We start from the raw sequence: 1,088,765 nt of genomic DNA on the forward strand, positions 1-1,088,765 counted from the left end.
CTTTATCTCTATTTATCTAACTAAAGTCTATAATAAAGTACTTTTATAAACTAGAGTATAATCTATAAGTATCTAACTATTATAGTATAGCTTCTAGAAGAATAGAAGAATTACGTAGATTATTTCTTTCTCTACTCTAGTTTACGCTTTCTACTTATTTAGTTAGAGTAACTATTTAAAGAAAATTTAAAAGAACTTACCTATTTTACTATATAACTCTAGCTACTAAGAGTATTATAAGATTATAAACTATATAAGAGTAGTTTACTATTCTAGATATAGTAAGTTTATAGCTATATATAAAGAACTAATTAAAAGCTACTAGAACGTACTAAAGTACTCTAACTACTATAGCCTCTATAAAGCTACCTACTCTAACTATCTAGTAGCTCTATTATAAGTTAATAAATAAATAGTATACTTTATAAAAAGAATACTAATAACTATAAAGTAGTCTAGTTAATACGTAATATTAGTAGCTACTATAGTTATAGTAATACTACTAATAGGCGCCTCTAAAGAAATACCTATTAATATTACTACTAGTAATATACTTAGTTCTTTAGTATAAAGTACTACTATAGTAAGTACTAATAAGAGAGGCTATCTTATAAGTACTACGCCTAGATAGAAATTAATAAGTAAGTCTAAAGTACTAGAATCTTCTAGACTATAATAATTAGTAGTACTAATATAAAACTTAAGCCTTTACTAACTTTTTACTAAAAGTCTTAAGCCTAGAGATCTTAAGTATACTAACTCTTTTTTAATAGAATATATAGACACTAAAATAAGTACTAATTTATACTTATATTAAGATAGCTTTTAAATAATAATAGTAATTACTTATAGAACTATAATAGCTAGCTTTAAATCTACTAGTCTAATATAGCTAGAAGCTTACTCTACTATATTTCTACTCTTTAACTTACTTAGAACGCTAAAATTAATATTATCTATATTTAAGAATCTTTTACTATAACTAGTTTCTAGACTTCTACTTACTTAGGCTACTATATACTCTCTTTAGTAATTAGCTAAAATAACTCTAAGACCTAGAAACGTAACTACTTATAAGTTCTAATCTATATCTAAAAAGTCTCTAGCCTTAAAGCTAATATTATTTATCTCTACTTTAGTAGAGACCTTTTATAAGTTAAGGTTAATAAGTACTCTATTCTAAATTTCTACTAATAACTCTTAGATAACTTAATATTATACTACTTAGTCTTTTTAACCTTTTTTTCTAATTATCTTATTAAAAAGAACCTAAATACCTATTATAAACTCTTTAAGCTAGAGTTTATTACTATATATAGTAGATTAGAGGTTACTTACTAGACTAGTTAGAATAATCTTTCTTTTATTAGAGAACTTAGAGAGCCTACTTATTATACTAAGTATATTATTAATATTTTCTTTTTAAATATTCTCTTTACTAAAACTTTAGTATAGGCTACTCTATATTTAGAATCTAACTATAATACTTTAGTAACTATTCTACTTAGCTATAGCTAATAAGTATTAGAATAGTATTACTATTGCGTCTCTAACTATAACTTACCTTAGTTTACTAGACTAGTTAAACTAAATCTTATTAGCTTTAGGCTTATTAGCTATAACTTAATAGTATAATAAATTAAAGATAGTATAGTAAATATTACTAAAGCTATAAATAACACTATTAAAGTTACTAGTAAGCTAGCCTATAAATTAGACTACTTAGCGCTTTAGTAGATAAATAAGTACTAGATCTTATATAAAGTCTATATTAGAAATAAAGCCTCTAATAGTAAGCTACTTTCTAATACTACTAGAGTATTTCTTACTAGAGTTAAAAAGGCTAAGAGAGAGTACTAGTAACACTATATTAATTCTTATACCTCTAACTAGAACTTTTATAAACTAGTTAAGTAGTATAAAATAATATATAACTAAATAAATACTCTACTAATTATTAATAGCTAAACTTTTACTATACCTTTAGAGAAGGCTAAGGCTTTATAAAAGGCTATACTAAACTACTTTTTAGTAGAAGATAATCTCTTTAAGCCTTTACCTCTTATAAATAAGTTACTTAATAAGTATTTACTTTAGAATACTTATATTTTAATAGAAGAGGTTAAAAAGAGTATAATTAGTATTTCTAGTACTTCTTTTAGACCTAATAGAATTACTATTTAACTACTTAAAGTATACTAGTTATATATTAAGTACTTTATATACGCTATTTACTAAGAATATTTTACTAAAACTTATTATAGAGATATATAAAGTAATATAGAGATAGCTATAATTCTAAAAATTAGAAAGAAAAATAAATTCTCTCTCTACTTAATAAGATCTATTACTCTAATATTATATATAGATAAGAGTTTTAACTAAATTATTATAAAGTAGATAGCCTATATTACTATAGTATATAATATTCTTAGTCTATAGTATAGAGGTACACTATCTAAGCGCTTAGCTATAGACCTAGTTACTTCTTTTATCTATAATATAAAGATAGCCTAGTCTAAGTATAAGTACGTATCTATAGCTACTATAGATATTTAAGAGATATTTAATACGCTACTTAAGAATTAGTTTCTTTAATAACTTAAAGAGTAGAGCTAGCTTTTAATTCTTAGAAAGCTTATTTAAAAGTTTTTATCTAATAAAACTATCTGCGTAAGGCTAAGTAACGCTACTACCTTAGCCTACTCTATACGCTATAGAATACTCTAAGAATTACTACTATTACTAGTTCTTTATACTCTCTACTTAGCTAAACTTTTAAACTAAAACTAATAATTACGCTTTAGATATACTAATAATATCTATATCTATAGAACTACTTATTCTTTAGATAAGAGTACTACGTTACTAGCCTCTAATTTAAAGTTTATTAATAAATAAAGAGTAGTAAATAAAGTTATATTTACTTCTAAGAAGACTAAGCTAATTTACCTAATAAGAAAATAGAGTCTACTTTCTCTCTCTATCTAGCTTAATAATTAAGAAATTTATACTATTTTTTCTAAAGTAAATAGTAGCTAGGCTACTCTTTGCTAGCTAGAGGTTTAGTTTAATAGAAAGCTAACTTTTAAAACTTATATTACTAAATAGATAGTAGTTACTTAAAAGATCTCTTACTACTTTTAAAGTCTTATAAATACTATCTATAGTCTACTAGCTACGTCTCTTTATAAAGTAGTTATAACTTATATTATACTATTATTATTTTATAGAGCTAAAGCTTAGTATAAAAAAAGAATAAAGAATCTATAAATTATTAGAGCCTTCTAGAAGCTTAAAGTTAGTACTTATATTAAGTAGTACTTAGCTATAATAGACTATACTATAATAACTACTATAAGAGCTATACTACTAGCGTAGTAAACTATACTAAATACTATTATATTAAGAAAGGCTACTATACTATCTATAGTAGTAGCTTTAAAAGAGATTAAGCTCTAATAATTAGTATACTTACTAAGTATAGATAGTTTCTACCTACTAGTAAATAGAATTATTATGCTAGTGTATAAGGTATTTTTATATAAATTAGATCTTTAACAACCTAAGAATTATCTAGAGAGAGAACGTCTTTTAATAAGAGCTCTTTAGAATTATCTTATAAGAGATTATCTTATCTTTTACTTATACTTTTTAGTATTAGACTTTTATATAATACTTTAGATAATAGAATCTCTCTATAATAGAACTCTTTTCTACTAAACTAACGTTTATATACTTTCTTACTTATACTAATTATCTTATATTTTTATAGTAATATATCTTTATACTCTCTAATATCTAAATAAATAGTAAAGCTTATAGAGATGTATTCTACTATATAGTATAAGAAGTAGTTAGTATGCGTTAATACAACGTATATAGTAATAATAACTATAATAGACGTAATAAGTATAGACTTAGCTCTTTTCTTTAGATTAGCTAGAACTATAATAGTAGTTGTATTTAGGCTAACTACGTTCTTACTACTAAGTAATATTAGATAAGATAATTGCGTAGATAAGGTAACTACTTAGAAATACTAGAAAACAGTAATTTAACTAATACCTAGAATAGTAATATTAGAAGTATAATAAAATACTAGACTAACTAGGTTAATATAACACTATAATAGTATATTTAGAACGCATACTAGTGCAGAACTGTAGTTTAATAAAACTAATAACTTAATAGAGTATTATAGTAAGTAAAACGCTAAGCTATACTAACTATAAAAGTATTTAGAAAGTATTCTCTGCTATTAGGTAGAGAGTATTAAATACTATTAAGTATTTAGAACTTACCTTTTAATTACATAATCTCTAGAGTATAATATCTATTTAGTATTTAAGCTATTAAGTAAAGAAGTATTAGCTTCTTTATAAGTTATTTAGAACTATAATAACTACTAAAGAAATAGAAGAAGTGTAAGATATTAAGAAATCTAGTAATCTCTTTTTCTAAGTATTTATTTACTACTTCTTTAACTACTTTAATACTAAAGACACTAACCTCTAGAACTATCTCTAAAGTAGAGAGCGCATTATTATTTATAATAGTAACTAATAGTGTAGTCTCTATAGTTTACTCTAGACATGCTACTCTAGTTTTTACTAGTAAGAACGTTACTAAGTTTCTTAAAGACTATAACTAACAAGCTAATAATAGAGGCTTCTCTAATAAGATAAGAGTCTCTATTCTTCTAGATTATATTAGTAATAAAGATTACTCTATTACTTATATTATTAAGCTCTTTACTAGTTATAAGAAGAAAGACTAGGCTAAGCTTAAAGTAAATATAAAGAAATACTAGGTAGATAAGAATACTACTATTAAGATAGGTAAGCGCTTATACTTATAGGCTTTTATCTATAAGTATATTAATAATCTACTTAGTCTTACTAAGTATTATACTTACTTCTATATAATAGCTAAAGCCTATGTTACTAATAAGTAAGTTCTATAAAAGAAACTTAGCTTTCTCTTCTACTATAGACTTCTAAAGTATAATAAATAGATAGTTACTTTTATAATATCTAACGCTTTTAAAAGTAATAATTAGACTAAGTACTATATAGATAAGATTTATACCTTTCTTAAGAAATACTATAGAAAGAATAACGCTATTAATAATATATATACCTAGAAACGCAGTAGTATAGATACTAAGATAAAATATATTATGCTTACTAATAAGCGCGCTATCTTTAATCTAGAGAAGATAAAGAACATTATTACTAATCTTAAGAAGTAATAGAAGAAGTAAGAATCTCTAATTCTTTCTAGCGTAGATCTTAAGATAGAAGATCTTATAAAGATACTAAATAGATTAAAGCTTAACGCTAATATAGTTTATTTCTTTATAGCTTACTTATTAGTTACTCTAATCTTTAAGAACTCTTATAATACTTTATACTTTATAAGCTATATAACTAAGAAAAAGCTCTCTATTAAGAGAAATAATAGTTCTTTTATTACCTAAGTACTTAGAAATACTACTTCTAAGAGAGAAACTATTTAGTATAGAAAGGCTAAGTATACTAATACTTACTATATATATAATAAGAAGAGTTATAAAATTGCTAATTATAAACTCTATAATAACCTCTATAACTTAGATTAGATTAGTTATTATTAGAATAGTAAGCGTAAGTAAGAAACGTACTATTTTAGCCTACTCTATAATTGCCTTAACTAAATCTCTAGTACTTCTCTATTAATCTATAAGCTTAAATAGCTTAGGTCTAAGATTAAAGAGTATTTTAATATTACTAATAATATAACAAAATAGCCTACGTCTAGTGTTCTTTCTAAGAAGTTTAAGAGAGACTCTTACTCTAAGTACGTTTTTAAGTAATTAAACTTAGCTAATATAATTACTTACTTAGACTATTACGTTAGTTATAAAAACGCTTAATAGTAGTTTATCTAGTTTTAGAAAGGTATTAAGTACTCTAAGAAGGCCTAGCTACTTAATAATATTAATTCTAATAGTATTATTATTAGTAGTAAGAATACTACATTTCTCTATAGCGCTAAAGGTAATACTATTAGACGCCTAAATAAAAGTATTCTTAGTAACTCTAATTAAGTTCGCGATAGCTATATAAAGAAAAGAGGTAGACTCTCTAAGTAATTATAAAGCTCTTAGCTATTATCTAAGAAAAACGTAATTAGATAGATTTCTAACTTATAGGCGTTAGACACTACTATAATACTAAGAAATAGTTAGTTAGAATAGCTATTTCTTCTATAAGCTTCTAACACTCTATTTACTATTATACGTCTACTTACTAATATCTATATTAATAATAGTATATTAGCTAATTCTAGACATTTATTGTAAGGCTATAAGAAGAAGGTAGTTAAGTTCTTAGACGCTCTTTCTAATCTAGAACTTAAGAAGCTTATTAAAAAATAGCCTAATTATATTATAATAGCGCTTCTAAGTTAGAAAGTATAAGAAGTAATAGTTTCTAATCTAATTAGTTAGAATAATATTACTAATTAATTACGCAATCTTCTAAAAAAGAATAGTATTAGTGTAGATAGTGTTAGAATAGTAAATAGCTTTAAGACTAGCTACGCTATAGATTTTAGGTAGGCTCTGTTTTTACCTAAAATCTATACGCTCTTCTATACGTTTACGCTCTACTATTACGCCTTCTATAAATATCTATTATAACCTCTACTAACTATATAGTTATGTTAATATAACACTAACACCTCTTATAATACTATTAATATATACTACTTAAATGCGTAAACTTAATATAAAGTTACTAGTTATAGTAACTTATAGAGTAATACTTTTAACTATATATCTACTAAGGTAGTATATAAAGTATAGAGACGCGCTAGACGCGCGTTTATCTAGATAGATCTACTAGAAGCCTAGGTTTATATTTATAGTAATTCTATTAAATACCTTATTAATATAGGCGCGTAGATAAATATTCTTTACCTTAGTGTAGCGCGCGCGTTAAAGATACTATATAAATACTAGATATAGAAGCTTAGTAACCTACTATAAGATATTACTTCTACTAATAGAGGCTATAAACTATTTATTAGTACTACGTTTAATATCTCTATATATATTAGCACTATAGTTATTTATACTACCTTTTATATTATTATAAACCTTATACGCTTAGCTATACTTAGAGAACTATAGTATATAGTGTTATATATTAGAATATAATATAATATATTTAGTAGAGTATAATATTATATTTAGTCTAAAGATAGAACTAAGTTAGTTTTCTTTATTACCTTAGACTCTAAGCCTATATATCTATTCTCTACTATAGACTATAAATAGAGAGATAAGAATAATAATACTATAGAATACGTATAAGTTAGCACTATAACTAACTTTACTTTAGAGCTATCTTAAGATTCTTTTATAGTTTAGTATCTATACTAAGAAGCGTAGTGTAATCTAATATATAGTTTTAGGTAATATAATATACTATTTCTAGTAAGTATCTAATAGATATAGAGAAGATAGATACGCTCTCTCTTTAATAATAGCGCAGAGGTATCTTAGGTAGATAAGAATACTAAGCTAATTATTTAGTATAAATAGAAGCTTACTAAGTATACTATTATATATAAGATTAACTATAAGAAGATACTTAATTACGCGCGTAGAACTTATTAGTAACTAGAAGTTACTACTTTGTATAAGACTATAGATAAGAAGGTTTAATCTATTAATATTTTTTAAGTAGATAAGCTAATAGAGTTTAGATAGAAAGACTAGAAGAAGTAAGCTATTTAGCGTTAATAACTTTATCTATCTATCTATAAACTAGACCTAGAACTATATAATAATATCTTTAAACTATAATACGCTATATTTCTATAAGAAACTTATCTTATACCTAAGAGACTAGCTAACCTTTATATTAGATTATAAGTTACGCAAGAAGAGAGAGAGCTCTTTATCTAGATACTCTATAATAGAGAAGTAGCTTTATTATAGAAATTTACTAAATCTAGTAGAATATACTCTAATATATACTTACTATATAAGATCTATATAGTTAAATATAAAGCTTAGTAAGTATAAAGCTTTACTATTTCTAAGAAGCTTAAGTAGGTTATAGTTAATATAGCTAATACTTATCTTAATAGAGGTACCTAGAAACGCTATAATAGTTAGTATTATAACTTATAGTACCTAGTTTCTAAGAAGAATAGAGAAGCTTAATAGATCTCTAATACGTAAAAGATTAATACTATTAGTATACGCAATATAAACCTACTACTAATAGTAGATAAGTTCTCTAAACGCTTTACTAGATGTCTTATTAACTCTTTTATAGATCTCTATTCTAGTTATAATTAGATTACTCTTTATACTATAAGCTAGAACATAACAGCTTTTTAGACACTAGTTAGTTTTCTTTATTTATATACTATAGTTATAAAGGTAACTAACTTAGTTATAGTATTCTAGCGCGTTATAATAAAGATTCTTAAGAACTATTAGCTAAACACTATAGTGTTTGTTAATAATATTACTTATAGAGGTTCTAAGACAGACTATAGTAGTAAGATAGCTATACTTAGTGTTTGTTACTATATCTATAAATATATCTTATAACTTAACTATATTCTTATAGATATTAAGCGCGTAGAAGAGATAGTCTTTAGTAAGAAGTACTACTTTCTTATAGAACGCCTAGAGGTTATTAGCTATAAGATTAGCTCTAAAGAACGCTATTCTAATAGTAAGAAGGTTTAGAAGCTTTTAGACTAGCTACCTTACTATAATATATATAATATTTGCTTATTTCTTAGGCTATATGTCTACTACTACATTTAGGTAAAAGAATTTACTACTATTACTAAGCCTCTCTTCTATCTTCTTTGCAGAGATATAAAGTATAAGTAGAGTCTAGATTAGAATTAAGTAATATATATACTTAAATATACTATATACTTAGCGCTAGCGCTAGTAAGCTTTAACTACTTAGATATATTAAAGTATAAAGTCTTTTTTATAACTAACGCTAGTTAGAATAGAGAAGAAGCTTATCTTAAATAGCTATAGGCTAATAGTAAACACTATTCTATTTAATTTAAAAGTATACTTTAGTTAGTAAGAGAACGTCTTTAGTATTCTACTAAGTTAGAATATAAGGTAGTGCTTTAGGCTTTAAAGAAGTTTTGTATATACCTATATAGTATACACTTTACTATTAAAACTAATACTATAACGCTTATTACCTAGCTTAATTACTTTTCTACTAATAACCTAGAATTAGTTATAAATTAGTAGATCTCTACTATTCTTTTTTAGAACTTTAACATTATCTACGTTTCTAGAAAGAAGAATATTATTATAGACGCTCTCTCTTACTACTCTAAATCTAAGAATTAGGTTCTACTAAAAGAGCCTAAAAATAATCTTAAGAAGTTTATTAACTATATAATTAGAAGTATAGAAGAAGAGCTACTACTTATTAGAGCGTTCTAAGTACTTAAACATAAGTATACTAAATAATCTAAATAGATTGCTTAGTTTCTTATTAACCTTAAGGTTTCTAAAAGTATAATACTAAAAGAGCTTTATATATAGAAAAAGAAAGCTCTAAACTTCTTTATACGTAATTACGCGCTCTTCTATAAGACTTTAAAAAATATTACTATATACTACATTATTAATAACACTAATATCTACTTATAAACTATATAGTTAATATATAAAGCTATTAGCTATTATAGAACTAATACTATATACTCTATACTTTTCTAATATTACTAGTAGCCTAATATATATAAAGACGTTTAAAGAAGAATTTAGTGTTATTCTAAATACTAGCTTTACTTCTCTAAGAGAAGAGTTAATATATTAACTAATACGTATAGCTTTATAATCTAGAAGTTAGTTATAATTAATATAGTTTATATACCTTACTACTAAGGTAAGAAGTATCTTGTTATTACTAGAGAATACTTAAGTAGATAGCTAGAGGCTAGAGCGCTTTCTAATAATAAGTCTAGTACTATTACTAAGTTTATTTATAAGAATATTATCTATTAATAGAGTATAATACGTAAGCTCTTAGTTAATAGTAGGCTAGACTTTACTAAAGTAGTAAAGTATCTTATAGCTAACTATAAGATTAAGCGTATCTAGTTATTCTTATATAATCTATAAGCTATAGGTAAGATTAAGAGTAGATATAAGCCTATTATTAATACTCTCGCTAAGCTATTAGGCCTATAGATAAATAACTTATCTACTATTCTTCTTGCTAACTATATTTCTACTTAGTCTTAGATAGGCTATTTACTATACTAGTTAATTACTAGTTAAAACCTAGTTCTTCTATTAGAATTAGAGCTTCTAATATAGCAGACTCTTCTATTCTAGAAAGTAAAGAATTACGCACAACTTCTAGTAATATACGTAATATAACTAGACCTCTAGAACTAATTTACTAAGAATACTATTACCTATACTAATTAATTACGTTAAGCTAAGAAGAATTATTAGAATAACACTAAGAAGATACGCTATAAGAAGCTTTAACTTAGTAACTTAGTTCTTCTATAGAACTCTATATAGAAAATTAATATATCTAGAGATAAGAAGCTTAACACTAGGTAGATAGGTCTCTATTGTATTTAACAACTATAGCTAGAGTAAGGTACTTACTAGATTAAGAATCTTAATAGAACGCTACTTCTATACACTATTCTAGGTAAGAGACTAAAGCTCTTTTGCTAATAAATACTAGAAGATATTACTAAGTAATATTATAGCTAGATAAAGCTCTATAACCTAGATAACTAGAAGAATACTAATGTCTCTACTAACGTGCTAGCTAGCTCTATTAATAATAATAAAGAAGATAGCTAGAATACTTCTTTCTAACTATAACTTAAGAAAGAGAAGGTAAGTAACGCTTTAAGACTTATTAGCTAGCTAAGTATTCTTCTAAGGCTTATTAGTTAGCTAAGTATAGTTATTACTAAGCGCCTTATAGAAGAAGAATAGAAAGTATTTAGACTAGACTTTATTTCTTTCTCTAATTCTAATATTATTAAAGCTAGAGACAATTAATAATTAGAGATAATTAAGTATATTATAATTTTTTTCTATAAAAGAAAGTTAGAATAAAATCTCTAGCTATATACCTAAGAGCTAAGCAATTACGTGTCTGTAATTAGCTAATTACAACTACTCTCTAACTTTAATATACTCTCTAGAGTAGCAAGAGTATTAATCTGCTCTACTAAAATTAATTCTATTAAATCTACTGTAATTAGTATACTCTAGCAAAGTCTAGGCTTAAGAATCTAGAGCGTAGTAGTAGGTTACAGCCTAATTAAGCGTTTAATTATACTTAACACTAATAGTAGTAAGCTCTCGCTTATTTAAATAAGGCCTAATAGCCTAGAAATTAACTCTATTAGTTTAGAAATTACCTTATAATAGTCTAGAATCTAGCTAATAGCTATAGAAATCTAGGTATCTAACTAGTAAGAGATAATTCTAATAGTAAGATCTAGGCTTCTAGTCTCTTCTAAGTAAGGTTTGCAGCGTAATTAAGAGCTTAACAAGCTACGCTAGCTACCTATATAGGTGCGCGCTTAGGCTAGAATTAGAGACTTTATAATAATAAGTCCTCTAATTCTTTTCTCTTCTACTATAATTATCTACTTTTATATTATTAAGACGTTTAAGCTAATAAGCTAATAAGCTACCTATCTAATTAACTCTTCTACTTAAGATTCTTAGCTCTTAAGCTTTAGCGCTTTTAAGTTCTACGCTTAATTCTCTACTCTACTTAATATACTACTCTACTTACTTCTCTACTCTACTTACTTCTCTATTCTCTCTATTACTATAGTAAGTTCTTACTCTTATACTTAAATTAATAGCTAACTATTATAATTTAGTCTAATAACCTAACTTCTAACTCTACCTCTAGCTATAAGCGCTAGCGCTCTAGCTTCTACTATAATAGCGTTCTGCGCTCTAATTATAATACTCTTAGTAGTAGTAATTATAATACGTAAGCTAGCACTTAGCGTAATAGCGCTTAGCGTAATAGTGCTCTACTTAATAACACTTTATAATTAAGCGCTTAACCTCTTTACTACGCTTAACTTAAAGAGGCTGCTACTTAAGTTCTACCTTTCTCTTCTAGAATGCTAGCAGCCTATAGCCTGTTCTTTAGTAGCTTTACATAAGGTAATTAGGCTTCTAACACTTAACTATTCTAAAGCTTTATAAATTCTAATAATTAACTAGGTTAGAGCTTTATAGCGCCTAGTAATTAACTAGGTTAAAGTATTATAATAACTAGAAGCTTTAGTAGTAACAACCTCTATAAGAATTATAAGTAATTAGAGTTATATATTAAGCATGCCTACTTAGATTATAAGAGCTCTTAGTTTAATAACTTTAATAACAAGAACGTCTAAGAGACTATTAAGCCTATTTCTAAGAGTAGTATCTTTATTACTAATAATACTTTCTAGACTTAAGATTTAAGCCTTTAGTAATTTAACTATATTAAGAAATAAAGCGCTTAAGATTAAGAGAAGTAGACGTCTCTAAGTAAAGGTTATAGTTATAGTTACTCTTTTAAGAACTCTAAGAGTAAGGCTTCTATAACTAAAACTCTTCTAGATTATCTATACCTAACGTATACTAGTTGTCTACGCAAGTAAGTTAGAGTGTTATCTAACTATAACGCTTCTTAACATCTCTAGTGTAAGCGCTATATCTATTAGCAACTTCTTAATTCTATTCTAGAGTCTAATTACTTTAAGCAGCTCTACTAAGTTATACGTTATTTATTCTACTACTCTTATAGCTACTATCTAGCTAATTAAGACCTTTAAGATTACTATATAGATATAGTAGATTACTATAGTGCTAAAGTAAGTTTATAATTCTCTTTTCTTTAACTTTTTTAATTCTTTGCTAACTTAATAATAGCGCTAAAACACTAAGAACGCTTAGAAGTATTGTAAGTAGCTCTATTAAGATCTTTACGCTTATAAGAAGTAGAAGAAAGAAGCTAAGAGTAGTTCTAAAATACTAGCTAAATTATTAGGTAGAACTTCTAAGTTCTTAGACAAGAAGAGCTTAAAGAGTGCTTTGCCTATAACTTCTTAAGACTCTAATTAACGTAGTACTTATAGTAAGTCTATAATACTAAGTAAGAGAATAAGAAGAATTAATATAGGTAGTAGCTAGATACCTCTACCTACTCTTTCTACTTAGAGTTGTCTACCTATAGCCTTTAATCTATTATTATAATACTTAGAATATTACTATTAAAGCTTATTCTAGTAGCTACTACTACTAACTTTCTAGCTATAGGCTTCTTAATTTAGAAATTAGCCGCTATAGAATTAGTAGTAGAATTAGTATAGTTATTATTAGTTTTAGTAGCGCAACTCTTAGTTTTAGTAGCATAATTATTAGTCTTAGCTATACAATAATTATTCTTAGTATTATAATTCTTATAATTCTTAGCTGCGTAGTTACTAGTCTAATAGCTCTATATCTAGTATTGCGAGTAATAGATTCTGTTACTATACTTAGCGTTAGCTAGCTAAGGCTAAGCACTAGAAGGCGTTACTATGTACTAAGTATAATTAGATACAGCTTAAGATTTATATACAGAACTAGGCTACTAAGACTACTTATCTAAGAGCTTAGGTTAAGAATTTTAAGAATAGCTAGAATAATAAGCTAGCCTTTAATAAGCGTAACTATAAGAGTTATAATTAGAGAAATTAGCGCTATAGTAGTTAGTAAGTTAGTAGCTATGTAGGTTAGTCTAGTAGAAAAGTTTAGTAATTTCTCTACTTTATGCTTATGTTAATTATTAGTAATTACTTCTCTATAACTAGGCGCTAGTTATAGTAACTAAGATCTAGCTTAGGTATAATTAACCTTTATAGTAGTAGTCTAAATAAAGATCTCTCTACTCTATCTACTTCTTAAGAATTAAATGTTATAAATCTTATAAGTTAAGTAGCTATTTAAACTTCTTAAACTACTATTAGGTAAGCGATTTAGTTAATCTATCTGTAAGCATAATTATAGTTTCTAAATACTTAACCTTAAATAATTCTTTAGTATATTTCTGCCGCAGCTATATATTCTAGATATTAATATATCTAAGCTAAGTATTAATACGCTTATTCTTTCTAATAACTAGCCTAATTATCTACTAATTATTACACTAGATAGTCTAGAGTTCTTTAAGATTAAGCGCTAGCTTCTTAAGAAAGCGCCTAAGCGCTATAGCTTTCTTAGTAGTATACTTAAGAGTAAGCAGCTCTGCTTTTATAGTAGAGGTAGTAACTATACTCTATCTTATAGCTTTCTAGAAGATTACGCCTCTATATAATATAGTAATATAGCTATAAGATAATTAGTAAGTTTCTAGATTATTAGTAAAGAATGCGTCTCTAGTAATTATTAGATTAGGCCTATTATAGTTGCTATACTAGATTGCATTATAGTAAGTGTAATAAAGATATATAATTACTTACTCTACAGCCTTCTTATACTTATTACTTAGGTTTATAAGAAAGTGTAAGAGCTTTAAGGTAGTATACACTACGTCTAGTTAGAGTATAATTACTATATAAAGTATAGAGCTAACTATTTTCTAGTATCTCTTAATCTTAGGCTTAGTTACTTCTCTAGTATTTTTAATTAGCTTCTTTAATAGCAAAGGCGTTAGAGAGAAAGATCTATCTCTAAGCTTAAACTTCTTAAGTATCTTATCTATATATATATTATAAATAAGTATAATTGTCTTTAGATATTAGTCTCTTATTATATAAATACTAAGAAACTACTTTATATCTCTCTAATCTTAGATCTTATACTTATTAGAGATCTTAGCCTATATAGCTATTACGCGTTACTCTACACTCTTATAATAGAGTAATAGAATGTTATTAACGTAGAAGAGAATAAGAATCTTATATTCTTAATTAAAGAAGAGGTAGAGCTCTTCTTAAGAAGCTATTATACTAATAGCTCTTAGTATTTCTAAGAACTTCTTATACTATAATAGTAAAGAGTCTTATAATCTATAGAGCGCGTAGTTAAGCTATACGCATAATTCTAGCTTTCTAAAGCTATCTAGTATCTTATAAATTACTAGGTTCTCTACTATAATCTTTGCGTTAAGAAACGCTTCTACAATATTAAACTATTTAATCTCTAGATTACTCTAGGTAGTAATTGCTATTACAGCGCAGAAGAACTTTATAGTAAGTATTACTATATAAGTAGAGTTAATTAAGTTCTTCTTCTAGAGATTACTATAAACTATAATTTAAGCTTTATATTTAAGAAGATAGCTATTCTAATTATACTTATAAGTCTATACCTATTTTAATAGAAGTAGCTAATCTTAGGCTTTTAACCTATAGATTTCTATCTAGGTTCTCTTCTTGCTTAGCTAATTAATCTTTCTCTTAGAGGCATCTTTAAAGAGCGTGCGTATTAGATACTAAATTAGTTATTTCTATAACCTAGGTAGCTCTTAGAGATTATTATAGTGTTAGCAAGTAGCCTTTAGCTTATACTTACTAAGCGTAGTAGCTATAATAATAGAGTTTATAGTCTTATAGCTAGCTTAATTATTCTAGTCTTCTTAAAGACTAAAGAGGTAGGTCTTATAAAAGTTAATCTAGGCTTACTTATTAACTAAGCCTGTAATTACTATATTTACGCTATCTACGCTGTTACCTTCTAGTTAATTACTAGGCTAAGTAGGCTGCTTACTCTTACTCTTAGAGTGTCTTAATAGTTAATAGATATTTATAGAAAGAGAGCGCTTAGGCTCTTTATCTATAACTCTTCTACTATAGCGCGTTCTAGAGAATTTAGCTACTAGCTAATTCTATAGCTATATTAATTGTTAAGAGGTAGCTACTAATTTAGGTAGCCTACTTCTTAGTCTCTTTAGCGCTTACTCTAGTTAAGCTAGTCTCTTATCTATTTTTATAGAACTAGAGTCTATTATAATAAGCTTAATAAATAGAGTTAGATCTTCTAATTCTTATATAGAAGGCTCTCTACCTCTAGGCTCTAATAGGTTAGCTCTTTTAGGCGTGTGCACTACTCTTTAACTATTAAGAACCTTATAATTACTTTAATTACTTATCTCTAAAATCTTACGCTTAGACGTAGATTCTAGAGTAGTAAGCTTAGTAGAAAGCTACTAATTATTAGAAATTTCTAATAGAATACTAGCCTTATGCTCTATCTCTATTAAATTAATAAAGCTTTAATTATATTTAATAGATAGGCTAACTTTATTACTTTAATTATAGCCTACGTTACCTCTAAGATCTTACTTAGTAGTTAATAGCTCTACTATACTTGCTGTTTAATTAATAGAAAGAATATTAAACTTCTCTATAGAATTAATAAGCTTACTATTATTAAGTATTTTAACCTACTTAAGTACTTAATCTCTAGTTAGCTTCTCTTTACGTTTGCTTTAATAGAACTTCTACTTATTAAAGGTAATATTGTAAGTTATAATTACCTAATTAATTACTAGTATCTATATATAATATATATTAGAAGCTTAATAGCTAATAAGATATTCTATATAGCTATAAGACTTAACTTTAAAGTCTTAATAGTGCTTTCTAGCTACATAATTACTATTAAGTAGATACGCTTAATAGCTGTAAGTATAGATTCTACTCTAATCTAGGTAAAGATTAGTAGCCTAGTGCCTAATCTTAGGTAGCTAATAATATTAGAAATACTTTCTAAACTATTTATATAATATCTAATCTAGAAATTAATAGCTATAAAGCTATAATAAACTTATTCTATAGAGTTAAGCTGCTGTATTTATAATTACTAGCTAGAGTCTAGCTAGAAGATTAGCGCTTATGCGCATCTTAATTAACTTAGTAATAAGCTCTTAGCTAGCTCTTTCTGCTAAGCTATTAGGCTTATAGGTATATAGTAGAGGCGTTATAATTATAATTCTCTTCTTTTTAGCCTATTTCTTATATCTTAAGTACTCTCTCTAAGGTAGTGTTATAGTATTATTATTCTAATAGATTTCTATAATCTTCTACTAATAGCAGCGCTTAACTATAGCTATAAAGCTTATAATAACTTCTATTATAGAGTCTAGCGTTTTGTTCTTTAGGTTATAATTATACAGCTTGCCTAAATAATTCTTCTTTATAATTAGAGCCTATTTATTAAGCGCATAGCTTATAGAGAAGTTAAATAGGTTCTATAATACTCTAAAGAAGAGACGTAGTAATAGCTTATAAGAATAATAAGAGATTCTTTAAAATATATATATAGTAGTATAATTATTATATTTACTACGCTGTGTGTCTATAATCTCTACGTTCTAGGTAGCTTTAATAAGAGCCTTAAGCGCTTACTTACCTAGGTAGCTAGATCTTTAGTGCTAAAGATTAGCGTTACTAGTGCGCAATTATAGAACTTATAAGTAGGTAATAGCATTTATAATAATAGAATTAGAAGAATAGATAGAAGAGTTGTATTTAATAAATAAGAGGTTAAATCTATACTTAAGAGTTATAAGAATAATAAACGCCTCTAGCGTACCTATTCTAATTGTGCGATTATAGCCTATATACTATATACTACTATTTCTAAAAAGCTCTTCTAAGATAATATTAGTGTAGAAACTAAGAATAATCTTAACGCTAGTAAGCGTAAGATCTACCTTTCTAGGTTCTTTAGAGGTGCTAAGAATAAGATAAAGCACGTAATTACTAATACTAATTACTAGAAGAATCTAGCTACTAGCCTTAACTATTTCTTTATTAGTCTTAACAAAGAAATTAGGCTTAATTAATACTTTGTTATTAACTAAGTAGACTATAGCTCTACTATTAAGAATTATACTAGCTAAGAGCGCGTAAGACTTAAAGTCTATACTAAAGATTAGAGGCCTAAACTTAGTAATTAGCTTCTTTAGGTAAATAATTATTAAAACTATATTATCTAGATACTTAGAAGCTAGAGCGCTTATCTTCTAGCTAAATTACTTAACCTTTTTACGTAGGCTGCTCTACTTCTCTTTATAATAGTGCTTCTAGATCTTTTACTTATTTTAAGCTAAGAGTTCTATTAGCAGAATACCTAGTAGTCTAGATCTAGTAATTGTAGTCTATAATCTATAATATAAGATAGGCTTCTACTTATATTTTACGTTAGGTTTATAGAGGTAAGGCTTAGGTAGTAAGCTTAACTACTTCTTACCTAACTTAGTAGAAGTAGAGAGTTAACCTATAATAGTATTAAAGATTATATTAGCTTTTCTCTTTCTAGTAGTAATTAATATCTTCTAGAGAACAACGCTAAACACCTTACTAAGATTACTAAGGCTTAACGTATTCTTTCTAAGAGCTATAGCAAATAATTAATTATATTACTACTAGTAGGTCTACTTAGAATTAAACTTCTTAATTATAGTAAGAAAGTTAGTAATTATAAGAGGTTCTTTAATCTCTAAGAGCTTAAAGATTTTTACCTTCTAGTAGAGCATTAACTAGTTATTAAACTACTTCTTAGTAGTTTCTCTCTAGGTCTTCTTAAGATAAGTGTAATACTTTGCGTAAACTATATATTACGTAGTCTAATTAGTAAAAGTAAGTATAGTTTTAAGAGTTTTTATAAGAAACTAGACTATTCTTCTATTATTACTTATAGTTATAAGTAATAGATACTTAGGCGTAATAGTGCGCATAATCTAGCTCTTAATATTATTAATCTTCTTGCTCTTTCTTAACTACTACTTAGACTTATAGTTCTAGATAGCTATAAGCGTAGTACTATTCTTAGTCTTGTAATTATAATCTTACAAGAGAGTATTATACTTATAGGTAGCTTTATTATACTTATTCTTTTAATTCTTAGTTAGCTCTATAGAGAGAGAAGCTAGAGCTGTAGGCTCTAGAACTAGAAGATTAGAAAACTTAGGCTTCTAAGTATCTATGTGTTTAATATTTAGAAGATTAGAATTAATCTCTTTCTAGATACTCTTCTTATTGTAGTGCTGCTTAAGAAGCGTAAACTAGATATTTTAGTTAGATTACTTCTTAAGAAGTACACCTATAGCTATAATAGCTATATTATAATTACTTATATCTATAGAGTTAGAGCGTAGAATTAATACAAAGATGCAGAGAGGTAGTAAAGAAGTAGGTAGTAATTAAGTAATTGCGTAAAAGAAGTTCTAATCGCAGAATATTTAGAGAAAGTAGAGTAAAATTAAGATTAATTAATCTATCTTCTAGTAAGCTTTAATACGTAGTAAGAATTAGTTCTATAATTAAGTAGCTAGGCTTATAACTATTAGAGCTAGAGACAATTAATAATTAGAGATAATTAAGTATATTATAATTTTTTTCTATAAAAGAAAGTTAGAATAAAATTCTTAGCTATATACCTAAAAGCTAAGCGATTATGTGTCTGCAATTAGCTAATTACAACTACTCTCTAACTTTAATAAATATATTATTAGTATTAAATAGAGAAAAGGCTTAGGCTATAAAATAGCCTTTACTTTAGAAAGAGAAGAGAGAGCCTACTATAGGCTCTCTTACCTAGAAGCCTCTTTAATAATATATAGTCTACTATTACTAAGTATTTAAAGTATACTTCTTTAGTCTCTTTTTATTTCTTTCTTCTTTATTACGTTAACTATACTATAAAGAATCTTAATATTATAAATATATATAGACTATATTAGTCTTATAGAGAAGTATTCTATAAGTTTTACTAAAACTAAAGAGATAGCGTTCTTGCTTTTAACCTTAATTTATTCTAGCTTCTTTCTTACTACACTTATACCTTAATAGTAATAATAAGTCTCTACTTATTATACTCTTTTCTTAGTATCTAACTCTCTTCTATAGTCTTAAACTATACTAAATAAACGTATTATAGACTATAAGATAAGTAGTAATAAAGATAGCGCAGCGCTTATAGTAGCGTTTAGCTAGAAGCTACTACTAGAGTCTAAGGTAAACGCTACTTTAAGTACTCTCTACTACCTCTAACTTCTCTACTATAATATTAATGCTAGATAATATAGATAAAGAGTTTACTATATATATTAATACCTCTTCTTATAAGCGCTAGGTAGTATATATTTAGATACCTTTAGTAGAGTATAAGTACTATAAACTTTAAAATAAAGTAGAGAAGATAGCTACTACTATTCTTACTACCTTACTATATTCTATTTTATATTAGATTTTCTACTACTAGTTAACTAGACTATAGAGTTATATAACTACTAAGGCGTTATCTCTACCTAGTAATAACTATCTAGATTTAGTTAATCTACTATTCTAAGCTTCTTAAGCTACTTAAATTAGAGCTTAGAATAGTAATTTCTAGTTATATTAGCCTACTTATAGTTAGGTCTCTAGAAAGTAACTACTACTAAGTAGATAAGAATATATCTATTCTACTACTATCTTAATACACTTAGAACGTCTAGAGAATATAGTAGCTATAATCTTACGCGTAATAACTAACTACAACTCTACGCGTAACTACCTAGAAACTACTATAATAACTATAACTACCTAGTCTTTAGTAACTAATACTCTATTACCTCTATACGCTCTTAGAGATAATAAAAGAAAGAGCTATAAGTATTATAGCTCTCTTATAACTTTAATATTAGAAATACTAGTACTAATTATAATAAGTATTACTCTTTTAACTATTCTATCTAGTATTAAACTCTCTTTAAACTATATTTATATAGCTATTATAGTTCTTTAGCTATAATTCTAATAATTGTAGGCTATAATAGTTCTAATATATAGATTTTAGGTAGGTTAGAATTTTACCTAAAATCTAGTTATTACTACTATAATAATATAACGCTATCTATTTACTAATACTATTATACGCGTAAGAATACTACTAAGTATAATAGCTAATTACGTAATTAATTGCTTTACCTTTACTATAATTTTACCTTCTAACTTTACCTATTAATATTATAATATTATAATACTATAATAGACAGACGTCTTTTAATTATATATATATATACCTCTCTATAGCTATTACTTTTTCTTTCTTTCTCTAATCTTTTTAATCTTTTCTTCTTACCTTTATACACTATAGTTACTTCTTAGAAGTAGGCTATATTTTCTTTCTCTCTTTATTAACCTAATCTTCTTTATTTTTTACTTTAGTAATTATAACCTTAACTATAACTACTACACCTAGCATAAAAGAGTATAATAAGTCTATAGGCTACCTAAACCTTCTCTATAACTTCTAGTTACTATTAACCTTATATATAAGAGCGCGCGCTTAGCCTACTATACTTATAACTAATTCTATAAATAAGTGTATAAGCGCAACTATATATATATATATATAAGCTTAGTACTATTAGTTCTATACTATAAGCTAGTCTAGTAAGAGTTTCTTTATAAGAGCTAGTCTTAGATTACTAAAGAAAAATACCTACGCTGCTAGAAGCTTAGTAGAAGATAGCTAGTAATAAGAATAAGAGTAAGAGTAAAGCTATAGATACTAGAAAGTTAACTTTTTCTTATAGCTAAGGCTCTTCTTTATAAGAGACCTCTTCTTAAAAAGGTCTATCTTTTAAGCTCTATATACCTAGTCTAACTAAGAATTTTACTACTCTAGGTATCTATAGTTAAGCTTCTAGAAGTAACACTAGCTCTTTCTCTACTACCTCTTCTAGTTTATAACTAAAGAAAGATACTCTTGTAATTATCTAGGCTTTATATACTAAAGCTAAGACCTAAGTTCTTACCTTAGCCTAGAACTAGAATCTCTAGAATCTAAATATTAATAGTAAGGTAATAGACTTTATTACTAGTCTTAAACAGCAGTCTTCTAAGTAATAAAAGGTTATTCTTAATACTTTTATAACTAACGTAACCTTTCTATTTAACTAGATTACTAACTTTATTCTTAAAGTATCTAATATAGTTAAGGCGCTGCTAGAGCTTATAGATAAGTATAGTAGTGTTAAAGTATTTAATAGCTAGTATTAAGTCTTAAGCTAAGCTAAGAATACTAAAGATAAGTGTATTATAGAACTAACTAACGCTACTAAGAGCGTTAACGTATTAGAGCCTAGTCTTATAAGCTACGTCTCTTACTTTTTAAGTAAAGTTCTATATAACTACTAGGCTATATCTAATATATAGTTCTACTTTAGGTGTCTAGATATCTATAACATAGCTCTATTTTTAGTCTAAGTAGTAGCTATTTATATCTATACTCTACGTAAAAGTACTAAAACTAATATTATTACGTAAGACTAGGCTACCTTAAGAGATTCTATTAAGGTAACTATTTAGTTTACTAAAAAGAACTTACTTTCTAAGACACTATCTCTTTTAAAGTATTCTATTAAAGTATTAAAGAAGAACTATAAGAAGTGTAGTATAATACTAGGTATACTTAGCCTTACTACTAGAAATATTATAGTTTCTTTTACTTATAAGTATAAGAAAGATAGTACTTATAATAATTAATATAACTTTTAGTAATACATCTTTCTATATATAGCTAATAGGTATTCTAACCTAGACTACTAGATTACGTACACTCTTTATAGTAGTAATAAGGTAATAATTACTAATACTATTACTAGATACTAGATAAAGCTTTACTCTACCTATTAATTAGCTATCTCTATTATAATAGAACTTAGATTATCTCTATATAAGTTAAGAGTAATTAATAAAGGTAGTAATTATATTAAAGTAGAACTAAAGAAGATTAGAGTAAGACAACTTAGTAAAGCTAGATTAGTTACTTCTTTAGTAAATCTAGAGAAGTAGGCATACTAAGAGCGCTAGGCTAGTCTTAAGGTAGTTAAGAAGAGAGTAGTAGTAGCTAAGTTATAGAAATTAAGGCTTTATAGTACATAAACTAGTCTTTCTCTACTACTACTACTACTTAGTACTAGCGCTCTAAAATCTACTCTAGCTTACTAATCTTTATCTAAGAAGATAGACACTATACTTAATAAAGATAATTTAGAAGATAAAGACTAGAATTCTAATAAGCTTAAGGCTTTAACTATAGCTAAGAACTATAAATATCTAGATAGAACTTCTAATTTTCTTTAACTAATTCTTAATAGCTACTTTAAGTATACTAAACTTAATAATTGTAAACGTGTTAAAGTTATCTAAGTATAGTATTAAGAAGTTTATATTAGTTACTACTCTAATAGCTTATTAATTAATAGTACTTATATTTATTAAACTTATATATAAGTAATAGCTACCTATATAGGTCTCTTTAAGTAAGCTATAAATACAAAAGCTATAAATAATATTCTTCTTCTCTTATATCTTTTCTAAGATAAGTAGTATAAACTCTAAACCTATCTAGTTATATCTATTCTTTTTATTAAGCAATATAAGCTTAGTAAATAAGACTCTAATCTTCTTAGCTACTACTTTTATTTTTAGATAGCTTATAATCTATACCTAATTTCTTTCTAGAAGGTAGTTAGTAAAAAGATAGGTTAGAGTAAGCTAGTAGAAGACTTTAAGTAGAAGAGTAATATTACTATAGAGAACTTTAAGTAGCTATTCTTTAATAATAAGAAACTTAAGAAGATTATTAAAGAATTCTTTAATATATACTATTACTACCTCTAACGTATTAATAGTAATAAGAACTTTAGTTAGCTTTATATTATATACTATTCTCTTATTTAATAAGCTATCTATACTAATCTTTATTACTAGATACTCTACTTAGTACTTTACAAAGAATATACTATAGTTTTCTACCTTTACTACGCTAAGTACACTATACTAGGTAATAAAACGTTCTTCTACTATATTAATCTTAATCTATTATTTACCTACGCTTAAGGTTAAGGTATAGATATAATCTAAGAATTAGTCTTAATTAATAATAAGAACTCTTAGAACTATATAGAGGTCTTAGAGGGCTTCTATTAATATGTAGAGCTATACTTATAATAGCGTAAAACTACTAAGAAAGATTCTACTAGCCTTATTAAAGAATAGTATAATAATATTAATTAGACGTAAGAAGTATAAGTAATAGCGCTAGGCGTAAAGTAGAAGAAGTCTATTTATAAAAAAGAAGATATTTATATTATCTACTCTATAACGCTCTATAGCTCTATAGAACTAGTAACTAAGATCTATTAAATAATTCTTCTATAGTATATTATAGTACGCTAGAGCGTTATAGAGGTTCTAGCTATAGAAATGTATAATAAGATCTTAAAGGCTTATTATAATTTTATAGCTTCTTCTATAATACTATCTAGATATTATAATAAGTATAGTAGTATTAAGTAGATATTTCTAGTAGATATATATATTAACTTCTTCTTCTAGATCTAGAAAGCTATTCTTACATAAGTCTTCTAGAATAACTCTCTTATACGTAAGAAGATCTATAACCTTCTTAGTAAAAATAAAAATAGTATTCTAGAGTATATCTAGAAAGAGCGTAAGTATATTATTAGAGAGATTAAGATACTATAGCTAGTAGTTAAGAAGCTTAAGAAGGCTACCTTTACTAAGAGCGCTAATAGCAAATATCTAGACATTTTCTTCTTTACTAATAAGAGTATACCTTCTTCTTATAAGAGATAGTAGTATATTTAGAATTATAATTATAGTATAGAAGATGCTATTAGACGTCTTATTAATAAAATTAATATAAAACTAGATATTTATTACTACTTCTATAACGCTACTAACTTTAATACTATACTTACTTCTTTCTCTCTATTTAAGACTTCTTAGGCTTACGCTAGTAGTCTAGTGTCTAGTCTATTATTACTCTCTAGCTTCTTACGCTCTCTAATAACATTACTACTACTAGTTCTACTACTTTCTTCTTAGTTTAAGATACTAACACTAGCTCTATTAGCTTCTACTACTAGCCTATCTAAACTACGTTATAGTAGACAAAATGTAAAGTAGACTAGACATACTAGTAACGTTGCTAGTACTTAGATTTTAGGTAAGCTTCTTATTTTACCTAAAATCTACCTACTACCTACACTATAGTAGTATATTACTAACATCTTTACTTAATTATTTATTTTACTTTTTACTTTCTTTTTTATATTTTTTCTTTATCTTTCTTTTATACTATAAGTAAGTAATATATTCTAGATAGTATAATAGAACTATACTACTAGAAAGAGAAGGTTTATACTAGTGTATAAGATATTCTTATATAAATTAGATCTTTAATAACCTAAGAATTATCTAGAAGAGAAACGTCTTTTAATAAGAGCTCTTTAAGATTATCTTATAAAAGATTATCTTATCTTTTACTTATACTTTTTAGTATTAGACTCTTATATAATACTTTAGATAATAGAATCTTTCTATAATAGAACTCTTTTCTACTAAACTAATATCTATATACTTTCTTACCTGTGCTAATTACCTTACGTTCTTATAGTAATATATTTTTATACTCTCTAATACCTAAATATTATACTACTTTCTATTTAATAGAGTAGAAGCGCTAGAGGTTACTAATACTCTTAATCTAAAGTCTAATAGATAGTCTAGCTTCTACTTACTATCTCTAGACTAATCTTAACTAATATCTAATATTTCTTACTAGGCTTATAAGAAGACTCTACTCTTAGCTAAGCTAAAACTAAAGCTATAGCTACTTTTATAGTATAGTAGAAGACTTTTAGCCTAATAATAGTAACTATTTTCTTAGATAGCTTTAAGTAATAAATTAAAAGTTAAAGAGCTATAATCTATAGGTACACTATTTACTAAGACTAGACTAAATTAATAACTAGCTAAAGTTTATTATATTCTCTCTCTTATATATTTAACGTAGAAGTAATAAAGATTTATAAAAGTCTTATATACGTAGTCTATTTTACTCTATCTAGCTACTAGAAGATTATACTTTATATTAATAGTACTTTTATTATTTAGAGTATCTAAGAATAAGTACTAGTATTATTCTAATAGACTTTTTTATAGATATATAGTATTATAAATACTTATAATATATAAGTATAGTAAGTATCTAAATATATAAGTATCTCTAGAAATAAATTAGTAGACTAAATAGTAAATAATAAAGCTAAAGACTTATATCTATCTTTTAGTTAAGCTAATAACTCTATATATTTAAGTATTAAATTAATTAGTTAGAGCTTACTAGAATAATTCTACTAAAGCTAGTAGAATACTAAAAGAAGTAAACTATCTACTTAGTACTTATAATAGTAACTATCTTATACTACTAGATAGCTACTAATTATACTAACTTTACTCTAGCGTGTGCTAGCTAAAGCTCTAATAATCTACTCTAAATATAAAGACTTTACTTAGTATTACTAAAAGTTTAACTATAAAAATATAACTTTAGAATATATCTATAGTAGAGCTAAGACCTCTAAATATATTATCTTTTATAAAAGAACTTAAGTAAAATTTTAACTTTAGTCTCTTTAACTTAATACTCTCTCTAGTATATAGAATAAGAAGCTTAAGTACTTTAAAGAATTAATAGACTAGCTTAATAAATTTATATTCTTTATTAAAGTAATAAACTACTATAGTAGTATAATTATACTATAAATTTACTTAAATTTTACTAAGACTTACTAAATTTCTTAGTATTTTTTAGTAAAGTACTAGCAGCCTAAAAGCTACTACTACTTACTTTTATTTACTATTTTCTTATTATTTTATATTTACGTTTACTATTTTTTATTTATTCTTATTTAATAATAGTAGTAAGCTACTATAATACTACTAAAAGGTAGTATTACTACTAAATATAATAGGTATAAGAAGTACTTAAAAGCCTTCTTCTTCTCTTTAATATATACTTAATTTACTTTAACTAGGCCTATAAAGTAGTGTACTACTACTATAATTTTTTAGTAGTACTTACTAAAATACTTTCTAAGAGGTTATATATAGGCGTAAAACTAATATTAATTAATTAATTAATTAAGGATGGCACGTGCGTAGGTTCTTCGGCCTTCTGGTTTAGAATGTGAGAGCGTTCTTACGCATACTTCGGTCATCGAGTTTATTATTATATGTACAAAGTTTCTTCTTTTTCAAGTATCCTCAGCTTCTGATGAGTTGACACTAAGTCCACTAAGCTCCCTAAGTGACCTGGCTGACATCGGCAAGGCTTCGAGCCATTGCAATGCTGCAGGAAAGGCGCCAGGTACTGTCGTAGTGGTCGTCAACGTATGTTGCAGTTCACCAGCGCTAATACCCATCCTTATGGCCTCGCTGTTAACATTCGACTCGTAGTTTATTCTGGGACGCCCGGGTCCTAGTTCAAAACTGAGCATGCTTCTGACTGACTCTTCCTTCGTCGAGTCGTCTGCCGTTGGCTCTTCACTGTCTGGTGACTTGGGCCAAACGGTTTGGAAGAATGTGTATATCTCTGTCGCGACTCGAAATTTCTGGGGTAGAAGCGGTCCGAAAAACGGGAGATTAGCACTGACAACAGCGAGCGCAGACTCGACGGTGCTCCATACGAAAACTGGTGTAGTGAAGTCTAAGCCTACTGTTAGCTATGTAGGGTTCCTCATGCGATGATTGACAACATACAGGTAAGATCGTCGAAGTTGTCAGCGACATCACGACCAATTCTAACAAAAGTGACGATACGAGCTATCGCTGCGCCACACACACTAGAGCCCGTTAGCTTACTATGGTACGTTATCGTCGGGAAACTGACAGAGCTCCTAGTAGCAGAAGACCCGCTACTGCTATGCGCTTGCTCCGTCGCATCTGCAATTGGTATATGACTGGGAGTGGTGAAGCCAGTATGGCTAGGTCGGTGAGGAAACCACTGATGGCGACAGCGTAATAAAGTTGTTGAGTGTCCACGCAATCTATCCTTGCATATTCGAAGGTCGTCCACAACGTACGAGGATCGCTACATTGCAATGTTAAGGCAAAGAAGAACGACACCGCCCAAGCCACAACAATGACCATCAAAACTGTGTTGATGGCAAGAAACCGCAAGTACACGAAGAATACTCGTCGATAAAACCAGAGAACGGAAGTCTTGCTGAAGCCCAAAGAAGCCAGCGATAGGAGCTGCACGGCATAGTTTGCCTACAAGCATTAGCAGACCCATCGAAGAACAAGGCATGGACGTACCCTTCCGTATGCAGCTAACTGTCTCGTATAGATGGGGCCTTGAGGACCCATTTCATTCACCTGATGTTGCGCCATAGCGCCATATTCCGTCCCTATTGCCCATGTCAACACGAGAGTTCATCATCGCCCGGTAACTTCACTGACCAAGAATCAAGGTGATCGCCATGCCGACAACGCATAACTACGATGTTGTTAGCCGTAAATCATCGCAACAAATAGGTCCTCTAACCAAAGCCGGAGCTATCAAGACGTCATCTAGACCGAACTTGTTGTTGGACTTCGTATGCGCCCAAATCCTCAATGCAACAGAGACAGTAGCTAGGAATGCTAGCGTGGCTGCCAGCGCAATAAAGTTGGGTGCGTTCCAAGCCATGCATGTAGTATCCACTTTATGCAGCCTAAAGCTGTATGTCGCTTAGTTTGGCAAGGGGCACGGTTGGGGCAGCTGCCGGTCTTCGCATACGATATAGACGGTCCAGATGTAAAAACGAAAAGTCTGACCCCCAGTAACAATATGCTGTGTAACGAGTGAGTACCTGGGTAAGGTTTGCAAGCAGTTGCGGCGGGTACGGAGGTACTTGGAGGGTTCCAACGCCCTGTGGCGAGGTCTCCCTACCGTGCCACATGCAACCGAGATGCAAGGGCTTTCTGTTTCGCCTCGCTATCACATATGCACGTCGCAACGTTCTTGGTGAGTGCTGCTAAAGCGGCATGAGACACTTACTGCCGCTGTGAGCTATTGAAGGATTTGAGATCACTCCGCGGAGACATTACATCACATGTCTAATGTCGTTCCTAGCACCAGTTAGATAGGTCAGAAAGACTTCCAAGGTTTCCGGCTCATTTTGCATCCTGGAAAAAGCCCAAACCCATAGACTCAGAATCGACTGTAGTCTGCCAATATGTCCGATCACGAAAAGGACATTGACAACACCGAGGCGGCATGGCCTCCGTCCGACGACGAGAGTACACCGTTCCGCGGAAAGCCTGTGTTAGTACATAGCAGATATCCGATAGTAGTAAGATTCATCGCTGTTACGGTGGTCCTGAGCTATGTAATCTTTGGAGGCCTCTACTTGAAGTTGAAGCTTCACTCTATGGATCTGGAGTCTCAGATACGAGGCTTGCAGCCTGAACTCTTCCCGTGTTAGCCGCACCATCTTTTCATTCGATATACAAGCTAAATTGGTCCGCAGCGCTTGCGAAGTCCACATCGTTTCGTCAAGATAGCCGTGTTTTCCCCTTGACGGTGGCAGGCACCCCGTTTGCTGGCGTTCCAAGCTCCGAGTTAGATCACGCATGGCACGAACTACTGGAAGGTCAGAATTCCACCTAATTGACTTGTAGTTTACGATCTTTGACTGACGTGCTGTGACAGGTACCGTCATCCGCGTCGCTCGCGAGGACTTGGACTACTACAACGTCACATCTCTACCCTTAGCCGATGGCTCTGGCTACGCATCCGAAATCTTTATGACCCACGAACTGCATTGTCTCGTAAGTCTTTCTCGGTCGAAATGATTAGGTGCATATACCGACAAGGTCTGCAGAAGAAGATAAGGCAATGGATGTACAAGGAGTCGTACTTTGAAGATGTACAGGGTCTTGCCCGTAATGAGTTGGAACGGCACATCAGTAAGTCTTAGCGACCGTCATTCAGTCTCCTCTAGGCGTCTCTGACCCAGCTGTAGACCATTGCATTGAAACACTGAGACAGGGCATCATGTGTAGGGGTGATGTGTCGCTAGGAACGTACACCTACCTATCGGGGGGAGGCAATGATGTAACGGCACGAAGTTGGGCTTCGCACCAGTGTGTTGATTTTGATGCGCTCATGACATGGACTAAAGCCCGCTCCATCGACATCTTTGCGGACGGAGTGTTAGTCAAGCCTGAGGATGTTGGCCCTGAGCACATCACAGAGAGAACAAAACCGCATGCATAAAGGCTTCTCGTTACGTATAAGGTAGATTCATTCTGAGTTACAATTTGTCGCTCTCATTCACGAAGTTCGCTTCAAGGTCGTGGTTATGCAGTGCTTCTTCTCTCAGGATGCCCCATTCATCCGCCCAGTCCACCAATCCGGCATAGTCTCTGCATGTTCTCTCGGTCTGCCATCCAGAGATACCGCGCGCAGTATAGTTCATCGTCTCAAGGTTGGCATCCGCAAGACAGATGAGTGATTGACGCAGGTACTCAAAGCAATGACGAACGTGGTGATGGCTGGTGCGGTGGTTCTTTTCACGAGACTCATCACCCATCTCCACCAACTTCCCATCTACCGAAGCCCAGAAGGCTTGTCGAAGCATGTTCTGTTATGAGGTCAGTCTGGGTTGATTATGGCACACTGTTTACGTACCAAACAATGAAGTTCATGGAAGACAGCAATGCCGGCCACATTTGGTGCTAACTCCGGATGCTGGATGAAGCCCAGTTTCTCTGGAAAAAGAGAAGCCCATGCTGCATCGCTCTCCTCGTTCGGTCTCTGAGGAAAGGTTTTGTTGAACTTCATGTAGTAGTGTACATCTCCAGGAGGTACTGAGAAGAGTGAGTTCCTATCCACATGACTGAACAGTTGTGAAGCCTACATATCGTGCTAGATAGTGTACTGGTTCTGGATCTGGAAGAACCCAGCGAATAACCAAGACCCAAGGTCGCGACTACGCTCAATATGACGATCAGCGTCTGTAACAGTCTTCGACTGGTTGAATCGGGCTTCGTCTTAGATACAACAACAGTGGGGTCACCATCCGACGAGGAAACAGGTAGATAGCCTCCCGATTTCGCCATGTCGCCTGTTTGGTTGTATGAGCTCAGATGCGTGGGCAATCGAAATGCTTGTGGCACTGGTCGAGAAACGTATACAGTTGTTATTTGTAAATTGCCGCAACGTGGGCATCGAGATCCATCCGGCACATGCCGGCAAAGCAGCGAGTATATCGTTACGGAGATGCTGTTCACGTCAGGGCTCCAGCATTATGCAAGGGAACTGCCAAACGCGTCAGGCGGGCGTCAATTGACTGCAGATGGTTGGTCAACGTCCTCCGCGGCCTTCCTGCTGCTTCCACGCGAGCGCCATGTGGTAATTGTCAAGGTTGAGAGATCCTTCCTCTAGCCTGACTGGTAAAGGATCGGCTAGTGGCTTGGACCGTTATCTGGGGCGTAGCGAACTCACCTGAGAAGAGCAACATCAGTTGTGGAATTCGTAGACGGCAACACACCTGATCAAGTCGAAGGATGTAGTCGCATTAGCTTGTCCACGTGTACAATGCAATGCGATGCAATGCGATGCAAAGTCTGCGGACGTGAGGTCAGCATAAGCAATCGCGGGATAGCTGTGGGCCAGTATAGAAGACCAGCGTATGGCACCGTAGTGGAGTTGGTGGTACAAGACAATTCTCCAAAAGAAACTATTACCACTTCGATCACTCATAATCATACCACAATATGCATCTCTCGACTGTCTTCTTCTCCGCTTTAGCGGCTTGCGGCTTGCGGCTTCTTTGCTAGTGCACTGCCTGTCGAGCCGAAGCGCGGTCAGTTGACATCGAGCGCTGTACCCGTCATCTTGCTAATACTATGAGTAGATGCAGCCGCCGCACCCAAAGCCGACGCGGCCCCTGGCTTCAAGCCAGTTATTGTGTGGGAACACACAAACAGCGACGATGACGACGGCATGGTTTACCAGTGGCGCCGTAAGGAATAACTTTTCGGGCTTGGGAAAAGATGGAGGGGAGGAGCTGCGACAAGTCTATGGTATCGAGCGACTGGAAGGATAATGCTTTGCTTACGATCTTTGATGATAAATGAATCAATCGATGAATGACCATGCATTTCTTTCTCGGCAATAATGTGATGCAATCCATTGATGCATCAAAGGTATCCTTTCCAATGGAAGCTGTTCGGCACTACAAATTACTCGTCACATTTAGCTTCAAAGATTCGGAGTGCAGACCCGGTGGCTGGTGCAAATCGCGCAACTTCAATCTCGTGTTGGCTTCGGCGAGCGATGTTTTCTTCCAACTCTTGCTCACCGGCATTCCCTATCTCCAGCCTTGTCAAATCCAAGACCCTGCACGAGAAGTCAATCCCGCGGGTGCAGGGTCTGCTATCAATTTGAGTTTACTGGAGCTTTCGATCCTGGCCGGCTGCGGTGAGTGTTTCTTGGAAAGATCCTCGTCCACTAGTCGTGTATGATGCGTGATATCAGCGGCGAGCGGAGCCATACGGCTCTGGGCGATAGACATGTTGGCTGGGGAGTCTTTGCAGAGGTACAATCGCGTCTTCTGCGCGTAACTCATACCTTGGCACATAATGGCTTGTACCTAATGATTGGACGCATACACGACGAGATGTATGGTGCACATGGACTTATGCAGCAGGCATCTGGGTTTGACAGCCGCGGGTGGCGTGTCTCGGTAAAGAGTGTAGGTAGACTGGACTATAGGGCGGCAGAAAGCACGAGGGTCGGCTGCAATGCACCTGGCAGGCCTAGACGCAGGGTGGCCGTAGCGGTGAGGGTTTCGGAAGCAGCATCGCATGCGCCATCTTGACATGTAGTATGCGATAAGTCATGGAGCTTCGTGGTTTTGTGGATTAAGTGAATGATGAACGTAGACCCAGTAGCAGGAAGAAATTTGGGGGCTGGCGCGGGCGCGGGACTGGGCGGCCGAATGGCCGGCACGCATTGACCAGCGCATTTCCCAGCTCCCTCAGCTCCCAACTGTGAGCATCGAACGACGTCACCATCATACCTAGGTAATGTACACGCAGCATGGCTGCGCACAACGTGCTGTTCATTGCGTACATAAAACGAACACTTCTGGTTCTTCCATCGATGTTTCAAACCAGCCGAAACTACCTAGGTAGGTAGCCAGTGTCGTCATTGACTCTAACGGGCCCATCTTCTTCAGTCGCAAAGGACCTCGGGACGCATTCACGACAGATCAAACCCCGTATACCCGTTCTTCGCCGTCTCGTTGATCGTCTTGTAATAAGCCGGCACGCCTCCGATGTACATCAAAGGCTCTCTGGGCTTTCCAGGGATGTTGGTACCCATGTACCACTGTCGCAGCATTAGTAAATTACAATCTCCCATCCATCGACTCTCTGCAACTCACAGAATCTACACTGGGCAACAGCGACGCATTAGCAAGCTTCCAGATGAGCTCTTTCCACTGATCCTCGCTCTCCTTCTGGGCCACGATCTTACGAAGCGACTTCTCCTTCATATGGTTCATCATTTGCAAGACCCAGTCGCCTTGCAGCTCAGCGCACGTGGGACCATTGCACAGCGCAGTCGGCGCTTGGGGCCCATATGTGAAGAACATGTTCGGGAAGCCTGCGACAGCCATTCCGAGATATGTCTTTACGCCGTCCTTCCAGTGCTCGCTCAGGCTCTCGCCTGATGGACCGCGGATATCGATCTGTTTCAGGCCACCGGTGATGGCGTCGTATCCCGTCGCGCTGATGATGTAGTCGAACTCGTGTTCTTTCTCGGCGGTTTCGATGCCTTTCTCAGTAATCTCTTGGATTGGCGTACCCTTCTTGCTGATGTCAACAAGAGAGACGTTGGGCTTGTTGTACATCTCGAAGTATCCATTCTCCAGCGCGATGCGTTTGCAACCGAAGGAGTAGGGTTGCTCCATGGGAGCGAGTATATCGGCGACTTTGTTGTCACTGATTTTCGCTCGCGTCTTGTCCCGCCAGAACTTGTATGCTTCGCGGTTGGCTTCTTTGCTAAAGAGCATGTCTTGGTAAGCCGCAAGCCAGAACTTGAAATCGCCTTCATTCCATAGATCTTCGTAAACCTTCATTCTCTGTTCTGGCGTATCGTCGAATGTAGAGCGGGGAATGAACTCAAACGAGAAGCCTGAGAAGCGAGTTTTCAACCCCCCGAAGAAATCCGGATACTCAAGCTTGGAAAGGGCTTGTTGCGGAAGGTCATAGTCGACTTGACGCATTGGCATTGACATGTTCAGCGTTCGCTGGAAGACTGTGAGCTGACTGGCAACTTTGCTCAACTCCTGCGCTATCTGAATGCCAGTAGCGCCTGTTCCAATAACAGCCACCTTCTTGCCGCGGAGATCGGGTTCCTCAAGAGGCCAAAATGAGGGATGGAGGAAGGTGCCTGATCCATGGTTAGTGTGTTTCACTGCGACGGCAATGTGATCCAACCTTTAAAGGAATCGATGCCTTTCCAATCGGGAATGTGCCGCTTCGCCGCGAAGCCAGTGTTCAGCAACAGAAACTTCACCTTGTACATCTCGCCCGCCTTCGTCTTCACGATCCATTTCGCTTCGTCATCACTCCATGTCGCAGATGAAACGAACGTGTCAAACTTGGTATCCTTCCTCAGATCCCATACCTTAGCCACGTGAGCAAAGTAAGCGCGAAGATCCGAACCTTCTGGGAACCTCTGCTTCCATGTCCAATCCTTCCAAAGCGCTGGGTCGGAGAATTCGTAATGGGGGATGGAGCTGTCGACACGAACGCCTGGGTACCGATTCCAGTACCATACACCGCCGTAATCGGATCCGTGTTCGACGAGCTTGACGTTATAGCCTGCGTCGCGGAGTGTCTTGAGCTGGTATACACCGCAGAAACCTGCGCCAACTATCAGGGCGTCGAGATCTTGGATGTGCGTGCCATTGGTGCCGTTAGCACTGCCGTTGAGGGACAGTCTTTGGATATCTTCGATGGAGCCCATGTTGATGTATGACTTGAGCCGCAGTCGCGCTGGTGGATGCGAAGGATGAAGCCGATATGATGTTGATTACACTGCAGGTGTGGCTGGAGAAGAGATGACAATGAGGAGAGGCTTACACGGATAGCAGATTGTTGGACTTCTTGCGTAACTTAAATGAATAGGCTGCAGTTCATCCGGGGTGTATTATCACAGCGCATCGCGCGCGAGAGGGTAGTTCTGCAGTTCTTGGTCTTGTTCATCAGACCATGCCTCGACGAATCCTTGTGCTCAGTGTCGGATTAGAACGGTGAGAGGCGGTAACACAGTGCGTGACCCGCTTACTCTGGTAGGGGTTCCTTCGGACATCGCACCGGTGTGGAGCTGCCAAGGCCTCTGCGGTACGGCACACCCGTTGGATGGCCAGGGGCAGTTCGTGAAGCCGGAATGTGGCATGGCAGGGAGTCCAACACCTATCGCACGATACAACATGGACGTCACACTGATATTGCTCCAAAGTACGAGAATTGCGCTCATCGCTACTACTTTGTTGTGACACCAAGTTTGGCAGCGCCTGCAGCGGATATGGTCAGTTCCACGGCTACGCGTGGAGGATGTAAGATCCATGTAGCACTATATGCATCATGGAAGGTTCGGCCCTTTTTTCATGGGGCCGACGAGCCTGGCGCTACAGGCGGGGAAAGGCGGCGCGGGCACTCACTGGAGAGAGACCGTTTTGTAATCATGACATGCGTTGATGAGGGCTCTGCTGATGCGTCTTACAAGCATGGCAAAAATTGCCGGGCGGTTTTGCACCAGACAATTTGGAGTCAACAATGCATCCGATGCCGGTCTATGTAAAGACCGAAAGAATAACTTCAGCTGCCAGGCCTACACTCAAGTACGATGTGCATATCAGCGGTTACTCCCCTCATGCTAGACTTATCGACAGATACATGTGTTATTCTGATCTGAAGTCTGCGATATTGTACTTTCAGAGGCATCATGAGAATGTCGCACACGATAACAACGAGACAGCTGGTCTGACGTGCATAACGTTCGTCGTTGTGACAGCGTCTAGTCACAGTAGCTTGTTCGTTAGCTGTGAACCTACAAGATGCGAAAATGCGCTGTGTAACCCTCTAAGTACACAACATATGCGTAATGCCACACCTCGCGGTTAGCAACAGACATAATAGGAGACGATGGAAGGTATGAAAAGAGCCTATGGACGTTGACTTGGCGACATGGCTTGTTGTGATTCGCGCCGGCGGAAGTGCTTGGCAAAAAAGGTCCTTCAAGAAATCAACACCCAACTCCTGGACGACGATGACATGTCCCCAAGAGCGCAAAAAAACAAGGAAGCCCGACGTGGGGGTCGAACCCACAACCTTGAGATAACCAATCGAGTCTGATTAGGACGTGAAAGCTAAGAGTCTCACGCTCTACCGATTGAGCTAGCCGGGCGATGCTATTGTTTGATGGAAGAAGTCGATATTGAAACGCCTCTATACTCAGATGATACTTCCTGAGAGTAACGTTCAGGCTGTAGCAAACCAGGCTGCAAGTTGTTGAACTTTGGGATTGGTGGTTGTGGTAGCAAAGAAAATTTCTTGCGGTCGTGTGGGGCCGGCGGCGGCGGAGGACCGGCGAACATCGTGCGTGTAACCTACATGACTTGTCAACCGAGAACGATCATGCTGACTCTCTTCTACCGTTCGGAGTGATTTACTGGTATTACAGATGAAAGGTATGTTTCATCAGACATACTTCAGCCGCGGTATAGAGGCGTGGGATGCGCATAGATGCAGCGACGTTGTGTGTCACGACCAACAGGGAGCTTCTGAAGTCAGGTGTTCCTGCTTCGACTCCGGATACACACAGGAAGATGTCTTCGCTGGTCCCAAGTTTTGAGACTGCGAGGCTGGTTACTGCTGTGTAAACAGGGGCTCATGGCAATCCAGTCGCACGCCCTGTGAACTCCAGACCGCTCGTTGATTGAAATCTTAGATCCGGCATAGAAACACGCCAGCAATGAATTCTGGTTCGAATCGATAGTTGTCCTCCATGTGCTACGTGTACTACGTGTACAATGGGGGGCATGTTGCGACGCAGGGAGGCTGAGGTAGCTATCCGGGGGAGCGATGGATCAACTAAGAGTGGCTCGATGTATTGGTGCAATGGAGCAATAAAGACCGCAAGAACATCTCAAGCATCCGATAAAGATTCAACGAAACCGAGAGTCGTTGTTGAGGTTGCAGTGTAGTGCTCCTTGTGGACACCTTACACCCCATAGCTGCAGCACCCTGATGACGTATCCACTCCTGTCCCCACGTGCACAGACCACTACCTCAGCTCGGATCAGACGGCTACACCCAACACAGAGCCTCGTCCTTGTTGCAGTCGGCGTTCACACAAGCTTTCTGATCGACGTCTAGTGCGAGGCTGGACTTGGGAATTTTGGAGACAGTGCGAGGCTGGGTCCTAGGATTGGTGCATATCTGGTATTTACTTCGGACATGTCAATGCAGCCTGGTTCCCTACTCCAAGCGTACCTCAGGAGGGCTCAGGTTAGCATTTTTGATAGCTGATTTATATGAAAGCTTGGACTGAATTCATGTTTCACGTTGAAAAGTATACTGTTGATGGTATATATTGCTGCCGTTACATCGTTTACTCATACATCATGAAAAGAAGGAATCGCAATATGCATGCATGCAGCCCACCGCCCCCAAAAAAAGGTATACTTGCGACCCAACGCCTTGCTGTGACATAAACAAATAACCCCCAAAAATACACGATTCATCATGGTGATTGCCAGACGCTCACCGATAAATCATCTCTTCCCTGAGAACGCTCCTCGGCGGACTGGGTACGTGTGGCGCAGGGAGACTCAACCTCTTCGTTTCGACCTTGACCTCGCGCAGATCGATTTCTTGTTCCAGTTCGCCGACATCGTGGTATGTTCCCACGTGTTTGACCAGGCTGTCTACTGTCCGGCAAATCGCGTCGACGTCTCTGCCCTTGCTGCAGATTGTGCACGCGTACTCGCCATCTGGGGTATGGCACTTGATGACGAAGCGCTGGGCAAGACGGAACTCGCGTGTGTCCATGATATCGTGCTCATAGCCAGTTGTCTTGTCCCAGATAGTGACGGGTGTCCGTTTGCCGATCATCCAGAAGTCTTCGCTGGTTACGTCGAGGCGCACGCCGCATGCAGGACATGCGCAGCTACCTCCAGGGGCAAAGGAAGCTGCCAAGGGGTTTCCGGGCATGTATTGTAGATCGAGTGCGTAGCGGCAGAAGAGTTGCTCGGGGCCATCCATGGGCATAATAGCACTAGGCGCGCGCTGCGAAGGGACGAGGGAGCGCGGAGGCGATGCAGGGCGAGGTGGGGGTGGTGCGCCGACTTGCGAGCCTCCTAATCGTTGTTGCGCTTCTTGTAGGGCGATCATGGAGCCTTCCCTGGCTTGGTTTGAGGCGGCGATAAGTTTGGACATGTCGGCGCGAGTCAATTGGCGGTCGTTGTATAAGGCATCTTGGAGGACGTTTATAACGGTTTGTTGGAGGGAGATGATGTGCGCTTGTAGTTTGTTCTCGACGATGGCTGTGCGCGGGGTCAGTCTTGTACCAGTTCTCCAGCGCAATCAACTTACCATCACCCTGGGCGAACCGGCTGCCCATCCTGCCATAGCCTTGGTCATACATCCTCTGAACCATCATACCATCCCTCTCAAAATTGTTTCCTACGTCGTCGCGGCCTCCACCGTTCTTTAGCCGATCGATCTCCTGTTGTCTACCATCGGCTCTCTTCTGCGCCTCTTCGAACTGCTTCTTCAGCTCCTTGATCTCGCCATCTTGTTTCGTGTCGCGCTGTTTTTGTCGATGCTGTTGGCGCTTGTCTGAGACGCGCTCCCATAGCCCCATAGACGCCGTGAACGTGCCGACAAGCGTGGACGCCAACGTGGCCACGATGAAGGTTTTCTGAGCCGCACGTGTTAGATTTGCGATCAACAGTAAGCGCGGAGTGGGCATACCTTGAGTTTCTCCTCTTCGATCCATGATGCGTAATTCATTGTCGCGTTGGTGGTGTGAGCAAGTAGGCTCGTACGCCGCTTCAGTATCGAACCGCGGAAAGGGCCGAGGAGATGGCGTGTTAAGGTTGCACGTTGGAAAGACGACACGTGCGTGCTTGAAAGATTATGATCCCAACTCTTTCTAGCCTCGTGAAGTAGCCGCCTTCTCAGGTATTGGTAATGCAACAAAGTGAAGTAGGAAAAGAAAAGCGCGGAGAATAAAGCGCAACCCCCTCCGCATTGCCAATGACGCACTCTGTCCTCCGCCCGTCCTGTAACACACGCGAGTCGAGCCCCCAAACGGCGCCCGACCTTAGATCAGCCGGGCATGGGAAATAGCGGCAGCTGATTGCACCAAATGTCGCGCAAATATCGGAATGGGCATGGACGCAGTGCTCTGACCGCTGGTTTCACGATGTGTTGCGAGCCGCGCCAGCAAAGTGGATGCGCCATGTGCTGTGATGTCATGCCGCTAGCTGCATTGGCATTAGCTGACATGCGGGAGATGAAGCCGGCGAGGACCGCAACCTTAATATAAGCATGGCGGCCACGAGACGCCTCGATGGAGTCGTATGAGGTTTGCAAGGAAGCCTCTAGGTTGGGGTTTCACATGCATCAAGTGAACATGGCGGCGAACCTTGGAAGTCACGTCTGCTTCAGCCGCTCCAACGCGTCGGACTCCCAATGGCACGTTGTGTGATCTTTTGTCGATATTCTCAACGGCTACGCATGAATGTACTTAGGTACCTGCGCAGTATATGACATGAGATTGTCAGGGGTTTGTCCATTCCCGGCTGCCTGTCATCACCGACCCCTTTGTAAGCTGACTGCATTGCCTTCCCGCAGCCGAAAGCATGTTGGTATCAGCTACCCGGCGCCTGCCGAGGGTATCTTCAGTCCTTGTTTTGTTGTTGTACGCGACATGGGATTCTTCAGGTCTGGACGGTCCGATAAAGATGTCGATCTGATCCTGTACAAACACCATGCCAGTCCGTGTCGTTGATACGTCAAGGACATGACGTGAGCGTACGCCCAATGCAAGCCTACGGCGCGACGCCCAGGTAATGAAACAGCATCAACCTGGACGCACGCTTCACCGACTCTTTCGACAAGGTAGCGTCTACTATCGGAAGTAAAGTAACAAGCCCAGTTTCTCCCGAGCGTCAACATTTGCTAACGAACATGAAGCCTGTTACGACACAGAAAGTAGTAAACGCCAAAAAGGGAGAAAACAAGGCGAGAATAGCAAATGAATACCTCGCTGTATCCTATGTATGCCGCGCGTCGACAAGCATTCCGTTTATGAACGTCGTCAAGAGCACTATTGTCATTTGCTTCACTATTTGCTTGCAACGATCTCAATCGCGTACTGTGAACAGAGACGTCAAGAAAAACCCAAGCGCTAACATCGAGCAAGGTCTCGCTAGTGGCTGTCAACTTTAGAGAAGGTAGTCTTCAGCCACTCTGAGATGGTGTCAAACATGGCATCTTTTGCAGCTATCCTCGCTTTCTCCGCTTCGGGATCTTTAGCGGGAAAGCCTTCGAATGCATGTGGCTGGCCAAATACTTTATAGTATTGCACCCCCGGCGCCGACCAGCCTTCCTTGTTCGGAACCTTAGCCCTGCCGCCCGCAAGCTTCTCAGCCATGACTTCGACCTCGCGGCAGAACATGTCATGCTCAGCTCCGATGAGTAGAAGCGCCGGCGGCAACCTTTCTCTTGTAGCGAAATACATTGGACTCAAACGCACATCCTGCATGGAGGGCTTCTGGGCTTCATCCAGGTACAGATTCATGATGTCATCGAAGCTCTTTCCGATGAAGTCAGGGACTTGAGGATCTGGCCGAGTTGCCATCTTTGTATCGCTATCGGAGTCGAAGTCAACGGCAGGGTAGATGGATACGACACCCAGAATTTTGGACAGTAGCCTCGAGTCTTGGGCCGCGCCAAGGGTAAGATTACCTCCAGCTGAACTGCCGCAGAGGACGACTTTTGACTTGTCGATAGGCAATTCTGGATCGTCAATCACGGCGAGCGTTTGAGCGATGACATCCTCGTAGGCAGTGGGGAACTTGTTTTGGGGCGATTTGCCATAATCTATGCTGACTACGATACAGCTTGCATGATCAGCAAGATGTCGCGCCAGAACATCGTCGGCTGCGGGATAGTTGACGATGAAGCCACCACCGTGAGCTCTGATCACGAGGGGCAGCGGAGTCTGTTTGCCTTTAGAGTCTTTTGGTATGAATGTACGGCAGCCATAAAGATTCGGTCGACAAAGGTAGTTCTTGATAAAATCGGGTTGAGTTGCGGGCGCTAGCCAGGGTGAGGTCCGGATATAGAGCGAGGTATGAGCGATGGCTCGGATGCAGGCAAACTGAACGTGCGCCAGCGATCACATGTCGAATTTCCAAACGCTCCTCGGGTGCCAACCTTCTTGCATCTGATAGGAATCAGTGAAGCTGGCTTGTAGGTGTTTGCCTGCGCCAGCTGGGCGAAGGCAAGGTGGGGTTGTCTGGGGGCCTTGTGTACATATCTGGCCTAGCTTATGGAGACGGCCACTAGTCCCAATGCAGCGAAAGCCGCGGAGATAGCAATGGCGCCCTCCAGGGCTGCTGCAACGGATCAATAATCGAATGATGACAAAAGGTCGCGGGGCAGCAGCAAACGCTACCCCACTCTCGAGCCTCATGGGTGGTGCAGTCGCGTGTGGCCGGCATCGGGCCATGCACGACCTAGCATCATCTCTTGTCCATTTCGAAGTTTCTTGCCGTGCCTGTTGATGCCTTTGCGCCCCTGAGCTTCACCATCTATCGTCAACATGGCCACTCCCAAGATCAGTGGGCGGGGAATCCGCATCGCGATTGATGTATGTCTCACTATCGTGCGTACAACTGGAGCTGACAAGGCAGCGCGGCGGTACCTTCACGGACTGCGTAGGCAATCCCGGCACGGGCAAGATGGAAGACGACATTCTCATCAAGCTCCTCTCCGTCGACCCCTCCAACTACGATGACGCGCCGCTCGAAGGCATCCGCCGCCTCCTCTCCAAATTCACCGGCACCGAGATCCCCCGTGGACAGCCGCTCGACACGTCCAAGATCGAGAGCATACGCATGGGCACCACCGTCGCCACCAACGCGCTGCTAGAGAGGAAGGGCGAGGACATTGCCATGGTGGTCACAAAGGGCTTCAAGGACTGTCTTGAGATTGGTAATCAGAGCAGGCCGAACATCTTCGCGCTGGATATCCGGAAGCCCGAGGTGCTGTACAAGAAGGTCGTCGAGATCAATGAGCGCGTCACCCTGGAAGACTACGCCGAAGATCCGGAGAGAAACCAGACACAGGCAAAGAGCATAGAAGAGGCCGGAGACAGCGCAGAACTGGTCAAGGGCTTATCGGGCGAGACCGTGCGCATACTACAACGACCGCAGGAGGAGGCGATAAGGAAGCAACTGCAGGACGTCTACGATAGCGGGCTGAAGAGCATCGCGGTTTGCTTGATGCATGGATACACATACCCCAACCACGAGGCGTTGGTGGGCAAGATCGCGAGGGACATTGGCTTTGAGCACGTCAGCTTGAGCCACGAGCTTATGCCCATGATCAAACTGGTCCCACGCGCTACCTCGGCCTGCGCAGACGCATACCTCACCCCCGCAATCCGGAAATACATCGATGGCTTCTCCAAGGGTTTCGAAGGCGGGCTTGGCTCCAAGAGTGTGAAGCGCGAAGAGGGCTCCAAGGGCGCTCGCTGCGAGTTCATGCAGTCGGACGGAGGCCTGGTAGACGTCGACATCTTCTCTGGCCTGAAAGCCATCCTATCTGGTCCTGCTGGAGGAGTGGTTGGCTATGCGCTCACGTCATACGACCCTGAAACCAAGATTCCCGTCATCGGCTTCGACATGGGCGGCACCAGTACAGACGTGAGCAGATACGGCGCGGGACGCTACGACCACGTCTTCGAGACCACCACAGCTGGTGTTACCATACAGTCCCCACAGCTCGACATCAACACTGTCGCAGCAGGTGGTGGTTCGCGCCTGTTCTGGAGGAACGGACTGTTCGTCGTAGGCCCCGAGTCCGCAAGCGCACACCCTGGGCCAGCATGCTACCGCAAGGGTGGCCCACTCACCATCACAGACGCAAACTTGTTCCTTGGCCGCCTATTACCAGACTTCTTCCCTAAGATTTTCGGCAAGAACGAAGACGAAGGCCTCGATGCGCAAGCGAGCGAGAAACTCTTCAAGGAATTGGCTGAGCAGATCAACAAAGAGGTCGCAGGCGGTAATAAGGAGAAGGAGATGTCGCTGGACGATATCGCAAACGGATTTATCAAGATTGCTAATGAGACCATGACCCGGCCGATCCGAAGTCTAACAGAAGCCCGTGGACACGATACAAGCAAGCACAGGCTTGCCACATTTGGTGGTGCGGGTGGCCAGCACGCGGTCGCCATCGCCGAAGCACTTGGCATCTCGCAAATCCTGATTCATCGCTACTCATCAGTGCTATCAGCATATGGCATGGCACTCGCTGATGTCGTCGATGAAAGACAAGAGCCAGAGTCTACAGTATGGTCGGACGAGAAGGATGTGAGAGAGTACTTGCAGAACAAGATGGCAGACCTCAAGGGCAAATCAACAGCTACGCTTAGAGACCAGGGCTTTGACGAAGAGCATGTCCACTTCGAAGAGTATCTCAACCTAAGGTATCGCGGAACAGAGTCGGCACTTATGATCATCAAGCCGACGAAGGAGGAGGCAGAGCAAGAGTACGACGGCGATGAATGGGCTTTTGGCAAGGCTTTCGTCAAGCAACATGACCAGGAGTTCGGCTTTACTCTACCCGATCGCGACATCATTGTCGATGACGTACGAGCTCGCGGCATCGGCAAGACTTTTGAAGGTCTCGAGAAGAGTGTAGATCAGCAACTCAAGGAGATCAAACCAAAGGACCTCTCAGGAGACACAAAGCGCTACGATACCCGAAAGGTCTTCTTCGAAGGCGGCCGGCAAGATACGTCCGTCTACAAGCTCGAAGACTTAGAAGTGGGCGATCGATTGAAGGGCCCAGCAATCATCGCAGATGGCACGCAGACCATCGTCGTGACGCCTGGTGCCACTGCGCTTGTCATCCATACTCATGTGGTGATCAACATTGGTGAGACGGAAGACCAAGATAAGCAGGTTGACACGAAAGAAGTCGACCCGATATTGCTCAGTATCTTTGCTCATCGGTTCATGGCTATTGCTGAGCAAATGGGCCGCGCGTTGCAGAAAACCAGTGTGTCAACGAACGTCAAAGAACGATTGGACTATTCCTGCGCACTGTTCGATGCGGATGGCGGACTAGTCGCTAATGGTAAGCTCATCGCTGAAGTAAACTGAATCAGCTAACGCCAGTGTAGCTCCTCATTTACCAGTGCATCTCGGAAGTATGTCAACCTGTGTCCGCAAACAAGCCGCCATTTGGAAGGGCAAGTTGAAGAAAGGCGATGTCCTTGTCTCTAATCACCCCATGTTCGGCGGTACCCATTTGCCAGACATCACTGTGATCACACCCGCGTTCAGTGGCGACAACATCATATTCTACGTCGCTTCCCGCGCGCATCATGCCGATATAGGCGGAATACTCCCTGGCTCTATGCCCCCTGCGTCAAAGGAGCTTTACCAGGAAGGTGCAGCCATCAAGTCCGAGAAGTTGGTGTCGGAAGGACACTTCAACGAGAAGCGCATCACCGAGCTACTCTTTGATGAACCAGGCCAATATCCTGGCTGCTCGGGTACGAGATGTCTCAGTGACAACATCAATGATCTGAAGGCCCAGGTCGCCGCTAACCAAAAGGGTATTAACCTAATCAACACACTAATGTCGGACTATGGCGAGCGAGTCGTCAAGTTCTACATGACAAGCATACAAGCCAATGCGGAGCAGTCCGTTCGCGCGCTGCTAAAGGACGTATACAAGCGATTCGAGGGCCAAGATCTTAGCGCAGAGGACTTCATGGATGACGGTAGTCCAATACGACTGAAGGTCTCTATTGATCCCGAGAAGGGTGAAGCTGTTTTCGACTTCTCTGGTACCGGGCCTGAAGTGTACGGAAACATCAATGCGCCAGAAGCCGTTACCTACTCAGCCATCATATACTGTCTTCGCTGTCTGATCAGCGAGGACATCCCATTGAACCAAGGCTGTCTCAAGCCTATTCACGTTCTCATCCCCAAGAAGTCGTTCCTCTCGCCGTCTGACAATGCCGCTGTTGTAGGTGGCAACGTGCTCACAAGTCAGCGCGTGACAGATGTCGTCCTCAAAGCGTTCCGTGCTTGTGCTGCAAGTCAGGGAGATTGCAATAATCTAACCTTTGGATTTGGCGGTACAACATACGGAGAAGGCGAAAAGAGCGGCGAACGCAAAGACACGAAGGGTTTTGGATATTACGAAACAATTGCAGGAGGATCTGGTGCAGGCTCGACCTGGAACGGCACCAACGGTGTTCATACGCACATGACCAACACCCGAATTACCGACTCCGAGGTCTTCGAGCGAAGATACCCCGTTCTTCTCCGCGAGTTCTCACTCAGGGAAGATAGTGCAGGTAAGGGCATGCACATCGGTGGTGAGGGCGTAATCCGCGACATCGAGTTCCGCATCCCTGTCCAAGTCAGTATCCTCAGCGAACGAAGAGTTTACCATCCGTATGGTATGGAAGGAGGTGGAGATGCTGCATGCGGTCTGAACATCTGGGTGAAGAAGGTTGACAAGAAAGCCATTGACCAAAACTCCGACTCAAAGCGTCCAACGGAGTCTGTGGAGGATGCGCATGCGCCTACCACTTCCTATGCAGTTGAAACGCTGCTGAAGAAGGATGCCGATATCAGGAAGGAAGATGTAGAGTACAGATACATCAACATGGGCGCTAAGAACACGGCAGCCATGCGGCCTGGTGAACGCATCATCATCCACACACCTGGTGGCGGTGGCTGGGGCAAAGAGGGCGAGCAAAGTAGGGTGCAGGATAAGATTGACCCGAAGGGAAGTTGGAAGGGCGGAAGCATAGCCGGAAGGCAGAGCACTGCGGAGGCCAGTGCGTAGAAGACATCTTTGTATATCTTGTGAAAACTATAACGAACACATTCCACCTTCAAGCACAGTCTGGTGCATGTGACTCACATTGCGGTGTCAACGAGAAGCATCGCCCTCTTAGATGCCCTCCTCAAACCACCGTCTGACTTCCGCCTCGCAAATTTCTCTCCAATCCTCCCCAGCCCCGCCTTCCCTTCGATGCGCCTTCGCCCACCCCTTGGCAATTTTATCCACGACATCCTCTCTCCTACCCTTCCACCTCGGAAAGAACCGCATATTCTCCGCCTCAAACTCATCCACAGCCTCCTTCGGCACCGGCCACGTCTTCCCAAAATTCTCCCCATTATCTAGTATAACATCGCTCACCGTGATGCCATACATGGGCCTGTCCGCCATCGCCCTGGGTAGCAGATGCGTGAGATCTATCCGCCTATACACCATGCAAATATACATGGCGGTTGTGAGAAAGTACTCCAGCGGATCACGATTCTTCTTCGAGCTGGCGGGATACTTGAAGTCGGCGAAACTGATAGCGACATGGATGTGTGGGTGTTTCCGGCAGAAACGTGCTATGTAGATGAGGTCGTCCCATTTTATCGGGCTGATCCAGCGTTTTTGCAAGATAGGTATGACATCCTCCAGCCTTTTGTACTGCAATGAGAAGTTTATCCAGGCGCGTTGTTTTGCGGTACAGCCTGCGAGGAGCAGATCGAGATCCGAGGCATATTTGGCTCGGACGGTGTTGTAGCGGAGTTCCAAGTCAGCTGCTTCTGTGTATAGTTGGCGGTTTACGTGTTTGAGTTGGTTGAATGCGGGGGGATAGGTGCTGTGTTTATTTGGGGGTTGGCGCAGCCCCCGCCATCGAGATGTGGGTAGTGGTGATAGTTGCTTGGAAGGAGCAGTCAGTGCGAATGTGTAGATGAGGTTGCGGAGTTCGCCTGGCAGGCCTAGTAAAGAGGGTGTTGGATGCGGTACATGCGTCTTTTCAGGGCTCTTTGTAGACTGACTGGTTTTGGCACTCGCCTTCGCTTTCTTTGTTGCGTAATCATTGGGGATGTGCGGACCATCGTACTCGGAGTACTTTCTTTTGCGTGTGGTCCAGACCATCTTTGTAGCGGGTTTATTGGGGCGTAAGACCAGTGCAGAGGAAATGGAAGTATGAATCTGCTCTGGAATGCATCGCAGCATCAAGATCGATCCAGAGCATCGCAGCATTAACATTTAAATTACTCTGGTAGGCATGAGAAAATATTGGAGAGGAAGGTCGTGACGCGCATATTCTAGATGGAAACATATCAAGGCTGACCGACTCACCTACTTTCAGCAATCACACCATCACTCTTCCTCGCATTCGCAAAATTCTTACTGTCATAGAACGCAATCATATCCTTCCAGCCCTTCTCCCATTCGTCCTTCATCCACCCATGTTCTGCGACCCAAAGCTTCTCATGCACAACCTTCAACGAGCCATCGCCCTCCCCCTCGGTGGGGAAGAAGCCACCCCATTGTCTTTCCAACTTCGTCCCGGGATATGCACCCTCAGGACCAAACTGCCAGTTCAGGAATGCTTGCTCCGCCATCAAACAATTGTAGTTGTCAGTCTTGACATAGTTCTGGAGAAGGCGAGCGTGCATGCGCAAAGAAGGCGTGAAAACCATTGAACCAACATTGATGTTGGGATGCTTAGCATCGAGATCTTGCGCGACGCCAGCGAAGATATAAGGCTCGCATACCGGGCCGTCCTCCAAGAAGTCATCGAGATGCAGCTTCTCAGGTATGCATTCCTGTATCGGCGCAAGCTCAAACATCTCGTCCATGTTCGACAGCGGAAAAGCATCAGCGTCCAGAAACAGGACGCGCTCAAACTCCGTCTCTTTCCACATGTTGAGCTTGGCGAAGAGGTCTTTCCATCGTTCTTCTACGCCCTCGACATTGCATTCCCAGTGGAGAGGCGGAAGCTCACGAACTAGCGCGCCAGCTCCTTTGAGGAGTGCGCGTTGCTCGTCTGTGACATATTCGGCTACGAAGACGATGAAGGGGTGCTTTTTACTACGTGTGCGGGATGACCAGAGTAGTCGGTAGATGAGCGAGTGGATGGCGAGGAAGTATGGGTCCTTCAGGGAAGGATTGCGAGTAGCGAGAAAAGTTGCATACGCATATCCTCTCGGACCATTGGGATTGTAGTTGCGAGGCTTCTGTGTGAGGTACTTTTGGAGCACTGAAGTGGGAAGCTCGAGTTGGAGTTCGTCTTGAAAGTTGTATTTCGTTCCGGGTACGTGTTCCGTACTAAATGGTGGCGAGGCTCCTGCGAAGGAAGGTTCCGGGTGAAGGCCTGAAGCGGAATGTGCGTTGGCTAAACTGGACGGCCGAATCCCGTCTAGTAGGCCCTTCTCTCCGATTGCGGATGCATCTTCATGGTTGGAGACACGGTGCCCGTCAGATGGCAGGATCTCGATCCCGTCAATGTGCCCGTCTCCATGCGCATATGAGAAACCATATCGGTGTTGTGCGACAAGGTATACGGTTCCGAGACAAGCAAGTGTCGCTAGGGTAATGTTGTGTCGCCGTCGCATAATGTGTACGGAAGTACAGGTCAGGTTTCGCGATGGACCTTTAGTCAGGTCTAGATGCAACCTTCGTGAAAAGGAGAGGGGAACTTCACATGCGCATTTGGTCAAACTGCTAGGGTGCCGAGCCGTGTCGTAGTCCAGCCGACAATGAGGTGCATGTCGCCTTAATGGAACAGTGACACTGACGACGACCTGTTGATCCTGATCAAAGTCCCAACACAATTGAGAGCAAGGGTCGAGTTAATCACGCACGGTGATGTCGCCAATTCCGGGTGCTGCCGTCAGCATGATCGGCAGGCGAGCAAGGACCACCAGTCCATGCCGAGCAAGTACCCCATGGGGCGCCGCTTCGGAGGAAACTCCACTTTGGATCACCAATAAACATTTGCACCAACATGATAATGCATCTTACCCGTTTAGCACCTGCAGTAGCGCCGTGACGGGTTGCCCCTGGCGTGCCAACATCACATGAAGCCGAGCCAAAAGTGTCTAGAGGAGTCGATAGTTGGCCAGCGCATTGCGATGACACACGAAAAATTGTGGATGAAGACTGATTCAATTTCTTCTAACGTACAGAGTAACTGCGCTGGTGTTTTGGAGGGGAAACTTGTGGCTGGATGGTGCATCTGTAAAGCCAATTTGCCAACTTGACGCTGGGCTCGTCCACTAGTTTCGTGACAACCTCGGCTGCATAGAGCGTAATGGGAAGGATAATTAGCTGCGATAGCCAAAATGCAGGCTCGAGCCCCATAGGCCCCCCCTTGGGAAGCGGGAACTTGTCGACCCATCCTGGGAGACCGTCCTGGTGGAACGGTCTTGAAAGCCCAACCGCGGCATAAATTCGGTCTCCTATTGTCCAGATGACTAGGCCATGAACTAGGTACAGCGCGAATGAGATGCGCGCGAGGTACTGGCAAAATCCGGTCTCGAAGAAGCGCTTCAGCCATGGCAGTCGTGGAATTGACGCTACGGCTAAGAACGCAGCCCAGAAGAGGTAGAACCATTTGGCGTCAAAGACAGCTTGGGGCTTGAGATGCGACAGCCAGATCCATCCAGGAGACTTTGAAATGAGTACTGTGCGATCGATATCGGGTGCATCGAATGCCGGTACACCGCCGAGGTAAAGTGCAGCGATGAACAGATGGAAGAAGATGAGCTCTTTGAACCCAGCCAGCGCACCGAGGAACCGTGGAAGCTGGTCTTGCTCGGCAAGCAGATCAAGGTCGCAGAGCAACATTCCAGATATGAACAATGCTCCGTAGAAGCCGTCTACCACGTACAGGAAGTAAAAGGCCAGAGCCACCTGACACATGAGGCGAGCATTGCGTGTGCATCGAGAGAGAGCGGAGAGTGCGGTGTAGACGATAATGGATCCTTTGAACTCAATCGGAATGGACCAGGAATGAGGGTGGTAGGGCTCCGTGAATTCGTAGATGTTCGTGGAGAAGACGAAGCTGTAGTTCTTGAAGGTTCGATACCAGCTGACAACATCCTCGCGGAACGTAGGTTCCATATTGCGCATATCGACAGATATTCCACTCCAATGGCGGAACAACATCCACGCAAAGGTGACGACGATGATGGGAAGGTATAGTCGAAGCCAGCGGCGGAAAAGGGCAGAGCCGACGGTGTTCGACGCACTTGAGATCTGGCCGTCGTGGATTTGTTGTAGGCTTTTGAGCGAAAGGACATATCCTGAGATGACGAAAAAGATAGCCACTGCGAAGTGACCACCGGAGAACATGAGTCGAAAGAATGGGAATGCTGCCGAATAGTATTTCCCATCGTAGCCAAACGAAGTTTCGAATGCTTGATTGCCCTTGCCTCCATGAGACCAAAGTTGATTATGGTGCAGGTATACCAAGAACGCCGCAAAGCCCCTAAGGCCATCCAGCCATGCTGTTGGTCTTGCAGGCTTGCTCTTCGTTGCTGAGCGTAAGCTCAAGAATTCGGGACGCACTGCGTTGAGACTCAATTTTGTTGTTCGTACTGGTTTCCATATTGTCGGCGAGAGTTTGACCTCGTCAAGGTTGCCTTTGTCGAGCAAGCCCTGGTGTGTGGCTGGCATAGCTGAATCCGAAGCGGTAGCAGAAGTGATGGCAGCTGTGGTTTCAATCGAATGTAGAGGCCAATATCTAAGAATCCCACAAACACTTGGTACAGGAGCGAATGGTGCGGGTGTCGCGCGAGGCTAGAGAACGCGTAGTATTCTGACGGGAGCTATGCCTTTAGCTTCCCTCAACCGAGGCAGCATGTGTGGTTCACAACGGTAAGTTTAATAAAGCGATCGTCCAGGTTGAGCCGATCATGCAAGCGGGGCATGTTGAACTTGGCATCATACCCCAGAAGGATCCGAGGTTGCACCATCTTGTGAAGTCAACAGCCCACGAATCAACACAGTTTGATATCATAGACAATACAGTTGGGCCGTTCCTGATGAGAGACGTCCGGTGCGGGGCTTGAGTGGGGATACTACCGTTTGTGTCTACGCCTCCGACCATCTTGCAGGGATCATCTAGAGAAGCTTTAGCCTAGGCGTCTTGACCCAACATCGCCGCCGCAATGATGCAGGCGGCTCCTTAGCCATGCGACGCACATGCGCTATTGAACACCCGTCACGAGGCTGGTCCTGCATTCAACAGTTGTACCGATGTACCGAGGAAGTAGAGCTGCGCGGGGATTGGTGGGCGCAAGGGCCGAATGTGAAAACGACAGGAGGGTCTTGGAAAAGATAGTCAGTGAGCTAATCTCTCAAAGACTCAGGATGGCTGGGTCGAAATAGTCGCCTGCTTTTTTGTAATAACCACAGCATGCGCACGCGACCCAGGGCACCTCCACCCAAGCTTCACCTCAATATTGCAATGGCTCCCCATTCCCCAATTGCAGCGCACTTCTCGGGCAAGCTCACGAGCCAAGTGAGAAGGGTCCTGCCTGCATATCTTGCCCTGCTTTTCATCTTCTTGTTCTTCGCCAATACACACTTCTTTACTACACCCATTCGGGCTGCCAACAATTACAGGCGCGAGCTCAGATACCAACAGCCACTGCAGCTAAAAAGTGATGTGATTCCGAGGAAGATTTGGCAGACATGGAAGGTCGGCCCTCTAGGCTTCGAGAAGCGCGACTCGGATTCAGCGAAGACTTGGCCGGCGAAGAACCCCCGGTATCGGTACGAGGTTTTGACCGACGACAACGCGAACGATTACCTCGAATTCCACTACGGCGCTCACGGTATCAACAGACCAGACCTTGTCAACCTCTACCGAGAGCTTAACATAACGATCATCAAGGCTGACTTGCTTCGTTATCTCGTCATGTACGCCGAGGGTGGTGTGTATGCCGACATAGATGTGGAATGTCTTCGTCCTATCGACCGATTCATACCCGAGCGGTACATTGAGGAGGAGGTCGATATGATAATTGGTGTCGAGATTGATGAGCCAACCTTCGCCGAGCACCCCATCCTCGGTGGCAAGTGCAAGTCTTTTTGCCAGTGGACGTTCGCCGCCAAGCCTAGACTGCCAGTCATGATGAGGCTCATGGAGAACATACAAGCATGGCTACATGAGCTGTCGCATCAGAAAGAAGTCGAGATATCAGAGCTGCAGCTGGACTTCGACGAGGTCATAAGCGGGACGGGTCCTTCCGCGTTCACGAAGGCCGTACTGGAGCAGATGACTGCACAGAATCAAGGCAAGCCGGTTACCTGGGACCTCTTCCACAATCTTGCGGAGTCGAGGCTCGTCAATGGCATCCTGGTGTTGAATGTGGAGGCTTTCGCAGCCGGTCAAGGTCACTCGGACTCCGGTAACCATGACTCAAGGGGGGCTTTGGTAAAGCATCACTACCATGCTTCGGGATGGCCGACACTTCACCCGCGCCGCAACCACCCCATGTACGGCGAGGTAGAGCAATGTAACTGGAAGCCTGAGTGTGTAGCAGAATGGGTAAGTCTGACAGCGACCTTGTATACACGCATCTTTACTGACATCGCATAGGACAAGAACGTCGCCGAATGGGATACGCTGCCTAAAGAAGAGCAGGATAAGCGCATCGCCAGCAAACCGGCACCGCCTGGTGGCATCAAGCCTCACTAGACTTGAGCATCTTGTATATATATATGGGCGAAAGGTGTCCAAAGCCAAATACATCGGGGTCTGCAGTGCTGCTGCATCGGGTCGGCGCGTGCGGGATGGAGCGGAGGTGTCGGGTGCTACCCATCGCGTCGTCAGCTCGTGGTAGGGCGCGGTGCGTATAGAGCCCCGGAAGCCGACGCGTAGCGCCGCGCAGTCTCGTACTCAACGGCCGCCATCGCCGCGGGTGTGGTTGGTGGTAGCTGGGAGGCGTGGTGATGGAGAGGTAGCGGAGCTCGCGTCTATGGACGATCAAAGATATCTTGGGGGCGTGACGTCATCGACGCGTCGGCCTACCACACGAATAATGTAATGTCATATGAACACAGCACAGCAATTACTCGCTCTTTTCCACGTCTCATCTCCGAATCTGCGTCTTATGAGAATTGGGGTGAGAGCCGGCCGTCACTCAGGCCACTGTTGAGAAGGTAAACCTCCGCGTCGTCCAAACAGCCTCGTGAGATATGCCTCTTTCCAATCGCTCACGGTACACTTCGAAGTTTTATCACTGCACATGGATGGTCCCGAATCCTGCCGTTACTTATGCGATGACGTCTCTTACTAACATCACCATACCTAGGCATTGTCTCCGACACATTGACGGTAAGTACAACCAAGGACGCGTTTGAGCTTCGACCTCAAAACCAACAGTTACATCGTCTGCTCGACACCCAATATAGAGGCTATGTTCTCAACAGCGCACGAGTATGCCCTCCTACTAGTGGTACCAGCAAGTGGCCCGATCTCAACGTTCGCGGCCTTGATACTAGGATGTGGGTCCCGATTTGGGTCCCAGGATCATGCGTACTACTGTCTAGACTATGCTAACTTGATTATTCTGGTCGAGTTGGTATTCGCATCTCTCGACTCGGTTCCCGCGTCGAGAGCTCTAAGATTCACACACTCAAATATATGTCGCGCCAGCGCATTATGTATTATGAAGAGACTTATTGAGGCTGTACCCGCTTTTGTCGAGGAAGATGCCGGAGGAGGTAGATAAATATGAGAGCCCTCCTGATAACGCCGATTACGACATCTTGGGAGAAATTTTCCCATCCCGACCAAGAGCTCTGTCATATTGGACTTTTGCAGCAGTAGGTCGGACAGCTGAGGCTTCTCGATGAGTGAAATCTAGTGTATCGAAACCTGGAGTACATCTGGGCAAGGAATATGAAGACATTAGTTTGGTTTCATTCTTGCGCGACAACAAATAACGGCAAGAACGTTGAAGGATCAGATCTGTATTTATTTTCACTCGACACACTCGACCGGACTGCTCCACTCACATTGCGAATGCAGCACTGATAGAGCTGTTTCATTATCTTCAGGCGATCACCTATGTGGGTAATCGCACCGACAACGGTACTATGGACCGTATCATTCATTCACACTGCCCATACAATGTGTTGATCGCATCACTCAATTTCACAACAGTACTGGGAGCTAGCAATAACACCCAGAGTTCTTTTCTACAATTCCAAGTCATTGGCACATCTTCCTTGGCAGCGCAGATGTCGCGGCAGTCTTCGCAAGAATGGCAAACGCGCCCGCAGACCGAAACAGATTCGACAGACGGTAGGCAGCAAAACTTCGTACCCGGGCTAGAAATAGGATTCCACACGACTACGTTCAGTTTCACTGGCGAGGAGAGTGCGGAGGAGAGCCATGGCGATGACCGCAACCAGAGAGTTGGCTTAAATCGACCTCACACAATACCATCAGCAGGTGCTGTAGATACCAGCATGACAAAAAACGACCTAATCCGCAGCTCAACTCACAGTTCGACCTCTTCGAGTCTGCACTTCCTCAATTTGGGCGACTTGGCTGCAGCATTGCCACCAACTGGCTCGACCGGCTTGCCATCGCAAGGACACTCAACGATACATGTTCTTCCAGCAAAGCTCTTCCGGTCCGCTCCTATGCAGATATCCGCGTCACCAAGTGAACGCCCATCTTCTCCAACTGAGTCGATCGGCTCTAGCTATTCGTGGCGCTCTGATAGAGCAGGCGTGCACGGTCGACTTCGCGATAAACTCCAAGGGCCAGGTATGACAGAATTATATGTAAATAGCGGTGGGAGCGTCCCCGCGTTAATCGATCACGAACAAAGAGGGCGGAGTAGGAAACGGGAACGGGAACGGGAACGGGAAAGAGAGAAGCGACCTGGTTTCGCACGGAGATTATTTCGACGCTTCACAAGCTCCGATGTAGATGCGCAGAGAGATGAGCCGAGCAAACCAAGCACTGGAAATTTATACAGCGTGAGACGTGGTAAACGAAGGAGTACCAATTTCGGGTTCTAATTGAGATGGACCTCTTGAAGATACCACGTGACATCATAGGGCCTACAACCAGACGATGTAAAGCCACCGTCTTGGAGGATAGAAGCGGCCTCAATGTTGAGCCTACTAAGAAGGTGTTGGAGGGTGGTATGTCTGCTTCATGAGACGATAGCGTCGAGAAGTAAAGGGGCCTGTATGTCAAGCGCGCGTGATGACGTCAGTCACGTGATGCCCATTTGGCGGGTACCTAGGTACTTCCTAATGTATTGTAGATTGCATATGTACTGAGCCCAAACCTTATAAATGGACTGTCTCGCATCTTGCAAACTGAGAATCGTGAGAAGAGAAGACGCGACGCATATGCGAATGTCCTGTCAAGTCCGCACATACTGCCCAGGTGAGTTTAGTGTCTTCAAAACTGTGCACGGGCAATGACGTCCCCATCGCGAACGCGCGCCCGACCTTGGATAGCTGCCAATCTTCCCACTTCCCTTCCAGCTCCTCATCTCCTTCTACTTGTTTTCGTCAAATCACGTCAGGATTCTGCCCATTACGTTTCGTAGTCGTTCGTAACAGCCATGCGGCGGCGGGGTAAATTAATTTTAGCTGAGTGCAACGCGCCCGCGTGGTGGCTTAGCGCGACGATGGGACGCCGCACTGCCGTTCGCTCACCCTCGTGACAGCTTGCGCCGCTAATGCACTTCTCACTTCCTGCGACTCCATTGCATTCTATCAGCGGCGATTGAGGCCAAACTTTGTTGGGCAGTTTGCGACGCCATTCAAATACGAGAGGACGCTATGGACCATGTCAGCGCATCCCTAGAACTCCTTCATCGTACGTGTTACCGTCAACAACAGCTGTTCTAAGCTGGATGCATTTCACGACATTGTGCAAGAGATGGCTGAACTAGAAAGGCTCTGACTAATCGTTTGTCTGCTCTCAAACACAGAATAGAAGACAATGGGGTTATATTCACGATGCTAACGTCGCTGTAGTCATTTGCGCAACTTTGATCTTTGTCCGCGACGTCACGAAAGACACAAGCGGCGTAACTAATACAACGAACTTTTTGAACGAGACTCTTGTGTTCTTGGATGTGTTTTCGAATGTCTGCTTCAGCGACTTGACCGGAGTTTTACGCGACAGTCGTTTGCATCGCATCTTACCAAGTGATATAGAGCACTCTCTTTACTCGCTCAACAAGTCTCTAGCCGCACATCGGGAGGCGTGGAGGTACATCGGCAAGAGTCCCACCCCCGGTGCGGGGCAAAGAAGCGTTGAGGATCTGAAGCGCGGTCGCGCCGCGTCACTAGATGTTCAGCATGAAAAGAAGAGCTGGAGAGACGAAATGAAAGAACGCTCGCAACTCTGGCGAGAAAAGGCGCGACCAGGGCTATACAAAGCATTGTTCGGAGCAGAGGAGATGGCCACGCTCACCTTGAATTGCTTGCAATGGACGCATCGGCTTCGTCAAACTCTGGAAATTGTCTTCCTTGGCATCGGACCTCCGGATCCAGGATTCGGTAATTCCAGGCAGGCTGCTATCCTTGGCGTGGCAGAACAACTCGAACGCCAGCATCGAGCAGGTGCAGAGCCTTCGAGCGACTATACTGCGCTCGTTGGCGCGCTCAGAGAAACGATCAGCACTGGGCAGCCATCTCACGGCCTCATCAAGACGATATATGACGACGGTGGAGATGAAGTCGACGTTCTTGTTGAAACGCGATCGGACGACGAGACGCCTGCTGAGTACATGTGTCATTTGACGTGGTTGCTACAGGCTCCTCATCAGACTGACGTATCCGTCAAGAGCGACGCCCAGAACGGCTACCAGCTGCATACATTAAGCTGTATGGGTTTCATCGATGATCCACTCAACAGAAGGAGTCTGATCGTCTACCGCGCTCCGCAAAGCCATCCTTGGGCATCAAACCCACCGTCTTTGTATGACATGATCTCGAAGGGTCCGACCGCGAGACCCTCAATAGGAAGTCGCTTTCTCATCGCAAGAGCACTGACAAGCACACTACTCGAGTCGCATGCCTCCGGCTGGGTTCACGGGAACGTACAGTCGCGCAGTATCGTAATGCTGCCAAGGTCGTTTAACGATCTCGAGTTGTCTCCCTTCTTTGTTGGCTGGGGTGTCCTCCAACCCCTCGAGGCTACGCACTTCCCGTTGGAGCCGAACCTGTACCGCCACCATGACCGTTTTGGCCGACCATCTTCAGAATATTCCAACGAGCACGAGATTTACTCACTGGGCGTGGTTCTTCTAGAGCTTGGACTATGGCGGACGATGGCGAAAGTCTTCGCCCGCCGCATAGAGAAGTTCCCGATCTTCGGCATAGTACAGCAGCAGGATCTCTTTAATCGTATACACAATGCGATACTAGATTGGGCCAACAGTACCGAAATCGAGAGAGAGATGGGAAAGGCTTACGCGCAAGTCGTGTCAAAGTGTCTTACTTGGCACTATGAAGATCCAGTCGAAGGCATGATTGAGTTCCGAAAGCAAGTCGTGGACGTGTTGACTACAGGATGTGGATTGTAGCTGGTGGACTACTTCTGGACATCAAATCCAGTCGAATTGCGACAAATACCAAATTTGAGAGCGATCAAATACTAGCGACTGAGGACGATGAGTGGTCGCGCAAACAGAGCAACGGCGTCAGCGGAAAGAGTCCTACGCCAAACACCAAATACAAGCGCGCATGCAAACAGCAACGAATGTATCGACACACAAACCTCTTGGGCGGGGAAAGTGATGTTTCGTATGCTATATGTTGGCGCTACGACCTCGCATCAACGGTTGAGTCAGTCCACCCTCTTCGTCAGTATATACAATACATCAGTATATGGTAGTCCAAGCTTTCAAATCACTCATCGGTTACGATGTTCGGGGTTCTTCCAGTGGTCTTCACGCCAAGTGAGCTCCCTGCCTCACTGTCCGGAAAATGCTATGACCACACATGGCCAGCGTCTGTCATTGCAGGCTTTCCAGAGCTGCTATGACGTTGCGAAAATTATATCACCTCGCCATGGGCCCGTTCAGGAGATGCAAGTGAGCACGGGCACCCAGAGGGTGCTTCGTCTACTGATAAATAGCCCGTCTCTTACACTCAAGCACCTTGGCTCCCCTCCACCCCGACACCCACCAGCGCTCTCAAAGTCCTGGTTCCACCGGCTGTACCGCGACTACCGCTCTCCTCGCACACCGCCCCGCCCTCACATCTTCTGACAAGCGCCTAAAAGACTGCGCCGACCCGACGGACTCTGCCCGTATCGCGCGACCACAAGGTCAAACTCCGACCGTCGCAATGTCCAACTTGAACGAAGAATTCGGTCCGGAAGACATGGCCTGGGTCGCGGCCGATGTTCAGATGAGGGAAGAACAAGATCTGAATCGTGCCCTTGAAGCAAGTCGAGCTTCCGCGGGAACCGGGGTACCACCGCGTCCAACGAGCGCTAGGGTCACAAGACAATGCGAGGCGGAGGACGAGGAGCTTCTTGTTGCGCTTGACGTTAGCCGGATAGAAGCAGAAAAGGCGGCCCAGAGACGCAATGCAGACGCGGAGGCGGACCAACAACGCCTTCTCGAAGCTCAAAGGCAGTCGGGGCGTGAAGCTCTAGCCGCTGACCAAGAACGTGAAGCTACTCGCAAAGCTGAACTACAGTCTCTGAAGGATGAGCGAGCTCGGGCTCAAATTGCGCGATTACACCAAGAGACCTTGGATCAGGCCATCGTCGAGAGCAAGTTGGCAGCCGAGACTGAGCAGCGGCAACATGAACAAGAGTCTGCACGCCTTCAGGAGGCATACGCTGTACGCGGCCTGAGCGAAGACGAGCAGCTGCAGATGGCAATGAGCCAGAGTCAAGACGAAGAGCATTCTCGTGAAGTTGCACAGGTCGGGCAGCTTCGAGAGGATATGCTGCGCTGCGTGAACGAGCAAGAACAAACCTCTGAACTACTAGGCGAGCCATCGGCTACCCAGCGTTCAGAAGACCGTCCAGTCTTGGGGGCCATGGCGTCCTATCCTCCGGGTCCGGTTACTGAGCAGGAGCAAAGGAGTGTGGCCGATGCTCAGGAGATTGTTGACAACCCGAATGCGCTGTATAGGCCTTTGACACCAATATCAGAGACATCTACATCGCGACCAGCGAATCTTCGATCACTGGCATACACCCAAGTCCGAGGCCCTAACATTGTCACCGCCACGACCACGACGGATCATAGAAGGTTAACCGCGACGCTTCCACCCCCGCCACGTGGAATTCCTACCCCACCTGCCTCTGATAGAAGCAGGTCATCCATTCGATCGGTTTCCTCAGGCCGTCCACCGTCCTACCAGACAGTAGAAGAGAACCCCGCGCGGAGAGTGGAATCCTTCGAAGTACCTCACGGTGTCCCAAACGAGTCGCAGACTAGCGAAGAGCCTCCCCTATATCCTGGCGCTTATCCTCCGTCTCCTTCCCAGGCTGAGTCGGCGGCTCCTCATACAGTACTCGGTCTAAGGCCAATTCTTGGGACGCCCTTACTTCCAGGCGCGTACCCTCCTTCGTACGCGAGCAGTAGAGCACCTCGCAGCGAGGCAGGAGCATTTTCTGAGACGTCTGTGCAAGAAAGTGTCGTGGCTCGACGCCCATTGGGCAATAGGGGATCTAGCAATGTGCCCTCAGTGCCATCAATCCAGGACCGAAACGCGGGAAGCGGTTGTTCTCATGGAGATACTATGTCTACAAGGAGCGACTCGTTTCCTGGCGCATATCCGCTATCGTCGCAAGCAAGTCGAGCTCCGAGTCGGCTGGATACGGTGTCATCCGGAGGGACGTTCTTTACAGCTCAGGAAACGCAGCGATCTCAGCCTCAAGCAAGACCACAGTCTGCTCTCTCTGATCTCTGGAATCATCGGGATCGAGATAGTCATCAACACGAAGGGTCAGGACCTCGGCCATTCACACCGGTTTCGGTGTCTTCACAGCCAAGCGATGCGTCATCTGCCATTCGACCGCCATCATCTCGAACATCTCAGGGTAGTAGTATTGCGCGGAAGCCGGTTGCGAAATCTCAGCATGCTACCTCTGTTTCTGCTGAGCACCTAGCGCCAGTCACTGCTGCCGATGCGGTCAGTCCGTCGGACGTGATCTCGTCTGCCTTGCAGCAGGAGCCGGTGAGAAACATCTTCAACGCTCCGGTCAGCGTGACCATCAACAACCTCCCCGAAGCGCCCAAGTCCTCCCAGAATCTGTTGAGGCAAGTCTTCAATAAGAGCAGGCAGACTAACAAGGGCGTGAAAGCTGTCGAGCAGAAAGGGGCAGAGTTCTACGTCAAGGGTGTAGCTGAAGCGACAAGTAACCTTTGGAAGAACAAGAGAAAGATATTTCCTGCCAGGTCTTCCAAATCAGCTGGAAATGCTGTGATCCACGAAGCGAGGGGAATTGACCGTTTTCCTGTTTCTCCGGCTCATGACGACGTGGGTACTATCGTCAGTCCCTGGCCTGCGAGACAGTGTCTGCACGTCGTGAACGCAGATCCTACGCGCTCCGTATTGAGCACACCTGAAACCACAAGGCCGCTGCAATCAGAAATGGCCGGACAGCAGAGTGAAGAGGTCGACACTCCTCGACCGTCTACATTGCAGCGGTCGGTAACGTCACCTCCGCCGACAGCGGCGATACCGTCGAGGCCAATGTCGCTGGATCAATGGACCGTGTCCCAGATTTCGGACGTCAACGGCAATGCAGTAACTCCGCCTAGCGTCTGTCAATCGAGAGTGCGAAGCTCGATGGATAGTTTCCGGTGCGCTTCCGAACTGCGCCCTCAGCCGCTGGATATTCGCAAGCAGCCTCCTCCTGTGCCACCAAAACCTTTGGAACTGGCCAGTCCTTCTGCACGTGTAGCACCATCGCGACCACCACCGCCTCCTCGCAGCCGGAATCCGATGACGAGGCGTATGCTTGGCGAGCAAGAGGAGGGGTCTGGGTGGGTGCAGCAACCAGTGCATTTTCTTGGCATGGATCTGACCCAAGGACCAACAATGGGCTCACCGGATTCCATGACGGTGACACCCCCAACACCTCGGCGTATCAACGTCGATTTGAACCGCCGCAGTCAATTTGGGCCAATTGACACAAGCTTGGCGAACGTGCCTCCTGGTGAACGTCGCATCGACGAGTTCAGCTCACGATCAATGATGGATCTTGGCATGATGGGTCAATTGGGTAATCCTGCCATAATGGAGCCATTGCTTGGACAGTACGAGCAGACCTATGCCCGCCCACCACATGTGCAGCAGGAAAGGCTGAACTCGGATGCGAGGGCAAGAAAAAAGGAGAAGGACACGCAGAAGGCTTTGCGGAAGCAGTTTTGAAGGTTGAAAAGGCACCGAGGAGTAAAGCCTGGGATAGAGGAAGAGTACCCATCTGACTATTTCAGCGACGTTTTACTAAGTATCGCAAGCAATTGTACATTATTTACCATCTTTGGAGCGGTTGAAGTGATATTATTGCATGTTCATCTTGTTGTAGAACAACTCAATAGGCTTGGAGGTCTACGGCTACCCATGTCGTCTGCTTGTCAACCGGACCGGGAGCACACACCTCAGATAACGTTACCCGACATCGCGCGCATGAGTGGTGGGGTTGTGACCCGCTCGAGCAGGGGTGTCGGCCTCTCCATCAATTCCCGATCGATAAGCAGCGGAAACACACGCCGTCGCAATAAGACCAACTGTTGCGCTGCGAACTAAAAGGGAATAAGTAAGTAGCCCAGGAGCAGGCCCAAAGATAGCCTTTGGAAGCGATCCAGAACACCAACAATCAATTTCAAAAGGCTTCAAAACATGGGATCTATAGATATTGCAAGTGGTATGAAGACGGTACGCGATCAACGTGGATGATCAAAGCCCTTTACTAACAACAAGTAGAGCTGGAGTCGTTTAGTGCGGTTTGTCGCAACCGAAGACGGTGCTGAGCATATCGGCGAGCCCATCGATGCTGAGTTGGATGGTATGTCGATTTCAAATCCCTACTTGCTATGTCTAACAAGTCGCAGTCGGCGCAGCTCTTGCTTCAGGATCGGAAGTCAAAGTTCGCGTCTTCACAGGATCGTCGGTACTCTCCGTGGATACCCAGCCAACACTAGTAACCTACACGATATCAAGACTACTGCCACCGCTTTCAAAAGCCGAAGTTGGCACGATTCGCTGTATAGGCCTGAATTACCGGAAACATGCCAAAGAGATGAACCTGGACCTTCCCGACCACCCGACGCTGTTCTTCAAGCCTTCGACATGCCTAGGGGCGCCGAATGCGCCTTTAGTCATTCCACATCAGGCGACAGACGGCCAGGCCGATTACGAAGCCGAGCTTGCGGTTGTCATCGGGAAGCCAGCCAAGAACGTGAGCAAAGAAGATGCGATGGATTACGTGCTCGGCTACACATGTTCGAATGACGTGACAGCGCGAGTCCACCAGTTCAACGGCGCGCAATGGGGGTTCGGCAAGGGCTTTGATGGCTTCGCGCCAATAGGGCCATGCTTGGTATCCGCGTCTTCGATACCAGTCCCCGGCGATATCGAGCTGAAGACGGTACTCAACGGTGAGACTATGCAATATTCGCTGGCGAACGATATGATCTTCAGTATACCAGAGATAGTGGCATATCTGAGCCAAGGAACGACGCTGGAGCCAGGTACTGTAATCATGACGGGTACGCCGCATGGAATTGGTGTGAGCAAGGTGCCGAAGGTATGGCTCAAACCGGGAGATGATCTGAGGATTGTAATGAGTCATGGTATGGGAAGTCTGGTTACACCTGTGGCGTATGAGGAAGCTTAGAGTAGATACGCATAGCGAGGATATTACGGAGCGTAATGCGCTATTGGAAGCCGAACAGCATCTGCTCTTGTGTGATGTTATCCAGTACATTCTCCCAGTGTTGTAGATCGGTTGGCTCAAACAAGGTGGTGAAAGATGGGTCACCCCATGGAGGCGCATGCCATTGGAAGGGCCCACCTGCACCTATCGCCGGCAGATCTGGCACCGTTATCGAGCTATCTTCCGTATACGGTGATGTCAGGTCGATGGTATTGGCACTATGCACGGCAGGTGGCGCATTGTCTGCTGTGTTGGGACGTGTTTCGGTACGACTAGCACGAAACTGATTTGCTTTCTTGATGCAGAGTTCAATGATTTTGACCTCAGCTAGCGCGAACTCATTGAGCCAGATATCAGCTCTTTGCATCTCACAATATGCGGAGAGGTCCTCTAGTATCGCGCGACATTTAGGCGAGTGTGGATCTTTGACAGCGATTATTCCGAGGACTAAAGCACTGTTGAAGAGGTGGTGTGGACCCAAAGTCCACTTCAGACGGTCATTCAATGGCTGTTGGAAGTAATCGATGCGCATGGCAAGGTCTGCGCATGCCGACGATATGCACGCATCGTGACTATATCTGAAGCGATTGGTGATACTTTGGCGCAGCAAGTACGGTCGATGAAGCGTGACGCGGGCGAAGTGGTACATGGAGTGGAGGTGCAAGCGGTTCCAGTAAAGGAAGGGGTGCGTGCTATCCATAGATGTAACTGGGGTTTTCAGATGATAGTAGTCTGGTAACCTTGCCTCCCAGTCCATAATCTCATGGTCTAGCGAAATGACGGTGTCGTACAAAACGGTAAAGAGACCAAAGCAACGCTCTTGAATGCTGCCGATAATCTTTGCCAGATCGTGTGCGAGAAAGTTGTAAACGCTCAGAGTCGGCTCAGACATTGGTAGTTCTGGAATGGCGGACGTGTCCTCGTCCGGTTGGTCGTCCAACCAGACGTTGGTGGCTCTCTTGACGAGACATTGCTGGTCAACTATGGCGAAGGGACGACCGATGGCAAGCGCGATAGTCTTATCCAAGGTGTAAAGATGGCTCCACAAACGCCTTCGGGTTTCAGTCTCTTTACGCGAGAGACGCCAACGTTCGCCATCGATATGCATGCCTTGTGCTTGGGCCATGCGCATGGCAAAACTGGTCGTAAGCCAAGCCTCCGGTACTCTTCGCAAATGGATCAGATAACGTGTGACCAGAAGACCGGCACGGACAAGATCTGTCGACTCTCCGTAGAATGTTGGTGCAATGACTATAGCGCGTCTTGCTGCCCAGTAGAAGCGTAGTGATGTCTCTTGAAGCTCACGTTGCACTTCGCCATTCTTTGGATGGGGGCAGTCGAGGAAAACACCGTACGCAAGGACAATGAATAACAATGCCAGCCACCTCAGATCAATAGATGCATAGTCATCGAAGCCGAATTTACGCTCCCAAAACTCGTCATACTTGAGTTTGAAGGATTGGGGATGGATGGCGTCTATGGTCCAATTCAGCTCGTCGAGGAAGACATGTACGAGGCAATCGACGCTGGCCTTGTTGCGCGGCAGCAAACCTAGGAGATCCCAGATCTGCGAAAAAGGGCCTCCAACATCGCGGAAAGATTGCGCTGAGGCCGCAGCATGCCGTATGCCGGAGGAAAGATCTGGTGCGGGCTCTTCGATTATTTTCGCTGCAGCTTGAGGTCCGAAATAGGATGAGCCGAAAAAAGATGGGGCATCTCGACTGCGGAAGAGGTTACCGACTTGTGCGTCTCTGGGTTCGGGCGAGTTTCTGGCACGCGTGGAAGTGGTCCGTGTGTCTTCGCGGTAACATTAGCACCAATCTTTGCAACGAGCGTGTCGACAAGGCTCCCGCATTCTGCTGCGTGAAGGCCAGCGCCGATACAAACATACCTGTGGGATTCTCTGACGATATATCGTCATCCAGAGGGATAACGGCGACACGTGAAGTTTGCCGACGACGGGCTTCAGCCTCGTCGCTGTACGTGCAGCTCGAGGCAACGTCGCGTCTGCTGCAGTTGAAGCATGGCAGCTCTCCGTCGCACTGCGTAGGCCATCAGCTACCTATCCGATGTATTGAGCATTGCTCGTGGAATGATTGCAATCGTTCATAACGGAAGCACTGCGAAGATGGCTGGGTTGGAGGGTCGTCATCACAACGCGTTATCGCGCCGCGAAGCTCGGAGCGACTGCTTACGTCATACGCACCTTTTGCTTCCGCCGATGGCACGCGACACAGCTCTTCGCTTGTCGACCTCTCTTCCTCTTCTTCGTCGACGGGCCTTCGTCGCGCCTGTCCATCTCTCCCTCGTATCGCGTCTCCGTCATGTTGATGATTCCCGATAACGCTGGGATTTAGCCGATGGTATCTCTATCGGACGCCTGCCTGCCAATGTTCCTAGCGCATCCTCCATGCGTATCATGCCCACTTTAGCAGGGCTCGCTATCTTCCCGCGTCGGACAATTCCCTAGGCACCGATCGGCAATAATGTTGTCCCAGGTCAAGATGAACGGTATAAGGTATATGTCATGGCAGATGGGTCTGGTTTGGATCGCAAGCCTGTATCATGAGCTTTCCGTCCCGTCTACCCGCAGAAGACGACACCACCGACACCATGTCGCGTCCAACCCCGGATGATAAGACCTTTGATGGCTCAGTTCACGAGAAGGATACCCAAATTGGCGCTAGCGAAGAGATACATATTGATCCAGTCGCTGAGAAGAAGGTATAAGCGATGCACGCAAGACTGGGTATCACGTGCTGACTAAGATCGACAGCTCATTCGCAAACTGGACCTCATACTATCTCCGATGATGGTCTTGGTGTTTCTGGTATGCATACAAACTCTCATTCACTACAACAAGCCTAACATGGGTGCTTCAGGTGGCCTACCTTGACCGGTCCAACATCGGTACACACATCTCCCAATAATAATTTCCAAGGTCATTTGCTGATAGCGCTCAGGAAATGCTGCCATCGCAGGCATGAACGAGGATCTGGGACTCACCGGCAACCGTCTCAACGTTGCCGTAACGCTCTTTTACGTCACCTATATCGCCTTCGAGGTTCCAGCCTCTATATTGTTGAAGAAGCTGCGACCATCCCGCCTAATTCCAACATTCATCATCGGCTGGAGCGCTATCATTATTGGGGCTGCTTTCATCGAGAACTACGCCTCTCTCATCGCTACCCGCCTGCTCCTCGGTGCCTTCGAATCCGGCCTGTTTCCGTGCTTGACGTTGTACCTGAGTATGTACTACAAGCCTCTGGAGCAAGCGCGGAGGGTGTCATATCTCTTTGTTGCATCTGCACTAAGCGGTGCATTCGGCGGGCTACTGGCGTACGGTCTCACAAATCTCCATGGCGCAAAAGGACTAGCTGGTTGGCGCTGGCTATTTTTGGTGGAGGGTCTCATCTCCATCATCGTCGGTGTTGCCACCATCTTCCTACTACCTGACAATTTCGAGACCGCGTGGTGGTTGAACGAAGACGAAAAGGCTCTGCTTCGCGCCCGACACGAGAACGAACGATTGTACCAGGGCAAGTCGATGACAACAGATGCCTTGGACAAGTCGGAAGTAAAGCTTGCTTTCCGCGATCCCAAAGTATGGCTCAGCTCTGCTTGCCAATTCTGCGCCAATACGTGCTCCTTCGGCTTCTCGACATTCCTCCCCGTCATCATTCGTGGATTTGGATACTCTAGCATTCGCACTCAGCTCCTCACCGTGCCCGTGTACATCTGGGCCTCGGCAGTATATCTTTTCGTCGCTTTCTGCTCGGATTACTTCAACCGACGAGCGTTCTTCATGGTTCCTTTGGCGTTAGTTACCTCAATTGGTTATGCCATGATGCTGGGTGTCTCCATGTCCTCGACTGGGGTGCTGTACTTTGCGACCTTTGTCACTGCTACTGGCATCTACTGTGTCGTGGGTTTGAACGTTACGTGGGTGATCAACAGCAATGCGGGATACTTCAAGCGCGCCACCGCCATAGGACTGCAACAAACCATCGGCAACTCGGCAGGTATCATGGCCGGCCAGATCTACCGTATTACGAACGACGATGGTCGTTATGTGATTGGTCATGTTGTCTCCATCACAACGATCTCAATCGCGGCATGTGGCTACGCTCTCATGTACTTCACTCTGCGTGGCATTAATAAGAAGAGAGAGGTGATGTCAATCGAGGAACGAATCCGACAGATCGACTCAGGTAAACTTGGCGATCGCCATCCCGACTTCCGTTATACATTGTAGATATACAACCGCGAAATAACGAATGCACTTTTCCATTACCAGGTTATGCAGAGGACCCAGGCTTTAGTCCCTTGAAAGTTTTCGTGATATTGGTTATCGCGTCTTCGACCGGCAAGCGCTCCATAGAGCTTGCGCCATAGAAACCATGTACGCCCTTCGTTCGACTGATCACATACTCCGCATCCTCTGGCTTTGCGATTGGGCCGCCGTGACACAAGATGATGACGTCCTCCTTGATACCTGTCGCAGTATCGCGTATCTCCTGGATCAGCTTGACGCAGTCATCCAAGCTCTTTCCACTACTCGCGCCAATGCTTCCACTCGTTGTGAGGCCCATATGAGCAACCAAGATATCGGCGCCTGCGTTTGCCATCTTTTTCGCCTCTCCCACATTGAACACATACGGCGTCGTTAGGAGGTCCATTTCTCGCGCCATCTTCATGACTTCCACTTCGGCGTCGTAAGACATTCCCGTCTCTTCAAGATTCTGCCGGAAAGTTCCGTCGATCAATCCAACAGTCGGAAAGTTTTGGATGCCGGCGAAGCCAAGGTCTTTGAGTTGCTTCAAGAAGCGAGACATGTCTCGGAACGGGTCGGTAGCACATACTCCTGCTAGTACTGGCGTGGATTTGACGATGGGGAGGACTTCGCCAGCCTGAGATTGTTAGCCGCTAACTGTAAGCAACTGTTTGTCGCATTCTGGCATACCATTTCCAGAACCACATCGTTAGCGTTTCCGTATGGCATCAAACCAGCCAGCGAACCGCGGCCTGCCATTCGGTATCTTCCGCTGTTGTATATGATGATGAGGTCGCCGCCACCAGCTTCGATAAATTTCGCGCTCAGTCCGATGCCAGCGCCCGCGCCAACAATGATCTTGCCATTGTCGATCTGCGAGCGGAAATTTTGTAATATGCTTTTACGATCGCTTGGGGGTGACATGTTTGCGAACTAAGCGTACTTCAGCTCTTGATTGGAGTGGAGATGAGGTGTCTGGTATCAAAAGATATAATCGGAAGTCTCGATGCTGTAGCGATGATGCTAGGTCGCGCTGTTGAAGCATGCACGATGACGTAATGCAAGCGCGGGGGGCATTACACGGGCATGCGCATCCACGACCCACTCGATACTTATACATCAACCTTCTGTATTCTTTATCAGATGATTATATCATTATGTCTTCTCACCCACGCGTCGTACTTCTCGGTACTTGCGACACAAAGTTGGAGGAGCTTCTTTTCCTCCGCAAAGAAATAGAACAAAACAATGTCGACGTGACGTTGATGGATGTGGGTAGAAAGCGTATAAGGCACAGTTCCATCAGCATCAGTCAAGATCAACTGCTGGAGGATCAGGGTGGCGTGGAAGATGTGAGTGAGTTGCCTCGAGGCGAAGTCATCAAAACGATGGCTGCCCGCGCTACCAAGGCAGTCAAGAATTTGTTTGAAGAAGGGAAAATACACGCTATCATCAATGCAGGAGGCTCGGGTGGCACATCCCTAGCGGCAGAAGTGATGAGGACCGCACTACCCATCGGCTTCCCTAAACTTATCGTTTCTACCGTCGCAAGCGGTGACACTGGACCCATCGTTGGAGAAACGGATATCACTTTGATGTACAGCGTAGTGGACGTCGCTGGTTTGAACGAGGTACTCCGAAACGTGCTCAGCAACGCTGGAGCCGCCATCGCAGGAATGGCTCGAGCATACGCGTCTCGTCAAAAAGATGCCCTCCAATCTCAGAAGAAGCGCGTCGGTATTACCATGTTCGGTGTTACTACCCCAGCCGTCGATTCTATACGAACACATCTGGAAGCAAGTTACGATATTGAAACGTACGTCTTCCACGCTACCGGCCACGGTGGAAAAGCAATGGAGCGACTTGTCAAAGAAGGAGGCCTTGATGCAGTGCTGGATCTTACCACTACCGAAATATGCGACCACATCACCGGCGGTGTGATGAGCGCGGGCGAGCATCGTCTCGAGGCTGCTGCAGAAGCTGGAATACCATATATCGTCTCCGTAGGCGCGACTGACATGACAAACTTTGGCCCCATGAACACGGTACCGGAACGATACAAAGACCGCAAACTTTACGAGCACAACCCTGTCGTCACCCTGATGAGGACATCCGTAGACGAAGCGACTCAAGTCGGCGACTTCATTGCGGCGAAGTTGAAGACTCATGCAAAGAACCCTGGGATGATTCAGATATGGCTTCCAAAGGGAGGTATCAGCATGATTGCGGTCCCCGATGGGCCGTTTCAAGACGAAAAGGCGGATGCGGCGCTCTTCGATGCTATAAGAAGAGGGCTACAGGATGGTAAGATCGAGATAATTGAGGACGAGCGCGCAATCAACGATCAAAACTTTGCGCGCGACATCGCGGAGGCTCTAGTCGGTAAGATGGGTATCGGTCGGAAGGCGAATTGATGCGATGCCGTATGGCTTTGGGGTGCACAGAAAGAGATTGTTCAACCATCTCCATGCGCATGGCGAGCTGCACGGACAAATTCAAGCATGAAAGATGACATCTTGCGGCTGCTCTTGGCCCCGCAACCATGGCGCACCTATATTTGTCGTAGGGCTGTGCTGTTTCCAATGTCCATCGCAAGGCAGCTTTACGCCCGTATATACATCTTACGATGCTCTGCCCCTGAATGGCTATGCGAGATGAGCAACAAGGCTATGTGGGCTCAGGCGTTCTGCGCTAGGTAGCCGATGAACCGTGAGTGGTCACATCGCACAGCGGCTGGAAGCACAATGCTAGCGCTGATCCTGTGCCACTTGACGAACATCACCAGCTGCTTTTCCCGTCTTGTTGCTTTTGGAAGTATTGACTTTTCTACTGTCAGCTTCTATCTCGCAGCGTAGCTACACTCTTTTCGTCTTTCATCATGTTCGCACACACTAGTGTGCTGTCACTCGCTTTATCATGCATCATTAGCACTACCGCCGCGCTAGACTTGGATTTCCAGAACCAGGGTAATGACGATCGTTCCCATTTGCGCATTTAGAAGTTAACATCGATAGACTCCATCAAGAGTGCTGCGAAGACGCTTGCTAACGGTCTCGTTACTTTCTACAATGAGAGCGTGTCCGAGTCTGGAATCCCCGGCATTTTCCCCGATCCCTACTACTGGTGGGAAGCCGGTCTCGTCTTCAACGCGTTGATCGACTATTCCTACCTGACCGGCGATAGCCAGTATGATTCTATCGTCTCCGAAGGCATTCAAGCGCAGCTTGGTGAGGATTTTGCCTTTATGCCAGCGAATCAAACTGGACGAATTACCAACGAGGATCAAACCACCTGGGCACTAACAGCCCTGACCGCGGCCGAAACTGGCTTCTCACCACCAGAGAACAGATCGTGGGCTGAATACGCCGCCGAGGTATTCGATGTGCAGGTGCTAAGATGGGACGAAGAAACTTGTGGAGGGGGTCTTCGTTATACAATCTTCACGTTCCAATCTGGATACGACTACAAATCCAATGCTGCCACCGGCGACTTCTTCCTCCTGGCTGCTCGCCTAGCCAAGCTTACCGGCAACGAAACTTACTCTGAATGGGCGGATAAATCGTATACCTGGGCCAAGGACCGGGGATTGATCAGCGATGATTATGATGTTTACGACGGTACTTCTGCCGAGTTGAATAATTGCGAGGATGCCAATCGCATGCAGTGGTCGTACATCCACTCGGTATATACGGAGGGCTCTGCTATCATGCAGAACATCGTGAGTATCTCTCATTGTTTGACCCAGTCTCATACTAATAGCTACCGGTAGACAAACGGCGCACAGAAATGGACCGATGCTGTACAAAGCTTCGTGAACTCTTCCAATATCTTCTTCGAAAACGATATTCTCACCGAGATAGCCTGCGAGCATAACGGCCGGTGCACCTTCGATCAGCGTACTTTCAAAGGTATCACCGCACGCTCGTATGCTCGTGCAGTCGTCGCTGCCCCTTCCCTCGCAGAGCCGCTCACCAAGAAGCTCGAAGCGTCCGCCAAAGCCGCCGCCGGTATATGCGAAGAAGTTTCGGAAGACGTCAAGTGCTCGAACTCATGGCATCATACGGATAGTTTGGAAACTGCTAGCGACGGCAATCTAGGTGAGGTGTTCAGTGCGCTGGCTATAGTGCAGAGCTTGCTGTTCTCCAAGGCTAAACCGCTCGCTTCGAATGGGACGGAAGCTGGGGGTGGTGACAACGCGACGCAGAGTGGGGATGCGTCGGGTACATCTGGAGCTGAAGTGTCCAAAGAGACGGGCGCGGCAGGGACGATCGCTGCGAGTGTCACAGCGGTCTTGGCTGTGGCTTTTGCTGCGGCTCTCAGCTGCTAGAGTTATCTATCATAGCAATTTCAATTTTGCGGGGATGAACCTCAGCCAAGGGAAGATAGGACAAAGGTGCAATACGGTTATATTGAATCGCGTTCCATTCATCTCATCACACATAGTGATGTCAGGACTGTCTAGAAGACCGCGACAATACCGATATTGATGCTAAACACTCTCCATTGGTGTATCGTGCCTTCATCAACCCAATTAACGGTGAGTTGAACATGACTTCCATCTTTGCACTCGAAGATAGCTTCAGATCTTGCCTCAGAACGTCGACTTTGACTTTCCACCTTGATATCCAATGTATACGACGACGGGGATGGTCCATACTCACTCGAGAACTCCAAAGACAACATATCAAGTGGGCTTTCTTGAACGAGACGTGTATAAGTCATTGTTGTTGGATTCTAATCTTTTGGATGTCTTGGTATGTGTTCTGGAATATAGCTATGTAGGACGCAAGACTATCCTGTTATATCTACAAGGCGCTAACCTAATTTTTCGAAGAATTACTTTAAGTTATTAATAACATATAACTTATTAAACAAAACAAACTGTTAGTTTATACAAATAATAGTAACGCTACTCTTAGTGCGTTTAATAGCATCTCTAGTGCTTACTAATACTATGTTTAAGACCTTATAGCTTTCTATACTTACTAAGTAGGCTCTACCTCTATATATAGGCTGTATAGAATGCTAGTTATTATCTCTATAGAGAGAATATAGAATAATTCTAAGTATATAAGAGCGTATAGTAGCACCTACTAAGTAGCTAAGAAGCCTAATAAGGTAATATCTATACTTTAATCTACCTTCTAGTACTTATATATAAACTATTAGAATTTATAAGTTAATTCTAGTATTTGTAAGAGAAAAGAATATATCTAAGATAAGTAGTAATAATAGATCTCTACAGTTCTTAAATGCTTTTAGTAACATTACTAGTAGCTTCTACTTCTTTATTAGTACTTTCTTATAGATAGGTATAAGCTCTTCTAGTAAGAGTAGAGTTATCTTACTATTTAAGCTCTAGGCTAGAATTAAGTTATTACTATTACTTCTTCTTATAATCTCTTCTTATAGCTATACAAAAGCGCGCTTACCTTTTCTATATAAAAGTAGTATATTAATATTAAATAACTCTAGCAGATAATATATAATATCTTTCTAGTAACTTATAACTTAGCTAAATACCTAAGATATCTTTTATACTATATAGAGTGTATTAAGTAATACTACCTTATCTAACACTATATATCTACTTCTTCTATTAACTAGGCTATAGTAAAGTATTACTAGATTAATTCTTATAATATTAGAGATATCTTACATAAGTATTAGTCTATCTCTAAAAAATATCTAAAACTTATTATAGAAGAATATCTTTATAAGCGTAATTAGCTCTTATAGTGTTTAGCTATAAGTAAACTATTAACTTTTTAAGAGAGTTCTCTTAACGTTACTAGCTAGAACGTTCTTTAGAAAAGTATAATATTTAGTAGAATTTAAATACTAATAGAATATAGAGTTAATAGCTTCTAAAAGCTCTACGCTTAATATCTTATTAATATAGTATATATCTACCTATATATAAGCTAGCCTATCTTATACTACTTAGCTATAGGTAAATTTAATCTTCTAGTATTTAGCTTTTACTATAGTTAAAGGCTAGCGTAAAGGTAAATCTAAGAATAAAACTTCTTTAGAACTCTACGTATAAGATAAGATAGCGTAATTTAGAATATTACTACTAATAAACTTCTTAAGCTTATAAGTTATATAATTAATAAGATATATTTCTAAAGTATCTCTATAGTATATATAGTTTATATATAGTAGATATAGAATAGTTATATAGATAGTGTAATAGAGAAGATATTAGGCTAAGACTTCTCTACTCTAACGCCTACTACACTTACTTAAGATTAGATTATATAATTATATACTTATATATAAAATAGTTAATAAAGTAAATATATATACTTAAAAGAGCTTATAAAGATTTATATATTAATATTAAACTAGCTACTCTATATTATAGATAGATTCTAAGGTTTAGTGTAATTATCTATCTATTCTAATTAGGTATAGTATTATAATCTAATTAGGTTATTAAAGTTAAGTCTTAGAGTACTACTATTATGTAAGAGCTTATATAGTAATAGAGTAGATAAAATCTATATAAAGTATCTATAAGAGAATATATAATAGCTAAGAGTAAGCTAAACTATAGTCTTATAGCTAATATTAGCTATTTATAAAGTAAAGGTAAAAGCTATATATAATTATATCTATTATTATAGACTTATTATAGAGCTAGACTTTAGCTATTACTATTATAAGATATCTATAGTTACTTTAACTAGATATAGTTAGATTAATAAAAGCTATTATAGTTCTTGTAGTTATAGTATTAGTAAGAGTATTACGCTCTTCTCTCTCTCTAAATAATAGAGACTTTTATATTATTATAACATATAGTAGTTAGTAGTATATATTATAGTTCTTAGCTAGTATATAAAGTTAACCTTCTACTCTTAACTTACTTATCTATCTTATACTTTTCTTATAATAATATATAAATCTTTAAAATAAACTAATATATTATCTACTTTTCTCTTCTTTATACTAGCTATAGTTATATTCTTTACTCTCTAGGTTATAACTTTATTTAGTCTTCTAGATTTTCTTCTAGCTACGCTAGAGAATAGAGCTAGTCTTTATCTATTCTTTAGAGTATAGTTCTTCGCTAGCTACTATATTCTTTAATTCTTACTACCTACCTACTATACTCTCTCTTTTTCTATCTAGACTCTTACTACGCTAGTTTATAAGCTTACTATTTTCTTTTATAATATAATAATAGTAGCTCTAAAAGCTTAAGTACTTATATTTAAGTAAAGTTTAGGTGCTACTTACGTTCTCTCTTCTAGTAAGTAGTTACTAGTTAACTATAAGACTACTATTAAAATACTCTAGCGCTAGATTAATAAGTTAACTAGCAAAGTTACTATATATAAGTAACACTACAACGTTACTACTATTAACACTAACTATCTTATCTTCTACTACACTATTACTAAGCTAAAGCTAGAGCTTTAGTTAAAGTGTAATAAGATTTTCTAGCTAAAAGATACTATTATTTATAAGTATAATAATATAATAGTATTAACCTTTCTCTATAAGTAGAACTAGCTAGAGGTAGCTCTTAAGGCTAAGAGTAAAAGAGTAAATAAGCTAAAGCTAATTACTCTTTAGTATAGCTATAATATATACTAGTATAATACTTAGATTACTATATTTAATATCTTTAAGAAGTATATCTACTAGATAGTAGAGATAGAAAGTTTTTAGATAACTATTATAGTGTTATTTTTTAGAGCTTTTATAAGTAATACTAGTATTAACCTTATAGAGCTTAGTATTAATAGAACCTAGTTCTAGACTTACTTAGACTACGCTATAGTAGTCTATAATAGCCTCTTCTATTCTTTTCTTCTATAAGGTATATTCTTTTAATATATTCTCTACTAATTTAAAGACTATTTACTAATTATTACCTAGATAGCTTACGTCTTTATAGTATTCTATATCTACTATCTAGTCTACGTGTCTTTAGTAATAGAGTTATTAAGACTAGCTCTAGTATTATTATTACTTCTACTCTAGCTATTATAGCTACTATCTCTTTAGTACCTCTTATTAGCTATAATATCTTTAGTGCCTCTTCTACTATTATATAAAACGCACAGAATACCTTCTACGTAACTTAGTATATTACTTCTACTACTTCTCTATTTATATTTACTAGCTTTATAGCTCTTTCTAAGTCTTCTCTAGTAATACTATATCTAGTAAAGACCTTTACGTCTACTCTACTAGATTCTATTTCTATAGCGCTCTCTTAGCCTACTATAAGTAAGATAAGATAGATACACTTCTAGCTAAGTAAGAGGCTAGGTACTTTTAGCGTAGATAGTAGTAGAATTAGAAAGATAAGTTTAGCTTTAAGAAGGTCTTAAGCGCGTTAGATTTAGAGAGTTAAAGTAGAAGTGTACTTATACGCTAGTGTTAGTTATATATATTTTAGATTATAAGCGTAATTTTATACTCTTAATAAAACCTATTTAGATACGCTAAATATCTTCTCTATATCTAAAGTAACCTAATTATAGCTTTAGCTATATTTAATATCTACCTTTACTTTATATATATAGAGCTATATATAGTTAAAAAGTAGTTACTCTAATTAGCTACAAGAACCTTAAACCTTATTAGATAGAAGTTTATAGACATTACGTAATAACTATATATATAGATACTTTAGTAGAATATTAAACTATTCTAACTATAATATACTACTACTATTCTAAATAATAATATATTATATATACTACTCTAATAGCCTAGCGTAGCTATAAAAGAAAAAGAGCTCTTAGTATAAGCTACTAAAAGTAAATACTTTTTATAAAAAACTTTTTATAGAAAACTAGTAAAGCTATAAGCCTCTACGTAGTAAGTATAGAATTATTAATAATAGACTCTTTATAAAAGACTAGTAAAGCTATAAGTCTTTATATAGTAGGTATAAATCTATTAATAATAAAAAGTATTAGAAAGTTTACTATAATAATAATAATAATATTAAATAAAAGAAGAAATATATTAGTATAAAAGAGCTCTTTTCTTCTACTATATATACTCTAATATAATAATAGCCTCTTTTTTAAAGCTATAAGTTTTCTTAGTATTCTAGTAGTAAGAACCTTCTCTTTCTTCTCTAGTAATAATATACTTCTACCTTCTTACCTTATAAGGTATATCTAGCTTAGCTTCTCTACTAATAATATTACTACACTTATTACTACTATAAACTTAAGCTAAGACTAATTAATCTTTTCTATAAATAAGACGCTATAGCTATAAACTCTAAACTTTTTTTATCTTATAGAAAGCCTTATAGAGCTTCTAGAGAAGCTCTTAGCAAAGCTACTAAAGAAGCTTAGCTAGTAGACTAGTGTATTTTTAAAGATAACTAAGAATCTAGTATTAAAAAGTTTAAGTACTCTTAGAAGGTCTTAGAGGTCTAGTTAAGAAGTACTTTTTAAGATATACGTTAAAGAAAATAGATAACTTTAGCCTAAGTAGAGAACTAATAGGTATCTTCTCTTCTTAGTAGTAGTAGCGTCTCTTCTCTTAGTAGTAGTAGCTCTTTTTCTTTCTCTCTAGGTAGTAACTAGCTATAGAAGAAAGATAAATTAAGTCTAAATAGAGAAGATAAACTAAGCCTAAATAGAGAAAATAAACTAAGCCTAAATAAAAGAAAGATAAACTTAGTTTTAGTAGAAGAGAGATAAACTAAAACTAAAGTTACTTCTCTTCTCTCTAAGAGTTAGAGCTACTCTTCTCTTCTCTAGAGCTAGAGCTACTTTCTACCTCTAAGACTACTACTACTCTCTTCTCTAAGATTACTATAGCTCTTCTCTAAGTTCTCTACTACTTAGCTAACTACTTAACTTTAACTAGGTTAGAGGCTAGTTTAACTTTTAATACTATAGTTCTCTACTTTAAACTTACTTAGAAGTTCTACTAAAATACTTTAACGCCTAACTTTAAAGCTAATATTTTCTCTTTATACTTAGCTTCTAATACTCTACTACTATAGCTTTTCTAGAACACTTTAGGCTAAATAGCTTCTAGCTTAAATAAGAAAAAGTAATTACTTATCTACTTAATAGAGGTAGCGTAGTTATTATATTCTCTACTAGAAGTAGAAAAAGCTTATACTATTAGAGAGATAGTAAGAGTTTCTACTACTAGAAAAGATAGTAAGAGTCTCTACTACTAGAGAAAGTAGTAAAAGTCTCTACTACTAGAGAAAGTAGTAAGAGTCTCTACTACTAAAAGAGATAGTAAAAGTCTTTACTAAAGAGGCGTGTTATAAGTAGTCTATAGCTTTCTTTTCTTTAGTTAGTAATTAGAAACTTCTATTAATATAAGAGTACGTTTCTAATATAAACTACTAAATATCTAATAGACCTTTTTTAAAAAAGCCTTCTATAAGCTTTAGTAGAAAGTACTCTTTTCTAAAATATACTAAGCTAAGCTTTCTACGCGCTAGAACTAGTAGATAGTTTCTACTTCTAAGCCTACTATTATCTCTAAGCCTACTACTACTACCTAGCTACTATTAGAAACTTCTATTAATATAAGAGTATAGCTCTAGTAGAGTAGTCTACTCTTTTCTAAAATACACTAAGCTAAGCCTTCTATACACTAGAAGCTATAGATAGTACTACTTCTAAGCTTACTACTACTACCTAGCTACTATTAGAAACTTCTATTAATATAAGAGTATAGCTTTAGTAAAAACTACTCTTTTCTAAAATATACTAAAGCTAGTATAGTAGTTATTCTCTAATATATATATAAATAAGCTAAGAACTTTAATACGTAATACTAAGCTAAGCCTTCTACTTATAAGTAGTTTCTACTTCTAAAGTTACTACTACTACCTCTAAGTAGCTCTTATCTCTAAGTAGCTCTTACTTCTAAGTAGCCTTTACCTCTAAGCTACTACTACCTCTTCTTTATATTTTATAAAACTAGATACTTCTATTAATATCTCTCTAATATTTAGATATACACTAGATAACTTAACTTAGACTTAATAGCTTTTAAGCTAGAGGTAAGTTTATACTTATATTACTATCTTATAGTATACTAACTCTCTCTTTAGACTTAATAGTAGCTTTCTAGAAGTTTATATTACTAATAAAAGCTTTATATATAGTACTATACTAAATAGTAGAAGCTATCTACTAATATATCTACTAACTTCTTTTATACAGCGCGCTAGAGAGCTACTATATATAAGTAATAGTAATATAATTCTACTATATTATCTAAACTAACTCTATATAAACTAATAACTAGTAGTATAATAGCTAAAATATAATAGTATACTCTACTACGCTACTCTAAAGAACTAGGTTTAATACACTATAGTTTTTATAATACTACTTATACTAGCTACTCTACCTCTTACCTCTTACTACTACTATAGGCGTAGTATTTACTAAAGTTTCTAACACTATCTATACTAGCTACTTTACCTCTTACTTCTTACTACTACTATAGGTATAGTATCTACTAAAGTTTCTAATACTATCTATACTAGCTACTCTACTCTTACTACGCTACTTCTTACTATAACTATAGGCGTAGCATTTACTAAAGTTTTTAATACTACTTATACTAGCTACTTTACCTACACTACGTATACTAGCTATTAAGATTATTACTAATATTCTTATCTCTTTACTTAGAGTACTTATATAGAAGAGAAGCTACTATAGACTAGCTTATAAATACTAGCGTAATAAATAATAGTAATAAGTATAGTAATAAATTTAATAATATAGAGTTTTTTAATACTATAATATAGACTAAGAAAGAGAATATAACTACTTTAGAAGCTCTCTTCTTCTCTTCTTTCTTAATTAAACCTACTTATATCTATATTATTAAGATACCTTCTAAGAGATTTCTTAGTTTCTTAGATAAGAAGACTAAGCTACTAGCTATAGCTTTCTTAAGCTCTACTACTATAAGCTTCTACTCTCTAGTTTTCTAGATAAAAAGACTAAGCTACTAGCTATAGCCTTTCTAAGCTCTATTACTACTATACTCTTACTACTATACTCTTACTACTATACTCTTGTAGTTCTACTCTCTATATCTAAGATTACTAAGAAGATACTACACTACTAGCTATTACCTTACATTTCTACTTTAATACTATTTATATATTTCTAAATATTTCTAATAGTATTCTAGCTATAGCTAATAAGTCTAATACTAAGAAGAAAGCTTCTACTAGTAAAGAGAGAAATATTCTATTTCTTTCTAGTTATACTAACTATCTTCTAAATAAACTACTACTTAAGATTATACTAGTAATAAGTTAATACTAAGAGAAAGAGAATATTCTATTCTTTTCTAGTTATACTAACTATTCTCTAAATAAACTACTACTTAAGACTACGCTAGTAAGGTAGTATTAACTATTATCTAACTTTAATATATAGGCACTTATACTTAAAAGCCTATAAGAACTTACCTATCTACTACTATTACTAATAAGCTAGGCCTAGTATTACTCTAGTTTCTATAACTCTTACTACCTACTTTTGTAGTAGTAGAAAGCTAAACACCTCTTTTCTATAACTCTTACTATCTACTCTTATAGTAGTAGAGAGCTATATTACTCTAGTTTCTATAACTTTTACTATCTACTCTTATAGTAGTAGAGAGCTATATTACTCTAGTTTCTATAACTTTTACTATCTATTCTTATAGTAGTAGAGAGCTAGACACCTCTTTTCTATAACTCTTACTACCTATTCTTATAGTAGTAGAGAGCTAGATACCTCTTTTCTATAACTTTTACTATCTACTCTTATAGTAGTAGAGAGCTAAATACCTCTTTTCTAAGTATCTACTATAAGAGAAAGAAAAGGCTTATCTTTTAACTTACTAAGACTTATAAGTGTACCTTACTACTAAGAAGAAGAGAATATTCTATTCTCTTCTAGCTATGCTAACTATCTCTTAAATAAACTACTACTTAAGATTATAGCTATTACTAAGATTATTACCTTCTACTACTAGTTATACTAGTTATTACTATAGAGTTACTTAATTTTCTACTACTAGTTAGCCTTATAGAACTTAATATTAGTAGTTATACTCTTAAGTAACTGCGTCTTCTTAAGTTAATACCTACTTACGTAGCTTAACAAACTTCTAGTATTACTTAGTAAGCTTTTTAATAGAATATTAGTTAAATATTATAGTAACTAAGAGAGACTTAAGTTAAGAGAATAGTAATTACTATAGCTAATATACGCTATCTTCTATATACTATCTTTTTTATACTATTTTCTTTATACTATCTTCTATATACTATTTTCTTTATACTATATTAATATATATTATAGCGTACTAACGTTGTATATTACTAAGTTATTCTAGCTAACTATCTAGCTACCTAGCTACCTAGCTATTAATTATATACTATAGTATAGTATTAGTAATAATCTAGCTTATAAAGCTCTTGTATTATATTATTACTATAATTTACTATTACTACCTATAGAATAAGTTAAATACTTTTTATTTAGGTAATTTACTACTTTTCTTACTATTTTTATTACTATTCTTATTACTTATTACTATAAACTTTTTAAGGCGCTAGTAGACTATATAAATAGCCTATCTACCTCTATCTCTTCTACTCTCTCTCTCTACCTTTCTTAATACTTTTACTTAACTTATAACACTTTACTTAATCTTAACTATCTTAGTAGCTCTAGTCTTAGTAATTTAGAGTACTATTAAGCCTAGATACTAAGCTCTAGCCTCTTATTAAGAATATTTAACTCTACTTTTCTATTTTTAATTTTTTAAAAGTTTAGTGTAAGAAAGTATTTAATATAGGTATACTATCTCTATCTTTCTTATCTAGTAATCTACTATCTTAGTATTAATAATACTTTATCTATAAAGCTACGTCTCTATTAGAGTATAGTAACTTAGAGAGTTACTTCTATATAGTAGACTAGCTTAACTATTAGTGCTTAAGAGTTATAGTATTATATTACTATTAGATATAGTCTTAGGTATAGTTATATATTACCTTTTAGCTTATACTTTTTCTATCTTTAGTATCTTTTACTTACTTTAATAAGCTCTTTAAAGCCTTTTATTAACTAAGCTAATATTAAAGTTTTTCTTTAACTAAGCTAACTAAAGTCTTTTATTAACTAAGCTATACTAGATTTTAAGTAGACTTAATTACCTATCTTATAGTAATAACTATTAATAAGCATCTTTCTAGAGATATTAATAAACTATCTCTCTAGAGATAGTATAGACTTATACTAAGAGATTTAATACTCTATTTTTTTTTTTTTTTTATTTAGAGTCTTAAGCTTTCACTTGTTAGAGTATATTACTATTCTATTATAATTCTGTGTTTTAAGCAATAATATGCTTTACTCTACACTTATAATTAGTAATAAAGCAATTAAAAAAATCTGTTTTTTTAGTGCATAGTAGACAGTGTAATTCGAACTTATGCTCTTAGAACCCTACGTTTCTAATGTTAGTGCTTTCTAATCTTAAACGCTAACTAGAGCTTTGCTAGAGCTAAACGCTAGCTTAACTCTGCTATTTTAGTGTAGAAGCTTTGCTAAAGTTTTGCTAACTAGAGCTAAACGCTAACTTAGCAACTAGGCGTACTAGAGCTAACTAATGCGCTACTATAGAATAGTATCTAAAAAGCTTTACGCCTATTAGCTGCGCGGAAGAATACCTATATAGAACCTAGGTGCGACCTCGCGCATATTGCGTCTACCTAGTAGCAACGCAATTTATTGCGTATGCGTTAGTTAACTTAGGTAGTAAGATGTCGCGGAACCTTAGATAATTGTAGAGAAACTATAGAAGTAGAAGACTTTGTAAGCTAACACTACGCAATATAGCTATAGATAATTCTATAGTTAAGAAGGCACTAGATAGCGTAGTTAAAAGGCTATTTGTATATAACAATTAAAATCCTGTAATATATATTTTTCTAGTATATAGTAGTAAAATCTAACACTAGCAGAAACTCGCTATATTAAAATAGCTACTACAACAAATGCGCGCGTCTAGTGCGAGAGAACTAGAAGGTATACAACCTTTGCTAATATTCTAGTAAGTACTATTACCTATTACGCCTGCTAACTAAAGAGTGTGTATAAGTTACTGTGCATCTAGAACGTTCTCTAGGTGTATCTAGGTTACCTTAACTCTAGAAATAACTCTTAGAGTTATATTATTATTAGTATCTAAAGCCTTAAGCTTCTAAGAGAGTCTACGCAGAACTAGGCTAAGCGTTGTACTCTTTGCAACAAATTAAAGGCCTTGTATTATATAAAGGCTAGGCTTGCTGCTAGTTACGAGCTGTTATAGTAGCAGTAGAATTAGCTTAATAAGTCTACTACAGCTAGCTTAAACAACGCGCTGTTTAGAGACTTTCTAGGCATCTATAATTAAGTCTAGGCTATCTTTCTATAGGTATAAGCTCTTCTCTCTATAAGCGTATAAACTCTTCTCTTATCTTCTAGAACAACTCTAGATTAAATTAGTTAACTAATATAGACGCGCGCGCGCGCGCTTATAATAAGTAACTTTAATAATATATAGTAGAGAACAATAATAGAGAATTAGAGAGATAGATGTAGTAGGCATTAATATAGAAGAGTAGATTAGTAGAGCGTGTTAGTAAGAAAGAGAAAGAGATAAGTTGTTGTTGTTGTTGTTAGTATTTACGTAGTTATGCCCGTATCGCAATAACGCAATTAAATTATAAATCTAAATACTAAGTGCTAAGTGCTAAGTAATAAGTAAATGCTACTGCTCTATATACCTAAAACCGTAGTAATAAAGCTGTAGTAGTTAATACTCTATAGAGTATAGTATATTACTAAGAAATTTAATACTTTATAAAGTATCTTTTTACTATTTACTTACTTTAGTTATACTAGTCTACTTACTTAGAAGAGTTAGTAGTATATATCTTTTAATAAGTGTTACTTTAAGATTAATAGTTATCTTTAATAGATAGTTAGTAGTTACTTAGCTCTACTTCTATAAGTATTATACTTTTATAAATTCTCTAGTATCTTACTTTATACTAATAATAGGTAAGCGCTACGTTTTAGAAAATATATCTAACTAATAATTATTCTTAGACCTTTACTAGTGCTACTATTTAGCTACTATTTAGAACTAAGGTATTCTATATATATCTTATAGTATTAGTAGAGAAGAGCGTAGAATTTATTCTTACGTTCTAGAAAGTTTTTAACTTAAAAGTATCTATTATTAAACTCTATACTTTGCTAGGCTAATAAAGAATACTATTACTATACTAACTACTTTATTCTTTAAGTTATAACTATTACAGTTCTAGCTGTAACTACTCTGTTACGTTATTACGTAACTAGCCTAGCCTAATTAGGTTAGACTAGCGCTAGCTCTAGAACACAAAGGTCTCTGTACCTCTATGTTCTACTTAATAGCTTGTATTCTATTATATGCCTACCTAATCGTATTCTTTATATTATATAAGCTTCTTTTTAAGATAAGCTATTGCATAGCTTGTACGCAAATCGTATTACACTAGTTACAAGGTAATAGACTAAACTAATACATTAGCGCGCAATACTAATAGTGTAGTTACTATAGCTTACTCTATATTCTATATCTCTAAGTTCTGCGCTAAACTAAGAATAGCTAAGTTAAATACTAACAGCAACGCTACTGCTGCTAATAGCGGCGGCAGACTGTCCTCTGTTAACAATAACATCTAGACCTAGCTAGATATTAACTAAGGCTTTAACAACAGTCTTAGCGACTTTAAGAATAATAGCAACCTTAGTAATACTAAGAAGAATACCTTCTGTTAACAGCGCGCTGCTACTCTTACTAAACACTAACGCGCTTATAGAGTGTACTTCTAGAACACTAATAATAATAGTAGTAGTAGAGACAGCAACAGCGACAACGCTAAAGCTAGCGCCTAGCGTCGCTGCAACTTACGCTAATAGTTACTTTAGGCTATAGTTAAGCCTAAGAGCTAGACTATCCTCTCTATTATCTAGAATAAAGCTACTAATGCTATCTGCGTCTAACTTACTAACGTCTATAAGAATAGCAAAGAGAAGCTGCTCTATAATATCTGCACTTCTAACTAGCTTAAGAAAGTAGTTAATAAGAACCTAGACACCTTCTTTAGCTACCTTATTAATATTATAAATAACTATATTACTTATAATAAGAAAGTTAAATAGATACATAATAATGCTTACCTCTATAAGAATAAGGTTGCTGCTTATATTAAGCGCGCTAGAGCTTAGGCTAAGGCTGCCTCTAATATTAAGCTTAAGGTACTTACTAAGAAGTGCGCGCATATAATAAAGATAAAGCGTAACTATATAGTCTGTGTCGCTATTATTAATAATAAGATAAAGGCGTCTTGTAACTCTAATATCTACCTTTAGACTTGCATTGCTAACTTTACTAATAATAAGAACTAGCTACAACAGCGTCTAGGCGTTTCTATAGATAGTAGTATTAACTTAGGTAGTAGTGCTGCTAGTAGTTATACTTACCTTAGTAAGAATAGTTAGCTATTAGAATAGTAACACTAACAGTAGGCGCTGCAGTAATAGCATCGCCTAGCAACACCTGTAGGCTCTCTACTACTACTACCTATCTATTCTAACTCTTACGTAGAATATAGTAGTAACTCTCTAGCGCTGCCTCTATAGCTATCTTAACCTACACGCTCTGTCTCTAAGAACCTTACTACTACTAGCGCTAAACTTAAGAATATTAATATGTTCTATAGTAACTCTAATAGTAACACTAGTAAGTATAAGTATTAGCGCAGGTCTGCTAGAAACTTCTTTAAGAAGACTAACGTATACACTACTATAAAGAACTAGATAGACTACGTTGTTAACTACCTTTACGGCTCTACTATACAGTAAGTAGAGTATTGCGCGTCTCTAAACTGTTACACTAGATTTATTAATATTAATAAGATCTTTCTTAACTTAGACTATATCTATAATACTACTAACGCTTTTAGTAACGCTATAGCTACTTTGTATAATAGCACTCTAAAGTAGAAGAATAGCGAGGCCTTTAACGCGTAAGTTAGATACTTTACTTTAATTATTGCTTCTATTAATATAGCTAACTAGAAGTTAGTCTAGCACACTATCTGCCTTATAAAGTATAGCTATAACGTATTCTCTTAGTACTACGTTAGCGATATCTAGAATTAGTTTGTCTACAACTATTGCATCTAGGTATAGTTTCTATGCTTAACTAGAGGTAATAACTCTAACTTAAATACTGCCTATAGTAGCTAAGGTAGTAGTAGCTCTATAACTACGTCTACTACTAGTAGTAACTACTCTACAGGTATACGCACTAACTATAGATAGACTAAGGTCTAGCTAGTAGTCTTATCTAAGTAAGGTAAGTGCTTTAAGTGTAGTAGTACTTATAATATAGATAGTAAGAACTATTACGCTACTAACAGCAACGCTTTATTCTCTTATAAGAATAGAGCTATTATTACTATGTCTAAGGTTCTAGCTCTATAGGCTACTCTTACTAACGTAGCTCTATAAGTGTTAGTTAAGAATATTACTAATTTAGAAAACTAGATGTCTCTAGTAATAGTTACCGCTAGAGACAAATAAAGAGAAAGAATAATATACTCTAGAGTCCTCTAGTTACTCTATATACACCTAGACTAGTACCTACTTACTCTAATACGCTCTTTAACGTCCTTACTAGGCTACTATCTTCTACTCTTCTAACCTTGCTAACTCTGCGCTTACTAGAGTAAAGAACTAAGATTCTATAGATTTATATACAATACTTAGAGAACTAGATATACATAGATAGTAGAGATAATAGTAGAGAAGTAACTCTTAGTGCGAATATAGTAGTTAAAGAAAAGTAACTAGTCTAGAGCTAGTAGTTTGTATTTAAATGTAGAGCTACGTTACCTACTAGCGTTACTATTAATATAGAAGAATTAATAGACTCTAGAGTAACTAGTAACTATATATTATTATTATTTGCGCAATAATATAAACTTAAGACTATTCTACTTAAGTAGCCTTTATAGCTACGCCTAGGCAATAGCAGCGTTATTAGCTAGACTATTACTTATAGTGTTCTACTTAACGTTGCTTATAGCGACTATAGTAGAGAGAAGCTCTTCTACTGTGTTAATATGTCTAGTTACAACCTTATCTTTAGCCTTCTATAGTTAGAAGAATATAATCTCTATATTAACTAGCGCAACTATATAATACGCTTCTATAGTAAGTATTACTTTGCTAATTATCTTGCCTATAGTAAGCCTATTCTAGTCTACAGTGCTAGGTATAGAAAGAAGAAGGCCTCTAATAAGAAGCCTAATCCTGCCTATACTCTTATAGATATTGCTTATATCTCTAGTAACACTACTACTAAGATAGCTTTCTTACCTAATTATAAAGTTGTCTAGATGTACCTATAGAACTTTAAGTAGCTTAGTTAGACTAATAAGAAGAATAAAGACTATAACTACGCAAGACGTATCTTTGTATTATTATTCTCTATTAAGTTTAACGTCTTATTATCTAAAGACATTACTAAGTTCTATAATAAGCTTAACGCGCTGTCTAAACGCAGAGAGAATATCTTACAGAAGCTTTCTAAGTAGCTATATAATATAGCTTACTGCTTTAATTCTAACTCTGCTACTACAGACCTACTAAGACGTTAGAGACCTGTTAACTATAGTATTAACATTATCTCTAGTTCTAAGCATCCCTCTACTAGAATACATAGTCTTAGATATAATAATAGACTTGCTATAAAAGCTTATATTTAGAATATAAACTCTAGAAGAGAGATTTGTAAAAGTAAGTCTAAATACGCCTTACTAGTGCTTGTTATTAAGAAGCTAGAGAGTAGCCTCTGCGTCTGTGTTAATTACTATACTCTTAACGCTATTATAATTAAGAATAGAAATACGCTACTAATAATAAAAGAGACTCTTGCGCGCCTATCTAACATTAGATACTATACTATTATTAATGTTATTACTGCCTTTAACAAGATACGCATTAAAGAGAGCAACAAATACAAGATAGTCTTTCTTACTAGGTATAGGCTATTTAAGTATCTTGTTATGCTATTTAGGTTATATAACGCCTCTAGTATATTCTAGTCTTATATTAACAAAGTACTCTGCGACTACTTAGATAACTTCTACTCTGTATACTTAGATAACGTTCTAGTATATAGTAAGACGCTTAAAGATTATAAGAATTACGTTTGTAAGGTAATTAGTAAGCTTAGCAACGCTAGGCTTTACCTTAATATTAATAAAAGTAAGTTTGCTATAAAGAAGGTTAAGTACCTTAGTCTAATTCTTATAATAGAGGGGATTAAGATAGACGCTGCTAAAGTCTAGACTATACTTAACTAGAAGCTCTCTACAACGCTTAAAGAGTTATAAGCGTTTTTTAGATTTACTAACTTTTATAGACGCTTTATTATTAGTTACTTATATATCTTACGCCTGCTAACTAATCTTACACAAGAATTAAATAGTAATATCTAGGCTAACTTCTCTATTATACGTAGGTTCTCTGTACATAAAGCCTTTAAAAAGCTTAAGTATACCTTTACTATTACTCTAGTACTAGCATACTTTAATTCTAAGCTAGAGACTTAGATAGAGACTAATATATTAGACACTATTATAGCTACTGTGTTGTTATAGGTCTAGCGCGATAGTATTCTAAAGCTAGTTGCCTTTATCTTAACAAAGATATTGCCTGCTAAGTATAATTACGCTATTTACAATAAGAAGCTAATAGCTATTATTAAGGCGTTTAAGAAGTAGCGCCTAGAGCTTATAGAGACTGCTAATTCTATTAAGGTAATCTCTAACTACGCTACGCTATAGATATTTATAGTAAATAAAGAGTTAAACTATTAATAAGCCTGCTAGGTAGAGTTTCTTAGCGAGTTTAACTTTAAGATTACTTACAGACTAGAATAGCTTAGTACTAAGCCTAACGCTCTTACGTAATGCTCTAGCAACACCTCTATAAACCTAAATAACCTGCGTATACTATACTAGAATTAGATAGTTCTTAGACTAAACTGCGTTAATCTAATTGTATAATAGAATATTATAAGAGTATAATATAGTAAGAGCGCTCTTTATACAGCGTATCTTGCCTGTATACTCTTTAAGAATTATTTAGAGTCTATACCTACGTTAGCTACTATAGTATATCTAATAAGCGAGAAAGTAGTTAGTAACAGTAACTTAGTAGATAAGAAGCCTTAGCTAGCTATTGCTTTAGAGCCTATAGCGGAGGAGAAGTCTATAGAGAACTCTTTGCTTTGTGTTATACCTCTACTAGTATAGGTGCTAGTAGAGAGCGCAGTAGACAATGTACTTATAACTACTATTTATATAGCTTATAACACTAATAACACTATAAAAGAGATTATTAAGGCTAAGGCTAAGAGCGCCTAATAGCTACTATATAGCCTTATTACTAATATATAGTTAAAGATAGAGCTAAAGAATTATAAAGTCTATAACAGGCTTATATACTTTAGAAAGCGCCTAGTTATTCTCTTTAATAATAACCTTTGCAAGAAGATTATCTAATAGTTCTACAACACTCTCTCTGCTAGCTATAGTAGTAAGCAACTAACGTACTACTTAGTTAGTTAGTATTACTACTAGCCTCTAATAACAGACACTATTGCTTAGTACACTTATAAGTGTATTGTCTGTTGCTGTTTAAAGCTATACAAGAACTAGAAGTAAGGCCTTCTCTACCTATTACCTATCTCTTAAAGCTTCTAGATAGATATTTCTATTAACTTTATTACTCTGCTTCTGCTATACTTACGCTTTAGCAAGACCTATAAGTACGTTATAGTAGTTATTAATAGACTTAGTAAGTAGTAATAGTTTATTACTCTTAATAGCCTTAATGTGTAAACTATTATCTACGCATTTATAGAGTATATATAGAGAGAGAAGAGGTTCTCTTCTATAGTAGTATCTAACTGCAGTTTATAGTTTATCTTCTACTTCTAGAAGAAACTCTATTACTATATAGGCGTTACGCCTAAGCTATCTACAGCTTACTACTCTAAGATAGATAGTTAGACTAAAGTTACTAATACTAGATTAAAGTACTATCTCTGTGTATACACTAACTACATACAGAATAACTAGGTAGACTAGTTGTTTATTGCGCAGCTCGCTGTTAATAACTAGAAGAATACTTCTATAGATATATCTTCTACTATAGCTACTAAAGAATATCTTCTACGTATAGGTATTAAGTCTAACTATACTATCTCTACAGCTCTCTTCTATTCTAAGTAGCTGCTTAAAGAGGAGGCCTGTAAGATAGTAAACTATATAGCTAATATTGTCTGCTTTATGTAAAAGAACTTGCGCTAGACATAAAATAGAATAGAGCACTACGCTAACTATAATAGGTAAGCTACTTCTAAATACTATATTAGCAATTGTGTGTATCTTAATGCTTGCAATATACCTACTATACAACTAAATTAAGGCCTTAGTGTAAAGAACCTAGAGCTCTATAAGGTTAGCGCTGTATCTAATTAGTACGCTGTTGTTCTTAACTTGCCTAACTACTATAAGAACGTGTACTCTGTTTTTTATCTATAGCTACTACACCTTAACGCTAATTAGACTAATTATAATAATAAAGGTAAGGTTATATATAAGAAGCTAGATAGTGTCTATAACTATTATATTAAGAAGGTTATTAACTACTATATTAAACAACGTTGTAAAGACTCTATTACTAGCCTTAAGAGTACATAGTAGTATAAAGTTAAGTACACTAACTCTTCTAACTAGAACGCTAACCTACCTTAGTAAGACTATACTAATCTATAGAGTGCTAAAGAGGCTATAAAGAACTTCTATAATTACTATTCTTATAAGCTACTACTATACTCTCTCTACTGCAACCTAGCTCTATATCTTAATACTATCTTAGTGTACACCTTTAACAGCTACGCTAATAGCTCTAATAATAAGAGTATAGCAGAAGGCTCTATTACTTAGTAGACTAATCTATTAGAGGAGGCCTATTGCAGCGCTAGTTTAGAAAGCAAGCCTTATAGTTGTCTAGTAGACCTAAAGTAGCTAGGCAAGGTAAGGCACTCTTTTAGTACTAACTACACACAGCTCTATTGCAGCACTTATACTCTAATCTAGTTAGGCGTTACTGCTAGAACTTTACTATTAGCGTTACTGTCTTCTAGACTCTAACTCTAACTCTAACTCTAACTCTAACCTTAACTCTAACTCTAACTCTAACTCTAATTCTAATTCTAGTATTAGCTCTAACTTTAACACTGCGCCTACGTGTCGCAACACAACTAGACAGTACTTTATAGAGAATGTAATGCTTTACAGAATAAAGAATAGAATATAGAGCGTTGCTATTAAGGCGCGTATTGTATTTAGATAAGCTTGTCGCTATTAAGGCGCACGCTCTATTAGAGGAGCCTCTTAATTGCTAGTGCAATTGCTTTAAAAGAGGGGGGTAATGTTATAGTTCTAGCTACAACTACTCTATTACGTTATTACGTAACTAGCCTAGCCTAATTAGGTTAGACTAGCGCTAGCTCTAGAATATAAAGGTCTCTGCACCTCTGTGTTCTGCTTAATAGCTTATATTCTATTATATGCCTACCTAATCGCATCTCTTATAATAACTATATAATTACTTTACTATTTATATTATAACTACGTAATTACTTATATTATAACTATATAAATATAGTAAATATATAATTCTATAATAGCGCGTTATAGCGTATAGGTAGTAAACACTTACCTATAACACTATTTAATATTATAACTACTTTCTCTATTATCTATAACTAAGTTATATTACTATTAATTTAATTACTATAAGATAACTCTCTAAATACTTACTTATCTATCTATATTTTCTACTACGTTGTAATAGCCTCTATTATAGACGTATAACTATCTCTAAGTTCTCTACTAGGTAGTAGTTCTCTAGATAGTAGTTCTTTAGGTCTAACTAGAGTACTTTTATTAAAAAAAATATATATCTAATACTTAAACTAGAAGCTATCTACTAATAATATTACTAAAGATTATAGTTACTACTCTAAGTATTACGTAAGCCTTTACTCTAGTATAGTAGTAGCTTAAGTATACCTAGGTTTTATTTATATATATAAAGCTTTACTAATATAATATAGAAGCGTCTTAAGACTAGCGCTAGCGCTACTAGTAATATTACTTCTAGATTTTTTATTAATCTAGAAGTACCTAGCCTAACGCTACTTAACTTTTATAGTAGCTTTTAGAGATATAGCGTTTAGCTAATATTTTAGTATAGTAACCTTACTACTAGTTTCTCTAGGTCTTCTACTTATAGTCTATTTAAATCTCTATCTTAACGTGCTTTTATTATAAGCTTCTCTAACACTTCTACTTCTTTATATAGTATATTATCTTCTAGTTTAACTCTATCTAATATTAACGTAGCTTTCTATTAACCTATTACTTCTACTTCTATATTAACTCTTTTTCTTCTAGCCTCTACTCTAGCTTATATAGCTTTTAGACTAGTAACTTCTTTAAACACTTCTTATCTATTCTCTAATACTAGTTCTAACACTAGAATAGATAGTACTATATACCTTTAATAAGACTTAAATAGTAGTAATATACCTAAGATAGTAGTAGCTAGAAAGAAGTAGAATACTATTAAGAGAAACTACTACGCTATAGCTTAAGCTAGTAAAAAACTCTCTTTTACTTTCTTTTTAGATAAAGTTAAGTAGAGATAGACTATAGAAGGTAAGTCTACTAGTAGCACTAGTAGCTCTCTAAGTAACTCTCTCTCTTTATCTTAGCTTTAGACTTCTTTAGGTATTTATAGCTTAGCCTTTATACTTTATAATTAGAACCTAGATAATAAGTCTTTTATATTACTATCTTTATTATTATAAAAAGCTAGCTCTTTCTATAGTTATAGCTATAGTAATTTAGTTACTAGTGTAAGTTAGTTACGTAACTATTTCTACGCTAAGTCTTGTAGTTCTTCTCTTTTACGTTCTTCTAGCTATTACTTCTAATATATAAGTTATAAGATATACTAACCTATAGATATATATAAAGATAATAAGCTTTACTTATTCTATAATCTATCTTAGATTAAACTATAGTAAAAGTAAAGTGTTAATATAGTGTATTATTATAGTTATTACTATTATATCTAGTATATAGATATATTTAATAATAACTATATATATAAATAATCTATATATAAAGAGTATTATATACAAGGTATAATAGATATAATACCTAACGTCTCTTTATCTTGTAAAGACGCTTTCTTAACTTTATCTTTATATAGCCTAGTATCTAGTTAGTATCTTACTACTAATTCTATTAAAAGTAGTTAGTGTATAAGTTATAGCTATACTACTTAAAAAGTACCTAATTCTAAACTAACTAAGTAATGTTATCTTACTAGTAAGGTAGCTCTATAGGTCTCTAACCTCTTTTTAAACTTAAGTTCTAATAAGTAGTAAGATAATCTAGTACTTACTAATTAAGACTTTAAGCTACTTTAAAACTTCTATACTAAGTTAGATTCTAAAAAGCTAGAAACCTATACTTAGTGTTATAAAAGATAGTTTTATATAGGTCTTAATAATAATAGCGTATATAAATTCTATATTAAGGCTAACACTAGTCTTAAAGAGAATAAACTATATCTATATAGCGCTATTAATAATCTAGACTCTAGCTTTTATAAGAAAGACCTAGAGCCTCTTACGTAGATTAAAAAAATACTTATTACTAAAGTATATTACTTTATTAAAGTCTACTAAGTTTAAGAAGTATAGTATAAGTATAAGAGCTATATTATTAACTTTCTTACTAATATAGTAAAGGTGTATAATTACCTTTCTTTTCTCTTTTTAGATTTTAATATAATTCTAGTATAGCTCTCTAACTATAATAAAAATTCTTATATATAGCGCTAGTCTTAATATAATACTTATATATAGAAGCTAGTTATTAGAAAGTAGCTTAAGTTTCTATAGTAGTATTATTCTAGTTACTATAATATTAAGATTGCTTATAATAACCTTAATATATTAGATAATAACTTCTTTATAGATAATAAACTTATTATATATAAAGTAGAGGCTAATATCTAGTTTAACGCTATAGCTATTAACTCTAATAGCTATATAAATAAAGATCTAGAAGTTATAGTAGTACCTAATCTTTATACTAACTATAATAAGATTAAATAGATCTAGTAGTAACTATATTCTTAAAGAGTAATAAGGTAATAGATAATTAGGCGTTAACTACGTTAACTACCTAAGATAAGTATGCTAACGCCTTAAGCTACTCTATTATCTAAGTTTAATAAGATATATATACTATTAAGTTAGGCCTTTTCTAGATTATATTCTTATAGCTAGGTAGAGTACGTATTAGTAAGGCTTTATAATATTACTTACTCTAAGTATATACGCTATATACTTCTTTATAAAAATATATAATTTACTTAGTATTCTTAGTTTTGCTATATAGTCTTTAATACTATTATATATATATAAATTAACACTTAAGCTAGCTTCTTTATTAATACTCTTTATTCTTAGAATAAGAAGTTAACTATAGAGTAGCTACGTAACACCTTTAATAATAATAGTAATAAATTACGTTAGATTCTTAACTCTATTACTTACTATTCTACTAGCCTAGTTAGTACTTAGCCTTATTAGAGTAGGTAGATAAAAGTGCTTAAGTCTATAATTTAATAGCTAAGTTACTCTAGTTTCTTTCTTACGCTATTAGCTATAGATATACACTAGAATAGTCTAATAAAGCTATTCTCTAATTATAAAGTTTAGCTTTTAGCTAATTAAACTTAGTAAGTTTATTTAGTCTATAATAATCTCTAAGATAACCTCTATATTATAGTATATTACTTCTATTACTATCTGTAAATCTTTTAAAATAAAGTACTTAATATTAAGTTTAATATTAAGAATTTCTAGTATTGCTTTAAATAGTAGTCTTATAGTAGTATATATAATTATAGTCTCTTTTAGATAGATAGTTTATCTTTAGTTAAGACTCTTACTATTAGTAAGCTAGCTTATAATATATTTACTAAGTTCTAGAGTATTTATATTACTATATTTAACCTATAACCTAACTCTAGTGTCTAGCCTACTACTTTAGATTCTATAATTTAAACCTCTAGACTTAAGCTTATTAATAGTAGTAATATATTATCTAATATAGTAAATTAAGTCTAAGGCTATGCTTATAACATATCTTACTATTAACGCAAGAATAAGAGTATAAGTTTAATAGAGTATTAATTTAGGTTTTTATATAATAAGTATAATAAAGCTTATATTACTAAGTATCTAAATTACTTCTATTAATACTTCTTTCTAGTGCGTAATAATTCTCTTATAAACAAGTATAACTAACTATTTATAATAAGCTAGTAGGTAAATACTAATATATTACTCTATACTAGTGTTACTACTATTATAGAGTACGTTGTTAAGTATACTTCTAAACTAAAGTAAGCCTTACTTTCTTACTATAAGCTTATATAGGTAATTATTTCTTTTATAAATAAGTTAAGACCTTTCTAGTCTCTAGTAATAAAGCTTATAAATAAGCTACTTAGTAAGCGTAATTACTTTACTTAGAAAGTATATTATTAGCTTCTTAGTCTCTCTCTTAAGTAGGTATCTTAGACTTTTATATATATAGATATACGCCTATTAAACTAATAGTCTAGAATAACTTAAATTAAAGATAGTAAAGTGCGTTAAGATCTTACTATTCTAGAGTATTATATATAATACTCTAACTTTCTTAATAATATTAATCTTCTTATATTTCTATATATGCATAAATATTAGGCGCTATATAATATTTAACTATAAGGTAAAGCTTATATTATTAACTACTTTTCTTAGTATTCTCTAATAAATGTTAAGAATTATAAGTAATTAAAGCTTATATTATATTACTCTTTTAAGGCTATTAAAGATCTTCTATTTATTAAAGGTACTTATAATAAGCTTTATAGTAACTTCTTTAAAGTCTATAAAGTATACTATAAGTATTATAATTATAAAGCTAATAGCTTTAATAATATACTACTAGATCTAGAAGAGTCTATTTATAAACCTACTTAGAAGAATCTAGATAACGTAGTATTAAATAATATAGATACTAACTAGAGTAAGCTTATATAATAGCTTCTAAACTAGACTAGTACTAATAGTAATATATAGAATTAACTTAGATACTACTCTAAGAATTATATAGATTAGAGTAACTAAGTAGATAAGTATTCTAACCTCTTAACTAATTAGTAGATAGATATAAAGGTAGACTATCTAGCTCTACTTTTAGTATTACCTATAATATTATATAAAAACCTTAAACTTAAGTAGAGGCTACTATATAATACTATTCTTAATTACTATAAGAGCTCTACTATAGGCGCAAAACTAGCCTAGTTACTTCTATATTTAGATAGCAAGGCTAGTACTAGTAAGATAACTATTATTTAGGCTCTATATAATACTATTAATAATATTACTTAAGACTATTTATATTTATCTTCTATTCTTTAAGTAGCGTCTACTAGTATAGCTACTTATAACTTTAGTAGTAGTACTTTATATTTACTATTTTACTTTAACGTTAAGAGTAAGTCTTATTAGAAGCTATCTCTTATATACCTATAAGCGCTTTAGAATAAGTTTAGAGGTATAGAGTACTTTATTATTAATAAGAAGTCTATAGTTAGTATTTATATACTAACTTAAATTTATCTACGTCTAGAAGAGATCTTTTCTAGAAGCACTATATAGTATTTCTCTAGCGTCTCTATTATTCTTACTAGTAACTTCTTCTAGCTTTCTTTTATTATAGAGAAGGCTATCTATAATACTAGTAAACTACTTTCTAAATTAAGTAACGTTACTCTTAGTAAGTTTCTCTATAAGAAGTTTAACTATATAATTACGCTAGATGTTATTAAGCGCTAGACTAGTAATAATACTAAGTTATAAGCCTTTTAGCTTACTTTTAATAACCTTTGTATTAATAAAGTTAGTTACTAGAATTAGATACTACTTATAGATTATATACGTGTTAAGCTCTAGAGTAGTAAAGACTTTACTTATTTTAAAAATATAATATAGATCTTTATATATAAGAATAATATTAAAGTATATAACTACTACTATATAGCCTAACTAAGGCGCGCTGTATTACTTATTAAGGCGTCTTATACTAGTAGAGTTCTAGTAGAAACTACTAGTACTAATAAAGCTAGAAATCTCTATACTCTAATACCTATATCTATTAATACTTATATTATACTATAGAATAATCTTTAGATTAACTATTAGTTATTTAATAGCTCTATAAGTACTATCTAAGATATAGTCTAGCTTATTAGTACTAATTATAATATTAACTTACTCTTTACACTCTTAGTTAACTTTAATAAGTATAATTAGAATACTTTCTATATCTTAAAGAACTTTAAGACTAATTAATTATTAGTTCTAATCTTCTACGTAAAGCGTAACTAGGTAAAGTTAACTATTACTTATATATAAATATAGTTTTCTATTACTATTATATACGCTATTACTATCTATAAGAGCTAAGGTTTCTTTATTACTACTACTATACTTAATCTAGAAAAGAAGTAAGACTTCTTACCTAGTCTTACCTATATTACTATCTTATATATTAGAACTCTAGATAGTCTTTTATTTAAAGAGCTATTTAACTTAAAGTAACTTAAGTTTAAAACTATAAATACTACTATTATATAAGCGTATAATCTTGCTATTTATAAGAGTTAGAAGATTTCTCTACTTCTCTAATATAGTAATAATAGAAAAGATAATAACTTACTAGTATTTTTTAGCTCTTAATATAGTTATATAAGCTAAATATTAATTCTACTATTACTATCTAATTCTATTATTTCTTTTAGAGAGTTACGCTCTATAATTATAGTATCTTCTAGAGCTACTAGTTCTATTATTTTTTCTAACATTACTACGCATCTACTTAGACTACTACTATCTTATTATATTAATAGGCTTTTGCTATGTAACTTAGCTTAGTATAATAACTTTAATAAAGTATAAGTAAGCTAGAGTAATAATAGTATAAGCTAGTTTAAGTATATTACTTCTACTTTCTTCTATAACTATAACTCTATACCTATTATTTATTAAGCCTTCTCTAGTATTAATATATATATCTAGTATAACTATAGACTTACTATAAATAACTTATAACACTAGATATAGTATATAAATAGCTAAGATTATAATATAGTAAAGTTAGAGATAAACTTAGTTAAGAATACATTCTGTAACTTATATAAGAATATAATATAATTAGAGAATACTATAAAAAATAGTAATACAAAGAATAGTAATATAAAGAAAAATACTATTAGATACTTAAGTAGGCTTCTACTTATTAATATTTACATTAACTAGTTATGTAGACTTATAGGTAGATAATAAACATTTACTTTTATTAAACTACTAGACCTTTACTATTACGCTATAGGCCTCTTAGCGTTTAGAGCCTAACATAGTAGCTAAAGCTATACTTCTTTAGTGCTGTTTATAAACTAACAGACTATTTTAAGTAAGCTCTCTTACTTTAAGCAACTATTTTTTCGTGTGTTGTCTTTATTTAGACCTGGGACTGCTTAACGATGCGAGGTGTTGCTGTTGGGCCTAAGTTGGCGCAGGTGGTTAGAAGGCTGAGGGGCGGAATGTCGCGTTATCTTCGCGTCGCGGGACCATTGGAAGGAGACGCGACGCCAAGAAGCTTTGACTAGGATTTTGCTACCCCACCTAATGCCTCGCACCCTGTCGCGAGCTAGATGCGATGTCCACTACGTTATCACTTCTGCGCATTCCAGGTACATCATTCGGGTATCATTAGGTTCCTGTTCTTTCAACAGCCAAATCGGATGCAATACGGCCGCTCAACGTGTGGCTGATCGAGTGCGCCTCCGTTGGGCAGATACACGGAGGTTTAGCATCCATCTGCAACTCAACTATGTGCATGGGCCACGCAACCTCGAGCTACCCTGGGCGTTGTCACTGTATAGATGCTGGCACTAAATTACACTGCAAGTAGGCGATCGGATTGACCGATTCCCTCTGGTGCAGCAGTTACGGTAATCTTCTAGAACCTTCTTTACTAATGGGCCCAGTCAACATTGTGGAGTTTCTGAGACGTAAACATCTGTTTTACCTACCCATTCCACAGCTGTTTGGCGACATATTGCAGGAGACTTTGGTTTCCTAACATCTGATTATGGTCTCTTCTCGAAATCGCCATAGAAGCCATAGTATTAGGAGAGATGATTGTCTTTCGCGTGTCATAGTCGCTTACCCACCTGTGAGAAAGCGATTCCAGGGAGACGGACAAACCTTTCCAGCTCACTTCCTTGTTACACGTCGCCAAATGCTTTTCTTAACCACCACTTCGCAGCTTAGCACACATTCAACTATTTTCCGCACGAGCGATATCAGAGCCGCCACTCCCTAGAAAACCAGAACCTACGTTTGAAGGTTTACCTCCTGAGATCTAGACGCAGATTTGCCACTCACGGGCGTCGTATGCAGACGGAGAGAGCTTCATCCTTAACCCCATAAGCCTTTCTAGTCTCCGTCTCGCTAGTCGAATCATCCATTCGAAGACCCAAGACGCATTCCTACAGCGTTATCTCTCTTCATCCAAGTTCAGCCTGATGCCATGGAGTCTGGCTATTCTGAAAGACCTATCTGAAAACAAGCATCTGTGCACATACGTAGAAGAGTTGGAGTTCGGCCCGGAGATATTAAACACGAATCTGGATGTAGACCTTCGATATATCAAAGAGCCGTAGGAAGAGCCGTCTATAGGATGTCCACACCCTCAGAGCTACATACACATGGATTCTGCCCGACCTGTATAGCCCATAGTCAAGCTTCCGGAGCCGCTGTGGAAAGGTCTTACTGGAAGAGGTTCAGGATCAGCATTAGTGGTTCGTTGGAATGACCGAGGCGGCTATACCCACTGGCTTCAAAAGTACGAAGGCACGCTGAAGAGACTGGTCGAGCACCAGAGCCGCTTTAGCATAGCGGCCGAATACGTTCGAGATGCCATCGGAAAGCTTACGAACTTGAAGAGCATCAAGATCAATCCTCGTCCTATAGGAGCATATTACGAAGAACGATTCGCCAAGCCCATACTACGGAGTCGGGGTACCATGTCGCTCTATCGCGCAGTCGGGGCACACGCTATCGAAGTGACCACCGATTTGGCCCCATCTGGTTCGAAAACTCTATTAGAGTTTAGCCTCGATGGCCTTCTCTTCATGGAGTATTACGCCGAGATCATCATGCTGGAGAATCTCTCGAAGATACTGAGCACGGTTGACTTGGACAAGCTCACGGTTGACCTGACAATCACCGCGGCGAACCTTCCATCGAACGGCAAGATTTACGATACTGGCCATCAAAGCTGGAGAGCTATAGCTCCTCGGATACGAAGTCTAACCTTCGATTGCGCAATGAGTGATATCGATGGCGGCGAGGTTCCTGCCTTGCTAACATGGATATCGGAGATGTTGATCTATGCTACTGCAGTCGAGCACTTCTATGGACGCAGCTGTGACTTTGAGTACCGGATGTTGCGGACTGTCTTTGTGCAGTCTTCCTGGACCAGTCTTCGAACGTTACATCTCTTCCGGTCTTGCAGTCACGGGCGCAATTTGCTTCGGATGCTTCTCCGTCATCGCTCAACATTAGAAGATGTGAGCTTTTCGCATGTCACAGTCACAGGTACGAGCATAGCAGCATGGAGAGACGTATTCGTGGCAATGAAAGACATGCATCGGCTCGGGCGTGTCACGCTTGAGCAGCTCGAAATACAAGGCGACCTCGATATGTCTAGCAATGCGCCATACTCATGGGCTTCTAAGCCACTCACATCTGATCGGCTGAAAGCCAAAGGGTACGAGAAGGTTCGCTCGATGCTGGACTTCGTGACGCAGCGCATACTACTTCTTTCGGGTCGAGAGATCATGTTCTGGCAAGTCCATTTCGAGGTTCCTCCATGAGAAATTTTGTGGCACCAACTTCATGAGATTGCGAACTTAGCCGCTTCTACGGATTCCAGAAGCAAAGAACTATCTTACGAAGCTGCGATTCGAGTCATCTGTTTGGAAGCGCTAGCCGCGCACACTGGGCGAGCTCAGGTAGGAGAAGAGGGTCCGACTGTAGCTCCAGTCATGACCTAGGTAATTGTAACTCTCTTGGAATCAAGCCACCCATTCAGAGTCAAGTAATGTCGCTAAATGCGTCTTCTGGTACTATAACAACACGCGATTATCGACCAAGTGCATCTGAGTAGAACAACGAGTGCGCGTACATGCGGAGGTTCGGATGCACAGCATGCAGCACGGGACTACCCTTGGTTCTATGCCATGATGACATTGTCACATCACTCAATTCTTTACTCTTACCAATGCAAAACATCAGCTTACGAAGAATAGTAAGCATGCCAATGAGGTATCAGACAGTACAACGCAGGTTTTCGCCATGCCCGCGTATGCTAATCCTCCAGTATGCAGGGCTGACCAAGCTGGTACATATAACTCGGCAATGCAGCATTATCATACGCTCTACTCATGGTGGGGTCACCATTGGCGTGGTAATACTCGAGCTTCTACTGGCATCTCTAGATATAGGTTACAGGTAGCGACGCCGCGAACCCTGGTACCATATACGGGGCCACCGTGCTAGATCGCACCTCATTAACAACAACCACGGGTCTATAAAGGCACACGACTTTATTTAAACCCCCGAAAAGTCTTCTTCATTAGCGATTCTAATAGCTTCAACGCGATCACAATATTCACGATACAAAACTTCCCGACCAGAAACCCAAGATCTGGTATCAGCACACATATATTAATCGCTTGCCATGTCCTCAAGCGCTTCGATCAACTCGGTTGATTCTCTCGAGGAACTCTATGGCACCAACACAGCTACCGTCTCGCATGTTGTTGAAACGCCCATGGAAGAGGTCCGACGCTTCTTCCTGGGCAAAAGCCATACCCAGATATTGAAGTATGGCCTTGGTATGGAGATACCCGGCGCACCACCACTAGCGGCGCATACCATCGTTGTCACCATGGATTGCGAAATGCACGAGATAGAGCCACGAGTGCTGACAGAATATGGCCTCAATACGTTTTCGCGGAAAGAGATGGCACCAGTTCTCAATAATCCCGGTAAACATGGAGAAAACGTCTTGCAGAACATTTACTACTACCACATTCGTATCCTGGAGAACGCGCACCTTATCAACTTCAGGTACGTCCGAGGAAACCCCGAAAGAAATCACTTCGGCTCAACGCGCTTTGCCACGAAGGAAGACGCAAAACAGTTCCTGATCGAAACACTCGCGTGGCCTGTCGATGATGACAACGAGGATGGTCGTAAATGCCCAGTCATATTTCTCGGCCACTCAGTCAAGAATGACCTTCGCATGCTGCAAGAAGAGCTTGGTATCGACCCCAAATTCGACAGCAACGTCGTCGCCATCATCGATACCCAGAAGATTGCGAATGAGCAGGGTATCCGTGGAAAGGGTCAGCAAAAGGGCCAGCAAATCGCACTAAAAACTTTGATCCCACACTTTGGCGTGGAGTTTCGCGATGGTCATACAGCTAGTAACGATGCGGCGTACACCATCATCAGTGCCGTACAGATGGTCTTGAAGAATTCGCTGCCGAACGACCCAACCCGCTCGCTGCAGGACGTTGTGGACGGTGTCGCGAAGGATAGTAAGGGGACTGTTGTGGCATTTGGGGTGCCTAGATGGTGCACTGAATGTAAGGTTGCCAGCCATCTTGTTCAGCCAGGATGCAGGAAAAAGTTCATGAAGATAGAAAGAGGGATGAGGAGTGATTCTTATAAGCGACCATGATCGCGCTGCTTGCACGCGTTCTATGATCCTATGTTTACCGATGGGGTGTTGGTGGAGGCGTGGTGGTGGGCTGACGGGCATTAACTTCCCTATTTCTTGAAGATGTCGCTTGGTGGTCACTTCAGACCAACACGCTGTATTAGTCTTATTACAGTGTATAGTATTGACACCTCAATTTATCTCGACTACCACCGCATTCACATGTTGCTCTCCCCACCAACCGCGCGATCGCTCGAACTCGAATCCCATACCCTTGTTATCCGATCTAACAGCACCTCCCCTTCTTCCCAGCTCCATTCCAATAAGTCGTCGTCACATAGCCTCCTTGGTCGTTCCTCTTCTTCTCTTTAGGCCAGCAACATGCCATGCACACGAGGATGAAGAAGAGAAGCGCAACCGTGGCTGCAAGACCAATCATGATGGCTTTGCCGTGAACACCAAAGTAGACATACTCGTTGGGATTGGTGGAAGCGGCGCTTTCTGCTGGCGAAGTGGAGGTTCCCACAACAGAGGTAGCGAGTGTTGTCGTTGCCATGGTTGCTTTTGCTTGGGATAGATGGCTGTGATATCTGATGTCAGTCGTCATGGCTGTAGACTGATGATGATGGGCTTTGTACCTATGAGAGTTTTGATCTAATGCCAGTCTGATGTGTAGCTTCTTCAATGCTAGATCACCTCTAAGGTGTGTGAGGTCGAGCTGTCAGTACGCATAGAGCTACAGCGTGCTTTTATCCGTGGACTCAAAGGCTTCTGCGCACGGTATCCTCTCGCGACTTCCACTTTGACATGGTCAAAGGTCTCCCCAATATTCTGTCTCAACTTACACAACCTGCTGAGCTCGGTTATTGAAACGCGCTGTTTACACAACTTCTCGCGAGAAGCAGTGATCTTTTGGAATATCATGCAGCTATCCTTCCAAACAGGTCCATAGCCACAAAGAGGCCGGCCTCAGCGCTTGCTAATCTCCCAACGAGTTGAGAAAATGCCCGATAGGGCTGAACGGCCGACCCGTCAATACTTACACTAACGGAAAACTGCATGGAAGGTTGGTAGAAGGCCCAGACATGGTGGGAAGAAGGTGGTGTGACCTTGTTCCCAGTGAAGAAAGATAGAAAGGCGATATAGCCCGTTGAGTAGAGCGACACTCAGTATCTTTCAGAGTGAGCTGATTATCCAACAGCGTTTCTCGATCCTATGTCGGGCTTCGTTGCGTCCTTCTTGTCCTGAGCTGTAGTGATTCTGCCTTGCGACAACATTGTTCCACGATCCAATAAAACGGATGTCACTTCACGAAATGTTACGCGAACGTGGCGCTGCAACGGCGATGCATGTTTGTACATAGCTCCAGTGAAACGGACCCTTACAGACACTGCAGTCGAGATGCTTACTGGACGTATCCTTGTCTATACACGCTTTTGAATTGGAGAGTGAGACGAGAACTCAAAAGAACATTCATCGCGAACTTGAAGTCTAACGGCGGATTATATTCTGTGGCTTGAAACTTGCCGTATAATATCGCTCTCCATTACTAATTACCTCTGATCGTACATTAACTGTCTTACTACTTCCGGTTCACCTCTGGCAGCACAAAATCAGAAGTTCGTAGATACCCCAGGTCGATGTCCTCTATGCATATCCGAATCCTCCATCTCCGCGACGCCATTCGGTACGTTTCCTTGACTTCTTGGATCAAGCTGCGGCGGAAGTAGAGGCTCGTTGTGCAGTTCAGCAGCTTCATGAACAACACCGTGAAAGCCATCAGTACCAAGCTCACTCATCAGACTCATGGTTCCCGCACCATGTAGTTCGGCCGAGCGTGTGGAGCGTAGAGGTGCGTTCGTGCCAAGCTCACTCACCGGACTTCTCACTCCCTCACTGCGGAGATCGGCGCTGCTTGTCCTGATAGTAGGTCCGCCGGAAGGCGAGTTTGCATGCCAGCCTTGCATTGTCGAAGCTTGAGAGATGGGCGACGTGGGTGAAGACATGCTCGTTACGGCGTGTGAACTCAGCTCAGGGTATCGAGAGTCCATATTGCTTCCATGTCCATGCGGTTCAGATGGCTGTGCCGAATTGTAGTATCGCGCGTTTTCGCCGCCTCCACCATGCATCTCCGGGGATCTGAAGTAGCCTGTTTGGGGACGTGGCATTGGCATATCCTCGCTGTGTAATTCGGCTTTCGAGCGTTGACGCACCGGCACGCCGGCTCCCATCTCCGAGTATCGGCCGAAGCTCGAATCATGCTGGATGTTTGGTAGTTTAGGCTTCGGGCTGGTGTTGCGAGAGGGCTCCCATATATCTGCTGGAGACGCAAGTGAAGATTGGCGTTTGCGACGACGCATAAAGAGGAATATGAGGCCAATGATGAGCGCAATACCCACGGTACCGCCTGCTGCTGTGCCAGCGATAGCGGTGGTGCTGAGTGTAGGGCCAGCAGCGGCAGTGACGGTAGATTGAGGTGCGCCGTTCGAGGTCGCAGTGACAGTGACGTGTGAGTGGACAGTCACACCATTCTGTCCCTTCGACGTAGATTGTGCAAGACCAGTTTCGTTCGGGAGCGGCGCCGGCCCAACTGATGTCGTCCCTCCTTCTGTTGTGGAGCTCGGTGGCGTTGAAGTCGCTGACAGTGATGGCTGGGAAGATGTGTCTGCCAACTGTCCTGTGTCTGTAGAAGTAGCGACCGATGTTATTGGGACTTCAGTGACGGTACTATCCGTAGAATCAATGGGTGCATCTCCTCCCGATTTTGTTGACGCGTGTGGATCACTGGTAGATGATAGCACAGTTACAGTAATTTTCGCAGTACTACTCGATGTTGTGTCCTTGAGCAAGTCCTTGTAGTTGAAATAGTCCTCGCTAGATATGAATCTGACATTTTTGTCCTCGCACGCTGCGAAGAATAGATTCACATAGTCTGCGGTCTCTTATTAGTATATCTGGATCAAGTGTGTCGCGCACATGAGAGACTTACCTTGTCGGTCTGTCAAGCTTGGACATGCACCGAGAATACACGGACCAAACACGTTGAAGTGTATGGGGATAACCTCTGGAAGGCTACAAAAGCCAGCGAGGTTATCGGCGCAATTGCCATCGAGAAACTTGCCTTCGCCGACGAGACATTGCCTCTGGCACTAGTGTCAGTGACATAGTTTACTAGAATAGCTGCATGGCCAGTACAAGCAACTTACAGTACAGTCAGGAAGCGGTAGTGGTGGCTTCGGAGGCACACAGAATTGATCACGCGCTTGCGCCGCGACGATGCTGATCAGCAAGAATAGCACGTAAAGTATCATGTCGAACGTAAGCGTTGATGGCTAGATCGAGTCGAAGAAGAAGAAGAAGCCCATCAAGAGCAGAAGAGATTCAGCCTTGCTCGCTTTTAAGAGCAAACGACCGCGCTTGCTCTCTCACCTCTGACCTTCCCCACTGCCCAATCAGAGCACATCCCCTACCTCACCTCACACAAAACACCAACATAAACAATCTCAACGGCACTTGGCAAACGGCTAGCCACATAATAGCCGCACTTGAGATTGTTCTGTACTACCAGTTCGCATGCACCGCCTAGTCCTGTACGACTTAGTCAACGGAGATAAGCCTAAACCTAGCTCGTCGCCCAACGGGCACCCGCAGGAACTGCTACACGAGTTCGCAGGGATATATTCCGAAGCAGTTCACCGGTAGGAACCGGGAGATATCAATAAAATCCAAAACACGCAATCTCAAAATGCACCTCCCCGGTTGTGGCGCGGCTCCAGATCCCCATTTCGCTCCCACTCATCCCGCTGCATCCGTTCGAACTGTGCCCGCGATTCTCTGTCCTGGCGTATGTCGATGGAGTCCTCGCCATAGCTAGGGCGGCGCGTACTGTACTCGCTCACTGAGTCATCTTGCGTATTGTGCTGGCCTTGCATGACTTGACTGCCGCGAAGCTGGTTGTTGGGTAGCTCGAACTGGCCGTCATTGTATGGCTTATGACCGGGATACCGGACGAACGTCGACATGGCGCAGTCTTCGTCGGCTGTACCGTACTCAGGAATTGGGCTCTTAGGGGTTGTAGGGCTGAGGGGGAAGGCAGTCGTGCTCCGCGGCGAACCAACGAGTGTCGCGTCATTGTAGGTAGACGCGGTACCGTGCCTTGATGCAGCGGCGTCCGAGCCTGCACTGCCGGTTCCCCGGAGATCTGCGAAGTCCTGGATTGATGAGTGTTCTCTCAAGGTGTGGATCCTGTTGCTGAAGCCGTCAGGGTTCATAGCGTCTAGCATCTGAGCGTTTTCGACGCGCAGCTTCTTGGCTTCCCTCTTTTTCTTCCACCAGAGCCACAGCAATCCGAAAACCATGCAGAGGACGAGAAGGACTCCGATGACAATGCCCACGATGGATTGGACGTTGAGCTTGACACCGGCTGGAGCAGGCGCGGGATTCTCGGGGTCACTAGTCGTCGAGTCGGGTGCGGAAGGGAAGGTGACTGGAAGGTAGGGCTCCCATCGTTTCGGGATGTCAATGAGCTCCTTGTCTACCTTGTTGCAGTGGTAGTAGAGACTGTCGAGAAACTCTGTAGCGAAGTTAGTGTTGAGCGACGGAATGTTATGCTTTACATAATAAGACTTACCTTCTCTGCCAATGTCACCGTAGCAAGCGTCGAGAACGCACTGCTGGTTGAACTCCGTGTTATGTTCGAGCGAATTGCTGGCCTTGCAGATGCAGTCGAGGTCGCCCATGAGACACAACGCCTCACCCTGTGGCTTTGTCGTCATGCACTTCTGTGGGATCTGGTCGATGTTAGTTAGCGCGCAGAAGAGCGGGTTTGACAGCGCATACTCCACAGATGGGTATCTGTCCATCGGCTGGCCCCGTCGGTGTTGGCATTACGGTGGTTGTGGAATTGGTGATTGTGGTGGTGAGTCGCGTCGTGGTAGTCTTCGAGGACGCCGCGGAAGTGGTCGCGCTTGTAGCCTGAGTCAGTGTACTCGGTTGAGTAGACGTACTAGGTTGAGAGCTCGTGGTGGTGGTGGGCTGCGCAGTGGTAGAAGTGGAGACTGGGATATGCGGATTGTACTGAGCCCAGGCTCCAGTGAGATCGATCAAGGTCTTACCAATACAGCCTGAAGAGTACTGCTTGAGAAACACTAGCCAGTTATGGGTTAGCTCTCTCACTCATTTTCTAATTCCCTTACTTGGGGCGGGGGCACGGTACGCACGCCTTCTTTTGTCGTCACCGACCAATTCCCTCAATATGCAATCGGCGGAGAAGTACTGGTTGCGACCAAATTCTTGTGTCTTGTCACAGACGCATCCAAAATATCCAAGAGTGTCCCCGCTGTGGCTCTCGCAGTACAGCCATTTGTGTTCGTTGTTCGGATTGTCCGGCTGGTCTGGGTACATGGTCCCTTCTGCTTCTTCCTGGCACTTCTTGGATATCTGAGCTAGTTAGCTGATCTGCAGAAAACAACAGGGTCAAATTCCACATACTTCATATACAGGCGGTACGTATCCGGCCAGGTCCATGGTGGGAGATGCTGGCGATGGTATATCGGAAGCGGAAACGGCATCAGGAGCAGGAGGAGTGTACCCTGAGGGGTTGTTGTTGTCCGCCATGTCTCAACTCTGCAGCCGTGAAGCACTCAAGATGTGAAGAAAGATGTGATGAGAGATGTTTGTTGATTCACAACTTCCACGCCTTCCAACGTCCTCGTCTAGCCCCCTCAGTACGGTGAGTGAGCGCCGGTCAGGCGATCCGATGTCGGTGACCGAGCTGTCGTCAGAAACTTATCTATATACCCGTAGCGGCGATGCTTCACAGCCTTTCTAGAGTAAGTCCAGGGAATCGTGCGGTTATAGTTGAGAAACTAAGGGCCGAAGGTGAGTGTACATCGGTGCTTGCGTGGCAGCAATCAATTGCATTTCGCTCGACTCCAAGAGTGCGCATTGGCGCATTGGGGTGAATGATGGCACCTCGGACTTTACTTGCGTGGCACGCAAACACGACGTTCGTTCAAGTCGCCGCACTCGGCGTGCTGGCAAACAGTCCTCGAACGCAAATACCTGTACAATCAGCCATAAACCACAACCGTGGGCGTTCGAGACAGGAACAAGTACGAACGGGATTCCGAGAAAGAAATCGTCGAATTAGGTAAGTTGATAGCTGGCAGCACTCCTCGATATGCCTCCAAATCGATATTCAGTCATATCCAAAGAGACCCCAGTGTGAACAAAAGAAACCTCGGTCTATAGTTTGTACGCGGATTTCTCGTCTTCTCGATCCGTCTTCGCATGGTATACGCATCTCAGGCGGTCAAAAAGCCAAATTGTTCCATCTGGTATGCCACCTCTTGCGCGTCCGATCTCCATCATCCCATCCAGCCTTGCTTGTCTCCACAACGCGTCTAGAACAAGCAGTCCAAGCAACAGCAGCACGCCAAACCAGCGCACAATCCCGCAAATAGACCGCCACCACCGCCATCAGCCCTCCTGTCGTCTTGGTAGTAGCCTCCTGGGGGCGGCGGGCCCTGCTGGTACTGCATCTGCTGGCCGTTGTATCCTCCTTGGGGAGGTCCGTATTGTCCTTGAGGAGGACCGTACTGGCCCTGTGGCGGTCCGTAGGGGCCAGGCTGGCCTTGTTGGTAGGGGTTCGGGCTGCCGCCGTAGTAGTCGGGTTGGCCACCGCCTTGGTTGTAGTAGGAGGGCTGCATGCCGCCGGGGGCTGGGCCAGCATCTTGGTGCGCTGGTGGGGGATAGGCGGGTGGTGCGCCTTGGTCCTGAGAGAGGGTTAGCACGTGGTTGTGGTTGCGACTGGATTGGATAGGAGATGGGAATGTCGCGCGCATTGCGACAGGAGACGCTAGCGGATGCGAGGCAGACGTACGTATGGTTTAGACATGTTGGTAGTTTGTGAGGATTACAGAGAGTGTGGTGTAAGTGTGATGGACTCCTCGGAAGGCAAAAAGACTGTTACGTCGTTTACTGGGCGGCAAGGCTGGGTAATCTCTTCCAGCTGTCGATCGAACTTTGTTGGGGGTTTGTGCCAGGTGTGAATGGCGATCCTCTGGGAAAAGTGTGAAGAAGGAAGGAATGAAGGGTAAGTAGGGAAGGCAAGGTTTACTGGAGTAAAAGGAAGGAGCGACAAAGTGGTCAGAAGTACAAGTAGAATGCGGAGTTGATCACACACCAGATGTCGCGGCGTACGAAAGAGGGTGGCTGAGCAAACGTGGCGGACCAGCTAAGCCTTGTTCGGAATAGTCTCCATTCGATAGTCCACCGTGAGCGCGAATCGCTATACTCCCAAGGCTTGTGGTACCGTGTTATCCGTGATCATGCATATAGTCGGCTTCGCAGCTATTACAGTATTTCGTAGTCCTACTAGATCAAGTACATATGGTAGATGCATGAACTGCAAATGCATGCAGCACTGTGCCTGGTGAGTAATCGTTGCAAAACAGCGGGTACATCCAGGGGACATGTCAGAAAGTCACAAATGTCACGCGTAAGAGGATGCGAATGTGTAAGAAGAAGAGCGCAGCCAACGCGGGCCGCCAGAAACAAGTAATTCTCTCTCCTCCTCGTTGGGGCCATGCCACCAACCCTAACGCCTCGTCCAGCAGATCCAGACTATAATACAATGCTCTACGTTCCACCCAACATCACCTGCCCGTCATCTCAATGGTATCATATCCACCACCTACGTCCCAGTAAAATAGCTTAGGATCCTTCTATGCCTGCACGTCCAGGCCCTCATTCGCCGGTGCCTGTTGCATCTCCTCGTCCTTGCCCGGAATAATCAACTCCTCTTTTTGCTCGTCGTCAACAAATTTCCTCTCGCTAACGTGTTCTCCCTCCTTGGGGGCGACCCATTTATTTGTAGTGATCTTCTTCTGACCAGGCTCATGCTTATACAAGCAGCGCGCGTTAAGACACGGGTTGAACTTGCACATGATGGCACTGTGTCCAAACTTGCAGCCCTCGACAGCGCAGTCGGCGCCGTTGTGACAAGGCTTTGATGTGGGATGCTTGTAGGGGCACGACGAGGGATCGCGGCAGTTGGGCCAGAAGGCGCACTCCTGCTCTGATTGGAACTTCTGTCGCTGCGCAGGCGATGGGTGCTTGCCGACACACTTCTTGTTCTTGCATGCCGCACCGAAGTCGCACGTATCGTTCATGTCGACCGGGGTTCCGGGTATCGCAGCGGGCGACTGGTGAACAAAGTGGCAGTCGGGGTTGCTGCATCGCAAGTTGAACTTGCACATGGTGGACGAGGGATCTGGGCGGCCGGAAGGCAGTTCGACATCCATGCCGCTGCTGTTCTCTCCAGCTGGGCCATCTGCCATTGTTTCGTCCTCGCCTTCCTTCTTGGTGAAAGTCTTAGCATTCGGGTTCATGCCTCTGCCGCCCTGGTGTGGCCGGTCTATGCGTTGATGTAACGACTTCTTAGGTCCGCGGTTGTTGCCATTGAAGTTGGGGTTGACGAAGCCGGTTGGTTGGCCACCGGAGAAAATCTGCTGCATCATCTGCGCCTGCTGCTCGTACATCTGCATAAGGGCCATTTGCTGTTGCGGGTTCAGGCCGATACCAGGCATGCCATTCTGACCACCCATTCCCGGCATAGGCATTCCTGGCATACCACCCATACCCATACCGTTCATGTTGTTCTGGCCCATGTTCATGTTGGCGTTGCCCATACCGCGGCCGTTTGCCATTGCCTCGATTCCGCGACCGATGTTCTGGCCCCGTGGGCCTTTTGGCGGGTCGCGGGCGTGCGCGTTCACACGACCAACTCCACCGCCGGCGCCACGTACGCGATGTAATACCGAGTCGCTGTTGCGGTCCATGTTTTTGTTAAGTTGGTTGAGCATCCGGCCGCCTCGTGCTGGACGTGCTGCTTGGGCGCCGCTGCCGTTGCGCATAGCCTTGGGGCCTGTAGGACTGTTTACGGTTAGAATCTGCAGGTTTTGATACGAGGAACGTGAGCGCAGAGGAGCCACGGCAAGCTTCGACGTCACCTTGATTTGGCATGCGCGTGATTGCGCGGTCTCCTTGCAGTTTTTCCACGGTTGTGGAGCTGCCCTAAAGGGGCGGGAAAGTAGCGGGTTCACATACATATTGCCTTGTCCTTCTGACGCGCCTTCCATATCCGTATCTTGCGCAGCTGCCGAGTTGTCGTTTGAGGTGCTGTCCATCTGGTTTTCGATTGACTGTGTGACCTGCGCGTTGCCGCCGCTCGACTGCTTGAGGTGCTCGATCTGCTCAAATAACCACTGCGCAAACTGCTGTGTCTCTGTGTTCTCCGGGCCCAGGTCGAGCAGATCGTTTGACAGTTCTGATGCGACCTGCGCTTCGTTCTTGTCGTTGGCCAGCATAAGGAGGATGTACTCGAAAAGCGTCGTGTCTTCGCCGCCCGTCGTCCACCCAAACTCGGCGAGCTTGGGCTGGACTACCTGCTGCAGCTGCATCGCCAGCGGCGACTCGCTCGAGAAATCGACAGCCATGGTGAAGGCAGGCGTTGGTTGATGGCCGTGTCGCGTGAATTGGATGTTGGCGGTGGGTGGAAAACAAAGGGAGCGACGAGGAACGCGACTTCCGTGACGTGTGACGTAAGGCTATCGCGGGTACGGAGTGCGACGGTCGTAAGAGATGTGTCGTCAGTCGTGAAGATGGGTGCGCGTCAAGTGCAGTGGGTTGGAGCGTGGGTGTGGAGAAGGAAGCAATTGTCTCGGAGCGCCTGCTCAAGTTCTGCGCAATCAAAGCTCGGCACTTGCCGCTCCCACTAGCGCCTCGCGTTGCATCTTGTTCCATCGCCCGCCTTCTTCGCCACCCGATTATACATCAGCATGTGCTTTATGGAGTTGTTTTAACAGCACCCAGAGACGTTTCATGCTTAATCAAAATGTTTTGTGGCTACCTGATAATGCAGCTTGTTCAAAGCTTGATCTGTGATGTCATGTCAGCAGCCGTGTCCTGGTGTCAAGGAAAGGTACCAAGGCCAAATGTGACGAAATATTTGCAGTACATCTGTCGTTTCTAGACGACTAAGATTTTGCGTGACCTCTGCCGATGGCTGATACCTGTCTCATGATAGTCGTGGCCCAAATGACAGTCCTTTCTTGACGTAAGTAAAACGTAATACTGTTCACTGGAAGACTTGAATCAGACTGTCACAGCATCTAGAGCGCTTATCAAGAAATTCATATATTCTGCCGATCATGATCACGCATGCGACTGCTCAAACTTGAGGCGTGCCTCCTCCATGCGTTCATCTTCCTCCATCCGAAGCCTTTGTTGCTCGCGTAGTTCATCGGTGATAAGAACACCGGAGCCTGTTGTTCTGCGTTCTGGAAGCTGTTCCTCACTCTCATGCCCAGTCCTCGACATACTAATGTCTCCTGACATCTTCTCGCTGTTCTTGTCGCGATTTCTGGAACCGAGCATATTCCTCAAGCCATGACTCTTCGGAGCATTGCCACTGGATCGATTAGGCGATTGTCGAACGTAGCCCTGTGTGTCGTAGGAGATACTGTCTGTTCGTCGGAAGCGGCTCTTTGGGACCGCAGACGCGAGCCCTGGACAGCAACCGATGATGATAGCTGACATGAATTTAGCCCAGTAGAGTGTAGTGAGATGCGTTGGACTTACCTGTCGAACATTCGATGATGGTCCACATGGTCAGCCACTTTGGATCTGGCGAGCGAGGCCTTCCATCCTGACCAACCTGCACAATGCGGATAGTCGAGAACAGTATACAAACGAGACCGGATGCGAATAGTAGACCGCAACCGATCTTCTTCGGCTTTTCCATCTGCAGGTTCCAGATAAGCCGGATGGGTAGGAACATGACTGCCACTTGTCAGTACTAAGAATAGTATCAAGTTACGCGTTTGAACACACCCATCATGTTGGTTACAGTGTCCACTGCGTATGCATAATAGAGATTCGCAGTTTGTCGGCGTGTTTCGCTAGACGATGAACATAGAACGCCCTCACCCAAGAAGCTCTTGGTGTCGTTGCAGGCTAGACCAGGGCCTGTAATGATGCACGTTGCCCATGTCTGTGCCCAGTCAGTCGTGCTCGTTAGAGACTATGCCGCGTCAAGATAAGGCGACGTGAATCTTACATACCACAACGCAGAAGATCAATGTGAACCACCAGATCCAAAGGTACTTCTTGGGCATTCCAGACAACAGCTTCTTGTATAATGACAATAGTGAGAACTTAACAAACCAAAGGCACGTCCAATACTCCATTCCGCTCTGCCACATGACTTTCGCGGCGAAAATAATGTCTTCCATCATGGTGGGCCATGGTGCAATGCGACCAGCTTGGAGAGCCTGGAGTTTGAAGAAAATGGGCGTAATGACGATGTAGAGGATGGTGAAAGCAAGATAGGCAGCGAACGCAATGTAAAGCAAGATGTCCTGCGCTTCGATGGGTTTGCGCCGCCAAACCTGAACACCGACCCGTGCGATGAAGACCGTCGATGTCATCGCCAACATGGCGTAGTCTGTCCGGAGTAAATCATGCTGCGAGATCCAGTCAGCGCCCGTGGACATGATTGGTGAGGCGTGTGTTTCCAGTTGTGGTCAAACTCGCACAAAGTGTTACAGAATCCGTAGGATACGTTCCTTGAAGCGGTTGTGTGTCGCGACAAGACCGTGCCGTTGGAGCTGTCAAGATGGAATGAACCTAGGATTGCGACCCACGAAGCCCGACAACCTGGATTAAAACACTTCGCAGCTGGGATTTGCCAGGGATTACTCAAAATACAGTGCGCGTAGGGGTGCAAAAGCCCGTAAGACGCATATGCAAATTGAATTACATGGGGGCCATCGCGTGTCGGAGCGTGGGTAAGGGTTAGACGGCGACTGGATTGCCCCGGTCCTCAGTTCCCGGTTCCTGGAATCTGGTATCCCAAATCGTTCCCTCTTACGCGACGTCGCGCACTCTTTTCAGGAAGTCCGAAAGTAGTTGTGATGGCCTTGCTCAAGTGTTGACGCGAACGTTTGGTATTCTGTGGTGGACAAAGGTCAGCAAGCCCCCAAAAACGCCTCCTGGCTAAATAACCTTAGCTTGGGGGGTGCAGTTCTCCGCTCGCGCTATTCCTCGTCGCGTGTTGTTCGTATCTGCGCTGCAGCGTCCGAAGCGGCACGGTGCCTGGCCTCGTTGCTAGAGCGGACCTAGCGGACAGCATGCTTTTTGTGTCAATGCCGACATGTGCCTGGAGATTACCACCTGGCAGCATGGATGGAGAGCAGGCTTCGGCGAGGCAAGCCACAAGGAGACTAGCATATCACATATTGGCTCACAGACTTTATCGTGGTGCGAACCTAAACGGTGAGATTTTGGACAGCCAAAGAAGTGGCTGCTCCTAGAAATTTGCTCAGTGGTAAATCGGATGAATGTACTCAGCTGTCTCCCGGCCGATAGGTGCGGGCGCAAAGAGGTGTCTTGCGGTTGGCGGATGCCCGGATAGTAGTGTACAGCTGGCGTGGTGGTGGCGTGCGTGCCGCATTGAACCGTCCCGTGGCAAAGATGAGAGAGCGGCACGGCTGGCTCCTGCCTCATCCACTCCCAACACGACCCGCGAACGCTTGCTTGGCAAGTGAATTCCTATGTCTTACTCCAGACGCTGCAAAGTGGAGACCACGAATCGCTGCAAGATTGAGGCACAGCAACCCAGCTCATCGGAAGCGATGCATCTACCCGCAGAGCCCTCGGAGAAAAGAACAAAGATGTCTTTCATGCTTCCACCGATGTTGCGCTACGTCGAAATTGCCATGCAGCCACACCAGCTCCCAGATGAATACCGCTATCAGCTACCATGCTATACTTTTGCCACGGCGCGCCTCGCGTCAATAGACTAGTCTCTACCCCACAAACTTCGAGGTTACTGTCCACTTAGAATTTGACCGAACTGGCCGTTCCGCGTCGCTAGAGAGCTATAGACCCCGTCGGACAAGTACTGACAACACGTCCGTAGTAGTGTCCTTCGCGGCCTGGAACGAATATGGTAAACCTACTCCGAAGTACATTAAGTGCAGTGGCTCCCTGCAACTCAGTCAGTGAGCCACTCTCTCGGTACCAGCTATTTACCATCGTCCGGCATCTTCCGCAGACCGGCGAACAGGGAGCATGAAGTTTACGATAGCTGCTTCGACAAGCGCCTTTGCAGCTTGCGTGCTGGCAAGTGGTTTCGAGCCTGACGACTTCAATGTCACCAAAGCCTTGGTAGACAACGGGTTCGATGTCACTGGTATTCCTGGTCTGGCAAATCTGGCGGAACGATCTTCCTCCAGTGCTTGTTCGCTAGCTGTATGTTGATACACATTTTTGCATGTTGCTCAAGATCGATACTGACAAGACGTATAGTGTGCAGCCCTAAGATTTTCCTTTGGTAACGGTACCGTGTTGTCGGAAGGAAGTGCAGGATACGACAGTTTCACCGGCGATTATTGGGCGGCTCAGCAAGCCGTTGTCAACCCATTCTGTGTGTTCAAGCCTAGTAGTGTTTCGCAAGTCTCAACTGTCGTGCTCCTATCTCGACTCACGCAATGTCCTTTCGCTGTGAAAGGAGGTGGACACGCTGCCTTTGCTGGTGGATCTAGCATTGAGGGAGGCATTACTATTGCCCTGGAGAATTTCACCGAAAAGACCCTATCTGCAGACAAGAAGATCGCCTCTGTTGGCTCAGGAAATCGCTGGGCGGACGTGTATCCATGGATTGAGCAGTATGGCCTTGAAGTTATTGGTGGTCGCGTATGTTGCTTTCCTTTCCTGTTTCTCTATTTCTCCATACTGCCATGACTCTTCTAACAATACGCAGATCTCATCCGTCGGTGTGTCTGGATTAACTCTAGGAGGAGGCATCTCCCATTACGCGAATGCCCATGGATGGGCCTGCGATAACATTGAGTCTTTCGAAGTGGTGACAGCCTCGGGCATCATTGTAGAAGCGAGTGCCACCCAATCTCCAGACCTCTATTGGGCTCTTCGCGGTGGTGGCAACAACTTCGGTATTGTTACCAAGTTCAACATGAGAACTTTCGTTCAAGGAGAAATGTGGGGTGGGCAGCGCGCCCATACTGAGGATCAGTGGGACAAAGTGTACGAAGCATACTACAACTATGCCGTCAACGCAGAGAAGGACACGAAGCAAGCTCAGATCGTTTCCTTTGCGCTCCAGGCTGGTATGAAGATTGCAGCCGAGGATCTAGAGTACTCCGAACCCACGCCATGGCCAGCGGTTTTTGACGACTGGAAAGCTATCCCAGCGATCATCGACCAAACCGCCATCGCGAACATGTCGACGTTGGCCAACCAACTTGGTGCAGGGGCACCCGATGGCGTTCAAGAGACCTATTGGGACCGTACTTTCAAGGTCGATCGGGATATCTTCAAGGCGTTCATCGAGATATTCTTCGAGATGGTGCCTGCGATTCAAGACGCTGCAGGCATCTTGCCCGTTCTCTCCTTCCAGGCAATCACCGTCCCTGCCATGGAGAAGATGCAACAGAACGGCGGTAACGCGCTCGGTCTTGACCCCAGCGATGGCCCAATCTTCATCTGTAATCTGGCTATCCTCTGGACAGACGTTGCGGATAATGCCCGGATCATGTCTTTCAGCAACAGCCTGTACGAGCGGCTTGTCGAGGAAGCGGCGAAGAAGGATCTCAACCACGACTACATCTATATGAACTACGCGTCGCCGTATCAAGATGTCATTGCTAGTTATGGGGCTGCCAGCAAGCAAAGGTTGAAGAGCATCTCTGGCGAGTACGACCCAACGGGAGTCTTCCAGGTGCTCCAGCCAGGGTATTTCAAGCTCGAGGGAGCACCTTACGGAGCATTTCCTGCGTAGTGAAAATGTAGACAGTCAACAATAGATGTACTACTAGTGTAATATGTAATCGATAGTTGCTCGACAACGCGTTGCCCTTGCACATGTCGCGCTCGTGAGCTCTTTCCCCATCAGTCGAATTGAGGTAGTTTTGGCACCGACCATCTCGAAGAGGCAGGACCACCAAAACAGTGCGACCGTATGCGCGACGTCAGTGTTCCGCCGATTAGCGCAAATAGCGCAAATAGCAAGGATCAGATGTCGAGTGAATGTCGAAGCTTCAGGTACTTGACGTCTGCGTGAGAATGCCAAGGCGCGCTAGTCCAAGCGTTTGCTGTAGCTGCCTCCAGTACTTTCCTGCCGGCTTGCGACCTTCCATCATCGACCACACCCGTCACTGTCACCCTCGACTTGTCACAGCTGCAAGTTTGAACCGTACACCTCCATACACGATACCCAACTAGACGACAAACATGTCTCGCGGCGGCGGCACCACGCTCTACGTCACCGGCTTCGGCCACGGCACACGCGCTCGCGACCTTGCCTACGAGTTCGAACGGTATGTCTTCCAACGCCTCGCCCCAATCCGATCGCAATCGCATCGTCGTCCCGCATCGTAGCCCTCGATTCTACAGCCTTTGTACACTTCACGCGCTCCGGCTGTCGCGATCACTGTTGCGCGGCGCAGCTTCCTCCTTCCCACAACACCCGTGCGCGCCGACGACGATCTGCACCTTCCGCCCTTCTTCCACACGCCCCTTCCAAACAAACGATCTGACAATCCTCAAGCTATGGCCGACTCGTCCGTTGCGACATCCCAGCGCCCCGTTCGGCTTCTTCTAGACTGTGAGTTGGCCCTCCCCGGTAGCAAACGACCCAGGCTCTAACAGGCCAGCAGCTTCGCCTTCGTCGAATACGAGTCTCGCCGTGACGCCGACGACGCGTACCACGAGATGCACAACAAGCGCATCGGCCGCGATGACTTGTTGAAGATCGAGGTATGTCCGAACCGCATAATGACGTGGGTCTGTCTAACCAGCTATAGTGGGCCCGTACGCCTCCTTCGGCATCATGGCGGTTTGACTCCGGCCGTGACCGTCCCCGTGGCGAGCGCTCTGAGCGTGGCGGCGACCGTGGCGACCGTTCCGACCGTGGTGGTGACCGTGCAGACCGAGGTGTCCGCTCTCCTCGCCGTCGCAGCACCTCTCCTCGTCGCGAGCGCGGAGCTTCTCCTCGCAAGGACGACCGCCGCGAGCGCGATTACGACCGCCGTGACCGCGACCGGTCAAGGAGCCCCATTGACGGCGACCGTGAGATGAAGGATGTCCGTGATCGCGAGGACGACCGTGGCGACCGTGACCGTGGCGATCGCGATGAGAGGCGCGAGCGTGAGCGCGAGGCTGACCCGGTCGGCGAAGTCCGCAAGAGTGAGGCAACCGACCCCTTCTACGACGAACTACTCTGATCACAAATACAGTCGACTCTCCTCCCCCTCCCGCTCACGAAGACCTGGACGTGGCTGAGTAGAGCCGAGTTGCGTTGCGTCTAGCAAGCAGCTTCCGGTTCACTGTCACTGTCTGCCCAAGGCTAGTATTGACACGAGTGCTCAAATTGGTTCAAGCACGGTGTTTTGTTGCGAGGAAAATGGTTTCTGGGATTTTGTTACTTTCATCAGTGGAGGCTAGATTTACTTCTATGTCCTGCCACGACATTAATGCATTCAGCAGTCGAAAAGCTCGATTCGGATCTTCTTTGCGAACGGTTACGGCGACTTCCATTCGATTCGGACTTCTCGCCTTGTTTCGGTCGATCGGTCGATATCGATGCGGTTCGAGTTCCTTGCCTGTACACTATTCGGTCGGTCCGTAGTACCTCGAAGTCTTCCAACCTCACTTTCCCCCTTCGATCCCCGTTCCGATATCACGTTCACGCAACTCCCCCGACGCCCCCACCCCGATGCGAAAACATCCGATATTCAAGGTTTGTATACTTTGCGCCAGTAGATAGACTTGTTCTGCCGTGACAGTGACTTTATATGTATACGGTAGCTTGTGAAATACAACTTCTTGACAATTGAGTCCCTCAGCGTGTAGCCTGTTATTAAGTTGTGTACCCGATGTCGTGGCTGATCTCTTGCGTGCATTGAACTGCTCGTGCATGGTATGGCCTGTGTAGGGCTGAATCAATGACGGCAGCAGCCATCGATTGCGGAGAGGAAGCGGCCCAAGCTCGGACATTTTCCCGCAGGAACATCAATTGAACTTCCCAATGCACCGTGTTGGTCGTCGTCGCAACGCCCATCCAATCGATCTTGCGACCAATTGAACCGGCAATGCGGCTCCAGAATGTCTCGCAGAAGACGTTGAAGACCGTTGCCGCGCGCCCCGCGCTTGCATGCCACACGCCATCCCCATTGCATCCGCATCGGCCACTTCTCGCATCATCACAACGTCTACTCCTCCGTTCCACGGCACAATGCGCCGTTCGCTACCAGTCCTCGTACCCTGAGCGGATAGCCATTCTCGGCGGTGGCATAGCGGGGTTGACGAGCGCCCACTTCATCGCTAAGGAGTTCCCACAGACTAAAGTGGTGGTGTTTGAGGCGGGGAAGGACACGGGTGGCTGGATCAAGAGTCGCAGAGTCGACGTTGTGGATGCAGAGGGAAAGAAGGGGAATGTGCTGTTCGAATTGGGCCCGAGGACATTGAGGAACGCAACTGTCACTGCAGGACTGGTAAGTCGAACATGTCTAAACCATCGTGGCATTACTAATGGAGTGTGTATAGGTACAAGAACTCGGTCTCGTTGACGACATCACATATACGAGGCGCAGCGAACCCGGCGCAAAGAACCGCTTCATCTACTATCCTGACCAGCTCAACCGCCTTCCCGCCCCACCACCCACCTTCGCAGACTTCTTTACATTATGGCGGAGTGGCATACTGAAGGGTATATTGGGTGCGATCACAGAACCTCTGAGGCCAAAGCGGCCGGACTCCCTTACGGATGAGACAATTGGCTCGTGGCTCGCACGAAGGGTGGATAAAAGGATAGCGGATAATCTTGTCTCAGCGATATTCCACGGAATATATGCCGGCGATATCAATCGGCTAAGCGCTAAGACGTTGTTTAATACGGGTTGGGAATTGGAGGCGCGATACGGCAGTGCCATTGGAGGCTGGTTCCGCATGCAAAATGAACACGGACAATCGCAGCCGGTTACACTCGTCCACCCACATGATCGGGAAGTAGCGAAAGCTATGAACGAGGAGATTGATCTGGAACTCGACTTTGCGAAGAACCTGAAGGATTCCGCTATGTTTTCTTTCAGAAACGGATTGCAGCAGATGGTTCGAGCATTGGTGGATGCTGTAGAGGCGAAAGGTAACATTGAGATCAGAACAGAGTCGCCCATTCAGACTTTCAAGCCTCTCAATGAGAACGGGAAGTTGGGTGTCGAGGTTGTCTCTGGGGTACGTTTATCGTCTTCAGTTAGAACCGCAAGTACTGACAGTATACAGACTGAAGGCTCAACATCAACTGAATCATTCGATCTCGCCATCTCCACCCTCAAGAACGACGAGATTACCCCCTTCGCCACAGTCATGACAGTAAACCTCTACTTCCCCAATCCAAACCTCCTACCTCATGAAGGTTTCGGCTACCTCATCCCACAAGGAATTCCATTCGAGCAAAACCCCGAGCGCGCTCTTGGCGTAATCTGGGACTCCTCTGCTGTCAAAGGTCAAGACACAGCAAGCGGCACAAAACTCACAGTCATGATGGGCGGCCACTGGTGGGACGGCTGGAAGGGTTTCCCCACAGAGGAAGAAGGTCTAGAAATGGCGAGGAGCGTTATCAAGCGACACCTTAACATTACCGACGAGCCCACCGCCCACATCGCAAACCTCTCCCGCGACTGCATTCCTCAATACACACTCGGCTACGATGAACGCCTCAAGCAATTCGCGCAAGGCATGTCCAACGAGTTCAAGGGCCGGTTACGCGTTGTAGGCGCGCAGTTCAATGGCGTTAGTGTAAACGATATCATCGCCGCGTCTTGGCAGGTAGCGAGGAGCTTGAGGGGAGAGGGCTGGAAGGGACGTAGTTGTGGTCTGGACAGGATTATGGATGAGAGGGAGTGGGTGATTGTGCCTGCTAAAGAGATGGCGTATGTCAAGAAAGAGGTACGTGTTGGAGACTCTGGCATGGGTCGCAGAGGCGATGGTGGGGTGTAAAACTCTTGGAAGAGCGATGGTGTGTATATATGGTCGCTGAGTAGTGGGACTAAAGGGTAAAAGCATAGAAATGTATAACATTGACCCGCTAGCCGGACCGGTCTGGTCCTCGCACGTCTCAGAGGTGGTGCGTCTCCAAGTATGGCGGTCGCTAACAGCGATCGGACTTCTGCCGCACATGTTCTGAAACTCCTGCAATTGACACAACGGAACCTAGGCCCTGGAGTTGGTCTTCTCTGTCGCACGAACGTTCCGGTATCTTCTGCTGAGCTCTACCCCGCTCCTGCAAGATTGCGGCGTGGTTGAACTCCAACACTTTCATCCTCGCCACAAGTTTTTCTCGAATCATCCGAACGGCTCAACGAAGAAAAGAACGCGCCCTGAACTAGAACTGAGACCTGATCTCGTTTTACGCCAAACGTCGTGCACGCGAATCAGTACTTCTCAGCAAGGAGTTACATTGCTTCATGGCCGCTATATCTCGTTGTGCTCCATGCAGCGCGTTTGGCGATTTCGACAAGGTGCCGCCAGCGCCTCAACTTGAACGAAAATGGTCATCAAGAGCAGAAATGATTACATCCGCGCGCGCTGGCTGTGATCTCTGCACGCTTTGTTGGCAATACGCGGATGTGTGGGCTCCGGAGGAAGAGTATCTGAGCATGCCATTGCGGCTTTATCGGTTCTACCATGCGGACAAGACAAGCGGACCAGTACCTTTTCTACTGGGGATGGGCGACATTGATCCAATTATATGGGACAACGACCTACGGTATACACCGTCTCTGTTAGAAGCAGACGAAGATCCGATATCACAAGCTCAACAACTTCTCTCACAGTGTCTTTCATCTCATGGCGGATGTGACAAGGTAGAAGACGCTGGCCTTGACGGAATATCCACGGGCAGCCAAGATCCTGCTGATTGTTGCAGTACGAAGCGGTCCTTGCCGCGTCGACTGTTAGATCTCTCTCAAGGCTCTGAAGTCCTCGTGATCGATGTAGAGGCGTGGATACTTGACGACACTTTATCAGTAGCCGAGTTATCGCAGTACTGCACCTTGAGCTATCGTTGGGGTGACACGGCTCATGGTTGCGTACTAAGAGCGCCTTTCCCACGCCAAATCACCATCGACATTGAGACTATGCCACAGACTTTCAGAGACGCTATAGAAACAACGCGGGGCCTCGGCATCCGATTTCTTTGGATCGACGCACTGTGTATAGTCCAGCCTGATGCCTGCGGCGACGAGGCAGACTGGAACGCGGAAGGTCCTCGCATGGGTACCATATATCACAACGCCATATGCACCATCGCTGCTACCTCTGCCCATAGTGCGACTAATGGTTTCCTTTTGGAAACGGGCAGTGAGCGGATTCGTGCCGTTCCGTGCAAGGTCGTTCAGCACATGAACAATGGGGAAACGCGTTCTCGCTGGCTGGAAACATGTTACACTGACTTTGACCGCGCGGTTACTTCTTCAGCTCTAAACAAGCGTGGATGGGTCACTCAAGAGCAGCTTCTTTCACGGCGTGTACTTCATTTCACACTCCAAGGAGTGATCTTGGAATGTCGCAGCGCCATGAGGCATGGTCATAGCGCCCCGTTGTTCGTGCTCAGTGTGAATCATGAGGCCAGGGACGTTCGCCGGTTCCTAACTGGCGACAAGGATCAACACTGGACTGGATGGATGCGATGTGTCGAACATTACTCCAAGACTGAGTTCACTAATCCAGGAGACCGGTTAGTTGCCTTGTCGTCGTTGGCACGAGCCGTTGATCGTAGCCTCGAACATCCGGATCTGTACTGCGCTGGCCTGTGGAAGAGCTCCTTGCTGAATGATCTACTATGGATGAGGCTCAAACTGCCAAGCTCAGAAAACCCCAAACGCCTAGATATAGCCCCTACATGGAGCTGGGCCTCTGTACAAGGGGAGATATGGTTTCAGAATTTGGGCATACGGTCCCGGGCTTTGCTTAGTGCAACTTCCTCCGTGCAAGTACTAGATGTCAAATTGGTTCCTTCACAACGTGATAATCCATACGGCAACATCAAAGAGGGAAGGCTGAAGCTCGTTGCTCAAGTTGTTAATGCCTGTATATGGACTGAAGATGCAAAGATGCATAGATTCGGCCCCGGATGGGGAAGAACAAGGGAAGCATTTCGTCTTGAGATTGAAGAGAAAGACAGCCAGAGGTACTCAAAGATATCTCGATGGATTCACTCGGATGAATGGCAAGGGAACACAAAAGAGGAGAAAGAGTACAAGATAGTTCATATTCAAACTATGCACTGGGGAGATAGTCGACCTGGCGTCGTATTTGAGTGGGTTGCGCTCATTGTAGAGCAGGTACAGGGTACGCAAAGTGAGCACGCGGTGGACAACCATGTTCGCACATACCGCAGAATTGGTGTTTTGCGAGACGCACACTATCGTTGGACCGAAGATCACGAACGTCTGATTGCTGAGGCACCAATATACAATTACGGCAGAAGCGAACTGAGAAGGGAAATAACAGTATTGGTGTAGTGTAAGAGTCGCTCTTTAGGCATATCAGAGTTCAATAGACCATCCTTTACTTTTGGGGAAAATCTCATTCATATGTGATTGCTCGTGATCCATCTTTACAGTCTGGAACAGAGAAAAGGCATATGATAGCATGCCTTGGCAGTGTGTTCGGGTACCGATCTACGAGAAAGCAACCCAGTTTGCGTAATGAAGCTAGTACTAAGCTGAAATGTGAATGAAGACAATGAATCTTGACTACAAGTTGGAAGTAATCTTGGGTTCCAAAGCAACATACTACATACTCCTGGGTGCTGCTCGAGTACCTATAACTAAGCGGGAGTGATCAAAGTTACAGGGAATAACATACCTCTGCTTTCACCGAAGCAAATCTCAGAAGCATATAAGAGCCGATCCGCACTTCACGCAGATTGCCATCCTTCCAGTTTTAGGATAAATCGTGCTTCCGGGCCAGCAAGGATCGACAACGCGTGCAAGGTGCCATCCAAAAGAGCCAGTGAAAGTACACATATGAGGTTGCCCGCTCTCCACACGGATAGATATGTCCCGAACTTGTTCGATACGATCTACATCGATGTGTTTATAGAGTTTAAGCTAATGCATACCTCGATATGTAATCACTCCTGGAATGCACCAGACCGCCTACCGGATCGGGTCGACCCGGACGAGAACGCAATAAGACCGGCATGGCATTCCAAGATACGGACCACAGGTCTCTGTATAGACTGTAGTCTCACCGGTCGTGAACGTGATTGCTTTCTTGCCCGACTGACTTCCGGGTGTTCCTGTCGAAATGAGGCCAAGACGTTGCTGTAACTCTCCATTCCAGCGGAGAGGGTAGATCATGCACGACAGAAAGTTGCCAGTGGCACACGTTGCTGCGCCAAGGTGATCTACCCATCTTGGCGCGCCATTTCCGCGCTGTTGTACCACCCAAAGCATGTATCAGAGAAGGTCAGGAGGTGTCCGAGATGCTGCCGTGTGTGAGCTTGTCCAGTCTCGACGAAACCTTGATGGTAACAAGCACAGAGTCTTGTTAGCGGAAGCTTCTCTGCACCCTAGCACATCGTCAACGAGGCTGGTACCTGGGGGACAGTGGAATGTTGGGTCTTAGGCACTGGTCTAGTCGGGGCAATGCATGCAGTGCAAAGATAGTGGACGTCTTGCAGGCCGCCGGAACGTCACTATATGGAGATGAATTGTTGAGCTTTGGAGCGGTGTCCACATTGCCTACCGCTGGGTTCGTTAGTCTCGTGCCTGTGGTTGTGTTGTGCTGCCTGCCAAGTGGTGGACGTTTCCTTTGTTAAGATCTCGATGAACGGCAATGGCGACGGGAAGTAAATCCCGCCCGACGCACATATCGTCAATCTCGTGTAGATTGGCTGTCGGAATGATGAGCGGCACATGAACAAGTGCCAAGCGCGGAAAGCAATCCCTCCATGGTGCCAAGAGGTAGGCAATAAAAGCAAGTCGTCAAGAGTATTGCCAAGACTGGTGATCCGGCGGCGTGGAGGTAGTGGAACGCAAAGCAACGGCGGTCTCAGGGGACGTTTGTTTGGTACAGTGATCCGCGCAACTCGGTCCGTCGTACGGAGAATTAATGAAATGCGATCGACAACGCATCGAGTGCTGTCACTCTGTGTGTACAGCATAGAGAGTTTGTCCGGTCAAGAGTGAGTGTGCTGGGTCGTGACTTCCTTCCGAATTCGCCTACCCCACAAAAAGCACGAGCCGCACGTACATGGAGAAATAACGCATTCCGCTGCAAGACGTGTTGAACGCTCTGCGGTCGGAAGAAGAAACCACGACTACTGCAGGTGCAAGTGGGTGACAGTGGGGACATAACGGGATAGGAAACCAGTCGCTTGACTCCAAGTCTCAGCGGGACTCACCGCCAGAGTTGCGCGACGACGTCAGAGCACGTATGTATGGGCCAGGTTGCACCTGTCAGCTGTGCAAGTGAATGAGGCGAAGAGAGCCCGCTGCGTGGGAGGAGCAGGCCAACTTGTCCAGTGGCGGTCGTTGACGCGAATCTTTTGCAAAGCAAAACCAAGCTGGGTCGCCGAACGTTTGGAGTGCGGTAGACGCATGTGTGCAACGCGATCAGGGTGCACATGGTCGCGATCGGGAGCCGTCTCAGCACGAGTCCCTGTCCAGAGCACTGCAGATGCTTGCAGATTGCATGAGGTGATACGAACCCCGCATTCAGTCTGGACAGTACTGGGGCCGATGGGCTCAGCGACGAGGGAACAGGTTATGCACGTAATTAAGCAACCTCGAGACCTTGGTGTCGTACTATACAGCTTGTGCCGGGAAGCAGAGAGGCGTGGTTCAGCTGGCGTTCCAACAGGCAATAGCGATGGCGGGGAAATGGCGTTGCAGCGGCTGGTGACCCCCACGATGTTCGCCTGTCGCGTTCGGCGGCAAAGGGCCGCCTAAGCTTTGGATTGACAGCGCCCTGAGCTGGGATCGAAGGGCAGCATCACGCTGGACTGTCGTCAGTTGACGTCGAGAGCTGCACGAGCAGCACATCTGCAACAGGAGCGAATATCGGTTCGGCGGACGCAGGACGTAGGGGCGCTCACGGCGTACGGACGACGGCATGCTGTCCTGGAAGCACATTGATGACTGCAGCAGCTCAGACCACATTCAAAGGCAGCTGCGGCATTTTCTCTCCAGACAGGCCAGACAAGGGAGACAAGGCCAGCATGATGCCCTCGTCTCTCCAGGGCTGTCGTGTGCATGGCGGAGGGTGAGAGGATGCGCTGCTGAATTCAGGCTGGCCGCCGCCAGTGGATGGGTGTCCAATGGTTCTGTTAGTAACGACGTAGGTGCATCTGGCGGAAGGGCGGGTTGGTGCTAGAGGAGAGGCTCGTTTGGCCATGGTGGAGATGAAAGGCAAGGCCGTAAACGGACAAGCCGGGCGGTCAAGCTTTGCAGACATCGATCATCGACGCACATCATCCATCACACGGCGCTGCTGTGTGGGCGCAAGGTCCGGGTCCTGGGGGAGAGTGCACGGTGGGCGAGAGTTACTGGGCGGCCTTTGCAAGACGTGCATCCGGGCTGCAGGTGGCCTTTGGCGCTGTGGGGGTCGCGCAGGGGGACTGGGCCGGGGGTGTTTTGGCGTCAAATCAAGAGAGTTTAGTCTCTCTGCGACTTCTGGAGCCCACATATCATCGCGCGAGGCCCCGGGCGCCGTCTTTCCTACATTCTGGGACGATTGCCGCCTTTGTGCAGTTGGACTGATTGATATTCCAACGTCACGAGAGCAAGGCGGATAGGATAGGGACGTCATCTCCCTGCCGCTGCCTGCCTGCGTCTGGACCCTCGCCATCCACCCCTCGGCCGCTGCAAACCTCACTCGCGTGTCGTCGGTACCATTCCGACGCAACTTCACTTTTCTTCCCCAGTCCCCCTTCTTACGTTGTGTATATGGCTCTGTCACAATTGCAACACTTTTACCACACCCCGCTCCTGCTGCCCACCCTACACCTGCACTCGTGCAGTACGCTTGAAGGCTCGTATAACTGTCCGAGCCCCCTCCAGCGTCCGTAGCGACAAGCCCCAGCACCTCGCCGTATTCGCGTATTGGCGACTTTCACCCTCACCAGCGCTCGGTCGTTGGCCAGCCAATCGGAGCACAGCAGCGCCCCATCACCATGCCGATGGTCGCTGAACAGACACGGCAACTGTCAATTTCCTTCGATGAGCGAACCCTCTCCGACCGACTTCGGCACCGCGATTCACGCCCGCTCGACCACCGCTTTGCTATTGAAGAGGAGGATGAGAGTACTGGCACCGCAAGCGAGCCCGCCGAACCTCTTACACCCACCAGCCATACCAGCGAGGGCACGCCCTTCTCACATCCTTTCCGTGACGATGATTCCGTAGACGACGTATTCGCAACTCCACGCCCTGTCACGAGCGACATGCCCAACAAGTCACCGTTGCAAGAGGCGCCGCAAGATATCGAGAGCCAACAAGATGTCCAGCCGCCTCAGCAGGCCGAGCGCCAGTCACCACCGGAGAAGCGTGGTCTGGGAAAGCGCGTGGGCTCGCTGATCCGCGGCAAACTGCACAGAGGACATTCGAGCAAAGATGGAGCCAATCAGTCCGACACTTCCAACATCTCGACGCCGAACAGATCGCCCAAAGCAAAGGCCGAGACCAACACATACATTGTCAAGACTGGTGTAGATGGGCCCGCTGAGGTAGCAACTCCGGCAGTCGACATTCCCAAGCAAAGCAGACGGCTGAGCTCCTTCTCCCTGACGCGACGCTCTGATAAATCCTCCCGCGCAAACTCCCCACCCTTGTCTGGATCACCTATGAGCAGGCCATCGACGGACAGACGACCAGGGATTGGCACCAAACCCGCTTCTTCCACGGGCCTGGCAAGCATGAGCCGGCCACGGCCTGGTATAACCTGGGCGGGTAGTGGAAACGTTAGCTCTACTAAGAAAGTCGGTTTTTCACGCCGACGGTCCGCAAGCACAGAGCAGGTCCCACGCATCAACGAGAGTGCAGAGAAGCCTACCGCTGGTATGTTGGCTACCTTTTCCAAGCCAGCTGTCCAAGGTGTGGGTATGAAGGCACGGCGACTTAGTGTGAACCTACCGGACGACTTCATCATCGACTGGTGTGAGCTAGATAAAGAGTTCAAGAGTTCGAGTTTGATGCCTGGAAAGAGAGGCAAGATTCTAGGTAAAGGCGCAACGTCGGAAGTTCGGATCATGGCGCGAAGAGGAGGCATCACACGGGAAGAAGATTTGGTAGCCGTTAAAGAGTTTAGAGAACGCGACAAGGACGAGACTGAGGAGGACTACGTGTTGAAGATCAAGTCCGAGTACAGCATTGCGAAGAGTCTGCATCATCCGAACATCGTCGAAACAGTCCGCTTATGTACGAACCGCGGCCGCTGGAATCACGTCATGGAGTTTTGTACATATGGAGAGATCTACTCATTAGTAGAACGGAAGTTGTTCGCTGGCGGCGCGGAAGGATTTTATAGTCGGGATGATCGGTTGTGCTTCTTCAAGCAATTACTGCGCGGCGTAAGCTACTTGCATAGCCATGGTATTGCTCATCGAGACATCAAGTTGGAAAACTTGCTTCTTAGTAAAGAGGGTCATCTCAAGATCTCAGACTTTGGCGTAGCGGAAGTCTTCACTGGCGAGCATCCTGGACTTCGCGCGTCTGGCGGTGAGTGTGGAAAGAACATGGGCGAGATTCGGTTATCCGAGCCTGGAATTTGCGGCAGCCTTCCCTACATCGCTCCGGAAGTTCTTGCAAAGGATCACAGCTACGACCCACGTCCGCTGGATATCTGGTCAACCGCCATCGTCTACCTGACTATGACCTTTGGTGGTTGCCCGTGGCAAGCTGCGAAGCCCGAGTTTGAGTACTACGCCAGGTTTAAGAAGGGTTGGGACTCTTGGCTGGAACGCCATCCCGACGGTGACATCTTTGATGGTGTCGATGGTCACCCTAAGTGTGGCAAGCTGTTCAGTCTCATCGAGCCCCCGTCCATCAAACGCCTCATGCTAAAGATGCTCCACCCGATACCCTCGAAACGCATAACCATCGGCGAGGTTCTGAAAACAAGCTGCATCAAGAATATTGGCTGCTGCTGTCCGGAGACGTACGACGACCCCAAAATCATGTTCGACGCTTCCAAGTCCTCGAGTGCTAGGACTGCCGCCCCGAAGAAGTTTTTGCATCATCACATTCCGCCCAAGCCGGAGAACAAGGTTGGGAAGGCATTTACACATAGGTTCGATATGGGCGAACGATAATCACGACTGTATATTTTGACGACCATTGTTTTCACGATCACTGCATTACGGCGCTTGAAGGTCGAGCATAGCGGGTCAAAAGGTGGTTTTTGTCCCGTTCCCAATCTGGAGGCATTATTGTATTTTGTTTTACTAGCACGTCTGTCCCATCAGCATTCTGCGAATGCTACTTCAAACGACACATATACCACATCGACGTCTTGTCTCGTCCCACCTTCCCCTTCCGTCTCTCGCTACTTTCCCTGTCCAACACACGTGTATGCGCGTCCCATGCGATTGGCAGCCCTGCAGAAAGTGCAAACGCGGCAATTGCCTTGACGCGCGGAGATCACCAAGCAGCAGCTCCACTTGGTCTCGGAGGAATTATGATTGCGCAACTCGCGAGCTAGCGAATAGCTTACGCTGATCTTCCGCTGTTATCGGAAAACTGTATCTGCCTGACGTATCTCCAGAATTTCGTCATTCTCGACTTCGCTGATATGGGTTATCGAATCCCGCTCTTACGATGCATGCCGACGGCAGCAAGCAAGTTTGTAATGACCCGCTTGACCGACGTGGCGCCGAGATACTTGGTCCGCTAGGGATGGAGGTCCACAGGCTTGGCGATGAAGGAATGTAAGCGCGCGAAAATGAGCTGGTTCTGCGTTTGCGAACTGGAGGGTAGTATGGAAGATGCCGGGTACCGCGCCCGCTATGTTGCGCATGCGCGATACTGCAAGTCATCAAAAGCGTGGAGAGAAGGATCAAATCGTGGCGCAAACCAGTCCAACACGAACTCTAACACACAGCGAGGCAACCATCTCGACAAACACGTGGGGAGTATGATACGCCCGCAACATACCATCGAGCTTGAATCAGACGAAGCATTGGCGCAGCATACTAGCGGTCGGCGCTGGGCGGTTTCCACACATGCTTCTCGAATGCGGGGCATGTGTGAAGTCATCACACAACACCCTGTCAGACAACCGCCGAGTGTCTTTTAAGCCGCTGATGGAGTGGTACCGAGATAATGTCGTGTCATCGTCAGCTTGTTGGTTCGACTAATGAGTCGACGATAGACATGTCTCATGCTGGCTAGAATACTTCGGCTTTTGAGCTCGAGTGGGATTAGCGGGGTAACGCCTTGCTGTAGGTGTGTTGTTTTGCGCAGCTCAGCTTGACACTGTCACACGACTATGAGCTGAGTAGCGAGTGTTGGAGCGGTGGAGCAGATGATTTGTTTTTGACGATTTTGACGAGGCTGAAATGCGGAGCGTGGCTGCATGGGAATTGGAAACAAGCATGGCTTGTTATGTTCTTGCTGACTTTCCGCACACTCGTACAGAGGGTTGATCATCGACTAAACTTGAAGCATTCTCTTCGCATCACATTTGTAGTCAAGCTTAATTGGTATTCTCAAATGTCTGAAAGGTAAATATCTCATCTATCAGGCTTAATCGCCCATACACAAGATAACACATCAAAACGCAAACCTTCCAACCACATCAATAAACTAAATTCTCCCTCACGCACTCCATCCCTCCCTCCACTCCTCCACTCCCTACCCAACCACCCACCAAATACCCCTTCTCAAGTCCCTTCCCCTCCCCATGACCTTCCACCGATATCCACCTCCACACTTCCCCACATGCTGCAATGCACACCCACCCCTGTCTCATCACCCTCGCAAAAAACGCGGTGTGATGACTTATGCTGCATCGCAGAAGATACTCTTTCCTATTTTTGCCTGTTCTCATGCATTAAGACTTATGCTTAGCATGGCTTATCACGCACAAGACGACGCAAGGCGAATGCTTAGCCTGTGACAGGTGTGTGAGGGGAAGGGGTGAGACGTGTGGTGTGTGGGAGGCGTGGGGGTGGATGAGTGGTTCATTGGCGACAGAGGGGAGGCCCGGGTGAGCGTGCATTGGAGGGAAAGGGGAGGGGCGTTGCATGGGTGTTTTGTAGATACAGCTTAACATGTTCGGTATGAGGTAACCAGGTCGGGTTGGTTAAGGGATCAGTATGTGCGGATTACGTGATTTCTCTGGACACCGTTCTGGATTATGAATAGTCGTATACTAATTGATTTCCTGAGATCTATCCCATTCTATACATCGCGTTTTCTCTTCCCTTACAAAACCTGTGCCCATTTGCTACCACCTCAGTCACAATGCGATAAGTCGCTCACCACATCTCCCAAACCCCCTCCGGCAACACCGTCCTCATAATCTTCCAATGACTGACCGCACCATCCTCATGGAACTTCTCCAGTTCACCAACATCCGCATTGCCCATTACCCTGCCTCCATTCTCCTTGCTCACAAAATCGTAGTTGACTTCCAACTTCTCTTGCGGCTGCAAGAAGTTCCTCCTCGCAATACTACCCAGGTAGTCCTTCTGAACCGTATCGCGGAAGTTCACAGCCGCTTTGCCCAGACCGTGATCGTTCTTGACGCAGAAAATGACCATGTTGATGAAGTCAGCTTCACCTTCCTTGTGTTCTGCCTGAGGCGGGGAGTCACGGAAGAGGCGGCAGGCAGGAAAGATGGCATGGATGGTGTTCAGTACCAGTCTCGTTGAACCGAGGGTAAGGTCTCCGGCGTAGTTGATTGCGACGAAACCTTCTGGCTTCAATAGGTCGTAGAGGCCTTGCATGAACTCTGTGGTGAAGAGGTACACGGGTTCTGCGCCGCCGGTAAAGACGTCGTGGATGATGTAGTCGAAGCTGCCGGGTGCTGAGACGGACTTTTGTGCTACGTAGGCGGTCGCGTCGTCGATGACGGCTGTGTGGTTGGGATCTAGCGCGAAGTACTTCGTTGCGTAGTAGTGGACTACGGGGTCGAGTTCGACAATCGTCGTGTTGATACCGTGCGCGATCATGGCGTTTGGTGCTGTGCCGATACCGAGACCAATCACCAATGCAGATTTCTCGCTGTCGTCTACAATAGGTATGGTATCTACTGGGGGTTCCATGAGGCGGACGGCTTCGAGGAGTACAAAGACGGCGAAAATGGACTCGCGTTGGCGTTGGCCTTTAGCATAGGCTTGGGGTGTTACGAGCCACTCGCCTCCAAGGAGGGAGTGGTCGCATCGAAGAAGACGGAAGGCATTGTCGGCATGATTCTCGATGACAGAGACATATCCAGTGACGGATTCATGACGAGCGAGAAGCGTGTAGTTCTGCGTAGCCTGCAAGGTGGAGTTTGCCAATTGTAGACCGTGGGTTGAAGGATGATGCGGATTCGTCCAGAGCGTGTGGAGAATTGCCGGAAACGCGAGGAGGATGACACGTGATGGGCTGAAGAAAGCAGATGCCGACGCAAGCAGCATCTGCATACCCACGCGTGTGAAGTAGACGGATGTACCGATGAAGCCGGGGATGAGAGCGCTGCTAATCTTGGCTACGGTCGAGACGGTAAAGTAGGATGCAGTGGGGATAGCGATTTCCTTCAATGGCGAGGGATTGATGCCGGTAATGTCGATGCATTCCAGTAGATCGGCGGCAGCAAAAACCGATAAGAAGAGTAAGGGGAAGTAGGTAAGGGACTCGATGAGCAGAGGTCCGTATTCTACCCCAATTTTTCCGCTGTATGGGAATAGTAGGAATTGGATGACGGGTGTCCAGTACGCTACTACAGCGATGTACTGTGCCACATTCGCAGACACGTAGCTCTTCAATGCTCGTCGTGTTAAGAGTGCTGCAACGGCGGTGATAGTCATGGTCCGTTGATGGTGCAGCGATGCTGGAATCGATCCATAGATAGGAGATAGGTTCAGTTGTGAGACTGGCGATGCGAAACCTGCAACAAGAAGAAGTGCTGCTGCTCTACCAACATTCAGAAGAATAGTCGATGCTGGAGCATTTTGCGCCTGGGTTTTTGCCTCTTTCGCTGCCTTTGGCTTCTGCGATGTCTTTTGTTTCGGCGACATGATGTAGAATTCCCGTTCTATCTCTTTCTATCAACCCAAATCGAAATGTTCTTGCTCAAGTTGCTGTGATAACTCGCGCGTGAAAAGAAGATGGCGAGATATGCGAAGCGTTGAAAAGACCAGATATCGCGTAAACGGTCCAAGGAATCCCAAGTTCTTCAAGCACTCTATACGGACCGTATATCCGCGATAGTGTAGTCGGCCCGCGAACAACGATAGAGAGCAGCAGGCAAAGTGCAAAAGAAAGGTATAAGGCAGGGAAAGGAAAGAAAGAGACGTTGAAATTAAAAACCAAGAAGGCCAGCTGTTCCTGGCTGAATGGGATGATGCACGGGTGAAACGGGCGATCATTAAGGTGGAGTTCGTTTCGACTGGGCGCGTTTCGCACTAGAGTGTGGCGCCCAGCACGGCGTGTGGCGTCATTACCAAGCATAGCGATTGACCATCACTTCTACCACAGCGACTGCAGTGAGAGGGTTTCTGGAGTCTGAATCCTCTTAGCATGCCATACATGACCGGATCACCGAGGATGGCGCCAGGTCTCGCCCTACGACCAGCGAATGCGCCGGAAGCAGCCAAGGACCCTGCGACCCCCAATGGCCATGTCAACGGCGGCGCATCAGCCCCTACAATCGAAGACGTGGAAATGGACGATGAGATAGACGAATCGCTACTCCGCGACCAACTCCGCCAGAACCAAGACGAACGCGCGCATCGACTCCAGGCTAAGAACCGGCGCAAGCGCTACCTCGAAGTGCATCCCGAATACTTCTCCGACTCGTCCCTCGAACTCGCCGATCCACTCCTCTACGATCGTCTCATACGTCGTTTCCAAACCGCTTCCGAGCGCGAAGCCGAAGGCCGCAAGAAGGGCTTCTCGGGCCAGATGGCTACCGATCTATGGCGCGCCGAAGCGAAGAAAGACGCGCTGTCGCAACCCGACCCGAACTCGCTCTTTACATATAACCGCGGACCGCAGGGCCAGATAATGGAGGAGGAAAAGGACGATGTGCCCATGACGAAGGAAGAAGGGAGAGCGTGGTGGATCGACGAGATGACACAACGCTTCCTGAGAGGTGGAGACGATGATTTTGAGTATGACAAATTGGTCGACAAGAATGCCAAGTACGACGATCCGGAGGCGGAACGAGATTTGGAGGACGCGTATTTCGAGAGCATGGAGAGCGATTTCGATTCGGACGGGGAGGGAAAGGAGAAGGTGTTGACGGGTGAGACGGGCATACAGGACTATTGAGCATACACGAACGATGTACGAACAGCCAGAAAGGGAGTTTTTGGCTGAATGCCATAAATATCGCCGAGAACTCTTGCAATCGCAGGCGAAAGGGTACGTCGTTACACATTCTATCTGCCTGAAGTACGAGACTAACGACCCGGACTACAGGAAATACTTGAACGTAATCGCCCGATCCCCAAGCGCGCCCAGCTCCTCGGGAGTATACCCGTTATGCGCGCCCTCGGCTACCTGTCGCTCCCTCTTCGCGTTGATGCGCTTGTAGTTGAACACCAGGAACAGTAACGCTATGATACCCGCTACGATGAACCCGAGTTCAAGAGCATGACCGAGAAGATAACGCGGCGCGTCTTCTGCGCGGTAGAAGTTGGAGGCCATGGCTAGCGAAAGTCAGCAACAAGGACTGGCACATGAGGAATGGACAACTTACCACCCGCCAAATTACCCACGGCGATCTGGATAGCTTGCCCGGTAGCTCTCTTCGTACTTCCAGCAAGATTATTGCTGAGCCATGTGATATTTCCAGGGAACGCTGGATACAGCGCACACGCCGCGATGAAGACACCCGCGTATACGAGCCCCGGCACGCTGCCACCCGCGATACACATGATGAAGCCGACAGCCATGATGCACAGGCATACAAGGATGAAAGGATACCGCTTGCCAACTCTATCGCTGAACCACGCGACAACAACAGCCAAGACGGAAGCGGTGATATAGATGGGTACAGTGAGGAGTTGGGCCGTCGAAGAGGAATATCCGAGTGCGCGGATGATGGATGGGAGGAAGAGGGATATGCCGTATAGCGGACATACGATACCTGCCTATGTTAGCTCGGCACACCAGCAAAAGAGTCGAGAATTGGCACATACCCCAATAAACCAAGATATTCGTCCAAATCTGCCAATCGAGGAACGCCGCCTTGACAAACTTCCACTGGAAGCTATCATCCTGCGCGACCCTAACCCCACCATCCGCCTCTTCCTTATAGTTCTGATACTTCAAACGGTACACAACAAAGGCCCGTTCTTCCTCAGTGAGGAAAGTAGCGGTTTCTGGGAAGTCGTAGAGCGTGAAGTATGCAATGACTGCCACGATGACAGTCAATATCCCTTCCAGGATGAAGATCCAGCGCCAACCCGCGAGGTTTCCTACGCCGTCCATATGTGCGATGCCGAAGGCGAGCAGACCGGAGAAAGCGCCTGCGACGGAGGCAGCGGAGAAGAAGAGGGCTTGGCGGAATTGCGCTTCGTGGCGTGCGTACCACATTGTGATGTAGTATGCTACTCCTGGGAAGAGACTGTTCAGATCATTTGTTAGCCTGGTGCGCTCAATTGGCCATAGGATATACCGTCTCAATAAGGAGACATGGGGTTTAGGAAACACATACCCAGCTTCCGTAACGCCCAAGAAGATTCTGGCAATCAACAACCCCTCGTAACTCTGCACTATGCCCATGAGCGTCATGACGATGCCCCATGCTACCATGATGGTTGGGAGCCAGATCGATGGCCGAAGCTTTTTCAGAAGAAGGTTGGAGGGCACTTCGAAGAAGGCATAAGTGAAGAAGAAGACTGTTAGACACCTATTCTACCGTCAGACTATTAAATAAGTGTGACAAAGTTGAGAAGAACATACCAATTGTACTGCGCACCCGTCATATTGAGATCTTCCGTCAACCCTTCAATCTTCGCATTACCGATGTTTCCTCGATCCAAAAAGGAGAGAAGATACAACAGCGCTAACATGGGGATGAGGCGCAAGTCCATCTTCCGTAAAATCTTCTTCTCGTCGAGATGCGCAAAAGATGCCATAGTCACGCCTGGACTTGTAGCCAGCGCGTCGATGCGCGCCCGCTCCTCTGCTTTTGTTCTCCCATGGCCGAATGATGTGATCGAGGCTTTACGTGCTGCGTAGATAGATGTGCTATCTGGGGAATCGCTGGCGTGTGACAGCCGGTGAATGGCAGGCTTCTCCTCCATGGCGACGGTAGAGATGCCGGTATACAAGACGGGTGAATAGTCTTGCGGGGAAGAAGAGAGATGCAAGTAACACCGCGCAATAAACGACCACAGATGTCAGATAAGTAAGAGCTCCGTCACTCGCAACATGAAAGTCCGGGGCCCATCCCATACCACATCACAAAAGCCACGAGCCGCAGATCCCCGCCGTCGCGCGAGCGCGCCCACTGCACGCCTGTCCAGCCGAATAACCATCGTCTCCACCCCCATGGGGCGCCCGGTCAACGATTACCGTGACTATCCAGCGACCGTTCACCCGTTAACCAAAGTTCGCTCCGCGGGTACACACCCCGTCATGACACGCTCTCACTCGGTCATTGATAAAAGTCCGCCATTGACGCACGCCCAGCCCCTGCCCACCCCTCTTGTCTGCCTCCCGCACCACTCAGCATGCGTGACGGAAGCCTTCGACGTGCGTCAAGACTTTTGCCGGCCAGTCTTGTGCGAGAGAGAAGAGTTTCTTGTGGAGGCAAGGTGGATCTGGGGAAAGCTGGGGTTGACGCGGAGGGGATGGACGGTAGTTTTTGCTTTGTTGGGGTTAGGTGGGTGGAGGGTGAGGTTGGCGGGTTGCTGGATTGGGTAGGTGCCGAGGGGAGGCGGAATGGGTTCCGCTTGCTGACTTTGTGAGTAAAGGACGCTACGATACTGGATTATTCAGCGCATCTGTTGGTATTTGGTACGTATATCTTCAATACAGTGAGAGAGGCCTGAAACTGGAGTTTCTGGCGAAACAAAAGAACAGTAGGGGTATTGTGTTTGGTATTACAGAACGCGTGGTAAAAAAGGTGAAGCCGGATTCCCATGCCATGTGTCCGATTGACTCAGCCCTGCAAGCCAAAAAGATAAGAGGATACATACTGGTTCGAAGAGACCGCCGGTAAAATATATGAAAGAATACATTAAACGCTGTAGACCACCTAAGCATACAAAAGAATGAAATATGACGCCCTCGAAACCTCCATATTGTAGCTGACGCTAGCAGTAGTGACTTGACAAACGCTTGTAGCTCGCGTCGTAAACGTACGGTCGAAGGACTGGGTGGACCTCTTTCCCCACAATTAAAGGCCGGTGATTTGATCAAGTCCAAGTCGTGTCGATGTCTTGAAAAGAGCTCATCTTTCATTCGAAGACTTGGAGATCACAGTAGATTAGGGTCGGGTAGTCGCAGCGTTTCTTTGACTTGTGAAGCCAGAATCGTAGTCTGGCTTTCGCGCTCGAACTTAATGAGTTCTCTCGCCAGGATAGGGGTCGCGAGAGTTAAGACAATCTTTGCATCTCTTGTGAAAGCATTGGTTGCAGCTTGTGTCGAGATCTATGTTGTCGAGATGATAGTAACCACAAGAAGCCCAATGTTCATCTTTGAGTTCACGAAGGGTCGTCTAGTCGTGGTGCTGCCATAGTTAAGTTAGCTCGAGTGCGTAGATGTGATGATTTGGTGACCGAAGAATGGGCATTATATTTCAATATCCGCTGAGATGTAAGGTAGAGAACAATGAAGGGCCTTCGAACAATGAGTATAATGTAAGGAAGTACGACGCGCATTTATATACCATGCGATGATTGGTCGCGATTTGGCTCCGTCAAGGTCGATGACTGTTGATTCTGACGAGTAGCTTTGATTCTGCGTCCTGACTGTGCGCGGCGACTGTAGACTGTGAGGTATGGGCTCATACAGAAAGCAGAGACGGGATAATGAGATAATGAGAGCAATGGCCGTAGTACAAAATTGCTATGACTGGCCTGCTCCCTGGAACATGAAGGCGAGCAAATACATACGATATATACATGAAAAGCTGGCTTGGGTTGAGGTAGAACACATTGAACTATATATCGTCGCTATAAGAAAGCCAATGTTGCCAACTACTGAGGCCGTAGTTACATGACAAAAGACTGGAAAGTGATAGCGATAAGAGCCTGTAGAATAACGTAGTGGCATCGGTAGCGACAGTGATGACGAGCATGAGCTCAGGAAACAGCTAGTAACAACAGGTAGGAAGGAGAAGCAAGAACGGGAAGTGATGTTACAAGACACGAAGCAGTACGAGAGCTGGAAAGTACTCCAAACAAAGATGATAAAAATAACAACCTCCTCAACATGAAAACAACGAGATCGGGGATTTGAAATGAGACAGGGACGACAAGAGTGAACTAAGGCAGCCCACGGCCATCCCTATGAGCTCTATTTCGTCGTACCACATAAAGGGCAGAAATCGTGCCAGTCCGGGTTGTCTGCACCACAAGCAGCGCATTTCCACATGTCTGTGGGAGTGTCATTCGTGAGACGATGAACAGCCGAGGATGCGTAGTGGGGAAATCCGGACGCATCATGAGGGTAAGACGCTTTCGTGTGTGTCATACGAGATCTATGGTCTGAAAGTTCCGTTGTTGCTGAGACTGGCGCATTGTATGACTCGTCTTCCCCGTGTCGGTATAGGAAGCTATTGTCGCTATCCGATACGGCGGATTGTGGCATGGTCCCCATGTTTGATCCCTTCATATTTGCTGCAAATTGCTCGTTCGGTTCTGCTTGAGCTTTTTGAGATGGCTTGGATATGATGTCCTTGATGTCGAAAAGAAATGTTTTGAGGAGCAGTTGTTATGCTGTGTATGTTTGAGTTTCGCGATGGGCTCTGATGAGTGGTAGCGCTAAGAATTGTTGACTGTCTATGAGACTTGGGACTGTAATGCAGCTTGAGATTGAGAGTGCTTGTGGTAGTAGAGTAAACCGTGTCGCAGTAAGTATTATATATGCAACTCAAGACAATATGAAGCTTGGAACGACTCGACAGGAACCATTTGCCTCGTACATTACCTGTGATGCTCTTGACCGCGAGTTCCAAGGGGCGTGTACTAGACCAGAGGTGCCCTTCATTCTCCACCCAGTTCCTTCTACTAGTTTTCAGCGCATCAGGGATGTGTCCCCAGTACCCACATCGTGAGAAAGACCGCTTCACTGCGTGCGTCGTAGTGCTGTTGTCTAAGCCCACGAAGGGACGTTCGATGGCGAAGAGTCATTGCGGTACTCCAACGAACGGGCATCGTGAGGTTCAGGTGACGCTACCGTATTAGGCGAAAGGTAGGGAGAGAAAGAGCGGCCAGCCCTATGGATGAAGATCGTCGTACGGCGGAGCATGGTGCTGCAACCTGGCAATGTTGGCGTTTCGAATCCTTCCCGTCCCCACCTTGCAAAGCAGCCATGTCGGGCGTCGTTGCGATGGGAGTATGCAGCAACATCGCGCCATTGGCGATAAGCGAGCACTAGATGCATCAATATGTTGGAAGATTGCTTCCTCGAGGTCCAGATCTGGCAGTATGATCCTAGTCGGTTGTCGAAGTCTGCCGCGGACGCATGGAAAGCGTGCCCTTCGCGACACTACACACGTCATTAGCAACGCAGCGCTTCATATCGCCAATTGACTCGACATTGTCTTGGCCAATAGAAGAGAGGATAGCAGTCTAAATATCACCATAGCCACTGTCCTCTCGACCGATGTCACGAAGCGCGTAGAGGGCGGTAGTTTCGTCGTGACGAATCTCCCTATATCGTGGACGCCTGCGCAGTAAGGCTGCCCGGTCGGCTCCGTCGGCAGGCAGGATATGCAGTGCAGTAGGCGACGTTGGCCTCAGAAAGGGCTCGAAAGGGCCTCCGTGTAGGCGGTCTGCGCACCGTTTGCCTGGTCGTGGATTACCGCTCTAGGGCAGTGGAAGCGACGGAGTTGGTGTCGCGCATGTCGCAATGTTACGCATACACGCAGGTGACCCAGGAGGACCTCACTGGCACCGACGGCGACTGCGAGCGGCATGTATGTCGATGTTAGCAGTAGAACGCTGCGATGGAAAGGCGCGGTGTCAAGACGCATCTCACCCACAACCAGGGTCTCCCGCACCCCAAGCTCGCGGTTGCCGTATACCCGATCGACCCACCCATCCAGGAAGCTCGCAGACGGCAAACACGGCAACAGTCCAAGACAATGTGCTTTGCTTGATCATTTGGCATCTGATAAGGATTTTGGATCCGCGCTGGCGTTTAAGCTTAATTGTGAGTTTAATGCGACGTTGTTGTCGTGCGTTGTGAGTGTTGATCTCGGATGGTGGCCAAGACGGGTAACGTGACTTGTCTTGGCACAGGTATATCCGCTGTGGAGTACACTAATGTGGGTATTGGGTGATACATTTAGCTTCAAAGCTGCGCAGTCATACATTTTACTGACAGGTGTGTCAAATCAGCGACAATTCATGCCGTGTGAGGGTGTAGTTGCATCAAGTCACGGATGAAGGCAGCATTCGGATCAGTCTGGCAAGAAAGCTGGCGACCAAAATATGAGTGGCAATCAAGTTGAAGAATCCGATATGTATTTTCAGAGAATATCGTGCCGTCCTTAGTGTTAGGTGAGGTCACCACCAACACCTTCTGCGGCGCATACACAGCAATGGCATCTAGCAAACCAAACCAACGGGTATAGTCGCTAGTTGAAATTTAGATCAACCACGCAACGAAGGTACGGTAGAACCAGCTGCCACCCTTGCCCTCGGTGGCTTTCTTCTCTGCTGCATGAGCGAGGAATTCCTCCTCTTCGCGGTCGATCTCGGCCTTGCCACTGTAGAAATCGGCTTCGTGGGGCTTGACCATCTTGGACTTCATGATGAACTTGTAACCGAAGATGCAAATCAGGTAGACGGGAATACCCTGAAACGTTTGTTAGCATGCTATTTGCACATGAACGAGTTGAGTGACTTACGAGGTATCCAGTAACAAAGTTCTTGTAGTCGAAAGAGCCATATTTCGGATCCTTGGTGAAGACACTGAAGTTCTTCGTCAAGGCGATGAGAATGCAGAAGAACAGCGCAATGTAAGATCCGATAAGACCGAACGGAGCAGTGTACGCCATCATGTCTTTGGTGATGCCTTGAGCGCGACGCGCGCGAACAAACCAGATGTGCGAGACCAGAAGTGAAATCCAAGACAACAGTCCGAAAATAGTGGTGAGATTGACGAAGTAACCGAAAACCACCTTGGCGTCATCTGCGGCGTTCATGAAAGCAGTGCAGCAGAAAAGGGCGGAGATGGCCAAAGCAGGTACGGGCACACCGCGCTTATCAGTCCAGAGGAAGATCTTAGGGGCATGGCCTTCGACAGCTAGACCGTAGATCGTACGGGAGGCAATGTAAAGGTCAGAGTTGGAAGCACTGAAGGTGAAGAGCAAGATGCAGGCGTTGACGATCGTGGGTAGATAGGGGATCTTCGCAAGCTTGATGGCGACGACAAAAGGAGAAGCGGAGGCACCAGTAGTAGCCTTGTTTGCGAACGCCAACTCCTCGGAATTGTAGGGAACAATCATGCCCAAGAAGAATACCGACAAGCAGTAGAAGAACAAGATCCGGTAGAAGGTGAGCTTGATGGCGCGAGGAATGGTCTTGCGCGGGTTTTGGGCTTCTCCAACGGTAACACCGATAAGTTCAGTACCGAGATAGGCGAAGACGGCGTTGACCAAGGAGCTCCAAAATCCGTAGAATTTACCAGCAGAGCCACCAGCGATGAATGGCTTGAACGCACCGGGGTCATTGTAGTACTTGAAGCCAGTTGCCGGACCAGGCCCAGCACCCACAGCAAGGAGGAACGAGAGGAAGATGACACCAACCTTATAGTAGTCAGTATTGTTTTGCATCGAAAAGCGCTTGAGACTTACAATCGTGATGACTTTGATAGAACTAAGCCAGAACTCAAGTTCACCGAAGAACTTGATACCGAAGTAATTGATACAGATAATGGCGACTAGGAAGATTGCAATCCAGACTCCGGGATTGACTTCATCTCTAGACTTCCATTCCGAAAGGATCAAAGCAGTGGCAGTAAGCTGGTTCGGGGTCGTGATGATGTACTTGCACCAATAAGTCCAACCAAGAGCAAAACCGAGAGCAGGGTCGCAGAAACGGGTAGCGTAGCCAGCGAAACCAGAAGCGTGAGGAATCCAAGCGGCCATTTCGCCGAGAGCAGTCATGACGACGTAGACGATGAGGCCGACGGAAGTGTAGGCGATGAGAATTGAACCAGGGCTGTTGTTGTTAGTGATGATGAGAAGTCGCCAGATTCGCGCTACTTACCCAGATTGTGCCAGCGCTTTACCAGTACCGATAATGAGACCAGTTCCGATGGCTCCTCCGATGGCAATCATAGTAATGTGGCGCGACTTCAGACCACGGTGTAGATGCGTATGGTCGGAGTGGACAGCAACGCCATTGCTGTCGACAGCGGCGACCTCTCCCGTCTCGTGCTGGTACTCGGGCTTGGTGCCATACTCAGGATCAGAAGCGTGAGGACTTGCGCCGTCCGAGGAACTCGACTTGCGGTTCCAGATGGCCATTTTGAATGAAGTGTGGTGTGTACAGTCAGGTAGACTAGTACTTTATGGCGCGTGTTGAGAAGAGCCGCACACGGGTGAGTGTAGGCGGTGATCGCGGGAAGCAAGCCCGAAAACGTGAAGCGACTCGAACCTGGTGGTATCGAGGAAAAGCAACTGTATCTACAGCTGGAACGTCAAATACTCGTGAGGCAGCGGAGAGCCTTGAGCGGCTGAAGCAGCAGGGTACACCGGTTGTTATACGACCGAGGCTGCGGGGAGGGCGAGATAGTGGTCCCACGGAACGGTGCTGATAACGAGCTACCCGTTGGAAGGCTTGTCGCGGCGGGCGAAGTAACCCAAGACGGCCAAGCAAAGAGGACCGCAGTGAAAGAATGGTGTGGAACGGGCACCGCCAGATCCAACCAATATTGACGACTTGTGTCTTCTAGAGCGTCTTGAGCGCAGCGCCAATCGCCCGGTCCAGCGAGGCATGCTGGCGCGTCTGTCGTCTCCGCGTATATCTCCTTCTTGATGCAGTTGGACTGGTGGGACGGACCCTGCTCTGTGTGTCTTGGCGGTGGCCATGGCATGCTGAGCCAAGTTTCTTGCCTATCCTTAATTCGCTCCTAGCATGATAAGGTGATATTTGACGTTTGTGGGATCCGATAAAAAGCGAACTGCCACCCGGCTGCCTGCCGCTACGGGTCGTCGGGATTCTGCCCTGTTATTTAGGGCGAGGCATCTGTCTGACGAAGATGCGTCTTGTACGAGGCGGTATTGCGAGAGTCGCATCACGAGGCAGCTGAGTTGATTGCTGCGCGAGGACCTGTTCAGCCGCGGCGGTTTTGCCCCCGCATTAGGCGGCGCGTGCACGGGCCGGCAACTCGTTCGGGTGGCAGGAGTTGACGCGCCTGACGGTGTCATCCCTTCCCCGACACAGCTAGGCCATCACCACCGCCGCACAAAGGCCTACTGCTGATTGCCGTTCTTGCGACATCCGCGTTCAATTCGCATTACATATCGCGTGCTCAGCTGATCCACACCAAGAACGAAAATACTAAACACTCTCCACATCCGATACGCTTCGGACCGATCGACATCCCCATAGCGATAACCATTATCAAAACCGGAGCACCCAGTTCTGCTGTTGTGCGATGGAATCACTAACGAAATGGCCATCCCGGGCTCTACCGGGGAGAATTCACTTAGCGGATGCAGCCATCATCAGACCTGGGAACCCTGGCGCTAAGCACCATGCTTCTGGAAGACCCCAAGATGACGACCCAACGCTGCATTGGCGATCGTGAGGGCCACTCGCTGCTCGTTATCTACTTGGCCAACACCCAAAGGATTCTTTGGACCGCTCTGGCCGATAATTCCGCCGACCTCCATGTTTGACGGCGACATTTGTCCATATCCAAGCACTTGGTAATCTTGTCAGCATCGGTTTAGTCGAAAATGCGCGAAATAAATGGAAAGATACTGGGGTGCCTTGCAAAGGCAGACATGTGACTTCGCATACGAGAACGCCTCGCATTTGAAGACATAATGAGAACTGCACTTTTGGTCAAGCAGTACAGACTTCAGCCTTAGAATCAGTACATTTGCACGAGCTTCTACCATGTAGCAGTGGTACGGTGAGTGTGGTCGCGTTCTCGAATGTTCTTCGTTCGATTATGATATACGATCAGGCAAGTTTCCCTTTCGGTATCTCGCGCCTAGCACTCAATTCTCATGTCTTAATCTCCTTCCATCCATCCTCGATCTCCTCAAATATGCCATCAACGACGCGAGCATTAAGGCAGCAAACACAGTCCCCACCGCGGCTGTAACGTATACTGCTATTTCCGACTTCGAGGTTTCTGGTGCTTCTGGTAGATCGGGAGCACATTCGTAAAATGTACTGGATTCCGTCGCTGATGTGAACTGTTCTGGAATTGGAAGATGCGGAGGTGATGGCATCGGCGCAATAACGGTGATCCAGACAACATGCGTTTCAGTAACAATGCCGGCCATTCTTCCGTACTTGATCGAGGAGAAGAGTATCAGAGAGCTTGAGAGATGGGAAAAGAGCGAGACCGGCCGACCAAGAAGAGACATAAGGTCATTTTCAAGGACACCGTTGGTACATTTGCAACGTAGAGCTATCAAACGGAAGCCGTGAAGCTCATCATCGCTCAGGACACACTCTTATAGGTGTCTAGCACGCTACTACACTGAGCTGGACCGCTGAGACTTCGTTGAAGCCTTCGCAGAGCGAACACGGATGAACGAGCCTGGCTGCAAAGTCGTAGCCTTTTTCTCATTCTCTTGCACATCCGGCGAGCTTGTCGGAGTCGTTGGCATTGTCTTGTTGGCCGACGAACGGTCGTGATTCGTTTGATTCGAACTGAATTCTGACACGGACTCAGAACCTCATAAGCAGAAAAAGCTAGATATGTGTACTGACAGCTGCATTAGTATAACAGCAGAAATTCACGGATGCATAAAGTCATGTAGGTGGAAGCGCACACGTGTACCTTCCTTCCTTACTTAGCTTCAAAGTTGCGTCATGCCACAAACAACTGGGTGCTCGTCCACGACAGCACTGGCAGCCACGGACCATACCCAAGACATCCACTCAGCTTTCCGCGTCTCACCATTACAACAAACATCACTATCCACCTCCATCGCTATGCGTCTCGCACAAATCTACCACCCCGTCTTCGCAGCGGAGTTCAACGAAATCGCAGACCTCTTCGAGGCCGGCGAGCTTTACCCAGCCATCAACAAAGCCAAAGAGCTCATCGACCACCCGAGCAGACCCATGTACCACAAAATGCTCTCTTGGGTCATACTAGCTCTTGCTCTGGACCACCTGGACGTCATCAAGATCTGTATGCAGCGGGCAGATGCTCTCTAGAAGAAGTAAGTCCCGTCGATATACTTGCGAGACATACACTGATTTCGAACCCCCACCTCAGGCTGCGACGAAAGATACGACCGGGCACGAACGCCGAGTTCGATCTAGCAATGGACTGGACACGCGAGAATCTCGACATGGTGTTTGAAGGTTGGTGGGCGGAGGTTTCGCGGCGCTGCCAGGATTACGACATTCACTACTGGGGTATGGTGCAACTTGTGACCCAAACGAACTGGGCAGGCGCGACTTAGGGGGACGTGTTTGAAGCGTGGTGGATGGGGCTGATGGAGCGCTGCAAAGGTGCCGACCCCGATGATCACTTCGAAATACCCACACAGGGGTGGGAACAGCGGCAGAGGCATTGGATCCGTGTTTGAGGCTGCTGAGGTATATTCATTGTGGCCATGAGAGGGCTGGACGAGCGTTGAATACGAGAAGAGGAATCTCAAACACCTCTTACAATAAATGGCTTGTGGGTTGTGATATGATTACCGCATTTCAACTACATAAGTTCGACCGTAATCTCGAACGTGAACACCGACACCAAGCAGCACATGCAAGACTAGCCGCCTGAGAAACCAAAACACCAAGCACAAATGAACCAGGTATCCTTACGCGAACAAGAATCAAAATCCTAATGATATGCAAGAAAGAGCGCCAATCGCCCCAGCTCTGTCGCAACGGGTAGTGCAGCGGTGGGTATACCCAGCCCCGGGGTCCTGACTCCATAACTCCGCCCGCTTGCCGTAGATGTAGCGTAGTATGGTCCGGAAGATGGTGTTGCACAGCAGGCCATCCAAGTATCCATCCGTATATATTTGCCTTACTCCTTTTGCCCTTCGTTAAGTACAAGCTCAACGACAACCTGACTCCTTTCATGTTGCGGATGTTGTAAGCTTAGCTTGACTGTCCTGTTGTGACTTGAACCTCCGCTGAGCCCGTCATCGAGGCACTTGACATCGCGTCCAGCGATAACTTGGCGCAGACGACCGTTTTGCGCATTTCTGATCTCGACAAAGTCTGGGTCGAACAAGAGTACGTAAGGACCGTACATAGCGGCAGACTTGGCTTTGCCGACAAACTCCATGATGACGGACCGCGAGATGTCACCGTTCTTGTTTATGTATACGGCACACTCTTCGTAGCAGAGCAAGAACTCTTGATCCGAGAGGCGGAACATGCCCAGTGGGTCCTGGTTTTGAAGACGTGAAGCGATGGTGGCCACGTGTGATTGCTTTAGATCGGGTACGGACCATGGCTGCTTCTTGTCGAGGGTAAGCACTTCAAAGCCCTTTGCTGTGGAGATTGCCAGCGACGAGTGGAAGAGATTGATCGTGTAGCACTCTGCTGGGATATAGAACTCGTCGTACTCGCGGAAGAATTCTGTGCGTCCAGACTTCCATATCCTGGACTTCTTCTCGGATGATTTCTGGTAGACAGGCTCAAGCACCTTGAAGGTGGATGAGATACCGTCACGCTTCTTGTAGAACACTAACGTTCTGTCTTTCATCACGCCAGTGGCGAAGAAGCCAATGTCGCGTGCGCCCGATAGCTTTTGAGGTGCTCGTCGTGTTGAGTCGTTTGACGGGGCTACGCCACTGACTGGACACACGGCATCGAGATGGTACGCAATCAGTGCCTTGTCGGAGATGAGCAGCATCAAGCTGAACTGTTCGAGGACGGCGATTTGCGTCACACGTGGTACTTGGATTGCCTATGAGTGTTAGCACCATATCATACGACTACGAACGAATTACATACCTTAGACCAGCCTCTGGGATTATCAAATTCCGACACGTAGACTCCAATGTCTGTACCAACGGCTACCATGTGCTTGCCGTAGGGCTGGCTGAAGGCTGTTGCGCAGTTCACCCTTGCGCGGCAGATGGGGACAGGCCGCCCAACATTGACGAAAAGTTTCTCCACTTCGTCGACTGCGCGGTCCAAAGGCGTTCCCTTAATCGTGATAGCTTTTTGCGAAGGCATTGCGCTGTCATATGCGAAGGCTGCGTCAGCCATCACTCTTAGCTTGAACGGTTCGGCGTTTTGAGCGAAGAGAGCTGCTGCGTGTCGCGTCTTCGCAATGATGAGCTTGTCGCACCACTCGGCACGGTTCGTTGCTGATGGTGCATATAGCGTGTAAGTCTCCTTGCCCAAGTGCTTTACGCGGAAGGGGTACAGAATCTTCTCATCTTTTGAAGCATCATTCGAGGTGGTGTTGACCATGGTCTTGCCGGAATTGCTTGTGTTGGTCGACCCAAGCGAGTTTGAAGTGCTCGTGTGTGATAGACCGCCGGGTACAGGGCTGTTGTTCAATCTTGTAGCGGCCCCAGAACCAACCCGACCAGACACGGTAGTGACAGTTGAGATACCCTTCATGGTAGAGCGCACAACAGGATCATCGTCTTCGCTCTCGAGAACAAGAAGATCCATGGGAATTGGCAATCTTGACACATCGTACTTCTCAGACTTGGTAACACCGTCTGCTTCTCGGAATGAGACTGCCTTGGCGAGCACAAGGTAATGATCGAAGAGCAATGCGTGGGTCTCAAGCCAATTGAAACGACTGCCTCCCATCCTTTGCAAGTCGCCTCGGAAGATGAGTTCTCGGCCGAGGTGATCCAGGTTGAGCTCCACTCGCTGCATACCTGGCCGCAAGATGAGTTTTGCTTGCAAGTCGGTGAGGCTGACTTTCCGACTCATTTCAGCGACACGGCTGTCGCACTCTAGTGTCACGGCTTTGATCTCTTCTTTGGCGACCTGGAGATTTCGTTTCTCCTCGTTGTCCACAGTCGAGTACTTGATGACTGTGTCTATGAGAAGACCATAGCGCTGCAGTCTGTCGATAGGGCCTTTGAGATATGTATCCCATCCAAGCTTTTCTGATAGCTTGTGCTTTTGAGCGTCGTCCAGGAAGGTGCGGAACAGTATGTTTCGGTCAGCTTCCTGTCGAACCAGGAAAGATGCGTACGGGAAAGCCGCGGCGTACTCGATGTAGGCCTGCTTCGCTTTTCGGATCCATTCTCGGAAGATATCACTGAAGCCTACAATCCACGGACCTTGCTCTTGCTGTCTGTACTTGATTTGTGGAAGGAGATGGTCCTCGTTCGCTTTCCGTACTGCGTCTACCTTGCTGAACACGTCGCGGATGAATCTGTCGACTTTCTTAGGAGGTATGACCGGAGGCTGGGCTGATTGAAGTCGGTCCCGGTAGAGGTGCCGTAATACGTCAAGTCGATTCATGTACTTGTCTTCTCCTTGGACGATCTCGTGTAGGATGTTTTGACGTTCAATTTCCTTCTTGTTTGCTCCTTCGATGTCTTCTTTCTTCAGCTTATAGAAGGTAGCCCAGTCTTCTGATCGAGGTGCGGCGGACGGAGCGTGCAGGTCGATCTTCTTGAGTGTGCGTTGGCAATGGTGCGAGTAACATCGACCCGGGCTTGCATGTGTATGCAACATGGGAGCGTAGCATCCGGCCCCCGTAAGCTGGAATATTACTCCAGTCATGCTCGCGGTTGAGAATCTCAACCATTCTTCCTCGTGCACAAGCGTGCCTGCTTTGTACATCTCAGCCACTACCCGACTACTCAGTGTCTCGGCATCCGCAATGTTCATAGTTGGAACTTTGTGGGTGAATAGCGCAATAAGACCTTCTTGAATCGGACCCTCCTTAAGGTCATTCTCGCCTTCGGTCATGTTCTTCAGCCAGGAGATGATTGAGCTAAGTGCCCAAGGCTCAGTGCATTTCTTGAAGTCGATGCTGGAAAGCTTGGCGGGATTGAAGCGCTTGCCGGCTGGAATCGTGGGTAGGTCAATAGCTACGGCTTCGGCGCTGCCAGGGGTGAGGGTGTTGCCGTCGCTATCCATGGCACCGCCATAGAAGGTATTGCGGTTGCCGGGAGGAGGTCTGGGTCTGTGCCCCTGTTCAGCGTCTGTCTTAGAACGAGGCAAGGGAATGGCATCTCGGGCATTGCTGTGCTGGAGTAGAGAGGTTGAACGGGGCACAGGGGCCCCGGTGGGAGAGATCATGTGCATAGCGTTCGCATCCACCGGGTACGAACGCTGCGCAGCAGGAGCGTTACGCCAGTATTCGTAGGATCCAGATCCAGTGGAGCTGTTGCTCTGGTGGTTCATTCGCCGGCTGCCGGTGTTCACTGGAGGTGGGGGTAGTGGCCGGTTCGAAATGCCCGGGTGATAGAACATATCCGGTGGCTCGCCCGGCATTACTGCTGAAGGGCCATTGAGTGTCGAGCCGGACAGGGCAGATGCGCTATCCATGAGTGTGACCTCATCGCCCTCGTCGTAGCTCCGCCGCCGTGCGCTAGGCTCTTCCAGACCACCGGTACCAAATGTGTCGACACGCGCGTTGCTCGAGAAGGACGGGAAGGGATGGATCGGGTCGTAGTCGTCGTGCATAGGGTCGGATCGTCGCTGAGAGCCTGAGGTGGACGCTGTGTGACTTCCACCCGCTGCCAGTACGCTTGGGTCTCCACCATAGTTGAAAGATGGAGCGAATCCGCCGCCATAGGTACCCACGTCCATACCCACGTAGTCACTATCGCTGGCACTTTCCTGTCGCATCGGCTCGGCAGGCATCTGCGGGGAATGTACCGACGTGTAGTTGCTGAAGAGCCCGGTGCCACCACTAGCTCTACGAGCTTCGTCTTCTCTTTCCTGTTCCTCGGCCATCTGAAGTGCAGCTAGACCAGCAGCTGCCTCTACGTCGCTCTCGTCACTAAGGTAGGTGTCGCGTCCAGCAACTGCGCCATTCGTGCCGTTTCTTCCTGCAGACTCGCTGTAGTATTGGCCGTTTGGCTGCTGGACCTGGGCGCCGCCAGATGTCATGTTCATAACGTCGTTGAATAGTTCGTCTTGATACCCGTTCTGCTGCGGCGCGAAATATTCGTCGCTGTCGGACTCGTGGGGCGGCGGTGGGGGTAGCGGTCGCGATGATACCGTGTTGGTCCGTTGCGGCGAGCCATGTGTAGGGACCTCAGGCGTGGGAGGGAGGGCGTTGCCAGACATGGAGGCATACCTGTCGCCGCGCTGGGAGCCGTAGCCAGTATCGTATCCCGGGGGAGACGGGAGTGGAGCATGCGAGGCGCTCGAGGAATAGTAGCCCGAGGACGCGTTCGAGGGTCGTCGGTTCGGGTAGGTGCCCCAGTCCTCACCCGCAGATTGCGCGCTCCCTGGAGGAGCAGGCAGTGGTGGTGCGGCCGATGCTGCGTAAGCTGACGCGCGACTCTGGACAGAGGGTGCTCTTCCAAAGCCCTGATTCTGGTATACCGAGGGCGAGTGGTATGAGGCGGTCGGGGAGGTGGGCGAGAAGCCATAGGATTGGCTCAGGGAGTTGGTGGGTGCGATGTTGCTGTCGGCGTAGGCAGCTGGGTTGTACGGCTGGTGGGAAGCCGACACAGAGACGGGCGGCGCGAAGGTCCTGTTGCTTACACCGCCGTAGTGCTGGGGGTTGGGCAGAGCTATGGGCTGCGTGTTGTAGTTCTGGGGGTTGTACGCCTGCTGCGCCCGCTGGTAGCCATAGCCGCCGTTGAACCCGCCCGCTGTGGGGGACATTGGACCCTGAGGTGGCTGCGGGGAGCTGTTTGCGCCGATGAAGAGCTCGTCGTTCTGGCGGGCCGCTATGCTGTTGCGCCGGTCGAGCTGCTGGAGGTGCCCATAGCCCGTGGGCGCGCCGTTGGTGGCATCGCCATTGTCAGCGCTTGGCGTGCGGCGGTTGTAGGGATCCTGATATTGGCCGGGCGCGCCCACATTGGAGTGTGGGATGTTGGGGTTGTAGTAGTTCTGGCCGTTTCCGTAGTACGACATGGCGGCAGGAAGGCGCGAGGATGGTTAGGAAGGCGCGATGGGAGTCGGTGCGGTGGGAAGCGTCATTCACGAGGCTATCTGACCAAGTTGCGCGGGCACCATGACCAGGGCCGCTGAGCTGAGCTTGGAGTCCAGCAACCTAGCCAGCGCGGGGAGAGGGGAGACGCAAGGCGATTCTGCGACTCGTACTATGTCGCGCGCTCGCATGTGCCGGCGCTGATAACTATCCCGGTGGACAGGAATGAGGGACGGGAAGCAGCCCTGCCTGTGCGTAGGTGGCAGCTGTCGAGCGGATCGTCAAGCGTGTTTTGCGTGGCTGTAGCGGGGAGTGCGGGCCGCTGGGCGACGCTGCTATGGAACTGCGAGATTCGAGGAGAAACACAGGACTCCGCAATGGCGATGCAGGAATTAGGGTGGTGGGAAGACGGCTATGGCTTGTTTGCGGCGTTGCTGTCATTACCGTCCAACTATCGCGGAGCCAAGAACAACCGGGAGCGGAGCCCTACCGTGTGCCTGATCCCCCATCTCGTACCATTGTTCCGCACACTGCACCCTTTATGGCCCCCGTGTTCGCCAACTCGGAGTAAAACATGACTAACATCAGTCATTGTATGCTTGCAGCCAACTACAATGTCGCATGCGCACAGCGGTGGCGCCGTTTCTTTGGGCGTGCAGCCATCTCCCAAGAGCCCCATGGCCGTGTCACCAGAGCGCGCCTACTAGAGAATGTCATGCACCAGCAATTCTGACCGCAGGCTCGAAATCGCTTTCACGGGTCAAAACACATGCGAAGCTTGTGTAAGGTACCTAGGTATTGTGAACTCAATCTTACCCCGCAGTGCTGCTGGCGATGCTGTCACCATCTCCGCCCTTCCATGGCTATTTCCGAGGTCTGGCTACGGCACAACTATATGAGATGGCGCAGTTGTTGTTTGGCCCGGAATGCCCCTCGGTGTACTACGAACAAGCTCACTTTTCATACATCTTCGAGCCAACAATCTCAAGATGGGCATACAGTCAGATCCGCCGAGTTCACTATACGCTGCTGCTGGCACTGCGGCTGACGACAACGTAAAGGTCCGTGATCAACTGCCACCACAAACTGACCAACATGGCTACCGAATCAACGAACAGCCCATGGGGACGAAAAGAAAGGTCAAAGTTGTCCTCATGGGCGCAGGCGCATCCACTCTGAACTTTCTCAAAAAGGCCGAAGAAGAGATGGAGAACCTGGAAATAGTGTGCTACGAGAAGAACCACGATGTTGGCGGCACTTGGTTGGAAAATCGATATCCTGGCTGCGCCTGTGACATCCCTTCGGTCAACTATCAGTTCTCTTGGAAAATCAAACTTTGGTCGCATTACTACTCGTACTCGCCGGAGATTTGGGAGTACTTGAAATCCATCGAACGCGAGAATGACTTCATCGCCAAGTATATCAGGCTGCGACACCGCTTGGAGCATGTGGAGTGGGACGATGCGGCCGGTCTATGGCGGTTCCGCGTTCGTGATCTGGAGAAGGACGTCGTGTTTGAAGACAGTGCCGAGTTCTTTGTCAACGCCGGAGGTGTCTTGAACAAGTGGAAGTGGCCAGAGATCCCAGGTCTGCAAGACTTCAAGGGAAAGCTCATGCATTCTGCGAATTACGAAGAAGGCTACGATCTTTCCCAAAAACGTGTAGCTGTCATCGGTGCTGGTAGCTCGGGTGTGCAGATTGTCGCGTCAATACAGCAGAGGGTCCAGCATCTGTACCACTGGATTAGATCGCCAATATGGATCACAGCAGGCTTTGCTCAAACCTGGGCCGGAAAGAACGGCGCAAACTTTCGATGTAAGCTCTACCCTCCAGGATATGAAGGAAACCACTGACGTTCCATAGACAGCGAAGAACAGCTCAAATACCTCGAAGAAAATCCCAAAAAGTACCTGGAGTATCGCAAGCAGATTGAGAACGAACTCAACCAGCGCTTCAAATTCATCATCAAAGGCAGCGAAGAAGCCCGTCTCGCACGCGAATACGCAGACACCGAAATGCGCAACAAGCTCAACCATGACTCTCGTCTCATCGAGAAGATGATACCCAAGAACTTCAATCCCGGATGCCGCCGTCCAACGCCAGCACCGGGATATCTCGAAGCTCTCGTTGCGCCCAATGCCACTGTCTTTACCGACCCTATTGGCTCCATAACAGCCACAGGTTTCACAGACAAAGAAGGCATCCACCACGAAGTCGACGTGATAATATGCGCAACCGGCTTCGACACCTCCTGGCTGCCGCGTTTCCCCTTCAAAGCTCATGGGCGTGATCTGCGCGACGTATGGGGTTCAGATGAAGGCGTAACATCCTATCTCAGCGTTGGTATCCCCAACTTCCCGAACACGTTTTCCTTCTGTGGTCCATATGGTCCTCTAGGTCACGGTTCTTTTATGCCGCTGATCGAAGTATGGACCCGTTACATCTTCTCAGCCATCACAAAATGCCAAGTCGAGAACATCAAGTCTATTGCCCCCAAACTTGCTCCTTGTGTGCAATTCCGCCAACACGCCGATCTCTTTCTGCAGCGCACGGCGTGGACTTCACCCTGCCGCTCTTGGTTCAAGCAAGGGAAGACGGATGGTCAAGCAACCATGTGGCCGGGTTCGCGCCTCCACTTTCTCAAGATTATGGAAGCGCCACGGTATGAAGATTTTGAGATTGAGTACAGAGAAGGAAACATGTGGTCATTTCTAGGAAATGGGTTTGAGGTGAGAGAGTTTGATGGGAGGGACATTACGAACTATCTAGGTAACTTGGACGAGGAGGGAAGAGACGTGCAGCCTGACTATGAGGAGGGGCTAAAAGACATACTTGGAGGATTCACGTTGGGAGACGAGTACATTGTGAAGGGCGGGAAATAGGTTTCGTGAAGACATCGAGGCCTGATCTATGCCGCTGCGCTTCTTCTGTCCATCCACATTTCGGCAACGCTCCACCTTTCAAAGTTCAGACGCATGGAGTAGATAACAAAGTGGGCGCGTAAAGGTGATGGGCGCTTTCGCTGGCAATACTCCGACCTCTTTACCCTTGCACAGACCCATCATCCCACTATGCACAAGACTGCGTGAAAGACTAGCCCCCAGAGGGGCAAAACACAGGCAATCGCTTGTTTCCACCTCCGCTTTCGCTTTCAACAAACGGATGACCGGCACTTTGCGCGCACGATTCGAGTGATTTCGGCATCGCGTACGCTCCAACCATGCTCCATGGGCACCCCAGACGCATTGACGATATCACAACAACCGCCAGACGAGCAGAAAGCGGCACCCACTAGTCGGCTACGTGCGGCGACATGTTCCTCTACCAGCGCACCACAGTGCATGGTTCCCGTCACTACACCCCATCCCCGTTAGCAGAACGGCCAAAACCGACGCTTTCGTGATCCAGGCCATGGCGCCCAGAAGTGTTCACGTGAGACACCTCCGACGCCTAGCCTTTGATCCCCCGACAAACCTCCCGCCAGCCTTCGCGTGACCAATTACACGGTACTTGCGGAGTGGCGCTGACATGCGACACGTCATTTTGGAGCTTACATGCGCGTGGTGCAGCAGAATGAGCATGCGGAGAAGCACGCTAGAAGCACACTAGAAGCTCTCGTTGAGATGTCGACCCCAGCTTCCACCCCAGTGGTGCAGACACCCTTGTAAGTTGGGTACAGTGCCCGCGGAAGGCAAAGATGGTGAACCTGGTAGAGATGCGGCAGAGTTGCTAGTAAAAGATGGGGAGATGGAGGCTGATGGTTGCCCAGCTCTGAATGAGACGGGCCTTTGAGTTGTGAGCGTCATGTCTGATGACTACACATGACGAAGGTCGTAGTGCCGCGTATAGCGGATGCATATCGCGGGTGCAAGATCTACACCTTCTGACGAAGAGATGAAGACCTCCATCCACACTGATTGAGCATATCGCAAGCCACTGTCGATACTCCCAGCTCGATGTGAAGATCTTTTCATCTGCAAAGCCACCGAGCTATTAGGCATAGCTGGTCTGTACTAAACCAACACCGCAAATGTTGAGCGCTTTTCCAAATACTTCAGTCGAATATCGCGATATCGCAGCGCAGCCATAGGACAGTCCAGCATGCAGCCTCGCGGCAAACAGGTCACAGACCCCAAGCTTCAGGCCATGCGAGACCACCCTGGCCCAGCAGTCGGAGCCTCAACAAGGCCTCATGTCATTGTGCCTAAAACATGCCAAGGGAGCCCAGAGGCTACTGGCTGCGCGTCCAAGAGACGGTGCGCACCAACGCTAAACAAGATCATGAATTCCCCAAAGAAGGCTTGGTGGCGCCCAGAATCTTTCCTGGATCGCTTGTCGTTCACTCGCTGGCCCTACAAGCCTCGCTTGCCGTTGCTTGTAAAAACGCCTTCTAGAGGTTCTGCACCGAAGGACCCTGACGACATTGCACCAGGCGAGATCGCTGAGATCAACAGCGGGGTGCAGATGATGCGCCCCTCTAGAAGGCGCTGGAGCAGCTCGCTAAATGGGCATTTTGCGGGTTGGGGACTCCACTGTTGTGTGCATTCCAGTTTTTTTCTGCGCTACAGTCTCTCCATGGGGTTGGCAACGCGGAGATGCTATCGAGCCCCATCTGCGAGGCATTTGTCTCATGAGGCTCAACGACTAAGTGGGACCGCTCGGAGGAGAACGTCCATGCGTTGCTGTTAGTGCATGCTTATGCACGTGGTGATTGGACACAGACACGCACCATCCGATGTTTGCCGGCTATACTCTCGGGGAGAATATGCAGGCTACTGAGTCGCCGAGGAAGAGCCAGCCCATCACGGCACCTCTCCGATGAAAATTTGCGGATACTGGGGTGTAGCGTACGGGGCGATGCGTTAGCAGTAGAATCTACCCCAACACCCCGGCTTATACGCCGCGCTCAACCAACGCCAGCATGGGACTACCGAATGGGCTACCAACTGCTATTGCAGTCTGGATGGCACCAGCCCCATGTCGCGACCTATACCATGGAGATGGGTATCTGGGGACGCGGAGAGCGGATATATAGTGTGCGCTGTATCCCTTCACTGAAACAGCATCAGCATCTCGCTCTTCGTCTCTCACTATCTGTGATTCGCCTCTACAGACATATCATCTGTTGATCCTTGGGCTCTATCTACCTTCGTTCCCAATCTTCATCTTTACCCTACCATCATCATGGGTTTCTTTGGAAACAACGGCTCGCAAGAGCCTACCCTGGACCAAGTCCACGAGCAGCAAGCTCGCCGCCCTTCAGTCGCTGAAGTCGTCGACGAACAGGTTCGCCGCAAGTCTGTCGACAACCGTGTCGTCACTGGAGCTTCTGCTCTTACGGTCCGCCAATCCATCGTTCCCGTCACCTTGGTCACTATCCTCTTCTTCATGTGGGGATTCGCCTACGGTCTTCTCGATGTCCTCAACTCTCGCTTCCAGGTCGCTCTTGATATCACTCGTGGAGAGTCGTCTGGCCTCCAGGCTGCTTACTTCGGTGCTTACTTCATCGGTCCTTTGACATACTCTGGATGGTTCCTCCGCAAGTTCGGTTACCGATACACCTTCATTCTCGGTCTCTCCATCTACTGTGTCGGTGCTCTCATGTTCTGGCCTGCGGCTGTCAAGCGAAGCTTCGGTGGCTTCTGCGGTGCCATGTTCCTTGCTGGTTCTGGTCTGTCGACTCTCGAGACTTCCGCCAACCCTTACATTGCTGTTTGCGGTCCTCCCAAGTACTCCGAGTTCCGTCTTGAGCTGTCTCAGTCCGTTCAGGCTGTTGGCTCCGTCGTTGCTCCCGTCCTCGCTGCTCAGGTCATCTTCAAGAATGTTGGTACCGACGGCAAGTCTCTCGAGGCTGTTCAATGGGTCTACCTTGGTATTGCTGGCTTCGTCGGTATCCTCGCCGTTGTCTTCTACTTCGCACCTATTCCTGAGATTACCGACTCCGACATGGCCGACCAAGCCGAGATGACCACCGCTGCTACCGGCTACGTCGACAAGCCTCTCCGCAAGCAGTACACTCTCTTCTGGGGTACCGCTGCTCAGTTCTCTTACGTGGCTGGTCAAGTTGGCGTTGCTGGTAAGTTTTACCCTTTTTCCGAAAAATATCCGAACATCCTCAAAACACCCCCTATCATCCCACATCCTCACCACACCCTATATCTACTCTAATAGACCATTACTAATCAAAATTTTAGCCTACTTTATTAACTACTTCGCTGAGGCACGCCCTGATCTATCAGTTACTGAAGGTCACCACGAGGGAGCCAACTTCTACGCCATCGCCCAAGCCCTTTTCGCAGTCGGACGTTTCGCAGCAGCCGGACTCATGTACTACGGCGGCAAGCCCCGTTACGTCCTCCTCGCTTTCCAGACCCTGATCATGATCTTCATCAGCGCTGCGATCGGCACCAACACTGGCAGCGCCACCCGTCCCAACTGGGGAGGTCTCAGCATGCTGATGATCGTCCTCTTCTTCGAGTCCTGCATCTTCCCCATCATCTTCGCCCTTACACTCCGCGGTCTCGGACGCCACACCAAGCGCGGTGCTTCTTTCCTCGTCTCCTCCGTCTGCGGTGGTGCCGTTGGCCCCGTCATTCTCGGCAACGTTGCTGACCGCATTGGAACACGGAAGGCTATGTGCATCCCGCTCATCTTCTTCGCGATTGCCTGGTCTTACCCCATCTACCTCAACATGGTCAAGGGCGCCGAGCTCGATGCTTACAGCGAGAGCCATGTTGGTACCACCGATGGTGCTATTGACAACGACTCTGTGCTTGCTGGCAAGGACGTTGAGGCCCGCATGTTTGAGACCAAGGTCTAAATGTGTGTGCTTTGATACTATTGGGTGGGATTACTTTTGGATTAGATGATACCTATGAGGCTTGAACGATGATAGCGCGGCGTTTATGATGGCATGACCGGACTTCGCTTGGTCGGGCGGAGTCTTGTATATACCACGACTTCTTTGTGCATATATAGACTTGCATACTGTTTATACGAATCACTGAACTTTACCACTTATCTTCTCCTCGTAAAATCCCACGCGCGAGATCTCTTCAGTTGCCTACATCGAATATTGCGTTTGACAGGTGCATCTTAATTCTTTCTAAAGACCATATTACACGACTTCGACTTCCTTGCTTTTCGTTCGAAGCAGCGTAGCATATACAAAATCTCATTGTATCGACCATAGGCCGCTGTAAACATATCCCCGCCTCGTACATGACAGTTGCGAGCCACCTCACGCATCCGGTCCTTCCTCATCTCTTCCCACCACCACCTTAAAGTTCGCTTCATCCACCAGCATCCAGAACTCCGCATTGCTCTGTCTAGCCTTCAAACCCTCAAGACACAACCCCGTGACTGTAGGCCCCATCAAGATCTCTACACACTGCAATCTCGGCCAATAGTTCTCGGCCTTCTGCGCGCCAAAGAGATCCTGCAGCCACCTGCTTTCTAAGAATGCAAAGTCAACGTCAAAGACCTTGAGGTGCTGCAAAGAAGTTGGAAGAGCTTGCGTCGGTGAAAGTTCGAAGTCGCCTTCAAAGACGGCGTCGAAACGCATGTTGTCGAGCTTGATCGATATGAGCGCTGCTTGAGGAATGACCAGTTTCTTGAGTTGCGCAAATTGGTCGAATCGCGGTAAAGGTTTGCGCATCGCGCCTGGCAATGTCCAGAAGCCGCCTGGTAGCTTCAAGGTTTCGAGGTTTGGTCGCAGATGTATCATGCCGTCCACGAGGTTCTGGTAGTCGGTGACTTCGCTTCGCGCATCGTATATCGTTCGATCCCAGTGCTGCTCATCTACGTAGACATCATCCTCAAGAGGAGACGGCCCGGTAGGATAGTATTGGATGTTTGCTTGATAGGCAGGAAATGCGCGCACACTTCGATAAGGGTTCTTGCTGTCTGATGACTCCGCGTAGTATTCTAGGGCTTGAAGATTGGGAAAAGCGCGGAGGATGTTCGTCATACACGCTCGAGAGGTGGTGTTCCATACGCCGACGGTCCTGACTTCAAAGTCTAGACGCAGATGTCGGATGGTTGGCTGTGCACGATGGCTGCTGAGGTAGTGCTCGGATGCCATGCGAATTTGCGAGTGTATTTGGCCTTGGAGTCTGATACTCAGGTCGAGGGTGTGCAGATTGGGATAGTGCTCCAAGCCGCCTCCTAATAGCGGCGGTAAGGGGCTCTCGTACTTCAAATAGGATAGCACATGTGCGGTCGGTAGCCTTGAAGCAAACTTCCGCCAACGGCGCGTGTCTTGGAAATGCGGCTCAGCAAGGGTAAGATTTGAATCTGGGTCGAATATGCACAAGGTCGAAATATTTGGTAGCAGAGCTAAGAACACGGAAGCTGAAGCATGTGCAAATGTGCCTTTCAGTTCTGCAATTTTCCCTGTCTTCCACCAAACAGGTAGGTCGAGGGAAGCGATAATCTCACACGCCTTCTCGTAGACGAGATAGTTCACGTGAGGCTCTACTGGACCTCGACCACTAAGCTTCATGATGCCACGATCTTCTGACGGTAAGCATAACCTCAGCTGCTTTATATGTCGTTTCCATTCCGGTCGTGCTTGCAATCTCCAGATCAGGCCGTAGATGTCCGAATTGGAAAGCTCATTCAATGTTCCTGGGAAGCCGACCTCGAGAACGAGCGAAGAGAGCAGTACTTCGCGAGCCAGAACCGTGAACCTCTTACACGTCAACGCAATGTTGAGCAGCGAGCGAGAATTAGCGCGAAAATCGGAAATGAGATACTCGTCTGGAGAGCTTGGAGGGGGATCATCTGGAATGTACCCCAATACACGAATGGACCTATGCAAATCGACGTGCGAGAAGACTTGGAGTAGTATCTCGTTTGGTAGAGTCGTCAACGAGCTGGTGCTGTCGCCTGGGAAGCGTTAGATGATGACGTATGTAACGCGGATGTTTGGCACGCTCACTTCTGGATGTTTGAAGCGGCGGCAGCCCTTCCATTGCTCAGAGCCGTTCTCTAGATGTACCAACTCGATGAAGTACAGGGTGATTGAGATAGCCTGGATTGCAATGCTGCAGGTGCTCGCTGTGCCGCACAGCGCATGCCATCAACGCTAGTCCCAATTTAGCATGGTGGTTTTCCACGGCTCGGCCGGCCGCATCCATCTGGCCTTCCATCATCCAGGCGCGCGACATCGAATTACCACTGGGAGTACAACACTTCAGTCTGCACTTAGCAATGGACGGGGCGGAAAACCGGATGCGCTTAGAAAACTCTGCACCCCAAGATGCCGGGGGCTGGAATTTGCTTTTGTCGATGCGTGCCTCAGACAGCGATTTGTCGCGATCGCGACGCGACGCGTGGCGGGGAAGGACCCAGCAATATCTTCGCGCACCGCCAGAAAGCTGTCTCTACCCATTTACGATCTATGGTAGCGAAGACAACACACCCATGATATCTCCCCCGAAGTTCCACTCAGTAGAAACGGATAGGCTGCATACTCAGATACCCATGTACTGAGGTCAGTTCGGTTGGAATAGACGCAGTTACACAACTACAATGGCGGCCAACAACCTACGAAGCGTTTACCAACAATACAAGCACGATACGGATGTCGTGGCATCATGGCGTAGGTTGCGGCCAGACTTACGAGAGATGCACGCGCTAATCTCCCTTTTCTGTAGTTGCGTCTACAGCCAAGTCATTTGGCTACAACAAGCCCCTCGAACCGCCTGCTCCTACGGAACAGAAGACGCAAAGGCTCAAAGGCAAAGCCAGAAGAGCCGGCAATACTACGCAGAGTGGATCAGACAAGCAGACGTCCAAGCCGAAATACACCCTTGCTATCAAGGACTTCGTACCTTTGTCTGCTCACATTGCTAAGGTCAAAGGCACTGTAGAAGTGCCGGACTACTTCAACGTTGCACTTGATCGGGTGATATCGGTTCGAAGTGCTTTCTCGCACAAGCTGGCAGCTGCCGGCGAAGCTGTCGACAAATCGTCAGATGACCGTCACAGCTTTTTTGTCACTGTCCTAGAAAGTGTTCGCGATGCACTCAAGCCTTTGATGAGAAACGATGCTCTTGATCTCAACAGCATCAAGAATGCTACGCATCGGAGTGATAAAGACCGAGTCAGACAGACTGGACTTCGCAACATCTTCGAGGTTTTGGATGTATATGAGCCATCGGCGGAGTTCTTGGCTGCACCAGACGTGGTACCTCCGCCTAAACCTATGAAACTGGATTACACTGCTGAGGTGCTGACCGACTCCGTCATTGATGCCTTTATGGCAATGACCATGTTGATGGACGACCTCTCCCGCCTTCGTGCTGAGATTTCAGACCTATGGAGTCGGCACCATGCGGGAGAACTCGATTTGGCAACTGTGTCGGTAGCGACCAACACAGCAATTCAGCTTGCGCACAGCATGCACGACGAAGTTTATCCAGTGATGAAGCATCTCGTCGAAAGCGTGCCGTTCCATGAGGTGTACTTTCTGGCTATCGCTAAAGAAGCTGGTGTTGACCCACAAGCGAAAGGTTGGTTCGGCTGGTGGAACGACTACAACTTCGAAGCCTACGACATCGCAGACGCCCTGTTCAACAACGCCCGTAATGGCCTCCTGGTCTACCTTTACAACGATCTCTCCGCGTCCGGGTCAGTCATGGACTACAATGGCAAATGGGGTCGATTCGATGAAAATGAGGGTCCACCACCCAGAACGAACAAGCAAAAGTATGCCCGCGATAAGTCGACGTTGATGGAAGTGTTCCAAGATCTTCCCTTGCTACACAATCATCCGGGAGCGGTTGAGGATCAGTTTGTCATCGCTTTCGAGGCAGCGCGGGCATCCTATGCAAGGGAGAATACGAACAAGCAACCACCAATCTGGTCGTGCTTTGCATTCCAGATATATCTCGACATCATTTACTCTACCGAGGTTGGTGCGGGCTGGACGCAGATGCGCAACGAGTTTACTACGCTCCAGAAATACGTTGAGACATACCCTAGAGCTTCTTCCGACATGAAGGAATTAGTAAAATCGGTCGATAAGATCATGGAGGTCGATCCCATCGCGATCATCCGATCGGCGTTTACTTTTCCCTACAAGGACTATACCGTATGGCGTCGCAACCCCACACATTGTGGTCTTTGGTAGGTCCTGACTGCACGAAATGCATGTGAGACATACTGACCTTGTGCCTTTATCTCTGCAGGATTCACTATGCGCGAAACGTCTTCCATAGAGAAGCTGTCAAGTACGCCGCAACACCCGGGGCGGTCATGTGCGTAACGCAATTATACCATGCCCTGCGCCAGACTGAGCTTCTTTCGGAAGAGTGGAAGGATCTTCAGACGCTGTGGGACATGCAGGGAAATTCGGCCTACTTCATTGGCGAACCCCCTAAAGACTTTGAGGGACATTGGAAGAACTTTCTCATGGCTATTGGTGCTTCAGCAACTAACTGGGCAAGCTCAAAGAGGAATATGAAGGTCAAGGAGACCAAAGCGAACGCACGTTTGTTGAAGTTCAAGGGTCCAATATCGGCCTGGATGGCTTCGCGTATTTCAACAAATGGCGACGAACGACTCATCACAGCTGAAACAATTGAAGACGAGATCAAAGAAGGCGCATGCCATCATTCCTCCCTCGCCGCCGTCATGCCGGCCATTCAAAGGCAAACCCACGTCATACAAAAATTGGCCACTGCTCTCCACGCCGAGGCTACAGAAATCACGTTCGATTACTTCACCATGCATGACCTTTGCTGGGAGTTGATGGAAAGGATGAAGGAGCAGTTCAGTCCTATCATTGCTGCCAAATCTGGGAAGCAGTGGGAAGCACATAAGAGCAACCTGCCGTTTGTTGTTGGCTTCGTCTTCTCTACGGCAGCGGGTAAAAAAGATATCGAGACGGACGGTGTGCCTTCGGTAGAGCTGTTAAAGATCGCTGTGCAAGTTACAAAAAAGTTCTTGGAGGAAGGTAAAGGTAATGTGATTACCGAGAGAGGACGCCTGGAAGGTCAGTTCGAGTCAGCTGGGACAGAAGAAGTGGAAATGTGGAAAGCCAAAGTGAGAGACTCTCTCACCTCGAAGGTCTTCGCGGTTTGAAGTACGTAGAGCACCGCTCACCTTCGTATGGCCTTTTCCTTCAATCGCTTCTTATCGCTACTAAACTATCCATTGCTTTCCATGACACCTTCTCAAAGATATGACGCCAGCTCCGCCTACAACTCCCCATGCCTGCTTCGTCTGCAAACAGCCTGCTGAACAACGCTGTTCCACCTGTAGTAACGCACGCTACTGCTCTACCGCCTGTCAAAAGAAAGACTGGAAGATGCACAAGATGCTTTGCAAGTCCTTCGCAGATCTTGAGCCACGACCTGGTGCAACCTTCTTTCGCGGTCTCCTCTTCCCCGGAGATGAGCCTTTGCCACGTTTCGTCTGGATCGAATACGCCAACGTCAAGGACTTCGGATCAATATACTGCGAGCCTTTCCTCGGTCGCAAGATGTTGAATCACATATCCCACACCTGGCCCACCCTCAAGCGCATACCCTCGCACAGGGTCGGTATCTACTATCATGACAACTACATGAACGAGAACCTGCCCACCACTCCGAGTTTGACCAAATGGCTGGGCCCAGCTGCAGGCAACTACTTCCGTGGACCTTTTCTAGCCCACGGCTACGAGAATGGCATTGAGCTTGACGATGAGTTCGAGTCCGGTGAGGGAGGGCCCTGCGATCTTGACACGTCGGCTTTGGCTACTCTGTTGGCGTTCTTCCAGGCGCAAGGTACCGTTTATCTTGACAGGAAGAGGTTCGGCAAAGGATTCTCCCATCCAAACATCATCGAGGTGCGCTCCGATGCGTACTGAGAGTCGGTTGCTCCGGGAGAAGGGCCGAACGTGGTGGAGCTATCGGGCTTGTCGACACCTGGGGTAACATGGCTTTGCAAGTGCGTGGCGGCCTGTCGCATGGACACCCTTCCCAGTATTTCATCTTACTCATTTCACGAAATAGTTTTCTGGTCTCGAGAATGCGCATTGTGGTTACTGGCGTAACGTGGGGCAGGCAATGCCGTCACTGCTTGATGTTAGCACCTGCTGCATTGAGCAAAGCCCCGCACTATCTGCATAGGGCGCGCCGGCGGCTATCGTAGGTATACAACATCTTAGCAAAAGTCCTGAAATCCTCAATACTGTATCTTCAACTCACATCGCTCTTGATAATCCGACATTGGCATCATGACGTTCGATATTTCGAAAGCTCGGGAGCGCTTCCCCGCACTTCAGCAAGATCAAGTCTTCCTTGACAACGCCGGCGGCAGTCAGGCATTGGGTGATGCGATTGACTCGTAGGTGGATTGCCAGATCGTGGGTATACACAAGGACTGATATGGATACAGAATAGTGCAATACCTCTCCAAGACCAATGTTCAGCTTGGCGCTTCATACCACACCGGCACGCAGTCGAACACGAAGTACGAGGAGGGCTACCAAGCAGCCGCAAAGTACATGAATGCTGGCCGCGATGAGATCGGTAACGAAACCATCAAATCCATTCACACCTGGGCATCCTGTTGCTGACGATGAACAGTTCTCGGTGCTTCAACAACACAACTCTTCATGAACCTCGGCTCATCCCTGCAATTCCCTGCGGGTTCAGAATTCATCCTCTCAAAGATGGAGCACGAGACTAATGCGAAGCCCTGGCTTTTCATGGCCGAGCGCCTCGGTTTGACTGTGAAGTGGTGGGCGTCTCCAAAGGAGGATGGACTCAAACTCACAGCCGAGAACCTCAAGCCGCTGTTGAGCGACAAAGTAAAATTTGTAGCATGCACGCATGTGAGCAACATTCTGGGGACTATTCATGATGTGAAGTCTATTGCAGAGGCGGTGCATTCGGTTGGCGCGCTGTTCTGCGTGGATGGCGTTAGCTACGCGCCGCATCGTGCGATTGATGTGAAGGATTTTGGAGTCGATTTCTACGCATTCAGTTGGTACAAGGTTCGGCCGGAATTTACTCTACTTCCTTGTCAGCGGGTACTGACAAAATGACACAGGTCTACGGCCCACATGTCGCCGCTCTCTACGCAAGCAACTCAGCCCAACAGCACATGAAACCATTGGCCCACTTCTTCAACCCCACGAAGACCCTCGAAGATAAGATCGGATTCGCAGGCTCAAACTACGAGTGCGTGCAGTCCATTCCGACCATCACGGCTTACCTCACCGACGCTTTCCCCGCCATCACCGAGCATGAGGGAAAGCTGCAAGCTATCCTTCTCGACTTCCTGAACTCACGACCAGATGTCACGATCTTGGGGTCTACTTCGAGCGACAGCAAGGAAAGAGTACCAACGATCTCGTTCACGGTCAAGGGCATGAGCAGCAAGGCGATCGTGGCTGAGGCGGAGAAGATTAGTAACTACGGGTTTAGGTGGGGGCATTTCTACTCGAAGAGGCTTTGCGATGAGTTGTTGAAACTGGAGCCGGAGGGTGTGACGAGAGTCAGCATGGTGCATTATAACACTGAGGAGGAGATCAAGGGATTGGTCGAGGTGTTGAAGAAGGTCCTTCCGCAGGTTTAGAGGAATGAGTGGCGCTAACACTGAGATCTTTGGGGGAAGCATGCATTGATATCTCTTGTAGTAATCAAAGTATGAGCCAAATACTAGGGTACGCCCCTACCTAATAGTCATCAAAAAGTACCACGATGAAGAGAAGCAATCCGGCCAGAGAAGGTCCATCGCCAGTAAAAGGCCTTTCAGATCCTTCCTTCCAGACCTGCTCATGAGCTTCCCAGTAGTTGAGTGTCGTCTTTGAGCCCATCGACTCTCCACATCTCAGGGCGCAGACGTCCTCCATAAGGTGTGTTGAGCACGTCCCGCATATGGGCAATGCAATCTGCTGGTACCGAGACCTGAAGCATTCCATCAATACGAGATGAACACGCGGCTGAAATTGCGTTCAAGTTTCTAGCAAGAGAGAACCAGTCGTTGACCCAGCGGTCTAGAACGAGATTGCTGTCGTGCAAAATGATGTGCATACTGAACGTTCCTTGGTGTGAAGTAAGAATCGCCCGCTTGTAGAACTCGAACGTGGCAGCCTTGTTCTCGCGGTGTTCCGCAGCGTTGTCCCCCTCACTGATGAATCCTCTCTCCATCCACTGATGGAGACTATGCATTGCGTTGGAGATGCTATGCTGTCCATCATCGTCCTTCTGAGCTCTCAGGAACCGGTATGCAAGGTCTTCCATCAAATATTCGGTCCGATAGAGGTGATCTGACAAATCGTCCGAGCTGCTGTTTGCAGGAACCTTGACGGTGACTGATGGGTATCTCTTCAAACGGCCGCGCTCTATTATGGGGTAGGCTTCTTCGCGAACTACTCGACTGACTCTCAGTATTCCTACAGAAGGCTTCGTATGGCAAATTTGCAGGTGAGGTCCGACAAGTAATCGAGTCACGGGCATGGCCACCAGCTCATCATAGACGCAAAGACGTATATCGGCGGGTAATCGCATGAACGGAAAGGTATTGGATCCAGTATTGCTGGTGACTGAGGCCTTCATATGGTCATGCCACTGCATGTCGGTGTCGTCGGGAGAGGGTGAAGTTATTTGCTGTGTGTTCTTTTCTTTCGATGGGTGCGTAGAGGAGCAGTAGTGGGCATCGCCGGTCTCGTCGCAAACCTCCCAGTAGTTAGCACTGCAGGAACCCAGTTAAGATTCTTGAAACATACCATATTGAGGAGATATTCGTTCGTAACAGAAGGCTGATCTGCATCGGTACCTGGAGCAGCAGGGTTCTTTGGCAACTCTATCTCAGGGAGTGGTATGGTTGTTGCTGTGGCAGTCATTGCGGTGTTGGTGGGTCGGTCGTGGTATAGCGTCGGTGACGAGGAAGGACCGGTGTGCGAGTCTGTGAGAGCTAGCGCCGTTGGAAACTTCGCCATTTCCACGTTCACCTTTACCACCGCAGTAGCGCACAGACGCAATTATGTAAGCGCGATCGTTGAAGTAAGAGGCATCAATGCATGCATAGAAAAGGTACACTGCGAAAGAACCAGTAATCTTGCTAATTATAAACTGCCGCCAACTCTACGCTTTCAGGTTTCGCCAAACAGCCGTCTCAAATCTTGCGACAAGATCGAATGTCTTGCGATCTGCCCAAGGTGACACCTGCGTGGCAAAGAACAGCGCAATTCCCCTCTCACGATTGACACTCCACTGTAGATTCGGAAGTCCTGACCAGCACAACGTACCCTTTGGCTTGAAGTAGTTCTCTCGATCCACATCTTCCATCAACAACAGGCTACCCAGTCCGAAGTTCGGTTTGACGCCTTCCATACTGGCGTCCAAAGTGCAGGTATAAGCGAGCTCAGCGTTATCGACGAGTGCCTTGGCCGCGAGACTGTCTTTGGCGAACTGCGGGCTGAACATGGCGTCGACCATAGTTTTGGAGAGGATGGTAGGCGAGGGTTTGAGGAGATTGGAAAGCACGCGCGTGTAGTCGTACACATTGGCGTACAAGCCCGCTCCACCACCTTCTCCAACAGGGTCGCCAGACCAAAAGGGTGTTGGGCCATCTGTGAGGCTGCCATCGTCTTGCCGAGTGCTCGTGCGCATCAGCTTTTCTTCCACTGCGGGCTTGCGATTGAGATGCCAGGTAAATGAAGTTATACCGAGAGGCTTTGCAATGTTGGTTTCGACATATTCTTCGAAGCTCATGTTGGTCAAACGTGTGATGAGCAAACTGGTCCAATCGAAACCACCGCTGTATTCCCAGCCTTCTCCAGCTTCGAAGGTCCGTGGATAGGCATACTTCTCAGCCACGTTGCCATCGGTTATCAGCGCGGGCAGTTCGCCACGTGAGGCTCGCCACGCATAAAGACTTGGAGAAGCCCAGTCTACAAGTTATCGAAATCAGTCTATGCTGTGTGCTGTCTATCTAGAAACACTTACCGTACGTCGTGCCACTGGAATGCGTGATAAGTTGACGCAGGGTGATGGACTTCGTGGCTGGACGCACTTTGATCTCGGAGCCGTCTATTTGAACGATGGGTTGGGAAGCCAGTTCTGGTAGGTACTGATCGACTGGTTCATCTAGCGTGACTAAACCGTGTTGAACGCACTGCAGGGCAGCAATAGCGGTGATGAGCTTTGTGCAGGATGCAATGAAGAAGGTTCGATCGAAGTCCATAGGCTCCGCATCTTCAGTGACGCCATTGTAACCTGCGGTCTTCTTGTAGAGAAATTTGCCTGCAGCGCGTGTGAGATAAATATATTTGGAGATAGTATGGGGAAAGTACCGTCCTTATCAACAACAGCCATGATCGCTCCGGGCACAATGTCAGAGCCTTTGGCAGTCGCCTTCTCGAGGTATTTCTCAAATGCGTCCATTGCAAAGAAGTAGAAGCAAACAATCTGGATGGATTGACCGCTACAGTGATCTTCGAGGTATTCGAGTTGTTGTGTGGGCGTTTCGTCCTGATAAGATGACGACAACTATTTATGCAGTTGCTATTAGGCCACCATCCATCGCTGACTAGCATTCATACCGCATTCCAAGCCGTAAGACAAGGCAACCGTGATTTATAATGAGCGTTAGCAAACTTGATGTAGTTGAAGGGTGGGGGCGAATGCTTATGTCCGATCGCCGTGCAGCGAAAAAGCATTGCAGCCATTGGTCTCGCGAAGCCAGCCAACTTTGCCTGTAGTGTCCGTTTTGGTACCATCTCGAGTCTACTGTGGCGATTACTGGCAAGAGGGTTTGCCGCCAGGCAATGCGTGGGGAACGAACCGATCAAATCCCCTCATCAGTCGTCTGCCTGCTGTTCCAGAGAGTCCTGCCTGCTCTTGGTATGTGCCATCTGTGCACTCCATGATTGTACAAATTGCCAAATCGGGGAAGCAGTCCACGGGTATGTGCAGACGAGCAATGTCGCTCCTTCTTCACACCGATCATGTCCATCTGTGTGACGATCCAAGTAGAGTGCAGGGTGAAGATGACATACATACGGGCTAAGGCGATCGGATAAAAGCCATGCCGACTCTGCGAAAAGGTCACAATCGGGTTGAGAGCTGTCATCCCACCGAACAACACTTTTCACGTCGTCCTGAGAAATTGCATTGTCAGAAGCACACCAGCCGGACTAGGTTGGAGCAGGTAGACGTCTGCGCAATGTTCGTCGCCGCAGTGAGGCTGGTGCAGGGTCGAGAGGAACGTGTCTGGAAGCTCGGACGAAACACGGTTGACGCTCGGGCCCTCTTGCTTTGACATCTACCCCTGCACCCTCTATCTCACACTTGATGTCATCTCCCCTCGCATCTCATCTTATGTATACGACATTCTCGCAAATCTTCATGCTCGGTAAAATTCACAACAACACGGATAGCCACCGGCAATGACGACGTCGATCACCCAGCCTCTGTCCAGTCGGAAGAACTCAAGCCGAGCTGCACCAATGGGGAAGAGCGTTGCAAAGCCGGTCCGACGACCCCAAACTTGGTGCGGTGATTACCCCGGGTTTCCAATGTAAATACGGCGTCTTGAGCGGTAGCGCACTTCTTCAGAGGGCTATGTGGGGTAATTGATGAACATGTTACAGTAGACAAGGTTCTCCAGAAATGACATGCGCCACTCGAAATAGCGCAATGCCCATTGCTTCTATAAATCCTCCGGGGCATCGTCGCTCGATTCACAAGGACGTTCATCGCATACGCCAGTCACCATGCGCTTCTCTCCAGCTATTGCGCTCGCCAGCTTATTGTCTCGGTCGGCCGTGGGAAGCCCACTCGCCAGCAACGAGCTTACCAGTCGGGCTACAACGTTCAACAATCCAGTCTTGTGGCAAGACTATCCCGACCTCGACGTCTTCCGGATAGGCGATGTTTTCTATTACTCCTCCTCGACTTTCGCCTTCTCGCCAGGAGCTCCGGTCCTAAAGTCTTACGACCTCGTTAATTGGACACCAGTAACTCATAGCGTACCAAGACTTAACTTCGGCTCGATATACGACCTCGATAACACAGCAGGCCATGCTTACGTCAAGGGCATCTGGGCCAGCTCACTGAGATACCGCGAATCGTCCGACAAGTTCATTTGGATTGGTTGTGTTCAATCCACCGGGAAGTCGTACATATGGACTGCCGACGGGAACAATGCAGCCGCCAACAATGGCGAAGTGTCGAGCTGGAATTGGACTGCCGCGGGCTCATTCCCCAAGTGCTATTACGACAACGGGATCTTTATTGACGATGATGACACCATGTACATCGTGTACGACAAGTACCAGCTCAAGGTTGCCCAATTGAACGCCGACGGCACAGCGGAAGTCAGGAGTCAACAAGTCTATGAAGATCCAAATGGCCTATACCTCGAAGGTTCGCGCATGTACAAGATCAACGGCACATACTACATCTTTGCTACCAAGCCGGCCGATGACGAGTGGGTGTTGAAGTCAAAGAGTCCCTGGGGCCCATATGAGGCGCGAATCCTCGTCGACAGCATTGCAGGACCTTTGCCGAACGCAGGTAACAGCCACCAAGGTGGCGTAGTTGATACCAAAGATGGGAAGTGGTATTACGTTGCGTTTATGGACTCGTACCCTGGTGGACGCATTCCTGTCGCTGCGCCTTTGAAGTGGACGGCGGATGGATGGCCGGAAGTTGAGAAAGTGAATGGTGAATGGGGCAAGACATACCCTATGCCAGTCACAACCGCCAAGACCGTCCCCCCACCCACCGGCTTGGACAAATTTACTGGAACAGCTTTAAGTGCAGAGTGGGAATTCAACCACAACCCTGATACCAGCAAGTGGAGCCTAGTAGGCGGGGCTGGTGGCATCAAGTTACAGACTGCTTCTGTTACGAATGACCTCTACGCGGCGCGCAATACGCTGACACACCGTATCCTTGGCCCGAAGTCATCGGGAACTTTCAAGATCGACATCAGCAAAATGGCCACTGGCGACCGTGCTGGCGCTGTACTTTTCCGTGACACCGGAGCATACATCGGTATACATAAAGAAGGCTCTGCGGCAAAGCTGGTAATGGTCAACGGCTTGGAATTGAACGCAGACCGAACGACGAAGTCTACCGGTACTGTCGCTGCCACGGGGCCTAGTCTTGCTGCCGGCACAATCGATCTGTGGCTCCGCGTTCAGTCAGACATCACGCCAGCTTTCTCCAACACCAACGCGGTGCGACAAACAACCTTCTGGTACAGCACTGATGGCACCAAGTTCGTGCAGCTTGGTCCTGCATACAACATGGCGAATACATGGCAGTTCTTCACGGGATACCGATTCGGTGTGTTCAACTTTGCGACAAGCAAGCTGGGTGGGGAGGTCCTGGTTAAGAACTTCGAGTTGAAGTTGGTGTAGATTCAATGTGTACTATTATGATAAGGTGACGTTATCGATGTTACGGCCAGCCTGCTTCACAAAAATCTACAAACAACATCACCGTCGCATCGTCGTCTGCAATCTGAGGATGTATTCATCGGTGAAGTTACGGACCGGAGATAAGGAGATATGACGCAGCTTCTGATATCGTCACCGCAACATCCGCTGCTGTATCTCCACATACCACGGCACGTGCAAACAGCGTTTGTACGTCTACAACCAAACAGCATTCGGTACTCACAGTTACCCCAATATATTGACGCGTCACATTCATAGATCCCCAGAGTTATTCCCATGCTACCCGTGACTCCACACTATCACAGTAGCACGCAATCACGCAATAACAGACAGTCGGCCCTGCTTGCATATAAGCTCTGGCATCATCACTCTCCATCACCTAGGTCGAGGACACTCGCCATTTATAACTCATACCGGTGACTCATAGAGACTGCATCACTTTCTACACTCTTTCATATATCTCCAAGGTCAAGATGGGCAACACGTACCACCATCATAGCGAAGAAAAGAAACCTTTGAAGTGGTTTGCTTCGCCTTTGGTCGAAGACCATGTCAAAGACGACGGCGAGAAGGAACATCAAAGCCCAGCCATAACCCGAGAGAATACACAGTCGGTCCTCGATAGCGAGTTTCACGATCCTAATGCCGAAGCTGGTCTTCAGCTCGAGGTCGAGGTGTGCACGCAGGAGCTGCGTGACATGCCATCTTTCAAGCGCCATGCCGAAGCCACAAATCAAGAGTTGTTCTTCGATCTCTGTAAGCATTCTGGTCTTTCTACAATTTGAAGGTTTCTTGCTAACGACGCTATCTTTCAGTTTTCGTCGCCAACTTGACCACGTTCACTTCGTTGAAGGAGATCAACGACAGTGCCTCCCTGCGCGCCTACGTCGGGTTCTTTGCCTTGCTCTGGCTCACCTGGTACTCGAACTCGCTCTATGACGTTCGATTCACTGCCGATTGCATATTTGAGCGAATTGCCAAAGCCCTCCACTTTGGTGTTATGGTCGGATTCGCTGTCGTCGGGCCTGCTTGGGAGCCTGGAAAGCCTACAAGCTCACTCCAGAAGTACCAAGTGCTCTCATTCATCCTCATGGTGTCTCGTCTGGTACTCGCGGCCCAGTATAGCGTCACTTTATTCTTCGTCCGCAAACACAAAAAGACTGTCCTGCCGCTATCGCTCGTTATCGGCTCCACGCTCATCGCGGCACTGATGTACGGAAGCATTACTGGTGCTCTACCCAAGGAGACGTGCAACCTAGAATTAGGTGTCTGCAAGCAGTTCACGACTAAGGTACATTACGCATGGTACATCATCAGCGCCGCGGAAATCGTCATCACCGTTGGCATCTCGTGCTACTGGCGCGTCATCTCATTCAAGGGTACCCACATCGTACAGCGCATGTCGCTACTTACCTTGATCATCCTGGGAGAGGGCATCATCGTTGTCTGCAAAGCAATATCGAAAATCGTCAAGAATGGATCTCAGTTCGATACTCAACTAACTGGCCAGATCGTCTCTTCGGTGTTGATAATCTGTAAGCTACCAACTATCGATCTGGCTTCTCGAGCATCTTGCTAATACCTTTCAGATCTTCTCTACATGCTATACTTCGATCGCATGCACGAAGAACACTTCGGTACGATCAAGCAGCAAGTCTGGGCTTCACTCCACTTCTTCCTCCACATCATGCTCGTCCTCGTCCTCCAGGGCGTCTCTTACCTCATCATGTGGGTTGTGGCCCTCATTCGAATGGACCGTGTCGATGAGAAGTTCCGCGAAATTGAAGGACTCAGCTTGACTGGTGCCTATGCCAACGGCACCCTCTTCGCCGACGCGCTCCGTCGCAAGATCGACGTCTACCTGTGGAACACGATCCCAAAAGGCGTCGATGCGAGTAAAGCACTCGAGACCTGGAACAGCACTCTGACCGTCCTGGCGCAGAGTTTCGATAATCACCTGACGGACGAGCAGAACTTGACAGCTGTGGACATGATCACCAAAAGCTTGAACACCGCAGAGAGTATGGCCATCCAGACTTTGTTCGACAGCTTATCCATCTCGGTACCAAAGACGGCACCGAAGACAGTAGAAGAGCCTAAGAGAAAGTTCTTCGACAAGGCCGCGCTGCTTCAGAAATACGAAACGCGCTTCGAGCTTGTATTCGACTACGTCTTTCTATCCGTAAGTTAAGCCCCGCTCCTTCTCTATTACTCTTTACTGACATGCACTAGGCTGGACTTGCGCTTACCTTCATGGCTATCATTGCCTTCGTCTCCCTGCCACCCGTAAAGCGCCATCTACGTCAATACGTGCGCCTTCTCACCATCGTTCTCATCGGCTTCGCAGTCTGTCTCATATGTCTCATCAATACGAGCAAGCCGAGCCAGAAGCATTACATGGAGAGCAACTGGATGTTGCCAACTATTTGTTTGCTCTTCTTCTTTTGCGTTTTGGTTAGCCATCTGAGGCCTCCAGCTCGGTGGAGAGGAATTGGAGGACACCACAAGTGGCACGGGGCTTAGTGGGTCTTCCAGATGCCTTATGATACACAAGATATCTGGAAAGACTGGGGGGAAGGAGATGTAATATGAGCTGAGCTTGCAGATCTGAATTTTGAACGTTACTTGGGGTTTTACAAAGATTGGGTCTAGATCTACATCCAACAAAGGTTTTGCAATTACATGGGGCTGCCTACAGCGGTTGCCGAAATACACATTATGCTTTTGAGATCTTGATCTCCAACCAGTATCATGACACGAAAACATTGTCAACTCTATCGTGTCGAGCTTTCAGTCACACTCCCGTACGCCCATTAATCCCACCCTTGCCCCCTTCCAATGGTCGGCCTTGCAGTCCTTTCGTTGACCTCATCATTTAGGTCTCGAATCCCCAGAATTTCGAATGTCCTGCGCACAAGCGCAACAAGCCCTCGTCCTCGACATGTGTAGAAGCGCCATCGCAGCCTCCTCCATCTTGCGCCTCTCGATAATCTTCTCGATACCGTCATCGATCAAGTCAATTTGACGCAGTATATCTTGACCAACGGCGTCCTTGTTCTGATGTCACATCAACCAGGTTGCTCGACGCCATATAGCGCAAACAGGCTCACCATGAGTTCGCGTTTCAAGCCAAATAGTGGTTCCGGAACAGTTGTTGATAAGCCACTTTGAACGGCTTGTAGTCGTGCTTTTCGCGCTCCCAGTACTTCGAGCCAGCCTGTTCTTTTCCTGATCTTGATTTCGGGACTAAGGCGCTGGGCCTCGGATATTGTCGGGGTTGGTGGTGACTGGATCCTACGGGTGCGCTTGGGTACTGCAAGATAAACTGGGGTGGTTGAGGGAGCGGAAGATTTTGTGTCGGGTTTGGCGTAGTAGTAGGGCAGTACTCGGTACTGATATGCGGATGAAAGCTCATTTTCATGCAACATCGTGATGGCGAGAGTCAATTCTTGTATGCAACCCGGAATCAGAGCGCCAGTAACAGCCTTACGATCGTTGTGGACGCAGAGATTAGAATTTTATTTACATACAGGAAGGTGGTAGAGTCGCGACTTTCGTTTGCAGGCAGAGGAGCCCCTCCACGTAAGCCTTCCCTCTCACTGTAACTTCTCTCTCACCTGCAGCAACCTTGCACTATATCCATTCTGCCGCCTAGAATACCCGTCCCTTCGTCTGTTGCATCTTCGCCACATTGAAATTCTTGATCAAGAAAACCCATACCAAACAAAGTCCCATGATCGCTGTACCCGCGATCAGCATCCTTTTCTGTGCAATACCATATGCTTCCTCAATCGCCAACCTCGTCGCACTACCCTTCGCATAGCTCAATTGCTCATCTAAGCTACCGTAGATGAGATCGAAGTTCTCCATGGCCTCAGCTGGCAGTAGATCCATGAGTGCCTGAGGGAAGGAATTTGTCCAGATCGCTCCGGAGATGGTGGATCCTACCGCGCCGCCTAGCCATCCAAAGATATTGAGAAGTGCAAGAACAGAGGCGACGTGTTGGTGGTCCGCGGCGGCCATGACGGCGATCTGCTCGCAAAGGATGATGATGGAACCGCCGATCGCGATGAAGACTTGGCACATGACTAGGTAGCCTACACTGGTGTTCGGGTGGCGGAAGTAGATCATGAGACCTTGACCGAGGATATAGATTGGTACGGCGATGAAAAGAAGCCAGCGGAAGTAGCCAGTCTTACTGATGACAAGACCGACTGACAAGAGTAATACACCGGAGAGGACGTCGAATGTGGAAGCGACGTAGCCTGCTTCTGCGATTGTGAGGTTTGTGACGACCTGCAAGAAGGAGGTGAAATATGAGTTCCAAGCGTAGTACGAGATCTGGTATGTAAAAGAGAGGAGACAAGCGCCGAGGACGGAGCGGCTGGTCAAGAGATCGAAGGGCAGGAAGGGCTTTCCGGCTGTGAAGCGCTCGTGGAGACCGAACAGTATCAGAAGCACGAAGCCAATGACTAACATCGCGATGATGTATCCCGTAGACCATCCGTTGGGTGCTGAGTCGGCGAGAGTGAAGGGAAGGAGGAAGATGACGAGACCGGCGGCTAGTAGAAAGGCTCCCGGGACTACAGAGCTGTTAGCCTGCCTTCATCACAATTCTCAACAGTAGGAGACACTGACCATCAAATTCGCGGATATGGAAGACGACGCTCTGCAAAAGGCTCCTGCCACTCGCCTCTCTTTCGAGGACGCCGTTTCTTCTCGCCTTCCGCAGGTTGAGCTTCAGCAGCAAGAACAGTGGTGCGGCGACAAAGGGAAGGATGGTAGCGAAAGTGCCGAAACCCCAACGCCAGTTGATGTTGTTGTAGAAACCCTCCGCCGCCTTTGGACCAGCAAACGCTGTGATAATGTATGGCGAAGACGTGAATGCGAAAGCCAGACCTCGGTGTTTCAGACTACTCGAATCCGCTGTGATGACGTCCACACAGTAAGTCATACCACCGAATCCAATTGTGTAGAAGACTTGCGCAGCACAGTATGTCGCTAGATTTGTAGATGCAGCCATGATGATCAGACCGAGAGTAGCAAAGCACACCATCGTAGCGAAACCTTCGGCGCGACCCCAGAGATCGAGTAGCTTAGCGGTCGGGATGTATACGGCTGCAGCCATAGAGTTCGAGACGATGGTAATGACCGTGATAAGGGAGTGTTCTTCGAATCCGGATGTCACGTAGGGTGTGAGGTTCGAGGTAATGGATGACTGGAACGCGTTCGTGAGGTACAAGAGCCACATGCTTGGAGTTGTGTCAGCCTCATCATCGACATGTACTTGGAAGTTCGAGCGACGTACCATAAGAATGCGCATGCTAGAGATGTCTTGGTCCACGCCAAAGTAACAGCTTCGACCTCCCTGACACCCTCCTGCGCAGAAACAGAAGGCATGTTAGCTTCTTCAACCTTGCGAATCGCATCTTCTTCGTCGATATCGACAATGTCAATGTTCTTCTGCCTCGTAGGCTCGGTGCCAGGCTGGACAGCAGCGATAGAATCCATAGTTGTAGGCGTGTCTCAACGATCTGATAATCTGTCTGGACGAACTGAACGCATCGCAATCTGCCTACCGCGCAGGGCACCAAAGCTCAAATACATTGCCGCAACTTTGGGTCCTGCTCGGCAGCAGCAGCTAAGCGTGATACTCGTGTGGGCCGACATACCCAAGCCAAAGCTTCTTCCGTTGGACGCCTTGAACTAGAGCTTGTCCCGGAGCTTGACCACGACGTCGCGACAGCAGGACTAGATGGCGAACACGAGATGTTGGGTAAGGGCTTAGCCATGACGGGTACGCAGTCAAGGGGTACTAGCCCTTCGAAGCATGGTGTTGATGGAATAATCTTATCAGATGGGTCCCTTCGGCGGGTCCAGAGACGGCTTGAACCCCATCTTCGGCTCTTTTCCGGTGCCACGAGCTTCACATCCGCAGATGATCTGTTGGAGGCGACATTGCGGCTGACGGCTACAAAAGAAAGTCGTGTTGTGGCTGGCGAAAATTTGCGCGTGGTTCGATGTTTGGGTGGAGAACATCCAATGTGAGTGCGCTTGATCTTATCTTATCTTGATCTAGATCAGCTGCTAGGCGCGTGCGCGTCGCGTCCGACTTCGGCACACCTCATTGCTGGCTACTCACCATTGCACTTCGATCAATCTCGTCATTTCCATCATGGTATTACTTGCGATACATTGGTTCTATATGAAGACGCTCTTACGAACTTATGAGCTAAAATGCTTCAGCAGCTAGTGGGTGGGCAAGATGGCTCTAATAATCACAATGCCCTCTTCTTCCGCATCTGACCAGACTTGCGCGGCCTCGACGAAATCTCGCTGTCTCAATGCAACTGCGCGCAGGACGGCATGATTCCCCTCACGTTTACGAACTGTGAGAGCATCCACCCAAACCAAGGTACGGTAATCAGGGTCTACGATCTCGATCGTTTCTAGGCCCAAGGGAAGCGAGTCGACCGAATCAACCCTATGACTCATTTGTACGCTGCACAGCGCTTCATTCGTAATGCGTAGCCGTTTCAGTTTGTCAAAATGATGATGACGCAGTGAAGGGCCAATGGATCTGGCCCGTGTCGATACGCTCTCATCCGTAAAGGGTACCTCGACATCAATAAACAACTCTTCAAGCGTTGGCGCTGCGTGTTTCAGAGCTTCGATGATGTTATCCCAACCTAGGTCGTCTCTATCCTCAAAGTCAAGGTGAGAGTGCCGTTCAGGGTAAGAGAGAAATACTGATATCCTCTGAAGCGCTGGCAAACCCTGCAAAAGATCGTGGAGGTATTCGCTTCTGATGCACCTTCTACCATCGAGCATTTGAATCCCCAGCTCAAAATGTATAGAAGTAATGCTGGTAGAAATGACTGCGGGTACCGGAGCTGCGATAGGGTTCGCTCCCAAGTAAGTGTCCCATTTTAGTTCCAATGACGTTAGATTCGGCCCTCGAAAGAAGTCAAAGTCTGTGATTTCCTCACAAGTCAGGTGTTGCAAACCAGCGAGACCACTTACGGCGTTGTCGCGCACTCGGCTCCTCTGAGCACCGAACCAGTCCTGGACCGTTATTCCGGTGATCCTTGGTGGTACCTTACCATGCTCATCCGGGCCAAATGGTTCTTGGTAGGTTTGCATGTCGAGCGTTTTCAGGTTGGGCAGCAGACTGAGGACAAGGCCACCGAGTGACGGCTCGAAGTAACATGCAGGCATCGTTTCTCCATCGATCTTTCCGTCAATGGAAATCTCTTTCTCACCCTCAACTTGAGTGCAAAGCTTATAATCGAAGCCCACTAGGCGATCTATATCAGCTTTGAGGTCCTCCAGACCGTGCACGCATTGTTGATCTTGACATTCTGACTCGTCGTTGTGCAGTCGCTTCGTGACTGGAAAGACGAGATGATGCACGAAGTTCGCGAGTTTCGGGTCCTTGATCAGTGCACGCAGGAATTGCATGACAGCACCATGATGGTAAAATCCAATGGGAAGGATAGGCGCGTGGTAAAGAACCTCCTCGGCGACGGGTCGGTATTTCTTTGCAACACGTGCGAAACCTGCTAGAGTAGTCTGGTCAGCTTTATCGGAGTTAATTCTGTGGAGTACGTTGAGTATCAGCTCATCCGGCAGGTCATCCAACTTAGCCATTTTGATGTAGTGCACTGCCTGCGGCAGGCTCGAGTGTGGTAAAGCGTGAGATTAGGATCAGTTCGACTGGGATTTCGTTAGACCTGTAAATGTAGTAGAGATCTTGGTCGCCGTCTCTGTACATCACCCATACCTTGTTCGTGAACGTTGTGAACTTCTGCTTTGGTTTCGTGCTGACGGAAGGAAAGCACTGTGCTGGATTAGTCGATACAATAATGTTGAGCTTTTAGGAAGAGATCAAAACAATGTTACGCCAGACGTGAGGACATCTAAAGCTGAGTCAATACGGCCGCTTAGATTGACAAAGCCTACTCTACTTGAAGTCCTTCTCGCCCAACGAATCCTCCATCTTCTGTATCCTTTCCCAAGTTTCACTCCACTTCTCCCATTCGCCATCAGGAAGCTTACCCTTGAGGGGCAGCCTTCCGCCCTCCATTGTGCCAAAACCGGTGACCCTCTTGACTGCTTCTTTGATGCCTACAATCCCATACTTGCCGATGAACTCCTCCGCAGTACTAACGGTGTATTGCAGTTCCTTCATTTTCTTAAGGTTCTCATCGGTGATGGGCCTTGTCTCCGCCAGCTTCATCAACGAGCAAACGGTCTTGGGGTATATGGCTGCGAGACCGTCGATGACACCTGCGGCATCGAAGATGACGATGGGACCGAGCTGTTGGCCGAGGCCAGAGTAGACGCGGAATTTGTTGTGGTCTATCTTGGGGTCCAGGGAGACCTGGTTGTGCCATGAGACGACGGCGTGCGACATCTTGCAACCGACGATGTTGGGGTGTTGGGCGAGGATGCGGTAGGTTTCGGGGGTGACCATGACGCCGTTGGTTACACCGGGGTAGTTGTAGCTGTCGCCTCGTTAGCACGATACAACAACTTCACGTACTTGAGACTCACATAAGCACTGGCAATGGGCTCTTGTCCGCGACAACGGTATACCATTCTCTGATGCCTTCCTGGCTCGCCGCGGCTCCGAAGTAGCCCGGCGCAAGGACAAGTCCCCATTGCGCGCCCGCTTTCTTGAAGTCTTCCAGCCACTCCAGCGTCTCATCCACGCTGTTGATCAATGTACCAGCCATGATTGGGTAGTCCTTGAAGCCTGCCTCTTCTAGCCCCTTCCGTACACCAGAGACAAGGTCGATGCGCTCCTGTCGCGACATGTGAATCGCTTCGCCCGTGGAGCCGAGCAGGACGAGACCGCGCACGCCATTTTTGGCAAGGAATACAGAGTGCTCGACTTGGGTCTGCACGTCGACAGCGGGTTGCAGCGATTTGGATTCGGATTGGGGTTTGAAGAAGGTCGGGACGGGGACGAAGACGCCGGTAGGGGGGGATGATGTCATCTTTGTGGCTCGTGCGTAGATTCGCGTTCTTGTCGCTTGGTGATGCGTTTCTTCTTCTTACTGGAGTCCAATGTTAAGCAGCAGCTATTACGCGCAGCGAGTACCGCGAGTTTTATTGCAAGTCTTGATCAGCCGTTCCTCGGGTTGCTTTACTCCAGCTGCCGAAGCTATGCGCCCCGCGGTGGAGCCCTTCTGGCCCTTTTGACCCCGCGCCGTCGTTCGACTTACCGCGAAGGGGACATGGCGGCGGCATTGTGCTGATTGGCCAAGGTGCAAATGATGGACGGAGATGGCTATGTCGTATTCGACATGTAGATTTATCCTTAGGATTCCGACTGTAAGCTGTCATCGACAAACCGAAATAACAAAAGAGATAGTAGAAGAAAGCGGCGAAGACCGGAGCCATGGGAAAGATAGCAACCATCGAATACTTTCGCGTTCCACCGCGTTGGCTGTTCGTCAAGATTACCGACGCGGATGGAAACTATGGTTGGGGCGAAGCCTCACTAGAAGGCCACACACAAGCAGTTGAAGGATGCTTAGACGCTTGGGCTGAGCGTTACGTTGGCTTCGAAGCAGAGTGAGACGATTTCTAGTACGCAGAACGGCATCAATGCTGACGAAATAACAGTGACATCGAACACATATGGCAAATGTGCTGGCGTACCAGCTTCTATCGTGGCGGACCAGTCTTTATGAGCGCACTAGCTGGCATCGACATTGCACTCTGGGACCTCAAGGCTCGGAAACTCAATGTGCCAATCTACCAACTCCTCGGAGGCAAAGTACGCGACAAGCTCAAAGTGTATGCATGGATAGGTGGAGACCGACCAAATGACGTTAAGGAGCAAGCGTAAGCAACCTTAAACTACAGGACACGGCCATTGCGACGGGAGCAAAGTACTGACCCGCTCACCCAGTCTCGCCCGCAAAGCCCAAGGCTTCCATGCCGTAAAAATGAACGCCACAGAAGACATCGGCTGGCTCGACTCCCCATCAGTCCTCCAATCCGCCGTCGACCGACTCAAAACCGTCAAAGACCTCGGAATGGACGCCGGAATGGACTTCCACGGACGCATCCACAAGCCCATGGCCAAGCAACTCGCGCGAGCCCTCGAACCGCACCACCCACTCTTCATAGAAGAACCCTTACTCTCTGAACATATCACAGGTATCACATCGCTTCACAACCAAACTTCCATACCCATAGCCCTAGGTGAACGTCTCCATTCCCGGTGGGACGTCCGCCCCTTCCTCGAAGCTGGCTGCGTCGACATCCTCCAACCAGATATCTCGCACGTAGGCGGCATATCAGAAATGCGCCGTATAGCCTCCGCCGCAGAAACCTACGACGTAGCCATCGCGCCGCACTGTCCCTTGGGTCCCATCGCCCTCGCCGCATGTGTTCAGGTAGATTGCACACTACCCAATTTCGCGATTCAAGAGATGAGTTTGGGTATACATTACAATGCTGGTAGTCAGGATCTCACGTCTTACACAAAGAATCCTGAGGTATGGGATGTGAAGGATGGGTATATTGAGTTGATGAAGGGACCGGGGTTGGGGATTGAAGTTGATGAGGAGATGGTTAGACGGGAGAGTAGGGATGCGAAGGCTTGGGTTAGTCCGGGGTTCATTGGACCGGGAGGGGAGGTCAGGGAGTGGTAGGGTGTTGAGGTCTACATCACATTGGCAGTGTGAGGATGGAGGCATCATGAAGAGGCCTGGAGGTTTGTAGCATACTTTTGCTTGGTGGACAGAGACTTCATGGGTGAGCCTGGAGATATACGTATACGTCTGTATGAAGCTTGTAAAGCCCGCTGGCGACGTGAGTACCTCCCCGCTGTCCCATGTGTCTCCCACCCACTCAGAAATCCGAGGTGAAGGCGAACACGATAGGTGAATTTTCCACCTTCACTTCTCCACTTTTTTCCTATTGTCGTCTCCAGCAGTCACCTCGACTTTTCAATCCACCTCACAATAGAAAGATAGCTATTGTACCATTCTTCCCAGCTTTGCAGCTCCCAGATGCCCAATATATAAAGAGCAATCCCCCCCATCCCCTCTCTTCTTTCTCCAGCCCACACATTTCCAACACACACACATACATACCATCACATATCTTTGCCAAAATGGCATTCCTCTTCTTCCTCGCCGTCTTTACTCTCCTGGGGTGGCTCGCTTGCGAGCATGATGACTTCTGGGCTTCTCCCCCATCCTCTTCTTCTTCTTCGGTCCCTGCGGCTGGTCCGCATACCGCCCCATCTTCGCCTTCCTCTTCGCTGCCGCGACGAGAGCGTCGAGCTCTTGCGCGTGCTCGGTCCCGGTCTCCTCCTCCGGTCCCTGAGTGGGTTCGCCCTGGCTCCCTCCTGTCGCCGCCCCGACAGCAGCAGCAACAGCAACAACAACAGCAATACTTGCCCGCTGAGGGCAAGTACGACACGTTCCTGGACGTGAGGTCCACCGAGGCCTCTGGCCAGATAGAAAGAGTTTGGGATCCGGTGTGTGGGTGGCGCTGGCGTGCGGTTCGTGGTGAGAGATTGGCTGCGAGTTTGGTTCCCCTTCCGAATTCGCCTCCCCCCTCGCCTTTCGTCGCTCCGGTTCCTCCTCCGGTCGTGGTTCCTGCTGCTCCTGTTCCCGCTCCGGTTCCTGTGGTTGTTTCGGCACCACCCGCCCCCATTGTCGCACCGCCGCCGCCTCAGCGCACAGTCGCTGAAATCCTGGCCGGCATCCCGTCGAAGCCCGAAGGGCTCATACACATCTTTCCGCTCCCGGTTCCAGCACCAGGACCACAGCTACAGCCTCTGTTTGGTGGGTTGTCGCTGGCGACACCTGCTAATCATGCTTCGGGCTCCCTGGGACTGGTGCTGCCCGGCTTCACATCCTCGGTTTCGGCTCCTCTTCCTCCTCCTCGACACCCCTCTCCCCCAGCGGAGGCTGACCATAAGCCTCCGGCTGACGACAATTTCGGATTTGTCGCGCCGCCACCTTCCCTCTCCCTTCCAGCTGGGGCTGACCATAAGCCCCAGGCTGATGACATTCCTGGACCTGTCGCGCCCGCTCCTCTCCCCTCCTCTTCTTTTGCCTTCGGGCCTGGATTTGGTGCTGCTGCTCCGTCCTTCGGTGCTGGTTTTGCCGCGCCTGCGCCCGCTCCTTCCTTCGGTGGCACCTTTGGTGCCGGTTTGGCCTTCGCGCCAACCTCGTCTTTCTCCTCTGGTCCCGCCTCCCGCCCCTCCTCGCGCCGTCGCGGTGCTGGCCGTGGCGGTAACGTCATCTACCAACTCCGCGAGGTCGCTGCCCCGGGCATCAAGGATGACGCCGACGACAACACCTCCAAGCAGGAGAAGCCTACCGACGCCGGGCTCAACAGCATCCCGCTGGTCATGGCAGCCGAATTCTGGTTTGTGAGCTCGACCGGTCTGGAAAAGATCGCCGACTACATCTCCGGTTCTTCCCTCGCGTCTTTCGAGACGAATCTTCGTCTCAAAGAGAACGGACTTCGCGCGTTTGCTAACCTCCTGCGTTGGCAATGCAGATCTGGTCAGTCGCTGCCCCCTGGTGGGACAGTGGCTCTTGGTCAACTCATCTCCGTGCTGGCATGTGTGCATGAGTTGGTGACTGGGTTTGTCGCTGACAATGGGGGTCAGCAGCAGCTGTTCGAAGGGGGCGACTTCTTCTTGTGGGCGCGGGCGTGGCGCTACCTGGAGAAGTACGGCTGGCAGGAGAACAAGGTTCAACTGCAGCGAGAACTGGACGCGGCGGTGTTTGGGCAGTTGGAGGAGTTGGTGAGGAAGCACCAAGCCCATTGGGTGAGGTTTCTGAAGCCGGCTCGCGCTCAGAATTGAGGCGGTGGGGTGCAGCTTTGTTTGCGAGCGCCGTTTTGGTTTGCTCTTTTTTTGTATGCTTGTTGTCGGCTGGTCCGCGATGGGTACTGCACTTCACGATTAGTAGATAGTTGAGAATGGTACTTTTTCTGCCTTCTCATATCATCTCCGAACCATGCTTGCCTCTGTTGAAGTGATTCATTATACCTACCCTTGACATCTTCGACTACTTCGGACTTTAACATCACCCAGCCTTTAGGCCGCTAAAGCATAGCGCGACATTCCAAGATCCCCTCGTTCTTTGCTTCAAATGTCCGCGTACACCTCTAGGCCATCCCAATCTACTCCTCATCAACATTCTCCTGGCTCGAGTGCCCGCTGAAGTGTTTGAACTTGATCGGCGCCGGCGACTCCCCCAAGAGACCAGAATGATGGACCGGCGGTGGTGGAAGATGGATGGGTCGAAGGCCACCAGGTAGCAAGGGCGTAGGCGGGATGACGATGTCGGGTCGAGCGGGCGAGCCAGCCGGGGTAGTAGAGCCGAGTGTAGAATCAGCCATGGATCTGGTACTGTCGTTCCAAGATGCAGTCTCCTCCAGTACCACAGCTTCTTCACCTCCATCTACCCGGATCGAGGGCGCCATCATGTTCATGTTCATGTTGCGATACGCAGCGACGCTCTCTCCCATCGTCTCATCGACATATGCAGTCTGACTCCAGAGCAGCGCTTGCCATGGCCACACGAAGCCCTCGTCTTCCCAAGGCCAGGTGTGCGTCTCGGTGTATTCCATCAACGCGAACGCAGCGAAGATCAGCATGCTCGCACACAGGAAGCCGATCTACAAGCCGTTAGTAATGTCTTCCAGGTGACTTCCTCGACGTACATACCACGGCGTTGGTCAACTCTTGGGGTCTGGGAAAGTATCCGGGCTGCTCATACTCTGTGATCGCAAACAGGCTGCTGGCGGCAAGTGCAACGAAAGCATATCTGTATTTGGCTAGGGGCGCGATAATCCTGCGATATTCTTGGCGGATGTTTTCGGGCAGGAAGAAATCTACGACTCGCGTTCTGATGCGACGTAGGAAATTGAACGTAGTGGCGGTAGCGGTAGCGGGTACGGTTGTCGAGTTGGTTGTTGGAGTGGCCATGGTTGCGGGTGCGGGTGGAGAGGTGGCTGTGCGGGTCGATGTCGCGACTGCCTTGTTCGCGGTCAGTGAGATCATGCTACTCGAAAAGTCTGTGCGACGCGCTTCCCAATGCAAATTCCGGGGCGTGAAAGTAAGGAGAGCGCGCACTGTCCTTTTTGGGTAAGGAAAACAAACACAGAAGACTGCGCGCATAGCAAACGCACGTCCGCGCGTTGCAGCAAACACCTGGCGGGAGAATGACCTGTCGTCTCTAGAATGATCACCGGCGGAAGGGTGCATTAGCCCAAGATAACAACTTCAGAACAGCACGGACAGGTCAGACTATATAAGTCATCCCATGATACTCACTATCGTAGTATTTGCAGCCGTCATCGAAGATGTCAGGAATCTATTCAGGGTATATCATCAATCTACTGCCTAGTCTTCGAGCAAATTTCACTCCTTCGGCTTAAAAACACGATGCCTCGCCAAAAGTTGCGATATCATGAAATGCGAAACATCTTCGTCAGCCCAATATGTCATGTGACTCGCTATGCTCGCCAGCAGCGAGATGTCAAAAGCCTGTTGCAATGTTAGAACCGTGAGCTACACATAGAGAAGACGTTGTTACTTACGCCTTCTTGAATACTGTAATCCACGCGACCGTTACTGTTCAGCGCCCGGACTTTGGCTTCCTCCTTCTTAAGTTTGCGACTTCGTTCTTCGAGCTCTTGCCATTCGAGATCCTTCTCTACGTCTCGCTCGCCGTCTTCGCTTTGTTGGCTCGCTCTTCGCTTTTGGAAACCAGCAAAGAGTGTTTCTATGTCCCCTTCGATGAGGGTGGGAGGGTGTTCGCCATCTGTGCCCTCGGCAATGGTTTCTTGTCCAAGGCGGCGGCGACGCTCTTCGCTTATGAAGGCACTGGTAGGCTCGTTAAGTCCTGGCACGAGATTGACAGCGCTATTTGGGGCGGGTGCCGCGGCGGTGAGGGGTCGAGAGGTGCGCTGTCCTTGTGTATTGCTGCCTGCGCCTGTCATCTCGGTTCCTGATATGCCGAGACTGCGGTTGAGTAGTCCACTGGCGATACCTACAACATGTGTTGTCAGCAGATAGCTCATAGTAATAATATGTCAGGTAGTCAGAGGCGATCTGAACTTACCAGACCCTAGAGAAGTCCAAAAGTCTGTCACACCCTGGCCAACGCGCTGTCCAATACCAGTAAAGCCTTGCGATGCAGGCGCACCGAAGATGCCCTTTTTGGTATAAGGTAGAGGCTGAGCCTTAAGGGCTGACATCGCTGGCGATATCAACGGCTCGATGCGATAACTGATCGGGTCGGTCGGATGGAAGATGTTGAAGACCTGTTTGCAGAGAGGCGAGGAAGTCGTAATGTCGAACGCATGCTCGTCTCCACCCTGTGAGAACGGGTCATCAATCGATGTCGCAGGCGTCTTTGGTGGAACGAATCCAGTGGTAGAATTTTGCGGTCGTCCAACAATGGTACGTCCTTTGAGCATCTGGAACAGGCCAATGGGCGATCCAAGAGCATAGAAGTCCTCCACCTCAAAGTCCAGCTTCAGGCCTTCTTCGGTAGATCTTCGCTGTTTGGCCGATTGTGTGCTTGGTTTGGCTTTTGGGTCTTTTTGGATGCACAAGATATCGAACATGATGGCAGACCCGAGCGAGTGCCCAACTAAGCTCACTTTGCCTTTGAAAGATGGGTTGCGCTCCTTGAATAGGCGGTAGGTGCGGTTTAGCTATTAAGCTGTTAGCACGAATAGTAAGATGTCTTAGCACCGCGTCGGCAAAGCATAGCAAGGGAGCTACATACTAGTAATAAGTTAGCAAGATATCTTAAGAGCTATTTGTAGCGGCTACTTTACCCTCATTAACAACGATGCGAGAGATATGGCCCTTGTAAGCGGGGCTTTGATACAGCAAGATGTCAAGCGCGAGATCAGTAAGAAAATTGCGAACAGCGGGAACGCCTGTGTTGTTAGTTATCGGGTCTAGCTCAGGACCGGATCACCCAACTCACCTTCAACGGTTATGTCCTCGAGATTAGGATACTCTTCATCTTCGTGGTCGAGATCGCCTAGGTCGTGTTCTTTGCGGTTATGCTTCAAGCTTTGCTTAGGGAAGTCCAATAAATGCCGCCAAATGATGGGGATGACTTGTATGCGATTGTTCTTTGTCTCTGAGTCCGTTTCCGCATTCAGGGCTTGCAGGTCCGGCGAAGCTGAGTAGACAGACTTGAGGGACTTGCGCAACGTGTTGACGTCGTGGATGAAGTTGATAGACTCCATTCGCATTCCGAGACGTTGTCCAATGCCATGTGTTACTAGGAGCAGATGCTCAATATCACGGTCTTGGTCACTGCCATGCTGGGTTTTGTAGTCTTCACGCATCTCTTTCTCCTCACGCTTTCGCATTTCCTCTTCTTGTTGTTGCTCATATTCTGGTTTCGAGGAAGTCATCAGTGACGAGACCTGTCGTTCGAGATTGCGCCTACGCGTTTGGGAAGGCGACATGCTTCGCTCGTGTTCAGAAGTTTCTCCATCAGCATCAGAGTCCGACTGCTTGCCGTGATCTGAGCCATATGCCAGGGCGGGTGTAGCCGGTCGATCTTCCTGTTTTGCGCTTTGAGGGCCCTTCCCTGGGGTCGGTTGTTTTTTCTTTTCTTTGGGATCGGTGTACCCTCGGATGTATTTGTACCCAGCATAATGTGCTCCTCCAGCGAAGCGCTGATACAGGGTACTGCCCATGCGCGACCACATGTCATCAGTCAGCATCCAGGCTGTCGTCTCGTCTTGATAGGTAACGGTGGAGTTCAGATGTGCGCCGAACAGTCGGTGTGTGCGCGGTAGATCGGCGGGCGCATTGGAGGTTGTAGATGCATCGCTGGGGTTGGAATCGTTGGACTGTTTTGAAGCCTCTTTCTGTAGATTATCATACGACGACTTGGGCGTGACTGGGTTGGATGTCGAATCGCGATGCAGCCTGGCCAGCTCCTTGCGGTGGTCCTCGCCAGCATTTGGGCCCATGGAGAGCGGCCGAGCGCGGGGTTGCGATACTGCTCGCTTCTCTTCCGGCTTCCCGAACTTCCATGGCTTGACTTTCAGGTAGCCTTCCTCGAGCTGCATGGCTAGACCTTCATCGACGGCCTCTCCATCCGGTGTGAACCAGGTCCCTCGCTTCACATCGTATACCGGACCCAGCCAGTATGATGGCGCCAGCTCGCGTGTCTCGATCTCGACATCGAACAGGTAGTCTTCGTTGACAGGCACCTTTGTGGTTTTGGGAGGAGTCGCGCTTGCTTGGGTGGGCGTCGTAGGGCTGATGATGCCCTTTCGCAGTTCGTCGGCATCGGCTTCGTCGGCAGTCTTCTGGAAGGCGGCCTCGATGGCGCGAGAGTCGCTGGCGCCGAAGGGTATCCATTTCTTGGGTTTGGGCAGGGCCGTGTCTGGGGCCATGGCATGTTTCGAGAGGGGTTTGCGCTTGGGCGTCTGCCAAAGTCAGTGCCGCAACGGAAAGCAGGAGCGCTGTGGAGATGACGAAAGCCCAAAGGTGTATATTGACTACTTACATCTATAGCATGAAACCACCTTACGGCCAGCGGAGGACAGTCCTTGGGGTACCGCTTGAGACTCAGCCTGTACCTCCGATCAATCACATGATCCCCTCCTTGCTGGGGAGCAAGTACTGCCGCAGCTCTATCCTTCTCCTTCTCCTGCTCAGCCTTCTTCGCCTTGTCCGCACTCCCCTCGGCCTTGGATGTCGCCGGGGGCTTGGGAGTGCCGGCGCGTGAAGGCCATGGGGATAGATTGGAGAGAAAGCCCTGCTTGTTATCCGGGGCAGCCATTCTGTCGACTGGAGGGGCGTCGCCGCCAACGCGCAGCTTGCTCAGCCAGGACTTTGTGTTGTATCGTGAAGCTTGGAAAGGTGGAGCCAGCGGCCTTGGGCGGGGCGATCGGCAAAGCACGCGAAGATGGACGCGTCGAGGAAACGTGTTGGCGTTGGAGAGGGACTCAGAGGGTAATGGCGGGACGAGACATGTTATACAGTCATGGGGCGGTGGCAGGTGTCAGAAACATGGGATTGCATGGGCTTGCTGGTGTCTTGCATGTGCTTCTGATTTCAGGGCCGCAGCATGGCCGGAGCGGCTAGTTACATCACTGGCCAACGCGCGGGGCAGCCGACTGCTCTTCCATTCGCGTCGCGCGTCGACGGCATCACCACACCGCCACCCCTCAACACCATGGTCATTCGCACCATTCACGATCTGAACGCCCGACAACAGATCGTGCTGCCGACTCTGCCTAAACCCTCTACTGACACGGAGCGCTTTTCTCTCGCAGATGCTGGCCATCTGAAGCTAAAGCTACAAGCTCTCGATCGCGCCATATCGAGCATACGGCCAGATAGTCCTAGCGAAGATGATATTACCAATATTGACGATGCCTGTCAAACAAACCCATCTGGAGGATCTGTCTACGTCGCTGGCTCGGAGAGGTTCTACCTCGTAGTAAAAGGCCTCACGGGGCCGCGCGCCACTGCCGATGCTTATGCTGAAGCATACAAGAACGTCCTGCAAGGCAGGCCCTATGCTAATAAGTACAAGCTATCCGGATGGGCGGGGCCACCACCCATATTCTCAGAGATACGTCCCCTACTGCGAGATATTGACATTGCCTGCGAAACCAACCTCGAAAGCGCCTTTGCCATACTTGAGGAAAGAGGTATGTACAGAAGGGACCACATACCCTGACTCTGCTGACATGCATTAGCCAAACCCTTTCCCTTCCTCCGACTTCCCGCTGAGCTCCGCCTCCACACGTACTCGTTCCTTCTTCCCCCGGGGCCTCGCATCGTCATTGACCCTTCACGTCAACACATCACGCGTCCACGCCTCAACATCATGCGAACCAACAGGCAGATACACAATGAAGTGAGGAAGCTCTTCTACGGGAGCCGAAGAATCTTCATTCAAGTGCAACCCGGCCTTATGGACAAAGAAAGCGCAATAAGATATGGTCACGGCCTCAAGTGTTTACACATGTCAACTACAATAAACCCGACTATCCTGCAGCTTCTGAAAGAGCTGGAATTTCAGTTCCGTAAAGATCCATCCGGCGGGTGTTACCCCTCAAAATCATGGATGAACCCCATGGGCCGCATATACTACATGCTCAAGCTTGAGCGTATCAGTATCACCTTCGCGGAGAGTGAATTCTACCGCTTAACTGCAGCGGGGTCTACGGATCCTAAAGCTTTGGAAGTACAGCGGATTCAATACGAGAAGTTAGAGCGCTTTGCCAGATGGTTTATCAACCAGATTCCGGCGTCTGTGAACGTATCATGGTCGCGCGAAGACGCGGCAGTTTTCTTTAATAGCACTGCTGTGGAGCAGCGTTTGTATCAGGCCATACAAGAAAGGGCATTGCCTGAATAGGTCATACTGTTGCGGTTCCGGGACGATTTTAGCATGTCCATGGATGGATGGCCTTCGACTCATCACTGCACAAGTGTACGTTGAGCGGGATGAGCCCACTGTTGCCTACATCAAGTGAATGAAGGTGAAGAAGGAGCGACCTCTCTTACCTGCACCGCGCTTAGTCCGAAAAGGGATAGTGTCGTTCTCACCACTTCCTACCTCTTGTATGTTTACGCTACTTTGTCGAACACCTTACAACTGACACCTCCCCATCAGGAAAGTGGACAGCTGCGCGACTCGGCGATGGAGACAACATCACCACCAGGCCACGACGAGGCTACAGGCAGCGCTCTTCCATATGCTGACAGTCGTCTGGGAAAACTACCCACAGAGCTTCTTCAGTCTGTTGTCCATCATTGCTCGCACTTTCGACCTCCCAGAATCGCATGCATAAGCCCTGAGCTGCGCGCGCTTGTCGAACGACAGCTGTATCGCGACGTGGTCCTAGGCCGGTACAGTGTGTGGGTCAGCGCGCCACGAGATCTATGGCTATTCTACCGGACAATCCTGTCGCGGCCAGATCTATCCAGGAAGACCGAAAATCTCGACATCAAAGTCGTTGATCGCATGATGAGTATCGAGGTCCCCACGCTTGGTGTTGTACCACAGGGCGCGATGTTCCCCTCTATCATCCGAGCAGAAATAGAAGAAATCCACATCGCTTGCGCTCTTCTTTTCTGGCAAATGACCGAGCTCAAATGCCTTAGCTTATCGATTGTACGTGCCGACGAGGACGACGATGGCAGGCCCAGGCTCATTTCTAAGTGCTTGAGCAAACTCTTCTCCCATTTCGATAATCGCACAGCACATCTCTCGACATTCCTCGGACTGCAAAAGCTACGAAGCCTCAAATTCGAAGGCACCGAGTTCCATTGGATACTCGCCAAGTCCCCACATCTGGAGGAGATTGTTCTTACTCGTGCCAGCCACATTCTGGCCGACGGAGCCTCGTCTGCGGTCAATACTGCTGTCAAATCTCTCAAATTCCCGGTACAATCCGCCGTTCTCAATCCAGCTTGTGGTCACTATGACGCCTTGTCTCCCTTCCTCGCGCACTTCCCTCGCTTGGAAACTCTGCGATTGCCTTTCAACGATGCCGACGAAGGAGTAGCCGGACCCCATTCAAAATTCAATCTCGATCGCGACGATCAGGGTAGCTATACTGTCTTGTTCCAGAAGCTCATGTCAGTGGCGCCTGTCTTAACAAGGCTGGAACTGGACGCATCCATTCACTGCAGTGAGGAGGACACCAGCTTTCTAGACCACGTATTACCCGGAGATGGCTTCCTTATGTTCAAGGCGCTCAAGCATCTTTTGGTACCTTATCAGTGTCTGTTCGGACGAGGTGAGCCACAATGGGCGCATATCCAGCAACCGGCGGATGAGATGCTGCCACCAACTCTTGAGACCTTGAAGGTCCATTTTCCAGAGCTGGCATTCCTTGACTGGCTTACCATATTATCGTACTATCGGAAACAGCTTCCTGTGCTGGAGCGTGTTGGTATCGCGTGTTCAAGCTGGATCGGAGGCTCATATGTTGACTTTGCGTTTACTTCGTACCCGCACCCCGCGCTGGACATCCTTTCCTCACTGGGCATCGATTGGAGTATTGATGTTCCACAGTGTTGCTGGAGGCCGACATGGGACGACTATGATCTCCGGGCTTGGGATGCAGTTGCGTGGATGGATAGGACTTTTGGTCCTTCGTATCGTGGTGAGCTTTGGATGCGACGATCATGGTATGGATCTGGCTGATGATATGTGTCTAGGTACGGTGTTCAACCCCACCCCTGGTGACGACTCAGAGCTAGACTTACCGCCAGTCGTCCTCAAAGGGCAAGCAGACAGTGGAAGTGCAGTCGAAGTCAATCCTGATGCTCAATACACCGCCGCCGAACTAGCTATCCTGTGGGAAGCAAGCACTACCGTGCTCCACGAATGGTAGAAGAGGCGTTGGCTATCTGATTGATCCTGGACTTCCACTCAAGTAGCGGTGGCGGCTATTGAAAGCGTGGCAAGGCTGTTTGCAGATGCTCTTGCATGTGACCACAGGCTACTGTGTCGAGGGATGGGAGGGGGGTATTGAGATATCTCGAAAGCATCAATATAGCACTTCACTACCCTAGGCTTGACAATGTGAAAAAACACATGTGATGTTTCGTGATATATCGCTTCACAGCCAGTTTTGCGGAAGTCAGCCTCTCAAGCATATTGCGAGGAAGAGCGGCTGTTAGATCGCTGCATTCACATTGCTCCAGCGCCAATACGATGTTTCAGCAGTGTTCCCTCACCGCTGGTACCTTCCTCAAAGCCTTCGAAGTCTAAGTCTCGAAGCTCTTCCGATTCTTCCTTCAGCCCACAGAAAGTGTTCATCGACTGGATTGCTACAACCACGAACTTGACGCAAACCATCCATTCCCACTAAAGGAGCTCAATATACCTACAGCAATGGCGTCTCCACAGAAAGATCCAGAGGCTCTCTCCGAGGAGCTCAAGACCCTTGATATATCCACAGCAGCTACGACGTCTTCAAACCCAGGCCTAGAAGCGCTGCCCGTCGAGCTCATGAGATTAGTAACGCAAAGCACAGATGCCAAGGGCAAGGCCATTCTTTCTGGCGACGACCTGTGCAATCTCCGCTCTACGAGCCGGCGCATAAAAGAAACGACATATGACGACTGGACAAAACGCTGTTTTACTACCCGAAAACATATGCTGTCCCGCGCCAGTCTCCAATGCCTTCTGAGCATCTCCACCGATCCTGTTCTGAGAAATTACGTCGAAGAAGTGGCTATCGGACCTGAGCACGTGAACGGATACATGGCTTTTTGGAAGCTAAAGAATTGCAGGTCTAGAGAGCAGGAGGAAAACTGGCCTAAGACGTATGGGCCAAAGCATGCAAAGCTTGTTGAAGAGCAGGAAGAGTTTGATGCCAGCGACGAAGCAGTGGGGATGTTGAAGTCGGCACTGCGAGGTTTCCCGAACTTGAAGCATGTACGCATTGACTCTTACCCGAAAGACTCTTACCTGAAAGACCCTTACCCGAATGAAAGCGAGGATGCTGCTGCCTGGACTGAGGCTTGGGGCTCGAAGCGCATCCTCCGCGAAATGGGCTGGGGAGCCTACGGACATTGGGCTGGCCCTCAATGGGCACTTCGTAATGAAGGCAAGGCCTGCGGCGGTAAGCTGCATGGCCACATCGCCAAAGTGCTCTTGGCGCTGCGAGGTATCGAAGATCGCAAAGACTGGACTCTGGAAGTCGCACTGCATACGATGGGATTGGGTTACGAGGAACGACCGTTCGATATCTCGAGCTCCGATTGGACACGTGTTCAGCATCGTGTCACACACTTGAAGTTCATCCGCACATTCGAAATCTTTGAGAAGCATTGGATCACATCGTTGCTGCAGTCCGTCAGCGGCAATCTCAGGTCACTTACGTTGTCTAACGAGAATGTGCCCACCTTCCTTCGATGGACCCAGTTCCCTACTCTCACGCACCTCGACATCCGTAGTAGTCCGATAGCGTCACCTCTTTTCAAGAGGTTTCTGTTCAAGCACCGAAAAACCCTGCAGAGCCTTCATATTTGTGGCTTGAATCTGTCTGGTTGGTATGACGACGAAGATGCGTTTGAGCCCTCCGACTTTGAGGATGTCGAAGATTCTGATTCCGACGAGGATGAAGTGGTTCAGGAGGTCATTGGACGAAAGCTGAAACCGGGACTCGTCGAGCTAAAAGATGCAACCTGGTTTACGATCTTCAAGCAGTTGACGATGTCTCCTTGCCTGACGAGTGTTCGATTCGCCAGACTGTCTCAATACCAGCCCCGATTCAACAATATATACCGACCCGGCATGTATACCACCGAAAGTGTAGCTGAGCATCTCACCGGCGGCTTCTCGCTTGCAGCTGAAGGAGATGAGGTAGTAACGAGCCTGGGTCGCGCTGTGAAAGAGCGCATCGCCGTTGAAATGTTAGACAGAGATATAAGCGACAAAATTTGGTTCTCCGATGGGTGCTCGGAGGACTGGGATGCTTAGACTAGACCGCGGCAGAGAAATGGCGTGAGGCATGCCAAGGCGTGGGATATTCCAAGAGACCCATCGCTTGCGTGCTTGTCTGAATCGTGGTAGAAGTGGGGTAAGCCCACTTTTATGCACATGTAGTTGAGTTGAGGCCATTACGGCTGTCAAATGGATGCAAAGTTTTCCCTGGTATATGATATCTCCATGACGGCAATTGAAGTTATTGTGCTCAGTGTACCGAATTCTGCCTTTGTGATACCGTGGCAAAGTAGCTGAGCATGTTACAGACGCAAGTATTACGACCGATCTAGCTTGCGACTAGAACCTTCCGTAATCAAGATGGAAGGTGTGGAGTAAGCGGACCTTGGTGCTTGGCGCGGATGCAGAAGTGATTGTTGAGTCTCGTGACCCGCGACGGAAAGCTCGGCGCTGCAGTCAAGCCACCGGTGACAGATAAGAGCGACAAGAGGCTGGCTTGGGCCCGTCTCAGTGGGGATATCCAGGCGAAATACGCCTTGTCATGTTGGTGTTAAGCTTCGCCGTTAGCATGCGGCGTGACGACCTCAGCAGGTTCCACGGAGGTCGCTCGGAAAGGTGTTGGGCGCCTCGAGCGATACGAGAGAATCGAGGCTTGGCGCAAGGGTGTCCGTGAAGGTAAGTGGCTTGAGCATCTGTAGTCGATGGCAGCGTGCTTGGAATCTGGCGCAAAATGACGTTGGTGTTGTGGCTTCGGTACGGAAGTCGGCACAATTACGCCTGCGCCGAGAAATTAGCACGGCTAGGCGGATCGTAGGCGAGCGGGATGCTTGGCTGGGACCGAACAGCTCGCCACCTCTTTTCACTCATCCCCGCTCGCAGTGCTGGTGAACGGGTGCTACCAACCCCGCTGTCGTCATGCCCGGCACTACTAACAGCACTTTTGGGTGGCATCTGCCGCTCAATCATCTCAACGTTACTCGATGATGCTGTTGTGCAGTGTGGTAAAAGGCAGGCCTGGCCAGATGTGCCATCCAGTATATCCAGAGGGCTGACAACCAAACGTTTGCGGACATGCATGCATCTCTTTGTTGACGAGTGCCGACCGTTACCGACGATGACGTTCCCTGCACCGGTCCCAAGATAGTCACCATCACGCCAAGCTCTCGATATCGCACGGTTCTTGGCTGCTCTCATGGTGTGTGCACACGCGTGCCAACTTGCTTGTTTAAAGTCTGCCATGTCCCCGGATCTAGATCTTTTGTCTGCATCCCATTCACTTCTTAGCACCAGAAATCACTCACTATGGGCAAGAAGGCACCGTCTCTCGAGGGCCACAAGTCCGGCCAGGCTAACGAGCCTCTCTCCAAACCCGCACATGCCCTCCCATGGAAGGACGTCGTCGCCGAGATCAAGTGTAACGACGAAGACGGTCTGACTACTGCGGAAGCAAAGTCGAGACATGAGAAATACGGCAACAACGATCTGGGCGACGATGGAGGTGTATCACCAGGCAAGATTCTGCTAAGGCAGGTCGCCAACGCAATGACATTGGTATGTTACTTCAATGAACACACAATGCAACAATCCTAACAAATTACAGATCTTGATCGCTGCAATGGCTGTGTCCTTCGCTATTCAATCGTGGATTGAGGGTGGTGTAGTAACCGCCATCATTCTGCTCAACGTCATCATCGGTTTCGTCCAAGAGTTCAATGCTGAAAAGACAATGGACTCGCTTCGATCACTCTCTTCGCCAACAGCTACTGCTGCGCGAGACGGAAAGACTGTTACTGTGCCAACCATTGAGGTTGTTCCCGGTGATTTGATTGAGCTAAAGACAGGTGACACTGTCCCTGCTGACATCCGGTACGTTGAATTGCGCTAAACTAGTTTGTACGTCACTGACTCGCATCCAGTATCATCGAAGCCCTAAACTTTGAAACCGACGAGGCTCTACTTACTGGCGAATCCCTCCCAGTCAACAAAGATGGCGATGCCGTTTTCGACGAGGACACCGGCCCTGGTGACCGCCTCAATGTCGCCTACAGCTCCTCGACCGTTACCAAGGGACGCGCCCGTGGTGTCGTCTTTGCTACTGGAATGTACACTGAGATCGGTTCCATCGCCATGTCTCTTCGACAGAAGGGTTCGCGCGTTCGCGAGGTCAAGCGTAAGCCTGATGGCAAGGCCAAACCCCATCGCTACGCTCAGGCATGGTCTTTGACTGCCGCCGATGCTGTCGGCCACTTCCTTGGTGTCAACGTCGGTACTCCCCTTCAGAAGAAGCTCGCTCGTCTCGCCATCCTCCTTTTCGGTGTCGCCGTCGTTTGCGCAATCATCGTTTTGGCCGCCAACAGCTTCTCCAACAACAGCGAGGTCATCATCTATGCCGTGGCCACTGGTCTTAGTATGATTCCCGCCTCCCTTACCGTCGTCTTGACCATCACAATGGCCGCCGGCACAAAGCGCATGGTGCAACGTCACGTCATTGTTCGCAACCTGAAGTCTCTCGAGGCTCTTGGTGGTGTCACTGATATTTGCTCCGACAAGACTGGTACTCTCACACAAGGAAAGATGGTTGCAAAGAAGGCATGGATCCCTGCTAAGGGCACATACTCGGTTGGCCAGTCCGACGAGCCGCACAACCCCACCGTTGGCGCTCTGATGTTCAACCCCAAACAGCCACGCCACATCGACCCTGATGTTGATGAGAAGACGGAGACATGGGAAGAGCTTCTACAGGACAACGAGCACCTGGTCGACTACCTCAAGGTTGCTTCGCTCGCCAACTTGGCCCATGTTCATCAGACTGACGAAGGTCAATGGAACGCACGAGGTGACCCAACTGAAATCGCTATCCAAGTCTTTGCCTCTCGCTTCAAGTGGAACCGTCTCGAACACACCGGTGGTGACACACCTGCCTGGAAGCAGCTCGCTGAGTTCCCATTCGACTCCGATGTCAAGAAGATGTCCGTCATCTTCGAGGAAACCGCCAGCTCTAAGAAATACGTATTCACCAAGGGTGCTGTCGAGCGCGTCATTTACTCCTGCACTCGTGTATTCAACGATGAGAGCGAATCTGGTGTTGACCTTGACGACGACTACCGCGAAGAGATCTTGGCTAACATGGAGTCCTTGGCTTCCATGGGTCTGCGTGTTTTGGCGCTCGCAAGCAAGGAGTACGATGGCCCATCACCTGAGAAGGGTCAGGACCTTGACCGCGAGAGCATCGAGAATGGCTTGATCTTCCGCGGGCTTGTTGGACTGTACGACCCACCCCGCCCCGAGACTGCCGGCTCCGTTCGCCAGTGCCAGAAGGCTGGTATCGAAGTCCACATGCTCACTGGTGATCACCCGGGTACCGCTCGCGCAATCGCCATTGAAGTCGGTATTGTGCCATCAAACATGAACACTCTTCCCAAGGAAACCGCAGATGCCATGGTCATGACTGCATCGCAGTTCGACAAGCTCTCCGACGACGAAATCGACGCTCTTCCCCTACTTCCTCTTGTCATTGCTCGCTGCGCCCCGAACACCAAGGTCCGCATGATCGACGCCCTTCACCGACGCAAGGCCTTCACTGGTATGACTGGTGACGGTGTGAACGACTCCCCGTCCCTCAAGCGCTCAGATGTTGGTATCGGTATGGGAACCGGATCCGATGTTGCCAAGGATGCTTCCGACATTGTTTTGACCGATGACAACTTCGCCTCTATCCTGAACGCTATCGAGGAGGGTCGCCGCATGTTCGACAATATCCAAAAGTTCATTCTCCATCTGCTCGCCCAGAACATTGCGCAAGCCTGCGTTCTGCTCATTGGTCTCGCATTCAAGGATGAGAGTGGACTCTCGGTCTTCCCCGTGTCTCCCGTCGAAGTCATGTGGATCATCATGATTACCTCCTCTCTTCCCGACATGGGTCTCGGTTTCGAGGTCGCTGCACCAGACATTCTCACTCGCCCGCCTCAAAATGTAAGTTCATTCCTGTTTGATCGACTCTTTGGACACGTGCTAACAAATTGCAGCTCAAGCGCGGTGTTTTCACCATCGAGGTTATTCTCGACATGTTCGTTTACGGTCTCTGGATTGCCGCTCTCTGTCTCGGCGCGTTCTCCCTGGTCATGTTTGGCTTCGGTGATGGCAACCTCGGAAACGGCTGCAACGAATCGTTCAATGACACTTGCGACACCGTCTTCCGCGCCCGTGCGACTACTTTCGCCTGCCTTACCTGGTTCTCCGTCTTCCTGGCATGGCAAATGTTGGACATGCGCCGCTCATTCTTCATGATGCAGCCCAACTCCAACAAGTACTTCACGCAATGGGCCATTGACGTCTGGCGCAACAAGTTCCTGTTCTTCTCCATCATCTTCGCTTTCGTCACCATCTTCCCCGTTCTTTATATCCCTGTCATCAACGACACAGTCTTCAGGCACAAGGGTATCAGCTGGGAATGGGGAATTGTATTCGTCGCTACATTCCTGTTCTTCCTCGGCATTGAGTCGTGGAAGTGGGGCAAGCGCGTGTACTTCAGGAAGCGCGATGCTAAGAATGGCGTTGCCAGGAGGGGCTCCGTCGATCTGGAGTCGCGCGTCTTCGAGCGATACCTCAGCACAGCTATCAGCACTGACGGTGAGGATGGCGAGAAGAAGTCAGGTGCATGAGCAAAGAAATGACACGAAGAAGTATGATATCTTTCGAGCAATCTGTTTGAGAGCTCTTAATGTTAGGGCCAGGCTTGGTCCTGGACAAGGCGTTTGAAGTTGTTTGCATAGCACGCGATCGCGATACCTCTTGCCATCATGGCTGCGATGAAAAGGCTGTTATAGTCATACAGCATGTACATAGTAATCTAGATACCACAACGAACAGAGTAACGAAGTTTTATCATCCACATCTATTAATCACATTAGCCTGCTGTGACAGTGAGATTTCCTCAGAGCTTTTTGAGTATCGTCACTGCAGCAGCACAAAACATGCACCTCGACGCGAGTCCGCCAGCACATCAACACCATCACATACCCAAGCACCCAAAGTATAATTCGAAGTAGCAACGTTGCAATCGCATCACCACGAGACGAGCGCAAACACAAGTCCACCTCGACACGAGTCACTCACAGTCTTCCAGGCGTCCTTCCCTCAAAATCTGTTCGGAGGCTTGCGCAACACGCAGCCCGCCCGACCCACAGTATCCCCACAGCCTGCCCACTCCGCCATGCCATGCCAAACCTTTCCGCTCCACTCACACCAAGACCGAGACAGTACGTCCTGCCTCGGCGCCTAGACCGCACCAAGGATTTAGTGCGTTGGTGGAGTACGTCAGCCCAGGGATGCAGCACCAGCAGTAGTCTTGGAAATGGCCTGAGCAGGCCGAAAAAGGTCGTGCCGATGAGCGGCTGGGGGATCGTGAGGCGGGCGCTGGCTGGGTAATGGCAATGGGGAAGTGCAGGCTAGAGCTCTGTTGGAGATGAGAGAACTGTGCGAACAGCGATGTTGGGAACGATAGGCTTTATTGCTTGATCTTGCTTTTTCCCGTTTCCCGCTGTCCTTGTGTTTGCTTTCTCCATCATCGTTCGCTACCAACCCCGGTACCGCTGACGCTGCAAACCAGCCGTGGAAGCGTTCAGCCCAACCAACCCGACCAGTTCACACACATGCAACATCCTACAAGACTATCGGACCGTGATAAGGATGGATAAGCTGCAGCTCGGCGTTTTTCAGCCGTCCCCATCACGCATCTAGAACGCCGAGCCAAGCTTCCTTGAGCGTAATCAAGAAGTGGCGAAAAGAGACGTGGCTGTGGAGGCTGAGCGCGTGGGTGCAGGTGTCATAGGAACGCGCGACAGCGCTCGGGTAAGTGGGCCTCCGGGGTAAGATGGGGGTTGCTAACAAGTGTTAAGAAGTGAGCGCTACGCACATCTTGTTTGCGTGATCTTGAAACCTTGTGTACGGCCGCGGAAACACATCATTCCATCACATTGAAATCACGACACGGACGGACGCATACGATAGACGCAAGGACGTGCGATTTGTACGCGCAATCGTCCTCGCTGGTTTTGCCGGTATACCCGCGCTGTTCTTCCGTCGTTCCCCCGTCATCGCAGATCCTACCACGCCTACGTTTGGCCTTTCCCCGCACCAAAAGTGTCGAGGTCGAGACGCATCCCTTTCCCCCCCAGCTACCAAGCTTGAGCTGCGTTTCCCCCACACACGTCAGTTGAACCAAGCCAACGCTCCATTCCGCATTCTTGAAAGTTTGGAAACAACAATGCCTGCGGTTTCGAGCCACGGTTTTGTTCGCAGTCTGGAAGCGCGCGAATGGCGCGATACCGTTGGCCAGTCTGGGATGACGCCTACGGCGTTTAGTTTTTTGATTCCCGTGTTTGTTGTTGCTATTGTGGCGCCTTTGTAAGTTTTGTTCGGAATTCTACTTGGACTCTTGGAATGGATGGGGTCTATGAAGCTGGGATGGCTGGAAAAGAATTGGGCTAATTGTTATTGATATAGTTTGTGTATATTCTGCATTCGGAGAAAACGACAAGCTGTTCCTGTTCCAGTGCGCCGCCCACTACCAAAGGCAAAGAAGCCTGCGCTTAGGCGTGCGGAAGCGAGGGAGAAGTTGAATGAAGTCACCGAGGTTGTCAGTCTTGCTGGATCCTCGTCATCGCAACATCGTGATGGCGCGGACAACGACAACGAGGGAGCGCTTGGGGTAGTAGAGACACGTTCGGTGCTCGAACGAGAATGGTATGTTTGAAAGCACAAGAACACCCATTCCGCCTTCAATACTAACATCCCTTACAGCGCGATATGTCTCTCAACCCTCCACGCCCCCGCCCCACCCGAGCCCGCCAAACTCTCCCCCGAAACACCCATAACCGATGCCGCGGCCCTCCCCGCCTCGCTCCCCCAATCCACAGACCCCTCAACAACACTATCATCTTCCGATCCCGCCGACCAAACACCCACCACCGCCACCCCCGACTCCGAGACCATCCTCAAGCTCCTCGTCTGCAGCCACGAATTCCACGCCGACTGCCTCGTCTCCTGGTTCGTCCTCCGCAAGACCAGCTGTCCGATATGCCGGTCCATGTACATGAGCAAAGAAGCCCTCGACCAGCACGACGAGGAAGAGAGGATTGCGCTGGGCGGCGATGTTACGCCTGCGGCGTTGGAAGCGGGGACTGCGAATCAGACACCTGCGCCGCTGCCTATGAGTAATTGGCAGTACTTCTTGCATGGGAGTGGGATCAGGAGACAGCGGGTTGTTGAGGCGAGGACGAATGCTCAGGTAGAAGCTCAAGCGCAGGCTCAGCCCGCAGTGGAGTTGCAGGATCGTGCGCCGCAGACGGGGGAGCAGAGTGCGGATGCGAATGTTACTGTGGCTGCGGGTCCGGCGGATACGGCCGCGCAGCAATCGGATCAGCCGTCTAGGACGAGGTGGCAGAGGCTCTTGAGGCGGTAAGAAGTACATGATATAAGATGGTTACGACGACTTCGGCATGTTGAGATGATTTCACGGTCGTGGGTATGCATAGTAGAGCCTGTTTTCCTTTTCGAGATACCCACTGGACGCATCATGGCGTTTCTTACACGATTGAATGAAGACAATTATCATTTGCTTTTACTCCTTCTATGAGTGTCGTCTCAGGTCGAATCCGATCGTTCATCGACGAACCTGACTTCTGACTCTCATCTGCTTACACGCGAGTTCAAAATCTTTTTCTATCCAGTTCATCTCACAGCAGCGCGGTAATCCATGGACGGTGCGCATCCAATGGCACAGATAGTATCGAAACCGGCCTGCAGCGAGCACCTTATACGAGAAAAAAAATTGAAAACCTGGGCAGGTCTAGAGCCTACATCAACGCTAGGTCACATATCTTGTATGCTGCCATGTTGATGTAGGCTGTAGGCCTGTTCGGCTCTTTTCTTTTTGACGTGCGAGAGAGATTGAGAGGCCATGAAGAAGGCAAGGACAAACGTGTTGGTTCCATGTGTTAGAAACTCATTCTCCCGCCTATACACTCCTCGCTCAAGACCCAAACCAGAAGTCGTTCTCACTCTGCGTTACCGGATCGAAGGAGCCATTGCCGGCCGTCACAAGGCCCTCGAACTGTCCCCAACTGGCGAAGTCGGACCAGTCCAGTAGATCGAACGAGAACGTTGGGTTGGTCGCGTTGTTATTAGTGTTATTGAATACTGCTGAGCTGTCGGAGATGTCGATGTTACTGTTGTTGCTGCTGTACATCAGGGGTGGAAGATTGGCTGCAGGCGCGACGGAATCGGGGTTTGGCGTCGACATTGGTAATGAGAGGAGCGATGTGTCCTGGAAGCTGGCATTGTCGGCTACTGGTGTCGATAGTCTGCCTGATTGGCGTACTGCCTCAGTCCTAAGCTCTTCTAATACGACACAATAACGGTGCGCAAGGCAGTCGGTATCACTGACTGTCTCCAGTTGTCTCTGACATTTGACACCAGCGTCGAAATACCCCTCGCATTCTACTTTGGTCTTTACGCCCAGGCCCTGCTGAATGCGATGGATGTATAACACTACCACTGCACAGAAAGCGTAGTACTGGGTGAACCAGAAAGAGCGGAAGAGGTTCGACGCCTTGAAAACGTCATCCACCGAGCGTACAATGGACATGGCAGCTTCGAGGCAAGCGGTGATATTCGCCGATGCATCATACGTTGTGCTGAGTCCGGCGCTCCAGTTGGGATGGGTGCCCATATGGGTCAGACTCGCGAAGTCTCGCAGTAAGAAGGGTCGGTGGATAAGCAGCAGCGCATGGTGATACGCCAGATTGAGCACCGAACGCTGACGCTGGTAGACTGGTATGAGCAGCTGATTGTCGATACGGTCTATCGAGGTCGAACCGGAAAGGAATCCTGACAGAGAATTCTTCCACGCGTGCAGTTCGGATGTGTACTTCGAAGACAGCTCGATGCGCAAGGCCAGACTGGGCGGACGGATTGAGTAAAGGTCTCGTAGCACGAGAGACACGATGCGTGTCAACTTAATGTGCTCGACGGGGGCTGTCATCAAGGAATAAGTAAGCCGCGAGGGTAGGTTGATGTAGTTCGGTTGGAGATCGTTGTCGTTGACGATGGTAGGAAGCTCCTGGACCCATTGTGTTAGTGATCGTCATCTTTGATGACGCCAGATACACTTACTTGATCGATATCCTCGTCTTTGAAAGTCCGTGGACGACCTAGAGCAGCGGCGAGGTACTTGTCTAGTGAGTATGCCACCCAAAATAGGCGTCTTCGGCTCTCGATCTCCACATAGTCCACCTTGGTCGAAGGATCGCATTTCCTTCCACGATTCAGGCCGATAGCGAAGGCGAGATGCGAGAGTTCGCCGAAGAGACTCCAGCAGTGGTTGATACGGGATTGTGTCAGGAGGTAAAAACATTGCAGCAGTCGTGCCTGAACGCTCGCTAGTCTGACGGCGCCGCGTTCTTGCAATAGTTGCGCTTCGGCTGCGCGGAAGTATCGAGCGCTATTCGACATTAGCAGAGCCTACAACAGCGGCAGCGTCGACAAACCTGCTAGTCTGCACCGTACTGCCGAGTGGCATATATGCTTGTGCTTGCGCAAAGACTACCATCAATAATGCAACTTTTGCTTTGCCATCTTCTTTACTTCTCATCTCGCCTTGGGTGTCATAGAACTCCTCGACCAGCTGTTCAATCGTTGGTCGATGAAGAAAGCGATGAGTCGGTGCTGCATAGTCGAAATATCGCTCCACAAGCCTCTGCGCATCAGGCTTTGGTGGTGGAACGAAGATGGAAAGATCAAACTCAGGGAGGGGAGCGTCGCCAAAGGTGAAGATGGTAGAGTCATGCGACAAGGAGGAATTCGTGTGCAGACGCTTCTGAATACGGATGAGAAACGATGCTGCACTTGAAGAGCCAACATAGTGGCCTTCTTGATCTCGTTGGGCGCCCTGAGGTACCGGAGAATCTCGCGAGGAAGGGCGATTGATCTGGTCTGTAGCCATGCCTAGAGCGTTTGATTCGGAGTGTTCAGGATTCGAATAACTCTGCGGGTCGATAGGAGTCAGAGGACTAGGATAGATGCGTGGGAACTGTGTTGTCGATATCGCAGTCTCTTCTTTCGCAGACGTACCAGAGGCTAAGCTCTCTTTCCGTCCTGAGGCTAGTGCGTCTGAAGCTATCGCGGGATCGTCCACAATGACAGAAGGCAATCTTCCTCGAGTATACGACGCAGTAAACTCGCACGGCAATCCAGACCGCAGACAGAGCGCACAGGGGCATCTTCCGGTACATCTGACCTTTTTCCTGTTCTTAGCGTTAGCGCATCCTCAGAATGTATGCGGCACCGTATGTGCGCCCAAATTCCACAAGCTCACTTCTTACATCGGTCGCACGCTCTACTGACCCTACTCCTCTCCCGCTCCTCTCTCCTTCTCTTTGCAGGTGGTGATCTTGGTTCATCCGAGCTTGCGCTTGCCGGGGTCACAGTCGAGACTGCTTCGATGCCGTTGGCGGGTGTCCATCTAGCAGTCGATGCATGCCTCGGCTCCACATCGGCAGAAGCCGTTCGAGAAGCATTATTCTCGTTCATGGTTGAAGCTACGCAGTTTGTCGTTCTTGGCTGCTGCTCAGGTTCAGGAAGTGGAGTCAGAAGTTGAGAGCTCGGATAAGAACATGATGAAGAGCCGGAAAAGCCGCACGCTAAACCCAAAAAGAGGAATCGCGCACGAGGCCTCCCAATGCCCGCAGCTTTATGATGCAACACGCAGAATGGAAATAGCGGATACTGCTTGTCGTCTTCATTTCACTCGTTTATGTGAAAAACAGTGCTACCTTCCGTGAATAGACGCAATCTCAACCACACTCTCTCGTTACATGATTTCCTCGCACCCAATGGCATCACACCAGTTTCAACACACTATGTACGCACCATCCTCATTCCTACATCGGTCGACATCGCGGTTTAACATCCTTTACCCATGCCAGATCCAATACCAGATCCAGACCTTTACACCCGTCTTGTTCCTCAAGCCAACATAAACACACCGTGGCCTCTCTTGGGCACTGCTCACTCATAAGCCCTGGGCGCAAATTCGACATTCAACTCCCTAATTGTATCCCAACAATGCCCCAGCACAACCTTCGCATGCGTCCTCTTCTGCAACCTCTTAATCATCTGATGACTCCTGACCCACGCATCATGATCCCTTGCCAACCACCCCTGGGGCACGCCGTCCGCATAATTCTCTTTAACATGATACTGATCACTCGTAAAGATCCACGTCCCACTCTCTTTCAAATTCACCTGCATGATGGTCAGTCCAGGGGTGTGTCCAGGCGCATGATGTAGATTGATTCCAGGGGCGATCTCGTAGTACGACCCATGGAAGGGGACCCAGTTTATGTCGAAGGTGAGGTAGTGGGGAAGGTAGACCCCTAGATCTGTTTTGGTGGCGACGCTGTAGAAGGCGTGTTTTAGTTCCAGCTCGTGGACGTAGACTGGTACGTCTTTTCTTTTGAAGTGTTCCAAACCACCAGAATGGTCGAGGTGGAGGTGGCCGATTATAACCATTTTTACGTCGTTTATATTGTGGCCGGTCAAGGCAATTTGCGCATCCAGGTTCTTGGATGGGTTGTGGTCTATGCGGGTGAAGATATCTTGGATTGGTGGACCGACATCTTCGGGATAGTTTTCCCCCGCGCCGGTCTCGTAGAGGATGAGGCCTTCGGTTGGGTGCTGGATGAGGATGCCGAGCATGACCAGTTTACGGCGTTTGTTGGTCGGGTTTGGGTTTGACGATGAGGACGCATTTGCTGCTCGGATAAACCACCCGTCGTCACACTCTAATGTACCCAGGTGCAGAACCTGATGTCTGTGGTGTTAGGATGGTGTAATTGGTAATGAGATTTTACTGCGTCGTACCCATAACTTGGTTCCCTGGGGTTACTTGTTAGTACCATGTTGTGTCTCGGTAATTCTTAATCGCCTACATTGGGAGCCTGGTTGATCAGATCCAGAGAAGATGCCATGCCGGATGACCTACCTAGACACGTCTGGCGGGGAAATTCGTCTTTATGAACCCTTAAGCCAATACTCTCTGTAACTGTACATCTTCTGTGCTAATCGCGTGCTGGTTGGCGCAGGTTCCCCACGGGTCAACGTAGAACCATCGTCACTGATTCGTGACGGGTAGGGAAGCGATGAGGGGTAGTTGGATGTATGCCCCACGGCTCACAGGTAAAGTGGGGCTTCTTTACACAGCCGGTCGTTTGTTTAGCATAGCTGGGTAAATTAACGGAGTTGGTTGGTTGGGGCTGAGCAGGATGTGCTCGCTCTGAGACCCCGTTGCTGCGGCCGACGCAGATCTGTCTATGATGACTGCGATGACCGAGATCACGTATTGTTTACATCATGAGGACGCAATGTCTTGAGTTTGAGTCAGGCTTCAATCCTGCGGGACGTACGCGCGATTACGCAGAGGCCGTCAGTGGTCCGACTGAGGGCATACAGACTAACCATGGCCCATTAAACCATGAAGTCAAGCTCGCAGCCACGAATGTATGCTAGACAGTGGCGAGTGAAAAAAAGAAGATAGGAGGGATCAAGCGAATTTTGTACGGGAGTCGAAAGAACGACTTACTGTGTCTACGATTGTTGACGCGGATGGAGGGTGTGAATAGTAATGATCCTGGGGAAGACACGCATAGTTTGACGAGATGCCAATATAAGCTGAACATGTAACAAAGATTGGACGTACCCTGTGAGACATCTCATCTGGTTCAAGAGGTAAGTGTTATATCTTACCGTCGGGCATGGTTTGGGATTGATCTTCTTGCCGAGTCCTCATCGAATCGTATGACGTCCCGAGCGTACACATGGAAAGCAGTTTGAGAGTTGTGACACTAGACCGCCGGGTAATACGAGAGATATTCGGAGGCTGACAAGTGCATGCGCAGGAACCTTCATTCACACTCCACGGCCACAACGCTCCCTCGGTATCGTCAAGCGACTCTACTCCGTCCTCACGACGCAAATTGATGGTTCAGCTGGAGGTCGCGCTGGCGTAGCAACACAAATTTCCGTGTAGTGCCGTGAGTACGTCTCTCGGGGCCAAAGCTGAAGTACAAATATGCGCGATATGCCGTGAGACTTGTACGTTGACTGAGCCTGTGGTGGTTCGGACTGTAGTATAGAAGATGTCAAATCTCAAAGCCACCTTCCTGTTAAAGCCACTGCGGTGAGACGACCCTTGGCGTGTCGGACGAGATTACACGTTGCGCGTTCGTCGGCGTGGTAAGCACGAGAATGGCGTAATTGCCTGTGCAACTCGAGGAAAGAAGGTGCTCTCCTGGCAGCTCTTTCTGTATCGAAGAGGCTCTTGCTCGAGTTGAACCTCAGTCGTACGACAACTGATACGATGTCAGTTCAGCTGGAGAATGACGTCGGGTTGGTTAGTCGCAATCCACTTGGGAACCATGACCGGAAGGTTTATTGACGCGTGGAACAGCGATCGTCGCCGGGTTTTGGATTTTGTGGGGTTTTCTGACGGTGCCATGATTCAGCGCGGGGCACCGTGAGATGAAACGTAACCAAAGGGTTATCTACGCGTCAAGAGTCCGTAGGAGCGACGAGGAGAGCAATCCAATACGCTGGGGCGATGCGGTGAGTGGAACAAAGAAACATAGAGTGTGGTGGTTGAGGCAGCTGCGGGCCGGCCAAGTGAGCAGGCGTCACCCTCCCACCGGGCGCGCTGGGCAATCTCCGGTCGGCAAGAGGTCTGGAGAAGGCATGCGACCCACGACCAGTCGATAGCGACGCCCCTTTTCCCCAGAAAAGTCGAGCCATGCCAGGGTCCTTTTTTGATCTCAGTGTCGTCGCATACGTCTTTGCTTTTCAATTGCACCATCTGCCATAGCATTGACGCTGTTACGCTGCTCAAACATAGCCCGGGAATACCTTCGTCGCTGCACTCTGGACCGCAGTCGCAAGGTGCTGTCTCGCCCCAGCCCTTTCATTTCCCCTTCATTTCGCTTTGCAAGCCGCTATTCTCCCCGGGGACCAACTCCATGACCAGGACCAGCCTGCGCCTCACATGATGCGTGATGAGGCTGTGAATCCCGCTGGCCATGCCGCGGTGGAGACGTCCGAGGCCTCGAATCCGTTGTCACAGGTGCCGTCGAATGTACACAGCATCACGTCGACCAAGGGCCCCGCGTCACGATCATGGCTCAGCGGTGTACGCCGGCCACGCACTTCGCCAGGACCTCGCGCTTTCTCCTTGAAGCGCACGCTACTGAGTGCAGACGACGACCGCAGAGACTCGGCCTTAGCACCGCCAAATGGCACTACCAGCAACGAGCCACCTTCACCGAGTAGCCTGCGCAAGACCCCCAGTCTGCCTGCTATTGTTGTGCAGGATGAACGCGCCTCAGGCACCAAGAGTCAGGCGTCACAGCGGCAGTCACTCTACGCCGGCGCAACGTGCGAAGACGACGCCAACTTCTCCGGTATAGACACGTACATCCCTACTGGCAGCTTCGACGACCTCTCCTCGGACGCGCAGATATCCTTTTCGAAACGGGGCAGCATGATGTTGGGCGGCAAAAAGGCAAACAGGCGGAGTAAACAGATGGACCTCCTGGTGGAAGGCGCGCCTGCACCGAGCACACCACCGCGACAAAAGGAGCAGGCGCAACCCGACGACTCACCCAAACCCGACCCCTCACCACCCGCTCCCGCCGCAACACACCTCTCACCGCGATCCACCTCACGCTACTCGACGCGAACTCGATCGGCCAGCCATCGGGTACTGTCGACCGACGAGATGACAATGTCGCGCAAGGTCCGCTGCATGTACATGCATGGCAATGAGAGTGCTGTTAATTGGGATACACCTGAAGGAGAGACGAGCAGTGTCCAGAACAGCTACTTGGGCAACAGCGGCGTTACCAACACTCCGGCTAATGGCTCGTCGGTGGCCGCGGCGGAGGGCAACGAGGACACAAGTTCGCTGATGAGCTCACGGCACGGAAGCGTCATTGTCAAAGAGCCTACAGAGGCAGCTGGTGGACTCGAAGACTGGGCGGATCTTGAGGGCGGAGAAGTCGACCGCTATGGCTTCATCATACCCAAGAAGACCAAATCGAAATCCAACGGCGATGGCCCCGACGGCCCCGACGAACCTCGCATGCACCGGGTCACAACAACACTACAACTGTTATCTGAGGAGCCCAGGCGGCGGCGCCTAGGTCGGAGCGCATCAAGAGCACGCTCCGTAGACCCACGCACAGGCTCACCCAAGCGGCGACTTTCTGGCAAGTCCTCTAGGCCCGCCAGATCCATCTTTTCGGGTCGGACGTCAGACTCGCACAGCAACCACAAACCCCTACGACACGCGACGAACAGGCTACCTCACAACCGAGACCGCAGACTAAGAGACGAGGCGAGCGATATGCTCAAGCTGCCCCCGGGTTTGGCTGAGGTTGCGGAACAGGAAGAAGGAGGAAGAGCTGCCCAGGCGATGAAAGCAAAGGAAATCGAGCGCAACGAGAAATGGCGTAGAATGGCCAAGGTTGTCAAAGCGGGGGCAGATAAAGGGGGAATGCTATTCGAGTTCGATACCAAAGACCCCAAAGTTATATCTCGCACCTGGAAGGGCATCCCGGACCGCTGGAGGGCGACTGCATGGTATTCGTTTCTCGCTGCTAGCGCCAAAGCCGACGCGAACAGTCCGACGGAAGAGGAGCTGATCGAAAGTTTCTATGAGCTGCAACTGGAAAGTTCTGCAGAGGACGTGCAGATCGATGTAGACGTGCCGCGCACTATCAACAGACATATCATGTTCAGGCGGCGATACCGTGGAGGACAGAGACTACTGTTCCGCGTGCTCCATGCAATGTCACTTTACCTCCCCGAGACGGGCTACGTCCAAGGCATGGCGGCACTTACCGCAACGCTTCTTTGCTATTACGAGGAGGATAGAGCCTTCGTCATGCTAGTGCGGCTGTGGCAGCTCCGAGGCATGGAGAGGCTTTATGAAGCCGGTTTTGAAGGGCTCATGGACGCTCTAGACGACTTTGAGTCGAATTGGCTGCAGGGCGACGATGTCGCGAAGAAGCTAGTAAGTCACTACTGAAGAGGCTGACGTCCTGGCATACATGCTAACTTCAATAGATTGACCTTGGCATTACCTCCACCGCGTACGGTACCCGTTGGTATCTGACCCTGTTCAACTATTCGTTACCTTTCCCAGCTCAGCTACGCGTCTGGGACGTGTTTATGCTACTGGGCGACAAGTCTCATTCCAACTCGCCTAACTCCAAATTCAGTGGAGACATGGATGTGCTACACGCGACCTCGGCTGCGCTCATTGATGCGACAAGAGAGATATTGCTTGACTCTGACTTTGAGAATGCGATGAAGGTGTTGACATCTTGGATTCCCATCAAAGACGAAGAGCTGTTGATGCGCGTAGCGAAGGCTGAATACAAGATGCGCAAGAAGCGAGCCAATGCCTAAGCGGTAGGCCGGCGCTTCGGATTCCTGGAACTTGACACCGACCCGATGGAAACGCGCGTGCCCTCGCAAGCGGCTGCATTGCAAGTTGCAGCGCGGTACACTACCGAACACGGAACCATATCCAAACGAGTACTTTTCCTTCCACACCATTTCTAGAAGCCGGCAGTCGATCTTGCAAAGTGGTGGCTTGCGATGATTTTCCACCGGACACATGGCTACAACGTGGCTGGCACGTTTTCCAAGATTTGCGACATCATTGATGTTTGTTTTTTCCGGCTATTCCAACTACACGTCCAGGTTTTTACCCGCGACACATCACTTCCCCATTACCGCATGGGCGCCATTAGCGATGCAACGTGGACGACACCGCCATCAACGCGGTATGAGGAATGCTTGACTCGCTCACGTTTGGGCCACCTTTCTCCGACGATGTTTCGGGACAGCGTCCTTTCGCCCGATGGTTGGGTCCTGTGTTGCGATGACTTCTTTTCTTTTGTTCATCTGAGGATAACCTCAGACGGCGGCGCATGCATGGAATGACCCTTTATCAAGATACCTCTTGTTTTTCTTTTCTACCAGCATTTTCACCGGTCAAGACATAGGGAGCATGGCCATTACATATATCCAGCACAATTGAGACCAGATGTAGTAATATAATAGTTAATCGCCCACCAACATGGATGTATTACCGTTAGAGATCAGTCCATACATAGAACATGTTCTCGAATATTGAAAGCTTCTGGAAGGGCAAAAGATTTGCACATAATAGATGCGCTTTGGTGCAAGATCGCCGTCTAAAGATAAATTCAAGACCAAATGGAAGTGATCATCGCTTCGTTGGCGGTTGACTGACAGCCCGGCGGACGGACTGCGGCGACGGGTAACAGGGAGTGCTGCTGGGTTAATCGGGTTGTGGCTCCACGCACGGGAGGGTAGAGAGATCGGGAAGGTCGACGGCCGATCTTCCAAAGTCGCGGTAACTCCTACGCCGAGTACAACATTTGCTCAGGCAAGGTATCCAAAACTCGCAGGTATAGCGGCGCACGTGATCATAGATCTAGAAGGAACGCTGATTAAACCTAGTCTCTATGCCTCTTACCAGGCCGGCTATGAAAAGCGGGAGCCACAGGAGTGTCTAAGACGTACAAGCACAAGAGTGAGGCACAGGTGTTGCATTCGGGCAGATACTTCAGCCGACGTACAGCCTAATGGTGGAAGAATACACGATCAACACTCGTGCTGGGCGAGCAAGTATTGCCCGAGTGCAGTACTCGTCCGGTATACAATTGTGTATGTTGTGTCGGTAAAAATAACCAAGTCGCCCGGGTATAGTTGCGTTGGTGCCCGATGGGGCAGTCGCAGATGCCGATTCGGGTGGCAAACTGCCGCGACGTCCTGCCCCGACTAAGATATTTGCCTCCCACTACGCGTACAAGTTCGCCCCCCTCAACTACCGCGTCCTCGTAAGTGGGCGACTGGTTCGACTATCTGCTTCCGTCTCAAGTCGCAGTCGGCTACTCCGAACGCGAGGACAGCATGTCGTCTTCCGTGTACGGGTGCCAGACCCGGTTTGATCAACAAGACCAGAGCAACTCGACGCTGATCTATGGTCTGATTTTCTCAATGTGAAGCGAGGATCAGCAAAACCTTCCCTCGATCTGGACATCAACCATGTGCAGGTTGCAACAACCTTCCCGCGACTACGCCACTTGCTACAAATAACTGAGGAAAGGCAAGCGATGGCGAGATGCAAGTTTTGTCGGAGGTTTACACCCTGGAGGGCTAGCCGGTGAATAGTCATTCACATCTCGGTACGCTAATCGGCTGACTAGCCACGGTTCCAATAGCCTACACAACGGAGACGACAGATCGACCGCAATGCTGCAGCTTACGTGCGTCCAATGCAGCTGTCAGCGACTACCCGCCTGGCATTGTATTGTCTGTCGCAAGGCATCGCGATCAGAGGGAGTACGACGGCTCCTCTTGTCCACTGACTACTGCTGCAGGAGTGCATTAGCAGCTTCTTCGCGGTTAGCTCTCTGTCTTTGAATCTCCGATCATGACATGAGGCCATCATCCAACAGAGCTAAGGCGCAAGCTTGAGTTGAATTGGAGGCTCTACTTCTGTTTTTCTTCGTCCCTACTGCAAGCCTCATCATCTCCACGATCGGAAATACTTGGCTCCTCTCCCACGGCACGAACAATATGCTTAGCCGGTGCGTTCTTGGAGCATGCCACCATAAACCAACAGAACGCTTGTCCCCTGCTAAAATGTAAACGCTGTCGGCGACGGTGAACACAACCCCTCCAGCGTTTAATATCCATTGGTGTGGTTCTGGGGTGCAAACTTGGACTTCTTAAAAGGAAGCTACATAGATTGGCTGTCAAAAGCCTGCCGCATTTTGTCCGTGTCTTCCTTGAGAAACTCGTTCTCGTTGGTCTTGCACACCCGTCTCGTCGATGTGCCGTCAGGAAGAAGCAAAATCCTCAATAAGACGATTACTAAACCCACCTCCACTCCTACGTGACCAATCCGGCGGTTTCAGGTCGAGGGATTGTCGAATGCGAGAGAAAAGCAGAGCCTTCGCCGCACAATCGCCCCAGAGCGATGCTGTCTTGTCAACAGCAATTTCGCCATGGTGTCCCCATTTCGACTGCTGTTATGATGCTAAGCAGCGCTGGGGTGCTTTGATTGGTTCCAGGACTAGTCAGCCGGGGCCGGAAATCATACTCAAAGATCCTTCGTACAGATCCGGTGCGCCGCGAGTTTCACGTAGATCCGCTGCATGAACAAGATAGGTATAGCTTAAGCGCCGACGCGGAAATTTACGTTTCTAGTCGATCGTTCGAGCCAGCACCAGGCGCTCGGGGATTGCGCAACGCCGCGTCTGTTAACCCTTCCCTTCCCAAGGATGGCTTGCGAGCTGTCATCTGCGTGTACATTACGGGCTGTGGTGGGAACGCACAGTCAGTGCTGGCGTGTCGCTAATTACACAGAGCTACTGACGGAGAGCAGCGCGCACGCGACGATCAGCAGATTGGTTGCCTCTTCGCGCATCTCCAGCACCTCCAACTACTCCAAGTGACACTCTTTCGGGTCTTGCGTCGGCTCGATGATCGGTCGTCTTATCGATTGAGCATGCCGTCTGTCACGCTATGTAGATCCGGAGGGGTCCCTGAAGGCTGACAGGTTGAAGTCGGTCCCTTGCTCCGTGCCACCACTGTGCTTTTCATCCAGGCACCCTCAGCCGTTGACGCTATGACGGCATGTGTATACTTGTTCGGGCATCACACTAAACTGGGAACAGGTTCTGCAACAGGGCCACAGGATACATTTCCACCAATTCCAAGGTTTCGCGTTGAAGCACGGCGGCTCTTAGAACACGAAAACCTCATTTCACCCTTCCACTTCGGGACATTACATGGCTGAGGTCTGACGATGGTGACGACCCTTCATTTCCTATCATGCAAGCTGGTCAAGCTAGGTTGAGCCAGTTCACAATCCGGGCAGCGGTAATCTTGCGCTCGCTTCCTCCCGGACGTTTGACCCTGCTGGCTGGTGTTAGCGCACGGCTCAGATTTCCCAGGCCACGCCATCCAGTCCACATGCCTTGAGCCTCGCTCTCAGCCACAGGCACAGATGCCACAAACCTGGCAGCGATGGTGGTCCAGAGCAGAGCTGCACGACAAATTACCGAATGCGTGCTGGATGCCATTCCGCCCAGTAGAGGCATTGTGATCCAATTTGCGGTCCGCTGCGGCCTCACGATCGCGACAGCTGAGCGGTTCAGTGCGACCAGAATTGTGCCGAAGTATTCGAGCTCGTTCGTCATCCTGTGCGGCAGAACAAGGCGGTCGCACTTGGTGAATATGAACATCAATCTGTTCACTTCCAAGCATCCAGGCGTCATGGGATGCTAGAGGCCAGTGTGGCAGTATCCGCGACGCCAACTCTAAACGTCTAGCCTCAGGCCAATGTATCATCAAACTACCGTCGCTGAGTTCGAGCTGAACTTGCTTGGCTCGCGAACGGGACGTAAGTAGTTTTGCGGCATATACCAGCGCCACAAGTGGGAACCGCTACCAGATTTTGCATGAGCCGGAGGCCTTCTCCAGGCGCGTCACATGGTGGGACTACAAGAACGCGCACTACCACTTCCAACAACATTGCACTTGCTGACAACCATCCCGTTTCATGCATATCCCTGCAAAGGTCCCCTCCCACCTTCGCGTACTCAACGCCACATATCGCCCGTCCTTGACGTACGGCCTGCCGTTTGCTCGTGCTACTCTCAAGCCATTGCGGCCGTCATCCCCGTTGGTTGGTCCAATTCCAGTCGGCCCTCTTCCCTTCTTGTGCACTATTCCCCACCGTTGCCCATTTTCACTTGCCTCTCTCTAATCTGGACTTGATCGACCACGCCGGCCCACGCGAGCTTTTACGGGGCTTGATCTTCGTTGCATGCAGCGTCGCCTGTTACTCTTCCATTTGGTCTTTGTCGCCCTGCTTTAACGGCGAATCACATCGGGGCTACTGTGCCAGGGACATATTAAGCCTAGGCCCTAGGGCAACGGCTACGATCCTATCCCGGGCCATTTGTGGATGGTGGTCCCGGTAAACGTAGTCTGGTGAATAAGTATGTACACTGTTCCTTCTCCTTCCGGACCTACGAATTTTGGCGCCACCCTCCGACTCATTTCAATGTTGAATTGCTCCTACGACATCTACCATATCGGCTCCACCTACCTCCATGTTGCTCACACTCTCTAACCCGGTCAAGTCCGATTTCGAATACAAACCTCATGCCTACTCTCCAGCCTTCTCATCCTCTTCGGCTTCTCGTTACTCAAACAGGCACCACCGTGGGCTATCTCCACCTTCAGAGGCAGTCAACTCCTCCCACACCATGGGCACACCTCATCGAGGACTCCCTCCTCCCTCGGCGATGACGTTGCCAGATCCCGCACGAGGACCTCCACCAATGTCATCGTCATTGGGCCAGTTACCCCCAGCGCCTTCGCAATGGCAAGGTGCAGAAGATGGGATGAAGAACTGGCTGGCGGCCAAAGCTGAAGAAGAAAGACGTAAGCAAGAGGAGGAAAAGACGAGACAAGAAACTTTACGACTTGAGCAACGCAAGGTCGAGCAGTCCATGCTCCGAGAGTCTATGCAGGGAGGAGTACCACCTCACCTCGTACCTATTATCTTCGCTGGCATCGGCGGAGGGAACCTCGCAAACATCAGTGCCGAATGGATACAGCAGTACACGACCCAGGTTCAAGCTGCCCATCAACAAGCGCAAGTTCAGGCACAGGCACAGGCACAGGCACAACTTTCCCCGGATCTTCGAAGAGACCCGAGATTGATCGGACAGCAGCAACCAGCAGCATATCCTGGACAGCAGCAACCTGCTCAACCCATACTACCTTCGACATCAGTCCTACCCGGGCAACCATTGCCGCCGCAAATCCAACCTCCTCCGCTTTCCGCAAGTGCGTACAGTGGTGGACAAACATCACCGCACTCACGAGCTGCACATGCTGGTCTTGGTGGCCCTTCTGCAGCAGCTCCACGGTCATTACCTCAGTCACAGCTTCCCCGATTGACCACGAACGAGATGACGGTACAACAGCCCCCTGCCGCACCTGCAGGCGTGCAGCAATTACAGCAGACGCAGACGCAACAACAAGAGCAATCCTCGCCCTCGATATACTTTCATCACTGGGTACCTCCGTCCTCGGCTTCACAAGAGAAGAGTGCTAGTGGGAACCCGCCAGCTACGCCATCAGGTAAATACAAAACTTCGCCTGTTCACCAGTCACGGCAACGTGCTGCGTCGCATGCGTCTGACCTAGAATACACCAGCTCCCCCAAAAAGCGCAAGGCTCAAGGCCCTCACCCCCCTCCACCGCCGCCTACATCGGCGCCAGGATCATACACATCACCATCCTTCTCGCACATATCGTCGTCATCGACATCGACACCTGGAAGAAGGGGACACGCTCGAAACCGATCAGATGCATCCACGAGAGCGGCGGAAGGCTCCAGTGGTTCCTTGAGCCGACGAGGCACTATCTCGGGGCTTGCGCACGAGACAATTGTGCGGCAAGGCGACATAGCAGAAGAAGCAAGGGACGCAGACGACAAGGCACAGTCAAAATCGGATCATGCATACGCAACACCGCCTCAGCGCAATGAAGCTCGCGGTCAGAGCCAGCAGAACTACGCGCCGGCCTCAACATCTGCTCAACCTGAAACGCCAAATCACGCGACAAGTCAGCAATGGAATCGAGGTTATACGTCATCACCCAAGAGAGAAGCGGGTGACCATTAGATTGGGACGCGATTGCAGCATCGTAACTGCACGAATCCGGATTGGCGGCTATTGCGATCGCTATCGGTCCTTCGATAAGCTCCCATCTTTTGCAATTCACCCGAGCGAACGCGAAAGCGAGTATGGAGAAGTCGGCACGGCAATCGGGCATCAAGCAAGAAATCTCGCCGCTTGCTGACGAAGGCAAGAGAAGGTGCGATTGCGATTATCTGCAGCAGTTGCAAGCGAAATGAGACACAGAACATCAAGACATCCAGACCTCACATTCCGGCCTTTCCACTTCATCTCAAAATCTTAGTGCACGGCCCCGCAACCCCACCTAAGGAACCCTCATCTCATGAAATTGCATCGCAATGTCGCGGTTCGCGGGCTGCATACAGACGTCACGCATTCGACCCAGTCTTTTTTCCTGTACTCGCACAGGACGCAGGCCTTGCCCGAGATGACAACAAAACATGTTGTTGCAATCGCGAAGAGCGGACGTTATTTCCGGATCCTGCCGTTGACCCCCTTTGAGGAAGGCTCCGATCTACTGTACAGGCTGCATATCTAGGCCTTTTCCTTTTTTGCAATCGAAGACATGCTGGTTATATCTGGCGTTATATCGCGGCGCATCGGCACCCAGTCGAGTCTTAGCATGACTTCAACATTTTCCTTTCGTTGGCATGGCCGAAGAGGACACTGCAGCTAGGGTTGCTGCTATCAGACGGCGGCCTGTTCTGCATACACCGCTTCCCCGCCTCCCGGCTGCATCGTCTATCTTGAGTGCCTCTGGTCAGCAGCAGCCGCCGCCACCACCACCACCACCGCGTCTTGGTTACTCAGTATGCGCTTGCGAACCCCGCACGTTGCGAAACATGCGACGTTTGGTACTCTGGATGCATCTCGTAACGGCTGCAGTACGGGCATTATTCCCATTCTCGCTGGTCGGTCACTGTCCTGCGCGGCTTACCTTTGCGAGCTCGACTTGGGTTGCTATACTTGGTTCGCATCGAGTTCTTTTCTTGGTCACGGCCCTTAACACGCATCGTTAAGCGCCGACTCCACGCCTATTCTTGCGCAGCGGATTGCATAACTTCATACGAACGGCTTGGTCCGAATATTGTATCGCACTTTCTCGTATTATACCCGGTGTTCACTTCAATATTCGCTTCGGAGTAAGCTTCCTGTTGCAAACCTCTTTAGACTTGTTCTCTTCCGAGTTGGGCACTGGGGGCTCGTGTTTGAATTGACCGGCATTGTGGTCGCGTCTCTCTTGGCAGGTACACTATCGAGTTGGGACCGTTTATGGTGTCAGGCATACCATCGGTTATCTTTCGATACTGCGTCAACAACCAGATCGCAGGATTGCGATACGCTACAAACACGCCGTATACGGTGACCCATCTGTTCGCAGACTACATCACACCTTTTTTTCCTTTGTCCAGTACCATCATCACGAAATGTTACCTTTGGGTTTCTCTGTTGGCTATCAGAATGTTCACGTATACCCCTGTTTACCCATTTTTAGATGGGCCATTCCTTTCGGCATCTCACTCGGCTTTACATTCGGCATCGCTTGTTAGTTGGCTCCATGGGCAAACTATCGTTCTTTCTATTCTCAGACCTGTACATACTTTTTAGGAGACGGCGACTTTGCATTATGGAGTATCTTCGGTGGCGGAGGAGGGGAACGGGGGAAGCTAGACGGCATGGGTTAGATGGCAAGCGAGCAGGTAGCCTTGCGCTTGCGGCAAGGCCGTTGCATCGGCGTGTTGTTTGTATACAAAAGATCGCCGTTAGACATGGTGTCGGATGTCCACTGCCCCGTGTTTAGTGCACTTGGCGGGTGATCGCCTATATCTTTCCTTATCCAGTAGCGAGGCCTACTCCGACCAATATCACCCTGTTTGCATGCACACTTTACACCACTCTTGCACCATGTTCTTTCCTTTTCCTCAATAGTAGACTCAACTATGTATGCAGGAGTACAAGGGCGGTCAGAGGAGGGCCTTGCAGCGCTGGGTGTTTCACCTTGGGCCTTGCAGTAGTGGCCTGATTGGGAGATTTCGAATGTGTTGGTCTTTGCGATGATCGGTCGGAATGTGGAGGTACTTTGGCCACGTAAGGTTATGCATACGAATATGCCGATGAAGTTGTGTAACTCTCTGTTTCCTTCTGCTCGCACAGGGCGAGTGGATCTTGTTTGGGGAAAGAGAAGCGCTTCTTGTGAACTTTGTTGGTGAATTGGGATATCGGCAGTGGCGGTGTGGGGATGAGGATGCTGCTGCCAATCGGGTGGCTTAGGTTGAATGTGTAAGTATCGAACATGAGATGCTTTTTTATCATTGACCGGCACTTCAATGCAAGACTTGAGGCCCTACTATAGCTTTGCCGAGACGCTCAACTGTTCCCTGCTTCAATCATGGTATGCTCTTTGCCTAGCAACCTCAACACCTAAGTAAAAGAAAAACGCGCCTCTAACTCATCGTACCTAGGTTTGACGTAATACATAAATGCATTAGTTGTTCAAACTGTAGTTGGGTGTATGTGAGAAGAACAACATCTCTCATGTAATTCGACAGAGAATCGGATGCGTTACCGTAGAACTGCGGGTGTTGGTGGAGCTGAGCCAACCGATTTCAACTAGGAGATGATTGCTTGCAGTGAACCAGATAGCTATGATCTTCCAACGACGAAAGACTCGAGATATCACCTTTACAAGCGATATATTCGTGGAGTAAAGGTGCCGTTTTGCAGCCACGGGAAGGAAATGCTTCTACGACGGGTTAGCACAAATCAGCCACAGCCTCTGCCCCGCCTCGTGGCGCATGCGAGGACCCCACCTTGATGGTCCGTGGTTCGCCGTCACTGCAGCCTGACGGTTCCGCCCAAGCAAACTCACAACCTCTTTGCTGCCTATAACCCTTTGCGCCGTCGCGTCCTCCCACCTACACCTACATCCACATACTAAGCTCACGAGCTCTCGCCAACGCTCTCCATACCGCCGACGCAGCTTCACGAAGCTTGCCACAGCTGCATCCGCTACACCGAGACAGCCACTGAAGCGCGAAGAAGAGAAGAATAGACAAGATGCAGATCAAGTACGTCATGTCAAGTTTGGAATATGGCTAGAAGAAGCAGTAGGAAGACAAATTGCTAACACTGGGACAGAGTACGAACCCTCACCGGCAAGGAGATCGAGCTCGATATCGAGGCAGACTACAAGGTACGCCTACCCGAATTTGTCGCCGTATACCCAAACCAGGTCGGGTCTTGATGGCTTCAAGGCTTTGAAAGCGATGCGTAGCAATTCTCCAGGGCAGAAAGCTAACGGCACACAGGTCTCGAGGATAAAGGAGCGCGTCGAGGAGAAGGAGGGCATCCCGCCAGCGCAACAACGTCTTATCTACGGAGGAAAGCAGATGTATGTACCTCTTGCTCTATTACCCTCTCCGCCTTACGGCTACCTCTGGGGGTGTCTCTTAGTGCACATCTTACTCCAGACCGAGCTAACATGAACTCTCCCAGGAACGACGAGAAGACCGCGCAGGACTACCAACTCGAGGGCGGTGCCACACTGCATTTGGTACTTGCTCTTCGTGGTGGATTCTAGCTTCCTCCTCTCTCGAACCCACCCTACCTTCGCTCGCACCTACCGACACGTACCATATGACATACCCTGGGGCAGGCGTGCGCTAACTTTCCTGTCGCACGTTTTCGACCATCAGCTCACGGAAGCGCGCGTAGCACCATGGGGGTATCTGAATATCAGAGGGATGACTGAGGAGAATGGATACTTGGTGCCTAGGTGCTGGAGTTTGTAGCGAGGTTGCTCGACACGCAGCGATGATACTTGGCATATGGATTGGGCTAGGATATCGGAAGACTTGCGTTTGGTAGTAATGCGGAATCCTTTTCTTGCACAATTACGCGCTACATCATGCCTTCTTCGAGCAATCTTTCATCTCTTCAGCAGGATTGCAGATTGCGCACGCACCTCGACCAGTCCACTATTACGCCTTGCGCTCCGGATTGCACATGAAAGATTGATACCATGCTTTCGACAGCGAGAACTTCGAAGTTCTAATGCTACTCCAAGACAGATCTGCTATCTACCCAAAATTACGCGACACTTACCCTTACACAGTGTCAATCCAAGGGCCGATTTCATAGACTGTAGCATGACTCTGAAATCCGTGGAAGCCGTAGAAGCCGTAGTATGGATTGCGGACAAACGCTCCTGTTATCTGTAATGCGTAACCGGCGTAACTTCATGTAGATTACCCCGCAGGAACACCGCCGCCAACTAAGTACAAACGCGCGTTGGTCACAAAAGAGCGCTCCTGGCTCGCGTATGAAGACCGCCTCGTGGCCTAGATCCAGGTACCTACTCAGAAGACGCTATAAAGCTCATTTACCCTCGCCATCCATAACTCCGGTTCCTGAAGCTACTCAGACTTTACCACAAGCCGTACTTTGCGTGCAATCGTAGCTCAACAAGTTCACCTACTGTTCTTTCCACAAGAAGAGCCAAGAACAAGACAGAGCAAGATGGCGCCTCTCGACGACACTACGCCAGACAATCGATTCGACAGTTTCAACGTTTTCAAACCGTCGTACAAGCAGGTTGACTACCACGACATCGAGGTCGGCATCCTGGTGCCAAAAGACGTGAAGCCGGGCAAATGTCCAGTCATGGTCAAATTCCACGGCGGTGGTCTGGTATGTTGGTTACGCTTCTTCGATACAGATACTCATTAGGTGTGAGGAACAATGACGACAAAGACCTAACATCACATCACAGGTCGCAGGAGACTGCCTCTACGCCGACTGGATAGGCGCCTTCTTCGTCCCCTGGATCCACCGCACCAACGCCATCGTCGTGCTGCCCAACTACCGCCTCATCCCCGAACACAACGGCGCCGACATTCTCGAAGACCTAAGCGACTTCTGGAAATGGTTCAACGCAGGCGCCGTCGATGAATTTCTCAAATCCCAGCCGACGATCAAGGACAGCGGCATCAGTCTAGATTACGATAAGACTCTGGTAACGGGCGACTCAGCAGGCGGCTACATGGCCCTGATGTCTGCTCTCACACAGCCTAAAGACAGCATCAAAGCGGTTTTCGCGCAGTATCCCATGACAAACTATCTGCGTATCGAAAAGGTCGATGAGTTCTTTGGTCAGCCTTCTCCGCCTGAATCTCTTATCGCCAAGCATCTCGCGGCTGTCAAACCAGGTGCTATCGTTACTTCGGGTGTTCAACCGGAGAGAATGGGATTGAGCTATGCTTTAGCAGCTTACGGACACTACCTCAAGTACTTCGGGTCTGACGAGAAGATGTGGCCGATTGGGTTGGTGGAGGAGAAGGAGTGGTTGCCGCCGACGTGGATCGTGCATGGTGACGCGGACGGGGCGGTCAGTGTGGAGGATAGCAGGAAGTTTGTAGAGAAGTGTAAGAAACTGGGTGAGGGTGTTGAGGTTAGACTGGAGGTCAGGGCTGGCAAGGATCATGGCTTCGACATCGCGACTAAGGAGGATGAGGAGGCGTGGCTTAAGGAGGGTTTGGCGTGGGTGAATGGGAAGTGGTTGCGATCGTGATTCTCGATTGCTCATGGGCTGCCAAGTACGAGTGAATAGGAAATTCATGCCGCTTGTTGGGATACGCTGAGAGAATTGAGAGTGGAATTTGCGCCGAAGGCTTATGAGTGAGACCACGTCAACATAGGAAAAGACCGAACGCCCTGCAGCCTACATCAACATTAAGCTATGTACGTGGCATGTTATCATGTTGATGTAGTCTGCAGACCTGTATGAGGCAAGATGTTGGGGTTGTTGTATGGGTCTTTATATGCGTGGACTTGAACTTGCCGTTTTTGGAAAGCCGGAACGTGGGACAATGTATGCTTATTATTGGGACATGGTGACACGAATAGCGTAGAGTTATGTGGATGTCATGTTCCACGAACGGACTATTAGCACTCATATGATGGTCAACGTAGTCTTCTTCTCGCGAAGCGGGTCCCAGTCGATGAAGAGAGGCCACTCGCCGTTTGAGAGACGGTGCTGAAACCATCCGTGTTCAAACATTCCAATTCGTTTGAAGACCTTCTTACCAGCGACGCGTTCAAGGATTAGACCCGATAGTCTCAAGATCTCATGAGTGCCATACAGAAGCTTGACTCTGTATGTGAGTAACAGTAAGAGTGTCCGGTCGGCGTAATATCCGTTTCTGTATGCACCTTCATCCATTGAATGGAAGTACAATGGTTTGCGGGTATCTTGTGAAAGATCGAAAGGTTGCTTTAGTTGTCGTATGGGTGCCGTGACGCGGAGTTTGGCACCTGACAGTCTACCCATCGGATCTGTGCCGCTCGGATGCGTGACTACTTCTTCGATCTTCGCTGCGCAGATATCGTCTTGATACCCCCACGCGATGTTGCCTCCGTGAATGAGTGGGAACCACACCGCGGAATTCACGGATGCCCATGACCAAGAAGGCGCTTGGTAGAGATCAGACATGGATACAATTTTCTAAAGGTGAAAAGGCACTTACCACGATAGTCCCTTGGCAGAGGTTTCTTGTGAGTAGGATATTTCTGGGACCACAGAAGACCATACACAAGATCGCGTCTCCACATTCCAGCCACATAATGATCCTTGGTAGTGGCTTGCCAGTACTTCGCAAGTCCCATGAGAGCCGGGAAACGATCTTCTTCATACGTGAGCTGGCAATTCGAGAAGTTTTCCACAACGTGCAGCCATTTCCTGTACACTTCGCGGATTTGTGCAACATCAGGTGGGCATTTCTGTGGACTGTAGATGCCAAACTTCTTATATTTCATCTCATCGTACAGAAGATTTGCGGCACGGAACGGGAAGCCGTCTTTGCCCCACGGATTGAAGCCACCCGCGTTCGGTGCGCCTTGTGGGAAGGTTTCGCATGCGTGAAGTTCAGAGCACTCCCAGTGCAGTTTGTCGTCGTAATATATCGACCGGGGACTCAGGAGGCGCTCCTGGAGTACCCAACCACGCCTCAACAGAACTCGAGCCGTCATACTAGAGTCTCGCTTCAGGTATGACCCGTACGTTCTCTTGAACTCTTTGCGCTGCGCCTGGAGCCGACATAGAGATACCTGCCGTGGGTCTCGATCAAGATACAAACCCACCGACTTTTCGGCGGCCGCGGAAGCTCCTAGGTTGCAGAAGGCGTTGCTGTAAACCTGGCCCATTAATGCTGCTTCTTTATCCCAATCTTCAGCGTCATTTTGGACGATGCACAAGGCATCAATCCAAAGATATGGTACTTCCAATGAACGCGAGATGTCGATAGCGTCCTTGAACACCGGAGGGAGTGTGTTCGCATCAATGTTCATCGTCAGCTCTGCGATGTTAGAGCGGGTCAGCTTTAGCCTCGGGCATACTGCCCATCGATGACTGAGTGTAACGTATTGAATCGATTCAGCGGATTTCCAGTCCTTAGTCTCGACGAGAAATTGGGTGTCGGCATTTCGAAGGTCTATTAGACGTGTTGGAGTGAAAGATGCCGCAGGTTCGCTTCCTGGGAGGGCAAGACGATGACGGCACAATGTATGGTTCTCGATGCATTCTTGTAGCCAAGCTCGTACTTGCACCCAACATGATGGATCGCGCGTGGTTGTCGCTACTTGCTTTGCGGTAACAGGTATGCGCTCCCTGCTGAAAGTATCATTCCCGGGCCTTAATATTGCTTCGAAGCCGTTTGCACCTTTGGCAAGAGCTCGTAGGACTATCCTGAAAATTGCCGCGTAGTCAGTTGATTCGTTTGGCCACAGTTCAATGTCTAATCTCAGCGTATCGAATTCTTCGACCAAGTTTCCATCGCAATCCAATTCTTCGTGGTCAAATTCCCCGTTGTATAGGGTCGCGAGTACGTAGCCAGTTTCAGCAGCTTCTTTCTTGGACTCGTCGTCGAATGACCCAAGCCATCTCAAGATCCAGAAGCAAAGAGGACATTCCTTGGCTGTGGCGACGAGGCTGTGGCGGGTGTAATGAGCCGGAGACTTATCGAGGACGGATTCATGAGGTCTCACCAGGAGGCCTTGACAGGTTGAGCACGGAGCATATGGCGTCATCACCGCTACTGACGTACACAGTACTTCGGGGGCTTTGTCGACGCGATGTGGGGTAGAGTTCAATAATATCTCAACGTAATGAGGGGTGTGCACAGAAACAGAGGTTTTTCTACTGCATTCTTTGTCTGAGGTAGCCTGGGTTTGATTTGGGCCGCGTGACATGTATGTATGCTGTGCCGCATCGCGTCACTAGCGGCATGTTGTACTTTGTAGCGCAAATTATTAATGCCGTGTATCTGCCATGTATAGACGACTGCCGCCCAGCTTGGTTCGTACAGAACGTGTTGTGTCGATGTTTGGGCTTGCTGGATGGAGTTTTCGACGCCATTACAGGCCTGATCTATGTGTGAAGAAGGCAAAGAAACAAAACCCGGGTTAAAACTTTGATTTGCACAGTGCGCAACGTCTGTGACCACACCTAGGGCATATCGTACCGAGTTTGCCTTCATTTTCCCGCTCACACTCATGGCACTCGTACGTAGGTAGCGATATATTCTTGCCTGATTTCTGTTCACTACTCGGTAACTGCGCATTTTCGTGATCGGAATTGTACCCTAGGCGGTTGGGCTTGCTTTCGGAAGGCATTCACTCAGGCAAACTGGGAGGACGTTTTCAGGGGCTGGTGAGGGTGAAGGAGATTCGATATACGTCGTGGAGTATAGAGACCATGGTTGAGCGCGAGTAAAAGATCTTTATACTGGCTACAATACAGTCACAGTCGTCAGTCTTCAATGAGTCGAAGTATTGATATGACTACAATGGTAGTCACAGTCGTCACCCTTCCATGTGTCGATGCACGTTCGTGACTACAATGTAGTCACAGAAGTCGCAATTTAATGAGTCGAGGCGTTGTCGACATCACAGTCACCTATCACTCACACGATGTTACTCACAGAATCCATTGAATAACTCCCCGCTTCACCATGCAATCGCCTACATCACCTACTTCTTCTTCGAGCCCCTCCCGCCTCTCGCACTCTTTTTCTTCCCCTTCGCGATATCGGCGCCGCGGCGACCACCAGCAATCATGACCCGCACCTTGCTAACAGGCACGACACCTACTACCTCCGTCTCTTTCCATCCGCGTATCATCTCAATCTCTTTGGGCCAAATACGCTCTACATCCTGACTGGTCTTGTCTAGCGCCTTGACATCCTTCCCGGCGTGGTCCCAGATGGCAAGAACCTCTTTCACTGCTTTACCGCGCTTGGTAGAGCCGGGCTGAATCTTGGCTTTGTACTTGTAGGTGGAGAGGGCTGACCAGGGTGCGCATACGGGTATGGCAGTGAGGAGTTCGTCGTTGGGTAGGGGGCGGCCTGTGAACGCGTCGAGGTTCTGCAGGTTTGTCTTGAGGACTTCGTCGCCTTCGTCGTCTTCTTCGGCGTTCTCTAGTGCGCGTAGGCGGGCTTCTTCGGCTGCTTTGCCTGCAGCTTGGGCACGGAGATGCTGGTCCCGACGCCGTTGCTTGTCAGCTTGTGCTTGCTCTTCTTTCTGACGCTTCTCTTGAGCAGCCGCCTCGGCAGCCTGCTGCCCGGATTTGGAACCCAGTAGACGCATTGCTAATTCACGGTCTTCTTCGTCTTGTGCGGCGTACTTTGCGGCCTGTTTCTTTGCTTTCGCGCGCTTGCCTCGAGGTAGTGGAGCGTTCTTTGGCTTGGAGTTTTGCGTCGTTACTGTGCCGGGTGCTTTGGGCGGACTCTTTGCGCTACCGTCTTCTGCCGATGAGTTGTCGTCTTCATCAGCATCATCAGCTGCAGGCTTTGCGTCAGATGGGACTTGAGGCAAGTCTTGTAGCTGGCCCTTCCTTGCAAGGCGGCGTTCTCTTGCAGACAACTGTCGCTTCCCAGTGGACTTTGGCGCCCGCTCAGTATCTGCTACAGAGCCTGCGTCTTCTTGAGGCTCTTCGTTCAGAGCGGAACCATTTCTACCACCAGACATGGCGTACTCGTCATCATCCTTAGCAGCTACCGGCTCATCTTCATCGTCGGAGTCGTCCTTAGCGCCTGCTGTTCTGGACTGGAGAGGATTGCTCCTTGGTGCCGCAGCCTCTGATTCCGCGTCGCTCTCTTCAGTCTGCTCCATCTTGGCATCGGGGAAGTCGTCTTCTGAATCTGAATCGATCTTGGCGTCTGGGAAGTCCTCATCGTCATCGCTGTTGTCGGTCTTTGACGCCTCTGCTGTCTTCGATTCGTCTGCAGGTTCATTGTCCATCTCCGCGGCAGAGACCGCAGTGTCCTGCAAACGATGTTTGTGGTGATTGGCCTTACTTGAATCGCTAATCTCAAACATGACAGCAAGACCAACGACCAGCTGAGCAGGTGGTAGGAATTCCTTCTTGCCCTTGACATTGAACATGCCAGCCGGAAGAAACTCCCCGGTCTGGCCCGTTTTGCTGATTTGATCGCTGCGAACCCACCAAGCTGACATTACTGCCTTTGAATCCCACGCCTCGGATGAACAGATACAGAGGTTGCCTGCTTGCGAGAGTGTCGAGGGAGGAATGGGAGCGTCAGGCGTATCGGGCTTGTTTTTGATGATCATCGGCATCGCTCCTTTGATGTCGGCATGAACGTATACGTCTCCCTTGCGTAGGAAACGTCGGTAGATAATCTCGTTCTGCTGGGCATCTTTACCTCCAAGGACCAAATAGCCATCCGAGGAAATGAAGTATATGAATTTCTCAAACCACTGCTGCTTGCGCACTGGTCGCAACACCTCCTTCTCTTGCTTCAACCCCTTCTTCAGGTCCTCGTTCACCTTCTTTTCGTGGCTCTTCAACGCCTTGGTGGATGCTTGCAGTGTGCGGTCTTCTTTGTCAGCGGCGGTCTTCTTTTGGTCAAAGTACTCGGTTGAGTTCGCCCAAGCGGTCAAAGCGAGGTCGATGTCGATGGCCAATTGAGGCCGAGCGGATACGGCTGGGGCAGGGGCTTTCTTCTTAGGGGCCTCGTCTTCATCGTCGGTGTCTTCGCTGACAGAACTTGTCTCATTGCCCTCATCTTCTTCGTCTCCTCCCTCTTCCCAGTTGGTCTCATCCAGCAGTAACGTGACCGTATTCTCATGCAGCTTTAGTGGTAGCTTGATGAGCTGTGCGACTGCGTTTCCAGAGTTCTGTTCACGCTCGATCAAACGCGCGATATCAACCCAGTCCATGCCTTGTCTGATCAATCCATTGACGGCTTCGGTAGCTTCTGTAACACGATGTACATTTGCCAATATCGCTTCTGCTTTGCGGAAGTTGAGGTTTTGCACTTGCTGCAATCCACCAATTCGGTCTTCATGCTCTTTGCGCGCCTTTTCCAGCTTCTTCTTGGCCTGTTGTTCGCGCTCGGTCAACTTTGATTCCAGCTTCTGTCCTTCTATCGAGGAAAAGAACTCATCCACCGCTTTGTTGAATCCGTCAAATTCTAGGAAGGTATAGTCCGAGTTCTCGAATTGCGCTGGACGGAAAGGATGGAAGTCGTCATAGAGGACTCTCGATTTCTCGGAGGCTTCGTCATCGGCCGGAGGTGCGGAGGGGTTTGGCTTGGCGAGGATGAAGCCCTTGATCTGGTCTGGTGTTGTGATCTCGTCCGTGATCTTTCTTGCGTTCTGGAGCACCACGACAAGCTTTTCCAGAAGAGCATCGTCAGCGAGTACCTCCTCCGGCTTGAGGGTTGAATCGAAATTCGCGATGTGCAGCGCATGGTCTACCAGCAGAGGGGGGCACTCCGTGATTGAAACGGCGAGTGCCTTCCTCAACGAATCCTTTCCTGCCTTTTTCGCTTTCTTCCCTGTCGCCGCAGGCTGATCTTGTTGTTTATCGACCGCCTTCTGCAGCCCCTGGCGCACTCGATCCTTGGTAAGCTCCGGGGCGCCACCATAGTTCTGTCGCAGGGTGAGGTTGTATTTCAGACCGACCCTGAGCCTTTCGTGTTCCTCGCCTTCGTCTACATTGCGTAGTAGCGACAAGACATTCAGATCCGCGTCTGTCAGGACAATATTGCCGCCAGCGTAGAACTCCAAGTACAGCCTGTACAGTCCATCGGAGAATTGAAACTCGAGGATGCGGTCGGTGCCGATCTGGGTGATGGATGTGATTCGCCTGGTCTTCAGGTATTTGCGCAGCTTTGCGACAAAGGCAGAAGGCGCAGCGGCTGTGGTTCGCGCATATTCGGTAAGGTGGCAGCGGAAGCCGGAATCGATGAGGAGCTGTTCGCGGTGGTCGGGCTTGTGGAATTTGATGAGAAAGATTCGCTGTGTTTGTCAGCACATGACTCCAGGGGGTGTTGTGTCAAGCTGTCCAAGCATACCGAGCTCAAATCATAGACATTCGTGACTCGCAGTGAGGTGAGTTTTGCGGAGAGCTCGTGGGCTATGACCTATTCACTGTTAGCTGGATGTTTACATTGGGAAACTGTGAAGTGCTCACCTTGACGTCCAAGCTGGAAAACCTCTGCTTCATGGTTGTGTTGTGTGAAGAGTCTGTGGTTAGTGGGGTCGGCGATTGATGGTGGGCTGCGGCGATGACGAAGGTGTGCGAGTAGCGCGATTGCAAGGGTCATGGGAAAATGGAAATGGTTCCTGGCCCGGACGCTAACTAATAACCCTCTTAACTTTGCATAGTAGAATTCACACTCTGGCCGAGGTGTCAGTAGAAGCTGGATATAGTCATCGGGTCTTTATCTGTGCGGTGCGCTACCTACTCTACATGCGCCACGGTCCGGCCATACCAGTCACAATGCCACACGCATTTTATCCCAAACTCCGACAACGCCATGCCCAGCAAACAGAATGTGCCTAAAGACCTTGCCGTATCCTCTCAGCCAGCTGGCGCTTACCAAACTCCCAAGCGTTCAAGAAACCTTGTTCCGAGAGGTCGATGTTCTTCATCGAGGTCATGTCTTGCGCCGGGGGCTTGCTGACACGCGAGGCAACAATGACGGGGTCGGTTTCGAGGATGATGCCGTCGTCCACGAGCTCGTCTACGGCGAGGGACTATGAAGGTTAGTTGAAGCAAGATATGGGAGTCGTGGCTGCTGTTACGTACCACGAGGTCATAGTTCTCAATCACGGTGCGCTTGTCGACCGAGTTCCTGCAACGTGTTAGATGAGTTGACGAAGCAGTCCGAGGTAGACGTACTTAAGGAGGATGTTGAGAGAGTCTCTTAACGCAAGGACAACGCTGGACATGTGTTAGCTCCAGTCAGCACTCCGCCATGCCACGACCGTACCTGTATAGCAAGACTTCGTTCTCGTCCGCGCTTCCAACCACGTAGAGCATGACGTCCGACTCCATCTTGAAGACAATGACCTTGCCGTCATATAATATAATGTCCGTCGTCTGCTTGGCCGTCTTCTCTGTGCAACGTGTCAGACGAACAGGCCGGTAGCTTTACAACCACGTGATCTACCCACCCAGCAGTCCCTTCTCAAAGGCCTTCTGGTCCTTCACCGTCTTGTACGCGATCTGGCCGGGGTAGTCATTCTGGTGGCCGGCTGGCGGGTGCGGGTTCGAGTAGTACTTGGTGAGGATGCGGGAGCCGTCGTCGATGGCGAGGACCAGGATCGCCTGGACGCTGAAGAGAGAAAGCGGGCGCGACATGGCGGAGGAGGTGTGGACTGTATCGTGTAGACGTCAATGGGTCGGCGCTGTTGTGGACGCGGTGGGGGTTTTGGGAGACAGCACAGGTGTCTGCTTGCGGAGAAGCGGCCAATCACGGAGGTCGTGGGCCTGGGCCTAGCGCGTCGTCTGAACTTTTGAGATGATGCGACTGACGACTGCAGTGGGCGCATCCCAACCATTGAAGCCGCCATACCGCAACTATGCACAGAATATCGCGAACTTCACTCGCGTCTCTCGTGTGTCCATCAGCGCCATTCCTTGCGCCTCGTCTTCTCCGCACCGCTGTACCCGCTGCAGCGGCATCAGTGCAGTGCCCGCCATGCCCACACTTGCAGAGGGCGACGTATGCGACCGCAAAGACAACCAAGACGGCAAAGAAAAAGAAAAGCCTAATCAGGAAAATTGACCACAAACAAGGGAAGTTGGGGACCAGACCCCCCGCTCTATCTGAGGAAGAACAAGAGGTAAGACTCGTCACAACCTGCGGAGGCTGCGCTCACAACACCAGCAACTCCGCCTGGTCAGGAAATTCCGACAAGCCTGCGACCTCCGAGATGTCCAGCATGTCATGGACTGCTACCCCACACTGCTCGCAGCAGGCCTCTTCACTGCCTACGACACCCGGCGCATCACCCAAGTCCTGCACGTTCGCCTACGAAACGAAAACACTCCAGCCAAGCGAGACGAAATCTTCCCTTTCGTCCAGCAGGTAGTGAGCGATCTACGCAGAGGAAAGCTCGAGCCCCATCCCTACGCCTACGTCCACCTGTTCGGCATCTACAAGGACTGCAAGCGCTTCGGTGAGGGGTATACCCTCTGGCAGTGGCTGGTCGAACAGGGCGAGCAGCACGTGTCGCAGGCTGCTTATGGTGCAGCCATCGAGCTCATGGCATATGGACGACTTATGAGCCTTCCAGACATGGAGAATCTCTACTCCGAAGGACTCAAGCGCTTCCCTGGCACCTTTGCCGAATACCATCTCTCTCCCGACGCCATCGTCCCCGACCGAACCCGACTCACTACAATCTCCGGCATTCCTACCATTCTCCTTCAAGGTATACTCACGGCACGTATGCTGGCGCGTGATTGGAAGAATGCCTATCTGGCCTTGGACACTGCACTGCGCATATACCCCACACAGACCCCGCCACGCTACTTTGAACTCTTCATGACGGAGAGGCCTATATCCGAGGGCTACACAGCCTTCATGATAGCCTGCCGAGCTGGCATCGCCATGAGGCCGACACATGTTACCGCCCTCATCACAAAGCTGCGAGCTGCGATGAAAGCCTCGCAATCCATGGCCGATCGACTCATGCTAGTTCGCGCCATCGCAAATGCGATATATGGGCACCTAGAAGCCGGAGGAAGTATTGAAAGTATCCACGTGGGTTCTCTTTTCCGCGCCTTCGAACAGATCTTGCCAGAACCCATCCCGGGCGAAGACTACACCGGAGAAGCTGCGAAGATGCGTGACACCCTTGTTGCCACAGCGCATCAGATGCTGTCTGAGCTGATACAAGCTGGCATGCCACCCAGCCTTCAGCCATTCGAGGCTCTAATCTCCATCTCGGGCAAACTGCGCGTCCCAAGTTTACTGGAAACTACTCTTCAAGACATGGCAGCGGCTGGTCTCAGATTTGGACTGATTGGGAAAAGAACAGCCTTGACGACGGCTGGCTTGCTCAAAGACAAGAACATGGTCAAGGAGTACTGGTCGAACATTGTGTTGACAGCCGAAGCGGACAGTGCACAGATCTCGTTTGAGGACTGGATTACCTTCACCAAAGCTTGCAGAAGAGCTGGCCTCGGCGACTTCTTCCGAAGCCAGATCTTGAAGTTGCCGTATGCCATCAGCGACAGCACCGAGCGCTATCTCATCCAGCAGATCGAGATGCCCGAGACCCCATCAGGACTCCACGAAGTATACCAATACACGAGCATGGAAGATCTAACTGCAGAGCTGGACGCACTTAAGGCTCAGATGAAGAACATCGAAGCTGTCATCATGTCCGGCCAACCACTCGATCTCAGCAACTCCCCATTGTACATGCATTTGGATCCCGAACATCCTTCTCTAAGCAATGCGGAGGATCTGCGGGCAGTATACGACGAGTTCACCCTTGACCCGCACCAGCCACCTCTACCGCCACCCGCACCCGATTCACCAGAGCAGCTCCCAACGAGCACCACCGGCATACCTCTAGATGAACTCCGATTTCAGAACTGGGTCAGCATCCACGAGATGATGGACTCAGCCTCAGAATACGAATCCGACCTCAAATACGCCGTCGACTCTGCCATCAAAGCTGGAACCCCATTGCAAGGTACCCCGGAACTCCTGCGTCTTCGCAAAGACCCCAGTCCAAAGCGTTCACAAGCTGGACTGAGCCTGAAAATCAAAGAGCTGAGAGCGAGTCGCCCGGAAGATGTGAGTATCTTTAGAAGAGTCGTATCAGAGACGCCTGAAGGCGTTACTATTTCTAAGCACTTTGCCAAGAATGAGGAGCCGATTGTAGAGGGTGAGAAGGGGGCGCCGAGGATTAGGAAGTATGCTGGGCTTCAGTCGTATCACGATGCTCCTTCCAATTTTCTACGGAGGGCGAAACGCAAGGACGACAATAGTATCGAGGCAGTGGAGGATGCACTTACAGCTGAGATGGCACAGGCTTCCCCGCGAGACAATTGAAGTCGGACTATGAGAGGCGAGTAGTTACCTGCAGCTCGAAATATGGCCTTTGCATTCATCTATGTATAAAATACCATGTACAGATACCGAGCAAGACTATTGCAATCTTTTACGTTTCCAAGATAAAAGGATCAATCCGTTGACTACTACACCAATCCACGATATAGCATTCCAACACGCCGAGTAAAGTGCCGAATGCCTTCACATCCACACTACCCTTCGTTTCACCATGCCGTCCATCCATCCCTCACCCCACAAATGATTCACCCACCTATAGATTCCCGATACAGTCACTTCCACCAACGTCCACAAAACCCTGTCATCTTACTTCTCCTCCATCCTTTATCCAACACCCAACGCCCACGCCTAGAATCTCAGGTAAGCTCATCTCACCTCACTCACGTTTGCCTCGGGCCACGCACAGGACATGGCCCGAGCAGAACACCAACCGACCGTGCGATGGGTAGTAAGCAGTTTCCCTCAAATACAAGTACCGCTACGCCTGACTGGGAGGCTAATGTGTGAGTCACGGGTGCTGACGAGACGGGGTTGGATGGGTGGGTGATGACGTTGGAGTGGGATGGAGGATTTAGGAATAGGATTAGGGTTAGATTTAGTGTGAGATTCAAGGAAGATGGTGTCGCGGTAGTTGGGTTACAGGGTGTGGAGGTAATTCGCGTAGTGTGGGGGTAGTGTGAGGTTATGATGTGGGGTAGTAGGATATTGTGATGTCGAATGTAAGATGTCATGACAAGTATGATGTCGTCGCGTAGGGTGCCGGATACAAGCTGAGTTTGGGTATGGAATTCAGGGTTGGATGCTTGTTGCGGAAGAGATGTGCTCGACTGTTTCGGGAGTGGGGACTAGTGAAGTTTGTTGGAGAGACTGGGGGGTCGTGGTATGGGAGTGGGAAGGGGTTGATGACGTTGTCTGGGGGATGCTTTATGTTGTGTACAAGCTTGATAGTTTGTGGTGACGTAGAGCGATGGGTATATCGTTTTGCGTGTAACGACACGTTGCGTTTTACATGAAATTGAAAGTGTTCAATAATGTCATTCGAGGAATAAGAACGCGTTGCAAACGAATGTGAAGTTGGGTATATAATTGATTGATGCATATCTCATTACCGAATAGTCAAAGCTAGCCAGCCTCGCGGCTACGTAGCCGTCTGCACAGGAACCCACATCTAAACCCTCCTCCGGGAAAAAGTGCCAAAATATAGCATAGTATTGCAAAAGCAAACGGGGGATAAGAAGCAAAACAAAGAGTGGTGAAGAATACTGTGAAACCAAGGATAAGGACACGCAGCGATCAACGCGCAAAAGAGCCATGGCAATGTACAACCCCAAGCATCCAACGCCACATCAAGTACCCAAACCAAGCCCGCTAAGTGCAAAGAAGTAAGAAGATGGAGAAAAGCGAGGCGCTCTAGTTCGAGCCCGAGCTACCCCTCCGGCTGTCGGCTGGTGTGCTGGGGAAGCTGAAGTCGACGGGCGATGGCGGTGGCGCGGGGGTCTCGTTGACCTCCATGGAGCGCGAGCTCAGGCTGGAAGATGCCTTGAACGCTGCGCTGACATCGTGACCGAGAGTCGAGTTTGTGAAGATGGAGAGGCGCTGGCGGGGGTTGAACGCGGAGGCTGATGAGGCGGGCATCTTGGTGATTGTTTGTGTGGTTTTGTAAAGTTGAAGGATGGTTCGTGTGTGGAGATCGATGTACTCGGTACGTAGACGACGATGAGTCGTATAGGGAGTAGCAAGGAAGACTGGCGGGTAAAATGGAGGGTGTCCGGAACAGTCGATTAAATAGTTCGCAACGGAAGCCGAAAAGCTGGTACGGGCCGGAAGTATTGATGCGCTGGTGCAATGCAGGGTAAGAACTGCAAGTTTCGCTCGGGGGAAGGCGCAAAAGATATGTGATGTGCTGTCTCGGGCTGTGACAACAACTAAAACTTCGGGGGGCTGACTCGGTAACGGAGACTGGGGTGTGAGCCTAAGGAAGGGTGAGTCAGATTTAATATATCAGGGTAGAATGTGCTGAGGGCGAGGGGCTGTTTGCGACAGGGCTGATGTGTGGTTTGTGCGTTGGCCATGCAGGGCTACCAGATTTGGCGGAGCCCCGGACTTGAGGTGCTCGGGTATGGGGAAGAGTGTTGCGTAGGGGGCTGGGCTTACTTTTCGGTGGGTGCGTGTCACTGAGCGAGGCGTGTTACACAAGTTCGGTGTTGTAGAAGGCTCGTGTGTGAGGAATGCTTTGGTGGTGTGTTTGAAGAAAGCAAAGAGGTTTGACGTAGATGTGGTTTTTGAGTATCAAGTAGTATTGGGCTTTGGGCTGAGTTGTACTTTGCGATGTGTTGGAGAGGGCGATACCGCGCCGAAGGGGGTAGCTCTCTTATACAAGACGGAGTACAAGACCAAAGTACTGATACGATCGCTATTCACCGCCGAAAAGACAAACCCTGACTCGCATCATTAGCCAGGGTAGTAACGGAATCTCGGAAGGGCCATACGTTTTGAGCTAAAAGCAAAAGTATAATCAGCAATCAAATGCGGCGGCAACACGGGGAAGCGGACGGTTGCAACTCCTTGCTTTGCAACCATCGTTGCACCTGGCGCGCAGAGTCCACCCCACGCCCTGATCCTGCTCCAGGGTCGCAGAATCAAGGCTGTTCTGGGGCGTCCTGTCATCATCGACGCGTCTGAGACGATGTTCTCGAAGCGAGGATGTGACAAACAAGGCGCACAAGCCCCCAGGCCCTTCCGCAGCCTCCTACGCATTCCTCGACGGCATCAGGAGCTTGCTGGGTAGAAAAAAGATGCCTATCGCTCTATCGTAGACGGCCCGAACCAGCAAACCAATACCTTGCGATACACGGCGGCGGTCCGCGGGTAGGAGCCGACAAGCGCATGACGTGGGCAGGCAAGACACCACAGTGTCCTTTGGGCGGCTGTCGCAAGCAAGGCATCATCAAAACCGGACCGAACAAGTCAATTCTCTGACCGCTTGTCCGATATGCAAGTGTATGCACATCCCACGCGAGGGCTTGCGGCAGAGCAAGATGGGGTAAGTGGAGCTTCCGGGCTGCATTCCCCGGATACCAGCAGGCTGGGATTCGCCCACTCGAAAAGGAAGACGAGGCGTCTGGAACTTTGTCTCTCCACCTTTGATCAGCGGGATGCGCATTACTGCTTGATTGCTTGATGCCCATCCAGGCACAGCCTTTCGCATTCGCAACGGCTTTTTCTACCGCTTATCATCGACTCATGCTCCCTGTGAGTCGGATGCACCCAGATAGGCAAGCCGTTTTGGGTTGCGACGCGGAAAATAACATCTGCAATGCAACGGCTGCCCGGCTGGAATGAAGCTTCGAGAACGCTGTTGGAAGAACGCTCGAGCCGACAGGTGTCACGACCAAGGCGTCACTGACGTTTGTGCTATCGTGCCGCCCCTTTTCTACCGGTCGAAATTGCGGCAGAAGAGTGACATCTCAGATCTCAGACCTCTCTCCGTCCTGCGTTGGCCGCCCTGCGCAAGGCTAATCCACGTTGTTCTCGCCAAAGGTCCAAGGAATCGCTGATCGAAGACTGATCGAACAGGTTTGGCGCCGCAAAAACTCGTGTCAGCGCCAGTCGCGTTGCGATCTCGATGCGCGACGCGTCCTCTGCAAACAGTTTTCTCTCCGCATCATCCGAACCATGACTCCATGTTGTCGTTGAATATATCGACATTATTACCGGGCGACTATTCCTGGCGTGAACTTTCTTTGCTTCTTCGTGTCTAGCAATAGCCCGAGCCAAGCTCGCCTGTCATGGCATCATACCTAGGTATTGTCGAGACGCCGAATAGGAAGCCATGGAAGCCGCGGGTTAGACGCGAGCTAACGCGACCTCAACGTCGTTTCATCGTTGGTAATACGACGTAGCCATTGCTCTTTGGCAACATCCGACATGTTTCGTCCAAGCCTTATCCTCGCCGCCCGCTTTCCCCGGACTGGTGCATAGCCTGATCTGGGGAAATTGATCCTCGTCCTTGCCTTAGCCCTGGGCGGAACAAACTTCCCCCCGCTATACTGCGCAACGTTGCCAACCGGGACCACGGACAACAAGTCGTACGATGGCGCGCCGCGTCGCGCATACGTAAATTCGTGTCGCATCCGAAAGCGGGTTGTGCCATTAGCGAGATGGGGGTTTTGAGATGTCGCTGTGGTCCCCCGATCTTCTGCAGCTTCCCGACGATATTCCGCGCGTTATCTGACCGACTGTTGAAGGGCTTTCACCGCAACTTGATCGACGACGCGAGGGAAAAAAGTTGAGAGGAAGTGGGGTAGGTCGTAGTCGATGTGTAAAGAGAGGGAAATGAGGCTTCGCGTCTCTAGGCGTACCTTCCTTGGGTGGGTTCTGGTAGTCGACTTGCTACATCTGGCAACTGCACGTAACTGCTTCATTCGCTGGTTCATCACCTCGCATTCCACCGACTTTGATGTTGGAAATCCATCAGTTTGCTGCCTGATCGCTCAGGTGTCGTCGTCGGTCGTTTCATCATCAACCATGACAACGTCTTCTCGGTAATCTCGCTTCATCCAGACCTGTGGAAATGTCAGTACTCGGTATCGGCTAGTACAGAGGGGTCAACACTTACACTGTGATCCTCTACAGGCGTGTCTGAGAACATCCCTTTGGCAACCTCGTAACCGGGAAGCGCGTCGAATGATCGGGCACGTCGCTTATGGGCTACCTCTGACCTTGCGCGAGGTCTCTTCCTTCGACCTTCCGATTGCTTCTGGTCTCCCCTGTCCTCCTTGGCTGTGCCGTATGCGCTGTCATTGCTGTCGTTGGGCGCCACCCAAGGAACATCCCCGTCGATCTTCCTCCGCTTGCTTGAGTACGCTTTGGAGGACTGAACTTCCCAAGTGTCGACATTTTCGTCTATCTTCTTCCGTTTGCTTGAGTCTCCCCTTGTGGAATGACTCTCCCAAGGATCGACGTTCACTTTCGATGTCGCGAATTTGAACTCAGAAGGCTGCATGATTTCTGGGCCCTCAGGCATCTGCAGCCACTCCTTCACCACTTCGTGATCACGAGTATCGCTCATATATCCAGTGTCTTCTGGATCCGGACCTTCACCCGCCACTGAAAGGAAGCCAGACTCCTGGTCCCATGAGTTGCAGTCGTGGACCCCTGCTTCTTTCGCCTCAAGTCGGGCTTTCTTCAGCCATTCTTCCCCTACCGTCAAGTAGTAACGGAGATGTCCCCCCGTTTTCAGGAAGGCTGCACCGAATCTCTGTTCTGCATCCGCTCTACTCAAGTGTGGGTTGCTCGAGCAGAAATTATCCAGCTTTTCATCAAACGTCTTGTAGTGCTGTTCGAACTTTTCTTTCCTCTCCCAATAACTCTTCTCACATCGCTCGAGCTTCTTGATGGCCTGCTCAATCCTATCCCACTCTTCTTTGGAACTTTTGACATACGGATCTTGGTGGGGAAGTGCTTCTCCGGTCTCTTGTTCGATTCTGACTTCTTGCACTTCATGGACTGTCCGACCATCAGCATCGACATCATTTCCTGGTTCAGCCATACCCTGCACCTCTTGCGGGTCTTCGAAGTGGATAGCAGAATAACTCGTTATGATGGATGGCGAGCCACCCCTGTCTTCCACTGGCGGGTCCAACGATACATCATGGTTGTCAGCAGTGATGTTGATGGACTGGGTCTCGGCTTGCTGATCAAGACAGCCATGATCGATAACAATGCTACAGACGTCGGCTTGCGAAGCCTCTACAGGCTGGGTACGGATGGGAGAGTTGCCGCTTTCGATTCTTTGGGCGGCGCCTGGCGAATTGTTCGACTGAACATTGTTCACTTCTGGTATATTACTGTCTTGCTGTATCAGGGCTTGTCCGTGCTCCTGTATCTGGTTCACCACTTCTTCCTGGACGATATCATGCCCATGCTGCTCTGATATGATAGGATCACCCTTCTCCTTTGGCAAAAGAAACGTATCCTGGAGCTCCATCACGACTTCAGCAAATAAGCAAAGATTCTTATCGCGTTCCTTCGTAAGCGATTTGACCAATCTTTGCATCTCTCGTTTGGTCTTCATAGCTGCGTCGCGCTCGCGCGAGAAGACCTTCAGGCAACGTTGCTGGGCTTTCGTTTCTCCGCTGCCACTCAGATGTTGCATCCGATGATTCATCCTCTCGATAGCCGCCTCTTTGCATTGGATTGTCGACCGGGCGTCTTTTTCGTTTAACTCCACCATCGCGATATCCGCTTTGATCGAATCCGACTTGGACCGGAGCTTCAGCATTGTTTCGTATTTGCTTCTTCCAGACTGGACGGAGGTGATCAGAAGCTGTGTAGGCAATGACGACATGTCGATTTTAGATAAGATTGACTGTCCTCCAGCGACATCACCGGTACGTCCATTATCGCGGGGAATGTGGCCTTCGCAGTGACGGAGGAGAGGAATATAGCCCGCTACCGCCCTGTACAGGCTTATCGCGGTCTTTAAAACACCCTGAGTGGTAGACATGTCCAGAAGTTTGTGGTATAATGTAAGCCGGATGTCGAGTAAAAGCGTCAATCGTCAGATTACGAAAGCCGCCACGTTTGGATGTCTTATTCTCGACGAGTTTGATATTAAGGCGAGAAAGTTGTTGTAGGACAGACGATTACGGAGAGAGTGCGCAGATTCGACTACGCAAAATACTTTATAGGCTAGGTGAGCGTGGAATGTGCGCGGTGTCCCTCCGCCGCCCTATTCACTATGCAACGCCAAGAATTCGCTCACAGGTAAGCTGTTGCCATCTCCGAGAGCGAAACGATACCACACGACCGAAGTAGCTCCAGCGATACCCCCTAGTACATGAACACAGCGGGCTAACTGTTTGCCATATCAGCGCAGAATCCTACACTGCGGAAGTCCAATATCCAGCGCCGACCAATCTAAGCGCTCGCTACTTCAGGCGGCTCTACCAGCGGCGTATACCCTCTCTCAGAACTTTGTCACGACGCCTGCTCCACAATCGCGCATCGACAGTCAAGCGCGCCAATGATGTTATCTGCACGAGAAGTCTCTGGGCCTGAACAAACCGGCGGGCCCCGGCGGAGAGAATCCCAGGAAACACGATGGAACAATCACGCCCCTGTCGACAAGGATAATTACAAGAGGGGCACAATTGTGAACTTCCCTCATGTGGTCCTTTGCGAAGCGAATGACCCCAATGCTGTCCAGACGCAGTTTGGCTGGTTTTGTTTCAAGACGAGATACGGTATCGTCATCGACAACACCACCGAACTTGAGGTCCTAAAGCTCGGCACTTCCGGAGGACGCGGACCATTATCGAAGCCCATACAAGTCCGCGTGGATTGCTTCGGTCTCAAGAAAGCAGAAGATGCAGAATACTACTGCTGGGACGAAGAGCTGGGCAGTAAGGTCGCGTGCACCCCAGAAAAAGGCGTCTATGACATAGAAGTAGGTTGCCCATACCAACCCAAGACGGGCGCCTTTGGAAATGTCTTAGACGTTATTCCCCTCCCACATGACTCCCGTATCGAAGTGTGCGGAGAGATTAGGGAAGACGTCCTCAACGCGATTCTTAAGAAGCGCAATCGAAGGCTTCTACAGAAACAAAGCAGGAGCACCCCCAAAGACATGTGGATTGAGGAGTTGGAGGCACGTCTGGACAAAGACAAGCATGCTCAGCAAGATGCAGATGACAAGGCCCGCCCAGAGCAGATGAAGCAAGATCAGCAGTCCAGTCAAAATCGCCAACAGAGTGCTCAACTCCAGGTATGTCTTCGAGTATTAGGTAGTTCTCGAGATCAAAGCTAACAATGTTCTAGGACCAAGGTCTGCAAGGACGAAGTGTTCATGGAGTCTCTCGGCGCCGAGCTCCTGACAGTGACACTACAATGAGGACAGCCCCTACCAAGTGCGCAAAGACCGATATCAGCATGCTCACACCCACCCCCGCGATTCGAGACAGCAGCCAGGCCGAAGCGATCAACGGCCGGCGCAACAGTTCGCGATGGCGCGGCCCGTCTTACCAGCTTCCGCCTGACCGCGTTAACGGAGCTCGACGCTTTACAGGACCTGGTAGCAACGACGGTAGCAACCGCCCCCCGCAAAATGCTCCACGACAACCACGCCGAGGCAACTCACGCCCTAGTCGACGGTCCTCTGGGAGCCATGGTAACATCATTGAGGACCAGGCGCGAGCCAATGGACGTCCAGAGCCGGCCCCAGGCAACGATGATCGAAGCACCGAGACCCGGCGTAAGCGCAACAGTGGTACTGATGGTCGGTATGGTAATGATACTTAGAGAGCACGGATAAGGCCTACAGACTGTGTTGGTTTTCCTAGTCTCGAGCAACACAAAGGTCGAAAGAAAGCGGGATTTTTTCCTTATACCAAACTGGTATTCCTGGCTCTGGAGCTCTGAGAGATTCCATGCGATACCCATCCAAGGCGTATATACCCATCAAATTCATGTCTACACGATCGCTAACCTGAGTTAAGTGTACTACCCGCTGATCTAATTTGACTCTAGTCCTCGGTGTCCTTCAAGCCACTGCACTGCCATCTGCTCAACATGCTCCTGCAGCTACTAACCTGATAAGGTCTAGCGCTCTCTGCGGCTCTCCGCAGTTCATTGGTCAGAACTGTCACTCAATCAAGCCACAGACGTCTGCACAGCCCACGCAGTCAGCAACACGTTGGCGCGCGCATCTTCCCCGCCTTGATTCAATATGCTGTATTAATTCCTTATCGCGATCACCACAAACCTCACATAGTCCACAGGGCCTCCCAAGGCTTGATCGTACGCCGAGTCTACTTGATCTGCTGCATGGTGCCTTGGTAGGTGATACAGGTGATTGCCGTATACATGGCACGTACTAACATGTTAGGTCGAGGCGCAAGGCAGCCGTGGAGCGGACATGTCTTCCGCAGCCAACCCGGCGTTTGACGACTACCAATACCAGCCACTAGACCGTGCGACACAGCAAATCCGACTTGTCACGCTTCTGGATCCGCTGGTAAATGACGATGCTATACGTCTCGACATTGAAGTCTTCGAAATCTCGGAAGCACCGCCATACACAGCATTGTCCTACGTTTGGGGTCCACCACCGTCGTATAACGACATCTACATCGCGGACGGACGGCTTAGAATCCGCGAAAACCTGTTCAAATTTCTCACTGAGTTCCGAAAATGCCGCGACAAGACGCCTTCGGATCGCTACATGTGGATTCACCAGCTGTGCATTGATCAGTCGAGTACTGTTGAGCGCAACCACCAAGTTCAGATGATGAGCGACATATACAGCAAAGCTACGTCAGTCGTTGCTTGGTTGGGCGACGGCTCTGAGAAACCCAATTCACATACCAAATGGCTCGCCGAGGGCGGATACGACAAGTTCGAAAACACGTACGATGCTGCATGTGTATGGAGGGATACAGCAGAAATAGCGGCATTTACTTATGTCCTCCACAACAAGTACTTTAGGCGACTTTGGATTGTACAAGAGTTCATCCTAGCGAAACAGATCAGGATCCTAGTGAAAGACATGTGGCTGGTGGATGGCACACGGAGACCGGAGTGTCATTCTGAAACCTTCTATGACTATATTCGCCAAAACGTACCTGCAAGCGTATATAGGATTATGTGCAATAGTTCTTTGCGGAGAACCGGCGGATTCATACATCTCGGTATATTTGACGCACTGGACAGGTATGTGGTGGGGAATGAATGCGCAGACCCACGCGACAACGTCTACGGTTTACTCGGGCTGGTAGATCATGACCAACGCGTCACAGTCGATTATGAGAAGTCGATTGATCAACTCTTCATGGACGTCGCTCTAGCCGCACTTCGAAATGAATGTCTCGAGGGATTAGCGGCAGAATCACCCAAGAATAGAGCTTTCACGCTGTGTTGGCAAGCTGCTCTTGGGATGGATATTACGTGGGCCCAGAAGAGAAACTTTTCTTTTCAATTTTATAAACTATGTCAAAGTTATAGACTGGGACGCTTTCGTGGTCATGCTTGTCCGATCACCGCAATAGGCCTTGAAGAGGCCGCAATGACTGGTTGTGAGGTAGATCAGTTTTGGTTTGACTTCCAAGGGACAAGACATTTCATTTACTGTACAGATAAAATAACGACGCTAGCAGATGAGACGGAACGGCTGTTGCTAGAGGACTGGGAAAAGTATGTTCCTCGAGATCATGCAGATGAGACGTCGTGACTGTGCGTGTACGGTCATCTTGCAAGAGCAAGTCGGGCACATTATTGACAGGTCATCGACGGTTCATGATGGCCTACAATTCTATTTGTGTTCTGGTCAAGAGCTGGGTAGTACGACATCCGCAAGTGAGTGTCAGCTCTACGCATCAACATGCCAGCGACATTGCCTCTCTTGCCATAACTTAACATAGAATTCCATTGTGCAATTTTGGAGCGGTGTGCTTGCACTATGATAACAATGTTCGGCTGGCCGCCTTTATTTCACTATAGTCAAAGCGGTTACATAATGTCTTCTGCCACTTCCCTCCTCATGATGCAACCTGTTGACCGCCGCCTACTAAAGAGCAACATCGATATACAGCGACCCAGCAACCCACAACAACGCAGCAATATCAATGGACATGTCTCAACGACCCAACATCGAGCTTTCCGGCATCCTGCACCAACGCACAGGCGTCCCCGCCGATCACATCGACCCCAACCACCCCTACTTCCCCCACGACGACGAAGCCCAGCTGCCCCCACGCCCATTCTACGCACGGCACTCACTTTTCACCAAGAAGAGATTCATCATCCCCACCTGCACGACACTAATCGTAGCCCTACTCATCGCCGCCCTACTCGGCGGCATCAAAATTGGTCTGTCCAGGTGTCCCCACGAACCACCTCCGGTCTACCAAACAACTACTCTTACATCCACACCAGTCCACACAACGCAAGATCCAACGACTATAACAACAACGGTACGTACGACGCCTACGAAGACGGTCCCGTTCGAGGCGCCGGTTCGACAGACGCCGGTGAAGCCTGTGGAAAGTATTTGCAGTGAGAAGGGTAGTTGGCCATCTGTAGAGGAGTGCAGAGGTAATTGCTTCGCAGATGGGAAGTTCGAGCGGGCGATGTGTGTACCATGGACGGGAGGATTTACGTGTAGGCTCTGTTCGTCTGCGCATGCGTAGGCTTTGGAGTTTAATTGAAGAAGCAGCAGATTTGACGCCGTGGTAGTAATGCTGGATATATAGCTGTGAATCGAACATTCTTTCAACATCATAATCTCTAATATCGGTAGCACGAATAACGACTCAAACGTCTCATATGTAGCAATCTACACTTCGGTGATGTCAGTACACATGCTGCAGTGTTCTCAGCACGGCTATCGGTGTCTTGCTTTCTTTGTGATGTAGTTTGGCATTGTGTAGCTACAATCTTTGGGCGTGTGCACTATGCAACTCATCGCTGGCTCAGCGTACCCTTCGCAAGACCAGCATCTGTACTTCCCTGATCACAACTATCGTACCACAGAACCACATTACTAGCTCAAACCCGCAAACCAAGGGTCTTTTCAGTCGTATCATGTCCAGCATGCATAGCCACGACGAAAAGATCAGCCTTCCAGGGACCGAAGGCTTCGCCCATCCATCAACACCGTCAACAAGAGACTCTTGGGAGGATGCTAGCAATAGTGGCTCTGATAAAGAACGAGCTCCGCGCTTTCCAACCCCAACGATACCCGCAACACAAGCAAAAGCCCCAACGTCTTTCCCCAAGCACCTCCCATACCGCCTCCCACCGCCGCCTCCATGGAAACGTCTGTGGCTTAGCAGTACCTTTCGCATCGCTATGGCCTTATCCTGTTTCCTCATCATCTTAGCTGGTGCAGCCACAGGCGCAGCCTTCCTCATCATCTTCCTTCAGAAGGGGAGCTTTCACCCAAATGATGGTGCTAGTATAGTGCGCTCTACAAGAACGATACAGGTTACTGTGACTACCGTCATTAGCGAACAGATGAAAGAGACTGGGACAGCAATTATGACGACGATGCAAACAACACACGCTCCGGTGACTACTGGAGTTGGTGGAATCGATAAAGAGATGGGACCTGTGACGACGACGATGATCTAGAAGGAGTGGAAGTGGGTTGTCATAAGAGGGTCACTAGAAGGACTTAGCCTGTGGGCACGTTGTGTCGATGGAGATTACGGAATACAATACAGTAGACACCAATTTGCTCAGCGCTGTGATTTAGAACCATGTGATTACGATATAAAAACTACTCTACTGACTATGTTTGGCTTTGTAACTATCGTATACACCCCATCATGATGCCCTGAAGCCCCACACTCACCCATCGCGAGGCGGAAATCGTGAATCCCAGTGCTGTCCGTATGTTCCAGAGAGATATCTAAGACGCCTCTCAAAGCCTTCAACTGTGAAACTAGCATTCTCTGGTGTGATCACGTACCTCCAAGGTCCTTCGTGCATGACCGAGAAGGTGTCACCGCTATCGTTCCTGACCTGTGAAGCGGAATAAGCCGGATTGACGACGACATGGATGTGGAGGCCGAGCTTGTGAAGGCGTTTGAGCAGCTCGAAGAAAACACGCAGAACGCGTCGCACTTGACGGAGAGTTTGAGCCTTTGTACCGTGACCCGTCTCGATGATGATGAAGATCTTGGCGCCTTTGCTGAGTTTACACAGTTCCTCCAGGCGAGCGTGAACAGCCTCACGGTCTTCCAAATGATGCTCTGTCAGTACCAAACTCAACCTTCGCATTTTGCAAGCAAGATCGAGGCCACCGCGCTCGTCGGCTGCGTAGTGCTTAAAGACCCTGCCCAGTAGCTCGTGTCGAGCGCGAAAGTCGAAACGGGCGTCTTGCGTTATCAGCTCACTTATGATGTCCATGTGCAGTCCGATACCAGTGTAGTCTTCTTCGAAAGCGTGTCGTAGAGTCGAGAGGCCGTTGACAACAGAGATCTTGCCATCTTTGCTGGAGAGGAAAGTGATGGAGCTTTCGGTCAAAAGATGCCGAGCAATGATGTCGCGTAGTTCCTGCGGCAGCCGGTCATGGACAGCTTCGCAAAAAGGGCGACAGATGGCCTTGGCCTGAGCCTCTACCTGATCGGTGAAGCTGGTCCGTGCCAGGCGTAGCTCTCCTCCAGCCTTCCTCGACGCTTGCTTCTCTTGGATGAGCTTCGCTTTGGGGTTCGCTTTCTTCATCTTGTCAAGTTTGGCCGCCTTGTCATGGAAAGCCTCGCTAAGCCCGGCAATCGAGTTGAGGGTCCTCGCAGTTGTCAGTCTTGTGCACGTAGTGAGCAGGATCAAGCGTACCTTTCTGCCTCAATACGCCAATTGCCGGAGCTCACTACGTTGATGGTGGTCATAACGGCGATTTGTATGGAGGTGTCTGTGTAAGCCTTGCTCGTGGATGTGATAAGAGGGAAGGATCAGTGGATGTTCGTGGTGATGCACACAAAGTCGCGATATGTTCAGTAAGCGACGCGAAGAGGTTCTCGGCGGCGGCTTAACGCGACAGAGGTGATAGCTGCGGTTGCAATGAAGCGCGACGAAGTTTGGTGGTTGTTGTTGATTGCGCACTAGATAGCGCAAACGGACGCCGGGGCAGTCACGGCCCGGTCACCACGTGGATGACGCGTGACGAGAGATACGGTCCAGCCAAGCATAACAGCAACAGCGCGCATTACAATCTGTAAGCCTTCACTGGTGATGGCCTCCGATGTATGTCAGCTGGGAGCCAAAGGCTAGTAAAGGGTTGGGCACTCACCGCCAAGCCATACCTGTGACGTTCACAGGCATGCAGTTTGTTTCCTGCTCCAACGTATCCATCTCTTCTAGACGATACTGAAATTCGTCCACCAAGCCGCGGTAATCTCCAAAACCAGCAACGCTGGCACCGACAACGTAGCCAGCCTTTCTCAACCGGCACAGACACTCAATCATGGGGGCAGTACCCTCCAAGAGGAGAGCATCTTGACCATCATCGGGCATCGCCGAGGTATCCAAATACTCAAGAAGAATGAGTATCGATGCACCGGTTCGCAACTGAAACAGTAGCTCGAGATCTAGAATTTGTTCTTCCCAGCTTCGAGGAGAATACATCCGATAGAGTATACTACCAGGAGGGTCTTTCTTCGGGTCGAACGCTAGAAAATCTGGAGATACGACGATACAGATCTTCGTAATCAGCTTATAACGCGGGGAGTGTATACAAGGGGCGTCTTCGTTAAGGAATCGCCTCAGATCCACTCTGAGGCGCCACTGTACATTGAAAGTGTTTGTGCGGTACCAGACAGCCATCGTTCTCGCCAGCATGGTTTTTCCGACATACTCGACGTTCCAGTAATGCGCGGCTGGTTGATGGTCTCCATAAGCATATATGGGCTCGCAAGTTCCACCCGCTTCGACGCCCCTGCGACTGTGGCCTATGAGGCGTTCGATTATCATGTCACAAAGCTCTGGGGGCAGCGAAATGAGGATCTTTTGGCACATGTACCTGCAAGACGCTTGTCCATAGCTATCGAAGGTTTTCATCTTTTTCATGGCTCTTCCGACGGCCTCATTTTGTCCATAGCTATTAAAGGTTTTCATCTCTTCCATGGCTCTTCTGGTCGCCTCATTTTCTCCAGAGGTAAATCGCGATTTGATACGCTGACGGGCCCTGGTAGTTTGCGTCAATGCTAATCCGGATGGACGAGGATTGTCTGGACTTACGCAACAGCCTGTTGATACAGCTTCAACACTTCTTTGGCAGTTGTTTCTTGACGCATGGTCCTATCTTTCCTTGGTGATGATTTTTTGGAGTGCGAAAAGATAGCACGCAAGGACGATTTGGCATCATGTGGGGCTAGGCAGCAGCGCGGGTATCTAGATGGCGTCTTGGCACTGTAGCACGCATCCGCGGGGCGTAGATGTCATCCCATTTAGATCATGACAGTTGCAGCGTGAAGTAGTAGGTGGTGTGCGTCTCCTATTCATTGTCAACCGAGAGCCTACCGCCATGTTTAACCGGACACTTACAGCCATACCAGGTTTGAGCCATGCCCAGTGGTAAAGCAACTTCGCGTATCATTGGTCGACTTTTCCGAAACCGAGTCATAGAGTGAGCCGTTGTTCGGCCATGTTGATGATAGCATGATGCCAGTGGAAAGGCCGTATCCAGCAGCCGCCAAACGTGACAGTAAGTCAGCTATAGTGGCGGTAACCTCACGCAATACCTTTTTTTCGTGATATGCATACCGATCTGGTGTCCTTGCGAGTATGGTGTAGTTATGGGGTACAATGACATAGACATGGATGGAAGCGCCTTCCTTCAACAAGAACAGGTGCTCCAGTCGTTCTAGCATACGTGTGCGGGATGCGGAGTCCCTCACCACACCGCCTCCAGATGGCTGCATGTGAGTCCCCACGTCTCTGAGGTCGAAGGCGATACTGATCTTTGTGACAAGCAGCTGGCGGGTTGTGTCCAAGGGCGCTGGTTGTGACGAAAGGAAGCGTTCGAGATAACCCAGATCCTGTCCAAAGTGAAAACGAACCAAGCGATACCAGACTTCGAGTATCTCTTTCGAGGTCGCGTCGCCAACTTTCTCGGCTTGCCAGTAGCGAGGGCCCGATTTGGAGGAAGTTGGCTCGCTTGTCGGCAATGCAGCAACGTCGCGTACTACTGAAGACAGGATATACTCGTAGATCATGTCTCTAAGTTCCCTTGGTAGTGTCGCAATTACGTTGTCGCAGAGTTCCCGACATGCAAACTCGTGGTTGGTGTCCATGGTCTTTGTGGCGGAGCGTCCGGACATTTCCATTTCGTGTTGTGAGATCCTTACAGCAGTGGCGAAGCAGCCAAGATGAATTGCAGGCGCGCTTTTCGAGGCGAAAGGAGGATAGAGCGTCAAGATTACCAAAATTACCGGTCACGATGAGAGAGCCGGGAGGCGGAAGGTCAGGGGCGCAGAGCGGGGTTATGTAGCACCTGCGCCTCGGCGCAGGCATATTCACGACAGGCTGCATGGGTACCTATTATTCTGCTTTCGTTTGTTTTGATCCACATCGAATCCATCAAAATCATGTGGCGTTCAGGCTGGCGACTGTGGTTTCACTTCATGACAGCTTGGAGACCGATGTGATGCGGAGGCTCCCTAGGAAGCTAGGTAGCGTGGAAGCTAACCAGGTTTGGGCAAACCTCACGCGTGATCACGCGCTTCTCGGCGCGTCGTTCCCCGCAGCTGTTCCAGGCCGCCTGGTTAACACACCAAGACGTCGCTCGGCTCTCCAAGGTTGCCATCGTCGATTGCCATGTGACTTCGCGTGACGTGGGGTTCAGCTAGCGGATCCCAACGCGACTCTTCGCTCCGTGCAACAAGACAGACCGCGTCGACTGAGCAGCACCTCCACAGCTTCCTCCAACACCACCACTCCGAGAGCCACACTCTCTCGCTCAAGACGCAGATATGCCGAACGCCAAGGATTTGCCGAATGAAGGGACGTAAGTGGAACCTCTCCCGAGTGTTGGAAATGTGTTGACGCATTTGTAGTCTGGAGCAACGCCTACGCCATTACCTTCGAGCGAAGCAGAACCGCACACAAGTCCTGTTGGCAGATGACAAGCGTATTCGTGACAGAATCAACGAGATTCAGGCCGAGAAAATGTTACTCGAGGACGAATGTATGTTGCTCGAGGATGAGCTAGAAAGCAATCTGAGGCAACGTCTCGAAGATCGCGAGGGCGAGCCACTTCTGCAGGAGCTGATGGCAGTGGAGCAAAGCAAATGTCGTCCGGTATGCGAAGCTATGCAGCTGAAACTACCACGCGAAATTCGCGACATGATCTATGAGCAAGTTGTCGGCCCCCCAGCCTGGCACAACGGCCAACATACTGTACCTGTGGTAGCATCGAAGGATCTCGGTATCTCGGACGCATTCAAGCTTGTCAGCAACAGCATCGGTCTGCTGGCCAGCGGCGGATATGACCACTTTGGCAAGGCCACACTTCAAGAGTTGGCGGAGTACTGGTACACAAGAAGTACATTCGACTTCGGCACAGACTTACATCTCATCAAAGCCTTCTTCAACAGTGTTGCAGTCGGTACTAGTTGCAAAGCTCTTGAGATAGTCCGCCAGTTGGAGATCACAATCGACTGCAACGACGAGTTCGAGCCGGAAACCGAGCGACTTCTGGCCCGTGATCTGGCGGATCTTACACTACGGATCCAGCCAGCACGGTTACGAATTTACCTACGCGACATCCAGGGCGTTGTGCGCTATAATGACGACCGGCTCCTGATCTTACTACACAATGTCAGGCAACTGCTTCCGGACCTTCCTGGTTGGACGATCGAATTCGTTGTGCACGTGGTCACGAATGACTGTCGATTATCGCGAGGATGGCAAGGATATGCATTCGAAGATATCATACCAGGGCATCACGTCAACCTGATGATACCTGGGAATACAGCTATGTCACTCGATGAGTGGTCGGACAAGTTCAGACGAGTAAGTGATGATCTTACTGTGGCATCACTATGCAAGCTGACTTTGGAAACGCAGCTTCGGAAAGAACTTGAACAGTACTACGACGATATACTGCACGAAGCAGACGACGAAGACGAAGAAGAGGACGAGGAATCGGAAGAAGACGGTACTGATGACGAGCGCGATGAATACATGCCTCTTGATAGAGATGAGCTTCTTGAAATCGAGAAAGAGTTGGGCGGGTGTCAGGAGGATACGGTTATATGGCGGGCCATGGTTGCCCGATGATTTGTGGGCTCCGCTATCCAATGGGTGGCAGGTCTCCATAGTCACCAAGGGAAGATTACGAGCTACCTTTACTTGAGATCAAGGGCCTCACGACTTCATCTTTTACCTTCTATCACTTGCCGACGGATGCGCTTACTAGCGGTCTCATCTTGCTCGCACTTACCCGACCACTAGTGCAGTGGCCCAATCCAGTACTTATACCGAGTTCTTCCACCAGAACTCCTTGTACTCTCAACCTACAGCTTCCATCCCTCGCGTCACCACATTGAGATGGCGCCTACTACAACACCCCCAAGCGAGAGTGAGCGCCTGCGCGCAAAGTGCCATGAGTGAGTTCAATTCACCGATGCTGAGCGATAGCTGACGTAGTCCATAGGGCGCTGAAAGGAGCGAGTGAGACCGAACTGGAGAGGGAAGCGCTGCAAGTCGAGCTGCAGGCGTTGCGAGATCGCGACCGCCTCATGGAAGCCAAGGTTTACGCCGACCACGATAAGGCGGACGATGCGTTCTTGGCACTTGCGCAGATGGAGTGCTTGGAGCTCTGCACCAAAGTTCACAACGCTTTTCCCCGCGAGATTCGGGACGCCATCTACAGCTACATCACTGGTGATAAAGACGTCTACATCGCTTGCGGTGATTACCCAGGCAGAACCTGGGATTGTCACTCTCTGGCTTCGGCGTGTTGCATCGCTGCAAACGTCAAAGCAGCTCGTTGGTGGAAGCCCGAGTACATGGGGGCGCAGATGGTACAAGAGATCGGAGAGAACTACTATCGCTCCTCTCACTTTATATTCGAATCCACTATCGCCCGCATTGTTCCGTTCCGCGCCATAGACCACCTGGACCTGGGCTTCGCACCGGTGGATTTCATTTCGAATGTGGAGATCAAGATCAACTGCCGCAACTACAAGTTTAAGCAGATTGGCCGCGAAGATAGCTACATTCCCGCGGACATACATTCAAGAGATGCAGACTTTGAATCGGGCTGGGTAACAGAACGTCACAGAGAAAGTCCAAAGCAGCTTTTGGTCGAGCTAGAGTTGCTATTCGGTTTCAGACATGGCACTGCGATCACTATCGATCTTTTATCGAAGCTTTGCGAGGACGCTACTCTACTTGAGCAGCAGGAGTGGATGGCATACACTGTCGTTCCGGTCATCTTCCCAATTCTCCAGCGACTCAAAGATGTCGGCTGTCGAGCCCGCATACTTCTCTCTGCTCAGAAGAGTATGGAAGTGAACTCATTCGCGTCTAAGTGGAACCCGAAATCCCTTGAAGCCATCACACAAGATGTCCAGGAGGTATGTTTGCATCGTCTCCGAGACAATTCTTCTCAAAAGGCTAACATTTGCAGTATGTCAAAGTTGTACAGGACCGCCTGTCCAAAGCTGAGCTTGACAAGGAGGTGAACGTTGAGTCTGACGAAGATCCGGATCCTAGTACAGCGTCAATATGGGACGCCACTGCTTTCGCTGGGGAGGAGGTCACGTCTGACAATGCCGACGAGGCATAGTTCTCGAAACTCTCGATGACAAGCTGAAGATCAAGGGGTGATCTTGTGGCGACGTGACAGGATGAGGGGCAGCAGTTCCACTGACTCCGTAAATGTCCTCTCCTGGTCTCAAATTGTTTACTTTCAGATGGCTATGTTCCAGGGAAAAGCGAATGGGAATTTTTGCGTGCAGTTTTGTTTGGGACGGTACTAGCTACTGGGGCGGACGAAAAAGCGATTGATGCGATTTCTTCACGATTTTCTTTCCTTACAAAAGCTCACACATCGGCCATTTTGTAGCCCTGTTAGTGGTTTCTTCTATCAAATACGAGTTTCTCTCCGAATCCATCTTAGGAGAAGCTTGATAACGCAATGTTCGCGCGTGAAAGCATTATCGCTCGCTAGGCACAAGCTGCTTTCTCACTCCTTTCCTCGCCTACAAATTGGGGTGCACCCTCAGCATTGATCGCCTGGTCTCACTACACGGTTCCACACCCAGGTTCAACCACAGCTCCATCTTGCAAAACGTAAACAAGATTACAATCCACCTTACTCGTACCAAAATGACAGCCCCATTACGGCCAGAAGAACAGGAAAAGCAGCTCCGCGACAAGTGCTACAAGTAAGTCCCGCACGAACATGGCGACATATAGCTACTGACGTACAACAGGCTACTTCATACAGAAGCCAAGCTCCTACAACGGTGGAAAGAGGAGGATGCGCGACACGAGGCTCGTAAAGCCGATCTGCAAGTACAGAAAGACAACACCGTCAACGAGCTGAACCAATACGCTCAGGTCGCCTGCCGCAACCTCTGCGACAAGATCTTCAAAGTCTGTCCACGCGAGATACGCGACTACATCTACGCATACCTCCTGCCCAACTCCCCGGTCGTCCTAGAGCATTGCGACCATCGCGATTGCGATAGCAAGCCCTGCGCCAAGGGAAGCGAAACGCTGTATTACTTCGTTGAACCCTACAGTCATCTTTTTAAAACCGCATACGTCATTCCAGAATTCTCCATAGAGCTACTCGAAAAGTACTATCGCACATCCACATTCGACCTACGAGACCAATTTGCAAGGCTAGGCGCCTTCCGGAGCTTGGATAGAGGAAACCTTGGTGTCATACCAGCCAACTACATCCTCAACGTTTCCTTGTGCATACAATGCGACAAGTACGACTTCGACGGGGTAACGGCACCGTTGGCCAGCCTGCATAGGAACTATGCCCTCAAACCCCGTCGAGCGCTGCTCGCAGACCTCGAAGCACTATTCGGTTTCAAGGCTGGCACTAAGATCGATTTACACCTCCACGTAAACCGTGACTGGTTGTTGAATGCGCACGTGGCCGAATACTGGGAATGCGACACCGTCATTCCAGTCATCCTGCCGACGCTGCGTAGGCTAGCTGCTGCTGGTACAAAGGCTAAGTTGTGTTTTGATCATTTTGGGTGGGGGGTGACTATTGATCATGGAGACGTCACGATGGAGGAGATCAAGAGCGGTTTGTCGAAGAAGATTGGCAAATGAGCCAGTTTTAACAGTTCCTTATGTTGAAGCTGGCAAAAGCTGCTGGCAATGCTAGGCGATGAGGCTGTCTGCTGCTTGCTTCTTTCCTTCCCGTCCCAACGGGTGTGTTTTGCCCTCGAATATATGGGTAGAGCTTTTGAGGACCTGATGGCTGGCGTAAGCGGAGTATGCTGTCGATCGTAAGTCATGCAGGGTCCAGACCGCATACGCAGGGCGTGAGTACCTGAATAAGCGATCAGCAGCACCCTGATAGACCATAGTACGACTTCTTGAAATCGGCACACGTTCTCTTCGTGATCTTCTTCAATCTTGATCCAACGACAAAGTATGTGCATCGTGATGTACGCGCTTCCAAAGACAGATGAGATTGGTGGTGTGGGTGCTTGTACATGCGTGCACCTTCGGAAGCGTGCTTTGAGGTACGCCAGCGAGCTCGTGGATGCGCATCTCGCACTATGTCTTGTCAGACTAACACCAACGATAGAGCACTCTCTGAAGAAAATATACGCAAAGCGCGTGTCGCGAAGCTCCAGGAGGAGCTTGCAAGCCTAAAGAAAGATCTCGCCAACACCACACCAACAACAAGAGACGCAGTCGAACAAGTCGCTTGGACGGAATGCCAGCAGCTTACCAACAACATCATGACCAAATTACCGCGTGAGATCCGCGACATGATCTACTTCCACCTCAGCACACGAGACCGCGAACTCATCGAGCGCGAACACTTCCGGACGACCCTGGATCCGATAACGAGGCTCTACTCGTACGACTTCAACAGATGGAAAGCGCAACACTTCCCCGCGCACTACTGGAACACCGATTACGTTGGTCAACCTTTTTACCGCGAACTCGTGGAAAACTACTACCGCACAAGCACCTTTCTCTTCGGCGACGACCCAGGAGTAATGAAGCGTTTCCTCATCACCGACGAGATGAAACTAGGCATTCCCCCAAAAGCACTAGTCTCCAGCGTCGAGATCGGATTGAATGCCGTCTCGCATGACCGCGGTTCGTTCCGCGCTTACATGTTTGGCATACCCAAGTCACCGGAGCGGATGCGGGAGGCTCTCGATGGCATCTTTGAACTAAAGCCTGGCGCTAAGATAGTGATTCGTTTCGTGACTGAGGCGAAGACTAAGGAGGAGAGAGATGAGCATTGCAAGGGGGCGATGGCGATGCTGTTCGACGACGCGCAGGTGGAGAAGATGAAGATGTATAAGGTTAAGTTTGTGGTGGATGAGGGGCAGGTTTGGGATTTGGCGGAGGCGATGAGGGAGGAGTGGATGGGTATTCATGGGTGAAGGCTTGCTACGAATAGAGAACATCAGTCTGAACCTGCAATCAAATGCTGAGGACGTGAGAGTAATGGGCAGCATGTGAGGGAAAGCTGCCCAAAGAAGGCCGCTAGCGTGTAACTCCTGTCAGCTCCGATTGGCCGAAGCATACGCCATCAGGGCCCGGGGGAAGGAGCACCCCGCCATGGCAGAAAATGTTATCGCGACACCCCTCAGCGTATGTTTTTACGCGTCAAACACTTTCCAAACTTCTTCAAACTTCAATTCCAACCTCGCACTTCATTTAGACGCGTCTCGATTCCATATCGCAAGATGGCTGGCGTTCCTAGCACTTACGATGGTACGCACCTTCCGTCCCGTGCTCGTCGGGCCAAATGCTTACCCTGTATACAGCGCCCGTTCACATTGCCGTCATAGGCGGCACTGGTATCTCTTCCCTACCAGGCTTCACCCTCGCCGCTACACTCGACGTCGACACACCATGGGGCAAACCATCGTCACCCGTCTCCATCCTACAACACCCGTCGCCCTCGACCGGCAAGCCTATCCCAGTCGCATTCATCTCGCGCCACGGCCTTCACCACGAACTCGCGCCTCATGAGGTCAAGAACCAGGCCAACATAGCTGCGCTGCGACACATCGGCGTGCGCACCATCATCGCCTTCTCCGCCGTCGGATCTCTCCAAGAAGAAGTGCGACCACGCGACTTTGTCGTCCCCGACCAAATCATCGATCGTACAAAGGGCATCAGGCCATTCACTTTCTTCGAGGGCGGCATGGTTGGACACGTCGGCTTTGGCGACCCCTTCGACAAGCAACTGTCCAATATTGTCAGGCAGTGCGGACACGCGCTGGAGGGAGACGGCATCACACTTCACGAGAAGGGAACCATCATCTGCATGGAGGGACCGCAATTCAGCACACGCGCCGAGTCGAACCTCTACCGTTCGTGGGGCGGCAGCGTCATCAACATGTCTGCTCTGCCTGAAGCAAAGCTCGCGCGCGAGGCTGAGATCGGATACCAGATGATCTGCATGGCAACAGACTACGATTGCTGGAGGGGTGACGGCTCTGAGGACGTCAATGTGGAGATGGTCATGGCACATATGAAGGCAAACGCCGAGAACGCCAGGCGGTTCGTTGGCGCAGTGCTGAACGAGCTCAGCAAGGAGGAGCACACGGAACAGGTGCTCGCTAAGCACCTCGACGGACAGATGAGATTCGCAGGCGCCATGACAAAGAAGGAGGGACGTGGATCAGAGGCCGAGAAGAAGCTCCAGTGGCTCTTCCCTGGCTACTTTGACTGAACGCCAAATGCTAAAAAGCGCGCCATTGACAAAGGCGCATGACATTTGACTACGATATACTCCGATATTAGCAACGCGGAAAGACCTACCCTGATCAAGAATCTATGCATGCGCCCGACGGCTGACCAAGGTTCTGGAGGTAAGACGCAGCCAGAGGCGCCGATTACGGCAGGTCGATAGCAATGGTTACCCCAAAACTCCAAACAGAACTCCATGTTTACATCATGGAAAATATGCATTAGCCGTATCGATAACTATCCGTCGCCAGCAGCCCGTTAGACATCCGCGGGCACTTGTCAAGCTCGATCTCACGATTCTTTCCCTTAGCACCTTCCTTTCTCGTCTATGATCTGCATTGCTACCTGCCGCAATCGCATCTGCAGTTTCCCAGGCTACACAATGAGCGCTCGGAATGTTTATGATATTGAGAAACGGCTGAGTGAGAAATCCGGGCTTACAGGCTGCTCGAGTACTTTGTTCGGGTGATACCGGTGTATTGCGCTGATCAGGTACCAGGGTGTGGCTAGTCAATCAGATGGACAGTACCTGCATGCCTGCCGTTACCTCACAACAACGGGCACAAATTGGAGGGTGACACCGCATATCTGTATTTCTTATCATGCAGATCAACACACTTGTAGGATCGAATTTGTATTTGCACCGCGGGGAAGACGCGCGCGCAGCATAATCCTGGTCAGACATGGGTGCACGGCGGCAGTCCTTCTCGGGTCACCACGGGAAGCATGACTATAAGACACATGATATCGTACACAGTAATGGAGCAGCTCTTGCTCGATACCGCATCCACTCGTCACTCTCCTACCGAACGGTAGCATTCGCAACCGTCATCATGGTTTCAGCGTGGTTTCTAACAAAGGTCTTTGTGGCTTTTGCGCCGCTGACGACGACCGTATACGCACAGTACAACGTCACCACACCCCAATTGCCTCTGTTGCTGGACGCTACCGCAGATGACCTGGCTGCTGGACTTGAGGCTGGAGACTTTACGAGCTTGGACTTGGTTCAGGTAGGTTCCCGGTTTTCTTGCCAACATGTGTAGGCATGGATCTACCTTGGACTGCACCGCTGACATAATGTAGGCTTATGTGGGACGCATCATCGAAGTCAACAAAACTCTACATGCAGTACTGGAGATCAATCCAGATGCCTGGACGATCGCGAAAGAGTTGGACGAGGAGCGAGCTTGTGGAAAGCTTCGTGGGTAAGTTGTGCTGCAAGAAACTGCATGATCCTTCGCTGACAGAATGCAGCCCTCTCCATGGACTCCCCATTCTCATCAAGGACAATATCGCTACCGCTGACGAAATGAACAATACTGCTGGATCTTGGTCACTAATGGGCGCCAAAGTACCACGTGATGCTACAGTCGCAGCCAAACTGAGGGAAGCTGGTGCTATCATCCTCGGCAAGGCCAATCTTTCGCAATGGGCTAACTATCGATCTTCGAACTCTTCGAACGGATGGACTGCTCGAGGTGGTCAAACGTATGGCGCGTATTACCCTGGTCAAGACCCAAGTGGCAGCAGTAGCGGTAGCGGTGTCGCTGCTAGTCTTGGTCTCGCCTTTGGAACACTCGGCTCAGAGACGGATGGATCGATCATCTCTCCCAGCCAGCTTAACAATGTCGTCGGCATCAAGCCTACTGTCGGACTTACAAGCAGAGCACTTGTCATCCCGATCTCTGAGCACCAAGACACCGTTGGGCCAATGGCCCGCACAGTCAAAGATGCAGCCTACATTCTCCAAGCCATCTCTGGACCTGACAGTTACGACAACTACACATCTGCAATTCCCTGGGCGAGCAACGCAACTAATGCCACCAAGCCCGACTACGTAGCTGCATGCACTCTGGATGCGTTGGAAGGGAAGCGAATCGGGATACCGCGCAACGCTATCGGCACACCCAGTCCCCAATCCGCACCCATCTATGCTGCTTTCACAGCTGCTCTCGACGTCCTCCGCTCCGCCGGCGCAGTCATCGTCGACAACACCAACTACACCGCCTGGGACCAGTACCTCGAATCAAACGCCGAAGGCATCGTTCTCGACGGCGACTTCGTCCCCAACCTAGCGCACTACCTTGAGCAACTCACATACAACCCCAACGACGTCCACAGCCTAGAAGATGTCCGTAACTTCACCCAAAACTTCCCCCAGGAGGACTACCCCGACAGAGACACAGCAGACTTCGACAGCTCCATCGCGCAATCCCAAAACTTCTCAAACACCGACATAGAGTTCTGGGAAGCCTACCAAGAAGACCTGTACCTTGGTGGCGAAGGCGGTCTCCTCGGCGCACTATCCACATACAACCTTGACGCCGTCGTTGTTCCTTCGCGCTCTGCTTCTGGTATCTCTGCCATCATTGGCGGCCCTATTGTTACTGTTCCGCTCGGTGCGCTGCCGCCCAACACAACGGTTGTCACGAATTCACGCGGTGATTTAAACGCTACAGCGCCGAATATTCCGTTTGGAATCTCTTTTGCGGGTGCGCTGTGGAGTGAAGAGAGTTTGATTGGCTTTGCGTATGCGTTTGAGCAGAGGACTATGGTGAGGACGAAGGTTGTGCCGTATGTTCAGCCGAGTATTGAGATTGAGAATGTGGTTGGTAGTTATTAGGTCTGAGTTGGGATGACTGGATTGCGGTTACATCAGCGGTGTATGTTGATTGGTATCTGATCGAGCGAAGCAGTGTGCTGCGGGGGAAGGTTATACCGTATAACCAGCGTTGTTGTGAGACGGGGGATTCAGTCGCTATCTATCAGATCGGACGCGGGTCGATAGGTATGAACCTGTATGAGGTTTGTAGAGCGACCGGGAGGATGTGTGTAAGGTCGGTGGATGGTTGCCACCGATTGTCCGATGCGTATTGTTTCGTCTTACATCATCGCAACCACTACGCACTGTGTTCGCAATCAGGCTTTGTCTTTGTCGTAGCTTATGTTATCCTACGCTATGTTTTCCCATTGATTGGTTTATGCTATTGCTCTCCGTAGGCCTGCGTAGCCTTTCAGGTGGAAGTCTACATTGGGCGATGCGCAAAGATTCGCACTCTTCGTATCACCACTCTCAAATTGATAGTCTATGAAGACATTGGCGCTTTCTTTCTGGAACGGTAGTTTGCTGGACAAAGCTAGCGATGTAATGAACGTGTTTTTTGATGCCGCTTCAGCGTGGCTTCTTTGCACGGCCTCGGCATTAAGCGGATTTAGCTTATGCTGGCTGACAAGACGTGGACCGTGTGAGACTTTTGTGGCGTACTTCCAGTGTTGTATACGACGTGAGGTTAGCGTCATTCCGAAAGTGTTCGTGGCTTAGGATGTGTAGCCAGGCTGTTGACGTGAATGGGATCAGGTATAAAGATGGGTGGAAGACAGCAATTGTGAGCAACAAAGCACCCATCAACTCCTTCTGCGAACTCAGTCAAAGAGATATCGCCTCCTCGCATCAATATAACTTTGGAAGCATCAAATTCGATCTGCTATGTCTTCCGCAACCCAGCAACTAACGCACATCCGCAAAGTCGCCCTCATCGGCGTACGCCCCTCCACATCCCATCCTCCATTCATCCCACTAACACCATCAGGGCACCGGACAAGTCGGCTCCCACATCCTCACCCACCTCCTTGGTACGGGCAAACACCAGGTCACAGCTCTGACCCGACATACCAGCACCGGCATGTTTCCCACTAACCCCAACCTCACCGTCGTCAAGGTCGACTACGACGACGACACAGCCCTCACCTCCGCCCTCTCCAACCACGACTTCCTCATCATAACCCTCTCCGCACGCGCCCCACCGACCCTCCACCCCCGTATCGTGTCCTGCGCCGCGGCCGCCAAGATCCGCTGGATCATGCCTAACTACTTCGGCTACGGCATCGGTGATCGCGCGCTCAGTGGCAAGGCTGACTTACCCACCAACTTCGAGCGCTACATTGACGATGTGAAGAGCACGCCAGGACTCGATTACACAGCGCTTGTATGCGGCTTCTGGTACGAATTCAGTCTCGCAATGGGGGAACCGTGGTTTGGCTTCCGGATCCGCGAGAGGAGCGTGACGATGTATGGGGATGGGATGAAGAAAGTTAATGTGAGTACGTGGGAGGCTTGTGGGAGGGCTGTTGCGGGGTTGTTGTCTCTTCCCGTGCATTGTCAAGATGCCACCGATGGTGTCGCGTTAGAGAAGTGGAGGAACGAAGGTGTTTACATATCGTCTTTCCTGGTGTCCCAGCGCGATATTCTAGATAGTTTACACCGGGTGCTCGGGACGCGAGATGCGGATTGGACGATCAGATATGAGGATGTGGAGAAGAGGTTTGGGGATGGGATGAGGGAGTTGGGAGAGGGGAAGATGTTGGGGTTTGCGAAGGCGCTTTATGCGGGGGTTTGGAGGAGTGAGGGGGCTGATTATGAGAGCATAGGGGGTTTGGATAATGGGGTGTTGGGGATGGAGAAGGAGGATTTGGATGGGGCGACGAGGAGGGCGGTTGAGATGGCGATGGGGCCGATGGGGGATGTTGAGGGACAGTTCAGGTAAAGGGACTTGGTGGGATGTGGGGTTGTGACGTTGTAATTTGAGCAAGGAAAGAGCGATGATGATATCAAAGATAGGGAATCGTGTAGCTAAATTCGATGATGTTGTGGAAGGCGCGATGATGTACCGTCGGCCATCATGGTTCATGCTCTAATAATCTAGCTCCTACCCCACCTACATCCTCTCGTTAGCATCTGCCTTCCCTCGCTCATTTAAGACAACTTACCAAGATTTCTCCTACTCGATACGCCTATTTCCAACTCCTACCCTTCTCTATCTTCCCCTCGCTCACAGGTGAACCAAAAACATTCCATTGCGTGGAGCTTCCGCGCACCTGCCATACCGATTCTTCGTCCTTCTTGTCATACGATTTCCTCTCCTTCCATTCTTTCCACCGCTCGCGCAGCGATCTCTTCTCTTTGATGTCCGGCTCAGGCTCGGGCTCTGCCATGAGGGCGGCGATGGTTGATCCTGGGACGCCACTGCCTTTGTGACGCGATTGTGCGAGCGCAGAAGCAGTCTGGGGATTGACGGGTGCTCCAGTTGCAGTTTTGCCATGTTGCGGCGGTGGCTTACGTGAAGGCTTGGGGTCGTAGGATGTTGGTTGGTCTGGTTTTGGACTCGGTTTTGTGCTCGATGATGTTGGGGTCGATGCCGCAATCTCTTTCGCCTGCTCGCTTTCCTTGGAATCCATCGCGTGGGTAGCCGATACGCGCGAATTCGGCGTGTGTGAAGATTATAAGTACATCAATTGTTCGCGGGATAGAGACACGGCAATCTGACGGTGCTCATGTAGGCAACACAGCGACCACGATACATGTTGTTTTTCAGCTGTAGCGAGTTGGAGTCAGCCTTGGCCCACATCTGCAGTCAGCATCGTACCACCGACGCATCCTGTCACCTGCCAGTGCCGAACACCCGAATGCGAATGGAACATATGCGATGACAGGCCGTGATGGGCGCGCCGAGAACCCCGAGTCGCGGCAACATCGACCCAGTATGAATCTCAGGCCTCACAAGGTGTTAGAGCTGACACTCGCCACGACGAAAGATTCTACCTAGCTAGGTATGATATCGCGATAGTCACGATATCGGAAGGACGATGGTGTTGATGGCGCGCGACATTGATGACGCCATGTACTCGATTTGTCAAAGCTTCGGTGGCGGAAGCTCTCCGCCACCCCTCCGCATCATCTACAATCCGCCGAAGAACAATTACTCCTCCAGAACAACGACCACCACCTTCCCGTAAAACGAATCCACATGCGCTTCCCTTCCTTCCCCACATTCCTCCGCGCCTTCCACACGGTCACCAACACAACAAGCGCTTTTATCCGATCGAGTCCTGCTAGCACGCTCGGTCGCACTATCTACAACACGCCACAGCGCGCTGTCATATACCGTTCGATGCCAAATATCCCCTTCTTGGGCGCCCTTTTCGGATCTTCTAGCAGTATGGCGGACAACACAAACTACCCAGTCCAGAAGCCCGAGGGCGAGTGGCAAGCACAGCTATCGCCAGGTACAACAGCACCTGTCCCAACTACCAGCGCACGGTCACTAACACTACGATAGAGCAATTCCGCATCCTCCGAAAGAAAGGCACCGAAATGCCCGGCTCCAGCAAATTCGACAAGCACTACCCCGACGCCGGCGTCTACAAGTGCACCGGCTGCGAAGCGCCCCTCTACAAGGCAAACCACAAGTTCGACTCTGGCTGCGGGTGGCCCGCGTTCTGGGATGCCGTTCCTGGCGCGGTGGGACAAAAGCCTGACCCCGGTCTTGGCATGATGAGGACGGAGATTGTCTGCAATAACTGCGGAGGTCACTTGGGGCATATCTTCAAGGGCGAGAGGTTCGGTAACCCCAAGGATGAGAGACACTGTGTGAACGGTGTGTCGATTAACTTCAGTCCTGATGATAAGAACTGAGCTTCTGGGTCATGGATTGGATGAGTTGAGTGGTGTATATATGGGGATGTAGGGCTAAGTGTATTAGTGACGACGAAATGAGAGACGACGTTGATCAGTGGCTCTGATAAACTCGCGCATGACGTGCAGTGGTTGCTGGCATGGCGTTCTTCATCTTATAGCGGACTCGGTTCAGCTACTTGAGCCCCCACGTCATCTCAAACAGCTATATGAAGCTGCAGATTGCTTGAACTGATACATACGACCATAGGATCATGAAAATTAGGCTTCCCGTCCGCTCAGCCATATACAAGCATGATACCGGCGGATTAGTAGTTAGGTGGGTGACCACTAGCGAATCCCCGCTGTTGTATGTTTTTGCTCTTTTTTGCCCCGGATCTGAAATGAGGACTCTCGAACCCATGCCTCTCTTTCTGCCCTTGTCCTCTTTTTTTGCTCTTTTTGGCTGACCTAGCTGGACGAGCAAGCTGATTCATCCACCTTATACAAGGAAAAAGCTAAACAGGCCTACAGCCTACATTAACGCTAAGTTATCTATCTTGTAGGGTTTTAAGTTAATGCAGGCTGTAGGCCTGTTTAGTTTTTTTCTTGGTTGGCGTGCATCTGTAGATTTATCACACGGCTCGTCACGCGACGCTGATAGCAAACGTTAGTTGTTCCTATATCTATCAATTTCCTTACGCATCCAGTCTACAACAGACACTCTAAGGTAAGATGACATCTAACAGCGAAGACTACGCTAAGACCGATGAAGTCGACGGTTGCGCCATATGCATGAAGAAATGGACCACCGCATGTACTGGATGCGGCAATATCGGCTACTGCTCCGAAAAATGTCGACAAGAAGACGCGCCGCAGCATAATACCATCTGCAGCACCTTCAAGGACTTTCAAGACCGGCCAAGCGAAAAACACTTTCGAGCCCTCTACTTCCCTGCCGATGAGCCCAAGCCACGATTCATCTGGCTCTTCATGGACGGAGAGAGTCTCACCTGGAAACCCAATCCTACTGATCTGGCCAAGTATGTTCCAGGATCACCTTCGTCGGCGGACTCGTTCATAACAGATCACCGTGTCGTGCAGGATAACCGCGGCCAGGGTGATCGCGGCGAGAACCGAGACCTCATAAAGGGTTTATGCATCGAGTATGATCCAGTGTCCCAGGGTCAGTCCGGCAGCCACAAGGGTCCGGCTTCCATGGAGCAGTCAGCCAACATGTGCTTTGCTAGAATGATTGAACCAAAGGTTGGCGGTCTTCGTCGTGGTGGCCAGGTCGGTCGTGTTCACGGGTATAATCCAGACTTTGGACAAAGGTCAGGGGATGTGGATTGCACTTCGTTGGGTCCGCTTCTGGCATGGGTCACGGAGGTTACTTTGTATTAGACATCTAGGGGAATGCTGCGGATCTGACTGCGAGGATTGTGTTCGTTCAGGACATAGTGGGGCCCATGGATATGTATACCAATAGAATAATGACCAGCATTCAGACCCAACGATAGATCGATATACCCTAGTAGCTTTCAAGCCAGAAAACCTTTCGCCAATTTTCACCATAATCATGCATGCAATTCACTAGTTTCCCTGCTTTTAGCATAGTAGTTCACAGTGCATGCCCGGATCATTGATCAGATACACTACCCTCTCACGTACCTCGACAGCTCCACCTAGGTTGCCTTGACCAACTACCACGACGCGACTGCACACGCAACCCATCAACACTGACATCCTTGTAACACGCGAGCATGTCCCGCTACCGCCTCAGCAACGTCTTCAACGACCAATACACATACATCTACACCACACTCACAAACCCAGACCCCGAAGCCGAATGCTTCATCTGCAAAACACCCTACTCCCCCCACGACCCCGAAGGCTGCCAAGCAATCCAACTCCATCCCTGCGGCCACATCATCGGCCACTCATGCTTCACAGAATGGATCAACCGAACACCCCAATCGTGCCCATACTGGTCCCACCACCTCGCTCCCACGCTAAAAGCCTCAGCCTCAGACGATAGTCTTGAAGTCAAGTTCCTCCGTTGGCTGGTGCATACAACATGGATAACTCACATAGACCACCACCACGACTTCCACCTTGAGATTCTCACCCCGCTCAAATGGCGCAGACGCGCACTGTGTGCCGTGAAAGCGCTAGCCAAGGGCACCCTCACAGACGAGGACGTTAATGTGCTAACCAAGGCTTCTTTCCTCACGTTCGTGGACCCGGCGTTTCGGCGTGAAATATACGCAAGCATCCGTGTTTTCGTGGTAGGCCTTGGGGTAGAGCTCATGGGTCGTGCGATACGACTTTACTTCTCGATCGGATCCGATAACGTGCTTTTGGACTTAGTAGGTAGGTTGGTGTGGTTGACCATTCTTATAATTTGGGTTTCGATACTGGTATACGCGTGCGCTTATTCTGGGGTTACGTGGTGGGTGTTGAAGTTGGGTGTGCGGCGACGTGGCGCCACTGAGCGAAGGAAACGTTTTAGCATGCAGGAGTTGTTTTGGAGTGGTTTTCGATTGGGAAAGAAGTCTAGATGAAAAGAAGGTATATATGTACAAAGATATAGGTATGAAGGTTACGGGGCTACGTAGATCCAATAACCCTAGAATTTTGGAAGCCTTCACTGACGCTTGACGTACTCGACAGGTCCGTCGTACTTGTCCTTCCCAATTACGTAGTAGTAACCCATTGCAAAGACGACAAGTACAGCGAACATGACTATGGACCAGTTCATGTCTGCCAAAGACGGGTTTGGCACCTCGGGGAAGCAGATCAACACGATAGCCAAGGAAAGGTATGTGATAGCGATGATGTTGATGTAAATGCCCGCCTTGCCAAGGTCGAATTTGGACGGAAGGAGTGGTTCTCCGAGAACACGTTTCCTGATCATGCAGCCGATGACGATGATGTTGGCCGTGAAGATACCGAGACCTCCTAGCGCGATGACGATGTTGAAGGCGATGGCGGAGCCGATGTTGATCAAACTCAAAAGTGCGGTTCCTACGAGGGTAGCGATGACGGAGTTGACGGGGATGTCCCAGCCTGGTGGTACCTAGGGTGAGGATTAGCGAAAGGATCAGGAAGCGGGAAGGATGAACGTACGTAAGCGAACCAGTTGGAGAATGGGAGACCTTGATCACGGGCGAAAGACCAGAGTTGGCGGGATGAAGCTGTCACCTGGTTGACCGAGCTGAACATGAGCAGCGAGCAAATGAGTACTACCAGGATGTTGGTGGCTACGATAGATCCCGTCGCATTCAACAAGATCTGGATCCATGGCTGACCAAGCGGGGTGGCGAGAAGCGTGTCGAGGTCGTTGCCGAGAGTGGAAAAGACGGTGACAGTCATGATGAAAGCCAATGAGTAGTTCACGACGGCCGTGGAGACCATGGCTCGAGGGCTGACCCACGCAGCGTCTTTGACTTCCTCGGCGAGATGGACGGCCAAGTCAGGGTCTCCAAGGGTAAGGATGGGACCAAGAATACCGACGAGAGTCGCGAGACCTGTATTACCCCAGCCACTGGGGTCTTCAAAATGGGTCCATGTGGTTGTGACATCTGAGCGCTCGCCCATGACCCAGAGGACGACGACGAAGGCGAAGAATCCGAATACATGGAGGACGAGTCCAAAGCCTTCCAGCAGGGGAAGCTTCCTGACTAGAACGGTGTTGCACAGGATTGAGAATGTGGTGATGGCGATGGACAGAAGGGTGCTATGCCAGCCTTGGATGACATAGGATGGCTTGTTCAGCACGATCAGAGCTGTGAACTGATCGGCGACCGCAAAGGCCGTACCAGCCATACCTGTTTGCCATGCGATGACACACAGCCATCCTGGATTGATCGGTCAGTACTGCATACATGCTGCGTTCAACCATAGGTAGCATACCGGTGATGTAGCTGAGTATCTTCTGATATTTCCTGGGTGCCAATTCCGATATCCAATGGTATTGCCCACCAGCTGTCGGAGCCCTATGTTTGTGTCAGTGAGACGCATTAATGCCTTATCAATTTCACAATCACCTACATGGACACCATCTCTGCCAATGAAAGCGTGACGAAGAACATGCCGAAGCAGACGACGACAAGTAACCAGATACCGCCGGCAGCTCCTCCATTGTAGAGCGAGATTCCGATACCACTACAGCAACGTCAGCAGTCTTCTTCGTCTTCGAAGAACAGTACCATACATCAATGCGTATTCCCATGTGCTGCCAAGCAGTACAGCAAAGCCGAAGATGGTCAAGAACTTGAATTGCCGCTGATCTCTTGTCAGTATATCGGAACCTCTCCGGCGGGCGTTTTCAACATACTCTCAACTCCTGCAGCTTGCCCATGCGATCCATATCGCTCTCATCACTATGTGTGCCATACTTTTCACCCACGGCAGTCTGGTTCGCCAGCTCGATGCTGGTGGGAGAGTCGATCGCCTCCGAAGGACCCTTCATCATGCTGTCGTTCATTGTCGCGATGCGTGCATGCCACAATTAGATGGAGGAGTGTAGTCGGTAACCAGTAATCAGAAGAAAAGAAATTCGATAGGGTGGTTCCGATGTCTGCTGCGGGACGTACTATCCCATTCGAGAGGGTGGCGCTGGGTGGAGCAAACGCGCTCAGCTGTCTCGTTCGCTTGGAGACACTGCAGGGTATCTGGTACGTAATAATGGGAATCAAAGGATCTGGAGGATCAGATTGGAGACCGGGGGCCTGGCGCATGCCGCGAGCTTGTTCGCGTGTTCGCAGGTTTTCATGTGGCAGTGGGACTCTCTGGACGCACTGGACAGGTTCAGTATGCTCCGCAGCACGTATTGTAGGATCTAGATGCTCTTCGCTTATGCGCAGAGAAATGGCAGTCACAGAAGGACCGGCTTGCGCACCGGCTTGCGCCGCAGAACTGCCGTTAGTCTAGGATCCTGACGGGTCGGGAAGCCCACGCGTGGGATGGCTGCTCGACTGCATTTCTCCTGCGTCGGAGCTTTAACCGGATGGGAACATCGTCTTTGGCGACTGCAAGCATGATGACACAGTGACATGTTGATCTGCAACATCTTCGTGAAACTGCCATGCGTGGAATGCAGCCAGAGATACGATGCGAAGATCGAAGATGGGGACAGTGGAGTGGTACATGTGAAATGAGAGATTGTTCTGAAGGATGGTGTGGGGTGAGTGGCGCCGACGGGACGGCTGGTGGACTTCTGGAGACTTCAGGCCTTTAGCGCAGGGAAAAGCTTGAGTCAGCCCGGGCCGCTGGCCGCGCGTGTCAGGACTCGAGGACAGCATTGCGAGCTAACAATCAGACCACGCCGATGCGACTCACAAATACTTCCACGAGTGAAGCGAGCCGAATACATATTAACGTGATCTTGTCTACTGCGCGCAGTAAATCTCTGACGCGAGAAGCACCGAGAGTCTTATGACAGACTCGCCGTCTCCCGTACAGCCCCAAATACCCGGTGGGAGCGGGCTGCGGGAATTCCGACCTCTTCGTTTTATGTATGTACAGTAGGGCCGTACTGCATACTTGTTGCTCTCTATATACAGGCACGGCACGGTTCGGTCAGTGCTCGGCCGATTGCGCACGAGGGAAAATTGATCGGGATTGGATGCTGGGTATCATCATCTCGGCATCCCAGCCCTTGGCGACCAATGCAGGCAAAGTCCCGGAGGCGAGCGGCTATCAGGAGCCAAGGTAGCGACCCAGTATTCAGGATCACTCTTGCGCCTCACGTTCTCGAGTGTGATGGAGGGACATGAGTGACACGGTAAGATCTGTTCTTTGAGGCCCGACATGTTTCCAACAACCAACGGTGTCCAGAACCTTATTACTGCATGTCGTGCGCAACATAGCAGCCGTTTATAACGCCTTTTTGCCAGTCTGTTTGGCCTCACGCGACAGATGGCGTACTCATCCAGTTCCTCGCCCCTGGCCAGGGCGTCGGACAACCGCTTTGCCCGCATCACAACCACCGATCAGGGCGCGACGCTTTGGGTCGTCACGCTTCTTTCCATGATTTATGCGATCCTGGTACTTGCAGTTCGCCTTGGGTTCACGAAATGGAGAGCGCATACCTGGGACGACTTTGTCGTCGTAGTAGCACATGTACGCGTCGCGAAGCCCCGCCTTTACTGCCGTTATCAGTATGATCCGAAGCTGACGTAAACACAGCTTTTGGCGTTCAGCATGTGGGCCTTCTTGTTTTCAGCGCTGAAGAGGGGTCTCGGGAAGTCGTATAGCATCTTAGAAGATGCAGAGATATCTAAAACACAAGAGGTCAGCCAAAGGTCTCTTTTCTACCTCCGTTTCATCCAACACGCTGATATACGCTGACACTTTGGATGTCGTCAGCTTTTTTATACGAGTTGCATCCTGCTATACATTGCACTCGCTTTTTCGAAGGTCTCTATCCTCATGCTCATCCGGTCTGTATTCGCGCGGAACGTCAAAGTCTCCATACTAGCGATTGGCACCGGCGTCGTCGTAGTGGTGTTGGGCCTGATCGGAGCCATTGCAACCAGGACCGAGTGTTCAGTTGATACCGTCATACCGAAGCCTGGAGACGAGTATTGCGTCGATTTAGTAAGTCTAACCTCCGTCTGCTTCGAAAGGCAGTATCAGCTCGCATGAGTGGTGCCTCATATCTGGTGCCATCCCTGTCAATGTTCTCTTGTCAGATCCACACATGTTTCCGCACAAACACTGACTTGTCAGATTCCCTGGCTCAAAGCAATTACTGTCGGTGACATGATCACCGAGGTAATCATCATGGCCTTGCCGATAATAGGCTTCCACTCGTCTCTCATGTCGATCAAAAGTAAATTCATCGTTGTGATGGCCTTCTTTACGAGGATACCGTACGTATGAGCCCCGGATCGAGCTGGCAACGACACTTACACCTTTTAGAAACGTTGTCTTCGCTCTTATGCACTTCCTCGCGTATGCCGAATTCGTAGAGAGCCGTGAATCAGCCATTCGCATCGTCCCGACCGTCGCCTGGCAAAGCGTTCTTCTTTCTTTCAACCTCATATCCGCAACAACTCCACTCCTCAAAGGCTTCACCCAAGGATTCATGACACAAGGAGTATCCCTAGGATACTTACGTGAGGGAACAACAGGCGGAGGTAGTGGGATGTCAGGCGGCAGTTATGAACTCAAGTCCCTGACGAAGAGTACTCGATCGAAATCGAAGTTCTCGTCGTTGAAGCTGACGCCGTCGGATGCGTACGCCACCACAACAGTCGAGGGGAACTCTGAAGAAGATACTCTCCCACCCTCAAGACTAGACCGCTTAAGGGGCCAGGAGAGCTCCAGAAAATCGACCCTCCCACCCTCAAGGATGGACTGCATGAGAGGTCAGCGAGCGGAGCGTGCATCTATTGCAAGTCAAGAGTCGCAAAAGATCATGATCAAACAAGAATGGCAGATTTCGGCGGCATAGACCGTAGGAGCATCTTTTCTGAGCATGTGGTGTTGTATGCCATGGGCTTGTACCGTAGCGTCCATTCCAGTTTATATGCAGGTGCCGAATTCGTTCTTCCCTTGCGCGACAAGGATTTTGCGATGCGCTTACCTAAGCCGCCGGGATTACCCCGCCAAGTGGCGACGCAACATTAAACTCCGACATCTCCACGCACCCAGGCAAGCGACCACCCACACTTCCCATTATCTCTTTACCAATAAGATGGCACCACTAATCTTTGGGACGGCACATTTCTGGTTCCGGGCGCTAAAAACGGTCCTGAGATAGCGATCATGGCGTACCCATTCTTCGTCGTTCCCAAAATCGCTTCTTCGCTACCTAGGTACAGGACGAATCGTCACCTGCACGCCCTCTACTCTTATGAGACCTAATCACGGAAGGGAATATGCTGAACCTTTGCCATCAAGCTTTGGCGCGAACGCAATAGCACCTGACGATGGGGATGAGCCCACGAAAAAGAGGACAGGGTCGCGTGACCTGCATGTCGACACTCAGGCAAACACCACATCTTGCGATATCGACGACGTCGTCGAACAAGACAAGCCTACGAGCCAACCAGTATCATGGAGCGAATTGCCTCGCAAAGACCAGCTCTTCGTCCTGATGCTTGCTCGTCTGTCCGAACCTTTGACTCAGACCTCCCTGGGCGCATATCTCTACTACCAGCTCCAATCCTTCGATCCATCACTCCCAGAGTCGACCATCTCCTACCAAGCTGGCATCATCGGCGCAGCATTTCCGGCGACTCAGTTCATGACCGCCATGCTATGGGGACGCTTCTCAGATGCAGAGTACGGTGGTCGAAAGAGAACGATATATCTTGGGCTACTTGGCACAATGCTTAGCATCATTGGCTTTGGCTTCTCGCGCAGTTTCGCCATGGCAGTGGCCTTCAGATGTCTTGGTGGTATACTGAACGGCAATGTCGGCGTGATGAGGACCATGATCAGTGAGATTATTAAGGAAAAGAAGTACCAGAGTAGAGCTTTCTTGATCTTGCCTATGATCTTCAACGTCGGCGTCTTGGTCGGACCTATCATGGGTGAGTATCATCGAGTGGTCTACATAACAGAACGTACTGACAGCAAGCAGGTGGTGTACTCGCAGACCCCTTTGCCAGCTACCCTTCCCTATTCGGACCCAACTCAACCTTCGGCGGCAGGGATGGGGTACAGTGGATGAAGCGATACCCTTACGCCCTACCCAATCTCACGAGCGCCGTGTTCCTATGCCTATCATCTTTTGCCGTTCTCTTCTTCCTTGAAGAGACAGGTGAACTTTGCAAGGACAGGCCCGACCTAGGTCTTCGCGTTGGCCGATGGATACGTCGGACGATCTTTCGCCAGAACATCGCATCTGAAGATGGGTACAACGCTGTACCGGAGGATGACTTTGAGCTACAACCCACACCAACGTCGATACATGCACCACCGTCCGCTAGTCTTGACAAGCCGAGGATTATCGTTAGACAGCAGCTACCCTTCCGTCGTATCTGGACTCGCAACCTCGTCACAACACTCTGCGCGCACGGCGTTCTTGCTATGCACGTAGGTACCTTCAACGGCCTCTGGACTATCCATCTCTCTACGCCTCGCTTCGACCGTAGTCACCCATATCCTCCTGGTTTCACCCCTCACGGCCTATTCTTTACCGGCGGCCTTGCTATGCCTCCAGCGCGTATCGGTATAGCACTTGCTATCATCGGTGTCATCGGCATACCCTTGCAACTCTTCGTTTACCCACGAGTTGCGCATCGTCTAGGCACCGTTGGTTGCTATCGCATCTTCCTCGCTCTCTTTCCGGTGATGTACACGACAGCTCCGTTCTTGAGTCTGGTTCCCAGCTGGACGTCCCCGCCTGATGGTGTCAGTGGACCTTGGATCTGGATCGCTATTACATGTGCTTTGTTCATACAAGTCCTCGCTCGCACATTCGCCCTGCCGTGTACGGCTATACTCATCAATAATGTCAGTCCACACCCGTCTGTGCTGGGTACCGTTCATGGTATAGGCCAGTCGGTATCTAGTCTTACCCGGACCGTGGGGCCGATACTTTTCTCCTGGGTATTCGGCAGGGGGCTGGACATGGGCATGATCGGACTGGCTTGGTGGTGTATGGCTGCCGTTGCGATAGCTGGCTGGGTGCTTGCACAGGGTGTTAAAGAAGGGAATGGACATGAAATACTGCTAGAAGGGGAGAAGGAAGAGTCTGACTGAAAATGTAGACATTAATTCATCTAGTAATCTCATTCCTGGTGCAAGATTCGATCACCACCTGGCAGCTACTATCTACTCAGGCTTTCTATCCTCTATCCTTATCACTACTCATCATGCCTACGCTACTTTCCACAAGCTGTAACCTGCAACGCACGGCTACCTCGTATCCTCTTCGGTCCCTCATTGGCAGCTTGCCCAATGCATATCACACTCTTATATACATCTCAGTTCACCATCGCTAATCTCCAAGAGACCCCCCCTACCATTATAGTCCTTGACCTCAAGCCGCCGCCCCCTCCCCAAACCCCCCATTCACCCCCTCCTCATCCGCAAAAAGCCCAAACACCTTCTCAATCCTCCCCTTCGTATCCTTCGCAACCCCATCCACCTCACCCCCTAGTACCTCCATAAAAACATTCAACTTCCCCCTCCAATCCGCCACATCATCGCTCTCAAAGTCAATGTCAGGATTAAACCACTTCGCCTCCGCCGCATCGATGACCCATTTCAACGACCTGTTGAGAAAGACGAGGTGGGAGCCGCGAATTTCCTTGTTGGACTGCAGATGGGTTTGAAGAGAGATCATTTCGGAGGCGAAGAAGGTTTTGAAGTGGGGGTTGCAGAAGGCGGAGACGAGGCTGGAGGAGGAGGTGATTTTTGAGGAGGAGAAAGAACCCATGCCTAGTTCGACGTCGGGTTTGGATGCGGATTTGGGGGGTAGTTGGGGAGGGGTGGAGCGAGGTTTTGAGGGGAGTTTGGCCGTAGCCTTTTCGGTTGGTAGGGGTTTGGATGGTAGGTAGCCTAAGCCTGAGAAGAGGGGGGTGTTGACCTTGGCGATGGGGGCCGTGGTCACGGGCTGTGGCGGCTGCGAGGGTGTTGGTGCGGGTATGGGGGCTGTGGGAACTGTAGGTGTGGCGGCGACATGGCTTGTAGAAACGTCCGGCGCATCTGCCATGTCGATCTCTGGAGAGGACATACCGCTGTTGGCTGCGCTTGAGCTGCTTGTAGCAGCACTGAAGCCCATCGCGCTGGGCTGTGTACCCGTCGAACTTGCGAGCGTACTCGTACTGAAGGTCGACGCGGTACCCCAAGACCCAGCCAAACTTCCAGAGGTATCACTACTTGGAGACGACGACGGTGATGACGGGGCAGATGTAGGCGGACTACCAAACACGCCACCGCTCGCCTCGAACGCGGCCAGTTGGTCCATAGTATCGTATTCACACTCCATCTCGTCTCCCTCCGCCTTTCTCAACTTCTCTTGTTGCTGCTCCACAAAGCCGTGTGCTATGGACCGCCATGTGGACTTATGTCGCGTAAAGCGAGCGTCGAAGGGTTTGTGCATCGAGCTTGAGCTGGTAAGGGGAGGGGGTTGGATGTCTATTCGGCGAGGTGTCTTACCGCGCAAGTCTGTCGCTCGTACTGCTGGGTGTGGCTCGCGATGGGTATGGACGGACAGGTAGGTGATGTGTGTCTTGGAGACGCGGGAGTTGGAAGTGCGGTTGTTGGGGGTGCGCTTGTAGGCCATGGCGGCGGTAGGTGGTGACTTGATCATCTTGCCTGTTAATGACAGAGGCGAAGATGGGCCGGTGTGATGGGTGTTCGCGAGAGATTTGGTATAGATACGATCGTGCTTGCGAGTAGAGGACGGCAAGTCTGTCCAGCTGGGGCTATCGTGAGATGGGAACGCGACGGTGACCGCGTATTGCTAGTGTTGGTCCAAAGCGCCGTCAATACTGCGTGACCTGCGGCAGTGAAGCGGTGTATAAGTCGAAGTGAATGGAGGTGAAAGGGCGGGCAAGAGCTCACGAACAGCCTGGTGGGCGTCACGAGCACACGCCCTGTCACTGAATCAACAACTGAGTGAGCGCTACACATTGTACACAGCCATTACTATGTCTTAGAACGTAGACAATACTTATTGAGAAGAACTGGAGTAAGGAGGGCGTTGTGTAAGTACCACTTCGAAGCTCGACTTTGCGGTCCATATGATATACAATCAACTGATTTCTACTACGCGTTTGGGATGATTTATGTATTTATACTATCAGAAGAATATATATCTGCCTCTACACCCCCATCAATCCAAATGATAGACACTCACCCTTCAGCCCTCCTCTCAGACACCATCCCACCTTATACAAGAAAAAAGCTGAACAGGTCTGCAGGCTACATTAAGCTAAAGCCTTGCAAAGTAGGTACCCTGTCGTTAACGTAGGCTCCTAGCTGTTCAGTCTTTCCCTTGTATGGGGTGATCCACATCGGTGGTATGCACTGTACCCACCTCAACACTAGACATAAGCTCTATTCGCCACGTCCAAACCTCTTCTTCGGATCGTAGCGCTCGATCTCTCCGCGAGCAGTCCGACTCGGTCTCGGCTTCGCTCTCGGCTTACTTACCTTGTCATCTTCCACCTTCTTTTCTGGCTTCCTTGGCTCTACTTCTAATCTACTGCCACGCTTGTTTGTGGCAGCTGACCGTTCATGTGCTCGACTGTCCATCTCCCCAGTAGAACGCGCTGCAAACATCTTTTCTCGGCGTCGTGCCTCAACTTCTCGTGCCAGTGCATATCTGTCGACCGGCGCAGCTGGCTCCGCTGGTGGTTCCACCACTGTCGCACGTTTGCTGCTACTCCTCTCCTGTGAATCATCGCGACGGCGGCGACGTCGTTGTTTGTCTCTCTCTTCCTCTTGGTGACGATACTCTTCCTCTTGAGCTCGCTTCTTCTCTTCAATCTCCAATCTCCGTTCGTTTTTTGCTTCACGCGCTCGCTGTATCTCGGCTTCTTCCTGCTGACGACGCTTTGCCACCCTTTCGCTGGTGATCTGCTTCGCCCGCTGTATCTCGGTTTCTTCCTGTTGACGATGCTTCTCTCGCTTTTCGTCGGTAATCTGCTTCGCTCGCTCCATTCGCCTGTCGTCTTCCTTCTTACGTTCAAGAACTGTCTCGTCCAAGTCACTTGAGCGTTGTGCTTGCTTCTCCGTTCCTTTCTGCTCTTTCGCGTCGGACTTCACAAGACCATGTGTTGGGCCTGTCTGGCGCGGCTGCGACTCTGTCATGTGGAGTCGACGGCCTTCTTGGTATGGGCTCTCAGATGGTTGTCTGGTGCTGCTTCTTGCACTATAATCATTCTCATCGCGTTGTGCACCTGGAGATCGGCTTCGCCGTCTGGACTCCCGATCTCTTCGTGAATTGCGCGAGTGGCGATTATCTTCGGAGTGATGTTGGCCTTCGCGTGGTCGACTCGGAGAGATAGACCGACCACGGTACCGTGTTGCAACCCCGGAAGCTTCGTTATATTGAGTGCATTCCATCGCACTTGTCGCGTCATTGCGCGCGACACTGCCATCTTTGTCATGTACAAAATGGTCTGTGTTAGTATCCGTTCCGATAGGGGAAGGATCGGTATGAGTGGCTGACGACTTGAAGCGTTTTGGCGGTCTGGTAGTTACTTCAGGCTCGCATTGGTCGACAGACTTTCTCTTCTTGCTTATGTTAGAAGGCGATCGAGATGACGTGTCTGAGTTCGTATTGTTCGACATTGTGGCGTCGTAGACAATATACTCATCCGCAAATTTCTCGCCGCCAAACGCAATGACGGTCCCCTCATTGCTTTCAATGACGGTCGGTCTCTGTTTTTGACACTCCGTGGATTCCTCCTCGCTTACTTCTGAGCTCTTTCTCTTACGTTGCATTTGTTTCTGACCACTGTCTCCGTCCGCATCTTGCTTTCTGGCTTCTTGTGGGACGAGTTGAACGTAGCCGTAATCTTCAATGGACGGTGGATCGGACTTCTCACTCGGTATGCAGGTTTTGACAGTACGAATGTGCTGGGGTGTGCTCCCATTGGCACTGGCGTCGTGTTGTTTGAGTGAGGGTGGCGTTGGTGGCGGCGTAAGACTTGAAGCTGCGCTGAAGGTGTACTCCCTTGCTTTCACGTCAACCCCAGCCTCTGTCTCTGGAGTCCCGCTATTCGAGAGTTGCGTGGGATGGGTGATAGTGGAGCGCGGCTCGATCTCTTCGCCGTAGATGTTGGGTAGGGAAAGGCCGTCAACATTCGCGTTGGCCGCGTTGCCTTGGTGATCAAACTGAACACTGGTGTCGAGCTGCTCTGAGTGTACGATGTAGTCGTCTCTTGTTTCCGACCAGACCTTGTATCCTGCCGATAGAGCTGCGTCGCGCTGTTTGTTAACTAACAGCGATGCCTTGACCTTTGCTTTTAGAAGATCCTTCTTGCATTGCGCTACATCCTTGGTCTGGAACGATGAGGTGACATAGTTTGCGCGCCTATTGGAAACGTCTGGAGCGGGGAATGGCGCGCTCTGAACGACGTCGTGCGCTGATGGTCCCGGCTTGTAGCGACCAAGTGCTGCAGATCCAATTTTGCTGACGAGCTCCTGGTGTGTAGGCTCGCGATCGTAAATCTTGCGGAAACCATCGGCATTGCTTGGTGGAAGTGTTTGTATACCAGCACTGCGGTACAGGACGTGTCCTTGAGTAGTCACCTCGGCTGTCGATGGGACCGCCTCATGTTCCGACGACCCAGACTTGCCGTGTTTAATCGATGATGTAGCAGCACTAGAAAGCCTGCTTCCTGGTAGAGTTGCTGCGCTGGTAAACGTATTGTAGGGAGTTGTCTCGGCTGCAACGGCGCCGATATCAGAAGTGGTGTTGACATGTTCCAGAACCTGCTGCAGGCGTGCGTCGGCGGCGGGTGCTCGTTCAGTCATGACTGGTGATGTGGATACCGCGGACACGTGAGGATAGTTGGGCTGCGGACGTTGACAAGTGATGTCGCAATATGTGGTAATGCAAGTCGGTGGAAGGTGCAAACGTAGGATCAGGGTCCAGCTGGACAATAGCAGCTAGCGCGGAACCAAGTCGAAAATTGCGTGCGTCAAACACCTCGTGAATCCGACGTCTCAATAAAAGTGAATACATGTTTCCCGAATAAGAATGTGTCTGAACTCTTACCCCATCCATTGTTACATTGTTTCGATGACATTATGTGAATAATTCCTCGCCCAAATTGGCATCCAGATCTGCGAAAAGAGATCAAGACGTGTACTTTTCCGCGCAGTGTCCTAGCTCCTATCGTAGCATATTCGCGATTATGGGTACAGAATCATGCGCAAGTAGTCGCTCCAGTACGGTGCATTGGTGGTGAAATGGCTGAGCTGTAGCGGTCAATACATCGCTCTTTCGATCTCAACGTCCTCATCACAAAGCCACCACGTGAACTTCGTAGGGCTGAAGTCGCTGGTGTATGCCTCTTCTGAGACCTCTCCGACGTTTAAGTCTTGCGAATGAAGTATGCATGGCGTGGGTTATACCAACTAGGGAACGATATGGTATGTGTACTCTGTGTTGAACGGACGCGGTGGCGAGAGGCAAATGAAACTGATGAGGGTTGAGGAGATTAGAAGGTCCTGGGGTTATGAAGCGCTTGTGCTCCATTACTTTGTTTTCATTCCTTTGTTTTCATTCTCGCCCTCGTGTTTGAGAGACACACTGTGACAAGGTGAGTACGTGTTCCTGCTCTGGCACTCACGTAGAGTTCCCGTGATTAGTGATGGTAAGATAGATAGCCGTTACCGTCAAGCTGTCAATGGTCGGAGGAAAGCAGTTCTGCGTTGGTAAGCGGAGTCTGAGTTTTGACAATTTGTGCATCCGTTGAAAGATTGAAGCTTCCATTGGGCCGAGAGTCGCTTCCCCGTCTCTGCGGGGTGGATATCGATCTCAATGCAGCATGCCTTGCGAGACGCATGCGTGCTGCTTGGCCAAAAGACGCGTAGGCGTGTCGTAATTCCAGGGCAATCGAAGATGCCAAGTTGGTGAACCGTTGACAAGCCTCGATCGCAAGCGACTAGCAAGCGACGTTAGCTATAGCGCTGAGCTTGGAAATGTCGATGAGCTGCGGTCATCAGTCGGTCGGCTGTGCTGCGGGCCGCGATGAAACGCCGCTGGGGTGCATTGCGCAAGCATCGTCAACATGCCACAAGCCTACTTGGCGTCATAGATCAGAGGGTCGACTCTTGCGAACGTCCAATGGCAGGTGGGATGGTGAAGGTACGATATACGAATGAGCGAGTGAAAATGAGAGCAGCACGTGGATGCGCGAAGAACGGTTCGCGCGAGGCTGACTTGACCAAGAATAGCGGATAAGCGGGGCAGATCAGCGTCATTGGGCAGCGGCTCCCGGCGCAGTTGCAGGGATGTGCGTACAGCCTCATGGGAGACGCGTATCCGGTCGACCAGCCATAACATGTCCACGCCGCCGCCGCACATCCACTAACCTGCCAGCTCATCGTTCGTTCCAGGCACCTGGTCACATCACAAACCACACGCAGTGTCCAGACGGGTATAATATGACGCAATGTTAGACGAGAACCTCCCCAGTACGTGTTCCCAGCCCAGGCGTCCGGGCCAATCGCCATATCAATAGCGGTAGTGGTACTAACCAGTCTCTAGCCTTCTTTCTCAAGGCCTCGACCGACAAGCTCAAGCACCACGAATCCTTCTACTTCACCCAGAACGGCTCCGAGCCCGAGGCGCAATATGCCCTCCACCACGTCGACCCAGCCTCCCACGAGGCGAAGAACACATACGCCGTAGCCTTGTTCGACTCGCGCAACCCCGAGGTGCTATACGGCGAAGTGCTTGCGAAGCCGGGATGGTCGCACCCAACATTGTCCCAGGAGGAGATTCGCAGGAATGGCGGAGTGCCTCCCCCGCCCCAGCCCATCTACCCCACCGAATTCGCTATCCAACTCTACAACCCCGACTCGCGCGTTGTCGTTAAGCACTCGACAGCGAAGTGGAGCAGCACCGTCAGCTGGGAATTCAGCATACCCCAGGTCACCTTCAGGACGCCGAGCAACTCAACGCTCGATCGTAGCCTTGCGGACCCCGGCAGCGATGCGAACACGCCCAAAGTCAACTTTGCCTGGCGGAAGGAGGGCAGGCTGGGCAAGGACATGACATGCTACATGACGGGCAAATCGACCGATCCCACCGGCAAGAAGGTCAAGAAGAGCAAGGAACCGGATATCGCCGTTGCCCTGTTCTCCGGCCTGAAGGAGCTTACAATCATGGAGTCCAACCTCTACCGCGTCGAGATTGAGGACTACAAGGGGCTGGAGGTAGCTTTGCTCATCGGGGCCGCTGTAATACGCGATCTGTTTTTCAGCGATCTGAATGACCAGTTCCACATCAACGCCAACATTCGAAAGAACAGCGCGGGTGTGCGCGCGAGGAAGGGCTCATCGCCGCTCGAAGGCCCGAACATCACAGCACCAGTCATGACACCACAGCCTCCTCCGCCGCCAGCCTACACCCCTTCATCGTCGCAATACCCACCCGAGAAGGTTGCCCTTCAGCCTGCCGGCGGTGCTGGCGCGAACGCACAAGTACCCCCACCTTCATATACCAGCAACAACAATGCCGCCAAGCGCTCCTCGCTACCTCCGCTAGCTACCAACCAGGCCCGGCCCAGCCAGCCTCCACAACCCGTCCAACCTCAGCGACCTGTTCAACAGCAGCGTCCGCCTCAACCGCAGCGCCCAACACAACAATGGCAGCCGGGGCCAAGGTTAGATCCACGGGCACAGTGGGAGCTTGATGCTGAGACGGCGCGCTTGAAGGCACAAGTGGAGGCCGAGGCACGCGAGCAGAAGCGACAAGAAGAAGCGAACCGAAAAGCTCGGCGCAGGCAGGAAGAGGAACAAGAGCGCAAGACACTGCAGTTCCTCGAGCAGGAGCGAAAGCAGAAGGAACGCGAAGAGAAGGAGCGACGCCGGAAACAAGCTGAAATCGACAAGGAGACAGAACGCTTGAAGAAGCAGTTTGGCGACCAGTCCAACCTCCTCCAGCGCCCGTCCCCACAGCCTCAGCGACACTCCTCACCCCTCGTACAGGGCGGATGGCAGAACCAGCGACCGAGTCCAGCGCCCCGCCCTGCACCCGTTCCCGCACAACCCCCGCGCATGCAGCAACCCCAAGGTGTATACCTGCAAGCACCTGTACAACATCGACCCGCTGCTAGTCAGAGCAGCTTCTTCAGCAATGGACTACCAAAGCCGGTTGCCAAGGCTAAGAAGAGCTTCTGGGGCTTAAGAACACAAAGTGAGAGCAATGCCGAGAAAATCAAGAAGAAGAAAAGTAGCATGTTTTGATGAATGGTTCTTTGGCGCTTGGGTCAGGGCATTGGGAACGGCATTGGGTATGGAGTTTTTGATTAGTGAGTCTTTATGATACCAGACCTTGCAATACAGTCATGTTTATCTACGATCATCTTGTTTTCTGTGCGTGTTCGTGTTGATCTGCGGTACCTACCTAGGTAGATGCCATGCAATAATTCAGGCTTTACCTCGTTGGTGCTAGCGTTCCCGCGACTTCTACATCCAGATTCAGGACCACACCACACCACGTCCAGCATCGGCTTCCCGCTTCTTCAATCTTACATCAATTACATTCACCTAAAGTTCAGCCACGAAGGTGCCTAAACCCGTGCCATCACCTCATCTCCTCATCCCTTCAGCTCGACGTTGCCCGCTCCTCCGCGAAGCGAGCACACCTCGCCAAGACCAAAACTTGCTCACTTGAGCACATTATCCTGGGGTCCGTATGCAGGGTCGCAGCTATAGCTCGCGCCACAACATGTTCGCTACAACCATGAGTGGATGCGTGCACACCGGTTCCAGACTTTCGAGTAAGACCTTGGGTTTCCATTGGATCTTACACACAGTGTCCTCGCTTTCCCAATGCCGTGGTCGCGGTTAGGCGAGGAAAGGCTTCTTCGTGCTTGCTTGGCAGCGGAACAGAGGTAGATGGATTCCGCTAGTAGGACAGGCATCTAGGTGGAACTGGATGTGAAGGAGGAAGGTGTGTTGGAAGTTGGGGTGGGTATAAATGGTTTGGCAACTGCATGTCAGATGCTGTGCGCCTGTTGAAAGAACGGTTCTCTTTTCCCATCTCAAGTCTTTCTGCTTTCGCATTTCCTCGTCTCTACCTACCCTACGACTGAACCTACTTGCAGTATTAACTAGTAACTGTAACTTCAATCATGTTGTCAACCACCCTCCTCACAGTCGCCGCCCTCGCCGCGGGCGCAAACGCTCACTTCCGCCTTCTCGCACCCACATGGCGCGGTAGCTCCTTCGAAGAACCAGCGAGCCAATGGATCTACCCATGCGCCAATGTGAACGAAACGACCGACATGGCGAACCGTACGAATCCCATTCCTCTTTCTTCTCCCCAACATCCTGCCTACCCATCCTAAACCCCTCCCATACCATCTTGTCCCCCAATCCCGGCTTTCTAACCCACTAACCCACCCACAGGAACTCTCTGGCCCCCCACCGGCGGCTCCACCATAATCAACGGCTCTCACACCTCAGCCCTCACCTCCGTGAACCTCGCCCTCGGCAGCAACGCAACGAATTTCAACATCACCCTTCTGGAAATGTTCAACCAGACCGGCGCCGGCGTGTTCTGCATGAAGGAAACCGGGAAAGCGAATCTGGAAGAAGGGTTCAAAGCGGCGGGGTATAGCGGGCTGGATGATGAGAGGATTGATGGGTTGATGGCTACCGTGCAGGTTATTCAGTTGGGACATAGTGGGAGTGCTTTGTATAATGTGAGTTTTTCGAGCCTGGGTGTTTTGGGAGGGGAGGGGAGAAGAGAGTGCTGAGTTTTCAGATGGGGTCAGATGGAAGCTAACGAGTGACAGTGCGCGGATATCATGTTCAACGCTACGGCGGAGTTGCTGTCGGATGATCAGTGCCAAAATGGAACGGATGTCAGTGGTGTGGCGATTGCGAATGTGGGTTCTGTGACGGAAGAAGGTGGGGATGCGGCGGCGTCGCCTGCGCCGACTGGTGCGGCGGGGAGACTTAGTCCTGTTGTGGGAACTGGGATGGTCGCGGTGGTTTTGGCTTGGGCGTTGTTGTAGGGGGTTGGAAGTGATGTGGATCAGCGAAGGATATATGATACCTATGACCGTGTTCGCAACGGGTACTACACTGTTGTTCGTCAGGTAGATTCAACTTGTTCTTCTTCACGGTCCTCCATCTCCATCCTCATCTTCTTCCTCATCCTCCCCCACCTCTTCAATTTCCTCGTCCGGCAGCTCATATTCTTGCGGCACCTCATCCTTCTCTGGCGTGTCAGGCTGTTCTTCCTCTGAGCTAGATTCACCCTCTGTCATACCCGGATTACCGTCACGAGTCGATCTTTCGCATTGTGTACACGACTCAGCGTTCTCTTCGTTGGGCCAACGGCACACTTCACATGTCCATTGGGGCATCTTGACTTTGATGCTGGGGTGAAATGAGGTGGAAGTAGGTAAGATGCCGTAAGTGACTGCGAGAGTGTACGCGTGTGGGTATCTTGATGGAGCGGCCCATGCTAGGGAGTTGCTCACTTTGCTTGCACAATGCTCATTGTTCAGATTGCGTGAATCCTTTGTCATTGTCGATGCGGTACAAAGCGCTTGACGATAAGTGCGCATCAAAAGAATGGAACAACCTGGACGCAAATCTGGCCTCTGGAAAGTACACGCTCTTGGCGCCCGAGTTTGTCTTTCTGACTTCAGAAAGATGGTCCTGTCCGGATTTTTGGAATGGGAGTGAACATCATCGGACCTAAGCATGGTCTAGTAGCAACCAAGAGAAGTGAAACTAAATCATCTGATATCTGTGAATGTGTCAGCTTCTCTCATCACATAACACCGCCGACCTACATCTCTTCTTTTTAAACACAAAGCAGCCTTTACAACTCTACACTCTCTGCCACGAAGCAGTACAACCCATCACTGAGCCTGAACATCTATATTTTCGACACGCATCATCATCGTTTCGAGCACGTGAAAATGTCAGATTCTGATGCTCAAGCCTTAAGTCGCGTGAACGCATACGTAGTGCCGTCATACATACCAAAAGACGCACCAAGAGGCCCAGCTGCCATGCGAGTGTCCCGTCCTACTCAAGACGAAGCCCATGATGAGATCGATGATTGGCTGGAGTCCGGGCTACAGTCGTATACAGAAGAAGGTCAGCGCATACGTGATGCGGCGAACGGCGTCCATGTGCCAAAGCGTTCGAATGCGCTGACAAGCCCGGCGGACGTTGCTGGCAGACGTGAAGAGCCCGAACAAACTTCGCCGCCTCCTGCTTACCCTGAAGAGAATGCCCCGGCGCTCAATGAGGATAACGCGATCGTTCCCGCCCGCTCACACGAGTCCAGGCAGTTCGGTGGAATCGTCCGTCACATCGCCGTCAGCGGTGACTACAACAACATCCACTTGAACACTGGTACTGGGCAGCAGAATATCGCGCATTACGATTATCGCAAGTACCGAGATGAAGAGAATGTTCAAGATTATCAGGTTGCTGGGAACGGCGGCGGAGAGGAAGGCTACGATGGTGCGAACGAGGACCGCAACGACCACGAAAATAGTCAGGATGTTACCCCAGGATATCGTTCGCCCATAGGCGGCCGAGACGATCGAGATAACTGGGGTGACGATCGCTACGATGGAAAGTACAACGGTCGTGATGATCGCCAATATGATGATTACGATGAGAGGTACGAGCGTCGTGGCCGTCGCAACACGCCTGCACGTGACAGCCGCGCTGGTGCGCGCTACGATGATGACGACGGATACCGAAGTGACGGAGGTTACTATAGCTATAGTGATGAGAGTGAGTACAGTGACTGGTAGGTCGAGGGTAGTGTGCGCATCTCGTTCATAGAGACCGTAGCGTTGGTCGACGGCGGAAGAGCTGTCCGTCTGCACGATACGCGTAAAAGCTTTAGATGTGCCGAATAAGATTGGTCCATAGTGAGTTAATTGGATCTGTAATTATTGTAATGCAACGCAGATCCACAACAACATGTTGATATCTTTGCCTCTTCCACGAGACGTAGGTTGAGGAGGGAGAAGATCGGGAAGGCACGCTTGTGAGACGACGCCGAAGCAAAGGCCACCCCGCTTACGTAATGTGTCGTCAAGCGTCATCCATGCGCGAGGCTTATCTTATAAATTAGACGCCCCGCAAAAAACCTTGCTTATAAGTTCTTACAGCTTTTAAAAACTTCTTAGCTAATTATAGAGCTAGCGTATAAACTAAACTTCTTAGCTAATAAGAGCTAATTATATAATACTTATAGTAAAGTATTTATAAAGCGTCTAAAAAAAAATAGCAAAACTTTTAGTAAATAGATATTTTAAATTATAACTTTAGTAAAGTTTACCTATTAGTACTATAATACTACTATCTTACTTTATTATAGTATTAGATATAATAAAAAGTATAAGTTTTTTTTAATACTATTATATTTATTAAGTCTAATTTATACGTAGTATTAATAGAGAAGTATAGTATTATAAAAAATAATATTTTAGCTCTTTAGTGTAATTATATCTTACTAACCTATCTACTATATTCTACTTACTTTATATTTACGCTAAAACTTCTATAAAGCTTTATAAAGTTCTATAAAGCTTTATAACTTTTTATAAACTTCTATACTAGTTATAGTTATATCTACTATACGCGTTACATTATAGTATTATAGTATTATAGTATTATATATAGTAGTACTATAGTACTCTAATAGAGATATTATAGTATTATAAAATACTATAGACTTTTATAAACTACTAAGCTAATAGCTAGCTACTAAGGCTTATAGTAGATAGATTAGCTACTAGCTATATAGTAGTAACTTTCTTAGACTTCTATAAACTTCTATAAAGTTCTTTAGACTACTAGTAACTTCTATAAACTTTTATAAAGTTCTTTAGACTACTAGTAACTTCTTATAGCTAGTTATTTTTATAGAGTAGCTATAGTAAAGTATAAAATAAAGTAAAAAGTAGATAAATATAGTAGATAGTACTAGAGTTATACTATTACTACGTCTAAGTGTATAGTAATTAAGTAAGCTGCGCTTCTAATTAATTAATGTATTACTATAATTCTAGATATAGAATTAGAGAAACTTTCTTTACTAGTAGAGAATATAAGATAAAAATAATATATAGTATTATAAGAGTAGATTATTTAGTATTATCTAAGGCGTATACTATTTTATAGTTATAGTAGTAAAGTACTTAAACTACATAATAAGTAAGTATACGCTCTTTAGCGTCTTATCTATATAAAAGGTAATATATTATTAATTACTATAACTAGCTTTAGTAAGAGCTTTATTTTCTACGCGTATTTAGTATTAACTAAAAAGATTATACTATAGTTAATACTACTCTCTAAGCTAGAGAATAAGTAGCTTAGTAATATATATTATCTTAATAGTGTAAGACTTTACTTAGTTAACGTAAGAACTTATACTTAGTTTTATAAGCTTATTAATAAGATTATCTATAGTAAGTATACTTATATATTAATAGAGTCTAAGTAAGTATTTAGTTATATCTTCTAGACTACGTTAAAAAATATAACCTTCTAGTTATAGATTAGAATTATTATAATTAATAAGTACTATCTTATTATCTAGTAGAAAGTATTCTATTCTACTTTTATATAGCTAAGTAAACTCTATAGTATTCTTATATAGAATATTAATTAGTTTAGTTATTTAGCTATGTTAAACCTTAACTCTACTAAGTAAGTATTAGACACTACTAGTTTCTACTATCTAGAGCGTAATACTTATAAGACTAAGTTAATTTAAATAACTATTAATAGGCCTAACGCGTCTATAACTATTATAGAGATACTACCTAGTAAGTTTATATTATAGAATCTTCTTTTCTTTTTACTACTACTATTTATAACTAGAGAGGCTACTATACTTATAATATAGCTTAAGATAATTATCTTTATTAATAAAAGAATCTAACTCTAGAACACTATAGAATAGGCTATAATAATACTTATATATATAATAAAGAACTTTCTAGATAATTAACGCTATAGTACTAACTTATTAGCTAAAGATTAGTGCGTATTTAATATAGTTAAGACGTATACTACCTATATTGCGTAGTATAATAAAAACGTAATATATAATAAGTTTAAGTATTCTACTTCTTATATCTATATTATCTTTATAATAATATTTCTTAGAATAGGTATAAACTTACTAGATATTATAAGAGTTATAATATAGAATATACTAATTACTAAGAGTATTGTAGATCTATAGTAGTAAATTAGTTATAGAGAAAAAGGCGCTAAGTACACTAGCTAAGTATTTATCTTTCTTTTATACTAGCTTTTTAACTATAATAAAGTTAATTAACTAAATATTATAGTAGTTCTAAAGCTAAAGCTTCTAGCTTAAGTATAATAGTCTTATTATTAGCTTCTATCTTTATAAGTAGCTAGTAGACTCTTATAGATAGTAACGCTTAGTAATATTAATATATCTATTAGTCTATCTACGTCTTAGTTTATAGATAATAAGGTAGTATTTTAGATAAGGTTATTTAGAGATAGTTATAAGTTTTAGTCTAAAACTAATAGATAAAGGTAGGTAAATATACTACTATCTTAGCTAAAGGTTATAAGTAATAACTATTACTATTATAGGTTTCTTAAGTAGCTAGGTAAATATACTATACTTATAGACTAGTAACTTTATATAGCGCTAGAGGCCTACTATTCTAAGTATACTTAGTAACTAAAGTAGTAGATTAAAGAGGCTTCTAATATTCTTATTAGCTCTATAGAGCCTTATAGAGGTACGCTTACTAACCTAATATATACTTAGATTAGAGTATTTATAGTATAGTAGGTAACTATACTTTTATATAAAGAGAATTAATAATTTTCTATACTACTAAGTGTATATATAGACTAGGTTATACGTATTTAGATTAGTAATATATTAGTAGATATAGATACTAGAGCTAATAAAGATCTAGCTCTTCTAGATAGTATTAACTAGATACTATCTCTATATATATAGTAGTATTATAATATAAATAGTAAGGTAGCACTATTACTATATTAACTATATAATATACTAAATACTTCTTAAGTAGAGTATAGTATACTTCTAGATAATAGAAGATAGTTAAGAATAATAAGAACTTAGAGTACACTATTAGAGTCTTAGTTATCTATATATCTATTTCTACTAGACTAGTGTATAGATAATAATATAGCTACTAGTATTATAAGAATAAATATATAAGTCTAAGTTAAAGCGTTTATTAATAGTCTAAATAGTAGTATTATAGCTTTAGTTCTATAAGACACTAGTCTCTAGATTATAGTAGACTATTTAGCGCGTATCTATTATAAATCTAATTTAATACTTTTACTAATAGTGTCTTAAATTTATAAAGATATAAGTTAGACTACACTTACTACTAGTCTAGTATCTTTCTTATTATAAGAGACGTTAATAGATAAGATAATTATATTAAGTTAAGTACTAAGTAAGATATTATGTATAGGTTAAAGAGAGCTATATAAGCTAAACTTTAATATTTAGTGTATAGGCCTTCTACTAGTAGCTTAGTAAGCGAAGGTTATAAGTTTAATCTATAATACTACCTCCCTCTAAAAAGAGAGTAAGTTCTAACACTTAAACTACTTTTACCTAAAGAATAAAGAAAATAAAGAAACTATTATATAAAGATATGCCTGCTTTACAAAAGCTTCTATAGGCTAAATATATTACTCTTCTTTTATTCTATTACTATATTCTGTCTATATATAGTATATATGCTAATTATAGCTCTAATTATGTATATTATATATCTATCTTAGTGCGCGTGCGCTTATATTAGCTAGGTATATTATTATAGTAGCGTTATATGTGCGTAAGCGCGCGCGCGCGTTAAAGAAGGTCTACTTAGTTAGTATAAATTATAAGTAGTATAGCGACGTTAGCGTTTAGTCGCGATAGTAGTAACTTAATAGTTAGTTCTTGCTATAAGTATAGCGCTAGTAAGTCTCTTAGAAAGAAGGTATAACTTAACTAATACTCTTAATTATTATAAGTATAACTAACTATTCTAGTTTTACTATTACTTACGTTAGCTATTATTACTATAGAACTTCTAGTAATTGTCTACGTCTTGCTCTATAACAGAGTTACTAAGTTTAACTAAAAGTAGTAACTAGTAGAATAACTCTAATAATACTATCGCGACTACTAGGTATTAGGTAACTATTATCTAAGCGTAGTTAAGAGCGTAAAGTTGTATAACTAGCATATCTTATTTACTAGTAAGTAATTTAAACTTTTTGTATATAGCGGGTTTATTAGAGTAATTATAATAGTACTTTATTATAGTGTTAGCAGCGTCTACTAAGTTTATATAGAGCTTCTAGAATAAGTTATTAGATTCTTTAGAGTAGTTAGCCTATTAGATAAGGTACTAAAGAAGACTACTAGCCTTAGAAGCTTTGCCTTTACTTTTACGTTAATATAATAAAGAATCTTTTAGCTTAGTATTAATATAATAATCTTTAATTACCTCTATAGTGTACTCTATACTATCTTTAATCTTAGAGTTAAATTTAGCTAGCACTTCTAGGTTAGAAACTTATTTATAAAGAGGCGTGTTATTAATAAGATAGAGTAGCTATAGGTAGAAAATATTATAGATGCGCTTTATATTAACTAGAAGATTAAGTTTATACGTAGTATTATTAATTACTTATATAATAGTAAAGAGTCTATAGTTCTTAAGATCTAGTAATATAGATAGGCAACGTATTCTTAAGTTACAAGTGTCTAGTATAACTTAGTTGCTAACCTTAAATATAAAAGTAGGTAAGCAGCTTTTATTAGTGTATTCTACTTACTTAGCTTATGCCTATTATATAAATATCTATAGCTCTTCTTATAATGCCTTTATATAATTAGTAAAGGCGTTAGTATTAAGACTCTTATAGCGCGCTAGTGTAGTAGTAGTAGTAGTTAGTATTAGAGGCTTAATGCTACTTTATAGATAATAACTCTTAGTTATAAAAAAGAGTAACTTGCCTATAGTAGAGCTAACGCTAGAGTTTACTTTAAACTTAGCTATTAGTAAGAATAATACCTAATTATCTTGCTTATAGTTAACGTAGAACTAAAGATACTATTTAAGATATAAGTTAGCGTTCTCTATCTATCTATTAGTCTATAGGTAATAAGTAGTAGAGAACTTTAGTTATACGCCTAGTTACTAATAGAAACGCTTCTAGAAATGCAAGACAAACTATAAGCTATAGTCTAAGATAATCTCTTCTAGAAAACCTTCTTTACGCTAAATGTATTTAATAAAGATAATAACTAAGATATCTATTATTATACTAGCTATAGTAATAAACTTCTTTTTCTTTATAAGTTAATTAATAATAATAAAAATGTCTATAAACGTCTAACTATTATATTTACAAAGTAGTAGGTAGGTAATAAAGTCTATAGAGATATATAACTAGTATCTATTTAGAATAGGTAATAGGTAGAGTAGTCTATATTTACTATCTCTATAGGCCTTACTTCTCTTATATGTTAAGCACACGCGTATATACTAAGTAATATCTATAGTTATTTAGAGCTAGTAGTACTATCTTAATAGCTTAGAGTAGAGTTTATACTTTCTACTATAGCTGCTATATACGCTCTAGTAAGCTTATTTAATAACTTAGGTTTATATAAGACTAGTAGAGATATATACTTTATTCTATACGTAAAGTAGCTTATTAGTAATCTTATAGTTACTAAGTTTAAGCCTTAGGTATTTCTTACTATATATAAGCTTAAAGAGTAGTCTCTATAATCTATTCTTCTTAGCTTTAATAATTACTTATAGTACTACGTTATTCTTATACATAGTCTTAATATTATCTAGTAGTATTTTAATTAAGATCTTAGTAGGTAGAGGTATAGTTAGAGTAGTAGTTAGGTTAACGTAAGAAGTAGTAGGCTCTATAATAGAAGGTGTAGTTAGTACAGCGCTAGGTAGTAATATAATAGGTATTATAATAGGTTCTATAATAGAAGTTATAGTAGGTAGTATTATAGAAGTAGGCGTAATTACAATATATAGAGTTATAGTAAGTAAGTCTATAACGTAATTATACGTAATAATATTATTATAATTAGTGTTTTCTTCTCTCTAAGGCTTAACGCTAGGTAATATAGTAAGAAATGCGTAGCGTTTAGAAATATTATATTCTTTACTAAGCTAATAAAGTATTTACATAATAGTAGAAATAGACTTAGAAAAATTATAATAGTTACTACTAAAGTGCGCGAGGTAGAGTATATAGTAAGAGCCTCTATCTTTTGTAATACTAATAGTATATACTTATACCTTAGAATTAACCTAGTTAGGCTTAATAACAACCTACACCTAATACTACTAATAAACGTTATCTAGAGACTCTAGTAGATTACTAGAACGTCTTATTAAAGCATTTAGCTTAGTTTTCTACTTTCTAGGTCTATACTTAATAAGAAAGTTAAACTTAGCTAGAAACTTAGTCTAATATACTTGCCTATAGTTAAGTTACTTAGTTATTATAAATATTTATAGCGCTTAATAATCTAAAAGAACTTTAATAGTGTTATCTATTCTAGAGAGCTTAAATCTCTATTTCTTAAACGCGTTAACAATAGCAAGAAGTTTCTTATTATAGATTTTATAGTTATACTCTACTAGTGTTATCTTATAAGAAAGAAAAGTAATAGATTATAAAATATCTTCTAAATTCTTCTGTAAAAGAATAGTAGCAGTAATAAAGTTAGAAGTATCTATCTTTAGCTAGGTCTTAAGATTAGAGTTAAAGTGTATAAGTATGCCTGCTATTTTAAACGCGTCTTTAAGGTAGTAGAAAGTAATAACTACTTTGCTATCTAAAGCTAGAGAGAACTAATATCTCTAATCTTTACTATCTCTATTCTTTCTTGTAAGCTTAGTTAAGGCCTTAGTAATATATAAGAAGCTCTTAATAAAGTAATAGTAGAAATTAGTAAAACTAAGAAATAACTGTACGTCTTTAACTAAATAAAGTACCTACTATTCTAATATAGTAGCTACTTTCTTAGAGTCTATTTTAATACTATTAGTAGTAAGAATTAGACTAAGATATTTAACTTTCTTAACTTTAAACTTACACTTAGTAGAGTCTAAGTAAAGGCTAGTATTATAAATCTTAGTAAGTACTTTAATAACGTTAGCCTTATAAGCTGCTTTGTTATTATTATATATATAGATAAGAATGTTATTAAAGTATATAGTATATATATTATCTAAGTATTTGCAAAGAGTTTTATTAATAAATATTTAGAAAGTACTAAGTATATTATATAAGCTAAATAGTATAATAATGTACTTATACAGTCTATACCTTATAAGAAAGATAGTCTTTTTCTTATTACCTTTCTTAATATAAATAGTATTAAATACTATAACTATATTAATAATAGTTATCTACTTAACCTTAGCTATCTGCAAGAGAGTTTTCTTAATAGATAGTAGTATATTATAGTTCTTCTTAGTAATAGTGTTAAGCTAGCAATAATCTATATAGATGCGCAGGCTGCTGCTAGGCTTCTTAACTACTAATATAGATAAGGTATAGAGTAACGTAGAAAGGTAAATAAAGCTATAGCTAAGTATATTATTAATATAGGCTTTAATTGCGCAAGTCTTAGTACGCGTTAACCTATATATCTTAGATTTGTAGATACAACTATTAGTGTTAATTTTATAGTTAACTTCTTCGCGATAGAGAGCTAGCTTACTAGCGTCTATAGAATTAAATAAGTCTAGTATCTTATTATATAGCTAGTTAGAGATAAGCTTATAAATCTTAGCTTTAGTTATATAAGAGCTTTCTATCTTATTTATATAATAGTTATAGTTCTCTTAACTAACTATAGTAAAGCTAGTAATCTTGCGCTTAAATGCATCTAAGTTATAATTTTTGTCTAGTAGATTAGTAAGCTTTTTCTAGTCTTCTAGTTAAACCTAGATAGCTTTATCTAGATTGCGCGTAGCTATAAAGTAAGTAGCCTTTACTATAATAATATAGATCTTACCTAAAGAACTAAAGCAACGCAATTTAGACTTTATAGGTATACTATTACTATAGATAGTCTTAGAAAGACTATACTCTAGATAAGAGAAAGTGTAATAGAGTAACTTAAATGTTATACTCTATAGTAAGAAAGTAAGAGTTAGGTTATAGTTCTCTAACTATATTATACCTAAAATAAGATTAAACTTACTAATATCTATAATAAAGCAAGTTACTATAGCTTAGTAACTACTATATTTAATAGGTAGTTCTACTACTTAATCTAATATATTAACAATCTTACTATCTATAAGAGAAAGATAGATAGAAGATGTTATAGTTATAGTAGTTAGGCTATAGTTCTTAACCTATTACTAATTTATAAAGCTAGCACTTACTTCTATATTAATAAAAGTAGTAGTTTTATACTATTATTTAGATAGCGATATAGTGTAGAAGTTATAGTAGAGTTAGTTAGTAGAGTAGAGATTACCTTTAATAGTAATAGTAGAAATGTAATAATCTAAAACGCCTGTAGAGTAATTCTAGAAGAGTAGTCTAGTAGTAGTAACCTTAAGATAACTATAATATTTACACGTCTCTTAATTCTACTATATATTCTTACGCTAGTTTAGCTTCTAAATACAACTAGTGTTAGAAGTATTTAGTTTTCTAACTTAGACTTGCCTATATTATTTATATTACTTTTCTTATCTATTATAACGTTAGAATTATTAGTATTAGCGTTATTATTATCTTTAATAGTATATTTAGCGTCTACTATATTAAGGCGCACGCTACTAATCTTAGCCTTAATCTTATCTTAGTCTAAGATAAGATAGCTCTTTTTATTATAAGCTTAATAACCTTTATTACTATAGTAGAAGTAGACTTAGGCCTTAGCTATTATATTCTTCTAAGCTTATATGCGCTGTAATGTAGCTTTACACTATTAGCTACGTCTAGACTTAGCTTTGCGCTCTAGATTATAATTATTAGATAACTAGTTACAACTCTTAGGTGTGTAGAACTTATTAGTATTAGCGCTTATAGTAGTAGCTTTACTATTATTAATTTACTTCTATATAAGATCTATCTTATAAATAGTATCTAAGAACTTTATAAAAGCTCTATCTTGTTAGTTATTAAAATTAGATAACGTAGAGAAAGTAAGCTATAGGTAAAGCTATTAGTAATAGTATAGAACTATAATAGAGTTAGAGAGCTTAGTTAGTTAGTGTATAGCTATAATATAACTACACTAGTTAACAAACTTCTCTAATTAGCTTATTACTAGAGAGCTATTACTAATCTTTGTTTACGCTTCTTGCTAGCGTTTAAAGATAGACTAGCTAAAGTATTTATCTAGAGCTTCTAGAATATTAAGATACTTATAGAAGAAGCTAATACTATCTTTAATATATATTTAAGCGTTACTATTAATTCTAGTCTCTAAGTAGGCTATACGCTTATCTTCTAGAAGTAATTTACACTTCTAAAGAGCTATATAACGCTACTTAGAATAGTTCTTTCTATTCTTATTATCTTTCTAGATCTCTACGTTAGAGAGCTTAAAAGTAGTATAACCTATTCTACTAACTATAGACTCTGCTAGCTAAGTATATACCTAGTATATAACCTAACAACTATTATAGAGTAGTAGGTAGTAGGTATAAGGTTTAGTGTTTAATAGGTTTAGGTGTAGATAGTAAGAATAAGAGCGTAAGCGCAATAATAAAAGTAAATATTACTAATAGTTATAAGAGTCTTATTAAGAGTAGCGCTTAGGCTCTTATATACGTTAACTTAGATATAGATTTAGAAAGGTAGTATAATAGTTAATAGTGCAATAATTAGTAGTGTAATAGTTATTAGTGTAATAGTTACTACAATTAGTGCGCTTAGTGTATTACGCAGAGCTATATTATAATATAGTAAGTAGCTAATAGCTAGGCTTAAAAGCTTAAAAGTATTAGATAATCTTATTATATTATCGCAACTACTAGTTAAGATCTTCTTTTAACCTATCTATATTATTATTAGCTAAGAGTACTTATTTCTTAAGACTTTTATTCTAGGTAAGAATGTCTTTATAGTCTTAATTCTTCTAAGTATAATCTTAGAACTAATATAGTAAGCAAGCCTTCTTCTTAGTAAGCTACTTAGAGGTAGTCTAGTGCTTATTATAAAATTCTATATACAACTTATAGAACTTATTAGCCTCTTTCTTATTAAGAGTAGTATTAGTATATGTAGAATTAGTGTATAAAGTATTAGAGAAGAAAGGCGTACGTAATATATTAATCTTGTCTTAGAGCTTGTTATATTAGCGCTCTAGATTATTACGTAACTTAGTAGTTATAGTAAGATAGTCTTAAGTAGTAATAAGATAGTCTTAAAGACTAGTAGTCTTATTCTTATAGAAGCAAACTAAGATCTAAAGCTTACTAAGGCGCTTCTCTATTTCTAGAATAATAGAGATAGCCTTATTAAAGTCTTTCTTAGTAACGTTACTAGACTAGAGATTATATAGATCTAGTGTAGTCTTAGATAGGCCTCTTATAATTTTAATAAAGAGGGTTTATAGTAGACCTATAGAGTATTATACTACTTTAAGAAGGTTCTTATTATTATAGATAGTATAGTAGGTTTCTTCTAAGAGAGATTCTTAGCCTAGGTTTAGACTATACTATTTTTTCTTATTATTGTTATTATTATTATCTTTAAGTTTAACAATCTCTACAAAAGTAAAGTTAGAGTAACTAAGCTTTATATATACTTAGAACTTATTATAAATAGACTAAAGATAATAACTACTAAAGAAGACATTATATAGGTCTTTAGTAGGTATAGAAACTATTATAGGCTTAATAGAGATAATATAGTTATTCTATAGATCTTCTTCTAGATTTAGAAGAGCAGAGTAACTAAAGGTACTCTATTAACTAGGCTTAGTGTAGCAAATAATAAAAACATTATTAGAGTCTTCTTAGCTAATAGTTTGTTAGGTATTAGTCTAAGTTAGAGAGTTAGTAACAACGCAATTGCGCTGTTACTATTACTTATAACTTAAATCTTAACTACAGAATAGCGCTTACGATAGTATTAGAGCCTAGCGCTTATAGCTAGATTCTTAGCTACGTAAGAGAGTAGAAGCTTTACTAGTAGTAGTTTTAGAGCTACGCTTAGTGCGGGTAATTAGACTATTAGATAGGCCTACAGCCTTAGCTATAGAAGAACCTATAGTTAATTAGTAGTAGCTAAGTATAACGTTAGTATTAATAAGGTTATTACTATTAGATATTATAATAGTTAATAGTTAAGTGCAATAATATTAGTAGTTAAGGTAGGTAGTAGAGAGAAAGTATAAAAGTAAGAGAGTAGTGTGTTAAATAGGTAGAAGCAGAGTAATTTATTTACTATCTATAGTTCTACTTACTTATTATAAAGTAGTAAGCTAGACTTTCTACTATTTACTAAGAAATAGTGTAGCAACACTATATAGTAATATTATTAACTATAACGTTTCTGCGTAGTAACGCAACACTCTCTTAGAGTTATAATACACTTAGTAACATTCTTTAATAATAGACTTCTAGTGTAATACGCTATCTATAGTTAGCGCGCTAGCGTACGCTACCTATATAATAAGTTCTACTTTATAGTTATATAATAGAGTCTTACAGCGTAGTGTAACGTTAGTAGCTAATCTAGAGGTATAACTAAAGGTAGAGAATATATTATAAGAGTATAAGATTATTATCTTAAGCGTAGAGCGTAATTAGTAGCTTTATAAAGTTATATAAATGTTTACGCGCGCACTCTAAGTTCTTTAGTGTAGTTACTTACTACGCGTGTTCTAGGTACTATAAGGTAGACATAATATAGTATAAGAGATATTAATAGATAAGATAATTATATTAAGTTAAGTACTAAGTAAGATATTGCGTATAGGTTAAAGAGAGCTATATAGGCTAAACTTTAATATTTAGCGTATAAGCCTTCTACTAGCAGCTTAGTAAGCGAAAGTTACAAGTTTAATTTATAACACTTATCTCTTACTAGTATAGCTAGTACTCTAAGTTCTTATATAGTAGTAAGGTATTATACGCCTAGGTTAAGAGGTTAAGATAGCTATAATATAGTATATATACTATAACTAGCGTTATATAAGAGATAGGCTACTAGTCTAAATAAAGTAGTAGAGATAGTAATAGTAACTTCTAGTTACGCTATTAAGATATTAGTAATATTATAGAGTAGACGTAAGTAAAAACTAATAGATAAGAGTAAGAGCGTATAGAAGATATTAGAGTAGTAAAGTAAGCTAGTATTATAGTTAAGTAGGTAGACTCTATATATTAATTAGCTACTATTATTTTTATTTACTTAGAGATTTCTAAAAGTTTATATAAGATTATAGAAGATCTAAATATATAGTTAGTTATTATTATTATATAATATATACCTTCTCTTTTACCTTTCTATTATAGTATAGATAGCTATATTACCTTACTTTTTAGTAGAAAGTCTAAAGTCTATTATCTTATTAGCTTATAAGTTTTTATAAGTTTATATAAGACTATAAAACTATTAAATATACTTCTACTTACTAATAGAATACTTATTACTCTTTTACTCTTACTCTACTAACGCAGCCTAGATAGCTAAGTAATATATTTTTTCTAGTTTAGAGTCTAGAGGCTACTATTCTATTAGCTTAGTAGTTTATAGTAGTTAGTAGAAGGTAGTAGATATTTATATATAGATAGCGTCTAGTAATTTACTATAAAATTAGCCTTAGCAGTAAATAGACATAGGCGCTAGAATATAGTAAATCTTTTTAGCCTTTTTAAACCTTTAATAAATACTTATAATACTTATTATAATATAAGTATTTACGCGCTTTATACACTACTATATAGTAGTAACTAATAAAGCTTAATACTTTACTAATATAGCTAGATTACTATAGAGTACTCTCTATAGGTACTAGTAGGTTTTCTAATAGTATTAACATAATATCTATACTAACTAGTATATAGTATAGTACCTAATACGTAAGATTAGTTAGTATAGACTCTCTACTAATATTATAACTATAACCTTTGTCTATAATTTTTCTAGCGTTATTCTACTATTACGCCTCTACTTCTATCTATAGTTATTACTTCTATAGTATTAGCTAAGAATAAGAATAAGAATACTAAGATAGATAATACTCTACCTATTATTAATAATAATAATAATAAAAGTAGTTTATCTATTCTTAGTAATAATAATAATAATAATAGTATAGGTAGAAAGAAAGAGAATAAAGTAGCGTAAAAGTCTATTAGTAAGAAGAATAAGAAAGTTAAGTAGAAGAATAAAGTAGACTAGAAGTCTATAGTAGAGAAAGAAGAGAACGTAGTAGTAGTAGAGGTAGAGAAGAAAAAAAAGAAAAAGAAGAAGTTAGTTAGCGCTCTTGCGTTAAACACTAGAATACTACTCTCTAGTTTTTTTATCTAATCTTCTAGTAGTGTATTAGTAATAATACGTATATAGACTAAGCTAGCGTTAATAAAAAGTTAATATTATACTTACTTTTTTTCTTTCTATAGAAGAGAAGCTACTAGCTAGAAGCTTTAGCGCCTAGACTTATAGTATAGAGATAGTTATAATAGTTATATATTATAGACCTAGTCTAAGAAAGTAATAATAAGCTATATTAGTACTATTATAAAGATAGATATAAAGGTATAGCGCCTTAGTAAAGACTACTATAAGTAATACTATAGAAATAACTATAAGTATTAGGTCTACTCTAAAGAGGTAGAGACGTATATTAAGTATACTCTACCTATATATACTTATTACTAGTTTATACCTAGTCTAGATAGCTACTCTCTTTCTTTTTAAAAGAAGAGTAGTAGTATATTATCTAAAAGAGGTAATCTACTTTATAGTTACTAGCCTAGGTCTTTTCTACTAAAAGGTCTACTTAGATTTAGTTCTAGTAGAGCTAGTGCTAGTAGCTTTACTACCTAAGATACTATAAGGTAGTACTTACCTTAGATAGTTCTAATTAACTCTAGTTATCTATATACCTAGCTTAGGTTAGTAGAGAGGCTTAGTGTAAGTATATGTAGTTATTAAGACTAGTAGAAAGAGCTTTTCTTTAGTTATAATAATAGTAGTAATAGCTCTAGTATTTAAGGTAGTCTAATAAGTTAGTTCTTAGGCCTTACGTACGTAGTTTACTATTAGCTCTAGCTAGTTTAATATACTTATATAGATAAAGAGAGCTAGTATCTAATAGAGGCTATCTACGTAGGTTACTTAGTATTAATAATAGTATAGTATATAAGAGTTAGATAGTTTAATAGATCTAGTAATCTCTTACTTATCTATTTATATATTATTCTTATAGTATTATATTATGTAATAAAATCTAGATATAACTAACTATTATCTTTACTATAAAGAGCTACGTTATAATACTATACTTAAGCGCCTTTTCTTAAATAGTAGTAATATATAATTAGCTAATAACCTAATATAAGTATATAGAAGTTTATAGAAGTTTATATTACTATACTTAGTAGTATAGTCTATATATAGTAAAGAAAGAGAAGTAGTCTATATATCTCTAAGTATTTATAGAATATTACTAGTTAGCTTATAAGTCTCTAGAAGTTTATAGAATATTACTAGTTAGCTTATAAGTTTCTAGAAGTTTATAGAAGACTTATAAGCTAAAAAAAGCTAATAGTAATAAGTATAATTTAAATCTAAAGGTAAAAAAAATAGTAACTTTATATATAAGAAATTGCCTACCTAGTAGTTAAGCTAGGTATCTTAGTTAAGAGCTAGAGATTACTAGACTAGTAAAGAACTAATATACTAAATAGTAGTACTATATTAGGCTATTATTAATAGAGAATACCTAGATTTAAAGCTCTATATAGTATATAAGTATAAGAAGCTAGTAGAAATATAGAGTTATAATAAGTAGAGACACTATATTAATAGCTATAACACTAGCTTTACTAGTATAGTAATATAGTATATAGGTGTAAGAAGTAGGTAATTAATAAAAAGTAAGAAGTAAAAAGTAATAAGTAATAAGTAATAAATATACTATTTTTTAAGACTATAATCTTACTTATAGCTATTAAGACTTTAGTCTATAGTAATTTTATACTATATAATACTTTCTATATTAATAATAATAGTAGTAACTACTTTAAAATATCTACTCTTAACTCTCTTCTATTTAGCCTTCTATTTAGTACTTTACGCGCTATACTTTTAGTACTACTACTATAGTTTATTACATAGTAGTAATAGTAGTACTAGTAGTAGAATAAGCTCTACTAGAGTAAGTTAAGGTCTAGTATAGTTAAAGAGCGTAGGTAAGCATAGCACTACTATAGAGTTAGTAACTATATACTAATAGTAATATAGCCTACCTTAAGACTATACTTAGTATACTTAGTATCTAGTAGCTATACTACTATTAATAATTACGCTTACGCCTACGCCTACACCTATTATTTCTACTTCTACCTCTTCTACGCCTTTAGCGTATAATAATAATAATAATAATAATAAGAAGATAGATATTATACTAAGCTAGATAGAGATTTTAGTTACTTTTATATATAACGTTATATAGTAGTAGTAAGAGTATAGTAGATAGGTAATAATAGATATAGAATAGCTTACTCTTTTCTCTTCTTTATAAGGTATAAGTAAGTAGTGTCTTTATAGTACTACTACTATAATATATAAATATTTACTAGCCTTAGAGCGTTAGCTTCTATATTCTATTCTAGCTATTTAGAGTACTACTAAGAGAAATAACCTAGGTATTAGGTTAGAGTAGGCGTTATAGGTTAGAGTTTAAATACTAGCTATAGTAAGAGAGTAGAGTTTAGTTAGTTAGAATTAAAGTTATTACTATATACTTCTCTTTATATATATTGCTATATACTTATATAGATAGTAACACTAGTTCTAGTAGTCTATATCTTCTTACTAGTAGACTTACGCTATAAGTAGTATATCTACACTAAAATCTATCTCTTATAGCGTTAACGCTTTATATAGTATAGTTATATTACTTATAATATAAGTATAAGAGGTAGATTTATAAGTAGAAAAGGCTAGTAAGAGTGTATTATAAGTAAGAGATTATCTAGACTAGTTATAGCTTATTTAGATTATATAGAGAAAGATTATATTAAAAGTTAATATAAGATATAGCTATAAGGTTATCTATATCTATTTATAAGGCTACTTTATAGAGGTCTAGTCTAGCTAATAGCTTACTAGATTAAAGAGTAAAAGTAGAGAAGAGAAAGAGAAACTTATAGCTAGTTAAGAAAGAGTATAAGATAATTAACTTCTATAGTAATAATAAAAAAAAAAAGAAGCTTATAGCTAGTTAAGAAAGAGTATAAGATTATTAACTTAATTAGTAATAATAAAGAGTAGAAGCCTATTACTAATTACTAGTGTATAGTTAAAAATAAATAGATACTAGTAAAATTACTTAGAAAGTAGAAGCTATAAGTAGATTAGAGGCTAAATAATATTTCTATAGCTAGAAAGTCTATAGTAGTATTAAAGAGAGTATAAGTAGAGTTAGATTTATAAGTAGCGCTTACGTTACCTTAATAGACTCTAGAGTAGTAGATAAAGTTAAGGCTAGAAGAGTTTTAATAGCCTTAGAGAGAGTAGAGAACGCTAACTTAGTACTTTATAGATACTTAGTATAACTTAGAAAGTTACTACTAGAAAGTCTAAATAATATATTACTAGTAAACTTTCTAGTATTAAAGCTATAGTTAAAGTTAGAAGCAACGTTGTTGCTCTAGAAAAGAACTCTAGTAATAATAAGCTTTTTTTCTAGCATTAAAGCTATAGTTAAAGTTAGAAGTAATATTATTACTCTAGAGAAGAACTCTAGTAATAATAAGCTTCTTCTTTAGTGTTAAAGCTATAGTTAAATTTAAGAGTAATGTTATTACTAGAGTTTTTAATAGATAGTAGAGAGAGGTTATATATATACTTAATAATAAAGTACTTAATCTAGTAGGTATTCTAGCGCTAGAGAGTTAGTTAGAGTTAAAGTACTATTATTAAAAAGGTAGTTAGAGATAAACTTAGAGCTAGAGCTATCTTCTACGCCTAAGACTACTACTACTCTCTACTTCTCTTACTATAAGTATTATAGTGTCTTATCTCTAACTAAATAGTTAGTCTATATAACTTAATTACTATACCTACTAGAAGTATCTTCTTAAGTAGCTATAGACTTAAAAGACGCCTAAAGGCTTATAACTAGTGTACTTAATAATAGCTTTATATAGTTTATAGTTATTCTTAGAATACTACTTATAGTAGATATATATAGTAAGGTTAATAATTATAAAAGAGTTAGTAATAAAGAGAAGATAGTTAATAATAGCTTTAGTAGCGCAGTGTATAGGCTTAAGAGGCCTAGAGGCTTATAGCTAGTGTTATTAATAATAATAACTATAAGAGAGTTAGTAATAAAAGAGAAGTAGTTAATAATAGCTTTAGTAGCGCTAGTGTTAAGAAGATAGTAAAAAGTATTATAACTAGTAACTTAATTACAGCCTATAAAGAGAGGCCTAGATATTAAAAAGAGTAAAGACCTTAATACTATTACTAGTATACTCTAGCTTATTAGACTTATCTCTAACTATAATAGTTAGATTATCTATAAAGGCGCGTTCTTACTATACTTTTCTAGAGAGCTAGAGTACTTTAGCTTATTAGGCTTATCTCTAACTATAGTAGTTAGATTATCTATAAAGGCGTATTCTTACTACGCTTTTCTAAAGAGCTAAAGTGCTCTAGCTTATTAGGCTTATCTCTAACTATAGTAGTTAGGTTACTTATAAAAGACGTATTCTTACTATACTCTCTTAAAGAGCTAGAGTACTCTAGCTTATTAAGCTTATCTCTAACTATAGTAGTTAGGTTACTTATAAAAGGCGCGTTCTTACTATACTTTTCTAGAGAACTAAGGTTAGAGATAACATCTATAGTAGAGAGCTAAACACTAGTATTATTACGCTAGCGCTATAGATTAGTAAGGTTATTAAATATTATAACTTACTTACGCTAGGTCTTATAACGTAGATAAGCTCTTCTATATAGCTTAAAGATATACTATATATATTATATAGCTACGCTATATTTATAGAGGTTATTTTTCTTCTTAAAGTTAATATACTCTTTAAGTATCTTCTTCTACTTAGCGTAAGAGAGTTAGTAAGAAGCTTAAACTAGCTAGAGATATACTAAGTAAACTTAGAATTAGCCTTAAAGTTATTATTATTAGTAGTAATAAACGCTACGTAATTAGCTATATTTAAATCTAGTTAAAAGTGTTACTAGTACTACTATTATATCTTGTGTAGAGTAACGTTATTAAGTAGACGCCTAGTAAATAGAAAAGTAACTAGTATAGCTATATAGTTTTTATTTATATATTAAGTTACGTAGTTATACTTTATTAAATATACTTAGAGTAAGTAGCTTAATAGTTAAAGTCTTTTATATAGAAGTACCTAGCTATAGAAAAGAAAAGATCTACTAGCTAGCTAGTATAGCGCCTACTAAGCCTACTAGTAGAAAATAGAAAGTATTTCTATAGAGAGAGATCTAGGTTTAAGTTATAGTTTATCTATTTTTTTCTATTTTTTTTTATTCTATAGCTAGAACGCAAAACTTCTTAAAACTTATAAGCTAACTAGTAATATTTTATAAACTCTTTAAAACTTATAAGCTAACTAGTAATATTCTATAAACTTCTTAAGACTTATAGACTAACTAGTAATATTCTATAAACTTCTTAAGACTTATAAACTAATTATCTAGTAGTTCTTATAGAGGTTATAGATAAGAGATTTACACTTTTAGTAGTAACTACTATATTAATTTAGTAATTAGCGTATAGGTAAAGCGTCTATAAAGCTAGAGCTAAAGAAGGTAGCGCTATATATACTTAATAATAAGGTATCTAGTTAGTTAGATATAGCTTTATCTTAGTGCTTTAGTTACTTAGGTAGTTAGTTAGCTATAATAGCGTATTAGTAAGGCGTCTATAAAGCTAGAGCTAAAGAAGATAGTACTATATATACTTAATAATAAAGTATCTAGTTAGTTAGATATAGCCTTATCTTAGTACTCTAGTTACTTAGGTAGTTAGTTAGCTATAATAGTAATATATAGTCTTCTAGCCTTCTTTAGCTCTATAAGTAATATTCTTACTCTAATAGCGTAAAGTAGAAAAAGATAGCGCACTAGCCTAAAATAGTAGACTACTAGAAAAAAGAGGTAGAAAAAGAATAGTAAGTAATAGTAAGAATAGAGACATGTGCGCTATACCTCTAGTAATATTATCTACTCTTCTAGTAATGTTATAGAATAGTTCTAGTTTAACTAAAAGAGAGGTATATTTAGTAGCTAACGTAGTAGGCTTCTACTTAATAGAGTTTCTTTAGTAGCTAACATAATAGGCTTCTACGTAATAGAGGTTTCTTTAGTAGCTAATATAATAAGCTTCTACTAATAAATAGTTATTTAGTAGCTAATAATATTTATATAGGCTAAATAAGTTAAAATAAATTAAGTATAACTTCTTATTCTCTTATATACCTAGAATAATTAGTAATACTAGTAATCTTATAAAAACTTCTAAACTAATTCTTTCTAATAAGTGTAACACTAGTAATCTTATAGAAAGTTCTAAGCTAATTACGCTAGTAAGACTTATATATAGCCTCTACTAGCCTTAATATTAATTCTACCTTAACGTAGTCTTAACTACATAGTAAGTAGATAGTAACTTTATTAATACTATAAACTTATATATACTACTATATATTTCTATAAACTTCTATAAACTTATAGAGTATATTATATATAGCTATACTAACTAGAGGCTTATATAAGATTAAGCTAATTAATACTAGTTAATAGATATTTATTAGTAGTAGTATCTACTTAGCTATTATAGCTGCTGTAAGTAAGGTTAGCGTACTTACTAATATTAATAAACCTATTATAACTATTACTAGGTATTACTACTAATATACTATAAGGTAGAGATATTAGAGTATAAATATACTAAGTATTAAAAGTATTAACGTTAGCCTTAAGACTATTTATACTATTCTATTAGATATCTACAGAATTATATATTCTACTACTAGCGTTAATAAAAGCATAATAGCTAGTATACGTATCTAAGAATAGGTTCTAACTAAGAAAGAATATATTATAAATAGCCTTATTACTTATATACTTGCCTAATATAGATTCTCTATACTAACACTTAAGTTTAGTATAAAGTTTACCTAGATACGCGTTACAAAGAGCTTACTACTAGAATATAATATTAAAGTTATATATAGAGTTCTTTTAGTTATAGAGGTTAAGCTTATAACTATAGTTAAGGTACTTAAAGTATAAATTAATAGCTTTAAAGGTAAACTACTACCTATACTAGTTTATAAGACTTAATAATAATATTAACTACTAAAGAATAGGCGTATTTATAGAGAATAGATACTATTAATAATATAATATTTCTCTACTATAGTTATACTACTTTACTCTTAAGAATATAATAATAAGAGAATCTACTAAGCGCTGTAGTATACTAATATTACTATACTTAACTATATAGTATAGTATTAAGAATAGCTTAACTTTCTATAGAAGCTAATATATAGTATAGAAGTTAATGTCTAGGCTAGAAGACATTTAAGCTAATAAAGTAAAGGTAGTAGATTAGATATTTTTAATAAGCTCTATAAATTATAGCGCTAATAGGTAGAATATAGTATTTCTAACTATCTTACGCTAGAGATTCTACTTAGTATTAACTAGTAGTAGTCTATAGTCTCTTATAGCTACGTAAAAGAGTACTTTAACTTATAAAGTAAACTTCTAAGTAATAACTAGCTTTATTAAGTAGTACTTTACGTTATTTCTAGTACTATATAAATAGTTCTAACGCGTTATATTAGTAATAAGAGAGTATATAGTATAAAAACTAGAATTAGCTACCTAATAGGTATAGATAATAGTAGCTAATAAGTTTATCTAGACGTAGAACTAAGTAGAAAGTAGTTAAATCTACTACTATCTATTATATAGTAGCTCTACGCAACGCTACTTCTATAAAGTAGACTATATATAGTTAGTAGTAAGCTAGTCTCTATAATATAATATAAGGTAATAAGTAAAGTTATTAACTTTATCTAGCTTATTAGTAGCCTTTAAACCTAACTAGCGTAAGAATATATCTTTATATATAGTATACGTGCTCTTAATAGTACTCTTATTCTATAGAATACTAGTAAATTACTAGTACTAAGTAATGTAAGGTAGTAGCTATTTAATAATAGAAAAAGCTAAATAGAAAGAGTTACTATTATAATTAAATACTACCTTTACACTCTTTAGATATAAGCGTTAGACTATATTAGTAATAAGTAAGCTAAATATATAACGCCTAATGTTGTTAACTCTAGTTAACGCTAGACTAGTTATAATATTATAGAGAGAAAGAAGTATAGATAGATTATATATATCTTAGATAAGTCTATTAGTAGGTAACTTATTATATATAATAAAAGCTATATTAGTAAAAGCTTAATAGCTTACTATATAACTAGCGTTCTTATATTATTTATAATTTATAAAGTTAATGTTATTATATATAATAACTATATAGAGATTGTATACCTACACCTATAATTAACTCTACTACTAGAGTTAATAAATAATATATAAATAGAAGATTCTAGAAGATTATAGAAGTTTTAATAATATTATAGAAGTTTATATACTAGAAGTAGTTATATAAAAAGAGTGCTTTACTTATATAAGTTAACTAATCTTATCTATTTTACTATTAATATAATAGTATGTATAGTATATACTAAAGCTAGTAAGAATCTTAATAATATATTAGTGTACGCTAGATCTCTATAAATAGAGACTAATATAGGTAGGTAGTATATTTAACTTCTTTTTTGCGCAAAAGAAGTACACTATACTAGTAATAAAGTAGAGTTACTACTATAGCGCCTTATAGTTTTTTAAAGTTCTCTTTTACTTTTTATTTTCTAAATAGTAAAGAATAAACGCGTACTAGATAGATACGCGTTTCTTAATAGCTTATATAGTAGTATAGTAATTAACTACGTTAATACTTATACTAGCTTTAAATATACTAAATACTTTCTCTTTTATAAGTTATAATAACTTATACTTATAAGCTAATAGTATATTCTTACTATAAATACTATAGTCTAACTATAGAGTATACACTACTTTAAGTAGTATTTATTATTATCTCTTATAACTACTAGCTCTTATACTATTTATTATATACTACTTTATTATTTATATATAGATAAAGTTTTAGAATAACTATTTATATTATTAAAAAATCTTAACTACTTAAGTTAACTTACGCTGTATAGATACTTACTATATATATAGGCGCTAGGTATAATAAGTTTATTTACTAGTATTATCTTTTATTATAGTCTCTTTAGTAGTATTTATTAACTTATTATTACTACGCTTATTATAGGCTTTATTTTACTTATACCTTAGATATAGCGTAGGCGTATATATTTAACTAAGATATTATAAGCTTAGAGACTAGAGAAAGAATAGTAGTAATAATATAAGTATTAATAGAGAAAGTAATACGTAAGTAGGTAAACTAGGTATAGTAATAATAGATATTTTAAATATAGTTAAAAGAGTATAGTAAGCGCTATTAAATAGTGTATCTAATATAATAAAGTAATATTATAATGTAGATAAAGTATAGAGTTAAAGTAATAATAGTATATTATTATAATACTAAAATTTATATTACTAATATTAGCGCTATTTTTTCTTAGATACTTTATAGAAATTTGCGTTTAAGCCTACTTATTAGTTTAGAAGTTTTATAGTATTTAATACTTTTATTTTTTAGGCTATAATTAGCTTAGTAGCTTTAAAAAGTTTTTAGCGCTACGCTAGCGCGTTAGCGCAGCGCTAGCGTAAGAGTTAAACGCACAGAATCTTAGAGGAGCGTATAATTTATGAGATAACGCGAGGCATCCCCGCCTGCCTTACCTCTTTCCATCTACAGTCATCGCAGCTTCATCTCCAAACGCCACGTCTACGATGCGCGATACCTACACGGATGTTGCCTCATCATGCCGTTCACTCTGATCGTCGACGAGCTCGGCTCGCGGCCCCGAGAATCCTCGTTCACAGCTTTTCAGCCCCTACGATAGCCTGAGACTATCTGCATTGCTCACCCCAGTCTCTCAGCAGTACTGCGTCCTACTATTTGTGAACACGGTGCGCCCTGCAGTCGTCGATCTACCGCGATACTTCGGGAACGGATGACAGTCTGTCTGCACCTAGCGACCTCCCTGGATGGAGTCTAAGACCTCAACGGACGTCGGCACTTCAGTCTGGTGCGGTCGGTTTCTCAGATCTTCTCCGTTTCTTACTGGAAGTCGGTCCTTCGGAGCTACTTTTCCTCTTCTCTCCAGACATGGCTTCACCGGCAATCGAAGTATTGGCCGCCTTCCCAGGATCGACAGCTGATTTGGACGTTTTCGGCCGGGCTTTGAAGAAATAAGCAATCGACTTCTTGCCTCCGCGTGGCGAAACTCTGACAAGCGGAACGGGGTTGACTGTATCTTTGTTATCGTTCGCATCTGGTGCCTTTTCCGGTGGTCGCGAAAACATGATACCATTCGAGGGCTTCCAAAGATTGACTTCCGGGCCATCGTCTTCTCTGGCTCTCGATTCTGGGGTGGGCCCCGAGTCTGACTTCAGCTTCTTGTTGGCGTCTTTCGACAGGTCTCTTGATGCATCAGTGTCTACAGAACTTTCCGTACGACCTGCCGAACTGGCCGAGCTCAACCGATCCGGACTGTCTTCGACAATAACCTGCTGCGGTAATGGATCCGCAGTAGTCAACGTACGCCAAGCTCTTATACGGCTGACGAGCTTGTGTTGATCGTCTCCGGTGGCCCTGCGGTTCACAGCATCTTTCTCCATGATGATACCGGTATCACAGCTCTGCAGATCGATAGACTCTACGAAGTCAATGCAATTCTTGGGAATTCCGAGTTTGCGAGCTTGCTCATGAGCAGCTAGGTAGTCGGTTCTGGCGGCCTGCAAGCTTTTCTTGTCAAGTATCACGTCTCTGAGAAATCCCTTGTTGAACTCTTCCCGGATGCTGTTGGAGGACCTCGAACCATTTGAGTTTTGTACGGCCTTGAGGTACCTGGCTCCTTCTCGATCGTAATTATGGCAATAGTTCTCGCATCGATCCCGGGCCCGGATAAGATCTTTATGACGACGTGAAAGTCTCGCTAGAGCACTGAGAACTTCACTACGCGGATCAACAAGTTTTCTCTTGTCAAAGGGCGTCTCTATTTCTGCTCGATGAGCACTAGGCCGGTCATTGCGCTGTTCCGGCCTCTCTTTCCCAACCTCCCGTTGGCTTATTCGGCCTGCCATCTCCTCCCGATTATCCTGGTTCTGGCGAGATAAGCTTCGGGTTCTTTGCCTCGGTAATGCTCGGGCTATCTTTCGTAGAGGCATATGTGCATCTGCCCACACTTGCTTGAACAACTTCTCTACGTCCAGCCAGCGAGCTTTCATTTCAAAATCATTACCGCTCCACTGACCCTCTATTAGCCTGATCGTTCCTTGGGCGCTATTCCGAGCCTCGAGTGCGCGTCGACGATGTGATTCCAAATCTCTGTACTCAGCCTGGTCCTCATCTTCAACTTGTCCTTCCCTTCTCAAATTGGCAAGGCGCCTTTCGATTCTAGCCACAGCTTCGGTGTGATCGACTTCTAATATCTTGGCTCGCTCATGTCGCTCCTGCCCTGCCAAGTAGGTCTTATGCCATATTTCAGCGAATTGAAGCGCGCGTTCTAGCGACGTTGCAAGCTCAGGTGACAATCGGATAGCCAATTTCGATTCTTCCCCCTCTTTGATCGGTATAATAGCGGCGGGTCTACTGGAAATGAGTCTCTCTGGGTCATAATCACCTTTTAGCTGCCAGGGGCTTGCCTCAGCTTGAAGTGGTGAGGCGTTGTCACCAGTTTGGGGTCTTCCAGCAGCGCTTGATGATGGTTCGCTACCTCTGGCTTTCGAACTCACACTCGTGTTGCTATCGCCTCCATATCTGAGACCTGCTCTCCGTGGGGTTGAAGCAGTTGGGTTGCGACGTACCCGCGATTCGTCACTATTGTAATAGTGATTGGTTATGTTATAGACGTTCATATTGCGTCTGGACTTGTATATATCGCCCTTTTCCCTCCTTCTGGCGGGATGGAAGTCGGCGGTTGAGTTTTTCTTTCGGCCATGACGCGAACTGGTCCTAGCCATGACTAACGTAACGTCTGTGTTTAATGATTGAGTGGCTGGGGCGATCTTTTGAGACACCTAAAGGCTTATTACGAGGGGCAGGTGTCAAGATGACAGTGGGGTGAGGCTTGCTAACATATTTACAGACAACACTGGACTTGCCGAACGAACAAAGGGCCGTTCCTTTGTTCAATTCTCCAAAATTGTCCACGTAGCCGGGACCACTAACAGAGCCATTGTTACAAGTTCAGTCATGACGATGCTTGGCTATGATGTACTTAACTGTTGACTTCAGGAAGTGGTTGCTTTCACGGTAGTCTGTGAATAGAGATGCCCCACGAAATACGGGCGCATCGAGATATATGGTCTGCCATGGAGACCTCGGTCCATATCGCGATGTAATCTTACGTATCAATTGACATATTAAGCAGGGTCTTCTCATCGAGTTCATGTCGTCCTGCACGCGTACGCTAGCTGGATCTTTCTCTGCCTGTCCGCTAGCGTGGAGCGAGCCTTTCGGGTCGTAAGTGGTCGTGCACCCACTCATAGACTCTGCACGCATCAACGCCCAAGATCAATTGCAAACTGCTAACGGAAGCTTCTCGGCGCGGACACTGCGTCTCCGGAGCGATGCTCAGTGGTAAGTAGATCACTTCGCTGTAAGCGGCTGTTGCTTTGTTCACATGCTGATGTCCGTGTTGGCGTAGACGAACCGCATCAGTCAGGAGCTATGGCTGACTCCGCTGGTTCTGGTATCTCGCATGTCGCGGATAGTCCCAAACGCGACGCCTTACGGCAGCCCGCACAGCCACGGCAGCAAGATCGCGAGGCACTGTCGACTCCGAACGAAACTCCATCGATCAGTTCATCACGCGACATTCCCGATTCGGCAAGGAAAACAGTAGGCGTCGTGGATTCCACCGGAGCTACTGGCGCGCGGCCTGCGGCTTCCACGAAATGGACGAACGACCAACTTTTCTACGACGACGAAGGCGGAGATATCGGGCTGCCATACGACGAAGATGCTGGTCTGATTAGCAGTGATCTCGTTAATACATATAGCGACAACGATACATTCGCGTATATGACTAACGACACGAAAGCTGCATATAGGGCAGCCACGAAGACGGAACCACGTTCCTACGTGGTGGAGGATTACATGTGGGAGGTCAACCCCCCAATGTCTGCACGAAATCGTCGAAACGTTCGCCCTGGGGACATCATCTTGGCACCCGACCCACAACAAGCATACAATCCACGAACCGCAAGTGGTGTACCGACACACGAAGGCCTGGTGTCTAACAAGCTTCGTCCCATGACCGTCATGAAAACTCACGAAGACGATGACAATTTACCAGAATCTGCGACTTGTCTACGCCATTATACGTACCAAAAGAAAGGTCCCTCTAATTTGATGTCAGTATCTGAACTCAACAAGCTATTCAAATTACTCGAACGAGGTAGTTACGAGGAAACAAGTCTCACCGGGAACCGGCCTGTCTATGGATCGTTGTTCGATAGTACCATCGATCCTCAAGCTTACATCCATGGTGGCCAGTTGGTGCTAGTACGTCTGACAAACAAAGTTCGCATCATTGGCGAAATCAATATTCCCGATTGGGCGAGGCTAGACATCTTCTCCAAACAGCAAGGTGAGCGCTCAGTAGACGCAGTATATGCCCAATACCCGAAACTACGTGAGCAGGCTGAACAGAAGGTCCGCGAGACTTCCATTCGCGCTCGCGAGCTTCAGGGTGATCATCACAACACTCGAGCTGCTCACAGCCGGGAAAGCACTGAAGGTATGAACATAATACTCCACCAGAAAGCCATCAGCGACGGGCTATGTGTAAGCTGTACTAACTCTTGTTATCTACAGATACCGATCGATGGGATTATACGTCATCAACTGACAGGCACCGTCGCCATGATACTCGAAGTCGATCTCCCTCCCCATATCGACATCCGTCCAACCGCCCAGAGTACACAACACGCATGCGATCGCCACGTCGAGACCCTCGCGACGAACAGAACTGGGAGGCCAGGCAAGACAATCGTTATGAGAGCTCTCGTGAACGCTCGAACTACCATATCCAGGGACCTGCAGTCACTGATCCCTATCTCCAGTCGCAGGGAAACACCACACTCGCAACTTCTAGACAAGGTACAACCAGCCGCCAGAGTCGTAGTCGAGATTCAGACCGTGTAGACCGGACCGGGGCTTTGAATCGAGGCCACGGGACCCGCGAACTGAACGTGGGGATGGACGAGATCGGCGTTCGCGAAAGGAGAAGAGGCGCAAAGGTAGTCGTCGGCGCTAGGGAAATGGTTTGCAAGGAAAACCGAAGCGGCCGTAAAGAGGCTTTGATGATGGGTACAACATGCTGACGATTTGATGGACACGATCTGACTAGTTAATTTTGATGCGAGATATGGGTGTTTCATTGGTATACGCTCCACTACGGAGTGTTGGCGCGAAATATGGGGCTTTTCACGGGCATGTGGCTCAATGTTCAGCGATAGTCTGAGCATCTTGTGTTTGACGGAGTATCTGGCAGATTTGCGATACATCATGATAAAAATGGGAACAACGAAATTCATTGTCTGTACATCTGCAACGAGGCTAAGCCTACCGAGACGTCTTCTTCTACCTAGTTATGCTCTCGTTCCTTGGGAAGTAGCTACCACTACTACATCGATCAAGGTATCGCATACTTGAACCAGGACCTTCCTAATCCCAGAAACGCTCCACAATATCTTTAGGCAGTGCGCCAATTCTCTCCTTCGTCTCATACACCTTGATATCGTCACTTCCCATCGCTACTAAAACTGCGGACTGATGCTCAGTATCCTCCCTGACGGTCTTCCGCAACAGCTGGAGTAGTGTCACAACCTTTTGCAACACCTCTTGGTTGCCCTTCTCCCACTTCTCGAAACCCTTGAAGCTGTCTGACTTGCTTCCAGCTTGGGTAACTTCCTTTATCCGGATATCCTTTTGCCTATATGTTCCGTCAAATTGGGCGTTATGCTTCCCGCCGAGACAGCAAGTAGGAGTTCTGCCAAACCACATCTGATCAATAGGGCGTGAACTTGCATTGCTCTTCAGCTCCAGGATCTGGTGTTGAGGCACCACCTTGCCATGGACAAGGACGGCCGTCTTCTGTGGGCCTTCATGTTGAATGGTTCCGACCGCGTGCTTACCAGGAGCAAACGTAGGAAGAGTACTCGGTGGCGCATCGGGGTCTCGCGGCGACTCGATAGTGGGATCGTATGCGTCGGCCTCATGGCGTACGACCATGGTGAGGCTACCAAGCTTGTATTTGATGAAGCGATGGTGGCCTGTTGCGCCGTCGATCTCGGATTCTGTGAGGGCGCTTTCGAAGTTACGACCGTAGGTATTGGTAGCGGACCTGACCTTTGCGTTGCGCACTTTCCTTCCGATGAAAAGAGTGTTCTTCTCGAAGTCGAGATCAAGATGAAACGCTTGGAAGGAAGCGTTTTTGACGCACTTCATCAGATTCAACATTGTAGTGCGGTTGGTCACGACATCCACGTCGTTGAAGCGGATATCAGGGTTCATCGTCGCGATGGCCTGAAAAGCGGGCTCGTATTGTTGTTGCGGAGCGCGTTCCGCATGTTCGTCGCTAAAATGGTGGCCAGAGTCGGGCGCAATCTTCAGAGGGAAGTCTTGAGGGGTTGGCCTTTTGAACACTGGCGGCGACCCAGGGACAGAGATCGTGGACTTTGCTTCGTCCATGAAGCTGTAGCTGCAGAGAAGTGCGTACCCCTCAGTCGAGGAAACGTCCTCTGAGCTGGGATAGATATCCTCGTAGGTGCCCTGCCATACAATCTTGTCTGCGTTGACGTTGGCGTACATGTGGGAGTACCATTCTTCGCCCTTGGGCTTCGAAAATGTCTTCAGGTTTAAGTCTATATATACGCGTTTGCCGCTAGTCCTGTCGATAAAGTGCGTTCCATGGACTGATGATGTAGAATACACGGGCGTTGAAGAAGCTCGAGGGCGTCCAAACGCAGCTGGCCGAGCGGCAGTGTCCATATCTGTGAGAAAAGCGCATTGGTCCATTTCTCGGGTGGGGGTCGATTGGAGTAGTTGGGTGAGTAGGTGGCTCACTCGCTGGATTATGAGAGACTAGGTAGATCACAAGATTTCTTGTAGTATATAAAGACCATGAGCGAGAACTTAGCGCCCAGGCACCAGAAAAGTTGAGTGGCCATCGCGTTGGCACGGACACATCCACCTGGGCAGTGAATGCAAGACTCATACGGAAGCTTCCTGGTGGGACCAGCCGGCAGGAAGAGCGCAAGAGCCCCATAATATGTACACCAGATGACCAAGCGATTGCGACAACTGTCGTGGCTGTACGTCAGCAAGCGATTAGACTTGATATCATTGTGAAGTACTCAAGGATGTTGCAATAAATAACCCGGAGATGTCTGAACGCGTGCCCAAAGCACCACTGCAGTCTTGAGTGACAGGTGGATAGTCTAATTTTGATCCCTATGATCTCCGCTTAGAGGTCTTGAAGAAGTCCGTGACCGGGCGTCGCTCATGTTTGGCAACTGTCTCATGCCCTTCGTGGCGGCTAACTATAAGAGAGCGCTCTGGAACACCTTGTCGTCGTAATCTCCTGGCAGATTGATTCTCTCCAGATGGCGAAACAGATACTATTTTGTTGTTTCGAGTGTACATGCGATGTCGTGAAACTGCGGGGCGGTTTTGGACGAGATGTGGACTCCTAGCCTTGCCATCTTTATTCATTGTGCCAGCACCATTCATTCTCCGTGTCTTTTTGCTTCGTTTACGTTTAATAAGTGGGTCTTCTTGCTCCGAGTGAGGACTACCTGGTGCCTTGCTTTTGCTTTCCCACGGCTGTAATTCTTCTTCAATTCCTCTTTCCTCGGCTGGGTACAGAGGCGTTTCAGATGGAGAGCGGTTAATGTTCTGGCGTCTCCAAGCCTCCAGCGCGTTCATGGGCACTTCTTTCATAAACATCGCATCTTCCTCGTCCAACAAGAGTGTTTCGTTGCTTCTCAACTCATCACCACAACCTATATCTAGCTCTGCATCGGGAATTCCTCCACGCCAGGCTCGACCTAAGGCCCCCTCGTAAGCATTTCTGGCGTCTACAAACTTCATTCTTTCATCTTGTAACATGTCCAGAAATGCTGGTTTTACAAAGTGGTCCCTGAAATCGGCAGCTACACCATCCTCCTATGGTGCCCAGCTCATGTAGTGGTGACACATGTGCTCAAACCGAGCAGACGCCTTTCGCAAGGCGTCGGCAGACTCTTTTACGTCATCACGAAGATGACGAAGGCTTTTGGGTGGCTCACAGTCGATTCGTCGGGTTATACCTCTCTCGTCTCCTTTGGGAAGTCTTGTTTCATCGGTTGAATCAGACTCTATAACACCCGCTCGCAGCCAGGCTGGTAGCAGTGACGCTCCGACGTCCTCCCATGCGTCTCTGCAAGCTTGCTCAGCCAAGTTGCAATCTCCCCATAACTGAGTTTCTGCATCTAACAGTCGATTTAGATCTACGCGAGTAAGATAAGCTCGGGTAACAAGCGTTCTCCGTTCCTCAAATTGCTCTGGTGTAGGTGCACTCGATAATGCTTCCATCGCTGTATCGAACTTCGCCAGTTCTTCGTCAGATCGTTGCGCATCCTTCACCGCTCGCGCCTTCTTCTCTCCTGTATCAGCTCCATTCTCATCGATTTTTGTCCAAAGACCTTTATAGTGGCGTTCTGCGCGAAATGCTCTACTGATGCACTCGCCTAACTCTTGCGACACTGTGATTGCGGGCGTGACATTCTTGCCATCGTTAATGGATACCAGGTGATATTTGCTCGAGGGAAACAGCCTGGCTATATCTCGTTCGCCCTTTGTCGACCAATCCCGGACGGCGAAAATTGTACCGGTTTCTACTGCTCCCTTCCCGCGTTCCTTCGCAGCATCATTTCCACCGCACCCTGTAGCTCTTGCGTCTAGTTCATCACGTAATATGTTGTCTCTCGAACTGGGACGGAAAGCTTCGCCGGGACTCGTAGTGACTGCTTGATGAACTTGCTGAGCTGGCACAGTTGTCGAAAGTCTACCACCCTGCGTACCAATATCTCCGTATGAGTGCTGGCTCGCTCCAGATTGATGCCTTCTTGTGCCAGTGCCAGTTGCGGTATCATGGTAATGATGATGATGCGTATTGTAGATGATGATGTCATGTTTTGCGACATAGCTGTGGATTTGCTCGCCAGTTGGAATGGGCTGTTCAGATGCGGCTGACGTACGGTTCTCCATGCCGCATGTATACCCTGCCACTCGATGAAGTAAAACCCACGACAAATCTCCTCCAGTGTCGCGGGTTCTAGACATGTAGCCAACAAGGGCTGGATACATGGCCCGACACAAACACACAATACTGCTCTTGATGTCTTTGTCCGCTCAATCCTCTTTGTCTATGTAAGCATAGTGACGCCACTTTGACACCAAGCCTGCGAAGAAGCCTACGTCAATTAGGCTTCCTCAGTCTGTTAAGCAAGTAGTTTGAGATGCGACGGCTTTACATATCTTATCTATTGCATAGCGGAGTTAATCATCCCAGGGCTAGATTCTGTGTCTGTGCATGGGACAACACCGCAACCACGTCGGCGCAGTAGATCCCCAAGTGCAGAGCTTCATCCATTTCGTGAGCGCGATGACCGTCATGGAGGTAGTGACCAGCCACGCTACCAACCTCGCACCTATGAGGACGAGCGTACCATACGTGCGCAAGGAGGGCACTGGCCAGACAGCCGTGACAGAGGGGAGCGTCACACGGTACGGGAGTCAAGATATGGCGAACGGGACCATTGATCTGACCGTGATACGGACCCTATGCCTCTAAACAGATACTATGCGGACAGTGAGGACCGTAGAAGCGATCGCCGGTATGATCCGCCGGATGATAGGGAACAAGGACGTGGCGCAGGCCTGGCGCTTGGGGACGTGGTACACAGATGGGTGGAGGCCGGGGAGGAAGAGGAGGAGGAGAAAGAGGGGGATGAGCTCACTACCGCCAATACGTCGTAAAGGACTTGGCATGTGCATGTGTCATCAAAAACGAGTAGATACATGAGATACGCGTCGAATTGCGCGACGGACTTCTTGGGTCGTCCGAATGTCAAAAACGTAAAACTACACCTTCTCGATTTTGTATTGTCCTCATGTACTGGGGTAACAAAGCGGCTTTGGATGAAGGCGTTGCACTGAGATGGAGCACGAACAAAGGACGGCGGCGCGACGCGTCATAGATTGAAGAACGCGCTATGCTCAAAACGGGATGATACTGCCCAGACCTCGACGCAACCTCTCAAAGCACTCCAGGGCTATGAGCCGACCTGGATACATCCATCTCTGGAGCATTGCAACAGTTCTATAGCGATGGCTATGGACATTTCGTATAGTTTGCTGAGTTCCTGAGACATTGTGGTGTTGGAGGCTGACGCGCTCTGGAGCTTTACCGTGTAAAGCTAAGCTGCGGCGCTTGGGCCACATCCTATGGTTACTGCTGTGAACTCGGGAGCTCATGGGCGCCAACCGTCAAGCCAACCTTGGAACACTCCAGCTTTTGCCGCATCCCATCTCCAACCAGCCGCATCTATGCAGAACAGAAATGTCTACATCCGTGTCTGCTAAATCTCAGCATGGACAGCGTTATGAGTATTGCTCGTCCCAACCGCAGCCCCTAATGCAGGCATCACATTCGGAAAGCGTGTTTGTCACGAGGTACCATCACAAGAGACCCGCACGTTGACACTTTATGCTAATAAATAAACAGATCACATTAGGTATCGCTCGTGTACGCCACGAGGTGCCTATTGAACCAAGTCAACAGCTGTCTCGTAAACGCCTTCGCAGAGCATCGTTACCTATTCACGTTCAACTCGGATACCCCGACGCACGCGTCCCATTCGCTCGCCGAACGCCCATGAATGATATCAGCCTCTTCGATACATCCCGATACCCCCCCTACCACCCTTGTGGTGTCTTTGCAATATGATGCCAGCGGCTTCTCCTTCTCGTCCTCCAGCATCCTGCTCGATGAACGATTTGTTACCACGACGCTTACTACTAAGAGCACTTGCTGCGAGTCCCGACTTGTTCTTCGTCGCTGTCACTGAACATAGCGAAGACGGAGCGCTACGATGGCCTGACGCTGTGACAATTTCATGACCACATGGACATTCCCACCCCGGATCGGGCGGTTGTAATTGCGATGAGCATGCTCAACAATCACCGCCTCGAACCTTGTTACCCCACTCATCAATGCGTCTCCGCTTGCGTCCGTAGGCGCGCTCGCTGTCGGTGATGAGTATGTCGCGGTTGCTGAGCAAGTAATCCTGATTTCTCTTCTTAGAAGTTGGGGGCGGCTCGATGTTGTACTTCGCCATGTATTCCTCAAGATCCATCTTCCACTTCCAACCCGTCTCCTCGTTGTCCTTCTTTTCTCGCGGCTCCACCACGACCGCCTCCTCTACCGCGGCCCTTTTACGTTTTGATGACGTCTTGGCCACCTTCGCGGGATCTCCGGCGATTGCATCCGTCAGAACAGGTTGATGGTGTCTCTCTATCTTGTCGCCGTAGTCTGCCTTCTCAATGATCATGCGCGTCGCGTTGCTCATGCTTGACCCAAGCCCGCCCCTAGTTCTCTCTTCTGCCAGTCTTGTCGTTACTCCGTCGGACTGAGAGTGTGCGGCCGACACATCAGTCGTATTTGCACTGTTGTTGATGCGTTCAATCGCATCATGTCCACTGGCAATAATGCTCTGGTCTTTATTCTCTGCTGGTGTCTGAAAAGCTCTGTCGACGGAGGTGCCGATGTCGCTTCGTTGCGCCCTGCTACCTAAGCCTTTCTCGGGGTGTATAGGTGTCAAATCAAGACCCGTTCTTTCGGGTGTTTCTTTCCGGTCTTCCGTGTGCGACGCAGGGTTTCGCTCAACCATGGATTCCAGTGAGCGCTTTGGAGTCTGCGAGCACAAGGGCGAAGTTTCCCTTGTCGCCTCCGCTAGAGATGCTTGACCACCTGCACCGAAAAGGATTCCATTCGGGGTGAGATTACTACCTCCGTTCGTTTTCCGCTGGTTGTCTTTCATGGCAGCTTCGCCTTCTGCTCTTTGTCCTACTAGGCCGGGCCCATTCGCTTGCTGGCTAGTCGGCTCACTGGCACGACTTAGAGTCCTCTGGACGTCGGTGAGAATCTGTTCGATCTTCTGTATTGAAGTAGGCGTTTCCTCTGGGGCACAAAGAGCTGGCGGGGCCATCGTGGACTCAACTCTGATGGCAGAAAGCTCGCCTGGGGGCATCTTGGGAGCTGTAGCTGCGGCCACATCCAGGTCATCCGCCGCGAACTGTCCCGGCCCATGCGCCTTGGCCTGCCTTTCCAGCTCGGCTTCGTCCTTCCCAGCAGGCTGCTCTGGTCCATAGACACCAGCGGCAACACCAGCATGCCATCTCTCAATGTGACCACGGTCGAGCTGTTTTATCGACACTTGGTCCCACAAGTCTATGTCGTATGCAATGGTGGGGTCATCATCGTCCTCAGGATCATAAATCGTGACATCAGCAGCTCGAGCTTCTTCCATCACTTTGACATATGCCTTCTCAGCTTCGTCGAGGCCACGGATAAGAGGGCGCCAACCTTCAAGCCAGTGTCGAGAGAACTCTGCTTGGAAGTCGACGACTGGGCGGTTCACTTGCTGACTGATGTATTGTTCTAGCATGCGCCTGTATTCTTTGCGATGGTCCTCATGCTTCTCGTGGGCTGCTTGCCATGCACGTCGTTTAGACCGCTCTTTCATCTCGATTCGTGCGCGTGTGAGCTCACGGTGGTTGCGTGTTGGTGCTGGTGCGGTTTTCAAACAGCTTCTGTCCGTCTTAGGTACCGAGAGCGGCCATTGGGCATGATTGGGGTTGAGTGATGGTTGGTTGGGCTTCTCAGGATTGATCTTCCAAGGCGGCTGGATCTTTCCCTCTGACTCTGGCAGAAGATTGGATCTCGTAAGGATATCTTCCTCCATGGCCTCTGTTTGTCGCACAAGATCAAGCCATATATGTCTGAAGTTTTGCAAGTATTCAGGCAAATAATCTCGCTGAGCTTTCAGATCATCCTGCACTTGGCAAGCGGTTCTGATATCTGCTGAAAGTGCCCGAACTTCCAGCATTTCGTCTTGAGTGGGTTTTCGGCCGTTCCGTTTAACAACTGCAAGCATCTCCACAAGCTTCTCTTGCTGCTCACCTTCGAGCTCCTTGAGACGACTTTCTTCATTTGACAAGTCCTCCGCGCGTTGAGCCACTGCGTCGGTCAAAGCGCGCAAATGACGGCCTGCTTCGACCTTCTCCTTCATCCTTTCAGCGAATTCATACGACAGCTTCAAGCAAAGACCGCCCTTGTCCCCATTGCTGCACTCTCGCTGGAATATCCGCGGGGCCCCTCGTGTGTACAGGTCTTCAGAGTTCAGCCCGTCTGGAGACTCCCAGTTATCGACTACAGAATCTGCTCTCATAACCGCGCCGACTGGGGAGCCTTTCGAAAGCTCTGAAGGATTTTCAGAATTGTGTTCACTCGTCTCGATTTCGCGTCGAATGAGATTCGGTACCGACGCAGAACTGTCGCGGGCGCGTGTATCGCCTTCTAGTTCCCGGGGATCTGCCTTTGAGCACTCACCGCCGTTAGCCAGAGACGAGGCTGCCGTCGTGCCAATTGGCAATGTTGATATGGGTGCGGCCATGTCTCCGTATGTCGATGGTCCTGGCGCTGTTTGTGCAGCGACTTCGTTCACAGGTAGCTCACTGTATAGGCTGGAAAGTATTGCCACGTATCGAATTTGGCCAACGCTCGTGTGTAGGAAGCTGCAACAAAGGTAGGATGCCGTGCGTGGTCGCAGTTTGTCCGCACGTATCAGTGACGACTGTGCGGTACTAGCGGGCTCTAGCTTACTGGCCTCACTATTACTCTACGTATTTGTTCCAATTTTCTTATTCGCTGTCGCGCCAAGAGACCGGTGTCTTTGTCTGGACTTTGCAACTGTCGCCGTAGTTCCTATTGTTGCGTGTATAGATCGTCTTTTCAGATTCAAACGGATGTCGGCCTCACCAGCTTGCGATACGATCTCTAGGTCTCATTCACGTCCGCTTTCTTGGAGTGAAGGAATGTCATGAGTACACATATTCTCGTCAGTGGGGGATTGTCATCCAGACCCAGCAGATTTGCGATACTCACAATGACCATCCGGGCTTTGTTGCCGTTTCATTACGGCTCTGCGAGGCATAGTGAATGCTCTACTCGTCTCCCAATTGGGCTTAAGCCGCAAACGCTCTGCTGAGTGTTTCCTAATCGGTCTAGTAAGCATTCTCGTGATCTGTGAGCCTACCCGTGGTTACTCTCCAATTGATCTGACAGCTTCCTCCAGAGTCACGCAAGCTCCCCCACAGCACCGCCATCCAAACGACACCTCCACAACGCGCAAGCTTGAACTTGCAGTACGATCCATCGTCGCTGACTGCGGTCATTGCGGTCGCGGCTGATATATCATTACTGCAAGACAAGGCGCTTCCCGACCCCGCCGTGTCCTACACAAACGCCATCAACCATCGAATATCGGGCCTACATCATGGCGAACAAGTCTGGAACTTCCAGTGGTATTATACTCGACCCTTTATCGAGCGACAAACAAGCTGACCTGCAAGCCGACCGTGTCTCTCCACGACCCGTCGCAGTCTCTCCACAAGCCTCGCGCGTTAACGCCGACAACTCCCCCTCTTCAAAACTAGCAGCTTCGAGTAATATCACCATCAATTTCTCCGGTACTAATACAGCCAACGGCGTTCAGGCAAGCGTCGATGTTGACCAGAAGAACACTGTTCGCAGCTCGTCATCAGAACCGCCTCATACTGGTATGTTTACCGTGGACCAGACTCCTCGATAGTCTGTCCTATTCCTATCGGCTTACGTGTCCGGTCGTAGCTTTACATCAACTAACGCCGTGAAGGTCCGTATGCCAAGATCAATGTTGCAACGTCTGAATCCACTCGGCCTTCGGACAGACGTGTCGACACAGTCGCCGAGCGGGATCATTCCAGCGCCGTTGCGTCAGCCAACAACGACACCGCGCAAGAAGCACGTCATCCTTCGCAAAAGACTTCTCGATCATTGTCTTCCACTTCAGGATCGAGCGCTCAATCTCTCACAGAGAACAACGATTGTTATCGGCCTGATTACCCTCCCCGATCTGATGGATGGGTCCCAGTTGACCTGCCTCAAAACCCTCCGCTTCCCGACAGGCATGAGAGGCTTAGGTACGAGGTCAATCACTTTTTATCAAGAGCTGGTCAAAATAGCTGGGAATCGATGCTTCAGCAAGTGAACTCAGACGAAGTCATCGTGGGTGTCACACCAGTTACGGATCGAATGAATCGTCCAGCTAGACCGCGTGATCGCAAAGAGTACGAAGTTGGTCAGGTACGCTGGACATACATCGTCGAGACTAGTTCTGATCCCGGCCTGATCAACAACGGCGGTGATCAGGCAATCCGGACTAGCGAGGGCCTGATGCTAGGAAAATGGCGCCCCACAGTGGTCGTTCGTGTAGACAAACAATACTGTGTAGTCGCAGAGCTGGGTCGTCGACGTCGCCAGTATCTTGACGGACTCTCACTGAGTGACCTTCTGGGCCGCTGTGGCGTCGCTCTGGACCTCAACTACAGCCACGACTACGATACTCTTTCCGAAGATCATCTCTTGTTCCGCTCTGTCGCAAAACCGCTCGAAATTGGTGGCTACGAGGATGACGACTTCCAACTATCAGGGTGGAGTGTAGTACAGCCAGGTCGTCTCCATACCCTAGGATTCGACGACCATTCCCTTCCATGCGGCTGGCTAAAGGCGGAATCGACAGAGCAGTTGTTGGCAATGCAGGCACAGATGTCTAGATTGCGAGCGATTGTAGAATCGCGATACGACCGAAAATTCCTGCGAGCGCCGCTTCCCTCCAGGCTGACTCCAGAGCAGCGAACAGCGCTATCACACATCAAGGATGAATATCGACGACTACTTTCTCCTCCCGCCCAGGCAACTAGTACCTCCTCGGGACAGACATCAAACCAACAAGATGATCTCGAAGAGTTTGAAGCGCTGGTGGAGGGCAACCGTCGCGCTATCGAGGCAGCTAACGCACCACCTCTGGTGGCTAGTGAGCCTGTTGAGTCCATATTCTCCATCCCCGACAATGGCCGCGGCGTATCACCCTCTTCAATAATACAGAAAGCGAAATCTGTTTCTCATGCAAACTGGAAGTCTGCAGCAGCAGCTGTTTGCCAGAAGGAGGATATGCTTTACCAGGCGAAAGAGGAGTATGAGACGGTCGAAGCTGATCGGTGGTCAACTACTGGCGAGCGGAGGAACCTAAAGCGCAAGCGGGACGATGTCGAGATGGAACTTGAAATTGCACAAGTTCGTGAAATGAGCTACAAGAAGCTTCACAGGGACGTCAGAAGTTTCCAGGCGAGCCAGTACCGTGGCCAGGACAAGGAGATAAAGTTGTGCAACACTCTGACAAGCGCATTTTCGAGGGCCCAGCTAGAGACTCGCAGGGCCAAGAACCGTCTTGATCAACGTCGGCGCACTCCACTCCCTTAGCAGCGATGCTTACACTGGCCGCATCGCATACGTATCTTGGAAATATTGGCTGTATATCCGCTACATTCTCGGTTCCGCTGTATCCTATGTCCCAGTATTTACTGCGATTTCAGGGCTTCATCACGCACTCGGAGGATTTGACACATTTTCCATTCGGTCTGGTCGGCTTTCATGAATTCACACCCCTAAAGGGTCGGTTTCGTTTCTTTTCTTCAGTGTTTAGCAAAGCTTTGAGTTAATGGGTGGCGCTCGGCTTGCTATCTTCGTCTATTGTCCCGAGACTTTGGACGCACTGCATATTACACACGGCTTACGTTAGAGTTCACGTCTCTAGCATATCATAAATTTCCAGCGAATGAAAAAGGTGTGCATAACTGTAAGGTAGTGCGATGAAGCATTTACCACACATGAAACTCGTACTTGAAGCTTGATAGCTCATGCAGTGACCCGTCTATGCCTTGGATTAGTCCACTGTACTTTCTGCACAGTCGTATAGCCGCTGACGAACTTGCGTATCTTCACTGTGGCCATCGTATTTTACCCCTTCGTCATAACACCACCACCGTTGGTTCCAATGACCTGACCGGTAACCCATCCAGCCTCAGGCATACACAGTAACCCAACAACCCCAGCGACCTCCTCCAGATACGCCGGTCTCCCACCTAGGTCCTTTGCCGCCGCAATCGTCTCCTCCGAATCGATACCTTCTCTCGTCGCAGCCAAAGGTGCCATATAGTTGAGCGACCATGCCCTCTCCAACATCTCCTTTGGGAGGCTCGTATACATGCCAGTCGCGATCGCACCCGGATTGATGGAGTTGACTGTGCAGCGTTCGGCGAGCTCACGGGCCCAGACACGTGTCATTGCTTCAAGAGCGCCTTTGGTGCCAGCGTAGCAAGACTGCCACCAGAATCCCATCGAGGTTGTGATACTGGATACGTTGATCACACGACCGGATCTGTCGTTCGGTAGATACGGCAGTGCAGCCTGTAAGACGAAGAGTGGAGCGCGCGCATTTAGGTTGAAGGTGGCTTCGAAGTCGGACATTGCGACTGAGCCCATCGGCGCTGGATTGACGACTGCCGCATTGTTTACAAGTATGTCGATCTGGAACTTGTTGTTGTCGCTAAAAGCCGATTTCGCCGCATCGATGAGTTGGTCCGGGCCGTCGGGTGTAGTAACATCAACTTTTGCTACTAGAGTCTTGATAGAGTGATTGGCTTCTAGCTCTTCACCTAAAGCGGTTGCATTGTCTGTTGAAGATTCCGAAGTGTAGTTGATGACGATGTTCGCTCCCTTGGAAGCCAGATGGCGTGCCAGAGCAGCCCCAAGGCCTTTTGAAGCTCAATCAGCGTCTTCTCTTCATTGGGGTCACGGAATGGAGGGACATACATACCGCGGGATGCACCAGTGATGATTGCTAACTTGTTCTCCAAAGGTCTCGTCATGGCCGATGTTGGTGCTAGATTGAGACAGCACAGTCGCCGCCTAGTTGCCCACTCTAGTCGAACGTAACCTACTTGATTTTTATGCCCGCGTGTATGCCAACGAATCTTGCATTGACACCAATAGTTTGGCGAATACTCCATCCCGGGTGCTGCATGTGATAATGATCCTTCGCGTAGGCGGAAGAACATGGGTATGTCCCGCGGGTGGGGATAGGCTTGGCTAGATCGGCGGAGAAGAAGGGATACATGCAACTGGCCCGCCTCACCTTCTTGATACTTTGGTTTTCGAACTGTGTGCTGCTATGTCTTCTGCGATCTGAGCAACCTTTCACGTCCTTACAGCCCCCTCTGGTCGAACTTGTATATCATTTCATTTTGACTGGTCCTCCCATCGAAGCATCCATCATGAGGCTGCAAAACCGAGTCGCGATAGTAACGGGCTCGTCCCAAGGTATCGGGCGGGAGATCTGTCATCAGTTCTTCGTTGAAGGAGCCTTGCTCGTGTGCGCTGATCTTAGACCTGTTGGAAAGGGCGAAGACACTGCTACACACGAATGGATCATCGGCAAAGGCGGGCGGGCCGTTTTCGTTGAGACCGATGTCAGTGTAGCCGCCAGCTGGGAGGCACTCGTTGCGCGAGCAGCAGAGATATATGGTCGACTTGATATGTAAGTATCCATCCAGCTATCATGTATACCATCAAGTAGGAGAAGTGACTGATATCGTTGCCCTAAAAGAGTGGTCAATAACGCAGGCATCTGCACAGAGGCCAGCAACCCACAACCCATCGATCAAGTCGATGAAGATATGTTTGACGCTCACATGCGCATCAACGCACGAGGAGTCTTCCTTGGCTGCAAATACGCCGTTCGTCAGTTCAAGGCACAAGCGCCACAGCCCAATGGTATGCGCGGCTGGATCGTAAATCTCGCTTCGATGGTATCCAACATCGGTATGCAGGGCCTCAGTAAGTTATTCCACGCGAAAACATACGATGATTTTGCTTTTGGCGTTGGGCTTACACGTTCCAGCTGGGTATACGGCGTCCAAGGGTGCTGTGGCTGCGATGACGCGAACCATTGCGCTGGATGTTGCGAAAGAAGGTATAGTCGCTAACTGCATTGCTCCTGGATGTAAGTCGCCCTTTTCAGTATCGCATGGACTACTCTAATGTCTTTCGCCAGTTTCGCAAACTGCAATGCTCGAGGATGCGCTTGGTGGGGCCTTGTCGTCCGCAGCGGACGCGGTCAAAGCCTCTATTCCTCGCGGCAAATTTGGTCACCCCCACGACCATGCGAGAGCTGCGGTTTATCTCGCTAGCGATGATGCGCAGTGGGTAACTGGACAGGTGTTGAACGTTGATGGTGGCTTGACAGCACAATGAGTCTTGCAAAATTTGCTGTGCATCGGGTCGCACGTCCAATCAGGTGGTCCTTCAGAGAGCCCGCAGGTACTGCCTCCGGAAACGTCTGGACTTCTTGTTAGCCCTCCGAATTGAAGTCTGTCTAGAACATAAGAGCTCTCGCATATACTGTAGCTCCATACCGGTTGTAGTTGTGCCTGCATGGCATGCAATGTGCCGGCAGCGGGCGAATTTCAAGGATACCGCGCCACAGCCCGTTTGGGGGGCGTCCTTCCGCCTTCCCCGCCCGGGGCAGGTATCTGTGCGTCAGGCTTCCCCCTCAAGCTTCCCTCCCATTATTGACCAGCTACTGTCTTCCCTACCCTCTTCTCATCTAGTCACTCGTGTTGCCATCAAAGATTCTCTCGGTTCGTTGACCTCCCGTAGCACATGCCCCATCCTTTGCGGGCGTGGCAAGCGACGTGGGGCCGACAGCGACGCATGGACTCGGAAATATCACGACCATGCCGCATCCTCGCATGTCACATGCGCAAAGCGCGGTCCATTGGTAGCACTGACTGCTCGACCTGTCACATTTACATCAGGCCTCGTCGTTAGACTTGGATGTCGCTGCAAGGCGCTACTTTGGGAGTAGGATGCAACCTCGGCAGGATCATCGCCTCAGCATGAGGGATTACCAAGATTCAGAGGCAAGATCTTGTCTCAGGTTCCGAAGAGGATGTGCGTGAAGCTCAAGATGGTAGCAGTATTGTTCATCTTCCTGGACATCTCTCGTCAAGGGATCCATGAAAGGGGACACTCACGAAGCACGGGTGCTTTCCTACTGTCAGCACATAAAGTAGTCATGGGGAAGGAGAGGAGACTTCATCGAGCATTATGCCTAGTCCTACCTCCCCCTCGCTGGCATTGGCCGTCCTTGTTTTGCTTCCTTTCGATATCATCACTTGAGCGCTTCGCTTTCATGTCCGACTTTCTAGGAAAGCATGGGGTCCGGATGACTGGTCTATGGTAGCTGCAATTGTACGAACATGTCAAGGTCTACCAATATCACATTTGCTTACATAGAACAGCCACTTTTCATCATCTCAACGATGGGTATGCTTGGAATCGCCTTCACAGGAGGTGGAAAGAGGGACGACGAACTTACAGTCAACGAGAAGCAGACCGCTATGTTTGTAAGTTAAGCAGTGTATCAACAAGGTTAATCATGCTCACTATATACAGTGGTGGTCAGTTCTGCCATGTCACAGACTGCAAGCTCGACAGTAATTGACCTCACACAGGTTCATCATGCAAACCATGTTCTGCCTTGCCGCCATCCCCGTCAAATGGGCCATTTGCTTCACCTTACTCCGCATCGCCAATGGGAAAAAGGCATATGAGTGGTCAATATATGCGATTATGGCGGCGGTTGCGTGTGTTATGGCCTCGACGACTATATACGAGTTCTTCCATTGCACACCAATTGCAATGAACTGGAAGGCTGTGGAAGGAGGCACCTGCAAGGCGCAAAGCAACATTACTGGATTCAGCTTTGCGCTCTCTGCGGTTTCAATCTTCTCGGATTGGTTTTGCGCAATCATGTGAGTCTTACCGAAGTATTTGCTTGTGTCTTGACTGATCGTGGCATAGTCCCATTCCACTCCTTTGGAACGTCCAGATCGATCTCCGCGTCAAGATCTCCATCATCGCCCTCCTCGGCCTCGGTATATTCGCATCAACAGCAGCCATCGTTCGCCTCACCGTAACACTCAACCTCAGCGCAACAACAGACTTCCTCTACTACGCTATGCCTGTAGCTGCATGGGCGCATGCTGAGCTTGGGCTTGGCGTTGTCCTCGCAAACCTTTCGGCCTTGCGTCCCCTTCTCGAGAAGATGCTCGACCTTGGATCGACATTGCGCAGCAGCAAGAAGCGTACCGGCGATCAGGCGTCTGGCGATGCATACATGGAGCTTGAGGAGGGTATCGGCAGTAAAAAGAGGACAATGTTGTCGAAGAGGCTGAGCGGGCGAACAGGACTCAAGGCAGCTGTTGGTGTTGGAGAAGATCCGGATGGTACCTCATCTCTAGGTGACGATGATAGGTCTACGCGCAACATTATGAGCCGACACGGGCCGCATAACATACAGATAGACCATGAGTATGAGGTCAGCTATGAGAAAACGAAAGGCCATTGAATAAGACTGACGGCTGGACACATGCAATGAGGCAGAGAAAATTCAGAGCGGATGATTGAGCGTCCAGTGCGTGATGAGCCGTAGCACATGGTCATACACGATAGCATATAAAGAATAGCTACCTCTCATCGATGAATTCTTGCGTCCTTCGCCAGTCTGTCAAAATCATAGATCAATAGCACTTGGATCTAGAGCTCATGGATCGGCGCACAAGAGACCCCTGTCGCTGATGCATGGCTGATTAGCCACGCCAGCGGCTAGTATCAATATCCCAACAGTCACGAAACGACATGCAGTGTACCCTGGCTTAGAACACATGTGAAAGCCCTTACATGTTTTGCCCATTACTCGACAGATGCTACAGTTACCGATCCGAGCGTTGAGCACAACCTCAAAGCTTGTAAGAGGCGAAGCCATTCTTGTGGACAACTTCCATGGACGATCTCCTTCGCTGAGAACGGAAGTCCCTTGGAATGGGCTTGTGTGCTAAGGCCACTGCGCTTGCGGGTCAACGTTCCTGGAACGGTGCTGCATGCGCTACTGCATGTCTGGGACTTTTGGCGATCAAGATATCGACTGTGCGTGAGGGGAAGCTATGGCAGTCTAAGGCAAGCTCATAGCTATGCTGATCTGGACACTAACCTGTTTTTGTACAGCTCTTGGTTTTAGATACACTGACAGTCATTTTCATTTCCATCTTAACATCCCACGCCTTCTTCTCTCACCCCAAGGCAGTATCCTCGTTGAACAAGATGTCTCACCTTGACAGCAACAGTACTCCACCAGACACCTTGTCCGAGAAGCACATTCCAGGACCCGGCACATCTCCCACTTCCCTCAATCCTGAAGAAGCGGACCGACTACGATCCAAGGCCCTTTCGACTGATGTCTCCAAGCTACAAAATGGTTACTTCTTCAGTGCAAGGATCGTTGGCTCATTCTCTGGAACTGGAATCGTCGTACTTGCGACGTATTTCCAGTTCCAAGCCTTAGCTGCTGCGATATCTTCCGTCAACGCAGACATCGGGCCAAGCGCCAACGTTGCCCTCGTCAGTACAGTATGGACCGTGTCGCAGCCTATCTCCCTCTTGCTGTTTGGTCGACTCAGCGATCGCTTTGGGCGCCGCAACTTTGCCTTGGGTTCCTGCGTGCTTGCGATCATTGGTGGCATCGTCGCGGCCACAGCGCAGTCTATCGAGACGTTGATTGGAGCCGAAGTTATTATGGGCATCGCGTCTGGAGTGCCAGCAGCGTATCCACTCCTAGCGGGCGAGCTCGTAAGTAACAGGTACAAATATGTTGGTACTGCTCTAGTCGTCGTGCCAAATGTGATTGCGACCGGCTTTGGGGCATACATTGGTCTGCGATTGGTTCAGGTAGCTGATTGGCGATGGATCTTCTACATATACATTATGATGATGGGTGAGTCGGCATATCTTGCGGCGCCTTGACATGCTAACGACCATCAGTTCCCGGCGCTGTCTTGTGGTTTTTCTTCTACCATCCGCCTTCTTATACCCAGCTTCACGGCAAGAAGTCCAGCAAGATCACCGAACTCAAGAAGGTCGACTGGACAGGGGTCGCCCTTTTGGTAGCTGGTCTGGCTCTTTTCCTACTTGGCATCTCTTGGGGCGGTCCTGCACAGCCGTGGTCATCTCCAAGAATCCTCGGTCTTTTGCTCTCGGGTGCAGTGGCCATTATCGCGTTTATCCTCTACGAGGTCTTCCTAACGCCGGTACAACCGATCGTTCCGATGCGCTTCTTCCGCGACATACGTGGGTTCACCTGTCTGGAAGTCATTTCAGCGACTTACGGTGTCATCAATATCGCGCTTTTCGTTATGTGGCCACAACAGGTTGTCTATATCTTTGGTTCCACTGTTAGTTCCTGGGAGGAGACCGCATGGCTTTCAACAACAGCTGCATTCGGCCTTTGGGGCGGGATAGTCATTCTCGGTCCTCTTATGTCGTGGATTGGCCACATCAGATACCAGATCTTGGTCTCTTCGATCTGGATGACCGCTTTCCTTGGTGCAATGGCCAGCATCACGGTGGAAAACAAAGCTCGTGCGATTGCCTTTTCGTTTCTGGCGGGTTGGACCATTGGGTGGGGCGAGGTCATCGCAGCGATTGTCGTACAGTATGTAGTCTCAGACCAAGACCTCGGTGTTGCGTTCTGTAAGTCTTCCGTTTACAATCTCGCCAAAGTGTCATTGCTGACCGGCGATAGCTGTGATCTCGGCATCCCGCACTATCTTCGGTTCCATCTTCACGGCCGCATTCATCGCAGTGTATACGAACAAAGTGCCGGGCTACCTTGCATCGATAGTACCGCAACGCGTTTTAGCAGATGGACTACCGGAAAGCTCCTTGAGTGCGCTAATGGCAGCTGCCGCGACCGCCAACCAAACAGCTCTTCTAGAAATCGATGGCATGACACCGGAACTGCTTCGCACCACCAACATAGCTATCAGCGATGCTTACTCCGAATCGTATGCTTACGTATACTACTTCGCTGTCGCTATCGGGGTGCTTGCAATCGGCGCGTCACTGTGTATGCGCGATTTCGATGGCTATCTTACTGGCCATGTATCGAGGCAGCTGTACCGCAAGAGAGACACCAGCACTGACCCATTGGAAGCTACCACACAGGTAGCTGGTCAAGGCTCGGTCGACGACAGCGACGGTGCCACGAAGGCCTGATGTGGTCTCTAGATATGATGGCCTGGATTTGGAGAAGATATTTGGGATGCGCAAGCTGAGAGCGCCCGGTTTCATGCATTTGGAAGCCTTTGCGTGTCGCTCTTCACCTCGCGGACATCCCGCGATTGCGATTCGGCCAAGGAGTGAACAATTGGTTTACGCAGAAACGTAGTATAAAACAGCTGTAGCCACGGTGGAAGTAGTATCGATATTAATAAATGCTCGTACAACGCGCAAGGCGTGATGCAAATGCGCTCGTGAGATCGCGAGGTTTGGCACTCCTTTCCCTCCAAGGGCGCGCCAAGCCGCTAACTGTTCTGAGCTTAGTTGTGTCATGCCATCAATTGATGACGTGATCGAGATTGCACAGATCGCGCTCATCCGCACCATCACCATCTTCGCACACGTGGAACTGGGTGAAACGTGCATACATTCGAATATTCATTAATAGGTCTATAGTGATTCCTATCCAACGGGTTGTTGTATCCTGCGTGTCCAGTCGTCGATCCGTCGCCGTTTCTTCCCCTCAGCGCAGTCGCTGAAGCTCCAGTACGGCTCCGTGCGCCAGGACTTACTTTTCGATGCCGGCTTCAGCACAGAGTCTTGTATTTCTGATATCTCTCTGCGGGGCTCAACGACGGCACTCGGCATGAGGTCTTCTCCTGAGCTCGAGACGTCGTCATATCCCTCTGCTGCCCGTTTCCACTTCTCTGCCATGTGCAGTAGGTACCCCAAAGGCCGCAGGTTGGGTTTGGAGCTCGCGTCAATAGCATTGATCCATTCCTGGACGGCTTCTTGGTCAAGACATTGCTTCTTGACTGCTGCGTATTCCTCAAGATCGTATGGGAAGTTTGGTTCCCTGTCATCGTCCGAGCCTATGATGGAGACTGCTGCTTCTGCTGCAGCTACCAACTGAGCTTCATGGGCCGCTTCTGCACGTGTCACCGCTTCAGCAAGCTTGCTTCCGGCGCGCACATAGTCGCGGCTGAACTCTTCCTCTATGAGGCGGCCGGGTGCATCCGGTCGGTCGGCAGCAGCAGCAACGCGTGCCGCGAGAAGTCCTCGTCGGAAAGTGTTACGATGTTCGTCGTGTTGTCTTTGAGCCTCGTGCTTCTCTCTCCGAGCTTTGGCCTCTCTCACGATAGCAATGGCCTGACCAACGCTCAACTCTTCCACATTTGCTGCTATCGTCGTGGCTTCATTCTTGCCAGGCAGAAGCTTAGAATCCTTATTTTCATCGAAGCGTGACACGATGGGAGGCTTACTCGCCACCCTCATTCCTTCAACCCTCTGCGCGACGGGAGGAGCACTCACCGCCTTATCATCCTCAAACAGCCCGCACCGGACAAAGATATCCTGCAAATTCTCCTCTACTACCATTGCAACACCTTCCCATGCTTTACGGGCAAGTTCGATGTCCCGCAATAGAGTTTTCTTTTTCTGGTCAATCCTTTCCATCTTTTGATTTATCTCATGCGCTTCTCGGTGCAAGCGCTCAGCCGTAGGACTTTCATGCGGAGTCGGCGTTCGGCCTCCACTGAGCTTCGGCAATCCTTGCAAACGATGCTCGACGGACTTTTGCGACAGCCTGCTCATTCTCAATTCCTGGTCCAGTTTCGGTATGGATATGTCTTTTTCGCGCCGGTATTTGAGGCCGGTTGAGATCTGGTTTTGGATCATCGTTCCCAGCTTGTATGGAACCTTCATCAACATTACAGGCGGGCTGCTGTCCACCTGGTCAGTCTTAGCTCTCTTCAAGATGAACATCTCGGCAGCTTCGTTGGCGCACAGATGCTCGATGTCTACCATGCTCTCCATGATCGCACTTTCTGGGCCTTCCAGAGGTGAACCTCGGATAGAATTGTCATGCGTTCCTGTATCGTTGTTAGCCATTGGAATGTTCAACTTCCGACGTCTTTCATACCTTTTTCCAACGACGAAGACAATTTTCTCCGGCTTTGATATATATCTGGAGGCGGTTCTCCGGTCGTTCTTCTTTTCTTTGTTCGCATGTTTTGTGTGACGCCTTTGCTGCCCTGCTTAGCTGCACATCTTTCGCTATTATCGCCATTATTGTCGTCGTCACATTCGAGCGCTCGTTTTCTGGTCTTTTCAGTCTCATCTGCTTCATACTGAGGGACTTCTTCGAAGTAATCTTTAATGTTGGCCATGATGGAGGGGCTACGTCTGAGGCGAAGGGAAGACTAGGTGTTTGAGACTGTAGATGTAAGCGAGAACAATGCACTCCTTTGTACAGTTTTACATTGTGGTTAAAGCTTGTCTTATATACTTGAGTCCTAGGTCTCTAGTGTCTTGCGGCTTCGCTTCTGTAAGTGGCGAGTAGATACTGTCTCAACACATCATGCCGCGGGTCAACATCAACAAAAGGACTCGAGCATTGGAACGGTTTTCGATGACATTAGGCGACTAATTACCTTTCGGTCCATTACGTTGCCGATGTGTCCGCCACCCTATTCACTCAGTGAATGGCATGTGTTGGTTCGCTATGCAGCGAGTAGCAATATGATTGCAGCGACGTTGCACGTTCACAGAGCACGATCGGCTTCACTGAGCCAAAATATGTGCATCGCAATGTTCACGGACCATTGCATGAAACTATAAATGTGAAAATACTTGCGGTGTTACCCACGAAGAACCCCCCTGCATCCACACCGATCATACCCGTAACTACAACCCAATTCAACCACGGAAGTCGTTTTCGGATCTTCACGGCTTTAGCATCTGAACACGCATATTGACGACAGATATGGCAAGAACAAACGCGGGGCCTCGGCCTAGTAGGGGCAGACGCGCTACCTGGTCACCTTATGCCAGACGTGCCCGTAGCGAAGCCGACATGGATAGACTGTTATGGCGAGCAATACCTCCTGGCTTCGATGGTCCAATCATTGACGAATTCCCCGGTGAGCGGATTGAGGCGGTCTATCTTGTTAAAGCTTCGAACACCAAGCACTTTCGGCTCCTCTCACAAGCGGAGATTGACCGGCTCGAGCTAGGTGACTTGTTTCGAGCCATAGTACACGAAGCAACCACATCTCCTCGTGAAATTGGAGAAAAAGGAATGACACCCACCATCTTTGGCCAAGCGGTACCCAAAGATCGATTTTTTGTCCTCGTAAAGAAACACCGAAAGCACGGGGTGTTCATACCTGTGACATCCCGAGAGTTGCAGGGGCTAGAAGGTCTTGGTGAGGCAGAACGATATGCTTACATCGGTTTTCGAAAGGAAGGGGAGGTCTTTGACCGCAATAAGCTTACTGAAAAAGACCCCCAGTACCTAGCTAAGTGGGATCCGCTTATGCTTGCCGAAGGGGACTTAGATCCCTTCTCGTTTGCGAACCTCTCTTACCCAACGTCATTGTATTGGTCCAGCAACCTCCTGCGTGCAGGCTGCCTGACGAACCTCAGTACACAGCGGGTGCTTGAGCTGTTCGAAGAGATCGACCAGGTCACTCCAGAACAAGATCTTTCATCTGGAATGGAAGAACTGAAGGATCAAGAAAATGCGTTTACATTCCAGCTTCATGAGTCCACTGCTAGCGGCGAAGAGGATCCAGACCGGCCAAAAGGTACTGCAGATGAGCAAATCGCCGCCTACAGCGCACGACATCGTGACGTCGAATCTGTTTTGAAACCTCTGAAAGAAGTCGAAGATAAGATGTTCCAGGCCGTGGACGATAGCACCATCAACGCCGCCAAGGCAGAGAACAACGTGCGAAGAAAACGGTTCGAGTACCACAACGCGCTTCAAGCTGGTGACATCGGTACACTTGCACTAGAGTTGTACCAAAAGGAGATCGAAGAAGCCAGGATCGATCGTGACGAGAAGCAGAAGATCAAGGATGATATGGTGGCATTAGCCGAGGAGATGGAGCAGAAGCCCGAACTGAGGCCTCGTATCCCGGCTGGAGCAGAAATCACGGAGGGGCGGATGACTATCATTAATGACGCTATGCGATCGCTTCAGGACCGTATGGATAGCATTTCTAAGCAGATGTAAGTTGACTGGGTCGACCTACACGCATGGATAGGCATTGCAGCATGTCTTTACAGCGCATGATATAATATGTTCCTCAGTTCTTCATTAACTCGCCCCTTCGATACAGTAACGCCGTGAACTAAACATCACTCTAAGCTATGCATCATGGGCCAAAAAATGTATGATGTGATCTTGAAATGAACAAAATATGGTATTGGGTATTATCGCACCAAACAACTAACTCCAAAGCGCCTCGCTACTATGCCATCGCAAGTACTCATACACGCGTCAAGTTCGCTCCCTCAAAAGCATCGTACCAGCCCTTCATTTCCCACCGCCTCGTCAACAGCCATTGCTTCGTCTTGGCATTCTCATAAATATACGGTTGTTTCCACCACTTCTCGTGGACGCTGACCAGCCCCTTGGCGATATCCACGTCGTTCGGACAACGGATGTTCCAAGTGTATGCGATCTCCCGCCACGGCATCGGCCCGTCCCAACGATGTGCGAAGTTCATGAGGTTTTGTTCGGGGTATCGGGGGTCGAAGGAGTTGGGCGTGTTGAGGAGCTCTTTGTAGTAGTTGAATGCGTCGAGCGAGGGTGCGAGGATGAAGAAGCCTGCGTTCATCTTGCCGGCCTTCTTCAGGCCGGTGCCGTGACCGGGTGGGAAGGAATGGGTCGAGTCCCAAACTTCGGAGTTGGATGCGAGGAGGTAGGTGGAGGGTAGGTTCGTTTCGTTCGTGGGCTTGGTGGCAAGGAGCTGGGCGCCTGGGTCGTCGAACACGCCGTCGAGGTTCTTGAGCAGCATCGAGTCGCCGTCCATCACCAGAATGCGGTCGTACTGTGTCATTTCCCAGACGCGTAGTTTCGTCATAACGTCGTCCCATCGGTGCAGCTCAGCGTGGACCCAGCTGTCATTCTCGGTGTGCAGGAATTCGACGGCGTGGACGATGGCACCATCCTTCGCTAGGCGGTCGCGCCGGGCCTGCGAGACGCTGGGTGTGACCATGACGACGACATCGTGCTTCGTGCGAGTCTCCTCTTTGTGTACGAGCTGCCAGACGAGAATGCGGATAGCTTGGAAGTACTTGTCCTCCTCCAGATCATCGCCCGCATCAACGGTTCCGGAGAGAAACGTGACGTATGCTAGTCTCTCCTCTCTGTCGAGGGTAATGTTGGCGTTGACATAGGGCGGTGGTTGCGGGATTGGCTCCTTCTTTTCTTCTGATTTGGCGGCGCTGTCGCTTTTGTGACTTTTAAACTCCGGAATAGAAATGTGATCGAACGCGCGCGTTTCCACGGCGAGAAAAACAAATGTCGACACGATGACAAACGTCCCCAGCGCAATCCGGATCCATCGAGGGCTGGCAAAGATATTCCAAGAGCCGGAGGGCTTCATCCAGTTGGGCTTCGACCCAGACATGGACGCCATGGTGCTGGAGCAAGAGAACGACTGAACACAAGCTTACCGGCAGGCAGCGACGCCCGCCGTATTTCAACCTCATCCCTTTCCACGCCGGTCCCGTAAGCCCAGCCGCATCCGGTTGGACAGCATATTATGCGAGGGGGCAAACCCGTCGAAAGGTAGGCAGCCTACCATGAGTCGCGGACACCCCGGCATATCTTGCGCTGTCCAGACCCTTGCGAACGCTGACAGGCTTGACAAGCAAAGCTTGGCGAGAATGCGATAGTTTGATTAGCTGCTAAGCATGCAGCGGAGATGATCGCCCCCGCCCCCTTGTCGGCGCAGTAAGACCAGCTCAGCCCTGTACGTCTGGGGACTTGCCCGTCGAGTATCGTGAACATAACGGGCCGAACGCTGACCTAACCAAGACTGCACAAGCAGAGTAGCCTCGGTGCAATGCGCAAATACTTCCTCCTTGGATGCGCCCTTGGACGCCTTGTATAACCGTCCGAAAATGAAGAAATTGATGCGAGGCTCGTATCGCGTTTGATCTTTCGCTCGTTTGCCCAGAATAGCCGGGCTAGCAGCACTCGCGCCACGCCTACTTAGGTACAATCCGCTATTTCGGGGCGCCTAACGACGCCAAATTAAAAACGCAAAGCTTACGGTCTGGAAACTTACAGCAAGACATGCTGTCGCAGTAACAGAAAACTTCTCATGCGCAGTCCGATCGTTCTTCGGAATGTTTCGATCAAACCTTGGAACTATCCGGCACCGACGGAACCATAGTACAGGTACACGAGCAAACTAATCTGGTAGGAACACAGGCATGTGCATGCCTAGAAGGAGCAACGTTTAATAAGATTGTCCGCATTTCTTTCCTGAAAAGTCTGACGGGATCGTCGGTGTAGGGCCGTTGCAGCCAGAGTACCCAAGACGGTGCTTTCGGCCAGATTTCGCCTGTGTCGCGCCGTGCTGCGGTAATGAACCTGGTCAATCTTCTAATCCGCTGGTAAGATTGCTGAATAATCGGTGGAATACCGTTGGGGATTCTAGTGTAGGAGTATACTAAGCGCATCGTAACGGCAGCGCACCGCTTCAACGCCATATCGCGGCGGGTGTATGATTGCACAGATATCCGGGTATCGTTTCGTCCCCTCCCATGCCTCACAAGAACGGTGTATGATCTCGCCTTGACCATTGATGGACGGCGCAGCCACGTCGGTTACGCAAGCTACACGTTGTAGAGGTACGCCTGACCGGCGTTCACGCGGTATGCAGAAGCTTTCCAAGCCCTTGGGAAGAGTGCATCTATGATGCACTCGTCGAGCATTCCCTCTATTTGAACGGCTTCCGCATAACGCTACTTCCTGATGGTCTTGAGCTCTTCAATCGAGGTCATTCCACAGCTGTCGCGGGTATCCGTACCGGGTCTCACTCAACGAGGTAAGACTTTGCGTATGATGCAACGCGGCAGAAGCAAACATTGTACCTCAATGGAGCTCAACCGCCGTGGTCGTCGCATCTAGATTGGGGGGGCGCAATTCCCTGGCGTTCTTGGACACCCCGAAGTCAAACATCAAACGTGTTTCTTCCCCCATTGTGAGCCCCTCCGTTGAGGTTGAGGCGAGGTAGTAGCCCCATCGCTCATCATAGCGGCATCCGATTGTTCGCCTTACACTTACATTTGACTGCAGCCAATGAGACGCAGATGCATGCGTGTGACGTGGTATATCGCCGGGTCCGCGGAGCTGTATGATGTAGTCAATACAAAGCTGCAGGCCTAGGAAGATAAGGAGGCGAAGCAACCCCAAATCCTTTCGGACGAAGTGCAGGATGCAGGCTAGGTACTCAAACACAGCACGTGTTTCAGCTTGATCGCAACATGCAACCCAACTCGTCAGCCTGGATTTTACCGTCATTCGTGGAATCGTATGAGATCAGTGGAGGCTGTGTACCTGTCGTCGTCGGCAAGGCGCCTGCATGCCAAGGCCTCGCCTAGCTTCCCGCCTTCCTTCGAATCTGCCCAGGTGGCTGGACTCAAGACTTGGGCACAACAGCCTTAGCGGCCTCAGCAAAACGCGCCCTGAGAGATGCCCACGGCCAGTCGCTCTGCCATGAATTTCGCAATCGCAGCGTAAACACTGGAATGCTGGAAAACATCCAGACCAACAGCGTGCGTCGACGTCGCACCTTCCCCTCGACTCTATTTCGGCAGTTATGGGTCTCGCGTATCGACAGACACGAGCACGACCAACAGAATGCTTATTCATCCCTCGCCCCACGATGTCACGTGCAAGGAGGTCAAATGCAGTCCTACCAACTTCCTAAAAGAGAAAGAGCCTACAACTACTTCGGAGGACTTCGAGCCACTTAAAGCTGAAGAGATGAAGTGAATAGATGACGACATAGGTCTATCGCTTTCCGATAATCCACGTCCTTCACCTCGTTCAAGCTTGAACCTATTGCCATCAAAGATGGACACTCACAATCTATTCAAGTATCAAGGAATACTGCTAGACGCCAGTCGACGGGAAATCCGGTTATTACATCTCCACCCGTCAAGCACTGGGCGCATAACAGCATCACTGAGCGTGAAGGATCTCGCAAGTGCGGCTGGCACTTTTGCATGCGTCTCTTATGTATGGGGTGATCCCAACAAGACGGTACCGATCGATATAGACGGCCGGGAAGTACAGATTACGACGAACCTCTTCGACTTCCTCTGTCACATCAGAGCCTCAAGCGAGACCCTCACACTCTGGGCGGATGCCATATGCATAAACCAAGCCGACCTGAACGAGAAATCGCAACAGGTGGCCATGATGGGGGACATCTATTCCAGATGTTCCGTCGTGCACATTTGGCTTGGTACAATATCAGATTCTTTACCACCAGGAACAGCCCCTTTCGCCTGGATCGAGCATATGGCAGAAGGAAAGCACTGGCACACTCTTCCCGGCATTCTTGATGAGCAAGATGGAAAGCCTAGCGAAGAGTTCACCAACGACCGAATCGCCTTCGATCTCATGATAAGCAGCCCATGGTGGCAGCGATCTTGGACCGTCCAAGAAGTCATCCTACCCAAATCCACCATCCTCTGGTACGGGACCTACCATACGACCTGGAACAGCTTCGCACAAGCGATCCGAAACCAAGACACGCGAGTCAGTTACTGCTGCCTACCTGAGACTCTAGAAACAAAGAAACATTGGCTTAAGATCAAAGTCATTGATGCTTTCATGTACGAGCATGAGACGATCAATTGGTTCCGAGAGTATTACCACGGCAGCATTGCCACTATACCTGGTCATACATCCACTATCGACGGAGTGATGCCATTCAAAGAAACGCTACTCTCCTTCTCGAAGCGACAGTGTCATGACCCCCGCGACAAAGTCTTTTCCTTCCTAGCGCTAGCACCACCGCGGATGTTCGACAACTACAAACCGGACTACACGGAACCCTTAGCGGAGACCTGGACGGATGTATACCGACTGATGCTAGATCACACTGCTGATGTTTCAGCTGTTCTGCAAGGCAATGGGTTTGGGCCGAATGGCAACGGCAGACCATCTTGGGTTCGCGATCTTGCTAGTATGCCCACCGACCCCATGTATGAGCGCCACAGGCTTAGCCTTGCCGGAATGTACCAATGCAGTGGAGAATCAGTGGGCACATTCATCTCAACCGACAACGGTGAGCTGCATGTCAAAGCACGGGAAGCAGATGTCATTCGTCATGTGAGCACACCACACACTCTTAAATCTGGTCCGAGGGCGATGATGGCCAACATGAGACATTGGCACCAACTGGCCATGCAAGTGCTATCCTGCACCAACGAAGCGATCATCCGAAAGCCTTTCCAACGCACACTATGCGCAACGCTGCACTCGATGAAAGAAGGTTCCTCATGGCGCCGCAGTACAGATGAGGATCTGCCTAGTCTCCAAGACTGGCAAGAGTTTCTGGATTCGGAGCCTGACGTCTTTCCGTTTCACTCAACGTATCTGTCGCCGGTTATAGTGGCCGCGGAGGATCGCTGCTTTTACATCACGGACAAGGGGAACATGGGATTGGCTTATCCTGGTGTAAGGCCTGGGGATGAGGTTTGCGCTTTGATGGGGATGCGAGTGCCGGTTGTATTGCGGAAGGCAGAGGGAGAGCACGATGATAGGAATGCTTATCATTTCATCGGAGACTGCTTTCTACTCGATCACATGGATGGGGAGATCATGCGGAATGAGGAGGAGATTAGGGAGGTTGTTCTTGTCTGACATCGCCACGATTCACAACACGAGAGAGCGTAAAAGACTTAACAAGATGAACTACTGGGCTTAGAGACGGAGCGCGTCCCATTCCACGTGAACTATGGAGCTCGCTACGAAACATTGAACACCTGACTACCAGAGACATGTGTCCAACCCACTTGCTGACCAATCTTAGAATCGTAGTTGTTGAACGTCGCATTCCTGTTATCCTGTTTCCGATGTCAGTGTTGGCCCGATGTTCGCATTGGCATGAAGTTACTCGCCTCTGACTGCAAAGTCTCGATAACAGCTCGGTTGAGTTCCTTGTCTTGCAATGCCGCAATCTCTTTCAATGCACGGAGACAGTCTCTGGAGCTGATCTCCGACACTTCTGTTCTGCACAGTCTACGCTGTTCTTCGCATGCTGCGGGGAACAATTGCACGAGATCGCTGACGAGATCCGTGATATCTTCGATCAACCTCTTGAAATGCTTCTCTTCGTAAAGTGCCCACTGCACCTTTTGCCGTAACGGTGTACTATTCTGGCGTTTGATGGATAGAGAGCGCATTCTTTCGTGTAGCAATTGACCTACAGGCTCCATGTCTGTGGCTGAGTCTAAAGTCGCAAGGTTCCACTCGACTTCTCCTGCCCGGTTTTTGTACTTAGTCGAAATACCCTCAGCGTTTGCGAACAGATCCAGTATCTGTGACAGTACTCTTTCGGCTGCGGCTACATCTCCCGGCGGTCCTGTTGCTAGCCTGACATTGTGAGCGTTGCTGAAGTCGCTGTCCAAACCAACAGATTCGCCCCAACGCGAAAGTCGCAGTCTTGCATTATCCAGCTTGAGTAGGCTAGTTTGGAAATTAGTGCCGAAAGCACGTCCAAGTCGGATGTATTCGAAGCAGTCTATGGCGTTGTTGAAGGTGCTTGCAAGGGCCACGATCCCAAATGCAAGACCAGCTGGTTCCATGGTGAGAGTCAGCGAAAAGACGAGGATGCTGATATAAGAAGAAAGCCCACGAAAGGAATGTTTGATAGATCGCGATAATGCGGGAACGCTCGCGTTTTCGTTGTTGCTCACGCGGAAGGCTGAACCGCTGCGTGTGGCGCCATCGGCTGCATGAGCCTTCAGCCGTCCAGAAGTCTGCCTCGCAGAATCTCTCTGTGGCTGCCTCAGTCCTGCCATGCGCACAATACTTTCCCTAAGCCGACATCCGTTGCCCTATCCCCTTGCACTGCCTTGCTTCTCCTGTGACATGTCGCACATCTTCGCCCTTGCTACTTAGCAGCCATGGATCCACATACACCCGCTCAGCCTTGCAGCTTCAATAACGACGGTGGGAGGCTTGCCATCCAAACGGGGGCGTATCATAACCATGGCCAAACAGTTGTGAAGTATGCGCACTGCTTCGGGATGGAAGATAAGTCCAGGGTTGCTGACGGAGGAACAGTCAAACCTCGGCCGACAAGCTCAAGCGATTGCCGCACGCCGTCGAGGCGCCGTTCAACGCGTACATCAGGCAGCACGAGCCTTTCTGCCTCCCCTCGACACGAACCGCCCTCTTAGAAGCGATATACGATTGGACAGATGCACAAGACGAACGATGTTTGTACTGGTTGAGTGGACTCGCTGGTACGGGAAAGTCGACAATCGCGCGGACTGTGGCTCGCAGGCTCAACGATCAAAGACGCCTAGGGGCCAGCTTCTTCTTCTCCAAAGGCGGCGGCGATGTTAGTCATGCGGGCAAATTCGTAACCAGCATCGCCGTCCAGCTTGCGAGTCATGTCCCAGGAATACATCAGCATTTAGCTGATGTACTTAAGAAGTTCCCTAATATCTCGAGTCTTTCGTTGCGCGACCAGTGGCGCCACCTTGTCCTTGACTTTTCATTTGCACCAGCCCTTACAATCGACGCCAGTTCTGTCATCCTAGTTGTTGATGCGCTGGACGAGTGCGATAACGGCGACGACATCGGAAGAATCATTGAGCTGTTGGCTGAAGCTCGGGACCTGGACGGACTACGACTCCGAATACTTGTAACGAGCAGACCTGAAGTACCGATTCGACATGGTTTTGAGTCTTTTGACCACATGTCGAGCACGCTGCTCCAGCGCTACGTGCTACATCGCATAGCGCCCAACATAGTCAATGCTGACATAGCGCTCTTCCTGAGCCACAATCTAAAGACTATCGGTAAACAACAATACCTAACTGCGAATTGGCCCGGTGCTAGGGTCATTGCAACGATGACAGAGAAGGCCAGTGGTCTTTTCGTCTGGGCGGCGACAGCGTGTAGATTCATCCAAAAAGGAAGACGATTTGCGGAGCGGAGATTGAAGTCGATCATGAAGGATGATGACCGTCCGATGGAGCCCGAAAAACATCTCGACAACTTATACCTTACCGTTCTGCGAGACTCACTCTCTCCTGAATACACCGCAGAAGAGAAAGAAGATCATTGCAAGATGCTGAGACTCGTGCTCGGAACCCTGACAGTCCTGCATGTACCTCTCAGTGTGCAAGCGCTGGGTGAGCTGCTGGGCGTGGGCAGAGAAGGCATCGAACGGATCGTCCAAGACTTGCATGCAATCCTTGATCTGCCGGAAGATGAGAATCGAACAGTCCGCCTTCATCATCCCTCCTTACGTGACTTTCTTCTCGATCGAAATCGATGCACGGATATCAACTTTTGTGTAGACGAAGCACAAGCGCATAGTGTTGTAACGTCCAAGTGTGTTGAGCTAATGACACGCTTTTCCCAAGACAATCAAGACATACACGCAGAGATCAAGTTTAGCTGTTCGCCTTCCGGGATTTTACTTTCACATTCTCTGGGGCTGTGGTACGCGTGTCTACACTGGTATTTTCACTTCGACAAAAGCGAGATTGAGCTTGCTAAGAATACTCAAGGTCTCGTCATCCGTGAGGAGTATCCTTTCAATTGGCTAGCACGATGTGCTGCAATACGTCCGTGGGGAAGGATAGATTCAATCAAGGCCTACGGAGATCTGTACGCCAAACTCGAACTTGTATTAAAGAAAGTTGAAGCATAATGCTTACGGTACGCATCGGTACTCCATTTATTTTTCTTTCTCCGCAGGTTTTAGCTCTTTCTATGCTTTTGGACAAGTTCTTAGAGCAACAAACTTCACATCTTAGTTTTAACCACTGAATCTCTAAGGAGTTACATTCAGCTTCAATTCTTGAATGGGTTATTGAGGAGATCTGCCGCGTTGTGGGCGCAGTTCAGCGCGCTAATACATTTACCAACAAATACAAGGGCGAAGTTTCATTCTTCTATCTCTCCCTCTGAAAGATGGCAGCAGCACATAATTGTAGTGTAACTTGAGTTATTAAGCTAAGATTTCAGAATGAATTGTGATCGCAATCCACTAAACCTGAGTCTCACACTCGACAGGTAGTTGGACACGTAGCTGTACCAACGAGCTCTGGGCGTCGTTGCGAGTAGCTAAGGGGGAGTATCATCTCAGTTAAAGATTTTATAACATTTTGATATCCAGACTAGCTGAGAAGATATGTGCCCAACCACCGGTGGATGGCAGTAGGGTATCGTAGACCAAAAAAAAAACAAATACTCAAACAAAACAAGACAAAGCTCGCAAAAAAGCGCAACACACAGACCAGACAAACTGTCGCCCAAAGTGATAAAGATATGCCTCCGACTCCCCCATCCTAGTCCCACCACATTATGCATATAAACCGTCGTTCGTAATCCACCTATCTCCTCGCATCACTCTCCCTCCGATTACTAGGCGCAATACTGCTTCCTCTCCTCATGCGATCACTAGGCGCAATGCTACTCGCCGCAATACTAACAACATCGCTCATGCTATCCTGATCGCGCTGGTAACTATACTGCATGCCCGAGTCAGGGCCTTTGAAGCCGTTGTCCCAAGCCGAGATGCGCGAAAGAAGCCTACACACCCAAATTAAAACGATTCTTCTTGCACAGCAGCGAGATACGCAATGTGCGATGTGGATGTAGATGTATGTGTGCCCTTACCGATCGTCTGGCGGACCGTAGTATTCTTCTGGGATGAGCTCGTAGTCGCCCTCGACGGGGAGGTAGAAGGCGGATACGGCGATGGCGACGGAGGTGAGGAAGAGGATGGTCCAGCTGGCGGTGCAGAGGGTCCAGGAGAGGTCGAGATGCCAGCCGGACCAGAAGCGCTCGTCGTGGTCGAAGAGGAAGGCCTGGGCGTGTGACTGTTAGCATGCTTTGCTTCTGCGATGGGCATGGGACCCTGCAGAAGCAGGGAAAACGCGGGGAAAGACACGTACCACTATGGCCATGCCGGCGCACTGGACGATGGCGCTGAAGGAGAGGACGCCAACGGCTACCTGCCAGCCCGCGGCGCGGCGCTGGACTCCGCCTGAGATGATGACGATGAAGGAGACGATGGCGCAGAGCTCGACGACGACGCCGAAGGAGGTCAGGAAACCGACTGTCCGCCACATGTTGCAGAAGGACGGGTCCTTTGTGCAGTCACTCATCTTGGGGAAGGGGACACAGGTGCCCGTGACGGCGGAGCAGCGACTGTGGAGGCCGTACGAGTATTCGCGCTTGCCGTCGGGGCTGTAGCTGACCCATCGCGGCATCGAGATACTGGCGATGGTCATGATGGTGCCTGCGCAGTCAGTCAGTCTCATTTTCCTTTGTAGCGGCATTATCATCGTCTCTTACAGGCCAGTGTGAGGATGAGGCCCACGCCATATACAATTCTTCGCGTCATGGTGGATGTGTAATTACTGTCTCAGCGGGTGGTGAGAAGTTTCGCCTCGAGACTTTTGTCGAATCGAGACGGTGGCGCAAAGGGAGGAGTTGCGGGGTTTATGATGCGGCGGGATGCGCGATTAGGTGTGAGGCGTGCAGTTGCAGCGTGCGTGCGTGCAGGACGGAGAGGCTCTAACTCTAGGCGGCGGTTGAGTACAAAGGGTGGGTTGGCAGGCGCGACCGAGCGAATAGATAAACAGTCGCCAGGTGACTGAGAGCAGGCGCAGGTGCGGGGAGGACGGATTCAGCCGGGGCTACACGGGGTCAGAGCGACACCATGATATGGGTGCGAGTTGGCTGATGGGTGGGTGTGAAAAACGCTGCTCTCCCGTCTGGAATCGCGCTAGGAGGGGGAGGATCGTGGTATGGCGAGGCGTGTGCTCCATGACGACAGGGGCGCTTGGACGCCTTTCCCCACGCGCCCCTAGCTTCACTTCACCGCTAGGACTTTTCCTCGACACCACCTACTGATAGCGCATAGCGCGTTGTGGGTATAGCCAGTGTCACGGTGTTCACATTCTCATTTCACGTATATACGTTATACGACATGTCCCCTTCACCAAGCGAGCGCGAAGGATTCATCGCTTCGGATGGCGCAAACACTGCATCGCATTTCGGAAAAGCGGTGTCAAATCCCATGTTGAGCTTTGCGCCATGCTCCGATCGCCGATCATGTCGTGATGGACATGGCATGATCCTAGGCTCTGCTACTTCCTTGAAACTTAAACTTTTGTCAAGTCTTGTGAACTTCCCAGTATCCTCCGACTCCAAGTCTTTGCGTGTCACAGGTACGAGGCATTTTTGGATGGGATGATGGATTGGCAGTTGCATACACTGATAAGGATCTGGTCACGCACACCAGCCACACCACCGATCAGCGTCAGCCCACCGGTATGCGAACTGTAGCAAACACGTGGGGCAGATGCGATATTGCAATGGTAAATCGCAGTACCGGCTGGATGCGAGTACAGCAATGGCCATTTGAGATTTGCCTCACCGCTTTAAGCCTCACGATTGATGTCGCTATACAGCTATTCTTGCTAGGCTAGGGAGGCCTCGGTGATAAGAGGCGCTGAGCTAGGTAGTAGGCAAGGACCTAGTGGATGCACTCCGCACTGCAGCATCATGCAGCTACCATATTGGCCTGCATCTGTCATTGGACGATTAGTGCTGCAACGGCGCATGCCTCGCACGGAGGAGAGAGCGAATTGATAACGACGCACGTCGTTGAAGGCTATTGGACCAACTGCCCGTCTAAGGATGGCATGTCCAGCCTGCAAGCTTACAATGGAGCTTTGAAAGTATACATATAGTACAGAGGACATATTCCTCGAATGGGTAGTGGTCTAGAAGACAACGTTCTCGGGGTTGCGCTCAGGCTGTGTCCTCGGCTTCTGCAGCATCTCGTAGCAGAGTATCGACGCCGCAACGCTGACATTCAAACTGTCGACTCCGACCTCGTTGGCCTCGCGGCCATGGGGGATTCCGACCTTGTATCTCGCCAGGTTGACCAGACTGGTCTTCAATCCAGTGCCCTCAGCACCCATCATGAGGATTGTGGGGTGCTCGGCAACTGGGCTGTGGTCGGCGGGAAGACGTTTCCTGCCCTGCGAAATAGTGTAAACTACTTTGTTGGATCCAGGCTCGGGTGCGTCTTCGGTTGAAGAGAGACTTGGGGGCGCAGGCGGAATGGCGTCGCTCGCGTAGATGCACCACCCTGCACCCGCGCTCTTTTTTAGGAAGTCGGTTGGGTCTCCGACCTTGAACAGCGGAATGGCTTCAGCGGCACCGGCCGAGGCCTTGACCGCGATGTGGCTCCAGTTTGCGGTATGGTGGGTCGGCGTGATGATGGCGTCCGCACCCAGGACATAGGCTGAGCGTGCAATAGCCCCAAGATTGCCTTCATCGACCTGTCTTTGTTAGCTATCATCTTATAGACGGTATTGTTGTATTTACTACTCCGTCCACGTAGAGGATCAGTGGGTGTCTCCACCCTCCCGACTTGTACGAGTACGGCTCTTGCTTGCCGTTGACGAGCACGTCTTCAGCGCTTTGGCTATCAAGTGTGACCCTGAAGCTCTCATCCTCAAGAGAAGCCGTCTTCAGCTCGGTAATGGGAGGGACGGGCAGAGGTGATGCCTCGAGAATCACCCCGTTGTGTGGTCGACCACTACTTGCTTTGTCCAGAGCGCGCATATACTCATCTCCAACTTCTTGTGTGATTGGGAATAGCTTGTGCGATCTGATCCGAGATATGAGGCCTTCTCTACTCGCACCTCGTGAGTGTACATAGAGGTTGTAGAATTTACGCCGGTTCGCCTTGATCGCAGCTACCACGCTCCCATACCCGTATACGAACTCTGAAGCGGCAGTCGTGTAAGGGAGTGACTCTGGTCCTCGGACGGAAGGTTTTTGTGTCTCCGTGCTACTTCTCGTCGCGGAATCGGGATCAGAAGACTCTCGGCCATGGCGTTCTCTTCTGGCGCCCTTCGAATCCGGTCTTTGAGAGAATCGCGGTTCGAAAGAACGATCGTTTTCATCCCGAGCTCGCGGACTGTATGATGTGGCATCATCACCCCTTTGGGAGGATCGAGCTTCAGTGACACCTTCGTCAGCTACATCGCGAGTGCGGGGCGTGTATGAAGGCGCCCTGTCGTCCCTCCAGTTTCTCTCAGGTCTCTGTTTCCGTGAGTCGTTGCGATCATTTGTCCTATGTTTCCGTAAGTCGCTGCGATCATTTGTCATACGCGGCCGGGGCCTATCGCCATCATCATAGCGTCGGAAAGTTCTTTGTGGGTGTATATCCCCGTTTCGTCTCCCCTCTGGATCCAGCCTGTGCGGAGATCGTTTTTTCTCGCCATACTGTCTCTCATATTCTTTTTGTGCCTCGCTGGGGCGGTGCGAGCCCTGCTCGACTCCCGTTCCGCGCGCATCTCTTCCAAAGCTGCTTTGTCGCTCTCGTTGAAACCCGCCTTGTCGTTCTCTTCCCAGATCACTTGATCGTTCTCTTCCAAAACCACTCGATCGATCTCTTCCAAAGCCGCTCGGTCGCTCTTCCTTGAACCGACTCGGCGCATCGTCATCGCGGGGTATACGTCCGAATCTGCTACTGCGAGGTGCTACAGTCGAGCGATCACCGAATCTTGGTTCTGGATCGTCACGAGGAGGACCAAATTTCTCGAACCGTGCCTCACGGCGAGTCACACGGCGATTCTTCACCGGTTCATCTCTTTCGTCGTTGCGGTCGTTTCGTGTCCGCGGTCGGAAGGGTCGATCTGGTCCACCCTGCCTGCCCCTCTCGATGGCGGCAGTAATTGATTTGTAGCGGAGGAAGGTGCGTGGGGTGACCAATTGGCGTGATCGCAGTAGCGTGCTACTAGTTAGGCAAGAATAAACCATAACAAGGTCAATTTGGCAGTCGTGGTGGAATTCGAGACTTAACTTGTAACCAGCGCTTTTGCGCTGCGACAAAAAGTTCCTGATTGCCAAGCCAGGCGTTCGCACTAAGACGACAAGCGCGGGACGCGAAGTCACGCGTCTGGCGTTTGGGCGCTATCATCGTTCACCGAGACGCGACGGAAACCACGGTACAGCAGCGCGCCTGCATCCCCATTCCCCACTCATCCCGCATTTCAAAGCTGTACATTGTATCTGCCAAGGATATCGAACCTTGTCCTAATTGATTTCTGCACCCCTCGACCGAGTCGGGCCCATCAGATGCTGTCGACATAGATCCCTTGCCAAAAGAGCCGTCCCGCAATCACGCACCACACTAGACGAACGCATCGCAGACCGCAAGATGAGTAGCGACGAAGATGGCGCGGCGCTTATGGCGGCGTTCAAGAAGAAGCCGCCACCAGGGCCCAAGGCAAACGCGGCCCTGAGTACTCCCCGCCCCGCGCCTACAAGGGAAGCGTCTGATTCCCCCGCTACAATGTCAATGCCAGACGATATGGACGAAGAGTTCACTATGCATATCGATACCCCTCCTCGCAAGCGGCGGGCGGTATGCGTTCGAATACCCTCAGCGAAAGTCAAGAAGACGGAGTACAGGTACTATGAACCTCAAGATGAAGTGGAGAAGATCCTGCGCGAGTTCTCTGGGAAGAAGGGCGAGATGGTTTACGAGGTCAGGCTGTCAGGTGACCGCGTCAAACAGGTGAGTGATTATATCTTGGATGTCTCAAATTCCCTTACTATCACCGGTAAAGGCAGCCCTCGCGCCGGGTGCAGTTGGTCCCGCTATATGAGCACCACCTCTGCTTGGAGTCCTTCTTCTCTACAACTATCTACTCGAAGTATCTTACTAAGTGTCTATAGATTACCTTCGAAGAGCTCCTCGAACTCAACGGTGGCCCAGAGGCACTACAAACCTTCCAACCCGACGACGATCCAAACGCGACCGGTAGCGACGACGACATGAGACTTCGTAATCGCGCAGGCAAGGCTGATCACGAGGGCTTTGTGGATATCTCGAACTTCCCCATCTCTTCTTCCGAAGACGACGATCAAGACGAGCTTGCCTCCGATTCACCAGGTCGTCGCAATGGCCGCTCACAAGGCTTGAGGCGCGCAGCCCGACGAGGACGTCCAACAAGAGGTCGCTCAGAGAACAGCGATCTCATTGCGCTCTCCACAAGTGATGAAGACTCCGAAGACGCCGGCAAGAAGCGGAAGGGTCGGCGTCGCAAAGGCGTACAACAACCCACACGACGTTCAACAAGACAGCCGACTCGAACAAACGCCAACGACAACGAAGACGATGACGAAGAATCGGAAGATGGAACCACAGACGAGTCCAGCGCCTCGGATATCCTCCGTTCAGATCTACTACCAGGTCGCAAACGCAAGGGACGTCCTCTGCGTGCTGCAAAGCCTGAGAAGATACCCCGAGCGGGAGTCCGACAATCTGATCGAGCAACACGTGCCACAAACAACATGCAAGAAGCGGGTATCAACGACGTCTATCGATCCGACTCGGCTCCGAAAGTGGCTGCACAGAAGGTCTCAGTCGTCCGAGAAGTGTTTCCGAATCTACCTCGAAGTGACCCTTTTCGTGCGCGACACGCCGGGGGTTGCGAAGTTTGCTTCGATGGCCCCAATGTTGCGCCTCTGGTCTACTGCCAAGGTTGCTCACTGGCTTACCACAAGAACTGCTTGGGCAACCGCTCCACGCGCGATCATCTAGTCACCAAGATTGGAGACGAGGAGTTCGTTCTACAATGCAAGAGGTGCATCAACTTCTACAAGAAGAAAGACGCAACTGCTCCTGATCTATCCAGATGTCAGGATTGCGCTATCTCGGGTCCTTCCTGTCGACCCTTTAGACGTCGCAAAACCACACAGCAGGAAATGAAGGAGCGCGAAGAAAACGACGGCCATGATCCAGTCGTCGACGTACCTTCTGAGCTTGTCAACGATCCCAACAATGTCATGTTCCGCTGCACTAAGTGCTCTCGTGCCTGGCATTACCATCATCTACCACCCATGTCGCAGTACGCTATGGACGTCAATCGCGACGACGAGGAGATGGCAGATGAGCGTTTCCGCGAATACTCTGGCAAATGGCTCTGCAAAGAGTGCGACGAGACTTTCGATCAGAAGGTAGGCGGTATCATCGCTTGGCGCCCGTCGGATGTTGAGACATACCGTCCGGGGACACCATGTGAACTCGTTTGCGAAGACGATAAGCAGTACTTGATCAAGTGGGAGAACGAGTCCTACTTCCGATCTGCATGGCACTCCGGAGCCTGGACTTGGGGTGTCACGGCTGCAGTCCAGCGCAAGGCCTTCTTTAAGCGCGAGGACGGACCGAAAATGCGGACCGAAGACGCCATCCCCGAGGAGTACCTTCGTATCGATATCGTCCTCGATATCAAGTACACGAGCTATGTCGAAGTCCGTAGTGAAGAGATTGACAAAGCTCGTATCAAGGAAGTTGACAAGGCGCTCATCAAGTACAAAGGACTCGGCTACGAAGATACAGTATGGGAGAGCGTACCAACCCCAGAAGACGGTGACAGGTGGCTTGACTTTGTCACTGCTTACAACGACTGGGTGGCCGGCCGCTACGTCAAGATTCCCAAGCAAGGACCACTCAAAGGACGCATTGAAAAGGCTCGCAGCACATCATTCGCCAAACTTGAGCGAGAGAAACAGCCTGATAACCTTGTTGGTGGTGAGCTGATGAAGTATCAGCTGGAGGGTCTCAACTGGCTTTACTACAAGTGGTACGACCAGAAGAACGCCATCCTCGCCGACGAGATGGGTCTCGGAAAGACGATTCAAGTCATTGCCTTTATGGCGACCCTCATCCAAGAGCACAACTGCTTCCCCTTCCTGATTGTAGTCCCCAACTCGACATGTGCCAATTGGCGACGAGAGATCAAGCAGTGGGCGCCGTCTCTTCGCGTGGTGGCTTACTTCGGGTCCGCCAAAGCTCGTGAGATGGCCTACCAGTACGAGATGTATCCCGAGAAGACAAAAGACTTGCGATGCCACATCGTCGTAACCTCCTACGACGCTGCCGCCGATGACAACTGCAGGAGGTTCTTCAGGGGTGTTAGCTGGGCAGGTCTCGTCGTTGACGAAGGCCAGCGCTTGAAGAACGACAAGTCCCAGTTGTATACAGCTCTCACAGCAGTTCGCGCGCCGTTCCGTCTTTTGTTGACTGGTACGCCGCTGCAGAATAACGCCCGTGAGCTCTTCAACTTGCTGCACTTCCTCGACGACACCATCGATGCTGCCGCGCTTGAGGAGCAGTACGCTGAGATGACAGCGGACAATATCCGAGAGCTTCATGACCAGATCCGGCCCTTCATTCTGCGACGTACTAAGGCCAAGGTCCTGACTTTCCTGCCGCCTTTGGGTCAGATCATTCTCCCCATCTCCATGAGCCATCTGCAGAAGCAAGTTTACAAGTCTATCTTGTCCAAGAGCCCGGAACTACTCAAAGCTCTCTTCACCTCCGACAAGCAGCTGAAGCAGCAGGAACGTGCCAACTTGAGCAATATTCTTATGCAGCTACGTAAGTGTCTTTGCCATCCGTTCGTCTATAGCAGGGAGATTGAAGAGCGAAGCGAAGTCGCCGCTGTCTCTCATCGCAATCTCGTCGAGGCTTCTGCCAAGCTCTCTCTTCTCGAGACCTTGCTTCCGAAGCTTCAGGAACGCGGTCATCGCGTGCTCATCTTCAGTCAGTTCCTCGACATGCTCAACATCATCGAAGACTTTTTGGACGGTATGCAGCTCCCGTACCAGCGCTTAGACGGTACCATGGGCTCTCTCGAGAAGCAGAAGCGCATCGACCAGTTCAACGCACCCGACTCGCCGCTATTCGCCTTCCTTCTATCCACACGTGCTGGTGGTGTAGGCATCAATCTTGCAACCGCTGACACCGTCATCATACTCGATCCTGATTGGAATCCTCATCAAGATCTTCAAGCCATTGCTCGAGCTCATCGTATCGGTCAGAAGAAGAAGGTGCTGTGTCTTCAGCTGGCTACTCGAGCGTCTGTAGAAGAGAAGATCATGCAAATGGGTAAGAAGAAGATGGCCCTTGACAAGGTCGTTGTTCAGGATCTGGACCGAGATGATCCCGAGGACGAGGACGTCGAGTCGATACTCAAGCATGGCGCGGCGGAACTCTTCAAAGACGACGATGCCGACCACGACATCCGGTACGACGATGCCTCCATCGACAAGCTACTCGATCGTAGCCAGATCGAGAATACAAAGACTGGTGACGATGACTCCGCGGAATCTCAGTTTGGCTTTGCCCGTATCTGGGTCAACGAGAAAGGCGCATTACAAGACGATTTCGACACGGTAGACGAGGAGGTTGCTCCAGATCCGGGTGTCTGGGACAAGATCTTGAAGGAACGACAAGCCGCCGCAGCCGCTGAAGCACTTGCAAAGGCGGAGGCTATGGGTCGAGGACGGCGGGCTAAACAAGTACGCAATGTCTTATCCTCCATTACTATAATTACTAACATCGTGCAGACTGTCGATTACGTGATAGATCCAAAAGATGCCGATGCAGCATCCGCCGCGGGAGACGATCGACGCGAGGAATCCGCATTACCGCCTTCACCAATCAAAAAGCCGAGCAGGAAGCGCAAAGCCAAGACAGGTTCCGAAAGCGATACTGACTTCCAGGCCGAGTCTGAAGACGAAAGCGAGCCTGAGCCTGGTCATGAGGACGTTGATGCCGCCAAGGAGCTGGGTCACGTTCGCCATCGCAGTACAACAAACAACGCCAGCTCTTCGCTGTACAAGCAGAATGGCGCAGGTGCGTCTCAAGTTCCTTCGTCAAAGTCCCCCACTGCACCTGTTCCTGTACAAACTACGCCTAAGAAGGGTGGTGTAAGAGCTGTCAGGTCGCCATTGAAGCCGGTAAAGATTGTGCCACCCAAAGGTGGTACTCGAATGAGACTTGAGCTCTCGACACATCTGAGCAGTGATGGTCGGAGTCATCCAGCCACTTCCTCAGACCAGGCGTCGTCACCCCATCCACCAGCCGCCTTCATCGACCTCTCCACACCACCACCAGAGTCATCGCCACAAGCCCCAAAGACTAACGAAGTGACAGTCAAACCCTTCGAGCGCGCCACCATCCCCATCCGTAACCCCCTCGAACCAACCTACGGCTCCTTCGGCAACCGCATTTGCCCCGCCTGCCACAAGAACCACCCTCAAGGCGCCTGCGAACTCAAAGCCGCCGGCGTCGAACATTGCAACCTCTGCGGCCTAGCCCATTTCGGCCACTCGCGCACCTGCCCACACATCAAATCCGAAACCCAAGTCCGGGAGATGCTCGAGGCGCTTAAGAACTCGCCCGAAAAGAAAGAACTCGTCGATGCGGCGATGAAGTATCTTCGTGGTGTCAAGGGCACGCTCGTACAGCAGAAGAAGAGGGATAGGGAGAAGGCGGCGCTGGCTAAGGGCCAGCCTGTTCCCCCACCTACTTACTCTGGTATGGGTCGTCCGCCTAAGAACGCGTATAACAGGCCGCCGGGTAGTATGAGTGGGAGTGTGAATGGTGCAGGTTCTGGCGCTGGTTCTGGCTCGGGTTCTGTGGGCCCGCCTATGTCTATGTCTGGAGGTTCTTCGAATGATCCGTCTCGTTCTTACGCCCAGTTCGCGCCTCAGGCACAGATGGAAGGGGTGTATGGTGGTGCGAATGGTGTTATGCAGCAAGCACAACGTATGGCTCAGCAGCAGCAGATGGTTCAACAGCTGCAAGGTCAAGGATATGACGATCAGCAGGTTGAGAATGCGCTGAGGGGCTTCTTGTTCCAGGGCTAGAGGCTGGGTGCGTCTTGAGAGACAGGGCCGGAAAAGGCGTTTTGGCATGGCAAGGTAGTTTGGCGTATGGAAATCATGCATGGGGTTTATGCTTGGTTTTTGAGGGATTGGAGCATGTTTGCTAGTCACATCGATACCCCGTAATGAACGTCAGAACGTCGTTCATACATCAAAATTATACGGTATTAGACATGTGTCGCTTGCCAACAATTTGTGCTTATCATACAGATCTCCATATGCAATACCACAATCATGAGTGTGAATCCCTCTACAATTGCCCACTCTCTTACTCCTCCTGAGTAGGCGGGTTCTCGCTCCAAACCCTAGGCATCGTTGTCAAGGCTGGACACCAGAGTGCCAGTCCTCGTCACAAGCTCTCCTTCCTCAGCGCCAGCGATAGTATCATGAGCATGTACAACGTCTCCCTCCTCGCCTTCCTCATAACCCTCCTCCCCCAGTCCCTCTCCCTCCTCCTCATCCCCCTCCCCAAGCGTCTCCCTCAAACTCTCAACCCAAGCATCATACTCGCCGACATCCTGCGTCCCCGCCCCAGCACCTAACACCTTCCCCCTCTGCTTCCCCTGCTCTTCCTTAGCAATCAACGCCTTCTCCAGAACCCCAATCTTAACCTCGTCTCCATCGCCTCCCAATGAACCCCCATCCCAACCCCCCTTCTCATCACTAACCAACCCGTTCCGCCAACAAAACGCCAACCACTGCCGCCAATGCTGATTTTGCTCCAAGACCTCAACGTTACCAATAACGAACAGCGCTTCTTTTGCTCGCGTGAGCGCGACATTCATCTTCCTACCTCCACCCACGATACCCAAGCCGGCCTTTTCGTCTTTAGCCAAAAACCTCTTCCGTGCTCGTGTTGTACATAGCACAACGACCCGTTTCTCGAGACCTTGGAAAGCTTCCAAGGGACCGATGTTGACGTCCCACAGTCCTGCGCCTCTGCCATACTCGGATGAACGGATCATTGAACGCAGGAGTTTGACTTGCGCGGCGAAGGGCGACATGATGCATATGTCTGATTGCTTGACGGAGGAATAGCGGTGGAGGGTTTGGACGATGTTGCAGGCGATGCGCGCTTCGGAGATGTTGTACCAGCCGCCGTTGTCACGTTCGATTTCGTCGAGGCCGGTGTGCGGGATGAAGAGGACGGGCCACTTGCGGCCGCGCCAGAGATCGGATTGTTGGAGTGGGGTGGTTGATAGAGGAGCCTCTGGGATCAGGGTATTGTTGTAGAAGAGAGCGCTTGGTACGCTGAGGATGGCAGGGTGGGAACGGTAGTTTCGGACTAGTAATGTGAATGGTGGGTATGTGATCGGTAACATTGATCGCTTCAGTACTGGTGAGCCGGATGATGGCTTGATCTTTGAGCGCGAGAGAGGGTGGTTCTCGTATAGCGGTCGTTGAAAAAGCCGGGCGAACAAGGACCTGCGTACGAGAAGGTTACGGGATGCAATTCGTGGCCCCAGCTGCTTTTCATCTCCTGCCATCACTACGCGTGGTTGGGTCGACGTGGTCGGATACGTGAATGGTGGGCATACAACGCTAATGGCAGGCAAAACGTCTAGTTCAGTAGCTTGAGCTGCCTCGTCTATAAGTAAGGCGCTCCAATGTAGCTTCGGATTGGGGATTTGGTCGTCTGGGTTGAAAGCTGATGACATATTCCTTTGTATAGTCCAGAGATCGTTGTTGGTCAATCTTGCGTCTGCCAGTATCGCCGCGTCTTGACAAGAGGTTACTACGATGTTGAAAGCCATGAGCTCCCGGAATGGTGGTAGACAGAACATGTCGTTCTCGATATGGCAGTACTGCAATAGCTCCCGTGGTACCTCGTTATCGGCCCTTCCTGGTCGGTTAAGTCGAAATAGCTCCTTTCGTGCGAGATATTCCTTGAGCCTGAGTGCCAGTGTATCCGCCGCTGCCTCTGATGGAGCGCATATTAGCATGTGTGCGACATCTGTAGTGTTTAACAGTTGCATTGCCGTCTCCACAAGCGTCTTTGTCTTTCCCGTGCCTGTTAAGGTTGAGATAACAAGTTAGTGTATGTCGTAGATGCGATTCGTACAGTTGTTCCCTTACCTGGCGGTCCACTGATCAAGTAAGGCACAGTCCCATATATGTTAGTACATATGTCGTTGACAGCATGCGCTTGTTCGTAGTTGACAGCGCGATCGAAAAGCTTGCGATGGGGAACTTTGCGCAGTGTAGTTTGAACTTCGCCATGAGTTTCATCGGGAAACAGGATTCTGAGACTCCAATCGTTATGAGAATCGTGGGATGCGACTCTCGTGGCGTCGGCGTTAAGTGTGGCATATTTGACACCAGGCGATTCGCCAAAATGATTTAGCCTGTCGTTCGAGGATGGGTAGCCATATGTCCGTGGGGAGAAGCCGACGAGTCTCAGCTCGGAGCTGAGGTGTGCCAAAGCTTTTCGCCGGCTTTGGAGGATGTTGAACTTCAGTGGAATGATGACATTAGCGAACATGCGCATGGGCGATACCGGTGGACATAGGCCATCTGCTTTGATATAGACTGTTTCTTGCGCACGGTTGACACCGAAGACTGCGGCATTGTGCTGTACGCCTGTCCAGGGCCTGAAGGCTATTGAAGGAGATCCCATGTATCCGAATTGGTAATCATCCACATAGTTTGGCATCAACGTTAAGGCCCCTGTTTCGTTAACATACAGTTGACGTATCTGAAGCACATCGCCCATTTCAATGTGTGGGTTATCTTCTCTTAGTCCTGGAACTAGCAGGCACCACAAGTCTCCCATTGGATGGTATTGCCAGAGCGGGACTTGATACATCGCGTATGATTCGTTTTCTTTCTCCTTCGCTACACGCTCTATGGCGGCCGATATGTCGAAGTGTTGCAGATAGGTGGACTCATTGAGCGACGTAGGAAAATCCGCTGCTGATCTGACTGTGTGATCTTCAGTTTCCGCGTAGGGTGGCGGTATAAAGCTTGTTCCGGTGAATGTATGTACGTAATTCTCAAAGTCGATCCAATGTCTAGGTCTTGTGTTGATGATGGTAGCCACTTCGGTGTTGATTGCTTGAAGACCTGGCGGAATGAAAGGCGCGGCGTATACATCATAATCCCATGCAATGTCAGCTGGGTCACTCTCGGAGGTATCATTGTTCCGGGAAGTTTCTGGTATACCTTGGTCCGTCGGTGAGACTTGCTGCTCTTTTGGCCTGAAAGCGATATTAGGAACGGCTACAAGCTTTGATATGTCCTTTTCCATGGTTTTACCGTGCTTATGTTGACCTGTGTTCACACCGGAAGTGTTATGCGGCCAGGTAGTTGCTTGGGGCATGGCGCTAGGGATTGTCGTAATGCTTTATGAAGTGCAAGCGGCAGTATTCACCAGGCGCGACTGCCAGACCTTTTGAGCCACGCCGTTCCCCAGACTGGCTGTATTGGGAAAGCTGAATGATGTCCTGGGTCAAACTTGGTATCATGGAAGATTTCCGCCAGAGATGCGAGAAGTTACTGCTATTGCGAACGAGCACTTCGTCGCAATATAAAGATCCCGAGAGGTAGGTTGAACCAGGAGCTGGCCTCCAGTGCTAGAGTACCCTAATATTCCAACAGAGATGAAGAATAGTATCTGGTGTACAAAAGGGGACAGGTTATTCCAAACATTAGACTCCGTGGATCACCCTTTTGGAAATGTGATGAACTGCGAGCGTTCGTTTGGCTGGAACGCGGGTGTTAGGAGGCTGAGGAATGAGGAAGCAAGCCGCATCAAACAGCGCTGATAGATATATTGTGATGTATACTTTCAAGAGATGGATTCAAATCGCGTCAATATCGGGCGTCGTTGTGGCAAGAGGTCTGGTGTTGTAGGTGTAATGTCGCGTAGCAGGCGTGGCAATCGGCCCTGCTTAGCGCCGCGCTAAGGCTCCGACCCAAACGCGTACCTACGTACGCGCTCCAGTCCATCTTCCAGCCACCCACGACGACTGGAGAGACAATGTCTATCATTTATTGTACGGTATCACATGTCGCTATCATATCAGCAGCATGGGAGCGTGTATCTTTTGTTATAAGATCGCTGATCAAACGCAGAGCGTTGTCTCGACGCGACTAGACGCGCTATCACAATTACGACAGCCCTACAGATAATCGTAAGATTTGCGTACACTACGCGAAAATTGTGACAGAAGCATGCGTTGTTCGGCTGGAGAATCGCATGTGTCATACATGTATCCACCCGTATGTTGTGCTGCATTGCTGCTATCGAGATCGATCTTGCTGCACTTCCCCGCAATACGTCATGATCCGAGGTTGTACAGGTGGACATCAATTTGTCGAACATGCCCCATCAGGAGAATAACATCTATCTTACTGTTGTGCGACCGAGCATCATCCTTTCTATTTCCCATCACATTTCCTCTACACTGCTTCATCCAACATGTCCAATCAGCAGCTGGTCGAAAGCAAAGGCATCTTCCACGGCCTACCTGTATACCCCTCGTCATTGAAAGGACTTACAGCCATTATAACCGGCGCAAATGGTATCTCTGGTAACTACATGCTGCGTGTGCTAGCGCAGGATCCCGAGCGATGGACGAAGATCTACTGTTTGTCAAGGCGACCACCCGCGATTCCAGATGGACTACCGAAGAATGCCGAGCACATACCTCTCGACTTTCTACAGGACTCAGAAGATATCGCGAAAGTGTTGAAGGATAAGGGTGTCAAGGCTGACTACGTCTTCTTCTACTCGTACGTTCAAGTCAAGCCGAAGGAGGGTGGTGGCTTGTGGAGCGACGCCGAGGAGATGTGCAAGGTGAACAGTACGTAATAGTTGATCTATAACTTCCCATTTTACGAAACTGACCTACCGCAGCCGCCCTTCTCAAGAACTTCTGTGAAGCTCTCCTCATAGCCAACATCAAGCCAAAGCGCATCATGCTCCAGACCGGCGCGAAGAACTACGGTATCCACCTCGGCCCTGCAGCTACTCCCCAGGAAGAAACAGCACCACGCGTCACTCTGGAACCCAACTTCTACTACCCCCAAGAAGACTTCCTCTGGGACTTTTGCAAAAAGCAGGGTATCGATTGGAACGTATGCATGCCAGCGGGCATCCTCGGCGCTGTGCCAGACGCCGCAATGAATCTTGTTTTTCCGCTGGGCGTCTACGCAAGTGTACAGAAACACCTAGGCGAGAAGCTCGAGTTCCCAACTGACCTGCAAGCATGGGAGGCGAACAGATGCATGTCGAGCAGCAAGATGAATGCGTATATGGAGCAATGGGCTGTGCTTGACGATGGGGCGAAGAACGAAAAGTTCAATACTATGGACGGTACGACCTTTACGTGGGGTAATTTCTGGCCAAAGTACGCGGGTTGGTATGGCATTGGCTATGAGACTCCCAGCCTGGACGACAGTGCCTACACGGTCATTACCACAAAGCACGATCCGCCTCCGCGAGGTTTTGGGCCACCAGCAAAGCTCCGCGTGCGGTTCACGCTGACGGATTGGGCAAAGCAAGAGAAGGTACAAAACGCATGGGAGGAGATCATTTCTAAACATGGTCTCAAGGTAGACAAGCTTCAAAATATGGATATCGACCGCATCTTTGGCTTTACGGACGGAGGACTAATGGGCTCTTCTCTGGATCTCACGATGAACAAGGCGCGGAAGATGGGATGGCATGGATTTGTCGATTCGAACGACGCTATTAGGGAGGTGCTTGGAGAGTTTGCAACCCTCAAGATGATTCCTGCTCTGGGCGCGTAGTCTGCGGAGCTCATATTAATTTCTCCTTAGGAAGAATAGTCTACGAAACACACGCATTTACGAACTTCGCGTTTCCAGACCTACTATACAGTACATGGACAAATAGACACCGAATACTGCATCACCGTCCGTTGAGTGAGTCATACTAAAACTGAGTGATGACTATGTATACCCTACGATGAAAGAGTTGTTTTGGCCCTGCTCTGTAGCACAATCAAAACAACCGAAAGAAATGCGTCCAGACATACCCCATCCGGAATGACCAGCGAGAAAGATTGCCCATAGAGGATGCTCCTGCGCTGATATCACAGTCGACATACCTTTCCAACATGGCTTTCGGTTTCGATTTTGACACCAGTTCGAGGTGTGAACGTTGTACACCGACTGGGTTACAGTTCTGTCATGCCCAGGACACTGCTTTGAAGCTTCTAAGCTGACGATAATCGTTTGGATGATCGAAAGCACTGAAACTATCCCAACAGAATCGCCATTGATACGACCGCAGAATGCTATGTCATGTAGCGGTAGTCTCGCCGGCTTTTCCAGGCTGAGGTAGAGAAGCCTATCAGCTGGACGAGTGACGGCGGGGCCAAAGTGGCATTCGCCGCCGCCGGTGTTCACAAGGGGAAAGCTTGACTCAGTGTCTGGAACGTTTGAACCGGAAGATGCAGCCTCAACGGACAGTCCGTACATTACGGTATTATCTTGAGTGTGAACCGAGCCTTGGGAGCGGACAACTGCGTTTGCCCAAAACTGGTCGAGACAACGAATACCGATTGCCTTTTCGGTAGGAGCCATTTCAAAAAATAGGCTCGGCAACACTGCGTACGCACCAGTCCTCCAGCCGATGACGCGTCGTATGTCGACATCTGCTTCTTGATCCACCCAATCTGGGCTTGACGCTGCATGGACCACGGCTAAAATTTGTACGGCTTTCCACAATGGAAATCCAAGACTGCTTGGTTGGGACTCATGACCTGGATGCAGGCCATTATCGATGATTGAGCTCATTGATGCTATCCAATCTGGTGTATCAAGAGCAATGTTCATGGAGTGGCGCAGGCTCTCAAAGTCTTCTGGGGCTAATCTGCTGGCAACCGATATGACAATAGAAGCTGAAATGATGCGAAAGTTGATCAACGCAGGTGGAAAGCCTGTTTCCCATCCAATACTCGAGCGCTGCTTTTGATCCAGGATGATGACCCAGTCCTCGGAGCCCGCGATCTTCTCGTAACAAGGCGCTAGCCATTCCGCTGCTGTTGGGAAATGGAAAGCGGCAAGCCGTATCGCAGAAGGAGTGGCTGCGAATTTCGGTTTCTTCCAGACTGGACAAGCTTGTACCTGACCCATGTTGGTAGAATGACTGCTTTTAACAAACCCGCTCTTCCATACGAAACTCAAGTGATCCTGGATGTATTGATAGACGTCCTCGAAACGAGACTGCAGAACTTCCGGGATGAGACCTGACTGTGTTTCCAATGTTGTACAGAACAGTGCTCCCACAGTATTATTTCTGTAGTGATGGATTTGCTGACCGTTTGGAAGCTCATCGTCACTCAGCCTCAACTTATCAGTTTCCACGTGTCCACCTAAGACGAGGACCAGCTCTTTGTCACCCAATGGTTGCTCTCCTTCCCCATCCCATGTTCTCACCTCACCGATGTTATAGCCTACAGCTCTCAGGAGTGTAGCAACACGAGTGACGAGGCTGCTGCGCGTCAGATACGCTTCCCGGTCTCGAGACGCGATCCACACCAAGAGCCCACCAACCAGCCCAATCTCAGATCCATCGTCGGCATGTATGAGGTGGCGCAGTTTTTTTCGATCGCCCGTAGGGACACCGAGGGTCTCGATCGCCGTGACGAATCGTTGCGGTAGGCCTCTGGCTGCGCCTTCGTTGAGTATTCTTCGGAGATTCTCCACCAGCTGGCCGTGTATCCCATCCCGCATCAACCCCTCTTTAAAAAGGGCAGGACCTAGGCATTTCATGAAAAGCTCTATTGCGGTCGGTCCTCCACATTCGTGAGCCAAAGCACAGATCGTAAGGCCAATGAGCTGCGTTACCCGGTCGCCGTCGAACGACTCTTCAATTTTCTCACCACCTACGTAAAATTGGCCATTACAGGTGAAGACCAATCCAGAGAGTGGCGATAATTGCAACTTGACATCAAAAATCTCCATCCACTCAACTTTCAACGGATCCTTGCGGAACTCCAGCAGGGTTTTCACCCCGTGCAAGCCTTTCAGGAAGCCCCAGGCTGAGTAGGCCGCTGAAACAGTCGCGAGCATGTCGGCAGGGCCAACCTGAACGTTTTGTAGCGATGCATCAGTCGATTTGGCGGCCCTGAAGACGAGAGTCATGGCAAATGGTAGTCGGGTGTTTCAAAATGATGGAGCCTAGGCTGAAGGTTGATGTAACAATCGTTGAAAGTAGCTTTCTCGACTGAGGCAGGTCTCTTATCAATGTGTCATTAGCCGAGTCTGCCTTATTCCAGAGGGCTTGACCCTACGGGCCTATAGGAAGAATACAAGCTGTAGGATGACAATCGGCTCACCACCAATAGATGCAGGTCAGAACCAGGGCAGAAAAAAGAAGCCTACAAACGTCATGTCATGGCGCAGCCGGTGAACAGCACAGTAGCGCAAGGGCTGCAATTTCTTGGATGGGTCCTCGTATCCAGATATAAAGAGCACGTGTGTTCGAGCGTGTGCTCTATCTTCCAAAGCCCCCGGCTGCGCAAAACGCGATAGACAGCTTCGTGATTGGCTAGACGTTTTTGTCGGCTTATGTTTCTAGTCAAGACGTAAACTCTTCCAGATGTCTCATGCGCGCAAGGTGTGTGAGAATACAAGGGCCGTCAACAGCTTTATGCTTGTGCTGGATTTTGGAAGTCCGGTCTGAATGCATCAATAGAGAGATCTCTTCTGCTGGACATGTGCTGTCGACTCAAACGTTGTGATTTTACAGGTCGAGTGAACTTATCGGGTCTCCGCTGGCGAATTTCAGGTACCGACAACCATTCATAGGGTATGACCTACTCTTAGAGATACTCAGCTTCGACATCTGCAAAATTCCCCTATATATAGGTGCGTGAGGAACGTGATAGCCGTAAAGATAGAACGACTAGGTCGTCGCAGATGTGGCAAGTGAAAGAAGCGGACCTCGCCCTTGACTCCTGACGCTAAGGCACCCGCGCTAGCACACGCGGAGCAGGAGCCCCGCCCCACGTCGCGGAATGGCTTGCTGTCAACGCGTTTTCCTCGGAAACAACTTGCTAATTGTTTGCGGATATGGGAATATCCTAAGTCGCTTCGAGATTTGACTCGCAATCGCAGTGGGTTATTCGCCATTGGTATCCCTTGCCCGAAGCAATTGGCTGACTTCCCCGTCAAGGCACCGACGCGTTCGCCATCAACGCCGACGACGCGCTACCATCAAGATGCTAGCGGATGGGAAGATCGACTCGCTAGATACGCACCTGGAGCAGTTTAAACTCAATGATCAGGCCAGGCAAAATGATCTAACAGTAGGTCAATACCGAGATGTCCTCACTATCTAGGTAATCCGCATTTCGCTAACCCCGCTTAGAACCTCCTTAGAGAGTATGGCCAACTACTCGATGAATACAAAGACCTAAAGAGAGCCTATGAACAGAAAGGCAAGGGCACTATCGCTGCGCCTCCGGGTATACCTATACCAACCATAGCTGCGCCAACAACGGCTCGTAACCCATATGTGTTGGTCTTGATAGACGGCAACAACTACATCGTCAGTATCATCCCAACGATCAAGTTTCGCGCTAACAGATTCCAGTTTAACGATGAATTTATTCGCGACAAAGAAGAGGGCGGAATGCGCGCTGCTCGTATGCTCAACGACGCCATAGAAAAGTACCTGCAACAAAGCGTTCCACAGGCCCGATCCGCTCGCATACATGTCAAGATCTACGCAGACTTGACCAATCTATCTAAGCAACTCGCAAGATCTAAACTCGTCGGTTTGGAAAAGCGATCGCTGTCTCCTTTCTCCGCTGCATTCACCCGAGCCATCAGCCTCTTCGACTTCGTTGATGCTCTAGACGAAGAAGGCGCCAAATTCAAGATCAGGGAACAGTTCAAGATTGCCTCCGAAGACTCAGCGTGCAGCCATATCTTGTACGCCGCTTGCCACGATCCGGCTTATCTATCTCAACTCGTACCCTTCAGTGGTGTACGTGACAAGATTACGCTTGTCCAAGGCGCTGGATGGAACTCGGAGTTCCACCAGTTCAACTTGAACGTCACGCAATTTCCGACTGTCTTTAGATGGTCGGAACTTCCCGTCACTGTGCCCAACCCGAAAGGCGGTCCATCCACAGCACCCAAACAAAAGGCACTAGCCGCAGTACAGAAACCAATACTCACTTCCGGAACACCAACTCCGCGCAAAGAATCATGGAGACGAGACGACTCATTCAGCATGAGCGACTCCGCCTTCGGCGACCTCTCTCCGGTAGAATCCAACAGTTTCTTCGACCAAGAACGCGTAGGCTGGGAAGACCGCTCAGCATACACCCAAACAGCCAAAAAAGGCTCTTCGAAACCGGAAAACAACTCGCAGCTATGCAAATACTTCCAAAAAGGAAACTGCCGCTTCGGCAACAAATGCAACTTCCTCCACATCCCTAAGGACCTCTCCAATACAAACGGACCCAGTTCTACGCAACCACCAAGAGGGCCCACAGGAGCGCCATACCCCTCTCTGCCCCTTTCATCCCAATCTTCACAACGAAACAACCCGGATACCACACCGCTATCCGCCCTCCTCCCCGCCGCCCCAATCCCCGGCTTCATCACCCTAAACACCTCGCACCAACGCCTCGACCCCCACCTCCCCATGCCTTTACCCTCCGCCTGGAAAACCTACAATGCGCGCTTCGCCAAAGCAAAACCCTGCAACACATTCCACCTGCAACAGCGCTGCACCACGCCAAACTGTCCTTTCGATCACAGCGAACTAGAACCCGAGGCGAGGCAAGTGCTGGAGTATGTGGTGAAGTGTAATCCTTGTCCGAGGAAAGGGGCGTGTAGACGGGGGGATTGCTTTTATGGACATCATTGTCAGAGGGAGGGGTGTAGTGAGGGGGAGGGGTGGGGCGTTAAGAAGTGTCGGTTTAAGAGGGAGATGCATTACGTTGAGAGTGATTTAAGGGTGGGAAGTTTGGTGCCTGCTGGGGAGGATGTGGGTGGGAGTGGGAATGGAGTGGGGATGAGCGGGTTGGAGGTTGGTGATGGGGAGGATTTTATGTGGTAGGGTGGATAGATTGGGGGGATGGAGGTGGGAGTTTGAAAGAATGGCGATGTATGGTAACTTATCACATATACGTCGCAGAGCGCTTTACGACTTTCCAGCTGTAGGATCAGGTCTGGCAATGGGAAGGTCTTGAAGCATCTAAGGAGCAACTGCATTTATGACATATGACCGAACCTTTACTATCATTCTATCTAATACATGCTGCCGTAATAATACCCTTGTTGCCATGTAAGCTCATCCCAAGCAACCTTCCCACCCCGTCTGTAAACTACCTTGAAGAGTGGGTATCATCCCCATAAACACCATACAGGAAATACAAACAAGAAACAGAAAAGCGCATCCAACAAGACCGAAGTCTGGAAGAAACTACAAAACATTACACAAAGAATACAACATACATTACTGAAAACCGCCTTACTTCTCAGCTGTAGGCGCCTCAACAGCCCTACTCGTCCCATCCACCTCCACAATCTCAATTTGCCTGCCCCTCCCCATCCCCGGCCACTCTCCACCCGAGCCACGCTGCTGCCACACCTTATCGACCTCGCTACTTGGGCTCCCTGGTGACGACAAGCCCTGCGAGGAGAAGCCCGGAGAAGGAAAGCCCATGGCGTTATACTCGACCATACCCCTGGACTCTCTTTGATGAAAAGCACCAGTAGAGCGGGCGGTATTTCGTGCTTCGGTCCTACGCCGCCGCCAAGCGAGAAAGACGACGAAACCGATGAAAGAGAGGAAGAGACATGCGCCGATGGTACCGCCTACGATAGCGCCTAGACTGGGTTTCGAAGAGCTGGAAGAAGAGGCGGAATCAGACTGGGATGTAGGCGAGCTGACTGGTTCCTTGGTGACAGTCGCATAGACTGTTTCTTTTTCTGGGGCGCTGCTCGAGAGACTCATACCCAGGCTGTGGTATGCGGTGCTGGTGAAGCCGCTGGCTGCGCAGCCGTGTTGCGTGAGGACAATTCTGTCGTAGATGACGTGGTATGCGTAACAGGCTGGTGCAGAGCTTTCTGTGCATTTCAAGATGAAGGCGTTCGTTGAGCAGGCGGCGTCTGTGCAGGAGGCTGATAAGGCGGTGGACGGGATGCATGTTGTGGCTAGGTTGCAGTCGGTCGTTCGGGATGAAGGGCAGCAGCCGAGTGCGCCGAAGACCTTGTTTGAAGAGCATTCATCTGTTGGGTTGGGGCAGGTTATTGCGCTGACTGTGAGATATTAGTGAGGTTTAGAACTAGATGGAGGATGAGATTACCTGAGATGCCAGAGCCAGAGACATATCCACAAGTATTAGCTCCGCCGTCCTGCCGTCTGGAGAGATCGAACGGTAACTGTGGAGCTGCCGTAGGTGCTGGACTCCAACCATCCATCGATGGAGTATACTGTGTAGCCTCAGGTAACGAAAACGCAGCCGCATATACCATGGTCGATCCTAACAAGGCAAGAAGAAGAAGTGTAACCGCCATCTCGATTCCATGTGCGCAGCTCTTTAACTAAGTAAACAAGTCAACCTCGAACCAGGTAATCAAGTATGACGACGGCCAGACACCAGAAAACGTCGTGCACGTCGAGTAGTATGAGGTGCAAAGGCGAAGATCGCTACGCAATGCAGCAGACTATAAGAAGCCCACAACATCTTACGCGGCTGAGTGCATGTGGGAGGGAACCCAGCACCCTAGCAACACATGTTGCGGCAGGGTAAGCTCCAGAGCTTCCCTAGCTGTAGAAATCGGGCCATGGCCCTGGCGATCCAATCGAAAGCGGTTTCGTCTGGCGATGATGCGGGCGAGCTGGGGTAGCTTCAGGTAAGGCGTCACATTACACCCTTCACCTCTTCGCACATCAGGCCAATCACGCCTTGCATTTTCCGCCCTGGACAAGACGTGTACGCGGTGGGCCAGTGAGGGGGTTGGGCAAGGTCTGGTGTGCGGCCGGATGGAGGTTGGTGTAGGATCAGGTCGGCTTGGGGCGCAGCAGCGCATTGGTAGGCGGGCTGGTGGGGTGTAGAGTGAGTGGGTCTAAGCCTGCATGTGGCGTTGGGCGAAAGAAGGTAAATATAGCCCAAGTGAGCACGATGCACAGCATAATTATGCGGGATGACGAGCGGGGTATAATACTGCAGTAATCCCTTAGTTCGATGTCTTTATCTATTGGGCGATGAGATGGAGAGTTGACCTTCAGGCCTGCGATGAAACATACAAAGGTGTATTGCACGTGGATGCACGTGGGGGATTACATGCACTGCCTTTTTCGGCAGATTGTGGTCCTCAAGATGGCTCGCTGTTGCATCATTGAGTGGTAGTCGGTCTGGGAAATGAAGCCAACAGACAAAGCAGAGCGGTCGTACGCGAAGGGTCGTCCTGCGGTTAGGCTAAGACATCTGACGGCCAAGGCCAGGTCGTGGTCTGAGGCCTCCCTTGCGTGAGCTTTGATGCGTACGTAATGGCTCTGATAGATGTTCGTTTTGGATTCAAGATAGCATGCCCGACTCTTCCTAGATTCGTCTATATACAACGATGGTAACCATAACGCCTGTCGATGAATCCATCGACTTGAACTCCCCCATGATGCTGTTTCGTACGGGTGGCCGTCGTAAGGGTATACATAATGTACAAAGGAATGCGTGTGCGGTCTAGTCCCGCTTGTGGGGGCCGACGATCTTGGGGTACATTCTTGAGAGGTGGTAATTGATGTTGTTCTTCTTCTGGTTGGGGTTTCGCTATGAAAGGTTAGACGTGTCTGTGAGTGGATAGGAGGTGAACGTACTGGTGCATCCATGCATTGCCGTAGTTTCTGTTCAAGCTGTGCGCAGCCTTGCACACTGTAGCCGGAAGATGCCCAGCATCCTGTAGCCATGTCAGCCCAGATTCGTGGTGGCTTCCCCATTGCATTCCACACAGCGTTGCGCCTTCCTTCGATATATTCCAATCTTTTCACATACCCAGAACTGATGACATTGCTCCTAAGCATGGGTTCGCCTCTGGCTTGTTCGGTCGGCGGACGCGGAGTTTTGGCAGTGGTGGGAGGGGTCGGTGCGTGGCCGACTGGACGGCGGTGCCTGAGGGCTTCGGTACCATCTTGTAGATGCGGTTCGGGAGACGAATGCGACTTGGATGCGACGTGAGTGCTGGTGCTGTACGAATTGCGAGAGGCGATGGCGTCGTCGTCGTCGACTCGGTGGATTCAAAAGTTTCCGCCGCGGCAATCTCCTTAGCGTGCCTGCCCCATCCTAATCCCTGTCCGGCTTTGTTTACGATCGCACCTTCCTAGCGACGGAGGCCAACACAGACGACACCCTCGTCACGACCATACTAACGAGCCTACGACACAGTTCCCATGTTTGCGCGCCATTGATCTATTCATTACAGTAATAATACACGCCCGACGTCATGGTTTTCACTCCGCGCAAGCGCGCCGCGCCCACAGCAACCTTCGACAACACCTGGAACGAGACCAATGCGGCATTCCTCGACCCAAATGCGCTGCCAGTCTCCAAAATACCGCGAGGATGGGAGAGGAAACAAGAAGTAAAGAGGGTGGGCGAAGGAAAGGAGAAGAAGATCTGGCGCAGATTCAATCTCAGGTCGCGTGCCGACGACACACCACAAGAAGCAGAAGACGAGGACGAACGAGACGCGCGTTCAAGACCGGTAAAGAGGCGGCAGCACATGAGCCCAAAGGCGATGGAGAAATCAACGAGCAAGCTTGGCGGCAAAAAGCGCGCGTTCAAGGCGACGCGCTGGGACCGCAGGAAGAGCGTTCTGCCAAGTACGTTACCGACGCGCATGGCTGAGACATTCGCTGACTATGTACAGGGAAGAGAGCGACTCAGACCGAAGACCCCGCGATCGGCGCAAACGACGAAGTCGATAGTGAAGAGGAGGGAGATAGTGCTCAAACCCTGGAACGCGAGGATAGCATCAACGAGACAGACACGAACATAATCGAACAGACAGAATCACTAGGAGTTATATCTTCCACATACGAAGAGACGTCGACTTTCACTTTCGCCGTGGACGCGCCGACGGCCGAAGCTACCGATACCGAGATCATAGACGCAGACGACCAAGAACAAGAAGAGGCAGAATCCACACAGGACGCGACGCTCGCGAAACTATTCCGTTCGCCACTGAGGGAGCAGTCGAACATCCCGACCGCATCGCCGGAGAAGGTCGAATATCCAGAGCTTCCTCTGAGCGACAACTTGGAAGCAGAGGCGGAGACGGCTATGACCGAGGTTGTATCCACCGAGATGGTCGGCAATGTCGCAGAGGAGACAAATCAAGGGGAAACAATCTCCATGCGCGGAGGACCCCGAGAGAATGTTGAGATCCCAGACCAGGTTGTCAAGCAACAAGACGAGACCATGCGTGAAGAGGCGGACCCGGTTCCAGACACACCAGAGCCGGTGACACAGCTTCAGTACCCAGCGTTGCCGTTGGAAGATACTACGACTTCGCCGCTACCAGCGCTCGACGAAGACGTGAGCGAGGAAGACGAGGAAGATGTTGAGTTATCTGAGGTTGAGCTAGGAACATCGACAGATGCAGTTCGGAAAGAAGATACACTCCACTCCTCTGAAGCGGTCGACCGTGAAGACGAGTTTACGGAAGCTTCTTTGCAGCTGAACATATTGCGGGATTATCAAGCAGCGCTTCAAGAGCACAGTCTTGCGCTTACAGCGATTCAGTCAGAGCCCAACGAGCTTGAGCAAGAAGAGATGGATGATGATATGCGGCCTGAGGAGGAACCAGCCTCTCCTGAAGCTCTTCAGTCACCTGCCCAGGACCTTGCCATGGCCGACGCGCCTGCCTCAGCATCTATAGACATCGCCGATGGATTGACATTCTCGTTCACACCCAGCAAACCACAGTCGCCCGCCCCACGCAGACTACACTCGCCTCCGCCTCCACCACGTCCTGAATCCGGACCTGACGATGTCACAATGACGGTCGCTATCGATGATGACACCGCCATGCTCAAGGACTTCCTCACGCGTGCTGCCGCAAGCAAGGCTGAGAAGGCCGCAGTCACTACACACAAGAGAGAATCTCTACAGAACCGACGAGACTCAGATATCATCAAACATGCCCTAGCCTCACCCCGCAAGGTGCTTGAAGAGAAGGACCCCAACTCACCCACGAAGCAGCACACCGAATTGACGCTGGATCTGTCGCAAACGCTCACACTAGCCAAACCAGATGAAAAGCTCCCATCACCTAACCCCGGCGCGACAGAAACCGAAACCGCGGAAGAGAAGAGCGAACAAGGATCAAGACGTTCTGCACGAGCAAAGAAGACAAGGCTACCTACTCCCGCATCAATCGGCCCAGCACCAGCACCCAAAATCAACATCCGCCGTGCCGACGGAAATGAAGTCGTCGTACTCAAGAAGGACGACGCCAAAGTACTCGCCGACATGACACGCAACAACACGCGCAAGAACAAACAGGGTGCTTTCTGCGTCACCGTCCGACTAATGAAGCTCGCCATGGACTACTCCAGCCTCCCTCCCCTCGACGACTCCACCAAAGAACTCGTCGTCGGCAAAAACGTACGCTGGGACGAAACACTAGCATACTACCAAGAGAACCCCGAGACCCTCGCCAACGCCTTAGCAGACGCAGAGTCTCTAGCCACTCCAGACGAACTCGGCATGTCGGACTGCACCCCCGAGCCCAAGAAGAAGAAAGAAAAGACCAGCAAGAACTCCACGCCAAAGATACGCAGAGTACGCGGACTGGGCACATCGAATGGTACGCCTGGGAAGGGATTGCTGGCACCTGCTAGTCTCCTCCCTGAAGCAGTTCAAGAAGAAAAGGCCGCGACGCAGGAGAAGCAATCGTCTAAGCCAAAATCGACCAAAGTCAAGAAGATGGTCGTTGCCTCCTCCACTTCTTCTACCACCTCCACGGCTACTTCCACCTCTACCCCAACATCAACATCAACATCCCTAAACAGCAGTCTCTCCTCCAGCACAACAGACACTAAACTTCCTTCTCTCGACGTCGCACCCGTAGGCGTCCAACGCAAGAGCCGGCTTGCGGCACCGAAAAAGGTGGTTTTGCCACAGACACCTTCTTCCTCCAAGGCTGGTGACAAGGAGAATGTGAGTAGAGTGGGGATGGGTGATGCGACGCCTAAGAAGGGTTTGATGACGCCCAAGGTGGTTATCCCGGCGAGTGCGACGGCAGGTGTGGGTATGGGAATGGGAGTGGAAAGTGGGCTGCCAAGACGGAGGGGCCGGAAATATTAGCTTGAGTGTTGAAAACGGTGTGATGTTTTTGGGTTCATCTTTGGGATGCTTTATACCATTTTGCTCTTTTGAGTTGTTTATGCATCTATGGTGTTTTTAGCGGTGGCGTTTGGTGGGCATGGGCATTTACACTGCGTCATTACTAGCATAATGCACGCTCGACATCAATCCAATCACAAGATCCATCCTGATATCATTCTCCTGAGACATGATCACATACTCGTAAGTCGATTGCTTTTCTCTCTACCCTAAAACTCCTTAAACCCACTCCCCATCCACCACCCAACCATCCCCATCTAAACATTCAACTCACTAACCTTAGCCCCCTCAATATACCCCTGATACCTCTTCAACTTCCCCTCAAGCACACCCCCCTTCCCACAAAACTTCTCCACAATCTCCTCGCTCCTACCCGTATACAACTTACTATCCAGCATACCATCCAACTCGCCCCAAATCGGCTTAAAGAACTCCGTGCTACGGATCCTATCCACCAAATCATTGCTCTTACCCTCATTCTTGACCTGCGCACCAGCCTGGTGCGACAGCACGCGGATCTGCTCGTGGGCTTCTTGGCGCGACTCACCCTTGGCGACGAGGCGCATGATGATGGATTCGGTGATCATGAAGGGCAGTTCTTCCTGCACGCGCGCGTCGACGCGCTTGGGGTATACGACGAGGCCGGATGTTACGTTGTCGAGGGAAAGCAGGATGGCGTCGGCGAGGAGGAACATCTCTGGGATATCCATGCGCCGGATTGCGGAGTCGTCGAGGGAGCGCTCCATCCATTGGTCGGAGAGCGTGTTGGCGAAGGACGCGGGCTTGGACATGAGTTCGCGGGATAGGGCGTAGATGCGCTCGGAGCGCATGGGGTTGCGCTTGTAGGCCATGGCCGAGGAGCCGATTTGGTCTTTTTCGAACGGCTCTTCGAGCTCTTTCCACGCGGCCAGGTGCCGGATGTCGCCGGTGATCTTTTGGGCGGATGCGCCGAGCCCGCAGATGGCGTTGGCGATTAGGAGGTCGACTTTGCGGGTGTAGGTTTGCGTCGAGATGGCGTAGCAGGACGGGAAACCGGCTTTTTTGCAGAGAAGCTCGTTGAGCTGGTCGCACTTTTTGCTGTCGCCGTTGAAGATCTCGAGGAACGAGGCTTGCGTGCCGGTTGTGCCTTGGGCGCCTCGGAATTGGAGTGTTTCGCGAACGAGCTCGATGGCTTCGAGGTCGAAGAGGAGGTCTTGCGCCCATTGGGCTGCGCGCTTGCCTACGGTGATGAGTTGAGCGGGTTGCAGATGCGTGTAGGCGAGGGTGGGCTCGCTCTTCCATTGCAGGGCGAAGGCTGAGAGGTTGGAAATGACCTTTGCGAGTTTGGGGAGGAGGAGATCCAGGCCGTCGCGCATGAGGATTAGTTCTGCGTTGTCGGTTACGTAGCAGCTTGTTGCCTGTGGGATATCAGTTTGAATCATCTTGATTTTTACACTTGAAAAAACATACGCCGTAATGGATAATACCAGCAGCAGCCGGAGCAACCTGACCAAAAGCGTGCACATGCGCCATAACATCGTGTCTCCTCTTCTTCTCCTCAACCTTGGCAACACCGAAATCATCATCCGTAACAGTCAGATGCTCCCTCATCTGGGAGAGCGCATCATCAGTGATACTCTGGATACCAAGCTCTTTCTCTGATTCCGCGAGGAATAACCACAGCTTGCGCCATATTGAGTGCCGGCTGCGCTGCGAGAAGAGTTGCGACATCTCCGGCGAGCAGTACCGGCCGGTGAGAGACGTCTGGTACGCATCGAAGATGGTGGCACCAGATTGCGCCTTCATAGTCGATATGCGAGACTGAATATCGAGGGAAGCGTCCTGAGCGGCCATGATTGCGCGTGTGTATGAGGAGAGCGTGTGAGCGTGAGTGTGATGTGGTGGTCGACAACTTTAACGGTTCGTTTGTGGATTAGCCCGATAGTCTTCCGAATTCGGTATCAACGTTTGCTCTCAGCGTTCCTTGTAGTATTTCGCAACACGTATGCTAGCACTACAATCAAAGGGTTATAGAGCTGAACTGAGGGGGTATCGTGAGGTCAAATTCCAAACGGTGATTCACAGCGTCGTGGGCCACCCTTTTTCTTATCCCAACAGACCAATGACGTCCTCACGTGTAGCCAAAAAGTTTTGGTCCCTCGCTAAACCCCACATTTAGCTACTATCGCACCTTTGCAAACGCACGTCAATGGTCGATTGTCATCCTACTGTCGGAACCTGAGATAGGCCGATCGACAAGAAAATGGCGATTTGGAGTAGCAGAAATTTTCCCGCGCGCGTTGTTGGGGTTCTGGGCGGTTTTGAGGCTCCTTGTAGCGATCTTTTGCTACAAGGCATCTCCGAATTGCTTCACTCCTACATGTCTTTCAAGTCCTCGGCGGTTGATTCCCCGGTCGTATTCGATTAAATGACCAAGAATTCCCCCACGCAAGTGACATGTCAAGTTCAGACGTGTTCAGCGGCATAACTAGAGTCTAGACCTTGGTATCTCATGATGCGCTTACTCCACAAAACTATATCCACCAAGAGCCGTAACCCGTTCATGCGGTTCATGCGGCTCTGTCCAAATACGAACTCCACATTTGTTTCCGTCTCCGCGGGCTCACAGCGCCGGTCCCTTCCATACGTCGCGGTTGATTTTGAACAGGTTGCTCTGCTTGTGTGGGAGGCTGATCTCGCGCTCCTTGTAGAAGCCAGCTTCTTGGAGGTAGTTTGCCAGTCTAGACAGTTAGTATTGTACTCCATGTGTAGGATGCAAGACTTACTTCTCGTTATCGACCCTCGGCTCCAACATGACCCTCTCCGTCCGGTTATCCGCGAGCCAACAGTAGTGCACTAACGCACTCAACCAGATCTTGACCCTATGCGCTCCTCTAAACTCCTGCTCGCCGACCAAGCAGTGGAAGCCCCGGTCATAATCGCTAACGATGGGCAGGTATTTTCCAAGGTTGTCCTCCTTGACCCAGTATAACTCAAAGTAGCCGAACGGCTTCCCGTCCCAGCATCCCATGACCGGGAACGAGTTCTTCGATTGTAGGCCGTTCTTGAGGAACTGCTCCTGGTGGGACTGCGGACCCGCCTCGCCCCAGAAATGCGATACACGGGGGTCGTTCATCCACTTGTGTAGGTATTCCGGATCTGACATGCCGTTTGGACTGGGCGCGTGGCTGGAGACCGGCCCCTGGTGTCGGAGCGCTTTCGAAGAGATGGAAGCTACTCGGAAAGACAGATATTGCCCAACGCTGGGTATGTACCGTGTGTATAGTATCTCGCCCTGCCGAGGTGGCTTCGGTCGTATCGGGTGTCGGGTATTGTTCGTGAAGACGTATTGCGCGGGAGGCGGTGGGTAAAACGTGGGTAGATGCGAGCTCGAGTGGAAAGGGCCTGGCGCAGTCGGTGACCACAAGCCTGGTGAGACCTGGTCGAGCTGATGCTCTTGCTTCGCATCAGATCCAAGCGCGGGGGACGACGGTCGCGAGGGATACGGCGAGCCTGACGGAAAGGGTGAGTTTGTGTTGGCCAGCGGCGAGAGAGTGAAGAGGTATATTCTGGGGTCGAGCTGCCAGAAGGTCCTCCGACTGACAAACATGCGCTCCCAGCCCTCAGGAGACGATTCCTCTTGTGCACACCCAACGGTCGAATCTTCGCTGGCGATCAGTCCCATGCGCTCCAACTTGGGCAGCACGACCTTGCCCTTGAACACGCCCTCCCTGTTGATGTTTATGCGCCATTCGCCCTTTGGCTTTCCGGCATCGGCAGTGTTCTTGGAGATCGCGTTCGTGACTTGTAGCGTCGGTTCGGGCTGGTGAAAGTACCAGTACAGTGTCGCCCACAGCATCATCGCGATCTGGCGGGTTGGTGAGGCAGCGGGCTTGAACTCGCTACTGCTGGGGTTCGATATCGACGATATGTAGAGGTGGTCTCCGTTCAGGGTGGGCTTCTTGAAGCGATGTACATGTCGCGGTGGGAACAGCTCCTCCTCGCCCTGCTGCTGCTGCTCCTGTTCGTCCGTAGGGAGCTCATCTTCGGAATTGAGCACAATGGTCCAGCCAGGTGGGAACGGCGAATGCGTGTGAACATCGCTCGACTTAAAGAAGAGGCCGCCAAACACGGGCGTGACGGTAAGGTTTTGGCCGTTGGGCAGATGGACGACATTGACTGGCGCCATGATGACGTTGGCGGGGTAGCTCGATTATGTTAGAAGAAAGATGGAGCGCGAAGCACGATGGTAATGGTAATGTTCCAAATGCAGGGCAACCCTCAATCACCTCACATGGGGTGAGATCTATGGTACTTGGATCAAGCGTGTCTTTTTTGCGGCACGCGATAGTCACAAACTGCACAGCTGTCACCCACGTCTTGATTGACTAGTTTCTGTCTGAGAACGCCCGCGCGGGGCTTTCGCGGGGCATTAGCATACACTGGAGCTTTCTGTTCATTTTGAGATACTCTCACATGAGAATGCACATGTCCTGATACAGATGCTGCATACATCATGCGAACGTAAGGCGACATGCAGGCGTCATCATTGGCCGGGGAGCGCATGGCCGTGAGGGAGTGGAGGAGCTCTGAGCTCGGCGGTCGGCATGTTCGCATATGACGAAATGGGCAGTTGATAAATCCGAAGCTTCCCCAGAGTTCCACGACCTCTCAACACCACAACACCAACAACAACACACCACACACCCAATTGAACGCACCACATCAATTGAAGCCATCATGAACACCGCACTCCTCCGCACATCCGCCCTGCGCTCCGCAGCCCGCGCCGCAGCTCCCACCACATCTCGCGCCGGCCTCGCGGGCACGACATTCGTTCGCGGCAAGGCCACGCTGCCCGACCTCCCATGTACGAGCCCATCCCACCAGAAAGATACATCAGCTACTAACACCCCCCAGACGACTACGGCGCGCTCGAACCCTCCATCTCCGGCAAGATAATGGAGCTGCACCACAAGAACCACCACAACACCTACGTAACCTCCTTCAACAACTTCAGCGAGCAAATCGCCGAAGCCAAGCAAAAAGAAGACATCAAGGCGCAAATCGCCCTGCAGCCCTTGATCAACTTCCACGGCGGCGGCCACATCAACCACAGCCTCTTCTGGGAGAACCTCGCGCCTGCCAACCAGGGCGGCGGCGAGCCCCCGTCGGGCGCCCTGTCCGCTGCTATCAACAACAGCTATGGCAGCCTTGACGCGTTCAAGGAGAAGTTCAACACGGCGCTTGCGGGCATCCAGGGAAGCGGTTGGGCGTGGTTGGTGCAGGATACCCAGACTGGTGCTATTCAGATTAGGACGTATGCGAATCAGGATCCGGTTGTGGGGCAGTTCCGTCCTATTCTGGGTGTTGACGCTTGGGAGCATGCTTACTAGTGAGTTTACCATCGAGTGTTAATGAAGAGCTTCTGACTAACGATTTCCAGCCTCGACTACCAGAACCGCAAGGCCGAGTACTTCAAGGCCATCTGGAACGTCATCAACTGGAAGGCCGCTGAGAAGCGCTTCCAGTAGATCCTATGCCTCTTCGGCAGGACAAGGTTCCTAATTCGCCGTTGACATGGAGGTGATCAAGTACAATTGATCTTCATAGTCTGTATAGTGTAGTAATGCAAGCGAATAGATTAATGCAAAATTACAAATCGTAATCATTCGTCATCCCATGTATATACCCTCGAAATTACCTACTTGCTATGCTAAATATGTTCAAAACGTTGATAATGCAGATATTGCTAACGAACTCTTCTAACGCTGTACGATGCGATCCCAAAGAAATGCCAGATGCCAGATGCCAAATACCAACCAAACACCCCTAATACGCACAAAGACAAAACTAATGCCTAACCCCCTGCATCCACCGATCAATCTGATCCCTCTGTCTGGGATCCATGGGCGGCTCCATCATGCCCCCATGCATCATCCCATTCATACCCATCGGCATCTGCATGCCGTTCATTCCCATCCCGCCCATCTGCATGCCACCCATTTGCATACCGTTCATCTGCATACCACCCATCTGCATCGGCATCTGCATACCCATACCGTTCATCTGCATGCCCATGCCATTCATCTGCGATCCCATACCCATCATACCGCCCTGTTGCATCATGCCAGGCTGCTGCATGCCCATCTGCATGGGCATACCCATCATGGACTGGTGTTGTCCCATGCTGTTCATCATGCCTGGCATTTGCATGCCCATCATGCCCTGTTGAGGCGGCATGGCGCTCATTCTTTGCTGGTTGGCCATCATCATGGGGTTCTGAGCGTTCTTGTAGGCTTGGATCTTCTGGCCGAGCGGGATGTCGTCGTCGTCTTTTTGGTTGTTGGTCATGTTCTTCAGAAGTGGGTCCATGGAGCCGTAGGAGGTGGCGCGCATGGTTGCGGTGAGACGTTGCTGCTTTTTGCGCCCTTGGTCTAGCTCGTTTTGGTGGAGGAGACTGCCTTGGGGGAGGTGCGAGACAAGGGCTTCGTTGGAGACTTTGCGCGCTTGGTTGTGAGGGTCAATGGGGTTGGCGGAGAGGATGTCGGCGAGACTGCTTGAGGAACGCAGATTGGGTCGGTGGCCGGGTTGGGGGGCTTGTTCGCCTCGTAGGGCGGCTTCGGCTTGCAGGCGGGCGCGACGCTGGCCGAGGGTCTCTTCTTCCTCTTCGTCGTCGGCAGCGGGTGGGGGTGCTGGGGGAGTGTCTTTGGATTGCTCCTGCCCTTCTGGAACACCGAACTTGCTCATCATCTCAGAGGCGAAGTCATCGCTGACTGTACTCTTGCGCACATCGCCAAGTGCTGATTCACGTTGTTGCTTCTCCTTGATGCGGCGCATACGGTCAGCCAGCGTCTCACCAGGCTCCTCGTCCGAGTCCGGTTCGGGGGTTGTGATGGTAGGAAGGTTAAGCTGGCTTGATGAGGCTCCAAGGTACTGTGTGCGTCGTTGATTAGGGTCAATACCGAGTAGCCTGGTGCGACGGCTACTGAGGGGTTCGCGGTCCTCCAACTCTCGCTGCTCGATCAGACCCATGCTCTTTTGACGCATTTGCTGTTGCTGTTGAGGTCTGTAGAGAACACCAAGTGGGACGTCGTCATCTGAGTCTTCTTCTGGCGGAGCTTCCCACGCAAGGTTTACTTTTTTACGGATTCGTCGTTGCTTCTCGGCTTCGGCCACGTCGTTCATTTGGAGCAGGGTCTGTCTACCGTCAATCAGCCCCTGCTCCATTAGTGTCACGTAGTTCATCTTTCGACCTTGCTGTTTCGCCTTGCGTAGCTGAAGCTCAGCGAGAAGAGTAGTCGGCGCGCCGTATTGTGGTTCTGGCTCGCCTTCCTCTTCGCTCGATTCTTCTTCTTCTTCTTCATAATGGTCTTCCGTGTGTTCTTCAAACGAAGGTCGAATAGCATCGGGATCACGTCCATCCGGTCCTCGTGCATCCTCATCACGCTCCTCTAATTGGTCACCGAGGCTCATCCGGCTTTCGCTTGCTTTGACAAGTAATAGATTCATGTCAGCCGAGCTGTTTCGTTTCTTCAATTTCTTCAGGCGCTCGCCCTTTGCGTTGTGGTCAGTATCCAGTATGTTGAACGAGCTGCGTCTGCGCGTCTCTGCCAGTGTCGGTGGCATCTCCGGTAGTTTGGAACTCCTGCGCTTGCGTTCCGCACCGTACACCTCGTCGCCGACATGTCCAGCAAATGGATGATCAGTAAATGCAGACACAGGAGCATGTGCAGAAGCGTCCAGGATACTTTCGAGCGTATCCTCCGCAGACTCTCCCTTGACCGCAAACTCCTGAGTGGGGGCAGCTCGGTTGTCGAAGTAGGCGCTTGCTCGTAATTGCGGTGGGAGCGCCATGAGACTCTGCCGGCTCTTCCTGTTGTTAGGCTTCGGGTCTGCCAGATTATCGCCAAGCAATGGCATGGATTTCCTATGCTCGTTTTGCATGGAATCTAACAATCGTGACCGACGATTGGCCTGCTGACTCATATTAGGCAATTGTGACAAGCGCTTCGGTAGGTTCAGCATCTTCGGTACGGGAGCCGGGTAGAAGACCATGCTATCGTCTGGCGGCGGTGCGCCTATTGAGTGAACGCTCGGATTGGATTTCATCATGTAGGAATGATTCGAGGAATGTCGGCTGTGGCTGTGGTGGGATGGTTCGGGCTCCTCCTCGACAGTATCTGGGCAGTGGACGCCATCAAAGTCATGCCATAGTGTACGTGCTTGGTGTGTGGTGTCGGTCGAGGCTGCTGTCGGCGGTCGGTCTACGAAATCGCGGTAGTCCGCATATTGGTTCTGCAACTCCTCGTCTGGCTCCGGGCGTCTAGGTGGGGTGCCTATATGGATACTGTTACGCAGCTCTTCTGGCAGACCATTCGCGACTTCGTCGAATATGCGTGTAAAGGACGAGACCTTCCGTTGGGGCGGCGAAGAAGAGTCACGCTCTTCATTGTGTTCCTCCTCGACTTCCTCCGGGTGTACAATCTGTCCGAGACGCGATGCCTTTGATTCCGAGCGCTGGCGCTGGACCGAAGTCGAGGGTTTCGACCAGTTGCCTGTCCCTGAGCGCAGAGACCCTGCAGGAGAGGTTATGTAACCGCCCGGAGAGTATCCGCCCCATCGTGCATTTCCGTTGAGGTCTACGATTGAATTCGTGTGCGAGCCTATCGAAACGCCGCGACTTCGGGTGCTGGCCTGTCTCGTAGGCTCGAGGTCGGTCGTCTGTAGTGACGATCGCCGGCTGTCAGTCAGCTTGAGTTCCGAGTATGTCTTCCGAATCTCCTCCTGCAGGTCCGAGCCAGACTCGCTCATGCGTTCAGCATGCTCTTCCAGGCGTTCGATGTTGCCGACATATGCCCCTTGCAGCGATTGGAGATCGGGCACCGGATGACGGAGGTCGCGGTCAGTCTTGGGGGAAGTCATCACAAAGACAGGCAGTAGAAGGCCGCCGCAGAGGTGAGAGAGTCTCTGCTTGACCGCGGTGCGACTCTGGTAAAGGAGACTTTTGGTGTGATTGTTGCACCGAACCGGACATGGGTGGAGGGTGATCGACCCCGATCCTTTCCAAGAATAGCACCCAGCACGTTACGGCAGGAGCGACCCAGACCTAACGGTTCTTGGCGCTGTCACCCAGAACTCGCGACTGAACATCATTTTGCGACAACACTCTTGCCTCGCCCACGGTCCATCCACGACGTATCACGTGGCGCGCATGTCTGCCTGATTCACTCCCGTACATTGCGACACCCACTGCCACATCGAACCCACGATCAGACTCATCGCGCGCACCGAACAGCTGCCGGCTGCCAATAATACCCTCGTATTCGAATATTTCCCCATACGAACACCTCCACCATGGACGAAGGTGGCAAGCGCAAGCACAGCTTTCGCCAGCAACCCAACAAGCGGGCAAAGGCTGAGGATGGCTCCGCGCTCAAGTCTGGCTTCGGTGCCAAGATGCTGGCGAAGATGGGATACAAGGGCGAGGGTGGTCTGGGAAAAGAAGGCGCTGGTATCTCAGAGCCTATCCAGGTGGTGAACCGAGGCACCAAGGGCGGTATCGGTAGCGTCGCAGAAAAGAGCGAACAGCAACGGCGCGAGGAGCGGCGCAAGGCCGAAGAAAATGGCGAGAAGTATGTCGACACGTCAGAAGAGGAGCGCCAGGAGAAGAAAAAGAGGAAGGCCAAGGCTCGGGGCGAGACACGATCCTCAGCGCCACGACCGAAGAAGACCGTTTTCGAACTCGAGCAAGCTGGCATGCATGTGCCGCTTGCGCTACAGTCCATTATCGACGCGACAACCGGCGCATCGACCCCTACCTCAGGCGTGTCGCTCCGCGGTCCTGACATTGTCCCATTCGAGAACTCTCTACAAGCGCGCGTACGGAGAGATCTGAACAGTTTCTCTGAGGCATTCGAGCAGCTGCAGGTTGAGTCGCAAGCCATCCCTCCTCAGGAATACGCGCTGCAGAAGGAACTGGAGGCGCTCGAAAAGCAGATGGACGAGCTGGAGGACCTACAAGCACGGATAGAGTCACTGCGTACTGGTACTTTCGACGTTGTCTGCGAAGGCCTCAAGAGCCTGCGCGCGGCTTACCCGTCCAAGCCGCTACACCGTGAATCTATTGCCGTTATACATCCCCACTTCTCCAAAGCAATCGCTTCTTGGGAGCCACTCGAGGGTGCGTTAGAAGGCGTGGCCGCAGCTTTCTCTGAAATGGCGAACATCATACAACCTCGAAGTAGGAGGGTTGCATCCCAGGCCTACACGCACCCCTCTGAAGCACTGGTTAGTCGCACCGTAATCGACGAAGAAGACACGATAAAACGCGGCACCACATCGTCATATGAGTCCATGATGCTCAAATACTGGCTGCCAAGAGTAAGCTCAGCGATCACGCAATGGGACGTCAAGAATCCACAGCCCATGGTGCACCTGCTGGAAGTTTGGAAGCCAGTCCTCCCACCGTTCATCGCGAAGAGAGTGCTTGAACAGGTGACTACAAAACTCTCCACTTCTGTCCACGAGTGGAACCCGCGAAAGTTCAAGAAGAGCCCACACACATGGGTCGTCGAGTGGCTGCCTTTCCTTAGACCAGCTGACTTGGACCCCAAGGGATCGGGCCTGGTCGCCGAGATTAAGCGCAAGATCCGACATGCGCTGCAGTCTATTGATCTCTCCAAAGGTCCATTACCAGGGATGGAGCAATGGAGAAGGGTCTTTGGAAAGGCAGAGTTTGATCATCTACTCACTTCCCATCTGGTACCTCGTTTGTCGGCCTTCCTGCGAGACAGCTTTGAGATCAACCCCGCTGAACAAGATCTCGCGCCACTCGAGGCTGTGTTCGCCTGGAAGGGACTGATATCAAATGAGGTCATTGGAGAGCTACTGAAAGCACAATTCTTCCCCAAGTTCCTCGAGATCATCCACCAATGGCTCACGAGCCCAGAAGTGGTCTTTGAGGAAGTCCAGACGTGGCTTACCTGGTGGAGGACTGAGATCTTGCAGGACGACATCAATAATCTGCCTTCAGTCGCCTCGTCGTGGAACGAGGCATACTCGCTCATCAACACGGCATTGGATCTTGGAGATGCGAGACTGACAGACCTGCCTGCGCCTCAGGTCGAAAGCACGGGAGCTTCGCCAGAGGTGTCTCAGTTCTCCAAATCGGTCAACCAACAGGCATCTCGTCCTACCCCGCAAGTAGACGAGCCGACGTTCAAGGACATTGTAGAGGAGTTCTGCACCGAAGAGAACCTCCTTCTCCTTCCTCTCCGCGAAGCCCACGACCAGACCGGTCTACCGCTGTTCCGTGTCACAGCAAGCGCGACGGGACGCGGAGGCGCAGTGGCGTATCTCAAAGGCGACATCCTGTGGGTGCAAAACAAGAAAGACAAGAGTCTCTGGGAGCCTACCGGTCTGGACGCAAAGCTCATAGCCAAGGCAGAGGGCAAGTGACACCTCCCGCTTCAAACTGCGTATCTCACACCACCTCGGTGCTCGGTTCTGGCAGGGTAAGCTCCCATAGCCTCTCCTGGGCAGATGTTTTTGTTAGCCATTCGCTAATCCGGCATCGGTACGATGCTTCCATAGGTAGTGATAGTGACGACGACTCGCAGTCAGTCGAGGCTATAATGAAGCCACGTTATCTCTCCACCAGCGTCTGTTCGTAAGCATAGTAAGGCAAACCAAAGTGCCGAAAGTGTTGCATGAATCGTGAACGAAAGAGGTGTACGGCCAATGCGAACTGCCATCACAGCATCGGGGGGTGATACGGGCGTTTTAATCGGTCCTTGCTGCAAGCCTAGTCTGTGACTTTCGTTGCATCGCCCATCACGGGCATTAAGCCACGAGGCCGCGTAGAATTATTCACTCCATGTGACGAGTCGGACTGCGAAGGAGATGTCTGATCCTGGATGTCGCCAATATAGTGGCTCCGTGATGGCGAGTGATTACTAGTGTGATGGGGTGACTGTGCGTTGATTCGCATATGTAGGTATAGTCGGGCGCTTAGAATAGATTTCCGTGGCCAATAGGAATAGCGGATTGAGTGCGCATTCTCTGGCGTGCAGGGGCTGCCTTTCATGCATGCGGACCGTCGTGGGTAGGTGGGTGGGGGTGACGGAGGGAGGATGGTGGAGGTCAAAGGAGATCTCACCCTTCGCTGCATTAATCGTACTCCAGTATTGAGTACTCTGTGTTGATTCTTGCGCACAGCACTTCAGTAGAGAGCTAGCCGTCCTATGGTTTGTAGCCAATAGAAAGCTTCAAGATATAAGTGGGGACATGGCATGAGAATAGCCCTAGGTAGTTCTCCATCGCCAATAGGAAACGCAGAACGGGTGCGCATTTCTTGGTCTTGCAGGGGACGCCTTTCATGCATGCGGACCGTCTCCCGTTGACTGTGCCCCGAGCTGGCAGGCGATCGCGCATGTCCGGGAGGTTGGTGTTGGTAGTCTCGAGTACTGTGCGCTCGAGCGTTGCGGCACGGGTAAACATGTTTCTCGAGGTTCTCTTCACCACAACGACGACAACAGATAGGTATTAGAACAGTTGGTATCACCGCATAGACTCGATGCTTACAACTCAAGCCTCGAATGTCGAGATTTATCATCGGCACATCCCATCTCGCTCTAGTTTCAACGAAGCGACCCCGCCTCAGCGGCTGAGAGACAGCACCCACTGGACGCCCCAATGTAGCTCAAGAACTAGGCCGGCCAATCAGACCGCGCATGCACCTTCCCAAGCCATCACACCCAGTCGCTCTTTCCTTGCATCCGACCACTTGCAGACCGCCGATCAAAGTACTTACCCGCTGCCCATCCCTCTTCATATCACCATGTCGCCTGCTGTTACACTCTGCATTTCACCCGGTTCCTCTCAGTCGGGATAGCGGGCACTCATTCATGTGCAATTGCGGCCCTAGATCGACATTGCACCCTGGACGACCTTGACGAAGCAGCAAGCAAGCTCGAAAGTTAGACCGCCCACATCTGATTGTCACATTATTCCCTCTTTCTCTGTTATATATTCCCAGTCCCCCCTTGACCTGAGGGCGCGGATTACGATGCTCGTCGGAGCGCTTCCTCCGGCACTCATCTCACTGCTTCTTGTTGCAACGCGTGTTTCTGCTGCGCCTTACGACTTTCTCGATAACTATCGCGACCCCACGCCGGCGGCTGACGAGGGGCCTCCTGCTTCATATCAGGCTGTCCGAGACAAGAACGTGTTGCCGTACGAGATTTGCGGTGTTGTTGGCGGCTACGTCTTTACAGTACTTATCTGGGGCGTTCTTCTCCTCACTGTTGGTAGAAAGATGAGACGGAAGGCTCTTGACCCGCCCAAGCAATTGGAGCTGGAACTCCAGGATAAACCGACTCTACCGGCGATTCGCACAGCTGGACTCACATCGCCACCACTATCAGCGCGCTCGTTTTTCGGGAAGTTCAAGAGGAACAGGAATGACTCTGCTGTTAGCAATCCACAGAGTCCTGTTGTTCAATCACCAAGCTCTTTCGACCAAAAGGTTCTTGATGCCCACCGGGGTCAAGACCAAGCAGACATGGAGCGTCTCTACGCCGCCGTCATGGACTTCGACGAGCGCAAGCACTCCTCCAAAGTCAGTGTAGAAGAAACAGAGCCCATCCCGCGACCCACCGAGCGACGACGCCCCTCAAACATCAGCATCGCGCGCCCAGAATCCCACAGCGAAACCCCAATCTCACCCGTAAAAGCAATCTACCCACCAAACTACAGCGTCCAGCAACCCGCTGCGCCCACCCACAGCACCCACCTCCGCGCCGACGCGCACCCACCCCCAAGCCCCCGCAGCATCCTCTCCAAGCGCTCCCAAAACTCAAACACCAACTCCACCGGCAGCAAAAACGCGCGCTTCAACTTGAAGAACCTGCGCATCTCAGGCCCGATCGCAAAGTACCCAGGCGCAGACTCGGACGACGAAGCACGAACGCCCCTCTCGCCGCGCTTCTACGCAAACCCCGGTGTCCCCCCTTCGCCACCGACACAGACGAATTCGCCAACGTCGCCGGAACAATACACAGAAGAAGCCCTAGACAGCGTACAACCCCTTCCCCGTCCCGCACCCCAACGCCTCGGTCTCGGCCCACCACCAACATCAACATCAACATCCCAACCCCCCTCAACTACCACCACCCGCCAACCACCCCCCAAACCCCTCTCCCCACCTACCTCCCTCCCCCTGCGCTCCTTCGCCTCTCCCCTCGCAAGCCCCGGCATCCAAACCACGGTCCTAGACCGCCGCGTCGAGGCCCTCGCTCTCGGTACCCCCAAAACAGGTGTCCCGTTCACGCCGTACAGCCCGTACATGCCGTTTACACCCATTACGCCCGTGACGCCGCATTTGACGACGCGGAAAGAAAGGAAGATGGAGAAGAAGGAGGGGAGGAAGTATGGGAGTAGGAAGCCACGGGTGGAGGAGGAGCTTGTGCAGAGTCCGAAGGAGATTTTTGGGGATGGGTGGTAGATATGTAGATATGTGTGTGGGAAAAGGGAGAGGGATGGGGAGAGGGAAGGGGGGATGGAAGTGTTGCATTTGCATCTGTTTTAGCGATTTCCTTTTTTTTTACTGTCACTAAGACACGCCGCCGGTTGGCTGGTTGATGATGATGTGCGAGGGCATGCATAGTTCTTTTCTGCGTTTATATTTACGACGTGTATTTTATCTTATCAGGAGGGAAGAGGGTTAGCATCGAAACGTATATATTGAGACGAATACTTTCACAACCAGCATATCAGCCTTGCGAGTTCTCTCATCCGCTTCACAACTCAAACTGACATACGACAGGCGTGCAAAGACAACTGGTCAACCAAACCAGCAACTCATGCATTAAAAAGCCACTTTGTATAACCCCTTTCCACGCCAAACTAAATGGCTCAATCTAATTCCCCTCTCCTTCTCTGCCACCGCTTCACTATCCTTCCTCTCCTTCTTGCCCTCCTGTCTTCCCCTTCTCTCAAACGAACAATAAATACACACACGAAAAAGGTTGCGACGCCGACAATACTATGCCCAATCTAACGCGTCTCGAGCCCGAACCCTATACACGATCAAGAAAAAGAAGTAAGAAGAAGAGTTTTGGTAGTAGCGGCCCTCCGAGCTGAATGTATGAGAGCGGCTCAAGCCGAAGCCGCCAAATGCCAATATAGTCTGAGCCAACAGATGTCGCTCACGTGTGATAGATCCTTCTTCTGTGAGTGGCGTACCTGAGTACTTTCGATTGAACAAAGGAGATGTGAGTATTGCTATTCTGGACTGGTATGGTAGTTGAACACAAAGGAAAGCAAGAGAGACGCCCGGAACGCCGTTCGCTGGACAGATAAGCAGCACTTCGGTCGCAGAAGATAGCAGTCGAGCGTGGACGATAGTAGTACGACAAGAATGACATCGCGGAGGGTTTTGGTATTCTTTGAGAAGTATGCATAGTACTTATATAGTACCCACGCGTATCTCTCTCAAAAGTTTGCCAAACCGTTCTTGGAATGACGTTTGCTAAAGCGCTTCCTGCCCTTGATCGAGTCAGTCTCGGCGTTATCTTTGCGGAGGTGGCCGCCGCCGCCATGCCGCGAGGCGGGTATGTTGACGCCCTCGAGGGCGGAGTCTCCTCCCAACGTACTGGTCGGGGTAGTGTGGTTTGAAACGAGCTCGTTCAGACCTACGTCGGCTGAGTACGAGTTGGTCATGGTTTGGGCGAACGCGTAGTCGCGTGCTTGTTCGATGCTGTCGAGCCATTCTTGGCTTGAGTACTTGCTGCCGTCGGGGTCGCTCGTTGTACTCTTGGGGTCTTCGAAGACGTATTGCTTCTCTTTCTGGGAGGGGTGTTAGTGGGGGTTGGCGTTGGGATGGGAGTGGGGGTGACGTACTGTTTCTACGAGCCAAGCAGTGAGGCCTTTGGAGTCTTGGAATGATCTCCATGCGCAGCCTGCGGAGAGCAGCGACACTTCTTCCTTCAGCTTCTTGTCATTCGTGCCTGCTGCGCACATCAGTACGCGTGCATTCGACGTTATCATGACGAGCCGTTGGCGCTTCTTGACCGTGTTGCCGCCGAAGAAGCGCGAAAACTTCTTGGGTTGCTCGACAGGCTCTTCCTTTCCGCCTACAACATGACCCGCCGGGTGTTGCGTCACAAACATGTTTCCCAGCTTCAATATCCGCTCGTCTCGCTTCGTGAGGACCGGTGACCAGTCGATGTCTAGTTGGGAAGGAGGGGGTAGTTCGGTGATGAGGCGCGGCTTCGGTCGTGCCTGGGTCTGGGTGGATGCCGCGACTGATGGCGTTGATGGGCCTGGACGTGTTATTGGCGTTTCCTGAGGCGTAGAAGGGTTCCTACCATTCAGCTTGATGGGCTCCTGTGCCGGCGGGCTGTAGGCCTTCAGCCGTGGAGCCTTCTGTTTCCACAGGCCCTTGCCCCATTGTATTCCTTCAAAGAAGGGGTGGTTCTTGATGTGCTCCATGGGTAACCGTGTCAACGGATCGAGCACCAACAGTCTCTCCACCAGGTCCTTTGCCAGCGGAGGGAAGCCATCCGGAAATGTGTATTCTAGACCAACAATCTTTTGGAAGGTCATGTACTCGTTCGCGGCCTTGAACGGTGGTCGGCCGGCGAGTAATTGGTAGATGATGCATCCGAAAGCCCACAGGTCGCTGGCTTTGCATGCATTCTTGTCTGTGAGGAGTTCGGGCGAGACGTATTCGGCGGTTCCGACGAAGGACTGCGCGCGGTCCATCTGCACGCTTTCCAGCGGATCGCCGGTTGTTGAGCTGACGCCGTTGTGTTTTTGCTCGAGTATCTTTGCTGTTCCAAAATCAGTAATCTTGACGTGCATTGCATCGTCCAGCAGAACGTTCTCGGGTTTTAAGTCGCGATGTATGACGCCCTTGTTGTGCATGTAGTCGATGGAGTCCAGTATCTGCGCGCCGTAGAACCGTGTGCACTCGACGTCGAATGTGCCCATCTTCTTGAGAAAGCCCAGCAGCTCTCCGCCCGCCGCAAGATCCAGCACAAAGTATAGCGATCGCTCGTCCTGGAAGGTGTAGTAGAGTCGGACTATGCCGGGATGCTCCGTCAGTCGGTTGAGGGTGTCTTTTTCGATGTTCACGTATTTAACCTTCTTCTCCTTGATGATGTGGCGCTTGTCGAGCACCTTGATTGCGTACTCGCGCAGTGTCTGGCGGTCCGTGGCAGCCAGTACTGTGCTGTAGGAGCCCTCGCCCAGTGTCCTGCCGAAATTGAAGTCCTTGACGCCCTTCTTCACGACCCGCGTTATCGGCCGTCCGTTCTGGTCGAGGTCCTGGCGGGTGCTTACAGCCGCGCCCTTCTCCTTCCATTCCTCGCTGCTCGATAGCGGCCCGCCTTCCACGCTGTAGGGTGAGCTCGATAATTGTGAGACTCCGGCATCCATGGGTATCCGCCGCGAGCTCCTCCGGGGCGGCATGGGGCCGTTCATGGCAGACATCTGGGCGGACTGGCGGTACGGGTCTCTCCTGCTGGCCTCTCTGACGGGCATGGCGCCGGGCGCAACCCGCGAGCTCGCCGTCCGCCGGATATCGCCCGCCATTGCGTCGTCGTTGTAGCGGTAGGTGCCCGGGGCGGTGGTGGACGAGGTGGAGAGGTTGGGGTGCTGGTACATGCTGGTGGAGACGGGGCGTTCTCGCATGGGCTGCGACGTCGGGGCGGCGCTGCGCTGCTGCTGGAGCAGTGGGCCGGCGGCATACGGGGGATACGCAGGCTGCTGGTGCTGGGCCTGGTGCTGTAGGGGCATCGACTGGCGGTGGGAGAGGCGCGGCGAGTGCGAGTGCGTCGACGACGTCTCGGCCAGGGGCGAGGGGAAGGCGGCCGGGGAGCCCGAGGGCGAGCTCTGGTAGGCATTGGCAGCGGGCTGCAGCGAGGAGTTGGCGGGCTCCTCTTCTATGTACGAGTGTTGGTACGTGGGGTCCTGGGGCGGGTGTTGGGCGACGGCATGGTCGTGGTCGGGCGCGTCTTGGTGCTGCGTGGGCGGCGGCGAGTCGTCCTCGTCCGGGTTGGCGATGCGCAGTCCGCCGAGCGTCTGCGACAGACTCAGGTCGCCATTCATCGTGGCGGCCACGGGGCAGCGCCTTGTCTGGCAACGGCGGTAAACGAGAAGAGCGAGTGAGGTCGCAGCAGTAGCTCAGGCACCACCCGCGGCGCGTCAAAGTAGCCTCTTTTAGCGTGCGGAATACGAGCGTGCAGCGGAGGCATGGCAGGGGCCCAGCGGCCAGGGCAGTGGGCAGGAAACGACAAAGGCCTCGCGGTGAGGATGCGATACAGGCGCCCGTCGTGATGCTCCGCTGCCACCGTTGGTGATGCCATGCTCGGCGACTCGCTGACGAACGCCGACCCACCGACACGGACACTCGAGTCGGCGATACACTACACCACTACCACGACATCACGACAGACGCGCCGACAAACATTGAATACGCGTAGTAACGCATGCAATCGTACCTCACTCTAGTATCTCATGCACCACATGACGTTCACCTCGTGGCTCACCTGGGCACTTACATCACCAGTCTCTCACCAGTACAAGTCTGGTAGCGATGCATCTTCACGGCAGTCAACGCGTAAGGTGCATTGACGTCCATCATGTCGGACGGGAAGGCGCTGCTATGCGCGCCGTCACCACCACTGCTACTGCAACGGCGCTTCCTAGATAACAGCAAGAGAGCAAGAGTTAGAACCGGAAACCACCATGGCTCCAGGTAGGTAGGCTTCTTTGTATACTCGGCGGTACAGGCACCTCATCTGCACACCCTCTTTTGGACCCATATCCCTTCAGCTTCACCCCCCGTCGTTCGCTGCCCAGTTGGTAAACATGTTACGTCTCAGACCATCAGAACTCACCCTGACGCCCGACGATGTCGAGGAGACCTTTCGTCGCATAGCCATCAGGCAAACCTCCAGAGCGACCACAAACCTGACTTCTCGCCCTACAGGACAACCAGGAAGACCCATACTCAGACGTGGCGCTCAGAGATCGACTCGAGATGCCATCACTGCCCTGGGGTCTATTCCCATACTGCAGCCCCAGCAAGCAACATTCTCTTCTGTGGAAGAGGAGGAGGAGACAGAGCACACCTCCAGCCAGGAAGCGACACTAGCAACAGATCGTGACGATACCGAGGGAACTACTTCGTCCAGTCACGAGAGAGAAACCGAGCCACCGCAGTCTCCAGCATCGCCAACATGGTCACTGCCCTCTCCGGTCTCCCCACCTCGACGCACAATGCATCTTCCATTTCGATTCGGACGAAGCCGTCGAGCTTCCACTACTCAATCTCCGCCCGATGCAGTTGTGGCAGTATCTCGTACGCCAACAAGAGCACCAGTCGGACATGCCAGACTGGGCTCAACAGGCACAAGCAGCATAGGTGATACCAGCAACAACTCCACGTTGTCTCCATCTGGTGGGTCTACCGAAAGTACTTCTGGATTGCGAGGCGGCGGAGATCGGATACGCGACATGGCTCAAGATACGCCTCATGCTCCGTCACCCCTACACCAGATGCAGAGACTAAGTTCGCCCGCATACCAACAGCCATCAGGTGACCCCACCAAGTCGCCAGTCAGCCCGCGCGTACAGAATCCTACACTCTATCTTGAGGGCTACGTCCATGATACCCCGAATAGTACCACGTATCATTTCCGGGAAAGCGACAAGTATCGCTTTTGGAGCATTGCACCGCACAGTGAACCACGGCGAGGTAGCGATCGTCAGCCTTCCGCCGCGCGAAGCTCCTCTACAGGGGCCGCCATGAGATCCCGTGTTGCAAGTCAAGCTCAGACCCCCCCGGACCAATTCTTTGAAGACGTCTTCCGTACATTGCCAGCGGTCGAGCCTCCAACCAGACAATTTGCTAGGTCTTCCACCGTGACTCATGGGGAAGACTACCATTCTACTGCATCGGATATTTTCCATACTTCCGGTGGCTCGCTCCAGCCAGAACAAGCAGGCCCAAGGTCAAGGCACTTTAGTAGCGACGCTTCAGCTGCCAGTGCGCAATTCTCTTATTACGGCTCACTTGCCTCTAGTACGAGGTTCCCCAGCAGCGAGGCATCATTGGGACGTGACTTATCCCGCGTTCAACTCGATGGAGCGGCCGTCTCGAACGAAAGCCATTGCCACTACTCACCTGATAACCCCTTCGCTGCCCAACTGCGTGCAATTTCAGGTAGCTCGGCTTATTCCTCGTCAAGCAGGGCTGGCTCTGGTCCCCACGGGCTCTCGCCGCTCCCTTCAATGCCTTATAATCGCACCGAAGCTGGTCACCCGGTGCCCCGCAGCTACACAGGTGGCTATATTGACGCCACTACAGCGGTGGTACAGGATCTCGAGTCGCCTCTTGATCCCTATGCGCAGCACTATCAGCAACAGCTACGAGCCCAAGCTGCCCGAGAGGAAGCGCTTCAACAGCATGCTTTCCGCCAGCAGGCTATGCTAAACCAGCGCTTTCCTACCCAGTCCCGTACAGAAAGTTTCCAAACCCGTCGTTCGAGCCATGGGCAGGGTAGCCAGCCACGCCCCCCACCTCAAATTCCAAATGGTGTCAGGATGCCGTTCCCCCATCAGCCTCAGCAACAATCACTGCGACCTCTGCAGTACCCATCCGAACGTACTGCCACGATGCAGAGCTCGCAATTTGGTGGCAGAGGTGGAAGAGGTGATCACCGGTCCGGTGAAAACGACCCCGCCTCGCCAACAACAAGTCGGGATCTGATTGCGCATCACGGCAGAGTGCAGGCGCAGAGGGCAGCATTTGAGCGTTTGCATAACCCGCGGTCAACGCAGGTCGAGACTGCTATCAACACCTCTCGACGTAGCTTGCCGCAGACGACGGTTCCTCACGATAGATCCAATCAGCCCCGCGACTATGCGCAACCTCCGTTTGCCGCCATGGGGATGCCTCACCGTAATGAGGAGCGTTCGAGTACTCCCAATATCCCGCGGCATGCAGCACAAGGAATGCATGATCGTCAGGCAGTTCCAAACGGAACCCGCCAATTCTTCGGCGAACTTCCTCAACGTGTACCCACTCAATCCTACCGCCCCCTTCCCGGAGCCCGCCACCTCCACCCAACACGTGACAGCCCTCTCACAGCTCTCGCTCTGGACCATGGCAGTGGCACGACTAGTAGACGCTCGCGCTCGCCGCTCATTCGGGCCCGTACGCATAGGCGCATACCTCCAGAGCAGCGCGATCAAGAGAACGATGGGGACAGGTCCTTGATGAGGAGGGAAGAAGAAAATGTCAACGCGCGCTATGGAGAGGAGGAACAGCGGGGTGCGAGGATGGATGAGACACCTCCTCGAATTGGGCGGGTGGAGAGGAGAATGTTGGATTAGGTGATATGCGGGCTTTCTTATTGGGTGGTGTGGGTGGAGGATGGTATGGTACGGAGCTGTTTGAATACGCTAGGTCATCATTCGTAGATGGATATGCCGTTGAACACGTGCCGACTAGATGCGCACAGGCGGATTCTGAGTATAAAATCTGACTTTTGGCCTCTTCTATTCTGTTCATTCAAACTTCCACATTCAAATTCTTTTTTCCAAAAACAGAATATGAGTGGATGATGGCGCCTGCCGCCCTTTCCAAAACTATTCGCACACATTACCATGTGCGAGTCACCAAAAAGCCTTCTCTCGCTACTACATGTTCCCTCCTTCGCCTGCCGATACCACAAAACGCCAACAGAATCCACCATGTCGTCGTCTCCGCCTGGCTTCTCTCAAAAGTTAAATCACTACGCGACATGACCTCGCGGCTTTCTCGCCATCTCGACCTACGACGCGCTCCCGACAGATAAAAGCCTCTACTGAGCTATCGCCTTTCTGTCTTCTCAACCAACTTCCAAAATTCTCTTCGCAAAAACACACGCTGTCTGCTATCATGGTTTCGGCTTCGCTGTCTCGAAAGAAAATTGACGAAATTACATGTGCGAGTCGCCAGAAAACGTTGTGGCAGCTGGTGGATGTGCTTCCGGCCTTTGGAAACAGTTGGGGTATGACATGATGGGGAGTGTCTTCATCTTCCTTTCTCCCAAAAAGACGATTCAATGGACGAATGTTTCCGGGAATTGTGCGCCGCGACCTGAAATCGACATGACAATCCTGTTATGTTACGGACCCTGGACGTATAAAGCCTACGGCTCGACTCGCCCTCTCCTTCTTCCACCTACATCCCACGAAAAGACCTATCGGAAACCAAAATTGAAGAGAACCATGACTATCGAGTTCGTGTCTGCGTCTCTCCCAAAGACAGAACGAACATTATGATGGGGGCACTCAAAAAGCTGGGAGAAATCTTCAATGTTTTCCCTCCTCCGCTCCGATCCAAAACTTATGAAAATACGCTTGATGCTGCTTCTTCTGGTTCAACTTCTCATCTCGCCATGACCCCCGAAAGTTCGAAGCGTACTTCCGATGTGGCTGTGCGCCTGCTGCTGGGGTATAAAATGCGGTCAAGATCGAGTACTTCTTCTACACTCTACGCCACGGTGCCATTTTCCAAAACGTACGCGGTATCGCGCTATGTGTGCTGCTCCTTCTCCGAAACATGGCACAAGAGTCGGCATGAGAAGTGTCCGCCGGAGATCAAAAGATTGACACTCGAACCCATGGGCTGTCTGCTTCGCCGTCGCATTACGTCGATAACAATGGTCAAATGTTACAACACTTCCCAGTATACAAGCATTTTGGCGGCTTCTTCATGCCGGTGTGCGACAACGCCGGCAGAGTATAAAACCACCCTCTTGGTGTCTCGCTACCTACTTCTTATCTTCCACATTCCGGGGTTATTGTCCAAAACCACGAATCGTCATCTTGATGATCTCCTCCTTCTCTTTCCGAAAATACGCACACATAGTCCTGATGGCTGTGTCCTCCTCTTCGAAAGCCTCACTCAAAAGCATAGGAAGATTGCTGTATGCGACTCTCCGCTCGCTCACTTCCGCCAGAAAATGGGTCGTCACAACTTCATGGGTGCCGGAACGGTCTCTGGCCACTATATAAACCTCCCGCTTGTCGACCATCCTACCTCCATCATCCTCACCAACCTTTCTCTCAAAACGTACAAACCGGTGTGCCATGGTCTTCCTGGCTTCTCCGCCTCCAAAAACATCACCGACGCTGAGTCATGTCGCGCCTCGTTCAACCCGACAAACTCGAAATACCCGAGATCACCAAAAATATGTCAAAGCAGCGCCTCATGCTGTTCCAAAACGTTCGCTGGACTCTATCATGCAACTGCGGGTGCAAGGCCGCGTGTATAAAAGCTCCTCTTGAGCTCTTCTCGGCTTTTACTCCTCATCCTCACATTCATTGTGTGCACTTCCAAAACTCCGAAGATGAGTTGGATGTTCGCTCCTCTTCTCGAAAAAGAGGAGGCTTGAGTAGTATGTCTGCCTGCCTTCTCCAAAATGTTAATCTATACTTACGCATGACTGTCGGCTTTCTCCAAAAATCCTCAACATCGCGGAATGTCTGGCTGTCTACTCCAAAAGCTCAGGGTGTCAAATGATGGCTGCTTTCCTTCTTCCGAAAACAATCCTCAGAGTACTCATGACTGTGTTATCCCAAAAGTAACCGATGTCATCGACATGTCCACCTCCGGGTGCGAATATCTCAGTTACTTCGGCGCAGTACAGTCGGTCTACTCTATTACAACGCTCGATTTGTACAAAACTATTAGCAGAAGCGTATATGTCTTCTCCTCTCCGCCGAAAGGAATATCCGTTACTGAAATGGCTGCCTTCTCCTCAAATCAAGAGTTGGAAGAGCAATGATCTGCGTCAGCACCACGAATATCTCAATCACTTTGGCGCAGTACACGCTCACTCCTCATTCCTGAGCTTGATCTGTCCAAAACAAAATCAAGATGGGTGCATGGTCTCGGCGGCTCTCTAAAAAAGGTTCCACGTCTGTGGGATGGCTGTGTTCTCGAAACCAGACAAGAACACAAAGATGATCTGTGTCGGTATCTTGGGTATGCCGTACGCCTTCGACTCTTCTTCCTCGAAATATCTCTCCGCAATTGTGCGGTCTTTTCAAACAACAAAATAGTGAAACGATGTCTGCTCGTCGTTTTCGAAACCTACGGACTTCGTTATCATGGCTGCTTTCTCCGAAAAAGAACTTCACACTTCAAGAGGCAGAGATACCGACGCGATCCCTTCTCGCAAATCAAGACTAACAGACGGCCATGGCCTTGGCTGGAGTACGGGTATTTCATCTACTTGGAAGCAACTGGATCTTCATTATCCAGCCCAACATTCGATTTATCCAAAAACTGCCGGGGTATGCACAGATGACCTGTGCTGTTCTCTCAGAACTCAATAACACAACAGACATGACCGAGCTGTCTAAAAGCTCAGAAGACGTCCGGATGGACGGTGTCGGCACCACGGAGATATCACACACTCCCCGTTCTTCTCCCTTGAACGTCCATACCACCAATGTTAGGTGCTTGTCCCGAAAAGACAATTCAGAAAATTCTATGACCTCTGGTCTTCCACGAAAGTCCACTACTTCGGCCTTATGGTCTTTTTGTCAAGAAGATCCTCATCTTCAATCGTATGTCGCGGTTCGGCCCCGCAGGTATAAAAGCCATCTCTATCGACCTAGTTTCTACTGTCCATCCTCCCTTCCGATCTTGAGTCCAAAAGAATATGCCAGATACCTGATGGAGTTTGTCGCTTCCAAAAAAGTCGTATCAGCGATTCCATGCGGTCGTTCCTCGGAAAGGCTGTACTCACCGTTCAAAACACTCATGCCTACTACCATGCGACTCCGCTGAACAATCGGAACCTTCAGGCCAACCACGCCATGTAGTACTTTAAACCAGTTGCCCAAGTCAACATGGTCTGTCTTCCCGAAACACGCACCTACCGGAAACATGTTCTGGCCCGGTGTTGCGAGAATAAAAGCTCTGAGGAACAGTCTCCGCTGTCGCTCTCCATTCTTCCTCCTGCATTGGAAACTTTTCCAAGAAAGCTACTGGTAGATAGTATGAAGTCCGTTGGTCTTCCAAAAAAAATTGGACATCGTCCATGATCTGGTCTTCCCTCCCCCTAAATAAAACACAAGGAAACGCCGTGATGATCTGTGCCGGCAGTGGCAATAACATCAACGCCTATTCTCTGGTTCACGGATATAATATCTTCGAATAACTTTCAAATGCTATCGAAAATTGAACACACTGTATTGAGGTTGCCCTCAGAAAGCCAGACTCCGCACATACTGCTTCGGCCCCGATAGCCAAAAAATTCAAGCACCGCGAAACGTGGAGTCGCAGGCATAAAGCCACCCTGCATCAACCCGATCTATACTCTCTATCCTCCCATCAGCTCCTGAGAATCTCAAGAGTAACAGTCACATGGTTTTGTGGACTCTGCTGTTCTTCCAAACAGGGACACAACCGGCGAATGACCTTTCTCTTCCAAAACATCCAATCCGAAAAAGCATGATCTGTGTCGGCAGTGTGTTCAATGTCACGCTCAAGATATTTGTCTTGCATCTTGCATCTTCAAATGGGGTTCAAATTTCATCGAAAACATGGCGGACATGACTCATGCTGTTCTCCAAAACCAGACTCCGCACATACCGCGTCGTGCTCTAAAACGACAGTCTTTACATCGTATGTGCTCTGGACTTGCGGGTATAAAAGCTACCTAGAGGTCTCCCTTCTTCCTCTCTTCATCCGCACACTTGTTGTGTGATTTACCAAGAAACTAGACCCACAAGCGCATGGTTCTGCCTTCTCCCAAAAGATTGAACGCGTCCGTCGATGACCTTCCCTCCTGTTCGGCGAACAACAAGATTCCGTCCGGTCTCCACAAAATATGTTTTACTATCGTTATGGGCGTCGCTCAAACTGAATCACAAAGACTCTCATGGTTTGGGAACGACGAAAGACGACCAATATCGCGCTTCATGGCTGTTCTGCGCAATTTGGACCACTCTAGGATACCTGAAAAATATAAGAATGGTGGAGCTATGTTCGCTGCCGGTTCCGAAAACTTAGTCGGCACGCGGCATGTTCGCGTCGCTTGTAGACGTACAAAAATCCATGGAGCGCATTTATGATCTGCGATCAGATCATCCGAAACAACTACATGGGGCTGCAGTGTCGTTTGGAATGAAGCCTTACTTTAAAGGCTCCAAAGGCTCCCCTCATGGCTCTGAGAGTGCATAAATTCAACAGTCGTTTACTGCCTCCTTCGTCACTCCACTCAATACCTTTATTGTATGATATCTTCATCCTACATTAGTCTGCGATACTTCAAAAGTCCGTGACCGACTTGACATGTTCGTTCCGCTGAAGTCTACAGAGAAAGCATTCATGTTTACGTCGCTCGTCGAACACTAAAAAGCAAGAGAAAAAGTCTGATGGCCTCCAGATGGTCCCTATCGGATATGAGGGGAGTATACATCATGGTTTGGAAATGCAGCTTTACTTCAAAAACTACGTTTCTACCGATCAATGGCTCTGAGAACGTATAAATACACCTATTGTTCACTTCCTCCTTCTTTCCTACATCCGATACTTCCATCATATTCTCACCAAAACGCGCTACAGGACGTTGCGATGTTTCCTCGTTCTCTCAAAGTCCTACAAGGAGTGGAAGATGTGTCGAGCGAGTCGCGTTTCCAAAAACTCGACCGAAAATCCTGATGACCTCCGCGATGCACTCTTCCGCTCTCATCTCCGAAACACGCTTTCGTCGTGCGCATGTCTGCGTCGCGAGACCATCTGCGCTCTAGGGTGGGACTATAAATCGTGCTTCTCACGGGCGTAGCAACTTCCCTCTTCACTACCATTCATCGGTGATATTTCCAAAAACGACAAAATGCAGCTCCCATGTCTGAGCTGTTCCGCTTTGACCAAAATCTCTTCGGATTTGGTGCATGTCTCGTCTGCGTCTCCTGGCGGGACAGCTTCATCAACTATCAAAAACACTTTCCAAACCATCATGAGATGTCGCTTGAGAGACGACGTAGCGATTTATCAAGTGCAGCATCCAGCCGATGTACCTATAAAACCAAAACCACACCCGTCCACGTCGATGCTTCCTCCACCCCATCTTATCTTCATTCTTCCGAAAAACCAAGAACTATCCTTCCATGACTTGCTTCTCCCGGCAGTTACTCCTAAGTCTCATCCACGCACGTCATACCGCACGCACAGTCACAGTCTCACATCCACCCACCCTACGAAACCGTCAAAAGCAATATTCACCACGTCTCCGAAACAGCGTCATAAATGCCACGTGCCATACTGAGCTGTGCCGCTTCTACAAAAAACGAATGGAGCGTAGCGCGATACAGCCTGACCCGAGTTCGAGATGCGACTCCGAAGTGGATGAGGTGGATGGGGTGGACCGTGATATCATACGTGGTGACACGTCACATGTTTTTGAGGACAGACTGCAGAGACAATAGTACTGCATGTGCGGGGTGCCGCGATGGGTGAGGGTCCGCGGAAGGGTCATGTCGGTGCGTGGCGTGGAGGGTCAGATGATGTTTGCATGTATTGTGAGGTGTGTTGGTGGATGTGGGCGGATGTTGGTGGACTGCGCCTCTATTGCATCGTGAGCATCGGTGCTAGCCGGTGGGCTTCGAGTTCTCGCCATCGCTACGAGCCATGAGCCATCGGATGCGCGTCGCCAAGGCTTCATCACGAAGCGGTCGCCTCTCAATACGTGTTGAGCTGTCGCCGATTGTCTATGAGACGTCGCCCGGGTTTGACGTCGGCACTGCGGGGTCCGACATCGAGGCAAAGAAGACGACGAGACGAGACGAGACGAGACGACGAGAAGGAAGACTCATATCTGCGGCAAGATCAGTCGTGTAAAGATCAAATCCAATGACGTTCTTTTGGGGGCCGCCTGTCTTCTTGTGGCCCAGCGACAACAGCTACATGCTGAAACTGCGAAGCGCTGAGGGACAGCCAGCCCGGGCCGTCGCAACGCTCGCAACCGCCAGCCCTCAAACAGCAACAAGCAGATCTCCCGCCAGCCTTACACAAGCAAATTGCGCAAGCAAACCGCATACCGGGACATCTTCCAACGGTTGCGACAAGCTCCGATGCTGCCATTTTTGGGATTGGGGTGACACAAGCGCTTCTACGTGGGCGGCTCGCACGAACCCGGCCTCGATATAGCAGCCGCGGGGAATTGGGCGACTAGTACAGAGCCTCATCTGGCGCTTCGGCTAGGTAACCTTTTCGAGGCGCGTGGGATGCAGGGATACGGATTTGAGATTGATGAGGTTCAGCGTGAGGGGTTACATGACCACGTCGCGGATCGCTTAGACGGAGGACCTGACATAGGCAGGTGGTGGAGGAAGTGATGCTATCCAGTAGTCGACGTGCAGCGACTTGTCTTAGCTGGCTGCGACCTTCTAGAACCGGCAGCAGCGATGGTGGAAGCGTGATTGGCGAGGTGGGCGAGGCGGTGCAGCGGCTGTTGAGGTGGTCTCGAAACTGCGAGGCCGCGACATTGATTGGTACGCTTTAGTTGCATGAAGGTCCAGTCTTGGCATGCTCGAATACCGCGTGTGCGCTGGAGCAGGGCAGCAGAAGACGAACATGGCGTTGGTCGTGCTCGCTGTCATCCGTCGTCGCCCAAAGAGGCTGGTAGCATCTGGGATGGAAACAGGTGTGTTGAAACAAAGATGACTTGTTTGCAGTGCGCGCTGCCCAATGGGCGCAGACTAGATCCCTGCGCATGACGGCGATCCATGGATCGTGGTGGAGAAATCCGAGCTCCGTCCACCGTCTGGCCGAGTGGAGTTGCGATAGACACGCTGTCATGCGACTGACAGATGGCAGGGAGTAGTCACCTTGAAAATCTATGCCGTGGTGCATGCCGTGGTATGCCGTCGAGGCAAGAGGGATGGTATACGATGGCACGGCAATGCAGCAGTGTAGTGGCGGCTGAGCCACATTCTACTCCATACTGCGAGCATCTCCCACGGCTACGGCCGAATTACACGCATGCAACGCGTGTTCGTGAGGCAAAATGCTTTTCTGCCCAAGAGGCCAACCAAGAGTAAGCTGGGCTCGAAGAGGCTGGGTTGTAGTGCATTCCGCCCACAAATTCGTCACCGTCTGCTGGCATTCCGCTCGGGAGATATATGGGAGCAGGTGTGCTGCTACTGCGTGGTCGCATGCTATTCATCAACCGTAGTGCTCTGGCTCCACCTAACCCGACTCACCGCCTCAATATCTGTCTCCCAACCCGGCAACGTGACCCAGCTACGAGGCCAGCAGACCCTCTAGTTCCGGCCAGCCTTCCACAAGCACCGTGATTGTCGCAGTACATAGCGGTCGCTGCTGCCGCAAACTCGAGGCCTGCAGTGCAGCAAACGTCGTGTCTGTACCAACCCAGTATTTCGCGCACTCCACTCCAACACCTCGACTCCAACCTGCATCCATCTAAAACATACTCGACCGCCTTCGAAACGCGATTCGCATCACGGCTCTATTGGCTGTCAATTTCGCACGCCTAGAGGGCCCTGCGCTGCGTGCAAACCATTGGCTTGGACTTGAAACAGCCTATTCCTGGGGTCCTGCACCTCACCACTCGCAATCTTCCAGGCACCCCAAACGGGCCAAACAGCCGCTGGCCTGAGTCCGGCGTGGCGCGCTACGTAGCTGTTTCCTGTGCGTGAGCTCCATCCATTGGATCCCACACGCAGCCGCCGAACCACCACCCCAAAGGATCCGACCCTCGACTTGGAAACGCATCGCTACCCGCTCAAGGGGCCTGCGAAATAAGTATCACGCCCTCTGCCGTCGATACTTCTTCCTCACAGTCAGTCACCGGCTTCACTTCTCCATCCTCCCTTCTTTCCTCCTGTCATCCTAGCGGTGCAGGTGCCATTCTCCACACTCCGGCAGTGATTCGCGCTCCACCACCGACTTTCCCTCCGACTTCCCAGACTGGCAGCGCCATCTCCCGTAAAATTTCAATCGCTTTGCACCTTCCGACTGGACTCGGACTCTTCACCTTCACCCTAATAATTGTTGCCTTGCCTATCCTGCCGACTCAACCTCGTCGTCAGCCACGCAGCCTCGGACTCCCGCTTACCATCGTTCAGACCGGAATTCCGACTACGCCTCACTACAGGGCATACACGGCAACCACATACAGCTCGACATTCACTTAAGACTTCACATCACCTTCGGGACTACTACTCCATCAACATCATGCCTTACTCACCAAACCTCGTTGCCGAGAACGCGGCTGCCCTGGACCACTTCATACAGCTCCCGGTGTCACATGACATGATCTCGTACCTTGCACAGAAGGCCACACAAGTCATCCGCTGCGAACCCTCCATCAACAAGAACCTCCCTCCTACACCACCAGCCTCGCCTCCTCAGCATGCTGCCTCCAACATCCGCGAGCCTGCCCTGCCATCAGTTGAGGAGTTCATCACATCCATCGTCGAGAGGTCACATGTCCAGACTGCCACCCTCATGACTTCGCTCGTCTACCTCAGCAGGTTACGGTCGCGCCTTCCTCCCGTTGCCAAGGGCATGCGATGCACCGTCCACCGCATCTTCCTCGCCTCCCTCATCCTTGCGGCTAAGAACCTCAACGACTCCTCGCCCAAGAACAAGCACTGGGCCAGGTACAGCGCTGTTCGCGGCTACGAGAACTTTGGCTTCTCCCTCACCGAGGTCAACCTCATGGAGAAGCAGCTTCTGTTCCTCCTTGACTGGGATCTCCGCATCAGCACCGAGGACCTCCACTACCACCTCGAGCCTTTCCTAGCGCCCATCCGTGTCTGGCAATCCCGCCAGGCCGAGAAGGCCAGGCTCGCAGAGAAGGAGAAAGAGCTTGCCCGCCAACAATACCAGCTGACCGCCGAGAACCTCTCGCGCTCAGTCCACCCATATGCGTCGCAATCCTCTCTGTCTTCATATGCTCCTCGATCCCAGAGGGGACCACGCTACATCCCATCCTCCCGCGCACCATCGCGCACACCATCTCTATCACCACCCACCCGAAGCTCCTCGGTCTCCACCTCTTCCGAATCACCCGTCAGCCTTCACGACGAGCCTTCGGAAGCGATCCTCCAGCGCTACGACGCAGACCAGGGCGCCAACGTTGTATATATCAATGGCCCTCACTCGTACGTCCCCAAGCAGCAACACGCACTTCCGCTGTACGACACCCAGCCCTCGAAGAAGGTCAAGACCTCGGCGGGCGGCATCTTCAGCAGGATGTTCGGCCAGACCGGCGCCTACGCCGGCCGCCAGACTACCTATTAATGCTATTCGCTACCCTACCACCCTCGCTTCAACAGCCTAACGACTTTCCTTATTGTTCCCCAATGACATGATCTGATGAAAAGATGCTCACTGGATGGACATCTCTTCGCCCATCTCGTCATCTCTTCTTGCATTGGCCGGCGTTATAACACAATCTCAGCATTTGCATAGCACAGCATTGTACCGGCGTTGGGATATCACTCAAATCGGAATCTTGAATCGCATCTATATTGCGATTCTCGGCGCGACCGCCTCATAGTAGTTTAGCTCTCTTATAGCTTTCTCACAGCCCACAAATAACTATATACCGCGGGTCCTCTGACTTGTCAGATATCTTCGCGAGTAATGGGAAAAAGGAAAAATAAAACATTTTGTTCAAAACACAATTCTTCCGTCTCGTGTTGTTTCCGTCTCCGTCTCGGAAAGTATATTCTTGGCAACGGGCGTTCTCCTCTGTCAGTGTGATTGAATGACTCTCCCTCCCGTGTATCCCTTCGCGGTTCGCAATTTCCGTAAATTGGGGTCTGACATGCGCGCTAGTGTGTGGGACGGGTATCTTATCTAGCTAGTGCGGACGGATTTCACTTACAGATAGGTCCATGGTTTGGTGGCGCACGCTCTTTCTTGACGCGATTCATCAATACGCGGCTTTGTCCAATATTTCTCGCATCGCATGATGTTTCTCATGCCGCACCCAAACAGGGCGATCTAATCGCTGTGCGGTAATTCGCGCGATGCGGAAGATGAGCAAGCAAGACTGCATACAGGGTACAGCACGATACTCAGCTAGGCATAAAATCTTGTATCGACATACATACACAGCATGAAATACACCGGTCACTACTTCTACACAACTCAACAGTACAGCCACAACGCCATGCGAGACCTCAGTAAAATGCATACTCGCCAACTTGCGATGATATCCAGTCGTTCTGCCTTGTACGACACCTTCTGCGGGCCGCATGCGCAGCCACAATAGGCTGACCACCTTGCCGACCACACATGACACTTCATACGAACAACTGCACCTGTATACCTGCTACAGAGCCACCGCAGCCAATATATCTCCAGCTGAACAATGAGTTTGAAGACGGCTGAGTCGCGCCGGTCAAGCAGGAAGGCTGCCTCACAACCTCCATGCACCCTCGTCATGTTCGGATCCGAGTCCAATACACCCCACCCACCGGCATCAGCATCAGCAAACCTGGGAAGACGCCATGCGCATGTCCCACATCTAACCCGTAACCCGTAACCCGTAACCAGGACTGCAGGAATCTTTTACCTCGGCATCTATCTCTCCTATCTAAGCTACCTATCCCTTGGTGTAAATCCACAAAATGCCAGATAGCGATGGATGGCACGGCAAAGATGGCAATATACGATATGCAGGAGTCAAGGAGCTTAGGGGGCCCGCGTAGATCAAACGGGTTCTGAGTGGCAGGAGAGATGCGCTAGGCCTGGTTTGGGTATGGTGGGGGGTTTCAGGTGGGTGGCTTGGCGGTAGGGTGTTTGGGTGTGGTTGGTCGGTTCGTCCAACCGAGGAGGAGGGAGGGGAGTTGTGATGGTCGGTATTTGTTGGAATTTGGGATTGGTGAGTTGGTGGGTTGGGTGGATGGCGTTGACGCGTTTTTAGGTGCGCATGCAATTGCGCGTTGGAAGTTGGAGGTGGAAACTGGAGATCGTAGGTGGTGATGTCATCGACGGTCGTGATCGGGTGGGTCTCAGTGTGCGACGCGGTCGCGTTATGTGTTATGCACGATACTCTTCATCCTTCTCAACATACTCGAGCTCACGCGTTCCAGCTTATTGGTCAGACAACGACGTGCTCCAATTTTCTTGCGATGCGCCAGATGAACCGTTCACCGGGTTTCAATGGCGCAACACCTTGCGGCTCCCAGAGCTAGGTACCTGGGACACTTCATCTACGATTCCCAGGCACCTTCGGCAGTCAACGTCCGATGCTGAGTTAGCAGAAGTCCTATACCGTTCAGTGCATACGAAACTGCACAATGCTTTAAGCCCTATATTCATGCTGCGCTCCTCCATCGAGTAACACGCATTACCTGCCAACCCGACAAGAGCAACACAAGAGCGCAACAAGGAGAACCCGTCGTCCTTCAGCTGAATATCTGCACAATAACGATATCTCGTCCTTGTATAAGATCATGCACATCCTCAGAATTATGTGAAGACTTACCGCATGCAGCCACGATCACAGTGGATCCTTCGTCTCAGGCATGAAATCTCGCCGCACCTGATACAACAACTGTCAACACTTGCCTGGTAACACGGGTAGCCTGGCATGCCAATGCCAAACACCTCAACCACCGTCTAAGATGGCCAACATGAGGATTCCTTTCGCTTTTTGCATCTCGTTCGCTCGTTCTCCATCCACCTTGAAGGGTTTTCGTTCTTTTCGTAACCGCTGGCCGGTCCCTTTTTCGCTCGTTTTTTTTTTTTCTAATCTTTTGTAATGGTTCGGCAATTCACCTTCTTACCGGGGGATCGGAGGGATACGGGAGATGATGGCAGGACGGTGCGGTATAGCCATTGGGGTCGGTATAATACTTTCTACGGACTCTCCTTCACGACGACGCTTTCAACGGTCCTTTTGCTGGCGCAACTCAACGAATGTAGGGTTACCGGTCAGCTCTTCACTCTTGCGAATAGGTTCCCAGGATCCGCTGCGTTGGTCGTACAGCTTCTCGCCGCCTTCTTTGGACTTTTGCATCTCGCGGTTATCTGCAAGCTTATCAACTATGCGCTTCGACTGCGGCTCAACAAAGTCAGCGTTTCCCTGGATGTGTTGCGCACTTGGGTGGATATGAGCATCATGCGCGTGGATTGGGACTTGCCTCTACGGTTCTTCTTCCCCTCCGTCTTTGTCGTTCTTCTCAGCCTTGTGCCTGCGGCGCTCTGGGCTGGTTCGATGACACCATCAGTATCGCGGACGGTAGACAGCGGAATGCTTTTGATCCCAAGCTACGAGGACGTATCGATGATCAAAGAGTATCCAATGATGATTGGTAGTTCGGGACCTTCACTGCGCACGCAAAAGGGCTTCTTCACGTACTCGGTTGGCCAGCAACAGAGCAGTCAGCTTCTCGCATCAGCGGCTCAGGCGTCTTCTTTGGGTGGCGGGCCTCATGTCCATCGCAAACTCGACAACACTCAATTCAGCTATCGAGGCCGTTCTTACGGTGTCGGCGCATCTATCGGACTCATGGACCAAGGAATCAGGTCGAACAGCCAGGTTGCGGGATACATCTACCAAGAGGAGGGCTATCTGGCAAACGTCACCTGCACGTACAACGCAACTTCCAACTTCACCCTTTCTGGCCCCGTCAACGAATGGATCTATGCGGCTTCCGGTAATTTGCCTGACAGTGAAGAAGGCCCGGAATACTCAAACTACATTGGCCACGACGGCAAAGCCATCGTAGCGATGGGCGTAGCGTACAGCGACCGTTCACCCCGCCGCTACCTCGCCATCGCTGCTGGTTCAGCCTACTCCTTCCTCAACACCACGCAGTGCGAATTCGACTTCACACCCACCCTCTTCAACGTCACCGTCGACGTCGGCAATCTCAACATCACCGTCAAGCCCGTGCGCACAATGCCCGATTTCAATCCTCAGCGAAACGTCACGCGCACTGTTGTGCGGCAGTTTGAGCTCATGTCTAACGACATGACGAATCTGTATGTTTCGCTGCTTGGCGAAGCGTTCAACTCCAGTATCGCGGCATACAAGATGGCAGAGACGTTCAATAATCGGACGTTCACTGAAGAGGAAGCAACCCTTGCGGGTCTCACGAATAGCATGGTTGCTATGGCTGATGACATGTTGGTCGCGTACGCGTCAGCGCAGCTCATGGTTGGACGCATGTTCACTCAGCAACCAGCGAAGGTCTACGTCTATGCGCTGCAGTTTGGTCAACCGAGTTATATCTACGCTATTTTCACGCTTAATCTCGTTATCATCCTCGCTGTTGTGTTTGAGGCTGTGCGCACAGCAGCGTGGTCTGCGCTCGGCCGCTTCAACTATCTCGATCCACGTGATCTCATTGTCGCTGCATCGAGAGGCGGAGGCGACATCGCAGCTGCAGCCGACGACATCATGGAGCGAAGAGAAGGGAGGAGGATGAAACATATCTGGCTATTAAGCGATCCCGACGGAGGCAACGGGTCCCTCATCGTCAATTTACGGGGCGACCAAGACGGACACGTCAAAATCGAAGTGGGCGCTGGACAATGCAACAGAGACGCAGAGAGCGCATACCCGCCAGACGAGAAGAGCATGTATGTGGAACATGGCGCTGAGACAGAGCGGGGGCCGCTGACACCCAAGACACCTATGAAGATGAAGGTTGGCATTTTCGGATCAAAGCAATAGAAGACATGGGCTTGAGACATTGCTCAGTGTTCGGCGCTTGGTGCGCTTTGTGGAAGTGGGTGAAAGAAGATGCGTAGATCAGTTAATGAGACTTTGTTGAGACTTTGTGGTTTGGTCAGATGATGAGCATGTGTGGACTGGAGTGACTGACGTGGGAACGTGACGGAGGAGGGGAGGTGAGGAAGTTTGGGCCAGGGGATGGGGGATATAAGAGGATGAAGAAGTTCGTGATGAAGTGGATATCAACGCATCATCACATCTTCACTGCCATCTCACAATACCAGCACAACAGCATTCCAACCCTTCTTATCATCAAACCACCAACAACCACCCTCAATCATCTCACCAACAATGTCCTGTTCACGCGTCAACCTCAGCGCTACCCCCTCCCACTCCCGCGGCACTCTCCTCGCAAAACTCAACTCCTTCTTCCGGGAGGCCCAAACGGACTCCCCACCCTCCCCCCACGAGTTCGACGCCTGGTTCTTCGCTCTCACCATCGATGATCGCGCAATCGTCCACGACATCCTCCAACCGCTACACACCAACTGGCCCAGTCAAGTTGAATACCCCAACGTTATCGCGCTGGTACACTGGCTGCGTGAGCACCGTGCCGAGTACCGTGCAGAACGAGCTGCTGCCGTTGCGGATGGCGTTGTCACGCCGGAGGTAGAGGGAGGAGACGAGAACTTGACAGTGGACGGGGTCATGAAGATGATTGAACAAGTCTTGGCAGCTCAGCAGGAAGAAGCGGCAGCCACGCCTACCGTACCTGAGCCCGAACCTCCCGTTTCTGAACCCACCTGCCCTGGAGCTGTCGACGAGGAGCCGCAGCCGCAGCCCATTCATCCTCGCCCATATCCTGTTGATGGAATGGATGTTCTGGCCGTTCTCGTCATGGTCTTGGCTCCGGCATGCTTGGTACGTCTCCTGATGATCTTGTTTCTGTTCACGGTTATCCGACAGGCCTCTAATGGTATGCGACGTCTTTAGATCGGCGTGGCATTGCATCGGCGTTGGTTCCGGTAGTTTCTGAACTTCAGTGTTTGGGTTAGAACTGCTTTGAGGATTTGATTGGAGTTTGCGTGGTTTCTTGGTTTTCTTGTCTTACAAACACTCGCTGGTAGACTGACTGGGTTTCGTTGTTGTCTTTCATTCAGAGGTGTTCTCGTGGTTTCTTGTGGTTTTTTTGTCTTTGCAAACATGTCTTGGTAGGCGTTGTTGGAGTTGGGAGTGTTCTTTCTTGTGGTTGCAAACGTAGACAATAGACAAACCGGAGAGATTCGGGATATAAACGAGCTACTTCCTGTGTATGAGTGAGTCTTCATCCGATAGCATCATCCAGCATACAAGAACAACTCACAACAACCACCAATCTCAACAACCCAATACCAACAATGTCCAACAACAACAACAACACCACCCCCGCCAGCGACGCCACCATGGCCGAGCGTCTAGCCTACTACGAGAAGTCCTGCAAGCGAGCAGAGAAGCGTATCGAGAAGAAGAAAGCCCTCGTCGCCAAGTTGGAGGAGGAATACGCGGCTCTTCAAGAGCAGCTCACCGAAGCCAGGCTTGCACCGAATCTAGACATGGAGCGCATCGTAGTCCTGGATGCGGCGATCAGAGCGAACAATGCAGAGCTTGAGACTGAGGCTGGGCGACACGAGCAACTGTGCGAGGACTACCAGAAGCTGATCGACATGAAGAACGGGTCGGAGGCGGAGTTCATCGCTCGTGTTGCGGAGTATATGGATAAGGAGGCGGAGCGTGACGGTGGCGATGGCGAGGATGGAGAGGGTAAGGGAGAAGGAGAGGAGGCTTAGGTCGGAGGATGGGGTCCGGGGTATGCAGATGGGGTCTGGTGGTCAGTGTAGTAGCCTGGAGTAGCTCATTGTCGCTCTCTCACTGAGGTCAGAGGCCGACTTTGGGCTTGCGCGAGGCTTTTCCTTAGAAAATACATGTCTTGACATGGAACTTGTGGGGTCATTCGCAAATTGAACGTGATACAACCTCATGATTTGACAGTGGACGTGAGCATGTTGAAAGCCAAGTGATCGCATTGAGAAGAATAATCGGCGTTGAAAGGCAAACAAAAGTACAAACGGTAAGCTATGCGAACGCTAAGGGCATGAGGTGAAAGCAAAAAGACAACCAACGATAACAACGATAACGGCGATCAAGCACCCCGGTCCACCATGTCGCTGGTCATGCACAAGCTTCAAGTACTCTCATCAAGGACCTGGTCGCAGACAGCGCGGTGCTTGATGAAGAAGACGTCCAAGCCCAACTTAGCCTTGGTACCTGAAGTGAGAAGAGCCTGGATATTGTCGCATGTTTCAGGGTGATGCGCACAGAGATCAGCGATGCAGATTGCCAGCTGACCTGTATCCATCTTGAAAACAGAGTAAGCATCGCAGGTATGAGGCCTGACCTCGGAGACCCATTCTTCGTAACTCTCGTTGTTGAGCGTCAGAATGGCGTGAAGTAGGTCGGCTGCGTCATTGCAGCTGACTCCGGGGATCTCTGGGTCGCACAGGGAATACAGGCAGATCCTTTGATCCTCAGGAGTGAAGGGAAAAGATTCGAAATCCGTCGGGAGAGATGGGTCGCTCGCGTGCATCGGCGCCGCGATAGCTCCTGCGCAAAAGCAAGTGTCGTTGAAGTGTCCGCAGAAGTCGCAGTCAGGTTCGCACTCGCATGTGGGGGCCCGGGAGATCACCGGGGCATCGATGGCTGGGTAGACTTTCTTCATCTCTTCCATGACCTCCTCGCACGGGAAGCCCATCAGGAGTGAAGCATTCACGGGGTCGCAGACTGTGGGGTATATGGCACGAGCATACGATTCCAGTGCCGATTCATCGCAATCTTCGACTCCAGTGTGGTACCTCCGGACGATGTTGCACAGTGTTGGGATTACTGAGTGATGTGGGGTTGGTAGGTGTGTTGGCTCAATGTCGTCTGGTGTGTTGCGAGCTGCAGGGACGCGACGTCTTGCCGGATAAACGACCCTGGCTAGGCATGGGCTGTTTCCTGGTTTTCGTGGCTTCTTGCAATCTGGGCAGTCTGTTTCGCGAGGTGCAGGCGCAGGTGGTGTAAAAAAGCCCCCGCGCGACGTGGTGGAGGTGGTGTCCGATGGTTCTGGCCTGTGCGGAACTACTAGTCCTGATTCGGTACTCTCTGGCCTAGGCGGAAGAATCACTGACGATGTGGACGCCGGTTTGAACCCGGGGGTGGGTTCATCAGAGAACTCAGCGGTCATGCCCATGGTATACGTGAACTTCATGGTATGAACCTCCCGCGATTCGGAACCGTCCGTGTCAGATCCGGAGTCGGAGTCGGTATCCTCTGCCACATGATCTGGAAGGTTGCCCGTGTGAACTTCAACGCTGTCTGCACCGTGGTGTGTAAGGCCAAAATATGGGTAGTCGTAGCACGACATGATATCGGCAAGAGACGTGGAATCTTTCAATGTCGTCACGCGTGGTGACGTATCGCAAAGGACCAGCTCAATGTTGTCTTTAGGGGTGCAAACATGTGTCTCAACCTTTGCGGAGCCGTAGAAGCTCTGGTGACAGCTGTGCAAGGCGATCTTGTTGTGGAAGGGGTTGCCTCGGACCGGGTCCAGGCCGACCCAGACCTTGTCTAAGGTGTCCAGGTCAATCGTGTAGGCGAAGTCCATCTCGTTGGCGCCCCTGTTGATACCTTCGAACTTGTCGGAGATCTTGATGGCAACACCAGGATTGAGGGGGGACCCAAAGTGCCATGGTTCTCGGTACTGACCATGAGGCTTGAGAGGGACGTTTTCGGTGAGTGAGCTGCTGAGCCACTGGGGTACAGACCAGATGTAGACCGTGTATGGGCAATGGTTGGTGACGATAGCTCCGGCATGAGCCAGAGCCGCGAGTGCGAGGACGAAGAAGGCTTGTCCGAGCATTGTGTTGAAAGGGTTCGGTATGAGAGATGATGCAGTCAGCAGTAGCAGTAGAAAACACTGGAGAAGGGGTTGGAGAAGAAGAAGAGACTCGGGATGGGAGGTGGGATTTATGAGCGGTAGAACGTGTGTTTACGTGTCGTCATAACGAACACAGGAAGTTGTATCATCGCCCGTTGCTGCCATAAGTTGGAAAGATTTGGGGAGGTGCGCCGGATGCGTTGGGAGGTAGCTCATGCATTTCGTGAGATCTTCCAAGCCTATTGCTACCCTAGCTTCCTGTTAGACCCCCAGAAATATCGGTGCGTAGTCATTTGGAGATGCTCCAGCTGCCGTAGCCGATTCGTAGATGCTAGCAACGTGTGGAACCATTCTTCGAGGTCCATGGTGCTTGCTCATGTAGCTGGAAGGGCGATCACGATCTCGCAAGATCGCTTTCCTGGCGCAGTAGGTCCATTTTGGAAATCGCCTTCTCCTTACCAGTATGAACTGCCACCATGTCTCGAGAAGGAGAGCACGATCAATAACCACGGTCGGTTAAAGGGAAGCTCCGGGGCCGGTATCTGGTGATCAGGAGATGAAGCGCGTCGGCGCACGGCGGTGATACTTCCCCGCCTGTGCGTGCTTTGGCACAAGGAGACTTCAGCATCGCGTTATCACCACAGAAACGGTCGCATAGGCCGCCATGCACGATGGGTGATCTCTTGAACTCCATGGTGGTGGTTGTATGGTGGGTTTGGGGTTGGTGTGGACGATGAGCACGGCAAGGGCACTCGCTTACTCAGCCCCTCACTCACAGCTTGAAGCACTCCGGCTAGCGTCCTGGAGACCTGAGGCGCGAATGAAACACTGCAAACCTCAGCATCAGCGACAGTACAATAAGAACAGAATGGCCCCGTATACTGTTTGCGCAAATTGCGCATTCTCACACATTTCACTTTTCGTTCCCGGGTAGCATTGTCGCCGTATTACCTACTTTCAACGTCCGATTCGCGTCCAAGCCCCAACTACGCGCCGACGCGCCCCACCATCCTCCATGATTCAACAATCCTCTTGTATCGACATGCCCACCATGTCTTCCTCAATAAGGGAAGTTCCCGTACAGCTACCGAAGAGCTTCGACCGACCCGACGAGCCATGGCACCACTACATCAACGTCGATCTGATATGGTACGTCCTCGGATACACGGTTTTCCATCCGTTCGTATCATGGGTCGTGGTCCTGTGCCTGCGCGCGCAGTACACGCCTTATGAGAACATTGAGATGCGCATTGCCATGGCTTGGGCTATGCTCATGACCGTCACCGGCATCTTCGGACTCATCAGTGACCGGATCGCATGGGGATCACCGCGCGAGGTAGACCTAGAGGAAGAGGTTATTGTCATAACGGGCGGTGTTGACGGTCTGGGTGGACTATTGGCAGAGACGTATGGAATGCGCAATGCCAATATCGCCGTCCTAGACATGAAGGAGGTCGACGAAGATGAGGCGGAAAACAAGGGCGTGGTTTACTACAAGTGCGACGTGAGCGATGCGAAGCAGGTTGAAGCTGCCGTAGCCAAGATTGTCGACGACGTGAGTATTCCTCTGCTAGGAGACCATACTTTGCTAACGAGTATAGCTCGGCGCTCCGACGATCTTGATCAACAACGCTGGTATGGTGCAGACCAAGTCAATCCTCGACTCAACCGCTGAAGATGTGGAGCGGTATGTATACTCTGTAATTCTTATTGACATCTACTGACACCTAACCAGCACCTTCCGCGTCAACACCCTGTCTCAATTCACCACCCTCCGTACAATCCTCCCGCACATGCTGAAGGAAGGCCGCGGCACCATCGTAACCGTTTCCTCCGTTCTCGGCCACCTCGGCGCCGCCAACCTATCCGCATACACAGCTTCGAAAGCGGCCCTTCTGGCGCTGCACCACTCGCTCCGCGCGGAGCTTGCACAAAACCCCGCCGCAAAGGACATTAAGACAATCCTCGTACAACCGGGTCAGATGGGCACAACCATGTTTGCAGGCCTCAAGACCCCAAGCAACTTCCTAGCGCCTGTGGTTACGCCTGCCGATATTGGAAAGGATATCATCAAGCTGATTGAGCGGGGTGAGAGCGGTGAGATTGCGCTGCCTCTGTACTCAAAGTATATCCAGATCCTTGGTGTACTGCCTGTCGGCGTGAATCATCTTGTGCGGAAGTGGAGTGGCATGGACAAGGCTGTTGGAAAGATGGGTGAGCTGAGGCAGAGGCAGAGTCTGGCCGAGAAGAAATAATAGGCTGTTGATACCCACGATCTAAAGACCTTCATACGCGGATGGTCTCGGATTAATGTACAATACACGCTCATGATCTACGCGACTTAGTGTAATATGCGACTCCACTGGTGTCTTTGTTTCAACCTTGCGATTACACTTGCTATAGTGTATTACCATTACGGCATGCGTCCGCATCACGGAAATAATCGTGCCAGTGTTCACATGTGAACGATGGTTTGCGGGGACCACTAGCGCCGTAAGGCTGATCTTAGCGAGCGCTCGCACATCTCGACCCTGAAATCGCGACGACGACATCATCATCATCACCACAAGTAAACGTAAGAAGATACCCGGCTATTCTGTTTGGTCTAGCAAATTTGCATGCGACACATACTAATTGACTACCAGACTTCCTCTGCCTCAAATCAACACAATGGCCGACCAGAAAGCATCCAAGTACTACGCTGCCGAGGAGGAGGCGCAGATGAAGAAGGTATGCGCATTTCGCGATGAATTTTGAGCTGTGGAAAAGACACACAAATGCGTCTGTTGGAGTTGTCGCGAATATCAAGCTAACAACCCAATTCACAGGCGCGCAAGACAGCCCACCCCACCAAGTACCGCGAGTCGCTCGCCCCAGGAACCGTCCTGATCCTCCTCTCCGGCCGCTTCCGCGGTAAGCGCGTCGTGCTCCTGCGCCAGCTCGAACAAGGCGTCCTCCTCATCACCGGCCCCTTCAAGTCCAACGGCGTCCCCCTGCGTCGCGTCAACCACCGCTACGTCATCGCGACCTCCACCGTCGTCGACATTGCCGGTCTGGACGAGGAAGTCGTGTCGCGCGTGAGCAAGGACGAGTACTGGGCGCGCGAGAAGAAGGACGGCAAGGGCGAGGACGACTTCTTCAAGGACGGCGAGACACCCGCAAAGAAGGAGACGGATCCTCAGCGGATAGAAGACCAGAAGAAGGTGGACAAGGCGCTTATGGCTAATATTAAGAGGACTCCGGATCTGGAGTCTTACCTGGGTGCTAGCTTCGCGTTGAGGAGCAGCGATAGGCCGCATGAGATGGTCTTCTAGGCGTCGGCACGAGACCGGGGCGAGAACGAGACGAAAACGAGGCGGATATCTGCGGCAACGGTCCGGCCGGGAACGACGGTTCGAACGAGGATGAACACCCGGACGCCACGAGCGATACGGTACGATTTCATATGTAGATGAGATACCCATGAACCAAAATTTGAGCACCAACTCCGTCTTGCTGGCATCTCCGCGAATGATTCCAGTTACCCTGGCAATTTTCATTCCGCTAACACGCCTCCTTGCATGGGGGTCGCAATTGATATCGTAATCGGTATGGGTTGTTGGTTCGCTATTTTCTGTTTCGATACTGACCTTGTCCAGATCTATGTACTGCCATCCAATCGCAGTGCCTGCCTGACATCATCTGTAGTACATCTTTGTGCCTGGATCTGTGTAGCTGTATACAACGTATGTACCCCTCACTTACAGCGACAGGCTCTACGAAAGTTATTCCTGGCCCTGGGCTGTACCCGGCCTCTACAGGCAGGTATGACGATCTACATCTTTTGAACTGACGAATAGTACATCGTTTTTCGCTGATGGTGTGGACCAACTGCAGATGAAAGCGTTTCAATTAGCGTGCCAATGTGGCACAGTTGTACACATGTCCCGGTCTGCAGTACCCCTCCGTATCAACGCAGTACACCATCGCGGGGGTACTTGCGGTCTCAACCTCTGGCAGCCTTGTTAAGCAGCCTGAGCCCGTAAATTGTGTCGGCCAATACTCTACTCAAATCACTTCTATCGTTCCTACTTTCCCACAACCATGGAGAAACGGCTACTCAACGAACAAGAAAAGGACTCGCAGCCATCGCAGCCCCCACATCCATCCTCGTGGAGAACCGGGTTCTGGCGCCGCTTTCCCCATTCCGGAATTTTCGCCCTTGTCACCGCGCTGGCTGCGTCGGTCAGCATGATATACATCATCACCGCCTCAGATGGACAGCCTATTACCTCTTGGAAGTACCAGCCCACCGTTTGTCTCGCCATCTCGTACACGATCGCCAATATCGCCTTGCAATACGCCCTCGCCCAAGCTGTCACTATCGCCTGGTGGGCGAAAGCCCTGAAGGGCGACGCCAAAGTTAAGGATCTGCACGATATATGGGCATTTGGGCATGGAGTCTTTCCGATATTGCGATCGGGACGGTCTTTCAATCTTGTCGCTTTGGCTGGACTCGCTGTTACGCTGGCGCCTATCAACGGACCTCTTTTGCAACGCGCTTCTGTCATTCATGAGCGAACGCGGATTGAGATGAAAAACATCACTATAGATATCGCCAAGGAGGTTCCGCCAGGCTACACTGCATCGGCAACTGCGCATGGGCAACCGGAAATATTGTCTGCCGATTTTAGTGTAATCACCAAAGAACATTCCGGAGGGAGTCCCATGCATGTAGCAAACGCAGGCTGTCTCGGTGTGTGCAACGGTACGATACTGGGCGCAGGGTACGACATAAATTGTACTCGGGATACCACTGAGCCATACAATGCTTCTGCGATCGACCCGGGTTACGTCGTGCCCATAAACCTTTTCTGGTCGAACTTCAGTCATGCAGCTAGGGATCATGAGGCTCGAGATACCAAGGATTACTTGTTTCAACCACCTGGAAGCTCAGTAATCTCTTACGGAGCGATGTTCAAGGGAGACCAAACATGTGTTGGCTCCATGAACAGGACCTATTGCGCCATGCGTCCCGCAACTATCGAATACCCTGTTATGATCACCAATGATACCATCACTCTTGACCCGCGCAGTACATGGGAATCGGATGTAACTCGATCTCTTCTCCCAACGTGGCTTGGGTCTCCGGGTTCTATTCAGACCAGTACTCATGGCGGCGTGGACCTTTACATGGACGCCGTGTGGGATTCGAACATGAAAGTATATTATAGCGGCGGTGGTCCTGCCGGTTGGAGGGTCATGACAACCGGTACGACGGTGCTTGGATATCTGGCCGACTTTGTAGGCAAGAACGGGTCTATTGAACTATTCTGCAACATGAGCCTGCCGGATCCAACGCCTAATGTCTTGAAATCACTACGCGAGATTGCCTTTCGTATGGCGCTATACATACCGCACTCAAGGGGGATGCTTTTCAAGACAGACATAGAAAGATCTTCTCTTCAACAATGGCCCAAATCAGAGAGGGAGGAGGGTATTTTCCAGCAGACAATCGAAGTCGAGCAGACCGCGACCGAAATCGTGTTCAAGAGTCAATACCAATTCCTCGCCATTGCCATCGGCATCACGCTCGTAGCCACGGCCTGTGTTTTCACAGTATTGGCGGGATGGTGGCATCTAGGCCGCGAGGTCTCGCTTTCACCAATCGAAATCGCAAAAGCCTTCAATGCGCCGCTTCTTGCAGAGTCGCACCCTAACGCAGAGGTCAGAAGGCTGCTCAAGGAATGCGGCGAGCAACGGTTGAGGTACGGTGTAGTGTGGGAGAATCCTGACTATCCCGTGACTTCGATACCGACGCTGAGATTGGAGAAGACGGAGCTTTGTGAGAAACCGCGTAATAGACAGGTGTTAGGTCATTAGCCTTATCTGTGCGCAAGAACCACAACAGATCATCAGAAGGCGACTTTTGGTGTATTCAGATTCATGCATCCAAATAATCCGTCGCTCTCGTGTTTCCTCGATCGTTCGGATGACGTTTGCACCTCGTGGCAGCACCTGCCCTGTAAGAGAGTGCGGTGGCGTCATGTGGGATGAGGCGGTGGCTGAGACTTCCTACAACTGCTCATGTACTACCTCGCGACCACTCCATCCAGCGAACCCCGTTTCCTTGGCGATGAGATGAAATCATCCATGTGGATACCATCAGGCCATGCGATAAGGTACCCAGGTAGTGACAACGCCACAGCATGACCTCACTCTCGTGCCAGCTAGATGTCAGCCACACTCAACCTCGACATACACTCTATTATACCTTTACCTACGCACTCTTTTGCCGAGTGATAACGGTCCGATGCGTCCTCTTCAGGAACTGGGCCAGGATGCCAGTGGCCACGCCAGTCCCAGTAATCACGAAACAAGCGGTTCTTTCAGTGGCACTACTCATAGCGTTGTCTCTGATGATAGCGCACACGATGTACGTAACTGCCTCGACGTGGGAAGAGTTGCAGCTAAAAGCATATGACAGGAGAAGCTCGTACAGTTCCTGACATCATCTACTCTTGATGAGACCAATACTAGTAGTTTGCTCAAAACGTTCTGTAGGGACATGGAACAGCCGGTGTATTCATCACTAGGGGGTCGATGTAGGTTCGCCTTGCTCCGTCTCGTTCTCCAATACTGACATGAGCCAGACAAGTATCGATCCGCTGATGGGAGCAACAACAACATCCACCTGCCTAACGTCGGTAAGGCTGGTTCTTACTACGCGCGCATGGTCACTCCAAGACATATACCTACAAAGCTTCCCGATCCAGAACTGCTCTTCGATACACTGCTCGCGCGAGAAGCCAAGCCAAAGCTCCACCCCACCCAACTATCGAGTCTGTTCTTTGCCTTCGCGGCTGTCATGGTATGCGATGTGTTTCGTACAGGCGACGAGGATAATGATGTGGCTATGACATCTTCATACTTGGACCTATCGTCACTATACGGGGAATCAGAGGAATCACAGAGCTCTGTCCGCACCTTCGTCGATGGGAAGTTGAAACCTGATGCTTTCGCTGACACAAGGATCCTCAGCCGACCAGCAGCGGTAAGATACGAGCTCAAGTCTGTTGTGCAATTGCTCATTATCGGTAGTCCTCTGCCCTGATCGTATGCTTTTCGCGGTTTCACAACATCGTTGTCGAGCAACTGGCCATCATCAATGAGAACGGTCGATTCAGCCCTCCCTGCAACGCGGCTGGAATCGACACTGGGTTTTACAAGCGAGCTCTCAGCAAGCGTGACAACGACCTCTTCCAGACTGCACGGCTGGTAACGACGGGATTATACATCAACATCGTTCTGAAAGACTACGTGCGCACGATTCTCAATCTACAGTGCGTAGATTCTTCGGTGACCTCGGATCCGCGAGCAAAAATAGAGGGTATTATCGGGCAGACAGACGTTGATAAGGCTCGCGGCAACCAGACAAGCGCCGAGATCAACATGATATATCGGTGGCATTCGACCATATCGAAGAAAGACGAGGACTGGCTCACAGAACACATGTCCATGATATGTCCAGATATGAAAATTGGCCACCTGACATTGGAAGACATGCGAGCTGGCATGCGTCGACATGCTGCTATACCGCCTGCGGATCCTGGTCGGCGTGTCTTCGCTGGTCTCGAAAGGAAGAACGACGGTTACTTTCGCGATGAGGATATCGTTCAGATACTTACAGAAGCCACGGATGAAGTCGCCATGAGCTTTGGTCCACACCGTGTCCCTCTGGCGTTGAAGGTCATCGAAGTAATGAGTATTGAACAAGGTCGGCAGTGGGGCGTGGCTTCTCTCAATGAGACCAGAAGATTCTTCGGGATGACGTCTCACACCTCGTTCAGCGATATTCACTCCGACCCTGACGTCGCTGCCGCGCTCGAAGTCTTGTACGAAGATGTTGAGAACGTCGAGCTATATGCCGGAACTATTCTGGAAGAGCCAACTGCCCCGATGACTCCGGGATCAGGTCTGTGTGCAGGAACGACGGCGACCAGAGCAGTGGTGTCACATGCGCTCTCTCTTATTCGGGGTGATCGATTCTACACCGTGGACTACACCCCGCACCACCTGACAGCTTTTGGGTTCAACGCAGCTTCCAGCGAATACTCAATCGATGGCGGAGGCGTCATGTACAAGTTACTGATGAGAGTCTTTCCCGAATACTATCGTGGCAACTCGATTTACGCGCACTACCCGCTGACCACGCCTGTGGAGATGAGACGACGACAGAAGTCTCTCGGGCACGAGACAGATTTCTGCTATGAGAAGCCGCGCTACGGGTCGCCTCCCACAGTCATCACCGATTACAAGATGATCCTCCGTATTCTTCGTGACCAGACTTTGTACACGACAGCGTGGACTCACACCCTGCGGCAATTGGAGTATCAACCACATGTTCTGCTTGGTAACACTATCGCTGCTGTCAAACAGCAGGACATCATTCGGCAAGCTATACTCGGCCCCGAGGAGTCGATAGAAATCTTTGCGCACTTCCTCAACCTGAAGACCACCCAGCTCGTGCAGAACAACAGCAAGTGGCTTTTCAAAGTTGCCGAGATAGATGCGATCAAAGACGTGGCAGCTCGCAGTTGGACACAATTTGCTGCGTGTCTGTTCAACATCCCGATCAGCGACTCGCAAGATTCAACGGCCAGCTTTGATGACAAGCAGCTCTTCAGCAAGATGATAGCAGTATTTCACTTCGTTCATCTAGACAACAACCCTGCGAAGTCTGCCGCATTGCGGAGGGATGCAATCACTGCAAGCGATGAAATGTCGAAAGAGGTCAGGGTTGTTTGCGAAGGAATGAAAGCATCACCCGCTGTGCAATTTCCGGATCCCCGTAAGCGACGACATGCGAAGCGCAATCTCATGCCAGACCATGGAGCGAAAGTGATGCAACGGCTGTTCGATAATGGGGCAAAGGTCAAAGAAGTTGTCTCTCTAGTGGTCATACTTGCCGTAGATCTTGTCGTGTTCAGCACCTTTGCTGTAAGTCTACAAGTCGTTTCAAGCATTCGCCCCGGCTGACCATTACTAGTTCTGCCAAATCATCGATCTCTTCCTCTCGGAACCTTACCATTCTACGCACTGGCCGGACATCCAAAAACTGGCGAAAGACATCACACCAGCAAACTCCGAGGTACTGCGCGCATACGTGCTTGAGGCTCTGCGCCTTATCACACCCGCAACTGGCTTCCTCCGCATCCCTAACACCTTTCTCACTACTAGCGACTGGCGGCACGCAGAGGGTATAAACAAGGGTGACGACCTTATCCTCGACGTGGCAACCGCATCTCGCGACCCCGCTGTCTTTCCTGACCCCGACAACATCAACCTCGATCGTCCGCAAGAGCTGTACCTACCTTTCATCGATGGGCTACACGGAGCACTGACCAGGCCTATTATCGTTGCTGGTTTGGTCACCCAGTTGCGTATCTTTGCACGAATGGAAGGCCTCAGAAAGGGCCCGGGTACGCAAGAAACGTTGAGGCGGGAGGTTCAAGAGGGTACTGTGAGCTTTTTGAGCGAAGCTAAGGATGAGTGGGTGCCACTGCCAGTCAGTAAGTACATATTCGCCACATGAACTGTTTGTGAGCATTCTAATCATGAAGAATAGGCATGCGAGTTCACTACGACACCTTCGATCCTACTGCATGCGCGACCTTGGCATGATGAGTACTATGATGGACATCATATGATTGAAAGAATGATACCTAGGTAGAGACGCCACACCTCCAACCAAACGAGTTACATAATAGTCTCAAAGATGTATCCTTAGTCTCCTACTACTATACCCCCGCTTTTCTTCACATTTGAATCCCGCAACTCGTTCCACATTGGTCATACATTCACTCTAAACCCTTTAGCCCCGCATCTAAGTATTGGGATTGAACCAATCGCCATGCCTAAAATAAGACTCGCAGTAGTAGTACTCGTGACGATTCTCGTCATGAAATGCGCATAATGTTCCGCAGCTACATCTCGGAGGCCTATTGGAGGATTAGTATACGTCTGACACAAATCACAGGTACCTTGTTACTCACAGTTCCTCATCCGGGGTATCAAGAATGACTTTCAACGCCGCTTCCTGGTCGTGATGGCGCTGGCCCTTGAAGATCGCCTCCCACTTCCCTTTCGTGACCGTCTTCACAGCACCGGTCAACGTCACCGTTAATCTCTCCCCCAAGCTCTCTTCCTTGCACTTATTAATCAGGAAGGGATACGCGAAGGTACAAATCCAGTCTACTATCATACGCTGACAGCAAATGTAATCCTCTCCTCCATACCGAGGCAATCGATGTTTATCGGGTCTACAGCCCCAGGGGCTGCCCTGGTAGCCGTCATATGGTGTCCGAAAGCGGAGATGTAAGTCACGGAGGTTGTCAAGCTTTTGAAGACAAGAACCCATCGACTCAGAAGTAGTAATCTCGATCGGAGAATAAAGCAGACTAACGCCGAAGAACTCAAACCACTCCACATTCGTGAAGTTCAACTCGATCTTACTCAGATGCTGGTAAGCCATCGCTGGACCTGCCCAGGCCTTAATGGCTAGAACGAACAGGTCTGGTGTGAAGAACCGGCTACGCATTCGTACCCAGGCGAAATGGAGGAACTCGTTGCGGATCGTGGAGTTCACTGCCGAAAGCGAGAGACTCGGTTTGTGCACAGGAGGTCGATCTTCCGGCACACGGTTTTCATCCCATGGGGACGCCAACAATGCCTCACCCTTTAGACGCATAAATAAACCGGGGTGATAGCCCAGCCCCAGCGTTAGCTGAGCTTCAGATTCCGGCTCTCCATCGGGCCAGAAGCAGGTGTACTCTTCAGCGGTGCACAAACTGTTCAGCGGATATACTTCACCACCAAGCGCGGCCTTATAGATCTTCTCTCGTATCTCGGCAGGAAAGTCTTCGAAGCGACCTTTGCTGCCCTTGCTCTTGTACCACTTGAACTGCAAGTGATGCCCAAGGCGACCGAACCATTCGCGCGACTTAATATTCTTCGCGAGCCAATCACCGAAAGACACCCACTCCTTCTTGTCTGTCTCATAGATGTGGATAGTCTCGGCAGTTGGCGGCGAACCATTCGGCAAGATGGTAACCCATTTCGCCTGTTTCACGCTGTCTTTCTCAACGATTTCAAAGTAGTAAGACTTGATATTGAAGAGATTCATGTAAGGCGGCCACAGCGGAGGCGCGTCATTGACAGGCCGAATATTGACTCGCAGGGCGAAGGCAGCGAAATTGCGCTTCTTCGGCCTGTTCATTGTGTGATACATCGCAGCGAGTACGGGGTCGTTGAAGTGCCATCCTTTGTTGAACTCGTACGTGGTCTCGTCAGTGAAGCGGCCGACTTGTCCATCGCGTGGACATTGCATCATCTCGAGCGCACAGGTGATCTTGTCGTTGCGCGCATCGTGGAGGACGCGGTTGTACTTGCGAGGACGCTTTGCGAGATCGTCGTCGGCTGGAGGATCAAAGATTGCTAGGCGGCTTAGGAAGAAGGTTGGTGCTGCTGCGTTGAGCTTGGAGGACTTGACGGGTACGAAGGGGGGCGCTGTGGCGGTGAGCTTTGAGCTCTTTGCAATATCAGTGGTTCCGAGGGAGTTGTCAGGGTCGAGTTCGTGGGTAGCGGAGTCGATAGTAGCCGAATTCGAGGGAAGAGTGTTGCACTCGTGTTGCCAGTGCTCGTAGGAATCATATGCTAGGCTAAAGGGAGTCATCTCGAAGCCGCTCGAGTGTTGTTGGACGGGGTAACCGTGATAGCCGACGAGCGAATGTGCATGGTAATTCCAATACTGAGACGGTACAAACAGCGGTATCCGAGGAAGAGTAGGACTAGTCATGTCGTGTTCGGTACCTGACTGCGAGTGGTAGTCAGGGTCGAAAGGCTCAGTGGAGCGACCAAAATCAGCCATTTCGGACATTGTGTTGGAGTTGAGGAAGTTGATGGGCCTTGCAGTTGAGTGTGTTTGATAGACTAAGGCTTGATAGATCTAAGCATAGGCACAGGGAGGTGATACTAGCGCCAAATAATGGGGACGGTCTGTGCATTTTGCTGTAGGCAGTAGTAATAGGGAATAGAGTGGCGTATACAGAGGCTTTGTTTTGCTTTCTCCCATTCCTTCCGTATTAATAGGGCTACTGAACATACAGAACGGCTGGTCAAAACACCTAGTGCATTGATCTTGGCAACACTAGGTTTGCTAGGCCACCTGTACGCAATGTTGAAGCCGTGTTTGTTGAAGGCGTGTTTGGAGCCGACGAGCAGCTCGGAGCGCAATGAAGCCTGGTGAAGTAATTTGTTGATATCTTTAACATCTTGGAAGCTAGCGTTAAATTCCATGTAGCGAATAGATAAGTAGGATTCATGTTCAAACCCGTCTGGTTCGATGCGTGCAGATCGCGATCTTGATCTCTAAAGCTTCACTCATTCTTCGTACAGTAAAGGAACGTCATCGATTACGACACCTTCTATCATAGCCCCAATGGCTATTCGCGTTTGAAGATATCTTGTGTGGCCCTCCAGTTCTTTGATTAAGGTAATCCCGCTTTGCGACGAGCCTGTTGAAATGGATGCTTTGGTCTTCCGAGATACGGATGACATGATCACAGTCTTGGCTCGCTCAAGAAGCATCGTCTTATTCCTCGCAGTCAAAATCGTCAGGCGGAGGTAATTTGTTCGATGGAAAGTCGGAAATGTAACGGTTACCGTGTCTAGTCTTGCAAGGCGTGCGACAAAAGCATGGAGGTGGGCTATCAATGTTGTTAGCAAGTAACCAGGGTGGGAAGCTTTTTGAAGATGAGTAGATGCTTACATATTTGCTGATGGGGTATCCAGAATGGCCGCCTGCTCAGCAGCGTGATCCATTACGCCATCCTTGTCCTTTGCAGGCAGCGCGAGGAGTTCATTCCATTTGTCCTTTGTGTCCTTTTTCAGAATCCCACCCAGTCTCACCTTTGGCAGATCCTTTACAAATGGCCAAGCGAATGTCATGATCCAGTCGACCATTGTACGCTGACAACAGACAAAGCTGACCATTATTGACTTATCGACATGACGCATCCCATAAGGATAGTAAGTGGCTCCGTCGTCTGGGCTTCGAAACCAAAGCTGAAGACTTGACAGTCCATCCAATGTAGGGAGTATAGGTCCAAGAGACACACCGTTATTCATACTAATGTTGTCACGAAATCCGACGCCGAAGAAACTGAACCAATCGGACATCGTGAAGTCGAGAATGAGATGATTGAGCCAGTTATAGTTCGGTTTGGTACCCGCCTCAAGAACTGATCTGAGCTGAATCGGTGAGAAGAAGCACTTTCGAGTGTCCTCCCAGCCAGCTTGAAGAGCCTCACCATAGGTCTGTCTGTTGATAGACAAGAGCGCAAGATTGGGCTCGTAAGCGGAGCACCCTGTAACTGTGTGCCCACGTCCATACAGCTGTGAGGGGTGGCGTTGATCGATTTGACTGCTGTCATGCCAATTGCGGAAGCCCAGGCCGAGACGGACCTCAGCGTCCTTGAATATAGTCAAAGGATAGATTCTAGGACCGAGAGCAAATTCGAAAACCTTCATGCGCATTTCGGTTGGAAGGTCGGCAAGCCGGAAGTGCTTCCCATTGAGCTTCCACCATCTGCGCTGCGCCCTGTAGCCCCTCTCGCCAACCAAGTCTTCAGCGGGCGCCTGGCTGGAAAGCAGCCAGTCTTTCAACAAGATCCATTCTGTACCGATCTTTAAGTGTAGATTATCCTCTGTCGGACCGGGCATTCCTGGGGAAAAGGTTACCCAAGCGGTGAGGGGAAACTCATTGAATCTATCCATGAAGGTATATAGTTTGCTGCAGTACGTAGTGTAGTCGGGTAAGACCAGCCAGAACGGCGGTGAGATGTCGGTAGGTTCTACTCGGAAATGCATGTCTACGACGCCGATGTGGTGCGCACTCATGTCACGAATAAGAAGTGTAATGTACCACATGATTGCGTCGTTCTGACGAGGGGCCGGTTCGAACTTGTACGTGTAGTTGTCCGGTAGGCAGTTGAGCGATCGTAGTTTATCGGAGGGTGGCGGACAGCACCGTACGCTGTTGAGGCGGTTGATGGACTCTCCTTTTCCACCATCCGCTATCGCCATGCGTTCCAGAGCGAGTATCCGGGTCTCCAGGTAAGGAGTTTCTGACGACATTGTTGGTAACGTTCGTATGTGGAGGTAGAGGTTGAGGTAGAGGTTGAGGACAAAGATGCTAGTAATGCTGATCAGTGATGCGGGCGCAAGTATTGACAAGAGGCAGGAGGAGTTGGCGGATAAATAGTCCAGTCAGCGCTTAAAGTGAATAGACCAGTAGGCTCCAAGCAGAGAATCATATCAAGAGAAGGTCTTGGAAACCGGAGCTCCTAATGCGGTCAGTGCGCCCATTCTCGCTCGAAGCGCATGATGGAAGTTGCAGGCGCAACCGCCGAGGTTTCCTGACCCTTTTCGTTGAAATGCTTTTTCGTATAGGTACAGTATAGGTCACTCAGATTGCGACTGGATTGGTGATCTCTGAGAGGAAGACCATGTTATCGTCTCTGGGTTGAGTTTACCAGCCATCATGCAGGCGAGCACACTGAGCAACGCGCCGCCAAGGCTACAAAGAATAACAATTAGATTGGTCAAGGACGGACGTTGCTCAAGCGGTACGGTGAATGGAGACCACTCCAACCCCCAAAAACGCCTCGCTATACCAATGGCCCAAGATTGATTGAGCTGCCTTGCACTATACTCACCACAACAGATAAGCGCCGACGAACAATGAAGCTATGGAAAGCCCTTGACTTCTCAGAATATGCGCCGCGCTGGTACCCTCTGTGCCACAGCACGACTGCTCATTGTACGTGACGTTGTTGGCCGTCGCAGCAACCTGGAAGACAGAGCCATTAAAGTTGCCATAGTTGTAGTAGTCGACGAGTATCCAATTCGGCGGACGAGCCCACATTTTCTCGCAGTTTTGTACGTTAAGGCCAACGCTACCGTTTCCAGACACAGCATTGATCTCATCGAGGAGGGAGTATGCTGGTATGAGGATGCTGCTCACGCCTGGGAGACTGACTTCGATGTTCAGGTTGTGGTTCATCACGTACATGCGCTCGCGTGAGACTTCTTCTGGCTGATTTGGGGGTCGTTGCTCCGTACAAGGGAACGCGGGATCGGTTGGCGAAAAGGGTGTTTGCCACTGATAGTTGAATTCGCTGAGCAGCCACGGGACTTGTTCCTGGTCTGCGCCATAGTCCAACATCACTACGACACGCTTATTCCTAATAATCATCTCGGCCAATGTGGGCCAGTCCGTCAGGTTCAGACTAGCCGAAGGCGGTGTCCATACGTATTCCATAATTCCTGAGTTTTGAAAAGGTGCAATATAGTCTGTCGCTGGGTTTCGGGTATCCTGACCGTTGTTGTTGCCCATCATGATAGCAATGACTTCGAACGGGTTCTGGTCGAGCCAGCCTTTGACTGTTGCGAGGTATGATTCGAGGGTGCCCACGTCGAGCAGGCTGCAGGAGGTATGGCAGAGGCGTATAGCGGAGGTCTCGTTGGGTTTTTGGGTCTCGAATTGCACTGTTGTTGAACGTCAGCAGAGTTTTCTAATATCGTGTATGATGCGCTTACACCCTCGAATTCCATCATTGAGCTGATTAAGCACTGGGTAGTCTTGGTTGCTGGCTGCATTGTGCGGCCTCACGAATGGGCTGTTATGTGCGACGACCATAGAGATGTTGGAAAACCTCCTCTGGCAAAACTCGACGTGTCCATTGCATGGCTGAGTATTAGTCGGACTTGGACGAGCAGATGTCGTGGTTGTTGAAGCAGTGCCGTTTGAGGATTCGGTCGAAGGTGACAGCCCGACTATGGCTGTCACCTCTTGTGTTGTCGTTGACGAGGTAGCGGTGGCATTCTGCCGTCCGGAGGTAAATGTGCTCAGGACAATGCCCGGGAGACCGCTCGAGAAGTCGGCAGAGTAGGTGCTCGTAAAGGTACTGGAGACATCGACGATCGTTTCGGTAGCGCTGCTAGGTATAGGTGTGTTCGATGCGGAGGAAGAAGAAGACTGTGCGGTTATAGGTATTGTAAGTAGGGCCAAAGGGAAGAAAAACAATGTAGGAATCATGAGGGCGATGCGATGCGAAAGAATGACGAAGTGGCAGTTAGCATATGCTATGCAATTTCGGCATACAACTGATGCTATGCGCTGTACTTATTGAGAGATGAGGTCAAGACAGTCTGCCTCACCAGCACTACGTTGGTGGTGCACCTTAGCTGACATTCGCCGGAAAGCACGATGACGGCATTGCTCGCCTCGAACGCCATCACACGTTGTGTCGGATCTACGCGGGGAAGGCTGAATGCGACCATCTCGAAGGTCTATCCGTCCTGGGGAACGCCTTTCGCGTTGATCGGAGATTTATGGGTCCAATAGCAGCCACGCAATGGTTTGACGTAGTAGACATTGACTGCAGTAGGGCTGGCGTTGGCAGCAAGAGGGCTTGTGGCGGTTTTGGCGCACGCAGGTCTGAAGAGCCGCGTCGTGAGGCATTTTGACGCGTCATTAGCCTCAAAGACTGCGAGCCACGACCGGTAGGATCATTGAACGATGAAAAGAGTGCTGGATGCTGATCTCGCTGTGGTCGTTTAGAGAAAGGCTGGGGTCGAGTACGCGACATGGAAGACGCCCAGCCTCGCTGACACGCTAACCCGCTTAAGCTTCAGGGACTGAGGGTCAAGCCTCACGGAGGTCCACCCCAAATGCTTCAGCCCATGAATGCGAGCTTTGGGCCGACTAGGCACACTACTTCCACCGGAGCTCCTGTCGGCTTTTTGCTCCCTAGGGGGTTTATTTCCTTACCAAGGTATTTTCGGAGGCATTCACACACGGCTCCTGGAGGGCACTCGGAGGGCTCGTTCTAGCCTCCCGAGGTCAACAACAAACAGCATGCCGGCCGAGCCTACTGAACAATCCGACATTGAAGACACAGGAATGGAATTTTAACCCGGAAAATAATCAACATCAATTGTCACATAAAAGTCGTGCTTCTTCCTGTCACCATTCTACTGATCCCAACAGCCGTAACATCGACCCGTGTCCACCTCACATCCGGATTCGCCGCAAACCTTCATCCACCATCTAATCAACGAAGAAGGCAATGCGCCGTGTACTCACACTAGAAGCCTGAACTTAGTTCGGGCAATCTCTCACACGAACACCCTCTTAACACCAACCTTAACACAACTCGGCGGATCTACCAAAAGCAGTCAGCACAGTCCCACCACCCCAACATCAACATCTACCGAAAAAGAAGAAAGCACCAAACTTACCAGGTTTCCCGACCCCCGTCCCCCACACCAAAGTCTGCCTAACATACCCTGTCCCATAGTACGTGAAGCAAACCCACCAGCGATAATACCCCGTCCACTCACCCATGCCTGGTTTCTCAGCCCCCCAAGTAATCGGATTCTGGAAGTTTAGTATGTCGTTGTTGTCGAAGGAGAGGCTACCGTCGCCACTGTAGGTCATGGCGAGCTGTGCGATGGACAAGGGGACGATGTCTTGGGGTTGGAGGAGCACGGAGAGGTCGATGGGGTAGGGGTCGTAGGGGATGGTCCAGGAGAGGATGCCTTGGGTGCCGAAGGTCTGGGCGGAGTGTTAGTGGCTGTGGGGACGGGGGCTGTGGGTTTCGTTTGGTGGGTGGTAGGGCTGGCGGGGAAAATAAGGTAGATGTGTATGGGAGGCTTACGTTTGTGATGGCAGTGTCTGTCGTGTTGTGGGTCAGAATAACGGGATACTGGGCTCCTTCTTCCGAAAGCGTGGGGCAAAGCGTGAAAACTGCTGCACCGGCATGGCATGCAGATAGAGTCTTGCCGTCCAGGGAAGGGTCTTCGGATATGAGGACGAGGTTGAAGGGGTCAGATTGTATGGTGTAGATGGGTTCACAATCGTATTCGCAATCAGCGTCAGCGTGAGTAAGAGCTGCGAAAGCGAGAAGGATAGGAACAAGTTTGAACATAGCGGCGGTAATCTGTACGGTGCGTACAGGTGCAAATTGAGCCAAAAAGCTAGGGAGAAAGGACGCTGGCTTATGGATATCTATAGAGGCGACCTTCGATCACATCACGATGACTGGCATCTGTCAGAACGTACACGTGGAACGGATTGCGCATGTCAAAAGAGTGTCATTATCTATTAGCATTAGTTACGTAGCACGTCAAGTCGTAAATCCCGATTGGGCCTTCCTTCCTCTCCCCTTTTCTCATCCAACCATTACGGAACAGATTTTTCCATCACAATCTCCCGCTCTAGACAAACACCCTCGTCACGTTAACCGAGACACAGGTTGGGTTGTCTGGCTTGCCCGCGCCCAATCCCCATGCCAGGTTGTTGTACCTGTAGCTGGCATAGTCCGTGTCGCAAGCAAACCAGCGGTAGAATTCCTGGTAGTTGCCTGTGTTGTTCTCGCCGCGGACATAGCCCTGATACGTAAGTTCGTCCTGGGAGTCGAAAGCCAGCATAGTCGTATCGCTTCCGCTTCCGGGGCTGAGGGTGATGCCTGCGAGATTGGAAGTCGGGTCAAGGTTGAAAGCCGCTGATGAGGGAATGTCGAGGGTGGTGGTGTTCAACCACCAGGTCAAGATGCCTGGTACGCCGAAGCCGTCCTCTGGTGCTTGAGAGTAGACAGATGTGTTGAATTGGAATTGTGCGCCGTCGAGGGGTTCTGGGCTGTCACCTACGCCAGCATTGCTGAGGCAGAGTGATTCGATGGCTGCACCGACGTGACAGGCGCTTAGCGTGTCATTGACCTTTCCGTCTTCGGATGTGACGACTAGAAAGAATGGTGCAGAGCTGATGTTGTAGAACGGATCCTGTGCGCTCGTAACGGCAGCTGCTGCAAGGGTGAGGGCGATGGATGAGGTTTTCATTTTGGATGATGTCGGTTAATCTCGTAGGTGGTCGATGCAGTGATAAAGTCTGAGGTATGCTAGGCGTTGATCGAGTATGTAGGAGCTGATGAGTGCAGTTTACCAGCAACGGCACGGTCGAGCTTTATACTCACGATCATCCCTCGTAGTCGCCGTATTCGCGCAGCCTCATCGCAGCTCCCTCCAAAGGTTCCACCTGCGCAGCAGTCATGTGTTCCACCATAACGGGCCCCAGCCAGCCCATGACGTTCCGCTACCCGTTAGCTTTGGCCGCCTTGCCACACCCACGATGATCCTTTCCAGTCGGCTGCGTTCGCTCCGTATGCAGTACCGCACGGCATGCCCGATGAGGGTCAGCGCAACTCAATCAGGGCAGTTATAGAGCAACCCCGCGCGTTAGCGAGCGAAGCTTTCCCCAGCCTGCCGGATAAGTCTTGCATAAGTGCCACAAGTGCCACAGCCGCACAGGGCCTCAGGGTGCATGTAGCGTGAGGATCAGCTGTCAATACGAGGGTCGAATCGATAGCTCAGTACCGAACCTGCAGGTGAAAAAAGTAAAGGTGCGGCGAAAAAGCTTTGTTCGTGAGCGTGAGCAATATGAGAGGCATCATAAGCACTGCTTTGGAAGGCTGATTAAGCCTAGTACGAGGAAGTATATAACAATGCTCGTGATATGCTGATGCATTCAATATTGTGTTAATTGTGCACCCTCGTACGATGAAGATGATGGTGGAGAGTAGTACGTTGCTCCCCGTCAATGACGCAAGGGTTCAGGCCGGTTGTAAGCCGGAGTTACCCTGTTAGCGTCAAAGCTTATCGATTCTAAACTCGCCGGAGGTGTGACATCGTCTACGGCTTCAGATTTACACCCTCACACCAACCACGAGATGAATGGCTGCGATCGGGATAATGCCTTCGCGATGGTCGCCTTGATTCACTACGCCTCCGCCAGCACCTTCCGCATACGAACTGACCGGTCGCAACACCTAATAATATACAGAGCGCCGGACGCGTAGAACACTAAGAACAGAGCTACGAAGCCATTCTCGAGCCACCGTTGCAACTCTATACTCCTAGGGCGATGTAAGAGCTTACTGTTACACACTACAAACCGTATGTATGCTCGAGGACCTTATCCTATTGACAATAGCCGCTGACTAAAGACAGACGCAGTGTCGCAATAGCCCTTTCGATCAACTATGATGCAACCACATGGCACGCACTCCTCGTATACGCGCAACACATAGCTTCGTCATGTAACCAACACCGGCAGCCGATAAGCCACCACACTAGCGATGTCTTGCTCCGCCATCATATCCACTGGCACCCAGCGCAGTGGCCGGCTCGTCGTCAGCATGTGTGCTCCTCCTCTCGGCCGAGTCCCGCGATACACCCTCATAAGCAGGTTTTGGTTGCGTCCAGTACCAAAAGGCCCATGTGATCCAGCAGAAGATGACATCGAATCCCACGCTGCTCACTGCTGGGTGTTCTAGCAGAGCACTTTGGATTCCTACAAAACCACCATAGGCATACGCTGTTGCGGTAGTCCATGCCAGCATCAGTCCTGCATTCCCTAGGACCAGTGCCCACATGTAGCTGTAGACCTTGTCGGTGAATTGGATATCCTCGGTGAAGGATGAGGCCGGTACAACAGCGCGTGCAATGGGCAAGAGCATCAAAGCGATGTGTGGAGCCATGAGCACCGGCATGAAGTGTGTAGGGTGATGCCAGTAGTGTTCGTCTGCTAGTTGCATCGCGGGATAAGCAGTTGCGAAGATGGCGAAAAGGTTTAGGAGCCATGGACCTAGCCACGTTTGCCGGCGCGAACCATGTGACGATGCAGCTGGTGCCGGCAGGCTCAGCAGTAAGGTGAGCATGAAGAGGTTTGTAGCAAAACTGATGGCCACAATCTGGCCAAGCAGCATGAACGCCCAAGTATATCGAATGCCGCGACGTATTCCTAGATATATTAGTCATAGTTGTCAAGTAACAAGTATAATCTTCTACCTTTCTGCTCCAGATACAACCCCAGACCCAATGCGAAGAAGAAGATCTGGTGTGACCACCAGTACCTCGCATATCCGATGATGACAGTCTCCCATGCCTCTCGAAACAATGAAGTCTCTTTCAACCACAAACCCCAGTGATTCTGGTCAGGTTCAAGCTCGTAGTAGCTACGCCACATCAGCCAAGACTGATAGCTGACCTTAAAGTACTGGAACATGTGCGTCCATGTTGTGAGCAAGCTGCCCGCAGCAAGTGCACTGAATAGCCAGACATGTCTTCTCGGTGGGAGCTGTGCAGTAGTTGACTTGCGCAACACGCTAGCTCTTTTCGCAAGTCTCAAGATGATGAAGACCGCGACAGAGAAGCATGTCAACAGATAGGAGAAGAAGATGGCATAGGGCCGGGTGTTGGTATCGGACCCTTCTGGGGGCGGTTCGCGATGCATGGAGCGGTGCGGGACAGAGTATCCAGGCGGCCCGAATCCTGGAGGGGCCATCGTGAGACGATTTTCGGGGTTTGTTGGGCAGCCATCACGTACAGTATGCTCTCCAGCCTTTATGGTGCCGTCGACAGTGACGAAACGTGTCAATTGCGGATCAAAGGGCTCTTCTGCTTTGCCGGCAATGTGTATTGATTAACGGCTATCTTGGGACTGAGCTCCTAGGATGCGGCCGCGGTCGGTTGTTGCGCCAATGATGGCGTGGCTGACGCAGGGATGGCCAACCTCCGCAACACGTGCCCAGGTGCCTCGGTGCCAAGGCGCCAGTGAGATCGTCATGTTTTCCCAGGTCCGTCGCGGTCTCGTCTTCGAAGATGCTCGTCCCTTGTTTTGCTTCAAGTAGCTTTCCTCCCCTGTGCTAACCTTCGCTGTTGCTCTCTCGCACATTCTCCTACTCTGTCACGACAAACTGCAAACGCCAAACCTCACAACACGGTGATGTCAGGCACACGGACCATTTGAGCTTTGCAAATCCTGATTGGCTGTTGTTTCATCATTTGGACCTCACCGCCACGCCCAAGCTACCAGACGCCCAAGTTGCGTAGCTCCGTCGATATTTTCCAGTCATCTACTGTGGTGTTTGAACATTCATTGAAGCTGTCGCCGCGATGACCGATACACCGCAGACCACGGCGGGTGCCAACCCCAAGGAAGCCAGGGTCCTAGAGCAGCATCTAGACCCAAGCTTCGACTTCTCAGAGTTTGACCCAGCGACGCCAGCGGCAGAAGAGGGCGCAGATAACGCCTCCAACTCAGGCGACCGCCAGCTCCCGGAATCATCGTTGCGGTTACAGGGTGGCGACATCCACCGCGACCTGTACAAGATTGCGGCACAGAACAGACGGCAAAAGTTACACCAACGAGCAGCAACCTTTTCTGATGCAGTCCACTTTGGCCGCAACCCTGCTCTGTCAATTTCAGACGTTGACCATGACGAACTACCCGTTCGCGACCAGCTCGCGCCCGGCGGCCTGAGACGCCAATACTTACAACGGCAAAGCAAGCGTGTCAGCTACATCTCGGAGCCTGTTACGCGAAACTTCATTTCTTTCCTTGAACTGTATGGCCAATTCGCCGGTGAAGATCTTGATGAAGATTCGTCGGATGCGGAATCTGCCGTTGAAGAGGAAGATGAGGGGCAAGGCGAGCGGAGACCACTTCTCGGACGACGACAGAGCTCGAAGAGACTGAGGGCTCAGGGTGATGCGGATCAAGTCAAGACCTTCTTTACTCTCCTGAAGGCGTTCATCGGTACCGGAATCATGTTCTTGCCCAAGGCCTTCAAGAACGGCGGCATGCTGTTTTCATCGATCACCATGATCATGGTTTCTGCTATTACAGCGCTGTGTTTCGAGTTGCTGCTAGCGACAAGGAAGAGATATGGCGGTGGTGGTTATGGTGATCTGGGTTCTATCGTTGTGGGACCGAGATTCCGCGCCCTCATTCTGGTTTCCATCACGCTCTCGCAAATCGGCTTCGTATGCGCTGGTCTCATCTTTACTGCCGACAACCTTCGATCGTTCCTGGATGCTGTCACTCACGCCGAGGAGCCTCTCTCAACCAATGCGCTCATCGGTATCCAGATCGCTGTTCTGATACCCATGTCCTTCATCCGAAACATCTCCAAGCTCGGACCTGCCGCCCTTCTCGCCGATGTCTTTATCCTCATCGGCTTGACGTACATTTACTGGTACGATATCTCATCGATCACCAAGATGGGCGGTTTCAACCCATCTATCGAACTCTTCAACCCCCGCGACTTTACTCTGACTATCGGTTCCGCCATCTTCACTTTCGAGGGCATCGGCCTTATCCTTCCCATTCAGTCCAGCATGAAGGAGCCCGAGCACTTCAGCAAGCTCCTCTACATCGTCATGCTCATCATCACCGTCATCTTCACGTCCGTCGGTGTGCTTTGCTACGGTACCTTTGGAGAGAACGTCTCCGTCGAGGTCATCACCAACTTCCCCCAGACCAGCAAGCTCGTCAACGCCGTCCAGTTTCTCTACTCCATGGCCGTCCTCGTCGGCACACCAGTGCAACTTTTCCCCGCTATGCGTAACATTGAGCTCAAGATCTTTGGTCGCGCATCCGGCAAGCAGAGTAACATGACCAAGTGGAAGAAGAATGCCTTCAGGACGTGTCTCGTCATTCTTTGCGGTGCCATCGCTATCCTTGGAGCTAGCGACCTCGATAAGTTCGTTGCGCTCATCGGAAGCTTTGCCTGTGTACCTCTGGTGTACATCTACCCTGCCTACCTGCACTACAAGGGCGTCGCCAACCGTCCTTGGGAGAAGTTCGGTGACATCTCCATGATGGTTATCGGTGTCGTTGCCATGGTGTACACTACCAGTATCACACTTGCTAGATGGTCTGAGACCTAAGAACAGAAAGAAGGGTGGTTGGAAGAGTACAGAAAAGTCCCTTTACAGTACGGTGGAAGTAGCGTCACTATTGCATAATTTGTTTCTCGCACGGCGTTCAGGTGGATGGGTGAATGGGATGTCTTTGTATGGTATTTTTAACGCGCGCATGTTACAGTTATGTGTAACGATAATGGCATACTAGTACGAACTCGTCTCCTCGTATCTTGCCTGTGATGAGCTCTACAGCTCAGTTACCTCTCTCTCCCTCTCACAAACGTCTTACTACTGATCAACATTGAACGCCTCTTGCAACCTACGCCAGAACGGGAACGCCTCCCTTGATGCCCAAACCTCAAGAACGCAAATGATGACACAAGCTGCCTTAAACAGCCAGAGAAGCCAGACGGAGATGTCGCAAAGGTACCGCCAGGCGACGATCATTACCATGTCCATTAGTGTCATATCAACATCATCAGGCTCAACAGCCCCCAGCCATGCATTCCTAGCCTCTATCTCCTCTCTCGTCATCCTCCTCTTAACTTCCGCCTCCTCTTCCTCCCCCTCCCTAATACTCCTCTGTTCTTCCCTCTCTATCCCCCGCCAAATCTCCGCCAAATCTTCTAACCCTTCTCTCTTCATCTCAAACCACTTCGTTCTACACAGTGGACATTTGTTGCTATTCGGCATTCCTGATGCGAGCGACTTGCGCAGACATTGGTATCCGAAGATATGGTTAACGCAGTGTGGTGTGTTGGTGATGAGAACGGGTGCGTGGGAGCCGTGGAACGGGTCTTGGCAGATTCCGCATATCGTGCCTGGGGTGGGGTAGAGGGGGTGTGAGGGTAGGAGTGGGAGGAGGTTGCTGGCGAGGAAGGTGGGTAGGGTGGTTTTGGTGGTTTGGAATAGTGTAGGAGGTATGACACGCCTACGCTGACCTGGATTGGTTCTTGGTAAAGGGGTTGGGTCAAGGAGTGTTGCTGAGACGGAAGGGGGGAAGATTTCGGTTAATGATGGTGAGTGGTAATCTTCTGGTGTTTCAGCGGGTTCTGATTGTTGTATGGGAGAAGACGGGCGGTATAGATGGTTTGGGTCTATTTCTGGGAGGCGGTCGCGCCTGCCTCCTGGATAGAGATCAAGTGGTGAGATTCTCTCGTGATGGATCCAGTAGGGGCGGGTGGTCGGATGGCTTTCGCCTGTCTGGGGAGGGGGAGGAGAAGACATATTCGCAGGTTGGATAGTTGAGCGCTGTGGTTGCGGTGGGGGATGGTTATAGACGTTCTATACGTTGAGAAATATTCACTAGTGGATGAAACTGGGCTATGGAATGTGTAGCTGCATGGAGAAGTCTAGTCAAATGGCTCGTGCCCTGTCTTTCATTGCTTTGGCCTACTGCCTACATCACCGTACTACAGACCCCTCTCGAGTGATGAGAGCCTGCAGTTGAAGATTCACCTCAAGCTAATCTAAGTCTACAACGTGAGCCGAGAAAGAGAGATACCCAAGGAACCAGCTACACGCATCTAAACCGCGTTCTTCTCCACTTCTGCCCTCGGATCATCGACAACCTCCCACTCATCGTCCGCGTCGACCTTGTCCCATTCTTCTTCATCCGAGTCCAAGTTCAGTGTCTCGAACTCTTCATCGGGAACCTTCTCTTCGGGAGCCTTGGACTTATCTATAGCCAACACACTGTCCAGCTCGGCACGGGCAGCGGGTTCCGTTTGCACCGAAGCGAGGTTCTCGACTGCGAAACGCGATTTGATGAGTTTTGTGGTCTTCTGGCTCCTGACGGGCAACTGAGTCCTCCTACCTTCCACATCAGAGGGGTTGAGGGAGTATGTCGGCACATCGCGTTTGGCAGGTGTTGTGGGGGTTGTGCTAGTCGTCGGTCGCGCAACAATCTTGCTCTGAGCGCGCTCCGATTTCTTAGTAGAGGTGTCCGTCTGTGGTCCATTCCTGAGCATCTCCAAAAGTTCGGGGAAGGAGAGTCCGACATTGCCCATATCCGCGACCATTGTGTCGATCTCTGCGTCAGTGTATTTCCGCTGGCGAAGATCACGGATAGTTGCCAGGCGTGCTCTGAGGCCTGGTGAGCCGTCGAGTTGTGTTGATTCGTAGCCAGAAGCCCGAGATATGGTTTTTGGTGGGGCCTTTAGCCAGGCATCCGAGGCCGATTTGGGTGAAGTGTAGACATTAGGCTGGTAAGCTGGAGGCTCGTAAACTGTGGGCTTGAGAACTCTAGACTTGAGGGGTGTAGGCTCTCCGAAGACTGGCGGCTTATGTCTGTCACCAAGACTTCCAGTTGGTAACGTAGTCCTTGATGTATCTTTGGAGGCGGAAGAAGGAGTGCTGAAATCGACATTTGCGTCAGCAAGCTTGGCGAAATGAGGTCCATGTACCTCTCCCGTCTCCTGATTGATGGGCGCGATAATTTTCGCGGAGGTATTGGTAGCATTTGAAGGGGTATAGCCCCATGGCCAGGGCTGTGTGAGCCCGGGGAACCTTGCTTGGTCTGAAGTGCCTTCTTGGTTGACAGTCGTGCCCACCCGAGCATGGGACGTTGAGAACAAAGGAGGCTGGTCGGGCGTGAATATAGCCCCTGGTGGTTTTGTGGTTGATGCAGGCCGCGCTGACCGTAATGATCGTGGTGGCTGTTTTGTTAACCATGATGACCCTGGTGATAGTGGTGCCTGCGATGGCAGTGGTGACAGTGATGGCAGTGATGGCAGGGATGGCGGGGATGCCATGAATGAACCTAGTCGCGATTCGGGAGAAGACTGCACTGCGTTGCGAAGCTCGTGCTCCCTGGGTTGTCGTATCGGTTGGCGGTGAGAGACAAGAGAGGGCCCAGCTGTGGAGGAAGCACGCACGAGAGGTCGATATGTTGACGGAGGTCTATTCCAAGGGTGCTCTGGGTCATGGGAGCGTCGTATGGTAAGCGACGAGTAGCTGGGAGGGTCATCACAGTTGAGCATTTCCCGCCTGCGCCCAGGAGGATTATTGGGAAGACTGTCTTCCGTCGGACTTTCGCAGCCCCATGTAGTTTCCTGCATGCGCCCAAGAAGAGAAGGATTGTCGTCCGCTGGAATTCTGGGGTCTCTTGAAGGAGATATGATTTCAGAGGTAGATGAGAGGTGGTGAGTGGCGTGGATGTGTGGGAGTGACAGAAGTGGAACTCTGATGGCGGAAGTGCTGCTTTCAAGTAAAAGCTTTTTTGAAGTGAAATATGACCAGAGCAACCAAGGAAAGGATATGTGCGACAATGTGGCCGAGAGGGGCGTGGGAGGCAGCAAAAAACCACGGACCAGCGCAGTTAATAAGCGGTGCACCGTAGGGGTTTGGCTCAAGGCCAGCATTTGGTGTCATATTTTGGTTCAGAGGGGCGAGGAGCCACTGGTACCTTCCAACCCCATGCCAATTATCGTTCTCCTCGTTTCAATTGGATCTTGTATACGTACGCATGACTACAAGAACTCAACGCTCCAGGGGAGATCTTTGATTGCATACATTGAAGGTCAGTTGCACACAGGAGTAAACGCGCTCTTGAGGTCTACTTAGACGCGCTCCATGCAGCGACGGCACTCCCAAGTATGTGGCTGGATAGCTCACTTCCATCCTCGAGCGCGAATACCGAAGGACGCGATGAGTACAGGAGTGAAGGTAGCTAATCGATAGGCCGAAGCGAAGAAGTAGCGACAAAGACAGCCGGGTGGTCAGTGTTCAACGGCTACAGCGATCGTTTGGCGGGCCTTTGCCGCGTGCTATACTTAGCCACCACCACCGACACAAGTAAGAGAGGGCTTGAATATGCGATATCTCGAGTAATGATAGCAAGGCTAGATAGTCAGGCAGAATGCAACGCAGTGCACCATGGTGAGCGATGATGCAGGTGTCGTCCCAAAAGGGAGAGGCGGGCTTGGCAACGCTATGGCCAGCGCGATGGGCGGCCCACTCGATTGTTTGGATTCGTCCCGCGTCACAACATTCAAGGTCCAACACCCCAACGCCCCGACGACGACCTCCCCCGGACTGCCCTTTTGCCTTTGGCGTTGATATACACGACTGAATTGCTTCGAGACGACATGCTCAGCTAACCTAGACGACACCTGACCTTTACCCGGAACGCGACTGCCAGCACCGCGACGCGCCCAACCACCCGCACTTACTTCTACCTTCTACACATTCGCCATGGCTTCCCGCACAAAGGCACCCACTGTAGGGTCCGCTGGATGGATCCTCGAGGAGCGCCATCAATCCAACACGCTTGTATCCCAAGAATTGGAGGATTTTGGCTTCTCTGTGCGCAACGAGCTGGAATGGCTCAACGAGCACATGTTCGACATTTTGGCCAGCGACAGACCGTATGTCGCGTCTACCTTGCGTCAACACGCGCCAGACTGACTCTCCGGTAGACACAACCTCGATGTCTTCAAGACACCCGGCAAATTACGCGGCAAGACGCCTCGCACCGCGCGAAAAAAGGCGGTCGATCGCCAGGTAAGAGTTTGCGCGTCGCCTTCCATCCCATACTAACATCAGCCAGCCTCTTGCCAGCATTAAGTCCGCGAACGCGCAGAAACGCACAAGCGCCGCCGAAGAGAGTCTACGAAACGTCAAGGCTAGATTCCAGATCGCCGAAGACGCAGAGAACACGGTTCGCCAATCGCCTACCGTCGCCCGCACGCCCATCGCGCGACAGCTGTTTACTAAGCCCGAGAGCGCCGGCAAGGAGAACGTTGACACTAGCTTCCAAGCGAATGTATTCGATAAGCGCCCAGCACAGCCTCTTGCACCAGCATGGAACCCTGTCCAGTCCTCGCAAGAGACAGTAATGACTTCAGAAGCCAGCGAGGTCTTCTCACCGCCACAAAGCTTCTCAACACAACCTACACAGCCCACTCAATCCTTCCGTCATTCGATACACGAAAAAGAGGAAGACCGCGACACTGGCGATTCTTTCGTCTCTGCAAATGAGGCTTTCGCGAGCAAGAATGCCTCGCGGGAAGCTTCGCGCACAAAGGACGCTGATGCAGATGCGATGGAAGTGGATGACGAATACAAGGCTGACCGCTCGCGATCTGATGCCGATGGTACCATGATTCACCACGACCTTTCTGACGCGGAGGATCGCAGCATGGAGGATATGGAGGACTTCCCAGAGCCACCACGCGTAGTTTCCGAACAGTACAGCATCTCCGCCGAGACCCACGACGCGCTTGACACCGCGAACAACCGCGCCCTGGCGCCTGAGCCAAAGAACATCTACGCGCCCGACCACTCGACTACGCCCTCGGGCCCGCCGCCTGCGTCCCCAGAAGTCGAGCACAACGATACCCTTATCCATCATGATATCGATGATCAAATGGACATGGACGATGATGTGCGCTCTCCTTCAGACAACTCCAGCCCTGTAAAGCCGCTCGTTAGGAAAAGCAGTCTTACCTTTGCCTCCCTTCCCGCACGCGAGCCATTGCTCCCGAAGAAGAGCATGGGCAACCGAGTATCGCGCATTAGTCACATCGACCAGAGCAAAGCCCGGAACAGCCAAATGGGCAGATTCACAGGAGGAAAGAGTCTGGGAGGCTCGCAGCTCGCGCATCCTGCGGAGATACAACACGCCGACGACTCGGATGTGGATATGGAACGCCCTGAGCTTCAGCGAGAGGAATCGGAGACAACGAAGGTTCACAACAAGACCTCGACCCAGCGTCTATTCGAGCGAATCAACATGCTCAAGCAGCAGAACGAAGCGCCGAAGCGCATTAGCCAGAACATCACATCTGCGCAGTCGCAGCCTCAGGAACCCACACAAGCAAAGGAAGAAGTGGCACCTGTTCAGACTTCACAGCCAGCGTACCCGAGTCTCCCAGCACCCGAACCCGCACAAGAAGACGATGACGATGACGACTGGATCTCGCCGGTTCGGACAGCAGCAGTTGCACCCAAGGTCGCCAGGCCTGCTTTTAACAAGAGCCATACTGCTGACGTCCAGGTCTCTCCAGCTAGGCATGTGCCGCCGAAGCTCACTTCAGTCTCAAATCCGGATCTCACAGCAGTTGCTGAATCAACCACGCCGGTTGGCTCTCCGACTAGTAAGAAATACATGGATGGCCCCCTCAGTGCTTCGAAATCTAAACTGTATTCAGCATTCCGCGCAGCGAAAGAGAAGCTCATCGGATCGAGTGCTACCAGCGCTCAGGTGAAGATGGATGCACTCAAGGAGAGCCCTGCCAGGCCCAAGTTCCCCTCTTCAGATCCATCAGAAGATGCCTTAAGCAGTCCCAAGCGCGCAGAGAGACCGGCCACAATCTTCACCCATATGCGCTCACCTTCCAAGGACTCTATCAAGTCCGGTAAGAGTGCTACCATGCCCGGTAGCCCACTCAAGGGCGACGGTCGACGGACTCGCAGCTCCACTGAACGCGAGAAGCAGAAGGAGAAGGACGCGAGAGAGAAGGAAATGAGAGAGACCAAGCAACAACAGCGTGCTGAGGACAAGCTCAGGCAGATGCGCGAGAAGGAACAAAGCAAGGCTGCTGCGCATGCCCAGAAGGCCAGAGCCATGGGCGCAAAGACACCGACCGCTATGTCGTCGCAATCAAGTCTCAGGCAACCCACTGCATCGGCTGCGAGTAAGACACCAGCGCAGGCAGCACCGCAGCAACCCGTGTCTCGACCTGGTATCCCTCGATCAAACACTGCTTCCTCCAGGGACCAAGACGTGGACTCTGGTGACGAAATGCCACCCCCGCCACCTCCGAAGAGCCTGTTGCCTACCACTAAGACAACGAAGGCACCTCTTCGGGAGCCTAGGAAACTTGCCAAACCAACAAGCAAGGACGCTATTACAAAGGCGAAGGCACCCCAGAAGATTATGGTCAACCTCAAGAGCAGCCAGTACGGACAGGCACCTCCCCCTGCTGCTCGCCCAGCTCCGTCGTCGAGCAAACCTCTCCCATCTGCTCCTCAGAACTTGGGAAAATCTGTGGGACCTTCATCAAGGCCTCCGACAGCCGCAGCAAACCGCCCAGCTTCAGCTTTGTCTACTAAGTCTGCACCCGGAACCAAGTCTGCAAGGCCGATCTCTAAGCCGCCCGCGCCTCAAGCCGCCCGGCCGCAATCTGTTGTTGAAAAGCCCAAGGCTTCAACGTCTCAACCACCACGCGCTGATCTTGGAGCTGCCCGACCTATATCTCGCCTGCAGACAGTTCAGGATGCGAACCGCATCAACATTCCTCCTGTCAACCCTGCAAAACCTCCTCCAAAGCGACAGTTCCCAGGCGAAAGCGATGAGACCCTCCATCGCCCGGCCAAACGACCTTCGCAACAGGCGAAGAATCTCAACCCAACTACACCAGCGCATGCTCAATTTGCGAAGGGCAAGATTCCGTTCGCGGAGTCCGCATACCAACCCCAATCCCAGGCACCTACGATACAGTACCCCAACGGAGATGACATCAAGCTGCCTGAGATCATGACCGACTCGGAAGACGAAGACTCTGAGAACGAGTTCGAGCAGCCCAGCTGGGTTAACACCCCCAACCTCCGCGAGATGCTGAGCAACCAACAGCTCATGGATCCCGAGCACATCTTCGGCCCCATTGCACCGCTGGAGATGGAAAAGGTCTTCCCCAACAAAGAGCGCCACAAGCGTTTCCGCGAGCGCACCAGCAGCGCCTACTGGGCCAACGACGAAGTCACCGCCGAAGAGAAGCGCAAGGAGCGCGAGGCTAGAGAACGCCTCGTTCGCGATGGCGGATGGACGTACAACCCCTCGCCTCTTCCCAAGCAATCTGGCTCATCCCGTTAAGACTATCACGACGGCATATGTGGGGTGTCATTACATTCTTCATCCATTGTATGTGAATGCTCCATTCATAATGAGCATGTTGGGGCGTAAAACTTTGTGTATTGTGTATATATTATATCGGGCGCAGCATCACGACCGCATGAAAGCGCATGAAGGAGCAGAGTGAGCGTGCTTCAAAGGGTTCTTGTCATTGTTTTTATAAGGTGTTTTGTAGGATGGGATGGACGAGCATCGGCCCCGATTGAGTGGCTGGCTATGATTGCTTGGTGTTTTGAATGGGCGTTTTTTGTTCTTGCTTACTTTCTTCTGAGATAATCTTTTGTGTAGTCGTGGTCAATGATGAGACTGTTGTCATGTTCATACTGGGCTGTTCATACTGCCTGTTTGACGATCTGAATGTAGTGCGGGCTCATGATATGCGTACTATCAGCGTATCCATTCAAGAGCCTATGAATTAACTACACATTGTACAACCGTTGTAAAAAGTCAGTCGCAGTGTTTGCTCCTGGTCCGCCTGACTCGTCCCGTCCCCGCAACGCAAATACATCTTCCAACAATCATTCATCAACTCATCATTCCATCCCATTCCAGCAAATCAAAAGCCCCCTCTAAGCGCATGTACAACACCTTCAAAGAACGTTCCAGACTCTGCTATCAAAAGAGGAAGTGACAGCGGAAGGCAGAGGACAAATTAGGCCGACTGCATCAATACGATAATGGAAATGTGATATACGGGCGAGCTTCAGACCGGGTACTTGTACCAAACGTGCGGTTTCTGACAGCCGTGACGTCCTCCCAATATTTGGAACGAAGACGGATATTACCTCCACGACCGGGAGCGGGGTTTTGTCAACTACCTCGGCCGGCAGTATAGCTTGGAAAGAAGACGGAGCGTCAAACCAAATGACGGGCTGTCCATAAATTTGTCATGACGCTTATCGGTGAACTAACAAAAAAGCGTCCGTCGGCGTCTTCGGCACGTATCTTGAGTTGCCCGGAAAGTTGCATGGTGGCGGCCACGTTGGTGGAGGGTATATAAACGTGTCACAGTTTCTTCCTTTTCACACCGATAGGATCGTCTATCAGGAAATATGCGGTGGAGATGTAGTGTGGGCCTCCGCACGGGAGCGGAGCGGAGGAGGGAGAGGATACTTGCATGAACTAGGCCATAGCTCGATGGCGTCTTCACCGTGTGCGGCAATCGAACGGAAGAGGCCGCCCTACTCCGAGGAACTGCAGCGTACATTTCCCCTACGGTCCCTTTGCGTGTGTGTGACCCGATGTGCTGGCTGGTGTGGTGGCCACGGCCTATAGACCAGATAGAAAATGACAAACACGTGAGGTCATGTGAAGAAGGAAAACATGTGACGTGCGTTCGTAAGGAAAAAAAACGAGGTACGTTGCCGCAGGAAGGGAAAGTAAGAAGGGAAAGGGTCGCGAAGAGAGCCCAAAGAGTGAGGCATGCTTGCTCTAATCGGCTCACCTTCCGCAGCGACTGTTCAACCATGCTCGCGCATAAAGACTCGCACCGTGACACCTGTCAGTGCTGTCAGGAACATGTCAAATCGTACGCCGTGGTACCTGAAGCGCCCAAGCTAGCCGGTGCCGTGACACTTGTCCTCATTTGCGCATCTGACCCGGAGCAGGTGTTTGGGGTCTGTCTGAGTAGATTGCCAAGGACCATGTACATGCAAGCTCCCTGTAGTTATTCGCCGTCCTTTTTGAATGGTTCGGCGTCGATGGATCCAATAGAGTGAATAATCTCGCTTGGTCGTGGCGACTAGAAACGGGCATCGGTTCGTGCGATCCGTCTGGGTTTCCAGGTCAATGGAGTGGACTACTCCTCGGGCACTATGTTAGCACCATAGATGGAGATCGCGGAGGCATCTAGCGGACATGGGTAGTATTGCGTGAGAGATGGATCTAGTAGATAGGCAGCGGTATCGATATCGGATACCTATCTCAATCGTTGCACACCGAGAGGGGCAGGGCGAGGCTCCTCTTGTCGCACTGAGAGCATCGAATTGCGTTCTCAAGAACCAATACACCGGTGTGCGGCTAGTAAAGCGAGTATCGGTGTGGTGATGCGCGCATGCTTTTGCTGCTTTCACTGAACGTGCATCTGCTGCTCGAGTGTCGTCGTAAGTCGTCCTACCGTGTGGAAAGCGCCACAAAGCTTGATTGCATCACCGCAGCTGTCAGTCAGAACCTTCTCCGGGGTCGCCTGAAGCTCGCTCTTTCCATGGTCCATTGAGATCACGTGCATAGAAGCCTATTAGATAAGAACACATCTTAGTAAACTTCGTCTCCAGCTACCTAGCATTAATCTATACTTAAAAAGACTTAATTGCTAGCATCCTCGCTTAAATTTATCTATCTTAAACACGCTAAACAACTATACTTAGCTTTACAAATCTACTCGCATCCTAGCTCTAGAAGCTACAACCTATTATAGTTAACGCCTCCTATCTAATTGTAAGTAGACGCTCTCTTCCCTTGTTCTAAGCTAACCTTCTAGGGCTCTACCTGCCCTAACTATGTTATATACCTCAGCGACAATATAATCTTATAGGCTATAAAGCTAGACTACTAGTTTATCGCTAAGGAGCGCCTATTTATATGCGCTTAAGCCACCTACAGCTTCTACGAGGAAGCTAACAAGCTTTAAACCTTCTAACGCGGGTGCTACATTAAAGAAGGGGAGGACAACAAGGCAAAGGAGTGGGAGGAGATCATAAAGATGGTGTCCACAACAGATCAGCACAACGCTATCATAGCGAAGAAGCTGTGCTAGTCAGAAGCTGTGCTAGTCAGAATCTAGAAGCAATGAGATCAAGTTAAGCTCACATTTGAGCTGAAGGCCCTGCAACTCTTTGCCACAAGTACAGAGCGTGCTCCCTCGACTATTATGTGCACCAAACGTCCTTTCGCAAGACGCTGTGTGCCCGCAATTCGTCACCTGTAACGCTCCTTGACAGTCGTTCTTGAGATTTTAACCGGAAGTCGTGCTTTCTCATAGACACAATGCGAGGATCATCCTTGCATCCTTCTTGTTTAAGCGAAAAGGCACTACCAGGCGCGATCGTGAGATTGCGTTATGGTAAGCCTAACAAGATGGCAATTAAGGAGTCCGTCGTGCAAGAGTGGTTTGGTGGGGCAGCGGACCGACTGCACTCTTGCTTCCGCCTCGTCAGATTGTGTGAGACACGTCCCAACGCGGCACCCGTCGGGCACGAGGAAAGGCAATTCTGACAGCTTGGTGGTACTATTCGATGCGCCAGAGGGGGCGGAGTACCGTTCAGGCTGTGATATTTGAGATAGCCTTGAAGGGCTACGGGCTTTTCTCTTGTGCATGCCGTGACGTTTGTGGAACGATCGTGAAGACAACATCGGTGAAAGCAAGAATACTGGGGTGAGCCAGTGCCTCATAATCTTGATCGACACCAAGAAAACCAAGAGAGCTTTTCGTATAGTGGATGAATTTATAATAGTCGTGTCGCGATTTGGCACATGCTTTGCATGAGAAGGCAGTTGAGAGATAATGGAACAAATGCGTTGAGGATGTACGCGTCGCCTGAGTACGTGAGGCACGACTAGTTCAGTACGTCCTCTATCGACACGTTGTCGCGCATTTTACTTTCTGGTTTTACCCAAAGAGGCACCACATCCGGTATTTCCACCTAAAAAGTAGCTGTGTTACGAGACTACATGTCGTGCTGAACAGACGCATCGCTGGATACGCTCGACTTGCGCATGGGTTCTTGGACTTGTCCCCTCGATGCTGTTCGTAGTCTGTCTCGTGCATCTGGTGCTTGCTGATGCGGTGAACAGCTTGAGGCGATGGAGTGCATGATTCCTCTAGTCTTTCATTACTCATGGCAGACCCTGGTCAACTTTGGGAGGACGACTAACGGCGCCGATGCGTACGGAAAAACGGCTCATTAGAGGTACGAGCATGTTGACAGCGTTGTCGTACAACCAGTTCTCTTAGACGCTGGTCCTGCGACGACACCACAGCGTGCGCTCAGCATGGCGTGTGGCCGGGTTGAGATGTTTACTCACCTGCGTCATGTCCAATAGACACAGCTATCACACCAAGACATGGCTTCGCCACAAAATTGTTTTGCCTTGCTCGACGCGGGCCATAGCTTTGGACTCGGAATTGGGTGCGAACTCAAAGAGGTCGCTGGTCAAGGCTCTGTACCTGCTGATGTTCGCCGCTCAATTCCATCTTGGGCTCGCCGCACAGCAGTTTCACCCCGAATAGACCTGGCTGATCGAGGTAATTCGAGCCGACTGTCATCCCACTGTGACGGCTTCTGTGTAACCAGCGGAAGCGGAAAGAGTCTGGGCACATGCACAATGATCGATAGCAAGCGCCCATCTCCTCCCCATCTGAGCGCCATGCGAATGACCATCATCCTCATAATGCATTGATCCTTGGCCCAATCAGCGCAATGAGCTCGAGCGAGTCCGCTTAGGATCTCACGAAGTCACTCTTCTTTGACCGGAAGGCAGTGTGAGTTGTTCGAATCTTCCACCGCCGGCCACGCACAGTGACAGCGGGTAAGGCTGTAAGTATCCAAGCTGCTCTGCAGAACGGCACCGATTCGCCAGAAAATAGAACGAAAAGATACACAAGAGCCCTAGAGACGAATCTCATCAAGCCGTGGTCACGGGTCGCGACAGCTGGTGCAGCAACCTGGCTTTCGTCTTCTTTGAGCGGTCTGTACTGAGACATGAACACCGCCTTTCTTCGTGAGCAGGCCTGCAATCAACCCGACCGTATGTCAAAGCGAACGTGACAACGCGACTTGTTTGAAAAGGTCCGGTGAGGCAAGGGCCCGTCGAGAGTCCACTGTGAATGACTTCGCGTCGCAGGCAGGTGAAAGGGCTTGCATTAGAGCGCGCCATGTCTCACTACGAAGAGAAAGATATGTCTGATCCAGAAATTGCATTCAGCCTGCAATGTTTGACGGTAGACAGATTGTTGTTGCAGAGACAAGCCAGCAGTGTCTATGCTGTATACCGTATCTCGAGTATCGCCAACGGGAGCAAGGCTGAACACACACCGACAGCGTGTGCACCAATGACAGGTTCCAACGGAGTTGCAATTGTGCAGATATCCGAGATACGTGAGGAATTGGGCCACGTTTGCAACGAAAGGTAGGAGGGACGTGCGCCGTACTTCCACGGGACGCTGCAGGTAAACATTGCACCGATCCGGTTCTTTCATGCCAGGCCGACAGGGAGTATGCCAGAATAATCTGGTGTTCTCAGAAGGATTGCACGGGAACAATTCCAGTCTAAGCATGCCACTCGTACGGACTGATCAGGTACATGCGGCGTGGTGGTACAATCGCCAGGTACCTTCAGCAGCGGATACCGCTGGTATGGACGTAGCGATGGACTAGCCTCCCACAAGCCATGTTCCGTCTGTAGATATGTATAGGTGCCAATCAGGAAGCACAAAATGCCACGTCCTCCGCTGATACCGCCGGTGGCTGAAGAGTTGCTGAGCTGCTCAGCGCTGCCAGCTCGCACGTCCGCGAGCTCATTGGAAATGTTTTGGTCGGCGCATATGTCCTCTCGACAAAGGAACTCATGTATGTCCTGGTGCAGATGCAGGGTTCAGGGCGGATGTTGTGTTTGATGCCGTACGACGCTATCCCCTCGATCCCTCTTTCACTATCGCATTGTTCAGATCCCAGCACTTGCTTTCGGCAACGGCCGTTTGGTCCAATGAATGGATCCACCACGTCGTAACCTGGCAAGCCATGTAGTGTGGACGCTGGTCCACTTACACACCGGACGTGGTCTGCAAGGCGCTTGGACAAGCTTTGGCGAAGTGCGTCGCCAGGACTGAGCAACTAGCGGGCCGAAGTGAAGGCATGAGTTGACCCGTTAAGAAGCCGTGTACAGCACAAGTACCTTGCCCCAGGATACCGTCCTCCTTAGTGACATTAGCCGAAAGCTCTCCCGAGAGGATAACCTGGTTCGTTTCCTTACTCTTGGTAAGACTTGCATCTCATCTTGGTCGACAGCATCTGCACGATCGCCTCTTCTTGACACTTGCTGACTTCGCTGTCAAAGTGACTGGTCGACTGGTACTGTTGCGATAGCCGAGCAAAGTGTCCGTTGGATACCACACGAGGTCCATCCAATCGCCACGGGATCATTCCGTTTGTTGGGCGGAGCCACTGCTGTCGTATTGGGTCATCACCAACGTGTAGCGCACGTCTCCTCGCCATCATCTACCCCATCAAGCGCGTCGTCGCCCAGGTCCTCTTCAGTCGAACTCAGTACGTACGTCGCAATGACAGTCAGTTGTATCTGGTGCCGTCTGCTAATTGCAAGAAGATTTGTCGCAAGCGTCTGGTAGCCTCCGATCCACGTCTGTACTGGCCGGAGGTATACGGTGCTCATTTCGTCCTCGTGAGCATTTCGCAAACGAAAAAGACATCAGCCTCTTCTTCCCGTCGCTGCCACCCAAACCCTCTCCACTCCAAGTCAATCTTTCCGTTCCACGGCAGCTTAGTCTCGCTTTCCCACCTGGTCTTTGCGTCTTCAAGTCCACCGTTCCTGCCAAGTACCGGTACCTTTCGAAAAGTACCTGCACCAACAGTCTTCGTCCCATCAACCGCAAGGTTCGCAAGCTATCGTTATGATGAAGATATCGCAAATGCTGAACCCTATCTGCGGTGGCCGCGACGACCACCGCAGTTCGAACTCGCCGACGCCAGCTCCATATCCAGTGGCTGCAGTCTCAGAGCCAAGACGACAAAAGATTCCGAAGGACGCTCCAATCTTTTCAGAAGGCAACAGAACCGTCGGTAACGTCAACTTCCCACCACACGAGGCCGGTGAAGACCATGAACTATTGCACCAGCATCGCCGGTTCCAAATCTATCCTTTGGGAGAGATATCCAGGAAAGGTGTAAGGCACATCCCGTACAACAGCGATAAGAAGGCCTTCCATGAAAAGACTGGACGAGAAGCTTTTGAAAGTAGGTTCTGCTCACCTTCCTGCTAGCTTGATGCTGACTTGGGATTAGTGTTCCAGTACACGTACAAGAGACCAGATGACGAAAAAGAGTACACTGTTGTCTGGGACTACAATGTCGGCCTCGTTCGCATGACGCCTTTCTTCAAGTCGTTGAAGTATTCAAAGGTAGGTTGCTGACCAGCCCACTAGATGAAGAGGAGACTGACTGGTGCAGACGATACCGGCCAAGGCGTTGAGAGAGAACCCTGGACTGAAGGACATCAGCTACAGTATCACCGGTGGGGCTCTGGTCTGCCAAGGTCAGTTGTTGCAATAGCAGTCATACGGAGATGGGTACTGACTTCTTGTAGGCTATTGGATGCCATACCATGCAGCCAAAGCCATAGCAGCGACATTCTGCTACGACATTCGATGGGCACTCACCCCAGTATTCGGCAACGACTTTCCCTCCGAGTGTCTGCATCCGAAGGACCCATGCTTTGCGAAATTCCTCATTGACCCGACCATTGTGCAGTTCTGCGCGCAAGAGACGGTTCGTTTCGCAAAGCTTGGTCCTGCGTATGCTGTTCCCAAGCCCGACGCATCGTCGCTGATCGAGACACCGAAGATGCACTGCGAGCCGCCCTTGCTCAAAGAGAAGCTGGTCATGCAACGGCGCGCGCGACCGACCGATATCGAGAGCGGGTATGGGACGGACACTAGTCGCCATGGCAAGTATCTCTGCTCGCCTGAAGTGTCTCCTCGCACTCAGTTCACGCCCATCAACCGCTCCCAATCTCCATGGTCGCCACGCACAATCGGCTCTTCCCTCTTGGGCTCGCCTATCAGCTTCCAGGCGCCTCCGGGGTTACTCACGCCAACGTCGGCTCCATACGAGTACCACGTTGAAGGCTTTCGAGCGAAACGGACACATTCGAAAGTCTCTTATGACGACCGCGTCACTCGTCCCGATACAGCCACCACGGTGGACAGCGCGCACGGCTCAGAGGTGTCCGGTGGCGACGACGACCATAATCGCGATGATGTAAGAGCGGCGGAGATGTTGTTGTCGCTCTGCACTGGAGACAAGACGATGCCACCGACGAAGCGGACGCGTTGTGGTTCGAGGTTCTAGGAGTGGTGTTCCCCACCTTCCTCGCGATGTCGATGACTAAAATACCGCCGGTGGTGCTTTCCTTTTCCGTCAGCCCATGACGTCTCGTAGCTTTTCCAGCGCGCATCGTCGGCACACTCGTTAAGCAACCTGCATCTAGCCTGGCTTCTTCATTTCAAAGATAACAAGGCGCACTCGTTAAGCGATTTGCATTCAGCTAGGCTTTTTGACGTTTCAGGCGCGCTATTGGCGCTTCGGTGTCGCTCTTCGGCGTTGTTTTCCCCTACTGTATTCGTTTTTCACCAGAAAGAAAATACATAGCATCAGGCAAGCATCCATGCATGAGCAATATCAGGCGGTCTGGCAAACATCATACTCAAAAGTGTAGATAGGTAGATAGCTGCATCTTTTGTGCGTAATTACATTCTTGCTATGGTCATCCCGTGTCTTATGGTTTACTATCGTGTAAGCTCACTTGGAAGCTGCCTTCTGGCTCTCAATCCTCTTCCTTGTCCCATCGATAACCGCCTCTTCGTCCCAGATGTATGTCACACTCTCCTGCTTGTTGACCTCAGCGGCCCACTTGGAGAAATTGGGCAGTGCATCGAGGCCAGAGATGATAGATTTCGGGAGCAGTTCATGCTTGGCCATGGCATACGTGCGGATAATGAAAGGTGCCGTCAGAGCCTGCAGCATGTTAGCGTCGCTCGTAATCGTCTGACAATGTACTTACCTCAGCCAACGTGACCTTCTGGCTACCACCAAAGAATGGCTTCGCGTCCTTCAGTAGCGGCTCGATCTCCTTGGTAACAACATCCACAAACTCCTGGCTCATCTTCGCTTGCTCTTCCTTGGAGTCACACATCAGGATCTTGTAGAAGAAGCTTCCCGCCTTGCTAAACCAGGTATCGACGAAGAAGCTGATTCTCGCCCGGGTCAGAGCTGCTTCTGGGGTGCCAGATGCGGGAAGAACATGTGAGGGGTACGCATCTGCCAGGAACGTTGCGACGACGCCGGACTCTGTGATGATTTCGCCATTGAAGTTGATGGCGGGGACGAGGCCGCGCTTGGGGTTGTTAGTACTACTCAACTATATGGAAGCAGGCGTAAACTCACAGGGTTGATCTCGAGATACCACGGCTCCCTCGGTTTACCCAAATCAATGATGACCTCTTCATAAGGAAGCCCCAACTCCTTCAGCACCACATGAGCTCGGTGCGCCCAAGGACAGCGATGATTAGTGTAAAGCGTGATCTTGGGCGCATTTCCATTGACTTGAGCCATAGCGATTGATGTAGAACGTCGAAGATGATGTCAGCGCTAAGTGACAATGCGGCTGAAAATGCGGGGAGAAAACGCGGAAGATACGACAAGAGATGCCAAGTGTGAAGCTTGACTGATGCAGAACTAAAAAGCGCTTCTGGGAGAAAGGGTGTTTATTTATGTTGCTATGGTTAATGTCGCAACTCGGTGTTGGGCTTAGAAATCAGCACGCTGATGTATTACGTCCGGTGTGCTGGGAGGGGGGCGATGCTGATATGTGGGGTATGCCGTCCGCGATGTCGTGCGCCTAACCCCCGAGCCTTTTTGCCCGGAGCTCCGTGGCATGAAAGGTTGGATGCCTGATGAGCTAAAGCTCGGCGGAAGACAATGTTGCATGATGACCGAATTCTAACATGAAAGGTCCGCAAGATCGGCGGAAGACAACTGTGCCTAGTGGTGCATGCAGTTCGCCAGGGCTGGGCAAGGCGGTTTCTTGCAAGCTCTGAAGACGACGCAGCCTGAGCGTTCCAAGAGACCAGCCCGACGTAGGCTATAGTAGACCCCCATATGCGCATTTATCGGTCTCCGTGCCAAAGTTTAGTATGAGGATCGAGAGCCCATGGTGTTCAGCGGATGATGCCATCGCCCTCGACCTTCCACTCCATGGCAGTCGCGTCCGTCTTCTTCTTCGCCCTGCGCTTCTCGTTGCGCAGCCGCCTCTTCTCCTCGGCGTCCTTCTCCAGTTGCTCTTTGGTCATTGCCAACCTCGCGTCCAGATCTGTCACTTCCATAAACTTGTCCTCGTCCCGTTTGCGCTTGAGATATCGTAGGCGTTCCCGTACTTCGTGGACTGTCGCGCGGTGGACCTCGCCCGACTGGCCCGTCGCGACCAAATGCTGCTTGCTGTTCAGATGCTCGACGTACTGGATGTTGTCCCTGGTAGCTGTTAATATAATCTACAGATTGTGATGTTGCGACAAGGAAGACGTACTTGAATGTAAGGTCACAGGCTTGACAGTATGCGCCCGCACCACGTCCCCTCTTGCCAACAGCGGCTGCTGCTGACGTGAGGGTTTGCTTTCCGATCATCTTGCTCCAGTCTATGCGCTCCGATCTGGCCTCAGTCTGCTTCAGATCATCAGGCGTGGACGCCCTCCGCCTGTATGTCTTGCCTGCCAGCTTTGCCTCATATCGCTCTTTGCCCTCTTCACGATCTTTTGCCTCCCTGTCCTTCGCCCGCTGCGCCATCTCGTCGCGATCCCATGTTTTCCTGAAGTCCGTGTCGCCGCCGCCAGACGTTCCGTATGCGCCTGCTTTTCCGCTCATGATGGGCGACTCGGCCAGATACGCCGTTTGCGATCGCGTGTATGTGTTGTTCGATTGTTCAGAATTACGCGACCGTCAAGTTGTTCAGTAAGTCGCGTGGTATCGTGCGAGATTTGTGTCGTCAGGTTGGTGGTGATGTGTCTAGGAATTTCTACAAGCTCAAGTCGCGACTTTCCAAACCATGGGTGCACGGACTTACGTAGCGGAAGGTGCCTTAGGCATGTGCTATCCGCTGTCGCCCAACATCATACTGAAGAATCATCAAACTTTGATTGCGTTCGAGTAAACTATAGGAGTAGATTCAGGTTCAGGTACATGTTGAAGATCTGATAGTACCCGCTGCGAATGAAACTCCTATGAACGAACACTCCTCGCTATGCTTGATGTCGCTTGTGAATATAGAGCGGTCACAATACCAGAAACGCGACCAAATTCAATAGCGCCAGTACATGCGACAGTATGTCTGTGCCACTCCTTATTTCTTCATTGCTTCGAAGGCTTTTCATGCCTGTAACAGCAGTACTACCCACTACCATCCGTTCCGGTGTACATGACAGGACGTTATGAAGTGAGCAAAGAATAACAAACGCAAAGAAAGTAGACGTCCAGCGATCTAGTATCCGTAGGGATCGGGCGGCCGAGGATACGACCCGTTGTGGTGGATTGGCGGAGTGGGCACAGCAGGAGGTGGCACCCCACGCATCACTCTGAGAGCCATGTGTTGCTGCGGCACTGATCCCTCTCTCTCCCGTCGCTTCTTCTTCTTCTGTTTGACTCCATATCCAACATCCGCGTAGCCTGCCGCGGCGAAGGGTGGTTCAACGACTTCTCGAGAGCGATCGTCCGGCAGTCTGAGCTCGACAAGGCTGTAGAAGTAGTCCAGCACTTCTGGATATCGCAGCACCGATGCGCGCCAGTCGGCGTCGATACCGCGCTTGAGTTCCGCGTGCGCCTCTGCAATCTGTGTCTGCAACGTCGCAACGTACATGGGGTGTATCGGCGGGTGGCCAGAGTATCGCATGTAGACCTCGTAGTTCGGAAGGGACGCTAGATATGATGAGTGCGCTTGCTTGCGTGTCGAGGTCAATCTTTCGAATGCGTTGAGGATATGCTGGCGCGCATTGTTGATTACCCAGTCTCTACACATGGTCAGCAGGTACTGCAAGGAGCGTATCTGGATCATACCGTATCTCAGCCATGCGATCTTCCATAGCACGCGCCTCAGCCTGCTTGACGGCTATTTGAAGCCGCTCCGATTCGCAGGAACATTCAGGATACGGCGGCGCATTGCAGATGGCACAGTTGGGAGCTGCATCCATTTCGTGGGTAGCAAATTGGTGAGCCACTGCTAATCATCGTCGGTCCAGAGTGGGCCGTACACGTTAAGAAGCTGCCTCGGAGCTCGCTGTGGAGGCAGAGTGAGGCTGCGGTATGGACTATCGTCGGTTTAAAACAAGCCCTAGGCGGATGCTCGCGCTTGGGTAATCAGGCACAGGCGGTGACAAGTGACAGGTTACATGACGAGCAATGTGGATGCCAGTGACGGGGACTGGCTAGCTTCGGGCAGCTTATGGGCGGATTGATGTATTGGACAGACGTGCGGATGCGTTATGAGTTGGCAGAATCGCTAAGGTCCGCTCGACACCCAACCTCGCGCTATGCCAAGGCTGTCTACATATAACAGTCCAGAGTCCGAGGAGTCCATCGGAAGCTAGGCACATGTCGACTACTATGCTTCACCGTCTTATGGTGATGGAGGACAGCCTTGATCGTGAGTACAGAGCTGTAAGTCTGCGTGGCACATGTCAGTACTCGATCTTCGCATCAGGTTACCCCGCCTTCGCTTCCAGCCTTGTCCGACCCCTCGATGCTCTCCGATCAGGACCAGTGCAAGTGTGCTCCGTATCCAAAGCTATCAGAGACGTGATATGTGAGTGATATGCATCGTTGTGGTACCTGAAAAGCAACGTAAGACGGATGATTGGGTGCTTTAGGGCGTCACCTATGCGCTGTTCGCGATTTGCTTGAGTTCTCAAGCATTAAGCGATGTCGACTCACCGTCAGTTCTACTCTCAGCTCGTTCCGATGTATTTCTGATCTATGGGCGGTCGATGCTCCGTACCGGTTGGACCTCCTGGCACGCGAGGTAGGCTGAGTGACCCAGGGCATGGAGAAACCTGTGCGTGGAATACCCGTACTTTGAGTGAGTGAGATGCATTCTTCAGAAGTCATGTACAGCTTCGAAGAAAAAAGAAGCGATTTCGATACGTTCGTCAACCACTAAGCCTGGCAGATGTTCTGTTGTTATGTTCAGTAGGTGCCTTCCTAACACGGCAGGCTTCGTGACGTCACGCGTCACTCTTGCCAAAGCTCCAGGGCTAGCTTCTTTCATCCGTGAGAACAACGAGAAACTCCATGCGCTTCTGTGGACGTCAGATCACAACTATCATCACGTTCTACCGCCTGGGCCCTATTTAAGACGACAGCCTCCGCGTACTGGACGGGTCAAGTCTTCCCGAACAGCCGCCAATCCTTCGGTCCCGACGTTCAAATTTTCGCCGACCTTCGCAAACCTCCGATGAACGGTGCCAGTTGACCGCTTGCTGCATGGCGTGCATATTTCGATACGTGACGGCTGCGGTTGCCGAGTTCGCATCCTCCGCAAAGTCTTCCGAGCCTGGAGCGGCACCCCATTCCAACATGCAGTGCGCCCAAACGGTCTGCTATCTTCTAGATCCTCGACAACCAATTGCAAACCTGCCACAAGAACTAGAGGATGACTTCCGCCATGTTCGTGCATCGCGCAGAACCGATGTGGGGTATGTCAGCTTCAGCTTTGCTGGGGTTCAATAGCCCGGTAATATTCGCGTCTTTGTAGTGTTGGACTGTCGCAACGTCTTGCATCCTCACAAAGCCGTGTAGGAGACTTTAAAACGACGTTGACTCCATCAAGTTGTACATATGTCCTGATCAATTGTTCACTTGCAGCCTCCGCATCAAGTGTCCAACACCGCGATGTCATGCTAATGACTCAGCGGTACGAACGCGTTCTCTATCGGATGACTAGGCCGCTCAAGACTGGCTAATCTGTATCCTGCACGCGCACGGACTGCGCCCTTCAACTCGACATCCTTCAGAATACGGTTTAGCGTCTGTAGAAAGTGTGCAGTGCTTTCTTTGGCATGGTCCTAAAGATGAGTCCAAGCCAGCAGTCATACTTAGCAACCATACTTCCGCAACGACATCTTGCGCCTTATTGTCAAATCTGTACGGAGGGCGCGCATTTGTCTTCTTTCCCCTCACGAGCCATTGGCACCAACCAATAGGATTGATTGATCTTGCAAGCCGGACCACGCGCCACCATCATGGCGACGCCTAGTGCCGCCTTTGATATGGCAGACTTTGTCGATTTCGGAGAAACAGGCATGCCCAACGCGTCACAAGAAACTTCTTTCGGCGTATCTGAGACGGTACTACCCCAGAAGTGAGTGTCCCGTGTATCCTATCCGGTCATATACTCCGACCTCAAACTTGTATACTTGCAGAATAGCAAGGATAGCGGTTTGAATTTTCCAAGATCTGCGTGTATGGTTCTGACACCAACTAGCTCTTTACTGGATGAATCTGGAGAGCTGGAGAACTCCGACAGTATCCAACCCGCAAGTGCAGAGTTCAACACGAACTTCAGCAGCTGGCTTCCGACTTATCAAAAGGCTGTTCAGCCTTGCGAGTACTGTCGATCGAAATCTCTCGAATGCTTTATCTTCAACGCCGATGGCTCCAAGCGATCCGGATGTTCGCCATGCAACGCTTTGTTTCGACCATGCAGCTTCAGCAACCCTGAGCGGATGCCAGGTATGCGCCAGAGGACTGCGCTGGACACCTTAGACGTCGTGGCAGAGAACGACATTCGACATGTCGGTGGTCTCACTGGTAAGAAGCAGATGCGATCGCTAGGTCACCTCGGTCCGATCGAAGATGGAAAAGAGGATGACGAAGGTCCCAAGAAGGGTGCCGCAGCTGCTCGCTTTCCACGAGCGGCTGTGAAAGTGCTCAAAGACTGGATGCTCATGCATATCGATCATCCATACCCGACCGACGAGGAGAAGGAGACGCTGAAGCAAGAGACTGGCCTATCGGTCGGTCAAATCTCGAACTGGATGGCGAACACAAGGCGAAGGCAGAAGGCTCGACCCAAGCGAAGCGCTTCGCCAAGTCTCCGACCATCAACAGGAGCCATCAACATCCCAGCAGGCAAGACCTGGGAAAGCATGAGTACGTATTCCGAGTCTGGTTTCACAAGATCGCACAAAACTCTGGCTTCGTCCTCCACCGGAAAGTTCATCACTTTCCGTGTGGGTGACAGACGTCCAGAGGATAAGAACAGCGACCCAGACACTAGCACGATGGCTCAAATGCCGGTGCTTCAGCAGCAGGAATGTTTCGGTTAACTCTCGACAGATCCGTTCGAACGATGGAAGCACTCTCCTCCTGAGAACGAACCTGCGCCGATGAACGCTATCGCGCACGCTGTTGAGACTTTCGACCTGCCTCAAACGGAGAGCTCGAGCAGTAGCTATCGCAAGGATATCTCTAATGATAGCACTGGAAGCTTCTCTGTATTCAGAGCACCCTCTATCTCCTCATTGGAGACCCGCCCTACCAACGTGTCGTCTGGCTCTTTTGGATCTCACAACTCAGCCTACTCGCATGGTTCGCGTCACTCCCTCGGCTCGTTGAACAGCTTGAAGTCCAAGGAGAGGCGAAGGCGTCGTCGCATTCCCACACGAGCGCCAAAGGCTGGTCCCGACGAAGGGCAACGTATCTTTCAGTGCACTTTCTGCACTGATACATTCAAGTCCAAATACGATTGGTGGGTTTGTTCCTATATTCTCGCAATGCAACGGCCACTCTGAAGCCGACAAATTTCTTCAACATCAAGTCATGGCCTGATTGGTCGCATCGTCATCCTTCCGCTATTCCACGTTCTCATTGTGTGGTCTTCTTCTTGCTCGGTTACTACACCTGGGATATTATGCGGATGTCAAGTATAAGAAGAGACACCAAGCTGACAGATTATAGGTCGCGGCACGAGAAGAGTCTTCACTTGTCACTGGAGAAATGGCTATGTGCCCCTCTGGGTGAGATTGTCGCCGACAAAGCTACCGGAAAGCCCCGATGTGTATACTGCGATGAGCTAGACCCCAGCAAAGACCATTTGGCCACGCACAATCACTCCGCATGTTACGAGAAGGGCCCAGAATCCCGAACCTTCTACCGGAAAGACCATCTTCGACAACACTTACGACTCATGCACGGTTGCAAGATGACCTCCAGTATGGACACATGGAAGTCAGAAGCCCAATACATCAAATCTCGTTGCGGCTTTTGCGGGATGAACTTTGACAAGTGGCAAGACCGCCTCGACCATTTGGCGAAAGAGTTCCGCAACGGCGCACACATGAAGAACTGGAAGGGATGCAGGGGCTTAGACCCTCATGTCGCTATCCACGTCACGAACGCGATGCCACCTTATCTCATCGCCAACGAAAGCAAATCGCCATTCCCGTTCTCAGCGTCCAATACTGCGAGCCTCAAGGTGCGTACCATCGTGGCGATCATGTGGACTGCGCACAATAGGCTGACTTGTCAACAGCAGCTTAACCTGTCCGTTGATAGCAAGGACCTTGAATACCTTTTACCCAACGTTGATGACACCGACTACGCGAACAACGTGTCTGCGGCATACCAACCTGGCAGTGATCCTTCGACTATTGGGCCCATCGTCCTGACGACACCGAAAGACTATTCTCCTTCCAAGTCCCTCGTCGACAACCCGAACGCAACCTGCTGGGAAATCCTCACACTGCAGCTGGGCCGTTTCGCACGAGAGCACATCGCAAAGCATGGCTCCGCAAATTTGACCGACGAGGTGTTGCAAGCAGAGTCACGTCGTATCCTCTACGATGACGATGATCCATGGAACCAAACATCTGCGGATAACCCCGAATGGCTGAACTTGTTCAAGAAAGCACACGGCATCAACTGCCAAACCCCAATAAAGAGTATGTGAAATCTATTCCTGTATGCCTCAAAACCTCTAGCTAACATCAACACAGATATCAACGGAGAACACGAAATATTCGAAGACCTCGGCATCAACTACGGCTCCGCATTGGATCCAAGCTTCGACGTGAGCAACTTCGCCTGCACCTCAATGTCCCAGAACGATCCGTTGCGCGCTCTATCCTACGAATTCGCGCTATCCGGTTCGGTAGGCGCCGTCCAGGGACACGCGCGACAACTTTCCTCGGGTCGCCAAACACCCTACAGCGTACCAGGACTAACCGGATCGCCTACCTCACCAGCGTCGTACGCTCCCATCACAACGACTTCGAGCGCAGACAACTTACTAGGTTTCTGTGAGCCCATCTCAGAACTCGCGTGCACAGGAGCCGGTACTTGTCTCGGCGAGCAAGGCGAGATCGGCTTCTCGATTAAGACTGCTGGGTTACCGAAGAGGAGGTACTGGCTCGATGATTCGACTGCGCATCTGGCGCCGTTCACACCCAGCGCTAGCGAACAGCCCACGGTTGACGGTTTGACTGCGGGTGGGCCTACTGTCGACGACTTCCAGTTCCCATCGTGGGATCAACTGCCAGAGGATTTTCAGAACCCAACGAGCAGCGCGGACTTTGACTCTACTATTCCTGTTACGACTACTGGTGTTGGTATGGCGGGTGTTGAGGGTACTGATGCGATGCCCTGGGATGATATGGACTTTGCTATGGATTTGGATACGGATATGGATATGGGTCTTAATCAGGTATGAGGTTGATGGTTTTCGGATTATCATTTGATCACCGTGATCTTTCCACCTGGTGCAAGGATTCTTTGTTTCCTTTAGGCTTTGGAATCTAGGCGTATACCGGGGGTAAAATGTGTCTTAGCTTTTTTGCAGTCAAGGTTGACGCAGAGATATAGATCTAATGATCATAATTACATCGCACATCCCTTGCTATATCCCAACATCCCTTTCCGCTATTTTCATTACCACTTTCGTCTACCTGCCTAACCTTTCGTCATTGTCCCACGTTCCACCACGCACGCACCCATCACACCACATCTACGTGGCTGCCAACTCACCGCATATTCTACCCTACAATTCACAATTCTACACAACTAGATCTTCCTTCGCAATGTTTCTTTCTCAACCTTCTCGATGTCTCCATTATATTAACCATAAAATTTACGATGACATCATCAATCACCAAACATCATCCTGGCGTTGTGGCGGGTAAGCTCCCCTTCTATCCCTACCACATGCTACTTACTAATTCTTGGGTTTCTAGAGTGGTTATCGCGTTAGACTTGAAATCTAATTCCTTAGGGAGCGTCAGTTCGAGTCTGGCCAACGTCGTTCTTTTTTTGCTGGGTTGTGCTACGTTGAGTAGAAGCAAGGGTGTTGCTGTTGGGAATGGGTACGCGGTAAGGCCTCTGGGTTAGAAAATATGCGAGAGATTCTTGTGGCAACAATGCAGTATGTACGAATGGACTTTTTGCATCGTTCAAGAGCTTCTTTTTGTTATTTGAGTTACATACCATACTTTCTTATATTTCTATAGCTGATCCGCGCTGACTCTTTGCACAATAATACCTGACGCCGCGCCGCCTCCATTACAGATAACAGCAGCACCATATTGTCCAACCTGCAGCTGATGTAGCAGCGTAACCAATATCCTGCTTCCAGAGCTACCCAGCGCATGTCCCAGAGCAATAGCACCACCCCTTGGGTTTACATTGTCGGTGCCCAGACCGAGGATCTTGGCGTTGGCCTTGATAACGGCGGCGAAGGCTTCGTTGAACTCCCAGATGGCGATGTCGTTCTTTGAGAGGCCGGATTGCTTGAGGAGTTTCTCGACGCAGGAGGCGGGGGCGATGGGGAAGTCGATGGGGTCTGGGTGGTGTTAGCAAGAGTGGGTTGTAAGAGGAGGATGGGGGTACGTACCGACTGCGGCATCAGCGTAGGTGACGACCTTTGCTAGTACGCGGCTGTCCTTGCCGTATTTCTGGGCGATTTCCTTGCTTCCTAGTATCAGTGCTGATGCACCGTCACTAAGAGGTGAGCTGTTGGCCGCTGTGACTGAGCCGTCTGGTCCCTTCTCGAAGGCTGGCTTCAGTGTGGAGACCTTGTCCAGCTTCAGCTTGTTGTACTGCTCGTCCTCGGAGATGATGGTTTCGCCCTTCTTTGACTTGACAGTGACGGGTACAATCTCGTCCTTGAAGAGTCCGTCCTTATATGCCTGCTGTGCGCGCTTGTATGTCTCGATCGCGTAGTCGTCCTGGTCCTGTCTTGAGACTTCGTACTTCTTGGCTGTGTTCTCCGCACAGTTGCCCATGTGGATCTGGTTGTAGACATCCCATAGTCCGTCGGCGATTAGACCGTCTTGCAGCTTCTGGTGGCCGAAGGCTGGTTGTTGGCTCGCCCTGTTCAGATAGTATGGCACTCTTGTCATGTTCTCCATGCCTCCCGCGACCTGCGCTTCCGCTTGTCCGAGCTCGATGGTCGAGGCGGCAATGTTGACTGCTTTCAGACCGGATGCGCATACTTTGTTGATGGTAGTGGCTTCGATGTTGGTGGGTAGGCCGGCGAAGATGGCTGCTTGACGCGCTGGTGCTTGTCCGACACCTCCGGAGAGGACGTTGCCCATGTATACGGCATCGATCGAGGATATGGGAACTTTCGACTTTTCGAGGGCGGACTTGATGGCTGTGGCGCCGAGTTGGGTCGCGGATACGGTTGTGAAGTTGCCATTGAACTATGGCCTGTTTAGCAGCTGACATAGTTTGGGATGACGGTTAACTAACCACTGCAGTTGGTGTTCGGCTGGCACTTATGATGTATGCATCGCGAATCTCTTTCCTTTGCGGCGCAGAGCTACTGAACTGCCTTTGGATGCTGGCCAGCCGTTGTTGAGGCCGCGAAGCCATTCTCATGGACGTACGGAGGGCAGAAGACGACATGGCTGAATGACAATATTCAAAAAGTTCGAACTATACTGAAAATGCGGAGAAAAGGACTCTAACGAGCAGAAGCGTGGTTGTCACATGGCGGCAACAGTTCCGTGGCTAAGATGCGGGCGGCGGGATGTGGAGGAAACGCGCTCTGACGTCTATGCCGAGGTTCGGCAGCACACGGCACCGCCCGGCTTAGTCGCTCTCTCGAACTCTCCTCCTTCCCCATACCCAGTGGTGAACCGACAGACCTCCAAGCTTCAATCTACGTACAGTCCAGTCACGTTACTGTCGACCTTCCGCACTCTCAGTGTCGACGGAGCGGACTAGAACGGTCACGTCTTGAAAAAGATTTACTTCGTCCGACGCAAACATGCTTCACACCAGCCAATATGTCACAAACGCGAACATGTCACGAACCTGCTCTTCACCATAGCCACGCGTGACCACGACGGCCACGCAGTATGGTGTACCGTACGGATTGGCTCGCTAGAGCTCAGCTGTACTGCAAGACCCACCTACACTCTCAAAGAGCTAGCATCGTGTGTTTGTACAGGGAAATGTTGATCGAGTACAGTCACCCGCATGATGACAGTTGACAGGATTGTCGTAGGAACACCCGTCTCACGCTTCGTGATATCTCCTTACCACAACATTTATTGACGCGCAATCCTCTTCTGCTCACCGGTTAGCTCCCGTTAGTCACGCGTTCATACCGGAGACGACTGCTTCGAACTCCTGTCGTCGTCTCCCTACTATGTATCTCTTCTTCAATTCGTCGTCAAAATCTCCTCACCGCCTGTACGGGTATCTGCACGATTGTACCTGCGTCAACATCGTGATACAAACATTGCCTCGCCATATTGGCTGCTGTGCCACGCCGGACAAGCGGGGCTCTACCCTACCTTGCAGTCTCAAGAAGTCACTCTGCTATGATGGGCACGTTATTCCTCACATGATCTATGAGATCATCCAGATATCCACAGGAGATGGCCTGCTGTCACATCCGCGATCAGACACAGCCACCTTAGTTTGGGTCGCAGCATCGCACAGAAAGCAACGCCTTCTAGTTTTGGCTGCGATACCGTACACAAATCCGGAAGGAAGCACAATTGGCTTCTTAAGACGTCCTCGCTATGTATAAGAAAGGGTCAAAGGAACGGTATGTATAGAAGCAAGCTCAAGCAACTCTTTCAAGCTTCCTCACAATCAAGCCACTATCATCAAATCTTCTATCAACTTCCAACCTGATCTCGAGACCTACATCGCCAAGATGCATCTCCCAACTCTCATCGGCTCTCTCGCCCTGATAGCCAACACCGCTTTCGCGGCCGACATCGTCATCAACAACAAGTGCCACTACTCTGTTTGGGTCTCAACCGTTCAGAAGGATGCAACTCCGCTGAAGGAGATTCAGCCCGGCGACACATCCACCGAGGCACAGAAACCTGCTGTCGACAACGTTGGCGTCAGCGTCCAGGTCATCAAGCAGGACGCCTTTTCGAAGGAGCCAATCTTGAACCTACAGTACTCTTTGAATGGAGAAGATCTGTGGTACAGCATGAGCAACACACCGAGCAACGACCCGAACGCTTTAGCCTTCAAAGACGAGAAGCTTCGCATCCACAACACCGACGGTCTGCCTTTTACGGAGATTGTTTGGGTCGGCAATCACAGGCCCGAGGGCACTGAATACTATCACGGCGACGCAACCCTGACGCTTGAGCTGTGCGACGACTTCGCAAGACGCTTCAGAGCTTAAAATGCGGACGATGGCTGGGCATGGTGGTGTCGGTAGGCGACCAATCATGGCTGCGGAGGGTACAATGAAAGACGCGGAGATGTACAACGAAGTGGAGTAGGGTAATGGAAAAAATACAGCGTGTATGAATGTAGGGTATTAGAGAAGACGTCACTCCTTTAGGATTTGATCATGATAGGATATAATTCAAGTGGGTCCGTTCCGGTCGTATCGCATGGCGCTCTGACATGTCGAATCGTCCAAACTGTCCACGAAAGATGATCATAATCTCTTAATTAATGTTGTCTTTCTGCTTGACCTCAAGGTTCTGCGGCGCAAAGATAGACCTTTTTGGTAGGGTTTGTTTCGGTTCATCCGAATTGGTCCTAGCGCTGTTCCTGAACGCTAGACCCTGGCAGGTGTGTGATGCTCGATTGCCGACCCTTCGCTCTTGCAAACCACATCCCGCCGTCCGCACCTCTGTCGCACTGCTTCGTCAAACGCGCAGTTGTTATTTGTCATAGTCCTAGTGTCACACAGCGAGCTGACTCCAACTTCTTTTCGACGCAGCAAACCGACCCCAACATACGCGCAGCGCTGCGACTACCCTGCTTTAGACGATCAACGCCTCCTAGACCCTCGAGGGCATCACCTATCGCCATGGTTCGAAATGGCAGTCCGTCGCCAGCGGACAACTTTCCGCTGGGTCACTCTGCGACATCCCCTCAACCACAGCCTTCGAAGCGCGACAAACGGCGCAACATGCTCGCCGAGAAGCTGGCAGAGATGATGGCCACCTTCTCCGACAACCGGGACAGTCACTACAGAGCCCAGCTCGCCGCGCTTCAAGCCGACATCAACTTGATCATGAAGGCCGACCCGTATGCGAACCAGCCGCTCGAGGACAGCAATGAAGAGGCCGCCGAGCTTGTCTCGCAGATAATGGGGAACAACGTCCCTACCGCACCGAGCGCGGGTACCGACTACATTGCGCAATGTGGAAAACACTATTCGCGATTTGTCGACGCCGTCAACGATGCGATGGAAGAGCGCGACTACAACCTGACCATGCTCTGGGTGAGTCCCTCGGCTTCCCGCTGCACTGGTACGAGACGCTAACCGCCAATTACGCAGAACAAGCACGAGAACACCAAGAACGAGATCGAAAACTCACACTACTACAAAGTCCAAATCGCCGAAGAAGAACACAAGCTGCTCGCCGCCACCATCCGCGAACGACTGGTCGCAAGCATACAACAACGAACGAACAGGTTGAAGCGAGAGAAGGAGCAACTGGATCTGTCTGACAGCAACGCGATGCTCCTCCATCCCAATCAGTTTAGCATAGGGCACCCCGCAAGCCCTGGCGGACCGCAAGCGCCACGAAAGACCAGGAGGACAGGACACAAGTTTGGCGACGCGGAGGAGCTGGCTGCTGCTACCGAACACAAGAGAAAGCGCAAGCTGTATGAGGACCAGGACAACGATTCGCCAGGTCCATCTGGTCGCCCCACCGAGATGGGCATCGGCTCACCCTTCCGCGAAGCCAAAGCGCGCACCGTCAATGCCCAATTCGAATCGTCCGCATACTCCCTCGAGCGCCTCTTCAGCGAGAAGGAGCTCAACATGGCCATGAACCAAGCCACCATGGCCGCGTCGCACTTCTTCGCCAAGATGAAGAACACAGAGGCCGCACCGCAGGAAGCCACCACAAACGGCAACACCAACGGCGCAAACGGCGAGCACGCATCCGAGAACGGCGACGCCATGGACCAAGACCAAGACTCCGACGACGTCCCAGGCGCAACCGACATGATGCGCCAACACTCGTCGAACCCACACGCGACCCGCGGCGCCACACGCTCAGCTCTGAACCCCACGGCGGCTATAGTGAGCGGCCAAATACCTCCGTTCATCTATAACCCGCCCTTTGTTCTAGACGCTAAGATCTTCCAGAAGATCAACGCTTCCGCACCGCCACCACCTCCCCTCGGCGCACACGATATCGAGCAAGACCTAAAGTTGATGCTTAGAGACGCACCACCCGACGATGATATCAACGAGAAACTTCTACAAGCTGCGTGCAACCCCGTCAAAGCGCGCGACTACCAGGTCCAACCACCTAACTTCTCAGAGCCTGTTCATGAGATGACGAGTGCGCTTCGGAGTACAGCGCCGCATCTCGAGGTTGGTGCTAGCTTAGGTGGTGTACCGATGAGTGCGCAGAGTAGTATGGCGGGGTGGTCGGATGCTGGTAACAACACTCCTCTGGGTCGTTATGGAGAGAGGGACTCGTTGGCTGTTGGCGGTCACGGTGGTGGTGTTGCGATGACAAGGACTGCAAGTGGGAATGGAAGGGGACGTGGTAGGGGACGCGGAGGCGGAGGTGGGAACTGAACAGGTCCATTGCGGTCTACATGAGAGTAAGAGTGGGCAAACCCAGACACGATACTTTAATGTAGGTGTCCAGTTCCTTTACTTCTTGCCTCTACTGTAGTAGGGGACATGATCAGGTCTTCCCTTGAAGAGGGTTCCACGGTGTATCAGGTTTCGCGTTACGGTCTCGCACTATATATATACCCACGATTGGCGTTCGGGCTCACGGGTCATCACGGCGGTACACATGTACTTATATGTTTTGTTTGATCTCCTTTGTATGTGTCTGCAAGTATAGACTTGGGTGGAGTTCTCTGTTCGTAGTGCTTATATCAAGTATATATTATGACTTGCTTTCTTAGCTCTTGTCCGCCAGTATGTCACACATTTCGATGGCAAACAATGTTGAAAGAGATCTCGAGACGAGCTGGAGTTCGTGTTATGAAGTACGCCGGCGGGACAGCCACAGTACGACCTTATGGAAATGAACCCTCAAGGTATGCACTAACTGACATCCGTATGAGTCTACCACGTTCAAGGAAACAACACCCTGCAGGCTACATCAAGATGAAATCGAAAGTTAGTAAGCTTTTGACGCGCATGTAGACTCCTGTATTATACATAATTTCCATCTTCTGTAAGTGGACGTTCAATCTCTTCCTGGGACAAGGTGAGCCCTTGAGAAGGTCCACCCTCACAAACACCAGAGTCATATCATCATCATATGGCTTTCAAGTGAAGACCTCAACATCACAAAGCAAAGACAAGACAAAGTATTTGAAGTATTCTCTCAATTCTCTCTACACAGGATATGGAAATCCCACTATTAGAGTACATGCTATACCACCCAACTTTTCCTCCGAATCATTGATCGTTATTCATCCGATGCATTCAGTAAAAAATCCGTGAAAATGGGCTCAATATTGGCCGTTGAAACGCCGTGAACTACCACCTAAGAAAGAAGAAGGTCTATGCTTGAAGATGCACAAGGAGAAAGAAGACGAACAGACTGCATCAAGAAGAAGCGATCCGCTTAGTCGACCTCCTCGACAGTGGGGCCGTCGTCGCCGCCGGCACCACCAGGGGCACCGCCGCCGGGCATACCGCCACCGGGCATACCGCCGGGCATGCCACCCTCACCACCGGCTCCGTAGAACTTCATCATGATGGGGTTGGCGACACCCTCAAGCTCCTTCTGCTGGGACTCGTACTCGTCCTTGGTGGCGGTCTGGTTGTCGTCGAGCCACTGGACGGTCTTGTCGATCTCGGCGGTGAGCTTCTGCTTGTCGCCGGCATCGAGCTTCTCGTCGACCTTGGAGTCGCTGAGGGTGTTGCGGAGCGAGTAGGCGTAGGACTCGAGAGCGTTCTTAGCAGAGATACGGGCAGCCTCAGCCTCGTCCTCAGCCTTGTACTTCTCAGCCTCAGCCAACATGCGCTCGATCTCCTCCTTGGACAGACGGCCCTTGTCGTTGGTGATGACAATCTTGTTGGTCTTTCCGGTACCCTTCTCGAGGGCGGAGACGTTGATGATACCGTTGGCGTCGACGTCGAAGGTGACCTCAATCTGGGGAACACCGCGGGGAGCAGGTGGGATACCAGTGAGCTCGAACTTTCCGAGCAGGTTGTTGTCCTTGGTGCGAGCACGCTCACCCTCGTAGACCTGGATAAGCACACCAGGCTGGTTGTCGGAGAAAGTGGAGAAGACCTCAGACTTCTTGGTGGGGATGGTGGTGTTGCGCTTGATGAGAGCAGTCATGACACCACCAGCGGTCTCGATACCGATGGAGAGCGGCGCGACGTCGAGAAGCAGGATCTCGGAGGTGGACTTGGAAGATGTGTCACCAGACAGGATAGCGGCCTGGACGGCAGCACCGTAGGCGACAGCCTCGTCGGGGTTGATGGACTTGTTGGGCTCCTTGCCGTTGAAGAAGTCGGAGACCATCTTCTGGACCTTGGGGATACGGGTGGATCCACCGACCAAGACGATCTCGTGGACGGAAGACTTGTCGATCTTAGCATCGCGGAGGACACGCTCGACGGGCTCCATGGTGGAGCGGAAGAGGTCCTGGCACAGCTCTTCGAAACGGGCACGGGTGATGCTGGTGTAGAAGTCGATACCCTCGTACAGGGAGTCGATTTCGATGGAGGTCTGAGCGGAAGAGGACAGGGTGCGCTTAGCCCGCTCGCAGGCAGTTCGGAGACGACGGAGAGCACGAGCGTTGGAGGTTAGGTCCTTCTTGTGCTTTCGCCTAGTGGAGATAGTTAGCATATGTTCATGGATACAAAGCAGTCTCCGTGAACAATGTGTTGGAGGAGGAGACGATGTAGGCGCCAGGGTGATTTTTGTTTGTACTTACTTGAACTCGTTGGTGAAGTGGTTGACCAGACGGTTGTCGAAGTCCTCACCACCCAAGTGGGTGTCTCCGGCAGTGGACTTGACCTCGAAGATACCCTCCTCAATGGTCAAGAGGGAGACATCGAAGGTACCACCACCCAAGTCGAAGATGAGGACGTTGCGCTCACCCTCGGTCTTCTTGTCAAGACCGTAGGCGATGGCAGCGGCGGTAGGCTCGTTGATGATACGGAGGACGTTGAGGCCGGCAATGAGACCAGCATCCTTGGTGGCCTGACGTTGCGAGTCGTTGAAGTATGCGGGGACAGTGACGACAGCGTTGTTGACGGTGCCACCGAGGTAGGACTCAGCGGTTTCCCTCATCTTGACCAGGACCATGGATGAGATCTCCTCGGGTGTGAAAGTCTTCTCCTCGCCCTTGAACTCGACCTGGATGACTGGCTTGCCGCCCTTGTCGATGACCTTGAAGGGGAAGTGCTTCATGTCGGCCTGGACCTCAGCGTCGGCGAACTTGCGGCCGATGAGGCGCTTGGCGTCGAAGACGGTGTTGATAGGGTTCATGGCGACTTGGTTCTTTGCGGAGTCACCAATGAGACGCTCGGTGTCGGTGAAGGCAACGAACCTTGGACATGTTAGCAGTGGTCGTGACTGTAGGCAAGAAGTGGTGACTTACGAAGGTGTTGTCCGGTTACCCTGGTCGTTGGCGATAATCTCAATGCGGTCATCTCGGAAGATACCTACGCAAGAGTAGGTAGTACCAAGATCGATACCAATCGCGGGTGCCATGATGTCGATATGTGTGTGTAGTGGGGTATCAAAAGGGAAGAAAAAGTAGTGGTATGCTCACAAGTCGGTGACTTATAAAGGTGAGGCTTTCGCGGTGTAGTGTGGTTTGTGTTGTGTAGTGGAAAGAGAAACAGTCCCAAGGCGCGGGCAGACGAAGTTTTTGTATCGCCTGGCAGCGTGGTGTTTCTACAGAATTCCAGCGCCTTCGACGCGCCAAGCAACCAACCAGAACCTTCCCGCAAGCTCGCGCAAGCTCTGCGACCCACTAGAAACAGCTGCCTGGCACGCTTTCCGGGGGCAAATGCCTAATTCTTGTCATCCTGGCTCCACTCGCGGCTGATTGCACGGCCGCGGTATTGCGCCCAACGCCTTCTGCTCGCGGACTGTGAATCTTCGTGCATCTTCTGTCGCCGCCGCAAAGGGCGCTGGCCGCCGCCTTGCTATGACGGAGCCCTCACCCCACCAAAGCCTCAAACGGGTGACATAAGCGAGCTGCCCCGCCATGAGCGGGCCCATATGTCATTCCGCCCATGGCAACGACGGGTCGCTTCAAGTAGCTTCCAGATGTCCAGGATTTTTTTCAACCGTCGCGATCGAGTGAAGTCACCGCGGCGGGGTTTGCCTACCAATACGGCCAGCGTCCTGTTTGATCGCACACGACACGTACCAGCAGGCTTGTTGTTCTGGCTTGTACCTTGCCACGCATATGCTTTGTTCGCGGCCCAGACAAAGGGAACGTCAACGTACTCGCGGCATTCACATGTTGCCAGGGTATTGGAGACGCGCAATCTCCTCATACAAGGAGTCGCTGACCGGGTCTGCAGCCTACGTCAAGATGAAAGTGTGCAACTTAGATGACTGGAGGTCAATGTAGCCTCCAGAGTGTCTAGATTTTCCCTTGAACGAGATGCGCTTTGAACATATGGAGCAGGCCGTGGTTCCTGACACTCGAAATATACCATGATTGCAGGTGTATGCGCCATGTCTTGCATTGTGGAATGTGTTCTAAGAAACACTACAGATCACTGCAGCGGGTGGTTGATTAGTGAATAATTCGGCGAAGTCAAGCATCTTCCTGGGTACGCTACCCTGGTGCTGCTACTTCATCCATGCTGTCTACGGCATTCTGATCTCAGCAATATCGTGGCCATTGACGCGTAGACTGTGCAATAGTGACGCTTTTCAGCCCATAACACAAACTTAAAGTGCCAGAGTTTGCGGAGGCCGGAATAGATTTCTGATGCATTATTGGACTTCAAGACCTGACCCTACTATAGACGGATACTGGGAAACGCGTAGGCCCTCTGACAGTGGTGGGAAAGTGAGTCCGTTGCAGATTGCATCGTGTTTTCCCATGTCATCTGCTACGGGATCTGGGGCCCAGGAGGTATTCACTGGAATCGCGCAGGTTGATCACGTAGTCAGACTACATGTCTGATGTATACAGTGTGTCTGGGTATCGGCGATCTTCGGGCATTCGCTCAATGTCGTCGCTAGGGTCTACTCTTATACACCATGCTTTTGAACAGTCCCAAATCGTACAGCCTCATATATCGTACATCCGTTTTCCGTCTCCTACTGCTACAAATCCTCTGCCGCCCTACTAAACGCATTCTTAACCTCCTCCCCAGGCCCCCTCTTCCTCCAAATGTTCTCACTATTCGGCCCACCCTTCAGCTTCTCCTCCTTCTCGCGATACCGATCTTGAATCATCCTCTCCTTGACGTCTTGCCCATTATAGCTGTTCTTGGTGCGCATGCAGAACCAGAAATCATTCCAGTGGTCGGAACAGCTGCGCAGCTGGCCGTAGCGGTATAGATCGTTGAAGTGGCCGCCTAGTGAGGAGCAGTAGAAGGCGCTGTCGAAAGCGGCGCGGCAGGACATTGAGCGAGGGAGGGTGGGGTCGTATTCTTCAGGAGTTTCGGCATTGTTGGATTGGGTTTGAGGATTTGAGGGAGAGGATGAAGGCGTGTTCGTGGAGAAGGATGGCGGTGCGAGGTGTGGGTGGGCGGCGTAGAAGTCGGGGTCGTGGGGCGCGGAGTCGGGTTGTTGGTGTGGAGGTGTGTCTATTGTTGATGTAGGCGCATCGCTGGGCTTTTGCACTGGTGATGCTGTAGTCGATATGGTTTGTGGTTGTTGCTTTGCAGAGGTATCTGCGCCTGAGCTTGAGAAGGGCCACCAGGTCATTGTGAGGTGCGCGCGTGTGTATAGGAACCGGCGTGGTAGGTATGCGAGAGACGCGCTATTCGGAAGACTCGCGATAGGAACTGTAGCAGTCGATGGTGTGGGTTGTTGCGCGTCGAAAATCCGGCAAACGTTTAATCGATATGCTGCGACGAGCGGCAATACAATTGGTCGAGGCTAGTATGTTGTAGCTCGAATGTTCAGACGTCTAGGCTCTGGGTGCAATCCGCGGGGCTTGAGACTTGGGCAGAAATTCAAGAAATCCCCAAGGGCAATTGGCACTTCCGGCGAATCAGACATGAGACGGCCCGCACACGTGAGCGGGAAGCCTATACGCTACGTCATGCATCGCACTTGCAGCTGCCTTGGAGATCCCTCAAACTCCACCTTTACGCGTCTTGTGCGTCGTCTAATTCCTCGGTTGTGCCTACACGACGTGTCGCCTTTGCGTGTGTATTCTATTCTCGACACTCCCTACGGCCTGTTAGCGATCGACGTCTCGGTAATACTCAACGCAGCACAACACCCAACCTGTGCCGTATCCGCCCCACCTTGTGTTTACCACCTACAACCGCCCCGAACGTGGCATCCACGCATTGACGGCCGTTCCCTATGACTCCACGCAGCCCTACGACATAACGATACCCCTCCGCCTCCGACACACCCTATACCCCGCCTACCTACCTACCTACCCCCTTCGCCCGGCCTGGGTAACGGTCCCCCACCGCCGCTATGCTTGAGGGACTCGTGTCAACTCTGCTGAATCGGTTCTTGGGCATGTATGTCCAGAACTTCGATCCAAAGCAGTTAAACGTCGGAATCTGGTCTGGCGATGTCAAGCTGCGGGACCTCGAGCTCCGTCGCGAAGCCCTGGACCAGCTACGCCTACCACTGAACGTTGTCGAAGGACACCTTGGCTCACTCACACTATCCATACCCTGGTCAAATCTACGAGGGAAGCCGTTAAAGGTAAACATTGAGGATGTTTTCCTGCTGGCAGCGCCCAAGGAAGATGCCGACTACGACGCTGAAGAGGAGGACAAGCGTGCGCACGCCGTCAAGATGGAGAAGCTCGACAGCGCAGAGCTGCTGAAGGAGCGTAACACCGAAGGCATGAGCGCGGAAGAGCAGCAGAAGAATCAGAGTTTCACGGCGAGCTTGATCACTGCCATCGTCGACAATGTCCAGATCACAGTCAAGAACATCCACATCCGATACGAAGACTCCATCGCCGACCCCGGACACCCATTCGCCCTTGGTGTCACCCTCGCAGACTTCAGTGCTATCAGCACTGACGAGAACTGGAAGCCGACCTTCATCCAAGGCACATCCACCTCGACACACAAGCTAGCCACACTTGGCTCGTTAGCAGTATACTGGGATACGGATGCGAAGCTCATTGGAACTGGAAAGGGCAGCCAGAGCAGCGATGAGCAGCAGATCGACCGAGCCGATTTCATTGAGCGTGCAAAGGGTATGATTGCACGAGGCGATAACCCAGACTTGGGTGATCATCAGTTCATTCTCAAGCCCATCAGCGGTCGCGCTGGTATAGAGATGGACAAGACCGGCAAAATGGACGTCGCAAAGATGAAGGCTCGACTCCTCTTCGACGAGCTTGGTTTCATCATCGACGAGGATCAATATCGCGACGCGCTCATGCTGGTCGACCTATTCCACTACTTCATCCGCCATCAAGAGTACAAGAGGCTGCAGCCCAAGTCTTCGCCCAAGGAGGATCCTGCTGGCTGGCTTCGCTTTGCCGGTCAGGCGGTGCTCGACAAGATTCACGAAAGGAACCGGCAATGGAGCTGGGATTACTTCAAAGAGCGCCGCGACGACCGCATACGGTACATTGAGCTCTTCAAAAAGAAGAAGCGCGAGGAGAAGCTCGATGCTACGGAAGCTGAAGATCTCGATAAGCTCGAGCGAAAGCTTACGTACGAGGACCTCCGTTTCTGGCGCTCGCTGGCGCGCAATCAGCTGCGCAAGGAAAATGTTGGTGTCAAGAAGCCGCCGCCCAAGCAAACCTGGACTTCTTGGGTGTGGGGAAGTAAACAGGAAGAATCCCACGAGGACGAGAACACTCAGATGAGCGAACAGCAAAGAAAAGAGCTGTACGACGCTATCGATTGGGACGAGAAGAAGGCCATCACCGAGTCGGTGGACATGCCTCGCGAATACGTCAAGTTGGAGGTCAATATGAGCCTGCGCACCGGCAGCTTCACACTCAAGCGCGATCCCCATGGCAAATCGAACGAGATACTCCGGCTACTCTTTGACTCATTCAGCACGCAATTCCTCCAACGTACAGATTCCATGTTCGTCAAGGTCGCTCTTGAAGGCATGCGCCTCTACGACGGTACCACAGAAGGCAGTCTTTTTCCTCAAATCATCACAGTCAAGGATGCACCGCCCGTGCCGGACGACAAGCGCATCGAAGAGCTCAACGATGATGAATCACCCAAGGACGATGATGATGACGAGGAAGGTGATGAGAAAGAAGACCCGTTCTTCTTCCTCACGTTTGAGAACAACCCACTCGACGGAGCGGCCGATACAAACTTGACCATGAAGTTGAAGGGGATGGAGTTCGTCTACAACCCTAGGTTCGTCGTTGAGGTGGCCAAATTCTTCAAGCCTCCAGAGCGACACATGGAGTCTATTGGCGCACTCATGGAGACTGCTGGAGCGACGGTCGAGGGTATCCGCCAACAGACACGCGCAGGACTGGAGTTCGCCCTCACCGAACACAAGACCATCAACGCGCAGCTTGACCTACAAGCCCCGCTTATCATCGTCCCAGACTCTGTTACGAAGAAGTCAAGTAATTGCCTCATCGTTGATGCCGGTCATGTGAGTGTAACGAGCGAGCTTGTGGACAAGGATACCCTTCGCGACATACAGTCGAAGCAGAAGCAGCAGTATACCGACGAGGATTTCCGAAAGCTGGAGAAGCTCATGTACGACAAGTTCAACTTGGCGCTCCATTCGACGCAAGTGCTTATCGGACCATCCATCGAGGAAACTCGCGCGCAGCTCGAACAAGACTCCAGCTTGAAGAACTACCATATCGTTGACCGGATCAACATGGACTTCAAGATTGAGATATGCATCGTCCCTAAGGCGTCGGACCTGACCAAGTTCCGTGTGTCTGGAAACCTGCCGGTGCTCCACGCATCGGTATCGGACTCCAAGTACAAGAACCTGATGAAGCTAATCGATGTTGCTATACCCAAGTTTGACAACGACGGACCCAAAAAGCCAGTAATCGAGGGTGCGAAGGGTCCGTCCAACCTCAAGCCCACAAGCGATGCCAAGGCTGATTCGGACCCTCTCGGGCGGACGCGCTCAAAATCATTCGCATTTGCTGCACAAGAGCATGAGCTCGTGATGGAGGAAGAAGGTCACAACGATACAGACGAGAAGTTTGCAGATGCTCCAGAGAAGCGAGATGAGAAGAAAGAGGCACATCTACATCAACGAAACTTCGAATTCAAGTTCACTGTCGACAAGCTCAAGGGTTCGCTGTACAGAGCTGATCCGGAGGGCAGAAAATCTGATCAACTGCTGGTTGAGCTCATCGCTGAAAGCTTCGATCTTGACTTCTACCAAGAGACTTTCGAGATGGCTGCGGATGTTCGTCTCAAGAGCTTGGCTGTGGAGGATCACGTCGAAGAGTCTACCATTCCTGAGTTCAAGAACATCATCTCGTCCGAAGATGTCTCTGCAGACGAACAAAAGGATCTCTTCACGCTCAAGTTCGTCAAGGTGAACAAGGAGTCTCCGGAGTTCCAAACGAAGTATGAGGGCATCGCGACCAACTTGGATGTGGCTGTCTCAACCATCAACCTGATAGTTACCCGGCGGACGTTGCTCACGTTACTGGACTTCGTGCTCGATACATTCACCAATCCAGGCCAGCCGCAAAACCAGCAAGCCCAGATAACGGATAAGGAGACAGAACAAGCCGTTGCTGTCCAAACTCAAGCAGAGCCCGACAAGATACGCATCCGAGCAGAGATGAAGCGTATCGCCGTTGTTTTGAACAACGACGGAATACGGCTAGCCACGTTGAGTTTGAACTCTGGAGACGTGGGCATCTTCCTCAGCGGCAAGACGATGCGCATTGGTGGACGACTTGGAAATCTGTCACTCATTGACGACATCAACCAAGGTGTCTCCGAAGAGTCGTCTCTCCGTCAACTTGTGACTATTGAGGGCAAGAACCTGGCAGACTTCAGTTACGAGACCTTTGATGCGGATGCTGAGAGCTACCCCGGATACGACATGGCAGTCACGCTCAAGACGGGCTCTATCAAGATCAACTTCCTTACGGAGCCTTTCCGTAAAATCATGGAGTTCGCTGTCAAGTTCGGCAAGATGCAAGCCATCTTCAATGCAGCTCGTCAGGCTGCGGCGAACCAGGCGACGCAGATCCAGCAACGAGCGACCAAGTTCCACTTCGATATCACCATCAGTACGCCTATTGTGGTATTCCCACGTATGGTGGTCTCCGACAAACCAGATCGCGATACTCTTACTGCAAACCTAGGAGAGATCTACGCCAAGAACAGTTTTGTTCCTCTTGATGACTCCAAGGGTGCCGAGACCGCGAATAAGCTTTCGGCTGGTATCAGGAACATCAAGCTCACATCGAAGCTGCACTACGATGAGGACCGCTCTGAAGAGCTGCAGTTGATTGACAAGGTTGATCTCGATTTCAACATCACGATGGTCGAGCACAAGGCTGGACAGAAGCGGCCGGACCTTGAGATCGACGGTTCGATGTCGGACATTAACCTGATGCTCACACCGGAACAAATGAAGTTCGCACTGGAGCTGTCTCGCTCCATACCCGCAGCGTTTGCCACGGAGTCTGACGCTATAGATCAGGACGTGCAGGCCGAACTACCTCGCGAGACGACAGAGCCTGCGCGTCGACTCACGGACAAGGACAACACAGAAGAAGAGTCCTCCAAGAACGCTGTGTCGTCGCAAGGACCTGAGCTGCAATCTGACGGCGACAAGTGGACGAAGCTGGACTTTGTCTTCAAGGTCGGCACTATCGGATTGGAGCTTGTCAAATCTGAAGATGCCCAGCCTGTAGGCGATGTTGAGGCCGCTAGTCTCTCAAAGTTCTCCCTCAACGACACGAACGTCAAGGTCCGCATGATCAGTGACGGGGCAATGGAGGCTGAACTAGTCGTGCAATCTTTCACGATCCGAGACAGCCGCACGCAAGGAACGAACAAGTTCCGCAAGATCATGTCGCTCATCAACAACGATGTCAAGCAGCAATTCATGGCCAGTGTTTCTATTTCGGGCGGGAAGGAGAAGAGCATGATTGCGCTTCTTACCATTGATAGTCCAAGAATCATTCTGGCTCTTGATTATCTCTTTGCTCTGCAAGCCTTTGCAAACGCAGGTCTCGCTACCGATGAGCCTTTGGCTATCGAGGAGGTGGCCGAGCAAGAGGAGACTGATAGCGATGACGACATCATGTCACCGGATGGCTCTCGATCATTAGAACTTCCAGAGCCTGCGAAAGAGCCTACCGATGGTGGCATGAACATGTCGTTCCGTGTCAACTTAGTGGATGCTCAGGTTGTGCTCATTGCCAATCCAGCCATGGCCAGTTCAGAGGCCATCGTCCTCGGTACAAAGCAAGTGCTTATATCCAAGCAACAAGCGATGACGCTACAAGTCGACAAGGTTGGTATGTTCTTGTGCCGCATGGATCGCTTTGAGACCAACCGAATGCGCATCCTTGACGACTTCAGCATCCAAACAGCGCTCGACATCAGGAACCAAGGCGCAAAGTCTTCGATGATGAGCATTACCGTCGACATTGAACCTCTCGTACTTCGCTTGTCGCTCCGTGATATCCTGCTCGCTATGCAGATTGTCAATAGGGCATCAGCAATGGCAGCCCCAGCTGAGAAGAGTATGCCCTCGGCAGAAGCCAAGCAACTCAGGACAGGCACACCTTCCAAGAAGGGGACTTCTCATGCAGGCAAAGCCGTGTCCAACAAGCCTCGAACCAAGTCTCTCGCAACCACCAGACGATCTAGTCAACAGGTCGGGAAGCAGCAGGCACCCTCATCGTCTGCTGTACTCAAGCGAGAAGAACTTCACATCAGCGTTGAAGGTATACGCGTTGTTCTTATCGGCGATGTCCATGAGATGCCCATGCTCGACTGGCGCGTGAAGAAGTTTGGTGTCGACGTAAGAGACTGGTCGGGAGCGATGGTCGCCGACACCTCACTTGATACCCTAGTCAACGTCTACAACTTCTCCAAGTCTGCGTGGGAGCCGCTCATTGAGCCTTGGGCCGTTGGCTTCCACATGTCCAAGGATCAGAATCCAGACAAACTAGCCGTCGATATCTACTCGCGTAAAGCTATGGAGCTCACAGTGACAGCCGCGACGATTGCGCTGGGATCCAAATCGTTCGACTTCCTAACCAGCGAAGATGACATCTTGTCTAAACCTCGGGGTAGCGACGCTCCGTACCGTGTACGCAACTACACAGGTTTCAGCCTCGATGTCTGGGCTGAGGGCAAAGAGCAAGAAGGCTTTGCAGCTAAGCTTGAAGATGGAGAAGAGCAGCCTTGGCGATTCGAGGACCCCATGTCGACAAGAGAGTCGCTCTCCACGGATGGCGCAACCGGCATGCTTGGAATCAAACTACAGGGCAGTGGCTTCGACACTCTCACACGAGTACCTGTACATCGAGAAGGCGAGTTCTTGTACAACCTCAAACCGAAACAAGACCGCATCCAGCATCGTCTATTGATCGAGGTGAAGCTTGGCGCCGACAACATCAAGAACATCACCATTCGTTCCCCAATGTTGGTAGAGAACAACACCCAGATTCCGATCGAGCTTGGCATGTACAGCCCAGAGGACGGTCATCTCCTCAAGATCGACAAGATCGCTCCTGGAGATGCCAGACCAGCACCAGTCGGCGCCTGCTTCATGCACTCCATCGTCATCCGTCCCGATCAAGGCTTCGGCTATGCTTGGTCTAACGAGCGCTTGTTCTGGAAGGACTTGCTCAAGCGACCCACGAGGACAATCACTTGCCGTGGCGAGCAAGACGACCAATCTCCACCGTTCTACTTCCAACTTCATGCGGCCTATGACAAGAAGGACCCTCTCACTGGCGTCTACCCGTACATGCGACTACGCCTCCAGGCACCAGTCGAAGTGCACAACCTTCTTCCATACGACTTCAAGTATAGGATCTACGACAGCAACACGAAGAAGGACTGGACGAACTTCCTTAGAAAGGGTGGTATCAGCCCAGTTCATGTAGTGGAACTGTCGCATCTTCTCCTCATCAGTGTTGAGATGCAGGATGGACCTTTCAAGCCCAGCAAATTTGGCATCATCAACTCGACCGATCGCGAGAGTTTTAGGAGAGAGAAGGTGCTAGAGGTCAAGGACAACAACGACACTACTCTGCACCTCAACATGCATTTCTTGTAAGTACATTACATTGAGATTTAGTTGCAAGTACTAACAGTCCTCAGCAACTTCCCCGACGGTGGCGGCGCTTTCAAGGTTGCGATTTACAGCCCGTACATCGTTCTCAACCGCACCGGTCTTCAGCTTGATGTTCGAGCTCAGCAGCTCATGGGCCAAGCCAGAGCTGCTGCTGGACAAGGTGTCGTAACAGACAACCAGAACGATGCTGGCAAGGCCTTGCCCTTCATGTTCTCTTACCCGACAGAGAACAAGAAGAACCGTGCCCTCATCAGGGTTGGCGAGTCAAACTGGAGCAAGCCTCAGAGTTTCGATGCGATCGGTAGCACATACACGGTAGCCTTGCCCTCCAAAGCGGCACGCTCTGACATGCACTTGGGTGTCTCTGTCTCAGAGGGCGAAGGCAAGTACAACTTGACCAAGACCGTTTCCATCGCACCGCGCTTCATCGTCAACAACAAGATGAAGGAGGAGCTGCTCATCCGAGAACCTGGTCAGTCTGATTGGATGACGGTGAAGGACGGCGAGCTGTTCCCTCTCCGTTGGCTGCGACAAGGCGGAGCACCACAATTGTCGCTTTGCTACCCCGGTGTTAACAACCAGTGGTCTTCTCCCTTCAACATCTCCAACGTCGGCAACGTTCACGTCAAGCTTTCGAAGGCTGGACAGCGCCAGAAGCTTGTTCGTGTCGACATTTTGATGGAGGCAGCAACAATCTTCTGCCATGTCAGCGTTGAGAACAAGCACTGGCCGTTCTCATTCAAGAATATGAGCGACCAAGAGTTCCTGTACTGGCAAGCCAACCCCAACCTGGATGAGGACGAGGATGACCGCGGTTCTGGTTTCCGACCGATCAGGTACCGCCTGCCTCCTAGGAGCATCATGCCATATGCGTGGGATTTCCCGGCTGCGAAGAACAAGGAGATTGTCATCAGCGCCAATGGCCGAGAGCGACATGTCAAGCTTGCCGAGATTGGTCCGCTCATTCCATTCAAGATACCGCCTGGCCAAGAACGTGGCGGCATGAAGGTCATCGATCTGAACGTCGTCGCAAAGGGCCCCACGCAGACTCTCGAAGTATCGAACTACAAGCCATCTAAGAGTATGTACAAGCAGAAGTCTGCTGGTTCGTCTTCGACGGCGACCGGCTTCGAGGTGAAGGATATGGATACAGACGTCACTTTCAAGGCGCAGATACGCCTTGCTGGTATCGGTATCTCGCTCGTCAACCGCCATCTCAAGGAGCTTGTGTATGTTACACTGCGCGACATCGAGATGAAATACTCCGACTCGCCCCTCTACCAGATGGTCAACATGCAAGTCAAGTGGATCCAGGTCGACAATCAACTCTACGGCGGCATCTTCCCGATCATCTTCTACCCCAGTGTCGTTCCAAAGACGGGTAAAGAGATGGAGGCGCATCCCATCTTCCAGACAACCATCACCAAGGTCAAGGATGATTCGTATGGTGTGCTCTACATCAAATACTTCACCTTCCTGCTCCAGCAGATGACGATCGAAATTGACGAGGACTTCATCTTTGCCATGATCGACTTCGCGAATATCCCCGGTGCTTCTTGGTCCGAAGAGAAGCAGGGCAAGTTATGGGATGACAATCTCAGCATTCCCGAGCCAAAGCAGGAACAATCTGGCCAGGACGTCTACTTTGAGCTGCTTCATCTTCAACCCATGCAAATCGATCTGTCGTTCGTCCGAACAGAACGTATCAACGCTGAGGACACCATGAGCACTTCCAACCCATTCATGTTCGCCGTCAATGTTCTCACCATGTCAATTGGCAACGTCAACGATGCACCAGTACGATACAACTCGTTGATGCTAGAGAACGCACGCATCTCGACAACTGCGTTGATCAACAACATCAAGAACCACTACGTGCAGGAGTCGCTGCGACAAGTGCATGTCATCATCGGGTCTGCTGACTTCCTCGGTAACCCAGTCGGTCTGTTCAACAACATCAGCTCTGGTGTTGCAGACATCTTCTACGAGCCGTACCAGGGTCTCGTCAAATCGGATCGACCCGAAGATCTTGGTATCGGTATCGCTAAGGGTGCATCAAGTTTCGTTAAGAAGTCCGTGTTCGGATTCTCAGACAGTATGGCCAAGTTCACAGGCAGTATGTCAAAGGGTCTCTCAGCGGCCACTTTGGACAAAGAGTTCCAGGACCAGCGTCGCATGTCCCGGTCTCGCAACAGGCCCAAGCATGCGCTCTACGGTATCACGTCCGGTGGCAATGCTTTCGCCAGCAGTCTCGCCAGTGGTCTTGGTGGTCTCGCCCGTCACCCCATCCAAGGAGCTGAGAAGGAAGGTGCTCTTGGTTTCGTAAAGGGAGTCGGCAAAGGACTGTTGGGAGTACCTACCAAGGCCGCCATCGGAGCCTTTGATCTTGCCTCCAACATGGCAGAAGGTGTGCGCAACACAACCACCGTCTTCGACCAAGAAGGCCTCGATCGCGTGCGCCTCACGCGCTTCATCGGCACAGACGGCATCGTGCGCCCCTACTCTCAACGTGAAGCGCTCGGTCAGTTCTGGCTGAAGACACTTGATAACGGCAAGTACTTCAACGAAGACTACATTGCGCATCTTGAGCTGCAGAACAAGGAGATGCTTGTCATGCTCACATACAACGGCCTCATGATGGTGCGCACGAAGAAGCTGCAGACTGAATGGGATGTACCACTCAAGGACGTCCAGACCATCAGCAAAGAGAGGACTGGACTGGGTATCACGCTCAAGGGAGGCACGAATGGGCCTTTCATTCCGGTTAGTGATGAGGAGAGTAGGAATTGGTTCTACCGACAGGTTGCTGTGGGTGTTAATGCTTATAATGACCGGTGGAACGCGAAGGGTTGATTGAGATGGGGAATGAGTGAGTAGAAGGGGAGGTATAATGAGGTTTATGAGTATATGGCATAGCGTGGTTTTGGTATGAGGTTCTGTTTTCGATTGGACTCCTATAATGTATACTCTTTCTATCAATCCGACAGTTTTTCTCTTGGAAAAATGCAGCAACATAATGGTGCGTCATCTCCAGGTCGACTTGTCAGTGTGGCCGGACTAAAGCGAGGCTGGGCCGAATTATGATCGAACTGATAACATGGCGCGTGAAAGCCCCACCGCGCAACGGCACATTTTGTCTCATGGTGACAGCTCCTTCGCGTTATTTACGGGTCGCGGCACCGTTGCGATCCACTCCAAGCAAGGATCACGATTGCGATGCCGAAGCATGGCCGGCGATGATGAAAAGCATGCATGACGTCAGACTGGCGTCGCGCGTCAACCTGCGGGGGAAGCTTGTAGCTGGAATCGCAAAGTACTATCTAACCCTATCTTCTCTTGTCTTTCTCCCCAATATACCCAGCTCGTGCTTTGTGTACATTACTACACCCGCGTTGTCCACCTCCCTTGCCTTTCCCTACCACATCTTACACACCTTCTACCCGCTAATCTAATATGCTTCGCAACGGAGCGTCGCGCCTCGCGCTGAGGTCCGTAGCAGCGCCCCAGTCGGCACGCCCGGCTGCGAGCTTCACGCGCACAACACCTTCTTCTCTGCAATGGGCAACACAATTCGGTTCTCTGGCTGCGCGGAGACCGCAATTAGCGAAAGCGGCTGCTGCGCAATGGAAGCCTGCGTCTGCGGTCTTGCGCCGCAGCATGGCTGATAAGACGTTGACGGAAGGGCAGAAGCAGGCGGAGAGCAGATATGCGCACGAGAAGATTAAGCCCACGCCCGAGACGGTGACGAGTACTAGTTCGACGCATCCGATGTTTTCGGAGGTGGGCACCGAGCAGCCGCAGAATGAGGTCGATATGGCGGCGGGGTTGAAGCATGATGTGGTATGTACATGCAATATCTCTTTTACATGGTAGTCTTGGTATAGCTACTAACAACCACCAGGGCACAATCAAAGAAACTTTCTCCCTCGCTGAAGTCCCGCGCGAAGCATACTACATGGGTCTCGCTGGCACGCTTCCCTACCTCGCAACCTCCATCTCCACCGTGTATCTCTCGTGGGAACTAAACCACTCCACCGCGGGTTACGGCATGATCTTCTCCCAGAAAGACGCTACATACCTTCTCTCCCTCATCGAGCCCCTTCAAATCGGATATGGAGCGTCTATCCTCAGTTTCCTCGGCGCTATCCACTGGGGACTAGAGTGGGCAGGCTACGGAGGCACACAGGGCTACAAGCGCTATGCAATTGGTGTTGTAGCGCCCATGGTAGCATGGTCAACACTGCTCATGCCTATTGAAGGCGCGCTCATCTCGCAGTTCTTGGGTTTCGTTGGGTTGTACTATGTTGATACTCGTATGTCCTTCCCCCCTTCTCCCTCCACCCTTCACCCTACCCTCATTCTAATAAACGATACTAACACAAAACACAGGCGTAAGCCGCCTCGGCTGGACACCCAACTGGTACGCCGTATACCGCTTCGTCCTCACTGCCATCGTCGGAGCCAGTATCGTCCTCACTCTCATCTCCCGCAGCGAGCTTCCGGAACATATCCCTGGTCCTGTTGACCGCGAGAAGGTTTTCAAGGAAGAGGGTTCGAGTGAGGAGAAGCTGGCTAAGCATGAGCATGCGGCTGTTGAGAAGAAGAAGAATGCTGCGCGTAGTGATAACAGGGGTGAGAAATAAACGTGTGTATGCGGGGGGGAATTTGAGAAGGCGTGGCTCTTTTCTTGTGGCGACGAGGCGTTCCTGGCGAGGAGCCCGTGATTTTTTTGGCTTGTGTATATAGTTGATTACCCTGCGTTGGCGTGTGATGTATTGAAACGAAATCATCCTGTTAATTGACTTGTCTGTTGGTTGCGTGAGCTGTGATAGCAAGTCGTACATGTTTTGGAGTCTGTCCAGCAGCGCTTCTTGAGCTTGACCCACACCTGCGCGTACCATATATGCCTTTACTTTTATGCCGGTATGGGTAGCGCATGCTTAAAAAACATATTCTAGCAAAACAGAAAATATGCGATTCTTGTCCTAAGATGTGAAAGACGGTTCAGCCTGGGTCGGGCCATCGCGTACCAATGGCAACTGTGGCACCTCCGCCCTTGGCTCCGCAGTCCACACCTCGCACATGCGCCGATCGTCATCGCTCCCACACCTGTCCCCAACCCACCAACCCTCATTCACCACCCCAGCCACGACCACCTCACCCGACCATGTTATAATCACTTCCAATCGCAATCGCAATCGCACAACCTTCCCGACACCCTCCCCGCTTTCCCGACCAACGCGACAATGATCTCCTCGGGCTTCACCAACGCGCCCGTAACGCAATTCCTCGTCTTCGGCACCGTCATTGGCGCGCTGCTGGCGGCGATTACGGATTCGAGATTCTATCTGCATATTCAGGTTGTGCCGCATTTGTGGGGGTATGGGCAGTTTTGGAGGTGTGGGGTTTGGACGGTATGTTTTATTGATTTCGTGGAGAGGTGGGGAGGATTGGATGGATTGGGAATGGGAATGGGTGGATGAGATGAGGCAGAGAAAAGAGGAAAGATGGAGATAGAGATGGATGGATTGGATGCTAATATGAGACAACAGCTAAGTTTCACAAACTCAACCGAAGTCCTCTTCGCAGTCTTGACATTCTACCAACTCCGCGTTGTGGAAAGGATCTGGGGGAGTAGGAAGTTCGCTGTATGTATCCCCATCTCCCTCTTACCCACCTCCCACACCTACACCAGTCAACTAATACTCCATAGTCCTTCCTCCTCTCCACCCTCCCCTACACAACCCTCCTCCCACCCCTCATCCTAACCTTCATCCTCCGGCCCCTCACTTTCGGCCGGATGAACCACCTCCCCGCCGGCCCAACCCCCCTCCTCTTCGCCCTCCTCGCAAACTACTACGCCGCAATCCCATCCACCTACCGCTACAAAATCTCTCCCTGGGCCGCCTCCACCCCCTCATCCCAACAATCTTTCTATCGGCGCTCCATAACGCTGACGTCGAAATCGCTGTCCTACCTGCCCCCCTTACAACTCGCGCTATCCCAGTTCCCGGGGAGCTTACTAGCGGCGGCGGTGGGGTGGGGGGTTGGCACGGCGTATAGGCGCGATGTGCTGCCCGGTGCGGCGAGGTGGAGGGTGCCTGGGTGGGTTGTGGGTGAGGAGAGGAAAGGTGGGTTTGAGGGGTTGAGGGCGAGGTTGGAGGATGAGAGGGAGAGGGAGGGGGGTGGGGCGGGGTTGGCGACGGGGATATTGGCGGAGGGGGCGGGGGAGGCGAGGCAGAGGAGGACGCTTGGGGATGTGGTTGCTGAGCAGTTTAGGGGGAGGGGGTAGGAGGCGTTGGGAATGTTGTGTGGATGGCCTTACTTGGTGCAAGTATGTTTCGGGTATTGGGTACAATGATTTACTTCACTTATGTGTTATGGAAGGGATATGTGAGGATGGGTGATGTTATTATATAATGTTACGTCGATATCCTCGACTAATGATACAGTATCCCCCTCTTCTGCCCTCTAGACAGACAGACAGATAAAAGACGGATGTAGACGCGAAGCAAAGCCGCAATCTCAAATATACCCCTCCCACGCTATTGACTGACCTCCTCGCGGAGTATACTTTCTTTCTTCTCAAACGCCGTTGTCAAAACAAACCCACAAGATTAGGCCGTACAATCATTAATACTAACTTAACGCAAGGAAAACACCGAATCCCTCGACCCCTTCCCACCCCTCATCTTACTCATAAAATCCTCCGTACTCTCCTCCGCATTAAACAGACAATCCTTCTCCGCAGCCACAACAGGATGACTATTCAGCGCACTCGAAGGCGTAGGCGTAGGTCTACGGCTGCGATGCTGGCCCGTTGTACTACTACTCCTCGTGCGCTGGCTGTTAGGAGGAGCAACAACAGCAGGAGTAGGATTTGGCCCGGCGTCATAACCACGCGGCATCTGTATGCCCTGGGCTTGTATCTCCTGAGCCATGACTTGAGAGTGAGTTAAACGATCGAGACTGCGCCACCATTGGTCTTTGGCTCGACGGGGATCTAACGAGCTGGTTAGATCGAGGGTGGAGGTGTTGGAGGCGGGGGAGTAGGGGGTGTAGGAGGGGGGTGGGGTGGTGGATTCCCACCCTGGTGCCATTGAGTGTCGGTTCGTTTGGGGGGTTCGCGCGTCGATGGAGGAGGAGCGGTGGCGTGGTGAGGTGCGTTGGGGTGACTCGGTTGAACGCTCTGTGGTTCGGTGTCTGCTGCTGCTGCGTGCGGGCACGTGAGGGGAGGCCTCTCGGGTGGAGTGGTGGCGGCCTAGGGAACTACCGGGGGTGTTTGTGGTACTAGGGATGTAGCTTGAGGATGGGCGTTGGTCGGTTGATGCTCGGCTTGAGGGTTTGCGGGGGCGGTATAGACCTCGCAGACCGTCTGGTTGGCGGTCAGGAGCCTGAGGGGCAACGGTGTGTGCTCGTGGTGGGGAGATCTCTGCTGCGTCCATCAAAGACAGCGGACGTGGCTGGTCGATTTGGCGAACGTGCTCTCGACGTCTTGAGGGGGTGGCAGATCTGTCATCCGCTACGATGGAAGGAACCTGTTGCTGGTGGGTCGTAGGAACTGCGGGAACTTCTTCTGGCGTTGGAGAAAGAGACGCATCGCGTAGTGCCTTCAGGGATACTGCAGACATGCGCTCACTCAGATCACGAGCAGACCGTCGTCGCTCTTCCTTGAGATCAAGAAACTTCTTCGACCGTTCTGAAGGCGTAAACGACCTAATCGATGCGCTGCTATGCTTGGCTTGCGGCGATTCAGGCTGGCTGTAGTAATCCGAGTCGAAGTGCGAAGTAGAAGGCCGCGACTCGTCCACACTGAAGACGCGAAGTGGGAATTTGCCAGGGCTGTTGACGAGCGTGCTAGCGGGGGAATGGCTTTCTATAGCCATGACTCGCTGTTTGAGTTGCCTGAGTTCTTCCGAAAGCAACTCCTTCTCCTCCTCCATCTTGATGATGTGCTCGGCAGCTTCTTCGATGGCGAGCTCGTGATCTGTCCAGTGTGCCGCGCTCTCGCTTGCTATAGCGGTGAGCTCGATGTTGGTCTTCCGATGCTCCTCGTCGATTTCTCGCAGCTTCGTCATCTCCTCATCCATCTTTTCCATTTTGAGTCTGAGTTGCTTGTTCTCCGCAGTCAGCTCGTAGTTCGCATCCTCTAGTGGCTCCATCCGTTCGATTTGTTCTTTGGCGGCCGTCAAATCATGCTGCAGCACCTTGTTGTCCTTCCTCAGCAGCTCCACTCGCATGTTGGCAGTCATGAGCGTCTGTTTCAACTTGTCGATCTCTTCTGTGAGTTCTCGACTTGTCCTGGACTGCGGTGGACGAGCATCGCTAGGTCGACGTCGTCGAATGGGCGAAACCGGGGTCATTTGTTCTTCCGTGAGGGCGAATTGATCAAAGATATCCGGCGAAGTCTTGGGTGTGCATATCTCCGGAGGCTTCTGTGCTAGTGGTGGGGGCACTTTGATATCCTGAGGTGAAGGAGTGGGCGTACCCTGTGCCCTCCGTGCCTGGAGCGCATGCCGTAGGTACTCTGATTTCGGCGCCAGAGAGTTCGATCGAGAAAGCGTAGGTCTGGTTTGGTCGGGGGTAGACGGCCTAAAGTCTATCCCACGCGAGGAACCATGTGATGAAGAGGTGTTCGACATGTTGGTGTGGAGTTCCAGTGAATAACTGCGACCGGCAGTATTATAGGTAGAGTTGCAGTGTTCTCCAGCCAGCAGAAACAGCCCTTTGTTCGCGAGAGAAAGATGGTCGCCGACAATGCGATTGTATAGTGCAAGTCCTGTGCGCGAACAATGTATGCGCCTCCAGTTCTAGCAATCGTCACGCGACCAAGACGGGCGATATCGTGCAGTCGGCTGGGTAGGTGTAGGGCGAGATATTACGTAGGGTATGCGAATCGAAGGTGAGGTTTGCGCCTATGCGAGGGTTGTTGATAGCAACGGCGCTGGAACGGTCGCGTCGCGTGCGAAGACAGGTGGATAGTCGCTCGAAAGCGGGTCGTTCTTGGGGTCCATTCGCGCTATGGCAGGGACAATGCTACCGTCGACGTATTGCGCAACTGTTGGCGTCCTGGGTTGTCGTGGTAAAAGAAAATGAGCGGTGACAGTAGTCGAGTGCACGTTGCTGGGATCGCGGATATGGCTTCGATCGCGACTTCACGGCAGACGCATTCACTGGCGGAATTGAGTAAAGGGAGTGAGGAGGCGGTAGTATGAGAGAGACTTGTGCGCGTGAAGAGGACTCGAAAATGACGAATTGTCTCAGGGATAGCGAAGAGTCGCGTCGGGCAGCAACTCTCAGTGGATGGGGGAGGGAGGGCCAGAAGGGAAGACTTGACCGAGATAGGGCAAGTGAGAAGGGGCCCAGCGGGAGCCCTTGGCCGGCGCGACCCAGCACGGCGGATTGCACGTCGCGTCAACACTTCCTATTCGTGCTTTTGGGAGATGAGTGGGGATGAACCTGGTTGAGCCCCTTGCCTGGACGGCTTGACGAGTGCGGTTCCTGGGATTGCTGCATGAGCGACGCATGTCGTCACAAGAAACATCACGAACGAGACAATGCGATTGCGGGGGATTGTGATGATAGTCTCGAGGCGCCCTCTGCTTGCGCTACAATATCTCCATCATCCATGAAAAGAAACACCACAGTGCGAAACCGCCTGCGAACCCGAGTGCGGCGCAGTGTGGCGCGTTCCCCGACCATCCAGACCATGCCCAGTAGCGCTGCCTCCAACGCAGGTCAGTCCTGTCGTTCGTCGGTCGTCGCCGAGGTGATTTGTGATGAGGCACACGAAAATATCCAGGACTCCGTGGTCTCCCAGCTTCCATCATTTACTTTCTTTTTCTCCCAGATCTGCGACCGAGTTGACGTAGTCTACCACGATCTCAGTCATCCATCCAAGATCTCCTCAGACTCGGCCTTGTCCCTGCTGTGTCGCCGTCGACCTGCATACTTCAGCTGTCAAGCTCAGGCCTCAACCTTCATGTTGCCCAAGCATTCGGGCTCCCCTCCGACAAGCGATCGCCCGGCATAATGTCGGTGCCAACACTGTCATTCCGGCATTTTTTTTGCTTGCTAGTTGCCTTCTTGGTGGTTTTGTCACGTCGCAAGTAGACGGTGAATTGCTGAGTTAATTGCTTGGCCGAACCCTGTGCCCCGCTGCTCTGCATGTGGGGCGCAAGAGAGAAAGTTTATGTCTATCGTGAAGTATTAAAGATATACAAATAGTGTGTGGCCTCTTGCATGTGGGGAGCGGGGGATGGTGATCATTCCATCTCCACTGCCATGCCAGCCTGTCGCAGTCGGTCCTCCCACTCGACGCGCAACCTCTCCATCTCCTCCCAGCACTTCCTCCCAGTGTCTATGAAGCGCTCTTGGCTCTCCTTGGTCAGGTCTTTGGCGTACGGATCCCTCCCCTTCCTCTTGTACTCTCCCAGCTTGCCTCCCCATCCCCATCCTGCCACCTCAGTGCGATCTACACGCTCCCGGCCCCAAACATCCGCCGCGCTTCCCCACTTTCCTAAGCCTTCCTTTGCCTCCATGTTGTCCAATGTGCTTTGACTTGCAAGCGCCAGCCAAACCATGGCAGTCGCGCCCTTGTCGACCGAGATGGTATGCCAATCGCTGCCCAGAAGGCGCGCTATGTAGAAGGCCGCAACCATGGCCCATTGGAGGATGAGGGGAAGGGGGACAATCGAAGTGGCGCAGATGCCTGGGTGTGTAACGTAGAGCCGTGGCTTCGTAGTCTTTTCCGTATCTTGGGCGTGCTCGAGGTACTGGTCGACAGGCTCCGTCGTTGAAGGTAATCTAGAGGTGATGGCCAGGACGTCTGTCAGCCTCTTCGTGGCCTCGTATGGCATATGCGATGTGATGCCTTGTATGTCTTCTGTGTCGAAGACGTGCTCGTACGCCTCCAAGCTGCTGACCCAAATCATCCTGCCCCTTGTGCCCTCATTCCTGGGATGTTTCGCCAGTAAGGGTGCGAGGTAGTGTCCCAGCAGATAGTGCCCAAAGACATTGGCGCAGAAGACCTCGCCTAAAGGAGGCTCCTTTTCCGTCTTCTTGTCCGCAGGTATTTGTTCCTTTGCAAGCCATTCACGACCAGAGATCTTGTACGTCGGCCAGGTGGTAGCCTGCAACCACTTTGTGCAGACCGACCAGACGGCGCGCGGCCAGTCAATACCCGTCCACCCGCCTATGCCAGCATTGCAGATGACTGCATCGAGCTTCGGTGTCGTTTCTCGGAGTCTCTTGCTCAACTTCTGTACCGAGACCAGACTCAGCAGGTCCAGTCGCTCCTGCCGGAAATACACGCGATTCTGCAGCACCTGTGCAATGCCCGGTAGCTTTTGTTCATGGCTGCGAATGACCTTGCGCAAATGCTGTTCTAGCTTTTCGATCGTCGCGTCGCCTTTCCGTTGGTCGCGTGTCGTGATGATAAGGACGAGGGATTCGTTCTGGGGGCGCGTCTGTAGGAATTCGTCGATCAGGCGGGTTCCGATACCAAGCCCTAGGCCGCTGTACACGAGTCAATTAACCATATACGAAAAAGAGTAGATGTTCCAACCTGTTTGCGCCCGTGACGAGAACATAGAAGCCACTGTCGGGTGTGGGAATGTCTTCGAGACGCGACATATTGGCTGACGTGATGGAGGATGAGCGATGCCTGTTCCTGAATTCGCTACGGCAGAAGGCGCGCTTTGACCAATCACGACCTACATCAATCCTCCACACGACTTTTGGTTGGACAATTCACGTATGCATGTTTTGAGCCTCTGGACAAAGTTTTGCACGACCATTCAGCATGAGTATGTGGTTGCTATGTAGCAACTGCAAGTTTAGACAGTATGCAAGAGTGAAGTGAAACGTGGTATCATAGGATGAAAGCGCAATGATGGAGATCACTTGTGTGGATAGTCTAACATAGACTGATTCTATCGTGCTCTGGGTCTTAAGATCATCTCTGGTGCACATATTAGTCTTGAGTCGGCTTTCAATACACAGACAACAACCACACCAGACCACTGAAACCCAGTATGCTACTAAAGCAGTTTGAAGACCCGAGTAACAACAGCGTCTTTCTACGGAAAAGAACTCTCCCCCTCTAGCCTCCTCAAAAATGCACTTCCATAGTTGTAGCGATCGATAGTCGACCGGTTGATATCACCTTGAGCCACCGCCTGTGGCTCTCCAGCAAACAAAGTTTACGACTTTACACGGCGCCCAATCCCCCACATTGACCTCGTCACGAGACAAGACAAAGGACCAAACGACCAAGTCCCACACGGCAGACGCAAATAACCCAACGCTTTTTTTTTTGCACTTGAGATAAACTTCTTCAAACTCTATTGCCAATGTGGGTTCAACATTGCATTATCTCGCTTTCGTTCCTCGTCTCGATACCACACTCCTTATAGTGTAGTAGCAGTAGCGCAGTTGATGCGCAAAGTCCAGTATACCAGGATGTACCATGTGTAACCCAAGGGATCCACGACATGAACTTACGCGCATACGTCGTGGTATGACAGACAGTCTGTGTCATACACCTATCCGGATATCTTCCAAACCGTCCGCTAATCATGAGCGTGACACCAGACACGAGTCTGAGGAAGCCAAGACGGCGTGCGTATGCTTGGAGCAAGGGATGCATACGTAGACAAGACTGTTGTCGTCAGCTTTGTAACCCCCCATGCTGCTGCCCCAGATCAACATATCCGGCAAGGATGTTTGCGCGTGCATCTCGGTAGCCTTGGCGGTTGCGCAGCAGGGTCCTGGCGGAATGTCGCGGATATGCATTACCTTGTAGGTGATTGTTCACATGAACCCAAACCCTGTAACTCAGTCAGCCTTACCGCCATCAACGCCGCGCCCTGAGCGAAAGCGACTATCGGTGAAAACGCCGAGATACGGCACAGACGTGATCACCCGCCGCCTCACAGCACGACAGTCTTTCGTACATATGCTTCCGCCGAGGGTCCGACCGACGCTTGAGATTCGTCCGTAGTTGGGTTGTCCTTGCTACGCCTACAGGGAGGGGATGTGGGGCCTGTTTGCGGTAAGACCACGCGGTTGACATCGTCAGGTTAGGTATGAACCTCATACATTGCTTTCTTTGCAGCGGCCCAACCCAGGACAGGGCTGACGAGATTGGTGATCACCAGCTCCAAAACGCGTATCAGTGTTACTGACAAATCATGCCTATGCTGATCCCGTTTGTTCGAACTATTGGGGTAGGGACTGCGAGGTTATACAGAACATTGTGCGTTACCAACCGGATGGTGAAGCGGAGGTTGAAAGTATATGGCCGAGTAAGGGCCGCCGTCTCGACGCGCCAACGAGGCATATCGTCGGTTTATGCCGGTTATCAGATTGTGGAAGTAGAAGCGACGAGCCGGATTGGGGGTCAATGTAAGTGTTGCTGAACCCGAGCTAATCTTGACCAAATCTAGACCCTGGATATACTTTCCAAGGTTGCCTCTGTTCTGTATAGCGAGCTGTCTTCGCGCGCGCCCACGGGCGTGGAAACAATGCTAAACCTCCGAAAGGCGATCCACGACTAGCTCTGCAGTCGTTATGCACGTCATACCTGTAGCCTTTTAGCTGCGTCTCAGATCGTGCTAGTGAAAAAGGCCAGACTTTGTGCCGTACCGTGTCCGTAGCGGGGCGGAGATGGCTCCGCTGTCCTAGTAGGGAGCGGACAGTCTCACGCGCCGTTACGGCCGCGCTCGCCATTCGGTGTGAACGCTCCGACCGACCGAGGCTGAGCAGGATGTATACGTTATCCGTTTATCTACTCCAAAACGTTTGCGGTATGTTCCGTTTGAGGAGTTCTCTTGGAAGAAGGTTTGCGATGGCGGTAAAACATGCGGTGCTGCGTCCCCCACCGCTTCAACCCGCGATTCTGCTCTTGCGTAAGCATGGGATCCCAGTCGCCGCGGCGGAGCTCCAACTCTGTCGAGCTCTCCGAGATATGCAGCTCGTGCTGATCAAGAGGTGACAAAGAGCGGTGGATGTTTACACAATACATTGATCGGGCCGCTGAAGCCAAGGTATATGCAACGCGAGAAAAAGCAAAAACAGGCGACTCTCGCACTGGTATTGATTTCTGGTGACAGCCCGGGCCGTGCCGGATAGGCCACCAATGCGGATCCTCAGGGCTCAGGCACCAGGCATGAAACATGATCCTCCTCGACTGTGTGTCACCTGTCAGGCTCGTCGTGACAGTCACAGACCATTACGCGTTGCAGAAGGTCGATACGAGTTATGGGTCGGAAGTACCGGCGCAGGTTGCAAGTGCCGGCATGGAAGACTAGCCACCCTCCGATCCGCCGTTGGCTAGGAGGGTTACTCCGGCGTTTCCTGCAAAGGACGAGGGAGAAAAAGGCCGTTGTAAGAATATGACGGTAGAGAGATGCGGTGGGCTTCCAACCAAGACGTTTAGTCAGGTGCGATCGACGAACCTAATACATTATCTCATCCGCTCCGTGTGCTCCTGATCCTATGGAGACTAGCTTGTGTGTCGTAAGCACAACCAGGAGGTGGCATGTACCAACGTGTTACCGTGGGTTGACGACACTCCTAGTGTTGATGGCGATGCAATGCTGGTCGTCGACCGTGCCCACTGAGGTGCGCACTGTACTGTGACGAGGGTACGACGGGCTGCAGATAACATGACCGCGCCTGCATGCGGGAATCGTACCACTCCAAGCATTGGTGGCACCCTGCATCAACGTTAGCATATTACTGTTATATCCAGTCGCAACACGTCTCTTCGCCAATTTCAACTCACCTGGAAGCCGGACGTTTATCCACGCGAATCGCTACGAGTCACATCCCGTGCCCGGGCAGGACCCACATGCCCTTCGCGCAATTGCTGCCATGGCCGGGTGCGTAATTGCCCGCCAGCAGCTAGCCATTGTCCCAACGTCGTTAGATGTGCCCAAATCAAGCTCATCCGGGCCCCGGCCCCATGTCAACTCAGAATTAGGTTCCTGCTGAACGCGGGGCGGCGGGAGGGTATGCTTATATCACCGAAATAGTCCGTGACAAACCGCGCAAAGGTAATGTTGGGATATTGGTACAATGGAGACATATCACTGGCGACTGAGATTGCCATGTCGTGACCGGAAGTAACAACAAGCTGCCTCGTCGCGACGTCCAGTCCTGTCATTGAGTTGTTGGTTTCAAGTTCCGTTGGGCGATTGGAACGGGATTGGCAGCCGCAACCGCTGGATATCAGGACGCCAGGAGGATCGCAGTGGAGTGTTAATTGAGGGACTTACTACGCCTCCCTTAGTGTGGCCTTACGAGTTTTCAAGGTCGTTTGTGGCGGGCGGGGTGGTGGGGAAGATGTCGTCGGTTGCGAGTCAAGCCTGTGCCTCTTTGGGGGTTCACGATGCAGCTTCACGCGGGTCAGGGTGCAGTCTATCAGTAATTCCACGCAACTGCGTCAGTGTATATCTACCAAATTGGTAATGCATGCTTTGCTTTTCATCGTATTCCGTGGAGCTTGGGAGATTGGTAGAAAAACAACAGCAACATGCTACGCCGTCTCGTCTGCTCCTGGCCCATCATTCGGTTGGACGATGAGTCAGTAGCGCAGATCATCATCCTCCCGTGAAGCCTTGAGACAATCATGATTCGCCTTCCAGAAGATTTCCAGAGTGGACCGTAGGCAATGCTCTCTCCTGGCCCACTGCGCTTGGTTCTGGACGAGGTCTTTGAATCCTCTCGGCAGTCCTGCAGTGGTCGCAAAGGCCCCGCAATTGAGTTGAACTTCGCAAACCGCGTCAAGGCGGAGAACAGAACCTCATCTTGAGTGTCGATGAAACCAAGGTGGCGTCATGCTGCTGGCCATTCCCACATTCCAACAAGCTCCCCACACATACGAACCGGGTAACTGTATGCGTGCGTCAATGGCAATATTCGTCGTGTTCCAAGCTGCGGAGTTGCCGATGCAATGAGTTGTCAAGTAACGTGGTTGGCTCGCATTGCTCGACTCAACGACCGTAACCAACGTATTGACTGATGACCCTGATCTACTCGTGGAGGAAGAATGAATAGTGGGCAGGACTGACTCTTGATACCAGCGAAGCCTCAGCCTCGTAAGGAGGATCGTGACTCCACGTCACCAACATCAGGGCGACATCCTTCGAGCTATACATAGTTGCATCGAATCGTGCATAGGTCAAGTCGCTATGCGATGCGACGTCCAGTTCAAGACTTTTTGACATGCGGTTGCAAAGGCACGACCCGGCCGTGCCTCTGGCGAACCAATTTTCGTGATTGGCTAGGCCGAACAATGGACAGAAGGATTTTACTGGCCTTACCAGCTCTTTTATCGCGCTCCAGGGACGTGGTAAGCCACACCAATCTGGCAACGTGCATAAGTCCGGCGTAGCTGCAGGTAGCGAGCTGGCGCTACGATGCGAGGAGCCTGTATTAAAAAAGGCCAAAAGCGGGTATTCGGCCGATCCATATCTCGACATCTTTCCAGTCTAACTTGTGATGAATGCGAGAAACAGCGAAAAGCGAACCCGACGCAATTGGGAGTCAGGCACTGCCCGGGATGGTGCTCGAGAGTTTCTGAAGCTGCGAAACTGAGACAGACAGAGAGGCGACCGACATTGTGCCGACGCGCTCAGCTTACCTTATGCTTGGGGATAGTTTTGCAGGTCGGAACACACGGAATGCTGTATTGAAGGTATGTTCCTCCGGTGCGCGTTCCGTGTTTTGTTCACGTTCCACGTAACTGGCGCCTGGTTTGGTGGCCGATTGCGTGCTTCGGAGTTGTCGCCGTCGGGTAAGATCCTGTGTGTCACCTGCGATTTGCTTTGGCTAACGCAGTACCGCCAAAATCACATAAACTTTGATTGGAAACCGGACCCTTTTTTAAACGTCAAGTTGCCTTGGGCTATCGTATTTTTGCGAAAGGTTGTCGGCAGATGGATGCAGCTCCGCCATCGTGGCTGATGACCAACGCCGGACATTGGTGACTATAATTTCGGTTAAGTGCCATGGTCGGTGGAGCAGTATTGGACGGAGTACTGAAAAAAACGATTTTTGAAATTGACAGTGATGATACATTCGACTATCCAACAAGGTAGGAAAACATTCAAAATGGGGTATTGTGCAGCTTTCCGCCGTGTTCGCCGTGTACGCCGTGCTATATTGCAACCGTGATGATAAGAAATGATGGAGAGGGCCAGGTTCGTGTCATCGTCTGCAATCGCCTGGCGTCGTGTTAGGGTTGTGTTCATAACGGGCATCGTGAGATGGGGCAACGAACCACAGTTCTCATTGAGTCTGTATTCTCTGGACCGACAATCAGTTTAGGAATATGGTAGTTGGGACGAACACCTACACTGCCGTGACATTGGCCGGACACCGTACATGCGTTTGTTGGTACTTGGTACACCAGGCTTTGACGACGTAGCGGACGTGAGTGCACTTGTATTGAACTTGCGTATAGTCGCACATGATGGTAGGAAAGGAGAGGCGCGAGGCGTTAGAGGTGATTGACGAGTAAAAGCTCCAAAAGGGTAGCACAAGCAATGATGGATGGCAAGCAAGCGATTTTGTTGGTACGCTCGATGAATTCTCCGGATTAGCATGCAGCGCGACGGTCCGTTATGTTATAGTAAGCCAGACAGAGCAGACAGACGTCAGTGCGATCAGGTACCCGTGAGAGCTATGCAAAGTTAGCCCATGTCCATAGAACCTGGTTCGTCAGTTGACATGCATCATGGTAGTGGCCGTGAATGTTCAACGGACCCGGGAGCCCGAGAGTGGTCGAGCCCTTTGCACATCATAGACGTGGGTGGGGACCTTCATGTTTGAAGTCCTCTCGCTTCCATGAACCTTGAGGGAGGTAAGTGGCAGCCCAACCCGGATGCCGAGAGGGACTACAAGGGCCGCTGGCCGTATTTGAACAAGATGCTTGCACGCGTCAAGATCCTCGGTCTTGCTCTCAGGGTAGAATAGCCAGCGGACGGGCAATGGCAGCCCGTGAGTGGCTGAGGGGGTATAGGATTTAGAAGTGCGCCAATCCGCCTCGTCGTTAGTGTGCACTAAGTTCAAAGTTATCAGACGTGCACAGATCAAGTTTGATCTGCGACTACGGTTCCACGTTAAGGTGGCGCGTGGGGTGGTGCAGCCGTTGGAAAATCCTTGACTGTGGCAGACACTAAGCTTCGGAGGCCAGGGTTACCCTTCCTGCAGGTCGCGAGACAGGTCGACGATATACCACATATTAGTTATTGCTAACGTTTACACACTGCTGGAATAGGGCGGTCGCTGCATCGTGGCGCCTGTTTCATCCTGGGCGTGCCTTTCTCGGCAGTACTGCACCGGAGTTTCCACCGATTTGTGTCCTTTATGCTTACTTTCCCGCTTCCCCGGCCCCAGTCCATATCGCGAGAGCATCCGGAGGTCGAGTGTTGCGCAATCACCATATGCCGTCCCGCGTACGGTGAGCGCGGCTGCGCGACATGATCCCACCGTTGGTGGCTGTCGGCGGGTCCCTGGTCGCTGGCCTCACTTTCTGACATCGCGAGCATAAACGCGCAAAATGCGTTGCGGGCAGGATGGAATGGGAATGGGTTTGTGTTTGAGTTCTGGGGCGTGATGTGGTGTTGTGAGCGTTTGATGAACCCAGTGCTGTTGTCGGGTTGGGTCTCGCCCGCATGACGCCATTGGGTCCGGACGTCCGCCTCAAGTTCACAACTGTTTACTCATGCTACCCTACATTTGAGCCTGCTATATGGCAGCGGCACGGTCCACACCTTTGTACGGCACAGCCATGGGGCTTCACTATGGACCGTAGGCTTCTCGCATTGGTGGACCGTGCCCGAGCGCTGTGCCGTAGCTGCGTGGAAGAAGAGGAGCAACTGCGATTCGCACGGAGATCCTCAGCAACGTGTGCATATACATATACGTATACCAGGAACCTGGTAACATCCATTTGCAGAACGGCATTCTTACGCGGTGTTCTTGCGATAACGGGTCATATTGCTGCATGACATAGGTAAAGACAATGCGCATCGGCTCGAACAAGGCGGCCAACTACAACCCTGTTCGGTTGGGGTACGTTTGGTCAAAGAACTGGGCTACCAAGAATGCGGCTACCGAAAACGGGATATGGCGACCTCGTGGAAAAGTTGGGATTTTGCCGCTTCGCCTGCGCAAGACCAATGCAGGACGTCGTCTCATACGGCGACAAAAGTGTGAATGCCCGCAGAACGTACCAGGATCGCGACCCCTGGAGTGCATGTCTTGCCTATGCTCAACACTATTCGTTGCTGATCGGATAAGTCCGTCCATTCGCATTCGCTCGACACTTCAGACGCGAGCTTATGACGAGCCGAATCACCCACGAAGCGAACTTCGTAACGATAGACCATGACTGCATCCAAACGCGTCATACGATTTCTATCGGAAAGTGGAGAATCGATAGGATGTCTCTCGTACCATGAGCATGTGGCACAGCTCCATCTTCCATACATGTGGGCAAGTGTATGTTGGCCTTTGCAGGCTGACTATCGACGCCACTATTGATAGGGGGAACCTGTGGCTCGAAGCGCCTCTCCCGCGGAAGCCGGGCAGAACCCAGGCCGTATAAGACGCCATTTACACCCACAGCCTTTGTCAGAGTATTATAACTTGTCGACGCTTTATTGGGTCCTCCTCGAAATCTCCACCTGTTAGGCACACAATCCGTCGTTCATTGGCAAGAACCACGGACATTCAGGCTGAACGTGAGACATGGATATCAACATCAATGCCATCAGAACGGTGAACTGACTGGGCAGACTATATATGTGGATCCGACACTGCCCCGCGTTGCCAAACCGGCGGTAAGGCCAAAAGCAGTGGTGTGGCTATAGCACTGAGTCTTATAGATATTGGAGACTGTCAGCCCACCTGAGGCATGAACCCTGTGTAAGGGACGGATAGCGGACGGCACTGGAAGACGCAGCGGCCCGAGTGTATACAAGTCACCGGGATGCGTAAGCGCAGGTGTCTTCGTTAGAAATAGTTCATTATTCTCCATACGACGACGCAGAGAAAAGCATCACACCAGTTGTGGATATCTAAGGCTCCATTGCACGTGTTGATCATGAGAACTCTCCATTGGCCTCCCCGGCATCTAGCCAGCCGCGGCACATCTCGACTGCCTAGTGAGAAATTCAAGTCAGCAACTGTCACTCTTGGCTCTGGTTCGTGGAATCTGCTTACCCTTCCCCACTTCTTGAACATCTTCTCGCCCACCTCCTTGTCGACATTCGGCTTGAAGACCATGCGGTCTTTCTGGTTAATCTCCTTCAGTTCGTCAAACTCCTTCCATACGTCGACCGCAAATCCAGCTGCAATGGCTGCGCCCAGGGCTGTGGTTTCGCGCATGGCGGGACGGTCGACGGGAATACCGATGATATTTGCTTGCGTCTATCGAAAACAGTTAGTGGAGGCCGCGTATACGGGCATGTGTAGGGAAGATCACGTACCTGCATGCAAAGGTTTGAGTTACTCATGCCGCCATCGACTGCAAGCATGTTGAGCTTGTGGCCGCTGTCAAGCTCCATGGCGTCCAGAATGGCCCTGGTCTGGAAGCAAGTCGCTTCCAAAGTCGCACGAGCGATGTGCCCCCGCTCGGTGAACTGCGTGATACCGAATATAGTGCCCTTGGCATCGTCAATCCAGTAAGGAGCGAACAGACCACTGAAGGCTGTCACAAAGACACATCCACCGTTATCTTCCACAGACGCTGCCAGGTCACTGATCTTGTGCGAGTGCGTGATGAAGCCCATGTTGTTCATGAGGAACTTGACACCACTGCCTGCGACCGCGATACTGCCCTCAAGCGCATACACGGGTTTCCGCTTTCCGCCAAAGTCGTATGCGACGGTTGCCAGAAGTCCGTGCGACGAAATGACCGGCTTTTCGCCCACGTTGTACAGCAGGAAGCAACCAGTACCGTACGTGTTCTTGGCAGAGCCGGGCGTAAACCCCTGTTGACCGACCAAAGCTGACGATTGGTCACCTAAGCACCCTGCGATGCGAACGCCTTCCAGTATACCGGTGCGCAGGAATCCGAAAGCGTCTGGTGAAGAAGACGGCACGATCTTTGGTAACTTAACCTTGTTTTTGTCGATTCCGAAGAAATCCAAGAGCTTGTCATCGTACTGAACGGTGTGCCTGGGGTTGCATGAGCGGGCTTTTTCGCTTAAGCAGAAGCATGCAAAGGATGACCTACAGGTTCATGAACATGGTTCTAGATGCATTGGTAGTATCCGTCACGTGAATTCCGGCCTCCTTTCCACCATTCAGGTTGTATAATATCCAAGAGTCGATAGTACCGAAAGATAGCCGGTTCTCGTCGTATGCTTTGCGAACGTCGTCGTTGTGGTCTAGCAGCCACCTGAGCTTGACCGATGACGGGTAGGTCGACAGGGGAAGTCCACACATCTGGAGTAGCTCGTCGGCGCCTTCGCGATCTTTCAGTTCACGGACCAATCCCTTGGTTCTGGTATCTGGCCTAGAATCGCCTGAAGTCAGTCGCTGTGTGCTCGTCTTTGGGGTGTATTCTGTACGTACCATGCGATCGCATTGCATAGTGGCAGCCCACTATTGGTATCCCAGACAACTGTTGTTTCACGCTGGTTGGTGATGCCAACTGCCTTGATGTCTTCGATTTCGTGTCCGTTGTCGAGGAAGATGTTCGTAGCCCTATCGATGCATTGCTCCACGGTGTTGATTATTTCCCATGGGTCGTGTTCATGCCATCTACGCTAATTAACCCATGTAAAGTCACGAGACATGCGCAGTACTGACCCTGACTGAGGATACTTTTGGGTGAACTCAATCTGATGTTGAGCTACGGGCTCACCGAGACCATCAAAGATGATGAAGCGGGTACTCGTGGTTCCTTGGTCTATGGATCCAATGAAGAACTGCCTCAACCTCCCCTCGTCCAGATGCGCCTGCGATTCGTCTCCAGCTTCTTCTCCCTTGGGGACTGGCTGTGGCTCAGTGTTGTGGGCGGAAATATCTTGTGTCGCCATGCTGAAAGTAGCGCTGGATGGTTTCAAATGTGTATGCGACCCGTTGTACTTATACGGAAGATGTCTTCCGTCCGCGGTCGGGGCTGTGAAATAGGTGCGACGGGTGCAGCTGTTGGTCGCGACGTGTTGCTTCCCGAAATTCGGCACCAAGAAGGGTACTGGGTATTGCGAAGGTACGGAAAAATTTCTAATCAAGCCAATCAGGTCTAAAAACCGATTCGCTTCTCTGCAGTGTCCGCGCTGAAGGATGTCTGGATTGCGCTGGGTTGCGTGTGAGTGTGCGGTGCCGCAGCAAAGCGCAATTGCCGATGACGTTGTTCCGAAGGTGCGGTGCGAAAGAGGTTTCGCGACAAAGAACACCGAATTTTAGGTGTATAAGCTTATGAGTTGAAATTGAGGTGGTAGAGAGAGAATCGCCAGGAGAGCATCGTAGGAGAACGAAGGTTTCGGTGTTTAATCGGCAGCGGAACCCGGGCGCGTGCCTTTCCTATGCGGTGTCTGCGGTATGACGCTCGAAGAGGGGTGGTTTTGCCTTTAAAGCGGGGGAGGGGAAGCGCTCCACGACCAACAACACGACAGCAAAGTCGCCCAGCCTCGTCACATGGAGCCTCAAATCTTTCAGCCTCTTCCGAGCTCGAGAGGCAAGCCGTTGATCGGTCTCAGCATCGTCGATCAGGCCAATGCTAGCAAAACTAGACTCTGCGCCCGGCAAAGCATCCGCGCGGGTGTCAGTGTGACTTCACATACAGCGGGTCGCGAGTCCAACAGATCCACATAAGACGACGCCGTCGTGTTTTCTCCAGTGGGACTCCAGGGGGCTCCGGTGGGATACCCGCATCGAACCCACCCAGAGCCTCATCAATTTACCAGCTTCGGCGGTATCACAACACGCGCACCGTGCTCACGATCTTGACAATAAGGGTTGGCGGGTTGCTCCAAGCTCCAGGAGTCCTTCACCGACCTTCCAACACCTTGGTCACCAGGCTGTCCACGACGCTCTTTGCTTCCAATGGACTAATGCGATGTCAGCAGAAGCTGTTCGCCTTCGGCAATGACTCGCTATCGTGCTGTGCCACCTGGGCTTACTACGCTTACCACCATGCGAATCGATGATTTGGATGGCTCCATGGATGGCATTTTGCGCGATGCACGCGAAAAGTCCGATGTCAATCACAACAAACATGCCATTGACGATCTGATTGCAATATCCATGGCTCCCCGCGGATGATCTGGACTTTGGAATGGGTCACCCAGCGAAGCTTCGAGACACAGAATTTTGGAACTCGGAGGTATGAGCATCGGAGCTGACCACGCGTTATGTGTGATGTGGTGCCGAACATGGGATAGTTATCGGTATAAAGTTAGGCATCCGTGCCAAGTGGAGCTAAGTGGGTAGGACTCGTAATGGCGGAATGCCAACCCAACGTTGGGATCGCGAGGCACGTGATCCTCTGCATGGGGAAGGTCCGAGCGTGTCCTTTCCTCCTATCTCAAACCCACCTTCCTACCCGACGGCCATGTCCATATCATTGCTGCCCAAGGAACTTCGCCTGCAGATTTGGTCGCTTGCATACCACAACGAGCCCCCTCGCCTGGTTGCGCTGGAAACGAAGCCACACGCAGAAAGTCATGACGAAACGCATTTTTGCCCACGGTACTCACCTAGCCCTGCGCCGACTGTGGTAAACATATGTCATGAGTCGCGCGAAGAGGCTCGTTACCAAGCTATCAAAGCGGACCACATCGTGGAGTTGCCGTCGGACATTCCAGGTACCGGTGGTGGCGGATTCTACTTCCGCCTCGATACCGACATCCTATTGATACAGCTGGAAGGGAAGCGCGTGAGGCATTATGACGACTCGCCCGAAGTAGGACTACTGGCTCACTTCAGACGTGCGACGGGCTGCAATCCCGAACAGCTGCAAAAGGTTGCTGTCACCAAAGTGATACTGAACGGATTTCGAGACGGTAGCCTATCCAACGTCCTTCGCGAGTTCCCCAAGATCTCGCATATGGTGATGATGCTCACAGAAGACATATGGGAAAAGGATATGGAGAAAGAGCTATTTGTTCGCGCTGCTGCGAGAATAGTGCGCATGTACAAGCTCGATTTGATGAACCGAGCCAGCAGCCAAGGCAAGACATTCAAGCCGCACCCTTTCGACGTGGATTTTGCCAGGCTTCGCCACGGTCGGCTGGATGTCGTAGCGAAAGATGTTTGGAGAGATTGGAGTGATGGAGGAGATGAATGGGCGACGCTCGATAACTCTGAACCATTCTGGTAGTCTACGGAACGTCATGATATATCCGATCACCCTTTTCCGGTAATTGAAGAAAATCCGGCGGCGTGTCTTGCGCTGCCGGCAGCTGGTGCTTCTCCGCCCAATTCCTGATCGCATCAAAGTTCCGACATGTATGGACGGTATTGAAGTCGACAAAGGCCTGCAATGGCTTGTCTGGAGGCTGATACCACACTTGACCCAGAACGCCATTGTCAACTGTACACATGAGTTGTTGCCGCAAGATGTCGAGACAATGAGCTAGCAATGTGAGTAACATCTCCAGATGTATGCAAGGACGCTGACTTACTAACGTGGTGCTTCAGGATGTTCGCATCGTTGGAAAATGGACCAAGCCCTTGCTTCTGGTAGTACTCGAAATTCCAAGAAAGGGACTTTCGCAACAGGTTCTACACATTGTCAACATCTTTCCTGACGCAGCATTCGCAAAACCCACCAAGCAATGCAGATGGTGCAAGCCTTCCACGTGTGCCGGATATCCACCTCCGTATTCCTCCTTGATTTTTACTTGATCAGAGGCAAGACCCGATTTCCCAGCCTCATCGTTTGGTACTCTCGCGGCATGGTCTAGTCATGGATGTTAAATACTGTAATCTCTGTATACCAGGAGAGCTTACAGTCGACACCCAACTTTTTCCACGCCGCATCCACTTCCGGTCCAGCGTCAAGTCGATAGGCATTGGATACCAACAAAGAACCGTTGAATTGGATCTGACTGTAGGTGATTCCGACATCACTTATGATCGGAGCTGACAGTATTAGCAGGATATTCCTCACAAGCAGCTCCTTCGGCCGTACAATACTGTGAGGTATGTCTGATACAAAACGCATCTGCATCAAGTCGCTCCCTTTGAGCTATCCATGCTCCTAGGAAGGCAGAGAGTATAGCTGTGCCGAGGAACGCGGTAGCGATTGCTAGCCATGACCAATGCCGCGTTATCTTTCGCAATGGCCGCAAATCGAGCGAGGGTTCTTTGTGCTCTGCAAGTAATCTCTCGCAGTCTTCGTTCTCTCGATCATGTTCGTAACTTGATCCCTTCTCGTTTTCGATGTTCGACATGGTGGCAATGAAGAAGAGATGGAATTATGTACACGGGTTTGAAGGTGAAGACAGAAGCGAGAGGCATGCCAAATCCAAAAGGCGACGATTAGCCATAGCCAAACATCGCGGATGGTGGTCAGTCGCACTCCCAGCTTCTAGCTCTTACCCCGCCTAAGCTGAATACGACACACGATGCACCCCTCCATTCACGATCGCTGGTGGCGTTTTAGGGCTGAGCTGGGACACACAACCACCACGACCTGTCCCGTATACCTTGTCGGAAATAATGGTCATCATCTGCGCTAAACTTCGTTCGACCAGCTTGCAGCGCGCGTGCCGCATTTTCGATAGCTGGCTTTCGAACTCGATGCCACCACCACAAGAATAGATACGGGACTAGAGCTGACAAGCAGAATCAATAGCACGAATGCCAGCTACCATTACGAGCGCCACATCGGGTCTTGCGTAATCTACAATGCAAGATGTGGTTTCCAAAGCGTCGAAGCTCTGTGGGGTTGCGGTGACATCTCTTTGACACCGAATGTCCACTACCAAGGTTCCAAAGCTGACATCCACACCGACCTCAAGTGTATGATGCTAAAGTCGCTCTCAGCTCTCCACAAACAACCATTTGTCTTTGTATAGACGACTCCATTCGGACAAAACCCTGACTACTCTCCACTCTTTCCCCAGCGCCATCCCGCTCGCTCCTCACTAAGCCCCCATACTCACGGCTTTGACCGGATCAAGCCCAATAGTCAGCCCGCCGCACATACGAGATCTAGTCTGAAATCACGCCACGGAAGAGGAAGGTCAGCGCATGATGTAGCTAAGACACGCGGGGAAGGCATGCGAGTAGGCAAGACCTAGCTTCAGGTGAGCGATCAAAGGACCTATGTACATACATATATAAGGGTGGTGCTCTTTATGCATATCTGTCTACAGCAGGACTCCATTCCTACTGCCTACCCATACAAGTCTCTCCCTCTTACTCGTTAATACCTATTTTCTCTCTTCAACCCCAAACATCAACCATGAAGTCCGTCCTATCTATCCTCGCTCTCGTAGCATGCGCTCTCGCCGCACCGGCTGCAGTTGCACAGGGTAAATACAGCACATACGGTAAGACACCAATCACTCCAGCCCTCCATCCCACCATCAACTTCTTCTGTCCTCTCTTATCTCCCTGCGCTCCACCATACTAACACCGCAACAAGGCGACTATAAGAACGTTCCCGCACCTGTAGGCGGATACGGCGACTACAAGAACGTCCCCGCTCCCAAGCCAGCAACCTACGGCGACTACAAGAACGTTCCTGCGCCTGCGGGAGGAAACTACGGGACATACAAGGGGTATGCGAAGGAGTAGAAAAGACTTATGGGCTATGAGGGTGTGTAGTATATAGAATTTGCACTAAAGCAGACTCTCGAGCTGTATTTCAGCCCAGCCTGGGGGCTTATGAATCATGAATCATGGACATCATACACATTTCCCCTCTTCATACCGTAGCAGTGACATCCATACCCTAAACATCTTTCCCATCACAGCTTTCTAGACACACAACATCATCACGCCTCAATCTTAACCCCAGGCCCAACCTCCTTTATCCTACCTTCCAGTCTCGGCGCAATAGCTTTCGTCCAATTAACCTGGAACTCCGCGCCATCTAGCTCGTCGCATAGCTTAGGGTTTCCCTTGAGACCAGCAACGCGCCACCATTTCCGCATCACACGCCTTATCATCTCGGTCTGCTTGTCTGTGAACTGTATCGGGACTCTAGAGTCGTACATCGGCCCGTCGTCTTCGTCTTCATCTTGGTCTGGGTCTTCTTCGCCGAGGGTGTCGTGTGTGTTGTCGTCGCGTTGATTCTTTTCACCAAGGTCTTCAACGGGATTGTTGCCGCGCGATTGGGTAGGCGAAGTAGGAGAAGGGTCATGGAAGGCATGACCATGTTTCTGCAGGTTCGTTTGAATAGAAGCGAATCTCGAGTTCATGGATTTGCCCCAGCGTTTCCATTTGCCGAGGACTTTCAGGGACATGAAGTATTGGCGGAGGATGGTGGAGATGAGGACGCCGTTTTCTTCCGAGACGATTTCTTTGGCGACGCCGCCCTCTTCTTCGATGAGGAGGGATGTGTAGCCATCTGAAGGGAGTTAGTAAGTGGTATGTCTTTGTTGAGGGATGGCGACGTACCTTTACCGCGGCCCATGTAGCCTCGTGTAGCAAGAACATACTCGCGCGTCTCGTCTACGGGCTCTTCGCCGATTGTCACGTTTGTTACTCGCGAATGTGGTGGTTTGGAGTAGTCGGCTTCGAACGTGATGTTGGAGACTTGTGGGAATCTTCCTTCGAGGGCTGGGTAGTTGCTGACGCCGTTCTCCAGTGCTTCTCGAATCGCCTTGCCGGTGACCTTTAGTACTACGACTGGGTCTTCGAATGGGAAGCAGTTGACCAGATCTCTGAGCTTCAATAACCCAGGTGGATATATCTGGTCGCCGCGGATTGTTCCAGCGGCCATGATACAGCATTCTGCTGAGTAGTAGTAGCGCATGAGATCGCAGACGAAATTGCCGATATTCGACTCCTTGGTCCGTACAGTTGTGAACCGGGCGTCAAGTGGCGCAGCGGTGTATCCGATCGGCTTGTCTAATCGCTTCCTGATCTCTCGTGTTTGTTCTTCTACCAGCTCCATTGCCTGGGGATCTTGTGGTATGCTGCTGACAATATCTCGCCGTATGATCTTGAAATCCCATCCTTTGCCTTCGGGCTTCCGCCATGCCTCGACATGGGAGAGCTGTTTGAAGTCGGTGCCTGAACGCAATACTTGGGTGCCGTTGATTAGGCTGTACGAGTAGTAGTGGTCATGGCCGCCGAGGATGATGTCAATCAAGCCGCCGCCGCATTGCTTTGCCAGCTTGTTGTCATTGGGCTCTCGCTGATGCGACACGCATACGATAATCTCTGCGCCCTGCTCTTTCAGGCCAGGCACAAGCTCCTTCGCAGTCTCGGACGCGCTCTTATATATGATGTCCGGTGGCAGCGCATTGATTGTGTCGAGCCACTCTCGTTCTGCGAGCCCGATGACACCGACTTTGATGCCGTTGGATGCTGTGAGCATGACCGTCTTCTTCGCGTTTCCGAGTGGGACGCCGTCGCCGAGGGCTGGATCGTGTACGTTTGCGAGGAGCCATGGGAACTTGCATTTGGCTGTGAGGTAGCGATACTGCTTGACACCAAAGTCAAGGTCGTGGTTCTGGGTTGTCGTTAGTTAAACTCGACGTTATAAACTTCGACGTACATACTCCTACGCAAGAGACGTCTGTGCCAATGTTGTTCAACACAGGAACCATGTGGCTTCCTAGAATTAGCGTCAGTCTCCTTGCGTACTCTCCTACAACTCAGCTCACTCACCTTTTGTGATACTACTCTCAATGCTTGGATTGAACGCATCTCCAGAGAAAAAGGTCAAGAGCTTTGGTTGGTCCTTGAATCTCTCGTCGTTTCTATAATAGTTGACGAGAGTTTGAAATCGAGCGTATCCGCCCACGGGCTCTCTCGACCCCGCTTCTACGTGGTAGACATCATTGTAGTGTAAGAAACGGAGGTCTGGCGGGGCATTTGGCGCGCCGCCTTCAGGCTCGCATATAAGCAGTTCTTCCGCTGAAGGGTGGTCTGTAGGTGCCATGATGAAGTTGGAGTGTATGTCATACGTGTTCCAACGCGGGAGATAGTCGTCGGGGGATTATGGTATCCAAGGCGTTCTTGTCGCGTAATCGAGCGGTGAGCACGCCCCGACGCTGCTGTGCATCATCGAACGCAGCTAGCGCTTCAGGGTCCAGGCTGAGCTGCATGGCGAGGGCGGGTGGACCAATGACGATGACGTCTTTCTAAGTCGTGGGTGGATCTGCAAGGGGCAGTTTTGAGGCTGACGGGTGCCGTACCGCTGCCGCATGGCATGTATGAGGGGTCAGGAAGGACCTCTGGAATGGCGCGCATCAACAACGGTGCTACACGAAGCTCAGGCCACTCCAGATCCCTTGCAACAAGACTTGTGAATGCATGTAGGTACTTTACTATTGAACTATTTCCTCTAATAGACGGAGCAAAGGTAATGCCTCATATACAATAATGTAGCCAGCAAAGGCGAGGGCTGTGCTTCTCGATGCCATGTGCTGGACGATGCAAAACGCCAGTGCCCTCCAAAGCGGATATCACCGGTCCAGAAATCATGATCATAAGAGAGAAGATGCGCCATTTACCCAAGCCCAGGGGGGAAACGCCGCGAAACCCACACAAGAATCCAAAGAAATGCAAACCGCGGTTGGAAGCTCCCTCTACAAAGCATTCCAACCATCCCAGAGATTTAACCTAGCCTTGCCCTTACCCTTCGGGCCTTGCCTAGACCCAGCTCCCGCTGGACCCGTCCCAGAACGCCTTGAACTCCTTCCTAATTCCTATTGCCTACTACTGCCTGGACGACCCCCCTTGGCCTTGGTCTTGGTGTGGGTCTCCTTGCACTCGTCACTGCAGAACCATTTGGTCCGGCCAGTGGGCGGTTTGTCAAGGTTGACGCAAGCAAGGTGGAACCACTCGCGGGGGCAGTCGTCGTTGTCGCAGGCAATCATGTTGCCATACGACACTTCGTTGCAGTAGCAGTATCGGGGCTCGTCGCCGTCTTCCTCCGCTTCCGATTCGGGCTCGGCTTCTACCTCGGCTTCTTGGAATTCTTGTTCTTGTGCGACGGAGCTTGCGGCGGAGGACGGAGGGTTCGATTTCACGTTGGGAACGGGTTTCATGGCGGGGGAGGCAGTGGCAGTAGCCGGTTGCGTGTTCTTCTTGTGGCCTCGTTTCGACCCGGTGCCTGTCGTGCTGTTGTTCTCGGATGAGGTGTTGGAGTTGGAGTTGCCATTGTTCGCGTTGCGACTGCTGCGACTTCTCGCCATTGATATCTCTGGGAACGCGCCAATGACAGGCGTCGCAGTCTTTGAAGTGCGACCGGGCCTTGCAGAGGCTGCTGCCGGCACAGGAGGATCAACGTCCATGCTCTCTGGCTCAGGCTGTCCTAAGTCTTCCAACTTCATGTTGGATGTGTCAAAGGGCGGCGGGACCTCTGCGCTCTCCTTTGGAGTTGACGCGCCCTTTGCCGAGGCATTGTCCCGCACGATCCCAGCAGCCTGCTCAAGCTCTGTAATGACATTGCTAGTAGCGGCTTGTTGTACGGAATGAGAAGAGGAGGGGCGCCGTGCCGCAGGAGCCTCTTGGTCTTTGAGCGACGCCACCGAGTTGGCTGTGGAGTTCTTCCGCGCACGTGCAGACAACGGTCGATCCGATGCACCGGCAATTGCTTTGTTGATGGCAAAATTGGCGGCCAGGGGGGACGATGCCATTGGGGGCGAATACGGCGGAAGCGGGTTCTTGCGTTGCGCAGGCACGGGAGCGGCACGCGGTTTGCGCTTCGCTGCGCCGCTCTCTGGACCTGGGGTACCCCGTGGGCTTGAGCCACCTCGTACGCCGTTGCTGGTAGCTTTCAGAGCATTGCTTATTGATCGCTCCATGGCCGGGGCAGCTGGTACCGCTGCAGCGAGGGCCTTTTCGGTCTTCTTTCGCTTGCCGTGCGGACCTGCGCCATTGCTCGAGATGCCCAACCCGAGGTTCCTGCTGTCTGGCCCTGCTGGCTCTGCGGGCATGGGCTTCCTCTTCTGTGGCTTCTTCGCGGGTCGGTCGTCGAAGTCGGAATCGACCTGGTGATGACGACTGCGCTTGTTGGCCTGCATGGCTTCGCGTCTGGCCTCGCTCTTCGCCGCGATTGAGTCGACGTCATGCACGTGCTGGGCTGCCGCGGCCAGATTGTTCGCCGCAGCCACCTCGCGCCGTTGTCGCTCGTGGTTTTGGCCGCCCTTTTTCTTCTCCTCCTTGTCCGCGTATGCCCAGTGTGTGAGGCTGCCGTATCGCGCTTCGTCGCTGATTTCGCCGTCGAGCTGGGAGAAGGAGTGGTGCATGCGCATGAGGCCCTTGTCTTTGGTGGCTTTGGCGCCCTGGAGGACTACCAGCTTCTCGTCGAGCGTGGGGAGCATATTCGCGATGAGCATTCTGAGGCGAAAGAAGAGCTGGCGCTTCTGGATCGCCGCCTGCTCTTCGGGGGAGAGGCTGTCGGGGTTGGATGGGTTGAGCTGCGAATGGTGAGCCTGGGGTAATGACGTGCGCTCAAACAAGACGTACATTGGTATTGTTTTCGGATGCTGTAGAGGCCTGTTCTACAGCCGCCAGCTGCGCCTTGGTGGTGACGGGCTGCTGGGCGATCTCGTCAAGCAGCTCCGTGAGCATCTGCTCTGGGTCGTGGAGTTTCGCCTCGACTTCCTTGAACATGGAGAAGTGCTTGATTATCTCCTTGGGGAATGCGTCGACGGCGCCGGTAAAGTGTGTGAGGGCGGGCAGGAAGCCGGGCGCGCTGTTGGACGCTTCGGGCGTCTGCTCCATCCCGCTGGCGGCGAGCCGGCCGGCGAAGGTGCGCGCATAGTAGTTGGTAGGTCGGACTGTGGCCCGCCCCTGTCTCGTAGACGTTCGAGTGCCTGTGGTGGGCGGCATGGTGGCTGTGAGGGCGCTCCGTGGGTTGCAGGGCGAGGAAAGTGGCCGCGGACGCGCTCAGCTCAGGATGCAGTGTGTAGAAAGAAGTTGCGTGGTAGGAATGACGTGTGGGCGCATCTCAAGCGATAAACAGTAGTTTGCTGGCGTGTCCCGCGATTTGCCTGTGGGTGCTGTGCAGCGTGACGATGCGCAGAACAGGAGCTCCTCACTACCACTTGACGCTACAAGCGCGAAAGACGCTAGGCACTGTCTGTTGACGGGTTGCGCACGTGACTTGCGTTATCGGCGGGAGCCCGATAGTGACATAAGCCATCGTGCCATCTCCCTCCCACCATCACCATCACCACCCTCGAGTTTAACCGTCTCCCCTTCCCCAACCACACGGGGCATACGGAGCTACCATGCTCTCGGTACTGACCAGATAAGACACCCACAACAAACTTTCTTTCATCGTTACTTTACTCTACGCGCCGGCCGTGTTGGTACTTGCCGCAGTCGCACGCGTGACATGGTCCGCTATCCTCTACGTGGAAATCCCTTTCGTAACCGTCCGTCCCATGTCGGTTCAGATCGCATCGGTATCGCTGAGGTATGCAACGGGACATATGCAGTCGTGTTACTCTGGATAATTGTTTCGAAGTTCAAAGTCCCGGAGATAAATGTCGAATAGTAACACAGAGACTCAGCCTCATGCACGCTTTTGGCCCCGATCCGCGGTTCGCCCCGTATTTCTCCAAAGGCACAAGTCCAAAGAGTGCAAAAGAACTAGTACTATTTCCACTATATTTAGGAGTATCCGCCAATTGAGTAACTTCCCATAGCCGCCGTCGGAATGCGACCTATAGCAGCTTGGAATCCTTCGCGGCGTAGCCAATTGGGTTCGGTCCGGAGATCGTAGTGGAGGAGCATTGCCGGCCTTAAGCCTCAGACGTATACGGTATCTCGCCAGGCACATCAGATTTGCGCATTCTAGATTGGCTGGATCGCATAAGTGTTTGATCAATAGTTCTCGACACAAGCGCTGCGCGGTTACGACCTCGGAACCTTGGAAGGCACTAAACTTATCAAAACCTAGACAACATGGAACTAGAACGGGAACGGGAACCAACTCATGCCACGCCGTAGATGCTCGTTTACATCTACCCTTCGGCAAGTAAGTCTCTTCACAAGGGTCGGGCTGGCGAACTGTTGGCACGAGCCCTGATTGTCGACTCTGAGCTCTTAGACGTACACCATCGCGGTTGGGTCGGTTAACAGTCACTTGGGGGCCGTCATAGATGCGTGGAGGATTCGTTTGACTCAATCGTATTCGAACTTCCATGTCACGTCTGGAGACTTCATTCCTAGGCTTCAATCACCGTATGCGTGACTCCATTCCTCTCACTCCTTCACTTCATTCAACCCTACTCGAAGGTTTGCCTGGTTCGTATTCTGTCAATGTGGGTACTGTAACAACATTCCGCGGGCCTACTCTGAGTGTAAATCATCCTTCAGTAGCGGCACAGCTTCAATATTGCCTAGTTGCCACTCGGGTTGGCGATTGCGGCGATTGTTTCATCTTCCCGACCATTCCATGATTAATATCTTCAAGTGTTGGACTCACACGGGTCGCGATCTCGAGGCGTCATACGCGGCTCGAAGAAAAGGCTGGCCAGGGCTTGAACAAACGATTGTCTTGGCAGGGACGTGTATCGCGAGTCTCACGGGCTCATCATTGGCCCAGGTTACCAGGCAGATGGCAGTTCAGCGGGGCTCAAGCGGTCGAGCGGTCTCGGGCCGCAGTGCGTTGCATTGTACGACGGCACATGTGAATCACGGACAATAGTCAGGGACGTGGTTGAGTCCGTCCTGAGGTGACGGTGGGTTGCTCAGGCGGTCTGTTCAAACAGTAAAAATTGGTCACTTGAGAGTCACCTTCACTTCCCATCGGCCTGCCGCGATTGCACCGCCGCCTCCCACCCTTTCTCCCACTTATAACCCGCCTCCGCTCACCTCCCTCGAGACTTTCTTAACAACAGACTGAACTCCCGTCAACAGCAGTGCAGCCGACCGTCCTTCAACAGTCGTCCCTCTACTAGTAATATATCTACCCACGGACTCAGTCAACATGTCCACCGACTACATGATCAAGACCCCCGACACCGCCGCTGGCGCTACCTTTACGCCTGAGGTCACTCAAGCCGACACCATTCGCAACAAGATGTCTGTCGACAATCTCGTCGAGAGCCCGAGTGATTCTCCTGACATCACCTCGGCGCTCATACTTGCACCACCTTCCACTCCCAAGTCGACCAAGGAAGAGCCTTCATCGCCCACTGTCAAGACTCCTGACACCGTCATGACCGACGTCGTAAGTGCAAAGCCCCCCCATCCGCACGCATCTCGCGCAATGTGCGGAGTCACCACTTCACCATTGAATCCACAGACTGACCGAGTATCAACTGAGTAAAGGTCGAGCCCGACGCCTCTGGTGATGAGTCTCTCGACGATGGCGAAGACGTACCCGATTCCCAGCGCGAGTTCCTCTGCATGAACGACGAGCATACCCGCTGCATGACTGGCCAGTACACCAAGGACCTGTCGCGCAAGGTCATCTCCGACCACTTTGGCCGCAACAAGGCGTGTACCCGCGACGTCACCGACTGGCCTCTCTTCTGCCGCAAGCACTACCAGCGCGCGACCTACAACAAGACCAAGTGGCAGATCCGCAAAGTGCAGCTCATCCTCCGCCAGTTCGAAGTCATCGAGAAGCAGTTCCCAGGCACCACCTACGACATCGCCTTCAAGAAGTCCGAAGAAGCGCGTCTAAACCACTACTCCCGTCAAGTCGCCGCCGGAGCCAAAAATGACCAAGCCGAGAAGAGTGTCCACCCCAAGATCGGCAAGCACTTCGAGGCGCCTATCGACGTCCTCCGCGAGCTAGACCAGTGGCTCGGCTTCAACAAGACCTACGCGGAAGTCAAGAAGATCGTCGACGTCATCCTCCAGATGCTCGAAGAGAAGGAGACCGAACAAGTCCCCTCCATCGAGTTTCTCCCTAAGCTCCCCGGCAAGACTCCGTCGCCCAAGAAGACCCCAGCCAAAGCCCGCACACCCAAGTCGCCCAAGTCACCCAAGTCACCCGCCAAGTCGCCCAAGACACCTACCCGCGTCTCCAACAAGGGTTCCGTCAAGAAGACTTCAGCAAAGGCTTAGCTCTACCATGGCGTCGCCGCGCCCAGCATCGCGACCACCGTCGCATCACGTCACTCCTTCATCCGATTGCCATTGCTTTCACGCGGCTGAGCTACCGACACTCTAATCTTCCTTTGAGTGTCCTAGCAACATGCACGCACTACTACCATCTTCACTATGTTCACAGCATCTGCAATTTTCACTCTTTCGATCCACATGTCTGGCACCATCACGACTGTCTTCGCACACGCTATATGCTGTCGCCCCTCATGTATCAGCGTTTTCCAACGCAGGACACAAGACTGTTCGTATGGGCGATGGCCGAACATGTACTTATTCACTCACGGCATGGGTGTTCTTTTTACTTCTATACCCTCATCTTACGATGGCGACTTGTCTTGTCTTGTCTCTTGCATTATAGGTAGATTTTGGCGGCGTTTAGGCATAGGGTGTCTTTTTCTGGGGGCTGGAGTCAGGGTGTGGGCATGGGTTCGGCCTCACTGGGTCTGTGGTACTATGGTTTCACGGTTGGGGCGTTGGGTATATACTACGGTAATCAAATTCAAATCTCTCGTTAGAAATGTGGATTGTTGCATTCTCCGCATTCCTCGTTGTGACATTGACCTGAACGTTACGGTTGGCATCGCCATCGACCATCGACGTTGGCACTCCATGCACTGTCGTCACTCACGTTACACACATCATCTGCAAACTCCCGTTCCTGCATATGCACACTGCACATGCACCATGCATCCCCGGACGGCTATTGCCTCGTCTGCATGTGTGTCACCGATACTGTCTACCGCCTGCCCCCGCCGCACGCTCTTTGGTGTGTACCTGCATTTTGAGTCAGACTTCGGGGGCGGTCCTTTTTTGTTGTGACTGTGCCGCAGCGCACTGTCTCGCTTGACTGGTTGGTGAGGCTGGCCCCCTCGTGGACGCGCTCTCCCCCACATGCAACGCATCCTGCGAGTCGGGCCGAGGGTGTGGCGCGGGTTTGTGTCTCACTGCGGTGTTTTGTCGCGTGATGGTATGGGGAGGATACGAATGGGTATGTTGTGGTGATCATTGCTGCATTTGCTATACAGACGCATCTTGACTGGCTGTCGTGATAGCGACAGAGGCCGGGCGCGGCATCTCACCGCATCTCGAAAAGCGTGCAAGTGAGTGAGGTCTACGGCGGAATCAACATTACTACGTGGGCTTCGACTGAAAGCACGTGTCGTTATGAAGATGCGATTGTATGTGCTGATCAGCTTCTCCTCTACAATCGCATCCAATTTGTCTTGGTCAAAATCAGCGACACGTCTATCCATCCTCTACCTCAATTCTCCGAAGATGGTTTCCAAAGACATCGAGCCCTGCGGCAGCTGGAGTGGAGACTTCACTTGGGATGGCTACTTCATGCGGATGCACATGAAAACTGTGACCCGAAAGTACGACATGCACGATCCCCGCACATGGCCTTTGGTGCGTGCAACCATTTCGACGGAGACGGGTATAGACTATGGGCGAAGCAAAGTTCCTCCCGAGTATCTAGTGTACGAACAGGCGCTCATGAAAGATAACGACCAGTATCGACCTCTCCAAGGTCAACGCAAGAAGTATAGTTGCGGCGATGAAACAAAAGGGTCGATGGTGAACCTCTTCCGTTACTGGCCGTTCAACTACAACCTTAAAGGCGAACTGAGAGGATATCCGCATATACCACCTGAAGAATTCGAGGAATGGGTGAGTCACTACGGTCGTGGCGTACGTACTACAACAGAAGAGATGGATGTCAAGAAAACAGTCGATAGCGCAACCCTGGACGCGACTACCGATACTGACTCATCTGAGGAAGCTATCAATGATATCATGAAGATGCTGGACAGCACAGACACAGTAGCCTCCAGCAGAGTAACCGAACTGGAAGAAGAACTCGACAAGACCAGGAAAGAGAGCTTGGAGGCAAATCTCAGAGCGGGTCGCGCGACAAAGCACGCTGCTGTGATAAGAGACAGATACACAGTTTCGGTCCGAAAGTTCTCCACACAGGTCCGCGAACAGCTTGATGTGTACAATAAACACTATCGCAACTTCGTTTGCCAAGAGCGCACCAACCTTAGCAACTCAAAGAAACTGTTGGCGACTATGACATCGAAATACGAGGAAACGAAGACAAGAGCGGAGGATGCAGAAAAAGCCAGCGAGGAGCTCGGAGAAGCTACAGCTAACCATGAGAAAGACTTGGAGAAGAGCAGGAAAGAGATCGAAAGACTCGAGGCTGAAGTCAAGCAAAGCAATGAGAATATCGCGACAGCACAGCGAGAGACGGTCGCAGCAAAGCAGGAAGCACTTATGGCTAAACAACAGATCTTGAAGATTCGAGAAGAACTGACGAAGAAGATGTGGGGTACAGATCTCCTAAAGAGGAAAGCGGGAGAGGACCTGGCGAAAACACCGCGAAAGAAGCCAAAGAAGGAGGTTTGAGAATTGCGGTAGCAACATAAGGGGGGTGCGCGTGTCGAGTTATTGGTATCAGCGTATGCTGGTCTGTTCGGCAACAAAAGTTGGGGAATGCGACAGTTTGGGTAGAGCTACCGGTTCAGTAAAGCCCGACTACGTCATATTAGTTTATCTCGGAACCGTCTTGCTTTGAATTCTTTATCGCTGCCTCCTGGTCCATTAGGCCTGTCGGTAGCGTGTCATCTCAGTCTCATATCCCTATCCAATGCTCTTATCCTCAATAGATTTAACGATCTTGCGGTCAATACGAGAAATATAGCAAGGTTCCATGGCAACCAGTAGTGAAGATGGCTCGTGGTGAAGGTGAACGAGGAGCGCTGGCCCTCTCACCGCGAATCTTCCAGACTAACCGAAAGGGCGGAAGTTTGATCACGACGAACGACCTCTGTAGCTAGCAACACTTCTCCTGCCTCTTCCGATTGACGACAGCAGCACCTCGCCCCACGTTTCTCGTCAGAAACTCTCAAGGTAGGTCAAGCATAGGCGTCAGCGCAGCACAAATGACTGACACGATCGCGACGCAAGATGGCACCTCTTCCGCGCTACGAGGGCACCTTCAGCTTCGTCTCGTCAAGATTGTATGCGAGCATAAAGCGCGCCATCCCTACCTACGACAAGGGAGACCCAAAGACCTGGCCCTATGTTACTCTGTCAACGATCGAGAAGCTTCGCCCGTACCAAGGATATCCGGATCTGCCTACGGGAGTAGCGTACCAACGAGAAGCGATGAAGCGATACGAGAACATGTACACACCACAAGAGCGAGCAATTGCCGCCTCCGTGAATGGTCCTTTGCACCAGCGGTACCCGTACAACTACGACCGATTCGACGAGCCAAAAGAGAAGGTCGGTATGTCGGGGGCTGAATATCGCAGCTACATGGCGAATGCTACTCCAATGCCGTCTACCCCACGCGTGCGCGAGCGCGAAGAATGGGAGCAACACATCCCCGACAGCGCAATCGACTGCTCCACACCCCATCCTCACCGCCAGCCATCAGAGCCCGATTCCCCAACCCCAGCCACCCGACCTATACCCCCCTCCCGCTGCACCGCCAAATCCTGCACAGAAACCCGCCGCGAAGCCGCCAGACTCCGCGGCACCCTCTTCGACAAAGACTCGCAACTCCTCAGCTGCCAATCCGACCTCAAAGAATACGAGACAACCGAGAAGTTGCGCCGTCGTGCTTTGGAAGACGCGGAGTACGAGGTCGAGAAGGAGAAGCAACGGGCTGATGCTGCGGAGAGGGAATGCATGCTACGTGTGGAGGGAAATATCAGGTTACAGCAGCGCGTGAGGGAGTTGGAGGGAAAGGTGAAGCAGGCGCAGGATTTGGATGGGTATTGTGTTGAGTTGGAGGGGGAGATTGAGAGGTTGAGTAGGGTGCGGGAGGGGGAGGGGGAAGAGTCTGATGATTGTGATGATGATAGGTCGCGCAAGAGGATGCGGTCTGAGAGTTTGTAGGAGGTCGCATGTTTGGATGTCGCGGTCGCGTTCTCGCGATGCATGACTGCCGCGGAGACGCCGCACACGCGAGATTTCGGCAGCGCTAGCCTATTACGTTGCGAACGCCTTCCCCGCTCGATGCGTCATTGTCGTCAAGTGTCAAGTGTAGTTATAAACTCCGCTCTGCGTCACTCGATTAGGCAAGACATTTGCTCTGGCATTGCTCTGGACCGATGCACTGATTCTGAATTTGTCAGACCACGCCCTACAGCTACATCTGCATTAGTACACGACACGAGAAGAAAACCGCTCTAGGGCTTGGTTACTACACTGCAAGAGAACGACTTGTGAAGCAAGTATCCTGGAGTTCACTCATCTTCCTGAGGTCCTGCACAAACCGTCCATCTTGGCTGTCAAACGGCACATTCATCGACATGGCGCTCCCAGCCACTACGCAGGTCGCGATTTTGCTATCGATCTTTGTCTTACCCATTCTCACATATGTCTACTTCACCAAGAACCAACAAGCAAAGAGTAATGCTGGGCCTTTGCCAGCAGCGACGGAGATCACAGGGCTCTTCATACACCCCATCAAGTCATGCCACGGCATCAGCGTAAAGTCCGCAAAGCTCTTGCCAACAGGTCTTGATCTCGGTGCGCCTTTCAAGTCAGATCGGAGAAATGTAACATGCTGACAGAGCCAGATCGTCAATGGATGTGGGTGAGCTACCCAAACTACGAGTTCCTGACGATCCGCCAAAACTCCAAAATGACACTGATCCGACCAACCTACGACGAGAAGACTGATACCCTTACCGTTACTGCACCAGCGCCAAACTCTGTCGATGAGAAGCTGGAGTTCTCCATCCCGGCTCATCCATCTAAGGAATGGCTCGACGAGAATACCGAAGAGCACTCGGCAAAGATATGGAGTACTACAACGGGAACCCGCGTGTACTCTACGAAGATGACCGCACCCTTCAACAGCTTCTTCGATAAGGAAGTACGGCTCGTGTACAAGCCCCCTGTCTCCGAAGACCCCAGACCTTTAGTATCGAACGGTGCACCAGGCGTCCTAGGAAGAGATGCATCGACCTGTTTCCCCGACCTGATGCCCGTACTAGTTGGCAACCAATCCAGCATCGACGAACTCAACACGCGTCTCAAAGCCGCAGAAGGCCTCACAATTGACGTCCGCCGCTTCCGACCCAACATCCTCGTCAAAGGTGATGCTAACGCGCCCTGGGATGAAGATCGCTGGAAGACGATCAAGATAACGCCTGATGCTGGTGACAAGCCAATCGTCCTGGATATCACGCAGCGATGCGCGCGCTGTCAGGTGCCTAATGTACATCCTGATTCGGCGGAGAAGCACAAGACGCAGCCTTGGGATGCGTTGATGAAATATAGGAGGATCGACGAGGGAATCACATACAAGCCCTGCTATGGTATGCTCGCTGTGCCGAAGTCGGTGGGGGATCTTAGGGTTGGCATGAAGTTCGAGATCACTGAGGTTACGGATAAGCATCGGTATATCGCTGGGTTTTAGGGGGTGGAGCTTGACGGTTTGTGTCGAGGAACCCTTACTGGCTGCTGCGTATATCGATGAGTCTGACCGACTCCCATTACAGCGGAAGCCATTGCGACACAGTTGTCGTACGACTCTCCACAAAGGTTGTACGGATGATCAGATCAGCACACAATTTCTCTGCTGTCAGCCTCGAAAATCAAAAGAAGCTAGCTGTAAGCTGCCCGATTTAGCCTTTGGAAGATCGTAGGTGCATCGATTTGCAGCTCCTGAAATCTCTTCAGATGATTGTTGGAGATGTTGCCCAAGCTACAGCAATCATAAGCGGATCCCCACGTAGTTCACATGCGAACAGCCATGTGCAGCGGCAATTATGACGAAGGTTCCTGATGATCCATCGGATCTGCAAAGCAAAGACTGCCGAAGCGGCTCCGCCTCTAGCCCGTGTTGAGATTAGCGACGCGACGCGACAGACAGGGGTACACCTATCATCGTGTCCATGGCTGACTTTCTCTCGAACTCAACTTCCTTCTAAGAAATGTAAGGACTACACACAAGACGTTTCCAGCATGTTTCGCACAGTTATGGAGATGCCATGGCGCGCGCGTGCAGCATGGCAGCGGCATTGTTTCGAAACAGAGAACTGCAACTCAGTGGAGATTACGCGCGTTCTTGATCGGACCGTGACGTGTGACGACGACTATCCGTGTTGAGACCCTGGCGTTTGGAACGCAGGGACACCAGACGGAAGGCACACAGAGGGGATACAGAAAGCGCGTCCCACCTGGCCGTCGACCAAGTATGACCAGTTCCGCTTCCAGCGAGGGAGTCACAGGTCGTCGAATCGCTCTTTCCATTTCACACCCACCATGGCAGGCGATGCAATGCTGGCATTGCCAATGTCTCCGACACAGTCGCCCAAAGAGTTTGGGAGTGCCGCCGTACAATGGGCATGCACGCGAAGAGGGCGGATGATGGTCTTGACGATTGCACTTCTCACACTTCTGCTTGGACTGACGGGTATGAGGAATCATGAGGTACGTACAAACTGCTACAGACACCAGAGAAGACGACGTCGAGATATGCGACATACCCCTCCAGATCTGAACGTCATCAGCGAGGTCCAAGCTAACTCCAACAGGCCATATCTTCACGATACCACAACTTCTCCTCGTACTACCCATGGCGACCGTATCTCCAGCCCCTGCCCGACATAGTACACTCGCCGTTCAAGACCCCCTCGAACACGACGCTGCAAATCGAGAATGGCGAACTCGACCACGTACCGCCGAAACTCAAGAAGACGACGCCCAACTTCCACCTCCTCATGCCTGCCGAGCGCGACACCGATGGTTTCTGCAAGACGACTCTGTCTGCTATGCTTCTCCACTACCCTCCACCGACTGCGGTACAACTACACAAACAGTACGAGCCGGATGTTAAATGGGACAGGGACACACTGAACAGCACACTGCATTACCTGAGTAATGAGAAGCTGGTCAAGGACCATGACTTGGTTCTCATTGTAGATGGACAACAGTCGATGTTCCAGCTGCCAAGCGATGTGATTGTTACGCAGTACAAGAGGCTTTTGGCAGACGCCAACATGCGGCTGCTGAAGAAGTATGGCGTTAACAAGGAGGGCTACCAGAAGTTCAACCAGACGACCGTGTTCGGCGCAGAGAAGATCTGTGAGAACGACGATATGGCCTGCAAATACGTACCTCAGTCGATACTCTCGGACAATACATACGGAAGCGAGAACGGTCGACGCATATCAGATACCCCGGCGAAGTTCATTCACTCCAAGATGGTCATGGGTCCGGCCAGCGACTTGAAGATGCTTTACCAGTTTGCTCTGGAGAAGTTTATGGAGGGGAGAAGTCAGTCCCAGACCGTTCAGTCGGTATTCGCGACTCTCTTCGCCGAGCAGCAGCTGGGCAGAGATGCGGAGGAAGTGGCATCGAAGCATACCGGTACCAAGGTCAAAGAATACCTCACGGGCAGAGCGAGCACCTCAGAAGCCAAGCGAAGACTGGAGCGTGCCAGCGCTGAGTTTTCGAACACTACACGTCATGAGTTTTCTGTCGGTTTGGACTATACCCATGCGCTCTTCCAACCCTTGGACTACTGCGTCGAAGACGAACTCGTTCCTATTTTGCACGACAACTCAACCGACTTATCGCAATACAGCCACTTCGATCCAGACCCTCGTTACCTCACCCTTCCTATCGCCCTCAACGAGACCAAGACCCCATTCTGGCGCCCCGACTTCGTCGAGCACAACCCCTCTCCCAACGAGAAGCCTGCATACATTGACAATCTAGAGTTTACGCTGGAGCTCGATGGCTTACCCAGCCGGAAACTACCCTGGGAAAGCATTCCTCTGGTCCAGAACACCTACTCCGGTTCCGTCCCCGCCATCATCCTCGGCAGCTCTTCGCACTCGAGCGGCGAGCGTTCACCAGCCGCCAACATAACCTGGGACAACCTGTGGTACTCAGACCACAAACGTGCCATGCTGAGAAACTACTTCCGCGCGCCTCAGTCTTCCGACGGCTACCATAACCACCTCGTCGGCGGCGATCGCTACTGGGACAACCGGGGCGGACGAGGCGGCATATGGACCGAAGCCGAGCAAACCTGGCTACCCTGGGGCGAAGTCGATGGCGTTTGCGGCACGCTACCCCAACTCAAGGAGGTGTTCAACGATGGCAAGGGCGTGTGGCTGCATGAGCTGGAGCAGGATAACGAGCAAGGCCGTCTCAACGAAGAAGAGGATCATCGGCAAAAGCAGGAAGAAGCGCGACTCAAAGATATAGAGGAGTTGGTTAAGTTGGAACAAGAGGCTAAAGAGAAGAACGAGCAGAAGGAGAAGGAGAGTATTGACTTTGAGAAGTTAAAGGAACTTCAGGATTTGGAGGCTACAGATGAGAAGAAGGTTGAGAGGAGGAGGAAGAGATGGAATGTTGTAGAGGAGTGTGTAAGATATTGTTAGTGGGAAGGGCTTCTTTTATCTGTTATATATCCCGGGCTTTCGCCGTCTTTTCTTTTTATGTTTGTCGGGTGGATGGGTCTGTTGGTTGGTAGTTCATGCCGCTCTAGGCGCAATTTCATGATGTTTCGAAAGTATGGTAGTGTTGTTAAGTCGTTTTTTTCGTGTCACTTGCGGTTTTGGTCAGAAGCGTCGGGTATCATTTGGAAAAGACGTGGTGCAAGACACGAGACTTGGACACGTGCTCGAACAACAAGCCTCACGAATAATCCAAGAGACAGATATACTTCCTCATGGTACCTTGGTCACACTGCTACACAGAACTCACCAATGGCGACCGACTCGACCATGGCTACCGAACCAACCACGGCGCCTTACCCCTTCGTTTACATCTACATTGACGCGATGAGCTTCCCAGTAATTATACACACCCAATATGCGTTACCAGCCAGATGCTAACAGAACCCAGTATGTCAACGAATTCGTCCAAAGCAACACTGAAGCCGATATGGGTCCGAGGCTGGAAGCCCTCATGCGTACTTGTCTCAAGAAGCACTCGAAGAAGCTGCCAGATGTCGACCTAGAATTCTGCGTACTATGGCTAGACGTCCTTATAAAGGCGGAAAACGGGGATTGTCCACCAGCTATGCTCCGGTTCTGTGAGGACGTGACTGAGGTTCATGACTCGAAGATATTTTTGTTGATGGATGGCAAGCGCAGGGAAGGCGTACAGGGTAAGGCCTACCTTGAGGATACTGCTAGTTGAATTCTCCGTATGGCTGACTAGCAACAGACGAACCGGACGAGTTACCCAACGATCCAATGTGTCAATTTACGCTCCTCGCTACCCGGAGGCCAGATCAGCTTGAGGCATTCACGAGGAGGGAAAGTAAATGTGTGATTACAGACGAGCTACCAGGCTACGTACCCGTCAACGCATCGGGCCAGCGTGTCGACGAAAATGTCGCTCAACGACCCGCCGACTACTGCTTTGACGACTATCTCGAATACAAACGCCGGAACGGTAGAGTTCGTAGCTGCTATCACTACCACCTGGGCGACGGATGCGACGGCGACCAATGCCAATACGATCATAGCGAGATCACCGAGGACGTGTTGAGCGTGTTGTGTTTTCTAGGTCAGAGAACACGCTGTGTATATGGCGGCGCGTGCCGACGTGTAAACTGCTTTTTTGGACATGTCTGTCGTTGGGAGGACTTCGGAGGCGAGCATCCGGAATGCAAGTTTCAGGACGGGGAACATGGGGTTGATCAGACGGTTTATCATTGGGAGATGGGGAGGTTACGTTATGATAACATAGTCTAGTGTGCTTGAGTGGAAGGACAGACAGGGCAAGAATAGGTGGGATGTGCCACGAGATGGCGTTGTGGATGTGCTGACATCTGGTGTGGGTTTGATAGGGCCAGGAGTATCTCAAGTAGTTCTGGGTGTTCGACGGCAGAGTGGATACGGAGGGTAGGCAACTACGGTAGCCACGTTTTGCAACAAGCGAATGACCTCCAAGGATACGTCGCTACCCTGGTTGGAAAACAGAAAGACTGACGTATCGTACAAATCCTCGAAAGAACTTCAGTTGATACCATTAGGAGAGACATGACTGGCCAACCCACTTAACTCAACCACGGAAAGACATGAGCAATATGCCACAACACCAATTTGACACCAAGTATATATTTAATATGCCGCACCTACTTCTAAGCATCACAGATCTTCTCAACTCCAAAATACAGCACTACTACCACTTTCACCAAAACCGTCAAGCACTACCGTAGCACTCTCCAAAATGTCCACCACACCACCCAAAACCGGCCTACCCACCACCCGCCGCCTCCACACCCCAAACTTCTCCACAACCCCTCTCCACGCAGAAGCCCTGTCAAACATCTACGCCCCCATCAGCAAAAACCTTTTCCTCTCCAAACCGCCCTCCTGGAAAACAGACTCCGTCGCATCACCCCCAAAATGGAAGGGCGAAAAACACATATACAAAGAACCAGCCTACTACACCCTGGATCCCCGCGGCATACTCCCCTCCAAAAAGCTGGAAGCAAGCGGACTAGTCGAAATGCCCTTCCAAGCCCCCTCCACCTTCCCCCGCCTCCTCATACGCTCGACGGAATACCGCGACGGACCCATATACCCTCAATTCGGGGATTTCCGCATCGACAAACTGGTTCGGTATGAGAAGGTCAATGTACCGGCTAGTTGCTCTTCCATCGGCACAAGCTGGACGAGAAACCGTATCCAGGGAGCGGGATTAGTACCGGAAATGGGCAACATACTGTCTAATCCGTATATCAGGAAAGAGCAGTTTCCGGCGCCGTTTTGCGAGTTGCCGGATGAGCTGTTTAGGATGTGGTTTGTGAGGAATATGGAGATGGTGGGGTGGGGGGAGTGGGAGGCGGGGGTTGAGGCGGAGAGGGTTTTGGGGAGGGGGGAGGGAGATGGGGTTGTGGTTGAGGAGAAGGAGGATGATGAGCGGATTTTTAGGTGTGATTTGGCGAAGGAGATTAGGAAGAGGTTGGAGGGGATTGAGCGGAGGAAGAAAGAGAGACGGCAGGGCAAGATTCAGAGGGCGGTGGAGAGGAAGAGCAGGTGTGAGGAAGTGAGGGATGATGTGTCTTTGTCGACAATGGAAGAGGAACCTGTGAAGCAGGGAACGTATCCTGTTGAACGACGCGGAAAGTTGGATTGGATAAAGAAGTTCTTTTGGTGGAGATGGTTCCCATCCTCCCATCCTACATAGCAACGCAACGCAACCACCCCTCAAACAACCAACCCCTTACATAACCTTAGGCTGACTCTCCGCAAGCTTGATCTTCCCCGCCTCATCATAAACAATCTCCCTAATCTTAACACACCGCAGATGGTTAACGCCCTTGCTCAAACTGCTATCATGGTAAAACAAATACCACTTCCCCTTGAACTCCGCAATACTGTGATGCGTCGTCCACCCAATCACCGGCTCCAAGATCCTCCCCCCGTATGTAAACGGCCCAAGCGGGCTATCTCCAATCGCATAGCACAAGAAATGCGTGTCTCCAGTCGAGTACGAGAAGTAGTACTTCCCATTATACTTGTGCATCCACGCCGCCTCAAAGAACCTCCTGTCGTGGTCCTCCGCCTGAATAGGCTGGCCCGCCTCGTCAAGGATAACAACATCCTTGACCTCCGAGGTGAAAGTCGTCATGTCATCCGACAATTTCGCTACCTTCGCGCAGAGCGCCGGTCCAGACGACGCCTCCATACTCTCATAGTCCTCGCGGACAAACTCCCCCGTCTTCCAACACTGCAACTGCCCACCCCAAATCCCGCCAAAATACAAATACGCACTCCCATCCTCATCCACAAAACTCGCCGGATCAATACTGAAGCTCCCCTTGATAGGTTCAGCCTCCGGTTTAAACGGGCCCTCTGGCTTATCGCCGCTCGCAACACCCACACGGAAAATACCCTCCTTATCGCGGGCCGGGAAGAAGAGATAGTATTTCCCGTTCTTGGTTGCGGCGTCAGGGGCCCAGAGTTGTTTTTGCACCCAGGGAATGTCTTCTTGCTTGAGGGCTACGCCGTGGTCGGTGACGGGGCCGCCGACTTGTTCCATGCTGAAGACGTGGTAGTCGTTCATGTCGTATTGGTCGCCGTTGTCGTTGTCGGCGATGTCTGTCTCGCGGTCGTGCGAGGGGTAGACGTAGAGTTTGCCATTGAAGACGTGGGCCGAGGGGTCTGCCGTGAAGACGTGGGTTACGATTGGTTCTTTGTCTGCCATGATTGTGTTTGTTTGTATGTATGTGTGTGTTTGAGTTCTTGGTTGATGTTGAGACAGATAGATAATTGAATTGCAAAAAGCAGCAATGTTATATAGCTATACGTTGCCCTTCCCCATGGGCCCTTATGAATGGAGGGGTAGTCTGCCCCACGATGGCTGCCAGCCGCTCTCCTATTTACCCGGCGGGACGGCTATCCTGAAGCCAAGCAAATTGCAGTTGGATCCAAGACGGTCATACCACTTAGTATTGCTCAATCGCGGTACAATGGTGTCCGCTGTGGATGAAGAGATGGATGGAAGTTCGGCGTGCTGTTTAGCCGTCTATTCTTCCGCCCGCACAAGCGCGTGCTTCTAGTGCTAACTGCTAATCTGCCTCGGGTCGGCGGGCGTCATGCGCTGCAACCGCGGGAGTCAGGTTCGCGCAAGATGCAGATCCAGGGTGCGGGTGACATGCAGGGTAAGAAGTTGTTACGTGTATCCAAAGATTACGTTGTAGGGTTCCTGCTTTTTATACCATGACCGATATCTATATTACTACAATTACATGTGCAGAACCGTGAAGACATCCAATGACGTAGCAACCTGGAAGCTGCATCGGGGGTATTAAATGCTCAGCCCAAACGCCATCGCTACCCAAGAACATGATATTTCTTCTTCCACGACAGCAGTGGCTGGGGTTTCGGCGCACTTCTACCTGTCAAGATCTCGATACCACCGTCCATATTCGGCGGACTGCGTGCAGCAGGGCGGAACGCGCTCGAGATCCTCATACCAAGAACTGAACTAGACGTGCGTCGGCGCGAAGATGCCGCATGCGTAGGAACGGACTGCGTCTCTTTCAAAGTGAACTCCTGCAGCTCTTCGACAACGTCATGAAGGTCCCGGCGTCTGCCCTCTCCTTGGCAACGGGCCGCTCTAGGACACGTCAGCACACCTGCAAACTAAAGCAAGCGACAAAGCGCCAGGCTCAGGTCTGTAGGGGCTGGTACAACTTCATGGTCTTGTTCCGCACATCGGCACACTGCTGCAGCGCAGTGATGTGCTTTTCTTGCGCAAGCTTCCATGTTTCCATGACACTTTCATCCTCTTCCATCTTGGCCATGTAGCTCGCAAACCCAATTCCCCTGGTAGTCTCGCCGCGCTGGTGGATGAAGTGATGATCTAAATCCTCCATCTCGCTGCTCCGCGCAGCAAAGTGGCTAGTAAGGGTTTGACAGTACGCTCTGTAGGATTTGACATAAACGCCCATGTGGTCGAAGTACGTGTTTACGGAAGCCACATCCAGCTTGGTAGGTGGAATAGGTGCACGAGGTATATCTGGATACTTAAGATTCTTTGCAGCGTTTGCCTTGATGGGATGTGAGTTGGATGCGCCGGAAGGAAAAGGGAGAGCATCCATTACAGATCCCAAGCCGGAAAGTCCGTTGTTTTGAGGCTCCACGACCGGATTGATCAAGTCTGGACCAAGACCGTTCAGTCCTTCGGCTGGTGGTTTTGCAGTGGTCGCAGAAGAAGGTGCAGTAGCAGAGCCATTCGGTGTCGCCTGTGCACCTGCCGTGTTCAGTCTTGGTGATGTACGCGTTCCCTTCTTTGCGGGCTTCGCGCTTGGTGGTGGGACAGGGTCGATATCCATGGCATCTACATCACCATTGGCTGGCTCTTCTGCAAAGGCCTGGTACTTGGATCTAGCTGAGTCGGTTGATTCCTGGGGCTTCGACGCCCCGTTCTGCTGTACCGAAGCCTTTCGGGCAGCCTTTGGACGTTTCGTAGCCTCTGATGGTCGACGCGGCGATGTCTCCTTCTCCTGATTGTATACCCAGTTTGGATCCTTGAACGTCTCTTGCCAGGCTTGAGGACTGAACTTGGCAGTGTGTGGCGCCATCTTAGGTGGGGCGAAGTTGACACCCGGTGGTGGCCCCGGTGGAGGAGGAGGTATTGGCTGTCCGTTGGGCGCGACGGGAGGCGGGTCCATCGGCCGCGTGCTGAAGGGGTTGCGGTCTGTCGCATTTCGCTGTGATCTGCCGCGGGTTGGAGAGGCTCGGCCTTTTCCGTTGGCACCTTTTTGCATGTTAGGAGCAAAGTAACTGCCACTGCCTTCGAACTTGCCATGCCAGTCCGAAGGCGAGAATTTCAAGTTGATGCTTTCTTCACTCCTGCTCTTGAAGCTGTTGGGTATGTTCCCTGGCACGCCGTTGCTCTGTCGATTCGGATCAGGAGTCGTGAAGTTACCTTCTGACCAGGTTGGCGGAGGCGGTCGTGTGGTTTGAGGTGGTGGAGGAGGGTCACGGTGTTTGTTGCCAATGTTGGACGCTTCCGAGTCGGATTCTTCGTCGCTAGAGTCGGGATACCCGTGAGCGAATGGGTTCGGTTTCGCGCTGGCCTTCTTCCCTTGTGTTCTGCGACCCGAGTCTGAGAAGGCGCCCCCATCTTGCGAATAACTTGCTCGGTGCGAGTGTGTTGGTGAGTTGCGCACACTGGACGACCGTCCAAGGCCTTCGAACATGGAGGTACGCTCGCCAGCTACATGGGAGTGATATGGTGTGCGAACCCGGTTGGCCTCTGAGTATGGGACGTCGTCGCCATGGCTATCCACATCAGGAGTCGTGGACATGGGTGGGGTTGGAGCCGGACGGGCATAGTTCCTATACGCTGACCGTGCCTGGCCTTCATCGACGCCTGGTGTTGATGGGTCAAACCCAGTCTTAGACGATGGGACCCTGGTGCTCTGGCTGCGGCCAAAGGGGGTGCCATTGGGGTTGTTCTGCGGATTGGTGTGCGGACTGCTCTGGGCGCTTGGGTTGTGCTGCCGAGGGTCCTCACCCCGTGGCTGCTTCATCTTCTGCCATGCCGTGAAGACATTCGCGCGAGCCTCTGCATCCCTGGCCTTTGTGTCCGGTCGTTGCGCTGTTGGCGGCGCGCGGAAGTTCCTGCCCGAGAACCTGTCCGCACCGGTGTTGTATGTGCTGTGGTGTTGCTGCGGTGGGGGAGGGCGCTGGGCCTGCGGCTGCGGTTTCGGCGGAGGTGCGCGATAGTACGAGCCTTGCGGGGTGGTTGTCGTATATGCATTTCTCGGAGGCGGCGGCGGTCTCGTTCGCGGTGTGTTGGGCGTGTGGCCAGGAGCAGATACATTGCGGTATTTCCTTCTATCGGCGTCGTACTTGGCTCGTAGGCTGGCATCGCATAGTATCTCGTGTGCGGCCTGGATCTCTTGGAAGCGGACGACGAATTCGGCTTCGCGCCCGGGGTTTCGATCTGGGTGATACTGCAGCGCCAGCGTTCGGAAAGCCTTGCGGATCTCGTTCTCGCTGGCCGTCGGGGATACCTTCAGGTCGGCATAGTAGTTTCGCGTGGCATCGGCTTTGACCATGGCGGCGGTATTGGCGAAGAGACGGGAGTGAAGAGGCTGGCGGGAGGTTGCACAGTGCGCGCACTCTGCTCTTGTAGGCAGCTCTAGTCGTCAAGCAGCCTGGTGGGGGTTGCCCGTTGACTGCCTTGTCGTGTGGCAGGGCAGTGCTGCTCAGATGATGCTGGCTGCGCGTGGACGTCGGCACATTGTGTAATGGAAGCTGAACCACGGAAACAGCAAAAGTCTGGATTTCTCACCTTGTCAGCCGCATGTCGTCAGTGTTGCAGAGAGGTGTGGTTACCCTTTGCGTCTATTGGAGCTGCGGTCGCTTGTTGCGCTGGCGAGGTGCTCTGCATGTGTTTTGGGCTGATGTTTTGGCTGAGAGGGGCCTACGGCAACGCTTAGCAACGCCCGACCTGGCCACGAGAAGAACCCTGTACTAATTACTTCTGGGCTCTCGAATACCATATATGTCGCAATCATCCAAGCATGAACGGAAAAGGTCACAGCGAGTACAGCGCATTAATCTTGGTTTTGCCGTATGTCTGACGTCGATGGTGCAGCTGTCTTACCAATACCGGTACCGGTCAGCGACCCATGTGAAAGTCCTGTATTCGCTCTTGGCTATACCAAGGCACACTCGATCCTTCCGAATGTGGCCAATACAACGCCATCCTCAACCGCAGCATCTTCACATTTGATTCCTGACATTTCACATTGCAATGGATAAAAACTGAAGTGTTGTCTTCGTAAAGATCATGAATCCGGTATGATTTTGAAAGTCCTGACAGCTTTTTTGCTGCTAGGAAGCTACGTAGCCCAGGACACCCTATGCCATTCACGCCAGCCCATACGCTGAAAACAATCGACCAGACGTTGCACCAAGCACACCATATGCTCAATGCATTTAACGGTAGCGCCAGAGGGAGAGGGTGTTGTGCCTCTTCCAGGTCTTCCTCCTTCCAGCAGTGGTGTTGTTGAACTTGTGTCCACGGCCGAGACCACGGCTCTTCTTGCCAGTGGCGGTGAGACCACGAGCCTCGCGGTGCTTGTGGACGGCCTTTGTGATCCAGTTGATGCGAGGATCGCGGCGGATGGCCTTGTGCTGGGGGTCGACGCAGATGACCTCGTAGTACTTGTAGGTCGAGTCCTGGTTGATCCAGTAGGAGTTGAGCACGCGCAAGTTGGCGCAGCGGCGGCCGATACGCTCCTCAGCGGTGGACTTGAGAGAGCGCTGGTACTTGAGCTGGTTGATACCCTGGTTGGTAGGCTTTCCTGTTCGATTGTCAGTTTTTCGTTCCATAGCGATCCGATTGCATGATGCGTACCGTAGGTGGCGCCCCTAGAACACGATGTTAGCATAGTCCTCTTGTTCAAGATCTCGGTTGTACGTACTTGGGAGCCTGCCTCTTGCGACCTCCACGGCGGACGCGGATGCGGTAGATAACGTAACCCTGCTTGGCCTTGTATCCGAGACGGCGGGCCTTGTCGGGGCGCGAGGGGCGGCTTGCGCGGTGGATGACCTTAAGTTGGCGAAGCTATCGATGCACTCTCAGCAAAGTTCAACGAGTACACCAATTGAGACATGGGTCTCGGGATAATCATACCTCCCAGCACTGTTGCAATGTTAGCAGAGTCCTTTGTCCAGCTCAATCGGTTATACGTACGCGAACGCGCATCAAGAAGCGCATCATGTCCGACTGCTTCTTCTTCTGAAGTTCTTCGACATCTGCGGCGGATCAGCTACGAGCGGGCAATTGCGGTGTTCGATGTGCGCTTACACTTGAGGGCACCCATCTGCGGTATTGTTAGTATAGAGCCGGCGAGGTTCAGCAATATTGGAGGGACGTACCTTGACTGTTGGTTAGTAGATTGTCGACGCTGTCGTGCTGGAGGTTGCGAAAAGATGATACGACAGGTATTTCGCACTGTGTGGGCGGGGCCGTGCGAGGCGCTAGCTTGACGAGGCAACGCGCAGCCTGACACGAGTCGGTCAGAACAACATGGCCCCGCCGAGCCTGACGGAGAAGATGCGAACACCAAATTTCGAGACAAGTGCGAAGGCCGTTTTCTTGTGTGGCTGTAAGTAACGAGAGTAGAGTGATGAAGCTTTCATATCTAGTGTCTTCCCATGAGCAATGCTCTGAGGTCGCTCTTGCGCAGGTCGGATGCTGGTGTTCTGCTCTGTTCCTTGTGTACTCCGAATTAGGAAGTTCTACAAAATCCGTCGATTGCAGCACTGAGGTGTCTGCATTGTTACCACGGCTTGTCTGAACCATCGCCATTTGAAGCTTCGTTCCTCGTGCCCACCCACACGTCGCCATGAACAACACAATACCGCTCATACCTAGCAGCCATCACCCATCGGCAATCCCTTGACCATCCTCTTAACACCCCTCTCCGCATACCTCAAACTCTTCTGCAGCTCATAGTTCAGCTCCACCTTCTCGTCTCCCTCCATATCCACATCGCCATCTTCGTCCGTCATCACAGAGTCCTCCACATCAGCTCCGAGCACCTTCTTGACATTCCTCAGCGCAACTCTCGCGCCCTTCTTGAGCTGCTTGTCCGTGTCCTCGATGTCCTGCTTCCATGTGTCTGCGATAGTATCGGGCTGCTCTTCTCGTAGTTTCGCAATCATGCCGTCTAGCCTCTGGTATTCGTTGACGAGGGCCTCGGATGCGCGTAGGACACTGCTGACGGAGGTGTAGACTGCGTTGCCTGCGATTTGTGTGCCTGCGAAGGTTTCGGGCTCGCCCTTTGCTGGTCGGTTGGGGGTTTGCAGGGCTTCGAAGACGGTGGAGGTGAGTTCTTCGCGACGGCGCTCTTGTTCCTTCTCGCTACAGTGGCTGTTAGAGTAGCATTGCAGATGATGAGAGATTGACTCACGCTTGGAGCTTTCGCTGTGCTAGTAGTGCGTTGTACTTCTTCTGATCGGCATTTATCGTGGCGCGGAATTCCTGCATCGGAGCGTCATCTTTCTTTGGCTTCTCGAGAAGACGACTGAGTGAAAGCATTTGCTGGCTCTCAGGCGCGGGTGAGGCATGTCGGCGCGCCATGGTTGGGATGGTAGGGTTGGTATGTGAAAAGGTGAGATGATATTGCAGATTGGTGAGGAAGGTGCCACCCGGTGTCAATATTTGAGGTAGGCGTGAAGGCGACATCACATTTTTAGTTTACAGAAAAATCCTGAAATATAGGCCGGGAGGTACTCAATCAGCCCACGGGCTTCAGGGATTTTATCTCTGGGGTGCCGGGAGGTAGTCAAGGTGTTGAAACACTTCACGAAAATTAGGCCAGGAGGTATTCAGTGATTTTGGCAGGATCATCTCAACCCTGATATATAGGCCTGGCAGATACCACAACATTCACAAAAGACAGTTTTTTGGTGCCAGAAGCATTCTCATTTCGCCATATAGGCATGATATATAACTAAAATACACGCATTCATGGGGAATTTTTGGTGGTGAAAGCAAGAAAAATCAAGAAAAATCATGAAGGAAAAATGACTTACCTCACCGGGCAGTCTCCATAAACCTTGAACTCGTGGGTGAAAGGAAAATGAAAAGGAAATACCATATAATGATCAAAAACCGAAAAGAAATCTTGAAGAGAACTTGACCTGACAGTCCATTCTCTCTTCAGTTACCGAAAGACAAGTTGTGCATGGCACCATTCAAGGTGCTGTCAGCGCCAGTGTTGGGGCGACCACGTCCTCCTGAGGCGCCATAGTATCCTCCAGGAGCAGCTGAGGTGTACTGGGCATTGGCGTAGGCGTTGGTGTAGCCACCGCCAGCAGAGTACGAAGCGCCACCGTTGTACGCGTTGTGATGCTGATGACCGAAGGCGTGGCCGGTACTGGAGGTGTAGTTGCGCGAGGCAGCGTATCCAGCAGTAGTTGTAGCAGGCCCATACCCTCCACCGTATGACGAAGTGTAAGTCGAAGGCGGATAGTAGGCTCCAGCTCCATAGTTCATCGGGCTGCCGCTCGCAGTGACGTTGGGGTAGTAGTTACGGTACATCTGCTGCTGCATCTGCTGACCATGGGCCCAAGGCTGCATGTTGTATGAGGGCTGGGTAGGGTAGGCCGGGATCTGGTGGGAGAACGCGTGGAAGCCGTCGTCGTAGTTACCGTAGTTGCCCTGGGTGCGAGCTTGACCTGAGCGATAGTTAGCAATCATACACACGTAGCAAGGAGACGACGATGGACTTACCGTACTGCTGGGCCGGGCGATGGGTGTTGGAGCCGAAGCCAGGGCCGACAGAGGAAGAAGCATTGCCGCTGTTGGATGTGATGATAGCACCAGGACCGATGGCAGAAGGCGGCGGGATCTGGGACATGCCGGCAGGGTTGACGACGGAGGCAGGGTTGACAGCCGACATCCAGATGCGCACCTTGTACTGCTTGAACAGGTCGGTGACGAGCTCGTTGAAGTTGACATACGACTCGGCGTAGTAGAAGTAGGTGAGCTTGTGGTAATCACTGAAGATGTTAGTATGATCAAAGCAACATGAACATGTTTGACTTACGCCTGGTACTCAGCATCGAGGATCTCCATAGGCAGCTTGTGGTCAGCGGCCTTCTGAGCTCCGAGACGCTTGGCCTTGGCCTCTCCACCCTCCTTCTCACGTAGCGCAGAGATCTCATGGGCCTGAGCAAGACGCTTGATCATCTTCGGCTTGAACGGTTCAGGCTCACCCGAAGCAGTCACTGGGGTACGGCTCATGGGGTTCGGGAATCCATTAGCACGGGCGAGGGCGCCGAGCATGCCGGAGTCGTTCTGGGTGCCGGCCAGGGAGTACTGAGAGAACATGACGAGCCAGCGGAAGTGCTCCTCGTTCGCCTCAACCTTGAGCTTCTTAGCCTCCTCCATGGTCAAGTCGGCATGAGTGATCTGGCCCAGGTCGCATCCACGGTCGCCTTCGGTGATGACAAGGTCGCCACGACGGATCTCGAGGCCGGTGTTGTCGTAAAGGTAGTAGATGTCGGCACGAGAGCACTTGAAGGTGACAATGTACAAGCGGCGGGTGGGGTTTCCGATTCTAGGAGGGACCGCGTAGGGGTTGCCAGCAGACATGGCCATGTTGGGCACGACAGGATCGGGGTGAGCTGCCGAGATGGCGGAGGAGTTGATAGCGCGCGAGGCCGGGCCGTAGCCAGTGAAGTAGGCAGAGGCGTCGAAGGGCTCGTCGTCCTTGTTGCCACGTGGGCTCTGGCGGGGTGAGACGTACTCCTCCTCTTCTTCCTGAGTGTTGCTCAAGGTTGAGAGCGGCATGGCTGAGTTGTAGCTACCGTAGTGGGCGAACGAATGACGGCGGCCGAGGGGGTCCATCTCAGCAGGTGAGATGTTGCCTGTGGTCCACTGGGGCTTCTGAGGACTGTCCACGATCTCGACTTCGTGATCACGGTTGAGGACACCGACGTGCTCGCTGAAGCGACGGGTAAGGCCTGGGGCAGGACGGTTGACCGCAGGCTCAGTGTCGTCGAGCTCTTCGATGGCATACTCACCGGCGGCGTTGTACGAGGTGTTGCGCAGACCGGCAGTCGTCTTGCGGCGCTGCTGCTGAAGCTGGGAGACAGGGGAGCCAGTGGAGGTAGCCCTGCTGCGGGCGCGAGCGTTCTCCATGGCGGCTTGTTTGAGCAAGGCTTGCTTCTGCTCACGCTCCCAGTAACCGGCGGGCAGGCGGACTCCGTGCTCTGAGCCGTTGGAGGACTCGATCTCGTCGGCGTCGTCTTCACGCAGTTGCGAAAGGCCGACAGCGGACTCACCAAGGAGGCTGGGCTTGGAGGGTCGGTGGCGGAGATTTGCGCTGGTGTTAGGCTGACGCGAGAAACGGCTGACAGGACTGTGCTCGATATCGCCTTGACCTATGCTATAGGACTGGGAACGGACAGCCTTGCGGAAGGGATTGGGAGCTTGTTGGTTGAGCAAAAAGCCAATACCGTTACCGTCGTCGCCTTCAACTGTGGTGGGGGAGGGAATAGGCTTGTCGGTGGGTGCGAAAGCAGAAGTAGGGGAGGGAGCGATCTCTTTGTTGGGTCGATTCAAACCGTTGAAGCTAGGCGTGTTCCAGGGGAACGACGACGTGGACGGACGGGACTGCTGGGGCAACTCGAGTGACGGTGTTGTGGGCTGCGAGCCGGCAAACGACACCGAGGGCAGCGAGAACTTCCGGTTGGGCTGGATATCTTGGAGCCAACCAGAAGAGGGACGTCGAACACCGAGAGGGTAGGAGCCTTGCGCAGGGCGAGTAACGACTGGCACATGCTCGCGGTCGTCGTCGCTGGACGCCAAGACATCGCTGTCAGGGGTGGGACGTCGGAGTTGCAACTTCGACTTCTCGAGCGCTGAACCACCGACGGTCAAGCCGCGGTTGTAAGGGTTATTACTCATCATGGATGGTCTACCTTGAAGACGTCAGTGATCTCCTTGTCATGGATGACAAGACAGTGGCTGGACGTACCTTGAAGAGTTGCTGGAATGGGGATGAATAGGGGGGTGTCTTGATGCACACTATCTGCACACGGAAGATGTCTGTGATGCACAGGGTAGATGCTATGTTGCGTGGTCGAGGGTGTAAGAAGATATAATGTCTAGGCAGGTGGTATGTCTTTATGTCGCCTTCACCTCTAATCGCAAACGCGCAATATGTTAGCGCCGACGTCATCAGAAGGGGCGATAAGGAGCGGGGTATTAAGGGTGAGAGAGGTAAAGGCAGCGGTGAAGGTAGACGTGAGGGCATACGTGGGGGCAAACGGTGAAGGTGGCCAGCCAGCGTAGGTGAAGGGCGGGGCACTCTGATGGCATGCGGCCAGACCACGATGCAAACAACGGGAGCGCCGGACGTGCCCGAGAAGCGGAAGGTGGTGAGATGAGATGAGATGAGAATACATACCTGGACTGTAGATTTCGGAAGCAGATGTGTCTATCGCTAGATGCGTACTTGACGACCTGAAGACAGCGTGTATGGTGCTGATGCGGCACTTCAGGACGCTTAGGGGTGGTAGAAAGCCGTGAAGCAACCGCTCCTGCAAGCAGAATCGGATGCAGGGCGTGGTGAGGGTTGTGGGAGTGAGATGATGGGAAAGATGGTGGTGGAGGAAGAAGGAAGCAGAAAACGACGTCGGCAGCGGGGTTTTACGAGCCAGCACCGAAATGCGACAGTCAGCTGGCTTGATTACCGCTTTCAAGCGCTGGAGGAAAGACCGTTGGCGATGCTCGAGGCAGGAACGCCGTGCACGGATGGCTTTAGAGATTACTGTCGGCCAGTCGTCTTAGCAATGAACATAGGGGCCAGGAAGAGGCCGCGCTGAAGAATAACAGGATGAGGACAGCAGAAAGCTTGAATTGCTCCCAATGATCCTCCTCATAGGAACGTAGAATGAGATGATGCTGCTGTTCGAGTGACAATGCTCAGGAGAGTTGGCTTGCTGTCGCCCCGCCCACACACGCCAACTGGACACCCCCGAGAACTTGATGCAAGCAGCTCTACCCGTCAGAACATCCTACAGAGACTCTTCCGAGGCGAATAGGGTGCTTCTGCATGTCCAGAGTCGTGATGCAGTGCGTGGTGTTGACGGCGCTGACCTGCTCCCGCACAACCTCAACTCCGCCAACGCCGGTACATACCGCGACATCTTCCACAACACCACTCGCCCCCGAACAGCGCGCCTGAGAACCGTATGCAGGGACGCTCACACCGAAGAGAGCAGCTGCAGTAAGGAAAAGATATAAAGAAAGGCTGACTCTGCTTACCTAGTTAACAGAACTTTGTCTAGAGAATTACGTGACGCGGAGCTCGATGCCCAAAGCAGATCTATCGGGAGAAGGGCGGTATATCCTATCCAACATCGTCAGCCTCATGGTGATTGCATATACATGCACGACATCGCAGAGCCTGGATACGCCGCAGACCCGCCGCCGCAGCGGACGGGCGCGACGACAACGTGCGCACGACGCGGAATGCCAAAGGAAGGGATACATACCTGGTATATTCTATCCCACAATGACTCTATTCAAACAAACTGATTTGGAAGCCGATTAGCATTGGACGAGAGCCCCAAGCTCTGCGACACGAAGCTGCGCGGGCACAACCGTCGCAGATCGGCGAAGACATACCTCAAAACGTCGCAAACCAAGCGCCAAACTCTTGAACCAGTCTATCCCTAGTCTTTCTTCTCGAAGATATCGAACACGAACACGATCCGCTATGGCATCAGTCGTCGCATGGAATCACACAAGCCTAGGATCGGCAAGAAGGCACCGGGTCCTTGGAGTGTGGGGAAGCGCCACGCTGCTAAACCCAAGGCTGTCCCGCAGATCAAGGACAAATGTTCGGAGGATGGACGTGCGACTACTAGAGCAAGCACATGTCGCCCTCTGACATGGACGGCAGAACAGATGAATATAATAGGGAGGGCACCGTCCGCAGAGGCCAGACTGACAGCAGCAGAGTTTCGCCTTGGCGATCGTTCGAAACGTTGGGAAGCAGACGCGGCAGACACCCTGCGTTCCGCGCGCCTTGTCAGATCAGGAGACGACTCCACCAGCCCAAGCGCGGCGAGCTTACGGCGATCTCAAAGACTTCGAAATGTGGCTGACAGGGAGGCAAGAGGAGGAAGGCGAGGCAGGATGCTCATTACAGGAGACGAGACGTAAGTCTCTGAGACAAGCAGACATGCAACGCCTTTGAGGCTTCTGCAGCTCACCGGGCTGGCCAAGGGTCAGGGGCTTGTGAAGGGTCGTTGCGCAGGAAATGCGGAGACGGCCATCCCAACTCTGGCTAGCCGTGTATGCTTCAGGCGAACTCCTGCAAATTGCTGCGCTGTTGGGGGGTAGCGAAGCTCGCCGGACAGGGCCCGGTTCATCCAACCGTCGGCCTTCGTCAAACCTCTTGTAACCACCTCTCGACAACACAGCTTCATCGACTTTCATCAGGATTCATCCTTCTTCTTTAGCCCAATTCCTGATCGACGATGCGTTGGGCTGCATGGCTGGGGTTTCGTCAACGAACCCCTCATTTCTTCTGTCTGGACTCGGTTGGGCCCGTCGGAAGACATCCATCCCTTCTCTTCTAGGGCTTCATGCTTGCTGCACGCCATTCTGTTTCGCTTCAAGCGCCATCAGTCACGCTGCATCCCCGTCAGGCTATCGCACCCCGGAACAGTTTTAAGCAGCACTGCGGACACTTTCAGCCCTAGAGTGTAACAGGTCACGCGGTCTCGACGACAACCATGGCCTCAATACTAAGCTCTTTAGCTGCTTGACGCACCCGCGGCATGCCCCGCTCAGCGCGTTGATCTCTGTGGACACGTCTGGGCCTCTCCTATTCGACGCCGCCCTTGATATACGTATCGCAACCGATGGCTACACAACGAGCGTTCCTGGAGCTAACGACCAACATATCCCGCGAAGACTCCTGAGTGGTTCGCGACATGTTCGCCATCTGCAGCCGACAGGGTATTACAGTGTGTCTTTGGCTGGTGTCGAGCACACGAGGCACGGCATGCTGTTGGACAGTCTCCTCTTTCGGCTCTGCATATTGGCTGCGCGGCATCCTGACAACCCCGCATTTTGCGCACAGCGTTGGCGTTATTGAGGACAACCAAGCCCCGCGGTACCTCCAGTCAACGATGCGCCCGCACGTCTGTTCGCCGCCTGAGGCCTTGTTCAAACGGTCGCTCGTTCTTCGGCCGTGGGCTTTTGGAATTCTGTTTGTCGTTGCAGGATGTTTGCCGGCATCGTATGCTGCTCTAAGGTACGTATGGCATTGTCACAGATCGGGCTGCCCGACTCGAAGGAACCCTGTCGCAACCGACGTTTGTGAACCTCTTCTGGGATACCGATTAAGCGCTCGGTCCGATGTGGAGGCCATCCGGCTGTCACCAAACGGCATCACAAGTACCTTGCCCCGATGTTCTGATCCGCGTCCCGGTCAAAGTAGCATGCCCCTCGGCTTCCAATGTCCCGCATGGTTGTGGCGATGCCTGATGCATGCTCGTATTGGACCTTCCTGATGGTATTTGCAAAGTGCGCACACATGGACCATTCTCCGCGTTGTTGATGTCCCAGCCTACCACAGGAAGCCACACCGACCTCGAGAGTGGCGTTTGTGTTGTGTCGACTCGAATCTCACAGGGGTATCGTTCGCAGTTGCGCGGGGTACGGTCCAGAAGCCGCCAACGAGTATCCTCGTCCTGGTGTTGGGCGGACTCCCGCGGAGTCGGTCGTTGTGTCTGCTCGACTATGGTGTCCGCTTCCGAGAGCCGCTTTGGTTTCAAGGGATGAACTATGTTCGTGTTGAGTCCAATGGTCGCCAACCTACTTCTGTGTTGCCTGGTTAGCCTTTCGTATCCAAGAGCAGTATTCCGAAGGTGGTGACTGCGTTGACATGATGCCTCGCCGTCGTGCGCAGGATGTGTTGCAATCATGGTTGCGGAGTATAGAGGGTCTTCCGTTCAGCTTCTTTGTTGTCTGGCCAGCCCTTTCTATTCAAGAGTAGCATTTCTGGGGTGGTGCGCGCCTTGGAGTGGTCTGCCGCCGTCTTCGAGAAGACTTCTTGTTGCCATCGCCGCGGACTCGTGTAAGATGGTTTCCGATCAGGCACCATGATGTTATCGACCTGACAGCCGGTTATGGTGCGAGTTGCTCGACGTTGTGGAGCATGAGGGTGTCGTTTGCGTCCGCTGAAGTTTTCCCCGCGCAGAGGCGAAGGGGAGGGCGTGGTTTCTTCGGCTTGCCGTTTAGTACCTGTGGCGGGGAGGCTGCGAGGCGGTCTCGTTGCGCACGTTGCCGTTCCTACACTTTTGGTAGAGCTCTCTGTGGTATGTGAGTCTATCAAAGAGTTGAGTATGCGCCGTCTGGGCGGCGAGAGTCCTGTGGTTGCAAGTTGAGGGAGCGATTTGCCGAAGTCGAGAAGACATTGCTCAACCACCCCCGAGGCGGAGGCGCAGGGTGTCGAGGCAGCCCACATTCCAAGAGCAGGACTACAACCTCCTGATGGCTTCACAGAGGGTGCATCGGGGGTTGGTGGGCTCAAGGGGGTGGGGTGCTTTGAGAGGTTTTGGTCGAGGCTCGAGCAACATCACGGACAACACCAGCGCTTGCCCGAGGAAGGACCAAGGCCAACGTCACAACATCATAACAACATCGCAACACTATGACAAGGGGTACAAGGGAAGGCTTCTCAAGGCAAGGAGCTTCTATAACACCGCCGCCTTTACCTTTCGTGCAGGGGAAGGAGGGTGGTGCTAAGACTCTGTCCGTGGGATGAGGCCAGACCTTGGGCAGCTAGGAAGGTAAAGCTGGACAACATCGAGGTCACCAAAAGGGTGCAGCAACCAGCACTGACCTTCACGGCGGCAAACAGGCTGCTGTGAAGGTGCCGAAGAAGGTCAATGTCTCCTAGATGTCCTCCCAAACAGCCGCCTTCCCTGCAGATTCTCTTCGCGAGCTCCTGCTCCACCTTCTACCTCCGCTTTGACCCCTTCGACAGCCCACAAACCGCTTTTTGGCTGAAAATTTCAGCTCCAACGCCCCCGTCTCTCCTACACCACCACCACCGCCCACACCCACGCAACGCAATGGCCATCCAGCTGGCTTCTGCCTCCTTTCCCCACGGTCTTCGATTACGCATGGCGCCTACAAGCTCGATGTGCTTGCCCTTCGTCGGAGCGAAACTCCCGCCTTGGGACTACATTGGAGCCTCGAGTCGAGAACAGTATGAGGATAATGAGCTCGGGCGGCTACACAAACATGGCCGATGCTCGAGGACATTGCTCAGCTCCTCTTCCGAGAGACAGCTCATGCGATGCCGCACTATCTCGATTGAAATCGTCTGCGTCTGCTTGACAGTATTACAACACGTCCTTCTCGGACAACCGACATAAAGCCACCTTCTCGAAGCCGGTTCATGGTATGGGAAGGGGTGAGTTAGTACACGAATGTCGAAGATCAACTAGTCCTTGTCACCCTCCTGCTCTCGGGCAGCGATGGGTAGCTGGACGGCCAATCTGAAAAAGTCGCCTAGACTGAGACTCTTGTCTTTGCAATACAGATACGGGTTGGACATCACTATGTAGATGAATGACATGTGGTTGCTTCATTGAATCGTCTTTATGGAGTTGATGTATAATGTCTCCTCATACAAGGAGAAGACTGAACACTCTAGGGCCTACGCTGAAGTTAGGTCAACTCCTTCGCATGTTTCTATGCTGATGTAGGCCGCAGGCCCGTTCAGGTTTTCCTTGCCTGAGGTGATATGTGAATATGCTTGCTGAGGTTTGATGTTACTAATCCACCCCACCTTGGGCAAAGTCTGCGCGCATGGATCTCGCGTTGGTAAAACAACGCGACTGCACGACGGCACGAAGAAGGTTTCTGAAAAACGTCAACATTGCGAAAGGACCGAGTCGCCAACAAAACACATCCGCTACGTTTCACGATATCAGGCAAGACTATAAAACGCATAATTTGCAACAGCATCTCCTTGCGAGATCCTTTCAATCCAAAAGATAGCATAATCCATGACTGACTGGCCCGCGCTGCTCGTGCGAGGACGATTTGCAAACATGGTCCAACCGCGTCACACAACAGTTCGCACGGAGCGCAACGATGGCGATCACGTCGTCGATCCGGGGAGCGAGTATCCGCAGATCCAAACCTCCTCCACGTGCAAAACCAACGTCAAACCTCATGTCGTCAAGACAAACTTTGCATGTCGGCGACGGTCCAGAAGCCACAGCGCATGTCATAGCATGAGGTGTTACGTAGAAGACTGCAGTAGCCCCCTCGGAGAAAAGAATTAGGGTGACGGTGCGGTCATGCGAGCGAAGCGCTTGGGGGCGTCAGCAGTGGCTGATAGCGCTGATGAACATCCCTGTGCCGACTTGCATCATCGTTGTTGTTGCGCAGCAACCAGGAGAACAGCCGCGTAACAACGTAGAATCATATATAGTATTCGAGCAATGCACGTGCGAACGACGGCCTTTATCGCAAACAAACACCACGCAGCAATTCCAATTCCATCGTCCGTCAAAGATCCGCACGTCGTGATCGGCGCTACCAACAAGGCAAGTACCGATAGTTCCGGAGGTGGAAGCGACGATTGGACCCTCATACGTCACTGCCGGTCGCCCAGGGTCCTATGACGCTGCCACAAAGACCCGCTTCCTCCCGCCAGCCGCCGACTGCTATAATTCTCCAGCCCCAGCCCAGCCCTTCTGCAGCAGATCGCCTTCATCTACAGCAGCCACCCGATTCATTTCATCCCCACCGCAAACCTAACGCTTTGCTAGAAACGACGAACTCGACTTCGTTTACATCTATACATCACCCAACCACCACATTTTCTATATACACATCAGCAAAATGGTGTCAAGAGCTGTTTCCATGGGCCTTCGCGCCTGGCAGGTATGTTGTGACATTGACTCATCGAAGAACCTCATTAACATCGTATAGTTGATCTGCGCCATCCTCGTTACCGCATTCATGGGCAACAACATCGCCCGCGCGTGGAACGGAACCCACTCCATCATCAACTACTCACTCTTCGTCGGTGTATGGTGGTTGTTCACATTGCTATACTTCCTGCCCACGTCCTTCATCGAGAAGTTCAGCATTCCCATCGTGGACATTGCCATGGATGGACTGAGCGTCCTCTTCGGTTTCTGCGCCGCCGTCGCGCTTCCCGCATACATTGGCGCACACAGCTGCTCGAACGCCGTAAGTTATCTATGATCTCTCCGCTGAGCGCACAATTTAACATGTATCAGGGATACACCCGCTCCAACAAGGTCCTCAACAGCTCCGCAGACACCGAGCAGAACTGCCGTCAAGCCCAGGCCACCACCGCTTTCCTCTGGTTCGGATGGGCCGCTTTCGTCGCCACACTCGCCGTCAACATCATGAACGGACGCGGCAGCGGCGCCAACCTGCGCGGTGGCATCCGTCGCGGTGGTCCCTCCATGAGCCAGGTTTAGAACACCTACAAGTCTTACTCCGACGCTTCCTGGAACACACGATCAGATGTCAGCGGCGTCTGAGCCTGCTCGCAACAAGTCGCGCAGCGCTACCTGGAACATGTATGATACAAAGGTGGATAATATATCGTGCTTGATGCCGATGCTGGATGGAAAGGGGAAGCTTTTTAGGATACCAGTACACGTGTACGACCGTTATGCGGCGTTTGCATTGATCTTTAGCGATTGTAATAATACTATAGTTAATGATATGGAATTACGATACCCAACATCATCTCAATATTCAACATTCTCTCTTGGAAGAGTTTGTTCATCATGACGTCATCTCCTTGGTTTTGATCGGCGATATCCATCTCAGCATTACAGCCCCCTTGGCATCACTCGCTTTCCATGTGTCTTACAGCCGGCCTACCCGTCAGACGTGCGCAGGTTTGTCTCGATCTCCAGAGCATTCTACGATATTGTTCTGAGTTAGTACTGAAATGACCGTACCAAAATCGACAACACCGACTCAGCCAACAAACACTGACACACTCGATGCGACTCTAACATGAATTATACAATTCACCAAACCCGCCACTTCATACATCCGTCCCTTCATCTCACAGGCAAACCCTCCCGCCAGACCAACGACACGTCCTTTTTATCAACCGCAAAACCTCTCATACCCTTAGCCTTAATCCCCAACACAGTTCCCTCGCCCCCCAGTCCATCACCACCCCATCTCCTCCCCCCTCTCTCCCTTCCCAATACCGTCCCTCCGTCCCGCAAGCGCATCTCTCTTCCAAACCTGACTCTTCGGCCACACGACAGCGCACGTAGGCCTCGCTCTACCAGCCGCCTGGACGCGCTCAAACGTCGGCGACGTCTGCATCGTTGGTTTTGCACCCCGGCTGAGCGTTGGTGTGGTGTCTATGTCCGGGGGTACCGTATCATCCTCTTCCGGGGGTAGGTTCGAGGAGTACCGCTTTACTGCGGAGAAGAGGATGTAGGTAGTGACGCAGAGGAAGATCGTTGTGCGATAGAAGTGTGGGAGAACGAGTATTTTGGGGAGGAGAAGGATGAGAGCGAGGATGGAGGTGGTGTGCAGGAAGTAGGTTTTATGTTGATAGAAGAGGGTGGAGATGGAGATGTAGATGTTGTCGATGTCCATTTCGTGGCTTTGTGGGTTGGGATTACGAGCTACTACCACACGTGTAGATACTTACGATATCGCAAAAGAGCGGTGCCTATATGTGCGAGCCAAATGAAAGTTTAGTGTGGTACAGTGGACGAAAGGAGGGGTGGTTTCCGTGTATTCACTGATGAGATGCGGTGGTGCCTTCGTGTCGGGAGAGGCCAGAAGCTACTAGACGGTATAAGAAACATTTGGAGCGCTGTTTGGAACTAGGGGGAGGCACATATCGCGTGGAAGAATTTGAATGTCAAGATCTAGAGGTTTGCGAGAGCTGGCGACAATTGCTACGTGCGAGAACGAGATGATGCTGGTCATGTTGTAGTCTTCCAAGATTGTGTATACTTCAGCTCGCGGGGAACTAATGAGCTCATGCTCGCTCGCCGTTGATGTGGAACAGCGACGCCTAGGAGAACTTCTGTAGACATGTTTTTTGTAAGCAGGCTGGACAGTTATCACATACTACACATTTTCAAACATGGAACACACAACATATACAATCAGAAAGTTTGTAGCTGAAGCAACGTTCAAGTATATTTCTAATAAATATACATATTGAAGGAAGTATATCTCAAGAAAGAAACGACGCCAAAACGCCGATGAACCATCCATAAGTTCAACCCCATCCCCCCATGAAGACGAGAGAAAATACCCTCAAGCCCACAACGCCAAATCACCAGGGTATAAAACACCCACCCACATGCACCCAACGACAAGACAAGCGAGCAAGCAATCTACTCGCTATCATCGTCGTCATCGAAGCTAGGTTCAGAAGCCTCATCCGACTCCGCCTCATCATCACTAACCACATACTTCGCCGGCTTAGCAGCGGCCCTGCGACCAGGTCTCGCAGCAGGAGCGCGAGACTTTGGCTTAGGAGTCGGCTCATCCTCGTCCTCGTCAGACAGGATGTCGTTGGCAATAGCATCTGCATCTTCCATCTCCTCATCCTCGTCAGAGTCGATGGTGATCTGCTTCTTAGCCTTGGCAGCCGGCTTAGCAGCTTCAGCATCTTTGCCGTGTTTCTTCGCGTAAGCCTTTGCTGCGGGGCTCTGGGCAGCGGGCTTCTTTGCGACGGCCTTGGGCTTGGGTGCGGGCTTAGCGGCTGCGGCTTTGGGCTTCGCGGCGGGTTTGGTAAGTCTGCTGGCGACGGGTTTCTTGACACCGAGATCGAAGTCGTCCTCGTCGGAGCTCATGATTGTGTCGTGGATGTTGCGAGGGGGAGGACGTTGAGGTGAAGACTGAGGCATTAGACCTTCGTAGTTTGTGGTGTCGCCGTCGATCTCGATGGGCTCGATGGGGCTGTTCTTCTTTACGGGTGCTGCTGGGCGCGCAGTAGTGGTAGCTTTGAACATGGGAACGCCGTTCGTACCGGATCCGATGGTCTTGACCATGCTGCTAACATCGCCGAGGAGGTCATCGTCATCATCGTCATCGGAGTCGCTGCCCATGGTGTACTTGGGTGCCTGCTTCTTTGCGCTGCGAGCAGTACGCGAGGCAGTAGTCTTGGACGGCTCCTTTGCAGCCTCCTGGGCGACTGCAGCGAATACGTCCGAGTCTTCATCGTCCGATAGCGGATCCTTCTTGATGGGTTTTGCAGCAGCTGGGCGGCCCCGTTTGGTTGCAGCTGGCGCTGGTGCAGAGTCTGCGGAAGCTGATCTACCATCTTCTCCGCCTTCCGTCTGGGGCGTCTCCTCCTTCTTCTTGACAAGATGGGTGAGCAAGGTACCCTGCTTCTGCGGCGCGGTTGAGCCGAACGCAGTGCTGCTCTTGAGAGCTTCTGCTGCACTAGGCTTCTTGACTGGTTCCTGCTGCAGATAGCTAAGCAGCCCCTCCTTCTTCGGCTTTGCCTTCTTCTTAACCGGGCCAAAGTCGGATCCGGAGTCGTCCGAGTCGCTTCCATCTGCCTTTCTCTTCTTCTTTCCCTTGCCCTTGCCGCCACCGATACCAAGCTTGGCGGAAGGTCGGCGAGTGATGGCAGCGATCTTCTTCTTGCGCTTGACCTCTTCATCCAGCTGGACATTCCATTCATCCATGAAGGCTTCAAGGTCGACAGTCCAGATGTCCTTCGGTGATAGCTTGATGAGAGTGTCGATCTCATGTTGCTTCTCGCCGATCTGCTTCAGAAGCTTCTCGACACGCTCTTGGGTCAAAGACCAGATAGCCATCTAGAAAACGTTAGTCTTGGCATTGAGGGAAGGGTTAGTAGCACTTACACCTAGCAGATAGTCGTAATCGTTGGCGGACACTTCTGTCTCAACATCTTCTGAGTCATCCTCCTGAACATCCTCGACCTCACCAGCAGCCTTAGCATCCTCGACCTTGGGGAAGGGAGTGAAGCCAAGCTTCTTGAGCTCTTGAACAAGCACAGTCTTCTTCTTCTTTGACACGATGAGCTTGCCGTCGATGATCATCTGGATAAACCTGGCCTGGTTGGTCATCTTCAAGTGCTCCTTCTCCATGACCTGAAGTTGATGCTGCTTTCGCTTCTCGTAGTATCGCAGACGGACGTGGTAGAACTCCTCGATGATATCGAGAACGCTTGCATACTTGTGGATGCGACCGTGTGCGTCGAAGGCGACCAAGTTGCTAGTCGACTGCGGCTTGAAGAGCTTGAACATCTCTTCGAGGCCCTTGGCAAGAGCTGTTGCCATGTATTTGTCTTCCATCTTGATGATGAAGTGAACGCGGTCTGGCGTGTTGTAGTCGATGTAGTCCTTGATGTATGAAGGGCCCTTCTCGGCCTTGATGATCTCCTCGAGCTTTTCCTTGAAGTCCTGTGTCCAGTAACGAACTGGCAGCTCAGTGATCTCAACCTCGTTGTCACCAGTTTGTCGAACAACTCCAGTGAACTGGTATCGATCAGGACCGAGCACTGTCGTTGTACCATTGAAGCCCTTGTACCACGGGATCATTGGAAGCATATCTTCCTTGGTGGCGCCTGGCTGCATGCGACGCTTGATGTTGTCGATAATATCCATCGGGTTGAAGTTGGGGATTTCGGAGCTCCAACCAGTACCGATACCGCTCGAACCGTTGATGAGAATCGTGGGCAAGATCGGAACAAACATCTCAGGCTCGATCTTGTGGCCATCTGACTCACCGTATTTCAACAGTGCGTCATCGTGGCCGTGGAAGATTCGTCGCGCAAATGGCGACAGGCGAGTGTAGATGTACCTGGCGCTGGCAGCATCGGCACCACCCTTGAGACGAGAACCGAAGTTACCACTGGGTTCCAGGTAGTTGATGTTGTTGGTGCCGACAAAGTTCTGTGCGAGGTTGACAATGGTTCCCTGCATAGAGGCTTCACCGTGAGCGTAGTCGGTGGATCCAGACACGGAACCAGCGAGCTCAACGACCTTGACATCCTTCTTGATGTTGCGCCTGAAACAGGTGTACAGGACCTTGCGCTGACCGGGCTTCAGACCATCGATAACCGAGGGAATTGATCGCACGTTATCAGCCATGGAGAAGAGAATCAACTCTTTGTTTACGAAGTCGTCGTACGAGATATCGGGAGTGGTGAGATCGAGATGCTGACCGGGCACGAAGTCGCGCAGCCAGTCCTTACGAGCATCAGCCTTCTTTTTGGAGAAAGCGAGCTCGATAAGCTTCTCTTCCTCTTCACGCATGACCTGGAAGCGCTTCATGTGGGTGTCGAGATCCTTGAAGTAGATCTGGGCATCGGGGATGTCACTGGTACCCAATCCCTTGTAGTACTTGTGATCCCATCCCTTCTCGTGCTGGTGCTGCTCTTTCCACTCCTCGTACTCAGGCATGGAGAAGAAGCTCTTCATACCGCGCGGGTTCTTGGGGTCGCCCTTCCAGACCTTGACGATGGGCGTGATGAACTCCAAGAGGAAGCCGGGAATCTTGAGCAAGCTCGGGAACTGGCACTGGAGGAAGTTGATGAGTAGACCCTTGATATGACTACCGTCGTGATCCTGATCCGTCATGATCATGAGATGACCGTAACGCAAGCTCTTCATGTCGGCGACCGTGTATTCCTTTTTATGTTGAAGTCCCATAAACTTCTTGATGTTTTGGATTTCGGCGTTCTTCATGATCTGGTCGACAGTGGCGTCTCGGACGTTGAGGAGCTTACCACGAAGCGGGAAGACACCAAACAGATCCTGGTTGACTACGGCACGACCAGCCAAAGCAAGTACACTGGCTGATTCACCCTCAGTGAGGATGAGCGTGCAGAGATGCCCGTCCTTGGTTCCTGCCTTGTTGGCATCTGTGAGCTTGGCGTTGCTGATACGGTTGCGCTTGTTGCCGTCGGTCTTCTTCATCATCTGGTCGGCCTTTTGCTGCGCAAAGTGCATGATGTTCTGAATGACCTCCGTCTTGGCGATGGCGTTCAGGAACTTGTCACTGAGGACCGGCTTGCTACCGAACTGGCTGGCCTTGGTCGTGAGCTGCTCCTTGGTCTGCGATGTGAAGGCCGGGTTCACGATGGAACAGTTGACGAACAGGAAGAGATGGTTCTTGATCTGTGCAGGCTTCAGCTTGACAGCTGCCTTGTTCTTCTTGTTGACAATCGCCATGAGCTTATCGATGATCTGGTCGGCGATGTGGTTAACGTGGGTACCACCAGACGTAGTCGCAATTGAGTTGACGAAAGAGACCTGGTTGAAGGAACCATCAGACACGGCGAAACCAATGTCCCAGCGGTCAAGCTTGTCTGTGATAATGACGTCCTTCTCCTTGTCGTCCTCGCTCTTGCCCTGGTCGCGCGAAATCGACTTGGTATACATCTCCATGTACTTCGCGAATGACGAGATCTTGATGCGGTCGCCGTTCAGGTAGACCTTCATGCCCCGAAGCGTACCAGCCATGTCGTAGGTCCTGCGCTTGATGATGGCCTCGAAATCGTCGTCGATACCAGCCATTCCGAAGCGAGCATAGTCGGCCTTCCAGCTGACCTTGGTGTAGTCGTCCCCCTTGATGTCGGTAATCTTGGCCTTGCCCATCTTGCTCATGTTCTCAGTCCAGGTCTGCTTGTACTTCTTCTTTTGTTTCGAATCGACCGTCTCGACTGTGAATTCGGTACTGAATACGTTACAAAGCTTGGCTCCGTAACCGTTGCGGCCACCCGTGACTTTCTGCTGATTGTCGTCGTAGTTGGAGGAGGTGAGGAGGTGACCAAAGATCATCTCTGGTACATATATGCCGTGTTCCTAGTCGGGTCAGTAGTGTATTTGGCTGGGGTTTGAAAGCGACTAACTTTGTGAATCTCAATTGGGATTCCCTTGCCGTCGTTCTTGATGGAGATCTCGCCAGACTCGCGGTCGACCGTAACCCTGATCTCGCTCATGTTCTTGTCGTTCTGCTTGTTGTCGGCCGCGTTCACGAGGATCTCATCGAAGATCTTGTAGAGACCGGGGACGTAGGAGACGTCGCGGAACTCCATCGACTCGCTCTCTGAGTTGTACACCCACATCTTGTCCGTCTGGCGCTCTACGGAGCCGATGTATGTGTCCGGGCGCTTCATGATGTGCTCCAAATGCGTCAACTGTATATGTGTTAGCCAGTGCTTTGCTACCCAGACCTCGCGCACTCACCATCTGGTACTTGCTGCTGGCACCGCCCTTCTTGGGCGCCGAGATTGGTACATCGTCGGCATCTCCGCCGAAGCTCTCGTTCGCAATGTCTGCGAGAGGTTTGCCGCTGGACTTCTTCGGGGCTGCTGCCTTCTTAGCTTTCGGTGGCGTGTCGTCTAGGAGTGACTCGTCGTCGTTCACTGGGTCCTCAGCCATGTCGATATCCGAGTTCTCATCGTCCGACACGGCCTTGGCCTTCTTCTTGGGCGCGGCCTTCGCCTTGGGCTTTGCAGCCGCGCCGGCGGGCCGTCCTCGAGGTTTCGCAGGACCTGCTGCTTTCTTCGTTGCTGCTGCCTTGGGCTTTGCGGCAGCCTTGGTAGCCTTTGCCGGCTTCGCGGGCGGCGCGAAGTCAGAGCTGGCGCCCTCGTCGAATACGGAGTCGTCTATTATTGAGTCGTCCGCCATGGCTGTGATGGTGTCCCGCAGGACCAAAGGGCGAAATTAAAGACGATAAACGCTCTATCTCGTGTAAAGTAGGCGATAGGAGCGATAAGAAGCAGCGAGTGTAGACGAAAGGAAGGCGTGGTGGTGAGAAAGCAAAAAGTGGAGGCGTGTTTTGTTCGAGGAGGGTCTGTGTTTACGCGTTGGCGTTGCCAAAGCGAGACGCTGCAGGGGACACACGCTAGCTGTCACGCTAGTGCGGGGCTTCCATCACCCTCATTGGGTGAGGACCGCTGACAGTGAGCGCGTCAAACGTCTCAATCTGCGGGGAGTGGTGACTGATGAAAAGACTGGTGAGGTGATGGGAAAAGTAGACGAGAGAGAGTTGTATATGGAGTTGCTATCTCTGCGTACGGCTATCGTCTAAGGCCCACGTAGCGACCGGTGAGAGACCGGACTGCACCTTGCACAGGTGAGTCCAAGATGCTGACTCTACGATGTCTTTCGTCGTCTTGAAGACACTAAGCCTTGCGCTGAGGAGATGTGTTGAGCAGCTGTAGTGGCAGGATCATGCCCAGGTGTTGCGGGTGAGCAGGTACACGCGATGACTTGAACGATAGTAGCAATGAATAATTTGCGTGGTGAGTGCAAGTACATGTCGAGTAGGCAATATGGAATTGTTTTTTGGTTCTACTCGTACATCCACGTCTCGTCGCTTTGCCCATTCTCCGTTGTCTGCGCTCTGGCATACAGACATCTTACTATCTGCCCATCTTCAAACACAGGCACAACGTCTTTCTCTACTACCTTCATTGCCCACATGATCATCCTCGCGCCGAGGTTATCTGTGCGTCCTTTGATGAACACAGGCGTTGCGCTATCGGCTGGCTGATTGACAAACGTCATACCCAAGTCGTCGAGTATATCCGTCGGCGCGGCGTTCGCATCTGCAGATGGGAGATGCACGAAGTCGCCAAGGTTTTCATCGACGAAGGTGTATGTATCAACGTCTTCAATGCCGTCTTCGAGTGTGGGAAGGGTGTGTTTAGAGCACAAGTCGTGCATTAGAGTAAAAACCTTGACATCGTTTGTGTCTTGTGTAGTCAACATCAACGACAACAGGACGGTCAGTAATACCGTCCACTCCAGACCTTCGTTTTGTTGACCTTGAATACCATGTTTATTGAGAGCGCTTGAGAAGGTCTTCGCTGGTTCTGGAAGGTCGGTGCTGAAGGCTGCCAGCACATCCGATAGACTGTGCAAGGCGCGGATGGGAAGTTCAGCGTTGGGTGCGCGCAACTTGGTAATCGCATCCTTGAGCTCCTGTCGCACTGAATGGATGATCCTGGCCTGGCTGTCGCGATAAATCTTCGCATACTTTTGCTTGTCGTTTCGGGGGTTCTTCTCTATGTGCAGTGGAAGAGTACTGCACCTCTGCTCCAGCGCTTGGTGCAGGAGTACCAATACTTGCAGCGTAATTCTCGGGCCTGGTCTTGCGATGTCGATAGTGTTCACATCCACTTCAGAAGTTATGATCGTCTGGATAAAGAAGAAGTGAATAATGTAAGGCGGAACACCGCGGAAGAATGGTACGTGGTTATCGTAGCGACCGAACGGATGGTCCTTGGCGCGTAGGAAATGCTGCTCCTTGTTCGGATCGGTGGCCAGGAAATCTTTTGACATGCCAAAAGGTACATTCTCAGGGTCTAGCAAACCCAGCTGCTGTGCATACTGCTGCAGTTGCGGCTGGAACGCGAGCTTCAAAGCAAACTGCTCAATAGGGTTGTCTTCTAGGCAGAAACCATAGCCGAGGAGTAGCTCATCGTTCTGCTTAGGTGCGTAGTTGTTGAAGAGTTCTTGGCCGGGCTGAAACGACTCGCCCTCAAGGCACTTGAGCGTGAAAGACTGGTGAGGCTGGAAGTCCCATTCTACTTTGGTCGATACAGAGTGATTCAGAATATCGACCACCGGAAAGAGAATAGGTATGGTCTCTCTTTCCGGTAATATGTGGGTCGAGATGAAGGCTCGCGAAGTGAAGATGGTGGCTGCCCATAGTAACGAATCGCTGGGGATCGTTAGCAGGCTGCGCCAGAAAGCTGATGTATCGGTGTATCATGAGCCATATATGTGGAGATCTGTGTTGTTGGCACACAAAAGCACAACTCGCTTGCAGTGTCTCAGTTGTGGCAGAGGTAGTGCTGACTTTATAGTGCACGCTAGACACGATACAGATTGCGCTGAATCGCACTCGCTAAAGAACTTACAGGTCAATCTCGTCAGCAAGAGGCATACCAAGCTCTTTCATGACAGCCACAGCATTTTCCCATTGGTGTTGCAACTCAGCCTTTCTTTCCTTGGTCGCAGGCGCTAGGCTGGTACCGGTCAAAAAGGCGACATCGCTCTCGTCAAACCACAGAGGCGTAGTCATACTTTCAGGCCCTGGTAGACATGTGATGTAGGCGTGCCATGGCGACTGATCGCCCCTCTTGCGCTGTTCAATCAACAGCAGGTACGTCAGAATGTGGTCCGGTATCTTCCCCCGACACCGTTGAAGAGGGCTCTCGATGTACAACATCTCCTTCTCCTCTGGGTCTAAGTTGAGAGAAGACAGCGTCAGCTTCAATGGGCATGAAGCCACCACAGTGGAGCTCAATGGTCTCGCAGCGCGCATGTGAAAGCCATGCGAGTCGCTGTAGACGATCTGGACGTCTGGACTGAGCTGACCCCCATTTTGCGTGAACCAATTGACAAGGCTCTCAGCTGATGGATGGGCACCGAAGCCCTGGCCTGACATTTCGTCCGTCGACATTTGCACTTGTTGCGAAAGATCGCGACCCTCGCTGACACAACTTCCCTATCGTTGCGGCCGTGAGAATCGGGGGTTCTTGACAAATGGGCGAATAGTAATACCTTTCGCACGCAATGCTTTCCTGTTTCGAAGGTTAGATATCTCGGAAGTTCGGTTGAGCCGAGTGCGTGGAGGTAATGTACCCTCCAGCTGACGAGTCGGTCTCGGTGAAAATTTAGCAGCGGGATGCGGAGCACAACGGAACCGACGATCAGAAGCGAGCGGGCTTGCAGAAAGATCGTGAGTTGTAGCGGGTCGTGCAGCACGAGGTGCAGCACGGCGTAATGGTGTGCTGCTTTGTCGGTGAGGTAAAGGCTAATTCGAAACCCTCCTCGCGACGTTTATGGTACCTAGAGTTGCGTAAGCCTCAGGCGCTGCGGGGTGCCTTGTTCCATTGTTGTAGCGAACATCACAACAGCCACCCCCGAGTTTGACAAGCTTCGCGTCAGCTGCGATCTACTTTTGCCATGATGCTTCAATCTGAATCTCGTAGTCGATGGCTCCTGTGTGGCTTGGCTGACAGCGTTGTTCGCTTGAAACATCGCAAGGCTAGCCAATCGAAGCTCCGCGCGGTGTATACGAATACGCCGTGCATTGACTGCCCAGAGTTCCTTATGAAGGTTCCATGGTCACCGTGCCGCATGATCAATCTTAAGATCGTGAGATAATCAGGTATTCGGACCCCTGCGGAACGTGTCTTCTGCGCTCGCTCAAAGGTCCGCACCGAACCGAAGTGAGACCTCGCCGTCAGCGGTCTCTTTGCTGGCGATGAGCACACCGTAAGCCGCCCCCCAGCTTTTGTCCGCCGAAGCCGAGTAATCGCTCCCCGATGAAGCAAAAAGAGGGGCTCGTAGCGAGTGTGCATGATATGCACGATGGGCCAATCGTTCTAGCCCCTTGCCGGATGCGGCTTTGCTGGCGTCCCTGCGCCCACGGGACGGACGACGGTTGACTTTACCGGCGTTGGAGCCTGTGTGCCTTGTGCGTCGACGATGCGGATGGTGAGTAGAGCCCTGCCGGCCGATGAATGACCTGACGGGGGGCCCATCAGGGCGGCTTCTTTTTTGTTTCCATTTCGTTTTCTGCAATTGCATCTGCGCCGCGTCCTGAGACACTCAGCTGCACAAGCTCAAATTATAGGAGGCGATTGATTGGCCAGCCCATTCCCTGCATAAGGTCAGCCTGCTAGCTGTGGCTTGTAAGTCAGCCCCAGTTGTTCGTCGCCTGTGGGTGTGCCTATTACGCTTGAGGGGGCACGACCTCCAAACTTCAGCGCACAGCCCTTGGGGCCCGCCTTCATAAGAACAATGGCGTCCCATGCGCTGATTGCGCCTGTGTTTTCGTCATTTCCTTGTTTGCTGACGGGTCTCTCAGCATGTCACACCTGGATTGAGTGCTGGAGCAATGCTGCTGGACATGTTGACCGCCGACGCCGCCAAACACGGCCATGAAAGCTCACCACCGCGTGCAGCCTCGCCCACCACCAATGGCTCTTTCCTGCAGATGCCGCTTTCCCTTCTCGGTTCCGTCTTGCGCGGCCAGACTCCTTCACCGTCGCAGGCGACCCTTCCTTCCACCCATACCGACCCTACGACCGATGCCCCTGACACTCCCACGCGCGCCTCGCATAGGGATGCGATGAAGAAGCCGCATGACGAAGCCACCATCACCCTCGCTCCTTCAAGACCTGTCTCCTCCGGCAGCGATGCTACCAGCGTCAAGCCCAAGAAGCGAACCCCTCGTTCCAAGACCTCCTACATCATCGCCCGACCGGTAAACACTCGCTCCAAACTACACAGTCGGCAAAGAGTTGCCCTGCAGCTACACCAAGTCATTGCGTCACAGCGACCAAAGCCAGCCTATGAAGTCGTCCCTTTCTCCGCCATCCCCCAGCGAGCCTCGAGACGCCTATCCCGGAGCTTCAACACTAGGGAAAGACTGGGACCGCACGATCTCCTCATTGCGCAGGCAGAAGCGTACAACAGTCAGGATGACGAGAATAAGTCGGAAGAAGATCGCTGGGGCTCGCGCGACATAATTGGCGTCATCAGTTCACGGAAGTGCGACAGGGGGGTTACTGAGACAACGGAGATTTGCATGAACGACGGGACGAGTCGCTGGGCAGTCACCGACATGCCTAACGGAGGCTACGAGTTCAACAGTACTGACGAACATGGACTGACGCTGAAGGCTCGTTGGGTGTTGAAGCCAAACCACTCGCGCCGTGTGTCGAGCATGTCGACGACTGCGCCGCTATCGCCGGGGCTTCCTCAAGCTCCAGACGAGAAGAAGTTTACCTTCAGTACCTTGAGTGTCAACTCCAGGCGTCATCCCATCATCGCGACAATGACCCGCAGTCGCATCGATGTCATGGATACCTACGCAATCCCGTCCGCTGCCTCGCCGTCAACGCCTAGCATAACTTCCTACACCCAGTCTCCTACTACCGACACCTCAAGCATCGACATGAACACCTTCATGGACACCTTGACGGATAAGCTCCCCACCGAGACAGGCGACGCACTCCGACAATTCATCTTAGCTTCTGGCGTCTGGGTTGCGTCTAGAGAATTCACGACCGAGAGCCCCTCCTTGTCTTCGCCTCCAACCTTGACACCCTCTGCAACCTTCCGTCCATGCGCCAACCGCACATTCTCCATGTCCATGTTGGACTGCCCGCGCTCGCCATCTCCAGCATCGACTCTCGACGAGAAGCGCCGCTCGTTTCCTCGGATGTTCAAACCTAGCATGGAAAGACTGCCCCGTCGTACGACAAGCTTCACGGACACTCCTCCTTCGCCTGCGTCAACCAAAACGGCGATACATGCCTCTCCCGTACCTGTTGTCAAGACACGTGCGCGACGTGCGAACTCCACCGGCACCGCCCTGCATAGCATGACAGGGAGTATGAGGAAGAAGTACGGCCTTACTTTCGAAGACCAGACACTCGTCGAGACCCCCGAAGAGCGCACCATGAAACGCAGCGTAGAGCTTCTTCGCATCAAAGAGCTCTCACTCCCTTCACCTATAGAGCGACCGTCCGCCGAATCAACCCGCCCACTCGCTGCCGCCATCCCCTCTCCCGTCGTCATCTCCCCGTCAACCGAAGGCCCAAGCTCGCCCGCGCCTCTCCTCGCCTCCCCGCTCCTATCGCCCACCATGCCAGAAACCGAACGCTCCCGCAAGACGCAGTCCGCATATGCGCCCATCACAACAACCGGCATGTGGGATTCCGGTGTCACTGACGGACCTGGACTCAAGAAACGTCCCACAAGCATGTTTGTCATGAACGAGAAGAAGCGCAAGCAAGAGAAGAAAGGTGGGCGCAGTAAGAGCAAGGAGGGCAAGAGCCAGGCTACTACTGAGGATGGCAACGAAGGTCTTGGACTCAAGAGGAAGAGCGATTGGTATATGTACAAGATCAAGCTTCGCCTCAAGAATTGCTTTAAGAAGGAGAAGGCTTGATTTCTGTTCGCCTAGTCCTCACTCTGGCATTGGCTTTGGCATTTGGGTATAAGCATCGCTGGGCGTTTTTCTTTTCTTGGGTTAAGTTCAAGGCTGGACCTTTTGCTGGTCTGCAGTCACCACTCATTGCATTATTTCCCCCCTTTCTCTTCTTGTACATACATACACACCCTATTTCCTACGCTAGAGAGGTTTCTCCTCATCGCAAGTCCCTGTTCTTGTCTATACCCATTCCTAGAGCGCCCTGTTGGGTAGCGTGGTTCAATCGATACTTCATGTTTTTTGCTCCGTGGGTTATTTCCGATGCTCCGTGACTACTGCGTGAGGGCCTGGTGATCTTCACGTGCGTGTTCATTACGCCGAAGCTACGGGATGTGCTAATTGCCGTGGGCTAATGCAGGCTTGCAGATGCTGCCCCTTGCGATTCTCTGCGACGGAGGACTTGGCATCTTCAAGGCCCGATGCTGTCGGCCGAAGTGTCGGACGAGTCGGAGGGTTCGGATGGCGCGGAGGAATGGTTTGGCGGAGGGTGGTGGCATGACTCGTGGGAAGAGGTGGAACGAGCTCTTAACTGTTGCGTGCTACGAAACACAATGCATGTTGGTGTCGCCCTCTGTGGATACTTGTACCAGGGGTAAGACGCGCCGTGTTGGAGGGTTGAGAAGGAGACGACCATGATGGGGTGGCTCTCAAGGGAACATATTCGGCGTTTTCCCCAGATGTATTCAAGGTTCTACTTAGCATCTCACTGAAGGTAGGCAGCAAAAGCTCACCATGGAGGCGAGCCTTCACCAAAGAGGCCCCAAGAGGGTGATGTAATCTGAATTCGCGCCTACGATCCATATCTCCCTACCAAACCACCGGAGAATTAGGATGACAACTCCTCAAAAATTCCAACCACTGAATCCTCGCCTCGACCTGGAACTGCCTCCCCACCACCTCTCTGAATTCGATAACATCCCCCCTCACCGCAGCATCTAACCTATCCCTCGCAAGATACAACGCCAGATCGAGTAATGCTAACAACTCAACGTATGCCGCATACGGAGCGTTGAGCCAGCAGTCCAAATGCGCTCGTACCGCATCCGCGTCTTCAAAAACCATGCCTAGTTTCTCAAGATACGAGTGCGGACTCACCGGAAACGTAACACTCGCAGGTGGGTCCAAGTACTGCAAGATACGGCCACAGCTCTCCAACACTTCCTTCGGCGTAACAGGATGATGCGGCGCATCGAACAGATTCCATCCGCAAAACGGACAACTCCACGCCCCCGGCTTACGGAAATGCTCTACAATACATGCCGAGCCGAAGATGTGTCCGCAGGGGATTTCAACAGGCCGATGCGGTTTCTCGGAACCGACATCCTGTCTTCGCAGTGTAGTGCCGCAGAGCGAACACGATCCCAGGTTCTGTTTCGATGGGTTAAGCATTAGCGGGACTACCGCGTCCAGTGGACGGTCTTGTGCTAGGAAGGTCGTAACACAACCGACTTGCTCGCGGTCTAAGGTTAATGGACCGCGGAGCGACATGGTACCCACTGCGTCCATCGTCCCATTCAGAACCTGCGCATCTACATCAAAGAGCCGGAGGAATTCCTTCTGCTTCGCAGACGGCAATTCATGCCACCCCAACGCCCACTCCCTCATCCCTCCAGGTAACGATGGGAAAACATCGAGATCCATAAACCACTCCCAACCAGCTTTCAGACTCTGAGCCAGACTGAGCGTTTCGTCTTCAAGGATACGTTGGAGCTGTGCGAGGAAGAGGATCTTAGGCCAGTGCGGTTGGGGTACTACTTCCCCTTCTTCGTCTTCTCCCACCCGCCGTTTCACATGCGGGAAATACCATTCTTGCGCTAGGTAAATCAGATCGCCGGCATTGAACGCGCCGTTGTAATCTAAACCGCATTCGATGTGGCTGATGAGCTCTTGGATTATATCGAAGTATACAGGTAGTGGATGGAGACGTAGCGCGGAAAGCGAGGTGTCTGTCGGGAAGTCTGCGTATCGCAGGTGGAATTTTAGGATTGAGATGATGGAGGTGATTTGGCCTTCGAGTCGGATTATGCGGTTGTAGTAAGGGGAGTCGGAGGGTGTGGTGTGGCGGCGTGGGATAACCTCTCGCTTGGTTCTATGTCGATGCCGTGGTGGGGAGAGGGAATCCGTTGCTGCGTTAGACATGTCGGGTCGGGTTTGCGCACGTCCTCGTAGCGTTCGTGGGATCCGATGGTAGGGTTGGGAAGGCATGGTGCGTTAGTTTGAACTTTGAGAGGCGTTGCAGAGACTGCAGAGTTGGGCTTTTGGTGGAGTAGAAGATGTTTGATCAGGCGAAGCTGGATGGTTCCATTGAACTAGAAGTTTTCCATTCCATATCTGCAGGTTCACAAAGCCGAGCTATACAGCGCACCGACAAGCAACTTAGGGTATCTGTCTCTCCTGCACATCACTTCCTGACCTCCGCGTGTTCGACCTCCGCTGCGTCCTTGATGTCTAGTCCGGCCATGTCTTCCTGATCCTTAGCCACGTCCCTAATCATCATATTCTGCTTCTTGTTTTCGCTCTTCTTGTACAGATACTGCATGACCAAGAACGAACTCCAGCATCCTATGATGAAGCAGATATTCACTGCATAGCCCTTGGTCCATTTCGGGCCCTCGACGATAGGGAATACTGTGATGGGGTAGAAGGAGAAGACAGCCCAACCAGCTGTCAACATAGCGCCGACAGTGACAGCGCGTGCTTCTGCGTCGTCACGTAGAGCCATGTTGATGAACGGCATGAGGATGGGCGTCACAGCAGCTGATACACCGAGCAGGTAGTAACAGGCGAAGTGGTAACCCTTGGGGATGTTCCAGACCAGAAGCGAGATATTGGCGACGATGTAGATAGTCTGGACGATCGAGAAGATGGACCAGAGCGGGTAGACCATGCAGAGGGAGGTGGCGAGGAGCGCGGCGAAGACGGAGACACCCTGGGCACCAGTAGGAATAGTGTTGATTTGGGGAACCGTGTAGGCGCCGGGATATTTGGCAGCAAGGTCCTTGAGCCAGATTGCCATCTGTCCGTGAGGATAAGAGGAGGATAAGAAGCTAGTAGTCGGTCAGCGGTTGTAACTATGGGTTACTCGAAGATGCTCACAAGGTGTAACACAGTACGCCCATGTAAAACTCCCAGCGCATGAATGTGCGCTTTGCGACCGTCCAGCTAAGCTCTTTGCTTGGTGCGACACCGGCGTTAACCATGCGTGAGCGAGCGAGCGCATGCTCTTTTGGTGTAAGCCACCATGGCTTCGCGCTACTTGGTAGACCCGGGAAGATGAGGAAGCCCGCAAGAGCGATAGGGAGAGAGATTACTCCGTCTATAATAAACAGCCATCTCCAACCCGACATGCCACCGACACTACAAGAATTTAGCGATAGCATAATACTTTGCGGAAGGTCGCTTACCCGTTGAGGTTGTTATAGGCCGCAGCTTGTAGATATCCACCAAACATCACGGCAATGTTGTTGGAGACATACCAAACTCCCGTCCTTTTGAAGACCTCCTCAGGCCTGTACCAGGAGCCAAGTACGTATGTAGTACCAGACGCAACGGGTGTCTCTAGTAGACCGAGCAGGAATCGAGTACCGTAGATATCGTTTCGGCTGCGCATCTGACTCTGGCAGAAAGTCACGATGGACCACAGCACTTCCATGGTCGGCAGATAGTACTTGGCAATCTGTGGTCGAGATAACAGGAGTAAAGACGGGACTTGGAACACAAGATACCCGACGTTGTAGAAGGTGTCGAATAGCGAGTACTCGTTGCCGTAGAGACTAAGCTCTTCCTTCATGCCCGACACATAGGCGTTCTTGATGTTGGAGGAGTCCAACCACTTAAGGAAGACTGGTCTTGTTAGTATATACGGGACCAAAGTGTCAGTACGGTAACTTACACATAAAGGAACAGAATGTCAGCAGACAAGCGTCCATCTTCCTCAGCAACTTCCTCTCCTCCTCAGGGTAGTGCTTAGGATACCATTCCCAGAGATACATCCACGCCTTCCATGGTGACCTCTTGGGAGCTTCAGCAGGCGCGATAACGTTGGTATCGAACTCGCCGGTCCTGTTGGCGACACCGGCAGTTTCGTCGTTGGGCTGTGTGCTAGCCATGTTGAGTTGCCTCTCGTCAGATGAAAGTGTTGACGGCACGACCTCGGAAAAGTACGACAAAGCTGGGGTCTTCGTGCTTAAAGCCCTGACGTTCGTCGGAACCCGAAGAACAGGTGAGTAGGTAGTTCCCGCATGGCTAAATCTCAAGGCTAGTAAGCGACTGGACGGTTCCTCCTCGGGCGTCGGGATATTTCTACATGCGGATGGTCGAGTGCGGGGACGGGCTTCTTCTGGGGAGAAATCCACAAACGGGCACTGAAAGAGGTATTAACCCGTTGTCCGGTGGGTGTTGAGCTGCTGGAAGATAGCCAAGAGCATGGGGAAGCTGTGGGGTGATGGAATGAAGCTCAAATCTTGGTTCGGGAAGGATGCATTGCGGTCCATGAGTCGTGCCAAGGCGAAGCCACAGGCAGGCAACTTCGGCGCATCGTCCGCCTAACAAGCTTGAAAGTAGGCCTCGGAATCACTCGCTGATTACTATACCGTTCATTTCTTTGCATACAAGTTTTTTTCTATTTGGCGTTGCGCAGATGTATGTATGGTGTGGTAACATTCGATGACGTCATAGACACGTTTCGCGAACGGAAAATCTTAGGCGTGTCTTTACGCGTCGCGACCGCGAACATGCACATTCCATCGCCAACGTCTACAACTCGGAACCGACACATGTACTTTCAATCTCTGAGCCCATCTTCGACAAACCGTTCACGTTAAATATGCGTTCCTCGTGCAACATTGGTAGAGGATGGTACCCGAAGACCTCCCGTACGGAGCCGTGCACACGCATCTTCACGCGACTATACGTATCAGGACAGTATGTATACGCCAGAGCGTGATCGCGACCGGGATTCGATTTTGAAGTGACCCATATCTACTTCTACGCTACGCCTTTCCACTACTTCAACGCTTCGATCATCTTGTACAAGCTGTTCTCCAGGGTGACTGGCGATCGAAGCGCAGACCAATCGTAGTTTAACAATCCCCAAGCCTCATCCGCGCCTATGAGCGTGTTGGGAGTCCGGTTAGGACGAGTCTGGAGGTAGAAGCTACCTGAGAGCTCCCAATGTTGCCAGCTAACCTGGTACTCCTTGACCATCTCCACCAAGCATTCCGCGTAAGTGGTTTGGTTCCAATACGTTCCGTTCTGGATGAATCCCCATTCGGAAATTACCATCGGGAAAGTATACTTGGTCCCTGGGTCGTCGGGGTTGACGGCCTGGAAACCCTTCTGATACCACTTCCTCTTGAAGGTCGCGCAGTCATCCTGGGTGGCTTCGAAGTCGTACTTGTGGATCTCGAGAACGATCTTGTCCTTCCACGCGAAGCTATCGGGCACGAACTTCGCGGTCTTGTTCGCAGTCGATGTACCGCTGGTACCATTGAGCGTCTTTCCGAGAGGGATGGGATCAATGTACGTGTCGTACGAAAGACCAGAGAAGAAGATTAGCGCATTGGGATCTGCCTCGTGAACGGCGTCTGCAGCGGCAGTCATGTGGATATACCACGTATACCAGTCGACCGGCTCGGCTACCTTGGCAGCTCGCAGCTCATTGCGCAGTCCCATTGACGAGAACGTCGACCAGTTTTCTTTCGCCTAAGCTCGTCAGCATCTGCTCCATAGCAGACGGTCTTTCAAGTACATACGTGCTTCGTCATAAAGGCTAAACCTCGCTTCCACTTCTCCACGTCGAAGTCCTTCTCGCCGAACCAGCCATTGCCGTCGTCATCGCCGCAGCACCAGAAAGCCTTCGATACGTGGTTGTCTAAGTGGATGATGACGCCTTGACGCGAGAGTTCCTTGCCGACAGCATCCCAGACTTGCAGTCTGGTCGTGTTCTTGGTGAACTGTGGGTTCTTCTCCAGGATAGAGTCCAGGACGTCGGTGCCGTTCGTGCCTGGAATCGCGTTAAGGACACTTCTTTCGAGAGTCTGGTTTGGACTATTCGCAAGATAGTCATCCACCATCTGGATTGCGAACGGCATCCGGACCGAGTTCAGGCCGAGCTTAGGAAACCACGACACGATATCTTGGACGGAAGAGTGCTGGAGGCCTTCGGGAATCATGATCTCTTGATGGCCCGGCCAATTTGTCGACATGAAGTGGAAGACATCGCCATTCGCGTCGATTATGTCTCGTCCCTTGGTCAACAGAGGAAGTATGGAAGCAGCCCTCTTCAACGCTGATGGCGGCGCAGCAGCAGCAATAGAAAGTAGGAGCAGCTTCGCGGTTACACGAGTGAACAGCATGGTTGACGTGAACAGGACGAGGTGTTAGTTGGTGCTGTCCTTGTTATGAACGCTAGCATCTTTATGCCGACAAAGGTTCACGCGATCGTCTCAACTGAGACGCGTCGATATTCACGGCCAAAGTATCTCCGTCCTCACATGCTAGCAGCACTACTGCAACCCCAGACTTCACAGATAGTATAATGCGGGGAAAGTAGCTAGAAGCCCAGCCTTAGGTCAACGCTACGCCGCTTCCAAGGCTTATCAACACAGCAAACAAAGGAACAGATACCTCTTCTGGAAGGCCGTCCACGGTTCCAAGAAAGCATAGTCACACGCTTTAAGACGATACGAGATCAAGAAAGGAATGACGTCCACATTGCGGACGATGCTCTGAGCTTGTGCAAACGGCCGGGTAGCGGGCATCGGGGTAATGCAGATCCCACATTTAGCCTACACCTTGACTTTGAACTTTCGTCGCGAGATGACCCGGTATCGATAACAGCCCCGCCATGCTACGCGCGACAGTTTACGCGTCGCCCGATGTAGGCCTTTTAGCAAGAAGCAACACCTTGGCTACTCTTCGCTTTGCTTCCTGACTCTTCTCTTCGCTCAAGTACGACCGAACAATCTGTAGAAACGGCGCACCTCGACGATCTAGTTCCAAGTGCCATTAGACGGGAATCACCTTCATATCGACCATACGTCACTCGCAAATTGCGATCGCGAAAGCAAGATGGGAAGCGCTGTACAGGATGCCAAGATGCCTTCCAAGGCCGCAGTGTAAGCAGAAGCGCATGTAAAACGACAGGAGCCAATGCTAAGTATATCTAGCGTCAAAGATATAGACCTCAGTCAAATCTACTCAGAAAGTGTGGCAGCCAAGATCGTACAAGTCGCGCAACGCGGTCTCAAGCAACAAGCTCCCTTACAATCGTACCCACACACCGTACCTCAGGTTGGCCCAGACGCAGGCCGATACGAAGAACGAGAAGCAGATTTTTGGACCTGCGGCTTCTTCCCAGGATGCATATACGCGCTTCTCGAGCGATCAATACGATACCCCCAGGCCATTGATGTGCCAGAACATGTGCGGCCGCAGATTCAAGATCAGCTACTGAAGTTAGGGCGACATTATGGCGTTGCTATCAACCAGATGTCTGGCCGAACAGATACACACGACATGGGCTTCATCGTGCAGCCCGCGTTACAAAAAGACTGGGAACTGACTGGCAACAAAGAGAGCTTACAATCTGTCGTCAACGCAGCATACGCGCTCGCATCGCGATACGATGACCGGGTGAAAGCCATTCGGAGTTGGGATGTTGCGATCAACGACCGTTACTCAATAACGGACATGTCGACAAACTTCCTCGTCATCATAGATAGCATGTGCAGTAAGCCTTCCACCCCAAGCACTTCTTCTCCCCACTTACTCACACGTTTCAGACCTCGACCTCCTCTACTTCGTCGGCCACATCCAGAACGACCAAAAGCTAATCGACATCGCAACCCAACACGCCGACTCCATCATCCACGAAATCCTGCGACCAGACTTCTCCTCCTACCACCTCGTAAACTTCGATCCGCGGACCGGTCAACCACAAGCCAAGATGACAAATCAAGGTTGGAAAGACGATTCGACGTGGAGTCGGGGCCAAGCCTGGGCTATAATGGGGTTCGCGCAGACGTATTCGTGGACAAAGGATATCAAGTATCTGGCGACAGCGATCCAATGCGCAGAATACTTCTTGCGCAGATTGAAAGAAGGAGAGGGGAAGTGGCATCACCCCATGGTCCCGTGTTGGGATTTCGACGCGCCACAAGATAACCCCGAGGAGCCGCTACGCGACGTTTCCGCAGGTGTGATAACAGCGAATGGTCTTCTTATCATCCACCAAGCACTCCAGTCCCTCTCTTCAACCACGGTATCGCAACTCCCCTCTAGTAACGCCACCAATTTCCTCGACATCGCACTGCAAATCGTATCCCAGACGCTAGACATGTCGTACGACTCTGATCTAGCATCTTTTGAACTCCCCATCAAGAGCATGGTCAATGGGAATAGAGTTAACGGCGCAGCGGTAGCATCGGAGCTGAAGATCAAAGAATCAGGGTTTGAGTGTATACTAAGGAACAGCACGACGAATTGGAACGAACATGCGCATATGAAGTATGCGGATCATGGGCTGGTTTATGCGGACTACTATCTTTTGGAATTCGGGAATAAGCTTTTGAGGGCGGGGTTGCTGTGATGGGTGTTGGTGCATTGGATTGAGTAGTTCTTGATAAGGAATATACCTGGGGTTGGAGCAAGGATGCGTTGTCTGCTTGTGTTTTTGATATGCGCTTGCTGTGAGTGAGCATGTGTGAAGACGGTTTGAAGGAAGCTAGCATATGAGACGAGCAGAATAGGTGAGCAACGAGCAAGAATCAAAGAACGAGCGATTGGATTTCTGTTGCGTGCGTGACGAAATGAACGTAATGCGTAAGGCGTGGTAGTGTATATACAGCGATATCAAGCGAGCGTGGGTATGTATATGCAACAGCATAGAACGAGTGTGATAGTGCAAGTGTGCACAAACGTGAAGAGAGACATGTACAAGAAAGATGAGCGGAAAAGTGCGCCGCAGCCAACAAACAACAGGAACGATACCTAGCCGGTCTTCGTCACTGGCTTACACAGTGACATACTCCATGATAACCGAAGTCACAACCGTAGTCTGCGGATCAGCGGGCGCGGTAGGCTCAGGCGCTTGCTCTGAGACGGCCGGTACACTAGAAACCTCGGGTGTAGGTGTAGGAATCAATGAAATGGCCGGCGCGCTGGAGACCTCAGGTGAGGTCGCAGGAGTAGGCGTGGATACGGCCGGGGTCGAAGCACCCAGTGTTACATACTGCGTAATGACCGACTCCAAGAGGGTTGTTGCAATCTGGGGACCCGCACCACCAGCATCAGGCGCGACCTCCGGAACGGGAGCCTTCTTCCATACAAACTCGCCAGATTCAGCATCGTAAGATCCGCTCGACTGATCGGCAGGGAGAGTGGAGTTGGTTCCGTCAGGTCCAGGTCCGTTGTACACGGGTGGGTTGCCTTCGATGTCGTCCTTGTATTCGACATCGCCGTTCCAGGTCGGCACCTCGGTGTCGGACTCTGGGATGCTGACTGGCACGCTGAAGACGGTGACGTTCAAGCCCTTGGGTGGCTTGTTTCGTGGGATCTCGCTGAAGTCCAAAGCTTGGATGCGCCAGCTGAACTTCTCTTTGAGATAGGCCTGTACTGTCTCCTTGTCCAGACTCTTGAGCTCGCCGGCCGCGTGCTTCTGCGCAAGCTTCTCAGTCAGACCAATGTTACCCGTAACAATGTTCGAGGAGCTCATTCGCGGAGATGACAGGGTGGCGAGCTGACCAACGTAGTTGGGGTCCGTGGGCCAGTCGATTGGGTTTGTGCTGGGTTCGCCAAGGAAGGCGCGAACGGCGTAGGAGACCTTAATGTCGGTCGGCATGTTGACTTCGCACTGCCAGTCGGTGGCCTGAACCGTGCGGTTGATGCTGCCTCCACCTGGAGTCGGGAACGTTGCATTGACTGTCGCATTGGTCTCGCTCAGGCCTTGAGTCTGGGCCTTGTACAGCTGATTGATGGACGATGTCAGCGTCGCATTGCTGGGGTTGTTCTCGAGTTCGGGGTAGGTGTATCCAAAGGAGGTCCAGTTGCGGGAAGTGGTTGCAGTCCACATGTCGCCAAGGGCGTTCATGTGGAACGGTGCGAGTGGCGAAGCAGTACCAAGAACGCTACCGCTGGCGACAGCGAACGAGCCCATACGCTGCTCGGCGTCCTCGACCCAGGTGTCGGGGTAGCGAGTTTGGTACATGGATATGATCCGATCAATGTTACTACACATGGTTAGCATTGCTCTCAGCACTACGTTCCGAGGACTTACCAGTGATGGAACCAGAAGATGGGGTCGAATGCGGAAACCTCCACTATGCCCATGTGACCCAATCCGAAGACGGTGTGCAGACCATCGTGTAGAGTCTCAAAATTCCCGATCTTGCCACCGTTCGCCTTGTTGCTCACTTGGCTGAAGGGTTGGTACGTCGTCAATAACTTGTAGAGCATATCGCGGAGATTGGGCTGCTGCTTGCCAACTCGATCGTTAACCTCGCTGTTGCGGCTGGTGGCATTGGCAGCGTGGGGATCAGCTGGGTACCGAATAGTGTGGTTCCAGTACTTGAACTCAAACTCGCTCTACTTGTGTGTCAGTAGCCAAGTTCTCCAGGATGATATCTTCCTCGCGGAGCGTAGATGTACAGAATTGAGACATACCAGGGGAGCGAAGTCATCGTACTTCAGAGGATGGAAGTCGTATTTGTACAGAGGGTTGGGGATATACCCTGTGGTCCCATTGGGAAACGTGACAGTAGCCGTGAGGCAACGCACGTTCTCTGGGATGACACCCTCTTCGCTGTTTGGCGGATCCATCGCCCAGTCCCAGTAAGGAAGGCGAACTCGGTTTGCAATATCCAAGGCCTTGTTACGGGCTTCACCGATGGGATACTCATTGGCGACGTCGACCGCGCGATCATGGAGAACCTGCTCGAAGAGCGCGAGATACGGTCTGTGCCATGGTCCAAACATGCTGGACCCGTGAGGACAATATCCCATCATCTCATGACCAGCTGTTCCGTTCACATTGTCCCACTTCTGGAATGGCACTCCGTGTATCCCTAGAGATGTTAGTTGAGCCTCTGAAAAGGACACGGATTCCATACCTGCGACCTGGAAGTAAGAGATCTTTTGATCCTGGTCCATGGCCTGGAAGCGAGCAAACGCTTGGATAAAGATGTTCCATAACTCCGTGTCTTTCTGCAGCTCACGGAGTTCCTGTCGGGGATGGACTCCAGTTCCTTGGACTCCGACAACGCTGAAGTAGCTGTCGTCTGCCTTTGCAACTCCACATGAAGGGCCATTGGTAGAGTTGGACACAGCTTGCACGCTTGCCAGTAACGAGAGTGTGGTAGCCAGACCAGTGAAAGAAAAGAGTGATTTCATGTTGGCCAGCCGGTAGCGAATGAAAGTGATCGTCAAGATCTGAATGAATGAAAGCTGCAACAAGTTGCGAACGAAAAGAATGAATGTCACTAGGACTGAAAGAGAGACTGGGCAAGCGATGCTGTGATGGGATTCTGGATGGACATGATGCTGTATATAAGATGTCCGTAAAATGAACGGCTGATGGCACAATCCACTGCCCCGCTACCTGTAAGTGACGTACCGCGTTGTAGTACCGGCACTTCATGCGTAAAACATCCACCAGCTGTCAAAAGGCAGGTGCAGCAGCGTGTACGCCGTTGTTGCTCGGTGCATCCTTGCATGTAGGATGATGTTCGAAACATGTTTGGTTTCTTCGCATGAACGTGCCAAGGACGGAGGAGCACGAGGTATGGACTATGAACATAGACGATCAGAGTCCTGGAGCGTATTTTCGAGCTTCAATGGGGGTCTAGTACCGGTGTTCATGCTCTCAGTATAACCGCGCTTGACCGTTGACGTAGTCGTCCTAGCCAAGACGCAGCATAGACAGTTGAGTATCTTGGGGATGCCTTAGCCCCACCGGCTAGTCGAGAATCAGACATCGGCACGAGCGGGCCATCTTCGATCGGTGCAGTATACTGATTGTGGCTGTGACGTGGGGAAGCTGTGTGATGTTGATTGTGTGAGATGGCAGGGCTGCGGCACAGACCACCACGGCATGGTGCGACGCTCACAGAGAGCAAATTGACGAGCAACCGAAATTCAGGCACCTATCAACTCGGATGTGACGGCCTGGAATGGTCGATGCGATGAAACAATGTCGGCACGCAGCGATTGCTAACCGGCAAAATTGGTGTTATCGCGATTTTGCGGGGGATGTCCTTCATACACTTTCCATAGTGTCGGGAGGCATGGAGTCATCGACATCACGCGCTGTGAAAGTGCGTTTCGTGTCATTGAGTTGTTTCGCCTGGCTGCTCTTTCTCTTTCTCGAACCTGCACTATCAGATGCGATGTGCAATCTTGCCCACTTTTTGACTCTCTTGAAAATTTCGATTACTGGGGCCGGGAGCCCACCCAGCTGGGCAGCTGATATACCATTGCTTCTCGTCAAGACATCAATAGTCGTTCGAGCCCGTGTGATGGCCGGGTTCAGAGATTGGCCAAAGACGGTGTCACCGAACGATGTCAACGCAATGTTCCTCAGAAGCAGGATGTCGCCAACTTTGATGCTCTCTAGTGTCTGCAGTAGTTGATTTTGAATGTGGTTTTGTTCGTTGTTTGACTCTCGGGGTGGGCGCAGCCAGAACGTGACCTTGAAGTCTGAGCGTGTATCATCCGCAACGATGATCTCCCATAGAGTCATCTTGTATCCGCCCTTCCGAACGAAGACTTCTTTCTGTTCCGGAGTCGCTGTCACGACGCATAGGAAGTTTGGTGTTGGAGTTTGCGGGTAGATCGCTCGCAGACGCTGTGCGCTAGGTAATAATCCAAGAGATGTGATACTCATCTTGGGCGCGACTTTGACGAGTAGTGTATGCTCATCGACTTTGCTTGGGCTGTCAAAATCCGATAGAGTAGTTCCGAAAGAAGTAGTCAAGAAGGATGAGGAGCTGACGCTCTTGTCCGTTATACCGTCTGGTAGGACCTGAGACGACAGTAGCGTGTCGTGGAATATGAGCGAATGTTCAAGATAGCCAGGTGTGGCGATTGACGTATCCTCAAAGGCGATAGATGTATCCAGGTGGGTCGTGTCTTCCTGTAAAAACGACGTATACCGACTCACATTGGGCAGCGAAACATCTGATATGTCTTGGCCTCGAACATTTCCTGGGAGAAAAGGTTGTGACCATCCAGTCTGGAGCCGGGGGTTCTTGAAAGGCAGCCCGCGCCACTTCAAAGACGGCGTGGATTCATTTGCAGGTGTAGAAACACTTGTTGTTGCATCAAAGGGACGGCAATCCTCGACTGCTAAAAGTGTGTCCTCGTTGAACTCTAGATGGTTGCGCAAAGGCGCTCCATTGAGCATCTTGAGCCGCATCTTACGCGACTGACGCGTCTACGCGTACGTGTTGGATCGACGCGTGCGCGATAGAAGTCATGGGAACAGCGTCGTTCTTCGAAGTATACTAGCGGAGAAGGGATGCGAGGGTTATGTGGAGCCGAGTAGAAAGAAGTCGGAGAATGTGAGGATGTCCGGGCCTCGTCCAACAAATCCGAAGCTGAGGGCATAATCGTCGCCTAATCTGATAACGCGAGGTCCGAAAGCCGAAGCAATTCACCGAGACAAGAAAAGCAACATAAGAGGCGGTCAGCTTCCGTCTGAACTACCGTAAGACGTCGACTTCGGTGGTATTCGATAACTTCTGTTCATTAGGCAACAACGGCCGTGAACGGGCGTGAAAGACATCATCCAGGTACCAACCACTCCGTAAGCGTCGGCGTCACCGCGCGCCCACATTCCGCGGCCTTGGCGATCTAATCGCCGCATCTGATATAAAGATACGCAATGGCACCATCCAAGACGCCCCACCGGCCGATAAACGCCTACCGAGTCCCTGCCATGTTGCGCAACCTGTCCTACAAGCTGACCTCAGCACTTTCGTCGTCAGAAGTCCCTACGTTGGCCAAGGACAGCGACGAATTCATCAAGGCGAAGAAGACGGAGGAGTTGTTCCCGACCACCGACCCCGCGGTAGATGGCGACGATTGCCTGCACGACTGTGCTAGTTGCAGTGTCAAATACCCGCGCAAGTTTGAGATTGATGAGACGGAAGAGCTGTATGGACACGTGAAGGGATGGAGTACGCATTTGATTGTTGCGACGGGCAAGACGGATTGGGTGCGCGATGTCGCAGACGAGAAGGGCAGCATCATGGAGGCGGTTGACAGGGGCGATGCAAAGCCTAGCAATGGGGTGAGTTTAGAGATATGACGCCTTCAGGTTGTGTCGAGTGCGAGCTAATTGGGTATAGAAACTCATGTTATCCGCCTCCAATATGCCCGTCCCAGACCACTCCGATCACAGTTCTATGGTACTACTGCTACCATCATGGCAGTTCATAGACAATGTCACGCCTGCGAACATCCCCGAACTTATCACCGACTACGTCAACCCCGGTCCTACGAACAATACCCCGTTGCGCTCACGGAAAACCGCCGCGCTACCACCTTCAGAAAAGCCGGAAGAGACTTCTTCCGCCGACGCCGACGCGCCCTCCTCCATACCCCCGTCGATACCCGCACCCCAACTCAAAGCCCGACCATGTCCACACAAATACCTCATCTTGATGTGCAGTCAAAAGACACGAGACGCACGTTGCGGCCAGTCAGCTCCTCTTCTACGAAAAGAGTTTGAGCGACTGCTCCGACCACTGGGGTTATACCGCGATCTACACGACGAGCGACCGGGCGGCGTGGGGATATACTTTATAAGCCACGTTGGAGGCCACAAGTTCTCGGCAAACGTCATGGTCTACCGACATTCTTCAGTCGTCACACGGCCCGAGAACACGAATGGCAGCGCGAATGGACATACCAATGGCGCGGAGAAGCGGCTCGCGGACTTGAAGCTTGAAGATGATAATGGGCAGGAGGTTCTGCTGGATGCTAATAAGGAGCAGGAGGCAGAGGGGAATGGCGAGGCTGCGCAATGTATATGGTTGGCGCGAGTGAAGCCGGAGGATTGTGAGAATATTATTAAGTACACGGTGCTGCAAGGGAAGGTGGTGAAGCCGGAAAGGCAACTGCGAGGTGGATTTGATCGATGCAAACAGCTAGCTAGTTGGTAATCGATCGTGAAGCACTGCTGTGTCCTCCAGCTCAGGCGCTGTCTGAGTCCCAGACAACTCATATGGTGTTTCCTCCACGTCCTCTGACATAGTCCCACGACCCTCATCATTTGCACCTGTCGACTTCTCGCTTTTGTTGCTATCGGGATGTCTCCGGTGGATCCAGTACATCGCGATGAATATGATGCCAACGATTATCAAGCCGCCCAAAACGCCGCCTATTATCGCACCCATATTGAGGGACTTAATTTCGGGTTCGTTGAAGGAAGACGACGAGCTGTCATCGAGAGTCGCAAAGTCGCTAGAGGCTGGTGTCGCACTTGCTTCCTGAGGCCGTGAAGACGCGTAGCCAGAGTCGGGTTGGTCGACTGTTATGGTGACAGTCTTGAAGAGAGGCGGTATTATGACGGTAGAGTATGGTCCGGGACTCGGTGTAACGGTGATAGTCTTGAAGAGAGGTGGTATTATGACGGTAGAATATGGTCCTGCGGATTCCGTTGCCCTTTCTGTCAATAATTCGCCGATGTTGGATGTTATCTTGAGCGTGCGGAGGCCTTCTGAAGTCGGACTAATCGGGGGCGTCCAGTAAGAGTAGGATTGCTTTTTATTGTTAGATTGTAGACCAGTAGCAAGATGACCAAAGTACATACCGTCTCCATCTCAGCTTGTCGCGGTCGGTGTCTCAACGGCAGCGAGTGACTTTTACGAGCGAGAAAGAGGTACCGAAGACAGCTTCAACTTGGCAGAAGATTGCACAGTTCTGCTTCCTGTACACAGCCCCTTTCAATAAAAACGTTGATGTAACACTGGAATGCAGCATTGCGGTTGTGTCACAACCTGTATCAGCATGGTACAGTGCAGCGCGTAGAAACTGCGCGAAATACTTAAACCAAACGCTCCGTAGTACAGAATACGTACATACTGGGATATATACAAGGTTAGGCTCGATATGCAATGAATCACGCGCATCCGGGAAGATACATGTTGAACTCGAACATAACATGGGGTATCATTTGTGGTATATCGCTTGACCATGCGTCTATGGTGTCTGTCTGTCGGCTTTATGTGGCCCGTGGTCTTCAAGATGGCAAGCAACTTTCGATCTTTCCAAGTATTGTGACTTCGCAGCGTGCTCCCCATCAATATGCCGGTCATGGTCGACCTTGCTCGACGAAATTAGTCGAGCGTTTCGGGCCGCCAACTCGTACTTAATGTCCATAGAAGGGCTCCGCGTGCGACATAGATATTTTTCCGGAGCGTAATAGTCACCACGAGACAGCTGGAAGGGACCCTTGAATCGCTTATGATCACAGGTCTTGTAGTATGCGCGCAGACACGGCTCTCCTCAGCCCGCGGCTTCCTTGACTTTGCCACCTGGATTGGGCGCTTCGTCGATAAATTGCGGCGGCGCAGTGTCGTCCAACATAAAGTTTGGTACGCCGGAAGATTCTCCAACACCCTCAAAGTCAACCTCGTCGCCCAGTGCCTCCAGCTCAGCATCCAGCTCCGACTCGTCCACATCTTCAGGTACGTCGTAGCTGCGGCTTATGGCGTCTTGGATATCATTGCCCATGTCCATGAGATCGGCCATCTCGTCTTGCAGCTTGTCGATCTTATCGATGTTGACCTTGCCGTATTGCTTCCGTAGCTCTTTCGTCGTTGTCTTCATTGCGTCGATGGTAGTCATTGTGTTCTTAAGATTGTCCTGCATCATTCCGGCCTGTTCCATGTTCCACGATTGCGCCTGCAGTTGGTCGCGCTGCGCTTCGTATTGCTTCCGCTGCTGGAGGACCTTGAGGGCTTTTTGCTTGATGGCGGTTTTGCCGGGGCCGTCGCGCATCTTGGCAAGCTTCTGCTGGTAGGTGGACAGCTCAGCATTGAGCTTGGCGAGCTTGACATCGAGACTTTCTATGCGCGTGTCGACCTGAGCGCGTCAGTATTGGAATGGTGTTTGCCAACGGATGGAGCCTACATTGGAGATGGCGCTGTTGAGCGTGGGCTTGGGCGCGCTGCTCTTCGCACCGAATAAGCGGTTCATGCTGGTGGAGGGATATGTGGGTTGCCGGCCGGAGAGTCGCGATATGCAGCCGAAGGAGGAGAACAGGCGTGGAGTGTGTTGGCAGTGTGGGGTGAATGGCAGGCACCGAACGGTGGTCGTAGCTCCGGCAGTTCCCGCTAACGTCATCGATCGTCACGTGGGCGCTAGCGATCCGCTGACCCTGAGATGCCCAAGCAGGATTGCCATACATTGGAGCGCCCCATGCCATGGCAATTGCCGACATTGACAAGCTAACAAAAGCAAGCATAGTACATGGTGAAGCAATTCATTAACAGCTATCTACAAATGAGTCAAATGAACTTTCTCACAGGCGGCTGCCGGCATGCGATGCCAGATGCAAGATGCAAGATGCAACAACCGTCACACTGTCGAAGGTCCTACATAACCATAAAAATCTCCAGCATGCGCGATGTTCATGCCATCAGCACTAGCTCGCATGCTTATCTTGAGCGACTACTGGGTCCCAGATCTGGAACCAGATACAGCTGGTAGTCGTCTTCCAAACTCGCACGTCCTGGTTGATATCAGGGAGGTGCAAGTGATCTGCGGGCCTGGCACGCTATCCGTACTACGCAGCTTCTAGCCTTGCCTGTCACCACCAAACCCAACAATACCCACAACACTCCGACTCGGGAGACACAGACGTTTTCGCAGCCTGTATCTGTAACGACGCCGCGCAACAGTCGGTGCATGGGTTGATCCAGAGCCTCGCGCGCTTTTCGTTTGCCATTGCCTTCCCCGCGGCCTCGTTCGCCTAAGGTACCTGTCCCACCTGTGCAACACAGCCCAAGCCACGAACACGCGCCCTCTGTCTCACTCGAGTCGCTCTGCTAACCCGCCCGCCGCCGTGTCCAGCTCTGCACGGCGTGTCCTTCTATGACGCATTGGTCGCCGCAGTAAATCTACGCATGTGCCCCACGCTGCTGCACACGCTCTCGAGTGCCTCGCCCGACCCTTCCCCTGCCCCGCCCTTGTAGCCGCAAACCACCGCAACCACCATGTTTTGGCGCTTCGGCGGGTACGCGCAGCTGTCGTCGCTCGACAGCATCCTCGACAAGCCCGACGTCACCGTTGAGGAGCTGCTCGACGAGTCGGATCTCATACAGGAGCTCAAGCAGCAGAACTCGAAGCTGATAGAATACCTTCGCGATGAGAATGTCTTGGAACGCCTGCTGCGCTACGTTATCGCCGCCAGACCCGATCTGCCCCCCGACGACGACGCCGGAGGAGAGCCTGCGCACGAGGCGAGGAGTCCCAGTCGGACGGGCTTTTTCGGCAAAGTCAGGGCGCGCTCGACATCCACCACCAAGTCCGATGCGGGCGATAGTGAAGAGACCAAGGAGGAGCGACAGCGCATGAAGTACGCCTATGTGTCGTGCGAGATCCTATCGTCCGAAGTATGGTCCATATCCGAGGCGGTCCTCGAGAACCAGGACACCTTGCGACAGTTCTGGGCCTACATCAAGCAGCCTGCGCCGCTCGACCCCGTCCAGGCTGGCTACTTCACCAAGGTCAACGAGTCGCTGCTCGACCGCAAGATGGAGGAGATGCTCGACTTCTTCAAGTCATTGGACAATGTTGTAACAGACATGTTGCAGCACGTCGACTGCCCGGTCATCATGGACCTGCTGTTGAAGATCATCAGCCTAGAGAAGAGCGAGGGCGGACAGGGCATTGTTGACGTAAGTCGCCACATACACGCTTGTTGGCATAACTAACAGACTCCAGTGGCTGCAACAACAGAACCTCGTTCCCCGCCTGATATCATTCCTCGCCCCCGATCAGTCGACTTCCACACAAACGTCAGCTGGCGACTTCCTCAAGGCTATCATCACGATATCCGCAAACGCTACCACGCAAGACCAGTCCGTCATCGGGCCTAACGAGCTTACGCGCCAGCTTGTCTCCGAACAATGTCTGAAACAGCTGATCGATTTTATGCTGCAAGGCGGCAACCCGCTGACTGTCGGCGTGGGTATCATCATCGAGGTTATCAGAAAGAACAACTCCGACTATGATTTGGAGAATCAGATTGGGCCGGTACCCAAGAACTCAGACCCCATCTACCTGGGAACACTGCTTCGCCAATTCGCCAACCACATCCCGCAGTTCATGGAGCTGGTTAATAGCTCAAGCCAGATCGTGACACAGCGCGATGGCAGCACTACAAAGAAAAAGCGAGAGCTCAAGACAGCCTTTGGCGAGAAGATCGAACCGCTTGGATTTGATCGGTTCAAGACTTGTGAGCTGATGGCCGAGTTGCTGCACTGCAGTAACATGGCTCTGCTCAACGAACGGGGCAGCGAAGCTGAAGTCAGGAGGCGAGATGCCGAGCGGGAACGTCTCAAGGCTGACGGCAAATTGACTTCAGCGATTTCCGGCAACCCAGGCGATTTCTCCACCAGTGTTGATAGCCAAGGCTTCCACCACGCGCGCGCCCCATCTATGGACTCTCCTGCGGAGATAAAACCTCTGCATGTACAGAACAGTTCGGAAGACGACTTTGAAAAGGTTGTCGCGCCGGAAGTTGCTGTCGAGGAGGCCAAAGAAACGGCAACGGAGAAGGAGCAGATTGGAGAGCCATTGGAGCCCTCGCCGAAGCTGCCACCGAGAGATGCGCCACAGGAACCGTCCACTGCCAAGACGGCAGGCGATGACGGTGAGTTTGTGGACGAGCCCTTGACACCACCCAAAGACGCTGCAGCACCTGCTGAGAAGCCTGCATCTCCACCTAAGCCTGCGGATGATGCCGAATCACCTACGTCAGCCGGCCTGAGTGCCAAGGTCGATGAGCTTGAACTGGATACTGACACCGTTATGAACGACCGCCAGGAACCGACAGAGCCTGCGAAGACCGAGAAGTCGGATACCGATGTCAAGACCCCGCCATCTCTTCTGACACAGCAGCTCAATCAGACCTCGGATACCACCACTGCTGAACAATCCGAGAGTCTTTCACCTCATCCAGACGACAAACCAGCGCCACTGTTTGCGGGTAAGAACCGCAAAAGTGAAGCCGAACCAGCCAGCATCGACACCTCGCGCTTCACCGCACCAGTAGCAGGATCAGATCTTTCGGAGATAACTCCTATTGATGAGTCTCAGAGCGTGCGTTCGGTGGTATTCGGCAGTGCAGAAGATCCTGCCGGCTTCGAGATTGACATTGACGGTACGCCTGTTGTTGGCGACTTGCTGAAGATCACATTCGTTGAGAACAAAGTAGTACCAACGATACTTGTAAGCACCTTTGATATCTTCCAGCGAAACATGCTAATATCTGCAGGACTTCTTCTTCCGCTTCCCATGGAACAACTTTCTACACAATGTAGTATACGATGTTGTTCAGCAAGTCTTCAACGGGCAGATGGACCGTGGATACAACCGTCAGCTAGCGATTGACCTCTTTGACAACGGAGGCATTACCGAGCGCATTATCAAAGGACAGCAGGAGAGTGATAAATCGCACCAAGAAACGTCCATGCGACTAGGATACATGGGTCACCTCACCCTGATCGCAGAAGAGGTGTTGAAGTTTACAGAGCGACACACCGATGAAGTCTTGTCGCAGATGGTCCTAGAGAAGGTCCACGCTCAAGAGTGGGTGTATTATGTGGAGCATATCCTGGCCGAGACGCGAGAGCGCGACAACGCCATTCTCGGAGGTGTACGACCCGACATGAGCGTCGGGCCCAGACAAGCTGTGCTCAACGCCGTTAACGCAGCAAACAACAACTTTGGAGGCGACAGTGGCGGGCTCTCTAATGCAAGCCTCGCCAACAACGGCAACATAGGCCTCGACAGCATGGAGCTCACCAATGCTGGTGACACTGAGGGTGGTGGGTACACCTTCAGCGGAGGCTCCTTGCTTAGTGGCTTTACTAACTCGAGTGATGAAGAAGACGAAGACATGGACGATGTCGACACCGAGAGAGAGCGGGAACAACGACAGGGACCTGTCGACGACTCCGAACAAGTGGGTGAAATCTCATTTGACGATGCTGATATGGACTATCGATAAGTCCATGGCCCCGAGCATACACACTATACCACGAATGTTTCCCGCCCTTGGTGCGTTTCCTTTTCTTATACTTGTTTGTATCATGAGCGGGAACGGACAGACGGCTCGCATGCTAGATCTATGGGCCTATCATCATCCTTTCTGTACATACATTCCTTGCGCCATCCGACAGGGTGTATGATACATGTAGTAATACGCATCGTGAGATGTGGTTTCCTCTCATCTCCTTTGTGTGATGTACCACTGGATGATTGGGCTTCATTGATCTGGTATGGTGTCCTCTTTCTTCCTCGTTTCCATCTGCTTGTCTCCCCTTTGTTCACCCTTTCTCTGTAAATTCCGAATTGCTTGCGTTCCATCTCCGCCCTAACGAGTCATCGTATCTTTCCATTGACCAGCTCCACTAACACCCTCTTCCAGCCCAGTATCCCACCGCCCCTCCAGATCCCCCCATCGCGCGCCCGCCGCCAATTCGCCCTCCGCCTCGCCCAACGCAAAGCGCAGCTCGAATCAACGCGCGAAGCAGAAGAAGACCCAGACGACCCTTCCGCCCCGAAAACTCAAGAACAAGAAGAACGCGAAGGACACCAGCGCTTCGCACGTATGTTTGAAGGCATCGAAGACTCTTCCGACGACGACAGTCTGCACAGCATCGAAGGTATGGGAGAGGACGAGGAGAGCATACTAGGTCGCATTGAAGTCGAGGGCCAGGAGGTGGGTAGGAGGAGTCCGATCAAAGTGGCTAGTCCCGAGAAGGTGAGTAGTCCGGAGTTGGAGCGGGGTCCAAGTGGTGGGGAGGGTAAGGAGGAGGAGAGGAGGGTTGTGGTTTAGTATGTTGTTGATGTGCTTATGAATGTGGTTGGTGGGCAAGGCGCGGGCTTTATCAGCGGTATCGTTGATATGTTGTTCGATGTCGCTGTTGATGGGCATTGCGCAGATTCATGTAAGGTTTACGCGATGTTGGCATGATGTATGTAGTAATGCATGGTTATGAGATACCCCCTTCGATCTATCTCTTGGGATATTGTACTTTACGTTGAACTACAGCACCCAATATAGCCGCAGCATGCTTTTTTCTCAGAGAGGTTCGCTCTTTGATCTTGTGTTGTGCCGAAGACAAGGTAGGTACGACATTGGCGAACAGTACCTACCCATTTAGACGCACACGTCATGTGACTTGGCGACACGCTAAGTAGATCCTCAGCGCGTCCGTCATCCACCCTTCCCTACCATCAACACTCACGAACTCCACAAACAACTCCCACACCACCCACCACTATGTCCTCCCAACCCGCTCCTCCCCGCCCTTCAAACGACCACCGCCGCACCTCCGGCGCCCCAAAACGGCAATCCATCCTCCCAAAACCCTCCTCCATCTTCCTCGACACCACCGTCCTCATCGCGCAGCACGCGCAAATCACCGGCACGCACCCCGTTACAATCGGCCCTAATACCGTTCTACACCCTCATAGCAAACTCAGCAGCGCAGTTGCACCTGTTGTCCTCGGCGAGGGCTGTGTGGTTTTTGAACGCGCGAAAGTGGGTGTTGGTATGGGCGCTGAGGGTGATGCGGAGGGGAAGAGGGGCAGTATGGCACCTCCTGCAAGGGGGAGTGGGAGTGTGAGGGAATCTATGCGCAGTGAGGGGACGGTGTTGGGTAGGAATGTGGTTGTTGATTCTGGGGCTGTGGTTGAGGCGGCGGAGGTGGGTGAGGGGAGTGTGGTTGAGGTTGGTGCTGTGCTGGGGAGGGGCAGTATTATTGGGAGGGTAAGTAGAGCTCTGGTTGAGTTTGAGCGTTGTTTGGACTGACATATTCTAGTATTGCACTATATCGGCTTCTTCGGTTATACCGCCTTATACCCGCTTACCAGATTATACGGTTGTATATAGTGGGAACCAACAAAGGGTGGATCGGACGCTTCAATTAAGACCGGAAATCCTGGAACAGAAAATGGCGGTGCATGCGAAACAGCTGGATATGTTTAAGAAGCTTATTCCCAATAATATTGCGAAGTGGTCTTGAGGGGAGGACGTACTCGGGTGCTCGCATCATCCTTCGGATTCCAGACGAGACGAGCTTCGACACAACGCCTCGACGAGATTCTTACACAAAGTTCGGCCTACAGCGGTTCCAGGGGTGAAACAGTTTTGGGCAGTGAAAGCAGGGGATTTCCACGAGACTCGGTGCTGGCTGCCTTGTGAAAGCTATGGATAGTCATAGCGGAAGCAATTGCAGCAGTGAAAGTAAGGTATTCCTACGGGACTCGGCGCTGGCTGCCTTGTGAAAGCTGTCGAAAGCCATAGCAGAAGCAATGGCAGCAGTTTTTCACCGACTAGTGGGCCCTCTGGGACTATACAACATCCCCTGATTGTATATGTACGACGCACCTCCACCGTTCACGACAAGAACCACCACACCATTTAGCTCTACCGCCATTCGCATTCAACCAGATCTGCACCACGACCAACAATGCCTCTCTACGACTCCAAAGCAGCCTTCGTCGCTTCGGACATGAAGGCATGTCCCATGCCGCCCTCCGACCCCTCTTGTCCTATCTGTCGTGAAGACCTCCAGCCTCACGAGCCGGAAGCCATATCCACGGGTCCCACAGTCGACGGCGTTCAAAACGACGACCCCATCCCAAATAGCTCCACCGATGACCACGACACCACCGCCGCCAACAGCGCACCCGTTGAACCAAACGAAGATCACTCCCCTGTCAAGGTCACCTGCTGCAACAACATATTCGGCCGCAGCTGTCTAGAAGCCTGGCTCACTAGAGGAACCAGCTGTCCATTCTGTCGCGCCGAGTTTTTCCCACCACAGACTGTACCAACCGGAAGATGGTTCGACTGGTTTGCTCGAGGCATGCAGGCTCGAACCGACGTGGGGTTGGAGGCAGCGAGAGCTCGATCCGGAGAGGGCATGCAGGCGACGCATGCTCGATACACAGAGATGATGGATCGCATTACACTCACACACGTAGGAAACCTGCGTGCACAAATGATGTTGGAGCAGACAGTGCTGCAGCGTACGTTCGAGGCTCTGCAGCAGGCGGGCCCGGATGTGGAATTGCCGGACCAGGATGACGCTGAGGATGAGTCTGATTCAATGCCCGAGCTAGAGCCGTTGGATGAAATGGAAGGGTACTACTCGGGGTCTGGGTCTGTTCTGAGCGAAGATGAGGATGACGAGTCTGAGTTTGAGGATGAAGATGAAGATGAAGATGGTGGTGATGAGGACGGTGGGGGCGATGGACCCCCGGAGGGACCTGGATCTGGAGGCGCGGTTTGTGTTGCGTGCGCTCATACAGGAGCTTCAGTGCGAGCCTAGAGTGGCGTCGCTGGAATAACGAGTGTAAAGGAGGGTTTCGACAGGCTGGAAAAGACGATATACTCATTCTTCCTGATTGCGTTTCTTATAGTCATCCATGCAAAAATCATGTCGAAATAGCACTTGCTTCAACTATTACAAGCTTAGCATCTATTATACTCATCCCCTGACTTTGCACGTCTACCTCTACCAACGTACCTATTCGGCTATGACCAGTTGGGATAGCTTGAAACATCGTGGTATCCAACGATCCAACAGCTGGTCATAGCCGAATAGGTATGTTGGTAGAGATGGACGTCCCTATCAGACTACACCACATCTCTCACAATCACCGTCCCTACCTTACCCATCCCAACTCACTGCCACCGAAACGCATCCCCCGGAATAAAGAAATTCGCATCCTCAAACGTGATAACGCGATCCATATCCAGAAAATGACTATCCATAAACGCATCGGACAGATTAAGCAGAGACTGGTCTTGAGTGCTATGTTGGTTCCCGGTTGCACCAGCATTACCGTACGGAGCGAGCGATGGACCAGATACCGGGACTCCGTTTCCGGGCTGTTGATACTGCTGTAATGGGGTATGGCTCGGGTAGGTAGCTGATACTTGCGGGGACGCGTATATAGGAGGTGGCGGTTGCCCAGATGGTGATATCGCGTGTGCGCTTGGGAGGCGCGCATGGTGTTGCTCGTAGTTGCTGGGTGAGGGCATGGTTGTGTTCCGGGTTATGTCTGGAGGCGGGATGCGGCGCGGGCTGAGGGTTGAGTGTGAACTGGTGAAGCTGTTGGTACGTCCGTGGTTCCTCATTAGAGAACGTTCATGCGCAAGGCTTCTGGAACGCGCTTGTGGTGTTGCGGCGTAAGTTGGACTGGCGTAGTTTTGTGGGTCGAGCGTCAGGCCGTTGTGGTCGTAAAAGTCGAAGCGGAAATTTGCGTCGTTTTGACAGGCTTCGAGGAGTCCTTTGAGGTGGTTTGCGTATATAGCTGCTTGGTTATTGGGTTTCGCGTCGTCTGCATTCTTTCCTTTCCATCTTGCGGCCATTTCCTCGAGGTTGTGGATTAGGCGGTGGAATTCTGATCGTAGAGGTTTGCGGGTGGCTTGGTGTTCGAAGAGTAGTGCTTTGGCGGCGATGAAGGCACAGAATGAGAATTGGACGTTGACGAATGGTATGGGCGTGTGGGTAAGGAACTTGTCGACGATGTTCGAAGTTTCTACGGCGGCGAGCTCGCAGGTCTGGGCACTGCATTCTTTTGGTAATGCGACGAAGTCGTTCCATCCGCGGGGTGGGTATCCGATTGGGTGATGCAGTAATATCATCGAGGTATTATGTGTGATGTGGGCTAGAGTCAGGTTAGGATCCATGTCGACCACAGTCCTGTCTGATGATATGTTGGAGTCCTTCCATCTAGGAGGTAGGAAAATCTTCCACTGCACAAGTCTCAAGTCTAGCTCCTTGAAGCGTGTCAGCCAACTGACTGCATGCTCCTTGTCTTGCCAGTTGATCCTTTGTTGGAGGAAGAAGGTCGTCACTTGACTCAAACTCTCGGTTGCTTCGACACAGTATGCGAATGCGCCTAGCTTTGAAGCATCAATGTAGCCGTTGGCGGAATTTGGGCTGGCTCCTGGGGGAAAGTGGTCGACGCCTGGGTCTTCTTCGTTGTATTGTGCGGGTACATTTGCTAATGATCGCCCGATGCGGGCAGCGGCCTTGTTCCAGATGCCGAAGTAGGGTGTGGTTACCGGCTCTTCTCTGGTGAAGAAACCGCCGTCTGCCGGTAACCGACGGTGCACGTCATCTGCTGTGAGACTGGTGTTCCATCCTGTAGACACCGAACAATATCGATCGAGCAGGAAGATGATCCAGAACAGTCTTCGTCGCTCTTCCAACTCCGTCCAGTCGTTTGAGGGCTTCACCAACCGCACAGGCGTCATAAGTGATCCCGACTGCGACGTCGATGGCTCAGTAGTAAGTTGGAGGTAGTCTATAGTCCTCGTGAGCGACCCGATCAGCGGCCACGCTCTTTGTGTTTGACCGTCATTAAGAAGATCAAAGACTAGGAAGATGAGGGCCTGCAAGCTTTCGATGGTGACATTGCGCATCGCATGCGTTTCCACAATCATCCGGGAGACCCTCGTCTGCTGAAGGATCTGATCGTTATCCAGGTATAGTACGTTGGGGTCCATGTGTCGCAGAGCAACGGCGACCAGAGCATGGAGGACCAACACATGGCCTGGGTCTTGACACCCTTGGCGCACTCGCGTTTGGAGTCTCGCTTTATGGATATATGGGATCCAATGATGAAACGAGACGCAGAAAAAGTCTGCGACCTTCTCGAGCAATGGTTGAGATGGTAAGTGCTGCGCGATATCAACATCTTCGAAGGGGAAAAGCCAACTCTCAGCAATCGGCATCTCGAATCTTCTTTTCAGCGGATTGGACACGCCGTTCTCTTCTTCGGAAGCTCTGGAGCCATCTTCTGCGGTTTGGTGGTTGTGGTTATAATCGGGAGTAGGCGCGACATACGGCGCGTGTTCCTCAACACGAGGCGCGCGTTCTTTTGCAGCACTGGGGCTTTCATGCGCGACGGCATGGCCATTCGCAGTGGATTCATCGTCTCTGTACCGTGGCCGGATGTTTCCCGCATCATCCAGCAGTATCCTCTCAAGAAAGGCTACGGAGTGTAAGATTGAGTTCATCGTAGAAGGAGTACCACATACCGACGCGGCGGGTCAACGCCTCAACAGCTCCGGGCTTAAGCCCAGGTTTGTTCTTTGGCTGATAAACACATTCAGAGGCTATGGCACATTAGCGACGCAAGATAGCGACGCGAAATAGCGCCAATTGACAGAAAAACTCACACAGCCTCAAGCAATGCGAGCACGAGGGTGTCTCGCGCGAGCATCGCAGCTTGCGTTGCTTGCAGCTAACGCACGCGGGCGTGTCACCGCCCACCGAGACGGGACCGTCGTCCTCGCCTGCCTGGCTACCATTGCCAACCGAGTAATTGGTCCACCCAGCCGACATCAGCACGACATCGCAAAAGCGCTGATCAAGAAGAAGCAAATGTGGAGGATGCAGCGAGCGGCGGGCATCGGGATAAATCGATAATTACTCCACACGCGGGCCCCGCGCGGTCTAACCCTCCTTTCGGCTGATCACCATCACTCCACCCCGGAAGCCACCCGATTCCATCAATACGGGACGGGAGCCTATGGCGATACGCGGTATCGATGTAGCTTTCGGATGCGCTGCCTATTGAAGCTTGGGTGTAAAGAGGCACGAACTGTCTTTTGCACCCATTGTAAGGTACCGCTCACAGGGGGTCACGCCATAGCACTGGACACAGGAGACTACGGTGCATGTAGAGGCACAAAAGAACACCTCAGTCTGAAAGAACTCTCAGGTTCTGTATCTTCATGCAGTCTAAGCTCTTGATGACGCTCAGGACACCATGCCTCCGCTAAACGGTTTCTCAAACAACCCGTTCAAGACGCACGCCGATTTCAAGTCCGCATCAATAGCACTTCTTCGCGCACTGAAGCCATACCAATCACCCCATGGCGCCCGAATCAAACTCCCATTATCAACCGGTACCCATTTCGACGATGTCGCCGCCCAGCTTGAAGGCTACGCCCGGCCGCTATGGGCAGTCGGCGCGCTGATGCACTCGAACATTGTGTCCAAAGACGAGTACGAAGAGCTTATCAAACCCTACGCCATAGGCCTGGCCAATGGTACCAACCCACATCACGAAGAGTACTGGGGTCCCGTCGTACTACGCGATCAACGAATGGTGGAAATGGAGATTATCTCGTTCGCGCTACTATCAGCTCCAGAGACCATGTTCCATTCGCAGTCTGGAGAAGCGAAGAGGAATATTACGGAGTGGCTGGGGACGATCAATGGCAAAGATTTCCCCACGACAAATTGGCTCTGGTTCCGCGTCATGACAAACTTAGCGTTGATCAAAGTATGCGGCGTAGCCAAAGAGCATGTTCTCGATGCGATGAAAGCGGATCTGGATCTCATGGAGCAATTCTACCGAGGGGACGGCTGGGCAGCAGATGGTATCTGGAGCGACGAGGGACGACAGGCAGACTACTATTCAGGTAGCTTTGCAATCCAGTTCTCGCAGCTTATCTATGCGAAAATGGCACAGGATCTGGATCCAGAGCGGTGCGAAAGGTTTCGGGGTAGAGCGAAGGAATTTGCAGTGTCTTTCTGGCGGTACTTTGACACCAATGGTATGTTGAATACCTACGGCAGACACCCAACACTAACTAACACGTCTTAGGTGCCGCCATACCCTTCGGCCGCAGTCTAACATACCGTTTCGCGTTCGCTGGATTCTGGTCCGCCGTCGCTTTCGCAGAGGTCGAACTGCCCGAACCACTCAACGACTGGGGCGTGATCAAAGGACTTTTGCTCCGGCACTTACGCTGGTGGAGCAAGAAAGAGGACATGTTCAATATCGACGGCACGTTGACAATCGGCTTCACTTATCCAAACATGTACATGAGCGAAGACTACAACAGCCCGCAGTCTCCTTACTGGGCCATGAAATCTTTCCTAGCGCTAGGACTGCGGGAAGACCACCCGTTCTGGACTGCGGAGGAGAAGCCTTTGCCCAGTGCAGATGTAGCAGTTATGCCAGTTAAACCAGCTATGCATATCCTCTGCAACCAGCCAAACCACCATTTCCTCCTCTCCATGGGCCAATTCTGTCCTTGGCCGCTTAAAGCAACGGAAGCCAAATACGGAAAATACGCTTACTCATCGCATTTTGGTTTCAGCGTGCCTACTGGTACGCTGATACAGCAAATCGCTCCAGATAGTACACTCGCAGTGAGTAAAGATGGTGGCGAGACATGGCGGGTACCATGGAAAGTCACAAACCATCGCTTTGCTACTGCGCAACTGATGCGCAACGACGAATTCATAGAGGACATACCGTGCTTGACAAGCACATGGAAGCCCTGGGCCGACGCCGATATCACAGTACAAACACACATCGTGGCTCCTTGCTCGCGCTGGCCAGATTGGTACATCCGCTGGCACCGCATCACCAACACCGGGTCTGGCACGGTTAAGATCCAAGCCGTCCAAGGTGGCTTTGCGATTCAAGGCCGCGGCGATAAGTACGGTGAAGTCTTACCAGCACACGCACACACCTCTGAGTTCTCCACCCAAGCAAGCCGAAACAACGCATCTTTCCCGCAAGGCACGGTAACAACTCAGCACTCAGCTCTCATCTGCTCCAACGCCGGCGCCAGCGGCATCGCTGCCCTCAATCCAAACAGCACCGATCATTCAACGACGAAAATGTATGCGGAAGTCCTGAAACCGGATGCGAATACGAATTTGATGTGGCAGCGCACACTCATTCCCACTATTAGGAACGAGTTGAGCATCCCGCCAGATACGAGAGGGCAACCAGCTTCTGAGTTTGGCAGCGCGGTGTTTGCTCTAGCTAGGACGAGTGATGGAGAGGAGCGGTACGCGGGGTTGGAGTATAGTGAGTTGTGGGGTGATGTACCAGTACTGGATACTGGGCGAGGGAAGCAGAGAGAGGGAGAATGGTATATTAAGCTCGAATAGACATGCGCCAGGCCAGCAAATGGATATGATTTCGTCTATGCTCAGTTAGCTGGGCAGCACATAGAGACGTTGTGTCTAAAAAAACCCTAGTCACAGCCTTGGCCGACAAAGTATGAGTAATGGGAGAGTCAAGGGCTAAACATAGAGGCGTATGTCTGAGCAGCACATAAGCATATGCCACACGCAAACAATTTTTGAAACATGTTCTAGTATTCAATCTAGCAAAAAAAGACCCGCAAGCCAAGCTAATCGTGCAAATGTGATAATCGGTATATCTTCCTCCATTCCCCAATCCGATTCAAATAGGCGCCCAGACATTTCAAAAGTTGTCCGTTATAGCTAGTGAACACACAGATAGTACAAGCAGGTCATGATCTTGCCAATCTGCATCATACATGTGCAGAGGTGATTTTTTGTAAATGACAAAAGTCAACAAAGACCACGTATAGCCTCCTTAGCCTACGCTGAGGTCCAAGACACCGGATAAACGCCAACATGATTGATTAGCAAAAGGTGGCTGCTGCCGCGAAGGATGAGTTTGTTGAGTGGGCTTGGTGCTTCTACCTCTTCCTCACGCAGAAGAAGAGACCAGTGCGACCAAGGAACCACAAGCATCCGGCGAAACGGACAATGGCGAGCGCAGCGGTAGCCCACAGAAGGGCCTGGAAGAAATGCGCGGTTCTGCCGGAGGCGCTTGACTGTAATTGAGTTAGTAAAACGTTCGAGATCAGGACTTCAGGTAACTTACGGAGAAACCAAAGCGGTCAAAGTTGTCCTGGGTAATGACAACCGCAAGTGTGGCGTTTGAACCAATCCAGGCTGTGCACAAATGGGTACGGAAAGACTTGTAAGAGTCCTCCAGAGTCTTCTCGTCGCTCTCGACAGGTGGTACGTAAGGAGCGAGAGCGCGCTTGACTGTGGCCTCGAACTGGCTGTCAATATCGGCTTGCGGCAGGTCCGGCTCCTCGATAACGTTGTGCTTGCCGTCAGCTCCCTTTTCCGTCTTCGCTGAGGGAAGCGCATCTGCCTTGTCGGAACCCTTGGTACCCCAGGACACATCGTGCCAGTTGGAGAAGGCGTAGACGTTGAGGATGTTGACGTAGGAGGACATGATGAGCAGATACTGAGGGAACGAGGTGAACATGTGCCATGGGTCCATGTAGAGGAACGAGGCGACGTAGTAGAGACCGAAGGTAGCCGCAAGAGCGATAATGATAATACCGACACCGCTAGACGAGAAGAATGACGAGGCAAATGCTTCCGGCGATGAAGTGTCGAGTTTCTGCGAGGACGGGTTCGTGAAAGCCTGAACAACGAGGTAGATGGACAGGATAACAATGTAGAACTGAATGAGACCGAAGACGCAGAATGAGACCAGGTAAGACCATTTGGAACCCTTTGGACGATTACCAAAGGCCAAAATGAACTGTAGAACCAAGAATGCGAGGTAGAGATAGGTGACGATGACGTTGAAGATGGGCGTGACAGTGTTTCCGAAGGGCCAGGCGTCTCGCGTATCAGTTTTGGTACCGACAAGACTCATGATAACGACGGTGGTAAGCCAGAAGGAAGCCAGGGAGAACCAGGCCATGATGGTCTGGAAGACGTTGTACAACATTTGAATGTGCAGGAAGAACATGCGGACGAGGTTGTGGCCACTCTTGTACATGCGGCCAAAGTGGAGCAGGGAGTAGATACCGGCAGCGAAGGAACCGTTCAACCAACGACGACGCTGACCGATGAACTCGGCAGCACCCTCAGGCACATCGGTTTCACCCTTTGAGGCCTTGATGTAGGTGAGATGCCACTTGGATCCAGCCTTGGCGACAAGCTCGAAACAAAGAATACGATCTTCGGCCAAGAACATGTTCTTCTTGAAAATGTTCATGCCCTCGATACCCTTCTTTCCGAGAATCTTGGCGAGTGTGTGGTCACCGTGGAAGTACTGCTCGAGCGGTCTGCCCATAATAGCACGGTATCGGTAGGCCGAGAAAGCACCAGGCAACACAGAGACGTATCCGAAGGAGGATTCCAGCGGCTTGTCGAGAATGTTACTGATCTTGTACTCGAAGTTTTGTGCGGCTACCAGCGGGTTGAGGAGGTTCTTCCAGCCCTTGCCTGTCAGGTTTGTTAGCCCTCCATATCTTCGCTTTTTGTTCGAGTCCGAAGCAACTTACCCAACATAGCGTGAATCTCACCGCAAGCACCGCCGAGATCCTTGTCGTTGTAGAAACCTTCCCAGAGGGCGAGAAGGGACTTGGGGCCGGGCTTTGTACCAGCATCGAGCAGAATGCAGACTTCGGGGTTCAGAATGCGACCGATAGCAGTGAAGAGCCATCTGTGGGAGTTGATCTTCTTGCTGTTCTTCTGCTTCAAGCAGAACATCATCTGGACGGGGGGAAGTGTGCTGGCGCTGTCATCGTGGGGGCGAATGAGCTGCTGGTTGGGCGTAACGGAAAGTTGCGTGGTATATTCGAACTGAGTTATTAGCGAATTACTTATAGACTAGATTTTGATCGACACTTACGATGTGAGCAACAGTCTCGTTTCCGTCAATGTCCTTCTTCATGACACCGTCCTGGTAGATACCGACAGTGGCGAGCAGGTCAAGAGTACCCTTGTCGCAAGGGTCAATACCGTCGAATACCAAGCACACGACGATCTTCTGCCAGGCGGGACCGCCCTTGTTCCAGAACTCGGACTTCTTCAGGTTGACAATGTCGCGGATGTTCTGCATGACACCGTGCAGAGTACGGGCAGTAAGAACCTTGTCTTCGTTGTAGTAGGTAATGGCAATAAGCAGCTCGGTGTGGCGGTTGTACATGGCCGGACGCAGATTGTAACCGTTCTTGAGGGTGAAGTCGTTGGGGTCGCATGTCGCAGCAGTGTCTAGCGGCTGTCAGACCTGAAGGGGAAATACAGAACGTGGGACTTACAGCGCATGTGGGTGAACTCCTCGCTACCGCTCTCGAGGTCATTGCGGTACTTGGCCTGGATGGCGTTCTGGATGGCAGAGGGGACGGGGTAGTCGGCACTCAGAACGGAACCCTGGACAAGCTTGACCTTACGGGTCATACCACGCTTGAGGCCACCGGCGGCACCTCCGCCGGGCTGCTGTCGCTGCCTCCATGCTTCGGTCGAGCTGGTCTCGCTCCTCTGGTATGGTGATGGGGCCCGCTGGGGAGCACCGAAGTCGCCCTGCGCGTCGTAGCCACCTGACGCCGAGTAGGAAGTGCCAGCGTGGGCCTCGCCGGGGTATTGTGTTGGCCTGTCGGTCGCGTAGGACTCGGTCAAGCTGTAGGTGGAGTGTGGGCGGACCTCAGGGTTGCCGTAGAAAGGGTCCGGGTGGGCGCCGGTAGGGTTCTCGTGCAGCAGCGAGCGGCCTACTTCCTCCTCATCGTGGGTGCGGTCGTACTGCGGACGCTGTCAGTATGTCGTGCCTTCCTCGACATCATCAGGGGCGCCTACGCCGGTGTTCGGGTCTCCAAGGTTATAACCTTGGTTATTGTTGTACGCCATGACGTGCTGCAGTCCACGGGCCGGCGCTGCAGATGGCGGTGTTGAAGGGAAAAAGGAATAGGCGGTAGGGGTATAAACGGTTGAGATGTCAGAAAGGCGGCAGCGCACAACTCGGGGTGTCGCTTGATAAAGGTGGATGGAATGTCTGGGGCGCTTCAGGGCTGAGAAAGCTGAAGGGACGCGCGCTATACCCCTTGTGGTGGGATGGGGGAAGGTGCGCTAGGAAAACCGCCGTCTCTGAAACACGGCTTAGCCAGCTTCTATTCGTCGTCGCCGTGTAAGCTGCGCGTTTCGGATGCAGCTGGGCACTCCTTTAACAAGAATGCATTCGTGGAGACGCTTCAAGAACGGGCGATCGCTTCTACTTGAATTCGACGGCAACCGCAAAACCTGCTGGCGGTGAAGCACACGACCGAAGCACATGAAGTCTCCGTCGTCTGTCAGTGTGGCGCTAGCCGGCCACGACCTGCTAAAATTAGACAGGCCCTGGCCGCTTGCTTGCTCAGCCTCACCAAAGTCTACCAACATCGCTATTGCCGGCATACTATGATACTATCATGTAGACGGCCTGACTCGCCTTGCGCAGACTACTCCTACGACGTGCATACAACGCCCGTTGCCGTCGAGTGGCTGAAATGCTCAAAATCTCCTTCTGCACGGCTGCGCGTCTCTGTCTCAAGCTAGGGGTCGCACGGCCGACGTCAGCCAGCTTTCAAGGTTGCTCCGCAGGCGGATCCACTCAGAGAGATCTCCTAGTTCTCTGCAAAGGGTTGCATGCATTGCTACTGTAACCCAGCCTACCGACCTGTATACGAACCTGTAGTCGGAGCGATTGATTTCTAAATAGGGCCGTTCCCATGCCACCACTACAAACCTTGCCACGTCGTTTTTGCCTGCCGTTTTGCCAGCGTTATTGCAGTGCTGCGTTTGGCTGCCGGGTTCGCGCGATGGCGGTGCGGTGACAGGGTCCAGGCCTGTGGTGAGTCTCCTATCCGTCGCTGTGGGCCGCCGTTGGAAAGTTGTTCCTGGACCCAGGACCCTTCATCTCTGCTGGGTCTCACATCTCAACCGCCACATACTCGATCTCGCTGACAGCTTGGCATCGGCGTCGGTACCACATGTGCTCTGAGACGACGTCGAAAGTCAGATCTTCCACCACGATCCCTGGTTGAATATAGGCCTGCGTTATTCAATTTCCTGAATGTGTGCACAACGAGATGCATAGAACAGGCTGGCCTATGCTGAGCAACAGTCTGCGCAGCTCCCCGAGTCATCACATCACGTGCACGTGCTACAGCCACCTCTTACATCCATGATAGGTACCACCAGGGCTGCGAAGTCCCTTCCAATCCAGGTAGCGACATAGACACATCTCCCTCAAATCGCTTCTTTTGGCAGCGAAGATGGTGAACGCTCCTGCCTTTCTGCACCTTATCGCGCGGGGAGCAGCAGGCCGCACCTTCCGTCACCAGCGCCTCAACAAAACGAAAACTTGTATTCTCCATGTGCATCCACACCACTTGTGTAGTCTTCCTCATGCTCGAAAAACAACACCTTATTACTTAATCCGCTTGGCTGGCGTCATACCCGCTGCTACTGCCCCGCATCGAAATTATAGTCGCGATAGTTGTACCTACAACAATTGAGCATCTTGTTCGCTAATCACCTACCAAACTCTACACAGTTCCTCTTCGACCCGCATATCCACTCAGCGGTACGAGCCGCCATGGCCTCAGCCGCACCGTTAGTGGATCTGCCCAAATCCAAGTCTGGTGCTTCACCACCGTCAACGGCGACCACATCTCCAATAGCTGAAGGCCACGACAATACAATTCAATGGCAAACACCTGAGAATCCGAACTTCGTGCATCCTGACCACGCAACACCGTCACCAAGCTATCCTAGCGCGGAGAACCTCATCATCGTATGCTGCCACGCCATCTTCCTTCCGAATGCAGATGAGCCCAACTTCCCACTGTGTAGTCCTCACTACGAGCCGCATTGGTTGCTGGCGCCTTTTCAAAAGTCAGATGAAGCGACAGGCAAGCCAGGCGAACATGAGACGTTCTTGGCACATATCAAAGCCGGTATCGATGCTTTGACTGTCGGAACGGACGCTGAGCATCCTCCCTCAAGCATTCTTGTCCTCAGTGGCGGGGCCACTAAACGAGCGGAGTCTCTGAAAACCGAGGCACGCTCATACTATCATGCAGCGCTCGCAGAAGAGTTAGCAGAAGGTCACAGGGGTGGAGGACGAACCCATAGGTGAGCATCCAGTATACTTGTCCCGATTCCAAAACTCGTCATTCGAGAACCCCGGTGAACGAACCAAGAGCAGATAGCAATGCTTACTCCGAGACCGATTTCTGACCACATACACAGACTATACAACAAGGGATATATATTACTAGAGGAACAAGCCACCGACTCGTTCCAGAATCTGCTGTTCAGTATCCTCCTTTTCAGGAAGGCTACTGGCAACTATCCGAAACAGATTCGGGTAATCACGCATGCTTTCAAGTCGAAGCGGTTCCTCGAACTACATGCTCCGACTATCCGATGGCCGAAAGAGCGCATCCTGGTGCAAGGCATAGATCCGCCGATGGCAAACGACGCATTACAGAGCACGCTTCGTGGGGAAGAAGAGAACGGATATGCGGCATGGGAGAATGACCCCATGGGTAACGGAGATCTTCTAGGTGGAAAGAGACAGTTACGCGGATGGGATGCCAGCAAGGCAGCCAAGCACTTCAAAGATCTGGAAGACAGTGTCAAGAAGTTGTTTCAGGGCACAGTATCTGACGAGCTGCCATGGATAAGCTAGACCAAGAATTGCTAGGACTTGCTTACTATCTAAACTCCTACCTACCCTATCGAAGCGTTGTATTTGGTCGCCCACAGAGCACGGCATCTTCACCTAGCGGGATCCATTTCGTATCTTTCAATCTTGTGATGGGCAATCGTTCCGAGCCGCCATCCGGACACACCTGTACACCGCCCCTTCCCAGCCATGTAGGCGCAATTGTGACAATGACCGAGTCGACTAGAGAATAGGCGGGACCAGGTCCCAGTATATCATTGATGACAAAACCACCCCCCTCAATCATCACGCTCTTTAAGCCTCGGTGCGCCAAAGCATCGAGAATGATATGCCATGACGAACCAGATGCAGCAATATCTTCGGGAGAAAGTCCCAGAACCAGGTATTCGCCACCTACGCTTTCGAGTATCTTCCGTTGATAACTGGATGGCTCCACGTAGGTCACAATATATGGTGCCTTCCCCTTGCCCTCCTTGGCTAATCTCATCACCTTGCTCTCTTCGCTAAATTGCCAGCGCCCGCGAGGATCAATGACGACTGGTCTCGGTTGTCCAACGAGCCCTTCTCCACCATAGCCACCTACGCCTTCGATTCGGCAGTTTAGTGATGGGTTGTCGGCAATGGCTGTCCCAGCTCCGATCAGAATAGCATCGTGTCTTGATCTCAGGAAATGGGTCATGGCCTTGGATTGCGGGCCAGATAATGCGGTCTGTACACCGGGTGCGATGGCTAATTGGCTGTCGAGAGAAGTAGCGAAGGTTAATGTGACGAAGGGCTTAGAAACGTGTTGGTGAGCTCGGGGCGATGTAGGCGAGTCATGAGGTAGGTAGCCTTCTATGTGCTGGCTATCCGAAGCTGGAAATTGTAAGGCGTCTCGTACCGGAGCTGTCATGGCTGCTGTGACTATGTATTGACTGTACGTGCGAGTATCGTGAGTCTTCAGATGGAGGCTGAGAACCATGGGTGACTAAGCCGAGAAACCGTGGCCGGACCCCACGTCGCAGCACGGACGCCCGTGGATCGTGGCAGCCTGCCCAACTTATCTTCCAAGGTTCACTCTCACGTATAATATCTCTAGCCCTTCTTTCGTTTGGAGTTCGTACTTTCGCAGGCCCTCGCACTCGCCGCCTTCTCTACTAGCCTCTCCCTATCACCCAACCGCCACCTAGCCCTCTACCTCCCGCCGTTTGCCCCGCGACCCTCACGCGCGCGCATTCCAGCACACCAACGCGGTTACATTTATACAGGCAATAGCCCGGACGCCGCATACAATACCGCCAAGATGATGAAAATATGGTCTATGGTAGGTCTTTGGGATTCTAGTGTCGCGTGGCAATGCAAGACGACTAACAATCTTGTAGAAGAAACAGCAGCAGCAGGATGAGGCTGCACAAGCTGCGTCGAGCAAGAAGAAGAAGGTCACCCCGGCCCAACTGCGAACACAAAAAGGTACCTCCAGTTCTCGACTCCATACCGTACCCTCGCAAAGCTAACGCGACATAGATCTTGAAGAGTTATCTCTCGGCACAACGATGAAGACGCACTTCCCCAACCCCGACGATATCCTCAACTTCGAACTCACGATCGACCCTGACGAGGGCATGTACAAGGGTGGACGCTTCAGATTCGACTTCAAAATCAACCAGAACTTCCCCCACGACCCGCCAAAAGTCAAGTGCACACAGAAGATCTACCACCCGAACATCGACCTGGAGGGAAACGTCTGCTTGAACATTCTGCGAGAGGACTGGAAACCAGTATTGAACTTGAATGCGGTTGTTGTTGGTCTACAGGTACGTTACAGGGTTGCAAGATGTGGAATGGCATGCTGACAGATCACAGTTTCTCTTCCTCGAGCCGAACGCGTCGGACCCGCTGAATAAGGAGGCCGCCGAAGACCTCAAGCAGAACCGAGAGGGCTTCAAGCGCAACGTGCGCGCATCGCTCGGCGGCGGCACAGTCAAGGGACAGAACTTCGATCGTGTGCTCAAATGAGCTTCATCGCATAGGATCAGAACAACACAAGCTTTCACGCAGCAGTCCTTCGAAATGCCCATCCACGGACGGATGCATCACAATGACATGAGACCGAGCCACGGGCTCACTACAGGACAAGGTTGATGCATGGGAGAAGGCTGGAGGTGAACATGTCAATACATTAGCGACTGCATGTATAGCCTGGCGCATCATGTAGGGGGTGCATGGGTATCTTACGGGCGCAAGATAGTCTTCCAAGATCTCATACAATATGACTGCACATTTGCGCATAAAAATGGTTTTACCCGTTCGTGATACTTTACTGTGACTGCGATGTTTGCTCGAAGATTGCGTCACCGCCATGCTGAATCTGTGTCCGTCTACCCAGCCCGTGATAGCTACACGCAAACCGTACTGCGCAACGTTACCTCGTAGTAAATAGGCCCGCTTAGACTACGGTCAATCTCACCAAGTCATCAGCCGCCACGCACTATCCACTATGACTGGGTCCAGCGATGCCTCATATCATCAGAACCGCTCTCGGAGACACGCATTCCTCCCCGACGACCCTCCGGCCCCCCTGCTAGCACTCTGACGGCGTACGGTGATTGGCCAAGGACGCGAACGGTCGGTCTGGGGCAGCGATAATCGGCCTGGTCCAAGCTCCCCAACTCGAAATTCTGGGTGGGTTGACGATCGAGCCCAGCGTGTTTAAAAGCCCATATTCCCGCCAAACAATTCTGACCCCAAGATACCCCTTTCACACACATTCACAATGGCTTCAAGACCTGTTACCCGCGCTCTGCGCCAAACCGCCCGCCAATTGGCTTCCACTCCCGCTCAGAAGCGCACTTTTGTGTCTGCTCTGAGTGCTGGTGCTAAGAAGGCTGCTCCCCGCGCAGCTGTCACAAGCCAGTTCCAGCAGACCCGTGGTGTCAAGACCATTGACTTTGCCGGAACCAAGGAGACTGTCTACGGTGAGTTTGACCATTCTCGATGCATCGGGATCAAAGCTGACAGCAAACAGAGCGTGATGACTGGCCAAAGGAGAAGCTTCTTGAGTACTTCAAGAACGACACCATGGCCATGATTGGCTACGGATCTCAGGGCCACGGCCAGGGTCTTAACATGCGCGACAACGGCCTTAACGTCATTGTCGGTGTACGGAAGAACGGTGCTTCGTGGAAGGAAGCCGAGGCCGATGGCTGGGTTCCCGGAAAGAACCTGTTCGACATCGACGAGGCTATTGGCAAGGCCACCATTGTCATGAACCTCCTCTCAGATGCCGCTCAGTCTGAGACCTGGCCCGCCATCAAGCCCCAGCTCAAGGGCAAGGTAAGCAATACTCATCAATTCGACAAGATCTGAAACTAACAAACCCAGACTCTCTACTTCTCCCACGGTTTCTCCCCCGTCTTCAAGGACCTCACCAAGGTCGAAGTCCCCACCGACATCGACGTCATCCTCGTCGCCCCTAAGGGCTCCGGCCGCACTGTCCGCACCCTCTTCCGCGAGGGCCGTGGTATCAACTCGTCCATCGCCGTCTACCAAGACGTCACCGGCAAGGCCAAGGAGAAGGCCGTCGCCCTCGGTGTTGCCGTCGGTTCCGGATACATGTACGAGACCACCTTCGAGAAGGAGGTCTACTCCGACCTGTACGGCGAGCGTGGTTGCCTGATGGGCGGAATCCACGGCATGTTCCTCGCACAATACGAGGTCCTCCGTGAGCGCGGCCACAGCCCCTCCGAGGCCTTCAACGAGACCGTCGAGGAGGCGACCCAGTCTCTGTACCCCTTGATCGGCGCCAACGGCATGGACTACATGTACGCCGCGTGCTCCACCACCGCCCGCCGCGGTGCCATCGACTGGAGCAAGCGCTTCAAGGCCGCCCTCAAGCCCGTCTTCGACGACCTCTACACCTCGGTCGAGAACGGCAGCGAGACCAAGCGCTCCCTCGAGTACAACAGCCAGCCTGACTACCGCGAGAAGTACAACCAGGAGCTCAAGGAGATTGACGACCTGGAGATCTGGCGCGCTGGCAAGGCTGTCCGCTCCCTCCGCCCTGAGAACGCCAAGTAGATGTGCGTTCGAGGAGAGGTTGAGCTTGGATAGTATGGAAGGCGAAAATGTGTAGATAATGTCATGTCTTTTGTTACGATTAGGGATGTTATGGCGTCAAGCGCTGGATTTGTCATGGGCGCTGTTATATAGCTGCATTGGCGGCGGTCAAAAAAGAACCTTGGATGAGAGAGGGAAGGGATAGCGCAAAAGCGAAATGAATACCTTTCCATGACAATAACTGTTTGACTTTATGCGTTCTTTTGTGATGTATAGCTCCCTGGACTGAAGATATTGTATCTTCTAACAGCGATATCACTTTATTGTGTATCCATTCAATCGTCCAATACATCCATATCCATCATACTTTCACTTCTCTACCTCCACTCGACCATTCCTATCCTACCATTCTTACTGTGGCCCTTCCATCCCGTTCTTATTCGAAACTGGTGGCGCTAACCTCGTAAAAGCCTTGGACCGTGCGTACGTCGTCCAAAGTCTTCCTTCCAAATCTAGAAGTAGTCCTGGTTTGGGTCTTTGTGCTGAGGATGCAGGGGTGCTGCATTTGGGGGATGATGTTGATGTTGATGAAGTTGATGAAGTTGGGGAGCTGCATCTAGGTGACGATGATGATGCTGATGAAGGTGGGGAGGGAGGTGGGGTTGGTAATATTGAGGCTGATGCGGATGTGGATGAGGTGGAAATTCGGCGAGCCATCTTGATCTTTTCGATGTGTTTCGCAGGGTCGTTAAGGATTGTGTTGAGGTTTGGGGTTTGGTAGGGTTGCGCCGGTTTGTACATGGCCACGGATCGTGCTGGTATAGGTTTGGGGTGGTAGGTTTTGCGAAGGTGTTCGTCGAGATGGCACTTGATGGGATGGTAGTCGTCTGAATGGTAGATCGATCGTTGGTCTGTACGGAGGACTTAAGTCGTAGATTATATTGAGGATCCAGAGCACTGAGATAAGAGTCTATTTTTTCATTTGTGAAAACTTCAATGACTCACTTGATGTATCCAGTGTGAGCTGAACTATGGTCTAAGGTGGTGACTTTTGGTGTATATTGGTATAGCGTACCATGGTTCGTTTACAACATTTCTACCTAACCCAACCCAAATGCCCTATCACGATTCTTTGAACCTCGCATTCATATCCCATCTAAATACAGTTGTTCTCCAATTTCCCCAGCCGACGTCGAATGTGAACTGGCTGCGAACACTACGGTAGCCTGGTTCCTCCGGTTCCGTGTCTTCAATGACGGGCTCTGCGACGGGCTCTACGGTGGGCTCTACGGTGGGCTCTACGGTGGGCTCTGCGATGGGCCATTCGACAACTTCCCAATCTTCTCTGATTCTCGTGCCGTCGTCTTTCTCACTGTCGTGGCTTGATTTCGATGGGGTTGCATCAGGTACTGATGAGGCATGTTAGTCAACGTCCAGTGGTGGTCTGTCGGAGAGTATGCGCACCATGCTCTTTACTGTTTGGACGGGATCCGAGTATGGGCTTACCGCCTATGCTTATACTGTAAGACCATGACGATTCACGATGGAATGTTCCGCCTGTCTGTGCCATGTTCAGAAGGCAGTTCGGAAATTGGACATCTGTTGATGCGCTGTGGTGGCGTTTCGCAAAGATGTTGAATTGTAAACCTTTCTGGGTCTCATACAAATTCGTCTGCTGACAACCATAGTGGTTGCCTGACATGGTTGCGCCACGTCTTAATACTGCGGGGTGCTGAAAGAGGGAAGGATCTGTGTAGAACTCCCGGAAGTGACGGCGTCCTGAAGGATGCGGAGGGCTGTAGTCTCCGGTCAAATCACATCAAGGCTCTCGATTTGACTTTGGGCCTGGGACGATGCTGCTGCATACAAAATAGGACTCTCGGTATTCATCAGAATTGATGATGTGGGAGTTGCTGCCAAGTGTGCTTTCTTCTACGCTGTGCTGAAGAGAGACTGAGAGATCAGGGTGAAGTTGCAAAGTTCCTTGTTTTTACGAGTAAATTTCCTCCTACACAGCCCGTCGCGAGATCGTGTTGCTCTTCAATCGGCTTCTCCTCGTCTTCTGAACTGCCTCAAAAGCGAACTGAACTCTTGCGGGAATGGGAGTTGCAAGGCCTGAACCATGCCAAACAATGTGTTTCTGGGTTAACTCAAACATCGAGATGAGCAAAGCAGAAGGGGTTCGCGAAACCGCAATCGATGAGTCGCGGCACGAGGACAAGATAAGGAAAGTGGACGTCTGCGTCGGCCGAAAGTGGAAGCGAGGCCAAGTGGCTGAGACTACAAGCACTGCTTGGCTTCTCCTGCCTGACGCAACGACATATTGCTCCTCGGAACGCGCTTGCATCAAGCAAGACTTCGACATTACCCATCAGCGCTCAGGCGCTGTAATATGCAATGTACCCATTACCCAAGACAAAGCAGAGACAACAAGGAAGCGGATATTGAACGCTTCGCGCCTTCGCATGCTTTTGACGCGCCTGAACATATCCAACGCCCACGCACCAGCAACTCTCCGCGCCCCGCGGGCACCTAGCGCCTCCACAAATCGCATGGCGGATGTACCAGATCGTGCATCGATCAAGGAGGCGTCGAATCACTCTCGGGTTGGATGCGAGGCTAAACTCCGATTTACCGATCTGGGGATCTAACATCAACATGACATCACCACTTCAACATTGGACTATCGACGCGTCGCAAACATGAGGCACATAACAAGTGCGTGCGCGCAGCGAAGCGCTCTAGGCGACTGTCACTGGGAACTATGTTATAGTACTGTCCCTCCGTTCGGATCCCCCACAACGCCCGCAACTTTCGCGGATAGTCCCTTGAGACCGTCGCAAACGGCTTCTTTTAGCCATCTTTGTTTACCGTCGATCCTTGGATAGCGATTATTCTCGTAGTATTTTCACGGCGCATACTACTTTTCATTGGCCTTCCTAGGCTGTGGAGATTTTCGCGATGGCTTCCAACGAGGCAGGAACGTTCCAGGATTCCGATCAACAGCACATACAAGACGCGTCGCAACAACAGTCCCACGTTACTTCGGACGCGTCTGCCACCAATAATGAAACAAGTACACACGATACCTTCATCTCAAGCGCCTTACACACCAGTAGCCGGAGCTACTACGGTGCAGAAGGCTCAGGGCTATTCTCAGCTTCCAGCAATTCCACGGCGGTACCATCGCCAGATGTTCGACCTTCCTCAGATGCCGCAACCAGCCATTTAGCTTCCGGGATTGTCTCTGGCGATGAATCTACCACCCAGCATCTCCCAGCCAATGACTACCTGCAGAAGACGACATCAGGGGGCCCAGTCGAGGAGCACGTAGTTCTTCACGATGATTCTTCAGACTCAGAGCATGAAGCAGAGGAGCCGTCTGAGAAGCGTACCGAAACCGCCAAGAGGCCCGGCCTCCAGTCGAAGAACTCGAAACCCATGACCGAAGACGACCTATTCCGCGCGTTGTCCAGGCGAAGAACGAGCCAGGCCAATGGCCTCAGCAAGACGAATACTAGTGCGACAGGACGAAGCCAAGAGGAAGAGGATGAGATCAACAAGCTTATGGGAAAGATGTTCGGACACACCAGACAGGAAGCATCAGAAGAGGAGAAGACGAGACATCAAGGTGTAATCTTCAAGCACTTGACCGTTAAGGGCATGGGTATTGGAGCGGCATTGCAGCCGAGTGTTGGAAGTCTTTTCCTAGACCCCGTGAGATTCTTCAAGAACCTACTCACCAAGGGGCCACGCAAGGCAGGCGGCAAGCCCCCGATCCGTACCCTTCTCGACGACTTTTCTGGTTGCATAAGACCTGGCGAGATGGTGCTTGTTCTTGGCAGACCTGGAGCGGGTTGTTCAACGTTCCTCAAGATGATCGGCAACCAACGATACGGCTACGAAGAGATCACCGGCGACGTCTCGTATGGCGGTACTGACGCAGACGAGATGGGTAAGAAGTACCGTTCGGAGGTGCTATATAACCCCGAAGAGGACCTCCATTATGCGACGCTTAAAGTCAAAGACACACTCAGGTTCGCTTTAAAGACAAGGACACCTGGCAAAGAGTCACGAAAGGAAGGCGAATCCCGCAACGACTATGTCAACGAGTTCCTTCGTGTAGTCACCAAGCTTTTCTGGATTGAGCACACCCTGGGTACAAAGGTTGGCAACGAACTGATTCGTGGTGTGTCTGGTGGTGAGAAGAAGCGTGTTTCGATCGCAGAGGCCATGGTGACCAAGGCATCGGTACAGTCCTGGGACAACTCGACAAAAGGTCTCGATGCGAGCACTGCTCTCGAATACGTTCAGAGTCTGCGATCTCTCACGAACATGGCCCAAATCTCGACTGCTGTAGCGCTATACCAGGCAGGCGAGTCTTTGTACGACCTTTTCGACAAGGTTCTTTTGATTCACGAAGGCCGCTGCTGCTACTTTGGGCCCACTGAGAAGGCCGCGGAGTATTTCAAGAATCTGGGCTTCGTCAAGCCCGAGCGCTGGACCACCAGTGACTTCTTGACGTCCGTAACCGATGATCACGAGCGACAGATCAAGGAGGGCTGGGAAGATCGCATTCCTCGCACTGGCGCAGCTTTTGGAGAAGCATTTGCCAGCAGCGAGCAAGCCAATGACAACCTGGCCGAGATCGATGAGTTCGACAAGGAGACCAAGAAGCAGGCTGAAGAACGTCACCAGGCACGAACTAAAGCTACCAAGAAAAAGAACTTCACCATCTCGTTCCCAGCTCAAGTCGTCGCCTGTACAGACCGCCAATTTCGCGTCATGGTGGGAGACCCGCAATCTCTTATTGGCAAATGGGGTGGCATCTTCTTCCAGGCCCTTATCGTCGGCTCATTGTTCTATAACCTTCCAAACACGGCTCAGGGCGTGTTTCCACGAGGTGGTGTAATCTTCTTCATGCTGCTTTTCAACGCCCTTCTCGCTCTCGCTGAGCTTACGTCTGCTTTCGAATCCCGACCCATTCTACTGAAGCACAAGACCTTCTCCTTCTACCGACCGGCCGCCTACGCTATTGCGCAGACCCTTATCGACATGCCCCTTGTTCTGGTTCAGGTGTTCATCTTCGACATTGTTGTATACTTCATGGCCAACTTATCGCGGACAGCATCGCAGTTCTTCATCTCACTCCTCTTCCTCTGGATCATCACAATGACCATGTATGCCTTCTTCCGAGCTATTGGTGCTTTAGTAGGGTCCTTGGACGTTGCAACTCGGATTACTGGTGTGGCCATCCAGGCGCTTGTCGTATATACTGGTTATTTGATTCCTCCGGCGAAGATGCACCCGTGGTTTTCTTGGCTACGATGGATCAACCCCATTCAATACGGCTTCGAAGGTCTCCTAGCGAACGAGTTCTACAACCTCGAGATCCAGTGTGTACCCCCGTTCATCGCGCCGCAAATTCCCGGTGCGCAGGAGCAGTATCAGTCCTGTGCTATTCAAGGCAACAGGCCAGGATCGCTTACAGTCGCCGGTCCGGATTACATCTCTGCAGCGTTTGGATACAGCAGATCGCATCTCTGGCGCAACTTTGGCTTTATCTGTGCCTTCTTCCTCTTCTTTGTGGCACTAACTGCTTTTGGTATGGAAATCCAGAAGCCCAACAAAGGCGGAGGAGCCGTCACTATCTACAAGCGCGGCCAAGTTCCCAAGACTGTTGAGAAAGAGATGGAGACCAAGACCCTACCTAAGGATGAGGAAGCTGGCAATGGCGAGCCAATCACCGAGAAACACTCCAGCGACAACGACGACTCTGACAAGACGGCTGAGGGTGTGGCAAAGAACGAGACAATCTTCACATTCCAAGATATTACCTACACCATCCCCTACGAGAAAGGCGAGAGAACGTTACTCAAGGGCGTTCAGGGCTTCGTCAGACCCGGCAAGCTTACTGCGCTGATGGGTGCATCGGGTGCCGGTAAGACGACATTGCTAAACACCCTTGCCCAGCGCATCGACTTTGGCGTTGTTCGTGGAGACTTCCTGGTCGATGGAAAGCCACTTCCGCAATCTTTCCAGCGTTCGACCGGCTTTGCAGAGCAGATGGATGTACACGAATCTACAGCGACAGTACGCGAGGCACTTCAATTCTCAGCGCGGTTGAGGCAACCGAAGGAAGTACCTATCCAGGAGAAGTACGACTACGTCGAGAAGATTATCGATCTTCTTGAAATGCGCGACATTGCTGGTGCAGCTATCGGTACAGCTGGAAATGGACTCAACCAAGAACAGAGGAAGCGTCTTACCATTGGCGTGGAGCTTGCAAGCAAACCTGAACTGCTCATGTTCCTTGATGAACCTACTTCCGGCCTTGACTCTGGTGCTGCCTTCAATATTGTTCGCTTCTTGCGCAAGGTAAGTTCACAAACCTCGATAATATAAGACGACTCACTAACTCGACTATAGCTTGCGGACGCCGGTCAAGCGATCCTCTGCACGATCCATCAACCCAGCGCCGTCCTATTCGAGCACTTCGATCAGCTCTTGCTTCTCAAATCTGGCGGCCGCACGGTCTACTTCGGTGATCTAGGCCACGACTCCCAGAATCTCATCAAGTACCTCGAAGCAAACGGCGCCGACAAATGTCCCCCGCACACCAACCCTGCCGAATACATGTTGGAAGCTATCGGTGCCGGTAACCCCGACTACAAGGGCCAAGACTGGGGCGACGTCTGGGAGAAGAGCTCAGAGAATGAGAAGCTCGGCAAAGAGATCCAGGATATCACCTCCAGCAGGCGCGACGCATCGAAGAACGACGAGGCTCGCGATGACCGAGAATACGCGATGCCGTACCCTCAGCAATGGCTCACCGTCGTCAAACGAAGCTTCGTGGCTATTTGGCGGGATCCACCCTACGTTCAAGGAATGATCATGCTCCACATCATCACTGGGTTATTCAACGGCTTCACCTTCTGGAACCTCGGAAACAGCCAGATCGACATGCAATCCCGACTCTTCTCCATCTTCATGACCCTCACCATCGCACCTCCTCTGATCCAGCAATTACAACCCCGCTTCCTCAGCGTGCGCGGTATCTACGAGTCTCGCGAAGGCAGTGCTAAGATATACTCCTGGACTGCCATGGTTTGGGGCACGATACTCAGCGAGCTGCCTTACCGAATTATTGCTGGAACTATTTACTGGTGCTGCTGGTACTTCCCGCCTGGCTTCCCTCGTGACACGTACACGGCGGCGAGTGTTTGGCTCTTCGTTATGCTGTTCGAGGTCTTTTATCTGGGCTTCGGACAAGCTATTGCGTCGTTCTCTCCCAACGAGCTGCTCGCGTCGCTACTTGTGCCATTGTTCTTTACATTCATCGTATCCTTCTGCGGTGTGGTCGTGCCATACAACGCGCTACCCTCATTCTGGTAAGTAATGTCCATGAACTGGTATGATACAGATACTAATTTCGAGCGCAGGCAAAGCTGGATGTATTGGCTCACTCCATTCAAGTACCTGCTTGAAGGATTCCTTGCGCTACTCGTCCAAGGTCAAACCATCCGATGCGAGACTAAAGAGATGGCGATCTTTCCACCCCCACCTGGCCAAGACTGTCAGACGTACGCCGGCCAATTCGCGCAGCAAGCAGGGGGCTACGTCGAAGCCCAGCCGGACGGGAACTGTGGGTTCTGTCAGTACGCAACTGGAGAAGCCTTCCTGGCATCCTTCAACGTCTTCCCACAGTACATATGGCGTGACTTCGGCATTATGTGGGCGTATATTTTCTTCAACTTTTCCGTCGTCTTCATCTGCACCTGGCTGTACTTGGGCGGCCTACGCCAGATTAAGTCATTCTTCAGCCCGGCCGCGCGCAAACAAAAGAAAGAAGCAAAGCAAAAGCAGAGCGGCGATGCAGCTTGATACAGAGATTTCAAAGATAGCAGATATTCGGCACAGTGTGCAGCGACATGCTTCGACGTCGACTGCGAAGACGCGGGTTCCGGAAAACTCCTAGCCTGCCCGCGGCCGGAACGCGCAGGGCTGGGAGACGCAGCTTTGGGACGGCCCATCCCAGCGCACTGTGGGGCTCATTTCCGCCTCGTGCATTCCCCGCGAAATGCCTCTTGGGGATCTAGAGCATGTGCTAGAGTTTCTCTGTACGTACAGGCTTGGTTCTAGCGTCCACCATAGTCACCCGTATAGCCAGCGGTGTAGCATTAATAGTAATTTTGACAGCTGTGCTGTCATGTGTACAGAGTGCAGTAGCTTCCACTGTGCATTTGACGTGTGAAGTATCATGGATGTGCTGGTCTCAGTCGTAGCTGTCGAGCCATGCGCGATTAACAAGACCGCTCACACGAGATGCTCGGCACTTTGACACATGCAAACCCAATCTTGCAGGTATCGGGTTAACAAGGCATCGTGAGAAGCATCGAAATGCCTCAGCTTTTCCGATGGGCAGCGCCGCCCGTCCGAGGCCCTTGATTTGTGCATCGTGAAATCGAGGACTAAGCCGAACGGCGTTCCATCATAGTGCAGGGGTCTGTGTGGATCGCAAACTGCACACGAGCTGGAACCGGAACTGTGGTATCTTTGCACCGCCTCGTGTGGCCGAGCTATGCTGTCGACTATTGATTATCGCGATGCGCAATATGGACGCGCATGTACTGATTGTGGTATGAGGCATTTCGTACTGGTTGTTCATGGCCGCTCTAGTCACCCTCTTAAATCATACCGAGGTCTACAATAGCACAGCTTCTCCGGCGAAAAATAGGCCAAGAGTCGTTATAGCCGAAATGTTCGTAATGTGGCCCAATGAAACAATGACGAAAGGTCGTTGAGCCTTTACCGCTTGCAGCGAGCGTGAATGTGGGGTAAGTGCGATCAGCCCCTCCAGCCAATACCGACGCGCGCATTGCCGTTCACGCAGCTGTAACAGTCGTCACGAGGGCTCCGGTACTGCGAAAAGTCGTCGACCATGACACAACCGTGACCGCAGACCTCATCTTAGTCCTAGCTAGAGAAGAATAGAATTTGCCATTCCATGCGCGTCGTCGGCCTAAGCTTTGGCAGCCATAAAGCTGGGTGTCGTGGTTACACTTGCCGGGCGCTCCTTCCGAAGTCACCCAGCCCTCGTGCCCAGCTCCGCGTTATTTTCGTCCCTCGTGAGCCGACCGGCACTCCCACTACCCAAACACGCGCCATTACCCAATCAGCGACAGTAGCGCTAGCTTGTCCCCGGCCCAGCAGTGCCAGCCTGAGTGCAGACGACGTCGTCAGAATGGCTTCGAGTGGTATTAAAGCTGCCTCGGACCCCGTTGTTAGAACTGCATCCCCAGCTCCTTTGGCCCAAGACTTTGCCCGTCAACAGGTGTCAAAACAACAGCGTTCTAATTTCCATTCCTCTTCCATCTCTCCACTCATATCCTACACCATGGTTTCTCAAAGCGTCAACAAGACCAATCTCCACCCTTCCGGCGTTGCGTGAGTGCCATCCTTGCTCTGACCTCAGGTCAATTGAGTTGGATAAAACTAACGACTATCTCAAGGCCGAACAAGGAACACACGGAGATTGAAGAGTCCCTCCACGACAAGGCACACATCGACTATGACCGTGTAGCCATTGTAAGCTTACCTGGGCGTACAAACCTCAACTCCAATACTAACCATGCCAGATCGCCAACCCTTCAGTCGCTGCCCTCTACGAAGATGCGCTCGTATACGAGACCGGTTCAGCCATCACAGCCTCAGGCGCTCTCTCAGCATACTCAGGAGCCAAGACCGGCCGCTCACCCTCGGACAAGCGCATCGTCGAGGAGGACTCGTCAAAAGACGACGTCTGGTGGGGTCCAGTAAACAAGCCGATGAAGGCCGACGTAAGTCTTCTCCGCATTTCCTACGCATTAAACTTTTGTCTACGTCAAACCGCGGGATTGGCTTGTGAAATTTTGGCGGCAGACGTCATGTACGCTAGGCGCATACCCGATGGAGTTCGCATCCCTGCACGTGGCGCGGTTCTGGGGCTCGGCTGCCCCGCATCGCGCCTGCATGACGGATCAACTTCCATCGATCCATCTGGAATATTATCACGTGCCCATCTTGAGCTCTTGCTGACATCCCATCCAGGTCTGGCGTATCAACCGTGAGCGTGCCATCGACTACCTCAACACCAGGAACCGCATCTACGTCGTCGATGGCTTCGCCGGCTGGGACAAGCGCTACAGGATTCGCGTTCGTGTCGTCTGCGCTCGTGCCTACCATGCTCTCTTCATGCGCAACATGTTGATCCGCCCTTCAAGGGAAGAGCTGGAACACTTCGAGCCTGACTACACCATCTACAATGCCGGTGCTTTCCCCGCCAACAGGTACACCAGCGGCATGACTTCGTCAACATCCGTCGCCCTCAACTTCGCCGACAAGGAGATGGTTATCCTCGGTACTGAGTACGCAGGGTAAGTTCTGACTGTACGAAGTGCATGTGAGACATATACTGACTTCGTACCCCTATCTCTGCAGAGAAATGAAGAAGGGCATCTTCACTGTTCTCTACTACGAGATGCCTGTCAAGCACAACGTCCTGACTCTTCACTCTTCCGCAAACGAGGGTATCAAGAACGGCGATGTTACCGTTTTCTTCGGTCTTTCCGGAACTGGCAAGACCACCTTGTCTGCCGACCCCAAGCGTGCCTTGATCGGTGACGACGAGCACTGCTGGAGCGACACTGGTGTCTTCAACATCGAAGGTGGCTGCTACGCCAAGTGCATCGGTCTCTCTGCCGAGAAGGAGCCAGATATCTACGGCGCCATCCGCTTCGGATCCATTCTTGAGAACGTTGTCTTCGACCCAGTAACCCGTGTTGTTGATTACGACGACGACACCCTGACCGAGAACACCCGCTGCGCCTACCCCATCGAATACATTGAGAACACCAAGATTCCCTGCATCTCCGAAGGCCACCCCAAGAACATTGTTCTCCTCACTTGCGACGCCCGCGGTGTTCTTCCTCCCATCTCCAAGCTCAGCCCCGAGCAGACCATGTACCACTTCATCTCCGGTTACACATCCAAGATGGCTGGTACTGAGCAGGGTATCACCGAGCCCCAGGCTACCTTCTCTTCTTGCTTCGCTCAGCCCTTCCTCGCCCTCCACCCCATGCGCTACGCCAAGATGCTCGCGGAGAAGATTCAACAACACGGCGCCAATGCCTGGCTTCTCAACACCGGCTGGGTCGGTGCCGGTGCTACCACCGGTGGCAAGGTAAGACACTCCTGCAACAAGATCCATTCGAAACACATGCTAACATCTCCACAGCGCTGCCCACTCAAGTACACCCGTGCCATCCTCGACGCCATCCACTCGGGCGAGCTCGCCAACGTCGAATACGAGACCTACGAAACCTTCGGTCTCTCCGTCCCCAAGACCTGCCCCAACGTCCCCGACGAGCTCCTCAACCCCGCCAAGTCCTGGAACGGCACCGCCGACTTCAAGGGCGAAGTCGAGAAGCTCGGCAAGCTCTTCATGGAGAACTTCAAGAAGTACGAAGACCAAGCCACCAAGGAGGTCATCGAGAGTGGTCCACACGTATGCTGCTGCCCCAAGCACTAGACGGTTGTTTTTCGGTTCCGACATACCTTTCTTACTCTTTTGACAGACTGACTAGCGGATTTCTCCTTGCGAGGTTACTTTCTCCTTACGTTACAATCGAGCGGTCGAGCGGGTACCCTCCATCGACGTCAGCGGCTGTGCTTCCCTTTTGTTTCTTCATTGGATGGTTGTAGGCACAATGTGTGCCTGCAGATGGGATTTGATATGATATCATGGCTTTATCTCTTTACTTTGCTAGATGCGTCTTATGAGCGCTTTGTCGCGTGTACATACACTTTTGGCGTTGGGTCCAGCCGAGCATTTCATGGCAGAAGACGAGAACGTAGCATAGCTGCTGTTGGAAGAGGAGAGAGAGAGAGAGAGAGAGAGAGAGAGAGAGAGAGAGACAAAATTATCATCATGTTCATCGAAGCGGTGTTCATTATGGTATAGGTGTGATTGAGGCTGTACCACTCTCGGAAGATACCTGGACCGCTTTCGGAAGGTATCTGTCGAGAGTGGTACATCCTTGTTCCACATTTATACCATAATGTATAGAGCTTTTGATGAAAGAATGAACCTTTTCAATCAAACACATTTACCGATGCTCTCTGTCTCAAAGGCGTGAAGGTATCAAACTGTTGACTTCATGCTCTTGCCACTACTATTCCTTACTGCTATCTCAGTACAAGCTATTCCAACCCCCTTCCAACCATCCTCATCTATCTCTCATCTCCCACATCCCCAAATTCACCACCAACTCTCTCACAAAACCGCCTCATCCATATTCCTAATCCACCCCCACATCCACATCACCGTATCCAAATGCGCCTGCACCCCCACCCTCTCATCCACCGTATGAATATTGCCTAGACCAACTTGCTCCCTATCCCAACCAGGTCCATACCGAAAGATATTCTCGCTCAAGTCCCAATAATAGCGCGTATCCGTATTCCCAGTCATGATACCAGGACTCACTAGCAGACCCTTGCCGTAGAGCGCACGGGTTGTGCCGGAGAGAATCTGGTAGGGCGTTGCGGTTTTGTTGGAGTGTGAGTGTGAGGTTGATTTTAAGGATGTGGGTGTTACGGGCGCGGGTTCTAGCATGGTGGGGCCGTGGGAGAGGGTTATACTCGAGGGGGTCTCGGTGCCGTTGAAGGCGTGGAGGGTGAGGTTGTGTTTTTGCGCTACCTGGGCGGCGAGGGACGCGATGTGTGTTTTCACGGCTGAGGAGCTGGAACCGACATTTATGCGGTGGTTTACTGTGATTTGGGTCCGCTCGGGCAGGGCGTTTGTCTTTACGCCGCCGTGGATGATGTCGACGGCTACGGAGGTTGTGAAGAGGTATTTTATGCCTGGACCTGCTTTTGCTGCTTCTAGTGCGAGGGCATCCTTGGAGGACTTCTTAGAACAGGTTAGACTGCGTTTGGAGCGCTTGTCGAGGAGTTTGCCGAGGTGGTGCGGGAAGTCTGGCGCGTGGGAGGCGCCGCACTGGAGGAGGCCTAGGTATGGGTTCTCGTCTGCGAGATAGGGCTCATAGGCGTTGGCTTCGATTAAGGTGATGAGCTCGCTGGCTACGCCGATGCCGTTGTGTGCGGGTGGGATGCTGCTGTGGCCGCCGGGCATGCGCACGACGATGTCGACGTCGATATAGCCTTTCTCGGCGACACCGGGGATGGCGAAGTTTGCACCCCAGCTTTCGACGTTTACGGCGCCTTCATCGATGATGGCGGCGATGGAGTTGTGGCCAAGCTTCTTTAACAGGTACTGTGAAAGATGGCCTGCGCCTTCGCGACCAGAGATCTCCTCATCGAATCCAAACGATAGAATCAACGTCCGCTGAGGAGTAAACCCAGCAGAAATCAACGCCTCAACGCTGTTCAAAATAGCCAACAACTGGTTCTTACAGTCGCTTGCACCCCTGCCCCAAACAAACTTCCCATCGTAATGACCAGAAAACGGGGGATACGTCCATTGCTTAACCGTAGAGTCCGGAACAGGCACAACATCCTGATGCGCCATGAGCAGATTAGGCTTCAAGCTCGCATCCGTGCCAGCCCACGTATACAGCAAGCCATGCGTGTTGACCTTGTCCAACTGCAATGTCGCATGCGTCAACGGGAAAGTCTTCTCAAGGTAGTCGGCAAAGGAGTACATGATGTCCCAGCGCGGATCGGTTCCAATCTCGCCCATGTCGTCGTAGCTTTGCGTGGGGATCTGGACGGCGCCTGATAGGCGCTCGATGGCAACGTCTCGGAAAGCATCGGACGTCAGGTAACTCTGCATCTCATCCAGCTCTTTCGTCTTCCTCGCTGGGAACAGGGGTTCGACCTGCGGACATTGCTCTTTCGAATTGACATCGCCTGAACGGGATGGAAGCTGCCATGGCGATGATACAGGAACGGTGATATGACGTAAGAAAGCCAAACCCGCTAAGCAAAACAACGCGCTTCCAACGAATTGACGATAGTAAGAGCGACTATACTGCTTCGACGGAACCGGAACAGGCGTCTGCTTTCCCCAGTTCTTGCCCGCCATGGTGATGCTTGTTGATGGTTAGAGTCTTGGTGTGTCTTGGTTATCGGATGTTGCGCGGGGATAAGTGGTGGTGCGTTTGCGACTAGTCCCAATCAGGAAGGTATGTACATGGCTTTGTCAGTATTTATCGGATCGACGAGATAATGGTATCGAAGTCGCTATTTGGTTGTTGCGTTGATCGGAAAATTATCCGGCTCGTGTTCACTTATCAGACCGCAGGAAGACTACCTAGGTATTGTGCGTGGGTGGTCTTTGGTACCTATGTAGGTAAAGCCCACCTCTAAAGAAGACGTCATCTTCTGATCGTGATCTGGTCTGGTTTTCCCACTTCACAGCTAATCACCAGCTAGTCGTTTGATCAGAGATAGCCGGTGTCCAAATTCCTCGCTATCTACCTAGGGTATATACTACTACAATGAACCCTCTGGCCACTTGTACTCCGGCCACGGGAAATCTGGATCGTACTTCTGCTGAAGTACAACACTTCCCGCCGGAAACGTCTTCTGTGAGCCATCAGACATATCCACCGGCTGCGCCTCATCAACAAAAGTCCACGCTGCGAGTAGACCAGCAGCCCGCGCAATCTCGTCCTTGAGCTTCCCAAGTTTATCTGGCTGGGGAGAGAAGTTCTCAAGCAGAGCTTTCTCCTTAGTCTCCTCGAATTCACCCAGTTCAGCCGTCACTTCCACGTCTTGATCACGCTGCTGCTCTCCCATATCCATTCCACCGCAATCCGACACCAAGGGCTGGAAGAAATCATTCTTCAGCGGTCGCTCCACTTCAGCATTGTCCAGATCCTCGTCGATGTCGATATTGGCAATCTCGTAGTTGATGTACGTCAGAGCCAGGCATTCCGTCTTCACAAGGAGCTTCAGGACTACTTGTGTACTTTCTGCTTGTCCCTCTTCCACCATTTCGTCGTCGGCAAAGGCATCCACGTACCATACTGCACTCCTTTTCACTGCATCTTCGTCAATGACGACGAACGGGGATTCCCGGCCTGCTTCGTTCTCTTTGGTGCGCATGTATTGATGGGATTTGCCGATGTAATCATCGGGGGGTCTTATGATCTTGAGCTCAAGCAGTGGCTGGAATCGAGAGCAGGCGCCGAGTTCAAATTCTGTCTTGACTTTTGCGAGCTCGTTGTCGTTCAACGGAGCCAGAAGATATGCTGTGAGGCATGTGACGTCGAAGGGAGGCGAAATGAATGCCATGATGATGGTGAGTTTGGTAGTAGCAGAAGGGGCTGAATGTGAGCATTTCGACGGATTGGTACTTCCTGACTGTTTATATCTGATGCATACTGCATGGTGGTCCTCGCGTTGCCAAAGACATTATTCTCGGCCATGCAGGAGACCAACGATTGGCTACAGTTACGCTCGCGCAGGCAGCAACATCATTGAGCCACCACTGCTATAACGGGACTAGCGCCCAGCTCGCCAAGCACTCCAAAGTCCGCATGAAGCCGAGCTACCTTTCTTTGGTCTTAGAACCCTGGAAGTATCTTAATGGTGTACATTTTGGCTGACTCCGAATCATGTGGCTAGGTACATCCACAGGGCGAAGCAAGAGTCTAGGCGTTAGCCTCCAGGGCGCATAGGTGGCTGAGCTTCCGAAAGAGAACGCGAGGTAATCAGCCCTGCATAGGTGACCCTTATCGTCTAGGGCTTTTGCTCGTTCCATCTAACCTCCTCTCACGATACCACATTGGCCAAGAATACAACTATCGCCTCATCTTCAGCTCGAAACATGACCGATACCCAACGATCGAAACCCACGATGGCTGTCGCTGCAAGCCAGGAGAGCTCCCCCTCAAAGTTAGATGCTTTCCTATCAGCACACCCCGAAATCAAGATTGGTCGCGCCGCCTTTGAAAGCCTCCAATCTGCCCACGATGGTAGCGACTCATTCTCCATCATCAACAAGCCGTTCGTAAACATGGTGCTGTATCAAGAATTCGATGCGGATACGAGAGAGCGCATATACGTCGTCGCATTGATTGACGACCAGAAGGCTCTTGATCATTATGAGCAAGACTGCGGTGGAACTTCGAACGAAGATGAATGCGATTGTGCAGAGAACCAAGGGCCCGAACACATGATTTACGAGCGTGTCGTCGAATACAAGAGCGCGAATTGCGAGAACCACAAGGATGAGCCGGAGCCGAACCCTGATTGTTCTGAGTGCTGGCCAGTCTTGTGTGGGAGTAAATGCGCTCCTTGAAGTGCCTGGGTGACGAGCCGCAGTCACAAGTTGAAGACTCTGTACTGTTTGGTTTCGTAGATTTAATTTGTATAATCAGGCCGACACTGAACTTCGCTGTCGGCTCCCCATCAGGCTGTGTCACGCGTCGAACGCAGATCATTTGTAGTGAGATCAATTGAATGGTGGAAGCGTATAGCTGGCTAATCAGCGACTTTCTGATATCATAAAGTGATGTAAAGGAAGCACCGGGCAATTGTTCTCAAGATGTTGGCGTCGGACCCTGACTGCGCGTAAAGCCGGCCAATCAACGACTTCGGCCCCACCTGAGGCGAGAAAAACCTTGGAAGTGTCACATCTCCATCTCACACCTATTCGAGTCCAACAACTCTCTCGCATCAGAACTTGCGCGATGGCCCCTCCTCGTGATGCTCTGGATCTCAGAGCTACTCAGTTGTCTGTTGGCGTAGCATAGCAAGCTGCTTCTGGTAATCCTCCTTTGCTTGCTTTGCCTCGTCGATTCCCCAGCGCCCATCCCTCTCTAGTGTGTATATCTTCTCTATCTTTTTAATCTGCCGCAGGTGGGCTTCTGCCTCGGGCCCAAGAATCCCCAACAAAGTACCAGCCGGAAGGTCTTCTTTCTTACGGATGATGTCACGCCACTCGTCGGTTTGGCCATATTTTGGTGCGTGTTTATTGAAGTCGGACGCAAGTGCGCCACTGTCGCTTGCGTCGAATCTCTCTCCAAAACGAACCCTGTCGCGCATGTCAACATTTAGGCGACTATTGACGTAGCGTTTGACCTTTGGGAGCATGTCTCGAAATCTGGACTGGTACTCTAGTACCTTGATTATGTCGACAAGAATAGTGCCTTTTGGTAGCTTGAATCCGATGTCGGCTAGACCCTGCCGTGTCAAAGTTGGTCGATGGAAACAGACGCAGATTGTCGGATACGTTGATGACAAGTCATGGAACATCTTTTCGAGACCCGCGACGGCCTCATTGGTCGATACAAAGCTGGATTGGGCAACGTTTGGTCTCCCGTTCCATTTGGACGGCACCCAGAATCGGTACTCGTGCGCTTTGTTCTGTCTTTCATCGCTTTGATCCTGAGTAGTTGATACTGCTGGGGATGCTGGGGTGGTGATTTCCACAGACAAGACTCGCATCGCTTCTACTTGCTTCCAGTAGCCCCTCGCCTCGTTACAGGATATCCAGCCGTTCCAGGAATAGGCCAGACCAGACGGAGCCCACTCCATTGATACCAGAGCGACATGCGGTTTGTCCCAGCAGCGAGCCAGGGTTTCGTTTTCTGTTGCGCATTCTCGTATTCTCTTCATCTCGCTTTCAGCGACGAGGCCAGTCGGTGGTATCATTGTAATCACTGGACGATTTGGTCTGATGCTGTTAGGATGTAAGTAGCTGTTGATTAAAGAACCTAGCTGCACTACCAACTTACATAGAAGATGAGCAGGAAACTAAAAGAGGGCGAGAAGCTCGTATGTCTAAGCGCGATAAAGAGAGGAAAGAATAGAATAAGAAACAGATTTCATCAAAAGCCATGATCGAAGAGTTGTTCTCTGACTAGCGCTTACGCTCCGAGAATAGGATTTCCATGTGATGATGTGCTCAGAATCAACACTACCTATCGACCCCAAGGCAGCAGCACAGCCTCATAACACATGATCCCAAACTCATGGTGGCTGAGTCGATGCCAAGGAGATTCTACCTAGGTACCAACCTGATCGACCTTGGCCAACAAGAACTTGGACACTGGATACAACACTAAGATGACTGAAAGCCCTACTTGTCTAGGTACGCTGCGATGATGTGGTGGAGGGATGTGCGCGCTGTCATGTGCGAGGTGGGGTTAGCATACATTAGGTCATCGGGCGTACCACCCTGGAGGAAATAAGCCACCTGTCAACATCTTTGCAAGATTGTAAGATCAACAAGACACTCGCATCATTCTTGTAATTCGCCCGTTTTATACATCAGAAAGGTATTAGACTTACATTCACTTATCGCGTAGCGAGGAGGCTACTACTGCAAACGGTTTATTTCTTATTGAATGTCTACTTTGGTCGTGCAGACTACACTATCTCAATAACCAGTGAATACATGTATCAAAGGCCAGCCGGACAATAACCAATAGCTCCAGCCGTGTTGAATATTGCGACATCCCGTCAAAGTAACCGTCTCGCTTCCCTTCCCTTGTCGCAATCCGTCTTTGACCGTACCATATATCCACCTGGGTGGGAAGACGTCTACTGAACGGGCGGTCCTTGCATGTTGCTCAAGCTCTCCGGGATGGGCTGCTCGCGCATCTGGATCCAGAACTCTGGCCATTCGTCCCTAAGATGACCTGTCGGTGATGAGAAAGCTCACGGTCAGTCTCTGTCTGACAAGCGCTTCGAGCAGTGCGAAATCCATGCAGAACCAACATTGTTGTCCAGCCCAGAAGGATACTTACCGATGAGATTGACGAAGCCCGAACGAGGCGTGAGCTTGTAACCGCCTTCGAAGGGCTCAAAGTGATCCGCAGCGCTGCCAGGGTGGACTTGGTCGAACATGGTCCGGATGTCGGTCAAGGTAACCTGGTTACCGGACTTGAGGAACGTGAGGATTCCGGGGAGGTGGCCGGCCTTGGTGGGGATCAGATCTGAAGCGACGTTTGGCATTGTTGTTGGGATTTGTATGCTTGGGTTTGTTGTAAAGGGTGGGAAGAGGATTGATGATGTTGGGCTGTATTTCTTGATCTTGAAGGTGGGGTGTTCAGGGAAGAGGGATAAATGGTTTCTGATGGCTTGTTTATATATTGGGAGGGAGGGAGATGCCTCAAGAGTGAGTATGTGGAAATTCGAGGTGAGTGAGAGTGACTGCACGTGGCTGAGTCTTGTGGAAGGAGGGTTCTGAATAGTGCGGCTATGCGCAAGGAAACAATAGTTAGCCATGTCTTGACAATAACAACAAGTAGCGCGTGAGCAAAAAGGTGTGTACTACCTTCAAGTTCAAAGTCGCGTGTCATTGTGTAGATGCTCGTGCCACGATCTGAGCGTAGAATCATTGATAGATCTGATCAGAAGACTACAGGTCTGAAAGCAATAGGCCAGTGAAATGCGAGCGCCTGAACGAGATATCTTTTGGAGAGAAAGATCTAAGAGACAAAAGATAATAGCTAGATTTATTCACGAGAAACGCTACCTTTATATGGCAAGTGCTTTTCATGGGTACAAAGAAAGAAATCGATCGTAAACGAGATAGCAGCTGATGGGCACCAACTGTACTTCTCCTCTAGTAGTGTTCAGCGAGTTCATTGCGCCCTCTCGGCACTTGAAGCCTACCACTGTGCGCCTTCCCACTTCTTGTCAGTCTGCTGTCAAGATTGAATAAGTGAAATTCCGAGGTGAGCAAGAATCACTTATCGTGCAAGGAACCATTGTTTGTGCGAGTCGTGTTTGGTATTGAACGAGAGTAGACTCCACCACTTTAGTATAGCCCAATTACCAGTCCATCACGAGAAAGGAAAGAGGTTGTTCCATTACCATCTTCAGTCTCCCCACACCCTATAGCAATAAAGGTATCGTCAAGCCGTCTTCCCTCCCAATTTCGAGCTCCGGGTCTTCGGCCACACGACTCGTCTAAGTAGACGACGAGGTAGGCCCCGAGGTGGAAGTAGTGGCAGGGCCGGAGCCAGACGCAGAAGTAGACGCCGCGGTAGGCGCCGCGGTAGTCCTCTGATCAGGAATATTCCTATTGCTCAAAACCTGCGGAATCGGAGTCTGATGCAGCCCAATCCAGAAATCAGGCCAGTTGTCTCTGTAATAGCCTATATAATCGACAATAATCAGCTTTTGCTAGTTGTGCTGGGATGGGCACGCCTCGCAATGTGCAGAACTGAAACCGTTTCTCAGCTCATGGTTACACGCACCGACCATAGTGTGAAAGCCGGACCGGGGACTGAGTATATAACTGCCGTTTGGTTGCTGTGTTAAATGCAATAAGTGACTGTTTGGTGCAGAAGCGTTGATATCAGTTATGATATCAGCCAAGGTAACTGTGGTATTGACGTTGGTCTGGAGGCGAAGGAGTATTGCTTGGATTTGGGCGCGTGTGAGGACGGCCATCTCGGGTAGAATCGAGACACAGGAATTTGAAAAGATCTGGGATAATAATTCTTAGTGGTGACGTGCTCGTTGCTCGTCTTCGAATGTGTTGTAGAGTGAAGTAGCATACACCCATATTGAGAGCAGCTTTTATACTGCGCCTGAGTCAGATGTCTCTAGAAGCGAGTGACTCGATCTACGGAGTGTGTGAGAGAGTGACTGTTACTGGATCATGTAGGATGATTCTGGGTAACATGGCTATGCCCAAAGCGAGAGGTACCAGCCATGACGCTGACTGGAAATAAATGGGTTTTTTAAGTGTAAGGATACCATAGTAGACATGGCAAACTAAGCGTGCCGTTTTTATACTACCGATCAGTCGCGTGGTGTGGTATACGTGCACTTACAAGGACCCGAGCTCAGTGTTGGCGGAGAGTTGGAGGACGCGCTCGAACCACCTCCATCCTGCGATTGCGGGCCACTGCAACCACTACATGGCTGTGACAGAAGCGCGTCAAGATCCAGACTTCTATTACACTGGTCATCTCCAATTTTGTACCCCTGACTCCTCCAGTCCTGCTCTACCCCACACTCTCGAGCCGCCTCGCTCCTACCATTGCGGGTCACCCCAGCCGCTATCCGGCCGTGACGGTTGCGCGTCTAGCGTACGACTTCCATGGCACTCGTCATCTCCAACCTCGTACTCTTGACTCCTGCAGTCGCCGTCTTCGGTCTTGTACTCTTGACTCCTGCACTCGTCATCTCCAATCCTGTCCTCTCGACTCGCCCAGTCATCTCCTTCTCCACAATCCCCAGGTACCCCTTCTCCAGCCCTGCGTAGAGCAACAGCGTCAGCCTCCTCCAACATCTCACCCAACCAGGCCCACAATCTCGACCCAGCGTTACGCACGACGCCGAAAAGAAAGCAATACCGGGCGACTGCGTTGCCGCCCAGGCCGTTGAAAACACGCGAGAACGTCGACTGTGTCGGCTCTATGCACTCCACATCGTCTTCTTGCTCGTACACACCCTCTTCATCGTCGTCCTGCTCCGCACCCTCCCTACCCAGCCTCTCCTCCTCTTCCCGCGCCTCCCTCTCCACCCTCTCCCTCTCTATACTCTCCAACGAAACCCATATCCCCGGATCATCCAGCTGAGCCTGAAGAACACAAATACCGTCCTCCACAAACCCCAACAGTTTCCCATACTCTTCCGCCTTTCTCTTAACCGCCCACTCGAACTGAATACCCTTACCAGTCGGGGTAGGGAATATATGCGCGAAATAGTTCCTATCATGTCTAATATCACTCGCCGCGCCCATGGGATCCGGTAGGCCAAAAGACTGACACGCCCAGCCACTATTCGCAGCGCGGAGGTTTTCGTTAATGGCGATGTGGTGCATGGCAAACTCATTCTGGACTCTTTCCAACTCCGTGAAGGAAGGAGACTTGCGTATTGTAGTATCCAAGGCTTCGCGCTCGGATCTGGAGTCTCTGCGCGAGTCGCTTTGGGTGTGTGCATTGGGGGCTACTACGCCGGTGACAGTGTCTTCCCACGGGACGTTTGAAGGGGTCGCCTCTGTGTCGTTTACACCTACCAGCGAAGTCCCTGGGTACGTTTCCAAGATGGATATGCTAGCGGTTAGGTGTTCGCGCAGAGTGTAGAAGTATTCTAGGGAGAGGAGGACAGATGTACGGGATACGGGGGTGGGGTGCGTTTCTTGGGTTAGTGTGCCGCTGGGGGAGAGGGTGTAGTAATGGATTGTTGCGCGGTAGTCTGGATATGTTGGATCTAGATCTTCGATTTCATCGTGGGTTAGAGAGGGGAGAGGTGGGAGGTCAGCTAGGTCGTCTAGTGCTTCATTAGCTGTATTGTTGATACTTAGGCTTGGAGAAGGATGGCTAATCTCAAGCTCTACTTCAGACGCAGTGGTCGATACTGAGCTGTTAGTGGAATCGAGCGCGGTAGACGGTCTGGGAATTGCGAGAACCTCGGTCGAAATGGCCATCACGCAACTGACTGCTATGATAGCGGGTGAATTGAAGTTATCAAATACACTCAAAGTAAACATATACATATCTTGCGCACACTGTATGCAGGGTGACATTGTCGACGTATGTCGTACTTCATGTATTCGTCCAGACACTGTGAATTAAGAAGACCTGATCCCCAGAGACAACAGTCCAATGGTAGCATCGTCTTCCTCTCACTGACGTTCTTCTCAGTGTCGTGCTGGCGTCCAAGCTTGGATCAGACCAAGCTCCAACGTTCATCCCATGCCAAACGGTCTTCGTCCGAGCACAACATTGTACTATTCCTGTTCGTCCTCGGCCTCACTGTCGTTGTGGATCATGCCATGTAGTCCTTCCGTTTCAGCACCGATTAAAGGAGCCCTCTCACCCTCGTGACGCGCGAGATGGCCTCCGATACTGACAGCCAGAGTACTAAAGCCATGGATCATGGTACTTCCGAGCACAATGAAGCAAACAAGGGGCCAAATCATAGTAGCTGTCCGTTGTCGCTCAACAGGCAGATCCTTAGGCGGATGTGGCAATGGCAGGGATGTACCAGTCTCGAGCTGAGCGCGGGCTTCGATGGCGAGGAAGAGGGCCCCGACACCCATTGGTCCGAAATGGCCGACAAAGAGGGCTTCGGTTGTGGTCTTTACGGATGGCAACATCTTCGTCTTGAAAAGCGTGAAAACGATCGGAATTCTGCGGAAGAGTAGGATGAGTGCGAGTAGAGCAACCAATCGGAGAGGAGTAATTCCGTCCACGGCGTTGAAGCTCGCCCAGGGTATCATTGCACCGAAGAAGATGAAGAAGGCCGAGTTGATCAGCAAGTCGATGATGACGGGTAGAGCGGTTCCTTCAGTCGGGTTCTTCTGGTTATGCGCGAAACCACGTCCTGCGAAAAAGGCCACTAGGAAGTCGTCAACTCCAAGAACCGATGCCAGTCCGATAGAGAAGATGGCCAGGAGGAGGTAGAAGGCGAGGTAGGAGGCTCGGCCCATCCACTCGCGGCTGTGCGAGAACCTGTAGAGGCCGTTGAAGATGTATCCCAGAGCGATACCGAGAAGAACGCCTACCACGCACTGGTACAGTATCGTGACAAGGAACCATTTCGTGAAGAATCCCTTAGCAGTGTTCTTCAAAAGAAGACTCAACCCCAGGTACAAGAACGGGAAGGATATGCCGTCGTTGCAACCACTCTCCGCGCTCAACAAGTCCCTAATCCGCTTGGGTACTCGGGTGCTAAACTGGCTGTTTGACAGAACGGACGCCGCGAGAACAGGATCCGTGGGTGTGAGACAGGCCGATATCGTCAAAGCAGTCTGGAAGTCTGTGTCGAACAGGAACATGATTAGCATTCCGCACATCAGCCAGCCGAACGTCATGACAGGCCCGAGAAGAACAAGCAAGGCGCGCCATTTCTTTTGGAGATAGCCTGCGGGAAGCTCCAGACCGACCACGAAGCACTGAATCCCGACGATGAGACGCGTCAGTTCTTGGATAATTTCATCCTGCGACGGTTAGTATTGTTTGTTTGTATGAGGAGCACACTTACGGAAAAGCCCCATTCATATGGCCTGAGGAGGTTGAGAGCGCGTGGTCCGACGATCTGTCGGTCTCGTTAGGAAAAGATTCATTCTTAAAGATGTCCGTACTTACGATACCAAAAAGCGTAGCTAAAGGCGGTTCTGAGAGATGCAGGCGGTTCCGGATCATAAGCGAGAACAGCGCGTACAAGATGAGAAAGAAAGTTAGGGTCACGTAAGTAACGTGCGGCCCCGTGGGCTCGAGTTGAGACCAGACCATGATGCTTTACTGTTGGTTAGAGGCACGCGTGCAATTGTGGTGAGTGAGTTGAAGTCTCTGCGAAGCTTGGGCGAGAGTAGGCGTTCTATGATCGCCGTGACGTCGAAGGTAAATGGCGAACTCTGGAACACCGCAAGGAAAGCGCGCGCTGGAAAGACAGCGGAGATTCACGCACGAAAACCTCGAGCGGCGAATATCACGGGGGACCTGAAGTGCAGGATTAATGGCGCGTTGGATCAGGTGTCGAGCGCGAAGGATCACGCTGCATGGAGGTGCGCATCGATGACGAAGGTTGGCTGGATTTGGCATTGCGCTCGGACCGGTGTTGCCGGAAGTGGTGGCACCTTGCATGTTGAACCACACTACCAAGCATTCCAAGGTTGGGTGTAATGGACGTTCAGAAAGAGCAGTAGAGGAAGAACAGTAGAGATGCCGTGCGAGTGCATGTTTGCGGAGAATTATCGCCCTATCATGTGTATGCACCAGTCCCGAATGCGATATATGCAGCTAATCCAAGCCACTATCTCCACGTGAGCACGCGAGGTAATCTTGGAATCAATTCCTCTACTTTTGTGAATCCAGCGCCTCCCTTGAATATGGATATGCCCAACGCCGCTCCCACGCGGTGATGCTACTCAATCTGGCCATGCCAGGCGCCTGCTATTAAAAATACATGCAAATTACAGTGAAACCAATGGTTGTGATTATGGGCATTGTCGGCTATGCGTCGTCCGGTGGGTTGTTGAAGAAAGCGAATCGTATTCTGTGGAGCTGGGGAAGTTAGTAATGCTTCGTCTGAAGAGTATTGGGGTGCATACCGAGGGGAGCTTTGGAATGACGACTGCTATGGTCGCAAAGCAGTTGATGAGGAAATACGTCAGATTGTAATTCGTGTAGTGCGTGCTGACAAGAAATAGCACAATGGGTACGCTGAGAAGAAACTTCTTGGCTGGTGTGTATTGTTCGCCGTTGTCAATCTGTTCCCACATGTTCAAGTTGTCGTAGGCGCCCGAGTTGAAGTCAAAGGGCACACCGCGCACGTAGTGGAACATGAGGTAGGATCCCGCCACGTACGAAAGATTGACGAGGGTCCATGATGCTTCTTGCGACATGCCGGGGATGATGTCGAATAGAATCTTGCCGAAGAAGATGAGGACGAAGTGGATAGCCCAGGCCCCTGGAGGTGTTAGCCTGAGATATAGAATAGCAACACAGCATCTCTGTCTCCTGTGATGTGTATGCGCGGTATCTCGTGCTCACCCTTTGCATTCACCCATTCGGCGTTGAGGTTGGGCAGGGCGGACTGGTCGCTCAGCTGCTCCAGAGACTCGGGGGGCTCTTTGTAGACAAGACTACTGCTACGTCGCCTCCTCGCGTCTTTTGCAGCATCCAGCGACATCTTGGAGTAGGACGAGGACGAGGGCGAGTCTGATGGGCGAGACCGCGGGTCGCCAGCAAAGCTCAGGCGAGAAGTGCGATTGAGGAGTATGGGTGACAGTTTGGCGGTATTGTTGGGTTCGTCGGGCGGCCGGGCGGTGGAAGAGGGGGATATATAATCGCGTGCGCGGGCTGAGGCTATGGGAGAGCTGCCACGGGCAATGGCATGTCAGTGAGGTCCTAAAGGAGCAAGGCGGCGACGTGGGCTTTCAGGGTCTTCTTACTGAGTACGCAATACCTTCCGGGGCGTCCGAGCTTTTGGCGTTGAGCGATTGGCGCGGAGAGAGGCGTGTAGACGGTAGCGATATGGCGAGGCAGCGGGCAGAGAAGAGGGAACTGTTGGCAGAGGAGGAGGGAGTGAAGCCTCAGTCGGCAGGCGTGAAGACGGAGGCGTGGCAGGTCCACATGATGCTCCCAAAGACCGTGTTCCTAGCAATCACCGAGGCCGTGCCCTGAGCGCAACCATACAACTCTAGAACCAGACACTACCACCTCCGTCCGCCAAAGACCCTCCAACCACCACCCTTTTCACCACCATGGCCTCGGAAGCGCCGCCCCCGATGGAGCCCCACGCTCTCGCCCACGATGCACCGCCCGTCGATGCACCTGATGCGACGCAGAAGCCCGTCAAGCGCTCGTGGAGGTATGACGCGCCGACGGATTAAATGCAGTCCCCAGCTAATGTGCATAAAAGACGAAAATACCGTAAAATGCGTATCAGGTTCGAAGAGGCCATGAACGACAGTGACTCCCTCATCAAGCAGGAGTGGAAGGCCATGGGCACCGCCCGCCGCCTGCAGGAGAACAACGACCAGATCCTCGACATTCTCCTCGAGCTCAACGAGCAGACACGCGTCAACCCGCGCCTGCGCTTCGACCTGCGCAACCTCTCCGCCGCCGACACTGCCGTGCCCTCGCTCGAAGCCGTCCCCGACCCAGAATTGGTGAAAGCGCAGCTGCAGACGCTGAGAGATGACCTGGCCGCCAACACCATCACCCCCGAGGAATACGCGACACGGGCTGACCAACTGCACTCGTCGCAAGCCATCCAGCAGACGCTCAAGTCGCTCGCCAGCCTCGAAGCCAAAGTCCCCCACACGACGCGCGCCGACCTGCCCGACCACCCCGTCGAGGGCATCGACCTCAGCGAGCATGCGCCGGGCTACATGTCGCCCACCCACGAAGACGAATACCTCCTCGCTACCGACCAACTCCTTGAGCAGCCCGGCTTCGACCAGGCCCTCCAGCAGGGCCGCCCCGTCCGCCTCGCATCCGCCCAGCCCCCGCTCAGCGAAAAGGATCTTACCGTGCGCAACCCGGACAGCGTCTACAACTGGCTGCGCAAGCACCAGCCCCAAGTCTTCCTGCAAGACAAAGACGCGGCGCATCACGAGAACCTCTCCGAAAAGTCTGCCGCGCCAAAGACCAGCAAGGCCAACGCAACCAAGGTCAAACGCGAGTCAAACATTGGCGGCGGCGGCACGCCCGCTCCCCGCGACCACGACGACGAAGACTCCGCCGCCCCCGAAACCGGCAAGGGACGACGCAAGACTGGTGGTGGCGACGACGACACCGCCTACCGACCCAAGGGCGGCAGCTCTCGACCCGCAAAGCGTAAGCGGGAAGAGGGCGAGACGCCTGCGGGTAAAGGCAGCAGGAAGAAGAGTCGCCCCAGCGCGGTCACAGGACAAGCTGCTTGACCTGCTTGCTAACAGCGCGCATAGAAGAGATGGCCTATCGAGCTGGGGTATGCACTCATTGCGTGCGCAGTTATGATAGCAAGACCTCGTACACATGCAACGTGCGGATCCACGCTGAGAACGCTTCCGTAGTCATCCCTTGTAAGACGTGCGAGCGCCGTGGCGCCGAGTGCATTGTCGACCCACTCAATACTGGAATCATGGATACATCCGTTTAACATCGTCGCAAAAATCATGTTGGAATTGGGTATGGCGTTATAGGGAAATATTGGCGTAACGATGGGTCTAACTATACCCTTGGGATATTATTCCCCGGAAATTGTATCAACAGGCGTTTTGACAGCTGGGGATTGACTGGATATATGGGTATCATCCACACACTACAGCTCAGAAAGATGCTGTTTCCATTGCGTATCTGTACAACAATCAAACATTTCATATTCATACATCAACGTTTATTTCACCCACACTACCTCAGCGGCTTCCCCCTCGCACCCCCCACCATAACCGTCTCCGGCGCCTTGCCCGCCTCACTCATAAACGGCAAGCTCGTCTCAAGCACCTTGCTCCCATCCACCAGCAACCCATTCCCCTTCCTCTGATCCTCAAGATAAGCCGTCTTCGCCCTCTTCTCCTCAAGATACTGTTTCCTCTCCTTCGTCAGCACCCATTCCTTGGGGAACTCCGCCCGTTTCTTCGGCGTATGATGTCTGAAATCAAACGGCACGTCTTCAAACGTATCCTTGCCTTCCTTCGCTTCCTTGATAATAGCAGACAGGGTGTCGCCTAGGAAACGCTTGTTTTGTGACTGTGTATCGAATTTCTCGCATGACAGCTTGACGATGTTGGTGGAGGGATTGTAGCGGGGTCCGGCGAGTTTGATTACTTTGGTGACTTGGAGGGGGGTGAGGGAGTGGGAGGCGGAGAGGTCGTTGGGCGAGAACTCGACGACGACTTTGTTGGCGGCGGGATGCGATTCCCCGAGGTAGGAGGTGTAGCGGAAGCGGAAGGGGGTGGAGGATGTGGGGGGTTCGAAGGGGCGGGCGAGGTCTGAGTGATGTTAGTATGTGTATTTCGTCCTGAGTATGTTGGAATCGTTCAAACGTACGGCTCAAGAGAGGTAACTCCCACGCAATCAACCGCGCGTACTCTCTCAGCTCGCGGTGCTGCTCTAACTCTCCGTGTCCGTGACTCGTCAGGTCGTCTCCGTAGTAATCTTCGTCTGGTCCCATGCTCTCTTCTCCCTCAGCCCAGAATCCTGTGGATACCTTCCTCTTGTCATCCTCTTCAATGTCGAAGTCTTCGTCTGTTTCCAGGCCAAAGTCCTGAGTCTGTGGTAGACCACGTTTACCCTTTCGGAGGGCGTCGCGGACTACATTCGGATCGATCTCTGCGAGGGACACGCGGAGATTCTCCAACATGGCGGATTCGCGCTCTTGCGGTGTCATATCCTGGAATGCCTTTGTCTGCGTGGTGTTCGAGAAAGACGATTGAGGTAATTCCGGCGCCAATTCGTCCAGAGTCTCAGTCGGCTTGTTCGCATCCGCAGCAGTTACAGAGCCCTCTTTCGTGGGTTCGTTGGCATATCGCCGCGGCGTTGTGGATATTGGCCGTTGCCATTGTGCGGATGTGTGTTTCGGCGCGGCGAGCGTACGTATCCGCGAGGGGCATTGGCGTGACTGCAAGAGCAGTCTTCGTGGTATTGACGCCATTGAATGTTGGTTGGGCGGGTGATGCTGTCGTCGACTTTTCGCGATACAGGAATGGCTTGGCGATGGGGTGCTGCAAAGTGTGGCCGTGCGTTGGACCAATTGGAACTAAGATGGCCCCGACCTTCGCCGCCGTCCTGGCATCGTGACCATCTTTACGCCGACTTAATTTCGACTTTTGGTTCTGATTTCGAGGGCAGTTCATGGCTGGACTGACTACGTTCGCCGTATACTATCCCTCGATATCTTGACATACATCACATCCACCATGGCTTGGAACTGGACGGCTGATTCGAAGCTCTGCTTCGTGACTACCGGAGCAACGGCGCCGTTCACCGAGCTTATTGAATCAGTGCTGAGTCCGACGTGTCTGGATTCACTACGCGAAGGCGGATTCACCCATCTCTTGGTCCAATACGGATCTGCCGAGGACGTGTACAAACAGTTCTCCAAACTCGCTTCAGCATACATACAGGAGACGACCCCGTCAAAAGGAGACCTCGTTATAGATGGTATAGATTTCAATCCGGACGGACTGAAAACCCAGTTCCAGTTGGTGCAGCGGTCGAAAGGCTTGGTCATCTCACATGCTGGTACTGCACAGTCGCTTCATTTGATTGATTCATCTGACGACGCATAGGATCGGGTTCTATCCTCGAAGCACTTCGCTATCAGATTCCACTTATTGTCGTGCCCAATACTGGATTATTGGATAACCACCAGGAGGAGCTCGCTGTTGCAATGGAACGGAACAATTACCTCGTTCGTGGGGATGTAAAGTACGACTGTGCTTTAGACTGGTGGTAGCATGAACTGACAGATCGTTAGGAATCTTGCGCCTGCGATCAAGAAGTCAGACGAGTTCCGACTGAAGATGTCGCAGTTTCCACCTATGACGAGTGGGAAGCATCGTGAGACTAAGAGCTTCGCGGCGATCATGGACGAGACGACGGGTTATATGGATTGATGCATCCTGCATCAGCACCTCTTCGACTTGTGTTCGCGCAAGAACTCGATTTTGAGGAGACTTGTGCAGTCACCCGACGCTTGAGAGAAGGCCTCGACGTTCGGCATACATTATGTCTTGGATACTCAGTTCTCCATTAACAGGACTTTCAGTCTGAATACGGTACAAGAAGAAGCAGATATATGTCACTATCTCAAGGAATGACATTGTCGCACTAGGGTACTATGTCGCTCCTGCAACGCAAGGATACGGCAGGATGTACCATAAGGACCAGGTGGACACGGTTGGAAACTGCGTCACCTGTCACTTCCATTGGGTCACGGCGTGGAACCGAGAATGGTCGCTCCGGGTGTCTGTTGTGGTAGTCGCTTCCTATCCGCGCTGCATGCGGGTTTGCGACTGCCCGGTATTTCACTGTATACGTATCTACGACGTTTGTACCTGAGCTTTATAGATACTACCCGCAAGGTTGTACTAATTTCTTCACTCTTTCACTTTCAAAACACCACTTGGTCTTTTCGTTCGACCATCTTTCTCTACTTTACTGCACCTCGACATTCGGGCACAGATACAGCAAACAATCCAATCCACACCCATTCCAGCATGCGTACGCAGTCCTTCATCACAACGCTGCTGGCAGCTGTGGCCTCCGTTGTAGCAGCCGCACCTAGGTGAGCACCCTTCCGTACAAGCCCAGTCTCATAGGCTTACTGGATCTGTAGTACCCTTCACGGCCGAAGCGTCGCCTTTGACTGGGGTACCGAGAAAGTGCGAGGCGTTAACATTGGCGGTTGGCTCGTCGTGGAGCCGTAAGCAAACCCGCGCCCATTGTTTGCCTCGCCTGACAGACTCAGATTCATCACACCATCCATCTTCGAGAAGTACGACTCAGAAGAATGGCCAGTCTTTGACGAATGGACGCTTTGCGAGCGACTGGGCTACGATGCTTGTGCCGATGTACTGAAGCAACATTGGGATAACTTCGTCTCATTGGACGACTTCTGGAAGATCAAGAATTCCGGCTTCAACGTCGTGCGCATTCCCGTCGGTTACTGGAGGTGAGGCTTCCTACAATTCCATCATGCAACCTCACTGACGGCACACCTCATAGCTATGTGGAGCCCTGGGGCCCTTACATCGCCGGTGCCGCTCCCTACCTCGACGCCGCAATCGACTGGGCGCGCCAAACCGGTCTCAAGATCATCATCGACCTCCACGGCGCACCCAAATCCCAGAACGGCTTTGATCACAGTGGCCACACAGCATCTTGGCCATCCTGGGGCGACGCCGAGAGTCTGAGCCATACACACGCTGCACTCAGCGTGATCTCACAAAAGTACGCCAAACCAGAGATGCAAGACGTCGTGATCGCCATCCAATTCCTCAACGAGCCTTTCCTACTGAAGCTCGATCGCGAGATGGTCAAACAGTTCTACAACGACGCGTATTGGAGTCTACGGGATATCAGCGACACACCCGCCATGATGCACGATGGTTTCGAGAACCCATCTTGGCTGAACGGCTTCCTGACTACCAAGGATGGTGCGAGCAATGTGATTGTCGATCATCATGAGTACCAGATCTTCGGCGATGGTGCGAACAGCATGTCCATCGACCAACACATCGCTCTTGCGTGCAACTCTGTATGTCACAGGCTCTCTGCCATCGCACCGGTAATCATCTACTAACCCCTGCCTTCCAGGTCACCAACTACGACAGCTCCGACAAATGGACCAGTAAGCCCCGCCCACCCCCTCCCATCTCATCCCATCCTTACACTAACACCCCACCCCAGTCGTAGGCGAATGGTCCGGCGCCTTCACAGACTGCGCCCCGCACCTCAACGGCTTCCACCTAGGCTCCCGCATGGAAGGCAGTTTCCCCGGCTCCTACTACATCGACACCTGCGCCGGCAAATCCGGTCCTGTCTCTCTGTGGTCTCAAGACTGGAAGAACAGCGTACGTCGCTACATCGAAGTTCAACTCGATGCGTATGAGGCCAAGACCAAAGGTTGGATCTTTTGGAACTTCAAGACTGAGGGAGGGGCGGGCGAGTGGGATCTGTTTCAGTTGATTGATGGGGGTGTTTTTCCGCAGCCGTTGGAGAGTAGGTGGTTTGAGAGGGCTTGTGATAACTTCTGAGGTGTAGTGGTGTGGGATGGGAGACGGGTGTAATGTTGTGGGAGACGGGTGATGGGGTATGACGTGGTACTTGTGTATGGGTATGTGGCATCTTAGTGGGTATGTACTGACATCGCATGTTGATATGAAAAGTCGTTCGGATATCACTCCCGTCTTCTCTTGATACGTCACCCCTTTCCCGCACTCTCGTGATATTCTTTTACTAATTGTCGGAACATGGGTAACGCCTCAATGTACTCGTATACTAATCACGCATTTACTAGGACCAGCCATGTGTTCACGCCAGCTCCGCGATATAAATCCTGCTCGAGATCTCCACCACAAAAAGACCGTATCCCGCCATCCATTTTCCTTATTATATATATCTTTACATGCGTCCAGATATAATGGTTGCAAGACATGGTCTGCCCTGTTAGTTTTGTCGACTACTGCTACGAAACCAATGGCTTCTGTCGGCACCACCTGCAACCCTATATATATTTAACGCCATGACCAGAATTGTGCCATGCAATTCCGATTGGCACTCCCTCATCTTCGTTGCGAGATAGTCTGCATCCGACAACCCTGATGTACTTGGGCCAGTGCCATTTGTATGGCATCCTAGCATCCAGGTGGTTGCGCCATGGAGCGATTTCACGAGGTACGACTGTGTGGAGGGACCTTTGCACGACGTGCATCCAATCGAGGGTTCGTTGTTTCTTCTGTTCTACAAAAAAGTCGATTGAGCTGACAGCAATAGGTTTCCCGAGCTGAGCGCGGTTTCTCCGTACCACTCGATGTATACTGCGCGAAAAAGCGAAACGGCTCACGATGACATGTCTCGCGGACAGACACTCTGTCGCGTTTTACTCTGCGCGTCGCTCCAATATATATATACACCCGGATTCCAGTGCATTCGCCTATTGGCTCATGTTGCGGAACGCTGCTCGCATCGTCACTCGATAGCTGGAGGATTTTCCTGTCATTCAATTCACCAGTTGAATGGACTGTTCACGCCGTCAGCCAAGATCCTGGATCGACAGCCGACAGTCTTGACGTTCCTCCACGATGCGGTGCGTGCTGTCGTGGGCTCCGCCATTACACCAGATGAAGTTATAGAGGGGACTTAGGAATATAGCTACGAAGACGTCGAGGTTGAGAATGCGGGAGGAGACTATGTCTTGTATAGTTCTCCTTCATTATATATACGCGCACTCACAGTTCGAGCTCCGCGCTGCACGACTGTGTGCGAAAGCCGGTACGTATACCCATTCTATTCGATCGCTCGCGGATGGAAACCATGTTGGGCTTGTACGTTGAAAAGCGAAGACAACTGACACCTACCCAGATCATACGGGTATCGGCTCCACGATACAGAATGTACCGTTGAGGCGTGCAGTGCTGGGTTCACTGGGAAGACGTGCCTCAATGGCCACCATTGGATGATCTGTCCGTCGTGCGCGACTCGCCAACGAAAGGTCACGATGTTGAGCACCAGGCGGCAGAATATATACACCTGACAAGTGTCCTTCGCGATTACAGTCCTGCGATTCGCGAGGAGAACACACCGCATGATTGACCGTGGACTTTTCCTCGCCCACTGGCATTACGACAACACAGCGACGAGGCGCACACGATTGCCGCATCACTCAGCCATCCCAAACACCAGTATAGTCTCAAATGCAAAGATCGCAACGAGAGACTTGCTTCAAAACCGCATACCCGACGCGTGCATTCCTCATCACTCCATTACGAGAACAATATGCAAGTCCAACGCGCAAACTTTGCGCGCAAGAAAAGTTCATCCTGCAAGGAGAAGTTTCTGATACACAACCCTGCTGCGATCACAAAGTCCAGAACCGCACATCGTCATTTTCTCCTCTCCGCACACCCGTCATTTACTATTTTTGCGCCGTGCGCACCGGAAGACGTGGGCTTCCCCGCTCGCCTCGAGCACCACGGCCCTCCTCCTTTGTCCGTATTGCGTGTCTATGTTGCGTGCTCGGATCTCCCGAATCTTATCGGACAGACGCTCGGAGAGGAGGGTTGATGGCGCATGTGAAGTTTTGCTAGATAGAAAGGTAATCCAACAGTTTAAAGTGTACGGAATTCCGTACTGAAGACGCGCAGCGAATAGAGGTCGCTCCCACTGCCGCACATGCTGACGTGAAGTACCGAGCCAATTGCCTCGGTTTCCACGGAATCTTAGGCGTTTAGTGCTGATTGCCGGTGCCGCGCTCGCTAGTTAGGGCCTGGGAACTGCAGCAACCAGCACAACGGTTTTGCGCCAAGGACTGGGTACCAATCTTGGGCTGTCACTGGGCAATGCGTGGTCTTCATCCCTTCTTTTTTGATTCCAAGGCTGGGAGTCGATCTGCGTGGCCCTGTCTGGGAAACCAGATGCACAGACTGAGGTTGCGATCGCATCGTGCAACTTATAAGGCGGTGGTCAGAGAGCGTTGTGTTCGCCCCGTAACGCGTCCTGACTTCTTGGGCACGAACGTCGGCAGGAGGAGCCTAACGCCTTTGGGACATGGCTCTTGGGCACCGGCCGGCTAGTGCTACTGACATGCACCGAACCACGGTCAAAAATTTCGAGTCTGTCATCAAAGTTCATCAGCGTGCTGTGCGCATATTCAACAAGCAGGTTGATGCTGGATTTCGATGATGACCTTGCTTCACGGGCCAAACCTTGGGCTGCTGGATGAGCTCCCCAATGTGCGACTTGCGAAGTACCTCCTGTCTAGCAATAAAGACGACTTTCACATGACGTCTGGTCCACGTCCACGACCCGCATCGTTCATGCAAGGACAAGACTCCGTGGGGTCCTCGGCAGCTGCGTAATGCAGACGAAACGTGGGAGCACAGACGAAAAGTAATGGGAAACCTCGAAAATACGGTGCGAAATCAAAGTGTCAAAAAGCTGTTATGCTGGATTTTAGAGTTTCGGACCGGTTTACGTCGCTTTGTTTGGCAAGCCTCAACAGCCCAAGGCGCCTCATTACCAACGGCTTTAACGCGAGCGCTCTGGGAAATTGAGCACATGTCATCGGATCGTAGTGGGAGTGTGTTCTGGACCTGCTCGCTAATGACTTACTCCACATTATTCTCCGACACATCCCAGCGATCATGTTTCGCATCACATGGGATGCCTTGGGTACTGATGGCTTCTGTCGTGAAGTGACGAGTATCGCAGCTGTCTCTATGGAAACGTTCGTGCATGGACGGAGTTCACTGACATCTGCAATATGCACTCCAACGGCTTTCTGAATGGTGAACCAGTCTTTCATTCTTTGGTGTGCATGTAGCTAAGGCATAGGCGAAAAACAGACCCCGGTCCTCGTCTTTCTGAGGTCATCGGATGCGAGTCCGAACCACAACATCGCCCCGCCTCAGCAGCATTGAGCCAATGAGGCGCTTTGCCGGACAGTCGCTGGACTATTGACCGAACGGCTCTGCATGGATCAACCGTTTTTCTGGCGTATTACGAAGATCGCCCCGCCTTGCTTTGCGACTGTTAGCGGGGCCGGAGGGACGCGCAGCTGTGTTTCCCAGTTTCAGCTGTATTTGTATCCCGTGGCGCCCGTGGTCAACACAACAACAACAATCGCAAAAAAGCAACTAGCATGCCCCTATCAACATAAACACCCCCGTGCGAACACCTCCTGAAACATTGAACTCTCTTCGGACCCAGGAATCGAACTCAATCGAAATCAATCGACTCTCTGCCAGGATGTCGACTACCATTGGCGTGCCGTACGACGACCTTCGTCCGCATGTGCTGCGACAGAAGAAGTCGTTCTTCCAACGGCTGAACGAAACTCACGACCAGCTCCTTTCGCACATGCGGTCGTTGAAAGAGGATCCGGTGCTTTCGGTCAAGCAATCTGCGGAACGCACGAGGGCTTCATCGACAACATCGCTCACATCAGTGCCGGAGTCAGATCGGGAAAGCTCCCAGGACACGACCCGATGCACCGAATTCGACCTCGAGACCCCGATATCCAGCGGCTTCCTGTCCCCGCCCATCTCACCCGTCGAAGGCAGCTTCTTCCCCATCCAGCAATTCCTCATGCCCATGGACCGCAAGCCCAGCAAGGAATTCATCCAAGGCATGCAAGGCTACGTGCACTGGAAGCAAGCAACCTACGAGTCCACGCTCAGCCCACCCATCTCCCCACCCCAAACACCGCAAAGCAGCTACTCCTGGAGCTCCTCAAGAAGCACCCGCAGCGAGATGTCCGACGAGGAGATGGACGACTGGCTCGACCGGCCCATGGACGCAGACGTGCATCGCTTCCGCAAGATCTCCGCCTCTTCGCTGGAAGAATCGTCTGACTCCGACAACGACGACGAGAAAAAGATCCACGTCATCCAAGAGCAACCAGAAGACGAAGACGACAGCGCGTCCCGCGAAGAACGCCAGCACATCTCCGCTATGTGGCGTGAGACGTGGTGCATGCGCGACTCGCAGGCTGATATCTCGTTTGAAGACCAGATCGGCGAGATTGCGCCTGAAGCAACGCTGAAGGCTTCGCCGAGGTCGAACAAATCCAGGAACCGCGAGTCTAGGTTACTGTCGTTACCGGATGGAGTGCTCCGCAACATTGCTCTTCATGTGCCGCAGGAGCATGCGCAGCCTTTTCGGTTGAGCTGCTCGAAGTTCGATTCCCTTGTTCAAACACCACTGTGCTCTACTTGAGCCAATTCAGCAACTTTCCTTTGTCATCTTTGTCATCGCGTCCGACGTTTGTCGAGATTGCAGTTATATACACCGCCCCGAATAGGGAGCTAGAGAGAAGCCGCGAGGCACCATTGCATTACCGCATTTCATTATCTTGAGCAGTTTGAGTTCTTGGCGGACGAGTATCAAGTCGGAGACGGCGGGCCTGCCAATCTGCATACTGCGTCGAACGAAGACAGCACCGAGTGATGCTGCCATCGACGCAAGAGATTGGCTGGGCGGGTGAGATAGGAGTGTGGTGTTCAGATGGATATCATTGGATACATAATATTTATTAGTGTGAGCCATTAGACGAGAGTTGGGGTATACATTAGACGAGACAGAGACACAGAGAGAAACATAAGAAAGACATTACCATCACCACCAAACTTCGCTCTTGAGTCACACCATCTCCTTCGCTTGTGGTCTCTGATACGTCCTCCCGCTCTCGTAGATGTCGTTTGAATGCATCGACTCAGTCACATCTACTTTTGTCGTCACAGTGATGTTGCCCATCCCTCCACTTCCATGTGCTTTGTTGTGCAGCCTTGTATCGCTCTCCGTGCTTCCTCGTTCTCCGCTCGTTGAGCTTCCACCAGATGGACTCCTGCTTAGATCTCCAGTTTGCTTGTTCGCCGCATCGATTGTTGTGAGCATGTATGACTTGCCAGCAGCGCTATGACCTGCATACTCGCCGTCTGATGTCTTATTTGATGCGAGGGGACCGTAGCTTTTGACCGTAGAGCGTTGCTTTGTACCTTTTCCGTATGCATCTGAAAAGTACCGCGGTTGCGAGTTCTTGCGGGAGCCGCTGCCGTATGTGGATACGAGGATGGATCGAAAGAGTGGTTTAAGGCAGGGCAGGTTACCGGCGACGATACCGACGTTGCACTCGACGACGGTCCAGATGGTCATGTCGCGCGAGTCCCAGAGGAGGTCGCCTTCCCGCCCGTAATGAGGAAGGTAGGATAGTTTGACCAAAGCGGCGACTGTAGCAAATGTACCAAGGCCGAGGATGCAGATGAGGGACGCTTTGTGACGCCGGTTCATCTGGACGCCCCACAGCATAGGAATCTACATGGATGCATTAGCACAGTCAATGCAGTAGTCAGTATTCGGAAACACTCACAGGTATGCCCACTGAGAAGGCAATATCGGTGATGATGTTCAGTACGATGTTCAGGAAGCCGAGGGCTTGTCTCGTCTGGATGGTCCAGCATGTGCCTTTGGCGCTTTGATCCCACATGAGACTTAGGGGTTGGCACTGCGTGACGACTGTAAGAGCGCAGCCAATGGTGTAAACCGTCATGAATACTGGGACTGGTTAGCTGCGCATATTGCTATCAGAGAGTTATGCACTCACCCATGATGCCGATAATCAAGCGCCTGTATAACCGTCCGACCGCAATCCGAAGGAGAAAGAACCCCACAGAGACCTTGACGAAACATATGGCGAACAGGAAGATCGGCTGCGAAATGAGATTCAGCCTCAGAGCGGCTACGAAGTCTTCCTTCTTGATGTAGTCAATGTGTTTCCCTGCGCCCATATGAACCTGTGGTATAACAAGGCATTGTCCAGCAATGCACTGCAGAGTGTTAGCAGTGTACGGTAATCCCAAGAACAGTCGTTCCATACCAATGTCATAGCCAACAGCATCACATAGTCCTGATCGCACAAAGTCAGTGTTGTTCACCGATGCCTTGCCAGCGGAGTACTCACGTCCCAACCAACATTCCTGATCATCTTAACTCGGACATAGAACCTCGCAATCGTCGTGAGCACGGCCACGACGGTGACGGTTAGCGTGCTCGCGAGGATGGTAGGACCCTGATCTTCGTAGGGTCGCATTGGTGCCATGGCTGCGCCGCTTTGCTGCATTGTGGGAAGCACGTCAATTGAAGGTGAAGGATTCCAGATCACGCAAGTTTTTCGATGTTCCAGCAAGATGCTTGCACTATATGCAATATAGTACCAGCGAGCGGGAGTTCGCGACGACGTCAGGGGTTTCACATGGCGTACGTCTTGAGACCAGCAGCTCCTGTCTGCAAGACCTTAAACCGCCACACGGAAGGACGGAGAGAATACAGTTAACGCAAACCTTGTTTTCTGGCATCTGCGATCCATCACGCCGCGCAAGAGGTCGGGCTCATCGCATCTGGTACCGAGCCTGAACGACATGTGTTGGCGAGAAACCGTCTGGACTAGCCTCGCTACACCTGGAAGGAATGGTGGCTGTGGACGGCTGATTCGAGACGAAAGTATGGGTCTTTGCGTGGCAGACTGACAGGGCAGGAAATAGTATCCCTTGATCCAAGATTACCCCTGCAGACGCAGAGTCTCAAGTGCAGGGTCTTGGGCACGGCGCTGGTAGGGTAATCTAAGTGCGGTCCTAAAGAACCTCGGGAGTTGCGACGGCACTGGCGACGGCACTGAGCTGTGGCTGAACGCCCAGTGTAGCGGCACGTTCTGACAGTAGTGTATGAGTTGAATAGTCCTTGAAGCTGTTCTTCGTGCTACCATTCAGTGAACACGGATGACCCTACCCGCAAAAAGCAGACAAAGATCCGTAACTGCGTTACCGGCCACGTGGGTATGAAGCTGCCAAGGTAAGGCAGCGAAGGAGTACCCAAAGTGCCGCATGAACCTCACTCTAGAAATCGTTAAAGCGAGTGATGAAGAGCTAGAAGCTGCATGTCATACCGTTTACTGCACATCTTCGAAACTAAACCCACTGCACTGTGCTAGTCTAGAGCACGGGCCGGTGGAGAATGATTTCGTCAATACGGAGTACAACCGAGCATTGACAGGAGAAGAGAGAAGTCCGCAGACCAGATTGAGGACATTGATGGTATCAGGCCATGCAGAGAAGGGCCGTTGCGGGAAAGTAGACGTGAGCAGATCCCCCGGGCCGCGTAGGCTGTGCTTGGACACGTCGTCTGCCGGTAAGCTCGAGAACATGCTGACAACATATCGCAGTACCTCTACTGCAAACCGAGGCAAGACTGAGAGAGCTGAGAGATCGGCTAATATCTGCTGCGCTTGTCGCTTCCAGGCGCCTTGTAAGGAAGGTCGTAACAGACGGCACGCTTCCAGAGACTCGAAAGGTGGTGCGTAAGCCAATGACTGCGCCAGAATGGGGCCTCCCGTGCGGCTGCACGTTAGATTCGCAATCGAGATTAACCGGTAGCTTGGAAGCACTGGAGGCCTCACTGGCCTTGCGCTCGGTGTGAATATGGAGTGGAGGAAGCGGGACGGGGAGTCGGCAAGACGGATCTCATCCCTTAGCGTGGCCTAGCGCCATGGCATGATTGCGCCACCAATGTGCAGCGACATAGAATGCTTAGCAGTCTTCACCTAACTCGCACGATATCCGAGCAACCAGACCCGATGCAGGCTCCTGAATCATGGAAGGATCAGTACACTTTTCAGGGAATTTTCGTAAACCACATGGCTTGCCGCCAGGATGAATATTTCCTCTCCTGCACGTGGGCGGGTCGCGGCTCATTATGCAGGTCTCGGACGTGACGACCTGCAGACGTGGAATAGACTGGTATCAGGGCAGCCTCGGCAGGAAAAGATAGATGTACGGATATGACCGAGGTAGAGTTGTCGAACTACCTGTTGTATGGGTAACTAACGACCGCGGAGCTCACACATTACTCGCAGCCGGCATGATTCAGAATGCTGCGCGCCCATCATGTTCCCGCGCATCAACTTTGGGTCTTTATCCAAACGACGCTAGGCCCGTGGCCATCCGAAGACCGGGCAGCCTCGACCTGACACTATGGGTACATCGGCGCCATATGAGTTGTCCGGCAAGCTACTTCCGATCTTGCCATGCACATGTCGCCGAACGATGGCTCTTCGTATGGACTCGCTTGAGGATACGACCCGGTTCATAGGTAGCCCGCCAATCTAGCCTCAGGGTCCTTGCGCTCAGGGCATGAGTATAGTCGGAGATGGGTAGGCACAGGCTCCAGGCACCAGAAAATTATTGGCCCCACACGTGGCATCGCCTTACCTTGCTCCAATTCTTCGCCAGCAGACGGAGATAGCAAGACTAGATGCGGTGTACAGTACTGTTCCAGCAAGGTCGTGGTGGCTTCGGCATGTACTCGCCACCAACCCCGGCAGTGAGCATGGCAAGCTCAATCGGTAGCGGTGTATGGTCATCTCTTCGAGGTATATGTATGGGAGCGGCACGTTTTTCTTTTGCTCATCAGCACTCAGCTTCTCCTGCTAAACAAGCCACTTCCTGATCCATCAGTTCCATTGGTCAACAGACAACATGCGTTTCAACTCCCCCATCGCACTGGCCCTGCTCGCTGGAACTCTATCACACGCGCTACCAGCTCCACAAGATGCGCCGATAGACCCCTCTTCGCTACCAACTGCTCCCTCGAGCGATCCTTCTGTCGCCAGCGATCAACTTGAGCAATTGGCTCTGTTCGCTCAGCAACAAGTCGAGGAAGCACTTGCAGCAACTTCGTCCAAGCGAGCCGCTTGCACCTGGAACAATGTATCGGTACGCAAAGAATGGAGCGCCCTGACGAAGCCGGAACGCAAAGCCTACACCGATGCCGTACTCTGCCTCCAAAAGAAAAAGGCCAACACGCCTGCTTCACTCATCCCAGGAGCAAAGTCTCGCTTCGATGACTTTGTTGGCAACCACATTCTGAAGACCATGGAGATCCACTACACCGGTACCTTCTTGGCGTGGCACAGGTACTTCACCTGGCAGTACGAGCAAGCTCTCAAGAACGAGTGCGGCTACAAGGGCACTCAGCCTTATTGGGACTGGGCCAAGACTGCTGCTAGCGGTCTCGAGAAGTCGGCTATGCTCGACGGATCTGCCTCTTCCATGTCCGGTAATGGAAAGTTCATTCCCGGCCAGGGACAAGTTGTCATCGCAGGCAGGGGCGAACCATACATCTACATCCCCGCCGGTACCGGTGGTGGCTGTGTAACGAGCGGTCCATTCAAGGACATGAGTAAGTCCCCAATACAAATTCTAGATGTTTAGTCAGATACTAACAATCATCTCAGAGGTCAATCTCGGCCCAGTCGCTCTGAGCACAACCAACGGAACCGAGATCGCAAACGGCGACGGCCTCTCCTACAACCCCAGATGTCTGACGCGCGACTTAACCGACTACAGCAACAAGAAGTGGGCCAACGCGACCGCCATCGCCGACCTCATCATCAACAAGAAGGACATCTGGCAATTCGAGATGGTCATGCAAGGTGTACCAGGAACAGACAGTCTGGGTGTCCACGGCGGTGGTCACTACTCCATGGGCGGCGACCCCGGACGTGACTTCTTCGTCTCGCCCGGTGACCCGCTCTTCTACCTCCACCACGCTCAGATTGACAGGACTTGGTGGATCTGGCAGCAGCTCGACCGCAAGACGCGCACGAGCGAGGCTGGCGGTATCTCGGGTACTGGCACCTTCTTGAACATGCCTCCCTCGGCCAACACCACCTTTGACACGACTATCAACCTTGGCTATGCTGCGGATGGAACGGAGAGGATGGAGGATCTGATGAGCACGACTGAGGGACCTTTCTGCTACATCTACGTATAAGCTTGAATGACCGTTATGACACGCATCTGATTCGACTGTATATACAAAATAATTAGTAATTAGACATGAAACCAGCAAGTTTTGAAGAACCAGCCTAGCATCTACGGTGTGTTGTTCTTCGCATGTCCTCAGGTACATCCGTCGCAACTGCCGAGCCCCGATCCAGATCCACATCTTCACGATGACGTATACGTTCTAGAATTCTCGCACACCACGCAGCAGCATCCATCGCGTTTAAACTCCGATACCACCGAGACCTAGCTGTGATGGAGCTAACAGTAGTTATCGAGCCAGGGTAGAGATTGGCTGGTGGCGGCGTTGATGATGTTTCCATGATCGCTACAGCATCGCTATAAAGACGCGCATTCCCAGCCAAGCTTTCCATAGCTACCTATCAACGAAACACTTGAATCAAAACCACATCATGTCTCTCAAATACAACAAAGTCCTCGTCCTAGGCGCGACATCCGGCATCGGATGGGCGCTCGCCGAGAAGATCGTTCAGGACGGCAAACACGCCATCATCGTCGGCCGACGACAAGAAAAGCTCGACGAGTTCCAAAAGAAGCACGGCAGCGACAAAGTCTCGACATACGCCTTCGACATCACCAAGCTAGACGAGATCCCCAAGTTCGTCAAAGATGTAACCAGCGCGCACCCAGACCTAGACTCCATCTTCCTCAACTCGGGCATCCAGCGCGGTTTCGACTTCTCCAAGCCCGAGACCGTGGATTTGGATGTGCTAGAAATGGAGTTTAGGACAAACTACCTATCCTACATGCACCTCACCACAGCATTCATCCCCTTCCTGCAGAAACAAGAGAACGAAACGTCGCTCATCTACACAACCTCCGGCCTCGCCCTCATGCCCCTCCCCCGCTGTCCAAACTACTGCGCATCCAAAGCCGCACTACACCACATGATCCTCGTACTACGCCATCAATTGGGCAACGGACCGGGAAACATCAAAGTCATTGAGATCTTCCCGCCTGCGGTACAAACAGAGTTGCATGACGAGAAGCACCAGCCTGATATCAAGGATGGGGGTAATATTGGTATGCCGCTAGCGGAGTTTACGGAGGAGGCGTGGAAGGGGCTGGTGGAGGGGAAGGAACAGATTCCGGTGGGGTTTGTGGGCAAGGCGTTTGATGCGTTTGAGAATAAGAGGCAGGAGATGTATAGGCAGATTTTCTTGTCGGAGAAGTAGATGTCGAGGATTCAAGGGCTGGTATGTGGTTGAGGAAGCATGAATGGATGGATGGATGGCAGAGTGGGGCCTGTTGGTACCTAGAAATTCAAGCCACATTTGGACCCTGATGGGACGCGCAAGGAGATGTGTCGTTGAGAAAACCATCTTTTGCTATGAGCAAATGATCGCAAAAGAAACAATGCCATCAGATGCGTTCCTAGTAAGATCAATGGCTGTTTCATTCAATAAATAAAGTCGGGGCAGTTGCGCAGCCAACAGGCGCACAGCCCCAATGCGGCGCAGACGTTCCGAGTGGTGTGGTGCTAGGCGTGCTCCCGCCCGTATCAACTCCACCCCGTCTCACCAACTCCCGTCGCGCATTCTCTGACCGACTTCTCCTTACAATCTGCCTGAGCGTCTTTATATCACGGATACTTGCGCATTACACGCGACAGAGAACCCCAAAACACACTCACCATGGCGGACAGCTTCAGAAACGCGATGATCAACCGGTCTCTCCGCGACATCAAGAACGTAAGCAGCTCTGGCCCCTGCCATTGGCCTCATATTAATGATATGTGTGTAGAACCTCGAATTCCTCGTCGAGTCCAACGTCCTCACCCCAGCGCAACACGACACCATCGCATCCCAGCTCCCCGTCTCAGCGGAAAACAGCGCGCGCGCCCTCCCCGCCGTGCCCGTCGCCCAACTCTCACAGATGAACATCCAGAGCGAGCCCACGCCTCCCCCCGAGAAGAAGAACCCAGCAAACATCGGCTACTACGCCGACACCCCCACCAACGCACCACCCCCAGCCTACCCCTCCGTCCCCGCCACACCCGCCGGCCCCCCCGTCCTCGCCCACGCCTCAGCAATGTACCAGTACAACGCGCAAGACGCCGGGGATCTCGCCCTTATGCCCAACGACAAGGTTGTTGTGACGGAGTACATGAACAACGAGTGGTGGAAGGGACGCAACGAGCGCACGGGTATGGAGGGTATCTTCCCTGCTAGCTACGTCCGCAAAGAGGAGAAGAGCGTTGTTCCTGCTTATAGTGGGGCGCCCGCACCAAGTAACTACGGTAATATGCCGTTGGATGTTGCGAGTGGTGCGCAGCAGGGTGGACAGGTAGGACAGCCGGCGGGTGAGCCGAGTAAGATGGAGCAGAATGGAAAGAAGTTTGGTAAGAAGTTGGGGAATGCGGCGATTTTTGGTGCCGGTGCTACGATTGGTGGAAATATTGTCAACTCTATCTTTTAGATGGAGACGAAAGGGTGTAGGATTGGAAAAGGGACATCGTTTTGGCGTTTGGGGGCTTGTTATTACGACGTGTTCGTTGCGGTCTTGTATGGAATGAATGGGTTTCTATCGAAACTAATGTGGTATAGGAAGATTGAATATGAGATTTCTTCGCTTGTCAACAGGTATACTCGCACTCTTGTGACAGCGTGCTTGTTTGTAATGCATCGTCGCCATCGAGTCTTACTTCAAGGACATATTTGCGCCGGCATTGACATACCGCTGAAGCGTTTGACAGGCCTACCAACAGACCCAATAACGTACCAGTCAATTATACTGCGCTTCTTCGTTTGCACATCAATCGCATCGATACACACACGTCAACCTTCCTTACTGGACAACTCCTTGACTCGACGCTGCCACTCACGTCACTCACTGTACACGTTCAACAACTCTTCCACCTAACCGGGGCACCAGCAAAGACATTCATTCTTCATGAACCGTCGGCAACCCCAACCCCTCGAGCCCCCTAGCTTCTCCGTCGTCCAACAAGGCAACTTCGGCATCCCAGCTGCAGTCTCGAAATGGAATCCTTCCAACAGACACGCAGCCCCGACACGGCATCCAAGCTCTTCACCCGTATCTCCACCCCGAGAGCCAGCACCTAGACAGCGAAACCGATCGTATGCCCCTTTCTCCTTTCGACACTCACTTTCCCACACCCGCTTAACCATCGTTCCGAACATAACTAACAAAACACAGCATGTGGTCCCAAGCTCTCATCCTCTTCAACACCCTCGGTATCCCGTTGTCTTCCGGCACAACACTACAACACCATTTCACAACCCTCTTCCCTTCTTCGTCCCTAACGACCCTCGCTTTAATCCCCAGTCTCCAACTGCTCTTCCTCTTCGCCTCGCCCTTACCCGTCGGATATCTCTACCGCCGCTGCCTACCCTCCTCCAATTCCCTCCCCTGGGGCTGGCGAGTCTTGTTCGGAATAAGCATCGTCACAGCTATTGCAGCACAGTTTGCGTTGTATGCAACACAGAGTTATACCGCTGTGCTGGTATTGCAAGGACCCGTCCTAGGCACCGCACTGGGTGCTTGTTTCACCATCAGCAGTCTAGTCCTCGCGGGCCACTACAGGAACGACGTCCCGCTGGTGTCTGTGCAGAGTGGGTTTGCGGGATTCGCAGGGGCGGTCGTATACACCGCTTTAACCAGATTGGCCTACGAAAGCAGTGAAGCCGGCAACGCAGCGCGACTCCATCTCTACACCGGGGGCGTTATGACCGCTACGCTGTTCGCCGCGTTCTTCCTCCTCGCTCGCCTCGATGCGCGGAAAGAGGAGGCGTGGATAGACGGACATACACTGCGTCTCCGCATGCCCAAACACCTCCTCCCCGATTTAAAAGGCGGTGGAATGTGGTTTCTCACGGGGTACACGCTAGTCTTCTCAGGCATCCTCGTGTGGCCCTTCTACAGCATCATCCTCCTCACCCAACCCCCTGGCCTCTTCTACGCAGCTACAGCGACATACAGCGTCCTTGCCATGTTGAGCATGGCCGCTATCTCCGGTTCCGGCGTCGCCAATATCTATGCGTTGAGAAGAGTTGGAGCTGTGAATACGTTTGTTGCTGCAAGTGTGCTGGGGGGTGCGGTTTGTCTTGCGCCTGTTTTCTATCCGAAACTCTATCTCGTTGTTTCTCTCGCAGCCGTTTATGGGGTTGCGCTTGGAGCGGTGTTTTCGCTGCATATGGTTGTTGCGGCGAGTTTTCTTAGTAGGAAGGTTGGGGGCAGGTGGGAGGATGATATGCCCGCGAGGGTTGCGGTTGGTATGGTGTTGGCTGGTTTGAGTGCTTTTGGTGGGGTTGTTGGGGCTGCGGCGTTGATTGAGGGGAGTGGGCAGGGTGGGCGGATTGCGATGAAGGTGGCGGGTGCTTGCATGGTTGGTGGTGGGGTGTTGGTTGGATGTGCGAGGTTGTGGCGGTGGAAGACGTTTTTTTATGCCGTCTAGAGTTTATGATGCATTTCCGAGGACTGTAAAAGGTTGTGGAATCATGTTGTGGATTGAGTTTTTTATTGGTGCCATGTCTAGCAACTGGGGTATCAAATTATGTTATTAAGTATCGCCATCCCACCTCTTCACGCAAGCATTATGCGCAAAGGAACCTGCGCATCCAAGCACCGCCCTTCTCCTCATCCGCATCCCTGGTCAACTGACTATTCGCACGCGAAACATTGACAAACTTAGGCCAAGTATTGGTAAGAACAAGATACTTGATCTCCTTCTCGGCAGCATCAAATACCAGCTCATTGAACGCATCCGGCACCTCGACATCGGCAACAGACTCGTCGTCGTACAGCTCGCCCATGCGAGACACGGCTCTAAGGTTTGCGCGTCCGAGCTTGTCGAGGCTAATGGCGTTGGGAGATAGGTGGTTGCTTTTGGCGGAGACGTTGATGGGTAGATCGGAGGCGTCATCGGGCATGACGTTGTCGAAGGGTGTGGCGTCGCTGACGGAAGACGATTCGGAGTTGCGGCGGCGGCCGAATAGGAGGTTGGCGGTCCTCTCAAAGACCATGTGGAGGAGCTTCATCTCTTTGGATGAAATGTTGATAGGAAATTCGGAAAACTCGAGGGAGATGAAGTGAGCGTAGATGCGCGTGGCAGCGAGGAACTGCCTGCGGCGGTGTTCGGCGATGGATGCCTTGGGCGAGAACCAGTAGAGGCGCCAGTCTGCGACGTGGGTGAGGAAGCTGACGTTTTCGCCTGTTGGATGTAGTCAGTATACGTTCGTGCAGTAGTTGGGTGTGAAGGACTTACCAGAGAAATCCTTCAAAGCAGCAAACTGGAGCAGTGGCATGGCATTGGTCCTGAGTGCGTTCTCCAGGGCAGTCATGGTCAGGATGTCGGACTTTTGCGAGTCGAATGACTGGAATGACTGGTTGCCGATGCTGATCTCCCCGCCAGACTTGAGTGTGGTCGTGTTCGAGTATTCACTGGTGCTCTTGACGTCGATGGAGGCTGCGTCCAAGCCTGCCGATTTCTGGCGAGCTTCCCAGTTTGCGATTGCGTCGAGAGTCTCCTGGCGGAGCTTGTTGCCTTTGAGTACGTCGAGGATAGGGAAGCCGATGCTGGTGATCTCCATGATGCAGAAGCAGACTGAGAACCACACTGGTGGAGGGAAGACGGCGTTCATGGGAGCAAACGCGGGAGTGTAGAGACCGATGAGCCAGAGCGGAGATGCGGGAAGCCTGCGGGAGTCAGTGACGAACGCGAACAAGCAATTCTTAGTACATACCCAGCAACACAGCAGATTATGGTCTGCAGACGCCAACCGTGTACATCGCGGATGCCGCGAGACTTGAAGAGAATCCAAGGCGCGTATACCCAGGACCAGAACAGCTGCCACACGATCGATAGCCACCATTCCCAGCCCTTGCTGCACTTCATGCGCACTTCCATGCCGGTGCCGACAACGGTGTAGTCGATGATACCAAAGCCACTGTGGAACTTTCGGGATGCGAAGTAGACAAAGAGAGTGAGAGCGATCTAGACGATGGGTCAGTTTGCGTTTGAGTATTAGCTGTATGAGTCGCTCACCTGTACAGCCATGCCGATGCCGATGAAGATCAATGTTCGCTCGATGTTGTCGGCACGCTCCATCCCATTCATGATCCTCTTCCAGCGGCTGTTGACGACCTCTTGAGCCTTCTTCTCATCTATGGGCTCGTGGTCCTTCAATGAGCTCATCCGAGCGAAGTGCTTCTGGCGAGCTGCAAGGTGCAAGAACTGACTGTTCGAGGCATGGAACAGGGCCATTCCTAAGGGCACAAGAATCGACATCGCCCAGAACTCGACCGAGCAAGGAAATACAGCGCCGAATGGGTAGGCTGGAGGTATCAAGTCAGCATATGATCGGTGTTGGCATGTCTAAGTAATACAAAAGCAAACTTGGATGTAATAGGTGTGGGCGTACGTACATAGCGTGCAGAGGGCACCATAGATGTGCAGGACGAAAACACCAGCGAACAAAAGCGGCAGCCTTCGCATACGCAGCGATGGGTGTTGACGATGAGTCCATAGGAAAACGAATCCAGACAGCAGTGAGAGATTCCAAAGAATGAAGATGGTAATGTACGTCCAGCCAACGCCGTCGAGGACAAGGAGTGGGTTCACCATGGTGTCAGTAGGGGAATGTTCAAAGAGCGTGATGAGTGCTGAAGCTCGTTGACGACACTGGTATCGTGAAGTTGGCAGACGCCTCCAACCTTATACAGACCGCCTCAGGCGTTGGAAGTTAATGAAAGAATCGGCGAGACGACAGGGCAAGAGGGTTCGCGGCATGGTGCAGGGTGCGAAGATCGACATTCTCTCCCGAAGATTCATCTTGGACGCGGGAGATGTGCCAGGGTGCGCGATGTCGATAAAGTTGTCAGTGTGCACCTGTCAGCAAACGATGTGCCGCTAGCTTCCACCGGATCGTAAGCCAGCGTCGGATACGGCTTCGCTCTATGCTCATTAGGCTAGTCTACGATCTGTCAACTGGGCATCCTGGAGAATTCCGTGGATCGTCATTTAATCGCCCAATACCCCAGGATCACATCCCTTCCAGATGATGCGTCCTTGCTTTCGTACGGTTGGGCGTGAAACACATGGTTGGTGTGCCTGATGTTTTGTTTTTCTGCTCAGATGCCGACTTCTCGGAGAGATTGACACCCTGCATACACAATTGTCGCGCGGAGAAAGGGTAACACAGCCACATCAAGGCTGCGAATTCTGTCCTCGCTCTGGTTGCCATTCCGCGCGGTCGCGTCGATCTCAGGAACATGAGTTCGCCGACCTCTAACCGAGCCAGAACGCCGACGTTTCTGGACGACCTATGCCGAATAGCTAGTTACACTCGTCATCAGTATGACTCGCCTCCTGGCAGCTGGCTCTCCCTGGCTGGCGTCCTCTATCCGGGTGCGCGGGTGTCCGGCCACGATGGATCTCACGGGAGGGCTCTTGTCACTTGGTCCAAGCGCCGAATCACACCAATGCCGCTGTCGCGCAGCGTGTCTGCTGTAGTTCCTGACGATCTTAAGCAATCCGATATATGATAGAGCCAGCCTATAGAGAATGGGGCGCGGATGCCAATGATTCAATAGTCGAGTTGATAAGGCGATTAGCTAAATGCCACAACCGACCTAGATGATCGTCAGGGACAGCGAGCGTTTCCTTAAGCACGTAATCGATTGACGTCCTGTCAGTGTGCAGGACGGCACTTGAGCACGTGTGTGTAGCTATGTCGAGCCGAGCTGCTGAACGTAAATCGGCACGATAGGGTTGAGAAGCGCCGTTCCGCGAGTCCAGGCTATCCATCATCGTAACAGAGCACTTTGAGTGAGGCGACAAGAATCATGGCTGTTCAGCAGCGTACAGGCTTCAGAGATTTCAAGCATCCGCTCACATGACCCCAGGCGGTTGGTGTGTAGGCAAGGGAGGGAGCGGTACGTCGGTTGCGTGCCTCGAAGGACGCCAAGTGGTCCAGACTCTTTGGTTCACTAACGAAGTGTGCAGGTTTTTGCGCATAGGTCCCGTTCGTATCCTCGACGGAGTTCATCGCTGAGAGTCTGCATGCGGGTAGGTCCTTCAGCTGCGGAGATGTTTGATCCCGTTGTATTGCCATGAGGTAGCTGCTCGCCTCTCGTGTACATGGCCACGATCGCCATGTGGTAGCATGGCAACATCCGCGCCTGCAGTCTCCCCGCTCAGGGGGCCTTGAGGTCCCGGTCTATGATCCTGCACCGCGGGAATAACGGAAAGGGAAGATCCGGTGCGTCTAAGGGTTATACGTTATGGCGTCTGCTCAGCCATTGAGTAGTCACTTCATACCGATACATTGAATCTGCTAAACGTCGTCAATGAGCACGCTTGCTAAGACATTGGCAGAGAAGCGTGTCTGTGAGTGAAGCAAAGGACATCATTGACTCCGGGCATGGCTTGGCCAGGTGGTGTTTCGTTGAGGAAGTGTCGAGGAGGGGGAAATTGGGCACGAGTGCAGAAGAGGAGAGGCGTCGGCGTTTCGTGTTTCGCATGTCGCATGACGGCAGCCTCGCCCCGCGCAGGTGGGGACTGACTCGCGCTATGGGATTTTCTCCCCGCCATGCATTCGCGTCACTCTTGGGCTTACGCACACCACGCCCAGACATCACGCCCGAATATGCCGCCCTCGCCCTGCGCACTGTGCAAGGTGAATCGGGCACTCATACTCCGCCCCAAAGACCACTCCAAGCTGTGCAAGACGTGCTTCATCTCCGTCTTTGAAACGGAAATTCACCACACCATCACCACAAATTCCCTCTTCCAACGCGGCGAAAAGGTCGCCATCGGCGCATCGGGTGGTAAGGACAGCACCGTCCTCGCTTCTGTTCTCAAGACACTCAATGAGCGCTACGACTATGGCCTTGATCTCATCCTCCTGTCAATCGACGAGGGCATCAAAGGCTACCGAGATGACAGTCTGGAGACGGTAAAGAGGAACGCGGAGCAGTATAGCATGGACTTGACGATCCTGGGATATGCAGAGCTGTACGGGTGGACAATGGACCAGGTGGTGGAGCAGGTGGGAAAGAAGGGAAACTGCACCTACTGTGGCGTCTTCAGGCGGCAAGCGCTTGATCGTGGGGCGTCGAGGCTTGGAGTCAAGCATGTTGTGACGGGACACAATGCGGATGACGTTGCCGAGACGGTTCTGATGAACTGTAAGTACTGCCTCATAACATCTGGTCTATACAAACACTAATTAGAACAGTGCTCAGAGGCGACCTGCCCCGTCTGTCGCGCACCACTTCCATCATCACATCTACGCCCTCCGCATCGTCTGACCCTGCTTCGAATACCAATATCAAGCGCAGCAAGCCCCTAAAATACGCATACGAGAAGGAGATCGTCCTCTACGCCCACCACAAGAGCCTTGACTACTTCAGCACGGAATGCATATACTCGCCTGAAGCCTTCCGCGGCAGTGCACGTGCTCTAATCAAGAACCTCGAGAGGGTGCGGCCCAGCGCCATCCTCGATGTGGTCAGGAGCGGCGAGGACATGGCAAAGCTAGTGCCGGGTAGCGACGAAGGCTGCGGAGGTGCTTGCGCGAGCAACGTACCTGTGGCTGAAGAGGAGGAAGGTGGATGCGGAAGTGCCCAAGGGCGTAGCACAGGTGGCGAGATGGCTAGCGTCGAGGCCCAACTCAGGCAGAACGAAGCAGCCGTCGACGGCAACCTCGAGACCGAGATCACCACGAAGAGTGTCAATGGTAGTGGTCAACACAGCAACGGCGCGGTACCAGTAGCGAACGGAAAGAAGGTCAAGAAGGGCTTCACACCCAAGAAGGCGAGCAAGCAGGTCATGGGCCAGTGCAAGAAGTGCGGATACCTCTCGAGCCAGGAAGTCTGCAAGGCATGCGTCTTGCTTGAAGGCCTCAACAAAGCACGACCGAAGAACAAGATCGAAGTCGGCTACGAGGTTCAAGATGTCAGTATGAACAGCGTTCGAGACGAGCTCGAGGCAACGACGATAGGAGGAGAGTGAGGAAGCCGCCCACAATACGTTCTACGACTACGCCTATCGCGCAAGTTGCCATCGCGGCATCAGTTCGGCCACAAGAATCGACCGACACATTCACGATCAGAAGGACAAGTCTATGCGACAACGCACCGATAGCTTGCACAACACCAACGTCATGAATGCGGGAGTGCTTCCCTCTCAATGGGTCGGCACATCTGAGGTAACATTCACACCGAAGCCTCGGTCGACATGGTCGGTGTGCGCTACAAGAGCTCGTGGTTGAAAGGTCGGTGAGACAACCCCGGGCAATGGCAGCGTGACCTGTCAGGCCAAGACCGGTGTCTCAGTCACACGAGAGTCAACACTCCACTACCCCGCACGAATGATCTCGCACCCGCACCCGCCCTTGTCTCACCTCGAGCTGTGACCATACTTAATTTGCACGACATCGGTGCGGTTGCGTTCGGGCTTGGTGGGTGCGTGGTACGTACTAATCTTGGTTTGTACCTTTGTACTTCTCCTGCTGTAGTGTTGCGCCGTGTTATCAAGCCCTCATACCGTCCAATTCCCGACATCACAGCACGTATTCTGAATACAATGAGATGATCCATCAATACGGCAACGCACGATGATCAACATCATGTGTCGAGTTGGTGTTGCAAGCCGATGAATTCAGAATACGTGCTGTGATGTCGGAAATTGGACGGTATGAGGATCTGATGACACAGCAGTCATGCTGGAAGCTTTAGAAAGCATATTGCAATAGTACAAGGACCAATATATTGATAAGAAAATAAAGAATAGAGAGTTGCCCCCTCAAGAGCCCTCCCATGGTATCTCAGAACCCGTTCCCTGAATACAATCCCATACACATATCCAATCAAACACCCGTGAACGCCATGTCTACATGCAAACCGCTTGCAATGAAGATCCAATCCAACAACATATCCAACTAAACAACAAGATGCCACCTCCTCCGTGTAGATAAAGCCGTAAATGAAACCTAAATGTTAAAGATCCAACAACACGTACATTCAGTCGTCCCAGTCTTACAACTCAAACCCAAACTCGCCATCCATCTTCCACGGCCCATCAACCGTAACAGCACCCTTCTCGCTGTCAAAGTTACCAGTCGCACCAGCCTCACCCCGGCCCAGCACAACAACCTGGGCAACAGTAACGCTCTCCTCATTCGCGCCAGCATAGCCAAAAGAGCCCGTAGCGCTGAACTTGGCGCCGTCGTACGAGAACGAGATTTCGCTCATGGCAGGCTGATCAAGGCTCTCGCCGTCGTCAAGGTACAGCCGTCCCGTCGCCTTGCCATCCGCGTCGGGAGCAACGATGATCAGGAAATCTTCTTTGCGCAGCGCCTTTGTGGTGTTGGCGCTGTTGACACGCTGGGGCACGATGGAGCCGCCGCGGATGTGCACGGGGATGTCGCTGTAGCCCAGACCACTACGCGTGACGTTCTTGCCCTCGCCTTCGACCTTGGCGTAGGTCCAGTAGTCGTAGAACGTGTCTTGCGGCAGGTAGAAAGTGACCGTGTCGGAGTAATCAGTTACAACAGGTGAGATGAGCAGGGCGTCGCCGTAGAACCATTGCAGGTCGATGCCAAAGGTGTTTGCGTCTTCGGGGTAGAGGAAGAAGAGGGGGTTGATCATGGGCGTGCCTTCTTTGGTTTGGTAGTACAAGCCCGTGTAGATGTAATCGAGCAGCTTGTAACGCGTGTCGATGGCGCGCTTCGCGGCTTCGGCGACAACGTCCCAAAGGTAGAATTCTTGGTGGATGGCGCTGATTTCCGCGTGGTTGCGGTAGAAGGGCTGGAAGGCGCCGAGCGTGGCCCAGCGGGCGCACATGTATTGGTCTGCGTTGCCGTTGAAGCCGCAGACGTCGGAGCCAACCATGGGCATTTGGTGCATGGAGACAAAGGACAGCATTTGCCGGATGGAAATGCGGTAGTCGTCCCAGGCGGAGAAGTTGTCACCAAACCAGTGGGCTACCTTGCGGCCGGTGCCGGCGAAGGTGGAGCGGGTGAGGACGAAGGGACGGAGGGCGGGGCGGCGGGCTAGCATGGACTCGCGGGTTGTGGATGCCATCATGTTGCCGTAGAGGTTGTGGGTGTCGTACTGCCAGCTTCCGTCATAGTTGGTTGTGTTCATGGGGATGGTTTGGCGCGAAATATCACCTAGATGGCTGTTGATACCGTAGGCAGGCTTGAACCATTCGCGGTCGGGGAAACCCTTCATACCACTCGGGCTATCGTAGGTCTGGCGAGCAGACAGAGACTGGAAGCCGCGAGCCTCAACAGAATCTGGGCGTGGTGCGGAAATCGGCTCTACATCACGGGCCTTGTTGCTGTAACCCGGTTGGAAAGACTCTGGGAAGCCAGGAATCGGACGGCCGGTGTTGGGTCGTGGCGCATTGGCAGGGTGAGGAGGAATGTTGTCGTCGATGGTTTGCTGGCGAGGGTTGCAGGTTGTGACATCGTGGCAGAAGCTGGAGGCCTCGTTCATGTCGACCCAGATACCATCGATATCGATACCGAAGTCGGGGTTGAACTGAATGTTCATTTCCTCAGTCCACCACTTCTCCGTGTTGGGGTGGAACCAGTCAGGCCATGCGACTTCACCAGGCCACTGAATTCCGAGCATGTCGGAGCCATCGGCGGCCTTCAAGAAGACGTCCATGTCGTGACCCTTCTTGTAGCTGAGGTACTGACCGCCGACGGCGTGAACACCCGGGTCGAGAATCAGAATGTAACGCTGATCGCGCGAGTGGAGTGTTTGCACAAGCTCGCGCATCTTGGAGAGGGGGAAGCGCTCAGGGTCCACCGTGAAGTCCTCACGAAGATACATGTAGTCAATATCAGTCCACATGACCTCGAGGGGAATTCCAGCAGTCGAGTAGTTGCCGACGACTTCAGCGACCATGTTGACGTCCCAGTAGCCGTACTTGCATTGGTGGAATCCGAAAGTCCAGTATGGGTACATGGCGGAGTAGCCCGCTATATCAGCATATTGCTTGGAAACCTCGGCAGGCTTGCTACCGGCCATGAAGTACAGATCGATGACACCACCGATGGTGTTGTACTCAAGGTACTGGCCGTCATCGCCCTTCTTCATTTCGACTTGCATTGGGCTGGAGTTGAGCATGAAGACGCCATGGGTGCCCTTGTCGCCACGGTGATCGAAGTAGACAGGGTGGGTTCCGTACAGGTTGGCATTCCTGGGAATCCGGGGAGACTCCGCGTTCAGCAAGACACGCTCGTAGTTCTCCGCATTGAAGCGGAACGCGTCGCTGTGCTCACCAAGGCCGTAGAGGTTGGGGTTATCGGGCAGCTTAGTGCGAAGGCGGACATACTGCTTCTCGAAAACCAGTGGCACAGTGCCAATGTCAAACAAAACCTCGCCGTTGTCCCTGCGCGTCACATCGAAAGAGAATGGACTGGTCTTGAGGCCAAATTTAAGCGCCATGTTTGCATCGCCGCGCCTCTCGAGTTTGGGGCGTGGGAACACCTCTTCAGATACTTGGTAGACTTGCTCAGCGGCATCGTAGATCTTGACATGTAGACGCTCGTCTTTTTGATGTTAGTAGGCGCGTCCAAAGTAGAGATGCTGATACTTACTAGTTTGGTACTCAACTAGCAACTTCAAGTCCTTGATGTCATCGCTGTATGCGTTGCACGCATCTCCAGAAAGGGTAAGGTCGGCAGTCAAAGTGTCCCCGGTCTCGACTACATTTGAGGCCGTGTAGCCGGGGCAAGCATCAACTGCGGCGCGGCGAGTGAGAAAACTCGCGACATCGGCAGGGTCTGGCGATACAGGAGCCGCGTATGTGAGGCTTGAACAGGCGGCAAGCCCGAGCAGAATAATATTGATCATAACGATGTTTATCAATATTACCCAAGGGTGGAGAAGCGTTCGGGGAAGAAAGAGGAAGAGTAGGGCCCGTTTGCCAAAGAATATATACGTGGGGAAGACCTGCGTGGAAGGGCCGTGCCAGCATTCACGATATCGGTAGCCAAGGGTAATTCTGAGACCACAGTCACCGCTTGACCCACAAAATGCTCCTTCCGGCCTGTGTTGGGGCCACCTGATGTCTACCTGGGGAGGGTATTCATTGCTAAAGCACAATGACGCGATGAACGGTAGTATTATTCCCTCCGCTGGAGTGAATGTGGGGAATAACAGTTGTCATGCAGCAAACCGGTCTGGGCCAGGTACCTGCAGGAAATGACCCATTTATACTGCAACAAACCAGAGCTTTCCGCCAAAGGTTGTACATGGGCGCGTACACGATACAAAAAAGCATGTTGTTTGTTTGGATGCTAGCATCTCGCTAGGAAATGACGGATCGTCAAATCGTGGCCAGGACCGGAAGTCCGGCCACCACCAAGGGAGGGTCCGGGGTAGTGCTCAGATGGGCGAATACTCTTCCTGGACTGCATCGCCACACTTTCCGCTCGGTGCGCGCATGCCTGCCAATGGATGCGCGCTGCCCAGGTGTGCCTGCGGACCCCGAGTGCGATCGTCATATCTGCGGGCGGCCTGGCTAGGAGGATGCCCCCGTGACGGCCAAGACACCATCGCGGTCAACAACAGGAAGGACGCAAGAAATTGGCTCATGGAGAAAGTGTCGCGAGGCCCGCTACTCAAACATCTGAGGTGTCTTCGTGACGTCGGGAGTCTTGATCAGATCAGTTGTAAGGCTCGCGTGGACTGCGGGGGCGCCTCTTCCGCGCTAAGCCTTTTAGCGCGCTGTGGAGTGCCGTCACCTGGACTCAAAGTCAAGTAACGGCATTTTTACTCTTCCATCCTTGAGCGCGGGTGTGGCTGTCATCTTTCTTTCTTCCTTGTTGCTCTTCCTTCCATGGCCCACACCGCTTCCACAGGGCTTGCAGCAGCGCCGCTGGGCATCACGATGCCCTTGTGACTGAGTTGTCAACCTTCCCGACCTACCCGGTTTCTTCCCGATACAATCACCACCAGCTCGATCGCTGAGGGCCTCTTCCAGTGGTTCTATTGGCATCTCACTAACATTCACAATCACGGACGCCAGCCTTCACGGGAATAAAGCAAAGAGAAGGAACTAACGAAAGCTTGGAGCTACAGGGTTGCTTCTGCGGCACGAACGAACCTAAAGCCGATTATACCCTCCGACAATCATGCGCTTCCGCAGTGCATACCCTAGGCGTTACTCAATCGACTATGTACACTCCAAGGCTCCTCTTTTTTTGTTTCACCGATCCATCGGCCGAGCGGCATGTCACCATCTTCGCGCGCGCTGTTGTCCGCTATAGAATTCAGAGTTTGGTGTGTAAGTTTGGGGCGTTGACCTCCGTCTCGCTAGACACACGAACTTTGTTAGCCGCCGAGTCATGGATGAACTGGTGCGAACGGACGCACGGGCTGCTCTCCATCTGTCGATGTTGTTTTAGGCGCCCCCATCGTTTCCGTTTTGGTCTTCCAAGATACAAGACTACGAGAAGACGTATCGGATCCGAAAGTCGCGAGAGTACTATTCGAATAGTAGGTGGGTTTCTGAGGATCATTAGACTTGGCGCGAAGTATGAAACGCCAGCCTCAACTCACGGTCGAACTTCGGCTGGTCATCACTGGTTGTGAGGCGGTGCGGTTGCTTGTTGGGCTTGCTTGCGTTTTGATGCTCTTACGGTGCGAGCCATCTTGTGCTTTAAGTACATCTGGTGTAAAGAACTGTTGGACGTGAGATGAGGCTGCATTCTTCAGGTATCTCTGCTAATGATTCGAGGCCGCCAAAGGACATCGTCGCCGCTTAAGAAGAGTTGGATATCAAGAAAGGCCGCAAAGAAAGTGGAGCCAGATCTCATGTATCCTTTTCGTACTATGTCAGCAGAGATCTGGGCCGATTTCAGGTATTGTATGTACTCTGTGCGTGGATTGGAGGCCGCAGCATCAGCATCGCGATGACTCGTACCACTTCCGGTCAAGTCTGTCGCTACGTACACTCCTGCAGTTATAATTGGCGGCCGCTACGTGATATTTCAAAACCCCTTTGATCATTGTCGAAACGTCTTGACTGATAAAAGGCCTATTGGAGGCCGCACTCGCGATATCATTTGGCCAATACACCTGCATGCAGAACTTATCAAAGAGGCTGAAAAGTAGACGTCTCATTGGAGGCCGCAAACCTGATCGTTCCATCGCGAGGCTGTACTGGTGGCTGAGCAAGCTACTTGGTGTGCATGGTTTAGCGATTGGACATGAAGGACGGCCGCAGAATCACGGTAAGCCATTTTCTTGGCTCGGCCTCGCGACAACTTGATCGACGTCAACACACTCGTTCACAAACAATATACATGGAGCTTGTATCAAAGAGGTAGCGCCTTCGATATAGTGAGCCAGCGATTACACGATATTTGACGTTACCATGTCGAAAAACAGAGTTGAAACGCCAAATCAGCGCGAGAAGCATGCCAATAGTAGAAGATCCAAACACGTTAGCCCACCGGACAATGGATACCGAAACTCCCATCAAAAGTTGGAATTCCATGCACACTCTGACACCGGATATCCTCCGTCTCATGTGCAATCCCTCAAGGTTCCGCATGCTAAAGACCGTGTACGTTGTCGCTTCATGTATCATTTAACAAGGCTAAGTCTGTGCAGGATACTGTAGATCTCCATAAGAATCGGTACCAACCATCAACACTTCCCCGACTGCCTGTATTTGAAGTATGGTTTCCTCGGGCGATGAGGTCGACTGCTTATCCGGGCCTCTCGCTTCCTCTCCCTCCTCCACCACCACCTCCACCACCACCTCCACCACCGTTCAATAACAGCTATGTTTGGCCCCCTCGTCCTGACCCACTGCCACTGCTGCCTGGATTTGAAGAATGGGTTCCTCGCGAGGCGAGGTCAAATGATTATCCGGGCCTTTCGCTTCCTCCTCCTCCTCCACCACCACCACCACCACCGCCCAATAACAGCTATGATTGGCACCCTGGTCTTACCCCGCTGCTACCGCTGCCTCCCTTGCGATCAACGTCTCCTCTACCTGATCCACCCCTCCTCTCTTCCTGGTGGTTGTACATGATCTCACTGCATCGTCTTTCACAATCACCGCTTCCGTATCCGCTTCTGTATCAGCCTTCTCCTTCATGGCCTTATTTTCGTAGAAACGCACTCGAAGTCGATCGGATTGTGCTCCATAATGGTTTTCCGATCAGAGAAAGAAGACTGACACAGTCGATGTCTTTGACAATTCAAGACACGGCCGATGCAAGTGTGGAGTTCTATCTTACACGATGGCAATCAGGAGATATCCGAGGGCAGGGAAGCCTGAACGCATGGAGGCGTTCAGCAGGAAGACAGAAATCGTGGCGACGATGTCCCAAAAGAGTGACCGTCAATTGCGCGCAACATCGGCTTTTGTCAGCTCAATGGCGTAAGCTCGATGGCAAATTCTTCAAATCGCCGCTCTGGGTTCCAGAAGTCTTTGGGCGGTACCATCACGTAGAGAAACAGCATCGAGGCAATAAGCTCATACGCTTGGAATTGCAAAGACGGATTTCGAACAAGGAAGACCAGAAGGAGAAGCATGATGTAGACCTTGAGAAAAAGCTGACGACATCCGCAAAGAGTCATGGTGCACATAGCTTTGCTCTTACAACTCCTCGTGGACAAGAAAACCAACCACTGCAATCATTCGAACTTGGTACGGCTTTTATCAGATTGATATGGGAGAAGGAGACGGGAGCTATCCCCATCGCCCAGCTAGATCGCTTCCTTCTCACGGGCCTCATCATTGTCGGGCGCTGGCGTATACTAGGCTTTATCCGCAACGATAGTCATGCAGACGTGTACGCCGTCGAAGACATCTGTTTTCCAGGTTCCCGACGTCGCACGACTGTTCTCATGGAAGCTCATCATTTCATCAGCGAGTATCATGGCAACTGGAAAACGGCGGCGAAGCGGAAGCAGAATCGTCTCCTCAAGAGCGAACAATGTCGAGCTAGTTTTCAATACGGTGACAGACGCATGATAATATCGAGAGTCGCTCAGCAGACCAAGGCGTTCGATCTGCGCCAGGGTATAGGCGATTTCCCGGTACTGGATGGCCGCAAAGAGTCGAAGCTTTTGCATGTTCAGCATGAGCATCGTTCTTATGCGGACGTTCTACGAGAGGCGATACTAGATGATCACGGCATGACGATATGTGGGGAGATGCGGCAAACATCGAAGACAATTCCCGACGGAAAGAAGCAGTTTTCGGCAGTAGTGAAAGCGAGGAGAGCGGAGAAGCAAAGACTAGCAAGGCAGGCGCAAAGGCAGGCGCAACGCACATGCTGATTGAGCAGATGGCAATGCCACAACAGTCCAGCTACACATCACTTAGATGTAGTAGTGCATGAAAGAACGAATGATGGATATTTATGTGTATATAGCCAAAACACGACAGTGCATTTACGCATGTTGCCAGGTGGTCTTTCACGCTGAGCAGCCATACGGGAGAGAACGAGCACGCCACCGGTCTCTCCAAAGTGGGTTAAATCCGCTCAACAACTTGCCTGACGTTAACCGCGGCAGCGAAGAGATTGCAGCAGATGAACCCAGTGAAAATAAGATACCAAATGTCCGTGAACGGCAGCACATCTGGAGGATGAGAACGAAAGAGACTATATACAAATGAAAACGCGCATATTCCCATGTGCCAGCAACTTCACTTTACCATCTTCGTTCGGTTGAAAAGCAGTAAGTATTGCGCTTTCCCCTGTCAATGTAGTCGCCCAGATAGTGAGATAGACCACTGTATCCGTGCATTGCCACTTGTCCGAATGAACGAACAAGCGTCGACAGGCTCGTACGAAGGCGGGTGGCACAAAAGGTATGTTTGCGTACCTCTACCATGTAGAGGATTTTGATCGCATGATCATGCTGACGTTACTGATCGTATCCGTTCCGGTAGCGCGAGATATTCTGATGATGACGGTGCACTCTCGAGGGCGGCCGTCCACCAAAACATGAAAACGCTCAAACTCAAACTCTTCATCGCTGTTCTAGGGGTTTATTGATGTCGGTGCCAGGTTTTTTGATTCTATGACGACTGTTCTTCTCGCTGGAGTTGAGATCTCTGGCGTGTCGCAGAAGGATGTCTCTTCGCCTGAAGGATTTGCCGCATGCGCAAACGAATTTACGATGTTTATCTCCACACGAGGACTGTTGGTGGCGCTCCAAACTTCTCTCGGCCTTGAAGGTTGTGGAACATACCGCGCATGTAAACTCCTTTGTTGACGAGACACGCCTACGTTGAGACACTGATTGTTTGTCGATTCGTTTTTTTCCGGCTGGTGTATATTCCGGTGTGTGGTCATTACTCTGCGAGCTTGAGGATTGTCTAGACAGCCTTACGTCTGGTGTCGAAGAAGCCTCGTACTGTGTGAACTGCAGGTACGTGGCAGTCTCTTCGGTCGGGCAGAAGGCATCGAGGCTATGGGGTAAAAGCGCAACCGGGACATCGGTGATAGTGTGATTAGGATAGCATGAAGATTGGGAGCCGTGAGACGAGACCTTTTCGGCAGTCTCTCTGATAGTTGTCGGAAAGTAACACTGGGATTCGGAATTTGAGATGGTTAACAAACCATGATCGAAGCTCTGATCGACACTGTGATACCCTGGGTAACCATACGATAGGTCGTCCATATAGGACTCGAATAGATTGTTCCAGTCCAGGGTATCGAAGGGTTGCTCAACAGCAACACCTTCAATGCGTCGGGTATCTTCGATCGTGCGGTCCGTCTGCCAAGGCAAATCCACTTGTGAAAACCCATCGTAGCTCTCGTAAACCGTCTGACAGATTGCAGGCGAGGCCGATTCGTGTATTGGGTCATTAGAATGAAGTTGTCTCGCATATGCTGTTTGGAGCGAACAATGACCGCATTGTCCTAAGCAATGATCACTGGGCACAATCAGTTCTGCTAGATCGGGCACTACAGTGGTATGTATACATACTGGTAATAGCAATTGATGGCGTGGACGGCCTATAAAGGCCGTTCACTGCGATTGATGATTGTCGATTGGTAGAAGGCGAGCCGCTATGGCGAACCAGTGGGAGCGGCAAGGCCGCTTCAATGGACTTTGTATTATTTGTATGTAAGAAGTGGGAAAAGAGAGAAGGCAGCAAAGCGGCTGCGTGCTCAAGATATGGCCGATAAGTTGTTGCGCTGGCCAAGCGGACGTCATTCAACGCTGATTGGTGGCCGCGATGTGATGTTTGCCTGAGACCGGTCAAGGCTAGCACTAGCTTGATCCTGACTAGCGCGAGGTCCTCCATATGCACGACTCGATCTGTTACAGCCCCACCTTGGCAACTTCCATAGCACGGAATAAGCTGGAAGCTTCCATCGGCCTTCTACACAGTTAGACGCCGGATTAATCCAGCAACGCTGATTGATCGCAGCCTGCGACTTTGTCGTTCTAATCATGTTGCGTATGCGTGGGAGAAATGATAGCATAGACTAGAAGACCTATTCGTACCAAGAAATCCGCAAAAGCTAGGGCGCGATCTTGCCGACACGAAGTACTGCTCTCCTACAGATAGAATATGCAGCCATCAACGCCACCAAGGCTTCAGCGCATGCAAAGTCGTCGCGCCGCAACCTCAAAGTGAGCGACATCCCTACCCGTTCCCGCGCAAATCTCCCCAGTCCCATCCAACCCAAGTAGCGCGCAGTCCACCGTACTCCCCTCCACCATACCACGCCACCCGCACCCACTCACTTATGCTCCTTGCACTTCTCCAAACTCTTACTCACAACGCCCTCAAGAATCCTGCGCGCCTCAGCCACCAGCTCATGCAGCTCCTGGCGAAACTGGCGTCCCTCGGGCGTGTCGTGTTCCTTCCTGTTCTTCTGGCGCTGGAAAGCAGCGCGAATCGTCTTGAGGATCTCGACGACTTCTTTGCGCAGCTTGTCGCACGTGTTCTTGATGAGGGCTTTGACGTCCTTTTCGACTTCGTCGGCAATGGCGGGGAAGGGGCCGTTGAGACCGATGATCTTCTCTTCGAGGTACGCGTGGCGGACGTCTCTGAGCTTCTGACCTGTGAGTGAGTTAGTGGCTGTGCAGTGATGTAGTAGAATGTCGGGTTGTACCTTTACCGGGCTTCTGCTCGAGCGCTTTTTCGTAGATAGGCTCCATGGCTAAGGACAGGTAGCACTTGTCTCCCGGCTTGACGGCCTTCTGATAGATGGCGATGAGACCCGTGCGGAGGTCTTTCATGGAATTGTCAACCTTCAGAGTGATGTCCTTTTCGTAGCCGACGAGGTTGTTGCCGAAGCAGACCTGATATGCGTCACCAGCCAAAGCCTGAGGATCGTCTACAGTGTGCATTAGTAGGAGAAGGAACTTATGGATCAGCGAACTCACCTTTGAGTTGCTTGTTCAAATCGTTGATGCCGGCTTTGATAGTCTGGGCAGTCTGGGCCTTGAAGCTTGCGGGTGCTGCATCCAGTAGATCCCGGAATGCGTCGAGGACGGCCTGCTTCGTGGGAGCCAATAACGCGGCGTTCACATCGTGCTTGATGCCAAGTTTCTTCTGATGATAAGTGCCTGCATCTCGTTAGCGATCGTATTACCAGTCTTGGAAGCGGGCAGTACAAACCCTTCTTGTTCACCAAAGCTTTGTGCGACGCCGCATTCTACAATAGTCAGTAAAGAAAGCGAATAGATGACATGAACCATACTATCTTAAGTAGCTCATCGAGCTTCTTCTCAGCGACCTTGTCGAACCTGTCTTGCAACTCATGATTTGAGAGTGCCGCTACAAGTTCCTTCACAAACGTCTTGTTGCACTTTGTCGCAACAGCTCGCACGCGGGACTCAAGATTCTGTAGCTGTTAGTGACATGCTTCGACCTGGGAATAGAAATGGTACCTTGATAGACTTATCGATGATTTTCGTTACATGCTCAATCCTAGCCTCGGTGGTCTTGCTGCAGCTCATCTGGACGATGCTCAACAGCATCGGGACTTTGAAGTGGATGAAATGCTCCAAGACTGCGGTCCTTCCTTGCGAAGGAATGCCTGCAATATAGGTGCATGCGGCTGGGATCTGGGTCTCGTCGAGCTTCATCGTAGGCATCTTCTCCAAGTTCTTTGTGTTGTAACCGCGGCGATGTCGCATGTACATACGATTGGAGACGCAGAACGCTGCAGCGCCAGCATCGTCGCCGGTGTTTTGGCTGTACATACGATTCATACCAGCGGCGACGAATCGGTTACGGCATGCAATGCGTGCATCTTTGCGCCTGACGAAGTAAGCTTGCTGAAGTCGAATGTGGGGGTAAGACTTACTCTTTCTCTAGGATAGGTATGCGCGGCATCATGTCCTTTCCTTTCTTGCGGCTGGCCAAAGCCTTGTTTGCTGCCTTGAGGCTCTCAAGCTGGCGAAGCCCATCTTCAGTGGCAGTGTTCTGCTGAATCTTCTGCCTCAATCGCTTCATTTCAAGCTTGTTGGATTCTAGTTCGTTGTCTATGGCTTGCAGTTTGTTCTCGAGGTCGGCCAACTCATCTTCAATGGGCACCAGTTGTTCTTCTGCTATAATGTCTAGCTGGAGCGTACTGCCGCCGTCGTCATTCAGTTCCTACGGCGCATATGATTAGTCACAATAAGTTGCCTGCTTGCTGTGTAAACTTACATCGGCTCTCGTCGCGACAAGAATGACGCTGCCATGGTGCCTTCGACTGTGCGCATCGAGGTAATGTTGCCGAAATGATTGATCACTTGTTGCACGCTTGATGTCAACGACGACAATGGTCATCTCACATTGCTGCAGATAGGCGGTTGCAGCAGTGACACGGTACATGTTGACGTCCTTTGTTCCTGGAACATCGGCCAAGCAAATGCCATCCTGTAGTAGGGGACTATCGACGTAATACCTGTGATTGCTGTCAGCGACGCAGCCTATATATGAAAGGGTACGTTCTCACCGTATGATCTCGACGAATGGCCACGGACTGAATGGGAGTACTTTGCCTTGGTAACGTGCGTTGGGAGCTCGCATCCGAAACGGACGAAGCTGTTCGCGCATATCATTATGCGTACTAGACTTGAAGGGCACGGAGAGCTCTCCATCCGGTACGAACTGGCCGTGGATATCCATAGTCCACTTCAACAGCTTCTTCAATGCTGGGTTGTCCTTAAGAGTCTTGCCTGATGACATAAAGTCCTCGAGAGATTCCGGAGCAACGCGGGAGGCGAAGAGATGTTCCAGGCACTCTAATGCGGCGTCTTTACGTGCGCGGTCCTCGTCGTCGACACTGTCTTCGTCCTGCATGAGCTTCTGCCTAGTGTTGAACCAAACCTTAAACCAGTTCGTGACTAGATCATCAGTGCAGTACTCGAGGCAGTAGAACTGGACTTCCGCTTGTACCGCGCCGATGTTGGTTGATAGGGTCTTTTGGCGAAATTCCGTAACGACATTCGTACACGCCGCGCCGCTGTCACCCTAAAGATGCGCGTTAGTGATAGGTCTTCGCTTCGTATCTGGAGTAACAATACCTCTGGTGTCAGATCTTCACCAAGAAGAGCGTTTGTTGTGGCGGACTTTCCGGTACCAGTGTCTCCAGTCACGGCGATGCGGATCTCGTCTTGGTAGAGAATGTCGCGGTCCTTTATGATCTGGTTCCAGAGATAGTTTGCCTCTTCTCTAGCAACACCGAGATTGTTGGCTGCCTTTAAGAAATCTATGAAGACACGCAAGAGATCTTGAACGTCTCCCTCGGCTTGTTTGAAGCCTGGGTGGTACATTGGTAGTCTGGGCCGGCGCTGCTGGGCTGGGTCGTATGGTGCTACGTCTTCAGAATCTTGATCGTCGTCGCTGTCTTCCTCATCACTGTCCGACAGCGAACCCGAAGCTACCATGAGTTAGCAAGATACACTTCTCAGATGGGGAAAGCACATACCCTTGCGCTTTGCAGGCAACATTGACTCTACGCCACCGGCGTTCCAGCCCATGATGGCAAGCTTAGCGCGGGTCTCGATGTCCAGGAGTCTTTGCATGTATGGTGAAATGCTGGGGACATCTGGAGTGGGGGACTTTGGATTGTTTGTAGATAGGGGTGCGACCATCATGGCGATGGGCACAGGTGTCGGGCACTCAGGCTCAAAGATGGGACTTGCCGATCTCTCAGGTGTGTGCTGTTGAATGCCCTCCATCAGAACGCTGTCCGCGGACATAGCTATCACTAGTCAGGGACTATGATGGAAGGTCTCGACGACGAGCAAGAGCCGAAGCTGACCTTGTGTCGAGCGAATGTGTGCAGTGTATGAGGTTACTTGAGAAGAAAGAAGCGTCAAGGGATAGAGAAAGAAGGATGGAGGGAGAAAGAGAAGCGATTGACGATATGAAAGCCTTATATGGGCCACTCTCAGACGCCTACAGGTGAGAGAGCGGCCACAGATTGGAGGTCACCTCGTCTGCGAGGAGGTAAGAGCGCGATAAGCTCCTCGGACGCAAAGTCATCGTGGATGGCATGATCAAGGTGTGCCAACTCCAGCAAATGGTACCAGATCATAGCTTCAAGGGAAGGTCTTGGTACATGGCTCGCGTGCAGACGTTCGGCTCTGCGGTCTTGATGGGAAAAGTCGCAGTGTTACTATGCCCGACTGGCCAGTTCCATGCCGTGAGGCCATGGCATCCCGGGAGGTCTGCCTTTACTTGTCTCTATGGGCCGTCATGGTGACTGAAGGATCCGGAGTACTCGCCGTCACCACGGATACGGCAGGCAGGCCTGGTACCAGCATCTCGTGTAGATCCAGGAATGCGGCCCCGATGAGTGAGATGCTCGACGGAAAAGACGTCTGGTCAATCTTGAAGTCGTGCGCTCAATCAATTGGAAGTGGCTGGAGATGTGGCTCATAGGAGACGTGATGCAGGCGTCCTACTGGAGCCAGGTGCATCGCACGCTAGTTGCTGACCTCTATACGCCCCAGCCGAGGGAAGGCGCTCTGGACCCTGTCGAAAAACTTAAACCTCACATCTCAGCCGTGTAGCTCTCCCAAGCTTTCTCCCACCATCTCCAGCTCTTTGCGCGACCGTGATTGTATGCCGATGCGTCGCCATGGCATTCCCACGAAATGCGATACGCGTCAGCGCCAAGCAGATGGTGCCGATTGCCGCCCCCTTAGCCTCTTCGGTCCTCCCGTCGGGCTAGACAGGGAAACTCGCAGCCATGGATGCTTGGAAGGCTTGCGACAGCGCCGAAGGACACTTTCATTGTCTCCGTGGGCAGTCTTTCCTTTCCTGAGTTTCATGTACGAGACGCAGATGCATACTCCGACGGCATTGCAATAATCTTTCAGCGCTTCGCACGCGACTTTACATTCTTTTACAACCTTCAATACACGCCCACCATGGCAATCCGCCCGCTCAATTCGAGCCTCATCTTCGACCGGCGCGTTATCCTCGCTCTCACGGCTGCCGTTGTCCTCGCCTTCACATTCGCCTTCCTCTACTCGCCCGACCTACGTCCCAGCTCGGAATGGCTACCACCTCTCAGCTCGAAACCTACGTCCACCTTCTCCGCGCCGCTCAAGAACACCGAAGACCCCTACATCGTCGAGCTGGACTACCTAGCCATCAAGCCAAACGTCTCGGACAAGGTCAGGTTCTATTGGAACATACCATATGCCGCAGATGCAGGAGGCCAGAACAGGTTTCGCGGGCCACAACCGGTGAACAGGACATATGGCGTTGGCCGAGGCGAGAAGCCTCTGGTGTGGGATGGATCATTGGGCATGTGTCCAAGGATTCAGAAGATTGATCCAACCCAGCGCAACAGGGAAGATATCTCAGGACCGGACGTTCTGGGTATCAAGACTCGTTCCACTGAGGACTGTCTGAGCTTGAACGTCTTCACGCCGATTGACGCTGAGGCAGGCGACGACCTACCAGTTTTGGTCAATATCCCTGGTGGTGGCTTCCACCTGCCAGGACGCAGCAACGGAGGCGAGATGGTAGAGAAGGCGCGACGTGAAAAGGGCGTGGACGGCAAACTCGACAAGGGCATCGTTGTAGTCACCATGTACTACCGCAACGGCATCTACGGCTTTCTCTCCGGCAAAGAGATCGCAAAGGACGGCGACTACAACAATGCGCTGCGCGATCAGAGAGCAGCTCTGGAGTGGGTCCAGAAGTACATTAGGTACTTTGGAGGCAACCCAGACCATGTAGTCATCATGGGCACGAGCGCTGGCGGCGCGTCCGTGATGCTACAACTCACGGCCAACGAAGGCGACAACTACCACCCTGTCCCTGGTGTAGGCCGCAAGCAGCTCTTCCACGGCGCCATCGCCCAGTCCCCCGCGAGTCCGACATTCTTCACCCCCGACCAAGCCGAGAAGTTCTACAACGAGGTCGCAGATGGACTGAACTGCACAGACATCGCATGCGTGCGCAACGCAGCAACAGGCGACCTCTACTACGAGAACTACCCGATGAACTTCCCCGGCCGCGACACACCCCCACGCTGGATGTGGGCGCCAACCACCGAGCCCGCGGGCGGCATGTTCACAGCGCCCGCCCCAGCAGCCATAATGGCAGACCACTACGCCAAGGTCCCTACCATCATCGGCTTCACCTCGAACGAAGGCTCCGACCAAGTCAAAAAGACCACCGACAACGAAGGCGAATTCAAATCCTACCTCAAAGACCACTACCCCCTCCTCACCGACGAAGACCTATCCACCCTCGTATCAACCTACCCCAACGACCGCCACTGGCCCGACAGCGGCGCTTGGTGGGACGCCGTCGCAAAAGCCCAAGGCGACATCCGCTACATCTGCCCTACCTACCTCGCCTCCAACGCCATGTCCCTCCACAACCCGCCCTCCGTGCCCACCTACCAATACCAATGGGACGTAATGTGGGGCCCCGACATAGAAAACGGCTACGGCACCAAGCACGCTGGTACCGTCGGCCAGGTTATGGTGCGCCGCCAAAACGAGATCTCGGATTACTTTATTAGTTTCGTCAAGTTTCTTGATCCGAACCGCGAACATGATGTTATTCCAAGGGAGAATGTTAAGATTGCTAAGTGGGAGCCGTTGGATAGTACGGGTAGGCGCATGTTCTTTACGAATATTAAGGAGGGTGGGCAGAGGGGGGATGGCCAGAATATGTATGGCAAGATGCGCACGGAGATGAGGGGCAGGGATGATGAGAGGGAGAGGAAATGTGGGGTTATTAGGGGCATGTTTAGGAGGTTGCAGTTTGAGGGCGTGGAGGCGCTGAAGTTGGATTGAGGGGGTTGGGGTTGAGGTGTGGTTGTCTTGCATTTGAAGGGGTTTGGGAGTTGCATTTGCGATATAGATTCTTCTTTCCTCGTTTTATGTTGTATGAATACCATATCTTTTGCACGTTCAACCTCGAATTCGATATGGGACGTGTTTCGAAACGCAATCTTCAATTGGTATAAAACGACGTACTAAACCCCAGACTAACAAAAATAGATCTTCCCAGATCTCGCGATTGACCCACACACCCACATCGACATCCGTAGCTTCCGCTCTTCCGCGCATCCTTCGTAACGTAAATACTGGTTCCTAGATCCCTTCGCGCTGATTGCAGACCACGACCACTGTCTCTTAAATCTTCCTAACATGCTCAATCAACTCCGCCACGTCGTTATGACTCAAACTCTCATCATCAAGACTCATACCCAGCTCCTGTTTCTTCTCATCAAGATTCTCCCTCTTCCCATCTAAATCACGCTGCGAATCGCGCTCCAGAGGTGTCGCCTTGGTCTTCTCATCCCTCAGCACCCTCAAGTCGCCCGTCTCGACTGCAAACGGGGATGCAGGCGGCGGGCTAACCATATCAGCACTCGTTTTCCTTGCATGCTCTACGACTTCTTGCAGATCGGCGTGTGAGAGACTGCCGTCATCAACACTCATGCCGATTTGCGCTTGTTTCTCTTCCTCTTCGCGCTTTAGACGGTCGATTGGGTTCTCTGCGACGGGTACCGGGGAATCTTGTTGTTTGGAGTCTTTTCTGCTGACCCAGCGGACGAGCTCGTCGACGTCGTCGTCGGTGATGTGGCGTTTTTCTTTGATGGGCTCGATGGACTCGCGGCTTCGGGGGCGGCCTCGCTGTTCTTCTTCGTCGTCGATTTTGTCAAAGGTTTCTTTGACTGGTGTTGAGGCTGCGGATTCGCCGCTCGTGCCGTCGTGGCGCTTGAACCAGCGGCCTAATTCGGGCACGTCGGAGTCGTAGTGCTCGCCTACGTCGGAATCCAGTTCAGGTCGTTGGAGGTTGCGGCGTACGGGGCCTGCTCTGGGTCCGTCGCGGTGCGATATCCAGCGTACGAGGTCGTCTGCGTCTTCTTCCTCGTCTGAGGATACTTCTCTGAGTTCGCTGTCGGATTCGGTTGATGCGTCGCTGTATCCTGAATGTGCGTCGTTGAGCACGGCGCTCTCTTTGGCGTCAGATTTCCTGCTGGCAAACCGAACAAGGTCTTCAACGTCTGATGGCCCCAGGCTCTCATGACCACTGTCTTCTTTGGCTTCCGTCACGTCGCCGCCCTTCCGTCGTTCACCGTCGCTAGGGGGATCGCGTCGGCTAACCCATCGTACTAATTCGTCTACATCGGAATGATCGATGCTCTCGTTGTCACTTTCATAGCGAGTCGTCGATGCTTCTCGTTGGTCCTTCTCATTGTCCGAGGAAGCTGTTGAAGCGCGATCATTGAACTCGACCGGCGCACCGTCCTCTCGAATCTTCTCCATGCTCCCTGCCTCCTTGGTAGTCATCCGTCTTACTGTCATCCGAATCCTACTTCCAATTCCACCTTTTCCAGAAGCGTCCTGGTCGGGTGTTCCCGGGGGATGCATCTGGCGTTCGGCGTGTTGAGACCGCCATTTGTCTGCCGCGTTTTGCTCCTGCTGGCAATCTTCTTGCGTGGCAGTCTTCATCTGATCTTGAATCCTCTGTTGGAAAAGCATGCTGCGCAGAGAATGGAATCGTGCCATGTGCGGCTGTTTTTGTCTGGACTTTGCGGACTTATCTCCGCTGCCATGCGCCGAAGACGGCTTGGAATGGCCAGGGCTTTTGCTGGTCGTCTTCAGGGAACTTCTGCTTGGTGATAAAGATGAAGGGCGAGGCGCCTGGGCAGCAACGTGCTTTTGCTTGTCTTGGCGCAATTTCTGGGGGTCGAGTGCTGGCTTAGTGTGTTGTTGAGCGGCACGTTGATCTTCTTCTTCGGATGGGTCTTTTTCTTCGCTGCTATCACTGTCCGATTCTTCGTCGCCTAAACCTTCCAGTATTTGTGTGACTGCTGGGGACATCAAACTGTTCATGCGACCGAGCTGCTTGCGCTGGTCTTGAGGCATCTGATCTATATTCGTAGCTGACGGCGCCTTCTGCGGCTGGAGGTCGAAGTATGACGCCATGACTTCTAGAATGGTCCTTTCTCCCCAGTAAAGATGATGCGTATTTGAGGTCCGAGGATGCCAATGGGCCAGGTATGGAGCGGGATAGAGAAGAGCTCAGGTGAGGGCAGTGCTCTTGGAAGGCTTGGAGGTTCTGCAAAGTGTCGGGCTCGCAGACAAGCTAGCCTGTTATCGCAAGTCTCTACCCCGCATTTTATGATGTCACGCCTCGTGAGTGGCCGGGCGCGCTGATTCAGCTGACTAGTGCAGTGACGATCGGCGTGGCAGGCTTGGGCGACATCACCGCTTTGAGTTTAAGATCTAGGGCTCCATGCATGGCGCATCAGTTGCGACAGCCGTTGAGATCGGAGGCTTTCACTGGCGAATCTGGATCGTTATAGGTGGGATCTGACCACCGATGAGGCTGACATACTTGACGTGAGACGGCACGGCAGGTCAGCTTCATGCATCTTCCCGTCTCAATGACCGGTGCTGTCGCGCACGGCTCGATCCGCACGATACACGGGCATGCGCTAATGAACAAGGTCAATCTTAACATCGTTTCAACATTGCTTCCCAGGGTCTCCCCTTTGTCAAAACTATAGTACCGAATCCTCATGCCAGACATTTCCAGCCGATGATGCACTTTGACGAATCTACGCGACCCGCTTTGTACGTCTGCCGTACTGCTGGGATGCTTCGGCCATGTTGAAAGCTAGAAGATTCGGTGTGGTATCATGGAGAGTACTTTCATCGATCGCGCCCTTGGTCGCGACGCCAGCCATGCTTTCGCACAACCCTTCCACTGGCCATCCTTGACCCATGAAGTACGCGGCTAAACCAACGATATGAGGGGTTGCCATGCTCTGAACGTGAGGGCGGATAGTCAGCGCGCGTCACACCGACACTTATCTGGGAGTGTACTTACGGTTCCAGAAATCGTATCGATCGATTTGCCGATCCAAGTGCTGGTGATTTCAACGCCGGGTGCCAGAATGTCGACTATAGGCCCATAGTTGGACCATTCGATGAGCGTATCGTTAATGGCTGTAGCACCCACGGTGCAGACACTAGGTTCAGATGCCGGAGACGAGTATTTAGCGTCGCGTCCCTCATTGCCCGCTGCGACACCAAGGAAGATTCCCGCTGCAACGATGGCAGCGGCCTAGATCGTTGTGAGCTGGATGTCTGATAAAAGACGGAGTGAGTTACTCACAGCATCATTCAGGGCCTGCATCTTGCGCCCTCCAAGACTCATGTTGGCCACGAAACCGTTGGGACATTCTCCAGCCTCACTACGTTTTGCTGCATCGGTAATAACATACTCCATACCCGCAAGTACGCCCTCGGTTGTACCAGAGCCGTACGAGTCCAGTACACGGATAGCGAGCAGCGTTGTCTTCTTTGCCACGCCCCAAGTCATCGAGCCGATTGTACCAGCCACGTGAGTTCCGTGGCCCATGGCGTCGATCATGGTGTCCTCACCGCTGAAGTCAGCTAAGAATAAAGCCCCTTTCAATTCGTTAGCGCGTATCTCTCAGGCCGAACGGTTCGTACATACGCCCTCCAAATTCTGGATGTTCAACCTCGATGCCTGTGTCAATGACGTATCTGCGGTCGCTTTGTGAGCGAAGTTCACACAGGCGCAAATACGGTTGGTAACATACGCGCATGTACCCTCCCCAGCGCTGGAATCGAAAAGATAACTCGTTTGATACGGCTCGGCATGAGAGATACGAGCTAAACCCCACGTAGAGTTCAACTGTTGCACGATCTCGTTGCTATGGACCTTGGCGTTTTGTTCGATGTACTCAACCTGAGTACGTTAGTTCAGGTAACTTAATTCGGGCGTATAGCTTACATGCTCAGAAGCCTGAAGTCGAATAAGTTCTTCCACAGAGACACTGCCGGCAAATCCTCGGAATCCAGGCATTGCGTATTCGTAATCGGGTTTGGTGGAGATGGATGCCATCAGGTCGTCATGAGCTTGCGTTGCTACATCGCCTTTCATCTTGACGATCCATCTGCCGGCGATGCCATCTTCGCCGTCGACTCTGGTCAATGGGGCAGCAAAGGCCACCGAGATCAGAGTGAGGAGTACTGGAGTATACATTTTTCCGAGCCGTTTCAATCGAATATGCTGGAAGGAATAAATAAGAGGTTGGGTTTCAGAGAAAAGGTGAGAGGTCAAATCCTTCACGTTGAGTTGTACCTGCATGAGCGGCAGAACCGGAGCTTAAATACAAATGCCGTACAACCCGAACCAGTATGAAAGACGGCCGACTCCTTCAACAGCCAATGGCGCAATTTGAAGGACCAGTTAGCAACAGCGCTCGCGCGTACGCACAGGCAGTGCGACCTCTCACGGACCACGTTAGGGCATGCTGTCTGGCGAGCGCATGCTACTTTGCAACACCAACAAGAGCACAAGAGATACCGTTATCTGACAGCGCGCATGCTGCTGTTCCATGGGTTGATGGCATGGGTGCACGCTTCGAGAGTCGCCGGTGTTACTCGTCTGTCGTCATTTCGACGGGCTGGATGCTCAGCCGAGTAGAGCTTTTGGTCGCATAACACAGTGGGTCTAGCAGAGCTTTGGTGTTTCCCGCGGATGGTACATAGTCACCTTGAGAGGTATATGGCGTCCAGATAACCAGAGGGTAGGGTGCAGTCCAGATCCAGCACTAACGGACCGTGACCACGGGAAGGAAGTTGTCTGAGACCCAATGGGCTTGGACAAAGAAACGATCAAAGGTCGTGTTACCTCTAGCAAAGCGCTGTGCTATGTGGTTTGTTATGGCGCGGGTTCCTACATGATGTTGTCGTTGTACCCGGTGGGCGCTAACTTTCAGCGTCTTGTCGTGGGACATCGACGACTGGTATAGAACAAGCACTCTTATCAAGAGCACCATAGATATTCTTTGGGTTGCCGATGCACTGGGAAATGTCGATGGGTCTGCCAATGAGTCGTGGGGTGTAAGGATACATTGGGTGCATGCGCATACCACGATTGTCAAAGAGAGTATTGGTACGACTGACAGAGCGTGTCCGCGCCCACAGTCCATCGGTTTTTTGTTGACAGTCATCTCTTGGCGGGATCGCGGATTTGCGCATGATGTCTGGCGAGATCCTGCGATCTCTGGCCGCGAGTATTGGCTGGTACACAAGTATGTTGGCCAGAACATGCTGTCCGGATCGTGGTCGTGCAAGCCATGCTGCCTTACAGGATACAGTTAATCAACACAATCGAAAGTGGAGCTTCATAGGGGCTCGAGATGAATTCAATTCCCTATCAGCTGTAGCTATCAACATACCAAGTCGATGTTTGCCACCGTCGGGTACCTCACAAAGTAGCCAGCCATTTCTCCAACGCCTCATTAACCTCTTTCGGCTTCTCCAACTGTACCCAATGCGACGACTCAATAGTCTCATAGGTCAAATTCTTCACATCCCGCTTCATCCTCTCCGCCAACTTCGGCTGCACACTAGGCGAGCACACAGCATCGTACTTCGCATCAATGTACAGGAACGGAAACTCCAACACACCATCGTTCTTCTCGCTCTTCGCATACTCGACATTTGCTTCGTGGTTGAAGTAGTATGCGTTCGCGCCGAAGAACCCATGCTTCCTCTTGCTCTTCATCAGGTTTTCGTAAAGATGCTCATCCAACGATGTGTACGAGAGTGGGATATCAGGAAGGTTTTCCGGATGGCCACCAAACCAACCTCCGTCTCTCAAGACACGGCTTGTGGGTGAGGGCTCACCCCACTTACTGCCATCGCCTTTCACATACAAGATCTTTGTGATGACATCCAGGTGGCCGTCGAAAGCTTTGACGCTTTGCTCGGGTTTCACCTCGTAGTACCGCATGTACTCCCAGTTTCCCCACTCAGTCTCGCTCTCGGGGTAGAGGTCGCGGTTGATGGTGCTCTTGAGGTAATCGAGGCCCAGTTCCACGCTTCGGTAGGGCACGCAGAGGTTTGCCATGGCAATGAAGAGTTCAGGGAAGTGTGCGGCAAGTGCGTTGGTGACGCCGCAGCCCCAGTCGTGGCCGATCCATACTGCTTTCTTGATGCCTAGCTTTGAGGCGAACTCAACGAGCTCGGGAACGAGGACTTCAAGGCGGTAGGACTCTTTCTTCTGGGGTGCCGTTGAGTCGCCGTAGCCGCGCATGTCAGGTGCAATGACACGGTACTTTGATGAGGCAGCGAAATGTGCGAGCTGGTGTTTCCATGATTCTGCGATGTCGGGCCAGCCGTGGATGAAGATTAGGGGAGTGCCGTCTGCCGAGCCTCCTTCGTAGTAGTGCGTGACCTCACCGTTTTGGTGGGTGATGTCGCCTGCGTTGAATGAGTCCATGGCGTGTACTGGTGCAATAATCCTAAGATGTTTGGTAGAAGATGACGTGGGCTGGAGATTTTGTATACTGGTACACGTCAATCAAGAAAAAAACTGAACGGGTCTGCAGCCTACATCAATATTAAAACCTACAAGATAGGTGACCTGGCGTTGATGTAGGTTCTAGGCCTGTTTAGTTTTTTTGCGGTATGAGGTGGGTAGAGAAATGGGCCGATGAAGGTTCGTACGATACTGACTCTTGGGGACCTCGGTAGACCCACCACGAAGTGGGTATGACGACATACGGATTCAGACTAGACCATAAGTTGCGGCGTGGTCAGAAATGTTGAACGCACATGTGATAGTGTTGTGTAACACCAGAAACGCGAAGTAAGCTGACTGTGGAAGCACCCTTGCATTGGACTGCATAGGATCTTTCGCGGCGCTCAACTCGGTTGACACACAGCGTCAATTCAGAGTGCCAGCAGTTGGTCGATGATTCGAAGGCCTTGAGACCCAGTTCGAGAATAAGATAAGAGCATCAGTTGACTAGCACCGCGCGAGAACTATAAGTCGTATTCCATGTCCAACGAGGAGCTTCGGACTTGGCTCCAAGAGCTGAAAGCTTTCCGGAGGGATTGAATGAGAGCGATTGGTCTACATAGTATTCTCCTGTGCCCATGGCACGAGCTCGACAAGATGTATCTCGCCATGTTCAGCATCGAGGGGTTCAGACTCCAGTTGGCCGAGACTTGGGACCGAGCAATCCGATGAACCAGGAGGCCAACGGAGGACGGTCGAAGGCGTGAGAGCAGTAGCGTTCATCGAATGTCGATGACAGTGTCTCATACGCTTGTTCCATGGTACGGTGCTAGCATTGGTTGTCGTGCGAGAGCTACCGGCATGGTCCGCTGTTGACAGCGCGCGCGTGCATACTAGCAACGCTTGCAGGCTTTGTTCGACTGAATGCCCTAAGGTATAGTGAGAACTGTATGCGGGTACATACTTTATTGACCTGTTGGGCGATGTCGACCGCGCAGTCTGCTCTCGTGTGTGGGAGTTCGCAGGCGTTGTCGGAACGCTGAAGGGCGTCGGCGCGACGCGAGCTTCCTACGGCCGTAAGCCCACAACGCGAAGAAACGCGTCATACGTGGCCGAAAGCGTTGGTATTGTTCTGTGATCGTCTCATCCTGCGTATAAGCCGACCGCTCAAATGATTTCCGCGTCTTATCGCTGCTTCAGATGCTTCGCGCAGATTGGAGAGGCGGAAGCGGCAGTTGGATGGTAAAGTTGGTGGCGCACCTCATCGCGAGAACCCTGAAAGCGTTCCAAACTTCGCCTTGATCCGTGCACCAATGCGGCTGGCGGAAGGAAGATGGCAGCTGCAGCCTTAACCGCAATATCTCCTAATTGGAATTGCGGGGCGAGATTGAATCTTCCGATAAACCATGCTGATCAACGTTATGCCAATATAGCCTTGACAATGCGGGGAAGGCTTCAGCCTCTGGTACCGCATGCAGCTAGCTGTGTATGATGCGTGGTACTTGACCGAGCTATTGTTAGTCGTCCGAGGTTGCAGAGGTTAGACAAAGATGGGGGAAGTGTAAGTCTGGGAAGCTTTGTTAGGAGTAACGAGTGTTTGGTCAAAGATCGCGAGGTTTTACCGATCGTTACACCGAGAGATATCCATGTGCACGTCTCTAGAGGACAGATCTTCGCAAGCCCAGGAAAGATACTTTCTTTGTTTGCGTAGACGCATGTGCCGGTAGTCCCTGCATGAGCTCAGTTACCTATGCAAGACGATGCAGGGCATGTGGACGCCGCACCGTTGTGCTAACGCGCGAGGCCACGCCTCTCCAAGCCACCTACGACGCAGCAGAGTCAACAGTATTTCTGCCGAGACAATTAATGACCCATCGTGACACATGGGCGGCTGGTACAGTCATGATGATGAGACTTAGCGTAAGCCACCCCCACAAAATCATTAGTGACGGTATCACAAAGGCCGTTTTCGTGATGTCGATCTCCGCATCCAAATGCCGTAGTGACGAGATGGCATTCTGTATCCCCATCGTTGACCAGCAATCGAGGTTATGGGGCAACATATCAGCAATCGGTGCGAAGACACAGCACTGGGGGCGTTTTGAATGAGTAACTTCATAGATTCTATCTCCATTGGTGCTATCGACTACCAAGAGACAACTACCGCGATCATGACTTCATAAGAAAAGAAGGAAGGGAATCTTCGACTTCTATCAACGCAAAACTAGGCAAAACTGGTGCAACATGCTGATAAAGCGCCGCCAAGAAGAAGAAATGCTTAACCGCTGGGGTTGCCGTTGAAGGCAAGGTTGTTGACGGTGCCGGAAGGAACACCGGAGATCTTGTTCTTCAGCGACAGTGCGGTGAGGCGGCTGGAGAGTGCGGCAGGGGTCTTCTTGCCCTCGAAGCCGAGAATGTAGGCGGCGAGACCAGCAACGTGAGGAGTAGCCATGGAAGTACCGGAGATGGAGTTAGTGCCACCGTTGTTCCAGGTGGAGAGAATGGAGACACCAGGGGCAAGGATGTCAACGACGGAACCGTAGTTGGAGAAAGAAGCGAGGCGGTCAGAGCTGTCGGTGGCACCGACGGTGTAGACAGTAGGCTCGGATGCAGGCGAGGAGTTGCGAGCATCGGCACCATCGTTTCCGGCAGCGACGGCCATGAAGACACCAGCGCTGACTGCGTTGGCCGCGGCAGCGTTGACGGCAGTGGAGCGAGAGCCACCCAGAGACATGTTGGCAACAGCACCGTTGGGGCAGCTGCGGGTTTTGGCGTCGTTGGCGACGAAGTTGATACCGGCAATGACACCAGAGTTGGAGCCCGAACCACTGGCATCGAGGACCTTGACAGCGTAAAGCTTGGTCTTCTTGGCCACACCGTAGGTCTTGGATCCGATCGTACCAGCGCAGTGGGTACCGTGACCGTTTCCGTCCGAGTTCTGACCATCACCAGCATAGTTGGCGAGGAAGGTAGCACGGCCCTCAAACTCGGGGTGGGCAGTGTAGATGCCAGTGTCAATGACATAGGCGCAAGTACCAGCACCAGCAGTGGTGTCGTAGATGTAAGAGCTGGTACCAGGCTGCTGGTGGGAGATACGAGCAAGGCCCCATGTGGAAGAAGACTGGGTTGTGTACGCCTTCTTCTCGAGGTGCGACTCGCCAAGGTTAGCCTTGACAATAGCATCTTGCTCAATGTAGTCGACCTAGGCTATGTTAGTACTGAAGATGATGTTCTTTGGGCTTTATAGCTTACACCTGGGAGGTTGCGGAGCAGCTCGACAATGTCGTCGGCCATATCAGCAGAGAAACCGCCAAATCCAGCGAACTTGTAGACATGGGCAGGGTCCTTCTTGAGAACCTTCAAAGCGACGTCAATGAGGTTCTGAAGGTTCTCGTTCTTCATCTTGACGATCCATCTTCCGGGAATAGGAGCGCCAGCACGGGGAACAATGACCGGGGCGGGAAGGGCAAGAGCCACAGGCAAAAGTGCGAGAAGAAGTGAGAGCTTCATGTTGGCAGATTGATTGAAGATGGAAGTCTTTGGAGCGAGAGACGATGAAGACTGCTGATGAGGGCTGAGTGTTGCTGTGCTCGTGGCCTGATGCTGTAGGAGGGCGTCCGGTACCTCTTATATAGAGGTGCTTGATAATCTGGTGTTGAGACGAGATGGCAGGAGGCAAATGCACCTTCCAATAAGGACTAGCAGCCACCGACAAGGCGGTCTCGTGGCATGCCGACGTACCTGAACCACAGCACAAGGTGTGTTAGTCGCTAGAACGGCTTAAGATGGCGTTTGAACCACTCCGATACCTAGTTGGGTAGGTGCTACAGTGTGTTCGGGCACTACTTGCTCTCAGCCCACCTTAGCAGCGGTAATAGAACGGGCGGAAAGTCTTAGAGAAGGAGGAGGATGTTGCGCGTAGCAGGTCAGACGCGCAGGTCTTGGCAGAATGCACTATAGATTGGCATGCTTACTAGTTTAGGGATGTGAATAACGTCGCGTAGAGATTCAACGTAGAAACCGGTGCGTGGACGCGATTGGATGGGACGGATCGATCTGCAGCCATCCTGATAACGGCGTAGAAGTGATAAGTGGATCATTACTAGGTCGGCTGTCAAATGAAGCTGTTTCATGCAGGATTATCGCCTGGGGTCCATGGAGAGTGTCCCGTCGCCTTTGTCTGTTGGTCACGGTTGCACGAGGCAAATTCAACTCGGGCATGGCACGCTTGCCAACCCGGATCAAGTGAACCAACATGATGTGTTCCTCTTTCATCCCTGACGGTAACTCCCAAGGGCACGGCACGAGCCGCTACTGGTTGAAGGGTAGTTCGTATGTCCAAGGACCGAGGCAATCGTCGGACATACTGCGCGAGACTGATGTGCAAATGATTTTGAGCCAAGAACAAGGTTTACATACACTGTCACTATGTAATGAATGACGTGACGAGAAGACCTGGCTCTAGTAATTGTTAGATGGCAATTGTATACACGTTACCTTGAGTCTTACATCCCTTACATATCTGCATGGATGTCCAATCTCGCTAGATGAGATGACCAAAGGGATTTGCTCCAATCACAACAGGGCCGCTTTCTCAACTGGTCGCTGCACCGATCCCGTTTCAGGCGGCTTGAAGACATGATTTGGTGAGGAGCCAATCAGATATTGCAGTCCGACTGTATCTGGCGGGCTTGGCGAGACCGGCTATGCTGTCGTAGCGCTGTTCGGCAGCGCCGCAGCGTGCCATCATGCTTTTTAGTAACCCTCGAATGGCCGGCTGTATTGAACATGCAATATTCGAGTGTTGTCATCCGACGCAGCTGCAGCGCCATCCGCTGACACCCCAAGACCCGCTAGCATTAAGCTTAAAAGCACGTAGTCGTTGAAACCACCTCCTTCTTTGGGATTTAGCATGATGCAGATCAATATAGTTAACCTGGCCATTAGCCACACCTCAGATAAGGCAGCAGCAGGAGAAGGATACGGGCGAATCACGACCGCGATCTTTTGGGTAGCGCTCTTGCCAGCGCGGAATGACATGATCGCCTTGGAGGATTCTCGTCCGGTCATGTACAGCCCTTGTTCCCGTAGCCCAGGCACACGACTGGCGGTGATAGGAAATCTAGACGTACAGTAAGCCCGCGGACAGGAGGAAAGTGCAGCGGAAAGGCGCACTTCCTACTTCCAAGCCTTTCGAGGCGAGTGCGGGCTCTGGTGGAATGGCGTCTTGCCGCTGGGTCGATCACGACCCCCGCCGGCAGATGTGAGCATGGCAGAATGTCTCCTGCCTGTTGCGTGAAGTACTCCGCCCACTAAGGTGACCTACGACCCGTCTTCAAGTGTAGTTGGCGAAGCTGTGAAGGCGAAAGGGTGTGGCGTGGTGTTTTGGCGTGGTTCTTCAGGACCCGCTCCCATCTCAGGTCCGGGTGTTGGCCGGTGCCGAGATCCCGCCGCGGGCACGTGCGCAGCGCACGAACCAAGCCGGCATCGCTCATGATGTCTCGGTATTCTCCTGTCACGACATCACCAGCCGGTGTCAACAAGTCCCTAGGCAAAACCTTCTTACGTTTTCCATCTCCACTTGGGTAACTCGCAAAGATCGTCGTTTGAGATCCCGCTATATTCCCGTCGCAACAAGTGACAGGTGTCTGTCCCAACGTCTAGGTCAAAGGATCGGCCCTCGTGGCATGTCACTACGGACAAGAACGGGTCATCACATGACTGTTGTGGCAGCAGGCGCGCGTGATCTTTTGAGAACTTGATGCACTTGGAGACAACAGCTCGCCGATGTGGCCGGCAGGTGAAAGCGGATGATACCTCATATCAAGCGCGTATTAGGCGTTTGCTAACCCAAAAGAATCGTTTGAGTCAATAGCTCACAAGAACCGGAAGAGTTGGATGCCCACGACACACCCAGAATTCATCACCTAAAACACAGGCATCCGACACGCACTGATATTCCAAGATAGTCAACTTGTCATCCCTTCCATACCACGCTAGACACTTCCGTACGTAGCGCCAGCAGCATGATCTCCCATGATCTCCTCGTATCTCAGACCCTGCGACGATCTTCACGCGACGGTTAAGGACCTTCCCTGAGCGTCAATCTTCCGCCCGTGCCAAGAAAACGCAATCGCAACCAGCGCTTACGTCGGGCCATGACCCCACACCCCTCCGCCATGGGCTTGCTGTATGGTAGAGCTAGCTGCATGCATGAGGGATGATGGCTTGCCTTAGCTTACATGTTCTACACCTAGGCTACTCTTTGGCTGTACTTGGTACAGTCTGTTATTGCCCAACCGTGACGCAGGTACGCTTACTGGTATCGTGGGCTTCGGTGTTGATCGATCATGCAGTCGGATGCAGTACCCATGGCGCGAGTCCTATGGCTTACGGGACGAAGTGACCTTCCTCTTCGGTCTCTACACCAACTTTGGCTGTCACAGCAACTTGATGCTACCGGTATTCGAATGGCGCCATATACGGAATGGTTGACGAGTAGGCGTTCACATGGACAGTTCGAGTTTTCGCAAGTAGATCCCCAAAGAGAAGGTCAATCGAGCTATTCAGGACGCACAGCCCGACAACAATGTGCAAATATACAGGATGAATTGAGACGTGTTGGTATCACCGAGCCCTGCCGCAGAATGCTGTATTTAGCAACGGCCCGTCCCCTGTCCTTCGAATTGCAGCCGAAGGATCCTGCTTGCATGAGTCGACTGTAGTAGCTATCTTGCAGAATCTATGCGCCGTCCCAACTGGTCTCTCAACGCCGCAGTACTTTGCGAAACAATATTCCTGATGATGGAGCCGCCAGCCACCGGATCCTCTCCCGGCAGGAACCGGAGACAACGTCCCGTTTGACCCTCAGTGGGTCCAAAACGCGTAGGAAGAGGATGTGTACGAATGTCGAAACCCAGAATTAACAGCTCTAACCAGAAAGACGATGTATGTATAATTTTAGCACACGTAGTTCTTCAACACCGCTGCGTAGATCAAAGCCCATCACTTTCCTGTTCCTCATCGTCGATCCCTCTCCATCCTCCTACCCCTTCAACTCCCCCAATACTAACCATACCACCTGCCCCGGAAAGCACCTCCGTACCGCATCCTGCACCATGCACGCACGGGTGTGAGCAGATACAACGCCACCAACACAGGCACATCTCCGCAATCCTCCCAACGGCTCGGCCCTTTTCTGGAAAGGCGCACAAAAGAGACCAGATCCACATGCCCTGTGGAGATTTGCGATAAGGCATCATGCGGAATAAGCCTTCGTGGATGTAGGACAAGCCTCATTAAGAAGGCGGGTGGGTGTCTTGGCGCGGGTTGGCGACCTTCCGCTCTGGGAATGTAGGGCCGGTTGGAGGGGTGGTAGGTGCGTGCCTGGAGGGGATGCTTCTCAGCATGGAGGTATCGATGAGACGCTCGGGTAGGAGTTGAGATGGTGAAGTGCTGTGAGGTATCCATGTGACACTGAACAGTTAAGTGCTATGTGTCTGCGATGCAACGTGAGTGTACTGGTCGCTCGATAATGGCTACGTTCAAATTGATGGAAGCCATGTAGAGTGGTATCATATCAGCTCGATCGTAGTTTCTTGCGCGTTGTGGTATCCGTCAAGTACGCTTTGCAGTATTCGCCTTTGTTCCTCAAAAGCATTAAGGTCGCGGCCAAGTGACTCGACCTCGCATTCAAAATAGCCCAGTCGTTCATAGCTGCCACTTTTAATTTGACTTGGCAGGACTAATATACCTTGTACACCAGCATCTTTCCCGCGTGCGAAGTGACGAAGAATCACCAGACTGACCTCGTCGCCCAGATCCTTTGCGTTCGTGATAGTACAGTCATCGAGAACCACGGTGCCATCGGTTGGCGTCCATGCCCAAATACCCGAATCTGGTGCAGATATCGGAATTAGGCGACATGCCAATGTTAAAGAGGCGTTGAAAAGTTGCCCAGAAGGCTTCTGATCCACGGCGAGGTCTTCTATTGCCGCCATGTCATGGATTTCATCTAACCAAGAGTCCTCCTCCCACCACTTCGGATGGCCTTCAATTAGGCGATTGATGCTTGCCCAACTCCATGTAGGTGCGCGCCATGTAGAAGGCCTTGGAGGTTCATCAATATTATGCACCCATTCATTTGTATGCCGTCTCCAGCATAGGTCTTCAATCAGCCGGCCTCGCCATAGACCAGCAACCAGGGTGTCGTTCGTCACTCCAGCAACTGCGTGCGCAATGCCATTCAGAGCAACGAATATATCTTCTTCCTTTGTTAAGCCGAGGCCGGAATATGAGGTCCTGAAGCGGCACCAGTCTTGGTAGATTTTTGACAAGACTTTGAGCCTGCCGACACTGGTCGGACTCCCGGACGTGTTGGCCAGTCGACTCTTGTAGTCACAGATGTTCGATTTTAGGGTATGTACTGCGGAGTCTCTCAGCCACATTGTCGCTCTTTCGATAAAGCTACCGCCAGGGTCTTGTTCGCTCGTAAAAGATTCGCGACATTCCCAGAAAAGTAGTTCTTGTGTGAAATGAACGGTTCCCGTACTCAGATATCGTTCTTGCGCAACCCAGGCTCTTTGATTCAAAGGTGCATTATCGATAGCCATGGCAGAAGTGACTATTGGGCTGCCAACGAAGTATGCTAGCAAGGGCTCGTTTGCCTTCCGCCCAAGTATTCGAGCTTTACTCGTGAAAACTCCTATTGGCAGCAGAGCTTGCGGATCTCGATCGAAGAAAAGACCAATATCAGCATCTTTGGCAGAAGTAGCTGCGATGCAGCAAATCGCTCCGCTGTAGACATCTTTCATACAGGCAGCCTCTCTTTGCCAATCTCGAGCATCATCTTGGACGATACACCTATAGCAAGTAAGAGAAGAGCAGAGATACCTTGACCAAATACAACATACAGTGAATCAATCCAAAGATACCGGATCCGCATCTTTCGTGTTACATGGATGGCATCTTGGAATGTCTTGGGCAGATCCATCAATGTGAAACCGGCTTTGAGACGCGCTGCAGTACTTCTTGTCAGTTGAACAGGCCGAGACTTGCCCCAGCAATGCGACAGCGCAATGTAGGGTGGTTGTCCAGCACACCCGTTAGCCTCCACAAGACAGATCGTTGGATCCCCAATGTGGCCAACATCAATCATTCTTGTGGGCAAAAACCCATGCGTTTCTTGTCTGCTTTGCTGCATCATTTGACACTTAGTGTGCGTGTCTCGGCATCGTTCCAACTGGGACATTATAAAATCGATGCAGTCATCGCTGCCTGTATGATTGGCAGCAAGGCTTCTATCGGCCACTGCAACACCAGAGAGAGCCAGAAGGGAGTAACGAGGTTGTTCGCTTGTTGGCTTGGGCGTCAACGTGATCTGGATTGTAATATCAGAGCACGTGAAGCAAGGATCCAGTTCTTCTTCTACGGTATCGTCCTCTGCGTGTGATGGAATTACGCGGTATACGGTCGGTGCTACTTCGAATGTGTTCTCTGATTCGTAGCCTGTGACGGGTTAGCCACTTGCACACATCGAGTAATATCCATGGATGGGGTCGGCAATACGCGTTTCGTGAATGAATTCTCTTCGAAGGCGTCTACATATAATACAAGGCAATGCGAGAGCTTGCCGAAAAGACTCGGCCGTTGTGTGATGGGCGAATTTTAGATATCCATCCTCCCAACCCAAAAAAGGATTTTCCCCACTGAGAAATCTTTGACATGGACCACAAAGTAGCTCGTCTGACATCGTAGTCGGTTCATTGGTTTCGAAAAGGTTATGAGCTGCTCATGAATGGTTATATGATAAAGGTGATGAGAAGACACCAGGCTGAGGTTAGTGCAGGTGCGCCGCAAGTCAGCCTGACAAGTTGAGGTGCGGGGTCAGCTGCTGCTGCCTTGAGAGCGGTGCTGTCATTGTACTGGCCAGCATGCGAGAATGGCGCTCCCATGTTTGGCCCGGAGAAGAGTATACCATGAGCGATGTCGATGGTGTTGAGGCAGAGCGTCCCCAGAAATTAATGGGCCCACTTCCCCTAGCCTAAGCCAGGGTCCAGCGTCGCCCGGCCTTCGTGCCTGCCTGTGCTCAACTTTTAGCAATTGCACACCCTCAGCATGCTGACGCTCCCTTCTCTCTCCGCAATGAAGCGGACACGATGAACTCGTCACGCGCATTCACTCGGACGACCCAGAACACCTTCCGCAAGCCCCTCGACTTCCTCAGCAACCTGTCGCGGGGTCCTGTGCAACTGCCAAAGGACAGAAAGAGAAAGGACAGCAACGTACACCGGCGGAACAACAGCGCGAGCTCAATCGACGATACCGATCACTCAGACGTCGAGTTCTACGCGCAAATGGAGACGTCACGGCGGAGTCATTCGACGCAGAACTCGCTGTCAGAGCTGCAGCCTGCTGTGCCATTGATCGATATTGGCAGTCGCAGCACCAGTCCCTACCCGCGCAATCGAAGCGCCGCACAGAGCGAAGACGAAGATGACGAATACGAACCGGCGAGCAGTATACGGCCGTTGGTCAGCCATGACGTAGGGCGAGGAAGCCATGCCTTTCGCAGCTTCTGGCAACAAGGCGGGCCTGGGGCTTTCTTTTTCGGCACATGGAGGGGCTGGCAGGCCTGGGTGGGACTGCTGGTCTTCTGGGTCGGCGGGTGTAGTTTTGGGCTACTGCTGATGAACCGCTTCATCATGCTGACGGGCGTCTACAAGTGAGGACAGTGTCAAACTCGTGTTGGGTGTATGCTAATAACACCAGGTTTCCCTTCCCTCTCACCCAATCTTACGCCCAGCTCATCATCACGCACATTCTCCTCATACTCGTATCGAGCCTCCTACGCTTCTCCAGCAACCCGCTGCATTTCATCGGTTTCGGTGCCGCTGTGCCGCCCTCGCAGCCCGCAGCACCACAGGGAGGAGCCTTCAGAGGCAACAAGAAGCCTGGCATATACGCATTTGCGCGATGGTTATCGAATGGATCTGGTGGTATTGCTGGCGGAGGCCTGTTTGAGTTCGATTTTCAAATCGCGAAACAGGTGCTTCCACTTGCGGTAGTCTTCGTCGTGAAGGTGCTACTCAGCAACTTCTCGTTCGCGTAGGACGCCCATCACATCCCAATCTTCTCCAATGCTGACACATAGTAGCTACGCACCTCTTCCCGTCTATCAACTCGCGCGTATCGGCATAACCCCGCTCGCCATCATCTTCGCCTGCGTTCTGCAGAAAGAGAACGTCAATGGCAGCACCCTCTCCTCCGCTCTCGTCGCGACCCTCAACCTCTTCTTCGCCTCGTACCGCTCCAACGTCCGCGTTACCTGGGAGTCTGTCGTCGCCGGCGTCTTCTCCTCTATCTTTGTCGCGCTATACCCGATCCTTCTGCTCCGCACATACCGCAAGATCGTCGCTGGTCTCGTGCCTGCCGGCGATGTGCTCACCGGATACCCCAGCGGCTCGGAAGAGCCAGGCAACAGGGAGGAGACTCGCGCTTTCTACCGCACACTACACTACACGTCGCTGGTGTCGCTCATGCTCCTCACACCGATCGTGATCCTTTCCGGAGAGGTTCCACACATATACCATAACATACCCTTCCTCGATGTGCCCTTCTTCTGGGCCATGATGCTGTTCGGCGGCATGGGCTCATGGGCCGTCTTCTCGGGCACTCTGCTGCTTGTCAAGGCGACGTCTCCTTTGACGGCGACCTTTGTCGCGGTTCCACGAAGCGCATTCCAGCTGGTTGCCATCACTCTGTTCAAGGGTCCGGCGCAGACCTGGATCGGTGTGATACTTTGCTGGATCAGCAGTCTGTGGTTCCTCGTTGCAAGACGCGATGAAGGGAGGAGTAGGGATCGGTTGAGATTGGAGGGTAGGTAGCAGGTGTGTTGTTTTGGCACATCTACTTCACCATCACGTCATATGATTCTATTCTTCATTCCGAGTGTGTTGCTCCAACTTATCTTGCATAGCGTAGCATCTGATACCAATACTTATCACAATTTTATCAAGGATTTCTTTACCTTATGAACGGCCAAAGGCTGACATTACCGGCTTGCTTAGTGTGGAAATCCGCGCTCTCAAAAGCGTCGCCATGTGTTGTTCCAGTAGCGACACCGCTCAGCCGTTCCAAAAGATACCCCACTTCGCCATGAGATATATTTCATTGCTCCAGATTCGGTTCGCGTTGGTACCACGTGTTTTCCACGCAGAGCACTATATAAACCTATCCTCTGCCGGCTTTCCTCCTTCCTTCTCATCACACACACCCTCTTCTGTTTTCCAAAAAGCCATCAACGACAAGTTGATGGCTTCGAAACCTTTTCTGAACAGATACATGTCTTCTTCCGCCTTCTTTCAAAACAAACACTTCAAAAGCGCTCGTGATATGTCTCATGGTAACCGAACGCCCAGCATTCGAATATAAAGGCACGGATACCGACACGACGCCTTCGTTCCTCCAGGACAAACTCGAAGTCTGCAACTCCAAAAGATGTTAACGAGTGCATCATGGCACCAAATTGCTTGTCAACCACTCGCATGATATGGGCCGCGAATGCCTCTCCCCTTCTTCCGCACTGTCCTCTGCTGGAATATCAAAAAGACGCAAGATTTTCTGAATGTTCTGGCGGCTTGCTTCGAGTTCAAAATGACTCGTAGCCGTGATATGTGTTCTGCTCCTCTTTCTTTCTTCAACCAACTGGTCACCCCGGAAAGGCAGTTGGCTGAGCAAAATAGGAGATTAAACACGCGAATGATTGACCCAAATAAGACTGAGAAACGATGGATGAGATTTGCGCCGCCCTCCGCTAGTAGACATTTCCAAAAGCGTTATACAAGAGAATCATGTCTGGTGAGGGCTCCAAAGAAAGCCGAGAGGATCACCATGTTCTTCGTCGGCACCTTTTTCTGAACGCGGTAGTTGCAGCTGCATTACTTCCAAAACATCGGAAATCAATACTCATGTGTGGTCGTGCTGTCGGCGCGGGTATATAAACCTCTATCTTCCCCGTTGCTCAGTCTTCCTTACACAACGCTGGCGGGTTTGATCGTCCAAAAACCGATCAACACCGAGCCATGGAGACCAGAAGGAAAAGAAGGAGATTGGGATGTCTTTCCCTGTGCACCGCTGCCCGCATGCCTTAAAGGCAAGGCACAGCCTTCCGTCAAAACTCTCATTCACAACTCGATTACAGAGAATTACCAAAAGCCAAGTACAAACACCTTATGTTTCTGAGCCTTTCTTCGACTTCAAAAAAGCCAAGATGGATCTTATGTGCTTTGCTCGTTTGCGAATCGTCAGCAAGATTTTCGCCGTCCAAACACCGACGCACCGGCGCCAAACCCCATGTTTAGACTTGTTCTCTGTTTTGAAACGAGCCGAGAATTCATGGACCACGTTCGGTTGCATTTTGGTGATCCCCTCGTAGGGGTAAAGTATAGAAAGTCAGCTTCTGCCGGCCTCAAGAGGGGATTTTATACCACGGCGACCTTCACTAAACACACGAACCATGCATTCGTCTACGTTCGCTTTCGTTTCCCCTCCTTCTCCTATGCATACATTTGGTATTGCGTCTGCATACTGTCCTCATGATAGTACGAACAACGCACCTTTGAACAGTCAAACATACATCGGTGACTCTTCATTTTCTGGTAGTACGCGCAAGGTCCAACGGACGACGACATCGCAGTGCGCAACAATCGTTTTGATTCCGTCAACGAGTGCAGGAGACTTGGTAGAGATCCATATTGGCGAGGAAGGAAAGCGGAGGCAGAACTCGCCATGAATCGGAAATACTTGTTTTTTTGGAAGGAGGAGCGAACATGGCTCAAGCGGTTCGGAATTTTGGAAGCATATAAGTTATGCTGTGATGAAGGAAGAAGCAACTGGTGGTTACAGAAGACTTATATAGACATTCCCGGCTTGCGCGACTAGGCGCTAGTACAGTGCACGTGTACCGCAGTCTTGTCAAATCCACCTGGGTAGGTCGCATTGAACCGTATGAGAGAAACCAGGGCACATCCGCCGTTGTAATGACTTTCGGCACATCGCGCGATGCTGTTTAATTTTGTAGCAAGTTCTTCACCCGCCCAGGAAACATACATGTAGTGATTTGTACTTTTTGGACTCATCACCTTGTCTTCCGGTACTTTTCGAGGTTATGCAAGAGAGAGGAAGAAGGCGGCAGAAACATTCCAAGATATGAGGCTGCTTTTTGAGAAGTCGAAGGCAGAAGACATGTCGAAGTTTATTTCGATCTTAGGTAAAAAGCCGAAGCTGTAGGATGAGGGAGGAAGAATGAGATCTGCGCGGCTTTTGTACGCGACTGAGCGAGAAAAGAAGTCATTTTATCGTACATGGTTACGTTTTGGTTGACAACACATGCATCTGCTGAACGTGAGAGAAGCAGGTTCATGCATCTGGTTGTGTATACTTCGTATCATGATTCACAAGACCAGTGCAAGAGGAAAAGACACATGAAAAAGGCGATTGTAATTTTCGGTAGACGTGCTCACGCCATGGACCGACGTCGATGTGATTTTGATCAAGTGCGAGGAGTTGGACCGCAGACTCAGAGACGAACATGCAGCCTTTCAGGGTTGGCTTTCGCTTTTTGGGAGAAAGAAGACCATGAAGATCCAGTGTAGTTTGTTTTGGTAACTCTTCAACGAGGGTAGGGATAAGATACCAAGTACCACAAGCCTGAAAGAGCTTTTTATACCTTCCACAACGCAACAAGCCCCATATTATTCTCGTGGCCGTATTTTTGCGCAACATAGCGTGAAGGTATGCATGTTTTGAGAGGCAGAGACCGCCACATTTCGTCTCAACAAGGCCTTTTTGGAAGAAGGAGAAGCAGACAGCAAAACCATCGTTGTGTATATCGAATGTTTTGGTTTTTGTTATCAGGAAGTGTGGTGTAGGAGATCAGGTTCCGGAGAAAGAGAGAAGCTTTTATACACTCCTCACTCTCAAACGAGCTGGACATGTAGATATGAGTGCTGGCCTTCGACATGTACCGCTCTGCGGTAGTTTTGAAGAAGCAGAGACCGCCACATAACTCGGTTTCGTACTTAATTTGGAATGGCAGAGGGTAAAGTACTGAACGATCAGTCCAACAGTTTAGATTTTGGAAGCGCGAAGTATGATATAGAAGCTGAGGTCTCGGGGAGAAGAGAAGACCTTTTGTTCCCTCCTCACTCTCGAACAAACATTGGTTTCTGGTGACCATGTTTCTGAACGACATTTCAGGTTGTAGACCTAGGTTTTGAGAGGCAGAGACAGCCACATTTTTTCTTCGTAGTGTGTTTTGAAAGGAAGAGCAGAGCAGACAGCAAAGCCATGTATATTTCGACGGTAGCTTTGGATTTTGCAAAAGTGGAGTGGAGTGTACAAGTTCAAGTCCCACAGACACAAAAATACCTTTCATACCCCATCAGCGGACCCCGCAACGACGTCTCTCCCAGCCATGGTCGTAGAAGCGTGATCTTTAGAAGGAGAATGCCGGGGTGGACTCCAGAGAAACATTAGTTGCCTTTCTCATGGTTTTTCGAGAAACAGTCGCAGCCATGTCGAAGCTGAATAGAGTTTTCATTGTTTGGAGGAGACAATTGCTTTCTCTCATGAACCATTCGGTGTATTTCTTTGTTGCAGGAAGCGATGGAGCGGCGAAGACTTCATACATGTTATCGTCCAATGATTTGGAGGAAAGAGAAACAGCCATACAAATGTTCTTCTGTCCTTTTGAGATCGAAAACGCCGGTGGAACTATCTCATGGACAAGGCCGCAGTCGTTTTCGAGTAGGAGGAGGCAAAGACCGGGCGAATCTTCATGGGCACTTTGACTTCTGATTTTAGAGAAAAGAACGCAGTCATGAAACCACAGAATGACGCTTTCGACAGTGCGAAAGCAGCAACTACTTCTCCCACGCTCATCACTTTTATGTCTGTCAGTTTTGGTAGGTCGAAGAGGGAGAGAAGGCAAGACCTCCATCGAAACCTGACAGAACCTTTTGAGAGGAGCAGAAGCAGCAGTCATGGAAAGATGCCACTCCATTTTTTTGAGTGTCTCGAAAGCAGCGGTGCTTTGTCTCATGTATAGGTGGAAGTATGGTTTTGAGTACGTGGACAAACTCAGGGAGGAAGAGGTGGGAAGGAACTCCATCGATCTAGGCAAAGTTGATTTTGGAGGAAAGGACGCAGCCATAAAGGAGTATCTCAACCGCTTTGAATGTTTCGAAAGGAGCAGAGTTTCTCCCATGAAACTGCTTCATTCAGCTTTTGGTTGTAGTAGGTCGAACAAGAAAGACGAGGAGAAAACCCCATCATCGGCATCGACTGCAGTTTTGGAGGAAGGAAGCAGCCATCCGGGATGTCAAAGTCCATTTTGGTGTTTCAAGAGGAGCAGCTGTCTCTGACATGTGCTTTTCTCGCAGCGCTTTTGTAAAAGTCGAGGAAGACGAGGAGGGAACAAACTCCATCAAACAATGTGATATCGATTTTGGAAAAGCAGAACACAGTCATGGCTGTGTACATTTTTGTTTTTGGTAAAACACTGCGAGAGTGTGGGATATAGAAGCAAGAGTTCTACCCGCACAAAAGACGTTTATATACCCCACTCCCATCCCATCTCCGTCCCCCATCCCCCATTCTTCCATCGTTCACGTGAAACCAAATGCGACAAGCTTCAAAGTGCGCGTGAAAAAACATTCATGATTATACTAATCTTGGTATCTAATCTGAGCTCCAAAGTCCTCGTCTCCATCTCTCATCTTTCGTCAAAAAGGACCAGCCTATCTCACGCAGGGGCGCGCATTCAAAAGACGTTCATGCGCGTACGCATGTCCTGTATACCCCCAACCCACCCAAAGTCTCCATGCCATGCCATTCGAAAAAAGAAAAAAAAGAACGCCATGAATGCAACGCCCTCGTCTCCAAAAACGCTACGAAAGGCAATCTATACACACACCCACTCAAATCCGTCCACCCTCAACAATCTCCCTCCCAATCAACTCCAACTCGCCACTCTCCGCCGTCCTCCTCCTCTCCAACACCCACCTCCCCTCACCCGCCTCATCATGCTCCCGCACATACGTCACGCTATCAGCCGCACTCCCCTTGCGACTATGCCCTCTATTCCACCCACTCCCACCACCACCACCATTCGGCGTAATAGGACTAGAATTACTAATAGGACTAAGTCCCATACTCTGTCTGCGCGTTTGACCACCAGTCGTAGAAACCGTGGGCGCGGAAGGCGAAGACAGCGAAGTATCGATTGAAGGTGGATTTGGCGGACGGTTTACGTGTTGGGGGAGGAAGGGCGAGGAGAGCGGCATGGGGAAGGGGGAGACGGGGAGGGAGATGTTGGAGGGTGAGGTTGCGGAGAGGCCGCCGGGGGACATGGCTAGGGTCATGTTGTGCTGGGCGTAGAGTTCGGAGATGGGAGGGAGGAGGGGTGCTTCGTTTCCTACGCCGTAGCCGGTGGGGCTGGAGAGGCTGTTGTAGTCGCTGGATGTGAGGGTGGGGCTTTCGGGGCGGTCGTTGCCGGAGTAGGAGTCTGAGCTGGAGCGACCGGACTCGTATACGCCGTTGACGGCGTCCATGAGGCCGTCGTCATCTTCCTCGTCTTCGTTGTCGTCGTTGTGGTAGTCGGACGAAACGTTCTTGGAAGAGTAGGAGCTCTCGAGCGAGCTAGAAGGGTGCTCCTTCATGCGGTTGCCGACGGGGCTTGATGCTCGCGGTACGAACTGCATGCCCATAGGAGAAGAGTTGCGTGGGCTGTTAGCTGCACTGACTGGTAGGCTGGCAACACTTCCGCCAAAGGCACCTTTCCGTAGCTTCAGCAGAGTGTCGAGACTCATGTCTTCCTCCTCGTTTCCGGGGAAGCCATACGGGCTCATACGAGCGAGTTGTGCCAGGCCAGGGCTAGACATCGGCTGGTTACCGTCGCGGAAGTGGTTGAGACTGATGAACGAATTGCGGGTGCTGTATTCGCTGCGCTCGGTGATAGGTGTCAGATTCGGCTCTCTTACGGCGTTGCGACCGCTGACTGTACGACCGAGACCCATCCCAGATGGTCCAAAGAAGCCACCCCAAGCGCTCGGTGACTCGCCTACTGCAGACGCATAGAACCCAAACTCTTGTCCGTAGAATCCCTCGTCATCATAAGCCAGGGCTTCAGCGTTCGCCTCGGCGATGATAGGGTCATCTTCCATGGCGGAGTCAAAGTCACTGTAATCGTAGTCGTCGTTCACAAAGCCAGAGCTCATACCGTACACATCGTCGTCTTGTGGGAAGCTGATGGTGTCTACACTGAAGCGACCATCGTCAGGAACAAGACTGGGCCGGGAGTTGCTGAGTGAAGACTGGTCGTCAGCATCGAAGCTGGGCTGACCGACATCCACACTCGCTTTCCTCGTAAACCGACCAGCAGCCTCAGCGCGTGTTGCTGCATCAGCAAGAGCACTGTGATATGCGCTGAGATTCTCAAAACTGGGCACAGGTCGCTGCTGGGCGATGGAAGTCTTGTGTGCGAGCGTGGGCGAAGACTTCTCTAGGTGCTTCGACACAGTGTCGTCGTCTGCCTCGTAGCCCGTTTCCGAATTCAAGACATCGTAGGCACGCGGCTGGTGAGTGGCAGGCGCTTGCTCGTCCTCGGCAAACTTGACTTTCCTCTCGTACAATGGACCGTTGGGGTCATCGAAGACGTTTTCGTCGAACTCTGTAGGCTCAATGTCGTCCTGGTCGCCGATAAGCCCGTCGTCAAAGTCAAAGTCGTCGCCCAAGTCGATGTTCCCAAAGCTCTGTTGTTTGGCATCCGAAAGAACGGCGTTATCCGATGTCTCGGGTGATTCATCCGGAAATGATTCATGAGGCTCGTTTTGAGAAGTTGTCAAGCCTAACCCTTGCGCTTGAGGGTTCATCGCATTCTGTCCGTTCACTTGACCGCCCATCATCATCATCTGATATTGCTGGAGCATCTCCTGCGACATTGCAAATCCGATGGGGTTTCCGTTCATGTCGATGGGTGTCTGCATCTGGTTCATCGGACTGGCGATATGACTCTTATTCTGCTGTAGCGACAGAGATGAGAAGTCGAAGGTGTTCATGCCAGAGTCAAGGGTTTGGTCTCCCAGTCCACCCCCAAACTCGTCCTCCTCGCCCAGCATCGGTATTTCTTCGTCGAACCCGCCATCCATATCGTCGTAATCGTCCATGCCGTAGTCGTCGTACTCGTCTTCGACCGAATTGGTAGAAATGCGCGCCTGCTTCTTCTCCGCCTCCTTTGCCTTGTGTCGCTCCTCGAGCAGCTTCTCTTGCGCAGAATCCGTCTGACCAGATATCTGAAAACTGAACCTGGACGCTCGACTGCTAAAATGCGCAGGTAGCCCGGCTGGCTGAAACGACGGGTCGGAGACGGAGGTGGCTCTCGAGCGTGCGGGCGGTGGTGGCGACTTCGTCGACTTTCTTTTCCGCGGGGTAACATCTGTAGACACATCCAGCGGGTTCTCCGACTCTTGTACGGGCGACAGGACTGAGGAACCGCTGTCAAATCCTTGGAATGACGGTCGAGGCAGTGGAGACGTTTGTGGGGGAGGCAATGGGGACGACTGCGGTGGAGGCGGCGGCGGAGGCGAGTTCTTGGGTTGCGGCGGCGGAGGAGCTGAGCGCTCAGGTGGGGGAAATTGTACGGAGTTTCTTGCGAGAAAGTCCTTGTTCACCAGTTGCTCTGCGCGTATAGCAGCTTGCGACTGCTCGTAGCTGGTGTCGTCGTCAAAGTGCTCACGAAACACCGGTGTATGCTCTTTCTCTATCTTTGGCGGACTGGCACGACCAATCTCCTGCTGTCCCTCCCCTCCTTCTGCCGCAGTGTTGTACGAGTAGCCTCTGTTCAGTCTCGGCGCATTGAAGTCGTGTACGATCTTTCCGCGGATGCTGGGGTCGTAGTTATCGGGCATGGGGGGAACGTTCGAGGGCGAGCGTTGGGTAACGAGGGATTCGTCGGCAAGAGGATCCAGGGTCTGTCCAGACCTGCGTCGCATGAGGAGCGACATGGGGTTGCGCAGAGTCAGTCTCGATCTCGACTTGCTGGGGGCTGCCGTTGGGGTCGAAGTGCCCTTGGAACTGCCCGTGAGTTTGTCGCTGATGCCACTCAGCAGCGACGTCTGCGACTTGGAGAAGTTGGAATAGCCGGGAGAGATGACAGAGGGCGCCAGGTGGGAGGATGACTGGGTAGGCGTCTCAGACGACGGGGCGGGTTCTGACCTCTGTGGCAAGGGAGAGCCTCCACTATGCGAGCGCGCAGAGAGGGGCTTGTTCTCATAGGTGGGGGAGAAGTGGTCCTGTGTCCGCTGGGGCGGGGAGAGCAAGCTGCGATCCTGCGCCATCTTACTGCTGCTCCCCCCAGTGCTCCCCGAGTGCTGACTGGCGGTATACTGGGAGCTACCAGGCGAGGCCGCCTTGTCCAGCTTGGAGGCGACGCGTGCAATGGGCGGCAGTTGGGGCGGGTAGGGCGATATGGGCGAGCCCGAGGTGTAGCTGGCATTGTCGTTGAAGCGCGGCGAGGAGAAGTGCTCGGTGGTCTGCGCGGGCGAGGGCAGTGGAGGTGCTTGGGGACTGGGGCTGGGGACGGGCTCGGGCGAGGCCAGACTCGAGGCATTGCGCTTCGCATGGCCGGGCCTGAGCTTGGAGAACATCGACGTCCCGGACGGCGCCATGGTTGTGTTTCGTGTCGCCGCGCGGCCGCTGTCGCGCTGCGTCTAGCACGCAGAGTCGATGCCGGGCGGCGCTGGTTCGGGCGGTTGTCGTGCCTCTCAGCGAGGCCATGCACCGAAGCGCACCATGACCGGGTGGGGAGAAGCGTGCCGCGGCGTCGTTGGGGCGATATGCCGCTGGTTGCAAAAGTTGGTGAAGGGTTCCGGCGTGGTACAGCCGCGGAACGCTAGCGGGTGAGGCGCGACGGCGTCAATTGCGGCGTTGCGGTGGGAGAGCAGGGCAGCCAAGTGCCGAGTGTCGTGGCCGTCTCGTGTAGCCAGAGGGAGGGGCGCGTCGTCGTCGTGGAACTGCTCCGTCGTGGCTGGCCGTGAATGCTGATGCGACCTCCTCTCCCAACACCAAGGTTCATGCGACACGCCCGCTAGCAGGGGTCTTCCCGCACCACCACCTCCCCACTCCGACAACTGGAACGCTCTTGCAACGGCTTCGCGTAGACTTTCTGAACCCGCGAACGCTCGGTCCCACACAGCTGCTATGCGCTGATCAAGCAAAAGGATGCATGAGGTCGCTTCACTGCAAAGTCGATGATTGACAATCGGATGCTGATGACGTTGGAGCTCGTCGATACTACAAACCCCACTATAGGCCTAGACGAGTGATAAGACCGTGGCATGACATGTGCTTTTTTATTCAACGTTCATGTGAAGATGCATTAGAGCCGATTCTACCCTCCCAACATCTCACTAAGCAGCCCTCTTGCCGCCCCTCGACATCTTCGGCCTGCCAAACCTCCCAACATTCCGCTTTCTCAGTTCCGACCGCTTCGCGACTTCCTCGCCAGCCGCCCAGGTAGGCTCTGGGTCCGGTCCGTTGAGCGCCGTGTTGTATGTCGCATTAGCCGGCGTCACCTCGAACTGGATCGTGGCATTGCCCTCTCTGTAGTCACTTGTCGGTGTGCCCACAGTCAAATAATCCGCGTCAAACTTCTCTTTACCAGTCGCGATGTCGACTTGCTTCAGCGCGCGCTCGAAGATCTCAAGCGACGCAAGAGGTTGGTAGAAAGGTACCTCGTGGCCGGACTCGTAGATGCGGAGGAAAGAGAAAAGTCCTGCCTGCTTGACTTGGCCGTGCACGATGCCGTCGCTGGTGGTGATGTTGGTAAATCCAGCCTCGGAGTAGCCAGTTGCGTTGATCATGTCTGCGACGACCTGACCACCGAGCCAGTTGCAGTTGTAGTCGGCGTCGCCGTAGTACAGCATAACCTGAACGCCAGCATCGAGCAATTTCTGGCAAGCAGCGATGGTGCCAGATGGACGGTCGTCATCACCCGTGTTGCCAAATGCCGCAGAGACCGTGCTGGCACTTGATGAGAAGTTCTGGAACGCGCCAACCGCTTGCTGCACCTCCGGCAGGTTCAGATAATCCCTGAAGTAGTCGTAGGGGAACGGGTCTGGCGTCAAGAACCTCATGTCGTACTCGTCGCGTCCGCTGTAGATGTCGTAGAGGTTTTCGACCTTGGAGTAGCAAAAGTCATCTGCGGCGGCACAGACCGAGTTGATTCCCGTCTCGTAGCACTGCTTGGTACGGTCCACGCAGTTTCCTGGGCCGTAGAGGTTGTTGTACCACTCAGCCTTGACTGTGTCGTTGTACGGGTCGTAGTCGTAGGTGTTGCCAGGGAAGACGGAGTAGTTGTAGTAGGCCTGGTACTGGACAAGTGGATCGAACCACCCGTTACCAATCAGCACGTTCTCGAGCTCGATCTTGTGTGCGCCGCTGATGTTCTTCGCGTTCTGGTCGAGGAAGTAGGCGTTGAATACGGGTGCATAGTGGCCGCCGTAGCTCTCAGTAGTGAAGCTAAAGCCGTTGCGTGAGTACTGGGGGAATGCGCCCATGAATCCTTGTAGTGTCTTCCACATGTTTGGCGCCGCGCTCTCGGTGCTGTTGGCGGTCAGGGTGTGGTCCGGCTTGGAGTATGTTCCGCAAGTTCCATAGTTCTCAGCGTAGTCTGGGCAGGTCGCGTTCGGCAGCTGAACGATCGTGCTGCCGTCGCTGTAGCCGGGGATAGGAATAGAGTACGAGAACCCGACGTCTGTTGGTTGATCGATGAACAGCATGTTGCTTGCATTCGTCCACGAGTACGGATTGTTGAACGGCTTCATGTCTGGGCCAATACCACATGGTCCCAATTCCTGGAAGAGACCGATCATGGAGCTGGAGCCTGGGCCTCCATTGATCCACTGTCACAGTGTCAGTATGATTCCATGATGTTTGGAAAGAGCTCGTGGGATTTGGAGTTGTATCCGAAAGTCATCTTAACTTACCACTGTCAACGGCGCATCAGTCGGGTCCTGATTGCGCGCCTCGAAGAACCACCAGAAGATATGCTGGTCCTCCGCTACATCCGCATAACCGCTGTAGCTCTTGACACTCGGGTCAAGCTCGCAGATGCCAGCAGGTACCTCCTTGTACCGTACACTGACATTCGCATAACCCTCTTTAGTAATAAGATCCTTCGGCGCAGGAACAAACTGCGCAAGAGCACCCGCAGCCAACAAAGGCGCGGCGAGAAGCTTTCCTGTCGCGCTCTTCATCGTCGGTTCCGTTGCAAGTCTTGTCTTGGTGAGGCGACGAGCTATTCCTGTCCGACTCGATGGTTGAGTGAGTGGGAAAGAGCGAAGGTAAACAGAGAAAGAGCATCATGACGAGCACTTTCACTTTTTATTCTGGAAGCTTATGCAGGTCCGACTAGAAAGGCCCGCAGTCGTCGCGATAGCCAACTCTCACCTTCCCATGTAGGCTAAGAAGTTGCTCATCTCGGTCCCGGAGGCCGGGGTCGTGGCTATCCGCGTAGCCTGTTGCTCGTACCGGCGACGTCATGGTGTAGCTCGGTACTTGCGGTTTGCTTTTCGCGACGCGCGATGGGCGACGTCTATTTGGAGTATACCTTCTAGATCAGCCATCGCTAGAATTATACGCGATCAATGGATTGTTTCCAAGCGACCTACACATACAAAATGCGATACGGCCCATACGGGCGGACAGAGTCCATCAATCTGACCGGAGCTTGTTACCTTGTTAATTGAGTGAGACGCTACGAAAAGCTACCCCGCTATTCCGTCCAAGCGCGCATTGGCAAGAGCTTGTGCAAGCTTGCATGGCTTGATAGCGGTCATGGCGATAGTGGCAGACTATCTAATCCTATATGGGCAGGTAAGTAGCACCGATTAACCGAACATCACCGGTCAGCTTCATGTCTTCGGCGCCGCGTCAAAAGTCATTTCGGTGTAATCATTGTATAAGACGGCTTGTAATTCCATGTCACGGAAAGGGGACATCACGCGATGGGTCGGAATCGGTGTTCAGAACATATCTCATTGGGCTTATGCCATTACAATCGTTGTGTATTCGTATCCGTCACTTCGTATGCAATCGTCAAGTCCTCCAACGCCTCTTACTCCATGTCATGCTGAGATGCAATTCGAGGTGGACGCTCATCTACAATACTGTACCGAAGCCGAAGGTCGTCTTGATGCTGCGCACGTAGTACTGGTCCCAGTTGGTCTTAGTGGGCTCCTCCTGACCAACTGGTACACCCTTCCACTCGACCCTCATAACCGTCACGGCATCAACATCGTTTTGATCAAACCATATCGACAGTGTCGAGTAGTGTCCCGCAGGCCATTGCGCAAGTCGCCATTTCTGGACGATGTGTGTGGGTTCTTGGAGCTCGGTGAACTCTCCACTGACGTTTCCGCCAAAGAGCTCAAAGGTACCGCCAGGCTTCGCGCCTGTGAAGTTCCTTGGGGGTGCCCGTGTAAACGCAGCGATGCGCTGGGGGTCCGTGAAGGTCTGGTACAGGTTCGCCGCGTCGGTGCGGAACTCTGTGCTGTCGGTGATGGTGGTCACATTGACAACAGCACCAGAGCTGCTCTTTTGAGAGCCAGATGCCTCCGTCTGGGAGGTGGATTTGTTCACGCTTGAGCTCGAGTATACCTTTGGGGCCGAGAAGCCGCTACCGGGGTTCGCACCTGGCGCGTGTTGGATATCCTTTCCGTGTTCCGCCATGACCGCTGGCGCAAGCCCTGTGAAACTTGTTCGCAGTTGCGGTAGGATCTTGGATCGTACTAGGTCCTTTACGGGTTGTTTGCTCGCTTCGTCGGAGTAAACGTCTACCTCAAACTGTGACAAGACATTAGTGACTGTGTACACTGGCGGGTGCGAAGAGATAAAGGACGGTGCCAGCGAAGGGAACATACGACATACTCGTCTTCCTCCGTGTCGTGAGCGACTTCCGGGACGGTAATGGTGCCGCTAGCCTCTTCGCCCTCTTTGTTCTTGCCTGCCGACTGAGTCAGCGCGACCAAGAAAGGCAGCTGAGAAAGAACGTACCTGAGTATTCGAGCTTCAGCTTCACGTCGAAGATGGTGATCACTTTGCCTTTGCGTTGGCTCACGTCTACGTCTCCATCCATGCTAACGACCTTGTCGATCTTGGCTGTGACGCCATCCTGCTCAGCCGATATTTGCGTGAGCTCCTTGTCAAGATACTCGCGCGTCCATCCTGACACATCCTTGTTGACCCAATGCCAGTTGTTCGGGTTGTGGAGGACCATGGTGATGTTCGGCGGCGCGCTCGATCTCGATTCAATCTCTGTCAGGAAGTTGTTAGCTTCGGCCTCTCATACTATGTAGAAAAACACGTGTAGTGGGAGATTGTCAGAGGGCGACTCGTAAGTCTAAGCAGCTGATCCGCATATAAAGAGTACAAGTCTTCTCAGACTGGTGCCAGCTTGTGTCTCATCATTCAAGGATTGGTAAAGGGTGGTGAATACTTACAAATTGTAGCGCTCAAGCTGGAACGGATCTCTACAAGCGACAAATCAAGGCGCAGGTGCAGAATGTTGAAGGAGTCGAGGTGTTCATGCGAATTATGTAGAGGGGAGCTCGAGGCAGAAGTTTCTGGAACTGATACCACAAAGCGCGCTATGCCCGGGCCGACCGAAGCTCCGCTCGCGTTCCTTGGCCCGAGCTCTTTGCAGCAGCGGCAGCAACGTCGATGCATGCTGCTGGTCGCGACGCTTCCACTCACTCCAAGCGTCTTCACGAGAGGATGCACTCAACGGTTGCTAGGTAAACGGTTCAAGTTCGATAAGAAGCTGTCACATTCGACATTGAAGAAACTTTCGGGGCTTCACTAGCGGACAGGATACAAGTATTGGCCGGCAATCTCGAACTCACCCATTGCAACATGGCGTGGGATGTTGCCTAGGTGATCCAATCTCACTTCCTCTAGAATCGGGCCATTGGGATGTTCACCTGGACGACCGCTGAACGGGTGTCTTCACTGCCATCTGCACGCGGCATGTTGATCGCATTGAGTTTGAGACCAGGGTTTAGCGCACGGCCGGGAGAACGCGCTGGGGGTTCGCGCTGTGTTGCCATCGTCTAACGGCGAAGAAATTGATGTCATTTTCATTAGAGGATACCGAGGGTGGAGTATTTGAAACCCCTTAACCCCAAGGTAGAGAAGCGCACCTGCCTTCGTACCGTTTCGTCTCCTGCTAGTACCTGGTGTTGCTTGCAGCTAGAAAGTGCGACCGTGTATCTCGACGCGCAGAACCTTGCGACCACCTCTTCCAGGTTTCCCCTCCACACCGTTGCTTTCTTTTTCGCGGCATTCGCACGTCAGATTCTATAACACACTGGGCGCGTCCCTCATTTCCTTCATCGCGACCGTCTTTGCACGCACGCCAAGTACTACGCCGCCTGGGTGCATGCGCGACGCGTCTTATCAGCGACAAATCGCTTTCAACCCCTCCGGACCATCGGCGCGCACATATCGTTCCTTCCCTAGCATCGCGAGCGGCACAGCAAAGGAATCTGCTGCTTTTAAAATCACTCGCTTCCGGTATGTATTCTCATGTTCCCTTTCTTCTCTGCCATGCCGAACCGTGCGGGAAGTTTTAAAGTTCTGTCACCTGTCATTAGCCGTGCGCGAGGCTGTGCACGCAAACGAGCGTGCCATACAGACCATGGAGCATTCCAGCATTGGTGTCACGACACTGTCTGGGACAAATCGGCCGGCAAGACATTTGAGACGACAGTACTGGTCCATGCACGATGGAAGCATTGCTCGACCTCTGCAATGGGACCTACAAGTCAAACATCTACGGCAATAAACATGTATTGTCTCAGACAGCGTTTGCTCATCGCATCATGTGCCGCTGCAGCCCAAGCTTTTTCTTGCACAGAGATTTACCTATATAGCATATGCAGAGCGTGCGACATCTGTCCTCCCGCACACATTGCTAACTCCTCGTTGCAGTAATAGTAGACCTCCACAGTCGCGATCGTAACGCCTTGAACCATCTGAGATGGTGGCGTCCGTTCTCCAACCAAGCACCTCTCGGGCCAACATGGTGAACCCGAAGAAAAGACCAGGTGAGTATCACATCTTAAGGTCCTATCCAAGACCGGCCACTGTGCAGACACTGACCACTACAGCTTCCGAGCAAGCACAGCCAGCGAAGTCAAAGGCAGTACGCCCATCCGCAAAACGGCGGGTAGAACGGAGAATAGCAGGATATCAAGAATATCTTAAGGGTAATACGAAGGACTTTGTTCGTCACGATCCAGCAACGGAAACGTTGCCCGATCTACTCGCCTACGATGATGAATTTATGAAAGCCGAGAGGGCTTGCCTGGAGATTCCACAAGACTTCATCCTAGCTGTTAAGCCAGACAAGGACCCGCAACTAGCCGCAAGTCTTAGACCCAAACTCAACGAGGTGATGGACGAGTACCAAAGCGAACCCGAGCGTGTGGCAGTCGTCGGCAAGACTGGGCAGGGGAAGTCGAAATTGATAGATGCTATCTTGGGCATCGATGGGATTGCAAGATCGGTAAGCACGACCTCCCCAAAGCATCACGCCATCTAACTTTTCTAGGCGGCAAGCGGCGTGGCAACAACTCGCATTCCAATTGTATATTCACCACGTCGAGCGCACATACAAACACCCTACGAGGTGAGACTGGAGCTTTCCGGCAAGATCGACTGTCGAGATTCAGTACAACAGCATCTTGCCAATCTTGTAGCGAACCTAAAAAGATGCGTGGAAGGGCCCGTAGAGCTTGACGATCAAGGCCAAGACAGTCTACGGGCGCTTCAGAATCTGTTCAGCGACATTCCAGAATTCGCATCGAACGAATCTACTTGGACATTCCTAGGATATGATGTCAATTCGCACAAATTCTCATCAGTAGCGAAGCAAAAGGATGCTTTTGGCCAATGCGTCAAGTGGGCTGAGGACCGGCGCCAGAAGATCGCCAACATGTCCGCACAGGGTATCTACGCTACCAACGTGACGGAGCTGCGGAGAGAGCTCGCGCAATTCAGCGACGATCAAGCCAAGATGGACGACACCAAACTTGGTTTCAACCCCTCTGCGCTCGTAGAGAGGATTGAGGTCTTTGGTGACTTTCGGATTCGCTACTCGATCGGCGACTGCCCCGGACTACAGGACATCAACAAGGCAAGCTTGTGCCCTTCCCAGGTTGACATCGCTCAAGCTAACCGTGTGTTGATAGGACCGTGAAACAAAAGCGAACCGATATCTTCAGGACTGCAAAGTAGTCATAGTCGCTGAAGAAATCACGAGAGCTGGCGATAGCGCGTTTCTTGACCACTTAATTAATGACCGTACTACAAGGAGACCCGATCAACGCATCATCATCGCCTTGACAATGGGAGAGTCCAATCTGAACCCATCGGATCGCAAAGATGCATTATTCAACCAACATGAGATAGCTGATCTCGACTGGCTAGCCGAACGTAAAGCCGAAACTCGGAGAAAGAAGGACAGCTACGCGCCAACAGACTATGCGCAAAGAGACCACTGCGCCCGCGAGATCGCTTTCATGACCCTCGAAGAGAACGAAATATGTGCCCGAGAACGAGGTCGTCGCATCAGCGACAGGCTGAGGGAAAGATTCGCAAAGCAGAACGAAAATTTGACAGTCATGACGACTTCGGCAAAAGACTACATGGAGCATGTCGAGGGCTACCACCAGTACACCGACGAGCATCTGCCGCTGTCCGTTGAGTCTACCCAAATCCCCAATCTATGCAGGGAACTCGCTGCTATCGCCAATGAACGGCTGCAGAAAGATCTTCTTCGCTTTTACAGGCGAACACTACCCGAGCTCTTCAGCTATATCGAGCTCGCTTGCAGCACGACTTCCGGGCCGGTGCAGACAGGGCCCAGGTTCAACTTTGAAGAATTCGCATCCAAATTGTTGAAGCCGCTCGAAGTCTTCCTCGACGTTTTCGAAAATGAACTCATCCTTCCGAGGATTAAGAGCATGAGAGAAGGAGTCGGCGATTGGAAGAACGAAGGTCACCATAACATCAACAATGTTTGGCGAAAGTTGCATGGCAACGCCGTACGGTGCTACTTGAACAAGCTAGGCAACCACCGGACAAAGGGACTGCCGAGTTGCAGTTGGAACATTACGCTTCTGGGTCCTGTCCAGAAGACGCTCGACCCGCTGTTCAAGGAGCTAATCGCAGAAGCACCCTCCAGGCTGGGTAGCCTTGCATACCAGCTAGAAGGAGTCGTGGACGACTTCCTGGAAGCCCTTCGCGTTGCCGCCGAACAGCTCGACAGCAAGAATTTCGTAGCGAACCTTGACGACAAGAAACCGCAACTCTACAAGATGTATAATGTTGTCGGCAAAGACCTCATGATATTCCTTCGGCTGTTCCGAGGACGTCTTACTGAAGACGGCAACGGTGACTTCTTTCCCCAAAAAATGAAACCGGTCTACACTGCCACATTACGGGCAAAACCGGCGGGCAAGTTGACCATGAAAGAGGTGCAGATGCAGACACTGGAAGCGCGCATATGCGGAAAGAACAGTCCCTACGACCAAATGGTCGACATGTTTGAAACCGCTTGGAAAGCCAAGAAGATAGCGTTGTTGGAGATTGGCAGACAAGCTATTGCGTTCCACATAGCAGAGATCAAGGCGTCGTACAAGCAACTCTGCACTCCTGAGCTGCAGGATAATTCCATGACGCTGCTGCGCGCTGAGCTGGAGCGCAAGGTTGGCGTGGCGAGGGAACAGTGCAAGGGACCTATTCTGACTTCTCTTCTGGAATGCGGGCTTGATCCGAACTTGAAGAAAGTGAAGAAAGAGAAGAAGGTGAAGAGAGAGAAGAAGGTCGCGAAGGTGGAGAAGTAGGCAAATGGAGTGTGGAAATGGTAGTGAGATCGGGTGTATACCCAGGGTTTGCTTTCATGCGTCCGTTCAGTTCAGGTATGATACCCACGATGGGCGGTAGGCCCGCGAAAATGGAGTCTGGTTTTGTTGTGCGATACTTTTGCAATGTATGTATGTGTACGTAGGCTTTCGAACACGAGTTCGCCACACTATGGAGATGTTGTCGGATGATTAGACTGTCGCATACCTCCCCCAGCGAACAACGGAAGGATGTCTTCCAGAAGTCTACATTACCTTTGAGACATTGCTAACTCTTATCTTTGTACCAATGTAGACCGCAGCGCGCCTATTCGATTTCTTCTTGCCGGTTTGCTTTGTCGAGATGATTGGTATACTCCATCCAATACACATGACATGTAGCCGACTAAATTCGTCTCCGGTAAGGCAACGTAGTGTATACATAATCGCCATGCCGAACATCCAGAACAACGCCTTCAAACAAAACCGCTATGGTAACACGCACAAGATCCCGTACCCTGTCGTGCCACCCCGCTCCACTCACTCGATGCTCGGTCCTATACAAGGGAGACCACAGGTCAAGGAATATCCTGGTTTTGAGAGGTATCTCAACAACACAGCCCTAGGCCTGCACGCCGAGACCTGGAAGGAATGTCAAGTCAACTACGTTCGTTTCTGGAAGCACCACGGCGACGAGCAGAAGTTGAGGCAGTATGTCGACGCTGACTGGGCTTAGAAGCAAGTACACAGTCCTCTCGCTATCCTGCTGCGGCCTGTTTTTGACTGCTGTCTATAAGACGGCTGCTCTACCTTACTGCGGTCTTTAGCAAGACCGATGAGTAGATGCACCTCATGAATCCATGATACTTCTCTCCTGTTACGACCCTTGACTCTTGTTCGTGGTGATGTTGACACTGTCGATTCGTATGTGCACCTGTCTCGTTGAGTCAATTGCCGTGCAGATTGGCCATTACGCTGTTTAGTTCGCATGACATAGCGGTACCAAGCTGCCTGGACCCAAGAACGTTCATGTGATGGAAGAGGTCTTGGGGTGGACCAAAGCTCCCGGTCGTCTTGTACAAGTGTGACATCAGCATTAAATATCGTGGGCCTCTTATCCGAGTGCCCTAGAGAGCGAGCGATGATGGGAGCGAAGGGCATCGTTCGCGATGAACATTGCTTTCACAGTGGAACTGTCCGGACTGCAAAACGTCGAACCTGGACCTCGATATGACCACTAGGTTAGAGTTGAGACTCTTGACTGAGGCTACTCGGGGAGCTGCGCATCACACGCCCACAACTGGGACTGTCCCCGCTGAGTCGGCCTCTGGATCAGGGCTGGGCCTGGTATCATTGCTCGCTCTACCTCCGTGGACATACAGAAAGATACAGTCAATTCCGGTATGACCAAAGCACGGGTCCCCGACGACACGCGCCCAGTGTTCGTCCATCGTCCCACGACACCCCAACACACGCCTCTCTCTGCCCATGCAGGCCGCCCGCATCACGCTCTGTCTATTCCGAGACTAACGGAACCATGCGCACGCGGAGGCCCGCGCGTCCGTTGAGTGCTCGCCAGTCGTCTTGAATGGTTGGGGTATCTCGGTCGTGGGGTATCGTTGAGGATTGACAGCGAAGTCACACCTGCTTTCGGGTCGCGTGGGCGATGTTGAGGACTAGCCACAGGATCTGCTTCTCGATCGGAGTCGACAGCCAGGTGGATCTGCGCGCCCATACAGATAAACGCATCTCTGCCACGCGGTGAATGTTGTCGAGTTTGCAAGACCGAGGTGATCGGCCTCCAAGGTTCTGTCGTCGTACCCGTACACTTTCTCTTGCCTCTCAACTTCGCGCGGGTCCTGTATCGCCCTGGATCGCCATCAGGGCGGCAGGTGGACGCTGCAATCTCCAAGTCGAGGAGTCGCTCGCTTGCTCAGCTGTCTCGAAGTTCATTCGGCGGGATGGATGAATTTCGTGCTTCGTCTAGCTCGGCCTGCTCAAGCCGTCTGTAGTTGGAACACTTCAAGGTTGATTTTGACATGGGCGCGGTGGACGGTTGCACCACAGTCGACAAAGGGGTTGATCAGTGCGCATACGGCGGGAGTGCTGGATACCGACGTCACTTGCTCGGCTACTATCGCATGTAAGTATGGGTACAAAACATATCGAGGGCAGTACGTATATTGAAAGCTCGGCGATGGGCTGGGAATCCACACAGATGTTTCAGTGTTCTGAGAATCTTTTGAAACCATATGAAGTGTTCCAGGGCCCACCTATACCTACTAGAACACAATGTCCTGCTGCTATGTATGCGGCAAAAGCGATTTCTTTCGATGCTACAAGAGTATACCCAGGGATATAAGGGCAAGTCGCTGACGGGGGAGTGGAGGGAGTTGGCGAGGGTCAACATTGTTAGCCTATCTCTCGCACCACTCCACCCTCTTCAAGCTACGCCTAACGCACGATACTCCAATATATCTCGAAAAGGTAGAGCCCGAAGTCTTCGACAGATTTCCAGAACACTCTAAAGTGCTCCCGGGCCCTCCACGACCTGTTCGAACAAAACTTTGGCATGCGATGTATGCGGCAAAGCCGGTTTTTTGAAAGACGATACGAGCCTACCCAGGTATACATCGACTAAGCCTGGAGGTTCTCACGGATTCCTCGGGTGCTGTGGGAATCCTTGGAAGTCTATGAAGTGCTCCCGGGCCTCTCGAGACCCTGTTAGATCAAAGGTTCCCAAATCTATGTATGCGGCAAAGCCAATCACGAACTCCAGATCTGGAGCGTCATGGGTGGAAGTCACCCACATACTATCGCTTGCGGTTCCGGTGCCCGTCTCGCATACAGCGACCCCGCTGATCGTCTCGGCATCAGAGTCAGCGGCATTCGGGGCGGCGACAAGGAAGGAGGATGGCCCTGGTTGACGATGTATGGAACTGCAGAGAAATCTATCCCAAGACTCAGCCGGCTCGTCGACTGGCTTAACGGCTTGAATACTGAAGAATCGCGACTTCGTCGCTGGTATCCCGTCAACAAGCGTATTGGCCAGCGATGATGTGGATGCATTTGCTACCTGCTGGTTGCTGGAGCGAAGTAGCAGGAACTCCAAACCCAGGACTAGAGCGTAAGAGAGACTTTCGAGGCGTTTGGCTGATATGTACGGAACCGGGCCAGTGTCTTTGAGATGCCGCCGACAAGAGACAAGAGCAATCTTGTTGCCAGGGCCATGCGAACAACAGCACAGAAAGCACCCCAGGTTTGAACCCAAGCGTGCTTCGACTCCAGATTCGATGATCCGCATTAAAGGGACCTCGAAAGAGGTGTTGCGGTATTGATTGCCAATAGCACGGGACCAGGAGCAATTCAGATCCTGTGCGAGCCCGTTGAGCGCTGCGGCGTTCCTCTTTCGAGACATGATGTGTAAGGCGGGTAGCTTTTCCATTGATTGCTTCCCTTTGTGGGTGCTTCTGGGGAAGAGGAGTTTTGAGTCTATGCTGATACTACGATAGTGTGGCTTCGCTATATCGCTGGAGAGGTAAGCAAGATGTTGAATTCGAGCGCGCGACAACCGCGAGCCTGCACTGAAGAGCCATCCGTCCGTACATGTTGCCGCCGACAAAATTTGCCCAGACGCCTACATCAGCGCCGCGACAACCCAAAAGGCGGTAATACTAGAATGGTAGCTGCCAGGGCGTGGTCTGCGACAACGCTGAGTCTACACAGTCAGAGTACAGGGCGAGGCGGCTGGCGAGCGTCAGCGAGCCCGCCGCCTCTGCCAGCCTGTCGCGCAGCGGCGCTCCCCTACAGAGAAGATTAGCATGGCCCCTGCACTAAGGATGACACGCTCAATCAAAGAGAAGCTACCGTTTTTTTGCTCTTGATCTGGCGCCGGAGTAGATAGGATATCTTGAAGAGATTTGCAATGCGATATCTGTGTTTGCGAAGATAGAAAAATGTGAAGTGCAGAGGAAATGGTGTTTTGATCATTATTGTGCGGGAAGAAAGGTCGCTGGACCCTGGCGCAGCAAAAAAAGCGCAAAAAGAAGAGCTGGGCTCGACTCGAACCCGGGTCTCCACGCACCGATTTGGCGGAGGAGTCAGATCAAAGAGCAAAAAAATGGTAGCTTCTCTTTGATTGAGCGTGTCATCCTTAGTGCAGGGGCCATGCTAATCTTCTCTGTATCGTTTCAAATTGACCAAATGCCCGAAGGCGAAGGATAGAGGAACAAAGCGGTAAATATAAGCGGGCGTCTGATGTGACGCGCTGGGGCGCGTGAAAAGCTGGATCTGGGCCGGTGGCGGTCGGGAACACCACAACTTGGAAGTGGACCACGCTCGAACCACCAAGGCTTTGGAAAGTCAACAGGTGACCTGTGCATGTCGCAAGCGTTCAATAATGGCTATCATGGTCGGGCTTCGCCCGCTTTGATGGCCAAAGTTGATATTGCGATAAAGCGCCGTCGATATGTGATAGTTGCCCATGGAACACCCAGCACAGAATCACCATCTCTTTCTTCCGGTAATGTAAGGTAGATCGGTCGACGTATACGCCTGGCGACCACGATGTGTTGCATTTTACATGCATCTGTCGCCTGGGTAATCGTCTCGTCAATAAGATCAGCACATGAGTCGAGCGCGTTGTAGTTGGATTTGTCGTATATACATCCAATGTTCTTTGACATCGCGGGACTTGCAAGGTCAGTGATGCTGTCAATTGTATCTGTTCCTGAAGTTCGTTGTCAACTGCCTGCATCCTTCTGTCAAGTACTTAGAGGATGAAACCTGAAGCCTCTAAGTCCACGACATGCTCAAAAGGTAATCTGATGGCTTGATACGAAACGAAATTCGAGTGGAGTAGTATTTGCGAGAGCATCATGGGAAGAGGAATGTGAGCGTGTGAGAAGACTAGGCAAGTAGAATTGACTGTGATGTTTACCCCTCCACCCCACCTGCGCTTCGCAAAACTGCGAATGCGGACGGAGCGCTCCAGTGTGCTTGGTACGGTAGCGCGTTCCTAACACTGGCTCAAGTATACATCCTTGAAAGACATGCACATTCCAGTATTAATATGTAGGGCAAGTGGCCAATTCGAAACAATACCATGCAAATTCACAGGGCCTGTACCAAAGATGATGCGCACATATTTCACATGAGAGGAGACAAGGGTATCATTGCTACTCTACTCTTCCAACAAGTCCATCACCAACTGCGGAATGACCTGCACACCTTCACCCTGTATCGCACTAATCGGCACAGTCTGCACGTTGCGGCGCCACGCATGCTTGCGGTTGCTAGGATGCGGTTGCGCGCCCTTGCTCACCTCCTCAAGATACGCACGAAGAGCCTCAAAGTTGGCCTGCGTATCCGGCAAGTCGGCCTTTGTCGCAACAACGAACCACGGCTTCGACGAGATCGGGGTTGTGCTCAGGAAGGGAAGAGGCTTCGGCGAAGGATCCAGATGCGGCGAGTCGAGGAGGTCGGATGCGTCGCTTGGTGGTGCTTTACCAGCGGGCGTGTATGTGACCATCCTGCGCTCCGTTTCGGCGTTGAGTTCCTTTCCGCGTAGTGTCTCGTACTCGGATACTTCGCGCCAGAGTAGCTTGAGTGCTGCGACGGCGTCACCGGCGGAGAGGTCGATGACGAAGGCGAGAACTGCGGCGCGCTCAATGTGTCGCAGGAAGCCTAGTCCGAGCCCTTTGTCTAGATGCGCATCTTCGATCAGGCCCGGCACATCGGCAATGGTAAAGTTCTCGCGCAGCTCTCCATTTGGTCTGCGTGACCTGACGAGTGGCCGCCCCTTGTGGTCGTCCAGGACAACGGTGCCGACGTTTGGCTGTAGGGTCGTAAAGGCCCAGTTGCCGACTCGCGCACGGCTGTTGCTCAGGGCTCGGAGGAGCGTACTCTTTCCAGCGTTGGGCAGCCCTACCAGTCCCAGATCCGCAAGAATCTTCAATTCTAGTTGTAGTGATATCTTGAGGCCTTCGTCTCCGCGCGTAGCCATCTTCGGCCTGTTGTTGAACGGCGTCATAAAGTGAGGGTTGCCCAGGCCGCCCATCGCTCCGGCTGCAATCAGCATAGGCGTCTCCATGTGCTTGTCCAAGTCCAGCCACATGGGCGCTTCCGGCTCGAGGGCTGCAAGATGCGATCTTCGCGGTGGAGGGAGCTTGGGAAATTTGATCCTGCTCAACTCTGAGGGTATAGTGCCAGGGTAAACCAGCCATCGATCTCTCCTGTAGCTGGGCTGTCCCTCCTCCAATTCCTCGGCTTCTTCATCCTGCTCCATCTTCCAGTGCTCGTCTTCCATTATCGCCACCGGATCATGTCTTTGTAGCTCGCGCACGATAGTCCCCACAGGCACCGTGATCAAGACGTCGGTCCCCCGCTCGCCACCTTTGACCTTGCCCTGTCCATTGCGCCCTCTGCCCGCCTTGATCTGTCGCCGTCTCGCAAGCTTATGTAACGACGTCTCACCGCGGACTGCTTGGATGTAGACGTTGCCTCCACTGCCACCGTCGCCGCCATTGGCAGGCCCTTCTTCAATGTATTTTTCGCGCAGGAACGAGACGCAGCCGTGGCCGCCGCCACCAGCTTCAACGGTAAGAATGCATCGGTCGGCAAAAGGCGTGAGGGAGTAGTCGTCCGCCGTGGGATCTAACCGCGAAGATTGCGCATTCGGGTTCGCGTCGGACTGCTCAGCAGACGTGGAGTTGCATCTGAGCTGTAGCGGGAATCGTTTACGGAGAGGACATCTGCGCGCTGCCGAGGCAAGTGGCACGTGGAGAAAGGCGGGATACAGAAACGGCGTAAGCGTACCGCTGAGACTGTGCGGACGAGCGAACGACATGCGTTGATTGCGAAAGTGGCGTCGTTAGGAAGATATGTTCAATCCTGTATATTTCAATCGTCAATATCGCGTCGCGGGTCTAGCGAATGGCGGCCCCAGTTCCGATACATGATCTACAACGCTTGTCCAGGCTAGTCCTACATGCCTCGGTATCCAGCAAACCTCAAAAGTACATATGACTTCTTGGGCGTTTACTTCTGCCTTGGACAGGCGTTCAATCGTTTGCCTATCTTTCGCCCTTTTTTGGAAGCCCCCAAACTTCGTATCAGTACCTGCATAGTACCTGCCTCGACCCCCATCAGCCCCCATTTTCAATAAACCCTTTCGCCCCATCTACCAGCCCCATCATGATCCGATGTGCCCTGCTCACACTGGCAGCCGTGCTGCTCAGAGTCGCCAAACCCGAGTACTTCAGACTTGGTGGGAAACTCGGTCTCTCCAGCAGTCAGCTTGTAACCCTCCATTACTACCTCAAGTGGGTGTTGCCGATATGGGCCCTTGTAGACTTCAACTCAGTGCTCAATCGCTTTGCCGAAAGGCGATGGATCTGGAGGACCGACAAGTCTATTTGGGACTGGAAGAATGAAGTCGCTGTAGTCACGGGTGGTTCAGCGGGCATCGGAGGCTGTGTGGTCAAGAAGCTCACCTCTCATGGCATCAAGGTCGCGGTTCTCGACGTTAGCCCCCTGTCAGAAATCTTTACCAAAGGTACGTTGCGGCACAGGATCGCCGTGTTTCAAGCTAATGATCTTAGATGAGCTTGCCCTCGTACGATACTACAAATGTGACATTACGTCGCGAGACAACATCCATCAGGCGGCGGAAGCCATACGTTCCGACTTGGGCTCACCATCAATACTAATCAACAATGCTGGCATCGGTAACGCGTGGACCGTCAAAGACATTCCCCAAGCCAATCTCAACAGAATGTTCGAGATCAATCTCCTGAGTCACTGGAGTACCGTTCAAGAATTCCTTCCAGACATGCTCGCTAAGAAGAAAGGCCACATCATGGGTGTCGCAAGTCTTGCTTCTTTCGTTGCTCTCGCAGGTGCCGTGGATTACAGTGCCACCAAGGCGGCGCTTCTAGCCTTCCACGAAGGATTAACGCAAGAGATTAAGCATCGCTACAAGTGTCCAACGATCCAGACCTCCATGGTCCATCCCAACTGGACCAAGTCAGCAATCACCTCACACGAGGCACTTGCGGCGGGGCTGAAAAGCGTGCGCGCAAACATCCTAGAGCCAGAAGACGTAGCCGAGGCCATGGTGAACCAGATAGTCTCAGTCAAGAGTGGGCAACTGATTCTTGGCCCAGCCATTACTCCCATTATCCGAGCACTGCCTCTTTGGATCGGGGAGCTTATTCGCGATAGCCAAGCCAAGGTCGTCACCGGTGATGGCTCCACTGGCGCATGAACGATTCCTTCGACACGGTGATGACAGGGAAGAGCGGCAGTTCCTACGGGCGGTACGGAGCGTACCCGTTCCAACCGCCTGGGGCCAGCAGCGTCAGTGAGAACTGCATGTTCCAACCAGCAACGCCCCGCCGCAATCTCGAGAGGTTCGTTGGAATTTTTACCGCGAAGCCGAATCAGCGGCACAGACGCCGTTGAGGTGGCAGAGGTTGGAGAGGGCTGCGCCACGTCAATATTCGGGGTCGGCAGTCAGCAGCGCTTCTTCTGTCAGTTTAGCGAAGTCAATAGAAGGTATTTTGCGCAGCACATCATGGGTAATGCAACCAAAATGCCCACTTCTGACAACTGTTATAAACGATCGGGCGGCTGATGCACAATATGCGAACGATCGAGCGCCACAGCCGGAATCCTGAGCTAATCATAGCTGATGCAGTGAGTATTCTCGGGGTTGTAGGCAAGGTGTGTGGACTCAGCCCCAGTTCCTACAGCACCCATGCAAGGTACATTTCGCGCCTAACCCAACTCGGTCCGAACAAAGTGCAACCGTACGAAGGACCACGGCCTTGGGCACGAGGCGCGGAATTCAATAGTTATATGTTGCCTCTTTGTTGTCTGTTTCATCATCTCCGGGTATCTGCCGTGCTGCCTCCGCCTCGTTGTTGTTACTCTGCTTTGCTTTCCTCTAGTCATTCGTTTCAGATCTCGTGAGCATGCAATGGGTTGGTTCGAGCGTGTTCTGTTCGCGTGTTGCACTGCATCTTTGGTAGTTGCGAGTAATGTTGAATCAGGTTCAAAGAGTAAGTGGAGCGCTGGTAGATGGTTGCATTAACTCATGTTATACAGCTGCAAGCCTCTCTAATACTCATCTCACGAACGAGAGATCTCCTATAATTCCACGGCGCGATTTGCATTTTCGCAATGATACAAGCACATCAGAGATAATTCCAACAAGTCTGAGCACATCAGCTACATCGACGCTCTACACTTCTACGACAGTGGACTCTATTACGACGTCGAAGTCCGAGATCAACGCGCCGTCAACAGCCACTGTCCAGACTACCAGCTCCTCTCGCCAGGCAAATCCAACGAAACAAGACTCAGATGGAACAACAAGCTCATATGGTAGCGCAAGTAGCAGTGCGCCTGCAATATCTTCTGCTGCGGGCGAGTCGGCGGCGATATCCCTTATCATCACAAGAACGCAGCAGCTATCTGCACCATCATCGATCTCTTTGATCGATCAGATACAAACATCGATACCTGCTCAATCATCTTCGGTTCCTTCAGAGGCTTCTTATTCTACACGCGCATCATCCACAGTTCAGGGCCTACCCGTCACTTCTCAAGTCAAGTCGACCGCGAGTGCATCCACGCCGTCTACAACATGGGTGATTGCGGACTCATCACGAGCGTCAAGCATTCCTCTGCCTGCCAATACAAACTCCGTCCCAGTCTCTCCTACGGCTGTATCAAGCCTGGTGATGATCCCTTCGCAGACCTCGCAGTCTCCATCTTCGACCTCCACCGTCGATGGTACTGCGATCACATCAATCAAGTCTATTCCCTCGGCCTCTTCACAAGGAAAGATCACTAGTGAGCCCACAAAGGCTACAGGACTACTTCAATACTCTGTGTCTAGTCTTAATAGCTGGGTGGCATCAAGCTCCTCTCCCGCTGTCATTGGAAGTGAAAGCATTAGCCTCGCATCTCCGGTTTCCATCGCAGACGCGGCCACACCAATCAGTGCCGCATCTCAACCAGCACAGCCGTCTGCTTCAACAGGATACGCCAATCTGCCATCGGGTCAGGACAATGCACCACTTAACACGTCGGCAGCAACCCCTTCCGCCTCAGCTCATCTCGAAGGCAGTGTGATAGGTCCCTCATCAAGTCCGACTCTCTCCAGTAGTTCACTCTTCCCGACGAGCATCACTTCTACAACAGCGTCCTTGGCAGCTTCGATGAGCTCAGTGATCGCGGGCATGCCATCAAGCTCTGCTCAGCCCAGCGTAACAAAGAGCGAGACTCCTACATCGAATGTAACCGCACCTGTTCAGTCTAGCAGCTCTCGGATCGACAGCTCTACTTCGAGCGGCAGCGTCACGACTTCTGCATCTACCAATCGCGATAAGACTGCTTCTTCAACCATGACTCGACCGCAACCCATACCCATCAATCCAATCAACGGTAACATGACAAGGCCAACAAGCACGATTGCTACTACGTCAGCGCAAACAACTGGGTACATATCTCCGCCGGCACCAGGAAACGGCACCGTCTCCTCCTCGTTGGCTTTCGCAACCACATACTCGGCAGCAAGCAGCCTCGCAAGCACTGCTACAATCTCGTCATCTTTGGACTTATCTGGCTCTTTCACACAAACCTTCATCGTGTCCAAGACTAGTCAGATCTTGAGTACTGCGACGTCTAGTCGGGCGGCGGAGACCTCAGATGCACCACTTTGGGGGAGCGATCCAACAACTGCGCAATCAACCCCCGTTTCAGGGATTTCCTCGTCGTCTTCTATTGACTTGGGGCTTTTACCTTTTCCGCTTGAACCTCCGCTTCAAACGGCACCTACAGGGTGGACGAACAGCTCAACTTCAAGCGCCACTCGCGGAACTTCGACTCCCAGCGCACCATTATCTACGGCTAGCATTGTCATCAGTTCTCAAGAAACCAGATCAGGTACCTTGCGCGATATTTTTACGTCAAGTCCTCTTTCACCCACCACTACGTCTGCTATTCTCTCTACTCCTACATCGCTCAGCGGCTTCATAACGAAGACGAAGACGGGGACTGAGAGCTCAGTTCTCAGCTCGCGCACAAGTTCGAAGTCGACAAACACCTACGACACAACCCTCAGAACTCGAACACTGACCAACGCGCCCACGAGCAGCGCTACCGAGACAGAGGCCGCTGCAGCTCCACCCTCGAAGCCACTGACGCCAGAGGAGACTGCCGGGGTCGCTATAGGAAGCACTGCTGGCATTCTACTTGCTATAGTCGCCGCGATCTTCGTCGCTCGTCGCTACCACGCCATCCATACAGCAAAGCGTGGAAGCGGCGGCTCGTCCGGTGTCTACCCTGGAGTTGCGTGGCTGTACGATCCTTCACTTGGCGAGAACGGTAGCGGTGGCAGTGGCAGTGGGTCGAACGATGCACTCATGTCTGGTGGAGCAAGTGGGTTGCCGTCAACTGGAAGTAGAACACCACCTCGCGTACCGAAGAACTCTCGCGAGTACGATCCTCGCGGTTGGCTCAACATCAGTGCGCAGAATTACAGCGACCCTGGCAACCCCTGGAGAGAAGACCCATTCCGAGATCCCGAAGACCCCTTTAGAGACCCCTTTAGAGACTGGAGAGGTAGCGATGCGATTACTTCTCCGAGTGATCCTGGATCTGATCTTGTTGCGGAGGTGACAAAGTATGCTGTGGGCCCGCAAAGACCTCTTCCTCCCGTGCCGGCGTCTCTGACACCACTCTTCCGCGACCATGTCATTCCATCGCCGACTATAAGTCCAATCATGAATAGCTGCAGCCTGAAGCGTAGTCATTCGGTATCGTCAAGACGAAGCAGTGTCAAGAGCCAAAGGTCTCTAAGGAGTCTTCGTGCCTGTCCTTCGCCAGATTCCGAATCGAGGAACGTCCCACCAATATCTCCTTCCTGGCGTCGAGCGAGTAAGATCCTAGCATCTATTAGGGAGGGACACGCGGACGACCCTCTTCCAGACCCGATCGAACATGACCTTCTTCTGCCAGTCGATGTAAGATCGGAAACACCGGATTCAGTGATGGTACATGTATATGCGCCAGCACCCGTAAGCAGGACGCCATTGCGACCGATGTTGTCTACGATACTGTCGGACGACGAAATGTCACTACCAAGAATAGCAGCCGCAAATTCGTTGGCAGTTGTACCACCTCGGTCAACTGGTAGCATCCTCTTTCCCACACTCAAAGACGACCGATACGCATATACTTCACTCCATTCAACCAACATCCCATCGCCATCACCACCACATTCCGAACGAGCAGACAGCGACAAAACAATAACCCAATCCACCTACTCCGTCCGACCATCATCTCCAACCCCAACAACCACTTCCGCACCTCGAAACAAAGGTTGGGAAGAGATAAAGCGCACATCAAACGGCTCATCCAGTCTCATGTCCTCGCGCCCACCCACACCACCTTTCCACCACTTCGCCCTTCCACCGCGACCCAATCTCACTCCTCCGCCTCCTCTTAAGAAACGCTCTTTGATTCAACTCCGCCGCAAGACACCCTTGGCTGGCCCCGGTCAACTCTTGGTTCCGCCTCACAACCACTACTCTTCTCCTTCGTCTTCACCTTTGACGGTGCAGACGAACTTCGTGGTCAACTCGAACAAGAGCTTTGAAGGGCCGAGGATGAGTTTGCTAGCCAAGGTGCACAGCATGAGCGATATGAGAGACGAGATAGTGAGCCCGAAGAAGAAGAAAGGCATTGGACTTGGGATTGGATATCGCGATTCTATCTCGCGAAGGGTAGGACGCGTTTCGAGATGGGGTCCTGAGGATGTGGGGACGAAATTCTGAGGTTGTTCATTTGGCTTTGGCCACGGTTTTGCATGCAGTATGTCTCCTTGAAGTCTTCAGTGCCTGTCGATGTATTCCAGGCGACACTTATATCCCTTAAGTTTCAGTACAACGGTCTATTATAACGACTCCGCCCAATGTCGAACGAAGCGTTCCACTACGCATCTCTCATGTCTCACTCTTCCAGCAGTTTTACTGGGGCGTCTTGCTTGGAGCGTTATATACATTAGATTATCCCACTTTGTGCTGTTAATTCGTACACTGAGCTACAGAAACACCTCTCTTGTATATAGGATCTGTACAGCTAGTTTCTAATTCTACTTAATAAACGTAAAGACCCGTAGTTTTTGTCGCAGCACCCGTGATTGAACATTTTGGCGCAACCACTTCTCGAGTAGCGAATGCATAAGGTAAATGACAATGTCAGTATAACGAAACCGCCCTCGTTATCTCTGCACGACAGAACAATTGTACAACGCTCTTACTCTTCTCGGTCAATGCATCGTACATCACTTTCTTGCGGTGAGAGCCTCATGCAATCTTCTCACCCCCAACCATCTGCATACACAGCTTCCTTGCAAACACCTACATACATCACCGGTATGTACCATCTCACCATCTCAAAACCAATGCAACCCACCCACGCACTAAACCCACGCGCACCACGCTACCCAGGATACCCTTCGCCCATCTTCCCCCCTACCAGCACCACACCCATCGTACGATCGCATCCGTACTCAAACTTCGCCAAACCCCCCCATTCCCAATACCATTCTCCCAAAACAGCCTTTGGGCATCCATCCTACTACAAGGTCAGGTCAGGTTCAAGTCTGCCCGTCACGTTTCGCTAGCCCCAAACCTTATCCCTACATACACCGGCACGCGCCCGACAACCACGCGTAACTGGCTGCCGGGCGCCGGGGCAACTTCCCGGGCTGATAGCAGCGACCTAATACGCTGGCGCCAAAGTCAGGGTAATTGTGCTTGTTCCTGGGAGCGGCACGCGATTATCGGAAGAGATGGATGCATGGACAAAACTAGGCCTTGGGTGGTAAATGCGCGCACCTGCTTTTACCCTGTCTACGTCTGCAGTCTGTGCCTTTGCGCGCGTCTGTGAGCTGCTGCATGCATGTACGATGGTGTTGCGTTTTGTGGGAACGGAATCATGAAAAAATTTGGGCTGGCTTCAGGGATCGCGTGCAACTGGTGCATCGTGCATGTATGTGTCTTTTGTTTTTCGTATCTCAGCTTCGTATGTACATGCAAGGCTAGCATCGTGCAGTTTAAGCGGCGGTAGCGGTGAACCGCGAAATGGCCTTCGAACCCTCTCGCGATCGAGCCGCAGAATGCAGGCTGGGCTGTGGACGGAGCAAACTCCGGTGCACCATCGCCTTGCTTTTTCTCAGCCTTCTCTGCCCACATCCGAGCCCTGCCGTGGGTAAGAGGGTGTTCAGCCGAGTTCGACCGGGGGCTTCTCCTTCTAGAAAGAAACGACGACCTGCATACGAGATGAAACGAAAAAGCAAAAACGCAAACGTCATTCGGGGATTAGCAGCACGAGGAGATTTGCAATCTCGTATGCAGGATGATCTCTCGTTTGATGCTCATGGTTCGCACTGGGGTATAATCTAATAGTGTTTGTACATCGTAATATTGGGACCGTAGAAGATCCGGGGCCCAAGAAATTCCCCCAGCGAACCATTCTGGGATGGTGTGGCCTGGGCTTTCCAGGGCAGGATGCGGCTTCCTCCGCGCCTCGTGGAAGATGATCCAGAACGTGATAGCCAGAAGTGTATCCTACAGATCGTTCCAGATCGTACTCGCCTTCAATGGACCAAAGTCGAAAGCGAGATTCGCTGCTCCAACACATGCATCGCCAGTATCCTCCTCCACCCTCTGGCCATCAGCTTCGAGCCAAAAACAAAGGCGCTGACAGCCACCACCGACCTTCACCACCATGGTTTGATGAATCACCGATATGCTCGCGGACAGGCATCAGGCCACGTCTGAGCCGCTGCGCTTGTTCCTCCTACGAGCCCACAACTCGTGAAGCCACTTGTGAGATGCTTCGACGTCGGTGGGACCGGGGCACAGCGGGAGCCTCTGTCGGAATTCCTTCTCATACTTGCGGATCGCTAAGTGAAGCTCGATCTCCTGCGACATGCTCACCAGCAGCATCTTTGCTTGTTCATGATCCTTGGGGAGGGTGTTAAGAGTCGCTTCAGCCACAACTTTAGCTTCGTCCGCCGACACTCGAGAAAGGTTGCAGAAAAGCTGACGCTTGAAAAACTCCATGGATGTATCCAGGAGAGGTGCCAGCCCGCCAAGCTCGCGAGTGAGGATGAGCTGAGCCTCCGTGTACATCCAAGATCGCGTCGGGTGAAGTGAGCTGCGATGCAGTAGCTGCACTTCAAGAGGGTTTACCTTGGTGGCGCCTGCACGGACACAGTTCTGCAGCTCCTGTCTCAGTCCGTTGGCGTCAAGGCATGAGTTGAGAATGGGGTTGTCAGAGTTGAGGTTAACGCTCTGAGTCTCAGCCTTGTTGATGCGGACCCAGACGAAGAGGGTGTGCACTTGTCCTGGAAACAATCGGCGAATCTCCTTGTCCCCACAGACAAAGAGAATCTCACAACCTGCATTAGTCCGGAGTTCGACCGTAAAGTCAAACAGTTCGCCAACAGGCTTCTCAGACCGAGCATTCTTCAAGATACGCTTGATGCGACCGGACGTGGATTGGTACTTGGACCAGTTGCTGGCGAAAACGTTCTTGCAGCAGTCTTTAAGACAGATGGTATCCTGGAACTCTGGTTCGCGGCGATATGGGAGCAGCGCAGGATTGATGCGGTGAATGTAGATATCCGGAAAGGACTTCGATACATCGTGCAAGACATGGGCTGCAGGAGACAGCACGATGACATGAGTTCGACCGGCCTTGAGGTGCTCGCCCTGCATGGATCTCGCGATGCCAAGGATGACATCAGTCATGGAGGGGTTCGGACGAGGCGGATGCCAGACTTGCGAACCAGAGTGCGCGATCCTAGACGTCAAATCCTGAAAGATCTCATCGACTTCCGTACAGACGGGTCGAAGTGCATAAAGCACTTCTGGCCTGTTTCCGGTGACATCACGGTGGGTGCAGTGAGTAGTGTAAAGCGCCACGCGATCCTCGCCGCCAAGATGATACTAAAAAGGTTAGTAGATTGCTTCTGAGCGACATCAACGATGGTGGTTTACCAAGGCTCCATTAACCGCATCCAGCGACCTCTCGAGACAAGCCGGAGTCACGTAGTAGCTTTGTGCAATGTCAGCGAGCATCTTCAATTCTACCATGCAGAGACTTACCCGTTGTCCACCACGAAGATCACATCAATACCGGTGTCAGGCAGAGGCTTTCGGTTGTGCAGTACGCCCTCGATCTCGATAGCAACGCCGATGTCTTGGAACTCCTCGGTAAGAAGCTTGACTTCAGGAAACAGTCTTACCGCTGGCCGCAGGGTCGTCGGCAGATGTGAAGTTGAGTCTGACACCTGCGCTTCCGAAGCCTCATGATCAAAGTCAGTCGGGGAAGGAATGCGCTTCGACATGCATCTCATGAGAGAAGTGAACTCGTCTCCGCTGAATTTAGTTAGTAGCTGTCGCACGAACTCGCATGTAATCACTTACTTGCGGGCGTTGCTCAGCAGGTAGGCCTGGACAGCTTGGTCGTCCGGGCGCTTTACTTGTAAGCCCTCTTCAGCCTCATCGTGAGCCGCAAGCACTGTAGCTGCTGTTGGCGACGTTGCAACCGGCATATCGCTAATACCAGCGCTAGTCTCTCCAGTGTTGTGGCGGCGCAAGAGAGGTAGACCACTGGTGAACGATCGAAGCTTTGACGACATGCGCCGCTTTAGGGGCTCGGTGCTACCTTCAGTGTTGCTAATCGCCTTCTCAAGAGCCTGTTGCGCGTTCATGTGTTCAGCGCTATCGGCGACAAAGAGAGGGTGCGCAGACTCGCTCGACGCCACATCGATCAACGGCCAAGGGGTAAGTGCAGTGGTAGGCATGGAACGTACTGGGTCGCCGTTTTCGGGCTCGACATGGCTGTTCTTGCGCGAGAACGCCATCTGATCTCCAAAGCTGGATCCTGAGGCTGAGGACCGACTGTTTCTGTTCTTGCGTATCGTCAGAGGTTGGTCGCTCGGCGCACGACTAAGAGGCAGAGGTGTGACGGTCCACGAGAAAGGTGCTCTGAGCGGTTGCGCCCAGTCAAAGACGGATGAGTTGAAGCTGTAGTCGGGCGGTGACTCCCAGATATCGCTCTTGATCTCGTCGATGATGTCGTCTAGCGGACCGAACACGTACTGGTCGTCGCTATAGGTAGGAGTTGACTTACGAAATATTCGCCTTCGAAAAGTAGCTTTTCGCGATTTCTTCTGGATGTGGAGGGGAGATGGGCAGAGAGGCGCGCGGTCCAGAAAGACGCTGCCAGCTGTTGTTGTTGTGATCATTATGGACGCGTCCCAATCAGGCACAAATAAAAGCCCAGTCACCGCGGCGCGCTCTCATTCACCTCGACTTTCTTGAGAACGCGTGGCCTTGCTATCAACAGTGACGTCAGATGGCAAACGGAATCTGGGAGATAGATAAGAAGAGTAGGCAATGCCCAAGTTGAGATGTAGAGTGGATGTGTGAACAGACGTTGGAAGTCCAACGGTGAGGTGAGGTTTAAAGATGAGAGGCACTGCTACAAGCCGGGAAGGTGCGAGGTGGGCACGTCAACAAACCTACGAGGCCCCTTCCTACTTCTGAAAAAAGACAATCTCATCAAGAACTCGCACCAAGACGCGTTCAAGTTCATGCTTAGCTTCTAAACGGCAACGCATAGCTTCTACCGGATATTTGGTGCGGACTGTAATCCAAACTGTCCTCCCATTACGCCTCGCCCAGTTGTGCGGCAGCCACTTCTAATTGCCTCTTCATCTTCTCGTGCATCTCATCGTCCGCCTCGCGAAAGCGAATCTATCACATGAGTAAGCAGTGGCTTAGTCAGATGTGGCTGCGACCTACAATGTCTTCTCCAGCGCCAGCGCCGAACAGGACTGGTTCCGATATACTAGCCTTGACTGCTTTTCTTACACGTTCCTCCCAGACCCCCTCCCAGTTCCACTCTCCGGGTCGGCGATTACGTCCCAATGCAGATGAACCTTCTGACTTGTCCGTTGTGGAAGGGTCGGGACTTGGAGTTGCTCGGTCTGACTGTTGCGATTGCAATATCGGCGCGCGGTGCGCCCGCCATGCATGATATGCACCTGGATTCGCAGCAGCCTCTAGCGGAAGTGAGTCCAATATTGACTCCTCACTAAAGGTTGAGCGGATGTACTCTATCATGCGCACAATGGAGTACTCCGCAGTAGACTGAGAAGCCCCGAGGACGTCAGATACGACGTTGGAGTCGGATCGCGCGGGAAAAGCATTCGACGATCCACTGACATCGCGAGAACTCGGTACAGACCTTCGAGCTCTGCCGAACCAGTGCGGGAAGCCGTGCCGGAGACTGAAGCCTCCTGGTGGCAGCCGTTCCTCATCCGTGGCACTGACGGTATCCGTGTCGGCGGAGCCAGTCGTGTAAGTATACGTGGTAAGTGGCGTGAGCAGCGGGTGAAAGACATCGGTAGAAAAGGTCACGAGGGGGGGTATAGTAGGATAGCTGGGTGGGAAGGAGATTTGGAAGCGTAAGACTGCAGGCGCATATGGTCCTGTCAAACGTGAATAACGTTGCAAGGAACGCAACGCCGTGGCGTAGCCCTATAGAACAGCCTACCTTTTCGCACGAATATTACACCTACCCACAGTGTTGGGTCGCCGGGCGTGATGCTCAAGAAAACGCCATCCAGCTGTGCATAGCGCAGACGGGTGCTGTGCAGAGTTAGGAAGCGCCGCTGCTAGCCGTGTGCCTCGACTCACAACTCGACGAGAAGATGCTGCTTCCGAAACGACGGGAGAGCCGACGCAGAGACGGACAACGGCATCTCGAGAGCAACGATGATGGTTGTAGGTCGTTCGGCATCTGCAAGCACGGCGCCTGCGAGAGAGAGCCGAAGCGCGTTCGACGCTAGTGCTAGCCGATCTGCGTTCTCACCTGCTTGAGTCTAACGCGCTTCCCCGCCTGCCATTCGTTGAGCGTGCAACACCACCAACACCCTTCTGTATCTCACCGGGTCGCGAAAGGAGATGCGCGCATGGTAGCATCGTGGGGGATCTGGGCTGCCCATCAACGTGGCAGTTCGCGAGTGGTGTTTGATGAGGTCGAGCTGATTATTCGTGGATGCAACGCCCTGTCGAACACCATCCCTACACCACCTCTACATATATTCGCGGTAACACTGCATGCATCTTCCTCACCCGCCCGATGCCGGGCTGCCGCTCCATCCCCGTCGTCCATCTATGTCAGACATGCTCGGGACGTCATCTGCGGCCCTGGGACAAGGCTCTGTCTGCATGCTGAGACCGAGTATCTGTGCCGGCACACTCGCAACGGTCCGGCTGAACACACACCACCGGACTCACGTCAGAATACCATGGAGGGTGCATGACCGCATGCGCCGTTGGGACTGGCGAGTCAGAGCAGAACTGGCTCACACACACCTACATCGTCTCGAAACGCCTGTGTCGGGACATGAGGTTAGCCATCCCGCTTTGCGCTTGCCGAGCCAGCCTATACACCAGCATCAGGATAATGAACTTTCGCCCTTCTACGCTTATTTCGAGACGCTGTGCCGCACTGGTGATGATTGATGACCACGTCGTACAAGGCTCGGGTCGAAATGCGCTGGCTCCAGTCAGCCCACTATTGGTAGCCTAAGGCGATGGTATTACACGTCGTCGCAACCGAGGGCAAAAGAAGGCAGACAAAGCCTCGCACGTAGAGGCGGCGCCGCATCGAACATCTACCTGATGCAGAATGATCGGGCAGCATCATTCCGATCGACCCACGCTGCCGGTTTCAAGGCTGGCTTTTCGTTTTTGTACACTCGTGCCGACAAGCGCGTGAACACCCCAATCCTCCGAAATCTCTCTAACCCACGCCGCCTGCATCTGCTGTCATCTTCGTCGCGGCACGACGCTATGAGTTATGCTATTGCCTAAGGGCAAAGAAGCATGGTGTCATTCTCGGAGGATTCCAGTAGAGCAATAAGAGGGCCAGGGGGCGTAAACCTAAAGGCGCTAAAAAAGGCGGTGGCTGTCTCAGACGCTTCCATCTTCTTGCGAACCCTGTCCCTCGCGTGGAAATCTGCAGGCCAGCCTTACATATCCACACCGCCATGACCGCTTAGGCCAGGTTGCGTCGAAACAGCCGTTGTGCCCTGGACACCTTTGCACCAGCAAGCAGAGATCGCTGGTATACCGCGACAGCTCACTTACAGCACATGACGGAAGCATGTCCGGGGCCCACCGGAAATGGGAGTGCTGGCAAAACCTAATCAAGCGGTCTGGAATGGGCAGCAGTACAGATGCTACGTCGCCGCAGAAGGGCGCAGAGCCTCGTCAGCTGATGGGGGTCCTAGGGTTATGATGCCTTGATGACTGATGAGAATGCAATCACGATGTGTGACCAGCAATGACAGATGCAAGCAGCAAGCCACGTCCTGCGACCCGGTTGGGCCCAATGCGCAGGCGTGGGAAGCTTCGAAACCACGCTGACCGGACAGGGGGGCAGAGAGATGATACCTGGGGCAGCAAATGAAATCGCCGCACGCCTAGTGCCAGGTTGCGATCTGAGGGATACGAAACGCGCTGCGTCGTCCTCCTCGGCCATTCAAGCGCCGCGACTCGTGCCTTGTGGCGCTGACGACCATCCGGATCGCCAGGCATTGCAACAAAGCGACGTTGTCTAATGCGCATTGCCGCGTGACCGGTTGGTGTGCATCTGCCGAATAGGCATGGAGTACACCGCTATTTTTTGGGGGTTTGTCGGAGCAATCAAGCAGCAAGGTATGATGCCATGACAGACGCTCATCATCAATGACAACGAGGGCCCCAGCTGCATGGCCCAAGCTGCTTCTCGAAATTCTGCGGCGAATCTTCTGACTCGCCTCACGTCAAAAGTCTGACCGCGGCTTGGTGTCCTGGTGCCCCTGAACTGGGCGCTGCGAAAATTAGCATCGCCTTGTGTTCTACACCATTGGCGGCACGACGTCCTATTTGCTGGCGGGGCATCGGCCTCTGGGCCGCGACGTCCGTTTAGGGAAGGAAAGCAAGCCGCAAGTCGCCGGCATGTTGCCATGTCGTTCACAGAGCGACAGGGTCTCCCCTGCTGTGGCGCGACTCAGGGCGCTAGTGCCTGTGAATGTCGGTAGAGGCATGCGGGCATCTCTAGCGCCGAGGATTTGGGTCCCGGGGAGTCGGGTTGCTCTGTTGATCCTGTTCCTCTTACGAGCCACGTCCAACGCTCTTGCAACTCTCCCTGGTCCGCCTTACTCGGTTCCTTCTAGCTCGTCCAATGTCGTGGATTCCGTCCAACCCGGACCGGTTTGTTCGATGAGCAGAAAGCTTCCCCAGCCCAGCCCTGGCCCACTTTCAGGGGGCTGCATTCGCTCTCGCATGCTCACACAGACTCACAGAGCCCGTCCGGTGACATGGAGTCACAAAAAACAGAGCTAGGTACAGCTCGGCTGCCAGCACTGCATTTTCCGGTCGCTTATCGACAGACGGTGGGCTGTTTCGTAGCAACGATGGCATCACGGATCCGCTACTCATTTTACATTCGCTGGTCCCTCCGCTGTCCCTATCCGCCCACACTACGTATCCATACCCACTGCCATCACCGCTTGTTCTCCGTTTCTTCCCCGCCGCCACAATCCTTGCTCATCCCAGCGGTCTATCCGTTTTGAGGACGCCACTTAAATCTTGCTGCTCCTTATATACCTTGTGACGCTCGCGTCCTTTGCAAACTGACTCTGACCTCTGAGCCCTGGAGGTACTAATCTGTCGCAAACTCGCACATGTCTTATTTGTCACAGCCGACTCCCACTTCACTTTGACATTCACCACCTGCTGTCATAGTATTTGACATTCTTCTTCGACGACCTCGACCTCTACACCTGCACACCACCTTACATTCGACTTCGATACTATCAACATGGCTCGGTATGGCGTGGCAGCTGCCGCGGGCAGCGATATAACACCTTTCCCAACCCGACAGATGGCCGTACTTGGTGAGCAGCATGCCATGATGTAGCAGCACACGACAGTCGCTAACGATGGTAGCGTTGTGCCGGATATGCGAACCAATCGCATTCATGTCGATATTTCCCTACGCATACTTCATGGTCGAATCATTCATGACCGGACATTCCACCGCCCAAATTTCCATGTACACGGGCATGGTCACCTCCTCGTTCGCATTCATGGAATGCATCAGTGGCATTTTCTGGGGCCGACTCAGTGATCGGGTAGGACGGAAGAAGGTCCTACTTGGAGGTCTTTTTGGTACGGGGCTGAGCATGTTGCTCTTCGGCTTTTCCCAGAGCCTACCAATGGCGTTGATTGCGCGGGCTCTCGGGGGTTTGCTTAACGGGTGAGGTCATAGTTCGATCTAGCGTCTGAGCCTCGCTAACCGAATATGCAGGAACATCGGCGTTCTCCAGACCACTGTTGCAGAGCTTGTTACGGACGAGCGACATCAGCGTGAGTTTTGCCATAACTCTAATTATACGCCGCGCACGACTGACTTTGCATAGCGCGCGCTTATTCCATCATGCCGTTTGTCTGGTGCCTTGGGTAAGATATTTCCTAGCAGCCCGACTCGTCCACACGCTGACCGCTTTTTGTAGCACCATCATTGGCGGAGCGCTTGGCGGCTTGCTCGCTCGTCCCGCTAACGTAATGCCGTTTTTCCAGGACACCATCTTCGAAACGTACCCGTTCCTTCTTCCAAACTTGGTCTGCACCGGCTTTGTCGTTCTCGGCCTGACTGTCGGTATTTTGTTCTTGGAAGAGACCCACGAGGATCGCAAATACGACCAGGATCGAGGCCGCGAAGCGGGGCAATGGCTTCTCCAGAAGTTGTGGAAGCGCGACGCAGATGCGAGATTTGACGACAAGGATGCTTCGCTTGATGAGATGCGCTCGATGTTGAGCGACCACGACCACGATGTCCAGGCCTACCGCAGCACCGACACTTCGCCTACTCTCTGCAGCACACGAACTTCCATTTCAGAGGTCCCGGAATTTGAGTTGGACAAGCAGTTCGAGCCAGCGCCGACTTTCCGACAAGCATTTACCAAGCAAGTGTGCCTGAATGTAGTGTGCTATGGTGTTCTTGCTTTCCACACCATCTCTCTCGAGCAGCTTCTACCTATTCTCATGTCCAAGCATGTGCCAACCGAGGGAAGCCAACATCTTCCCTTCCGCTTTGAGGGTGGTTTCGGATGGTCCACTCAAACGACCGGTGCGTTCCTCGCAGTGCAAGGTTTCCTCCAGATGTTCGCACAGGTCATCCTTTTCCCTTGGGTCAGCAAGAGGCTCGGCAGCCTTCGCACTTTCTGGATCACTCTAGCTTGCTACCCGATCTTGTACCTCCTTGCTCCTTACCTGGCTATTCTTCCCGAAAACTTGCGCATCCCTGGACTTGCGGTTTTGCTCATGGCCAAGGTCACCTTCCAATCGCTCTCCTACCCGTCCCTGGCTATCATCCTCGCAAACTCATCTCCATCCAAGAAGGTTCTCGGCACGCTGAACGGCGTCGCCATGTCTTCTGCCAGTATCTCTCGCGGCTTCGGTCCCACCATCTCGGGTGCCGTCGACAGCCTTGGCACCACGCTCCACATGTCTGGTCTTGCGTGGTGGGCTATCGCCGCCGTCGCTCTCCTCGGATGGCTCCCCGGTTTCGCCCTCACAGAGACTAAGCGATCCAGCTTCGCTGCACAGGACGAGGAGTCCTTCATCGACTCTGACTCTGACGCAGAGTCTGTCATCACTCTTACTCCGGACGACATCGAGATCGTCCTTTCCAAATAGATTCACGCAATCACGACTAAAACAGTAACGACGCCCCTCGACATGCATGATGCGGCGCAAGCCCTCTGCAGGGCGTCGACGCGCTGGTAGCGACCCTTCCTTTCACATCATAATTTCGGATTATAGAGACATTTTTTATCGCGGCAGAGATGAGGGTTACATCTCCCGCGTGGCGCATCATTATGGGTGCAATTTAGCGACATCATTTAGCAGGGCGGCATTTTTTGGGTCAACATTATTAGAAGGGAAAGCTCGATTGTATTGGAGACCAGCAATGGTCATCCCCGAGCCGGCGTTTGTCTCAAGAACAGAATACCCCAGTAGTTATTAGTTTTCTTTGCTACACTGTATGTTAGATTAGCGTGCTCGAGCACCAATTCATGACTTGGATGATTTCTCAAACCGCAGACCTTTGTTTTGCCATGTACGTCGTGAAGAGTGCATTGGCTGGATCTGAGTCGTGACAGGCCTCCAGCGGTGAGTTCAATGCGTCTGTCTTGAAGATTAAGCGGAGGTTGCAAAACAGGTGTAGTGGGGAATTTGCATTGTCGAAGCGGTCCCTTGCACGTTACGGATGCTTCCTTTTGCCTTCTACACGTGCTTGGATCGGTGTGCTTCATGCACGTGGTGGAGCAACGGGGATCGCGAGTCAGTGACCGCCAACATGCGGATACCGGACGCCTTGCATGGCTGCTTCGACCATGAAACGGTATCACGAGGTCATGGACGGCAGATATATGCGCGCGGTGACGAAAGTAACGGCTTCCTTTTGTGGTCCCTTGGTGTTGAAGGATCGCGACGTCGGCTTGCCGAGGCCGAGGCAGTTTAGTAATGCTACGAGGGCTTGCTCAGCCTTGCAATCAGCACCACAGCCATGTCGACCTGTGGACGGATGTGTAACTGGGCGATGACATAATTGTGAGAGGAGGAAGATGGCATCTTGAACAGATTGATGCTGGAGGCACCCCATAGCACATGGCAAAGTAGATGTCTACCCACATGGCGAGCATGACGTGCAGCCGCACCCACACTCCGCCCACGCCTATCTTCCGCTGGAGAGATAAGGCCCGTAGCCGACCAGCTAGCCATCCACTCTCAAGCGACGACTACCGCGTCCCGCTGGGAGAATGGCAGACATCTTCCCCGTGCAATCGCAATCCGCAGCCCTATCCACGCCGCCCGCAGTGGTCGCTGTTGCTGACGTCCTGATCCAGAGTGCGGGGGAGCAAGAAAGCTGCCCGCCCGTTCAGCGAGAGCTCGGAGAATAGACGCCAGACGTGCGCGAGCTTCACTAGCCCGAACCCTGCGGACTTTCTTGCCATGCGCCCTGATGAGCGGCCTCAAGCGCTCCTTGGACGAGGCGTCTCATGACGGCGACCGGCCCTCGCCCTCAGACTCGCCCGCGTCGACGGTGAAGCCTGCCTCGCCCGCCGCGCCTGCCTCGTCGTCGTCGAGCTCCTTCCGCAATGTGAGCGCCTGCAACCGCTGCCGGCTGCGCAAGAACCGCTGCGACCAGCGCCTGCCCTCGTGCGCCTCCTGCGACAAGGCCGGCGTCAAGTGCGTCGGCTACGACCCCATCACCAAGCGTGAGATTCCGCGCAGGTACGCAGTGAAGAGGGGAGCTATGGGCAGTCGCCTCGGCTACGACTGACGAGCGCTACAGCTATGTATTCTACTGCGAAACCAGAATCGCCTACCTCGAGTCGCTCCTGCGCGACAACTCGATTCCCTTCCAAGAGCCCGACCACTTCAACCCGGCCTTTGCCTCCAATGGCGCCGCCACACCACGACCCATATCCGCCGCGCCGCCGCCGCGCAATGGCAATACCAAACCCTCGGCTGCCCAGGCCAAGGAGGAGAGCGACAAGTACGACCGCGAGAAGCTTACCAAGCTCGTGTCCAACATCGGAATGGTCTCAGTGCAAGGCGCCAGTGACCCGCGATATCTGGGCTCCACATCCGGCATATCCTTCGCCCGCGTCGTGTTTGCTGCCGTCAAGAGCTCGGTATCAGGCTCCTCCTCTGAGCGCGGCAGCAATCGCGGCGCCAAAGTAACGAGCAATGTCGTGGACAGCGGCACCTCGATGCGCGACTCCTTCTTTGGCCTGCAGACCAAACCTACCATACGGCAGGCGCCCTTCCCAGACCGAGAGCTCGGGTCACGTCTTGTTGAGCTGTACTTTGAGCACGCAAACCCACAAATCCCCATCTTGCATCGGGGCGAGTTTATGGAAATGTTTGAGCGTGTGTACGCTTCCGGTGAACGGCACCGCACATCACGAGAGTCGTACATGCTCAACATCGTGTTTGCCATAGGCGCCGGCATTATCCTAGGCAGTTCCGACTCTGAGGGCTCGCCGACGTCGGATCATGGGCGCTCACCAACAAAATCACGGTCATCACCGCCGAGCAGCAAGAAGCGGCGACTTGCAGGCCACCAGCACCAGCCCGAGGAGTACCACGCATCCGCCATTGTGCACCTAGAGAATTTCCTGGGTTCCTCTCCCGCAGCGGACCGTCCCGACGGCTTCGGTGGTGGCCTGGAGGAGCTGCAAGCTGTGCTACTGCTCGCGGGCTTTGCGCTGCTGAGACCCGTTGCCCCTGGGCTGTGGTACATTGTGGGCGTTGCTGTACGTCTTGGGGTGGACCTAGGGTTGCATTACGAGGATGGCGTGGGCATCGACGGGGCGGGTGCGGAAGACCAGTCTGCTGGAACCGCGGCCTTCAAAACTGAGGGTAACGGGAACACGACGGCTGCCAGCGGCGGGAACCCTTCGAAAATAGATGCAAAGGAGAGGGGCCGCAGACAGTGGGTCAGAGATCTACGGAGGCGCTTGTGGTGGTGCGTCTACTCGTTGGACAGACTGGTCAGCACGTGTGTTGGCAGACCTTTCGTAAGTACTTTCCTGGGTCTTCATTTTCGTATGGTACTACCGATCATGTCGGTTACGTCACGATCCCGCATGCATGTGCGGCAGTCTTCACCAGGGGACATGTCGAGGATCGGGATGTTCGACACCGACTTTCCAACATGGTCTCGTGCTCTCAAAATTCGATGCGTGACTAACAGCTACATAGGGTATCACGGACCAGATTGTGACTACCGAATTCCCCTCGCTCCTCGATGATCGCTACATTACCAAGGAAGGATTCCTGGACCCGCCAGTGCATCAAGAGAAGCCGACATACAAGATTGTGGCCCACCATTACTTCCGGTTGAGACTACTGCAGTCTGAAATTCTGCAAGTCCTACAACATCGGCAGGCACAGCAGGCAAGAGCGAGTGGTGCCAATCAGAGCAATGAGTTTATGCATACCAAGCTGCCTTCGCCATTCCTGATCAATTTTGAGTCGTTCCGCGCGTGGCGCGTAGATATCGACAGACGGTTACTGGAATGGAAAGACTCGGCACCGACGCAGCTCGATGCTGGCGTGCAGTTTTCGCCACTATTCCTTGAGCTCAACTACTGGCAAGCATTGATTATGCTGTACCGACAGAGTCTGGTCGTTCCCTCTGGCCTGCAGGAAGAGCTGGGCAATACTGGTTCCGACATGGGAAGTCCTTCCATGAGCAATCTTGAGGAGCGCGAAGACGAAGATCTCGTTTTCCTCAAGGTAGCTGAAGCCGGCCAGAAGGTTCTGAAGTTGTATCGACAGTTGCACCGCGTACATCTTGTCAATTACACCTTTTTGGCGACGCATCATCTCTTCATGGCTGGTAAGCTTCATCATCTTCACCGGTACCCACAGTGCTGACATTTGCAGGTATATCCTTCCTCTACGCAGTGTGGCACAGCGTTCATGTACGCAGTCTATTGGTAAGTCGGTCCGAATTTCCGTACTTCTGTGGATACGTTTTGTTGGTGTAACATACATGTCTAACCAATGCAGTCTCTTGACGACGTCGACTTCACCGTCCTTGCCGCGACATCCGTGCTGGGTGACCTGATCGACAAGTGCCCGCCTGCAGAAGCATGCCGCGATGCATTCGATCGGATGAGCAAAGCGACCATTCAGATGTGCATGTCCACCACCGGCTTCGGACCGCAAGCTTTGCGGTCACTTCCGCAGCAACAGCAGTACCCTACACAAACTTCACCGAACACAGCGTACACATCTGCAGCCGACGCAGACGTCAGATCAGACACCGACATGCAAGGTTACGCACCAAGAAACACAGCCAACTTCTTTGGTCAACAGCAACAACAGCAGCAGCGTCGACCCATGCCACGCTTCGACATGAACCTCAAAGACCTCTTCTCCGACGACGAGACCGACAAACGGTCTTTCAGTCGCGTAAGCAACCAAGTCAACGCCATGAGACCCCCTCCCCCACCCATGAAATCCGAGTCTCAAATGCAGCCCTTCACAGCGGATTTGAAAATCTCTCCCCAACTGCGCACACCCCACCACCAACAGCAGCAGCAACAAAACAACTTCTTCGCCCAAAGTTCAAACATGACTAGTCCGAACCAGCAAAATACCTTTTCTACGTCTCCGCCTACTAATCCATCGATGCCATCGCCTTACCAGATTAGCAATCAGGTCCCTTACAACAATTTCTCACAGAATATCACGTCCAGCTATCCCGATTTGGGATTCTCGGATCTAGACTTCCTAGACAGTTTCCCCGTGCAGGGCGCAAGCGGTAATGGTGCCGATGCAGGAAGCGGCGGGCTGCAAGATGTAGGCATAGGCTTTGGAATGGGGTTCGGTGATGGGACACATGATTGGAGTGATGTAAGTTCCCCCCCTCACTGTCGCTACGATTTGCTACGACAGAAGTACACGTGCTGACAAATTACCAACAGGGCAACGGCTTGGATCTCTTTGACGGGTTTTTCTTTGGTCCAGGAGGCACAGGCGGGACTGGGATGTAGAGTTTGGTGTCGGTGTTGGTGTTCCGAGAACCGGCTCTCAGCCTCGATGTGAGAGCCGGGAATAACATTGCCCGTCGGCTTACTGTGCTTGATGGTATCGAGTAAAATGATACCGGGTGTTGTCCTTACCCGTCTTTCTGTACATCTGCGGCACAGTCGCGGACGTGGGGGCAGGGCTGGATAAGCCGGAAGGCGGCGGTCTCCGATAGGCGCCACCACGCCGTTATGAGAAGAATGGCGATGAAATGTATGGATGGCTGTATGATAGATGTTTTCAATCCATAAAACATTTCGGGTTGTCACACTGTGTGTTTATTGTCGAATGTTGTAGTGATCGAAGCGATCTTGAGGTTGACATGTGCAACTACTAGAGGACTGAAAGACTTTTACCACACCGGAACGTCCGGGTATCATACTTCTACCCTGGAATAGATCGAGAGTCCATCCAATTTACTACAACCTCCTCTTCTCCCATGATCATCCACGCCCTTGCTCTCTCAGTCCTCCTGCTCTCCTCCACTCCCGTCCTTCCACACACACACATACTACTCCTCACCCACCACAACGGCGCTCTATCGGAACCACACCCTCTCCACAAAGACGCTTGCAGCTTTGCAAAACAACCCGCCGACCCGTCTCAAAGAACCCCTCTAGTCGGGTCTTTGTTCTCCTTCTCTCCTCCCTTCCTTCCGCATCCCTTGATGTTTCTTCCCCGGTCCTTCCGGTCTGTCTCGTGCCCATACTGTGCTATGCCACATCCAGACACCGTTCCAATTCCGAGTTCGACAACGACTCATCTATATTCGGCTGAACTGAGCTGAACTGAGTTCAGATCCGGCATGTTCGTAGGGGAGCGTGTTGACTCACACCAACACACTCATGGAGACTTCCATATTTGCATGAGCATCACTCTTTGCCTACTACCACATGCACAGCTTCAACCTGCTTCACACTCTTACCACTTCATAATCACTGTCTCTTCAACAGCGTCTTCCCCACAAAATCCAAATTCAAACCCATCCCATCCCATACGCACCTCACGTTCCTGCGAGCGCAAGCCCTGCCAAACCCATCATCACACGCTCATCATATTTACCCAAAACAAACATGTGTCTCTACATGGTCGTCCACTACGGACCAAACCCTTTTTCACTGGCACGACTCCTCTCTCGACAAAAAGCCGAGATACAGCAGCGGCAAGCATCGGAGTGGCGAGTTGAGCGTTTGAGTCTGACGCGTCTGCGGGAGCTGTGGCATTTGAAGTGTCGGAGTCAGGAAGATTTGAACAGGGCGGAGAAGGACGATGTGTTTGACATGGGGTACTGAGTCAACGAGTTGAAAGTCATCAGTGGCACGACATCAACATCGACACATTACAATCTAACAAAAATGGAAAAGACTTTTTGGAATGAACTTTTTGAATTCTTCCTTCAGCTGATGTGCAGAAGACTTGTCTAAGCTAACCAGAGCATGTGGCTCGGCCTGCCCTCCATCCTCCGTCGAGGAGTGGGCGACCAGTAGTCGTGATCTTCATGGTATCGTTTTGAAGCTAACCGTTTACTCCACCCATTGAACAAAAAGCACAACAGCCTAGTTCATCTGCCTGACGAGCTGGTTGATGAACTCCTCGCGGTTACCAAGGTCACCACCCTCGATGAAGTGCTTGAACTTGCGGGTGCGGAAACCGCCAGTGGGTGAAGAGAGCTTGAAGGGCCAGAGGAAGTTGGAGACGGCCTTGAAGTTGGGGCCGACGGTGTAGATCTCGTGGATGATGTCCTCAATGCAGGTGATACCGAACTTGCCGAGGTTGGCCTCGATGAGCTCGTTGTCGGTGATCGGCAGACGCTGCTTGTTGACCTTTCCGTAACCGCGCTTGTAGACAAGCTCGCGGACAGTCTTCAAGTTGGGGTATCCGTAGGCGACGAAAGGCTCGACGATCTTCAGCATCTCGCTGGTAGCCTTGGTGAGCTTGACGAAGACACCGTTGTTGATCTGGAGAAGACGGAGGAGCTGGAGGGTCTTGCGCTTCTTGGGGTCGATCTTGTTGATACTGCGTGGGTTAGTAAAAGATTTTGCAGATGTGGAAATTTGCAACATACCCCTTAATACGGACAACGAAGGCGAGGCGGGACTCGGCGGGGACGAAGAGAGAGTTGTCACGCTTCGCGGCACGCTTGGCCTCGATGACATCGCGCTGGGCCTTTGCGTACTCCTGGGTGTACTTGGCAGCGCGCTCCTTGATGACCTCGCGCTTTTGCTTGCTGGCCTAAGAAATCTTAGCCAACTGTGGAACTCCTATCTGCTTGCGCAGGTTCTGGGAGACTGTTATACCTCACGCTTCTTCTTCAACTCAGCGGCCTGGGAGTCGCTGGTCTTCTGGTGGGCCTTCTGCTTCTTGAGCACCGACTCGGGGACAGCGATGTCATTCTGGGTGGGGACGCTGCATTTGTTAGCTGAGTTGCGGTGAATTGAGCGCGGTAAACTCACGATGAGCGGGCCATTTTGCTGGTGGTTAGTATCCTTGTTGTTGTCGGAAGCTGGAGGAAGAAAGTTCGGTAGCCCAGTTCGAAATTCATGTGCGGGCGCTAGTGTGGCCGCCAAGATCGAGTGCAGCGCTAATGCCCCGCTCTATTGGCCCGCCTCTCGAAGCTATCGACATTTTCCTGAGAGCTACCAACTTGCGACAGCTGCGGCAGGTTTGCAAATTCAACCTTTAACCTATCCCTACTCGCAGCAATGGCACGAGGCGGCGGTCGCGTGAGTAGATACTGCATGCGCCACACATAGAGAATGCCCACTGACTTCCATAGGGCGGTGGTCGCAAACCATTTCGCGGCAAGGGTAAAGGTCGCGGCGGCGGCGGCGGTGGTGGAGGACGTGATACTCGCTCAGAGCCATGGTCCACCATTGAGCGCAAGAATGAGCTCTTCGAGAGCTACTATCGCATGGGAGGATTCCTGGAAGAAGCAGAGTTCGAGGAGATGTGGAAGGCTCTCCAGACCGATCTGCCCAACAGTTTCCGCTTCACCGGCACCAAGTCCGATGCCCTTGCAGTGCGCGAAATCTTCAAGCAGCGCTACATCCCGGCCATCGCATCCAAGCAGTTCGAAGGCAAGCCCGTTTCGCCTCCCGAGGCAGTCCAGGCCTTCCCCGATGAGCTCGTTTGGCACATGAAGACGCACAAGAAGGTCATTCGACGACACGCGCCCTTTGCCGACTTCCAGAAGTTCCTCGTCGCCGAAGCTGCGTCCGGAAACATCAGCAGACAGGAAGTTGTCAGCATGATACCGCCACACTTTCTCGACGTCAAGCCAGGCATGGTCGTCCTCGACATGTGCGCAGCACCGGGAAGCAAGTCGGCACAATTGGCTGAGATGATTCACGGCGATGAGGAAGAGCGCGTACAGCGTGTAGCGAACGGCGAATCGGTCGACCTCAGCCAAGACGGTGACTACAGCGACGACGGGCGTTCAACAGGCCTCCTTATCGCGAACGACTCCGACTACAAGCGCGCCGGCATGTTGGTCCACCAGGTCAAGCGCCTCAACTTCCCCAACCTTATCGTAACCCAACACGACGCCTCCATCTTCCCCTCGATCGAGCTACCCAGCGACGGCCAGAGGAAACAATACCTGAAGTACGACAGGATCTTGGCTGATGTGCCTTGCTCTGGTGACGGAACAGCCCGCAAGAACCCGAACGTATGGCAGAAGTGGACGCCTAAGGATGGTCTTGGTCTCCACGGACTTCAGCTGCGCATTCTGTTCCGAGGTCTTCAGATGCTGAAGAAGGGTGGTCGCATGGTGTACTCTACCTGCAGTTTGAACCCCGTGGAGAACGAGGCTGTTGTCGCAGCAGCCATCGAGGCATGCGGTGGTAACTCCAAGGTCCGACTCGTGGACTGCTCAGACCACCTGCCAAACCTCAAGCGAAAGCCCGGTCTCAACGTGTGGAAGGTGCTCGACACATCGTCAGTCACTGCCGGAGGAGAGAAGACCGCTCACATGTTCACCAACTGGGAAGCCTACCAAAAAGCGAGGGCAAAGTACGAGGCCGAAGAGCCCGAACGTCAGTTCTCCACCAAGGTCACTCCCGGATGCTTCCCCCCTGTACCGAAGTCCGAGGAAGAGCGCATCCCTCTTGAAAACTGCATTCGTGTTTACCCACACTTGCAAGATACTGGCGGTTTCTTCATCGCCATCCTTGAGAAGGTGGATGACATTAAGATTGCGCAGGTACAGAACCCAGAGAACTTGGCCAAGGCTCAGAGATCGCACGCCAATGCCGACACGACCACCGACTCATCGATCCCCACTCCTGCTGAGAACGTGATTGAAGCCGACGCTACCAAGACAGAGTCTACAGATGAGACCTCTGAGACGGCTCCCCTGAAGCGCAAGCTAGAAGAGGATGAAGAGACTGAAGCTCCCAAGAAAGCCAAGACCGAGGACACAGTCGCTGAGGCAGCTCAAACACCAGACGCAAAGCCTGCCACCAACGGCTCAGCTGCCCGCTTGAAGCCCGAGAACCAGTCGCAAGCCAAGGAGTACTTTGAATACCTCCCCTCTGACGATGCAACCATCGCCTCCATCATGAACTTCTTTGGCATCGACGATCGCTTCCCACGCGACCGCTTCATGGTCAAGAACAAGGAGGGTCTCTCCCTCAACAAGATCTACTACACTTCCGATCTAGCCAGGACTATCCTCACACTCAACAAAGACCGCGGCATGAAGTTCATACATTGCGGTGTCGTCATGTTCGTCGCGCACAAGATCAAGGACCAGGACCGCACGCAAGCACCATGGAGATTACAAAACGAGGGTATCCGTATCCTCGAGCCATGGGCCAGGAAGCGCATAGTCAAGCTAGAGAAGAAGGAAACCCTTCACCAGCTCATCCGCGAGATGTTCCCCAAGCTACCCAAGGAGGGTGATACCGGCCTCGGCGAAGTCGGCTCGCAGCTCCAACAGATGGATGTGGGCTGTTGCTTCATCCGCGTAGAGAAGGACGACGAGAAGGGCATTCCATTCCGCATGGTGCTTCCTCTCTGGAGACATCCCGGCAGCGCCAACCTCATGGTCGACAAGGATGACCGCAAGGCCATGCTGCTGAGGTTGTTCAATGAGAAGGACACTGAGATCATCAACCACGTTGCCGACAAGGCCAAGGCGGAGCAGCAAGCTCGTGATGCTGAAGAGGAAGGCGAGGACGATGCCAAGGTGAAGGATGAGGGAGATGTCAGTGACGGTGAGCAAGCCACCGAGGCCATGGTCGCTGAGGAGGAAGAGGGCGCTATGAAGGTTGAAGTCGAAGACGACGATGTGAAGATGGAGGGTGATGCTTAGGTGTCGTCGTCCATACACGACGTAAAAGTCATTATTAGAGCATTTTGGCTTTGGCTCATCATCTGGTCTGCATTTGGGTTGGCGTTTTATCTTTTCTTAGGTATTATCAGAGCTTAGCTTCTTACTCTATCACGCATATCTATGTATGTATGAATGTCATGATGCAATCATTCAAAACCTGCATCGTCTCTTTGATCATGAGCTCCATTACCATGTATTACAAGGGGTATTCCGATAAAACTACAAAACATACTTTGAACTCCCCATCCCTTCCCTTCCCCATCATAAACCCGCGCTCATACAAATACCGAAACAGGAATACACCACACAGACTCTCATGCAAAACGATACCTCAAGAAGCCCTTCTAAGACTTCTCCTTATCCCCCGCTTTCGTCGCAACACTCTTCCCGCTCTTAACACTCTTCCCACTCTTCATACTCTTCAAGCTCTTCTTACTCGCACTACGCTTCAGTTTCGCCTTGAGTTTACTCCATTTCTCTCTCAGGCCGCCGTCTTCATCCTCGTCCACATCTTTCGGCCTCTCGACGCTATCGAAACTGCCGCGCGGGTACTCGAGCTCACTGCCAATGTCCACGCTATCGTTGTTCCGGGCGTGTTGCTGGTGCGATTTGCGCGGTGTCTGTTTAGACGGGGTCTGGATGCCAGAACTAGAGGTAGGGATGTCTTTGTGACGGCCGAGCAGCATGAATTGGAGGGTTTGCCAGGCGGGCATGTTGGCTATGGGACTGTCTTTTTCGTTGGCTTGGACGTCGGCGTTCTTCCAGGGACAGTGTTCGCGGTGGGATTCCAGGAGATTAAGGCGTAGGCTCTCGATCGGCACGTCTAGTTTCTTGCTCATTTCTGTGAGGCGCGTGGCGGAGGAGAGCCAGAGACCCAGGCGCTGGAAACAGTGGTTGCATACTGCGAGGGAGATGCGCGATTCCGAGACGCCGGTCCAGCCGAAGAGGGCGAAGACGAAGGATACGGTGTCGCTGGGGGAGAGCGGGGGTTGGGTGCCGGTGGATGTGAAGAAGGAGGAGGGGATGCGGGCGAGGATTTGTTCGATGGGCGGGTCGGGGTAGGTGATGTGTTCGAGGAGGGGGAGGTCGGCGGATATGGCTTTGAGGAAGCGGTAGCGGTCGAGGAGTTCTGCTGAGCTCTTGGTGCGTGATGCGATGGGGATGTGGTAGATGTCTTCTGTTTCGATTGTTAGTCGTGTTACCGCTCTGACTGCATGTGTTCTCATACCTTGACACCCTCGCTTCTTCCACAGGCAGTCGTCTGAATGCCCCTCTACAATGAGATCCTTGTATCTCTCTATCAGAGCGTCGTCGATATCGAAAGCCAGATCCTCGCTCATCTCCAGATCCTTTCCGGTCGCATCTTTCCGCTTCGGCCTCAGCTTGACCGCAACACGGTTCTCGCATCCACCCTTGCAAGCCACTGTGTTCCAGATATCGCAACTCCAGCCCCGCTTCGCCCACTCGACCTCGTTGATGGCATCTGGCTTGGTCGTCCACTTTCTCACGTCTGCAAACGTCTTCAGTCGCTCGAGGAAGTGCTCCTGGCTGTATGGCTGGAAGTTGGGTGCTTTGCGCGGTGTGGAGGCTTTTGGCGTGACTACCGTCTTGCCTACGACCTTGATTGTCTTTTCCCTCCGCGGCGTCATAAGCTGTTCCTTGAGCTGCCGTATGCGCTCCTGCCCTTCCGATATGCCTCTCTGGCGCTCCATGCTCAGGTTTGCGCTGCGCGGACGCTTGTTCGGATGTTCAGGGCTGTCTGGTTCCGAAAGCGCGGAGAGGGACGCGGTCGATGCATTTGATTCTTGGAGGCTGCTTGCGAGTGAAGTCGTCGAGTTGCTTGCGGTCAGGTTATCGAGGAGCTTGTGGAACTTGCGCTTCGTGGTCGCAAGCGCAGGCTGCTGCTCTGTCGATGTCATGGTGCCGGAGTGAACGAGTCCGCGATGATTCGGGTGAGAAGGCGGATCGTTCGGGTGTGATTATTGGGATGCGCGCGTCGTAGAGTCGTGTGTCGATCTTTGTTTACGTCCACTCGAGTCTAATGCCAGGTCCGTCTATTCACTCAGCATCGATCAGTCGCAGTAGAAAAGATATGATAAAAGCTCCACTTCACCAGAAGAGACCGCAATCTCGAATGTCTGTGCACTAACAGCAGTTGAAAGCCGTTGATGAGAGTGTTGTTGCCATGGCGGCGACCCGATTCCCCATGCAGTAACCTCCGCCCGCAGCGCCAAGGCCAGCGCCAGCGGGCTGCGTCGCGTCCACCCACCTCCGTGCAGAACCCCACCAAAGCGACAAGGAGGGGCTGAAGATTGTTAGTGTTAGCGTTCAATGCCCACCCAAATTGCGCCATCAAGATTCTTCCTGCTCGCACTCGTCATCCTGGCTATCTCACTTGTCAATCCATCGCTGTTCTCTCGCAGTCTTGCTCGTCTTTCTCAATTGAAACACCACATCTACCCGTCCGCCGCACTCCACACGTCGCAGCACGTATACACGACCTCGAATCGAAGCATACACACCATGGCCTACGAAAAGGAACTGGAGATTGCTCTCCTCGCCGTCCAACGCGCTTCCATCCTCACAAAGTCCGTCTACTCGAGCCACTCCAAAGGCACCCTCTCCAAGAGCGACTCCTCGCCCGTCACAATCGGCGACTTCGGCGCACAAGCCCTCATCATCGCATCGATAAAGCACGCCTTCCCCGAAGACGAAGTCGTCGGCGAAGAAGACGCCAATGACCTCCGCAACAACGACTCGCTCCGCGACCTCGTCTGGGACCTCGTACAAGCCGCGAAGCTGTCCGACAGCAGCGCAGAGGAAAAGATCGGCGGACCCATCAAGAGCGCCGACGCCATGCTCTCAGCACTCGACCAAGGAAACAGCGAGGGCGGAAACAAAGGCCGTATCTGGGCGCTCGACCCTATCGACGGCACAAAAGGTTTCCTGCGCGGCGGACAATACGCAGTCTGTCTCGGTCTCCTCGTCGACGGCGTCCCCACCGTCGGCGTAATCGGGTGCCCCAACCTCCCCGTCGACGACCAAGCGCCCCTCACCACGACCACCGGGCAAGACGCCGACGACAAAGAAGGCAAGGGCGTGCTCTTCGGCGCCGTCAAGGGACAAGGCGCTACAAGCCGCCCCCTCAGCGCCGGCGCCCTCACAGCCGCAAACCCCATACAAATGAAACCCCTCTCCGACGTCACCCAAGCCACCTTCTGCGAATCCGTAGAAGCAGGCCACTCCTCCCAAGGCGACAACGCAGCCATCGCTTCCAAGCTCGGCATCACCAAGCCCTCCGTACGCATGGATTCGCAAGCAAAGTACTGTTCCATTGCGCGTGGAGCGGGGGATCTTTACCTCAGATTGCCGGTGAGCAAGACGTACCAGGAGAAGATTTGGGATCACGCGGCTGGTGTTGTGCTCGTGCAGGAGGCGGGTGGTGAGGTTAGTGATGCGTATGGCAAGCCGCTTAACTTTGGTCTGGGCAGGACGCTGAGGGAGAATAAGGGTGTTGTTGCTGCGCCTAAGGATGCGTTTAAGCAGGTTATTGAGGTGGTTAAGGAGGTGCTGTTGAGTAAGAAGGAGTAGAGATGTGGTTGTTGAATGATATGATATGACGATTATGTGTACTAAGTTATACTGCTTTAGTTGTGATGTCCTGCCTTTTGACGTCTTGGAAAGCTTCATATACGATGCCGTCATGGCGGGGTGGATATCGTTCTTTGCTCTCGAAACATATTGCGAGTGGAACAGTCACAATCAACCAATACTCATAAAAACGTTCTAGCAGAAAACCCACGTCCAAACTCTCATTGAACTACCCCAATACTCTAGTTTAAAAACAAAGAAAACGCCAAAATGCGGAACCATAAAGATACCCATCAGATATCCCTCCCTTACCATACCATACCATACCAACCTAACTTACTCCTACTCCAGTTCCAGTCCCAGTCCCAATCCCAATCCCAATATACCAGTAAAATACCCTCCCATTTCCCCACCAGCAAAAGCCCTAGTAAAGCGTAACTAAACTTCCCTATTTTCGAACCATATTTCCTTCCCGTTGGGTATCACCTGCTTTAGATCCTCCATTCGTTTCTTGCTCCGTGGAGACAAGTTTGTTTCCTTAGCCTTTGTTTACTCCGTTAAAGTGCAATTTGGTATCTCTTCTCTCCGTCGTGGATGATGTTGGAGATGACGTTGGTGCTGTGTTGTTGAAGTGAGCGATGCGTTGCTTTCGCGTGTTGAGATCGACTGTCGAAGTTGTTGAGTGGCGACTCATGCTGTGAGTGTAGTCGTAGGCGTAAGGATACCGCCGCCGAGAGTATCATCCCCGCTCTCATCGACAAAGGTACTTTCGGCACCTGCGTCGAGCTCGTCGGTGTCGACATCCGCCTCCGCACCGGTATCGTTGACTTCCTCAGTCTGTTCTTGCTCGTTGTCATGCTGAACGTGTTCAGCCTCGACGTCTACCGGTAGATGCAGTATGTGGGCACTCATTCCTGGCACAGGAGTGAGATGCATCTGCGCTAGTCCTTGTTGAAGTGCCTCCACCTCCTCGTTCACGTCTTCAGTCATCTCGACGTTGTTCTCTTCATCGTCAGAATGGTCGTAGGCAGCGTGGTACGGCGAAGGCCCAGACGCACTGATGGTGGTCAGGTTTGCGGGTTCCTCCATGACACCGAATTCTGTTGTCACAGTGATAGAGTCCGGGCTCGGGATGGGTAGCTCGTGTGCATATGATGAGGGGCCATCCATGGTCGGGTTGACAGTGCTCTCATCATAGACTGTTGTGAAGAACTCGAACATCTGTCCAGCCAGCTCATCTGCTTGCCCGCGCTCTTCCTTGTCTTTCCTCTGCTTGGCAATGGCACGAAGTTGTTCCTCTTTCTTTTGTTTGATCTCCGCCTCAAGCCGGCATTTAGCACGAACGTTGGGTTTGTGCGTGCATGTCGGGCAGTGGTAGTTGACAGTGCAGAATGTGCACGTGCAAGTTGGATTCGATGATGCGCATTGCTAAAGACATGTTAGTGATCTGTCATAATCAGGTATTGGTAGTAAACTTACATCGCAAACAAGAACCGCACACTCCGAGCACTCCTTGAGAATTGCTGGACACTGTGGTCGGACATCTCCTGCGGGTCTCGGGTACTGGCAAAAGTATGCACCACAACCACTCCACTGAACGGGATGCCGCGGATTGCACGGTAGGGGAAGAGGGTTTGTGACAGGGTGATTGATAGGGACGCGTTGCGAATTCGGCGGCCAAGCACTGGTGGGTCGACCGCGGACGCCAGATACACTGAAGGAACGCGGACGCCCTGAGCTAATGGGGACAAACGATAACGAGGTGGCAAGTTGGAAAGGCTCGGGATTTGAAATGGAATTGAAGGATGTGGTGGTCGACATGTCGATTGACGAGTGTTGGGGAGCAACCATGATCTGCGACTGAGACATGGGCGTCTCGGAGGACTCAGATTCGTTGTCACCTGTGGAGTAAAAGTCTAGATGCGATGACGATGCTGTAGGCGTGCGTTCAGGATCCGGTGTACTGGCCCTGTTTGGATTGAACTCGGGTATTACGAGGCGTTGTGGCGGCTCGTTGTGTGACCGCACATGATCCCGCTCCGTATGTAGCTCCCGATAGCCGCACTTGCGGACCTTGAGCGCCCTGAAGTCATGCTCCTTGCATATGGGGTTTTTGCAAGCCCGACATGACACTTTCCACCGGAAGCTTCGATAGCAGTCGTTACATAGCCCTCTCGGACATGTTTGTTGTTGTAGGTCAAGCGAGTCTTGTTTCAGGTACGACAGGATATCAACGTCTTCCCCAAGCACATATTCGTACAGGCCGTTGTTCTTCAACTCCCGGACGTAGTCCACGGGTCGAAGTGTGTTGCTGAAGTCCGGATCCTCATACTCCTTTGTGCGAGGTAAAGGCGCTGCGCGTATCTTATCCGCTCCTCGGCCACCCAGTCCAGTACCCAGAACAGCAATACCGCCACCGCCAGAGAAGATGGGCTCAAGACAGCACCAATGCATGTTCAATTTTGGTGGCTCGCGGTTTGCAGGTGGTACAGGCATACCGTTGTTCCCGTCTTCGGAATCAGAGTCGTCATCATCCTGTGCACCCTCGTTCATGAGGTTCGGTGATCGGCTCGCGCCTGGGGCCCACCAGAAGCGGTTTTGGTCGGCCTTTTCCTCTTGACTCCGGTCTTCCAGTGGTCCAGAAGACCCTGACGCGTGACCGAGTGTACCGCCCAATGTGCTGCTGTTGCCAAAGGCCAGGTTGGCGAAGTGCCGTGTCTTGACTCGTTTCCTCGGTATCGGCCTGTTGAAGGCGCAGCTCGCACAGAGCGTCTTCCTGCAGCCCATGCAGTGCATGCGGACACTGCACGACTCGCATCGCTCCAGGATGGGATCGTTGCATTGGGCGCATTTGACCTCTTCAACAAAGGCAGTGTGGCTCCTCCGCTCGTGCACTGGGACATGTTTGCCTTCTCCGGCGGAGTTCCCGTCTTCGGGACCGAGTGGCTCGCCATCTTCTCCTGTCTCGGCAATCTCCCATAGTCTGCCATCGTGCTCGCCCAGCTTTGTCGTGCCTTCTACCGGGCCAATGCGGTTGCTCGATCGCCATAACCGGTCAAAGGGTACCCAGACTTCCATGTTCTGGGGTCCTGCTCTTCCAGCGTGGTAGTCCTTCCTCCGGTTGCACCTGCCGCCCGGTGTCGGACACCACGCTGTATCTGTCCATATCCCCAACTGGTGGCATATCTCGATGAGCTGGTGGGTAGGGTCGGAATCGGAGTCTCGCCGGATGAGGGAGGAGGGCAGATAGGGCCGCCGGCGGTGGTGTCGACAGCGGTAGGTGTATAGGCTCTTCAGAGCGAGGTCCTTCTTTATCCAGGGTGCGTCCTTGAGTGTGTAGGGTTCGAGGAAGGGCACGATGTGGTACTTGATGGAGACGTTCTTGCAGCCGCGTACCGACAGGTGCTGGAGGGTGTCCTTGCGCGGGCCAACTACGTCGCCAATGAGCGAGACGCCAGCCACAGCCGTGTTGCAGAGGTCCAGGCTAGTCAATCGTGACCCGTTTGGCAGTATGGTCTGTATGAGGAGGGCGTTTAGCGAGTAGGCCTTGGACTGGCGTTCCCGGTTCTCAGGCGTCTCGTTGCCGGGCGAGCCCACTGCGACGGCGGGCTGGGGCAGGCGGAAGGAGAGCGTCTTCCATGCGAGGGGGTACTGCTGCAGGAAGTGGCGCAAGTGCCGTGATGTGTGGTAGAGTTCGAGGAGGGTGACGGTGGAGATCTGGGCGAGGAGCGACTCCAGGACGGGCGGGTACGAGGTGATGATGGACTCGAACAGGCTGAGGGCGGCGCCTGGTGCGGCGGCGTGGCTCACTGCTATCGTCTCGGTGTGCGTCGTCGCGGCTTTGTCGCCATGGCGGGTGGTGCAGGCCCCGAAGTCGCCGTGGCCGCCGTGGAGTATCGTGCTCATGCTGCGTGGGTGGTGGGTGACGGTGACGGTGTCTACACAATCACGCCCGGGGAGGAGAGAGCAGCGACATGCACGGGTGGAGCGCGTTGAGTCGTGTCGCGCAAGCGAAGATGGTCGTGTGAGATGGCTTGGCCAGCCGTCGGTCGCAGGCCAGGGTTCTTAGGCCAAGATGAAGGCGATCCGTTTGCCGTCGCCGGGCGATCTTTGTGCCTCACCGATAGCCAGGTGCGACTAGCAGTACCATCCTCACTGTTACTCGGCTCACGCTGCCGGCGACCACCTCAAAGACGCGAAACTTGACGTGCCAAGCTGAGACTTTGATAGATATGCATTCGGCCCTCCTCACCCTCACGCCGGCGCCAACCAGCCTATCAGCCAGCGGCACATTGCAGTCCCTCCCTCAGCCTTGCCGCGACAGCCCTCTGCCAGCTCAACACGGTGCATCACCTGGCGACACTAGTGCGCGTTGCTTTTGCCTGTTGGCAGACACGACACTCCAACTTCATTCGCCTGTGCGCGTCCATAATCACATCATCCGCGCTTGCTGTGCGACTGCTACTGAAACCCCTTTACCCCGCTGCACTGTGCCAATTCGCCACCCTCAGCATATCATGGCAGGAGAAACAACACCAAACTAAAAATATTACATAGGCTACGCTAAGAGGATATCAAACAAAGTACGCCAGGTAGGCCCTTGAGCCAAAAGTTATTGTCCATACGCTCGTGCCCACAACATATTCCAACAAAAACAAAGACAAAACGCCGCAGGGACCTCTGCGCTACTGAGTGCATACGCAGGGCAGCATGCGAAGAGCAAAGAGTATGCAGCAGAGTTGTGTCCCTGTCCTAAGAACATGAGATCTGCAGACTAAATATTCCAAGTACCAGAATCAGAACACCCAATTGCCCTGCGTATCCCGATCTTCAAGCCCATCAAACAGGACAATATCCCATTGATCCTCATCCTCACCAGCCGGCGGCCACAGCGAATTATCAATGAATGAAAACACTGGAAGATGCTGTCCCGTAGCGGTAGCATTCATCAACTTGCCCGCGTCAGAATCAATATCGAAAACCGGGCGTATGGGCAACTTCATAAACTCCAATTCCACTGTCCCGAAGAAAGGTATCGTGTGGCGGACTTTGCCACTGGGCTGTTTGCTCGGGTCCAGTGAGGAGAGGATCTTCTTGAGTACTATAGCGCTGCGTGCTGCGATTCTTTCGCGTGGGCTGGCGCTGGCCAGTTTTTCCATTTCGCCGATGAGACGACATATCATGGCGAAGTCTGTTCCTTTGGTCTTCTTTACTTCGATTTTGTCTTTTGTGCCTAGCTCGATGACGATGTCCAGTGTGAGTGTGACGGCGGCGATGAAGACTGAAAGCTCGGCGAATCGACAACACGCTTGCGTGATGCTTGCGTTGCGGAGCGCGAACCATCTCATCAAGATGTTGCGGCAGGCCTGTAACGCGGTGACCTTGGAGTACTCGTATCGATTGTCGAGATGTGCTCTGAGTAGGTAAGGCAGGTGGATGAATAGCTTCATCTCAAAGTGCCAGACTTGCACCATCAGTCGCTCCAGTGTAGCGAAAGACTCTGGCGATCTTGCTGTCGACGGTATATTTGGTACTTCCCAGAAGTCCTTGGGCATCTCCTTCATGGAGAATTCCAGCTGCTCGTCCAATGCCAGCGCTGCCGAATATGCCTGTGGCGAGACATCGCGATCAAGCTCCGCCACTTGTCTTGTCAGGTAGTTGAGTTTCGACCGATGAACGAGATGTGGGCTGGCGTCTGCTGGAAGTGGATAGTCGTCCGCGCCGAACGGGAGGCGGAGATGCAGTCCTAAATACCGATCAATGTCAACGAAGTGGCGCCATATCGACTTGGCGTCCGAAATCGCTGGGATCGGGGGGTTAAGGTCGTCCTGCGCAATGATGCGCTGGAATCCCATAAGATGTGCCAGGCTTAGACCGCGCCGCACAACAAGCCATGACTGCCGTAACGAAGCACTGTTTAGATGGTAGAGAGCTAGGAGCAAAAGCACCTCAAGCCCATGCAACGTCATCATCTGCTCGTCCGAGGAGGTTACCAACGATGTCACCGTCGATACATAGTTTTGCATCGTCACCTCCATGTTCCAGATGCTCGAGAGGCGCGAATGATCGAAATCGGGTGGGAGCGAGTTGATACAGATGGCCAGATGCAGTAATGTGCGAGCGATGATGATAGGCCGCTCTTGTGCCACAGCCTGCATACACAGAGCGTACGACTGCAGGTCGTTGTTAACATATATTTCTTTCGACGCCCGGTAGATGCCTTCTAAGATCATCCACCCGTTAGACGATTCGAAGATGATATCTGCATCGTGCTGTGATGGCAACAAGGCGGCTAGGGTTCGGTGAATGTTGTCGTAGTCTGAGGGCTGCCCCTTGCTATCTGACTTGTTGACCAAAGTACGAAGAGAGGGCGCTGAAGTCCATGTTTGCGCCCCAAGCTGACAACGTTAGTGTGGGCGGTAGGAGGAATAGACTCGACTTACGATCCCATCGGCCAGTGAGGAAGTGCTATACGCATCGCTTCGCAGTTCCGATACATCCGGTTTGATGTCTTTCTCGGTAGAGCCTGAGGCAGTGAGGGCAGGGCTGTGCGGCACAGTAGTGGCGGCGCCTGCGGTGGCATTTTTACGACACACAAATCTTTCAAAAAGTTGTTCCAGTTTGCATAGCCTTTCTTGGATGTGGTTTGAGCATGGATTCCCGTCATCTATCCGATCCGATCCGGTATTGTCCATGATGGCGGAAGAGTTGAGGGTATTTTGGCTCGCATTCCCGTGAACTTTGCGCTTCTTGCCTGTAGCACCTTTAGTAAGTAGTCCAGAGAATGTGTAAACGGATCCTAGTCTTACACTCCCAGCATGCCCGGCGTAGACTTTTCGAAGGTCGTTTCTTAGAAGTATTACTCGCGTTACTCAATGATTCCATCATAGTCTTGGCGACAACAAACGATGAAGATGGTATGATGTACGGAGATCTGGTAGTCCTGTCACAGGCCTATACCTGATAGGGGCGGCCATGTTACTTTCATAGTGGGGTGAAGGTGTTGCGATGGCAATGCTGATGTGGAGCTGACGCTGTCGGACCGCCGGCCGGGTTTCGTCCGCAACGGATGCCGAGAATTCCTCTACTTTAGTAAGTCATACAACTCCGGCGCTTGGTAACGGCAAGGGAGGCTCGCCCGAGGACATGGCCACCTTAATAAGCGCATCTCAACGGGTACGGTACAATATACTCGTGTTTGATGCTTTTAGTGTGCTCTTATCCGCAGTCCTCAATTTCATAGGTACTTTGGTGTTGAGAAGTTCGCAATTTTGGATTATCGACATGTCGGCTCCAGGGATGCCCCGACGGATGATTGCACAACGCGACCAGTGCTTATGCGGCCTATCTCCGCCGTGTTCGAACGCACTTAGAAAAGCCACGCGCATTGTTGACAAAGTCTGGAAAACTTGCCTCTCGGATACGGATATCCTATTACCAACATGTCGCTCAAGATCGTAGTTTCTGGTGTCACCGGTCGCATTGGCGCGCATGTGCTGCACCATGCGCTACAAAACCCGCTCGTATCGAGGGTCATCGCAATATCACGGAGGCCCCCACCCGGGATAGAAATGCACGCTAAGCTGGAGGTAGTGTTGCTTGAGGACTTTACAAAATACCCCGACGATGTGCTTGCGAAACTATCCGGGGCAGACGGATGCATCTGGTACCGAGGCACCTGCGTCATATTCCCCAACAATTGCTGACGTGCAAGGTGTATGACAACAACGGCTGGTGATCCTATGTTAGAGCTAGAGTATCCCAAGGCGTTTGCTGAGGCGTTTGCATCGACCATGCCTGTCGACTCAAAGCGCTTTCGGTATTTGCACTTGTCAGGCGGTATGGTGGAACGCGATCAGGAGAAGTCATTATGGATGAAGGGCTCGATGCGCAAGATCAAGGTAGGCGATTATTGTTCTTTGGTGATACCATGTGCGCAAATCGCGGTTAGAATGATCCGGGGCAAGCTGCCAAACGTGCTGACTCTGCGTAGGGCCGTGGGGAAGTTCAAATGCTTGAATTCGCCAAGATGAATGAAAACTGGAGAACGGTCATAGCTCGGCCAGGCATGGTTGTACAAAGAGGTAGTATTGTTGGTGAGGCTTCCATGATGATGGCTGGCTCTTCTGGCTCCTTCATCCGATTTGATGAGCTTGCGCTTGCACTCGTGGATGCGGTCGTGCATGGCAGTGAAGAGCTGTTGCTACCTTCTACGCTCGTACAACGCGGCCAACAATTGGCGAGGGAGGCCACCGAGTGACCTTTTCAGTCAGAAACGAGGACGGATAGGGAGGGGGAGATATGTTGGATTCCATTTGATCCATGAATTGGAAGCGAAGGCCGGCGCCAAACTACCGCTTAATTTCCTACCCGCAGAGTGTCTCCGCAGTTGATCACTGTCAATACCGGGTATGTTCCGCGTGTGCGCATGACGATCGAGATCATCCATGTTCGCCCGCTATCTGCTGGTATTCCCAAAATCCTATGCAACGTAACGCAGAGTAAGACCTTTCAGGCGTACATATCATCGTAGTCTTCTTCGTCGTCATCCGCAGGCGGTGGCGGCGGTTGTTTCTTCTTCAACAGTTCTTTGCGATCAAGAGGGCATGTGGAGTTCAGCTTGAGCCAAGGTCCTATGCAGTCCAGGTCGAAGCGATGATCGTCGTGACAAGGCAGCTGGACTACGAGTGGGTACTTGTCTATGCAATCACCATCAGCCAAGCTCTCATGCTCTCCATCGAGTCTTTGAGACGTGCGACGTACCTTCAAGGAATGGGTTCACGCAAATGGGGCAGGTGTCTGAAGGCTTCAGCGCTTTCTTTGGCACCCGCTCCAATTCATCCAGGAAGCTGTTTGGAACTCCCTTCAGTTCTGTGGGCGGGTCGTCGGCATTCTCGCGGAGCATCTCGATCATGTTCGCTAACAGATCCCCGTGTTCGTTGCTCTCGTCCGCCGGTCGTCCGCGCATGGTCTCGAAAGCATTGGCGAGCAAGCGGAAGGCCGCCGCCATGTTCTCGGGCTGCGGTAAAGCATTGGCATTTGTGTGCGCGCTGGGATCCGACGTGTCCACGAGTTCAAGCTGCGAGAAGAAGGTCGAGAGGTCTGGTCGGCGCGAGGGTTGCTGCGACTTGTCGTCTTCGGCGGAGATGTTGTGTTCGACTGTCTGGGTTAGCTGTTGCGTTGCGCACACAGTCGCTCCTGCCTACCTTCGTAGCCCGACATGGTGGCGGTATTCCAGATGTCGCAAGTCCGGATTAGGGTTTGTGGTTTGGGCGGATGTCCTTGCCAGCTGAAATTCTGAAGCTACGCGGAGTAGACGCGTCACAGCAGCAGCCTGAGACCCTGCAGTCTGGAAGGTGCGACCCCTCAGTTGTGGCGCAGGTGGCGCTCATCAGCCACACCATGACCCACACTGCATGACAATTCCACACTCCGCTGGTCCATCCCAGTTCTGCTCGCCATCGGCTCTCACTTTGGCCGCCGTCATTCTGCGACTGTCACATCGACATGTGGCGCAGCCCAAGCCGCCACCCTCATTGGCGCTCGCACAGTCCGAAGACAAGCTGACACTAGGGGAAGCTTGTCCATGTGGTATGCCATTCTTGCGACACGCGACACTGACGCGTTCGTTCGTAGTAACTAGTGAGGCCGCGTCTGTCGTCCAAGGTTAATGTGCAGTGTGGAGGAGTTCCCTGTCAGCGCTGTCCTCAGTCTAGCGACGCTACAGGCACCTTGCACCACCTGCGCGAGGTTGGGCGCTGCATGCATATCTTGTCGATATCTGGGGAAACAAGCAACTGATGCCCAGGCACAGATCTCGGCAAAGATGCGACTCCATTGGAAACCGCTGGCGTGCACTCGAAGCAAATAATTGGGGCCCTGTGGAGCCGGTGATCCAGATCATGCACAGCCTCCTAGTGTCCGCAACCAAGTTGTCACGCACACTTTTCCCTGACAGACAACACAACATGCCGTAAAGGGGCGCAGCCATCGCAGCGGCAACTGATAGAGTCAGATACAAGAGGCAAAGCAGCCGCTGTGACACACTCGAGGTCTGAAGCTTCACATTGCCAGTAGAAGTCTTACAGTGCACAACACTCACCGCTTGGACCATCGCCGCCGACGACTACCACTTCACTACTTCAGCCTACATCTAAATTTCCACCTACGTTCAATGTCGCTGCTCGTCATGTCCACAGATCCACCTTCTACTTTTGAGCGATTATCGCCCTCCTGGATACGCCGTCCCATGTCTCGAAGATCGACATCACCGCAAAAAGAGTCGCGGCCTACAACATCAAACGGCCTACTTGCACCAGAACCAGCGTCAACATTCAGCAACAGCGATGGCACACGATCACCACGCTCAAGCTCATCTAGCCGCCGCGGATCAATAATAGAGTTTGTTACCAGGTTCCGCTCTTCGTCCAACGCCAGTATCGCAAGCAACAAGTCGCAAGACCCAACAGACTTTAGTGAAATCGAGAACTGGTTCTACGGATTCCGGAGATACAACCAAATAGTCAGCACCAACACATCAACAAACAAAGCAGACCAACCGCAAGATCTCTCGAAACCTTTCAAGAAGCTGACGAAGAAGTGCGGGGGCCAATTTCTGCACGGGCTACCAGAAGCAGTCTTTGACTTCTCACTTCTCTGGTGTCCCGCCGGCCACCTGACCAGGAAAGACAACAACGAACCATCCTGGAGCTGGACTGCCTACGAAGGCCCCGTAAACTTCCCTTTCGATCCCACAACCTGTCCCGATGTGTACAAACTGCCACGCAGCGAGGGTGAATGGTTCCAATCCGAGATCTTACACTTCCATGTCGGTCCTGAGTCGGCGCAATACACCGTCCGGCGGGAAAAAGAAAACTCCCTGCGTATCAAATACCCGCCTTATTTCCACGCGCCGCGCGGCTCAGACCACACCAACGAATCCAACACCCTGCGGTTTACTGCCGCGACTATTAGTGCGGATGCGTTTACCGCTGAGCCCAACACATATGAAGGCAACGAAACCCCCTCCTCCCAGCTTATCAACTCGGAGGGAAAAACTTGCGGCGCAATCATGGACTACGAATCTGAACTCTCGAAGCCCTCTTCCACTGGTCCCTTTGAGTTCGTGCTGCTGTCCCGGAACCTGTGGCGCGAACCGAATCCCGATAATAGCAAGCCGGGATCGAATACTATGCATCCGACTGGCACGCCGATTTGGAATGGACAGCGTTTCATCTGGGACGAGAGAGTTGTTGATCATGATGAGTGTTTTGAGATGGGGCCGTGGAAGATGCTGAATGTTATGCTTATTAAGTGGGTGGGTGACTATGCGGAGAGGGTCGCGGTTGCGAGGATACATGAGGATGAGTGGAAGAAGCATAGTCCGACTAAGCAGGATGTTGTGCTGAGATGAGATGAGATGTTTTTGTCCTTTGGTCATGATTAGAGCGATGAGATGGGTTTGATGGTAGATATGCCGTTTGATTATGCTATTTTGAGCATATGGATAGCCGAATACGATGAGAGTTTATACGTCAGATCTAATCTTCATGAAAGTGTTTGCTGACTACAGGAATTGTTTCATGATTTCATTCCATGCCACTACATGCATGTAGGAGTCTACCAGTCAGATACCCTTGGTACTCGAGACTCGGAGAGTCCACGTAGCCTCCACGACTACTCATGAACCTCCCTCAAGAACAGGTAATGCCATCGTATACCTCAAGCCTTCTCATCCTTCTCCTTCTCCAGCTTCTCCTTTTCCAGTTTCTTCTTCTCCCATTTCGCCACCTCTTCATCAATGCACTTGAAGCTCCAGTTCTGGTAGAAAGGCGGGTACAAGAAAGGCCTCAAGTCGAATCGATTATCATCTGGCGAATATGCCTCGGCATGGTAGGAAGGCGTCATTGTCGTCATCTTGTGGCGGTTGATGGCATAGTAGTGGAAGAAGCGCTTGACCTTCACTGCGACCTCAGCGGGAGTATACTTGTCGGACCATTCGTGTGCTAGGCGAACCCAAGTTCCGTATGGACCAAGTTTAAGCTCTTTGCGGCATTTGCCAAAGACTCCGAGTTCTGCGTATGTCATGCCCATATCGACCTCGTCGCTCTGGACATAGTCTTCTGTGAGTGGTTCGAGTTCGGCCGTTGGGGTTGCGTCGATGAATTCGCCGAGAATGGGCAGCAAAAATTCATGCTGAGCATAAGAAATGAAGCTCTTGAGGTCCGTTTTGGAAATTGAACCGATGGGGTTGAGGTCGGCGCTGCTACAGTCGTACTTGGTGAGGTACCCACGTAGACACTCGTCGACGTTTCCTGAGGCAAGGACCAGAAGACTACCTCCATTAGGTCTACCCCTAGTTAATGGGAGCATCTGGGCGAAGTAGTAGGCTTGCACTAGACGTGTGCGAGCTGTAGAGGTAGAGGTACGAAGTCAGTATCTGTCTCACATGCACTTCGTACGGTCAGAACTCACCTTGTATATTCTGTAATGCCAGATTCTCAGCAGGCGAGCCTCCATGAGCCTTGAATCGTGGCTCAAATCCGACCGCTTTCTTCAGCCCATTCTTCGTGGCGGCGTAGATGTCATCAATATCGGCCTCAACATGGTAGCATCCAATGTCTTCCGCTAACCTCTTGGCACGGCTCCTGGTCTCTTTGCTTGATTGCTGAGACATACCCATGTATACGGTATGAAGAATGCCGTTGCATATTTGCTTCGGGCTCGTGGGCACCCAATTTTCGCCGTGATAAGGGCCTACGATGCGGCGGACATCCTCGAGAACTTGCTTGTTACCGTCCTGCACAGCATTGTACACGAGGCGGCACATGGAGAATACCAGAGTCGCGGTGGCACAACTATCGATCCCTCCGCTGAGGGGCAGCATGAAGCCAGCCTGACCGGACCGACGGAGGTAGTCCCAAAGCCAGCATGCAGGTCCTAGAGCGATCTCCTCTTCGGGTCGATGGTAGCGGAGCGGCTGTACTGGAGTGGGGCGGATGTTGGGATCAAAGTCTCCGTCAGACGACAGACGGAAATCCGCCCTGAAGCGTTCATATCGAGGAGCTGACGCAGCTTGTAGGCCACGAGATGGATTTGTTCTGAAGCTCCATATTTCCTCCAAGTCGATGGTTGCGTGGATAACTTTGACATCATTCAGGGAGAATTGAGAGGCCTGCGCGCGAACGCTACCATTGACCAGAATCTAGAAGATACAACTCAGTATACGTGTCATATACAGCTCGTACTGGATATCACTGACCATGCTGGATCCATCGTAATACTACATAAGCGGACGTATGAAGTTAGCATATGTCTCACATGCCTTTTGCAAAGTCGGGACTCACCAATCGGTCACCATCACACCCGTTTTGATTGGAATACTGCAGAGGTAGAGGTACGAAATCAGTATATGTCTCACATGCACTTCGTACAGTCAGAACTTACCAGATAGGCGCCCCCGCATTTGGATGTCGCGGCTAGGTATGACGTCAGTATACATTTTACATGCGCCTCGTAGTCAAAACTTACTTCTAATCAGGTCCAGACGCTGGTGGAGCTTACGTAGCTCATGGTGAGAACCTGAAGAATTGATGATGATGTCAACGCCAAATAAGCTCAAGTCTATATGTGGCGCCCGAGGTGTGAATAGCTCTTCGCAGGTTTCGTAGCCTATCGAGCAATCGAGGGCAGACACGACGGCGTCCCCAATCGGAACGAAAGATGAATCTTGAAGAGAGCGCGCAGCAGTTGGCAGCTCGTGTAATTCGTAATGCTCGACGCGTTGGGGTCCAGACCAGGGGATGAAGTATCGGCCTTCTCGATAATTTCCGGCCATCGCGAGGCTCATCTTGGGTCGAATCAACAATATCTTGCCGTCAAGTACAACGATCCTCGCGTTGTAAAGATTGCCTGAATGCCTAACTGGCATGCCAACATCGTATATGATGCCGTCGAGTTCGCGGTCAAGAAGCAGTGAGTTTAGCATTTGCCAACTGTGTGTGACCGTATCTTGTTCAAGAAAGTGGTCGAGACACCCATATCCAGGAATTGACAGTTCCGGCGTGGTGACATAGCGTGATCCATTTTCTTGGGCGACCTTGATGGCTTCCTTGATGCGATTCAGGTTCCCTTCCCAATCCTGAAAAAGTGTAAGCAGTGTACATCGCACAGTATACAGAGAATCTCACAAGAGCCCAATTATTCAAATTAGATGTAGAGACTGTGACAAGCCTTCCCATGTTGAGTAACTTGAACGTTCCGGTTGTGGTGGGGTGTAGGTTGGTTGAAGTCGACTTGATGGAGTGAGAGTAGAAAGTGAGAAGAAAGTAAGACCTCGAGATTAAGACCCAACGCTGAAGTTGACTAACGGGGTTGATTCTCGAGTCTGGTGATTTGAAATTTACAAGAGGTGGGTGTATAGTACCAGGTTTCAGTTGAGTCCTAGTTGGTGGCGGACTGTGCCCAGGTGGGTCCGCCAAGGCTTTAGAAGACTACTTCGAATCAGGCAAGCGCGCCCAGGGCTGGCACCAGCCCACTGATAGCCAATCTGTGGTTGCACTTCATTCAGGTACCAGGAGGATAATCTTTTCTCGTGCAACTGTCTCCCACGCCTCGCAGGTCAGCATCTTGCATGACGTCCGCCATTTGCAAGGCTCGCTGCTCACCCGATTGCCGACGACATACGCGTATCGGCTAGTGGCCATTTGCTTTCCCTGCGTCGGTTGTGCCCAAGCGGGAGTTGTGGTTGGCTGCCACTAGAAGTGCCCGACGCCAATGCCTAGGTAGTGGCTTTTGAAGGTGGGTAAACACATAGCGGTAGACCCTTTCTCCGCACGTCTCTTCAAATACATCAATGTCGGATTCAATCGACCATGCGATTGCACGCACGCAGGCCAGGCGACGGCGTCGCATAGACCATGCGGATCTAGCGAGGGAGCGGGAGAAGACGTTCTATCGGTAGGCTTATCTCCTTTGGCATGCGCCACCTGGAGAGCTACACTCACCAATGTCACCATCTAGGTACTACCCTCGTCCAGGCTCTCACCTTCCCCAGACAGATGGCCCTGCAAGCCGTCACTCGTCGCCGGGACCGGCTCCCAAGTCGCAGACGCCCCCGACTACCCCGCCGCCCTCTCTAGACTACGCCCCGCGAGCGTCGGACGACAAGGCCCTGACGGCGTTTGCGCAGTTGGGAGCGCTGCGCCTGAATGCGCGGAGATGTCTCATATCCTTCTTCGACAGGACCGACTGCTTCCTCCTCGCCGAAGCCACGCGCACTCTGTCGTTACAGACTGGCGAGCCCGAATTCGAAGACGACCGTTTGTGCTTCGGCACCACCATCTTCCCCAAAGAACAGAGTCTCTGTAACTACACCGTCAATCTCGCTCCGAAGTACAGCACGCTCCCTCTCGACGACCCGAGCGACCTTCCTTCCCTCGTCGTCAACGATCTCAGCAAAGACAAACGCTTCTGCAACTTTCCCTTTGTCCAGGGCCCACCATACTCCCGTTTCTATGCCGGAGTACCAATCCGCAGCCCAAGCGGCCACAGCATCGGCACATACTGCGTTCTGGACGAGAACCCGCGGGACGGCCTGTCGCCGCACCAGCTCGCTTTCTTGAAAAGTATGGCAGGCACAGTAATGCGACATTTGGAAAGAACCAGGGCAGCTGAAGATCACCGCCGGGCTAAGATTATGGTCAAGAGTCTGGGATCTTTCGCTGAAGGGAAGAGTGGCTTGGAGAACTGGACGGTCGATCCCTGGGATCAGGAGACGGGCCAGTCGTCAGGTCTACCAGATGCGATCATACCCCAGCGCCAGCGTCCTTCTGCCAATTCCGACGCTGCGCAAGATCCAGTCGTGCTCAATGGAAACATAGATCCGGCCATGAGAAATCCGAAGGACACTCCACCTGCAACCGGTGCGCCCCCGAGTTTAGTCAACGGAGAGACAGTCGATACTATGCGTCCGGAGATGACTACTACGACGTCGTCCACTTCCACGAAAGGCTTCACCAAGACTGATCAAAAGGATAGAGTGGCCCCAGAACTGAGGGCTCACTTCACAAGGGCAGCGAACATGATCGTAGACTCGACCGAGGCAGAAGGCGTGGCATTCTTTGACGCGAAAATCAGTACCTTTGGAGGTCTTGTCGACGATGACTTCGATCCCGATCAGCTACCTGAACCGGACAAACCTTGCGACATATTAGGGGCGGCGCTATGCAGAACCGACCGCGACACGAAGCCGCTGCCCAACACTGGAGAATGCATTTCAGAAAGCGTCCTGAGACACCTCCTGCGACTCTATCCACATGGCCAGATTTTCCATCTCGACGACGATCCGGCAACTCCTTCGGTCGCCTCGCCATCGACAGCTGGCGTGGACGAAGTCGAGTCAGCCGACGGCTTTCCGTTCAGTACACCGCGCAAAACAGAATCTACCAGAAGCTTGGATGACGAAGCTTACTTGAGGAGGGTCTTTCCCACCGCTCGGAGTTTGATACTCTATCCATTATGGGATCCGCATCGCGAACGCTGGTTTGCTACGGCTGTCATCTGGAGCTCGGAACCGAAGAGAATCTTCACGACCGAACAGGAGCTCAGCTACCTGGCAGCGTTCAGCAACTTTGTCATGGCTGAGGTTGCTCGTCTAGACACAAAACTAGCTGATGCTGCAAAGGCCGATTTCATCTCGTCGATCAGCCATGAGCTGCGGTCACCACTGGTATGTATACAAAGATGAAGCAGTCGAAGCGCATGCACTGACCGTATCTAGCATGGGATTCTGGGAATGACAGATTTATTAAAGGATTCCCCTCTAGATGGCCAGCAGGTATCACATGTAGCCACGATCGAGACATGTGGAAAGACTCTACTGGAAACCATCAATCACGTAAGTTGGTGTAGGCTGCATCAGATACTGCCACTAACTTTATAGGTTCTTGACTTTGCCAAAATCAACAACCTGACCCGAGGAGTTTCGAAGCGCCAGAAGAAACGAACACAGAGCGCGAAGCATATGATCAGTCCGGGCCAAGCTCATACCAATGATATCATGACACTAATTAACGACGTCGACATGAGCATCTTGACAGAAGATGTGGTCGAGAGTGTCTTCGCAGGCTACACCTACGCGAAGACGTCTGCTCAAACATACGAGTTAACCGCCTCTAAAGTCAACAAGCCGCCGATATCTATCATTCTCGATATCAACCAGAGCGACAACTACGTCTTTCGCACGCAGCCTGGCGCATGGCGGCGAGTCATCATGAACCTGTTCGGCAACAGCCTGAAGTATACACCGGGTGGGTACATCAAGGTGAAACTTGAGGTTAAGCGGAAGCCTGAAGACGAGGACGAGACCTGCGAGTTCCGGTTCTCAGTGACCGACTCTGGTATTGGCATGTCAGAGGACTATATCAACAACAGGCTCTTCCACTCTTTTGCGCAGGAGAATCCTTTAAGCCAAGGCACGGGTCTAGGTCTGTCGATCGTCAAACAGATTGTGGAATCTCTGGGAGGCGAGGTAGAAGTGCGTAGTGAGAAAGACCGCGGCACCAAGTTTACAGTCACATGTCCTTTGAAAGAGTCACGAATGTCTCCCAACTTCTGTGCAACCGGTCCAGAAGGGGAGAAAGATTTGCAGCTACAACAGGTCACTAAGCGCACCAAGGGTCTGAAAGTGAGGTTTGACGGTTTCAATGAGGAAGAGGAGTATCATGTTAGAGACTTGAAGAACAAGACAGCCTCGAAGCTATCATTGAAGGCGCTCGACAGCCTTTGTGCTGAGTGGTTCGGTATCGAACGATGCGACGAGGGCGACAATGCGGCCGAACCAGACCTGATCATCGCTACCGAAACCTGCGCCAAAGCGTTACGGACTACGTACAGCCAGTCTCCCGGTCGAGTGTCTCCCACCCCCGTGATAGTCGTGTGCCAGGGCGCCGCAGCAGCACAATCTACGACAGCCATTACGGTGCCGGGGATAATCTTCGAATGTATCGGCCAACCTGTCGGACCCCACAAGATGTCGAAGGCTCTAGCCTCATGTCTCGATCGACACGCAAGACGCGCCGAGACACAGAAAATGGACGTCAAGTCGATGATCCCACGGATAACAGAGCTCAGTCTGAAAGAGGAAGCAACTCCCCGTCGCACCGACCACCTGCATGTCGTAGAGCCATCTCGACCGCAGCTCACCAGCATTAGTAGTGCCCCCGAGATACGCTCAATCAACAACAGCCCACCCCGAACATCCAAATACCTAAAACCCTCGCGCGCACTGCGCTGTCTCTGCGTCGACGACAACCCGATCAACCTCCGCCTCCTGCGTACCTTCGTCGACAAGCTCGGCCACCAACACGTCCTCGCAGCCGACGGCCTCGAAGCACTCGAAGCCTACAAAGCCGCCAGCGACGAAGAATCGCGCATCGACGTCGTCCTCATGGACATCAACATGCCCATCATGGACGGCCTCGAAGCCACCCGCCAAATCCGCGCCCACGAAATCCGATCCAACCTCCCCAAAGTCACCATCATCGCCCTTACCGGCGTCGCCGACACGGACATCCAACAAGAAGCCAACTCGAGCGGCATAAACCTCTTCCTCATCAAGCCCGTCCGCCTCGCCGATCTCGAAGTCATCCTCAAAGGCGTGGTTACCGGCCAGGATAAAGCGAACCTAGAGCTCGAAGCAGAGAAAGAGCGGATTAAACAGGCGGAAGCAGATGCTATCCTCAAAGTCGAGAGTGTGGACGAGAAAACACGAAGCATCAACGTGGGTGTTGCGGTCGTCAAGGGCGAAGACGATATTCAAAAAGCGGTTAAAGTGTTCGAGCACAAGAAGAGTGCGTCGGTGATATGAAGCGCACAGCACAATCAGTATGCATCACGCTTTCTTGACGCATGTGCTAAACAAATCGCGGTAGGGCGCTCACACGCATCATCGGATGACCCTTACTCCCCGCGTAAAACTTCCGCGCGTATTTCCTCCTTGATCACGAAGTTGGGCATGGACAGGAGGAGTGAATGAACAGCGAAAGGAAGGGAAAAGCATTTACCTACGCATTTTGGCGTATACTGCATTTGCTTGTTCTCATTCCCCACTTTTCCGGCGCGCATGGAAAAGAGAAAAGTATCTGTCAAGAGCGAGCTTGACGAACGACAAAATGCATGCATGGGGTTGGCAGGCATGTTTAGGCGATTATACCCTTTTCTATCTTGCGTTTTTCTGTTTTTGTCCTTGTTTGATTTCCAGCTATGGTGTTTAGAGAACTGGCGGGTGCGTTTGTGATGATGGTTGGCGTTTTTTGTTAGGATTTGATCATTTGGCTGGTATGGTAGCATAGCGTGGCGTTTTCGCTTTCCTTGGGTTGATTAGATACTGGTGGGTCGGCTGATGGATGGATGTGTTATGATTAGGGTATCGTGGCATATTGAAATAAAAATCAAAGTTCAAAACACACGATGTGCTTGTTGGTGCGGAGTGTGCTGTCAGAGTCTCGACTAACATGCAGTGGGGGATACATCAAGTGCCGGCGTAGATGGAATCTGATCTGGATTCTGACAAGTTACGAGATGATGATTCAAAAGAGAGTGTGAGTAACTTGTACATAGCTAATGTGGTTATCAAACCCTTATCGTGATAATAATAATAACAACAACACCTGATCCAGTCCTATCCTATCCAAATCCAAGCAAAGATCAATCTCCGATCCAAAAGCGACTTCAGAAACTCGTAGGAACTCGAGCTGATTAGTTAGTCTAAGCACCGAGCAAGTCATTGAGCATGGAGTTGTCCTCCTCCCTCAACATGACCATGAACTTACCGATAGCCGGACCCATGATAACAAAGGCCTCAGCAGCCAGAACGTGGGCAATAACAATGAAGATACCAACGATGATGAAGAAGTTCTTGAAGGACAACTTGATGAGACGGCGGCGAGCCTCCCAGTTGAAAGACCTCCATGCGTCCAAGAAGCCAACGACACCGGTTCCACCCATCATCTTGCTAACGACCTTGCCACCGAAGGTGCGGTCGAAGGGGACGATGGTGTCCTGGTCCTCAGGGAGAATGGAAGCTTCGATGCGGATCAGGGTGACCATGGCGGGGAGGCAGAGGAAAAGAGTGCAGACGATGACGAAAACGAAGAGGGTAAAGATGCGGACGGCAAGACCAGTCCACGCAGCGCAGGAGCTGATCTTCTCCTGCTCGAGCTTGTGAAGACCCATGAGCATGGCTACGCCGAAAGAAAGGTACAGGCTGATGTATGGCATAACGGAGGCGATGGTGGCGGGGACAGCGAGAGTCTTCCAATGGCTCTTGGAGGGCATGCGCTGCCAGAGGCTCTGCTCGGTCGGCATGCCGACTACCTTGTGTGTCCAGACTGCGTGTACGTTGGCGAGAACGGCACCGGTGATACCGGCGACGATGATGGGCTGGCCGGGAACCATGGGGAGAGCGCCGTTGAAGAAGGTGGATACGATGCCGGCGAGGAACGAGTACAGGACGTGGACGCGGAAACCGCGGAAGCGTGCGAAGCGACCGGCGTTGGCGACGAGGTGACGGAGAGTGGCGCGGATGGACGAGGTGATGGGCTTCTGGTTCACGAGGGTGATGGTAGGGCCGGTCTCGAGGAGCGTCTCCTTCTCGTCTTCTTTGTCGGAGGGCTCGTAGGTCGTGGGCGAGACGGTGATGGCGGCCATGGGGGACTCGACCATGCAGAGGGTGGTGACGACTTCATTGAGCATGTAGGAGATCTGTTGATATCCTGTCAGTACATGTACCAGAGATGCCAACGAGACATGGAGTACTTACAAGGCTGATAGCCACACTCGCAATGAAGATGCTAATGTAGATGACAACGACGCCCCAAATGGGGACATCCTCTGGCTTCAGTTGGGTAGACTCTCCGTTGCGCACAGGAGCTCCATTGTGCAAGGCGCGCTTGACAAACGTCGCCGTGTGAGGGTGCGACACAGCGCGACGAGCGAGTTCGACGAGGACCGTCATCTTGTCTGAGATGCGTAATCCGTAAACGCTGAAGTCGCTGTAAGAAGTCGGATATCCTGCAAAGTCGCAGTAGTGTGAAAGTTGAGAAAGTGAGAACAGAAGAAACAGAAAAGGCAGACGGAAGTAAAAGGGTTGACAGGTGTATTGAAGTTGGCGCTGTCACAGCGCGGCACGGCGTGAGAGACAAGGAGGCGAAGTTCAGGCCAAGGCTATGCTGGCCCCCATTGACGCAACACGACGGCTGCCTGTTGTGCACGGACCACATGCCGGTTAGCCGCCGATCTATAATTGGTCTCGTCCCAAGTCGATGCGGAGAATCGGATGTGCTGGAGTGGATTCACTGCATCTATGTTCCGACGTATGCGGTGCTCCACGAGAATGTGATGGCCGTTTCTTTCATCGCGGAGGACACATGTGCTCTACTGACTGAGTTTCAATCCTGCGTGTTGGCCACTGTATATGAGACATGTTCAGCGCCGCACCTGAGGCACAGTGATGGGCGAGCACGTAATCCAATACCTTCAGGCAACCTGTTGACATTTGGGGCCGATCTTGGGCGCCTCGTTCCACCCACTAACATCAATGTTTCACAATACGCGTTCAAGTGAACAGTTGTAAGAAGACAATATTTCATTATACCTCCCATCACCCAGATGACGAGAAAGACAACTCCCATACCGTGATTATGTACCGGAACCCCACCCATGACAGACAGACAGGACTATTTCCAAACGCTGAGTGTAGAGAATACATGAATGCGCTAGACTAGAGATCAGATAAAGGCTTTTAAAGAAAAGGGATACACAACGCTGACTCCGATTGCAATTTCAGGCTTGAGGACTACACACAGAAACCGAGCGTAAGTCGTTATACGTGAGCACCGTGAGAAGGGTACGTGTCGGAGATGGATTGTGGCGTATTTGAGGGTAGGACCATGGAGGAGCCTGGCTACTCCAGATGAACTGGTTGGCGGAACAGCCTATAGAGCAGGCTGCGCGACGGGCTTCTCATCCTCGACCTCCTCGTCAGAGGACTCTTCAGTAGCGGGTGCGTGGGTTGGGGCAGAAGGGAAAGCCTCCTTCTTGACCTCTGGGGAAGTGGAACGCCCGCGGTACTGGTTGACGGTCTCCTGGGCCTTGGCCGTGGCCTGCTGGGTGTATCCTTGGACGGTCTTCATGGCGTTTCCAGCGTGCTGGTTAGCGAGACCCTTGACCTGCTGGGCCTGTTGGTTGGCGACGTTGTAACCCTTCTCCAACTGAGCATCAATGACCTCCTTGTTCTGGATGTAGATGAGGGGACCGAGGAAGGTAATGAATGTCGAGATCAAAGCCAAGCCCCAGAGAGGGACGAACTTGATGAGGAAGTAGGAGATGAAGGAAGCGAAGAACATCTAAGGAAGCGAGAAATCAGCCATCTTGTTCGGTGTGTGAAGAGGGGTTATACGTACAGCAACAGTGACGTAGACGTTCTCGGCGAACATGATACGCTGAGACTCAATAACGAAGAAGTTGATGAGCTGCTCGAAGTCGTCGGTCATGCGCTCGAGCGAAGCCTTGGGAATGGTGTAGTACTGGCGAGGCCTGAACTGCGAAGTAAGACCACGTCCGAGAGCCATTTTTCCGACAACCTCAGCGGCTGCCGTAAGTCCGAGCACCATGTAGGACATCTTGAACATGTAGCGGATCAGGTTCAGGTATCGGGCGGCGAAGATGAAGAGGACGGTCGCACCGAACGCTATTCCGGTAGCGCGGGGGTTCTTCCAGCTCAACAGGCGGTAGAACATGCTGTGGTAGTCTGGTGCATGTTAGCTATGTGATCGACTGGGGAGTTGGGTATAGCTTACGAGTGAGGTTCTGGCCAGTCGCTGCCTTGTGCTCGGGAATCGTCTTGGAGTTGGCGAGATCAGCAAACTCGTTGCGCGTCTTTGCGCCCTCGGCCTTGACATTCTGTGCAACGGGACCTGTAGAGTTTAGCATTGGTCGTGTGCGCATTAGGCTGACGTGTGTGCTGCAAAGCCACCGTTAGCTGTTGTCCAAAGCGTGTAGAGAAGATCGTGTGCACATACCCTACCGTTCATAACTGTCTGCTTGGCGTTCTGGACGCTGGGGTGGTTGTTTGCGGCGTTCATGGCGTTTGAAGCTGCTTTGTGGGTGTGAGTTCAAGAAATCAGGTGTTGTGCGGGTGGCCGATAAGACTGCCATGTATCGCGTTAGCTTGCGTCTCGGTAAGGGTCAAAGGCGTTTTGTCCCACTCACCTTACTCTCTAGAATTCCGTTCTTTGCCTTGATTGCGCTGTTTTGCAGGTCCTTGTTGGCGTTGCCGTTGGTCTGCGGGGCAGAAGAGCCGTCCATTTCCGATAGGAAGTCTGGGGTGCCGTTGGGGGTTTGCTGGAGGTCGAAATCGGTATCCGTGTTGGGGAGCTCAACGCGGGGAGCACCTGACATTGCTCGGAGGTACAGTGGAGAAGAGGGGAATCACAAGTGGATTGGGAGGCAGAAGTATGCGAGTGTAATAAGGAGCTGGGGTGTGTGAGAGTGCGGGAGGTAGAGGTGCTGCGGTGGTTTTGTTCGGGCGCTGTCGTGTGCGCATTGTTGGGTATTCACCAAAAGCGGACGTCATGGCCCCACCCTGATCTAGCCATGATTTGTTTTCCACTGCCACTCACGACGCGCCTCTGCACATAGGGTAACAGGTTTCACGGCAAACGATGTCATGGAGATACATATGCATCATTCCAGCAATGCCTGAAACCGCATTGCTGCGTGTCGACTTGCTGTCTCCGCGGACGATTCTTCATGGGGCAGGCCCAAGCTCGACCGGTTTCACATGTGAAAGATGGCCAGGTGGTCTTGATTCCCCTCATGACGCAACCCTGATCTGGCATTTCAAGACAGTCTTGCACGTCTCACGATACGTCTGCCCAGTCGTACACGTACCAGATACTCCTGTTTGTCTTGTGCATGCTGTTGATCATAATGAATCCACATTTGTCTATGCCAGGTCCCGGACAAACTCCCCTGTGTCGATCTTCCTTTTATCCAATGTCCGACTTTCTTTGCCATCGAACAAGATAGAGTTTGCTGCCTAATGTCACGCTGCGGAAGACGTTACAGTGTATGCCTATAGGCTTATTAATTACTAGTCTACTTAATCTACTTATCTTTTTTACTTACTTTAAACTAAAACTAAAATATATTTTACTTATTTTTATACTTTTCTTTAACTTTTATATATAAGTATCTTAATAATTTTATTTTTAGTAAATATAGTATTATTAGTAAAAACTTTTATATAAAGTTATTTTAAAGCTATAAGCTTTTTATATATAAAAAGCTATAGTATAAAGTTAGTAAAAATATTAGTAAAGATAAACTTAGCTATAACTTTATAATAAGTAATTACTTAAAGCTTTATAGTACGTATATAGCTAATAGCGTACTTATATCTAAAAGTATAGTTAAAATACTTTTTTTTAGAAGAGTTAGTATTAATAAATTATTTATATTTATTAGTACTAAGTACTTATAGTAATATATATATAAGTATATTTAATTAGATTTATATTACTATCTTAATAAAGTTATATAGATAAATAAAAAAAGATTAATATATAAGTATAAAGATTTTATTTACTTATCTTTTTTAAGTACTAAAGTAGTATATAACTATAATAGTATACTTTAGTTATTAAGTTAAAATTTTTCTAAGTTTCTATAGTTAAGAAATACTAAAGCCTAAGGCTTACTTTAGACACGTGATAGAGTTTGCTCTTGCTGCATCACCTAACATCGTAAATTGGGCGAAACTCTTTTCACGATTTTCTCCTCCAGTAGTGCGCAATGCACGTCAACGTCATAGGGAAACATGTATCCCCACTTTACTCACGCTGTTAGTGCTGGTGGACGGGCTAATATCGCGCTGAACGATGCTGTGGGCTCTGCTCTTCGTCTGTGCAACGTCTCCCTCTTCAAGCCAGTAAAAGGGGTCGAAAAACTGAATTGAAGTCCAGCTCGTGGACACCGATGAGCCCCCTAGTGGTTCGTGTCGTTTTATTGCTGCTGGGCAATGGGCCGAAGTCAGTTGATTAATCGGGTATCTGAACATGTGGAACCAGGAGGACCGATCACGCGAGCCTAAGCCTTGCGGCCATGTCCACGATGGAAGCCACGGATAAGGACTTTGGCGATACGCACATGAAAATCATGGCCATGCATGAGCCTCGGAAAGCAACAACAGCGATTGCGAACCTCGCAATCTCGGGGTGGCATATCTCTTCGGAAGTAGCGCGTGTGACAGTCTGGTCGCAGCGCCTTTGAAGGGGACTAACATATCGTCTGAACTTTGTAGTTGGAGGGCGAGGCTTGTAGTGTTCGAGTCTGTCTTGTTGTATGTATGCATTGTCATAGGAATAGAACTGTACACTATTCCTGGGTGCAGGGACGATCGTCAGATATGTACTGATCACTAGGGCGGATGAAAGATTGTGGACGGGATGTCGTTATCGGTCATTTCGCTGCGTTCGCGGGGCAGCAGCGACACTGTTGGTAATATGGCCGTTCGCGGAGGTTTCAACGTCAGCTTTCAGCAAGGACCATGTCCTCGAAAATTGCGTTCTTGTCTGGGCATCATCATGATATAGCTCAGCCTTTGTAGTACTGTATGAATCGCTATTGTTATCGAGACAGGGAGCACCTTCGCAAGGCAGGTGCGAAACGGGATGGCGGGGGTCAGGGTCTCACGAGGCAGGCGCAGACGCACAGGGCACTCTACCACGCGACAGTCGGGAGGTGGGGGTTTGCGAAATGGCGCATCCCCAAGACCAACACTATAGCCGGGCGAACAGTCACGATAATTGTGCGGCAATGCGCACACTTGTGCAGCGACTAGTGAGGTTGTTGGACGCCATGCCCACCGGCCTCAACCCCGGGATTCGGGTCTGTTTGCACGCCTAATCCAGCGATAATCAGTGTCATCGATCAGTTGGTGGCCATCTCCGTTGGCCTGCCGGAGCTGATTATCCTGAGGCTTGGGTGTGAGGTGCCAATGCCCCAGGAGCCTCCGAGCGGTCAGCAACCGCTGCATTCAGGTCTGAGAGGTGTTTGACCTCCCGCCATTGCGCCGACAGGCCCCAATCGCTTTGTTTGGAGACAGATAGAGCTACAAGCGCCATAGCGGACGCGCAGCACCATTGGAATTATGCAGGTGGCCTCAGCAGGGATGCATCCGACAGCCAGCAACAGGTCCTCCCGTCGCGATGCTCGGCTTTGGACTCGAGCCGTGATTGCCAATGTCGAGCCCATTGCCCTTTGTTGTGGCCAGGACGTGTCACGGCAGTGTCAGCTAACGCCTATCAGCGAGGACCAGGAGTTGGAACCAGGAATGCTGGGGTTGGCAGGCCATGGCACCAGGCAGCCCGCGCGCCTTTGGCGATCGAGGCGGGCTCCAGCGAATATGTGGCGTACCTCCGAAGTCCTGGCCAAGGTCCAGTCTGCCGTTGCGATAAGACCCACTCACACGCGCAGCAGCTTCCGTTTATCACGCCTGTCGCAGCCGGTGACTTGTCTCTCTCTTCAACTTCACATTCACCGCGCCCTCGCACCGTTTGCAAACGCGCGTTGAGGCTACAAGCCTAGCTTGACAGCATACCCACTCTGCCATCCCAGATCCTCGGTACGCCAGCAACGTCAGCCAGAAAGAGCGACATGGTCAAAGCGCACACATCGCCATCCCCAACTCGTCACCGCTATCGCTGCCACGCAAATTCGGCACTGAGCACGCGACTACCAAACAGCTCACCCTCTGCGGAGGCGAGAGTCTGTGGGGACTACTCAACAGCAGCATGATAATATCTCGCGACCTGTACAATGCCTCTCCCCCGCTGCGCCGAACCCGCATGGCCAACAACCCGACTCTCTTGTATTCGTGGTGGTGCACCGTTTTCTCTGCCGTCATCATAGGCGTCCGACTGTCTGGCCGCTACATCCGCAATGAACGACTCTTCCGCGAGGACAAGATCATGGCGCTCAGCATCATCCCACTGTTTGCGCGTATGGGCTTTGTGCACGTGGTCCTCATCTGGGGCACCAACAATGTCAATGTTTCGACTTTGACAGACCCGCTCATCATCCGCCATCGTGAGATCGGTTCTCAGATGGTCCTCGCCTCGAGGATCTTCTATGCGTTGTTGTACGTGCAGTCATCAACTTTGTCAGAGTGCGACTAACCCCATGCCAGCATCTGGATGGCCAAGTTCACCGTTTCCGAGTTTCTGAAGCGTTTGACAGAACGTTTCTGGAAGAAAGGGTACGATTGGGGACTGCGTGGCATACGCATCTTCCTTGTCGTTACATTCTTCATGGTCCTCATTGCCACACTGGCAGAGTGCCACCCCACCTCCCACTACTGGCAAGTCGTGCCGGATCCAGGACCGCAATGCCGACAGGGTTACGCGCAGCTGCTCACCATGGGCATCACCGACATCGTCACCGATATATTTCTGATCGCCTTCCCGATTCCGATTATCGTGCGTTCGAGCATGCCATTAAAGCGAAAGATCTCCCTGACTGTGCTCTTCTCCTTGTCAATCGTCCTGATCGTCGTAACTGGGACGCGAATGCCTCTGGTCATTCAACGACAAGGCCTACAACAGTTCCGCACTGTATTCGCTTCTTCGGAGATCTTGGCTGCAACCATAGTTTCAAACGCCATCATCCTAGGATCGTTCCTTCGCGACCGAGGTGTTAAGAAAGCCAAGTTCAAAGCACCATCGACTACAGACAGCATGGAACGCAGAGGGTCAGCGCGACGCTTCACGGACCAAACATGCAGTAGCGACGAAGACCTCGCACGATCGCTAGGGTACCGGACAAAACCCGAACTACTCGAGAAGCAGACAAGCGTTCCTAGGCCAGCTCCGGTGGCTGATCTTGATCTCTTGTCGTCTTCTAGACAACCTGGTCCTTTTGTCAACAACAATTGGAGATTCCCCGACGAAGAGGCTGGCATGATTCAGAGCAGCGATCGATCCAGCGTGACAGTCGAAGATATACGGGATCCGATGCCTAGCCCTCGTGCAAGACGAGTGTCGTGGTTCGATGTTGGAGGCCTGCTTGAAAATCAAACTGTAGCTCCCTCACCCACCGATTCAGTCATCGCGCACGACTTCGCAACCCAGCCACGGCGGGGGTCCAGAGCCTCGAACACAATCATACCAAATGCGCGCGCATTTTTGCCTCAAGTACGGCGCAACTCTCGACTTTCGCAGCAGTCTGAGGACTACGAGATGTCGTCTGTCCGGCCCACCCACCAGTTGCAGGACCTTGGCGGCTTGCTCTCCGAAGATCGCGAACAAGAAGAGGCTCTCTCAACCCCCTCTCCACACTCGGGCTCCTCAGCCGGTCCTCCACGCAATGAGCGATACGCGCCCATACAACGCACGTCAACGCGCTCAACACAAGCAAGCTACGATGCTCTGTCTCTACGAGATCCTGGAGGCTTGCTTTCTTCCGCACCTCCTCCTACGTCTCATCGACGCAACCCTACCCAACATAGCCGCAACGTGCCGTCCTTACAGGATGCTGGCGGCCTTCTTGGTTGACGACTCCCTTACTACTTTACATACCCCCTGCGTGATACCCCGGCCTTCATGGCCTCTTTGCATATGCATAGCCTGCCTAATGCTTCCCATGTTATTTTTTCTTTTTCTTTTGTACAGTACACGAACCGTCCACATGTGGCGGTCGTGATGGGTTGATGACTGATGGGTTACGACATTTCCGGATGCGATACCCACGGGCCATCAGAGATCTTAGATGTATGTCTGAGATTACGATCTAGAGTCAGGCGGCAAGACTTGTGTATAATAGCAATATACCCAACGCTTGGCGTTGTTGATGCGTACGTCACGGCAGCGAATTGCCGACCTATAAATGAAGTCAATATGCACTCTCGGCTCCTTGATCCTACATCCGGGTGGCACACGTGTGAAGGCACAGGGTTTACGCTAAAAGGAAGTCGAAAAAGCGATTACCGAGCGCATGGTTCAGCATCCAACGCTCCAGCCCTGTGGAACGAATAGCGTTCGGGTATTATTCACGATGTCTTGGCTGTCAACGGCGCGGGAAGGAGCTGCAGGGCGTCGGTCAAAGCTCGCACTATTACCAACAGCAACCACCGTGCCACTTTAGCACTCTTTGCGGTAGCCATCCAACACCATCGCGAAAGTGGTGCCGTCAGATATGAGCAATGACGCGCCGACGATTGGAGAAATTACCCAACTAACCCGTCAAGAACTTACTACGAGGCAGAAGACCGATCCTATTCGCGAATGCGGACGCGCCGCGTTGTCGCTCCTTCCCAACGATTTCGAGCTCGCCCTCAAGCTTGCGTACCAGAAGCTACACGATGTGCCGTATAGGGAGGTGAAGACGTGTTGGCGCAGGCTGTACACTGATGCGAGCTTGTGGAAGGTGTTGTCGCTAGTAGACGGCGAGCGTGATGAGCACCTGCGCGAGACCCTCTCGGAGACTGAGAACGACGAAGAAGAAGTCAATACAAGGAGTGACTGGGTCGATGAAGTGGTGCGGATACTGGATATGACGCTCATACTGACAGGCGCGCCTGAGAGGGAAGAGCTCGTGGAGCTTTGGTTTGCAGCGCTGAAGGCCGTTCTAACTCCACCAGAGTCTCATCTTCATATCGACGATCCAGAACGGCCGCGTAAGAGAAGACGACTATCATCTGAGGGTCAAACTTCACGCCTACCAGCAAGCTTCGCAACAATGCTTCCCAGCCCTCCACCCACCCTTCGGCACGCGATCCCACGAACGAAAGAGCTCAGCCTGGAGGGTTTCCAGAAGACAGTCAGCGACGCGAATACACATACGCCACTCATCATCGAGGGTGCGATACAGCATTGGCCCGCTCTTGATGAGAGGCCCTGGAACGACCCAGCATATCTGCTAGAACAGACGCTTGGTGGTAGACGGCTTATACCAGTCGAGGTTGGAAAGAGCTATACCGATGAAGGTTGGGGCCAGCGTATCATCACCTTCCGTGACTTCATGGAGACGTATATGCTCAAGGGTCATGGAGAAGTTGTCTCGACTGCAGTGCATACAGACGCGATGCAAAGTCCTGAACACGATGAGGCAGATAGCAGCACGAAACCCACCCCCACCGGCTACCTAGCCCAACACGACCTCTTCGCCCAGATCCCCTCCCTACGCGCCGACATCAGCATACCCGATTACTGCTACTGCGAGCCCGCTCCATCTCCCCACCTCACACACATCAAACCCGTCGCGAAGCTCGAAGAACCTCTACTCAACGCTTGGTTTGGCCCCGCAGGCACTATATCACCCCTTCACACCGATCCCTATCATAACATTCTCGCGCAAGTCGTAGGCTACAAATACGTGCGCCTCTATGCACCTGCGGAAACGCAGCGTCTACATCCGCGAAGTACAGACGAGAGCGGAGTGGATATGAGTAATACGAGTCAGGTTGATTTGGATGAAGCTATGGCTTTGTGTCCTGAGATATCTTGTTGGAAGACAAGGGAAGGCTATGATGCGGGCGAAGATGAGGCTCTGCGCGAACGTAGACGGGTGTTTGAGGAAGAGTTCCCTGGATTCAAAGACGCACAGTATATCGAAGGAATCCTAGCACCAGGCGAATGTCTCTACCTACCCGTGGGTTGGTGGCATTACATACGTAGTCTCACGCCGAGTTTTAGCGTAAGCTTTTGGTTCAACTAGACAATCATCGTATTTCTCTTCTTCCATATACCACATATTCAATCCATACACATATCCATTTCTGTCTCCCATCCACCAGTCTTCCAACATCCTACATCTTACCACCGCCCTTCTTCCTCCTAGCAATACCTCAAACACCCAACAACACCCCCACGCTCTCTACACTATAAACCCCACCCCCTTCTTCTCCTTCTTCTTCCACCTCCCAGCAACCCCCCTAAGCGCGCCCCGCACGGTCTGGACACCTCCCACACACGCCCTTCAACGTCCCGCGATGCACTGTATCCGGCACTCCGCTCCCGCAGACTCCATCGCGCTCGTTCCAGTATGCACATCGCCGGTAAAGATCTGTGTAGACACAATAGCAGCCTTCGTAGGTGGTTTCTTCCCATTCGCACATGGTTTATGTCGGTGAGATTGTAGTTGGAGCTGTGTAGGTGTTTTGATGATTGGGAGGTTCAGAGTTTGCTGTTTGGTTTGGGGGTAAACTCGATTTTTGATCGAGTGTATGTGCGCGTTGAGTGTGATTTGAAGTATGTTTCTGTTCTCAAGGGTGAAGTGTGTGATATGGATTACATGTAGAGCTTGGTATATGATAGATGTTCTGGTGTTATACGAAGGGTGGGAAGCAGACTGCTTTTATACAGTATGCGTTGTTTGGAGTAGCGGTTTCCATTGTGGTAATTGAACGACAATGTTGAATGAGGCCCTCATCACGATCACTTATGGCCGTCTGCTCTTCCATCAATGTTGCTATATTCCTCATGCCATATTCCTCGTCTTTTTCTTGACATACACAAACATTTTGCTCGACGAGATTGAGTGGATGCTTCCATGATCATGACTGTAAATATAGATGCCATCGATTATAACCTATTGAATCATGACATATCCCCTTGCCCACTCCCTCCACTTCCTCTCTCTCCCCCCTTCATTCACCTACCCAAAAGCCGGAGCCAGCGCATACCCCACAACCAACTCCTCGCCCTGCCTAAAGCAGCTCCACAGATTCCCGACGCCCTCATCCAACGCAGGACTAAACACGTTGCCCACATAGCAAAACACACTCTCATGCTCCTTCACACCTAGTCTCTTCCGCAGAAAACGTACTATCGTTGCGAAAGACTGGTTGGTGGACAGCTTGAAGATGCGTTGGGTTAGATGGGGGGCTGAGCCTATGGGTTGCAGACGTATTGTGACTGTGGTGGGGGGTTAGTTGGTGGTGTGGAAGGGGATGTGGGCTAGGATGTGATGGTGTGAATGGGGGATGTAAAGTCCTTTCGTTGTTGATGGGTTGGAAGATGGGTAGATGAAAGCGGATGGGTTACCTTTCTGAACAGCGAGGTTTCCTGCTCCTTCCAACGCTTTCGAGACATCTTTGGGGAGATTGGTCAGAACGACTGAGGCTGCCATGGTGAGAGGCGCTTCTGTAGTGTCATCTTCCTCCGGCATTCTTTCTTTTGGTGATTCGGACATGGCCACGGTTGATGCGTATTAATCCGAAGCGAATAGTCAAGTGTGAATATAGCAGCTATTTCGAGACGATACTCGAATGATAAAGAGAATGAAAGAGAACTTATTTAGTAAAAGTGAAAGTTTGTGGGTTGGCGTTCGTTGAGGTAGGAGCGATGGTCACGATGGAAGATGTAAACGTCGGCCTAGCCAATCAGCACCCCACTATCCCAACATCACTCCTGTAATGCGCAAGACTATCATTCAACCATATCATCTTTCGCATTGATATCTAGTGTTTTCTACATATCTGATACGATAATGATATATAACATAGCCTCCAGTATGGCGTCGTCCGCGTTCGTCGCCAAGTAACCTCCTCAGTATGACAATGTTCTACAAACCTCCATAGTAGTACCAACCCTCGTTTACTGAAAACACACGCGTGCACACCACCAGCCAGCCGGTTTGCAAAGCGCAACAACCAGCAAAGATGACCCGAAGGTCATGACGCAATAGCTATATACAAAGGGGATGCATGCATCGTTAAGCCACCAGGGATCAGTGATCATGGGCCTATACAGGGTAAGGAAATGGAGCAAGTCAAGCTATGTCGCCAATGAGGGGAAAGGTAGAAGCTGCGCCTCGAAAATGCTATGGAAACGGGTATTCGCTCGCAGAGTAATGCCATGCGCTCGGGGGCGAGAAGTGAACAACAGGTGCGATAGGAAATTATGTCGTGGGTATTAGTGAGGTCGTGCATTACGCCGTAAGGGATGCAATGTGTGGCCGTGTAGTCTGCATGAGCCGCAAGGCTCATCGACGATCAAGTTGGGCGAGTAGCTGGTCAAGCTCAACCCAGTTGTCCGTGGTGACTGCGAACTTGCGGTGCTTGCGGGAGACGACGTGCTGTATGTTGTCAGTATATCATCTGTAAAAGCATGTTTGTAGTGCGTACCTCGTCAAAGTCATTGAACTTCTCCCTGCAGTTCTCGCAGTAACCAGGCTTCAACTCCTTCTCAGCAGTCTTGCGCCTGCGGAGGGCTGCTGCTTTACGAGCTTGTCTTTCTTCGTCTCCATCATCGTGTGTGTGACCCATGTTCTCCTGGGCCTTGCGCTTTGCCGCGCGCATGGGTTGAGAATGCTCATAGCTGAGCGCAGCCCTAACATCGTTTGTAACGGACGAATGGCCACTATTCGTATTCGCCGACGGTACGCTGTTCTTCTCGAGGACCTTTCGTTTTAGCTGGTTGACTTCCTTGCTGTTTCCAGCACGAGGGGCAGCAGCAGTCGAGGAGATCATTTGCGAGCGGATAGCGGACGTGATGTTCGATTGGTGTAGACCAGACGCGACCGGCTCACCAGCGATGAAACGGGGCATGGCTCGGATGCTAGCCTGAGCACTGCCAAACATAGGTGGTGGGCCGTCTGCCGTGTTGCATCGCTTGGGAGGAAGGGCCTTTGGAGGATCTAACGGTTTCGCATCTCCATCCTGTTCTTCTTTGACGATGGCAGCAGGAGCGCTGGGTCGCCTTGCCAGGTTGTTGTTCTCTCCCAAAGCATTCTTCTCTTCCATAGCTGAAGCAGCACGCGTCCGTGGCGCCTGGGCAGCCTGCCTTCGGCGTGCTTCCTGCTCTTCCTGCTGTCGGCGACCGAAATGGGGATCCTCCACGAACGGGCACTTGCCGTTACCGGAGGCACGAAACTGCGGCCATTTGCCCTTCTCTTTCTCAACCTTCTGGTATTCTCGGATCATGACGGGTCGGGTAACCTCGTCCATATCGTGCACGTACACGTAGTATCCACGGAGCGGAATCATGTCCTGCGAGGCCATGACGTAGTCGCGGTCCAACTTCTCATTTTGTAGCAGCCTTTGCAAATCAGCAGGACGGCCCTTGTGCTGCGTAGCCACCGCCTGACGTGTCGAATGGGTAGACGCGTCCTCCCCAGTTTCCTTGTTGAACATGGTATCCACCATACGCTGCAACTTCTCGACGGACCATATCTTCATACCCAAGCTCTTAGCCTTGTACAGGATATCACCACGGTCGGACTTCTCGAGGGCGGCATCGAAGATGGACTTCTTGTTCTCCAGCTGGGCCGGGTTGACGGTGCCTTTGTGGGAGGATGAGCTGCCATCGAGGTCGGCGGGAATGGAACGCGTCGTAATGACATGGGTGACTTCCCGAGAGAAGAACTTGACTTCTCGCTGGTGACTGTTAGCACGACGGATGTAGAGAAGGGTATGCCAGACATACGGAACCTAGGACGCGTGCCCTGTTCAAAAGTTTGTCTTTCTGGGGTTCTGAGACGCTGTCAAAGTAGAAGGCAAACTGGGGAAACAGCTTGCGGTAGTGACGCTGCCATTGTCGAATTGTTTCTAGGTCGTGAGATGCACGCTGTGCGGCCTGCTTTGACGGGGCCTTGGTCTCTCTTGCTGCTTCCAGCTTGCGAGTCAAAGCCGTGGGCTGGGCCCCACTCCGACGAATAAGGCCGTGACGGCGAGCTTCAGCATCATCGACCTCGATGAGCTGTTTTTTGGGTGGTGGCTGGCCATAGGGGACATCGCGTTGCTCGCTGGCGTGGGAGCGTTGGCGCTTTCCTCCTATGGCAGTCGCGCGTAACGGGGAGTTGGTAGCGTTTTGCAGGTTGGCGAGGGGGACGCGCCGGTTCGACATGACTGAAGGAACCTGGGGCGACGGAGGGACAGCCACTGCTGCCATACGTAGGATAGCGGCTGAGGGTGCTTCGAGGTGTAATAGATGGGCGTGGTGGGAGGGGCACGTGTGCGTGTAGCTCACGACGCGACGGTACAGGCACGTCGAGGTTTTTCTAGCAACGCGTAGCAGCCATGTCGATGCGAGGGAGCTTCAGAGACCGAGGGAGATGTTGACGACACAGCAATTGAGCGAAGGTGAAGCGCGTTGCAGACGTCGATCTGCTTTCATCGACCAAGGAAAGAGTGTCTTTGTTTGGTCCGGAGGCTGGGTACAGTATGATGCAGGTCGGGCTAGAGCGACTGTGGTTAGCCTGAAAATCTCGCGCGAACCATCCACAACATCATTTGCCTAGACAACGACCTGGGCAAACAATACACCCTTGCCGACAACACCGTCAGTGCGCCCTGCACGACATCTCGCGTCTGCGAATCTCCCACCGTATAGCTGGCTCACGATTCAGCGTATCAGGGGAAGATTTGCAGCTTCTGCATGCGGCGCGCCTCTGCTGCTTGCACTGACGCCGACCCCACTTCTCCTGTCTCCTGTCCTGGGAGTAATTCGACGGCGAGCGCTGCACCATTAGGCCCGTCTCATTTCGCGTCCTTAGGCCAACACTGGCTGGTGGAAAGCTCCCGCGTCTTCCATTTCCATGGGACCGTGACAGCTTCAAACTTATCAAGGGTCTGGATGATGGAGGCTTTTGTGGGTAGCCGGAAGTGTCACCCACCTTGGCCGCGACTTTGTTCTATGGGCCGCAAAACACCGGAAGCGTCAGGAACAGTGCATACGGAAATAGACAAAACACACACATACAAAGACGTCATGTCGGTGATGTACGTTCTGGGTGCTGCCATGTACTTAACAGGTATTGGCAAGACGCAGGTTTTCAGCAGAGTATACCAAGTGATAACCTAGGTTCTGCATATACGGTTGCAGTCGCCCTGAACACCGTAGGTCCGCTGTTGCATACACGTTGCTATACGCTTCTTCTATGTCTTTCAATATGTTCTCACACTCTCCTTCGTTCTCGTCGCTACCATATTCTCGGTTTCCAGCGCCGGCTCGTCTGGGGCTTTGCTACCTCATCAGACAGAGTCTGCCATATCTTACCGAGGCCATTTCGTCTCTTGTCTCTTCCAGACCCGTATAGAAGATGTCGAAGATGTGATTTTAGAAATACAAACAAGTGTGGACATCACACTTGTACATCATGACTGCAATATCAGGTCGTCCATCTTTCCTCCACGTCTTGCTCAGTGAAAGGTGCACGCGTGCGGATGGCGTGACCTCATCATTCACTTTGACTTGGGCCAAACGCAAACAGAGAGCGCCTATAAATTCTCTGGATTGCGTGTTTCTCGCACCTGCACCCTCCTAACTCGACTAACTCGACTATATACCGGATCGTAATCATGACCGATTCCTATCGTCCACCGTACAATTCCAACCGACAATGGACACCAGCGTCTGCACCTTCTGAGGCTGCGCTCAACTACGACGACGCGGATGTGAACCGTATTCCAATCAATCCTCGCCGTTCCAACGCCACAGTTCCAGCTCCATCATCACGGCTATGGGATGAAGACCTGAACTCGCTCATGCATCGCACCATCCGCGCCTACGATCTCGTCGTGAACTACGACCGCGATTCCCACGGCGGTACCCGCTGGCCACGCGAGGACATCGCTCGCATTCGAGACTTCGGCGCCTATCTTCATGGCGACGTCCGCGATTTAAAGCACTGGAGTGAAGTGGTAGCAAAGGAGGGAGAACAAGATGCCTACACTATGGACAAGATCCGCGATGACGTCGAAAACTTGCGGAAGTACTGTGAGCAGATTCAAGCCATCATCAGGGATACCGAACGTGTTCCCCTGCGCCAACGTATGACACGAGACGATGGAGTGCAGGCTGGTCAGAATGTGGATAATGGTCATGGTTTTGATGGTGGTAAGAGCATCTTCCCTGGAGGTGGCACCCAAGGTACTGACTTCTCGCTGCCTCCAGACACCAACCAGCTCGTCGAGAGCACTCAAGAAGGCGAGGATATGGACGCCGAGATGAGTACCGACCTTGAGGAGAAGCCAGAAGTGGTCGATCCGACACTTAATCCACGGCAGGCAGTCTGGGCAACTACACCTTCAACGCGATTTGCTTGGTGAACGGTCGTACATATTTGTAGCCTTCTGAGACGTGCACTGTAGAACGATTACCAGACTAGGTCACGTAGCACGTTGGTGTCGTGTGACGAAGCAAAGATATCCAAATGTTCCTACACGTTTCCCACGTTCCAGCTGATTGGTGCTCGGTGCTCGGCTATCTCAGGACCCCTGCGCAACGGCCTGCACCTGTGGTGTGAGCGACTCAACGCTTTCACATGCTTGCAACTCACAACTCTCGAAAATAGCACGGATTCGGATTAATGCCGTCTGCGCCAAACGAGGATAGCCGCTATGCGGCGGCTGTCGCAGCTCTAGGCTTATCTCGCATATTTTATTCATCTTCGATCTCGACCCATCTCCATTCGGCTGCTTCCTATTCGTGTGCGCTCGCGGAAGAGTCTGGGTGAAGCCGCCGTTGGGATCTACGACCGCACAGCTGTGGATACGCCCGGGAGATAAGCCGAAAGTATGCTGAGGGTTGAACGCGCTGATATCTGCACGTCGACTTTTGACACGCCGTCTCAGATGGAAGGAGAGGACACCAGCTTCCGACCCAGTATGCTCTACAGCGTCCTACCTACCGTCGTATCGAACCATCTTCCGACGATACCTTCTCTCCGACAATCCCTTAACGACGTACGAAACCGCGGAACACATAGTAAATCAGCCTCAGTCGACGAACTACCACAGCCCGAGACTCCTCCGCCAGGCTATTCGTCGATACCCCCCAGTGGCTCTGTCACACCACATAGATTGTCAGTTGCGTTGGGCGAGGCAGACGTCGAGTTCGTGGAAGACGGACTGGACAGACCTGGCTCTTCAGGAAGCGCATTTCCACAGCCACATGGTGCTCACGAGGGCGCCTGTGGCATCAGATGGAAGTATGCTACTTTGGGTATGAATGTCGCTCGCGAATGTTAGTATTGCATGCTCATACCCTACAGGAACAAGCCTCATAGCTCAAGCATCCCGAGAATCAAGCGAATCGATCAGTAGCCCCGACGAGACATCCGCGACACTGACCCGACAACTCTACATACACGGCATAACGTACCTACTGCGAGGGCTGCCAGCGAAGCTCACCCCAGAAGAAACGTTGAGCATACAGGCGGCTCTTCCACAAGACGTAGTCGACAAAACAAACGACGCGAACACGCACGCGTTACTTCCAGTCTCGCAACGCAGCTCTAGCGCTCAAAGAGAGCCTCCACGAGACCCCACGATCTTGCACCGCCTGACCGCCTCCCTCGTCCTCCAGTCCTTCATCCTCATGCAGTTCCTTCTACCATACATCAAGCTATTCCTATCATACACCTACCAGTTCGAGAGGAAGCATCAGATCACAAAACGGCTCGTCAATACAGGCGTCGCGACTGTCGATGATATCGGACGGAAGACGCTGCGGCTATCGCAAACTGTGTGCCAGATGAATGATGGCATGGTAGGGCAGGCGATCAACGAGATGACCATTTGGTGGGTTCGAGGCGTCACCGGAGGCGTTCAACAGGGTCTCGCGGAAGGATTACAAGCTATGAGAATAGCGGAGAGCCAGCGGGGTGAGGAGAGTATGGGGCGGATCAACTGAGTATTTGGACTGCATTAGCTACGGCGTTAGGCATTTGCATAACTTGATAGACTGACGAATTAATGATGTGCATCGACTGTTCCGCTCGAGCTGCTGGACCCTGATCATGTTCTACACGTGATCTGCCGCTTATCGTTATCGGGCGGACTTCCTAGCGCGTTGTGGACGCACGTCCCTTGGAAAAGTGCAATGGCAAAGTTTCTAGCGGTAACATTCTAACGAGTATACGCCATTCTTTTCTCCCCAATCGCCGTCTTCCTTCAGGCGCACACGCAGAGTACTCTAGTTGCTCATTCTAATCGTTCAATATACCCTCTGTTACGAACGAGTGTGTACCATTACCCGCACATCATGTTCGGCGCAGTGAGAAGATGTCCCGCGACCCTCGCGAGGAATCTTGCCTCAATCTCCACCAGGACCCTCCGCACGCCCTTCCCTAATACCTCGAGCGCCCTAAGAATACCACTACAATCAGCGCGCCTTGGAAATGCCTCGTTCGCTGGCTTCCACAACAGCGCCGCAAAGTGGCAACAGGAGGCTCAGCAGAGCATTGAGGAAGATGGTCCCGTCACAGAGTTCCAGGACCTGGCCACACGCGGCCTTGTTCACCCCAACCTAATCAACACTATCACGAGGCAAATGAAGCTCACGACCATGACGGACGTGCAGTCCAGGACCATCAACGAGGCGCTGAGCGGGGTTGACATGTAAGATCTTCCTTCGATTGTAACTTCAATTCGCTAACATCCGGCAGCATCGCACAAGCAAAGACCGGTACCGGTAAAACACTCGGTTTCCTCATCCCTATCATCCAACGAATCATCGCGAACGACCCCCAGCTCGGCGAGAAGGTCAGAGGATACAAGCGCGCCAGACCAGACGACATCCGCGGCATTGTTATTTCGCCAACCCGTGAACTGGCAGAGCAGATCGCTGTCGAGGCGAAGAAAGTGGTCGCCGGCACGGGCATCATCGTGCAGGTTGCTGTCGGAGGTACACAGAAGAGGGCTATGCTTCAAAAGACTCAGCGCGAGGGGTGCCATCTCATGATTGCTACTCCCGGACGACTGATGGACATCCTCTCAGACCCTTACTCCGGTATCAAGGCACCAAAGCTCAGAGCATTGGTCATGGACGAGGCGGATCGCCTCATGGACGACGGTTTCCAGAAGGAGATTGAAGAGATCAAGAACTTCCTTCCCGACCCAGCCGAGGTCGAACGCCAGAACCTCATGTTCTCCGCTACTATTCCCCGCGATGTCGTCAACCTAGTTCGCCAGATCATGCGTCCCGGCTTCCACTTCGCCAAGTGCGTCGATGAGAACGAGGAGCCAACACACCAGCGTATCCCGCAAAGACTCGTCCATCTGAACGGTTTCGAGAACGTCATGCCCACACTTTACGATCTGATCCTCCAGTCACAACAGAAGGCACAGGCTGGTGAAACCCGACCCTTCAAGGCCATCGTCTACTTCAACAGCACCGCTGAGGTAACCCTCGCCGCATCAGTTTTCTACAAGCTCAACGGCGGCTTCAAGCGCAACACCCCTCTTTCTGGCACCAGATGCTACGAGATCCACGCCAAGCTCACTCAACAGCAACGTTCAAGGGCTGCAGATGACTTCCGTCTCGCAAAGTCCGGCATTCTCTTCTCCTCGGATGTAACAGCCCGTGGAATGGACTTCCCTGAAGTCACCCACGTTATCCAGATCGGTCTCCCCCGTGAGCGCGACTCCTACATACATCGTCTCGGTCGTACTGGACGTGCCGGCAAGGAGGGTGAGGGCTGGTTGCTCATCTCTCCCTTTGAGAAGCAAGAAGTCCGCCGTCGTCTTCGCGACCTGCCTCTTGTCGACGCCACTGATATGCTCGAGACTGCCACCGTTGATATGAGCGAACCGGCGGAGCTCCCTGAGAACGTCGCAAAGATTCTCTCTGACACTGTCGAGGCACACAAGAAGGTCTACCCCGACCAACTCGACGCCGCATTCCGTGGTCTGTTCGGAAGCTACCAGTGGTACGGTGACAAGCAGGGTCTGCTAGAAGGCGCGAACCGTCTGGCTGAGTTTGGATGGGGCATGCCATCCCCACCCCCACCACCTGCTAGCCTCTACTCTGGAGGCCGCGGACGTGGCGGCGGTGGCCGTGGAGGCTTTGGTGGAGGACGTGGCGGCGGCGGCGGTGGCTTTGGTGGCCGAAGCGGAGGCTTTGGCGGTGACCGCGGCGGCCGCAGTGGAGGTTTCGGAGGTGACCGTGAAGGCCGCAGCGGAGGCTTTGGTGGTGACCGAGGTGGTCGACCTGGAGGATTTGGTGGTGACCGTGAAGGTCGGAGCGGAGGCTTCGGTGGTGACAGGAGAGGAGGTAGCGGTTTCGGCGGTGACCGCAGAGGAGGTGGTGGCGGCGACAGGAGAGGAGGCGGAGGCTTCGGTGGTGGGGACAGGCGTGGAGGCGGTGGTGGCTTCGGTGGTGACCGACCAAGGAGAGAGGCCCGCGAGTTCTAAACAGCTACCCAGCTGTTGAAGGAACTCCTGCCCCGCGTCCTTGAGATGTAAGTCTGTCACACCTTCCGTCTCGCCTTTTTTCCTTCTCTTTCTTGTACTATATACCTGTATACCCCCCCACAGCAAGCTTGGAAACGAGGGATGATGACGGAGACATGTCATTGTATCGATATACACTGGTAGCATTGGGCGGCGTTTACAGGATCATGTCCCGCTCCAAAAAGCAGCAGCGCATGTTGTTATCGCCGCAGCGATCTCTTTTTGGGTTCTGGTTGGTAACGAAACGTATAAACAATCTCCATTCATACTTCTGGAGTTGGTTATTGATTGATGTAAAGCTAGTTGTAGTTAGTTGGTTTAGGTTGAAGGAAAAGTTTTAGTTATCTTCTGAGAAGAGAGTGTTTTGGGTTGGTGTATGTGTGTATGTTCCAAAGGCATGCTGGGTGGTTGATGCAGACAGCTTTAACTACTACGTTGAATCTCGGAAGGTCTATGCTCTTAGATTGTCGAATGCAAAGCTACATGTGTAACACCTTCCTCTGTAAACTATCTGGATATCCTCTCAGTCTCCGTTGTAGTCACAATACTAACACGCGTCAGTAATGCAAGATGCCCTCTAGTGCAAAGTCGGCCCGGAAACCTAGACACACATACCACGACAGACCCCGAGAACCCAAGCTATGAGCTAACTAAATTCCGTTTTTCTTTCCCCCACAAATTTTCCATTCATTGGTCAGACAACACCGTCCCCCAAGTCTCTAACCATAATATTATACATTTAACAATCCTAAGAATACCGAACCATTGCACCGCGCATGTCCACACATAATGCAAGCACAATGTGCGAACAGGCATGTACATAGCGTGTGCCCGCATAGGTGTGATAACCACTACGATTACCCCACCTGTGCGGCCACACGCTTTATGCAGACCTTTCGCGCATGGTGTTTGTGATTGAATTCTGTTATATGTGTTGCTATCGTTTTTTTGTTTCTATTGGCTGTTTGGTAGTAGTGAGGAAGTGGTATGGAGCGGAAGGAAAGCCTAGGTTCGGTTCGAGATGGGGGATGGTGGGTCTTTTTGGGATGGGACGGGATGGTATCAGGAGGTAGGAGTTTTTTTTCTTGCAGGGTGTATACGATGGGATGTAGAGGCGAGTGTTTCACTCATTGGGTGTGGAGGTAGACAGCTCGCTGGTTTGTGATGGAGTGTTCAACGTTTGCGTCTTTCCGTGTACTTGTCAATATGGTCATGCTCGTGAGTAAGTAAGAGGATCACGATGTAGGCGGATTTGGATGTTAGACACAATGTATACATCCTCTACAGTGTGCAGAACAACGCTTCGTCTCTTACATAACTCCAACGAAGGAATAATGACTGCCAACAAGACCAGGAATCGTACTATCAACACTCCATCACATCAAATCTGACTTCTCCTTCTCCTCATCAACCACCGTTCTGAACTCCTCAAATGCCTTCTTATCCATAGGATATGTATGTTCCGTCGCAGGATACTCCCTACTCTTGACCTCATCCCTGTACTGTGATATCGCCCGATGCGCCTCCTCCCACACATTCCCATACTGCTTGACAAACTTGGGCAGGAACCGCCCAGGTGGGAAGTTACCCAACATATCAACCTGCACTAGGACCTGACCCGAACAGCCATTACCCGCTCCGATACCAATTGTCGGTATACGCAGTTCTCTGGTAACCACAGCAGCGACTTCAGCGGGCACGGCTTCGAGGACTACGGCAAAAGCACCGGCTTCCTGAACAGCGAGCGCGTCCTCAAGGAGTTTCAAGGCGGAGTATGTTGATTTGCCTTGTACGCGGAAACCTCCTAGAGCGTTTTGGCGCTGAGGTGTGAGGCCGATGTGCGCGAGCACGGGGATGCCAGCAGACGTTATCTTGGCTATTGTAGGAGCCATCTCCTTGCCGCCTTCCAGTTTGACAGATTTGACGCGGCCGATCTTGATCATGCGGATGGCGGATTCGAGGGCTTGGGCGGGGGAGATCTCGTAGGTTCCCATGGGGAGGTCGCCGACCTGGGGGTTGTTAGTGGGACTGACGAGTGTTGTATGAGGGACTGGGAACGTACTGTGAAAGCGCCTTTTGTCGCGCGCGCAACGGATTTGCAGTGGAGTAGCATCTCTTCCATCAGCACTTCGCTCGTGTCTTCCATGCCTAGTGCTACCATGGCTAGACTGTCTCCGACGAGTATCATGTCCATGCCGGCGTGGTCGGCGACGTGTGCGCTGGGGAAGTCGTGCGCGGTTATCATGGTGATGGGCTCGTTCTTGCGGTATAGACTCTGCAGCGTATTCAGAGTGACGGGTTTACGCGCATTTGCTGGCGCAGAGCCCAGTGGAGAATGTGAACTCCATCGGATTTGTGCGGAAGGCAGTATAGTTCGCGATATCGATGACAGCGGCGAGTATGCACGTGGTGTTGTTTGAATATGTCGCGAAGACGTTCGCAGTACGTTCATGAGGGCACGCGACATGGCGGCAGAGTCGCAAGTGTGGTGGTGGTGGGTATTTTGGGCGGTAGAAAATTTGTCAGAGCCCCTGAGGACGGTGTGGAGGTTTGTTCGTAAGCCATGGTCCTAGGGCGGGATGGGTGTTGCTTTTAAGCAACATGTGCAGAGAGCTGCGCTGAAGATTGTATACCTAACCTTGGAGTTTTGGAAGAACCGAGGGTCAGCCTGCGCCCAGACGCCAGGGGTCTGGATGTGCCCTGATTGTCTTCGGCGCGTCGATTACTTGGTACACCCCGCCTTTTGATTATGACTACGTATATTGTAGCGTGACCTTTCAATCCGTCTTTGTATTTTTCAACTTCCAGCGTTGTGCTTCGAGTTGCAGAGGGCGTCGTTCGGACCAGCGGTGAAGGCCTCAGGCGAGGATCTCGGGGAAGCTGCGGCATTGCTCCTCAGTGATTGGATGTCGGTCCCAGCACCCTCAGTCTCGGTATGCGTTGAACTTATACTATCTTCAGCTGTGCGGTCGGCATAAGCTTCGAACAAATCTTGGTTGATTCTGACGGAATTGAAGATTTCTTCGTTCTATCTACACTGAAGTGTCAAGTCAGATCAGGGAATCGGTAGCCGTCGGGAACCAGCCAGTCTGCGTTTGTTAAGAAACGTCCCACTTCATGCACGGCGAGTATATCTCAGTCTTTCTGCTGTTCTTGTGCATCACCGTAGATCATTTCAGGGCGTTTTGTTATACTTGGAAGATTCATGTGCTGGGTTTGGATGGCTACGCGTGGCACACGGTGACGTAGCCTTCGGAGTATCCTCTCTGCAGAGCTTGCGAATCGACACCTGGGCATGTAAGCACCTGTGTAGAGTCAGTGATCGTAGAAATAGGTATTCATGATGACTGGAGAGCGTTGCTGTCATGAATGCATTAGGCAGAGATACGCGGTCGCGCCGTGGTCTCGGCGATGACTTGCCCGGCGAGACGTGCGCAAGCGTGACATGCCGGTATCGAGCTCGTGATCGCGACTACCGCGACCATCACTCCCGCCTCACTGTTCCTGCCCTTTGACACGTCCGACCCCAAAGACGCGACAACAGCACACATTCACCGATCGACATCCTTACCAGGGTTCAAACAACCACAATCTGCCAACAAAGCACACACCACTTGCCAACGAACGCGCCCCTCATCCGCTATCGATAGCCCCGCCGCCTACCTCACGAGAGCTCTCACTGCGAGCTGCGCACTGCCGTATACAACTTGAAGACGAGCGGAAGACTAGGGAAGAGCAAAGTCCTTTACAGGTCGCGATATCGGGAACGCCAAAATGAGTTCGCCAAAGAGACGTATTGAGACGGATGTATGTGGAGACCTTCACCCCGGTGGTTGCTGAGCAAGGGACAAGAGCTAACCGAGGCCTCTTTCCAACTATACAGGTCATGAAGTATGTTGCGCATGGTTCCGGTTGTAAGACAGAATGCTAACACGCCATCAGGATGTATGTCGACCAATTTACCGCCTTCTTCGCGCCACGCGCCTGGCAACCATGGTGAATCCTGATAGCTGATACAAGGCAGGCTCATGAGCGACTACGAGGTGACTCTGGTCAACGATAATAGTGAGTAACATGACACCCATTCCTGTCGGATACACAGCTAACACTCCGTAGTGTCAGTCCTTCCTACCATCCGAATCCGCATTCGCCGAAACGACGCTGACACACCACAGGCAGGAGTTCTACGTTAGGTTTAAGGGCCCAGTAGAAAGTAAGTTGCGCACGCGCCATGCGCATCATCATGCGCTAATGAAGGACAGCACCATTCGAGGGTGGACTTTGGAAGATCCATGTCGAGTTGCCCGATCAGTATCCGTATAAGAGCCCTAGCATTGGCTTCGTGAACAGGATATTCCACCCCAATATCGACGAACTGTACGTGCTATCCCTTTGTTTGAGTATTTCAGAGAACACCTGCTTACTCAATAGCTCTGGCTCCGTCTGCCTCGACGTTATCAACCAGACATGGTCACCAATGTACGACATGATCAACATCTTCGAGGTCTTCCTTCCTCAGCTCCTGCGATACCCAAACCCGACCGATCCTCTGAACGGCGAGGCCGCAGCCCTCCTTATGCGCGAACCTAAGAGCTACGAAGCTAAGGTGAAGGGTATGTATACAAGGGTGAGTCGTGTGAGCCAGGCTAATGTACATCTAGAATACGTCCAGAAGTACGCCAACAAGGACACTGCCGAAGACTCCGACAAAGACGATGGCGATGACGACGAGATGAGCTCTGTCGGCAGCTATGAGTCTGGCGATGAAGATGAAGCGGCGGGCAATATGGAAGACATCTGAGGCAACCCTTCCTCGGGTGCTATCAGTCTCCTTTGTATTGTCCACGACCTTTCTTCTTCACTCTACTTCCATGGCTGGACGTTCACGGCGCTGATCTGGCGCATATAAAGGCTACATTGCTGCATATTCCCCTGGCATGTGGCTGCTTTACGGTTTGGTTCTGGGATTGGATCTCTCTGTTGGCGTTTGTGTCTTGCTTTTGAATTCCATAGTAGGCTTGTGACTAGGATCATTTCCTTCTTCACTCTTGTGTAGGATTGGTCGGATGACCTTCTCGATCTTATAAGTTAAGGCCGATGTTAGAGGTACTGTATGCTATTACCTGACATTTCCTCTCACTACTCGCTTTGCTCAACTCTCATATCAGTCCTTCTCTCATATCTTTTCGTCTTCTTGCAACTCTATGAACTCACTCTCTCTACTTGTTCGTTGCTGTTTCCGTCAATTCGTACAGCACATGCAATAAGTATCGCACTCAATAGCCGTACCTGGCACATGAACAGATGCCTTCATGTGGGACAGGTTCCTGTTCATTGCCGCGAGCTACTATCGCTCTTCATTGGCCATTACCCTCCCTTTCTACCGTATCTCAGGATATATACATGCTATTTGGCCGCCCACCGGCTCCTCACCGCTCCACGCAACCAGTCAACCGACGCTCCTCACAGTGAAGGCGAATCACGTCCACATCGAGCCCTACCGCTTTCTTCCCCGCTCCTCGTCTTCTTCACCTCGAAACACATTTCGCCATGCGGGGGCGCAAAGTTCTCGTCGCCCGGCCCGAGCGCGTCCGCGTCCGTTTGTATATAAACACCCAATCGAGCCATCACAACAACACCTCGACGCGAACGACAATTTTCCACAGCGCACAACACTTCTACTGGCAACAGCAGCTATATACCAGGTCAGAGTACGGAGTTCCCCTTGCATACCCGGGATCTTCGTGGTTTGGAAGCTAAATTGATAGAGCGATAGGCAAGGTCAAGATGGTGTCTCACAACGAGGCAGCCAGTCGCCACGACAAGCGTGCTAGGGAACGTCCGGCACTCAACACCAACACCGGAGTAGGTGTCACCAGCATTGGAGCTCCAATTAACTCAAGGCGCTCGACTGGGTACCTGGGTCGGAATGGCCGTCATGCTGACAGCAGCCGACGCAATTCGGCTCCGGGCACTGGTCTCCCTACTGTACCTCGCCCGCAAAATGATCGTGGTCTCAACTATCATGGTAACCCAAACGCATCCTGTGGTCTACTGCTACTAGCTGCTAACACCAGTACCGGTGCCGTCCGCAACGAGGCCAGCCCTGAGCCTGACGACAACGCATTCACTACACCTACCAACTGTCGCATGGTCAAGTCCAGCCCCACTGGTCCGTCTCCCTCGTTCAGTGGCTCGCGCCTGACGCGCCTTCTCCCCGACTCACAGCGCACGCCTTCTCCAATGAAGCCCCTTGGCCACGAGCCTCCCGCTGCCATGACAATGTCTGCAAGCCCGATTCGCATGTTCAATCGCCCTAAGGGCAAGGGCAAATCGGTCGAAGAGCAGTACATTCTGCCCAGTCTTAACGGCTCCAACATCACGGTCCCCAAGCGAGACAGTTCCAGGAAGCGCTCGAACAAGTGGGCCGTCGACAGCGCTGACGACGATGCCGCCAAGCGCAAGCTCTCAAACCCAAACGCGATCGCTGTCGTCACTGGTCGAAAGATCTACAAACCTCGCCAGAAGCCTGTCTCAGAGCGCCCCATCCTCAGGATGCGCGGCGACAGGGAGCAGAGGTACCTGTGAAGAGCTAATCCAAGGGGAAAGGATGACGGGAGTCTCAACTGGACAAGAGCTGTGTGCTGGATCGCTGTTCGCTGGTTTCCGAGATGCGAACGCGAACCATTCACAGTAAGTATTTCTTCCTTGCATGTCTTTCTTCAGCGTTCTGCCAGTCAATTTTCTACGCATGCGCTTTTCTTCGCTTTTTGCAGTTCGAGTCTGGGAGGTGAGCGGGGGTCGGTTGTATGTGCTGGTTATGGTGATGGTGGGATATGGATCAGTTCTGTTGCTTGTGAGTTGCGCTTCTCTTCGGTCAAACGGACGAGATATGAGGATGTTGATGACGGATTATGGGTCTGGATCTGGGTTTCGTGCTGGGATCCCTTACGACTTTTATGACGGCGTTACGGATGGAGGACTGAGATGGATGATACCCTTTTCCTTTTACTGGAGGAGCACTGGTGGATTTCCTAGGTTCGGATATGAGAGGTTCGGTCATACGTAGGCTACTTCTTGTAGCGATCTACTTGAGCCGAGGGCTCTGAGTAGTATCAATCGAGACATGAATCTCAAAGTTCTTCATTGATTTGATGACTGTGAGAATGAGTGACTGTTGCAAAGCTGATACAGTCAATCCGCACAGCAAGCAACGACTTCAATGAGCCGCTAGGTCTAGGCTGCGGACCGAGTTTAGTGCGCATACTCTTCTCTATGGAGAGCGCCTTCCCTACACTAGCTGCCAAGCCACTAATCCTCGCTTTAACATAGCAACTTCCGCTTTCTTGTTTCCTATCTCCTTCACTCATCTCGAAAAGCGATACCCAGTATTCCCGAAGCGATGCAAGGCCCACAGCAAGGCTCACAGCGTCGCTCCCATCACCACGGCCGTGCCATGCATTCAATTCACGATCCGGCGGATGAACCACGCCCAACACCTCCATGCCGTACCCCCACACATCCTTCGATAGACAATAACGCCTATCAGACGCAACAATCTCTCTTATACCCGGTGTGGTGAGTCTGCCTCAAGTGCTCAGGCAGAGAGGCGAGGTCGTTACCCCGCCTGCCCTGCATGCGAAGGCCAAAGTGGTGAGTGCCATTAGCCGCTGGTTGGTAGAGTCGTGCATGCTCAATAAAGCCATCAGTTCACCGGTCAATATGCACGTGCTGAATGGTTCTGTCGAGTTCTCTCTGTTTCTGCACTTTCTGGTCGGCTCATATACCTACATAGTTCTGCGCCTTGATGTGACACAGTAATACTTACACAAGTGTGAAGATCAGTTATTTCTCATAATGTCCGGTCTGGAAGCTGCCGGTATCGCCATCGGCGTAATCGGACTGTCGACAGTTCTTGCTACGACGGTAAGAAAGATACGAACAACCGTTCAAGACATACATTTCGCCCAGGGCGATATTCTTGAAGTCGAAAAAGAAGTTCTTCTCTTTGCCAGGATATACAATGACTTCCTGGACGCATGCGACGAAGCATCATCAATGACGAAAAACGCTTCGAAGATTAAGACGAGCCTGATATCCTGGACTCAGAAGACGATAAAAGGATTCAAGAATCTACTCCACAAGGTGCAGGCAGTCGCCAGGGATCCTGCGTACTATCACTCGATCAGGAAAGTTGCCTCTGCATATTACCATTGGATTAGAAGCAAGGGTACAGTTAGATACCTACGCGCTTCTCTCAGTGTTGCGAGGCAGAGCATGGTAGCTTTCACGAACATCCGCGTCATCGAAAAGCTTAACGAGGAACTCGCCCATCTCAGATCACCGTTATCCTCAACCGAGAGGACAACTATTGAACTGCGGCTCGGGATGCCAGTGGAAGAGCGTGTCAAGATCATACGAGAGAAATGGTATGGTGAATGATATCACTAAACAAAACTCTACTGACTCGCTTTAGTCGCAACCGCCACGCGCAGCGACGTATTATCAATAAGGATTTAAACAAAGCAGTCAAAGAACTTGCAGTTCACCAAGAAAACATCAAAGATCCAGTAATTGTCCCAGGAACCGAACCTCTCCTACAATTCCAAGGAGCAGTAAAAGGATACGCCGACAATGTCTATTATCGAGAAAGGTCTGACCGAAGGGCTTATCGTTCGCAGCGCGGCAGCTCGTTACCCTCATCTGATTCTACTGCTACTACGCCGACACGATCTACGCAGTCTTCAAACAACCAAACATTAGCACCGGAATCGACTCCCACGTCGCCTGAACCTACCCCAGAAGACCCACGTATACGATTTTACGAGGAAGCAATCGACAGTCTTGTTTTGAAATGTGCGGACACCCTCAAAGAGACCAGGGCCTACCTCAACTCTATACAACATACGCCCTCGGACGCAGCGTCCCACACGAGTCTGGTCGATCCGCCTGTCGCACCTCCACCTCCTCCGAAACCTGAAAGAATGATAAGAAGAGGACGGGCGTCTTCTTGTCCACAGCCAAATCGAACACGGCTAAGCAGTCAAAGTCCAATGCCATATAGACGCTCTCCAGCCGAACAAGATGTCAATACTGCGGAGGATGCCAACACAAGAACCTTCATCGATCCGGTCATACCTGAGGAGGCTGAAGACGCCTCACAGGATGTAACTTCCGAAGAGGAAGACCCGACAGAAGAGCAAACTAGAAACGCGGGACCGAGTATATGGCAAGCTACTGGTGCGTTTGAGGGTAATATGCCAAGGGGTCTGTCTAGACGACGGCGGAGGAGTCGGTCACCTCAAGACTTTTGGTAGGAGATTGTAGACATCATGGGCGTTCGCTCAAATGCGAGCGCGTCGGTCTGGAGAAGTGATTGAGTCAAGGGGGATTGAAAGACGGAGTCATGAATGTACAACACAGGAATGTTTTCAGTCAAGATGTATGAGATGATGTATCCAATTCTTCATTTGCAGACTGATCCAGAAGATCCGTTGACCCTATGACCCATTGTGAAAGTTTTCAATCTCCCAGCAAATGTACCAACATCCGTACCTCCGTTCTTTCAGCGAGACCAACTCGAACCCAAAGAGAGGGTGAGTCGAGGTCTCAAGCCGAAAGAACTGAGACATGGATACTGAGCTAAATACTGGACGAATGGCAGTCTACAAGAAGAGCCGCAATGCCAACGAGAGAAGGAGAGGAGTAACCAACAAGGTAAGGAAAGGAAAGAATCCGACCGCCATCCGCATACTGAAAACAGGGAAGAAAGAAACGCCCATACCCAATGCCCTTAACAATGCAAGCCCCAGACCCAATCTGCCCATATCCAAAAGAAAACACCCTAATGCACCACCCACCCTACTTTTCATCAAACAGAATACTCAAAACACCCTCCTCCTCACACAAACTCAATGCACACTAGCCCTCCACCCCTCCAGCGCATTAAAACTAACATCCCCCTCCATACTCTCCTCCCCAAACCCTTCCCAAGGAAGTTCATGCGTCTCATCACCACTCTCCTCCTCAGCACGACCCTGTTGCGCGGTACTACGCCTCAACTCCACACTCTCATCCTCATCCTCATCAATAAAACTGCGAATAGTAACTTTCTTCGCCTTCTTCTTTCCACCAGACGTTACCGATTTCTCCGTGTTTCCATCCTGTTGTTCTTGTTCCTGTTCAGACTGCTGGACAAGGACTTCTTGTGTAAGGTCGTCGAATTCCGCTTCGGTGAGCTCATCAGCTTTTTGGCCTTCGAGTACGTCGTGGAGACGGTAGATCTGCATGTCTAGCCATTCGAGACGGCGGTGAAGGTCTTGGATTGAGGCGTTGAGGGCGTCGCGGCGGCGCTTGCCCAGGCTGGGGTCGTGTTGTTCGAGGAGGGCGCCTTGGACGGCGAGCTCGGCCCAGAGGTGGACGCGCTCGTCTTTTAGGCCTTTGACGACGAGGGCGAGGGCTTCGCGGGGGGATTGTGCGGGACGGAGGGTTGCGTCGGGTTCGTCGGCTGTGCGGGAAGAAGCTGAGACGAGTTTGGGGACGCGGAGGGGGCCGGTGGCGGTGGTGTAGCCTTCGCGGCGGCAGACGGTGCAGTTGTCGTTGTCGTGGTCTTTGGTGATGGGTTTGCGGGATGTGGCGGTTTGGTTGGTGGAGCTGAGCTTGATGTCGGGGAGGATGAAGGCGGATGTCATTTCGGTGGGAGCGCTGCGGCGTCTGCGGCTGGTGTTGCTGAGCATGGACGCGTCGATGGCTGACTGCTTTGTTTGGGTGGCTTCAGCGTCGGCATCCATGTTCGACAAGTTGCCAGTGTCTTCTTCGAAGTGGGTGTTGGTGGTGCGCTGAGTGGTGTCCTTGAGTGACGATTTGCGCACAAGAGAGGGTCGTCGTTCGCTCTTAGCAGAAGCGACTGACCTGACGGTGTCTTCGCGAGTCTGGCGCTGCGATCGAACAGTGTCCTCGTGGACTGGCTCTTCAGTCCTGGTCGATGAAGCACCATGACGCTCAGCAGCCCGCTGTTCTTCCAGAGATCGTCGAAGCCTAGCAATCTCTTCTTGGGGGAAGAAGCTCAACTCTGTCAGACTCAGGTCAGCAGGAGGCTGAACGGTCGTGGTCTGCCTCGTCAAAGTGGGGTTTCGTGAGATGCGAAGAGTTGCGCGAGGCGCAAGAGACAGATCGGTCGTCGACTCCACATCACTCTCGGCGCGGGCGTGCTTGTCAGCGGGAACAGGTGCTGAGACACTGCGGGTTGAGAATCGCGAATGTCCGGTGAACGACTTTCGCGGGCTCTCTTGGTTTGGTACTCCAGCGACCTTGCTGTTGCGGACTTCCTGCTGAACACGGTTCCTGATGCGCGTGCGTGTATCTTCGCGGCGGTAGCTAGGCTTGCGTTGCAGAGTGTCCTCGAAGATGTGCTCCGTATCCCTAGTTCTCGAAACAGGACCGGTGGTATCGTCGAAGTGCTGCTCGATGTCCCTAGCCTTTCGAGCACTCTCACGCTGACGGATCTTTCGCTGCAACTCCGCCTCTTTCCTGGCCCACTCCTCATTCTCCTCATCTTGCTGAGCCTGCAGTTCGCGAAGCTCGTTTCGGAGGTTCTCATTGTCCAGACGCATGGCTTCATTGGTACGCTCTTGTGTCATATCCTCGAAGTGTCGGATGGTGTCGTCGCGTCGGCCAACCTGAGCTCGCAACGAAGCTTCCTGACGAGACCAGCGCTGAGCCTCCTCTTCGCGCTTCGCCTTGAATTCTGCCAATTGAGCCTTGAGCGACTCGTGGTCGGATTTCAAACGGGCATACTCAGCATGCTCTTGACGCGCCTTTCGCAGTTCCATATCTCTACGAGTCAACTGCTGGGTGTTCTCGTCCTGTTGAGCGCGTACGCGAGCCAACTCGGCATGTAGGTTGGCGTTCTCCCTCTGGGTCGCATTCGCGGCTTGGTCGAACTGCTGACGAAGCTGAGTTGTCTCCTCGCGGTGGTGTGACTGGTCTTGTTCGAGTTGTTCGCGAAGGTTGTCAATCTCCTGGCGGAGCTGCTCGTTCTCGTGGCTCAAAGCGTTCTTCTCGGTCTTAAGCTCTTCGCAGGTCTGGAATGCGACACCAAGCTGGTTAGCCATGTTGTCGCGCTCGGTGCTTAGGCGTTTCTTCTCGATTTCGAGTACGGCGAATTTGCGGTCGGCGCGATCAAGCTTGGTTCGGAGGGTTTGTACTGTCGCGTCAAGACCTGGTCATTGTCAGTACAGTCATACTCTTCTAAATTTTACAGAAACTTACGCGTCTTCTCGACCTTCCAGCCGCTCTTTCCGCCAGCATCAGAGTCCTGCGCGCTGTCGCTCCGTCGCAACTTCTCTTGAGCTTGTGTGGTCGCTCTCAGTTCAATCAGCTCCAGTTCCTGCTCATCCATCTTCTTGTCCTTCTCCTCACGCTCACGCTCCATGTCTGCAATCTTCTCCTGTAGCTGCTGGAGGGCAGCGAAGATGGCCTTCTCTTCGTCAGGTATCGGCGCACCATCGATTGGGATATGCGATGGGCGGCGACCGCCGTATGGAGGAGCAGCGAAGCGTGATCTTGAGGGTGCGGTCTTGGAAAAGACTGGTGTGCCATCGTCGAAGACGCCAGAGACAAGCTCGGTAAGGTTGGGGATGTCGGGCAAAATAAATGACTGCGCAGTCGCGTTCTGTGCTGTGGTCGGCCTGGAGCGAGATGTAGCTTTTGATTGCGGCAAGTCGACATTGCCGTCAGTTTGGAGAGAGGTCTGTCGGCTCCTGTTGCCCCAGCGCGTGTTCTTGGCCGAGTCCATGGTCAGTGTTGGTGGTCGGTGCTCCATAAACGATGACTCGTCTTCCGATAGCTTCGCGTGCAGCTGTGCAAGTGAAGTGCGCTTGCGGTCTTCCTTGGTAGAGACAGCGGGGGAGTTGCGCTTGCTTGCAGGACGCGGCGATGCAGTATCGAGGTCGTTGCGTGAGGCGCGTCGGATCGCCGCGTCGCGTCGAAGGCTACCAGTCTCTGCCTGGTATGACTTGCGCGACCGGTTGGTGGGGGGTGTGATGTCGTAAAGGCTGTTAAACTGAGAGCTCATCTTGCTGGGAGTACCGCGGTTGCTGCGGTTACCTCGCGCCTGCTCGACGGCCATGCTTTCCTCGTCGGATATGCTGTGGTCAAAGTCGCCGAACTCCTTGTTTACCATGGACGTGTCCGGCTGGACCTGCTGGGAGCGGAACGGAGCCCAAGTGTTCATCTTCTTGGCTGTTGACCGAATGTGCGGGTATGCTGGGAGTGTGTTGGTGTCTTCGCCAATGTTGTGTTGTGTGGACATGAGAATGTCCGGATCGTCAAAGAACTGAGACGTGTTGGTGCCGAAGCCCGAGCGCTGCGTGGGATTCGAGTCGCTTGGTGGTGGTGACGGCGAGGTGATATTCCTGGGGCTGTGGCTGAGGCTGCGTGATAGTTCTCGAATAGCGCGTGCTTTCCCGTCACTTGTGGGAGGAGACGACTGCATGTCGAAATTGTGAGGCTGCGGCGGGCAGCTTGTGGAGGGTCGCGTCGCGTGGTAAACACGTGAATAGGGTATGAGAAAGATACTTCGTAAAGGCTACTGAAGTTATATCATTACCTCCAAGAATAATTCCAGCCCAAGTATGATGGGGTGTCTTGGGGCGCGTTGTAGTGGAAAGTGCGATGAGTGTTGAAGACGAAGCGGGTCAGCGTGTTTACTCCAAAACAAAGCTAACGAACCCTGGCCCCACCCAGCCACCGACGCCCGTCATAACGTGCGCGGCGCGTCGAACAACTCGAATTGAGAGGCACTGCGCCCAACTGCGACGTTCAGAAGTATTGTTATGATGATTTCGTTACTTTGTGTCAATGCTATAGAGGTATCATAAATCAGATCTGTCAGAACCATACTCCGTTCCCAAACATCCGTTACATGCCATCCCATGCAACACTCCGACCTGCGCAAAGTCGATTCCATCTCCACAGAACACCCACAACCATCATGTGTGCCAGCAGAAGTATTACTGAGCGTCCTAACCCACCCACGTCGACTGGTCTTCCCCTGATAGATATACTAGCGTGCAAGAAGTCGAGTGACGCTATGCACAACAACGGGTACAGGACGCGCGGATCCGCCGCAAAGGGCTGACAGGGAGAGAGCAAACTATACGCCTTTGCGCAAAACAGCATACTTTTCATAGTGGAGATAACAGCGGGGTTTCTTGACAGTCTGTACAACTTTGAAGATGCACTCGCAGGCGGTGGTGGAGGGAGCATGAGACGCTGCGGTGATGGCGTTCTCCCTCCGGAAGGCGGCGGCGGAAACTCTAGTTTCCTCCTTAGAATCACCGCCCCATCCTCAGAAGACTGCCTCCTCATCGGCTGCGGACGCGGCGGACTAGGCGATCGGTCCATGACAGTTGCGCTAAGATGCGATCGACCTGGCCGTGTGTAGTTGATCGAGGTACGCTTTTTGTTACCTTGGTTAGGTGACGGGCTAGGCGTATCGGCTCGCGATATGCGAGGACTGAACTCGTCTAGACCCGATGGGCCTGCATATGCGTTGTACTCGTCGAATACCAGTGGTGATTTCAGGACATTCAGGATTTCCTCTGCACCTGGGCGTTCATCGGGGTTGATGGCGAGGAGCGTCTTCAGCGATCTGTATAGCTTTTCAGGTAAGTCTGAGCGAACCCGCTGTTCGTCGTCGATACCAGCCCAAGTCGAGATCTCTGCCCTCAGCTGATCTAGGTCCTCGTTGTCCTCATCGATACCGTCCGCGTTTCGGTATGGCAGTCGTGCAAAACACATGAAGTAAACGATCATACCGAGCGAAAAGATGTCAGACTTGGTTGTGAAGTTGCCAAAAGCACCTCCAGGTCGCTCTTGACGAAGCACTTCGGGGGCGCAGTATGAGATGGTTCCAGTTGCTCCTGTCGAATTTCTCGCTGTATTCGCGGACTGCACTTCGCCGAAATCGCTGACTAGAACTTTGATCTTGCGGCCAGTACGATGGAGCAAGCAGTTGCTAGGCTTCAAGTCTCGATGTATGTAGCCGTTGGCATGAAGGTGACTTAAGCCGGACGTGATGTCCTTGAAGAAGGATATGATCTCTTCAAAGTGCATGCGACGCGGTCCATGCACGTCCTCTGGATCTTCCAGCTGGCCCTTGGACCTCCTCCTGAGTCGCTCCTTCATCTGCTCCTTTGTTACAGATGTCTTCATAGAGTCTAGAATATAGTCGTGGAGATCGCCAGCGTTGCAGTACTGTTGCAGTATGAACGCGCACGGTACACTTGGGCCAAAGCTGGATATCTGGTAGTCCTCCAGCCATACATGTCGGTATGAAACCAAATTCTCGTGCGACAGGGTCTGCAGTAGTTGCACTTCGATCAAGACCTTTTCCAGCCATTCGTGATCGTCGCCGACTGGCACGCGCTTGCATGCGAACTTGCCCAGGTGTACGCCGTCCAGGATATGCTGCACCAGCAAGACCACACCCTTGCCTCCTCTGCCCAGCTCGCGCTCTTCTATGAAGAAGTCCTTGAAGTAGTTGGGACTGAAGGCTCTGGCAGATATACCCTGGCTTCGAGCGGGCTGGATCGGTGTGCTTCCCACAAACTCAGAACCCTCAGGCGGCTCGAAGCTACCCATGCGCAAAGGGGCAGGCGCTAGTTGTTTATGTGGTGATGAGGGTCGCGATCCCTCTGTTGATCCTGGCTGACTCCGGCGCAGCATTTGGAAGTATGCGGGATTGACGAAGCCATTTTCGGTGGGTATGCCAGGCGCAGGATGTTCCTCCGCGTCGCTGTCGTGTTCGTCATGGGGTGATGGTTCGCGGTAGGATCGGTGACAGTACGGACATGACGTAGAGCCGATATCAGTCGCGTGGGAGGCATCGCGGAGGGAGAGTTGTTTTGAGCGCTGGTCGTACACGACAACAGCAGAACCATGACGCCTGTGATGTTCGTTAGCACCGTGTCATTGTTGTCGCATGGTATATCCTCATAGGAACCTACAGCACAATCTCCCGCGACTCAGCTGGGGCGTAGGGAATCAGCGACATGTTTTGGTGCGACTTGCGCCCGTCGGCCCTGTCGTAGGGGTGTCGGCTTGGGAAGGGCGCGCAACGTCTTTGACAGCGGTCTACAGCGTGTCGCCCACGTAAACAATCGAGCTGACGTAACTGCCTTCAATATAGAAAATGTGAATGTGATATGTGCGGTCGTACCACCTCGTGCGGTGCGGGGAAGCTACGAAGGCGCGGTATAGGCAGGGACCTTAGTCGATAGCCCACAGCGGATAGCAGAAGGGGTAGCGAACGGCCTCGCGACTGTCTTGTAGAAGTGGCATGACCGTGTTCCTCAGGTAGCGCTGACTGTTGTCATGGTGTCGTGTGTTGTTTGGACGGCGCGCAGGTTTTGGTGGGGAGAGTGGAACGGCAAGGGCGTCCCAGCTGGCAAGGGTCTGTCACCGTCTCATAGCAAGTGCATACCAACAATGACTGGCCAGACTCATCATTATTTTGAGGTGCTCTACCTAGGCAGTCTCCAGGCTATCAGTAAACCGGATCCATGCACGGTTTCATCCCCCTCCCACCTCATACAAGAAGAACCTGAACAGGTCTGCAGACTACATCAACCCAGAAACTTGCAAAGTGGGTGACCCAACGTCAACGTAGACTCCAGCGCGTTCAATTTTTCCTAGGTTGGCGTGCTCCTGTCTCCTACAAGTGGCTCTTCACCAACATGCCACCCTCCCAGACCTCGCCCTTCTCCAGCCTCTGCCAGCCGTCCACGGCACCGATCTCGACGCAGACCATGTTCTTGTAGCCGTCGTCGGGTGAGAAGTCACCCATGGCCTTGGCCTTCTCGATCCACGGGTTCCACGTCACAGTGTCCTTGACGTTGTCGCGGATGACGTCAAAGCGAGGCTTGCCGTCCTCAGTAATCGATGTGGTGTCTTGCTTGATGTCCTTGTAGACGCGATCTGTCTCGCCGGTGATCTTGAGCTGGTTGTCGCTCTGGGTGTGGGTAGAGGCGTTGAGGACCTTGTCGACGTACTCGGTGCCAGACAGGCCGGTGATGGCGATCTTGGACACGTCCTGAATCCTGAAGTAGGTGTGGAGCAAGAACTGGAACTCGAAGCTCTCCTCGCCCTCGTTGCGGACAGTGAGAACGGCCTGTAGGCTGTCCTTGCTCAGTGTGACGCTGTATACGAGGCCGAAGTCCAGCGGCCACGCCTTGCGCGACTCTTCGCTGAGCGACTGGCGGTCGAGGCCAAAGTCGAGCTTGACCGAGTTGGAGTCGAGAGCATCCTCCGCAGTCGACTTGCCCATGTACTCCCAGCGCGATCCACGCGCGAAACCGTGTTGTGGAAGCGACGAAGTGGCGTGTCCCTCTTTGGGGGGAGGACCGAAGACGGGGAATACGACGGGGATACCACCGCGTACAGGCTTCTTGCCAGTGAGATCGGCCGCGTCGCTCAACCAGAGGTTCTCAGTCTTTCCGCCGCTGCTCTTCCAGCTAGTAACAGTGGCTCCAAAGAGCAGCACCTCGACGCTCTCGCCAGACGGCAGTCTCGCGACGACTTTCTGGCTGCCACCCTCTCCGACGATGTCGACCTGGGGGCCGGGTGCCGACGCGGTGGGCGCGTTCAGCGCTGATGGGCGGTTCGCACGGTCGACCATGATGACGATGTGTTGTTGCTGTAGCTCGAGGTGATGGTGGGGTATCTATTGTATAACTCGAAGCGGCTTGTTTGCGGGTTTGATTGATTGCTCGAACTGCAATTGGGAATTAGATGGTGGAATGGCAGGAAATCAATTGGGGACAGCGCACACTAATGGCAGCAGGCGGTATGGAGCTACTTGGTCTAGAAGGGAGGTGCTCGCAACGAGAGCCCTGGGGTGAGGGGCAACAGCTCATTGCCCCACCAACACCTGCCAGCATCCACGCATCACCCACCACCACTGAAACACATAGCTTGTTTCATCTCGACTCTCTTACAGCCCGCTTAGCTGCTCCGTCTGAACATTATTGGGTCTTCGCCCTCTCGGTGCATATACTTCCATGCCGGCGATGCAGATCCAACAGAAAGGTGCATCTTCGCCTGCATGTCTGGCGAACAACGGCCCGCGGTGTCCGGTTTGCCGGTAAGAGCTGGTGAAGATTATAGCCTTGCTATTTCACCTGTGCATCTGAAAATAGCCTGAAGACATTTACGTTCTCACTTGGCGGCAAGAGATGACGGCTCAGTCCCAACCTGTGCCCAGTTTCAGGTGAACCTCGAGACCTCAATGTTCCGTTTAGGCTTATTACGGTGGGCCATGAGATGGATATACATACGATGCTACCCTTGGCTTATTGGCAGAGGCGTCAAACTGTATCGACGTTATGACAATTATGCGGGAATCTCCTGTCGTTCGTGTCGATATCGTCACAACAAGTCAGCGTATCCTTGATACGTCTGAACCCAATGTTCATTCGATTGACTTGATCAAATCAGAGGTAAAAAGCTACCTTCTGTTACCTATGGCCTGTAGAGGTTCAGGGTAGCTCAGCAGTCATCATTCACGGGACCACCATTAGTGATGTGCAGCCAAAAGAACGGGAGCTCCCCATCGTTTGATCTGCTGAACCCAGACTTTTTCTGTAATCACAAACACAGTCGTCAATGGGCTACCAGCTCTACAAGGTTGGTGTCGGCCCGAGTAGCGTGCCATGGCTGCTGGGCCTAATTGGTGCGCCCAGCGGCTTCCCCCACTTCAACACCACAGCTAAGCCACCGCTAACGACCCGTAGAGCCTAGACGAGCTGAAAACGCGTGGCTGACGGATCGCCCGCTGTTGTGCTATATGAGATGATGCCCCGCTTCCCTAGCTCAAAATGTCGCACATCTCTGATCCCCCCAGCATAGACCCGCCAAGGTTTAGACTGATCTAGTGCGAAGGATACATCTACAAGACTATTTGGAAGAGAAGAACAGGAGTTGGAAATGCCTTCCAAGGGTGTAAGATGTTTCACCTACATCGCGGTGGATGGAGTCGAGGTTGAGTACACGGTACCAAAGGGCAATGTCAAACGAGGCGATCAACACCAATTCCTCCACGATCATCTCGAAGTAGAATCATCCAATTTGCCCCATTTCAAGTTCACTGGAAACTTTGAATTCATCGTTCGCCAAGATGGCCGCGAGCTCACAAAACAATGGGTTGCAATCAACAGCATGACAGGCAAATTAGAAGACGGATCGATGATCAACATGGAACAGACACCCAGCATCTTCGCCAACGACCTCATCATCACATACGGATTCTACGACGCCGGTCCAGGTCTAGCCGAGCTACCAAAACAACACCAATGCTACGTGACCGTCACAAAGAACTACGAGAACTGGATGCGCGACACCATCCCCCAAGGCTCAGACAAATCCAACCGTCCCTTCCACAAAATGGTCCTCCCCTCCGCCCACGACATCGGCATGAACAACATGTCGAGTAGCCTCTCGCTCCTCAAAAACGCCGGCACAGGCATCATTAAAGAAGTCCTCGGCCGCAGCCTCCCCCACGCCCTCACCATCATAAACAAAGTGGGCGACGGCGCCATAAACCGCATCGCACCAGACATAATCCGCGCACTAGCCATAACGCAAAAAGACACCCTCGACACCATCCTCAAGATCGGGGCGAGGTACTTCGAGTTCCGCCCTGCGAAATGCCACCGCCAGATGCAGAAAGTCAGTCCCTTGGATGATACCTGGTATTTCCAACACGGCGCTATACCAGGGATGCCGTACCGCGTGCTACTCGACCACATCACGCGATTCCTCGTTGACCACAAAGACGAAATCATCGTTGTGCACAACCGATGGGATGGCGTGCCAGGCGACTGTCCCCGTCCCAACGACGACGAATTACGAGATGCGCTCAACGATATCCTGCGCGATAAAGATCTCAAAGCGGGGAACCAGGAGGATATGATGCACAAAACCATTCATGACCTCCGCGAGTCTAAAACCCGGCTCATCATCCTCAAAGACTGCGGCCAGGTCTCGAATTACGACGACGCTGCGAATGCTACTCTGACTGGTGATTCGATGGTCGAGAGACTTCACTCCATGTGTGAAGACCCACCTAGAGGCCACCCCATCACATTATTACAGTGTCAGGCCACAGCAACGAATATTAGGGATGTGATTATTGCTAGTGTGCTTGATTCGGATGTTAGTACGAGTCCGATTCTAGCGACGAAACCGGTGTGCGATCATAAGATTCTGCCGTTGCTGAAGGGGGAGGTGGGGAGGAAGTTGATTGGGGAGGAGGGGGTTGTTGTGATATTGAATGACTTTTTTGATGGGGCGACGGCGGATGTGGCGGTGGGGTTGTGTAGGGAGAGGTTGGGGTAGATGGATGAGGTAGTTTGGTAAGGAGTGGGAATTAATAGAGAAGGAAGCTCGGTATATTTATTACACTACAAGTATCAAGCTATGAGACCGGATCCATCCTAAACTTCACCGCTACACCACCCACCACCCCCTAAGCACCCCCATGTTCCCCCGGCGTAAAATCCGTCGTCCCCAAATCCCTACTCCCCTGCACAACAAACTCATGCCCCTTCGTCAACCCATCCAAAAACCCATCCCCCACATTCAAATGATCCCTAACAATCTGCCTCGGCGTAATCCCCAACCACTGATTAACGCTAACATCACTATACTGACTACTCTGCAACACCTCGAGATAAACCAGCGTCTCGTTCCCCGTATTCTCAAGGTAATGCGCATTAGGCACAGGCACGTACCCGACATCCCCAGCCGTAAAGTCGAATGTGCGGGATGCAGCGGGTGCTTCGTAGACGGTGAGGCGGGCGGAGCCGGCGATGAAGTAGGACCATTCGTCTGAGGTGGTGTGCCAGTGCATTTCGCGCATGGCGCCGGGTTCGACGGTGATGAGGGCGGCGGAGAAGGTGGATGCGATGGGGAAGGTGGAGGGGTCGAGGATCTTGATGGTGCCGCCGGGGACGCGGGCGGGGGCTTGTTGGCTCCAGTGGTAGGAGTATGCGCCTTCTTTTGGTATCACGCCCGCGGGGCCCGTTACATTTTGCTCTGAGATGTTCTTCGGCGCGGGGGTGCCGGGGAAGATCCAAAGTTGTTCTTGAGGCATGTTTTGCACTGTTTTGACGGAGGTGCGAAAGTTCTTGGCTATAACGGACTCTGGGTTCCGTAGCATGAGCTCGGAGAGGAGGAACGTGTTTTCTTCGCTGAAGGAGCCGTCGTTGAAGATGAGCAGGAATTCGCAGCCGTTTTCGAAGGCTTGGATGGAGTGCGGGATTCCTGGGGGGAAGAACCAGACGTCGCCTTCTTGGACGTCGTCGACGAAGGTTTGGCCCGCTTCGTTCATGGAGGCGATGCGGACGCTGCCGTTTAGCCTGGGGGTTGTTTGGTTAGCTTTGTTGGAGGAAGAAGGGGTGGGATGATGTACATGTATGCCCATTCTCCTTGCTTGTGCCAGTGGAGCTCGCGGTAGGCGTGGGGGCTTAGTCGCATATTTGTCCCCGCCATGGCGACGGAAGATGGTAGTTGATCGGTATTTTGCGATCGTGCCCACCCCGCGCCTGCAAGGCCGTGTCGGTTGTGACTGAGACCGAATGGCCATTTTGCGTTGCTTACTTCACCCATATCGGAGCCGGGTGGGGCATAGATGTCGCTATTGAGGCGATCATATGCTGGAGTACTTCAACGAGGTATCAGCCACAGCATAGTCTTTGAACATTTCCATGGACTTACCGTGGACCAGGTTCAGTTGGTCCTGTAGTACCTCCGCGGATCGGCTGTGGATTCTTCACATTCGTGAGATCGATGTACAACCCCAAATCCTCGTCTTCTGACTGCCCAGGTGCGAGCTCGAAGTCCTCAGGTGGGATAACTGTAGACTGCATGTCGACTGGATTCGAAGGGCTGTACCCTTGTAACTCGTCGGAGCCGCGCAACGAGCCCGATGCCGAAGAGGGTAGTGGCATGTTCAGGACTTGCGAGGGGTCGACAGGGCCTGGCACCGATGAGCCGCCAGAGACTCCTGACGCCTGAGGTACTGGAGCAGGTAGGCCATTGGTAAGACCAGCCAGGGAGTAGAGGAACGCGGCGGATGAGGAATAAAGCATTTTTGGAAAGGTGTTGCGCGTTGCAGTACCAACTCACCGTGCAATTGCGGAATAAATGGACGGCTTACTCTCCTTTTTATACAAAACTGGGCGAAAGTAAAATCGTATCACCCCAATGCCTTCACCACTAACTCCACCAGGCATACGTCACCTGAAGCGACATCATGACTATTGAGAATAGTAAGGTGACGGGTACGCAACCCTGGCATGCATACTGCGATGAACGGTAACGTGCATGAGATATTCGATCAAGCTTGCCCATTCTGGCTATATTGTCGTGTCTATAGCTGGGGTTGTGGCTTTTCCGGGGGATGTCCACCAACTGCCGGCGGCTTAGTGGTTCGAGGTTGACTGAAGATTGGTTGCGGAGCATGAGGCTGACCACGAGTTCACGACAGGGGTCTGATTTGCTCGGTTCTTGAATTATCCCCATCTTGTTGATCGTGACGACGGTGACCTCGCAATGCTCTCAGTCTTGCATCATTGTCTTTCTTCGGAGCCGGACTCGGTACCTACCTAGGCATTGTGGTTTCTGGGTTTGAAAAAGTCGAAGTAGATGCTTTCTTTGCTCTTCGAAGTTGAAACTTTGAGCAATGGTGACTTTGCAGCCACCGGCGAGCTTCTGAGCTGACTGCGTTAGCTTACTCACAGTTCATCCTCAGTAGTCTGATCTGCTATTCCCGAAGCGCTCTCATGCACACCGCGCGTTTTTGATGTAGTGTCGGAATGAGCCGGGATCAGAGTCCATCGCGGGAGGCAACAAAGACCTGTGATGAGACCTCAATGTTGACCAACAGTGTAGCTGAAAATGGAGGCAGGTGCGGCAGTAGGACTTGACTCTGCATTTCCCAACACAGGGCGGCTGCGCATATATGATCGACCCCATCACAGAGAAGGCGCGAAAGCAGACGAATGGTGAATAGATACCGACACTCACACCCGTACTGAGTGGAGATGAGATGGGGTGTCAAGCTTTGCGGAGAAGGCTTGATTTGTGGCTATGGGTAAGCAGCGGAATCACGCTACGTCATCATGTGGCTCAATTCGGCTAGCGCGACGCTCAGCTCTCCTCCCACCTGGGCAAACCTCAGTCGCGACAACTCTGTCTTCACTCCGGTCCGCATGCAAATGCACTCACAACACTTCCTCAGCGAATTTTACTTCCGTATTGCGTTGCCTAGCATGCCCGAGCCTTCGCGATCTCCAGCCAACGCGTCTCGTTCGCGTCGTCCATCACACTGTCATCCCTCCCATCCCTTCCATCTCACTAGACGCTCATATGTATAGTGGAATATGACACACGTTTTGCGATGCTGAATCTTGCCCGAAGCAGAGCTTAGCCCGCCTCCGAACATCCAGCTTTGAGTCCTGCCCCTCACGAGCTCAGCGCCGACAGCGCGAACATACCAACTCTCCCACCCTTCGTCCAGGCCTCCCACAATCTTCGTCAAATACACATTGTACATCGAAAGTGCCGTGACTTAGGTCGACGCGAGTGTGGGCCAGTGTTAGCAGATACTTTTTATCTTCTTCGAGGGCGATGCATGGGATCAGCCTTGCTGACGGGCAGATGAAGTGAATTCATCAACCGGTTCTCGGCATCATTCCTCGGTCGGGTCAGAGCTATACCATCGGGAACAGTGACCTGCTGTTCGCGACGTTGATCACGGCTCATCTCGGGGTTCGATGAGCGTACCCAGACCCGTCCCGGGATAGGGACAGGACCGGGTGCATTGTGTTGTATCAAGTTACAGGGAATGCCTGAGTCTTGATCACGAATTTCATCCTCAACTGCCGAATAGTCGGCGAGAATGCCAGGCGGAATTTGGATGCTGGATTTAACAGCACCTCCGAAGGCCTTTTTCTCCAGGAACGCCCTGAGAAATTTTGAAGAAGGTGCACTGCGATTCTTCTTCTTTTCCAGGAAAGCCTTGAGGAACTTCGGAGAAGGCGCATTAGCTACCGCATCAGCCGGACCGGTTTCCTCATCATCGCGAACTGTCAGGAGATGCTCCATGAGTCCGCCTGACGTGCGAGCTGTAGCTTTCAACACTGAAGCGCTGCGGTTGACAACTGGAAGAGCCGCAGGAATCTTGCCGGGTGCACAATTAAATCCAGCAGTTAGGCCAACGGGACCAGTGATGCTATCTAACTGAACACCCGAATCGCTGCGTTTCCGCTCTAGCGCAGCCATAGTAGGAACACGGCGCCCCGCCAGTAGCGGGCGCGCAAACTGTTCTGGCTCTTTGTGTGCTTCGCAGCCTGGTTCGCGGCTGTCCTGGTATTCCACGAGCGCATCGTAGGCCTCGCGACATTCTTCGTCGAAGTCGTCGTGTGGGATGGTGTTGGTAACCGAGAGGCGCCACGGCCGAATCCAGCATCCAGACTTTGCCGTCCAACCCACCGGGCTGTCGTGAAGCTCGTCGTAGAATTGATATCCATCAGGAACCTTCCCGGGTTTAGCGCGCGATGCTGGGTATTCCGGCGAATTTTTGTTCAGAATGGCATCGTCTTCCTCGGTCAGGAAGTATGCAGCTCGATTTGGGCGTCGCCGTGAGCGAACGTGCTCCATGTGATACCGGACAATGGCTTCAGTGCCGCGGATACCCATCTTCTGCTCCCACCAAATCTTCTTTGCCTTCCGGTACTCTGGGTTATCGCCAAAGTCGTCTTCGGGATTAAGCAGCCCCTGTTCGCGTAGTGCCTCGGTGTCGCACTCCTCTTGATCGTACAAGTCATTCCAGAGACCGACAATCATGTTTTCTTCGAGACCTTTCCGATCTCCAAGGATACTGCCGGCCGCATACTCGTGTGAATCGTTTGCGACTAGATGATCATAGCGTTCCGGTTGAGCGCGTAGCTTCTCCAATCTATCCAGGATACCTTGGACGAATCCATCGTTTTCGCCTGGGAAAGCGTGAAGGTGATCCCACTTTGCTTTTGGTACATCGTCTAGTCGTAGTCCTCCTTCAAAACAAGGCCGATCGCTTTCAGGGATTGGCGTAGCCTGTTGGATCTGCTCATCGTCTTCCTGGTACTCGGCGAGCGCGCGAGCTGCTTCGATACCCTTTTGGCAGGAGGAATATACCATTGGGTCGCCCGGCATATCGTTGCGCACTTTCATCGTCTCGTAGACGATTTTGCGCTGATTACCGGAACGAACTAGTCCGACAACTACACGTTCTTCTCCAAGAGGCAACGGAATCTCGTCAAAGTCTTCGTTCCACACAGCTGGGAACTGACGAGGATACTCGAAACAACCAATGTTCAGGCGAGGCTCTTCCTCATCCACAACAGGTTCGAATTTCCTTGCGAGAAGATGCAAGTGTGGCTTGTAGTTGGACACATCGCAAGCAAGGTCCATGAAGTGCTGTTGAACCTCGTCGCTGACCTTGTGACCCTGGAAAGCTGGCCGGCCTGTATATTGTTTTGCATAATCATGGAACTTTGCCATGATAATCTTGCTGCCATCTGGCATCTCGGTGCGGAAGTAAGTGTGGGTGTATGGCCAAGCACTCAGTTCTTCGCATCCAACGCCCATCCCTTCGAGAATCCCGTGGGTATACTCGTAGTCTTTGTACTCACCCTCATAGTCGAAATCGGAGTTCAGAGAGGACGAAGCCATGTCGTTCAACAAGCCAAAGCCACCGTCATCTGCTTTTGGATGAGTGACCAAATCTTCGACTCCGCGGAACTTTGGGCCGAGCGACTTGATATAAGCAAGATGATCACAGTCTTCGTCATCAATCATGTTGACATGGAGCTTTGAAGTCGCTGAGTTATGCGGTACGCTTCCGATGTTTGCAGATGTTGAGAGCGTATCCTCGAAAGATGATGGTGCTGTGACCACTATGGTGGGCGGACAGAGCTTGTTGGGTGACTGCATAGTATGACTGCGGTGATTTAGCATTTGATCTGCATTGAACGCGTCAGATGAAACTGACCCCGGAATGCTTGACAGCCTGGCGATCTGCACAATGGGGGCGTCCTTTGTCGTAGTCGGTGTGAAGGTAGACAGGCCGCTGGAGCTCTCGTGGATGCGCTTCGTCTGGACCAGCGCTTGCGGCAATGTTATCAGAGGGTGACTGGGACTGGTGCTGGTGGAGTGGATAGCCACCTGCACGGCTAAGGCCGACTTGGTGTGAGCTTGGTAAGTCTCAGGCGAGTATAGTTCAATGCTCTAGATTGATATGGGTTGAAGTTTTTGGTGTGATGTAATGGAGGTATAGTAAACTCTGCAGCGCGAGCGTGGACATATATACCGAGCAGGAGTTCAGTTGCAAAGGCGCAGCCAAGAGCCAACCTGAGTCTAGCTTGGGAAGCAGCACAGACTACGGTGAATGAACAACTCGGGGCATTCAAATGGGCAGTGCTGCCTCGCGAGAACCCGACATTATCGTCCAGTGAAAGTAATCGACCGCACAGCCTAAGCATAGTTGCGAAGTGAAGCGGACTGTTCACAGCGATGGGGCATTATTTAGTATATAAGTGGATTAAAGCTGATAAGACTGATGGTTGGCGAGTTGGATATACGCGTTTATATGGCTAACATACAAGTCGGATGTGCATTACATGGCTAACATGGACAAACAAGGATGGTGTTCATGGAACAGCAAACCGGGTATCAAACACTGAACAAATTAAAAGAAATGAGTACATTCGAGACCATCCACGATCTCGATCAAAACAGTGTATAAAGGAAGGACATCGGTGATAATAGTACAAACTCGTTCCCAAGAGGGGCAAGTTCAAAGATTCATTCCCAGTTTACGCGCTGCATCGCAGCCTCGAAATCTGAGTTAACGGGGAAGTCGCGATACTGTTGTCGAACTGCAGGTCTGAGGTCAGCCGGAGACATAACAAGAGGACCAAGAAAGGACATACCGGGTGGGTGAATAGTGCCGTGCGCAGTACCAGCGATCAAGGCTTTTGCCCGCCTAGACTGCACATTCTGTGCTAAGTCGTGGCCCTGGCGTTGCTCTTGAGCAAAGTCTACCGTCGGATGACATGCGGCATCGAGCTGTGCCCACATGCCGTGCGGCGCAGCCAGAGCATAGCAATGCTCTAGACACTCCTGGCATCGAGTAACAATGTGGCCATGCGGAAAGCACTGTGTACAGCTGATCTGACTCGCGTTCATCATCCTGCTCGCCATCGTCTGAGGCGTAAACTCAAACTGATGCAAGCGACCGTGCTCACACCGGGGAGCGAGCAGACGATAAGGAATCTCCGAGAAACCGATGGTAGTCTGGAAACCAGAAGGGTAAGACGAGGATGTAATTCCTGGAGCAGGAAGTAAACCACCACGATCGCTGATGCGCTCGTTGATGTCCTCGGCTGATGTGTCGACTAGAACAAAGATGTTCTTGGTGGTCGTCTTATGCAGCTCACAGTTCTGTACGATCTCCTGGGAACGAGGCGGTGTCGCATGCTCGGGATAATCCGGGAACTGAACCAGGTCGGCCATGGCGTCATGGAGCTCGCTACCGTCGAGGACTTCGATCGGAAAGAACGATTCGAAGCCTTTCATCTCCTTGTAGTTGTGCTCCTGTTCTTTGCGGTAGCTACCGAGCGTTGACATCGCGACCTGTCCGCATGGACACTCGTGGAAAGCATTTGGATCAAGTATGTCGCCTTGGTCAATGTCTTCCATCCAGTCGGGAATTCGCTCGTAGCTTTCGAGCAAGGCGTGCTCTGGCTTGCCCTTCGTGACTTCACGAATGAATGAGGGTTTGAAGTCGATGCTCCAGTTACGGATGTTGTAGTCCGAGATACCTTCATTGATCACCATCTCTTCATATTCTGTGAGATATGGTCGGCAAGGGTGATCTAGTCCCACATAATGCCGTACATCAAAGTGACATGCAGGGGTGAATTTCCTCCGGTTCCCCTCGATGATGGCTTTGATATCCTGCAACGTCTTGATGGGCGCACCAGGCGCGACGATATTGCCGGGACAGATGAGAAGCCATTGCATCTCGAGCTCCTGGAGGAGGGCATTCTCGCCATTCTGTGATCGCGTCTTGATGAGTGTTTCCAAAGACTGGGCTCCAATCGCTGCTTTCAGGTCTTCCGGAAGACGTGGTGCCAAAGCGTTTAGAAGGAAGCGGATGTCCAGCGCATCTGCTTTGGTCGGTCGTCCATACCATCCATCCACATCCTCGTATGTCTGACCATTACCACTAACGAAGATAGGCTCGAGATGATTGGCCATGCGTTGGTTGTAAAGTCGACCACCCGGGGCCCACTGATCAGTGTCATTGAAGACATGGTTGCCATGCTGACGCTGAAGTGCTGCTATCTGGTCACTGCTGGAGCAAGCAGCTTCGACAGCGTCTTCGTCTCCGACGATTTCGCACTGGGGTTCGGTAGTGTGGGATATTTCCGGGGGACCTTGAGCACTTGGTGCGATGGCGGTAACAAGAAGTAGATTCTCTTCGTTCCCAAGAGACGACATCCACTGGTCGCTGCCTGCAGACATATCCCGAAAGCTGGCTAACCACTGTGGCACTTTCGACTCTTCATGAGCGGTCTGTCGGTCGAGCATCATTGCCTCAATTAAGGGCACGATGTCTCCAGTCGTACAAACACCGCAAGACGTGTCGTCGTCTACAATCGGCGACTGCTGAGCTGACTGCTGTTGCTGCTCAAGTATCTTGAACCCACCGAACACCGACCATACCAGGCCAGCAAAGGGAACAAGAGTGAAGATGCTTTCAGCGGCAGATCGTACTATCCATAGTAGAAAGAACGCGCAGATCATGCAGACAGCGAACTTCTCAACGAGCGATGTTTGGCCTGTAGCGTTGACGATGGTCGAGCATCCATCGATCTTGGCCCGCTGCTGCAGCCCCCGAGGGCCCTTGGTGGTGGAGCGTTCGGTATCAAACTCCAACCCAGATGACTCAGGCTGTAACGTATGGTGGCTACGAGACTGGAAGTCGTTGAGAGCTCGCACTATAGACCCATCTGAAGCAGGGAATGAGCGGCGCGACATACTCGGCGCGCGAGTGCTTGGGGCGGCGGATGTGTACGTAGTTGCGGACCAGTACGACATGGACGTTTGGATAGCCTGGCCTGCGTATCGTGCACGCTCACTGGGAAGAGTCAGGGGATATAACATATAGTCGGAGAAGCAATCACTAACCTTGGATGAGCGGATGATGCGCGATCATCGCTTGTGACCGCAGCAGCGGGCGCCATAGCTACTGTTGGTACCTTTTCGGTGTGCAGACAGGTTCCGTATACCATACAGACACCCTGTATGTCGATAGTGGAGATGGAACCGGTGCGCTTGTTAGCCGTGCAAAGCTGCAGTTACTGGTAGAGTATATGCGAGCTTGCGAGAAGTGGTGGTAGCCCAGCGCTCAGAGGCTGAAAGTACCCCTGGGTTAAGTAGAGGGTAGTGTCAGCTGTAGCACTGACTACACTAGCTCCACACTAGTCGTACCTGCGAGTGAATGCACGTGAATGGGCTTGTGCGGCCATCGCGTATGGGCTTGGCGAAGTTCCTCACGCTTGCGATGCCTCCTCTCAATGACGCAAGGTATATATCGCGAAGATTCTGGAAAGCTGCACTGTAAACAGTATAGGTAGATGCTGACCCCAGAGTGGTCCTGCGCAGCGATAGATGTACATCAACGCGCTCAGCGAGGTGCTTGATGCTTGTACGACTTACAATCAACGACATTCGCCAAACACCTAGCATCTGGGCGAAATGGAAATCAGCGCAAGAGCACAAAAGCTTCCATTAGATCAGTATGATTCTCTTCCCGAAAGCACTGGCTTGGTTCGAACGGTTGGCCATCCAGGAAGATGGGATTGAATGAGCACAAGGCGTCGTGGGAAGAACGGCCTGCACAGGGGATGGGTCATGGCTCTCACAAAGATGGCGTGAACCGAAACCTGTGGTCATGAATGGAAGTAGAAAGAAACGGGATAGTTGAGCTGGACAGCATCTTTCTGGCCAGGACTGAAGTTCCGGGACGTAGCAATTGAAGGGTAAGAAGGTGACGCTCGCGCACAATCGTGAGAATGAAGGGATAATTACAAAGATGTAAGAATGAGGGCATTACAAGAGTCGAATTACTCTCTATTAATAGTAGGTAGGTCATGGGGTATCGTAACAAAGTGATGTTAAAGTGTGTGGCCTGAACAAAAGAAAAGTCTCGGATCTACCTCGACACACGCGGATTTTCGTCTACCAGCATCTCGGTGCTGTTTTCCCTTTGGGTTTCCTTGCGGGATATATCGTCCGCCCAGGTGGCCTGAGAAGCGGGCGTTCTCCAGCCGCTCAGCCTCCTCCCATCGGCACCATCCACTTCTACGTGGATGTCTGTAACGACTTGGATGTCTCTAGCATCCTCGCTCGAGCCATTCGAGCGCTTCGTTACGTCTAGGACGTAGTCGTCTTTGGTGCGCAGCGCCTTGCTGCCACCCCTGCTTCCGTAGGTACGAGCGCCTTGTGGGCGAGAGTGGGAATATGCGCTGCGGTGTCTTGACGGGAACGCCCTTGGAAGCCAATGTGTGATCAAAGGCCTGAGCAACGGCAGACAGGCGCAAATAATGCCGACGTTGGTCTCAACGGAGCTCCATGTCGCCGCAGGCGGGTTGTCGTAACTAGGATCAGCCGAGTTCGAGATCGCGACGAGAGATTGTAGACGGAGAATTGAGACTAGGCAGACACTGCAGGATCGCGCGTTAGTGTGACTTCTTTGTAACAGTTGATGGTAGGGGTATGCCCGCTGAGTAACTCATCACGAGAAGAGCCGGTGGTACAGTGATGCACCGTGCGATAATCGAGTGAGCTTCGTGTTACACCTTGTAACAGACATCAGGCGCTGACGGAACGGCCCGAATAGACAAAACAAGGGAATACCAGGGAGGGATACTCACAATCCACCAACAGCGAAGATGGAGATGAGTCCAATCTTCTGCCTCTTGCCGAGGTTTAACTTCTGAATGACCGGAATAGGAAGAAGGATAATCGCGAAATCGGTAAGGATGTTGATGGCGGCATTCGTGAACCAGACGGCGAATTGGTTAAGACAAGTAGACTTCTCGTGAGTCCAGAAAGCTCGTACGGGTGTGCAGGTGAAGATACTGGAGAAGACTGTCCAGATGGTGTAGGCGACGACAACGGCCATGGTGAGCCAGTTCGCGATCTGGAACTTCTTGGTCGGGAAGATGCGTCGATATTGGAGGAGCATTGATCCTTTGGTCAAACCGAGCGACAGGTAGTATACGATGAGACTGGACCAGAATGTCTGTCGCTTTATGTCAGCAGTGCCATAAAGTACACGTTGAGAGTGTCGCACCCTCAAGAACTTGACCATGTGGTCGTCTGGGATTGTTTTGATGTGTCTGCCCATACCATATTCGGCCTCTGCATCTTGTCAGTGTCTATAAGACAACGTAGTCAGGCATATACTAACGGATACCAATGGCGATTGTCAAGCCAATGGAGCAGAGCTGGCAGAAGGTTAGCATGGACATACACAATATGATGTAGCGATAAACTTACCATTGCAAGAGCGATGCCGGCATCTTCGATACCCACGCAGCGAATTATAAAGAAGCGCGTGTAGAGTCGAAGGACGACGGTGATGAGAGCCAGACCAGTGAAGACAGAAGAGATCTCGACCGCTTGCCTGCCCCTCGGGTTATCAGATAATGATCCAGCCATGATGTGATAGCGTAGGTCTCAAGACGACCAGATAAGGTGAATCAGGCTGCTTTTGTGGGAAACATAGAGTATTTCACAGCTGCCCAGATCCCTGAACGAGATGGGTGGTATGGGCTTCGTCGGTGGCTTTACCTTTAACCACACTTATGCACGTACCCACCTTCCGTACGCCCACCGAACAGTGACATTCGCCAATTACTCCGCGGGTGCCAGGGTCTGCAGCCCTGTCAGGAAACCTTCGGCATGGCCACGAGTCGAAAACGCGAGAGCAACGAAGTGTGTGAGATCGGTCTCAACACGTCCCGTGCGACGTTCCGGTTTTCCCGGGATCTACAGAACGCAGAGAACCCAGTCCCTGCACAATGGTGAGCTGTTCGGCTGTCACGAAAAGTTGGAGAAGTAGCCCCAACTTCAAGCGGCACGCGTGTGCAAAAGTTGTGTATGGTTCGACCTTGAGCAGTTCGTGTTCATTCGTTTTGTGATGGCGGCTATGGTGTCACCAACCATGTTTGCCGGATGTAGTGTTTCAGCCCGATGCATAGGGCTCCTTCGGCCGCCAGCATCCTGGGAAGTGAGATCGTGATATTACACACGGGCTAAGGAGTCGTGGATGCGATTCCATCTCGAGCGTCGTACCGAACCAGAGCGGTAAAGGATGCAACTGAGGACTCGGGAAGATCAGTCGAAAAAGCGGAGTGTACACACACATGCAGGAACGTGGCACGGGTTGCGTGATGTCGTACAGGAGACGGTAAACTCTCATTCGCGGATTTCGCAAGCGAGGACTAAAAACTTTGTGTGGGCAAAACCATGATCATCCTTCGCGTTTGCAGGCTGCAGCTAGAGACGCACGGGGCGGACCTAGAGACGGACTTGCGCACGCAATGCGCTTTTTCAATCTCTACCTCGCCAAAGTACGAAGCTTTAGAAATCGACGGCACGAACACCATCGCGAGCCGTCTAAAAAGGAGCTTTCATGTGCTGAGTTTGAATTGAATTGGTTGAGGCCCGGGCCGGGACCCTAGTGCCAACCCCATGAAAATGACAGGACGCTACAGTATATCCTACGTCGCAGTCAGCGAGACGGCTCTGCCACTTGACATGCTTGGTTCCTACTCCGTTGACCTATGATGGTCTCACAGCTGCGTTGCTAGAAAGCGAGCAGAAGCAGTATGGCCCTGAAAATCTGCAGATCAGTCATCAGCAGCGCATGCAGCTGCTCAAGACCGTTAGAAGTCGCCGAGGCATTTCGAATACAGGTGGAGACATCAGAAATTGGACAAGATCAACTTCCACTAAACATTTGGTGAGCAGAATAACTGTGGCTCCAGGAGATGTGCGGGTAGCTTTTAGACCGGATCTTTAGCTGTACGCGAGCCGCGATGACCCGGCGGCGGCCTTTTCTCGCTGAGACCTGCTGTGGAGATTATCAACGGGTCGTAGCTGACTATGCGCACGGAATGAGCTCTCTTTCTGTCTGTGGCTTCCTCACATAGATGAAGCTCCATATAGGCTGTACAGCGGTGCCGTTGACACATTGTTGTTTCTCAGATTCTCCTTGCTTTTCTTTCCCCGCGGAACCAGGGATGAGTCGGTCCTTCTGCCCGGTAAAGATCTGAGCCTGAGGATGCGTCCGACAGTGAGGGCCTTAGCCTGGGCGCGCGCTGTGACATGAAGATCGTCGACAGCGTAGCGTTACAAAAGGGCATGGTGTCGTGGGAACAGAGCGGACCCCTTCTCCACAAGTCACGATTCGAAGGCGTCCCCAGCGGCTGGGCACCACGCGACGCCAAGGCGCTAGTGCGATTCGGCATCGGCCGGGTGTCCGACAACTCTCAACTTGTCAATCTTCATGTCAATCACCTTCAAAGAGGACTCGTGCGCAGCCCTACACACCGTTCAGGCGAGCGACATCATAGGTGTTATCGAACCGCCAATCATATGTGGGTGCATGCAGCCCACGCGAGAAGAGCTGCACATATGCCGAGTCGACAGTGGCCCGCGCGTAAGCACCAGGTTGTCTGCTCGCCCATTGGAGCTTCCCCTTTCCTACCAGACATCTTCGATGGCGGTTGAAACTGTTTGCATATCGCTAAGACTCCGATACCCGCTACGTTTCTGTCCACGTAACAGGAAGATGCCGTTTTGCAGCTGATACCCAACGCTCCAGCTTGGCGCTTACTGTGACGCATTCGTCCTACTTACGTACAACGACGTGCAACGGTTTTTGCTTCTGTCACAACGAAGGGGTGCCATTATGTCAGTACGTTGCGTGGACCCTCTTTTTGCGCTTGCTTCCGCGCTTGTTGTGGAGGGCGTTCTTTGGCAGCCCGGCTACGTTGTCCGCTGCCGCAGTTCCAGAAAAGCGAGGCGACGCCGCACCCGCGGACCCTTCGTTGGCTCACAGTGGCGCAATGCTGTACGCCGCTGATTCTAAGTTCATTGGATGTTTGCTTTTCAGGGCGATGTCCTGTTAGCCTCCGAGGACCGAAAGCTACCGAGTACCATTGAACACGTACCGTGCTTCATGTTCTCGCTCGGCGCTATTGTGACTCCAACGAGACCAGCTCAACGGAGCAAATTTCGGAGTCTCATCACCCGATCCCAAGAGAGGAATTGGGAACTGTCAAAACGGGTCAGCATCGTGGAGTCGACCCAAATCGTAGGGCTTGGGTCAGCCTGTTCGGTAGATCAACGGTCGATCTATCGAAAAACCTAACCTTTACCGTGGTGTCTTTACGGTACCCATGATAACTACACCAGGAGTCCAGGAAATTCCCGCACATTGTCGTCAGGCTCATTTCCTCTATGCCCCAACGGCTACTTGCTTACGACGACACCCCTCTTAACGCAGCACTGCCACTTCCCGCGATGTAAGCAGTGTCCAGGTACCGCCGCATCTCCAGGTAGCCCCTCTCCACAGACGCGTTACGTACCTATGCTTGAAGACGGATTACCATCGTTGGCCAGGGTAGCCCTGTAAGTAACATTGAAACTGTACCACTGAAGCCTGAGTATCACCAGCCGGGACGGATCAGAGCCATGTGCCGGATCATAGGATTAATGCGCATAGTGAAGATTGTGAACAATAGCCGCGAGATTTCGCCGTTGGAGATGATTGTGGGATGGAAGTATGTTACCGACAGTCTAATGATTGTAGTAATGAGCTAACAATGCTAGAACCAGATAGCACAAAGATGGTCCATCCTTGCCTTCGAAGACACTACTACCCGGCGGCAACGTCACAATGCGACATAAGCTCTCGATTTCTAGTTTCTACAACCGAACCCCAGCTTTCCAATTATGCGATGAACGGCATTCACATGGTCCAACCGTGTCTCTACATCCATACCCATGTCCTCTGGGATCGCCTCGACGAGTATCATGGCAGAACTCACGAGTACGCCGTGGTGCAAAGCCTTTGAATGATCCGAGACATCAGCAAAGGGGTCTCTTACTTTGAGTAGTGCAAGCTTGTAGTCCTGCGCCTCCCCAGATAAGGTGGGGCCTTGCGGCCATGCGGTGTCTTCGATACCCGATACGAGCGCTAGGGTCACGCAGAGACAGAGACGATACCGGGCGTCCTCAGATACTGCGGTCATTTGCTTCGGGTCAACGCTGTTCCCGGGCGTACACACTCGATCTGCAAATCGAGAAGCTCCAGCTTCGATCGCATGAGTTCGCACGGCCAGGTCTCAGGCTTGAATTTGTCCCGCACTTCATTCAAAAAGAGATGTCTCGCGAACTCTTCGTGGAAGACAGCGGATTGTTTTTCTCGCTAAGGCAAGGACTTGAAAGTCTCTAAGATGGCTATTCTCGATTCTTTTGATAGTCGCTGGCGTGTCTAGGCATTTCACTGTGTGAAGGTCACCTTGGCTATGGTTAGCTTCATCGTCTCGAATCGAGCGATGTATTTGGAAACTTCCATTAATTGGTACGTTGTCAAATTGTAATTGCTGTAGATTATCTAGCTTGCATCAGTACAGATATTCACTTCTCTTTCAACTGTGCTTTGGCGGTTTAGTCTGAGCACGAGCAGCATCATTGTGAAGTGCATAGAGTGAACAAAGCCGTACGAATAACTGGAGGCCCTTTGTTGACTATCGTGGCTGTTTTCACAGCCATTGCTCTACGTTGTCGCTTACAGACATTGTGACCGCATACTGATACCTATGTTTTGTACACAATGTCTTGTGTAAGGCCATGCCCGTTGAGACAACCTTCGCTGAAGGGAAATGCGTGTCTCACTACCAGTGTCTTGTATGTGCACCGAACCTTTTCATTCCCATGCGGCTCTTGTAGCCCTCTTTCATGATAACGTTACTGTTCCGATCGCTTTTGAATGAATGCTCACTGGATGCAAGCAGGAAGGGGATAGGTAACAGCTGAGGCCGGTTGCGCATGTGATTCACCAGCTGCCAAGTTCGCTTTCTCGCTTTCTACTTACGGCCTTTGCTTCGTCTCAAAGAATGTAAAGTCCGACCAAAACCAGGTGTAAAGCCTTCGCAGCATCAGCTCAACCATGTTCCATCGACTAGACCATTTGCCACCCCAACGCGGCTTAGATAGCTCCTTCCATAGCTACACGACACTCGATGGCCTGCCTCACCGATCCTACGCCCTCTACCTCCTGCGACGATGTGCCTACATCGTCGGACCTATCATGCGTCGGCATGGCTGGACTGTCCCAATGCTGCATGAGCTCTCGCAGTACTCTTCCTGCCATGGCAAAAGCCTGACTCAAAAGCAATACGGCATAGATCGTTCTGGGAAAACCATAACCGAGATCATCCCGTTGAACATACAGTTACGTTTACGTGACGATCGCGATCCACGCCGTTTCGTCCATATGAACGACTTGGTAAGGACAATGCTGCATGAGCTTGCTCATTTTGCGCATGCACGGCATTTCGTGGGGTTTTACAAGTTGAATGCTGCATTATTAAACGAACTAGTCAAAGACGTCGAGTCTGGGGAGCTGCGTCGGCGTGTAGACTGGCGCGACGTACCAATAAGTATTGCGAGAATAGAAGAGATCGTATACACAATAGCTAGAGATCTAAAGACGACCTTTGCAGAGATAATTAGCGTTAAGAGGAAAGATTAGTACAAATATAGAGACTCTAAGTATTGCAATGTCTCTTATTTAATAAGAAGTACTTTTGCGTATATAGTAGTTATGTAATTTAAGAATTATAAGTAGCTTATCTTACTCTATATTATTATAGTACTATAAATAGAATAGAAAGAAACTAAAATATTAAATTATATATACTATAGTAAGTTAATAGTTAAGAAATATATAATACGTACTTTAGCGTCTTTATTACTTTTATAACTTATATAACTATAGCTACTAATATTCTTTTTATTAATATTATAGGCGTTAAGATTAGCTTCTAAAAAATGCCTATACTTATAGATAATATCTTAGCTACTTTTACTTTTCTTAATTTACTTAATATTAATAAGGTAGCTAGTATATTATAAGCTAACTTCTTTATACTTATCTCTACTATTACTTAGCTTATTATCTTTATTATTACTTTATTTATAGCTTTACCTATTAGTTAAGATACTACTTATTAGTAAGAAAATAGTATATATTTTTTTTAAGTATAAAGTATATAGAAGTACTATTAACTTAAAATTTAGCTAACTATATAAGTAAGACTTATATAGTATAACTATAGGTAAACTCTAAGAAATAAGTAGTAAATAATTTACTTTACTATCTTCTATAAGCTAGCTTTACGCTAATACTATAAGAGCGTAAGTACTTTAGTAGTACCTACTTCTAGCTTAGAATATAAGTAAGACGCGTTAATAATATTATTTATAGTTATAGCTTAAAGGTATTAATAGAGTAAAAGTTTAAAGATAGTAGTAGCTATTAAGCAATAGAATCTATATTTAGGTAAATGTAGTCTTATGTGTGTTTTATGTAGGCTAAACGCGAAGAAACAACCTACAAATATAGAGTGTAAGAGCTGCATATAAAAGCATGACCTTTAAGATAGATTTGTCTAGAGCGGAAAGACACGGGTTGTATTAGTCGAATGGTTAGAGACCAGCGTCTAGGTGTGGTTTAAGCAATTAACTACGACTTGCTAAACTAGATAATAGCTCAACTAGTCGGTTTCACAGAGAGTACGTCCTCGAGGCGGATATCATTATCAGCCTTGAGTCGCTTGATCGTGACAACTGATGACTCAACAACCCTGTAGCTGATGTGCGTGTGAACTGTCGTCGGCGCCCAACCCAGCATCTGCCATCCTAGTAGCTCCCAGACTGTTCCCTCGAACCAGTCCTTGACGAAAGCGTTCTCACTGATACCCATTCTACATGTTTGCCCATCTTTGAAGCCGGCGAACTTCAACAACCTCACCCACGATTCTCTTGGATCCGTTTTCTCCCGTCCGCTTGTACTTAGAGGTGTAAAGCCCGTGTGAATGACATGTTGTTTCCCTGGATGTAGTGTAACGTATTGGCTTCTAGTCGCCCATGAGAAGCTTTCGCTAGAGAAATAGCAGATATTAAAAGTGCTGCGTGGCACGCGTTGGCCAGTCTCGACATCGGTAAACGTGAGCCCGCCATCATGGAGAGTCTTGCCGTCGAAGAGGCTCGTGTCACGTTTGTACAATGTGATCGGTTTGTCGTGACGAAGCGTGAGACTGAGGCGTATGCTCAGATCTGTATGTCCGTCGATATCGAAAACGTCAGGCGAAGAAGTGATGGCGATGTCGATAGCGGGTGAACCAGTCATTCTGACTGACAAAAATGTAGTATCTGATCTGGGAAGGAAAAGGTGTGAGAGCACTAGCTACCTAGGTATACACCGGGTGATGCAAAGACAAATGCAAAGCTGCTGCCTTGACGCGTCGCGTCCTGCATGCGCTATCGTCAATCGTACAGCACTTTGGTCCGCGTTGCCCAGACATTCATCTGGAGTCATTGCGGGCTCTGCGATCGCAATGTTTCCAAGGACGCGAACACTGATAGTCACGTCGGCAGGGTGAGCAGACGCCTTCACGAGGGCTAGAGAGATATCCAATGGATGATGTCATCAACCACCCTAACCATCTTTGGCGCTAGCGGGCTCACGAGCCATCACCATATATCGTCACGTACGAGCTGCGCCCACTACACCACCTTACTCTATTCATACGGAATTGCGCGGCTCATTTGAGAAGAAGGATCTGAAGAGCTATGGACCTGATACGGCAAGGAACCATATGCGTCCTGGCTGCTGCAAAAACTACAATGTTCGCACCATCCACACCAAGGGGAACGCGGCGACCAAGTGAAGGTGAAAGGGTCTGATGGGAGCAAAATCCCGGAACACGAGGCAGCATCAAGAGCTATCATAATCGAAACAATGAGTCTCATGAACGCCCGCTCACAATGGAGAAGTCCAGTATTGATGTGCCGAGAAAGCCATTTTTGGCTATCAGATGGCTCTCTGACGTCTGGAACTATCGCAGGTCACCTCTACTTGTCCCGTCTCAACCGCTTCTCAGCACAATCCTATTGTTCCGCGAAGTGAACGCGCTCAAAATGGGTCGATTCTGCGTCTTCACTACGACTCACAATAGGAATTACCAGCCTTCACCACCCGATTGGGGCAAGACGGCAGAAACTCGTGCAGCTCACCTCGAGACAATAGCAGCTTAATGAGACAAAGTTGCAGCCGTCGACAGCAGTCCTCATACTTAAACTGCCCTCCCCCTTGGCAGCCTCTATCGTCAGACTACTCAGCTTCTTCTATTTTCTCATTACGACTTTCTCAGTTTCCAGCACGTTACCATACATTCGTCAGCACTCAGCTTCTTACTTCCATCTTTCAATCTTTACGATACCCATTACTCTTTACGATACCTTTCCATCATCATGTCTTCCTCTACTCTGCCCTCGGTCGAGCTGGTCTCACCCGGCATGCTTGAAGCTGCCACCATCTTGGCTGGACTTCGTCACGCTCATCCCAGAGATCCCTTTACGACTCCCACAAGGTCACCTTCCGTCATCCTCCCTTCGGTTGAGCAGGCCTCACCGATCGATGTACACATGGGAGCTGCTCGTGCTGGACACACCTTCGGCCCTCGCTCCACTGGCGCTCCTTCTCCGTCTGCTCCTTACAGCTCTGGTCGCCCTCGTCTGCTCAAGCTCAAGATCAGGCGCCCTAAAAACACCACCGCGGTCGACTCCACTCCCATTCCCGTGAGCCAGGCTGTCGGCCCCCCTAACGCAGAGTCTGGTCGCTCAGGTCTCAAGCTCAAACTGCGTTGCATCCAATCCGCCCTTCATCCTTCTTCACCCACCCCCATTGCTGGCGCTGGCCATAAGCGCAAGATCGATCAGCTCGTCACTCACTCTGAGGACGAAAACGACTCCGAGGCCGATATCATGCCGCCCAAGCGTCGCATGAAGCAGACCGCCCAACCTCCTCTGCCCATCTCCGCGCCCACCATGAAGCGCAACAAGCGCATCCTGGATCCGAAGAGGGCTGACCACGCAGCACTCATCGCCACCGCCGCCAAGGCCGGCAACGAGTACTACGACTCGGACGTGGGCGACGTCGCTGGCGACGTCAAAGACACCACCAAGCCAGAGCTGTTCCGCAACGTCACTTGGGGCGCATACGCCACCGACTACGCCGACGTCGACAACTTCAAGGCGAACCCTGAGTTCACTCAGTTTGTCCCTGGTCGCTTCGAGCTTCTTGCCGACGGCACCGCGTTCGACCAGAAGCACAAGCTGGTCGTCAAGCTCCTCGACAAGAACGGCAAGAAGCGCATCTTCGCCAACCCTCCCCCTCGTAACTGGTCTTCGCAGGAGGCCATCACGGCGCTGAACAAGCGCACTGTTCAGCAGATTCGGCGCAACACCAGCGTCCGGTTCCGTGAGGTCGTCCAGGCCTACGTGGCGGAGGAGCGCAAGTGGATCCTCGCCAACCTCACCGCCGGCAAGCCCACCAAGGGGTGGAAGGCCTTCGTTGAGGCGTTCAACCAGACCTTCGGCGGCAAGGTTCTCGCGGGTACGGCCGGCGCTCGGCCTTTGAGGAGTCACTCAAGTCTCACCAAGGAGGTGGAGAGATTTGGAGCTGACTTCTACATGAAGGGTCGGGTGCCGGTGACGGCCAAGAAGGTGGTCAAGAAGGAGTGAGTGGTGGTGGTGGCGGCGGCGGAGATGTGGTGTGGTGGTTTCCGGTCTCTGGGTGCTGGTGGTGAGCTGGGCGCTGGCCGTCCGTAAGTCTCACCTTGATGATCATTAGCTAGTTGTGAGCTGGGGCTGGTCCCTTGTAAGTCTCAAAAATTCATGTATACACTCTTTGAACACTCGAATGATGCCTTTGTGATGACCAATGTTGACTGAAAGACTGAATTGTGTGCCTCCGGGCCATGCATGCTATATGTACTTGATGAACTGCAACGTGTATATCGTCTTCCCGCTGCTATGACCTGTACCATTCTTATCATCCGCACATATATGTTACCTCTAGCCTTCACCCATCGAACTCTGAAGCTGAGTCAAAACTCCATTGCATCCGTCGCCATGGTATTCACCCCCATTGATGCAAGCCCCGCCGCAACGTCGTCGACTGCCTGCTCGATCTTCTGCTGCTCCTGGTGCACCATCTCCACACACCGCATGACCTGCGATCGCGCGGTATGCGCATCAGCTGGTCGTGCTCCTTCCGTACCCGCGAACTGATCTACGACATCAAATAGCTGGTGGCCATAGCTATCGTCTGCGCTCGCGGAATAGCGTGAAGAGTTCGCGCCATTCTTCTTGTCCTCGAATATTGGAAGGTTGTATTTTTCTATCCCGGTCTTCGTCATGACTGCGATCTCGTTGTGGAGGAAGATCGCATCTGAGTTGGGGTTGAGCATGCGAAACAGTGCTGGTGAAGAGCCGGATCCGCTGATGTTGCATCGGAAGACTCGAGTGATGATGTTTCCGTACTGTAGGAAGTCATTGAGACCAATGATATCCTTGAGTCTTTGGAGGATACTGTTGGTGTAACAGGACGTGTGTGTGTTCATTGTCTCGAACATTTCTACCGTTACAACCGATTATGTGCGTTTTCGGTGCGGTTGGCTGTTGAATGTGATGTTCTGTTGAAAGCTTCTGATAGTGGTTAAAGTGGTGGAAGGTAAAAGGCCGTTTATAAGGGGTTTATCAGCTCTGAACTCAAGAGTGAAATTGGTTGAGTAGAACAAGAGTCAGATTATGATCGCTCCCGGTCAATAGAAGCGGCGAAGAATGATCTCATTCACATCGCCAAGGTAGGGCCACAATGATGCAAGCGGTGAATTGAGAGAGCTTCTCAAGGGTCGCAACCCCCGCGGAGCGCTGCGGAGGTCTCAAAGCAAGGTATCGCAAGCTTCATCTTCTTGTGAGGCGAGGAGTGTGACGGGTCGGCAGTGAGGATCAAAAGCACAGCACCTGGCTGATCAGCTGGGTAGCAAGAGATGTAATGTAATATATATATTCAAGTATTGAAGGAGTTTGAGAAGCAAAAGAGAAGGTAACTCGTCACTCCAATAAATACTGGCACTTACCTTGTGGTAAGTTGACTATTGCTTGTTTGGCCTCATTATCTGACCTCATTTCATTGTCCTATACGAGCGAAACATCAAAGTTAGTTTCAATGATTGCGCAGGCAGTTATGCCAGAGCTTGTCGTACAACAGGGCTACGCTGCCAAGTAAGTGTAGGATGGAGCGGACTCTATCGCAAGCTGAGCCAAACTACGCGCAAGACCCTTCAGCCATGATACCTGCTGAACAGGCGTTATAGTTGCAGCAAATACAGGTTCGGGTGTGACGGGTAGGTCAAGAGGTGATTGCAAAGACAACACAGCCAAGAGAGCAGCAAGATCGAGGACACCAATTTGACCGACAGCAGGTTTGTCCAGCACGGTACTGCCAAAGCGGAGACAAGAAGCCTCAAAACCTCTGCGAGCCTGCTCGCGCTGCCTTACATCCATACCCTGCTGTTCCAGGACTTTCCTGGTCTGCGCATCCTTCGCCAGCTCAGCTGCCTTCTGCGCCTCGTCCAAACGCCTGTAGATGAAGTCAACTACCACGCATCGCGCGACGAAGACATCCTCTCTCGTCATCAACGAGAATCTCTGCGTGGAATACTCGTGGAACCTTTGTGTCAAGGGATGCAAGGTGTTCGTACTTTCCAGTATCGACGGCAGGTTTGGTTCGTCCTCGTCGTACATCTCGGAGAGCAAAGCTTCGTGCCACATCTGAATATGTGGACGAGCTCGCAGAAAGGAGATGAGGTGGGCTTTGGCTATGTGGGCTGAGTCCGACTTGCATAATATGTGCGAGATAAAGGTTAGATAGTAGAACCACTCCAGGGCCGAAGTATACGACTGGATTGTGGAAAGGATTGCTGGGATGGTGTACCAGCTTGGGCGAAAGACTTTCGCCTGCTTAGTGTATTCCATTTCGGTGAAATCGCGCAAGGTCGAGCTGATCATTTGGACACGCTTTGCTTGGTCTTCATTGGGTTGTAGTAGCTAAGAGAAGCTCGTGGAATCGCGCATACTCATGGAATGACCTCGATTGACGGCGTTGTGAAGGGTGATGTCGATAAACAGTGTTTGTTTGTTGGTGGTCGATAGCGCAAGCGATGAATAAGTCACATCATTAGACGGAACTGTATCCGGAGGTGATGCGAGTATGAAGTGCGAAGCGCTCATGACCCCTGGGACTCCAGGTACCGATGTTGCTAGTTCCAGAACAGATCGTCAAGTGCTCTACGACCCAAAAAAGTGTGCAGGGTACTCAATGAAAGACGCAAACCACCTTACACTTGACGGTGCGAGAGCAATCTCTCCACCACCCCACCGTACATTGGAGCACTATGCCCCCACGGAGAACAAAGATCGCTATCAACTCTTACCACTTGTTCCTGCAGCCATCTTTGCTCTCCACTGCGCCTACAACAGTAACCATGTCTACACAGGAGGTCCCGGTAGACACCCCCTTCCCCGACATGAATATAGACAATCAGCATGGCCCTGTGCATGTTCACAATGCGACCGCTACAATCACCAGGATCGCTAAGAGCCCACCGTCCGAGGGTTTCACCACGAAGGTCATCAGGGTTGTGATGTCATGCACCGGCAACATTGACACCGACACCATTCTCATCGAGAACTCCGATATCCTTCGCATGTTTGTTGAGAAGGAGGGAAAAATAGTCATCAGTTTCACGCAGCTTCCCATGATGATACCGATCTGGAAGTTGGAACCTGCTGGCCCAATGCCGGACAACATGGGTGAAGAGGACACCGATGAGGACCTCCAGATGACAAGGAATGCTTGGAAAACCTGTCGACTTGTATGGGGGCGCCATGCGGGACTTGAAGAGCTGAATAGGCGAGCAGCTGTGACTATGCGTGCGATGCAGAAGCAGGACGAGCTTGCTGCTCAAGCTGATAATGGTAAGCAATTGCGTTCTTTACTATTTGGTCGTTTGCGCATCGCCCCTGAAGTCAGTCCCCTCGTAATAGCAATCACTGACCTCTAATAAGCTGAACGTCTTAGATGTCTAGCAACAACGCCAAAGAACCTGATTTCTGGACGTCAACGAGCAGTATACGTACCGCCGCCATCGACGACGCCAACGACTCTACAACCATCGACGACCCCACAGGGCACCCCACCGAGGCATCAGTTCGTACTCCCTGGCGCACCAGCTTCCAAGGATTCCCGTCGCGTTCCAAACCAGGCATTTCTGTCCGCCCCGACAACGATGACACGTCCTATGCGTATCGGTGGTCATACACTACTACAGCCAGAGGACGTCGAAGGGCATTGGAGCGATGCAGAGGAAGAGGTTGCGGGCCAGACTGCTGGCGACTCTACATCGACCGGAACACGCAAGCCCGGGTCTGAAGACCTTGCAGCCTTGGTCCGGCGTCGCCAGGCCGAGATCGAGGCTGCTCAGGCCACGGAGGCGGGCCCATCGGATTTCTTGGGCTCATCCCGTTTGGAGGATGATAATAAAGGAGATGGAGATCCTGAGCTCTTTGGTCTCTTGGGTATAGATGACGAGGGAGGTATAGAGGGACAAGTCGAGAACCGGTCGGAAAAAGAGCCCGAAGAGGACAGCGAAGACTTCGAAGACAGCAGCGAAGAGGCCGACGATGACAAAGAAGACGGAGACTTTGGGGAGTCTCTCCCTGTGAAGGGCAAGCGCTCGCAAGGTACCCTGAAGAACGTCTCACGACCGTCTCAGAAGCAGCTTGGAAAGCGACCTGCCAAGCCCACTCCGGTTGAAGCCAATACCCAGCCCCCCAAGTCAAAGCTTCGAAAGACTGGGGTTCCGATCTGGCCGACGACTATCATCACCACTGGTACCGCCGGACCGAGTCTACGACAGGTTATGGAAGAGATGGGCCAGATCCTGACGACAGACGCTGAGCGTCAAGAGTATATGCATCTCGTGTGGACGCGTCGTCGAGCCGCCGAGGAAGACAAGGATGCTACCGCCGAACAAGCAGTGCTTCATGACCTAGAGACCTTTGTGCGTAATCACGGCATCGTGGACTTGCACAACCGGTGGGCACGATGGATGGAGTCTGGCGTGAAGACTGCCATGCCGATGTATAAGCCGAGCGGAACTGGCGTGATGGACGCGGAGGAGCGGAAGACGATGTTCGAGAGGAAGAAAAGGGTGCGTCGGGGCTAGGAAGGTTTCGTGGGTTCGAGACGGAGTGAAGAGTTTCGGCGCGGGTTCATGGTGTTGAGTATCGGTAGCAGGTCAAGGAAGCCTTACGTATGATCCTAGCTGTTAGCTGGAGGGCAGAATGTCTTCGCTTAACGGTATAAATAAAAATGGTGCGAATCCTTCATGTGCTGAGCATCGCGCGCCAGGAGAACTTCGTATAATCGCATGAACAGAAGTTGGGCGTGTATGATTCACCGGTATTCATGTCCGACAACGAGTATTGACGATGATGAGGAAATTACTCGTGTTGGAAAGATGGCAGCCTTGATCCTCATCGAACGTCGTGAAGTTTGGGACTCAGGGTCCAAGCACGCGTGTCGCGCACGCGAGATCGGCGCTAGTTTCGGTAGCGATGACGTCATCATGGTGACAACAACACCGCAACTACAACCGCGCATCTTCATCTACCTTCGAGGATGTACTTCCAAGCCCGCGGATCTGACAATCCACCCGAGGCCTCGTGATGCTTGCCATAAGCAGATGTCTTTACCTCTTTCTCAGCGAAGTGTGGACTTCAAACGCATTTGACAGCGACGATGACCATTCACATTGTCCATGACATCTTGCGATGCATGAGACGAATTCAATCTTGCAACGGCCTGTATCGGCTGTGCAGAGTTTTTCCCGCACGCAAATTCACTATATCAATATCGAGCCGCTATGACCAGTCGGTCCTGGAAATCGTCGACATTGCTCGTCATCTTATCTGAACCACCAGTCTTCTGTACGCACTCGTGTACTGATCATAACCTCTCTGCCTCTCGTAAGCTCAACAAACCCCGAAATTTGAGACGCTCAGGTTGGAAGTCACGGTGCGTGAAAGCTCGTCGCAAAGGAAACCAACCCCAGAGCACCCCGCCGATCACTTTCTCCACCGGCCGCCATCAATCCTAACCTTTCGACTAGGAGGCCTCGCACTCCTACATCGGAATTTGCTATTACCGATAGGAAAGTCATTGATATGGGAAGTGAGAGCAGCGTCCCAGTAGCTCGGTCTTGTGACAAAGAACCGAAGCAAGCAGCTAAGAAGCATGAGCCCGGCAACAGTGAAACAAATTTGCCCAGTACAAACTTCAGCGAACCCAAACCGAAGCGACACAAGAATATCAAGGCAAAGAAAGTCATAAAATCTCCCACTGAGCGCGTACCGCATTCCGAGAACCGGCGTGCGCCACAAGGTCAAGGCATTCAACAACTTGTGGATCACCTCCGGGACAAACACTTTCAGGGCCAAATGCGTGAGAAAGGGGGACGCAATGGAAAGAAGGACAGTACGACCGAGACTCCAACAAGACGTTCGCATCGGAAGAAAGCTGGTCGACTGGAAGCTGGACCCACTACTCCTCTGGTAAAGAGTGTAAACAAATACGGCTTTGAGGTATGGGTCCCGGCTACAGGATCGAACAGCCTTACGGCGAGTCAGAATGCGAAAGAGGAGAGCGCAGAACCTCTCTCTCTTCAAGAAGACGACATCTCCGATGATGTTTCAGTCGAACACACCCCCGATACCGCGGTAGCTGATCCGGACAAAGAGATTACCAGAGACGCAATTTCTCAAGAGCATACCGGCGCCGATAAAAAGCACGTAGCGGTCAGTGATATCGTTAGGAGCGGCGGAGAAAAGGATCTGGTGGCGATGGAGGACGTTGTCGACACCGACTTCATTCTAGAACGCCTCAAGACTTATAATAGATGCCAGTCGACCGAAATGGACACGGATGGGCACGATGCTGGTGACCGGGGTAAACAGCCAGTATCCGACCAAGACGTTCAAATGATGGATGTCGATGACTCGCAAGCTAGTGTCACTGCTTCTGGCTCTGGTCGTGATGACGCCAGTCTCCAAGTCAATCACCATGCCCCGCCAGGCCCAATACCAGAGGACGAAGTGGTCGCTACTGAGATTGCCAGCCCACCGAAAATTGACCCCAGCCATGGAAGAGCGACACCTGGCCCCTTGTACTGGCGTGCAGCCGACAAACGAACGGAAACTGGCGTACACTTCTTCAACATGCCTTTCGAGGACTTGCGTGAGATGACACGACTTCAGGCTCTTGAACGAGCGCGTCCGCAGTCATCCGATGAACTTCGTGCTCTGCTGGTCTCCGCGACTACCAGTAGTGAATCCAGTCCCGAAGAGTACGCCCTCGCTGATGCCAGAGTCAAGCTCCAAGCATGTCGCAATGCGTTGTATGGCGTTCGATTAAGGGAGCGCATGGCTACGATTCGGATGGCAGCCGCTCGCGCGACGCAACAGCCGCGTGATAGTGTTGCACAGCTTGAGGTCATCACCGAAGAGGCACGGAAGGAGCTTCTTGCTGCTCAAGATGCGTTTGATGAAGACTTTCGCAATGTTGCTGTCGCCAAACAAGCCCTCAAGAATGTCACGGGTAAGCCCGTGCCAGATCTCCAAGACCCAGAGACGGAAGCGGATGCATTGAGAAGGAAGAATATGGTTAATGAGATCAACGGGGCTATTGCAGAGTACGAAGCGCAGGTAAAAGCGCAGCACGGTATTAGTTGAGGCGGACTTGGAGCAAAGATATCTGGCAAAAGGATTGGGATGGCGGGGCCTGTGTGGTCATATGTAGTGAAGGAGTATGGCTAAGACGTGTAAGGCATGGTATCTGGGAAGAAATGATAGATCATGATACAGTAGCAAACTAATGCAAAGGTACTTCCCTTAATTTTATCAAGCTGCTCGCGCAACCGCTGGCTAAGGTTGATCAACAGTACGTTGCTGCATGCACAAAGTCCAAGCGACCTGAATTCATGTGATGGTAGTTGCGGCAACGATGTCACTAGTTTGATTTCTATAGTGTTGCCTGAATGTATGTGGGTATATCACTTATTGATTCCATTTGTTGCTAGAGTTGTTACAATGAGTACTGTGTATAGTTTTTTTCAATGTTTTTCTCGTTTTGGAGGTCGCGAGTGAGAGCGCAAGCGAAAGTGAGACAAAACAAAACGACTTTGCGCGCAAACGCCCACCACGCAACCATCAATAACATCACATCTCTACGAGTTTCGTAATAAAACCTCGAACCATCAGTATACCAAGACCAGCATGCGCAAAGAAGGTACCGAAATGCAAAGCGACACGCCAGACCCCCAGCAATTCTTCACGCCCGCGCCTACCCCACCGCTCAACATCACCGCGCCTGAGACAAATGCGATGCAGACTCCCAAGACATACAGACGGAAGAGGCCACCCACGACATCGAGCAGTCTTACCATCTTTGAACCTCGGCTCTTCGCTGTTATGCCCGAAGCCGCAGCCCACGAGCTCATCAACACTATGCGCTTGATTCTCACCAGAGGTGGCCAGAAGAAGCACTTGCTGGCACTGTGGACGCAGAGAATCAAAGATATCCTCCAGAGGCTGGAAATCCGCGAGGTAATCAGGGTGTATAATGAGTTTGCGACTGCGCATGATCATCGAGAAGAGAGGTTGTCGTACAAGCTGCCTTTAGTCGAAGAATTGGCAGAGGAGAAAGAAGAGGCGGAGAAGGTCGATGAAGCACACGACAATATTGGAAGCCATGGTGCACCCGAAGAGATTGTGAGGGAGGATGCTGCTGCCGACGATGCACTGCAAAAGAAAGCCAGATCTGAGGTCGCACAGGACCTAGATGTCCACATGGAAAACTTACCTCTAGCAAGAAACCTCCAACCTGTCACGATCGAACATGCCAACCCAAAGACAGCACTTTCGCCTCCATCCTCATCGCCGGTACCACCACATGCTCCGATCGTTTCTGGAGGTGTCGCATGCGAAAGGCATCCTCCCGGTACCTGCACGGTTGTACGAATCCACGATTTCAACGCTTTTCCCATGACAAAGGTCCAAGAAATCCAAGCCGACTATTACCCAAGGGCTATCATCATTGCTATGTGCGTACACCGCGACAACAACAACCAGGTCACCCAGGTAGCAGCAAGTATGGATAATGGACCAGTCAACTTCCTCCTCATCAGCGACCCGCGCATCATTACGTTCCTCGGTTTCGGCCAGCCACCATACGATCGCATCTGCCTCCAACCCAACCTTCGCCTAGATGAGACATACCAAATCTATATGTACCCAGGTGTAGCATCGCGGGATTCGAAGGCTTGGCGAGTTGGCGAGTTGGTATCGGCGCGCCATGCTTATCTATACTGGCTAGATACCAGACAGACCGCAGACCCGAAAGCTCCGCCTACGGTAGCGGAGGCCAGGATCTTAGCGCCTAAGATAGGTCGCCGGGCTAAAGATGTGTGGGAGGAGATTGAGAGATGTTGGAATCTGGAGCAGGGTAGTAGTGGAAAGCGTTACCGAGAGAACAGGATGGAGTATCTCGGCGAGGACCCAGAGTATCCTGAAGGAGAGGAGAGGAGATCGCGGAGGAGTATGTGGGTGTAAAGGCAGGACATGTGGTTGTATCTTTGATTCAGTCGGATTGCGATGAAAATTTCGGCAAACACTGCGTCTACTTGACACTCCGGCCATGTCCTGATTTGTGCGTAGTGTATGCGCATATAGACAACACTCCCTTGTAGTAATAAATATTTCGAACACTTCGATAATAATGAATCCACGAGTGTAAATTGGCAAATCTGAGTCCTTGTGTTAGGCCCATTTAAATAGGTAGTACCGACTCTGCCACGGGGCATTGATAGTTGCATCGAACCCTAACATCACATTATATTGTCGGGTAATTCAGTTGAATTGCTCGAATGTCGATCAGGACATGCTGTCGACGCTCCCGTGCGTGGTGGTCGATACTGGGAGGCTGCGTCAAGGAGGGATAGGGGGTTTACCATGAGTGTGTATGGACAGGACCACTCCAGACTAATCTGGCAAACCACCGTTACCAAATCTCCATCTCCCAATGTACAAGATCAAAATTTTCTCTCGCCAAAATATCACTCAGGCTCGAGCGCGAAAGACAGAAGATGGGAGGGATGGGGTTCCGCTGGGTAGCTTGAGCTATGACGCACATTGATTACTAAGCACGAACCCAGCTCCAGAACATCGGAGGGCAAACTTCATTGCTACACGTCTGCCAACAAACGTCAACGATGGCCTGATGTCACGATGCCGCGAACGCGGACGTCCTCCATTGAAGTCACGTCGCGCTACAAATACAGTTGCTACCCGTCCTCTCCCTCTCTGGTAGGGAGATCATGTCTACCTGATTTAACGCGAAGACGACGCGTCCCTCCGCCCACCCACGAACGAAAGCCGAAATGACACCACTCCCTCCACCTACAAACTTCATGCCGCGAAACTTCCCCGTTGCTCCAACGAATGAGCATGGACCAATACCGATACATACCTGCCGATGGCTCGATGGCATCTGGTAGTACTGTGGTCTACAGATCCTCCGCATCATCACCCACTTCGTCATCCTCTGCAGGCGCGATAGCTTCAGTAGCAGCACTTGCTGGGGCTGTATCGTCTGGGTTGGTGGTTCCCGGGGCCATCGTCGGTGGTACAACAGGCGCAGGCCGGCCATTTGGAAAGGAACCTTGCTCGTACGACATGCGGAAAAGATCATCTTCGTCGTCGGATTCACCCTCGTCGCCTTCGTCGTACTCGTCGCCGCTGTCCGTTGGGTCTGGGTCCGATTTCCACTGGTTCTTCTTATGCAGCGCCTTTTCTATGACTGGCACCGCAAGAGAACGCCATCCTTGGAGAGGCGCATTCATGTGCTTAACACTTTCAGCGGGGGTGGTGAGAGTAGTGGGCTCGTACGGCACTCTGATACCTATTCGGGGCCATGTCGCTTTACCTCGAATCCTCCGACCATAGTGGTCATGTAGCCGGCCATGATATGTCTTACGACTTCCTTCGGGGACGTCGAGCATGACTGGTGCGTCGATGTCCATGCGGGATGTTGGCAATGAAGTTGGCTCTTCATGAAGTGCCCAACATTCATCTGTCGCGTGCGTCCACCATGCACGACACGTCGTGTTGCCATGCCCACACCTGCGTAGCTTGGGTTCGTTTGGAAGACCGTTCCCGTCAGGTATCGTGGACATGTCCACTACATCTGGGTCGATAGGTGAATGAGGAGGTGAGTTCACTGGAGAGTAGGGTCTTTTAATCATGCCGACATGTCTCTCTCGTCTACCATCTGTTGCCTCCGCCCACACCGTTGACAGTAGCCGGCCGTCCTCGACCCAACGAGTTTTCTTCGGAAGACAGAACTCCCGCTTGTTGTATGGATAGTCGATGCTAGCTGTGACCCTTTCCCGGCTTTCGTCCTCTGTTGACCCCTTGGTACCGTTCCCAGGAACAGGCTTGCTCGCGCCTTTCTTCTTTGGAACATTCGCTGGCCCTGCATCATTGCCGGCGCCCTTACTCACTGTGTTAGCTTGAGCACCACCTGTCTTTCTTTTCACCCGCTTCGCCTTTGGCATCGGTGAGCTGCTTAGCTGTTTCCCGTTTCTCAGCTGCCGACCGGTATCATCAGGCTCCTCTCCGCTCATGGCTGTGGCGTGAGGGGCTTCGCCATCTCCATCAACGGGCAGATCATCGCCTCCGTCGTCTTCGAGATCATCATTAGCACCGTCATTCGCTGACTCAACACCCTCTTCATGTTCCCCATCGTTACCGCCTTCCATCTCATCACTGGGCGGGTCAAACGGCGCATCGAAATCCTCGTCTTCGTCAGGCGAATCATAGAAACGATCTTCATCGCGGACAGCACTGGTCTCGAAGTGCTCCGGAATACCACAAATCTTCACCAACCCTAAGCAGTCGTACGACGTAAGCCAGTCGTGGGAGGATTCCAGCGCGGCAAGGAAGACTCCTGACGCTGTCTGGATTCTGCGAAACCTATCTTCGTCGATTTGACCTCCCTCCGCGTTAGTCCTGACAAAGATGTTGGCCGTACTTGGTCTGGTGTCTGCGTAAGCCTCAAGCTCGGCCGCACGTCTTTCCGTGTGCGTCCTGTACTCTAGGTCTACATCGTCGTCAACGATATTCTCGAACTCTTCACGACGAGCCTCTATCGCTTCTTCATTCACCCGTATTCGGATTGGATCCTCCAACTCTCGCTCTAGGTCTTCCGTTGCAGCTTCTTCTCGCAAGCCGACGGGTACGCGTCTCCATGGCGGGGTCCATAGGTGCAGATCTCCTGGTCCTAATTCGATCTCACGACTCGGCTCGCTACCGCTTTCCTCCGTGGCATCAAGACCTCCTCGCTGATGCCTATACTCCGGTAAACCTATCCCGTTGAGATCATAGTACTGAAGCATTTCGCGAAGATAGAAATAGTACGCCTCCTGGGACCTGTCTTCTCCTCTATGCTCAATCAACATTGGCTGCTTGTTTACTTTCTTCCCTTCTTCTCTTTCCTTCTTCGTCGCCCGCAGTGGATAATATCTTTTCCATCGGTTTACCGAATTTTGGTAGAATAGGAAGTCTTCAAGCCGTTGCTGTAGATCCATCACTTTATAGGCGGCCTTTCCTCTTGTATCCTTACGCAGAGCTCTACCTCCATCGTTCAAAAAGTCTTTGCGCTGATCCTCGGACAGATGGACATATTGCGGCATCAAATTCTCGATCTCATTCTTCACATTACGCTGCCTTGTCTGTGCACTTTTCAACTCCTTGATGAGCTTTTTCCAATTGAATCCTTTGAAATGGATCTCCGTATTGCCAAGTTTCTTTCTGCCGCCTTGTTTCCCCTCATCACTTTTTTTCGGAGGCATAATAAAGGATCGCGGCTCAATCTGTAATTCGTGTTAGGAGATTTTGTTTGATATAGATGCGCTAGAGCTGTCTGTGTACATGCGTATGAACTTGGAAGGCTTGAAGACGAGGAAACTGCTCCGAGGACAGCGCACCACTTCTATTCAAATCCAACATGGGATCTTGCGACAAAGAAATCGTCATGTACTTTTTCATTGTTTGTATTGCCGAAGACGGCGGCAGCTACTTGGCCCGCTTAGCGACCGTCGCAAGTCGACCGGCCTCGAAAACAAAGAGAAGTCGCAATAACCGGTTCCCGCCGATACCGCCAAATATTGGTCGCGAAGCATCTACATGTGCTTGGTCCAGTCATACGGCTCTTTCTTCGGCTTTGGCACGTACTCCTCGCCCCTGGCTGCAGCTTCCTTCTCAGCCTGCGCTCTCCTTCGCCTCGCTTGCCTTTCATTTCGACGCATGCGCTCAGGCCCGTTCAGCCAATTATAAGGGAACAGCTTCTCCTCCTCTTCGGTCTCCTCATAGAGGTAGCAAACAATGGTACCATCCGATCCGAATATTTTGGGTTTTCCGTTCTCGTCTTTAGGCCATGTGGGGTCGTCCTCCTCCGCAAGAGAACCAGCGTCCGAGTCGAGCTTCTCACTAACGTCTTGACCGGCCACAGTGTCTTTCGGATCTCCTTCGGATGCCTCCTTGGTCTCTTCCGATGTGTCGCCGACTGGCACGCTAGCCTTCTTCTTTTTCATACGTTGCGGTTGACGACGAGACGAACGTTGCTCAAGTGCGTTGGCGGGATCGGCGCTACCGAAGACATCGCCCATTCCTCTAGCGACTGCATCGCCCGAGTCTTTCTTGCCGCTTTCCAGGGGTTTTGCCAGCGCAAGAGGAGGTGCCAAACCATGTTGTAGCCTCGAACCTGGCTTGTCGACAAGGCGCCGGGCCTTCACTGGCCGCGTGTCTTCAGCAACCTGGTTCTGACCCTGATGAAGACCGAGACCCTGAGCATAGTCGTTAGCAAGAGCCGTTATCATGTCGCACTCGGTTTTGCTTACTTGGGTTGTAGTCTGCATGCCGCGAGTCCCAACCCTGGCACTGCCCCGCAACTTCAACTTCACGATTAACGATGTCTGCGGTCGCACGTTGCCGGCCCGCTCGGTGTCGAATGAACTCACTGTGTCAGTACGCTTGCGCTTGCGCTTGTCGTCGACCGGACTAGGGACCGCCTCGGCTGTCAGATCGACCGGTGGTGCTGCCTCCGCCGCATCCTCATCTCCCGCCATACGCACATGTCCATCTTGACCTAGGTCCGCTGCTGCGCTGTTGTCCGAGGTTGCCTCTCCGTCTTGACCTCGCGCTTTGCCCTTTCCAGGCCACGCTGTCGTAGTCTCCGTCTTCTGTACTTGTTCCGAACCTGCTGCCGCCTCCTTGTCGTTCTGTCCCGTACCTCCTGCATCTGTCTTTATGCCCTTCTTCTTCAGCTTCGCGATTTCCACCTGTTGTTGCACCTCAGCTAGCTGTGCTGCATTGATCTTGTTCTTGATGTCGGGATCGCTCAGAGACAGAGGATGATGTCTTCGGTCAAAGTTCAGCGCGATCTCCAGCAAAGTAGCCTTCGATAGCCTGTGCATATCTGAACATCCGAGTCGGCCCTGGTAGACTGTTCGAAAAGCTGGCTTATGGGCATTTTCGACGACCCAGCCCTTGTACTTGTCCGCCATCGTGTACGGTGTCGCGCGCTGCGGGTTCACAGCTGTAACGTCGCTGTGTTCGTGGGTTCGGGGGTGTGCGGGCGGAGCAAGATGGGCTGCGGTGGTATGCGCCAAGGATCGTGACCGGGGTCGCGTTGTATGGGAAGCGGCACGCGAGTCGCGCCAACGATACGCTTATGATCGAAGTTGCCAGTACTTTATCTATCCTTAGGGTGGGTGACCATGCTGCGGGGAGGTGAAGTGTCCCGCACGTGCGAGGTACCACTCTGACCCTACACAGCGCAACCCTAACCGGATTGGGGGTACGTCATCGATCAATTCTCGATATCAGTATGAGCCACGAGAGCGTCTGCGTTGCTCCAGCACGAGCCTCAGCATCGCGGAACACTTCCGCAGTCAGATACTACAAGACTTGAGCTATACTCGGCGCTTAGTAGTCTAGATGTGCCTCGAATCAATCGCTCAAAGCAGAGCGCGCGCTGTGAAGAAGTATAACGAACTGACATTGTAAGAGCTATACTAAGCTTGGTCTATCCTATCGGACCGCGGAGCTACGCGCGAGAAGAACATCCTTCTATCCCCATACCTGTATCTACACGGCTGCGCTTCTCTCCATCTTCCCTTTCCAACCAGATGGATAGGATAGAAGAGGGGCTCTACTTCTTCTCTTTACGTTTCGGCTGCGTCTTCTTCTTCTTCTTCTTAGATTTAGATGCCTTCTTGGATGTGCCCTTTCCAGTCGACGCGGGAGAGTCCTCTTCGGGTATGTCAGTATCTACTTGTTCGCCAGTCCGATCTATTTCCACATCGTCTTCGTTGACCTCCTCTGGAGCGGCCTCTTGCTGCTGTACAGTCCTTCCGGCCTTTCTATTCTGCTTATCGAGTTCTTTCTGATATTCGGCTAACCAATCATGACCTGGTTTAGTGATCTCGTTGAGAAGCTTTTGCGCGGCTGTCTTATCGTTGAGGATAAAGTGATGAATAGCACCAGGCTTTTCTGACTCGTCGTATTCCCATGCGCGCTCCAAGAGTTCATTTTTCTTTGGAGCACTCTGCTTTTCGCCGCAAAATTTCATAACTATACGTAGTTGTACGCGGTTGTATTGCGAGTAGTCATGTTTCTCCGCTTTCTTGCCTGGCGCTTTGGGTCGAGGTTTGGACCCAGTTGGTAGGCCACCGGCAGGATTGGCCGGTGCTCCTGGGTCACCGGTGTCTTTCTTGTTCTTCTTGCCACCATCACCGTCATCGTCACTATCATTGTCATCGCTACCACCACCACCGCCGCCACTACGGGGACAGCCTGTCAAACCACTGCACTCGCGGTAACTGATTGCAAACAAGTCGTTTTCGTCGTCACTAGAGTCATCGCTGTCATCTGGCGTATCCTCCTCGGTCGGTGGGTCGTAAAGCTCATTCGGTGCATCTCGCTCGTCGGAAGTCTTCCAGTCGTTCCACGTCTCGCCTGCTGAAATGAATAGGCCGCTCTCCAGTCGCGTCCTGATGAGATTTATGGCTGTTGATAATGCGTCATGGACATGACTATCTGAGGGTAGTCCTTCTGAGAGCCCGGTCTCTCGTGCTCGACGTTCTGAGTGTGACTCAGCCATCTTGCCATCCTTATTTTCATCCTCTACTTCCCTCCTTCTCTTCTCAATCGCTTCGACATCAAGTTTCAGGTTGATCGGCGGATCGATTGGGGGAAATCGCGGTCTACCTAATCCCACAGCTTGGCTCTTTGCCCTTGGTATCCTAACGTGTAGGTGATGTGGGCCCATGTTGTCGTAATCAAGTGTCTCCGTTTGACCGACTTTATCATCTTCTAATGATTTGAGGATTGGACGTAGGAATTTATCGTAAGCATCGTCTCCTGAAAGTAGCCCAGGTGGCTGCCCATCCCGTATGGACTGCTGTATTCGGTCTTTCACCTTATCAATGTCTTGGAGATACTGAGAACGAAATTCAGGCGTCTGATAATATTGAAAGTCTTCATATAAGGCAGTCGCATGTGTGCGTGCGGCGTGGGCTTCCCGGCGTACAACGCGGTCGAATTTCTCTTGCCCGCCTACCGCCTTGTTGGCCGCACGAACGAGAGCTATTCGATTTCCGGCATTTTTATCTCGCGCCCGAGCACGGTTTGTAAGGTGTTCCTCAAAATCGGGTATCTCGGCTTTCTCCTTCGTGTCTTTGATTTCTTGCGAGAGTTCTTGTCTTTGTGCTTCCAAGTGTTCGTACACCCTCTGGGACTCTTTGGCATTATCTTCAGATCTAGGACCGTTGCCATGTCTCCCTTTCCTGGTATTGGCGCTCACGTTACTGCTCTGCAATACTGGCGTCGATGTTCTACCCGCTCTTGGATTCGGGCTATCTGTATTTCTGGCGCTTCGGGCGTTTGGTGATTCTTCTGCGCTACTTGCGGCATCAGGATCAAGTCCTGCGCGTTTGGGCGGCATCTTCAGTCGGGAAGAGGGGGGAAGCTCTGGAAGGGGAATACAATACGAGATATAGCAAGTGGGAAACTTCAGGAGCGTTCAGTAGGATAGCGTGACGAAGCTGTAGCTGTTTAGTTGAACGAAACTGATATTTCATGCTACGTTCTTTGTTTTGAGCGCTTTTGTAGAGTACAAAAGGGATATGTCGTATTCATCATCCCTGCGTCGCCGTTCCTGAACAAAGGGTTTGAACACTCTGCGACACGACACAAAGCATCCTGACGTGAAGTATTCGCTTGCTATCGCCCGACACTAGTGTGCCCATCCATCCATACCAACATCATGCCCTACCATTCTTCGTAGATGTCCTCTTCGGAATCGTTCCTTGATGGCGACGCTCCGCCACCCATCCAGAGATCTAGGTCTTTGCCTTCTTCTTTTGCCTGATTCGTGAGACGCTCGTGCAGACGCCAGGAGCCCAGTTGATCAGTAGGTGCAGGCTTGACACCAGGTCGGATGTGTCCATCCAGGGGAGCACGAACTGTCTTGTGCACGACACGAAATTGCTTTGCGAGGATAGGGTCTGAGTAGTGACCTAGTGAGCGCGCTTCGTGCAGCTTCTTTTCCTCCTCTTCATCTTTCAGACGCTGCTCCTCCTCAAGTTGTTTAGCAGTCTTTAGCGTGCCATCTTTGTTGAGCATCTCTTTCGTTGTGCCAGCCTTGCTGTTCTTCTTCTTGCCTTTCCCGCGCCCACCCGCTTGTCCCCTAGTGCTACGTCGCCCTGAAGCTGGCACTTGCACCTCTTCAACATCAGTCTCGAGCCTCTTGTCGTCTTCTTCGCGGTTGTGGGTCAATGCCTCGTCCGTGCTACCGCCTTTGTGTTCCCCAAACTCCCTCAGCGCCAGTGCAGCCATGCCCTTGTTTACTTCGAGGTCCGTCTCGGTAGCAAGCGGCTGAGGGTTTCGAGGCTTGCGGAGACGCGATCGCGGCTGAGCCAGTGGTCGAGTTGGCGTGCTGCCCTCGACAGCAGATTGTGGAAGGGAGTCGCCGTCATCTGGTTCGTTTCGGCCCTCCGTTTCGATGTCGTAGTCCTCTAGAGGAGTGTTGGCATTGCTGCGGGGCCTTTTAGCCGCTGTGACTTTAGTTGGCACAGCCTTGCGTTTCTTCGACTCCGTTGGCCCCGTTTCGGCCTTTTTCCGCGTCGAAACGACCTGCTTAGGGATGGCGGATTTAGTGGCCTTGTCCGAGCGCGGTAGCAGAGCCGCTATAAGCGGGACGTTTTGTAAATCCCAGTCTGTCAGTAGGTCGACTAGATTACCCTTCTTTATTCCTTCTTGATGGAGGTTGTGCATGCCAGCTGCGAGAGCCATTGGCCGCAAGTGGTCGTTGATCGCGTATTTGGCGTAATCAATTGGCTTGAGGTCTTTAGCATCCGCTTTCGCTGTTGACGGGTCGTGCTGATCCAGGATCTGAATGGCGCGTTCAACGTCGTCTGGTAGGATCTTTGGAGGTACCACCATTTTATGCCGCTGAAGGACGACGTGGGCTCTCAGCGCAGAGGTCTGCTCAGTCGTCGCCCAAGGGGGGTGGTTCTTGCTGCTGGCTGGGGCCATGGCGTCTGTGAAGTTTTGTTCAGCGCATGCAACGGGTGTCTTTGGATGCGGATGCGGCGCTCGGAGGTGCGTACAAGCGAAGTGTGAGCGCACAGCGTAGGGGGCGCTGTGCAGCGGTCGTGTTCGGACGCGTCGAGAAGATGTCGAGATTGAGATCAAGCGCAAGCAGCGGCATTAAACAGTGCCAAGCTGATGGGTGACCTCTACGCCGGTCTCGTCAACGGTTAGCTCCGATACATCTCCAGAACCGTGCGGTAGTTCGGTGTGCTGACATAAACAAGGAAGGGGTGTCCACCACGTCCTACTCGCATAGAGCATGACCTACCAGAGCATTCGTTCACCATCGTCCCAGCCGCGCCCCTCCCGAATCACTCAACTTCACAGTCGTTGCAACTCGGACTGGCCATTACTCCGACCGCAAATCACACCACCAGCGCAACTGCTCCTCCCCAACCACAACCACAACCTACACCATGGACCAGAAACCAGCCACAAATTTTGACGTGGAGCCGCCGTCATCTCCACCTCATACAGGGATTCGCACCTTTGTAGAAGACATTGAACAGGAGCGCATCGAGCGGGAAGGACACAGCGCGGCCGGTAGCTCTATTGACGCTTTCGACCAGACTGACAACACTGTCAGGAGTCCTACGAGCTCTTCGCGTCACGCTGACATCGCCGGCAACCTTCCACTCCCGCGCGCTACAACCCACGTCCCCGAATTCCCTGACCGCGTTGCCACCAAAACTGGTGGACAGGAGGAGGCAACGCCTATTCGGAAGACGGACCACTATGAGACAGCGGACCAAGATGATGACTTGGAGGAATTGGAGGCACTGATGATCCCGGCAGAGATGCAGTCGTCCCCTCGGCAGCTCGAGGCGTCTCCCACTTCAGAATGGCAACCCATAGATGAGTCTTCGTGGGACCCTGCCGGTTACCCGACCACGTCCGGATGGCAAGCCATCAACGACCCAGCGTTCGGCGAGAACCCCGGCCACGATATAACCATAGACAAATCCTCGTGGAATCCCGCCGGTTACCAGACGAAGTCGGGATGGCGGTCTATCAACAATCCAGACTTCGACGAAGACTTCAGCGAAGAGACACCCGCAGACCAGCCCTCGGCAGCGCGCGAAGGCTACTTACCCGACGAAGGCGATGATGACTCGGTGGCGGATTTCCCGTCTGATCCTGCTGACAATGCGAAACCTTTGAGAGAGCCGGATGATACCGACGATGTACTGGACGAGAAGTACTTCAGGCACAACGGCTACCTGAACTACATCAACAACGTCGAGGGCGGGGATGAATCTGACTCTGCGACGGAGAACAAGAAGACAGGTGTTCAAACCAAACTCAAGACAACGAAGAAGAAGGAACTCAAAGTTGTCTTCGGCTCCTCGCCTGGCAAGTCCGCGGGACCTGGAAAGTCTTTGCCATCGCCAAAGAAGTCTACCAAGACATCCACCCAGCCGCCAGCCACGGGAGACACGTTGACGAAAGACACCGGTCGCGATAACCTCAAGGTCGACGCTAAAGCTGAGCGAAGCTCCAGCCCTGCTTCCTCTTCAGATGAAGCTAGCGGATGGGAGGTGGTAGACGGCAACATCGACGCCCCGCGGACGGGCAACAAGTCGGTCCACAAGCTCACGATCAAGCTCCATAACAACGTGACCGGTGAGTCCAAGACCGTCACGTACACCGACGTCGAGCAGGATGACATCGACTGGAAGTCCAAGCCCCAGATCGTCGCGATAACACAATGGCGCACCGACGTTTTCAAGCAACATGGAATTGGCACCAAGAAGGCTGCATACCCGTACACACCACTGGAGGACGCCTGGATGACGCTCTTCCACAGGAAGCTGCGCGCGACCATCGATGCGGGTCATGTCATAAAGCTCCCTGGTCCAGTGTCCGTGATGGAAGCGTTCAACGCCTTTTTCGAAGGCAAGGTACTCAAAGACGCGAACGGTGATGTTGCACCTTCTAGACCACAGCGCGACGTGTCGTCCATCCGGGGAAAGCTCGATGGCAGGGTTAGCAAAGTTGCCACGGAGAGGAAGAACATGAGAGGGCTTCTAGAAGGGAAGACAGGCGGTGTTTTGTTTGTTCCGAATGTGACAGAGGACGAGCTGAGGCAATTTCAAGTGGATGAGTCGGTTGCGGTTGACGACCCGACTGAGGTTGGTAAGAATGCGGCCTTGGATGTTGAGGGGAAGAAGAGCAGGCGACCGTCACCGAAGAGGAAGCGGGATGAGAACGATGCGGGGGATGCGATGGCGAAGAAGACGAAGCGATAAGCTGAGGTGATCAGGATTAGTATCGGATACGGAGATGGTTGAGCCGGTATCCTAAGAGGCTACGGTTCAGCAGGGACCCAGTACGCATGTCAGCGTTAATGTTGCACGTCGAAGAAGAGGTCTCGTCGTACGTATGAGTCGCACATTGCAGTAGTCAAGCCGAAATTCATTTGCCTCAAATATGTCGACCCAATCGCAGTCGCGCTCAACCCGTCTTGTCTTCCCAAATCTTCAGGAACAGCTTCCACAGGATCGAAAACAGAATGCCCTGCAGACCGTTGGCGATGATTCTCGTCTTCAATCCGCGCCCAAATAGACCCAATCTGCCGTCTTGACGGATGACCTGCTTGGCAGCCTCGGTATAGGATATCCTTGTATCGTTGACCTGTCGATATGTCTTCACAACGCGTAACGAGTTCGATATTGTGTCCGAAGCGACCGAAGCGCAGAAACCGATGAAAGCCGCCCGTAGCAACCACCATCCGATCTGCTGTCTCGATGGCTCTGTAATGGTTTCGGAAAGGAAGTTGTATACGGCGAACCAGGGGTAGTGTCCAACAAAGGTCGCTGCTGCGGTTGCAAAAGCACCCCACCACAGAGAGCCGATGCCGTCGGTCCTAATGCGCTGCCGCAGTAGACCCCAGCCACTAGATCCCTGGGCCTGTAAAGTAGTCTTCAAGGTATCGATTGGTGTTAGTAGCATCCTGAAAGCTGCAGCGCACGCAGATGCAAAGATTGTCTGAATTGGCGATGGAAGCTGCTTCAAGAAGCCGTTGGACTGCAGCAAGGCCAGGATACCAGCATTGGCGGCTGTGTCTCCAAATCGAGCGATGGGCCCCTGGAAGAGAGCAGCACCCATGCCTTGGTAGTATCGACCTATGCCACCATCTGCATACAGAGTCTTAGTTGCGACAGTCGTCGATGTTCCATGGCGATATTGGTAGTTCATGATCGTACGGATGGGCATCAACAGCAACACTTGCAGTATCATCGCCGCAGCACCACTCAACCCCCCACCCAATGCACGCTTCAATGCGCCTTTGAGATCGAACTACGCATGCTGTGAGCTTCCGGGGTTTGATATACCGCAACAGTGTAGAGGAACATACATCGACGTCATCAGCCTCTATCCAGCCTTTGATGAAGACAGCAATGACCAGTATCGCGAAGACGGCAAGCATGCCTCTCCAAACATAATACCAGGTCTTGGAAGCCGCCTTTTCCGGTTGATCGATGATTTCGTCGCGTTCCGATGGTGTGGGTGTGTGCTGACGCGCGGCATCATGCGAGAGCAATGGCGCGCGCTCATCTGGCACGCTACCGCCTTCTAAGTCGCGTTGAGAAGGCATCACGATAGGTGTGTGGTGTTGAAGTGCGACGTTACACAGTACCTAGGTTGTCGCCTTCGTTCGACGCGTGTTGAGATGGATTACCAATCCGGCGCGATGACGCGCACTCGGCTATACCTTCAAGCCGGAGGATGCGGACCCACTTGCGACCACGTGACACTCTGTCATGCCGTCCCCGGGGCCACCGGGGCACCATCTAGCAAAGCTCAACGACAAGGCTACTCATCAACCTCTCAAACACCACGCCGCTATTATCACACATTCTTCGTCTCTCAGTGTCATGCTAGTTCGTTTTTCAGTGACGATGACGAGAACGTCCTCACTTCCATCTTCGTCATGACCTCGGGAAGTGCTCAATGCTGCGAGCGAGTGTGACTTTGCTCACTAATCAGCTCGCTGTGAGTTGTCGAAGACCATCAACCCGTATTCTCTGCGCTGTTATGATTGCACGGCTATGTTCGAATCGTGATGGTTCACGGTGATAGAAAGAGGCGCACTCACAAGTCGACGAAAAGGTCGCCACCAAGAGTTATGTCGCCCCATCGAAGTTAGCGGAGTGTTGCTGCGATGCTTCGGGTTGACTTCAGACCAGACGACCCTCCACAGCCCCCTTTGAGTCTCGGCTCGTAAGGCAAGCGATCTTGGTATTCCACACCGATCAGAGGCCTTACAACGGGTTAGTCGTTAAGTCGCTGAACCACATTGCTAGTACAACAGATACGGCAACGTTAAGATGATCACGATCATAATGCACAACGGATGGTATCTGCCGTTTATCCATCCGAGTTCCACCTATTACGCCCGGATCATACAGCCGTGACAGCCAGGCACAGCCGCAACTGCATCGCTAAGTGGACCAATCGCGTGGAGTGCATACGAGACCCGAGTTGCTTAGGCTCTGTTGTAAACAAGGCCACCAGCGCCAATGTGTGGTAAAACCAAGACAGGTTTTCCGCCACATTCCAGTCACTTGAGGAGAACGCCAACTCATTCAGATGATAGCCGCTGCAACCGCTTTATGTGGAACAGCATCCGTCCAAGCCAAGGTACTGCGCCCTGGGCTTGGCTAACCGGTGAGGATGCCCTACTATAACCCCACGATGCTTAAAGGGACGTAAACACCTCGTGAGAAAATGTTTGTGTTGTGCATATCACGAATCATCTCCCACTACACCTGCATCCACCACCACCACAATGACACCCCTCCTCTCAACCATGCTATTCGCAGCCAGCGCCTCAGCCCAAGTAACAACCTCCTTCTGGATGCCCTCCAACGGCCTCGGAACAGACAACATCGGCTTCGTCGGCTCCGTCATCGCCGCCAACGAAACCCACACCACCGTCGCCGTCTCATACGACGAAGGAACCGATCTGGACGCTCTGAGTATCGGTGTCAATGGCCCCATGACCATGACCATAGGTCCCGAATACTACGGCACCACAGTTGACGTTGGCATCGCCGGAACCGGCGACGACGATGAGGACGACACCTACGCCCTTGACTGCACCTGGCCGACCCCCGAAGAAGCAGGCTCGAACCGCACATGCACGGTATCTTACCCCCCGGACCTCGCTAGTCTCCTCTGCCAGAACCCCGCTTACATCTCGACAACCGAGGAGATTTGGACGAGAACACACACGTATCCTGCGCGCGGCTCCGAACCTGCAGGTACAGAGACAGTCAGGCAGACTTTGAGCTACGGCTATGGCTCTGCTGTTTCGTCTGTCTCCCAGCCAGCGTACTGCAGTGAGAGTGGTACGCCTGACGAACCTTATGTTTCTGAGGTGGAGATCGAGGCGACGCAATTCGGAACTTATTACCTTGTTATCACCGCCGGAACGGAGAAGTTGGAAGCTACTGCTGCGGCTACACCGACGATGTCGAGTGCCATGTCTACGGGTGCTTCTACGGACGCGACAGGTGCTTCTGGGACTGCGCCTGTGCCTGAGGTGACGGAGGCTGGTGCGCCGATGGTTAGGGGTGCGCCGCTGTTGGCTGGACTTGGCGCTGCTGCTGCTGCATTCTTTGTCTAGTTTATTAGCTTGAGCAACGAGTCAGGATGATGCAGATCAATATGACATGGAACATTCGTTTAGTAACTTCTTAATACATGCAACCACTATTATACCTACCTAGTACCGCCCAGAACACCCAGCCATGCCACTATCCCGAAACCTTCGTATCAGAACCACAATGTATCATCCAACCAGCCTTACTAAAACCCGAAAGCATCCAACAAACTATTCGCATCCGGCTCATTGAACTGAGTCGGCGGCGGTTTCTTCTTCGGCTCCTCCTTGGGCTTCTCGTCATTCTTCTTATCCTTTCCATCCTCTTCATCCTCTTCACCTTCTTCCTCGCCATCCTCCTCCCCACTCTCCCTACTTTCCTCCAGCGTGCCCTTGCTCTCCGCCAAATCGTTATGAGCATGCTCCCGCACCGGTAAATCAGCGATAACAAGCGAACTTCTCCTGCGCAGCAGCTTCCTGGGATCGAAGTCAAAGTCTGTCGCAGATTGGTTCCTTCCCTGCGATTGATAGCTTTGTCGTGGCATCGAGGGGCTCAGCGGCGGACGACCTGATGTTGATTTTGTCGGTGGTGGTGGGAGTAAGAATTCCCATGTCTTGACTAGATCCAGGGCGAGCACGTCGCAGCCCATGCGGTCGTATAGGCCAGCGGTGTGTAGCACAAAGTCCCACTCTTCGCGCATGCCTATCATTGTGGCTCCGCGTAATGTTTGGAGCGACTTCTCGCGGAGTTGTTTGTATAGAACTACCAAGGCGGGGTCGTCGGTGAGGTACGATTTAGCGGCTGAACTGGGCGGTTCGGAGGTTTCAAGTAGAGTTGTCAGCGGTGTGACTAGCGAGCGAACGGCCATGTCCTTCTTGTTCAATAGCCAATATGCCCATGTTGCGAGCCATCGGTTGCCCTCTCTAGCAGCTTGGGGCAGAATTTTGTCTCTCAAGAAGTCCAGTAGAATGGGTGAGTCATCACCACCGTAGACGCGGGCGACTGCTATGGCGAGCTGAGTATCACCAAGCTGATTATGGAGAACGCTGACAGCGTCTTGTAGATGATCTGCAAGTAGGAAGAACGATGCAGCATACTCGAATCTTCTCCTGCCCATCAATGCGTACGCGTTCTTGAGTGCAGCGGTCTTCCAGCGGTCTTCGTTGAAGTTGTTCGACAATAGTCGATGTGTTGCGCCCTGTTCTCTCGACCAAGTCGCCATTCGCCAGAGACCCACTAGAACCGGCTTCTTCCTGAGGGCCATGTAGTATAGGGCGCAGTCGACGGGGTTCTTTTCGTCGGTTTTCGTGTACTCGTTTCGAGCAATGACCTCGAACTGGGCGCGCTTTAGATGTCGTTAGCATTTTCCACCGATAAGGAAGAGTGTACTGTACCAATGCGTTGATGTCGGACATCCACATGAACACTCCACACTCCTTTGCGTGCTGCCACATCATCTTCCCGCTGAAGTGTCTGCTGACAAGGTCGACAAGAATGTCCTGACTTCCTGAGTGGAACGCCCAGATGATCTCGCGCCACGAGATGGGTCCCTTATGCGTCTCACTCAGCACGTGCTGTCGAAAGAACAGCAAGAAGCGACCAGCGTTATCGTCAATGGACCGACGATGCTTCTCTACCATACCGATACACTCGATGATATCGGCCAAGCGAAATTGTTCGCGACTGGTCAAGAGCGGTATCCGCTTAGTGGTTAGGAGCTCTTTGAGACTAGATGCGACTTCTTCGGTGACTGCTTCAGGCTCGCTATCGTCAGAGAAATCGGCGTATGATGAATGCACCTCTTTTCGAGATGCAGTCATTTGAGTCTGCAAAGGTTAGTTACATCTAGATGGAATTGCAGATGTACATGCCTCAGCTTCTAAGAAGTCTTCAGGTGCGAATCCCAGCGAGCTATCAAGCTCTTCACCTTCGATCCAAAACTTGAGTGTGGTGTAAAGCTTAATCAAGATGCGCTGCACCAGTAGTAACTTGCCAGCCAAGACGCATTGTGAAAGTAACTGGGGGTGGTACGCGGGTAGTGGACCGTTGAGCCTGCTGACTGCATCGAAGATGTCGATAGATGCTGTCTTCCGTGAGATAGTACGTAAGCTAGGAAATAGCCCTTCGGACACCTGGACATGCTCATCTTGGATGAAGAGCTGATTGCCTGCACCAATGACCAGATTACCACTGCTGAGCCATACCGAGTCGCCGATTGGATGTGGCGTGATGTCGCGAATGCGCACGTCACTGATCTGTACCCAGGATGGACCGGCGTTGAGGTAATCGTATCGCAGCTGGGCGTAGATGACGACACGGTGGGGGAAGCCAACAGCAAGTATGGACTGGTTGTCGGGAGTAGAAGACCAGTCGAGATCCTGGATGACTCCGCTGCCTTCGAATGTCTCTTCATGTTCCAACTGGGCGCTTCGGGTATTCCATATAGTGAGTGTAGTTCGATCAGCATCGGCCAACGCAGCCTTGCGTATCGACGTGCCACTAGCAAGTGATGGGTTCTTGACGCCAGTCTCGACCTCCGAAGTCAACAGCCAGTCCAGTTTTCGATCTTCGATGTTAACACGCGCGGTCCAGGACTTGATGATTCCGGATTTCGTGTATGAGATGGCTATATCTCGCGCAAAGGTGTCAAGAAAACCCGAGATGACGGGTGCTGTGCCAGCGGGGTCTACAGGCAGTACAAAGGCAAGGTCGTCGCCAGATCCAAGGTTGAATGTGGAGAACTCCTTGAGCGTGATCTCTGAATGACCGTTGGTATAGCCATTGGTTTGCGAGATGGCGGGCTGTTCCTCACCCCCAGGTGCATCTCGCTCCGGCTTTGGCAGTGTGACCTCCCAGCAGATGCCTTTCATCTCGGAACTGATGGTGGCGATGTGTATGCGCTGTCCACCAACTTCGACCTCTGGTATCACTAGCAGACACAGAGGTTTACCCTGGAGTTTGTATGCGAGCCGTGTCTTCTCAACGGCTTCATGACCACGAGTATCCCAAAGCGAGATCTCGTCATGATGTAGGAAGACAATGAAGTTACCCTCATGCAAGAGAGCAGTACGATGGATGTGCTCCGTCACTTTGACGCTGCAGTGTCGATGTAACGTCATGCCCTGATCGCTCTGCCGCTGTAGCCATACAATGCATTCATCTGTCGTGGTCCGCGATACCAATGCTCTTCCGCTAGCTGTGCGATTGACCTTCTTGATGGCATGCGAGTGTCCCGTCCACATAGCCTTACGCTGAATGCGCTGTGGCTGTGACGAAGGGTCGAACAGATAGTCGATGCGCGACTCTAGCCACTCGATTCGCCCGTCAAAGTGATGCGATAGCAGGGTCAACTCAGAGTCGGGTTTGTCGCCGATGAATGCGTAGAATTGTACATTGTCCTCGATGGGTTTCGGTTCCTTTGCGAAGTGTAGATCAAGTCCATCGACATGCGCAATGTTGAAGACGTCGGTGACCTTCTTCTGTTTTGCCCCTACGTTCTCAAAACCCCACGCAGACATGTTGCCTCTGTCATCAAGTACAACGCATATCTCCGGGTTGCGATTCGCGACTTCTATCAAGTGATGCAGCGCGATGCCGTGGTCTTTCTCTTCTGCCGAAGCCTGTTGCATCGCTCTTTCCGTCGCGTGCGTGAAGTGCTTGCCGTCGATGAAGAAGGCATATCGCTTCTTCGACTGTTGCTCCAGTGGCACATGCCGTGACATTATCGACTCTACAAGGTCCACCTCAGCCCACATGTGCATGCCATCTACGCCGTGATGCTCTCCTGGTACCCAGACTCGCACCTTCTGGTCCGCGCATATTGTGTATAGTACGTTGTCCGTGGACTGGTCTTTGTGGTACGGGTGCCGCCAATGCAAGCCTGTGATAGCCTTGGGGTGTGGGAGGTAGAAGTAGTCGAAGCTCTGATCGGCGGAACCGAAGGATGTGCGTCGCCATATTTTGAGGAGGCGGTCGTACCTGCCTGTCGAAGCTATCAACTCGGCATCGGGCGAAAAGTGGGCGAACTTGACAGGGTTCGCTAGCTGCTTTGTCCATATTCGTTCGATGTCGCTATGGGTGTTGAAGAGGGTGAGGGATGCGCTGCCGACGAGCAATTCGTCTGGCATGCCCCATGAAAGGGTCGTTATCGTGTCATCGGCGTCAGACAGGGACGTGCTGCCCTGTTGCGACCACTGCGCATATCAGCAGTCATTCCTAGCTGCCCCTCCTTGTGTGCCCACCTTGATCGCGCCTTCATCTTGCCCGTATGGCCGGTATATGTATATGTGTCGCGTCGAACATGCCGCGAGCTTGCCGGTGCCCTCGTCGATCGCGACTGCCTCAAGCTCGAATTCCTCGTCGATGTAGATGGTTTGGAGGACGTGGTTGGGTCGATCGAGGATGATCAGCGCATTACCGGAGATGTAAACCTATATGAAGCGCAAGTCAGTCTTTGTGCGCGTCGCAAAGGGTGTAGTCATACGATTATCTGGAGGCCTTCCCACAGGCCATGAGCGACAGCTTGGAGCTTAGCCTGGGGTCGCCCAGGGAGGATACCGCGCATAGAAGTTATCGAGCTCGGCTACCGTTGATTGCGCATTATTAGGCAGTCGCTGGATGTCAAGTAGCGTCCAGGCGACAGTAGTACGTGTGGGCGTATATTAAGCTTCCGGTGTCTCGCGGTACGAGATGCGACACCTAGGGTTCCTAGAATGTTGAAGCTCACGCGCACGATCCACGTGGTGTGTCGTCACCTCGGACATCGGCAATCGTGGAGAAGAGATGCGGCACAGCTATTGCTGCAAGCGGATCGAACGGGTGGGGGAGGATATAAATCACCCTATCGCAGCAGATGGGGTGTTGCGTGGAGTCAAGATGCATTGTCGACGCCTCGGGGTTCCTGCCAGCCTTCCGCGTGCATTTCGGAATCGGAACACTAGCGCGAAATCAGAAATGTCGGCCCGGCATCGACGTGTCGCGCTTAGGCTACATAGACGCGTCTTTGCAGGTGATATCTGGTGTCTACAAACGTCCTTCTCTATTTCCCTAAGCCATCGTTCGTTGCACCTTGCCCTCCACATCGCCCTGCTCGCCCTTGCCCTTCCACTCCACCGTCACGGTAATACCACGTTCATCGCCCTTCTCCTTCGCATACGTCAGGCTTCCCTCCAATACCGTGCCCTTCTTATATGTTTGCTTCTCCGCGACCTCTGCATCGAGCAGCAGTACTGCCTGATGCCAATGTGTAGGTGTGTTGCTTGGACCCGTCGAGAAGCCCAAGCCCGGAATACCGTTCTTGCCCCAGTCAACGTTGTCAAGCGTCTTGACATCCTGTGAGCTGCCAGGGTGGATGAAGATAGTGTCAAACCATATCGCGACGGCCTGGAGAGATGTGATATCGCGGTCGAGTGTCATGCGAAGAGGCACCTTGAAGCTTAGATCCTGCACGGACACAGTCTTCATCTCCAGCAGATGGCTTGTCGCAGTGCCGCAGAGCGCCTTCTCAGGCACGTCAAAGACACCGATTTCGTGTGTGTTGAGCAGACCACCTGGGATCATGGGTGAAAAGTCGAATCCGTAGATATCTTTCCAGAACTTCTCGCTCGTGCTGTCTGCTATCCAGTCGGCATCTGAGATTGGCGCAAGACGGATGTTGCAGTGGGACGGCACCATGATGCCGTCAGGCTTGAGGTACATGTCGCGTGCGCGCAGGACCGAATCCAGCATGCCTTCGAAGAGGAGACCGTAGCCCATCCATTCCGAGATGATGATGTCGACCTTCTCCTTGCCAATCAACCGCTGGGTGTTGAAGTCTTCAGCGCGTCCTTGGATCAGTTCAATGCGGTCTTGGTAGCCGTTCTTCGCAATGATCTCCTTCGCGCGGACAGCGATGCCAGAGTTGTCGACTGCGAACACCTTTTTCGCACCTGCACGTGCGCAAAAGAGGGACAGGATACCTGTGCCGCACCCGACGTCAAGCACGGTCTTTCCAGCAAAAACCTCGGCGTTCTTCTCGATGAAGTCACGGTACCCTTCTGTTCGTACGCGATCCTCGATCATCTCACGATGAATGCTGTTGCCCTTGTATGATTCGAAGTAGTCCTGGTCCCGATCATTGGTGAGCTTGATCTTAGAGAAGTCTTCTTGCATGTCCTTGTGCATCTTCGCCTCATACTCGTCGTAGTCAATGGCCTTGCTGTCATCGTCTGGCATTAGATCTCCAAGTTCAAAGAGTAAGGCGTCATCTTCCAATACTGGCTGTAGGTATTTGTCGCTTGTGAGATCATCTAGATTTACTTTGATACTCTTGGGATCTGTGCCTTTTTGCGCTTCTGACCGGAGGTAGTTGACCAGCTTAATGATGGTGATCTCGTCCGCGTCTAGTGCAGGCAGTCAGTGGTTATCCCAAACAGGTAAGGCGTAGAACGCATAGATGAGCGTTGAATGTCGGAAGCCGTACCTGGTCCAAGTCCTTTGATGGTTGCTGGCAGATCGAATCCGTTCTCAGTCTTGTTGTGCTCTACCATATCCGACACACGAGTCCATTGTCGATCCGAAAATAGATCTTTGAAAGTGGTCGTATCCGGCTCGCTTGCGTCTTCGACGATGCTGCCGACCGAGCTCGCAGTGTCCGATTCAGTGTCTGACATGTTTTCTGGTGTGCCTTTTGCTCTTTTTGCGAAAGCAGGTCTTTCGATTTACGCAAAAATTGCAATGAGTCGGGATGTCGCGTCAAGTTTCCTTTGGTGGGGGAAGGCTCTGCGGTTAGTGTGCTTTTGTGGGCGATGCTGCGGGGCAGGTTTGTCGCGCCTGCCGTATCTTCCTCGCACCTCCTTTCATCCTCAACCACCCCTTCGCATGCCATAAATACATCATCTTCATCCATACCATCTACTGTGTTGATTACCCCTGAGGAACTCAGTTGCGATATGCTAACTAGCACTGCAAATTCCGCCTTGACTACGTTCGTGGTGGAATGCGACTGTTTGCGCCTTCCATGCTGTGACGCGCGGCCATACCATCGTCACAGGCGTTCTTCTCGTCAATTCTGACTCTTTACCACTCTCCCTCCACCTCACCTGGCTCTCGATACAGTCATTCGCAAACTATTGTGTCTCTTACCATCGGAAGCAAAGTTTCATTCTAGCGACATGCATATTAATGAACAGGAGTCACGCGGAGATTTGCTCTCATCCATTATACGCCTACAGTATGCTATCCATGCGTGCGTTCGTTCCCAACAGTCGCTAGTGGTGAAGCCGCTTTGTTGCTGTGCGTTTATTTAATATCTGACAACGTCGTTCGTACCTTCCTCTAGCTTCCACGCCAGCATCGAACTTTTACCGCGCTTTCGCTACACCAGCCTCAGGCCGTTATCTTGATCGCGACCGTGTCAGGTGTATCGGTCAGCTACTAATCAGAATCGTCCTCGAGCATCTGGCGGGCGAGCTCAATGGCGTGGTCAGTCACACGTGGCTTCTTGGTCGGCGGAAAGGCGTCGGCCTCTACGTTCGCTGCCTTCACAACCTCGGGCTCCTCGTTCTCGACCTCCATATCCTCGGCCTTCACGTCTGCGGTCTCCTCCAAATCCTCTGCCACCTTCATGTGCTCGGTTCCACTGCCGATTTCCTCCTCGTCTGAGGTATCGCCTGCCTCGCTTCCGTAGCCATGCTCGACTTCCTCTTCGTCACTCTCCTCACCAAGAATCTCAGTCTGATCCTCGACTTCGTCGCTGTCGGATGCCAGTGCATCGCGCTTGCGTTTCTTGGAGATCTTCCTTGCAGTCGAAGTAATGCCGGCACCGTCGTAGTCTTCGTGGACCACTTTGTCATCGCCAGTCTGTGTGTTCACAGATCGGAACTTGGGCTTGTATACCTTGGGTTTGCCAGTACCCTTTCGGTGGTTGGCACGCTTCTCAACTGGAAACTCTGAGAGAGGAATCATGTGCTTAGGGTACCGCTCCTCATCGCCCACTACACCACCGGCTTCAACCAGCAGTCGAAAGTCTCGGGCGTGCTCACGGAGATACGCCATCGTTTTGTTCTTCGTCGCATGAGCCGACGTGATCTGACCTCGAAGGGCGTCCAGACCACGGTTCTTCCCACCAGCCTTGTTGATGGCTTCGACGATCTTGGACAAGTCGGCGGTGGTAATGGTGTCGTACGCGTCAAAACCTTTGGTGTGAACGAAGTCGTTGATGCCAGTGTACATGGCGCAGATCTCTGGGACGGTCCAGTGGTCACGGTTCTTCTTCTTCTCGTAGGCGGCGTTGGACCGGCGCGAGATCTGGTCGATCCACTTGTTGTATGCGTCTTTCCATTTCTTGTCGTTTGGGTCAATGTTGGCGAGTTTCGACTGGTTAACGTGGACGTGTTCATATGCGCGGGTACGGGCGTTGAAGCGGCGGAGGGCGATGCTTGGGGTGAAGACCTCATTGATGCCCTTGAAGGTCCGCTCCCAACGGTTCTCGCTAACCTTGTTCCACTCTACCACAGGGTTGTTCTTCTTCTCCTTGTCCTTCTTGGGAACCTTGCAGCTCTCGAGGTCAGGGAAGAAGATGCAGTCATCGGCTTCGTACAAGTCCCGGTCGGCGGATTCGCGCTTCTCCGGGATTATGTTCTTCTGGATGAACCAGCTCTTGCCATCGGGCATTTGGATCTTGAATGTCGCCTCGATCTTGGTGGGATCAGTGTCGTGGGGCGTGAACGTCTCTTTCGGTGTGAGCTCCTTGTTGACTAGCTCTCGGCCGGCGTAGGGCGCAGGGTCGTCCGACAATTCGCCATCGCTGTCTTCGTCAACGGGGAGGGATTCTGTATACGAAAGGTGTTCCGGCGGGCTGCTGGCGGGCACCTTGACCTTGGCCTTGGTCTGGGGTGTTGGCACCTCCTCCGCGCTGGGAATCTCGCGGGCCAGGCTACCGATCAGGTGGGGCGGCATCTTCTTCCGTCCTTGTCCTTTCGTGAAGGTCGATCGGATGCGTGTAAGATATGTATTGGGAGCGTAGGAGTATGCGCTGGATTGAGAAAAGCCGTGGCAAGAGGTGGAAAAGCCCTTCAGAGAAATCGTTAGTCGATGCGCTTCAAATGCCGGATTGAACAGATGAGACGACTCCAACGGTGCTGCGCTGTTACTGCGTACGGGAGTTCAGTATTTCTAAACTTACGGCGCGATGTCGACTATGTTTGCGGGGTACAGTTGCGAAGTCAGCTGCGCAGATATCACGCGTTACAGTCCTGAGCGCGCGCCAGATCGAAAAGGCTGCTATGACTAAGTCCTTCCAATTCTCAAAGTAGAGACTTCAAGGTGTGGTGACGGTGGCGCGGTTGGTCGCGGACTGAACTGAGCAAGATATACGCCAAGGAAGGGGAAAACTCAAGATTTCAAAACAAGGCTTAACAAATTGGGACAGTGCGCGCGTCACTGCCTAGGAGAAAGGCCTCAAAAGGCTCATTCACTTCTGGTGTTTCGACTCCGATGAACCGGGCAGTCTCTGAGATATTAGAACAATCCTGATCCTGTGCTTGAGAGCAGCTACTGTTTCTGTCGTCGACGCGCGAGATAGTCATGAGGATACAGAGTTTTCGAAAACCGTCTGATGTCGGCTGGGACGATCGAAGCTGCGCTGTACATCCGCGCATTGACCGAAGTCAGGGGATGAAAGACAGCTTGGTATTTGTCTAATTACTGCTGGCCAGCGTAAGCAAAGACGCCGAGTACATCCTCGAATCAGCATTCAAGACTTCTTCTGACCTCTTGTCCTCTGGAGCGACAGCCTCAATGGCAAGATCCACTTCGTGGCGACGAGCCTTCGAGATACCAACGTCCAAATCGAGCCCGATCGAGCACGCTAAACCGACATGGTGAACCTCAGGAGGCAACGATTGAGTTCAAACCTATCTTGCGGAGAACAAAGTACGCTTAGTGTTCACTGGTTCAACATTATTTTCGCGACAGTCTATCCTATGGGCGTCTTTGCTGACACTGCTGTGTTCATCACATCAATACTCGGCGACTAACAATGAGGCTCGTTCTTTAGAGCTGTGTGACCTCGCTTTTTGACTAGCGCGTCATAACATGCTCGCGTCACTATCGATTTGCTCACCCGCGAGCAAGACCTCTTCACTTTCGATCGCCAAAGCTTTTGAAGCGCACACTGTTACTGCTGGTCCTTCATCCAAGCCAAAATCCGCGCATGCAACGTTCCGTGTGGCATTGAGAAATCTGCGCGAGGCTTTGCAAACATGGATAGCAATTACACAATGGAGAGCGACAAAGGCAAGCGAGCTGATGCGACCCACCCCGCGACTGGCGACAGCACCGACAAAACTAGCGATAGTTGTGAGTATAGTCGCGTAGATATTGATAATATCTGCAATCAACATTGACGCTCTACACTCTAGACACGCCGCTTGCGCCCATCACCGCGGAAGCACACCGTAACAGCGATCGGGCGACTACCAGAGACACGGCGCCAGATTGCAGCAACGAAGACGAGATGGCACCGCTACCAACATCGCCGATCTTACCCTTGGGGCCAGAGAAACTACACGTTCTCCTGACATACTCGGCTCTACTGGCGTTGACACGACATTCTTCGCAGCCAGTAGTTGACTTGGACATGCAGGCTCAAGTTCGACAGCTCGACGCCTTTCTGGCTGGAGATATCACCGACGAAGGTGTCGCAACACACTGGTCCGCCGAAAGTCAGCGATCCGAGCGGCTTCAGCGTTACCAAAACTTGTGTGACGAGCTCGTCCCCAACTTGACAGCTGCGATCAAGAAGCAGTCGCGGGAGAACCTGAACGCGGAGCCCAAGAACCGCGTGCACGGAGACAGGAATCCGGAGCATCAATCACTCTCGCAGCTATTCTTGGCCAAAAATCTGGTAACCATGTACGGTGCGTGGGTGGAGAAGGCCAGGAAAAAATGCATTGACCCTGATGTCGACCCTTGGACGAACCCGACCAAGTTCAGTAAGGTGATTCCGGTATTCGAGTCCATATTCACACTGCAGTATAACTTCGACGATTGGCAACACACGTCACCCAAGCCGGTATTCAATCAGACGGCGCGGCTCGATGCCGAAGAGTTCATGCGCGTGATGGATAACCGCGACCAAATTCGGGTGTATCACCGTATGAACACTCCGCTCGGGAACGTCTTCGCGCAAATGGACGTCATCCCAGAAATTGCCACCAAGTACAGCAAAGACGAGTTGACCAGGATGTGGCGCGACAAGACTCGTCCCAAGTATCTGATACCCGATCCTACGACCGTCACGATCCCGAACAAGCAGAAAAACACGTATTGGCAGAGATCAGATGACGGAAAGACTTGGACGCGCGGCGAGACAAGCTGGACACCTACCTTCAAGTTTATGGTCTTCGACACAGCCACAGATGCGTACATTCACGAACACCTCGTCGACCTCGACCACCTTGACCGAATCGATCTTAACGATGATACTTCGGTTTTAAAGTACCGCAAGAAGCTCTCGCAGTGGCGCAATCGCGACACTGGTGAGACGACCAAGATGCGTGATCCCTGGACCGATGACGAGCGTGCCATCGTTTACGAGTGGGTGAACACTTGGGTCAAGAAGAACGGCGTGGACAAGCTCCTACCTCGGGTTATGGAGAGTGGGAGGGAGGATCTCCAGGCTGCTCTTGTGTCAAAGACAGGGTTTCTGCGTTCAGTTGACTCGGTCAGTGGTTGGGCGAGACAGCAGATCACCAATAAACCCAACGAGCCCCTGGGAATGCTATACATCGAGGGCCAGAAGCTGGCTGCGCGTATTGAAGCTGGTGAAAGCATCCCGGACGACGAGCGCTATCCTGATCAGGCTATCGACGTCGCCGACTTCTTGGCAAAGGCGAACCCGCAGACATCGTCCGAACACAACAAATCCGGCAAGAAGCGTAAGCTCGATTCCGACGACGAGACTTCCATCGAATCTGGCTCTGACGAAGATGACGATGACGACGATTTGCCGCCCTCTTCCCCGCGCAAGTCTGATAAACGTCCCAGGCTTAGTGCCAAAGGCAGGATACAACCTGGACGAGACGCGCATCTTACCAAGGCCGAGATGGATGCTCGTAATGAGGCATATGCTGCTAAGCAAGTCGATGAGACAATTGACGACGATGAGGATATCAACCGCGAAGTTGACATGATCCTTGAGTTTGGCGATGGTGATGAGGAAGAAGTACTTGAAGACGATGACTAGACTTGTTCTTTTGTCAGAGGCGTTGTGGGGTGAGAAGGAGTCAGCAAGAATTCGGCCCAGGTAGAGATGGAAGGTCTCGCCATTGTCATCAGCGGTTTGCGTGGAAGACGAAGGTAGTGCGCTCAATGACACAGCTAGAGGCGCATTAAGGTCAGGCGGAAGGGAATTGGACTTCTTGTATACCTAGGTAGTCCATTTGTTCAATCTGTCCATTACGCACTGTCCCAAGCTACCGTGGTATATCAGCGAAGATATGTAATTATGCAGGTTGATGCAGTCCTCCACGAGGCGTGACCATTGTTCTGTGGTGTTGAAGTTTGCAACAGCTTCGACACGCCACCCTGGCGCCAGGGACCTCGGGAGTTGCTGAGTCATCTAGCGCTACCACTCTAGCCTGTTCTTGACCGGAGCGGCTTTCTCGCTACTCCTTTTCACCCGCATATCCATCATCTACACACATCATGCGTCGACGACTGCCAGCCCTTTGCGGACCGGCAAACACAGATGCCACGAAGCAGCGACTGGCCGGTGTCAAATCAGCAACCAGCTCAATGAACAGGACTGATAGTCTTCGCTATCTACTTCCGTAGTCGCGCCGATATCTGCCGCAAGCCGCTCAAGATCTCGGGACCGCCCGCCCAGCGGATTCTTCCAGTACGAGATCATCACGCAATTCAAGTCAATACTTCACCATGTTACCTCTTGGCTGGATGTTCTCCTTCTCTTTGCGTCTGTTGGACTGATGCAATACGGCTCGAGATGCACCGCAGACTGTTCTCTCCGAAAAGTCCACCACTCTGAACGGCGTTTTGCATCATCTACTGCCCTTTACCCTTGATAGTGCCCTATTGCCCAGACTGATCCTTATCTCTCCCCATATTTTCGAGCCTTTCGCAATATACAGACTCTTGGAACCTGCCTGTTCTGTTGTCGCGAACAATGGCATTGATTCTACAAGGCCCGATTTTGCGGAGTGCATTCCGATGTGGGATCTATCCACAGAATACGACGCCGGATCCCGTGTTCATCGCCTCGCGCCCGGTAGTCACGCTCGAAATGGAAAGCGCTGGCCGGAAGAACAGGGTTGTTTGCCATCCCGTTTCCAAAATTACCCCTGGCGCGACCGTCTTGGCCGACCATGAGTCGGAAGATTCTCATCTACCGCTACCGGCATCGCCTCTTATACGAACTACATTACGGGAGCTGAGCCCAAACAGGCAGTAGTCAAGAAAAGCGCGATGCTTGGATTAACGATTACTCGTACAGTAGCCTCTGCGACGAAGATGGTGCAAGTCAAAAAGCGCACGTAGTCCAGCAGTAGTTGGCAAATCGACCTTGATTTCCACACGCCGCACCCACGATCCACAGGCAAAATGCAGTTCTTCACCCGCATCACCGCGCTCGCTGCAGCTGCAGCCCCTTTCCTGGTCCAAGCTGCTCCCGTTGTGGCGCCTCCAGCAAACGAGATCATCCCCGGAAAATACATCGTTCAGCTGAAGCCTGATACCGACGTTGCATCCATCGCAGCCCACCACAACACTGTGCGCAGCATACATGCCCGCAACCTGGCTCGACGAGGCGACGATGGCCCCGTTGGTGCTCCAGTGGACCGCGAGTACGGGTTTGGCGACTTCAAAGCCTACGCTGGGTCGTTCGATGAGGCGACCGTTGAAGAGCTGAAGGCTCTCCCCGAGGTCCTCACCATTGAACCGGACTTTATCGTGAGGATCAACGCGGTGGTGACTCAAGCGAACGCACCGTGGGGTCTAGCCAGCATCTCTTCCCGCAAGGTAGGAGCCACTTCATACGTGTATGATGACACCGCGGGCAAGGGTACCTTCTCCTACGTTATGGGTAAGTCACGAAACTGATGAATACATTGACTTGGTATTGACATTATCTTTAAGATACTGGTGTTCGTATCAGCCATAGCGACTTCGAGGGACGAGCAACCTGGGGCTACAATGCTGTGAGAGGCACCGCCGACGCCGACAACGAAGGCCATGGAACGTAAGTCACACCCCTTAAGACATGCATTTTCACATCCTGACAAGTCCTAGACATGTAGCTGGAACCGTGGGTGGCGCCAAGTACGGTGTTGCTAAGAAGACCAACATCATCGGCGTGAAGGTCTTGGACAGTGACACCGGAAGCGCATCAGATGTCTTCGCTGGATTTGACTGGACGGTCAACGACATCGTTTCCAAGGGCCGCCAAAACACCGCCGTCATCAACGTCTCGCTCGGCTCTTCCGCGTCAACAACATGGGATGCCGCTATCACTGCAGCATGGAAGAAGGGCGTTCTCGTCGTGACATCAGCAGGAAACGAGGATTCCCCTGCTATCAACAGCTCGCCAGCTCGCTCCCCTGAAGTTATCTGTGTTGGTAACATCGAAATCACCAACAAGAGACACAGCGGCGGTGGAGGCTCCAACTACGGCGCTGCGGTCGACATCTTTGCTGCTGGAACGAACATTGTATCGGCATCCAACCTGGGCGACACAGAGACGAGGACGCTGACCGGTACTTCCATGGCATCTCCTCACGTAGCGGGCTTGGTCTCGTACCTCCGTGGTCTTGAAGGGCCGTCAACTGCTGCCGATGTCAAGGCGAGGGTGTATGCGCTAGCTACGCCCAATGTTGTGACGGATCCAATGGGCTCGGTCAACCTACTCGCGTTCAATGGTAACAGCAAGTAGTATCCATGTACGAACTGTTGTGAGACATTTGCTGACTTCGCACGTCCATCTTTAGGCAGGGTGACTACCGTTGGGAGCCCGAGCAACGGTACCGAAAGCACGAGCGAAGGTACTGGAATCCAGAGCAAGGGTGTTGTTAGCTCAAGCAATGGCACGACAGTCCCTTGCAACGGTACTGTCGAAGCGCGGAGCTCATGGAAGCTATGGTAGTTCATGATAGTACTATTGGAACATTAATCGGGCGGATCAAGTCATTAATATTGCATCCTCGACTATTCTCATTTTTATATACCATCGAACAGGCCAAAGTTCAACTGATGCGCTGTTTCTCAACTCGCGCTGACTAACACGCACGTGATAAAGCCCGTTTGCTCTTTCCTGAAGCGCACGCGTCGCACCCCCACCGCGCCCTCCACACCCTTGTCACTACTCATCCTGTCTCTCCGCTCTCGCCCAGTTCCCATCGTCCCGGATGTGAGAAATGTCGCGTCCAAGCCTCCTCGATGGGCAAGCTGCTCAGCAGCATTGCGACACTCAATCCAGTGATACGCGCAATGATTCCGAAGCCCGTGAACTTACCCCAGAACTCACCACTACCGCTACCGGCTTCAAGACGCGCCTCAATGACGATAGTACTGTTATCTCGGAATATTCACAAAGTCTGATAGACCCAGTGAGCAAGGTCAACGAGAGCGAGTCTCAACTTCGACGTGAACGCGATGCTGCTCTCATTACCGTTGGGGAACAGAAAACGAAACTGAACGATCTGTACGTCAAAATCGGACGGCTGTGGGAGAAAAACGATGCCCTCAAAGAGAACATCACGGCATTGAAGGATCAAGAGGACAAGAATGAAGAGCTTTGCGAGACATGCAAGGCGAAAGAGACTGAGATCGCTGAACTTCAAGAGCAACTTGGCCCTGCAGGTGAGTTATCCGAAGAGGACAAAAACGTTGGTTCTTGAATGAAGAAGTGTGAGCTTTTGTTGAGTGTGCAGACTAACGAGTGATACATAACAGGCGCACGAGCCAAGAATGATCCCGACGAGGACATCGCATTGGCCGGGTTACGTATCGTATATTTTAGAGCAGAGGAAGATTTGCGAATTAAGGGCTCTGAGCACGCCGCGGAGATAGCGAAGATAAGAGAGGAGCATGAGACCATCATTACTCAACTCCAGCTGGGATTGCGCGATGCTCGCTCCGCTACCAAGAAAGAGCACGCAGAGAGGTTGCATACGCAGGAACAGCTTTCCAACACCACAAAAGAACTCTCAGACACTCAGAAGCAGCTCTCCGACTCGGAAAAGCAGTATCGGATACTCTACGATATCATACCCAAGCCTGGAGGCGGTAAGATGGTAGAGTCGTACCCCCTAATCCAGCCGCGCTTGAGCCAAAGCAGAGAAATGGACAGCTCCTCGTCTTCGGTAACGCCCATTTCGAGGCTGGAGCGAACATCTCGCTCGCATGGTAGTCATGGCCAAGGCCATGAGGTTCATCCGTCTCCGTCACATACTTCTAATGGCTCGGGGTTCAGCCTGGATCAAGACAGTGAGTAGCGCAGGCATGCTTCCTCGAAGCCTAAACTTCCACCAGCACTAACATGATGCCCAGCCCTCAACGAATTTGGGATCGCGCCCACATCAACCATCGACAAGCGATCGCACGAACTTGACCAAGATCAGTCATCGACACAGCGATCGAACAAGCGGAAGAAAGACGTGTTATCATCCCAGAGAATGCCGCCTATCTTCTCTGCCGATGACATAACTTGGCTATTCTGCGTCTTGGGTGCAGGCGGAATCAGCTATCATAAGCTCCACGAGTTGTCTCCCGGCGCTCAAGAGAAAGTTATAGAAAGTTTCCAGTCCTATTTCAGCGCCAAGAACGACGCCCAATATGACGCAACCCAGGCCATCCACCACAATACCTATGCCAATATGGTCAGGGTTAGTAGTCGGCCGGCGAATGAAAAAAAGGATGCTGTGTGCAGAATTTCGTGATTGCAAGAGGGAAAGTATCAAGTATTACGCACCAGGTTGGCGAGTGTGAAGCTTGCGGCCCATGTCAGCGCAAAGGCTGTCCGTGCGCCAGGATCATTGTCCACCACGGCCAGTGGGCCCTATGTTGGTACCGGCAGGGCTCAGGTGCGTCGTCGGGTACCGAATGGCAAGACGCAGCCTACTGGATAAGATAAACATTGTGAAGTCGTCATCGCTCACCTGAGGGAGGTTTTGGATGTGTACGCTTCGAGATAGAGTGTCCAATCAGTATCATACAGTCAATTTTCATTTCGCTCGCAGATAGAATGCACTTATCAAGAGCATGTGGGGATCAGGCCCTATGAGTGTACTGAGGACTCGTCGCGTGCACAGTATTGGGCCACAAAAGCGATATTTTGGATGACTATGAAGTGAATATGGTGTATGGATTGCCTGAAATCGAACTTCTTTCCATGCGAGATGCTGGAACGAGACCCCAGCAAATTCAGTACTTACATGGATCAAGCCGCTATGGCCCCTACGCTGTGCTATCGTCTAAATTGCCATCGTTTGCTCTAGTTAGTCGACGCTGAATGAGTCGCTGCAGCAGCATCAACTCTGCGCGCTCGTCGTCAGAGGGCGGTGGTGGGTAATTTCCGCTGCCCAGAGTGACTCGAGCGAACGACTGCACAACAGTATCCTGGCTGCGCAGAACCCCACGATGAATGAACTTCTCGCTTACTGCCTTTGAGATGAACTCCCAGAGAGCAGTCTGCGACTCCCAAGGCTGTGGAGTATCGTTTTCTAGGCCACCTGCATACGCCCCGCTGATCCTGATGTATTCGTCTAGCATGGGCCTGTTGATGAAGACCTGAGGTACGCTGCAACGAGAGTCCAACTCGGTAGTATCCTCGCAGAGTTGCACGATATAAGACAGTAGATTCGGCATCGCGGCGTTCCGGTAGCGAATGAACGAGGCCTTGTAGATCGCCTCGTCCTCTACAGAGTGTAGATGGATGCCATTTTGCCTCTCTTCAGGGCTGCGGTAGAACATTCGGTGAGCAATGGCAGCTACGCTATCACTAGTACAAACCGGGAAGGATCGGTATTGGCGTCTGGATTGCAACAAGAGCTTGTAGTAAAGTTGAATCCACGCACGCTGATCCGCGTTCCATTGGGTGGTCGGGGTGGCTGAGGTATCGAGGTTGTCGGTCATGGTGATAACTTTGTGTGCTGATCGAAGGTAACGCCATAGTGGTCTACTAATTTATACGCCAGGGTGTTTGCGAGGGACGGTATCAAGATGGTTCTATGACCAAGTCACGCTGGGCTATAACAATCGCGCGGAACCACGTGAAGATTACTTGTCCTACCACTACGTTGCCACCATCTCACACTGTTCACAGCATCCTCGTAATTTGCTCGGCATAACACTATCAGGCTCACCCTGTAAACTCAGTGCTAGGTCATGAAGGAAGGCTAAGTTTCATTGTAGCTGACATCTACCTTATCTAATCTAGAGACCCTTTAGTCTTCATCCGTATCAGAACCTTCCAATCCATCCTCAGACTCATCATCCCCTGGAACCTTGATGGCTGCTTTCGGACGTCTTTCCTTCTTCGAAACATGGTCGCCGCGTGCGATTATCTCTCTCATTTCCTCTGCACGGTTGAACAAATCTGTGATCCGCCAGTTCGGTACCGTAGGGTCGTCCTTGCGATGCGCATCTTTTATCTGATTGTAGACGCTAGTTGGGCTGCGATTTGACACCTCACCTTTCTCTGCACAATCTGCCTTTATCTCCTCCGCAAATTCTATACATTTGGCCTTCTTGAATTTGTGTAGCTCGAACTGGTCCACGCCGTTTTTGTTGCACCACCTGTTAATGCAGCGCCAAAGGGCGCTTCGTTCGGCCGTGGTCCATCGCGGCCTGGATCCTGTGGTCGGCTTGGCTACATGAGTAGACGGCATGGGGCCGCGCTCGGGATCCTGTGGTGAGGGTGGATCTGGATGCAACTCTGCTGCTAGGTCCATGAGGAACTGCCAGAGCGCGCCATGACTCTCCACATCTAGGTTGCTCTCATCATCGATGACGTTGTCACGTATCTTCCGATATGCTTCGAGATGTTCTGCTGTGATGGTCGTTCGCAAGGCTTTTGGGTGATCGCCCTCTCTGATGAATAGGTTCACTCGCCAGTGTAAATTCATGGCCGTTTTTACTGCCAATCTATCTGTTTTGGCGTTGAAGAGACTCATGTCTATGCCAGAACTGTCGTTGAAGTACATGTTGTATTGATCCAGGGAGCGCTCTGGATGCCGCAAAACGATGGGTGCCGACGGAAGTTTAGTGGTAGCGTATAAAAGACCGAAATGCAGCTCGAACCACAAGTCCTCGTCGGACATAGGGTCTGCGAAGTCTACTTGCTCTGCCAATTGCGCTTCGTATACACGTCTTGCATACTCACCAGTAAGTTCTACGCCGGGAGTACCCTTATGGATGCAGCTCAGGATGTACTCTTCCGTCATCGATGGACAAGGGCCCATTTGATCTTCCAGCTCAGTCAAGCATGCTTTCGGGTCCTCGGTAGTTGGCGCAAGTGTAGTCAGAAGGTACTGCAAGGCCATGGTTCGTTCCGGCACTCCTTCGTTCATCCATAGTGCAATAAGATATTCGCTGATGTGAGAACGGTCAACACTCAACCTTCTCAAGCGCGATAGGACCTCTGCCGCTTCACTCTTGAAGTCTTGATGCACCGACAAAGCATACTTCCACTCGGCTTCGATGTGTTCGTCGCTAACACCCTCCTTGATCATGTCGTAGATGTGTAATCCATTCCAGTGCGGGTAGTCGCCGGCTTCAGCCTTGAGACGGGCGTAGAGTAATATTGCGTGTTTGTAGTGATCCTCTGAAGCCATGGTACTGTGAAGTAACGATAGTCTGTCAGTAACTCATTCGATGACACCAGTCTTTATACTTGATTAGCTTTCGACCTTCCTCGCGCGCTTCTAGCAGCAAGCGACACGCGATACCTTTCCCGCGTGTTGATATCGATGCATGGCCCTCTTCAGCATGTCATTTGGCAAGCCACGCCTACACGCTTATTGTTTGCGTGTATGTCGCGCGGACGTCTCGTGAGATTGACGGCTCAGATCAGCGATGCTCAGCTGTATCAGGGTTACCGGGCTGCAAAGCTGCGCAATACCGTGAGAGGCTTTCTACGATGCGCTTTGACCAGAAGGACTAATTCATGGTCATGGTGCCCGCGTATGCAGCGGATCTACATAGCATGTCGCGTGTTTTGGGGTGCCCAGAGGTGAAAGAATAGTCTGCATGGTCGAGTATTGAGGTCGGCTCGGGCTGGAATAGACGCAGTAGCGGTAGTACTGCGTAGTAAAAGGCATTGTGTCTGCAGCCTGTCGCATATTGTTCGACCGCTCTTTTGACGAAGATAAAGAGCGTGAGAGCATTGCGACGCGGTTTAGGAGGATGCTTAACAGTAGGTATCGGGTTCGGTGAGGAGGTTTCCCGCATCGACGCGTCGGCAGTGACGTCATGACCTACTAGCTGCAAACCTCAACCTCACCTTGGCGCCTGGCTTTGTCGTCTTCCGCCATCGCATCACGACTTGCTCGCATCCCTCTGCCCAAATGACTTTCGCCGCACGCACGTATGTTCCTCGTGACAGGCTCAATCTATTCAGGCAAACGCATGCCATTCCCTCTTAAGCAGGCGCGCGTCGTGAAGACACTCAGTAAGCACAACCAGCACATTTGGATATATATCTTTCATCTTTTCATTGCTATAGTAACGGGCGACGGCCTCGAGAATTGCTGATCGTCGGTTCCTCACAGCGCCACTCACGCCTTGTCCAATCTACAGCGCTACCTTCAGTCACCACCTTCCAGCTCATTGGCGAAAGCCGTTGCCTTGATGTCGCCCCGACGGACATATACTCCAAGACCACCTACGTCCCGCCCATTCATCGAAATCCGCTAAATACATCGACACCACCTTCTTCATCCAATTTCCTCTCCTTGTCCTCATTTCTTGCCGCTATCGGGCTCAAGATCCGTCGCCTTGAACACATCCCGAGGCTTCAGCTCTGCCTCTGTCACGGTATTCTTCGGATCGGCCTTCCTAGTCCTCAGCGCGTCAGCTCGGTCTTTAATGCGCTTGTAGGCAGCCTTCTTGTGGACCTGAGTGCGGACACCGTCCATCCCGCGAGGGTCACCTGGATACGTAATCTTGTCTAGGGCCCTATGAGCGTTCACGGCGTCGGTAGCCTCGTAGAAGAGGGCACTGATGTTGTTCGCCCAGTAGATCAGGCCCTTTTCGGCTATGATCTTGTTGAAGAGCGCTATGATGACCTCGCGCTCTGCTTGCGACCAGGCATCGTTCAGCTTCCGATTCGGTCCATGACCCTTCTTGATCTTTGGCTTTGCGGTCTTCTGGGCGGTTTTCCGGATGGCCTTCTTGGCGCGCTTCTTCGGTGACGCTCCGCCCTCTTCCTCTTCTTCATCTTCCGCGATGTTTTCGTCTCCATCCTCATGCTCATCTTCACTCTCCTCTCCCACCACTGTGTTTCGCCTGGTACGTTTTGTACCTGTCTGCGCCTGTTTCGCTTTGCCGGTTACACGGACTTTTCGACCGGACTGACGGATCGGTGGGAATGCGTTGTCGTCGTCGAGGGCGGCGGTGGACTTCCTGACCCTCGTACGTGTCCGTCGTGTAGTCTCCTCCGTGGCTGGTGCATCTTCCTCCGGCGGCAAAGCGCTCTCTGTATTCTCAAGGTCGTCTTCGGGCGGAGAGCTAAGGGTCGAGCCTTCATACATGTCGTCGTCATTATTGTCCGCAGCGGTGTGATTCTCGTCCGCGTCTGAGCTGGTAGGACTGTGTCCCAACGATTTAGGAAACCTTGCGCAAACGATACGATACAGGAATTCGCGAATCTCCTTGGTCTGCCTCGGGTCTTCGATCGGCAATTCGAGGCCATAGTCTTCGCGAATCTCTCGGTACTTGTCGAAGACTTCCTGCTCAATTATCCACATCTTACCCCTCATGAACTCGCCGGTCTTCATCGCCTTCCGCGCTAATTCATCCGTCTTGTTCAGCGCCCAATGTACCAGCTCCTGTTGTTTGAGCAGGTACTCTTCTTGGGTTCTCGGGGTTGCGGCGGCGTCCTGTTCGGGAGTGATCTCGGAGGTATCTTGATCCTCAGTCCTAAAGAACCGGCGAAAGACGTAGTAGTAGCTCTGACCAGTCGGCGGGAGTACTGTACAGATGGGCAGGAAGGCGGCGGTGAGTGCAAAGCCGGCTTGCAACTCGATGAAAAGGCGCTCGTCGACGCTCCAGGGAGTGCTCGCTACTTCATCGGGAACATCTTGAGTGGGTGTGGGTATGTCCTGGGGACGGCTTCCCTCTGGGGCGACCGCATCTTCGCTGCTCCGGAGAGTGCTCGCTGCTTCATCGGGAACGTCGTGGATAGGTGCGGGTGCGTCCAGGGGACGGCTTTCATCTGTGACGACCGCATCTCCGATGCTCAATGAAGTGCTCGCTGCTTCATCGGGAATGTCTTGGGTGGGGTTGGATGTGTCCTGGGGGCGGCTTTCCTCTGAAGACGCCGCAGCACTGATGCTCAAGGGGATAGTCGCTACTTCATCAGCGACGTTTTGGGTGGGTGTAGATGTGTCCTGGGGACGGCTTTCTTCTGCGGCGGTCGCATCTGGCATGATGATGTCACTCATGGTGGCTATGCGAAGAGCGTGTTCGGTCGGGTCGTGATAGTTTAAAGTGCCTAGAGAGCGACAAAGGGTTGTGGGTGTCTTTAACGAGTTGATTGTAGGTGGTTGCTAACTTGTAGCAAATAGTTATCGACTACTCACTGTTGTGATGGTCAGTGCGCGGTGGCTACCTTGAGTTTTCGAGCACGCAACGGATTAGCGCCACCGATTCGTGTCTTTCACTACATCGTTCGGCGTGTGCGATGCTGACAGTCGAGCATCAAGTCTGGTCAAGCTCACAGGACACAGGTGATACCAACTTGAAGGAGATAGCAAACATCGATCATACCTACGACCTACGACCCCTCCGTCTCGCTCTTATACCAATCTATAATCTCATCATCTTCAACAACCACAGAACCATCATCACCATGCCGTTGCAAATCCCTAACAGTTTGCACAGTCCAGCTCCCAAGCACACCAAACCTCTCCCGCATATCCTCCAACAACATCCTTGCTCGCCTCGTCGCAGGACTCTCCGAGCACTCCCTATACGACTCCGCAAACAAATCGCCGTCATCGTCACTATCATCGTCATCGCTATCACCAGGGTGACCAACACCTTCCCCATCTCCGTCGCTATCGAGGTTGTACGCCCAAGGATTCCCCAATTGCTCCGGATTAACATTCCCCGATCTCGAGAAATTGGCATTCGAGTGCACACATCCCTCATCCTCATCCCCAGAAATCTCCTCCATAATACCTCGATCAACATGTCTCTGCGACCGCGTCATCCTAACGCTACCCATATCTTCAACCCGGGTCTTGAACTTGTTCCTCGTCATGTAGCGGGGTGGTAATAAGATGCGGTTACCAGCTGAGTCTTCCGCGGGGTACTCGTTACGCACATTGCTCATTTCGAAACGGCCGATCCATTTCCCGTGGCGGTCGCGGCCGGCTACTTCGTTGTTGGGCAGGCGGTTGTGGATGAAGATTTCTTCTTGCTCCACGCGGTACTCTTTTTGGTAGCGGGGGGTTGGGTCGAGTTTCTTGATGCGGGTGCCGGATGCGTCGGTTTTGTAAGGGGTGGGTTTGCGGGTTGGCTGGCCTGCGGCGTTGTTGTCGTGCTCGTCGTTGTTGTTATTGTTGTCGTTGGGAATGGTGTCTTCGACTCTTTCGTATTGGAAGTCTCGTTGAATGACGGTTACAGATCTTGTAGTCCCCCAAGCAGGTGAGTCGAAGGAAGTAGGCCAGTTGAAGCTGGTTTCTGTGCTTCCGTGGTGTGGTACATGGTCTGCTGGTAGTAACGCTAGAGTGAGGGGGTTGGTGCTATATCCAGAGTCCTTATCCGTCTCATTCTTCTTGTTTCGATAGGCAGTTTTGTTGATACGCCATGTAATATCCACCATACGACCCTTCCTCTCAAGCTCCTTGTCCTTCTGCCGCTTAACCTCCGGGCGATACTCTTCTTCCACCTCATTCACATCGATCACCTGTCTTCTCCTCCTCGGAAAACGCTCTTCGAGGTGTTTGTATCGCCTTTTGAAGCGTGGTAGCTGTTGTGGCGTCGTTCCGCGCGGTGGTTGACTGTACCGATGCGCAACGTCAGGTTCAATAACAGCAGGCGCACGTTTACGATAGGCCAGTTTAAACCTTATATAAAGACGAATCATATGGTTTCGCCACGCCATATACGGTTCGTAAAACGCGCTTTCTCTATCGTTGCTCATCGCTTTGATTACCAGCTGACCAGGTGTTCCATTGCTGGGCTTGCCTTTGCCTTTGCCTTTGCCTTGTTCATCCGCAACCGCTTTCAACGGTAAAACGTCGTCTTCGTTATCCGCCGTCGCCGCTTTGCGGAGTTTCTCTCTTGCTTTGATGGCGAGTTTCTCCGCGTCGGTCTCTGCGTAATCTTTGTCTGGGTTGAGGAATCGCCGGTTCCAAACATTTTGGTAGTAGAGATAGTCTTCCCATGACGCCTGCGCATATCTATGCTCGATGAACTTCCTCCACGTTTGATGCGGACCATGGGCCTTAGTGCTGGCGGCTTTTGCAGGTTTGCGTTTCTTCACTATTAACTCTTTATCCTCTTTGGCGATCGCGTCTCCGCGCTCATCGAACGCTATGGGTGCTATCAACTCTTCCCACTTTTGCTTCGATGCCTTGTTGTGTTTGTTAATAGCCTCTCTCGTCGTCGCGTCTTGAGCAGCTAGTGTGGACTGTGTGAGCCATGCCAGCAAAGCTTCTCTCGTCTTCGTCAACCATTCATCGAAGTGCGCTTGGGTCACGGGCTCGGGTGGCCAGTTCTCGATTAACGTTGGGTTGCTGAAGCCATCGGGAGCCCGTGGTCGTTGATCGGTCATGTCAATTGGAGTGTTGTAGTATGATGTGATGTTGTGTGATGGAAAGCCAGCAATTTGCCGAGTCCAGCGCTTCGAGTATCCGTCGGCAACGCGCATCTTTACATGCGTCGCGCTGGTTCTTTGTTCTTTATCTTCACAGTGTTACGCATGCAGCGCCAGTTCTACGCGGGTGTTTTGTCGCAACAAAGGAAACATTGGTCTCATGAAATACGGAGTGTCGACAAAGAACAAGATATGTCAGCTGTGTTCTGGACGCACAGTCATGCAATAGAGCCGCTAGAATTCACTTTGGGTACTACATACTTCTCGAGCTATCCTCAAAACCCTTGGGGTGTAATGACACAGCCGTAACCTCTACCGTCGATACCACTCTCCAGTCGTCTCAACCGCTCCTTCCTCAAAGCTCCTCATCATCATCCTCATCATCATCCTCGTCATCGACAGACTCATCGCCCGTAGACTCAGAATCGCTCATGACATTCCTCTGCTGCGGTTGATCCATCTTAGGCCTGGATTTCCTCTCCATGAGCGCGTCCTTCTTCTTGATGGCAGCGTCGCGGGACTCAGCGAGCACAAGCTCATCCTCGGGTAACTGCTTCTTCGTGACGAGATCTTTCAAGTCACCCATGTATCCCATGGGCGGAATGTCGGCGGTGTTGAGCATCGCAGTGACTGCCGCCGCGCCATCCTCGCGAGCATGTCCCTCATGCCAATCCTCGAACTCACGTCGAGCAGCCTTCTTCTTCACAAAAGGGTCCTCTTGCAAGTCGCTGTTGAAGGCCTCGTGGTTGAAATCATACTTCTCGTTCCTCTTGATGCGCTTATCAAGATCTTTGATCGCTTCATGGTTCCATGTATTGTCGACTGAGCCTGCGGGCTTGGACGCGCGATGTAGGGCGACTGCTTCTTCGTCTGACTTGGGCATGGGCGACCACTTCCAGCCCGCTTTCTTCGCGGCTGCAAAAACTTCTGGCGAATCTGGTATGACTGCCGTCTCAGCTGGCTTGACCCATCGCGGCTTTCCCTTTGGCTCGGGCGCTTCGGGCGTTTCGGGCGCTTCCGTCGTTTTCCGTGAATCAGTCATCGTTTTCTTGGCGGGGCTCGTCTTCTTGGTGCTTTTCTCTGGAGGAGGTGGCGGAGAAGAAGGGGCGCTTGACCTGCCCGAGGTGGCCTTACTAGTACTCCGCGTGTTTGATGCGGGATTGTTGGCTGTAGGTTTGGTGACAGTAGACTTGGTGACTGTAGGCTTGCTTCCTGTAGGCTTAGTGGCTGGTCGTTTGCCCCCTGGAAACTTGCTGGCTGTGCTGGGTTTAAGCTTGAGCTTGACTACCAGACGTTTGGCTTGTTGTTCGCGCTCAAGAATCTCCATGCTTTCGAGTTCTTCGTCGGTGTCAGGTGGTGTGGTGAGAGTAGAACCATCGGAGACATTACCGTTGTCTTCTTCTTCCTCAGCTTGATCTTCATCCTCTTCTTCAACTTCATCCTCAGCTTGAGCTTCTTCATCTTCTTCTTCATTGACCTCGTCATCAGCCGCAGCGGTAGTAGTATCCACAGCCGACTCCCACTCTCCTTTGATATACAGCTCGATCTCGTCATCCGTGATGGTAGGCATCCAAGTATCCTCCTTCTTGCTCTTCTTGAGCTTAGGTTTCAGCGCGCCCATGCGATCTCGCAGGCCACGGAGTGTCGTACCAGCACGGTTGAGGTACGAATTTAGTCCACCCGGGGGCCTGGTACCGAGACCCTCCTCTATGGGTTTGCCGTTCTTGTCCCGAATATCGGTCCGGTCCTCAAAGTAGTCGTTGAAAGCCTTGTAGATGAGTTCGTTGTGAGGCGCGACGAACGTGTCGGTCTTCCCAGCAGCAGCTTCCAGAAGCTTTTCGTGGAACAGCTCGAGATAGGCGGTCTCGAACGGAGTCCATGGTGTGTGGGTAACTTTGGGAGGGAACTTCATGTTCTGGACGAAGATTTGGTTGCGCCACTTGTTGATGTCCCTGATATGGTCCTTGGAGTTCCAGTCGATATCAGTCGCTTCCCTCCTTTCGTATGTAAAGACTCGATCTTTCTCGTTCCTGTCATGTCGATGGTGGAACGTGAGTGTCAGTCGATTTGCCTGATCCTTACCGACGACGAGCGTCGAGCGTTCGTCGCCGCCTAGAATCTCCCATTCGAAGTTGGCGTCTTCGTCTGGGGCCTTGACTGCTTTTGATCCGGGATGCGCCGGCTTCCTCGGCTTCTTGCCGGTACTGTTTGGAGGTGGTGTCTCACTACCGCTCTTCTTGTTTCGCGGAGATGTGCGCGTGGGAGTGCCGCTTGTCTTGGCTTTCTTCGCGGGCTTTGGTGTAGTGGGTGCGTCGTTCTTTCGCTTCGGAGGCATCTTGACGGTACTGAGTGGTGGATCGTTTCAGTTGATGATCTGAGCAGCGGGTATGAACTTGGAAACCAACGGATGGGAAGCGGGGTATAAAGTAAACAGAGAATTGATCAGAATGATAGTAGCCTAGCTTCCTGCTGCGGGCCATTCACGAATTGTTTCTAGACCCTTGTGAATGTGTAAAGAACAGTGTAGCCAGTTCCAATGATGGTCAAAGCTTCTCTCCGAGTAGAACGACATAGTGAAGGAGACCATTTGTCAGTCATTGTATAATTCGAAGCACTGTTATGGTCTAGCGATGGTACTCGTTGGTATTCGGTACATCAAGACGTGAATAGGACGCTTTGTGGCTTTTTGCATGGTGTATATAGATCCAAATTTCAATGGTGAGTCGCTTGAGAAGGTAAGGTAATGACAATTCTGCGTGGTATCCATCTTTTATCTTTTCTAGGACGAGAGGGTTTGCGAAAAACATCAGCTCGTCGGTGTCAGTTAGTTGTGAAGATACTCACGTGGACCTATCTGAAGATTGTTCTTAGCAAAGTGCGAGACACCACGAGCAGGAGCATACTAGAATGTAACAATGATGATTGAGCACGTTGGCGCTATTGAATAGAGTTCCACCGCGTCCAGCAGTCGGTGTAGCCGTCAGGTATGATGTGTTGTAATATATGTCCAGCATGTGGAAAGTTTCGATCACGGTAGTGCTTGACGGAGATAATTGTAGACGAGCATCAGCGGAGAATACCACTGATCGTCGCGATCCAGAACCCAGACTACACCAGTACATCTAGTTCGGCGCGAGAGACGGAAAAGATGGGCAGTTCGTGTGGAGCAACTGTGCCGTAGCAAGAGGCGGTCTGCAGGGGCACTCGAGTAGTCTCTTGTTAATCCCTGGAGGTGTTGAGGTACTATTACCACCCGTCCCGGTTAAGCGATGCCAAGCACGACGGAGGACGCTGCCGACTCAAGAGGGCATGGGAGAAGCGCGATCGCTCGATGCGGACGGAGGGTGTTGGAGGGAGGGAGGTCTTGGTGAGGAGGATGCGGAGTGTCGGCGGCGGTGATTGGCTCCGGCGCCGAAATTAGCGTGGGCGCGCATGTTTACGTCGCGTGTTCCTCGTGCACGCCATTTGCGCGTGCATGGCTGTGACAGCTGCCAGTGGCAGCGTCGTGACATCAGCGCTTGGTCGCGCAATCAGTGGCATCAAGGGCTCGATCCATAGGAAAGGCGGAGGTGAGGTCGGTGTAGGTGGGATGCGGGGCCAGGGGCAGCAGCTGGTCCCGCCGTAAATTAAGCAGCAAAGGCGAGTGTGGACCCTGACCAAGAGGGTCTAGCTGGCTGCGGGCCTAGTCCAGGGCCTCCTTGATGCTCCTTTCGAAGGCCGTTGGGGAAATCATTCCCTCTTTTGCGGTCCGTCGCGCTCTTTTCGTGCTGCCGTGAGCTGTTGCGCCGTCGCTCTGACTTTCTTCTGTTTGCATGAATGCCGCCTGCAGAGTAATACCCAGAGAGTCACAGCGTGCACGACTCAAGCCGGCGCCAGCATACTAATTCCACAGAAGTGAAACACGCTCTACACCAGCACCACCGAACCGAGCGCCACAGGTAAACAGGTCTGTTCTTTCTACCTGCCGCGGCGGAGAGCAAATTTCCGCTCCGTCATATCGAACCACCACCGTGAAGACAGCAAACATGTCCAGCGGAAGCATCACCATGGAGGTGAAAGAAGAAGCCGTCGAGCGCGCGCCCAGGTCACACGTGGACAGCTCGCCGCTGCCGACAGACTCGATGGTCACAGTGCCCCTCTCCGAGACGGACGGCAGAACCCCAGAGGAAGAGGAAGGTGCGAGGGAATCGGTGATGCGGCCAGAGATTATAGTTGAGGAGCGAAGAGCATCATCACGAACCAACTCAACGGAAATCCGCAATGCCTTCGGACGCCGCGCCAGCCAATCCAGCGTTGACACGCCCGCCCCGACCAGCCCTACCATCTCAGTGCGGGACACCGACGCACCCGTCTCCCCCAAGACAGCAGCGCCGGACTGCAGGGGGCGGCGTACTAGCAATGGCTCGGGAAAAAGCGAAGAGGTCGACTGGGCTGAGCTAGAGAAAAAGGAAGAACAGGAGCCCGAGGGCGAGGAGGAGGTGTGTAGACCGGCCCCTGTGTGAAGAACGAATGCTAACATATCTAGGCCATGGCCCTGCTGCTCGCCCGACTGGAGCAGGAGAACGAAGCCATCCTCTCAAACTCAAAGTCCAACATGAAGGTCGCCCGCGCCCGCAGCCAGTCCCGGCCCCCCTCCTTCAACCAGCTCAAGCGCCTCGTGGCGGATGACACCGCCACTATGCGCTTCTCCCAGCTGCCCTCGCCGCCCCCCATGACCGAACTCGAGTTCTGGGCTGCCCTCGTACGCGACTACCCACAGACCGTCCACAGACTGCCCACGCTCTGCTTGAATAAGATTCGGGGAGGCATACCAGCGCCGCTGCGGGGCGTCGTCTGGCAGAGTGCAGCTGGCTCGAGGGAGAAGCTGATCGAGGACCAATATGACTCGCTGTGCGGAGAGTCGAGTCCGTACGAGAACATCATCAACAAGGACCTGGGACGCAGTTTCCCCGGTGTGGAGATGTTCAAGGACCCTGAGGGCGAGGGGCAGAAGATGCTCGGCCGCGTGCTCAAGTGCTTCAGCTTGTATGACCACAAGATTGGCTACTGCCAGGGTCTTGGTTTCCTCGTCGGCCCGCTGCTCATGCAGATGGGCGATAAGGAAGCCTTTTGCGTGCTCGTGAGGTACGTCATTGCACTTTCCTCGCAACGTCAGCGACTAACAACACCAGGCTCATGGAAGACTACGATCTGCGCTCGTGTTTCCTGCCGGACCTCTCCGGCCTCCATCTGCGCATCTTCCAGTTCCAGAAGCTGCTCCACCAACACATGCCTCAGCTAGCCCAGCATCTCGACGATCTAGAAGTGCAATCCGCATATCTATCGCAATGGTTCCTGTCGTTCTTCGCTGTCACATGTCCGCTACCCATGCTGTTTCGCATCTACGACGTGCTATTTGCCGAGGGCGCATCCGAGACGATCATGCGGGTAGCCCTCGCGCTAATGAAGCGCAACGAGCAAAAGCTGCTGTCCCTGAGTGAGTTCGAGGACGTGATGCAGTTGCTTTTGGGGCGCCAACTCTGGGACCCATACGGGCGGAACGCGGGGTCGGCGGATGAATTGGTCGGTGATTTCGTTGGTTTCACAAACGACGTGACGCGCGAGCGGTTGCAGGGATTGGAGCAGCAGTACAAGGAGGCCCAGGAGAAGGATTCGTCCAAGCAGCAAGTCCAGAAATCTGCCACGAGCTTCCTGGGCCGCCTGTGGGGTCCCTCCAACTCTTCGACCAAGTCCGTTTCACTCAGCCCGGGTCTCTCCGCGCCTTCACGCCCTGTTAGCTTCCTCAGGCGCTCGGCGTCCAAGCAGAGTCTCGCCTCGACACTCAACTCTACCGCCGAATCCGATGCTTCTGCTGCGACACAAAGTACAGCCATGACGGATATTTCGCGCGCCTCGAATGGCGACGCGCTGTCGATGAAGTCGGGACACGGCTCCATGGCCATGGGCGCATCGTCAAAAGACCGAGACCTACACTATCAAATCGAACAACTCCTCATGTCGGTTTCCCAACTCCAACGCCAAAACAGCGAACTCGAAGCCGCCCTCCAAAAGCAGCGCGAAGACCGCAAAGAAGACCACCGCATCGTCCGCACCGTCGTCGACAAAGTCCGCAAAAAAACCACCACTCTCGCCGCACCCTCAACCCGTTCCTCGCGCCGCCGCACAACAATAACCTCCGCAACCACCCTTCCCCCTTCCTCCTCCGACGACGCCGCCTCCACCCCCGAACTCACAGAAGAAGCCTCTGAAATCGTCGAAACGCTCGAATCCCGGTTTCCAGCCGCCACACTGCACCACCGCGCCTCCTCCATGTTCGAAACAAAAGCCCTCCTCCGCGACAACTTGTCCCGCACAAAAGAGCAACTCGCCAACGAGACCCTGCGCGCCAACGCCCTGGCCCGCGATCTGTCGGACCGCGACGCAGAATTGCAAATCGCACGTGACGCGCTCAAGGATACGAGACATAGGTTGCAAGATAGCTACAACGCAAACCAGCGCCTCGAGAAGTCCATCCAAGAACTGAGGCAGAATGCGCGGAAACAGTCTGCAGCTGCGTCTTGGACAGGTGTCGATCATAGTAGCCATGGGAATGCGCCAGACACACCACCCACACTATCCCGTTCTACAACGAGTGATTCTATCAACACGAGTGGATTGCGGGAATTGAGGCTCGGCAGGACGAATAGCCAGAAGAGCGAGAGGGGAGGGTATTACAATAATTACAACTCGACTGCTCCGCCGGTCCCGTTTTCAAAGAGGAGTAGTTCGCTCGCTACGCAGAGTGTGCTTGCGACTGAGAATAACTCGCCTGCGGATAGTGAGGCGCTGTTACTCGAGTTGGTGAATGCGAAGACGGCGGAGGCGGTTGCGAGACAGGAGTTGGAGGAGATGAGGTCAAGATTCGAGGGTATGAAGAGGGTTATGAGTAGCGGTGGTGGAGCGAATGGAGGGGGGTATAGTGGGAATGGTAGTCCGATGGGAGGAAGTCCCTTCGCGACGCCTACTCAAACGCCGGCTGTGACGCCTAGTCCTGTTCCTAAAGAGGCGGCGAGTGGGACGGGTGGGGGATGGGGATGGGGAGGGTGGAAAAGGACGGTCAGTAGTAATGCGGCGGGGGGCTCTTAGGCTGGGCTCTTTGATGGACGCTGATGGGGGGGGGGGTGGGATATGGAATGGAGGGGAGGGATGTTGGTGTACAGTGTACAGTGTATATACTCATACAATCTGGTCTGCGAGACCAGTACGACGCCTACTCTCGAGATATAGAGAGAGAGGGGCTTATGATCTTCTCAGGCTTCTTTCCTGCCACGGGTGGCAAGAGAATAGATGTGCCTCAAATACGGGTTTAATGTCAACAATTTTCTTCATGAACAATCAATCCTCTTCCTCTTCCTCTCCGCTAGTCTCGTGAAACAGTGATCAGAAATATAGTAGACTATCGTGGAACAGTGATCAGAAAACAGAGCACCTGGAACAGGTTGCCAGGGGAGAGAGCTAACTAATATGTTAGAGGGATGATTTTGTGTGGAGCTGGAGAGCAAGACTTTGTGTGATGAGATGGAGAGGTGGAAAGGGGGCGAGGTTGCGTTGGTAAAGGGATTTGACATGGAAAGAGGGGGTATGTGGTGAGGTCGTCCCGTGTTGCGATGTGTAGTTGGTGAGGTGAGAATAAACCTCCGCTGTTGACTTGTAGCTCAAAGCTACTTCTAAACCTACTAACCCAGCGGTCTGCGTCCCGGCACATGAACGCAACGGCTCATTGCGCTCGCTACACAACGTTCAAATAGACTTTCATGCGTTCTCCAATATATCCCCTCACATACTACACCACCTCCCCCCATCATCAACCCCCCTTCTCCACCCCCTTACACCTCTTAACCCCCGCCCTCGCATTCGCCACCCCCTCGCCAAACCCAATCTTCTTCGCCAACTGCGCTGCTTCCTCATACTTCCTCCTCGCCTCCCCAATCTTCCCTTCCATTTCCAAGAACTCGCCGAGATTATGCGTCGCGACGGCACAGCCCATGTCGCACTCTTCGTTGCTTTCAGAGGAAGAAGACTTGATCTGGGCGGAGAGGGCGAGGGCTCGTTCTGCCCATTGCCGTGCTTGGTCGATGGCGAGGGACCGCGGCGCGGAGTTTGTAACGGGGAAGGAGGTGGGGGCTGAGGACATGGTTATTGCGTTGGAGGAGGTGGGCGGGGTTTGTTGGGCGAGGCAGGTGGATATGTTGTTCACTGGGAGTGGGTTAGTCGGGATGGATGGATGGGTGGGGAGGAGTGTGGGGGGATGTACTCAGGACGACGCTGTGGCATGAGGTTGGTGGACAGAGTTGGAGGGCTTTGACGAAGAGGGGTGCGGCGAGGTAGTGCGAGTCGAACTGCTCGTAGTGTGTTCCGAGGGCTGATTGTGTTAGCATTCCATAAGCGGTATTCGGCCATGTAGCTGCCTACCTTCGAGTACACCGCCCATCTCGTCGTTAGTGAGCCAAGGCCCCTCGCCGTTCTTGACACCGTCCTTCTCCCGCCGTTGTTGCTCCTTGAGTGCGCTCTCCACAGCCTCGACCAGTCTCTTCTCTCCGTTCTCAGGCTCGTTCACATATCTCACGTCGTAGAGCTGGCCCAGCTTCAGATTGATCTGCACCATGTTCTTCTTCACCCTGCTCCTATTCCCATTTGTCCAATGTCTATCCGAGAACTCGTCGACCCATTTCTGGCAATCATTGCGCATAATCTCGAGCACATCGATAGCCAAACTGTAGTATCCCGCATCCTCAAACAGGGCGGCGATGGTGTACTTGACGCCCATGATCTCGTCGCTGAAGGGATCCATGCCCATCTCGTCGGCAAGGGCGAGCGCCTGGCGGAAGTGCTTGTTGGCTTCGCGGATGTCGAGCCATTGGCCGCGGCTGTAGAAGAGGGCTCTGCGCAGCTTCTTTGCGACGGGCTCGGGGAAGTTGTGGTAGGGCTTGATGATGACGTTCTTGTAGTACCACGGTATGTACAAGACGCAGATGCCGGCCACGAGGGCAATGGACCCGATCGCAAAGGGGAACAGCACGGGGCTCTTGTGGTATTGCTCTCGGAACTGCTCCCGCATCGTCGAGCCATGGCGCCGCCCCAGGTGCTGCTGTACTGGCCGCCGGCATCGTGTCAGCGGGGTTTGCGCTTCGCAGCGCGCGATTGCGCTCGTTCGGGGCACGGCGCGGGGGGCCGTCCTGCTCAACATGGTGCGCCGGGCAAAGGCAAAAAGATGTGGGCGATGGCATCTGGCAGTTGGTGGAGCGAGTGCATGACGGAACGAACTTTTAGTGCCCGTCGCGTGCGTTCCGCGTAGGGCTGAGTCCGTCATGACGTAGCCAATCACCAACGCGATGCGGCGCGTTGCCTCAGAACTCACTCACCAACAATGCACTGAAGAGCTCTATCATGTGTGGAAGGTATGCGCTGGCCTTGGTGAGTAGATACAGTCACGTGAAATACAATGCGACAACTGACGGAGACTCCAGAGGCCTTCGGAGGTCCGCCAGCAGCTCGAGCAGTCGCAGATGCCAGTCGAAGAGGCACCCGACGACGACAGCAACGTGCGCCAGAGCTACAACTTCGCACCCGGCTATCATGGGCTTGTATACCGAGCGGACGGTCCCGAGACTGGCGGCCAGGAGGAAGGCGCGACGGAAGATACCAAATACAAACTGCAGTCTATGCAATGGGGTAGGCACATCCACCTATGACCTCGTACGTCACTGACAGCATGCGACAGGTCTCGTACCGTTCTGGACGAAGCGCAACCCCGACTACGGTTCCAAGATGAAGACGATCAACTGCCGCGACGACTCGCTCTTCGAAGACCGCGGCATGTGGACGACCATGAAGAAGAAGAAGCGCTGCATCATCGTGGCACAGGGCTTCTATGAGTGGCTGAAGAAGAACGGGGGCAAGGAGAAACTGCCACACTTTACCAAGCGCAAAGACGGCCAGCTCATGTGCTTCGCTGGGCTATGGGACTGTGTGCAGTTCGAGGACTCGAGCGAGAAGCTCTACACCTACACCGTCATCACCACCGACTCGAACAAGCAGCTCAGCTTTCTGCACGACCGCATGCCCGTCATCTTCGATAACGGCTCAGATGCCATCCGCACCTGGCTGGACCCGACGCGCACAGAGTGGAGCACAGAACTGCAGTCGCTGTTGAAACCATACGAGGGCGAGTTGGAGTGCTACCCGGTCAGCAAAGACGTAGGCAAAGTCGGCAATAACTCGCCGTCTTTTCTCGTGCCAATCAACAGCGCAGCCAACAAGAACAACATTGCCAACTTCTTCGGCAACCAACGAAAGGCTGCTGAGACGAAGGCAGAGGAGCAATCTGTCGACAAAGCACAACATGATCTGGAAGCCTCGACAGACGAGAAGAGCCAGATCAAGGTCGAGCACGACGCTGATGAGACGCGTGTCACAACCAACCGCATGGAAGGTACCGAAGATAACGCGCCATTGCCCATCCCAGCGACGTCGCCAAAAGGCATCAAGCGAGAGCACGACGACGTGACTGATGGCACCGCAGAGTCTGAGCCACAGCACAAGCGCAACAAACCGACCGCGTCTGTCTCGCCTGCCAAAAGCCCTGCGAAGAAGTCAACACCCGCGAAGAAGCAAGGTACCAGAAGCGCCACGAGTAACGGCAGCGCAGCAAAGACGTCCAAGGCGGATGGTTCGCGGAAGATTACATCCTTTTTCAGCAACAAGTGACCGCAAGAATTTGCTTCCAGTATCGAGCATAGGCGGTTTGGCGGTGAAGAATGAGGTCCGTTTAGGCTTCCTGCCTTGTGCGCTATACCGTCCGACCTATAGTCCGGGGGCAAGCCGCAGCGCAGACACACGTGTGCGCGGAGATGCGGTCGTCGAGATGTACATGGTGGAGGATATGAGAGGGAAGCCCTTGCGGAGTGAGCATGTCCGCGGTCGCAGATGGGCGCAAACATAGAAGTACCGTCCTTGCCCCGCGCTAATGGTGGCGGGGACGGGCGAGGGGCCATCTAGCGGCCGTCGAAACCTCCAAAACACTACCAATCCTGCCTGCTGGAGCTTTCAACGCCCTGCGCAACACATCCGGGACGCGTTCCTCCAATGCTTATCCCTGCATGGCCCGAAGATGCGGCGACTTGACTCAATCTACTGAACGCCCTCTTGGCCTTACCCTGCTTGCACCATGTGATCAAATATCAGCTGTCGTCCAAAAAGTAGAACACCAACACCCTAACCATTGCCTTCCGCTCGCTTTCGTATTGAGGAAGCCCTTGTCTAGCAATCTCCCGCTCACTAGCATTGATGCCAAGACTTGTCGCTTCCGCGTTCAACCCTAGCCGTTCGCGTTCCTGACACGATGAACTCCAACATGGCGTCTTTGATGGACCTTGTGTCCCAAAACCAACCCAAATTCCAAACACACCAAGCCCTTGTTCTCGTTGGACTTCAGAACGACTTTGTGACATCAGAAGGTCGACTTCCCGTTGACACCCAGACGGGCTTTCTGGAGCGCATCCAGACTTTGATTCCGAAATTCAGAGAGCTCAGCGGCAATGTCATTTGGGTCCAGACGCTGTACGAAGCCGATCGCATCGCGACTGGCGCCGACACGGGTGCGGGAGATACACTTGTCGTAGAAGGGCTGCTCGACGGCGAGGAAAACAACAATGAAGCTGAGGAAGAGTTAGCCAAGGAAGCAGCGTCGCTGCCAGCGCCATCCAGATCCTCAAAACACAAGGAACGCGCGCTAGCCCTGCTGAAACGCGTGTCTGCACGACGAAAGACGCTGCCAAAGGAAGTCGCAAAAGCCAAGGCTGAGGAAGACGAAGAGCTGTTCCTGTTGAAGAGCGAAAAGAGAACGCCAGCATGCGTGCCCGACACGCGTGGCGCCGAGTTTGCAGATGCTATCGCGACGCAGATCGAGCTACCTGCAGACGTTGTGATACAAACGACCAATTACTCCGCCTTCCAGGGCACCGACATGCTCATAACACTGCGCGCAAGACTCATCACCGAACTCTTCATCTGCGGATGCATCACCAATGTTTCTGTGCTTGCGACTGTCATCGATGCAGCGCGGCATGGTGTCAAGATCCATGTCATAGAAGACTGCTTGGGCTTCCGCAGGGAAAACCGACACGAACTGGCGCTGAAGCGCATGGAAGATTTCTTCAGCACGTATTTGGTCAACAGTGAAGAGATACTCAAGGAGGATACGACGATAATTGCGACAAAGACAACAGCGCCTGCGGATGGCGCGAAGAGCGAGCAGACTATGGAGGAGCGTATGGCTAAATTGTCTCTCGCAAGGGACATCATAGAGAAGAGGGCTGCACAGGGTGCTGCAGGTGCCGCGGAAGATAAGACAGAAGTGGACAAGCCGGAACTTGTCAAGTCGAAGGTTCGAATGAGGAAGAATAGGAAGAGCAAGAAGAAAGCGAAGGACAGAGAAGCATCAAAGGAAGATGGTGAAGAGGCGAATGGCGAGCCGAGCACGACGGCGAACCAGGTTACGAAAGATTCATCTCCGCCAATCACTACGGCACCGACAGTCATACCACAGTCCGCATCGGCTGAGCCTCAACGAATGTCCAAGATTGCGAAAGCCGGAAGTGTGGCAGATTTGCGGCAGAAGGATATCAAGCAGCATATGCTCAAGAATGCTAGCTCGGTACCTGCATTATCCGCGAAAGCTGGTGATGAGAAGGAGAAGAACAGGTTGACTGAGCTCTCGGATCGCGTGCGCATGTCACTCACTAGGGCACCAAAGTCTGAGTCGGGGTCTGAGTCAAAGAGAGGGTCCATCAGTTCTGCAAAGCCTGCACCAACCACCCCGAAGCAAGACGACAGGGAAATCAAGCTACCGACTGTAGAAGCTGCATGGCCAGAACAACCTCCTGTCAGCACGCCAGAAGCCAGTTCGCCATCATCAACAAAGACACCTACAAAAGCCGCAACGATGGGTAAGCCGCCCAAGTTGCAGTCACTCGCAACGTTCCCCGTCCTAGGGCCTGGCGATCACATTGCAGAAGGCGACTCACGCATCATCCACGATTTCTTCCCCGCCGACTTCTTCCACCCATCCGAACCATCAAAACCACTCAGAGACACCATCTTCACCCAACTCTACAACGAAGTCCGATGGCAAAAGATGCTCCACCAACAAGGCGAAGTACCCCGTCTAGTATGCTGCCAGGGCGCCTTCGGCGACGACGGCTCGATGCCCGTATACCGGCACCCATCCGACCAAACCCTGCCCCTGCTGCGCTTCTCCCCCAAAGTCCACATCATACGAAAGCGCGCCGAGGCGCTCGTCGGTCACCCATTAAACCACGTGCTAATCCAACTCTACCGCTCCGGCAACGACTTCATCTCCGAGCACTCGGACAAGACGCTCGACATCGCAAAAGGCTCCTCCATCGTCAACGTAAGCTTCGGTTCGCAACGCACCATGCGGCTCCGCACCAAGAAAGCCGAATCACAAGCAAAACCAGAAGAAGAAGAAGAAGACCCCTCACCCGCGTCCTCACCACGCTCAACCCAGCGCGTCCACCTCCCCCATAACTCCATGTTCACCCTCGGCCTGCTCTCAAACGCAAAATGGCTCCACGGCATCCAACCCGACAAGCGCCTGCCCGCCGAACGCAGCGAAACGGAAAACGCATATGGAGGCATACGCATCAGTCTGACGTTCCGCCACATAGCCACGTACCTCGACTGCCGCAGCACCATCATCTGGGGCCAAGGCGCGACGTCGAAAACGCAACGCGACGCCGCGGATATCGTTGCGAATGACGAGGCAGAGTCTAAACGCCTCATCACTGCCTTCAGCCGCGAGAATCACAACGTCGAGTTTGAGTGGGAGAAGTGGTATGGTGAGGGTTTTGATGTTTTGCACCTCCATGAGCCACCGCCGGGTGAAGATACACCGCTGCTTTTCCTATCCAACAACCGTGTAGAGAACGAGCAGGTGGTTATCTGTCTAGCGGAATCGAAAGTGCCGTTTACGCTTGTTGAAGCACCGGATCTAGATTCGTCGTTTGAACAAAACCGCCAAATCACCTTCCGGGATGTCGACGTCCAGCATTCGGAGATTCACACGCCGATGGGTATATTACTGTACCTAGACCGATATCACCCCCTCGATAAAAGCCATTCTGCGAATTTGGCGAGCGCGAATGCGTTTCCGGTTATACTGTTAGCGGAGGAGATTTTGGGGGTTTGGCGGAATCAGCAGGACCCAAGGAGGATTGGAGGAATCGAGGGGAGGGGGGAAATACGGGGGGATATAACTCCTCCTGCTTCTACTCCTACTTCTACTCCTACTCCTACTACTCCTACTCCTACTACCACCACCACTAACTCCACCTTACAGAACCTCCTAGCACGCCTAGAAGAAACCATAGAGAGGAACGGAGGACCGTTTGTAGCGGGGAGTAGGTTTAGTGTTGCGGATGCGTTTGTTTGGCCGGTTGTACATGGTTTGGTTGGGGAGTGGGAGGGCTGGAGGGTGGGTGGGAGTGGGAAAGATGAGGATGGTGGTGTGAGATTTGCAAAGTTGGATGAGTGGTATCGCGGGTGTTGGAAGAGGAAGGCGTGTGTTAAGAAGGTGGCAGAGAGGCTGGCTGTGTCGGGGAAGGGGAAGGTTGGCGGGGAGGAGGGGAAGGAGAAAGTCTAGGTAATGGGGATTTGAAGTTGGTGACAGTTGGATATGCGGTGTAGTTATATGGTAGATGTTGGAGATGTGTATGTTGTGTTCTCATTAATTACTATGGTTGAGGTTGTACACCGCTCCTTCAGCTATCAAAACCATCATTCTTGCTCAAATCCAAGCCATCAAGGAAACTCAAACGTAACCTTTTTCCCACTCCCTTTCTTCGTCTCTACCTTCGCTACCACTCCCTTCCACCCTTCTTCACCCACCACCCCAAACGCCCCAACCCACCTCTCCGCAACCATAACCGCATTCCCCCACCTAACCCTCTTCCACCCCCCTTTCCTAAACTCATACAGAAGAATATGGCTTAAAGTATGTATATCCCTCCTCGCCCTCGTCAAGGCCTCCGTCGTCGTCCTTCCCCCCATCCCCATCCCCATCCCCCTACCCATCCCACCCCCCTCCAAACTCGGCATCATACAAAGCGCATCCTTCAACCTCTCTTTGTCTCGGATGAACCTGTTCTGCTGACTCAGATCATGGGAACGAGAAGGCGTAGAAGGAGGAGGATGCACATACCCCGCCGCCAACCCATAAATCCCCCACCCGAAAGACTCTTGTGGTAGATCACCCACAGACAGAATCTCCTCCAAGACAACGACGGAACTGTCCCAGAGGAGGGTGAAGAGGTCGAGATCCGTTTTTGAGGAGCTGTGTGGTTGGGTGGTGTAGGTGCTATAAGTACTGTCTTGGGCGGCGGCGAGGGAGAGGGCGAGGGATTTGAGGGTTGGGGAGGAGGGGTATGTGGGGAGCGGTGGTTTTGGGGAGCGGATGAAGACTGATGTGGTGGGGAGGGTGGTGTAGGGCCCGTGAAGAGTGATTAGGGCTTTGGCGTGGTGCAGGAGGTGGAGGAAGCGGGTGGTGTTTGTCATGTGGATGGCGGAGGCGAGGATTTCTTTGTTGGGTGGGAGGACGGATATTTCGTTGTTTCTTGGCGGAGGATGGCTGTGAGACCGATTGGGGATGGCGGGGGTGAGGATGCCTTCGTTGGATGGAAGAACGGGTACTTCGCCATCTAATGTGGGAATTTGGTTGCGCGACTGACTGGAAGTCTCTGTTGATGGTGTGGGGTTCTTAGCCATACCGTGATCAGTATGGCTGCCTGGTGTGAACGCGGTATTACTAGTCATGAACTATAACGTAGCTGAACAGGGACTGTTGAGATTGTGATGGTATAGCGAAGTCTCGCGTGTGAGGCTGAGAGCTCAGGAGCGGTGGGTGGAGATACAATTGTGGGTGACGTGAATGACAGCCAGCGTTGGTGAATGTGTTTCGCGCAGGTGACGCCACGCTCCAAGATGCTCTCACGCTTTAGTTCTTCTGACGACTGACCTAGTGACGTTGGAGCGCGTGTCCGTCAGAGCGCCGCGACATGGTGAGTCGATGAGACATAGCGTTCATGACACGGTGTATCGCCGGGTGTCTTTGACCGCTTGAAGTGAGAATGTGGCCCGTTTGCTCAACTGAGATAATGGAGATGGCGGTGAGACATACGGTACTCATTGCGAGTGTTCACTCGGGCACTCGGAATACAGGGCTCAGAATACTCCCGCGAGTGAAGCTATGTCTAAGGCTGTCGCGCAGTTGAAGTCTCGGAGGTGCCTCAGGAAGCTTCGCAGGGCCCTCGTACTGTTGCTGAACCGTGACAGTGTGTATAATCTGACCCTCTGGAGTTTCCGGTACATCATCGTCTGTAACGACGATTTTCGGCGGGGACAGGTTCTCTTCCAGGTCTATGTCGTGGGGTCCATGGATCTGTATAGTAGTCATGGTACCAGGAATTGTAGGGACTAGATCAGAAGGGCTCAAGCTACGGCGATATCCGCGGCGATGTTTTTTTCGTATGCGACCACCTTCTTGTGAAGGATAGTAGTTGCGGCCGCGTTCTTCGCGAGGTGCGTCGGCTAGACCCATCTTCCATAGACAGTGACGGACGAGCGGACGGAGTGTTGCGATGCTGCCTGCGGTGATGCCGATTCCGGGTTCGATAGTGCTCCACAAGGCGACGTCGGTGGTAGCATACAAGAAGTCTGGGCCTTGAACGAGTGTGTGAATGTACGCCATACGGATCGCTGTACCGGTGCTTCCAATCGCTGCGAATGCAAGGATGCCCGCGACCAATAGCTTTGTCTTGGTCCTCATTTCCAAGCCCCAGACGATGAAGAAAGGAAGCAAGCCGAATGCCCAATCAGCCATTGCGTTGATGGAGGCGAGGGCATAAGTAATCCCCAGAGTTGGCCCGTTGTGTATGCATCTGTCTGAGGCGGGATGCACGTTCCAAAAGTCCGAAACTGGATCCATTAGCGGATTTGACAACGAGCGCGCTTGATTGATGCTTACTAGGAATGCATTGAAGCAAGACTAGAAAGAAGTAGACAAGACCGCATAGTACAGTGCCTAGCATGAGTATTCTGATGGCCCAGATATGCCAGCGCTCAATCGCGACCCGCAGGTAGAAGTAGCCGATGGCAAACTTGAGCAGACAGTTCGCTATCACGTAGAACAGCTCGCACAGATACCAGAACTGCATCGAGTCAGATGTCAGATAATGTGATGAGATCGTTAGACTGACCAAGAGTGCTGTCTTCGCATCGCTATCGCTTAACTCCCATCGATGGCGACCAGTTCCGTGCATCGCGGCAATGATCTGACATGGTAGGTACACAGTGAACGTCAACTACAAGCTTGATCAGCATAATCTCCGATTGAACACGAGACGCGACCACTTACTAGTGCCGCAACCATGTACGAGTCATCTTTTCCCCATGTCTTCATCAGTACTGCGCGTACGTAGATCCGTAGGAGAACAGTCGTCCATGTGAGCACAAAGAACAGTGCAGCCACGGCGAACACTTCGGGACTGCGGTCGTCTTTGCTCATGTCGGAGATGCTTTCCGGCTATCAAAGCTTCGTTGTGTTTCCGTTAAAGCGATGCGATCTCTCATAGCTACCGACAGTCGTTGATCCGAAGTATTGCTGGCCGTATCCTACGCGTTGAGAAACTTCATCGACAAACAACGAGATGCCGAGGAAGGCTCCAATATTAGCAGACCCTGGAGCATAGGGACCGTTGATAGTCGTCCTAGGCGCGTAGTCTCCGAAACTGGCCAGAAGCCCTGCCGCGCAAGACCAGTGGAAGCCAACGACCCACTATTGAAGATCGCGTTCTTAACCGAGTCATGAACGATGTGCCGGACGGTCTATTCGTTGCGAAAGAGCGGTAACTTCGATGGCGGCCTCTTAGGCTGCATACCTCAGCTGCCAACCTCAACACGGAGGCATCTCCTCAGGACAAGCCACACGGTTAATATCATGCAAGTAACTTTTGACATGTTCGGTCGAGACGTGAACTGCCAGAAGACTAGGTGGTAGATCTGCAGATTGACTTTGTGCAGACATCATCGGTACCGACCGGAGGGCCAACCGTTGAGATGCGGAGGGAGACTCCTAGCGGCGGCTTCAGGCTGGGAGAAGATGATACATGGCATGCGCTGCCACGGCCAAGGCAAAGATCCGAATCCGAAAGCCGTGATGGCCCAACGCGGGTTGAAGCAGTCTAATGTTTTGGAGTTGTGGTTAGGCGGGTCTGGGCAGGACGGCGATTGCCGTGCCGCGGCTGATCGGCACAGGGATACCCGTTGAGCGAAAGTGTTAACCTGGCCTGGCCACATGGCAGTGCGGTACGCCATCTTCAAGACCTTTCAATTTTGTAATCTACTCGTCATTGTCACCGCGATCGCCACAATAGCATCACGACTTCGACGTTTTGAGGAGCGAAGAGCGAGAGGTTTGGCATCGCAAGCGCTGACATCGCAGTTCCCCATCCCGCCAGCCGTTACGCCATGTTTTAGGGCCGATTGCGTGCTGTCCAAGCCACGAGGACAAACCCCTATCATCGACAATGCGATTATTCACCCTCTCCTCACAGCTTGCCAACGCTCTGGCGGAGTCTGTCGCTTATTCGCAGCACGGGTTGCGACAGATCACGGTATCACAAACTTCCAGGACGCGTTACTCCCATCCCATCTCGGTAGGCTTATGTATACTCCCTGATTGATCCGCAGACAATCTTCAACTCAAATGCAATCCATTCATCCTCCCGGCCATTGCTAGACGTCTTGATTCGTAACAATGGCTTGCCGGACAGGTAAGCAAGGTTGCAGATGCCGGCAAACTGCTTGCGTCGGGTAGAGACATCGAATTGCTGTCTTGAGCACAGTCGCACACCCGCGAATATAATGGAACACAACCGTTCGGATCTCATCCTCTCACCGTTCCTTCCAAGTCGTATTTCAACCATCTCTTTGTATACTCACTACACCAAGGGTGTCCATAACAGCGATCTGTATCCAAAGATTCCCTTTTTGTTTGTTTGTTGATATGACTACCCAAGCTTATAGCACTTGCGCCCTTCCGGAAGGTCTTCGCTACTATCTTCTTCGTGGCAGCGTGATGGTTCCGCTGGTACCAGTAGACCAGCTGCCTTTCCAGCTACAAGGAATCCCACGTCAGTTGACCCATCGCCAGATCTCGGACGGAGCCTGGAAGCTTTGCTCAGAGACAGACGAGATTCCTTCGGCTCTATTGATCCACGCGCCCACATCCAGCAGCTTCTCGCCTCGCTCCACTACGACGACGCAGTCACGGTACCTGGCACCAGACCATCATGTACGTGCGGAGCCGCAAACAATGCCCGTGAGCGGCACTCGCTCTCCTAGACTATCTCAGCAGCTCCCAGCTATCGTAAGCTCGCCAGAACCACCTCGTCCAACCCCTACCGCTACTATCGAACGCCCGTCCTCACTCACCGACACCTTCGCCTCCATCTACCAGAAAGATGCGCAGCGCCTCGGATACCGCGTGCCCCACCCTTCTGGCATCGAGCCCGACCCATCCAAGAAAGAGTACTGCACACACTGGATTAAGACAGGGGAGTGTGACTGGACAGCCATCGGGTGCAAGTTCAAGCACGAGATGCCCGGTATCGAGAAGCTACGTGAACTGGGTTTCATTAGAGGCATACCGAAGTGGTGGAAGGAGAAGTCGGCTATCGGTCCCAGGCCGCCTACCTGGATGCAGCGAAGGCTGGCGGCGAATGAGGATGCAGACCATGATGGCGCGATATCGGAGGCAAGAGTCTTTCCCGACCCTTCGACATTTCGAACGAGGAAGAGTGAAGAGCGTGATCTACTCGATGACGACGTGCAGAAGCCGCGTAGTATTTTCAAGAGGAGCCCGTCTCCGAGACCGGCTGCATTGGGACGATTGACTCCTCCACCAGCGACAGCCCCGCAATCGCTTCGTCGTGCTAGCCAAGTATCAGATCTGCTCATCGATCTTGACGATACTCCTGCGCCTCCACCTAGCCCTGAGTCATCTCGCACTTCAGTAGCCAGTTCGGGATCCAGTGAGGTGCAGATCCCCTCCAGTCGCCCCTCTACCTCGCCACCATCGTCTCCTAGCATCGAGTGTAAGACCTCGTCACCGATCGATAGCAGAATTCCCCCCAAGACTTCCGTTCTTAAGAAGATACCAAACCAGGATTCCACCACCCGACGCCACTCCCAGCTCTCATGGGCCTCTGATACCGAAGACGACACCCCCGTCCCCACCAAGCCCACCACCAAACCCCCTCGACCAGCCCAACAACGACGTAGACCCGCTCCTCGCGGCGATAGCAGACGCGCTGCCGCAACTTCTACGACTCCGACTAAGCACTCTGGTCTCGCAGCTTCTAAGCATGCCACTAATGATCACGCAGTAAACAACAGTGTCAGCCATGGCAAGAACGCGAACCGTAAGATTCACGGTAAACATGTGGAAGATGTCGGCGTACCAGAGCTACATGCCAAGATTGAGCAGTTGCGGAGGGAGGCGCATCAGAAGGAGATGGTGAGGAAGGGTGCTGTCATGGCGGTACCTGCAGCTGGCAGACGAACAGCTGTGTGAGTGGGAGAGGTGTGCGGCGGTGGTGTGTGATGACGCGTGGGCACATGCTGTGTGACGATGCTCGGCACGAGGTGGTAGGTGATGAGTGTGTTGTACGAAACGCGAATATTTGGGGGTTAGAGGTAGTATAGCTGTATAGGATGATTCTGTTGCATACGACTGTCCGCTTTTCCTACTTTCCTTTAGATGGACTTAGGTGAACTTGTTCTTTGACGAATTCAGTTTTACAACAACACTTGTCTGACATGACGTCAGATGCATCGCCCGAGACATTGCGCCTGTATTCATCGCCGAAACGGGTCGGAGTGAATCGCCCTTTCACTATCGATTAGTCTGTCCCCATGAACGAGGCAGCAGTCCCTAAGCGCACTGACGTGATTTTTCCGAGCTTCCTCACTCTACATGATGCCCTTCACATTTCCAGACCCACTCCACGCTTGCTGCACCTCGATTGAGATCGCTCAACCGCAAGCTTGGAGCAAACAAACCGCCCGCAGAATCACTATGACAGAGCACACGCTCTCCTCAACTACCGCCAACAGCGCCTACCGCAAGTTGCAAATGAAGGCTGCCGCAGTGGAGATGCCAGTTCCAGTCGTTCAAGACGCCAGGTTCTTCACACTGCTGAACCGCGACGTACGCATGAGCATCTACGACTTTCTGTATGGATATCTTCCCCCATTGCGATACAAGAATCCCCGGACGCCTGGACGTGGGCCTGGTATGATACTGGCTTGTAAGCAGGCAAATTTGGTATGTTGTTGCCGTCATCTTGTACGAAGAAAAGTTTGAACACCGTCTACCTTTCCTCAAATGAGATGCTGTCAAAGCAGTGTATGCGGGGAGCTAGGCTAACATGTCACAGGAGCTTTCGGAAGCAGCGGCTCGCCATCTGAAGAAGCATCTCGATAGATTCTCCCAGAGGTTCGAGAAAGAGCATGGGCATGCGATCAAGTTGTTCGGCAGCATACCGCTTTATCAGGGGTGGGAGGCGCTGCGGACCATCACGCTCACACTGGATATCGACTTCTTTGCTGAGGCTCTAGCAGAGATTGCGATGATACCCGAAGCTGAGAAGGATAATTGGCGTCGTGGAGAAGTTTTAGAGAAGCTCGAGCTGAACATCGATACAGAGAGGAAGGGCAAAATCCCACAGTGGCGCGCACTCCTGCTTCATCCATTCGACAAAGTCACACTACTAATTACCGACGCATCCCGGGACAAAGACAGTGATAAGACCGTTCAGCTTGAAAAGTACAGCCACGTCGTCGACATATTGCGAGACAGCCTCGCAGACATGGGCGACCAAATCGCCTACGACTGGCTCATGTTTCAAGACGCGCTAGACTGGGATGCCATATGTGAACAAGAAGACGAATATCTACCAGCTCCTCAGCGCGAATGGTACAAGACCGCAGAGCTTTTCCGCTTCGCGCGCGTGCAGTACAAGCGGCTTAGCGATGGGGACTGGAGAGAAGAAGTCGAGCAAGCAGGTCTGCTAGGGAACAAGACCCGCCGCCGTATCCAGACCAAGCAAATAAACTTCGCTTGGAACTTCCTGCCTACCACCATAACCGTCCCAAAGAAATTTGTTGGTAAGAGACACACCTATACCGCGGAACATGCGGAGGAAATGCGTAAGACAGATCAGCTCCGCGAGCTCAAGTACGAAAACCAGTGGCCGCACAAGTACGAAGTGGCTGCTGCGGATGGACTCATCGGCGAGATGGGCATTCGTCATCCCAAACGCTGGATCTTGGCTAGTGAAGAGTATTGCGAATACTATGGTTTGATGGAGCAGTTGAAAGAGGCAGAAGACGTGGAGAGCAAGGGCATTGGGATGGCGCTGTGGAAGGCGAAACCAAGGGCTAAGAAATCGGAGGCAGAGGAAGGGGCTGACGGGACTGCTGACGTAGAGGCTGAGGAGGAAATTGACGAGGATGTTCAGGAGGAAGTCAAGGAGGACGTTGTGGACTATATTGAGGAAGATATTGAAGATGACGAAGATGATGACGAATATAGCGATGAGGATGATGACGAAGACGAAGACGAAGATACAGACGAAGATAGCGAGGGTGAAGATGGCACCGAAGAGGAAGATCAAGTTGAGATTGAGGACGAGGACGGCCCTGGCTTTCAGCCTGTGGTTTACGATCGGAGACAAACTAGGATCACCGATTTCTGGAAGAAGGTATAGCGTGCCAGGGCATAACGATACGATGGTGGGGGTGGATCGCTTGCTACAGTCTTCAAAGGTTTTCACAAAACAGAGTCCGCAGGATTGGCTAGCTGGTTGGATACCAGATAAACAAGTCTTTCAATTGAACGAGTGTGTATCTAACAACCTCCCCTTCTTAAATCCCTATTCCCCCTTCTTCCCCCTAGTTCCAAAGTATCTCTTCATCTCCTCTAGCTGCGGTAGTTGACAGTGACATGGCACTTGTCACAGTTACCAGTTCCATAGCTGCCATGCGACTTTCCGCAGTGAGCCAAGATATACTCGGCCTTGTCCTTGATAACCTGACCCCGCACTGCCTGCTGGCCAGAGCCGTTGGTAGCGTACTTGATGAAGCAGCTACCCTGCGAAAACTCCTGCTGGTCGTTGTAGTAGGCGTTCACGTCGATTCTGGCGATGCCGACGTAGCATTCGCTTAGGTTGGGGGAGCGGCTGGAGCCGTCGCAGCTGGGTGAGTGGGTTAGGAGGGTTGAGGATGATGGGTAGATGGGAGGTTGCCCAGGTGATGTGAGGGGAAGTAGGGAAGGGGAGGTGGCTTACTTGTCGGAGTAGGCCAGAGCAGTGCTGCTGAGAGCGAAAAGGGCGAATGCGATTTTGGCGAACATGATTGATTGATGGTTCTGAGTGTTTGTGATGGTAATGGATGGGAAGTTGATGTGTTTGATGTCTGTAAATCGCTGTGCGGACGCAGTATTTATAGACAAAATGTATGCGTACAGGAAGACTCGCACACGCCGCCCCCTAGCTGACTGAGCCACGCTGTCCTTACTATTTTGGAAGTGAAGATACCGGTCAGAGTGCGTCGATGCTGATGTGCATGATGGTCTGAGGCATGCGTGTTTGGGATGAGGCCCCCCATATGCTCGATGCACACGCTTCGGCTACAACTCCGATCTGGAGATCATGTTCCTAAAATGTAGGTTAAGAGCCCCTAGGATTCGTCTCCTTTGGTGATGAAGGAGTAACAACCCAGTGAAACCTCGCGAATTACGATGCCTCCGCAGCATAGGTTTTGATGAAAGCAGTCTGCCTTTCGTACTTCAAGTGACACACAGTAAACACAGCCTTACGTCTTGGAGTGCACGTGAAATTCCGTAGCCCACTGCTAACGAGAGATGCAACCGGAAGGTGCTCCGCTGTTAGACGCAAACGTAGAGACGTGTCGAGAGATCCGCCCACTTCGGATAATCCGGGAAGCGCCGATCAGGAACGAACGCCTGATCCGGTCGATCGCAGAACCTAGCATCACGATGTCGCAGTAGCTCTGGTATCCTGACGTTACAATATGGTGCCATGATGCAAGTAAGCAGGAAGCACATCACGTCTCGTTGGTTAAGTTTGAAGTAGTAGGTGGTGAAGGTTTGCGGGCCGTAGTGTACATGCCTCCAGCCTTACGGACGTACGGCTCCGGCATTAGCTTGATGTATGTGCATTAGCATCCGTCCAAAACACGATAAGCTTCCGAAGGGTCCAAAAGCTTATGGCGCAGATGGACCACGCAGGCTGACGTGAAGCAGTTACTTTTGCAGCAAGCTCATCGATGAAGAGCATGAGACTGACCCAGACTGCGATCTGGTATTGATCCGTGCTCGTCATCGAAGCTTTGCGTCAAACTCATAGTCGTACCGATATCCCAGCAGAGTTATCGTAAGCCTCCCAAACAAGCTACGGAGAAGCATTGCCCAGGAACGGCTAAACGAGTAAACGAGGGGCGCGAGGTGATGTACACCAAGGCTATCGTGTAAAAGGCGGGGAACCAGGCGCTAAGACATCTGAGTGGATCGTGAGGCACGCTTTAGTACTAAATAGTTAGGTGTTTGTGACGAAGAGGCCGGAATGGGCTGTCATCCCGTAGCTAGCTGGCAAACTGCAGCGGCGCGGCGCGATACTGGCGTTGTTGACTAGAAAACATTTCTATAATGAGCTAGCATAAACGCAGAGTGTGTGGACATACCGTACGATTAGTGATGGAGAGGCCGTCCGTAGCGAAGCCCGGATGCGCTCGTACCTAGCTATGAGAAAGGCCTTCCTCCGTGCGATCTCAATTGGATTGGAAGTTCATGGGTATCTCGTTTCAGATAAAGCAGGTTATAATTGAATGAGTGTGTACATATCTAGGTAATGACTGACTGCTGTAAAGACTGTGTTTTGAAATTCGTACCATGAGTATAAGACAACGCTCTGCCTTCATCGCGCCTTATAGTTGACCGTGACATGGCACCCGTCACAGTTGTCCGTCCCAAAGCTGCCTTTGTGATGTCCGCATTCATTTAAGATGCGCGTTGCTACATCCTTGATTTTCTGACCAGACACAGGGTGTGACACACTCGCCTTGTCATTCGTTGCGTACTTGACGTAGCAGGTTCCGTAGGAGAACTCTTGGTCGTGGCTGTAGGTGAGGCCTGCGTTGATGTTGTTGGCAATGGCATCGCGGCATTCGGCGATGAGAGGCGAATTGGTGGATCCCTTGCAGCTGAGAAGGTTAATACCTTCGATTAACGGTGACGGCAAGATGATTGTGATGGAAAGAGGTAGTAAAGAAAGCGCGCGTATCTTACTTGTTCGTGTAGGCCATAGCGCCGCTGCTGATGGCGAGCAGGGTGATGGGGAATTTGAAGAGCATGATTGTATGCTTGTGGCTGGCCGAAAGTCTCAATCGATGTTTGTCTTGTAGTTGATTGTCCGTTGTCAGTTTGATCTGCTGGATACCTTTCAAAGCAGGATGCGGACACAGTACTTATAGACAAAATGTAGATGTAAGTAAGACATCCATACGCTTCAACTCCGACAAACCTCCGATGCCTGTGTTGATTTTGGGGCGATGTGACCGGTGAAGACCCATCGATAGAGATGTGCATGGTAGGCTTGGGCATGCATTCGGGGCGAAGAGCCTTACCGTCCTTGTTGGAGACACTGCGGATTCGACTGCCAGTGACCGGGGTTTGTGAGGCTGAGGAGTATAGCGGAAGCCTTGTTGGAGACACTGCGGATTCGACTGCCAGTGACCGGGGTTTTTGAGGCTGAGGAGTACAGCGGAAGCCCCTGATATGACTTCTGTTCTTCCTATCTGGAGACGTGGCAGCTAATGAAACCTGATAGATTTGCGTCGCTTTTCTGTCGGACTGTAGGCAGAGGCCGTCTACCCTCGACAGTAGGATAGCAATGCTTGGTAGTCAAAGCAGTGCTTCCACGATACTAGCGAGAATCCCGAAACGCCACAGCGAGAATTGTAATCGAAAGAGCCCCACTTCGAGCAGGAACTGTATCAATGTGCTCATGATGACTTTCACGTCGAAGGAGCACCGCATACATGGTACAAAGTCTTGTCCAGAAACGGCCGCATAACACTGTTGATCGCAAGATTCAGTTCGAGAAATCAGCGGTCTGTCCCATTGAGTATAGCATGGGGAGATGAGACGGGAGTACAGCGTAAGCAATCTATACGCATAGGCCTCTTGTTGGCCAGACATCACCACCGGAAATGGTAAAGCTTCGGGAGACGCATGACGGGTGTATGATCCTAACACTAGCTTCACATGTATACATTCTCATTAGCAACAAAGTAGCCACAGCCTCCTTCGTGTCAGCTCAAGGTATGGTACAGGAGCGCCACGTAGCCTGATGCGGCTCTGCTAGTGCTTCCGCATGGGGCGGACCCATGGTGCCTTGCCACACCGACATTGTAGGAATGTTATTATAAGACACGTAAGAAAGTCGGGTATGAGTCGTGCCCAGAAGCGGCTGCATTGGGGCACAAGGCTGCGTATGCCAAGTCCATCTTTCCTCTAGCGGCCACCACAGTACTTTAATGTGCATGTACAAGGCGGGGTTCTGAGACGCCATGTACGTTGGATCAATCTAACGCGACGCCTCAGCAATATGCATTGTTGCATTCGGGGTCAACAGAAGATAACAGGCGGTCAGGCGGCGACGGCGGTGTTTGGAGCCATCAGTGGCATCAAACACTGTCCTCTCAGCCTTCCAGCGCCTTCGTCCGTCCATTTCTCTTTCTCCAACTCTGCACACCTCTGTCAATCACATCTCTTGTCACACCGTCTTTTATAAGCTGCATAGTCACTCCCAGTACCTCCACATTCTTATTCCTACTCTCATCGTCGAAGAAAAGCATCTCCTCGTACTCGATCCCGCTGTCTCTATGTATCCTCTGGAAGTGCGTCGTCTTACTGCCGGGGTATATCTGCATGTGATCGAAGTAGTCTATCGCGCGTGAGGACGATCCGTTTGCGCTGGGTATCTTGAGGAGCTTGAGCATTTCGCGGCCGAGATCGGGGGCACACGTGCGCGAGGCAGCAGCGATGAGGATGTTCTTGTGTTTGAGCTGCCGTTACGTCAGCTTCGTCATGGAGTCGATGGACATCGAGTCATCTCACTGCTTCTAATACGCCGCCAACATCGTTGTAGAAGCCGAAGCCCTCGCCATATTTGTCCTTGACCTTAAGACCGCCCTCGACAGGCTTCAGCGGAGGCGTGACGTGCGTGTCAACCCAGAAGGGCCATAGCGTGTAGTCGAGATCGAATACGACAATCTTAGGAAGTGGCAGTCCGTCTGTAAACGTCGACGGCCATTGGACCTTTTCTGGGAGTGTTGTAGTGGTGGTCGTATCGGTGGATGCCGACGAGGTCGCGCTGCGGCGGGGCATCGTGGCCTTCGGTATGGGGAAGGGCGCTTTGAGGAAGAAGGCCAAGACAGCTGCAGATACGACAGCAGTTAGGAAGCGTGGAAAGGCCAGAATGGAGGTGCACAGGGTGACTGTGAAAGCTGTTGCACGTGGCGCGCGTGGCAGAAAAAAAGGCGATGACGTAGACGCGTAGGACTGCCCGATTGGGCAAAGGCACGTGAGAACTCCACGTGAGAACCCCGTGGCACCCGTGGACGCAACAACGTTAAACACACCTCACTACGAAATACCACGATCGATCGTTCACTGGAAAAAGCAAATTCCCTCAAGGACGGCATCGGCGAGTTTGCTCGTACTACCACAGTCCTGCTGTACCAATTGGCCGTTGTGAAAATGGAAGTGTTGACCTGTATCACATAGGTATCAGCACCCATTGGCATCACTGCCATCATGTATATGTTCACGATTGCTGAGTGCAGTTCCCGACGCACCCATACATAGCACATGCACAACATAAGAAACATGATGGTCTCGACCACTAGCGCAAGCATCCGTGAACTGCCGATGAACTCATCGCCTGGCCTGACCAGGACCATCCTGAACCTTGTCCAGCGCACCTGCAACCTTAATCCAGCTCTAGCTATTTTGATACTATTGCCAAGTGTATCAGGTCTCTTCGGGGCTAAGCGCGCGATGCGCTCGACAACAAGAGGTACCTCGGTACCCGGAACCAGCGCGTTACGGACGCTCAGCACCCTTATCGCGCAAGTCCAGAACTAGATATGCAGCGCGATGGATGCAAAACACCGAAACATGCAACTGTGCGATGACGATTGGGATGATGGCCGTCTTGCATGTGTTAAAATGGGTTGCGCTGCACACCTTCCGTTCTAGTCGTCCAGCCACTGCCAGCCCCGCAAATAACGGGCAGCGGAAGGATTCCCGCCTGACTTCTGCCTGCGTCAACCTCTACACAGCTTTCTCGAGCAATGTCGCCGTGATCCGACCACCAACGGGCTTCAATGGCGGCGACCTGTGCTCGTCGTACAATTCTTCACCGCGACCAGGAACAGCACCAGCTCGTCACCACCCCACGACCCGCAATTGCGCAGCCTCCGCTTCTGCGAATCAAGGCGCGCCCCATTGAAATCCAGCGCAACAACGGGTGACACCACGCCAATCAATCGCCACAATGGCCGACTTCCATGAGACAAGATCGCCCCTGACAAACGAAAATGTCCAAGCATGGGCGCGTGCGAATTTTGCCGCGCCCTTTCGCGCCCTGCCACGCGCCGCAAGACTGCATTGGATCCAGTTCGACGAGAGCTTCACCATCAGCAGAGCCATCTGGCGCGGGCTCGGGCGCTCCACCCACAAGCAATTGCTTGTCATCGGCGGATATGCGCCAGGCCCCGCGGGCGACGACGATGAACCCATAGATCGGGTCACCGCGCACGTCCACGAAGATGAGGCCGAGGTCAGCTTTTATCGCATTACCGAGTTGGAGGACGGCGCACACGAGTTGCAAGCTGTGAATAGTACCAGTACTGTTGCTTTCCATGCGCCTTTTTGTGATGTTGGAGACGATACCGGCGGCTCCAAAGCCATCCATCGTGTGTCGGCCCTCATTCTCTACTATTTCTTGGCTGCTGGCCACGTGAAGGAGTTATGTCGGACAAGATCAGATCCTACCATGTTTACCAGGAATTTCCGAGACGCGTGTTTGTGGGTGCAGAACGAGGGGGAAAGACCATTGCTGCCGCCGTCTAGGAAATCGGAACCCAGTACGCCCATTGAAAAGGACTCGATCGCTGTTCGGCCAAAGCGATCATCTACCGTCTGTATGTTGATGTTGATTGTCATTTGGTCGATAATGTACTGACTAGAGGCAGCATCATTATCAAGATCCATACCGGAAGACATCCAGGTCCAGCCGCCGTCCATCAAACGCGCAGCAACAGACAACTTGAGTGTCAAGATCAAACGCGAACGCGATGAAGACTACCCCAGCATTGCATCGGCTATTCGACCAAAGAAACACCGTCGCACCGTCAGCGAGCAAATCGTGCCACCCTCAAATCTCAAAGACTCAACCTCCGTTCCATCACCGTTATCCATCCTCAGCCCACGCAGTCCAGCACCAGAGCGCGTAAATCGTGCATTAACAGATCGAATTCAACACCTCAAAGACGAAAACGCCGGTCTTAAAGCGTCGAATACCAGCCTAGAGACCGAAAAGACCGACCTCCAAAAGCGTATGGAAAAAGAATCCCACGCCTACCGCGGACTACAAATCGAATCCGACGCGCTAAAGAAGGAATCTGAGAACATGAGAAAAGAGATGATGGCCATGAAAGAGCGATTGGAATCTGTCGAAACATCAGGCGAAAAGATGCGGGTGGAAGTAGACCGGCTAACAGCTGTGGAAGAAGCAAGCAAAGAACTACGCAAAGAACTAAGAAACGAAGTCGAAAAACTGAGAGGACGGGTCGAGAGGAGCGAGAAAGAGGCCGAGAATGCAAAAGAAGAGCTTTTGGCTGTGAGGAGAGGGTTGACGAAAGAGCTGGGCGAGGCGGTCAAGAAGTGGGGTGCGTAAGCGACGGGACGTGTTGGGGAATGCGCTGGCTGTTGATTACTTTTTGTTCTTTTGTCAGATGATTTTGTCGGACGGCTTGTGGAGGGAAGTTGTACACGACGTGCAAGGATGGGGTTTAGGGCATTTTCTTTGGTTTGATGAAGAAGCGGCATCCTCGGCGTATTACTCGGCGTCTCTATTTCTCCTTCGATAGGGTTGAGAGCAGCTCGCAATTTCAATGGGATAGCACAGCAGCGGTGTTTTCCGGGCTTATATTGGAAAGGTCGCATGTTTGATGGCTTTATTGATGCTGATGTTGACATATTGGTGGAGAGCTGAACCCTGGTGATGCCTTATTAACAGCTTCGTCTCTCGCGTTGACTAGGATCACAAAGGCTTGCTTGCAATGATCGATATTATCACTTGTTTCTGCTGCTACAACAGAAGTATAATAGCCCATGAACACAATTTCTATCCACGTAATGCATTATCGCAACGCAAATAAGGAGAATGCTGGCAGCCGCTTCACGGGGTACATCCAAAAAAAAGCCGAAAAGCTACATTGTCTTAAATCTCGAGAATGTATGTTGCTGTTGTTATAATGTAGACTTTAGCACACCTTTTTACTTATTCCATGGCATGAGATCGGTGAGAGACTCATACGACACAGATAGCTGTGAAATGAGGACCATCAGATCTCGAAGTTGGAATAACGCGCTCACCCAGGACGACGTTATGTTCGTTTGCTCTAAGCTGCAAGGCATTGGCGTCTCATTGAGAACCAATGTTGGGTTGGACAAGTGCTGAACTATCTCCGAAAGCGCTGTTTTAATGCTGGGGAATAGCGGGACGAATCTCGAACGCAACATACGAGTAGGCGCGTGCATCAACAGGTTGACCCCACGGTTCTTCAACAGCAGGCCAGTATGTTGGTAGGGGTGGGGATTACAATTTGTACCGACCGAAGGATGCAGGTGGGGCGCGTCCTTGCCGCATATGTCAGCACCATCCACTTCGACCTCAGGACTACCTAGGTATCTTGTGCTTGTCACGACCAAGCTTCTATTTTGCGCCACCTGAAAACTTATTTGCCTTCAATTTGTCCCGAAATCGCTGTCTCGTGAGTGTCACAAAACCTCATCTTCACCTCCAGACCAGCACCGGATGGCGGAGCAGGTACCTGCGGGTGTGCTTTGGTGCCGCCAGTGCAACAAGCCGTTCACCAAGCGTCAGTGTCTTTGCCGTGCTGCTTCAACTTTGCGACAACGATTGTTGGACTGACCGTTCACGAAGAATCATCATTGAAACGTCATGGATATTACTGTCGGTCTAATACCAGAGCCTCTGTCCCCAGACGGCGATCGTGCGCGGCTTGCGCAAAGGCAAAGACCGCGTGCAATAACGCACTACCAGGATGTTCGCGTTGTATCCGAAGGGGTCTCATGTGTCACTATCCTTCCAGATCTACAAGGCAAAGGCGTCATGCTGTGCGTCATGCTACCTCCGACCACCTGGATAATCCCCTTGACGGTCATGCAAACTCGATTGTGCCAACTGTAGCCGATCAATCTCAAGGTCTTCTGGCTACTACATTGACCAGCCTTGACCCCGTGTTCGAAGACCTACAGTGGAGCCTCGACGATATGACGGCTTTTGACGACTACATGATACCTTCGCCTCAGTCGGCTTTTCCCCCAGTCACATCATCTTCACTAGGATCAGCCAGCCCGACGACTATTACGCCTCCTTTATTGTTGCTGAACTCAACAGACCCAATCTCCGACGAACAGAATAAACTTACTCGTCAGCGGGAGCGGCAACATCGAACCCAGAGACAACAATTTCTGTGCTTTGCCATCTCACCCGGCCCTAGTTCGAACGTCAGATCAATGATACAACGGCCAAAGATGCACCACGGAGCGGAAAGAGCGGCCAGTCTCATCTTCTACACGTTAAAGTCTTATCCGCTAATGCTGCAACAAAATGACTTGCCACCTTTCATACACCCAAGCTATATGTCGTCCACGGATGAAGGGACAACGACAGAACCACTTGAGAACTGCATCGCGCTGGTGCATATGATGGCTAACGGGGTCAAGGGAAGCCGGAAGCTCTTCTGGCGGAACGTGAGAACCGAGTGTGAACGCATCTGTGACCAGAACCAAACTCTGAATAAATGGGAACTACTAGGTGCTATGCAAGCTCTTTCGGTTTACGTATTGATTCGTATCGACGAAGGCGAGACTGAGCATAATAATCTGGATTATCTTTTGGAGAGGGCGGTTATTGTGAGTCCAATATGTCCGCACGTTTAGGAAACACATCTAACGAATTTCGTTCTAGCTCGTCGCGATACAACTCTCTCGCAACGATTTTGATTGTCATACGCATGACGTACCATGTCGCAGCAAGTCAGATGACAGCTGGCAAGACTGGGTTTACAAAGAATCCAGGCGCAGGTACGTTGATCATTCCGACGGCCGTTCCAAATTCCCTCACAAATACCCATGATAGACTCGCGGTAATCTATCGCGTCCTGAACAAGCTCGTCTTCTTCGACCCAGCAGCCATGTGCGACATGCCCACTGAGTTCGTGATTGCGCCTCTGCCCGCTAAACGGCAACTCTGGGAAGCGAAGGATGCAAAGGAGTGGCAAAGGCAACGGCAGAACGAGCAGCGAGAAGAGACATCATTTGCGCTGGCTGTCGATGGTGAGATTGTAAAGTTGGACCAGCGTCGACTGTCCTGCCGCAATGCGTGGTTGCCCTACATTCCATCGAATGACGAGACGCCATCTCAGATTCATACGAGTAGAGCTAGTCGTAGCGCGGCCTGTTGGACCGAATGGTGTTCTGGTATGGACAGCATGGGTGGGTTGATCATGCTCACGGCCTCCATGGCTTAGCGATATGGCTTGATGGATTCTAGCGAGATGTACCAACAGTGAGGTATTAATGAGTATTTATGTACGAGTATGCATGACATAGCAACCGGCAAAAGCGCCACCCCATCCGAACTGAATCAGTGCGGTCGGATTTCACTAGTGTCTGGCGGAACAATTTGTACATCGGGATTCGTGAACTCCGCCGTGTCGCTTTCCCCTGCCAGGGCACAAGAACATTATAAGAATGATGGGTCGTCCTCATTTACGAATACCCAAGACATTCGCATCTTCCCAAGTGGTACCAGTCGCAAATTACACAGCAATCAATCCTTTATCCCCCACCAAAACTCATCCAGATCACCATGGTATCCTCCACTCCCCCATTCCCATCTCCAGTCCAGCGCTGGCACAACAAAGCCCAACCCGCCGGCGACCCCAGCCTTTCAGCCCTCTCCCAGAAAGGCAAATCCATTCTCGTGACTGGAGGAGGCAACACGGGCATCGGAGGAGAAACAGCACGTTTCTTCGCCCGCGCAGGTGCCGCACGTATCGGTCTGCTAGGACGCCGCGAGGGTCCGCTGCTCGAGAACAAAGCCTTTATCGAGAAAGAGTGTCCTGGCACAAAGGTCTTCATCCAAAGCACGGATGTTACCGACGAGGTATCTGTCAATTTGGCCTTTGACAATTTCGCGAGAGATGGCAAAATTGATACGCTTATTCACGCCGCTGCTGTTATTGGTCCGACTGAAAATTTCGCTGAGGTTGACGCGCGCGAGTTTCTTAAAGGGGTTACTGGTAATATTGAGGGCTCTTTGTGGGTTGCGAAAGCTTTCATACGCCATGCTGCACCCGATGCGCATGTTGTTGCTATCAACTCCTGGGGCGCGCATTTGAGTCTGAACGATGCTTACGCCTCTTACTGCGTTGCGAAGATGGCTGTGTACCGATTGTGGGACATGGTCCTCCTTGCGAAACCTAATCTCAGCGTCTTCCATACCCAGCCTGGCGTTGTGTTGACGGAGATGAACCGTAGAGTCGGTGGGGCGGATAGCTTCAAGCATGTCAAGACTGATGATGGTGAGTGTACGACCCTACTGCATACTGCGATGAGACTGATTGTTCTTCGTATAGTCACTCTTCCAGCAAGCTTCAATCTCTGGCTCTCTACCCCAGAGGCTCGCTTCCTGAAGGGCAAATTCTTGTGGTGTAATTGGGATATCGACGATCTCAAGTCTCGTGCCGAGGAGATTGAGTCGGGGAGGTTACTCAACATCGACCTCAATGGATGGCCATTTGAGGCGACTGCGAACTAGATGATGATAGCGAAGGCAGAAACTGGTGATCTGTACTTAGCACTCAAATTAGAAAGTTTTAGATCTATGAAGAGTGGATGATTCAGGCAGCAAACTCGAAGTGATTGGGTGGAGCAGAGATGACGTCACGTAAGCAACTCCACATCCACCACCTGCAGTAACTCCAGCATGATGCCAAGCAGGCCCCCGATACGCCCCGTTGGCCTTGCATAACGAGCAGCAGGTAAGTACAAAACCATGAACCACTTCCGAATGTCGAGACGGTTGTTCGTTCCTGCTGTTCGCATGCTCAAGTTGCCACCGCAAGGCGGTTGTTCTTGCCATGTCACTCTCCATTGAAGAGAAGCTTCCCACCGAGCTCCTCGAACACATTGTCTCATTATCCACACGCGAATCTCTCCTCAGCCTATGTCGGACTTCCAGAACGCTCAATCGGCTCGCGACGCCATGGCTGTACACGAAGATATACCTGAGAGAGACGGACAACCTTGCCGCTCTCGCATATTTGGTCTTTACTTCCCCCGCCCATGCCAATCTGGTCAAATACCTCATTGTGACTAGTACCTGGGCGGATTTTGAAGAGAGATATTCGAACGGATCCTGGCCAAGATCTGACGACCCAGGGACCCACGACATCTTGAGGAAGAAGTGCGCGGAGTACACGTCCAGCGTCGAAGAAGCATTTGTTGTTTATGAGAAGATCCAGTCGGCTAAGAATGAGGATGCTATTATGGCGCTATTACTCGTCAGCCTACCGAAGCTTCGACGATTGAACATCAATTGTGGCATATATGGCCATGATGATTTCGTCTCGTTGTTACCCAAGGTCATCCGTGGGAAGCCGCACGCAATGTCAGAACCTATCGATATCCTGGTCGCTGGAGCAGACGACAAATATTCTAGCGCTACCAGTCACGTCGCAGCCTTCTTTTGTCTACCAAACGTGCGCTCTATATACGGATGGAAGCACGGCGACAGCGAAGTCCACGATGAGAATGCCCTGTTCTCGAAACTGGAGCCACGATCGTGCCCAGTAGAGTATCTGGAATTGCGATGCGCAAAGCTTGACGTGGAGAATTTCCAAGGCATGTTGAACGCGACAATACCCGGAAGACTCAAGACATTCAACTACGAACTTGGAGGCCCGTGGGCGTGGTGCGACACAGAGCATCCGGCGATGATGCGAAGCCTGGAGCCACATCACGAGACGCTGGAAACACTGGGGCTAAGGCACGAAGACTTCTATCCTTACCTTGACGACGAAAGTGCCGAGCGTGGGAAGGCTTACCCGTGTTCATTCTCTTCTTTTACGGCTCTGAAGCGCCTCAAAGTCGCCCCGGTGTACATATGGGGCCACCGCAAGACTACTGACGAGGAGATGTTCAAGACCGCCGACACGAGAGATAGACTCTGGTCCACGCTGCCCAAGAGCCTCCAAGAACTCTGGATAACACGAGCCCAGAACCAGCATATAGACCATAAGAAGGTTGTCGACTTCGTCCCAAAGTGCTTACTCCCGGCACTCGATCTAGTGGTGCAGAACAAGCGGACATCTTTCCTCCAGCTCAGGCACATGCGTGTCGAACTTCCGCTCCTGGACTGGAAGGACGATTGGTTGGATAGCCTGGCATCGATCAGCCGAGCTGCTGCCGCCGAGGGGATCCAAATATCCATCATCTTATACAACATGTTCAGCAGATACGGGCCTATAAGCGCGGAGCGAGATTGGGGCTGGAACGAAGACATCAAGTGGGAGCCATCGCGCTACAGCGACAATAAAGAATGCCCAAAGATATGGATTGAGGTAACCTCGGAGCGGCAGGAACATCTAGCCTCCATACTCAAAGACATGAAGACCCGGTTTCAAGAAGAGAATGGGCGGTACACGGAAGCGAGAGCTAGGATTAGTAAGCTGGGCGCGCTGTGTACGGATTGTCAACTTAGTGGAGACTATGATGCTAGCAAAGGCATCGGTCTACCTGAACGCTTCGTGGACGAGAGGTTGGGACAGGAACCCTATTGGAGAGGAAGAGGCGGTAAACCTGAGGTGGTGACATGATGGCAATCATGACGCCACGAATTATACACGTCGTATCGCCGTATTGCATCTCAAGGTTCTACGGAACGATGGAAACACTGGCGATTTCATGAAGAGCGAGCAAATCAAACCGTGGCATAATTGATGTAAGCCCTAAAGTTAGTCAGCCGAGATGTAACCGAGGAAGGACCCTGCAGGAAAGGTAGCGGTGAATGTTTGCATCGCAGTGGTCGTTACGCCAAGAAATTCCGCGTCTTCATGTATGCTTTGGAGTATATTTATCGCATCTTGCGTGTGGTAGTAGTCGTTAGCACTATTCGTGGGTTAGTGAATGCATGTGTACATGACGTAACATAAGATGGCTACTAGCAACAGCACCAACATGTTCCAGTAATACGCGATCAAAGGTCTCAAACGGCACTCCAAGGCTCGCATGCTGTGCGCATCTTCAGCTATCAACCCGAGCAAGCGACATCCATGTAGCACGAATAAAGCGCTGGCGATCAAGTCTTCAAATACCCCAACTCGCCGCAGTAACGACGACGATGACGAAAGACATTTCGATTCAACCCGATATTCCAGAACTGCATGTGCGTATCAGGCGAGAAAGCATCGCGATAAACCAAACCTTGGCTTCGCGGACGGAAAGAATGTTTGATCAGGATGCACGAGGCGCAGAAGAGAAGCACCATGGTTGAGGGGCAGTAGAGATAAGAAGAATGGTGATGTCCAAGTCGCCCAGCTGCTATTCAGCCTATATTACCCAGGTTAGCGACGAGCTCGTACGACGACGGGCCGAAGGAAAGAGAGAGGGGGATCAACATTCATGTACATAGGTACGTGGTAATATACGATGCGATACGAAATTTGTCGGGAGAAGCGGAGTACAGTAAGCAGTAACAAACGTTGTACGTAGGTCGTTGTACAACAGGTAGGTCGGTGAATATAAATACATGCACCACCACTACCGCGACCCCCATCGCCATCTCATCCCAAAAACTCCACACCTATCCGCACAAGCCGCCCATCCCGAACCGACCATGAAGTTCACCGCCATCCTAACCGCCCTGTGCGCAAGCACCGCCTTCGCCATAGACATCTTCCAAGCCGACGGCTCCATCAAAGCGATGGCAGAAGGCGATCTGCTACCACGCCAAATCCCAGGGTGCTGCTCCACCAACTTCAATGGGCCTTGTGTTTGCCCACCTGCGCCTTGCACTAGCTGCGGTGTACGTATTTTCTACTCGACTCAAGATGAAGGAGACGAAGAAGAAGACGGAACTAGAGAGCCCTGGAGGGGATGAATGAGAGCGATACGTTGGGTTGATCATGGGACGCTTTGCTAACGTGTCTGGGTGTAGCTTGAGTGCTGCGGTTTTTAGAGAGGTGCGATAGTCCGCCATGACCGGGCACTTCTGGAAAGGAGGGATTCTTCGAGAAGAGACGTATGAGAAAACGTCCAAGGGGGAAGAGAGGCAAAGACATGACGATAGAGAGAGAAAGAGAGGGGGGATCAAGGGCGTAATAGCCTGATGTCAGCATGGAATCAAACATCTGCGCTAATGTCAATATTAGGTAGCGTGCAAGTACCAGATTTCAACATTTCGAAGTTTATGAGTGCCACGAAGACTGATGTAAATAGCTACCAGAAGCGATAACAGTTGACACGGACAGGCCTACGACAGACATGGCTTCTCGTATCACTGAGCACTGACCGCCAACCCAGATCACCTTGGGCCACAGCTACGGGTAAATATCGGGACTCTCCTCCAGCCTCATAATTCCCAGTTACCAGATCCGACAATACACACATGGCAGTGGTTTCTGCACACTACCACCTGGGCACTACCACCAACAACGCCAGCAACAACACCTCCATCGCACGACACTTCCATCCCATCCCACCGCCCCAACTCACCGCACCGCACCTAAAGTCGCAATGTGATGCCCAGCGGCGCCAAGATGTGATTCAGCCTTTCAGCCTCCCACCTAGGTAGTCCTGCAAATCACAACAAGAACTGATTGGCACCCGAACCATATCAGAAAGGTCGAGGTAATACAGTACACCAGAGATGGCGCCATAACACCAATCCATACACCGCACACTCCACAAATGACAAGGCCCTTCCAACTTGTCCTCTACACCTCATGTACAGCCTCGTCACTCATGCCAGAATTGTGACGTGCAAGGCTAACAAGGTAGAACTGAGCGACCGAAAAACAACCGCGGAAGCACTATGCAGGACAGGGAAGAAGGCGGTGAAAATCCATGCGACAAACCGCTACCAAAAGCCATCAGGCGGCAACTACACGCGAAACGAAGCTACAATCCTCGACCTATTCAATCTATCACGACACTAAAACCGCTCTACTCCAACGGCGCGAAACCTAATACGCGTATGTACAACATCATCGTCACCATGTCCTCCCATCCTCCGCCCACCCAAAACGCTTCCTCCCTCATCACTGTCCTGCATTCCCATGCTCGGGTATGCCGGCGCATCTAACTACCGTTGACAGCTGCAAGTCATTGCCACGGCTCTTGTCCGCGTAACGAATACCTAGGTACCCACAGTAAGCAGTAGAGACAGATGGAGGTGGTGATGTGCGGTTTTGCCCAGGTGCTAGACGTGGCTATTCAGCCTATATACCTAGGTACGGACTAACCTTGGAAAGTGGACGCGAACGGGCCGAAACGATGGGGGTGGTGTGCGGAAATGCGCCGGCTTGTGTGTGCGTGGGTGAGGTGATGAGGTGAGGTGATGGGAAGGGAAGAAAAGGGAAGCTGGAGGTGCGCAAGGTATGTGTGTGGTGTTGAGGTGGAAGAAAGGTTGGAGCTGTTTGGGAACACATGTAGTATACATACTTATATCCACACCACCAACAACATCCCCACATCCCCAATCCAATCAACAATAGGTAACCCACCACATCTACCCACCACCCAACATGCGTCTCACAGCCCTACTCAGCGCCCTCTGCACAAGCACCGCGTTCGCAAAGCACATCCTTCAAGTCGACGGCTCTGTCAAGATTGTACCAGATACGCAGCTGGATGCACGCCAGTTTATCCCGGATTGCTGCTCGAATAATTTCGCTCCGCCTTGTGGGTGTGGGAGGGCGTATGAGAATGCTTGTGGTGTATATTTTGTTGTAAAATGGATGAGATAATAGATTAGGTGTAGTCTTCTTGCTAAAATCTTTAAGAAGAGAAGACCTCTTTCTTATCTCTTCTATATTTAATAGATAGATTTAGTTATTATATATCTTATATATATTATAAGAGTTATAAGTAACTTATTACTAATAAGTTATTATAGTACTATAAAATAAAATAAAACTAAATTTTAAATTTTTTATATATATATAAGTTAAAGAAAAGTATAAAAGCTTTATTTTTATAACTTTACTTTCTCTCTTATATATAATATATAAAATAGTATACTTTTTACTTTTTTAGTTTTTTATTACTTTTATATAAAACTTAAATAATACTACTATTACTATTACTACTTTTATTTTTTTTAATATTATTACTATTACTTTTTTAACTAAAAAATAAGCTTTTAAGTATTTAGTAATTTTATAAGCTTTTTAGTATTTTCTTTATATAAGTATATATACTAGAAAGTTATATAGCTTAAAAATATATAGCTACTTTTTAAATACTTTATTAAGTAAGTAATACTACTATATTTTTTATAAGTTATATTAATATTTTAAACTTTATACTAATAGCTTAAACTTTTATTTAAAATAAATAAGTAATAGTATATAAACTATTAATAAAAATAAAATATTTAGTATATTAGTTTACTTATAAAAAGTAGCTACTTATATATTAAAACTACTTTAGTAGTAATATTAAATACTAAAATAAGATAAATATTATACTTACTTTATATAATATATAAGTAAAAATATAAAAAAATATATAAGCTTAAATAATAATACTAAAAAAGATATAAAATATTAAATAGATACTAAATAATAAAATATATAAATATTTATATTATAGATAAGGTGTTTAAAGCGTGTATAACGTGTATTTAAGAAGAGAAGAAAGAATAGAGAGAAGTATACTAGAGTTGTGTATGATATTTTATGGGCAGCAAAAACTTGGGATATGTTTGTAATCTATCCGCCTTGGCCTGACAGAACGAATTCGAAAAGTTCAATATCAACGTCTGCTTTCCATAACCATCTTTACTGGATACCTAGTTCAACACCCCGTAGCTAGCTGTGATCCACAAACACTAACAACAACACCACCAACAACGACAACGACAAAGGCACACAGCGGCCACCTCCTCGCACATTTCCTCACCGCAGTATCACTTCATTCATGGTGTGATGCCCAGTACCGCCTAGATGTGATTCAGCCTCTAGGCTGCAAACCACGCGCCAACGGGCCGAAATGCAAGGGGTTCGTCTCCACAGAATGCGTACGCAGTGTCTGTGATGCAACGGACGAAAAACAAACGAGGCTGGATCAGTATAGATGTGGAGATGTGGATATGTGGATATGTGGATATATGAAAGGTACGTGTTGGGTAGGATGGTCAGCCGGGGTAGGAGATGGGGGATGGGTGTGTGGGTATAAGTAGCTGGGTATAGCACGACCACGACCACCCTCCTATCCAGACAGACAATAAGAATACGTTTACCTACAACTACGACCTCCTTATATCAACAACCATGAAGTTCACCGCCCTCCTCACCTTCCTCTGCGCATCCACCACGCTCGCCGCTTCGAACTACGTCCTGCAAGTCGACGGCAGCATCAAAGCCTACGACGTCGTAGAAGGCGACCTACAAGCCCGCCAGCAGTTCGAGAGCTGCTGCGCCACCAGATTCGTGCCGCCGTGCGGCTGTGGTACCGACTGTCCTAGCTGCGGTGTAAGTACCCTACCTACTCCAGAAAAAAGAACGTGGACATTGCTAACAGTTGCGTGTAGGTCAGTTGCTGCGGAGTATGATTTCACTGAGACTGTATGGGGAGGGAGGGCTTGAAGGGAGAGAGTAATTGGGAAAGAGGGAATGCATAATGTTACATATGTTTATTGTTTATGCCAATTTGAAGGAGGTTCAACGGTCTTCCCACGTTGCCCAGAGATGAAAACGCCAGTATACGTGAAAACATGTGCCAACGCCGTCGCTATGCAGTTAAGAAACAAACATGGTCTACTTTATCTCAGTTCCTTCCATGCCATCCATGGTACTGCGATGACGCAGATCGACACGAGCCACTCATGACTCCCGAAATAACATAACCACCACGTACGCAAAAGGTACTCCACATCAAATGAGAGAGATTGCAAGCCTCAGACTCGTCTACTTTCTCATTCCGGAGAAGTCTTTCAGGATGCCAATCATGTGGGTATTGGTCTGCTTGCCACCACGGCGAGGACCCTTCTTCTTCTTGTTGGTAGGGGCGGCAACGATAACCTTGGCTTGTGTAGCGGCTGTCAGCTTGTTGGCTAGCAGGGCCTTGCGCAGCTCATCCGGGTTATCGGGCACCTGGACCGAGTGCCAGGCCTTTGCGAAGACGGGGTCCATGGGCAGCATGAGAGAAGGGTCGTTGCCCCAGACAGTCTTTGGCACGCCGTCCTTGGCACGTCGCACAAGCACCTCCTTCTTGTTCTCCATCTTGGTGATGTCGTCGGCGACGGTGGACCAGCCGTCTTTCAGGTCTTTGATCTGCAGTCCCATGGCCGACTTCTGCGTCTGGAAATGGCCTTTGAGCTGCGCGCGGTCGTGGATGCTGAGCTTGCTCTTGTATTTGTAGCGCTCGTTCGCAGAGTCCCAGCTGATCCGGTTGCCGGCGTTGTCGGCGCGCATCAGCTGGCGCAGCTGTTCGCGCTGGATGTGGCCCGGTGGGATGTTGAGGTATTCCATGATGTCGTCGAAGGTGTGCCATTTTTCTTTGCGCTCGCGCAGGAAGTCGTTGACGTAGGTGAGGCGGGTGAAGACGTGCTCGCCGGTGCCTGTGTCCTGCGGCTGCGAGTAGACGACGGGCGGCGCTCCATCGGTTGGACGCTTGCGCTTCCCGCTGGCGGAGGAGCTCGAGGGCGTCGGTGAGGGGGCGTTCATGCCTGTGGCCGAGTTCGCTTTGAGGAACGACATGGTGGTTGTAGTGGTAGTGGTAGAAGTTGAAGATGCGGTCGGGGGTGGCGGTTGCCTGGTCGAGGATGCCTGCTGTCGGCAGTCGAGTGTGCAGCGTCTAGCTAAAGAGTCGCACGGCAGACAACGGGGAAGGTCCGGTAGTAGTAAGCGTGGATGCGCGGAAGGTGCGGCGGGTGAAGGTGAGGGTAGTGAATGGAAGACGTCGAGTGAAGGCGTCGGAGAAAGACGCATATGTGCTATGACCTCAAGCCTGGGAGGCAGCCGCGCTAGTGGTTGGCCCCTGCGCGACCGTCGTCAAACAACTGAACTCGCGACTTTGACCGCGGACCCGTTCATTGTTCGCGTCAACACCACCGCCCTCCTTTGTCTCTTTTCTCCCCGGGACGCACTCGACCGACCCGGAGAATGGTTCGAGGCCTGCAATAAACTAATACACCATCATGGCGGCAACCGTCGACGTCGGCTATCTGGCCGCGTCCTATTCCGTCCAAGAGACAACCCTACAGTCCTTACTATCAGAACCTACAGTCGAGCTCGTCCAGACGCTCCTCACCCAGATCGAAGCGAAGGCGCGCGCATACGATGACCTCCAATCGGAGAAGATCCGCACCGATGTCGAGCTCGAAGCCGCCATCCAGGGCGGAGAGCAGCGCGCGCGCATCCTGAAGGCTACCGCAGAGAAGGCGCAGAAGGAGGCCGAGGAATTGAAGAAGAAGCTAGTCCAAGAGGGTACGCAATGCATAAGCCATGCATGTCCAATTGATACTGACGCGTTTATAGAGAATGCACGGCAAGAGGCAGAGTCGGCACTGCACAATCTGCGCGCCACAGCCACCAGCTCGACGTCTGAGACGCAGGCGCTGGAGTCGCGCATCAAGACGCTCGAGTCCCAGAACCGCGACCTCATGGCCATGCACGAGACCAAGACGACCGCACACGACCGCCTCGCCAAGGAGCTCACCGAGCAACACCAGAAATCCGTCGAGCTGCGCAAGCAGGTGTCGACGCTCGAGGAGAAGACGCAGTCGCTCGAGAGCGCCGCCACCAATGTCAAGTTCCGCGAGGCCAACCTGCAGCAGGAGATCGAGCAGCTGCGCAGCAACAACGACTGGTACACGACCGAGCTCAAGACGCGCGCCGACGACCACAGCAAGTACCGGAAGGAGAAGAACGCCCAGATCGCCCAGCTCCAGCGCGAGAACGCCGACGCCGCCGAGACCATCGACACCCTAAACCGCTCCGAGACGCTGTTGCGACAACACATTGAGGAGCTCAAGGGCAAGGCCGAGGAGGACCGCCTGCGCATCGAGGAGCTCGAGAATGCAGCGTCAGCCGCCGAGGCCCACTTCCGCATCGAGCTCGACAGCGCGCGCCGCCTGTCGACGCTGCACCAGCAGAACAACGAGATGACCAAGAAGCGCTTGGAGCAGCTGCAGTCGGATAGCAGTCGCGTACAAGAGGAAGCCGCGACCGAGATTGGCCAGCTCATGGCCGAAGTCGAGGCGGAACGCGAGAGGGCTGCCGAGGCCGATGCGCGCACCGCTGAGCTGGAGACACTCGTCGAGACCCTCAAGAGCGACAACTCCGAGCTTCGAAGCTCCGTCCGCGTACCCGGAACACCGCGACACGGCATGAGCATGAACGGTGGCTTCAGCACGCCCGGCCGAGCTGGTTCGCCTGCTGTCGTCTTCTCCCCTGGCGGCTCGCAGCTCAAGACTGATGCGTCCAAGACTCAGCTACTGATCGAGAACAACGACCTCAAGAAAGAGCTTCGCAAGGTCCGTGAGAAGTTGGAAGAGAACACCGGTGTCCTCAACGACATGCTGCAGGAGCTGGAGCGTCACCAGCCCGAATTCGACGAACTTCGCCGCCAGAACGATGCCCTGAATGAGCAGAACAACGAAATCAGCGCGCTTCTCGAAGAAGCCATTGCCGAACGCGAGGCAGCACAGCGCGACTCGCGCAAGGCCCTGGGTGACTTGGAAGGCGTACACAACGAATCCGCTCTACTGCGTCGCCAGGTACAGGACATGACGATCCAGCTGCGGACATTGTTATGGCGTCGCCAGGTTGAAGAGCAGGGTCTGGGCAGCCTCACAGAGGAACAGCAGGAGTTCATCGTCAACGCTGTCGAGAACAACCAAGTACCGGACAAGCACGTACCAGACGATTCGCCTACACACCAGATGATCACGAAGCACTTGATCCTCTACAAGGATATTGCTACCCTCCAGCAACAGAACGCCGAATTGACGCGCACACTACGACAAGTGGGCGACGAACAGGAGAGGCAAGAGGTTCGCATGAAGTCTGAGCAATACCAGCAAGACGTCGAAGAGCTCGGCCGTCTACGCTCCGTGGTCGCTGAGAAAGAAGAAGAGATCAAGTCGCTCAACGTTCGCTCGCAAACCCTCAAGACCGAGCGCGATATGTACAGCCGCATAGTTGGCGGCCGGGGTCAGTTGCCGTCTCACTCGCAGTCAACATCCGCTTTCGCACAGTCTGTGCCTGCAGGCGGAGCTCCTTTGCTTCTCGAGAACGGCTCTTCATCCCGCGAGATCCCAGAGTACAGCAAGCTTATCAAGGACCTTCAATCACACATTGACCTGCTCAAGGAGGAGAGTGCCACAGACCGCACTACACTCAAGGCGCAGGTTGATAGTCTGACCAAGGACAACTCTCAGCTCCAGAGCGACAAACTCCGTTTCGAGTCGCAGGTACGTCGAGAGCAGGACAGGTATGCTCGTCTTGAGGGTAGCATCAAACTGCTCCAATCCGAAAAGGACTCCCTCCAGGAACGCTACAACAAGGTCCAAGCCACCATGGCCCAACAGGACGACAGGCTCGTCAAGGCTACCCAGAACGCTGCGGAAGCCGAGGCACGTCTTCAGAGCTTGCAGGGCGAGATGGTGCAGCTCAAGGCATCTCGGGAAATGTCCGCGACCATCGAAGCACGTCTCAAGGAGAGGAACCAGGAGTTGATGACTGAGCGCGATCGGTTGAGCAACATGGTGTCCTCGATTCAGAGTCTGCGCAACGAAGCTGAGTTGGCCACCGCGGAAAGCCGTCGCGAGTTGCAGAACACGGTGGACAAGCTTCGGACAGATTTGCAGAGCGCTGAAAGCAAGCTGGAAGACGAGATCGCCGAGCACAAGAGGGCGACCCAGCAACGAGACTACGAGCGAACCGAAACGCAACGACGAATCGACGACCTTATCGCAGCACGCAACAGTGCTGAAGTCAAGTCCGCGACCGCTGAAACGACACGCCACCAGTTGGAGCAACGCCTCAAGGAACTCCAGAACCAACTTCAGTCATCAGAGGAGCGCCTACAGGCTCTTCAACCACGATCGCAGGCCAATGATGAGCAAGATCCTGTCAGCCGTGAGGAAGAGCTGGCTGAACAGGTCTCGGATCTTAAGCGCAAGATCGAGCGCAAAGAAGAGGATCTGGAGGCCGTCACAGCCCAGATTGCCGGCTTCCAGGACATCGCCCAGGATGCCGAGAACCGATTGCAGACCTTCGTCGAGGCCCACGAACGACTCCAGGAGCAACTCAACCTTGCACAAGAAGAGAAGGATGCTACTATCCGCGATTTGCAACAGCGCGTGGAAGACATATCTTCTGAGCTCGCTACAAGCAGCACCGAGCTTACCGAACTGCGAGGAAAGCATGAGCAAGACACGTTGGTTCTCAGACAAGAGAAGGAAACCTTGGAAGCAGAGATCACCCGACTCAACAATGATGTAGCCGACTACAAGGCTGAGGCTGAGAATCAAATGCAATACGTCAAGACCCAAGCCGACATCGCCGAGCGCGCCCAAAAGGACTACGAGCACGAGTTCCAGAAGCACGCCGAGAGCATGACGAAGCTGCGGGAGGTGCGGGACGAATACAACCAGCTTCAATCCCAGATCACAGAGTTCAAGACGCAAGCAGAAGCTGCACGCACAACGCTGGAGCAGAGTCAAGAGCACTGGAAGTCTACTGAGGGTCGCTATGAGGAGCAGCTTGCAGAGGCCAGACGCCGCCACGACGACTTGAAGCAATACAACCAGACATTGCTCAAGCAGTTCGACGAATACAAAGAGCAAATTAATAGCTTGAAGAACGACCGGGGTGCATCGACTGGGGAGCCAAGCAACACGGAGTCTGGCTCCAATAACCTCCAGGACATCGAGACCTATCTTCGCCGAGAGAAGGAGATCCTGGAGGTTCAGCTGAACCTGAAAGTGCAGGAGTCCAAGCGTCTCGAGCAGCAACTCACACACGCCCAAGGTCAGCTCGACCAGACACGAGAGAAGCTACTGGAAGAGCAAGCCAAGGCCTCGGGTTCGCAGAGCAACTCCAGCCTTGCACATCTCAACAAGAACCTCGAAGAACTCAACGTCTACCGCGAGAGCAATGCGACGTTGCGCAGCGAAAACACACGTCTCCAGGCCTCGTTTGCTGAGAAGGCCAAGGCACTCGAGGATCTGCAGGCTGAGTTGGAGCCCCTGCAAATTCGCGTAACTGAACTTGAGGGCGAGCTCGAGCTCAACGTGGGTCACCTCAAGGCTGTTGAGGAGGATCGCGACCGCTGGCAGAAGCGTCACCAGGATGTGCTCCAGCGATACGATCGCATCGACCCCAAGGATCTCGAAGATCTCAAACAACAGATCGAAGACCACAGGGTTAAGCGCGATCAGGCACTAGAGCAGGTAGCCGGCCTCAACGAACAAATTACAACTCTCACAAGCGAAGTACAGAAGGCGAATGCTGAGCGAGACAACATCAAGGCGGCCGAGAGGGAAAAGTTCCAAAAGACACATAATCAGCGCATGTCAGAGAAGAGGGCTGAAATTACCGCACTCACTGCACAGCTCAAGGAGGCGCAGGAATCAAGTACAAGCTTACAAGAGGAGGTCGACCGCATCCGCCAAGAGCTCACCAACGCACAAACCACAAGTGCGAACGCTGGACAGTCCCAGGAGCGAACGGCGGCACTTCAGAAGGAGTTGGAGCAGACCCGCGCACGACTGGCTACGACCCAGCAAGAGCTTAATGCTACGAAGACTGCTCGCGACGAAGCCATTGCTCAGGTGAACACTTCTACCCAGGCAGCTGAGAATGCAGATGCGGGCGAGGAGGGTCAAATCAATGAAAACTCTGACGCTACGACACCCCAGCTGGCTCTTCTGCAGAAGCAGCTGGGTGAAGCTCAGCAAAAGGCTTCGAATGCTGAGAGCAGCCGATCTGCCATTGCAAACCAACTGTCCGAGCTACAGGCGCAGCTGTCGACACTGGGCGAGCTCCAGAAGGAAGCTGTAAGTTCCAGTCACCTTCATGTCAAATACCCCAGACTAACATTTCCGCAGGCTACCAAAGACACCACCATCGGCGAGCTTCGGAACCAGCTTTCACAGCAACAACCGTCATCGAACCCGGCTTCTGGCGAGCCCGCAACCGACTCTACCACGGCCGTGGAGACTGAAAAGCTCAAGGAGGAGCTCGCTGCGAAGGCCGCCGAAGTCGACGATTTGCGGGCTCAACTTGCTAGTGCGAAGTCTGCACAACAACCCGCAGAGGGTCAGACACAACCGGAAGCCTCGCACAACGATGAACAGATCACAGCCCTGAAGGCTACACTCGACCAGCGAGAGGCCGAGCTGAACGAACTCGAAGCGTCGTTGAAAGCCCGTGAAGACACAATCACTAGGAGAGAAGGCGCCCTGGAGAAGATCAAGAACAAGTACAACGAGTCTATCAAGAAGACCAAGGCCGAATCCAGCGAACAGGTCGAACGCTTGAAGGAGGCTCACCAAGCCGAGCTCGAGAGTCTACGACAAGAGAAGCAGGCCGCTGCCTCGACTCAAAACGCCCCCAGTGAAGGGACAACCGAGACTCAACCTGTACCGGATGGCATGATTAACACACAAGATCTACCTCGACCCGCAGTCACGGAGGACCAGCTCAGGAAGTGGTTCAAGACGAACAGCGGGGTGTTGGCGGTGGTGAAATCTCAGATTCACATGAACCTCGAGAAGCAAACAGCTGCGAGGGATGAGAAGATCAAACAGCTCAACGAACAGATCAAGCAGCTAAACATGCAGATCGAGCAGCTCAAGACCCAGAAGGCCATCGATGGCATTACGGGTGTGAAACAGGAACCTGAACAACCGAAGGCGGCTGGTTCGAGCGAGGACCTGGCTACCGTCAACGCTGCTTGGGAGAAGAAGCTGAAGGAGAAGCTCGAGGAGCTCGAAGCGAAGCTGACCAAGACGCATGAACTGAAGGCGAAACTCAACGCTTCACAATTGAAGCTGTTCAGAACCAGGTTCAGCTACGTCGAGAAGGCTGCGAAAGAGACGCCGACCGAGGAGGTCGCAAAGGTGTACGCGGTTGCTCTAACGCAGAAGCCTGTGGAAGCCACCAAGCCTGCACAACCCGCCACACCCGCAAAGCCTGCTCCAGCACAAGCTGCGCCAAATACATCAACACCAGCACAGCAACAGCCAGCAGCGCCACCCGCGACCAACACGCCCCAAGCGAACGGTACCAACAACGCCACTCCTACTCAGGCCACCCAGCCCAACCCCTTCCTCCAAGCTGCCGGCCACGGCACCAACCCAAACCCATTCCAGCAAAACCAGAACCAAATGGGACGAGGACTACCTCAGCCAGGTTTCACAGTCCAAGGCCAAGCCCAAGCTCAACAGCCGCAAGCACAGCAACAGCACCAGCAATTCGGACGCGGCGCAGGAACCGGGGTCCAACCCCTCCGCGGCACTCTCCAATCCAATATCCCCCGCGGTGGTGGTGGTGGTGTTGGTGGAACCGGCATCCCCATGCCCGGCGGACGCGGACGAGGCCAGAACCAACCACAACAAGGACAGCAAGGTCAGCAAGGTCAGAACCAGCAACAACAACAGAATCAAGGTCCAGGTGCATCGCAAATCGGTCGCGGAGGCGGCCGGGGCGGTGGACGGGGGCGCGGGCAACAGGGTCAGAATCAGGCTCAAAATCAGAGTTCGCCTGCTCGTGGCCTCAACCCCGGTGCTGCGGGCTTTCAACCTGGGCAAGCTGGTCAGGCTGGACGGGGTCAGAAGCGCGGGGCTGAGGATGATAGTGAGGGTGCGACGAGAGGGGGGAAGAGGGCGAGAGGTGGAAGGGGTGGTGGTGGTAATGGTGGAGGGCAGGCGGGCGCTGAGTAGAGAATTGTTCACGAGTTCGAGGATTCAAGGGATGGGATGAGATCGGATGAGATGGGGATGCGAGCATATATATATATTTTCTCTTTTGTTCAATGTTTTTTCAGAGTTTCACGTTCATGGTTATCTTTTTCCCGAGGGATGAGAAGATGTGTTTATCAAAATGGGTATACAGCGAAGTTCATGCATGGGATTAGTAGGGCTCTGGGATGAGTTTGCGAGGCTGAGGGAGGTGTGGGTGTACAATAGCATTACATGGTGTTTATGGGAATTTGAGATTTTTGTGCATTTTAGGATTATGGGGTTTGGGGAGCTGTGTTGTGTATGTGCTGATTGACGTGGATGGTATGTGAGTCGAGGACTAGAGATTCTACAAGTGATGGCATTGGGTGGGTGGGGGAGGCGGAGGGTAGGCGGAGGGGAGGCGGAGGGGTGGAGGTGGAGGTCTCGCGACAGTCCTTGTCTGGAGCTACATCCAATACATTCCTATTGATTTCCTGTCTTCTTGTAACTTGCGCGTGTTTGTGCCTGCCCCTACATGATTCAATCATTTTCCCCGGCTAACGCTACCTACGTCATCCTCCCCCATCTCCAACGCCGATCTTCCAAAACTAACCCACCAACACCCCGCGGGATTGCCTCCGCATTGTTCCCCACGTGTGCGTCGTCCCCCCGATCACGCGACAGAACCTGTCAACCCCGGAATCGTGACCCATGCCAAGTACAGCCTTCTCCAGATAAGCTTCTCGCGCGCTAGTGGTGCCCTCTTTCACGTCGCTTTACTCGCTGCACGTATGGGAACCAAGAAGCTAAGCCTGCCTCCTAAAGCTTGTATAAGAGGAGCCGCGGTAGATAGCAAGACGGGATCTGAGTGGGTGGGTGATGGTTGAATTACCTAGTTGGGCCACGGGTGAATCCGGGGTCTAGAGAAGTGTGGGCGAGCTTGGGTGATCTTCGGATGAAGAAATTGTGGGTTACGTAGGGTGATGGGTGGGTGATCTGCGGCGGATGGGATGGGGTTGGGAGGTTATATGGGGAAGCTTGCGTCTTCTAGAATGATTCTTCATTTTTGCGCTTCTTACGATATATACGACGAAGTTCAGAGTCGAACATAGTACGGAACACAACCTCATACATACCTGCAACAGCATTATGACATACTAGCCTCAGGCCTCATCTTCAACAACACGGTTCTGGTCCACACACAACATCCCACGATGTCACCACACTCAACACAAGACCCGTGTATCCCGTACGGCCGCGGTGGAGCAGGAAACATGCGTATGCCATCCCTTCCCTTTGCCATCATCATCCTCCCCGAACCACCCACACTAACACCGCCCCAGACCGCCGTTCCTCCATAGCGCACACCTGGGCAAACATCCTCTCTTCTTCCTCCTCAACCGACTCCAACAGAAACCTCGTCCTCACATCCAGCCCCGCCGACCACTACGCCGCGTCGAAAACAGAACGTAGAAGACATTCGAGTTCGAGGTCGGAAGGAGGGAGGAAAAGTAGTGTAGAGGGGAGGAGGAGGGCGAGTAGTCTTTGGAGTAGAGAGACGGGTGAAACCGGTACGCATGAGTCGAGATGGGGGAGGTTATTCAAGATGGGGAAAAGAGAGAAGCGGAATACGGATGGGGAGAAGGATGTGGAGGATGAATAAGAAGGGGAAGTGAGGATGTGAAGGTATAGGATACTTTTTTTTCGGTTGAGCGTTATCCTATGCAGAAACATTTCTGCACATCTCTTTGGATGTTTATATTTGTTCCCTTGACTTTACGTACCCAGCGAGAATGATACCAATTTATTCCTTCTTCATTTATACACAAAACACTCCCTTTCTATATCTTTCTCATTCAATTTATCCTCCTCCTCGTTGACCACATCTTTCCTCTCATCCTCATCCACTTCCTTTTCAAAGACCACGATCCCCTTCGAACTCCTAACCCTCAAACCCCTAACCACGTGCCCTCGACCGCGACCTCGCGCGCGTATCCAAGTGCCCCGTAACCTTGCGCAACCCCGGGACAAGACCCGAAAGCCTCTTGTGATTCCGCATGCTAGACCTGATTTATGATTAATTCGATATGAGTCGTCGGTGTAGGGAGTGACTGTGTACTCTGGTTCTGCTTTTTCACTGGCGGAATCGTCGCGTCTGATGTAATCTGTGTACGAGGACTTCAAGCAGGCAACGGGCCGAGGCGATGACGAGCGGTCGGTGGTTGTGTGATTGGAGTTGCTGGGGGGAAGATGGATTTCGCTGAAGCGTTTATGGCTTTCACTCGTCCGTGTATAGCTTTCACTCGTGCGTATACGGTCTTCACTTGAGCGTATGCGGCTTTCGCTCAAGCTTGGGCGGGAGTTTATGAAGGATATCGCATCGCAGCGGATGGAAGGACGGCGAGGAGCCATGGTTGGTCGAGGCGTCATACTTGGGACAGTAAGACTGGTTTGGTGCGTAGTTGGGGGCATGGAGAAGATAACGTGCGGTAAAGAGAGGAATTCATTCATGTTGTACAAACCACCATGCCACATGTCCCAACCCACATATTAAAAGCCAACTACATCTGCGCAAGGACCACGTCTCGGCATCGAATCGAGCTCCAGACCAACATATTAATATCTCCGATCTTCGTCTGACCCGCTGGTTTGGAAATGAACGCGTGCGTGTACGATACACAAAATGTCCTTTCACACCGACATACCGGATCATGGCTTCTCTCAACTGCGAACTGACGTGTATTTTTATCTCAAGCGCATTTTAATTCGCCTGTCGAAGGGATCTGCTTCGTCTGTTTATTCCGTTTGCGGGTAAGGTAGACCACATGGCGCACAGTTCTGCCACATTCTTGCATGCAACATGTGAAACAGCAAGGGCGGGCCGTCGATCGTTCACCCTAACCACGCCAGGCTGCGGGATGTCTTTCATCATACACGTGCAAAACGTTGCGGATCTTGTGGCGGTCTGGGATGGAGTTTCGGTATTTATTGCTGGGTTTGGGGTTGCTCGTGTTGATCGAGATTGGCGGGGTGGTTGATGTTGGCATCGCTTTTCTTTGTTCTCAGCTGTGGACTACTTTCTCAACTTGCGATATGAATGGCTGCTGCTTACAGGATGCGAGTCAGTTGAATTGAAGGTGTTATGACATTGGATTGCTTATTCATATACAATCGTGATCTTCAGGTGGTCGTGGCCGCCTACAATGGCATCGCCGCACCGTCACCTCGCAGATCACTACCTCCACTCCAGACCTGCACACCGTCGTCTACATGTCGCCGGATGATCTGACCTCGACCAAACATACCACGTCCGTAGCCATCCAGTTGCTTGACATTATGGCCAAGTGCTCGCAGCTCCTCTACGACCTTTTGGTCGATACCCTCTTCCAGGTAGATCGTCGCGTCAGTCATCTTGCCGTCAGCGCTAGGCATGCCGGCTCCGATGCAGAAGCGTGGTGAATCTAGCGCAGCTTGCGGATTAAGCTTGAAAACTTCCTGGTTGAGGAGTACCTGTACATGACCCTGAGGCTGCATAAAACCACCCATCACGCCGTACACGGAGTGCAGACTACCATCGTTGATGTATGTTGTCAGGCCAGGGATGATAGTGTGGTATGGTCGCTTTCTCGGGGCCAGAACATTCGGGTGGTCTTTGTCGAGACTGAAGTTTGCACCTCGGTTTTGCAGAGTGAATCCGCAGCCTTTGGGAATGATGGCAGTACCAAATCCGCCATAGTTGCTGTTGATGAAGGAGATGGCGTTTCCTTCAGGGTCAGAACAGCAGAAGTAAACAGTATCGCTTTGTAGATGCGCCGGAGATCCATGGACAGGCGCTGAGATGGCCTTCTTTTGATCGAATAGTTTCGCTCGCTCAGCAAGATACTCTTCCGAGATAAGCTCGGCGGATGGCACTTTGACGACGTTCGGGTCTGTGACGAACCAATGGGCATCACAGAAGGCAATTCGCAATGCTTCGATGACGGTGTGAAGATATTGCGTGCTGTTGTGGTCTTTGAGGCTCCACTTTGGAATCTTCTTCTGCTTCTCAAGTTCCTGGATAATGCCGAGGGCCATCAAAGCGACGATTCCTTGACCGTTTGGTGGATGTTCCCATAGCTCGATACCGCCGTCGGGTCGCTCTCCAACACCTTGGCCTGTGTACTTTAGCGAGATGGGGTCTACTGGCTCTGTCCCGGTTTCTGCATGGTGTTTGAGATCGTCTAGAGTGAGATAGCCACCGAGATCTTGCACTACTTTTACGAGCTGCTCGGCTACGTCGCCCTCGTAGAATCCTTTCTTTCCGTGCTTGGCCAGCAGTTTGAAGGTGTTACCCATGGTGGGGTTCTTCATGATTTCTCCGGCTTTGGGCGCTCTGCCATCCTTGAGCATCTCGCGGCCATTGGGCGATGCTTTCAAGAGGTCCTTTTCGCTCGCTGCCCACTATAGAATGTCAGAACGTCACCTGTTCATAAGCGTTGCAAAACTCACGAATGTTGCTGATAGCTCGGAGACTGGGAAACCGTTCTCTGCGAGATCAATGGCCGGCGCGAGCACGTCCTCCATGCTGACCTTTCCACTACCAAATCGCTCAACACAGTCAACCCATCCTGCTGCTGCGCCAGGCACTGTCGCGGCATGTACATGATCCATGGGAATCTGACCGCTCTGGCCTTCTGCAATGTTGAGGTCTTTCCTGACCTTGTCGAGGGTGACGTTCGCACCACTCCGGCCGGAACCGTTCATGGCAGATACCTTCTTCGTCTTCGCATCGTAGTACAGACAGAACATATCACCGCCGATACCCGTTGAGCCCGGCTCTGTGACATTGATGGCTGCCGCAACGGCCACCGCAGCATCCTTTGTAGCGTTAGTATGTGATGGAAGTGGTGATGGATTACGTCATACTGCCGCATTACCACCTTTCCTTAGGATCTCGATTCCAGCAGCGGCTGCAAGTGGCTGCGTACACGATACAATACCTTTGGTACTGTGTACAACTGAACGGCGGCTGGGGAAATGGACGAATTGGGGCTCGGGATGTGGGTAGACATTGCGGGTATTCGAAGTTGTGCTATCCATGGCGACTTTGGCGACTTTGGCGGGCCGTTCTTGCTCAGGCTCTTGTTGGGCTTTGGACCTCTTGCTTCGTCGTGGGGTAGGCATGGGGACTTGGAGTGTGAAGCTTGGAGCTATGAGTGGGGTACGGGCAAGCTGCGATGGTATACCTAGGTACCTAAGTAGTCTCCAACGGTTATCCCCGGAGATGGTTGATGCCGTTCAATGAGCCGATTTCGCTCGATAATCCCTCGGGACATATCGCAGCGTCCCCGCCTATCTCCATGACGTCTCCGCAACAGGAAGGTGGTAAGGCGGTGTAGTCCGCTTTAATCTGCCGGGGTGAGGGTTATCGTCACGTGCACACGTTCCGAGCCGATCGGAACGCGCATTGGACATGGAGAAATTCACAGATTGGAGCTTGAGGTACCTCGACGATGCTCACAACGTCATGGATATGCCGCAATTGCCTGTCGCGCATTGCTCGTCCATTGATAAATCGCAGTATTCGGCTGCAGAGTAGTGGTATGTCCTGAACGTGTCCAGTTTGGCCCAGTCGCTAATATTGCATAGCTGCGACATCCGAGTCTATACCCCCAGCCCTCCTTACAAGAGCCCGCGCAATTGTTTCCGAGCACAAGGAACTGACAGGGAAGCTTTCAAATGGCTTTGACACACGTGCGGCGAAGAAGCTCGGCGAATACAGCCCGATCGTGAATGCGTTGGGTGAGTGGGATAAGGCCAACGAGGTAAGCAGGATATCGCAACCAGCAGGAGCGCTTCAGTAGCTGATATGGACTAAGTCTGTGACAGAGCTCACCTCGATGATACACGACTCCTCGACCGATCCCGAACTACGATCACTCGCTTCCGACGACCTTGGAGAAACCCGAACACAGCTCGCCAATGCTTCACAGAACCTCATCACCTCTCTGGTGCCGGTACACCCATTTGCACACCTACCATGTCTTCTGGAAATACGGCCTGGCGCAGGCGGATCAGAGGCAGCTATATTTGCGGGGGACCTCTTCCGCATGTACTCAGCCTTCTGCAACCGCAATGGCTTTCGCACAAATCTTCTCAAGTATGAGAACATAAACGGCACAACTGAAGCGGGTGTACCGCTATCAGAAGCCATCATCGAGGTGGAGAACGATGGCGCATATGGCGTCTTCCGATGCGAAGCAGGCGTGCACAGGGTGCAGCGCGTGCCCGCCACTGAGGCCAAAGGACGTACACACACGAGCGCGGCATCCGTACACGTGCTACCTAGTTTACAGGAGAACTCTGCAGAAGAGCAGGACTTCGAAGACCCTGAAAGCGACTACTACATCGACGTAAAAGAGGTCAAACTAGAAGTCATGAGGGCAAGCGGTGCCGGTGGCCAGCACGTCAACAAGACCGAGTCAGCAGTTCGGCTAACGCATATTCCCACAAACACGGTCGTCGCGATGCAAGATTCTAGATCCCAGCACAAGAATAAAGAGAAGGCTTGGGCGCTTCTGCGTTCGCGTATTGCCCAGTCAAGACGCGAGAAACGCGAAGAGGAGATGGCCAACATGCGACGAAGCGTTATTGGTGTGGCGAAGATGGGCCGCGGTGACAAGGTGCGCACCTACAACTGGGGGCAGCAGCGGGTTACCGACCATAGGAGTGGAACCACTGTGCATGATTTAGACGATGTAATGGGTGGTGGCCAGACGCTTGAGAAGGTCATGGAGAGTGTCCGCAGCTGGCTCATGGAGCGAGATGTTGAAGCCTTGATCGCGGATGATGCTGGATCGAAGGACAAGAAGTGAGGCGCAGAGGCATGCCCGGTTAGAGATGATTTTTCTCATCCGGTATCCGTATTGCACATGTACGACAAGCACCTGGAGAGCAAGCCCGTGGAACTACATCGCCGAACCAGCGCTCAACAAAAAGCAGGGCCATCCACATAGACGTACGCTGTCGGATGCATTCATGCGAACTGCCGGAATCGCGAATTCAAATGGTTTCAATCGAGCTAAACCCAGTACTTGTTTTCATCTTTGTTTCCAACTTGACTGCGGCAGCATTCATCAGAAGGCCCATTCTGTCTAACTAAACAGTATAGTCGTCTAATGAATACTTCGTCTGGTAGATAAGATAGGCTTGCGAACTGCATATAGGCTACTCAGAACCCCGGGGTCACATTACCCTATGTACGCCATCTTTACCACAACGCAACCTGCCCACCAAATCCGATCTATCCAGGCCCGCCACCAAAAACAAAAAGCTCGTAGCTGAGCCGCTCGCCAAGTCCATAGGGCCCGATTCCCACACTGCGGGGTACATGGAACCTTTTCCCGGCAAGATGCTAGCCACAAAGGTCTCTTCCTCACGATGTCGCTACAATCGAGTCAGTCTAACCTATGCGCCACCTTTGATCCAAAATGGGCCCAGATCGTCGCATTGCTGAAACGTTCGTCAATTCCCCGCACTCAGTAGCTGCAAACTACCCCAGGTTTCGCTTGTGCTAGTCACTGGAAACTGTACGAGTGGGTCGAATGTGGGCTTGGTACGCGCCTACTGGATCGCTACATGAAAATGACTGCATCTTTGGAAAGCCAAGCTGAACTGATAGGAAGACGTTTTCAGGCATGTGGGGTGCGTTTGGCATCGGGATGTGGGAGGGATTGGAGATATAGGATAGTGATTATCCCGTCACTCGGGGTAGACAGAGATGCAACCACATTATCTTCCTCTTTGAAGCTGCAGTAACGAATCAGAAAGAAATCTCCAATCTAGTGGTCAGATCATGGCTTCAGATACCATCCAACCGGACTACGAAAAGGAGAAGCAACAAGTCAGTCATCACATCGAACATGCAAACCCGCATCATGGTACAGACTTGTCGCTGGAGTCACAGCATGACCAAACAGACCAAGGCGTGGATATGAATAATGCCCACGCACTCAAAGGAGACGACTCAGATGGCAAGGTAGAATGGAGTGTGCGTAGCATCTTCGCCGCCATCTTCCTCGCCGCACTATACACTGGTACAACTCCCCCTCCCCATCCCATCTCCACCCCAATTTCACCCTAGACTAACCCACCCCAGGCTCCCAAGTAATCCTCTACTTCGCCGGCGCCTCCCTCTCGTTCATCGAAGCCGATCTCAACCTCGACCGCGGCTCAGCCTGGCTGCCCACCGCCAACATCCTCGCCATCGCCGCCGTATGCCCCTATGCAGGCTACCTCCAAGACCTCTTTGGGAAACGCTACATCGCACTCTTTGGCTCCTTTTGCATCTGCCTCGGATGTGCGTTGATGGGCAGTGGACAGAATTTCGGACAGCTGTTGGCTGGTATGGCGATTTCGGGGGCGGGCGCTGCGACGGGGGAGTTGACTGGTCTTGCTGGGTAAGTTGTGTTCTTTCTTCCCTTTTGTCTGTTGTCTTCTGTTCTAGTTTCTTCATCCACTGGTTCACTTGCCACGACCGCTATCATATCAATCCCTACTAACAAACACCCCCACCTCAGCCTCGCAGAAGTCGTCCCCGTAAAATACCGCGGCTACTCCCTCGCCCTCGTAACCGCCTTCGTCCTCCCCTTCTGCCCCTACCTCCTCTACGTAGAACTCTGGTCCCACTCCGCCACCGGTCCAGGTTGGCGCTGGGGCCCCTGGGTCGCCCTAATCTTCAACGCAATCGTCGGCGTCGGCCTCGCCCTAACCTACTTCCCACAGCGCCACACCAACACCTCCCCCTCCTACACGCGAAAAGCGATCTTGAAAAGAATAGACTATGTAGGTGGTGTACTCTCCATAACAGGCCTAACCCTCTTCCTCGTCGCCCTCCAATCAGGCGGCTACACCCACCCCTGGACCTCCGCATACGTCCTATGTACCATGCTCATCGGCCTCTTCCTAATCGCCCTCTGGGTTCTCTACGAGACAAAATTCGCAGCGTACCCCATGGTACCTCGTGCCCTATTCTCTGGGCAAAGGATAGTGGGGCTGGCGTATGTCGTTGCGTTTAGCGCCGGCATGAATTTCTTCAGCATCTTGAACTTCTTTCCGGTTACGTTTAGTAGTGTTTACACACCCGATCCTGTGTCTATTGGGCTGAGGGGCTTGGGGCCCGCGCTTACGACGGCCGTGGGCGCGATATTTTTTAATGCGGCACTGAGTAGGTTTCCAGGAAATACGAGGGAGGTGTTGCTTGTGGCTGTGGGGATTATGACAAGTTTTGCTGGGGCGCTGGCGGTTATGACGCCAGACAACGAACGCTTGGTTCTCTTTCTGGGATCCATGGCGGGGTTTGGTGTAGGCGGCGTTCTTGTCCCCGCTGCGACGGTTGCGATGCTGGTTTGTCCGGATGCGCTTATCACGACTGCTGCGGCGTTGTCGCTGTCGATTCGCACCGTTGGCGGCAGTATCGGGTATTCGATTTACTACAACATTTTCGCGGGGAAACTGACGAACAATCTACCAAAGTACACGGCGATGTATGCGGTGCAGGCTGGTTTGCCGCTGGAGAGTGTGGAGGCGTTCGTGGGCTTGTTTCTTACGGAGCCGGAGAAGTTGGCTACGACGGGTATTCCGGGTGTTACGCCGCAGGTTATTGAGGGTGCGACGATTGGGACGAGGTGGGCGTATAGTGAGAGTTTGAAGTATGTTTGGGTATGTTGGACTTCTTCCCGCTGACTGCTTAGATATCAGGAAGCTAACGTTGATGGCATTTAGTTCACGAGTATCGCCTTTGGAAGCATAGCAATAATCTGCACGCTCCTTCTTCCCAGCACAAAGAAGTACCAGACGAACCGGGTGGCTGTCCGGATCTGAAACATTACCTTCAGAATACTTCGTTTCACACCTTCCCTTGCTAGTCAGCTCTTTAGTTGTTACATTGCCATACAGTCATACTACACACATATTCCCTTGATGTATCCAGTCTCCACACTCCTGAATCATCACTTACTGGAAGGACATCGAGAATGAGCGTAGACAAAACATCCTTATGCAAGGTATTCAAAGATAATGAATCTATGGTATAAAGGGGGCTACGCAAACAAGCGAAGTAAAAACCAAACAGACACCTCCTATACACCCAAAGAACCAAGTCTTGCGCGTTGCATGATTCAGTTCAAGCATGCATCTCATCTCATTCCATCACATTCCATCCATCCCTTTCCCTCATTGAACGTGCCTTGCCACACTTCGCTCCTCCACAGAAAGCGCGACGCCATAAACACCCTTCCATCCCTCCCTGTTCCATCCCATCCCATCCCATACCATTCAATCAATGATACCCACCCAAATCCATCTCGTACTCATACTCCACCCTTTCCACTCTTTCCCCTTCCCCTTCCCCTTCCCCATCCCTACCCCCACTACCGCTGATTAAAGAACCAGCTCGTCCGCTTCCCCTTATTCGCATCCCCTCCATCACCGTCCTGCTTCTGCAGATTGCCAATGACAGGGAGGACAGGGCCGTCCGCGACGGGTCCACCACCGCCGCCACGAAGCGGTTTGGCGATGCGGGACCCGACGCCACCGAAGCCAGCGTAACTTGCGCCGCCAGCGGGGGAACCGAGACCGCGGGTGGAGCCCGCTTTGGCCGACTCGAGGCGCTCTTTGACGGCTGTGAGTTGGGCTTCGAAGCTGGCGAGGAAGAATAGTAGTTAGTATGGTGGGTGGTTTGTGAGGAAGAGGAGGAGGAGGAAAGGGTGGGGGAAGTACATACCGGTGATTCGCAGCTGTGAGCTTCTCCTGGGAGTCTTGCAACAAGCTTTCTAGAGACTGTATCCGCTCATTGCGGGCCATGAGTTTGCGCTCGGCGATGGCGACTTCCTTCTTCAGGGAGCTGTTTTGCTCGACGAGCTGGCGCTGGACGACGGTGAGTTGCTCGAGGTTGCGCTCGAGGAACATCATCTTCTTCTGCTGAGCGCGGTTGTTGGAGGTACGGAGCACGTTGTTATACTGCTCGCGTGTCTCGTCTAGCGAAATCTCAAGCTCGACAACCTGTGGCTTATTAGCAATGCGTCTTCGTTTGAGAAGCTCAGTCTGCTCACTCGTTCACAGCGGTTCTGGAGATCGCGCATGAGGCTCTTCTTCATGTTGTCAAACTCGGCAATCTGCTGTTGCACAGTCTTGCCGTTGATGCCGTTGGCGACACCGTTGGCAATAGCGCCACTCTTAATGCGCTGTTGCAGGCTTTCGTTCTCGGCCTTGAGCTTCTGGTTCTCTTCCAGCATACGTGCAGTGTCCTGCTTGAGACTTTCGACAAGTTCGAGGTTGCCTTCTTGTCGGGCAGAGTAGGCGTCGGCAAGGCGTGCCTTGAGCTCCTCCTTGTCTTGCTCTAAAAGGTTGCCCTCGAGAAGTTCCTCGTACTGCGTCTGCAAGGTCTCGCAGCGTGCCTCCAGTGCTTCGCGGCGCTTGGCATATGTGTTGTCCTCCTCACTGCGGGCAGTAAGGGAGAGCTCGGCTTGTCGGACAATGCCCTGTGTTTCGACAATCTTCTCCCGCAGGCCCTTGATCGCATCCGGAGCAATCGCCTCGCCAGCTGCGCTCATGTCGTGGAGCTGGTCTAGCTCCTCAATGATCTTCCGTATCGTACGCTCGTTGTCACTGAACACCTCGCCGCCGAGATCGAAGCCGGCCATCATTTGTGCCATTGCCTCGGCCTTCTTCCTCTTCTTCTCGTCCATAGCGGCAGAAGTCTCCTTGGCGTTCATCTTCGCGTCCAGGAGCTGTTGCTTGACGTCGTCCAGCTCGGTGGTCAGCTCCGAGTTGGCTTCCTTCAGTCCGTCCATGGTAATTTGCGCCTCCTTGCTCTCAAACTGAATCTTCTCAACCTGCATGCGCATCTCGTTGAGCTCCATAGTGATTCGCTCATTGTCCTTGTTCGTCTTCGCGTCCCGGTCTTTGTAGTATTGAAGCTCCTCTTTGGCAGACTTGAGTTGGTCCTCAGCCTTGGCAAGCTGTGATTCTTTCTCGGCAACCTGGTCTTGGAGTTCGTTCTCTCTTCGCAAGAAGTCGTCCTTCTCGTCCTTGTCTAGTGGTATGCTGGGTGTACCTGCGCGTTCCAGGTCCATTCGCGAATCAGGTCGTGGCGTTTCCGAGTTTCTCACACCTTCCAGTCTCGATGGCGTTCCCGGACGAGGCGTTGTCGCTGGCTTTCTGCCTGAAGACGGACTAGTCTCCAGAGGCGGTATCCACTTCTCCTTGGGGACGGCTTCACCTCCACGCCAAAGCGAAACTTCGCCTTCGAGCGAACCGATGTAGGTTTCGTACGACGTGACTTGTCCTTGTACCTTCTTGAGCATGGCCTTGAGCTCAGCCGGACTGAGTTCGGCGTTGACCTTGGCCTTGTTCTTGATAGTCTTTGCGCGCATACCGAATCGAAGTGTGCCCAGCGTTTCGGCATCGTTGTAACTACTTGGCGAACAATTGATGATTAGAGTTGTCCGGGAGTTACCACCGAGCGATTCTTGGAGAATACGTGTGAGCTTCGAGTCTCGGTAGGGGATATGTTGCGTCTTGCTGTCGGTCAAGCAGTTGATGACCATGCCCAAGGCACTCAAACTCTTGTTGATCTTCTTTGCTTCCTCCAGCGTCTGTCCACTCGCTCCGGTCTTGCCGACCTTCTCAGAACCAGCCAAATCGACCAAGAAGAGCTGTCCGCTCTTCAATGATCCGGTCTCGACGTTCTTCTGGTTGACCGTTACAACAAAGATGGAATGCGATCGCGAGGATTCGGCGTTCATGTTGGTAGCTGAGACCGCTCGTGCAGATCCACCTCTTCGGAGGACCTCGTAGACTTCTTCCTCGCTCGAAACGTATACTTCCAGCAGACCCTTGACGTAGACTCCCCTGTTCTTCTCTTCGTGCACCGGCAGATTGTCGTTTTGGGGAACCAAAAGATCGCGGATGCGCTCCATGTAGATCTCCATGTAACTGACGCGGACGGTATATTCAATGTTGCTCGGCGATGCCAGAATGCTTGCGAAGATTTGCTGGATGATACGCGGGATGACTCCCTTGCCAACCTCATCGTCCATATCGCTACCCATCATGGTGTACGACTTTCCCGCTCCTGTCTGCCCGTAGGCGAAGACTGTTCCGTTGTATCCATTCAGAATATCGTCGACGGTGGGGCGGATGGAGTAGTCGAAGACGTCGGCCTGGCGGGAGTTCATGTCGAAAACGCGATCGAAGGTAAAGGCCCCGGAGGCCTCTTTCGACTAACACAGCATTAGTGGCTCTGCTTTGCATCCCTCGAGCTGGCATGCCGTACCTGGATCGTACATGTGTCGTCGGACTTGAATTCGACTATGGGCTCTCCGCCGCTGGCTATCTCGACCTTGTTCTGCGGGCGGAACCGCGCCACCACTGCAGTCGTACCGTCAGTAACCCGTATCCCATGCGTGTCTGTGTCTCGTGTATGGCGGCGCACCTTTGATAGTATTGGAGCCCCTGTCGCCCGTTTTGTTAGCCATGCCACCCCTCTTCGCCGCCATCTTGGAGCTACTCACGACATGATTGCTGCTGTTCAGGCGGTGCGGCCCAGAGGCCTCGCTCTGTTTGCTTCGCTCGCGCTTCGGGGCAGGTGTTGCTGCAGGCCCGCCGGGAGGTCCTGTTGTGGCACCGTCACGTCTCGCTGTGTCTCGGCGCGTGGGAGGTGGGTAATTACAGGCCCCGCTATGACTATGGTTAAGGGGAACTGCTGAAACGGCCACGGAGGCTTCCTGGGGCACACCGGGGACTCCTTCGCTGCTCGCGCCAGAGGAAAGTGAGGGGACAACAGCACGGGGGCGCGCGCGGTGAGGGAGACGAGCGATGTTGATGCCGGGCTATTGTCGAGGTGCGGGCTGGGGCTTGTGTTGATACGCCCAGGGTCTGCATGCCCATAGCGCGCCTTCCTCCTCCCCGCCGCCAACGGCCGTGACGCAACCTGCCTGGTCAAAGCATGCTCTGCGCATCTTCCTTTATGGTGACCCCTTTGTCCCGCCTACTTGCATTGCTTCATGGCATTGTAGCAGTTGCAGCAAGACACCGCTGCATTGTGCCCAAGACAACTAACCAGGATCCCTGCATTAGTGGAGTGACAAAGACAATCACGCTTCTCTACATGATCAGCGATGCCAACGAAAACGGACGTATATTGGCTACGCCACGAACATAGAACCATAGTGAACCAAACTCCACGCCGCAGAGCCTCAAACAAAACGCCCCTGGCTGCCAGTAACAAACATGACATTGTCCCTGTCCCTTGTAACTCCATCCCATGCCGTTGTGTCATGATATTCGTACCCTAGTCGCCCCTCAGTCCTCCCAGCTCTTCTCCACCGTCTCGCGCACGCGCTTGGTGTACTCCTTGCGGTTCTCTTTGTACAGGTTCGATGCTTCGACATTGGCGGGAGACGAGGTATTCGGGTCGTTCAACAGACTGGACCCTGTTAGCATGTGTCGCGCTGCAGCCCACCAGCTCTCCTCTGACGTACCTCTGAATACTGGTCAAGATGGCTGCCACGTCGTACGTGGGCGACCACCGGTTTTGAAGAATGTCCAGACACAGCTCGCCGGTCCCGTATACGTTGGGATGGAACATCTGGCTAATAAACTTGACGCCCGGCGGCTTGTTTGGGTATGCCTCCTCGAAATGCATTATAAGACGGAAGGTCCCGTCTTCGAACGGTGTGTCTGCTGGGCCGATAATGACTGCATTCCTGTCTATGTGTCAGCATTCAAGCTCAGACATATGTTATTGCCGCTGCTGTGTGTCCGAAAGTCGAGAGTGACTGCGAGGCTTGGTGTCGCGTGCGGGGGAATGCGGTGAGCCGTACCAGGTCATGACATTATCCGCAACTGGAGATGCAGAGACGCCGGCGGGAGGATCAGTTTGCATGCGCTGTTTTTGTCAGTACGGTGTTCTCTATTAAATTGCGCAAACATCCAGAGCTTGCTGGTGATGCTCTAGTGGCGTACCTTGAAGTCGCGCATCAAACGGCGGCGGGCTGCAGTAGACATGGTTGTGCGTAGTTGATGGACGGAGCTCGAGGTAGTTGAAGCGGAGTGGGAGGTTGAGGTAGAACAGACACGGTGGATATAGCTACAATCAAGGTTGGTGGTACTGAGTCGCAGACGTAACTGGCACCTTCCGCTGTCGGTCGTTCGGCTTGTGGAGGCAAACGCCACCTCACGTGTAGCTTGAAACTTGGCTTATCGCAGTCCCCCAATCGTGGTACTCACCATTACACCCCTCCTTGTCCCCGCCGCTTCGCACCAGAGTCACACAGCTTCACAGCACCACCATCATTCTTTCACACATGATCAACGCCGACGTCAATTCACACGGCACCGAGGTTACGTTTTCAGTTTTATTGTTGTACTGTGCTATACATAGCCAGATCACCCGTCGCCCATGTATGGCCTGTTCAAGATCGTCATCGCTATAACGCCTTTCCCTCATATGCCCCAAAACGCCGTAAATGCAACTCATTCTGACCATGCTGTTTGCAGAACGCTTGACAATACACACCCTGCGTCGTAAAGTCATACGCCATGAGCCGCTAATAAAACTGGACATTAACAGCATCGCTATAAACAGACTGGAAAGATGGAATCTCGGCGGCCGTAATAACACAAATTTGACGAAAGGGAAAAAGGTCGTGGGTACTTGGGAAACGTGCCCTCACTGGCCAGCTGCTCCAGCAAGACCATGGTGGGATGCCTGAGCTGACTTCTCACGGCCCAAGTAGTCCACGATGGGGAAGCGGGCGCGACGCTCGAGCTCATCCAGAGGAATGTGCGAGCGGATGAAGCGGTTCTGGTCGTTGGCCGGCGGCTGGTAGTCCCACGACTCCTTGCGGCCAATCTTCAGTGCACTGCAAGCAACTTGGCGCATGCGCTGGCTTCGGACGACGTCGTTGTGGATGGTCTTGAAGTCCCACTTCTCGCGCGCCTCCGCCTCAAACTTGGCGAGCATCTTCTGGTTGTGAGGCTCTGGGGAAGTGGCAAGATCATGCAGCTCCTGCGGGTCTTCAACTAGGTTGTAGAGTTGCGGTCCGTCGGCAAGGGAGTAGGTGAACTTCCACTCATGACGACGGATCATGTAGGTGGGAGTAACGGTGCCTTCGCCCATGTACTCGCCGAACACCTCGTCCTTGCCTGGCTTGTCTGAGACAAGGTACTCGTGAAGGCTGACACCGTCTAGTGGCAGACGATCATCGACTTGTCCTCCAGCGAGGTCGACGAACGTGGGCAAGAGATCCATGGTGGACACGGACTCCTTGACCTTCTTGGGCGCGATATTGGGCCCGTTGATAATCATCGGTACTCGCGCGCTGTTCTCATACCAGCTCATCTTGTACCACAGGCTCCTCTCGCCAAGCATGTCGCCGTGGTCTCCAGAAAAGACAATGATGGTGTCCTTGTCCAGCCTGCAGTTCTTGAGAAGACGGACGAGCTTGCCAACCTGGTCGTCAACGAAGCTGCACGCAGCGAAGTAGGCACGGCGCGCGCGGATCTTGGCCTCGTCTGGAACAGGGTTGTCCCACAGGTCGATGGTCTTGAGCAGACGCTGGGAGTGAGAGTCCTGGTTCTCTTGGGCGATCTCAACCTTGGGCAAGGGAATGTCGACGCCCTCGTATCGGTCCCAGTACTCTTGGATCATGGTGTAGGGGTCGTGTGGGTGGGTCAAAGAGATGGTCAAGGCGAATGGCCGACGGGTCTCGGGGTCAGACCGGACGTAGTCGTAGAGGTACTGTTGAGCCTGAAGGTATGTGTTAGAAGACTTTCTTATACCGCTGGAGTGCATTGTATTACTGAGATTCCTTACCTTGTGCATGACGTCTTCGTCATAGTCGAGTTGGTTGGATCGCACACATGGTCCGGCTTGCATGACCGAGGCCATGTTGTGGTACCACTCTTGACGCTCCTCTGGCTTGTCCCAGTTGACGGACCATCCCAGGTCGCCAGGGTAGATGTCGGAAGTAAGTCGGTGCTCGAAGCCATGGAGCTGGTCCGGGCCGATGAAGTGCATCTTTCCTGCGAGCGCAGTCTCGTATCCTTCGCGGCGGAGGTAGTGGGCGTAGGTCGGGATCTCTGGGCTCAGGATCGAGGCGTTGTCGTATCCTCCGATCTTGGATGGCAACTGACCGCTGCACATGGTGAACCTAGATGGTGCACACAAAGGTGAGTTGCAGTAAGCGCTCGCGAAGTTGACGCCGGTCCTAGCAAGCTCATCAAGATGAGGTGTCTTGATAACTGACTCTGGGTCATTGAACTTTAGCATGGGTGCGGCCATCTGATCGGCCATAATGTACAAGATGTTGGGACGCTTTCCGTCTCCCGAAGTGCGAGCCTGAGTCGCATAGCTGTCCGATTGTTGACGAAGAGTCTGAGCAGTAATGAAATCGCTTCCGCCTTGCTGAGCATCTGAGAACCCGTTGCCGGAGAAGCCATCGCTACCGTTGACATGGCCGTTACCATTACCGTTCATGGCTGTGGAAGAGAAGGAAAAGTCGCCGCCAACGGGAGCCTGGGCCTCCTTGAGTGAGACACCGCCGTCCTGGCTGAAGGCTTGCTTGCTGGTGTGGACATAGGATGAGGGCGGCGACTCTGGGTCTAGCAAGAGACTGGGTGCCATACTGTAGTGGCAGTAGTTGTGGTGGTAGACTTGAAGCTTCGATGATATTGTAGGAAGAAGCAATTAATTCCTGAAATTGGGTGAAGGCAGGAAACTTGGTGGCCGAACTCTGGTTGAGATGAGGGCAGCGGGACCTTTATAGATAGGGAAGATAAGAAGCGCGACGCCCCGGAAGTCGCGTCGGCCGCACGGTGTATGTGGGGAAGTGCGACCCTGACGCGCCTTACAAAAGGTTGGGTCGTGACTTCCAGCGGTCACGCAATCCTACGCAATCCACGCTTCGAGTGACCAATCCCGCCCGAACTAGTCCCTTTTGGGCGATGGCGAAATTCCACTCCTACGAGCACACCGCCCGCCCTGGTCTGACTTCAAAAGGCCCGACCGGCCGCAGTTCGATGTTCGATGCTGGAGGGATCATCATGGAGCGTTTCATCGAGCACGCGATCTTACCTCACGTCTTGGCTGGGGTATTCACCATTTAGCGAGCAGGGTTACATCAATCTAGAACAATATGATGTATCTTGTAATTCATAGTGATTGTTGCAAAAATCTAACAAGGAATTCTTTCAGTGATTCCGTAGTTGCCTCGCCATTTCTGCGTAACATGCAAGTTGTGTGCGCGGCCAGACTCTGGTAGCGCTCAGTCATCCTCCCGCCTTCCGCTGCAGGATTCAAGATTGCCACGCTGCATCACCCATAGGTAGCAAGCCTGGCCAGACCAATCCCTTTGCAATCATATCCGCAAAGCCATGCAACAGAATACAGCATGTCTGCCCGTCGCTAGCGCATGTATTGCCAGTGTGATCGATCCCTTTCGAGGAGCAGCGACCACGGACGTCGAGATTGACAACGCCATGCATAGGATTCATATGCAGGGTAGTCGATCAAGTCGGGACTACGTAACAGCCAAGCATGCAAGCATGTGCATCCGCTAGAATTTGAGCACATGAGGAATTGATGAAGTTTGGTTAGGAGTCGTGGAGGACTTGGCACGTCGCTTGGCACCGCAAACCTTACCTGTGTAGTGTGCGACCTTAGTTGCTCATCTTCTACCTACTAACTGAACATCATCTTGACATTTCTCAACCAATACTGCATGCGATGGCTCAACTGCATGCTGCGCGTCCCCTTGCCACCGTTATCGCGAGCGCCACTCGGTCAACTCCTCGCGACCTCGCGACTCCTCGGGACGTCGCTCCTACGTGAACATGCATGGCACGCGAGCATTGAAGTCGTCCAGGCTCCACCGGTATACACTTTCGTGTTCGGATCGTCTAGCGACCGGTGCGAGGCGGAGTGTCCGCATGTTCTTCCAGATCCCACCATCATTGGTCTGCTGCGTCCGCCTAGCCCGAACGAGAGATGTCTCGTTGCATTGGCGAATCAACACTATTTGATGCCAAGTGGCTGCAGGCTACCGGTAGCGCGCTGCAGTCTCCAACGACACATGCATGCGGCTCTCCGAAGGCTCGCTGGCACTAGAGTCTTCGCAGGATTCACCGGACAGGCACGTGAACATGATTGTTTTGTCGGCTCGACCCGTTTGTGGTCTGACTCCTTCAAAGTCTCTCGGACCTGCACGCAGATTGATGTGTTGGCATCGAGCGCCGAGAAACTACTGTAATTGGACGTCGTATCAGTTCGGCCAGACTTAAGCTGCCTCGTGGTACAGTCGTCGTTCGGTTAGAGAACTGCAGGGGCAAGGGGCCTTCGGAGCTTATCCATCGTGTCCACAACTCTAGATGCAGTTATCCCCACGCGATGGTCTTGATTCTCGACTCGAGGGCTAGATCGCGCGCTGAACATGCATGCTCGCTCCGCTCCACCACCACTGTAAGCAGCATACAAACAATTCTGGATTGAGTTTTGAATTGTTGGTATACCCACCCACACCTAAATGTCATGTTTACATCCGAAGTCCACTAAACTATCCAAGGCCGTCGGGCCCACAAAAAGTAGTTCACCACATTACAACCCAGCAGTGATATCACAACTATCCTGTCCTCCAACACCACGACTAGCACAAAACAACATCAGTCATTATGCCCGCCACTCCATTATTCCCTGGACTTTTTCTCCCATCCCGGGCAAGAAACCCTCGCAATCTCGATAACAACCACCTCCCCCACTTGCGCTAACAACCACCCCTTCGTGCCCGCCTGGTACGAATCGATAATGAAATCTTGCAGACGCGCAGAGCTGCGTCAGCCCGCCAACAGCATCTCCACATACGCTAATCGCCAGCATCCGCGACGCACGCACGACTTGCAGTCCCATCCGTCAACGCACCGCCAATGTCCAGACATACCAGTCACGAGGACCCTCAAAACACCAAAACACCAAGGCAACCCAGCCAATCGCCGGCGCATCCGAAGACAAAGTCCGCGAGCTCAGTCTTCTTGGCATTTTCCCGACCGACGCCCGATACTCTCGAATGACTCTTGATAACCAGGCGCCGGGTCGTCGCCCGAGCGCTGCGCGACGATCCGGTCGGTGAGAGAGCGACGGGCCGGGACCACGACTCCGAGACGACCGAGGACCGAAGTGCGCATAGTCGCCACCGAGCCTGAGCCTTGGGGTCCACATACGCTAGTGTAAGAGGAGCTTCATGTTTTTGGGAAGGTTCGTGGAGGAGGCTGATTGGTGGGTATGGTATCCAGCGCATATGTCGCGGGCCTTCCGACTCGACTTGTGCTGCTGAGTATGAATTGACGAGACGGAAATTCTCGCCGCAGTTGCTGATAAGAAAGAATGTAGCCGGAGAGCGGCCTTGCAGTGTCGCTGGCGTTACGTATGAGATGGTCATGAGACGTGCAAGGTAAGATAGGTACTTATTACAGATCCATTAATGAAGCCAATGCAGATAGCAGCAGCATGCCTGCAAAGACGGTAGCTTAAGGAGTGTCAGTATGAAAAGATCGCGAGACCATGCCGAGCCAGCTTTGTTCAATTACATACAGCATTTCTAATCATCACGACTCGACGCTGTCATACAGACCAAGACAGCAATCATTCTAACGTCACCTATCGAACCAGACTTCACATTCTATATCGAGGTGTCAATACTGAAACCGATGTCGAGCCAGCCCTGTCCGCTCGACATACAGCATTTTCTAATCAGCTCGACTCCATGACCATGATAGCAATCATTCCAACGTCAACCTTACTTCCCAAATCGATTTGTCATGTGTCAATACTGAAACGAAGGCGCCCTCCTCCGCATGGTCACGATGATATAGAAAACAACATGGATACATGGGCAGAAACGCTCGTCGATCACGATAATGAGTAAACCAGACCGCCACGACTACTGCGTCAACCGCAGCCCAAACTGCCCTCACTACTCGACGATGAGTAAACCACTAACACAACCCACGTCACACAACACCTCACATCACAGCACAAACCCATCAAACGCCAACCATCTCTAACGCAAACAATCTCAGATTTCTATAAACACCTTGCAAAGCTACAATACAGACACATGCTCTTCTCTACGCGAGCATCTTTAAAAGATCCGCAAACTTATCCTAGAGCCTTACTAATCCTATGCATGAACCTCGCTGTATGCATCCATTTTGATGACACATCTTCTTATCCCTCGGGAAAAAGATAACCATGGAAGACTGTTGCGAGACTTTAACGGCTGCTCGATATTTAACGACATCTTTTCCATTCCTTCACATACGACCATAGGACACTGAGAATTAGGCTTCCCGTCCGCTCAGCCATATACAAGCAGTGTACCGGCGGATTAGTAGTTAGGTGGGTGACCACTAGCGAATCCCCGCTGTTGTATGTTTTTTGCTCTTTTTTGCTCCAAATCCGACAGCGGGAGACGAAGCTTTAGCCATAGAAAAAGACATGTGTGACATGGCATGCTCTGGTTACGGTACGTGATCTGTCTTACAGGCGAGTGTGCCTTGCATTCCAGCCACTAGCTACCCGTAGCTGCCCTTCCCTCCTCTGCGTGTGCCGAACACCTGTATCATCTTCTCTACACATTCCCAAAACCCTTCGAATTCCGAATCGCCAACCCCAACTTCCCCTCCAAAACCCGCCTATCCCCATAATCCGGCAAATACAGCTTCCCAAAACACGTGCTACTACTCGGCAAGCTCCCCGAGCTTCCCATGATCCTAACAATGTGAAACGTAATACTCTCATAGCCTGTAACAGGCACACGATCAGACGCCGTCACAAACTCAAGGAGGAGACGTAATTCTTCTTGGCTGTAATGCTCGACAACATCCCAGAAAGCGCGGATGTTGGAATGTGTGGCGGTGTACCCGTCTTCGTATTTCGCGCAGCGTTTCAAGTCAAGGATGGAGATGTGCTGAGTGCCTTCGATGAGGTGGCGGAGCGAGTGTGGTGTGAAGAGTCCGAGGCTCTTGGGCTGGATGCAAGTGAGGAAGCCGTGCAGGAAAGGGATGAGGTTTGGGGCGACGGAACTGTATGTCAAGGCGCGGACGTAGTCTTTCACATACTGTAGACGGTTTTCGTTGGTGACTAGACCGGGCTCTTCGATTGGGGAATTTGATTCAGCGAGGGCAGGGAAGTTATCGCCTAGGTTTTGGTCGATCGGCTGGCCGAAGGCTGAGTAGCTGAATACGTACTCGCGCATGAAGACGTCGCTGACGTCGCCGTCGCTCCAGGATAAGAGGGTGCGGAAACTTTCTGCTAGGCTGGGCCAGCCGTCGCTGATGTAGTCGATGGGGTCGTAGTCGGCTGGGCCTTCGACGCGCGGGTTTCCGGTGGTTTGGAGGTACTCGTAGAAGGCGAGGGGAAAGGTGACGGGTAGGGTGATGCCGTTGTAGACGGCAAGACTAAATAGTATCCCAAGCATCTGGAACTTCCAAGGTGGTTCGAAGCTGCCTGGTTGAAACCATGTCATGTGCGTCTGTGGATCGATCGTGAACATACCTAGCAAAGTCAGTCGAGGAGGTTTTGCAGTAGTACAATGTGGCTTACCATTCTCAGGCCTGAAAGCTTCACTCAGAACAACACGGAAGAACTCGTACGTCACGCCGCCGTGATCCGCACCAACTTCTCCTTCGTTGTGACCCATCTTGACCTTGAGCGGTTTCAGCAACATCCTCTTGTCCATACCCCACAGCTGATCAAGTGTGTCTTTCAAAGGTTCTTCGCGACTGACATCCAACACTAGGTATTCACTCAGGGTAGTCTTCATCTTCCTCTTAATAATCCACCAATACGGTTCTTTGAGGAACATCTCTAGCGACTTCTGCATTTGGTGGGTGCGCATAGTATGGTCGTACTGCTTCATCATCTCGGTGAAGTTGATGGTACGGAAGTACGCTACGAGATGCTGTGCGGAGAAGAGGCATGGGTACTCGAACACGTGTAGAGTATTGGGGTGATGCTCCCTAGTGAGGTAGTTGATAGGCTCGTTCACTGTGTCAATGCGCTCATCGAGTATCGGCATCTCAAACATGTTGGAATGTAAGTGTAGAGCTTGTCGGTTGGAGTCTGTGATTGTTAGCTTCTTCGTAGTAGAAACATCCTGTGTGCTTACGAAGTTTGTCGAGGACCATCACGGCTGTACCGACGCTGCTCCACTTGTTGTTTTCAGCCTTGCTGTCCCATTTCTTGACGATGATAGTCCTCAGCCACTCCATAAAAGTAGCTGTCACAGTCCACCCTGGGTCTCCATCGCGATCATGGCTCGAGTTCAGTCTCATCTTTGTCGCCATACCGACGCGCTCTACCACCTCCAGATGTTGTATAACCATATCCACAAGCCCGACAGAAGCTGGAGCTTGTTCTGACTCATCCCGGGTCGTTTCTGCGACGTCCAAACTGGCGAGTATATGTTCGAAACAAGTCCGCGTTCCGATAGCCCGAAGTAAACGATCGGCAAGACGCACTGCCGGTTCGTACTCCAACTCGTCGATGATGTCCATGTAGGGATGCGCAAAGGCGTCAGTATTGGGAGTAGCAGTGGGCACCATGACACCCCAAGATCGAAGCTTGCGTATTTGGGCCCATGTGTGCGGCCATCCAAGCGGCACCAGGGATGTGAGTGCGTGTATGCATATCATGACGATATGTGCGGCTTCACAGGTGTCGAGATAGCGCGAGGCACCTTGATGACCACTGGAGGACTGGTCGGAAAGACTGTTATTGGAAACGCCCTTTCTTGATGGCCTCAGACGAGGACTCTTCTGAATGTCGAGTTCGGGTGGAGACACGAATAAAGCATTCAGCGCGAGCCATAGGCTATCGAAGATGAGCGCACCGTTGCGATGGTTCCAATCTCTGAAAGAGTTCGCTAAGCGTGATGAGTCGATATGAGGTAAGGGTGAGTCTTCGAAATCTTGGTTGATATCATGGAATGATGCAAGTAGCTTTTCTGGGTCGCTCAGAGTATAGAACAGAGATCGGTTGACGAGGGGTTTCGTACGTCGCGTACGTCGCCGACGATCAAAGTCCACAACGTAATTGAAGTCTGTAGCATGGCTCTTTTTATAGCGATGGACGTCCTCTTTCAGCTCATTGAGGATACTGCAATTCAATGTTGAGACAACGAGTACACCGGATGATGAATGTTCCTCAACAGAGGTGTTCTTCGTAGGTAGTTCGGTTGGTGCTGATGATGGCTTCGCGCAAGGCGCAGCAGCCGGGTATGTCCCACCGATAGTGAAGCTTTTCTTTCCTGTTTTCGATATTGATAGCATTGTCGAGTCTGATGCACCATCCACGGCAGTAGGATGTGCTGCTGAAGGAGGATGTCTTTGTGTCGTGCCGTTCGAGGGATGGTAGGGTATCCTGTGGACATGATGCCCGTTAGCCAGAACCTCAGCGCCAGCGTTGTCTGGCTGTGAATTGTCACGAGTGGCCGCTGATAGATGTGAATGCTGACGAACGATACGCGAGTTCTCGTTCAAACGTGATGCGTTCGAATCGTTTGTACCAAGCGTTGGCCTGGTGCTTGGATCCGCATGACGCCCATCGGTCTGGGAAGCGAGTGTAGCGAATGTTTGAGTAGGATGAGCGTCATGTGCAGGAGTATGCTCGGATTTGCGAAGGGAAGCAAGGACAGAAGCAGGTGTGGGTATTTGCGTGGTATAAGAGTATATCATAGTCAAGCTGTCGTACAAGTTCTGACTAAGAGCCTTTGGGTCTTTTCTAGCTTGCTGCCGTTGCTTGAGGGCATTGGTCAAGTCGCCATCCAGCTCTTGTTGACCACTACTTCCCGCATGACGTTGCCTGCGCTGTTGTGCCAGTTGCCATACCGAAGGATAGACAACGTAGTCCTCGGCGGAGCCGTTGGTAGCATGTCGGGCAAGGCTATTTGTAATCTCGAATGACTCAGGCGCGACCTTGAGCTCGTGGGGGCAAAGGCCGCGATTCGGATTGTCTTGACCGGCAAGGTAATGGGCTAGGGCGGTGGCCGTGAGCAATGTAGGCGGACGATGTGGTCTGGACGCGATGCGCTTGCCGGATGAGAGGCACGTTGGGGTATCGCAGTAGGCACTCTTACAGCCATGTAGGATCTGGGATAGGTAGCTAGTCAACAGTCAGCATTCGATCCGTCAATGAGAGGGAGTGACGGGCGCACTGTCGGACAAGATGTTGGAAGCGGCGCTGTCTTTCTGTCTGTGAGCATTCCAGGACGCGGTTGGTGTCTTGTACGTCTATCACATCTTTCCTACGCGAGCGGTTCGAGACACGTGATGACCGCGTCGATGGGTCAGCCGCTGCAGAAGCCGATGGGACCTGGTTGGTGGCATTGAACGGAGCATCGCGAGGGTGCTCAGTCCCGTCTGACATGCTCATATCATCGATGACGATGTTGTTGCAAGAGAGAGTGGCGGCTAAGGATGCGGTCTGGTATTGTATGTGCGAGTGTCATGGTATCACATAGCCACTCGAGGTATACTGTAGCAGACGATAGGGCTGAGGTAGTGGCCGAGGGGTGCTCTTGCCCTGCGGCTCTAATCCGCTGCAGGGATGGCAGGTGCCAGTGGCTTGGCACAACGCCTGCCGATTGATGTCATGCCTGTGCGCTTCAATATTCGCCCCAAGTCGGCCTTTTGCGCAATTCACCATCTTCGCCGTGCATAGGTTGCTGATAAGACGCAGAATCCGACTCCCGCGCCTTCTCAACTTTGTAATCGCGCCCTGCTCGGCCTAGTCGACTTTTGCCCCTCGGCCAGTCATAAAGTCGTGAAATCGTCGGCGCTACCACATCCCACACTCAACCCCACCTACCGCCTATATTTCTACTCCTCCCTCCGAGTGCAACCACATCGTCAACCACCCAAACACTCGCAAAGATGGCGTCGCAGGTTCCTTCCCAGGCTAACATCCAGTCTACGCATCCCTTCACTTGCAACACATGCCAGGTCGCCTTCCGCTCGAGCGAGTTGCAGCGGGCGCACATGCAGACCGACTGGCATCGCTACAACCTCAAGCGTCGCGTGGCCTCGCTCCCACCGCTATCTTCCGAGATCTTCACCGAGAAGGTCCTTGCGAACAAGGCCACCGCTGCCGCCACAGCCGCCAAGGCGTCGTTTGAGAAACTGTGCACCCCGTGCCAGAAGACATACTTCAGCGAAAATGCCTACAACAACCACCTCAACAGCTCCAAGCACCGCATCAACATGGCCAAGTCGGGCAGAGGCGCGCAATTAGATGACGCCGCATCGGTAACGGGCTCCATGGTCAGCTCTGCCTTTTCGCTGGGAGAGTCCATGGCTGAGTCGGAAGCCACCACCGTCAACGGGGACAAGGATGTCGCAGATGTCGCCGAAGGTCTACAAAACGCCAGCCTCGAGGGCGAGGACGTAGCTGAGAACGAGTCCGCCGCCGCCGAAGACGACAAGAGCTCCGTCGCCGCATCGACCAAGCCTGCCACCGATCCCCTCCTCGACTGCCTATTCTGCAACTACAAGTCGCCCAACTTCCAGCTCAACATCACCCACATGGGACGATACCACGGCATGTTCATACCCGAGAAGGAATTCCTCGCTCAACCCGAGGAGCTTATCAAGCATCTCCACGAGAAGGTCCACGCTTACCACGAGTGCCTGAAATGCCACAAGACTCTCCACACCGCCTCTGGCATTCAAACGCACATGCGCGACCGCGGCCACTGCATGATTGCCTTCGACTCGGATATTGAGTTGGTCGAGATTGGCGAGTTCTACGACTTCCGGAGCTCTTACCCTGACGCTGCCGATTTCGACGAGATGGCAGAGGAGGCAGAAGATTCGGACGATTCGTCATCCACAACAGGAGGCGGAATCAAGCTCGGTGCCAGGCGCGAGACTAAGACTACCACAGAGGATGACGCAGCAATGTCGAGCAACGCCGAAGAGGACGCAGGCTGGGAGACCGACAGCACTGTCTCGAGCGTACCGACCGATGAGATCACAGCCGTACCCATCGACCGCAGCCACCGCCACAAGTCACTCAACAAGTCGAAGCACCACAACCACGCCGACCCCCGCCCACACCGCGCTGCCGACGGCTTCCACTCCCACGCGCACCACACTCCCCAAGCCGTCTACCACGACGAATACGAGCTCCACCTCCCCTCCGGCCGCACCGCAGGTCACCGCTCACTAAACAAGTACTACCGCCAGAACCTGCGCAACTACCCCGGCGTCGCCGAGCGCATGGAGGAAGCACAACGCGCCCGCATACCCGGTGCCATCACCGCCGGCGACGAAGACGAAGAGGACCAGGACGGCGACGTCACCATGGACGGCGAGGAAGGCGAGGAGGGCAGCCAACTCCAAGTCCGCGGTCGCGGCCACGACAAGGACCGCCAGCTCCTCTCCCGCGCCAACGGCGGGCGGGGTATGGTCGGTGTCACCGATGCGAAGAAGAAGGAGATCCAAGCTGTCGAGAAGCGCGATAGGAGGAAGGAGCAGGCTGCTCGCAGTCGCTACCAGGCTAATGTTGAGAAGGCGCAGAACTCGCAGAAGCACTTCCGCGATCCCCTTCTGCAGTAGTTGGAAGAGACTCTCGTTTGTTGGCGGATTGCGGCGGTTGGTTTTGGGTTCTTTTCTTTCTTTTATCCGTGTGTCTTTTTAACGAAACTTTTATGAGCATGGGTGGGCGTTGGTTTGCGTGCAGACAAAAGGCATTACACCTAGTGGCTAGAATGTCGCAGACTCTGTGATACACTTTGGAATATGGATTACATTACAAAAAAGATTGAGCTGTCGACATGTATCGTGATGTTATCGTGACCAGGTTTCTTGTATATGCTACGGATGTTTGGCTCTGATACATCGACTTCATATCCATGACATTATCGTACGTTTCCCTACATCCTACATCCCACATTAAACAAACCACATTCAAACCATCCAACCACATCCCCAATATTTTCCCACTAACCCCCTAACCAAACTACTTCCCACTCCTATCTTCACCCTCCCCCCTCAACCCCGCAGCATGCACCTGCCTTTTAATATCAAACAACGCATCGTCAATCTCCCTCTCCTCCTCGCGCCCTAGAACCAGACTCGGAGTGCGGAACAGATATTCCTTGAGGCTCTTAAGCTGGTTGATGATGCTGCGGGGGGTGAGGATGACGCGTTCGGCGAAGGTGCGGGTGGGTGTGTCTGTTTCTGTTCCTGGTGGTGGGTGTGCGGGTTGGGAAGGTTGCTGAGACGAAACATCGACTTCGACTTCTCCTTCGCCTTCTGATCGAGCTTGAAGCTCCACCACATCCTCACCCCCCTCCACCACCTCCATCTCCATCTCCCCATCCCCACCCTCATCCTTCCCACCTCCCTCCATCTTCCCAGACCCAGCCGACCTCGGCCGTGGACTAACCTGCACATGACTCAACCTCTTACTCCCACTACTTCCCGGCGTCGGCGTCGATCTTCTCGCTTCACTGACATCCTGATCCGCACTCTGTCTCGCCCGCTTAGGCGCTGGAGTTTCATCCACCACAGTGATATCCTGCGTGTTTTCGACGTGAGAGAGGAGGGATTGGGAGCGGCGCAGGTTTTGCTTCCGAGTTGTTGATGCGGGGACGGGGGTGGGGGGTTCGTTGGTTGTGGTGGTTGCAGTGGTGGAGGAGGTGGTGGTGGTAGTGTGTGTGGATTTCCGTTTCTTGCCTCGCGGGTTGGAAGTTGGGACTGGGGCGGCGACGGTGATGTTGTCGAGGATGTCGGTGTCGGAGGGTTGGGATGGTTCTGGTTCTGGTTCTGGTTCTGATACCGGGGCAGGAACGACAGCTGGGGCAGGCGCAGGACTCTCTTGCGTCTGTTTCTTGCCATTCTTCTTGTTCTTTGCGGGTGTGCGTCTGGGTTTCTTGCCGCTTGGAGGTCGGGAGGGGCTGCCCATGGAGTGACGGGAGGAACTACGCAGGGAGTACGGCGTTCCCTTCGCGGAGCTGTTGTCGAAAGAGTCGCCTACTCGGCTGGTGCTGCTTGTGTTGGCTTGGGAGCTCTTGCGCGGAGATCGGCGGGCAGGACCGCGGGTTGGTGTCTGGGACTCGTCTACTTCGGTGTCGCTACCAGCTTGGTCCTCCAGCATTGATGACTGTGGATGTGATGCGGCATCGACGTATTCGGCGTTCGAATCTGATTGTGCGGACTCTGTCGCTTCTGCAGGAGTATCATGTACTTGCATATCGGCGTCGATTTGCGCTGTGAGTTGCAGGTCTATGGTGGAACTTGGCACGTCTGACATGATCGTGTCTGAAGGAGGTTCGGGTTCCATTTGCGTATTGTCGTGGAGCGCAACAGCGTCAAGCAGTGCTTCCTCATCGATTGTGGTTCCTTCATCAAAGGAGATCGAAACCGAGCTTTCTGGTTGACGGTACTCAAAGCTAGATCCCACGAGAACATCAGGCTCGCTTTGCTTGTTGTTAGACCTGTCGTCCTTGCTGAACTGAGGCGGCGAAGAGTTCAAGTCATCGTTCGCAAACTGTATGCTTCGCACGGCCGTCGGCGTTGCAATGTCAGTGTCCTCGCTCACAATGTGACGAGTATTTTTACGCGAATGTGGCGTCGGCGACGAGCCAAGGTAGCCGTCCATAGGACCCATGGCTGCGAGAGCCTTTAGCGGAGTTGCCCGAGAGGCGGTGTCTGGCAGGTCATCTGCAGTCATTGCATCCGAGTGTATCTCCATCGGCGATGGCACATCCTCTGGCTGTGGTGAGACGGCGCCCATCTTTGCGAATATACCAGTGCTGAGCCTTTGACGATCGATCATCTCTTTTTGACGGTCGGTCAATACCTGTGATTCTTGCTGGAACGGGTTTGATGGTGAGGAAATAATAGGTTCGAATTTGATCTGAGAGTCATCGTGGCGGAGACGAATCTTTGGCGTTTGTCGCGAGGGTACTCTCCTGGTGGCTGAGGTTGGTACTGCTGGAGATCGAGACTTGGACCTTCGCGACGCTTTAGAGATCTTGAAGGGCGAGGCTTTTACTCGCGGGCTCTTGAATGCACGTTTGACCTCGTCCGCACTCGTATCGGAGTCGTAAAATGAGAGCTTGTTCTCCTGCTTTGCCGTCAGTGACGTGTTGTAGGTACTGATATATCCACTTACAGCATCGTCTTCCCGGACTTCCAGTGATGGAAGAGAAAGCTCGACACTGTTCCGTAATTGGCGCAGAGCCTGCTCAAGTCGAGTAGGGTATCGCAAGCTATCCTCTTTCCCGAAGGTGGCATTCCAGGTCGCAATAGAGATGTTGACGATGCTTCGGCGTCTGCTTAGGAAGCCTGCGGTAACCAACGCTTGTAGGTGAAGCAGCGTCTGGCTGTCCCTGCGCGGTAACCGCTCTATAGCTTTGTTGACTTCCTCCCACATGTTGGTGACCTGGAAATGGTTAGTGATTGCTTACGCTTTCGGATAACGATTAATGTACCTCACGATGCAAGCTCTTGAGTGGCTCTTCCTTGCTCTGCATCTTCTTCTCCGGATCTTCCACCCAAACCTGGATCGCATCTTGTATCTTGCGTAGATACCCAGCGAGATGAGACGTCGAGCAGTGTTGGACCGAAGTGCTGAGCGCAGAAAGAAAGCCTTTGGTAGACTCTACATCGTCTTTGTCAAGATTCCTGTAAGCGGCTGACCCAACGGAAGTGATGGCTCCGTAAAGATGAACATAAGGGTCGATATCATGGGATCTTGCAGCTGTGTTCGAAGGCCAGAGATTCTGCCGACCTTGATCCATCACTTTGCGGCTCATCTGCTTTGGTAGGTTGCGGAGAAGAATGCTGGCATATGCCAGACAGGAAGCTTTGTCTTCGTCAGGTGTGCGCTTCAGGACTTGCTCAGAGACCTTCTCGATCACAGCGAGTGCAAGTGCACCTTCTCCTGCTTCCCGTCGGACGGTACCGACCAAAGTCGACAAAATCTGATGCCCGACGGGCTTGTCTAGCAAGTAGGCTGAACCCAGACTGAGGATTTCGACCACAATCTCGTACTCTTTGCCCAATGAGCGAGCGCTGCGGTCACCTGAAGGGGCTGCTTGATCTTGCAACATGGTATCGAGCAAGGTCACAATCCGCGTCCAGAACTCTGATGCCACTGCACCCTTCAGCGAGCCATCCACCGTTGCGGCACAGTCCCGAAGAAGCTCCAACTTGCTCAACCGAGTGTTTTGAGCAGCAAAACAGGGCTCGATGATCACGTCCATTGCGCGGAGGCGAACAGGATCAGCTAGCTTTCCTTCTGACTGTGTGACGAGAAGATCCAGCAGGAAGAGGAGTGGGGACGATCGGGTGCCTTGATGCCGTGATCGATGCGACGGTGTCGATGCGACTTCGATCTCGTTGTCGGCATTGCGTGTGAGACATTTGTCTGCGAACTGAAAAGCGCCCATCTTCTGCACAACAGTCTCTATCAGGAAGCAGAACTTGGTTGCCCAAAGATCCTCCCTCTTCTGTTCTACCGCAATGTTGTCCGTGTGGCTGTCCCAGATCCGACGCAGCAGGTTGATGATATGTGCCATGGCATCTTTGGTTTCTGTGGACGCCATGATCTCCTTGCTGCTTGCTTCCACCAAAGAGTTGATGACTGCTGTCCACATCGTCTGAAACGGTTCATCTTCGTGCTCTTTGCTTTCGGTCTTGAGTGCAGCCTCTAGAATATTCTCCACAAACTCTAGTACAAGAGCAATCGACTTCCGTACCCACTTAGGATCGACTAGAGGTAGCTCGCCTCGCTGGATCATGGCATGTGGCCGAAGATCTAGCGCCCGATTCTCGTTCCAAGGTTTCCGAGAGCCATCCAAGAGAGCAGACACAATTCGACATGGTATGGCGTGCTGCGGAGCAGACTTTGCGATTATTGGACTCCAGAGGCCAGCTATGAAGTCAGTCCAATGTCCGTCAAATTGTTCAAAAGAGGCTGCTGGTCGAAACGCATAATACAGCATTGTGAAGTATGCGGATGAAACAGCATCGCGCTCGGCTTTCTTTACTGGGGTCTTCCGTTGCAGTGCATGTACTGAGATTTTAACGAACATCCCCGACCAGGCTTTGACTTTCTTTTCTTCGGGTAAGTTCATAAAGTTAACAGAGTATGCCAGGAAGGCAACGGCGACATTGGAGTATAACCGGACTTGGTCGCTGTCCGATGACAGGCACTTGTTAATGAGGACGAGCCATTCCTTCAAGCCTGCAAACGCGTCAAGCGAGTCTTTGAGTAGACCCGTGACAGCAGCCACGATCTGTGGCACCAAGACGGCGTAATCACCACCGAGCATACGATCCAGTTCAGCTGCGAAAACGCTAGCAATTGTGCCGCCGTCGCTCTTAACCCGGTTCAGAACAGACAAGACGGATTTGGCGACATGTCGGTCATGGCCAATGTTCTTCGCAGCCGTTACTGCAGTGTCCAGTGCGCTCTGGCTGATATCCTTCTGGACCGAAACCAGAGCTTTGAGAGTATGCGTGAACCATCGTTCGGTATGCCTGATCATAACGTCCGGGCGTTGCTGAAGCAGCTTCCTGTATATCCGGACCCTGTATGCCTGTACCGCGTGGCCCGATGTTCGCTCGTGGATGGTGTCTAGTGTCTCGAGCACCTTCTCGACGCGTGTCGCAGTCATCGTCTTGGGCCGGAAACTTTGCTGCATCAGGACAGCCAGGTGTGTGTTGACGGTGGTCTTGGGCATGGAGCTATCGGAAGCTACGCGGATGATGCGGTCGATGATGAAGGAGCAGAAGTCTTCGTCCATGGCGGATATCAGGTCGGTGATGCGGAAGAGGGCCATGAGCAGCTTCATCGCCTGTCCAATGAGCTGTGAGTCCAGCCCTGTCCCACCCAAGCCTGGAGCTGTTATGTCGCGTCGTATGAACTGGGTCAACAGAGACATCTTCTGCTTCAGCGCCTGGGGGTCGGGTATCTTGTCGTATGCCTGCATCGTCCTCTGCAAAGAACCGTATGCATCTAACCGAGTTCCGCGCTCGGAAGAAGCGAGCAGCTTCACTATCGCGTCCAGCATCTCGGCGAATGACTTGTAGTTGAGCGGGTTGGCAGCGTCTTCTGCGGGAGGTGTTTGCGTGCCGTCGGAAGGCTTCAGGATCGATTTGAGCGGCTTGGTGAGGCGGTTCTGGGGGAGGGGCTTCAGCGGTGAGCTACGCGTGGGTGTCCAGGACTGCGCAACTGCCTTGGTGGTGGGTATGTCGCATAGCTGCAGCTCGAAGTTGACTCTCTTCCGTGCGCTCGCAGAACTCGAGGGGATGTCGATGTCGGACGACGGCGATTGCTCTGGCGTGTTGGGCACTCTCTTCGCGGCTCGGAGCCTGGGCGGGATTGGCTTCTCGCCAAAGGGGTCTTGGAGGAATTGCACCGTCTCGTCGGCGGCTGTGTCTTCTTGGTCTTTGGGTGGAGTCGGAGGGCGCACGGAGAGAGATTCGAATTTGGACGACACCATGGCTATGCTGGGAACCGCTAACGAGAAAAGAGAATAAAGGCACAAGAAGACGCTGGCATCGCTCTGGTAGGCGTGAGTGAATGTGCAGAGCGTGTGGAGGTGATCGACTACCCCGGTCTAGAAGTCAAAGGTTGGTGTTGGCGACGCGTCTAGCGCGACGCTCCTCGTGCGCGTAAAGTGCTAACCTCAATCGCCATTCACTGGACGACGGGCACTCGAGCCAGCACCCGCCCCCTGCGTCCGAAACATGTTTTGTTGTGCCAGTCTGATGTGCAGAAGTCCTTCAGCGCATATTGTCATGTTCTCTGGTATGATGAGAACGAAGCAAAGGATCAACGTATTCCGTATTTGATGTTGCTTCTATGACATGATGCTGCCACAGTATGCAAGGGCATCAGACCAGATGGAATAATATCTGTTCTAAAAACGATAAACGATCAAGGCATTCCTGAATAGAGTATGGCTACTTGCTTTATGGCACCTGTTGTGGTTCGTTGCTTGTTGACGCGGACCCTGGAAAGCAACAGTCGATGCAGGTCCCACAATAGTGGGGCTTTCCGAGCGCGAGCTTCCACCCCGAGTGACGTGATGCGCTCTGATCGTGTCCCGCAACGCAACCGCCATGTTGTCGCAAAGAACGGGGAGAGGTCAGTACTACTGCGCAAGACTACCTTCCACGTGACTCGTTACTAACAGTGTCACAGCAAAGCTCGACGACGTCACCAGAATCCTTTCCGAGTTGAAAGCCGATCTGGACGCGAAGAAGCTGTCTACTCAGCGCATGTCTCCCACACTATATACGCATACGTTGCGCTGACCGATCGGATAGAGAAGCAGCAATTACTCGAACAACTCAAAGTACACGGCCGATCAGTCGAGAACTCCGATCCTATATTCACAGAAGATGTACGCTGCACTTTGCTAGGAGCGATGGGGACGGCATAGTGACCGTTACAGGGCCTTCGGACACTAGGACGCCATGCATTCGACGGAGAGACCACTGTCGCATCGCAAGAGGCTCTACGGTGTATAGCCAACGCCCTTCTCCTCCAACCCAAAACGCGCCAGATACTCGTCGATCTAGGCCATGGCCCACAGGCAGCGGAGAAGTTGAAGGTACGCATACGTTCGAGTACGACACAAAGCTCTATGCTAAAACCTCCCAGAGCGACAGCATCGACAACGAGTTCCTCGCCTCCCGCATCCTCTTCTTGACAACCTACGACACAACCCTCGACTACGCTTCACTCGTCCGCTCCAACGCCCTAGCCTCCAGCATCAACGCCGCCATAACGCGCCATGCTGCGCGCTACTCCAAGTCCGGACCAGGCGGTGCAAAAGGACACAACCAACCCATGGAACTCATGGCGCTCGCCGAAACCCTCAAGCTCGTCTTCAACATAATCCACTTCCACACCGACCTCAGCCCCCACTTCACCCCCTCCATACCCAGCGTCTTCAAGATCCTCGTCCGGCGCGGCGTAACCGAACCGCCCTTGACAGTGCCAGCCCGTGAATTGGTAAACGTGCTCCTGCACCTCGACCTAGAGTGCGAAGAAGGCAAAAAAGCCGTCTTCCCGTCTTTCGAACCGAGAACAAACGCAAGACACCTCATCTGCATCCTCGCCCGCGCCCTCATCGCCTATCCACCTAAGGAACTCGACGACGCCGTCGCACCCGTTTTGACGCTCATCCGCCGTATCTACGAATTCGCACCTGAAGACGTGAAGAAGACGATGGAGGAGATGCTCCTGCCCACAACTGAAGAACGCGATAAGCCGCTCGGGAAATCAAATACCTTACCCTCGCGGCTGCTCAACCTCTCCACGTCAGCAATGACACCCGCGCTCCGTGGATCAATCTCCTCAATGCTATTTGAGCTCTCGCATAAAGACCCAGCAACATTCGTTCATAACGTAGGCTATGGATATGCGTCTGGTTTTCTCATGTCGAATAATATTAGCATGCCGGAGGATTTGGTCAAGGTGAATGCGCCGGCGGGTGATTTGGAGGGGGGTATACCTGTGAACCCTATCACAGGACAGAGGCTGGATAGGGAGGAGCAGGTAGAGATGCCGCCTATGAGCCAGGAGGAGAAGGAGAGGGAGGCTGAGAGGTTGTTTGTGCTGTTTGAGAGGCTGAAAGCGACGGGTGTTATGGATGTGCCGAATCCGGTTGAGGAGGCGTATCGGTCGGGCAGGATTCAGGAGTTGCCGGATGATGAGGAGGATTGAGATGTGGTTGCGGGACATGGTCAACGGAACAGACCCCGTCATGCATATGTGCGACTGGGGCTGATATAGTGATGAGCAATGGATTGATGGTATTGAAGGATAGATATAAGATCTCTATTATACATGTGCCAAGATTCCCGGTTTCCTCCACTCCGCCTTTTTGCTGATATAATATGTTGAGTTCACCAAATGTGATATGAGATATTGCTCCAACCCCATGGAAATGCTTTCGTAGAACGTTAAGAAAAGTCAAGGGTATATTACGAGCTGGAAATATGTATCGACCGATGAAAGATGGTTTGTGGTACAGGCGATGCTCGAAGCAGTCGCTTAGAGATATATGTGGTAAATGTGCTGATGATATGTTGACGTTGATGGTGAAGATTCCAGACAGCCCGTCGCACACACTGGTGGTGGCTAGATCTCGCTGGGTGGTGACGCCGACTTCGAGTAGTTCGGATAGTTGCGATAGCCGACATCATTTCGATGATACCGGTCATCTGCGCGACGAGGATACGCAGCGGGAATCTCGATGCTGGGCAAGAAACCCGTGCCGTTCTCGTTGCTGTACTCGCTGATCCACAACGGGCCGAGAAGCCGCTTCAGAGTAGCAGCAATGAGACTGCCGAGGTATGCGTTGATGCGGCATACCGGGTAGGCGGCGAGCCAGATGAGAAGCACGATGCCTGCGCCTTTCTGCCAAGATGACATGCCAGCGACAGTCGCAAGAGGAGGTTGGTCGTGGATCTTTGCGACGCGGGAGGGGAGATCGCCGAGCCAGTCAAAGATACCGCATGTGTGTAGGAGGAAAGCGGAACTGCAAGCGCCGGCAGTGTAGGCGGCAAGTCTTGTGTTGAGCTTGTACAGGACAGTGAAGATGAATAGTGTACCGACCATGGCTATGAAGCTGCGGACGAGTAGTGTGACAAGTGCTGGTATCGCACTTAGGAAAGCGAAACCTTCGGCAATGTGCTCAGTCTGCGTCTCGAAAATGTCCAGTCGTTGCGCAATGCTGTCGACTGTAGAAAGAGAGCGATCTGCGATATCATTTGTTCGATTGATGGTATCCTGTGTGATGCCCATGTAGCTTGCTAGAACAGTGTAGCTGTCAACCTGAGCTTCGTGGTTGGATTGTATACTGGTTTTGGCCAGGTCATGGTATTCTTGAAGCTCGCCAGTGAAGTATTTGGTGAGCTGTGAGCTTTCTAGCATCAACTCCTGCGAGAAGTCCTGCATCTTCTCATGTATCCGGTCAATCTCGTTACTCTGACTCTCGGCCAGAGCTGTGATGAGATCCGAAATTGACACCTCCATGAAAGTACGGAACTTGTCATCCAGCGCACCCACAGTGGCGACGGCCTTCTCCTGAACCGCCTGGATGTCTTCTTTGAGCTGCTGGTGAGAGTCGCGAGCTTCTTCGGAGTACTGCCTCTGCTCACGGATCAAAGACTCGTACTCTTCGGTCGTCTTCTGCATGTTCGATGTTACATCACCCAGCACCTGGGTTAGGTTCTTGAATATCTCGAGGTGGTTTTCTCGCTCGATAACATCTCTGCTGGCTTGGCACATGACCACTGCGTTCTGGCGAGCGTTGCTGAATGATGTCCAGTACTGAGGGGTCGATTGCAGACTCTTGAGGCATTGGGTGTATTGATACTCTTTGAAGTCAGGGTAGCATTGCTTGTCGCTGGGAGCTTCTGGCCGGGCGTGCCACCAGCTACCGCCTTTACCACAATGTCTTGATGCCGGAACGAGGATGTCGCAATTTGCCGGTGGTGTTGGGTTCACTGGCTGAGCACTGAGGAGTTCGCATACAGCTAGTTTAGCGGCGTACTCGGTTTTAACGTTGTCCAGATACGCTTCCGGGCGAGATTTGGCGAAATTCGGTGCATGTTCCAGGAGCTTGCACTCGTTCATCAGGTGAGAAGCAGCCATGCGAGTGCAAGTAGGTGCTGTCTGCATGGAAACGACGAAGTCGACTGCTTGTGTGATCACTTTGTGGTTCCTGGATGTTGTGTATTGGAACAAGGAATCCACGTTGACTGTTGGAGCTGCATGTGCCGGCGGGGAGTGGTAATGAGAGGACACTGTGGGTAGGAGAAACAGCCCCAACGTGATCAGCTTCGCCTTGCTAAGTCCATGTTGAAGTTCCATGTGAGCGATAAGCTGGTGAGCAGTCAGGGTCATCGAAAGCACGCCACGGAAAGCTGGCGAGACAGAGCAGGAGCCAGGGAGTAGAAGAAAGTGGAGAAAATGAAGAAGGCGAGAGGTCAAGGATGGTAAGATCTCTATTAGTATCGACCATGTGAGTTCACGATATGGTGAGAGAGCAAAGCAGACGCAACGTTGAAGAGCCTGAAGCATGACGCCTGCCGCGACAGGAAGGTGAGGCCAAATCTGTGGTAAGAGCACGCGCTGTTAGTCGACGATCAAAAGGCACATGCGTGGGTGAGAGGACGGTCAGTCGAAGGTATCAAGCCTCGAGATTTGAGGTTGTATTGTACAACATGTTCCCCAGGGAGTGATGACGACCGGAGTGTTGTGGTGTTGAGGGGTGTTCGTGGGGGAAGGTGCAACCGCTCAGCCAATCAGAGACGTCGATGACGCGCTATCACGAGACCGGATGAGCTAGCAGCGAGTTGGAGATTCCGAAAACTCTCGCGATAATCATTGCCGGCATCACATCAACATGTTCGCCCCAGCACGACGGCGGTGCGCCCAAAGCTTCGCAAAGGCCTCGAGCCAGAGCAGCGACTCAATACCGACTTTCCTGCTGCCCGTATTTTCCCGGCCCGCGCCGACCAGGACTTTTACCTCGACGGCATCATGTCAATCCAAGATCGGGTCTTTACCGCTCTCAATACCCCAGGGAGTCACGTTCCAGGTGGTCGCGCCTTCCGCTAAGGCGAGAAGCGCGAGAGTGCAGGCCATGTCTACAGTACACATCAAGGGACCACTGGGCGAGCTTTCAATGGCGATTCCTCCCTACGTCAATATCAACCAGGACCCGGCATTGGGCGGGCCGACGTTGACAATCGAAGACGCGAAAGATGCGAAGCAAAAGGCAATGTGGGGTAAGAGCGCTGCACTCACCATGGGCTGCGCAATCCGCTGACACAGACCCAGGCACCACCCGCGCATACCTCCAGAACCACATCCTCGGAGTCAGCGAAGGACACAGTGCAATTCTCCGCTTCAACGGTGTCGGTTACCGTGCATCGGTAGAAGACTCCGCGACGACCGTAAAGTCCGAATTTCCCGGCCAGAAGTTCGTTAACTTGAAGGTCGGATACACACATCCAGTCGAACTGGCCATACCAAAGGGCGTCACCGCGAGCACACCGCAACCGACGCGCTTACTGTTGGAGGGACCGGAGAAGGAGGTGGTCATGCAGTTCGCAGCTAAGATAAGGAGTTGGAGGGTACCAGAACCGTACAAGGGCAAGGGTATCTTCGTTAACGGAGAGACCATCAAGCTCAAGAACAAGAGAGTGGGTGGCAAGTGAGCGTGGGTCGTGGTTTGGTGGATGTATACTACATGTATTGGCATTGTGCCACGAGGATTGGTCGAACCAGCATTATACCGAGCGTAGGTGCGTCTTGCGCACGAAGGAATACACAACACGCGTCCGAAAGGCGCACTGATTCAGGCACCCGTTTTTGAAACTTTGTTCTTCGGCCGTCCATGGTTTCAGCGCCGCGAAAACATAGGTTGCAAAATTCAGTACCACACTTTGGCAATGCTGCTGCCTAAGGACACCTGGCAGAGAGTTTGTTCCCAACCGTGGAACGCGCTTGAAGGCCTTCTTCATATGTACTGATCTCCTTTCCCTTTATTTAGATTTCGCCATCCGTCCGACTACCAGCTCTACACCATGGCAGCTTCGCAGCCTCAGACCTGCCATCTTCTTCGCATGCCTCGGGAACTTCGCGACGAGATCTATACTCACTACTTCATCGGCGACGACGGCTACCATCATCATCCAGATACCAACACACTACGCTACCTTGACGGCACAGCTATCGACGTCGCACTCCTATATACTTGCAAGCAAGTCGCGGCGGAGGCAGCAGAATTCACTTTTAGTAAAAACACCATCAAATTCAAAACGCATATCGCAGTTATTACAAGAGTAGAGGGTGTGATTGGATCGTCGTTGCAGTCTACAGTTAGCCATTACAACGGTGTCTTACGTCGACTGGGTCAGCAGAAGATTGGTGCTTTTCGCATAGCAATCGATGCATATGGTAGGTCGATCTTCATACACATATGCAAACACATGAACGGACTAGTCACCAACTGACTATTCTTCGCAGGTGCCGAGGAACTGACTGAATACATCTCCAAACAGTATCCTCAGAGTGGTATTCGTGCTCAACTCCAATTGTGGGTACAAATGAAGAAACGACACTGTGATCTTCCAGACACCGCAGTAGGAACTATACACGTAGTGAGTTACGCGGACCGCCTAGCTCTACGAGACGCACTTGAGTATATATGTTCTCATTTCGGTCTTCCCCAATGGCTCAGATCATGGAATCTTATCAGGTGGCCCTACTACATCAGGAGTTGGATCTATTTTACGGACCATGTGCGTAGGAGCGCATTTGAGATCGCATCTTCAACATTCTCCTCCGCACAATGGCCACCTTGGGTAACGCCTACAGCTGTGCAGATCAAAGAGGCAAGCGACCTCTTGGCGTTTCTTTCAAACGGAAGTCACGGAGCAGTAAATCTCGATGGTGGAAAAGAGCTCCGATATTATGAGTCGGCCGCCTCGCAGAGCATTCGCTTTCTCGGCACGCTGTCACACCTTCAGCGGTCCCAGTTACGTCATCTAGACATACGCGAAGATCGCAAATGTTCTTCGTTACCACGATGCCATGCGCACGGTCTCATTCCTTACTTAAAAGATCTTCCGCGGCTACGGGTCGTTCATCGCGTTGACCTGTGGAGTGCCATGTGAGTCAAACCCCAAGTCTGCAATCTGACGTTCTATACTGATGCATCACGGAAGCTTCCTGAATTCTCACGCGATGCTTGGATGGATCAATGCTTCTCGAATACCTTCGCTACAAGGAAGGCCGACATGTCCGCTATTACGCGCTGCGTTCAAGATCATTGACTGGATCATCGAGGCGATGGATTTACGACACGCTGGAATGCCCCCATTTGCTTATGCCCTCCATCTCGAAGCAAATGTCAAGACCGCCCAGCGCGTATGGAATGCCATCAAATCGCTTGCGGCGCTTTCTCTTGCATATAAACGTCAATATCACCAGACTGACAACCCTCCCTCTCTCAGATCGGCTTTCCCGGAGGCCTACTACCTCAATTTCGAGAAACGCCATGAATGGCGCCTTGTTGCTTCCGTACGGCTGATCTTGTCTGGCGATTCTGCAGTGCGGCTGTCTTGCCCTATAGGCAGTCTGAAGGAGTTCGAAGAGGAGGCTTACCGCATTGGCACTGAGTTGGGGGGTCAACCGAAATACGCTTGGAAATCTTATGCCAAAAGTCTCGTCCAGGGAGAACTCGACAATGAGGACTATGATTTCACGCCTCTACATGAGTTGTATCATGATCCTTCCTTGGAGTAAGACCGGTATTAGCGGAGAAAGCAGCGCAGCTACAGGTAGCTAGTCATTGAAATGCAAGGTACACATGCTAGATCGTGTACCGCACCCACACCATATCACATCCAAACCCCAAAAAAAAACGTGTTTACAGCTGTCATGTCACCTAACTTTTCAGTCCGGCTAAGCTTATATAACAGGCGGACGTCAAGGTCTCGCGACAGTTCCAGGATTTGATCCTACACGGCATATGCCCCTTTGATGCAGACAGTAGCCTAGTCTTTTTTACAGCGCTCATCGTTGAAACTGTACCTTGCTACGCGGGATAGGTCAATTAAGGTCTCTTGTTGTCTACTCTAGTCACTCTCCGCTTCTGTCAAACGTAACCCAATCAGCCACTCTGTCCGAAACTATCTCCAATGTTCTCTTGATCCACCACGCCATGGTGAACGCATCATTTCGGGGACACCCAGATGACGATGTCTGGTGTCCGGTTGAAAGTTTCTCCGCCGAAGACATGCGAGAGCAGAAAGTGAACGCAATGAGAATGACGCGCATGTCACAGTCGTGAGGTGCTGAAACGCTGAACACCCGCTTTACGGTCAGCAAAACCTTGTGTGTAACCTTGTATGGGTGGTTCGATCGTGGCGGTAGCTAGATTTTCCTCCGATCCGTTGAATGGTGTGTAAATGATGGGAATTCGATGTGTGAGGTCATTGTTGTTGGGATGGAGAGGAGGGTCGCTGAAGTAGGCAGATTTATGCGAGGAGATCTTCGCTGAGGTCGCCCGGCTGTTCGCGAGCTGCTGCGCAGGGACACACGATGCAGGTGGTATGGCAACATGCAAAACCTGAGTCAGCGAACGAACGAGCCGTTGCGGTACTTCCCATTGTCTAATGCCGTAGAGGCCGAGGTATCCTAATAACTTTCTCCATTCCATCAATGACGCTGCTTGTCAGACGGAGGAGAAGCCTCCGATGACATTTCTAATCCTCGGACTACGACGGCGAGTACCTAATGATTACATTTTACATATCCGGGCGCTGGATTTCATCTGCTATGTAGCTCTAGGCTTCCGGAACGAGGTCCTGTTCAACTTCTAGCTTCACGCCGTTGGGTTCGCTGGAGAACTCGCCGTCGCATCCGGGGCAAGTATGGTTCCTGGATTGATGCCAATCGCCTCGCACGTGTCCACGGGTTACTGGACAGGTACAGTCTGAATCTGCGTCTTCACCGTATCTAAGTACGTGCGGTCGTACAATCGCAATCATGTGAAGCGAAAGTTACCTAGGTACGAACGGCAAGTCGACGCGACGGCAGCCAGCGGAGAAAACCAGTGCGGGGTTGATCACCACAAAGCCTGCCGCGATCCCCCATACATACACCCCAACTCCACAACACCACGCGCAGCCGGCCGTTCCCGCTTACCACACAGCAGCACACACGTGCGTGAAAGCGAAAGCGAAGCTGCCGAAGTGTATATTGTGGTTTTCGATACACTAACTCGGCGGCGTAGCGGCAAAACAAAGTGCGAACATGGCGATCGGTCAGGCGCTATGTGCCCTGAACGTTCAGGGCGCAGGTCCGAGCCTGTCACGGTGATTAGTTTGCGCCACCGGGCTCCACAAAGAACTTTTAAGAGGATGACATGTTTGGGGTTGGAGCTTGTTAGACTGAGTCGTGCAGCGTACCTGACAGCTGGTAGCTTGCGATCTGCACGGCGCGGTGCTTGAACGACTCAGGATGGCTGGTTCCGGGAGTTGTGCTACCTACTGGGCCTTGGTTTGGCTTCAGCGCTGAAGTTGTGGAGTGGAGTCATTGACAGGGACGTGTATGTATATAATGTGTTGTCGCTTTGATGAGAGGGTTGTTGTTGAGTATTGTACCATTCTGTCACCATGAAGTTCTCCACCTTTGCCGTTGCCGCTCTCGCTGCACCCTTCGTTCAGGCTGCACCGACTGACACTCGCGAACTTGCCAATAGACAGACAAAACCCAAGGAGCTCAGTATGATGTACCAGCCTATCCTCACGATCGCTTGCTTACTCCCACCAGTTCAACCCGAGTTCTACCCAGTCCTACAACGATACACCAGATACGCCGTAGCCTCCCTCGCCACCTTCGTCTACGGCTTCGGAACCTGCAAAAGCCCTCCCTTTGGCTCAAAACTCGTCCGAAAAGTCGTCTCCGACATCGTAAACGACACCCAAGTCGCCGTCTTCCAAGATGACGCCGCCAAGGAATTCATCGTTTCCTTCGCTGGGTCATCTTCGCTACAGGATTTCGGAACAGACTTCAACTTTTTCTTCATGCCCTTTGATACTGCACCAGGCTGCACCGGCTGCCAAGTCCATGGCGGTGTTCTGAAAGGATGGCGATCCGTCCAGGCTGGTGTTGTCCAGGCCCTCGCCGAACTACGTGCTGAGCAACCGTCTTACTCCACCATCATCACCGGTCACAGCCTAGGAGGTGGTCTGGCAAGTATCGCGTACACGGACCTCAAAGCCAATGGCGTACCAATCAAAATCGCATACACCATGGGCTCGCTGCGCGTCGGCAACCAACAGTACGCCGACTACACCGACAAGTTGTCCGGTGCGAGCGACACCCAACTCGGCACTCTCATCCGTATCACGCATCGCATCGACGGCGTACCCGGGTTACCGCTCACACCCATGGGTTTCGTGCACACGCGCACGGAGATCTATGAGCAAGACACTGCACCCATTCTAGGTACTCAGAGTGCTGGAACTACGTACCGCTGCTTTGGTCAGGAAGCGCCGGATTGCAACAAGGGGACTGCGACGGGCTTTATTAACCAGGACCATCTGGTGTATACTGAGATCAATATGACAGACGGGGCGCAGTGTAATAACTGATGGTTTGATGGTTGGGAGGAGAGAGGATGACGATACTCATGATGATGTATGCTTGTAATGTACGTTTAGTTTTGTTTCTACCAATACAATACACTATTGTACCAGGACCGAGAGTTCCCTTTCATTTTGGTTTGTTCTGACTCCCTCATAAGTACGCTCAAATGCCCAGACTCATAGGTTTCTCAGTCTGGCCCGAGTGATAATCGACTGATCCAACGTCGCCATGATTGCTCCACCATCAGCATCCGCCTGGAGCGCCTCACACGCCATGCTCAACGGAAATCCAGCTGACGAGATACCATACAGCATAAAGTCTTCCTGTAGCAGATACTCCATGCTCTTGTATATGCAAGTACTGAGATCCAGGCACTCCTCGCGCAACGCTTCGGGGCTATATGCCGCATCATCATGCACTACATGCTTCAGTCCCGGAAACCGGTTCAACAGGCCCTGGATCTCCTTCAGACAGAGGAGCTGGAAAGCCCAGAAATAGACGAAGACGTTTGCGATACCGAGGCTTGGGTACCATAGCGATTCGTAGGTGCCGCCGAGATCGCGCTCTACGCTCTGTCGACAGGAGATGGGTTCTAGGGTGTTTGCTAGGAAGACGCTGTGCCAGTTTTTGAGTTGGGATATGCTGCCCATGAGCTCGGTTATGAGTTGAGAGGCTGCTCCGGCTGTGCCAATGGCGGCGGCATTGGGGGAAGTGGGCAGTACCACGTCGATCTTCTCTAGGAGGCCAGGGATGTGTGCTGCAACACCTAAGAGACTCTGTAACGGGGCACCTTTGTGATGTTGGAAGGGCAGTGTGAGCCAGGAACCGTCTGCGAAGAATGTCGATTTCCGAAGTATGAAGGCTTTGAGTACCTAGGACGTAGACATGTCAGATCATGGAATCTTCTCGTGTGGCGTTGTACTTACTAAAAGCGGTCTGAAGCCCATGAGCATAGTATGCTCAATGCCCGATGCAAAAAGCTCTGGTGGCATGAGTTGAAACATCTTGCTAACGCCTTCCACATGTATCAGCCAACTTGACTCTTGGGTTGGCGACAGCACCTGTCAAATGTCGTTAGCCTTTGCTTGAACTAAATGCCTCAAAAAAACAGCCAGAAAGATCAGTCGACAATCATCTAAGAGATAGGCGAGGTTACCTCCGTCAGTGCCAAACACATTACTGCGGCTACAAGTTCGCTTCTGTAAGTGTCTCCCACAACCGCAAGACTTTCTCCCAAAAGACGGAGACTATCCTCGTATTGCGCTACTACGGCGTTGAGACAGTCTCTACGCTCTCGATAAGCGGTGATAGCAAGTGCCAAAGCGCTCACAGCCGAGTATAAACACTGAGAATACGGTCCAGTCATATCGGCAGTCAATTCTGGGAGGGCCTTGGCCCAAGAGCCACAAAACCATGAGCATTGTTCAGATGCATGAGTCGCATTACATGGTAGCTCTTGAACGGGGATGAAATTGCGCAAGATCAACGATACTTTCTCTCGGACGATGGAAGAATCCGGAGGATATGAACCATGCGAAGGTGGTAAGTCGCGGGACATGAAGGTGGCCTGCTGGGTAAGTCTAGTCGACTCGTCTTTAGCCTGAGTACAACCCGATTCGGCATCGGAAGGACATTGCGCATCCACTGGGAGAGGAAGCTTTGTCCGCGGAGCCGATTTCGGACGCGCCCTTGGCTTTACTGCCGTTTTGGTCGCATCGAAGGGTACAAATAAGGCGTCCGGGTACCCTTCGCATGCTCGCTTACTGAAAACACATTGAGTGCATGCTGGACGTTTGCCATCGCACTGTTTAATAGCAGATAAGATCAGCACATACACCCCAAACCCAAGGAATCATGCCAACATACCTGAAGTTTTCGTTTGCGGCAAGTATCACATAGGTTCTTTTTCCTGACCTTCATGGCAGAGGTACGCGTCCGTGAGGGAACGCGATATGTTACCGCAACCGGAAGGTATCGATTGGCTTCGGGGTTTTGCTCCCGAATTGAATGGCCTAGGGTGGGGCACTACCATGAAATCTGGTATAGGATGGAAATAGCTAGGGATGCGTTGACGCAACGCGGAGGGTGGCAGCTGAGACAGCGCCCAGCAATGATGTAGGTGTTGTGTTTAGCCAATGAGAGGAGCACATGTGGGTCGGGGTTCGCTGCTTCGTTGGGCTTAGCGCTTGCGGCTCCAACGGTACTACCCCGGGTATCGTCCGTCACGTTTCTGCACTCTACCAGAACTCATCAAATCATGGAAAAATTCTCTTTTGCTGATTAAACTTGTTGATCAAGTAATCATCGCATTGTTCGCCGATGTGCCAATTGCCCTAGGCGTATGTCACGATGGCTCTCTTGCATGGCGCGGCTTGGTATAAAGCCAACCACTGCATTCCATTGCATGAAAGATTGATACTTAAGTGCTGACCTGTCATCACTCTACTACTCACACGACGTTATATATCCCGATATCAATCATGCCGACCTCTACCTTCAAGAACAAAGTCACCATCACGCACATCGGCACCGCCACCGCCATCCTCGACATCGACGGCATCACCTTCCTCACCGACCCCTTCTTCTCCTCCGCTGGCACCGAGTTCAACGGATCCGCAGCCATTCTCAAAGTCCACGAAGATCCAGCTCTGAAGCTAGACCAACTCCCCCACATCGACGCCATCCTCCTAAGCCATGAGAACCACCCCGACAACCTCGATGACTTAGGACGTCGACTCGTCGATGGCCGCCACGTCGTAACCACCAACGATGGCGCGAAGAATCTTGCACCGCGACCGAGTGTCCTCGGCTTTAGCGACTGGCAAGAAAGAAATGTGCGTATCGCAGGGACGACATTCCACATCACTGCTACCCCCTGCAAGCACTGGCCCGGACACGAATGCGTCGGCTTCGTCCTGCACACCGAAAGCTTCGGCGTCGCAGCAGACGGCCGTCCAAACGCAATCTACTTCTCCGGCGACACAGTCTACATCGAAGAACTTGCAAAGATTGCGGACAAGTACCACATCACTGTCGCTATCATGAACTGCGGTAAAGCGACCTTCTACGAGTTCACCGAAGAAGGTAAACCGGGGCAGCCAGGCGATGCTTTACAGATTACTATGGATGGTCGGCAGGCGGCTCACCTTCTTAAGGATCTGAAAGCTGATGTACTGGTGCCTATGCATTATGAGTCGTGGGATCATTTTAAGCAGGGCGGTGATGGGCTTGCGAGGGAGTTTGAGGAGGAGGGGGTTTTGGAGAGGGTGAGGTGGTTGAAGCCCGGTGAGGCTGTTGAGATTAATTGAGCTGTAGAATGAGTGAGAAGGCTATGGTAGTGTGTTTAGAGATGTATTGGTAGTAGTTGAGCCTCGCATGGTTCGAGAGCTGGAGAATGTTGTAGTGACAATAAAAACATCTACACAAAATCTTAAGGTGTCCAACATGTCCTTTGATCTCAATATCCTGCTTCCTTGCCACATCGAAAGCTGAGTGATTGACGATCCGAGCAACACGCGCATGTATGCCCTTCAGCGCAGCACATCAAACATGCCAACCTTGGAATTCTTCAACCCCAAATCCCGCGTCATCTGGTCATCATCAACGCAAATTCACCGAGAAATCTCTGTATCTACTTTAAAATCTCTTTCACCGAGCAGAACACCGACTTCTGTGTATATCTAAATCCCGGTGGGTCGGGATTTGACACTATATCCGGTCTAGCGTCACGATCATCTAGACCAGGAGTTGGCTCATCTTCGGGCAAAGCCATCCTTAATGCTTGATTATCAATCCGTACAAGTTCGCCGATGAGTGAACAAATCTCTCATCTCGTACATGCAAGTCCGTGATTGGAAAGTATATGTACTTCCAAGCATCCTAACAATTGGTATCACGCATCCCCCAGAACAACCCAAGATCGACACTCCTTACTTAGCGATTTTCAATTTGAACTTGAAGATCATGTTTGGAAGAATGACCAAGGACGACCATGAGAGTACACTCTCTCCGGAAACACCAAATCATGGCCAACCGAAACACGAAGATACCGAATCAGCCACTCTACCATCCTCAAGCACGAGCATCGAGGAACAACCCGAAGACGGAAACGTCGCTCAAGAGCCACCAGAAGGAGGCTTAGTCGCGTGGCTAGCAGTCCTCGCATTCTTCCTCGCAATAATGAACACATGGTACGTCCCCCTCTCCCCTCCCCTACACCACCACACAAAACCCTTGCTAACAACTACGCAGGGGCATGATAATCTCCTTCGGCGTCTTCCAAACCTACTACGTAACCACGCTCCACCAAACCCGCTCCACAATCGCCTGGATAGGCTCCCTCGCCGTCTTCCTCCTCTTCTTCACCGGCATAATCAGCGGGCGCCTCACAGACGCCGGGTTTTACCGCTCCGTCACCTTCACGGGCGCTTTCCTCGTCGTGCTAGGCACGTTCATGACATCCCTGTCCGAGACATACTGGCAAGTTCTTCTCGCACAGGGCGTGTGTACGGGCCTGGGAAACGGGTGTTTGCTTACCCCCATGTCGACGCTTGTTACGAGTTATTTTAAGAGGAGGTTGCCGTTGGTAACGGGGATTGCGGCGTGTGGGAGTGTGACGGGCGGGTTGGTGTATCCGTCTATGGTTAGGACTTTGCTCCCGAGTGTGGGGTTTGGGTGGACGTTGAGGGCGATTGGGTTTATTCAGTTGGGGACGTTTGCGGTGGCGTTGGTGGTTGGGCGGCCGAGGGAGGTGGTGAGGAAGAAGGGGCCGTTGTTGGATGTGAGTGTGTTTAGGGAGGGGGCGTTTAATTTGCTGCTTGTGGGGTCTTTTTTGGTAAGTTGTGTTTGGTCTCCTAACTCCGGATGATAGAGACGCGTTTGCTAATAGATCTGCAGGCTTTCCTAGGAGTATTCTTCCCGTTCTTCTTCCTCAGCTCATACGCGCGAGAAAAGCGGGGGATGTCGTACACCGAGTCTCTCAACCTCACACTCGTTCTGAACGGTATCGGCTTCGCAGGTCGCCTGCTACCCAGTCTGATCGCCCGATACTGCGGCACGATGAATGTCTACATCACATTCATCTTCTGCTCTGCACTCTGCATGTATACCTGGGTCCCGGTACACTCGACTCCCGGGCTCTACGTGTGGACAACTTTCTACAGTCTTTCTGTGGGTGGAGTGCAGTCACTCTCCCTGGCCATCGTCCCTATCATTATCTCGGATACATCGAAGATGGGTGCTTCGTTTGGCATTGTATTTGCGGCTATTGGGGTTGGCGCATTGATAGGCTCGCCTGTCTGTGGTGCTATCATCACGTCGAGTGGAGGCTCGTATACTGGTGCACAGGCTTTTTCAGGGAGTGTTTTGGTGGCGGGAGGACTGATCATACTGGCTGCGCGCGAAGCGAAGAGGCGGCAGAAACAGGAAGACGTCTGGGTGAAGATGTGAGGGCCGCACATCGGAACTCTGTTAGTCCCTTTATTCGTTTGGTGTTTTGTTATTGTAGTTTAGCCTTTATGCGCATTACCAGTTACATGAATGCATTCCTTCCAACCGTGCCACTGCTATGGCCATTGTTCGACGCATCTCTGAGACTAGGGCCTGGAGTGTTTTACTTGTAGTGGTACATTGTTGCGACTGAACCATGCCAATGGCGAGTGTCGTGAGATCGTGCCGTCGAGACGCACGGTCTGTGTTCGATGAAGATAGATGGAGACCCTGAGTTCCACGTGCGGTAGATCCTGTGATAGCGCGTTGTTGTTTACGCGTGGCCCACGTGTCAGACGCCCCGCTTTTACCCTTTGCCCTAGCAACATCAACTGTGCCGGCCGCCTAATTTGGCAACAACACGAGGGGCACTTCCATCGCGACGAGTGAGACCTCGCGATAAGACTTTCGGAGAGACAAGACGACACCAGTCCATGCATAGTAGTCAGCGGAGACACCGTGCGCCGTTCCGACCGATCGACACCCTCACCTCCGCCCAGAAGCCCGCTCTCAAAACCCCAGCGGCCACCGCCCACGCCTACACGTCAGACGATAGCGACTACCCTCCCGAACAGTCGACCTCTCTACTCGGCGACTCGAGCAATCTCTTTGACGACATCGAGAGTCCAGCGAGCCATCCCACACAAAAGGAAGTCCTCCAGTCTCGGCTCAAGATGGTGCGTGAGCGAGAGCCTCCCATGGCCCAACCGCCACGCGATGGAAACGCACCCCCGCCTAAGCCCCTACAAGACCTACGAAACCCGGCTCCACAGTTTGGCGAGACAAGCCCGCTGAGGAACCCGCTGAAGAAGGACCGGAGCGAGCAGTTTGCACACCTCTTCAACAAACCCAAGCCAGGCCAGATGCGGCCCGAACACAGCCAGACAACTAAGCTACCGTCTCAATACTCGGCGCCTTCTAGGCCGTCACAGAGCTCAGCCTCGAGTGGTAGTAGGGATACACTCAACCGTCCTTTCAAAGTCCCCTCCGCACAGTCAGGTCCTCGCTATAGCACAGCGTCTACCTCATCTACCGGCTCCGACATCTTTGAGATCGATGCCTCGCAGTTCCAGCCCCGCCCGTCTCAAGGCGCCTCCGTGCCCATCCCACGGCCATACAACCCACCACCAAAGACCAGCCATCCTCCCCCGCGACCGATTTACTCGTCCATGGGCCACGCTGATGGCTTCCAACCGTTGAACAAGGGCATGCACAACCCGCTACAACAGGCGCGGCAGACGATCATATTGGACGACGAAGACAACTTCGACCCAGACGCGGCTATTCGAGCCGAGGGTGGACGGTTCGGCGAGCCCGACCCTTACGCCTATGTCGACTCTGGTGCGGCAAGCGAGAATATCAAGGCGCTGCTCGAGGGTGCTTTCGAGGAAGACGAGAAGATCCCCAGGACGCGACTTCGTAAGAAGAAGAAGCAGCAAGAGGATGACGCTGGCAATTCCCTGGCGGACCGACTACAAGCGCTCGCCGTCAAGGACGAAGAGGCCAAGGCAGAGGCTGAACCAGAGGAGGAAGAGGAAGAAGACGATGGAACGGTCGAGGGTCTCAAGGTGAAGCTGCTGCCTCATCAAGTCGACGGTGTCGCGTGGATGATCGAGAAGGAGACAGGAAACCACAACAAGAAGGCCAAGCTGCCCAAGGGCGGTATACTGGCAGACGATATGGGTCTGGGAAAGACCGTGCAATCTCTCGCCCTCATTCTTTCCAACCCTCGACCGGAGAAGGGCGTTGAGCCCGAGAATAAGAAGAACAAGATCTCCGACTCCACCGGCAAAGGCACTCTGGTCATCGCGCCTCTAGCTCTGATCAAGCAGTGGGAGGCTGAGATCAAGAGTAAGGTTGCCAAGTCGCACGCCCTCAAAGTCCTCGTACACCACGGCCCCAACCGCACAGAATCTGCTGAGAAGCTGAAGCAGTACGACGTCGTCATCACTACTTTTAACAGCTTGGCTACCGACTTTGCGAAATGTGGCGATGGCCCTGACGGTCTGAAGAAGGGCTGTTTCGCCGTCTCGTGGTATCGCATCATGCTGGACGAGGCACATACCATCAAGAACCGCACAACGAAGATGGCAAAGGCCTGCTACGAGCTTCGTTCGCATTATCGATGGTGTCTTACTGGCACACCCATGCAAAACAATATCGACGAGCTACAGAGTCTGATAAAGTTCCTCCGCATCCAGCCTTACTGTGAGCTCTCTTCTTGGAAGGAGTCCATCGCGCAGCCAATGAAGAACGGTCGCGGCAATCTCGCCATGAAGCGACTCCAAGTCTTCTTGCGCGCTTTCATGAAGCGCCGTACAAAGGACGTGCTGCGAAAGGAGGGTGCGTTGAACTTTGGCGGCAAAGCCAAGGAGGGCGAGGAGCGGCCAGCCTTCCACATCGTTGCGCGAAACGTCGAGACTATCATAGGAGAGTTCACGAACAAGGAGCGCATTTTCTACGACCGCTTACGAGACCGCACACAAGCCCGTCTTGATGAGATGATGGGCGGCGAAAAGCAAGATTATATTGGGGCGTTGGTGTTGCTACTTCGTCTGCGCCAGGCTTGCAATCATCCAAACCTTACGAAGAGCAACGTCAAGGATGACAAGGACGCTTTGACAACCGGCTCGAAGTCAAATGCTGCGGCTGGTCTTCAAACTCCCCGCAAAGCAGCCAAAGATGACGCCGATGACCTCGCGGATCTCTTGGGTGGGCTGAGCGTTGCGACTAAGCGCTGTGATATCTGTCAGAACACGCTTAACAGTGATAATACAGCTGCTGGCGGAGTACGTTGTACAGAGTGCGAGGAAGATCTTAACGGGTCTGTGAAGAAGAAGTAAGCCTATCTCAATCAAAGTCCCGGTAATGCCACATACTAACCATCGACAGGCATAAGTCGAAGAAACACCGCAAACACAAGCACAAGGACGGCAAGAGCAAGAAGCACCGGCAACCGAAGCCGGTCTTGGACTCCGATGACGAAGAAGAAGCCCCACAGTCGACCGCCGCAAAGCATTCTCGCAACCGTCGCGTCGTTGTCGACAGTGACGACGAAGAAGAGGAGGGCGAGTGGCTCGTCCCTGAAGATCAACAACAGGCTGAAGACCTGGGCAAGGCTGGTGGTACCGACGATGAGAACGCAGAAGGCGGTGGCGATACTCTTGCTACTGTGGACTCTGATGCATCTGAGACTGAGGATGAAAGCAAGAGCAACCTCGACTCGTTCGTCGTTCACGATACCGATAGCGAGGACGGCGCACCTGTTGCTCGTAAGAACCTATCAAAGAAGCCGCAAAAAGTCATCAGCCTTGACTCCGATGACGAGGAGGCCGACAGCGAGAGCGACAGCGGCAGTGACAGTGGCTCAGACGACTCCGCAACCGACTCAGAAGGAACTGACTCCGCTTCTGAAGCCTCAGACTCCTCAACCTCAGAAGCTTCCTACAACGCCTCCTCCCTCGTCCCCTCCACCAAGATCCGCCAACTCCTCGCCATCCTCGAAAAAGAAACCGGCGAGCACAAAGTCATCGTCTTCTCACAGTTCACATCCATGCTCGACCTCATCGAGCCCTTCCTCAAGCGCGCAGGCTACAACTTCACCCGCTACGACGGCAGCATGCGCAACGACCTCCGCGAAGCCAGCTTACAGAAACTGCGTGAAGATAAGCGTACAAGAGTTTTGCTGTGTAGTTTGAAGTGCGGGAGTCTGGGGCTTAATCTCACGGCTGCTAGTCGGGTGGTTATTATGGAGCCGTTTTGGAATCCGGTATGTACTTTTTTATCTCTCACGTTGCCATGAATGTTTACTGACGTAACCCAACAGTTCGTAGAAGAACAAGCCATAGACCGCGTCCACCGCCTCAACCAAACCGTCGACGTAACCGTCTACCGCCTCTCCATCCACAACTCCGTCGAAGAACGCATCCTCGAGCTGCAGGAAGCCAAGCGGAAGCTCGCCAACGCGGCTATTGAAGGCGGTAAAGCCATCAAGAATTTGACCATGAAGGATATGATGGCGTTGTTTAGTCGGGAGAGCGAGTATGATCGCAGGCATGATGATGATGCTAAGGATATGGAGTTGTATGGGCGGAGGAAGGTGTTGGATGGGGAGGGGGATGGAGAGAGGGGTGAGGATATTGGGGGGGATGGGGGGAGGAGGAGGAAGGCGGGGAGTTTGGGGTTTAAGACGCAGAAGAGGACGGAGAGGAGGGATGAGGGGGGTGCTTATGGGCGGCGTTGATGGGGGGTGAGGGGAAGGTGAAGGGTGGTGTTTTGCTTGTGTGTTTGGATGATGGTGATGGTGTTTGGTTATGATATGGTGTTCACGATACGATGTGACATGAGGTGTCGTTCTTGGACTCTTTTCTTGATGGTTTAGACGGCAGACTTTCGTCCTTGCAAAATGAAGTACATGTTCATGATGAATGAGACTTGCGTGTCGCTACATGTATCCTAATCTCCATCGATTATGCTGTATTCATCCTGGCACTCCATGTATGAAGTAAAATGAACAGCGAGAAGTATGATACTAAGAGCGATATGGCTTGGACAAGACATCCGGCAACCTTGAATCTCGTTGTTCAGATGATGGTGATGTCTTGTTCTGGCATCTTCCGGACGATGTCTTCTAGCTCTTGTTCCGTGTGGATTTCCATTACTGCAACTCCTATTCTCATGTACCTCGAGCAAGGAAGGCGACTGAGTACGAGCCCTTGTAGGCCGTAGGAGTCATGTTCGAGTTCTCCGTGAGAGTCAAAATTGCTTGAATGGTCGAGAACGATTGCAATGTACGCCGTGTGAAGCTCTGCATATCCCTCATAATCAAAACGGAGAGTATGAATTGGTGAATGGAATGATGATTCCAGTATTTTGCAAACCCTGCCAGACCCATCAGGCACTGATATGTTTATTTGTCCAGCCTGGTACGTGTTTTGCACGTGCACGCCGCTCCAGTCCAAGGTTGCAAGGGGCGCTCGTAGTTCGATTTTTCCGCTCGTAACTTGGCCGTACTTATCCGTCGGATTGGCTAGAGATGTCTCATAGCTGGACATTCTGGCATATCTTCGACGAATCATTTGCGAACTTGGCGGCCAGATCAAACTTGGAGGCCAGATGTGGCCATTCACCGACGCCCAGCTCCATGAGGGAGCAACATAGATCTTTGAACGAGTAGTCATGGGGACCATGAGATACCACAAGAGGTTCAAGGGTAGATGAGTACTCCATAAGCCCGCCAGATAGTCGCATTGTGCCCTCTTGTGAACCTTCGATGCAAGGCCAGATAGAGCGATCAGTCTATCAGTTTCAAACGTGAGGCCGCACATCGTATATCTTCCCACAAGCTGCCACCAGTCAAGTTCCACATCCGCTGGGTTCTGAGATTGAGCCCCGTAGCATAGCCGCTTGATGTAACTATAATTATTGGGAGAACCTCGGTCCGGTAATCCATCAATGGGGGAAACCTCAGACGCCTGGAATTGTCGACACTCCCATAAGGCCATTGTATTAGACATGTGAACGATACGAGGCGATAGGATTCGTTCTTGTATTACCCAACCTCTTCGGTTTACGGGTGATGCCTCGACTTCATCCCTCCATGAATTATTTCTCGTTACTGCGACCACAATCTTCTCTCCGTTTTCGTCAGACCGGGCGCGAAAGTAGTCCACAAGATGCTCAGAATCCCGTTCAATGAAGAGACCGGAACTGCCATTATCTTCCACGTTCGCAGAAACATTTAGCCAGCTGTTGGAGTAGATCTTTCCCATCGATGCCGATTCGTGCTTCCAATCTTCAATGTCGTCTTGAATGATACACAAACAGTCTATCCACATAAGACGTATTCCCAGCCGCCGCGTTACATTAGCCATGTCGCGAAAGGTCGGTCTCAGACTAGATACAGCAATGCCATTGCGGAGGGATCCAAGAGAATCGGTGGTCAGTTTGAGCTTTTGAGTACCCGTAGGGCCCCAGCAATGACTGAGGGTAAGATATGGACTGCACTGCAATTGTGAACGGTTCCGCAAATGGACTGTTACGGTACCAGCTACATCACTGATCTCCAGCAACCGCGATGGCATCCATGCCTCTTCGCGGCCCTGTTTGCAGAGATCGTGAGTTCTCGTACACTGTTCCTGCCAGTCGATGATTTGTGATATCGTCTCCGCTGAGCTCGTGTTGTGCGACAAGGCTGTTGGTCTAAGCCTTGCTTCCTTTCCGTCCGATGAGCTGTCAAGAACTACGCGCCTGAAACAAAATCCCATCGCATGGCTTGACTGCATTGAGCCATACTGCGAGACGTCCGAAACTCCGCAGTGCCAGATCCACACCTCGATGGTCTTTGGCCATGAACCTCTGCCGCCACGATTATTGTGCCACCTGGTGTATAGGCTGAGAGAATGTGGATCGATTGGAAAGCTCATCACGGCGATACGTCTGATAATTTCAGAACAGATGAAACAACCTTCGGTCGCGGCAGAAGTAAGGCTTGCATGGGAAGAGTGATGATTGACTATGTCATGGACAGAATCCAGTAATTCGCTAAAGGTGGTTTCGCAAACGTGACACAGCATGGTGTACTCATAGGCGACGGACCTGTTCTCTCAAGAATCTTAGATGCCGTAGCGTAAAGGTTGACTTGGTTGTGCCGAGAGAGAAGAATTGAAAAGAGAATTGCGCAACAGTCGCGACCGGTGAACAGTGCGGGGAAACATGTGAAGCTAACCCGATTGCGGACGCGACGGCAGTCACGACTGGATGGTCATCATGCTTGGCCTGCCACACCATGCACAGTAATCTTGTGTATCCAGAGACATGCGTCGCATTCGCTCGTGAAACATATGCTGCCTGGTGGCTCTCTCAACATGCAGTTGCCTACGTGGTTGCGCAGGATTCGGTTGCGCAGAATGGGGAGGCTGACGGCAAAGCCTGACCTCCATATCTAGCCCTGGTTCTCAGCAATTTGCCCGAACTTGGCATCTCGAAAGCACAATGTCGTCGTTCGCCTTGACGCCTATTGTCCAGCAGGCGGTCGAGCATCGCCTGGAAGAGCTCAAACGCATCAAGAAGTCTTTCGAGCGACGATACCTCTCTGAAGTGACCGAGTCTGATCAATCAAGTGTCATCGTACGTCTCGAAAGGCTGCTGGACGAGTTGAAGAATCTGGAGCCAAAGCTCGACGAAGAGGACGGCGAATGGTTGACGGAGACCATCCAACGATGCATCGAACAAGCCCAGGATGACAATGCGATCTCCGAAAAGAAGTTGTTGAGGCTGGAGAAGAGCCACCGCGATAAACTGAGCAGGTTTCGCAACCGCATGGAGGTGTCATGCCTACACGCACAGCTCATCAAGGAAGCTACGAACGCGGCTAAAATCGAAACGGCGGCTACCAAGCTTGAGGCTGTAGCACTGGACGACGAGGACTTCGAAGTAGTCGACAACGAAAGCGAAGAGGTCCTCGAGAAGTTTCAGGAAGCTTGTTCCCAGCCGACGAATGTGGACAGCGAATCGATCGAGATCTATCTCTCGAGCTTGTTCACGTCCGAAGACGAACACCTACAATCGATCCGAGACGGGATGCAAGCATACGGAGATGATCTAGTCGTCGGGGATAACGAGATAGATGAGGAACGCTTGACGTGGATAATGAAGGATTTGATGAAGTCGGAACAAATCAGCCATGAGCGGAAAGCCACCCTCGCAAGCTACCTACAGTCACCCGATGCGCTGCGGGAGCTTGTTGCGACCTTGAACATGATGAGTTATCGCGACTGGAACTACAGGAACGCAGAAGCAGGCTTGCCAGTCGACTTACGAAAAAAGAAGAGCGGCCAGCACTACGTTCACGTCGAGGTAGGCATTATCGACATGTTGTTCCTGCATTGCTGTGCAATTGGGTGGGCCATAAACTTGAAAGAATGCCTCAAGAGTTTCGTTCATGGGTCCGATCTGTTCCGCTGCGCTCCACTGACAGACTCGGATCTCGACAGACGTGCGTTCTTCTTCGACACACCTCGTCCTGCAACCATGAGTATTGCATGCGGCACTTATGTGTCGCCTCCACCGCCGCCCCTACCATACGATTTTCGTTTGATTCCCGCTCCCGCTCCTCCTCTACCTCTGCTCAGATCGAAAAAGTACGGTCGGAGCAAGAAGAAGAACCAGAGCATGTATGCTGGAAGCCCTGTTCCACCGCCACCACCGCCAAACGCGCCCCAAGACCTGAACAGCCTACGGGAAGACGATTATAAGAGACGCTTCTTCATGTCGCGTCTCCCCGAGAGGGACGGCGAAGTACCCGAGATTGTCCCGTCTGAAGAGGTGCAGGCAAGACTGATCAAGACGCTCGCCGTGGAATACAAGCTTCGAAAGGCTTTCGACGGCAAAGCGTACGCTACGACTTTGGAGTTCGACTCATTCGCGTCCACAGTTCCCCATTCAGCTATCGTCACGGTTTTGAAGTTCCTCGGTGTTCCGGGAGTCTTCGTCTCATTATTCTCTCGCGCTCTTGAGCCAATGCTGAGCGTCAAAGCTTCAGCGAACGAGTCCAATACGCTCCTAATACCAAAGAGCGGAGTCTCAGTTGACTACGGACTGGAAGTGTTCTTCAGCGAAGCTGTACTGTTCTTCCTCGATCTTGCTGCGCGCAAAGCGACAGAATCGTACATGTACCGTCTGAATGACCACTGCCACTTTGTCGGTACCGAACTTCAGAACAAGGGCTTCGAGAAAGAAGCTGCCCGTTTCTCCGATACTATGGGGTTGAAGCTGCGCGATACTTTGTCCACTGGCGGACTATCCATCGGAGTCTTAACCATGGGTTCGTCGGAGTCATTGTCCCTCGATACAACCGAAGAACTACGCGTTGATAATGTCAAAGTCGCCCTGTACGCAACCCACGTAGGAGCTAGACTCAAAGCATGCTCAACTGTCCTCGAATGGGTTCGTGAATGGAACGACACTGTCGGTACCTACGCGGCAAAGCTCTTCGGGCCCATTGCCAATGTGTTCGATGCAACACATCGCGACGACGTCAAGGCTGCGTACAAACGTATCTACTCTATCGTACTGGGTGGTAGTGATCTGACCACATACGTGACGAGAATGCTGAGTCCGCATCTCACACATGGCTTGAAGAGTATCTCTCTCGACCTCGAGCCCATAATCTATCTACCGCAATCCCATGGCGGCCTCGGTGTAAAGACTCCGTTCGTCACCCTATCGTTCGCCTCTAGGATCCGCGAATCAGCATCCGAAAAGATCGAGCAATATCTCAACGAAGAAGCAACCCACTACGCTTCTGTGGCAGACCGCTACAATCATTCAGCAGGGCATCGCCAGCAAAGAATCCAAACGATCTTCAACAACGATATATCCAGGATGCTCTCAGCACTCGGTTCGGAAGTCAACTCCGGCCTTGATCTCGCAACCGTACCCTTTATGGCCATAGCAGATATGACACAACATCGCGAACGCGCAATATACCCCGCCGCTCCTTACGGGTTCTGGAACCAGGAGATGACTACCGCGCCACCCGATCTTGTCAGCCTCTATCGTGATCTACTGGATGAACCAACCGATCGTATTGAAGAAAGGCAAAAGACCAAGCGACATGTGCAAAGTCTCTTCCAAACAAAGCATCGGAGGTCATGGTTCAAAACGAGTCAGGAGGAGAAATGGATGCTGCAGCTCTACAGCGATGAGTGCTTCGAATGGTACGGCGGCCTCGAAATCTGGTGGTCCGAGGGTATGCCCGTCGAAGTATCTTGGAGTTGCGATACGTGTCGTTCGAGAGTCCCTGGTTGCTTCCTACCCGTACGAGGGCACGGCAGCTGTATAGGGTACGATCCGGATGAAGACGATGAGTCTAGTCCCGAAGTTTAGCCCAAGTTTCCAGATGAAGCGGAACTGAGGAAGTTTCGGCTAGACGAAATGCATGTGAGATATGCAATGACTTCGTACCTCCGCCTCTACAGTAATATGCTTAGTTCAGATGGTCGGATGCGACGCGCGCTTCTCTTCTGTCGACAACCTTTACTTACAACGGTCGTTTCTGGACCTGCGTCATGAGAGTATTGGGGTTTTCTCGGCTATCCTATAATGCTCACGGTAGCTATGAATTAATGAATGGATCATTCACCACGCTTCCCCATCAATGCAACACGAAGATGCCGACCCCGCGCGTCGCGACCGTGAAGGAGCGGCAATCCAACCCCACAAGTGACAAGAGGTGATGTTGCGTGATGGAATAAGGATGCGCACGACTTTAAATAGTGGGTCCAGTAGCGATGATGAGGGTGAGAGCGATAGTATCTGTGGTGTCAGAAGGGTGGATGATGGCGATGCTGTGCGCAAGATCGTGCAGCCTTCGGGATCTCGGAAGCAATCGTTTCCGATCGGACCACGTGACACACGGCGAAATTCTACTCTTCGTTCATGCCAGACCTATGAAACGAAACACATTTTCCGGAAAAGTAATAATGAGCAGGATAATTTATATAGAACGCCGCATCATATTGGTGGATTCATGCGGTGCTCGCGCATGGGACACGTAGTTCTCCCCGCACGTTCCGTGCATTCACTTTGCACCACCGGTTAAGATGGCCAAGCCTTGCTAAGCTTCGTAAAGGATCATCAAGCCTTGTCTATCTACAACACAAGCGCTACGCCACTATGCCCTAGAACGTTTAGACAGCGCGACTAGCAACACCTGTCATTTCTTCACGTCTACCTAGGCGTCTTCCACCCATGCACCCTCAGTACCTGCAACCGCGACGCCTCGACGGGAAAACCTCGTGTCGCAATGGAGGCCGAATATAAGACATCATTTGGCAGGCCGTGCCATCTCGGGCCTACTCTAGATTGTTCTCTTGCAATGCGTTTTACGAATGCGAGCATGTTGCGAATGCGAGATCCATGGACGACTGCGAGAGGTAGTAAATACATGTCCTGTCCATTGCCCGTAATACTCCACTATCAATCCTTGGCTTCCATTCTTTAAGCACTGGTCTGTTCTTCAGTTTTGCTCGATTGACTTCAATTCACACTGAACTCTTCGTCCCTGTACTCCATTCTCGCCAAGACGAAACCGACAAGATGCTGTCCAAGCTGGCGTTTTTCCTCGCTTCTTTCAACGTTGCTCTCTGTGCACCAAGTCTCGACCCCCGTCAGGCAGTAACCATTGCCGTGGACTCCAGTAAGACTTTCCAAACGATTGACGGTTTCGGCATCTCCGAGTTCTACGGTCGCGCTGGAAACATCAAGTCTCTGGCAGCTGCTGCCCAGAAGCAGACTCTCGACCTTCTCTTCGATCCTACTACTGGCGCTGGCTTCAACATCCTGCGCAACGGCATCGGCTCTGGCCCATCTAGCGGCTTCTCTATCGAGCCCAACAGCCCCGGATCGCCCACTGGAACACCAAAGTACCAGTGGGATGGCTCCGACAACAACCAGGTTTGGTTGACGAAGCAAGCGCAGGCCCGCGGCCTCAAGACCATCTACGCCGATGCTTGGTCTGCTCCTGGGTTCATGAAGACGAACGGTAAAGACTCAAACGTAAATACAACTACCCAAACAGAAATTGGAAGCGATGGCTAACGTGCCCCAGGGAGGAAGCCTTTGCGGTGTCGATGGCACGTCCTGCGGCAACTGGACCCAAGCTTACGCCAACTACCTCACGCAATACGTCAAATACTACAAGCAGGAGGGGATTGACGTGACCCATCTCGGCTTCTTGAACGAGCCCGACTACACGTAAGTACTTCATATGTCTTCGCTCAAAAGCAGTTACTAATAGATTACAGCACCGCCTACTCTTCCATGCGATCGACTGGACAGCAGGCCGCCGATTTCATCAAAGTCCTCGCTCCCACCGTCAAGGCCTCTGGTCTGAAATTAAAGCTCACCTGCTGCGATGCCACCGGCTACAACGCGCAGAAGGCCATGCTTCCAGGACTCGCTGCGGTCGACTCCCTGTACGACGTCGTTACCACCCACGGTTACAGCTCCGACCCCACAGCCCCCTTCGCTACTTCCAAGCATATGTGGATGACTGAGACTGCGGATCTCAGTGGCAAGTGGACAGCCAGCTACTTCACCAACGGCGGAGCGGGCGAAGGTCAGACCTGGGCCAACAAGATCTACACTGCTCTCGTCGACGCGAACTTCTCTGCATACCTCTATTGGGAGGGCGCCGAAGACGCTGGAACTAACCCTACCAACTCCGTTCTTATTGACATCCACGGTGGAGTTGTTGCGCCTTCCAAGCGCTTCTGGGCTATGGCACAGTGGAGCCGCTTCGTTAAGCCTGGTGCCGTTCGCGTCAGCGCTGGTGGCAGGACCAGCACGCTCAAGACATCTGCTTTCAAGAATACTGATGGCTCAGTCGCTGTGCAGGTCTTGAACACGGGTGCGTCGGCAGCGACTGTCAGCATCACTGGTGTTTCCGGCAAGGCGTCTGCGTTCATTACCAACGAGAGCCACGGGCTTGATGCGATGACCGGCAACAGCGTGCCCGCACATTCCATGGTCACTTTCCTTTACAAGTAGATGCTCTTTCCGTGAGAGTGTGTACTTCTTCGGCTTTGCAAGTATGACCTTGCTTTTGCAGGCTGTAACTTTCTGTTCTCCTAGTGTTGACACACCCTATTCCCTTGTATATAATTATCATAAACTGTTTAGTCGCTGCCATTTTCATTAGTGAGCCATTGCATATGAACTTATATCCAAACTGGAAGTCTTTCCGGGAGGCTTTTGAGTGACGCTAGACTACGACGAAGATATTGCCACCTATTATACTTGCGCAGTACTGAAGTAACACTCCTCCGAGCTATTGAAGGGGGTGGTTGGTAGAAAGAAGAGCGGGCGCGAACTTTGCAGCGCTATGTACGAAATGAGCTTAGTGGCGGGGAAGCCGTTGATGCTGCTTGCACCCGACCCTGCCAAAGGATCGATGTAATCTCAATCAACTGCAGTGTTGCGGCGTAGCTGTAGCTACGTACGGTACACCCATGAGCAATATTCCTCGATGCACGACGGAAGAGTATTGCTCAACATGCTCGTCGCTGGTCATACGCGTCCGATAGCGAGGAGCCACCTGGCATGCCTTCCACCTACCTAGGTATCATCCCGCAATTTTATGGCAAACAACAAGACCAAGTCTCCTCCCCGCGGCCTGACGGCAATAATCTCACCACTAGGCATGCGGTACGGCACGCGTGCAGAGGGCTAGGCTACAACCGACCCGACCCCTGCGCTGGCTTTTGGGCATGCAGCAGCTCAAGTTCGTTTGCGCGGTTCGACGCTCTTCACGTGGGCTTTTGCAAATGAGAAAGATAACCCCAAGCCGTTGTGCATCTATAAAGTTGGCCTTCGCGCTTCCTTCGTTGAGAATCCTGTAGTCTCTTCTGATCCCCAAACTAGTCGCCATGCGGCTGCTGTTCCCCTTTGCGACATTGCTCTCGTCCGTGGTGTCTCAGATTTTTGAGCCTGCCGACTTCAGCGTCACCGAGGCTCTTCTTAATCAAGGTGTCAATGTCTCCGCACTGCCAGAGTTAGCCGGCCTTGTAGGTCGGTCATCCAACCTGGCCTGCCACATCGCCGTGAGTACCTTCAAGCAAGTAGCGCAAAGCTAAGGCTAAATCACGGACAGTGTTCTTCGCTGGAGGTCGTCTATGGCAACAAATCTGTCGAGTTCCAGGATGAGGTCGGCTACTCCACGTTCACATCCAGCTTCTGGTCTGGAATCTCGGCCGAGGTCAGGCCATACTGTATCTTCAAGCCCTCGAGCCCGGCCGCTGTTTCGGTAGTGGTACTTCTGTCTCGGCTATCAAAGTGTCCGTTTGCCGTCAAGTCAGGTGGCCACAGTGCGTTCGCCGGCGCAGCTACTATCGAGGGAGGCATCACTGTATCTTTCGAGAACATGAAGGGCATCGAGCTTTCAGACGACAAGCAGACCGTCGCAGTCCAACCAGGGAATGTATGGGGTAATGTGCTTACCGCTTTGTCGACCACCGGCGTCACAGTCGTATCTGGAAGAATTGGTGATATCGGAGTTGGTGGACTCACCCTCGGTGGCGGCATATCGTTCCTCACGAATGCGTACGGCCTAGCTTGTGACAACGTCGCTAGCTTCGATGTAAGTTCGCTGCGCAACCCCACGACATCGCGCTCTTCTAACATTGATCAGATTGTCACGGCAAGCGGCATCATGGTAACGGCAAGCCCAACGACCTTCCCAGACCTTTACTGGGCTCTTCGCGGTGGCGGCAATAACTTCGGCATCGTAACCAGCTTCAACCTGACGACAAAACCCCTCGACAATGATCAGATCTGGGGAGGGACCCGCACTTTCACTGAGGACAAATTCCCGGATGTGATCAAGGCGTGGATGGACCTCACGTTCAACTCGGCCCAAGACCCCAAGGCCGGTAGCTGGGTTGCCTGGTTGGACAAGGGCGTGAAGCTTGCGTCAACCGAACTCTGGTACGGCGCACCAGCTGGTAACGAGTCGGCTATCCTCGCACCTTTCTACAACATCACCGCCGTGGCTGATAGCACGAAAACGCGAGGCCATGCTTCTTACGTGATCGACAACGAAGCTACCAACAAGTATGGGCTTCGTGAGGTCTATTACGTTATCTCAGTCAAAGCCTCCTACGAGATTGCCCAACGCTCTGTGGACATCTTCTACGATTCGATTGGCGCTCTCTCCGCCGTCGAAGGCGCATATCCTGTTCTCATTTGGCAGCACATCACCGACGGTTCCCTCAAAGGCAGTACCCGCAACGGCGGCAGCGCGATGGGCTTCGACGCCAACGGCAGCCCTATCCACATCATCCAGCTAGCGTGCTCTTGGAACAACGCTGCAGACGATGATACCGTGTACCAGGTCATGTCAGATATCATGGAGGCGATCAAGAGCGACGCGGTGAAGCTGGGTGTGCAGAATGACTGGGTGTATATGAACTACGCAGCGATGTTCCAGGACGTCATTGCGAGTTATGGGTCGGACAGCAAGAGCAAGATGAAGACTGTTGCGAGCAAGTATGATCCGAAAGAGGTGTTTCAGAAGCTGCAGCCGGGGTACTTCAAGTTGGATCGTGCGCCGGTGCCTGATGCAAGGTACTTTTCGTACTAAGATCACATTGGAGAGCGTGGAGCATGAAAATGTGGATATGACCTTCTACTACTAGTAATGGGTAAGACTACCGTACAACATGATGAACTCGTATGTGAATGCTGTGTGACATGCGAACTACTGAGTTGATGGCCTGTTGATGAGCAGTACAAGATGACGTTCAGACAGCGCGGGGGCGAGGATCCGCGTACCGAGACTGCACGGTCTTGAAGTCCATTCCCTCTTCCTCAATGATTCCTTCTAGTAGGCTGTTCCGGTACGCTTCCCAATCCTCTTTGGGTCTATCTCGTAGTAGCATAGAAACGTTCCGGCATTCTTTATCGAACTCATCCAAGGTACCTACGATGCACGGGAACTGCACAAGGGAGTTGCCCGAAAGGATATGCTTTACTGACGTAGGAAGCAATTCCGGGTCGCTGCAAGCAGCGTCCCCCTCGTTCGCGAAAGCTAGTGCAAGATCATCTCGCGTCGGGAATGGAGAAAGTTGGTCGTGCGTACACGCCATAGCTGCAGCATATAATGCTGCGACAGCTCTGACTTTGTTCCATACGAGTTGAACGGTGTCAAAAGGTCCAATGAGCTTGGTCTTGAAGGGTGGATGGGTATTCCGACCCCAAGATAAGCTAGTCGCTTCGTTGATCCAAGTGATGGTGCGAAGTACGGCATCAGATACTCTGCAATCCGCCCACCAATCCTCCATGTGCTGTGATCCAATCATCTCCGCGAGCTTCGCGTAGTCATGTGGGAATCTACCCAGTGGTCAGCGGAGTTTTGGCCAAGAAGGTGGCTTGCACTACTTACACGCATCGCCAGAGGTCAACATGTCTATCCACAGACAATCCAGGGGCCTCATCAGAGACGGATAGCAATCCTCGCAAATGACATTGTGGCAGCGCTGCGCACTTTTCGTCTTCCAAAATCCTGATCTTTCGTATTTGCTTTCGAGACTGGGTTTGGAGCATATCCACAAAGCGGATGGCTTGTGACGCGGCCGACTGGAAGTATTGCAGAGACGGTAGGTTGTCTTCATAGCTGGACCAGGTTTTCGGACATGGCGTCTCGAACAGATCTCGCAATCTGGTCATTTCTTCTTCCGTAGCTACAATCCAAGGTTGCCAATTGGTCTTAGCCACGAAAAATCGCATTTCCTCGAGGCGCGTGAGGCTGAGTTGTTCTGCAGAGCGTACATCATGTTCGGCTTTGAAGACTGGATCCTTCCCGACACGGAACCAAGCAGTCGATCTTTTTTCCCACTGGACCAAGTGGGTACCGCGTGAGAGCGGTGGTTGTGAGGAGGTGAGGAAGCCGAGGATGTCGATAAACCAGCCCCGCGATCTAAGCCGGTCTGCAAAGCCGGCATGCGAGGTAAGTTGTATGAGGCTCCCCTGTATAACCTCGCGATTATAGTATGTCATCGTCTGCGGGTCGCCTATAACAGCTGCGAGGGGGACATAGTCTTTATTTGCATGTTTCATGATACGTGCCATAATGTCGCCTATGCAGCTTTCAGGATGACGTTGCGAGATATGTCTCGTGACTGATGTGGTATCTATAGCAGGACCGTAAGCAGCATTCGGTAGTGGTAGATGCGAGATAAGAACAAAGGTTGACGGACCATGTGTAGTCGCCGCCAACGCGAACATCTCTTCCTGAAGTAGATGAAGCCGCCCTAACAAGAAGTTATACTTGCCAGCCTGCGACTATGCACCCCAGATGTCGGACCCTTCAGGCCAGGTCTTGATCCCTTGAAAAGGCTTGAAGGCCACCTCATTTACCCTGAGGGGCAGATCTCGCATCTCGCTAGCGAACATCTTGCAGGTCTACATCAAGCTGATATCGATGATTTGGCCACTGGAACACCGAAGCTTGTTGGTGATGGGAGAGTGGACGTAGCCTCTAGGTACCTGTAGGTAATAGGTGTATATCTTATCGCGAAGTTCCCGGGGAAGGCTTAGAAGGCGAGATTGCACCTGCTGTGATGGAGCTTCCGTCGTCATTATGTCGTGTCAACTTTGGAGTTGGTGTCGGAGAGATTCCAACAGCAAAGTCATGGCGAACGGCGCATTTATGATGGGAGGTATTAAAGGACACATGTGCATATATGCAACCGGGTTCCATCGCGCGATAGGCAGCAGCAACAAATGTTGTAGCCTTGTGAGCTTGGTGTTTGGTCTTGTTGGTACTGCGACCGAGATAGGTTTAGGGGTTTAGGAACTTGGCGAGAATACATCTCGCACTAGACCGTGTGCATTCACTTGCCGATGGTCAGTCGCGTCGCAGACCAAGCGTCATGCTGGTCTTGCTTCAACAGCATGGAAGCCAAACGAGATCTAATAATGCAATTGAGAGGAACATAACTCTTGATACTCAAGTTTTCTGACAGGAATGCGACGGAACGAGATGACGAGTGGAGATGCAACCTGTCCAGATGAATGTGAGGAACGCGGTGAAGGAACGTTTGTACTCCGCTTCCGACACTTCCGCACCGTTCTCACTAAACGCGGAACACCGAACAGCATTGTTTGAGATTTATCGAGCTTAGAAAAAACTTCCTACTATAGGAGAGTTCAGTGTTCAGGTTGAAATCGAGTTGGACGGGAGTCCGATGTGCCCAGTGCGCTTTGATCAGCCAATCACAACTCAGGAAACCTCGGAAGCGTTGACGGCCTTCCCGATATCCGCCCGCCCCACGCGAGCCAGTCGCGTGTTTGTCCACCCTCTCGCGGCACACCTCTCTGAGTCCGGAATCAATGACGACACAGCGTAAGCCGAAGATGTTTGCGCCCTTGCACAGGGCACGAGGCGTCCGGCTCTCCGCCGCACCTGCGGCGCACACAGTCCATCTTCCAGCGACGTGAAATATACCTTCATCCATCCGCCCATCGCCCAGTAAAATCACTCGCAATAACAATCATCGATAAACACCAAGATGAGCCACCCAACACACCCAGCGACGGTGCACTTCCCCATCACCACCACCTTTCTCACAGGTGCTCTGGATGCCGTGTACTTCCTCTCCAAGTATGCGCCAACCTCCGGCGCCGTGGCCTCGACCTGTAAGTCCTTCACCTCCACCCTCCCCAATCCAGCCAGACACATCTAACAAACCCCCAGTCAAAATCTTCGACATCGCCATAGACCCGTCCATCTTCCCCCTTCTCTCGTACTATACCACGCTCCTCACGCTCCTCTTCTCCGCCCCGGCGGTCGCGACCGGCATGTACGAGTTTATACCGCTAGTTAAGCGCGATGGTTTGAAGTCGAGGAAGGCACAAGTGGGCGCGCTACACGCTGTCATCAACGACGTGACGGTTTTGGGTGCGGCTTTCAACTGGTGGACACGGAGGAGCAATCCCGGCATGATGCCGAGCGATACCAACATCCTGATTAGCAGTGTCATTGCGCTACCAGCGACAATGTTCGCGGCGTACCTAGGCGGCAGTCTGGTGTATGTTTATGGCATGGGATTTAGGGGCGGTCAGGCGAAGGCGAAGAAGGCGCAGTGAGAGTGGCCTGATGAGGGTCACTTGCAGGGCACAAGGGCAAGGTGGGTATGCCGCACGTGTTGCTGTAAAGAATCTGAAAGGTCTTTCGTAACATCAAGCCACATGTTCGTTCTAGCTGGTAGAATCCCAACGCTGAGCTGTTTTGTCAACTGCCGTGTGCCATGATTACCGACCCCCTGATCGCTCGGGATGCGTTTACCAAGTATGACACTGACAGGTGACACGACATACCATTCCGACAACGTCTTCTGCAGGCCCAAAGGGATATCCAGGTTGCAGGAGAGAAGGGCCGCAAGTGGTGAAGCATCAGCTTGACCTTTGGCACAAGATTGATAGCCGTTCCTGTTGTGATATGACTTCACTACAGCCATGGGAGGTATTGCATGTCATTAAGGTCGCGATCCAACACAATAACACAATCTTGCGCCCACTCTGGAAGCTATAGGTGATGAAGCCGCGCCCATGCGTGTGAACTTCGCAGAGAGGTGAGCAAGTCAGTAATAACCTCACAAATGGCTCTTCTGCTATGTCATCGAGGCCGAATTGCAAAAGTAACGTGGGTATCGATGATAATATAGGTGGGGTTCATCGAAACAGGATCGAATGAACCTCACTAGACGCTGGTAGACCTCGATGAGTAAACACGGGGTGTTGCGCATGATGGGTGGGCGGCATCGTGGACAATCGGCCGTACGGGAGCAGTTGAGCCTCATTCTAACTGATTTCTGCGGTCGCTGTGGGATTTCGCAGCCCAAGCAGTGCAAGGTACCACGAAGCACATGCATGCAGTCACTTTAGCCTATGCACGTGTGTACTTCCCAGCTCACCGGAAACGCCAGCCTTCGGTTTGTCGCATGCTTCAGTCTGAAATGTTCTGAAATGCATAGGAAATCAGGGCCTATCAGTTTCTCATAAGTTTGTGTTCGTTTCGGCGCATGTAGCAGTTCTCGCTTGCAAGCTCCATGCTCGAGGGCTCTACTTTGGGCCCTCCGCTGAAAATATGTACCTAGGTAGGTACTGGATAGGATACACAATGCGCATACCGATTGCAATCACCGTCAAAACATTCTTGGAGCTGTCTAGTCTACACCCTGCCGGACAATTGTTCCGTCCTGTGGGGCGAGAGAATATTATTCTAGAAAAAGCAGATGCCTCTAGGTGCCCCGTCCTTGTCGCACGGCAAGGGTAGTACGTCATGCACACACGCCGAACATCTGCAGTTGGCCCTGCGACAGGGCGATGTAGATCGGCCAGGTTCTAGTTTTAACTGCATTGCATGCACTTTTAACATCGTGAATCTCGAAACTTAATGCGCGGTACTATGAGTCACTGCAACCAGCAGAATTGGGTTTCACAAGACGGCGCTCCTCCACAATGATTACGCCTTCATTCAGATCGCCCGGGCCAGTGACGGCGTCGGTGAGTATTCTTCGGATCACAGCAGCTCAACCGAATGTCCAATATAGCCCCTAGATACACGTTGCTCAACCTCTTGCTATACGTCGACAAGGGTTGCGGGATTGTCCACGCACAGTAGATATTTGATCCGGAAGCGAAATTATAACGAGCTTGGCGGAGGGAAGTGACAGTGTTCTCAGATTCATTTATGCAGCTCGATTGCGCCTACTGCGTCTTCAACAAAAACCAGTATCTTCAATGTTCAGCAGAAGCTATTGTTTGTGATACACCCTGTAAGGATATTACACGCACCCGGCTGCTCTCAGTGCGCGGGTACGGGATCACGGAAAACCTGGCAGACGTGGACTTGACCGATCGCGCTTCGTATACACGGATGCAAGATGCCTAGATTCACTTACATTAACTGGGGTCTTCGAATCGATGTTTTGAAGCATTTTACAATCACTGCATCTGTGTACAGCAAGGGTGTCCCTAGCGCCATCATGGCGCTTCCTAATTACATGACTCACGATGGCTCTCTCAGTCCCGCCCGCAGACTAGCATCGATCGCCTTAGTGCACATCACGTTCGCAGCCAAATCACACCCTCTGTCTTGACAGGGAGAGCCCGTTTGACTGATCTTGTGGCGAATGTCGCGCTTCTTATCGCACTGTTCATTGTGGTTGCTGTTCGCATTGCGAGTCGCCGATGGCTATCCCGTCTGACGGCATGCAACCAAGGTTGGAGGCCGACAACGGCGCAGTCAAATCGGGAAATCAAACTCGGTCGTTGGCGCACCGTAAGTCCATGCTATATGCTGTGGACGGTACGAATGCTGCCTGACAGCGGCTGTCCAGCAATCGGATCTTGATGCTGACCGCGTGAATCGCTAGGCACTGGCAAGCATCATACTTGTACGAGTGTGTATGTGTACCGAGGGCGTATGCAGCCGAAGCACATGTGATGGCGCTGTCGTAGCAGGTCCGTAGGGCACAGGAGGCGCGCGCGAGAACATCCGTCAATGGAATCCGCCATTGCATCGGCTCCTCGCTTGGAAACGGCGGAGCCGATGCATGATTGCTTTACACGGGATGCCTTGCGCCGCGCGCGTGACCAATACAGCCGTTGGATAGCATCAGCTGTGTGCCGACGTCCCGTCATCTGCCTCGTATGCACTCCCTGCTGCTTTCGGGGCATTGGCCGACCCAAGGCTGTGTTTGTCGCAAGGCGCAATGCGTATCTGGGATACCCCTCGACTCTGGTTGACGAGCCGATCTACATCGCACGCGCACAAGCTTGAGTCACTGGGCAGACGATGGCTTGAGAAAAGCGAGATTTCCTCTTCGTCGTGGGAGTATTCACAGAATTGGATGCCTTGTTGCTGATGCGAGGCCGACGCGACGAAGGTTCAGTGGGGCGAGACAGGCGGGTGACAACGCACTCCACTGCGGCAGCGGCAGCCAGACGCAACGGCGGCCTGTTCCAACGGCTCGATCCGGCGCGTCTTCTCCGACAGTCTTGAGCACACGGGAGGGAAGCGACAAAATAAACATGGAAATTTCTCTGAGCTAAACAACAATTCTTTACATGCGGAGAAGGGCCCGGAGGCAATGAGGGGGCGTAATTACTCAGGTCAAATTCCAAGAATGCATGACAAGCAGGCAAGTCCTGACAAGCGCAACTTCTTTCCTTCAGTAATGGCGCAAAGTCACTATGCTCTTCATTATCGCGTTGTGTGAGGGTAGTATGGATCGCCATAGACTCCAGCCCCTCCGTAAGGGTGCCTAGGGGTTAAGTGCCCTGGCATAGGTGCTGACGCCTCGTACTGGGGATAGGTCGGGGTTGGTTGCATGACTGGATGTTCATAAAACCGACCAGGATGTACAGAAATCTCGTGCCCGTGGTACTGTCTTGGGTCCCTTCCATGAAAGCCTTGGTCGTTGCCCTGGAAGGGCGAACCCCGATGGACGCCTTGGCCAATGTGAAACAAGGCTGGGCTCGATCCAGGTGTTGAGACGCCCTCAACGATCGAAAGAGATTGATCTCCGACAATGCGCTCCGATTGTCGCTGGATTGATCCGTTCGTATGCTTGCCTATGATATGATCGATCGCAGAGTTGAGATTGGTTGACACTTCCCCGCAGCCCGGGCAATTGCAGGTAGGGAAATAACCATCGCGCCCAAGGTCGTTTACGTGTTTCTTTTCCAAATGAGTGCGAAGCTTTTTCTCATGTTTGTAGCCATTAATGTTACATTTGTCGCATTCCCGTCCGAAAACACCCCGTTCTACGATGAGCTTGTCATTGTCTGGTGGGGCCGCCGTCGAGGTACTGCGGGTAATCGGTGTACTCGTGGTGCCCGTGAACACTAGGGAATTGCTCACCCCTTCTCAATGTCAGTTCTATTACTGAAACGTGAACAGCGTTGCTTACCAATCTCATGAACCCAGCGTGAGATATCGACGACACTTTCCATCGCGATTTCTCGTAGGCGTTCTTTGTTTTGCGTAGATAGTTTCTTGTAGTGGTCCAACAATTTCTTGTTGCACTCTGTCGCACTGTCGCATAGATCTCCGCTATGTTCATAGTTGTCGTTAAACGCGTCGTGCATCTGCACAGCCATCGCCGCTTCTACAATACGTCCCGAGGTATTCAGAGTTCTTCTGGCGTCGGAGAGCAACGCCGTTATCGCAGCTCGTTGCGAGGCAGAGGGAGCTCTACCAGTCGATCGCGATGCCATAGCCAGCTGACCCTAAGGTTGCAGCGACAAATATACTCGAGGTAGAGAAGACTTATGAATATAGGTGAAGAGGAGGCTTTGTGAGAATTCGTCGTTGTAGGAAACAGCCATCTTGAAATAGGACTCCTTATGGTAACACCTGTCCCGTCTTGTCATGTAGTGTCCAGAGGAGGCGTGTCACAGCAGAAAACGGCACCGCACTCGCTCGCATGGCAGTCTTAATCCAGACGTATGCTCTTTTGGTTCCTATCCTTTCTTCAATGAGTATTGCAGGCTATCGCAGGTGACACACGCTGCATGGTGCGGTAAAGCCGGAGACGATTGTTGTTCTTTCTCCCGCCTTTCTACCGACGATGCTCTGCATTCTCAAGGAGTAGCAAGCGTCAACAAGCCCTGCTTCACTTCTTTAGTAATTATGTGCTTTGCATAGCTTGATGTATGCTGGCGTCGTGGACTTGGACTTGAGGTCGTGTTGCAGTCTTTCCCGCAGTCATCTTTAGCGGAAGGGACCCACACGAACACAATGGATATTTTGTTCTTCTTCAGTAATGGCACATTCTGTACGTACTGTAGCTGTACAAGAATTTTGGGTTATCTTGCGATATGCAAGAGACCAAAGTTCGTGCAAAACGGAATTTTCGCACGTACCGGTCAGTCGCTCTGAGACGCGTTGTCGCTAGCTGAGTAGAGCCATTAGCTCAGCCGGTTCACGGGACGTAGCGAGAGTACCTAGGAACGCAAAAATAGGTAGTACAGTACGTGAAAAGTAGCAGCATCCATAAGATGACATACGATGCGCTGAAGCTGATACTGAGAAATGCGGAATGCCGTAGGTACAAGGAGATTGGTGCGGGTTGGCAGTGCGGGGTACCGCGGCAGCAGTTTGCCCAACGACCGCGGAATTGGAAACGACTTAATTATTCGCAGCGCGTTTAAAAGGAATCAAAAAGTATACATTTCGGTGTGACGAGTGGATATACACACGGTAGATCCTGTTGTGGCGTAATGGCGTACTGCCGGTATTGTTATCTGGTCTGCCCCGGGGCATGCACCCATTGACAGCCCCGAGGTCCCATGCGGATCCGTTCTTGGATGGGTTCACAACGTTCGTATGCGCAAGGAATTTCAGAATCTGCATCGAATTCAGTTTGCGAGATTCGTTTGCTGGATATATTTGGTTCGATACGACCCTGGAAATCTGTGAAGCGTTGGCGGGGGTCCAGGATTCTCGCGCGAGGCGCCTGTCGGGTGTCTGGCCAGCCAACTACACGGCGTCAGGGCTGCCGCACATCTCTTTGGCTTGCCCAAACGCATCCACAGTCGGCATTTGGGCCGGGTAGGTCAAAATAACAACTGCGCTTGTACACCTCGGTAGCGTGAGCAGCCTCGCACGACGGGCTGCATCCTGTGGTCCATCGATACACCTGTGAGGATGTGCGACGCTCGACATCCTTGAGGCTTTCGCTTAAAACCATCAGGAAACGACGCGCATAGTGAATTTCTCCGCGAGCTTTTCCCGCCAGGATACACTCTGGCAGGCATCCGGTGTTGCTGACCCGCGTTTCGATCCGTTTTAATAAACAGCTTTTCGAGGATGCCATTACACGCAACAAGTATGCACGGAACAATAAACAACGCAAAGCATCGGTGCCTGGTGTTGAACCCTCCTTCCTTATCTAGTCGATGGACAATATGGGAAGCATCGCTGCGTTCAGTCGCTACCTAGGTAGCCTTGTTGTCCAGCTACATATGTAATGTTTTAGAGCGCCACTCTTTTCTGTACCAAGATGTCATTCATCGTGCCAACAGCAATTGGCATGTCGTTCGTTCGCATTTCACCCATGTATTGCACCATCGCAGACCCTATTGCGCGCGTCGGCGGCGTGGACACGAACACCATTGTGAGTATCGTGTACGGAACGATCTCAATTCTCATCGGTTCAGCCCAGCTCTTCTTCGAGTACCATAAGTACCATTCTACAACACGTGGAAGTGTACCCTCATACCGAATCGTTCCAAGGTTTGGATCGAGCGTTTCCAGAGACACGTTATCAGTAAGTTCTCGACGTCTACTATGACCAGGCCAACTAATGATAACGTCGAAGTATACTACGGTAGCGTAGACGACCGCGCGAACGATTATCTATGCGGAACATTGCGCAATCGCAACGACAAGCAAAGTGATTGGAGGGCTTTGGGCGGTATTAAAAATGGCGGCTAGTCCGCGGTAGCATACGTTATCTGCGACATCAATATCTCAGTTCCCAATACATCACTACAGCCTTGCCTGGTTACGTCTGTGGGGGAGCTGGCTTTGTTCACACTCTCGTGCCACATTCCATGAACTCTATGATACATTCAGAGTCTATTCTACTCTTCTTTGCTTACACGCATCTCGAAGTTACCCAATCCGGAGCCGCCGGAGCCAGACTACCTACATAAGCGCAGGACTTACCATCGAAGTGCCGCCGTGAACAAAGCAAGCAAACTTCTTGGTCCAACATGGCAGCCTCTACCTGTGCCTGATGTATTTGATACGCAATATTCCCCCTCGAATGGGTCGCGATGGCTCCTTTGTTCGACTTATATACCCTTCTGCTAAACAATTTGGAGAGGTAGTTTGAGGGACGAGGGGCTTAGCTTCCGCCTGGGTCTGTTCCAGCACATGGCATGGACGGCTGAAGATGATATGCGAATAATGTATCTGGACGCGGGTCTGAAGTGGCGAGCTGTATGGGCGGCTAAAGGCGCACTGCTATATGATGAGGTCTTCTTGATACCAGGGAGTAGCAGCCCGGTGTATTGCGCAAGACCGAAGATGGGAGGTATCACGTAGTAGGTGACGCTATAGTCTATGGAGCTATGCACCTAGGGCGAATGTTGGGAGCAGTTGAATGCTGGTGATATTCGCCACATCACAATAGTCGAGAGAGTTCGTGGTCGAGCAACGTACAGAGTTGCAGTGATTGACAGGATGTATGCTGCATGATGTTTGTTCCTAGCTTGCATAGTTTGTGAGGGGTCGATCAAGCTGTACATGTGTCAACGCACAACTTACAAGCAACGTCAAGGCCACGAGGAACGTGCGACCCCCATTGGCTGTGTGTAAGCCACTCGCTTCATGCCTCAGCCGCAGCTTGGACCCCGCAGCTTGGCAGTCTCATCTTGTCTGCAGCCTGTCTTCATCGATGAAATGTATTCTCAGCATTACGCAGCATTTCTGGTCGTTGGCTAATCGACAGTCTGGACTGACCCTCATGGATACGTCCGGCGCTTACCTGGAAGAGGACCTCGCAGTAGACTGGACGGCTTTTACAGGCAATGTGATTACACGCCTCCCCTGCAGCGGCTTCGCCGACTTCCTCTACTCGAATCAAACACCCAAAAACCCGGCCTCTGCGGACTTCTCTCTGCGCACCACTAGCAGCAACGTAGCAAAGGGTGCTGCCGCCGGTTGTAAGGGATGTGCGCTCATACACGATGCTGTCACAACTTTTAGACAGGACCGACTGCCATTAGATGATTGTGATATCATATTGGAATCTAGAAACAATGTAATAGATTCGCCTTGTCTGAAGATCGCGTTCTTCCTTGAACCGATGCGTAAAAGAGCAAAAGAGAAAGGCGCAGGTACCAGGAAAGAGCCAGTTACGGCGACCGATGTTGCGGAGGAGCATATACGCCAGTACTTGGAGTATGGAGTTCTAGTGCGGTTGGACTGGTCGAGTGGTAAGTGATCTATCCACTAGCCACAATATTACACCAACGTTGTAGCATAGACTAACGAGTGGATATCAGACGCTCTTAGCCTTAATGAGGGTCTATCTCTCAAGCCACTAGCAGCTTCGCGACCACATACGCATCTTCCAGATTGTACCTCTTCTAGCCAAACAACTCAAAGATTGAACCAGTGGCTCATTACATGTACGGAAACACATTCTGGATGCCAGACCTCGTTAGAGACGACCCTTCCGAAACGTTTTCTCCAAATACAGGATGACCGCGTCTATCTTCGAGAGGAAACAGCCGAAAGGGGTAGATATGCATGTCTTAGTCACTGTTGGGGCACTCAGGGCCCTTCGGTCAGACTTGAAAGATCTACCCACCAGCAACTTGCTAGTGGGGTTGCAGTAGATCAGTTACCAAAAACGTTCCGAGATGCTGTCTCTATTTGCATCAGCATAAGTGTTCAATTTCTCTGGATCGACGCTTTATGTGAGTAACTACAATCAAAGCGCACTTGCTATTGCTAAAACTTTAGAAGGTATCAAGCAAGACGACGCGGATGACTGGGCACAGGCGGTTGCGACGATGGGCGATATCTACGAAACGTCATGGATCACTATCGCAGCTACTGGATCCAGTAGCAGTCAAGAAGGGATATATTCGACTGTTCCAGAGCGATACAAAGCCAGAGCTTTACGAGATCACGAATTCCATGTGCGAGAGAATCTTCCGGAATTTGCCAATCCAGTCAATTCAATCCACAAATATGATAATTGGCCACTCCTGCGTAGGGCTTGGGTATATCAGGAGCGACAGCTGTCATCCCGCATGATCCACTTTAGTCAACATCAGATCTTCTGGTCATGCAATTCCTCATTCCAATCACAAGATGGGTGGTATCCCTCACGATGGGATCTTCGTAGGAAGAAGAGTCTAGAGCAGTGGAAAAGCATTGTTTCCGAATATTCAGGGTTGAAACTTACATACGAAAGCGACCGTCTGCCCGCCATCGCTGCCATAGTTCTGCGTGTTATGCAGAATCGACCAGGCGATACCTACATTGCAGGGATGTGGAAGAACACTCTGATCCCGGACCTGTTCTGGTATACCGTCAACTTGCAGGCTCGACCTCGTTCTACATACAGCATACCAACATGGTCTTGGGCCTCCGCATCTGGAGAAGTACAGCATTCCATCAGGGAAGAACCCTTTCAGCAGGTTGCGCAAGTACTAGATGTGACCTTTACATCCATAGGAATGCCTCACATGGGAAAAGTCGAAGATGCTAGTATCACGCTACAAGGGCCCTCCTATAGCCTTCCAAAATCAATGTGTTCGATCTTTGGCAAGATTAATGGAAGCTCCTGCTTTTCAGATATAAGCCTAATTTCGGATATCCGATGCAGTATCAACAGAGACTTCGATTGGCAAGCTGTCAAGCCTCCCGTAGGGTCCGACCATGGCTTGACCGTCTTGTTCCTATGCGAAGAGCTCGGCGAATCTGCGCGTGTAGGACAGCATTTTGGGGGGATGGTTCTAAAAGCAGTCGAAAATGATGCCTTCGAACGGGTTGGGTTTGTTCATATTTACCCAGATCCCGGTGAGTACGAATATCCTTCTTCCAAGGAAAGTAGCGACGAGGAAAGCAGCGAGGAAGGTGCCGAAGCCGCCAAAGACGACGAGGATGGCGAAGATGGCGAAGAGGACGAAAGGATGAATCATAAGAATAAAGCTCACAAAGGAGCTGTCTACTTTTCTGCAACTATACCTCAAGTCGGGGCAAGAAGGGTTGAGACCGATGATGTCGACATCGAAGATGAGATAAGCGGAAGTGAGGGCGATGATCATACAGTATCTTCTTTTGTTCGCGCATTACCGGTGCAAACTTTCAGAATCATTTGACAACATCGTTCATATTTGAGGGGACTGTTTGTGGGTAATCATCAATCTCGGAATTCATGCTTATCCATTACAACCCAAACTCCAGAATAGCGTGAGCTTCAATACCTTGCTTGCATCGGTGAACCATTCCCTCCGCTTCATCTCTCAAGGTCTGCTCCACCAAGAAGCTCATCTGAACGCTGCTCAACAGTTGGCATCGCTGGAGCTCAAGTAGGTCACTCAAGTGGCAGTGGAAGCACATCGTCACATCGTCGAGTGGTGTCTGCTGCTTACTCGGCGCATTCGTGCCATAACTACTCGTCGTCCCACCCCCAGTACCTTTGCGCAGCACTGAAGGAGTGCGCAACTCGGGTAACAGTATGACTGCAAAGCCAGATATCAGCCATTTTCCGCTGGCGTCGAGACTGAGGATGAACGCGTTGTTTACGTCCGTAACACCAGAGAACATGCAGATGCGGTCGCCTGAGCCGATCTCATATGACCCTGGGCCTCCTCCGCAAGCAAATCCAGTAATGCCGTTGGTACCCACAAAGGAAGTGTAACGCGCATGTCGCTGGTCGGTGTTTCGCCGGGCCAGTTTGCTCCTAGCGGCCAGGTATAGTGCCGCAGCGTCGTCCGTCATGCTTCGCGAGATGATGTTGCGGATGACTTTGCTACCATTGTCGCCAAGCTGCGGACTGGCGCTGGCGTCATGCCCTTGCTGGACAAATGCGCGCGATAGACCATCGATCACCAAATCCGCGGACGCTTCAATCATGGCTTGCCGTACTTTTTCAGTTGGGCCGGGGTTGCCGTATGCTACATGAGGGTCGGCAAAGCTGAGCAACGTTTGCGTGTCCCCTTTAGTAACATAATCGCCGAGGTCTTGGATGTCTTGAGTCGAGAAGGATCTGGGATGCATGTTTGATCGCGTCCACGTCGCCCTCCATGTTCCTGGTTGGAAGGCTTCGTCGTAGTCTACAAAATTCCCAACTTCGGTAATCGTACTGATGAACGAGACCGAGGCGGTCATGCAGGGCGTAGCAGCCACAATGTAGAGGTGTGGCTGCAGATTCGGGCACAGCTTTAGGATATGCTGTGCGAGGGTTTCACGCGAGACATCTAGCGCCTGCATGAGGAACGTCAAGAAACGATAGTCGTCCGAGTCGCCTCTCCTAGGGTCTTCGTGACATTGGTTGCGAAGCACGTCGACGAGCAGCTCGACGGGTGCTTTGTTGTAGTCAGGCACAATCCTTTCTCCTCGGCCAGTCGATGCAACTCCCAGAAACCCGTAAACCCTGTCGTAGACTACAGAGCTCTCCGACAATGCAAAAGCTTGCAAAAGATCGCGCAAGCGAAATGTCGACTTTAAGGTCTTGCTGTTGCGGCGTCCGAGCATCTCTCTCCGATATTGCTTCGTGCGTTTGAAGTCTTTCCGGTACTTGAACAGCAGATAGCCGCGACTTGTATAGATAACGCTCGTTGGGGAGGCGATTGGTGCTGACGCAAGCCCATCGCGCCAGATGCTTTCGACTGTCGCGGCACCCACACTGAGGTCGCCACACCATATCTCAACCGACTGTGCCAACACAAACTCCTGAACCACCCACACCCGACTCCAATACGGCTTGTTGAGGACACCTGCCAGAGCATTGTGGAACTCTTCGACTCTGAGGAGGTCAGGATGCCGCGCAAGCATGAAAGCTAACTCTTCATATCCTTGGGGAAGTCCGAGCCACACGATCACAGATTGCGCTCCAGTGTATACGTCGCGCATGAGCGACACTTGATGATTGCGCTCCGGTATGTTGCTCTGATCAATGGCGATGGCATCAATCCACAAGGGTATGGCTTTACCCGGATCCTTCTCACAGCACTGTCGAAGGTACTGCTTCTTGCGGTATTGCTGAATGAAGTTCCATAAGCTCTCTCCGACGGCGAATCTCGATCCTTGAATGTCGATATACTTCTTCTCGCCAGCCTTGTCCCACATGTAGGACAGGGCGATGAAGGTAGGCTTATCGTCCAGGTCGCAGATGGATAGTGTTGCCTGGATGGGCTCATGTTGAGGTGCCGGCAGTATTTCCAAAAGCCGGACGCTCTTCTTGCCTGGGTCTAGAGAGCCATACTGCAGTAAGGGTAATGCTGCCAGTGGGTCATCCTGGTCGGGTGTTGCCGGCGGACTGACGGGCGCGGTAGTAGGCGCACTGGACCTACGTCGTAGCTTTTGCAGCCGGAAAGGATCAACAAAGGTCTTTCTGAGTATGCTCTGAGTCGACCGCTCCGATGCAGCCATGATCCTCTATAGTGCGCAAATGCGACGATGTGGCAACAGGATCTTTAGTGGGTCTCATCAGTGGTAAGGCTGAGGTGCAAGTGGAGAAAGAACGCGGCGCAAAAGAACCTCCCTTGTCCAGGCCATCGTTAAACGTCGCGTGATTGACGGATACCGTCTGACGACAGAGCTCTCAGTAATTGCCAGCGAGTAGGCGTTGATGTGGCTTGCAGCACGGTGCCTAGATGATGGATGTCTGAGGCCAGAAGTTCGTCCGAGAGACCTCGGGATCCTTTAGCGATGCTGACTAAGCAGGCATCAATGGGTGGTGTGGGGGCCGAAAGCGATCCCAGCCCCCAGAATTCTTTCCGTCATCATCATCATCTGCGGGAAGCGTACCCAACCGAGGAAACCAATATTTGGGTCCAAGGCTAGTGCGCGAATCGCTCCAACAGGCGGTTCTCTGATCGCCTCGACCATGGCGTCGCGTCTTCGTACTTCAGAGGCGCATACGACGCGATTGTAACGGCAGCGACAACTTCTACAGTACGGCGACACCATCTTGGGCTGCTTTTATCAATCGAAGCGACAGCCGCCATCCGCACTTCGTGAGGTCAGATGAGAAGCTGGTGATCAGGAGGACCAGCATGGTTGTCTTAACGTGTAGCATTCTCGTAACCACCCATGCGCGACTAAATCACCATGAACGGTACGAAAGAACTCACTATAAATCACAGCAAGATAGTCGGTCTTTCATAGACGCATAAGCCGGAGAAGCCAAGCCAATGTGACGGCACGACCGCTCCAACACCATAGAAAGACTTCAAGTTATGTACCTTGTCGATTAGTTGATATTCCAGGTCATGCTGTTCTTCGCTGGTTCAGATGTATCTCTACTGGTTAGATGCATACCGACACTACAGCCATGTCCAGATCGCTCGGTAATCTCCAAACCCAGGCGAGGCGAAGCCCAGGCACTGGACACTCAACAGCCCATACATGGTGCACTCATCGTCCTCAACATCTGCATCTCCCTCATTTCGCAGCTTTGGGGATCCGTCAGCTCTCCACCAATCCTTCACCACGTATTACCGAGTATCATCTATCCAGACCAGTCGGATATATCGCAACGAGTTCAGCACTCAGCGGATATGCTTCGAACGCGGGATACACATTGATTCCACGTGTTTTAGATTCCTGCAAAGCTGCACTATATCCGGAGTGGAGATGAAATCGGTATCTAGAGCTCTTGAAGGAGCAGACATACAGGAAAAAGGTGGTTAAAGACATGCGCGAAAGCCTTCGACGGGCACCGATCCTCAGAAACGTACTCTTCCCATACCTTCCTTATCGAGAAGATGAAGTGCTCTAGTCTCGTTTTCGGCGTTCTCGCAACACTTGCGGCTGCACAAACACCTTCCCCGTACACCGATGCCAAATCAGGCATCACATTCAACACCCTCCAGCACAGTAGCGGCATGTTCTTCGGACTTGCACTTCCAGCCAACGCCACCGGAAACACTGACTTCATCGCGACGATCGGGGGCAAAGGCACGGGGTGGAGCGGTGTTTCCCTCGGAGGTGGGATGCTCAACAAGCTCTTGATGGTTGCTTGGCCAAACGCTCAAGCTGTTGTGGGCAGCTTTAGGAAGACTTCGTACGCACAAGATGAACAAATGACTTCACCAACAAGGCCATGCTAACAGCCACCAGCCAATACGCCTCTCCAGCCATCGCAACCGGCACTTTCACACAGACCGCAATAGCAAACGGCACATACGTCAACAGCACACATTGGACCTACACCTTCCTCTGCTCCAAGTGCATTCAAACCGACGGCACGACTTTCAAGCCCACTGATACAGGACCAAGTCTCGGATTCGCGTTCAATCCGACAGCGCCGGCTCAAAAGACGAATCCCGCTTCTAGTGTATCGAAGCATACGGCGCAGGGGCAAGCGGTATTTGACCTAAGCAAAGCTAAGAGTGCGAAGTTCGAGGTCTGGAAGGGCTACGCTGTGCCGATAGTCGCTACGGGCTTTGCGGGCTAGGTAGTGCGACGGCTAAATGGGGTTGAATAGCGAAAGGGAGTTGGGGCTGTCAGATTGGTACTGCGGACGTGGTCTTGAGATTTCGGCATCTTTGAGTGCGTGCGTATAGTTGTGATTGTTCTCGCAGCTTTTCTTTGTTGGGTTATGCATGTCATTTGACTGTTCCCAAGCATGCGGTTCAAGATCTACCGCTTCGTGCCTGATCACCCTTCCCGTCTTTAGCCTGATTGCAGCGAACGAACTGTGCGGGGGTGACCGTGCACACGGCACTAGAGCCCAGTTGGAGAATCTCTGGCGCATGCGCTTCTGGAGGGAACTATCAGTTCATAGCTAGTTCGGTTGTGTTGACGATCAGATGCAGGGGACTAGAACAATGGCAAGTGACGTAGATGAGAAAGGTGGTCATGTAACATCACAGAGGCGATAGTCTCATGGGAAAAATTGATGGCATCAAGGAAAGTATGTGATTTTAATCTACACTACAGCCTACTCCTACCAGCGAAAGAAACTCCTAAAAGTAGGAAGACCAAAAGGATTGAGGATATCGAAAGCGTTACGGGCTTTGATCAAATCAGCTCCCTTCTCTGCGACTGCGTACATAGTCGCTTGCAAGTGTGTTGCGGGGATCAACGGGATGATGCTGGCGTCCACGATGCTGAGGCCCTTCACACCATGCACAGTGAGATCGCTACCGACGCACCCACCGAGCGACTCCGGCATCATTGCGCAGCTACCAGACATGTGTGCGAAAGAAGCCTGGAGAGCCTTTTGCTGAACAAGATCATTGATGATCTCATCGTCCGTCTGCGCCTGGGTGCCCGGAGTGAGCTCGACCGGAGAGAACTTCTTGAGCTCAGGATTCGCCCAGTGTTTGCGCGTCCATCGGACCATTCCAGCGATGATCTGGCGATCGACGGGGTTTTGAAGTGCGTTGAACTGGACAACGGGGTTGCCGTATTTGTTGCTTGGGTTGATGGTGACAGTGCCGCGGGAGAGTGGGCGTTGCAGGGAACTGATGGCGAGGCCGAAGGGCACCATGGGAAACTCGCCAACAGCAGCGTCGGCGCTACTATGGAGACCAGCGATGATGTCGCGTTGCTTGGTGAAGCCACGTAGCAGAGAAGAGTCGTCGTACACCGAAGGAAGGTAGCCACGAACGTTCTGTGACTTGACAGTCTGCACAATCTGGTTCCAGTTGTCGCAAACTGTCTGCAGACTGAGGAAGGCTAGGCTGCTGCCGTGGGCTTGCGTGAGGGGGCCGCTCCTGCTAGTATCGTACTCGGACCATACTGTAGCGTTATAAGTGGGGTCTGCGCCGCTGTAGATGTTGGGAAATGCGAGGTTCTTGAGGTCGAACACCATGTTCGCATTAGGGTGGTCTTGCATGTTGGCGCCAACAGCAGGCATGTTCTTCTTCACATTGATGCCCGCAGCTTTAAGCGCGCTGCTTGGTCCAATGCCGCTGAGCTGAAGGATCTGTGGTGTGAAGATTGAGCCAGCAGCCATGATGACCTCGCGCTTCGCATAGACTTGCTTGACTGAGCCATCCGTCCGCGATTTGAATTGGACACCATTGGCTGTGTATCCAGTGAGAAGGCCCTTGTCGAAGAGGACCTCGTTTACAGTCTTTCCGGTGACGAGTACAAGGTTGCTGCGGGTCTTGACAGGGTCGTAGTACTCGTTCTTCGCATGCGATCGTGTCTGAGTCTTTGGTCGCAGAGCTGTGGGTATCCAGAAAGCACCCACTGCCCTCCCTGAAGCATGCTCTCTGGGCAAAGGCACGCCGGATTGCTTGTATGCCGCCCATATGGTCTTTGTGTCTTCGTACTCGAAGTTTGGGAACGATGCTTGTATCGGCCCGTTGGTGCCATAGTATGATGCGTCATACGTAGTGCCAAAGCTCTTCACATTGTTCGAGGTTGGTGGCGTGAATGTGGTCGACTTCTTGAAGTAGTATAGGAGGCTGTTGAAGTTCCAGCCGGCGTTACCAAGTTGCTCCCACGCATTGTAGTCGGCGGCAGATGCTCGGTCAAAGGCCATGCCGTTGACTACTGATCCACCGCCGACAACGTTACCGACCCATACAGGATGTGTACCGCCTGTGTTGGCATCATACTCAGAGGTGATGTCGTACATGAGATTTGCGTTGACGCTGTTGGCAAAGCTAGGTACTTGAGTGGTCACATCGTCGACGACATACCCATTTTCGATCACGAGAACAGTACCTGGGGATGTTAGGTCCATGTGTCAACGCCGAATGTGGTTACTCACGGCTTGAATCTTCGCTGAGGCGGTTGGCAACTGTCAGGCCTGTCAACCCGCCACCAACGATGATGTAGTCGAACGATTGCCCTCCAACATCTGGCTCGCCGCTGTTGCTACCCGGGGCCGACGGGTCCAACACGCGCGGCACGAAAGACGCAAGGTAGAAAATGCCCCCAAGAAGAAGAGACATATTAGAAATTATGGACAGAAGGAGTGTATGAGCACCAGACGAATGGCGCAAGGGTGAGTGGTGCGTCCAGAGCTAAGATTACGGATCGTCGAAGGTTTATACCAGGACAGATCCGTTTGTCAGGTAGCTGACGGACGGGCCACCCCTGAGTACGCGAAGCTACTCAAGTGTTTCGCTTGCGAATAAACGAGCTTCGGCATGCCATGGCAGTTCTATACTACCCGCTGGGCGTTGCGTAACGACTTTTTCTCGTGGAGTAACTGGCGCTCAAAGGTACCAGACTCTGCAGTGCTCAATGCAGCATGTTGCCCGGGTTCTTGGATCGATCCTGCGCGGGAACAACGTAGAGATCCGCAAACCTTGCTGAAAAGTATAACTGTAGTCGACTAGAAACGGTAAGCCCAATGATCCTGTCAATCTGTCCGGCTATCGACAAGCCTAGAGCTGCAGTCATCGATATCTGGCAAGTACAGCTAACGTGGCGTCGACTATCAGCTCCCGCCGTAACAACCACGTGAATCGTCGTATGACGTGCGCCACGCGAGCTGATGAGGAGATTTTACCCTGGCTGGTGCAGCACTTTGTCCTGCGAACCACATAGTAGTCGATAGTTCAAAGGGCGAGACCGACGGTGTGGTGATGGCGAAGCGGCGGCCCATGGTACAACCGCGGGAATGCAGGGGCCACGGCTGTCATGTCGCAAGAGCCGTACTGGTGAAAATCTCCATCGTCCTCATCCTGCTGTCGCGCTGTTGCGGGTCGTCGTTAGGTCGATTATTATGCTTTGGCGTACGAGTGTTTAGGTTTGCAATCGTCTAGATTATAGGTGGCGGCCGGAGGAGGCTCAATCGGGACTAGTGCGCTCCTATCTGACACTAGCCACACAAAGACACAAACCTGGCGGCATCACTAACTTCACGAGCCCAGCAACCGTCGCTTGTCAATCTTTCCTGCTGCGGGCACCCACGTTGTACTAGAATTATTGCGGTAGCGAAGAGCGAGCAACAAGGCCGGTGCTGTTGCACCCGTTCGGCCCGTTCACTAACCTCTTTCGCATCCCTTCTATATTTAATAGGCAGATTTAGTTATTGTGTATCTTGTGTATATTGCAGAAGTTATAAGTAGCTTATTATTAATAGGTTATTATAGTACTATAGAATAGAATAGAATAGAACTAGAGTTTAAGATCTTTATATATATATAAGTTAAAGAAGAGTATAGAAGCTTTATCTTTACAATACTTCTTTCTCTCTTATATACAATATAGCACACCTTCTACTCTAGTCTATTATTACTCTTATACAGAATCTAAACAACTCTATTATTACTATTACTACTCTTATTCTCTCTAATATTGTTGCTATAGCCTCTCTAACTAAAGAATAAGCTCTTAAGCTTTTAGTAATTTTGTAAGCTTTCTAGTATCTTCTTTATATAAGTATACGTGCTAGAAAGTTACGTAGCTTAAGAATATATAGCTACTACTTAAATACTTTATTAAGTAAGTAACGCTGCTATATTTTTTGTAAGTTATACTAACGTCTTAGGCCTTATACTAATAGCCTAAACCTTTATCTAAAATAAGTAAGTAATAGTATATAGGCTATTAACTTAGATAGAATACTTAGTATACTAGCTTACTTATAGAGAGTAGCTACTTATACATTAAAACTACTTTAGTAGTAATAAAGAACGCTTTAATAAGATAAATACTATTATTATAGACTAGCCTTAGAGTTAGAATATACTAAGTATTAATAGAATATTATAAGGCTTAGAACTTAAGAGGCTATGTACAAAATCTAGAGATTTGTGTAGCAAGTCTAGACCTTACCTATACCTTCTTTATTCTAGCCTAAGCTTAGGTAAAGCCTAAGACTATTATATACCTCTAAACTTACCTCTATTATATTAGTTAGAAAAGTAGCGCAGTGTTGCAAAGAATACCTCTACACTAAGGTTATAGGCCTAATAAGTAACGCGTAGAGGTAGATCTGCGCGTATAGAGTTTTTAGACTATATAAAAATTTTACCTATATAATCTTTACTACGCCTACGCATAAGGTTATAACAACTCTAAACTATATCTAGACTAGAGTTGCATTATAATTTTTTACAATTATAATATAGCTTTTGTCTAAGGCCTTACTTATACTCTAACGCAACTTACTTTTATTCTAATCTACTCTAAATTCTTTACTTTATAACTTTTACACCTACTTTCTTTAAAAACCTATTAGTTCTAGACTACGTCTACACTTCTTATTATAAAGTTCTATATTATTCTTATCTAGCTTACAGCTCTAGTGCTATTTACTTTAGCTAGTTCTCTTAACGCGCAAAATAGTAGCACTAGTATTGCTACTACTAGCGCCTCTAGCAGCTAAGATCTAAGAAAGCTAACTAGTCTCTCTAGATATAGCTTCTTCTACAACTCTAAGGTAAGAGCTCTAATTAGGTCTAGACTATACTCTAACTAATATATAATAGAGTAAGCAGTGCTGCATAGACTAGTACAAAGTTAAGAGTAACTCTAATAACTCTAACTTTGCTAAGGCTAACTCTAAGAATTACTTATATATTCTATATATTACGCTGCTCTTCTAGTTTAGAAAGTATAAGTACAAGCCTAGTGCTAGTTTGTTCTATTTAGGTTCTCTTAAGAGTCTAGACTATAAGCTAACTTCTTCTAGGCTCTTTATATTCTTTCTATAGCTATTATAAGGCAAAGTGCACTTTACATACGCTTAAGTTCTCTATTAACTCTAAGCTACGCTACGCGTTCTATAATTAGAACTACTACGTTAAATAGAGCACTAGACGCAGAAACGCCTATATTATAGATCTAGAGACGTATAGCACTATATAGCCTATAACTAGAACTATACTAAAGTTTGCGCTGCGCTTTTACGTTCTCTGCTACTGCTTTAAATTAACTCTTACTATAGCTAAGTAAGACTTTAGTCTAGCTACTCTTTATAAACTCTCTGCTTAACGCTAGTATAAGGCTTTGCGCCTATCTAACAACTAGATATCTCTATTTAATCTCTCTTAGAGAAACATAGTTATTTCTATAGTATCTAGTTATAGCTTAAATAATTTAAATAATCTTGTGTGTTTTATTAGCAGCGCTCTAAACGTTATTAGTAGTTAGTTTTAGCAGCAGAAGAATATGTTTAGTAAGATTATAGTATAGGCTCTAACTTTCTCTATACTATCTATATATTAACTTTTGTTAAAACTAACTTCTACTTAGCACGCTCTTAAAGTACTGCTACTAAGTAGACTATCTACCTCTAAGTAGCTCTAGTTTCTACTGCTAAGCCTGCTAGATTAACAACTAGTCTAAGAATAAATATAACTTAGATAATAAGAAGTACAAAGTCTCTGCGCGCTGCGCTAACTACTATACTAACTTTTCTTACAACTACTCTTAAACTACTAGAGATACTACCTACTATAGTTACTATTGCGTTAATATCTAGCCTAGCACTATTTCTTTTCTAGACTTAAGCGCGTAAGCCTCTTCTACTATATATAAGCAGCGCAGCACTTCTAGGCGTAGTACTCTAGTATCTATTTCTACGCAGAATTCTCTAGCGCCTTATATAGATATAGTCTGCTATAGCACTAAAGCCTGCAAGAATATTAAGTAGAACTAGAATAAGCTAATAGAGAATTTTGCTAAGTAGTCTAGTAACTCTAGACTAGCTCTAGACCCTGCTCTGTCTACTAACCTCTTTACCTCTAACTAACTCTAGCGCTATATCTTAATATTGTCTAGCTAGCCTACGTCTAACTCTAAGTCTAAGGCTAAATTAGAAGTCTACCTTTTCTAGATTCTACTATTATTAACTTCTAGCGGTAACACTCTACGCTAAGGCTCTATTAAGTAAGAGACCTCTCTACTACTATATAATAACTATTCTACGCACTACTATATTAAAGGCTAACTTATTCTAAAGCTGCCTCTCTAGAGCTTTAGCTGCGTCTAGAAGTAGCTTCTATCTAAGAAGAAGCCTTCTCTACTTAAGAAAAATCTAATTCTGCCTAAAGAGAACCTATAATAGTAGCTAGAGCAGAAGTTTTCTAAGATTAAGAAAAAGATTCTAGAGCCTAATAAGTAGTTTAACATAAGTAGTAGTCTTTCTAATAAGTAGATTTATTATAAGATAGAGAATAACTAAGTAGACCTTATATACCTCTAGTCTAGGTCTATATAGTACCTATAGAGTTACTATTCTTAAGATTTATAGTGCGCACTAGATAGCGTAGGCTAAAGGCTATTAAATTAACTTCTTTGTTATAGGCCTAAGGCTAAATTTATTATATACCTTTTCTTTTCTTATTATAATACACTAGTCTATTATAAAAACGCGCGTCTTTATATTTAGCCTTAAAACAATCTAGCGCCTTAGTCTTAGAGAGTTTAAGTAGGTTAACCTATATTAGCGTAACGTAGCTAGCCTACTTTACTAAAGCCTTTTACTAGCTCTAACTAGAAGCGTTTTTTATCTATAAAACTTTCTCTACTATCTATTTATGTAAATTCTTATTATTCTTATATAAGTCTACTATAGGCTCTAGTTATGTGTCTATTAGTAGCTAGCTTAGCAGAGAATCTACTACTACCTACTCTACTAGATCTATATAGATAGTCTTGTGTAGGTTTCTAGGTAGGTCTAAGGTAACTATAAGAGAGAATAGCACTACTATTACAGCGTACTTTGCTTAGAGCTAGTCTAATTTCTTACTAGACTAGTTTGTCTTAATATTACGTATAGAGAACTACACTCTATTACTAACCTAGAATTGCTCTGCAGAGCAGCGCAACTAGTTTATAGCTTTCTATTACTACTACTAGATAAAAATAATTATAGCTTAGGCTAGATTAAGCCTAGACTTTAGGTGCTCTATAAACTAGATAGCGCAGCTCTTAGAGGTATACGTAAACCTCTTCTAAGGCAGAACCTACTACAGCGTCTCTACTATATATCTATTAAGTAGTAGGTTTAGGCTAACCTCTATAACGCTTAAGTTATAGTTATTTAAGGCAAGTTAACACGCTAGAAGGTAATTAGGCTAGTTAGTCTATTTAAAGTTTACTATTATACGTAGTACTACCTACACCTTCTAGTTTATACGCTCTATGCCTCTATTAGTCTAGAGGTAGTATAATATTAAGAGTAGCTAGTCTACTTTTATAAGCTTATATAAAGTAGTCTAGAAAGCCTCTAACTAGTTAGAGCTATAGTCTATAATAAGAGCTAAGAGAAATCTATAGAAATACTACTAGTAGTCGCAGAATACCTACGTAATATAGTCTAAAGCTATAGAAGAAACTACTTCTAACTAGACAAATTTTAATAGGCAATCTATAATAACTAAAAGATACTATAGTAAGGTCTTATTACAGGCTAGCAGTTCTATTATAAAGTCTATTAAGATCTGCTACTAGTATCTATCTACTACTAGAATAGGCTATAATAGCTCTTAGCGCTTCTTCTAAGAGAAGTAGGTAGCGTAGTAGTAGTAATTTCTAATATAACGCGCAACATTGCTTAATATACTATTCTAGTAATAGTTTTAGCGTATATAGTAGAAAGTAACGTTCTTCTCTAAATGCTCTACTAGGCCTAACTTATAGGCTCTCTAGATTACTATTATAGTAAGTAGCTTCTAATTTAGTAGCTACAAAACGCCTCTCTAAAGTAGTGTACTATATATACTAATAGCGTAGTCTCTAATTTACTAAGTTATATTAGCCTTAGACAGAAAAGCTCTCGCACCTAAACAGACTACTCTCTACCTCTTAACATAGCTAGAATTCTCTACTAGTGTAGCGTTCTATAGGCTCTATATATAAGAGTTAAGAAACACTAAAGAGCCTAGTAGAGGTACATTCTCTACCTAGACCTAGGCTGTATCTACTAAGATCTAGACAAGTGTTATAACGCGCGTTAACTAGCAGAAATTCTCTACGCAGTTTTACTTACAGTAGCTTAATATATTAGAGCGCGCTATAAGGCGCCTAGGCTAATAACGCAATATATACTAGAATTTAGAGAGGTACTTTGCCTAGTAATACTATTACTCGCTAAGGTCTTATATACTAGTAAAGTACTCTAGATTCTTATAGTTAGTAAGAACCTTAAAAGGCTTATATACGCTAGTAAGCTTAGCTACCTATACCTTAAGGCAGCGCACTATAGTAAGTAACTTCTTATTATAAATAGTATAGTTACACTTTTCGCTTGTAAGAGCTACTAAATAGTAAGTAACTAGGTATAGAATGCCTCTAATATACTGCAAAAGACATCCCTCTAGAGTAACGCCTAAGCAGTCTATCTTAATAATTATTTAGTAAGAGAGGTTCTACTAATAAAGAATAGAGCCTATAATAAATACAGACTTTAACGTTTAGAAAGCCTAATTCTTCTCTAGTCTCTATTTAAACTAGGTAGCCTTTTCTATAAGTTAGTAGAGGAAAGTAGCTACCTTAGAGAAGTTAGAAACAAAGTTATAATAAAAGTTTATAAACCTAAGAAAACTACGCACGCCTATTACTATTATAGGCGCTTACTAGTTCTAGACTACCTAGAGCTTGTCTAGGTCTAGACGTATAGCGCGCTCTGCCTTAATAACATAACTAAAGTAGTAGACCTTCTTTACTATAAATACGCTTTTCTTAAAGTCTAGGTTAAGTTAGGTATTACGTAGTAGAGTTAGAACCTATTTTACCTTAGTAAAGTAGTTAGCTCTGCTTTCTCTAAAGTAGATTAGAACGTTATTAAGATATACTATCGCAAAATTGCCTAGTACTTTCTTTAGCGCACTATTAATATACCGCTAGAAGAACGTAGGTACACTAGTTAGGCTAAAAGAGTAGATAAGCTACTTAAATAACCTAAATTAGGTACAGAACACTGTTTTTGCCTTATTACTATTAGCTATACGTAGCTTATAGAATATAGTATAAATATTAATCTTAGTAAACTAATAAGCTTCTAAAAGTATACGCAGCGTCTTCTTAATTAAGAGTAGTAGGTAGTAATCTATAACTGTAATTTTGTTAAGGCTATAGTAGTTAATATAAAGGCGCTAACCTCTAGAAGCTTTCTTTACTAGAAGAACTAGTAACCTAGTAGAGAAGAAGCTAGCCTAGATCTAACTCTTATTAAGTAGGTCTATAAGCTGCGCGCGCAGCTCTAGCAGCTAATTATATAATATTAGATATAAGAGGCTCTATAGCGCGTTCTACTTATAGCTGCACGCATCTATAGATAAGTTAATATAATAATTAAGGCAGCTCTAGTAGAAGAGTAGCCTACTAGCCTTATTCTTATTAAAGAAGTTGCAAAACGCAGCTAACTTAGATAGTAATTTACTTAGCTTAGGCTCTATAAAGAGTTAAATACTTTCTAATAAGAGGTAGAACTAACATAAGGTATAGGTAAGAGTATAAATACTTGTAACAAGAACTACGCCTCTATACCTAGAAATACGCGCTCTATAACTTACTATCTTAGCTACCTTCTTAATACTAATTATTGTAATCTCTAGCTACTCTAGAGCCTAATTACACTTATACACTACTATCTCTCTAGCGTAACCTATAGTAAGAAGGCCCTGTAGAATATTAAGAATAACGCTTTTCTAGTATATCTATAGCTTACCTAGAATAATATTGTAATACAAGTTTAGAACTACATAGGTAATAAGGTAAGTTAGCTAACTATTAATATTATACTCTACTATAGCTAACTATAAGATAATAGAGTTCTATAAGAGACCTACTACTTAGCGCAGTAACTATAGAGTTAATTTAAGAAATTAAGTACTTACTCTTCTAGTAACTACCTTATTAATTACGCAGAAATATTTACACTCTAAGTTAACTAACGCCTACACCTACTTAGCGCTCTCTAGAAACAAAAACACTATAAATAGGCTCTTGTCTATAGACTAGCTAATATTAACTAAGCAAGCATTAAGGCTACGTGTTAGCAACTTCTCTACTAATATAACTATAGTCTGCCTCTAAGCTAGACTCTTTCTAGAGGTAGTTAGTTTCTTAAACGTACTCTCTCTTTATCTAAACTAACTAATTATATTATAATAAAGCGTATTATAGCTACGTTTAGGTATACTCTTATATAGTAGCCTACGCGCCTACACTACGTATAAACACCTACTACCTTACACTTACTAAATATATCTATAGAAATCTAGTTCTTCTAGTTAGAAGCTAGACCTCTATAAGAGCTTCTAAACGTAGTACTTACTACCTCTACGTTTACTATATAAATGTTACTATTACAGTTCTACCTCTAAGGCGCTATAAGCACAAAGTAATAGAGCTAAAACCTCTAGATAGACTCTATCTCTACTATCTTAAGGTTAACTGTAATAGCTTTATACATAAGAACTATAGCGTTATAGTTAGTGCGTAATACGCTCTAGTTTATAGAGACCTTCTTTATATAATTATTTAAGGCGTTACAAAGCTAGTCTAGCTTATACTTATTAGCCTAGTAGAGCCTGTCTACCTACGCTAGAGTCTAGCTAAAGGTAATAAAAAATTCTATAAAGAACTAACGCTTTCTCTAGCGTAAGTAGTCTAGGCGCACTAGAGTCTACTTCTTACTATAAACGTTACTATAGCAGAATAATAGGTAGTTAAGAAACTCTAGTAGATTCTAGATACTATACTTACCTATCTTAAAGTATAGAGTAACCTACTACTAGACTACAAGTAATAGTTTAGCGTTAATAAATATAAACTATAACTTTCTATCTCTTAGAAACTCTTAGTCTATCGCTAGCTTATACTTAATTATTACCTTCTAGACTTAGAAGTACGCCTTATTACTTCTAAAGCGCTCTTCTATCTAAAGAGGCCTGCGCTTGTCTACGTATATAGGTAGAGAAGAAAAAGAAAATAAAAAGTCTACACTAGCGCTAAAACTACTAATAGAAACCTTTATAGTAGAAGTAGCGTTTACCTTCTATAGAGTATTACTAGAGAGAGGCGTAGTATTAAACTACGTACTTAAGGCCTTAAGGCGTTAAGTAAGGTGTTTATTCTAGACCTAGAGTATCTAGAATAAGGCATAGTCTTCTGCGCAGTCTTAGGTTAGTTATTATAGTTAGTTTAGAATTACTTATAGAGTTGCGTCTTTAGCTATTTTTATTTCTTAAGCCTAGCTAGTTTATCTCTAAACTTATATATAGTGCGTAAGAAAGAAGCCTTATAAATGTTATAAACTAGCTTTAGAGTTAGAATATACTAAGTATTAATAGAATATTATAAGGCTTAGAACTTAAGAGGCTACGTATAGAATCTAGAGGTTTGTGTAGCAAGTCTAGACCTTGCCTATACCTTCTCTATTCTAGCCTAGGCTTAGGCAAAGCCTAAGACTATTACAGCTATGCTTACTCTATATAACGTAAAGGTACTACTATAAATAGACGCATAGGCTACTTAAATAATAATACTAAAAAAGATATAGAATATTAGATAGATAATAGATAATAGAACATATAAACATTTATATTGTAGATAAAGCGTTTAGAGCGTGTGTAACGTGTATGCCCGTTTACTAACTATGACATCGTCACAGAGACTTCGCGTCGGTTGCTCACATTGAAGAGTGCAAGGGGTATTTGATGCGCTCGAACTGATGGACACTAGATATCTTCGCTGTCTGTTTACTCACACTGCTTGACAAGGCCGTTTCGAGCCTGATGGCCTGGCGTCTGCGCCCGCCTGAGCTAAACCTTCGTGCAACGGCGCGCATCATAACCTCTTAGCCCATGCCACGACGGCTAACCGAGTGACAGATGTCGTGCTTGCTGGCTCCGGCCATAACTCACGATGAACCTAATCTCGGGGCTGTGGGTTAGCAGCATGCAAGAGTTTGGTTGAGTTTGTTTCCAGAAGACAAATTGGGAGTGGCTATGGAAGGTCTCCCGACCGTGCGCTTCTGGCTCTCTCAGGGCTTGCGCGAGAGCAGGAGGAGATATGTTTGATCTGCAGAGCCTTGCGGCTCGGCTGCCTCCTTCAAGCTGATCAGTGGAGATCTGGACCACGATGTCCGAGCATGAACGCATCCTGACTAACGACCTGCCACGGTGATGTGCGCTAGTCCTCGGCGCACAGTCGTAGGAATAGGGTTTAACCGCCTCCTGCATGCTTCGTTGCGTCTTACGGGATTGGCTGAGTTTGACATCGGTCGGCCACTCCGCCGTTTATGTCTGGCTATCTGCAGAACGTTAACAGAGCAAATATAACAGCACGTCCACCCGGCCCGTTGCTGCATCAGCCTGCATAGCATTTCCGGTGATCAGCAGAAGCTCATTTCGAGGAGAGGTCTCCGGTCAGCCAATTTCATTGGGCATCTTTATCTTTTCGTGTCTCATCCTCTTTACATTCTTCCATCTGCAATGGGTGTACCCACAACACCGGAGGGACTTCCTTTGGACGACCGCTCCAATGCGCTCAAGATACCCATCATCGCTTTGATCATATTCAGCTCAATATTCGTTCTACTCCGCTTGGGCATAAACTGGAGGAATAGGAATTACTTCCTACTAACCGATCACCTCCTATGGACGGGACATGTAAGTCGCGATCAAACAAGAGTTTGAAGCGTTTGCTAATCAGCTTTAGGTCATAGCTGTCGCAGGCGCAGCATGCTGCTACAAGATGGCTGAAGTTGGGGCCGGCAGGCACGTCTGGGACCCTATGTTGACACCACAAAACATGGAAACGTACCTCTACTTCCTCTGGGTTGGCCAGCTGCTTAACCTGTACGGCATGGCCTTGATCAAGCTCAGTGTATGCGCCTACATCTTCATGCTGGACTTCTCGCGAACCTTCCGGATCATCATTTGGGCTTCCGTCGTGATCCATCTGGGCGTCAACTTTGTCTTTCCTACGGTCATTCTATTCGGCGAATGCACTCCATACACCAAGCACTGGGACGTTTCCGGAATGAAACCTGGTTCCTGCTGGGACGCGAAGCCGCGTGTCATCTCTGGATACTCCGGCGCTGCGGTCAACATCGCGACCGACCTACTCTACACCATGGCGCCGCTTATCTACATTGCGAGGGTGCAACTTCCGAAGCGGACGATCTGGGGCGTGCGCGCAGTGTTCTTGTGTGGTCTCATGTAAGTCGTTATGTCGCCAGGCATTTTGCTCACATCACTAACAATCCTCAGCACAACCACTATATCCGCACTTAAACTCTACGAGATGAAGTCCTTGAACGAATCGCCAGATCCAACCTACTCCTCCGTCAACCTCAGTATCTTCGCCATCGCCGAAGTCTTCGTTGGCGCCTTCACTGCCTCGCTTCCACCACTCCGCAAAACATTCGAAAACGTCCTCCGCAAAGTGCTCCCAACCAGTCTCACAGGAGGATCAGGCAAGGGATCGCGACAAAGCTATGCGCTCCAAGTATCAGGGCCCCAGGTCAGCGGAAGGTCTTCAAAGCCAAAGCACGAGACGGATGATGACAGTGAGCTCGGCATACTGCCAGACGAGGCGAGCCATGAGAGGAAAGGCTCCGATCACGCGATCATGAAGACTACACATGTCAGTGTGACAGCCGACAGCAAAAGTATAGCGTCGCGCGATCATACTGAGTGGGCTTAAACGCTTCTCTATACAGAGGCACATAGTAATGATAATGAATTAATGATCTTCAAACCATCCTGCTACCCAATACCGGGAATGCATTCCCGCACCGTTGCGTACTCACGGACATAATCCCGTTCCCATGCCCATGGTCATCATGATCACCATCAGGGGCTGTGCTGCAGATCCCTGTCTCACATCTAGCCGAGGTACATGCGTTGATCAGCAACCTCACCTGCACCACATCACCTCTCATCAACATGTCGAAGCCGTCGAAACCATATCGTCGCGATCTTCAGTTCCGTGGTTTCGCTGAGGGCCTGACGTACCTCAACAGCGACAGCCAAGCACAGTGTCATTATTTCGGCGGCGTGCCATACGCCCTCCCACCCGTCGGCCCCTTTCGCTTCCAAAAGCCACGGTCCCTCCCACCATGCTACCGCTACGGCACAAAAGCGAACCCAGGACGATACACAGGCGGCTGTGGCCTATGTCCGCAGCCCGGCTCCAACACGGAAACCCTTGACGAGCTCGCCTGGGACGAAGACTGTCTGCAAACCAACATCTGGATCCCAGCCGGGCCATCGCCAGCAGAAGGTAATGTCCCTGACTCTACCCGACCTCAACCAATTGAAAGCTGACTCGGGGAGGTTGGCCGGTACTATTCTGGATCCGTAAGTAATCATTTCCTCCTCGTCACCTCCTAGTGCTTGGCATCGCCGTTTCACGGCAGACAGCATTCGAGGTAGATCTTCGGTTGGCGCACATTGGCACGGGATATAAACTCTGGCACCACGTGGTAGATCCGCACTAACGCGCCCTAGACGGCGGGTTCCTGCAATGGGGTAGCCCGAACGGACTCGACCTCCGCGCGCTACTCAGCGAGTCCCCCATCCAATGCGTCGTCGTCGCTCCCGCGTACCGCCTAAACGTATTCGGGTTTCTCGCATCCAAAGAGCTGATCGACTCGTGTTCTGCTACTGATGGTTTTGGCGTTAATCTTGGCTTCTGGGATCAGCGCATGGCTTTGCAGTGGACGTATGAGAATGTTAGCTATTTTGGCGGGAACGCGGCGAATATTACTGTCGGGGGTTACTCGGCGGGCTCGCACTCGGTGTTCCATCAGCTGTCGTACGATCTCGGTTGCGCGGATGAGAAGGCGGTTGTTAAGAGGGCGGTGATGCTGTCGAATGGGCCGGGTATGCAACCGAAGTGTTTGGATGAGGCGCGGGACCAGTTTGATGAGCTATTGGGGGCGTTGGGTATCGATTCGGCGAAGTCGCCGGCTGAGAAGTTGGCACGACTTCGTGAGTTGAGTCCAAGGAAGATTGTGGAAGCGAGTAACAGGATCAAGCTTCATCAGTTCCGCGCTGTTACTGATGGGGAGTTTGTGCGGCATGGGCTTCTCGAAGAACTGTCGAATGGTGTTTATGCGGAGCGCATGAAACGGCGCAACGTCAAGCTCATTATTGGCGAATGCAGCGACGAGCATCATGTCTATGGTCTTTGGCGACCACCTAGACCGGGCTTCGACAATATGCTGTACCGTCTTGAAGCTGACTATCCTCGCGAAGCATGCAAGGTGTTGATGTCGCACTACTTTCCCAATCGCAAACTGCCGTCAAAGTACTCAAGCTGGCAGGCGGCTTTCGGTCATATCTACGCTGATGTGCAGATCCACGCACTGCGTCGCGGGATGGTGAATGCGTTGGTCAAGCATGGCGCTGGAGATCTCATTCACAGATACCGCATCGAATGGCGTGCGCAGTGTGTTGACAAAGAGTTGCCCAAGCACTTCGGTGCAAGTCACGGCTCCGACATGGCGATATGGTTCTGGGGCAATGGTAGCGACCTGACCAAGGAGGAGAAGCAGATCGCGTTGAAGACGTTTCACGAACCGTTGAGCAGATTCTTGAAGGGCGAAGAGATGGATTGGGGTACTCAGCATGCGATGCAATTGAGGACGCTGAAGAAGGATGGAAATGTCGCTATCGAAGATGACATTCGACTGGAGGAAGGCTTGAGACTGTGGAATGCGCTGAAGACGGCTGGCGCTACTGGCGACCCGAAGGACACTGCGAAGTTATAATGGTAGGACATCGTTATATTGTTAACAAAATCGAATTGTCTCTGCAAACCTCAAAAAGTGCGGCAAACCTACATATTGCCTCATTACCCGACTAGGAAAGTTTAGTACAAGTGTAGATCACAGCGAGGTGTCTTCAGGCACCTGCACGTCGTAGAGGGCCTGCTCGACCTTGCTGTCGCTGTCATGAGGTTTACCATGTTCGCTCTCGTAGCTGCTATGCTGACAATCTTTAACCGCGGAACTTATTCCGAAGACATGGCTTCGGCTCGGCAACCGCGTCCACATCTCAGATACTCAACCTTCCGATTTCTCATCAACAAGTAACAACTCACTATACTAGCCGTATGGTCTAACATCACTAAATCACGCTTGTTGACTTCTTCCTCATGGATGGGTAAAGGAGGCGGAGAGGAGCAGGAGAGAAGAAGAAGAAGAAGAGGTGGTGGTGGACATTTTGCATAGGTCTGACATGATAGATAGACATCTCGTCTCGAACAACACACATCCCTCGTCCAGCGATCCCAAAAACCTAAAGTTTAGACTCACCCCCCTCTCCATCCCCCTTCAGCCTAAACACCTTATCCGGATTCAAAATCCCCCTCGGATCCAAAGCTCTCTTAACGCCCCTCATCACCTCCACACCCTCGCTCCCCACTTCCTCCTCCAACGCATCCCTCAACTTCATCCCAACACCATGCTCGCCCGTGACCGTACCTTCTAAGCTCAGCGCCAACCTCGCGATATCCATGATTACACTCATCGCTGCGTCGTAATGCTCTTGTGGGCACACGATGCTGGAGTGCACGTTACCATCCCCGATATGTCCGACGTTGGCACAAAACCAGTTTGATGAGTAGATGGCTGAGGCTTTGGCGATGAGTTCCTGAGTTCCAGCGACGAGGCGGGAGAGATTCGAAATAGGGACCGCGCAATCGCTGTGTAAGAAAAGATCCGTATCCTTCTTCTTCATAGCAAGGAGAGCTGTGCCCATGCATTTCCGTGCGCCCCAGATCACACCCACCGCTTCCTCCTCATTCGTGATTTCAACATGCGATGCGCCGTGTGTTCTACACAGCTTTTGCATGACAGCGATCTGGTCTCGCACACTATACACCGACGGCCCCGCAATCTTAAAAAACAGCGTCGGCACCTCTTCCCACATACGTGCAGGCGCAAGCCCAGAAACATTAACACACCGCATCTGCGGTCCATCCGCCAACTCCAACGCCTCAAGCCGATGACCCAGTTTCTGCAGGCTCACAACCACATCGACACCTTCTTGGAACGTCTTGAAAGTAGCAAGCCCAACATGCAGATTCCGCGGTATCGGCGCAAGACGCAACACCGCTTCCGTAACGAGCGCAAGTGTACCTTCAGATCCGATAACGAGATGCGTGAGATCGTAGCCTGCAGAGGATTTCCGCGGTCTGTGGTGTGTTTTAATGATGGCGCCGGAGGCGAGGACAAGGGTTAGGGAGATGACGTTTTCGGCCATGGTGCCGTAGTTGTAGGCGTTTGTTCCGGAGCAGGACATTGCTATCTTGCTTGGTGTTAGCCAAACACAATACACCCATAGCTGGCTAACGTTTGAACGAGCGCGTACATACCATACCACCTATCCTCGCCCCCGGCGCAGGATCAACAGGGAAAAACAACCCCCTCCCCTCCAACGCTTCATCCAACTCCACCCACCCCACCCCCGGCTGCACAACAACATCCATATCATCCTCATTCACCTTGACAATCCCCCTCATCTTCTCAAAACTCACACAAACCCCTCCCCTCACATTCCCCAGCGCCTGACCGAAGCTCGTGCCACCGGAAAAAGGCGTCACGGCTATACGACGCTCGTTGCATGCTTTTAGCACTATGGATGTTTCGAGGGTGGTTTGGGGGAAGAAGACTACTAGGGGTGTGTGGGTGGGCGGCGCGGGGGACCAGGGCGTGTTTGATTTGGCCTCGCGGGTGGAGAGGTCGAGGGTGTGGGGGATGTTGTGGGGGGTGAGTGAGGAGAGGAGGTTGTGGATGTTGGGGGCGGAGTGGTTGTAGGTGGGTGGTGGCATGATGGCAACGGCGGTGGAGTAGGGGTTGAGCAGGGTTTAGTGAGGATAGGCTATGTTGCTAGTCCCGGATGTCTCCAATCGAAAAATGGAAACTAGGACGTTGGAGTATCCGTGTTGAGACGGAAACGTGGTTGCCGAGGCGAAGTTATGTCTTCGGAATGAGTTCCGCGGGTAAAGACTCAGCACAGCACGTTCAGTCCTAACACATCTTATGCACGATAACCATGCTATCCCAACCTTCTGTTCTGAGGATAATCTAATAACACCATTCCCATTCCCATTGACAGCCTATGCATCTGAAGTCACATACCTTAGGCCCCCTCTCAAAAGTGTCGCATTTGTCCCGCGTAGGACGTGCTCCAGCTCCATCCGTCCCGAACACCCAGCCTCAAGAAGTCCCGTCCCATCTCCCCCTCCACCCCTCCATGCCACCTCACCCCATCCCAGCCATTCTGCCTAGCCCAAGCCCGCCAGTCTGCCATCTCCTCCTCACTCTGATAAACCTCTGGTCCGCGCAGAAAGTCCACCTAATCCTTCTTTTTACTCCTCACCGCCTCCTTCCTCAACCACTCTGCCCAAACGCCCAGATCGTCCGCTGCATCTAGTACTCTAGCCAGAATCTTCGTTCTTTTGTCGAAGAGCTCTAGTTGCGCTTGTGCTTGTCCAGGACTGTCGTGGTGCGCGTGGATGTTTTGCTCGACGACGACCAGCTCGCCGTTGGGGTGTATGTCGATTGTGACGGCGAGGGGTGCGTTGTAGGTTATTGGTGTGGAGACGGGGGTGGAGGTAGTAGAGAGGAGGTTGGAGATGAGGTCTGCTACGTCGGGTGAAGATGTTACGGCTTCAGGGTGGGGGACGTGCAGGGTGAAGCGTGGTGTGGGCGGGTTATAGCTTAGGGTGACGTCGAGTTGGAGACGAGGCAGGTCTCCCTGCGCGGACGTCTGCGGTGCAGCTTTTGGTGTAGATTGCTGGCCGAGCTTATGGGTCGGAACGGGCTTTTCGGGTGCGAGGTAAAAGCAGTCTCGTAGGAGTGATGTGACATGCGCGTACTGTCTTAGCACGGGCAGCATCTCAACCAGTTGCTTCGGATGGCTGAAGGGGAGGCTTTCTAGCGTGCGGCTGTATTCTAGCTTGGGTATGTAGAGACTCATGTCATGTCGCCTTTCCAAATCGCGTCCAGAAGCGTCTTGCTCTAGTACTAGAACCTTTCGCGAGCTGCGTATCTCGTGGGTTCGGTCGCCTGTTGTGTTGGACATGCCTGGATCTACCTCGCCTGGCCTCAGAGCCAGGCCTGCGAATGTGGTAGGACGGAAGTCGTCGGTGCGAGGCTCAATGCCAACGATCTGGTATAGCTGCATGTGCACAGCGAGCGGTACGACGAGAGGGGGGTTGAACTTGGCGACGAAGCGTACGTTTGGGAGGCGTCCAGCTGCGGAGTCGAGGTTCATGGCATCGTCGGTCTGCTCGGGAGGTTCGAGGTAGGTCGGCTTGGGGTCGAGCCAGTCTATCGAAGATGCGTTCATCAGCATATTGTCTAGGGAGACATTTGCGTCTGCGTCGGCTGACTTTTCAACGGCGTCGCTGATCCAGTCGTCGGAGATGCGGATGGGCGTGTAGAGGGTGGAGGGCGAAGATTCGCATTCGATGGTCAGTGAATACATCTTGTTGCGACTCCAGCGATGGTCTTCCGGGTACGAGGCAGACTCGGTCGGCCCATCTAGCTGCAAGCGTCCATCCATCCAGTACTCCAGGCTCAGACCGAGACACGATCCGCCGTTGAGCCTGGGTCGTCCGCTCTTCTTGCACAGCACTTCGCGCTCGGCCCTGTATGTTCTAAACCGCTCGTCAGGCTTCCTGTTTGCGAGCTCCGTCTTCTTTTCATGCTCAAACAGCTTCCGAAGGCTCGTGTAGACTCCCGCGATCGCATTGTAGCAACTGACCCCGCCGTTCTGCGGGGACCCCAGCTTGTCGAGCGTCAGCAGCTTCTCCAAGCTCTCCGAGAAGCGCTCGAGCGTGACGTTGAGCTTGCTCTGGCCGGGCAGAGGCTTCAAGCTGCGCACGAGAATCTCAGAGCCCGTCGCGCCGAAGTTGAGGTCGGCTCTCGATTCGTCCAGGCCGGTCTGGAGATTGACGCTGACGATCTCGTCGTTCTTGAAGGTGACGTCGCACAGGGCCTCGTCTCCGATCAAAAGACTCCAGGTGCCTGCCTCGTCCATGTGCTTCTCGCACGGTATGTCCATCTTCTTACACAGGGCCAGCAGTCCCTGCTCGCTGACGCGTCCGGGCTTCTTGCCGATGATGTCTATGATCTCGCGCAGTCTGCGGCTTCGCTCTGCTTCGTCGGCGCGTCCCATGGCACTTGCGCTCATGCCCAAGCTGGACATGCCCAGCCCGCTCATGGTGATGCCCATGCCCACGCCTCCCATGCCCGAGCTCGCGACGTCGTTGAGCATGTTAAGCACCGCGGGCGAGTCGTACGACATCATGTTGATATTGCCGGAGGGAGGGACGCTGCGTGGGGCGGGCGAGGAGAAGGCATTGAGGTGTCGCGAGGGCGTTTCTTTGTCTTTGGGCGTTGGCGTGGCCATGACGACGTTGGTGAGTGCGCAAGGCACTGCGTGAATTAATTATGTAGTTGAGTGAGGGGTGGGTGTCAGGATATTGTTGCGTACATATTCATGAAGCGAGGAGGAAAGGTGTTGCGCCCAAGGTAAGCCCGCGATGGTTTGGCCTTGGCGTCCATGCAGGGCAGGACGACCACCCCCAACTCTAGGAATGCAGGCTGCCAAAGTACTGACTATTTTTCCATGTGTAAAGCACGAATATATGCGCGGGGTATCATAACGCGACGCCTGACCGAAGCCCAACAAGCTGAACGCCAGCTCCATCTCCAGTATTCCAACTCAGTCCAACTCCACCACATCGTCCTCAAGAATCTCACTAATCTTTCCCTTTGCCCTAGTCCCCGCAGCCCTCCCCGTCTTCTTCTTGGGCGCAGCCTTCTTGGTTCTAGCTTCTTGCAGCAAGAGCTCATTGAAGATGTCCTCGACCCCTTCCTCATTGTTGTACTCAATCGCCCTGACCCGTTTCTTCGGTCGTGGCTGCTGCGCTTCTCGCTCGTTGCGCTCCTTCGCCTCGACCTCCCAGCGCTTCCTTATCTCGTCTTCGGTCTTGTTCTCCATGGTGTGGAAGGAGGCGTGGTGGCCACATCCGTCGCATTCGTATGAGGATGACGACTGGAATCGATTAGCTAGTGTAACGGCGGCGTGGGGTATCCAGACCTACCTTCAGCGGATGCAACATGAACCGTAAACACGGGCATTTGGCGGCGAGCAGAGACGGCTTGTGATTGCATTGGCCGCGGGGAGGGACATAGTTCATCTGCGTCCAGACATTGGGTGCGTTGCCGGCCATGCTGATGAGGTAGTTGTGGGTGGAGTCGAGGCGGTCAATGACCCGATTTGATCAAAGCGCGAGGTCGTCCATCGCATAGTGTTCACTGCGTGCACAGGTAGAGGTCGGGTTGCGCGCAAACGCCAAATTGACTCGAATTCACGTGCTTCGACTAGCCGTAACCGCATTGGGAAAACCCCGCTCCGCAAACCGTCTGTCAACGTCATAGCCGTCAACTGTGGCTTGCACACATGCGCAGTGTATCTTTCTCGAATAAATATTAAACAAGGTACATTATTCTCAGTAAGCACCGGTCTCACGCCACAGCCGTGCGGCATAATCGGCATCGTCGGCTCAAGCAAACATATCCTAATTGTCAATCGGTCCGCATTGGGTGTGAGAGTGTTTGATTTGGAATTGCCCCTCGTCCAAGCAAAGTATCATAACCCGACCAGAACTATGGCCAGACCCAGAACTGCCAATGATAGCAAACATGCCCCTCAACCGTAAGCAGCATAAGCGGACGGCTTCCCTCTACCCGTCATGCGTCGGCGGCAGACCCTCGCGACTTGAACCGAATCAGGCCTCGGCGCTAGGCCAGTGGTGGGGAACTTGGATGCGTAGGGCGCTTCTTGTCCAAGTTGACGATCGATACAGCGGGGTAGGAACTCGAGTATAAAGCCCGAGGTGAAGGCAGTCCAACACGACACTTGCTCTTTCAACCTTCACAGCTTAAACAACTCCACCAACCAACTTCCCACCCCACCAACTTATCAAGATGCCTGCTGGAGGATGCTTTTGCGGTAACGTCCGTTACGAGGTGCAGGGCGAGAGCGGAGGCAACGTGCGTGGTGTCCTAACAATTCTCCTGATGTTGCTAATGGAGTGTCCAGATCCTCTGCCACTGCCTTGACTGCCGCAAGATCACCGGATCCGCCTACTCAACCAACGCCGTCTACTCGGACGAGGGCTTCAAGGTCACCAAGGGTACGCCAAAGGCACACACAGTAAAGGGCGACAGTGGAAACGACGTTACCTCCATGTTCTGGTATGTATTCGCTACGGTATAGCGAGTGCTGTTCTGACCTTGTGCAGCGGTGACTGTGGCTCGACCATGTGGCGCCAGGGCGACACCTTTGCCGGCAAGCGCATCATCAAGGTCGGAACTCTTGACGACACCAAGATCCTCGACAACATGACGATGAACGCCGAGTTGTACGTCGACCACAGGCCGAAGTGGGTGGGCTCCCAGGAGAGCGCGGCGCAGAAGGCGGGCATGTAAGGAAGAGCGGTCGGGAGCGGGGAAGAAAGGCGGGAATAAGGTTTATCGTGATAGCATTGAGCCATAAGCCAGACGTCTACTCAGAGTCCGAACTCTCTGGTTCCTTCAAGCGTTCTCTCATCATCTGTGACTGTCAGTAGTGACCACACTATATGAACACGACACCCACCTGATTCAAACGGGCCTTGAGCTCATTGATCCTCGTTTCCTTGACCAGAATGTGCTCCTCGTCGAGCTCCTCGATGATGTATTCATTGTTGTTCTTGCTGTCAATGTCCACCAGCATGGCTTTGATGGAAGCGTCGCACTTGACGAGCGTGCCTGGAAATTCAGTATCGCGAAGACTGGTGCGAGAGGTGTGACATACCTCTGATAGCTTTGACCATGTTGGAGAGTGGATGCGAGGTTGCGGGGTGATGGTGGGCTAAGTAGAAGACTGGACAACAGGGTGCGAGCGCGCAACTGACGCGATTGCTTGGCGCCATCATCTGCAAGCCCCAGCACGCCATTCCGATGCCTCCGCTGCATCACTTCAGCACTCCCACCTTGCAAATATGGAGATATGCAAGGCTGATAACCCAACGTTATTGTACGCTCCAGGGCGTTCAGCCTTATCATGATGAAGGCTGCAGACCTTTTCGATTTCTTCACTGTATGAGATGCCACACAAAGATGGCTCCTTCGCGCCTCCTTCACCAGCTACTTGAAGAAGTAGCAAACGATGTGGGCAATGCAGGCGATACAACCGCGAACAGCCCATTCTCTGATATTACCTTGCCCATGCCCTAATCACTACCTTCGTCCCTCGTACAACAGTTTCACTGGGGCAACCTTACGAATGCTTCGCTATTTCCACTCAATACCCACACTACACTCACTGTAGTTCCACCGAGAACAATGGTCTACTTCAGTCTGCTTGCGGAAGCGCCCTCGGCGGCTGCACCAAGCGTCTTTCGCCGTGGCAACGACGACGACGCCGAACTCTCCCCAGAAGAACGCAATAACACCAGTTTCTACAAGTACTTTTACCTCCTCCTCGGCATGCTCGCGGGGCTCATCCTCGTCGCAGCATGGCTCATCCGACGCCGCAAAGTCCGTCATCTGACCGTCCGGCGTCAGAGCGGGCAACAAGCACCAGCGAGAGACGCCGGAGCCTGGCCTGGTACGCGGAGGCTCCTACACGGACGATGCAGGGCCACCAACTCTGTTCTCCTTCGCCAAACCGAGGGACTGGATGAGCATGGAGAGGCGCCGCCGCCCTATCAGCCAAAGTCGGAGGCGAGTTCTACGACTATCGCTATACCGCTTCGAGTCCTATCAGCAGAAGGGAGCGAGCGATCACTGCCGCCGCAGTATAAAGCGCTGCCATGAAGGTTGTCAAGAGGTTTTCGTTTGACGGGTCGAGATGACGAACGACATTCTATGCTCCAGCTTGAGGTTGTGTATCCATCGGGTCGCATACAGACCTCGTTGTACTCGGCAACCAAAACCACATCCCACCCAACAAGAAACCGCATAACCTTCGCAAGACCCCGCAGCGAAGATACAAAGACAGCATTTATCTACAACACCGATGGATAGCGAAGGAAACACTCCAAAGAAAGATCAGAGACAAGGCTACCATCCATCACATTCCCCATAGCCTTAATCAGTAATTACAAACCACCATAATCAATACCACAATCAATACCAACCTCCCATTCCTTTTTTCTCCCCTCCCCATGCTCCCCTCATATTTGTCACTGCAAAGTCATCAACTGCAACAATACAACACCACAGATTCGCCGTATGCATGCGTGAAATAGCGGCGGAGACCCGTTCGATGAGCTGCATACTGCAAGCCACAGCCACGCAGCAGTGGGGCGTCGCATCGTTAACGGACTGGGACCCTTGCTACTTGCCTTGCCATGCATTTCACCCGCTAATGCCCCCAGCTCGTCTCTGGAGGTCATGAACGCGAATGTTGTTGTTCTTTGTGAAGTGAACGTGCTGGAGATGGGAATGTGGGAATGGCATGGCCGTGTTGATACGAGGGGTTTGGTTGTCGCTGTATACTTTCGAATGCGAATAGAGAGTGAGGAGATACCTCTTCCAAACCGCATACTCAAACCACCCACGAAACCCCCACTCCCAGCATATCCATCTACACTCCATCCCTCGTCCGAACCACCTCCCCCTCCCCCGAACACACACACAGCGCAGTACTCTACGACACACACGTCACAGCATCACCGTGTTATTCATCAGCCCGTCAGCTTACCCCACCATCCCGTTTCCGTCACTTGCATGCATCGTGCCTTTCCTGTTTGGGGAAAGCGGGAAGTGGTGCGTATGACGCCATGCAGCATGGAAGTTTGGAGTGGAAGCTTGGAAGGGTTGGTAATGGGATTGAGGTGATGATGCGATTTTACACAAATACACATGTACCTGACTAGGCGGAGTTGGGTAGGTTGGTAGGGGTTGGTAAGGGTCGGTGGCTTCATGCAGGCTGGGGTTGATACACGGGCGGGTGCATTTTGCGATGCGATATCCGAGTTCGGGGCCGAGGGGACTTAGGATGGAGATTGGGGATGATGATGGAGGATGTAGGTGTTGAGCGTTATCACACTTACACTGAAATGTTACTGGGTAAGTATTTGAGTTGCTTGCTAAACACAGCAGACAGTTCTGGCGTTGATGCATCCGTTCGTCCATGCATCCATGCATCCATTCACGCCGACTACAATTGTACTACGGCATCGACCACCGGTTTTCTCGCATGGACAAGCCGCTTGCTTCAGGAAGGAACTAAGCATACTGGTTTAGCATACATATCTCCGATCCGTAGATACCTACATTGGCGCTAACGTGGCGGACGTCTAGAACGCGCATATACCTAGCTATGCATGCACGCCATCTTGGCCTTTCCTTTTCCTGTCTCGTGTTGATATGTGTTGATATGGGGGGAGAGTAAGAGTAAGATATGTGTAATCAACTCGACCGAACTAAGGACGAGCGGGAGGCGAAGAAAAGGAAGGAAGAGGGAAGAGGCAACGTGAGATGGGTTGCTTGGTCAGCTGTAGATGGCGAGAAAGGGTGAGAAAGGGAGTAAGAGGGGGAGTGGCGGTGTTTTGTGGTTATGTGCTGATTACGTGGATGCTTTGCGTGGGCGATAGGTGATGGAGACTTCGGATGGATGGTTCATGAGATACCAGACTGTTCCAAGGTTGGCATAATCCGATACCATATAAGAGAAGGAGTCACCAAGGGTATCATCACTCAAAGTACGACAATAGCCATTGTATACCAAGACCCATCCACCTACATATAATTCCATTGTTCTCCTTCTTCTTCATCTCCCCAACCATTCCAACTCAATACACACCCCGGTATCTGCCCTGCTACTTCATCACTCCGCAGTCATGTCGACCTCCGGCGGCCTTTTCATCGGTCAGTAAACAACCAACTAACCATGTTTCCCCTTCTCCCAGCCATATAACCCTAACCCTTCTCCGTCGAAAGTCGCATTGTGTACAATCTGCCTGCTAATGATACTCTAATGATACTAGTATGCTGCACAGAATCCAGTACATCTGCCCTCCTCCACCCATCCCACCACTTCAACACCACGCACGCCACAGTCCACGCCACAAACGGTGCGCGTGTTACCCAAGACGCTATCAACAGCATCTATTGGGCTGATCAATCCACGCCGTTGGGACTGGTGATTGTGATGGGACATGCTGGTACGTCTACCTCTTATCCCCAACCAGATGAGAGAAACGGTGGAAGTCGAAGCTCGAGACTAATGTCTGAATGTTTGGGAAGGTTGTACACATCTCGCAGCCGCTCCCGAAGACACTATCAGAACAGACATCCAGGCTCTCAAAGCGAGTCCCTACGTCCGAAAAGAAATACAGATCGTAGGCTACGTCGTAGATTTGTACTCGAGGACTCCAGGTACAGCAGCTACGGATGCGAGGTTGAGAGAGGTCAGGTACGTTGTTATTCTCGTTCCCTCCTACATTGTCTTTTCTAGAAAATCAAGCTGGCTGACAAGATAAGTGTACCGAACAGTGCTGGGACGACTGGGACGACTGCAGCGTCGGCATCGGCATCGGCATCGGCATCAGGCCAACAACGCACCTCCAGCCAGGGGGATAGTATGAGTCCGTTCTGGAGTTGAGTTGAGTTGAGCATCCTTGAACAATAGAGTGCTCAGACATTTCGTTACCAACTCTGATTCCCTTCTTGAACATCGTCTCGTCTCTTCAAACAACACAGTACTCATACATCCCACCCCCCATCTTACTTCAACTTCAACTTTCTGTTTGATAACGAGAGAACTAAGATTTATCATTCCATAAATAAAAACCATGATTCATTACAAGTCAATATGAGCGGGCTGGGCCAACAAATACACACATCCACACACCTACACACACACTCACACAGACTTGTATCAAAGAACTACCACCACCACAACCATGACATCCAAGCCCGCCTTACTACCATCTATCCCACACCCCCAAAAACCAACAGTAACATCAAGACCAAAACCCGGGTATCCAAGAAGAAAAAGTCACAAAACCACTCCACCTCTCAACCATCACCCCATCCCATCCCTCCCCCTCACTCCCCCAAATCCCTCATCACCCCCTCCCACCCCCTCAAACCTACGGCAAATCCCCATAAGTCTTCCCCCTCCTCCAAAACCTCTTACTCTTCTTCTCCTCTTCCTTCCTTCCCTGCTGCCGAGGCTCCGGCATCTCCGGCGGCCCGCTATTTTTCAAAAAGTCGGCGAGGTCACTCGTTGCCGTCCTTGATCCACCTCCACCAAAACCACTACCACCACCGCCGCCGCCGCCGCCGCCACCGCGGATATTATCAGCGACAGCAGGGGCGCGGGCTTGGAGTCTGGGTTTGTTGTGGGAGGCGGAGTTGTTGGAGGAGGATATGGAACCAAAGGCGGGAGTGCTGTTATTATGATTGTTACCGTTACCGTAGTTATTCCTCGGAGTGGATGTAGCGGATGACAACGATGGATTACTCGAAGCGGCCGCACGCGCACGCGCAGCAGCGATCGTCTCTTCACTCAGCATAAAAGGCTGAGGTTTACTCGTACTCGGAGGCTCCATCCCGTTTAAGAAATCCATCAGACTCTCCTGACGCGGGGCTTGCGGTCGCTTAGTCTCCGGCGCTTGGTGTCTTTGCACCTGCACCTGGGGCGGGTGTTGATTCGTCGGCGTCGGAAGAGCCGTCAACTGGTCCTCATCTTCATCCTCGTCGTCGTCGTCTTCGTCGGAGAGGTCGATGGCGTAGGGGTCCTTGACGCGGCGACGCGTGCGCATGATGTGTGGTTCGTCGGGGCCGGACATGCTGCCGGTGAGTTGCTGAGGTTGGTTGGAATACGCGGGCTGAACGACGCTGGGGGAAGGGATTAGGCCGGTGCGGGAGTTGATGGTTTGCGTGCTGTCCTTTGATTCTAGGGTTGAGGATGCGGAGCCGTATGCTGACTCGACGTTGCCGTGGCCACCGAGCATAGTCTCGAACTGGTCGGAGTCAACGGTTGTACGGAAGGGCGCTACGTTTCGCGGGATCCTTGGTTGGCCGTGATTTGCGTCGGGGGGTCCTTGGCGGATGAAGTCGATGAGGTCGCCGTTGCCGGTGCTTAGACCTGCGGGACTGCGAGGCTCCATGTTTGGGCGAGCTCGCGTCGCTGATCCGTTGGCGCTGCTGGACTGCTTCGACATGGACATCTTACGTCCGAGAGACGAGGTCGACTGGTTGCCCGACTTTTGGCCGTTCCCGCTGATGTTGACAAAGGGCTGCACGGGCTTCTCTTGTCCGGGAGAAGGACCAGTCGACCGAATAAAGTCAGCAAAGTCACGCATGGACTCAGACTCGATCTTCGGATCTCTCGCAAGCGGCCTGGTAACCACCTTCCGACTGGGTGAAGGCTTGTGATTGGCGGCGGTAGGTCCCTTTGCTCTCGGTGCTGTGGTGTTGGGCAGGTTCGCAGTGCCAAACGACTTGTCTTCGGCATTGACGCGGGGATACACAGTGACGGAAGATGCGGAGGGCCTGCGTAGTTCCGCCTTCTTGACGATGGGGGATTCCTTCTACAGATCATTAGCACATGTGATCCAGGGAAGCAAGCACGACTTACATCAGCAGTTCGCACGCTTTCGGGGGTTAATGTAAACTTTACCGTATCCTGTCCTTTGACCAAAGAGTCGAATTCGCGGGCGCGGTCTTCTTCAGACATGCGGCCGCTCAGTCCACGGGAGCGGTGGCTTCCAATAGACTCCCGTCCGCTTGAGACGACGGGATAAGCGCCCTGCTTCCGAAGAGAGGATGAGGTCGATGTACCGCGCTTCAGCGAAGAGTTGTCCGAAGAGGATTTATCGGCCACATGCGGAGAACGAGCCGAATCGTCCGTAGATAGGCGGTTCGTCGCTCGTCGCTCGGACGTGTCAGTCGCAGACGTAGGACTTCGCCTGGGACTGTCCGAGGTACGCACGCTCCGGCTCGTGTGAATCGACGGCGTCTTCCTTTTGTGCTGTGGAGTATTGCTCTCGACTTCCTGCAACGCTGGTAGTGACGAACCACGCGATGCTGAACGGGCTAGATCCTGTCTCCTCGGTGCGCTGGTGGGACCTTCGTATGCGGCGGGGCCTGGAACCAACTCGGCGCCAGTGAAAGACCTTCTGTTGACCTCTTTACGTGCCACGGAACGGTCTGGCACGTTGGGCTTGCTATCAGGCGAGGGGGTGTTGCTGTATGTAAGCGACGTTGGCGTGAAGTCTCGAGGTGGCACCTCAATGTAGCCTCCACTGCCCGGCCTCCTCCGCTCATGGGGCGAATCTGATGGGGAGTTTGAGGCTGACCGTATAACGCTGTCCGATGTTCGCGCGACGCCAATGGCACGATGCTGCTCTGGCTCGTCGTCTGATGGCTCGTCGTCGAGATAGGATCGCCCTTCGGAGTGGACAGGGGCTTTTGGTGTTGCCAAGGGGGTTCCAACGGGCGATTTGAGGCTCGAGCTGCGGGTTGAGAACGTGCGGATCAGTCCTGGAGGGCCGGGTCGTTCGATTGACATTCTCTTGGACCGCATGACCTGGGGCGGGCTTTCGGGGGTCGCCTCGTGCGTCTCATCTGCCTGCTCAGCCTTCTCTGTCTCCTCGACCTTCTCAGCTTGATGCTCTGGTTCCTGCGACGGCCCAACTGCGCTCCTTCGGAAGCCCATGCCAGTGGCCGCTGCGAATGCCACCATGGAGGCATCTTCCTCGGACGACTCGTCTTGTTGATACTCAGTATCTTGTGCAGTCTCCTCTGTTGCTTGTAGGGGGGTATCCTCTTCCTCAGCTTGTGGGGGCATGGTGAATTGTGGTGCCTGACGCAGCGGCATGGACAGGGGACGGGGCCTGTTGCTCTTGATGGAGGACTCCACCAGTGAAGACAGCAAAAGCACACTGGACGGCCGCTGCGGACGCTGAACGGGCGTCTGCATGCCTGAGCCCTCCGCCCCGTCTTCATATGTGGGCGCCAGGCCAGGCACCTCGATCTCGTTGACGTCGTTGTCGCCGATGGGGAGGGGTATGTTGGCGGCGATGTCGGTCTCGGTCGGGGGGTGTTCGGGCAGGGGCTCATGCTCGCTGTGTAGGGTGTTGATGGTCTCGCGACTGGCTTTGCGGTGGTGCAGGCTCGAGTAGCTTGGGGTTTGCTGGACACCTCGCGGGGACATGGGCGTGATGGGCGACCGCACGCGTTTCCTCCACGTCCGCCAGAGCCTGCCGAGGGCCGAGTTGAGGGCAATCTTCTCCACGTCGGGCTCTTCGATGATCAGACGCTCGATGAGCTGCTGCTCGTGGTCGTCGTTCTGCTGGGCCAGCTTCTTCATCCGCGCGGCCATGCGCGAAAAGGCCGCCGAGCCGGCGACCAGTAGTAATTGCTCGGCCACGTACTCGATGACCGAGGTGAGGAAGATGGCAGAGGCCCAGGCGACCAGCCCAGCCTCGTCGTCCTCGTCGTCGTCCATGCTGAGGCCGCGCTCCTGCTGGACATAGCGCTCCTCGTCCTCGTCCTCGAGCTCGCCCAGGCGGGTGTAGACCATGATGCGCAGGCGGGTGCGCTTCCACACCTTCTCCACGTCCCACCGCTCGGCAGCCCTAAGTTGCGCTGTGGAGAGCTCGTCGTCGTCCTCGCCGGCCAGCAGACCCTGCAGCTCCTCGTCGGCCGCCTCAATGGCATCGCGGGCCAGTCGCGGCTTGAGCACGTCGGACACGGCGGGGCGGATGGCCGTCAGGGCGGGCGAGCGCGCACTAGAGAGGAAAGCGAAGAGCAGGTGGTCGAGGAAGGCATTGAGGAGGGCCAATGCCTGTTCCGAGAAGATGGCGTTCTGCAGCTCGTCTGTGTCGGCGTCCTGGTCGCGCAGCTGGGCATTGTGGTGGTCGGTAACCGTCTGCGAGGCGACAGATGCCGCAATGTAGGCCGGCGCAGGCCGCACCGTCGTGGGCATCTGGAAGGTGACGGAGCTGGCCAGCGAGGGCGTCTTGTCGCTGCTGAAGCTGTGGCTCCGCGACGAGCGCGACGAGGCCATTCCCGCCATGCCAGTCGTCTCGGACAGGGCGTGTCGATGCATGGCGCAGGAGGTCGAGCATGCACGTCGGGAAACGGGGATATCGATTAGGCAGAGTAATATGCGCTGCAGCCGATGCGCACGAAGAAAAGTACAGCGCTCCACGCTACTACTACCACAAAGTTACGGTATTGCTATCATGAATTCGACACTCAAGCAACAAGAGAACGGGCAAAAGCACGGGCAAACGGCAGATGGGAGATTGGGCGAGCAAAAGAGTATCAGACCAGAATCGGGGTTGTCACGGCTTGTGAGAGACATCCCAGCGGCGATCCTGGACGGTAGTCTCCTGCAATGTGCCCTGGCCTAGCTGCTTTGCCCGTAGTCCCAAGTGGCTTCTCGCCCTCCACAGCAAGAGAGTCTAAGACAGGCTTTGTGCCACGCCGGCGTAAAGCCGCTCTACATATTGCAGTACATGTCTAGTAGCTGTCTACCAAAATGTGGCCAGTCAAGGTGGAGTCGTCGCACCATGGGACCAGGACCACGTCTCTGTTCCGCGCACCACGCTCGCCGTACCTGCAGCTTTTCTTTTTGCCCAACAGCCACCCTGCATCCCCGGGACGGATATTATCGTGCTGCGAAACAAAGTCGCCGTGTTTTCGGCGCGAGACCGTCACACAAGACACGTCTGCGACAGACACCTCCAGGGCTGTATTGCCGACCACCCAGGGTCACGCGTCCCGCCGACGTGGTTCGCGACGAGTCAGCGCATCCTTTCGCTAATCTCAGGGGCTGGGCTGAGCTGGAGCTGGACAACCACGGTTCGAGAGGCCGTTCGGCATACTGCAGTTTGTATAGGCTGGGCTAGTATGGAAGGCGTCGCCGTTCTGAGAGTGCAGATCGTGAGGATGTAGTCACATCTACAAAAACACCTTTTAGGGCAGCCGCGACTAGCTTCTCCGCCACACTCTGCGTCAGCGGCGGATTTTAAAGCCACCACAAGGCGTGCAGCTACTTTCTCAATTTAATTAGCAGAACCACGCCGCTTCCTACGTTCGTTGCCTAGGATACATTCAAAGTTGGCGTCTACATTGTTGGACATCCTAATCCTTTATGAAGCAATTGACAGAATAGGCAGCAAGTAATGCGGAGTCTGTCTGGTATATCAGCTCTGCTTCGTGAATTTACTACTAACTACTCAGTTAACCCTTCCAGTCCTCCTCGATGCATTCCCCTAAGCGAGGCGGGCTTCCACGAGTTCGTCTTGTAGTCTACCTGCTTGCATCACGGCGGAGTCCAATCTTTTTCATCGCACCCTTCAACACACGTTTCAAGCTGCGGCCACTCGATCGCTTCTTCGCCTGCTCTGCGCATGCATTGCCTGACTGTGCCTGACCGGTCTTGGCATTGGAATTTGAGACCCTCACAATAGAACTTGGAGGGGCGGAGAAACTCTTGTTTGAGGCGCTGGGGGGCTTGACGATGTGACCGGAAGCCTGGATGCGTGGAGATTCGAGTTCGTCTAGCGGTGAGGTAACGCTTTGTGATCGTGGGGGTAGTTCAGGTTCAGTAGGAAGATGGGGCAGCGGCGACATCCCCTTCTCTTGATCCGTCTCTTCCGTCATGGTTCCCACGGATCGTTCGGATGCCTCCATGTTCTTGATCTCGTCTAGATATGCCGCCAATCCATCGAGTACTTTCCCGTGCGAAGCAAGAAGGCTTTTAGAATGAGTCTTTGGTCGGAGCTTGCGCAGGGTTATATATTCTCGAACGACATGGTCGGCAAGGGTTCTTTTTTCCGCGAAGGTCTCTAGAGGCCATCCATCGGGCTTGTATAGATTACCGTTGCTGGGAATGAACGGCTTTAAGATCTCGTGACGTCCTGCGCGGTGTCGCGCATTGGCAGGCTCCTCGTGATCGTCGTGAATGTCGCTGTCAGCCATGGCTCTATCAAGTCGTTCGTCAGTTTTTGCTTCAGTGAAGGTCGTGCGGTACTCACCGTCGTGACTGCACCGCTCAGATTCGAGGTGACTGTGTTGTCAAGAGAGAAGATAGTGAGAGTGATGTAGCTAGAAGCATGTCGTGCGCGAAGTGGGAGGGTAAAGCGTGCCTGCCTTCATGTCCGTATCGGGCAACCGCAGATCCTCCGCGTTCACCTTCTTCTGACATATTCCTCATTTAGAGGAACTTTTTCTTGAGTAGACTTTAAGCTTGAGTGCATGTATTCGCTATTAAGTACGTAATCCAGTCATCCCATCTTTTGTTGGCACAGTCTTCCACAGCAAGTACTGGACTTCTATGAGCCTAGCTAGCTAAACATCCTGCTGTTGCACCAGGCTCATAGCTTCTCGCTTTACTTCACCTTTCTAAGCCGCGCATGCCGATTTGCGGACAGCCGCACATTCTGGGACTTGAATAAGCACTGCGATTACGCGAATATCTCATCAACACCACACTGTTACACAGTCCCCAAACACAAGCTAGACGCGAGAAACGCGCAAGGCAGGAGCATCGTGGTTGCTGTTACCCCATCGCAATCGCTCATTGGCCACGGCTGCAGCCCAAGCTTCCTCCCCTCATCATGCCCCAACTTCACGACATGACCGTACAACATGATTAAATCTTCTCTTCTCGAGTGTTCGCTCCCTGCTCTTTCGATTTCGTCGCGTTTCAAGGATGTTTCGTGCTTCCACCTTTCGCAGTCTGTTCGGTGATGGCGATGGGATGCTGGCGACACCAGCCAAGGTCTCCTGCACCAGTGTGGGACGGTAAGTACCTCTGTTCCAAAGAACACAGCTCGACCTGTAGTGGGGACTGTTCAGTTGTACCGTCTTAAGCGAACGCCGAATTGTGCTGCCCCATGCTCACCAAGGCGCTGAGAAATCTGAAGCGGAAGGAACGACATCGCGTTCTCGTTTGTCGCTACAAAAAGGAGCGGAGTAGGAACATACCCATTCTACTGCCCACTTTGGAACAAACCACTCAGGTAAACAACAGATTGTGGTAGCACGTGGCCCCACGACATACTCCAGTCTTCCTTCTCTTACTCTGTCCTCTCCTTCATCCTCTCGCGCAGCATCACCTCGATGTGAGCGAATGGCCGCCATGTTGTCCCACTCGCGAGGCGGTACCTACAGTCGGAACAAAACTCGCTGCTGTTAATCGATCCCATGTCCTCGGCATAGGTACATGCCAAGGCGTGTCCGTCGACGAACCGAGACCGACAACATGGCTCACCTACAAACCTATCACGACCCCAATGGCAGCAGGACCGATGATAGACGTGTTCGATATAACACATGTACCGCTGTATGATGGGAACGTCTTATGTGAGCGACCAATTCGAAGCCCTGGAGGTGCCGACGGGAGTGATTGGACGAACACTGACCTTTCGCAGACAAGACCATATTGCCAGTACACAAACACGCAAACACTACGTGAGGCTCCTTCATTGTGCAGCGACAGAGACAATATTGCGGAACCGTCTGCTCGCAATCCCTTGTTCAACCCGACGTTTGGCGTCGCAACTGCTACTTCGTCAATGCGTCATTGGCATTCACCATGATTGGCCGGTGTTGATACAGTGGACCATGAATCGCTGACAACCACTTCTCCAGCATGTTCGGGAGCTCAGAGGGAGTGATCCGGAGAAGCTAATTGCGCCATTGACTCCAGGGCTGAGAGCGGGTGGAGTTGTACTAACGCGAGATCAGTGCGCATAACCTATAGCATCATCGACCCCCATCCGGCAGCGACGCCAACATCTACCCCGGATTTTCCAACACCATGCTACTGGCGCCATTTCCGGAGGCCTAGCTTCCCGGAGGTCGGCCATGGCCAAAATCTTCCCCCGTATCGTTCCGAGCGCTTCGTCCAGCGTAGCCTGTGCTGCTGCAGGTACACCCGTTGCTGCCACCCCACCACACCCATATCGCGCTGCAGGTCATCAATCGTCCCGGACCGCACCAGAGGGGTCGTGCCACACATTGCTTCTGTGCGCACACCGGGTATCGCAGCGACGCAGCCCAGAGACCAATGCCATGTGGCAGAGACACCGTTCGCCGATGGCTGCGTTGGTGGGAACGGATCGACGTTGTGACGTCTGAAGATTGGCCTCCATATCTCCCAGCGCAGCTAGATATCGTCTCGCGAACGAGTCGCAATGTCTGGTGGTGTTGCGTCTCCGGTTGGTATAGGCCGCACGTGTGAGCACTGTCCATGCTCAGCACCACCACTCCACTGGCTGACTGGCTGCCTGGCGTGAACCATGCAGATGAGGCTCCCTGGATCAGCGCAAGCTATCATCTGGGGAAATACAAGCATTCTCGACCACGCTCCAGCACACGAGCGGGCCTCCAGCCTTGCCTAAAGCGGAGACGACACCGCCACATGCACGGTTCCTGATCTTCACGTCAAACGTCAGGCTATTTGTGAACTGTGATGTGACGTTTGCGCAGACGGTGCTACTTGTGAGATATTGACATTGTGAAAAGCTGTTGTTGTGTCGCTGGCGGGCAGCATGTCATCCAGGGCGCAACGGCCGGCGGCGTTACTCGATAGGCTAACGTAACATGGAAATTCGCCCATGTCCCTTATCTCTGGTGCCAGGGGGCATGCAGTGCTAGCGGATCGACGGCTCGCCCGCAACCCCGCTAAGCCCAACGTCGACGCACGATAATGTTGAGCCGACGTCGCTGTGCGGCTTTTTTACCTTTGTCGGGATGTCTCGAACGCGCTGGATTAATCACAATCGTGGGGTTGGAGAGGGATTATCATTTGGATGACGGCAATTCGTGCAACTCGAATGTGCCGCGTGCGCGCTGTGTCGCCGGCGGGCCAGGAAACCTGTGGGGTTGAGATGGGAATCTTCCAGCCGTACCATCGAAGTCGAGACGACACCAGCGACAGAGACTTCCAGCGCTCTTCTAGAATAATGCACGTCCTCTGGTCCCAGACAATAAAACGGACACACCGGTCGGAAGGCTATTAGAGTCTCGGATGCTGACTACAAGAAACGACGTTGAGCGGTTTGCGTGATGCTGCCATGACGAGGCAGGACTAACTGCAACTGCAGCCATTGGCCCGAACCGGCCTTATCGCCCCCCGATGTCAACCCCGGGCAACGGCGCGCCCTGCCCAGCGCGACGGTTATGCACTACAGCGAGCTGGGCATGCAGGTGTCGCGAGACGTGGACGCACAGGGTCTGGGTATTCAGGGTTGCGCAGCTCGTGTTGGGCACAAGTTGACGATGCATACGAACGGCCATCGCAAAGCAATAGTCGTGTGGAGCGGTGTGTCGTAACTGTCGTTGGTACGGGCCAAGGCCGAAGGGCATGACCAATTCGGCAGTACCTGGATAAAATTAGCTGCCCTTACAGCGACGCTACCCAGCGTCAAATCGCTCAAACTCGGAAGCTGGTGAGGCTGTGCGTCTGTGCGTTCGCCCGTCAGCCAACATCACGATGCGCGACAAAGACCGCGTGGGCCTATGGTAAGCCTTGGAAACCGGCGACGCGAGATTGGGCACAATATCACCAGAGAGACGGTACAACCGTGGCTAGCGGAAGCCTAGAGATTGCAGAGTGGGCAAGGCATGCTGGGATGCGGCGTAAAGTCGCGCGTTTAGAGACATTGATTGCTTCTTCATCCCACGGAAACAGTTCGGCGACGCCTCTTGGCTACGGCCAGCCTAAGTAGTATCTGAGCACGGCTAGCCCCGCCACAGGCCGAGACAGTCAAAGCAATCCAGCATTCTTACCTTATAACAGACCCCCAGGCCCGCTATCCTTATCTACTTGCCCATCATAACTCCCCACTTCACACAGAGACCCCTCTTATAACCCCTCCACTGCCTTGTCTTGTCGCAGTCAAGAGTTACTTGCTATTCCCTCACCACCACACATACACAACCACAGTCATGGTACGTGTTGCCGACCGCCCCTACACGCGACTCTTGCTGACCATATTCTAGGCGAACTCAACGATTGTTTCCAATGCGGCCAACGTAAGTCTACTGCTCGCGTGCTACATTCAAACACATTCTAACGCGCATTGCAGCTCAAGAAGTACCTCGACCTCCCCCAAAAGGGCGCCGTCATGGCCGAGTACGTCTGGATAGACGGTTCCAACGGAATCCGCTCCAAGTCAAAGGTGAGCATTTTCCAGCTTTCCGATCCTTCAATCCGATCTCCACGATCTCTGCGATATACCGCGGCATTTGCACCACGCTACGGCTGCGGATCGGTCTAGTCTGCGGTTCGAGGTTTCTAGCCGAGAGCAGCAACTGGCTGCAACGCACCGTACGATACACAATCTGGAGAAGCCCTTCGACGACTGGAGTCGCGAGCGTGGTGGTCTGCATGTGTGACGCACATGGCGCCAATCGCTCCTTCTGCCGGAAGTTTTGGCGTTCCTTCTTATCGCACCCCACCACCAGCCACAGCCCGCAGTGACGTCGTTCCCTTATCCCACCCGACTTCATTCCGATTACCCGAGGCTCATACTGACATGCACGCAGACGCTCAAGTCAAAGGTCGAGAGCCTCAAGGACCTCCCAGAATGGAACTTTGACGGTTCGTCGACGGGCCAGGCGCCCGGCGACAACTCGGATGTCTACCTCCGCCCCGTTGCATACTACCCCGACCCCTTCCGTCTGGGCGACAACGTCCTGGTCATGTGCGAGACGTACATGTCGGATGGCTCGCCCAACGCCTACAACTTCCGTCACGACGCCGCCATCATCTTCGAGAAGCACAAGGAGCACGGCTTCTGGTTCGGTCTGGAGCAGGAGTACACCCTTCTCGACGAATTTGGCTGGCCCTACGGATGGCCCAAGAACGGCTTCCCCGCCCCCCAGGGCCCCTACTACTGCGGTGTCGGTACCGGCAAGGTCTTCTGCCGTGACATTGTCGAGGCTCACTACAAGGCCTGCATGTACGCCGAGATTGCCATCTCCGGCACCAACGCCGAGGTCATGCCCGCCCAGTGGGAGTACCAAGTCGGTCCCTGCCCCGACATCTCGCTCGGTGACCAGCTGTGGATGTCGCGCTTCCTTCTCCACCGCGTTGCTGAGGAGTTCGGTGCCAAGGTTACTTTTGCGCCCAAGCCCATCCCCGGTGACTGGAACGGTGCCGGTCTGCACACCAACGTCTCCACCAACGAGACTCGTGGCGACAACGGCATGAAGGCCATCGAGGCGGCCATGGAGAAGCTGTCCACCCGCCAAGCCGAGCACATGGCCGTCTACGGCTCAGACAACCAGCTCCGCATGACCGGCAAGCACGAGACCGCCTCCTACGACAAGTTCACCTGGGGCGTCGCCAACCGCGGCTCCTCCGTCCGTATCCCCCGCGCCGTCGCAGCCGAGGGCAAGGGCTACTTCGAGGACCGCCGCCCGGCCTCCAACGGTGACCCATACCAGATCACCGGCATAATCGCCGAGACCATGTACGGCAAGGTCGAGGGCGCCGATGTCGCCAGGTTCGCCAAGAAGGCGGAAACTGTCGAGACCGAGATGGTCATTGACATCCACAAGCCATAAACAAGTCTTCCTTTGCTCCCTCTTCTTCATACCCCCTTTCGCGCTTAGACTATTTGTTTGATGATGATGTCGCCGCCGCCTTCTTTTGATGGCTGGCTCTTGGGCAACAGTGGTTCGGTCGCGTTTCTCCCTCTTGCATACATCGATTGAGGTTGCTTGACGACTTGGAATGGAACTGGAACGTAATAGCACGAGCAATGAATTTATGTCCACTGTCTTGACTTCTCATCTTGATCTTGATTATCTAGTGTCGCATGCCGCCGATCTCCCTTGCGCTCGTTGACACGCAGCTACTACTATACCGACAGCCGAACATCTACGATTAGTCCCTGCTGATATAAGCCCGCTGCGATTGGTGGAATGTAAGACCATTCCTCCCGCTACACTACCACCACGTAGAACATCTTTATACGAGTGCTTCAGCAGATCAGGATTCCTTTTCCGCATCACACTGCCATTCGTCATACAACAAGAGCTTGTTGTCATACTGTGCCTACCTTTTCCACCTGCACACCCCGGGATAAACCCTTAGCCGAGCTAGCAGAAGGCGCATTCGTGGCGGTCGGCAAGCGAGCTCTTCGGCATATTCTTTCCCCCAGATTTCAAACATTCATAAAGATGCGCTACCCCACTGGAAGTATGGCGGAGACAGCCGACTGTCATATGAAATCTTTTGTAGTGTGTGCTGAAGATGTCGAAGCGCGAAGAGAAAGCTCCTGAGCCTGTGGAAGGCGTCACGGATCTGGAACGGGTGGTCACCGCGACACACCAGATGGCGGATGATGCAGAGAAAGAGCATGGGCTTGTGGCTGTGGATACATCGGCTTCTGAACGCTTGCCGTTTTCGAAAGCACGATGTGTGGCGCTTGTTACGACGATTGCTGCGGCGCCGTTTTTGAGCGTGAGTATGCCAACCAATCTTGTTGGGGAAGAGAGGAAGAAGACTGACTAATTTGTGATAGACCATGGCGGTTCAAGCCTCAGTCATTATTTTACCTACCATTGGGGAAGAATTGGATATTCCGGTTAGTCGTCAGCAGTGGATTATCTCTGCGTACAACTTGACGTTTGGTTGCTTCCTGGTATGTCTTCTGAATCTCTCTCATATATCTACCCTCTCCTAACCCGCTCACTCAGCTACTATGGGGCCGTCTAGCAGACGTCTACGGCCGACGAATGATCTTCCTCTGGGGCTCCGCAGCCTTCACACTCACATCAATAATAACGCCCTTCATCCCCAACGAAATCGGCTTCGACATCTTCCGCGGTCTCCAGGGTCTCGCTGCCGCCGCCATGGCACCAACCGCTCTCGGCATCCTCGCTTCTACCTTCCCACCCGGAAAGACCAAAGACATCGCTTTTGGCTGTTTTGGCGCCGGAGCTCCACTCGGCGGCGTGTTGGGTAACATCTTTGGTGGTGTCGTGGGCGAGTATCTCGATTGGCAGTGGGTGTTCTGGTTGTTTGGGATTATTGCGGGGATCTCTACGGTTGCGAGTTACTTCGTTATCCCGATTCCGCCGTTGGGGCCTGAACCCGTCTTGCGCAACACGGTGGATTGGATCGGCGGATCGCTCATCACCATCGGTCTCGTCATTCTCGTATTTGCGCTTTCCGAAGGCAATGTCGTGGGCTGGAGTACGCCGTGGGTACCAGTCCTCATCGTGCTCTCACTAATCATCATCGCCGCATTCGGCTTTTGGCAGCACTACCTCGAGCACAAGACAGAAAGGCGGCCCTTGATGAAAATGAGCATCTTCAAGAACGGCAAGTTCACTGCTGCCAATGTGCTCATGGCGCTGTTCTTCTCGTCCTTCAACAACTACCTCATCTTCGCCACCTACTGGTTCCAGGACTACCAAGGCCTTTCCGTTATCCAAACCACGCTGCGCTTTCTACCGAACGGCATCACGGGGATTCTGGTGGCTACGATTACGGGGCAGATTCTGTCTCGTGTGCCGGGCGATTATATACTCACTTTTAGTACTATTTGTGTGAGTATATCCTCCTTACTTTTCGCAATTCCCATTCCTGTCCACACAACCTACTGGGCATATGGCTTCCCGGCTATGGTACTGTGTGTCTCGGGTGCGGATACCATTTTCCCTGTTCTCACGTTGTTTGTGGCGAAGACGCTGCCGGCGGAGGATGCGTCGCTGGGAGGAGCGCTTATTACGGCTGTGGGGCAGATTGGGAGGGCGGTTGGGTTGGCGATTGCGACGGCGGTTCAGACGGCTGTTGTGGCTAGGGAGAAGGGGTTAAGTGTGGATCAGATTGGTGGTGAAGGACATAAGACGGTGCCTTGGGATAATGCGCTCAAGGTGGGTATTAGGACGACGGCTTGGTTTAACTTTGGTATGAGTGTTGCGTCTACGGCTGTTGTTGTTTTCTTCATTAGGGGTATTGGGATTATTGGGGGAAAAGGGAAACGGTAGCGCATTAGTGGACTTATCGAGCAAACCACCTGCTCAGGTAATACCAATCGTCCCCCCGCTCTCCTGCGAACATCGGTCCAAAGCACATCACGTCAAAAGATAATAGCGCTGACCCACAAAACGGTGAAACCGAAGTCCTCCACCAAAGACCCAGCAAGTAAAACCCCAGCCATCTACCTGCCCTATCGTCACGTATCTTGTCTAGCAAATAACAACGTGGTCCACCCGGGTCTATCCCCCAAGCGGCTAGTGCAATCACGACATACCACCTCTCGATTTCGTGTACAACCCCAAACTCATAAGCCCTTGCAACATGCCACCGTTCCATGCAGCAGCCCCGAGGACGATCGCCCTGTCAGAACGCAGCAAATCTCGCATTGGAAGCGGGTTGCCATGCGCTCCAATGAGCGTTTGCGGTCGTGCTTGGGGGTGCTGCGATGGGTTCTGGGTTATGACGCTGCCGCGGCTTGAGCTGATTGACCCACGTTCTTGCATCATTGCGAGCTACGAGGAACGCGAGGGTGGTGCGGTTGATAAGTAGACCTTTGTGCCCGGGCGTTGTTGGATGGATAATTCACGTCTCGACACCTCCGCGTGAGAACCAGCGCGAACGCGACGATGGCATCGGAGAAGAATGATGCACCCGCTGCATCCACCTCTTCCGCGAGCGATGTAGAAATCGTCCCTGGCAGCATCAACGAAAAGAAGTTACTCAGAACGTTGGATCTAAGACTCCTGCCCGCGGTGTCAATCCTGTATCTGCTCAGCTTTCTCGATCGCAGCAATGGTACAAACTCCATCCTTCCCACCTCTGATGAAAATATACTGACAAATAGCCCAGTCGCCAACGCACGTATCGAAGGCCTCACAACCGACCTCGGCATGACAGGCAACCAATACCTCACCGGCCTAACACTCTACTTCATCGGCTACGTCCTCTTCGAAATACCCTGCAACATCGTGCTCAAACGCACGACGCCGAAGTTCTGGTTGCCTACGCTGACAGTGGTGTGGGGTGTTGTGGCTACGCTGATGGGCGTTACGCAGAATTTGTCGGGGTTTTTTGCGGTGCGGTTTTTGTGAGTAGAGTAATCTGGAGAAGACAATGAAAGTGCGACACCGGCTAATTATCTGTAGTCTGGGAATGGCCGAGTCGGGGCTGTTTCCTGGTGTGGTGTATTATTTGAGTATGTGGTATAAGCGCAATGAGCGACAGTATCGCATTTCGTTGTTTTTTAGCTGCGCGAGTCTTGCGGGGGCTTTTGGTGGTGTATGTTAACTTTCTTGTGCAGAAGAGAGATAAGCTGACGAGTACAGATCTTAGCGTATGGTATTGCGCATATGCGTAACGTGGGGGGCTACGCCGGATGGCGATGGATCTTCATCTTGGTACGCTCACCAACCTGCTCATGAATTCGTCTCTAACAGCAACATAGGAAGGTCTGCTCACCATCATCATCGGAATCATCGCGTACTGGTTCATCTCAAACTACCCCGCCACCGTCAGCTGGCTCAGCAAAGAAAAAAGAGCGTTCGTGCAAGCGCGTCTCAAAGCCGATAGCGACGCAACGAACGATGAAGCATTCTCATGGGCGGAAGTATTGCTTGCTGCAAAAGACATCAAAATCTGGCTCTACGCCTTTGCCTTCCACACCATGAGTCTACCACTATACACTCTATCCCTCTTCCTAGTAAGCCAACAAACTCCCAAAACGCGCACACCACTCTAACACCCCCCAAGCCAACAATCATCCGCGACATGGGCTACACATCCGCCCAATCCCAACTCCTGACCATCCCCCCCTACGCCGTCGCAACCCTCTTCACAATCTTCTGGGCCATCCTCTCCGAGCGCTACGCCCGCCGCGCCCTCTTCATCCTCACCACCTCCACCGTCGCAATCATCGGGTACATCATCCTCCTCGCCAACACAGATCCCAAAGCACGACCAGGCGTGTCTTACGTGGGAACCTTTTTCGCAGCCATCGGCATCTACCCTTCCGTCGCCTTGGTCCTCTGCTGGCCCGCCATCAACGTTAGTGGGCAGACCAAGCGCGCAACGGCTAATGCCATGCAGATCAGTATTGGGAATTTGGGGGCGGTGCTGGGGACGCAGTTGTATCGCGCGAACTCTGGGCCGAGGTATGTGCTTGGGCATAGTTTTGCGCTGGGGTATTTGTGTTTGAATCTCGTGGTTGTGGGTGCGTTGTGGGTGTTGCTGCAGAGGGAGAATGCGGAGAAAGAGAGGGTGTTGGTGGAGAGGCCGCAGACGGGCGGGTTTCATGATAGTGTGGAGGATGTTAAGATGGGGGATCGGCATCCGAGGTGGAGGTTCCAGGTTTGATGGAAAGGCGGAGGGAGGATTGGGGGTTTGACTGGATGACAGCCTTGTGAATCGTGCAACAATATGGATTGACCGTACGCATATATCGGACGCAAGGTTGATATTATCATGCACTCGATCTTCCATTGAATAATATATAAGCTTTTCACCACAGCCCATCTCTCCTCAACAGAATCTCCCCACCCGTAACCCCACTCTGTCCAACCATACTCTCCTTCAAGATACCCGCCTCATACAACTCATTAATAAGCGAGAACAACATGCCATCACACCCCTTCGCCGCCATCAAATTCGCCGTAACAGGCAAATACTCCACATGCCCCGTAATCGTCGAATTATACGGCGCCTCACCCAACGGAACAACATAGTCAGGCACCTCAGCCATAACCGAGATGCGGCTGTTGCCAAAGCCAAAAGGCACGCCGGGCTCGTCCCAGTACGTGTTGCGGTACGTGGTGCCGCCGGTGGAACCGACGTACATGACCAAAGACTCAGAGCAGGTTTCTGGTGATGGAGCGAGGAAGGTCTCGTTGGCCCAGGTCTGGAAGATAGTTTTGTTGTTCACAGCTTCTTCAACGGTGATGGTCTGGTTGTCGCCCCAGCCCCAGCGTGCTAGCGGGACGGGATTAACGAACGGAAGGCGACCGTCGTGGACTTCGGCGTAGTCGGCGTAGAACGGTTCGCGGACGAGCTCGATTTGCTGTTTCGTGATTAGGATAGCGTAGGTGAGGTTCTGTAAGACCGTAAGAGGTGCGACATCCGCATTCGCAGCGTCGAAAGAGGCTGTAACGTTGAAAGCGGTGGCGTTTGCGCCCAGGAAATCGGTTACGTTTCCGAGGAAGTCGACGAGGAGTTGGTCGGCGACATCTTCGACTTCGGTGGGCCAGCCGAGGGTTTGGATGCTGCTTGGGTAGCTGCTTGTGATGGTGATGTTGGGGCCGTACATGGCTTGGGCTGCTTCCATCCAGATTTGAGGGTTGCGCGCCAGTAGACCGGGGGTGTCGAGCACGGGACTCAGCGGCATGGTGTGGTCTAGAGACACCAATCCATGAGATGGACGGTTGCCGTAGAGGCCTTGGACTTGCGATGGGCCGCGCACGCTGCCGCCGGTATCGGATCCGAGACTGACATCGAGCCAAGAGTAGGATGCTGTACCTGCGCCACCACCGGAGGAACTGGAGGAGGTGTCTTGGTAGCCGTCGCCACGGGGGTTGAATGCCTCGTGGTAGTCCACCCAGTCGGCCGTTGCGGTCTCGCCATTGGCGAATTGAGAGGTGATCATCTTGCCGACGATGATCGCTCCCGCGTCGATCAGGTTCTGGACGGGCGGCGCAGTCGCGTTGGCAGGAGGGTACAGCCAATACCAAGCTCGGTTTCCGTTGGATGTTCGTAGGCCCTTGATATCTGCGGCTTTTGTCAGTCGATGCTCAAAGACTACAGCCGACGGCTGGTGGTGTGTCGTACCGTAGATGTCTTTGATACCAATTCTTACACCAGCCAATGGCTTCTCGGCCGTTTTGGTGAAGTACAGCCGCGAAGGCACGGCGATGGCATGCTTCTGGCCCACAGTACCCGCGGGTAAAACCGAGTATGAACCGTCGCCGTTCGCGATTGCAGACTCGGTGAAAGCGCCTTGCATGTCAGAGAATAGTCTCCACGCCTCGTATACATGACCAGCTGCGTTAATGAAGTAGGGGCCCGGAGCTAGTTCGTTGGATGCGGTGCCGGATAGTATGGTCAACGAAGAGTTCATTGGTTTGGAATCGCTACCCTGGACGTAAATGGCTGGAAGATATGATCAGCGAGGGTTTCAAGAGCGTGAAGTTGGGTGCATACCGTCCATGAAACCTTCTTGCCATACATCATCATGCGCATAGGTTGCTGTGAGCGACGCGACATCCAAACTACCGTTCTGGGCTTTCACCACTGTGAACGGCACAAACGGAGCATCTTCGAACGCGGCCTGAATCTCTTCGCAGCTCGATATCTTCGCAATTGGCTTAGGCGGCAGGAAATAGTCGATGTCGGTCAAGGATACCGTGAATCCAGTTGAAGACACCGCAGCCTGCACACCGGCAACGACGAAAGACGCGACGCCGATCGACCGTGAGAAGCGCATCTTGTCCACGAAAAGTCCAAACCGGGGGTCTGGCGAAAGTCCGTGATGAAGCTCCATACACCTGCAGGACTACGAGCTTTATACGTCGGCGCCATTTCTTGCTTTACCGAATCGATTGATCTCCAAGACATAATTTCCATTAGCAAAGAGTCATGATCCCGATCCATTCCCTAACCCATCTTCAATCCAACGACAAGCCAAGTCGCTGTCTGCGATGCTACCAGGATCAACAATCATCAAAACCGCCATCTTCCTGATAAGCACTCGGCCCTTCAGCCTGACTGGCCAGCATCATCGGCACGCCTTGCGCGCGCTGCGCAAGTACGTAACGGGCGTCTTGAGCATCGTAAACAGGAAGGCGGGCGGGGCACTGATAGCTTTCCGAAGCTACCGCAAGCTGGCAGTGCCAACGGCTCTTATCGCGTGGTTTGGAGGTGAAGAGTGGAGATGCGGCTTTCCAGGCGGGGCAAACGTGGTTAGCGAACGCCCGAGGAATGCGCCGATGACGTGGGCCCACTTGGGAGGATAGGCGGTTGCGCGGATTTGTCTGGAGGTACACTCACGAGAATGCAATGCAATCCAGTATCTCGCTTTTTGTGTTCGTAGGCAATCGAGGTCCCATCCCGCGCGTGCCTTAGACTCCCGAGGTCGCGCATCAAACCCGCGCGCACGTGATGTGTATTCGCTGGCGCGCCATCGCGGATGTAGATTCCCGGCTGCTTGGCGACTTCAGCCCATGGCCGAAGATTGGTAAAATTCACAGTGATGCGAATATTTCATACTGCTCGACTGTCTCAAAGGATGGTCATGACATGTCGGTGCCCGGTGCCAGGCTTCGTATCCACCCACAGCCACGTACGGTCGGGGTTGTGGGCTGTCTTAGTTTTTATGTTTGACTCATGCGAAGGTGACTTATCCCACAGGACAAGGTGAAGACATACATGCATGTATAGCCTTTGTACAACACGACGTACAGCCAACGAGAATGAAAACCGAGTATAGATCAATGTGTATAGATCAATGCGCATGTTCACGCTCCTCGCAGCTACAAGTCCAATAATATTCCTCACCCGAAAAGCCATCTTCTAAAGCATCAACATTAATCCGGATCAGCTCGTGATGGCCAATAACCTGGGTGTGAGCCTCAAATCTAATGTGGAATCGGCGTTGTTTGTCGTCATGGACCAAAACATCACCCTTGTCATAAGCCTGATCCTTGCCATGAGGCTGATCGTCGTTATCCTTGAGAAGATCGTAGTATACAGCGAGCCTTTCATCTTCTGAAAAGACGTCTCCTTGTCTTACTGTACCCCTGTTTTCCTGTTTTATGAAGACAGTGAACTTGGGATTTGGACCACTCGACGATGTTTCGAAGTTGAATTCGAACATCCTGTGAAACGGATCATCTCGTCTTATGGTAAGAACCTTGGCTTCTGGGTCCCAAAGCGGATGGTAAGCCAGTGGTGGTTCTCCTTGAACAAACGTCCATGCACTAAAAGCCTGGAGTTGATAACCAAGACTCCGGATGGCCTCGCATTCGTTGACGATAATCCGCCTATCTCGCCCGCGCCAGTAGTGTAGTGATTCTTTGAACCCATTCACTCCAGCAATTGTCAATGTTTCACTGACTGAGCCGAAAGCGACCCTTGGACCAACAATGACAGTACTGTAACATTCCCTTTGACGAACCACCTTCACGCTGGAATCGACCGGGTCTCCGTACGGCCAGAGCAGAATACCTAAAAAGTTCCCGTTTGACGCTCTCGAGCAACCAAGTAGCCCAATCCATACATGGGCTGAAGCTCCAACCCTGCGACAGTAATACTCGCTGCATTCAAAGACCCGCACAATAGGTAATTGGATCTGTAGGCCCGTATTGGTCAATGTGAAAAGAGTCAATGATTCCGTAGCGCAAGACAAGCCGGCACAGTCTTTGAAGTCTTTTGGTGAGTGAGCCAAAAAGTCGACGCTTTTTGTATGGCAAAGATGTTCCCTGGCGCCATCTGATAGAAGTCCTAGGGCACTGGGATCGTCGTCCTCTGGCGATAGAGCCCAGGCGAGGATGGAATCATCGTCGATATTCCGGATAATCTCCTCTTGAAGACGACGAAACGCCCGGTCACCTTCTCCATACAAAAGCGGCATATTGATGTTGAAGATCCCGAGGAGGCAATAGGCCATGTCCTCCGCACGTGTCGTCTGCCTCGTGGAGGCCCATGACATCCTCGTCGCGACGCAATAGCAACCGAATTTGTCCTCCTTTTTCCGGCCCGAGGCCCTCCACCAGCCTTCAATCAAAGCGGCCCCGTCTATACCTGTGACTTTCGATATCTGCTCGGCGTGCTCTTCCCGATCGCCCAAGTCAACCCATAGTTGATCGTAGAAGATAACCGTTTTTGGCGCCAACAATTCCTGGAGGGTCCAACCCCGTGTGAACCATCTACTCTTAGGGAAATCCTGGTCCATGTTGGCTGCCAAGACATCAGAAAGATACGCATAACAGCGAACTGACATCTGATACCAGGCGAACATAGAGTTAATTGCCTCGGAGAGCTCCGCGCTAGAACTTTTGTCAATACAACAGGTGTCTATCCACGCGTAGTCGATTCCATCTATCATGGCCTGCTTGCAAGTGAAAATAATCTTTTGGTAGCCAGATCGGATCATAGGCTGACCCGAGGTGAAGTCGGCGAATGACACCTCTTCATCGCCCCAGGTATGCGAGAGAATGGCGTAGCGCGGGATACTATTGCCGAAGAACTCTTCCAGCTCTAGTGTTGTGCAGTTGATGAGGTGCATTTGGATGTTTGGTCTTGTCTCCGCTGTTAGGCTGACGTTGACGAAAGGGCGCTGTCACGTCTGCCGACGCTCGTGTAGATAGTATTGTGCCGTGTGCGGAAACACTCAGTAACAACGTGTTAGTAATACATGGGTGAACTTCGTCGCTGTGCAAACGGAGCTGCGAACAAGGACTTGACGTGGACGAGCATTACCTGAGAGCGGGGCTATGCTCCAACGCTGACCGGTAGAAGTGGACGCTCGAAGCACTGAGCTGTGAGGTCATGTGCGACGTTGCTATGCATGGCGTCTGCACTGCATACAAGAGAGATGGCGGGCTGCGTGTGAAGGGCCAATGGGCAGACATCCTCGCTGTTGCCTGGGTAAGTGGGCGTCGCGCGTCCACAGTTCGGCAGGAGATGTGTCGGCGGATGGGCAGCGCGCACGGCGCGTGAGTTAAAATAAGAGTAGAATAAGTACGCGACGTAAGGTTACAGCGTCGCGCCGAAATCGAAACGCGTACAGATGCGTTCCATCGCGATCGCCGCTATAGATAACGGGCGGGAGGGTTTTTGGAGGTGGGCGGGGCGATTTGGGGTCGCGCGGCTTGGCGGGAAGGCGGGCATGCCGGGACTTCCCAGGCCCATGGCTCTGGGAGCAGGAGCGTTCGACTGCTTGTATGTAATAAGTGGAAGCTACCATGCTGCATTTTATCTGATACCTAGGTATGGGGCTGCAGTCGCGTCGTCTTGCTTCTGCATGAATCATCTCTTCGACACTACGGTGCAATCTGTCGTGCCGCCCGTGCTGACCTCGGAAGCCTTTTTGAGAAGTACGGGCGAAGGCCCCTGTTTATGACAACAACAACGATAACCTTTTCTAGGATCGTATTGGGTCTCATTGTTGCAACTCTGATTATATTCTTCTTAACCACATCCGCTATTGTTGCACAGATAACACTGATGTCGCAATCAGCGACTGCACAAACGCTACGGCAGCCCGGATGCCTATACCTGCAATCTTATCCCCATCACCCAGATTCGGGTTGAAAGAGCACATGGTAAGCGATGCTGGCGTGGCCTTCTTGGGCAACAAACTCATGCACTTGACCACATCCTCTTCTTGTAACCCACCTTCACTCTCAAATCCATTGACCATGCCCACACTCTTATCCAAAACGTCCAAGTCAAGATGTACAAGCGATGGAGACATATCCCTCTTGTCAAGTCGCTTCTCCAACTCGCCCGGGAAATCCACAGCCTTCTCCGAATCACCCCAAATAACATCCGCCCCAGCTTCCGCAACCGTCTTCTTCTGCGTCTCATTCACATCGCGCAGCCCGACATACAAGAACCGGTCCTTGTAGTTCATCGGCGCGTACCCCGGTATCTGCTCTGTATGCCAATGCCAGCTCTTACCCGCCAACATCGACAAGCCCATGGCGTCGAAATACCCATTCTCGTTCGTCGAAGGCGTGTCCATATCGTCATGCGCATCAAAGTAGATAAAATTGAGATCCTTGATACCCAACCCGCATGCGGCTCCTACGCTAGCCATGCAGTTGCCAGATAGGATGAAGGGGAAGGAATTGCCATCTCGGGCTTTGCTGACTGCTAGGGAGGTGCGGCGGAGGACTTCGAAACTGCGGCCTATCTCGCCTTCGAAGTCGTCTACGGGCGGGATTTCGTCGATGTGGACTGTGACGCCTAGAGCTTCGAGTTGGGGGATGAGTCCGAGAGCTCGGATTCGGTTTGGGCCGTCGCCGACGCGGTGGTTGCGGAGGCCGACGTGGTAGGGTGAGAAGATGATGGTGATGGATGCAGCGGGCATGGTGGGGAGATGGATGGAACGATCGGGCACGTGATTTGAGAGGTGTCGTTGACAACAACGCCAGGAACTTCTACTTATGCGATGATTGTCTTGGTTACAGTGACGTCAGTGGTGGAGAAGTATCGCTGACTGATCATGCATGCTTAACAATCTAAGAGTTGCTGCAGTCTTTCGCTTCTCATGTTGCCGACTTACGATGCGTTATTATCCCACTCTACGGCTCCCAATGCCTTGGTAATTTTGCAACCCAGTTTCTCAACCATGCCGATGGGATGCCGATGGGATGCCGATGGGATGCCGATAGGATATCATAGACCTAGGACTTTTGATGGATGCTTCATATCGGCTATGACACATTTCATTGCTGGAGGTAGCCTACTCAGCTCGAAAGCTTAACGACGAAGAACCAGTTCAGTACATAACCGTTGTCCTAAGAGGAAACTTTGGCGAGCAGTCCAGATGTAGGATCATAGGCTAGAAGAAGTGGTCGAAACAATGGAAAAAAATGTCGTATTGTAGCTCCAGTATGCTATGGCTCAAGCAAGCTATGCCAGCAGGCAACGTCGCACTCCTGAATTGACTGTATAGGGCACCGGTGATGGAGACAACTATCTGACGTCATGTTCGATATCGCGTCGCAAATCGCGTCCCTCTCATTTCCTCCCTTCTGTGGCATCAAGTTTCAAATGGATTGATGTTCGTAGTCGGGAACGCGTAGATGTCGAATCGCTGAGCGAATGGAAGTTGGTGGGCTTAGAGATGCAGGCATGGGGTAGTGCGCACGTCCGCAACGAGGATAGCGCGCCGCCGACCTGACGCGCCAAGGGTCGTCCACAGTTATTCTCAAGCCATCCTCACATACATCGCGCAAACCTCTGCCGCCACGAACACGTCCCAACGCGTCCACGTCATCACACTCGACACCCCGAAACATCGACAGACGTACTACCATTCACTGCGCCATTGCGACCGTGACGCCGACTCAACTACACGCGGCGAACAGCCCAAACAGGCAACATGCCGCGGAAGAGCGCTGCGAAGAAGGAGGAGCCATCCTCGGATGAGGCGTCGGCGCATTCCGATGTCGAGATGCAGGACCAGCCAGACGACACAATGAACGGCTTCAAGAAGTTTGGCGTAAGCGCAACCCCCGTTTGCGCCTTCTTCGCCGCGACACTCACATGTCAAGCGGGAGGAAGGCGCGACCACGACAAGACATTGGCTAACATTCCAGACGCAGTACAATGTGGATACCCCAGACTACACAGTACGATGACTCCGACACGGCGCCACACTCACCCGGCCCAACAACTGACACGCGCACAGGACTCGGATACCAACCCCAACACCACAGCAAACAGCGTCGCTGGTGACGCGCCAGTCGACGGCCGAAGAAAACGCGCCGAAGAGATGAACATGCGCAAGAGCATGTACGGCAAGAAGGCGGAGGGGCTGAGGGCGTCAAAGGTACGCGACATCACTGCGCACTACATTCCGAGACATCACTAACTTGGCTTCTCTCACAGGAAGATGACACCATCCGCCGCTTTCGATACCTCCTCGGTCTGACGGACCTGTTCCGCCACTTCATCGACACGAACCCCAACCCGCGCATCAAGGAGATTCTCGCCGAGATCGACCGCCAGGATGCCGAAGAGACCAAGAAGTCAAAGGCGAGCAAGGTGCGGAAAGGAGGTGCCGCTGCGGAGCGTCGCAGGAAGACCGAGCAGGAAGAGGACGCCGAGCTAGTGCGCGAGGAGAAGCATGGCGGACACAACGAGACGGTCTTTAGGGAATCACCGGGCTTCATCAAGGGCGGCACCATGCGCGACTACCAGGTTGCGGGTCTCAACTGGCTCATTTCACTACATGAGAATGGTATCTCCGGAATCCTCGCCGACGAGATGGGTCTCGGAAAGACGCTGCAGACCATCTCCTTCATCGGCTACCTCCGCTACATTGCCGGCATTCACGGTCCCCACCTGGTCGCAGTCCCCAAGTCGACACTCGACAACTGGAAGCGCGAGTTCGCCAAGTGGTGCCCCGACGTCAACGTCCTGGTCCTCCAGGGTAACAAGGACGACCGTGCCGACCTCATCAAGGAGCGCCTGGTGCCCGATGGCTTCGATGTCTGCATTACCTCCTACGAGATGATTCTACGCGAGAAGTCGCACTTGAAGAAGTTCGCGTGGGAGTACATCATCATCGACGAAGCCCACCGCATCAAGAACGAGGAATCGTCGCTCGCCCAGATGGTCCGCGTCTTCAACTCCCGAAGCCGCTTGCTAATCACAGGTACACCCCTCCAGAACAACCTCCACGAGCTCTGGGCCCTGCTCAACTTCCTCCTTCCCGACGTCTTCGGAGACTCCGCCGCTTTTGACGACTGGTTCACCTCCCAGAACGCCGACTCGGACGCCGTCGTCCAACAACTCCACAAGGTCCTCCGACCCTTCTTGCTCCGACGTGTCAAGGCCGATGTCGAAAAGTCGCTACTACCGAAGAAGGAGATCAACCTGTACGTGGGCATGTCCGACATGCAGGTTCAGTGGTACAAGAAGATTCTCGAAAAGGACATCGACGCGGTTAATGGCGGTGCCGGCAACAAGGAGTCCAAGACCCGTCTGCTCAACATTGTCATGCAGCTGCGAAAGTGCTGCAACCACCCATACCTGTTCGAGGGCGCCGAGCCTGGTCCGCCATACACTACCGATGAACATCTCGTCACCAACGCTGCGAAGATGGTCATGTTGGACAAGCTGCTGAAACGTATGAAGGCTCAGGGCAGTCGAGTGCTCATCTTCTCGCAGATGAGTCGTGTGCTAGACATCATGGAGGACTACTCGGTCATGCGCGACTACAAGTACTGCCGTATCGACGGTTCGACCGCCCACGAGGACCGTATCCAGGCCATCGACGACTACAATAAGGAGGGGTCGGAGAAGTTCCTGTTCCTCCTGACTACCCGCGCTGGTGGACTGGGTATCAACTTGACGTCTGCTGACATCGTCGTCCTCTTTGACAGTGACTGGAACCCGCAGGCCGATCTGCAAGCCATGGACCGTGCCCATCGTATTGGTCAGACCAAGCAGGTCTACGTCTTCCGATTCGTCACTGAGATGGCCATTGAAGAGAAGGTGCTTGAACGTGCGGCTCAGAAGCTGCGTCTCGACCAGCTAGTCATTCAGCAAGGCCGCTCGCAACAACCTGTCAAGAATGCCGCATCCAAGGACGAGCTCCTGACCATGATCCAGCACGGTGCCGAGAAGGTGTTTGCAAGCAAGGGCCCCGTCGGTCCAGCAGCTGATGGTGAGCTTGCTGATGACGACTTCGAGGCTGTCATGCGTCGCGGTGAAGAGATGACGGAGAAGCTCAACAAGAGGTACGAGACGCTCGGTCTTGACGATCTCCAGAAGTTCACCTCGGACTCAACCTACGAGTGGAATGGCGAGACCTTCCAACCACGAAAGAAGGAAATCGGCATCTCCTGGATCAACCCCTCGAAGCGTGAGCGCAAAGAACAAAACTACGGCATCGACTCTTACTACCGTAAGACGCTGGTCACTGGTGGTCGGACAGAGAACAAGCAACCCAGGATACCCCGCGCGCCCAAGCAGATCACCATCCACGACTACCAGTTCTTCCCCAAGCGACTCTCCGAACTCCAAGACAAGGAGACTGCATGGTACCGCAAGGAGAACAATCTAAAAGCTCCTCTTCCAGAAGGTCCGGATGAGGATCTCGAAGCTCGTGAAGCCGACCAGCAACTTGCGCAGCAGGAGATTGATGATGCAGAGCCACTGACAGAAGAGGAGAAGGCTGAGAAAGAACGCCTGATCGAAGAGGGCTTCCCTGAATGGAACAAGCGTGACTTCCAGCAGTTCCTCAACGGCAGCGCCAAGTACGGTCGCCAAAACTACGAGGGCATATCGGAGGAGGTTGACGGCAAAGACGCCGACGAGATCAAAGCTTACGCCAAGGTCTTTTGGAAGAAGTACAAGTCGCTGGACAACTGGCAAAAGCACCTGGGTGTCATTGAAGAGGGCGAGCTCCGTGTGCGACAGTCGGAAGAGAAGAAGCGCCTCATCGCGAAGAAGATTGGCATGTACCGCATGCCCCTCCAGCAGATGCAGATCAAGTACACCGTCTCGACCACCAACAAGAAGGTGTACACCGAGGAAGAAGACAAGTTCCTCGTCGTCATGCTGCACAAGCACGGCGTCGAAGGCGAGTACATCTACGAGAAAATCCGCGACGAGATTCGCGAATCGCCCCTCTTCCGCTTCGACTGGTTCTTCCTTTCCCGGACACCACAGGAGATTGGCCGTCGCTGCACCACGCTCATCTCCGCTATCGTGCGCGAGCTCGGCGAGGGCGACCTCAAAAACAAGAATGGCAAGCGCGGGTACGAGGAAGAGGAGACGGAGGACGAGGAAGAGGAGCAGCCGAAGAAGAAGTCTAAGAATGGTGTCAAGGTATGTTGAGTTTGGATCTGGTGATGATGCCGTACACTAATAGAGAGCAGAACAAGCAGCTCGACACTGTCAAGGGCAAGGCTGGATCGGCATCCGCGACACCATCGAGGGCAAGCAGCGTTGCGACGAATGGCTCGGCGACTAAGGGTTCGGCGACCAAGGGCAAGGGCAAGGGCAAGAAGAAGTAGTGTTTCTGATGCGGAAGCGTAGGAGGGCAGCATGTTGCGGTGTTTTGGCGTTGTAAAGATCGGCCAGCGTGTTTTAGCGCACTACATCCTCGGTACGGGTATGTTGAGCTTTGATCCGTCCACGACGGTATGGGTGGGTGTTTGCGTGTTGCATTTGTAATTGTACAAGATGAATAGAGGTGTTCATATACTATTTTGTGAGTTCATACCGTGTCGTCGAAACCGTGATCATCCACCTTCTTCACCAGGTCGAAAGGTATCGGTCCCGTCACTGTTCGCCAATCCCCAGCACAAGCGTGTCAAAAGTACAATATATACATTAAAGAAGATACTCATAAACATCATAGCCCGACTCATCAAGCCTTAATCTCAATCCCTTGCTGCCCCTCACACGCGCTAATCTCGCCGAAGTACCACAAATGCGCATCAACATCAACCCCAAAATCCCCCTCATTTCCCTTCAAATTCAGGTTTCCCGTCAACATGTTGATATCCCCCGCCGTCGGCTGCACATCATTCCCACTAGTAACATAGTACTCGGGGCTAATATGCCTATACCCCAACAGCGCCGGCGGCAACTTAGGCACCGGATCATTCTTGTGCGTAACGCGATACGTCTCGCCCATGCCCGTTTTGGTAATGTAGTCGCTCACGCCCGCCAGCCCGATCTTCGGCGCGCCGTATGTGTATAAATCGACGGTCGTGCCTGTGGATCGTAAATAGCCTGCTGCTAGACTCGCGAGTGCGCCACCGAGGGAATGGCCTGTCGCTACGATGCGGTAGGTGGGATACTGCTTTCTTGCTGTTGCTAGAGCAGCTAAGACGGGTTTCTGTGCTTCGAGCCAGGAGTTCCAGAAACCTGTTGAGGCGTTGCATGTTGGGCAGATGGTTGTTGGTTGAACTGGGAAAGCGACGTTTGTGATCCAGTTGCGGACGCTGCGGGAGCCGCGGAAGGAGATGACGATGAGTCCATTTGTGGAGTCTGTGGCGACGAAACCCGTTACGTCGGATTTTATGCTGTTTTCGAATTCGGAGAGGGTGTTTGTGGTGGCGGCTTCGATGAGGGGGCAGTTGCCTTGCGGGCAGGTGACTTTTGTGTTGGGGCTGTTGTTGTTGCTGAGGCAGTAGGCGGCGGCGGAGTATTGGGAGTAGAATTCGAGTTGCGAGAGGAGGGTTGGGGATACCGCTGTTGGGTGGGTGGGTTAGTGAGAGTGCTGGTGAAGATGCATTTGGGTGAGGGTGAATGTACCTCTGCCTTCGATCTCGACGGGTGCTGCGGTGACAGAGTGAACTGCACCGAGCAGTAAGGCTCCTAGACGGAGGACAGAAGGTGCCATGTTGATTTGACGGGTGTGTCGAAACGGTCAGGTCGATGTCGATATACAATAAAGAATGTACCGACGACGAGACAAATGACCCGATATAAGCACAAAGTGAGAGAATACACCGCACAACAGCCTTCCTACAAACCTACCACATCGCGTGAAACGCGACAGACTATATACTTTACCCACGCCATCTTGACTAACCTCAGCACACCAGGTCCTTCCAAGCCCTGCGCGGTGAGTATTCCCGGCGGTCAAAGTAAACGGACCAGGTAGTGGGACCATCCTGGACCATTGTGGTGATCGGCGCCCACACCAGAGCTACGGGTGCCGGGGTGAGATGACGCTTGTTCTGGCGCTTGTCCAGGGGATGTCTGTGCCCAACGTGGCTATCCTAAGATTAGACATTTCGCCGCTGGGCTGGATGTACGCCACAGAAACCTCGATGGTGGAATTGGAATGCGGTTGTTGGAGATGCCGGAAAGCTCAGCCCCATAGATGCCGGAAGACTCAGCCTCGAGATCGGCGCTGCAAGTCGCATAACAACAAGTGTCGCAGTTGTCGCAGTTCGTCGTCGGCTTTATCGGTAGAACTACACGTTCAACCAGACCCACCTGCTTCATTCGTGCGTTTGGTGCGTCGCCTTCCTTTCCAAACCGATTAGTCGACGTTGTTCAGTTCGGCGCTTTTGTGTGCACGCGACGAAACGAACGCATGATCCCGCACACTACCGCATGCAGCATGCATGAAAGAAGGCGTTTACCGGCATTCAGCCACAAGTAACAGCGTGGTGTGACAGCCAATGAATGTAAATACCGAGGTAGAATAGCCTGACATCAGCGATAGAACGTGGAGTATTGGGAAGGGAGATGTGTTCTTCTGGTCATGGATGGAGAGTGCATTATGTGTGCTTGTTGCACTGCCGCTCAGCTGTCAGCGCATTCTAAGCATGTGCGACTGCGGTGCGCTGGCATGCGCATGAGTTGCTTGCACGCGACAAACGGGTATTTGTCGTGATGGAGGTGGAGCGCTCACTTCGTGGTGCTGAATGTTGCGGGGTAAGAGCATGACGTAGTCAACTCAGAAGCGCCTCTTGGCTTTCGCTAACGTGGACAGGAAGGTACCTAAACAGCAACATCACGGATCAGACCAGAAGCTGTTTGTACCCCGAACCTGTGTGGTGGTGTAGAAGCAAGAAACGTCGGTGTCAGCGCCCTTCTGGGCTAGTGCACGGTACTTATGCGGGGTGCGCAACAGTCCCAATAATTGTGTTGGTGGGCTGAATGCACCCCAGGCACTGGCGTTCCTGCTTCAGCGGCTAACGTATATCTCCGAATCCTCCCAGTCGCGTGCTGCATTTCAAGTCAGCTGTCCACGGGCATGTTACGCATATGGAGAACGAGGCTTTCAAATTTTTTCCTGCTTTGGCAGAATCTTTCATTTCCACCGGCTGTGATAGATCGGGGCTAGTCGCTAAAGGTACAGAACTCCGTGCTGCTTGAGTCGTGATGTGTGGGGAAGAAAGCGAAATACGCGAAATCGCAGAACCACATGGTATCGCAAGATGTACAAGGTACAAGGGTGAGACGGCGAGAAATCGGCAAAAGAGAAATGTACCGTGAGGCCCAAAGCGGTACCAAAGGGGTTGAGGCTCTCAAATCTAGGCTACTTGTTACCGCGTTTGAGAACGGCACGGGCCTACTGCGGTGGGACGAAGGGTTTGACGAGCATCTCACTGAATCTGGAATCGCTGTTAGTACACTGTAACCTGAGTCGGTGTGCAATACCCACTTCTCGAGCTTCTCCTTGCCGCGCACCTCCTCGACCAACAGCGGCATCTTGACCACGTTGAACTCGTCGTATAGCTCTTCAATCTGATCGAGGTACTTCTTCTGCATCTTCCGTCGCGCATTGCACTGCTCGCAGGGGTTGTCCTCCTTGGGAAACAGCAGCTGGTTGACGACAATGGAGTGCGTGTCGATTTCGTAGCTGTTGAGCTCCTGGATCATCCGCTCCGTCTCGTACAGACTCAAGAACTCGGGGATGCAGACACACACAAACGTGGTGAGGTCGGCGTCCTTGAACTGCCCATTGACTTCTCCAATTGTCTCGCGCAGGTTCTCCATCTTCTCAACCAGCTCATCCATGTTTTGTCCGTTGGGTAGTCTGCCGGAGGCACCGAGGAAAGAGTTGAGCATGGGCCCGAACTGGCGCGAGAGTTGCGAAACCTTGGAGAGCGCTTTCTCCATTACGGTGGGAAATTGGAGGAAGCGTAGCGTGTGGCCCGTGGGCGCCGTGTCGAAGATGATGACTTCGTAGGACATGGACTTGACCTGCTTGAGCACTTCGGCGAACGACATGGCTTCGTCTACACCGGGAATGCTAAAGGCCAGATCTTGCATCATGCTGCCCATACCGCCCAGGCCCGCCATGGGGTCTTGGCCCTCTTCCGCTCCGCTCGCCAGCAAGTCTTGTATACTGCCGTTGGGGTCGATCTCCATGGCGCTGAGGTTGTCGAAGCCGTTGACGAGGCGCGCGTCCTTGCCAAACTTCTGGTTGAAGGCATCCGAGAGGTTGTGCGCGGGGTCGGTCGAGATGAGGAGGACAGACTTGCGGTGCTTCGCGAGCTGGATGGCGAGGGAACAGGAGGTTGTAGTCTTTCCGACACCACCCTTACCGCCAACGAATATCCAGCGGAGCGTCTTTTGGTCGAGGATGGACTGGAGCGTGGGCGCCATGTCGGCGTCGATGAGCGCGGTCGAGGCCATGTCTGGTGATCGGGGTATGGCGGTATAGAGGGAGGTAGTGTGTAGCTGTAGGAGGGAGTGTTAGTTGTGTTCTGAGCTGCCCAAACATAATGCTCGCCTGCTTCCCGAAGCTTCGGAGGGGCAATGCAACCTGGAAGCGCCTACCTCTGGATTTCACTCAGACCTCCTGTGGTTCTTTTGTATAGCTCAATCTGGTTGTGTGCGCGAGAAGCGTGGAATGACTACGGTGAGAGTAGATGCGGTATGGTTGCGTTATTGCAGAGCAAGCAAGTCGCGCAGGAAAGCTGACTGGGTGGGAATGCGGGCGGGCGCGTCATGCGCTAACGCGCCACTGCACAGCCACATATGGCGCTCACCCCGCCGCCTAACCCTTGATCCCCAACCTGGAAAACATCCAGCACCCCGCCGCTACTCCAACGGCGGATCTGCTTTACCACGACGGATCTCCTATCTCTAGCCTTCGGCCCTGGAGCTGCTCGCCTTCCCCGCTTATTCATAGCAGCATGCCGCCTACGTAAGGGCTTCATCCTATAGCCGCGTGCTCTACACTGCAAGTTGAGGTCTACATCGCCTTGTATACTGCGATCTGTGCATGCGAATGTGCGGCGCGACACCTACTGTGCTCTCATATTGTTGCGGCCTGCTAGACAATGCTATGTGTATTCTCAAAGCCATGCGCGTATCTTCATCACGCATCGCGACCGTTGGCGCCGATGTGGTTCGTAACGTAGTGATTTCGACGCAGCCTGATGTATACATGGGGATCTTTTGATCTGAAAGCTACGGTTCGGGGTACATGTTGTCAGTCCACGATCGGCACTGCTCTTCTCTTCTTTCTAGATATAAAGCCTCGGGAAAAAGGTTTGAAGTAAGGCTTGACACCCAAGCGTTCAAAAAGATATCGCCTCATAACCTGACTAGTGTCTGCGACGGCTAAAATTGCGTACAACAATGGCGAGTTGTGTGTGTACTTGCAAGACCCTTTCTTGTTCATGATTAGCCTGCTCCTTGTCGTTGAGACACATTGGAACGTGGTGCACTGATCAACGTCTTTCGTAGATGGCTGAGGTCCTTGATACGAGATGGAGACATAGAGAAAACACGCGCAAAGATGTTAACGAAGTTGAGGTGCAAATGTGACGTGGTGTGTGAACCGGCTGGACTCGTGTTGATGTGCCAGCCGTGCCACAAGCCGTGGCCGCCAAGTCGCCGCTGGCCCCACCCCGGCTGTCCGCCTCGCTCCTCCGGACAAGCGCCGCACCGTCACCACCACCACCACAACACCATCATCGACGTCTGACACCGCACATCTATTGCAATGACTTCTCCGAGCACCCAGGCGTTTTAGGGCCATATCGCGACAATCGCGCAGTAGATTTGGGGTCGCAGCTTCTCTCGTGCGCCTGTGCGCGCTCTGCCCGTGCTTACTCCCGCGAACCCACCCCCTTACTCTGCCCGCGTAGATCCAACCCATTCTCACACCCGCGAGGTCCTCTCTCCGTATACCGTCGTACACCTTGGATCAAAGAAGCCTGAACGGTGACGATTCGTCAGAACGCGTGTAGAGTATTTCTACATTGTAGGCGTATGAACGGACATCAGGAAAGCAGAAAAGAATAAGGGCCACAAAGAATGTAGGTTCTAAATAGATATATCGGAGGATCAAGAAGACAGTCTAGGAACACTCATCGAATGTACTATCCCTCTCTATCCAGTAGCTTATCTGCCGGGGTTCTTGGCCAACTCGTAGACCACGTTCTAGGGGAAGGATGCCCACGAAGATGCTCTGCCCCATAGGTGCTTGGTGTAACAACGCACAAAGGAGGTGTTTCTTGACACACCATGCGCATGCTTCGTGGTTCTCGGCGTACTTTCGACCCTTCCTCAAGATGAGACCATTGGCAATGCCTAGAACCAGTCAGTCTGCGTAGCTTCGCACATAGAGCTCACGTACATTGGTTGTAATGCGAAGGAGCGTTGATAGGATCGGTCCAGCGAGCCCAGAGGGGCTTAGACTTCTTCGTTCGCAGCACCTCGTTCAGCTTCTTCAGAAGCTTGGCTTGGATTGCGTTGCTCAGCGTGTCGATTGGATGCCAGGCACCTTGGGAGGCATTGCTAGGAATCCATACGCGGATGGGCAACTCAAATGCTCGGCGGTCTTTCTTGCCTCGATTTGTGGGTGGACCGACATTGCGTAGGGGTGCTTGGAAACCCTGAATCACGCTCGCTGCGTCACCATTCTCGGAATCGCCCTCATCCCCCTCGGCTTCACCCGCTTGCGATCTCTCGTGGACCTCATCGGCGTTCTCCATCGGGAAGTCCTCGATATCTGCCAACTCTTGGAATTCGGACAACTCGAAGAGCATATCGTCTTCGTTGTTCAAACCCTCTACAACGCCATGGTCTGCACCTTGGACACCCCGGAAGTCTGCACTTCCTGTTCTTGAAACGTCTTGGAAGTCTGCACTCCCGGCTTCGGGGAAGTCTGCACTTCCAATTCGAACAAGGTCTGCACCTTCCGCTTCGGGGAAGTCTGCACTCCCATTTTGAAAAAGGTCTACACCTTCCGCTTCGAGAAAGTCTACACTTTCATCTTGATCAAGGTCTGCACCTAGGAAACGCTGAGGATCTAAACCCTCATCGCCCGACCTGTTATCGTCTTCCGGGGCGCGAGATGAAGTCTCCCCGTGCTGTACAAGGTCAGACACTTCGCGTCGGGGGTACTAGGGTCACTCACCACCACGAACGCTGGCTGGAAGTAATCTTGGATCGACTTCTTAGGCTTCTTCATCGACACCGGTTCATCGGAGTCTTGGGCTGTTGGCTGGGGAAGACTTGCGGTTTCGCTATCTGCTTGGAAGTGTGCGCTGTTAGATGCAGCCACACGTCGCTTGGAGGTGAGCCTGACGTCTGCGCTGGTTTGGGCCGCTGCATTGCGTATCTCGGTACGCTTCCCGGTCTGACACTAAATACAGTTAGTGTGTGTTTTGGCAGCATGGGGGAGGAACTCACGGCTTTGTCTTGGAAACGGCTCGACGCACTTCGCCCCTCGACTGGGGCATGCGCATCCTGCGCTGACATACTAGGGGGCGCTTGATAGTTCTTTACGTGCTCTAGGTTCTCGGCGACGAGCTTGAGGTGAGCTTCCTCGATGTCTCGTCTCTTCTTTTCGAGCTTGCGGAGCCTCGCATCCGCCTTCTCGACAAAGGGGAGGTAGTCCTCGGAAGGTAGGCGCTCTCGGATAAATGCAGGATTGTTGGTCGTCATTCTGACTAGGTTATGGCAAATGTAGAGGCGAGAAAGTATGGAGAGAAGGGTGTGTAGGCGGAGATGTGAGTTCGTGGCACGCGTTGGGAAGGTGCCAACCCACGCGCGCCTTCCCCACCAGCACTCGAACGCGTCTTCATGAACTCAATTCTGGAAACCATCCTAGTGACACTCACCAATACTCACGATGAAGAAACGCGGTGCCGCCCATGACTTCGCCAAGTCTTCACCCAAGCGCGTACGGTCAAGCAGCTCTTCCGAGCATGACAACACCACCGTCCAAGACTCCTTCGAGTCCTTCCTAGATTCCGAGAGCCAGCTTGAAACCCAAGATACCAGCCTACTCACCTTCGCTAGGCCGCTCTCGCCATTCGCCGACTTACTTCAGCATGGGTATGTCGCCCTAGCCGATGCTGTCTTCAACTACGAGTCCAAGCGGAATCATCCCAAGACTAGGGATGGCCTCGCACATTGGCGACGCGTCTGCGTGCCAATCCTAGCGGCTTTACCCAATGGTGTTCTCCGTGGTATCGTATATGGTGACCTAGCGGAAACGTACCGCCAAGGAGATCCAGACCTAGTCGAGCTCTACGGCTCAGAGCATCCTAGTAGCGAAAGTTACGACACTACCGTAAGTTTATCATGGATGAATCGGTCGTCATGCTTATCCCATATGTAGAGTATTGAAACCACCACCTGGTTGCACAACGCAAGTATGGTCGCGCCTGGCCACTATGTCCGATACTTTGTTGCACCTAGTACTGGCCTACCGCCGACGATTGGCGAGCTTCTTGTCATCGTCGACACGCTCCAGACGTACCTCGCCCAGGTACCTCAGCCCTCATATGTGTGAGCGGGCAGCACACCCTGCTAACTGACGGCTACCAGTCACCTAGTAATATTGAAACTGGAATGGGAATCGACAATGCCAAGCGTCATCTTTCCGAGGAATCTCAGATCCAATTAGGGAAGCACATCTTCCTATGCTCATCCAAGTCCACGCGCATGCAATCAGTAAAGCGTCGCCGTGTCCTAGCGGACTTTTGTCGGATACTCCAAGAACGACTTCACGCAGTGCCTAGCGAATTCCTAGAACACAGAGACTCCCGAGCCTTAGCATATGTCGGCTACGCGCTTAGGGTTTTGGATCGTTTGCGTGAACATGGAACGTCGGATGAGCGCTCTAGTTTCCTTATGCCTTTGCTCGAGAATACAGCTATCTACCTAGGCATGCCTTACCGATGGGATAGCTTCCCAGTCAGCTTTGTGGTCAACGAAGAGGAGGCTGCACTTGGAGAGATGCTCATCAATGGCCTAGCCCTAGGATATATAGAGTCCGGATTCGGTGTCGCTGGGCATCCTGCTGGCCGTAAGTGTACTCCCCGTCACGCTCATTCACGTTGCTGACTATCTGAAGTAAATGTCAACTCTGCCATCCAAGCCAAGACCGAGAATTGGGACGATGCAATTGCCTTCCGGTTCCGATACACGTGCTACAAGCACAACATGGTCAAAGAGGGCGAGCGAGTTTCCAAGATACCTGCCGGCGAACTCCTCATCAAGAAAGCCCGTCTCGAGACTATCAACCAACTTCAAGACGACATAAAATCCAATATACCTGATGTCCTAGAGATCCGCAGTCGCCTAGCAAAGGTCACATTGTCTGGGGAAGATCAAGCATCCGAGACTTTGAGGCGTTTTTTCGATTCGATTCAGCAACGCAGCAATTTGTTGCTGAACAGAATGGAAGAAGATCTCCAGAACATGGAGAAGGGTTGAGGTCCGCTACGTAAGTTTATGCTTACTATCTAAGCTGTAGACCTTTGCTTGAAAGGTGCAGACCTTTCTCTACGAAGGTGTAGACCTTTCTCTACGAAGGTGCAGACCTTTCTCTATGAGGGTGCAGACCTTCTCCTGTAAGGTGCAGACCTTTCTCTAGAAGGGTGTAGACCCTTCGCTACAAAGCCATTAACCTCGTTTCTACTAGATAATCATAGCGTTATAGACAACCTAGAAAAATCCTCTGACTGCTCTAACGGACAATATCTAGACCTCCACGCCAAGGGTATAAGTAACTATGTGAGGGATGGATACAAATTTTGGATGGACTACACTATTATGATGTGTTTCCTTCGAGCTGCACCTCACCTGCATGCCCAGGTGATGTTTCGAGGTGCACCTGGTTGCGCACGTGGAAGCGCGTCTTTAGCGCGCTTCGTTACCCCCACAGGCTGATCCTCTGAGCGAATGCTCATCCACACTCTTCACTACACACTCACCACACCCACCAATATGGACGACGACCAAGACTACTACGAGCGGCTTAGCCATGCCGAGCGGGCGAGCTTGAACCTATGCCACGAGACTATCGTGGCTTCGCCGGCAGGGCATGTCGCGCCGGCAAACGACGCCGAGCAAGAACGACACGAGATGCACGTCCGAGAACTTCAGCGCCAAGCCAGGCGCGGAAACGAGATGAACCAAGAAGTCACTCAGATCAATAGTGACATCGAGCTCCTGGCAGCCATGAAGAATCTCATGAACGAGAAGGCCGCTACCGAGAGTGGGTTGATCGTTCTCAACAATTGTCCGTGTGCTGATACATAATAGGCGCTCTATCCAAGACCACCGAGAAGCTGAACGCGAGCGTAATCCTAGCACAAGACCGTTCGAAAGACGTCACTCGCCTGATCAAGACGACTACCGAGAAAGGCAACCGCCTCCGCGATGTCCAAAATGGCGCCCGCGGTCTCCAAGACAAGCTTCGTGAGGCTGAGAGAGCCCGAAAGGAAGCGACCAAGAACCTCGGGGTTGCTCAAGATACCGTCGGCAGGCGCGACAACCGTATCCTAGAACTCGAGGCAAGTCTCAACGCTCACATTCGAAAGGCGGCAGAGATATCCAAGGAACGCAAAATGGCTATCGACATCGCGAACAAGAAAGCCGAGAAGTCTTCCAATGACATCCGCGAGCTCCAGAGACGACTCCAAGATGCGACCAACATGTACAAGAAGCGTGACGACGCTCTGAAGACTGCAAACAAGGAGGCCAAGACGGCAGCCAGCACTATCCTAGAGCTTCAGCAGCAGCTAAAGAGCGCCGAGCAATTGACTTCACAAGAGCAAGAATCCGAGAGCAACTTTGAGGAGCTCTACTACGCCGAGAAGCTCAAGTCAATTCAAGCCCGTCGCGATGCCGCCAAATACAAGGCCGACGCTGGTCGTCTCCCAGCGGCTACGGCCGAGATCCAAGAGCTAATCAAGTGTAACAACGAGCATGTTGATGCGCAAAGGAGCCTCACGAAGACGGTCATTGAGCAAAACGACATGCTCGCATACTTCCAGACGAATGGCTAGTGGACACTAGTCTTTGTAAGGTGTAGACTTTACGACCAGTGCCAAGCAACTTTGAGACGTGTGTTTTACAAGGTCTAGACCTTGATCCGGGAAGTGAAGACTTCCCCGCGGGAGTGCAGACTTCCCTTCTTCTGGAAGTGCAGACTTCTATTCTTCTGGAAGTGTAGACTTCTCGCGACGAAGCGAAGACTTTCACAATACTTTAGGCAGTTGCAGACGCTTCTTACATCTTATATAAATCTATTTCTTTTCCTTGCAGTGTTGTGTTCGCGGAGGTAAAGTATATGAAGTATATGTTGATAATTTCGATTGCACATGTGGTACCGACTAATGCTGCGGGTAGACTTGAGTTGTCATCTTATCCTCTCCAGAACGTAAGCATACCGGCATGATATGTTGGGGTCGGGACTTAACTTTCTTAACCCTGCTGCACGTTTACAGCCATAGAACGACCAGGAATGAACGTGAGTGTGACGGGGTAGAGAGTTTCTTTGTGTTTACAGTCTTGCTCACTTTTACACTCAGACATCTTATTTCGCATCAACAAATCTAACAGCCGAGAACATGATTTTACTTGGATTACCAAGGACACGGCCCCCCTCTTAGCAACCCCGGCGCATACGACCAGTATGGCCATCCTAGTTACGGTCCTCAAAATTACGGTCATTCTAGTGGCTACGGCTACCAGGTACCTCTTATGTACGGTCACTCTTCTGGCCAAAACTCCAACTTTGGCGACTCTGGTCAAAACATTCCTAGTGGCTACGAGCACTTCGAGCAACAGGCTGCGCTTCCGCGCAGACAACCTCCTAGCAACTCGAAGCGCTCCTCCAATCATAGCGACCTTCTGCGATATGAGCGTAAATGCTACAGGCCTCTAGCTGGATCGATTCCAGTTCAAGGGGGTAATGGGACCCACGGTGTGCGCCCCCATCACTCCAAATGTCCCAGATGTAGTGAGCCTTGGACCGAGCATCGCGACAGAAGCACACAGCGTGCGAAAGGCCGTGCCGCCACTGCGATAGCTGAAAGCACGTGGGCAAGACAATGCCAACCCCGCACTGGAAACGCCTTCAACTGATCGTATTAGTGCTGCGGGGATGTCCTCGCCAACTATCAGTGGTGGAAGAAAACATATAATACCAGTCCACCCCTAGATGTACCAATCTGCCCAACCCAAGACGAGCAAGATATTCTTAAGCGATGGGGGTGCGTGAGCCATGAAGGAACTTGGCAACCGGAGGAGATATGGTACCTTCCCGATATCACGCACGACGAGGAGCCTAGACCCAATGAAGTGTACCAGAACGATCGAGCTGGTTGACCAGACCTGCAAGGCGAGGTCGACAGGTTAAATACGGAGCTCCAGTCGCTAGGGAATGCGCATGCCAAGGAACTTAAGGATCTCAAGAACCTGCATGCCGAGATCGTCAAGACGGCCAAGATCGACGCAGCGATTGAGGTCATTAGCGTTGCCAGCAACTTAGGCATTACTAATCTCCTTCTCGAGGGCCTAAAGGATATCCTCACTCCAGGCTAGATAGATAGGAGTGACACTTTCTAGAAATACCTTCATTCCTCCCGCTCCCGATTCCAAGAGAGTCTCTTCACGAGTGTAGACTTGTGTCTTCGATGCGTGAAGACCTGCTGCTTAAACTAAGTACCGCTTAGCGTAGCTATATAAGTTAGACATCACGGTAATGCATAGCAATTACTAATAGGAGCAACCTCGTGATTGATCAGACTAATGTGCATGGAAAAGCAAGTCTACGCTTGCAAAGATGTAGGAGTCTGCACTCCAGGATAGCAAGTCTACACTTGCGGTTCTTGAGATCCAGGAATCTTCACTTCCCAGAAATAGTCCACACTTAGAGGACGAGCAAGATTTCGCTTTCTAGATGCCATCAAAACCATCACCGAAGGCGGGCTTCTTGCGCTCTTCGACATGAATCGCAAGAGCATGAGCAGGAGTTTTGGTGTGTTTAGGAAACTCAGACAGTTTTCGGATAGCGGCCGCGCGATCTATGCGAAATTAGTAATGTCAAGATGTAAGGGCTGGTATACATGCCGGGAAACAGCCCCGTTGCCACGCAGACATCCTCGGAGCGGCACTTTCGATTGACCGTCGAGACCGTATCCCAGAGAGCAGGGGTGAACCAGCGCAGACTAGAAAGCTCATCGCTCTGCGGCATCGAATGACGTAGGAAGCAGGCATGCATCTTGGTAGTCGAAGCAGAACAGGGGTTTTAGGTACTCAAGCTGAGCCCATTGACCTTCGCGCAGGTTTAAAAGCATCTTGATGTTGATATTTGCGTGAGAGTGTTCCCTAAGCACAGTCCTGTATGTAACATGAGGGTATCTAGGAGCCCGTTCCGAACAGGGGTATCTAGGATGCTGTATACTAGGTTCCAGGGAGCGCGTGATCATGTCCACCGTGTAGTGGCTTGGGCTGCGGTCCTCTAATACAGTGTTCTTGATCGCGACTTTTCCGCGGACGACGTTCTTCTTGGGCGCGCTTTACAAAGGTGGGCCTTGTCGTGTAGAAGGTCGGTTGTTCGTGAGGGCACCCGCGCCCGCCACGGTGTTGGACTTCTTAGAAGCCCACTTGGACTCGTTGATACGCTTGGGCGCAGGCTTGTCGGGCAGCTCATTCTTGGATGCGAATGGCTTGGTCGCTGGCTCTTGGGGCTCGTTCGCTAGGGGCTGCGGTATAGGCGACTTCGCCTTCTCTTGGAAGTGGTTGCTCGGTGCCACTGGCTCAGCCTCGGTGGCGTCTTCCTCAATTTCATCGGACAGAATGAGACCTTCGTCTACCAGGCGCTTCGCTAAGTCTGAGCCGAAGGCTGACCTCAGTGTTTCACCGTGGAGGAAGTACCAACTCTCGTACTGAAACTGTCAGGTCATTGCGGAAAGACGGGAAGTGAACAGGCTTACCTTGTAGCCCCTCGGGTTCTTGTTCACGAAGAAGAGCGTGTGCTTGGGAACCGGCTTAATCATATCGCCCTGGTTCTGCGCTAGCGCAGCATCGGAGCCGCGGCTGTCCAGAGCGAGCTGGTGAACAGCTTGGGCTTTTTGCGCTGCCGCCACTTGCTTTTCGGCGTTAAACATTACTCAGAATCGGTAGCTGTTGATGTATAGGAAACTAAAACGGTATGAGGTGATGCGAGGTGAGGTGTTAGAGTGTAGAACTGAGAGCAAATTCGAAGATACAACCAAACGCGCTAGCCCGAAGCTCTCCTCCGACGCTCTATTTCACTTCACCTTTAATGATCCAAACTTTTGGGGACCGCGTCTCAAACCCAACGCTGGTCCCTGTTGAATATCGCACACCAGCCCAAGGGAAACCTAACGTCTCTATTCTAGGCCACCTCAAATCACAGTAGAGTTGTCGATAATATTATGTTGTTCGCTGTGTGAATCTCAGTTCATAGTAGCCGCAGCACTTTCGGTTGCTAGCGTTATACCTTATACTCTCTACTTATTGTAGTTGCTTGTAGATTCTGTTAGTACTCATAACTGTTTGCCCGTTGAAGATCTTTTGCCAAACCACCACGACAAACCCGCACTATTTTCGATCAAACCATGGAAAACGACGCGCAAATCCAAAACCGAGAAGGCAGTCAAGAAAACGCAAGAAGAAGCTGCGCATCAACGGACGTAAGAGCAGCAAGCCCGCAGAGCCCAAGAGCAACTCCACGCCCAAGAACAAGACATTCGGGAACATTATGAACAATACCAACACAAAGACTTCTCCGGGGATTTCGACTCCCGAGAAGCCTCGCCCGATTTCGACCAGGTACGCTTGCAAAATGGTGTACTCATCGCTCAACTAACACCATGAAGGCAACGCTCGATGAGGAGCAGGACCAAGTCAAGTACTTCCTAGAGATGAACAAGGCCGAAATCCTGGAGAAGCTCCCGAGCAACGCAACCTCGTTCAGCCGAGCAGCTACCGTCCAGCTGTACTCCAAGCTGCGCAATACGGTCCAAGACCTCCAAGATCCAGCCGACAACGCCTGCCACGAGGGTTAGGACCAAGGCAAGGCAGACACCTAGGACCCAGCTTTCACAGCTAGCATCCACCAAGCTGTGGTCTTACTCACTAAGCATGCTAACGAGCGTTTCAAGGTAACCTATAAAGTAAAGAAACAAGCGGAAGACCTCAGCAAGTTGCTAAAGAGCTATGAGGGAGCCTCCAAAATGCCCGAGCCCTTCACAAATCGCAATTCAAGGACGCATAACGATTGCATAGAGAAACCTTCCAGGGTGATGCCCAAACAATTTGCATGTTACTATTTCAACTATTTATAGAAGCCAGTGATACCTTTCCGTGTGGGCCGTCTTATTTAGAGTCATGCTGGCTCTTTCTACGAGTCCTAGTGATCGGCTCTTATTCGATAGTATGTACCTTCACAAGATGCCAATCAATTTAACTGCCGAAAACATTACGTACGTATGAATAATCCTTTGAGTACAAATGTGCTTTCAAAACGATTAGGTAGCAGCCGCGGTTGACGCGGCAGTATTGCAGCCTATCCTGCGGCTTCGTGAAGGAGCGGCCCGCGGGGCTATGTACGCGTTGCCCCACCCACACCTGCTTCCATCTGGAGAGGCCTGAGAACCTCGCGACCAGCACAACAACACTACTCTCCTTCCCATACTTCGATTTTATTCTGCAACTACGCGCCCGGACGCGCATGCACACGCTGGCAACGTTACCTGTTCGTGGTTCTCACCGGCTTGTATCGTAATCGTATGCGCTTTACTGCAGCTGCACCAGAGCTTCCTACCATGGCAGCACTGTCTGAGCAACAGATTAACTACACCTCGAACGAGTCAGAACCGAACATCGTGGACATTACAGAGCTATGTGACTACTGTGTCAAGCTTACAGAAGAGATATTGGAAAACGATGTAGGAGAGAGTAAAACGACAGAACAATCCCTTACTTTCGTCCCGGACGTCACTCCAGGGATGTGCCAGTTCTGCAAGATCCTTTCAACGGACCCTCGTATCCCGTACTTATCAGTAATGAAACACTTCATAAGTGACTATAACTTGGGGTTGGGCTGGGGGGGCCCGCGATACAGCCGAATATGTGCAACAGGCATAGGTCGACATGAATTTGCTGTATGGGCGAATCGCGGTAAGAAGCTTGGGATCTAAGTCTTCCAGAAGATCCTAACGATGAAATCTAGGCAGCCCTGCTTGTGCAAGCTTGAATAATCGCGCACCAATTGTTGGGCCACACATGGACCAAGTATGTGAATTGACCAAGCACTGGCTGAGCATGTGTAGCGATCACAACGACTGCATCCTTGATAAGGAGGTGCAAATGCCAACTCGTGTACTAGCGATTTGCGAAGATGGCACGCGACCTTCAGTCCGACTCGTTGAAACCAGAGGCCGAGGGGGACGATATATAGCTCTAAGTCATTGTTGGGGCTCGACGGGAAATCGACCACTCCGTACAACGGCCAGAAACCTCGAATCGCATCAGGATGGTATCTCCTTTGAGAATCTGCCTAAGACGTTTCAAGATTGTGTGGAATTCTCTCAATGCATGGGCATCAAATACGTATGGATCGACTCTCTCTGCATCATACAGGACGACCACCAAGATTGGCTTTCCGAGGCAGCGAAGATGAGGGATGTGTACAAAAACGCTGCTCTGGTCGTGGGCGCTTCAGGAGCCAAAGACTCTACTGAAGGTCTCTTCATCACCAATCGTCCGAGAGCGAGGATATTCCGACTACCTTATCGCGTCAACGGGAAGATACAAGGAAAATTCAACATGACGCAATTGTACGGACAATGGGATCTGTTCACGGGTCCTCTTGAAAAACGGGCGTGGACGCTGCAAGAACGCTATCTTGCGCAACGTTTCCTCGCGTTCATGCCGTATGGTATTACGTGGGTGTGCGATGGCACTGCAGTAGATGAGGTAGGGCGTGACATCGATACATTTGCCGATAAGCGGTGGTACACGCTATTGCAAAGATATACGATGAGATCTCTGACAGTCTCATCCGATCGTCCCGAGGCCATCAAAGGAATCGCCGAAGAGTTTGAACGTTCACGGAGAGCTCTGGATCGGTACATACCAGAGTACGGTGTGTGGGAAGGGAAAAATGTACATCAGCTGCTTTGGTTCTGTGATGGCGAGCAATTTGACGATGGCGAGTTACCTCACATTCCTACATGGAGCTGGATCGCCACGAAAGATGTCAAAAAATGGCCAGATGATGTCCATTGTCCAGAATACGAAGGCATCCAGAAAGCAGAGGAAATGCCACGACGATTAGTGATTAGCTCTACAGGCTACCTCCACTTAGCCGGACACTTGAGCGCCAAACGGCGGGCCGAAAGCTACGTACGTGAAGCGTCCACTTTACCCGACCTTAACCTTCAATGGCTTCGAGAGTTTCACGATCCTTATTATCGGCGCCGTCCCAAACTAAGCCGAACATTCCACTTCATCACCCAAAACATGCATAACGCTAGCCATCAGGCAGTTCTGGGCATTGTCCAATTCGATCACATTTCGAAAACGGCATATACACATGTGTGTTTTCTGGCAAAGCAAAAGCGTAGGAGCGCGAAGGATTGGAGGTCCATCCAGATCGCTAAAGCGGCTGAGGCGGAGGGATTGGGCGAGGAGTGGCAAGAAGTTCCAAACGAAGAGGGGTGCGAAGGCGGTGATGTCTATGAGCAGAAACTCTACCACTGGGACTCGTCGTTGTCAGAAGAGGAGGACGATAGTACCGATGACGACTCTAAGATTATCTGGGTCTACAAGCGGTTGAAGTGTGCCGCCGTATTAGATGCTCCATTCGTGGAAGAGCAGACTATCGTAAGAAGTGACCGTCTTGACTTGTGCGCCGAGACTAATGTCTACTAGGGAGATGTGATCTACCACATTGAGCAGAAGCCAGACTTTGTGTACTGGGTACTCCTTCTTGAGCAGGTTGGCGAAAGCAGATTCAGACGCGTAGGCATGGGAACTCTCTTGCCCGCCGCATACGAAGCCTTCCAAGTCCAAGTTCAAGAGTTCTCCATCATCTAGACTCAGCAGCTTACAATAGCGTTGAGACATGAGTATTGAGACATTGAAGAACAATGTAGACCTCTCACTCGTATATTCCCCATCATGGTATCTTCACGTCCCTCACATCTATACTACAACGCCTAACATCCCCTCACATCTTCATCCCCCCAACCCTCCCCTTCTCCGGCTCCCCCACCTCATTCTCATACAGCGGATTAACCTGCACCTCCCTCAACCACAGCCTAAACGACTTATCCAACGTCTTCGCATTCATAACCGCACAATCCTTGACCTCCTGCGCACTCAAATACGACACCCCCTCCGCATCGCCCCCCGCAATCGCAATCGCGCGCTGCAGCAAAATGCAGTTCTTTTGCGTATATATCGCCCGGTACACCGCTTCCTCGATGCTAGCGCCGAACGTCGTGAAGCCGTGCTTGTGCTGTAGTACGACGGGATTTTCGGGGGAGAAGCGGGAGGCGAAAGCGGCGCCGAGGGATGCGTTTTTGATGAGGAGGTCGTGTTCGGAGGGCGCTGACGTTCCACGTAGACTGTCCATTGTGAATACCTTAGCGCCGCCCAGGCCCATGAAGCCCGCCATGTGGAACACGGGTCGCACGGGATGCGGTTCCATCGTGCCGTGTCCTACAGTGAAGGGTATGACGTCCTCGGAATGCGAGTGCACAACGCAATTCACCTTGGGAAACTTCCTTAGTATCTCCCCGTGGATATACCGCTCGCTGTATCCCTGCGGCGCATCCGCATCAACGGGCGAGGAGTCCTTCACCCAGTACGATATAAAGTCGCTCATATTCTTGACGAGGGCTGGGGCGCCGGGGTCGTAGCCAGCGATGATGTATTGTTCCTTGTTGAGCGGGTGTCTTACGGAGATATGGCCGAATGCATCGACGAGGCCGTGGTGGTGCAGGATGTGGTTTGCGCGGATGAGCAGGCGCAGTTGCTGCTGCAGCTGGGGTGGGATGGACATCTTGTGTGCTCGCGACTTGCGCTCTTTGGGCTGTGGCTGGGTTGGCGTAGGCGGGCCTGTCTTAAGCGACTCTGCGTTGAGGGACTCGGCTTTTAGCGATTCGGTGCGCGCTTCTTCGATGATGGATAGTTCGCGTTGTTTGGAGGGTCGGAGGTATTCTTCGGGTTGGGCTGCGTGCAGGGGATGCGATGCTAAGGCGCGTGGATGCGTTGCGTCGGCGGCGTCCCTTTGGGTCTGTTGAGCGGCGCAGTAGTTGCAGAGTACCATTTGGCTGTTCAGCACTTGGAGGAGTGCATTCTGCTGGGTATAAAGGCTGGTTGCCTCGTCTTATGGAGTGAGCGAGCGATGTTTCAAGGTGGCGATGGAAATAGTAGCGTTTGAAACCGCGGATGCCTTGGAGTCGCTAGCACTTTCTCTAACTCTTCACCTGCGTCGCGAACTCGGTGGTGTCGCCTGGGTGCGAGGTGAGACGATGCGAAAGGCGAATGACGCGTTGCGCCTGTCGTGCGCGATATTGCTGGTGCATCGCGACATGGCGGTGGATGGGTCGCGGAGGTGTTGCGGGGATGCAGCCGGGTCATTGGGCGCTCGTGAGGGGATCCGATCTTCTAGCGCCATTAGCCTTCCCGCCCGCGACAGCCCTGTCCCTCACTCGCCCCACATCGCGCGGCCCCCATTAACCTTCAAGTCCGCATCTTGAAACGGAACACCGCAGACTCTCAGACTCGCGACGTCCTCCCCGTCTCACCAACCCTTCTGTTCGGAGCGTTCTCTTGATCACCACGTACCCTCGTTCAAGATGGCCGCCCAATACGTGCTGGCTGGCCTAGCAGCAGCGGGACTGGCCTTCTGGTATGACTTCAAGAGCTGGCAAAGCTTTGGTTCGCGACCCTCTCAGCCTGTGTGAATGCGATTGCTGAGTCGCCGCAGGAACGGGTGGCACGCCTCCAACCTTGGAAGGCTACATCAAGATCCGTCGATGGGGACTCTACTTGCTCTACACGCGCCAGAACTTGCTCGATGCATCTCCAATTCCCGATACGGGCGCGTCTTACATCAATCCTCAGAAGGTGCCGGACCGCGTTGGCAGTAGACCAGGACTTACACGTTGGACACTACCACAACGCCAGTTCCCCGAGGAGATAACACCGGGCGCTTCCACGACTCTTCACGATCTCATGCGCGAGTTTGCGGATACAAAGGCGTACTCGGAGTATATCGATACGCGGCCAAGCAAGACGGAAGGCGGAACTGGACCTGCCATCTACGTCAAACCAGACGTCAAGACCATCAACCCCGTCGCGCACAAGATATTCTACGAGGTCGCGCACGTGCATCCGGCAGACAACTCGCTGCATGTGTATGTAAGCCCGCAAGACGCGAGACTGGTGATGAAGAGGGGCTGGGGACAGCGCTTTCCAGTGACTTGGTTGGCGCCGCCGAGCTGGATCATGGTGTATGCGCCGAGGAACGAGGAGGAAGTGGAGACTGTCAGGGAGATTGTCAGGGCTGCAGTTTGCCATGCTGTCGGGATGAATGTCGAACATGGAGTTTGAGCAAGCGGAGGCGCGACACGCGGAGGTACTGTCCATGGTCAGTATAGTCGAGCGCAATTGTCCATGACTATTCTCGGAGACGTCCAAGCCCCATGCGTAGACTGTGTTTCGTTCGATGTCTGGGCACGGCACTGGAGAGGAGAACCGACGCCGGACGCTAGTAACAACGGCGCCCGCCGCATCCGCCGCATCTGCATCGCATCCCCCACTCTCTTGCGCTAGCTTACACATGTCGCCCGGCTTGAACGACCCTGCAGCATGGCATCGATCCGGAATGCTATGTTAAGACCGCTCATGCCGCGAGCCAGCGTCTCTCGAAACTGACATCGTGTCTTGCCTCCACCGTCGCAACCTCACCTTTCTCATACCCCACACCGCATCCATCCAACATGGGTAGCATCGACACCAGCCTGAAAGTCATCGTCATTGGCGCCGGTGTGTAACCAATCCCCCAGCATAGCAGACCCCTACTAACGCACCAAGGCCCCGCCGGCTGCGCGCTCGCTCACGGCCTCAAAAAAGCAGGCATCTCCTTCAACATCTACGACAAAGGCGCCGACGTGTACCGCCATCGTCAATGGGCCTTCACATTAGGCTGGGCACGACCCTACCTCTTCGACCTCATCCCAGAAGAGCTCAGCGCGCAGATCAACTCATGTCAAGTCGACCCGTACGTCGATTGTGCCGCGCTCGGCGAAGATAGGATTGTTATTTATAATGGCCAAACGCGCGAAGAGGCTTTCGCATTTCCGATACCGAAGGCGCGCGAGATTAATATTAGAAGACTGCGCATGTTGTTAGCAGAGCAATTGGATGTGCAATACAGCAAGAGCTTCTCGCACTACGAGACAACCCAGGACGGCGGCGTAACCGTCCACTTCGAAGACGGCACAACCGACACCGGCACCATCCTCATCGGCCTCGACGGCGCCATGTCAAAAGTGCGCCGCTGTCTCATACCCAAAGAAGGCAACATGGACACCCTCCCCTTCGCCCTAATGAACTTCAACGCGTCCTACACCGCCGAGCAAGCCCTCTTCATCAAAGAACACCTCCATCCACTCGTCGACATCGCGATTCATCCTGGAGGTCACTACATCCGCGCAAACGTGCTGGATATGCCCGATGAGAAAGACGCGAGTACCTGGACGTTTCAGATCCTGTCTACGTGGCCGCTGAAATATGTTGAGGATCATGATAACGAAGACGGGAGGTTGGAAAGGCTTAAAGCGCATGTGAAAAGGGATGGATGGGCGGAGCCGTATAAGAGTGCTATTGAGTGGATACCAGAGGATACCCCGGTGTTACGCGATCAGCTCAAGATATGGAAGACCGTCCCCTGGGATAATCACAACGGGAGGGTTACGCTATGTGGCGACGCAGCCCACGCTATGACGTTCCACCGCGGTCAAGGTGCTAACAATGCTTTTTACTCTGCGCATTGTCTTGTTGAAGCATTGAAGAGCGTGCAGAGTGGGACGGCGAGTTTGAAAGATGCGGTCACGGCGTATGACGAGAGTATTTGGAAGAGAGGCGCGAATGAGGTTCAGATATCGAAGGCACAAACGTTCTTCACGCATGATGGGTTGGATAACTTTATTAATAGTCCCGTTATGCAGTTGGGAACGAAGCCGAGTCATGCTGCTAAGACGGAAGGGTATCAGTAGCTACACAGAGCCATATCAACACATTTAAAGACGGGATCACCGATTTCGTGAGAGAAGGATTATCAATTTGACGATATCAGCCGGTCATCGCTTTCTGTCTCTAATTTTCTCATAGCATTTCCTGCCGCTGCGTTGTCGAACGTGAAGACTCGTTGCTCATACAAAGAATGGCCTTTCGAACACAGGAGAGAGCATGCTAATCAGAGAATGAGAGCTTCTCATCTTCCGATACATCCACCACCGGAACTTCGTCAACACTGTCGTGCGCAGACCCTTCAGATGGTTCTGGGCTCGGCAGGATTTCGATTTCTTCCGAGTCCGTGCCGTCATCCTGAGCATCTTGAACATGTTAGCATGGCGTTCTCATGGCAAGGCCGATCTAATCATCAAGTCATACCTTCACCCTGTGGAAGCGGCGAGATGTCGCGAACGTCCTGGAGCGCTCGCAACCCGTCTTCAAGAATCTTGAGCTTCTCGCTGCAACGCATGCGCTCTTTCGAAGACTCCTCACTCTCGGATGCCAGAGCTGTCACAGTCGCGTCGTCGATATCGATGACGTCGGCAGCGGCGTCCGGGTACTGCAGGATGTCGCATGTATTAGGTCATCGTGATGTTTGTGGGCGGCCTTGAGAAAACGTCTCTCACGTATGAGGTGGTGAAGTCAAGGTTACGCCCATGGCGCGGGGGTTCCTGTTGGACGCGTCAAAGCGGCCGCTAGCTAGATCCAGCCTTACCCGAACAGGCCTGCCCAACCCGGCGAACATCGTCCGGATCGCGTAACCCCCGTTTCCGATTGACCACCATCAGCCCGCCCGCTGTCACTCTGCGACGTCGACTTCCTCTTCCGCGACCTTCCACCCACCGCGCGAATCAGATCTTTACGACATGGCTTCATTGATGTGCTAACGGCGTCTCGCCTCGCGCAGCCACCCGCGGCTCACGACGACTCATTCTTCGATCGCAACCTTGGAAAGCTCTGGAATGGAACCCCATGCGTGCCTGCGACCTCTGCTTTGGAGCCCAACGCCGCGCAACGCTTCCTAAGGATCACAAGGGACAATCCGACACGCTTGGACTGACAGCAGTAGCGTGGAAGCGGCGTGCATCACAGATAGTGGAACAAGCCGCAAGGGTCAGAGAGAGCACTACTCCCCTTCGCACGATAGACAATTGTGTTGCATACTGGCGAATATCCCGCAAGCCTCGACGCGACGTCAAGGAACAAGTCAATGGCAACCATGACAAGACGGTGCGATGGATCCGAGATGTTTGATGTTGAAGTTCTCAACAGATGCGGCTCAAGCGGCAGCTCCTGGTGAGGCCGCGCAGATCTAGATCAGCCACATGGAACCAACCAAGAACACTTGGAACCACCCTCCCGGAAATTGGCCCAGTTTCCAGCCTTCCGTGGGTTTTCACCGAGCTTCGCGATTACCAAGCGATCGAGTAGCATCACGTCAAAGGATCGTAATTCGAGTCAGGGTCCAGCCGTTGTGGAGACGGATTGTGGATCATCCATGGAATGCTCGCGTGTCGCCCGCCTTACGGAAAATCCTTCACCGACACAGGCCATTCTCTTGTCCCTGCATGCATGGCGCTCGTGTCGAGGTCTTGACCCAAGTCATGTCAACCCCTATGGAAAAGGACGCGCCGAAGGGTTCACAGTTTACATAGCCGTCTCCCCGCATGGTGAGTTTAGAGTTGGACCGATATCTAGACCACATTTCCACCGACAACAATGCCGCGAGAAGATCGATCCGGAGAGTTCACCGGCGTCTTGGGGTTCTTCATCTGTATTTGCACCCTGCTAGTACTGCTTCGATGCTACTGCAAGCTGGTGCTCGTGAAGAACATCGCGGCCGATGACTACTTCTCTGTTCTTACCCTGGCGGCCTTCTTGGTCTATTGTAGCTCCGCGCTGCTAGGTGTCCAGAATGGGACCGGGAAGCGACGATATCTCATCCCGGATGAGAAGTATCCCATCGGTATGAAGGTTTGTCATACCACGTCTACAGTATATTCCATGAGGCTAACGACTCGAACTAGTGGTGGTGGACTTGCGAGCCCACATACGTTGTTACGAATATCTTCCTCAAGATGAGCATCGGCATCTTCCTTCTGCGCATCGCCCAGGATAGAACCCATCGCATGATTCTTTGGATCGCCCTCATCGCCATCCAAGTATACAGCGTGTACTTCTTCTTTGTCTTCACCTTCCAATGCTGGCCTGTCTCGTTCTTCTGGGAACAGTTCCGCGGTGGCAAAGGACATTGCATCCCCTCTAGGTTCGTCGTGAACTCGTTCTACGGCTACTCTGCACTGTCCTGTGTCACGGACTGGACATTCAGTATTGTTCCAATCTTCATCGTGCACAACTTGCAGATGGACAAGAGGAAGAAGATGACGGTGGTTGTTGTACTCGCCTGCTGCGCTATGTAAGCTCATTCCGCCTCTAGAGTCTTCCTTGCATCGTATGCTAACTCAACACCAGTGGCTCCACCGCAACAGTCGTCCGCATCCCATTCATAAATGGCCTCAACGATATACCCGACTTCCTATACACTACCACCGACGTCGCGATATGGTCTACCGTCGAAACCGGAATCGGCCTTGCGACCTCCGCCGCCGCCACGCTCCGTCCCTTGCTCCGCCAGGTGTTTGGTGAAATTTCGACGCATGATAGCGCCTCTCGCAAGCACTCGCGCAGATGGAACTCGGGACACCCGTCACGTTCAGGGTACCTGGAACAAGCAAGCCAGCAAGGCGGGAATGACATCCAGCTCAGTAATCATGATTCAAAACATCATACTGTCCATGTCACCAGCGGGAACGCGAGTCCGAGTGGGAGTACGCTCGAGTTGAACATGGAGTGGGAGCAAGATAAATTTAGTGGAACGGCTGATGTAACTGCAGCGGGGCACAATGGAATCATGAGGACGGTGAAGATTACGCAGATGTAGAATGAGGTTAACATCTAATGAAAGCTATCGCGAACTACCGTCATCGACATACCAACCCACCAATGTACTCACCCGATTTCCCTCGCGCAAAGACTTCAGATTCCAGTGCGAAGCCCAGAACAAGGCCATTGAACGAGCGAGGGATCGCTTGGGCCTTGACACTTTTCCTTGCCTTATCGTCGTGAGCAGCCCGTACCAGGACCAGACCGCAGTCTGGATCAAAGGCGCACTGTATACGTTCTTTTGTGGAAATTGAGCTCCTTGCGAACCACTTTTTGCATCGTCAAGCTCACCCCTGTGGCGCAGAGGGCG

General features: G+C 51.1%; 320 protein-coding genes and 2 non-coding genes across 322 annotated transcripts; 161 read left to right on the forward strand and 161 right to left on the reverse strand.

Annotated features, from left to right (window-relative positions):
* Positions 1-29,108: 29,108 nt before the first annotated feature.
* J4E83_004125 (uncharacterized protein) lies at positions 29,109-29,852 on the forward strand (the record flags this gene model as incomplete). Its single annotated transcript, XM_049331056.1, has 4 exons — positions 29,109-29,352; positions 29,403-29,525; positions 29,585-29,703; positions 29,757-29,852. 4 exons carry the CDS (start codon positions 29,109-29,111, stop codon positions 29,850-29,852), a joined length of 582 nt encoding a protein of 193 aa, XP_049189602.1.
* A 3,290-nt stretch (positions 29,853-33,142) lies between these two features.
* J4E83_004126 (uncharacterized protein) lies at positions 33,143-34,915 on the reverse strand (the record flags this gene model as incomplete). The annotated part of the gene is made up of 3 exons (XM_049331057.1): positions 33,143-33,271; positions 33,327-34,336; positions 34,384-34,915. 3 exons carry the CDS (start codon positions 34,913-34,915, stop codon positions 33,143-33,145), a joined length of 1,671 nt encoding a protein of 556 aa, XP_049189603.1.
* Positions 34,916-36,254: 1,339 nt separating this feature from the next.
* Positions 36,255-36,358, reverse strand: J4E83_004127. Its single transcript has one exon. It is a non-coding gene; the product is annotated as a tRNA-Lys (tRNA).
* Positions 36,359-37,716: 1,358 nt separating this feature from the next.
* Positions 37,717-38,967, reverse strand: J4E83_004128 (uncharacterized protein; the record flags this gene model as incomplete). Its single annotated transcript, XM_049331058.1, has 3 exons — positions 37,717-38,498; positions 38,548-38,875; positions 38,929-38,967. 3 exons carry the CDS (start codon positions 38,965-38,967, stop codon positions 37,717-37,719), a joined length of 1,149 nt encoding a protein of 382 aa, XP_049189604.1.
* Positions 38,968-40,390: 1,423 nt separating this feature from the next.
* Positions 40,391-41,229, reverse strand: J4E83_004129 (uncharacterized protein; the record flags this gene model as incomplete). Its single annotated transcript, XM_049331059.1, has 2 exons — positions 40,391-41,185; positions 41,221-41,229. 2 exons carry the CDS (start codon positions 41,227-41,229, stop codon positions 40,391-40,393), a joined length of 804 nt encoding a protein of 267 aa, XP_049189605.1.
* A 559-nt stretch (positions 41,230-41,788) lies between these two features.
* J4E83_004130 (uncharacterized protein) lies at positions 41,789-46,062 on the forward strand (the record flags this gene model as incomplete). Its single annotated transcript, XM_049331060.1, has 3 exons — positions 41,789-41,836; positions 41,880-44,331; positions 44,378-46,062. 3 exons carry the CDS (start codon positions 41,789-41,791, stop codon positions 46,060-46,062), a joined length of 4,185 nt encoding a protein of 1,394 aa, XP_049189606.1.
* Positions 46,063-46,170: 108 nt separating this feature from the next.
* J4E83_004131 (uncharacterized protein) lies at positions 46,171-48,626 on the reverse strand (the record flags this gene model as incomplete). The annotated part of the gene is made up of 2 exons (XM_049331061.1): positions 46,171-47,137; positions 47,368-48,626. The coding sequence occupies 2 exons, from the start codon at positions 48,624-48,626 to the stop codon at positions 46,171-46,173; spliced, it is 2,226 nt and encodes a 741-aa protein (XP_049189607.1).
* A 562-nt stretch (positions 48,627-49,188) lies between these two features.
* J4E83_004132 (uncharacterized protein) lies at positions 49,189-50,691 on the reverse strand (the record flags this gene model as incomplete). The annotated part of the gene is made up of 1 exon (XM_049331062.1): positions 49,189-50,691. One exon carries the CDS (start codon positions 50,689-50,691, stop codon positions 49,189-49,191), a length of 1,503 nt encoding a protein of 500 aa, XP_049189608.1.
* Positions 50,692-51,484: 793 nt separating this feature from the next.
* J4E83_004133 (uncharacterized protein) lies at positions 51,485-52,720 on the forward strand (the record flags this gene model as incomplete). The annotated part of the gene is made up of 2 exons (XM_049331063.1): positions 51,485-52,570; positions 52,622-52,720. 2 exons carry the CDS (start codon positions 51,485-51,487, stop codon positions 52,718-52,720), a joined length of 1,185 nt encoding a protein of 394 aa, XP_049189609.1.
* A 3,116-nt stretch (positions 52,721-55,836) lies between these two features.
* J4E83_004134 (uncharacterized protein) lies at positions 55,837-57,590 on the forward strand (the record flags this gene model as incomplete). Its single annotated transcript, XM_049331064.1, has 2 exons — positions 55,837-55,845; positions 56,220-57,590. The coding sequence occupies 2 exons, from the start codon at positions 55,837-55,839 to the stop codon at positions 57,588-57,590; spliced, it is 1,380 nt and encodes a 459-aa protein (XP_049189610.1).
* Positions 57,591-58,094: 504 nt separating this feature from the next.
* On the forward strand, positions 58,095-61,407 carry J4E83_004135 (uncharacterized protein; the record flags this gene model as incomplete). The annotated part of the gene is made up of 2 exons (XM_049331065.1): positions 58,095-58,100; positions 58,198-61,407. The coding sequence occupies 2 exons, from the start codon at positions 58,095-58,097 to the stop codon at positions 61,405-61,407; spliced, it is 3,216 nt and encodes a 1,071-aa protein (XP_049189611.1).
* A 471-nt stretch (positions 61,408-61,878) lies between these two features.
* Positions 61,879-62,875, forward strand: J4E83_004136 (uncharacterized protein; the record flags this gene model as incomplete). Its single annotated transcript, XM_049331066.1, has 3 exons — positions 61,879-61,914; positions 61,963-62,044; positions 62,091-62,875. The coding sequence occupies 3 exons, from the start codon at positions 61,879-61,881 to the stop codon at positions 62,873-62,875; spliced, it is 903 nt and encodes a 300-aa protein (XP_049189612.1).
* A 40-nt stretch (positions 62,876-62,915) lies between these two features.
* J4E83_004137 (uncharacterized protein) lies at positions 62,916-65,240 on the reverse strand (the record flags this gene model as incomplete). Its single annotated transcript, XM_049331067.1, has 3 exons — positions 62,916-64,711; positions 64,806-64,956; positions 65,121-65,240. The coding sequence occupies 3 exons, from the start codon at positions 65,238-65,240 to the stop codon at positions 62,916-62,918; spliced, it is 2,067 nt and encodes a 688-aa protein (XP_049189613.1).
* A 287-nt stretch (positions 65,241-65,527) lies between these two features.
* Positions 65,528-67,169, forward strand: J4E83_004138 (uncharacterized protein; the record flags this gene model as incomplete). The annotated part of the gene is made up of 4 exons (XM_049331068.1): positions 65,528-65,638; positions 65,691-65,744; positions 65,797-65,824; positions 65,878-67,169. The coding sequence occupies 4 exons, from the start codon at positions 65,528-65,530 to the stop codon at positions 67,167-67,169; spliced, it is 1,485 nt and encodes a 494-aa protein (XP_049189614.1).
* Positions 67,170-67,212: 43 nt separating this feature from the next.
* Positions 67,213-68,111, reverse strand: J4E83_004139 (uncharacterized protein; the record flags this gene model as incomplete). The annotated part of the gene is made up of 2 exons (XM_049331069.1): positions 67,213-67,824; positions 67,878-68,111. 2 exons carry the CDS (start codon positions 68,109-68,111, stop codon positions 67,213-67,215), a joined length of 846 nt encoding a protein of 281 aa, XP_049189615.1.
* A 233-nt stretch (positions 68,112-68,344) lies between these two features.
* J4E83_004140 (uncharacterized protein) lies at positions 68,345-71,514 on the forward strand (the record flags this gene model as incomplete). Its single annotated transcript, XM_049331070.1, has 3 exons — positions 68,345-69,578; positions 70,202-70,905; positions 70,957-71,514. The coding sequence occupies 3 exons, from the start codon at positions 68,345-68,347 to the stop codon at positions 71,512-71,514; spliced, it is 2,496 nt and encodes an 831-aa protein (XP_049189616.1).
* Positions 71,515-101,289: 29,775 nt separating this feature from the next.
* J4E83_004141 (uncharacterized protein) lies at positions 101,290-102,278 on the forward strand (the record flags this gene model as incomplete). Its single annotated transcript, XM_049331071.1, has 2 exons — positions 101,290-102,202; positions 102,256-102,278. The coding sequence occupies 2 exons, from the start codon at positions 101,290-101,292 to the stop codon at positions 102,276-102,278; spliced, it is 936 nt and encodes a 311-aa protein (XP_049189617.1).
* Positions 102,279-104,302: 2,024 nt separating this feature from the next.
* On the reverse strand, positions 104,303-105,587 carry J4E83_004142 (uncharacterized protein; the record flags this gene model as incomplete). Its single annotated transcript, XM_049331072.1, has 4 exons — positions 104,303-104,425; positions 104,490-105,208; positions 105,266-105,419; positions 105,483-105,587. The coding sequence occupies 4 exons, from the start codon at positions 105,585-105,587 to the stop codon at positions 104,303-104,305; spliced, it is 1,101 nt and encodes a 366-aa protein (XP_049189618.1).
* A 429-nt stretch (positions 105,588-106,016) lies between these two features.
* On the reverse strand, positions 106,017-107,051 carry J4E83_004143 (uncharacterized protein; the record flags this gene model as incomplete). The annotated part of the gene is made up of 2 exons (XM_049331073.1): positions 106,017-106,849; positions 106,907-107,051. 2 exons carry the CDS (start codon positions 107,049-107,051, stop codon positions 106,017-106,019), a joined length of 978 nt encoding a protein of 325 aa, XP_049189619.1.
* Positions 107,052-108,680: 1,629 nt separating this feature from the next.
* Positions 108,681-109,174, reverse strand: J4E83_004144 (uncharacterized protein; the record flags this gene model as incomplete). The annotated part of the gene is made up of 2 exons (XM_049331074.1): positions 108,681-109,052; positions 109,160-109,174. 2 exons carry the CDS (start codon positions 109,172-109,174, stop codon positions 108,681-108,683), a joined length of 387 nt encoding a protein of 128 aa, XP_049189620.1.
* An 829-nt stretch (positions 109,175-110,003) lies between these two features.
* On the reverse strand, positions 110,004-111,776 carry J4E83_004145 (uncharacterized protein; the record flags this gene model as incomplete). The annotated part of the gene is made up of 2 exons (XM_049331075.1): positions 110,004-111,213; positions 111,388-111,776. The coding sequence occupies 2 exons, from the start codon at positions 111,774-111,776 to the stop codon at positions 110,004-110,006; spliced, it is 1,599 nt and encodes a 532-aa protein (XP_049189621.1).
* A 718-nt stretch (positions 111,777-112,494) lies between these two features.
* On the reverse strand, positions 112,495-113,834 carry J4E83_004146 (uncharacterized protein; the record flags this gene model as incomplete). The annotated part of the gene is made up of 4 exons (XM_049331076.1): positions 112,495-112,871; positions 112,921-113,121; positions 113,173-113,332; positions 113,403-113,834. The coding sequence occupies 4 exons, from the start codon at positions 113,832-113,834 to the stop codon at positions 112,495-112,497; spliced, it is 1,170 nt and encodes a 389-aa protein (XP_049189622.1).
* Positions 113,835-115,413: 1,579 nt separating this feature from the next.
* On the forward strand, positions 115,414-117,139 carry J4E83_004147 (uncharacterized protein; the record flags this gene model as incomplete). Its single annotated transcript, XM_049331077.1, has 3 exons — positions 115,414-115,593; positions 115,651-116,037; positions 116,105-117,139. 3 exons carry the CDS (start codon positions 115,414-115,416, stop codon positions 117,137-117,139), a joined length of 1,602 nt encoding a protein of 533 aa, XP_049189623.1.
* Positions 117,140-117,591: 452 nt separating this feature from the next.
* On the forward strand, positions 117,592-118,583 carry J4E83_004148 (uncharacterized protein; the record flags this gene model as incomplete). The annotated part of the gene is made up of 4 exons (XM_049331078.1): positions 117,592-117,677; positions 117,908-117,964; positions 118,017-118,116; positions 118,164-118,583. 4 exons carry the CDS (start codon positions 117,592-117,594, stop codon positions 118,581-118,583), a joined length of 663 nt encoding a protein of 220 aa, XP_049189624.1.
* An 867-nt stretch (positions 118,584-119,450) lies between these two features.
* Positions 119,451-121,356, forward strand: J4E83_004149 (uncharacterized protein; the record flags this gene model as incomplete). The annotated part of the gene is made up of 3 exons (XM_049331079.1): positions 119,451-119,852; positions 119,905-120,591; positions 120,640-121,356. The coding sequence occupies 3 exons, from the start codon at positions 119,451-119,453 to the stop codon at positions 121,354-121,356; spliced, it is 1,806 nt and encodes a 601-aa protein (XP_049189625.1).
* A 6,184-nt stretch (positions 121,357-127,540) lies between these two features.
* On the forward strand, positions 127,541-129,676 carry J4E83_004150 (uncharacterized protein; the record flags this gene model as incomplete). Its single annotated transcript, XM_049331080.1, has 1 exon — positions 127,541-129,676. The coding sequence occupies one exon, from the start codon at positions 127,541-127,543 to the stop codon at positions 129,674-129,676; it is 2,136 nt and encodes a 711-aa protein (XP_049189626.1).
* A 2,166-nt stretch (positions 129,677-131,842) lies between these two features.
* On the reverse strand, positions 131,843-133,588 carry J4E83_004151 (uncharacterized protein; the record flags this gene model as incomplete). Its single annotated transcript, XM_049331081.1, has 1 exon — positions 131,843-133,588. One exon carries the CDS (start codon positions 133,586-133,588, stop codon positions 131,843-131,845), a length of 1,746 nt encoding a protein of 581 aa, XP_049189627.1.
* A 529-nt stretch (positions 133,589-134,117) lies between these two features.
* J4E83_004152 (uncharacterized protein) lies at positions 134,118-134,843 on the forward strand (the record flags this gene model as incomplete). The annotated part of the gene is made up of 1 exon (XM_049331082.1): positions 134,118-134,843. One exon carries the CDS (start codon positions 134,118-134,120, stop codon positions 134,841-134,843), a length of 726 nt encoding a protein of 241 aa, XP_049189628.1.
* Positions 134,844-134,987: 144 nt separating this feature from the next.
* J4E83_004153 (uncharacterized protein) lies at positions 134,988-136,825 on the reverse strand (the record flags this gene model as incomplete). The annotated part of the gene is made up of 5 exons (XM_049331083.1): positions 134,988-135,223; positions 135,274-135,663; positions 135,716-136,143; positions 136,234-136,428; positions 136,482-136,825. 5 exons carry the CDS (start codon positions 136,823-136,825, stop codon positions 134,988-134,990), a joined length of 1,593 nt encoding a protein of 530 aa, XP_049189629.1.
* A 4,516-nt stretch (positions 136,826-141,341) lies between these two features.
* On the reverse strand, positions 141,342-143,226 carry J4E83_004154 (uncharacterized protein; the record flags this gene model as incomplete). Its single annotated transcript, XM_049331084.1, has 4 exons — positions 141,342-141,551; positions 141,604-142,503; positions 142,552-142,918; positions 142,967-143,226. The coding sequence occupies 4 exons, from the start codon at positions 143,224-143,226 to the stop codon at positions 141,342-141,344; spliced, it is 1,737 nt and encodes a 578-aa protein (XP_049189630.1).
* A 2,653-nt stretch (positions 143,227-145,879) lies between these two features.
* J4E83_004155 (uncharacterized protein) lies at positions 145,880-146,107 on the forward strand (the record flags this gene model as incomplete). Its single annotated transcript, XM_049331085.1, has 1 exon — positions 145,880-146,107. One exon carries the CDS (start codon positions 145,880-145,882, stop codon positions 146,105-146,107), a length of 228 nt encoding a protein of 75 aa, XP_049189631.1.
* An 823-nt stretch (positions 146,108-146,930) lies between these two features.
* J4E83_004156 (uncharacterized protein) lies at positions 146,931-151,930 on the reverse strand (the record flags this gene model as incomplete). Its single annotated transcript, XM_049331086.1, has 2 exons — positions 146,931-147,821; positions 147,869-151,930. 2 exons carry the CDS (start codon positions 151,928-151,930, stop codon positions 146,931-146,933), a joined length of 4,953 nt encoding a protein of 1,650 aa, XP_049189632.1.
* A 1,005-nt stretch (positions 151,931-152,935) lies between these two features.
* J4E83_004157 (uncharacterized protein) lies at positions 152,936-154,828 on the forward strand (the record flags this gene model as incomplete). Its single annotated transcript, XM_049331087.1, has 2 exons — positions 152,936-153,761; positions 153,810-154,828. The coding sequence occupies 2 exons, from the start codon at positions 152,936-152,938 to the stop codon at positions 154,826-154,828; spliced, it is 1,845 nt and encodes a 614-aa protein (XP_049189633.1).
* A 2,302-nt stretch (positions 154,829-157,130) lies between these two features.
* J4E83_004158 (uncharacterized protein) lies at positions 157,131-158,766 on the forward strand (the record flags this gene model as incomplete). The annotated part of the gene is made up of 2 exons (XM_049331088.1): positions 157,131-158,022; positions 158,141-158,766. The coding sequence occupies 2 exons, from the start codon at positions 157,131-157,133 to the stop codon at positions 158,764-158,766; spliced, it is 1,518 nt and encodes a 505-aa protein (XP_049189634.1).
* A 420-nt stretch (positions 158,767-159,186) lies between these two features.
* On the reverse strand, positions 159,187-160,921 carry J4E83_004159 (uncharacterized protein; the record flags this gene model as incomplete). Its single annotated transcript, XM_049331089.1, has 2 exons — positions 159,187-160,835; positions 160,888-160,921. 2 exons carry the CDS (start codon positions 160,919-160,921, stop codon positions 159,187-159,189), a joined length of 1,683 nt encoding a protein of 560 aa, XP_049189635.1.
* A 559-nt stretch (positions 160,922-161,480) lies between these two features.
* J4E83_004160 (uncharacterized protein) lies at positions 161,481-164,036 on the forward strand (the record flags this gene model as incomplete). The annotated part of the gene is made up of 3 exons (XM_049331090.1): positions 161,481-161,550; positions 161,606-163,016; positions 163,172-164,036. The coding sequence occupies 3 exons, from the start codon at positions 161,481-161,483 to the stop codon at positions 164,034-164,036; spliced, it is 2,346 nt and encodes a 781-aa protein (XP_049189636.1).
* Positions 164,037-164,271: 235 nt separating this feature from the next.
* On the forward strand, positions 164,272-164,805 carry J4E83_004161 (uncharacterized protein; the record flags this gene model as incomplete). Its single annotated transcript, XM_049331091.1, has 1 exon — positions 164,272-164,805. The coding sequence occupies one exon, from the start codon at positions 164,272-164,274 to the stop codon at positions 164,803-164,805; it is 534 nt and encodes a 177-aa protein (XP_049189637.1).
* Positions 164,806-165,174: 369 nt separating this feature from the next.
* Positions 165,175-166,520, forward strand: J4E83_004162 (uncharacterized protein; the record flags this gene model as incomplete). Its single annotated transcript, XM_049331092.1, has 4 exons — positions 165,175-165,284; positions 165,336-165,469; positions 165,527-165,936; positions 165,993-166,520. 4 exons carry the CDS (start codon positions 165,175-165,177, stop codon positions 166,518-166,520), a joined length of 1,182 nt encoding a protein of 393 aa, XP_049189638.1.
* Positions 166,521-166,720: 200 nt separating this feature from the next.
* Positions 166,721-167,790, reverse strand: J4E83_004163 (uncharacterized protein; the record flags this gene model as incomplete). The annotated part of the gene is made up of 2 exons (XM_049331093.1): positions 166,721-167,623; positions 167,674-167,790. 2 exons carry the CDS (start codon positions 167,788-167,790, stop codon positions 166,721-166,723), a joined length of 1,020 nt encoding a protein of 339 aa, XP_049189639.1.
* Positions 167,791-168,031: 241 nt separating this feature from the next.
* J4E83_004164 (uncharacterized protein) lies at positions 168,032-169,333 on the reverse strand (the record flags this gene model as incomplete). Its single annotated transcript, XM_049331094.1, has 3 exons — positions 168,032-168,840; positions 168,896-169,192; positions 169,243-169,333. 3 exons carry the CDS (start codon positions 169,331-169,333, stop codon positions 168,032-168,034), a joined length of 1,197 nt encoding a protein of 398 aa, XP_049189640.1.
* A 1,331-nt stretch (positions 169,334-170,664) lies between these two features.
* Positions 170,665-172,317, forward strand: J4E83_004165 (uncharacterized protein; the record flags this gene model as incomplete). The annotated part of the gene is made up of 1 exon (XM_049331095.1): positions 170,665-172,317. One exon carries the CDS (start codon positions 170,665-170,667, stop codon positions 172,315-172,317), a length of 1,653 nt encoding a protein of 550 aa, XP_049189641.1.
* Positions 172,318-172,829: 512 nt separating this feature from the next.
* Positions 172,830-174,879, forward strand: J4E83_004166 (uncharacterized protein; the record flags this gene model as incomplete). Its single annotated transcript, XM_049331096.1, has 4 exons — positions 172,830-173,112; positions 173,172-173,891; positions 173,946-174,538; positions 174,589-174,879. The coding sequence occupies 4 exons, from the start codon at positions 172,830-172,832 to the stop codon at positions 174,877-174,879; spliced, it is 1,887 nt and encodes a 628-aa protein (XP_049189642.1).
* A 1,128-nt stretch (positions 174,880-176,007) lies between these two features.
* J4E83_004167 (uncharacterized protein) lies at positions 176,008-177,867 on the reverse strand (the record flags this gene model as incomplete). The annotated part of the gene is made up of 3 exons (XM_049331097.1): positions 176,008-176,939; positions 176,995-177,608; positions 177,665-177,867. The coding sequence occupies 3 exons, from the start codon at positions 177,865-177,867 to the stop codon at positions 176,008-176,010; spliced, it is 1,749 nt and encodes a 582-aa protein (XP_049189643.1).
* Positions 177,868-178,605: 738 nt separating this feature from the next.
* J4E83_004168 (uncharacterized protein) lies at positions 178,606-180,006 on the reverse strand (the record flags this gene model as incomplete). The annotated part of the gene is made up of 1 exon (XM_049331098.1): positions 178,606-180,006. One exon carries the CDS (start codon positions 180,004-180,006, stop codon positions 178,606-178,608), a length of 1,401 nt encoding a protein of 466 aa, XP_049189644.1.
* Positions 180,007-180,319: 313 nt separating this feature from the next.
* J4E83_004169 (uncharacterized protein) lies at positions 180,320-181,358 on the reverse strand (the record flags this gene model as incomplete). The annotated part of the gene is made up of 2 exons (XM_049331099.1): positions 180,320-180,863; positions 180,913-181,358. The coding sequence occupies 2 exons, from the start codon at positions 181,356-181,358 to the stop codon at positions 180,320-180,322; spliced, it is 990 nt and encodes a 329-aa protein (XP_049189645.1).
* A 404-nt stretch (positions 181,359-181,762) lies between these two features.
* On the forward strand, positions 181,763-183,026 carry J4E83_004170 (uncharacterized protein; the record flags this gene model as incomplete). The annotated part of the gene is made up of 3 exons (XM_049331100.1): positions 181,763-181,938; positions 181,990-182,211; positions 182,279-183,026. 3 exons carry the CDS (start codon positions 181,763-181,765, stop codon positions 183,024-183,026), a joined length of 1,146 nt encoding a protein of 381 aa, XP_049189646.1.
* A 464-nt stretch (positions 183,027-183,490) lies between these two features.
* Positions 183,491-185,203, forward strand: J4E83_004171 (uncharacterized protein; the record flags this gene model as incomplete). Its single annotated transcript, XM_049331101.1, has 1 exon — positions 183,491-185,203. One exon carries the CDS (start codon positions 183,491-183,493, stop codon positions 185,201-185,203), a length of 1,713 nt encoding a protein of 570 aa, XP_049189647.1.
* Positions 185,204-185,523: 320 nt separating this feature from the next.
* Positions 185,524-186,331, reverse strand: J4E83_004172 (uncharacterized protein; the record flags this gene model as incomplete). The annotated part of the gene is made up of 2 exons (XM_049331102.1): positions 185,524-186,021; positions 186,071-186,331. The coding sequence occupies 2 exons, from the start codon at positions 186,329-186,331 to the stop codon at positions 185,524-185,526; spliced, it is 759 nt and encodes a 252-aa protein (XP_049189648.1).
* A 435-nt stretch (positions 186,332-186,766) lies between these two features.
* Positions 186,767-190,172, reverse strand: J4E83_004173 (uncharacterized protein; the record flags this gene model as incomplete). Its single annotated transcript, XM_049331103.1, has 6 exons — positions 186,767-186,892; positions 186,946-187,397; positions 187,470-188,067; positions 188,204-188,298; positions 188,349-189,816; positions 189,897-190,172. The coding sequence occupies 6 exons, from the start codon at positions 190,170-190,172 to the stop codon at positions 186,767-186,769; spliced, it is 3,015 nt and encodes a 1,004-aa protein (XP_049189649.1).
* A 288-nt stretch (positions 190,173-190,460) lies between these two features.
* Positions 190,461-193,559, forward strand: J4E83_004174 (uncharacterized protein; the record flags this gene model as incomplete). Its single annotated transcript, XM_049331104.1, has 3 exons — positions 190,461-191,049; positions 191,098-191,663; positions 192,207-193,559. 3 exons carry the CDS (start codon positions 190,461-190,463, stop codon positions 193,557-193,559), a joined length of 2,508 nt encoding a protein of 835 aa, XP_049189650.1.
* A 693-nt stretch (positions 193,560-194,252) lies between these two features.
* J4E83_004175 (uncharacterized protein) lies at positions 194,253-195,845 on the forward strand (the record flags this gene model as incomplete). The annotated part of the gene is made up of 1 exon (XM_049331105.1): positions 194,253-195,845. One exon carries the CDS (start codon positions 194,253-194,255, stop codon positions 195,843-195,845), a length of 1,593 nt encoding a protein of 530 aa, XP_049189651.1.
* Positions 195,846-197,111: 1,266 nt separating this feature from the next.
* On the forward strand, positions 197,112-200,470 carry J4E83_004176 (uncharacterized protein; the record flags this gene model as incomplete). Its single annotated transcript, XM_049331106.1, has 4 exons — positions 197,112-197,360; positions 197,410-197,675; positions 197,726-199,781; positions 199,835-200,470. The coding sequence occupies 4 exons, from the start codon at positions 197,112-197,114 to the stop codon at positions 200,468-200,470; spliced, it is 3,207 nt and encodes a 1,068-aa protein (XP_049189652.1).
* Positions 200,471-202,550: 2,080 nt separating this feature from the next.
* On the forward strand, positions 202,551-203,271 carry J4E83_004177 (uncharacterized protein; the record flags this gene model as incomplete). The annotated part of the gene is made up of 2 exons (XM_049331107.1): positions 202,551-202,553; positions 202,654-203,271. 2 exons carry the CDS (start codon positions 202,551-202,553, stop codon positions 203,269-203,271), a joined length of 621 nt encoding a protein of 206 aa, XP_049189653.1.
* Positions 203,272-203,841: 570 nt separating this feature from the next.
* J4E83_004178 (uncharacterized protein) lies at positions 203,842-206,399 on the reverse strand (the record flags this gene model as incomplete). Its single annotated transcript, XM_049331108.1, has 4 exons — positions 203,842-204,930; positions 204,984-205,311; positions 205,358-206,020; positions 206,185-206,399. 4 exons carry the CDS (start codon positions 206,397-206,399, stop codon positions 203,842-203,844), a joined length of 2,295 nt encoding a protein of 764 aa, XP_049189654.1.
* A 477-nt stretch (positions 206,400-206,876) lies between these two features.
* J4E83_004179 (uncharacterized protein) lies at positions 206,877-207,838 on the reverse strand (the record flags this gene model as incomplete). Its single annotated transcript, XM_049331109.1, has 3 exons — positions 206,877-207,674; positions 207,732-207,746; positions 207,800-207,838. 3 exons carry the CDS (start codon positions 207,836-207,838, stop codon positions 206,877-206,879), a joined length of 852 nt encoding a protein of 283 aa, XP_049189655.1.
* A 2,066-nt stretch (positions 207,839-209,904) lies between these two features.
* Positions 209,905-212,327, forward strand: J4E83_004180 (uncharacterized protein; the record flags this gene model as incomplete). The annotated part of the gene is made up of 2 exons (XM_049331110.1): positions 209,905-211,929; positions 211,983-212,327. 2 exons carry the CDS (start codon positions 209,905-209,907, stop codon positions 212,325-212,327), a joined length of 2,370 nt encoding a protein of 789 aa, XP_049189656.1.
* Positions 212,328-217,309: 4,982 nt separating this feature from the next.
* Positions 217,310-218,662, forward strand: J4E83_004181 (uncharacterized protein; the record flags this gene model as incomplete). Its single annotated transcript, XM_049331111.1, has 1 exon — positions 217,310-218,662. One exon carries the CDS (start codon positions 217,310-217,312, stop codon positions 218,660-218,662), a length of 1,353 nt encoding a protein of 450 aa, XP_049189657.1.
* Positions 218,663-223,195: 4,533 nt separating this feature from the next.
* Positions 223,196-224,246, forward strand: J4E83_004182 (uncharacterized protein; the record flags this gene model as incomplete). The annotated part of the gene is made up of 2 exons (XM_049331112.1): positions 223,196-223,366; positions 223,449-224,246. The coding sequence occupies 2 exons, from the start codon at positions 223,196-223,198 to the stop codon at positions 224,244-224,246; spliced, it is 969 nt and encodes a 322-aa protein (XP_049189658.1).
* Positions 224,247-224,627: 381 nt separating this feature from the next.
* J4E83_004183 (uncharacterized protein) lies at positions 224,628-226,286 on the reverse strand (the record flags this gene model as incomplete). Its single annotated transcript, XM_049331113.1, has 4 exons — positions 224,628-225,049; positions 225,202-225,760; positions 225,815-226,029; positions 226,274-226,286. The coding sequence occupies 4 exons, from the start codon at positions 226,284-226,286 to the stop codon at positions 224,628-224,630; spliced, it is 1,209 nt and encodes a 402-aa protein (XP_049189659.1).
* Positions 226,287-227,701: 1,415 nt separating this feature from the next.
* J4E83_004184 (uncharacterized protein) lies at positions 227,702-231,200 on the reverse strand (the record flags this gene model as incomplete). Its single annotated transcript, XM_049331114.1, has 3 exons — positions 227,702-230,992; positions 231,049-231,117; positions 231,168-231,200. 3 exons carry the CDS (start codon positions 231,198-231,200, stop codon positions 227,702-227,704), a joined length of 3,393 nt encoding a protein of 1,130 aa, XP_049189660.1.
* A 335-nt stretch (positions 231,201-231,535) lies between these two features.
* Positions 231,536-232,340, reverse strand: J4E83_004185 (uncharacterized protein; the record flags this gene model as incomplete). The annotated part of the gene is made up of 5 exons (XM_049331115.1): positions 231,536-231,733; positions 231,786-231,831; positions 231,879-231,920; positions 231,970-232,096; positions 232,154-232,340. 5 exons carry the CDS (start codon positions 232,338-232,340, stop codon positions 231,536-231,538), a joined length of 600 nt encoding a protein of 199 aa, XP_049189661.1.
* A 340-nt stretch (positions 232,341-232,680) lies between these two features.
* J4E83_004186 (uncharacterized protein) lies at positions 232,681-235,050 on the forward strand (the record flags this gene model as incomplete). The annotated part of the gene is made up of 2 exons (XM_049331116.1): positions 232,681-232,704; positions 232,870-235,050. 2 exons carry the CDS (start codon positions 232,681-232,683, stop codon positions 235,048-235,050), a joined length of 2,205 nt encoding a protein of 734 aa, XP_049189662.1.
* Positions 235,051-236,478: 1,428 nt separating this feature from the next.
* Positions 236,479-236,703, reverse strand: J4E83_004187 (uncharacterized protein; the record flags this gene model as incomplete). The annotated part of the gene is made up of 1 exon (XM_049331117.1): positions 236,479-236,703. The coding sequence occupies one exon, from the start codon at positions 236,701-236,703 to the stop codon at positions 236,479-236,481; it is 225 nt and encodes a 74-aa protein (XP_049189663.1).
* A 2,941-nt stretch (positions 236,704-239,644) lies between these two features.
* J4E83_004188 (uncharacterized protein) lies at positions 239,645-241,470 on the reverse strand (the record flags this gene model as incomplete). The annotated part of the gene is made up of 2 exons (XM_049331118.1): positions 239,645-241,396; positions 241,465-241,470. The coding sequence occupies 2 exons, from the start codon at positions 241,468-241,470 to the stop codon at positions 239,645-239,647; spliced, it is 1,758 nt and encodes a 585-aa protein (XP_049189664.1).
* A 628-nt stretch (positions 241,471-242,098) lies between these two features.
* J4E83_004189 (uncharacterized protein) lies at positions 242,099-244,659 on the forward strand (the record flags this gene model as incomplete). The annotated part of the gene is made up of 6 exons (XM_049331119.1): positions 242,099-242,836; positions 242,890-242,896; positions 243,033-243,322; positions 243,849-243,905; positions 243,956-244,476; positions 244,587-244,659. The coding sequence occupies 6 exons, from the start codon at positions 242,099-242,101 to the stop codon at positions 244,657-244,659; spliced, it is 1,686 nt and encodes a 561-aa protein (XP_049189665.1).
* Positions 244,660-247,416: 2,757 nt separating this feature from the next.
* On the reverse strand, positions 247,417-250,892 carry J4E83_004190 (uncharacterized protein; the record flags this gene model as incomplete). Its single annotated transcript, XM_049331120.1, has 5 exons — positions 247,417-248,356; positions 248,404-248,479; positions 248,871-249,155; positions 249,805-249,812; positions 250,330-250,892. 5 exons carry the CDS (start codon positions 250,890-250,892, stop codon positions 247,417-247,419), a joined length of 1,872 nt encoding a protein of 623 aa, XP_049189666.1.
* A 645-nt stretch (positions 250,893-251,537) lies between these two features.
* On the forward strand, positions 251,538-254,359 carry J4E83_004191 (uncharacterized protein; the record flags this gene model as incomplete). Its single annotated transcript, XM_049331121.1, has 4 exons — positions 251,538-251,572; positions 251,622-252,791; positions 253,223-254,147; positions 254,201-254,359. 4 exons carry the CDS (start codon positions 251,538-251,540, stop codon positions 254,357-254,359), a joined length of 2,289 nt encoding a protein of 762 aa, XP_049189667.1.
* A 542-nt stretch (positions 254,360-254,901) lies between these two features.
* On the forward strand, positions 254,902-255,870 carry J4E83_004192 (uncharacterized protein; the record flags this gene model as incomplete). Its single annotated transcript, XM_049331122.1, has 2 exons — positions 254,902-254,960; positions 255,009-255,870. 2 exons carry the CDS (start codon positions 254,902-254,904, stop codon positions 255,868-255,870), a joined length of 921 nt encoding a protein of 306 aa, XP_049189668.1.
* A 455-nt stretch (positions 255,871-256,325) lies between these two features.
* On the forward strand, positions 256,326-257,171 carry J4E83_004193 (uncharacterized protein; the record flags this gene model as incomplete). The annotated part of the gene is made up of 2 exons (XM_049331123.1): positions 256,326-256,332; positions 256,357-257,171. The coding sequence occupies 2 exons, from the start codon at positions 256,326-256,328 to the stop codon at positions 257,169-257,171; spliced, it is 822 nt and encodes a 273-aa protein (XP_049189669.1).
* A 306-nt stretch (positions 257,172-257,477) lies between these two features.
* Positions 257,478-258,472, forward strand: J4E83_004194 (uncharacterized protein; the record flags this gene model as incomplete). Its single annotated transcript, XM_049331124.1, has 2 exons — positions 257,478-257,505; positions 257,559-258,472. The coding sequence occupies 2 exons, from the start codon at positions 257,478-257,480 to the stop codon at positions 258,470-258,472; spliced, it is 942 nt and encodes a 313-aa protein (XP_049189670.1).
* An 850-nt stretch (positions 258,473-259,322) lies between these two features.
* On the forward strand, positions 259,323-263,033 carry J4E83_004195 (uncharacterized protein; the record flags this gene model as incomplete). Its single annotated transcript, XM_049331125.1, has 4 exons — positions 259,323-259,499; positions 259,573-259,694; positions 259,744-261,097; positions 262,080-263,033. 4 exons carry the CDS (start codon positions 259,323-259,325, stop codon positions 263,031-263,033), a joined length of 2,607 nt encoding a protein of 868 aa, XP_049189671.1.
* A 247-nt stretch (positions 263,034-263,280) lies between these two features.
* J4E83_004196 (uncharacterized protein) lies at positions 263,281-263,724 on the reverse strand (the record flags this gene model as incomplete). The annotated part of the gene is made up of 1 exon (XM_049331126.1): positions 263,281-263,724. The coding sequence occupies one exon, from the start codon at positions 263,722-263,724 to the stop codon at positions 263,281-263,283; it is 444 nt and encodes a 147-aa protein (XP_049189672.1).
* Positions 263,725-264,293: 569 nt separating this feature from the next.
* MSRB5 (Peptide methionine sulfoxide reductase B5) lies at positions 264,294-264,961 on the forward strand (the record flags this gene model as incomplete). Its single annotated transcript, XM_049331127.1, has 2 exons — positions 264,294-264,552; positions 264,606-264,961. The coding sequence occupies 2 exons, from the start codon at positions 264,294-264,296 to the stop codon at positions 264,959-264,961; spliced, it is 615 nt and encodes a 204-aa protein (XP_049189673.1).
* Positions 264,962-265,675: 714 nt separating this feature from the next.
* Positions 265,676-266,344, forward strand: J4E83_004198 (uncharacterized protein; the record flags this gene model as incomplete). The annotated part of the gene is made up of 1 exon (XM_049331128.1): positions 265,676-266,344. One exon carries the CDS (start codon positions 265,676-265,678, stop codon positions 266,342-266,344), a length of 669 nt encoding a protein of 222 aa, XP_049189674.1.
* A 1,243-nt stretch (positions 266,345-267,587) lies between these two features.
* Positions 267,588-269,429, reverse strand: J4E83_004199 (uncharacterized protein; the record flags this gene model as incomplete). The annotated part of the gene is made up of 6 exons (XM_049331129.1): positions 267,588-268,019; positions 268,070-268,800; positions 268,856-268,938; positions 268,994-269,107; positions 269,157-269,227; positions 269,280-269,429. 6 exons carry the CDS (start codon positions 269,427-269,429, stop codon positions 267,588-267,590), a joined length of 1,581 nt encoding a protein of 526 aa, XP_049189675.1.
* A 3,375-nt stretch (positions 269,430-272,804) lies between these two features.
* Positions 272,805-274,660, forward strand: J4E83_004200 (uncharacterized protein; the record flags this gene model as incomplete). Its single annotated transcript, XM_049331130.1, has 2 exons — positions 272,805-273,486; positions 273,537-274,660. The coding sequence occupies 2 exons, from the start codon at positions 272,805-272,807 to the stop codon at positions 274,658-274,660; spliced, it is 1,806 nt and encodes a 601-aa protein (XP_049189676.1).
* Positions 274,661-274,940: 280 nt separating this feature from the next.
* On the reverse strand, positions 274,941-276,551 carry J4E83_004201 (uncharacterized protein; the record flags this gene model as incomplete). Its single annotated transcript, XM_049331131.1, has 2 exons — positions 274,941-276,368; positions 276,546-276,551. The coding sequence occupies 2 exons, from the start codon at positions 276,549-276,551 to the stop codon at positions 274,941-274,943; spliced, it is 1,434 nt and encodes a 477-aa protein (XP_049189677.1).
* A 413-nt stretch (positions 276,552-276,964) lies between these two features.
* Positions 276,965-279,391, reverse strand: J4E83_004202 (uncharacterized protein; the record flags this gene model as incomplete). The annotated part of the gene is made up of 1 exon (XM_049331132.1): positions 276,965-279,391. One exon carries the CDS (start codon positions 279,389-279,391, stop codon positions 276,965-276,967), a length of 2,427 nt encoding a protein of 808 aa, XP_049189678.1.
* Positions 279,392-281,037: 1,646 nt separating this feature from the next.
* On the forward strand, positions 281,038-282,835 carry J4E83_004203 (uncharacterized protein; the record flags this gene model as incomplete). The annotated part of the gene is made up of 2 exons (XM_049331133.1): positions 281,038-281,059; positions 281,133-282,835. 2 exons carry the CDS (start codon positions 281,038-281,040, stop codon positions 282,833-282,835), a joined length of 1,725 nt encoding a protein of 574 aa, XP_049189679.1.
* A 2,696-nt stretch (positions 282,836-285,531) lies between these two features.
* J4E83_004204 (uncharacterized protein) lies at positions 285,532-286,383 on the forward strand (the record flags this gene model as incomplete). The annotated part of the gene is made up of 1 exon (XM_049331134.1): positions 285,532-286,383. The coding sequence occupies one exon, from the start codon at positions 285,532-285,534 to the stop codon at positions 286,381-286,383; it is 852 nt and encodes a 283-aa protein (XP_049189680.1).
* A 23,788-nt stretch (positions 286,384-310,171) lies between these two features.
* Positions 310,172-311,380, reverse strand: J4E83_004205 (uncharacterized protein; the record flags this gene model as incomplete). The annotated part of the gene is made up of 1 exon (XM_049331135.1): positions 310,172-311,380. One exon carries the CDS (start codon positions 311,378-311,380, stop codon positions 310,172-310,174), a length of 1,209 nt encoding a protein of 402 aa, XP_049189681.1.
* Positions 311,381-314,825: 3,445 nt separating this feature from the next.
* J4E83_004206 (uncharacterized protein) lies at positions 314,826-316,178 on the reverse strand (the record flags this gene model as incomplete). The annotated part of the gene is made up of 1 exon (XM_049331136.1): positions 314,826-316,178. The coding sequence occupies one exon, from the start codon at positions 316,176-316,178 to the stop codon at positions 314,826-314,828; it is 1,353 nt and encodes a 450-aa protein (XP_049189682.1).
* Positions 316,179-320,377: 4,199 nt separating this feature from the next.
* J4E83_004207 (uncharacterized protein) lies at positions 320,378-322,879 on the reverse strand (the record flags this gene model as incomplete). Its single annotated transcript, XM_049331137.1, has 1 exon — positions 320,378-322,879. The coding sequence occupies one exon, from the start codon at positions 322,877-322,879 to the stop codon at positions 320,378-320,380; it is 2,502 nt and encodes an 833-aa protein (XP_049189683.1).
* A 1,679-nt stretch (positions 322,880-324,558) lies between these two features.
* On the forward strand, positions 324,559-325,785 carry J4E83_004208 (uncharacterized protein; the record flags this gene model as incomplete). Its single annotated transcript, XM_049331138.1, has 1 exon — positions 324,559-325,785. The coding sequence occupies one exon, from the start codon at positions 324,559-324,561 to the stop codon at positions 325,783-325,785; it is 1,227 nt and encodes a 408-aa protein (XP_049189684.1).
* A 537-nt stretch (positions 325,786-326,322) lies between these two features.
* Positions 326,323-327,233, reverse strand: J4E83_004209 (uncharacterized protein; the record flags this gene model as incomplete). The annotated part of the gene is made up of 2 exons (XM_049331139.1): positions 326,323-327,119; positions 327,182-327,233. 2 exons carry the CDS (start codon positions 327,231-327,233, stop codon positions 326,323-326,325), a joined length of 849 nt encoding a protein of 282 aa, XP_049189685.1.
* Positions 327,234-327,638: 405 nt separating this feature from the next.
* On the forward strand, positions 327,639-328,617 carry J4E83_004210 (uncharacterized protein; the record flags this gene model as incomplete). Its single annotated transcript, XM_049331140.1, has 4 exons — positions 327,639-327,901; positions 327,971-328,200; positions 328,265-328,366; positions 328,418-328,617. 4 exons carry the CDS (start codon positions 327,639-327,641, stop codon positions 328,615-328,617), a joined length of 795 nt encoding a protein of 264 aa, XP_049189686.1.
* Positions 328,618-329,687: 1,070 nt separating this feature from the next.
* On the forward strand, positions 329,688-333,477 carry J4E83_004211 (uncharacterized protein; the record flags this gene model as incomplete). Its single annotated transcript, XM_049331141.1, has 6 exons — positions 329,688-329,767; positions 329,880-330,179; positions 330,229-330,745; positions 331,432-332,197; positions 332,245-332,952; positions 333,005-333,477. 6 exons carry the CDS (start codon positions 329,688-329,690, stop codon positions 333,475-333,477), a joined length of 2,844 nt encoding a protein of 947 aa, XP_049189687.1.
* Positions 333,478-333,942: 465 nt separating this feature from the next.
* On the reverse strand, positions 333,943-335,648 carry J4E83_004212 (uncharacterized protein; the record flags this gene model as incomplete). Its single annotated transcript, XM_049331142.1, has 2 exons — positions 333,943-335,351; positions 335,402-335,648. The coding sequence occupies 2 exons, from the start codon at positions 335,646-335,648 to the stop codon at positions 333,943-333,945; spliced, it is 1,656 nt and encodes a 551-aa protein (XP_049189688.1).
* A 686-nt stretch (positions 335,649-336,334) lies between these two features.
* Positions 336,335-337,498, forward strand: J4E83_004213 (uncharacterized protein; the record flags this gene model as incomplete). Its single annotated transcript, XM_049331143.1, has 1 exon — positions 336,335-337,498. The coding sequence occupies one exon, from the start codon at positions 336,335-336,337 to the stop codon at positions 337,496-337,498; it is 1,164 nt and encodes a 387-aa protein (XP_049189689.1).
* Positions 337,499-337,754: 256 nt separating this feature from the next.
* Positions 337,755-338,909, reverse strand: J4E83_004214 (uncharacterized protein; the record flags this gene model as incomplete). The annotated part of the gene is made up of 1 exon (XM_049331144.1): positions 337,755-338,909. One exon carries the CDS (start codon positions 338,907-338,909, stop codon positions 337,755-337,757), a length of 1,155 nt encoding a protein of 384 aa, XP_049189690.1.
* A 2,360-nt stretch (positions 338,910-341,269) lies between these two features.
* On the forward strand, positions 341,270-343,159 carry J4E83_004215 (uncharacterized protein; the record flags this gene model as incomplete). The annotated part of the gene is made up of 2 exons (XM_049331145.1): positions 341,270-341,274; positions 341,338-343,159. The coding sequence occupies 2 exons, from the start codon at positions 341,270-341,272 to the stop codon at positions 343,157-343,159; spliced, it is 1,827 nt and encodes a 608-aa protein (XP_049189691.1).
* Positions 343,160-343,374: 215 nt separating this feature from the next.
* J4E83_004216 (uncharacterized protein) lies at positions 343,375-344,103 on the reverse strand (the record flags this gene model as incomplete). The annotated part of the gene is made up of 1 exon (XM_049331146.1): positions 343,375-344,103. The coding sequence occupies one exon, from the start codon at positions 344,101-344,103 to the stop codon at positions 343,375-343,377; it is 729 nt and encodes a 242-aa protein (XP_049189692.1).
* Positions 344,104-346,872: 2,769 nt separating this feature from the next.
* Positions 346,873-347,888, reverse strand: J4E83_004217 (uncharacterized protein; the record flags this gene model as incomplete). Its single annotated transcript, XM_049331147.1, has 4 exons — positions 346,873-347,071; positions 347,159-347,349; positions 347,437-347,783; positions 347,840-347,888. 4 exons carry the CDS (start codon positions 347,886-347,888, stop codon positions 346,873-346,875), a joined length of 786 nt encoding a protein of 261 aa, XP_049189693.1.
* A 1,387-nt stretch (positions 347,889-349,275) lies between these two features.
* On the reverse strand, positions 349,276-350,802 carry J4E83_004218 (uncharacterized protein; the record flags this gene model as incomplete). The annotated part of the gene is made up of 3 exons (XM_049331148.1): positions 349,276-349,839; positions 349,886-350,608; positions 350,677-350,802. The coding sequence occupies 3 exons, from the start codon at positions 350,800-350,802 to the stop codon at positions 349,276-349,278; spliced, it is 1,413 nt and encodes a 470-aa protein (XP_049189694.1).
* A 926-nt stretch (positions 350,803-351,728) lies between these two features.
* Positions 351,729-357,232, forward strand: J4E83_004219 (uncharacterized protein; the record flags this gene model as incomplete). The annotated part of the gene is made up of 3 exons (XM_049331149.1): positions 351,729-352,088; positions 352,250-355,879; positions 355,928-357,232. 3 exons carry the CDS (start codon positions 351,729-351,731, stop codon positions 357,230-357,232), a joined length of 5,295 nt encoding a protein of 1,764 aa, XP_049189695.1.
* A 323-nt stretch (positions 357,233-357,555) lies between these two features.
* J4E83_004220 (uncharacterized protein) lies at positions 357,556-359,963 on the reverse strand (the record flags this gene model as incomplete). The annotated part of the gene is made up of 3 exons (XM_049331150.1): positions 357,556-359,261; positions 359,327-359,841; positions 359,908-359,963. 3 exons carry the CDS (start codon positions 359,961-359,963, stop codon positions 357,556-357,558), a joined length of 2,277 nt encoding a protein of 758 aa, XP_049189696.1.
* A 1,707-nt stretch (positions 359,964-361,670) lies between these two features.
* J4E83_004221 (uncharacterized protein) lies at positions 361,671-363,004 on the forward strand (the record flags this gene model as incomplete). The annotated part of the gene is made up of 2 exons (XM_049331151.1): positions 361,671-362,055; positions 362,109-363,004. The coding sequence occupies 2 exons, from the start codon at positions 361,671-361,673 to the stop codon at positions 363,002-363,004; spliced, it is 1,281 nt and encodes a 426-aa protein (XP_049189697.1).
* Positions 363,005-366,444: 3,440 nt separating this feature from the next.
* On the forward strand, positions 366,445-368,074 carry J4E83_004222 (uncharacterized protein; the record flags this gene model as incomplete). Its single annotated transcript, XM_049331152.1, has 3 exons — positions 366,445-366,531; positions 366,594-368,029; positions 368,065-368,074. 3 exons carry the CDS (start codon positions 366,445-366,447, stop codon positions 368,072-368,074), a joined length of 1,533 nt encoding a protein of 510 aa, XP_049189698.1.
* Positions 368,075-370,926: 2,852 nt separating this feature from the next.
* On the reverse strand, positions 370,927-371,371 carry J4E83_004223 (uncharacterized protein; the record flags this gene model as incomplete). Its single annotated transcript, XM_049331153.1, has 3 exons — positions 370,927-371,013; positions 371,061-371,140; positions 371,236-371,371. The coding sequence occupies 3 exons, from the start codon at positions 371,369-371,371 to the stop codon at positions 370,927-370,929; spliced, it is 303 nt and encodes a 100-aa protein (XP_049189699.1).
* A 312-nt stretch (positions 371,372-371,683) lies between these two features.
* On the forward strand, positions 371,684-374,550 carry J4E83_004224 (uncharacterized protein; the record flags this gene model as incomplete). The annotated part of the gene is made up of 2 exons (XM_049331154.1): positions 371,684-372,062; positions 372,110-374,550. 2 exons carry the CDS (start codon positions 371,684-371,686, stop codon positions 374,548-374,550), a joined length of 2,820 nt encoding a protein of 939 aa, XP_049189700.1.
* A 296-nt stretch (positions 374,551-374,846) lies between these two features.
* On the reverse strand, positions 374,847-376,422 carry J4E83_004225 (uncharacterized protein; the record flags this gene model as incomplete). The annotated part of the gene is made up of 2 exons (XM_049331155.1): positions 374,847-375,986; positions 376,039-376,422. 2 exons carry the CDS (start codon positions 376,420-376,422, stop codon positions 374,847-374,849), a joined length of 1,524 nt encoding a protein of 507 aa, XP_049189701.1.
* A 769-nt stretch (positions 376,423-377,191) lies between these two features.
* J4E83_004226 (uncharacterized protein) lies at positions 377,192-378,757 on the reverse strand (the record flags this gene model as incomplete). Its single annotated transcript, XM_049331156.1, has 2 exons — positions 377,192-377,309; positions 377,355-378,757. The coding sequence occupies 2 exons, from the start codon at positions 378,755-378,757 to the stop codon at positions 377,192-377,194; spliced, it is 1,521 nt and encodes a 506-aa protein (XP_049189702.1).
* A 551-nt stretch (positions 378,758-379,308) lies between these two features.
* On the forward strand, positions 379,309-380,102 carry J4E83_004227 (uncharacterized protein; the record flags this gene model as incomplete). Its single annotated transcript, XM_049331157.1, has 3 exons — positions 379,309-379,438; positions 379,489-379,963; positions 380,015-380,102. 3 exons carry the CDS (start codon positions 379,309-379,311, stop codon positions 380,100-380,102), a joined length of 693 nt encoding a protein of 230 aa, XP_049189703.1.
* Positions 380,103-380,421: 319 nt separating this feature from the next.
* On the reverse strand, positions 380,422-383,493 carry J4E83_004228 (uncharacterized protein; the record flags this gene model as incomplete). Its single annotated transcript, XM_049331158.1, has 1 exon — positions 380,422-383,493. The coding sequence occupies one exon, from the start codon at positions 383,491-383,493 to the stop codon at positions 380,422-380,424; it is 3,072 nt and encodes a 1,023-aa protein (XP_049189704.1).
* A 432-nt stretch (positions 383,494-383,925) lies between these two features.
* J4E83_004229 (uncharacterized protein) lies at positions 383,926-386,028 on the forward strand (the record flags this gene model as incomplete). Its single annotated transcript, XM_049331159.1, has 1 exon — positions 383,926-386,028. One exon carries the CDS (start codon positions 383,926-383,928, stop codon positions 386,026-386,028), a length of 2,103 nt encoding a protein of 700 aa, XP_049189705.1.
* Positions 386,029-387,637: 1,609 nt separating this feature from the next.
* J4E83_004230 (uncharacterized protein) lies at positions 387,638-389,074 on the forward strand (the record flags this gene model as incomplete). Its single annotated transcript, XM_049331160.1, has 1 exon — positions 387,638-389,074. One exon carries the CDS (start codon positions 387,638-387,640, stop codon positions 389,072-389,074), a length of 1,437 nt encoding a protein of 478 aa, XP_049189706.1.
* A 989-nt stretch (positions 389,075-390,063) lies between these two features.
* J4E83_004231 (uncharacterized protein) lies at positions 390,064-392,682 on the reverse strand (the record flags this gene model as incomplete). The annotated part of the gene is made up of 3 exons (XM_049331161.1): positions 390,064-390,417; positions 390,472-390,893; positions 390,939-392,682. The coding sequence occupies 3 exons, from the start codon at positions 392,680-392,682 to the stop codon at positions 390,064-390,066; spliced, it is 2,520 nt and encodes an 839-aa protein (XP_049189707.1).
* Positions 392,683-404,839: 12,157 nt separating this feature from the next.
* Positions 404,840-405,910, forward strand: J4E83_004232 (uncharacterized protein; the record flags this gene model as incomplete). Its single annotated transcript, XM_049331162.1, has 1 exon — positions 404,840-405,910. One exon carries the CDS (start codon positions 404,840-404,842, stop codon positions 405,908-405,910), a length of 1,071 nt encoding a protein of 356 aa, XP_049189708.1.
* A 4,744-nt stretch (positions 405,911-410,654) lies between these two features.
* On the forward strand, positions 410,655-411,296 carry J4E83_004233 (uncharacterized protein; the record flags this gene model as incomplete). The annotated part of the gene is made up of 1 exon (XM_049331163.1): positions 410,655-411,296. The coding sequence occupies one exon, from the start codon at positions 410,655-410,657 to the stop codon at positions 411,294-411,296; it is 642 nt and encodes a 213-aa protein (XP_049189709.1).
* A 404-nt stretch (positions 411,297-411,700) lies between these two features.
* On the forward strand, positions 411,701-412,129 carry J4E83_004234 (uncharacterized protein; the record flags this gene model as incomplete). The annotated part of the gene is made up of 1 exon (XM_049331164.1): positions 411,701-412,129. One exon carries the CDS (start codon positions 411,701-411,703, stop codon positions 412,127-412,129), a length of 429 nt encoding a protein of 142 aa, XP_049189710.1.
* Positions 412,130-412,524: 395 nt separating this feature from the next.
* On the reverse strand, positions 412,525-414,240 carry J4E83_004235 (uncharacterized protein; the record flags this gene model as incomplete). The annotated part of the gene is made up of 1 exon (XM_049331165.1): positions 412,525-414,240. One exon carries the CDS (start codon positions 414,238-414,240, stop codon positions 412,525-412,527), a length of 1,716 nt encoding a protein of 571 aa, XP_049189711.1.
* Positions 414,241-415,309: 1,069 nt separating this feature from the next.
* J4E83_004236 (uncharacterized protein) lies at positions 415,310-416,513 on the forward strand (the record flags this gene model as incomplete). The annotated part of the gene is made up of 3 exons (XM_049331166.1): positions 415,310-415,813; positions 415,860-415,945; positions 415,994-416,513. 3 exons carry the CDS (start codon positions 415,310-415,312, stop codon positions 416,511-416,513), a joined length of 1,110 nt encoding a protein of 369 aa, XP_049189712.1.
* A 415-nt stretch (positions 416,514-416,928) lies between these two features.
* Positions 416,929-417,572, forward strand: J4E83_004237 (uncharacterized protein; the record flags this gene model as incomplete). The annotated part of the gene is made up of 2 exons (XM_049331167.1): positions 416,929-416,988; positions 417,087-417,572. 2 exons carry the CDS (start codon positions 416,929-416,931, stop codon positions 417,570-417,572), a joined length of 546 nt encoding a protein of 181 aa, XP_049189713.1.
* Positions 417,573-418,341: 769 nt separating this feature from the next.
* J4E83_004238 (uncharacterized protein) lies at positions 418,342-423,832 on the forward strand (the record flags this gene model as incomplete). Its single annotated transcript, XM_049331168.1, has 7 exons — positions 418,342-418,724; positions 419,472-420,005; positions 420,664-420,673; positions 420,725-420,842; positions 420,891-421,291; positions 421,339-423,237; positions 423,287-423,832. The coding sequence occupies 7 exons, from the start codon at positions 418,342-418,344 to the stop codon at positions 423,830-423,832; spliced, it is 3,891 nt and encodes a 1,296-aa protein (XP_049189714.1).
* A 456-nt stretch (positions 423,833-424,288) lies between these two features.
* J4E83_004239 (uncharacterized protein) lies at positions 424,289-426,175 on the reverse strand (the record flags this gene model as incomplete). The annotated part of the gene is made up of 1 exon (XM_049331169.1): positions 424,289-426,175. One exon carries the CDS (start codon positions 426,173-426,175, stop codon positions 424,289-424,291), a length of 1,887 nt encoding a protein of 628 aa, XP_049189715.1.
* Positions 426,176-427,062: 887 nt separating this feature from the next.
* J4E83_004240 (uncharacterized protein) lies at positions 427,063-428,433 on the reverse strand (the record flags this gene model as incomplete). Its single annotated transcript, XM_049331170.1, has 1 exon — positions 427,063-428,433. The coding sequence occupies one exon, from the start codon at positions 428,431-428,433 to the stop codon at positions 427,063-427,065; it is 1,371 nt and encodes a 456-aa protein (XP_049189716.1).
* A 577-nt stretch (positions 428,434-429,010) lies between these two features.
* Positions 429,011-430,396, reverse strand: J4E83_004241 (uncharacterized protein; the record flags this gene model as incomplete). The annotated part of the gene is made up of 2 exons (XM_049331171.1): positions 429,011-429,846; positions 429,898-430,396. The coding sequence occupies 2 exons, from the start codon at positions 430,394-430,396 to the stop codon at positions 429,011-429,013; spliced, it is 1,335 nt and encodes a 444-aa protein (XP_049189717.1).
* Positions 430,397-431,563: 1,167 nt separating this feature from the next.
* On the reverse strand, positions 431,564-432,290 carry J4E83_004242 (uncharacterized protein; the record flags this gene model as incomplete). Its single annotated transcript, XM_049331172.1, has 2 exons — positions 431,564-431,917; positions 432,021-432,290. 2 exons carry the CDS (start codon positions 432,288-432,290, stop codon positions 431,564-431,566), a joined length of 624 nt encoding a protein of 207 aa, XP_049189718.1.
* Positions 432,291-432,579: 289 nt separating this feature from the next.
* Positions 432,580-433,200, reverse strand: J4E83_004243 (uncharacterized protein; the record flags this gene model as incomplete). Its single annotated transcript, XM_049331173.1, has 1 exon — positions 432,580-433,200. The coding sequence occupies one exon, from the start codon at positions 433,198-433,200 to the stop codon at positions 432,580-432,582; it is 621 nt and encodes a 206-aa protein (XP_049189719.1).
* A 1,289-nt stretch (positions 433,201-434,489) lies between these two features.
* Positions 434,490-435,703, reverse strand: J4E83_004244 (uncharacterized protein; the record flags this gene model as incomplete). Its single annotated transcript, XM_049331174.1, has 2 exons — positions 434,490-435,160; positions 435,208-435,703. The coding sequence occupies 2 exons, from the start codon at positions 435,701-435,703 to the stop codon at positions 434,490-434,492; spliced, it is 1,167 nt and encodes a 388-aa protein (XP_049189720.1).
* A 611-nt stretch (positions 435,704-436,314) lies between these two features.
* J4E83_004245 (uncharacterized protein) lies at positions 436,315-438,090 on the forward strand (the record flags this gene model as incomplete). The annotated part of the gene is made up of 1 exon (XM_049331175.1): positions 436,315-438,090. One exon carries the CDS (start codon positions 436,315-436,317, stop codon positions 438,088-438,090), a length of 1,776 nt encoding a protein of 591 aa, XP_049189721.1.
* A 1,502-nt stretch (positions 438,091-439,592) lies between these two features.
* J4E83_004246 (uncharacterized protein) lies at positions 439,593-440,626 on the reverse strand (the record flags this gene model as incomplete). Its single annotated transcript, XM_049331176.1, has 2 exons — positions 439,593-440,278; positions 440,575-440,626. 2 exons carry the CDS (start codon positions 440,624-440,626, stop codon positions 439,593-439,595), a joined length of 738 nt encoding a protein of 245 aa, XP_049189722.1.
* Positions 440,627-442,260: 1,634 nt separating this feature from the next.
* Positions 442,261-445,882, forward strand: J4E83_004247 (uncharacterized protein; the record flags this gene model as incomplete). Its single annotated transcript, XM_049331177.1, has 3 exons — positions 442,261-442,433; positions 442,485-442,569; positions 442,616-445,882. 3 exons carry the CDS (start codon positions 442,261-442,263, stop codon positions 445,880-445,882), a joined length of 3,525 nt encoding a protein of 1,174 aa, XP_049189723.1.
* A 6,667-nt stretch (positions 445,883-452,549) lies between these two features.
* J4E83_004248 (uncharacterized protein) lies at positions 452,550-454,002 on the forward strand (the record flags this gene model as incomplete). Its single annotated transcript, XM_049331178.1, has 4 exons — positions 452,550-452,889; positions 452,938-453,053; positions 453,103-453,187; positions 453,239-454,002. 4 exons carry the CDS (start codon positions 452,550-452,552, stop codon positions 454,000-454,002), a joined length of 1,305 nt encoding a protein of 434 aa, XP_049189724.1.
* Positions 454,003-454,452: 450 nt separating this feature from the next.
* Positions 454,453-455,265, reverse strand: J4E83_004249 (uncharacterized protein; the record flags this gene model as incomplete). Its single annotated transcript, XM_049331179.1, has 3 exons — positions 454,453-454,668; positions 454,715-455,047; positions 455,098-455,265. 3 exons carry the CDS (start codon positions 455,263-455,265, stop codon positions 454,453-454,455), a joined length of 717 nt encoding a protein of 238 aa, XP_049189725.1.
* Positions 455,266-455,870: 605 nt separating this feature from the next.
* J4E83_004250 (uncharacterized protein) lies at positions 455,871-456,570 on the reverse strand (the record flags this gene model as incomplete). The annotated part of the gene is made up of 2 exons (XM_049331180.1): positions 455,871-456,180; positions 456,236-456,570. The coding sequence occupies 2 exons, from the start codon at positions 456,568-456,570 to the stop codon at positions 455,871-455,873; spliced, it is 645 nt and encodes a 214-aa protein (XP_049189726.1).
* A 613-nt stretch (positions 456,571-457,183) lies between these two features.
* J4E83_004251 (uncharacterized protein) lies at positions 457,184-457,889 on the reverse strand (the record flags this gene model as incomplete). The annotated part of the gene is made up of 2 exons (XM_049331181.1): positions 457,184-457,709; positions 457,756-457,889. The coding sequence occupies 2 exons, from the start codon at positions 457,887-457,889 to the stop codon at positions 457,184-457,186; spliced, it is 660 nt and encodes a 219-aa protein (XP_049189727.1).
* A 2,046-nt stretch (positions 457,890-459,935) lies between these two features.
* Positions 459,936-463,402, forward strand: J4E83_004252 (uncharacterized protein; the record flags this gene model as incomplete). The annotated part of the gene is made up of 6 exons (XM_049331182.1): positions 459,936-460,054; positions 460,178-460,845; positions 461,032-461,443; positions 461,653-462,169; positions 462,227-462,635; positions 462,690-463,402. 6 exons carry the CDS (start codon positions 459,936-459,938, stop codon positions 463,400-463,402), a joined length of 2,838 nt encoding a protein of 945 aa, XP_049189728.1.
* Positions 463,403-463,912: 510 nt separating this feature from the next.
* J4E83_004253 lies at positions 463,913-463,990 on the forward strand. Its single transcript has one exon. It is a non-coding gene; the product is annotated as a tRNA-Ser (tRNA).
* Positions 463,991-464,189: 199 nt separating this feature from the next.
* On the reverse strand, positions 464,190-465,594 carry J4E83_004254 (uncharacterized protein; the record flags this gene model as incomplete). Its single annotated transcript, XM_049331183.1, has 3 exons — positions 464,190-464,527; positions 464,579-465,389; positions 465,439-465,594. 3 exons carry the CDS (start codon positions 465,592-465,594, stop codon positions 464,190-464,192), a joined length of 1,305 nt encoding a protein of 434 aa, XP_049189729.1.
* Positions 465,595-466,520: 926 nt separating this feature from the next.
* On the forward strand, positions 466,521-467,347 carry J4E83_004255 (uncharacterized protein; the record flags this gene model as incomplete). Its single annotated transcript, XM_049331184.1, has 2 exons — positions 466,521-466,528; positions 466,771-467,347. 2 exons carry the CDS (start codon positions 466,521-466,523, stop codon positions 467,345-467,347), a joined length of 585 nt encoding a protein of 194 aa, XP_049189730.1.
* Positions 467,348-467,986: 639 nt separating this feature from the next.
* On the forward strand, positions 467,987-469,723 carry J4E83_004256 (uncharacterized protein; the record flags this gene model as incomplete). Its single annotated transcript, XM_049331185.1, has 2 exons — positions 467,987-468,403; positions 468,461-469,723. The coding sequence occupies 2 exons, from the start codon at positions 467,987-467,989 to the stop codon at positions 469,721-469,723; spliced, it is 1,680 nt and encodes a 559-aa protein (XP_049189731.1).
* A 1,012-nt stretch (positions 469,724-470,735) lies between these two features.
* Positions 470,736-472,841, reverse strand: J4E83_004257 (uncharacterized protein; the record flags this gene model as incomplete). The annotated part of the gene is made up of 3 exons (XM_049331186.1): positions 470,736-471,951; positions 472,060-472,677; positions 472,729-472,841. The coding sequence occupies 3 exons, from the start codon at positions 472,839-472,841 to the stop codon at positions 470,736-470,738; spliced, it is 1,947 nt and encodes a 648-aa protein (XP_049189732.1).
* A 1,581-nt stretch (positions 472,842-474,422) lies between these two features.
* J4E83_004258 (uncharacterized protein) lies at positions 474,423-475,028 on the reverse strand (the record flags this gene model as incomplete). Its single annotated transcript, XM_049331187.1, has 1 exon — positions 474,423-475,028. One exon carries the CDS (start codon positions 475,026-475,028, stop codon positions 474,423-474,425), a length of 606 nt encoding a protein of 201 aa, XP_049189733.1.
* Positions 475,029-475,757: 729 nt separating this feature from the next.
* On the forward strand, positions 475,758-485,390 carry J4E83_004259 (uncharacterized protein; the record flags this gene model as incomplete). Its single annotated transcript, XM_049331188.1, has 2 exons — positions 475,758-482,515; positions 482,564-485,390. The coding sequence occupies 2 exons, from the start codon at positions 475,758-475,760 to the stop codon at positions 485,388-485,390; spliced, it is 9,585 nt and encodes a 3,194-aa protein (XP_049189734.1).
* Positions 485,391-485,990: 600 nt separating this feature from the next.
* On the forward strand, positions 485,991-487,180 carry J4E83_004260 (uncharacterized protein; the record flags this gene model as incomplete). Its single annotated transcript, XM_049331189.1, has 3 exons — positions 485,991-486,377; positions 486,439-486,850; positions 486,927-487,180. 3 exons carry the CDS (start codon positions 485,991-485,993, stop codon positions 487,178-487,180), a joined length of 1,053 nt encoding a protein of 350 aa, XP_049189735.1.
* Positions 487,181-489,181: 2,001 nt separating this feature from the next.
* On the reverse strand, positions 489,182-491,179 carry J4E83_004261 (uncharacterized protein; the record flags this gene model as incomplete). Its single annotated transcript, XM_049331190.1, has 1 exon — positions 489,182-491,179. The coding sequence occupies one exon, from the start codon at positions 491,177-491,179 to the stop codon at positions 489,182-489,184; it is 1,998 nt and encodes a 665-aa protein (XP_049189736.1).
* A 1,623-nt stretch (positions 491,180-492,802) lies between these two features.
* Positions 492,803-494,171, reverse strand: J4E83_004262 (uncharacterized protein; the record flags this gene model as incomplete). The annotated part of the gene is made up of 2 exons (XM_049331191.1): positions 492,803-494,054; positions 494,104-494,171. 2 exons carry the CDS (start codon positions 494,169-494,171, stop codon positions 492,803-492,805), a joined length of 1,320 nt encoding a protein of 439 aa, XP_049189737.1.
* Positions 494,172-502,651: 8,480 nt separating this feature from the next.
* Positions 502,652-504,595, reverse strand: J4E83_004263 (uncharacterized protein; the record flags this gene model as incomplete). Its single annotated transcript, XM_049331192.1, has 6 exons — positions 502,652-502,711; positions 502,773-502,979; positions 503,039-503,729; positions 503,788-504,069; positions 504,129-504,317; positions 504,366-504,595. 6 exons carry the CDS (start codon positions 504,593-504,595, stop codon positions 502,652-502,654), a joined length of 1,659 nt encoding a protein of 552 aa, XP_049189738.1.
* Positions 504,596-506,112: 1,517 nt separating this feature from the next.
* On the forward strand, positions 506,113-506,880 carry J4E83_004264 (uncharacterized protein; the record flags this gene model as incomplete). Its single annotated transcript, XM_049331193.1, has 1 exon — positions 506,113-506,880. The coding sequence occupies one exon, from the start codon at positions 506,113-506,115 to the stop codon at positions 506,878-506,880; it is 768 nt and encodes a 255-aa protein (XP_049189739.1).
* Positions 506,881-508,971: 2,091 nt separating this feature from the next.
* J4E83_004265 (uncharacterized protein) lies at positions 508,972-509,306 on the forward strand (the record flags this gene model as incomplete). Its single annotated transcript, XM_049331194.1, has 2 exons — positions 508,972-509,059; positions 509,155-509,306. The coding sequence occupies 2 exons, from the start codon at positions 508,972-508,974 to the stop codon at positions 509,304-509,306; spliced, it is 240 nt and encodes a 79-aa protein (XP_049189740.1).
* A 200-nt stretch (positions 509,307-509,506) lies between these two features.
* J4E83_004266 (uncharacterized protein) lies at positions 509,507-511,623 on the reverse strand (the record flags this gene model as incomplete). The annotated part of the gene is made up of 4 exons (XM_049331195.1): positions 509,507-510,081; positions 510,132-511,191; positions 511,241-511,296; positions 511,350-511,623. 4 exons carry the CDS (start codon positions 511,621-511,623, stop codon positions 509,507-509,509), a joined length of 1,965 nt encoding a protein of 654 aa, XP_049189741.1.
* Positions 511,624-512,392: 769 nt separating this feature from the next.
* On the reverse strand, positions 512,393-514,523 carry J4E83_004267 (uncharacterized protein; the record flags this gene model as incomplete). Its single annotated transcript, XM_049331196.1, has 2 exons — positions 512,393-514,108; positions 514,158-514,523. The coding sequence occupies 2 exons, from the start codon at positions 514,521-514,523 to the stop codon at positions 512,393-512,395; spliced, it is 2,082 nt and encodes a 693-aa protein (XP_049189742.1).
* Positions 514,524-516,630: 2,107 nt separating this feature from the next.
* On the forward strand, positions 516,631-517,718 carry J4E83_004268 (uncharacterized protein; the record flags this gene model as incomplete). Its single annotated transcript, XM_049331197.1, has 2 exons — positions 516,631-516,873; positions 516,975-517,718. 2 exons carry the CDS (start codon positions 516,631-516,633, stop codon positions 517,716-517,718), a joined length of 987 nt encoding a protein of 328 aa, XP_049189743.1.
* Positions 517,719-518,930: 1,212 nt separating this feature from the next.
* On the forward strand, positions 518,931-520,169 carry J4E83_004269 (uncharacterized protein; the record flags this gene model as incomplete). Its single annotated transcript, XM_049331198.1, is given in 2 exon segments — positions 518,931-518,938; positions 518,954-520,169. The coding sequence occupies 2 exon segments, from the start codon at positions 518,931-518,933 to the stop codon at positions 520,167-520,169; spliced, it is 1,224 nt and encodes a 407-aa protein (XP_049189744.1).
* Positions 520,170-520,730: 561 nt separating this feature from the next.
* Positions 520,731-521,669, forward strand: J4E83_004270 (uncharacterized protein; the record flags this gene model as incomplete). Its single annotated transcript, XM_049331199.1, has 1 exon — positions 520,731-521,669. The coding sequence occupies one exon, from the start codon at positions 520,731-520,733 to the stop codon at positions 521,667-521,669; it is 939 nt and encodes a 312-aa protein (XP_049189745.1).
* A 416-nt stretch (positions 521,670-522,085) lies between these two features.
* Positions 522,086-523,200, forward strand: J4E83_004271 (uncharacterized protein; the record flags this gene model as incomplete). Its single annotated transcript, XM_049331200.1, has 2 exons — positions 522,086-522,305; positions 522,356-523,200. The coding sequence occupies 2 exons, from the start codon at positions 522,086-522,088 to the stop codon at positions 523,198-523,200; spliced, it is 1,065 nt and encodes a 354-aa protein (XP_049189746.1).
* An 848-nt stretch (positions 523,201-524,048) lies between these two features.
* Positions 524,049-526,940, forward strand: J4E83_004272 (uncharacterized protein; the record flags this gene model as incomplete). The annotated part of the gene is made up of 3 exons (XM_049331201.1): positions 524,049-524,216; positions 524,321-526,162; positions 526,644-526,940. 3 exons carry the CDS (start codon positions 524,049-524,051, stop codon positions 526,938-526,940), a joined length of 2,307 nt encoding a protein of 768 aa, XP_049189747.1.
* A 2,037-nt stretch (positions 526,941-528,977) lies between these two features.
* J4E83_004273 (uncharacterized protein) lies at positions 528,978-529,961 on the reverse strand (the record flags this gene model as incomplete). Its single annotated transcript, XM_049331202.1, has 1 exon — positions 528,978-529,961. One exon carries the CDS (start codon positions 529,959-529,961, stop codon positions 528,978-528,980), a length of 984 nt encoding a protein of 327 aa, XP_049189748.1.
* A 967-nt stretch (positions 529,962-530,928) lies between these two features.
* On the reverse strand, positions 530,929-533,328 carry J4E83_004274 (uncharacterized protein; the record flags this gene model as incomplete). The annotated part of the gene is made up of 1 exon (XM_049331203.1): positions 530,929-533,328. One exon carries the CDS (start codon positions 533,326-533,328, stop codon positions 530,929-530,931), a length of 2,400 nt encoding a protein of 799 aa, XP_049189749.1.
* An 886-nt stretch (positions 533,329-534,214) lies between these two features.
* Positions 534,215-536,366, reverse strand: J4E83_004275 (uncharacterized protein; the record flags this gene model as incomplete). The annotated part of the gene is made up of 6 exons (XM_049331204.1): positions 534,215-534,582; positions 534,636-534,649; positions 534,703-534,845; positions 534,975-535,036; positions 535,669-536,147; positions 536,197-536,366. 6 exons carry the CDS (start codon positions 536,364-536,366, stop codon positions 534,215-534,217), a joined length of 1,236 nt encoding a protein of 411 aa, XP_049189750.1.
* A 582-nt stretch (positions 536,367-536,948) lies between these two features.
* On the reverse strand, positions 536,949-539,705 carry J4E83_004276 (uncharacterized protein; the record flags this gene model as incomplete). Its single annotated transcript, XM_049331205.1, has 3 exons — positions 536,949-537,466; positions 537,522-537,790; positions 537,838-539,705. 3 exons carry the CDS (start codon positions 539,703-539,705, stop codon positions 536,949-536,951), a joined length of 2,655 nt encoding a protein of 884 aa, XP_049189751.1.
* A 6,972-nt stretch (positions 539,706-546,677) lies between these two features.
* J4E83_004277 (uncharacterized protein) lies at positions 546,678-547,288 on the forward strand (the record flags this gene model as incomplete). Its single annotated transcript, XM_049331206.1, has 3 exons — positions 546,678-546,719; positions 546,768-547,031; positions 547,082-547,288. The coding sequence occupies 3 exons, from the start codon at positions 546,678-546,680 to the stop codon at positions 547,286-547,288; spliced, it is 513 nt and encodes a 170-aa protein (XP_049189752.1).
* Positions 547,289-555,139: 7,851 nt separating this feature from the next.
* On the reverse strand, positions 555,140-557,258 carry J4E83_004278 (uncharacterized protein; the record flags this gene model as incomplete). The annotated part of the gene is made up of 2 exons (XM_049331207.1): positions 555,140-556,514; positions 556,714-557,258. 2 exons carry the CDS (start codon positions 557,256-557,258, stop codon positions 555,140-555,142), a joined length of 1,920 nt encoding a protein of 639 aa, XP_049189753.1.
* Positions 557,259-558,713: 1,455 nt separating this feature from the next.
* On the forward strand, positions 558,714-560,762 carry J4E83_004279 (uncharacterized protein; the record flags this gene model as incomplete). The annotated part of the gene is made up of 1 exon (XM_049331208.1): positions 558,714-560,762. One exon carries the CDS (start codon positions 558,714-558,716, stop codon positions 560,760-560,762), a length of 2,049 nt encoding a protein of 682 aa, XP_049189754.1.
* A 2,443-nt stretch (positions 560,763-563,205) lies between these two features.
* On the reverse strand, positions 563,206-564,913 carry J4E83_004280 (uncharacterized protein; the record flags this gene model as incomplete). Its single annotated transcript, XM_049331209.1, has 4 exons — positions 563,206-563,851; positions 563,901-564,161; positions 564,209-564,647; positions 564,697-564,913. 4 exons carry the CDS (start codon positions 564,911-564,913, stop codon positions 563,206-563,208), a joined length of 1,563 nt encoding a protein of 520 aa, XP_049189755.1.
* Positions 564,914-565,808: 895 nt separating this feature from the next.
* J4E83_004281 (uncharacterized protein) lies at positions 565,809-567,160 on the reverse strand (the record flags this gene model as incomplete). Its single annotated transcript, XM_049331210.1, has 2 exons — positions 565,809-566,507; positions 566,558-567,160. 2 exons carry the CDS (start codon positions 567,158-567,160, stop codon positions 565,809-565,811), a joined length of 1,302 nt encoding a protein of 433 aa, XP_049189756.1.
* A 715-nt stretch (positions 567,161-567,875) lies between these two features.
* On the forward strand, positions 567,876-569,394 carry J4E83_004282 (uncharacterized protein; the record flags this gene model as incomplete). The annotated part of the gene is made up of 3 exons (XM_049331211.1): positions 567,876-567,922; positions 567,974-568,536; positions 568,589-569,394. The coding sequence occupies 3 exons, from the start codon at positions 567,876-567,878 to the stop codon at positions 569,392-569,394; spliced, it is 1,416 nt and encodes a 471-aa protein (XP_049189757.1).
* Positions 569,395-569,817: 423 nt separating this feature from the next.
* J4E83_004283 (uncharacterized protein) lies at positions 569,818-572,192 on the reverse strand (the record flags this gene model as incomplete). The annotated part of the gene is made up of 3 exons (XM_049331212.1): positions 569,818-571,033; positions 571,081-571,388; positions 571,467-572,192. 3 exons carry the CDS (start codon positions 572,190-572,192, stop codon positions 569,818-569,820), a joined length of 2,250 nt encoding a protein of 749 aa, XP_049189758.1.
* An 865-nt stretch (positions 572,193-573,057) lies between these two features.
* On the reverse strand, positions 573,058-573,684 carry J4E83_004284 (uncharacterized protein; the record flags this gene model as incomplete). The annotated part of the gene is made up of 2 exons (XM_049331213.1): positions 573,058-573,587; positions 573,681-573,684. 2 exons carry the CDS (start codon positions 573,682-573,684, stop codon positions 573,058-573,060), a joined length of 534 nt encoding a protein of 177 aa, XP_049189759.1.
* Positions 573,685-574,737: 1,053 nt separating this feature from the next.
* On the forward strand, positions 574,738-575,965 carry J4E83_004285 (uncharacterized protein; the record flags this gene model as incomplete). Its single annotated transcript, XM_049331214.1, has 2 exons — positions 574,738-575,091; positions 575,150-575,965. The coding sequence occupies 2 exons, from the start codon at positions 574,738-574,740 to the stop codon at positions 575,963-575,965; spliced, it is 1,170 nt and encodes a 389-aa protein (XP_049189760.1).
* Positions 575,966-577,310: 1,345 nt separating this feature from the next.
* J4E83_004286 (uncharacterized protein) lies at positions 577,311-578,003 on the reverse strand (the record flags this gene model as incomplete). Its single annotated transcript, XM_049331215.1, has 2 exons — positions 577,311-577,889; positions 577,938-578,003. 2 exons carry the CDS (start codon positions 578,001-578,003, stop codon positions 577,311-577,313), a joined length of 645 nt encoding a protein of 214 aa, XP_049189761.1.
* A 1,019-nt stretch (positions 578,004-579,022) lies between these two features.
* Positions 579,023-582,873, forward strand: J4E83_004287 (uncharacterized protein; the record flags this gene model as incomplete). The annotated part of the gene is made up of 4 exons (XM_049331216.1): positions 579,023-579,706; positions 579,753-581,261; positions 581,308-581,997; positions 582,463-582,873. The coding sequence occupies 4 exons, from the start codon at positions 579,023-579,025 to the stop codon at positions 582,871-582,873; spliced, it is 3,294 nt and encodes a 1,097-aa protein (XP_049189762.1).
* A 1,639-nt stretch (positions 582,874-584,512) lies between these two features.
* Positions 584,513-585,376, forward strand: J4E83_004288 (uncharacterized protein; the record flags this gene model as incomplete). Its single annotated transcript, XM_049331217.1, has 1 exon — positions 584,513-585,376. One exon carries the CDS (start codon positions 584,513-584,515, stop codon positions 585,374-585,376), a length of 864 nt encoding a protein of 287 aa, XP_049189763.1.
* A 356-nt stretch (positions 585,377-585,732) lies between these two features.
* Positions 585,733-588,406, reverse strand: J4E83_004289 (uncharacterized protein; the record flags this gene model as incomplete). Its single annotated transcript, XM_049331218.1, has 3 exons — positions 585,733-588,053; positions 588,100-588,177; positions 588,241-588,406. The coding sequence occupies 3 exons, from the start codon at positions 588,404-588,406 to the stop codon at positions 585,733-585,735; spliced, it is 2,565 nt and encodes an 854-aa protein (XP_049189764.1).
* A 427-nt stretch (positions 588,407-588,833) lies between these two features.
* On the forward strand, positions 588,834-590,980 carry J4E83_004290 (uncharacterized protein; the record flags this gene model as incomplete). The annotated part of the gene is made up of 2 exons (XM_049331219.1): positions 588,834-589,626; positions 589,677-590,980. 2 exons carry the CDS (start codon positions 588,834-588,836, stop codon positions 590,978-590,980), a joined length of 2,097 nt encoding a protein of 698 aa, XP_049189765.1.
* A 560-nt stretch (positions 590,981-591,540) lies between these two features.
* J4E83_004291 (uncharacterized protein) lies at positions 591,541-594,499 on the reverse strand (the record flags this gene model as incomplete). Its single annotated transcript, XM_049331220.1, has 6 exons — positions 591,541-591,678; positions 591,729-593,098; positions 593,158-593,458; positions 593,508-593,869; positions 593,917-594,394; positions 594,449-594,499. 6 exons carry the CDS (start codon positions 594,497-594,499, stop codon positions 591,541-591,543), a joined length of 2,700 nt encoding a protein of 899 aa, XP_049189766.1.
* A 1,726-nt stretch (positions 594,500-596,225) lies between these two features.
* Positions 596,226-597,323, forward strand: J4E83_004292 (uncharacterized protein; the record flags this gene model as incomplete). The annotated part of the gene is made up of 2 exons (XM_049331221.1): positions 596,226-596,764; positions 596,882-597,323. 2 exons carry the CDS (start codon positions 596,226-596,228, stop codon positions 597,321-597,323), a joined length of 981 nt encoding a protein of 326 aa, XP_049189767.1.
* A 46-nt stretch (positions 597,324-597,369) lies between these two features.
* Positions 597,370-598,212, reverse strand: J4E83_004293 (uncharacterized protein; the record flags this gene model as incomplete). The annotated part of the gene is made up of 1 exon (XM_049331222.1): positions 597,370-598,212. One exon carries the CDS (start codon positions 598,210-598,212, stop codon positions 597,370-597,372), a length of 843 nt encoding a protein of 280 aa, XP_049189768.1.
* Positions 598,213-598,602: 390 nt separating this feature from the next.
* On the forward strand, positions 598,603-599,315 carry UBC12 (NEDD8-conjugating protein ubc12; the record flags this gene model as incomplete). The annotated part of the gene is made up of 4 exons (XM_049331223.1): positions 598,603-598,623; positions 598,682-598,769; positions 598,824-599,113; positions 599,163-599,315. The coding sequence occupies 4 exons, from the start codon at positions 598,603-598,605 to the stop codon at positions 599,313-599,315; spliced, it is 552 nt and encodes a 183-aa protein (XP_049189769.1).
* A 757-nt stretch (positions 599,316-600,072) lies between these two features.
* Positions 600,073-601,376, forward strand: ILV2_1 (Acetolactate synthase, mitochondrial; the record flags this gene model as incomplete). The annotated part of the gene is made up of 3 exons (XM_049331224.1): positions 600,073-600,274; positions 600,325-600,632; positions 600,681-601,376. The coding sequence occupies 3 exons, from the start codon at positions 600,073-600,075 to the stop codon at positions 601,374-601,376; spliced, it is 1,206 nt and encodes a 401-aa protein (XP_049189770.1).
* Positions 601,377-604,316: 2,940 nt separating this feature from the next.
* J4E83_004296 (uncharacterized protein) lies at positions 604,317-609,239 on the forward strand (the record flags this gene model as incomplete). Its single annotated transcript, XM_049331225.1, has 3 exons — positions 604,317-607,733; positions 607,785-608,746; positions 608,798-609,239. The coding sequence occupies 3 exons, from the start codon at positions 604,317-604,319 to the stop codon at positions 609,237-609,239; spliced, it is 4,821 nt and encodes a 1,606-aa protein (XP_049189771.1).
* Positions 609,240-610,752: 1,513 nt separating this feature from the next.
* J4E83_004297 (uncharacterized protein) lies at positions 610,753-612,924 on the forward strand (the record flags this gene model as incomplete). Its single annotated transcript, XM_049331226.1, has 6 exons — positions 610,753-610,802; positions 610,868-610,943; positions 610,994-611,194; positions 611,445-611,770; positions 611,835-612,576; positions 612,631-612,924. 6 exons carry the CDS (start codon positions 610,753-610,755, stop codon positions 612,922-612,924), a joined length of 1,689 nt encoding a protein of 562 aa, XP_049189772.1.
* Positions 612,925-613,668: 744 nt separating this feature from the next.
* J4E83_004298 (uncharacterized protein) lies at positions 613,669-615,441 on the reverse strand (the record flags this gene model as incomplete). Its single annotated transcript, XM_049331227.1, has 2 exons — positions 613,669-615,266; positions 615,384-615,441. 2 exons carry the CDS (start codon positions 615,439-615,441, stop codon positions 613,669-613,671), a joined length of 1,656 nt encoding a protein of 551 aa, XP_049189773.1.
* Positions 615,442-615,851: 410 nt separating this feature from the next.
* Positions 615,852-616,655, reverse strand: J4E83_004299 (uncharacterized protein; the record flags this gene model as incomplete). The annotated part of the gene is made up of 1 exon (XM_049331228.1): positions 615,852-616,655. One exon carries the CDS (start codon positions 616,653-616,655, stop codon positions 615,852-615,854), a length of 804 nt encoding a protein of 267 aa, XP_049189774.1.
* Positions 616,656-617,190: 535 nt separating this feature from the next.
* J4E83_004300 (uncharacterized protein) lies at positions 617,191-617,664 on the forward strand (the record flags this gene model as incomplete). The annotated part of the gene is made up of 1 exon (XM_049331229.1): positions 617,191-617,664. One exon carries the CDS (start codon positions 617,191-617,193, stop codon positions 617,662-617,664), a length of 474 nt encoding a protein of 157 aa, XP_049189775.1.
* Positions 617,665-618,089: 425 nt separating this feature from the next.
* J4E83_004301 (uncharacterized protein) lies at positions 618,090-619,260 on the reverse strand (the record flags this gene model as incomplete). Its single annotated transcript, XM_049331230.1, has 2 exons — positions 618,090-619,027; positions 619,239-619,260. The coding sequence occupies 2 exons, from the start codon at positions 619,258-619,260 to the stop codon at positions 618,090-618,092; spliced, it is 960 nt and encodes a 319-aa protein (XP_049189776.1).
* A 650-nt stretch (positions 619,261-619,910) lies between these two features.
* J4E83_004302 (uncharacterized protein) lies at positions 619,911-620,324 on the reverse strand (the record flags this gene model as incomplete). The annotated part of the gene is made up of 2 exons (XM_049331231.1): positions 619,911-620,008; positions 620,117-620,324. 2 exons carry the CDS (start codon positions 620,322-620,324, stop codon positions 619,911-619,913), a joined length of 306 nt encoding a protein of 101 aa, XP_049189777.1.
* A 2,035-nt stretch (positions 620,325-622,359) lies between these two features.
* Positions 622,360-623,757, reverse strand: J4E83_004303 (uncharacterized protein; the record flags this gene model as incomplete). Its single annotated transcript, XM_049331232.1, has 1 exon — positions 622,360-623,757. The coding sequence occupies one exon, from the start codon at positions 623,755-623,757 to the stop codon at positions 622,360-622,362; it is 1,398 nt and encodes a 465-aa protein (XP_049189778.1).
* Positions 623,758-624,060: 303 nt separating this feature from the next.
* Positions 624,061-625,567, reverse strand: J4E83_004304 (uncharacterized protein; the record flags this gene model as incomplete). The annotated part of the gene is made up of 3 exons (XM_049331233.1): positions 624,061-625,272; positions 625,317-625,370; positions 625,421-625,567. The coding sequence occupies 3 exons, from the start codon at positions 625,565-625,567 to the stop codon at positions 624,061-624,063; spliced, it is 1,413 nt and encodes a 470-aa protein (XP_049189779.1).
* Positions 625,568-626,287: 720 nt separating this feature from the next.
* Positions 626,288-626,966, reverse strand: J4E83_004305 (uncharacterized protein; the record flags this gene model as incomplete). The annotated part of the gene is made up of 3 exons (XM_049331234.1): positions 626,288-626,338; positions 626,386-626,744; positions 626,828-626,966. The coding sequence occupies 3 exons, from the start codon at positions 626,964-626,966 to the stop codon at positions 626,288-626,290; spliced, it is 549 nt and encodes a 182-aa protein (XP_049189780.1).
* A 574-nt stretch (positions 626,967-627,540) lies between these two features.
* J4E83_004306 (uncharacterized protein) lies at positions 627,541-628,704 on the forward strand (the record flags this gene model as incomplete). The annotated part of the gene is made up of 2 exons (XM_049331235.1): positions 627,541-627,647; positions 627,699-628,704. 2 exons carry the CDS (start codon positions 627,541-627,543, stop codon positions 628,702-628,704), a joined length of 1,113 nt encoding a protein of 370 aa, XP_049189781.1.
* Positions 628,705-629,173: 469 nt separating this feature from the next.
* On the reverse strand, positions 629,174-630,416 carry J4E83_004307 (uncharacterized protein; the record flags this gene model as incomplete). Its single annotated transcript, XM_049331236.1, has 2 exons — positions 629,174-629,754; positions 629,813-630,416. The coding sequence occupies 2 exons, from the start codon at positions 630,414-630,416 to the stop codon at positions 629,174-629,176; spliced, it is 1,185 nt and encodes a 394-aa protein (XP_049189782.1).
* A 265-nt stretch (positions 630,417-630,681) lies between these two features.
* Positions 630,682-631,380, forward strand: J4E83_004308 (uncharacterized protein; the record flags this gene model as incomplete). The annotated part of the gene is made up of 3 exons (XM_049331237.1): positions 630,682-631,006; positions 631,054-631,192; positions 631,242-631,380. 3 exons carry the CDS (start codon positions 630,682-630,684, stop codon positions 631,378-631,380), a joined length of 603 nt encoding a protein of 200 aa, XP_049189783.1.
* A 603-nt stretch (positions 631,381-631,983) lies between these two features.
* On the forward strand, positions 631,984-633,522 carry J4E83_004309 (uncharacterized protein; the record flags this gene model as incomplete). The annotated part of the gene is made up of 6 exons (XM_049331238.1): positions 631,984-632,051; positions 632,103-632,189; positions 632,235-632,438; positions 632,492-633,023; positions 633,083-633,116; positions 633,176-633,522. 6 exons carry the CDS (start codon positions 631,984-631,986, stop codon positions 633,520-633,522), a joined length of 1,272 nt encoding a protein of 423 aa, XP_049189784.1.
* A 3,712-nt stretch (positions 633,523-637,234) lies between these two features.
* J4E83_004310 (uncharacterized protein) lies at positions 637,235-638,203 on the forward strand (the record flags this gene model as incomplete). The annotated part of the gene is made up of 1 exon (XM_049331239.1): positions 637,235-638,203. The coding sequence occupies one exon, from the start codon at positions 637,235-637,237 to the stop codon at positions 638,201-638,203; it is 969 nt and encodes a 322-aa protein (XP_049189785.1).
* Positions 638,204-638,626: 423 nt separating this feature from the next.
* J4E83_004311 (uncharacterized protein) lies at positions 638,627-640,103 on the reverse strand (the record flags this gene model as incomplete). Its single annotated transcript, XM_049331240.1, has 5 exons — positions 638,627-639,298; positions 639,354-639,538; positions 639,588-639,810; positions 639,861-639,890; positions 639,945-640,103. 5 exons carry the CDS (start codon positions 640,101-640,103, stop codon positions 638,627-638,629), a joined length of 1,269 nt encoding a protein of 422 aa, XP_049189786.1.
* Positions 640,104-642,513: 2,410 nt separating this feature from the next.
* Positions 642,514-643,810, forward strand: J4E83_004312 (uncharacterized protein; the record flags this gene model as incomplete). Its single annotated transcript, XM_049331241.1, has 2 exons — positions 642,514-643,216; positions 643,272-643,810. The coding sequence occupies 2 exons, from the start codon at positions 642,514-642,516 to the stop codon at positions 643,808-643,810; spliced, it is 1,242 nt and encodes a 413-aa protein (XP_049189787.1).
* A 424-nt stretch (positions 643,811-644,234) lies between these two features.
* J4E83_004313 (uncharacterized protein) lies at positions 644,235-645,017 on the forward strand (the record flags this gene model as incomplete). Its single annotated transcript, XM_049331242.1, has 1 exon — positions 644,235-645,017. One exon carries the CDS (start codon positions 644,235-644,237, stop codon positions 645,015-645,017), a length of 783 nt encoding a protein of 260 aa, XP_049189788.1.
* Positions 645,018-645,476: 459 nt separating this feature from the next.
* J4E83_004314 (uncharacterized protein) lies at positions 645,477-646,260 on the forward strand (the record flags this gene model as incomplete). The annotated part of the gene is made up of 2 exons (XM_049331243.1): positions 645,477-645,533; positions 645,586-646,260. The coding sequence occupies 2 exons, from the start codon at positions 645,477-645,479 to the stop codon at positions 646,258-646,260; spliced, it is 732 nt and encodes a 243-aa protein (XP_049189789.1).
* A 2,138-nt stretch (positions 646,261-648,398) lies between these two features.
* Positions 648,399-650,092, reverse strand: J4E83_004315 (uncharacterized protein; the record flags this gene model as incomplete). The annotated part of the gene is made up of 4 exons (XM_049331244.1): positions 648,399-649,015; positions 649,070-649,500; positions 649,548-649,798; positions 649,850-650,092. The coding sequence occupies 4 exons, from the start codon at positions 650,090-650,092 to the stop codon at positions 648,399-648,401; spliced, it is 1,542 nt and encodes a 513-aa protein (XP_049189790.1).
* A 2,359-nt stretch (positions 650,093-652,451) lies between these two features.
* J4E83_004316 (uncharacterized protein) lies at positions 652,452-653,818 on the forward strand (the record flags this gene model as incomplete). The annotated part of the gene is made up of 2 exons (XM_049331245.1): positions 652,452-652,992; positions 653,043-653,818. 2 exons carry the CDS (start codon positions 652,452-652,454, stop codon positions 653,816-653,818), a joined length of 1,317 nt encoding a protein of 438 aa, XP_049189791.1.
* Positions 653,819-654,843: 1,025 nt separating this feature from the next.
* J4E83_004317 (uncharacterized protein) lies at positions 654,844-657,675 on the reverse strand (the record flags this gene model as incomplete). The annotated part of the gene is made up of 2 exons (XM_049331246.1): positions 654,844-657,371; positions 657,420-657,675. 2 exons carry the CDS (start codon positions 657,673-657,675, stop codon positions 654,844-654,846), a joined length of 2,784 nt encoding a protein of 927 aa, XP_049189792.1.
* Positions 657,676-664,547: 6,872 nt separating this feature from the next.
* J4E83_004318 (uncharacterized protein) lies at positions 664,548-667,899 on the reverse strand (the record flags this gene model as incomplete). The annotated part of the gene is made up of 11 exons (XM_049331247.1): positions 664,548-664,870; positions 664,923-665,147; positions 665,197-665,379; positions 665,432-665,468; positions 665,514-665,657; positions 665,704-666,076; positions 666,123-666,412; positions 666,467-666,707; positions 666,759-667,276; positions 667,330-667,685; positions 667,734-667,899. The coding sequence occupies 11 exons, from the start codon at positions 667,897-667,899 to the stop codon at positions 664,548-664,550; spliced, it is 2,856 nt and encodes a 951-aa protein (XP_049189793.1).
* Positions 667,900-669,183: 1,284 nt separating this feature from the next.
* J4E83_004319 (uncharacterized protein) lies at positions 669,184-671,073 on the forward strand (the record flags this gene model as incomplete). Its single annotated transcript, XM_049331248.1, has 1 exon — positions 669,184-671,073. The coding sequence occupies one exon, from the start codon at positions 669,184-669,186 to the stop codon at positions 671,071-671,073; it is 1,890 nt and encodes a 629-aa protein (XP_049189794.1).
* A 342-nt stretch (positions 671,074-671,415) lies between these two features.
* On the reverse strand, positions 671,416-674,671 carry J4E83_004320 (uncharacterized protein; the record flags this gene model as incomplete). Its single annotated transcript, XM_049331249.1, has 3 exons — positions 671,416-673,194; positions 674,126-674,362; positions 674,414-674,671. The coding sequence occupies 3 exons, from the start codon at positions 674,669-674,671 to the stop codon at positions 671,416-671,418; spliced, it is 2,274 nt and encodes a 757-aa protein (XP_049189795.1).
* A 1,869-nt stretch (positions 674,672-676,540) lies between these two features.
* Positions 676,541-677,557, reverse strand: J4E83_004321 (uncharacterized protein; the record flags this gene model as incomplete). Its single annotated transcript, XM_049331250.1, has 1 exon — positions 676,541-677,557. The coding sequence occupies one exon, from the start codon at positions 677,555-677,557 to the stop codon at positions 676,541-676,543; it is 1,017 nt and encodes a 338-aa protein (XP_049189796.1).
* A 2,299-nt stretch (positions 677,558-679,856) lies between these two features.
* Positions 679,857-681,088, reverse strand: J4E83_004322 (uncharacterized protein; the record flags this gene model as incomplete). Its single annotated transcript, XM_049331251.1, has 2 exons — positions 679,857-680,780; positions 680,831-681,088. 2 exons carry the CDS (start codon positions 681,086-681,088, stop codon positions 679,857-679,859), a joined length of 1,182 nt encoding a protein of 393 aa, XP_049189797.1.
* Positions 681,089-687,735: 6,647 nt separating this feature from the next.
* Positions 687,736-689,463, forward strand: J4E83_004323 (uncharacterized protein; the record flags this gene model as incomplete). The annotated part of the gene is made up of 3 exons (XM_049331252.1): positions 687,736-688,301; positions 688,349-688,684; positions 688,734-689,463. The coding sequence occupies 3 exons, from the start codon at positions 687,736-687,738 to the stop codon at positions 689,461-689,463; spliced, it is 1,632 nt and encodes a 543-aa protein (XP_049189798.1).
* Positions 689,464-694,557: 5,094 nt separating this feature from the next.
* Positions 694,558-698,304, reverse strand: J4E83_004324 (uncharacterized protein; the record flags this gene model as incomplete). The annotated part of the gene is made up of 1 exon (XM_049331253.1): positions 694,558-698,304. One exon carries the CDS (start codon positions 698,302-698,304, stop codon positions 694,558-694,560), a length of 3,747 nt encoding a protein of 1,248 aa, XP_049189799.1.
* A 741-nt stretch (positions 698,305-699,045) lies between these two features.
* J4E83_004325 (uncharacterized protein) lies at positions 699,046-700,893 on the reverse strand (the record flags this gene model as incomplete). The annotated part of the gene is made up of 2 exons (XM_049331254.1): positions 699,046-700,539; positions 700,624-700,893. 2 exons carry the CDS (start codon positions 700,891-700,893, stop codon positions 699,046-699,048), a joined length of 1,764 nt encoding a protein of 587 aa, XP_049189800.1.
* A 904-nt stretch (positions 700,894-701,797) lies between these two features.
* J4E83_004326 (uncharacterized protein) lies at positions 701,798-702,914 on the reverse strand (the record flags this gene model as incomplete). The annotated part of the gene is made up of 3 exons (XM_049331255.1): positions 701,798-702,481; positions 702,559-702,641; positions 702,692-702,914. 3 exons carry the CDS (start codon positions 702,912-702,914, stop codon positions 701,798-701,800), a joined length of 990 nt encoding a protein of 329 aa, XP_049189801.1.
* A 1,803-nt stretch (positions 702,915-704,717) lies between these two features.
* Positions 704,718-707,544, forward strand: J4E83_004327 (uncharacterized protein; the record flags this gene model as incomplete). The annotated part of the gene is made up of 4 exons (XM_049331256.1): positions 704,718-704,742; positions 704,806-705,203; positions 705,249-705,876; positions 706,109-707,544. The coding sequence occupies 4 exons, from the start codon at positions 704,718-704,720 to the stop codon at positions 707,542-707,544; spliced, it is 2,487 nt and encodes an 828-aa protein (XP_049189802.1).
* Positions 707,545-707,992: 448 nt separating this feature from the next.
* On the forward strand, positions 707,993-708,384 carry J4E83_004328 (uncharacterized protein; the record flags this gene model as incomplete). Its single annotated transcript, XM_049331257.1, has 2 exons — positions 707,993-708,252; positions 708,339-708,384. The coding sequence occupies 2 exons, from the start codon at positions 707,993-707,995 to the stop codon at positions 708,382-708,384; spliced, it is 306 nt and encodes a 101-aa protein (XP_049189803.1).
* Positions 708,385-712,723: 4,339 nt separating this feature from the next.
* On the reverse strand, positions 712,724-714,388 carry J4E83_004329 (uncharacterized protein; the record flags this gene model as incomplete). Its single annotated transcript, XM_049331258.1, has 1 exon — positions 712,724-714,388. The coding sequence occupies one exon, from the start codon at positions 714,386-714,388 to the stop codon at positions 712,724-712,726; it is 1,665 nt and encodes a 554-aa protein (XP_049189804.1).
* A 347-nt stretch (positions 714,389-714,735) lies between these two features.
* J4E83_004330 (uncharacterized protein) lies at positions 714,736-715,807 on the forward strand (the record flags this gene model as incomplete). Its single annotated transcript, XM_049331259.1, has 2 exons — positions 714,736-715,096; positions 715,143-715,807. 2 exons carry the CDS (start codon positions 714,736-714,738, stop codon positions 715,805-715,807), a joined length of 1,026 nt encoding a protein of 341 aa, XP_049189805.1.
* Positions 715,808-722,381: 6,574 nt separating this feature from the next.
* Positions 722,382-724,873, reverse strand: J4E83_004331 (uncharacterized protein; the record flags this gene model as incomplete). Its single annotated transcript, XM_049331260.1, has 4 exons — positions 722,382-723,569; positions 723,621-723,678; positions 723,729-724,001; positions 724,050-724,873. The coding sequence occupies 4 exons, from the start codon at positions 724,871-724,873 to the stop codon at positions 722,382-722,384; spliced, it is 2,343 nt and encodes a 780-aa protein (XP_049189806.1).
* Positions 724,874-729,567: 4,694 nt separating this feature from the next.
* J4E83_004332 (uncharacterized protein) lies at positions 729,568-731,384 on the forward strand (the record flags this gene model as incomplete). The annotated part of the gene is made up of 5 exons (XM_049331261.1): positions 729,568-729,580; positions 729,633-729,942; positions 729,994-730,052; positions 730,106-730,145; positions 730,199-731,384. The coding sequence occupies 5 exons, from the start codon at positions 729,568-729,570 to the stop codon at positions 731,382-731,384; spliced, it is 1,608 nt and encodes a 535-aa protein (XP_049189807.1).
* Positions 731,385-732,714: 1,330 nt separating this feature from the next.
* J4E83_004333 (uncharacterized protein) lies at positions 732,715-736,264 on the forward strand (the record flags this gene model as incomplete). The annotated part of the gene is made up of 6 exons (XM_049331262.1): positions 732,715-732,986; positions 733,048-734,278; positions 734,463-735,102; positions 735,150-735,202; positions 735,276-736,124; positions 736,196-736,264. 6 exons carry the CDS (start codon positions 732,715-732,717, stop codon positions 736,262-736,264), a joined length of 3,114 nt encoding a protein of 1,037 aa, XP_049189808.1.
* Positions 736,265-737,854: 1,590 nt separating this feature from the next.
* Positions 737,855-738,765, reverse strand: RPL7_2 (60S ribosomal protein L7; the record flags this gene model as incomplete). The annotated part of the gene is made up of 4 exons (XM_049331263.1): positions 737,855-738,314; positions 738,364-738,530; positions 738,596-738,704; positions 738,752-738,765. 4 exons carry the CDS (start codon positions 738,763-738,765, stop codon positions 737,855-737,857), a joined length of 750 nt encoding a protein of 249 aa, XP_049189809.1.
* Positions 738,766-739,000: 235 nt separating this feature from the next.
* On the forward strand, positions 739,001-741,612 carry J4E83_004335 (uncharacterized protein; the record flags this gene model as incomplete). The annotated part of the gene is made up of 2 exons (XM_049331264.1): positions 739,001-739,021; positions 739,075-741,612. The coding sequence occupies 2 exons, from the start codon at positions 739,001-739,003 to the stop codon at positions 741,610-741,612; spliced, it is 2,559 nt and encodes an 852-aa protein (XP_049189810.1).
* Positions 741,613-741,977: 365 nt separating this feature from the next.
* On the reverse strand, positions 741,978-743,552 carry J4E83_004336 (uncharacterized protein; the record flags this gene model as incomplete). The annotated part of the gene is made up of 1 exon (XM_049331265.1): positions 741,978-743,552. One exon carries the CDS (start codon positions 743,550-743,552, stop codon positions 741,978-741,980), a length of 1,575 nt encoding a protein of 524 aa, XP_049189811.1.
* A 604-nt stretch (positions 743,553-744,156) lies between these two features.
* J4E83_004337 (uncharacterized protein) lies at positions 744,157-745,224 on the forward strand (the record flags this gene model as incomplete). Its single annotated transcript, XM_049331266.1, has 1 exon — positions 744,157-745,224. The coding sequence occupies one exon, from the start codon at positions 744,157-744,159 to the stop codon at positions 745,222-745,224; it is 1,068 nt and encodes a 355-aa protein (XP_049189812.1).
* Positions 745,225-745,914: 690 nt separating this feature from the next.
* J4E83_004338 (uncharacterized protein) lies at positions 745,915-749,130 on the reverse strand (the record flags this gene model as incomplete). Its single annotated transcript, XM_049331267.1, has 2 exons — positions 745,915-746,652; positions 746,704-749,130. The coding sequence occupies 2 exons, from the start codon at positions 749,128-749,130 to the stop codon at positions 745,915-745,917; spliced, it is 3,165 nt and encodes a 1,054-aa protein (XP_049189813.1).
* Positions 749,131-750,020: 890 nt separating this feature from the next.
* On the reverse strand, positions 750,021-752,112 carry J4E83_004339 (uncharacterized protein; the record flags this gene model as incomplete). The annotated part of the gene is made up of 3 exons (XM_049331268.1): positions 750,021-751,622; positions 751,668-751,978; positions 752,034-752,112. The coding sequence occupies 3 exons, from the start codon at positions 752,110-752,112 to the stop codon at positions 750,021-750,023; spliced, it is 1,992 nt and encodes a 663-aa protein (XP_049189814.1).
* A 554-nt stretch (positions 752,113-752,666) lies between these two features.
* J4E83_004340 (uncharacterized protein) lies at positions 752,667-753,484 on the forward strand (the record flags this gene model as incomplete). The annotated part of the gene is made up of 3 exons (XM_049331269.1): positions 752,667-752,890; positions 752,939-753,125; positions 753,218-753,484. 3 exons carry the CDS (start codon positions 752,667-752,669, stop codon positions 753,482-753,484), a joined length of 678 nt encoding a protein of 225 aa, XP_049189815.1.
* A 251-nt stretch (positions 753,485-753,735) lies between these two features.
* On the reverse strand, positions 753,736-754,446 carry J4E83_004341 (uncharacterized protein; the record flags this gene model as incomplete). Its single annotated transcript, XM_049331270.1, has 3 exons — positions 753,736-753,923; positions 753,988-754,383; positions 754,431-754,446. The coding sequence occupies 3 exons, from the start codon at positions 754,444-754,446 to the stop codon at positions 753,736-753,738; spliced, it is 600 nt and encodes a 199-aa protein (XP_049189816.1).
* A 952-nt stretch (positions 754,447-755,398) lies between these two features.
* Positions 755,399-756,637, forward strand: J4E83_004342 (uncharacterized protein; the record flags this gene model as incomplete). Its single annotated transcript, XM_049331271.1, has 1 exon — positions 755,399-756,637. One exon carries the CDS (start codon positions 755,399-755,401, stop codon positions 756,635-756,637), a length of 1,239 nt encoding a protein of 412 aa, XP_049189817.1.
* Positions 756,638-756,945: 308 nt separating this feature from the next.
* On the reverse strand, positions 756,946-759,464 carry J4E83_004343 (uncharacterized protein; the record flags this gene model as incomplete). Its single annotated transcript, XM_049331272.1, has 7 exons — positions 756,946-757,634; positions 757,699-758,428; positions 758,486-758,506; positions 758,571-758,606; positions 758,671-758,702; positions 758,755-759,364; positions 759,414-759,464. The coding sequence occupies 7 exons, from the start codon at positions 759,462-759,464 to the stop codon at positions 756,946-756,948; spliced, it is 2,169 nt and encodes a 722-aa protein (XP_049189818.1).
* A 614-nt stretch (positions 759,465-760,078) lies between these two features.
* Positions 760,079-764,092, forward strand: J4E83_004344 (uncharacterized protein; the record flags this gene model as incomplete). Its single annotated transcript, XM_049331273.1, has 4 exons — positions 760,079-760,182; positions 760,246-761,953; positions 762,005-762,121; positions 762,167-764,092. The coding sequence occupies 4 exons, from the start codon at positions 760,079-760,081 to the stop codon at positions 764,090-764,092; spliced, it is 3,855 nt and encodes a 1,284-aa protein (XP_049189819.1).
* Positions 764,093-764,991: 899 nt separating this feature from the next.
* On the reverse strand, positions 764,992-766,240 carry J4E83_004345 (uncharacterized protein; the record flags this gene model as incomplete). The annotated part of the gene is made up of 2 exons (XM_049331274.1): positions 764,992-765,987; positions 766,046-766,240. 2 exons carry the CDS (start codon positions 766,238-766,240, stop codon positions 764,992-764,994), a joined length of 1,191 nt encoding a protein of 396 aa, XP_049189820.1.
* Positions 766,241-767,219: 979 nt separating this feature from the next.
* On the reverse strand, positions 767,220-768,684 carry J4E83_004346 (uncharacterized protein; the record flags this gene model as incomplete). The annotated part of the gene is made up of 5 exons (XM_049331275.1): positions 767,220-767,630; positions 767,688-768,034; positions 768,084-768,200; positions 768,311-768,382; positions 768,501-768,684. The coding sequence occupies 5 exons, from the start codon at positions 768,682-768,684 to the stop codon at positions 767,220-767,222; spliced, it is 1,131 nt and encodes a 376-aa protein (XP_049189821.1).
* Positions 768,685-772,133: 3,449 nt separating this feature from the next.
* On the forward strand, positions 772,134-773,837 carry J4E83_004347 (uncharacterized protein; the record flags this gene model as incomplete). Its single annotated transcript, XM_049331276.1, has 2 exons — positions 772,134-772,426; positions 772,475-773,837. 2 exons carry the CDS (start codon positions 772,134-772,136, stop codon positions 773,835-773,837), a joined length of 1,656 nt encoding a protein of 551 aa, XP_049189822.1.
* A 640-nt stretch (positions 773,838-774,477) lies between these two features.
* On the forward strand, positions 774,478-775,998 carry J4E83_004348 (uncharacterized protein; the record flags this gene model as incomplete). The annotated part of the gene is made up of 1 exon (XM_049331277.1): positions 774,478-775,998. One exon carries the CDS (start codon positions 774,478-774,480, stop codon positions 775,996-775,998), a length of 1,521 nt encoding a protein of 506 aa, XP_049189823.1.
* A 939-nt stretch (positions 775,999-776,937) lies between these two features.
* On the reverse strand, positions 776,938-777,474 carry ATG12 (Ubiquitin-like protein; the record flags this gene model as incomplete). The annotated part of the gene is made up of 2 exons (XM_049331278.1): positions 776,938-777,197; positions 777,327-777,474. 2 exons carry the CDS (start codon positions 777,472-777,474, stop codon positions 776,938-776,940), a joined length of 408 nt encoding a protein of 135 aa, XP_049189824.1.
* A 792-nt stretch (positions 777,475-778,266) lies between these two features.
* Positions 778,267-780,128, reverse strand: J4E83_004350 (uncharacterized protein; the record flags this gene model as incomplete). The annotated part of the gene is made up of 3 exons (XM_049331279.1): positions 778,267-778,359; positions 778,409-779,659; positions 779,709-780,128. 3 exons carry the CDS (start codon positions 780,126-780,128, stop codon positions 778,267-778,269), a joined length of 1,764 nt encoding a protein of 587 aa, XP_049189825.1.
* Positions 780,129-781,582: 1,454 nt separating this feature from the next.
* Positions 781,583-782,332, forward strand: J4E83_004351 (uncharacterized protein; the record flags this gene model as incomplete). The annotated part of the gene is made up of 1 exon (XM_049331280.1): positions 781,583-782,332. The coding sequence occupies one exon, from the start codon at positions 781,583-781,585 to the stop codon at positions 782,330-782,332; it is 750 nt and encodes a 249-aa protein (XP_049189826.1).
* A 468-nt stretch (positions 782,333-782,800) lies between these two features.
* On the forward strand, positions 782,801-783,917 carry J4E83_004352 (uncharacterized protein; the record flags this gene model as incomplete). Its single annotated transcript, XM_049331281.1, has 2 exons — positions 782,801-783,248; positions 783,397-783,917. 2 exons carry the CDS (start codon positions 782,801-782,803, stop codon positions 783,915-783,917), a joined length of 969 nt encoding a protein of 322 aa, XP_049189827.1.
* A 351-nt stretch (positions 783,918-784,268) lies between these two features.
* Positions 784,269-786,418, forward strand: J4E83_004353 (uncharacterized protein; the record flags this gene model as incomplete). The annotated part of the gene is made up of 2 exons (XM_049331282.1): positions 784,269-784,624; positions 784,672-786,418. The coding sequence occupies 2 exons, from the start codon at positions 784,269-784,271 to the stop codon at positions 786,416-786,418; spliced, it is 2,103 nt and encodes a 700-aa protein (XP_049189828.1).
* Positions 786,419-787,833: 1,415 nt separating this feature from the next.
* On the reverse strand, positions 787,834-788,924 carry J4E83_004354 (uncharacterized protein; the record flags this gene model as incomplete). The annotated part of the gene is made up of 2 exons (XM_049331283.1): positions 787,834-788,466; positions 788,520-788,924. 2 exons carry the CDS (start codon positions 788,922-788,924, stop codon positions 787,834-787,836), a joined length of 1,038 nt encoding a protein of 345 aa, XP_049189829.1.
* Positions 788,925-790,231: 1,307 nt separating this feature from the next.
* Positions 790,232-791,258, forward strand: UBC8 (Ubiquitin-conjugating enzyme E2 8; the record flags this gene model as incomplete). The annotated part of the gene is made up of 5 exons (XM_049331284.1): positions 790,232-790,264; positions 790,574-790,670; positions 790,720-790,834; positions 790,889-791,070; positions 791,119-791,258. 5 exons carry the CDS (start codon positions 790,232-790,234, stop codon positions 791,256-791,258), a joined length of 567 nt encoding a protein of 188 aa, XP_049189830.1.
* A 986-nt stretch (positions 791,259-792,244) lies between these two features.
* Positions 792,245-793,045, forward strand: J4E83_004356 (uncharacterized protein; the record flags this gene model as incomplete). The annotated part of the gene is made up of 1 exon (XM_049331285.1): positions 792,245-793,045. The coding sequence occupies one exon, from the start codon at positions 792,245-792,247 to the stop codon at positions 793,043-793,045; it is 801 nt and encodes a 266-aa protein (XP_049189831.1).
* Positions 793,046-796,368: 3,323 nt separating this feature from the next.
* On the reverse strand, positions 796,369-799,952 carry J4E83_004357 (uncharacterized protein; the record flags this gene model as incomplete). The annotated part of the gene is made up of 3 exons (XM_049331286.1): positions 796,369-798,677; positions 798,728-799,872; positions 799,948-799,952. The coding sequence occupies 3 exons, from the start codon at positions 799,950-799,952 to the stop codon at positions 796,369-796,371; spliced, it is 3,459 nt and encodes a 1,152-aa protein (XP_049189832.1).
* Positions 799,953-800,377: 425 nt separating this feature from the next.
* Positions 800,378-802,514, reverse strand: J4E83_004358 (uncharacterized protein; the record flags this gene model as incomplete). Its single annotated transcript, XM_049331287.1, has 2 exons — positions 800,378-802,406; positions 802,468-802,514. 2 exons carry the CDS (start codon positions 802,512-802,514, stop codon positions 800,378-800,380), a joined length of 2,076 nt encoding a protein of 691 aa, XP_049189833.1.
* A 660-nt stretch (positions 802,515-803,174) lies between these two features.
* J4E83_004359 (uncharacterized protein) lies at positions 803,175-804,137 on the reverse strand (the record flags this gene model as incomplete). The annotated part of the gene is made up of 1 exon (XM_049331288.1): positions 803,175-804,137. One exon carries the CDS (start codon positions 804,135-804,137, stop codon positions 803,175-803,177), a length of 963 nt encoding a protein of 320 aa, XP_049189834.1.
* Positions 804,138-805,444: 1,307 nt separating this feature from the next.
* Positions 805,445-806,854, forward strand: J4E83_004360 (uncharacterized protein; the record flags this gene model as incomplete). The annotated part of the gene is made up of 1 exon (XM_049331289.1): positions 805,445-806,854. One exon carries the CDS (start codon positions 805,445-805,447, stop codon positions 806,852-806,854), a length of 1,410 nt encoding a protein of 469 aa, XP_049189835.1.
* A 130-nt stretch (positions 806,855-806,984) lies between these two features.
* On the reverse strand, positions 806,985-808,608 carry J4E83_004361 (uncharacterized protein; the record flags this gene model as incomplete). The annotated part of the gene is made up of 3 exons (XM_049331290.1): positions 806,985-807,876; positions 807,930-808,181; positions 808,235-808,608. The coding sequence occupies 3 exons, from the start codon at positions 808,606-808,608 to the stop codon at positions 806,985-806,987; spliced, it is 1,518 nt and encodes a 505-aa protein (XP_049189836.1).
* A 1,522-nt stretch (positions 808,609-810,130) lies between these two features.
* On the reverse strand, positions 810,131-812,966 carry J4E83_004362 (uncharacterized protein; the record flags this gene model as incomplete). Its single annotated transcript, XM_049331291.1, has 2 exons — positions 810,131-812,788; positions 812,958-812,966. 2 exons carry the CDS (start codon positions 812,964-812,966, stop codon positions 810,131-810,133), a joined length of 2,667 nt encoding a protein of 888 aa, XP_049189837.1.
* A 398-nt stretch (positions 812,967-813,364) lies between these two features.
* Positions 813,365-815,811, reverse strand: J4E83_004363 (uncharacterized protein; the record flags this gene model as incomplete). The annotated part of the gene is made up of 2 exons (XM_049331292.1): positions 813,365-815,705; positions 815,756-815,811. The coding sequence occupies 2 exons, from the start codon at positions 815,809-815,811 to the stop codon at positions 813,365-813,367; spliced, it is 2,397 nt and encodes a 798-aa protein (XP_049189838.1).
* A 971-nt stretch (positions 815,812-816,782) lies between these two features.
* J4E83_004364 (uncharacterized protein) lies at positions 816,783-818,293 on the reverse strand (the record flags this gene model as incomplete). Its single annotated transcript, XM_049331293.1, has 4 exons — positions 816,783-817,293; positions 817,504-817,993; positions 818,043-818,079; positions 818,132-818,293. 4 exons carry the CDS (start codon positions 818,291-818,293, stop codon positions 816,783-816,785), a joined length of 1,200 nt encoding a protein of 399 aa, XP_049189839.1.
* Positions 818,294-826,183: 7,890 nt separating this feature from the next.
* J4E83_004365 (uncharacterized protein) lies at positions 826,184-827,455 on the forward strand (the record flags this gene model as incomplete). The annotated part of the gene is made up of 1 exon (XM_049331294.1): positions 826,184-827,455. The coding sequence occupies one exon, from the start codon at positions 826,184-826,186 to the stop codon at positions 827,453-827,455; it is 1,272 nt and encodes a 423-aa protein (XP_049189840.1).
* A 2,868-nt stretch (positions 827,456-830,323) lies between these two features.
* Positions 830,324-830,841, forward strand: J4E83_004366 (uncharacterized protein; the record flags this gene model as incomplete). The annotated part of the gene is made up of 2 exons (XM_049331295.1): positions 830,324-830,331; positions 830,367-830,841. The coding sequence occupies 2 exons, from the start codon at positions 830,324-830,326 to the stop codon at positions 830,839-830,841; spliced, it is 483 nt and encodes a 160-aa protein (XP_049189841.1).
* Positions 830,842-831,066: 225 nt separating this feature from the next.
* Positions 831,067-832,005, forward strand: J4E83_004367 (uncharacterized protein; the record flags this gene model as incomplete). Its single annotated transcript, XM_049331296.1, has 2 exons — positions 831,067-831,073; positions 831,113-832,005. 2 exons carry the CDS (start codon positions 831,067-831,069, stop codon positions 832,003-832,005), a joined length of 900 nt encoding a protein of 299 aa, XP_049189842.1.
* Positions 832,006-833,005: 1,000 nt separating this feature from the next.
* J4E83_004368 (uncharacterized protein) lies at positions 833,006-834,568 on the forward strand (the record flags this gene model as incomplete). The annotated part of the gene is made up of 2 exons (XM_049331297.1): positions 833,006-833,012; positions 833,067-834,568. The coding sequence occupies 2 exons, from the start codon at positions 833,006-833,008 to the stop codon at positions 834,566-834,568; spliced, it is 1,509 nt and encodes a 502-aa protein (XP_049189843.1).
* A 543-nt stretch (positions 834,569-835,111) lies between these two features.
* J4E83_004369 (uncharacterized protein) lies at positions 835,112-836,446 on the forward strand (the record flags this gene model as incomplete). Its single annotated transcript, XM_049331298.1, has 1 exon — positions 835,112-836,446. One exon carries the CDS (start codon positions 835,112-835,114, stop codon positions 836,444-836,446), a length of 1,335 nt encoding a protein of 444 aa, XP_049189844.1.
* A 953-nt stretch (positions 836,447-837,399) lies between these two features.
* On the reverse strand, positions 837,400-839,289 carry J4E83_004370 (uncharacterized protein; the record flags this gene model as incomplete). The annotated part of the gene is made up of 2 exons (XM_049331299.1): positions 837,400-839,242; positions 839,282-839,289. The coding sequence occupies 2 exons, from the start codon at positions 839,287-839,289 to the stop codon at positions 837,400-837,402; spliced, it is 1,851 nt and encodes a 616-aa protein (XP_049189845.1).
* A 786-nt stretch (positions 839,290-840,075) lies between these two features.
* J4E83_004371 (uncharacterized protein) lies at positions 840,076-841,458 on the reverse strand (the record flags this gene model as incomplete). The annotated part of the gene is made up of 1 exon (XM_049331300.1): positions 840,076-841,458. The coding sequence occupies one exon, from the start codon at positions 841,456-841,458 to the stop codon at positions 840,076-840,078; it is 1,383 nt and encodes a 460-aa protein (XP_049189846.1).
* A 647-nt stretch (positions 841,459-842,105) lies between these two features.
* Positions 842,106-843,730, reverse strand: J4E83_004372 (uncharacterized protein; the record flags this gene model as incomplete). Its single annotated transcript, XM_049331301.1, has 2 exons — positions 842,106-843,686; positions 843,722-843,730. 2 exons carry the CDS (start codon positions 843,728-843,730, stop codon positions 842,106-842,108), a joined length of 1,590 nt encoding a protein of 529 aa, XP_049189847.1.
* A 495-nt stretch (positions 843,731-844,225) lies between these two features.
* J4E83_004373 (uncharacterized protein) lies at positions 844,226-845,398 on the reverse strand (the record flags this gene model as incomplete). The annotated part of the gene is given in 2 exon segments (XM_049331302.1): positions 844,226-845,380; positions 845,393-845,398. The coding sequence occupies 2 exon segments, from the start codon at positions 845,396-845,398 to the stop codon at positions 844,226-844,228; spliced, it is 1,161 nt and encodes a 386-aa protein (XP_049189848.1).
* A 566-nt stretch (positions 845,399-845,964) lies between these two features.
* On the forward strand, positions 845,965-847,797 carry J4E83_004374 (uncharacterized protein; the record flags this gene model as incomplete). The annotated part of the gene is made up of 1 exon (XM_049331303.1): positions 845,965-847,797. One exon carries the CDS (start codon positions 845,965-845,967, stop codon positions 847,795-847,797), a length of 1,833 nt encoding a protein of 610 aa, XP_049189849.1.
* A 205-nt stretch (positions 847,798-848,002) lies between these two features.
* On the reverse strand, positions 848,003-848,856 carry J4E83_004375 (uncharacterized protein; the record flags this gene model as incomplete). The annotated part of the gene is given in 2 exon segments (XM_049331304.1): positions 848,003-848,835; positions 848,853-848,856. The coding sequence occupies 2 exon segments, from the start codon at positions 848,854-848,856 to the stop codon at positions 848,003-848,005; spliced, it is 837 nt and encodes a 278-aa protein (XP_049189850.1).
* A 1,484-nt stretch (positions 848,857-850,340) lies between these two features.
* Positions 850,341-851,180, forward strand: J4E83_004376 (uncharacterized protein; the record flags this gene model as incomplete). Its single annotated transcript, XM_049331305.1, has 1 exon — positions 850,341-851,180. One exon carries the CDS (start codon positions 850,341-850,343, stop codon positions 851,178-851,180), a length of 840 nt encoding a protein of 279 aa, XP_049189851.1.
* A 182-nt stretch (positions 851,181-851,362) lies between these two features.
* J4E83_004377 (uncharacterized protein) lies at positions 851,363-855,721 on the reverse strand (the record flags this gene model as incomplete). The annotated part of the gene is made up of 5 exons (XM_049331306.1): positions 851,363-852,502; positions 852,552-852,983; positions 853,029-855,350; positions 855,399-855,587; positions 855,641-855,721. The coding sequence occupies 5 exons, from the start codon at positions 855,719-855,721 to the stop codon at positions 851,363-851,365; spliced, it is 4,164 nt and encodes a 1,387-aa protein (XP_049189852.1).
* Positions 855,722-856,203: 482 nt separating this feature from the next.
* Positions 856,204-857,807, reverse strand: J4E83_004378 (uncharacterized protein; the record flags this gene model as incomplete). Its single annotated transcript, XM_049331307.1, has 2 exons — positions 856,204-857,537; positions 857,618-857,807. The coding sequence occupies 2 exons, from the start codon at positions 857,805-857,807 to the stop codon at positions 856,204-856,206; spliced, it is 1,524 nt and encodes a 507-aa protein (XP_049189853.1).
* A 763-nt stretch (positions 857,808-858,570) lies between these two features.
* On the reverse strand, positions 858,571-860,094 carry J4E83_004379 (uncharacterized protein; the record flags this gene model as incomplete). Its single annotated transcript, XM_049331308.1, has 1 exon — positions 858,571-860,094. One exon carries the CDS (start codon positions 860,092-860,094, stop codon positions 858,571-858,573), a length of 1,524 nt encoding a protein of 507 aa, XP_049189854.1.
* Positions 860,095-861,416: 1,322 nt separating this feature from the next.
* J4E83_004380 (uncharacterized protein) lies at positions 861,417-863,383 on the forward strand (the record flags this gene model as incomplete). The annotated part of the gene is made up of 2 exons (XM_049331309.1): positions 861,417-861,495; positions 861,558-863,383. The coding sequence occupies 2 exons, from the start codon at positions 861,417-861,419 to the stop codon at positions 863,381-863,383; spliced, it is 1,905 nt and encodes a 634-aa protein (XP_049189855.1).
* Positions 863,384-864,666: 1,283 nt separating this feature from the next.
* J4E83_004381 (uncharacterized protein) lies at positions 864,667-865,254 on the forward strand (the record flags this gene model as incomplete). Its single annotated transcript, XM_049331310.1, is given in 2 exon segments — positions 864,667-864,675; positions 864,694-865,254. The coding sequence occupies 2 exon segments, from the start codon at positions 864,667-864,669 to the stop codon at positions 865,252-865,254; spliced, it is 570 nt and encodes a 189-aa protein (XP_049189856.1).
* Positions 865,255-865,386: 132 nt separating this feature from the next.
* Positions 865,387-866,083, forward strand: J4E83_004382 (uncharacterized protein; the record flags this gene model as incomplete). The annotated part of the gene is made up of 2 exons (XM_049331311.1): positions 865,387-865,393; positions 865,452-866,083. 2 exons carry the CDS (start codon positions 865,387-865,389, stop codon positions 866,081-866,083), a joined length of 639 nt encoding a protein of 212 aa, XP_049189857.1.
* A 623-nt stretch (positions 866,084-866,706) lies between these two features.
* Positions 866,707-867,047, forward strand: J4E83_004383 (uncharacterized protein; the record flags this gene model as incomplete). Its single annotated transcript, XM_049331312.1, has 2 exons — positions 866,707-866,715; positions 866,766-867,047. 2 exons carry the CDS (start codon positions 866,707-866,709, stop codon positions 867,045-867,047), a joined length of 291 nt encoding a protein of 96 aa, XP_049189858.1.
* Positions 867,048-869,594: 2,547 nt separating this feature from the next.
* Positions 869,595-870,983, reverse strand: J4E83_004384 (uncharacterized protein; the record flags this gene model as incomplete). Its single annotated transcript, XM_049331313.1, has 1 exon — positions 869,595-870,983. The coding sequence occupies one exon, from the start codon at positions 870,981-870,983 to the stop codon at positions 869,595-869,597; it is 1,389 nt and encodes a 462-aa protein (XP_049189859.1).
* Positions 870,984-872,108: 1,125 nt separating this feature from the next.
* On the reverse strand, positions 872,109-873,812 carry J4E83_004385 (uncharacterized protein; the record flags this gene model as incomplete). Its single annotated transcript, XM_049331314.1, is given in 2 exon segments — positions 872,109-873,790; positions 873,809-873,812. 2 exon segments carry the CDS (start codon positions 873,810-873,812, stop codon positions 872,109-872,111), a joined length of 1,686 nt encoding a protein of 561 aa, XP_049189860.1.
* Positions 873,813-874,144: 332 nt separating this feature from the next.
* J4E83_004386 (uncharacterized protein) lies at positions 874,145-876,247 on the reverse strand (the record flags this gene model as incomplete). Its single annotated transcript, XM_049331315.1, has 1 exon — positions 874,145-876,247. One exon carries the CDS (start codon positions 876,245-876,247, stop codon positions 874,145-874,147), a length of 2,103 nt encoding a protein of 700 aa, XP_049189861.1.
* A 301-nt stretch (positions 876,248-876,548) lies between these two features.
* J4E83_004387 (uncharacterized protein) lies at positions 876,549-878,528 on the reverse strand (the record flags this gene model as incomplete). The annotated part of the gene is made up of 1 exon (XM_049331316.1): positions 876,549-878,528. One exon carries the CDS (start codon positions 878,526-878,528, stop codon positions 876,549-876,551), a length of 1,980 nt encoding a protein of 659 aa, XP_049189862.1.
* A 1,690-nt stretch (positions 878,529-880,218) lies between these two features.
* J4E83_004388 (uncharacterized protein) lies at positions 880,219-883,318 on the forward strand (the record flags this gene model as incomplete). The annotated part of the gene is made up of 3 exons (XM_049331317.1): positions 880,219-880,671; positions 880,719-881,317; positions 881,365-883,318. 3 exons carry the CDS (start codon positions 880,219-880,221, stop codon positions 883,316-883,318), a joined length of 3,006 nt encoding a protein of 1,001 aa, XP_049189863.1.
* Positions 883,319-885,619: 2,301 nt separating this feature from the next.
* On the forward strand, positions 885,620-886,939 carry J4E83_004389 (uncharacterized protein; the record flags this gene model as incomplete). The annotated part of the gene is made up of 3 exons (XM_049331318.1): positions 885,620-885,646; positions 885,700-885,904; positions 885,954-886,939. 3 exons carry the CDS (start codon positions 885,620-885,622, stop codon positions 886,937-886,939), a joined length of 1,218 nt encoding a protein of 405 aa, XP_049189864.1.
* A 646-nt stretch (positions 886,940-887,585) lies between these two features.
* Positions 887,586-890,894, forward strand: J4E83_004390 (uncharacterized protein; the record flags this gene model as incomplete). The annotated part of the gene is made up of 2 exons (XM_049331319.1): positions 887,586-890,294; positions 890,592-890,894. 2 exons carry the CDS (start codon positions 887,586-887,588, stop codon positions 890,892-890,894), a joined length of 3,012 nt encoding a protein of 1,003 aa, XP_049189865.1.
* A 1,551-nt stretch (positions 890,895-892,445) lies between these two features.
* Positions 892,446-893,129, reverse strand: J4E83_004391 (uncharacterized protein; the record flags this gene model as incomplete). The annotated part of the gene is made up of 1 exon (XM_049331320.1): positions 892,446-893,129. The coding sequence occupies one exon, from the start codon at positions 893,127-893,129 to the stop codon at positions 892,446-892,448; it is 684 nt and encodes a 227-aa protein (XP_049189866.1).
* A 2,493-nt stretch (positions 893,130-895,622) lies between these two features.
* J4E83_004392 (uncharacterized protein) lies at positions 895,623-896,882 on the forward strand (the record flags this gene model as incomplete). The annotated part of the gene is made up of 2 exons (XM_049331321.1): positions 895,623-895,628; positions 895,665-896,882. 2 exons carry the CDS (start codon positions 895,623-895,625, stop codon positions 896,880-896,882), a joined length of 1,224 nt encoding a protein of 407 aa, XP_049189867.1.
* Positions 896,883-897,464: 582 nt separating this feature from the next.
* Positions 897,465-899,079, forward strand: J4E83_004393 (uncharacterized protein; the record flags this gene model as incomplete). Its single annotated transcript, XM_049331322.1, has 2 exons — positions 897,465-897,470; positions 897,748-899,079. The coding sequence occupies 2 exons, from the start codon at positions 897,465-897,467 to the stop codon at positions 899,077-899,079; spliced, it is 1,338 nt and encodes a 445-aa protein (XP_049189868.1).
* Positions 899,080-903,091: 4,012 nt separating this feature from the next.
* On the reverse strand, positions 903,092-903,779 carry J4E83_004394 (uncharacterized protein; the record flags this gene model as incomplete). The annotated part of the gene is made up of 2 exons (XM_049331323.1): positions 903,092-903,457; positions 903,510-903,779. The coding sequence occupies 2 exons, from the start codon at positions 903,777-903,779 to the stop codon at positions 903,092-903,094; spliced, it is 636 nt and encodes a 211-aa protein (XP_049189869.1).
* A 1,822-nt stretch (positions 903,780-905,601) lies between these two features.
* On the forward strand, positions 905,602-906,354 carry J4E83_004395 (uncharacterized protein; the record flags this gene model as incomplete). The annotated part of the gene is made up of 2 exons (XM_049331324.1): positions 905,602-905,609; positions 905,664-906,354. The coding sequence occupies 2 exons, from the start codon at positions 905,602-905,604 to the stop codon at positions 906,352-906,354; spliced, it is 699 nt and encodes a 232-aa protein (XP_049189870.1).
* Positions 906,355-909,579: 3,225 nt separating this feature from the next.
* On the forward strand, positions 909,580-910,530 carry J4E83_004396 (uncharacterized protein; the record flags this gene model as incomplete). The annotated part of the gene is made up of 2 exons (XM_049331325.1): positions 909,580-910,294; positions 910,391-910,530. 2 exons carry the CDS (start codon positions 909,580-909,582, stop codon positions 910,528-910,530), a joined length of 855 nt encoding a protein of 284 aa, XP_049189871.1.
* Positions 910,531-910,852: 322 nt separating this feature from the next.
* J4E83_004397 (uncharacterized protein) lies at positions 910,853-912,589 on the forward strand (the record flags this gene model as incomplete). The annotated part of the gene is made up of 1 exon (XM_049331326.1): positions 910,853-912,589. The coding sequence occupies one exon, from the start codon at positions 910,853-910,855 to the stop codon at positions 912,587-912,589; it is 1,737 nt and encodes a 578-aa protein (XP_049189872.1).
* Positions 912,590-917,902: 5,313 nt separating this feature from the next.
* Positions 917,903-918,694, reverse strand: J4E83_004398 (uncharacterized protein; the record flags this gene model as incomplete). Its single annotated transcript, XM_049331327.1, has 1 exon — positions 917,903-918,694. One exon carries the CDS (start codon positions 918,692-918,694, stop codon positions 917,903-917,905), a length of 792 nt encoding a protein of 263 aa, XP_049189873.1.
* A 440-nt stretch (positions 918,695-919,134) lies between these two features.
* Positions 919,135-925,887, forward strand: J4E83_004399 (uncharacterized protein; the record flags this gene model as incomplete). Its single annotated transcript, XM_049331328.1, has 3 exons — positions 919,135-919,423; positions 919,475-924,000; positions 924,052-925,887. The coding sequence occupies 3 exons, from the start codon at positions 919,135-919,137 to the stop codon at positions 925,885-925,887; spliced, it is 6,651 nt and encodes a 2,216-aa protein (XP_049189874.1).
* A 3,198-nt stretch (positions 925,888-929,085) lies between these two features.
* J4E83_004400 (uncharacterized protein) lies at positions 929,086-931,050 on the reverse strand (the record flags this gene model as incomplete). The annotated part of the gene is made up of 3 exons (XM_049331329.1): positions 929,086-930,327; positions 930,376-930,744; positions 930,793-931,050. 3 exons carry the CDS (start codon positions 931,048-931,050, stop codon positions 929,086-929,088), a joined length of 1,869 nt encoding a protein of 622 aa, XP_049189875.1.
* A 609-nt stretch (positions 931,051-931,659) lies between these two features.
* J4E83_004401 (uncharacterized protein) lies at positions 931,660-932,741 on the forward strand (the record flags this gene model as incomplete). The annotated part of the gene is made up of 2 exons (XM_049331330.1): positions 931,660-931,668; positions 931,731-932,741. 2 exons carry the CDS (start codon positions 931,660-931,662, stop codon positions 932,739-932,741), a joined length of 1,020 nt encoding a protein of 339 aa, XP_049189876.1.
* A 980-nt stretch (positions 932,742-933,721) lies between these two features.
* Positions 933,722-934,329, forward strand: J4E83_004402 (uncharacterized protein; the record flags this gene model as incomplete). The annotated part of the gene is made up of 2 exons (XM_049331331.1): positions 933,722-933,962; positions 934,025-934,329. The coding sequence occupies 2 exons, from the start codon at positions 933,722-933,724 to the stop codon at positions 934,327-934,329; spliced, it is 546 nt and encodes a 181-aa protein (XP_049189877.1).
* A 2,573-nt stretch (positions 934,330-936,902) lies between these two features.
* Positions 936,903-939,445, reverse strand: KLP1 (Kinesin heavy chain; the record flags this gene model as incomplete). Its single annotated transcript, XM_049331332.1, has 3 exons — positions 936,903-939,142; positions 939,239-939,246; positions 939,441-939,445. 3 exons carry the CDS (start codon positions 939,443-939,445, stop codon positions 936,903-936,905), a joined length of 2,253 nt encoding a protein of 750 aa, XP_049189878.1.
* Positions 939,446-940,230: 785 nt separating this feature from the next.
* On the reverse strand, positions 940,231-940,573 carry UBC2 (Ubiquitin-conjugating enzyme E2 2; the record flags this gene model as incomplete). Its single annotated transcript, XM_049331333.1, has 2 exons — positions 940,231-940,354; positions 940,410-940,573. The coding sequence occupies 2 exons, from the start codon at positions 940,571-940,573 to the stop codon at positions 940,231-940,233; spliced, it is 288 nt and encodes a 95-aa protein (XP_049189879.1).
* Positions 940,574-941,599: 1,026 nt separating this feature from the next.
* Positions 941,600-943,555, reverse strand: J4E83_004405 (uncharacterized protein; the record flags this gene model as incomplete). Its single annotated transcript, XM_049331334.1, has 2 exons — positions 941,600-942,679; positions 942,746-943,555. 2 exons carry the CDS (start codon positions 943,553-943,555, stop codon positions 941,600-941,602), a joined length of 1,890 nt encoding a protein of 629 aa, XP_049189880.1.
* A 3,997-nt stretch (positions 943,556-947,552) lies between these two features.
* On the reverse strand, positions 947,553-949,349 carry J4E83_004406 (uncharacterized protein; the record flags this gene model as incomplete). Its single annotated transcript, XM_049331335.1, has 3 exons — positions 947,553-948,478; positions 948,527-949,045; positions 949,346-949,349. 3 exons carry the CDS (start codon positions 949,347-949,349, stop codon positions 947,553-947,555), a joined length of 1,449 nt encoding a protein of 482 aa, XP_049189881.1.
* Positions 949,350-951,855: 2,506 nt separating this feature from the next.
* On the forward strand, positions 951,856-953,538 carry J4E83_004407 (uncharacterized protein; the record flags this gene model as incomplete). The annotated part of the gene is made up of 1 exon (XM_049331336.1): positions 951,856-953,538. One exon carries the CDS (start codon positions 951,856-951,858, stop codon positions 953,536-953,538), a length of 1,683 nt encoding a protein of 560 aa, XP_049189882.1.
* Positions 953,539-953,941: 403 nt separating this feature from the next.
* J4E83_004408 (uncharacterized protein) lies at positions 953,942-956,106 on the reverse strand (the record flags this gene model as incomplete). The annotated part of the gene is given in 2 exon segments (XM_049331337.1): positions 953,942-956,084; positions 956,102-956,106. The coding sequence occupies 2 exon segments, from the start codon at positions 956,104-956,106 to the stop codon at positions 953,942-953,944; spliced, it is 2,148 nt and encodes a 715-aa protein (XP_049189883.1).
* A 305-nt stretch (positions 956,107-956,411) lies between these two features.
* Positions 956,412-959,497, reverse strand: J4E83_004409 (uncharacterized protein; the record flags this gene model as incomplete). The annotated part of the gene is made up of 2 exons (XM_049331338.1): positions 956,412-959,445; positions 959,490-959,497. 2 exons carry the CDS (start codon positions 959,495-959,497, stop codon positions 956,412-956,414), a joined length of 3,042 nt encoding a protein of 1,013 aa, XP_049189884.1.
* A 563-nt stretch (positions 959,498-960,060) lies between these two features.
* On the forward strand, positions 960,061-961,672 carry J4E83_004410 (uncharacterized protein; the record flags this gene model as incomplete). The annotated part of the gene is made up of 2 exons (XM_049331339.1): positions 960,061-960,065; positions 960,523-961,672. The coding sequence occupies 2 exons, from the start codon at positions 960,061-960,063 to the stop codon at positions 961,670-961,672; spliced, it is 1,155 nt and encodes a 384-aa protein (XP_049189885.1).
* A 417-nt stretch (positions 961,673-962,089) lies between these two features.
* J4E83_004411 (uncharacterized protein) lies at positions 962,090-963,607 on the reverse strand (the record flags this gene model as incomplete). The annotated part of the gene is made up of 1 exon (XM_049331340.1): positions 962,090-963,607. One exon carries the CDS (start codon positions 963,605-963,607, stop codon positions 962,090-962,092), a length of 1,518 nt encoding a protein of 505 aa, XP_049189886.1.
* Positions 963,608-964,739: 1,132 nt separating this feature from the next.
* J4E83_004412 (uncharacterized protein) lies at positions 964,740-965,178 on the forward strand (the record flags this gene model as incomplete). Its single annotated transcript, XM_049331341.1, has 2 exons — positions 964,740-964,746; positions 964,799-965,178. 2 exons carry the CDS (start codon positions 964,740-964,742, stop codon positions 965,176-965,178), a joined length of 387 nt encoding a protein of 128 aa, XP_049189887.1.
* A 3,966-nt stretch (positions 965,179-969,144) lies between these two features.
* Positions 969,145-970,125, forward strand: J4E83_004413 (uncharacterized protein; the record flags this gene model as incomplete). The annotated part of the gene is made up of 1 exon (XM_049331342.1): positions 969,145-970,125. One exon carries the CDS (start codon positions 969,145-969,147, stop codon positions 970,123-970,125), a length of 981 nt encoding a protein of 326 aa, XP_049189888.1.
* Positions 970,126-970,296: 171 nt separating this feature from the next.
* J4E83_004414 (uncharacterized protein) lies at positions 970,297-971,124 on the reverse strand (the record flags this gene model as incomplete). Its single annotated transcript, XM_049331343.1, has 2 exons — positions 970,297-970,992; positions 971,047-971,124. 2 exons carry the CDS (start codon positions 971,122-971,124, stop codon positions 970,297-970,299), a joined length of 774 nt encoding a protein of 257 aa, XP_049189889.1.
* Positions 971,125-972,600: 1,476 nt separating this feature from the next.
* On the forward strand, positions 972,601-973,428 carry J4E83_004415 (uncharacterized protein; the record flags this gene model as incomplete). The annotated part of the gene is made up of 1 exon (XM_049331344.1): positions 972,601-973,428. One exon carries the CDS (start codon positions 972,601-972,603, stop codon positions 973,426-973,428), a length of 828 nt encoding a protein of 275 aa, XP_049189890.1.
* A 2,613-nt stretch (positions 973,429-976,041) lies between these two features.
* On the forward strand, positions 976,042-979,850 carry J4E83_004416 (uncharacterized protein; the record flags this gene model as incomplete). Its single annotated transcript, XM_049331345.1, has 3 exons — positions 976,042-978,446; positions 978,500-979,376; positions 979,434-979,850. The coding sequence occupies 3 exons, from the start codon at positions 976,042-976,044 to the stop codon at positions 979,848-979,850; spliced, it is 3,699 nt and encodes a 1,232-aa protein (XP_049189891.1).
* A 2,750-nt stretch (positions 979,851-982,600) lies between these two features.
* Positions 982,601-985,451, forward strand: J4E83_004417 (uncharacterized protein; the record flags this gene model as incomplete). The annotated part of the gene is made up of 2 exons (XM_049331346.1): positions 982,601-985,358; positions 985,405-985,451. The coding sequence occupies 2 exons, from the start codon at positions 982,601-982,603 to the stop codon at positions 985,449-985,451; spliced, it is 2,805 nt and encodes a 934-aa protein (XP_049189892.1).
* Positions 985,452-986,707: 1,256 nt separating this feature from the next.
* J4E83_004418 (uncharacterized protein) lies at positions 986,708-988,159 on the forward strand (the record flags this gene model as incomplete). Its single annotated transcript, XM_049331347.1, has 3 exons — positions 986,708-987,166; positions 987,219-987,364; positions 987,415-988,159. 3 exons carry the CDS (start codon positions 986,708-986,710, stop codon positions 988,157-988,159), a joined length of 1,350 nt encoding a protein of 449 aa, XP_049189893.1.
* Positions 988,160-989,037: 878 nt separating this feature from the next.
* J4E83_004419 (uncharacterized protein) lies at positions 989,038-990,749 on the forward strand (the record flags this gene model as incomplete). Its single annotated transcript, XM_049331348.1, has 2 exons — positions 989,038-989,211; positions 989,262-990,749. 2 exons carry the CDS (start codon positions 989,038-989,040, stop codon positions 990,747-990,749), a joined length of 1,662 nt encoding a protein of 553 aa, XP_049189894.1.
* Positions 990,750-993,678: 2,929 nt separating this feature from the next.
* J4E83_004420 (uncharacterized protein) lies at positions 993,679-994,255 on the forward strand (the record flags this gene model as incomplete). Its single annotated transcript, XM_049331349.1, has 2 exons — positions 993,679-993,805; positions 993,864-994,255. The coding sequence occupies 2 exons, from the start codon at positions 993,679-993,681 to the stop codon at positions 994,253-994,255; spliced, it is 519 nt and encodes a 172-aa protein (XP_049189895.1).
* A 14,561-nt stretch (positions 994,256-1,008,816) lies between these two features.
* On the reverse strand, positions 1,008,817-1,010,779 carry J4E83_004421 (uncharacterized protein; the record flags this gene model as incomplete). The annotated part of the gene is made up of 2 exons (XM_049331350.1): positions 1,008,817-1,010,549; positions 1,010,596-1,010,779. 2 exons carry the CDS (start codon positions 1,010,777-1,010,779, stop codon positions 1,008,817-1,008,819), a joined length of 1,917 nt encoding a protein of 638 aa, XP_049189896.1.
* Positions 1,010,780-1,021,487: 10,708 nt separating this feature from the next.
* J4E83_004422 (uncharacterized protein) lies at positions 1,021,488-1,022,441 on the forward strand (the record flags this gene model as incomplete). Its single annotated transcript, XM_049331351.1, has 2 exons — positions 1,021,488-1,021,954; positions 1,022,006-1,022,441. 2 exons carry the CDS (start codon positions 1,021,488-1,021,490, stop codon positions 1,022,439-1,022,441), a joined length of 903 nt encoding a protein of 300 aa, XP_049189897.1.
* A 242-nt stretch (positions 1,022,442-1,022,683) lies between these two features.
* J4E83_004423 (uncharacterized protein) lies at positions 1,022,684-1,024,512 on the forward strand (the record flags this gene model as incomplete). Its single annotated transcript, XM_049331352.1, has 3 exons — positions 1,022,684-1,023,020; positions 1,023,074-1,023,097; positions 1,023,248-1,024,512. The coding sequence occupies 3 exons, from the start codon at positions 1,022,684-1,022,686 to the stop codon at positions 1,024,510-1,024,512; spliced, it is 1,626 nt and encodes a 541-aa protein (XP_049189898.1).
* A 2,590-nt stretch (positions 1,024,513-1,027,102) lies between these two features.
* Positions 1,027,103-1,029,163, reverse strand: J4E83_004424 (uncharacterized protein; the record flags this gene model as incomplete). Its single annotated transcript, XM_049331353.1, has 1 exon — positions 1,027,103-1,029,163. The coding sequence occupies one exon, from the start codon at positions 1,029,161-1,029,163 to the stop codon at positions 1,027,103-1,027,105; it is 2,061 nt and encodes a 686-aa protein (XP_049189899.1).
* Positions 1,029,164-1,029,478: 315 nt separating this feature from the next.
* On the reverse strand, positions 1,029,479-1,029,897 carry J4E83_004425 (uncharacterized protein; the record flags this gene model as incomplete). The annotated part of the gene is made up of 2 exons (XM_049331354.1): positions 1,029,479-1,029,811; positions 1,029,892-1,029,897. The coding sequence occupies 2 exons, from the start codon at positions 1,029,895-1,029,897 to the stop codon at positions 1,029,479-1,029,481; spliced, it is 339 nt and encodes a 112-aa protein (XP_049189900.1).
* Positions 1,029,898-1,031,008: 1,111 nt separating this feature from the next.
* J4E83_004426 (uncharacterized protein) lies at positions 1,031,009-1,031,250 on the forward strand (the record flags this gene model as incomplete). Its single annotated transcript, XM_049331355.1, has 2 exons — positions 1,031,009-1,031,016; positions 1,031,064-1,031,250. 2 exons carry the CDS (start codon positions 1,031,009-1,031,011, stop codon positions 1,031,248-1,031,250), a joined length of 195 nt encoding a protein of 64 aa, XP_049189901.1.
* Positions 1,031,251-1,031,326: 76 nt separating this feature from the next.
* Positions 1,031,327-1,031,636, reverse strand: J4E83_004427 (uncharacterized protein; the record flags this gene model as incomplete). Its single annotated transcript, XM_049331356.1, has 3 exons — positions 1,031,327-1,031,374; positions 1,031,420-1,031,571; positions 1,031,618-1,031,636. The coding sequence occupies 3 exons, from the start codon at positions 1,031,634-1,031,636 to the stop codon at positions 1,031,327-1,031,329; spliced, it is 219 nt and encodes a 72-aa protein (XP_049189902.1).
* A 4,269-nt stretch (positions 1,031,637-1,035,905) lies between these two features.
* Positions 1,035,906-1,036,772, reverse strand: J4E83_004428 (uncharacterized protein; the record flags this gene model as incomplete). Its single annotated transcript, XM_049331357.1, has 2 exons — positions 1,035,906-1,036,741; positions 1,036,766-1,036,772. 2 exons carry the CDS (start codon positions 1,036,770-1,036,772, stop codon positions 1,035,906-1,035,908), a joined length of 843 nt encoding a protein of 280 aa, XP_049189903.1.
* Positions 1,036,773-1,036,900: 128 nt separating this feature from the next.
* J4E83_004429 (uncharacterized protein) lies at positions 1,036,901-1,039,831 on the reverse strand (the record flags this gene model as incomplete). Its single annotated transcript, XM_049331358.1, has 2 exons — positions 1,036,901-1,039,799; positions 1,039,824-1,039,831. 2 exons carry the CDS (start codon positions 1,039,829-1,039,831, stop codon positions 1,036,901-1,036,903), a joined length of 2,907 nt encoding a protein of 968 aa, XP_049189904.1.
* Positions 1,039,832-1,041,081: 1,250 nt separating this feature from the next.
* J4E83_004430 (uncharacterized protein) lies at positions 1,041,082-1,041,587 on the reverse strand (the record flags this gene model as incomplete). Its single annotated transcript, XM_049331359.1, has 2 exons — positions 1,041,082-1,041,529; positions 1,041,583-1,041,587. 2 exons carry the CDS (start codon positions 1,041,585-1,041,587, stop codon positions 1,041,082-1,041,084), a joined length of 453 nt encoding a protein of 150 aa, XP_049189905.1.
* A 4,141-nt stretch (positions 1,041,588-1,045,728) lies between these two features.
* GLN1 (glutamate--ammonia ligase) lies at positions 1,045,729-1,047,351 on the forward strand (the record flags this gene model as incomplete). The annotated part of the gene is made up of 4 exons (XM_049331360.1): positions 1,045,729-1,045,731; positions 1,045,783-1,045,815; positions 1,045,869-1,045,961; positions 1,046,329-1,047,351. 4 exons carry the CDS (start codon positions 1,045,729-1,045,731, stop codon positions 1,047,349-1,047,351), a joined length of 1,152 nt encoding a protein of 383 aa, XP_049189906.1.
* A 965-nt stretch (positions 1,047,352-1,048,316) lies between these two features.
* Positions 1,048,317-1,049,784, forward strand: J4E83_004432 (uncharacterized protein; the record flags this gene model as incomplete). Its single annotated transcript, XM_049331361.1, has 2 exons — positions 1,048,317-1,048,322; positions 1,048,489-1,049,784. 2 exons carry the CDS (start codon positions 1,048,317-1,048,319, stop codon positions 1,049,782-1,049,784), a joined length of 1,302 nt encoding a protein of 433 aa, XP_049189907.1.
* Positions 1,049,785-1,052,273: 2,489 nt separating this feature from the next.
* Positions 1,052,274-1,054,247, reverse strand: J4E83_004433 (uncharacterized protein; the record flags this gene model as incomplete). The annotated part of the gene is made up of 2 exons (XM_049331362.1): positions 1,052,274-1,053,913; positions 1,053,965-1,054,247. The coding sequence occupies 2 exons, from the start codon at positions 1,054,245-1,054,247 to the stop codon at positions 1,052,274-1,052,276; spliced, it is 1,923 nt and encodes a 640-aa protein (XP_049189908.1).
* Positions 1,054,248-1,057,964: 3,717 nt separating this feature from the next.
* Positions 1,057,965-1,058,855, reverse strand: J4E83_004434 (uncharacterized protein; the record flags this gene model as incomplete). The annotated part of the gene is made up of 1 exon (XM_049331363.1): positions 1,057,965-1,058,855. The coding sequence occupies one exon, from the start codon at positions 1,058,853-1,058,855 to the stop codon at positions 1,057,965-1,057,967; it is 891 nt and encodes a 296-aa protein (XP_049189909.1).
* A 1,017-nt stretch (positions 1,058,856-1,059,872) lies between these two features.
* Positions 1,059,873-1,063,518, forward strand: J4E83_004435 (uncharacterized protein; the record flags this gene model as incomplete). Its single annotated transcript, XM_049331364.1, has 5 exons — positions 1,059,873-1,059,992; positions 1,060,090-1,060,122; positions 1,060,182-1,060,322; positions 1,060,382-1,063,330; positions 1,063,381-1,063,518. The coding sequence occupies 5 exons, from the start codon at positions 1,059,873-1,059,875 to the stop codon at positions 1,063,516-1,063,518; spliced, it is 3,381 nt and encodes a 1,126-aa protein (XP_049189910.1).
* Positions 1,063,519-1,063,874: 356 nt separating this feature from the next.
* On the reverse strand, positions 1,063,875-1,064,855 carry J4E83_004436 (uncharacterized protein; the record flags this gene model as incomplete). Its single annotated transcript, XM_049331365.1, has 2 exons — positions 1,063,875-1,064,704; positions 1,064,768-1,064,855. The coding sequence occupies 2 exons, from the start codon at positions 1,064,853-1,064,855 to the stop codon at positions 1,063,875-1,063,877; spliced, it is 918 nt and encodes a 305-aa protein (XP_049189911.1).
* Positions 1,064,856-1,066,541: 1,686 nt separating this feature from the next.
* GET3 (Golgi to ER traffic- protein) lies at positions 1,066,542-1,067,611 on the reverse strand (the record flags this gene model as incomplete). The annotated part of the gene is made up of 2 exons (XM_049331366.1): positions 1,066,542-1,066,584; positions 1,066,635-1,067,611. The coding sequence occupies 2 exons, from the start codon at positions 1,067,609-1,067,611 to the stop codon at positions 1,066,542-1,066,544; spliced, it is 1,020 nt and encodes a 339-aa protein (XP_049189912.1).
* A 1,946-nt stretch (positions 1,067,612-1,069,557) lies between these two features.
* J4E83_004438 (uncharacterized protein) lies at positions 1,069,558-1,070,204 on the reverse strand (the record flags this gene model as incomplete). The annotated part of the gene is made up of 2 exons (XM_049331367.1): positions 1,069,558-1,070,149; positions 1,070,197-1,070,204. The coding sequence occupies 2 exons, from the start codon at positions 1,070,202-1,070,204 to the stop codon at positions 1,069,558-1,069,560; spliced, it is 600 nt and encodes a 199-aa protein (XP_049189913.1).
* Positions 1,070,205-1,072,108: 1,904 nt separating this feature from the next.
* Positions 1,072,109-1,072,657, forward strand: J4E83_004439 (uncharacterized protein; the record flags this gene model as incomplete). The annotated part of the gene is made up of 2 exons (XM_049331368.1): positions 1,072,109-1,072,247; positions 1,072,296-1,072,657. 2 exons carry the CDS (start codon positions 1,072,109-1,072,111, stop codon positions 1,072,655-1,072,657), a joined length of 501 nt encoding a protein of 166 aa, XP_049189914.1.
* Positions 1,072,658-1,073,308: 651 nt separating this feature from the next.
* On the forward strand, positions 1,073,309-1,074,234 carry J4E83_004440 (uncharacterized protein; the record flags this gene model as incomplete). The annotated part of the gene is made up of 2 exons (XM_049331369.1): positions 1,073,309-1,073,314; positions 1,073,503-1,074,234. 2 exons carry the CDS (start codon positions 1,073,309-1,073,311, stop codon positions 1,074,232-1,074,234), a joined length of 738 nt encoding a protein of 245 aa, XP_049189915.1.
* A 2,517-nt stretch (positions 1,074,235-1,076,751) lies between these two features.
* Positions 1,076,752-1,077,342, reverse strand: J4E83_004441 (uncharacterized protein; the record flags this gene model as incomplete). Its single annotated transcript, XM_049331370.1, has 2 exons — positions 1,076,752-1,077,126; positions 1,077,169-1,077,342. 2 exons carry the CDS (start codon positions 1,077,340-1,077,342, stop codon positions 1,076,752-1,076,754), a joined length of 549 nt encoding a protein of 182 aa, XP_049189916.1.
* Positions 1,077,343-1,081,433: 4,091 nt separating this feature from the next.
* J4E83_004442 (uncharacterized protein) lies at positions 1,081,434-1,082,537 on the reverse strand (the record flags this gene model as incomplete). Its single annotated transcript, XM_049331371.1, has 1 exon — positions 1,081,434-1,082,537. One exon carries the CDS (start codon positions 1,082,535-1,082,537, stop codon positions 1,081,434-1,081,436), a length of 1,104 nt encoding a protein of 367 aa, XP_049189917.1.
* Positions 1,082,538-1,083,069: 532 nt separating this feature from the next.
* On the forward strand, positions 1,083,070-1,083,926 carry J4E83_004443 (uncharacterized protein; the record flags this gene model as incomplete). Its single annotated transcript, XM_049331372.1, has 3 exons — positions 1,083,070-1,083,151; positions 1,083,201-1,083,592; positions 1,083,906-1,083,926. The coding sequence occupies 3 exons, from the start codon at positions 1,083,070-1,083,072 to the stop codon at positions 1,083,924-1,083,926; spliced, it is 495 nt and encodes a 164-aa protein (XP_049189918.1).
* A 289-nt stretch (positions 1,083,927-1,084,215) lies between these two features.
* J4E83_004444 (uncharacterized protein) lies at positions 1,084,216-1,085,493 on the forward strand (the record flags this gene model as incomplete). Its single annotated transcript, XM_049331373.1, has 2 exons — positions 1,084,216-1,084,261; positions 1,084,310-1,085,493. 2 exons carry the CDS (start codon positions 1,084,216-1,084,218, stop codon positions 1,085,491-1,085,493), a joined length of 1,230 nt encoding a protein of 409 aa, XP_049189919.1.
* A 386-nt stretch (positions 1,085,494-1,085,879) lies between these two features.
* Positions 1,085,880-1,086,170, reverse strand: J4E83_004445 (uncharacterized protein; the record flags this gene model as incomplete). Its single annotated transcript, XM_049331374.1, has 2 exons — positions 1,085,880-1,086,071; positions 1,086,165-1,086,170. The coding sequence occupies 2 exons, from the start codon at positions 1,086,168-1,086,170 to the stop codon at positions 1,085,880-1,085,882; spliced, it is 198 nt and encodes a 65-aa protein (XP_049189920.1).
* Positions 1,086,171-1,087,480: 1,310 nt separating this feature from the next.
* Positions 1,087,481-1,088,453, forward strand: J4E83_004446 (uncharacterized protein; the record flags this gene model as incomplete). Its single annotated transcript, XM_049331375.1, has 3 exons — positions 1,087,481-1,087,486; positions 1,087,540-1,087,928; positions 1,087,985-1,088,453. The coding sequence occupies 3 exons, from the start codon at positions 1,087,481-1,087,483 to the stop codon at positions 1,088,451-1,088,453; spliced, it is 864 nt and encodes a 287-aa protein (XP_049189921.1).
* Positions 1,088,454-1,088,765: the final 312 nt, after the last annotated feature.

Source organism: Alternaria metachromatica (genome assembly GCF_023757995.1).
Source record: "Alternaria metachromatica strain BMP 0045 chromosome Unknown scaffold_7, whole genome shotgun sequence".
NCBI classification, from domain to species: Eukaryota; Fungi; Ascomycota; class Dothideomycetes; order Pleosporales; family Pleosporaceae; genus Alternaria; species Alternaria metachromatica.